This window comes from Ochotona princeps, chromosome 3, assembly GCF_030435755.1.
Source record: "Ochotona princeps isolate mOchPri1 chromosome 3, mOchPri1.hap1, whole genome shotgun sequence".
Classification (NCBI taxonomy): Eukaryota; Metazoa; Chordata; class Mammalia; order Lagomorpha; family Ochotonidae; genus Ochotona; species Ochotona princeps.
In genome coordinates this window covers 81145001-82298433 of record NC_080834.1, presented here as the reverse complement: position 1 = coordinate 82298433, position 1153433 = coordinate 81145001, and the positions used below count along the sequence as shown (strand labels likewise).

General features: G+C 38.4%; 1 protein-coding gene and 2 non-coding genes across 5 annotated transcripts; 2 read left to right on the top strand and 1 right to left on the bottom strand.

The window, feature by feature from the left end:
- Window positions 1-400288: 400288 nt before the first annotated feature.
- On the bottom strand, window positions 400289-400390 carry LOC118758971 (U6 spliceosomal RNA). Its single transcript, XR_009245206.1, has one exon. It is a non-coding gene; the product is annotated as a U6 spliceosomal RNA (small nuclear RNA).
- A 27702-nt stretch (window positions 400391-428092) lies between these two features.
- Window positions 428093-1055761, top strand: LSAMP (limbic system associated membrane protein). Of its 3 annotated transcripts, XM_004577885.2 has the most exons (9): window positions 428093-428383; window positions 773568-773800; window positions 843233-843358; window positions 1015719-1015853; window positions 1023771-1023891; window positions 1024346-1024494; window positions 1031884-1031919; window positions 1050742-1050774; window positions 1055653-1055761. In XM_004577885.2, the coding sequence occupies exons 1-9, from the start codon at window positions 428229-428231 to the stop codon at window positions 1055748-1055750; spliced, it is 1086 nt and encodes a 361-aa protein (XP_004577942.1). In that variant the 5' UTR covers window positions 428093-428228; the 3' UTR covers window positions 1055751-1055761. The 3 variants fall into 3 exon arrangements, with proteins under 3 accessions (XP_004577942.1, XP_058517905.1, XP_004577943.1); XM_058661922.1 differs by lacking the exon at window positions 1050742-1050774; XM_004577886.3 differs by lacking the exons at window positions 1031884-1031919; window positions 1050742-1050774.
- On the top strand, window positions 968466-968572 carry LOC131479949 (U6 spliceosomal RNA). Its single transcript, XR_009245196.1, has one exon. It is a non-coding gene; the product is annotated as a U6 spliceosomal RNA (small nuclear RNA).
- Window positions 1055762-1153433: the final 97672 nt, after the last annotated feature.

The following is a 1153433-nucleotide window of genomic DNA, read 5'->3' as shown; positions in this document are numbered from 1 at the left end:
AGAGATGATTTATGCTCTAGCTCTTTTAGCCTTTCTAGTTCCTTGCTCATATATCTGGAAAGATAGCAGAAAATTTCCCTAGTTTTTGGGCTGCTGCTGTACCTTTCAAATGAATGAATGAGCCAGTGAATGAATGAATGAATTTTAGAAAAAAAGTTCAAAAAAGACATCCAAGATAGTCATTTCCTGCCTTTCCTTGGATAAAGTTTGCCTAGCCTCTTCTAATCTTCTTTCCTCAGAGGTGACAATGAACATTTTCTAATAGTCACTTCTAAAATAAGGAGTTTCCTATCAGACAGAAGTATATAACACCTATGTGGGATGGCTGCACAATTTTCTCATCTTGGGATGGGGAAAAGTATGCATGAAAGAAAGCATTGTGAGAAAGTAGTAGGGACTACTTAATCACCTGACACTGTGTGTATTCAAACCATACATCTCACTGCCAGGTTCCAGAAAAAGATTCTACCTCATAAAGCCAAATGATCTAAATATGAAGGAAGAAAGAAAGAAAGAAAGAAAGAAAGAAAGAAAGAGAGAAAGAGGGAAAGAGGGAAAGAGGGAAAGAGGGAAAGAGGGAAAGAGGGAAAGAGGGAAAGAGGGAAAGAGGAAAGGAAAGGAAAGGAAAGGAAAGGAAAGGAAAGGAAAGGAGTCATTTTTTTTTTTAGCGTGGCCATAGCCTAGATTCCATGAAACTCATGGAAAGGTACGGAAAACAGAGTGACAGGCATTCATGAGATGTACCAACAGAAAACAACGGTTATTTACTAATTTAATTTTCAACTTTTTTAATTTCTGAAAGAACTTTAATTTTCTTTCTGATGCAAGGGCTGTTTGATATCATTTAGAAGACTACTCCATGAGCATTTCTCTGATCTTCTCAAAGAGGAAAGTGTCTACCGTTTAAGTAAATGCCTACCTTCTGCCAATAAGACACAGTATAAAAGACAGAGGAAGATAGACGGGAGACCTTCCAACTGCTGTTTCACTCCCCAAATGGCTGTGATGGTGAGGGCTGGACCAGGCTGAGGCCCAAAGTAACAGCTCCCTCTGAATCTTCACTGTGGGTGGGTGGTAAAGGCCCAAGTACTTGAGACATTTTGCACGGCCTTCTGAGACACAATAGCAGTGAGCTGGGTTGTAAGAACAGCTGGGACTACACAGTGCTCCGCTATGGGAATCCAAGCATTGCAGGCACTGTCTGAGCCTGCTTTGCTACAATGTCAGCTCAGTTTTGCTTTTGAAAACATTCCTTTTTCCCCAGTATTCTTAGCTAAAAACTCACCTATTCCTATTTGTATTTTCAACTATTGGTAAATCAACATTACCTCTACCACATGACAAACTAACACCTAATATCACCTACTGTATAGCCTAATACAAAAAAAAAAATTTTCAGTATCTTCTCCCTAACAAAGTATTTCAATGTCATAATGGCTATTGCTTATTATGTGAGTTTCTTCATATATAGTCTTCTAGCATAGCTGCTTGAAATTCTACAAAAATGAGCACTAGAAACATTGCCAGCAGTGATCACTGAATAACCCATGTTCATGGTGACCTGCAACCTTCTCAGTAAGTGTGAATCTCTCTGGCTGCCAGATCACAGTTTTGTCTGATGCTGGCTGACCTGAGGTGTGACTGTGTGGCCGTGACCCTCGTTGATATTATTGGATCAGATGACTCTGTGTCCTACACCTAGCTTGCCATGGAAGCAGTGCCATCTGCAGCGATAGGGTTGGAGAATAAACGGAGAAAAAGATATCTCGTTAGGTAAAGTGGAATGCAGTTTTCAAGCCCTTTTAGTAACAAACATGATAAAAGAAATATGAGGAGGAAGTGCTGTTTATATATAACTAGGAGTGTGTTGACTCTTTTCTTCTCACTGACATGGTTTCTAGCATGAATCAGATCAAGGCAGACAGATGTATTCTATTCCATGCAGGAGAATTAACCAGTTTTTCACTGTGGAAAGATTTTTTAAAATGCCTTCCACAACAAAAGGATCAAATTATTTTAGGAATGGGGAAATTGAGGCTTGAGGGAGCACTGTGGATAGTCAATATGCTTTTCTAGACTCTGGAAGACGGGAACAAACCTCTTCCATCTATATGACTGACTAGGAGTGGAACCCCCAACTCCAGGTTAACTTTAAAGCAGCTCAAGGCATGGATGGCCTTTCACAGATCTGGGCCTACAGGGAGGATGCCACAGGACACACCCGAAGTATGTAGTCCTTTCTTACACCTTAAGGAGGCATGGCAAGGGCCAAGTAAGTAAATAGGGCGCAGAGCACTTCTTTATTTGTTTTATGCATTAAGATTTTGTTTACTCCTTTGAAAGACTGATCTTCCATTTGAAGATTCTTTCCCAGAATTATGGCAACAGCCAGAGCTGGACCATGCTGAAACCAGTTTACAGGAGCTTCCTTGGATTTCCCACATGGGTGGCCCTGGTGCAAGCACCTGGGACATCTTCTGATAATTTCCCAGGCACATTAACATGAGCAGTATTGCAAATAAAGCACCTGGGATTTGAACTGTCCCTCATGGCTTCACAAGGAACAGTTTAACCCACTGTGTCACAGTACATTCCTTTTAATTTGGAAAAAGAATTAAACAGACATGAAACCAAATATTGTGTCAGTAGAATAATGTGAGGTATTCACTACTTATATTTCCAAGTGTTTTTGAAACTATGAAGAACGCTTCCCAAAGTCATGGGATCCCAGCTTGAAAAAGTGAGATAGTGTACCCTACATTGCCTGTCGTAAAGGCCTTGCTTGTTATTGCCTCATCCAATTCTTTCTATACTTTTGAAGTAGAACTCCCTCAGTGTGCAGTGGCCCTCCATCAAGACAGGGAGGGAAGCAAATATATGAGCCTGCATGGTTTTCATTTGCCTGCCATCTCTTGGAACATCGGATCCCGTATCAGAGTGTCAGGATTCAGTCCTAACTCTTCAGGCTCAGACTGTGCTCCCGGCTCCTGCTTTTGGTCTGGCCAAACCTCAGTAGTTTCAAGTGTTTGGAAAGTGATTGGGGATTTCTCTTTCTCTTTTTATCTCTCTATCTCTCTCTCTCTGCTGCTCCCCTTCTACAGATTAAGTCAGTCAGTCATTCAAATAAAACAGTCCTGTTGATTATTTTTAAAATGTGGAAGAGTTTTCCTTCATCTAGCCTCAGAAAAGGTAAGGGCATGGATATAGCTGGCTAGCTCCAGGAAGTATGAAGCGATCCTAATATTGCTAGAGACAAACAGTTCATGACAAGCCAGTCACAAAAACTGAATAAATAAACTACTCATTCTTATAAAAGTGACATAGTAAGAAGTTGGCACATAAACGTAAAGGGTACTAGCTAGTTGAACAAGAACAGTTAAAGGAAATCTCACTTCCATTGTTGGTATCTACTATATTTTGGTCTTTTCTTGATATATATAATCCAAATCTCAGTCTGATAAGCACATATATACTGATGCTTTATTGCTTTGTTTCAAGTAAATATGAACAAATCCTGGCTTGGTCCTGTGCACCACAAAACCACATGAGAAAAATAACTAGTTATAAGTACATGGAAATTTACCTGATTGGAGCATCCTTCAAAGCCTGCATCAGTCCCTGGAGACCACTGGAATAGGGACCAAAATGGGGAACCCTCTGCATATAGGGCTCAATCATTAATGAAATGTTAAGTTGTCTTTTAAGGAAGGCAGCAACGCAACCCAACCAGAGGAAGAATTTCTACAGTAAATGCACTAGAGAAAAAAAATAGTGAGAAAGCTCAAAATCATTTACCAGTGGATGAGAAGGCCATTTACCCCAAATATTTGACTTTGTAGGATTCTCATGGTCCTGGTGTACCCGAAAGGTGTGCTTCCCATGTGCCAGGTTAACTTTCACTCTTCTTAAAGACATAAATATCTGAGCCAGCATGGTGGTTAAGCTGCCACCTGTGCCTCAGGCATCACATACATGCCCTGGTTGGGTTCAAGACACAGATGTTCCGTTTCTAGTCCAGATTCCTACTAATATACCTTGGAAAAGAGCAGAAGATGGCCCAAGTGTTTGGGCCCTTATACTCACGTGGAAGGCTTGGAGGATACTCCAGGCTCCTGGGTTTGGTACTGCTCAATCCCAGGCTTGTGACCATTTCAGGAGTAACCAAATAGATGGAAGATCTCCATCCCACCCCTCTGTCTCTCTTTCTCATCATCTAATTTTGGTTTTCAAATAAATAAGTCTTAGTAAAACACACACATGACCAGATCTTGTAACTTGACATGGTAGAAATTGGAGGCTCCCTATCAATATAGCCTGGATAATCCTGCAAAGAGCCAACAGAAGGTGGGAGGGTTTTCACTTACTTATCTCCTGCCATGTTGTAACTTGGATCCCTGTATAACTTTTATAGCAGAACATGCATTCATTTATATTTTTGTTCCAATTTTTACTCGCTTATTTATCAATAATTATTGAGTAACTACTATGTGTTAAACCAAGGCCCGCATATGGTAGACAAGAAAGAGAAGAATATATCAGAGTCACAGCTCCCAAACATGATATAAAATGTCAGATGGAGAACAGCGCCATGAAAGGATTGGAAACAAAGAGACAAGGAAATTCAGAAAAGGGCAAGATCAATTCTTGTTTAGTGGGAAGCAGAGAAGGCTCAGGGAGGAGGTGGTATTGAAGTTGAGACTCACAGAACAGTTGGAATTCTCAAAGGAGACTACAAGAGCCTCAGCAAAACAGAAACAGAAGAGGAGTATGGTCATGTTGTCTTCAGTTCAATTAGAAGGATAAGTCCCTCTAATTCATCTTTTCTGTAGAGCTGTAGGTACATTTCTCCATTGAACTGTAAAATAATTTGAGCACACTGAACAACTAACCACGCATGGATTTCATGATTTGACAAAGACCATGGGGAAAAGCATATGGAAAAATTGGGGAGCACTTCTATTTATTTTGTTAAAGTCAGTGCATTGTGATGAAAGATATTTGTTGCTAGGCACACGAAAGATAGAAACCTTTTTCTCCAGGATACACAATGACTCAAACGTTTTACAAAGTCACTTGCTGCCTTCCCTTCAGGCAGCTCTTCTGAACCACAGTTCTTTCCTCATAAATGATCAAGCATATATTTTTTTAAGAATTTACATTCTGGGCCCGGTGCGATAGCATAGCAGTTAAAGTCATTGCCTTGAACGTACCGGTATCCCATACGGGCACTGGTTCTAATCCAAGTGACCCCGCTTCCCATCCAGCTCCCTGCTTGTGGCCTGGGAAAGCAGTTGAGGACGGCCCAAAGCCTTGGGACCCTGTGCCCACGTGGGAGACCTGGAGGAAGCTGGTGGCTTTGGATTATCTCAGCTCTCGCCAATGTGACTGCTTGGGGAGTGAACCATCAGACAGAAGATCTTCCTCTCTCTCCTCCTCTCTGTATATTTGTCTTTCTAATAAAAAATAGGTAAATCTCTTTAAAAAAAGAATTCACATTCCAAGGAGAGGCAAATATACATAGATCCACATGTATGTTAATACCAAATGGATTTATCAACTGGTAAATCTGCATGACATTTGCATTTTGAAATGATTTTTTTTTAAAGATTTATTCATTTTATTACAGCCAGATATACACAGAGGAGGAGAGACAGAGGAAGATCTTCCGTCCGATGATTCACTCCCCAAGTGAGCCGCAATGGGCCGATGCTGCGCCGGTCTGAAGCCGGGAACCTGGAACCTCTTCCGGGTCTCCCACGCGGGTGCAGGGTCCCAATGCATTGGGCTGTCCTCAACTGCTTTCCCAGGCCACAAGCAGGGAGCTGGATGGGAAGTGGAGCTGCTGGGATTAGAACTGGCGCCCACATGGGATCCTGGGGCGTTCAAGTGGAGGACTTTAGCCGCTAGGCCACGCCGCTGGGCCCTGAAATGATTTTTTAAAACTGATTTATTTGAAAGGTAGAATTAAAGAGAGAGGGAGAGAAACACAAGAGAATCTTCCATCCACTAGCTTAGTCCCTAAATATCTGCATTGACCAGGGCTGGGTCAGGCCTAATTCAGGAGCCTGGAACTCCATCTGGGTTTCCAGGTCGGTTGAAGAAGCCCAGAACTTGGTCAGTTCTCCACTACATTCCCGGGGACATTATGGAAAGCTGGATTGAAACTGCAGCATCTAGAACTCAATCCCAGTTTTCATATGGGTTGTCAGAGTTCCAAGTGGAGGTTTAACTCACCATGGCACAGTGTCAGTCCCTGACTGGTTTGCACAATGCTGTGTTCAACTCCTAGCAGCAGCACTGTGAAGTCCGCATTTTCTGCGAGAACCAGGTAATCAGTGACAGACAGTAGCAGGAACTGTCAAAGCCAGGCAACTAGAAATGTGACTGTTCCAACTGTATTCATCTTGGTTTACTTTTCCTAGCTATTAACGTGAAGAGCCATCTATCTTTCAATTCATTTCAACAAATATTTGCAATCATATTCCTGACCCATCTTAAGGTTTCTCTTTTTCATTTTTTATTTTATTTATTTTTTGTTGACATTTGGCCAATGCAACAAAATCTGCTTTCTCATTTGGGCAATGGATATTTTTCAAGTTTTTCTCTAAAGTTTTAATAATACTTCACGCATAGATACACTCTCCAGAGGTGGTAAATTGAGAATTATACAAAGGTAATAAGGTATAGATAGCCCAGAGGCTTCTCTGACTCTTCTTTTTAGCAGCTAGGGATGAAGTGGAAGCAATTTAAGATGTCTATAAGAAAGCTGTAGAAGATATTGCACACATACATTAGAGCATTACCCATTTTCAGTGTGTGCCCAAATCATATTTCAGTCTGCCAGGATGTCATGCAATTACCTTTAGCGGAGAGCCTAAAAGAGAAATCAAACCTAAAGTGTCTTCATTCCCTTTTCTACCTAGGAACCCTTGAAGTTCTTGGTGCCTGTGCTGCATTTTTGATCTTGATTCTCCACATCCATACAAAATTTGTCTCTGAATACACTTGTGGGGTAGGCAGTCTCGCAGTGCTAGGTATTCTGTAGTCACACTACAACTGTTCAACCTTCTCTGATTTGGTAGTGTGAAATTATATTGGAGACTATCTGAGTTGCTGTAGTCTGCTAATGATTCTCTCTAGTCTACATTATTGCCTAGTTGTGAAAAAGCACTCAGCCAGATGTATTTTCTCTTCTTCTCCACCATCTCCTTGCACTTTTCCTTTTCCCATTTTCTTCCCCTCCCTCTCCCACGTCTCTCCTTGATTGTCCCCAGTTCCTGCCTGAAGCCCAGGAACCTGTGGTGGCCTCTGAAGCCTTACTCCCTTACTCTAGGGCGTATCAGCTGTGCTCTGTGAAATGTTTTCCTGAATGAATCCCACAGTCAAGACCAAGCTTGGCTCACTTTTGGGGCTGAGTGTGATAGCAATTTATTCTTAACAACATGACCTCCTTGCAGAGTAGTAGGACAATGCATTTCTGAATAGGGTGACTGTAGCTGAGCAGGTAACAGGAATACCAGTTTCCGAGTAGGGGAGCAGAACATTCTCTTCCAGAATCTTGAAAATAGCCCCAATACCCCAAAACCCTTCCATTCTCAAGATTCAGCAATGTTGTTCAGCATGGGCTGTAATCATTTAGAAAAAGTGAGGAGAAAACTAGCATTAAAGTGATTATACAAGCTTGCTTTCCTAAAAATACAGAAGAAAGGGGCTTTTTTTCCACCATCTTTTGTTGTTTTTGTTGTTGCTAAGAATGAGAAAGAAATTTCACTTCTGTGGGGAAAATCACACAACCAACTCTCTAGCCCATCACAAAGGGTTAGCTTCAGGCAGGAGAAAAGATAACATCCTTTCCCTTTCTCTTCTCCCCATTGGTCCTCCTTTCCACCTATTTACTTGTGGAACTAGGCTTCATATCTTGAACATCACGTATGGCTTGTGAGATAATGGAAGCTCCCTGCAGGGAGTGACAGGCTTCACTGCTGTGCCGTCTTTCAGTTAGTTTTCCCAGTAATCTCCAGGCTCTGTGGATTACGCATCAGAGATAATTTTTCATAATGAAGCTTTCTCTAGGAGAGTTTATCTTTTGCCATTCTCCCTTGAAATTCTATGGTTGGTTGTGTTTCTGATCAAAAAACATTCAGGCTGTCGTCATTTCAAAGATGAATTTAAGAGATTAAATGAAAGAGAGGAGGGAGGAAGATACAGCCTAATTGATAATTAGACGACTTCACTTCAACCTCCTCAGGATACACTCTGGTCTTTGAGTTAGATTTCGGAGAGTAATGAGTTTTTTATCCGCAACCCACTTTGTAGCAGTTGGATCCTTGTTCTCTTCTCTCAGTGTGAGCTGTCTTTGGTAAAAGGCTCATCAGTGGTAATGGGCCAGCCATTCACCTCTGCTCCACAGACTGCTGCTGACTGCTGCCCGGCAGTGTGCACTGCCACTCAGTAATGAGGTAAGGATCAAATAGAATCTGGTCCCATCAACCCACATAAAGTAAAAAATGGGCACATTTTCACAAATTATTTGAGGATAGCTCCTGAGATTCTGTCAGTTAACAGGATAAATTAGGGAAGGGGAAGAAGTACATTTTTCCCCAAAATTATTCCTGTGACCATCTCAGGTATAGCTTTTTGCACAAATAAATAGTCTGAAAAGTCTACACAACTTTGATTAAATTTTAGATAATACTCTAGCTTATGTTGAACAGTGGATAAAGATTCTCTTTGCCGAATGAAAGAAAGGAATTCTTTCATTATCTCCCATGGCCAAATATGTACAAAAGGACAATCATAAGATCAGTGGTATTCTGTGAAAAATATTTGAAATATATTTATTCATTTTGATCATTGTATTTGTTGCATCACATAGGAATCCTTATCTAAATATATTTAAGCAGTAATGGGTCCTGCAGTTCAGCTATTTATTGAAAAGCATACACTTGGAAGCCAGAACAATTGGATCTGAAACTGTCTTCACCATTCGCTGAAGATTCAATGTTTTTATTAAATATTTAATTATCTGTCTATAAAGTAAAAATTAATATTTTATTTAGTAAATATTAATTTAACTGCTTAATATACTATTGAACATTGATTAAACATTAAAGATTATTAAATATGATTTTAAATATTAAGCAACATATTTAACATTAAATTATATGCTATTTATTATGCATTCAATATTGATTTAATAATATTTAATATTTGTTAGTAAAATTTGATATTTACTTATTCGTAAGTATTATAGAAGGAAGAGAGAAAGAGAACCTCCATCTGCTTACTGCTTTGCCCCCCAAAATGGCCACATTAGCTAAGCTGGTCTCCATCCTTCTCTACTGCATGAGCAGTTGGAAGTCAAGTACTTCACCTACCATCTACTGATTCTAAGGATCATGAGCAAGGAGCTGGAATAAAAGCCAAGGAGCCTGGCCTGGAACCAGCATTTAGACATAGTATGTAGGCATTACAACTGGTGTCTTAACCAAATACACAAACATTTACAGCACAAACTCTTAGTTATGAAAACTAGACATTCAAGTTAACACAGAGTGATCTGTGTGCTTGAGGGATATCTCAGGCAATGTCCAGCATGGATGTTTGCCAGTAAACCTCAACATGTACTGAAGAGCCAGATATATCCTTGGACATCTGGCCCAGGAAACAACTAGCCGATATACGTTAGGATGGCAAAGCTCTAAAAGTACAGAAGGTAGGGAACTCTGCCCATATCAGTATAAATCTATCTATTTTCTTCACTATAGTGATCACCTGTTCTAGTACAGTGGTGCAGCAGGCTACTTTTCTTCCTGCAGCTCTGGCATCCCATATAAGCACCAATTTTTGTCCCTGTTGTTCCACTTAGAACCCAGCTCCCTGCTAATGGCCTAGGACGGCAGTGGAGGTGGTTTCTCTTGTGGGGGACCTGGGAGAAGCAGCTGGCACCTGTCTTCAGATGATCAGCTCTGAAAATATCAGCCATTTGAGGAGTGAACCACAGATGGAAAATCTCACTCTATTCTGATTTTCAAATAAAATGAATAAATCTTAAAAAAGCTTGGTAGCCATCATATGATGGACCATATCAATCGGTGGACGACCTCATTGAGCGAAACTGGCAGCGATTCATAACTGGAGAACTATTAACACCACTCAAGCACATATCTCAGAGCATGCCCCACATCCGGGACTCGGGGTGGGCGGGAAACCGGGTGGGGCTTCTCCCTCAATATCCTCCTTTACCTCAGATACAAGATGGAAACAATATGGACATAATAGTATTGCCCACTTCCCTATCCCCCTGAACCCTTTTTTTTTTCTTTCTTTCTTTTTCTTTCTTTAACTGTAATTAACTATGTAAAGATTGTCAACAACAACACAATAAAATAGATTATAAAAAAAAAAAAAGAAAAAAGAAAAAAGCTTGGTAGCTCTTAGTATTGAAGCCCTATTCTGAGCCATATTTATAGCCAATCCACATGCCTGACCATCCTTACCTCTTAATTCACTATTTCCTTCCTCCAAGTTGGCATTGAATCCCTAGATATAAACTTGTTTCCCTCTCTAAATAATATATAAATTCTCCATATAATGCAGCATTAGCCTCTTACATACAACTTACAAACTCATTTTTCTGGTCTTAAACAGCTACCATCTCTTCATGCCTCAAGATTTCTTTATAGGAGTCTCATTTCCTTTAAGCTTGCTATGATCTATTAGCAGAATATAGCCATAATACAGATGTACCTCCATCAAGTCCTTTGTATGTCTCTTTGTCCAATCCCTGATAATTTTTTTCCAAATATTTATTTTTATTGGAAAGTCAGATATACAGAGAGGAGGAGAGTCAGAAAGGAAAATCTTCTGTCTGCTGGTTAACTCCTCAAGCGGTTGCAACGGTCGGAGCTGAACTGATCAGAAGCCAGAGGCTAGGATCTTCCTTTGGGTTTTCTAGGTAGGTGCTGGGTGCCAAGGCTTTGAGCCATCCTCTACTGCTTTCTCAGACCACAAACAAGGAGCTGTATGGGAAACAGGGTTGCTGGGATTAGAACCATACAGGATCCTGGTACATCTAAGGTGAGAATTTAGCTGCTAGGCTACATCATCAGGTCCCATTCCTGATTTTGATCAACTGAATGGAGGTTTTTGTTTCTTATGCATATACTGTTGTGTCACTTAATGTTTACTTATAAGAAAGCAACTTCTCTTTCAGTTTGATTCCTGTAAGTATCCTGACATTAAGTTTTTTACCAGCTATGAGAAACTGGGTTATGATTTTACCCCATTCAATTTTTTTAGGATAATCAAGAGTCATTTCAAAACACTCAACCCTGTGTAGCATGGGTTGGTGGTCAATCAGTTCCAATCTACCCGTGTCTCAAGATTCCAGCTCAAAGAGTGGCCTGTGTGAGAAACAGTATAATCAGCTGCGAAAAGCTGTTCTGCTAGCCCTGTTTCAGGTCAACACAATGGGAATATGTAATGCTCCCAAGGGAGTGGCGTGGTGGAAGAGATTGCTCAACAGTAGTGAACAAACATATTCTCTGACCTCATGATCAGGCAGGCTGCTGAAACTGTAGAAAAGATTCCTAGAAATTAGTCAGGTTTCTAACACAAGAATCTCAACTTGTGCTTTCTTTGACTCTAAATTGTACAAAAAGGGGTAAAATCTTGTGATTCAGAAATTACAGTTTTTACGCTAAAAGTGAGGTAGGTTATAGCTATTTAAAAAAATAATCCTTATTTCAGAATTTCTTTGAAGAAAGATAGTGACCATTAGAGGGGAATTACATGCACTTGTCTCTTTTACTTTTCACTATAGCTGTGGAAGATAAAAAAAGATCAAGGCCAGTCTGTAAGTTGTGGATCTCTGGATAGTACATCAAATGCAATGTAAATATACCGTCAAAGGCTAAGCTTGATTACAAAGATAAAGCACATACCCAGCAATTTATTCAGATCTAATGGTTATGAAGATTATAAATAAGTAACTTATAAGATAATATCTAGAAATAATAATATCTAGAAATAAATAATATCTAGAAATAATAATATCTAGAAATAAAGGGGCAACAATGATAGTAAAATCCCATATGAACCTGCAGGTAATATAATGTTATAGTAAGAGAACCAACCAAAAAAATTTGACTAATAAATGTAAAATTAAGTAACTCTGCAGTGAATATACTATTTTTTGCTTTTTAGATAAAACGGTTTCTTTGATTTTTTTTTACAAATAAGAGTAAATACTGATAATTTTTTAAAGGTATAGTATTTTCAAATTCTTTTGAAGAAAGAGAATCATAGCAAATAACTGACTTTTTAGGGAATATATCGTTTTTTAATTTGATGTTTTAAACAAACTAAGGTGTTCCAAACTCAAATGTTGGCTTAGTTTCAGCAAAGCTTCAAAAACACTGAATAATTTGGGCCTTGGAAAGAAAAGGATGTATCCTAATGAGAAGGGAAAATAGTCAATTCCTGCCTAAAAAGCTGTATAGACATACAAAGATTTTGTTGTTATGTCATGTTGTTAGGTTAGTATGCAAGAGAGATTTGTACTTTGTGTATAATTTGTTCACAAATATAATAAAAATAAGTAGTTCACTGGTTATGGCATATCATGGCAATTGGTTTACAAACTGAAGCAGAAATCTATCAGTTCAAATATAGACAAAGGATACGGGAAAATATTCTGATTCCATTATGCAACGTGTGCATTCTTACCTAGATGTACTGGTGTTTTACCTTTGTGTAGTGTTACGATACCTTAATTATCTATCAACTAAAGTAATTTAAAACATAGACAAAAAACCAGTTCTTTCAACTTCATTTTAGGTTGATCAATAAGTGCTACCCAAAATAACAGCTTGATTGTTACTTCATAAGCTTGAAAGACAGAACTAAGATCCATTTCTTAAAAACTGTGTGAAAAATAATTTTTAAAAATTTAAACCTAATAGATATTTGCTTTAAAAATGTTAGGCAGAAGTTGTTATCAGGATATGTTTCTTTTTCAATTTTTTACTAATTTAAGGAGAGCAGTCCATGCATTAAGTCTGCACAGCTCTATAAGGACAATTAGAAGGATGTAGATGGATCATCTGATAGATTTATTCTCAGCTATCTGAAGAATTTCCATAATTTCTTTTGTAGTATTTGTAGAAGTTTATGTTACAACCAACAATGGATTAGGATAACTTTTTGTGCACATCCCTGCTAGCGCCTACTGTTTTTGATTATTGGATGATAGCCATTCAAACTGGGGTGAAGTCAATCATCAATTTGGATCTTGTTTGCGTTTTCCAGAGCGCTAATAGATCTGAATTTTTTTTCATATGTCTATTTGCCATTTGAATTTCTTCCTTTGAAATAATGGCTGCTTATGTCCTCTGTCCATTTCCTATCAAGGTTGGCTTTGTTATTGTTGAGTCTTGCTAACACTTCATAAAGCCTATATATTAATCTATTGTTTTCACAGTTTGCAAATATTTTGTCCCAGTTTGTTGACTACCTCTTCACTTTTTTAATGGCTTTCTTTGCAGTGGCAGACGCTTCTTTACTTGATGGAATACCATTTGTTTAATTTTACTTTAATCATTTATGTTTCTAGGTATTTTTTCTTCCAAGAAGTCTGTTTTTACCTATATCTTTTGGAGTGTTTCTATTGTTTTCCTCTGGTAATCTGTTGGCTTAGGTCATAGTTTTAGATTCTTGTTCCACTTAGGGCTAGGATAGGGGTAAAATTTCATATTTATGCACACTGGATCCAATTATACAATCGTTGCTTGTTGAAGAGATTGTTCTTTCTCCCTGGATTGATTTTGGTTTGCTTAACAAAAGTTGATTGGCTTTGGATTTGTGGGCTCATCTCTGAGATTTTGATTCTCTTCCGTCAATCTGCATGTGCTTTTCAGTGCCAGTATCAGGCTGTTTTGATTACAACTTGAAGTCCAGTGTTGTGATACCTCCAAGATGTTGTTGTTTTGTTATATTTTGTTTGTTTAAGATTGCTTTAGCTATTCTAGGTATTTTGCATTTCAAAATAAATTTTAGCAGTATATGTGTAGATCAGAGAAGAATGTCAAACTATTCTTATTGCGATCACATTGAATCTGTAAATTGCTTTTGGTAGTGTGGACATTTGTAGTGATTAATTCTACCAATCCATGAATATGGAAGATTTTTTTTTCATTTTTGATGTCTTGGTCTATGTCTTTTAAAAAGATATTTTGTAATTTCGTTGTGGAGAATCCTCACATCCTTGATAAAATCTATTAGGTGTTTCAAACTCTGAATACACAGAGAATAAAGAAGTGATGTAGAGAGAGGTAACACTGAAACAAAAATGGCCAGCTCAGTTCTGATATGACTCCTCACAAAGCTCAAATCTGTTTTGATTGAATATAGCCCAAGCAGTGATTTTGAATGTCTACCTTATTTAACTGTAGTCTCCAGACTCAATCATCTTAATAATGTAATTGGTGATGAGGGGTTAGCAACCCTAAATTTCTTTAAGTTGGTGGCATGTCAGGAGGCAAATGATGAGATGTCATGCGGCAAAAGGCTAATTAGAAAGGCCTTGCTGGACTTCAAAGACAAATGTGACCACATGCCCAATACCTCTGTGGCTAAGTCCAAGTTTCACAGCCTTGGATATATGCTGAAATGTTTTGCCAATTGGGAAATTTAAAAAATTACAGTGATACAATTGCATGTGTAGAAAAAAATCCAAAACAAAACTAAAAGAATGACTTCAATTAATGGGTCAACCTAGGGAAATTGATTTTTTATTTGTTAAGAACCATGGGACTGAATACAACATCCATCAATATAGTGTACCTGGTAATTCTAATTAACTACAGGAGGAAGAAATTTGTCTCACTTCGTTTAGGAGCCACTGAGGATAAACAGTATTTCCTTCTTAACACATAGCCTTCTTCTCACATTCTGCACACGACAGAATTGCCTTCTCTGGAAATTTTTGATTGCTTTCTTCTGCCTAGTATATTTATTCTTCAGTGTTTGATGAGACATATTCATTGAAAAGTATTTTGAAGCCTTGGATTAAAGAATAAAAATGTCATTCATCATCATCACTTGGTTTAAAAAAAAATCCCAGAATGTTGATTAAAAAAATGCACACTATGACATACGAATGTAAACAAAATCTGTGTCACCTGGTGGCCAGTTTGTTTCTGCCTACTATATATCTTGCACAAATTTGAGTATTTTCTATGTCTTATTGAAATAGTGCCTAGTGGCTAAGTTATATAAATTCAATACGTTTTAATATGTGAGCTTTAGAAAGTTACCTCAGGGCCAGCGTGGTCACTTAGCAAGCTAATCCTCCATCTGTAGCACCCACATCCAACTTGTTTGCCTTTTCATGTTCTGGCTGCTTTACTTCTGATCCAGCCGCCTGCTGAAAGCTGGTAAAACAGCAGTAGCTGGCTCAAGTCACCCATGTAGGAGATCCAGAAAAATCTGCTGGATCCCAGGGTAGGAGGGAAAAAGCAGATAAAATCCTTGTCTCCCTCTGTCTGTCTCTGTGTAATCATTTTCAGTAAAAATTCATGAAGATACAAACAACAACCTGTCCTTGACATTTAATAGATAAAAATATTCACAATAGTTTGAAAAACAATATCAAATCTGTAATTTTCATTCAACACAACAAATATTTTGCCATTTGACTAGACAAGCAATTTAAGGATGCTTACCATTTTCTTCTATTAATCTGCTATAATTTTCTAAATATGTCACTAAGGTGGAGTACTTACGTTATTTCCAATTATGGTATTGTTTGCAGTATATTTATTGATAAGACTTGATGATCATGCATATATTCATGCTGACTTATTTCTTAGTGAAAATTCTAGGTAGGATGGAGATTTGGTACTGCAATTAAGCCTCCTCATGGGAAGTCTCTATCCCATTTTATAGTCTCTGGGATACTGGCTCTGAACCAAGTTCCAGGTTTTGTTAATGTGGCAGGTAGTAGCAGATGATGACACAAGTATTCAATTCCTTGTCATCCTAGAAGGAGATTCAGGTGAAGTTCCTGGCTCCTGACATTGACCTGATTGATCCTGATCTATTGCAGCAATTTGAGGAGTGAATTGGTGTATGGGAGATTTTCTACCTATATTTTTCTGTCTGTATCTCTTTCTGTTTTTCTGATTAAGAAAACCACATAAAACAAATAATTGAACAAATACTAGCAATAAAACTCCTGCATCTAAATCTATGACTGCCATGTAGGATTTTATATATATATATTTATTTGATTCACATATGAATTTACCAATATTTAATGCCAAAAGCAGTGACATACTGTATCATATTTACAATGTTTCATATGGCAAAATTTTGACAGAAAATTTGATAGTTCATTAACTACAATATAGTGTTTCAAACTCATTTGAATTGTCATTTCTTTGACAATTACATAGAAGTGTTTAAGCTGATTAAAGTCACTTAAAACATTAAAGATTAATTCTTTGATTTTCTCAGGTGAACATATAATTTCCTTTCAGGGACTCCATGCCTGGAACCTCCTGTCCACTGGCGAATCACTACATAAAATTATTTATAAGATTAAACTTCCTCAATTCCTTATAAAATGTAACCAAAGAACATTGTTGATACTATGATCTTCATTTGAAAGTCTGGAAATGAATTTATTGTAACAAGGCGTAGACCCCAAAGGCAGAGCCACAGTGGTTCAGATTTGTTTTTAATTGAAAACTAGATTTATTAATAGCATTTCAAGGATTCTTGTATTCATGTACATGTTATAATTCATCTTTATTGCTTTCATAAAGGCCACTGTAAAGAAATCTGATTTATTTGTTTTATTTTTCCCTAACTACAAAGTTTATTAATACATTTTATTTTATTTATTTTTTTTTTTCATTTCAAGACCTCTGTTTGAACTATATGTAGTAAGTTAGCTTTATATTTTTTTTTAAATATTCATTTATTCATTAATTACATTGCATTACATGACACAATTTCATAGGTACTGGGATTCCCCCCCCTTCACCCCAAACCCTTCCCCCATGGTGAATTCCTTCACCTTGATGCATAACCACAGCTCAAGTTCCGTTGAGATTCCCTAATTAAAAGTTTACACCATACAGAGTCCAGCATCCCACTTGTCCAGTTCAAGTTCAACCGCCTCTTAGGGAGGCCCTCTCAGGTTTGTAGGCAGAGCCAGCAGAGCGTCACCTCGATCAATTAGAAGCACCAACATATCATCAGCAACAGTCCAGGTATGATGAGGCTGGTGCAGAGTCCACTGATTGACATAGTCCGTCTTAGGGTTTCTCCTTGTCCAGTTTTCCGCTGCAAGCATAAAGCTGAGGTGGTTGATTCATCTACTCCATTTTCCCCCTTCTTGGGTCACTATTCCCGTGGGAGGGCATGAAAACTAGGACGGGGGCTGGGATGGCTAGATAGAGAGGCACTCAACAACATCTGGGAGGGCTGGATGGTTGAGTTGGTTAGATAGAACTAAGCTTTAATACCCATTGACAAGTACCAGAGCCAAATGGGATGGGGGACAGACTGGTCTTCTGCTACACATACTGGCAAACCAGGATAGGGGGCGGGCTTGGTGGGGGTTATTGTGGGTCGCCCCGACTAGGCTGCAGCTCCCACTGGGTGATGTAAGGGCCGAACCAGACTGGACTGCAACACCCATTGGTTCCAGTGCAACTCGGGACTGAAAACAGAACCAACACAGCAATTGCAACCACCAGCTGATCGGGGTGATGGACTGTGCCGGGCCCTGTGCTTGCTAGAACATACAAGAAACTAGTCTGGGAATACCTCAAAGTATCTTTGGAGATCTCCCCAATCGAACTGCTGGACTCAGAACTCTAACCAAGAAAAGACAGAAGACAGAACAGGACAATCATTCATCTCAGCTATATGTTGGCAGCAAATTATGGGGCAAACGGAGACTTTATGATGGACCATATCAATTGGTGGACGACCTCATCGAGCGAAACTGGCAGCGATTCATAACTGGAGAACTATTAACACCACTCGAGCACATATCTCAGAGCATGCCCCACATCCGGGACTTAGGGTGGGCGGGAAACCGGGTGGGGCTTCTCCCTCAATATCCCCCTTTACCTCAGATACGTGATGGAAACAATACATTTTATTTTAACAAATGTGGGGGAAATATTTGAATGCTTTTAGGGGAAAACCCTTATATGGTCTTTTAAATAAAGTTAGAAAGTGAGACTTGAATTATCTGTTTTTGGTGGTGGTGTCTTATGGTTTGGAAGAGATCAAAGACCAAATTCCCTCAGCTGAAGTTTTTTTTCTGTAATTGTGAAGTCCAGGCCATAGCTTCTCTGTGAACCTGGGCTGTGTGCTCTTTAGTGCTTTTTTACACAAAAATCAATCTTATCTGTGCAATAGTCCTCATTTTGAATTGGAACGTAATGGATAGAAATGTCATATAATGAGTCTGTATTTACTAAGCAAATGAAAGTATTGCTTTTTAAAAAAAATAACCCCAATTGCTAATTATCTGAATCTATGCAATGTTTCTTTGTGTCTTTGGCAACATATGAGCAACAGTATTCTTCCTGATGGCAGCCTCTTAGAGTAGCCCCATATTTTGTCTCATTCATGCCCCTCATTTCAATTTAAATATCTCTTTTACCAGCACCTTGATAGTGGACATCCCAACCCCCAGAAGTGTTAAAAAAAATAAATGTCTATGAATTGTACATCACTAGTGTTTTGTTATAGCAAATCTAAATGAACTACAATAGAAATTTCATACAAAAAAAGTAGGGAGTGGGATATGTTCTTTTTGCAAATACAGTAAGCTTCTAAGTTTCAGGCTGTTTGATCTCTTGAGTATTAGATTTGTTGAGGACCTGAAACTCTTTCCTTTTTTCTTCACTTTGAAAATATGTATCCTATATTGTTACTGTTGTTATTTCTGAAATAGATAATATATTTGGTTTCATGGGCTCACACATGGTGGGAAATTTACCCAAGGATGAACCATAACTTGAGTCTCCCTCATAACTGATTTAGATGATATTTCCCTCAGGCATTAAACCTCACAACTTTGAGTTATTTCAAGGCTGAAATAAGTCAAGAATTTTGACCTTAGTGGGTTGACTGAATGAGTCATGTATGTGAAAAGGACGTGAAATGGTGTGGTGGAGTGCAGTGGATTAAATGTTTATGCTCTCAAGATTTCTATCTTGAAATCCTAATGTTCTTTTTAAAATTAATTAATTAATTAATATAATCTTATATTGTTGATTAGGGTACAAAGGGTCAAGGGCTACAGGAAAGTGGGTAAGACCATTGTTTCCACACTAATATCATTTTTCCCTGTATCTGGGGTCAGGGGAGAAAAAAATGGAGAAGCCCCACCCAGCCTCCCACCCATCCCAGGTCCCCAATGTTGGGCATGCTCCGAGGGTCCTGATCAAACAGTGCTGATAGTTCAACAGTTCTGAATTGCTGCCAATCTCGCCAAAATGCTAATGTTCTTAAGTGGTTGTAGTATAATGTGGGGCAAGTCAGTGGGGATTAGTGTCCAGGTGAATGGAACGGATGCCCTTTTGAAGGGCCAGGAGAGCATCTGGGTTTTCACTGACATACATTAGGAAGACTGCTGTGTGAGAATGAGTTGCTCAGCAGATGAATGCTCATTGGTATCTTGGACTCCGAAGTTGCAGAACATTGAGACAGAAATGTCTAGTGTAAGACTCCTAATTTGTGGCGGTTTGTTACTGAAACCTAAACTGACTTCCTATGTTCTTCTGAACTTTCAATCTCTTTCCCATCAATTTCTTTAAAGCAACATCCAACATGATCTAGCATAATAGCAGACTTTTGTGTGTTTCCTTTGTTTTAAAGGGTTGACTTATTTTTATTGGAAAGGCAGTTTTACAAAGAGAAGGAGAGAAAGAGAGAAAGTCTGTCTGTGTCTGCTGGTTCACTCCATAAATGGCCATAGCTGCCAAAGCTGAGCATATCAGAAGCCAAGAGCCATTAGCTTCTTCCGGGTCTCCCACACGGGTACAGGTTCATAAGGCTTTGGGCCATAGCCCATTGCTTTTCCAGAATATAAGCAGGGAGCCGGATGGGAATCAAATATCCAGGATATGATAACAGTGCCCATATTGGATCCCAGCATTTGCAAGGGGAAGATTAGCCAATTGAGCCCTCATGACAAGCAGGGCACACATTTTAATTATATGCAATGTGCAGTGCTAAGTGCTTCATACCCATTTTATAAGTGAAGAAATCCAGCCTATAAGAAGTTTTTGTTAATTTTTAAATTAAAAAAATACAAATAAAACTGACTTCATATATTTCATAGATAAAATTCTAAGAAAATATAATTTATCTGTCTCATTCCCTAAATCCTTCCTGCTTCCTTTATTTTTTCCCTCAAGTTTTTAACATAGCTTATCCCCAGTTTAATTTGAAGCCCAGACTTAATACATCACCAGTAATAATATTTAACAAGTAAGAACTAGACAGACTACTATTCCATAGGAATATAGGAAAAAACTAAAAACAAAAATCAAATTATGCGATTTTCTACATTGTTCTATAATCTACATTACAATGTTCTGTATTATTTATTTGTTTTAGACTGACTTCACTAATCATAATGGATATCTATTTACATCCATGTTGTTGCAGAAGACAAGATTTTATTCTCTTTTGTTGTATGAGTAGTATTCCATACTGTATTTTCTTTTTGTAGTCATCATTTTATGTACATCTACACTTTATGTTTATCCAAAATCTAATGTTTGTTCTTTCTAATGAAAGGAAATTCAGATAACTCACCAACAGTCCTCCAGGTCTTTGTTCTCACATTTCTAACTTTGTGTTTAGTTACTTTAACTGTATGTTACATAGGTTGCATACTTTGCATTGCTATATCATCCAGAATCATAAAATCTGTCAGATATAATTTCTTAGAGTTCATATTTTCTTAAAATTCCACAATATGATTTTATTCTGCTATACAGTTTTCTTCATGTATAGTATAACTCATTTTCATCTTAAGAACAGAATAAACTACGATAATGTTAAAATGTTAAAATGCAGTGATGCATATGCAAATAAATAGATGTTAGGGTTCTGGTCTACAAGCAGTGCCCACAGCAGGATTTCTCACACTGAAATATTAGTTGACTTTTCAATCTGCCCAACCGCATACTAAAGAAATGATACTATTATCACATTTTGAAAAGATTTAAGGTTTTACTGAAGATGGAGTCTGATAAGAAAACTTTGATAGAGCTCTGCTTATTCTCTCATTTGTCCTTTTCTGTTTTCATTTTAAGTAATGCAAATAGTAGGGTAGAAAAGTCAAATACTTCAGGCTTTGTCAGGTAGTTTGGGATTTCTCAAGTGAAGAATACATCCCAATTCCCTGGAATGTCACATTGCAGCTGAGTCGGTCACTAAAACCAGGACAGCTGGGATCCCCTGGGAGGGTTGGCCCACTTCCCTTAGCATGCACAATTAAAACTGGAATCATGGATTTCCTTGACCTCAAATATGTAAAAATCACTCTTTTAAACTTCTAAGATAATTTAAGCCAAAGATTGAGAAACTGTTTCTCTCAAGAGAAAGATTAATAAGGGAGGCAGACACAGCAGGAATTGAATATTCTATTTTTGTGCAAAATATAGAATCAATATTGTAAGTAAACATCCATTGTATAGAAAATTACAGTAATGTATCAGTGGCACCATAGATAACATAGGGGTCTAATTCTTCAAAGAATGCAGCCTGGTTGCTTTAGGCTGCTATTTTATTTTAAGGAATCTTTTTGTAAATGTTGAAAAGTTGCTCAAACCGTGATGTGTTTTTCTTCTATAAATGGGGTGGTAGATAGGTATAGAATTTGACTCATAGAATGTCTTAATAAAAAAAAAAGATGGAGCTCTTGTCTGATTTGTTGATGGAAATATTCAGTATTATACATGTCACAAATTAATTCCCACTAAATATATACTGAATTGATGGATTAATTGATTTTGATTGGGAGGCTTAAGGTTGGTCATATAAATGCTTAGTAGGATTATACAATTAACTTAATGCTTTTATGCAGATTTTAAAATACCTGTGGGCATTATAAAGGTTAATAACATTTTGATCTAGACAGCATTATTAATTCACCTAAGAAAATAGAATATTAATATTGTTAATATTATTTGTGTATTAGCATTATTGCTCACATCTGCAATCCTTATTGCTTCTTCCACCCTGACATTTCTACTTTGAATCATACATCTCAATGTAGAATGTTTAGAAAAGTATTGTAATAATAGTATTACTTTTGTTTCTGAAGTTGGTGTTCCATGGCATAGAGTAATTCTTCAAGCAGCAACTATATTATGAATACTTCCTGGATGTCAGCTACTTTCTGAGTCACTGGCAATATCACAATCAATCAGACAGGCAAGACTTCAGAAATTTCTTGGCCTATATTCCTGTTGGGGATGAAGCTATATATAAACACAGATAATAAAGAAATGGAACAAAGATAATGATATGTGCTGAGAGTGTAAATTTGAAAGACAATGATAAAGAGAATAGTTGTTTTAAGAAGGTCTCTTAGAAGAGATAGTCTCTGAACTGAACAGAGAGGTGTATTTAGAAACCAGTGCAAAAGTCTTCATGCCAGAATGAAATTTGGAAACTCTAGGAACTGCAGATGAAGATGAAATATGGAGAAAAACAGGAAAATAATGTAATTGTAACCAGATTTTGACAAAGGAAAAGGAGTTGAATTTATCTTTGTCCCTGAAATAGTTATGTCCTTTAGAATGTGTATTAATCTAACTTTTATGACTTTAACATCCAAGAGGAGTTTAATGTGAAGAAAAAGGCTTATTTCAGTTAGCAATTAGGAGGTTACAGGCAGGATCAGGTGGTTCCCCCACCTGCCCCAGTTTAGCCTTTGTTGGAGCATGGTCAAAGTGGTTGTGTAGGATGATCCCATGGTGCGCCAAAAAGCGGAAAAGGAGCCTAAATCTAACTCAAAGTAGTCAGCCATTATATCAGAATCACCTCCAAGGGCAAGCTCCCAAAAACCTAAAGACCTCCCACTGGCCCCACCTCTCAGAAACCATCATTTAATCAAATCTCCAACCTTTATTCATCAACCACCAACTTCAGGCAGCATGCAAATTCTGCACAACTGAAGAATTATTGTCAGAAATGAAATTTGAGCTTGAGAATTTATTTCCATGTATTACTTCAATCTACTTTCTAGATATGCTGAGGTCTCACTTGGCATTAACATTATGCAGTGATCAGCAGTCAATTAGCAAGTAAACTGGGGAACATACTCTAGCTTTGTAAATAGAAAACATTCTGATAAAATAAAGCTTTGAATGCCTTTTTTGCTTTTACTTGCATACTAAGAAAAATAATAAATGTAGCAATGGGGTACTGGCATGGCAAAATGGAATATGAGTACATTAGTGTGTTTCTGAACATGAAAAATTATGACAGTCTTGATTGCCATAAAATATTATAAGAGATAAAAATAGCAACCATTTATAGCATTAACAAGGGAAATGGAGTTAGAGTTCATAAACATCATCAAATGCAGGCTGAAACATTAGGCAGATAAAACAACATAAAATGTGGATTTTCAGGAGGCATAAATTATGAAAAACTAAAAACACGCAGAATCCTAGAAAGAAAAAAAGAGTGGTGCAATTGGCCATTCTACATCCATTAGCAGCTTCAACAATTACTCAGTTTTTGCCCATGTTGTTTCACTGAAGCATTCTCTTTCAGTTCTTGCAGAATCATGTCACTCATAAGTTACAGGGTAATTAATTAAGATACAGGCTTTATTTTTTAAAAAAATATTGCAAGAACAGTATCTCATTTAACAGAAGCACTTTCATAGTACTTGATAATCAGGCCATAGTAAATGCGTTGGTTGTCTGAGGTTTTTTTTCTGTAAATTTGTTGTCATGAAATTGTTCCATTTGTTTTGCTAGATATTCTGCATCCTGTATTGTCTTTTGGTTCTTTATTCACTCTTGCTGCGTCTACGTATTTCTCCTCATTAGAGCTTGAGTAAATTCAGAATCAACTTTTTGCAAGAATGCTGTGTAGACAATTCTTAACTATCTGCATCACATATGAAGGCAAGCACCAAACAATTGATGACTACACTTTTCATTACCTAAGACTGAGCAATAGGTGCTGCCCTCCTGGCCCCATCCAACGTTATTCTGTTATTCTGCTGTTCTTCATATTGACTCATAGGCGTTGCCTAGAATCATCCTTTTAATAACAATTTTTATATAGTAGTTTTAAATTATTCTCTTTTCAACCTAAAATTCCTCTGTGATAAAGAAAAAAATAACCTCATTAACTGTTTATCTATGTTGAATTACATCAAACTAATAATTTAAGGAACAATAGAAGCCAGTTTATTTCCTAAATGAATACAGATAAAATGGTGATGAGCGCTTTTTTCTTACTGTTTATCCGGTTGGCTGTCATCTGTCTGGATTTCTTCCTCTTTCTATCTACCTATTTTCTTCCTTCTTTGCAACCTTTGCCCCTCCCATGTTTCCTTCCTCCTTTGTTTATATCTCATGCTCTCCCTTTGGTTAACACATGAGAACGAACAGTTCTGGAGTGTGAAGATGATGAATGTTAACATCTATCTATCTATATGCACAAGTAACATTCATTTAAAAGGTGGTAGAAAATATTAATATATCATGGAGCATTTTCTGTTCCTTTGCCCTAAGAAGCAATGACTTTCTGATTCCTGTCTTCAAGGATTAGTTTTACCTGTCTTTGGGATTGATACAGTGTGGGTTACAGGCTGGTGGGTGAAGATATCTGGGTACTTCTACTTCACAGTGTCATTGAAGGTCATCTGAATTATGTTTATCAATAACTCATAAGTTTTTATTATTGGAAAGAGAGAGCTACATTGTATGAGCATATCATGCTTTCTCCACTCATTCTTCATTTCATACATTTGTTTTGATTCTTCTGTCTTTTCACCATAATGAGTTAGAAAGCTATAAACAACTTTTTAAATCTATGATTTTGGTATATATATTCCTGTTTAAAAAACATTTATTTTCATTGGGAAGGAAGATTTACAGAGAAAAGTAAAGATAGAAATATATTCTATCTACTGATTTAGTTCCCGAACGTTTGAAATTGCCAGAGCTGAGCCAATATTCAAACTGTACATCTGACAGTACTGATTGTAGCATAAAGAACTCCTAAAATCAGTCATGAAAACCACCAATCTACTTTAAAAGGAATAGAAGTATTCAATAGTTTACAAAGGAAGTTTTAGAATGGTACTAAGTATGTGAATAGGTGCTTAATATAATTAATTATTCTAGAAGAGCAAATGAAAAGCCCAATGGAGAAACCAAATTGAAACTCAAGAAGATTATATGTATGTACAATATAAAATTATGTTGATGATGTGCAATAAGTTTAATAACATATATGCTGCAGTTATGTAAAATGACCAAACCATCTTTGATAACCGCCTGCCTAGTTCCTACAATGTGAAGTACGTACATCCGTCCTGGGTGTATTTTTAACTCTTACATGTGTGTCTTAGTGCTACCCAAGCAACCACAGATAAACCTGATTCTGTCTTTTATTGCTAGAAGCTAATTAGTGTGCCTCTTTCTCATGCAGATCTCAACTAAAATGTGCTCAGCTTCTGATTGGTAACAGATAGAACAACAGGAAAGATTCCCAGCATCTAAGACAGACTGACTCATGCGTATTTCCTGCTGTAGTTTATGACGATGCTTGTTCTGCATTTATCACTGAAGGTCAGGACCAGTTGACCACCATATGCAACAGGTGTCTTAAAAGGAGGGCGGCAAGGAGGGAAGGTAGTTAACAAGAAAGCTAGTTAACAAGAGTAGTTAACAAGAAAGAGCTGCTTTGTGTAGTGGGAAACAGCACATGCATTCTTATAGTAAAGAAGTAAAACAAAATAAAAAGAAACAGAAAATATGTTTAATTAGTGTTTACCCTAATGGATTCTTACATTGTGATCTATGGAATGGAATACAGAGCGTTTTCTTAGTTACCTATCTGCAATTGTGTCTCCCCCTGCCTTGTTTTTTAAATCATGACTTCCACTGTCCCTTTAAAGTTTCATGTTGTTGATTTCTGATTACTTCTCCAATTTGATAATGCCATTTCAGATTCAAATACAATTGTCCAGAGCGTTGCCCTCTGTAAACCCTTCTGATTTCATTTACAAGTTTGGGAATACACTCAATATCACCATTTCATGGCAGGAGATAATAAATATGCAGTTTGGAATGCATAATAAAATTCCCTAAAGTATTTCAAGGCTTCAGAAACATGAGGAATAATCAAACCCATAGTGTCCTCATAATTTAAGGTTAAGAATTTTTTTATTTTGCACTGGAACATTAGACCTTGATACTGAATAAGTAATTATTTACTCACTGCTCAAAAGAATTCAGATGATAAGACCCAAACCAAAAACTCAGTGCCAGTTACATCTAAACCCAGGGTTACAGAATCAAAGTTGTGTGAAAAGAAATGAAAGTAGAATTACACGTCAAAGAAAAATCATGCAGAAGTTTTTGTTAAATAACAACTCAAAATTGCCAGGCTAAGATTTTACTTTATTGTAGCATGTAAACATGCTTATACGTTTTTCTTCATTTGAAAGGTATGAAACCTTGTAATTCACATCTCCCATTTGACATGTTTGCTCACCAAGGGAAACATGTCCATGTCACTCCTTCTAGAAACTTCATTTGCTGAATCAGGTAGCAGTTTGAAATGAGAAGGACTGCCTCATTCACCTCAAAGTATGCAGTGCTTACCTTGGAGTTTGCCCCCTCTGATGCTTCAATTGCAATAAAAACACATCATCATTGCCCAATTACCTCCTTCAGCATAATTCAGAACAGTTTCAGAAAGTGAGTTATCAAGAGGATTTTGTTCTCCTGGTAGAAGGGGTAACACATGCAACGCCAGGATTCCTGATTGGTTTTCGTTGAGTATCTAACATATAGAAGTTGAAATCTCTAAACGTTTTTGTAAAGAAAAAAAAAGTTGTAAATATTTTCTAAATACCCTAATAATCCTGAAATATGGTTCTTAATTCCATAATAATCACCTTGCTCTTCAAAAATGCAATGAGATACTAGATTCAATACAGATCATAGCGATGTAGAAACAAAGTTCAATAGTCTTTCAAAGTGATAAAAATAAGAAAGCCTAACATTACTGAGCAAATTCACCAGGCACTACTTGATGTGCAATGCATATTCATTAAGCAACACAGTACATGTAGGTTTACAGAAGAATGCTCAGAGAGATGAGGTGTCTTTCCTAATCAGCAGGTGACACAGCTGAGGACTGACTCCCACACTCCCACACCCCCAAGGCTGGAGTTTAAGGCATTACTGATTCTGCCTTTTGCTGTGGTAGACCTGGGCTCTCACCTGGGGAAAACACTTTCTATCTTAAGGTTTACAGAATAGAGTCGCAATGAAACAATGATTTAAAAAAAAAGATTTATTTCTATTGGAAAGGCAGAGTTACAGAGAGGAGAAAAGACAGAGACCGTCCATCCACTGGCTTACTCCCTCAAGTGGCCACAATGGCCAGAGCTGAGCTGAGCTGAACCCAGGAGTCAGGAGTCTACTTGTGTTCTTCCAAGCAGGTGCAGGGACCCAAGGCTTTGGGACATCCTCCACTGTTTTCCTAGACCACAAGCAGTGATCTGGATGAGAAGTGGAGCATTTAGAACATGAACCGGCACCCATATAGGACCCTGGCACTTGAAGATGGAGGATGACCCTATTGAGCCATTACGCCAGACCAAAACAACGATTTTCGGTTTTTCATTCTGACAATACAGGCCCCATGTTAGCCTTTGCAAGAGAGGATGACACCATTGCAGGAAGCACAGATGACGGATATCCAGGGAAGGATGCTTCCTTCTATTTCCTTCTGCAACTATGGAAAATAGGAATATGAAATTTTCATCATTCCAATAACAGATATCTGAATTTTTAAAATACCTTTGTGATCTACTGCCCAGAGTGGAGAAAGGCATGAGAAGAGAATAAAAGGAGATGTTCTGTATAACAACTTAAGTCACCTGCATTTCTGTTATTTTTTAATTCAATCTACTATGTTAGGATTTAATTTTATGTCTAAATATAATCACCATTATGTGTTATAATGGATTATATGTGTATGTCTCCTGAAATTCTTATGTTGAAATTCCTAGTCCAATATGATAATATAAGAAGGTAACAGGTTTTAGAGAAAATACAGTAAATGTGAAGTCCTGATACATGGGATTTAATGGCTTCAATAAGGCCAGCCTAGTGACATAGCACAATACAACACAGCTTATAATTCTTTAATTCTATATGGACAGCCATTCAAATTCAGCTGCTCTACTTTTGATCCACTTCAAAGCTGATGAACTTGAAAAAGCAGTGAAAATTGCCCCAATTCATCTGATTTCACCTCGGAGACCTGGATTAAGGCCCAATCACCTGGCTTCAATCCGGCCCATCCCTGACCACTATAAACTATTGAGATATGAGCATATGGATGGGAGATATTTTCTTTCTCACTATTTGTCTTTCTCATAATCTCCTTATCTCTGTAACTGCCTTTCATATAACTAGTCTTCAGGAAAGAAACAAACAAAAGAAGAACCTAAATAGCTCTTTTTCATCATTTCTGTTGTGTGATGTGCAATGAGGCAACGGCAGACTAAATTCTAAGAGTGAGGTCTCATCTGCACAAATCATTCTGACACCAGTCTCAGATTTCCTGCCTCCTGGATTGTGAGAATGTTCATTATAAGCCAGCCAGTCAGTTGTATTCTGCTATAGCTGTTCAAACAGCACAAGACAAAACATTCATCTTTATTAAACAGTTCTGCTGTGGCAATTAATATTCTACCATCTTCTCATCAGAATAGGTAATGGGATGATGAATGTTTTAAGATCTGGATTTTTAAAAAAGATTTATTTATTTTTATTGGAAAGGCTGATATACAGAGAGGAGGAGAGACAGAGAGGATGATCTTCCATCTGATGGTTCACTCCCCAAGAAGCTGCAATGGCTGCAGCTGAGCCAATCCGAAGCCAGAAGCCAGGAGCCAGGAGCTCTTCTGGGTCTCCCACATGGGTGCAGGGCCCCAAAGCCTTGGGTCGTCCTTGAATGCTTTCCCAGACCACAAGCAGGGAGCTGAATGGGAAGTGGAGCTTCCGGAATTAGAACTGGCACCCATATGGGATCCCGGTGCGTGCAAGGCAAGGACTTTAACCAGTACGCTATTGCACCGGGCCCAAGATCTGGACTTTAAACTATAAATTTTTTGGTTGGATTATTAGAAATATATTTCAAATAATCAAACCTGATAGCACTTTTTAAGCTCTGATATATTTTATAATATGTGCTTTTTGAAAACTAGTCAATTTTTTCCCTTGCAGATGAGATAGTGACAGTGAGTAGTAAACTTTGGAGACAAACTAGATTTAAGAATCCTGTGATGACTTTCAAATGCTGCTTAATGTACAGAAATCTCCCACATACTTCCTGGGGAGAAAAAATACACAAAAAGTTTTCTTTAAAAAATTTTTTTTTATTATTTTCCACAATACAATTGTTTAGGGATTCTCTTTCTTCTCCTCCCCTCTTCCCTCCCCCTCTCCACCTCTCACCATTTTCCCCCATATTGTTACAATAATATAGTCATTCAGCAACTGCCACATGTCCAACCTTCTGCTATTTAAATGTATATGGCAATGTAGGTATTGGCAATGGTAGAAAATCTATTACCATAACAGTTTCATTGGGAGGCCATCTTTTATTCAGAAGTAGAGATGGATACTGAAATGTATCCTCATTTTATGATATGCTTGCCTCCGGATATAGTTCATCTAGATAAATACATGTGTATACGTGTTTATCTATATATCTACTGAGCTTGCATTTTGCATGAAGGTTGTTTCCAAGTCTTTTGTGGATTTTACCTCTGTAAATAAAGGGTTGCCTGTCGCTTTCTCAGACTTCACTTCTTTTGGATATATTCCCAGAAGTGGAATAGCTGGGTCATTCAGTAGATCCATTTTCACTCTACTTGCTAACTTCCATAGCCACTTCACTAGCCTTCATTCCCACCAACAATGGAGTGGGTGCCTTTCTTGCACATCAACGCCAGCAGGTGTTGTCAGTAAAGTTCCAGATGCAGACCAGCTCACTGAAGTTAGGTAGAACCTCATTGTAGTTATTATTTTAATTCCCCATGTATCTGGGGAGCCTGAATATTTTTTATATGTCTATTAGCCATTTGAATTTGTTCTTCTAAAAAATGTCTGCTCATTTCCTTTGCCCATTTGTTTTTAAATTTTTATTATGATACAGTTCCATAGGCTCAGGTAACTCTTCCCCATTTCTTCACAGGGTTGTTTGTTTTACTGTTGTTGAGTTTGTGAGACTCTTTGTATAGCCTGAATATTAGCCCCCTATCTATTCTGTAATGTGCATAGACTTTCTTCTGTTCTTCTGGTTGCTTCTTAGCTTTGTTGATCATTTCTTGTGTTGTATGGAAGTATCTTAGTTTGATATAGTCCTATTTGTTTATTTCGGTTTCGGCTGGCTGTACTTTTGGTAACTTTTCTAATAAGTCTTTATCAATGCCTATATCATGCAGAGTTGTTCCTCTTTTTTCCTGTGATAGTTCATTGGTTTCTGGGTGCAGATTGAGGTATATGATCCATTTAGATCTGACTTTTGTATAAAGTGGCAGATGGGAGTCCCACTTCTTGCTTCTGAAGACCGATATCCAGTTGTCCAAAAAGCATTTATTTGTTTAAGAGATCAGCCATATTCCCTAGATCATTTTCAGCTCTGTTGTCAAAGAGTAGTTGGCTATAGTTGGCTACACATGTGTGGGCTCATTTCTGGATTTTATATTCTGTCCCACTGATATTCTTCTCTGTATCAGTACCAAACTAATTAATTATGACTGCCCTGTAGTATGTCTTGAGGTCTGTAATTGTGATTCTTCCAGCTTTACTTTTATTCTTCAAGACATATTTGCATATTTATGATCTCTTTTGTTTCCAAATGAATTTTTGTATATTCTTTCTACCTTGGAGGAGAATGTTGTTGGAATTTTGATTGGGATCACATTGAATCTCTATATTACTCTTGGTAATATGGACATTCTGGTGGTGTTAAGTCTACCAATCAAGGAACATGAAGAGTTTCTCCATCTTTCAATGTCTTCTATACTTTCTCTAAGAAGATTACCTATGGAAATCCAATAGTAACTTTAAACAAGCATCTGAGAAATCTATTATTCTTGGCTAACCACTGACATCATATCCTATATAGTTGGATACAGAGAATCACATACATGGTTTCTCTAGGTATCCCCTGATAATGTGACCAAGAATTAAATAGACTGTGTGTAAATATAGAAAGAAATTTGTGTCTTGATTTCTCTGTATTCTTTTGTAGCCTTTGGAAACTATCATCTCATATGATATGAGCATTTACACTTTTCATGAACATATACCTATATTATTAGTTAGGCTAATACAACTATCACTTACTTATAGTTCATTGACAAAAAAAATAGATTCTGAAAGTATCCTACAGATTAATGAATCACAAGAGATAAACTGCTTTTTTAAAATTTTCTAAAGATTTATTTATTTATTTGAAAGGCCAAGTTATAGAAACAGAAAGAGGACAGCAAAGAGAGAGAGGGATGGGAAACAGAGAGAGGAGAGAGAGAGATTTCCATCTATTGGTTGACTCCCCAAATAGTTACAATGGCTGTAGCTATGCATGTCCAAGCCAGGAGCCATGAGCTTTATCTGTCCCCAGTGTGGGGAATTGAACCTGAAGAGGAGCAGCTGATATTCATACAAGCACCCATGTGGGATGCCAGCAATATTTACCCAGCTATGCCATAGCACCAGGCCCAAGATAAATTGCTTTAATTCCCTTTTTTGTATGAACTTGTTATGACTAGGTAACTTTTTCCAAAGCTCCAAGTTCTTTTAGATTTTAACATTTGATTTATGTAGCTGCTTTTTAAATTTAATCCTTTTCTTACAATTCCTCCATTTCAGTTACTATGTGAATTACAACAAAATTAAGTTTAGTGTTTAAGGTAAAGTATAATTTTCTTTGAAACAAAGAAATCCTTTTTAGAAAGAGCATGATCAGTTAGAATCATGCCATATTGTTACAAAGCAAAATGTTAATCATGCTCCAAAAGTAAAAAGAAAAAACAAAAAAGCCAAACAAACTTACTTTTCCAAATACAAATGCAATACTAACAGATAAATGAGTCCAGAGACTGCAAAGCATTAATATTACCTGATAATGGATTTGTGCTTTTGAGATTTATGAAGAGGACATTGTGTCTTTTTTTAAAGATTTATGTTATTTTTATTGGAAAGTGAGATAGGTAATAGAGAGGAAGATTTTCTGTCCAATGACTCACTTCCCAAGTGGCCTCAACAGCTGGTGCTGCGCTGAGCTGAAGCCAGGCACCAGGAGCCAGGAGTTTCTTCTGGGTCTTCCACAGAGGTGAAGAGTCACAAGGCTTTGGGCCATCCTCAACTGCTTTCCCAGGCTACAAACAGGGAGCTGGATGGGAAGCAGGGCTGCTGGGGTTAGAACTGGTTCCCATTTGGGATCTTGGCGTGTACAAATTAAGGACGTTAGCCTCTAGGCTACTGTGCCAGACCTGACCTTGTGGTTTTATGGAATCTAAAAATGAAAAAAAAAATACATGCATATTAAAAAATAGCAAACTAGATCTATAGACTATTTTAAACCTCAGTTTTTAACATCTTAATGGTGAACAGAGGAAGTATTGGGGTTCTGAAAGTTTGTATGATTTTAGAAAGAAAAAAATACATACACCTCTGAATTTTAAATTTACCTATTAGCCAGCTAAATTCTTGTAGGGTATATATTTCATCTCTTTAAATATAATTCTTGAAATAATGATGCTTAAGCTATATTACATTTCTAAAAATTAAATAAAAAACACACATGAAATGGTGCCAGGACTTGTTAAGTATACAATGAATGTTCATTTATGACCTTTTGTATTCAGAGACTATGCATAAAGAAAAAAAAATGTTTAAATAATTATAAAATAACATAAAACTAGGAACAACAGAACCAATATTTAAGGCAGTAATAAGCAGAATATCATTTTTGCTATGAAATACTGTTCATGCTTTGCACAATTTTGATCATATATATGCATATATACACATACATATATACATATATACATATATATATATATAATTTTTCTTTTTGTCTTCCTGCAAAATATCTTTCGCAAAGATGTTTTCTTTCTTTTGAATTACTACTTGATTTACTTAAATATATCTACTGTGATGGTTATCAAATGTATTAAAATAGGGGCTAGCACCATGGAGTGGCTGACTAAGCCTCTGCCTGCAGCACCAGCATCCACACAAGTGCTGTTTCAAGCCCCTGCAGAAACGCTTTCAACCCAACTTCTTAATGGCCTGGATAAGCAGTGGAGTATCCAAGTCCTTGAGCACCTGCACCCAGGTGGGAGACCTGGAAGAGCCCCTGACTCCAGGCATCATACTGTCCCAGCTCTGAAAATTGCAGCACCCTGGGGGGAGAGACCATGAATGGACGATCTCTCTTCCTGTTTCTCCTTATCTCTCAGAGTTTTAGAGTGCACGTTTGCAGGAAGCTGGAAGCAGCACAGGGGCCAGGCCTGGAAGTTGAATGTCCACTCACATCTCAAACAGTAGCTTCAGCACTTGCCCAAATGGCCACCCCAGGGTTTTTCCTCTTTCTCTTTTTTTATATAGTTATGATTTGAGCATTGCTCTTGGAGGATTTCACTAAAGTTCACTCTTCCTCCTATAATTTCAGGGTGTGAGTAAATAATGTCTTTTACTCAAAGGATAAATATGTTTATTTCTCCTATAAAAATTCATAGCAAGTTCTTGTCAGCATTCTTAATATATTCTCTGTAAATGAAAACACATTTTTGTTTTCTCAGAATTGCCCCTAGACAAAAGAATTAATGAAAGGCAAACATGTTTATTCTGTACTCTATCTTTGTTGTATCTCGGGCTATCTGGATACAGAATTCCAACAATGAGAATCAATGTAAGAACATTGATTCTCTTAGCTATGGCATCCTAGCCATTTTCTTAATGTGTGTGCTAAAACTGGCTACATTAAGATAAGTTCCAGCCTTTCCAATGTTTCCTATGAACTTCACTTTGTAACTTAATAAACTCCATTCATTTCCATCAATGGTGTCTTCAAGATTATAATTTGGAATATAAACAATCTTAGTAAACCTTCATTCTAGTTTCATTTTACAACTCTACTAAAAGTTTCCAGTAGCTTCTCCCTTGTGTCAGACTCTTATCCACCATCTTAGCTGTGTTCTTTGTTAAATAGCAGCACAGAACCTTTTCTGTTGTCATTGCCAGATAGCTGGTAACTCCTTGTGGTTATGGATTTAAGAACATCAGTTTCCTCACTCACTCATGATCATCAGATAAGCACTCTTTCCCGCCTTCTCATGGTGAGTAACAATGGGAATCTATTTCTGCTCTGAGGAAGAACCATTTGTTCAAGGACAGTGACTTCCTTAGTCCTCCATAGTGCACATTCCAGAGGTTACCATTCCAGGAAGGTCTGTCTGATTAGCACCTGGATTCACTCATTGCACCATCATTTAGAAAAACATAGTGACAGGACCACACCTCCCATTGATTGTACCAGAGGGCATCTTTGCAAGGACTTAAATAGAATCAGGTCAGCCAAGCAAATAGGGTATGTGTGAGACTTAGTAATTCAGATGTGCTATGGCTTCACTAAAGCAGTTTCCAGATTATGTGAAAGCCCTGGCCAGGGTCTCTCAATTTATAAACTCATGCCTGATTTGTAAATTAAGCAGAAGTAGAATTCTTTCCACCAGGTACCTAGGGTAGTCAAAATCTTTTCTCAGTATCCAGCTTCTGTCTCCAGTTTCATCCAAAATGTATGCTCTTCACTTGCAGCTAATCCTAAGTGTCTTCTAGACTTGTGATTGCTCTCTAACCGCCCTCTAATTCTTGCTAAGCTGTCAAACCTCACCTTCCATTTATTATTCCCAATACATACAAATATATATGGCCAAAAAGAGACAAAAGCATCTTTAATCAGCTGTCTGCTAACTACTGTCAATATAGATAATTACATGGCAGTAAAGTGATTACCCTGAATATATATACATATGAAAATCAGATGATAGCAATCACCAAAGCTTATTGTTCATGATCATCTACAGGAGCAATTTTTATTAATGAAACTTACAAGGTATATGTGCTTTAAATTATTAATAGGAAAGTTGGAATGCATTAACTAGCAGAGCTCTACGAATTCTTGATTGAACTGGAAACAAATATAGTTGTCCTCTTCTCAGGAAAGAAGGGGGAAAAAAAGACGAAATAGCTAGGGGTGTGGGGGAGCAGCCAGAGCTGAGGCAGCTTTCTTCCACCTTTGCGGAGCCAGAGCCACTGATGGCTTCACTGTCTTCCATGAGCTCTGGGGTCTGGGGACTCACACTGTGGGCTGTCAGAACAGGCCTGAGATCACGCATGTGTTTCAGTCCCAGTGGTGGGTGGGGAGAAGGGTGAAAAGCCCTAGACTAACATGGTGTGCCCATGGACCATGCCTGGGGTCTCGCACACACTCTTGTGTCCCAGGGGAGTGGAGAGGTAAGGATTCAGTCCTGCATGCATGTGAGAGGACCAGGTCTGAGGACTAATCTATGATCTCGGGTCTCTGGTGGGCAATCAGAGCTCCAGGCCAGTATGCCACCTCACCAGAAGACTGGTCTTGGGATGACGGAGCTGGGGAACCCATGTGCTCCCATGTGCATGGACTATGGATTGCTCAAGAAAGGGGATTTTGAACATGTCAGGAACGGAGGACAGCTGAGGGAGTATGTTACAGGTTAGGAATGCTCTCTGGGGGATTTCCACTGACAAGGCCACTGTATTTGCATGTAAGCCAGGGGCTGAGACTGAGCAGTTTGGAGCAGGGGAAGCCAGAGGACCTTTTTGGATCAGACCAATGCACCTGACCAAATGGGAGACCCAAGTTATGCTTATTAGCATTGACCATCACTGAACACCACCCACTGGTGCACACAAAAACTAGGGCTAGGGATCTATCTAGCAGGGTTAGATCACAGACCTGCCAGTGAGTGTCAGAACAGGGGATGAGTCATGTTTAGGCTGGGTCATGACACTAACCAGCATGCAAGAGAACCAGCGGTGGGGGCAGATTCTGTGGGGGATATGTGGGCCCACCCCTATGGAACTATAATTTCCACTTGTTTGCTGAAGCACTGGGGGTACTGATGGGCTGAGTCAGGCATAACCATGGAATTCTCAGAAATTTATGGGTACTGGCGTTACGAATATGCAGGGCTGGTCCAACTGCAGCACCCTCAGGCACACCCAAAATTAAAATGTTGAGCAGCCTGGACTGCAACATCCACCATCTTATACAAAGGCCAGGATGGAGGGGGAAGACTATGCTGGGTAAGGGCTTAGCACCTGCTGGCACATGTGATATCTAAATCTGGGAGTGGGCCTGCTGGGCAAACTTGAGAAATTCCCCTGGTTGGCCATAACTCCTGATGATGAGTATGTGATTCAGGCCCGGGGGTTGGTCAGACCATACAAGGTAGCTCCTTCCATTGGCAAGTATGTGGCTTGATTCTGGAAGAGGGTAAACTGGGCAGCCTTAGCTCACTGGCAGCTACAGGAAAAAAGCTAGAGTGCAGGTCTTGCCAGATGAAGCTATCACACCAACTGGCTTGCATGAGCCAAGGATGGGAACAGACTGGAGAGGCTGCAGCACCTGCCAGTGAGAATTGGGGTTGGGTGTTGGCCAGGACAGGTGGCTGCACATTTAATGGCAAAGGTCAAGATGGGGATGGGTTATGCCAAGTTGTGTCAGAGCAACCATTGGTACATGCAAGATCTGTGGCTTGGAACAGGGCTTCTTGGGGAGTTAAAGGGATGCCCCAGCTGGGATATGGTTCCCGATAGAGAGCACAAGAGCCAGAATGAGGGCATTGATCTGGGTTGAACATGATTCTACTGTTCTTCAGCATGATCATGGACTGGGTTTGGAGTGTACCAAACTGGGCTGCACTCCAGTACCCACTGGTGTTCCTGAGAGCTGGGGGTGGAGTATAGGATGGGCTGGGCTAAATCTCGGTACCTAGAGAAACACATGACAGCTGTGTCAGAATGGATCAGATGTGGTGGGGATGTAGTACCCCACAGTAAGAATCAGAATGGGTGTCAGCCGATTGGGCAAGGCCACTGTTCCTGCCAGACAAGAGGTGGACTAAGTCAATCTAGACCAAGGACATGCTGGCGAGCACAAGATCTGCCACTAAGAGGAGACCTGGTAGAGGAGCTTGGGGAACTCCTCTGTCAGGACGCAGTCCCTGCAGGTGAACATAAGAAACAAGGCTGGGAACAGCCCAAATCAGGCTAAGTTACAGTACCCACCAGCATAAGCGTGGGTCAGATCTAGAGATGGGCCAGTTTGGGCCAGTTCATAACATCCACTGGCAGAACTAAGAACCAGGTCAGGCTGGTTCGGGCTGCAACACTAGCTAGTTCATATTATGGGTGGGATTTGGGGGGGCAGTGCTGGGTTAGGCTGGAGCACCCACCAGCATGAAATGGAACAGGGAGCAGTTTGGGTCTAGCCAGAGTAGAACACCCTCCAAAAAAGTGCAAGGTGAGGTGGGCCATGCCAGACTGGGCTGCAGCACCCACAGAACATGTGAGTCCTGGAGATGGAGAAGCAGTGAGCCTGATATGGTGACTGTGAGTGGGTATCCTGCTGTGCCACTGCTCCTGCTGGTGCACATAAGAACTGGGATCAGGGCAGACTAGGTCAAACAGGGCTATAATTCCTGTTGGCTTGTATATTAACTGGGTTTGATAGAGGGTTCGGCTGGGTTAACTAACTGTGCCCAATGGTGCATGCTTAGGCCAGAGTAAGAACAGATACCTTGGGCTTTGCTGTAGCATCAGCTGGCAAGTACTGAAACTGGTGACAAATCTTCTCAAGCCATACTGTAGAACTATCTGATGAGTGAAAGATCTGAGATTGGGCCCAGCAGGGAAACTGTGGGTACCTCTTTGATGGATTATGACCACCACTGATGAGCATGAGAACCAGGGTTAGGGGTAGACTTGGCTAAAATAGGTGGTGGCTCCCTTTGGTATGAGTGTAGGCCAAATAGTGCAGTCAATTGGGTTGAGCAAGGCTTCAACACCCATTGATATTTGTGATGCCTGAATGTAATGTGGGACAGACTGAATCAGTCTGCTGAATATACTGGCAAGCACAGGAAACAGGGCTGAGGGGAGGGGCCCACTGGAGATTATTTGAGGTCATTCTGATTTGGGTACAGCTCCTGTTGGTGTACGTGAGGGCTGAGTGTGTGGTGGGCTGAGCTGCAGAACCCACTGGTTTATGTAAGAGACAGGTATGGAGACAGAATTGACAAAACAATTGCAGTTACCAATGTGCATAGGCTGATGTGACTGATGGACATAGCCAGAACTAGTACTGGCAAGCACACACAAGAGTCAGGTCTGGGATCACCTCAGATGAGGTTTCTTTGGGAATCCCCTCAACTGAACTGCTGCACACAGATCTCCAACTATGGGGAAAATCACAGGATTTGTGGTCTGACCATGGCGTGGATGTATCAGAACTGGGTCTCCTCAGTGGCTGAGAAGAAGCAGTGGATAGCCTATCCAGATGCACATAGAGGATATGACAGTCCACTGGAGCCTGCAGAGGATACCTGGTACCATAGCAGAGGAAGAAGAGCAGAACAAATTGTACAACTACCCCAGCCAAAGGATGAAAGTAAACATCTGGGCGAATGGAGACTCTAAGGTGGATTATGTCAGTCAATGGACCCGGGAAGGATTTCCTCATGCTTTGATTGGTGAGATTGACAGCTTTCAGATATATTGAAACCACTTGCGCAGAATTCACAGAGCATCCTCTATATCAGGGACCCTGGCATGACATCCTGTGGCTATTCCCCATCCCCGGTACTGAGTTGGTTAGGAGCATGGGTTTAGCCTCTCCCCTTCTCTCTTCCCTTCCTGCAGATACAGGGAGAAGAAAAAGAAAATTTGGAAACAATGCTCTCATCCACTTTCCCCTAATCATCCACCATTCCCATCCTAACCAACTACGTAAACATAATCAGAACTAAAATTAAAAACATGAGAATGAAAAAATAGGTAACATTCATTGGAGCAATGGTTTATTCATAATCATTTACAGTGTAATTATCCTGCTCTTTCACTCTGTCTCTTAGAGAAGATTATGTAGTATTAAGATGAAGAGGAATGTAGGAGGTGAGAGCCATCTAAGGAAGGACCACTGGTCTACAGTGGTTAGCCACAACCTCTTCTCACATGTCTGGTTAATCATGATTGAGGTCTAGAGTTCGGTGATTTGGAATTTCTACAATATTGTATATTGTTTGTTTTTTTCAAGACAAATGTAAACTAAAATGTTTTCTTCTAGTTCCTTAAAACACTATAATCCAATTAAACAACAGCTTGTAAGAATAACATATTTTCTTTTTTATTTGAGTGTCTTATTGACTGCCTCTTTGGTGGGCTATGGATCAACATATGAGATAGGAAACACACCTTCTCAGTAACTGTTCCAATTATTGAAGAAATACCCATGGTAATAATGATAAGTTAGTGTTTCTCAATGGTGTAATAACTTGTTTTGCAATACCAAAACCAAGAAAGCCCTCATAGACACTTGCTGTTCATATGCAGCACCGTTGATAGTTTATACTATAAAAAGCTGGTTGAAGGGCCCAGCACAATAGTGTAGCAGCTAAAGTCCTCACCTTGAATTCTGGGATCCCATATGGACACCAGTTCTAATCCCAGCAGCCCACTTCCCATCCAGCTCCCTGCTTGTGGCCTGGGAAAGCAGTTGAGGACAGCCCAAAGCCTTAAAACCCTGGACCCACATGGGAGACCTAGAAGAGGATCGAGGATCCTGGCTCCTGGCTTCGGATTGGCTCAGCTCCAGTCATTGAGGCCACTTGGGGAGTGAACCATCAGACGGAAGATCCTTCTCTCTCTCCTCGTCTTTGTATATCTATCTTCCTTTCCAATAACAATAAATGCATCTTTAAAAAAAAGCTGGTGGGATGTTAACTAGATAAATAGCTTCACCTTTTCTTCTATCATCTTCATGATAATTTTGCTTCTTTTGGAAATGGGGGGGCACCAGTAAATTATAGTTAAATGATTCTGTTTTTAATTTTTCATTAGAAACAACAAATGAAGAGTGCAGTGTCAATTCAGTAAAGTTAGCTTGTTTCCCTCCCTGTCATGCAATGCAATGTCTTATTGTTGATCAATTTGCAACGTGTTTGTGCTCCGGCCATATTAATCATTTGATTCCTCAAAGAATTCCATGCTGATTTGAGAACTGCCAAAACTGAAAAGGTTAAATTAATAAGTACAAGAATCCTTCGCAAGATTCACACCCATTCCAGCATTCAACTGAAATGACCGCATCTGTTTTTTCCCATTCCTTTCCTTTGTGTCTCAGAGGGAAGGAGTCCATCACTCCAGGCCTATGCACCAGTTGTGACATTCATGACCTAAAGCAACAGAGAGAAAATTCTTCTTTCCAAGATACAGCTGCTCTTCCTTCTTCTGGGATTCTTTAAAAAACAACAGGAAGGAAAAAAGAAAAAAAGAATCCTACAGTGGGGAAGCCTGAAGCTGAAACACAAATAATGATTATTCCTGTCAAGGTTTAGCCATGGTTGCTAAGTTACTGCCCTGTTCTGAAAAACCTTGAAGTGTGGGACACATTAGGAGCTCGTTAGGTCCTAGTGACTCGTGGTAAATGTACAATTTGTCTCTGTGCTAAACACACTTCAAAAATAACAATAAAAAAAAACCCCACATGGCTTAAAATGTGTGACTTTTCTTTTGCTTCTCTGTTTTTTCCTCCTCCTTACCCAGTAGCTCACAGTCTGGTATTATTTCAAAAGCAGCACTATCAGAGCAGCAGAGAAGAATTTTGCAAAAGATAGGGATAAAATATATTAGTTTAAAGCCCTTGGCAATGAATGAAGATATTCACAGAAAAAAACACAAGGGCTGAGGAAAACTAAAAGAAGGTTCTGTAATAATTGTTTACAATGTACACTACAGGTCATCAACTAACTTTGGAAGAGTACCTATGGTTTGTGCATACCAGAGTGCACAGTATTTCAGCAATAGGAAGTATTTGACTCTTATATCTTTCAGCTTTATCTTTTATATATACATATACGTGTGTGTGTGTGTGTGTGTGTGTGGCATTATTTGGCAGGTCACAGAACTGAGAATAATCCTAGTGACTTCTATTTGCAATTCAAAATTAATATATGCCAAGACATCACATTCTTTGCATTCCAAATCGGGTTACAGTTAACTAAGCTGTTTCCATTTCATGGATTGTTAGACTTCCCTATCTCCTTTCAGCCCAAGCACAGTTCCACTTGCCTGGCCTGCTGCAGCTGGCGACTTCCTACATAATGTTAGCAAGACATAACATGTTGGTGAGAACAAACTAATGGAGGAAGTGTGGTTGAGAGAGAAAAGAGTCGGAGAAAGGAAAAACTAGGGTAAAAAGCATGGGCACCAAAAACAAGGAAATAGCAGAAGTACCACAAGGTATTTTCAGGCCCTCTCTAGCAATTGCAAAATTGGAAAATTGATAAGATACAAAGTAATCATTGTGGGTGTTTCTGCAACTACTAAAATAAATAAATAATAAATGAATAAACAAAACAAGACTCCATCCGCATGTAGGAATTAGACTTTGAACCTGAAAGTATGACTTACAAAGGAGAATCTGTCACACTTCCTGTGCCAACATCAAAAAATCTATATTAATCTTAAACCATGTTAGTCTGCGATCCAAGATAAAGAGTACCATTTGGCTCTTAAAAAACTCCCTAAAATGCTGAGATCTGAACTGTTTCAAAAGAAAAATTGTTTTTCTCTCTATGCCAGTAATTAATTGAAAGTCACATTTTTAAAATCTCAATCCAAAAATAGTACTTGTTGGAATTCTTTCCTTTTAGTTACACGTATATATAAATATGCCTAAACATGGATGCACAGAATATACATTGTTTTTCCGTGAAATTACCATTCCAACAGACTGTCCTTTCTGACCCTTGATGTCATGTGTATTCTCTCGACTTGTCCGGAAGCAATGTGCTGCTTTCTCACAAAGTATCATTGCCATTCCTTTCAGTATTCAGATTCCAATATATCTTTACTACTACCCTACTGGCTTTAGTAAAACATGTGTCCAAGCTGATCGCTTCTAATGTTAAGTAAAATTTCCGCTGGATAACAGTACTCACATCATCACTCAGTTACCTTAGTGAGGAACAGCACAGGCATATTCAAGAAATTCTGAAAGATGGAAGAAACTATATATTATCAAGGGAAAAAATATTTTTCACTCAAAACTGAATTGGCTATTACAATGTAATGTTTTTAAACCATTGTGTATGTTTTTCCTCCTGATTGTACAATTGATTCACATGTAGTCAGCTAGGCTAGTTTGTTATACTGGGCTGACTGCTACATAATGTGTTTTGTTAGGAGATGTCATTGCCTAGCCTCAGGTGGAAAGTGCAACTTAGGTTTGCCAATCAGTAACTATTACTCAAGCAAGCTCAGCCAGCTTCCTTGTGCAATTATAGAAGATTGTTGGGAAAAGAAATCTCTTTTTCCTGGGAAGATATGATAGTTATCATATTGGAGAAAGCCTTCTATAGCAGCAGAGATGCAGGACAGGCAATGTGAATCTTGATGGCACAAGGTCAGGGTCTGCAGCACCTAATGCCCCATCTCACCTTGTGTGGTTTCTCACTAGCTTCTGCTCCCTGCATGCCTTGCTAGCATAAACTCGCTTATCAGCACAAGGAAGACTCTTCCACAATCAGTCACATTGCGTTTGAAAATCAAGGTAAAAATGAATAACATTTTAGAACCTCTAACCATTAACTAATTCACTATAAACTCCTCAGAATAGCAGCCTGTTGCCACTGAGATCAATTCTGTATATACACATCCTTTCCTTTCTGTAAGTTTCAGTGATGTCATCTTCGGTTCATTCAGAATCTTTTTTTTTTTTTTTTGCATTTGTGAGTGTAATATCCAAGATTTAGAATTCTAAAATACTTTATTGCCTTCTCTTTTTAAATGGAGTCTTTATCTTTCCTTTAGTTTTGGTTGTTAATAGCTTTATCATATGTATAATTGTCTATCTACTAAACATAATTTCCGGTGAGTGTTTCCATTCAGGTGTTGGTATCTGCATCCTGTGCTGGTCACCATCATCTGGGCATTGCCAAATCCGATAGGAAATACTCAGTCATCATTGTCTTGACCTATCAAGAGCACTTAACATATTTCATTGTAGCTTTTCTCTTGAACATCTATTTTGGTTTCTGGAAATCTACTCTGTATTTACTTCATTTAACTTCCTACTTACCTTAGTCAGTGATCCTTTTCAGCACGCTTGGCTGCTTCTTTATTTTACAGGCTCTCTAAGTGTTGGACAGTCCTGTGGGTCAGATTGTTCTCTCTGCCCTGTCTGTGCTCTCCCTGGGAACTCACATAGCTTACATCCCAGAGGTAATCTTCATAATGGATATAATTAATAAACCACCCTTCCTGAATCAAAGATGGACTTCCCTAGCTGATAATTCTGGCTCACACTTGGGTGTTCTAAGTTATCTCTCACTTTACTTTACTTCAGTTTCTCTATTTTAGTGAATGGGGACTTCAAACTTTTTTTTTTAATTGCAAAGTCAGATATATAGAGAGAGATGAGAAGAGAAAGAGAGGAATTTCCTCTGTCCCATGATTCACTCCCCAAGTGGCCTCAATGGCCAGAGCTGAGCCAATCTGAAGTCAGGAGCCAGGAGTATCTTCCAGGTCTCCAATGCGGGTGTGGGGTCCCAAGATTTTGGGCCATCCTCCAAGGTTTTGGGCCATCTCCTACATTCTTTCTGTAATTTCCCCTCCTCCATCACAAACACTGTATTGTATTTCACAAACATGCCAAAATTGTAACCCATCCAAGGCCACAAGCATGGAGCTGGATAGGAAGTGGGGCTACTGGGATTAGAACTGGTGCCCTTATGAGATGCCGGTGTGTTCAAGGTGAAGACTTAAGCCTCTAGGCTACCGTGCAGGGCCCAAATTTCAAACTTTTATCGGGCTCAGTCTGAAACCTCTGTAGTGAACTTCACTTCTCATTTTCTTTAGAAACTGCATTATAACCACCAGAAAATCCTGTTTTTTCTATGTCTGAATATTTTCAGAATCCAACTTCTCTCTAGCATTAAATTGTTACCACACTGGTGCAAATGCCCAGCTTCTGTCTCCTAGAGAGTGGCAATAATCAAACACTTGTTGTTCTTCTCCCGTTGTGTACAGGATTTTCTACATATAGCAGGCATGGTGGTCTTTCCAGATGAGCTGAGGCAAAGGAGGTTACTTCTCTGCTCAGTCCTGCCCTGGCTTTCCAGTTTGCTCAAAGGAGAAGTTTAATTCCTTCCAACTCATTGGGATGTCCTTTGTGATCTTACTCTAGCTCTGTAATGGACGTATCTCCTACATTCTTTCTCTGATTTCCCCTCCTCCATCACAAACACTGTATTTTACTTCACAAACATACCAAAACTAACCTATCTCTGCCTTATGTCCTTAAAATCTAACTTTTCTTGAGGATGAAAATCTACCTATGAGCTATCAGAGGTCTCTACCTCATTTCATCACATCCTGGCTCTAATACTACCTTAGCAGCAAGGCTTTATAGGATAAACCTCCCTGAAAATTCACTCTGTCTCCACTCTATCCTAAATGATTTATGAACTTCTGGTACTTGTGTATGTATGTCTATATTTCCGTATTGTTTATATATAATACTGTCTGTTTTTATGTAACAAGTTTCTCAGTCTAGCCACTAGGATAATTTCAGGCTGGGTAATTCTGTTTTATAACAACCTTCCTGTCATTATAAAATGTTCATGTTGTCTTTTGCTCTACGCAGCAGATGAATAGTTAGGATGCGCCAGCCTGTTCCCAGTTAGTGACCAATGCCAGTACGAAGTCCCTTCAAGGGGGAGACACTGGACTCAGAGGTTAAGCTGGTAGCATCCCACATCAGAGTCCCTTGCTACAAGTCCTGACTCTGCCTCTGAAGTTATGCCCCTGCTAATGCACACTCTGGGAGGCAGAAAATGTTGGCAATCATGCATAGCTGAGAACCTCTGGTATAAAACCAGATTAGTGTAAGCTCCAAAAAAGCAAGGCCTTCCATACCTTTGTCCTTTCTGTTCTCTTTTTCTTCCATACCTTTGTCCTCCTCCTCCATCTTAGAGACATAAAGTTAGCAGAGAGACAGAGGGAGAGGAACAGGGATGTGAAGAGACAGAGGTTACATCTGCTGGTTCATTTCCAAATGCCCACAACACCTGGGGTAGCAGAGGTAAAGAAACTGGGAAACAGCAGCTCAATTTAGGTCTCCATATGTCTGTTGGGAACCCAATTACTTAAACAATTATAGTTGCCACCCATGATTCACTGGAAGGAGGCTTCAGTGAGGAATTTCTAGAATCAGGAACTAGGGAAGGATTTTGAACTCAGGTACCCAAGTACTGGGCTGAATGCCCAACTCAGTAAGGGCTAACCTACCTGTATCATGGTCTACTATAGGATGAACAAACACTAAATATTCAAGCATCATATTAAATGAATGAAAGTGTGGATTATGGGCCCGGCGCGGTGGCCTAGCCGCTGAAGTCCTTGCCTTGAAAGCGCCAAGATCCCATATGGGTGCCCGTTCTAATCCTGGCAGCTCCACTTCCTATCCAGCTCCCTGCTTGTGGCCTGGGAAGGCAGTCGAGGACAGCCCAAGGCCTTGGGACCCTGTACCCATGTGGGAGACCTGGAGAAGGCTCCTGGATCCTGGCTTTGGATCAGCACAACGCCGGCCATTGCGGTCACTTGGGGAGTGAGTGAGTCATCGGATGGAAGATCTTCCTCTCTGTCTCTCCTCCTCTCTGAGTATCTTACTTTGCAAAGAAAATAAATAAATCTTAAAAAAAAAGAAAATGTGGATTTTGCAGAATATTTTAATGTTGTTTCCATTAAAGTGAATGAATGAGGAAATGCTTCTTTTGCTTATCTTTGTTTGAAATAAATGTATGTGTATTATGAAGGGATCACTTTTCAGATTATTCAAAAAAGACACAGAATATAATTGTGTAAAGAATGAATTTTTAATATGGCAAAGATTACTTATTAAAACAGTCCAATTCTTTATTAATGCACAAACATAAATGTGGTCCTGAGATACTCTTCAAAGGGGCACATATTTTAGAGTTAAAATAATTGACTCCCCAACGCATGCTGTACTGATGCTCAGAAATGTCATTCGTTGCACTTTCCTCAATAAAGTTATTTTTGCAACCTAATAATCAGAAGTTTATTTGAGCACAAACACATTGAAAAACAGTCCATCTCTGAGTTGCTCCGCAACCTTTCATTGGAACACCAAGACGACACAGTCCTGACTGTAGTAATCAGTGGAGAAGCAGCAAATCATGGCAAATGGAATTAAAGTGAAAGCCAAGTTTGTTTGATGTAAGAATATTATGAATTACATGCATAGGTGTTTCAGAGTATATCTTTTCAATAAACCTTTTGAAGGATCCTGACACATTAGTCAGAAACTTTGGACACATACATATAAAGAGATAATTACAATAAATTGTGGGATATGCTTTATATGAAGATGCATGTCTATAACATTATCTCTTGAAAATCCATAATTGCAGTTGCTGAGAACAAAACAGTTAACTATAACTGGGAATCTGAAAAGGCATGTTCAGAGAAGTGGCATTAATAGATTATTGATGAATAAAGTTTTATCAGATGGATAAAGGGAGGAAGACTATAACTGGCAGAAATAATAGCACGGAAAGGTTTTGAAGTATGAAATTATATACATATATGTATATATATGCATATATATATATGGTGATTGCTGAGGGATTGCATTTGGTGAACAGTAAAATATACAAGGAGAAGATGGGTGTAGGGCAGAGACGGTGAGCAAATGAAGCCAGATGCAAAGAGCCTTGCAAGTCCGATAAAGGTGTATACCTTTTATACCCTGAAGGTTGTACCTATCAAGATTTTTTAGGAAAAGATTTATATGCTCAGATGTGTATTTAGGAAAACCACATTTCAGCTTTGTAATTAATGTGTGATGTGTGAAGGCGCAAAGGTATTAAATTAATAGTTGACCATAAGCTCCCAAAAGATAGAAACAAGGAATGGAAATGAACCAAGAATATTTGACATTGCAGGATTAGAGTGGATGTCAATAGTAATTATAAAGGAAATCCACAAGTCTAGGTGATGGATTGACATAAGAAGAACTAGCAAAGAAAGTTCCTGAGGATTCTGCTCTGAGTATTTGAAGAACAGAGAAACTCCTGAGATAATGGTCTTTCACGTGGAGGTGGAGCACAACCTGCCCCTGTGATTCCTTCCTGGTCAGGACCAGGCTTGGTGTTCTCACGCTTTTCAGCTGTCTTTGGCTGATCACATTTATTCAGATAGGTCATTCAAGTGCAGCAGGGAAAATATTACACATCTGGGGCAGCTCTCAACCAATATCATATTTTAGAAAGACTGTTTTGCTTTGAAATCTCAAGACTGAAATCACAAGGCAGACTTACAATATTAGCTGTCTTTGGCTGAATCCTTTTAAAGAAATGACTCCCAGCTTTCCATGTTTATGAACTCCTTCATGGACAGTCACGGCAACTTATGTTTCAGGCTTTAGTCTATCTCTGTGAATTCTCCACTTTTATGTGCATCTGGCTCAAACCAAATTGCATGTGTGACTTGGCAAGTCTCAGTCTTGTGCTTGTTAGTGAGTTAACACTGCCACCTAGCATCTGTAAAGGATCGTCCATGTGCCTTCTTACAAGATAATTCCAGTCTCTTTGGAGCATCAGTGCCAGAACTCCCACCTTGAAAGGAGTTTGTTTACGATGAATTTGCATTGCATGTGAAGAGCTTCTCATTTTTATGCCACCATTTCAACATGCTGTGCTGAACGCTTAGAGTGTCCATCCTTGCAAAGTGCCAGAGAGAAGTCAGGACATCTGTGTATCTGGGTGGATTCTATGTATGCAGCTGCACAGGTGCAGAGGAGAACAGGGAGGCGTATGGGAAGGGGGAGATCCTGTAGTGGAAAGAAATCAGGCATCAGAATGTCTGCAGGAGGCAGCAATGAATCACCAAACCATGGATTTCCTGGAGAGAATGGGAGTGGTGGGACCGGGAAAGATCTGGAAAAAAAATAAAAGGAAAGAGAAGGAGGGAAGATAATAAAAATGAAAACAACATATTGGAAGATGAAAGGAAGAAAAACAGAAATATTAAATCAGTGAAGGAGGAAAGGATCTTCTATTTTTCCTTCTTTCTCCCCCCTTCTCCCTCTCCCTCCCTTTCCCAATGCTCCTCATCCTCTCCCCACACACTTTCATGATTATAAGTTACTGCAAGCTTGCTAATCTCAAACTTACTGCCTAGAATCAGCATTTCTTGGTAAAGCTTCAGATATTTTCATGATGTGCATTTTCGGGGAGTTGAAACACAGTGGTTTTGCTCTTCATCAGTTTTCATGTGTACAATGCATGAGAGGAAAGTAGGCTTTGAATCTGTTATTAAACTTGTCTAAAGGGAGACTGTTGTACTACACGCCAAGCTGAAAGTGCTTGTTTCCAGGAGTTTACAGAGACCATGGAAATGTGCCCCTTGTGGTTATAAGTGTTTTGCAAAGGCTTTTCAAAAATCAGATCTCCCACTGTATTCTGAACTAGGTTTGAGAACACTGTTCCTCCCTGCTGCCTTCTGCCATGATAGTTTGATGTTCAAAAGTCTTCAAAGATTTGCTTTAGGGTCATGGTTATACATCTGAAAGACAGTGCCCAGGTCCAATTCCTATGGTGTTTTCTTACCAGTAACAACCCTGTACTAAGTCCACAATTCATCACTGTCTGATTTTCTTCCTTGGTGGCTACCTATTTTTATTTCCCATTCTTGCTTTCCTCTCTTCTGCATTTCTTCCAAGTAAGGCAACCTATTACTTCAACCTCCTGACTTTCCTGCTTCTTATAACATGAATATTTGTAAGTGTATTTCTGTAAGTGTTTTAGGCAGTCATGAGGGAAGGACTAATTTTCTTCCAAAGGCCTGGACAATTCACAGTAGAATCTGGTGAGGGACAAAATACACTTACGTCTTATTATCTGGCTGATGCTATTTGAGGGAATCTTTGATTTTTCTTCTCCCAAGGCCATCCTTGGATCTTTTTTCGATCCTTGTTTATAATTTTCACCTGCTTGAAATGCAGAATGACAAGAAAGGAGAAAGAATAAGGCAGAGACAAATGTATTTCCTTGAATGATTCCATTTTAAAATACCCACATAGTCAAGTGTGTGTAGTCAAGTGTGTATCAGGCCAGACCAAGATCCTGGACTTCCATCCTGGTCTCCCACAAGAATGGATAGGCTAAATACCCTGGGTATAATCTGCTGCCTCACAGGATGCAATGGCAGAAAGCTGAATTGGAAGTGGATTGGCCAGGATTCAAAATAACACTCTATATTGGGGTGCCAGTTTCCCAACCAACAGAATAGGTCACTGCCAAACGTCTGACCTGCATCCCTGGCCCTATACCTGTCCCCAGGTAGTGCCCTTTGGGTAGTTTCACACCAAATTCAGCCAGCACAGTACTGTCATTAAACTTGAGGCATTGTGACAACATCAAATCCAGATCAATCTCTGCATCCTGCCATTCCACAACATTCTACACTTTTTTTTTTTTTTTTGCTTTCAGAGATTCTTGGATATTTCTGTTGCTACATATTTTTTAAGCAGCATTTAATTGCACGTCAGTCTTGGGCAAAGATCAATCCACTCATTTCCCTGTGACTGCTGAGCCTTCAAAGGTAGCACTGTTTGCACTCTGGTGTGCCACTTTAACCTCATTCCTGAAATGCAGGCTTTCTCTAAGCTGGCCTTTCTTCCCTCCCTATAATCTCCATGTAAAAATTTAACATGAGTTCAACCTGCTACAAGCAGGGCAGCACATGACCAGTTGGTAGCAGAGTTGCACTGGGTAGTGCAACACTAAGAATTAAAATCATTCATCTTCTTTCTTTCTACTGGCAGTCAGGGGAAAGCTGGGTGGAAAAGGTTATGAATTGCAGCACTTCCAAGGCAACCACATAGGAAAAAAATTAGAGAGTTAAGAAGGTATGGACACAGTGACATTGACTACAGAATGTGTCAGGTGTCTCTATATTTTTGCATGGCAATTCTGCTGTCAGTATAATTTATACTTCATTCATATTAATGTATTCCATGATTTCAGTCTGATGTTAAGGCAGGTTGCTTTCTGAACCAGTCTATGGAGGCTTTTCTTAGTATGCAGTATAATAAAGACAATGTCTGTCTCCAGGGCATTGTGAATTGGCGGGGAGGAGGGGAAGGGAGGCCAGAATTTACTTTCCCTCTTATCTTCAGCCCCAGTATTCCTTGAATTCTAAACACCATATACCCGAGTGTTTATGAAATGTTCAAATGATAAATTGTTTACAGTTGAACTCCAAATGTGTATCTGTTATGAAAAGAATGATGTTAAGTGAAGCCGGAAATTCATGACAGACCAGCAGGTAGGCTCCACGATTGCAATCACTCCAGATTTCCATATTGAATTACTAACCATTTAGATTGAATAGGGCCTTAAGATAATGCAGAATTCATGGAGAAAGCATTCAAAGATGATTTTATATAACACTAAACCACAGGATGGGCCCAGTGTGGTAGCCTAACAGCTAAAGTCCTCACCTTACATGCGCCAGGATCCCGTATGGGCACCAGTTCTATCCCAATGGCCCTGCTTCTCATCCAACTCCTTGTTTGTGGCCTGGGAAAGCAGTCAAGGGCAGCCCAAAGCCTTGGGGCTTTGCACCCTTGTATGAGACCCAGAAGAGGCTGCTGGCTCCTGGCTTTGGATTGGCGCAGCACCAGCAGTTGAGGCCACTTGGGGAAGAAATCATTGAACAGAACATCTTCCTGTATGTCTCTTCTCCTCTCTGTATATCTGACTTTCCAATAAAAATGAAATAATTCTTTAAAAAAAAAGAAAAGGCCAATTTTTCATTCATCAAGACATGAAAGTTTAGTATGAAACTTTGAGATGCAGTTGACTCATCTCATTTAATTCTTATTTATTTTTCTTATACACTCTTAAATGAGGCAGCTGTAAGCATACAATGTAAAACTGAGTAAAAATTTTAAATAGCTAATAATAGTAAGCTCTGTCTCTCAAACCTTATGAAATTGTTGAACTTCCCCTTCCTAATCTGTACAATGGAATAAGGATGCTTATATAACCTTGATTACAAATGAAAGTATACATATTTATGCTCTTTGCTGCAGTTTAGTTATGTTTCTCCATTCAACTTTATCTCTTCAACATGCACGCGTAGCACATTTTAAATGCAGATGGCAGAGTCTCTAAAGCTATAGAATGAAGGTAGTATTTATCTCAGAATTTCTATAGCTTTGATTACCTAAATACACTAATAGGAAAATTGAGCCAAGAAAAAAAAAACGGTAATGAAACCAGATACTCATACAGTCATACTGAAGATTGAAACTCCCCAAAAATATGCTAAACCAACCGTTATCAAATAAAGCACAAGGAAGTGACATGTATCATGCTATTTTTATATGCCCTAGTCCTTTCCTGAGACATTCATGAAGAGTTCTGATAGAGAAGAAGATGCACCAAATTCAGTTTATAAACTGTCTTGGATATAGTTGCTTTCAGGTGGAAACAGTTTCAGAAAGTTGTGATCTGTGAGTTTGCTGCCTTTCTGTAAGCGGTGTGTACAAGGATACTGATAGCATCTCCCTCCACAGGGACCAGCAGTTTTGTTTAGTATCCAGTGTGATAAAGATAATGTCTGTCCTGGGCAAAGTTCAGGAATGCTCAACCACATTTCAGAAGATCGGAGTTCGTGGATCCCCCAGTTGTTCTGAAATGTAACCTACTGTGCTTTACAGTATAACTTTGCTCTCTTCAGGCTGTTCTGTGGAAAGTGGAGCTTTGGCAATCACACTAGGGCTGAAATTCTGGTACTGCTATCCCTTTTAGTAACAAAAGTCTTTGGTTATTGCCTAGGAGTTTGTGTCTTCTTGTTAGCTGGCATGTGGTACAGGACCTCAGATCCTTTGCAACTCTGCGTAAGCAGTGTTCATCCTCTTGCTTTGGTTCTCCATCTAAGTTCCTATGGGTAGTACCGTTTCTCTTATGGACTGATAGACTGGTCAGCTATGGAGGCGGTTGTCAGAGTGCACATTTTGAAGATTACTGCTTGGATAGACCAGGTGTCCAATTATATGTACAGGGCAATGAATGCCCCATCAGATGAGCTTTACTAGAAGGGGAGAGGCTACAAGGTGAGGAACCACAGGCAAGCTTACCCAGCTGTATCTTGCCAGAAAGCCTCCTCTGGGACACATTTTTAACATGTAAGGTTGTTTCAAATGAAATCCTGGCTTTCCAATGCCCTCTCTCTACATCCATTCTTTGTTTTCTTTGCTTCTCTTTTCTCATTTTTGCCTCCCTCTGAATAAATGTCTCAATAAATAGTAGCATATTCATTTAAGCTTTTGTCATATCTTTTGTTTTTTAAGGAACTTTGGTTAAGAATGAGGTTTAGGATACTTGAGTATGAATGCCTGAAGCATTATAATTTAAATGTCTATGAAACTAATCTCTAACAGCAAATGCATGTGCAAATTTGTTAGCTCTCCTGGTCAGTTGTTGAAACACAGGAAGCCTGGCAAAGGTCAGCCTACAACAAGCCATTTTTCTCAGGCTCAGCAGAAGGACTTGTCAGTTAACAAAACATTGTTAGTCTCCATGTCATGGAAAATACATTCAAATAATATTCTTATTTTAAAAAGGTGATTTATGTGTTTTTATTGGAAAGGCAGATATATAGAGAGAAATAGAGACAGAGAGATAGATTGTCCATTCAGTGTTTCACTCCCCAAATGTCCGCAATGGCCGATACTGAGCCGATCCAAACCCAGGAGCCAGAAACTTCTTCTGAGTCTCCCATGCGAGTGCAGGGTCCCAAGGCTCTGGGTCATTCTGTACTGCAAATGATTTTAAGCAGTTATAGAGGAAAACACAAAGATATGAAATTGTAGCCAGAAAAAATAGCCAGGGCATCAACTGGTGCCTGTATGGAATCCCATTGCATGCAAGGTGAGGATTTAGCCACCAGTCTATGGTGTTGGGTACAATGCTATTCTTTTTTTAAAAGCAGATTCATTTATTTACTTAATTGAGAGACAGAATTGGTGCCAGTATGTTGGCTTAACTAGCTAATCCTCCACTTCCAAGTGCAGTGCATCACAGCCAGCAGCTTTACCACCTATGCCCTGATACCAACCCCTCAAATAATATTCTTAGCTGATAATTCTCTGAAATTTAATGGATAAGATTTAGAGTAGTACAATATTATAATTGGCATTATTATTTTCACAATGCTGTGACCCATAGCATTTAGCAAGTATATGGGTTCATAATTTATTGAGAAGGAATCGTGCAGCCTGATTTTAGGCTGATCCAGGTGTTATAATTTTTGTCCTATATTCATATTGTCTTTGACATGAGCAGCTTTCTAGAATTAGTGCCCCAGAGATTGCTTATCTGAAGAAGAGAGAAAATATTTGTATTTTTGCAGCGATTAAAAGTCAGATACTATGCATTTGATAGACATAGATAAAAATACTATACTTACCACTACTCTAGCTGTTAATTGGCATTTATCAAATTTCCTCAAGATCATGTTTTCAAACATGGTTCAAAGAACAGTATAAGATCTAAAAAGTAATAGGTCAGTGGGAAAGCCATGGTTCACCATGTCTTCGACTAAAGTTTTAGTAGAAAAACTCTGCTTCTTTTGGACAGTCAATTTGGATCTTCCCTCTACAAACCCAGGAAAGAGTGTTGAAAAGAAACAAACCTGAAATTCTTTTAAATTGGAGGCATTTGCTTCACTGCTTTGAAGAATACCTATCTCTTTTGAGAGGACTGGGGACTAAATTATCAGAACATAACGATGTTCTTCTCTGTCTCAAGAAAATTCCATAATAATAATATTTTTTCAAGAGGCCCCAACAGAAGTTTTCTGCAACTGTATCACACCAAGAAAATAAGGGATATTCTCTTACTGAAATGTTAATTTTGCCATATTAGCCCACTTTTACTCTATAGCTGATTAACTGTATTATTTATGTTTTAATGAAACATGTTAGAGTTTTATATTCTTCCTTAGCAATGTTTTTCTGTCTGCTCGCACTTTCTGTATATTCCCTGGCATTTTCCTACAAAGCCATAAAAAGATATTGAAGTTAAAATAACATTTGTGTTATATTTTATAGTTGTTGAGCTGAATTATTACATTTCACTCATTAACAGTCTTGTAAGCCGGTATTGGTATTATTTGCCTTTTTATTTTACAATATAAAAAGAATCAGAAAGTGTACAGTTGCTAGAGGTAGATAATAAGTGAAGAAATTAGAACTATTAATGGTTTTTCTGGCTACCATTTCACTTCTTTGTGTTTTCCAGTATGAGTAGTTAAAACCAACCCTCTAAATAGGATATTTTGTTTTAGACTGTCCAGAAAGAAAATAGTTTATTCTTATCTGAGCTATACACTGTCTCAATAATAATAATAATAAAAAGATTAAAAGATAAATTCTTGATTCCTTGGGAATGTAGCAGCATTTTTTTAAAGATATGGGCTGTACAGAGGGAAAGAGATTGTCTTTTTTCAAATCAGTTATCAAGCATATCCGTTTGCCACCTTGTAAATTTCTTAGGAACAGGAGTTTTCCAAAATATTTGGTTAGTGGAATAAATACAAGCTTTCGGAATTAACATAATATGTCTTTCGTTTCTTAGCTGTAAGTTCTTAAAAAGCTATCAAATCAATTCTTGAGCCTCAGTGCCTCATTTGTGTAATGGCTGAAGAGTTTTCTTCTGTTAGAGAAGCCCTTCCTCTTGGATTACAGATCATGTATATTAAAAGACCCCCAAGAAGACTTGCCTGACTGCTTAGCAGAACATATTTACAACTGGTACTACCTGCTACAAGTCTTACAAAAGAGTCTGTTGTGTCTCAGATTTTTTTAAGGTTCATCTTGAAAAATAAGTGAGAATTTCCGTTAAGGGTAGCATGATACTGATTTTGAGGAGCCAGACATTTGGACATCCCTTCTCCCATCACTGCAGGGGTCGACCAAGGGCTTATCGAGGTAAACTTCCTGCTTTGGAACCCTTGCATGTGTTTGTTTAAGTGCTTTTGTGTGAACCTCTAATTCCTGTTACAGTAAGAACATCCTTTGGAACTGCAGGACCATCCACAGACTCACCCAGTGCGCTAAATGCCTTTTTTCCTGTGTCTGATGATTCAGATGATCAGAAGATTTTTGTGATGTGTTGAAATCAAATGAATACAACTTGGAACTACCTGAACCAAAAAGTAAATAATTCTTCCTGTGCTTTGTTTGTACCACTGCGGTGTCATAAAGCATAAAGGAACAAAATGAGGCTTGTGATAATTTTTATTGTGCTGGTTCTTTTTCATTCATGAGGTACCTGTGATCATCATCTATAGCTGAGAGACACAGGCAGAGCTCAGAGCACAGGGCACAGAAGCTGCACTGAATAACAAAGAGGGGATCCTAGCAACAGCACCAAAGCAGATATGGTTTTTGTTTCCTTTTAAAAAGGTTTTTACAATATTTTTTTTGTAAAGATGAAAGCTAATAGGTTTGTTTAAAAAAAATCATTGGCATGATATACATCTTTTTTAAAGATTTATTTATTTTTAGTGGAAAGGCAGATATACAGAGAGGAGGAGAGACAGAGAGGAAGATCTTCTGTTCAATGATTCACTCCCCAAGCAGCTGCAATGGCTGGAGCTGAAGTGATCCAAAGCCAGGAGCCAGGAACTTGCTCCAGACTCCCACACGGATGCAGTGTCCCAAGGCCTTGGGCTGTCCTCGACTGCTTTCCCAGGCTATAAGCAGGGAGCTGGAGGGGAAGTGGAGCTGCTAGGATTAGAACCAGTGCCCATGTGGGATCCTGGCATGTACAAAGCAAGGATTTTAGTTGCTGGGCCACAGCACCAGGCCCATAACATACATCTTGACGTATAAAATATAATTTTCTGATGATCTTGCTTAAATAATAACTTTGAACGTGATGAAGAATACAATAGACTCATAGTTTCTCAGTGGCAACTGTCTTAATTTCTGGAAGGAGGAGTTGAGTTGGCCAATGTGGATCCGGAATCAGATTGTCTGAGCTCTAATCCCAGCTCTGCAGCTTTAGTGACTACACAATCAAGGGCAAGTCACCACCCTCCTTCCTCTCAGTTTCTACATGAGCAGAACAGGGATAGTTACGGAGTTGTTGTCTGAATTTGATGAGATAAAATGTGCAAATAGCTTTACATAGAGATGGGTGCATTCAGGACCTAAATCAGTAAATGTCCCCTGCTCTTATTTCAGTTATTTATTTCCCAAAAATATGCTCAACTGCATTCCTCCCATGAACCAAATTTCAAGCACAAGTAAATAAAACAATTAACTAGTCCTGGGCCACAACGAACTCAATCTTTTAAGTGAGAGAGAAAGCTAGAAGAGGGGGACTCCACAGAGTAAGACATGCCCAGGTAAAGAGATTAAGTGACTGAGGAGCACCTCAGAACCCAAGAAAACAGAGGAGGCGTCCAGTCATCAGTGTTTTGTTTGTGTGTAAGCATGCAGCAGTGGCAGCTACCAGAGAAGCTACCACAGGAAATTCCCAGTAGAGGGACAGATAGCAAACATCTTGACCTTAGCTTGTCGGGCATTGCTTCCACTGTAGATACACAGCCCTGCCATCACTATGATCAAGCAGAGATGGGCTGTACGTATACAAATAAATGTAGATGTGATCTAACAAACAAAAAATACTTTCCACACAGTTTTAAATTAAGCACGCCTGTACTGGGACCCTGAAGAGAAATGGAGCCAGAAGGGTGTGTCTCTGTACTTATGCAATGATTATGTACATACATAAAATGATATTTTCTTTAAGGAATTAGCTCATACAGTTACAGAAGCTGGTAACTCTTAAATGTGCAGAGTGGCCCAGCAAGCTGGAGAATACCGGATGAGCCTACCATGTGGCTCAGGACAGGAAGCTGAGTGCTGGGGAGAACTGCTCTTGCTCAGTAGCATCAGCTCAGTGGCAGTGTGATGCAGAGGGCAATTCCATTGACTCTTCATATGCAGACTTAAAGTAAATGTCATCCCAAACATGTCCCCATACTGAAACACAAAATGAACCACTGTAACAGCTCAACCAGATCTTGTGGGCTATAGTGTTCCCATCCTTCCCTGTGCTGGAGAGAGAATCCTTGGTACTCAATGTGAAGAGTCTGGGGTCTTTGCTTCTGATAGCAGTCGTGACTTGATCCCACGTTACTGGTAATTAGACATTGAGTGTTCTACCAAGCTCTGAGCTTTCAGGAATGGAACTGGATGACTGGAGGGGAACTGAGATGCTTTGGATATCCCCAGAAAGCCACTGAAAATTGGAGAGGTGTCCAGGCTTGGAAGCTTTATATCCAAACAGGAGACAGTGGTGTCATAGTGAAGGCAATCTCATGATACATAGATACATAGCTACATAGACATATAGACTGCCTTTTCCTCTAGAAAGTGAGGCTGTGGGCAGAGAAATGGGCTCAGCAGAGGGGAAGGTTTATGTTACAACCTTCCCAAAAGAAATAAGAAAGAATGTTACTCCTCTCTTTAATCCCACTCTCTGACTTATCCCAACAATTATTGTTGATTCCTATGGAAGAACATTTTCATGTTTGGGTACAGGTCTGAGAACATGTAAATATGTATAGAGAATTAAAAAAAAAAGAGCACGTAGAGGAAACTTCAGAAAGAACAGCAGGGGAGAAGAGAGGAGGGCATGTAGAGAGAGAGGTGGCACACAACACAGCAAATGAGGGGAGTGGGGGACTTCTGATTTCACTATTTAACCTAAAATTAGCTCCTTATGTCTCTCTTTAGAAGGTATATTTCAAAAACAAGTGTTCTCTAGTTTAATGGAAGCTATAGGGTTTAATTTATACAAATTGTGAAGTATTTCAGTACTTTTAGATGAAAAGAATGCTTGAAGTACAGTGCTGAGCTTTGTAATTGATCAAATCAGCCCTACATGACATGGTCTTCTTCCAAACGATTGGTTAGTAGTAGACATCTTCATTTAATAAAAAAGAAATCTGACAGTTTGTTGTATGTAAGCATTGTAACCCTTTCAGGACAGCTTTGTAAGAACTGTGTCCAAACCTAACTTAAGGAAAACACCTCGGTGCAGGCGTAGGTTGGTACATGTGAGGTGTATTGCAAAGTTGCATGAGAGTGAAATCAGTGCAAAATAAGTCACATTTTAAGTACCCTAGGAATATTTATGTTATTCAATGTTATGCCAATCAAAACTCTATGGAAATAGGGATTTGTGATATTCTTCTAAAATCAATACAGTGTTGAGGAAAATGGAGAAATTCTGTGCTATCATACTCTCAGCATCAAGCTTATTTTATATTGCTGCCTTGCCATTCATTTCTAACAAATTTTAAGATAAATGATACATGATATGAAGTTGAGAATAAGGTATAATTTCTCTGTTGATTAGTTTATTGTCTTTTTTTTCTTCATGCTGGTGAGGCATTTTTATTGTAACTGTACCGTTTAATCTCAATGGAAAATACCCACTTGACTTATTGACATTAAATTGTTTGTGCAAGGTTATTCACTGCCTAACTGGGCAAACGGAGACTCTAAGATGGACTATGTTAGCCAGTGGATTCTTGGAATGGCGAGATGAGCAGTAATTTAGAACTGTTGAACAATCAAATCCTCATGAGTAGGACTCTCAAAGCATGTCCCATATCATGGACTCTGGGGTGCTGTCGGGTGGCTGTCCTCCATCCCTGTGTGCAGAGGCCATTTGGGAGGCTGGGTGTGGTTTCTCTTCTTGTCTCTCCCTCTTTCCCCAGATACAGAAAGCAAAAAAAGAGAATGTGGAAATGGTGATCTCACCCATTTTCCTATAGCCTTGACCCTAATCACCCTAAACAACTATGTAAAAATCATCAAAATTAAAAATAATTGGGCCCAGCACAGTAGCCTAGTGGCTAAAATCCTTACCTTCCATAAGCCAGGATCCCATAAGGGTGCTGGTTCTAGTCCCATGACCCTACTTCCCATCCAGCTCCCTGATTGTGGCCTGGAAAAGTAGTAGAGGATGACCCAAATACTTGGGACCCTGCACCTTTGCAGGAGACCTGGAGGAAGAAGTTCCTGACTCTTGGTTTCAGATCAGCTCAACTCTGATCTGTTGGGGCTGCTTGGGGAATGAATCAGCAGACGGAAGATATTCCTCTCTGTCTCTCCTCTGTATATCTGACTTTCCAATAAAAATTTTAAAAATTAATAATTAAAAAATAATTTGTGTACTAAGATGATATGTAAGTTTATATAATATAAATAATGTCAGAAATAAAAAGAATCCAGTAGCTGTCAAGCTCAAGGAGAAACCCTGATAAATATCTGTGACAGTATCAAAAACTTCATTGCCTTCTACTTAATTTTCCCGGAAAATCTTGCTGATGTTATCTATGGATATTTAGCATTGTTTGTTTTTGTTTCTCTCTTTTGTTCTATTCCTTTCAAACCCTAATTATCTCTAATGTCTGCTGGTCTTTTGGTATCTAATCATAGCACAATTTTCACAATTCTGATATTTGGACTCCTTGACAGAGCAGATTTTACTGCAGGCAGAGTGGTCAGTTTCCCCTGCTGTTGGTTACCCGCAGCTTCTTTCTCTTACATGTGGTTACCAGTCCGAAGAAAGTCTGTGATTTTTTTTTTAAGATTTATTTATTTTATTCAACAGTGAGATATACATAGAGGAGGAGAGACAGAGAGGAAGATCTCCTCCATCCAATGATTCACTCCCCAAGTGACCACAACGGCTGGTGCTGCGCTGATCTCAAGCCAGGAGCCAGGAACTTCTTTCTTGGTCTCCAATGTGGGTGCAGGGTCCCAAGGCTTTGGGCTGTCCTCAACTGCTTTCCCAGGCCACAAGCAGGTAGCTGGATGGGAAGTGGAGCTGCCAAGACTAGAACCGGCGCCCATATGGGATCCCGGCACATTCAAGGCGAGGACCTTAACCACTATGCTATTGAGCCAGGCCCAGTCTGTGATGTCTTAAAGGGTGAGTATATGGCAAGGTATCAAGTTGCTGAGTTGGAGCTACATAAGTAAAAGAGAGAGAGAGATGTCCAAAGCCAGGAAGTAGATCCTGTGATTCCGCATCTAAGCATTCACTGAATTCTAATATTGGTGTTGAATGTCATGCGGAGCATTTGTTAGCAGATATTTCTCAGCATCTGCATTACAGATGTTTGGGGTCAGATAATTCTGTTGTAGAGAAGGGCATTCTTACATTGTAAAATATTATCAGAAAATCCCTCCTGACTCAGAAATCAATAATGGCCTAGGCCAAATTGGCACAACCAAATGTCTCCAGGGAACAAAAAAGAGTTTTCCTAGAAGACAAAATGGAAACCAATTGAGAACCACTGACATAAAGCAGTACCTCTTATTCAATCTCTATAGAATTGTTAGAGTAAGTGTACCACCCTTTTCTGGAATGTGCCTATTTGCATGTGGTTAGACTGGAGAGAATGTGTAATTGTCAACCCAGAGTGCGGCCAGGGGTAGAAGCACTTATCACCTTTCAGCCAATAATTAAAGTCTTTGTTCTCAATGAGTCTGTGGAGACATTAGTTGCCTGCAATTCCACAGCTGTCCTGTTTACTATGTTAGGAAACTTCTTTCTTGACATTCCCTTCAAAGATTCTTACTCTTTTATCTAAGAGTTCAGTTCCAAACTTTCTGCTGTTTCCGTTTCTGAAGTTTTCTTGATGTGTCTCAGAATTATTCAGTTGCAGTCATTTTTCTCTCCTTTTTGATGAGGGCTGGGGAGATGTTTCCCGTTAATCTTTTTATTCTGATTTTTATAATTTTGACAAAAGCATAGCTACAACTGCTACAACTGCATGTCCTGTCTGCTTTGCACTTGTGTTGATTTTGACTATTAAATGTACACCACAAAACAATGCCCCCATAATAGTGTTTGTAATAAGTTTCTTGGGACTATGACTACAGAACATATAAGATTTGGCAGTGTGGGGAGGGGGGCTGGCATTCTTTGTAGTCCAAGAACACATACTGATGGTATCTGCATAAGCAGAGCTAGAGCTTAGAAAGATAAGTTTGAGTACAGCTTCCTTCTTAGTTTTCAGAGTAACTAGAATACTGGTAAGGCCATCATTAATTCTCAACTCTTTCTACTGGAATGATTAATTGATGCGTTTGATCCTCACAATTACTTTGTGAAGCACACCAAATATAAGACTATGCAAAGTTAGGGAGGTTGACTTGTTTAAAGTTACAAAGCTTATTTGTAGCAGATCTAAGGCTAAAAAACCTAGTTCACTTCTTTTTCAACTATTCTATTCTTTGCAGAATTAGCATAACACAAGAAAGATCCAACAGCTAAGATAAAATGATTGAGGTTTCAGAAAGTTAAAAAAGTGGCTGTTGTCATGAGAGTATGCACCTGAAACCTAAGAAGCTTGGATGGCAGTAGCCTGTGTCTTTTGGGAACCTAACACCCTCACCGCGTGTTCCTCGGCTATGTACACACTCAGGAAAGGATAGCCATAGTATAATATTCACCTTTATATTCTATGGTTTACTGTATTCTAACAACTGTTACTAGGCAGGATTTTGAGTTAGTATGATCTGGCATCTCTAGCTTAAGGAAATGCTGTCATCAGAGAATATCAGTCGCATTTTTTTTTATTAATTATTTTGCATTACGTGACAGTTTCATAGGCTCTGGGGTTGCAGTGTTTTGTGAGAAAGTATAAATGCATGCAGAAGAACAGGTAAAATGTTTAAACTACCTGCTCTTGACTTCCCTTGTGATAATTGCCACTGTGCTATTAATATGAATCATAGTAGTTAGCTTGTTAGTTCATTTTAATAATTGGTCTAAAATCTCAGCCTGGTCACCCCATAATATTCCCAAGCAGAAATTTGTCCAAATGACAGAAGATTGTATCCCCTGTTTGTAACAGCTAAATTTACAATAACAGAAAGATATGAAATCCACCTAGATGCCCATCAGTTGGTCAGTGGATAAAGCAAATGTGCTATAAAACACTTCCTGAGACAGATTCAATATGTAGAAAAATGATAACTTTTAAAATTATAGCATTAGTCTGCATGTCAGGAATTATCATGGTCACTTCTGGAATTAATATACTGTGTCACCCCTTCTGATATACCTTTCTTTATACTCTTTCTGTCTCAGTGAGTAGTATAACTCGTTAAAACTAAAGAATTTTCATCACTGCCACTCTGTCTCCTCAATATGTAGATTTTTTTTACTTTTTCCTAAATTGTATTTCTTCGAGACTTTATATGTAATCTCTCATCATCCTTTAGCTGTGCTACTTCAAATGACTGTCTCTCTGCCTATTTGAAGGATTCTCTATAACCACTATAAGCCTTCTTTCACTCAGTGGCTGGAGTGATCTTTTTCCATTGTGAATTGTATCCTGTAACACATTGTCTAGGACTATTCAGTGATTCTTCCTCACTATCAGATGAAAGGATAGATAGGTCTGGGTGGCAGAGCACACCCATGATAACATGAGCTCTGCTTCCCTCTCATTTCCTTTATTTTTCTCACCATCATTTTTTTCTATAATTTTCTTCTTTCCTTCTTTCGTCAATGTATGCTCTACTTTATAGTCATACTGTATTTTAATGTTCCCCATAACTTTACCTAAAATAATATTTTTGTTGCTTAGTATTACTTTTTCAATTTTTAAAAAGATATGTTTATTTTTATTGGAAAATCAGATATACAGAGAGGAGGAGAGACAGAGGAGATCTTCTATCCATTGATTCACTCCCCAGGTGGCCACAATTACCAGAGCTGAGCTGATGTAAAGCCAGGAGCCTAGAACCTCTTCTTGGTCTCCCACACAAGTGTAAGGTCCCAAGGCATTGCACTGTCCTTTCCTGTTTTCCCAGGCCACAAGCAGGGAGCTGGATGGGAAGTGGCACCACTGGGATTAGAACTGGTGCCCATATGCGATTCCGGAGCCTCCAAGGAAAGCTGCTAGGCTACCATGTGGGACCCACTTAGTTTTATTTTTGACACTCTGGAATTGTGAAGAGGAGAATGTTAAATGTCCAGGTTAATTCCACGAAAATTAGAAGAACAGTTCATGTAAAGCAATGTAGCCTAAGTACAAGTGTTAGTATAGGTACATTTGTTTCATTGAAGCATTGCATACATTGCAAATTTATACAAGCCCATTGAACTATGTACCTTTAATTAGGAATATCACACTCACCATACCTTATTAAGAAACACTGTATGCAAGCTAAGAATATTTTACTAATCTGTAAGCATTTGCAGTCATGTTAATCTTTATTTTCGGAAATCTCAGACCCCAGCATAATACCCAGGAGGTTTTATTCCTCTTTGCTTCCCTGTGCGAGATACCGTATCCCATTTTATGTTTCTTTATATCCTAATTATCATGCATTCATTTGTTTGTTAAACACCACCTTATAATATAATCCTAGTGTTTCGCGCATCATCAACGCCTCTCCCCTTTCCCTGAGTTTTTCAGTCTCAGTAACTGAAAATTACAGCCTCTATTTTGGATGACTAAGCTCCTGTTACATACATTACACAAAAGTTGATTTCAGCATCAGAGATGCTAATATTTCCAAGATTTTATGGATAAGTCTCATCGAAAAATAAATGGAAAAGGTAGTGCTTTGGGAGTTAAAATGTTCATATGTTCACACAGTGGAGATAAGCACCTCTCAGATAATAGAGAATTACAAAAGTTAAATCATGTGTTTGAGAAAATTGGTCTGTCAACTAGTTTTAAAAAGTATATACCTACTATTAGTATAAATTTATTCTTTATCTAAAGTACCTACTTTTTCATTTAAATTTATTCTCTAAACCTTACCTTTCCATGAAGTCTTCATCTACTAAAATGCATTTCTGTTCAATGTTCACAATTGCTTACACTTTACCCATTCTTATTTTGAGTTCATAAACTCTGGGGGTAGAGACCTATTTTATCACTCTGATATATTCATAAAGCAAAGGATGCAATCACAGAGCTTCATCTATAATCATAATAACAATAATCTATTTCAGATGACAGATACAGAATTGCTATTTCAGACTTCAAAATTTCAAATCAGAGCAAATAAGATTCTATGCATTTCATTAAGGCATTTCTCTCAAATCTCATTTGTACAACACAGATAACAATCTGCCTATTTCTAGAATTACTTTTTTCATTGAAAATATGTCTAGCAATTTCTAATACATGTTCACAGAAGGCCAGCTTGCGTTAGTAAATAAAATCAGATGTTTTAGAAAAATAGCAAATTAGTTTTATGGCACAGGGTTGCTGGAATAGTACACAGCCATAAAGATGATGGCTGGGCAGATTATTAAGCTACATGGAAAAGTATATTTTCTAAGAAAAGGCAATGCACAGTATGATGATATAATTCCTTCTTTGTATAGTTTTGGATATACCTAGAGATTCAAAGTGAACACAAAACAATATAAATATGTATTTTTATTAAAAACTATTATGTTTTACAAACATAACTTCATCTAGTACTCAGAAGCATGTAAGCAGTATTTACCAAAATAAACTGAAAACTGCAGTCATATAGATTCATATAATTTTTACCAACATAAATAAAAAGAAGCTGTTAGTAGCCATTTGTTTTGCTACCTATGAAATGAAGAGGTGGATTAATGGTCCATTCAGCCATGTATGATGATGCATTTGTGATAATGTTTGCTGGAAACAGAACATTTTCCAATTTATGGTCCTGAATGTCAAAGGAAATCGCAAGCGCTGTCTTTGGAATTCCTCCGCTTGGTATTAAGCCCTCTTTATCCTTGAATGTCTGACTTTGGACAAGTTGCTTTATTTTCTCTACTTTTGGTTTCCTCGCCAGTAAACTAAAAATAGTAAAATTCTACCCTGTAATATATTTTTGAGAACTAAATGAGAAGAAAGTAGCTGGAATGCTTAGCCTATAAGAGCATATCAGCTCTTATACAGTAAAATGCACATATTCAAGGATACAATTTGTCAGTGACTTTTTTCTCCAAGAATACCAGTTAAAGTATGACATTCTGGTCATTTTAGATGACGTCTCAGTCAACAGGGAGCTTCTTTAATTTCCCTAAGAGATGTTGACAAACGACCACACTTACTGCAGTCACAGAAGCAGATTCTTGCATGACACCAGTGACTGGTGGCCTTTCTGCAGATAGAGCCTTGTGATGGGCTCAGAGGCATTCTGAAAACTCATTGAACACCCTTCTTATAAACCAATCCCTTTTGGAAAAATGCCCTTGAACTTGGAAAAAAAACAGATGTTTAGATTTCAATCTCAGTGAATTCAGTATTTTAAAATATCAGTGGATTATTAGTGGGATTTCATCATTCTGTTCATCACCATTCTTTTGAACAGAACATTTGAAATATTAGACTTATATGTGGAGGATATGTTCTGTCACCATGATGACTTTGATGCTTAATCTGAGACCGAATGGTAGGAGGCAAACAGTCAGTCAACAGACTGGTCATAATATTGGCTGATTTCTTACTAATTTTATGTCATACACACATATTAGCCTCACTGCCAACATGTGTTAAAAACCTTGCTGCTTGTTGATGGTGCAAAAGACATCTGAAACCATTGGAAGACTTCTCTTTATCTGGCTTCTAAAGGGTTGCAGCTGTCTTTACAGGGAGTGATGTAACCTGTTCTTATCTCTGCAAGACCCCCTCAGGGTGTCCATCCTGAAAGGGGACTATTACCTGCTCAGAGTCAGTAGCTTCAGATATGTGAGAACTGTTGAAAAAAAAAAAAAAAACAACCAGAGAAAATGAGTTGGAATAAGTGATTTAGGCTTAATGAGGTATGAAAGTTTGGACCTAGGGAGAATATGAGCAAGTCAAAGCTGTTAGAACCAGCTTTTTCGTATTTATAAAAGGTAAATTTAACTCAAAGTAAGATATATTCTTCAGCTTTCCTAAAATGTAGCCTCTCTCAGGTGACATGTCTTGTTCCTTTTGCAGCTCTCAGGATTCTCCACCTTATACTCATCTGTCTTCCAGAGCAGCATGAACACTTTGAGAATAGAACTTTGGATACTAACTAATCTTTGTCCGCTTAGTTTCCATTTCCAGGAATCTAAGTAGCAACAACCTATTGCATCAAAAGTTAGAAAAGTTAAAAATTTAATTACACTCAGACTACACTGATTTACCTTTAGCAGCTTAAGAAGAGATAGCTTTTGTGTTTGGTGGCTGTTAGAACTTCTGTGATTTGCAGAAATTGAAAAATGGGTATGTTTTTGATTCCCTGGATCCTTTTAAAATGTATGATTTTAAATAATTCGTTGTTTCATTTCTAACAACATGAAATATGTTTTAAAATGCACCTTCTCCTAGCTTGCACACTAACGAGCAAGTCACATAATTTTATGAGCCTCACTTCCACCAACCTATAAATTGAGACCCTAGGACTAACTTTTTCTTAAAGATAAGAATCTACTCTCCACATGGTAATCAAAAACCATATATTTAGTGTCACACGCTGCCGTTTATAGCAGTAGGTTCTCATCTCCTCTACAACAATGCATCTTGACTTTAGTTTCCAGTTCAAAAATAAATATAGGCAGTAAAGAAAGAAATTGTTTCTTACCCAGTACTAAAATAATGAAAGTAAGACTGAAAATAAGCACCTATGAAAATTGCTCTTTTGTGTTGCTATAATCTTTTTCAAGTTTGTTTATTGTAACTTTTTATTACTATTATGTTAGAGAAATGGTCATCAAACTTTCTAGCGATTGGTTTGGTTTCTGTGTGTGTGTGGTTTTTTCATCCCCTCTTTTCTTTCTAGTTAGGCACTGTGAACATTGTATGATTTAATGTGGAACTACACTTGATCTCGGCTTTTCTCCAGGGTTTCTGTAGACCGGGAGCACTCTATATTCTGTTAGTGTTCCCATGTGTGAAATGGGCAGAGGATATCATGCATGCCTCTGGATGCTGCTTATTTTCTATTAGTGATCATCAATACCTGTCCAACATATTAACATCCTTTGGCAAAGGCACAGTAACTGCTGCTGCATTGCCCGTACCTGTCCCAGGGGCTGATTAGCCATTAGCAGCTGGGGAAGTAAGCTTAATTTTGTAAACTTTGCTATAAACAGATGGACCTCATCTCTCTTACTTGAACTAGACTGCCCTCTTGGGAACTGTTTCTTTCTTAGTAGAAAATCCCCAACTCTCAGACCTCATCAGTGATAAGAAAATAAGCAAGCAAACAAAAAAGGTTTAATTTGATAAATGAAACCAATAATATCAAAGTGAGTGCATTATATTACTTAGCAATGCTCATAGTATGAGCAAAATGTACAGAATAGAGTATACACTTTTACCAAAATGTAATCACACTCTGTACTCACCTTCTTTGAGATGCAAGAAGCAATTAATTGAATACTAACAACATCACATTCCAGTGGTGTGTACATTATAGAGTCATTCACTTCTTCAAGTACATGTGATTCAATGCAATTTGGAGACCACTTAGCGTGCAATTTGTTTAGTAGATTTCCTACAGCATATAAAAATGAATAACATGAATTTCCCACTTTCACTATGCACTTCTGGAATGTAGAATTTATTAGGAACAACTTGCTTAGTGTATTAGGACCTTGCAGGAACACTGTAAAAATGGAAAATGTCACTTGAACTCTTAAAAATGAAAAAAAAATATTTTAACAGTTTATGAAATCATATAGAGAATAATTTAAGGGAATATATTTTTAAATAAGATACACTAAAACATGAATTCTGCTACTTCTTTTCCATATAATTTTCCTAAGCTTTTGACCTTTCAAATTCCCATACTTCTCATTTATATGTAAAATTTAGTTTTGTATTTTTTGTAAACATTCTTTTTATTGGAAAGACAGAGAGAAACAGACAGAAAAATTTTCTGTCTGCTGGTTCACTCCCCAAGTGGCTGTAGATGCTGAAGCTGAGCCAATCCAAAGCCAGGAACCAGGATCTTCTTCTGGGTTTCCCAAGCAGGTGCAGGGTCCTAAGGCTTTGGGCTGTCCTCGACTGTTTTCCCAGGCTACAAAGCAGGGAACTGGGAGCAAGGTAGAGCAGCTAGGGCATGAAGCAGTGCCCATATGGGATCCTGGTGTGAGCAAGATAGGCTACCACACCAGGTCCTCATTTTGTATTTTTTTTAAATATTGAGTATTATCAAATCAATTTGATGCTCAGAGAATGATTTGAGAAATATGTAGATACAATTCTAAGAACATAGCTATTGCCTTCCTCCCATTCTCCCTCCTTAACTCAGCATCATCATCACTGTTGTCAGTCTTGTCACTACCATCATTATTATCACCGTCACTTTCATGGAGTAGGATTATGGGTTTCCCAGTTAGGGAAGCAATTTCTGTTTTAAATTCCTCTCACATATTTGAAAGTTCTCCCTTATATTCCTGGCAGCTTCAAATTTATAAAGAATGCAGTTCAAGAAAGAGGCTCAGAATGATTTACATTAAAATCTAGTGGATCCAAAATGTACTTATTTTGCAATTAGTACCAATAGTAGAAGTCAAATACAAAAAGGGATAGAAAATAAAATGTTCCTACTTCAGGGTCAGAGCCATGTCTATCCCTCCATCTGTGACATCCCATATGGATTCTGGTTATAGCTCTAGCCATTCCACGTCTGATGCAGCTTCCGGTTAGTGACTTGGTAAAGCACTGGAGGGTTACTCAAGGCCTTTAGCACCTGTATCCATTGGAAGACCCAGAAGAAGTTTTGGATCCCTGCCTTAGACCAGCACAGTTCTGGACATCCTTATCTGAGGGATAAACTAGCAGATGGAAAATCTCTTCTTGAGGCTTTCAGGTTAAATACAGAAATCTTTCTTTTTTAAAGTAGCTATTTAACCTTCTAAAGGAAATATGCTTATCAAAAAAATGAAATATACATATAAAAGGAAAGAAAGAAAAGGAAATAAAATTTTGAAAATCTCATTTAGAAATTTGACAATTGTTGAAAAGAGTTAATAAAAATAGTTTTAGAGAATCACAAAGGTTTATGTAGGAAAGACAATGAGAATAGAGATCATTTGAGAATAAAATCAAAGTATTTGGGAGGCAAAGACTATTGAAACAAAGTAAACTTTTTTTACAAGATTTATTTTATTTGAAAGGCAGATTGACTTACAGGAGAAAGGGACACAGTGAGAGTTGAATCTTTCATCCATTGGTTCATTTGCCAAGTGGCTGCAATGGCTGATGCTAAACTGATCGAAAGCCCAAGTGCTTAAGCCATCCTACTTTGCTCTTCCGGGACATAAACAGGGAGGAGGATTGGAAGTGGAACTGCTGGGATGTGAACTGATGACCATAAAGGATGCTAATGCCACAGGCAGAGGACTAGTGTGTTACACCACCGAACCAACCCCAGTAAACCCTTTTATTGCAAGAAAGAAAGGAAAAAAAAAATTTTTAAGGAGGAAGTCTAAAGGAAAGAGTGACGTTGATTGTATTAGCTATTAGCCTTGAAACATATTACCCGTTTGAATTAAAGTTAAGCATTCTCTTTTAATAGGTAGCCAGTGTAAACCTGTAACCTCAAACTAAGTCTCATGCCAGATTGTAATGTCAAATAGCTTTTGTGACTTTGACTAATTTCCACAGTCCTTCTGTATGTAAGATTCTATGATATTCTAGATGTGACATTTTAAAGTCACTGTTCATCTTTTTGTCTGAAAGATGTGACACATTTTACTTCTTATTTAATTTTTACAGACTTATTTATTTACTTCAAGGCCTAATGGAGAGAGAGAAAAAAAGGAAGGGTGGAGAAAGTAGGTGAAGAGAGAGATCGGTCTTTGGCCCACGTGTTTACTGCTCAAATGGTGGCCTGGGCCAAGTAGAGCCAGCCAGGAATGCCATCCAGGTATCCCATGTGGATGCAGAAAACCAAGTGTTTTGCTCATCCTCTGGCTCCTTTCCCAGAAACATTAGCACTCCTACACAGTGATTCTGTACCTGTGGAAGACCCAGGGGAGGCTCCTGGCCTCAGATCTGCTTAGCTCTGTCCCTTGGGGCCATTTGCAGAGTGAATAGTAGTTGTTTGAGCTTTCTCTCTTTCTATATAAATATAATATTTCTAATAAAAATAAATAAAAAAACACAAGAAGCCAAAACAAATATTCAAAAAAGTATATATCCATTGGAGGAAGAGATGGAATACATTTTAAAGCTCAAAAATGTATAATATTGTTACATTGATTCTAGATGTCTTCTGGACTCCAATATAGGCCATGATTGGTTATATTAAATGCAAGCATTTTTAAAAAATTTATTTGTGTATTGTTATTATCATTTTATGATATAGTTAAAGAGACTCCTGGGATTTCCCTTATCCTCTCCCCAATTCCCTCACCCCCACCCGGTTCCCGTGTATCATCAAAGTATAATTCTTCATACACACTCATATGTCCATGATTGTGGGCATGGACAATGGCAGAGAGTCCAGAATCCTTTGTCAAGATACAGTAAACAGTTTCCTTGTAAGTCAATCTTTGTCTGGAAGTAGAGATGCATACTACATTGTATCCTCACATCTGGATATGTTAGTCTCCATTTCACAGCTACTGTACATCCCCTTAAATGAAAAGTCACAGTATAAAATCAACAATAGAAAGAAAAATAAAAATTTACAATGCCATGAATTTAAATAATATGCTACTAGATATGAAACTATATGTCATGGATTTTGATTTTTTGTTTTTGTTAGTTTCGTCTCTTCAAAGCTGTTTCTTCTGTGACTCATAGATCATACAGTAGCATCATTTTCTTCAAGAATGTTCTTGATTTTCTTTTTCATTTCTTCAGTGACACATAAGTCATTCAGCAGCATGTTATTTAAGTTTGTGGTGTTGTTAATTTCTTTTTTCTTCCTGTTGTTGATTTCATTTTGTACCTTTCATGTAAGGGGATCTATAGTAGCTGTGTAATGGAGACTGTCCTATCTAGTGGCATATTATTTAACTTCACATTGTAAATGCAAACATTTTAAAACAGTAGACAACCTTCACTGCACAACATGGGCATATTTAGGGCCTGGTGGTGGCCTAGCAGCTAAACTTGTCACCTTGAATGCGCCAGGATCCCGTATGGGTAGCAGTTCTAGTCCCGATGGCGGTGCTCTCTATCCAGCTCCCTGCCTGTGGCCTAGGAAAACAGTTGAGGACAGCCCGAAGCCTTGGGACACTGCACCCATGTGGCAGACTTGGAAGATGCTCCAGGCTCCTGGCTTTGGATTGGCTCAGCTCTGTCTGTTGTGGACACTTGGGGAGTAAATCAGAGGATGGAAGATCTTCCTCTCCATCTCTTCTCCTGTCTGTATATCTGCTGAATGTCTGACTTTACAATAATAAATAAATAAATCTTAACAGAAAGACAGGTATATTTTATTGGACTGCAGCATGGTTTTAAATCAATTGCAAGTTCCACATTTTGGAGGTGAAAGTTAGAGTGGCAAGGTTCTGATATTGGTGTGGAAATGTGTCTATGACTGTGTGAAGAATGAATCATGAATAAATGATTTCATAAGCCCCAGGTACCAGGCTTTTCACTCTTCTTCCTTATTCTCTCTGTAAGGCAACTGGTGATATTGCTGACAATGGCTATAAACAGTCTTTTTATTGCATTTTTTTGTTGTTTTCAAAATGATTCATAAGTACAGTTTAAAATCCCAACTACTGCTTTAAGTCTTATTCTAAAAAAAGGCTCCTTTTGTTCTCCTGGAACTTCTTCCATTTCCACACTTCAGAAACATCATCTTCAACAAATTTAAATGTTTAAATTTTTAATAGTCTCCATATTTCTAAGTAGTAGTGTCATGCCACTAAATAGTTGTTTTTGCTCTATATTACTTGTGGAGCCACTGTTGTCAAGAATCTTCAAATTATATGTACCTGCCATTCAATATAACTATGACTTGTAATTAGATTAATATTCAATGTAATAATCTATTTGCATCATGTTAACAAAGTAGAAATTCACTGTTGAACCACACAGATCCAAATCCTGGAGCTGAGAGCTTCTTCCAGATCTTCCATGGGGTTTTAGGGTGTCAAGGCCTTGGGCTATATTCAACTGCTTTACCAGGCCACAAGCAGGGAGCTGGATGGGAAGCGAGGCCACAGGGATTAAGACTGGAACCCATATGGAATCCTGTTGCTTGCAAGGTGAGAATTTTAGCTGCCAGGCTACCATTCGGGCCCCATAATTTTTTTTTAACTTTCGCCAAGCCATCTGTAAATATGAATCTTGGGTGATTAGTTTGCTTTATTATTATTATTATTATTATTATTATTATTATTTAATTTTTAAATTTTAGTTTTTCATAATACAGTTCCCTAGGCTCAGGAATTTTCATTTTCACCCTCCTTTTATCCCCCTCCACTGTTGTCCCCTTTATTATAACAATAGTATGTATAGTCCTTCAATAACAATCACAAGCCCATCACTTTTCTATTGAAGTATATCGTGAGATTATAGATAGAGACAATGATAGAGAGTCCAGCATCCTATTGTCAGTTTCATTGGGATTCCATCTTTTATTCAGAAGTAGAGATGCATACTATGGTGCATCTTCCCCTCATGGTATACCTGCCTCCATTGTACATATTCTTGTGCAAGGGGTGAATGAAGTTCAGTTGCACTGACTTGCTTGGAACTGCAGCTAGCATGGCAGTCTGGCCTCACCCTGGCAAGAAGGTACTTCTGGGTAAGGGAGATTATTAGTCATCTGCTCAGTCTGCAGTGACATCTATTGTTGCAGGAAGAAGAGTTGGTAGAAGATGTATGGACTCAAAGGAACTCTTCAGGGAAGCGTTGAAGCAATTTTCTCTTAAAATGGGCAGAAATAATTACAAAGAAATTATTTCTTGAGGAGATCAATAACCAGAAAATTAACCTTTGAGCTGATTGTCATAGAAAATCTATTTAATAATATTTTGACTTCAGGAGACTAATCTTTAAGTTGACTCATATGGTCCAATACAACATTTTTCACACAAGTAGAAAGAGATCCATAAAATATTACTCCAAGAAGAAAAATTATTCTGATTGTTTTCAGGAATAAATACATAGTTAATAGTAAACATGAAAATCATCTCCATATAATGTTCGTGTGTGGTCCAAATTTAAGATAATGAAATTTGCACATAGTCATATAAAAGAATGATTAAATACCTGAAGCAGAGGAAACATGAAATAGAGTGAAAAATACTCTCCACTATTCATGTTTAATATTAGGAATTCAGAAATCTAGCAATACTATAGTTGTCAGATAATATAATTTCAATCATTTCAGGCATCTAAAATACCTTAAAGTATACTTTTTCTAGTGTTTTTAAACTGAGCTTTATCAAGAGATCCATAATATATTCTAATATTCATTAATTTTAGTTGCACATTTAGGTGATGAATGACAAAAATATACAGTTGTATAGTTACAACTACATTCTTGATATAGAATAATTTCTATTTGTCTAAGATTTCTCTTACAACCTTTCTTATTCAATATCTTTTCTTATTTCCCACTTCCTGGAAACTACTACCTGCTTTCTGCCACCATGATTCTTTTCTGGAATTTTAGATTTTAATCAATCAATTTAAAAAATCAATACATTTAGCTAATAATTTCAGTCTTTTTTTCTAAATATTATAGTCATTACTAACAACATTTATTTATTCTATTTTCCTTCTTGTTTTTGTAAGTGTTCAGACATTGGGTATACTAAGATAGTAGATGACAAACACTCAAGAGGCTAAAACGTCCCAGAGAGATGGTACCACAGTGACATTCAGCCTGCGGAAGTAGGATTATTAATGCATTAACATTTACTTATTTTTCTATATGTCTTGTAAGGTTCATTTTCAAGACCTTGCACTGACCTCTGATTTTCTTGTTAAAATTCTCCAATAACAACAGTGCTTCTATTAACAAATATGCAGCTAAATGCTGAGCTTTCCAAGAGGCCTTGTGCTAGAGGAAACTGTGTGAAGTTCCAGAAATCCTTAGTACACTGATTCAACCTCTCAGATTAACAGAGGAATGTGGTCCAAGGTCACTGAATAAATTACACTGTATAAAAAAAGAAAATTACACCCTTACATGGTATGATTTTAATAAAAAATGAAAATAGGATTTATGACTCCTTTTCTTCAGGCTACTAATGTGTATTGCCAAAAGATGAATCCCTTCGGTGACATTCAATGTGAGACAGGCTACAGAAAATGCTGTGGACTAGTTCACTTGCCAAGAAGAGAGACAACACATACATGGGCATATATTTTAATTCCCATCTGCTATCACAGAGAAGCCAAATGTTTGAGGCAAACAAACTGAGCCAAATAAGTTAATTTTTCCCAGTGTAGTGCTGGGAACCTAATGAATAAATGAGATACCAGTCTAACAGAATTATGAGAAAGAAACAGTGTTGGTTGGAAGTAAAATGGCAACAATTTCCATTGTACCACAATAATTAAACACTGAACTTCTAGGAAACACTGATATGTGAGCAACATTCTGATGGGACATAAATTGAGTCTGATAAGATACCTCTGAATATAATATTAATGAATATTATCATTAACAACTGTAAGAATCATGTCAAGTAATATGAAAAAGCGTCATTTCAAGATGTAACAAGGCCAGACCACTGTAACACAATGCCAAAGAATCAACACACATTACACCCTGGTTAAATTTGAGAAATTAGTTAACCCAGTAAGATGAAATCCATTTAGCACACATGTAAAATTGCTTAGTGGTGGCAAAAATTAACCAATGTCCTCATTCAGAATGATAAAAATCTGAGACAGATTGTAGTATGGTTGGATGCATGAATTAAGCTGTTAATAAGATAACATTTTATGAATATGATGAAGAAAAGTATCTTCTAAAACATTTAGTATTTTTTATTTAGTCCTGAAGATCAAACTGTTTACAGACTCAGAAATGTCAAAATGCTGTTGATCAATTGTGTTATTAAAACTCTTCCAGACAAAATTGACCATTACACAGCATAATTAGTAAAGGGCTTCCCCCTGTTTAAGCACACATTGCCTTCACAGGATAATTATTCTTAGTACAATATCTGCTTGTTCTAGCTAATGCCCCTCTATCTCCTGTTTAGAATCAATTTGCCATCTTTTTGGTATTTCTCATTTAGCTGCCAGTACTTTGAAACCTCTATTTCTGTTTCTCCTTCCATTTTCTATCTACTTATTTTCTGAAGTTCCTACAATCTCCTGTTAAGAAATTGTGTTCAAATGTTTTCACTTATGAATTATTGAAAATATTCTCTTTGTCAATGCACCAATCTTCCTCCATACTTTTTTTCCCCCTGTGAACTCTAACACTTGTCATCAGAGGCCATTAGCTTCTCTATTTTGAAATACTTTGCTCTTTCATCTTTGTATCTATGTTTGCCTTCCTTTTCTAGGTCCTGCCCTCCTTTCTTGGTGCCTTTTTGAGAAATTCTGCTTTTCTCACGCCTATTAACAAAGTTTCCAAAAATCTAAATGCTCAAACTCTTTCTTTTTTTATTCAATGTATCCGTGCACTTTTGGGATTCAATAAATATCTCTATCTCATTATCAAATGTTCTAGCTTAGATATGCAGACTTTTCTCCAGAAAACAGGGTTCTGTTAGTCATCGCTTCTTTTTGCATTTCTACAAATACAACTAACGTATTTCTTTTTTGCTAGATTTAATTCTTTCATTTTCCTTTTTCCTCATTAATTCCTATCAAATCCACCAGATCAGGCTGTTTCCCTTCAGGTTCTGACTAATGACTCTAAGCATTTGTCACTGTGAGAGCTGTTTTTCTGATCTGGGTGCCTGTTGTGCCCAGGGTCCCTTCTTCCTGTATTTTGATTCTCCCACAAATTCCTTGACAAATTCGGTAACACATATCTCACTTTTTTTTTTCTCATTAAGAATTTTCCATGCGTCTTAAGGGCCAATGTGTCAAATCAAAGTACCTCTGCCTATAGTTCAGTCTCAAAATCCATCCTCTTTACCTAGCCAATCTAATTTCCATTCATTTGCAACCTATAGCATCTATTTTAAGTGGCCCATTTACATCTGCATTTCCACCTGTGTCTTACTCATTATAATTTTTTTCCACCTGATATAGGAATTCTTCAGTTACAGCAAAGATTGCTTCTAAATATCTGATAACCTCTAAATGATCTCCTAACTGTAATGATTTATTTTATTTTGGGTAATTATAACAGGTTGCAAGTATAGTTTTGTCTCTTATTTCTAACCTAGTTTAAATCACTAAAAAAATCATTGAGTTACTAAAAACTACTACCGTTTGTACTTATAAACAGAAATGAGAACAATACTATAGGTTACTGGGAATACTTATATTATTTTAAGAATGCTACCTCCTGTGAAACATGCAACAACATTGTAAAACTATTTGTAGTTGAAATTTAATATAGGATTGGAATGCTCAGAATACTATGAAAGAATTTTTCAGTCATGGCTATATGTGCAACAGCAGTGCAATTTTGTAAAGATTTTAATTTTTATTTACATAAATATTTGCTTTTCATTTTTGAAGTGTTAATTTAGTTTCATCATGTTTAATTTAGCTTGTTGTGAGTAGGTTCAAAAATCCTACAGCATGTAGTCACATATATTAATATTGTAAAAAATCTCATCTTATAATTGTGAAATTACTAGGCTATTAAATATGGGTATAGTTAAAATATGAATCGACACAATCATATTTCTAGTCAAGTATAAGCAAAAATTTAAAATGTATACAGTAATAGAGTATTTTCACCCACAAATTAGATAGTAAGATTGGTAGGTTGATTTCCTTGCCTGAAAATAATTTTTAAAAAGCATTGATCCATGAGAACTTAACTGTTATAGTTTGCATAATAGCTTCTTTTTCTCCAAGGCTTATTCACAGCTCTATAATGAAGTACATGTTTGGCTCCAAGGATCTCTCTAGGTTAGAACTTGCTGTGTCTTTCATTTCAAGCCTACTTCTTACTTCTGCATTATACTTCATAATTTGGTAAGTGCAATAGAGTAAGCTATGTAAAAGCTAAGGCTTTATCCTGAGGCCAAAATACAACTCTTCCATTGTCTAACGTGAAGTTCAGTAAGTTAAGTTCTATTCTATAACCTTTTGATGTCTCATCTTTAATATGCATTATCAGATCACTGGGAGGATTCAGTGACTTAAAACATATGATATGAAATAAGTCCTCAATAAATGTTACCTGTTGATATACTTCAAACTATCACTTTCCAATCATGCCTCCTTTGCCTGCGATTAAATATGCACTCTTCTTTTGTTTATCCTTTACTTAAATTTGTTTGGCTTGTGGGTGCAGGAAACGAGTTGAATAGACATAACAATGTATTAGAAAGATACAAAGATATTTCACAAAGTAAAAACATATATATATATTTATGTTTATCTATGTATGTACGTATCTATCTATCTCCTATGCTAAATGAAAAACATTGGACCAGGATATAATGCTTCTCAATTTTCTTCCTCGTGTTTTCTTCATTTTTGCTCCTCCATGTCCTTCTACTTCAGCATTCTACATTTCAGCACACCGACATAGTCTACTGTGAAGTGTATATTTGACTGATGATAGCTTTCACATTGTTTTGGTGCCTAGAATCATCAATAGAGAAAGATAGATGATGAAAAGCACAGTGCAAGTAGTTAACACAAGAAGCAGCTGATGGTTGCAAGGTACATGCTGGGCTTGCTTTTGTCTATCTACGATAGTAGAGGAGAGGCGTTACATAGACACAGCTCATACCGCTTTGACTTCTAGGAAAATTTTCAGGAAATGGAGCTTTCCAAAACACAGAAAACTTGTTTTGATATTTTCTTCTATTATTAAGACTTGCTCAGCCTTAATTTTACATTTTTTGCATGAAAGTATTGCATATATTTAGGAAAGGAATGACATGATGCTTGATTTTTAATTTTTATCTGTAAAAGATGTTTCCTTTTCTATTTTATTTTCTATGTATTATGTTTTTGTTTTTTCTATTTGTGTGTATTGATCTTGTACGGAGTGAACTTCACTGAATTCATTTTATTAAAATAACATTTTTTTCAACATACATTTTTATTTTCTTCATACATAATTATACTGCCTGAAAATCATAATGTTTTTATTTATTCTTTACTAACTTTTTTTTGCAAAATTTGTTATTTGTATGCTCTGACACAATTTTTCTAACATCTAATAGAAATGGAAATAGAATATTTTCTTGTTTTTCTTAGACCTGAGAAAAGGAGATCAATATTTCGTTATGAATTGAAATCATCTTTATAATACTATTAAGGTATAACTCATCACAATAAATAATCCCCATTTAATTTTCAACTTAAGAGTTTTTGTTTTAACTATACAAGTAGAATTTCATCACTTGTGTTTTTTCTATTGACACGATAATGTGCTCTTCCTCCTCCTTTTGTTAATATAAGTTAGAATAAGCTGTCAAATACTGAAAATTATCTTAGCCAAATAAATGCGGTGCGGTTGCTTATGTTTTTGGACTTTGCTTGCTATGTTTTTATTTGTACCTATTTTACTAAAAAGAAACTGGCATATAATTTCCCTTTCTCAAAATATTTTCATTAGATGTCAGCTCTGCTAGTTTTATATATACACATCGATATACATACGTATAAGGTTAAAATTTATGATATGTAAGTCTGTATACATAAAGAATATGCTGTCAAAAGTATGTTGTCTTTATGAAGAAGTATGAAAAGTTTTCTTGTTCACAGAATAAAATGGATTTCTATATGCACATGAAGTTTTACAATCAGTTCCTGAAATCTGAAGAAACATTTGTAGTTCTCTAATATTACAGCTCATTTTGTATGAATTTTAATGTTTTATAGCTGTAATAGTCCTAAGTTTAAAGGCAGAAGTGCCTATAATAAATTGGAATAAAAGATTAGCTATTTGACAAAGCATCCCCCCAACCCCTTGGATGGGAAACTTAATATTTATCAGAACAAAATGCATTCAACTTTCTAAGGTTGTTAACCATGTGTTCGCCTTATAAGGATAATCCCATTGGAAGTTTCCTTCTGAAATGAAGTAAAATATATGAACAAATGAAAATTTGCAATCTTCCACAATATAGACATATACAATTTATTATTCATTTACTTATCTAATTACCCTATCCTGGTTTCTACACCTGCAATTTTCTTTTTCTTTTCAATATAATGTTTACATTAATCAAATCCTCCACTTTATTCAGATTTTTTTCAGTTTTTCCTAATGTCCTATTTCTGTTTGGGATTGCATTAAGGACACCGCACTAAGTGATCATGTCCTCTTCGACTCCCTCTTGGTTGTGATCATTGCTTAGACTTTCCTTATTTTTGAAGGCTTTGACAGTTTTGAAGAATGGATACTTTGCACTGTTAGATATGGAATGACTTTGGTGGCCTGAGGGTTTGGTATGTTGTAGATGTTTTCCCCACACTTAGACTGAGGCAATGTGTTCTAGAGAGGAAGATCCCAACAGTAAAGTGCAACTCTCATGGCTTTCTGTGAAAGATGCTCCCTGTAGGGCTGAGTTCTGGTCGGGTCACAGTTGTACCCCCTTGGCACAAACATGGATTCGGACTTGACGCACCATGCCGGGTTAGACCGCAACACAGTTTGGTGCTCTGGAGGACCAGGGTAGAGGTGGGACGGACTCGGCTAGGTTTCAACCTCAACTGAGCCATATATGAGCTATATGTGGGTACAGACGAGCCGTGGCTGGGCTGAAACTCTCAACAGCAGGAACCAGAATGGGTTGAAGAGCAGTGCTGGCCAAAGGACCTGCTGGTATGCGTGAACCCTGACAACAGGAAGGGGTCTGATGGAGGAATCTGAACAGTTCCTCTGACAGGACACTGACCCTAGAAATAAACGCAGGAAGCATGGAGGTAAACAACCCAGAAGAGGCTTTGGAAAGTGACCCACTGGCATACATTTGGCTCGGGTTGGGGGCAGACCAGGCTGAGTCGGTTCACGTCATCCACTGGCAAATCCGAGTGCTGGAACTGTGTGGGGGCAGGTTTGGTTGAGATAAAAACAGTACAAAACACCAAATGCCAAGGTGAAATGGCCTGTGCCAATAGGGAATGCAGCACCCAACCAGCACACCTCCCACTGGTTTAGGTGAGGGACGAGTATGTGATGGGCAGAGCCGGGAAGAGCTGCAATACTCATCGGTTCCAATGGAGGTCGGGGCTCAGAATAGAACCAACCCAGGGATTACAACCACCAGCTGATCGGAGTGATGGACTGTGGCGGGCACTGTGCTTACTAGTAGTGCATGTAGGAGCCTGGACTGGGAACACCTCAAAGTTTCTTTGGGGATTCCCCTGAACAAAATGGAGGAATCAAAACATTATGGAGTAGATCAATCAACCACCTCAGCTATATGTTTGCAGCGAAAAACTGGACAAGGGGAAACTCTAAGATGGACTATGTCAATCAGTGGACTCTGCACCAGTCTCATCGTACCTGGATTGTTGCTGATGATATGTTGGAGCTTCTAATTGATCGAGGTGATGCTCTGCTGGCTCTGCCCTCAAACCTGAGAGGGCCTCCCTAAGAGGCCGTTGAACTTGACTGGACAAGTGGGATGCTGGACTCTGTATGGTGTGAGCTTTTAATTAGGGAATCTCAACGGAACTTGAGCTGTGGTTATGCATCAAGGTGAAGGAACTCACCATGGGGGAGGGGTTTGGGGTGAAGGGGGGTGAATCCCAGTACCTATGAAATTGTGTCATGTAATACAATGTAATTAATGAATAAATGAATAGAAAAAAAAAGAAAGATGCTCCCTGTAATAAGAATCATTACTGATGGTGTTCTTGACAGGAGCCGATTTTTCTCAAGTTACTCCGCCAACCCCTTTCATTTCCACATAGCTACACATTTGAATGTCATTAGATACACACAGTCCCTAAGGCACAGGTGTTATCTTCCTAAAGAACAGAAGTTTAATTCAACTTGGTAACAGACATATAAAAAAGGCTCAGGCTCCCTAGGAAAGGGAAATAGCAATAAAAGCCACATTGAGGTTCCACTGAACTCCAATGAGAATTGCCTACATTCAGAGATCTAATAACACCTTCTGGCAAGAATGTGGGGAAGAGGTACCCTACACCACTGCTGGTGGGATTGCAAATTTGTGCAATCAACATGAAAGTCAGTTTGGAGAGTGCTCAGAATCCTGAAAATTGATCTATCATATGATCCAGCAACCCCACTCCTGCAAATATATACAAAAAAATAAAAAACAACACATGAGAAAGCAACCCAATTCCCTACGTTCATAACAGCATAATCCACAATAGCAAAGACAAGGAAGCAACCTAGATGCCTGTTAAAATAGGATCAGCTACAGCATCTGTGATAAATCTGTGTCACAGAACACAACACAGCCATTAAAAAGAATGAAATTCTACCATTTGAAACAAAATGGTCCCAGCTGAAGACCATTAGTCTCAGTAAAATAAACCAGTCACAGAAGGACAAAGAAAAGATGCTCTCTCTGACATAAGGCAACCATCATGCAAAATACAAAACAAAAATATATATAGACAGATAAGTATATACTTACGGTCTCATAAATGAATGGTAGAACAGAGACTGAAGAATCAGGAAACAAGTGAAAATTGCATCTCTTCTCCTGAGTAAATGTAGAGCCCCAATGAAACTATTAAATAAACCTTGACATCGAGATATTAGATCCTTTGCCACTACTGATACCTACAATGTCATGACACATGTAAATAGCAGAATGCTGAAATCATAACTACAGGTAAAGGAGTATATCATTGTAAAATACTGGGGACAAAGAAAGGAGGCTAGGAAGAGATATGGGGGAAACCATAATCCTATAAAACTGTATAATAGAAAAATAATAATAAAATAGAAATTAGAAAAAGAACAGACTTTATTCAAGTTGCAGTTCTTCTGTGTAAGTGAGGTGTCTATCCCCCATCATTCATTCATTTATTCAGTCATTTACTTATTTTTAAATGATTCATTTATTTGAAATTCAGAGATGGGGAGAGGGAATGGGAGAGACAGTGACATAACTTCAATCCAGTGGTTCAGTCTACAATTGGCTGCAATGGCCAGGGCTAGCCTAGGCCAAAGCCAGGAGCCAAGAGTTTCTTCTTGCCTAGGCCAAAGACAGGAGCCAAGAGTTTCTTCTTGATTATTCACGTGACTATAGGGTTCCAAACACGTGTCATCTTCTCCTACTTTTCCTGGAAATTAGAAGAGAAATGGATCAGAAGTGGAGGAGCTTGAACAACACTGGCACCCACATGGGATACCATCGTTGAAAGCAGAGGCTTTACCTGAAACACAATAAGTAGAGAGTGGTCCTCTCTAGTCCTTTACATAAAGCAACCTAATACTGATTTAATTCTTACTCACATTGTGCTAGCTTTTACCCTGCAGATCTCTTTTGGGAAGATACTATATCCCTTACTCACACTAACATCCTTGTGAAACACTTTTTTGGTTAGTTATTTTCTGAGCACTTTCTTAATTCCTAGCATCATAACATGGTCCATGTTCATCTGGAATCTATTTTGCACCAGTTTAAAACAATCACCTATTTTGCCCTGGGTTGCATGTGTCTATATACATGTGTGTGCAATTTAAATTAGGGAATTGCCATGAGAAACAAAAATTGGGGGAGTCAAGATTGGAGGCTGTGGATGCTTCGATACCCATAAACCCCAAGTTGACGTGCCTGGCAAAGCAGTGGGGGATGACTAACGTCCTTGGGCCCCATTAATCATGTGGGAAACCCAGTGAAACAGTCCTGGAAAAGTCCTGGCACCTGACTTCGGCCTGGCCAGAACTTCCTGTCACAGCCATCTGGGGAGTAAACTAGTTAATAGATCTGTCTCTGCATCTCTTACTCACTCTCCGTGAACTCTGATTTTCAAATAAATAAATATTTCTTTAAAATTTTTGGCTGTAACAAAACAATCTACAATAGCAAAAATATGAAAACACCCCAGATATCCATCAAGAGAGAAATGTTAAACTGTGTTACATCTACTCCATGGAATACTACTCAGCCATTAAAAATAATGAAATTATTCAATTTGCACCAAAATGGACCCAGCTAGAGACCATTATGCTCACTGAAATAAGTCAATGCCCAAAAGGCAAATATTGTGTGGTTTTTTTGATATAAGATAAACTTAGTGCAAATTATAAGAACAAAAACACTTTCAATACTGTCTTTGCTGCAACAAATGGGTTTTGATATTGTGTTTATTTTCATTTCTTCAACATAATTTCTTTGCTCTTATTAAATTCTTCGTTGACTCCTAGATCATGCACTAGCATTCATTTTCTTCAAGAATCTTTTATGTTTTCATTTTCATTTTTTCATTGACATACTGGTTATCCAATGATGTGTTACTTAATTCCATGGTGCTATCAATCTTTCGTTTTATCTTTATTCCTGCTGTTGATTTTGTTTCATGGTTTCTCACTTAAGGGAATATATAGTAACTACATAATAGGGACTATCATATCCAGTTGTGAAGATAAAATACAGTATGCCTCTCTACTTCCAGCCCAAAGATGGGATCCCAATGAAACTGTTGGATATATCTTGACAATATAATGATGGACTGTATGCCTTTGTCTATGGCAACAATATTGGGGAAAATAGTTGGAAGGAGGGAGTGTAAGGAAGAGGCAGGGGAAATCCTAGAGCCTATGGAACTGTATCATAAAATTAAAAATAAAATTAAAGAGATAAAAGAAAACAGGAAAATAATGATAAAATTTTTGGCTGTAATAGGTTTGCTTGTACAATTATGAAAGTTATATATACTCAAGGATTTTTTTGTCTGTTAAACCCAATTATTGGAAAATATAAATCATATGATCTATTTCATGTTTGTGTGATCTGTAGTGATGTTATCTTTAATATTTAAAATGTCTACATTCATTTTTCATCAATAATTTCACTAAAGGTATATAAATATTATCAACTTTTTTAACAAGCAATTTTTGACACTATTAAATTCTCTATGTTTTTCTTAGAATATTTTAAGTAATTTTTTCAGCTGGCACTTTATATTTTTTCTTTTAAATGTAATCCACTGCTTATTTCAACTGTGGTTTTGAAATTGTTGTGTAGATCACTAGTATTTAATCCCTCTGTTTCTAGTAAGTAGACTTCCACTATACATCTCTTCTAAGCAGAATTATAGCTAAATTTCATATACAGCAATATTTGTTTTTCTACCTTTTTGTTTCATTTCCTTAGTTTCTATATCAAATAGTTAGCCTACAACTTCTAAGCTTGACATGGGAAACTGACAAAGTGGTAATAAGGCAGTTATTTTAGTCATTGCATGAAAATTAACTTAGACTGTAGGAGGGATATGGAAATGGGTAGTATGATGGGATTCTTCCAGGCTGATGAGTTTGTTCCATATGTGGGACACAAATACTGTGTCTTGTTGTTAAAATATGGCTATTTGCCTATTGTGTTTCAGACAAAATAGAGACTACTTTCAAACAAGAATAGCAAGTAATATTTTTTTTTAAAGATTTATTCATTTTATTACAGCCAGATATACACAGAGGAGGAGAGACAGACAGGAAGATCTTTCGTCCGATGTTTCACTCCCCAAGTGAGCCGCAACGGGCCGATGCGCGCCGATCCAAAGCTGGGAACCAGGAACCACTTCCGGATCTCCCACGCGGGTGCAGGGTCCCAATGCATTGGGCCGTCCTCAACTGCTTTCCCAGGCCACAAGCAGGGAGCTGGATGGGAAGTAGAGCTGCCGGGACTAGAACCTGCGCCCATATGGGATCCCGGGGCTTTCAAGGCGAGGACTTTAGCTGCTAGGCCACGCCGCCGGGCCCAAGAATAGCAAGTAATATTAAGAGAACAATTAAAGATGACAAGGAGTTTATTTGTGCTGCTTTATTTTTTCTAGCAACCATTGAAATATATGTTATTTCAAATTGAGGTAGGGGAATTAAGTATAATTTAATTTTTTTTTGCCCAAAGTAGTGAAGCTATTAAGTGGCGCAGTTGGGATTTTTACTTAGGTTTCTTTCTTTCTGGAACTTTTTGTCTTTGGCCTGTGCCATTTCTAGATTTGATATTGGGAAAACAAAACTAGAGCCTAATTTAGTAGGGAAATAGTTCATCTAACAGATAAGTTTTAGAAAGATATACTGGCCTTACTACCGTAAGGTTTTCTCTTGTTTAATTTTCTGTTCTTCTAATCCATATATATATATATACACACACACACACACATATATATGGATTATACATATACCCCATATATCCATATATACAATATATTATACATATATATCATGTATATATAATATATAATAATATATTATATAATCACATGCCATATTATTACACATTATATAATAATACGGCATATAATATGTAATGTTATATTATATTGTTAATAATTAATATATAAGATATAACATGAAGCTTGAAAATAAGCTTATCCTGTGGTATTTTGACAACTATTTAACATATAAGGTGAGGTTGTTGATACTATAAGCAATAGGGCCTGGCGCAATAGCCTAGCAGCTAAAGTCCTCTCCTTGAACGTGCTGGGATCCCATATGGGTGCTAGTTCTAATCCAGGCTGTCCTGCTTCCCAACCAGCTCCCTGTTTGTAGCCTGGAAAATCAGTCCAGAACGAACCAGGGCCTTGGTACCCTGCACCTGTGTTGGAGATCAGGAAGAGGTTCTGGGCTCCTGGTTTCAGACTGGTGCAGCTTCAGCTCTTGCATCCACTTGGGAAGTGAATCAATGGATAGAAGATCTTCCTCACTGTATCTCCTCCTCTCTGTAAATGTGACTTCCTAATAAAAAAATACATTTTAAAGTGCTATAAGCTATGGTTAAAATTTATTTACTGATAAAGATGCAATTACATATATTTCAAATTTTTAATTTTCAATATTTCAGCTATTCACCAAAAAAGATACTGATGCACTTAATTTTTTCTAAGCAGTGTGTTTTAAAGTGTGGGTGTATAAAAGAAAGCCATCTTTTAAAATGTCAGTAACTCTCCACCAAGTCACACAACACCTACAACTAGTTTTTTCCTGAAACAGAGAGAGATGAAGACAGCTGAATAAAGAACAGGGAAGCATAGATGCCAGATGGAATGAACCTAGAAATTAAAGAAAAAAGGGGACCATTGTCTGCACAACAGACAGGAGAAAGAAGAAAGTGAGAAGTGAGAAAATGAAAAGCACAAGATATTGGGAAAATGTCACAATTTTAGTAGTCATCATCTTCCCTTACATCCTACACTCTTGTTTTATGAAAATATTTATTATTTGTTTATCTACTGACTTACTGACTTACTGATTTGCTTATTTGATTATTTTCCTATCTGTTGTTTCATTCCCCAAATGCCTGTAACAGCTAGAGTTAGGACTGGAATTCCAACTCGGTGTCCTCTGTGGGTGGCAGGAACTATTCCACTTCAGCTGTCGTGTGCTGCCTGTGGGAATGCATGTTAATGGGAAGCTGAATCAGAAGTGATGTGGTTACTGTTGGACTGGTACTCAGGTAGGAGATGTAGTTGTCCTGGGCAGCAGCTTAATACATTACCCAACGAGGCCTACCCGTAAACTGTTGTTCTTGGCCTGCTTTTCTGGTTTTCAAATTCAATTCTTGAAAGTAAAAATATTGTGCTTTCTGTGATATAAAAAATTCATACAGTTTCTATTCCTTTTTTTAGTTTATAAGATAAACAGCACATTTTATATAGTTGAGTATTTTATGTAGAGAGCAGTTTAAGTGAGATTCACATGTAAATCCAAAGTAGATCATTATGTACTGGTGTTTGAGATGCTTTTAGTGACACTAAGAAACACTGAAGATGTGAATAAGCAAAATCGAAAAGATGAACAAAATGTAGCATTAATACATCATAAATATGAGATTTGAAGAAGAGAGAGCGAACAATATGTTTGCAAGAAAACAAATAAAAGGAGTTAGCTTAAAATAAGAAATCTGGAGAGTCTAGGGTAAACCAAGCCATTGACTGTCGCCACCCTGCAGCGACACTAAAATGACGAGGAATTTCAAGGGCCTGGAAAAAACAGGAACCGCCACCACAACCGGCACACACACCCCAAACGAACACACACACAAACAAACGAACGCACACACAAACGAACACACACACAACCGGCACACACACACCAAACGAACACACACAGAAACGAACACACACACAAACGAACACACACACAAACAAACACACACACAAACGAACACACACACAAACGAACACACACACCAAACAAACACACACATAACCGGCACACACACACACAAACGAACACACACACAAATGAACACACACACAAACGAACAAACGAACAAACGAAAAGCCGAACCAAAAAGACGGCGGACCAAAGGGGGCGGGCGGACCAAAGGGGGGCAGGCAAGGGAAAAAGCCGAATGAAAAGGAGAGGGCGGACCCAAAGGGTTTATTGCTGAAAACGGGTTGCTTATATAAAGTTCTCCACCAATCACTTCTCCCCGTGTGTCCACGGGGCGCTATCTGATAGGCCAGCAATCGCAGCGGGGGAGGATTAGCCTATCCTTGTGACTTCCTGCCTGCCTACTGGCGGGACAAATCCCGCCTCCTGGCACTCGGCCAGCCGCCATCTTGTGACCACCTAACCTACACGGGGTCACCGCTCCCCACAACTGACTGCCTGCAAGAGGAAGGTAATGAGGAGGGGAAAATGTAAATAAATGAATTGGTAAGTGGGAGGAACATTCAAAGTTGCCAGGAGGGAGCGTATGTTGGGAGGTAGGAAACTGGGAACATAGCAAGGAAAGCTTTCTGGAACTTGAGTGACCAGTGAATTAGCTCTCAGCCTGTGATTTGCTGAACAATGCCTAAATTCAAGAAAAATTGAATAGGAAACAAGAATTCTCCTTCCTACTTGAACCCAAGGAGGGTTACTTTCTGTTTTGTTTTCCGTCTACCGATCTTTCAGTTGAAATACTTTGAGCATAAAGGTCTCTTGTGAGAACACACACATGGTGTGCAAATGTGCTACTGTCAGAAAGGTGGGAAGGGCACGCTTGAGTTTTATTTATGCCCCTGAGGTGTAGAGAAGCAATTTCATTATTCAACCCAAGAGCAGAAGAAAAATTTATGACTTTAAAAAGTTAACCAGCTGGAAGAGACAGCATGAATGTGCTGACACATCCTGAGTTGCTAATTAATAAGTGATTCAGGTATTTTAGGAATAAAAGATTTATTCATATTGTTCTAAGGGAAAAAAATGTTTTTTAACAGAAACATGAAATTTCAGTTTTAGAGGTTTGAAAGGACTTCTGGCTTTTAATTTTTGTGTACTTATGAGCATGCCATTTATTTCCATTTATTCTAATCAATAATTTGGCAGATAGAATATTTATCCTTTAATATTAATTTCTGCATTGGAACTCTGAGGGATTTGTTGCGAGGGTGGGTATACACATGTGCACACTCTTTGGCCCAAGTCGTGTTTGGAAGGGAGCTCTAGCTATGGAGTTTTCATATTCCTGCTTTGCAAAGCAGTCCTGCAAACAAAAGTCTGATGAGTTTTATGCTTTCACTGTTTTCAATTAATTAGAGGACTCCCTCTGTTATCCCCCACAGTGTTTCTCACTCCTATTCCCTGGAGATTAATGGGGGGAAATCAGCAAGCACAGACGATTCTGCAGCAGGGAGGCAAGGTTCATTTTCAAGATTCCGTTGTGAGCCAGCACACTGGTCCTACCTGCTGCTTACTGCGATAGTGCTTGTGGAATGTAGCAGATGGAGGGGAAGAGTTTAAACCTGGGGACACAGATGGAAAGCAGACGTCAGAGAGAAGATTTTTCTAGAGTTTAGCAAAAGGTTATGTCACTTCAAAACAAATTCTTACAATTAGAGAGGCAAGGTTTCAATGGCTAGACACGGAGTCCATTTATACAATTCAGGCATTCAGCCATCACGTACTCTGACAAATGATATTTGCCTATTCACCCTGAATTAATGAAACCTAAAAAAATTAATTAAGTGTCCTCTTAGAAATCTTGTAGTATGGGCCCAACGCAGTAGCCTACTGGCTTAAGTCCTCACCTTGCATGGGGATCCCATATGGGCGCCAGCTTATGTCCAGGCAGTCCCAATTCCCATTCTGCTCCCTGCTTGTGGCCTGGGAAAGCAGTAGAAGGCAGCCCAAAGCCTTTGGAATCTACACTTGCCTGGGAAACCGGGAAGCCCCTGGCTCCTGGCTTCAGATCAGCTCAGCTCCAGCCTTTGTGGCAACCTGTGGAGTGAATCAACAGACAGAAGAACTTCATTTGTCTCTTCTCCTCTCTGCATAACTGACTTTCCAATTAATTAATTAATTAATTAAAAAAATCTTACAGTAGCAGCACTACAAATAGAAAGGAAATTTGTATGTTTAGAGTTAATGGGAATTTAGACAAAAATGTAACATGGAAAAAGCTGTTGATTGTGTCATAAAGGTTTCATTGGTCAGTAGTATAGAGTATGGGCCAGAACTCACAGAATGGCAAAAGCTCAGAAATATGATCTTCTGTGCAATAGTTTACATTATCAGAATGATACGTAAACCAAGAGTACGAGTGTATTTAGTTGTTTCAGTTGACAGACCTGTGTGGTAATCATGGAAGCACTCGGATGTCCAAGTATATTTCTCTGTGTAGAAAAAAAAATCATAGCCACTTTATTATGAATTTAGTGGTTTCTGAACGTTGAACATTGGAATTGTTCTGTACCTGGGAAGTATCTCCTAGAAGTTTATTGCTTCTACAGTAAACATGAGCTTATAGACCGAACTGACATATTCAATCTTCACAAGGGCACAGAACCTCAATGTAGTTAGCCGACTTGGGACTAAATGTCTGGATTGGATTTCTGCTTTTTCCATTTGCTTTTTGTATGTCCACAGACAAGTCTTTTTACTTTTTTGTGCTTCAGTGATAGCTATTCTGTGTGTAAAATGAGGGTGATAATATTGCCTATCTCAAATGATCTAAAATGGGAATTGATACTTTTTTCTATAAAATCATTGAATAGAAGCTGTAAGTAACAACTATATGTTTGTTAAATATATACTCAATAATTTTATTCAGTATATTTAAAAGTATAGATACTTTGGGACTGACATTATGGCACAAAGTTTAAGCCACAACCTGCAACACCAGCATCCCATGTCGGAGTGCCGCTTTGAATTATGACTGTTCCTGGGAGAGCAGAAAATAGCAAAGTACGTGGGAAATCTTGATTGAGTTTCTGGTTCCTGGCTTGATCTGGCACAGCTCTGGTCATTGCTACCACTTGGGAAGTGAATGAAAGATCACTCTCTCTTGAAAAAATAAAATGAAGACTTGGTTATTTTTATTTGAAAGGCAGAATTACAATAAGAAGAGAGATAGAGAGGTCTTCCATCTGTGGTTCACTTCCCAATTGGCAGCAGTGGTCAGAACTGGGCCAGTCTGAAGCTAGGAGTCTGGAGCTTCTTCCAGGTTTTCCACATGGGTGCAGGGGTCCAAGGATTTGGGCAATCTGCTTCTTTCCCAGGCGCATTAGAAGGCAGCTGGTTTAGAAGTGAAGCAGACGGGACACTCTCTTGGCTTTTGGGGGGACCTCTTTTTCTGTCTGTCTCTCCCTGTCTGTCTGTCATCCTGCCCTTCAAGTCTTTCTCTCTCTCTCTCTCTCTCTCTCTCTCTCTCTTTCTTTCAAACAGACACACACACATACACACAAGGTATAAGGATATGTAAACCTTACAGTATAAAATCCATTTACATAAATATATGCACTTATATATTTGGAAATCACAACCTGGACTTAAGATCCAAATCTTGACTGTTTCTTTTACTGAGTAAGATTTTGGAGAATACCTTTTACTGCACAATTTTCTTGTTACTAAATGAAAGTATTAGTAAAAGTGCCTACCTCCAAAGATATTTATAAAGATTATATGAATAAATGCATTGAAATATTATGTTAGGCCTGAGGTACACATTCCATATCAGTCATTATCTATAAAGTAGTTACAATATATGTACTTAAAGTAGTTTTGGCTTATTATGGTTTGTTGTTTTGTTCTCATGTTTTTTTGGGGTTTTTTGAGAAGTAGGGACTAAATGACTGCCCCCTTAAATATAGTTTTAATTCAATATTAAAATAAATGTATCTTACATTATTTCAAATTCTCAGCTGCTTTAGTGATCATTTGAACCTAATTGAATTGAATTGAGTTGAACTGGTTTTCATTCTCTTTGATTCAACTTAAATCAAGAAGAGTTTATGGACTTTATTAAGTGCAAGGCATTATTTGTAGATTAAACACACTTTCTGTTTTGTGTCTGTCAGGATAAAGTACACACAAGAGAAAAGAATAAAACATCTTGTTTAAATTTCCATACAAATATTTAAAATTCTAATCATGCAATTTTCAAATTTAAAATTTAAGCTCATTTTTAAGTCAGTATCATACACGCAATCTCACAGCTTAAGCTTGCCATCTAATAATGAAGAGATAGACAAAGATGAGAAAAGGGGGTGTGTTTACTATTCCAATCAGTGGTGTGCCAGTTAGCTGACTCTCTCATTACAGTAAAAAGAATGAGTCTCTGATTTTTAATGTTTTCTGATTTGCCTCCCACCATAGTCAATTTAAAACAACTAATGACTTAAAAACCAGCTTCTGAAGTATCTGCGTTATTTGTAGCAAATGTTTCTCAGAGGCCACTTCAGAGGTAACAGGAGCCCTGAGCAAACCCTTACTGCAAACTTGTGCATTTGCTTGGTGGGGACAGTCTGCACATTAGTATATGTTTGCTGTGTTAGACCGTGAAGTGCTAAGGACAGACCCTGCATCTAGCTTGTGCAGCTTTCACCTCCATGCATCTGGTCTAATGCCTGAGATACATGAGACTCAGCAAATATTTTGAATTCATTTTACCTATACCCTATCCCATATATCAAATAAACTATAATTCCCTAAATCATCTTTAGAAAAAATACCTCACTACATAATTCTGTGTGAATCGTGAAGGTTGTTGCTGTTGACTTCCACCTCTATTTTTCCATTTGGGATAATTTAACACAACAGCAACTCTTACAAAGATGGAAGATGTTAAGATTTTATCAGAGAATCATATTCCAGCTGGAAAAATAGAAACCGGCTGCACAGTGTGGTGAAGGGCAGTGGAATGAGAGAGCACACACAGGGTGGGGATCACATAATTGATGATTTATCTACTTCAATTGATGAGGAGATCAGAACAGAGTTTATATATATATGTATACATCTGCATACACACACACACACATGCTTAGATATTAAGACATTATTGAAAGCCCTGACCTTGAATGGTTAGGCAAAGAGAGAGGAGACGGGTGAAATAATTCAAATTAGAATCTTAAGGCAGGGAAAGAATGAAGGATGTCAAATAAACACTGCAAGACTGCAGACTTTGATGTGAAGAAAAACAAAAAATTTAAAAAAAATCACTTTATTTGTCCAGCTTTATTAAGTGCTATAGTTGATCCCCAAAAGGAATGATGTTCATTCATGAAAGGAATCAAGTAATAGTATTAAATAACAAGTCTTCATTACCATAAAGTATATAGCTATTAGTGCTACAATTTAGAACAAAGAAAAATTGTGATTTTTTCTACTTACTGTTTAATGGAGAAAATTTGGAGAAATGTCAATCTAATCCTGGAGTAAGATTTTATAAACAGAGCATTTATTCTCCATGTATTAAATTCTTGCCCCCATTTCTTGCCACCATAATTGCTTGTAAGACCAAGCATAAAATTTATTTAATTAATGCCCTTTGTTCATCTCGCTGGAAGCAAAATGATTTTAAACTTTCAACTAGGGGAATATTAATTTTGCTCTACCTGCTGGCAGAATGGTTTTAAGCAAAATGCCAGATAGGTTGACAAGGTACTTACTCTTTGGAGAATTTGAAACCTCTGATCAGACATGCACTTTCTCCTGTAGTGGTCACTGCTGAGCTCCCCCACGCCCACCAGCTGCAGCATCCTGCCAAAATTTAACCCAATCTCATAGGCTCCTATTAGACCAATACAAGAACACTTTCACTCGCACCTGCATAAACATGGGATTTTGAAAATGGTAGCTGTAACTTCCACATGTAATGCAATATGTCACACTTATTTACCTCCAAAATTATATTCAGCTATCCCAGGGTTATTAAAAGAGGGGTAGAGGAAAGGTGAAACTGGACAGAAACTAAGTCAAGAAAGCACACGCAGCCCGACACCCCCTAGCCATCACTCTTAAGGAACTAACCAAAGATAGCAAACTCCTTTTAAAACTTGATGTCTCGGCTTAACGCTAAGAACACTGTGCCCACGGTTGAAGACAGAGCTGAATCATAAAAGGCATTCTGTTCAGTTTGAGACTCTCTTGCTTCTCTGATGCCTTTTCTGGCAAGAACCGGGAATGGGAAGAAAAGCCACTGAAAACACTGGGCAGGAACAGTCGAGTCAGCCTGCATGTGAGCAGCTGCAAACAATCCATTTTAATTCCAAGTCAGGGAGGTGGAAGGGGAGGTGGAAGTAAAACTGAAATTGGATTTGGCAGGCGTGCATTTTCCTACGGACAGTGCTCAATTCTTTTAATCATAGTTATTATGAATGTTTCTCTCCAATTTATTCCTTGTGGCACTTGGTGCTTTCATGTTCTCCTCACCACCTGCTAGCAGAAGGTATTAACGTGGTTTTTGATCCTGTAAATAATAAGTCAGAAAGGTGACATTTCTTAAATCACATAAACACATGCACATGAATTTTCAGGATGCTGCCCTGCAGTGCTTTAAAAATCATGGGTATTTGACAAAGGTTAGAATTATGAAAAACTTGCAAAGACCCTGGTTTCCCCAGCAGCAATATGAGTTGATAGAGCTGTGTGACAATGTGCCCCTGCCTTAATTCCCCGGACCTCAGTATCTCCTTCATCAAGCTAGAAGTACTCCCAATGTCCTTTCCAGGTATGCTAAATACTGACATTATTTTTGTGTTGGACTTAATAGCAGACTATCTTCACAGTAATACTTAAATTCATGATAAATTGCAGAACCAGGAAATACACCACTGTTTGATTAGTTAATTCACAAAAGTGACCATTTCCCTTTTCTGTGAAACCTCCATCCTGCATGCTAAACCACTGATCCCAGGTTAATATGCAAGGCTGTCTGAGCTCTCCCACTCTTAACCTTTTGAAATGTGCCTGTACACATGTGTGTGAATGCACATGTGGGGGTTTGACTAAGATCATACATTACATGATCATGTGAACCGATTAAGAGACTGTTTCTATTTTTTATTATTAGAAGTCATACTTTATTTGAGGTATCAATGTGAAATTCTCATACACATACATGTTTAAAGCTTCTTTTTTATTTTCAGAAGTTTGCCCTGTTGTACTGGCCAAAGTCCAAATGAGTAATTGCATTCTTTTCTGCTAAATCTTTCCTGGAGTTTTAATCAGAGATGACATTCTTTATTTTTTTTACCTCAGCTAATATCTACTGTTCTTGAACATTGTTAAAACTGCTGCATTGCACCCTAGTGGAGAATTCTTAGCAGTAGTTATCCTGGTATTAAATGGCCTCTTAAAATATACCCCATTTGCAGTTTATGTGTGGGTGTGAGCAGGTGTGAGCAGCAACTTAAATACGATGATTTATAAAATGCCTGGGGATCCTGGATGGAAGGGCTAATTTAGACCTGGGTTATCAGCATTGTGTGAAAAAATATGCCTGTGTAAACCAGTTACTAATTACACAATTACCTTCTGTGGCACAAGTAAAAAAATGATGTGATGCTTTTCTGCAAATTCTCATTTTAAGTAAATAATTCTTGCAGACAAATGATTAATTGTATTAAGTAGTCTTTACTAGATGCAGTTTAGAGTAAGTCATTTTAAAAAATACAAAAACAACATGATAAAGTAATTATAGTTTGTAATAAATTTGTCTCTCTAGAAGGAATTTCATTCAGGGCAAAGAAAAAAATACTTGATTGTTACTTTCCTTTTAGAAAAGCACTAATGTGTTTTAACTGCATAAGGAAAGCTGTTCCATATTAATAGTCAATGACATTTTGCATAGTAAAGTGATATGTTCATGGATCTTGAAGGCAAAAATACTCTTAGGAGGAGTATTGTTTTATTTTTGGCATGTCTAATAATTCGTTAGGTGATAATACCTACAAAGGTAGGTAGCAAGTAGTAATAATCTAAATAGCATAGAAAATAAAAATAGGCAGGTAAAAAATAAAAGAAAAACAATACGAAACCATAAAATAAAACTTAAAAAAATAATTTACTATTTTTGAGATGTATAAATAATGGCTGTACACATGAATCAAATCCCAGATTACCTCTCTCATACTCATAGATTGCTTTTGTTTTTGTACTCTGAATAAGTTAGCACACGTTAGGAAAAACAGGATAGCTGTTTTCTGGGAGTTTTTTCATTAAGCAGAATGTTTTCTAATTGAACCAATTTCATGTCAAATCATTTTATTCTTTTGTACAGCTGAGTAGTATTTCATCCTGCAAATTCACTAAGTTTTCTTTATCTAGTCATCCATTGGTGGACATCTGGGTTGATTACATTCCTTAGCTATTATCAGTTGAACTACTATAAACATGTTTGGATGATTCTGAAGAGTTGGAATGGCAGGGTGCTCTTGTAGAACTGCTTTCAGATATCTTAGGAATCTCCATACTATCTTGCATTGTGGTTGTGTTTAGTTTTCATCATCACCAGCAGTAGATTAGAGCATCTTTCTCACCACATCCTTCACCAGCATTTATTATGTAATCTTTTGAATGATAGCCATTCTAGCTAGGGGAAGGTGAAACCTAATTATTGTTTTAAGTGGCCTTTCTCTGATGCATTTTTTTTTGCACAGAAGACCAATTTTAACTCTCATTTTGAGAACAGTGTCACATAAGGGATAAAGAAAGGAATATGTTGGTGTTATCAAATTCTGGATTTCAAATGTGTACTGTAATGTCTCAGTTCCTTAATCTACCAATTCTTGTAATTATCCAAATTGCTCTACAGCCGTGGGTACATGGTAGGAACAAGAGAAGATGCAGTTGATTGGCTGAGTTTCAGGCACTCAGTGTTGGGATGTTTTTCCAGCCATCAATTCTTTTGTGACATAGGAAAACAGAATCACTAGCTCCATCTCTCTCATGACATGTGTGTTCTTTTATCCAAAAAAGTGACACAATGAGATAAACACATATGCTCTTCATGTAAAGAGATTTAAATATCCCAAACAAAATTAAACTTTTATGGCAAAAAGTAATATCTGTATACATTGGTGAGTCCACTAACAGATAATCTGGTACAGCACATCCCAAAACATTTCTTCTACAGATTGACATAATCAAACTCTGCATAGAACAAGTGGGAGCTTGTGGCAATGCCTAGTTTCATAAAGATGAATTATCTCTAGCCAATTTAACAATCAATATATTTAATAAAATGATGGATTAGACTGCAATGACAAATATTAATTGTGGAAACAATTGATGGATTAGCTTTATCCTAGCTCAATGTGCACTTCCTTGGCAGGCCTAATACTATGTCTACAACATTCCTAGTAATACTATTCCTAGTAGAACATCCCTAATAGTACTATTTCAGAACATAAATTGGACTTCTCAGTAGCCTGTTGGAGAGGACAGGAGGAAATGTCTTTGGTAGAATTATCTATATCCTCATTCAGCACATAATAAAAATCAATCTGACTCAACTATTTATCCGTTGACTTTCTCCAAAATTTCAAGGTATTGAAAACCCCAGCTGAATGACTGATATCACAGAAAACATTCTAATATTTGCATAATATTTTAGGAAATGTTCAACTCGTCCTAAGCCTGAAGGGACATAGATAGCTCTCTGCATATTTCTTGTTGCTTTCATTTTCTACAAAGATTTGGTCTAAATTGCAAGATGGAAATAGATAGGCAGTGAATGTTTGTCATGAGCATTTACAGATCATTCTGTGATGGATAAAATGGAAAAATCCCAAATGTAACTTGTCTTTATTTGAATTACAACAATCTTGAAAGTTTTCAATGTTTGAATTGCAAAGGGAAATTTCCCATATCTTATTTGCATTCTTTCTAGACTGTTTAAATTATTCTTTGTAATTATAGATAATTGAGTTTAAGAAGACTTCACACTTCATGGATGGATTTATTCCAAAGTTTTATCTTTTTCCTAGTGGTTATTTGATCAGTCAATATCATATGTAATTATATGTAATTGCATTTAAGGAGACCATATTTCATGGATAGGTTTAGTTTTTTTCCAGACTTGATCTTATATTAAATAGGTCAGTCAATATTAAACATTTGGTTTTTCTAATGGTCTATCTATTGGAATCCCAACTGACCTATTACAACCAATTTGTTCATTTATCCATTTAGCAAGCATTAATTCTGTATGTGTTAAGTACCAGAAACTAATGATACCAATAAAAATAAAGCATATGCCATATTAACAATTTTATTTCTGTTCACATCTTCTTTAACATTGGTATTTTAGAAATCTATTACCTCAGCAACAGCAACTGCTTTCCTATAAGATATTAAAGCAATTCGATAAGCAGTGAAGTTTGTTCTTGAAGTATGTCCAAATAGGGCCTCAGATACAGCAATAAAATGCAAAGGTAAGGTAATAAGCTGAGTTACGTAAGATTCCATAATACTTATAACTGTTTTGCAGAATCTTCTACATTTATCCATAGATTAGGTATTAGTTCTCAACTTTTGCTATTTCCTCTTGCACAGAGTTGTTCATAAGGTGTCCAAATTTTTCAGATTTTGCTTACTGGTAAAAGTAGTTTGGCTATATAGGTACCAAAGTGCTTCTCACACGTCTGAGATATCTGATGTCATGTTGGCTGTGGTGAACTGAGACAGTAACTCTCTATATCAATAATATATTCAGTGTAGCTGTTTCTCCCCTGATTTCAGAAATACATGAAATCAGAGTTTTAGGCTTCAAACACAGCTATGACTACATCAGTTTCTTGCAAGGATTTCCTATTGCAACTAAATGCATACTCCTCAACCTAACAGTCAAAATGCTCAGAGTGTCATACATCCTGTGAACTATCTGTGATAGTCACTACAGCTTCTTATACTTCACAGTATTGTATATATATATATATATATATATATATATATATATACATATATATATACACCATAAATATGTGCTTATTATTCCTACCATTCTAACATCTGTATTTTCCATCACTTTCAGCTCAAATCCCAGCAGTTACTTATCGATGTCACTCTGGTCCTTTTCTCATAGTCAGTGTTCTCAGCAATCTGACCCATTTATTGAGGTAAATGTTCTTTACACTTGAAACATTGGAGCTACTCCATAGCTACTTTGTTCTTTGTGTACTCTCCTTCAGTCATTTACTTCATTTTCTATTAAACCTCCACTGAATGCCTCACCTGTACCAGGCAATCCAGTAGATCTACAAAAGGTAAATCAAAGCCTAGTTTATACTTTCAAGAACTGCACTGTACAATGGGAGACATAGGAAGTAAGTATTCAGATTCTGTTGTCAACTAACTCAAGGGGAGGAATGCAGTCTCATCAGTACTACTTTCCATGGTAAAGAAAGTCAGGAATATTGTCAGGGGTTCGAATAGGGGTACAATCCTGATATGGTGATGAAATGTATACAAGCTTGAGCTACACTTTATGATTAGGCCTTAGAAATAAATATAAAAATATATTCTGTTTTGCCTCTTAGTCTTCAATCACTGAGGTAGTAGAATAAATGGGAATTTTTGATGGCTTTTTGCTGATGGGTTGTAAGGTTTATCTAGTGGCTTAACCTAGTTCCTCTTCATAAAAGGGAATTATGTTATTATATTTATACATTATGTGTGACAATTTGCATTATCATAAAAGTTAAATAAAATAAGATATTCAACGACCTCTTGGAAACATAGAAATATTATATGTCTCAAGTTGGGGAAGTGGAATGGAAAGATATTAAGGGAAAATGATCATTTGAATCAACTCCCAAAGAATGAATGAGTTAGCCAGGTAGAGAAGAGGAAGGAAGAATGATACAGATAAAGCTGTTACAGGTGGAAGTTTCAACACTGTGCAAAAAAGAGATTTCAGATGATTGTTTACAGGCTAAGAACAAGGTGTAAATTAAAGTGACAACAGTGCTAACTATGCAGGAAGCAACTTGTGAAAAGCTTAGATACATTGAAAAATATTTGAGGTACAATTTTAAAAGTCTTTCGAAAAATACAAGGATCAATCAGCTGTGAATTTTGAAAGATCACTCAAGCAGCAGAACAGAGCATAGGTTAAGGATAAGATCAGGGTGACCAATGCAATGTTCTGGCATTTCGTTTCTTATTTCCTTCTTGTCTGAGATTCACTCCAAGTCTTGGAAGAGGGAAAAACCAGTCAAGGTGATGATTCAAGCTTCATGACTTATTGAATGTAAGTTTGAGGTGTAAAAACTTCTGGAATAACACTCCAATTTCCCTTTAATTGTCAAAGTTCTAAAACTTATTCGATTAATATGAAAGGTATTTCAGGAACATGAGTTTGTTCAGGTGGTTTGGAAGCATGCACACACTTCCAAACTCTAGGATTCACAGAGTCCTTTCCTTTCACTTATTTTGTACCAGTTATGTGTGATACTGCATTGTATATTAGCAATTAATTGCCAAACACATTAAAGAAGCACAGTGAAGCATAGGAAATCGTTCAGAGAACCGCATGTGTATTTGCATTAAACATGCATTACCTTTACAAACTCTTTGAGTGAAGCTGTCAAAATAGTCTCATTTTTCATGTGCATTTTAAAATCTCAAAGCCTATTATTGATGTCTTTTAAAGGAGCCTGTGCTTACCCACAAAACACATCAGGAACATGCTAAAGAAAAGAAGAAGCAAGTCTGCTACCAATGGATTGATCACCAAGTGCCCACGAAGGACTATTGACACTGCTTTCTGATGGCTGCTTGTTATACTTATATTTCATCCAAGATTGGTTGGAACTTAGCAACAAACAGTTGAAACAGAAAGTATAAGTTATATGGAGAATTGACAATCAGTGAAGGTCTTTTCAGTAATTGTATTATGGGAGGGCTATGTAAAGATAATTTAGCAAGGTTGCTCTCTCTTCAAATTTTGTATACTTAATTCTTATTTTTTTTTTGTTTGAGTAGCTCTAGAAGATGTTGGGCAGCTGTAGAGAGAATACTATATATTGAAATGATATTGGGATAGATGGGTAGTTCCTATAGGACAGGTGGTGCCAATCTTGCCACATTATAATCACTTGAAGCACATGCCAGAGGGCAAACTCATGCTAAGTCCATACACCTTGAGAGTCTCTGTCTGTAAGACTCAGGTGGGATTTGAGCATGCATCATTTTTAAATATTTCTAGATAATTCTGAGGCAGACTTGACTCATAATCACTGAGGTAAGTAAATGTATGACTTTCAGATTTAACACTTTAAGGATTCTGACTTCAGCTTCAAAGGAAACTATGCGGTGACTTGGCTGTGTCTCTCACTTGAGCAATGTATCAAGTCAGAGATGACTTGAGATCGAAATACATGGAAGTATCACGTAACTAGCACTCCGAGTCCCCAAGAAAACAAAGATAGATCTTCACAGGCTTGGATCCGTTCACAATGATAGTAAGAGTAAGGAATCTTGGGTTTCTTGACTCAAGCTTAAATTTTGTCTTTAATCATGAGAATATACACAAAATACACTACTTATACTTGAGCCCTTTTTGCATATCTGCCAGATATTTTTTATTTCCTTTCTTTTATGTACTTCTTCATGCTTTTCTGCCTCTCTCTTTTTATTTCTTCATTATGCATAGGAGAATTTTGAATTAATCGTATTTATCATGTTATGGATTGCCTTCACTTATTTGTCCTATCTCTCACCTGTTCATCTTTTGCCGTACTCTTTTCCCATGCCAACATGGTGTATGTATATATATATGTATATATATATATATATATATATATATATATATATATATATATATACATATATATATAAATAAATATCTATCTGACTTTGTAAAATAAATAATGCCTTATGTGTCATATAAATGATACTCTGCTAGAAAATTTCCATTTCTTACTTTTAGAAAGGCTATTTTAGGCTCCATTCATTCCAGTGTATATCCATCAAATGCAATGTTTCTAATCACTACATAGTATTTCATAGTGACTGCATGGTTTTCTCCAACATCTTTCACTTATCTGTCTCTATAATGATAGACATATGAACTGGCTTCAAATTTCTGCTACTGTAAAAATATTAGGGAAAATGCCCTCCATGTTATATGAGAGACTTTTTGTATATTTTAGACTGATGTTGAATTATCTGTGCTCTCCACCTATGAATAATTTCTAATTTTAAGGCATTCTGATAGTAAATGTATTCTGAATAATTAGAAATCTTTAGAATTTATTAGTCTTTCATGTGTTAATTTACAGTCAACTTTTAACTTTTCCATATACATGTAAAGAATATATATTGCTTATTTATAGGATATGTTTATTAATTAAATTATTCAGATTAGGCTCCTAAAATATTGTATATCTTCTTTCTCTTTCTTATCTGTTTATTTGTTGGTTTCTTGGATTGAATATCCTAATAAATATTGAATTTAATTAGGTATCTTCTTCATTTAGACAGTTGCTGGTTTAAATATTTTTGAGGCTACATGATTCGGTGCATATGTATTCATATTTGCTCTATCGCCTTGGTATATTAAATATAATATTTATATTAGACCTCTGATGATTTTTATTAGCTCATATATGTATTTTTGTGGGATCTTTGGCTCCTCAACTCAGGAATCTTTGGTTAATATTTTGATCCCTATTTGGCTGTTTTGCTGTCACAGTTTCATATTCACATATCAGCAAAACATTCAGAAAACATTTTTTAAATTTATTGATTTTTATATTATATTTTTTACAATCTTTACATAGTTAATTAGGGTAAAAAGGTTCAAGAGCTATAGGAAAGTGGGTAAGACTATTATTCCCATATTGTTTCCTTCATGTTTAAAGGGGGGTATTAAGGGAGAAGGCCCACCCAATTTTCCACCCTCCCCAGGTCCTGGATGTAGGTCATGCTCCGAGGTTCTTGCTCAAGTGGTTTTGATAGTTCACCAGTTATGAATCGCTGCCAATCTTGCCACTTCAAGCATGATGAGGCCTTTGACATAGTCCATCATAGAGTCTCCATTTGCCCCGTATTTCGCTGTCAACATATAGCTTAGATGGTTGATTGACCTGCTCTGTCTTCTGTCTTTTCTTGGTTAGGGTTCTGAGTCCAGCATTTCGATTGGGGAGATCTCCAAAGAAACTTTGTCTGAGGTATTCTCAGACAAGATTCTTGTATGTACTATCCCAAATCCATGTATTTCTCACATTTGGGAGTTGATTATGTGTAATATCTTGCAGAAATGGACATTAGATTTCACCTTTTAATGAGAATTTCAAATCCATATTATGAGGATAGTGTATGCCAGTATTGGAGATGTCTTCTTTCTGGAAGCTGGTGATGTCTCCGAGCTGGATGTGAGCTGGATGTGAATTATAAGGGCCAGCACACACCTTCAGGAGTTAGCTCAGGTTTTGTGTGACATTTTCATTTTCAAAGTAGACATTAATCCACAGTGCAACTGAATGAAATTTAGTTCAGCAAAGATACTCTAGTTGCACAGTGCTGTAGAGCTCACATGTGATGGAAGTGACACAACAGGTGTTCAGATTCTGAAGCTCGTATTATTTAAACTAAGTTAAGTATCATTATTTTCCTTTATGAAGAAAATATGGGAGAAGGAACCCTTTTTTATCTCCAGATTCTGTAAGTGTTGGGAAACAAGACAGAAAAAACTTTGGTTTGCATTTTGGTATTGCTAGTGATAGTGTAACTAGCAAAAGAAATACCAAGGAGATGAAACAGCTTTTAAAGGAAGCCACTACTGCTGTCTAGCTAGCACAACATTACTGAATGTCTGTCAAGGTTTTCCTTTAAAAAATGCAACGGAGAATTTCAAATTGTTAAAGTTAATTGCAGGATTAAATTGCCATTTGTCAATAGCAGTGTAATTTGTATAATAAATTACAGGACTGTAGCTTTCAGGCATATTTTATCAATATGTTTCCAATGATTTAATAACAATATTTCTCAAAAATAAGCCAAACCATTTTTCCTCTCTTTAAATGAACATGTTCAGAGAGTTTTCATCAGCGTGCTAGCCAGCTCTGCAAAATTTCTAGTAAATAAATTATCACTAGGAGGCTCAAAATCCATTACCATAAAAAAAGCCATTTTTCCCTCCCTAATCGATTGCCCACTGTGCAACTGCTAATGGGACCATACACACATGGTGTGCAGAGGCAACTCATTTTCAGGTTCTCTCTCTTTTCTAGAATTTATTTTATAAAGAATTTCTCACTAAACTCATAAATTAGTCAACGCATAAAATGAACACTTCAGTTTCCAACAGGAGAAACATTAAGGTTGTGCACCTAGAGTATTTTCCCAGCTGTTTCCCAAGGAAATAGAGGCTGCACTAGATGACTTGCAAACTTGGGAGAATCAGTCCTTTGCCTGATTCCTATAATGTAGTTTCTTTGTTCTTGTATCCTTGTGAGTGCACAATGCCATTGATGTTCTCTATATGACAAGTGCACTGAGAAGTAAAGACCTTAAACCTAGAAATTGTGAAATGACATGACACCAATTAAATCCATTTACCAAGTCTTATCAGTCTGTCTCCAGAATCTTATCTTTGATTTTCAAGCCCTCACCTCTGTCATCCACAGATGCTACTGCAATTATATAAAGCCCAACTTACAACATCTCATACACCTGTTATTTGCTCAGAGCTTTGGTTGCCAAATCAGCCTTGGCAATGAATAGGATACCCAATTGTATGGAATAAAATGAAATCAGTGCCATAGGTAGGACCTATCTGTTCATATGTTATTGCAACCCAAAGCCAATAAATACAAATTTTCATGTACAAATAATTTATTTTGGACATTGTTGCTGTCCTCTCTCAATAACTTAAATTCTGAATCTCCAGTAGAACGTACTATTTGCCTATCTACAAGATACTGGGGCTCTAGTAAAGTATCAAGTCTGGAATCTAGGCTAAATCTCTTTGTTCCTTTTTGGATGAAATTATTCAAGTTTTAATGGGGTCAAGTCAATTAGAGAAGCAGATACCTCTAAAAACCAGGGGAAGTGAATACGGAGATTAAGTGAAGATAACAGCAATTTTAATGGGCTGTAAGGCATAAAATGTTATACTGGAATATTTAGTGGATTTGGATGATTTTTTTCTCTTTGTTCATACGTTTGACTCTATTTGTTGATGTATGTCATACTTTGCTTCACATATTTTAAAATTTCTCTATGGTAACCTGTTTTTTTTCTAATTCTCTCCATAGGTAAGTTGCTGTTGCTACTTAAAAAGTATATATATGTATATATATCGTCCTGAGAAATGTGACGTTTTGAGGCAAGTAACGACATTATTGTGACTTCTCTACTCTCCACCTGTGGGTATCTATTCCCTGTCTACTTTGTCTTTCCTTAGAAATTGAATAGTGTATAGTTCGGTGTTGTCATTTGTTTCCACTTCCAATTATGACATCCACAATCAAGCAACATGGTTATTCGGAAACTGTTATACAAGCACAGTAATGTTGGCTTATGTACTCACGTTTCTGACAAATTTCTTGTCAATTTCTCATTGGGTTAACTGGCAGATATTTGTAATATTTCAACAAGCATAAGACATTCCTCCTGTCACTGAGCCATTCAAAATGATGAAATTTAAATTTTGCTCTGCAACAGTATTATTAGTTACACTATACCAAAGTTAAAATGTCATTTTGGTTTTCACTCATCGGAGTAATGCATGCTGATTAATCAGGAATTATTTGAATTATCATGATCTGGAACTAATGTGGATACACCCATGTGAAGTTTCTGCATTTTTCCTTTTGTAGCTCTTCAGTTCAGTTTTCCTTTTAGGCAACAGCATGCTTATTATTTCACTTTGTTCTAATAAATGTAAGACTTCATGGTAGCTAGATTGATTGATAACATATTTACTGCTATAACTGTCAAGGAATAAAAGTGTGGCTATTATTGAAATACCATAGGAAAATCATGAAGAATGTAATATAAATGATAACTATTTGTACGTGGTTTTCTTCCAGTGGAGATTTTTTAAGTCATTGTTTGATATGTCAGAACCAAAACACTCACTATAATTTGTCAAAGAACAGTACCCTAAAACTTGTTTTGTTAGAATGAGTATGTGTGTATGTGTGGGTATTTATTGAAACTTGACTGAAACAAACCAGAGTTCTAAATGGTATTCATTGGGCAATACTCTTATTAACCGAATGGTAAGTCTGAATTAGTTGAATTGTAAATATGAATCACCACCAACTCTTAATAGTTTGAAAATAAATGGTTACAGTAGAATTTATAATATTAATGATTTGATCTAATTGCAAACATTAATATTCTTTAGTAATATTGCTATGACAACTAGGAAACTAGAGGTTCTGAACAAGATCCAAAGAACCTTACTAACACTTTCCTTGGTTATTATCACCTTATGTTATCGGAACCTAATATGTTTCATATTCAGAGCCAATTTTCATCAACAGCATAATATTTTCTCTTTAAAAACATCTTAAATTATTTAAATAAAACATCTCCATGTTTAATTTTTCATTTCTGTTTCTAGTTTTCAAATACTAACCAAAGTTGTGTTCTTTTTCTTCTCTTTTCTTGTCAGTGTTTAGACTCTTAACACCACATGAGATCAAATTTAACAAATCTGTTTTTTCATTGATATTTTCAGAAAAAATTTATGATTGCTTTGGAAACTTTAACAGAGAGTTTCCTAGTTCTTATGTAATTATAACCTGAGTCTTAACTGTACATTAGCATATTTCTGCATCTAATTGTACAAACGCGAAACGCCAGAATAATACAGTTGTGAGTGCCAAATCTAAAATGATAAAAGTTATTCTTAAACATGATGCCTTAGGATAAGAATTGAATACAATGCTATGTATGTAAACATATGCATATAAGTGTATACATAAATGTATAAAACACCTACATTTCTTAATGTTTAGCATTGTTTCAATTTGCTTTATGTAAATAAATTATTTTTTTCTATTTACCCAATATATGAAACTTTACATTAAAATAATGCACTTTAGACTTTCCCTTTAATTAGGGATAGTTGAACAATAATTAGATATCTACTTAGTACTGGAAACTACGCTAACACTGTTGAGAACAGAAGAGATAAACAGAAAAAAAGTGCTATTCCTAAGTAATCCTTAACGTAATATGTGTGTCATAGCACAATATGTCAACATCACAGAATATAGAACGTTTGAGCATCTGCAAACAAAGCATAGGCAGATTATTAGGAGTTCACAAGAAAGACAATGTTTTGAAATGGGAAATAATCTGTTTATGAGTAACAGGTTAAAAATATTATGAAATTGTCACTTATAGATTAAGATGAAATGACAGGTAAAAAATTTATGGCAGGTAGTTTACCAGCACACTAGATCAAAAAGTTCATGAACAAGACAAAGAAATAAAAAGGGCATTTTGGGGAAATTCTATCAATTACAAAGAAAAGAGCATGAAGGAATTAATTCTCTATAAAACCACAGCATTAATTTAGATGTTTCTTGATACTCAAATATTGATTATTGTTATATGGTTCTAAGAAGGTTGAAAAAAATTTTGATTTCATGAGATTCTTCCATTTTTATTTAATAGCGCACTTTCATTGGCATTTAGGAGCAAGTATATATACTCTGAGAATGAATTCTTGTATTGGTTTTTAAATTCTCTTATGATTTCCTTTTCATTGTCTTGACTTGTTCTACCAAGTCCCACCTGGCTCATTTCTCCCTAGTTATTTGATAATATAACACAGCAAAACATCTGACTCTTACAATACCTAACTGACAGAGGAAATTTGATTTTGAATGCTTCCCATTAATGTAACTTAGAGCAAATGTCTTAGCATCTTAATAGTTCAGTTTTCTTATCAATATAATGGGGATGGGAAATTCACTAAATTGTTTTGCAAACAGAAAACACAAATTTAGACAAGTAGAAAGAAACATGCCCATCTGCTAGCAGCTATGGAAGTGCTTGCTATTTTCATGTGTAAATGCTATGCTATTCAAAAAGTAGTTTTCGTTCAGATACCATTGAGGATCTTTCTTCCATTTTAATTGCAATTAAAGGGTTATTATACTTCCTTAGAACTAGTTAATAATGAAATCTATAATATGTACCTGCTTAGAAACGCACATAGGACATACTTTTTCTTGAGGAAGCTGGATCCAATAGACATGCTTTACTCTATGCAGCAAGCCAGTGCCTACAGCTCAGTGTTGTAGTCTTCATGTATCATGTATTGTTCTTCTGATTAGAAATTTTACTACAGAGGTCAGACTTATCATCTTTAATTCTCTTCTGATGGCTTTAATTTATACATATATTGTCATTGCTAACAAAACCCCTTGTGTCATTCAGCTTTTTTTTTTTTTTTTTTTTTTGCATTTCATTTTGCAGTGGTAACTGAAAAGTCTATTTGGTAATAACAGGTATTGCTGTTTTCATTTGTTTCAAGTGCTATTTTTATTGTCATCTATTGCAGCTTAATGACCCAAACTTTGACAGTGCTCTTGGATAAGCTGTGTGGGAGGCAACACTTGAGTGAAATGGAAGGGCTGATCCGCAATCAGTGACTCACTGAGAGTGCACTAGGGGTGTGAGCTCTTCTTTTAGAACAAGCTTTTCCTTTTCAATATCATTTGCATGTTCTAGGACATAATATTAGGAGATTTTTGAATAAGGCAATCCAGTAAAGGTTCATCTGTGTTATGAGCAATTTTATCAGACATGCTATTATTTTTCCAAGTGGCATTATTATTATTATTATTGAATTGTTCCAGGAAAGTTTGAATATGTCAAAAATTACATAATCACTTTCACTTGTTTTTCAAGTACACAAAAACAAATACTAAACAGGAGGTAAAATGCACACAAAGGATTTCTTTAAACCAAGTCCAGTTTTTTCCTCTTACATTGCGGAGTGAAGGAAGATACATTGTGCAAGCAGAATTTGCTTGCCCGAAGGAAACAAGACATGTGACATAGCACTTAGAACCAAAATTTAGATTGATCATAGAAGAACTTTAGGTGTCAATAATGGTGAGATGGCTAAGAGACATGGGGTGAAGACAGCGTGGCTCATATAAGCATAGACCTAATTTTTTTTTTTCAGATTTTCACTTGAGAACTGTGTAGAGGTAGAGTTTGATGAAGATAGTTCAACTTTATGGTTTCACCTGTTCAAAAATAATAGCCATAAAAGCCCTTAGGGCTTGAAAGAATTATGCTTGCATGCATAAAAATATTTTGTAGAGCTTATTGTTTGAACATAACAGTAATAAATTCACTATAGTTTTGCAATTTATGATGTTACAGTCCTTTGCACACTTGACTCTGACTGTATTTCAAAGTATATGGTATGTATGTATGTGTGTTTACAGCAAATCAATCCATAGATGGATACAGATATAATACTAGTATATTAAGCAATTGCTTGTTGTTTCTCACAGTCAGTCCCTGTGTTCACTCTGTATCATAAATGTTTAATCCTGAAAACTAAATTTTCCTGTTCTGCTGCTGACTGCCTCCCTGTTAGGTTCTGTCAATGTAAGATGGTAATGGGAGGGTGGATAGCATTGGGAAAAAGTAATCTAAGTAATATCTCTCCATCTTTTTATGTCTCATCTCCTTCCTTTCTTTTGTGTGCCATTCTTGGCATGGATTTCCATTAATGAACTCTGTTATGAGCTCAGTTCCTGATGAGTGGCCTGATTTGGAGACCATGGTGACAACATCTCTTTTCTTGAGTTTGAGAACGGTGCCATTTCTATACTATCAGTAACATCTGGTTTATTTCATTTTCCTGTTTAAGCTTTTAAATAACCTATTTATATAATCATGGGTTTAAAACTCCAATGAGTATAACTTTTAATACATAGTAAGTAGAATAAAAACCTATTCCTTAAGAATATAGACAAAGAATACAAAAAAAATCAAATCTCAAGATGTTAATCTTGCTCATATAGTTAACATTTTTTGTGCTTTGTACATTATCACAGATCATGGAAAATATATGCCATTTTCCTTTATTTATCCAATTTTATTATATTATTTACCTGTATTAAGTTCCCTCTAATGAACTAACTGCCATTATGTTTTCTTAAACGTACCTGTATTCATTTTTTAAAGCTTTTTTTTGACATTTATTCATTTTATTGGAAAGGCAGATTTACAGAAAGAGAAACACAGAGAAAGGTACTTCATCCACTGCTTCACTCCCCGGGTGGCCACAGTGGCCACAGCTGAACTGATTTAGAGCCAGAGAACCAAGAGCTTCTGGTTTTCCCACATGGATGCAAAATCCCTCGGCTTTGGGCTATCTCCTACTGCTTTCCCAGCCCACAAGCAGGGAGCTTGATGGGAAGTAGATCAACTAGGACAAAACCGATGCCCCACGGGATCCCAACACATGCAAGGTGAAGATACAGACACTAGACTATCACACCAGACCCAACCTGTATTCATTTTTTAGCTTAGGCTTAGAATTTGGAGTCTGTGTAAATTGAATCTATAACCACTCCATATGGTAAACAAGTATAAAAGGTCGTGAAACTAATGCACTCATATCCAATCCAACTTTTCTAGACTTTTATCAGAAGGCACAGATTTGCCTCGAATATGTACACAAGAACCTTGTACCTTTTTAAGCACAGCCTTTCTCGTTTTACTAATTCCCCATTGCAAATGCCAGATTGGGGAAACAAATCATCAGTGTGCTTTATTTAATGAGATAAAAATGTTCCAAAGAATATAGTATTGAATTAAATTATAGTAGAAGTTTAGTAGGGGGAATATGTGTGAGTATTTGGGAAATGTGCAGGGAGAGATTAGTGGATTTGTTTGTTTGTTTGTTTTAATAAAAAGATTATAAGCCTCAACTACCTGTAACAAGTTTGTGGAATATGCATGGGGTACGAACTAGAGAGGAAGTGTATGACAAGAGAATTAGGATAAGAAGCAGTGAATTTAAAATGTCTGAGATCCATTAAAACTACTGAGTGTGAGGATCTCAGGGAAAAGATGGAACAAGCTTCAGGTGAAATAGAGAAAAATGGCTGATTTCCAACAGCCTTATAAGGAAAAGCCATGTGAAGGGAAAAGTGACTGTATTAAGAGTATTTGGAAGTTCTTGGGAAAAGGTGGACATTTTCACTTCACTGCTAATGAGGTAGATAATCATGAGACAATCAATTACAGAATTAGAACATCAGAAGATTGGTTGCATATTCTAATATTAAAGTATTTTGAGCCAGGAAGACTATAATTTGTCTAAAATATCATTTTTTGGACTGTTGTAGCATGGTATCTTACATTTTTATACACATCATAGGAACTATTTTAGAAACTATACAGCTGTAACTGATACATGACACATGTTGATTCAAAGTTGAATCAATGGCGGTTTTTCAGACTTTTGAGATAATATAGCCAATGGTTACTGTTCATTTTAGATGAAGCCATTATTTGCCATTTTAAAACATCAATTTAGATAATGCAACCATTAGGTAAATAAAAAACATTTGCCATATTATTGTAGCTTAAACTATTTCTTTTCCTCTAAATACTGTCTCTCTTGGTACCTCTGCTCATAGACTACTTCCTACATGAATGCATTCTGAAATCATTTAGCCCTCAAGACGTCGATGAATGTGATATTTCTGGGTGCTTCAGGAAAATGACAGTAGTAGGAATTAAATTTTAAATGAGCAATTATGTATCAAATGCATCTCCCTTACAAATTTAAATATGATTCTCGCAAAAGTTTAGAATATTAACAAGCTAATGTTGAGACAAATATACTCATTACTCTTAGGAAAGTACAATGCATCTTGGAAACCAAATGAAGCATTGGTGTCATTTTAGAGTTATTTGTATAGAATTTTCAAGTGTATTTGCTAAAGTGTTACACTATTTCCAAAAAGAATAGTAGTAGCATGTTTAGGTTTACATGTCTGGAGACATGCTTACTTCTTTTGGCTTCTTTTGCTTAGTTCTAATGCTAATCATAGTTGCAAGTCTGTGTATTTTCTGGTGTTTGATGTTAGGGATCATCTGAGTCTCTTTATCTTCCTTCCATTGTATAACAGAAAACTGCCCTTGAATGTTAGTCATCTGGCCCGCTCTCCATCTATCCATTCACGCATATAAACAAATAGACATATGAACTTAAACTTCAGAAATGCCATTTATTATCTGTGAAAATGTAAGTTGGCCATAATTTGGGGAATCTACATTTCTACCATGTAAAATATACTTGGCAGGATTTCAGCATTTAATGTAATATTATAGATTAAAATGCCTTATAAATTATAGGGGGTTATACTAATATGAAATTTTATATTTTAGGAAGTTAGAGTCTACTATACACCTATGTACAGTACATTGGTGTGGAAGGTAGAGAATCAGCAGAGCATGATACAGATCTTAAAGATTAGAAAATATATTTAAGTTGAACAGTTCAGTTTGATTCATTTGGTTCATAAAGTGAGATGAACTCCCTAGAAACAAGGCTTTCTAAAGTTCCATTACTAATATTGAAAACCAGGCCTCCTGTAACTTAGTTTGAGCATTATGGATGTCAAATGGTATCAAAGGTTCTGAAATTGTATCATATTGACAGTTCAATGTTCTCATTGTAATAGGTGTTAAATACATCCTTAAACAGATGAAGTCACTTACCTATAGTTATTCAGCCAAGTAGTGGATGAACCAAAATTAGAATTATGTTCTATATTTCAAGCACAGAAATATTTCATAATTCATTTCATTTGATCCAAACTATGCACAGCCAAACTTAGTTATATCCCTTATAAGGACACTTTGAAAATAATGTAACAAAAGGAAACTGCTTCAATCCAAGGGGACGGCATATACCTGATGGTCATTTGTTGCTCACTGAAAATGTTCTCCTTCTTCAGAACTGCCCCATAGGAAGAGAAGAGGAAGGTTGCTTTAAGAGGCACTGAGATCTCAGGAAGAAGAGTGTGAATAGAGTTAGTTGACAACATACATGAGTTTGGGGGAAATTTAAGAGCTAGAAACATGTGCAAATTATTAACAGGCAATTCATTGGCATATAGTTCCCAGAATTATGTCCTGGTAAGTGCCACTTGGATAAGGAACTTAGGATGATGATGAATTGATATCTCCAAAGTGAGTATCTCATCCTAATTTCCACATGAATTCCAGTAGTATATTGTAAGCTATATATGAGATACTGCCAAATTTGCATCACAAATTCTTAGTACCATGCAGAATTAATAAATGTTAACATTATCATATTTATCTTGAGTTGCCTGTAAGAATTACAGCTTGAGTAACATTAGCTTTTGCTGTTCTCTTTTCAAATATGTTGCTTATAGCTTTGTTATTATTTCTCTAAAGTTTTATGTTTACAGTGTCTACTATTTTGGAGCATACTGTAGAGGCTTAATAAGCTCTTGATTCTAATTCTAAAGAACGCATTATTTCCCAGTGGTTTTTAAAGAGTTTTATAACATTTTTGGTTTTATTCAATTTTATTTTTTATCTATATATAAATATAAATATACTGAATTCTAAGTGATATTGAGAAAGAAATAGATAAAAATTAAGGAGGCATTGGAAGACAAGTTGTTTTTCAAATTAATATCTTCTTATTTAGCTCTCTGTTTTCTCAAATCCTATTATTATCATTTCTTATATAATGATTTATCATTATCATTATTATTGATGTGTTTATTGTGTTTTGATTATTCTAATGAAACTAGTAGGGAAGCATCACATCTGAGTATGAAGCCTGAATTATCTTGCTGGTGTTGCATCCAATTAGAAAAAACTTTTTTTTTAAAGATTAATTATTTTTATTACAAAGTCAGATATACAGAGAGGAGAGACAGAAGATCTTCCATCTGATGATTCACCCCCCAAGTTAGCACAACAGCCGGTGCTGCGCCTATCCGAAGCCGGGATACAAGCAGGGAGCTGGATGGGAAGTGGAGCTGCCGGGATTAGAACCGTCGCCCATATCGGATCCCAGGGCGTTCAAGGCGAGGACTTTAGCTGCTAGGCCACCTCGCTGGGCCCCAATTAGAAAAAACTAATTCTAAGTTCTTTTGAAGCAGAGATGACAGTACCTTAGAGTGAAAGTTTATACTAAATGTAAGTAATAATTGAATAGAAAAAGAACAGGGATTATGGAGAAGTATGTATGGGACAGTCCCCTTAAATAGCCAGAAAATAACTCTGATTTTTTAGGTTATCATAGGGACATAGAAAATGATACGACAAGTGGTTTCTACCTCTGGCATATTGACAGCTGGAAGGTAGTCTAATGTCAGTATGACTTGAAATATAAGACCGATTCTTGAATATACATCATGTCCCAGTCAACTGAACTTTTTCTTAAGCCAACTACAATGTGACTATGATGGGCTAGTCCCATGAAATCTTCAAAGTCTGGCAGAAAGCTGGAAGCCATGGCAGGAGAGAAACATTTGGTCTACTCCGTTGTTGAAAGGTGAAGTAGTGCCTGTGACTATGTGTGTTCCTCTACCAAATCTCCCACTAGCATACAAGCTGAGGTACTGAAGGGTCTGGGAAAGCATGGAAGGTTTAGGCATCAAGAGAATACACAGAACAACCGAATCACAGACATAATTCTGCTGTTCTGTTATTTTAATTCTCCTAACATCTATGCTAATTGCTTTGAGTTTGTTCCTGTGAGTTCTCTGTTGTCTGGTAACCTCACACAATGCTAAGCGCACTTGAACCAAAGCTATATTGCTATCCACATGGGTAATGGGGTACTTGTTTCTCAGGACATGTTCATAATAAAGGGCCACAATGCTGTTTACATATATTAAATTATTAATTTGTAGGGGCATCCCTTTGTGACTCCCAAAGAAAATTATTTTTTTTCCAAGTTTACCATGGCCAGAAGAGAAACACTGATACGTTTTCCTAAGTTCACACTGTGAAAATCACAGGGAGAAGAAAGGAACAATTACACATACTTCCTAACATTTCATTTGAACGTCACTGTTACTTCTGTTTCTGTAGTTGCTACACAACGTAAAAAGCTCATCCAAGTCATCTCCTAACACTCGCTAAGGTCCACTCCTGGAGGGATAATTTCAAGTCTTCCAACCTGTTTCCTCATATGTAAATCCTAGTATGCAAAAGTATGTAAATGACACAAGATGTTAGGGTTGTTCAGAGGACTTAGTTAAATCTTCTTTATAAATTGTTTAGAAGAGTTCTTTTCTGGTACACAGTAGGAATAATGAAATAATTCTTAGTAAGCTAAGCTGCCTTGAGTCACTTCCCTAGCTATAGTGGAGGTTTGTTTCACAAGGCAGTGAGTTTGCTCATCAGTGGCAGGAGGCTTGTATAATGGTTGGTACCTATTCTGTGAATGATAAAGGAGAGGGTATGCACTGGCTGTGGATGACGGTTGGACAGTCTCTGAGGTCTCCAATTCAGTCTAGATAGAAGTGGACAGTGAGGCATCTTACCAATGGATCACAAACATTTATACTCTTTTGATGTTCTGATAGATTTATAATCTATCTTAATTTCCATAATAACCCTTGAGGAAGATACAAGTGATGATGAGACTGTCCAGTTTTAGAAATGAGAAAATATTGAGAACTGGAGAAATTAAGTATCTCAAGTTTACGTATTTTAAAAAATCAGAGAGTTAGGGCCCAGTGAGGTAGCCTAGCGGCTAAAGTCCTGACCTTGCACACACCAGAATCACATATGGGAGCCAGCTCTAATTCCGGTGACCTTGCTTTTTATCCAGTTCCAGGCTGGGGCCTGAGAAAGCAGTCAAGGGCGGCCCAAAGCTTTGGGTCCCTGCACCTAGTTGGGAGTCTCAGAAGAAGCTCCTGGCTCCTGGCTTGGGATTGGCACAGCTCCAGTTGTTGTGGCCACTTGCGGGAGTGAATCAGAGAATGGAAGATCTTCCTCTCTGTATATCTGACTTTCCAATAAAAAGAAATATATATTTTAAAAAATGAGTAAATAAAAATCAGAAAGTTAGAAATCACACACTGGTTTTTTTTGCCACAGTGTCCCTGCATTTTGTATCATGCATAGTCATTCATGTTTCTATGCTCATGATGGGTTACATTTGTACAACACTGTAAAAGATACAAATCCTCCCCCCACACAATTCAGCACTGCATTGCCCATATCCACTGGTTAAATACATAGAGCAAGATTTAAAATTGGAAAGAGTGTTGTCTTCCCACTCCTGACTTCACCCTCTTCCAAAATTTTCCCTGGCATCCAGAATAAGAATGTATAAACAGGTACCATCCTGTGCTATTCTCTGTACAGCAATGTCATTCAGAAAGGTCATGGGGTGAGAGGTGGAACATTTCTTCCTGTGAATTACTTTTGAGATGAAAACTACCATTTTAATTTAAATTGTCGCTTGTGTAGCCATTCAGCTGGTGACTAATTGGGGTGGCTATGACTGGGATGGTAGCAGGAAGCCCATTCTGCAAAGCTAAAATGGGCTCCCACTTTGCTATAATTTCCCACCATAAGAAAAAAATAGTGTAAATGTTTAATAGGCAGGAACAATGTTTACAGACCTTTATTTTTCTCCCAGCCTCCAGATGCACATCACAAGAAAAATTACAAGTTGCCACTCATTTTGGATCAGTTTGGCCAATTTTTAAAAAATTTTACAGCTTAATTTACACTGATTTTTTTGCATATGCTATAAAAAATTGATTTTCACTGATTTCTTTAAATGGTAGAAAATAAGCCAGGTGTTTAGCCTAGTGGTTAAGGTGCTGCTTAAAACAATTGTTCCCTACAGTGCTTGGATTGCCTACTTGGCTGCAATTGCTCATTCCAGTTTCCTGCCACTGTAAACCCCAGGTGCTTTCCTCCCCAAAGGGAGACCGGGATTGAGTTGCTGACTCCTGACTTCTGTCTGGCATAGCACTGGCCACACTGGGTATTTGGGCAATGACCTAGTGAGTAGGAGCTATTCTCCTTATTCTCTGTCTCTCTACTTCTCAAGTAAATAAAACCAAATAAGTTTTTTTTTTTAATAGAATAAGAATCATCATCAACTAATGGAGGCATTAATTTTTCCTTCTTAATTTATCTTCAATGCAGTAAAAGTAAAGACTTCAAACAGATGTGTGTTCCATGAGATGCTGAGACATTTTTGTTTGTATTTGACTATCTTGACAGGAAGTTTAAGAATGAACTTAATTCATTTGAATATTCTTGTTAGCCTTGTGTGCCATCCATCATTCTGCCCCATTTTCTTGGTCTCCCCACCCTCTTTACGTATTAAGCTAAACAGCCTAGTTGTAGGTACACATTAACTTGGTTTTTAATATGTTGTTGAAAGTCACCAATGTATCCAGGTCAGAATGCTTTGTATAATAGGAAGCAGGTGGAATCCTCAGGGAGTTATTAGTGGAGAGGTTCATCTCACATGTCATTTTACCTTTAGTTCTTTTGTCAACCCTGAATAGCACGTAGTAAACACACAGAAAAATCATTAGATAGGTGACAGATGGATATGATTATATAATGAAGGAGTAGTCACTTGTTTCTGTTTTCTGAGGATCACTGCAAGTTGTCACCAGGAACAGGCACACCTGAATAGAGTCTCAAGCAATGAATTCATGTGGTAGATTTTTGAAAAGTGAGATTTCTGGACAATAGGACACAGAAATCCATGGTGGTGTGATTGAGCTTGCTATGCCTGAGAAAGCTGTTTGACATGACTAAAACAATGTGTATATTGTGTAAAGGATTGACCAAAGTTGCTCTTAGCTATAAGGAGACAACATTTTAGTTTTCAGATGTCCTTTGATAGAGTTTGGTATTCACTGGTAGTAAGAGGTGATCTGGGTAAAGTTTTAGGTTGAGGCAATTTTAAAACTCATTATGCTCCAACATCTGATGGATGTGAATTGCAGTCAGGAAATAGATCTATTTACTTCTTGTTAAATGTATGAAGAAGTCACTATTTGTAGGAACTGGCTAGAATAGATATGAAATTCTTCTCCATCTCTGAGTAGGAAGTAGTTAGACTCAATGAAGTGACAAGGAAGACAAAGGCATTTCATAACCTTTAAAGAACAGCTCTTATTAGGTAGACTAGAAAACACAGTGTGGTTAGAAAAGAAAGAGGACAGAAGGAAGCCATGTGGGGAGAAACATGAAAAGTGACTCAGGGAATTAAAGAGGAAGAAATCCTTCCAGGCTATGAAGACTTCAAAACAACCATCTAGCTGGCATATACTCCATCACTGGTTGTAAGGGGGAATGCCCTACCATCCTGGACACAGAGCCACTCTGAAAGCAGCCCACCAGCTGGTGGTGGTGCTAAGGGGCTTCTGAGCTGAGGATGTATGTGCCACAAGTTTAAGTATGTTTCTGAAGACTCTACCACCAACATTGTGGTGCTCAAATAGCAGAGCTTACCATCAATAGCTGTCCCGCTTTCCTCATTATGCAGGCTTGTAGGATATTCCCACTGACTAATAAAGGACATAAATGGTATTGGAAGAAATAGTGTTTTGGCACCTTGGTTTCACTAATAATAGAAAACACATTTTTAGAAGAACCTTTTTTTTTAAATGTACACTTGACAGTGAACTATCAAGTATGATATCAGACTCGACTCTATCTTATTTCTCCCAGTGGTCCTTTTTGCTAAGACTTAAAGTTAGGGGGAAAAGGTGAACCAATACCTTGGCTTAAATCCAAGCCAGGGATTTCTATGAGGCTTCAAAAATGAGTTTCTCCAACAGTTTCAATACGAGCTGAATTTTTTCTTTCTCCCCTATTTTAAGAAAGTGTGAATGCATACGCTATTGTCATCATTTCAACACATGGAGAATATAATGCACTTTTGGAGGGATACACGGAACAACGAAGCGTTGAAAGATTCTTTAGAGCTGTGATGTTGTTGCAATATTTCTATGAAATTCCATATCCCAAACTCTGGCCTTCTAGAAGGGAAAAGTGGTCTTTCTACTATTAAAATACCCAATGGGGCCATTACTCCCATCTCAAGGAAGTAAACACATAAATAAAATATTACTTGTGTTTGTAACAGCATGCTCTGCTTGTTTTTACAGTGCGCTATCAGTTTTTATGGAGCTGCAACAATGTATCGTGAAAGTCACCAGAGGCGTTCTTGCACACTTCTTTCTGCAGGAAATGTGTACTCATCAGCCTTAATTGACACTTAAAATCATTTAGTGGTATTTGGCTAGAATTATGGAGTATCTTCCACTCTGTATATATAAATTCAGCTTCTTTGTATTTCTTATTTCTGTTTTCCTTTTCTTACACTTATTCACAAGATATTCTTGAAAGCAGTGACAGTGGAAAGGAAGGATATGCAGTGACTGAGCAAAGAAGATAAACACAAAGGCAGCAGTTTTGGAGGAGGATCAGAAGAAAATGAAATAGATAAATTTGCAGAAACATCAAATAATTCTTTTTGTGCTTTTCTTTATCTTTCTCCATTATTCTCTTTGAAGAGCACAGGCATTATAATTCTTCTTTTTGTCTTTCTTGAATCTCCAGAACTAAAACAAATCAAATCAAGAATTAACCTTTTAAGCATGAAATATATCTCTTTGCTATGCTTTGCATGTCCTCTATAAATCACTGTGTAAAAGAAGCCTAGGGGATCCATGCTGTTCAATTCCCCGGGTGACTCTTCTGGGAGTGGGAGCAACACCCCCACTGTCACTGACTCGACTGCATTTTTTTCGGTTTTGTTTTTTTTTTTTTGTTTGTTTCTGACTGAAATACCGGTTTGCTATAACCTTGCTTAGAAAGAAGCTTTTCAAATAATTTTCTCAAACAATATTCACCAACACCACAATTATAAAACTAACAGTGTGGTAAGGTTTAAAGACCTAGAGGAAAAGTTGGTGAAACATAATTATTCGTGAATAGTGAAGTAATTCCATGACATAAGCCTGGAGAATAATATTAAAACTGAATCACTAAGGAGTAAATCAAGAAGATGAAACAGACCCAAGTTCCTTGCACTTTTCACCATGTTGCATTACCAAGACTGCCCCCCCCCACCATTCAACAATCTATTCCTGTCCATCCACACACCCTGGACCCTAAAATCTTTATGATGACAGTGGCAACTATTTACGGAATGTCTAGCATGTGCCAGACATGAGGCACTGATTTCTCAAACTCCATCTTTAGCCCTGCAAAGTCCATAATATAATCCCAGCTTTACGTAAATACTAGACAGGCTCTGTCTAAGGTCACATCAGTAGGAGCTGGCAAATGTGGTTGCAGATGACTCCAGTTTTTCACTCTGTAAAGATCTAGGCTCTACATGCATACCTAAGGAGGTTAGGGGAGGGGTGGTCATAGGGTTTTCTGCTAGGGGAGCATGTCAGTATGTTTCAAACTTTTGAAACAGTATCATTGTTTGGATGAAAATTGTCCCACCCATTTCATGACATTCCAAAATAAGGGTGTACTATATACTCGATACTTTGTAATGGGTAAGATTTTTTTACACCTGGGTAATGATATTGCCCCTGTTGAGATTGCAAGCTCTCAGGTGACATAGCCCATAGCTGTGCTCTTTTTTTGATTCAACAATCACTGCAGAGGACCACAGTTATCCTTCCCCTCCTACTCATCAATTAGATTAAATTTGTTATTAAAGAATCATATTAGGGAATACCCAGAATGGATCAGAGGATTAATTTAGTAAATAAGGGGAGATATTCAGAACATCGTGAACACTGGCAGACCTTACAGGTGGGAAAATCCGATGCCAAGGACTCAAAGCTAGCAAGACTATAGTTATAAAATCAAACCCATCGCCAGCCATTAATTGTTTTCCTTGTAATTATGGATTGATCTGTGATTCAATTGTAGAATCCTGGCTTTTATAATAAACCAAGGGCTGATTTACCCAATTAAGAATACAGAGACTCAAAGGAATCCAAACACATGGCCGGATTTACTGAAAGATGGAGGTAATTTTTAGCAGAGGGACCAATTAAAAACTCCTGGAAAGTGGGATGAGATTCAGAATTAGATTGAATTAACCCTTATTAAGCACTCACTACACACTATATGCATGTAGTGTCTGAATATTTTCCATTATCGCATGTATTACAGTATCTCTGTGGGGCTGAAAGAACTGGTCACCCTGCCAACCAGCTAACCCTAAACACAGATGCTCAAAGCACACTTGATCAACACTACACAAATACCAAGCAGCAGAGGCAAGAGTCAAGACCAAGCAGGATTCAATTAAATTCCACATCTTTCTTTGTTTTCAGTTTTAAGTATCCTCCATTTTGTGTAAAACTGATAGATGAAAATGCATATTTATCCATGAAAAGAGGCATTTTATCTGCAAAACCAGGAAGAAGGGATGTTTAAAAAAATCAAGCTTATGTAAAAAAATGTGATGCTAACTTCCGAGGTTTCTCATATTTGTTTAATGAAGACCTTTAGGAAACTATACACGTTACATCTGTCTGTAAACTCGACTAGTAAAGAAAAAGGATTTTGTATTTTCTCCCAGTGCTTCTTCTGTTTTCTTAATTTCATTTTGCTATATGTAAAATCATCACAGGTCTAAACTCTGCACAAAGGAGCAGAATATAAATGATTGTGCATGGATATAAGTTAATAAGGATCTGTCATAAGTGGACGACAGCATGCATAATCCTGGGTATCTCTGCTCAAGGTACTATCTGGGGAAATCAGGGCAACTACATGGGATTTTCTTAACTGTTTATGTCCTGATCATGGAATATGAACATACCTGTTCAAATTCAGGAGGTATTTGTAGGAAAAGTCATTGATTATATTTTATTTATTTGAAATGGAGAAAGGGCAGGATGTAGAGGGAAAGCGAGACAGAGAGGGAGGGAGGGACAGAGAGACGGAGAGCTGGAGGGAGGAAGGAAGGTAGGAGGAGGGAGAGAAAATTGATCCTACTTGCTGATTTACTCATTAAGTTCTCAACAGTAGTCAGGGCTGGGTCAAGCCAAAGTTAGAAAAGTACAGTTCAGTCTGAGTCTCCCACATGCTTCACAGGGACTCAGCAACTCATGCAACTAAGATATGCCAGGCTTGGGCTAGACACTGGCTAAGCCGAAGTATAGTTATTAGAGAATAGCCACTGCCCTAGGAAATAGAGTCCTGATGAAAGAGGTATCAGTCAAGCAAGCATCAAGTGGAGGAGGCATTTCCCCTTTTTGTTCTTCCCTAATTCTTCTCCCATAATGGCCCACCGACCTCCCCTAGAAGAATACTTTGACAAAGGAAAGTATTTACTCCTTATCTATGTTTGAAATGAAATTTTTGAACACCAGGAAAAAAAATACAAGCAGATAAATGCGTTTTTCAAATTTGCAAGTACTTGGATAAAAGGATCAAGGTGCCTTGATAGAGAGTAAAGATGGATGTGATACAAACGTTTTTGTTGTTGTTGTTATTTTTTAAAGATTTATTTGTTTTTATTAGAAAGGCAGATATAAAGAGAAAGAAGGAGAGACACAGAAAGATCATCCTAAGCCAATCTGAAGCCAGGAGCCAGGAACCTCTTCTAGAGTGCAAGGTCCCAAGGCTTTGGGCCATCCTCTGCTGCTTTCCCAGGCCACAAGGCAGGGGCTGGATGGGAAGTGAAGCAGCCAGGACATGAACCAGCACTGTTTCTGGACCCTGGCACATGCAAGGTGAGGACTTGAGACACTAGGCTACTATACCAGGCCTGTGGTACAAGCTCTTAGGAAGAGTCTGCACCAGTTCTGATAGAGGCTACGAGAACTAATTGTGCATGAGAACTTGACTGTGAGGCCATCAGGAAGAGGAACTTTCATCCTGCAGGAACTCACTGGCTCTGGTGTTTTGGAAGGATGATAGGAAGCCACGTGTCAGGAGTGTGGTGGGCAGGGGCACAGTGGCCCAAGATCCCTTACCATGGGAGGCCTGACTCATCAAGGGCCACTATGCCACTGTGGAAAGGTGAGAAATAATTATCATAGCTGCAGGGAGTGGCAGTGCCTGATATAAATACTTAGACGATCACCTTTTTTCTGATTGAAGGAGATAACTTGAATATTTATAAAAATAGTCTATTACAGTGCAAATGCTCAGAACATTGGTTAGCAAAAAAGATGGTAACCAAGGCAAATGGGATTGATGACATAAGGGCTGTTGCAAGAATGAGGGCCTGAACATGATGGCTGCAGAGGTAAGTGTACTTAGGATGACTGTAATCACTCCGTCACCTTGTAATTCAGTGACCCCCTCTGCAGCAGGACAATGTTAGTGAGTGGCTGCTTACCCCCTAGGTTTTCTGTGGCTGCAAGAACTCTCTCTCTGTTCTGTTCTTTGATAGATAACCTTGATTATTTTTTTTCTGCCAGAAAAATAGTTTATATTAGTGTCAGAGAAAGGGGTAGAGGAGATGGGGTATCAGTGTTGATTTATCTTGTTACTTTTTTATATACTTTATAAGCACCTAATATAATATAACATAACATAATATAATATATAATATAATAATTAAAAATAAGAGAGTTGGTGCCTGCATTGTGGTATAATCTAGTTACTTGCCATGCGCAGTAAGCCCTCCCCTATCAGAATGTTGGTTTGAGTCATGGCTGCTCTGATTTCCATCCAATTGCCTGCTAATGCACCTGTGAAAGCAGCAGAAAATAGCTCAAGTACATGGGAGCATTCCAGCTATGTCGGAGACAGATGGAGTTCCAAGCTCCCATCTTTAACCTTTCCCTGTAAATGGCATTATGGCCATTGGAGGAATGAACCAGTAGATGGAAGATCTCTCTTTAACTTTCTCACTCTGTCTTTTAAATAAATGAGTTGTCTAATTTTAAAAAGTAATTAATTTATCCCAAATCAGCACCTTCACTGAGAAAATGCTGCCCGGGAAAAGTAACAAGAGGTACTGGATCTCCTATTTAATATATACATTGATAAATGACATGTGCTTGCACTCATTTTTAAGAACTCTACCTGAAAATCAAAGTTCATGATGATCCTGGATATGATGGGGTCCTTGCTTTTCTGCAGATCTTAGCTGATTTGTTTTCCAGCAACAGCCTACAGCCCAACCTTCACCTCTGCCCCGTCTGCTACCTGATGGTTATACCTTCCTTCAGGGTCTCATGCTAGCTCAAAATGAGAAAGCCAGCTGGTGGGCAAATCCTTAGGAGTCTATGCAGCCTACTTTCACAGCTTTGCCTTATCCCTGGTGGTTCCTAGGGCATGGGTTCTTTCTTGAAACATCCTGTGTTTCTAGGGGTGAAGTGACTTGGGGCCAGGATAATGGGAATGTTTTGGGGAGTGGTAATGTCTTGAGTTGTCATCTTCAAATCACATTATCATAGTGCAGATCCAAATGGATAATACATATGCTGCTTAGGGCTAGAGAATATCACGTTTTCTCCTCTTCTTTATGGACACAGAGATGACAGCAGCCCTTTAGATCTGGAAACACGCCAGCACTCAGTCAACTGGCACAGAACTGTTTAACTCCCCAGGGTGCATTGTACTCTCGAGGTCTGTCTGGTAGCAGCTTTTACTATTCTGCGAGCCATACTTCTCTTGACATAACTTAGCCCACAGAAGCTTTTCATTTTGAATGCAAATATTTATGGGTTAAAAGCTTGTTTTAGTATTCCCAAAACACATTGGGTGGGAGGCCATCATTGCCTTCTTGACACACATACTCTATCTACAGCCAGTTAAAGACCAGAAAATCTGCTGGAAGAGACATAGGGAAATTTAAGATATAGAAAGCAATCAAGGCAGCATTTTCTGAGACCAGTGTTAAAATCATGATTGGAAATGGAAATAAATATGAATCAGTCTGCTTCTTACTCCCCCAGATCATCAATACAGTTCCCTGACTGTCTAGGATGATTTGAGGGTGTGTCAGGTTACTTTGTAAAAGTCATGTTTCATATTTTTTTGATGTTGGGGAATCTGTCTTCTCATTGTGAACAGGTATAGCTGATGCCTGTCACTGGAAGTATTCCAGGAATAGAACAGTCTCAAAATAAAAAGTATGATTGAAGAATTCATGGTGATCCCAGTGTATCTGAGCTGCTACATCTATGGACTTAGGATTGAAAGACAACTCTGCAAATGCATTTTCACTCCTTGGAGAAACTGCTGAGCTGAACAAAGTTTAAGTGACCCTTCCTAGCAAGAAGTTTGACTCTGAGAGACTTCACTATTCATTTTTTTTTCACTTCTAGTAGGGAATGTATGAGGTGTGTGTGGAGGTGGGGGGAGTGTGGAGGTTTGAGCCGTGTGTGCATGTTAACATGTGTATTTCATGGGCTTTGGAAAGGGTTTAAGTTGAGCTCTGAGTAAAAACCCATTTCAGGTAAAAGAATCATTGTTGAAGATGCCCGTGCATTGACATTATTGTTTTATTCAACATTCTCTAAGGTTTTCTGTAAAGTTGCATACACAAATTTCATGGTGCGTAAACATTATCTCATGTTTGCTTTCTTTTCCATTCTGTTCAAGTCTACATTTTGAATAAAATTTTCTCATTACCATCTTCTAATCCATCGCGTTCTCAATCCTCAAAGCTTTATTTCAAACCTTTTAGTTTCTTATCTGGACAAATTTAATAGCTTTCCAACTGATTTCTTTGTCACCCCTGTGGCCTTTCTCCATGTTTTCTTACTGCTACCCAAGTGATTATGTTAAAATCTGATCTTGTTGAATCACCACTTTCAACTAAAAATCACAAAGTGAGTCCTAGTAGCTTTAGCTAATATCTGATAGAACTACACCATCCATTAAACTTGATCTATGCAGTAGACCCCAGCTTTGACATCTTCATGGGATTCTCTCATTGGAATCCTCACTGTATCCTCCTTTTACATGCTAAGATTAAGTGTATACTTTAATATAAAGAGTGAAGTGAGATTAAGAATATGAAATGACAGTATCAGTCTAATATTGTTATCCTGCCATTTTCATTTCAATAAATAATGAAACAATATTAAGATTTAACCTATTTAACAAACTAAGCTAAATGTCACAGGCTTACATCTCTGAGGGCAACTGTTCGCTAAATTGGTCAAAGGATTTTCAGTTTTACAAATCAGAAAAATATCCTCTATATACCTCCCCAAGAATTGATAAAATTTATATGCTCATAACAGCAACATATTTACCTCCATATCCACATAAACTTCTTGAGTTATGCCAATCTAAAACATAAAAAACAAACATCGCCAGTGGGCTGGGTTGGAATTTCTCAGTCCTAGACACAGATTATTAAAAAGAGGAGCTTGCCTGATGGTCTTTCATGACAATTGAGGAATGGGCACTATTGTTTTCTTCACCTTTAGGAGGAGCAAACTAAGTCAAGACCCTTTTAAATTTGATTTGGTAGGTTTATTATAAGTTGATTCATTCTATGATCCCACCCTCTCAGTATACATATGTTTTATTTGGTTGCACGCACAAATGGGTCAAAATGTACCGGGTGACCATGTGTCCTACACGTGGCACCTGCTCTCCTGCCTTTCTGGATAATTCCCCTCCTCCCTTGATTGCCCAATTCATCCACAGAGGTCACAAATTGTCACCTCAGCATCTCTGTTTCTTTCCTCTCAGCTGCCCTCGTGCTCTTTTCCCATCTGTAACCTACCCACTTTGTACCCCACAAAAAATAGTGTTCCATTGTAGTATTCTTGATAGTACGATGACTTTTGATGTGACTTTTTTGCTCAAGGAGTAGGCCTGAGGTGCAGCATGTAATTAGTACTTGACTGCATTTTTTGTTGAGTGAGCAAAGTGAATGAGTAGAGCAAATTAATTGAAAATTCAACCAAGGTAACATGAAGGATATATGTTACATTTTTTGTTGCCCTAGATGAAATGCTTACTTTACTGTTAATAATTTTCTTTCTCGAATCTCAACTGAATTTGAACTGTGGTAATGCAACAAGGTGGAGGAATCCACCATGGGGGGAGGATACGGTGAGGGGTGGGGGGAATCCCAGTGCCTATAAAACTGTGTCACATAATGCAATGTAATCAATAAGAAAAAAAAGACAAACTCAAAAAAATTTTTTTCTTTCTCACAAAAGCGGTGTACTTTTTGGTAGTTGCTGTTCTGATTTAATCTCATTGGAACAGAGGCAGAGGGAAACCTTATATTTCAGAGATCCCCTACTGTTTTATGGACTTGAGGAGCCGTTCATCATCCCATGGAAGAGTAAGTAGTGGTGTGGACAGGCTTTCCACTAACCCCTCATACTTCCCACCTTCTCAAGCTCTCCTCACTTTTTATCCAAAGCAAGAAATTTACATTACATCTTGGTTTCCTATAGAAGATTGCTTAGCAGAATCAGTACTTAAGTCCTAACATATTTTTTTTTTCTTAAGAAAACAAGAAAGCCCAGGCCAGTAAATCAGGACATTTGGATTCTAATCTTGTGTCTGCCTTGAGCTCTGAAACCATGCAGTAGCCAGCTACTCATCTGCAGCCCGGCATTCTTAATCTGTAAAATGAATCCCCCAGTCTAGAGGAGAACAAAGTCCTCCGGGGCTCTATAAGAATGTCTTTGTTTTTGTGCTTATTCATATCTAATAATGAAACCCTCCTCTTATTTTGAACACCAAATTTCCATTTTCATTCCCTGCATGGATCACAGAACCTTGCAAGTATCTCTGCCTTTTTATAAAGTCCCTAATTTTTTTCAGGGTCTCATGTTAAATGTAACTGCCTGTCCTCACCTTGCAAAGTGCCAGTAGGAACTTCCTACTATCCAGCCTCTTCATCGCAGGGGGACCTTTTGTCTGCACAGTCCTCATGTGTCCTATGATACTCAGTTATTGGTGGATCCTTTCTTCTCCTTCCTAGACCTGGAAACACTTTTTTTTTAAATTTATTTGCTTTTATTGCAAAGTCAGATGTACAGAGAGGAGCAGAGAAAGAGAAGAATGTCTTCCGCCCAAAGAGTCACTCCCCAAGTGACCGCAATGGCCGGTGCTGCGTCAATCCAAAGTGGGAACCAGGAGCCAGGAACTTCCTCCAGGTCTCCCACGTGGGTGTAGGGTCCCGAGGCTTTGGGCTGTCCTTGACTGCTTTCCCAGGCCACAAGCAGGGATTTGAATCGGAAGTGAAGGAGCTGGAATTATAACTGGCGCCCATATGGGATCCTGGTGTGTTCAAGGCGAGGACTTTAGCCTCTAGGTCACCGTGCCGGGCCCCCCTGGAAACACTGTTTTTGTCTACTTTATTTCTTCTTATTTTAAAGTACTCTGTAATTTGCATGTGTTCTCTGAAAGCAACTGTAGATGTGCAGCTAATAGTTATATTTACTATTTTTTTGGTTTTATTATAGACCAAAATACCTGTCGTGCTGGAACTCATTAATGTAGAAATACTTAGGTACATTTATTTTTATGGAAATATTTATTATTATGTAGCTCTTATTGATCTTAGGTCATAAGTTCCTAGAAGGCTTATTTGACACCTGTTTTACTACCTGTGTTAGACACACAGGACATGTACTTTGTGAACATGTGTATTTTGAAATTTTCTTGCCTATAATGTCTTAAATTTAAAGTGTAAGGGCTGGGAGAACCCTAATTTCGAAGAGGAGATGCTTTAAAGTGAAATACAATTCTATTTTTCTCATTATTGGCTTCTTCGTTTCTCTCTGCTGCATTGCTTTGCCTGTAGAGTAATAGGAAGGATGATCTTGTGAATATCACTGTGATTTTCAAAAGACGTCCCTTCACAATTGTGTTAATATCCTGGAAAATTAGAGGTAGTCAGTGGAGTAACAAAGAAACACCATTGCTACCATTTCTGTTGCATTTTTGTGAAGGAAATAAGCCCTCTATTTCAAGGACATTTTTCACCAGTATCTTTCCCCAATTCCTGCATTTGTTATTGTTTGAAAAGTGTTCTCCCATGTTCCCAGACGTATCTGGCAGGTCAAACACTCTGGTTGGACTCATTCCCTATTAGTAAGCTATTAAGGCTGCCTGGAGATGTCCTTGCTTCCTCTCTAGGGGCCCAACAGTTTCCATGGCAGTTGTAGCAGGATTTTGTCTCTCTCCAACCTCCATCTAATGAGCTGCCTCTTCCTTTTATCTGACACACTTCAAAGACCTCACTCCCATGGGACCACTGTGGGACTGGCTTTCTTACCATCATTTTTCCCAGTTAAGATGGTGCTTCTGCCTCCTGCAACACCAAATTACTTGCTAAGCCGCAATGTTCTATCGATTTTGTATTTCTACCTCATATAAAGACAGGAATCCCTCCTCTTATCTTAATACTTAGTGGTAAGTCTGTAGAATTCAGTGGAACATCAGGTATGAGTTCCGTAGACAGCATAGTCTACCATAGCAGTGAGATGGCACTTTCTTGATAGGAAATTACTTTCTTTAATCATTTGAAGTGTATTTTTATCCTATGAGTTTCAGGCCAACCCAAAATGTCTTAGCGGACTAAATGGCTGCCAAAGCCATGTGTACTTATCTATGTCACTCTCTAATCTGCCTAATACCGCATCCTTAGTGAATGAATCAAGCCTTAAGTTCCTTTGGTCTTAGTGTCCTGGTTACAGAATGGAAAAACAGGAGGCCAAACATAGTTAATCCTGCCTCCCACTCTCATCAGTATCCTGCACACTCTGGAGGTGGAGGGGCTCTCCAATTTTACAATTTAATTTCCTCCAGAGATTTTCCTTAGTGAAGCAGAAAAGACAACAGTTTTCCTTATACATGCTTTACTTCACAGTGTTAACTGAGCTGGGTTTGTGGCACCATCAACCTGGCCTGCAGTTCTGCTGATACGAAAGTTTATGTTGGTGATCGGGGAAGGATGGGGGAAGAGAAGGACAGAGAGGTGCAGGCAGCTCCATGAACCTAGAATATACATATACAAAGACGTATCACGAATTTCTACTTCCCTAGCCCTTTAGAAAGCCAAGAAAGTAGAGCTAGCTTGGTGAAACCATAGAAAGTAAAGCCACCACGTGCAATGCCAGCATCCCATAGATCTCACTTCATCCCATGGCTGCTTCATTTCTGCTCCAATTCCATGACAAGGGCCTGGGAAAAGCAGCTGAGAATGGTGTAGGATTAGGGTTCCTGCTTCCCGGTTGGGAGACCTGGATAAAGCTCTTGTCTTCAGGCTGGTCCATCTCTGGCTTTTGTGACCATTTTGAGAATAAATCAAAAGATGAACTCTCTCTCTCTCTCTCTTTCTCTCTAACACTGACTTGCAAATTAAATAAACAATTCTTAGTAAAAGAAAGGCCAAGAGCATGAAGAGACAAAGCTATTGCAGGGTAATCATTAGGATTTTAGTATTGCCAGTGATAGGAGTATCTGCTTGGAAACAAGAAAGTACTAGAGAAAGGTCATCTTACCTTTACACAGATTTTACTCCTTATAAACGGGAGATCGACCATACGTCACAGCACAGTACTTGTTTTAACTTACTCTGTTTGTTGCTTTTCCCTCCTTCCCCTTTTATGTCCCTGAAGATTCTCAGTCAGCCCACTCAGGTCAGTTTTAAGAGGGTTTGCAATTCTAGGTGTGCATCAGCTGTAGAATTTGGGCCTTCTCCCTTCTCATTCATGCTTCCTATGCTCTATTTTGCTCATATGCTGATCAGGAGAAAACTCAGGGGAAACTTTCTGTATGTTTGATACAGAACCATACTGAATTTATCTCTTGCTGGTGTAGTTACTTGCTTTGGGACAATAATTGTTCTGATTTCTTTTGTTCGGTAGCCTGTGAGATGTTGTCTGCTTCCTCCTAGAAAACATTAAAACTAACCTCGGATGATCACTGTGGTTCTGAGACTGAAAGCAGGCCCAAGAGTAGTAAATGCTAATGATAATATGTAGTTTTCCTTCTTGACAGTGATATCCCAATGTCATGAATCTCTTCTAAGACACCACATCTGAAGGTTCTCTTTTCTAAGGCTTGGTTGAGATTTAAAAAAAAAATAATGAATTTGGAAGTCAGGAAAAGACAGATGAACAATGCGAGAAAGAGAGAACTCATTCACAGGTTCACTCCCAGGGAAAGGCACCAGCCAGGTCAGAGGCAGCCCGAGTCAGGAGTCAGAAACTCAGCCTGCATCTTCCACAAGGGTGACAGGAAAAAAGTTACTTCAGTGAGGTTGTCAGTGCCGTCTCCTTGAGTCTGTATTAGCAAGAAGTTCATTCAGGAGCTGGAGCTGTGCCTCAACTCCAAATTCTCTAATGGGGGATATGAATGGGTATCTTAACCACCAAGCAAAACCTCTACTGCTGATTGACATTTTAAGACATTAATAATAGATAAAGTCACATATTTGAAATCATAATTGATGTCGTGTGGATCCCAATTATGGTAGCAAAACACCAATTCTCAGGACGTTTCTATTTACACTAAGTGAGCCGATACTGAACTGCCATTCCTAGAGTGAACATGCAGTTAGGCTCCTCCGAGTCTCTAATCATAATTGTTTTGTCAAATTATAAAGCCTTGTTTTATGTTTCTTTTTAATGACACCATATGGAATATGTATTATGGATTTATTAAGTTGAGTTGTCATCAGTAAGGCAACCAATTGTGAATGAAGCTTAGCTAGCACATACTGTTTCTCTGTGAGGCATCGTGCTTGCTTCTTTTGGTGGGCAACACTAGATAACACTACTGCACCATCAGTAGGACCATCTTAAACTGTGAAGCCACTGCTGACAAAAACACCTCACATTCAATAGATCCCAAAAAGGACACATGTTTTTGCTCTGTTACCTGCCTCAGGAAAGCAGTTCAGCTGGAAAAGCTCGTAGGTTTGGGCAACTCAAACTTGTCCACCATCTGTGCTGGTTCATAAAGGACCACGAAAACCCAGTGAGATTTAATTTTGGGATTATAAATACATTTTAAATATAAGGGAATTTTCCAAATGATGAAAGTTTGAAATAGTTGGATGAATTGTAATTTGTTATTTAGACTGAAGGAACAGACAGTGTAGGATCCTAAGGAATAAACCATTTACTCCACGGAGCTCCATAATATGGTAAATCTCTCGGTTATCCCAGACAACCCAAATGACCAGGCTTCTAGTGGTTCCGAGCTAATTATGTTCAAGTGCTGCAGAGAGCAGTGTACCTGACACTATCCACACTGCAAGGATTGCTTGTGATATAACCTGGTTCTTGGGTAGCACTCAGCTTCTAGATTTTTTAATTCCTGGGCTTGTGCTAAAGTGTCTAAATCCCTGCTTGTTAAGTCATTTCAGGCTCACCTTTTTACTCTCTGAAATCCTGCTTCTCTTTCATAACCAAAATCATAACTGGCTACCCTCCCCTCATGGTTATCTTGCCCTTTGCGCTCAACCCGGCTCCGAGATTCCTGGTCCTTGAGCTATGCATGAAGAATCGTCTTTCCTCAGAGAATTTTAAAGTGCAAAGTACACATGATTTATAAGCTTATGCATGAGCACACTTCAAAAAGTTCATGGAACACTGTAATAAAAGATGCATTTAGGGCCAAAGGTTTAGGCTAGTAGTTGAATACTAGATGGAATATTTTTGGCCTAGGGAAGAAGGGGTTTGTAGGAAAGCACAGCCAGAGAGGCACTCGTGTGTGTGTGTGTGTGTGTGTGTGTGTGTGTGTTCCTTTTTCATGTCTTGTCCGTCCCTCAAATAAATAAAGGAATAAAAATTTTAGATTCATGTTGAATAACTGTGTATTATGAAAAATTCATATTCTGAAATTCTATCCATGAGTTTATAAATATTTTCCCTAAATCATCTTAAGTTCCAAATTCTATTGATTTTTAAAAATACCTCCCCCAAACACAGACACACACCCACATACACACAAACTTTGTACAATAAAGATATAAATATCACCTGTATAATGTTACATTACTTAATTTTATGATTAAAAAATCTTGTAAAATCAAAACAGTGTAATTTACATTCTCCCCTCTCTTACCAATAGAGCAAAAAGTTGATTAGCTTGAAGTGCTAGCCAATACTAGATAGGAGAATGGAATTATTTAGCCTCTAGAGAAATCAGATAAAATACAGACAGGAAAAGTTAGAGAGGTGCCATGAAGAATGGTAATTTATTTATCTATAAAGATTGGATTATATCATTGTCTCTTTTGCCTTCTTTTCCAGAGCTAAATTTTACACATATTTTAAATGTCCCCATAGTTCTTGTCAGGTATTTAGCCTCTGGAATGGTTTCTTCTGAGCTGCTAAGCTAGAACTAAATAAATACCACTTGCTTAACAACTCTGATCTTACTAAAATCAGTCTCGTTTCTAATATATCTAATATAATTCTGCCACTTGAAATTAGACTTCTTGTACCACACGGTCAGGATGATTTCCCATTTCCCTATAATACAGCAGTTCTCAAATATTAATAAAATTCACAACTACTTCTAGGACCTGATAAAATACAGATCCCTGAAACCCAAGTCTGGAATATCCAGCTCAGTACATCTAACTTAGGACCCAAACAAGTTTCCACATTTGCCCATAGATTACAGCTTAAGAATAAGTATGTTAGATGTAACCACCTTAGAAAATCTTCAGTAAAATACCTGTCACCTTTCAGCCCTCATCAAGTTCCCACTATGCGTCAGCTTCTCTATCATCCTTCTAAGTCTATCTAGAGTCTTTGCTTGCAATGATTGATCTTGACTCAGATAATATTGCACCCAGTGTCCTGAAAAAACATTGATATCATCACCAGCTTTTTCTTTCCTGAACACACATTGACCTGTATCATGTATGTAAGTTGCATATAGCTGCAAATATCCACTGATTTGCTTCCTTGGGAAGCTTAGCTTACCTTCTGGATAAGAAAGCTGAGGCCACATTGTGCATAGCTCTTCTAGCCATCACAGTGTCCCAAACAGCTTCTGAAAAGGTGAAATAGAGAATTTGTTTTAACATAGTCAAATAGAAATCTACTGTGGAAGTCACAGAGAACTTCAAAAAACTGCATGTTTAGCTAATAAGAGGATTGATTGTAAAATACATACTTAATGAGTTCACAAGTTGTAAGAGTATTTGAAAATATATAACTGTTTTTACTCATGAACTGTTGCAAAATTAAAATCTGCTTCCTGATGGTTATTTTAAACATAGAATTATTTTTTAAAAGATTGATTTTTTTATTGGAAAGTCAGCTTTACAGAGAGGAGACAGAGAGAAACATCTTTTATCCACTAGTATACCCCACAAGTGGCTACAATGACTGGAACTGAGCTGATCCAAAGCCAGGAGCCAGGAGCTTCTTCTGGGTCTCCCAAGCAAGTGCAGGGTCCCAAGGCTTTGGGCCATCCTCTACTGATTTCCAAGCCCAATCAGGGAGCTGAATGCAAAGTGGAGTTAATGGGACATGAACCAGCACCCATATAGGGTCCCAGTGCATTCAAGATGAGGATTTAGCCCTAGGCTTTTGCGTCTGGCCCAAACAAAATTATTGAATGCTGAATCTTACTGAACAGCTGAGGCTCTTTTCTTCATTATAAATATTTCTATATACTTTGTGTAGTATAATATTAACATCTCTGTCTCTCTCAAAACCACACACGTGTTTGTTTTTGTCTCTGTGTATTTAAAAAGTCTATAGACGCATAGGTAAGAGGCACTGTGGCAAAGCTGCTTTCTCAGACACCTGCACCCTATAGCAGGATGTCTGCTGGTTCAAGTGCCAGCTCCACTCAATCTCTGATTCCTGCTGGCATCCCCCGGGCAGGCAGCAGGTGGAGTCTCAAGCAGTCGAGTCCCTGCCTCCCATGTGCGAGACAAGGTTTCAGCTCCTGACTTCAGATACCTGCTGAGTGCAGCAGCAGCTGGCTGGTGTCTCGCTCTCGCCCTCTCTCTCCCCACCTCTCTCCTTCTGTATCTCTATTCCTCTCTTTCCATTTAAATATATCTCTCTGCCTCTCAAACAAAAATAATTTTAAAGCATTCAAAGACAGGAGAATTGTTTTTTATAATTTATATTTCCATGAGGTTTGGAGGAACCCTCACATATAAATTAAATATTATAGAAGCTTAACATGCTTCCTGGGTCATCAAACTGCATACCTCGCTAGAAATCCCAGAATTTCACGCACAGGAATTGATCAGAATGAGGCACAGGGCTTAGAGAAAGATATTTTCAAGTAGACAAATATTGCTATTTCCATGGTTGGAGACTGCAGGACTGCTGGGTTATCTGGGCATCAAACAGTGTTTCATAAAATCTATCATAGTTTTTCAAGAAGGCTGAAAGTTTCTAACAAAGAAACTCTGTTTTATTTAACTGTTAAAGTTTGTGTCACTTTATTTACATTTGAGAAACAGGATAAACAGTAGGAGAGAACTCCCACCATTGTTTCGCTCCTCCAGATGCCCATAATGAAGGGGACTGGTTGAGAACCAGAGCAAGGAGTTGAGAGTGTAATCCAGTCTCACAGGAGATTGGCAGGAATCCACTGCTTGAGCCATTAGTACTGTCTCATTTCTCTAATAGCTTACAGTTGGTAGTGGGAAAACACACACACAGAATTATATTCTGTAGTAAAATGAAATAAGTCTCTTAAAAAGTTAAGATGTGACAGATGCTAAGAATGAATGCAGATTAACTTGAGGAACGTTGAGGAAGAATTTATGATAGAAGCAGCACTGGGTTGCATCAGCAAGGGTGTCAGCGGGTGTGTGGATTTGCAAAGAGAAGTGGCTCTGCCTAAATCTGATTACTCTTCATGCTACTTCAATTTTAGAGAGAAGATCGTGTTCAGGGATCTGGGTGGAGGGAAGTGAGTGTGAAGCATCTTTGGCTCAGTTTAAATAAAGCGCAAGGGACAGCAGGAAGAAAGCTGTGAGTGCTGGCTAGCATTAGTTCAAGGAGCACTGTCCATGGCAGGCCAAGGAAGATGGGTTTTGTCTATTTATTACAGGGAGGGAGCTGAAATGAATAGGCCCATGCTGTAACACATTCAGTGACAATGAACTAGTCCTCAGATTGGTTATAATTTCACTTCTCACATCACCTCTATGATTTTGATGAAACTATCCTTTTGTGGACTTTGAGACTTACAGGAATTTCTTAGGCAGCACAGTACTCCTCAGTAACAGAGGGCCTGAGGTCAATGGGCACAATATTGAAAAGAATTACATACAAAGTAAATTAAACAGGAACACCTTTTTGAAGAAAAATCTTACTTCAGTTCTATTATACCATATACATAGAATATATATATATATATATATATATATATATATATATATATTCTAATTGCTAAGAGATTTCTTTATTTGAAAGGCAGTATGAGTGAGAAACAGAGAACATTTGATTCACTGGCTCATGCCCTGAATGGCCACAAAAGTCAGGACTGGGAGGCCAAACAAAAGTCAGGAGCCAAGAACTCCATCCAGTCCCCTACATGAAAAGCAGAGGCCCAAGCTCCTAGAACATCACCCACTGTCTTCCAGAAGTGTTAACAGGAAACTGGGTTGGAAGCAGAACTGCTGAGATTTAAATTGTCAGTTGAAACACAAAGCCACCTTTGCAAATAGTGAGCTTAAGCCCAGTGCACCACCCCATGTACACTTTATAACACAGTGAATACTGCATGGGCTTCCAAAGGCAAAGTAATGAACGGTTGAGATGGCAGGAGGCAGTGGCACTTACCAGAACTGCCTAGTTCCAGTAGCAGAGGGGATTTTATTCATGCCAAGTTGCTCCAAATTGCAATCTGCATTTGAATCTGAGGCTGGAAGAAGTCAAAGTGTACTAGACAAATATTGACAGGCTGCATATAATTTAAGATTAGCCTATAGGAAAGGAGACCAGCCAATAAATATTTCAGGTATCTCATATAGCAAAGTTATTTGGCAAAAGCCGGAAAGTTGTTTGCTTGAATTATGAATGGTCAGTGTATACATTCAAAATAACAAGAAATATGTACTCCCCAGAAGCCCTATCATTTTTTTCACATTATTTCACATCTAGCCTGCAGTGACAAAATAATCAAAAAATCATTGCCATGCCTAGCAATGTACTACTAGTCTGAGAACTACCAGTACAATCTTTTGTGTTTTTTTATTGACAGAGACTTAGGGAATTGAACTAGATATTAAAAATTACAGGCAATGAAATGCCTATTAAACCCAGTTATACCCATTTACAAAATGACAAAGTCATCCATTTGTTCTATCATGCTAGCACACACTATTGTACGTCAGCTCTTGAAGTTTTAAATGTCTTTTTATTCCATACTTTCTGAAACTATATGAGGCTGCTGTGCATTGCAATTTTTGAATTTTCCTGCCCTTTCTTGCCGACCTCCCATAGCTGAGACCAAAAGTCTCAGGTGACTGTAGTTCAGTTTTTTCAAGGCAGTAGTGCGGGATGTAACTGAAAAATGGGGCAATTCTGCCCTCATCTGGCTGAAGTAGTGGTTGCAGTTTAAGATTTCCTGAGTTGGAGCTAGCAGATGAAGAGAGACTACAGACTGTATTTTTACTATGTGAAGTGCTTCCGTATGAATTCTAAAGTTGGACAGTTTCCCAAGGCACACTCATTACTTTAGATATTATTGCCTTTTCATACAATACTCTAGAGAAGATGATTACAGCCAAACTCTTCAAGGAATATTACTCAGCTATAGCTTTTTCCAGTCTGCCAATGATATGCCGTTACAAGAAGGTGTAAGTTCTTAATGGACATAAAATTATGTGGCAAGAATAGAGAAGTGAATCACAACTACTTTCCCTTGTTGCTCTAGTCCCCCAGAATGCTTTTAAGGAAGAAATCAGCTTTAGACTGACTTGGTTTTTCCTAAATCTAGAAATGGAATAAGCATTTTTATACGTCTTGATTGCACAAACTCAAAAGTTAGAAGGGAAACAATTGCTCATGCCTCAAATGATACTGAGTACACTGGGTGTGGGTAAGGAGGGCGGGATGCTCCCTACAGACAATGGCCCCAGGTAAGCCGAGCTGCCCCTTAGCTGGGAAGAGCTTGGTTGTTTGGAGGACAGGTGCGGACCCTGCAGTGGCAGAAACTAGAGCTTGGCCTTGGCCTTGGCAGCTTGGGAAAGGACACCGTGAGCACTTCCTTTATAGTACAGCCCATTGTAAACAATAGGGCATTCAAAAAGCACCGTTCAAAGTGCTAGCTACTCACAACAGGTTAATCTACCAATAAATCCAGGAAAAAAGAAAATCAAGGCTATTTTCAATGCACTTCTCAAACATCGCACTTATGGCTTTAACTGTTACATTATGATACATTAGTGTGGGCCTACAGTGACTTAAAGTAATTTAGGCAAAATTCTGGTGCCTGAGAAATGAAGTGTTAAATATTGGAGGATGGGGAACAAAGCTCTGATTAGAGATGTTTTTCTAACAAAGCCAACACTTGTGTTTTCTGGTTTGTTGATCCTGAGGCAGTGGTAGGTGCAGGGTCTGTGGTCAGACACTGAAGAGGCAGTGTGTGGCTTTGATCATAGCCCTAGTGAGCATTCGACTTAAACCTAGCCTCTCACTGATCTACTGACTGGTCCCCCCATACCTGAAAGTCAGCCATCTGAAAATATTTAAAAGATGAACATAACAATAAAATCACTTTCTCCTCTTTCTGGTTGAATCCACTTCCCCTCCTGACTGATCTTTGTTACAACATCCTTTTGCTCAAGACATGGTTTCATTTTTCGCTCCTACTTTTTCACCATTTTCCAGATAATTTAGTTTCCTTTAAATGACATGGATTCTTCTTAAATTTTTTTGCTTCATCACTGTTCCATTTACTCCATCCACCTCCACCACATGGACCAGATTCTTAACTGAGTGGTGCCATAGTCCTATGGCCCAATTTCTCTCTTCTAGTCCATTCTCCCTGGATGATCGTTGAGTCCGACCTGAACATCATGGTCCTTCCTCTGCTTTATAGTGTGTTATTATTGCTTTGGCCCCTGTCTTTGCTGCTGCAATTCCTGCTCTCCAGTCACATGAACTGCATGAGTGTATCCTCCACACAAGCTTGTTGACAGTATCTTGCAATGCAGTTCTTACTATCGGAAAAATTTTCAAGAACTCTGTAAATTAATTCTTCATAGTGATGGCCTATAATAGGTGAAAATCATGTGTAATTCAGGTTTTGATCACTTATAAGTAGATAAATACATTAACAGCGGCAATTGAAATTCCTTTCTTTGTTTAACAAGCGTTCTCACATGTAGTAAGTAACCAAGAAAACGTAATACATTCTTTATAAGCACTATGGTGTTTTTCTAAATATATATTCTGAAATATTTAAAGCAAATTAATGAGGGTCTGCTGTGTTTCTTCTTCCATCTGAAACATGTTTCCTTGATACATTTGAACAGCACAGCGGTGAAATGTTTCAGTCAATGAATGCTCACTGGACGCCTAATGTGTCTCTAACATAGAGGAAGTGGAAGTTAGGAAGAGACAATGGCCTGGTTCTCCTTTTTAAACTTTTTGGTAGGATTATGCTATTTGCTAGTTCATGTTCAGTTAGGCATGCCATCTTAGCAACTTGAGTAGGGGTTTGGGAATGTTAGATGGTAACATTTCCCCCCACTGCTACTTCCTTCTAACCAATAGATGACAGAAAATAGTCCCATGAGCATCTACTTGTTTAAATACAGAAAAAAATGTAACTGACAAGAATGTTTATCACTCGGGTTCTCAGCAGACATCAACAGATAATTTCTGGTTGAATCCATTTGCATCTATCCCTTCTTGTTACTTTTCTATTCCGACCACGTAACATATTAGCAGTGCATCCTGACTTGGTTAAGAATTGAAAGAGAAAGTTTCATTAAAATTGGAGTTTTGAGTTGGGGAAGAAAGTTTTGAGAGCATCCAGTCCAGCCACTTTAGTTTTTTTTTGTAAAGGAAAGTAAAATCAAGGGGAAACTTCTTTCTCAAGACTGAGCAATGAATTCGTAGAAGATACTTTACCAAAAACAGCCTTACACAGCTAAATGTGTTCTTGTGAACATCCTAGGCAGCCAATTTTTTCATTCATTCATTCAACATAAAGCTGCGATTTCTACACTGGGCAGGCAAAATTAGACTTCCTGCAACAAGTGAAATTCATTCTGAGCCATAGAAGATTGGGAAAAAATGATTATTGACTTCAGGCTAAAATTAAAGGTTTAGAATCCAGATACAACAGATTTGCAAAACCCCTGAATATGAAACTGCGCAACGTATCTGCTGAGCATGGTGAAAACCGTGGCTAGGACTGTGAGAAGGTCCGACCATTGATGGCCTAGGATACTTTGCAGAGCAATTTGGTGTATCTTTCCTAACAGTGATAGAAGGCTTACGGAAAATGCTCCATGGGGAGTAGTGGATGGACATGTGTGTGACCTGACTGAATCTCTGTTTTAGTGATTTCAGAGGAGACAGAGAAGCCAGCTAGTGGATGGTTGTTACAGTGCAAGTGATGCACACTTAGTCTCGGTCTCACTGCATTACTTATGTTGGGTCCAAAAAAAAGGGGGGGGTCCAGTGTACACATTCCACAGTGTTCTAAGCCTAGCATGGGCTGCAGGAGTTTATCACCTTCCAAAAGGGAAGCTCTCTGTGCAGATGGGCATGATTCCTTCCAGCAAGATGGGTATACCATATGCCCATGATACCCCCAAAGTTTCACCAACCATTGCACTAAGAACCTGGAACAGCTGGAGGAGTTTTCCTATTCCTACTCCACCTAGGAAACAGTATTTCTGGATGATCGCTTCAGGACTTTACACAGAAGAGAAATGGTTTTGGAGACATGTATCTTTTTACTAAAATTGAATTCAGAGATTTGTAAGTCTGCTGAAGTGGGGGTGATTGTGACTCTCTCAAAGAATCCAAGCAGCAATTCACAGAATTATACAGATACAAGTTTGAGGTGATAGAAGTGAGGAAGCATTGAAAAATGCATCTTTGATTCATGTCCGTTGGTATAAACAGAAGTTTCCAGGATTTCTGAGACACCGTAAGGTAACAGAGTCCGGTTTATTATAATTTATAACCCATATTATGGGAATATATTCTATACATCTACAGCATTTTACTTGGAAGGAATCAGAATTTCATGTGATTTAGAAGATGGTATAGAACACTAACTATCTTAAAATAGTGTCATACTTTCTTTGGAATATGTAATGTTTCTGAACACAAAGCTTTATCATATAAATTGGTAAGAACATTCTGTATAAAGGTAACCTGAAGCTTAGTTAGAAAATCCACTGGTTACGTACATTCTGGTGCAACACATTAAACTCCTGCCTGTGATACTGGCATCCCATATGGGTGCCATTTCATATCCCAGCTGCTCCACTTCTAAACCAGCTCCCTGTTGATGGTCTTGCAAATCAGGAGAAGGGGGCACAATTACTTGTGTACTTGTCACTTGCCTGGGAGACCTGGATGAAGATCTGGGCTCCTTGCTTTGACTTGGCCCAACACCAACTGTTGTAGCCATTATGGTGAGTGAACCAGCAGATGGAAGAACACTCTAGATATAGATTTTCCCTCTATCTCTGAAAAGCTTTTCAGATACATAAATAAGTCTTATAATAAGAAAACCCAATTAGATATCCATTTCTTGATATCGGTATGTAGTGATAAGTTTCATGAAAAGTCAACTGAATCATTCAGGAAGAGATGCCAAGCCAGGGTCAGCAAAGTTATTTTCCCTTGGATTTACATACACAGAAAACAATACTATAAATATAATTGAGTATGTAAATATATACTCAGATATTTTTATGCTCAGGTCTGGGAATTTTGTTTGCTGGCATTTTTAGCACATGCTTAAAACACACATGCATTCAGAGCTTCACATACTTATCTATTATTATTTTACTTAAACCAAGGATAGCAAGGTGATTAATTGGCAGCTAGTGAGATAGCATTTGAGAATTCTATCAAAATAGTTCCTGAAATAATGGTGTGTACTATTCATGGATAGACTAGGATCAAAGATACATTTTTTGAAAATGCTCAGAAAATTATACAGCATAGGTTTTTCTAAGCATTTTTTCTTTTTACACTTATTATACTCCCTTTCTGGTACTGTATCTTTTGATAATACACTAAAGCTGAAACTTCACAATTATATGCACCCATTTCTTAATTTTTCCCATTTTATTTTGTTTATTCACAGGGTTTGATAACATATACAGGCCAACAATGGTGCTGCTCTAAGCAGCTTTCTGCAGCAGAAAGATACAAGCTGGCATCTGAGACAACTCTCTTCTCTGCCTTCCTGTTACCGAGCCTACAACACCACCTTCCACTATGGTTACTTTGCTTTTCCCTACTTCAGCTAACAGAGAAGCAGCTCTCCTCTACCAAGTGCACATCTCTCCAAATGTCTTCATCCTTAATCTCCACGTTTTAGAGGGGAAAACAGTGTTGTCAGTTATCACTCACACAGACACATGCACAAGCTCTGCATCTTCATTCTCTCCCCGCTTACAGCATCTTTACCACCAGCATTTACATGAACAAAGCCAGCGCACAAATATGCTTGAAACAGGGCCCCTTCAGCCTCCTTTTTTGTCCTTCACACACACACACACACACACACACACACACAAAACAAAACAAAAATGCTGTCTTCAGTGCCCTTACTTCCCATGAATACTCTCTGGACTAACTGCAACTTGAATTATAAAAGATTTGCTTCCTTTTATTATGGGTTCCTGTCCAAATTGACATATCCACACCATCTCAGAACCAACATGTCCTTAGCAAGTTTACCAGTGTCCAACATGTTGCAAAATCAAACAGTTTCAAATGCTCATTTTCTGTTACCTTTAGCATGTTTCAATATATTTTGTGTTTGAGTTTCCTCTAGCTGGAGTTTTCTCACTACCTTCTACTATGCCAAATTAATGCAATTTTTTTCTGTCGTCTTTGTTGTCTTCCAACCTTAAAATGTTGGGATTTCCTCAGTCCTGAATTTAGGTCCTCATTCTTCATCAAATCGTGTAGTCTAATCAGGTCATCTCCCCCAATCTTCTGGTTTCATAAGCCATCTGTAGGTAAACACATTGCATTACCCTCTTCAATTCTTTTCCGAGCTCCAAGCTCATATTTCCAAATATTTACATGTCAGGGCAATTTGGATGCTGTGCATTTCAGATAAAATGCTTTTAATATCACTTCCACCACCAACAGCATGATCTCTGAGAGTCCAGTGTTCAGACTTGACAGTTGAAGATTCCTGTGACAGGAGGTGGGCTACATGCAGTGTGTAATTCAGATGATGGGTAGAGAAACAAGGGAGAGAGGCTGTCTTTTCAATGTGTGCAACTCTTCCAATTTCCTAATTGTGGTATTCAGCTGTGATTCTGATGGATTTTTTTTTTTTTGTTATTATAGAGTCAAAACGGCACCTCTCTTATGTACTGCTGTCTTTTGCATAATGGAGAAAACTTTGGGAAAGTTGGAAATAAATACTTGCCTCACAAAACATAGGTGCTCAGTGCTCCAGACAGACATAAGCACTAAAGGGAGAAAGGGCGGCTCGGGGGAGAGAGAGACAGAGACATAAAACAGTTACGTAAAACAATGGTACAATGGCTAAAGACTCACCTTGTAAACATGGTGATACCAAATGCTTATTGGTTAGCATTCTGGCTCATTGGCTGGGAAAGCAGTAGAGGATGACCAAAGCCTTGGGATCCTTTACCCACTTGGGGACCCAGAAAAAGCTCCAGTCCCTTGGTTTCAGATCAGCTCAGTTCCAGCTGTTGTGATCACGTGGGGAGTGAACCAGTGGGCAGAAGATATTTCCATCTGTAAATCCGATCTTCCTTTCCAATAAAAATGAATAAATTTTTAGAATCATATAAAACTAGGAGACAGAAAATGCAGAGAAAGGAGAAGAAACATATCAGTGGACAAACAAATGTATCAATGTGAGTCAAAAATGGATGTTAGATCCTACTCTCTTAAGTTTGTTTTGTGTGCATCATCTTTTGCTCCTCATTCTGTAACAAGACCTGATCAAATCAGGGTGTCATTTGTTAGTCCTCAATTTGCATCTTGGCATGGCATTTATACTTCCTTTAGACTCCTGGCTTTGCTATGCAGTGAGCCTCTTCATGCCCAGAGCTCCGAATTATTCACATTTCTTGTGACAGATATTCCTACGAGAGCAACTGGCCACTTCCCTGGTTTTCTAGGTCCCAAATCTCATACTTGTCAATGTGCAAAAAAAGAAAGAAAGCTAGCTTGTGACTTTTGTGTGTTGCTGAGACGCCAGAAAATATAATAGTTTCCAGCCAAGCAAGGTTACTCGGTAAATACATCAGACCAGACACATAGTCGATCTATAGAAGTGCAGCTAGGTGAAGAGTTAGATGGATATTGAGACTGACTGTGGGCTTGAATCATTTCCTTTTTCATCCGGATCCATAGATAAAACATGTCTGCCTTGAAATTCTAACCATGGCAGAAGGTGTCTGACTCAATCGTTCTCTTTTAGCTACTTCTTGCAACTAAGAGAAACAAGAACAAAAACTGAAAGAGCTGAAAACAGAGAGAAAGACATTAGGGAGAGAATGACAGAAAATCATTACGACAGTGTATTCCATCTGCCCTACCCCCCAGCACTGCCACTTTTAAATCAAACCTGTAGAACTTTCATAGATGGATTATTTTGGCACACTAGGGGCCTCTTTTGGCTTATTTCAGAATCTTGTTATTAAGATGATGCCACAATTATTTCTAGACTAGGGAGTATTTTAAAGAAAGATGCAGTTGTTTTATACCTTAAACAAAGTCAACCTTTCGCCTCACACTTTTGACTTCTCTGGATATTAACAGCTCTGGAATTCAAGTTGCTACACTACAGTACAGGTATTTTTGGTTTCTGTCTCAGGGATTTTAGTGCTATTTGTTTAAAACAGGGTAAGGGAATGAACTGTGCTGTTTAGGTTCAATGAATCTCAGGTTCACATTTCTTTCTCTATGTTGCTGTACAAGGAATTCTGTTGTCAAATGTGATCATTCAAAAGGGACAAATATCATGTCCAGAATGATAATGGTTCAAGAGCTAAATCCTCACCTCACACGTGCCGGGATCCAATATGGGCACAGGATCCACTTTCTATCCATCTCCCTGCTTGTAACCTGGAAAAGAGTTGAAGATGGCCTAAAACCTTGGAACCCTGTGCTTGCATGGGATACCCGGAAGAGGCTTCAGGATCTTATCTTCAGATCAACTTAGCTCCAACTGTTGCAGCCACTTGGGGAGTGAACCATCAGATGTAGGGCCTTTCTCTTTTTCTCTCCTTTTTTTTTCTGTAAACGTAAACTGTCTTTTCAATAAAAATAACTAATTTGTTATTTTTAAAGCCAGGGAGAGGGATATCTTATCTGAAGCATGGTATTTGCTGCATCTTTCATGTGGCACTACAAACATACAAGGCAAATCACAAAAAAGACAATAAAAGTGGTCTCAAAGCAGTGGAATTCTGCAGAAGAAAAGTGAGCCTGTATTCAGCAGCAGGCTGTCCTTCATGGGAAGTGTGCATTGTTCGTAGTTCACAGAGGGGACTAGACAAGTGAGTAAAAATACTTTAATAACTACCTACTGAGTAATTCTAACAAGACATATCAGGAATTCCATAGGGGAGGGAGGAATGAGAGATGGATCCCACCTTGTTGCCCTAGTCATCGGCACAGGTTATGCACTCAGCGCATCTCCTGCTCAGAGAACACACTGGAAAGAAATTTGCTTATTTAGGTAGAGTTCATTAAAATTTTAAAAATCACAAGTGCTGCTGTTACAGTGACTCCGAGTCACATATCTCTCATTAAATCCTGACCCCAAGAAGAGATTAGGGAACGAAAAAGAATGTAGCATTTTTTAACGACTTAAACACTCGAGTTCCCTGGGCCCAGAAGGATATAAGTATGCTTCTCAGATGTGTTCTCTAGTAAGCCTTGGAAGCAGCCTCGGGAATCCTTTTCTTTGTTGCCTTTCCTGAGATCCAGAATCTAACAGTCTGAAAAGTTCGCTGATCTAAGGTAATCCTAAGTGAAAAATGATGTTTTCAGTTCCGTAGGGAGTGAATTACAATTTTGGCCTGAGTCAGTGTGATAGGAGAATCCAACCATTTACATGTCATCCTGGTTACAGAAATAGGGAGGGGCGAGTCCTGCTTATCTACAGTGAGCAAGTCTGAAAAATAATAGAAGATGCATGCTAATTATTCAAAGTAGACAGCTTTCTTCTGGAGTTTCAAGAATGACACGTATGTGTGCATGTGTGTGTGGTGTTTTAATTAGGCATCATCCTTGATACTGACTTCTTTAGCCACAATCATTCGGTCACAAAGACTTGGCAACTCAGAGCAGGTACAACTCATACCTGCACAGGGAAAACATTATCCTTAGTGAAATAAGTCAGGCCCCCACAGAAAAAGATGCTTTCTCTGAATAATGGTAGTTATTATACAAACCCAAGCAGGGATAGAAATGAAATGATGTCTTACAATTGGTGTTTGTCTTTAGTTCTTGTTTGTACTCCTGTGGAACGGTGGTCTTTCTCCTTTTTACTTTTACTGGTTGAATGTTCTGGTTAGTGATGCATTTTAAAAATCACTAACTCTCACGCCTGCTGCAACTAACCATATGTCCAGTAGAGGGAGACTGCATCTCACAATTGAGTTTTCTAACATTGCTAGAATCCCATTTTTGAAAGCAGCCTGGACAAGTCCTGGAAACCACAATACCTTCAAGGTATTCAGGAAACGAAATGCTTAGATTTAAAAGGAGCTCTGGGCCAAGGAGCAAAGAGAGATAGATGAGACTGTGTAATCATTACCTGAATTAAATCCACTGAAATGCACTGTTTTTCACAAAGGCTGGGAGTGTCCGGTAAGGTGGTGGCGGCTACTGAGTCGTTGGATTCTGCAGGCTGCCTTCTGACTTCTTCTGGCCTCATTAACATGGTGACTAATGATACCGAACGCTTCCAAGGGTATGGGATGCCTCCTTCTCTTGTCTCTTTTCATCAAATTTCTGAAGGAAAAGGTGGCATGGGTCAGGATAAAATCAAGTGGAATTGTAAATATGCACACTTATTCAGTGATGGCCCCATTCTCTGGAAAATGTGGAATGAAGAGCTAGCAGAGGGTCACGTGGAAAAAGCAAACATCAGATTGTTTTTGTTTTTAGTGTTTAGCAACACATTCTCAGATAAGTTAGTTTTTTGGGGGGAGGCAGATAAAGATGGGGAGAGGAGGAGGGAGACAAATAGAGGAAACATCTGTTCAGCAGGTATTTAAAGGGGTTTATTCTTGTTACTTAAATAGAATCTGCTTCTGTGTGATCAGCTCCCATCTTTTCTCCTTGGATTTGCATTTTCTCTCCCTGCCTTTATCCCACATTGTCCTCTCTTTTATTTTTCTTTTCTCCTCTAAGGTATCCATTATGCCTTTTCCTCTTATTTTTCTTACTGCTCTGTGTACTCCAAGGCATTCTGCCTTTTCAGACACAAATAAACAGAACCAGCCCTTTTAGCCCAGCAGCCAGTTCCTGAGACCTTCTCCATGACACCACATCAGTCCGTGTGACTTGAAGTGTTGCAGGCAGAACATGGCCACACCCATCTCCGAATCTAAAGGAAACAGAGCTCTCTGCCGCAAAGGGAATAGTAACTGGATCCAAATTCTTCTATCCAGAGGAGAGCCCCAGACCATGGATATGCAATTCATTTTGCTTCTTATGGTGCAAAGGGAGAAACACAGTGATTTCACAGAGTTGGAACAGGAAAATAGGTTAAAACAACAAAGAGGGATAAGGCAAGCATATAGCTGTGGTATTTACCAAAAATAAAACATGCTGATAATAGGATTAAGCATGATTGAGTACTCACCCTCTCTTTGTCTACTTTGGTTAGATCTCTTACATCCTCAAAGCCTCGATTTCCTTGTCTGTATACAGACAATAAAATCCTCTCCCCCACAGATTTTCCACTGGAGTAAAATGAGCAATGCATAGAAAGATGCTTACTGACAAACTTCAATGTGAGGAAAAGAGCAGTTTTGGAAACTGGTATGATGAGGTAGCAAAAACATGGACTTTTTTAAAAAATTCATTTGTTTAGTTGAAAGGCAGTATTGCAGAGAAAGAGAAGCACACACAAGAGAAAGATCTTCCACCCCTGGAGCATTCCCCCAAATGCTCCATTAGCTGGGATGAAGTCAGGCTGAAGCCAGAAGCTAGGAACTGCTGCTGATTCTGCTCCATGGCTGGCAGGGGCTCACAAACTTTGGTCATATTCTGGCACTGCCTCAGGCCTATTAGCAGAGAGTTGGATCAGGATGAAGCAGCAGAACAGCTCTGTGGGGTAAGCAGACTAAGTCTGTGTGCAATGACGTGTCCTATATGGGCTCCTGGTTCGGACTGACTCAGCTCTGACCATTGCAGCCACTTAAAGAGTGAACCAGTAGATGGAAGGCCTCTCTTTCTATCTCTTTCCTTCTCTCTGTGACTCTGCCTTTCAAATAAAAATAAATTTACCATTTAAAATATAAGTGAAGCAGCCAGACTCTAGCCAGCACCCATATCTTATACTGATACTGCAGGAGATGCTCTGGGCCACAGTGCTAATCTGCAACATAGGCGTTTAAATTTTTTTTATGTGTTTCAAAGAGAAAGTGAGGTGAGGAACAGAGAAGTTGCATTTACTGGCTCACCCCTCAAAAGCTCTCCCAAAGCTGCCATTGCCCAAGCTGAAGACAGCATCCAGAACTGAATGCTGAATTCCTGCATGGCTGGTAGGTACAAGGGATTTGAGACATCACTTTCTGCTCGCTAAGATGCACATTAACAAGAAGCTAGAATTAGGAATGAAGCCAGAATTTGAATCTGGGCACTCCAGCTACCCCAAGACAACTCCAGATTCAGGCTTTAGAATGAGAGGCTTGGTGCCTGGTACAGTACATTCTGGAAACTTTAGCTTGAGCAGAACGTACAGGAAGATGCAGAGCTTTCACACCCAAGTTGTGCTTGTGACCTGCTATATGTTCTTGGATAAGCCATATAAACTTGTGAATTTCTATTTCTGTCTTTGGAAAATGAGCATAAGTAGTTCCTATTTTAAAGCTGACAAGATGGAATATGATGATCTATGTGGAAAAATGCTACAGTCAGAAAGGCAGGCTGCTTGTCACCTCTTCTATGCTCCTGGAACGGGGAAGCCTTCCACCCCTCTTGCTAGAATCTATTTAACTCCCCAAACTTCAGCCAGACATTTAGCCTCTTTCTTACCACCAAAAGGGCACTCCAAATTCTTGTGTTTGGCTCCACCAATCTGCTGTATAGAAGGTACCAGAACCCAAGATTGGAGCACCATCATGTCACGTGTGCCTCTCCCAGTTATATATAACAGTATAGGCTGAAAGAAGACACAGTGACTACCACACTCTTTTTCATCACAAGATCATCCTGGCCCCACTGCTACAGAGGCACCCTTACTTTATATCTAACAAATGCTGCCGGATGCTGACTTCGGGCTACTGAAGAGTGTGCTTTCTATTGTTACTGAAAGCACCACCTTGAACTGAACTTGCTTTGTGTTTCATGGAAACAACAAAGTCATAAATGATGATGATCCTTACATTTTTTTCTAAAAATCTCCATGTTTATCCCCCAAATAGATGCTTTTGTGTTCCTTCCCTAGTATCTGACCAAGTCTTCTATGTCTCTTTCTATGCCTGCTTCATTGTAGAGATATTCGTAAGTGCTTTCGGTACTGTAGCTTTACTGACATGTGTTAGTAAGTAGGGTTCCAGCAGGGTTAATAGTCACTTTTGCCTAGATGACTAAAACTCAGCATTTCTAGCTTTGCTCTCACTCAAAGGTTCCAGTTTTCCACATTTAGTTGCCTGCTTAGCATTTCAAGATTATTTTTGTTTGACTATGGTATGGAAGAACAAGAAATGCATACCCTTTTCTTAGTGACTGGATTTTTCCATTGCTGCTTTAAAAATTTTTTTTAAAGTTGCTTAAAAAGATACAAATAGACTGTTTCGGAGTTGTATGGGCAAGAAATTCAGCACAACTGAACTGTGATTCTCAGCTAGGACTAGAGAATCTCTTCCAAGCCCCTGGTGCCCGAAATAATATCTGCCTTTCAGTAACCACATGACCTTCTAGGTCTTCAAGTCCGTAATGGCAGAAAGCTCCCTGCTTGGGTTTGTCACCTGGCTTCTCCTTTTGCTTTTGAAGACTCATGTGTTTACATTAGAACCTCCATATTTTAATGTCAATTTATTAGTAAAACATTTAGTAGCATAACCTCGAAATTGTTTCTGCCTTGTAAAGGAACACAGCCACAATACTAGAGGTTAGAGTATGAATCTAATTGGGACCCCCAATTTTTCTAACCAAAACATCAAGACACATCATCTCTATTTACAAAGATGAGAGTTCAAAGATCAGAACTAACTTGTCCAATATTTTATTTTTAACAAGAAAAATAAATTGACAGATATCCGGTTTTTAAACAGAGCTGCCAAGATCATATGATGTTTAGTGACAATGCCAGTGCTTTTAGAACCACTTGCCACACGCACTATTGCCAGTGATTGCCATTAACTTAATGTCTTAATTGTCTTGCTGCTTTCTATTCTTTTGGCATTTTATTCAATCCTGAGTTTTCTATCATACAAACTCTCCATGAAAACCTTGAGTTAGTAAAATTACTAACAAAAATGTTAATAAAATATTTGAAAATAAAAAGGCCACAGAAACCTGAATGAAGCAACTAGAGATAATTTATAATGCACTGCTGAAATAGTGGTATATAAGTACACACATACACACACATGGCATGTGGAACTGAGTGCTTTAATGACATTGAGTAGGTCAGAAAAGTCTGAGAAATGATATTTTTGGAAGATTTAAAAAATTATAAGAAATAGTCAAGTTATTTTTTCTAAGAAGGTACAGATGTGTGTGCTGATGACTTCAGAACATCAAGCAGATTGACTATTGCTTCCTGGAATGCCCAATTCTTTTGAGACAATAGACGGATAATGTTCACTAGGTAAGAAAGGATGTTTGCTAGAAGGCTTTGATCTGAGTCCACAGGAAGGCATGTCAGTGGATTTGTGAAAAAGTAGGTTGAATTGTGCATTCTGGTTCGCCATCTGTCATTGATGGGTAGGAAAGAAAGTGTTGCTGGGGAGAACAAACCAGCAATTGAAAAAACGAGTCCAGATATGAATGATGAAATGTGGGTGAGCTGTGACACGGAGAGGGAGTGGGGAAGGCAGGGAAATGTGAGGAAAAACTTGGCTGAGTGTGTTGACCAATTAAATGAAGTGCACATAAGAAACAGAAGATTTCACACAACAGGATTTTCAACCCAGAAGACAGGAAGGATAGGGGAGATTGACAATTATTTTCATTTTATATATGGAGAGGTCCTTCTAAGACGCTCATGTGCAAACTTGATAGACACTGATAAGTGTCGGCAATCACACAAATTATCACTTTAACTCTCTTTTCATTTCATTCCCACAGTAAGACTTTTTGCTTTTTAATTGAGAGGCCATTATGCTGAGATGGCTTTAGCACCTTAGGTTCCTACCTCAGCAGACAGAAGCTGAATGGAAATAAAACAAACGGCAACTCAGGCAACCAAAAGCCACCAGCTATCATCCAGCTATTGATTTTACAATAGGAAACTACCAACTACTCCCTCATGAGGCACTTGAGCCCTTAATTGGAGATTTTACCACTGAGAACTTATTAATATCTAACTTGGAACTTTCCGCTTTGGTGTAGCAAGTAAAGCCACTGCCTGTGAAGCCAGCATCCCATCCCAACCGTTCCACTTTTGAGGCAGTTCCCTGCTAACAGTCTGGGAAAAGCAGGCCGAAATGGATCACACCTGTGTAAGACCTGGGTGATTTCCCACAAGATCAGTCAAAGCAGTGCGCAAATATACTACCCATTAACGGTCCGTTGCTTTCCCCCGTCTAGAATGAAAACAGCTATACCCTGTAAATGTGTGTGTGTGTGTGTGCACATGCATGTGCATGGAGTAGTAGTGGTGAACAAGTGAGAGGAGATTATTAGTAATCTGCTAAGATCCAAGTATCTAAAGTGATTTCTTACCTAGGGTTAAGTAAAAATCCATGACTGTCTCCATTCGGTGCCACCCAGGGAATGTTTTATGGATCAGATTCCACCACTTGTGTGCAGTGAAAATGAGAGGCTGAGCTGCTTTTGATAGATGGCCCTTCAGAGTCTGACTTTAAAACTACTTGTGGCTCAACTCTCCTTAAACACTCTGTGCTGTATTCTGATGATTGCTCTGTGTCTCCTGAGCCAGTGCAGAGCACCTGCTTTCTCAGTAGACTCTTGTATTCCTCCCTTCCTTGACTATCAGTTGCATTCAGGACTTACAATTTTACCCAGCTGTCAGTTTATGGATTTCTATCAGATAATTTTTCCTTGTGTACTCTGATCTCAGCCATAACCTTTCCTTCCTGGTAGTACAAAAGCTTCCTATTCAGTCACCCAGCTTCCAGTCTTGTCCCTCTCATCTCCAGGCAAAGTTTAATCTTACATCAGGTGATCTTACAATATGACAAAAGTTTGGCGGTGCAATAACCCTTCATTCCCTGTTTCAGCAATTGTGCAATACTTGCCAAATTCCCCATGTGCTTAGCATGGTATGAAGGAGACCACATGCTCTATACAGTGCTTACCACTCTTGTCTCTTGTCTCAAATCTCATCCACAATTGCCTACAAAAGGCTGAACAACCTTTGGATTGTGTGTGTGTGTGTGGGGGGGTTGTTGTTCTTTTTGACAACCATTTCTGTTCTGTTTATTCCAAGATTTCACACTTTCTGTTCCTTTGCCTGGAACTGAGACAGATAATACCAAGTTGGTTTAGGCTGGCAAAAGGAATTTTAAGTAATTGATACATACATAGCAAGATTAAATCTTGGTCAACAAATGATATAAAAATGACTGTATTCTTTTCTGAAATGAACTTAATCTCAGCTCCAGATGCTTATCGTGCCAGGTTGACCAGAGTTCTCTCAGCATTTCCGTCATTTTGATATCGCAATCCCCTAATCCCATTAGGCTCATGCATTGTGTGAGTGTGTGTGTGTGTGTGTGTGCGCACACACACTTCTGTATGAACACTTTTTCTGAGTTTCTATGTTTTCACATTCCCTGGTATTTCAAGACATTCTGGAATACCAGAATCATAAAGGGCAGGCAAGGCTTGAAGATTGAAAAATTCAGCACATCCAGGCTCACACAGTGTATAATCTTATGTACCATGGACAGAAGGATGGAAGGATGGTCTTGGGGAACTGCAATCTGGTAAATCCCCTTGCATGAAGGCTGTAGATAAAGGAGTTTTAGGCAGGAAGGAGACTCATGACTAACCTGAGTTAATCTTGGTTTTCCCAAGAAATGCAAGTATTAGCACTCCAGGTATCAGATATATCTTAATGACTTTGCTCCATGGAGTAAGATGGCAGTTATAACAAAAAGGGGTACAGATATGTCCAACTGGATATTCAAACTCTGTTTCTGACCCCTTCATAGCTATGCCCCGTTAATATAATTGGGAGCTGTCAGTTTTTCTTTTAGTAACTGCCTTTACTTTGCTGTGAATCATTGGTTACTCAATTACATCCAAGGCTTTCTATCCTCCAAGAATCCAGGTCTGGCCTTCTCACTAAGCTCATGCATGGCACAGATACAAACAAGTCAGGGTTATCTTCAAGTGCTTTCCAGCGTGGCCTATGCTTTCATTTCCATTTTTACATCCTGTAGTCCCTACATCTTCAACTGTAACAGTATCAACTCTGAGTGTTATTACTGAATGCTTAGGAATTTTTATTCTTTCTATGCATTGGATATGAAATATTCTTGGTACATGTCTTTATCTTTAATATTCAGAATTAGATTTCCCTTCACAAGTTTTGTCTTCTTCTCCCAACTTTTCTCACGTCTAGCTAGATGCCATCCTTCTGTCACACTTTGTGCATGAAAATTTCTTATTTATATGTGTAGTTCTTCAATTAGGCTAAAAGTCTCAAGAAAAGTAAAGCATTTTACTCATATCAATAAATATAATGCCAAGACCATTTCTTGGCACTCAGTCCATATTATAGTAAGCTATTTCTTTTATTGAACCCACTCCTGAAATATTCAAACTATAGAGGACACAGGAATATCATGATTGGATAATTAGATGCATGTGGTAAGAGGTTCAAGATCATGAGGTTGTCTAACAGACATCAGACATGGAATTTTCACAGATATTTAGACTGAATAATTTCCATTTGCAAATGAGAAGAACCTGTGGTTATGTGTTTTCATTTTTCTCTGCATTTGATGCCACCCTATGCACATTCTCCCAGTCTTATATCATGTTTTCCTTTTACCCTTTATTGACATTAGCTAGCTTGATTCTACCTTCCCAGAACATGCTACCTTCACACTTCAAACTAGAATATCTAAGGAAGACCTTCTTACCACTGTTTCATAGAGTGTCACAATTTCATTGGGCTGGGAAAGCATTATTGCTCAATTTGTTGTTTGTTTTGTGAACGGAAGATTAAAGGAATTCCTCGGGTGAAGTACGGTTGGAAACAAAGAAGTGGAAATATTTTGTAGAATGAATTCCTTCCATGGAACAAAGCTGTAGCATTATTTGTTGTAATTGTTAAATGACAATTGTCATTTGCTTTTACATCAGATATTTGATTAATTAAATCCATGACTTGTGACTTAAATTGTTACTAATCCACCACTTCTTGTGTTTATGGGATTTAAGATTAGAATTTAAAGATTTTTTCCCCTTATTATCTTTTAAAGACAAGGAGTTTTAATCCTGAGTTTTTCATCTTTGTTCAGTCATTTTGAGACATATCTGCTTCATCTTCACATGGTACAGAATACACAAATATTTCTTACATGTATATTTTAGCAAGAAAAAGATCCGTTTGTGTTGTGTATATGTATTCTAAACTTGTGCTTTCATTTGTGCCTTAAGTTCTTGGGGGTTTTTCTCCCCGTTTTCCTGATTTTCTGGTATTCTTGTCTAGTGAACTACAGCTATCTTGAGTGTCCCTGGTAAACACTTGAGAATCCTCTCCTGTAATTCACAGAGGTTGTGGTTCGTTGACTTGTTGCTCCCTGCAGCTCTAACTCATTATGAAGGTGCTGCCCTAACTGGGCTGCAGGCAAAGCAGCTCCTTGTCAGCAGGGAGAACACAGGGGCATGTAGTTTCCTTCATTCAGGTTTCAGCTGCTACGGGAGGATGATTTTTTTTTTCCTAGCACACAAGTCCTCTTGTACCCACCAGGCTCCAAACCTGTGGAGGACTTTTTTTTCTCTCTTTTTTTTTTTTCATGCCTGGTGATAAAACTCCCTTCTGTTGTTCTCTGCTTGTTGCCTCCATTCACATGTGACTGTCATGGTTGCTGCAATGCTAGGATTTCATCCTAATTGAGATCTCAAGCACAATTTCCCCATCTCCCTCTCTCTCTGTCTCCTCAACTCATGAGCTCAGAAATATATATATATATAAATAAAATAATTTGTATTCAACTTTGGAGTAAGCAGTGGGGAGAAATGGAGAGTAGCTCCACTGCAATTTTCATTGTTCTGCAGTCTGTGTGAGGAGCTTGCTCAGCTTATCACAGCTCACACAGCTGAGGCGCTACACTCACTGCTCAGCTCTGCATCTTCTGAGCATATCCTGACTCTGCTAATGGACCAGATGGTGCCCTGGTTAGCAGATTCTTCAGCACTTGGGAGATTACTTCCAGTGATAAAATAGAAAATTTGGAAGGGTAGGAATAAGGGAATAGGGACTGTTTTCAAGACATTTTAGAATATTAAAAATTATTCCAATGAAATTTTATTCCTTCCTTTCCTCTTTCAAGATCTAAGGTATCTGTATATTTAATAGCTATATGGTTTAAAGTACATTGAAAAACATACATTACCCTTTGCTAATATGCTGACATGACTCTGTACAATAATTCTCATTGAAGATGTGAGAAACCCATGGACATATTTAAGCTCACAGAAGAAAGCTATGGTGCCAGTAAATATTCCAGTAAAGGCATATGGCAGCAGAAAAGTAGAACATCAGAAGTTTACTGTACGAGAATTAGTTATAGATGAAGACTAGAAATAAAAGTGGTATCAGCGACATTTTCAACACAATCTTGGAAAATGTAATTAACAGATATATTTATTTAGGCTCTAAAATGTTGAAATGAATGCATACTTTTTTCAAAATATGCATTTTCCATGAACATCTTAAATATCCCTCATATTCATAGATACCAATTTTTATGAAATTTTGTATTTTATTTACTTTAAAAACAAACCAGAGAGATACAGCTTCTATCCACTGATTCACTCCCTAAATATGGCTGTAAAAAATATATCTGGTCCAGGCTGAAGTCAGGGGCTAGGAATTTTTTCTGTTTCTCCTGGACAGGGGACAGAGGTCCAAGTACTTGAGTCATCTTCTACTGACTTCCTGGGCATATTAACAAGAAGTTAGATCAAGAAATGAAATAAACACCTTTCAGTTCCATGCTCCCTGAACTCTTCTTTAAAAACAGACTGCAAACAACTATGAAATCACCATCAGCAGGAAGATTTAAAAATAATGTTTTCAATATTAAATATTATAGGTGAGGATAGTCATTAAAATTAGACTGTGCTTTCCTTTTGTGTCTTTGTTTTCGTGATTTTATGCTGTTTTGAGGAAGTGGAAAATTTATTGTGAGAAGATATATGTGATTGAGTTAGGAAAAGCACGCGAATGCACCCATTTGCCCATTTGTGATCCATTCTGCCTCACAGGACTCTTGTAGTGCTGCTTTCCAACCAAGAAACCTAGGTTTTGCTGTTCACAATCACCATTTTTAACCACATAAAACAGTCTTTCTGTTCTTTAGAGTTTCATCTGCAAGTCAGTATAATTATAATGACTACATCATAGAATTATGTGAATATAACAGTCCAATGTGCTTGGAATGTCTCCTGGCACATCACAAGCATTTTGTGAAGGAAGTTGCATTCAAGCTACAGCCAGCCCTCTGTCAGAGTGGGTGTCAACTGGTTTTGCCCTCAGTACAACTCAACTGCAGGCTTGGTGCTGAATCCCCTGGACCACCCCTTGGTTGCACAGGGGTGCTATTGTCAGTGCACCATCACTTTAAGACTTGCCATGGTGGTGCTGATGCTGTTATTCATTACTGCTACCTCTCCTTAGTGAGTAAAGATACTTAAGTGAAGTCATATACAAGTACTATCAAATATGTGAAACTGTGGTCCAACCAGCCTGCGTTTATTTTCAGGTTTGTTCCTGATGAGTGATTTAGCTCCTGTAAGCCAGTTTCCTCACCTTGAAAAAGTGTTTTTAAGGATAAAAGAGAAGATGGCTATGATTAAAAGTACGGACAGAGCAGAGTGCCTTCTATGGACAATCATACCATACACATTTACTGCTGTAGAATCTGTTGCCATTAAGAGAAAGGGTTTTGTTTGAGAGATTTTTAAAAGAGTATGCTTAAAAATAACTCTTGAATAAGATAATTTATAGATATTATGTGTGTCAATTTAGTTAATACAAAATATTTTTCATTTTTTTAAAGCTGAGTACCCTCTAAGTACTATTTCAATTAAATTGTTTAATTGGATGCAGACTATGGGCTTATTGCTTGTCACTTATATCTGATAAAGAACCTGTGTTTTCTACTTAATTCAATCTAAAATAAAGCTCAGCATCCTAAATACACTAGGAAGAAGGTAGAAAGCATTTCTCTTGAGAGCAAGAATGAAACAATATGTTATTAAATGTAAAAAAAAAAAGTTGCTAATGCAACATGATGGCTGGGAATTCATAATAAAAAATCAGAAAATTCGGAGTTCGGTCCCATAGTAACCATAAGTCTTCTTCCCCTGAGCACAAGTAACATTTCATATTACTAAATATGCACTTAACTCTAAACTATTATATATTCACAAAGGGGCCGAATTACAGTCACCATGGGCACCAGAAATGTAAATTTCTTGACTTTTGTGTACTTGAGGAGTTATATTTCAGTGGCACTTTTCTTCTTCTGATTTATATCATGTATTATATCAATTGTTTAGGATTCTCTTAAAATGTTGAAAAGGCTACCACTGCCTGTAGCTTCAAGCTTCTGTGTGTGACACAATGGATAGCTAAGAGACATGTATCATCTACTGCAATCATTTTATGTTTTTGTGATTGAGGAAAATGCTAAGTACAAAAGCAGCTCTGTGATTTTAAAACCAGAAATTATGCTCAGCATTCACATCCTTCAGTGGAAATGCCATACTTGGCCATGAAATTCATCAAGCAAGAGTAAATCAACAGTTTTTCTTCATGAACATAGTATTTGGAAGAGCTCTCACTGAAGTTCAGTATCATTAATATTCATGGCCTGCATCTTCTCCTAATTTACTATCTTTTAAGAAATTTACACACAATTTCACTTTTGCTTATTAAATTATTTTAAACATATATGTAAATATCTTTCCAACTTCTCTAGTCTATAAAAATTAAATAATGATTATAAACATTGTTAGTTATTACAAAAAAATCAAATTGCAATTTTAAAAGATATTATTTCAGACTGGTTACTGCTACTAGAAAACAAGTCAGGGGACTAATTGATCTTAGTCTCTTCCATCAGGGGATCCAGAGGGAAAAATAAGCTGTTAAAATACTCAAATACTTAGAATCTAAAAATTTATGTATCATTGGATCAGAAGTTCTGCTTCATGAAATTTTGTTGTCTGAAGTGTCATATCAGACAAGGCACCAAAGGTGGATGTGCAGAGACAAATATTGTTGTACATATGATAATATTGAGAGACAGAGAGAATTTTCCCACTCACTGGCTCATTCTCAAAAAACCACGAATGACAAGACCTGGTCCTTTAAGAAGCCAGGAATCTACAATTTTAGCCGTATCTCTCACATTAGAGGAACCCAAGTACATGGGATATCATCTGATCCTTTTACAGGTTCATTAATAGGGAACTGGGTCACACGGGAAACCTTTACTCCAATATGGGTGCCAGTGACATGGATTACAGCTTAATCCACTGTGTCACAGAGCTGTCTCAAAAACTTGTGTCTAAAATGAATTTTTGTCTTTGTTTCTGCATGGATACTTGATATTCATCAGAAAACTGGCTTGAGATTATGGAAGGTAGCAAGTGTCATGCAGAAATAATAGGAAGTACAATAACAAATTTATTCTTAAATGTATTGAGTTTGAGTAATTGACATTCTTTGGAACATTTTTCTAGCCATGTATTTGCTTTCTATATGTCTAACTATGTATCTTTATGACTTTGCCATCTTCAAGTAACCTTGGATAAGGTGTTAAGTTCATGGTCTCAGTCTAAAATCAGTTGTGCGGTAACTAATTGTCTTACTTACAGTGAACTCTGTACTCTCTAAGGCTCAGCTAGACAGGTTCTTTTTTTTTTTTTAAAGATTTATTTTTATTAAAAAGTCAGATATACAGAGAGGAGGAGAGACAGAGAGGAAGATCTTCTGTCCGATGATTCACTCCCCAAGTGAGCCATAACGGGCCGGTGCGCGCCGATCTGATGCCGGGAACCAGGAACCTCTTCCAGGTCTCCCACGCGGGTGCAGGGTCCCAAAGCTTTGGGCCGAGCTAGACAGGTTCTTAAAGAGATTCCTGGAGACTAGTCAAACCGAGCCTCTTCAATACCTTGGTGACTTTTCCTGGTGCCCTTTTTCCATGAATCTCACTCATTTCACATTTTAAGATTACTGAAAATTGTGCAAACACAAGTTTTTCTTAATGTAACAAAGGAAAAACAGAAATTTTGGCTATTTCATGGTAATTTTCACAGAACCTTAGGAAGCAGTTTGAATGTGTTATTTGTTTAAATTTGTGTTTAAAACAAGACACTGAATGCCAAATATGGCTCATTTCAATATATCCAGTTCCATCCTGGCATAAGAGAATTTGAATTTCTTGGTGTAACATATTTTTGCCTTTCTTCTCTAATGCATCCATTATGAGTTATTTATTTCTACTCACTGTGTTTCTTTCTTATTGGATATTTATTATCATTTAATTTGAATTCATAATTCAAACTACTTGATATATCTTTTTGCACTGTCTTTGAATATGTGTGTCATTTTTGAAGTTTCCTTCATCCTCATATATTAAAGAGACTATTAGTCATTGTTTTATCATTAGGGAAATCATGAAAACTACCACATGTCAAAGTTGTTCCATATATCCTCTGTTCTTGTATCCCATTATGTTCTTTTGTATATTGGATGAGTATCATTATGAAAATTCAGAAATATCAACATGTACCAGTAACTTCAGGTGCAAATCCCTTCTTAGCTATACATTGCTTTCTGTTCACATGGATTGTGTATGAATGCCACTTATTGCCATTCATTACTGTTAAAACTTAAATACTCTTCTGAATCTGGCCTTTATGTTTAATCTTAATTTCTTTTGTTATTTTTTCCCTTTTTAGTACATTTAATACATTTTAGTACATTTAGTATTTTTAGTACATTTAGTATTTTTTTTTTTTGCCCTCTACTGAGTGGAAATGGACAATCAGACATAGCTACATGGTATTGAGCTACACGGGCATGGCTAAACATGTTCATTCTATCCATAGGGTACAAGGTTGTAGCTTTTTCTTGCAGCTCAACTCTGTAAGAGTGTCATATATGCCAAGTACACACACATTGGTAGTATCTTACTACCAATTGATATGAGATATACAATCCTAAAGTCTACCAAATTAGTCTATTGATGACCATGGCTCAAGTTACAGTACACATAGTATTTGAGCTACATTTTGTTATTTATCAACAGTGTGGGAAAATCATGTGTTACCTGCATTTGTCTTTGAATGTTTCATCATCATTCTCTCCAGATTTTTGGCCTTCCCAAATACTATAGAGTGTTTCAACTGTCATGGTAATTGTGGCTTTACCCTTTATTAAAATCTTCTTGAGTTTAGACATCAGGAAAGCAAAGATAATCATTAACCTGCATCTCAGGATAAACTACACTATAAATGCATGGCAAATATCTCACAAAGATACAGTAATTACAAAACAGATACCTCTTAGCTAAGCAATGAATTATAGAGCCCAATATCCTGTAATTACAAACCATTTATATATCTGTTTAAATTACTGTGGATGCCACTTACTGTAATCACTTTGGTGATTAATCAAACATTATGTGTGGTATGGAACGCTTCAGAGTTCACAGGTGTGCATGTTTTTCAAATGCTCACACTAAAATATCAAGTCGCAAAGTTGCTAGCATTTATTTCATCCGCATTTTATTAAAAAATACTATAATTCCATTTTTAACTACTATAAGTATATGCTCTCTTTGGACATTCCATCCAGGTTTTAATAGTTAAAAAGACATGTTTTTATGGCTGCAATTTTCACAGTCCTAACATACAAACCCTTCAGGGGGTTAAAGCAGAAATGAACTCATATGGCCAACTATTTGTTTGGAGTAAAGCTTTAGTGGCAATTCAGCTCTGTCCTCCTGAGCGAGACCTTTAACGGCATAGTCACCGAGCATTCAAGGCAATGGGCCAAGTGCCTACCAAGGTGTTCTTTGGTTAGGGTACAGATCTGCCCTAAGGCTATGAATGACAAGGATTAGTCCAGGACTACTGGTCTGAGCTTTTGCATTTTTGGCTGCCAAAGACTTTAGTTTAATCTTCCTGGCAACAGTAAATAAGGGTCAAATCGGATTATTCTAAACCAGTATGAGAATAATTTGAGAACAATAGCTGGCTAGGGAGAGAATGTCATACAACTGAATTACAGTAAATTATATAGTCTTGCTTTGGAAGCAATAATTTGATCACAAGACTAGCAAGTAACAGTTATTACTGATCATAACCGACACCCAACAGCAGCTTATAGGGAGGACATTTTGGGCAATAAGCGACCTGACCCAATCCATTTGCATATGTTACAAATATATGCATCTGCAGATGTTTATATTCTACACAAACATTAATGATGTGCCAACCACTATTCCAACCATTTTTCTTATATTAATTCAGTCTTCACAATGATTGAATAAGAAAGGATACTGTCATTACCCCATTTCACAAATGCAGAAACTTAACATAAAGATATAAGCAGTTTGGGGTGGACCTTTGACTTAGCTGTCAGAACATCAATACAGATTCTTGCAACACACATTCCAGGATCTAGAGTCTGAACTCTGCTCCCATTCCAGTTCTGGCTGCTGCTGATTGCAGACTCAGGGACGCAGCAGGTAATGGGTCAAGTAGTTGAGTTCTTGCCAACCACCTAGGAGGAAGTGTATTAAGCTACTAGATATCATCTTTATTTCCCATCCTGGAGTGCTTGTGTGTGTTTATGGAATTGACCAGTGAATTGCAAATAATTCTGAATCATTCTGTCTGTTTGCCTTTCAAACAAAATTAACAAATAAAAATATTTTGATGGACTGGCAAGGTAACTCAACAGGCTAATCCTCCATCTTCAGAGCTGGCATCACACATGGGCACTGGTTCCAGTCCCAGATGTTCCATTTCTGATCCAGTTCCTTGCTTATTGCCTGTGAAAGCAGCACAGGGAGGCCCAAGTGCTTGGGCTCCTGCGCCCATGTTGGAGGCACAGAAGAATTTCCTGGCTCCTGGTTTTGGGTCAGCTCAGCTTTGGTCATTACAACCATTTAGAGTGAGCTAGCAGGTGGGAAATTCTCTCTCTCCCTCTTGCTCTTTCTCTCTTCTCTCTCTTTTTCTCTCTGTATGTTTCTCTTTTCGTCTCTCCTTTTATCTATAGATCTGTGTTTCAAATTAAAATGAAGAAAACTGTTAAAGAATATTTTTAAAAACTTTGGTTGAAGTAGTTAGTTCTTGGCAACTATTTTACCAAGCTGGCTTCTCAAGCAAGGTTGCCTGTTTGTTTGTTTGTTTGTTTGTTTTGTTTTGTTGTTGTTTGTTTGACTTTTTTCACAGCTCTAATTTATGAAAGTGAGTGAAAGTGTCTTCAAGCTTACAAATTGTATTATTTAATGGTTTAAACATGACTCACACTGTAGGGTGCTATGAGAACAAATCAGAGGCTGTCAAGGCTTTCAGGCAGTTTACTAGCAGGATAGATTACTACATTCGGCTATATCTATCACCTATTCCTTTTTTTTGCTTCATTTTCTCCTGGCTACATTGAAGAAACAGAGATAAAACTGGTCAGGGAAAGTTTAATGGTAGAGTTAGCATTTAAATAAGCCCAACTCTGTGTAATTCTATAAGAAGAAAGGGGAAAATCTAATTCAATTACTGAGTGGGATTGACAGTGCTTACTTTTGTTTCTTATGTTAATATGACATCCTTCAAGAAGGAGTTTGGTGAGGGACAGCAGACTAGGCCTAAAAGACTCTTGGGCACCTAGAAGACCCGTCTCTATTCAAGTGTTCTAAGTACACTTGAGGTAAGATAATAGACTAGTGATAAGATAAATGATGATACAACCAGTTATAGGTGATAAAAGCAAACAGAAAACTGTGGGAGGACAGATTCTCCCTATAGCTGACATCTGAACAAGGCTTAAATTGATGAGGGTAACTTTGGCAAGTGAATGAAAACATCCCGAGACAACAGCATGAAGAAAAACAGTTTTGCTTTGTAAGCATGATTAGCTGAGAATCCCACACTCACATTGATTTTTCCTTTCATGGGTTGTATCTCAACACAGAAAATTTCTGAAGGGAAATTATGTCCATTTCTTCTATTTTCTGCTGACAGTTTTTGCCCTAAACTGGAGTCCAATATAGCTACATTCAGATCCTTCTTTTTAATTTTTATTCTTAAAATATTGTATTCCATTATAGTCTTCTATAAACCATAATTTATTCATCATTTAAGGCAATAGATGTGAAGTCAACAAGTAAATTCTGTATTACCTATTGCCTATTCTATCTGTTAACTTCTGGTTCAGGGTGTTATTTCTTTATGTGTTGGAGATTTTGAGATAGAGAAAAAACCTTGTGAGTTTTTATACTTAAAAAATGTTTTGGGACTGGCACAATGGCTCAATTGACTAATCCTCTCCTTGCACTTCCTGGGATCCCATATGGGAGCCAGTTTGTGTCCTGGATGTACCACTTCCCATCTAACTCCCTGTTTGTGGCCTGGGAAAGCAACAGAGGATGGCTCAAGGCCTTGGAACCCTGCACCCATGTGGTGATGGTGTCAGAAGAGGCTCCTGCCTTCAAAATGGCTCAGGTCTGGTCAGTGAAGCAGTCTAGAGGGTGAACCATCAGATCTACAGAGAGGAGTAGAAAATTAAACATAGGAAAAACTGAATAATATGATTACATATTGAATAATATGTATAGTATAATGAATATTTTTTATAAAAAAAATCTCATCAATCATCAATTATTAAATTATTTTATTACTTATGTCCTCACCCCATTTTACCTCCAATAAGATAAAATAAAACCCAGACAGATTCATTTACTTTCAAAATAATGTCAGTATACATATCTAAAAGCATATTTTAATATATAACAATAATACCTCTTCACTATGAAAATTAACAGAATTTTGAAAAGATTTATTTATTTTTATTGGAAAGTCAGATATACAGAGAGGTAAACAGAGAGGAAAATCTTCTGTGGGCTGATTCACTCTTCAAGGGGCTGCAGTGGCTGGAATATGATCCTATCAGAAGCCAGGGGCTTCTTCCAGGTCTCCCACCTGGGTGCAGTGTCCCAAGGCTTTGGGCTGTCCTAGACTGCTTTCAGAGGCCACAAGCAGAGAGCGGGATAGGAAGTGGTGCTGCCAGTATTGGAACCAGCTCCTATATGGGATCCTGACATATTCAAGGCAAGGATTTTAGCCACTAGGCTACTGCACCAAGCCCAAAATAACAGAATTTTTTTTTTTAAAGATTTATTCATTTTATTACAGCCAGATATATACAGAGGAGAGACAGAGAGGAAGATCTTCCGTCCGATGATTCACTCCCCAAGTGAGCCGCAACTGGCCGATGCGCGCCGATCCGAAGCCGGGAACCTGGAACCTCTTCCGGGTCTCCCACGCGGGTGCAGTGTCCCAATGCATTGGGCCGTCCTCAACTGCTTTCCCAGGCCACAAGCAGGGAGCTGGATGGGAAGTGGAGCTGCCGGGATTAGAACCGGCGCCCATATGGGATCCCAGGGCTTTCAAGGCGAGGACTTTAGCCGCTAGGCCACGCCGCCGGGCCCCAAAATAACAGAATTTTTAATACCGAATATTGTTCAATATTCACATTTCCTTAAGTCATAGATAGGTTGATAGTTATATTTATACAGATAAGTAAATATACATCAGATTAAACTGAATTCTAGATTTGCTTGATTTCTACTCTATTGTATAATATCATCACCTCAATGTCTACTAAGCAATAACCAGGAACAGTAAACTGTAGTTAATGGTCACTGTCTTTCTCTCTCTCTCTTTCTGTATAAATGTATATCACAACTTGCTTTTGTAAATAATGCTTTTTGATATGCCACACCCATAATTATCATTTATATTTTGTATGTAGCTTCTCTCACATTTTAGTTGCAGTGTTGTATGGTTATTACAAATCATTGAATGTTTATTGTATGGTTCCAAAAGCTTAAAATAGCACTATAGGGTGCTATGCAGATATAACTGAATGCCTAGTCTGCTGTTTGCCCTATTCTTCACCAATTCTCAACTCATTTGAAATGCAATATCACTCAAGATAAATGTTACACGTGATCTGAAAACCAAGCCGGGCTATAGAAGACATGTACCCCATTCCTCCATTATTATTAAACACAATATCATCCTTCAAATTTCAAACTGCAAGGATTTTGGAGGAATAAAGTGATGATCGTGCATAGGAAGGTTACTGCAGGCCACTTGGTTTGAGGTTCACAAAATGGCAGCGAGACTTGAAGAAGTTACTATCACAAACCTCCAAATTCTTGCAACCTTGGCTTTGCTACCAGATCTAACAGCAATGATCAGGCTGGAACCTGGCTCGTAGCACTCCAACTCAGCCTTTTCTTTTTTTTTTTTTAAAGATTTTATTCATTTTATTACAGCCAGATATACACAGAGGAGGAGAGACAGAGAGGAAGATCTTCCGTCCGATGATTCACTCCCCAAGTGAGCCGCAACGGGCCGGTGCGCGCCAATCCGATGCCGGGAACCTGGAACCTCTTCCGGGTCTCCCACGCGGGTGCAGTGTCCCAAAGCATTGGGCTGTCCTCGACTGCTTTCCCAGGCCACAAGCAGGGAGCTGGATGGGAAGTGGAGCTGCCGGGATTAGAACCGGCGCCCATATGGGATCCCGGGGCTTTCAAGGCGAGGACTTTAGCCGCTAGACCACGCCGCCGGGCCCCAACTCAGCCTTTTCTAATGTGATCATTTGCAACAACAACAATGATAGGGTTTGATTGGCAATTCGAATTAGACAGTGTTTGTAGAACTAATCCTGTGTTTATTTTTTCAATGTGTTTGTTAATTTGCTTCCTAATTAAACCACTATTTAAAAAAAAGATTTATTTATTTTTATTGGAAGGGCACATATACAGAGAGAGGGAGATATGCAAAGACATTCTGTCTGCTGTTTCACTCCCCAAGTAGCTGCAATAGCCAGAACTAAGCTAATCTGAAGCCAGGAGCCAGGAGATTCTTCTAGGTAGTCCACATGGGTGCAGGGTCCCAAGGCTTTGGGCCATCCTCTATTGCTTTCCAAGCACAGGCAGGGAGCTGCATGAAAAGTAGAATAGCCAGGACATGAACTAGCACCTATATGGGATCCTGGAACATGCAAAGCAGAGCTTTAGCCACTAGGCTATTGTGTTGGGCCCTAAACCTCTATTATCTTTACTGTATGAATGTGGAAACTACGACAAGGAGAAATTAATGGAAATCCCAAGATTATAAAACATTTTTGACAACTTGCCATTGTATTCTGTCTTCCACCAGAAAATGAGATTATAGTTATTTTAGAGAATCTCATTATTTTAACCAGGGAGTTTCTCAGTGATCATGGAGCAAGAGATTGCTCCATGGCTTTTCTTCATGGTGAAGCACATGAAGCTATGGTACAGAATGCATTCCATTTCATCATGGACACAGGCATGTCAACCAGAGGTCCATGAATCTTCATCTTCATTTTATCTTATTTTACAGTTTCATAGGCTCTGAGATTTCCCTTACTCCTTCCCCAAATCCTCTCCCCTCAATAACTTCCCCTACATTGTTATAATAGTATATTCATTCATAAGCAGTCTAAGTCCATCATTCTGTTATTTAAGTATATTCCAACATTATAGGTATGAACAATGGCAGAGTCCAACATCCTATTGTGAAGATATATTTAACAATTTCATTGTGAGTCAATCTTTCTTATGGAAGTAGATATGCATACTGCATTTTACCTCCACATCTGGATATCATAGTCTATTATACAGCTATGATACATCCCCTTACATGAAAATCCCTAAGACAAAATCAACAACAGGAAGAAAAATAGAAAATGTACAACACCATAAAATTAAAGAACATGCTACTGAATGACCCACATGTTGTTGGGTAAATGGGAAAAAACAAAAACCTTCTTGAAGAAAATCAAGCTACTTCCAATCCTGATTATGCTGATGATGCACTGGCATTGTTTCCATGCCCCTTTCCTAGTTTTGTGAAATTAAGCCAACGCTTCTTCTCTTTTTTCAGATTGACTAAATAAAAAGGTTGAGTTTTAGCTTCTACTTCCCTGCCCCGCTTTCATAAGCTTTTGCCCCAGTCATCTTACTTCAAATTGAGTGCCTCCAAATCTGTAAGATCTCTGGCACTTTGACATACGATTAATCTCTTCTGCCTTGTGTTGTATTTTGCTAATTTCATTCTCTGTGGGTAAACTGATTTCTGCTTTCCTGCAGGCACTTCACATGATTTCTTCCTACCCACTAAATTCTTGAGAGAATTTACTCTGTGGTATGGAATTTTGACAATTTATTTAGTATCAAAGTTCATCATAGTGCATACCAGCATCATCAGAATTGGCCTTTTATTATCTATTCTAGAAGAAGTTGCTTAAATGTTGCTTACAGTTGCTTAAATGTTTATAGATACTCTTAATACTCAGTGCCACATTTCCAAGTAGGCCATATCAAATGCAGACAGACATGTTATTCAGTTAATATTGATTGGAGGGCTGATGGAAGATTTCCACCTTTCACTCCAGCGGGTTTCTCCACCTTCAGCAAGTGTTGTCCAAAAGAACTGTGCTAGCACCCATATGCAGCACACTATAATCACTGCTCCTTTTCTATTTCCTTTTTTCTAGACACCAAATGGGAATATACAGGACATTTGGAAAATGGATACAGGAATTCAGCCTCATAGTAGAAAAAAAAATAACCCTAGAAATTGAATGTGGTCATTATTTCACAGATGTCTTTGTGGAAGGGTTATATGGAGACAAGTTATATGGAGCAAAGTGGCATTTCATCCAACTCCAATACTAGCCCTGGTTCTCATATCTTGCTTGTTTGTGAAAGTGATGTATTGGGTATCATGGAAAATAGTGTGTGTTCCATGTGAGTGTGCCCAATACCTGTGGCACAGAGAGAAAGGGAGAGTCAGAGATAACAGGTGAAGGTAAGCCTGAGAGGGCAAGTCACAGAAGCAAGAGAAAACTCACTGTGAAAATAAAGTTCAAAAATGTTCTATACATGATAAGATTGGTTGTGAGCACATGATCTGTGGAGCAAAAACTGGATTGTATGAACAATAAGCTCTAAAAACTAGACAATAGTTTATGAAGGTAAATGCAAGTACTTTTCATTAGCATGTCCCAAAGACCAATCTATTCTGTTGCACTCTACCCTGTGTTGTTCTTACCCCAAGCATCATACATTGGGATGTATTGATACCTCTTCTATGGCTTCTTTTTAATGATCTGAAGAGAGCTCTTAATCATGTCTTCACATGCTGAAAGTTGACCTTAGGTAAAATTATTTTTGGTTGATTTTATTGTTTCTTGCAGCTTTAAAAATTTTACTAAGTAGGCATTGCTAATATTAATTTCCTAGAACTGCCTTGTTTTTGTCTATATTTACATATTCTTAGCAACCCTTGTTCTGTCGTCTTATCTGTATTTCTACAGTGCTGCAAAAATACCCTTTATTTCTAAATTAGATAGCAAATTAAACAAATCCTCTCTTTCCTCTGACCCACCCCCACAGAGTGCAAAGGTGGATGTCAGGATCCTACCTGTATTAAATCTTTAAGTGCTGTTCCTCTGTTACGGATGAGTGATTGATAATTCCTTGCTCAATTTTGAGTTTCATTTTCACTTTGACCACTGTGTATTTGGTACTTTTGAGAACCACTTCATATAGGAAAAAAAAGATGGTCAGAGCTTTTAGTTATTTCTAAAATATCCCTACCCATTTATAGTGTAGCTGTCACATGCAATAATAAAACATTTTTTTAAGTTGCAGCAGAAATGACCACTTTCTTTTGATGTGATCTTTCTTCTTCTAAGCCACATAAAGTGGATATGGTATACATCTTAGCATAGATGGGTTTGGTCATGCAATTTCTGTGAAATCACAGCTATATTGGTGAAATATAAGACTTTCTGTGCATCAGAATAACAGTGCCAGTGCCAGGCACTCTAAGAAAACATGAGGCTCCATGGAGGGTTTCTTCATTGTGCTTTCTTGGTGCAGAGCTGGAGAGGAAAAAAATAGCCTGTTGCCTTAACAACTCGCATTGCTTATGACCTTCACTGAATGCCTCTGCATTTTTTTCAGCAGGATTGCTGAGTAGGAGGAAGGCATAGATAGGGAAACATATTCTTGGAGACTATTGTGCACAGTCTAAATACCCATCATAATGCAAAAATGTGAAAAAACACAAAGCTGCCTAATTGTAAGACTTGAATTGAAAGAGAAATCTGGTGGCATCAACTGTGGCCTTTGACTCTGAGTTGTTGAAAAGGTTTTGCGTAGAAAGCACTGATTGGCATGATTATGGGTCCAGAAACCAAGCTGCCAGCTGTGTCTGTAGAAGTGCAGTGTGTCCACCATCTTACCTGAGACGTCTGACAAGGGACCAATTGGATGCCAGTGGCTGGGAAATAAACTCCGTTTCTCAGCCATCAAAATAGAATAGGAAAATATTTAGACCAAAAAATAATATCTGAAATAGTGGTAGTGACCCCCTCTGGCTGCCTAGGGTACTGCTGCTTCATTTCTCTGCTTATTATTTTTTTTTTTATTTTTTTTTCATTTTTATTTATTTTATTTTATTTTATTTTATTTTATTTTATTTTTTAGTCATTGATTACATTGTATTATGTGATACAGTTTCATTGGAACTGGGAATCACCCCACCCCTCCCCCCGCCCTCCCCCCATGTGGAATATTCCACCTTGTTGCATATCCACTGATCAAGTACAGTTGAGATTCCCTCTTTGCAAGCATAAACTAAACATAGAGTCCAACATCTTATAGTCCAGTCTAGTTCCTCAGCTTCCTGGGGAGACCCTGACCGGTCCGAGGGCAGAACCATCAGATTATCAACCCGATCAATTAAAGGCTCCGAAATACCCTCAGCAACAATTAATTTCGTTGTGTAACTAATAGTTATAGTATTGAGTAACCAATATGTTAAAAATAATTGCAATTTCTTAACCATCTTCTGTGATCACCTCATTGTCAAATCAATTTTAGTTTATACACAACATATAATATACATAAAATAACATGTTTTACATAACATCATATACTCTTAAATTAATGCAAACATGTGGTATCTGACCTTTTGGGATTGGCTCATTTCCCTTAGCATTATGGTTTCCAGTTTGGCCCATTTGGCCACAAAGAACTGCATTTTGTTTTTTTTAATAGCTGAGTAGTATTCCATGGAGTAGATGAACCATAGCTTTCTTATCCAATCCTCTGCTAATGGGCATTTTGGTTGCTTCCATGTTTTTGCAATTACTGATTGTGTGCTGCTATGAGCATAGGGGTGCATGTTGGCTTCTCATAAAACAGGTGTTTTGGGTATATTCCTAGGAGTGCTATTGCTGGATCATATGGTATGTCGATTTTGAGTTGTTTGAATGTTCTCCATACTGATTTCCATAGAGGCTGTACCAACCTGCAGCCCCAGCAGTGGAGTAGGGCTCCCCTTTCCCCACAGCCTCGCCAACAAGTGTTGTTGGTGCTTGTATTCATGTGGGCCAGTCTTACTGGCGTTAGGTGGTACCACATTGATGTTATAATTTGGATTTCCCTTATTGCCAGGGAACTTGAGCATTTTTTCATATGTTTATTTGCCATTTGGGTTTGTTCTTTTGTGAAGTGTTTGCCCATTTCCCGTACAAAGCTAAAAGTCAACAAAGAAACAACAGAGCTCATACAAACAATAGAACAACTGGACTTGGTTGACATTTATAGAACTTTTTACCACATGGCCACAGAATACACATTTTTTTCAGCAGTGCATGGCACCTTCTCCAGGATCGACCACATGATAGGACACAAAGCAAACCTAAATAACTTCAAAAAGATAGGACTCATACCATGTGCCCTCTCAGACCACCACGGAATGAAATTGGAAATCAGCAATTCAAAATGCCCCAGGAAATACAGAAACTCTTGGAGGCTGAACAATATGCTATTAAATGAACAATGGATCAGAGAAGAAATTAAAGATGAGATCAAAAAGTTATGGAAACCAATGAAAACTCTGACACAACATTCCAAATCTTATGGGACATGGCCAAAGCAGTGCTGCGGGGTAAATTCATCGCAATTGGAGCCCATGTCAAGGCCCAAGAGAGGCGTCAAATACAGGAACTAAACACACACCTCCAGGATTTGGAAAAACAACAGCAGAAGAGCCCCACACACAACAGGAAACAAGAAATCATCAAAACAAGGGGGGAAATTATTCTCTGCTTGTTATTGAAGTGACTGATGAACTGGCACAGTGGCTGTGTAACAATGGTTTGGTCTGACCCTGTTAAATTGCATACAACAGTCCAGTTCTTGTCTCCTTCTCGCCCTCCATTCCATCTCATTACACCCCAGGGTCTGCCTCCGCAGGCTCCAAGACTGATTTCTAAGTGAAACCAGGTTTTCCAGGGATTTTCAACAGTAAATCTTACATTGGTACGTGCTTAACCCAGAGATGAAACATTTCCAAACTTGCTTAAAGAATATGACTTAGTGACTCAAATGGCTAATATGGGCAAATTGTGACATGTCTTTCCTTTCCTTCCTCTTCTCTCCTGGATAACATTTGTTCATAAGAATAGAATATCTGAAGAACACTTTGGGCCATGACAGGAAACCCATGTTAAAGATAGTGAACAAATAAGACTAAAGACCATAAAGGCATTACACCACACTTGACAAATCAATCTGAGCTCTTCTTGTGAGAACAATATATATTTTTCTCTTGTTCACATCACCGGATTTTTTTTTATCTATTTGTTACAACTTGTGAAAATGTATCACAGGTGATAAAATATACCTGTCCTTCTAGCAAACTGACAATTTCTGATGAGAAATATTTACAGTGCAAGAAAATGAAGTGGAAATTTTAGAGCATTTCGTCTATTGAAATATGGCTAAAATATTCTCATATTTATTATTTTGTATTATTCAGCAGAGTTATGGCTAATTGCTCCATAAAATGAGCAAAGTTCGAATGACTTGATTTGTTTAGTATCTAAAAATGGCAAAGCAAATCTTTGATGTCAAAGATCATAGTAGAGGTAATTATTTGTCTTAATTCAGTGTAATTATCTGATGATCTTGGAGAACAAAGAGTGATATGAGCACAGGAAATGGAACTGAGAGTTGAAGTGAATTGAGGGGGTGGATGCCAGATTAGTGAGTTTAAATCTTATTTGCTCTTGGAACTGTTCATTGATGGAGGAACTTTATAAAAATCATAATAATAAGGATTTTTAAAAATTTCAGTAGTTTCTCGTATTTCATAGAATAAAATTTCATGTCTTTCAAAGAATTCTAGAAAGAATTAACCCAAGCAGATAGAAACATAGTAAGTTTAGTCATCTAATCCCTACAAATTATATTCTAGAATACATCCTAAATATTTTAACCATTTAATCTCCAGTAAAAAATTCTATTCTAGAATAAGCCTGTTTTATGTTCTTGATCTAGTAGACTCAGAAATACTCATTCCTTTTATACTATATAAGTGAAAGCAACTTCAGTCTATGAAAGAAGATATCTTGGAATGTAAGCAGTCATGTAATTAATTTGAATAATCTTGCATATTACAAATAATTAATCAAGTATCACATTTGCTAAGATATTTTTGCTATTTCCACTTTCCATGGGTCTGAGAAAAATTTACAGATTCAGTAGGTAACTTGACCCATTTAGAAAGGTAAACTTTGAAAGGAATCTACCAGATCTAATCAAACCATGTGTATATGGTTTAACCACATGTTTACTTTCTAAATGTTTTATACAGTGAAATCCTATAGCCTAACCACTTAATTTTCACTTTTGAAGTCTAGAAACTTAATGTCTCCAATCATTGAAAAGGGCTATCCCTGAATTGTGAAAGTCTTTAGGCTCCATTTTTAACATGTATGTGAATTTATACACCTTGTCATGTTTTTGTCACTGTTAATCACTGATGGTCAACTTTTTATACAATTTTCTTTCTTCACTACCTCATTTCTACTCAGTTTTTCTGGTCCTGCCTTGTCCATTTTGCTGTAACTCTTCACTTGACATATTCTGAAATGTTTTACCAATGATCATTGAATTTTGTTTTAATTGGAGCCAAATTCACTTCCGGAGAAGGTGTAAATATTATGGAAAAGTATGTAAGGATAATTTCACCATTGAATTCAGATGGTCTCTATTCACTATAGCCAATTCTGTACCAATATTCTGATCTCATGGAAACAGTCAACATCTCTACTGTGTACTATTGTCCTTTATCCTTGTAAGCAGTTTACTTTCAACTCCTCTCTTTCAGATTCTGCATGACTGACAATGCAGCATTCAGAATCTGTATGTTGGTCTCTTTGACACCACAAGACTTACCTTTAGCTATCAATAAAAATATAATAATATATTTGATTTGTCATGTTAGAATATATTCATTTTTAAATATTCTTACATTAAACTTCAAAATCCCAATTTCTTACTAAAAACAATTAAAATTCTTCAACTTTTTCTTTAGCTGACTCTTAAAACTTTATCTTTGGTTCCATTTTATCCATGGATCCCTTAATTTCTCCGCTTCTCTCTATAGTCTCCTTCTAATTTTAGGGAGGGAATGAGGAATCAAGAATTCCAATGTAAGCATATTAAGTCTGAGAAATTCCTGGCAGAAATTCAAGTGTGGATATACATAGACAATTCAGAGCTCACAGGATAAATCTGGACTGAATGAGTAATTTGGGAATATTCACATAAAGATGTCACTTAAGTTGTAAGTGTGGATAAGATTAGTGGGCAGAAGTTATTGGTTGAGGCTATGGGTACGAAAGAATTTTCAAACACTTTGGTATTATTAATCTGATTGATAAGAAGCCAATGAAAGAGTCTGAATCGGGACTCAAGAGCCAAGAAGCCAAGGATGTGTGCGGACTATTAGAAGTTAAGAAATAGAGTTCGAGAAAGCAGTGAGTAATCCACTTGGTGAGTAGTTGTCTATTATAGAATAAGATGAGGAATTAGGGAAATAATCAGTAAATAGCAGCTGATGGATTTTAAGTTTGGAAAACAGAATAAAGTAATAGAAAAGTGGAAGAAAGCTGAGGAGTCAAAACACAAAGGAGGAGAGAAAAAGAAAAAGAAAAGGTGCCCAGGTAGATGGTAGACTAGAGAATCGCTCTCTCTCTCCCTCTCTCTCTTTCCTTCTGCCTCTTCCTCTCTAACCCACCGCCACCATTTCTCCTTCACCTTTCTAAAGATGAGAGATACAGAGCATGTGTAAATATTGGTATAGGAATGGTCATATTGCAAATATTGGTATAAGAAAACTTCCATGTGCAGCATAGAGGAAAATTGAAGGCACAAAATCCCTGGAGAATCAATGAAGAAACTCAGTATATGAGTGGCTTCTTTCTTTCTGAGAGATGGAAATTTTTATAATCCATTAGGGGAGATAGAGACTCAAGTTGGTCTTTTCAAATTGTTTCTTAAAATAGAGCAAATCTCCTCTAGAAATTTATTTTATTGGCTGGGTTTAAAGCAATCATCAACTCCAAGTGAAGAATGTGAATGAAAGGCAAGGCTAGGAGGTATGAAATAATATGTTCACAGAGGGAGAAGCAAAAGTGATGGAGGAACGGCATTATTAGAATTTGACAGTGATTAGGGTCCGGATGTATTTAACAGCCATGAATTGAAGTAACATCAGTGAGTCTGGCTGTATGTTTTGTAAACCCTCCCTTCCTGTCCTCAGTGCCATTTATCTGTTCCTATACAGAAAAGGTGGATTGCTGGGGAGACTAAAGGAGGTGTGATGTAAGTGTAGAAGAGAGGAAGGGGGTTAGGCAACTTGTAGATGATTGTAATGATGGTCCATGGCATTCAATACAGACTGATAGCCGCACCAAACTTAAAACTCAGTGCATCTTATTTGCAATTTTAGCCTAGTATTAGCTTTTTAAATAGTTTTCACAGTCTTTCATCCTTTTACAACTTACTTCTTCAGCACAGCAGATTTCTGCAGGAATAATACCACAGCCTATTATATACCTTTATTCTATTATACAAAATACACACACCCCTAGGTACTCAATAAAATAAAAGGAATTGGAGATGGTTAGGGCAACTGAACTTCTTCGGAAGTTTTATATTAAATCACTTGTCCTACTGCCAGATACTTATACCAAGAAATATTTATTTAGTGCAAGTATTTACAGATACAGTACAGTAAGTTTAGTGGGATTTTAATTTAGGCTTCATGTAGTATTCCCAATCCATCTGTTAATTGCACTGATTACATCCTCTGGCTGATTACACTGAAAATTGCTATCCATGCCTCAGGTCAGGCAAATGAGAAAGTTGTGGGTTGAGTTGTGAGGGAGGATAAATCGGTGTAAATTGAAGTAACAAGCAACTGAAAATAAAGGCAAGGGCTGTTTGCAGGGAGTGTACTGATTGGTTACCATGCTGAGCATTTTGCATCCAACAAAATCTAACCCAATGTGCAGTCTGCAAGACTAAACTGCTAATAACTTCAATACCACATTGTTCCTCAAGGTAGTCCCCAACTTTCCAAATTTTATTTTGCTTTTAATGTAGCTAGGAAAAGCCCACCCAGGAGGGGTGTTTCTTTCCTTTTTTTTTTTTTTTTTTTTGGTTCTTGTCAAAATGGCCAGATTCAATTTGTATCTAATAATGCCTTTCCCAAATCACCACAATGCCCAGGATTGAGCAAGGCTGAAACTGTAGCTGGGGACTGCATACCAGCTTCCCTGGTGGACAGCAGGAATGCAAATACTACCATCATTCTCTTTTATACTGGGGCTTATATTGCCAGGAGACTGGATTCAGGTAGTGGAGATGGCTTATTGAACTGAAGTGGTCTAATAGGAGATCTAGGCATCTTAACTGGAATCTTAGAGATGAGGTCAAATGCTTGCCATTCAAATCCCCAAAGTGTGAGCCACTTAACTTTGTAATCTGGTCTTGAGTATTGAGTGGAATACTGTATATCCTAGAAGAGACATACAAGGAACTCCTGAAAAGAAGAGTTTAGATCAAGTCTCACCTGGACAGCTATCTTAGACTCAAGTCTTGTGTATTATCTCTAAGAAAATGGAATCTACAGGGAGTATTAAAAACAGATATTCGAAGTAATGTTATTTTAGGTATGGTGTTTGTTCTCAAAAATGAAACAGCCTTTCTTAAGACTCATAACTGGAGGAGTAGAAAAAATAGAGAAATTAAGCATTTAAGCTAATCTGTATTTAGCTGATGAAATATTCTGAAAGTCTCTTATAAGTGGCATTTATATTTGCTTTGGGCCCTGCTCTATTTGGTAGTTTTAGGAGTGTCTTGGATAACAAAGTAGAGAGCTTGCTTATCAAATTTTCAAAAGCCTAATTTGTGAGGGATATCTAATATTCTGAATAACACAATAAAAATTCAAGACTGCGGGCTTAAGCTCTGAGCTCAAGCTAACAAGCTGAAAAATCAATGGATATAAATATGAGGTTTCAGACTTAGATTAACACTTACATTGTGCAAGACAGGTTGGGGAAAATGTAACATAATTGCAATTTATGCAAATGCAAACATTGACTTTTGGCACAATTTATGACAAAAATCGGAGTGATCTTACACTGAGTTAATGAAAGCTGTGGCTCCAGATTGTGGGAGGTGAAAAATGCAAGTGTCCCCTGCATTGATTAGGGTACATGTGGAGTCTTGTGTTTTGCAATAGCAGATATATTTTAAAGAGAATCATTAAAATATAGATGATAATTGGATGGTTACAATATTTATATACCACCAGAGAAGATGATTAAACTGTTGGGGAAGGAATATTTCATGGGGGTGTAATAGCTATCCCTATATTCGAAGGTTTCCCACACCGAAGGAAAAGTAGATTTGTTCTCTTTAGGCCAAATCTTGATTCATAAATTATATTCAAGTTTGGGCTCAAATTTAAGGACTTATTTTCATAAAATTAAAGCTGTTTGAGGATGACAGCAGTTTTGCGAAAGGGAACTCCTGCTGTCGCAGAAACAAGAGCACGCAGGCCTTCTGTAAGGTTTGAGTGAGGCGTGGGGTCTTGCTGGAGTCCATTCCAACCTCATGACTCCGTGAGTGGGGATGTCATTTGCAAATCTACATCTTGCTGGTGAGCCTGCCTTTCTGAGAGCAGCTGGAGGCGTGCAGAAGCACTGTGCTCTCTTGATTAACTCAGCCTTGTCTGATGGACAGGTGTTGTTCCCAGTGAAGCTGGCTGGGCTTGCTTGCTTTCGGTTACTTTGAAGCAGAGGGATTAATCCCCTCTGGAGATATTTGCTTGTTTTTGCTGTCAGAACAGTCACACTTTTCCCTTTGTATCTCTTAGTTTGTTTTTTTGAAGTTTAGCTTCACAGAGAAATAGGCCTCATGTTTCCTTGGTGATTTAGTCTGCATGGCCCCTCCTCCATCTCCCCAAACAGGCTCTGAGGGTTTCTTCATCTTGGTTTGTTTGTGTCTTGTCTCCACATGGGGGGGGGGAGGGGACTGGAAGAGAAGACCACTACTTGGCTCCTACAATTAAAATTTCTTGCAAAATGTTTTCTCCCAGTGGTCAAAGAAGGCCAGAGCCACTTTGGCTTTTGTTTTCTCTCCGTTTTTCTTTTTTTTCTTTTTGTTTTAAGTCATCTTGTATGTGCCAAAGGGAAGAAATGTTGGTATATGTTTCTATTTTAGAATAAATGTTTTGATGAGAAAAAACACAAAAGCAGCTCTATGTTAACCCTACTCAAAACTTCGGTGGTCTGCCCTTAAGTTTTTTGCCATTTTATGATCATGATAAATTTACCTTTCTGGAATTTTCTCCACTGGCTCTTTTTCAAAACAGGATTGTTGTAAAGCAGAGACATAGAAACACTTTTATGAAAAAATAAACTTGACTTAAGTAAAGGAAAATAGAGATCTTCATGTAAATAAGCCTCCAAATACGTCAATTTGATTTATTAAGTTAATGTTAGCTACTCATGACACATGAAATTGGGAATTCAAGTCTAAAATCTCTGGGAAGCTATCAGATGCAAGAAAGTGTGAAGATAAATACAGATTTTGAGAGAATGATTAGAAATACTACATTTAGGTAAACACTGTTATTAATCAAGAATGCAAAAACATTGAAAAGTCAACAATGAAAAATGAATAACCCAATTAAATAGGTCAACGATCCTTTACAGACACCAATCCAAAGATGCAGAATGGAAAATAAGCAAATAGAAAGGTTTACACAGAATATGTCATTGCAAATACACATTGTGAGAAGGAAGCCCTTACACACATCTGTTAGAGTGGCCCAAATCCTGGGAGAGCAGTGCTAAACACAGAAAGCTAAACTGCTACTTGTGTGCCTGCAAGCCATTTCAGATTGCCAATCAGAGTTCTAGCTATTTTATGCTGCTGATCTGGCTTCCTTACAATTCACCTTCAAAGGTTGCAGGTGATGGCTCAAGGAGTTCACTCCCTCCTAGACCTGTGGAAGACTCAGATGGAGTTCCTGGCTCCTGGCTCTTTCATGACTCAGCCTCAACACTTGCATATATTTGGGGAGAAAAGATGAGAATAATTGATTTCTCTCCCTTTGTTTTCTCTCACTCATCCTTCATCCCGCTCTCATCTCTTTATGTAACCCTGCCTTTCAAATAAGTAATTCATTTTAGTCCAGAAGATAGGTATCACCAAAGCTGCATGGCAGTGTGGAGCAAAAGGAGCTTCATTCACTGCTGGTGGCAACACAAAGTGCTGCATCTGCATTGTGAGATATGCTGGCCATTTCATCCAAAACCAAACATGCTCTAATTCTTCAACCCATCAGTCTTTGCTAGTTGGTATCAACTCAAAGAATGGGAAACTATAACATCACAGAAACCTGATCATGCATGCTTATAGTTTTACTTCTAAGCGCAAAATTTAGAAGGGACCATGATGTCTTTCAGTTGCTGAATGGACAAGAAAACATTTGTACATTGTAACAATGGAAAATCATTCAGTATTAAAAAAAAAATCCAGGTTACTAAGCCATGAAAAAGAGTGGAGGGATGTTAAATGCACGTTGCCATGTGAAAGCCAATTTGAAAAGTACTACACAATGTATCATTGCAACTACTGACAGTCTGTAAAAGGCAAAACTGTAGGGACAAAAGTTTAGTGGTTAGCATGGTTTGGGGATATGGATAAATAAGAGAGCATGGAGGATTTATGGGGCAGTGATTTAAATGTATCATATCCATTTTCCTAACCCATAGAAAATACAATACCAAGTCCACTATGGACACTGGAAAATTATCATGTGTCTGTCAGTTAAGGTTCATCAATTGTAATAAATATGGTTGAGAATGTTGATAATGGGAAAGTGATGCCTAAAACAACTAATTGCTTTTAAGGCCTGAAGCTAGTTTGCAGCCACATTTCTCTGCCAAATCATGCAGCAGGACCAAAAATGTCCTACAAGTCTTGGTATTCAAGAGGAAGTCCATGATCCATCAACCACATCACCTTGAAACTTGGAAACTCCAAATCTTGGGCTGCTATCCCTAGCTTAATTGACTCAAAACCTGTACTTTGGGAAGGTCCTCCACTGAGTCACTGTGAAGTAGAGTTTGAGAAGTACCACTGTAGAACTTACAGTCTCAAAAAATTGCCATCATACAAGATGTAAAATGCAGAGTTGCTTCTAAGTAGATGTCACTGTTTTCTGACTGCACTTCAGAAGGGCTGCCGTGCACAAACTATCCTGTGCTATATTTTCTAGGTCAATGACATGTTTGGTGCAAAGGTTTACACATTCCAGGGAGTAGAGCGGAATTTATAGAAGCTCTGATTTCCACATAGAAAATTGGGAGGGGTGGGGTGCCTTTGGTTCTCATTTTGTTACTTACATTTGGGTTGATTTTTCACTTCTTCCAATGGGATCTTATGGTAATGCATGGTTTGGAGTTTTTCTGGTAAGTCAGAAATGTATGGCTTATTCTTCTCCAGTAGTTAACTTACAGAAGGTTAGCAACAACAACAAAAAATCACTGTAAGAAATAGAAGAAAGGAATCTGAGACACAAAATGTAGTCTAGCCTCTCACCTCTAAAAATAACATGTTTAATAGCTTCTCTGTGTGCCAGGAGAGTTCACTGAGATAACAGGACTTCTCATGGATTTGGGCCCAAAGCTCTAACTCCGAAGAGTACTGCTCAGATCTGGTTTATCCTCCATTGGTAACATGGTTTATGAAAAACGACTGAAACAAGTCAGAAACCTTAACCCAGCTGCTAGATGCCATCAGCCTCTCTTCTCACATTTGAATTTCGTTTCTTAAAAATTTGATAAAGTACGGAAAGACAACCAGAAGCCCTGAGCGGTCCGCAGAAACAGAAGAACAATAAACGTCCTTCGGGACCAGGGAGGAGAGCTTTCTCTGGTCCGAGCCTGGCTCCACCTCTGGACCACCACTCTCCCTCGCAATGACCATCGGGATCGCTTCGAAAACCCCTCATATCAAACAAACAATCATACAAACTAAAAAACCTAAAATAAATAGACAAACAACAAAAAGTAGAGCTTGGAATCTGACAGGAAAGAGCTGGCATGGATTGGCTCATGCCTCGCTTGGTGGGACACAAAGATTAGTCACTCCTCACCATGGTGTTGAGGATTTTCCTGCACACCACCCCCCCAAAAATGTTCTGCACCTTAATTGTCGACAAATATCTTGTTAGAGTTACAAGCCAGTCTAGATTATCCTAAAATCTGCCAAGATCAGCAAAATTATACTTCAACACAACAAATGGCTAAACACGAAAATGAAATAGACATGAGACAGCTGAATGGTACCTTATAGCCATTTTAAGGTATATAGCAGCCGGTCCTGTATATAAATAAAATTGAAATGTCAATGAGCTAATCATAGGTTGTGGTTAAGAACTTGCTTACTGGTTACTCAAAACCATGTCAATTCCATAATGTTGCAAATTGCTGTTGATGTTATATTGGGACTCTTAATTGACTGGGATGATATTCTACCAGCTCTAACTTCGGACCAGAAATAGTCTCCCCAAGAAACTGTTCAACCCATCTGGACAATAAGTAGCTGGACTCTATGCTTGGTATATGTTTGCAAGGAAAGAATCTTGATTGAATTTGAACTGTAATACTGCATCAAGGTGGAGGAATCCACCAGGGGGGAGGAGCGTGGGGAGGGGTGGGGGATTCCCAGAGCCTATGAAACTGTCACATAATGCAAAATAATTAATAAAAAATTTGATAAAGTATATTCAAGAAATTAACTTGCAAGGGGGTAGGTTAGCATGGCATGTGAATCTCAGCTTCTTTTGCTAATGAATGACGTGGGGGGTGCTCTTAACACAGTTCTGAGGATAGAAGATGTTGGCTGAGAGACATTGTTAGAAGAGGAACAAAGAAGGATTGTTTAGACACTTGGCCACCTATGGAATTTTGCCCTGTTTCTCTTCATATCTGAACTGTTCCAGGGAAGGACAGCAAGAGAATAGAATAAGGGAAGATTATTTTTTTAAAAGCATAACCTTAAATTTTGTTACCATTTTGTAAGTCAGCATTAAAATAACATTTTAGGACAAAACATATTATGAGAACAAAGAAAGTATAAAGTCAGGATTAGAGATATTTCCTGAATAATTTACTAGAAATTAACCTTTTAAAATTACACTGAGCAAATACAACCAGGAACCATTGTGACAATGTCATGATAAAATGCATGTGGACACACTTGGAAAACTCAAAAAGACAGCCTTGATATTGTAAGCGTATGCACAAATTGACATATTTGTACTTTAACTTGCCATTTTCTCAGTAATCACCCCTAATTAGAATGCAAAAGTGGGATGGTGGAGTCTTCTCTTTAGACCTCATTTTTTGTTATTCATTAGAACCTGCAATTGATGAGCAAACACCCCCTCTCGGCATTTCTCTCTCCTGCCTCTAATTTTGTGCTGCTGTTTCTTCCACAGACTATTCTAGAAAAGTGCCTTCTCTTCTCTCAGTGTTTACATTCTTCAAACGCTGTAGACAGTTATCATACGCCACCCCGGTACTGCTTTGCCAAGCAATACAGATTTAGTTCTTTTCATCTCTCTTCATAAGTCACTGCCTGCATCTCTTTAATCATTTTCCTTGCTGTTCTCTAAATTCCATCCAATTTGTGGATATCTTTCTGGTGTGGAGGTGCCAAGAACAGAGTGTACAGTGTGATTAAGGAGCCGTGTCCATCACTTCTCAGCCAGGTGGGACGGTTGTTACTTCAGTGGACATATTGGATGTATACTGAGGGCTGAGATAAAGGGAAATGGTAAATCTTAAGAAATTCTGTAATTCATTGTCCCCAGGGAAAATAAAATCAGCATTTAATTAAAAAATGTGTTTCTAGTTTTGTGACTAGCAGATGCTATTTGGGTGAGAAAGGCAGAAAACAGCATTATTTGATAAGATAAGGAAACACAATAGCATAACGCCATAAATCAGACCCTTTCTTATATTTATGGAAACAATGGTAAACTTTGAACAATATTATCCTGAAAAATGCTTTTAGTTATTTTATTCAATATGAAAGCAGAAGAAAAATTGGATCAAGTAATTTCAAACATTTACATATTCCCCATACCATGCTAATGCAGATAATACCCAAATCATAGAAAATGCCCCACAAAAGGAATACATTCTGAAAATCTCTATTTATGTGGATTTTCCATTAAAGGTTTTTAAGTTATATTTCAAGGTTTAGGCTTAGATTTACTTGCTGAATGATTGAGAGATTAAAGTATGAATATTTGTTATATAGACTACCCACGGTTAAAGCTCAGAAGCCCATACATTCTGCTGTAGTAGACGGATGCTGAGTATAGATATTTCAGCCAGATGCTTTATTGAAGCTGAATTTCATTGCAGCTCTAATTTATTTTTAGTGTTTTTCTTTATGCTTATATGTAAAGTTTCGCTGTATTCATTGAACTGTGCTTGGTCATTAATAATGGCAGCTATCTTTAATGAGATGCATGTCATCCTCTAGCAGGTGGTTGGGTCTTAATATTCTAAGCATTAAATTAAGCGTCAGAAAGGAAATACTTCTTTATGGGACTACATTGTAGAATGAGAAAACTACAAGCATCTTAAAAATGGAATGACCTTTGAAATAGGAGAATGAGAAAGTAAACAAACCAAGTGTTCCTGAATAATGATCATGCGTTCCTGGTCCTTGAAAGGACAAATTATAATTCACATATTGCTATAATGGAAACTAGCAGAATCTTGGTCAATAAAGTCTTGGCACTTTTAGTTGAGATAGCCCATCTGTTACTTTGTGCTGGAAGGAGGAGAAAAACTGTAGTTTCTACCATGCATGTAGTCTTCTAGCATGAAAGCTACCATTAAGCACGTGTGTGTGTGTGTCTGTATTTCTGATTTGATAGTGGCCTATATATTATCCTTACTTATACTACTGGTAATTCTTAGGCAGAGAAATGGCCAGAGTGATGTGTTTATTTATGTATTTATGAATTCATATCTTCTTGACAACTTTGTCCTAAAATGTAGATCTCATAAATAGTTTAAGTAATGTACAAATTAACAAGTTGTGAAATGAAAGTTTGAGTTTTTGGTCATGCAGCCATATGACATTTGGAAATAAACCTTCAGTCTATAAGTTATTTAATGATATATGCTCTTTTAACTTGTAAGGTGTTTAGGGATGTCCAGGGCCATAATACATTGGGGAAATAGTAAGGGAAGTGCTTTACAAAAAGCAATATAACATTGACTTTTTTTAAGTGGACTTATTTACTTGAAGGGCAGTTACAGAGAATACAGGGAAAGACAGAAGGAGAGATCTCACTTCTAGCAGTTTACACTTCAAATGACAGTGACGACCAGGGCGGAGCCAGGAGCTACATCTTCTCTACCATGTGGTTTTCAGGAGTCTGAGTACTTTGACCAACTTCTTCTGTTTTTCCAGGTGCAATAGCTGGGAGCTTAATAAAAAAAATGGAGCAGCTGGGAATTGAATAGATGCCCATACTGGATGGCAGTATCGTAGGCAGACTTAACCTACTGTGCCACAATGCCAGTCCCTAACTTCTTTTCTTTTATTGTAAAATAACATTAACTGATATTGCATGGAAAGTAAAATTTACATTTAGAAGGCTTTGCACTGGCTTCATACTAGGCATTTTTGAATTCTAGTACAGAAATAAGCGATGGAAAATCATTCTAGCATGAGCTGTGACCCTATTGGCTCAGAGTATAGTTATAATTCAAATATATGGATACCTTCACTTTTCTGAGATATGAATGCATGCATTCCACCAGTTCGTCATCATTACTGATTTCCTCTGCACAGGATGTTCTCTTTTATCATTCTTTGCATTGTAATCGTCCACTGGACATTTATTGCTAGTGTTTATGGAATGTATGGGTGGTAGATCTCTTTCTGTAAAACTGAGACCTTTGAATTCAACTCCAGAGAGAAAGATGGTAAGTTAGAATACTGCTTCTCTTATTTTGAAAAAAAACCCCCAAAAAACAAAAAAACAAATATGAGCTTATATATCATACCACCTGGGAAACTATTTCAAGATTAGAAATGTTTAGACTAATTTTAATTTGTATGCTTAAGTGTTCATTGGTAAAGAGAAGTATGTTCAATTAGGGAGCAGCTGCTTGAGCATAATCTGTAGGTGGCACCTCACATTTTTCCTGAAGTCTCCACTGTAAGGTGGGGTCTTTTTTGTTTAAAAAAAACTTCTTTGCACTCACACATTAGGACTTGCTTTACATTCTCTCTACATGAGCCTACCTTTCCATTTTCCCACCTGTAGCACAATATTTGTCCAAACCTTAGATCTATAATAATCTAAAATATGTTTCTAGTTGCAGGGAGACTATAGTACTTTTGTCTAGTAGAACATTCTAAGGCAGTGTAGAAACTCCATTAATTACTATGAGATTATGATTTAAACCATCAGTATGCTTCTGTTGTTGGTTTAACATGTAGCAGCTCCTTCCTGTATCACACACAGAGAAGCCTGCACATACGGATACACATTCTAACTTTTCAAGGTGGAACAGTGATTCTCAGAGACCTATCTTTATGAATGAGAGTTCTCAAACCAGCAATCCTGTTCAAACTCAATCCAAATAAACAGTTTATTTGGTCCTTGCAGTTTTGCCTATTTTCAGGAATTGAAGCAACATTGCATGTAAAAGTCCGTACATTTTGCTTGTTGGAGAACATAGAAAGTATATCCACTAGCCCTGTCATTCGGTATGGTTAATCTGCATGTGGGATGCCTCCTTTAGGCAAGGCCTAATGTCTTCACTATTAGTTCCTGCTAGATTCAACACTATTTTCACATTATGAGGGTCAAGCTTGTTAGTTATCACCGTGCTGTTCTCCTTGTTCTGAGCCACTTCACTTGTTAATATTATCTGTCTCTCCCTTTTGAGACCAACAATTTCTGGTTGAGATCTACAATTCTGGCAAAGTAGTTACATTGTATAGTTCTTGTCTGAGGTTGCTGACTGGTTCTAGCCACAACTAAAATTTGTCATGATTTCATCCTTTAGAAACTTATATTTTGGACCATAAAGTGAAAGTGATAAAATTTTCTTCAAAAAATGTTTATGTAATCAAAATGACACATATAATCATAAATGAGGAGCTGGTGGTGGTGTGTAAAATGTTAGGCTGCTACTTTTAGTACCTCCACCCCACATCCATGTGCATGTTCAAGTTCTGGCTGCACCATGACCAATGCAGCTTCCTGCTAATGTGCCGGAGGAAGTATTGGAAGTGCCCCAAGAGCTTTGTCCCCTGCCACCATGTGGGAGACACACATAGACTGCTGGTACCTGGTTTAGGCCTGCGTCAGCCCTGGCTTCTCTGGCCATTTGGGGATGCTTTAAACAGATAAAAACAAAGAAAAATCTGGTTTTCATGGTCTCTTAAAATATCTCTTTACGTGTTTGTTTATTTGAAAAGCAGAAAGGCAGACAGGAGACAGCTTCCAGGCGGATTCATGCCCCCAAGTGTCCACAAGGGCAGGAACTGCACTAGGTGGAACCTGAGAGGCGAATCACGGTCTGGGTTGCTCATGTGGGCGTCAGGCACCTAACAGCCTGAGCCTTCACCACTGCCTGCCTCCGTGCTCATCAGCAGGACGCTGCCAGTGGGAGCTAAAGCTAGGAGTGAAACTCACACACTCCTGTATCATGAGGATGTCTTGATTACTATGCCAAACACTTGTCCCCTTGAATCTTAAAGTGTGAACTGCCTCATTGTGGTTGAGAGATAAAATTGAAAAGATTAGACATGAAAAGTCCCTCACTAACATTTATCTGCCCTCACACTCCAATATTTGCATATGAAGAAACTGAGAAAGGGCTAATGCTGAATGTTTCTTTTGTCAACACTACTAATTTTTTGCAAGGGCTAGTACACATAGAGGATGATACCCTTAATCATTAGAAATCAGATTGGTCTTTTCTATTAGTCTATACTATGCACTTGTATAATTTTTCAGTAAGTCTCAGTGCCAGTCAATAAATAGCAAGAATGGTTGTGGCAGAGACTAGGGAATGTCAGATCAACATAGTGTTCCTGCTGTTGATGCTTCAATTCCGTGTCTGTAAAGTTGTATGAATGCACGAGCTGGGTTCATCCCATTGCAACGTAGAAAATACAAAGTTCTGGGTATATTCAACAATTCTGATTTTATATTCTGTCTCTGTCTAGTTTTTAACTTCAATACCAGACCAGAAATTATATAGGTCTGAATCTCAATCTTATCAGTATATTGGAGATAATGCTGTTTAGCTTGAGAACTGCACACTTGTTCATTAAACAAGGATAATACACATGAAGTCCCTATTGTGTGACATACACTGTTCTCAATGCTAAAGGAAAGTCAGAAACAAAAGCTCTAACTTATAGGGGGAAGGTTTGTTATACAGGTTAAACAAATATCCACAAAGTTTCCTGATTCAGAGATCATACGGAGCCATTTTAATTATTCACTTCTCATCCTATTTTTTTCTGAAAGCAATTCTTAAATTCATGGCAACTTTTGCTCCCATGTTTCAGTATAGAGTGACAAAGGAGGAGCATATCAATGGGCAGGAACAAATTTTCTGAATTTTTAACTAATTGGGTTAAATCCAAAATATTTTTTTCCCTTTGTGCCCATATAGATAAAGTAAGCTAAGTAAGTCTATAGGGACAAGTGCACAATCACCTCCAATCAGACACTTCCCATGGCAATAAACACACTCAGTCTCTCATATAGAAGCCACCCTGTATTTCTTGCATTTCAGTACTTGTGGCTTTTGTATCAGTATCAGTATCCAACTTGTTTTATTTGCTTTGTCTTTGTTTCCTCACATACAAATTGCAAGCAGAGTAAGATTTTTATTTCTCAGAGTTCCCGCATGCTGTGGTGGGGGTGGCTGTGGATGATTAATCAAGAAAATAAATTCTTACATCTTCTTTTGATCATCATCTCAGAGAGAGGGAAAAGTCTTTAAACAGAATTAGGTTGCTATAAGAAGATCTTGAAAGCATTCAGGAAGACTAACAAGAGAGTTGCTTACTTTTTCCTCCTAGAGGCAATGATCTGCTCATGATTGGAAGGAGGGGTGAGACTCAACACTCAGGCCTCTGTTGTTTTATTTAATTCTTACAACACATAGCCCAACAATGCAAAGTAAGAATAATAAAATATTGGCTAAAGGAGATCTCACAATTTATGGACAAGTTTGGATTTTACATATATTTTCTCCCAGCTTGACTAGGAAATCCATGTTCTTTACTGCATTTTAAGTACAATTCCTTATGGCCTGAAATTGTTGCACAACACTGTTTCTTTTCAATCCAAAGGATATTGACTTTGATATTATGGACCATTATTTGATATATGTCCACACATTCCTAGGATAGCAACAGGAGGAAATGAATGTACCATTGGATCTGTGCTACCGCACACCCAAGTCCCACCTCCTACTACCAATCAGCTGTACAGCATAGGGTAGGCAGGTCACTTGATGTCTCTGGAGCTTGGTTCCTATATCTGTAAAATGGGAGGAGATTGGACTAGTGAACCAGTAACATCCTTGGAGACTAACAAACCCGAGGTGTATGAGTATGTGTCCAAATTCATTTTATATGAGATATATAAGTGTCCTATTCTTCCAGTGTGGTGAAAATTTTCTGATTTATCACAAAGCTATGGTTCTACCCTCTCCTTGGATATATACAGCCACTACCAATCCAAATCCCCTGCAATTAAACACCCCCCCCCACACACACACACCCCTTGTACTTGGCATTGGCTCCAGGCAAAGCGGTGAAATCCAGAACAAGAAACAGGATAACAGGAACAGTGCCTGCTGTCAGGCACCACTTTCAGAACTATGTTTCCTGATTTCCTGGAATGCTGACTATTCCCCAGCATCTCCTTTCTCCAAATTTCCTTCCCTTTCATCAATGACCCTGTTGTCTCTCCACTTGCTGCATACTTATCCCAGTGAAAAATGTTTTTGTAAAAGCATCCTAGCATTATGCTTTGTGTTCTTCTACTATAATCAGAGAAATAGTCAAAGACTAGCCTTGGATTACTTTCAGCTTATAAAGTAAGATTTCATGGATAGAATGGGAGATAATGTCAGGAAATTTGAGTTCTTAAGAAATCCACATCCAACAGAAGGGAGTAATAAATATTTAGAGATTTTATGAATGCAAATTTCCAGCAGAATGTCTGCCACATAGTAGGATTCTAACAGATTGTGGATATTATTGTTTTTCTTTCACAAGTCAGCCTTGCCTGTCATGTAATCCACTCAGATCTCTGGAAAGCTGGTTCTCTTTTAAAATCTGCTTGAAATCTGAAGGCTGGGACACTGTTTCAAAGGTTAACCTAATGCATTAGTTCTGTAAATGAACCATTTTCTCTTGTTTTTCTTTTATCTTTCTCTGCATCTTACTGTTCTTTTAATTTTCACTCCTGTGTTTTCTCTCATTCCTTCCTTCAGCTTGGTACCTTTTACATAACAGAATTGCCATCACTTATTATGCTCATTACCCAGTCTACCTTGTTTGTGGCCGTGGGTGAAGCCTGTTCTCTGGCACACAAGCCACCCTGCAATACGTATAAACATGGTACCTGGGGCGAGGTGAGGCTTTAATGTACTTTCTAATCCCTTCCTCCCCAGTGCCCCTCCTCGGTTTTTCCCTGTATCAAAGGAATACAAGCCTAGCAATCTTTTTTTCCTCTTGTTTTCATTTCCCTTGCCTTGCTTGATTTTATTTGCCTTTTTGTTGGCTTGTGAAAAACTGCATCATGGATGTACTAGGAGAGTGCTAATAACAGGGAAGCAAAAGGAGTAAGTGTGAGGTTGGAAGAAGAGGTTCCATTGCTCCATTCATGCTGTTGCTGGTCTTCTTTCTTTTACAGAAAATGTTGTGTTGTTTAAATTTTCCTTTAAAAATATAGTGAACTTCCTCTGTTTTTATTGTCCTCCTCCCCATGGCTTTATCTTTCCAGTCACCCAATGTTCCGTTCCCCTTATGCTTTTTCTGACACTGTTTCTCTCTCCTAAATAACTGGCTTCCCTCTTCTTATTCATTCTTTTATGAACATTATCATGCCTGCCTCATTTCATTCATGAAAGTCCACTAATTATCAGTAAGACAGAAATTGTGTATAGCTTTACAGTGTAAGATTTCAGGCAACCTTTCAAAAGATCTCGTGAAAAACATGTTATTGTCACTCCCGTTGCACAGGTTAGCAACCCAATCCCAGATCTCACACTTCATGGAACTACTAGATGTCTATTCCTAATAATATGTCTGTTGCACATAATTGTGCTGTCTTTCCATTTCAGCCTATATTGATCTTTCCCTTCACTGATTTATTTTAGCACTTATGACTGTGTAATTTAATATTTAATTATATACTATCCAGAGCTATTCTAAAATTACTTCATAAATCACTTGATGTATATTAATGTATCAGCCAACATCATTTTTGGCCACATAGAGGTGAGGATTTTATTGATACTTTTTTTGTTTCTCTTTAAGTACCCAACTTAGTGTTTGAGTCTTATGTATACCTAATAAATATTTTTCTTGGTTGAGTAAAAAAAAATAGATGTATTCTATTCAACAAAATTTGTATTGCTTTATATGCCCAAAAGATGGATAGTGCAGTTGTTGAAAGGCTAATGATGATAAAACTTCCTTAGAAATACATAGAGATGGGCCTCGCATAATGGATCATTTGCTAATCTTTTGCTTGAAAGCACCTGGACCCTACATGGGTGCCAGTTTCTGTTTCCAGCTGCTCCACTTCCCAACCAGTTCTCTGCTTAAGGCCCATGAAAGTAGTAGAGGATGGCCCAAAGGCTTAAGGACCCTGTACCCATGTTAGAACCCTGGAGGGAGACTCCTGGCTCCTGGCTTCGGATCAGCTCAGCACTGGCCATTGTGACCATTTAGGGAGTCAACCAATGGATGAGAAATCATTCTGTCTCTCTCCTGCTCTCTGTAAATCTGCCTTCCCAGCAAAAATAAACCTTTTTTTTTTAAAAAAGAAATGCATATTGCATTACTTTGTGAATGTGGACATGCCATGTCAGCCATGGAAATATTTACCCAAGAGCAAATAAAATTTTTGAAAGTAAAGTGAAATGTTTAGAATTTCACTTTCCAAATCTGGGCAGGCCGAATGCCATTGTGTTATAAGAGTACTACTCCAGCCTTCTGTGCAATATGATATTTTTTAATTCCTTTCCTTTTTTCTGTGTTTTTCTGGCAATGATAGTTTAAAGGGAAAGAGCTGGCTTGGATGTTTTTCTTCCAGTTGGAGGAATACTGCTGAAAGGAGGAAGCAGGTGTCTAAGTGCCTCTTCTCTTCCTCATCTTTTTCTACTCCTTATCCCTCCCCTCCCTTGTCTTTCTTGTTGGCAACAGAGTCTGGCTTTTATGCATAAGATTTACAGGAAATGTTTCTTCTTCAGCCGAAAAAAATATTTAGACAGTAAGTAGCACAGGCTTGAATCCCCCATCCACGCAGACCTTCTGGTCTGATCCAGTGTTTCATATGAGAGGGTGAAGCGCGAAGGGTGTCTTTCAAAAGTTTAAACATTATTTGTAATAATCAGAGCACTACTTCTCTCCAAGACTGACAATCTGGATGTTTGTGTTTTCTCCCCACTTGCTTTAATTTTCCAGAATTCTTTTTTTTTTTTTTCATATCCTCTTCTCCTCCTGTTTTGAGAGTAAATAGGAAAGGCTGCTCTATGTTATCATCCAAAGTGACTTTTAAAAGACTGTGATGAAAACACATAATACCATCTACCCTGAAAATAGCAATAAAGAAAGGAGTTGTTTCAAGGGAGAGATTGTTCTTTGTCAAAAACCAGGCCACTATATAACGTAACAGGTGTAACATAGGTCTGGGTGCAGCATGAATGAAAGAACATTAGAGAGAAACCTGTACCCTGAACAAGAAACCAAGAAGGAAAGCCACAGTAAGTATGCTCCTGAAGCTGGAACTTTCTTAAACACAGGAAAGACCAATTTTTAATGTTTCCTAGTCTTGCTTCTTTTGATAACTGGGATAAACAGCTTCTGTTGGGAGCAAGTTAAAACCACACAGTCTCCATCCCTGCCTCAGAACTACTCAACTACAGTCAGCACTTGAAATTCCCAGGTGACCCATTGACTCTGCACAGCAATAGTTGCTTCTGTTTCCCTACTGCTTGTGTTTTCCTCATTCCTGATCTATGTCTGTCCCTGTTGCCTCCACCTGCCTGTCTTTCAGTACATGCTCACCAGAGATGTAGTTCTGTCTTTTCAGCTGTTAGAGCAAGCCTTTGTGTTTGTCATAAATAGCATAACACCATAAAAGGGCTCTGTGTTTAGTAAATAAAATGCAATTCCTGCATTAGGCTAGCCATCTATGGGGATGCTGGCTGTGCATAATGCTGGCTGTTCCTTAGTTAATATCTAATTTTATTTTTGAAAGCTATTCCATAAATGTTTCTTTATTTCCATTGCTTTTAGAGTAATATAAGCCCCAGCTGTAGGCAACTACCTAGGTTGTCTTGTACCTAGGCAAAGGTAATTGCTGGGAGAAAAGCAGCAAGTAGCTGGTGGGCATTCTGGACCTGGTTAATACTGAATCTGTGTTAACTCTACCAGTGTGTAAGCACAGTAACTTATATATTTTTTGAGAGATGTAGGGAGGTCAGGAAACACCAGGCTGGAATACATTTCCCTGGACCAGGCTGGGATACATTACCCTGTACCCTAGGCAGGGGGTCTGCAGATTGCCTATGGAAGGAGTTTTAGGTACCTATTTCAGTGACAGTGGCAGAGGACATGTGTAAAAGAGAAGGAATGACTTCTGGGGTCTTCCATGGACTGGTTCCACTGCACATGCAGGTAGGTAAGGAGGCTGAGACAGTGATTTAGAGAAAGGAAACCAGAGAGCATGTTTGAGTCAGGCCGAGGCACCTGCCCCAGTGGAAAACCTGGGCTGATGTGAATAGCATCACCTGTCACCTATTGATACTCACAAAACCTGGGGCTGAGGAGTGTGCCTGCATGGTCTAAGCTGGAATACCTGCCTGTGAGTATCAGAGCATGGGGTAGGTCAGTCAGCTGGACCACAGCACCCATAAAAATTCAAAAGAACTAGATCTAGGGGAAGACTATATAGGAGAATGAAGGGCTCACTTCTGTGGTGCAGCATTATCTGCTGCTTTATATAGAAATCTGAGGGCATTGACAGGTCATGCCAGGCTGGACTACAAAATTCACCTGACAGGTGCCCACCTGCCACCTGCCACCCGCAGCAGCTGGTGCTGGGAGAAGGCTGGCAAGATCAGGTTGCAACACCAACCAATAGATGCAAAGGCTAAGACCATAGTCAGACCATGATAAGCAGCTCCCCTGTACTCACCAGCATGCATGGGATTTGTGGCAGGGAGAGCACCTGGTAGAGAAACTTGGGAAAACTCCCTGTTAGGCTGCAGTTCCTCCTTAGGAGCACAATAGCCACGGCAAGCAGTGAGCCAGGCCAGACAAGGCTGCTGCAATCATCAGATTTGTGCGGATCCTCGTCTGCATTCATGTGGGCCAGGACTTGGTGCAGGCCAGGCTACACTAGGCTGCAGCACCTGCTGGAATGTATGAGATCCAGGAAAAGATATGTGCCATACCTCACAGAACTAGCCTACACTTACCAGTGAGAGCTGAAACCATGAGTGGGCCATGTCCAGCTGGGTCAAAGCACCTACTAGCACAAGAATTGGGACTAGAAATAAGCCTGGTAGGGGAACTCTGGGGACTTTCATGCTGGGCTGCAGCTTCCACTGATGAATGTGAGAGCTGGGTCTGTGGGTAGACCAAGCTGGGTAGGCTACAGTACCCACTGGCATGTGTGTAGACTGGGTCTAGGGGAAGGCTAAACTGGGCAAGGCTCCAGTTCCCACTGGTGCTTGCAAGACCCAAAATGGGCATGCAAAAGGCCAGGCTAGGCTGTGGCACCTGCTGGCTCTGGAGATAGGCTATGCTTGGCTAGAGTGTAGCACCTATCGATAAAAGCCATAATGGGTGTGGGCCAGTTGGGCTAGGATGCAGTACCTGCCAGTAAGTGTTAGAATGGGAGGACAGCCATGTCAGTCCATGAAGCAGCACCCATTGGTACACATGTTGTTGGGCCTAGTAGGGGAATTGCGAACTACCCTGATAGGATGCAGCTTCAGGTTTTAGCTGGGGCTGGGGGTAGACCAGATCAGGCTAGACTGTAGCACCCATAGCATGCACTTATAGTGGGGAAGGCTGGGACAGTCCACAACACACACTGCCTGAGTGAGAGCCTGGATGTGGTACATATAACATCAGGTTGGACTGTAATATCTGCCAGTCCACATGAGGGCTGGTGCTGGGTCTAGGCCAGGTTGGGTGAGGCTACTGCACACATAGATGAAAGCTGGACTGGGGATGGCCTGGGTTGAGCCAGGCTGAAGCATCCGCTGACATTGCTGGAGTGCCATCTCAGTGTTGGCTGCAACACCCACTGGCACATGCAAGCCCCAGGACTGGGAGCATGTCCCGTATGGGAACATCCAGGACTCCCTTGCTGGGCCACTACTTGTAGAACTCAGTGTAAGAACTAGGTCTAAAGGCAGGTGAGGCTGGGCTAAGTGGCTGTATCCTCTGGCACACAGGAGAGTCAGAATGGATGAGTGCCAGCTGGGTTAGCCTCCAGTACCAGCTGGCAAGGGGCAGGTCTTGGTGTGAGTCATGTCAATTTTGATTGTAGTGCACCTGCATGCACAAATGCAGAGCTTAGGAGCATGCCAGGTAAGGGAACTATGGGCACTCTCTTGCTAGGCTGTACCTACTGCTGATGAGCACAAGAATCGAGGCTGGCAACGAGCCAGGCTGGACACATTGGCGAGCATTTGTCATATGAGGGCCAGGTCTGGCTGGTTCAAGGTGAGCTAAGATATAGCACCCCTGGAAGCCAGATGGAATGTGGACTAATCTGATCTGGGCCACAGCAGAGGCTGGCAAGCACAAAAAGCAAAAAAAAAAAAAAACCAAAGCAAAATAAAAAAAACTGGCTAGGGGCAGGCCTGTTTGGGTTTATTGGAAGTGGCCTTAACTAGGCTGTGACACCCACTGTTATGTGTGAGGGCTTGTAATGGGCTGGCTGGGCTGGGCTGAGCTGCAGCAAACATTGGTTCACAAGGGTTATGTGGCTGGAGCAGAACTGATCAGGCACCTGCATCAACTGGTATATGCACTGATTGGTGCAGGTGACAGGCTGACCCTGACCCTGCATTCCTGGCACACACAATTTTCAAGCCTGAGGTCACCCCAGGCTATTTCTAAGAGGACTGTACAACTGGACCGCTGGTCTCAGACCTGATCTACAGGAAAAATCATGTGATGTGTTGTCTGGTCTTGGAGTACATGTATCAGGACTGGGATTCCTAAATTGATGATGCATGCGCAGTAGACAACATCCCTAGATGCTCGCAGGAGACGTAGCAGGCAGCTCATCTAAACAAACAGTGGATGTTGACTGCCTCGTTAGAAGATCAAAAGCTGAATAAGTTGCACAATTCTTCCGGCTAAGCTTTGTAGCATGTTCCAATAGACCTTCGAAAGATTTTTCCCAATCTTGGAGCAATGAAACCAACAACTTCTTGGTACTATCAAAACCTTTCAAGCAATACCTCAGAACACTCTTCCCCACACCTGAGTCTCTAAGGCGACATCAAATGACTGTCCCCAGTCTGCTGGTGCTAATGTAGTTTGACAGCAAGGAGCTACCAATCACTCTTCCACAGTAGATACAGGAGAAAAAATTGTTCCACTCCCCCTTTCTCCATACCTGACCCTCCTCACCTGAATCAGAGGCCCACATGAGCATTCATAGCTCTCAATTATGCAAACAATATTTAAAAGAAAATTTAAGAATAAAAAGACTAACACATGCCAAGATGAATAGAATTTTTTTTCAAAATGCTAAGATTTGTTCTATGTTGTCAGAACAATAAATCATTTACTCTCAGAGTTCTTCATGCTCAAGAAATAGTGAAGCAATTACTGACCCTGGTCACAAGATTAAACCTCACTGAGAAATACCACCATTTTCTCTGCCTGTTACCATAAGTTAATAATGATCCCCTACAAGCTGACTTATTCTATTGTCAGCTATTCTTTATACAGAGAAAACATAATGACAGCATCCAGAAAATACTCACCAGCTGTTCTCATCTGGTGCCTTGGTCCCAGGTTTGTTCTGCATGTTACCATGTAATTAAGGCTCAAACCTGCCTTGGCCCCCGAGGGAGTTGCTGTGGTGTGGAGGTCTTTTAGGTGTATTTTTCACAGTATTCAGTTTCAGGGGCTTATTTATTGAAGGTACTAGTCTCATTTGATATGAGAATAGAAGAAACTCAGTATGATTTTTTTCTTACGTGATTGACTTCAGAGCCAAAATAAAGTATAGTAACTGGTGAATTAGGATAAAGTATGATTCAAATAAAAATAAAAATCCATTTTGATTCTGTAGATGAAACCCTGGAGTCATTGCTTCTTTTTTTCCCATTCTGTCATATCTACAACTGTGACTGACTTAGCTGAGGTGTCAGTATTTTAAACTTTTGTCATTAATTCTGTAGCAGAGGATGTGATTAACCTTGGCAAAATCCAGATCATTTAAAACAACAACAACAAAACCAGGAACCTTTATTTCTGTGGAAGGTCTACTCCAAGAACACAGTAGGTGCTCAAAAATACCTGTTCTATTTGTTAGATTATCAATACAGATATTGGAATTCTACTCTGTTCAGCTGTCACGTCAAAAATCAAAGAAGCCGAATACAAGGAGACTTACTTCTTTTCCCTATTATTGAAGATAATGCATCAAACTAGAAGAAAAATTCTAGCATCAATGGTTCTTTATTCCATTTCTAAGAGATATGCCTTTGACTAGAGCTATGTTGATTGACTTTCAGGGTAATTCGAAACCCCAAGCACCACATCTGAATTGAAATCAAAACACACATCTTGCTAGCTGAGCATGATATTCTTCTCAATTCATCAAGAATATCATCTTCCCAGTATTATCTAGTAAGTTACAAATATACTAAAGATACTGAAAATAGGACCCCTATTCTTTTCCCCAGGTAGATAGTATTTCCTGAGTTAGAACCTCAATGAATATGTAAAATAGGGAGTGATATAAATGGACTAAATCATTTTGTCCACATAGCTAGTTCTCTTAAAAAGGGGCACACTCAACTCTGCAAGCCTCAAAATCATATTTTGTCAAAAAACACTCCCTGCCTTTTCTCATTTGATCCACTCAAGTATGCTTCACTCATGCCTTCTTAATACTTTTTAATTATCATTGCTTTCATTTTGTGCTATGCTTTTAGTTGACAGAAATTACCTTTGACTTGGATAGCTGAAATATCCTTTTAACCTTTTGACTTATTTCCCTGACTTTGCATAGCTAGCTTGTTAAAACTTAGATATAAAATTAACATTGTCCTCATAAAGTCTTCATCACTCAAGATAACGTCCAAACCCTGCCATGGATTTATACCTCTAGTTTTTGTCTATCAGCAGAGATACTTAAATCCTAGAATGTACCTAGCTGTTGCAGCATCACACTATCACCCTGCTTGGAATATACTGCTTCCCTTTGACTCTCCACTCAACAACTGAAAAATAGCTTTCAAATTGACATTTAAGATTTCTTCCAATCAACTTTTTAAGCATGTATGATCATCCGCTCTCTTACACTACTGTCCTATAGTCTACAATCTGGTCCCACAAAGTTGAATCTAATTCCTTTCCATTGTAAATTCTCCACAAACAATACCAATGATAATTCATCCATATCCCATGAAAAATGAGTGGAACATTGCAGGCACTCAAGGCAAGTGAATGAACAGGTGAGTGTGAAGAAAATGAAAGGTCAATATGTGATACTCTTATAGAATACCCAACAAGAGGCTCACCCTGTACTCTGATGTCTTAACAAATTACCCCAAAGTTAACCCCTTCAAACAATGCAAATATATAATCCTACGTTACAGGTTTGTGAACATTCCTGCTAGAAGTTCTTGAAAACAATGTGTTTTCTTGCTTTCCAGTTTCTGCCATCTGCCTGCTTTCTTTGACCCAATGCCCCATATCCCTCTAACCTTTATTTGTTGCATCTCTTTCTCTGATATATCCGCCTCCATCTTCCATTGTGTAGAAACCCCTGAGTCTGACCTCATAATTCAGGATAACCAAGAACATTTTTATCACTCCTAATTAACCTCATCTGAAAATTTTCTATCATCACATAAAGTAACAAATTCACAGGTTCTGAGAATTAGAATCCAAATATCTCCTGTGGACTCTTTTTCTGTCAATGACCTTTGTTTCATGCCATTCCATGGATTTTACAAATATCTATCAGACTTATTGTACTGAAATGAAAATGTAAAGAAATTTAGTGAGAAAGAGACAGATAGTATCAAATATGTTTTATAAAATCAAAACATCACCTAAGGATCACAGATAAGTTCTCAGACTGACGCACTTGTCCATGGATATTAAGTGTAAATGTGTGCACTCGCATGCACAAGCCCTCCCGATTCATCTCTCTCTGACCTCTGGATCCTGCCTTTGCCTGTCCAATTTTACTAAAAGGTTTCTTCTACAAAGGAACATCAGCATGATTTCATGTGTTACAGTGTCCCAGGGTGGTGGTATGATTTGACTTTGCTGCCTCCCATTAAAAGCTTGTGAATCTGCATGCTCTTCCAACTTCAAGGCATGTCGAACAAGGACACTGGTTTCTACTATTGAAAGCTATCTTCAGAAATTGGTTGGAGCACTTGAGAGTAGAATGTGAACATTTTGCTTTTCAGATAAATATGATTTTGCAAACAATTCCTTGCTTTGTGATTCCTTTCAAAAGCCTCAGGAAAAATCTCTCAAATTGAGTCCCCAAACCCTCATGACCTGAAATTGAGTTTTACCATTGGTATTTCTTACCATTTAGCATTCTCCTTCTGTTTAAGGTCATGCAGTGATCGGCTTAGGTTTAAATATAGTTTTGCTTGTAAGAGTCTGAAGGCTCCTCCAAAATTATAGCATACATTTATCACCTTGGCTGATAGATGCTTATGAGTAAACAAATAACTCTTTAATTTTTCTGCTTCTAGTTTCTTGATACCTAATGATCATCCCGACGATCTTTAAGCAAACCACTCTAGAAGCCATCTAAATTCACTAAGATATGGATGTGCACTGACATACTGAGAGCCACATGCCTTTTCTTACTTAAAAACTGAATTCAGAATGTAATAAGATGGTTTTCTGAAACACCAACACTAATCCTCTTGTCCTGAAGTGAACGGTGTTAGAATCTTGAAAATCAAGGCTCAGTGCCATGGCCTAGTGGCTAAAGTCCTTGGCTTGAACACCCCGGGATCCCATATGGGTGCCGGTTCTAATCCTGGCAGCCCCACTTCCCATCCAGCTCCCTGCTTGTAGCCTGGGAAAGCAGTTGAGGATGACCCAAAGACTTGGGACCCTGCACCCGCGTGGGAGACCTGGAGGAGGTTCCTGGCCCCTGGCTTCCGCACAGCACCGGCCATTGCAGTTACTTGGGGAGTGAGTCATTGGACGGAAGATCTTCTTTTTTGTCTCTCCTCGTCTCTCTGTACATCTGACTTTGTAATAAAAATAATTAATCTTTAAAAAAAAGAATCTTGAAAATCCTATACAACATAAACTTTATTTTTCTATAACTAAAAACACCCTTATATTATAAATACTTGTCATGCAAATATCTTTACATGACAAGATAATGCCTTACAAATCATAACGTTTTTCAAGATATGCAAGTATTTCTTATTCCATTTGTATTATCATTATGGATGGTAGGGAAAAAACCTTAAAAGCTGAAAAGTGAGCATATTATTAGGTCACTTCTATTTTGTGTTTGAAAAGTCAAACATTTTTTCCACTGGTTTTAAGCAACAAATTGTTACTCATGCAAAATCAATGAATAGTAATTAGACATTCATTTTATGATGCGGCAGTGAGCAAGGGCAAGGATGAAGCAGGAGGTAACTTTCTGGCAAACTCAAATTCTGAACTGTTGACTGAATTTGATTTTTACTGAATGGCTAACAACCCAAGGGCATTATCTGAAGCTGACAGTTATATATCAAGGCGTTCTCTGAATTGGGCTAAGCTTATTAGGTATAGCATTATCATTTATGAGAAAAGTCCATGAGGTTTTTTAAGTACATGGAGTCCTCAAGCAATAAGAAAAACACACACGTGTTAAACTGCAAGATAGGCAGTGCTCCATCTCTGGAGAGTGACGGTTTGTCTTGACCCAGACTGGATTTGAAGCTGAGGTTCAAGATATTGCGCAGCTGAATTTGAGATCATGAAGTAATCCCCTCTGGCTCATCTCTGCTTAGTTTGTGTCAATTTTCTCAGAGTGCATGAATTAGATTTTTATGTAGTTCTATAAATAAAATAATTGTGACATTTTTAATACATCTACAGTTCCTGTAAGTCACCACTCTTTTCACTTAATTGAAAGGAGGGCTGGATGGTTTGAATTTGTTAATATGCTTTCAAATTGAGTTCACATCCAGCTCAGAAATAAACAGGTTTCTTAAAATTTAAGAACAAATAAAGCATTAGGGATATTCAAGCCATAACTCAATGGCATCTTTAGTCAACAATCTTAAATCATTATATAAATTATTATAGAAGCCCACAATCAAGAATATGAACTGTATTACTTTTCTCAAGGTAGTGATCTCATTTCATTTTTTCTTTGTAACTCAGGAGTCCAAGCAATTATCTTATATGCCTTTATTTATTCATTCAATAAATATTAACTTGTGCTATTTATGGACCAAAATGATACAATGTCCCTGGAGATAGAAGCAGAAATACTAGTTTCATCTCTTAACAAGACATGCTATTGAAAATGCTGTTGGACAGTGTAAGACATTTTATCTAGCGTAATGAATGACTAAAGACATCTTAGAAGAGATGATTCCCAAATTGAATTTTCAACAGAAGTAGGAAGATTCCAAAACAAGGACCCTGGGTTAGAGGGTGACATTCAGAGACATGGGAAAGCTTAGCAGCAAGGATTTTTCCGCGTCTGAAATGGAAGTGGTGGAAGTTGATATACAAAGGGACCACAAGAAGACTAGGTATTACACTGGAAATTTGGCTTCCAATCTGAAATTCAAAGACTGGAGAGTTTTAAAAATTATCAGAGCATATCAGAATTGGATTTGGAAAGATGGCTTGGACCACATTATGGAAAGAGAGTTGGGTCTGGGCAGTCGTAGTGCAATACTGTGAGCAGGGAAACTGATATTTCAAAATTCAGGAGGGGGAAGTTGAATTGCTGAGACTGTAGGATATGGGGAAAAGTGATGGGTCAAGTTTTGTTTTTTCCTTGTGAAGCTGGTTGGATGCAATCGTGTTTCCCTTGAGTGAACAACAGAGAAGTCACGTTTGAAGAAGGGAAATCGATGAAAAAGAAATACCAGGATGTCAGGATGACAGTATATGTTAATATTATGATATGTGAAATTTTATCTTGCACACATTGTAGTGCTGTTCTCATCTGTTTTTAAATGCAGTCTGCTTCATTTATGTCATGTGAACTCTGGTGAGTGTGTGTGTGTGTGTGAATGTTATTAAAGTCTGTTTTATTCAGTATTTTACCATGTTACATCACCCCTACTTTGTAGTGGATATGCTTCGACTTCCTTCTCTGGTATAACTTTGCTATGCTACTTACCTCTTTTGTGTTACTGTGCTATGTAGGGCTGAAATTTAGCATTAGAGATCACTCACAGTAACTTCCAATTCCAACTTGCCTTTCCTGAGCCTTGGTGTGGGGAGAGTGGCAAGCCTTATCTCACAACTATCAGACTTGTTTTTTGCAATTTATTCTATGCTTCTTCACCAATCTATGAGTGGAAGAATCCCATATAAGAGTATGCAAGATACTTCTTGGAATGCCTGCAACCTGTTCCAGGATGCCTTGTTTCAAGTCTTGTTTCTACTTCAGATTCCTACTCACAGCTAATGTGCACATGGATAAAGGTTATGGGCTGATGGGCTTCAGGGTGGTAGACAGCAGCAGATTATGGCTGTGGCAGATCCTCATTGAATTATGGGTTCTGAATTTTGGCCTGTCCCTACCCAGCATGCTGCAGCATTTTGGGAGTGACTCTGAATGGAAGATCTCTGTCTCTCTCTGTCTCTTTCTCTCCTTTTCCCTCTCCTTTTCCAATAAAATGAAAATGAATTTAAACCTTAAATAAGCAGTGTTAGAGATAAAATAAGGGAGATGAATTGTCCAGAAACAAAAGAGGATTAATGAGAAGTATGAGGAGAGAAGATAGATGCCTATAAGAGAACTCCCCTCCATTAGAGAACCTTGGCCATAAATGACAGATTGACTACAGTAGTTGTAAGGGTCTCTTTTGCAGACATCCACTGTTTTCCTTTCTCTTCTATTTAAGTCTTCAGTTAGAACATACTTTCCTTTTAAGAGGATGGATTTATTTGTTTGGAATTAGGGAGGGGAGGCTGACAGAGAGAGCAAGCAAGAGAGAGAGAGAGAGAATATGAGTGAGAGAAAATTGCCCATCAAATGGCCACAGCAGTTGTGGCTAGTCCAGGCCAATGCCAGGAACCCTGTAACTGCATTCAGGTCTCTCAGGTGGAAGTAGTGGCAGATGATAGAGAGAGATGCACAGGTAGAACAGGTATTCATCAATTTGGCACCTTTATGTACTGGTATGTATTCAGTCTTAGACCAGAGTTTGACACATACTACTTATTCAGTAAATATTTGTTGAATGAGATGATGGTCAATTATTTTAGAGCTACTTGCATCTTTAACATTTTCTTCCAAAAATTTATTTTATCATTTTTCATGCAGTTACAAAATGTACTAAAATGTTGTATAACTTTAAAATTGTGAACAGAAGGGTTATTGTGGTAATAAAGATAAAAAATATCTTACACAGTTGATTCTAGAGTCTTTCCACTGATATTCCTAAATCAGGAGATAGATCTGTTGCAAAGAATGTCCATTTAAATCACTCTTGTGATTCTTTTTTATATAAACATTTATTTTATTTATTTAATATACAGAGAAAGCTCTTTCAATTTGCTGCTTCATTCCCGCAAATGGTTCATGAAGCTGCTGCTCAAAACATAACAGCATCCCATATGGGCATAGGTTTTTCTCAGCAGTGGCTATTCCTTTCCAATCCAGCTCCCTCTTAATGCAAATGGGAAAGCAGCAGAAGATGGCCTAGGTACTTGGAACCCCACATCCATGTGGGAGACCTGGATGAAGCTTCTGGCTCCTGGTTTGTCTGGACCAGCCTGAGCAATTGCAACCATGCTGATATCATAGAGACCATCATAGATGCTGGTATAAAGATTTAACTCACTATGCCACAATGCTTCTAGCACTTTTTGTGATTCTTGTCTACAGAAAAATGATTTTTGAAGGATATTCATTGAAATTCTTATTTAGCTTTCTGGGAATTTTTTTTATTACAAAGTCAGATATACATAGAAGAGGAGAGACAGAGAGGAAGATCTTCCGTCCGATGATTCACTCCCCAAGTGAGTGCAACAGCCGGTGCTGCACTGATCCGAAGCCAGGAGGCAGAACCTCTTTCAGGTCTCCCACGTGGGTGCAGTGTCCCAAGTCTTTGGGCCGTCCTCGACTGCCTTCCCAGGCCACAAGCAGGGAGCTGAATGGGAAGTGGAGCTGCTGGGATTAGAACCGGCACCCACATGGGATCCTGGGGCGTTCAAGGCGAGGACTTTAGCCGCTGGGCCACTGCGCTGGGCCCAGCTTTCTGGGAAATTATGCTGTGGAATACTCATGTAGTGATAGAAAAGAGGGGTGAGAGTCTTATGAATATTTTGCTTTTTCTTTTTGAAAGTATTTTGTTCTCATTTTGTTTGGGTAATAGTCTCATAACTGCTCCCCATTATCTGGTAGATTTAAAATGTTGGGAGGATGCCCAGAAAGAAATGAATAAGGAGACAGAGTGTTAATTGATTGTGCATATATGCATAATAACACCAGATTATTAATCTTTCATCCATGCCAGTATTTTAAGGGAATGTAGAGTGAAGGCATGCTACAGTCACACATGCTACTGGTTAGTAGGCAGAAGAGACTCCTGCCATGATCCCTCTTTTCTTTCCCACTGTATCTTTCTCAACCTGGAAATTCATGCAGACTTGATTTTCTCATTAAGTGAAAACCTTAAGTGTGAATAAGGGGAGGAGAGTGAACAGAGTAGAAGAGATCTACAGATTCAAAGACTGGCTTGGGCTTCTTCAGGAATCTCAACATTGAATGCAATTTTGAGTATTACATGATTATGTGTTTATTTTTTTAGTAACAAATATGAGTTGAGTTCGTGTTCCATGCCAGACACTGTGCTCAGGGTAAGTGTCATAGGAATTCACTCATCATTGAAAAAACACATGAATCGCAACCAGCAAGTTTTAGACTCTGTTCCAATCACTGATTATAGAAAATTGGAAGTGTTTTTTGTGTGTTTTGTTTGTTTGTTTTTAATTTCATGGTGTGTGTGTGTGTGTGTGTGTGCCCTAGGTAAAGAGATTAAGAAAACATACAAACAGTGTTAAAAATAAACCACTAAGAACTCATTTTTAAAAACTGATTTGAGCAGATGCTTAATTCAGACAGTATTGTGAAAACACAGGCATGAGGTACACATGTTAGGTGGACAGTATTACAAAGAAAGGTTGGTTACATGTGACCAGCATGGACTGCTTGTGCTGCAGAGAATACTTACAAAATTCATGAATTGTGCCTGCAACAATTTATGTATCTTCTCAAAGAAAGATAATTACTTTTTAGAGTGTGTTAGTAAAAGAAAATGTGTTTCCATTTTGCAGTCCTGTTTGTATTACATAGGCTAATCTTCTTTTCCCCACAGGCCACAAGTCTGGTCAGCCCCACTCTTACTGAAGGCAGTAATAAAGCCATCAGACTTTGTGTAAAGAAACAACTGCATTAAGGATGAAGGCTGGAGCTTAGATATAATTCAAAAATTTAGCATTTGTTTCTTAGCTGCACCACTCCTTCCAGAATGCACTCACTGATTGTGTATACACATGTTCACAAGTGAAAGTCCCCATAGGGACTAATTTTTAAAAAAATATTTTCTGATACTGATAAGTGTTACTTCAAAATGCTTTCTCTTCCCATTAGGGATTATTGAGCTGAAAACTCAAGGCTTTGTCCCCTTCTGACCAGAACACTGATGAGCCTCATGAATTAAAATTTATGTCTTCCCTCATTACTGATATACCACCTGGCTCTTTTGAATTATTGTACCCACCAAATGGATTTTATAGTCCATTGGGGCTGTCCATGCTTGTTAAGGTGATATTTCCATCTCTGATACCGCACAGAATCTCATCTCCTTCTTATTGAATAATTGCAGTGCCAAATCTGCCATCAACTATGTTTTACTTCTTAAAATAGTCTTCGAGTTATATAGCCTCTATTTCTAGGAGGCTAAATGATGACATGGTCAAATAGTGTGTGAAATCTGTTGATTATTTTCTGAGGAGTTTTAAATTTTAAGTTTTTTTTAATCTTTTAAGAAAATATTTATTGATGTAAGAGAGTTGCTGAAAGAGGGAGAAAGCCAGAGAGAAAGAGAGAGTAGGCTACCATTAGCTGGTTCACTTCCCACATGGTTACAGTGTTGGGGATGGGCTGGACGATATCTGGGATTTTACCACTCCCTTCAGAGATGCTGCTTTGGTGGCTGCGGTCCAGACACACAGGCTGTCTTCTGCCACTGCCTTCACAGATGCTTTAGCAGGGCCCGCATCAGAATGGGAGTAGCTGGGCTTCAAACCTATGCACATATGACAAACTGACAGTGCCAGTAGCAAGTGAAACTGCTGAGGCACAGTGCTGACCCCTCTTGTTGATTACTTGTGTATCACCTTCCCATTACAGCAGCCTCTGGGTTTCTGATACATTTTTGCTACATGTTTAGTTTTGTATCTCTCAGATTTTCCCTATTTCTATTCTCTGACTACTTCCTATTAGTTTCTACTATTCTTTCCACCTTATTCAATTGGTTTTTATTTTGATTTGTAAATAATATTTAGCAGATTAGATACAACTCCCCTCGTTCTATTAAAGTTATGTAATCTCAATGTACATCTACATTATTATGTGCTCTATATAATGTAGATTTACTTATTCCAGCATACTTAGCTTTTTATGACATGGTAAATGGATGAGTCTATTTCTATATACGAGTTATTATGCAAGATGAAGCAGGCAACAGGAGAAAAAGAGTTCAGTTTGAGATTATAGAATTCCAAAAGCAGGCTTTGTTATACCTAATGTCTCAAAGGAAAGCCATGAATTGCCCTTCCTTCCTTTGAACCTTCCTCTAGCACTCTAAGTATCACACCAAGCTCTCCTGGGGGGAGAGAATGCATTTCAGTATTCACTTCATGGTCATTGCAGCAATTTACTCCTAAGTCATGAAGGTAATATGGCAAGATGAAGGTAAATTTGAACTTTGGAGATTTAGTTTTGAAGATACTGTGGCGCCAACCAACTAAGGAGGGCATCTGGGGGAATGGATTCAAGAGTAAAGTGACAAAATGCCTGTAGTATCTTTGGGCTGTGATAATATTAACATTATAGGGGTTGGAGCTTACAGGTATAGTATTCTGGTATCTGTGAGTAATCTGACTTTCCAAAGGTAAACACTGCTTGAAGGTTCACAGATCAGATGACACAGCCATAATGAGACCACATGAAGGTTTCTTCTACTCAGATGCCTCTTGCTTTTGTCTTTCCTGTGTTTATACAGACAATTACTATACTTTCTTGAAAAATCTCTTCCTCTCAATTGTACCAAAGTAAAATTGAGTATCCGACTAAGACAATAACCCACTTTAGAACTCCTCAGTGCCCTAGTTCCTATGGAATCTCAGTGACTCAAGACATACAGGGTATTTTCTCCTTTGAGGCCAAACTGGTAAAATATACTAAGGAGTAGGAAAAGAGTTACTTTGTGAGACCATAAGCAATCTTAGCAAGCCAGGGAAGGATAAGTTCTGGAGGTATCATCATATGTGTTCTTGCCTCTTGGCCTAGCACTCCCAGGCTCACTCATTAGGGAGAAACTCTGGGTCATGTCAGTCAGAGCTTGAGGAGATTATGAGGGCCAGTTTTAGATGGTAGGATTCTTGGCACTTTCCTAGTTCTACTGGATGTTACATCAGTGATCCAGGAATTCCAGCAGCATTCTATCTGAGCAGGGTTTTCATATGGTTTTGGAAAACACAAAGAAGAATTGTGTGTATGTGCCTGTGTGTGTGTGAACATGTGCACAAACATCTGATGACTTTGGTTTTGGTCTCTGATTATGTAAAACTGAAATTCATTTAAGATTGCCGAACTCCAAGCAATCAGTGTTGTTACTGAGCTCGTCTCTTCATGGATCTATTTTTTATTGTTTATTCGGCATAAACAGTACTCCCTAGGCTATACCATATGTGAAGAAATGAATGTTCCTTCCATTTATGTGGGTATTTGTCTACTAAGCGTGCAGTAATTTCTATATAATACATAAAATCAAGATCCAGATGGCTTGCCAACATTAAGGGTCTACTGTAGGCATATCATTTTCAGGTCTTAACTCTTGGCTCCTTTACCAAATCCAAGGATGAGCTATTATTTGTTGTCTGCATCTGTAACTTCCTACAACCATTTTATTTCACCATACTCTACCCTATTCCTGGACTGTGGTTCTGTCAGTGCTATTAGAGATCTATCAGAGCCTACCTTTATGGTGAATAAATATATATTACTCACTTGTCTCAAGTTTTGGAAACACATGTAAAATGAAGGACTTTGAGTTATTTAATTGAATGAAATCCAGGTTCTCATAGTGTGCTTCAAGAACAAATTATACCAGATGTAGAATGGAAGATTTCACAGTGAATATTTCATAGAGTTCCATTGGTAACATGACTCAGAGCTTTGACTCTTAGAATCTCCTGTGCTGCTTCTAAATTACCAATTTGCTGGTCCTACCCTAGATGGTTAAAATGGGGATCTTTGGCAGTACAGTCTCAGCATTGGGATTTTGAAAGAGATTGTTGAGTTCGGGCCAGTGTTGTAGCACAGGAAGTTATCATGCTTCCTGTGATACAGGGTTTTAAGCACCAATTCAATACACTAGGTGCTCCATTTCCAATGCAACTTCCTGCTAATGTGTCTGGGAAAGTTGCATTAAATGGCTCAAGAGCTTGAACTTCAGTAACCTGTATGGGAGAACCTGGTGGAGTCCTAGGTCTCCATGCTTTGGCCTCTTTCAACCACAGTGGTTATGGTTGTTTTGCAAGAGATAAACCTACCAATAGACTCCACTTTTCTCCCTCCATTCTCTGTTTCTCCCCATCAGTGCACCCCACTAAATCTACCTTTCAAATTAGTAAATGTATCATGTTTAAAAACAGATTATAACATTGACTAGACTCATCCCAAATGGCTACAGCAGCCAGAAGTGGACCAGTCTGCAACTTGGAGCCATGAGCTTCTTCCAGGCCTCCCACATGTGTCCAGGAGCACAAATCCTTGGGCCTTCCTCCACTGCTTCTCCAGACCATCAGCAGTGAGCTGGATCAGAAGAGAGCAGCCAGGTCTCAAGCATAAAATGCTGCCTTCACTGGTGGAGGATTACCTTGATTAGCCACATCCTCTCTTCTTACTTTACCATACTATACTCATTTTGTACTATAAATAAATTGAATTATATAGTAATTATAGGAAATGTTGCCATAATTACATATCAAGTATTCTTTGCAGATAGATTTATCTATTAACATTATTAAAACATCCATTCATATTGCTTGTTATTCTCACTGCTGCTTAATATTCTGTTACATGAATTGTGAAACCACAATATGTTTGTTTGATCTTTTTTGAAAAATATGTTGGGCCATGTTTAGATGTATGATTTTGCACATGTATTTCTCTACGCAATGAATGCAGTCCCATTGGGTAGAAATCTAAGTCTAATTGCTGAGTCATGGAGTGTTCATTGATTTATGAATAGTGGACACTGAAAAAAACTTCTCCAAATGACTGACCAAATTTCTATTCCTTTCACAAGTGCAGAAGGGCTCCAATTGCCCTAGTTACTTACCAATCCTTTCTTCCATTTTTTAAAAAAAATTTAGCCTTGTTTTTGAGTATTTGTTGCTATATAACATGATCTTAATTTGCGCTCCTAGCATGACTAAAGAAGTTGAGTACCACTTCATGCACATATTGGCCTTTTCGTTAACATTTTCTGTGAATTTATATTAAATCATTTGGTCAAATTTTCTATTGATTTGTCTGTTCTTTTCATATTGACTTTCAGTGTTTGATATGTATTTGACTATGATTTCTGAATGCCTTGTTATGAATGTATTACAAATAAATTTACCCAGTATATAGGTTGCTGTTTTATGTTCTTTTCAGTGGTACTGTCTGCTATTTTTTCCTTCTAATGTTGCTTTTATTCTGTGTCAATTTCTCATTTTTTCTGAGTTTTGGAAGCATCAATACAGATTTAATCAATATAGTTTTATCCCGATTTTTGTATGTTTTTAATGCTTTGTATTTCAGTGAATGGCTCTCTATTTTTAATTGTAACTGGATTTTGGTTTATTTTCTTTTATTGGATAAGTAGTACTGTATCAGTGGATTGTTTCCTCTTGCATAAATAGTAAAGTTTTTCAGCTTACTTATTTTGTAGTTTTTAATTTATTAATTTTGTCTCTTATCTCTATTAATATATTCCTTTTGTTTCCCTTAATTGTATTTGGTTGCTCTAATTTCTTGAATTTAATAATTAATCCATGTATTTTTGTTCCTTTCAAAAAATCTTTAGGAATTTAATTATATAAATTATACAAATATTCTTTCAGACATAATTCTCGTCATATCGCTCAGATGTGGTTTTTAGTTTTTCCACACTTATTGTTGTATAAAATAACTATTTGCTTCAAAAAGAGACCATAGGAGGAATTAACAAAAAAGAATCTTGAATTCAGGTTCTGAGGTGTGTTGACTAAAAACAAATTCACCACCTCAGCCATCACTGTGCAAGTCTTCATTCATTTCGGTTCTATCCGTTAATCCTAAGAATATTGTCGAGCTGCCTACTAACCTTGGCATATGTTCAGGTATTTTGTATAGTGGGTTAGCACTTACCCTCCTGTTTATAGCTGATTCTGATCTGTTGTCTTCCCACTTCCCATGCAGACTTCAAGATGGTCCTGTAGTCTATGTGAGAGATTTCAAGTGAGGAACTGCTGTCTAATCTGGGTCATACTATCTACCTGTGAAAACATCTCCACACAGAATCTATACAATACAATATTTTAGCTGACTCTATGGAGATCAGCTAACAAATTGTCTTCATTCCAACATGTTCAGCCAATCTTCTGCAATGCAGTATTTCTATAAGAAATTCTTAGTATTATTATTATTTAATGAGGTGACATTTTTCTTCCCCTCTCCCCACCTCTCATTACTTTCTATCTGTCCCTAAGGAGAGCATTTACTTAAATTTACTCCCCCAATCAAGGATCCCAACATAAGCCTCAGTTTTTATAATCTCTTCCAACACCAACTTGCTGAAACATCATACTGTTTCTTATAGTTTCATGCTTTTAAATGCAATGAGCTAATGCATTCATTTTTTCCCCCTTTTGCTATGATCTGGATATGATTTGAACACATTCTGCAAAGGTTTGTGTGCCAGAGCTTGGTCCACCATGTGAGGATGTGGGAAGTGGTGGTTCAATTTAAGTAGAGCTTAGTGGAAGGTGGTTATGGAGACATGGTTGGTCCTCTGAAGAAATGATGGCTAATTTAATGGAGTGAGTTAGCTCTCACAAGAATAGGTTATTGTAAAGTAAGTCAACGCATGCATTTAGCACTTCTGTGACCAACTATTTCTCTTTATGCTATTCTGCTATGCCATCATACAATCAAGAGAGCCCTTAACTGACCTTAACAGATGTTGTGCCATACCCTTGAATCTCTGCAAATATGCACTAAGTAAACCACCCTTCTTTAGTAAGTACCTAATTTCATTAATTTCACTTTTGTTTCATAACACTGACTAATCTGCTAGTCTTTGTGTTTCTAGTGGGTTTTGACTAAAGGACAGTTTAAAGTAATGTAAATTTCTATAATTCATGAATCTATTCTTATTTATGGAGGTAATATTTAATATAAACTAAATAAATTAATAGTAGTCATTATGCATTTTAAATGTTTAATAATAAGTTAACTATAATAATAATCCATTATTTTTGCAAAATACTTTGATATATAATATGTATTTTAATTTCCAGCAACTCAATAATGATTTTTTTCCTTATAATTAAGGAAACTTAAGCTTAATATTAATTGATAGTTTAATATCAAGTAATGAATCTATAATTTGCTTTATAAAGTAGGCATAACCAGCCAGCCATACTGAGTGAGCAGTGAGGAAACTGAGAGTTAGAGAGGTTGGATGTGTCTCTGGATGTTGCACACTTGCTTAGAGGCAGAGTCAGGCTTGTCCCTGTGTCTTCTCATTCTGAATGCTATAGTCACACCCAGATGCTGAAATAAAAATTTTAAAAAACAGAGAATACATGGTTCTTTGGAGGATTTGGAGCACATTTATTATTGCTTGAGTACATCATGAGAGAGAAGCTGGAGATGGGGTTTGAAGAGGGAGCAAGACAGCAGTTTGTGTGTTTGTGATGGAGAAAATGGGTTATAGTATAAATAGAATGAAAAGCTACTAAAGACTCAAAGGAGAATGCTATGTAAAATTGTGTGAATTTAAATGCTGCCCTGACTACAAAGTATGAAATGGATTTGAGGAGAGAAACATCTAGGATAAGGAGACCAATTAGGAAGATATTATAGTGCTCCAGGGGGAAATAATATTGCCTTCCATGACAGTGCTGACAGCAACAGAGAGAAATAAATACTTTTGGGAAATGTGTGAGCTAGATCCCATGGGACTCAGCTATTGATTGAATATAGGAGTTATAGAGTGAGTGGAGTAAGCAATAATAACTAGATATGAGACTTTTGGTTTTATTTGAACAGTGATAAGTGAAGTAAATGTGTTCAGTGTAAAGATTCTAGCTTTAGTCATACTCATTTTCAGAATCTTTTATATGTATGCATTTAATTAGTTCTAGACATGAATATTCATAGAGATGTGCATGTGTGTGCATGTGTGTACACTAATTGTCTTCATGTATTGGCCAATTGATGCCATTGGACTGAAAGAAATTTTGTGTAAAGTAGCTCAGAGTAAGAAAGTAAGTGCAGAAGCAAGGCATGTTTCAATCAAGAAGAGTAGCCAGCCTGGATGTTGCCATAGAAGCATGAAGAATGGTTGATTCGAGCTCAAAAAGAAAGCCAGAAAAACAAAGGCAGGGTGCTGTTAGCGTTGCTGGAGAGAAAGAAATATGTTGAATCATATTATCTTTTTTTTTCACTAAATCAAGGGAATCTAAAGTTCATTCATGAATCGCTTTCTCTTTTCCCACTTCATCATGTTTTCCTCAGTCATTAGGTTTTATTTCCTGTTATGCCAATGGATGATGGCTTGATTCAACAAAATTCAACCAAATTCTTTCATAGCTGGAAGCCAGTGGCAGGGATTAATTGTATATTTTTTGCATATGAGATATATCTATATCTATATATACATATATATAGATATATTTGCATATATATATAGAGAGAGATACCCATATAGATATATTTATAGATACATAGAAAGAGATTGAGGAAAAGAGCAAAGGAGAGAAATAAAGAGGACAGTGAAAAGAGCGGTAGGGGAGAAAGATTGTTTACATTCACTTAGAAGTCAGAGAAACAGATCTTTCTATCTGCTGGTTCACTTCCTAAATGTTCATAACAGCTAGGGCTGGCAGAAGCACACTAGCCATAATACCATTGGAACTCTGGTAGAGGATGCAGTCATCAAAAGTGGGGACTTAACTTACTGTGTGAATTTACTAACCCTAGTAGATGTTTCTGAAAGATCGCAGCTTCACAAAAATGCATTTAAAGAAAAAAAATATGTCTTTGGATGCTAGTGTTATGGCTCAGTAGGTTAAGTCAATGCCTGCCAAGATGGCATCCATATTGAATGTGAGGTTTAAATTCCAGCTGATTCACTTTCAATCCAGTTACCTGCTGATGTACTTAGGAAAGTAGCAAAAGATGGCCTACGTGCTTGGATGCATTCCACATATGTGGGTGACACTGATGGAGTTCTTGGTTACTGGCATTTGCTTGGTCCAGCTCAAGGCCTTGTGACCTGTTTGGCAGTGAATCAGTGGGAAAAGATATATCTCTTCCTTTCTCCTCCCCCACTCCTCCTCTTGTCCATTTACTTGACTCTCTGTAAGTATGCATTTCAAATAAATAAAATTTTTAGTAATGCATCTGTTTCTTGTTAATATTGACCAGCTAATGTAATGTTGATTTAATGAATTTCCCTGCCCAAAACATCACATCTCTTTATTCTGGGTTACCAAAAACACTTCTTTTACTAAAGCTAAAGTAACTAAGACAGAAGGAAACAGAAGAGAAAGGAATGCAGTCTTGCCACACGGTACACATATCTGTACAAAGACAGTGTAGATGAAGAGGACATTATGGGTAGATAAGCCCATTTCCCTGGCAGGTGGCAAGATAGCATCCAGATGTTATCAAACTCCCATCTATTTCAATGAAATTTTCAGGTGCCTATTATAAATACTTCTTTCAAATAAATGTTCAATTTATGTTACATTTCAAGTTAAGAAAAAGCATTATTACTATCATTTGCATTGCAATATTATGTTCCCAAAAGGCAGATTATCTAGCTTCAAGTTTAACTTCGTAAGCACTCAAGTTTAACGAATGTTTTACACAGTGATGATTTTTTAATAAAAACAGGGAGGCTATTGATACTGTTTTCTTTCCAGACTTATGTTCTCTTCTTTTTTCCCCTTTTTGCTTCATCTAAACTTATGTTCCTTAGTCAATCCGAAAGCTTGTGCATAGAAGGAGGCATTTTGCATTTTGTTTTTCTACTTCATTTCCATATTTTTTCTCCACCTACTCAGTGTCAAAGAAAAAGAAAGAAAAAAGGAACTTTTTCACATGTTTTTTTGAAAAGCCATTGAAATGATACCATCTCTATCATTTCACTTTTCACTTTGTAAATTATAAACTAAAATATAAATTGGCATGATGATAAAACAGGTTCCCTGGCTACTTCCTGCTGCTTCCTGGTAATTAGGTGTGAGAATGTGGCTTTTCTTAGTTTAGATAAAACATATGCAAATGATGATGTGTAAATCAGATTGACTGTTTTGTAGAGGAAGAAGGGGCACTCACGTTTATTTTCTCCCTTCCCTGCCTTACTCTTTTGTGTGGGTATTTTTGAGGAAATTTATAATTTTTTGGAAGTCGAATTGAAGAGAAGGGAAAACCCATATATGACTACCCACCCATCCTTTGCCTTGGAAAGAAAACTTTCCTGACCTACTTCAAGCTGTCCCTTCTTTATTCTGATGAGGCATTGCGCTTAGTGAGTTTTCTACATGAAAAAGAATCTGACATGATTTAAGAACTAGTTATCAACCAACCATTATGTTATGCATTTAAATATAAATTTCCATTTAATCCATAAATTTTCATTTAATCCAACAATAATCCTCCAAAAGCAAGCATCATTATCCTCATTTTCACATATGAAGAAACTGGAATGTGGTAATAGAACATATCCAGTGATAACATATCCAAGATCACTGACTAGAGAGTGAGGAATGTGGGACTAAAAATGATTATAAATTATGTATGACTGTCACCAAAAAAGAAAGAGAAAGATATACCCAGAGGGCAAACTAAACAGTGTCCAACATCTTTGTACATGAACTTGTGCCTGAGCAAGCTGATGACAGTATCAGGTCTCTTTCAGTGAGTTTCAATGATCACCAAGCTGTTGTCCAGAAATGCCCCAATGTATAGATTTCAAAGAGCATGAAGGTAACTTTTACTTAGAAACCATGATCATTTATAAACTTGGTCTAAACTTGAAATTTCGATCATGTCCACTGACATATTTCGAGTCACAATCAGTTTAATTTGTCACCCAGTAATCTGATGCAATCACAAATTTTAATATGTATACAGACCAAGAACTGGGGTTTCTGGGTGAGAATAGGAATCTAGGAGCTGTGCCTTCTCAGATACTATGACTGTTTTGAAATGTGATGGGTAAAAGAGAAGAGTGTGAATGTAGTTTACTGCAGACTTTGGCTGGATGCGATGTGTGAATTTGTCTGCATGTATCTAGAAGAGTGTTTCTCAGCAAGAAAAGAAGCTGAAAGAACTGGAAAATTGGAATGGATAAAATTTCTAAATAGCTATGCTTGTTGAGTGAAAGGCAACCACACTACTCAAATTCTAAATTCACATTTTAGGATATGTTTACTCTTATTAAAGTGACATGAAATGTCTAAGAACAGTTAAAACCTCAGAATATAAGCAAAAGCCTGCTGAAACTTTGAGGTCAAGCACAATCCCTGCTGGATCCAGAAGCCTAGGCCTGCTAGCTCATTTGCTCAATAGGAAAGCAATACACACTGAATTTCTTAATCCAAAATTACATGATCCGAAATGCTCCTGAATCTAAAACATTGAGCATGTTACAGTGCAAATGGAAAATTCCCCACTCAACTTCATTTGATGAGTCAAGACCCATATCAGGCACAAGAAAAATAGTGCATAAAATTATGTTTAGGTTATGCACATGTAAGGTGTATGTCAGACATCAGTGAGTTTTGTATTTAGACTTGAGTGCCATCCCCAAGACATCTGATTGTACATACAAACTACTTGTAAAAAGTAAAATAAAATAAAATAAAACAAAACAAAATAAAACAAAACCAGAAATTGAAACTGAAATCTGGAATCCTTCTGGTCCCAAACATTTTCAGCAGGGATATTCACCTGTACTAACTAACTAATGCTTAATTTCCCTGAACTTCTGATATCAACTCAAAATTATATATTACATTAAGAATTTAAGAGAAATGGGCCCGGCACGATGGCATAGCAGCTGAAGTCCTTGCCTTGAATGCCCCAGGATCCCATATGGGCTCTAGTTCTAATCCCTGCAGCTCCACTTCCCATCCAGCTCCCTTCTTGTGGCCTGGGAAGGCAGTAGAGGACGGCCCAAAGCCTTGGGACCCTGTACCCACATGGGAGACCTGGAAGAGGTTCCTGGTTCCCGGCTTCGGATCGCACAGCACCGGCCATTGTAGTCACTTATGGAGTGAATCATGGGATGGAAGATCTTCCTCTCTGTCTCTCCTCCTCTCTGTATATCTGACTTTGTAATGAAATAAATAAATCTTTAAAAAAAATTTAAGAGAAAAAAATAACAGGTGTAGTCCAAGGATCTGGTGTTTGTTTCCTTGAACAAGTGGCAACATGGGTCCTTTTGATTGGTCTTGGAAAGGCTACTTATCCTGTTCATATTTCATGTCCCTCATTATGCAGCAGCTTTTGATGAAACTGCCTTTCTGTGACTTATTTTTTTTCCTCATAAATGTTCAAATTGTCAGATGGAGAGGGGTAGCACTCTACCTCTGTAGTTAAAAAGAAAATATTTGAGCAGAATTGGACATCTGTGCCTTTCATTTTAGCCATGTGCTATAGACAAAGCAAGGAGCAGACAGGAGCTATGGGGAGCTGGCACTGTGCCTATTGAGAAGACTATGGGAACCCTGGCAGCTTCCTCGAGAGACAACACATCTCTTTATTCTTTTATCAAAGAGAATTCATCATGTTGAAAGTCTAAACTCCTTTAGTAAGAGAGAGAAAGAGACCTGATGGCATTTTTTTAAATCTCTCATCACTCACTAGTGTTTGATCTATGAGTTTTTGAGAAGTAGGTAGCAGGAGACCAAGAACATGATATCATGTCCACCTCAGCCTCTCCCTTTCTCCTCCATCCAAACCTTATGGGAAGAATGGGAATGAATTTGGAATCTGATTCAGCAGCTTTTACATGCTGGGAAAATTGAAAGTGATTGTCATGGAATAAGTATGGTTCCATGTTGCAGGCCTTAACTGCTCTGTAAGCTGCAAATGACATACTGTATTGGACAAGCTCTGACTCAGAAGCTACTAAGTGTATCTTCAATATTAGTCTGAAGAACCGATAATCATAATGAATGCTCTAAGGACAATGGGATTATGAAACTTCTGTGACACTTGTTTTCCTTAAAATTCATTTTAGTACAGAAAAAAATTGGATTAATAAGTAGACATATTCTTAACTCGGTATTATTAGTAATCACCAGTCCTGTAACTTTTTAAACACCCAAGTTTCAACTATATCTCCCCTTAAACAAACAGGCTGAAAATTAAGTGAGGAAATGCAACCCCGCTTTGGCTTTAGTATCTTTCACCCTTGCTTAAAAGAATGTTTATTCTGACAGCAATAGTTAGATAACAATTTCATTCTGGCACTCAGCACTTCGAGTTATGGTCAGATTACACAGGCCTTAGACCATGATCCCCAACAGCCTACTTTTCTTTGTATGCCAGATAGCCTTTGGGAATCCCATGACATCTTGGCATTCCTGAATGACTGGGGTTCCCAGCATTCCTCAAGTTTGATAATCACTCTAAAAACACACAGATCTAAGGTGAGTACTATAGTTGAAACCAGATTATTGTTATGAAGAACTAAATCAGGACCAGTGAAATTGAGAAATGTAAGAAACGCTGGGCCATCATGGGAAGTGGCCTGGACACAGAGCCTCTGAGTTTATTCCTTGTGGCATCAGGGCCTGTCACCCTCCTCAGGGTCTTAGGGTCTTAGGGTCTAGAGTATAGCTTGATGTTATTACAGAAATATGTTGAACTGAAGCCAATCTTCAATCCACTTTCTATCTCTCAAGACTACAGCTCTCTTGACTGTCAGTTTTCAGTCCCCATGGTGAAATCAGGTAAGAGTCCACCTTGAATCTCACTGTCATCTCAGGGCTCTAGGAGACCCCGCTCCATGAATCTAGGAAAAAGCACAGAAAATCAGAATTTTTCACATACAACAGTGTTGGATCCGAATAAATCTTAAATTGTATGTTGTGATAAGAATATGCTTTATGTGATAACATGGACTCTTAGATATTCTATGCAGTTCTGTCTGTATCACAAATCTCATGTGTCAGGAACGCCAGAGCTTGGATTACAGGCCCTGTCACTGGCTACTGTGTCCTGATTCTTATGTCTGTCTCTATTTTGGCTTATATGAAGATATCATCCTGAAGTTGTACCTCTCATGTACACTATAGATCGTTAATTGTGAAATAAAAACTAAGATAATTCAACATGGGGTAGGGCTTTCTCTTTTTCTTTCTCTTTTCCTATATTGCAGCCAAAAGTTCCTTTATCTCCTCAAAGTGGTGAAGCAGTATCTGATTGCTAGAAATTTTGAGGATATTTCGAGGATATCCTACCTATTTTATGAACAATGTTAAATTTTTGAATGACTGGATAGTTGTTATAATTTCTTATCCAAACTAGGAATTGCTATATTTAACCCCATACAATTGTTTTATTTCTAAGCAGACATATAGAAAATGTCTCGCCCTTACTGTGGACCTTTTCAGTCATTTTGTTTTTCCCCTTATCCTCAAGGGTAAAAAGCAACATTTGCATTTTCCAAGAATCCTTCAAACTACATTCTAAATGTCTAGATGAAAATGGCAGTTAGCTTACCCTTTCTAGAATTCTCTCTCATCTGAAATAGGAAACAATCTTGCTTTCTCTGCTGATTCATCTGCAGGAGACACTTAGCCAGTCTTGGTGCTTGTGTTCACAACACATGCGGCCATATTTACACATTGGCAGGAATGTGAAGTTCCTTGTGATCATTTGTGTTTGAAGATAATTGTGGCTTGTATTCAAGGACTATTTTGGCTTGATTTCAATTGTTTCTACTTGCCTGCCCTCATTCAGACACTAAGCCTTATTTCTCATTACTCTTTTATTTTTCCCTCTACTTCCCCCTTCCTAGATATTTAAAGTAAAGGGGAGACTTAGCTTTTGATATTATTAAAACATAAAAATCTTGGCTTTTGCTTATTCTACTAACAGTACATTTTTCATTTTGTTTCATGCGTATCACAAATTATGTCATTACTTCTAAAATATCTTTTTTTATCTCCCGTCATCCTTCATTAACTTTAGAAAAAAGAACAATTTTAATCTGATGTTCAATGGCTCTCATTACAAGTTGTTTCTAATATTGTAATATTCCTTCTTGAGATGCTTCGTCTGCTTTCTGACAGATCTATGAAATGTTTCTTCCTGTATCCTTGTCATTGTTTTGCCAATTGCTTTTGTTATTCTCACTGTCTAAAATTACATCTCTCCAATAGATAAACTTTCATCATCTTCAGGATATGGCTCAAATGCCAGCTCAGCCATAAAACCATTCATTCTTACCATCTGATCTTCTTTTTTTTTTTTCTTTTCAAGGCTAGAAGACTATGCTGATGTCATATGCAGTTTTATTTGCTGGAAATACATTATTTGGTGAAAATACAACGGTGAATATTATAGCAGTAGGAACCCACTGGTTTGAAGAATGTTAAGGCAAATTAAGAGGAGATGGAGAAGCACAGCAAAACAGGACTAGCATTGTAATGGAGGAAGTTCAGTGTTCCATGGGGATGCATAAAATGAGAATCTGGCCAAATCTTTAGCAATGAAAGAAAAAGTAACATCTATGCTGAAACTGGGTAACTGTTTCTCATACTTCAGGCTGAAGACTGAGAAAGAGGGAAGAAAGTTCTATGTAGATAAAAAACATCTTGAGGTCCAGTGGAAAGGAAAGACACTGATTGTATGAGAAATTCCCAGAACTTCCAAATGATATGAATATAAAATTAATTATAGAGTTAATAAACGCTGACACTGGGGAGGAAAAGTTAATTTCATTTGTTACCAACTGTAGTAGGGAAAATTGTCCGGTAGCAAATCGAATTGACAAAACCAAATAGGGAGAGAATTTAAAGTTTTAGATCTGAGAATATTCAGTTTATTCTTACTAGCAATGTAAATATCAATCAAAAACAATACAAGTAAGTGAGAATTTAAAAAAACAAGAAGACTCAAAGAATACACTGGTATTTAAACCATAGTCAGGTAGACTAAGAAAAGATGACCAGAGAAGTGAAGAAAAAGATTAAGATTTTGATAATGAATTGGCAAGAAACGGAGCAAGACTGATCCAGACAGACAGGTGCTTTTTTGAATTTACCAAAAAAATAGTGGGATGCACCTTGACAATTTAGCCAAAATGGAAACATTTTCTGTAGACCAGTGAGGGTAGAGCATGCCTGATTTCAATTGAGATATGAGTAGAACTCACATATGATGTTAGGAACTCGTTTTAGATGATGGGTTGAGAAGGACTGAAAAGCAAAGCCCTGGAAGCTAACGGTGGCTTGAGAGAAGGGTGCTTTAAATTACGTAAGACATAATATACTGACGTAGTACAGAGAGAAGTTCCAGAGAGGATTTAAAATTAAAAATGTGGAAGAGAGGGAATACTTTTATTAAAAAAGAAATCACAATGTAGCAAAGAGTCAACCTTACACAAGCAAATAAGTACTAATTTGTAGTAACAATAGACTCAGAGGGTTTGATATGGATTTCCAATAGCATACAGGTTGCAGGGCCGGGAGTTGGAGAATTCCCGCCTTGCAAGTTAGGCCTTGCCCACACTCCATTATATTTTACTTGTGACTCTTTTTGAAACACTTATTGCATCACCTCATAGAAATTGATGTATTTTTAATCTCAGCCAAATTTATAACATTGCTATTTTATCAAAGAATAATGTAATCCACAATGTGATTCACAGATTTAATTTTACTTTTTGTAATAGATGTATTAACATGAAAAAGGAAAATAATATATTTAAACTATGTAGTAATATATTTTATTTAGACAATATATGATCAACATAAAAATATTGACATATATAACATTGTTTTTAACCTATACTGAGTCTTTGAAACTTGCTATGTGTGTGTGTGTGTATAAATGAAACACTTGCTAGGCACATTTCAAGGGCTCAGTAGCCACATTTGACTAGTGACCATGTATAGGACATTACAGAAACTGTTGATAAGCACCACAGCAGCAATTACTATTACTTCCCTTGAATTTTTTTTGAAGAAATCTTTATTTGTTTATTTGCAACACAGAGAGACAGTGAGAGAACAAGATGTTCTATCTACTGGCTCACTGTCTAAATGCCAACAACATTGAAGTTGTACCAGATCAAAACCAAGAACCCAGAACTTCATCCAGGTTGCCCACATGGATTGCAGGAAGCAAGAGAACTCGGTCAATATCCATTGTCATCCCACACACATTAACAGAAAGCTGGATCAGAAACACAAAATTTCAATCAGTTCTCTGATAGAGAATGCGAGCATCCTAAGCATTGTTTTAATCGGCTGTGCTGCTTGATGCCCCGTCTCCTTTGCTCGCTCATTGGTTGTTACTACAAACTACATAATACACTTAATAATTTAAAACATAATTAATTGATCCAGTAAATGCAAATAACCAATAGCTGTTCGGTGCTTATTCGCTTTGATGTTGAAAAAATCATCTTTCTCCCCTTAGAAAAACCAAGCTTGTTTTCACAAATGACACCAAATGACACCACTTGTGTTGAATATAGATGGCATTTACAAGCAGCTGAATCTCACACAGTCAGCTGGTCTAGCCCAGGCGAGATTCTGATCCAATGAGCATAAATTAGTACAGACTTCATCTAGTTTGGTAGTCAAAGAGTTTGTCATCTTTTCAGTCTACTCTACCTTCTTCCTGACATGCAGATCCTCTGGGCTAGTGGAGGAGCTGGAGGATGGCAACAAAGTCATCATTGTTGAATCACACTTACGATGCAAAGAAGCGCTAGAGTTTCCTCTCTCAATAGTACTTGTACAGATAGTAGTCTATTTTTGCCCAGTGTAGTTTCACCTGGTGGTGTCAGTGTGCTAAAAGAAAGAAGTAGTCATGGGATTATAGGATATCACAGCTGGAAAAGACTATAGAGATCATCATGTTAGTACTTGTGCATTCTTCTTACCCCACACTCAGAGTTTAAAAGTGAGGGAGTAGTCATATTACTGCTTGCTTTTCTGATACTTACAGCAGAAGTGAGACCTAGCAGAAGACTTCCCCTAGAACACATTTCCCTGAAAGTATAGTCCAACTAGAATGAGTGCACACCATTCCCCATAAAATGGTTCTTGCATGCATAGCTGGTATGATTTCAGCTAATGAAAAAAATCACCCTGCACAGATTCTCTTCCATGAAATAGTTAAATTTTATGTATTCCTGAAGCATTGATTGTGTCCCTTTAAATGGATTCTCCCATTTCTTTTAAATTTCCTAAAATAAAACAGATCCCTGCTATGTATGGAGTTCTTTGACAGTTCCTGCCACTGTACTCCCAGCTGTGGCTACTGAAGAGCTCCCAACAGATTGCTCCACTTTACCTAATTCCTGAATCATTAAGATTCAAGCCTGGTGGTATATTAGAAACTAATTCTCCAACAGCAAGGATAAGAAAATTAGTCTGTAGTCCTTTGCCAGGTGTCCCTTGTCTCCAAGGACTGAATCAGCACCAAGCTGAGCTTTTTTGCTTCTTCTTTTTTAATCCAACCACCCTCTCCTTTCTTCCCTCTGCATTTCCATTCCATTTGACTGAACCACTGCCTTTCTGAGCTCTTTGCAACAAACCCAATTTGGGTTAATCCCAGCTCATAATCCCAAACCCAGTTGTCTGAATCTCAGAACTTCTCTGTGATTCCTACAGATCTCCTCCTTCAGCACCTATACTCTAATGCCATACATCTGCAGTCACTGCCTGCTCTTTGGCTTTCATCCAGTAAGCATGGCTCAGTCCCCTCACCTAATGACAGCTAGTGAATCCATCCTTCTTCCCTTGTTTCGCTTCCTTTAATCAGAACTTTTGGAAAACTCCTCCAAACCTACAGGGTCACTGTGTCACTCTAGATTTAGTTTTTTGGCTTTTAGATCAAAGCCTTCTATGAGTTAGCATGTGTCATCTAAGATTATTCTGAAATGTTTTGTGTTTCCAGGTAGTTTTGTCTTGCTCATCACTCCGCCACAGAGCACAGCATGGTCCATACTGAAGTTATATAGAATCACAGATTCTGATCATATTTAAGAAGCAGAGAAGGAAATACTTTTTTGCGCATGAATACAATGTCTCATGCCTATGCTCCCAAGGCATCTTTCTGCAAGGTTATTATACTTTTAGTATTATCTGAGTTGGCTGCAATCAGAGAAAAATAGACGTGCAATTTAATTTAAACACCCTGTCCAAGGTACTCATGTCTAATAAAGATGAGAAAAAGAGGTTCAGGTTGTATATATGAAAAAAATTATGATACTTGGATTAGTTGTGTAAAAAAGGAAATATATTCCACATAGGACCATTGACTGTTTTCTTCTCTTTCCTTCAAAATTCTCCTGCTTTTTTGATATTAATAAGAAACTCACTGTACAAAATCAAGATGTATAGGCTTTTTAGTTATAGAAATTTCTATTATTAAGACTGTGTGCCTCAAAACACACCCTAGTTCCATATATTAGCCTATAGAGACTTCATCAAATATTAAGATGCAGCAAAAAAGTGTTTATATAGCCATATTGCGAATTGTCAGACAATATATCACTTTAAGGCTGTCATATAAAGTAAAACATTAAGAAGAATATTTATGAGTTTTTTGTGCAGTCCCAGCATTACAATCTCAATAAATCATTCTACAACATGTACTTTCTTTTACTTTCTTTCTTTTTTTTTAAGAAGTTGTGCATCTTAGTAGAACACAGAAAGTCACAAAACTGAGAAAGTCTTACAAAGAAAATGTTGACACAACTGCTGTGTGTGAAATGTCCCTCCCCACTTGGGAGTACCACAGTGCACATGTCCCATGTGTACAGTTTGCACTCTTCTTCCATGAAATTAAAACTAGTTTATTATGATGAAATGTCTGCATAATTCTAAGAAGCATTGTAGCTCATAAACAGCATTAGGAAACTGCAAATTAGAAAGATATCAAGTCATAGCAGTAATTTTGACAATGTACTCCCACGCAACAATTATAGACATCACGCTAGCAGCTTGGGCTTCAGAAGCTCCCTTAAGTAAGTAAAATGTTTATCCTCCAGCAACTGGGATGCTTTCCCAATCTTTATGGTACTTTACAGGTCAATGCTGATTCCTATGTCACACTCCTTGCTGCCCTTTGTGAATGGCTAAAAGTTTAAGAAAAAGCCAGCAGATACGACATTTAAGGGAAAATGAAATCAGGAATAATAGTTCTAGATGTGATTTTAATATATGAGCAGCATTATTGAGTTACCATTTAAAGGCACATGTCCATGTTTTAATTTTTGTTTAGATATATTCATTCTACCTTAGCTACTGATTCAGCCCATGGTGATAATGGATCCACAGCCTAGAAGAAAAAGAAAGTGAAATGGTCTTGGATTCTGAGCACCATTCATATTCAATCCATAGCTTTCACTGTAGGGACCAATGGCCAGAATGACAGACTGATGTGCAGGAGGCAGCCACAAACCTGGGAGTGGATGATACTACCCAGGTCCCCAAATTCATCTATAATCCATCTCTATGTACTAGGCCTTGCAAAGAGAAAACAGCAATACCTTTAGACATCTATTGTCTTCTTCTTTCCAATTCAGTTTGTCATTTATGCAGAGGTAGTAATGGGCATCCTCTCATTTGAAAATTTCACACCATCTTCTCACATCATGCATTCCTTCAATTCTGCTGTATCATTTTAGTATGGTATTGTTGACTATATCACGTTCTTCCTGTAATTCTATTGACATTGTGATGTCCAAACTACAAATTTGCAAAGCAAAACTATTCTGCAAATTTATGATTCAGTGTGTTGAGCATGATCAAATGGCCATGACCCTGCATGAAATTTTGTGTGTATATTCCTAATTGTCAGTTAATATGCTTATTTCTCCGGTAAAACACATTCTTTGACTTACTAAATTTTTCCTAGTGATTCTTTTTATTTAAGTGTTATGGACTCCAACACAGCTTGCTTAGATAAACATACAATTTTATGTAAGTACTCAGTAATATAAACTTAATCAATATTTATCCTAAAAATGAAAAAAAAAAACACATCATAATTTTCACGTGTAACATAAAACTGCTCAGGTAACTTATGGTTCCATGCCACAGTGCCTAGGACAGAGCCTTTCCTCCCGTTCCAATTCAGCTTCTTGCCACTGCATACTCTGAGACAGTAGATGATAACTCAAGTCCTTGAGTTCCTGCTTTGCACTTGGGTGACCTGGATGAATTTCCTGGCTTTTTGGTCCTAGCTGATGCAAGTGTTTGAGGTTTGAGTTAGCAGATAGAAACTGTCTCCACCTTACCCCTGCTTTTCACATAATGAAAAAGACTTTCAAAAATAAGAGTAAATAAAGCTTCTTCTAATTTAGGGTATTTATAAAGTTCAAAATGAAACCAATTTTATGAAAAGGCTTGTCACATGTTTAGAGTTCTAAACATGTAATTTCTCACTGAACACCCTAGATGCCACCTTGATAAAATTGAAATTCAAATCCTAGAACAAACTTACTAATAGATAGCTCTCCCATCTTTCTATCAGATAGTTTCTGTGTGTAAACATATAAAGATAATCTGCAAGGGAACTGGAGAGTTGACTGGTCAGAGAAGACAGAGGGAAAAAATGAAAACATTGACTAGGTCTTGTAAACTCCTTGTGTTTTGGGAGATAGTGGCTTTAATAGCACGGGCAAGTATCTTGGATATCAGGCAGGGGTTGTTTTATCACTGAAATTCTGATTCTGGCATTATTAGTTAATCAGCTTTGTTGGTCTAGTCCTTGATTTCCTAAAGCAAGTGAAGGAAATTTCCAGTGTGCTCCCTGGGGGGAGGGGATCACCCTTTTCCTTATTTGCAGATCATTTAGGGTTCCAAAGTACATGGGGTGGTGAGGGAAATCAAATGACAAAACAATCTCTTAAAAGACGCTATCCAGTTGTAAAAGTTTCAATACCTTTATTTGAAAATGTGTAAAAGTTCATTTTATGATACTGCTTCTTTTTTGAATAAGTAGTACATTGTGAGGAGGTTTCAAGGTCTGTAGAGGTGGAGCTATGTAGTCCCTCTTAATAGCAAGTTGCACATTGCCCTACTCTTTTCAGGATGCTATAACACAATCCCATGACCTGGGTGGCTTTTAAACTGAAACTTCATTTCTCCTAACCCTGTAATCTAGGAATTTTGAGAACAAAGTGCTGGCAGATGTTTTGCAGATGTTTTGCAGCACTTAGCACCTGTTTGCTATGTTCTTACATGACGGGTGGCATGAAAAGGGCTTACCTCCTCCCCTTTCTTAGGAAGACACTGCTGCCATTCACATAGGCTCCATAACCATGACTTAGTTACAGAGAAGTCTCACCTCCTAATGTCTTCTTGGGGATTGGTTAAGGTTTCAATAGTTGAATGTTGAGGAGACATAGACATTAAGATTATAGCACATGTTCATGACATAACTGGTTTACTTGGTTCCTGAATAATGAATTTTTTTTTTTTTTGCTCTTTCTAGCTTTTTGTTCTTCTAAATTACACTGATGGCCTTTCTCAAAACTACAGCTTAATCAGAATGACCACTGATATCTAATTTTGGATTAAATCAGTTAATTTGTTGGATTAAGAATATATATTTTGAGTTGTGCTTTGTTATGCCAGGTTAAGCTATTTTTCTTTTTCCTTAGGAGGATGCTTCATACATTCATTAACAGACATATACTGAGCAGTGTGTGTGTGTGTGTGTGTGTGTGTGTGTGTGTGTGTGTGTTTGAGGCTATTCTTAAAAGTTCATGCCAAACTGCATTTTTTTAATTCACCTTGTTATAAATTCTTTGAAGTTTCTTTTTACTGATGCTTGTGTTTGTATACACACATCCCTTTGGGCACTTATAAAATGCTTTAATGTTCATTAAAACAATTTAATACTTATAATTATGCTGCAAAGGAAGAAAGGCATCTATAATATGCAAAATTTTGCATTTTAAAATTTCTTTTTATCTATTTAAAAGACTCAGAGATATGGAAAGAAGGAAAAAAAATCTTTTATCCCCTAACTCACATTCCAAATTTCTAAAATACTCATAACTGGGCCAGATGAAAACCAGTAGCCTGAAACTTAGGCTGCAGCTCAAACCAATATGGTAAAATTTTGCCCTGCAAATGTTTATTTCTTACTGTTTAAGTTAAGAATCCAAATATTCAGTTATTGGAGTCTAGTGGGGGCTTTTTGGTGAAAGGGCAAGAGAAAGTATGAAAGAAAGAGTAGAAGGGATTAAATTCTCCCTTTTGAATGAACCAAATTGGGTAATCAGCACACCCCTGTGAAAATCGTGTTGCTATTAACTCTTCCCACATGATCTCCTCAGTTACCATTGGTGCTTTGATATCTATCAGATAGCTATAGGGATAGATATAGATATATTATTGTTCATGATATGGCTCTATAGGCACAGATATTCTCTCTTCCATCATTTCTATTCTCCCCATTCTTTCCCCTTGTATTATTACAACAATACAGTTAGCAACAGTTATAATTCCAACATTCTGCTATTTAAGTGTATCATAGTATTATACATATAGACAATGGTAGAAAATCGAATATCCTGTTGTCAAGGTATATTTAGCAGTTTCATTAGGAGTCCTCCTTTATTCAGGAGTAGAGCTTCATAGTGCAATATTAACTTTACTTCCCAGTATGCTAGTCTCTATTATCAAGTTTATCTGTGAATATATATACATACATGTTTACCTATATGTCTACTTGAAGGTTGCCTTAATCTGAGAGTACATATATTTGTCCTTTTGGGACTGGCTTAATTCACTGGACAGATTAGTCTTCTCTCTAACACTGTTGCATTTAGCATTACATTTTTAACATATATTTTTGGGGTAACTAATTCAGACCATTGCTTGAAAATACTATAGTTGATTTATTTTGTTGTTTAGATCAGTTTTTAAAATTTCTTACTTCTCTTACTAAAAAAAAATAGCAGGTATCAATTGGCCTTTAATTTACATATAGTTTACATTTTGTTGCTTGAATGTCTTATATTGAAATCCCCCTGGCCCTTTACTAGAGAAACAAAACAAAACAAAACACTTTAGTGGAAGCAATACTCCAAACTTTAAAAGCACAACACGTGTAATGTTTTTATTGGGAAAATATCAGAACCAGGCAGTGCCAATCCACCTCTCAAGACTAACTCTGCATAGTTTTTCTTACTAGTAATGCTGCTATTTCACTAATACACATGTGCTTTGGTCTTTCTTTGATTCCTTGATCACAACCCAAATAAATTGCCTTTCACTTTATTGATTTAGCGTAGTGTCACCAAATCAAGAATATATAAGTGATATACTAATAAAGGGAAATGAACAATGTATGTGTCATGTCATTGTGCTATTGCAGACACTGGGGTCTAATGTAAATGTGAATTCTGTTACATGAACACTCATGCAAAAGATTTTGTATAGTAGTGAATTCCTGACCTCCGCAGAGCCCATATATTGATCACAGATATTATTCTTAAAATGTGTCCTGTAGAAAGATTTCATTTGAAAATATGTATCAGATTTATTTTTTGTTGACTTCTTTAAAATATTTTTCTCTTTGTTAATTTTTTTCATTATTGTAACTGGCACCCAATATTAAATCTCTGTTTATCAGACTCTCGAAAGTATAGACCAAAGGATGCCAAATCTTACTGTTACCTAAATTTAGCTTCCTTTAAGAACATTTCTTTTAAAGATTTATTTATTTTTATTGGAAAGGCAAATATACAGAGAGGAGGAGAGACAGGGGAAGATATTCCGTCCGATGATTCACTCCCCCAGTGACTGCAAAAGCCAGAGCTGAGCTGATCCAAAGCCAGGAGTCAGGAACTTCTTCCAGGTCTCCCACACGGGTGCAGGGTCCCAAGGCTTTGGGACAACCTCAACTGCTTTCCCAGGCCACAAGCAGAGAGCTGGATGGGAAGTGGGCTGCAGGGATTAGAACCGGCGTCCATATGGGATCCTGGCACATTTAAAGGGAGGACTTTAGGTGCTAGGGTATCACACCAGGCCCATCTTTCCAGACATTTTAGCTTCTTCCCTGATCTCGCATATTAGCAACTGTACAAAAACAAAACAAAACAAAACAAAAAAGCAACCAGGTATGCTTCCATATGACACAGCCATCACAGCATATATACAACAATATAAAGCCATAGAAAGTATTGGTAGGGAGGTCTCCCAACTTAGCTTTTATTTCATGTTTTCCCAAAACCCCTTTCCAATGTTTGATGCTGTTTACTTTTTGTTTACTGAAAGAAAGAGTTTAAAGTTCTATATTATGTTGTGTTCTCAGGGATTCTATAGCTTGAAAAACTCTTTCTTTCTCTTAAAACAGTTGCTAGGAGACACTGGCTAAACTGCTATAAATCAATAATTCTGTGATCTGTGTTCCCTGGAAGCACAGGGATGGTGTGTCCTTTAGCAGCAGCGAATACTGCAGAGAAAACTGAGCAAACGACCCAAAGACAAGATCTCCTAGTTCTTGGCAGAGTAAGAGGGAGAAATGCAGAGAACAAAATAACTAAGATGATTTCCTCAAAAATGAACTTCCGAGGTGATATTGAAAACTGAGGCTTAAAGCAAAACTTAAAATGAGGGTTGATGTTAAAAGAGAAGGACGGCTTTCTGTAAAACCAAATAAAATTCTCACAAGGGGACTAGCAAGGTTTTAAGGTTAGGTTATTTGACCATGATGCTTTGCTGTACACACTGTGGTGGTGAATGAAAGAATGCCTCTTTTTCATTTGTTAAGTTAAACAGAGCAGTTATTCTCAGTTTCCCACTATTTTAACCCAATGAAATGGTGTTCATTTCCTCTACCAGCACCATCAATGTAAACAAATGAACCAGCTGTATAATGGGGCTTGCTTGGTCTCGTTTTAGTGTTTGGTCTCAGAAAGCTTTACCTTCACTGTGTGATTCCAGGAGCAATTTGATGACACTACACTCTATGCCTATTTTGTCATTCTTGTTCACTATTTCTTTCTGTTCTGGAATTTCACCAATTAGATTAGACTTACATTTACTTGTCCATTGAAGCAGGTGACATGTTAAGCATGCATCATTTGGGAGGAAGAATGGAATGGTGGGAGAAGTGAGGGAGGAAAGAAAACTTGCAGAAATAAAGGGACAAATCCTGAGGAATAGTAACACTTCATTCTTTATCAGCAAATACTTAAGAGGAATTAGCCACTGCATTTTTACCAGAGCCAGGGCAGGATGGATGCTTGAGAATGGATTGAGATCCTGAGAGAAGAAATAGGTTACTTACTTAAGCAATTTTCCAGAGGGCAGGTTAGACCTCCAAGGATCATATAAACTGAGAGGCAGAAAAAGGAAATTAAAACCTCCAGCCTGGGAGGCTGATTTGGGCCATTCACTTACTCCAACACAGAATCAGTGCACTATAGCTCTGCTCTGCGCAGGCACAAGATAGCTCCATGATCCCTGGTTGCCAGTGTTTTTAATACCTTGTACTTTGCCAATGCTTCAAAGTGTTGGACTGCGTCTCTTCCAAATCTACACCAAAGAAAACCCCACTTCCATAGAAACAGGAATAGCCAAAGCCTTTTCCATCTTGATGAAAAACGATGACTTCTTTGCTTTTTCCATGCACATTTAATGACAGTTTTTAGCCTGCTTGGGCTTGTGACGCCCCATGAATGCAGTCCCCAGGGAATCTCTGTATGGCTCTCTATGTTAAAATAATAAAATATAGTGCTAAGAGTTTTAGACTTGGAGAAAGGAGGATTTGGATTGTGACTATGGTCTAACCTTTCAGCTTTGGCAGGACACTTTCTATCTGAGACTTAGTTGCTCCATCTCTACAAAGAGGAATCATTCATTTTGTCAAGTAGTTGGTTCCTAAGAACCTACTGTGCATGGGGCATTATGAGTCTAGGTCATTCTGAACTCTTCATTTAGTCCATAATCCTAACCCCTAGACTAGCTAGGGTTCATCACTGAATCCAATTTGCAGCTGATTATCATGATGGGGTGCCTGTGTCCAGTCAAAAATTTTCTTCTGGCCCAGTAATACAGACTCTACGTCAGATCCTTTCTGAGAGCTGTTTTCCCTATGTGATTTTAGGCCCACCGTGATTGTTACTGCCATGCCTCTACCTCCTCACCCTAACTGACTGCTGTTGGAAACTCTATTTCTCATAGTCCTTTCTCTCCTCCAAGACACTTGGACCTGGTCTCTGACCCTCAGTTCTTAAGATCAGCATCTGGATTTCCCTTGGTTCGGTCAACATCCTGTTTTTAGAATGAGCACGATTCCAAAACTCCAGCCAACTTTACTTTCATACCCATGTGCATTCTTGGTGCTGGTTTCTCTCTAGCAAAGAGTTTTGCCACATTCTAATCCTAGTTTCGATAGTATTCTGATTAAATGCACTAATGAAAAAGTAGAGCATGCTTATCGCAGATCTTGATAAAATATAGAATACTTGGTTTGATTTGATTTTGCTCCTTACCTGAGCAGAAATACCAGACAGCAAGTTCTTCCCCTTCCAGCCAGTAATATACCAAAAGACAACTACATGCCACTTTTCCATTTCTTAACCTCCATCCCAGTTTTCCTTTATTTTTGATTCTGTGTCAAACAGCTGTCTGTGCATTGTCCTCCTGCCTGCTAAGCACTGGTTCCCATTAGAGTTTTGATTTTAGAAACATGCACACATATATATGCAATTAGATGCAGGCTTTGACTTTTCGCCCGGGAATTGGAAGGATAAGGTGAGCTAAGCTTTTAATTACAAGTACCCATTTTGGGAGGCAGGGAGCTTGAGCTTCCGACAGCTACTGCTGCTTAGCCTAATCCCATCTTTCAGGGAAGAAAAGAAAAAACCGACCTGTATCTATCTACAAAAATGTTGACTTAATGTGTTTGACTTTTTTTTCTGTAGTTTGCTAAAGCAAATCCTGTAAAACCTGAAAAAAATATATATATATTGTTTTTGCCATGGTGAAAGCTGTGTGTACCTACGCGTCTTTAAATCCTCAGAGGATATTCTGTCTCTGTTTCATTCAAAACTGACTTCTAATAAACAGAAATACTGGTATTCTTCACATCTAAAATTGCTTCCATCCAGTTTCCCAAATCTCTTTACAAACACTAATTACTGTGGTCTAATGTCAGTGAAAATTGCTAAATACGCTCAGAAGAGGCTAAACACTTTAAATCCTGATTTACAAATTAAATGCTAGAATGTGGAAAAGATGAGCTGCATTTGGGAATTTAAATAAGGTTTTGGTTGAAACAACTAGAAATGACAGCTGTCAACCCAGTCCCAAACTCATTGAATTCATGTGATATCCTGTGCTTCTTGAATTATTAGATACGCGGAATACAGGTTGCCATTGTGAACCAAGACACTGAACATCACTCTTCCCCCAAACAATATAAAGCACCTAAAAATATTCTATTTCACTCTAGAGTGATGGCATTTTTCCAGGTAAACTTTGAATTTTTTCCTCTTATGGAAGTCATTCCTTAAAAGGAGGAATTGTAGTCATGAAAATTATTCTTCCTTTCTTCAGCTATTTCTAGAAAATCAGAAATCATATTCTGTTTTCTAAGTTGGAAAAGAGAGCAGCATACATCTAACACATAGATATGTATATGTTCATGTAAATATCATCTACAAATGAGGGAAGATTTGTAGAACTAGATTATAAAGATTAGCTATTTTGGTGCAACAATTTTTTAAAATCCTTGCATAGAAGAAATTCCCCCCAAAGGTTCATGAAAATGCACTAGTGTGTAAAAATAAAGCATGGATTTAAAAAATGTTTGTACTAAATTATACTCCAGGTCTAATTTTAATGATTCTTGTATATATATAGTATGCACATCATACACACGTGTGGGCATGCAACAAGAAAATATAAAACAACAAAAAACTGGCCTCACTAAAAATTTTGATATAAATACCAAGCAAATGAGAGTTTTAGTATTGCCTTCTTATGTCTAAAAAATTATCTTCTTTTTTTTTTTGAGGTTTTGTGAAACAGCAGAATATAGCACATACACAAGCTCATGGTATAACTTCATGTGAATATTACTTAATTATAAGTAATTATAATAATTGGGTAGAGATGTTGGGCAGAGATGCCTCAAGAACCAAATTGAAAGTTGGCAAAGCAAAGTCTAGGAGATGCGCCCCAAGAATGCCAGTTATCTTCAGTAGGTAATAGGTGGAAAGAATATTAATAGGATTTTTTCAGACATAGAGTAAACAGAATGACATCAGGAGATATTTGAGTAGCTGTTTGAGATAGTAAAACTCTGCAGTATGATCTATTGTGTATAGAAAGAAAAATAAAATAATGGCATTTGCAAATTGAATTTTTTAGAAAGAGCTGTTTTTTTTTTTATGGGAAAGAAAGATTTAAAGAGTGCTGGAAAGACAGAGAGAAAAATCTTCCAGCTACTGATTCACTTTCCAAATAGCCACAATGGCCAATGCTGAGCATATATGTAACCAGGAGTCAGGAGCTTTTTCTGAGTCTCCAAATTGAGTGCAGGGTCTCAAGAATTTGGGCCATCCTCCACTGCTGTCCCAGAAAACAAACAGGGCACTGGCTAGGAGTAGAGCATCTGGAACATGAACTGCTGCTTGAAGGGGGAGGATTAGCTAAATGGACCATAGTGCTAGACTCAACACAAAGTGAATTTATTGGGGCTGCACATAGGTCTTATTGGGCTATATAATGGAACACTGGACCCTCTGTGTCTGAATTGAAAGAATGTGTTTTCCTACTTGAGTGTAAATCAGCTAGTATCTTTAGAGATACCTCCTTTGGAAGTAAGGACATTAAGAAAAAATGAGATTGTGGGCCCGGTGCCATGGCCTAGTGGCTAAAGTCCTCGCCCTGAACGCACCTGGATCCCATATGGGCGCTGGTTCTAATCCCAGCAGCTCCACTTCCCATCCAGCTCCCTGCTTGTGGCCTGGGAAAGCAGTTGAGAACGGCCCAAAGCCTTGGGTTCCTGCCCCCTTGTGGGAGACCTGGACGAGGTTCCAGGTTCCTGGCTTCGGATCGGCGCAGCACCGGCCGTTGCGGCTCACTTGGGGAGTGAATCATCGGACGGAAGACCTTCCTCTCTGTCTCTCCTCCTCTATATATATCCGCCTTTCCAATAAAAATAATAAATCTTTAAAAAAAATAGAAAAAGAAAAAATGAGATTGTTCAATGGATGGATGAGAGACAAACAAGATATGGAATTTAGCTGCCAGAACATTCTCCATGCTTGCCAAATGATTGTAGCAATTTATTTCCTATTTACAAACCAATTTATTGCAATTTTACTAATTAAAATAACTCCAAGTATCTTTTCAGAACAGAGTGGTGATTGTAACTTTATATGATTTTACCAATAATAATTTCATTTAAAATTTATTTTTGATTAAAAGATAATCTTGGGTTTTATGATCTCAAATTCTTTTAGTGGAATAACATTCTCTAAGTTGAATTGATTCTTAACCTCATTCAACACTGGGAAAATGTTAAAGATTTACTCAATTTCACACTACATTGTGTCACACCAAGAATAAGCATAAGGTCTGTATCTGGAGTCTGTATACTGCTGTTTTTAGTTTTCTTCCTTATATTTTGTATTTGGACAATTTGGATTATAACATAATGTGGAAATTGAGGTGACTTTGAACCCCACGTGTTTTATATCTGCATGTATATCCAATTTGCTACAAAACTATTTTTATTATATGAATTAATTGGTACAAACTATCATAGGTGGCAGTATTGTATGCTTTTCATGATTTTATTTTTGGTGCTTTCAGTTATCTGTAGTCAACAGGAACAATGTATTAAGTGGAAAATACCAGGAAAATAACATCAGTTTTTAATTGATATCTTGTTCTGAGTAGTTTGTTGAAATTGCATTCTGTCCTAATCAGTCCTTCACAAGACATGACCATCCTTTTGTCCAGTTAACCCAGAATACCCACTCAATTAGTTGTCTGAGGGCCATCTGTGAGATACAATTGAGCATTGCAGAACACCAGTGTTTGTATTGAAGCAACCTTTGTTTTACCAAAGAATGGCCCCAAAGCACATGAATAGGGATGCTGGACTCTCAGATGTATGAAAGAGGACCCATAAAGTGTTTTCTTTAGTTGAAAAGATAAAGTTGCGTGACTTGTGCAGAAAAATCGTATGCTGAAACTGTTAAAATCTACTGTAAGAATGTGTCCTCTTTCCCAGAAATTGTGAAGAAGAAACTTATGCTGTCATTTCTCAAAGTGAAAAGTCAGAGCCATGATACATATGTACTTACTGAAAATGCAAAAGGCATTAAAATTGTGGGCAGAAACGTTAACACTAGACATGTTGCAACTGATGGCAATGTGTTCAGTCAGGAAGACCTGAGCCTATAAAAGGCTTCAGCAAAGAGCTCCTGGTAGATGTGACATGAAGCCATGGCTCACAAACATGGGATGATTACACAGATTCATGAATAGATGAACAGGTTTGGGCAGTGGAGAATCTACATCTGCCAAAAAGATAGAGTAGATTAAGCTGCATCTTTGCAAAAGTTAATGACAAGAAAGGAACAAGAAAAAGTGTTGGAGGAGGGAGAAGAGAAGTGATGGTAGCTTGATTATTTTCTTAGAACTATATGAAATACATGAAATCTGCTGTTTATATTAATACAAAGAAAACAAATAAATAATATTTTTAAAAGATTATATTTTTACCTCCAAATGAAATGTCGATTCTTCAACCCTCCACTCAGGAAATTATGCTGTTTGTCAAGGCCACATATACACTCCTGGTGCTTTGTAAAATTTTGTCAGCAAAGCCTTAATCTAAATGTAATACAGTCCTAGAAATCATTCACTATTTCTAATGGAATAAAATTCATAAAAGCTTCAACAGTTGACTTAAAAAAAAGAAATGTAAATGCCTATGGTAAGAAATTTGGAGCAAAGTCATAAATGGTTATAAGGGCTTCTGGAAATCATTGGAAATATTAGGAAAATCATTTATGCAGCAATACAACCTGGTGGAGAAGGATTGACGACCATGCTTGATGGAGAAGGGAACACCAATAAGTGTTCACGAATAAAGAATTGAAATCACGTGTTGAGTCATATACAGAGGACGACAGAGATAAAGAAGAAATTAAAGCAGAACCAGAAATATTGACATTACTAAAATGCCCTGAAATGTTTCAAATCACACAAACATTAAAGAACAAATTAGGAGCACAATCCTGAGAGAATGCAGTATTAAAGTGATGATAGGATCACTGAAGGATTACAGCGATTGCAACAATGTTTGATGAGTTAAAAAGAGAGCCGAATCTGATTTCCAAGTTCTTTGGAAGGTTTTCAGAAAAAACCTTCAACTAGTAAGGAGACCAATCCCCTGCTATTATCTACTGATGACATCCAACCACAGACATTGTCATGGTTCAGTGATTCAGGACCACCTGAAACAGATAAGTTCCTTGTCTCAAATTGTCAGAAAACCAGTAATAACCTGTGCTATGATATATTACAATGAATGATGCCTACTGGTTGGCCTGAATTCACTTCATAATGAAGGCACTGAATCAACCCACACTATCATAGAAGTGATAAAGCAGCAAAATAATTTGAGAAAGTTAGGTGTGTTTATAGAAAAAAAATCAGTATGTATGTATGTGTGTGTGTATAGATGGATATATATGTATTTACATATACTATAGTAGATGTATACTCACAAAGACTTCCATATATGGCTTGGTAGTATCCATGGTTTCATAAATTCACCAAAGTTCTTGGAGAATATCACTCAGAGATAAGAGAGGAATACTATAAAATAATTTTTTTTCCTCAGTAAGTGTTGGCTGTCATTAACACTGATACTGTTCTTTGACTTGTTATTTTGATGTAATTCTTCAGGACGTAATGTATTCTTACAGAAGTATGAACCATAGTTTTATGAAATGCAGTCTGCATGGTTAGGGACTCTGACAATGGAGCTTTACTCCCTCTCTTAAAGAGGAGTGAGTTAGGACCTGGTGCAACAGCCTAGCAGCTAAAGTTGTCGACTTGAATGCAGCAGGATACCATATAGGTACCTGTTCTAATATCGGCAGTCCCGCTTTCCATCCAGCTCCCTGTTTGTGGCCCGGGAAAGCAGTCGAGGGTGGCCCAAAGCCTTGGGAGCCTGCACCCACGTGGGAGACCCAGAGGATGCTCTAGGCTCCTGGCTTTGGATTGGCTCACCTCCAGCCGTTGCGGCCACTTGGACAGTGAATCAGCAGATGGAAGATCTTCCTCTCTGTCTCTTTTCCTCTATGTGTATCTGACTTTCCAATAAAAACAAAGTAAATCGTAAAAAAAAAAAAAAAAAAAAAAAAAAAGAGGAGTGCATTAGCTCTCTGCAAGGTCTGTGTTGTTCCACACAGTACAAGAGCTTTGTAAAAGTGCCAGTCCTCTCTCCTGGTGCTGCTCAGCAAAAAAATTAAAGGATATTGTGTATGATCTCCAAGCAAGTGATTTTGTTTTGTTTGATTTGTTTTGTTTTCTCCAGAGGAAAGGATTTTTGTCTCACAGGTACTAGTAGCACTCGTAGATTAAGCTACAATGAGTCATGTCATTGATCCTCATCTGAGGCTTTTATTTTGGTTTGATGATGTGCAAAGAAATCCCACAAGCTAACTTTGGACATTCTGGGTTTTCCTCATTACTTCAAATTCACATGGGTAAAGTCCTGTTTGCATAGCTATCCAATGTTCTCACTGGTACACAGAAAATGTAAAATTACGTCTGATTTGGTACTAAGCATTGTGCCAGAATGAACTCTGAGGCATAACACATAAGACCAGGGTTATTGCCCGTTATCCCACATGCAAATAATTTCTCCATTTTGTCACTGTCTATACAACCTTTTACTTTTTTTATCACTGAAATTCATCTCTAGTCTCCATGCCAGTTTATCATTACTGCTACCATCATCCATATCACCCATAGTAAGAACATGTATTGCTAACAGATTGTATCTGCCAGATTCCTCAAACCTCTACAAATTAATAGGGCAGCATGGCTTCTTAGATCATGGGCTTTGAAATTATTCTTATTTGGCTTTATGTCTCCTTGCTTGCTGGAGGAATTATCTGATGCAGGCTAACACATTTATTTGAGTCTTCCCTTTATTTTCCACAAAGTGGTGACATTAATAACTAAATTTAAGGAATTGCTGTGAAGACAAAAAATAGGATATGTAAGGTGTCTCAAATATAGCAGAAATTGGTTAAATGAGAAAAACATGCAAAACACAAGAGTATTTTGCCGTGGATGAGCACTCAGTGCAGCTCAGTATTCTCAACCATTGCTTCTTTTGGCCCTTTTCTAAGTCTCCTCTTCAGCCTCTTCCTACCTACTTTCTCTGAGATCCTTCAGAGACAATAATATTATTATGAATCAAACCTGGCCTCTTTCTTCCTCTGAATGATAGGTAGAAAGAAGGGAAATATTAACAAAACATCACCGGTATTGTTAGTAAGAAGAAATTGATTCTTGTTAGGAAGGGACAAGCCTTGAATGAGTAAGATTGATGACTTTGTGCTGAAGACTAAGAATGAGAGGAGACCATGAAATGTAATAACAGTGAGGTATGTTTGACCTACCATAATTTGGCAGGTTTTAGAAAGCAGCTGTGCAAAGTAGCATCTGTGTCCTGAAACACTGACTCCCAAAGAAACCTCTGTTAAGAATAATTTGACTAAATATTCATTCATGGTTTCTCTCTTGACTCTGGAAAGGGCTCCACTGCAAGAAAGAACTATCCATTAAATTCTTATTTTTGGTGCTGTTTTGAGACATTTAAAAAGGCAATGAATTTAATTTTCCTCCAAAGAGATGCGTTTTCATGACTGAGAGATAAAGTAAAATTCCACTTTATTTAGAGGCTCTCCGCTTTCCAACACTTCACCATACAAACACATCTAATACATCTGTTTAATCATAAATAAAATAGCAGTGAATGTGTAAACACCCCTCATTCAAAATTCTAATCATGACCTACAAAGATGTTATGATTTGTTAAAGACATCAAAAATAAAAAAAGAATGAAAGAAAATTCTTCTTGAGAGTGCAGTTGCTTGTACTCACACACATATCATTACAAACAGTATTACAGGAGCCAGAGCAGTTGGAGTTAGACTTAGAAGAGATTAGCAGGACTCCATACCAAGAAAATCATTATAGGGATCACTTGTCACTTGTTATTATATACAATCCTGATGGTCTTCTGGCTTCAGTTTCAGCTTGGACCTAACTTAAACTTGAGACATCTGTCTTTATTTATAGAATTCACTGTATTTATCTGACTTCCTGCCAATTTTATTCCAACTATTCTGTTACTCAACTTTAGACTCTTTTTGTTCTTTCATAAACCAAAACAAAATAACTTTTTTTTTTAGTTTGTAGATGAGAATCAGTAGCACCTAAGGTGCTGTGTTTAGCAGGATTATTCAAATAACATAAACACTAAACAAGGTGCCCAGATAACATAGCAGGAATGAAATGCTGTTATATCAGTCCCAACCATGTTGGATGGTATTTAGAAACTTCATATTGAGTCATGGTTAAGTCCATCATTCCTCATGTTTAGACTTGAATTTTGGAATAAAACTAAGCTAGATTATTCTTAGAAAATGGATGTTCTTCTTAATTAGGGTTCTCCAAACAGAACCACAGGAGATACATAACTATCTCTGGGGTACATGGTTAAGTCCATCATTCCTCATGTTTATACTTGAATTTTGGAATAAAACTAAGCTAGAGATATTCTTAGAAAATGGATGCTCTTTTTCATTAGGGTTCTCCAGACAAACAGAACCACAGGAGATACATAACTATCTCTGGGGTATGTAGAAAACAGGGTTGATTGTGAAGGATTAGCTCATGTGATGATAGAGACTGAGAAGTCCTGTTATAAGCTGTCTATACGTTGGAAGCCCAGGAGGCTGATAGCACAGTTCCAGTACATGTCCAAAGACATGACATCCAGGGAAGCCAAGGTTGTAAGTTCCAGTGCAAGGGAGAGGCAAAGATTTCACAGAAATTCACCCTGTTTGTTCTACTTGGCTTCTCAACAAATTGAATATTTCTCTTCCATATTGTTAGGGCAATGTGTTGCAGTCAATGTACCAATGAAATTGCAAATCTCTTCTAAAACACTCTCGCAGACATACCTAGAAATAATAGATTAGCAGCTGTCTGGGCAGCCTTCAGCTCCATCAAATGAGCCATAAAGTTAATCATCACTTGCTCTTTCCCTTTTTCAATGCTATTTTCTTAATCCATACTTTAATGCCAAATATATGTATATATAAATATACACACACACATATATAAAAAATATCCTAAAAATGGTCCCTTTTTGGGTATCATTTAATAATTCCTCTCTCCTATGAATACATGTCCATCTCTATGAACACTTTCACTCTTGTTTTTAAAGATTTATTTTTTTATTACAAAGTCAGATATACAGAGAGGAAGAGAGACACAGAGGAAGATCTTCAGTCCAATGGTTCTCTCCCCAAGTGAGCACAACAGCCGATTATGTGCCGATCTGAAGCCAGGAGCCAGGAGCCAGGAGCCAGGAACTTCCTCCAGGCCTCCTACACGGGTGCAGGGTCCCAAGGCTTTGGGCCATCCTCTACTGCTTTCCCAGGCCACAAACAGGGAGCTGGATGGGAAGTGGAGCTGCTGGGATTAGAACCGGCACCCATGTGGGATCCTGGAGCATTCAAGGTGAGGACTTTAGCCACTAGGCTACTGCGTCGGGCCCAACACTTTCACTCTATAATTTAATTTTTTTATTTTTATTTTTATTACAAAGTCAGATATACAGAGAGAAGGAGAGACAGAGAGGAAGATCTTCCATCCGATGATTCACTCCCCAAGTGAGCCACAACGAGCCGGTGCTATGCCGATCCGATGCCGGGAACCAGGAACCTCTTCCGGGTCTCCCACAAGGGTGCAGTGTCCCAATGCATTGGGCTGTCCTCGACTGCTTTCCCAGGCCACAAGCAGGGAGTTGGATGGGAAGTAGAGCTGCCGGGATTAGAACCAGCGCCCATATGGGATCCTGGGGCTTTCAAGGCGAGGACTTTAGCCGCCAGGCCACGCCACTGGGCCCTATAATTTAATTTTGACTTTAAACTCCAGTAACAAAAAAACCCCTATATCAGCAAATAGCTCTCTGTTGGATATATATTTCCATGCCCACTGAGTGAATAAATGAAAATTGGTAACTATGCATGCCAGATGTAAAATGAGGTAGAATTATAGTATAGACTATAAACTTGATGTATCTTGTATGCATACTGCAGATCATTAACATTTTTATGGCATGTGGGTATCAATGAATTAACCACAAAAACAAAATATTTTTACTATTGCATTAGAAAGTCAGCTCATCGAGACATGGGAATAAACCCAGAATGTCATGATCAGGCTGGATAAATGCTAATAAATATTGATTTTTAGCTCCAAAATAGACATAGAATACAACTTCACATTGAAACTCAACTGCTATTCCTTCCACTATTCTTTTAAAACCAGGTAATTTTCTATATTTATAATTGGACTCTTATTCCTTGAGAAACACTCATAGCTTTCTTCATTCTTTCTTTGAGAAAGATCATATGCTTTCGTAATATTCTTCCAAGAAAATGTTCATGCAATAGTTTGTCACTGATGGTTGTAGTTCTTCTTTCAGTTAAGAACTTATGATTTGAGGGCCTGTGCAATAACTAGTGGTTAAGGACCTTGCCTTGATTGTGCCAGGATCCCATATGAGTGCTGGTTCTAGGTTCTAATCCCAGCAGCTCCACTTCCCATCCAGCTCCCTGCTTGTGGCCTGGGATAGCAGTCGAGGGTGGCCCAGAGCATTGGGACCCTGTACCCGTGTGGGAGGCCTGGAGGAAGTTCCAGGCTCCTGGCTTCGGATCGGCATAGCACTGGCACTGCGGTCTCTTGGGGAGTGAATCATGGGACGGAAGATCTTTTGTACAGATTTCCTCTCTGTACATCTGCCTTTCCAATGAAAATAAATCTTCAAAAAACAAAAAAGAAATTATCATTTGAGCAAAGTATTAAACCATTATTTGCATATTGGAATGCTGATTTACATCCTGGCTACTCCATTCTCCAAGTCTAAATTCCTGCTAATGTGCATAGGAATCAATGGATGATGGCTTGTGTATTTTTTTTTTAAAGATTTGTTTATTTTTATTAGGAAGTCCAATTTGCAAAAAGAAAGAGAGACAAAGATTTTTCATCTGCTGGTTCATTCCCGAAGTAGCAGCAATGGCTGGAGCTGAGCTGATCTGAAGCTAGGAACCTAGAGCTTCTTCCAGGTCTCCTACGTGGCTGCAGGGTTTCAAGGCTGTGGGTCATTCTCTACTGATTTCCCAAGCCTCAGCTGAGATTATAACCGGCACATTATATAGGATTCCGGTGTGTGCAAGGCGAGGAGTTTAGCCAATAGGCTTCCGTGCTGGGCCGGTCCAAGTGTTTTAATGCTTCCCCCTAACATGGGAAATGCTTATGAAGCTGCTTGCTCCTTGCTTCTATCTGGACATGCCAGGGCTGCTGTTGGCACTGGACTGGTGAATCAAGAGACGGATCATCTCTCTCTGTGTCTGTTATTCGTCCTTTCAAGTAAGTAAATAATTTTACAAAATACTGCTGATAGGAGTGGTACTATCTTCCATTATCAGATCTTAAGAGCTTGGCCTAGATGTTATCATTGTAACCTGGGATTTCCAACTGCCAAAGAGAAAAGATGACACAGACTTTACTGGCTTGGCCTGAGGAAAAATGCAAGTTCATTATGTATTTAAGTGCAAATTGACTAGAGTATTAAACTGCGTGGTATGCTTGAATGAGGAAATGCAAATTCAGATTTGTTTAGAATGGGAGATAGGTGTTTGACCAAAAGGGCAAAGGTGATCCCAAAAGAGTAGTTCAAACACATGTTTTATTGAGCATATGGTATAAACACTTCACTAAAGTGAATTACACTTGTACTGTAAATATTAAAAAGATAAATATGTTCCTACCTACAATTGATTGCTTGTTAAATGAAAAAATATATTCTTTTAGGCACTAAATTTTACTGATTTAGGATAGTATTCCTGAGTGGACATGATTTATATCCTACATTACAGAAAATATTTCCTGTCTCTTAGAATATACATGGAACTCTTTATAGAAACAGCATCAAACAGAGCAAGATGGTTTTCTGAGCTCTTTGGGTTTTCTGCTGATATTTGATGTTTCCCTAACTGGCATAAACTTTGCATTTCTTTGTTACTCTGGTGATTTTTTACTTGATGTGTTCTACCTACTTGAAGAAAAAAGAAGCTATTTGGGATGGGATAGTAAGAATAATTTTACTGTATTATTAAACTTTCGCCATAACATCTATTCAATGATAAGTATTTGTTGGACATTTAGAAGATACCCAGCATTTGGGGGAGAAAAGACTTCTTAAATTTACCAGCTTTGAGTAGGCAAAGCTGAAGACCAAAGAAAATAATAATTTCTTTCTGTTTTGGTGCTTAATCATAGGATATTTTCAGAAGTAAAGCGCTCTATTTAACTGCTCTTCAAAGTATAAATAAATAAAAATGCTTCACAATGGTGCTGTAATTCCAGTTTGATTATTTCAGAAAGTAGTAAAAACACCTTTAATGGTTGCAAAATTGTACATATAGATTTGTTATGCTTTTTAGTTCTACAGTCATATTCCTACTTTGATCCCAAGCATTTTCTGAGCTTTATTTCAGTATCCTCAATATAGTTGCAGGTTTCAACATAAGTCATGGCCCTGCCTTTTCATAACCATTCTTTTTGTTTCACCAGCTTCTCTTACCCCATGCACAAACAAGTGTTCTCTTTGTGTTTATTTTCATTGTCCTGTGTCTAATTTTCTGGGCTCTATCCTCTTCACTAAGTTCAAGATTAAGAAGCCCATGAAGTCAGAAGTTTCTGTTGCAAATCATTCCCTGCTGCTTTTCCATCAGATTGGGCTGTGCTTTTTATCACTTGTTCTAAATTAAGCTTCTCTCAGGAGTGGATTTTACATGAATTCCTGGGCTTCCTAAATCCCCAAATCTCTCTGCTTTTTCTCTTTCAAATCTGCAACCAAGTGTTGCTTGACAGGTCATTGATTCGCGCTTGAAACAGAAAAAGCAAATTCTACCTAGCAGATGCTGATTTAATTGTTCTGCTTTCTCACTTTATTGGAAAAAAATCTCATGTCATACTTTTAAAATTTATTTGGGAAGCAGAGAGGGAGAGAACTTACTGCCCAGTTCACTCTCAAAATGCTCACAATGGTTCCTGGCCACAGGTGAAGCTGGGATCCAGGAACACAATTTGGCTTCCAATGTGGGTGTCAGGGACCCAAGTAACTCTACCATCACCTGCCTCCAATGAGGTGTATTAGCAGCCCCTAGAATATTGACAGTGCATGATGTGAAATGTGAGTATCCCAACAGGCAGCTTAACCACCTACCCTGATATCATCTGCCCTGATGAAACTGAAAGAGAACCACTTTCATGTATTTCATAGTATAACTCTTCTGATTTCTTTTTCTGTTATATAGTTCTGTAGGCTCAGTAATTTCCCTTCCACCCTTCCCATTCATCTTATGCTACTCTTATTCCCCTACTGTTTTCTTCTTTATTTCAGTAATGCAATCCTTCAACAACAGTTGCAAGTGCATCATTCTGCTATTTAAGCATATCATATACTGTAGGTATAGAAAATGATTATACTTACCTTACCTCCACTCCAGTCTTTCAATCACCTCCTTCATCCTTGCTTGCACCCCTTCCTTTTTCTTTGGATTTTCAAAAATATAATTTTAGTCTACCCTACAATAACAGACTTCATGCACCACTAAAGATAACATTCAACAACTGAAAAGTAGAAAGACTGAAGTACCACAGAAGTATAAACAAGGACTGAAAACAATAACCAAATCATAACAGACCCATTTTGTTCCATTTTTAAAATATTCTATACGAACTACTACATATAAGACAAAGCATATGATACTTGTCTTCTGGGGACTGCTATATTTTAGTAAGCATAATGGATTCCAGTTGAATCCATTTTATGAGAAAGGTTGGATTTTATTTTTCTTTTAGGTCTTCTGAAGGTACCATCAAATGCATGTGTATTTTCTTCTTTTCAAAGGTTTGTATTTTTAGTTGAAGGCAGAGAAAGAGAGAGAGAGATTTCATTTGCTCATTTTCTCCCCCAAAAGATGTCAATAGCCAGGTATACACCAAACTGAAACCATTCTGCTCTTGCACAGGTAGCATGTAAGTGCTTAGGTCCTCATCCTTTGCCTTCCAAGGTGCATTAAAAAGGAAGCTGACTGGGAAGCAGAGCAGCCAGCATTCACATCTCTGTTCCTATGCAGGATGTGGATGTCTTAAGAGGCAGATTAATTCATCATGCCACTAAACTGGCCCTTATTGTTTTGGCTTCAAATAAGGCATACACTGTAACTCTTCCTCATCTCAATTCACAATGAAAATAATTTACCATTGAAGGTCATAACTATGTTACTAGTTATAAAAATATGTAAAAGAACACTAAGAGCCATTATCTTAACTATAAGAAAGTTCCATGACCCAGATCCTTATAACAGCCGTAGGTTTCATCATTGTATTCATCAAATGAGGTAATTCAAATACAGATCAGAGCAGTACCAGGCATAGAGTACACTCAGTTCATGTTGATCTTCTGCTTCAGTTCATTATCTGTAATTTATATATCTCATTTAAATCACATACTCAATATATACTTGAAATTTTATTTAACTTAGTGTTTAAATGTAAAGGATCATAACAATTTCTCTGAATTCTGAGAACATTTTATGGGATATGGCGTTTTTTTTTTTTATGAATTTCAGCCTTGTGTTGAGAATTAGCACATTATCACCAAGATGTGTGATAAAATATGTGTTGAGGAAAAGAATGTCTCATGCATTCAGTCCTATAATGTATCAAAATTTCCAGTAGCAGTAATGACCTCAGAAGTAGTAGATAGTAACCTCTTGTTAATTGTTTTTGATTATACAATCAAGAGAGCTCAAGTTAGGGTAACAGCTGTAGGTCATCCACCCTTCTTTTGGTAAGCTTTCTTTAGTTTCAAATGTTGAAAATAGTGTGTAGCTTCCTACTCTATCTACAGAGTTTCTAATTCAATCCTTACCATTTCTGGGATAGCTTTTATTTTTGGTTGTAGAATAAACTTGCAGAACATTGAAAGGATTACTTTTGTGGAAGAGCTTTCACAGCATTTTCAAAGCTGTTTCACAATATCATTTACCTTCCTCAAATGCCAGTCATATCTTTAATATTTTCACCTTAGAGTTTTTCTATTCATCTCTTTCTTTGCTTTGTCCAATTATTCTGCCCATTATGAAGTACATGTTAGGTGAAAGGACTATACATAATGCTAATTCCCCAAAGAGAAAAGGATTAGCTACACTCTAACAGTCATAATTTGTATAATTAAAATAAGACATAATTATTGACAAAGTAAATCTCTAATGAACTTAAATGTACTTTCTATTCTGAACTAAATATTATATTTCTGCAAAATTAGCATTATTACTTTATCATTTTACAAACATGAATTTGAATGGATTAAGGAATAAAGCAATAAACCCCTTCTCTCAGTCACCCTGCATGTTTTACAACTTCTTCATTCATTAAGACACAATGACTGGGTCTTTAATAACACTGAACATGATCCCATGCAAGGTTATGAAGAATTTGTTTCTCCACCTAGGAAAGTTTAAATGTATGTGCGTTTAACTTACTCAAGTTCTAGTCTTTAATGCCTTATGTGAATCATAAGCTTAAGAATTACTGCAGCATTTCTCTTATGAATTTCACATTTCAATAGCCAATCTCCCATAGTTTTAGTTTATCAGTTTTGCACACTATACATTCTACTATTTTCAGACTTTGATATTCCTTAAGGTATAAGACTATTACCAATATAAAAATAATATCCATTCAAAAATACTTATTGGCAGTTAATTCTATCTGTTTCTTAGTTCAAGTTGATATGACAAAATACCATAGAGCAAAAGGCTTATGAACAGGATATTTATTTCTTAGAGTTTTCAGGCTAGGCCATGTAAAATCCAGGGCCCAGCATGTCTGTTGTCTCTTGAGAACCTGCTTTCTGGTTTGCAGATAGAAATTTTTTCATTGTTTGCTCACTTAGTGGAGAATAGAGAGACTGAAAGCCAACTCTCTGGTATTCTTTTGTAAGGACACTGCCACCATTTATAAGGGCTTTTTTCCTTGACAAAATCACCCAAAGTAATTGTCCTGTAGGTACCATCACACAGTGAGGCAATTGATATTATTAATACAAGAATTTTAGGGGAACACATTCAGTCTGATCTCATTACTGGAAGATCAGAACTGTTACTTCAAAATCCTTGTCCTAATATGTTCTTACCCTACTTAGGGGGGCTTGGACAAGTACATTAGATATGTCTTTTAGCAAGTGGGGAATGGTGTTAATAGTTACAAATAAAGCAGTTAAGGGAATGAGGTGTTTGTGTATGTGTCTATGCATCATGCAGATGTATGTAAGTTGAATGATTATGAATGATTATGTGTGATTAATAGGGTTCCCAGGGTAAGTTTCAGATGATGATATTTAATCAGAAAGATGGGAATGTAGTAGGTATGATCAAGAACTAAGAGGAGATTAAGAAAACAGCCCATGCTCCAGATTTGATAGCCTTGCAAAAATGGTTTCTCTATTCCAAGACTGATAAGACCTGGCTTGAACTTTATTATTATTATTTCTCTTTGTAATTATTTCAGTTAGAATTTTGAACAATAAAGTTTATTGCCCTGAACCTTTCAGCTGTAAGAATCTTGAGTGATATATTTACATAGACCCATGTCCCCACCAGCTTGAACAACATGTAGAATATTCCCATAAAACATAGCATTTCCATCTTATGCTTTCCATCCAATTGTTTTCCAATTCTTAGCTCTACATAAAAGGAACCATGTAGTATGTGCTATTTTGTGTCTGAGATAATTTCTCTATGGATTTAATGCTTATTAAACGTATGAGCAATCTATTTCTGACTATTACAGCGCAATATTCTAATGTTGTCTATGTATATTGCTAATGTAGCATTTCTTAAAAGAGTCTTTTTATTTGAAAGGAGGAGTTTGAGAGAGAAAGAGATATGTAGACAGACACAGATTTTCCATCTGCTGTTCACTCCCCACTGTTTGCAACAGCTCAGGTGAGACCAGGCCTAGGCCAGGTACCAAAACATTTTTCTGTGTCTTCAAGTGGATGATGGAACCCAAGCACATGGGTCATCTTAGGCTGCTTTCCCAGACACAATTGGCAGGCAGCTGAATAAGAAGTGGAGCAGCCTGGGCCCAGTGCGGTAGCGTAGCAGCTGAAGTCCTCACCTTGAATGCACCAGGATCACTTATTGGTGCCGACTGTAATCCCAGCAACCTCACTTCCCATCCAGCTCCCGGCTTGTGGCCGGGGAAGTCAGTCAAGGACGGCCCAAAGCCTTGGGACCCTGCACCGGCGTGGGGGACCCTGCACCCGCTTGGGAGACCCAGAAGGTGCTCTGGCCTCCTGGCTTTGGATTGGCTTACCTCCAGCTGTTACAGCCACTTGGGGAGTGAATCAACAGATGGAAGATCTTCCTCTCTCTCTTTTTCTCTATGTATATCTGACTTTCCAATAAAAATAAATCGTAAGCAAAAAAGTGGAGCAGCCATGACTCAAACAGGAGCCCACATAGGTTGCCAGTGCCACAGCTGGCGGCCTTATCCACTAAACCACAGTGTTGTCCCTTGTGTATACAGTTTTCTGTTGATAGGCACTCCATTATACATGGAAGTTTGGGGAGGATGTAAATTTTTAAACTGAGTACTTACTGGGCAGTCCTGTTGGGTCATGGAGTAAATACATGTTTAATTCTATGGCAGAAACTTCCCCACAATTCTCCAAAGCAATCATGTCATTTTACATACCCAGCAGCTTTCAGAATAGTTGAAACTGCTTTCCACTAATCTCACTGTTCTTTTTTTATTCTGCTTGTATCAATGGGCATGAAATGATCTGTCTGCTGTTTTTCCTTTGCAGTTCTCTATCTCTTGGTGCTGAGCACCTTTCATGGATTATGGGTCACTTCACTATTTCCTTGACCATGCGGTTTCTCAAGTATTTTACCTATTTTGAGACTGTTTTACTAATAGTTGCATTGTTGATCTATGAAAGTTCTTCATGCCCATACCTGGAGTACACAGCTTTATTTCTAGATGAACATATTACAAATACACTTTCTTAAAGATTAATTGGCCTATGAACATGTATTACAAATACATTTCCTCTGTTTACTTGGCCTACCTCATTTTCTTTTGTTTTTAATAAGAAAATATTGGATTTGTTTGAAAGAGTTAGAGATAGTGTGTATCTTACACCTGGGTTCACACCCCAAGTGCGTGGAATAGCCAGAGCAGGGCTGGTCCAAAGGATCCAGTGAGTTTCAGATCTCCTGCGCACTTAGGTCATCTGTCACTGCTTTCTTGCGTGTACCAGTAGAGATATGGATGGGAGTTGGAACAGCTGGGATTTGAACCAGTGCTTACACAGGATGTTGACATAATAGGGAGCACCATTATCTGCTAGGCAACATTACCAGCCCCAGCCTAATTCATTTTCTTAAAAAATTCTGCTCATTAGAAGCTCCATTGTTTTTGATAATTTTTTGTCATTTTTTTTCTGACAAACACTTTATGTGTCTCAAATTTTTTGCTCATTAAGTTAGGTGGAGTTTGAGGAATTTTTTCCTTGAAGACATTGACATTTTTTAAGATTTTTGTTTCCACATTGCATTGAGTTAGTGATTTGGTTGAACATTAATTGACCAGGTGTGCCTTGCATGGTTCATAATATAATTCGATATGCTATCAAGGAATGAAGTCAAGATAACCATCCAAAGACTACTGAAACAATTACAGGCTTAGATATAATGGTAGTATATCTAATTCTAAATACATTTTGAAGATAAATCAAGATTTTCTACTTAAGTTGATGTATATTTTTCATTTGGTTTTATTTTTAATTTTTGAGAGGTAGAGAAATAAAGATAGAGAATGAGAGCAACATTTGTAGATGATTGAAAGACAGGTGATAGACAAATGATAGGGCTGGAATCCACTAATGTTCTTCCAATGTCTGCTGCAGCAAGATGGCACTGAAGTAGGATCTGGGGACCCACACTCAGGGGGTCCCCATGATTTAGATCTCTCACTGGGATAACAGGAGCTCTACTTCTTCAGCTATCACTGCAACTTGACAGGAGCAGCAGCAGCAAGCAACTAGAGTCAGAATCCAATGCTGGGTAGCAACCCCAGATGCTTGGATGTGGGACAGAGATCTCCTGACCACGACGTAATTCGTTGACCAAACATTTCTAGATGTGATTTAGAGAGGATGTACTGTTGATGATGGAGAATAAAAATGATTCCAACATTTCTGACTTGAGTATAAGTTTAAAATATGAAATTACAAACAAAAGTGAGAATAAACATCTTGATATCACATACAAACATATATTTAGGGCATATTTATTTATATCAGCATGTATGTCTGTATCTGATTTCCAAGTGGTTATGTTCACACATAGAAACAAAAGCCATTATGTCATTTCCTTTTGGAGACATTTGCGACTTGGTTGTTAGATAATATTGTTTTTTATTTTCTCAGGGATCCTCATGGAAATCTAGATTTGTATGTCCAGTTTGCTATCTCTGACGCATGCAAGCACATCAAGATCACTGTTTTTAAAACTGAAACAATTTATCCCCAAAACATGTATGCTCCTTTGTTGTTCACAATTTTTCAGCCAGTATTGGGCTGAAAACATGACCATGTGGTCTAGTCAAAGGCATTCATCCTATGATGATTGTATCTAAGTCATATCATTTACCAGCCTCTCCAAGGTACATATTAAAAACACACAAGAGGAAGTGATCATTTGTCCTACCTTTTAAAACATACACTAAGACACCATGTCTCATATCAGAGGGCCTATTTTGGATTTCTGGCTCCACTAATGATTCTGGAATCCTGTTGATACGCACTCTGAGAGGCAGCAGGAGCTAGAAGCAGACTGAGTCCCTGGCTCCTGAGTTTGGCCTGACCCACCTACAGCTGTTGCAGGTTTGGGGGATTAGATAAGTTCATGGGCACACACTCTTACAGTTTCTTTTAAATAAGAAAGGTAGAGAGTAAGGGAATAAATGCAAACACAAAAATTAAAACTAAAGCAAAATACCCTCAAAGATCTTCCACTTATATCACCTCTCTTTATAGCTCTTACCTGAAAATATTTTAGAACACATTAGTAAAAATTGCCACTAACTTTGACCCTCATAGATGATTAAAGATAATCTGGCACTATTGTAAAATAGTTAGTATAGCATATGCTTGGTGGTGTGGCCTACACCAAAATCATGGTTGTCTCTTCCTAGCTGTTTGACTTTAAGCAAAGTGGAAAATATCTCTAACATAAGAATAAACTTGAATGGATAAGTTAAAAGAGCTAACAAATATAAAATGTTTAGTGCCTGGCACACAGCACTCAATGAAAGCCCTCCTTTTCTTTATTATTTTTGGTCATGAATGTCTCCTTTAAATTCAGACTCCTCATCTCTCATTGGATCCCTCATTACACGAGCCCCCTACCTGGCATCCTTGACATCAGGTGGCAAACTCTGTTAGTGATTTTTTTCCCTCCAAAATAAGAGCCTGTTCAATGTATTCAATGAGCTAAAATCCCACTCTGCCTTGACAATAATTCTATAGACAGCATGTGGCATTTGCAATGTTGCCTTGCTTTCTTCACCCTTCCAGTCTTCTTTCCTGTGTCTTCCTCCAGTGACAGGTTCAACTCACGCTGCTGGTTAACCCCCTTCACATCCTGCCATGTGCCTATCTGCTTCTCCATCCTCTTGGTCATGACAAATTGCCATTTTTGTTTCATGTTTTGTTAAAGGCTCTGTGACGTCCTTCTGTTCATATAACTAACCATACTTGGCACAGATTCCTTCATCATGTCTGTAAAATGACACTGTTAGGGCATAACTAGGCAAAGTCTTTTTTTTTTTGTCTTAAGAGCTGACATATTTCCATCATGAATTTTATTTGGAAAAAATAATTTTTAGCAAGCTTCCCACAATACAAGAAACATCAAGCACTCCCCTTGTCAGTTGTAACTCAGGAAACAAGATATAAGTAAATATTGTTGTTTTGTGTGTGTTTTGGTTCTGATAGAGAAAATGGTAGTGTGAGGTCAGGGACTTAGCAGTGGAAGGCATATTTGTTATTGGAGCTGAAACTATTTGCTGACAGATAGCTGCATTCTCAACTTGGAGATGTTTGTATTTTTTGCAAGGTAAGCTTGCTACATACACTGTGTACGTGTGGTGCGTGTATGTAAGTACTAGAGAAAAGAATTTAAGAGCAAAATCTGAGTTCATGGAAAAAGTAATTCAGTCTGGTTCAGAGACAACACACAAAGGAACCTGGATGAGAAAAAGGCAAGAAATGCCAGAGGCTGGTTTTCAGTATCACTTTATTAAGTCTCCTGCTACCCCATCACATAATCACTGGTTTCATATTGAGCTATCAGCCTAAATATTTCCTTCGCAGTGAATTATGGGGCCTTGCTTACCTTCATGGTTTTCTACAAATGCAGAATTCTAGACTTTCCCCATGGGCATGTAGCATGTTGAAAGTGTTTTTATTGCTATTGGAGGATTGGGAGTTGAATGCAGTACTGCCATCTAGCAGAGGTAAAGGTCAAGTGTAGTACAAAAAATACTATAATTTGCAAATGATTATTCAATTCAGAGTGTCCACGGTGTTGATGTGTTAAAAACCTTGTCTAGTGTAATTACTTGTTTCATATGGATGTATGTTTTCTCCACTCGAACTAGAACCTCCATAAGAAAAGGTTAAGTCAATTTTGCTAGCCAAAAGATTTCTAAACTGCTTTGGCTCATGGTAGAGTCTCAATAAAATGTTAATTAAATAACAAATTTCCACTGTATCAACATTTATTCATGTATTTCTTTCTATACCACCTGGTAGTTTCTACCTGAAAGTAGCACCATCTTTTCGTAGCTGGGGTGAGAGCAAGAGGTAGAGGGCTAGTGAACTATATTATTTTTTTTTTTAGCAAATGATACATTGTACAGATGTTTTTATTTTTAAGAGCATGAACTGCAAACTGAACCCAAAGCAAAAGATCAGTGAAAGAATGTAATATAGGAACAAGTCTTAGAATAAAAAAAATTCCATTCATTTACTTAACTCCTAATTCTCTGAAACTTCATTTTTTTTGCTTATCACATGCTCAGTTGACTGGGAAGTCATCTTCATGGCTAATATTTAAGAAGTATAGATTTTGAAGGAAAATGTTTTTCATAACTATTGTACATATTTTCAATTCAGTTAGGAATTTAAGAATAGGAACGGGTACATTATTCTTTTAATTTTAAATAATGTATGGGTAGCATCTATTAGACACAAAAAGTAAAAACAAACCAGAAATGCCACAGTCAGGACACATCACAAAAAGACTACAAATATAATTTTTAATTCACATGGTATATATAGTCAAAATTCAGTATTTCTGGGCTCTCAGGGACCTATATTTAAGGTATGAAATTTAATGGGCAGAAAGTAAAATACCTGGAGATAATAATTTTGTATAAACATCTTACTTTCATAATATATTAGTAGAAAATTCAAATACAAATTCTGTCTTTCCTTTAAAAAAAAAAGTGTGCTCAGAGCCTCAAAAATCTCCCCAGATTGGAATTCAACACCCTCTGTCTTGGAAGGAGAATTTGTATTGGGGCACCACGTCTGAAGCAGGAAAGAAAATACAGGATCCTCACTGAAGCATGCCAATTCCCTGGCTGCTCCAAATTTCAAACTGAGTTGTTTTGCCTTTCTTAGGTTTCTTTTGAATCTGTATCCAAGCTATAATCTGTAGACAACTGTTCGCCCACATACCTGTGGTTAGGGCTTTGTGAGACAGCTTTGCCTTTATTCCATATTAAATGCAGAAATTACTTTAATTCAGTACAGAAGTAAAAATGCTGGAGGCACTCTAGAAAATAAAAGCTAGAAATTTCCAATTTAATGGTCCTGCAGAAGCTAAAGCTAAGCTTCGTTGTGTATCCTATGCATATCATAATGTACTTTTGACATAAAGCTGAAAGATATGATGAACCACTTTCATCTTACTTCTTATTATGAAAGATTAGATAGATATCCAGAGAAAGTTGAGGTCTTTGTTTTGCTCTTCATTAAACTGCTGGATAGGAAGGTCTTAAGTCAGATTTCTGAGATGAGCAAATCATATGAGAACTTGACTTAGATACCTACAAGCTAAACACATCTTTTTGATAACAAACTATCATTTTGTTTTTTTTTTTCACTGAATAGTTCATTATTTCAGTTGTGGAAGATTGTTTATTTAACCCACAAATTTTTCTTAAAACTACTTTGCTTATATATTGATGATAAATTCTGAAGAAATAACATCTTTTGGATTCAAATTAGAAATGTTATCTGCCTGAACGAAATAGACTTGTTAGATATTAAAAACAAGATTATATGGTTTTATGTCTAATAAATGTTATAAAGCACTGTTTCTAGGACAGGGTAATGTTGGCATTGTATTAGAAAATAACAAGATCTCTTGGAACACACACACACACATACACATGTATAGAGAGATGAATGAACTTTATGGAACAAGAATGTTTTTTAAAAATACATCAAAGGTGATATTCTACCAGCTCTAACTTCAGACCTGAAATAGTCTCCCCAAGAAACTGTTCAACCCATCTGGACAATAAGTAGCTGGACTCTATGCTTGGTATATGTTTGCAAAGAAAGAATCTTGATTGAATTTGAACTGTAGTACTGCAACAAGGTGGAGGATTCCACCGGGGGGAGTGGCGTGGGGAGATTCCTAGAGCCTATGAAACTGTCACATAATGCAAAATAATTAATTAAAATAAATAAATCAGACAGCTTTCACGCATTGTCCATTATGATAAAAAAATACATCAAAGACTAGAAAGTCATAAAAACCTATTAACTTTTTCAGCAAAACAATCTATACTGAAACTTCCTGGTTTAAACCAATTGATGCATTAGGTTAGTGATTCGTGTAGATGCTTACAGGTTTTTTGTTTGTTTGTTTTCTGCTCCAGGATACCTCTGCTTTTTTGTATGATGATGATTTTATATGGATGGCAATTACTGTGTGGATAGCCTGTGGCTGATATTTTAGGATGGTGTTATTCACTGCTCTGCTAGTTTTCTGCCATCTTCTGGAGTTACTCATGCACCCAGCTTGTTTCGGGCTCTTAACCCCAGTATTCTCCAGGTTTCAAGTGCAGTAAAAGAAGAGAAATATTAATGCAAAATCACTGGTCATTTCACTACTTGAGCAAAACCAGCATTGCCTGGACAGTGTCAAGATCTCCCAGGGCATGGACCAATTTGAGAAATGACTGCAACCATGTAATTCTTTACAAGCAAGCTGGAATCTGGAATTTGAAAGCAGGGAGTCCCTGGGATCTTACCCTAAAGAACTCAGTTCTGGAAGACTAAAGCAAACTTGCGCTTCGAAGGTGCCTGATAGACCCTTCAAGGGAAAGCCTGAGGCTTTGAATATTTCAGAGGTTCCTAGCCTTCATCCCTATTGTTACTTGGCTTCTCTCTTTGTGCCTGAATCGTTTAGTGACTCACTTGATTATGCCTTTGCAAGCTTTTATACTCCTTTCCTGGCCAAGCTATAAATTTGTCAAGTCTTTCTCCTTTGCTCCTTGAACTCCAGGTTTGTAAAGGTGACTGAAAGCAGACATACCATAATGCGAATGGTTTGTTGCTTGGAAGTCTCCACTTCCAAACTAATTAATCCCTCATTCTTAATTTTTGCCTCCTACACAATCTCATGACATGGGAACAATATAGCAAGGCTCTCTGTGGCACGATAACCAGCACAGCCTTTAAATCATTTCCCAATAGGATCCTCATTTCCATTTGAACTTTCATCAACCTGGCCTTTACTTGCCACATTTACATCAGCATCCTGGCCTCCTGAAGCCTCATCAGTTACCCACAGTGCTCTACTTAGAGTATTTTCGGCTCTTTAGACTTTTATAGCTTTCCAAATTTTCATTGTCAACCATCCCAACCATCATCAAGTTTATTTACAATAACATCCCAATGCCACAGTTACCATTTTCTTAGTTCCTCAGCCTTTTGTTACCAAACCAAGTACCTGAAGCGGACTAACATTATGTAGATGGGTGGTTGGTTTTGATTCCTGTCTCTGGGGATGTAGGATCTAGAAGTCATCTTGTTGGCAGCACAAATCATATGGAAAGAGGTAGGGAATGCACATGTACACCTGCATCTCTGTGATCTCTTATAAACCCACCAAGATTTCAGTCAAGCAAGTTCAATGAGATCTCTGCTAACCTCATCACTTGCCAAATGCTCCTTCTGTAAACGCTGTAAATGTTTCCATCCGCCTTAATACCACTCTATCTGAGGGCTTTGAAATTGGAACTTTGAAGTGCAAGAGGACAAATGTTCAAACCACAGAAGTGTTGTGAAAGCAGTTAGTGGTTTTGGCACCTAGATGCTAGGTACTCAATAAATGAATCCAGATGTGACATAAAAAGTGAATGGTAAAGGAACAGTATCGAAAAGTGTCAGATGGGAGATGTAATTTAACATGAATTACTGCTATGCCTTTATTGCTACTGGGTTTAGATGATAGGGTAAGTAAGTTAAGAGAAATAAAGAGGAGAGTTTCAAGTTTTTAATTCTTGGTGAGAGAAACACTGGTAATACCTTAAAGTATAAAGGGAAGAAAGAATTCATTCACAACAAATGTGAATGGATGGCAGCAAATCCCATTAACTCTGTCCAATGTGACATTGTAAATGTGGGTGCAAAGGTTGGGGAAAGGCCACAAACAAATGAATAAATACTCTAGATCACATTCCACATAGAGATGATGAAGATGATAATGATGTTTATAAATGTGATGGAAAATTCTAGAGAGCATATAGAAATACAGGACATAGATAAAAGCTTTGAGTTATGATCATTAGAAGATAAAAAAGAGATAGGAGAAAGTGATAAGCACAGAATGAAGGAGGAAATTGATGGAGGAAATTGGGGGAAAATGAGGTGTTACATGAAATCAGAGTTGATTTATGCAAGGTTTTCAAAACAATCTTGTGCATTTTTTATCAATAGAATTTGAAACAAGAAATTAAATTGTGTTATTTCCAGGGAACAAAGCAAGAGTTTAGCAAAGGGGTTCTGAGCAAAGCTGAAGATCAATCTAAAGCCATGAAGTAAAATGATGATAATAATTGCAATGGGAGATAATAGAGGCCACACTTCCCTTCACTAGATTCTGACTGCTGAAAGTGGACAAATCTCCAGGGATCACTGTTTACTTTGTGTCCATTATTGTATAAAGTAACTGAGAGTTGTTTAGCACAAAATGCATTTGACTATTCTTAGCAATTTTGGGGTGTAAAAATTTTTTCTAACCCCTGGATATAAGGGAAGAATCATTAGAAAGAAAAATACAGCTAGTTGTAAATACAAAGTTTTTTATGTGGAAAAATAAGGCAAGTGAATTTATGCCTAGAGTGAGTTGTGCAGAGATTCCAAGAGGTTTTTTTTTTTTTTTTTTTTTTTAAATTGTAGACAAGATCTTCTGCTAGATAGCACATGTTGGAGAGAAGTAGATGACAAAGTGGGAAAATGAAAGATGAGTATGTGGGTCTCTGATTGCCAAATAAAATAGTCTGGATATCATCCACAAGCTACAAAGAAACTTGAGAGATAGCAGCATGTTAGAGGAATTCACAAGAGCGAAGGGAAGAAGATAGGGGATTCTTTCAGGCAGAATATTCACCTTTTTTTTAAGTTTAATGGCTCTGTACATGTAAAAGAGCATAAATTCATGTGATCTGCTTAGCCAAGGTAAATATTCTGAGAAAATGAATCTCTCAAATATGTCCTTCAGATTTATTTTAGAATTTATCTCTGTGTTCCTATGAACATTTTGTAAATTGAGTAGTTTTGTCATTCTGATCCCTCATCCTTGTAACAGAAGAAAATTTAAATACACATATTATATAAAACTCAAACAGCTAATTAAAAATGAATTTACAAGGATCAATGCCAACCATATTGTCCGTGTATAGTAGTATTCTCCTATTTGAAATTAAATGATGTAAGTTAAGACTGTCATAATCTTGTTGATTTGTTTAATTTGAGAACACTGAGTTGTTACTGAATTGATATGAACAAATCAATGGCTAATCAGTTTAAATAGCAATCATTACTGTATATATTTATGGGGACTTAATTATTGTACAGTGGTAGCATGTCAAGTGTGAAAAGGCATTAAAACATACTAGGATGTGTCAACTGGCAATGTCAGAAAGTGCAATGGGCTATGAACCCATTAAACTTTTTATATTTTTAAAGCATTTTACTTGGGCAAATCATCAAATCTTGGTGATAACTTGCAAAATATGCAAATTAGTAATCTTGCACTTCCAAATAAGCCATGACACATTCTTGGCCTATTTGTACATTAGCTGTGTTCAAGCACAACACAATTTAATGTCAGGGTTATTGTTGTTCAGTAGATTCTATAGCCTGTTGTCTAAAAGTCTGATGATGATCTAGGCAGGTGGTGAAAACAACATTGTCTTTTTCAGCAATTTCATCTAAAGCTATCTTATTTCCCTGGAATGCTTTGCACTTTATAATCTACTTTAGTTTTTCAGACAAGCGTGTCTCAGACAAAAGGCATGTCATGCATGGAAATAGTGGAAAGAAAAAAAACATTGCAGAGGGTCAGAGCTCTATGGAGTTTTTAACACAGCCCGGAAATATGTTTTTCTGAGTTACGAGCAGAAGTGGAGACGCTCTGGGTGATGGGAAGAAAGAAGAGGTTGAGGGTGCGGGGAGCATAACACAAGGCATAAACATACTTGCTCCGGAGTTTTGAAAGCTTTCTAGAATCAGAGTAATCATTTTGATGGTGGGAAGAGAGCTGAAGGAAGGCTTTCACAACTACCAGATCTATCCATCTCTTACTGCTTCTCAGATATATGCACATATCTACCATATGCGTATGTGCATATTCACAAATGAGCACACACAGGCACACCCTTCATTTTCATGGTTAGAGACAACAAAATAAGCATTGTCACTATCTTTCCTCTTCACTACTCCTCTCTCCAGATTTCTACTCTGAGTTAATACAAACTTCATTCCAAAAATGAGCTCATCAGTGGGGAGAAAATTCTGATATTCATGGGATGCTTTTGATTCACAAGTGAAATTAAATGAAATTTGTTTCTTTAATTCATTGTTTCACTATAATCTGTAACTGATTGGAAAGATCACTTGTGTCTTGAGGGATCTGCTTTTGCATCTGTTCATCCCATAGTTTATGAGAGAGATGTTTCTGTAAATTTCAAACCAAATTGTTTGAAAGTTACTTCAAAAATAAGAGAAACAGTAAGTACAAAATAAGAGGTCATTTCTGTCTGAATCTAAATGAAAAGAAAAAAAATAGACTCACATGGAGAAGCAAAACCGTAATGCATAGTGATTCAGAGCAAGAAGGAAATAAAATACAAAAATTTGTAAGCCTTGGTCAAAAGTACCAAGAAACATCTCACAGTTTTCTTTCTCAAGCTGCTCTTGACTTCACTCAGAAGCTTGCAAAACCTTTTGACTCGTCTGTGAGGAAGGAACAGCCTCTGGATGCATTATTGCTGTGCCGTTGTACTCCAAATGTCAGGCTCTTGTTGTCTAGGTTAGAGTGATGTTGCCATGACTCAAATGGCTGAAGGACCACTGGCTCATAGTCAAAATCAAATTTCAGCCTCCTGAAAAATACAATTCAAATTGTTTTGTCTATATACTCTTTTAGAAAACACACGGTCATATGTCTGTGTGATTGCGGAATCCATTCCCTAATAGCTTGGCTAATTATAGATTCCCTCCTCAACTTGGAACAAGTTCTGAAATCCAGGTTTATAGCAACACAGTCAAGGAGAGGAGATATTAGTCAACTCTATTAAATTACTTACAAAATGCAAGGAATCTGTGAGAACCATATGATTTGAATAGTGCAAAGGGGCCTGATTATGTGTTAGCATGCACAAAAAGCAATAATTGCCAACCTATACAACATTTTCTTCAACAAGTAGAAATGATGATACAGAAAGGAATGATTTTGCTGAAATATGTGATCAGACAGAAGAAAATGTTTCCTATACAAGACAGGCATTCTATTAAGTTCAAGGAAAATATGTTCTAGAAACAGAAGGATACGTAATGTTTCTTCCAGTACTTTACACAGACAATGTTATGAGAAGAGCTGAAGCAGCTGGTGATTGAAAGCTGTTGCTGAAAAAAGCTCTGAATTATCCTTGTTAACTCTGTAGTAAATAAAACTTTCTAGAAAAATTTTCCATTCTCCTATGTAGTTTAAACCTCAGACCTGGATTCCTGTGCTTCATCCATTTAATGAGAGCCCATCCCAAAGGAAATAAGCTGACCTTAACAGTTGAAGCATGTTGGAATCAATCTCCTTTGAAAAGAGCCACTACTGTTTCTCAGAGCAAAAGTAGAACATGAAATCCATACGAGTTCATTAAAATCCTACACTTCTCCAGGCCATCTGTAATCATGACATGCAGTAATCAATGCGATTGCAATATGCATTTGATTCTTTCATATATTGACACATGCATGCATGTCACATGGCTGGGAGTTGTCGGAAATAATTCAAGATGGTTTTGAGTGTTAAGATTTCAAGCTGCATCATGGTTTCTGTTGTATATTGGAATTGAAATGGGTGATGATCTAGCTAGGAGAGGAGAAGCTGGTAATGTGATTTTGCCTGGTATCATGAACATTTTGGGTTTCAACAGCCCAACACTCAAGGTTCCCAGTGTGATACTCAACATACTGACATAAGCCACACCACTCTCCAGTGGTAACACTCAGCGAAGATACAACCAGCAAATGTTTCCTTTTGGGAAACCTTTGAGGATCCCAATTACTCTGAATCAAGAGAGAAGTCAGTCAGGCTTGAAGTAAGGGGTTTTCATTTTAAATCAGCAGTGAGGGAAAAGCGTGATGAACGGATGAAGTTTTTTGGCTTGTCAGAGCTGCTGAAAATCATTACTGTCAAACTCACTACCTCCCTTCAGCTGCTGCTTCTCCTTAGCTGTATCGATAGGAAATGCAGTAAGATCCATTTCCCTTCATCTCCCTGCAACAGCAGGTAGCTACTTATTGGTATTCTCTAAATTTCAATTCAAGGAATCTTTTTTCAGAACAGGTTCCTGGAGAAGCCCCTACATGTCTCCTCATTCACAATGGAGACCCATGGGGTGTTTCTCAGGGAGCAGAGAAGTAATGTCTATAGCTGTGTTTGTTGCCAAAGGACTTAATGAAAGATTGCAGGTGCCACTTCCTCTTTAATTAGGTTTCCACTTGCTTTGCACATGGGAGTCCAGTTGCCACAAGGGAATTATAAACAGACACACTGCCCTTCATGGCTGTGGAGTCCCCCTGAGTGGAGGATGAGAAGAGAGTTATTCACGGAGATTGTCCATGCCTCCTTAGAGAAGGTCACTGGAAACAGTGCTCGAACAGAGTGGTGCTGGAATGATGCTTCCAGGATACCTTTGACAAGGTTTCTGCAAAATGCTGCTGATTATTTAAATATACTCTCTCAGGTGGTGGCACTGAGTAAATAACTTCCTTCTTAATAAACAACAGTCTGTCTAAATCCTCAATAGGATGAACGTACCATTGGTCAAGTAGTAATGAACAACTGTGCTCTACATTTTTTAAAAGATTTATTTTAGTTTTAAAGACATATTCTAGTTCTATTGGAAAGTCAGATATACAGAGAGCAGGAGAAACAGAGATAGACCCTTTGTCTGTTGATCCACTCCCACAGTCAGTGCTGCGCAGATGTGAAGCCAGAAGCCTGGGGCATCTTCCGGATCCTCCATGCAGGTGCAGGGTCCCAAGGCTTTGGGTCATCCTCGACTGCTTTCCCAGGCCACAAGCAGGGAGCTGGATGGGAAACAGGACCATTGGGATTAGAATGGGCACTCACATGGGATCCTGGCACATGCAAGGCAAGGACTTCAGCTACTAGGCTACTTAATAAAACATTTTTGAATAATTAAATTTCTAACCGGAAAAACACAAAGCTTAAAATTTCCACTGTTAGCTATGGTTTCAATATATGGGTCAGAACTGCTGAACTGCTGTGCTGTGGATGTTCAGAACTTTTTCATCTTACAAAACTGAATTTCTATACCCACTGAACAATAACCATCCCCTAGCACCCATCATGCTACTTTTTATTTTTCTGAATTTATTTCTGATGCCTTATGTGACCAGAATCATACAGTTCTTGTCTGTTGTGTTTTTATGTAAGTAGTTGATAAGTAGCTATTAACAATAGCACTAATTCCATAAAAATTGAGTTACTATATCCTAACGTCTATAGTAAGTCTTGAGACACATTTAAGCGTTTGTACCAGTTGGATTATAGTGGGGAAAAGTGTCATTTTTATAGTGATTGCAGTCTAACATACATGTTCTAACACATATGCTTATGTGGCAATATCACTTTAACAATCATGATTAAAATAAAAAATGCTTTCTAGCCCATCCCCAATATCAGATCAGAAATTTTCTTCTGCATTTCCATTTTCTTACAATTATTATTCTCTTAAGACTAGGAAAATATTGAGATTCTTGTATTAAACATCAAAGATCACTTTTTATTTTCTACACTCTGTACATTGATTCATCGTAAGTTAGGTCATGGAAGCACTGTCACTTTTTCTTTGTAGAGAATCCTAGTTAAAAGTCTTCCCCTCTCCCTTTTTCTCCTTCATCTGTCAGTTCTATTGTTCTCTATCTGATATATGAACATTTTTCTCCATCCTCTTAAGATTTCAGGGTCAAGACCCTTCAATCATCTCGAAAGCCCTCTGCTAAGCATTCTCCCAAATTCTTTGAGATGCACTGTATCCTTTCTCAAAACCCACAATTTTGATATTAAATGCTGCCCTTTGAATTTTTTTTTAAATTCCTACAGCGTAATTTTCACTTTGAACATCTGTAGCCAAAAATCTCTTTCAAAACAATCATCATTAAATATAGTTGAAAATTCTAGTTGCACTTATAATTTATGCTCAGTTTATTTTAATCATAGAATTGGTGGTGTTAAATGGGTCTTACATAGTACGTGCATCAATGCCTCTATTTTGAAAACAGACCTTGTAAGTAGGAAGTGAACATTCCAAGGTCAAAATTGTTAAAGCTGAATCCCAAGGTTTCCTTTCCTCTGGCTCATGCATGCGATCCTAATTGATGGACTGCAGTGGAAAGGGAATGGTGACTTTTATGAGTTTAGGAGATTCAGCATCATCCTTGTGTAAGTGATGTAGGAAAATAACAAACCTCTCAATCAGCCTTGTCAATCTATATAAAGGTAACTACCTTGTATGTTCCTGCTAAGACTTGGGATATGATACTTTGAATTTATTCATGCCTATGCATCCTCCTTAATATAATGTAGCTCATGGGAAGTACCTGCTGCTTCTGTGATGAGGAGATGCATAACAGTTTTATATTAGGAGAGACAGATTTTTTTCTCCCAGATGTCTGTGTCATATCCTTGCTGTAACACACCCCAGATCTCATTTCCCATTCAATCATTCATTGCACAAGTGACCATTTAGCTGTTAATATATTTCAGCCATTTTATGTAGCACTGGACATAAATGATGAAGAAGATGGACTTGGTTTCTGCCTTCAGTTCTTTCAGAACTGCCTTAGCTAGCTTGCTGTGTTTTCCATGTATGTTTTCTTTTAGTTAGGCCACAACTACATTGTTAAAACAAGTGCAAGGGTAGAAAAACATTTCACAAGATTTTAAAATTATATCCACACATCATTGAGAATTGCAAGAAAACAAATGTAAGAGAATGCCTCAATAACCGAAAAACAATAGATTCCTTGACCATTTTCCAAATTGCAAATCCAATCATGGTCCTCTATACTTAAAATGACCAATGTGAATTCTGAGGGCCAACTGGTTTTGAGTGTGTTTTTCCTCTCTAGACCTATCTATCTGTGGTATACTCATGTTCAATAGCCCAGATGCTATTGACATAGTCTGTAGGCTGTAACATGTCTATCTAGTTAGCCAATATGTAGCCTTCTTAAACGGTGTCTATCACATTGTGAATAGTTAATAATTATTGTAGACTACTTACAAGCGCAAATGAATAAGATTTAGGATCATAATGCTTGCAGACAAGCTTGTCATTTTTCTTCTTTATACAATATTCCTAGAATCTACCATTAATCTGAAGAGTTTGTAATTGGAATTAAAATTTGCATGAACATACTGTGATCATAGTGCTAAGAAAAATGGTTTTTAAATGCTTTTTTTCTCTGCAAAAATTGATAATGCATCGGCTAGGTCTTGTATTTTGTTTTAATACCTGCTATCCCAGAAGCATCTGCCATGTATCTAACAGATGGGCTCCATCTGGGCCATTTCAGCCAGGCTAGCTCTAAGACAGGGACTGGAATCTTGAAGTCTGTGGGTAGGAAAGGGTGCGTTAGTGGTATGACCACCACACAAAACCCGGCTTAAATTCTTATTTTCTACTTCAGTTCTCTGCCTGCATGATGTACTAGTTTAGAAAAAGTATGCGACAGCAAATAAAAATATATATTGGCTTAATTTTTTTTTTCATTTAGTAATTACTTCACTGCAGCAAACTGAGCTGGGTCTGAGTGAATGTTGACATCTAATTTTCAGGTTTTGAATTGCTTGGAGAAAAAGCAGATCTTTCTGTTTTCATCTACTAACTTTTCACTGTGAGGCTATTCAGAAAAGAGTACGGTCTTGGGCAGTGTTTAGTGCAGACAGGTCATAACTGAAAAGAAAATAGACTCTTGCTTTTGGAATAAGAATGATTAAAGACAAATCATCTTGGAGAAGTCACAGTGATGTCATTTAATATGTTTACATTTGACGAACATGGCAATGACTGTGTCGGTCATTCATAAACTGGCAACATTATTTGGAAGACAGGCCTGTTTATCTAACTCTATGCTTGACATGTTGCTGGGAGCACCTGTAATCTCCATGAGTGACATTGCAGACATTTATAGATTTTATTTATTTGCAAATGCACGTAGGTACAAGTGGTATTCGAAAATTCATAGAAAATGAATTAAAGGTAAGTTTTTCTGGGTTTAGAAACATTTAGAAATAGATGCATCTGGGAATTTTTTATAATTTGGTGAGGAGCAGGTTGTTTGGCTTAGCAATTAAGATACCCTTTTCCCACTTCAGAGTGTCTGGGTTTTCTTTTCAACTCTGGCCCTGATTCTGGTTTCCTAACAAAGCAAACCCTGTAAGGCAACAAATGGTGGCCCAAGTAATTGAATTCGTGTCACTGACATCAAGGCCTGGATTCAGTGCCTCGCTTCTGACTACAGCCCTGGCTGTTGTAGGTATTTGAAAATTAAACAATCAGAATTCACACTCTTGGCTGTCTGTCTCTCTTTCTATGTTCATCTGCTCTTCTTCATCCCCAAAAGTCATGGAAAATGCATACTATGAATAAAATAAACTATGCATTGATTACAAATTTTCATAGCAAAATAAAAATTGCTTAGAAAATAACATTTATTTGAAAGGCAGATATATAGAATCATCAGGAGAAACAAAGAAAGAGAGAATAAGACAAAAGATTAGTCTTCCATCCACTGGTTCATTCTCCAGTGGCCTGCAATAGTCAGGTTGGACCAGACCAAAAGCATCAGCCTGGAACTCCATCTGATTCTCCCACATAGGTAATAGGGGCCCGAGCACTTGAGCCATCTTCCACATTTTCTAGGTGTTTTAATAGGGAACTCTATAATATAAGACATGGAGTGTCAAGGACTGAAACTAGCACCCTTATGTGATGCCTAAGCCACTGTGTTGCACCAGCCCAAATTTATCTTTGAATCCCATTTTTCAGCCAACTTTTTGAAGTATCCTCATATATATATTCCAGGTTTTCCTCAGGTTCCAAATGAACCAAGAATCTGGGAAATTATGGTTCTAAAACAGAGTACTATGAAATCTTTGAACTTAAGTTTTAGGAACATTGCTGTCTAAAATGATAATAATTTAATTACTTCAATACACTTTAAAGAGCCAGACAAACTGAACAACTGAGGGAATGATCCCCACTAGACTTTACTCATGTTAGACACCAGTTACAAACCCTTGTACCCTCAAGAACACTCTCACTTCAACACATCTTACTATAAGTTCAGGATGTATCATGAACAGTGTGTAATCTGGTAAGTCAAGATAATGATTCATAGAACTCAGGGAAGTGAGTTATACATGACAGCTGATTTATTACAGCAATAATATAACTAGGCCACTCAAGTAAATGATCAATCAAGCATAATGTGGAAGGGATTAACAAAATTTACATTGTCTTCACAGGTAAGCTACCTTCCAGCATAGACAGGTAGCAGCATAGCCAGGGTGGTACCAATTAAAGAAATCCAACCTAAGCTTTGATCACTGGTTTTCGTTGGTCTTATTAAGTTGGTATGGTTAATGTAACCATTACTGGCATGAATGAACTTGATCTCCATCCAATTACCTCACATCTAACTCTGTAATCGCTTATGTGGTCTTTCTGGCATGGCAATTCCTCAATCTAAGTCATCTCAGCAGAGTCCCTAGAGAACCACCCTAACTCACCTTGAGTCAGATATTGTTGGAGGACTCTTGGTGAGTAACAAAAATATACCTGTTACTGAGGACACTCCAAGACCTTGAACATAGTTTTTCTTCCAGGAAAAGAGACAATGGCTTGATTTGTCTGCAGGTGAGGTCTAACTTCTAGATCTAAGTACAGCATGGAGTGCTGATTTGGTTTATAGTATTCAAACAATTTAGAGGGAAAAAAACAGATTTCAGTGAAATATGTGTTGGCTCCAGATTTGTTTCTACTACACTGGAATATGAAATCTACTTCATGGCAACTGTTACAATAAAGTACTTTGGAAAACTAAAAGCTGTGTAAGACAATATTGGTATGACACAATTGATTTTAGTTCTGTGTTCTTAATTTGCATGACTGCTTCAAATGAAGAAGCAAAGCCCAAATAAAGAAAATCAGAGAAACTGGGAATGAGTAGAGAAAGCATTCTACAGGAATAAAAGGTCTTTATACTTTGGCTTTATATTGAGAAGCAGTTGGGTACTGCACTATTTCGGTGGAGGTTAAGAATGGGGGTGGTAAAGATTAGTCACTCCTCACCATGGTGTTGAGGATTTTCCTGCACACTCCCCCCCCCAAAAATGTTCTGCACCTTAATTGTCGACAAATGTATTGTTAGTTACAAGCCAGTCTAGATTATCCTAAAATCTGCCAAGATCAGCAAAATTATACTTCATCACAACAAATGGCTAAATACTAAAATGAAATAGACACGAGACAGCTGAATGGTACCTTATAGCCATTTTAAGGTATATAGCAGCCGGTCCTGTATATAAACTAAAATTGAAATGTCAATGAGCTAATCATAGGTTGTGGTTAAGAACTTGCTTTTTTTTTTTTTTTAACATACTGGTTACTCAAAACCATGTCAATTCCATAATGTTGCAAATTGCTGTTGATGTTATATTGGGACTCTTAATTGACTGGGACGATATTCTACCAGCTCTAACTTCGGACCAGAAATGGTCTCCCCAAGATACTGTTCAACCCATCTGGACAATAATTAGCTGGACTCTATGCTTGGTATACGTTTGCAAGGAAAGAATCTTGATTTTGAACTGTAATACTGCATCAAGGTGGAGGAATCCACCAGGGAGGAGGGGCATGGGGAGGGGTGGGGGATTCCCAGAGCCTATGAAACTGTCACATAATGCAAAATAATTAATAACTAACTAACCACACCACCCCCATTCTTTTTTTTTTATCACATTAATGAGACTAAGAAGATTTTGTGTAAACAGTTGGCTAAGGCACTATAAAATTGACCTAGAGCATTCATGCTTAAGATTCTACAAGTAAACTTGACTTAAGTGGATAGAAGACTTCAGAGTTAATACAAAACTGATTAGAAATTTCTTGATTTTTGTTTTTAAACATGTAATGTAGGCAAAGAGTAATCTTAAAAATATATGTATCATAGTATCATGTACTGTTATATACTCACAAGCAGGTTATTACAAACTCATATGTCATTTAATTTTGGATAAAAAGAAAAAAATATAAAAACGTGTAAGCACCTGTTTATTTTTAGATGAGACATACAGTAGATGTTGTGAAGAAATAATTGTAGAACACAGGAAAAACAGGGAGTAGATCCATAAGCAATTTGAATTTATTCTAGTTAAATTCCAGCCCCTACCAACATGCAGACAGCAGAGGCATGTGGTAGAGGCACAGTTTTTCAGTAGACAGAGGCAGTTTTTCAGTAGATGGGGCCTTTTAGTTTTAGGATCTTGAGACATTCTGAAGGGTGGGAGAGTTTGGAAAAAGATGGGGAAATGAGCAGCAGCTGGTCTAGCTGTTCAAGGGGATTTTCAAACTTGAGAGGCTTTGCCCCCTGGTCAGTTGGAAGGAAATGCTGGAGGGTTAGGCGTATCTTATTGAAATGCAGTATTAAAGTTCATGAGGAGGCTGCATTTGTTCACTGCTTCGGACAAGTCAAATGGCTGCTGGAGTCAAATGCAAAAGGCTAGGTTGATCTTATTGAAATGCAGTGCAAAGGTTGTGAAGGAGACTGCATTTGGAAATTCTAATGGCTGAAGAGCCAGACTTGTGTCCTTGCACCATCAGATAGATTACAAATAACCTAAGGACTTGCTTATATACATTAGGTACTAATGGCAGGGAGGCAGAGTGTCAAGGATAGAGGAGAATGTGACACTGTATGGAATGTAAATTTGTATGGTTTGTGTCTTTGGGGAACTTGTGTTCTACATATTTCAAAAAAGGATTCAACAAATGAGAATGAGAAGAAATCTGGTAGCTGAGTATAAGCAAAAAACAACCAGAACTGTCTTTCAAGTTAATGAAGTAACCACAGAGGAGGAATAGTCTGCATAGTTTTAAATTATTATATAATTATCAAGAAGTAATAGAAGTTTATGAAAATTCACTGGTCCCCCACTCTATTCATTCCACTTATTTAGAATATCATTTACTTTCTATAATATTTATGAAAGGAATGGAAGACAGGAAGAAGTTCAAGTATAAGTAGTCTAGGAGGACAAATCACAAATGTCACTTGTTATAGTTTGCCTTTAGATTTCCTGTGGATTGTCAAATTAGCATTTGTCCTGGACTTTTCAGGAAAGTTACCCTTTAAAATATTTTTCTGCAATGAAACTTCAGTGACAGTATGATCATTGTTAGTATATTTTATTGATTTAATAAAAAAATGAGTTGTTTGGGGAATTATATCTGGTGAATGGTTCATCTAAAACTCAGTCTGCTATAATTGATTTCCCTAAACTGTGACTTGACTAATAGACAGATATTCTCATACTTGTGGAGACTTTCAAGTGCAATACTCCAGTGAGCTTTCTGTGTATTCACAGGGACAAGAGAGAAATGGAGAGAGCAAACTCATATCTTCATATAGGGCTACTAATCCTGTTAGGAGGATCTTACCCTAGTGATCTAATCTGTAACTAATTGCAATGACCCTACTTTCTAAAGCTATCCTGTTTTGAACTTAGGGCTTCAACAAATTCAATGCATTGCATGTGTTGCATGCCTATAGCACAGTACCTTGTTTGCACATCCTCAATCCAGAGGAAATTTTCAAGCACATCATAAACACCTTTTTGTTTACTTTTCAGTTGTTTTTGTTAATGGCAACTCAAAAAGTACTGTTTGCAGTAGCTGAGACTGAGTACACAAGTAAATGTGGTGAAGTGGCAGGACACCAAGATTTTCATTTTGACAAAAAAGGGAAACTGAAATGAGGGAAGACGGAGAAAATCTAATGGGGTTAGATTGACACTGGAAATATCAACAGGAACACATGTTTCTTGTGTCCACAGAAGACTCAGGAGCCAGAACGACTGATTCACTCCCCAAAGCCTACAACAGTTGAGCCAGCACAGGCAAAAGCCAGGCTCCAGAATCTGCACTCTTATCTCCCAAAGTGGTGACAATATCTCAAGTTCTTGAGCCATTTTCTACTGCTTTCCCAGTTACATCAGCAAGGAACCAGAATGTCAGCTGCTGAAATGATTTCCAAGGGCAAATATTATTACTGGTGGTTAAGATGCCCACATTCCACATCTGAATTCAGTCCCTGGCACTAAGCTTTGGTCTGGTCAAGCCCCAGCCATCTGTAGGCATTTAGGGAGTGAACATTTAGTATAATATCCACTACATTTTGGGCATTAAGTGGAATATGTAGTATCTCTCTCTGCTTTCAAATAAATGTATAAAGAATCTGATAATGAAATAAATGAATTTGCAAAACAGAAATTTGAAAAGAACAGATTGTTTACATTGAAGATAAAGCCTCAGGGAAAGAAATCAAGTGCTCAATTTCTAAAGAGCAAGGGCCTAAATTCCTGACCGATGACAAGTAAACGTTTTGTTTTTTTGTTTTTTTTTTTTTTTCCTTTCATTGATTTAACAATTCCTATGTGAATAAACTCTGAAATTGTTCCTTTCTACATTTGATCAGCTCATTTTCTGGGTCCCTCTCTCAATTCTTTCTTCCAGCACAGTGATCCCACAGGTATCCTGTGCTTCCTCATTAACTTCCCTTGCATTGTTAGTCCGGAGAGGACTCCCTGAAGAGCAGGAGTATACAAATGACTCACAGACTTGGGCAGATTCCCAAGCCATTCCTTCCTCCAGGGCCCTTTTCCCATTGAGTTCCACATCCAGTTCTCTCTTCTAGGTAAGCAAACAGATGGTTCTTTGAGCTTCCTAGGGACTTTCAATGTAAAGGGACCTCATTTCACATCCTGTACAAGGGATTAGAAGTAAGAATAGAAACTAGTCAAATTATACATTCCCTTACACATTTGATGCAGCCAGTAGCTAGAAGAAATTTAGGGCTTTTTTCCTTTTCTTTTCATAGTCTTTGAGAAGTAAGGGACAATAATTCTATACCCTACACTTAAACACAGACACACACATACACACATACACACACACACAGAGCTGAGGTTTCAATATATTGTATATATTATTCATAAATTTGGCAAAGCCCCCACTTCAGAAAAGAAACAATTTAGCCTCTCCAACAGCAAATGATTGTTTTGAATAGTTCTTTTGAATCTTAAGCTACAATAATCATTAAAAGAAGAAATTAAGAATGCTATTATTCACCCATCAGAAGTCACCATCAATAGAACACTATAGAACCTGTGAGAGTCATGTCCTACGACTTCCAAGACACGAGTGTGTATGAATATGGCAATATTTATATTGTAATTGCCCTGTCAATGAATTTATTTACTGTTTGAGGGGGAAAAAGGGCTATAAAAATGATTGTAAAAAAAGTCACTTTTGCTTTGTGTCTTAGAGAGCAAAGATTTCTAAATGCTACACAATTGTAGAGTTAGTATGAACTTGAAATACTACCACATCTAATAATTCCACTCTAGTAGGGTCTTTTTAGAAGTAATTTTTGAAGATCACATTCTTTATTTTGTTGCATGACTTGACAAAACAATGGAAACACAATGTAGAAAGAACCATCATCAGCCATGTCAGCTAGTGTTTTAGTCTCCACAAATTCAATTTTCCCCCTATAAATCGCAGGTGGAGTCTCGGGCATTGTTTATGCAGTTATCCTGGCAGATGTTGGGACTCAAAGTTAAGACATCATATTCCATATTGAAGTGCCTAGATTTGATTCCCAGTTCCAGCTTCTTCCAATGCAGAGCCTGGTGGGCAGTAATGAATCAAGTAATAGTCTCTGCCATGCATGTGTGAGAACTGAACTGAGTTCTTGCCTCATTGCTCCAAGTCCAGCCCAGCCTCAGCATTCAGTCATTTGGGAAGTAATCCAATAGATGACAGGTCTTTTAGTTTCTATGTCTAATAAATGAAATTTATTTCTCTCTCATTTTGATCATAACATTAGTGTTGATTTTTCTTGCTGTTTCTATAACTTTTTTCTCTCAGTTTTTAAAAAAATTTGTTTATGTATTAGCTTTGAAAGTCAAAGTTACAGAGAGTGGGAGGTTGAGTGAGTGATAGAGGAAGTGAGCCTCTGTCTGCTGATTTACTCTCCAAATGGGTATAATGCCAAGAGCTGAGTCGGACTGAAGCCAGGAGGTTCATCCAGGTCTCAAGGGTACAGGCACCCAAACACTTGGGCCTTTGTAAGCTACTTTCCTAGACTATGAAGAAGCTGGGTTGGAAGTGGAGCAGACAGGACACAAAGACACATGCATGTTGGATGCCAGTGTTACAGGCGGCAGTTTTGTAACAGTGCCAGATTTTTCTTGTCAAGCAGTTTTGAGTGTTACTTCCTACTGTCTATCAATCTGGTATGATTCCTTCTTCAGATGTAAAGCTGAATCTTTGACACTCAGGGCCAGTCTTTCTTCCTCAGTCCATTGTTACTAGATACGGCAAGTAATTTCAAGACTTAGGTGAAAGATTTTCAAGATGTTAATGGAAATGTGCATTATCTGTAATTCTATTCTTTCATGAACTTTCTGAATCCTCTTTATATTTCTAAAGCTACTAAGTTGAATTATTTTAACAGGGGGTAGCACTACAACTTTGAAAAATTTCCCCTCTAGGTTATGCTACCAGTTTGTACTTTTTGTTTTATTCAGAATTCTTACATAGGACTTCATTAAAGGAGTGATTATGGGATGTTTGCTGATGGTACTCAAAAGCTAATCTCATCTGCATGTGGCACATTGCTACCTAGTGAGTATTAAAGCCTGCAACCATGCTTTTTTTTTTGTAGGCAAAAATAACTGAGAAACAATTTAGTGTGATTTCCTACCTAACTTTCCCACGTAATAGTATATAAGGACAATATCATACGACAGCAGTTCAGGAAATTATTGTCCTTCCTAAAAGTTGAACCTGTTTGTTACTTCATATTATAAATATTTATTGAGCTCTAAAATTATGAGGCATTGCTACAGCTGGAAAACTAGATGTGTGGGATGTACTGATCAATGAAACTGTTCTCATCAGAAATTTATATTCCCCAGGAAAAGACAAATAATACATCAGCAAGCAGACAATGAGTGGGATGGCTTTAGGTAGCAATCAATTCTGCAAAGAGAAATAACAAGATAGGCTCTTGTGAGAAGTGATGAAGTGAGATATAAGGTGGGCTTGGTGGATGGAGTAGTCAGGGAAAGTCTCAGAGAAAATACCATGTGAATTGAGACCTGGATCATTAGAGACAGCATGAGCATAGACACAAAATGCCTAAAGCCTGAAAGCTGCAGAGGTATTTGAAGAACAGAGAGAAGGGCAGGGGACTAAGGCAGGGAGTACAGCTAGGATATAGGAAGAGCTGTTTATAAGGTGGAAGAGCTGCCAGGGACTGTGACAGAAGCTGAGATGAAAGAGGGGTTCACCGTCCATGACTTCAAACAGGTTACACATGGGAAGAGAGCAGACACTTGGATGAGACAGACGAGTTCAGTTGCCAATCTATGAGAAAAATGATGCTGCTCATTGTTAGCGTGATCTCTTCTTTGCTTTAGCTAAAACCTCTGGAGTCATGGTGTGAAGAATTGGAGATATGAGGAGGGGTTGGTGTCTGTTGAGTATGTGTCAACCTTCTCTACTTGGGAAAACTTTTTTAATAGGTGAAGGTCTAACAGTTCATATGACCCTCACCACAACCTTCACCACAACCCTCACATCCAAAGCAAGTATGTTATGCCCAGGAACCTGAAGAAACCAAGCAGAACTCAAGGCTCAAGGACAGTCAGGCAGGGTTGACTGGACGCTGCCTGAAGTGACAATTCCAGAACCTTGGTCTTTCTTCACTTTCATACTATAAATTAGTAAGCAATGGTTACAAGGGAGGCTCAAAATTTACCTCCAGGTATGCAGATTTACAAGGCAGCCCCATGAAGCTCACAACTTGTCTTAGACATGCTGCTGAATCTCAGGCATGAACAAGTTGGGGTGGGGTGGGTTCCCTGAAATTAACAGTGGCCTGCTTAGAAAGGGCTGGCCACCCTGAGGAGCTGGTTCTGTGTTTTCAGGGTTTGTAAACAAGAGACTCCAGTTTTAAAGAGATGAGAAGACAGATCCACTTTAGAATGGCTTTTTCTGAAGCTTCTGTTTAGGATAATAGGAATTTACTTAGAGTGACAGTGACCAGAAATGGGGCAGAGCAGGTTGAGCTGTTGGAGCAGCATTGTCATATTTGAGTACTGGTTCAAATCCTGGCCGTCCACTTCCCAGCCAACTTTCTGCTAAAGCATTTGGGGAAACAGCAGATGATGGCCCAAGTGCTTGAGACTGCCATGAGGGCAGGTGATCCAGATGGAGTTTCAGGCTCCTGGCTTTAGTTTGGACTACATTTGATTCTTGTGGCCACTTGTAAGTGAACCAATGGATAGAAAAGAGCCACTGACAGAATTTCACCTATATTTGGTTTTTTAATCCTGGAGTTACTGCTTTGACATTAGGTTTTTCCTGGTCATTCTTTTTAAACTATATACTACTCTTTCAGTTATTTCACCTCCCTAAGTTTCATTTTCTTCTATATAACTAGAATATAAACAATGCTCACCCGACAGGGTTTTTATAAGAATTATGTCAAATAAAATAATATATGGAAAACACTTAGCACAATGCCAGTTACCTAATGACCACTCCACAATTACAGCAGTTAGCAATAATAGCCACTCACATTTGCATAATGCTTACATTTACAAAGTGTCCTCACATGCATGATGTCAGCTGGTGCTTACAATAATTTCATGAAACTCATTGTATTCATTTATCAAGTCGATACGCCGCACTGTTCCCATAAATGAGTGTAACTATTTTAGTAGCAATTTTAAATAGTTCTTAAAGTGTATGGAAAAGAAAATATATTTGTAAAAAATAATTCTTTGGTGCTGTATTACTTACATAACTTCATGCAGTTTTAATTAGGTAAGACTGATTTTTAAATAAATTCCTATACCTAAAGCATAAGGATTTATTTGGAAGGAGACAAGGAAGGCAATAACGATGACCTTGAGGACAACTATGTGATAAGGAGGATCAATCTGTTAAGAAAGAGACACAGAACAGAGAAAGAAACGGTATGAAATTACAGCCAAATTGAATATATTAAGGACTAATAAATTTGCAGAGGGTAGCCAACTGCCCATCATTGATGGAGCAAATCCATCACAGAGGCCCAGTCTTTCGCAGGCCACCAGGTTCTTTATATCTTATTGGTCTTAGGGCATTCAAGGGAGAATGGGGGAGTTTTGAGAAATGGAGGAATAGGTGGAGCTGAGCTAATTTTTCAGATATTTCCAAACTCAGTGGGTGGACTGACCATGCAGTTGCATGTGTCAGAACTGGGTCTCCTCAGTGGCTAAGACAGAGAAGTGGATGCCATATCCAGATGCACATAGAGGACATGGCAGTCCATCGGGGCCTGCAGGGGACATCTGGTACCATATCAGAGGGAAGAGGGAACAACAGATTGGACAACTACTCCAGCCACCATTGATAGCAAATACCTGGGCAAATGGAGACTCTAAAGTGAACTTTATCAAACAATGTACCTTGAAAAGATTTCCTCATCTTTGGATTGGCAAAATCAACTGCATTCCAGAACTATGGAACCCACTGAAGCAGAACCCTCAGAGCATGGTCAACATTGGGGACCCTGGGATGCCATGGGGTGGCCCTTCCCTATTCCCAGGTATTGAGGTGGTTGAGAGACTGGTGTAGCTTCTCCCCTTATCTTCATATTTCCTGCGGATACCTGAGGAAGAAAAAAATTTGGAAACAGTGATCTCACTGGCTTCCCCCTGGTCCTGGATCCTCCCCACCCTGATCAACTGTGTAAACATCATAAAAAATAAACAAGTAAAGGATAATAAAAATTTAAATGACTTAATGGACTTTTCCTCTAAGGGAGTTAAGTGGTAGGAAAAGAATGCAGAAGGTGGTGCAGGGAAAATAAAATATACTGGTTAGGCTGGTCTTTTGAAAAGCAGGAGTTAGTTCCTGGGGGAGTTCTTTGTTCACTGACTGGGAGGTGTACGACTTCTGTCCTTGCTCCATCATAGTCTAAGGTTAACTTTTTTTATTTATTATCTACAAACTACCATTTTACACATGGAAGATGAAATGGTCAACCTCATGTGTGTATTTTAGGTATCATTAATGCAAATCCCTTTCATACTCTTGGAGAAATCTTGTTACAGATCCATAGCCAAGTTGTTCACACCACCCATTAAGTAATTCAGATGATCTGAGGTATTCTATTCCAGACTCATTTCTCTGGAATGCATCCAGATCTGGGAAGCATCATGGCCCCTCTTTTTAAAAAAAATTACTTAATTTTTTGTTTAATTTTTTTATGATGTCCGTGAGACCATCCAACTCTGCTGAAAACTTGGACACACATTCAAGTAGGTGACACAAGCATTGTCTGCCCATTTGCTAACTGGTTTAGAGACCTCCAATGGGGAACCTTTTGTCTTTAGGTTTCTACCCAACCAGTAGGGGCCAGGGGATGCTTAAAATCCCAAGACCCTTCCTCAAACACTTGGTGTGTCTCTCCCCTCTTTTTTTGGGAGGCATCCCATCTCCCGGCTCTCTCTCAGGAAGTTCTCTTCTCTTCTCTCTTCTTTCCACACTCACCTGGTCCCTTCACAAATAAACTTCTCTGTCTACAACCATTCCTGGCTTTCTATTTCTATATCAAACTGAGGAAAGAACCCACTGAGCTTTTCTGGTAACAGTTCACATAGTTGATTAAGGTGGGAAGGGTTGAGAACTAGGGGAAAGTGGGTGAGACCATGGTTTCCAAGTTTTCTTTTCATCCTGTATCTAGAAAAAGGGAGAGATAATGAGAAAAGCCACACCTAGCCTCCCATCCATCTTAGTACCCATAGATAGGGAAAGGCCATCATCCCATGGTCCCCAATGTGGAGCCTATTCTGATGGTTCTGTTCAAGTGGTTCCACAGTTTTGAAATGCTGTCGAACTCACTGATCCAAGGATGAGAAAACCATTCCAAAGTCAATTGGCTGTCATAGTCCACCCTAAAGTTTCCATTCACACAGAAATTTGCTATCAGTGCTTAGCTGGTATATTTGACCAATGTGTTCTGCCTTCCTTCCTCTGATATGGTACCAGGTGTCCTCTGTAGGCTCCAGCGGACTGCCCAATCCACCATGTGCCACTGGGTATGCCCTCCACCACTCCATCTAAGCCACTGAGGAGGCCCAAAACTGACATACTCTCCACTGTTCAGACCACAGATCCTACCGACTCCCCAAGTTTGAAGTTCTGAGTCCAATGGTGTAGTCAAGGGGACTCTCAAAGAAATCTCATCTGAGGTGGTCCCAGACTTGATTCTCTTTACAGATACCCAACTTCATAAATCTATCACAAACAAACAAAAGGGTCCTCTGCCTATTACAAGTGGCAAGGAGATAGGAGTGCCACCATCAGCAGAAATGCATCATACATTAATGTCCACATAGTACATGTGGTAATCTGAACAAATCAACAGTGAATGTGTTAAACATTGAAGATGAAATTTGGCTAATGCTCTGGAACGTGATAGTTTACTCTGCTAGTGTAGGACTATGTCTAAGAGGAGCAGAGGTTGCACCAAGATGGTTGATTGGGGAATATCTGCTCTAAAAGAGCTGTGTCTTCTTATGCATCTACCTTCAGGCATTCTTCACTCCTCTAGTCATAGAATGAGACAGACATCATCCTTGACAGCCTTGGAGGTTATGGAGCCTTTGGGTCAATGCCAGACACAAAAAGGTCACTGGCTTACAAAGGGAAGAAAGATACCTTTCTTTGCCTCAGGCTAACTGTAAAACTAGACTGGTACAATGAGTAGCCCCCCCCTTTTTTTCCTTACCATAAATTCACCTTAGGCAAAAGCATAAAGTAGTTGAAGTCTGAGATTGATATTGGGTTTCCACCCTGCTTTTATTCCTCTTGCTTTTATTTTTCTTGTTTTTAGGACCTACACTTTGCAAGACACTGTGGGGAAGGTTATACCAAGACTCAAAGAGCTGGAAAATTCTTTAGAGGAATTTTTGTGACTATAATCTTTATCAGGGAAATTTCTGACATGTTAGCTCCTGAGAAAAGGGACTGATTTAGGATGTATGGGTTTCCTACAAGTCGCGCACACATGAAAGCCACCAAGCCTCTATATAAAGGATAGGAATGCATTAAAAGAAATAACATGGCCTCGGATGATGATTAAGAAAGGGCCATACTGTTGGCACATAAGACTGAATGCATTTAAAGCACCTCTTGCCTCTTTGGTAAAGAAACAGATATTATTATACATTAAGAATCATGATTTTAAAACTCTGTGTAAAAAAGTGCCTAGTTTATAGCAAATGATTGCTGCTGGCAATAAATGATCTCTAACATTTGTTGATTATATTGGTCACAAATGCTACAAAATCCTAACATAATGTATTTGATCCTATTTGATTTATTTATAACATTTCCATAAACTGGCTTTCCAAACTGCTTTCCAGAATTCAATAATGCAATCAACATCCACAGTAATAAAAAATCGCCAACAAGAAACTGATATGGCATAGAGCGGAAATGAAAATATGGAGTATGTTGCATCTCGGGTTGTAAATGAGTTGAGTATTTGTATTTCCATTGCTATAACAAAATATTTGAGGCTGGGTAGTGTATAAAGAAAAAGATTTATGTAGCTCCCAGGGCTGGAGGTTGAAAATGTAAACAACATGAGGCTGGTCCCCATGAGTGCCCCTGAGCTGCGTGACACCAGGGCTGAGGACTTGAGGAAGAAGCATTTCTGAGAGGGAGCAATCACAGGCTGAGAAGGAAAGTCAGAGACCAGGAGAGGCCGGGCTTGCTCTTTTATAACCACTCACTCTCAGAAGAAGTAACTTGGGTCCCTATAGATGGCTATAAATCCTCGCCTCCATGCCCAGGATTCCATATGGGCTCCGATTCATGTCCTGGCTGCCTCATTTCCTATCCAGCTCCCTGCTTGTGATTTGAGAAAGCAGAGGAGGATGACTCAAAGCCTTGGAACACTGCCAGCACTTGGAAGACCCAGAAGAAGCTCATAGCTCATAGCTTTGGCCACGAGCTCCGGATATTGTGGCCACATGGGAAATGAACTAGCAGAAGGAACATCTTCCTCTGTGTCACTCCTCTATGTAAATCTGACTTTCCAATAAAAAATGAATAAATTGTCTTTTAAAAATAGCCTGTTGTAGATTTGAATTGATTCCCAGCTTCAACTGCATTGGCAGAGTCAGACCAAATGATTCTTCAGACCTCATGCAGCCCCAGGTTAGATGTTCCCACCCATGAGGGGGCACATGGTTTTATTTGTGTTTTCTAAGTAATCTTTTTAAGATGTATTTATTTTTAGTGCAAAGTCAGATATACAGAGAAGAGGAGAGACAGAGAGGAAGATCTTCCCTCCAATGATTCACTCCCTAAGTGACTGCAACTGCCAGTGCTGTGCCAATCCAAAACCCAGGAGCCAGGAACCTCCTCCAGGTCTCCCACATGGGTGCAGGACCCCACAGCTTTGGGTCATCCTTGACCGCTTTCCCAGGCCACAGTCAGAGAGCTGGATGGGAAGTGGAGCTACCAGGATTAGAACTGGCACCCGTATGGGAACCCAGTACATTCAAAGCGAGGACTTTAGCTGCTATGCTACCACACTGGGCCCTTGTAAGTAAAGTTTTAATGAGTAGGGTATTCATACTCAGAACACTTCAGTGTTGAAATGTACAAATGTGAAACCAAGACTCATAATAATATTCCAGAGCTCTAATTTAAGATGCTTGTCTTCACCCACTTAAACAGATGTCCATATACACCCCTACCTATATCTAACATTTATTTCAATCTACCAAATGTTCAGTTTACATTATTTACCGGTTGAAAAGAGGCAACATTTTCTGCTTCTGGTAATTAATTCTGGGCTGCATTATCTTTGTCATTCTTCCTTGACCTAAGTTTGTCATAAAATAGAAAAATACTAGTTAGCATCAGAAAACCAAAACTTGAGTCTTGACTTAGTCATTTATTATCTGTGTCCTTTAAAGTATTATTTCTCTCTGACCCTTAGTTTGCTTTGCTTACAAAGAGAAGTTAATTATAGCTTACAAGTATGAAATAAAGCATCCACAAGTGTGCAATATATCATAAAACTTAACTGAAAAGTATGACTTGAATGTTCATGTAATTTTAATAGGTTAAGTTGAATGGGAACCCAGTGGTTTTGTGTGTGTGTTTATTATGCCTGCTGTTCACTCCTTTTATTTGTTGATTAAAGTCTTGAATTGTGCTTTTAAACAGTATGGGAGGAAGTCAAATCTAAGTGTCGATTCATTGTTGAGGCTGCAACTAGCAGAGCACGAATTTGGATAGTGATTTCATAGTAAGAACTTATTTGAATCATAAATCAGGGAGAGTAGATGCAGGAAGCTATAATTCTTGTTTCACTGTCTCTTTAATGTCTAGTACATCTTCAATGTTCTTAATCTTTTTTTTGTAAGGTAGGATGGTGGCTGTTCCTTTCAATATTGAGTTCCTTATTAGGCACAAAGAAGAGCAGAGGTATATAGCCACAAATACCATTTGTTATCAGTAAGTCAGCCTTTCCCAGACAACATCAGGAGAAGTCTTCCATCTCATGGTGTTTAACACAGTAGCCTAGCCACCTCTGGGGCAAACAGGAATGCAAACCATGAAATGTTTATATGCACAGTGTTGTTATGAACCCAATTTTTACTTCTTAATGTCAGTGGTTGAAGCAAATAAGATTAAGCAATTGACTCAAAGTACCTGTCATGAATTAAAGCCTCAATGAACCAGTTTAAAATGGAGTTATTTTGCCCAGTCAGCATTGCAAATTCTGTTACTAGGCGATTTCAGTCACCAGTGTCTGACACATACAGAGTCGCATGGACCAGCTCTCAAACAGGATGACTGTATGTGGTGCTAAACCGTGTTTTCTCACTTCTTACTCTAATTGAGGAATGTTTACCTTCTTGGAACAGACACCATCCAAGCCATATTTTTTTCTCTGTAACTATAGAAATCAGTAAACGGCAAGAGTCAGATCAACAAGGCGTTCACTAGTGCATTCTTATGAGTTTACCAACAGTAGCTCATTAGTACTTGTTTATGGGTGAATTATACATAGTGATAGTGAAAATTAGCAACTTTGATAAGAACCAGTGTTGTACTTATATATTTGGAAAGAAAAATAAAAACATGATAATATGTATATAAACACTTTCTGCTCATTTGGTAGTTACAATATAATGATAACTTTAGTATCTCATTATACTTGTCCATGAATTTGACAATTTTTATCTATCCATAATGGCAAATATAACAGCATCCATATAGTCTGTATGAGGGTGCTTCCAAAAGTCCAAGGAAAATGAATATTATGTCAAAATATGCTTGAATCTCAATTTTGTAGCAAAGTAAATTTATCTTATAATTTCCCCTTTCCATGGGCTTTTTGAAATACCTTTCAAAAGATATTGCAGAAGAAATATGCCCTAATTGAATGATTCAATACTGTTTTTGAAGAAGAGTTCATATATGAAGAAGGTTGTAGCCTTTGCAAAAATAGATTGCTTTTTTTCTGTTCTAATGTTTTTGCTACAATCTGTATTATTAAATTTCAAGACTGTTCTTTCTTTAGTTCTGTTATTTATAATCCTTTGGTGTAGGATAGAAGTATGGAAGAGTAATATTAATGGCAGCTTGAGTTTTAGGATTACCAAAATATTAGACTATAATATTTGCACCTTTAGGTTTCTTTGAAAGGAACTTAATCATGTGTGATCCTGATTGTCTCAAATTTTTTAGTTGTTTATTTCTGTGGGAATTGAACTGTTAGTAACTTGGCTGATGAATAGAGATACTGTGAAAATTTTTCAAATGCTCAAGGGATTTAATATTAGAAAACCTGACATTTTCATTTTAATCACCAACGTTAAACAGTATTTGATTGTCTTGTCAATTTGATTGAAAAGATGTCTAGTGCTGGATATTAGGGAGATTATAGCTAGCATATTTACAGACTTCTATAGGAAATTATCAATCAGAAATTCATGAATAACAGATTGATTTTTTGGCTACAATTTAGTATGTTATTTTTCATAAGCTCCAATTACAGGAAAATGGAATATGGAACCCACTCTTCTAACTCACTGTTTAAAGGTCAAAAATCTTTAGTAGATCTAGAGAGGTACAGTTGTCATGGAAGCTGGGTTTCTCCCACTTTCCAAGACCACATGGAAAGTTGGATTTTCTTCTAGCATTGCAGATGCTCAACCTACATTTCATGTTCTTTTTAGATCTATTTATTTTTATTGCAAAGTCAGAGAGATAAAGAGAGGAGGAAAGACAGAGAGAAAGATCTTTCATTTGATGATTCACTCCCAAAGTGGCTACAATGGCCAGAGCTGCGTTGATCCGAAGCTGGGAGCCAGGAACTTCTTCCAGGTCTCCCACATGGGTGCAGGCTCCCAAGGCTTTGGGCCGCCCTCGTCTGCTTTCCCATGCCACAAGCAGGGATCTGGATGGGAAGTGGAGCTGCCGGGATTAGAACTGGCGTCCATATGGTATCCCGGCATGTTCAAGGTGAGGACTTCAGCTGCTAGGCCACCATGCCGGGCCCTATATTTCATGTTGTTTTGATAACTAGAAAAGTAAAATACTGATTCAAGAAACCATTAGTATTCCAGGATTTGTGGCAATATCCCACAAGCCTCAACATGGAAGAGGATAACATTGGAACATAGTCTGTGTACTGGAAGATATGTTTTGAACTTCAGAACATCAATGTCCCAAACGTGTAAGGTATATCACAGGGTTACCTATAGACAAAGGACCACATTAGCAGTGTTCATGCACCAAAAAAAAAAAAAAAAAGAAAGAAAGAAAGAAAGAAAGAAAGAAAGAAAGAAAGCAAGCAACCAAACAGACTGCTTCAATGTATGACTGTAGACAATGGAGACCATATACACACCTACATAAGAGAAAACCTCCTGTAAGATTTCCATTTGATGAACAAAAAAAGCCTGAACCTTGGGCAATGAAAAATTGTGGTTTTGCTTGCTGTCAACCATCCATTTCTTTGAGAGAGTATCATGTCCTAGTCTCTTAGCCTTATAGGCCTCAGGACACATACAGAGTGACTTTAAATTGGCTGCTTAGAACATATCACCACCCACTCAACCATAGTACCTTACTCTGGTGTGATCGTGTTACCCAGCATGATGACTCAGAATCCTTGCCATGCCTTGTATGAAAGATACGGGGTTGTGCATGCAACAAACTCTATTTTTCAGGAAATAAAATGTGCCTGAGTTTGAACCAAAGGAGACAAAAGAAAAGTCCAGAGATAGGTGGGTCAGATAGGATGAAGCAGTAATCACCTGTGATTGATCCTAGATCGAACATGGATCCTTTACTTCCATGATATTTTTTGAAATTATATGCATACCATCAAACAACCTAAATTGAAACTACAGTGAATTCTTTTTTTATTATTATTATTTTTAATTCATTAATTACATTGTATTATGTAACACAGTTTCATAGGTACTTGGATTCTCCCCACCCCTCCCCAAACCCTCCCACCATGGTGGATTCCTCCACCTTGTTGCATAACCACAGTTCAAGTTCAGTTGAGATTCCCCCATTGCAAGCATATACCAAACATAGAGTCCATCATCTTATTGTCCAGTCAAGTTCAACGGCTTCTTAGGTATACCCTCTCTGGTCTGAAGACAGAGCCAGCAGAGTATCATCCCGATCAATTAAAAACTCCAACATATGATCAGCAAAAATTTACATCATTATGGAATTAATTGACATAGTAATGAGTAACCAATATGGTAAAAGTAAATGCGAGTTCTTAACCACCTTCTGTGACCATCTCATTGACATTTCAATTTTAGTTTATACACAACATATAACAAACCTAACATAACATGTTATACATAACATCGTGTCATCTTAAATTAAGGCAAACATGTGGTATTTAACCTCTTGGGATTGGCTCATTTCCCTTAGCATTATGGTTTCCAGTTTGGCCCATTTGGCCACAAAGAACTGCATTTTGTTTTTTTTAATAGCTGAGTAGTATTCCATGGAGTAGATGAACCATAGCTTTCTTATCCAATCGTCTGCTGATGGGCATTTTGGCTGCTTCCATGTTTTTGCAATTACTGATTGTGTTGCTATGAACATAGGAGTGCATGTCATGTTGGTTTCTCATAAAACAAGTGTTCTGGATATATTCCTAGGAGTGCTATTGCTGGATCATACGATATGTTGAATTTGAGTTGTTTGAATGTTCTCCATACTGATTTCCATAGAGGCTGTACCAGCCTGCAGCCCCACCAGCAGTGGAGTAGGGTTCAGTGAATTCTATAAACGGGCTTATTCTTTAAAGGGATAAATGTCATCATATGAATACAACAAGTCAAACTGACTTGCTGTTGATCACCATATTGCTTATGAGATACAAAACACGGTCCTGCTCAATTCTTCACACCTGACACATTAAATTATGACTATTATTGCAAGTTACCTGCAGCGATCTTTGAACATATTCATACCATACACTACGATAATCAACTAGAACTCTTCATGATTCTTTATTTTTTAATTTTTATTGGAAAGTCAGATATACAGAGAGGAGGAGAGACAGAGAAGTAGATCTTCCACTCATTGATTCACTCCCCAAGCGGTGGCAATGTCCAGAGCTATGGCAATCCAAAGCTAGGAGCCCAGAACCTCTGCTAGGTCTCCTGTACAGGTGCAGGGTCCCAAGGCTTTGGGCTGTTCTCAACTGCTTTCCCAGGCCACAAGAGGAAGCTGTATGGGAAGTGGAACTGCTAGAATTAAAAGTGGCGTCGCTATGAGATCCTGGCACTTGAAAGGTGAGGAGTTTAGTAGCTAGGCTACTGCACAGGGCCCTTTTCATGATTCTTAGAACTCAGAGCCCAGCATAGAAGCAAAAAATACTAGGAAAACACTCGGTAAGCATGAGCAAGATACCTGTTGCTGAGGTTGAGGTAGCTTTTGCTATAACTACCATGAGCTTAATTTATTTTTGCAGAACTCATTGCAGTGATCCTAAATTCAGTACTCACTATCCATGTGCCATACCAAAATTTGGTAGTGTTTCCTGGTCCAAAGTGTGGTCTTGTTATTCTTCTGAGTATTACACCATTAAGGGACATGGATCCTTTAGAAATTTTTGCTTTTTTAAGAAAGCATAAAATTTAATCTTATAGGACTGCTTCACTAACCCCAACTATTTATTCGTAAGTAGCATGGATTGTAAAAATTTATATATAATGGCATGGGATACATGGGAATCATGAAATTTGACTATAAAACATTAGCATAAAGAAAACACATCTACTTTGATAAACTAGACCAGTACTGCTTATCTGTCAAAACTTCAAACTAAAGAGTTGCAGAACAACAACAACAAGGGACACTTCAGGCCTGAGGTTACAATCCTTTCCAGGTCAAGTTCTTTGCACCTGGCCACTTGATAGACATTAGTCTAGTGGGGTTTTTGTGTGTGTGTATGTTTACTTAATACTTACATTGTAAAACTCATTTGAAGTTGAGAGTCTTGTACACATCGGCTTTTTAGCAGCTCCCTGAAGGAATTGATCACAGATAGTCTCTAGCTTTAACCTCAGAGCATGGGGTAGACTTAGTTAAATGCACTCACTGTCAATATTTCTCCTCCATACATAATGCAGAACACGTGCCACAAGTACTGACTAGATAATTCACAGTCAATACTTGGAGTGAAAGAAGCAAAATCTCACGTTATGCTTTATAATAACTGTTGCTTTTTAACATTTGGATCCAAAGGTTTTTGGTAATCACAACTTCGGTGCATTTTACTTGCACAAGCGTGGCTAGAAGTGATTTACTCCTATTATAGTTTATTCCCAGTGAGATGGTGGTCACTGGTCGATGCATTAAGAAGTTTCATTCTCTTTGAGATTTTTGCAGGGATTAATGGGAAGTGGTATACTGGCCTGTGATATTCTCAGTCATAAATTGCTATAAGGTTATATATTCTGATTTTGCATAAACATATTTCCATTGAGTTTTTCTTTTAATTAGCATATGTATATTTTATAGATGCATCACAGAAAACAATTGAATCTACTTGGCAAGCTATTTTGAGTGAGTGCAATACATTCAATCCTGCACAAGGAGCTAGCTGCTCTGCAAATCAGGTAGTCCTGTATCTAGTGCTGCTCTCATGCTTTAGGACATCCGTTGATTGATTCTCATAATCAGTGTAGTTATGTCTATTATACTTTGAGTTTCGCACACAAAGGAAGTTTGTTAAGCCACTAGTGGTTGCCTCATCTGTATACCAAGAGACTTTTATTTCTTGAACAGCCCCTAGAAAGAAGGAGACCAAGAACACTAGTGCCAGTAGAAATGCTGCAGCACAGCTCAAACCCTGGAGATGTGAGAAGGGCTCATTCTCTTCTCAGAATAAGTTCTAATTAGACCTCATCAGGCACTTTCCAAGGATTTCCATGAGTTTTATAATAGCAAATGCTTAGATTGATATTTTGCACTTAACCAATTGTATGTAATTCCACATCTCATTTTTTTTAAAAAGTCTGAGTCAGAATTTATCAATTTGATAATATTAAAAGATCTCGGTACAGTAATATGCAAGTACAGTTTCACTGAGACCTTTATCACAGCAAGCAGGACATAAATGTTAGATGCACCATTTCAAGCTTCTGTGAATTAAATGAACTCTTGATTGCCAACTTCATCTTTGTGAAAGTGTAGTATAGGGGAAAATGTTAGGTTGTGTGATCATGAGCCAGAAATTAGACATTTCAGCCCTTTCAAACTTAATCATTTTGTATAATAAACTAGCCACATTATTTTCTTAGTTTTGCTTCTAAACATACATAGGAAAAACCTGTATTTGGACTTATGTCTTGGAAGACACTGTGGTGACTAAACATTGTGTTTGTTTTCTTGAGTTTTAGAACAAGCCCATGAAGAGCCCAGATGAGGGTACTGCAAACTCAGATAGGCTGTGTTTTCTGTCTGAACTCATAAAGGCTGGAAGTAGGCAAACAGGAATTAAAACCTAGGCTAATTTTGCTCTGGAGGCATCTTTACTGATTATTATATTCAAGTATTAATGCTACTAATAGCTTTACAACATTTCCATGTGGTTAAAATTCATAAAAGTGTATATGAGCACACTTTGTAAAGTGGCAAGTAACACAGATGTGTTGTATTACTTTCATTCATGTCTACAAGTCCTGTTAGTTTTACCTTCTTCCTGAACTCTGCTCTTTAGCTTGTCTGAATTTCAAGTATGATGACGGTCATTCTAGATCTGACTTACTCATTTATTGAAAGGTGGAGCAAATGAGAGAGAAATGAAGAGAGAGACGCAGAAAGAAGACAAAGGTTTTTCACTCACTGTTTTAGTTCCTAAATGCTGGCAACAGTCAAGAGAGGTCCTGCCTGTATTCACAAGCCATGAACTCTGTATAAGTCTCCCTTGTGGCTAAGCAAGAACCCAAGTGTTTGGACCATCATCTTTTATCTCCATGGCATGTAAGTAGGAAATTGGATCAGAAGTACACAGGACCTAAGATGCAAACGAGGTAGTTTGATGTGAGACATGGTTGTCTCACACAGTAGCTTTCCTTGTAGCTCCAAAATTTTCTAATATACTCTATCACTTTTCTGTTTTTATCATACTTCTACTAGTAGTTGAAAACTATCAAACTGCTTAATATACTCACTCTTATAAATCAAATATTTATAATATAGTAGTAAAGTAATAGTCAAATCATAATATAATAGTAATAGTAAAATAATAGTCAAATATTCATATTGATGGCAGTAATCAAATATATTTATTTTTTATTTTAATGTATTCTTGGCTTAAGAAACATGACTGAATACCACCCTGATGATACAATTAAAATTGGCATAATTTCAAATAGTGTGATAAGCAAAGGAGATAAAATATTGCCAAGTTTTGAGGTTCTTCTATCAACTTCTCATGCAAAAATCAACTCTGTGGACCAGGGCATCTCAGGGTCTTCATCATATTCATAGAGAATGTCAGAATCCGAAATTGCACTTTAAGATCTTAGTTTAGTGTAAGTACTTTGATTCAGCAGATAAGCCACCACTTGGAAAAGCTCATATTAGAATACTTGTTCAAGGCCAGGCTACTTGGGGCTTCTGATCTGGTGTCTTGCTTATAGGCCTGGGAAGGAAAGGATGATGACCCAAGCATTTCAGTTCTTGACATTGATGTGGCAGATTCAAATGGAGCTCCTCATTGATGTTATCAGCCTGGCCTAGTTCTGACTGTTGTGGGCACTTAGGAAATAAAGTAGAAGACAGAGATCTCACTCTCTTTCTCTCTCTCTTTATCTCGCTCAACTCTGCTTTTCAGGTAAAATGAATCTTAAAAATTCTTTGATTGCTTCAGTAAGATCTTTAATTGAATCAAAAGATATTGCAGTCTGATTCTTATTGCTCTAGAGTTAATTACAAGTCTCACTATAATCTGCTACAGACAATTTAATATACTAGTATGTATCTCCCACAAGAGGTGTCAAGAGGTGTCTGAGCCAGTTTTCACAGAAGTGTTTTGACTATCAAGGATGAGCATTTGATCAACTTGAAAAAAAAAATCATATGTGTCTTGAGTGAAGGAGCAAATCAGCCGGTTAGACCATAAAGATGGTCAACTCACTAAAAAATCTTTTTTATTGCAGGTCAAATAACACTTTCTTTTCTTGGTTTGTATGTTGACTTTCATAGAATAACCCAATAATGCCAAGTTAACAAATCCACTAAGTTGCTTTTGTCAGAGGTTGAGGGTAAGGAAATTATTTCATTTACTTGCAACATTCTATCAAATAACTTTCATTTTGCTAAAAAAAAAAAAGTTCAATACATGTGCACTTATTTCAAAAAAATGGATGTTTCAGTGCCACTCATGTATAGCATAGAAAAGACAAGAGATGAAAGGAGCCTTCTTCCAGGTCTAACCATATTCCCACATGGTCAGTGAACAAGAGAAAAAGGATTATCTAGGAGTAGTTTCTCTCTAACACAGTAGTAATAAAATAAGTTTCTCCTTTGACTAAAAGGGAGGGAGGAAAAAGAAGCAACCACTCTAGGAACATTGAGGTCTACTGAACCATGTACATGTACTCTAAGCAGCCAGAAAAATTCTCAAGTCTCTCACTTCAAAGGTGCTGGATAACTTTCAAGCAAATGCCAGAAAGCTAGACTCCAGAGTTGAAAGAAAGAAGCATGGTTTTTGTTTTTATTTTCGAAAGAAAATGATGACTTCTGCCATCATCATTTGTATATTGTCTTGAGTGGGGGTAGTTTTCACTTAAAGATCTCTGAAACCACAAAAAAATGTATAAAAATGTTGGTGACACATGAAAGCACTCTCATTCCCTGGGATCTGTCAGTGTTCATATTTCTTGCCCTTTCTCATCCAACTGTATAAGTTGGCCCCAGGGTGCAGTATTTGACACAGAAAGCTTCAGTCTCAGAATATTTCCCTCAACCTAATTTTTCTTAAAATAGGTTTGGCTATTAAGTTAGAAGACAAAAAGTAGAACCATTGTGAGGGAGGTATACTCACAAGAATAGCTGCCACTCAGCAAATGCATTTCCACGGTCAGTTCCGTTGTCCATAAAGCCTACATCCATGGAAGAACAGTTGAGCAAAAACTTTAGAGACTTAGCACGTAAATTTGTGAAATTGGCTGCTTTGTGGATTCCTGTGGTTGAGCAAGCTGATAGTTGTTCCCTGAAGCCCCCACTCATAGAATTCAAAGTTTGCAGAGTTTTACAAAAACAAAGGGAATGGTGTTGTGGGTCATTGGCTATGCCAGTGAATCATTTATATAAAGGGACTTACTACAAAATCCCCTTAAAAGTCTATAAATTATAAATAGTGTAAAATGCTTCACGCCTTTTGGAATCCATTCATAGACTCAATTCCCTGCTAATGGATGGCCTTGGGTAGCTTTGGTGTTTTAGCAACTCCTTCTCCCTCTTGGTGTTTGCACACTTGCAGGAGGATTGTTCTTCATTGCTGTTTTTCTTTTGCGTGAAATCAAGAAATTTTCAGGCTCTCAAATCATTTCTGAATTTGAATTGTTCTTCAAATTTCTGAATGAATGATTTCTAGAAGGTGTTCTGTGAAAACATTGGCTGTGGATCTGACAAAGCCCCTGCCTGATCAAGGTTCCGTAGCTAACAGTGTTACTAGGATTTTCAAAGTTTAGTTTTTCTTCACCTGATTTGTGTAGACACATTACTATTTTATTGATTTAAATATTTTGAGTAGTATTTAATGGTTTACTTGTATATTTCTGCATGTGACTTATAAGGAGGCTAAATTCCTGGTTACTGGTTATAGGCCAGAGTCTGGAATCTGTCTATTAAGTATTTTTACTAGGAAGTGTGGCACAGCACATCTGTTAGGGAAGTATCATAGACGGTCTTTCTTGTTTATTATTTTTTAAATTTTGTTTTTGATGTTGACACCATTGGTTAGGGCGGGAAGGGTCGAGAACTAGGGGAAAGTGGGTGAGAACACTATTTGCACACTTCTTATCTTCTCTGATACCTGGGGAGGGGGGGAAACAAGCAGAGATGCCACACCCAGCTTCCCAATCGCCTCAGTACCCAGGGATGGGGAATGGGCTCCCAGTGTCATCCCAGGGCCCCCAATGTGGAATATGTTTTGAAGGTTCTGATTAAGTGAATTTGATAGTTCTGACATGCTGAGAGTCCTTCATCTGGCCATCCAATAAGTACAAGGTCCCTTCAACATAAAAATGAAAAAAATAAATCCATCTTTTAATTAATTTGCTAGGACTTTTTCTGGAGTGTCTAACAACTGTCAAACTGAGTTCAACTGTTGGAGTTCAACCTTAAACCAAATAGATGGAAGTTTCTGTTCTCATGGGGCTTATATTCTATTTCAAGAAGAAAATATGGACTAAACTATATGGTCTACCTGCATGGGTGGAACTGATATTCCCTCAGTTTATTTTAGATTATTTATCTGGGGCCCTGTAATTAAGATGCTCTAAAAGCATATTAGCAGAAGAGAAACTAATGTGTTTCTTCCTTTGAGTATTACACAAATGGAAGTTCCCTGAGATGTGCACCTTAAACGGGGGATGAGAATTTACAGATATATCTCACTTGAGGCTAACACAAAGGGAAACAGGATTGAGGCTGCCTGGACAGTAACCTTCTTAGGAATGAGAAGATGGCCAGAAAAATGTAAATGAAAATAATTTAGCAAAATTTGTAATGAGTATTTCAGTTTTCTCCACTCAGCCTCTTGATGGGGGATGGACATCTTTATAGAGGGGAATTTTATTTATAAATATAAATTTTCTTCACAAAGACTCAACTTTAGCACTTTTCTTAAGTCTTAATTTTACAACCCTTAGTTCAAAATAATCGACATGCTCAGGTGATATATTTTGAGATGGCATAACCTGCTACTCTTCAAACCACAGGGTGACATGAAGTAGAAAATATAAAGGGTGTGGAACATGCTGATAAAGAAAGGGGAAGGTAGGATTGTATGACTGTATTTCAACAAGCCAGATAAATATGCAATCAGGTTAATTCCTCATGTAGAAGGCAAAAAAAGCCTCTGATTCTGATTGAAAGATGGTGATACTGGAAAAATTAAACCCATGTTACTTAGTTCTTAATGGCTGACATACAAGAGGCAAGTGTTAGTGTAAGGAAATCAGGTTTACTCAAGAGGATAGTGATCTTGGGGGAGGGGGAATGAATGTTTCTGTCTTTAAAAAGGGCTTTTCCCCACTTTCAAGTTGTTGAGAGTGCTTTTAAAGGAGGAAAGCAGAGTTGACGGGCTGATCCTGCAGGTCAATTATAATAATCATCAGAAAACAGGCTACTTATTATAATTTCTTGACAAGTCATGATACATTGAGTTTGATGTTTGAAAATTTTTTGCCCAAGTCCTCAGAGTTCTAACCATTCTTCACAATTAGTTCCTTGATGTCATAATCAGGCATTATTTATCTCTCGACTTAAATGTAGGCCTAATTAGTCACAGAGTCAGGAATTATCTTTTCTTAAATAGAATATGGAAAAAGAAAAAATTATCCTTTTCACTTAGAGTTAGAATGACATTGACTGTAAGATGCACCTAATTTACAGGAGAAGAAGAGAAATCATGGTAGCATATTAAATTGAAGAAATAGAGTATGTAATGGTTTTTTCAGTAAAAATATAATTTAAGCAGTAAGCAAGCAAGGGACTGGAGGGTAGGGGCATGCAGATCTTGGAGCAACAGTGATTCAAAAGAGGGTTCGAGGTATATTCCTAAGATCTTCATGCTTTGAATGTTTAGGTTGAAAGTGCAGATTATGGGTTCTAAGTGGCAAGAAAATACTAAGCAAAGGGAAGATTTTGGAGAACCGTCTAGGCTATAAGAGCTTTGCATTTTATTGTGAGTGAGAGCATAGGCTGGTTGAGACATTGAGCCAAAGAAGGACACAATCTGATATTAAAAACTTACATTCTGCATTAAGAGCAGTTGGAATATAATTGAATAGAAGTGGTACAGTGATGAGCTGTCCCCGGGCCTACCTGGGTTCGGGGACTGCTCCCTTCAGGGTGAGTACACCGAGGGGGGAGGTCTCCATGACTGGGTAGGTCCGAGGCCCACCCACAACCCTCATTGGGCGGTGAACGGGATTGGGGAGGGGTGCAACCTTGGGCCTTGGGGTTTAAACTCCAGCCTCCTGGATGCTGGTGGGCCTCAGGACAGGGCATCTTGCTTGGATCCCGACTCCAGCCAACACGTGCACGTGGTGAGCTTTCCCTGTCGGCCAGTGCGCCATTTGGTGCTAGGCTCTGCCTGCTGGCTGCCCAGCCAGGCAGCTCTGGGGTTTTGATTCTTTGAATCGCTGCTTAGGTAGCTCCAGGTTGATCCCACTGTGCTTCTGGGATGTGAGTCAATCCTAAAGATTCCCAATCACAGTAACTCTGCCTTTGAAGAACTTGTAATAACTTGACAATGCTGAGCACTGAACACCAGTTCATGCAAAAACTAAGGGTCAGGGCTTGTCCAGCAGCATATCCTATTACCTGACATGATGATGGATCAGCAGATGGGTCACATTAGGCAGGGCCATGACATTAACTAGAACTCGAGAACCAGCCATATCTGGGGGTAGATTCTGTGGGGGATGTGTGAGCCACCCTCTGTGGAAATTCTAGCCCCACTGGTTAGTTCAAGAGTTTGGGTGGTGATGGACTAAGCTAGGTGTGACCAAGGACCCTGTCATCAATCACAGGTAAAGGAACCTGCAACAGTCTGGACTGGTCAAGGCAGCAGCACCCAAATGTGCATCCTGAATAGGGTGTGGGGTGGGCCGGGCTGCAACATTCACCAGCTCATATATAGCCAAATGGAAGGCAAGACCGAGCTGGGCACTGGCCTAAAACCCATTGGCATGTATGAGAACTGGGTCTGGGAGGGGATCAAGTGAAGGAACCTGGGAAACTCCCCTGGCGAGTTCATAGCTCCCACTGGTGAACATGTGGTCCAGACCTGGGGGTCCGAAAAGCTGGGCAAAGTAGCTCCAACAGTTGGCTAATGTGTAAATTGGTAATGGAACGGGATGTACTAGGCAGGACTGAGCAAACCTTAGCCTACAAGTGAAACTAGAAGCCAGGATGGAGCACAGGTCATGCCAAGCTAGGTTCTTGCACCTAGTGGTCTGCGTGAGTCAAGGACTCTAAGCCACAGTATCTAAGGCAGAATCCAGGACAAGTGAGGGACTGAGCCATGCTGAGTCAGAGCAGCCACTGGTATGCGCGTGATCTATGGCTGGGAACAGGCCTGTTTGGGGAGCTAAGGGGACACCCTAACTGGGTGGAGATTCCCACCAAGCGGCACGAGTGCTGAAATGGGGGCTGCATTCTAACCAGGAAATAGTTGTGGTCTCCCTTGGCACTAGTGTGGACTGGGACTGGATGCACTGGACCAGGCCACACCCCAACACCGTCTGGTGTCCTGGAGGACCAGGGCAGATGTGGGACGGACTAGGCTAGGTCTCAACCCCTACTGAGCCATATGTGAGCTGTATGTGGGTATGGACGAACCATGGCTGGGCTGAAACATCCAACAGCAGGAACCAGAATGGGTTGAAAGCCAGCCAAGAAAAGCCACTTCTCCTTCTAGGACAGGAGGTGAACTGAGTAGGGCTGGCTCATGGACCCCCTGGTATGCACAAAATCTGGCACTGGGAGGGGTTCTGATGGAGGGGCCTGGGAAACTCCTCTGGCAGGACACAGTCCCTGCAGGTAAGCGCAAGAAGCATGATAGGGGTCCGGTGCAGTGGCCTAGCAGCTCAAGTCCTCGCCTTGAACGCGCCAGGACCCCATATGGGCACTGGTTTTAATCCCAGCAGCTCCACTTCCCATCCAGCTCCCTGCTTGTGGCCTGGCAAAGCAGGAGAGGACAGCCCAAAGCTTTGGGACCTTGTACCTGTGTGGGAGACCTGAAAGAGGTTCCTGGTTCCCGGCTTCGGACCAGCGCAGCACCGGCTGTTGTGGCTCACTTGGGGAATGAATAATTGGATGGAGGATCTTCCTCTCTGTCTCTCCTCTTCTCTGTATATCCGGCTTTCCAATAAAAATAAATAAATCTTAAAAAAAAAAAAGAAGCGTGATAGGAAACAGCCCAGAATAGGCCATGGAAAGTTTCCCACTGGCATACATTTGGCATGGGTCGGGGGCAGACCAGGCTGAATCAGTTCACGTCATCCACTGGAAAATCCAAACACCAGAACAGAGTGTGGGTTGGTCCAAGTTTGGTCCCTGCACCAGGTTCAGTGCACAATATGGAATGTCAAGGTGAGGTTGCCTGTATTGGATGTGACCACAGCTCCCAACCAGCACGTGTGAGAACCAGGAAGGGAGGGGGCAGAGCTGGCAGGGTGATTAAGCGGATGGTTCCCTTGCTGGACAGCTACTCCCACTGGAGAGCATGGGCTGGGATGGGGACAGACCAGACTAAGCAGGGCTACAACACCTGTGTGCTTCATGTGGACTAGATCAGAGAAAAGCCAGGCTGGGCAGATTATTTCTACTGGTGCTAGCATAAATTAGAGTGGGTGAGGGTTGTTTGGGCTTAGCCACAGCACCAGCTGGCAGAAGCTGGCACTGGGGGCTAATTCTGTCAAGTCAAACCACAGAACCACCCGAAGAGTGCATAAACCGGGATTGAGAGAGACCTGGGAGGGAAATAGTGGGCTCTTCCCTCTTGGGTTACCACTCCCGCGGGAGGGCACGTAAACTAGGACAGGGGCTGGGGTGGCTGCACAGAGAGGCACCCAACAACATCCGTGAGGGCTGGATAATTGAGCTGGTTAGATGGAACTAAGCTTTAATACCCATTGACATGTACGAGAGCCAAATGGGAAGTGAGACAGACTGGACTAGTGTGCTACACATACCGGCAAACCAGGGTAGGGGGTGGGCCTGGGGGGGGTTATTGTGGGTCACTCTGACTAGGCTGCAGCTCCCACTGGTTTAAGTGAGGGCGGAGTGTGTGCTGGGCGGAACCAGGCTGGACTGCAACACCCATTGGTTCCAGTGGAAGTCGGGACTGAAAACAGAACCAACCCAGCAACTGCAACCACCAGCTGATTGGGGTGATGGACTGTGCCAGGCCCTGTACTTGCTAGAACACATGAGAATCTAGTCTGGGAATACCTCAAAGTTTCCTTGGGGATCTCCCCAATCGAACTGCCAGACTCACAACCCTAGCCAAGAGAAGACAGAAGACAGAACAAGTCAATCAACTACCTCAGCTATACGTTGGCAGCGAAATACTGGACAAATGGAGACTCTATGATGTACTATGTCAATCAGTGGATTCTTCAACAACCTCATCATGCTCAGAGTGGCAAGATTGCAACGATTCATAACTGGTGAACTATCAAAACCACTTGAGCAAGTATCTCAGAGCATGCCCCACATCCGGGACTTGGGGTGGGTGGGAAACTGGGTGGGGCTTCTCCCTCAATATCCCCCTTTACCTCAGACACATGAAGGCAACAATATGGAAATAATAGTCTTACCCACTTTCCTATAGCCCTTGAACCTGTTTACCATAATTGACTATGTAAAGATTGTCAAAAATATAAAAAATGAAAAAAAAGTGGTGCCAACAGGACAAGAATATATATTTTGAGCAATGAATCAGGTGCTACACTGAAGCTGATAGGGAAATATTTGATTCTTGGTATTTAAAAGTTGTAACCCTTGAGAGATAAAAGCTGTATACAACTTACTCTCTCAAAAAGACCATCCTCTTCTCCAGGGTTGTCTGTTATATTTGCTATGCAATTGAGCCAAAAATTCCAGGATATTCTGTATATAGGAACGATTAAATCAATAAAAGGTCCTAGTGTAAAAAGTAGGATTTGGAAACAAAAATATATCCGTATCTAGCATCTCTGGGGAGAAGCTCAGAGCAGTCCCACACTTGGCATAGGTGTGGTAATAAACAGCATGTAATGCCCATTAGGTTCTTGACTTTGTTTCAAGAAGAATTTGAGACTCAGAGAATAGTTATTAGGAGATATCAAGCATTTTATTGACAAAGAAGTACACACTGCATAAAGTATGGGCCACTCTCCATTCTCTACATAATGCATTAACATTACATAGATTGTTTAAAGAAAGGCATGATACAACCTGATAAAAAGCAGAAATGTTCACAGCGTTTCTGTGAAATACATTGATATTTCTCAGAATCTACTTGACTCCCCTTTTCTGTCCTTATATGATCCAGTGTTTCTTGTCAAGGCCATTGATAAGTGTATCCTGTAGTGTGTTCATCTATTACAAAAAATATATGATGAGCTTTAGGTCAATCTAGGTTGGTTTTGGTCCCACAAACTGATTTGAACCTGGTTAACCTAGTATCATTATCTAAACATCTGTACAGGTTGATGATCACAGTCTACATTATTCTCTAAATAATTTTATTGTGTTATTTATTTATTGAAATACACAGAGAGTGAAACAAGAGCTCGAACTTCTATCTTCTGGCTGAATCCTCAAAATAGCCAGAACTGCCGAGTGTGGGCCTGACTGAAGCCTAGAGCAAGGAACTTCATTCTTGGTTTCTCATGTTGGTGACAGGAGTACCTCGACCAACTTCCACTGCTTTCCCAAGCACATTAGTAGGAAGCTCAATCAGAAGCAGAGCAACTGACATTGAACTGGCAATCTGACATGCATGTCAGCATCAAAGGCCATGCCACAGTGCCAGTCCCCACACTATTATCTAAACTCTGCTTAATAAATCAAAATAATTTTAATGTCTTAAAGTTAGTATGCTAGTTACTAAGATTGCAATGTTTCTTGTGGAAAGCTAGGAGTAATAGTAAATAAGCAAAACATCCTTTAACTTTGAAGTCCACAAACCAGGGTTAGATGTCCACCCTGAAGCTCCTGCCCACCTGGACTTTGTAACTTTCTCATAGGCCCATTATGCAAATTAAGGATAATAAAAGTTTTGACATTAACACAATGGATGGAACAGAGGAAATTTTCAATAAATATAGATCATCACAATGATACAAACATAATTAAGAACAATTGCCTTGAAGACCAACTTGACCATAGCACCCATGTTGTCAACTGGAAGACTCAGGAAATATGCACACAATCTCACTCAAAAAGGGAAAGAATAAGAATTTGATTTGCAATTGTTCTCTGGTATGAGTTTCCTTCCTCCTCCCAGCCTTTTCTACATCCCTGGTTTGCACGGACATGTTAACTCTCACATATTTGATGTCTTGCTCGAGTTCTCCTTCTCTTTAGAATCTCAGTATTATGCAGTGAGAGTAAACTGAATTAACAAAATGAACAGGATGGAAACCCAGGGCAATAACCAAAACTGCTGGTATGGAGGTCCCCTTCTGGGGAACCTTATTAGCACTCACCTGGGACGTTATCCTTTGTTGTAATTGTGCATACTCTCATAGGCTCTCAGAGAACTGCTGCTGGATAGGATTGTGCTGGGCTTTTGGACTGGGTTCTTTGAATTCAGTTTAGTATTTCTCCTGTCTTTGAATCTTGTTTTCTCCTTCTGTTGCCTGCCTTAATTTTTGTCTAGTTCCTCCCCTGCCTTTTTCTCTTTCATTTTCCATCTGTTTGTCTCTCACTTTCACTCAAATTGGTTTGTCTACACATTGCTATGATGCCTTTCACCAGAAAGCCTCAGAACACAGCAGAGTTATTATTACTCTGTTGGCTTTACAGAAAGCTCATCACTGTTTCTTTCAACAGATCAGGTAAGTTCCTGTTTCCTTTGGCAATCTGGAGCAAGAGACCATGTTGTTCCTGGTTAGTCTAAGTAGCTGGGAGCTAGTTGTTCTCTTAGTCAATATGGTAGCAAACTTCCTATGGTAGTCACAGGTTCACATTCTGCTCTTGAAAGAACCTATTTTTACTAACTTCTTACCTGATTACCGTTCTGACTGTAATTCATTCTTATGGCAAGAAAGGTGCTGTCAAGACAGCTCCAGGCAAAGTGGGATAATACAGTGCTTTTTTTTTTTTTTTTTGACACCTTTCAATGTGAGCTCTGAATTTCTTAAGTGATAGAGACAGACTGCATCATTATCTTTAAGGAGAAAGATGTCACTGTGTGCTCCGTTTGTTTTCACTAATGTGCAGATTTGGGGGGGCATCATTTTCTATTTTTCTGGGATGCAATGTCAAGAGGTGGACATAGCAGAGTGGGCCCTGCTTTGTATTCAATGTTATGTCAGTTGAAAAGGTTTTGCATACTACAAAGGCTACTATTTACAAACAGTGCACTCACACTTACTTATGCATTAGTTAGGCTATAGTTAACGCCTGCATGCCATGTGAATCTGTGTTAGAAATATTCATGGAGAATGCTAACTGCAGGCAGCACATTTTAAAAAAATCTGTGCAATATCTGCAGAAAATATTCCTCTTCTTAATATTATGGAGGTAAATGTTCATACTAGAAAATTATCTTATTCCATAAAGCCAATTATTGATTAACACTTGCTGTTTCTATAGATATCCTGATACAGCCAGAAACAAGAAAAATGTGTTTCTACTAGCACAAAATATGCTGTGGATGTACAATAAATGTTAAGGTACTAATAGCACAGTAATTTGAAGATAAAAGAACATTTTATGGAATTGATTAATTGATACTACTTTTCATAAGTTTGCTGTTTCTTTTAATTGTAATGTGCAGGATAAAATCAATTTCTTCCTCCAGCTCTTTTCTCACATCCTATTCTTATGGAAGCCTTTCCCCTTCTATTCTTTAATGCTTATTCTATAAGCTATTTCAAATGGTAAGCTTGAGGTTGTCTTAATAACTTCTGATTGGTTCCTTCCTTCAACTCCTTCTCTATCTTTTTCAAATCAACTTTATATCTAAATCCTACAGCTTCTGCTTTGGTTTAGCTGTCCATTCACTTTGTGCTGTATAATGTGCTCTGCTTAAATTTGTTCTTCCAATAGTTTCCAGACACCCCATTCTTTTTAATAATTTATTTTTACATTAAAGAGTTAGAGAAAGGAAAAGACACAGAGAGGTTTTCCATTCACTGGTTCAATACCCAGATGGCTTCAACAACTAGAGCTGGATCAGTCCAAAGCCAGGAGCCTCTGGGTTTCCCATGTGGGTTTAGCTGTCTTTTACTGTCCTCTACTGCTTTCCCAGGCTATTAGCATGGAGCTTAATCAGAAGTGGAATAGTCTAAGCACAAGCCAGTGCTTGTGTGAGGTGCTGGTGCTGCCATCACAGGATTAGCATGTGTACCACTGTGACAGCGCCCCAGTCACATTCTTTTTTGTCCTTCCCAAGCCCACTGACACCATTCCTAATGAATCATATTTTTTGCTCCAAATGCAGAATTCAAGACTTTCTGTCAAGTGCCATACCATTTTTCTCAAATAATATCATTAATTACCCTAACTCTTGGCACACTTTGGTTCATGCCAAGTCTGGTTGCCTCATCATCCTCTGCCCCCAACTCTTACTGCTACTCATGTCATTCATGCTATATAGGCATACTTCACATGGACTTATGCATTGGTGCTTTGCCAATGCATGAGCTTCAATGTCTTTAGAGTGTTTCAAATTACTCACCTTCCTGAAGCATTTCTGTGGAATGTCATGCATCATTTTGAGTATTACACTGTGCATCATTGCGCTTGATGTATCAATAGTGTCATCAGTCACACCATTATCGGAAAATCTCAGGGACGTCTATATGTGTGCTTTCTCACAATGTTTAATTATAATCTAATGCTTATCATTGACATGGTTCTCAATTTCTTTACATTTTGCTATTCCTGCTGGAAAATTATTTACCTAACTAAACTTAACTAAATCTTCTCTCTTCACGAGCACTTCTTATTGATATATTTCTGTTACTATTTCTTTTTTTTATAGAAGTGAAAGAAATCTCCCTCACTTGGTTATTAAGACATTGAAATTGTATTTTAACTTTCATAGAATTCAGCACCCTATAAATAACAATTTTCATGATATGCTAAATTAAAATAATGATATTAGTTACTTACATGGTTATGTTTCCATTATTAATAGAAAGGCTTAGCACCTTTTTTACAACTATTTCCTCAGTTCATTGTTCTATGCTTTCCTGTTGTGTTCAGTATCAACCTTACCTTTAAAGAAAACCTGAAAGCTATTTTACAGCAGGATCTTTGACTCCTGTGCTTATGTTTTGATAGTAAACAATACCAGGCAAGTTTAACTGTAAAAGCAGCAGATAATAAGAAATAACTTGCTGAATATCCTCAAAAGAAGTGAGTAATTTAACACAGTTAGCAGTCAGGAAAAAAAAACCTATGGAACCAAGTAATTTGAACTTTAATCTGAATTCCACTCCTTTAACCTATGTAACTTGACCAAGTTACCAAACTTTTTTGTGCCACTGTCTGTGCATTTTTTGAATAGAAATCACATAACACTCATATGGCATGGATGTTGTAAGACTAACTGGTTACTAGAAAAATTTGTCTAAACAGTAATTTCTAAAAAGAATATATGTAAAACTAAACTTTTTCAGTGTGATAGTTTCAGAATTAACACTTAGTTACAGGGACTCTTTTTGGGTGCTCTTATGATGGAAAAAAGTAGTGCAAAGAAATGCATGGGTTGGGGGCAGCCAAGTAGACTAATGACTAAAATCCTTGCCTTGTACATGCCGGGATCCCATCTGGGTGCTGGTTCTAATTCCAGCGGCCCTGCTTCTCATCCAGTTCATCCAGTTCACTGCTTGTGGCCTGGGAAAGTAGTTGAGGGTGGCCCAAGACCTTGTGATCCTGCACCCATGTGGGTGACCCAGAAGCAGCTCCGGACTCCTGGCTTTAGATTCTCTCTTCTCTGGCCATTGTGGCCACTTCAGGAGTGAATCATTGGATGGATCTTCCTCTCTGTCTCTTTTCCTCATTGTATATCTGACTTTGCTATAAAAATCTTTAAAAAAAATGAAATAAACTGCATGGGGGCTGGCACTGTCACATTGCAGGTACAGCCATTGGCTGCAATGCCTGAATCCCATATCGGTGCTTCTTCAACATCCAGCTCCTCCACTTCTGATCCAGCTCCCTGCTATTGTACCTGGGAAAGAAGTAGAAGATGGCCTAATTGTCTGGGCCCCTGTAGGAGACCTGGAAGAAGATTCTGGTTCTTGGCTACCAACCTGATCAGCTCCAGACGTTGTGGGTCATTTCAGAAGAAAAATAGTGGATGGAAAGACGTCTCTGTATCTCCCTTTCTCTCTTCTTCTCTCTCTCTCTCTCTCTCTCTCTCTCTCTCTCTCTCTGAAACTCTGTTCTTCAAATAGATAAATCGTAAAAAAAAAAAAAAGGAAGAAAAGAATTGCATGGTGTATTAGCAGTGCCTCACACTTTTTTTTTCTGAGAAGAGAATATTAAGGATTGATTCTGTTAATATATGCAGGTGCAGGAATGCTAGAATATAACATAGCAAGAATGAATTATAAAGTCAAATCAGTTCTAAAAAGAACATACAGAATAAATGCAGCTAGTGGCTAATTTGATCTTGCAATATACCGAGTTCCTGACAAGATTTGCAAAAAGGGACACTGGCATGTTTAGAGATGGCTTTGAAGATAGGTGCTTTTCTAGAGTTTTCCTGGGAAAATAATCATTTAAACACAGCCTTTTGATTGCTGGATTATGCTTGATATGTTTATTGTTAGCTCATGATCCTTTCCTCTTCCCATGCTCATCTAAGACTTCATTATATCTACCAGGATAATTCTTGCTCATATTTCAAAACTCAACTCAGGTGTCATCTCATTTTTTAATTCTTTGTTCCTCCACCTCTGTATCCACCTCCACCAAAATCAAATCAGTTCTCAAATTCCTTCCACAATCTACTTATCTTCCACCATTGTGTTTATTATCTATTTCCTAATTTATTATATGCCTGACTTCTTTTGGCTTACTTACATGATAGATAAGCTCTCTATCCCAATTTTCCTGCCTAATTTCTAAATACACTAAACAGTGCAAAAATTGTGCTTGTTTCATTTGCTTAGTCTTTTTGAAACCATTTTTCCAACTGTTATGAAAATGAAATAGAGTTGCTGAGTGAGGAACACACACACACAGAAAGAGTGAGTCAAACGTAAAATCAAATCATAATTGGTAGGAAAGGCCCTAAACAATAAACAGGAAAAAATTCAAAAGTTATAAGGTTATTATCCTGGAAGAAGTACATGAAACTCTTTAGTGTGTCTGCTTTCCATATGAAGGATTGATATGATTAAAAAATTAAAATACAGAATTAAAATACAGTTGTTCATAAGGCAAGAGAGATACAAGTGACAGAGTGAAGAATAAAGAATTGAGTATCAGAGGTTTGGGGTTGGCATAAATGGAGCATTAGAATCAGAAATATTTTGTTTATTTTTCTAACTAAACAATTCTATGGCTTTAGGAATTTAATCTTTTCTTAACCTTGGTTTCTTATCTCAAAAAATAAAATCTGATATAAGGCTTACATGTTTCAATATTAAATGGATAACATAAGTTATTGCTGGATATATATGAACCATTATCACTGGAGCAGATAAGATCGGGACGCATTAGTGGAAGAAGTACACTAATAGGACCATTATGTTACTAGTTTAACTTATCAAAAAATCTATTTAAAAATGTACACATTTTATTTGAGAAGCAGAAAGAGAGATAAGTGCTGTAACAGCAAGGGATGGACCAGGACAAAACTGGGAGCCAGGAACTTGGTCCAGTTCTCAGATGGGGAACAGAAATCCAAGTTCCCACGTAATCGTATCAGAAACTGGAATTGCAACTGGACTGGAACTTAAATGTTCCACTCTTATATGGGCTGAAGCTCTTCTAAGAAGCATGTTAATAATGAGGTCAACTGTTTACTACATAGTTTACCAAATTTCTGAAGCCAAATCCTTTGAACTTTTTTTTTTAAATTAAATATGGGAGGGGCCATGATATAATGGGCTGAGCAGGGTAGGCATCCTTTATGGATACCAGTTTGAGTCTTGGTTACTCCATTTCTAATCCCGCTTCCTGCTAATGACACAGGAAAGCTGGAGAGAATGACTAAAGACTTTGTACTCGTGTACCCGTGTGGGAGATCTGGAAGAAACTCTTAGGTTCAGACTAGGCTAGCTCTGGCCCTTCAGGCCTTTCGGGTTGTGAACCAAAGGATAGATGTAAGACCTCCTTACTTTGTCCTTATCTCTCTGTAATTCTAAATTTGAAATTACTGTATACATATTTTAAAAATATTCAACTACTGGCATGAACAGAAATGTCATTATTTTACATAAAATACTTATAGAACCATTTCATTTCAATATTGTGCACAAATGTATCATTACATATAATTTCTTTTAACAAAATTCTTGATTACAGAAAATTTAGTAGATGACTTAAACCTATAATGAAACTACGATGAACTGTCTTTTAATGAAATTAAATATAAGTAGTAGGTATCTTCTATTTTGAGATTTCAGTAATTAAGTATGTGATGAGATTTTAACTTATAAATGTTCAAAATCGAGTAATACTACGCTTTTCATTGCTTGTATGAGGGAGTAAACTACTGTTTGAAAATAGAAATTTGAAACTAGAATTAGGTCTGTGTGATTGAAAGATTGATATCTCTGTCAGGATATCTAGTACTAAAATTCCCCTCTTTTTAAAAGATAAATTTTACTTATTTGAAAAGCAAAAAGAGACAAGACAAAGAAAGAGATCCTCCATTCACTGGTTCACTCCCAAGATGGCTGCAAAGACTGAGGCTTGGTCAGGTCAAAGCCAAGAGCCTTCACTGCTGAGTTAGCAGGGAGCTGGTTGGGAAGTGGAGTAGAAATGTTCCGAACTGGCACTCCAGTTTGGGATACTTGTGTTATAAGTGATGCTTTAATACACTGTGCCACAATGTGGGCCTGATAATTCAGTTTGCAAATACAAGGCTACTTTTATAAATAAATTCAGTGTTGTAATGTGATTTCATTAACTTTTTTTTAATGATAAGTTCAAGGGCGTGGGAATTCAATAAAGCAACAAAATCATGTCTTTTCCATTATTGTAAATGTCTATTAGAAGAGCCTTATGCCTGATGCATTGTGGAGGCCTAACTAACCTCACTCCATCCAGTCAGAGAAGAAACTAATATTGTCCATGCTTATCCTGACTGCTTGATTTTCCACTGTCACTGTACTAGCTCTGTTTCCTGATGAGAGAAAAAGAAAAGTAACATAAATTCAGTAGTTTGCCAAAGTGAAAGTTGGTTGCAATAGAGAGACAATTCAATAGGTAGTATCAGAACTGCAACTGAAATATTGTGACTTTCCTAGTAATTAGTTAGAAAGTAATCATTCAAATGGACGGGAAATTTAAACCCTGGAAGAAAAGCATTAGGGTTTAATTGGAATCCTGAAACCTCCTTTGATAATGAACTGTTTTCTGAGCACTATCTCTCTGACAATTATTTCTCTTCATTTTCCATATAAGTCCTTTACTTTTTGTAACCAAGGGCCTCCAGACAAAGTTTCCATTAAAAAGAAATGTCCTGTGCCCATCACACTATCTGCCTGTTCATACACCTTCTGTCTTAGTTTGACAGCTAAATCACTTAATCACTGCAGGGCTCATCCTGGCACTGACACCAAGAGCTCTTGGAAGAAGACAAAAACAAAAGCAAAGAAAAGAAAGAGAAAGAAAACCAGAAAAAATCCTAAAGCATCAATATTTAACTCAGATTTACCTTTTTCTTACTTACATATGAACAGAATAAGCTAAAATCATCTAATTAAAATATATCAATGGAAAAATATTAAGACCATCTTTATGTAAAGCCCTGTATACACATTATTATATTTGAAGATGATTTTCATATTATATGTATATATAACACAGTGATACGTTATGTTTTTATTACAGTGCTCCTATGGAAAGAATTCAGATAAATTTATACTTACCTATCCTTTTCAACGTGTTAATTTAAATACGACAATCACTCTTAGAAAAAAATGTTCAATTTTTCCTAGTCTAAATTTCTAAAGCTACATGCTATCTCACTTTCAAGTTTTACTTCATGGAGCTAAACAAGTAACTCTACAATAGGAATGTATTGAGGATTAGTTTTTCACTTTATTCAGGATTTAGGGATGTCTTGAAAGCTCTAAACTACTAGTTGGTCCTGCATATCTCTGAGCTGGAATGACTTTCAGAAACACCTCCCACTGTGCACTACCGTAATGATAGACTTTATTCAAGACAGAATTGTTAATGGAATGGTTCTTTCAATCAGATTTTGAGTGGTCCATTTAATGCAACATGAACTTCACTCTTGGATTAAACATAAAGTAAATGCACTGTTAATATTTCCTTTAAAGTTTATATTTATTCTACATTTGTATATTATTGATAGAGCAAAATAGAGTTCTTAAAATGATGTGTTTCATTTTGAGACTGTTCTCATGTATGATTCTTCTAAAGAAGCCGAGGTTTTAGGAAAGAGGAGATAGGACTTTTTTGGGGACTTATTTTGACACTGTGTCAAGCTTTACTGGAATGGACGTGCATTTCTGTCATTTTCGCCATTCAATGTACCGGGGAATGACATGGCACATCTCTGTCCATGGTTCCAAAGCAGAACCGTTTGGTTTCATTTAAATGTCAGGGATAGAATTAAAACTCCCTTTAAAATAACTTTATAGTTGCATATTTTGAAACTAAATATTTAGGTTAATTTAGAGATGACTAGTAGATAATGGGAAGGAAATGGGAATTCAACGGAAGTTCATTCCGCAGGTTAATTTGACATGCACTACAGCAGATGTTCAATTGGATACACTATTCAGTCTTGGTTTTCAAATTTATATATTAGTATTACTGAAGTATAAAACACAGTGCCATGAATATTATGTAGCTCTTTAGATGTTGTAAGTAAAAATTAGAAAATTAGGTGATTTTAATCATTAGGGAGTGCAGAATTTGCATTTTTAGTTTGAATTCACAGCAAAAAAAAAGAAACTGATATTTTATAATTGCAGTCAAATCATTAACACCTGGATTATGGAACTTAAGATATTCAAGTGACTTCAACTATCAGACCAGTGGTCAAGCATCCTTGGTTTCAGTGTACCAATGTGCAGCATATCAATTTAAATCAATCCTGTCCTTTGGGTGAAGAGAAAATAAACCACCCTCCCAGGGTTCTGCTAGACGAAAGTGCAACCTTTTACTTCCTGTTAAGTTTTCCAATGACTGTACCTGCTTCATCTTGGCTAGACAGTGCCTGAAAGGGCATTCCCCACTGTGTAGCTTTCCAAGGAATCTCTAAATGTTGTGTCTTGTCTCTCCTTGAAACTCACCTACTGCTCTTTCTTTAGGCATGTCAAAATGAATGTGAATAAACACACAGACAGCATTTCTTTACCATCATTGAGAAATCAATGTTCCTAGATAGGCTAAGTTTTTTTTCCAGTATTTATTTTTACAATCTTAGATTGTTAATCCCTCTTTCTTAACTACAACACATTCTTTAGCTTAAATACCGAACACGATTTAAGCACGTGGTTTCTACATGACAATAAAACTTGCTGCTAACATGTAAAGGAAAGATGGTTCCAGACGCTTCTCTTATTCTCTTACCATTCTGGAAAAAAAAAATCAGTCTTTGAGGAGTCAGTGTCTTCCAAAGAAGCCTAAAGATATTTGAAAAGGAAAGTCTATCAATTCCCAAAGACCTTTTGTTGAAAATTGAGATTATTCGAAATAGCAGTGTAGACCATTGTTGTATTGCTTATTTGAGGTTTTCAGAATGTTGAAGTCATTATTTACCTTATGTTTAGGGAAATAATACCCATTTTGTGTACTTACGAGGTAAAATGAAGAATGTTTTTTTTTAAAGATTTATTTATTATTATTGGAAAGCCAGATATACAGAGAGGAGGAGAGACAGAGAGGAAGATCTTCCATCTGATGATTCACTCCCCAAAGTGAGTTGAATCGGCCGGTGCTTCACCAATTCGAAGCCAGGGAACCAGGAACCTCTCTCTTCCAGGTCTCCCACACAGGTACAAGGTCCCAAAGCTTTGGGCTGTCCTCTCCTGCTTTCCCAGGCCACAAGCAGGGAGCTGGATGGGAAGTGGAGCTGCGGGGATTAGAACCGGCGCCCATATGGGGTCCTGGCGCTTTCAAGGCGAGGACTTGAGCTGCTAGGCCACGCCGCTGGGCCCATGAAGAATGTTTTTAATATTAGCATTTAAGCCCAAATTCATCTGACTGCAGCCTATTTTCTCAGTCTTTCCTTGGGTCAGTTTTCCATTTCAGTTCTTCTGTTGGGGTGCAGACTCCAAGGGACTTTCTACTGAATGTGCCATCCTTACCATCACTCCACCATATTTTTGAACTCTATTCATGATATGTTTCAGTCTTGAATTTCCTAACTGTGCTTATTTTGACATGTCTATGTACATCTTAAAACCATTGAATTATATACTCTAAATAGATGAATGATACCTATATTAAAGAGTACCAAAAAGCTAGTTTTGTTTATTGATTATTATTATTTTATGACACAGTTCCATAGGCTCTGGGATTTCCTTTGCCCCCTCCAAAACACCCTCCAACCACTGATTTTCCCTATATTGCTACAATAATACGGTCTTAAGAACAAATTCCTTTCAGTTCAGATAAATGATAAACAGCCATTTGCATGGAAGCATTCACTCCCTGAAAATGAAAGAATGAAGAAGCACAGGTCAAATCCAGGGCTGCCTCCTGACACTCGATCCTGTTGGAAAAGAAGTAAAAGAGCTATTGCTAAAGAAAAAAATCACATTAAGGTTTGGAGTTTATACCTATGCCAGGTCAGCACAGGCTAAGGTTAAAAAAGCTAAGAGTCCTCAGAGAGTTACATACTTTCAAAAGTCAGAGAAAAGACAGAAAGTCTATACTAAGTTTCCAGGCAAGAGCAATAATATTGTCATAGGCCATGTGTGTGGATACTGACCTCAGGTTACATTAGAAGGGAATCAACAGATTCTTTCTTACAGCCATCTGGATCTATCTGGTTTTTATTGCCAGGGGATAGCATTAAGCTGAACAACTTAATCATTTGGAAGTTGACCAATTGATTTCGAATGCAGGCTGCACAAACTGTAAGAACTGTAATATCTGAAGTAAAACAAAAAGTAAACCTAACTCATCAATTACCTTAAAATACATAGTGTGAGTGCCTAAATCCAAAATATAGCATTCTTTCTTTTTTTAGTATAACATTTCTGTGTAGGACACACAGATGTTATTTCAGGAAATGATCTAATGATCAAGAAAGTCCTATTACTTAAGAAGATGAAACCCAGAATGGACCAGTAGAATAATTATTGACAAAGCATTGCTCTTTTGGTCATACCCTTGAGATTCCACCCCAAAGTCATTAGTGTATGAGATAATGGTTATGTGAGACTATCTCAAATGATCAGCAGAGACCATAAATGATAGCCAGGGCTGAAACTGTTTGTTGTCTGACCCTTCTTACCTTTGAATTCAACCCCAAACATATAGTAGAAGGCAATTTAAACATCAACACAACCTGCCATTTTTCACAAATCAACTCTTCCTCATTGCTAGCGGCTTTCTCTAAAACAAGAACCTTTTGCACATGACACTTACTTTTTTTGAAGTCCAGAAGATCTACAAACAATACAAAGGATTTTTGTGTAAATGAAATATGTCATACAGATTACATACTAGTCTTACAAGGATCACTGACAGTATCTATACGGAACTATGACTGCTAAATGAAAAAAATAATGATAATTATATACCCAGGGCAAACAAGCACCCCCCTGTTTGCAAGTACAGTTTTTAATAGATGCCCTACAGGATCTTACACACAAATGTACAACAAAAACTTTAAAATCTCTTTTTCTCTCCCATTGACTGAGTTTTCAATATGATCTTCATGCTATTTTTCTTTAAAAAGTTGGTTTGCACAGCAGAATGACAGAGTTTATATGAAGAATTTCGATCCTCTAATTCACTGCCCAAAATCCTGAGTCAGGTCTGGACCAGCTTGAAACCAGAATCCAGAAACTCTATCTGCATCTTCTATGTAGTTTGCTGGAACCCAAGTATTTGGGCTATTTGCTGCTGCTTCCTACCAAGGCATGTGAGAGGCAGCTGAATCCAAAGCAGAGCAACTTGGAATCAAATTGGCATTGTCATGGGTGATGCTTGTGTCACAAATGACATCTTAAACTGTTCTTTAAAAAAAATTATGTATTTTTATTCAAAAGTCAGATCTACAGAGGGGAGAGAAAGAAAGAAAGAGAGGAAGGTCTTCTGTCCATTGATTTACTCTCCAAGTGGTTGCAAATGCCAGAACCGAGCCCATTGAGAGCCAGGAGCTTCTTCGAGGTTTCCCACGTGTGTGCAGGGATCCAAGGCATTGGGCTATCCTCAACTGCTTTCCCAGACCATACACAGGAAGCTGCATGGGACGTGCAGGATCTGGAATGTGAACCACACCCATATGGGATCCTGGTGCATGCAAGCAAGGACTTTAGCTATATCCAGTTTAACCCAACACAAGATTTCCTGATACTGTCAACATTCTTGGAACATTTAATACAATATATATTTACTTGGGTCTGTGTGAGTGTAATGTTGGGAAATGCCTTTTATTGGTCACAGTTACTCAGTAACACCCCTCCAGATTATATATATACGCCATGCTGTGTATGTGTGTTTGCCTGTGTTTATTTGTATGTATCTTTGTTGAAATTTATAACATATCTGATATAAAATTGCTGTTCTAAACGATAAAAAATTGTCTCTTGAACACAATTATATATTTCCCACTTTAATATTTCTTCTGTTTTCTTTCTAATTCTCCACTCGTCATTTTTCAGTACTGTCTTTGACTAGATTATGTGAGTTTGTGGTGGGATAGGCTCTTGCTGAAAAGAATATCCCAATGATAATTCTTGTGTTACCTGAAAATGCCTTATCTGGGAATGTAAAAAAAAAAAACAACTCAGTATTAAAAAGAATGTTGGAATAGTGCTGTAGTTCTCCAGTGAGGCATTAGCAAATGTTAAGTTTCTGTAATCATGCTAAGTCGAACTGTAGCATTTCTTTGGGTTGGGATTGAAACTGGAATATGAAATATCTTCTTAAAGACTTTTATTTAAAATGTGCAGTCACTAAAAGGAAAAGAGTGAGACAGAGGAAGAGGTCTTTCAACCACTGATTTACTCCCCAAGTGAACACAAAATGAAGGGGTGGGTCAAGCCATAACTGGGAGCCAGAAATTGTTCCAAGTCTCCCACATGAGTGCAGGGCCCAAATACCTGAGCCAGCCATTGCTGCTTTCTCATGTACATTAGCAGAGAGTTGGGCTAGAAATGGTGCACCTGGAAAGCAAATAGCACTGGTATGGAATGCAGGCTGCAGCTTAAGCTGTTCTGCCACAATACCAGCCTCCATGAAATATACTCAAGACCAACCATCATTACCACAGTCACCTCATTGAAAATTAGTTATGTAGTGTTCTTTTTACATTAAAACCTCCATCTTTTTGTAAAAACTTATGTATCTACTCTCACACTGCAGACATTTCAGAAATACACTATTACTAGTCCCTGTTCTGATGGCTGTGTGAAAGAATCTTCCATGGAATAGACGTACCACCATTTCTTTATCCATTCCTTTTGCAATAAACATCTGGGTTGTTTCAATGACATCACTATCGTGGGATGTGCTGCTATAAATATAGGGCAGCAGGTTACTTTCTTACATGCAGAATTTACTTCCTTTGGATATATTTTTAGGAGTGGGATAGCTGGGTCATATGATAGATCAATTTTGAGTTCTCTTGGCACTTTGCATAACTGACTTCCATAGTTGCCGCAATAGCTTACACTGCCACCGGCAATGGAGTTCTGTACGTTTCTCCCCGTATCTATGACAGCATGGAATACTACTCAGCTATTAAAAAGAATAAAATGCTACCATTTTCAACAAAATTGTCCCACTGGAGCCCATTATACTCAGTGAAATAAGCCAATCCGAAAAAGACAAATATCATATTTTCTGTGATCTAAGGTAACCTTCATGCAAAATACAAAACAAATAGATATATAGATGAACAAGTATGTACATTTATTCTCACTTAATTGTAGCCAAAGGCCAAGAAGTGATACACATTTATTCTCATAGATTAATTGTATAATGGAGACTAGCATACCTGGAAGTGAAGATATTTGTTGCAGTGTGCATCTCTACTCCTGAAAAAAGGAGGATTCCCAGTGAAAGAGTTAGATATACCTTGACAATACATGCTAGATTTTTAAAAATCTTTTTCTATACATACAGTGCCCTGGTGCGTGTAAATAGCAGTATGCTAAACTTGATACTGGTACTAAATCACTACACTGCTGTAATGTATGGGAGGAAATGGTGGGAGGGGAGAGTGGCGAGAAAAGGGAAGCAAAGAGTGGAATCCCTAAACTTATAAATCTGTATTATAAAAAATAATTTAAGCAGTGTTTTAGAAAAGAAAGACATTACCAGACTGATTATGCAAATTAGTTCCTTACTGAAAATTCACAGGATTCTTTCCCAGACAGAGTATGTATTTGAAACATATTTCACTTGCTGCCCTTGGAGAACAGAATTAAACTTGGGAAATATCTATGTAGATCCCACTCTATGCACACACATGCCATCATATGCGTTTCTGTTATCAGCATCTTGCTCAATACTTGGTTTCTTCCATCCCTCTCACTCTCCCAGCAAAGGTACTGGATACAGTAGAAGACTTAGTGTGAATGTCAATTCTCAGTGTTAAAGTTCACTAACTTCAAGAGTAAACCAAATTGAGACCATAGACTCCCACTAGGCATCCAACATATGGAGAGCTAGAAACTGTTGTTGCAATCCCACCATAAAGAGCAAAATCATGTTTGTTGAATTTGAATTGATTTGTTCAAATTTAAGGAAACTTAAACTTAACAACCTTAAATTCCTTAACAAATTTAAGGATCCTCATCTCATCTCTGCTCTATTTCCCTCTTCCTGACAGTGGAATTCTGTTGACATTTTGTGATGGAAATATGATTGAATGTTATGTCAACTTTAATGCCTCTTTTATCTGAGAAGACCAAATTAGTGACAGCTATCAACATAGTATCACACAACAGTGGATTTTATATCAGGTGAAAAAGAAATATCCCAAGCAGTGGAACGAAATATCTTGTCATCTTCTGTGGAAGCTGAGGCAACCTGCAGCAGTGGGGTTGGAGAAAAAGAAAGATCCCAAAGCCTTGGGTGCCTATGGGAACAGCATGGCTGCAAGGGAGCAGTGAAACAGATGTGACCTCATTTCAATTATACCTCTGACACATATACTTGGGACTTAGCTTTGGGATTTTTTTCAAGTGTTTGAGTCATTTTCTTCCCCCAACAAATGCTGTAAAGATTTTAAAATTAAAAATTCTAGTTTCTATGTTTGTAATGCATATATACATATGCACATGATGAGTGATTTGGCATATATGAATAGATGATGTTTTGAATGAAAATGAATGATAATACAAAGAAACAGTTCTTGATTAGGACAAGATTTTCTATACAGAAGCAAAATAACGCAAAATCAAGGTCAAGCTTTTAGTTCAGATGCTACATTAACACTCGTAAATGAACATTATAAATTACACAGATGACCAACTTTCATGCTTAGAGTTTGGAAGAAAAGTGCAGCTTTTTATTAGACTTTGAGATTTCCACAGGAAAATAAAATTCATACATACATATGACATGCACTATGTTTTTTAATTTTATTGCTAGTTTTTTTGACTTTTATAAACCTCAGAACAGGAATACAAGCTTAATTTCATATGGTTCATAGGACATCATATGAGGTTATAACTGCCCGACAAACATTTGTTAAGTGACTACTATTGATAGAGAATTCAATGTTATAAGTTATGCATGACTATGCAAAATTCATACATCCAATAAGCTCACTGTGTTAAAAATAAGATGGGTAAATATATGTATGTGATATGTAATAACATTAAGTTTGTACTCTCTACTTGCTGTGTGTCAGGTCCTATTCTCTAAGAATATTACATACGTGTATTTATATGTAAACAAATTATATCTATATAGATAAAGATATATAGATATAGATGTAGATATATACATTTCAAAGCAACACAATGTAAAAGCAACATCAATACTTGTTCAATTTCACACATGTATTAAGCAGTACAGGCCTTAACATTTGTCACTTAGCCCCCAGGCAGTTTAACACCAGTGTTTGTAATTTGAACTGTGGGTATATGATGAAAGAACTCAAGGACTATAATGCAGATACAAATGAGGGAATTCTGTGAAGAGATGGGAGGTTGTCATAGGGAGTGATGAACCTGAATGTATCCATTAAAAATATGTAGCAGTGAGGATGAGGGAGAGACATGAAAGAGGCCAAGATTTATTTTCTTAGTAGAATGTTTGTTGATGATTTCTCATTTTACTAAACAAGCTCTATGCAATGGTTTTGGTTGCTTCCATTTAATTACCTATATTTCCATCAAGAATTTAGAACAGCATTACAGTGCAGTGGGTTAAGTTTCTCCTTGCCTGCCACCTATATGAGAGCGCTGATTGAAGCCCCAACTATTCTGCCTACTTTCCATCTCCCTGATAATGCCCAAGAGAGCAGAAGAGGGAAGATGATTTAAAGTCCTGCCACCCACTCAGATCTGCCATCAGGAAAGAGTTCCAAACTCCAGGCTTCAGCCTGGCCCAATCCCAGCCACTGTGCTACTTGCAAAGTAAAGCAGTGGATGGAAGATCTCTTAATGTCTCTGGCAGTCTGATTTTGGAATACATAAAATAAACCTAAACAAGAATGGAAGATGGGCTTTCCTAAAACATCAGGCTGAACTGTATTGGCAAGTGTGGTGTGATGGAGCAAGAAAATTATTATCCAGGATGCATTTGGGATTGGATATGGTAGCATTAACTGAAAATTGTATAGAGGTAGAGAGGTGAGAAGAAAGGAGCTACTTGATGCAAAATACTCGCTCTGCCAGCATATTTATGCCATAGTGCTTCCTTGTTTAAGGCAGCAGATGTTATCTAGAAAGGATAAATTGTTTGAGGGTCATTAACACATTAGCTCACATTACTTTTATCAGTTGTCTGGCAGAAAGCAAAAAGCCTGAAGGACTGGACTGAGAGAGGGGATAAATAGGTTGTGATTGGTGGAAAAATAAGAGCAGATGCAAATGGGGGAGAAGAGGCACTCTCCAATCAGCAGAGATGTTGGGTCACGAGTAGTGGACTCTGGCAATCCTGTGGTCTCTGTTATTGTAGCCAAATGTTGCTCAAATGCCAGGAAATGCTGATCTTGGAAATTAAAAGTTTCATACAAAAAGAAGTATTCATTTTTTATTTCCTATGATTTTGGAGCTAGGATAATCATTGGATCTTGGAGGGACAGAATGGGGAGAAAACAAATTTGGGGACACAGATTTCTTCTTGACTGATTGTATGTGTAGTAAAAAGCTGTCCAGACAGTGTTACAGTGTAAAGTCGATGTAATTCCCTGCCCTAGGTCAGGCTATGCACCCTCTCTGTGGTCAGATGGTGTCCAGCAAAATCATCATCTTGCCAAGATCACCTTGTACCTTGCAAGAGTATGTGGGTACTGATCAGAATAGGTGTCTCACTGGGCCCTTCCCTTTTGCTTGAAGAGTGACTTTCACTTTCATTGTTTTGTTCCCTTCCAAAGATAAATAGCTGTGTTTAGGGAAGATGATAGGTAAATGTTGCCACATTTAGCAAATAAAACATAGAGAATGCCTAATTGAATTTGAATATCAAAATGATAATGATACGTTTGGAGCATAAGTATATCTCATATAATAATTGAGACCAACTTTGTTAAAATTAATTTTGATCACTTGTAATTAAAATAAAACAGCATTTCCTTTATTTTATCTGACAGTTTTGTGTACAAGAGTGGAAAGAACATAGGACCTGATACTTAGCAGAACAGGAATATAAATCGGTTCTTTAGGAAATTAGTCTCTGATTCTGTTTCCATCCTTTAACAGAGACGATGCAAATCTCTATCATGGGTCAGTAACAGGATCTGGTAAGTTAATATTTGGACTTTTTAGTAGCATACCTGACAACTGAAGTATTTTAATTATTGGTAACTAAATCTGGGGCACAGCAGTACTCAGTCTTATAAATCTCGTAACTGTTATTGTTAATGAAGTTTAGTTCTCCAACATTTTGAAAGACTTAATTGTACAGATGTATGGCCAGTATTTCCTCATAAATGTCAGTATATTTTTAAAAACTGACATGTTTTAGAATTTCAAAAACCTACCTTTGTCCCTCTCTTTTTCTTTGTTTCTTTTAGCTACAGAGAGGAGAGATCGCCCTGCCATTTGCAAGTTGTCTTCCTAGGTACTCAGAATAGTCAGGCCAAAGGCAGAACCCGGAATTGGCAACTCAGTATAGCTTTCCCACATAGGAGGTACAAACCTAACCACATAAACCATCATCTCTGCTTTCTGGGGTCTTATTAGTGGGAAACTGCAGAATGGGATCGGGAGCCAGTGCTAGGAACTGAGTCCATGTACTTTAGTAACGGACCACCTAATCCATCAGGCCAGATGCTGCTACTTGTTACAAGTTTTTTTTTTTTTTTTTTTTAATGTAAAACTTAGTGCAACTGAAAACTGCCAGAGGTAATGTTATTCTTCAGAGATTCACACTCTAAAAATGTACTTGTTGAGCTTCTGTTTTTGATTTCTAAAGTACTAGAATGACTTTGCCGATTGCCACTCTTGGTTTCTATCAGATTCATGCAGGTGAATTCTGCAGTACTATAACTCCTCACCAGTGAGCTTTCTGACTGTTTCTTCCTTTATCTGTCTGTCTCTCCTTCTGTCTCACATACACTCATTCACCTGACCTTGCCTGGGGAAAAAACCATATACCTGCCTTAAAGAGAACAGGATTGGTGTTTCAGAGATTTTATTTTTAATGTATTTTCTATTTAGAGAAGAGAAAGGGAAAGAAGGAAGGAAAGAGATAACCCCCAAGAAAGTCAAACTATCTATTTATTTAGTTATGTGTTTTGGGTTGCATTTTGCATTAATCGCTGCCACACACAGGAGCCCTGCAATTTATTATTGGTGATAAGTGTGGACAGTAGCTATTATTTTCTCTCCCTGTTCTAAAATGTGGCATAGTGGGACACTTAGATTTATGGAACATGCATTATTCAAAACTCTAGTTCTGGGATGGTTCAGCAAGAAGACTCTAAGCTATTTCCATAACCTTTTTTCAAAATTCTTCCTCACTTGCTTTCTTCGTTTCCATATCACAGTGTTAAAAATCACTCAAAACGCAGAAGTGGGAGAATTTGTCATAAAAATATCTCGGTACAGTATCTTTCACAAAGGAGAATGACTAAGAATACACTTATTCTACAAAACCCATAGGGAAACCCTCAAGGAAGCAAGCACATTTTTTCTTGGAAGCAATGAGAATGGAAAATACCTTAAGCGTTAAGACCCAGATGATCTATTTTTGTTTATAAACTCGAGTGGTAATACACCAGAAAGTATTCATCTTCAATCACATTAAAGTATTTTTCATTCAATATTATCATGCCATACATGGGCAGGGTACTTATGCAGAAGAGAATGAAATCAAGTAACTAAGAAGGGTATACAAACAATAAAAAATACAGAATATAAAATATGGCCCTTAATACATTAATAATTCTATGAATATATGTATAGGCATTAATGTAGAAATAAATAAATTAAATCACCAGAGTATAGAATTATAATTGTCACTGGTAGCAATTATTATTGTGTGTAGATAACTTTATGAGATGCTTATTAGTGCTAAATGAGCAAAATTAAAAGGTATTTGGCTGCTTCAGCATAAGAAATCCTTCTCAAAGTGGCTGTGGAGTATGAAGATGAGTGTAACCTCTAACAAGAGTGTCTTTGGATGCACATTAATTAGAGAATACTGAATATGACACTTTGATATCATGATAACTAAGAAAAATCAATAGGATATTTTAACCATAGAATCAATGCAGAACAGATAGATATTGTGGGGATGAGTTTAATAGCTTGAAGTCAAGATTTCTGGTAGAAAACACATAGAGTGTATAAAACTGATGTGATATGATGTCACTTGGAATATAGTTATACTGTTTTGCTAAGTCAAACCACATAAAAGATTCTTCTTTGCCATGCTAAATTAGTGGATCAGGAGTGGAGTGGTGATGACTTCTGTAGTATTGGTAATGTTTTGTTCTTAATTTGGGTGTTGAATACAAGTGTGATCAATGACATAATAAACACATTTTCCTTGAAATCTATGCATCTCTATGTATGTTACTGTATATTAAGAAAATGTTTTAACAAAAAGGTAGTTCCTGTATAGCTATGACCTTGTATGACAATTATTTCACTTGTCTTCAAAGGGTTGGTTGTCTGCCTGACTTTCATGAGGATTGTGAGACTACAAATTTCTTAAGGGCAAGAACCATGTTTCATATAGCTCCTAAATCCGTGACTGTGCCATCACCCATTCTTAGTTGTATTAAAACATAATGAATAATGGTGTACAGATGCCTATTGCATGTCAATGACTAAGTGTGGTTCTATGTATCTAATTGAAATCATAGTGACGGGCCCGGCACGGTGGCCTAGCAGCAAAAGTCCTCGCCTTGAACATACCGAGATCCCATATGGGCGCTGGTTCTAATCCTGGCAGCTCTACTTCCCATCCAGCTCCCTGTTTGTGGGAAAGCAGTCGAATATGGCCCAAAGCCTTGGGACCCTGCACCCGTGTGGGAACCTGGAGGAAGTTCCTGGCTCCTGGCTTTGGATTGGCTCAGCTCCAGCCATTGAGGAGTGAATCATGGGACAAAAGATCTTCCTCTCAGTCTGTCCTCCTCTCTGTATATCTAAATTTGCAATAAAAAATAAATATCTTTAAAAAAAGAAATAGTAACAAAGTTATTACTAATATTACTAATATTTTCATGTGTAAGATGCTGAAAATAAGTAGCTACAATTATTTAATGCTATGATTTATGGTAATTCACTTAGGTGTTTATAGCTAAGAAAGTTCCATCCAACAGTGTGAGGCTCATCTAAGTTCTGATGTATGTACTGCACTCCTCCCCAGTCTACTGCAGTATAGCTTAGTGGCTGAAAACAGACTAGGCTACTTAGAATTCAATACTGGTCATGTCCTGTACAGGTTGTCTGAAAGGGAAAAGTGATAGTAGCTGGTCATTGGTTTGTTGTGAGGACTGAATTAGAGAATGATTGCAATGCACTTATGACCATGCCTGATACATGATGCTATGTATGTATGTATCAGTTATTTTAATTACCTGCACTCTTGTATGTGAACTTAGATTTAAGCTTAGAGTTCTAGAGGATGTTCTCCACTGGGAATTAGGGGAGCCTTTAGATAAGAACAGGGAGGGCCCCAGGCCTTGCTAAATCTGGGTGGAAAGATAAGTTGTAGCTTTGGCTGCTGCTTCTATCTCTTCAGGTCAGCTCACAATTCCCTAGGGAAAATGGGAATGACAATTCAGACCATTTAAATATCTCATGATTTTAATTGGAGGGAATGAGAATATGCTACCAATTTGAAGTCAAACAGAACCCAAGGTGTCCCCTTTCATGGTAATCTATAAAGGGCTTTCTCTAAAAGTGTCAACTTTATTGTGCTATTGCTTGGTAGAATATCCTGCTCATCAAAGTGAAAAGTACCCTTAAAATTTATATCATTTTTAAAATTTCAGTATTTACTGGGTTAGTATGGATATATGTGTGCTTTGTGGAACATAGCAATTGACAGAGAAAAGAAAAAAAAAGGACAATTAAGTGTAAGAAATCATCATCTCAGTTGTTCTGTTTATGCTTGAATTCCAAGCAAAACTAAGATATCTAGTGTCCATATAGGGTTATGTCAAAATACCAAAATGAAGAAGGGCCTACTCAGAGAAAACGGAAGATCCCTATTACAGAAAATTTATCTGACATATGAGCTACTTAAAAATAAGTTTAGGGGAGAAGTTTAGCTACCATCAGAAATGCAAGCATTCTATATGGATGCTATTTCAAGTCTTAGGTAGTGAGCTTACAGTGCAGTTCCCTTGCTAATGCACCTGTGAAAACAGTTGATGATGGCAAAACTACTTTGGCTCCTGCAACCACATGGAAGATGAAGATGAAGTTCTCGGTTGCAGTCTGGCCCCTCTGTGACTGATGTAGCCATCTGGGGACAAATCAGTAGATGTAAGATTTTTTTTCTCTTTCTCTCTCTTTCTGTGTTTCTTTCCTTATCTTTCTAACAAATACATGAAAACCTTTAAAAATAAGTTTAAAATAAAGCTAAAGCATGAATATAATTTTCTATTACTGGAAAAGAAACAGATCAGGCAGGCTGGAGAGATGCTGTATATTTTTTAAATGCCTTATGTCTATTTTTTTTGTTTCTGCTGGTAAAACATGTTTGCATCTATCTCAATACCCTAATGTAACCAATTTTTATATTTCAGTGATCAATTTCTAACCTCTTTTCTATGAATATATACATTGATTTAATAGCATCATTAATAAGCAGTATAGTATTAACTAAATATGCATCTGTCAATCTATACATTTCAAATTCCACTTAATCTTTAAAAGATACTCAATTGCATATAATTAAAATCTGCTAATATAAAGATACTAATCAAAAGCCAAGGTAAAAATTCCTCATCAGCACATTGAAATAACTTTAGAATGTGCAGATAATTCTGTAGTGTTCTCTACTCTGCCAAATGAGGTGTTCTATTTGATACCGTAGTCAACAAGGAAATGATATTGTAATCACCATTATGATTTGATACAGAAAGCTCTTCTCAACCATCATAAAAAGATTTCCATCAAAGTAAAAGTCATGGTGTGATTGAGGCCTCAATAATTAGGTGGTTTGTCTTAATATCAATTAGAATTCTTATGATAATTCATTTACATCTCTGCTTAAATAATAGAAGTTATGGTTACATTGGATATACATAGATCAATTACAGCTATTACAAACAATTACACGTTAATACCTTTGAAGACCTCGAGGAAATGGATAGATTTCTAGGCACATTTAATTTATCCAAAGTAAATTACAATGTAATAAAATCTAAATATATAAATATATCAATAACCAAGATAAAGAATGAATCCATGATTAAATCACTCCCAGCAAAGAAAAGGAAGGAAGGAAATAAGAAAGAAGGAAAAGAGGGAGACAGGGAGGGACAGACGGAGGGAGGAAGGAAGGATGGATGGATGGATGGGTGTGGGCAGGAGGAACGGTAAGGTGGGAAGTATTACCATGCTTCTAAATCTGTATCATGAAATATGTAAATGTTGTTCATACCATATCTTAAAAGTTTAACTTTTAAAAAAGTATTCTAAATTTCATTATATTTCCTGACATTTAGGAATACAATAACCCCCTTTATTATTTACATGATCACAAGCAACATTTTTTGGAAAGATAAATTTTACATGGGTAAGGCTTGGTTTTTTAATAAAAAAAAAAGATAGTGGTACATCAGTGTAATGAAAACATAGAACTTTCCCCTGTTATTTTCTACTTCCTTGCTGCTTGCCCTTTAAGAAAACTGAATGCCTCAGGTTATGTATCTATTATTTACCTATAAGATAGAAGTGTCAATGGTAATTGTAGGGAATTATACAGTCAAATGAGTCACTATATTTAAAAAGGAGTGTCTGACATAAAATATATTTTATGTGAGATTTAGTCTGGGGTTACAGATAAATTAAATATGTAAATGCCCACAATCACAAAGCAGTTAAATGGTCTACTTTAGTGCCACTTTAAATGATGCCATGTGATCGACAATGAATTTTAACAGGAGTGGTAAAGGGAGTGCCTCATATAACCCCACCTACTGGTCCTCAGCAGGCTTGACTTTAAGTGTGCCAGTTTTCCATCCGAGCTTTCTTCACAATGTCATAGTGTTGTTCCTGCCATCTGAATCTGAAATACCAGGTCAGATCCTACCATGGCTGTCTTTTTTAGCATTTGATTTTACCCGTGTTTCAGTTGTTGTTGATATTTCCAGATCTTTAGTCCTCTAGAGGACTACACCATTAGCTAACTTGGGGTGTTCTGGTTGCCACAGGAAGGGAGCAACCAATAAGCAATTTTGTGGCACCTTGGATAAGAATAATTAGGGCTTTTGTCCTAGACCCTACAAGTACTGCAAGATATGTCATTTGAGCATGTCAGAACATGTTCAAGAACATGTTCATGCACTTGCCTATTTTGGAAGTTTGGTTATAATAAATTAATAACCACTAGCACTGAACTGGTGTGCATGTTTTATATCAGTTCTGTACACATGTATGAGCTCTCATGTTTCGTTTTTTTGCATTATATGACAAACCTTTTATATGAAACTACTTTGTTTTAGATGTAAAAATAGCCTTAATAAAATGTAAACCTTCCTAGTTTTCTCAGTCATTTAATTACTTTCATAGATGCGGAATTGTCATGTGAACGCAAATTAGCGAATCACATACAAGGAGTTAGTGAACAAATATTTAAGGGAAAAAATTTAACTTTTTCTGTTCTTAAATTATGAGGTATGCTTATTTTTGAAGCATGAGACTCCTTCCTAGAAACTCCAAGTAACTCTACTTGAAGAGAAATTTTAACAATTGCAATTGCAAAAAACATAACAAAATGAGAAAACCAAACAGGCTGAAGAAAGAATTCTACAAGATTTCTTTAAAATACTTTTTCAATTTTATGTATTTTTATTGCAAATAGATAGAGTAGGACAGAGAAGAAGATCTACTGTCTAATTCACTCCCCAGTGGCCACAATGTCTGGAGCTAAGCCAATCTGTACCCAGGAGCCTGTCACCTCTTTCTGGTCTCTCACATGGGTGCAGAGTCCCAAGATTTGGGCTGTCCTCAGCTGCTTTCCCAGACCACAAACAGGGAGCTGGATGGCAAGTGGGGTTACTGGGATTAGAACCGGCTCCCTTATAGGATCCTGAGTGTGCAAGGAAAGGACTTTAGCCACTAGGTAACTGCGCCTGGCTCCTCAATCATTTCTTAAGTAGGAAGATGCTGTTGTGTTCTGGAATTATGGTATGTAAATGTGCTAACTATATCATTCATTTGCTTTAACTTATTGATCATGAATATGGATGCCATTTACCTTAATGAAAATATGGGCTTCTAATTTATACCTGAATTCAATTGCAACCTTAAAATAGGTTCTCCACTAAGACCTTGCAAAGTAATGTATAGTTATTCCATTCCTGTTGTCAAGCTGTGTAAAAATCCTAATGGGTACTTACCCAACTACCTTCTCCATTCTCTTGCCACTGCATATGGACACTGCTAGATTTATCCCGTTTCATCCTCATTAACCCAAGTTTTAATATAACTATGTTTATTACATTAGTATTCAACTTTCGATTTAATAAAACAGACACTATATAGTACTAGTTCTACTTAACTTTGTGGATACTTGCCACCTTATCACTTCTAAGTCTGCTTATCTCCATCATAAAGTATATGATCCTTGAGATCATATGTTTGTCCAGTTCATGTAGTTCATGTTGACACTCTGTATTTAGCTTGCTTATATAGAGATGGTATTTTAAATGGGGTAATGTGTAAGTAAAAAACAAGTAATACAACTTAAGAAATATTACAGTGGAGAAAACTATTCTTTTCAATACACCTTCTGTATTTTTGTTTTAAAAAGGTGTACCTAGATTTAAGGAAATATATAATCAATGTCTTGAATTAAAATTGGCTCGATATGTAACAGAGATATTCGAGTTACCTATAATTCCCTCTTTAAAACAGTGTATTAATGGGAAACTCATGCTTGTAACTAAGATATTTGCTGTTCTGTATATAAGCTGTAAGGTTTATTTTTAGCTTTGTTAGCACAGTTTCCATTGGTTTAGACCGCATATCACTCAACAGCCTTACTCAGTAGTTTGGGACCCAACAAGCAACATGACTTTCAACTGAACCATACCTTTCACTGATTAAAGGTTCATATCCCTTAATAATCTTATCTCATTAGTGGGATCTATCTTACAGTTGTACTTGACTATGTTGCATAGTCAAACATACTACATTCACAGAATTAGCCACTTCCATTTTCTTTAGAGTTTTAGCTACAAGCACTGTATTTTGTATCTTGAAAATGTTGGTAAAAATAAGGTAGGCCATCTTATAAAATTTTTAAAAAAGTATTATTTCTATTAGAAGTAAAATGACTATTTATCTTATATTTCCAATTCTACCCAGCGTCCGTTGATTAAGACTAGCTTCCTACTCCTTATTTTTCCATACTGTAGATGAAAAACAATGATTCCAGGTTTTCAGTGATAAGTGAAGGTTCACACATTACTTTGTGGGCTGTATTTATTAGATTCAAAATTGATCAAATGCCTCTTTATGAAGCAATATTTGCTGGATGTATTTGAACATGAGCAAGTAAACATCCATTATCAACCATTGTGTGTGTGTGTGAGAGAGAGAGAGAGAGAGAGAGAAAGAGAGAGAGAAATTAGCAATCTTTGAGATTTCATATATTTTAATTTATGGGAGTACCTCAAAAAATTTATGGACAAATTCAATTAAAAGATGTTTCTTTTGATGCAAAAATATTTTAAATAAAATCTTCCTAGTGTTAGGTGGAACCTCAATGTGAAATCCACACAAAATTTGTTGATAATCAGGGCCCGGCGGCGTGGCCTAGCAGCTAAAAGTCCTCGCCTTGAAAGCCCCGGGATCCCATATGGGCCCGGTTCTAATCCCAGCAGCTCCACTTCTCACCCAGCTCCCTGCTTGTGGCCTGGGAAAGCAGTCGAGGACGGCCCAAAGATTTGGGACCCTGCACCCGCGTGGGAGGCCCAGAAGAAGTTGCTGGTTCCCTGCATCGGATCGGCGCGCACCGGCCCGTTGCAGCTCACTTGGGGAGTGAAACATCGGATGGAAGATCTTCCTCTCTGTCTCTCCTCTTTTCTGTATATCAGGCTTTCCAATAATAATAAATCTTTAAAAAAAATTTCTTGATAATCTCTTCATGCAATATCCATCAACTTTTTTGAGACCACTTGTACTTTGTAGAATACAAAGTAACCTGCAAGTGTAAAGTTTCACTATTTGCCTACCTCATCTTTTCAAACTTAGTGACAATAATTAAATCCGGACACCACAAAGGCAAATGAATAATTTCATTGGAGGTTTTTTTTTCAAAAAAATATGTATTGAGTGTATAAATTTCTAATTATCTATTATCTTAGTTTGTGTCATTGCACCAAGATACCACAGATTCAGTGGTTTATAAGTATACATGTATGGTTCTAAGGACTGGGACATCGAAGTTCAAGGCTCTAGTCTTCCTTAATAACTCTGGTAAAGGGGTCTGGTATCAGTCTTCAGTATTTTCTCTGATAATACCTTTTGTTTGCAAGTGCATCTGTTCACTGATCAGAAGTTTCATGCGGAGAATGAAACTGGTAGGACCTTCAAGTTTATATAACAGGTTTGTTTTTGGTGATGAGTAAAGAAAAAGAAATGGTAGAGCACACTTACTGTGAAAATATTAATGTATTTCTGAGTCCTTGGTTTTCCCACGAATTGTGTATTGCCATTTAATCTCATTGTCTTATGATTAGCACCAACTCCTGCTATGCTTCTCTGAGATTGAAGGATAGTTATCATCTTGCTAATATTCACATAAATGTAATGCTTGTCCAAAGTAACAATCTAACTATGAAGAACTGACATTCTGGTGTGCTCATTGCTTCTATCCCACCTATCCTGTAAACACTGTAGTATCTTTCAGTACCATTGCTAGTAATACACACACGGAGTCAAAACGAGGTGGGCACATGAAGTAGTCATTATGGGGAGAAGAAAAGTGGGATCTCAGCCCTGGTATTTTGGTTTTGGGCATCAGGAATCTACAAGATACCTCTGAGCATAAATTGTGAATTTTTCCCCTTCCTGAAAATAATACTAATTTCTGTATCAAAAATCATCATAAAATATTGAGATATTACTTTTCACAAAACTTTATGAGAATGGAGACGCAAGAAGGGAACATGTGCTGCACTCCTATAATGATCCAGCAAAAGGAGAAATTTGCATATACATTATCACATTAACTCGCAGAACATTTAGGCAGTGCAGGTAGACTTGATTCATTTTTGGAGATAAGAATTCTAGCCAAATATCATACGATAAAAATCTTGGAAAAATATTTGTAGTTGGAAAGCTCATGGATGCTTTTATTTTGTAGTCCTGTCTTTCTTCAGGAATTTTGCGGATAAGGATGTGTATCAAACTTAATATGTAAAGTCTAAGGAAAGCACAGATGAGAAATTGTACATTTCTGTCCTTTGAATGGCTTAGAGTCCCCGAGGAATGACATTACCATTGCATACTTTCCAGGGAAGTCCTTGAAATAGAGTGGTTGATCTGTGAGTCTATGATGAAGGGAAAGGAAGTAGTTGAGCTGTAGATTGGAGAGAAATTTGATCCACTTGACCTTGTGTTGAAAGTGCTCACCTTATGGGCCCAGCGGCGTGGCCTAGCAGCTAAAGTCCTCGCCTTGAAAGCCCCGGGATCCCATATGGGCGCCGGTTCTAATCCCGGCAGCTCCACTTCCCATCCAGCTCCCTGCTTGTGGCCTGGGAAAGCAGTTGAGGACGGCCCAATGCATTGGGACACTGCACCCGCGTGGGAGACCAAGAGGTTCGAGGTTCCCGGCCTCGGATCGGCACAGCATTGGCCCGTTGCGGCTCACTTGGGGAGTGAATCATCAGACGGAAGATCTTCCTCTCTGTCTCTCCTCCTCTGTGTATATCTGGCTGTAATAAAATGAATAAATCTTAAAAACAAAAATAAAGAAAGTGCTCACCTTGAAGTTGTCTCAAACCTGTGTGAATAATGAGGGCTGTCATGAGGGAGACTGATAAAGACTGAATTCTGACACTGACAACAATAACATTTCATCCTGGGTAAAAATATTCCACAGGGACTGATAATATTCCCAGGGACAATGGGTGACTTATTCGTAAAGTGGCAGCGGCTCCCTTCCCTTCTTAACAACTCCTGAAGGCAATGGAATACGACTAGTTATGCATTTCTGCTCTGATTCCAGAATCATGTTAGTTCTAGCAAAGAACCTGATGCAATGACACTACTTCCGTCTTTTAGTTGGTGTGTGTATCAAAAAGTGGAAGTATGAAAAGTTGAGCCAAGATTTCACATTTTTGCATTCTTTTCTATAAAATATGGAATTTTCTGATACTATATAACATGAAATAGACTTCTATACAAATGAAGCAAGGATATAAAGATAATTTGATGTTCTTAACTGATTTAGCAGAGGATGCCATACCCACTTACCTCCAGGGCCACATATGACATCCTTTGAGCATTAACAGAACTACCACTGGATTTTGTGACATTCCAGTTAAAAGGCATAAAAGATTATAGCTGAAGTTGTTTTCCATCCTTGTATTCAACCACAAAAGAAGATGGTGGCTTACCTTTATTTAGTTACTTAAAATATATGTCTAAACAAAGTATGTCTATAGACATTAATGTAAATAAATAGGTATTTTATTTTACTGTTAGTGGAAATGTAAAGTGGTATAATCAGTTTGAGAGTAGTTATAAAATGGGTATTTTATGCAGTAGGTAATAGTATATAATGATTGTATGGAACTAGTCATGAAGTGTTAGGAGTGTGTGTGTGATTTTAATAGTCTGTGGAAATGGAAGTAGAAGATATGTTTGATTGTTTTTAAGATTTCTTATTTGAAAAGCAGAATTGGAGTGGGAAGAAGAGACTGAAAACCGTCTACTGGTTGACTCCCTAAATGACTCCTATATCTGGGACTGGACCTGCTGTGTGACAGTCACTAACCAGGGCTTTCTTCTGTGTCTGACATGTGGGCACAGGGGCCATCCAAACCTGCTTTCCCAGACACATTAGCAGGGAGTTGAACTGAAACTGAACTGTAGGGAAACTATGGATGAATCCATCACCCCACGGAATGCCAAACACACTGTATTACTGTACCAGCCCTTAATTCCCACTTTCTACAAAGCTTCTTAAGTAACTCTGTTTCCGTAGTGTAGTGGTTATCACGTTCGCCTCACAAAGCTTCTTAAGTATTTTAGTATATGTGTATAAATCTACACTTTTGTAAATATTGTGCAAATATACAGACATATATGCATATATTTGTGTATTTTCATAAAATTATATGTAAACATGTAAAAGGACATTGTGAATCTTTTGCCATTCAAAACCAGAGCTAGCAGCAATTCCTCCTGAAGGCACCAGGAGCAGGTGATAAGGTTCATAGGTTTAGATAAAGCACCTGCTAAGTAAACAAGCTGTGTATTGGGAGACTGTCCCTTACTGTTGAAATGTGATTGGCTCAAGCCCCTCCTCCCTGAATGCCTATGTGACAACCTTCTTTTAAAAGTCTGATGCTGTTAATAAACTCTGGCTATTCACCATCAGTCAGTAGTCCATGCATGTCTTTATCATCTCATGCACCAAGTCATTCGCTGTTGGACAGTGAGCATATACATATATATGCATGTATTTATTCCAGCATGTATCAAAATGGCCTAAATTTTATAAGTGATCCTAATTAATGAGAAATTTAGATAAATTTAAACACACACACACACATACACGTCTACTAACCAGCTACTAAAAAGAATGGCAAGAATCTCTATTCAGTTACATATTCGAATCTCCACAACACATTTTGAAATAAAAAAAAACTAAAAAGAAATGTAGTAATACTTCTTTTCTTTTTAAAAATTTTTGTCATGAAAAGATTCCACAGGCACAGGGATTCTCCCCTTCACCCCTCCATTCTCTCTACTGTTTTTTTCCCCAACAATATTACAATAGTATAGTTCTTCAGAAGCAGGCATAAGTCCAACACTCTGGTATTTACCTCTATTGTGGCATTGTAGGTATAGACAATGGTAGATAGGCTAGTATCTAATATATTATCAATATGTATTTAGCAGGGAAATTGGGACCTTCCTTTTATTCAGGGATAGATGCATACTGCACTGTATCTCCACATCCCACAGTGCCAGTGTCCATTATACAATTCATCTGTGAGAGTATATTATACTATATATCTTTATCTAATACCTTGTATACCTTTTTATCTTGTATTTCGAATGGAGGTCTCCTTAAATAAGAAATACATTTGTCCTTTTGGAATGGGGCTGATTTCACTGAGCATAATGGTCTCTAGCTGTACCCTTGTGTTGCAAATTGTCCAATTTCATTCGTTTTAATGGCTGAGCAGTATTTCATGGAGTAAATGTACCATTGTTTCTTTATCCATTCCTCTTTCAATGGACATCTGGGTTGTTTCCATGTCTTTGCTACTGTGGATGGCATTACTGTGAATGTAGGGTTGCAGGTCACTTTCTCATATGCAGATTTCACTTCTTTTGGATATATTCCCAGAAGTAGAATACTTTGAAAATATGGTAGATCTTTGTCTTAGCATTCACCCTACTGACTTCCATAGTAGCTCTGCTACCCTGCACTCCAAGCAACAGTGGAGTAGTGTGCCTCCATTTCCTTACCCTCACACCAGCAGCTGTTGTCAGTACACTTCTGAGTGGAGGTCAATCTCACTGCCGCTAGATAGAATCTCAATGTGATTTTACTTGTATTTTCCTAGTAGTTATGATGCCCAAGCATTTTTTCATGTTTGTTAGCCATTTGAAATTGTTCTTTTGATAAATTCCTGCTTATTTCCTTTGCCTGCTTGTTTTCAGGGTTGTTGGTTTTGCTGTTGTTGAGTTTCTGAAGTTCTTTGCAAATCCAGCAGGTTAGACCTTTATCTGCTTTGTGGTGTGCAAAGGTTTTCTCCTTATCTGTTGGTTGCTTCTTCATTTTGTTGATCATTTACTTTTGTGTACAGAGGCTTCTTCGTTTGATGCAGTCACATTTATTTATTATGCCTTTGTCTGCTTGTGCTTTGGGCGAGTTTTCTAGGAAACCTTTGCCAATGCACATATTTTGCAGGGTTCTTCCTTGTATTCCTGTAATAATTTTAGTTTTCCTGGGTGAAGATCCAGATCCAAGGTTCATTTAGGTGTAGGAATCTTGCTTCTTACTTCTGCAGGCTGATATACAATTGCCCCAGCAATATTTGTTGAAAAAAACGCAAATTTTTCCCTATTTTCAGTTATTTGGTGAAAATTAGTTGGAAGTACATTTCTAGGCTCACTTCTGGGGTTTCTAACCTGTTCCATTGATGTTTCTGTACTAGTACCAGACTATTTTGATTACCATTCCCCTGCAGTATGGCTTGAGGTCTGAAAAGGTGATTCCCCCTTCTTTATTTTTATTCTTTGGATAGCTTTGGGTATTCATGGTCTCTTGCGTTTCCAGTTGAGTTTTTGTGTTATCTTCTCTATTTTTGAGAAAAAAAAAGTTGATTTTGATTGGGATTCCTTTGAATCTGTATGTCATATTTAGTAATATGGACATTTTGATACTGTTGATTCTGCTAATACAGAAACATGGTAAATTTCTTTTTTTAATGTCTTCAGTTTTTTTAGTGTTCTGTAGTTTTCTTTGTAGTGGTCTTCCACATCTTCGCTTAAGTTAATTCTGAGGTATTTAATGTTATTTTCTGCTATTTAAAAGAGGGCTGTACAAACAGGTTTCCTCAACCATGGAGTTGTTTGTATATACTACACCCATCGATTTATATTAATTGATTTTGTCCGGTGCTAACCTGCCAAACTCTATTATAAGTTTCAACAGTTTGCTCTGTGTAAAATTGCACCATCTGCAAACAGGGTAAATTTTAATTCCTCATTTCAAATTTGACTTCCTTTAATTTCTGTTTCATGCCTAAAATCTCTAGCAAGGACATCCAGAAACTTGCTCAGTAGCAGTGATGAAAATGTACATCCTTTTCTAGTTCTAGATCTTAGTAGCAAATCTTCCATTCCCATTCAGGATGATGCTGTTGTTGGGTTTTTTATATACTGTTTTGATTTTGTTGTAGGATATTCCTTCTTTGACTGTCTTGCTTAGGGCTTTTAGCATGACATGCTGTTGGATTTTATCAAATGTTTTCTCTTCATCTATGAGATAATATAATTTATATTTTCTAATTTGTTGATGTGGTTTATTAAATTTATTGATATGCATGCATTAAATTATACTTCCATGCCAGGGATGAATCCCACCTGATCCAGGTGAATGATCTGTCTGATGTATTGTTGGATCCTGTTGGCTAGTATTTTGTTGAAGATTTCTGTGTCTATATTCGTCAGGGGTATTGGTCTGTAGTTCTCATTCTCTGTTGTGTCTTTATATGGCTTTAGTAGTAAGAGGATGCTGGCATCATAGAGTTTGGAAGGCTTGCCTCCCTTTCTATGGCTTCAAATAGCTCGTGGAGGATTGGGGTATATTCTTGTAGGAATGTTTGGTAGTATTCATTAGTGAAGCAACCTGTTCCTGGGCTTTACTTTGTTGGGAGGAATTGAATTACTGATTCAATTTTTATCCTGGGTATAGATCTATATAGATTTTCTGTTACTTTAGAATTTCTTCTTGTTTGTTATATATAGTCACTAACAATACTTCCTGAATATGCAATGTATTTCTGAAATATCTGTTGTGATATTCCTTTTCCTTCCCTGGTTCTATTAATTCATATATTCTCCCTCTGTTTTTAAAAGATTTATTTAAATCTATTGCAAAGTTCGATTTATAGAGAGAATGAGAGACAGAAAGAAAATTCTCCCATCACTGGTACACTCCAAAGTGGCCACAATGGCCAGAGCTAAGCCAATCATAAAAGGAGCCAGAATTTTTCCAGGTCTCCCACACATGTGCAGAGTACCAAAGCTTTGTGCCATCCTTTGCTGCTTTCCCAGGCCACAAGCAAGGAGCTTGATGGGAAGTGGAGCAGCTGGGACACAGATCAGCACCCGTATAGGATCCAAGTGAGGGCAAGGTGCGGTTTTAGCTACTGAACCATTGTCCAAAGTCCTTTTCTTTGTATTTTGATTAGTTTAGTTAGTTGTGTTACTTGTTGATTTTATCAAATAACTAGGTCTTTGATTTGTTGATCTTACATATTATTCCTGTGATCTCTGGTTTATTTCCTCCATTTTTTTGGCAAATATTGGAATTATTTGCCTTGTTTTTCTAGATCCGTCAAATATATGGTCAGCCTGTTTACATGATGCATTTCTAGTTTCTTGACATGGGCAAGAAACTCCTTTATGACTGCAGCAAATTCCTGTTTGTACTACCTTGGTTGTGTCGACAAGTTTTGATATGTTGCACTCATGCCTTCTTTCATTACAATCAGTTTTTTTTTTTATTTTCTGAGCTTTTCTATAACCATTGTCCATTTAGTTCAGTCTCCAAGTATTTTATTTTTCTATTTTCTGTTGTATTTTGCCTTGTTGGTTGCAAGTTTCACACCATAATGGTCAGAGAAGATGCAGAGCATGAATTTTTTTTAATTTGCTGAGACTTTTGTGCGACCTATAATGTGATCAGTGCTAGACAAACTTTCATTTACTGAGGAAAATAAAAGGCATAGCTGCTTCTGTAGGATGACATTTTTTATGTATTTAAGTCCATTTGTTGTATTGTCTTCTGAGCTCTGTTGTTTCCTTGCTGACATTCTGTCAGTTTGTCCATCGAGTCCGGTGGGACATTAAAATTCTCTACTATTTTTGTATTAGAGTCTGTTTCTCACTTCGAATCTGTTAAGATTTGCTTCATGTAGCTAGGTGCTGACATTTGGAGCATATTCATTTGTTATGGTGATTTCTTCTTACATAGATCCCTTGATTAATATGTGACATCTTTCTTCATCTCTTTTAATGCTTTCACATCAAATTTTACATTACCTGATATTAGAATGTTTACACACAGCTCATTTTTCTTTTCTATTAGTTCTAAATTTTCAATCTTCTCAGTCTTGTTTTTAAATGTTGTTGATATGTGTCACCTTAAATAGCAGAAAGATGAGTCCTGATTTATGATCAAATCTGCTAATCTATGTCATTTAATTGATGAACTTAAGCCATTTACATTCAGGATTAATATCAGAAGGTAGTTATTTGTTCCCATCATGTTAGCAAGGCATTTCTCATTGCCTGATTTAGGTTTCTTTTGTCATTTTACTGAGTATAGTATGTTATTCTGGAATGCCATTTTTTTTTCTTTTAGAATTTGGAAAATGTAACTCAATTCTCTTTTGGCCTGTAGGGTTTCTTTGAGAGTTCAGCTGTGAGTCTGATTGGTTTTCCTCTCTAAGTTAATTGACTTTTCTCATGTGCATATTTAAGTATCTTTTCTTTATGTTCAACTGAAGAGAGCTTGATTATGATGTGTCATGCCTAGGATCACTTTTATTCAACACCATTGGGAGTTCTGTGCCCCTCTATATTTTGCTTCACATTTTTTTCTCCGCATTATGGCAGTTAAAAATTATTACTTAGTTGAGTGCATTTTTTCACCCAACTGCTTTTCTCATGCCTTCAGGAACTCTCATATCTCTCAAATTCAGACTTTTGATGTTGTTTCTTACTTCTTGGATGCTTTTCTTAGTTTTACTCAGTTCCTCTTTCAGCTTTTTGACTGTTTCAGCAGTATTGCAGGAGATGTCTTCTAATTCTGAGATTCTTTCTTTTGCCTCATCCTATTATTGAGGCTCTTTACTGAAGTTTTAATTTGCTGTATTGTATTTGTCACTTCCAATAATTCAGTTTTACTGTTTCAATGTTGCTAGTTGCTATGTCACATATTCCTTAAGTTGCTTGAACTCCTGCATGTCCTTCTTGTACTTTTTAAGCTTTATAATAATTCTTAAAATTCTTTGTTCAGCAATTTCTCCACGTCTTTTTCAGTTAACTCTCTGAGATTAACATAGCCTTTTGCTCCTTTGCAGGAAAGTTGTCAGTTCCTCATTCATTGTGCCTGTGTCTGTTCTTTAGACCTTGGCTGTTGCAACTATGATTAGTGGATTCTTCTCTTTAAGGCCTGTTTTTAAACTCTTTCACAGGTCTACAGGTCAACTTTATTGATCCCATTAAGTGCCTGGTTCTCTATTTGCTATTACTCGTGCCACTCCCCCAGGAAAGTTTCAATCCCAGGATCCCATGCTGCATTTCTGCCATGATCTCTGTAGCCCTGGTTTGTAGATCACCACTCTCCCCTCTCTGTCATCCTGTTTTGTTGCCATACAATTGTTTGCTCAGCCTGTCTCCCCCTGTTCCAGCAGTACCCAGAATTAGGGAGACACCAGCCATGAATTTAACCTAGGTCACATGGCTTTTAGTGGAGCCTGGTACACAAATTTTGTTTTCTTACCTATTCTTACAAGAACCTGCTGGCAGTTAGGTATAGTAATAACCTGGTTATATTTTGAATGGAACCCATGGGATGCCAAGTTGGTATTATTGTTCTGTGGAACCAATGCAACACATTGAGCTGGAAGTGAGTTCTTTCCTGGCTTAGTGTGTGTGCAGCTCACTGTGTCCTTCCCAGAGCCTGTTTCAAAGGCAAGGAAATCAAAATGGTACCTGTTGCAGCAATGGTGGGCCATGATATACATCCTGTTCTTATACATGTTCATTAGGACTATGCCACTCTGCTTCTGCTCATGGGTTCCTGCTTCCGAGTTCCCAGTCATCTCCTCTTCATACCTTTGCACTGATGTGGCTCCAGTCACTGCTGGAGTATCTATTCACTCTCGCAATGCTCCACTTTCTGCTGTTTGCCTGTGTCTATAGGCCTTCAAATGTTCTTCTACCATCTGAGTGTCCTCTCCTATTTCCCAGAATTGCACCCTCTCTGCTTCTGCTCAGTCAAAACTTCTCCATTTGTTTTAACCCGTTCTCACCCTATTCCTCCATCTTGCTCATTCCAGATGTAGAAGCACTTAATTCCATAACAAATGAAGAAGATATCATACATGTACGTGTGTATTGTTTTACATGAACAAAAAGTTGCCTTAAAATGGAAGTAGTACATACTATGTACTTATTATAGATAATTTAAACTTTGTGCATTATTCATTCATCATCCCATTTTGAAATATATATACACATAACTTTATGAACATAATTTGTAGGCCTTTATTTGCAAAACCTACAGAGAAACAAACAACAAAAAAGCCACAAGTCAGGTTCAGAAAATCTTTTAAAGTTACTGGCTGTAGAAGTGCATAGGTAAATAAAACCATTCGTGCCTCCAGTGTGTACTAAAGAAAACATTGTAAAACCTCAAGAGCACAAGTCAAAAATATCTAGGATTTAGAGTTCTTTGACATTTCCCAGTTCTCCCTAAATAATTTTCTGTGGCTCTTCATATTTCTCTATCTTCTCTCCATGTTTCTTGCTTACTAGTGTTCTAACCTGGCTCTTGATGGATCAGAGGATAAGCAGAAAAAATCCTCTGTAAGAACAATGTGAAATTCAACAAGCAGAAAATCCACTTCAGGTTTTGAGGTCTGTAGTCTTGGAGTTTAGAAGGATGTTGAAGCTACTTCACATTTCTTGGTATATTTTGAAAAATAATATTTAGGACTGTCTGCTCAGGAAATAATGGATTGTCAAGGCTGCTAACATATTAAGAATTGAGAGATACAGATTGTTACTATTCTTGTTAAATTTTAACAAAGAAATGATGGTGAAGCAGGGTTTCCACCTTGTGACTCACGAGTAAGGGGCTTAAGTGGCCCAGAAAGAATAGTGAAAAATCATTCATTTTTTTTCCCTATCTGGGTGACAAAAATTCAAGCACTGGAGTTATCACTGCTACCTCCCAGGGTCTGTAGTAGCCAGACATGGAGTCAGGTATTGGACCCCAGCATTCTATTTTGAGAAGCAGTGAGGAACAGGCATGTTAAAGCAGGTCAAATCTCAGTCCACCATTATCCCTCCTTCCTTTGTAAAAATGTTTGTATATTTATGTATTTTATGACAGAATTGTTAATGTATGTGTGTGAGAGACAGAGACAGACAGAGAGAGAGAGAGAGAGAGAGAGAGAGAGAGAGAGAGATTGAGAACAAGAAAATTTAATTTCTGTTGTCTTCCCCACATAGCCAAAATCACTAGATCTGGGTCAGACTAAATCCAGGGACCTGGGACTCCATCCACCGGTCTGATGTGGATGGCAGTGATTCTATTATTTGAGCTATTTTCTGCTACCTCCCAGCATGCAAGATAACAGGAAACCGGATCTAAAGTGAATTAATGATTTTGGAGTCACATGGAATCTTTGAAATGTAATTTTAATGAATCATATCATTTAATGGGTACAATTTGTTACATTTTCAGACGGATTTACATCCATGAAACTAAAACTACATCAAATTACCTAACTTCCCCATGATAAATTTTTCCTGCGCAAATTCTTTCCTGCTCAGGGCAATACCATCCTTCTTTTACCCCTATTCTTAAGCAACTACTGGTCTTCCAACCCCACAGATTCATTTGTGATTGTTAGATTAATATGTCAAATGACCCCTCAAGCATGATTTTTTTTCTTTTTTTTTTTTGGTTTGACTATTGCTACTTACGATTCTGAAAGATCCATCTGTATTTTCATATGTGCCAATAATGTGTCCATTATTATTTTTTGGGTATATCATAATTTATTTTTCATTCTCCTATCAATGTAAATAAATTATTACAGATTTATCTTTAATAGCTTAGAATTGAGAATAAACATTTATGTACAAGGCTTTATGTGCAAACACGTTTTCATTTCTCATGTAAAATGCTTAAAAGTAGATGACTATATTCTCTAGGAGATACACACTTTTGAAGAAACTATCAAACCGTTTTTAATAATGATTACAGCATGTTATACTTTCAATGGCAATGCATTAGAATCCTGGTTGGTCTGCACTCCAGGAAGCCTAAAGGGTGTGCAATGACATCGCATTGTGCTTTTGACATGCAATTCTCTAATGATACCATAGATGATATTAAGCAATTTCTAAAGCACTTAATGGCCATTTGTTTTAGTTTAGACTATTTTTAACATGTCCCTCATATTCCTATTATTGATTTTTTGGGAGTGCTTAATGCATTCCACATATAAAATGGAAATTATTTGGCTGATATATGTGTTGTAAATACATTCTCCCTTTCTGGGGCATGCATTTTCTTTTTCTTCATGGAATCTTTTGAAAAAGATTAGTGAACATTTGTGTGTGTGTGTGTGTGTGTGTGTGTGTGTGTGTGTGTGTATGCATTTCAGTCACCATTCTGAAATTTGGTCTCCAAAACATACATCTTATGAAGGTGTGTTCCTTGCCCATTCTCTTCATTTTCCCTACCAAAACCTTAAGATAACGATCAATTTGCTGTGTTCCTATGAACTGAATATGTACTTAGATTCCATATATAAGTAACATCATGGGCACAGTTGTGTAGTTTAGCAGCTAAGGTCCTCGTCTTGCATGCACCAGGATCCCATATGGTCACTGGATCTAATCCCCACAGCCCCACTTCCCATCCAGCTTCCTGCTTGTGACCCGGGAAAGCAGTCAGGGACAGCCCAAAGATTTGGGACCCTGAACCTGCGTGGAAGACCTAGAAGAGCTCCTGGCTCCTGACTTCAGATCAGCACAGCTTCAGCCCTTGCTGCCGCTTGGGGAGTGAATCAACAGGCAGAAGATCTTCCTCTCTGTCTCTCCTCTTCTCTGTATATATGACTTTGCAATAAAAATAAATAAATCTTTAAAAATAAGAAAGTAATATCACATAGTATTTACCTTCATGTGTCTGACTTATTTCACTGAGCTTGCTATCTTCAAGGTTCACCAATGTTGCAAATAGCTACGTTTCCTTAATTTTCTTTTTTTTATTTTTTATTTATTTTTTTTACTTCATTAATTACATTGTATTATGTGACACAGTTACATAGATACTTGGGTTCTCCCCACCCCTCCCCAAACCCTCCCAACATGGTGGATTCCTCCACCTTGTTGCATAACCACAGCTCTAGTTCAGTTGAGATTCCCCCATTGCAAGCGTATACCAAACATAGAGTCCAGCATCTTATTGTCCCGTCAAGTTCAACGGCTTCTTAGGTATACCCTCTCTGGTCTGAAGACAGAGCCAGCAGAGTATCATCCCAGTCAATTGAAAGCTCCAACATACCATCAGCAAAAATTTACATCATTATGGAATTAATTGACATAGTAATGAGTAACCAATATGTTAAAAGTAAATGCGAGTTCCCAGCCACCTTCTGTGACCAACTCACCTATACTTCAATTTTAGTTTATACACAACATATAACATTCAAAACATAACATGTTATACATAACATCATATCATCTTAAATTAAGGCAAACATGTGGTATTTAACCTTTTGGGATTGGCTCATTTCCCTTAGCATTATGGTTTCCAGTTTGGCCCATTTGGCCACAAAGAACTGCATTTTGTTTTTTTTAATAGCTGAGTAGTATTCCATGGAGTAGATGAACCATAGCTTTCTTATCCAATCCTCTGTTGATGGGCATTTTGGTTGCTTCCATGTTTTTGCAATTACTGATTGTGCTGCTATGAGCATAGGAGTGCATGTTGGTTTCTCATAAAACAAGTGTTCTGGATATATTCCTAGGAGTGCTATTGCTGGATCATATGGTATGTCGATTTTGAGTTGTTTGAATATTCTCCATACTGATTTCCATAGAGGCTGTACCAGCCTGCAGCCCCACCAGCAGTGGAGTAGGGTTCCCTTTTCCCCACAGCCTTGCCAACAAGTGTTGTTGGTGCTTTTATTCATGTGGGCCAGTCTTACTGGTGTTAGGTGGTACCTCATTGATGTTTTAATTTGGATTTCCCTTATTGCCAGGGAACTTAAGCATTTTTTCATATGTTTATTTGCCATTTGGGTTTGTTCCTTTGTGAAGTGTTTGCCCATTTCCGGTGTCCATTTCTTGAGTGGCTTGTTTGTTTTGACATTTTGGTTGTTTTGTAGCTCTTTGTATATTCTGGAAATTAGCCCTCTATCACCTATGTCGTGTGCGAAGATCTTCTCCCATTCTGTGGGTTGCCTTTTTACTTTGTTGATTGTTTCTCTAGCTGTACAGAAGCTTCTTAGTTTGATGAGGTCCCAATTGTTTATTTTGGTCTTGATTTCTACTGCATTTGGAGTCTTTTTTAGGAAGTGAGGGCCTACCCCTAAGTGTTGCAGTGTGTTTCCAACATTTTCTTCCAAAAGTTTGAAGGTTTCTGGATGTAGGTTTAGATCTGTTATCCATTTAGATCTGATCTTAGTGTATGGTGAGAGATGTGGATCTATTTTTTTGTTTCTGCAGGCTATTAACCAGTTGTCCCAACAGCATTTATTGAAGAGACCTTCCCATTTGACTGGATTGTCGTTTGTCTTTTTGTCAAAGATTATTTGGCTGTATTTGTGTGGGTTTCCTTCTGGTGTTTCTATTCTGCTCCATTGATCTTCCTCTCTATCTTTGTGCCAGTATCACTCTGTTTTGATAACCACTGCCCTATAGTATGTCCAGAGGTCCGGAAGTGTGATTCCCCCTGCTAACTTCCTGTTCTTCAGGATGGTTCTAGCTATTCGTGGTTTTTTGTGCTTCCAGATGAACCTTTGGATCATTGTTTCCAGTTCCATGAAGAATGTTTTGGGCAATTTGATTGGGATTGCGTTGAATGTATATATTGCTTTTGGCAGTATAGACATTTTAATGATATTGATTTTACCTATCCAGGAGCATGGGATGTTACTCCATCTTTTGAGGTCTTGTTCAATTTCTTTTTTAAGCTGTTTGTAGTTTTCTTCAAATAGGTCTCCCTCATTTTTGGTTAGGTTTATTCCCAGATACTTCATACTTTTCTCAGTTATTTTGAATGGTATCTTGCTGGTTAAGTCTTTTTCCATCTTTGGGCTATTTGCATACACTATGGCTGTTGATTTTTGTTCATTAATTTTGTACCCTGCCACTCTACCAAACTCTCGTACAAGTTCTAGCAGTCTCTGTATTGAGTCTCTTGGCTCTTCTACATAAAGAATCATATCATCTGCATATAGTGAGAGTTTGACTTGTTCGTTTCCCATTTGGATTCCTCTGATTTCTTCTTCTTGTCTTATGGCCTCAGCGAGTACCTCTAGGACTATGTTGAATAATAGCGGAGAAAGTGGACATTCCTGTCTTGTTCCAGATCTCAGTGGGAAGGGTTCCAGCTTTTCTCCATTCAGTATGATTTTGGCGTTGGGTTTTTCATATATGGCTTTAATTATGTTGTGGATTTTTTCATCTATGCCTACCTTGGTTAGGGTTTTTAGTAGGAAGTGGTGTTGGATTTTGTCGAAAGCTTTTTCTGCATCTATTGATACTATCATGTGATTCTTGTTTTTCAGTTTTTGGATGTGGTGTATCACATTGATGGATTTCCGAATGTTGAACCATCCCTGCATTCCAGGGATGAATCCTACTTGATCTGGATGAACGATCTGTCTGATGTGTTTTTGAATTCTGTTGGCTAGGATTTTGTTGAGAATCTTAGCATCAATGTTCATCAAAGAGATAGGTCTGTAGTTTTCCTTCTCTGTTAGTTCTCTGTCTGGTTTTGGGATTAAGGTAATGTTGGCTTCATAGAATGAGTTTGGAAGGGTTGCCTCTTTTTCTATTGTTTTGAAGAGTTTGTAGAGGATTGGGGTCAGTTCTGTTTGGAATGTTTTTTTTTTTTTTTTTTTTTTTTTTTTTAATTTTATTTTATTTATTTATTTTTTTTTTATTAATTATTATGCATTATGTGACAGTTTCATATGCTCTGGGAATCCCCCCACCCCTCCCCACACCCCTCCCCCCTGGTGGATTCCTCCACCTTGATGCAGTATTACAGTTCAAATTCCATCAAGATTCTTTCCTTGCAAACATATACCCAGCATAGAGTCCAGCTACTCATTGTCCAGATGGGTTGAACAGTTTGTTGGGGAGACCATTTCTGGTCCAAAGTCAGAGCTGGTAGAATATCATCCCAGTCAATTAAGAGTCTCAATATAACATTAACAGCAATTTGTAACATTATGGAATTGACAAGGTTTTGCGTAACCAGTATGTTAAAAAAAACAAAACAAAACAAAACAAAACAAAACAAAACAAAAAAGAAGCAAGTTCTTAACCACAACCTATGATTAGCTCATTGACATTTCAATTTTAGTTCATATACAGGACCAGCTGCTATATACCTTAAAATGGCTATAAGGTACCATTCAGCTGTCTCGTGTCTATTTCATTTTAGTATTTAGCCATTTGTTGTGTTGAAGTCTAATTTTACTGATCTTGGCAGATTTTAGGATAATCTAGACTGGCTTGTAACTCTAACAAGACATTTGTCAGCAGTTAAGGTGCAGAACATTTTTTTTGGGGGGGGGGGGGTGTGCAGGAAAGTCCCCAACACCATGGTAAGGAGTGACTAATCTTTGTGTCCTACCCAGCGAGGCATTAGCCAATCCATGCCAGCTCTTTCCTGTCGGATTTCAAGCTCTACTTTTTGTTGTTTGTCTATTTATTTTAGGTTTTTTTTTAGTTTGTATGATTGTTTGTTTGCTGTGAGGGGTTTTCGGAGCGATCCTGATGGTCATTGCAAGGGAGGGTGGGGGTCCAGAGGTGGAGCCAGGCTCGGTCCAGAGAAAGCTCTCCTCCCTGGTCCCGAGGGACGTTTATTGTTCTTCTGTTTCTGCGGACCGCTCAGGGCTTCTGGTTGTCATTCCGATGACGTTGGTTTCTGCGCGGTAGTGTTTGGACTTCTTCCATCCCCTGCGGGAGCTCCGGTTAGGGGTGGGTGACCTCAGAGTACTCGGCCTCCGAGGGCATCCAATTCCCTGTGGCCTCCTTGGCAGTTGGGATATAGTCCTTGTTGCTCGTATTAGTAGTTTGTGGTGAAGGTCTGGGAGTCTTCATGGTTGGGATCCAGGCTTTCTCCTTGCCATCTGCTCTACCCTGGAGTGCCCCCCTGCTCCACGCACATGACCTCCTGTTAAGAGGTTGTCAGGATCGCACCCGATTCCCCCCTCATGCATTGGTATAGTAGTTTTACTATTGTTTAGTGCTGCTTTGAGTCTGTTGTCTATGAATTACCAGATTTGATCATGATAGGCTATATTATACTTTTTCCTCACTCTTTTTATGGTCCTGAAAGGCTTCCCTGCACTCCCCCCCATTACGGATTAACATAACGTATTGAGGGTATAGTAGGTTTTACAGTTTTTCGATGTAGATCTTAAGTATTCTGACATTAATTGTTGGTTTATAGATTATATCACATTATCTTATTGTATTGGATACAGGTTGTTAGAGATTGCAATAATATTACAATATACAGGTACTATCAGGTTGTCATCTTTTCATCTCAGATTAAGGCAAACATGTGGTATTTAACCTTTTGGGATTGGTTCATTTCTCTTAGCATGATGGATTCCAGTCGGGCCCATTTGTCCACAAAGAACTGCATTTCGTTTTTTTTAATAGCTGAGTAGTATTCCATAGAGTAGATGAACCATAGCTTCCTTATCCAGTCTTCTATTGATGGGCATTTTGGCTGCTTCCAGGTTTTTGCGATTGTAGATTGTGCTGCTATGAACATTGACGTGCATGTTGGTTTCTTGAGTAGGAGATGTTTTGGATATATCCCTAGGAGTGCTATTGCTGGATCATATGGCATGTTGATTTTCAGTTGCTTGAGTATTCGCCAAACTGATTCCCATAGAGGCTGTACCAATCTGCAGTCCCACCAGCAGTGGAGAAGGGTTCCCTTTTCCCCACATCCTCGCCAACAAGTGTTGGTGGTATTACGTATGTGTGCCATCCTTACTGGAGTTAGGTGGTACCTCAAGGTTGTCTTCATTTGGATTTCCCTTATTGCCAGGGAGCTTGAGCATTTTTTCATATGCTTGTTTGCCATTTGGGTTTGTTCCTTTGTGAAATGTCTGCCCATTTCCTGTGCCCATTTCTTGAGTGGCTTGTTTGTTTTGACATTTTGGTTGTTTTGTAGTTCTTTGTATATTCTGGAAATTAGCCCTCTGTCACCTATGTCGTGCGCAAAGATCTTCTCCCATTCTGTGGGTTGCTTTTTTACTTTGTTGATTGTTTCTCTAGCTGTACAGAAGCTTCTTAGTTTGATGAGGTCCCAATTGTTTATTTTGGTCTCGATTTCTACTGCATTTGGAGTCTTTTTTAGGAAGTGAGGGCCTACTCCTAAGTGTTGCAGTGTGTTTCCAACATTTTCTTCCAAAAGTTTGAAGGTTTCTGGATGTAGGTTTAGGTCTTTTTATCCATTTAGATTTGATCTTAGTGTATGGTGAGAGATGTGGGTCTATCTTTTTGTTTCTGCAGGCTATCAACCAGTTGTCCCAACAGCATTTATTGAACAGACCTTCCCATTTGCTTGGATTGTTGTCTGTCTTTTTGTCAAAGATTAATTGACTGTATCTATGTGGATTACTGTCTGGTGATTCTATTCTGCTCCATTGATCTTCCTCTCTATCTTTGTGCCAGTACCACGCTGTTTTGATAACCACTGCCCTATAGTATGTCCAGAGGTCTGGAACTGTGATTCCCCCTGCTAACTTCCTGTTCTTCAGGATGGTTCTGGCTATTCGTGGTTTTTTGTGCTTCCAGATGAACTTTTGGATCATTGTTTCCAGTTCCATGAAGAATGTTTTGGGCAGTTTGATTGGAATTGCGTTGAATGTATATATCGCCTTTGGCAATATAGACATTTTAATGATATTGATTTTACCTATCCAGGAGCATGGGATGTTACTCCATCTTTTGAGGTCTTCTTCAATTTCTTTTTTAAGTGGTTTGTAGTTTTCCTCAAATAGGTCTCCTACATTTTTGGTTAGGTTAATTCCCAGATACTTCATAGTTTTCTCTGTTATTTTGAATGGTATTTTGCTGCTTAGATCTTTTTCCAACTTGGGGTTGTTTGCATACACTATGGCTGTTGATTTCTGTTCATTAATTTTGTACCCTGCCACACTCCCAAACTCTCGTATAAGTTCTAGGAGTCTCTGTGTTGAGCCTCTTGGCTCTTCTATGTAAAGAATCATGTCATCTGCGTATAGTGAAAGTTTGACTTCTTCATTTCCAATTTGGATTCCTTTGATTTCTTTTTCTTGTCTTATGGCCTCAGCAAGTACCTCTAGGACTATGTTGAATAGCAGTGGAGAAAGTGGACATCCCTGTCTTGTTCCAGTTCTTAGTGGGAAGGGTTCCAGTTTTTCTCCATTCAGTATGATGCTGGCGTTGGGTTTTTCATATATTGCTTTGATTATGTTGTGGATTTTTCCATCTATGCCTACTTTGGTTAGGGTTTTTAGCAGGAAGTGGTGTTGGATTTTGTCAAAAGCTTTTTCAGCGTCTATTGATACTATCATGTGATTCTTGTTTTTCAGTTTTTGGATGTGGTGTATCACATTTATGGATTTCCTTATGTTGAACCATCCCTGCATTCCAGGGATGAATCCTACTTGATCCGGATGAATGATCTGTCGGATGATTTTTTGAATTCTATTGGCTAGGATTTTGTTGAGTATCTTAGCATCAATGTTCATCAGAGAGATAGGTCTGTAGTTTTCTTTCTCTGTAGGATCTCTGTCTGGTTTTGGGATTAAGGTAATGTTGGCTTCATAGAATGAGTTTGGAAGGGTCGCTTCCTTTTCTATTATATTGAAGAGTTTGTAGAGGATTGGGGTTAGTTCTGTTCGGAATGTTTTGTAGAATTCTGTAGTGAAGCCGTCTGGACCTGGGCTTTTCTTTGTTGGGAGTTCTTTAATCACTGATTCAATCTCTGCTTCAGTTATGGGCTTGTTCAGGTCGTTTGTTGCCTCTGGGCTAAGTTTTGGCAGGTTGTATAAATCTAAGAACTTTTCCATTTCTTGATGGTCATCTGATTTGTTGGAGTACAGTGCTTTGTAGTAATTTCTAATTATGTTCTTAATGGTTGCAATGTCTGTTGTTATGTTGCCTTTTTCATCTTTGATGCTGTTAATTCTTGCTTTCTCTTGTTTTTTCTTTGTCAGTCGGGCCAGCGGGGTGTCTATCTTGTTTATCTTCTCAAAAAACCAGCTTTTTGATTCATTGATTTTGTGTATGGTTTTTTTTATTTCTATATGGTTGATTTCCTCCCTTGTTTTGATGATTTCTTGTTTCTTGTTGTGTGTGGGGCTCATCTGCTGCTTTTTTTCCAATTCTTGGAGGTGTGTGTTTAGTTCCTGTATTTGGCGCCTCGCTTGGGCCTTGACATGAGCTCCAATTGCGATGAATTTACCCCGTAGCACTGCTTTGGCTGTGTCCCACAAGTTTTGGAATGTTGTGTCAGAGTTTTCATTGGTTTCCATAAATTTTTTGATCTCATCTTTAATTTCTTCTCTGACCCATTGTTCGTTCAATAGCATATTGTTCAACCTCCAAGAATTTCTGTATTTCCTTGGGCATTTTGAATTGCTGATTTCCAGTTTCATTCCATGGTGGTCTGAGAGGGTACATTGTATGATTCCTATCTTTTTGAAGTTACTTAGATTTGCTTTGTGTCCTATCATGTGGTCGATCCTGGAGAAGGTGCCATGTACTGCTGAAAAAAATGTATAATCTGTGGCTTTAGGATAAAAAGTTCTATAAATGTCAACCAAGTCCAGTTGTTCTATTGTTTGTATTAGCTCTGTTGTTTCTTTGTTGAGTTTTTGTTTTGTTGATCTATTATTGTTAGCGGGGTGTTAAGGTCACCCACTACTATTGTGTGCATATCTATGTCTCCCCTTAAGTCTGTAAGTAATTGCTTCACGTAGCTAGGCGCATTGGGATTTGGTGCATATATGTTCACGATGGTAATTGCTTCCTGATGGATCAATCCTTTCACCAATATATAATGTCCTTCTCTGTCCTTTTTGATGTCTGTAAGCTTGAAGTCTACATCATCTGAAATTAGGACAGCTACCCCAGCCCTTTTTTCTCGTCCATTGGCGTGAAATATCTGTTTCCATCCCTTCACTTTAAATTTCTTAGAGGCTTTTCTGGTTAGATGTGTCTCTTGTAGGCAACAGATAGTTGGATCTTGTTTGATGATCCATTCCGTTAATCTGTGCCTTTTGATTGGTGAGTTCAGGCCATTTGTGTTAAGAGTCAATATTGAGATGCTGCGATTTTGCCCTGCCATACATATGTGTCTTTGTGGGTGTTGTTATCTGTGTAATTACCCCTCCTTGTGTGGGCTTTAGTGGGGAGATCTTCCTGTTTGCCATCTTTGCTTGTGGTTTGCCCCTGTTTTTTCCGTGTTTAGCACATTTCTAAGGAGATTTTGAAGAGTTGGTTTTGTGCTGGCATATTCTTCAAGTTTCTCTTTGCTATGGAAGTATCTGATTTCGTTCTCGAATATAAATGAGATCTTTGCTGGGTACATTAATCTTGGTTGACAGTTGTTCTGTTTCAGGATTTGGAAGATCTTTGTCCATTCTCTCCTTGCTTGTAGGGTCTCTTCAGAGAAGTCAGCAGTGATCCTGATTGGTTTTCCCCGGAATGTGATCTTTTCTCTGCTTCGTACTTGTCTTAGGATTCTTTCTTTGTCTTCGTTGGAGTGGAACTTGAGCACCATATGTCTGGGTGAAGATCGCTTTGGGTCATATCTGCTGGGAGTCCTCTGACCATCCTGGATTTGGGCTGGGTTCATGTTCCAAGTGTTTTGGAAGTTTTCCTGTATAATTTCGTTGAGCACCGTTTGCATTCCTGATTCTCTTTCTGCTCCTTCGGGCAGTCCCATAATTCTGATATTAGATTTTCTTAGGTTGTCTTTCATCTCCTGAATGGTCTTATTGGCTTTGTTCAGGCTTGTTTCTAGCTGTTTAATGAGCTGGGTGTGTTCATTTTGTGTGTCTTCGGTTTCAGAGATCCTCTCTTCTGCTGTATTTATTCTGTTAGTTAGGCTCTCAAGTTTGTGCTCTAAGTCAAGGATTTTGTTTTTGACTTGCTGTATTTCTGTGACTATGTGGTTCTTGAATTCCTTGAAGTCTTCCCAGTTCTTCTCATTGTCTCTGACAGCTTTTAACATTATTTTTTTAAATTCCTTGTCTGGTAGAGCTTCCATGTCTTCTTCTCGTATCTCCGAAATAGATATTGGCTTTTGGTCTTTTTTTGGTGAGGTACTGGCTCTCTCGTCTGGATCGTTCCCTTTTCTGAAGTTTCTTCTCATTGCGTTATTGTTTCTTGTTGATTTCAGGGATGTATTCTCTGATTTGTTTATCTACAGTTTCTGGTCTTTGTGCAGTAGTTTGGAGTAGGTGTGAGTTCGCTGCTTCCTTTAGGTTTACTTTTGAAGGAGAATTTCTTTGAGTTCTATTGGAGATGTTTGGTGCGGGGGGATAGCTATATCAACCCCTGAATGTCTATAACCCTCTGTAGCTTGGTTTCTGTAAGGTCTGTTGGTTAGACCTTTCGTCCTGTGTGTGTTTTCAGGGGTAGGGCTTAGTAGCAGTATTTTGTAGCTTCAGGGCTCCTTGTCTGTAGTTTTGGGGTGGATTTGGAAGACCCCTAGCGCCCCTCAGGCCTGCAGTTGTGGAGCTGCCCAACCCTGGCCTGATGTGAAACTCAGATGCTGGTGTGCTGAGGGGTTTGCCCAGAGGGATTCCTCAGAGGACTGCTGTTGTTGTGCTGGGGCAGTTTTCCTAGGGGGATCCCTCAGAGGAACCGAAGCAGCACTCCCGCCGCAGGCGCGCACTGCTGGCGACCTCCTCTGTGGGGCCTCGGGGATTCAGCAGTGAGAAGCTGCAGGCGCGCACACCAGAAGTTGCTGTTGCACCGAGTGGTTTTACTGAGGCAGCTCCCTCAGAGGAACTGAAGCAGCACTCCCCGTTGCAGGCGCTCGCTGCTGGCGCCCGCCGCTTGTGCCCGCCTTTGTGAGGCCACAGGCATTCAGCAGTGAGAAGCTGTGCTGGCGCACACCAGAAGTTGTTGCTGCACCAAGGGGTTTTACCGAGGCAGATCCCTCAGAGGAACTGAAGCAGCACTCCCTGCTGCAAGTGCTCGCTGCTGGCGCCCGCCGCCGGTGCCCGCCTTTGTGAGGCCACAGGCATTCAGCAGTGAGAAGCTGTGCTGGCTTGCACCCCAGTTGCTGTTGTTGTGCTGGGGCAGTTTTCCTAGGGGGATCCCTCAGAGGACCCAAAGCAGCACTCCCTGCCGCAGGCGCGCACTGCTGGCGGCCTCCTCTGTGGGGCCTCAGGCATTCAGCAGTGAGAAGCTGCAGGCGCGCACACCAGAAGTTGCTGCTGCACCAAGGGGTTTTACCGAGGCAGATCCCTCAGAGGAACTGAAGCAGCACTCCCCGTTGCAGGCGCTCGCTGCTGGCGCCTGCCGCTGGTGCCCGCCTTTGTGAGGCCACGGGCTTTCAGCAGTGAGAGGCTGTGCTGGCGCACCCCAGAAGTTGTTGTACTATGTGGTCTGCCCAACGATGTCCAGTAGAGAGAGTTAAGCTGCGCAAGTCTCCTGCACCTTACCACTGGGGGACCTGTAGGAACTCTCCGCCCTGGCTCCCACACAAGTTGGAACGTTCAATTCTCGCACAGCCTCAGACTGGGAGAATTCTGGGGGACAGGGGGCACTGAACAGGGACAGTCTCAGTATAGTTCTCTCAGGGAGCGAAAAGCCCGAAAATAGTTTTTTTTTTTTCACCTCTGGCGCACTCCACCTCTCTGGGTTCCTGTGCGTCCCAGCGCCACAAAGTCGCCAAGCTAGGTGCCTCCAGGGGCCAGTGTTGCTGTCTCCAGCTGCCCTGGGTCCTCTGGGCTTCCCGCTGTTGCACCCCCTTCCCGGGATGACTCACCACTTTTTAACTGGGTCTTTGTGTTTCCTGCGTTCCTTCTCTGGATTTCTTCCGAACCATGTGTTTCTTCTTGGATGCTCGATGTCCAGGGAGCTTCTCTGTTTGGAATGTTTTGTAGAATTCTGTAGTGAAGCCGTCTGGGCCTGGGCTTTTCTTTGTTGGGAGATCTTTAATCACTGATTCAATCTCTACTTCAGTTATGGGTTTGTTCAGGTCGTTTGTTGCCTGTGGGCTAAGTTTTGGCAGGTGGTAGAAGTCTAAGAACTTTTCCATTTCTTGGTGATCTTCTGATTTGTTGGAGTACAGTTCTTTGTAGTAATTTCTAATTATGGCCTTAATGGATGTGGTGTCTGTTGTTATGTTGCATTTTTCATCTTTGATGCTGTTAATTCTTGCTTTCTCTTGTTTTTTCTTTGTCAGTCGGGCCAGCGAGGTGTCTATCTTGTTTATCTTCTCAAAAAACCAGCTTTTTGATTCATTGATTTTGTGTATGGTTTTTTTTTATTTCTATCTGGTTGATTTCCTCCCTTGTTTTGATGATTTCTTGTTTCCTGTTGTGTGTGGGGCTCTTCTGCTGTTGTTTTTCCAATTCCTGGAGGTGTGTGTTTAGTTCCTGTATTTGGCGCCTCTCTTGGGCCTTGACATGATCTCCAATTGCGATGAGTTTACCCCGTAGCACTGCTTTTCAGTGTCCCACAAATTTTGGAATGTTGTGTCAGAGTTTTCATTGGTTTCCATAAATTTTTTGATCTCATCTTTAATTTCTTCTCTGACCCATTGTTCGTTTAATAGCATATTGTTCAGCCTCCAAGAGTTTCTGTATTTCCTGGGGCATTTTGAATTGCTGATTTCCAGCTTCATTCTGTGGTGGTCTGAGAGGGTACATGGTATGATTCCTATCTTTTTGAAGTTATTTAGGTTTGCTTTGTGTCCTATCATGTGGTCGATCCTGGAGAAGGTGCCATGCACTGCTGAAAAAAATGTATAATCTGTGGCCTTAGGGTAAAAAGTTCTATAAATATCTACCAAGTCCAGTTGTTCTATTGTTTGTATGAGCTCTGTTGTTTCTTTGTTGAGTTTTTGTTTTGTTGATCTATTATTGTTAGCGGGGTGTTAAGGTCACCCACTATTATTGTGTGCATATCAATGTCTCCTCTTAAGTCTGTAAGTAATTGCTTCACGTAGCTAGGTGCGTTTGAATTTGGTGCATATATGTTCACAATGGTAATTACTTCCTGATGGATCAGTCCCTTCACCAATATATAATGTCCTTCCCTGTCCTTTTTGATGTGTGTCAGATTGAAGTCCACATCATCTGAAATTAGAATAGCTACCCCAGCCTTTTTTTCTCGTCCATTGGCATGAAATATCTGTTTCCAACCTTTCACTTTCAGCTTCTTCGAATCTCTTCTGGTTAGATGTGTCTCTTGTATGCAACAGATTGTTGGGTGCTGTTTGATAATCCATTCTGTTAATCTATGCCTTTTGATTGGTGAGTTCAGGCCATTTGTGTTAAGGGTTAAAATTGAGAGGTTGTGATTTTGCCCTGCCATACTTGTTTTTGTGGGTGTTGATATCTGTGTAATTGCCCTTCCTTGTGTGGACTTTAGTGGGGAGATCTTCCTGTTTGCCATCTTTGCTTATGATTCACCTCCTTTTTTTCTGGAATTAGTGCATTTCTAAGGAGATTTTGTAGAGCTGGTTTTGTGCTGGCATATTCTTCTAATTTCTCTTTGCTGTGGAAGTATTTGATTTCGTTCTCAAATACGAATGAGATCTTTGCTGGGTACAATATTCTTGGTTGACAGTTGTTCTGATTCAGGATTTGGAAGATCTTTGTCCATTCTCTTCTTCTTGTAAAGTCTCTTCAGAGAAGTCAGCAGTGATCCTGATTGGTTTTCCCCGCTATGTGATCTTTTCTCTGCTTCATACTTGTCTTAGGATTCTTTCTTTGTCTTCGTTGGAGTGGAACTTGAGCACCATATGTCTGGGTGAAGATCGCTTTGGGTCATATCTGCTGGGAGTCCTCTGACCATCCTGGATTTGGGCTGGGTTCATGTTCCAAGTGTTTTAAAAGTTTTCCTGTATAATTTCGTTGAGCACCATTTGCATTCCTGACTCTTTTTCTGCTCCTTCAGGAAGGCCAATAATCCTAATATTCGATTTTCTGAGGTTGTCTTTCATTTCTTGTATGGTCTTATTGGCTTTGTTCAGACTTGTCTCCAGCTGTTTAATGAACTGGGTATGTTCGTTTTGTGTGTCTTCCGTTTCAGAGATCCTCTCTTCTGCTGTATTTGTTCTGTTGGTTAGGCTCTCAATTTTGCGCTCTAAGTCAAGGATTTTACTTTTCATTTGTTGTGTTTCTGAGGCTATGTTTTTCTTGAATTCCTTGAAGTCCTCCCAATTCTTCTCATTGTCTCTGACATATTTTAACATTATTTTTTTGAATTCCTTGTCTGGTAGATCTTCTATGTCTTCATCTCGCATCTCCGAAATAGACATTGGCTTTTGATCCTTTATTGGTAGGGTGTTGGCACTCTCATCTGGATCATTACCTTTTCTGGTATTTCTTCCCATTGTGTTAGTGTTTCTTTTTTGAGAGACCTAGGCACCAGTGTGCTGAGGGGTCTCCAAGCACTATCCTGTAGGGATCGGAGTCTGCAGGCGTGGAGTAGCAGGGTGTGGGAATTTTCAAGACACTTTTGGTACGTCTCCAGAACACTGGACCTCAGGGCGCCACTTCCAGGGCCCAGCGATTCAAAGCGCACTCTCAGCTCGTCCCCTACAGGTATGCTACCACAGGGCGTGGGGGAGTGAAGGCACTCTGTGCGCGCCCCCTGTGCGCGGGATCACAGGGTTCGGAGGATTCTAGGTGCTTTCTCGGTGTGTCCCCAGTGCCAGGGACTGCAGGGCGTGGAGGTTCCAGGTGCTCTCTGGGAACGCCTCCTGCACGCGGGTCCGCAGTGCTCTCCTGGTGCGTCTCCCAAGCACGGGACTATAGGGCGTGGGGTGTTCCAGGTGCTCTCTGGAAGCACCTCCTGCGCAGGCCCGCCCACCCCAGTGCTTGCAGGGAACCGGCCACCCCAGCGCTAGCACGGGATTGCCCAGCCCAGAGGCGTGCTTGAGTTCCTGTGGGATAGCACTGCCCAGCTGAGTGCCAGACCGCAAAGGCACAGGGGAGTATTCAGTGTGCCTTTTGCCTTTCTCCCAGACACAGTTTTGGCAGTTTCTTGGCACTCGCCTGGTGTCCCTAGACGCTGGAATCTAGGGGGGGGAGGGGCGGGGAGACGAGCACCAATTGTGTTCAGGCTCTGTGCATGCCCCTGGGAGGCCAACTCCCGGAGCCTCCAACCCACCACTGTCCCCACCCAACTCACTCAAACCTCAGGTTCTTGCAGTCTGCCTCTTCCTCTGGTGGGAACCCTCGCCGCGGGTGCGTCTCCCAGCTACTGCGTCTGTTGCTGGTCCCGACGGGTGTAGGCGGATGGAACCTGGAGGCTGCGGCGGTCCCGGCGGGGCTTGGCGACCAGGGTAGGGGGATGCCAGCGGGTCCCGATGACTCAGGGTCCTGGTGTCTGCAGCGGGCGCAGGTCCTGGCGGGTCCTGGTGACCAGGGTGAGCAGATGCCAGCGGGTCCCAATCACCGCTGGTCCTCACGGCCACAGCGTCTGCGGGTCGGTCTGTGGCTTTCAGCGTCTGCATTCAAAGGTGACTCAGCAGGTCAGGAGCGGAAAGTCGTCTTCCCTGCCCTTCGTTTTGTTTTTCCCTGGTTGCTCTTCCGAGTTGTGTGGATTTTTTTGGTTCCACACTGTCCAGGGAACTTCACGTTCTTCTCCCTGTAGTTCTATGCTGCTCCACTTACGCTTTTGTCGCGTTCTAGCCCTCTCTGTCTGTGAGCTCTCTCACAGTCTTCCTCCTATGTCGGCCATCTTGTGAGTCTCTCTCTATTTCTTCTTTTTCCCTGTTTCTCTTTGTTTTTTTCTTTAGATGACTTGAGTATCTTTACATAACAATGTAGCTATTATTGGTTAATTTACATATGTGTGTATGTAGAAATGATCAGCTTATTTTGATGGTGCCATACTGTGATAGGCATCATAAGCAGAATATACCATAGGATGAAAATTGATTTAACCCATCTTACTTAGTTAAACTAGCATAGAAGCTAAGCACATGGTGGAGTATCATTTGCTGACCCTTGGTATAGTGTAGATTACTCAATATTGTAGCTTGTTGCCCAATAATGGAAAGCCTCAGGACACATTTTGCCACCTTGGGAAAAGATCAAAATTCTAAATTTGAAATATGATTTTTACTAAATATATTTTCTTTTTGTACCATCATAAAACTGAAAAATCACAAGTTGACCATCGCAACTCAGATTCTATAAATCTTCACTACAGCCTTGCTTGAATACATTGTTCCTTCTCACACATACACATGGATATTCTTACGTTGATGGGTTCATTTATGTATGTACAGTTATGTGTGTATGTTTCAGTGTACTTAATTTTTTAAAAAAGATTTCCATATTTATTTGTAAAGTCATATATACAGAGATGAGGAGAGAGAGGAAGATTATCTGTCTAGTGACTCACTCACCAGGCAGCCACAATAGCTGGAGCTGCACTGATCTATAGCCAGAAGCCAGGAGCTAGGAACCTCCTCCCCATCTCCCATGTGGCTGCAGGATCCCAAGGATTTGGGCTGTCCTCCACTGCTTTCCCAGGTCACAAGCAGGGAGATGGGTAGGAAGCTGGGCTGTGGGGATTAGAACCAGTGACCATATGGGATCCTGGTGCATATGAAGCAAGGACTTTAGCTGCTAGACTACCATGCCAGGCCCCAGTGTACTTAAATTTAATGTAGCACTCCTTCACGTAAAATACAGTAATCTTGCCATCATGAAAAATAAATATTCGAATGTTCCCTCTGGTGTCAAATGTGGTGTAAACATATACAGTGTGTCTATATATATTGAAAAGACAACAAGGCAACTTTACAATTTTTTTAAGAATCATGTGTTTTAAAGAACTTCAATGGCAAACTGTTTTCTGTCTGCTCACATAAATTTCTGATGCTCTTTTTCTGTTCCTTAAGTTACAAGTTATTCTTAAGTTGTTTTCCCTCAGTGTCAAAAATGTACTTCTGCACTTAGGATAGAAAAGGTCTCTATACATCAAATTGCCTTAGTATGCTATGTATGAAATGTTTTTATTTCAGCTTCCTTCCTGAAGGATGTTTCTATGGTACAAAGAAATCTAAGTTGACCTTTTTTTCAAAAAAATACTTTCAGTTTGTCGCAGTTGTTATTCCACTGTCTACTGGTTTCATTATTTGTCAAATTACATCTATGAAATCTGTGTTTATTTAATGTATCTCTGATCCATATGTTTTTGGTTCTTACTGCTTTGAAGATACTATTACTTCTGAGCCTTGCTTTTTCATCAATTTGACTATATTATGCCTAGAAAATTTTATTTTAAAAAAGAGCTTGCCTATTAATTTTCATCTACTTAAAAAACAAAGCAGGATATATTTCTGGATGGATGGATGGATGGATAGATAGTTTGGAGAATCTTCTGTTTAAGTTTGCTTCCCAAATGCTTGCAACATCAGAGCTAGTCCAAATCGAAGGCAGGGACCCAGAAATCCATCCAGGTCTTCTGCTTGTTTGGGAAGGGCGAAGCTCTTGAGTCACCATCTGCTACCTCAAACGGTATATTATCAGGAAGATAGACCAAAAGCAGAGCAGCTGGGATTCCACTGGCACTTCCATTTGGAATGCCAGCATTCCAATACCAAAATGCCTTCCCATAGAAATTACACAGATATAAACACACACACACACAAAGAGAGAAAGGAGAGAGCATGCGTGCGTGTGCACATGCGCGCGCACACACACACACACACACACAGTTAGATCCATCCCCTAGTTCACACCACAAAAGTCTGTAGCAGCCAGAGATGAGCTGATCTGAAGCCAGAAGCCTGGAGCTTCTTCTGGTCCCATGTGACTTCAGGAACCACTGGACTTGAATAATCTTCCACTTCTTTATCAGGCCATAAATATGAATCTGGTTTTAAAGTTTAGCAATCAGAACATGAACTGACGTCCATATGGGAGACTGGCTTCTCAGGTGGAAGCTTAGCCTAATTAGCCACAGCACCAATAAGTTTATTATTGTTGTTGTTGCTATTATTATATAAGGTTGATTTGAACTTGCCAAACCTACAAATTCATGGTTTTAGCAAAACTGAGAATGCTAGGTTTTTCTGTTAATTAAAATGCATTTTCAGGGACTGTATTACAAGGTTTAGCAGGTTCATGTAACACTTATATTAAAACCATTTTACATCAAAGTACTAGTTCAAATGCCAGCTGCTGTGCTTTGTATACAACTTCTTATTAATGAACTTGTTAAGGACCATGTGCTTTGGGCCTTGCCATGCATATGAGGAACAGGAATGGAATTTCTGGTTCCTTGTTTTGATCTGGCCCAAAATTGATTATTATGACCATTTGGGGGTGAACCAGCAGATGAAACTCTTTCGCATTCTCTTTCCCTCTTTCCTTTGTTCTCCTTTCTTCTCTTTCTCCTCTCCTGACTCCCACTCCCCCCTCTGTCTCCTATCTCTTTTTTTTCCAGCTTTCAAATAAATACATCTTAGGAAAAAATGAAAGCATTTCTCCCTAGTGAAATTCAAATTTTAAGTATTCAACAACTTTTCACCAATTCTTAAACATCTGTTCATTTTCAAATCTTTTCTCTTTTATTTCATGTAAGATAGCATCTATTGCCCTTTCTTGAAATTCACACACTCTAACCTCTTTGCTCTGTAATTTCTCATGAAATTGAGTCAAATATTTCTTGTTATTTGGGCAGAGAAACATTGAATGTAATATACAAAATGTTGGCCTTATTTTAATCCCTTTGAGAATGTTGAAACATTGTTTTCGAAGTAATCAATCTGGATTATATATTTGGTCTAACTTTCAGTGGAATACTGTTAATAACTCAATTCTCTAAATCTTTGTTTTATCATATCATGTCAGTCTGTATGTGTTTGAGTCATGATCTGCTCTAAGCTTGATTCATAACTTGAGAGCTCCTTTTCCTGTTATAATCTTTCCAGGTGTTCCTCTTTTAAAGTCCCTTATGATTTTGCTAGGCAGAAGGATGACATGTTCATGGTTCAGAGTGGAATGTGAGGGCTGATTTTGTGCCATGCATGCCAGAACACTGCCTGCAATGCAGGCATCTCAAATAGGCACCATTGGAGTCCTGGCTGCTCTACTTCTTGTCCGATTCCTTGTTAATGTATGTGAGAAAGAAGTGGATGATGTCTAAAGTAGTTAGTTAGGCCCATGCCACACTCAGGAAAGACCAGGATAAAACTCCTGATTCTTGGTTTGGTTTGGCACAGGCCTGATGGTGTGGCGACCTGAGGAGTGAAACAGCAGATGGAAGATGCTCTGTCTCTTCTCTCTCTTTGTAACTTTCATTTTCAAAGTAACAATCTTTCAAAAAAAGAGTGGAATATATCCATGCACTTTCTTCATGGATATATTCAAGCAGGAAACATGTTTCAAACAAAAAACTTGTTCCCATACCACTCTATTTGGCACTTATTCCTTTGAAATTATGCCTTTATTGTCTATTTTTGAGACCTCAGAAATAGTTTCTTGCTTTATTTTGTCTTGCCAGAAATTTTCATTTGTAGTTAGAGTGAAGAATGGGCAATTGGTTTACTATCCCACCAGAGTGGAGCTATGGTATCATTGTTAAATCTGTTTTATATCTCAGTGTTTTCTGGTATTGAATAAATTCTCTAATCTCACTAAACATTGATTTTATTATTTGTGAAATGGTGATGACATCTTTGCCACTATCAAGGATTCAATGAAATACTATTTATATATAACTGATCCACAGATTTTATAACATAATATCTTTATTTTTCCCTTTGATTTTTAGACAATCAAAAAGTCATTTCTTTGAAACTGAAATTCCTACCTTGATCCTTCAGAGAGGTTAACTGTCCCAATCCATCACCACTTGTCTAACTTTTGTCTGATAAAGTCCATCTGGTATGTTTTATGTTGAAAGAAAATTATCTCATTTTTCTTCTGTAAACATCTGTATCCTTGACCTTACATTTGATTACTCAAAATGAACAAGAAAATACTGTATTTACAAGTGATCTTTGGAACTTTTTGGTCTAATCCAGCCTTCATGGGAAGACTTCTTGACTTGATCAAACTCACAAACTGCTAAATGTAGAGGCTAGTTTCTCCTTGCTGTCCCAATTTCTTCATCAGATTCAAAATCACTATTTATAAACTCATCATGAGATCTTAGGTAAAAGGAAACATTTTACAACAAGGTTCTAAAAAGATTAAAAGAAAACTTTATGAAACTTTATCTAGGGACTCTAGATGTTAAATAAATATGACAATCTGAAGGTTAAGTATTCTGCCTAATGTGCATATCTAATAATCAGCCAAATAATTCCTGACAGTGTCCCTTACTCTGTTTTGGAATGTGTCAGATTCTGGTTGCTGTTCACTTTTGGGAAATGCGATAAACACTGTTTTGAGCAGAGTACATGTTCTCTTCCTAGATACTCAGAAGTATGCTGGTGAACTAAGAGATCATTCTCTTGCGACTCTGATTACTGGTGCTAACCCATGGTCAACTGTTTCCTGAAAAAGTTCATTGTGTGGTTTTGCCTGCATATGGAACATCTAAGTGCCATGTCAGAAACTTGTTAGGAAAAATGATTTGTAGCAAGGCTGCAGGGCTTGTGGTTGCTTTGAATCTATCTGAGCAAACAGGGAGGGGAAAAGTTGTTATATCTGTGCCATCCCATCCAAAGAAATGTTGACAGAGGTTATCGATTACTCTACTGACACAATAAAATCATTTTCAGCACAATTATAGTTTGCCTGATCCAACTGAAGTTAAGGTAGTAAATATTCCTGCTTTTAAAAATATTACCTCCCCAAATGTGGGGCTGGCAGAAATATCTGATGCTATAGAAATAACAATGTGGGTCACAAAGCATTGTTCTACATATCCTAGCACTTGCTCTACTGCTTGTCTCTATGTTTATCATCACAGCAGTGAGTTTACAAGTTCCTTGAGTTTAGCAACCGTACATTGTTCATCTTTTATAATCACAATGTAAATGCTGAACACAAAGTGGGCTCTCATACTTTTGTAATAAACTAAAGAATATCAAAGGACCATAACAAAAGCCACAATTAATCAACACTCTAAAGACTAAGTTTGGGTGAATTGTGAATAGGTGGTTTATTGTTTACACTTGAAATCTCAACCATGTGTGATATCTTGTTAGAACTATCAAGGAAGAAATGAAAATGATACAACTTTGAGATTTATCCTCCTTGTAATATATTGGGAAAATGATAAGGCTATTTTATAAATTTATTTACTTAAATAATGTCATCTGGTCTAGAGTTCAAGGAGTCTATATTCTCAGGAAATGTGGTTACCAGCGCAATTTTCCAATCTGTTTATCTTCAGCGCCATCAAAAGTGCATGCCACATTAATAGATGTTTAATGTAAAATGATTTTGGATTACTCACAAAAGATTTCTGTTAATTTACATTCAGTCTCATCCTAAAAATGACATGCAAAAACATACATAGCAAGATACAAGTAAAAAAGCATATATATTTAAATTGGAGCAAAGAAATGATGCATGGAGTTTAAGCAACAATATTATGTATAATAATATATGGAGTATGACTTGTCTGGTTATTAGATATGGGTTTTCTTGATGCCAAACAAAACTCAATGAAGCATGAACCATCAACACAATAGCAAATGCTGTTTGTACCCAGTCTTTTTTCATTTATTTATTTATTTATTTTATTCATTGATTACATTGTATTATGTGATACAGTTTCGTTGGAACTGGGAATCACCCCACCCCTCCCCCCACCCTCCCCCCATGTGGAATATTCCACCTTGTTGCATATGCATTGATCAAGTACAGTTGAGATTCCCTCTTTGCAAGCATAAACTAAACATGGATTCCAACATCTTATAGTCCAGTCTAGTTCCTCAGCTTCCTGGGGAGACCCTGTCCGGTCTGAGGGCAGAGCCATCAGATTATCAACCCGATCAATTAAAGGCTCCAACATACCCTCAGCAACAATTAACTTTGTTGTGTAACTAATAGTTATAGTATTGAGCAACGAATATGTTAAAAACAATTGCAATTTCTTAGCCATCTCCTGTGATCAACTCATTGTCAGTTCATTTTTAGTTTATATATAACATATAACATATAACATAATATACATAAAATAACATGTTTTACACAACATCATATCATCTTAAATTAACGCAAACATGTGGCATCTGATCTTTTGGGATTGGCTCATTTCCCTTAGCATTATGGTTTCCAGTTTGGCCCATTTGGCCACAAAGAACTGCATTTTGTTTTTTTTAATAGCTGAGTAGTATTCCGTGGAGTAGATGAACCATAGCTTTCTTATCCAGTCTTCTGCTGATGGGCATTTCGGTTGCTTCCATGTTTTTGCAATTACTGATTGTGCTGCTATGAGCATAGGGGTGCATGTTGGCTTCTCATAAAACAGGTGTTTTGGGTGTATTCCTAGGAGTGCTATTGCTAGATCATATGGTATGTCGATTTTGAGTTGTTTGAATATTCTCCATACTGATTTCCATAGAGGCTGTACCAGCCTGCAGCCCCACCAGCAGTGGAGTAGGGTTCCCTTTTCCCCACAGCCTTACCAACAAGTGTTGTTGGTGCTTTTATTCATGTGGGCCAGTCTTACTGGCATTAGGTGGTACCTCATTGATGTTTTAATTTGGATTTCCCTTATTGCCAGGGAACTTGAGCATTTTTTCATATGTTTATTTGCCATTTGGGTTTGTTCTTTTGTGAAGTGTTTGCCCATTTCCTGTGCCTATTTCTTGAGTGGCTTGTTTGTTTTGACATTTTGGTTGTTTTGTAGTTCTTTGTATATTCTGGAAATTAGCCCTCTATCACATATGTCGTGTGCGAAGATCTTCTCCCATTCTGTGGGTTGCCTTTTAACTTTGTTGATTGTTTCTCTAGCTGTACAGAAGCTTCTTAGTTTGATGAGGTCCCATTTGTTTATTCTGGTTTTGATTGCTAATGCTTTTGGTGTCCTTTTAGGAAGTCGGGACCTATTCTCTAGATCTTGTAGAGTATTTCCGACATTTTCCTCCAAAAGTTTGAAGGTTTCTGGATGTAGGTTTAGATCTGTTATCCATTTAGATTTGATCTTAGTGTATGGTGAGAGATGTGGGTCTATTTTTTTGTTTCTACATGCTATCAACCAGTTGTCCCAACAGCATTTATTGAACAGACCTTCCCATTTGCCTGGATTGTCGTTTGTCTTTTTGTCAAAGATTATTTGGCTGTATTTGTGTGGGTTCCCATTTGGTGTTTCTATTCTGCTCCATTGATCTTCCTCTCTATCTTTGATAACCACTGCCCTATAGTATGTCCTGAGGTCTGGGACTGTGATTCCCCCTGCTAACTTCCTGTTCTTGAGAATGGTTCTAGCTATTCGTGGTTTTTTGTGTTTCCAGATGAACCTTTGGATAATTTTTTCCAGATCTGTGAAGAATGTTTTGGGCAATTTGATTGGGATTGTGTTGAATGTATATATTGCTTTTGGCAGTATAGACATTTTAATGATATTGGTTTTACCTATCCAGGTGCATGAGATGTTACTCCATCTTTTGAGGTCTTGTTCAATTTCTTTTTTAAGCTGTTTGTAGTTTTCTTCAAATAGGTCTCCCTCATTTTTGGTTAGGTTTATTCCCAGATACTTCATACTTTTCTCAGTTATTTTGAACGGTATCTTGCTGGTTAGGTCGTTTTCCATCTTTGGGCTATTTGCATACACTATGGCTGTTGATTTTTGTTCACTAATTTTGTACCCTGCCACTCTTCCAAGCTCTCATATAAGATCTGGCAGTCTCTGTATTGAGTCTCTTGGCTCTTCTGTGTAGAGAATCATGTCATCTGCATATAGTGAAAGCTTGACTTCTTCGATTCCCATTTGAATTCCTTTGATTTCTTTTTCTTGTCTTATGGCCTCAGCGAGTACCTCTAGATCTATGTTGAACAGCAGCGGAGTAAGCGGACATCCTTGTCTTGTTCCAGATCTCAGTGGGAAGGGTTCCAGTTTTTCTCCATTCAGTATGATGCTGGCATTGGGTTTTTCATATATTTCTTTAATTATGTTGTGGATTTTTCCATCTATGCCTACCTTGGTTAGGGTTTTTAGCAGGAAATTGTGTTGGATTTTGTCGAAAGCTTTTTCTGTGTCTATTGATACTATCATGTGGTTCTTGTTTTTCAGTTTTTGGATGTGGTGTATCACATTGATGGATTTCCTTATGTTAAACCATCCCTGCATTCCAGGGATGAATCCTACTTGATCTGGATGAACGATCTGTCTGATGTGTTTTTTGAATTCTATTGGCTAGGATTTTGTTGAGAATCTTAGAGTCGATGTTCATCAGAGAAATAGGTCTGTAGTTTTCCTTCTCAGTTGGGTCTCTGTCGGGTTTTGGGATTAAGGTGATGTTGACTTCATAGAATGAGTTTGGAAGAGTTGCCTCTTTTTCTATTGTTTTGAAGAGTTTGTAGAGGATTGGGGTCAGTTCTGTTTGGAATGTTTTGTAGAATTCTGTAGTGAAGCCATCTGGGCCTGGGCTTTTCTTTGTTGGGAGATCTTTAATCACTGATTCCATCTCTACTTCAGTTATGGGTTTGTTCAGGTCGTTTGTTGCCTGTGGGCTAAGTTTTGGCAGGTGGTAGAAGTCTAAGAACTTTTCCATTTCTTGGTGATCTTCTGATTTGTTGGAGTATAGTGCTTTGTGGTAATTTCTGATTATGTTCTTAATGGTTGCAGTGTCTGTTGTTATGTTGCCTTTTTCATCTTTGATGCTGTTAATTCTTGCTTTCTCTTGTTTTTTCTTTGTCAGTCGGGCCAGCGAGGTGCCTATCTTGTTTATCTTTTCAAAAAACCAGCTTTTGAATTCGTTGATTTTGTGTATCTTTTTTTTTGTTTGTTTCTATCTGATTAATTTCCTCCCTTGTTTTGATGATTTCTTGTTTCCTGTTGTGTGTGGGGTCTTCTGCTGCTTTTTTTCCAATTCTTGGAGGTGTGTGTTTAGTTCCTGTATTTGACGCCTCTCTTGGGCCTTGACATGGGCTCCAATTGCGATGAGTTTACCCCGTAGCACTGCTTTGGCCATGTCCCATAAGTTTTGGAATGTTGTGTCAAAGTTTTCATTGGTTTCCATAAATTTTTTGATCTCATCTTTAATTTCTTCTCTGATCCATTGTTCGTTTAATAGCATATTGTTCAACCTCCAGGTGTTTTTGTATTTCCTGGGGCATTTTGAATTGCTGATTTCCAGTTTCATTCCGTGGTGGTCTGAGAGGGTACATGATATGATTCCTATCCTTTTGAAGTTATTTAGGTTTGCTTTGTGTCCTATCATGTGGTCGATCCTGGAGAAGGTGCCATGCACTGCTGAAAAAAATGTATAATCTGTGGCCTTGGGGTAAAAAGTTCTATAAATATCTACCAAGTCCAGTTGTCCTATTGTTTGTATGAGCTCTGTTGTTTCTTTGTTGAGTTTTTGTTTTGTTGATCTATTATTGTTAGCGGGATTGTTAAGGTCACCCACTATTATTGTGTGCATATCAATGTCTCCTCTTAAGTCTGTAAGTAATTGCTTCACGTAGCTAGGTGCGTTTGAATTTGGTGCATATATATTCACAATGGTGATTACTTCCTGATGGATCAGTCCCTTCACCAATATATAATGACTTTCCCTGTCTTTTTTGATGTCTGTCAGCTTGAAGTCTATATCATCTGAAATTAGAATAGCTACCCCAGCCTTTTTTTCTCGTCCATTGGCATGAAATATCTTTTTCCATCCCTTTACTTTTAGTTTCTTAGAGGCTTTTCTGGTTAAATGTGTCTCTTGTATGCAACAGATTGTTGGGTCCTGTTTCATGATCCAGTCTGTTAATCTGTGGCTTTCAATTTTGTGTTCTAGATTGAGGATTCCCTTTTTGACTTTATTTATTTCTGCAATAATATGGTTTTCGAATTTCTTGGATTCTTCCCAGCGCTTCTCGCTGTCTCTGATGAATCTCATCACTAGTTTCTTTAAATTCCTTATCTGGTAATTCCTCTATGTCATCATCTTGCATCTCAGATATTGAGATTAGTTTTTGGTTGTTTTGGGGGGAAATGCTTGATCTTTCTTCTGAGTCATTACTTTTTCTGATACTTCTCCTCATTGTGTTGTTGTTTCTTGCCATTTTGGGAGTTTAGCCTCTGATTTGCTTGTCCGGAGCCATTGCCCTCGGTGCTGTAGCTTATAGGAAGTGTGACCCAGCAACTGCTGTATGGAGTGTTGGCCTAAGTATACTTCTTCTTACTCTATTGGGGACAGCAGATGATGGTGAGGTGGGTGTTGATTGGCTTCGTTTGCGTCTGGTTTATATCTCTGCCACTTGTCTCCATTGTAGCTAGTTGGTTGGGTGTTGTCCAAATTTCTCGCGGCATGCTGTCTCTTTTCCTTTTTATAGTTGTCTCTCCACGCTGTGTAGATCTTCTTACTTCAGCAAACTCCAGTGACCTTCCTACACCTATCCCCACAATTCTGTGTCTCCTAGTTTGTTTCTCTGCTGGATCAGTTCCCCTCTGACCCCATTTGCCCTACACCAGCTCTCTGTGGTCGGCCATCTTCAAAAGTCTCCTGTACCCAGTCTTATTCCCAAACCTGCCTGCCAGTATGTTCTAGATAACATTCAGCTGACCAAGCCTTCGTTTGTGTTTGGAATTCTTTCCTTAAAATTAAAACAAAACAAAACAAAACAAAACAAAACAAAGCAAAACAGAGGAAGATCTGAGAAGCCATTAGCCCAGAGTAGCTTAAACCACAATTAGTAGAAAATAAAATACAAATAGCCCTACTCCTTATCTTTTAGGAGTGGCAGTTCCAGGACATTTTTTTTTAACAATTTCAACAGCTTCTCAGTAATATTGGGCTTTAGGGCTCCAAGAACTCACTCTGATAACTCTCATTTTCCTTTTACTCTTCTTGTTAACTTTCAACTTCTTTGCTTGTGTTCTTCAACCTTTCCAAGGAAACTACATTTATTCTCATCCTTGTCTCAGTGGGAAGAAGCCAAAAGAAGATAGGTTCATAAATCAAAATGAGATTTGAACTATGACAAGGATAAAATAAATTATAATGGCAAGAAGAAAAAAGTCTGAAGAAAAGCTCCCTCAAAGAGTGAAGAAAAGCTTCCACACAGAATGAGTGTCAGATGACGTGCAGTACAACTTCCTGGGTGATCTTGACCATTGTGTTTTCTCTGAACTTGGTGGTTTGTGACTCAGAAGAACCTGAAGAAGGATGAAATACATTATTCAGATAGCTGAAAAACACTGAAAGCAACACTCTACCTATTTATCCTTAAGTTCTTTATAAATTAGTAGTTGGACTTAGTACATTGGTATTATTGGTTACTTGACTACCATTTCCGCCCAAACATGATTTGCTTTTGTCACTTTGGTTTTACTTATCGGACAGCTGCTCTTCATTAGTTGTGGTGTTGGCTGACATACTGTTCTACATATGCTCCACATATTTTCCTTGTAAATTTACCTTTGGGGATGAAATTTGTCAGGCATGATCAGTGTTGATATACTCAGCCTTTCTTTTGTTCTGTCCTGGAGAAGGAAAAGAAATCATACAGGCGGGATGATGTGCTGACACATTATATACTTCCGCCAGGCATTTATTAATGGAGCTGAAAAGTGTTTCTTTGTTTATTTTGTTTTGTTTTGATGATAAATCTGATGAACAGTGCTTTTCCTCATTTTGCGATGTTCTTAGACATAATTTTTCACTTGAGCATATCCATGAATTCTGGCAGGTAACTAGTTAATTTTTTAAAAATTTTCCTGTTTCTTTTGTCATCCCCTATTTATTACATAAAAAATAGGAAAATGTGGTTCTAGGAAAGTGAGAGCTAACAAAGATCCGAATGAAGTCAAAGTTTCAAGCCATACTTAGAAAACTGAAAACAGTTGGAAATAATTAGATTGTGCCATGGTTGGTGCAGTTATTTTAGTTTCTTTAACAGATTGTTAAGAGCACCATAGACGAGCTGTGATTAATTGTTAGGCTATCACTTGCTAATATGGCAGGGTGAAACAAGCAAACAAAAAAGAATCCACTGCATTGATGCAGGTTAAAGCATGTCAGAGCATAAACTGAGTTCCCAGAGTCAACATAAAATATTGCACAGAATAATTAGATGGTGAATAATCAGTGTAAATCACCCACGCTGAAATTTCAGCTTTCTCCATATTTACCACCCTGTCTGCTCATTCTTCCTCTGCAATACTTCTTTTCCCATATCTGAATATTAGCTATATTTAGGAGGTATCAAAACTGTTTCTTTGTGTACACATGGTAGACATACTAACTAAATGCTAACAAAGAAGCAGCAGTAGTCTCTGTCTAATTTAGGTAAAGCAATGGCATTTGTGGGTCTTAGAAAAGATTGGATTGAAGAATATCTCTGAGGTGGAAGTGAAAATGTGGAGGTTTTTACTATAGCATTTTATTAATAATGAATACACACTGAAACCTTTGGCCCTAAGCCCACTGCCAAGTCATCCCTTGTTTAATTCTCACAATAATTCTAGGGTAAGCACTGCAATTGTCTTTCTTTTACTCATGTGAAAATTGAGACAAAACCATTATCTGAATAATCCTATATGAAAGAATAAGCCATACGTCCTATATAAAAAATAGACTTTTTTTCTCAGATTATTCTAGAGTCAATGGTTTCCAGAGTCCCAAAAATTCACAATAATGAAAAAAAAAGAGGAGTCTAGAACTCTACGTAGCTGGGGTACAAAGCAAGAAATCATCGTTTCAAATGCTTCCAGAATTTTAAATTTGCCAAGGAAGAGATTTTCCAGGAGCCCTATGAAGATGAATATTGGATCAGGATTAGCTTTGGACTGAGCCATCAAGGTCAGATATTCAAGAAAATTATATACAGGTGGAAAATCTCTGATTCAAACACAAAATTTAGAATGGCTCAAAATTCAAAACATTTTTGAATGTTGACATGATACCACAAGTGGAAAATTTCACACCATGTAACTTTGTTTTACACACGTAATTGTTGAAAATGGGTGTAAAATTACTCGTAAGCTATGTAAGATTTATGACATGGATTAAACATTTGGTATTTAAATTTAATACACATCACCAAGATAAATTATCTTATAGATGCTAATATTAAAAAACAAAAAAATCAAAAATCAGAAACACTTGTGATACTAAGCATGTTGTAAATTAGATAATCAAACTGTAAACCAATTATAACATTTAAAAGCAATGTCAGTGTATAGTGTCATATGAATGGATTGCCTGGATATTTTTAGGAAATAAAGCTTCCTCATTTATCTATGTCTGTGATTTGCTCAGTGCCTCTTTCTGGTTGTTATTGCAGAAGAACTTTAAGAAAAGTCAAGGACTTAGTAACCAGGATCAATCAGCTAAACAATGTTTGTTGGATATGATTCAGTGGGCCTTTTGCTTTCCAAAAGGATTGGCATTAAATTTATCTCGAAAATAATCTCAAATTTTTACTTTCTTTTGTGCCCATTTTTGTAGGAACAGAATAACAAAACTGCTCTTGTGTATTTTCTATTTTGGATATTTTCAGTAGGGATTCTTGTATGAAAGTCCCGAAAAGTTCATAAAGAAGGAATGACTATTAATTCAGCTTAACCCTCTGCTTCCCAAAGATATTTGATTGTGGGATCTTATAAAAGAATGCCTACTGAAATGTGAATATTGAAGCTTAGATTCCATCTTAAGAAAATGCCATGATTAAATCACTTCAGTTTAAAAATGAATATAATACTTACACTATAAATATTAATGCAAACATAAATATAAATAATTACAGATGCCTCCCCATATGCCAGGCACAACTCTAGGTCCCATTCCTCGTTGAGTGTTTGTCTTCCTGAGCCAAAGCTGAAAAAGCACAGTGACTTCATTGATAATCAAGAGATTTCACTCTGTGACTTTCACAGCCTTCCTCAGAATCAATGTGATATTTCAAAAAGATTAAAAAGTGAAGGGAACATATGATATCCCTTCAAAGCTGAGACTTTTGATTTAATGAAGGCTATACCTGAAAGAGATATGATTCAAATATCAAATTACATTTGTTTAGTCCAGCACAACTTAATAAACCACAGTCACATTTAATAAATATTTATCTGTTTTAATCACCATTTAGTGTGTTTCACTGGTCTCATCTCTCTAAATGAATCAGTTCAATATTTATTAGATATGATTTTCATTTCTAAAGTAATCTGTTGATCTTCATTTTATTTTTATAATTCAAATTTACTTTGCCTACTTCTGAGAGATTTAATTAAGATTATGTCTCAATCTTTAATTTTTAAGTACAAATTCCTACACTTTTACAATTAAATCATTACTGAGTAACAGCATTGTGGTATTGATGCCTTTAGGGCATACTGAATTTCAGCCTGATACTAATTATTGCTAAATTGGGAAGTTCTTGTTAAAGATTAAGTAAATTTTATAGCAATTATGCTCCCTATTTAAAAAGTTATATGTTGATGATTTAAAAGAAATGTAATCAAAAGTAATATTCAGTTTTAGGTGATACAGTTCTCAGGTTTTAAATAAGTGGCAACTGAAAATATTAAAGTTTCAAGAAATGTCATCATAAGTCACATATTACATTTATCTGATGGTTTTATTGTTTTACTGTTATTTTATAATGAAATATAAATGGTTAGTACTTATTCGGAGAACTGTGAATGTGTGGTAGGAATATCTAGATGATGAGTCAGTGACTGTTATGAAGTAAATCCATATTGTTATAAATCCTGGTAGATGAATAAGCTCCATGAGGACAATTCCAGAACGACCTATATTCTTCTAGAAACTACAAATTTTATATGAAGGGACTTAATAAATATTTGTCAAAGCAGCTAAAACCTTGAATAAATTATTCAGTGAATGGATATAGCACAAAGGCCTGGCTCCTATAATATCCCTTTTGCAAACCTGCTGGGTTCAGGATTACAAGTTCATGATATGGGATGCATTTGTTATACCAAGTTCATGGCATGAAGATCGCTAGTAACTTTGACCAAACCTATTCATGCTACATCCTGTAACTGGCTGTGTCTGTACCGGAGGTAAAGCCAGAGAATATCTGACAAACCACTAGTTCAGGTATTGAGGTATTGTCCTAGGTCCTGTGGATCCAATAGCCAGCAAATAAAATTCCTGAACATTAATTAATCTTAGATGTTTTCAATAAAAACCAGATAGTGAACCTTATGAGTAACAATGAAGTGGGATTAGGAAGAGCGTGAAACAGCAGCATATGCAAGTAAGATATTGAAAGCAGGACTTGCTATGAGTAGACTTCTGAAGAAAATGAAACAGCATGCCATTCAAGATACATAGGAGAGAAATTTCCAGGGACAGAAAATAGTGAATAACAATATCATGAGGTAGAAGGCAAAGACTAGTAGAGAGGCCAGAGTGTCTGGACGAGAGTAAGAGAAAGAAAATCGAAAGAAGATGAGGTCAGAGAGGTAGCATGGAGTGGATAATGGGAGACTTTGTCTGAAATTGGAAACCAGTGGGTAGTTTTAAGCGGAGTGGCAAGACCTAATGTATTTTTTTTTTAAGTATTGCTTGAGTGTTGTATGGAGAGTAGACCTTGGGCCAGGGAATTCATCACAGAAGGAGAAATGTTAGCAAAGGTTATTGTGATAGTCACACAGATAATTGGTTAGACCATGTCTGCAGCTACGATGGTTGTTAAGTTATTTTTTAGACATATATTGAAGAGAAAGATAACATTATCTGTTCATGGTTTGAATGTGGAGTGTAAAAAAAGAAATGCGTCTAGAATCACTGCATGGTTGTTTGATTTTTTTTTTTTTTGTCTTCTATTTGAAAAGCAAAGAGAGAAAAACAGAGCTCTCCGTCTGCTGGATCGCTGTCCAAATGCCCACACACTACAGGACAGGGTCAGGTTGAAAACAGAAGCTGGTAACTCAGTCCTGATCTCCTTTTTGTGGGGAAAGACTCAACTACTTTAGCCATCACCTGCTGTCTTACAGGGTAGGGGGTAACAGCAAAGTGGAAACAGGAGCAGAACTAACATTCAAATGCATACACTCTCAGATGCAGGCATCCCAAGCAATATCTTAACCACCACACTTTTTTTTTCCCACCCCACTCAATGGCTTTTAATCTGAGTAACAAAAATATTAATGCGTGATATAAAAAAATGCACAGGAAAAGATCAGGGTCAATACGGCTTGAAATGCTTAGTAACTTGAGGAACTGTTGTAATTTTTTGGAATGCATCTTAAACACCCTTATTGAGATATTTTCAGTAGCTTTTACATTCTGGATAAAATAAAAGATGGCATGTGGAGACATAGATTTGGAAACTATCAGAATATAAAGATGTCATTTACGGGATTAGAAAAGATTTCCTGGAGAATTAAATGTAGGAGAGGACAGAAGTCCAACACTGGTTCCTAAGACATGGGCTAGTTAACATATATAGAAAGATGAAACTTAATTACCATGAAACCACTTTGATATTGGCAAACAATGAACACTAGAAGCAATTTGCATTTTTAGAACTCAGACACAATCAATCCAGTGATTTGTTTTTATTTCTCAGAGGTAAGGCATTGGAACTATCACTTTTCAATGTCTGATCCTGCCAATTAGTCCATTGATCCACTTCCTTAGAAATTCTACTTACAAAGCATCCTTTTATATTTTTTCCTGTATTTGAGTCCGGAGAATTGTGATGAGTTGAAGTTTCAGCTCTTCTGAAGGTATTACCGTCAAGGGACACCTTGGCAGAGTATAAAATTGATTATGAGGTAGCTGGTTACCATGCAGCTGGTCAGTGATGGCTATGTTCAAGGAACATAGTGCTTTGGAAGTGAAGTTTCAGATGTTGATACAGTCAGGATGTCTTGGACTTCACAGAATCCTCTACCTGGGAAATGAATACCTTCTGTTAAGTGTCTAATAGTCAGACATTCTTCTACTGTGATCCTGTAGGAACGGAGGTGTGATAAAAATTATATATAGACCATTGTTGGTGAAGTGTGTCTCCTCCAGACGATAAACAGATGGGTTTTGTTTTTTTTAATACAGTCTACTAATCTATGACATTTGAGCTTAAGCCATTTACATTCAGAGTTTAATATGTATGGGTGGTATACTTCACACTTCACCAATAAAGATCAGCAGAAACTGTTTTGCATGGGTTTTGTTGTTTTTCTGTTGGTTTCATCTCTTCCAAACACTTTTTCCTGATTAAATCATTCAGTGACTCTTAGATCATGCAGTGGCATCATTTTCTTCAAGAAGGTTCTTGATTTTCATTTCTTCAGCGACACGTTAGTCATTTAGTAGCATGTTATCTAACTTCTTGGTGTTGTTAATTTCTTGTTTCTCCCTGATGTTGATTTTGTTTTGTGGCTCTTCATTAAGGGGATGTATAGTAGCTGTGTAATGGAGACTGTCATATCTAGTAACATGGCATTTAACTTCATGGCATTGTAAGTTTCTATTTTTCTTTCTATTGTTGATTTTGTATTATGACTTTTCATTTAAGGGGATGTACAGTAGCTGTGAAATGGAGACTAACATCCAGATGTGAAGATGCAGTGTAGTATGCATTTCTGCTTCCAAAGATGGACTAACAATGAAACTGTTTACTATATCTTGACAATAGGATTCTGGATTCTCTGCCATTGTCCATGCTTACAATGATGGGCATATGACTGTGTATGAAGAACTATATGTTAGTAATGATATAGAGGAACTAGATGGGGGGGAGGAAATTGGGGAGGGGATAAGGGAATATGGAAGTGTATCATAAGATGAATAATAATAAAATGTAAAAAAATTATATATAGACCAAAGCTTTAATTCTAACTAACTAACTAAATGTAGAGAAGACAGACTTCAGTAATTGAATTCATGGTAAGGAAGGCTATTCAAAGGGAAATATATTACTATACTGATAGATACTATCATGTTCTAAAAAGCTAAACATTTAAAGAGGTTGTGGCACTTTTTTTTTCTGCTAGGCTTGTTTTAAATATCTCAGACATGTGTAGTTGTGAAGTACCCCAGCTTTAATTTGGATTAAAGGGCAGTGGCCATTTTAAGTTAATATCATCCAAGGTCTCAGAGCTAGTACACAATTCTATTATTTTGTCTCCTTGAACAACTTAACCTCATTTACCTTTGGTGTGGCAGAATCTTTTCTTCTCCCTTTCATCACATTCTCTAGACGACTAAGCAAACATTAAAGAGATGCATGACATAAAAAATAAGAAAGAGAAAAAACAGCAAAATTACACCACAGGATAAACCAAGTTAAGCAAATATACCTCATTCATGAAAATAAGGCACTTGTCTCTTTATCTTTGCAGGAGGGAAAATAGACATCTCTGTGGGAAATAGCCTGATTCCTGATCTTCCAAATCTAGACATAATTACCTCCTGTGACTTTTTTTTTCTTTCTTTTCTTTTACTTTCCTTTTTTTTTTTCTTTTTGAACTGTTCTATTATCAGAGAAAACCCAAGTTGCAATGACCAAGGTACTAAAGATTCAAATAATGAAAAAGCTACATATCTACATATTAATCTTAAGTGAATTCCTAGAATCAGATGAAATCCAGATTATCTTACCATAGATAGCTGATGAAGTAACAGTGTTTCAGTATTTGATTCTGAATCACAAGAAGGTAGTGGGTCAAATAAATTTTGGTATGGTTGAGAAAATACTTCTTTATTAGAGAAACGTGCGAAGAGTTGAATAACTTTATGATCCCAAATTTCAGATACAGTGAATCCACCTTACCTTTGTGTAATGTGCTTGCAATAGAAAATCATATTAACATTATTTTAAATATAAGGCATATTTCAACCCCATGTTCCTCTCTTTTAAGTTTCTTTTTTGTTGTTTTGGTGGTGGTGTGTGGGGGGAAATTTCTCTATTTCTTTTCGTTTTCATGTGTTGTTTGATTAGCTAGTTTATAATAATAATAATTATAATAATAATTACTAATAATAATTAGTATTATATTCCATAACACAGTTTTGTAGATATGCCACCCCATCCAGCCTTCCCATTTTCGGTCCCCATCATTCATCCTCCCCCATATAATCACAGTAATATAATCTTTTAGTAACAGTTACAAGTCTAATTTCTGTTATTTAACTGTATCATGACATTGTAGTTACAGGCAAAGGTAGAAAATCTAATATCATATTGTTAAGGTATTATTTGTTATGCCTGTGTCCCCTGATGAATTTATACGTGACAAATAACAAGAATTTACTGTTTACTGTACACCGTACTTATTTAGTTTTCATTCCCTACTTTAGCATATCAGCCTCCCCTCTGGTTATCAACAGCAAAATCACTGAATTGGTGAAGATTACAAAATATTTCTAAGAATTATGTGCTGTTTCAATGAATCATTGACATTAACAGATAACAGAGAGTGCCTTTTATTTTCTTTTTAGTGTATGTGTCTAGCATGGTTACAAAGCATTCTAGCTGTAGAGAAGACCTGCTAAAAATGTCAGTAAAGAATTTGCTTTCTAGCTTGATCTGTCTGTCTTGAATAAATGCTGAACTGCAACATCTGACACAGCAAAACCTGTTGAATTAAAGAATGACATTTGTTCAATGTTATGGGCATAAGAGCACTGGTACCCTAAAAGTTTCAAGAGGTTCTCTGTATTGGTAGGACTTTGCTATGCATTTTATCTGCAGTGTTTTTAGAATTTATATAAAGGCAACATCTTTCATGTCTTTCATATATATGCAGTTTTAAACTCATTATGATGTTCGCATCATCCATCCTTCTCTCCTTCTCTACTTCCTCCTCCATTTCTTTCTCTTGTAATTATTAAAATAACATATTTACATGTACTTTACATCTGCAGGCTAGTATTTCATGATAAACCATTAAACAAATAGAAAATAGAAAGATCACTGTGCCAAATATAAATATGTATGTGTATGTGGACATGTAGCTCTCTATGAATGTATGTATATATCATCTATCATCTCTAACTACCTCTCCAACATGTATTTATCCTACATGATGCTTGCATAATTATTGCAAAATGATAAATTATTCATAACTTTTGGGGCAAGATCTATAAAAGGGAGGAGAGCAAATGCTTCTGGATTCTACCCACAGATGAGATATTTGAGTGGTGTATGTGTCAGGGAAGGGTAGATTTCTGCAGTGTTTTTGTCCAATAGAAGCTACAATGCTTTCAATATCAAAAGAATTCCATGGTACTCTGAAATATAAAGCTTCCTGAAATCATGAAGAGGATTCATTTTACGATTTTTTAAAATTCCAGAGCCCAGACAGTTTAGGTGGCCTTACCCATTAATAGCAGAGCTTGTATCCTGTGCTCTTCCCACCCCTAAGCTTCAATCAATCACAATCCTTTTTCTCTACCCAAGCCCAAGTCTAAAAGTTCTTGCTCCATTAAGAAAAACATAAATCAAATGTAAATGACTATAAAATGCAGAAGTATTAAAAGGAGTAAAAATGAAGGGCAAGGACAAGAACAGTTGAAAAGTTATCAGGTTCTACATTTTCCCTCTACATTTAATATTTTAACTCATATATGGAAAGGCAAAATAAAAAATACGCATGGATACATTTAGTAAATCAAATAAAATGTATTTGTCAAAGACTTCAGTGTATATTATCAGTGGAATGTTTGTAAAATAGAATCATTTGAACTAGTTGGAAAAAATCCCTTAGTAATCTATATTAATGCAGTAATATTTCATGATTATTATCCTTATGCATAATAAAGGAGGTGATTTTTTTCCTTAGCTTTCAGAAAATTGTTGCTCTGATTGCAACATGATTTGGTGCTGAACTAATGCAGACATTTAACATTTAAGCCCCAAAGTCTTATGTTAATGGTATCAACAGGATGCAAATTTCAAACAATTATGCTGTCCAGGAATCCATCCTGAGTTCTTTGGGATTTGCTCTTGAAAGATGCGTTTCAGGAGGGAGTTGGAAATAAAAGCCTGACTTGCTGCTGAGTCCTAACTCTCTGTCTCGTCATGTGACCACTTCTCTGTGCCAGTTCTGTCATGCTGTGACTCCATCCAACAGCCAAACAATAGGTTCCCTAATTTTGAATTGTGGATATCCAAAATTATGAACCAAAGCCTCCTTCCTTCACAAATAGCTAGTGTTGATATTCCTCTGTTATAACAACATGTTGACCAGTATCATGATATTTATATTAAATTTTATTAAGTGGAAAGGTTTCTGATTCAAGATTAAGAAACAACTGAAACTAGATTTTCATCCATCTTTGTCTGATCTTGCCAAGGTAAAAATATGTTCTAATATTCCTAAAATAGTATCTGATGTTTAACTAGGTGTGGATCACAGTAGTGGATGACTTACAAAATAGTAAGGAGTTTCTTTTCTATATTTCAAGTTGTTCTAACATACTCCCTAGTCAATACTCTCAATTTCTTATGGTCTGTCACTATCAAGGATATGCACTGTCTCAATGAGATCAGGATAGTAGGAGGTACTTGTGGCACAAATGAAAGCAATATCGATCCCCAGGAAATACCTCCACAAAGCTGGTTTTAGAAAGAGACCTTTAGACAAGATGCATTTGTTTTCTTTACTAAGCTCCCCTCCAAATATGAAATCCTAAGATATGTTCATTCTTATATCCACTGATTATACAAGCCCTTCAAGGAATAAGAATAAGAGAATTGCTTGAAATAACGATAGATGTTTACTAAAGTAGAGAGAGTTTTGTATGGTCATCAGTTCCATAACATGTTGCACATAAATAACTTAAAAAAACAAAAGGGAGAGTCCAGGTTATTCATTTCACCTTACTATTAAGTAAAGGACAAAGTTGTGTTCCTTGCCTGCCCTTGACCTTATGGCGTTTATCTTCCTAATACCAAATCATCTGTTCCTGTATAGTTCTCTGTATGTGTAAACTCTCCTAATTTCCTATCTTGCTATTTTTCTTCCCATTTTGGATTTTGTTCCAAAATATGTAGCACTGTGGAGTAACTCATCATATTTACCTCTTCTTTACCTAGAGAAGCCTGGAACTTCAACATAAGAACACATTTCTGGAGGGTATGCTGGATTTATACTCCTCCCCATTACCAATTTCCTATTCTACATAGGCAAATTTCTTGTTGATTCCTAAAATCCAATACTAAGACTGGATGTGTAATTAATGTGTGATGACTGTCCTCTAATGGAAGGGGCTTTTATATGTTTTAGACCACAAAATTACATATTACTTGCTGTATGTCCTGAATGACCCCTATATCCTTGAAAATTTAGAAAGCAAAATTGATCAATTTTCATTGCATTAGTCATCATTTTTTTCTTGGCTAAGATTGTCAGTTCTGAATATTTCTTTTACTGATTTGGCTTAAATTATTTCTACAGGTGTGATGATTCAGCATCTCATTACTATACATATATACTATCAAGTTTATTTTATACTACATACTAGATCCTAGGGGAATAATTAAATTCAAAGCTTTAATAGAAAGGAGATAATGGTTATAAATAAGAAAGTCATGGAAATATAACCAAACTTTAATATGCTTATCTCATGATATAAATATGCCTAGTTTAAGAAGGATGAATGAAAAATGTCATGATATGAAATAAAACTAATAATATAAAATTTTAAATACTATTGTTCTAGTAAAACTTTTTCTCATTGATCATCTAAACATCCTTACAAATATTAAAAGTTATGTGTTTATATGTCATTTCTAACTTAGAGATTGATAAATTTTTACTTTTTCCATTCAAGGATAGTTTTTAATTGTCTATGTTAAACAGCATTATATTTTCATTCCTGATAGATGCTCAAAGACCATAAAATACGAATATACCTTTTCATGCACATCAAATAAAAGTGTATGGATGTTTATTCTGTTTTTATTTTCAAAAGTTGAATCACCTGTGCTCTCATACCAAGATTATACACATAGAGCTGCTTAAACAGTATAATTCTTTGACCTTGACCTTCTCAGTTCAGCAGGATCCTTGGTTGCTTCAGAAGGCTTACAAAGAGAACCAACCAGAAGTCGGCATTCTTTTAGAACAAGGTGTTTTGCTTTAATATTTGTACCTACATTCTGAAGATTTAGTGAATCGTTAGTTACATTATGGAATCAACACATTTTCTATTGTAGTCCCTTTGGGCATCTTCCTGAATCTCACAGAAGTGTTTAGTATGCAGATATTTTAGCACTTGCTTTTCATTGCTAGTCATGATTCATTCACTGAGTTTAAAGTTTTGTAGCAAGGTCCCTCACCCCCTTTCCTATCCATAACTAATGTTTTCCTAGGCTTAAAATGTTCCAAAAGCCTGTCTTTCATCCAAAAACCTAGAAAACAAATCCTAAATAGCTTCCCCATAGAATATACAATAATTCATGGTGATTAAGAATATAGTTTTTACAGACAGATTGAACTGAATTTGTACTGTCACTTCTTACAAGATAAGTGAACTTAAACGAGTTATTGAATTTCCAGTTCCTTCCTAAAGAACACTTTCTCAAAGATACATTTTTCACACTAAAGAGATAGTTTTTGAAAAACACTTAGTGCAGTACCTGGTACCTCTTAGTTGATCAATACATAAAAATTAAAAAATGACTTTGAACTTTAGTAATATATAAGCATATATTACTATGCTAATATTCTATTCACTTTGCACTGGGAAATTTGGACAATCTTGAGCATAAATTTAGAAATACTAATGAACTATTGTAACTTAGCTTTATTTTGTAATACAGCCCAGGGTTGTTGTAACTGGATCTCATTAATCTTTCGTTGTGAAACATTGGTTGATTTTGTCTTTCAGGATTTTTATGAGATCTTGTTCTGACAATCCAAGTTTGTAGATAGAACCACGCAGCACAGTGCATGATGTGTTTGATCAATAAATGCCAGTTTCTATCTCTCTGATCTCATATTTGTTTTGATGATCCCATAAAAAGATGCACTACTACGGCATGATTTATATTTCAAGGCCAAAAATCTGCCTTTCCTGTATCTGCCTGTATCCTGCACTCCCTTCCTATGTTCTTCTGCCTCTCCTTTCATTTATTTACTCATCCATTTTTTGATGGATTTACTGAACTACCTTACAGTCCTCATTGTTCAGCTTTTCTCTTTTTCAGTCAAAATGTTTGATTATTTTGAAAGTATGAGAACACTGAAGATTCTAATTTCCTCAAAATCATGTGACTTTCTATCAAGATTATAGAGCATCACTGATTCCTCTAACTCCGTATTGAAATTGGTCTTTCTTACAAAAAGCAGTGGAAATAAACAACTCATGAATACATATTTTATTCTTTCTATACTTATTTATAAACACAACCAAATTAGAGGTTGATATGAGATAGAAAGATTGTGGGAGAAGGCAATAACAGATGCTCTACTGTCAGTAATTAGCACAATAACCATTTGTGTCATATCTAAAGAGGCATTCAGCTCAGCAGAAAAAAATCCTGCTCCAAATGAACATTGAGAGACTCTGGCTCCTTCCATCTTATTGTTTTGTCATGCCATAAGGTCAGGTCAGCCTAACAGCCAGTCAGAAATAATCAAATGTAATCACAGAGAGATCTCACCACATTTGATGATAGCCTTGATCTGGGAGCTATCCACATCAAGTTCCTCATATCCACTGGTATGACACAGCCATAAAAACAAACACACCTTGCCACAAGAGAGGATGACAAACTGCAAGCCTATTTCTGGAGGAGAAAGAATAACAAGACCATCCAAGCCCATTAAAATCATGTCCAGAGATAATCATTGGGAGGCTATTTTCCCTAGGCTACCATTTCGCCGCTCCATGTTTGTACATACTTGAGTATTGCCAAACAGAAGAGCATTTAAATCCTAGGGAGCCAGACACCTCAGTAGAAATGGAAAGTCGCAATTTTTCAGGAACACCACTCTGTGTCCCTCAGCAGGTGGTGGTCAGGAAAACAACACTTTCATGTGTGCAGCACTTAAATTGCTTGACTGTCAGTGGGAAAAGTTTTGGTAGGTTTCTCCAGATGGGGGCATTCAACAAAGGAAACCTGTCCAGTGGCACAACACAAAGATGGGGCAGGGATCCCTGAAACAAATCAAAACAAACAACAACAATAACAACAACAACAAACAGAAAAAGCAAGGCTGTCAAACCCAAGCCTGTCTCTGATTTCAGGGGTCACCCCTTCTCCAGAATCGCTCTTGGGAGTTGCTTTCCCTTTTCTCTTCCTTTCACCTTCACTTGTTCACTTTTCAAATAAAACTTCTCAGTTTGCAACCTATTCCCCACTTTTTATTTTTAATTAACCTGAGGAACAAACCCACCGAGTTTTACTACTAAAAAAAAATAATAGTAAATAAGAGAATTCAGTGACTAGTGAAGGATCTCTGTCATTGCATGCAAGAAACAATATTTCAATAGCAGTTTTGTTTACTCTAAAACAGTAACTTTCTAAGCTATTGATACTTATCTATTCTGCTGAAGAATCCCTCAAGGCATCATAATTTAAATTCTGCATGTTCCCAAATGAATTGTACTCTGTTTGGGAGTGTGGGTAGCATAAGTTGCAGGAGGCTGGGGGGGGGGGGTGATCTTTCTTAATGTAATTCTAAATAACAGACCCAATTTAGTGCAGCACCAGCAAAGTATTCAATTAAAATCACATTATTAAAATAAAAATTAATGTTCTGTTGTTGAACTGCTTGGCTGGGTGCACCAATTAAATTTTTTCTTATCTTCCTGACCCCCTCCAATCTCTTTGGGGAAGAAAAGAATTCAGACACAACTTTCTTACTAAATAAACTGAAGCTGTAAGTAAATTTTGTCTCTGAAATACCGTAATCATACAATTACCTATGGCATTTAAAACATGGTAAACAGAATAGAAAATACATAACACAAATATTTTAATAAACAACCACAGCTTATATGTTAACATTATTTTAGCTATATTTAAGTTAACTTTATCTCTTCTCCTTGTTTTCTTAAATCACTTGATAAATCACCAGGAATATGTTTTTAAAAGAAAATAAATGAAACAGTAATGACTTGGAAAATTTTATGTTTAGACTTGTCCCTGTTTTATTGTTTTTGTTGTTACTCTTATTTTCCATGATACAGCTTTATAAATACACGGATTCTTCCCTGCAGCTCTACTTCCTCCATCCCCATTTTGCCATCCCACCATTTTCCCCAAATTGTTACAGCAGAACAGGGCTTTAGTAACAGTTTCAAGTTTAACATTCTGCTACTTGAGTGCATCATAGCACTGTAGGTATAGGCAATGATAGAAAGTCTAGTATCAAATTGCCAAGGTATATTTAACAGTTTCTTTGGGAGTTCCCATTTTATTCAGGAGTTAGAGATACATATGGCAGCGTATCTTCAGTTCCCTGTATAACAGTCTCCATTATACAGTTCATTTATGAGAATATATGTGTATACTTGTTTACCTATATGTCAATTTGGTTTGCATTTTGCATCAAGGTTGCCTTATATCAGGGAGAACATATATTTGTCCTTTTGAAATGTGATTTATTTCACTGAGCATAATGATCTCCAGTTGGGTTCATTTTGTTGTGAATGGTAGAATTTTATTCTTTTTATTGGCTGTGTATAATTCCTTGGAGTAGATGTATCATAATTTCCTTATCCATTCTTCTTTCATCTGAGTTGTTTCCATGTCTACACTATTGGATTGTGCTGCTATAAATATAGGGATGCAGTTTGCTTTCACATATGCAGATTTCACTTCATTTGGATAATATTACCATGAGCAGGGTAGCTGGATCATTTGAAAGTCAGGGTTACAGACAGAAAGGGAGAGAGGTAAAGAGGGAGAGCAGAAAAAAGAGGGAGTAGAAGAGGGAGAAGGAAAGGGAGAGAGCTTCCATCCAAAAAATGGGTGGAAACTAGGAGCGGGACCAGTCCAGATGCAGGAACCAAGAAGCCAAAAACCTTTTTCTGGTCTCCTATATGGGTTCAGGGGCACAAGTACTCACACCATCTTCTGCTGCTTTTCCAGGCACACTAGCAGGGAGGTAGATCAGAAATAAACCAACCAGGACTCAAGTCGCACTCCTATCTGATGCTGGAACTATGGTTGTGGCTTGTATCACTGTACCACAAAGCAGATTTTTACTTACTTAAGTTTTACCTGACACATATAATTTGTACATATTTAAAATATGCCATTCAGTGTTCTCCTTCATTTGTACATTGTGTGATGTCTTCTTAGGCTAGATCTTTTTATGTTCTCAAACATTTAGCTTCAATCTTTGTTCTCTTAAAGTAATCAATACATAAGAAAGACATCATCTTATGATGGAGGAGAGTTAAGCAAGTCTCACAGAAGAGATGTGCTGGATAAACCTCCGCCATTATAAAATGATTTTCAAACATGTCATTTTCCCTTATCTTTCATGACCTTCTCCACTCATGCTTACAAAATATTTCTTACCCAGTGTCTCTCTATACAACCCAATGCAGAAATGTTGGACCAGTCCCCCTGTTACCTTTAGAGAGCTCAAGTTCAGTTAGATATGCCTTAGCCTTTTCTACTTCCACAGGGTTTCTTTCTCAGGGAACAACATATTTTCAGTTTGATCCAGCTGTATTTCCCATCTTCCTTGAATAATTTTTTCAGGGTAGAAAAATCTCCAAGCTTCCCTGTAAAAGCTTGTATTCACCTGAACATTACTTGAACCCCACCCCGACTCCTTGTTTCCAGCACTCTGCAAGGCATTGAACACATACAGATGATCACAGCAACTACTGTCAAGTTGCAAAGTGACTTCATATTTTTGTGCCCTTTTAAATGTTGATTGATACATACCTTATAAATTGCAATAAAGTCTTCTTTGTTTTAAAATAACCCAGCTTCTCCAGTACAATTGGCTAGAATCCTTATTGTTTGAAGTGTTTCTAAAAGCAGCAAGTTGATTTACCACTGATCACAATTTTCTAATGAATTCCTTTTGACATTCCTGTGTGATGGAGCAATAGGGGGTAATAAGATAGATATTCCAACTGGGGGAAAAATGACATACACAGACAGCAGTTAGGAATGGCCTTTTGTCATATCAGAGTTTAATCAAAAGGCAGGAAATTCTTTCTGGAAAGAGCCAATTATATTATTCACAAGTGTGGGTGCATATAAACCATACAAAAATGAAGCACACACACACCAGGCTACAGATACACCTGCATGCAACAAGACAGCACATACCTGTAACCTCAGGTTACAAAACAGTGTGAAGTAACTGCTTTTGTGGTACAGAAGCTAAAGCCACCACTTTCAATGCTGGCAGCTCATATAGAAGTGTTGCTTCAAGTCAGCTTCTCTGAGGCCAATTCAGTTCCCTGCTAATGTATCTAGGATGGCAGTGGAAGATCATCTAACGGTTTGGGCTCATGCCATCCATGTAGGAGATCAGAATGGAGTTTCTGGTTCCTGGCTTAGTTCTCACCTATACTTAGCTGTGGTAGCTCATTCGGGAATGAGCCAGCACACAGAAAATCTCTTTTGCTGTCTTTTTGCCTCTTGCCTTTTAGGTAAATAAAATAATATTTAAAAACTAATGGATATCCATGAAACTTCTCATACTATATAATTACTTAATTTTCTTTCCCATATTGCTGGCCCATGGGTAGTCTCAAATATTCTAATGCTGCTTCATTCTTTTACATTACTAAACTTGTGCAGGTGTCTCCTGGATTGTAGTTAAAATCAAAGCCCCAGTCTAGAAAAGATGGTTTCTCATTCTAAAAAAACAAAACAAAAAAAAGTTCATTTTCTGCAAAAATGAAGCAACATGGAAAGTCATAAAGCCATGCTTAGAATTTTAATTAGCAATGTTTAAAAAACCAACTGGTTAAGGAACTAAGTTCCTTGTCTCCCAAAATACTACCTATGGTTACAAGTTGTCATACATAAAGATGTAGTCTTGTCATCTGTTCCAAATGAACATGAATCTTGTGGGGTCTCCCCCAACAGATTCCTCTAGTACCCCATTGCCGGAGAGGGTGAGCCTGCTGCCCACCACCCATCCTCCCGGCTTGGTGAAGACAAACAGACGGGCAGGGGTTCTGTCCAGCAGTTCTGGTTTATTTGGGAAGTACAGATTCTTATATAGGGTAAGGGATAGCCTCAGGCCAGGAATTTCAGGAATTCCAGGAAGGGAGAAACTGGGAGTCAATTACTAGGAGCATGACAGGGGAAGCCACCTCCCATAGGCCAGGGGTAGGTGAGCGAAATGGCCCTGGCCAATCAGTCTTTCTTTAAAATGACTTGACCCCTGCCCTGGTTCACGCCCAGGGCTCTGTCCTTGGCCGCCATCTTGCTTGCTATGTGTAACCCAGTGACCTTGACTGTTAGTCGCCATCTTGTTGACTAAGTGACCTCTTTGCCCCTGAGCCTCACAAATCTGATGTTAAGGATTCTCATTTGATCCTCTTGGAAGGCTTATTTATTTACTGAGAAAGAGAAAGAAAGCCTCTGTTTACTGGTTTAGTCCCCAAATGGCCTGAAGTGCTGAAGTAAGCCCAGTAGTAGCTGGGGCCCATGCACTTGGGCCATCTCCCACTGCTTTTCTCAAGCCATTAGCAGGGAGTTGAAGCAGAAATGGAACAGACACAAACCGGTGACATTTGCAAGTGTTACAGGTGGGCAGTTTAACCTACTATGCCACAACGCCATCCCCTGTTTGACTATTTGTAAGTGATTAAATGATGCATTTCTCAGAAAGTGACTCCGTGAATCAGCACAAAACTAACAAATCACCTCAAATTAGTTTTTCTCACCTTTTCTACTTGATGAAATTAAAAAGGAAAATTCTATACAAGGTTTTATGTGTCAATATATTTTATTTTAGACTGTGAATAAACATGTTTTTTTAAATAGGTCTATATGAACAGATTGCTCTCTCCAGTGTCAGACTCTGAATCTCAGGCACACGAATGACCTAGAATTTTGAAAAGCTGAAGCATTTCTGGGAGGAGGGAGCACTCAGGTTTTTTTCTTCCAGACTCGCATATCTTCTCATCCCTGAGAAGCAAAGAGTACTTATTGAAATAGGTCAGCGTGTAGAGGAGATATTAAAGAGGTGTTATCTGAGTCATGTCATCCCAGTTCTTTATATTACTCCTAGAAATTGAGGAAAAGAAAGAACTCATTAGAGCAAATCAGGTCCAAACTTACAAGCATGTTTTGACTCTTTTCAGATGATTTTAGTCTTGAGCTCAATTTAGGTGGGGAGAGGGGGTTGTCTGAGGCAGAATCTACAGAAAGCAAAGAGAGATCAGAACACATCCACTGTATCCTACGTTGTTTATAATTCACCCATGCTTCAGATACCTGCATTCTGACAGTCCAACGCACTTAAAAAGAGTTGCTTGCAATAAAATGAAGTCAGGCTTGTAGTAATTCTTTCAAGGAGCTTACAGCAAGATGGGGCCGAGAAAAGTGCTAATGCCCAGACTTACTTCAAATGAACAATGAATTCTAGTTGTGTACATGTCTGAGTCTAACATGAGGCATGACACCTAGATTATCCTATGTAATTCTCCCCGCAAATCTGAGAAGATGATTGGATGGTTGGTTCCACTTGTAAGGTAAGAAAGGTAAAGTTAAGCAATGAGCGCAACACTACAGAGATTCTGTAGCTAACCTTTTCATATGTTTATGCGTTTTGAAATAACTGCCAGAAAAACCTTTTATATAGTTATTTGATTAATATTTAGTCCCCTAGTGGTTTGTTCCAATGTTCCCTTCATAATAAAATAAACCTGGGTAGTGATTTTAAGAATATGCAGTCAGAGCCCTACGTTGCTGGGATTGTAGCCTGTGAGTCTCAGGAGAATCAGTTGTTTCAGTTTTTCTCTCTTGCTGTTTCTCCATCAAAATAAAGTTTTCAAAACTGAATCTTCTCTCATGGACTTCTTAGCATTTGAGAGATACAGGGATATAATGTTCTGTATGCCAGAGTGAAGAAATGACAGTCATTCAAGATGGGTCTCTGCCATGGCACTTGATACTTGTCCAGGCCTATACCTGGCTGTCCTCCATGGATGGTCTTTGCTGCAAAAGTTGCCTTTAGTTACCAACCTGTCATCTTCTCTAATTGGATGCCTATGTTAGTTTTCTAAAACTACCATACGAGGGCTTGGCAGCGTGGCCTGGTGGCTAAGGTCCTTGCCTTGATCCCATATGGCCGCTGGTTCTAATCCCGGCAGCTCCACTTCCTCTCTGTCTCTCCTCCTCTCAGTATATCTGACTTAGTAATAAAAATAAAATAAATCTTAAAAAAAAAAAAACTACCATACGAAAAAGACAAAAACAAGCAAGCAAATAAATAAAAACCAAATACCATAAATTGACATAAGCAGCAGTGCATTGTTTTACAGATCTAGAGGTTAGAAATCTAAGATCAGGGTGCAGGAATGATCAACTCTTTTCAAAGGTTAGGCGGAAAAAGCTGTTCCGTGCTCTCACTTCATTTCTGGTGCTTTGTAGGCAATCTTTGGGCCATTTGGCATCACTCTGTTTACTTTCTCCATTCACCTGTCCTTTCATCTTTTTTCATGAAGATCTTTTCATAAAGACCCGACCTTCTATCTTTTCATAAAGATAACAATTAACTGGACTACAGTCTACCCTCATAATATCATCTTGTAACATTTGCATCTGCAATGGACTAGTGGCAAATTAGATTGTACAAACTCCTGGAGGCTAGGGCTTTATATCAAATGAATTTTGGAGTGAAGCACTTCAGCCATAACCCTGCCCTGTTACTTATCTAGTACTCTACTTAAGAGTCTCTTTGATTTACTTAGCAACTGCTGACCCAATCTGGTATGTCCATAACTTTGTTGTATTTTGAAGCATCTTCTAGCCTCTGCATAGCCATAGAACTTGTGTAACTGAAAGCAGCTAAAACAAATCTGAAGTTAAGTCAAGTCCAATATCCCCCATCTAAGTTACTACATCACAGATAAGAGCTCAGTGGGAGGCATAGAGGTAATGTGTTGTCACAGTTATTTGGAAAGAGGTACTTTTCACTTGTTTTTGATGTATTTCAGTCATGAACTTGACCTATCGACATTATCGCTATATCAGCAAAGGCACAATCCAATCGTATAGGATGAAATATGGTGAATAGTAGAGTATGTGCCAAGAAAAATCTCATTAAATCCTTCCAAATGTCATTAAGTTAGTGTTTCAGATCAAATCAGCCAGATTACATGATTTCTTCCTGCACCTGGAACAAAAATACAAAATATAACATATCAGTGTCTCTTTGAGTTACCACGTAATTGTACAAATACATTTCTTTACCCACATAAACCATAATAGGACATTCATAATAACATTATGACTTCACAGTGGCTAAAATTTGGCCTGTTAAACTATTAAGATATTTTTAGTTTTTGGTGGATGTCACTGTGACTCAGTTGAAGAATTGCTTTGTCCTTTCCATTCAAAGCACTTTTGAAGATTAAGAAGTACAAAAGTTGGCTGGCATTGTGGCATAACAGGTTAAGCTACCATGTGCAATTCTGGCATCCTATATGGACACTAATTCAGGTCCTTGCATTCCTGCCATCCTTTTGAGAGACCTGAGTGAAAGGCCTCACTTCAGTCTAACACAGTCCTGAACATTGTGCCATTTGGGGAGTGAGCCAGCGGTGGAAGATCTCTTTCTGTCCCTCAACACACACACGCACAAAGCCCCTTCTCTATCAAACTGCCTTTATTTTACAAATAAAATAAATCACTTACAAAGCCCACAACCTATTGTTGAACAAAGGTTTAGAAAATTTTGAAAAGATTGTTTTGAGGTTTGTAACCCACACTGTGCTGATATGCTACAATCCCTATTCCAAAAGGGAATTTAATCAATATTAACTAGTAATTGAAAAGAAGGGAGAGTATTTTAAAATGCCAATGGACTTAAAACAGAGAAGATGGTGAGAATTTTTGACTCAAAGTGAATATATTAAAAGGTAAAAGTCAGAAGTTTGCAGGTAATTGGCAGAGAAAAAGGACTAGGTAGACTTTTAGCCACTTTTAAAATTCTAACCTTTCACGTTTACAAGTAGCTCCTTCATTTGCTACTTACCTATGGAAAATATCTAAACCCTCAGACCTATCTCAAATCTATTTCCTCTTTGCTTTTAGGCAGTCACTTAGGCTACTGGAGAGATAGAGATAGAGATAGAGATAGAGATAGAGATAGAGATAGAGATAGAGATAGAGAGATAGATATGGATATAGATGTAGATGTAGACTGTCTTGTGGTTATCATATACAAAGTCAGTCCTATAATTTGAAATAATGAGGATGTAGAACTTTGATCCTCCTCAGTTCTGTTTACAACATGGAATCAATTGTTTTGTTCAGAGTTGCCCAATCTTTTATTAAATTTTGTTGAAGTTGGCCAGTAATACACTTGGGGTGATTTTGACATTTGCTGTCAGAGATTTTAGGTGTCATCATGGCAGAGACATGAAAAGTTGGCAACACAGACAGAAATAGGGAGTGACTGTTAAGCCTTTGTGTCAAGAGAACTGGTCTAATAATATTGGAAAATAATGGGAAATGGGGGAGATTAGGGGGAGGGAGTGCATAGCATAACCAAATATGAACACCTTGGGGAAGGGGCAAAAGACAGAGGGATTCTCCAAGGATGACACAGGACAGAATCACAGAGGATGCCAAGGAGATTACCAAGGACTGTCTGGGAAAAGAACTGGCATTATTGTAATTTTATAACCTTTTTTATAGCTCAATTAATAGTGAAAAGATTAAAGACTATTCATCACTGCAGAAAAAACAAATACATGATCCCAATGCACTGTGTAGTATGGCTCCCGTGAGACTAAAGGGCTATTTAAAAGGCTATATCCGAACTTCTCTTGTAGAATGCATTTGGGCTCTTCAACAGTCATTTCAAACTTCAATTGCAAAAGAGAAAGAAGAGAATAAGGAGAGACATTCAGAATGGGTAAAATGACAAAAGGAAGGATGAAGACAAGCAGATAAGTATTTCCCAAAGGCTTGTCTCAGTCAGGAAAAGCCATGTCCTTTAAGAGGCTGTCTGTAACTTTATATTATAATCCATTATTAAGAAAAACAAATTGTCATTTTTAAGGGTCCCTTGGGAAGATATTTTGCATTTTTAACCAAATTTTATTAATTTTCTTGGATATATTTTTGTGCTCAGTGCTCAGTAAATTAACCTGTTAACCTCTACTTTCCCTAGTTTTCTCATGTATAAAATAGAAAAAGCTAAAAAGTTGCTCTAGAGTATTTTTGATTAAATGTAAAGAGGAACTTCTAACATAATAAATACTCCTTGAAGAATAGCTATTGTGCATAACGAAAAAAATTTTCTGCATAACAGATAAATTTAAAAATATTATCACCTTTTCTAAACTGAATGATTGTTTATCTGTACAGGAGAGTGCACATGTACATCATTTGCAATTTTTAAAAAAAGATTAATTTATTTTTATTGGAAAGACAGATATACAGAGAAGGAGAGAACAAAAAGCTCTTCCAAATGGTCGCAAGAGCCAGAGCTGAGTCAATCGAAAACCGGGAGACAGGCGTTTCTTTCAGTTCTCTCATGCAGATGCAGGGTTCCAAGGCTGTGGATCCTTCTCTACTGCTTTCCCTGGCCACAGGCAGGGAGCTGGATGGGAAATGCAACATCTGGAACACAAACTTGTGCCCCGAATAGAACTCCAGTGTATTCAAGGGCAAGATTTAGCCACTAGGCTAAGGCACCAGGCTCTGTGTTTTGTTTTAAAAGCATTTTTATTTATTTGGAATGGAAGAAAAGCAAAAAGATTCCCTATCTTCTGACTTGTCCACAAATACCTGCAATATCTGTGGATAGACCTGGCTGATGTTTGGAGCTGGAAACCCAGTTCAGTTCTTCCACAATGTATAAGGAACACTAGTACTTAGGCATCTCTTAATGCCAACCAGGATGGAAATTAGCAGGAAGATGGAATGCTGAGTAGAGCTGGGACTAGATTCCAGGCCTCCAGGATGCAATGCAGCTATCTCAACTAGCATCTACCTGATAGGTCAAATGTCTCTGAGTGTTAATTTATTTGGGGCTACAGTGAAAATATTTTTTTTAAAGATTTATCCATTTTTATTACAAAGTCAGATATACAGAGAGGAGGAGAGACAGAGAGGAAGATCTTCCATACAATGATTCACTCCCCTAGTGACTGCAACTGCTGGTGCTGCACCGATCCAAAGCCAGGAGCAAGGACCTTTGCTCCAAGTCTCCCATGCAGCTGCAGGGTCCCAAAGCTCTAGGATTGTCCCCAACTCCTTTCCCAGGCCTCAAATACAGAGCTGGAAGGGAAGTGGCGCTGCCAGGACTACAAAGGGTGCCTATATGGGATCCTGTCGTGTTCAAAGGGAGAGCTTTAGCCACTAGGCCATGGTGCCGGGCCCAACAGTGAAAATATTTTAAATCTATGTTTTAGAATTGTAACACAATACCCTTTTCAAAGTGATTTTACAATTACAATGCTCTCTATGAATTTTAAGGGTTGTTTTAGAATATAGTCTCAAAATATATCTTTAGGAATGTAATAGTAACAGATGTAAAAGATAAATATACATACATATGTGTATATAATATGCATACATACACTCCGATCTTCTCATACAAATCAAATACAATCTGGTAGAATAGCTCACCACCAATTTGTTTCTCATCCTTAAATGTGTTTTACCCATTTAAAAAAAATCAAAGTAGAGAAATTTATTTTTTGAATGGCAAAGACAGTTATGTGTTGTGGTAAAACATTTTTCAAACAGTATTCTTGATTTTGAACTCTTCTGAGACAGACTAGTTGTTACTCTTCCAGCATACTGCCCTCCTTATAGCATATGCTAAATACATATTTGTGAATGAATACATGAATGGAGTATGGGAGGCAAAAATGTAGAAGTGAAGAAGAATAAAATCAATAAAACAGTCACCACACTTTTCTTTTCCACCAATTTTCCTTGTATGAGTTAAACATGGAGGTTCTTGGGAAACTCATATTTAGAATGCTGAGTAACTGTTTAATAGACATGAATTATTCATCAGACAAGAATAGTGGTAGTTTGCAATGCTGAGAGAAGTATGGTGTATATTCAGCCCTTAATGGTAAGACCACTGGAAAGTGACTCTAAACACACAGTCTTATGAGGCTTTAAAGAATACAATGCATGTTGATAAACAAGATCACACTTTTTTTGGTAGTGTCTGTTGGATTATGAGCTCCAGGATGGCAAGAAAAATTTTCATTGCCACATTTCCTTGGCACCTAGTAAACACTTGGCATATATTATTTTGTGCTTCAACAAGCTTTTGTTGAATGTCTGTGAATGGATGAATGATATGGAAAAGTGCTATAGACTGATACAGGGTATGACTGATAGAAGTAAATAAAATATGCATAGAAAGACACTGACTGGATATGAAGAAACAGAGAACAAGGGATTAGATCCCAGTAGAAGGTAAAAACCACGGAGTTCAGGAAAGATTTTTGTGTGAAGTTGAATTTGTTTTCTAATTATATTTAAGCAGTTTTGGAAAAATGCAAAATTTAAAAATAACAACACATGCAGCTAATGCATTCCATTTCTCCATCAACCTCATAAAAGAGCAATTACTCTTGCACATTCTCTAAATGTTTACAAGAGACAGTGTTTTATGGACATGCCAGTTTTAGATTCCCTTTCCATCTTTGACTTACCCAATTTGCTACAAAACTTGTTACTTCTGGGAATTTTTTTAACATGCTTGATATTTTGGATCTGGGTTCTTCATTCTGTCTCTAATTAACATAGTATTTTAAAGAACCATCCTTAAAAGACAGTTACATTTTAAATAAGACTACTTAGACAGCAATTTCTCCAAAATCTAGTAACATTGTCAGATCCTGGGCTTACTAATTCTCAAAGAATGCGTCTATGAGAGTCTGAGGGAGCAATACATGTTATCACATATCATGCTGGTTCCCACAAAAGAGTTATCTCCATCCATGATGAACGGTTCTCCCTCTCATCACCCCCAATTTATAGTAAACATGTAAATAACAATAAAATTGAGCAATGATGGGCTGGATTGGCCTTGTGGTATAACTGGTTAAGGTATCACCTGTGACACCACTGTCCCACATTGGGGCTGGTTTGTGTCTGACTGCTCTGTTTCTGTTCTAGCTCATTGCTAATGCCAAAGGGAAAACAGTGGAAAATATCAGTATGTTTAGGTCACTCACATGCATGTCAGAGATGAATGCAGCACCAAGCTTCTGCTTTAGGCTTCCCCAGCCCTGGCATCTGAAGAGCAAACCATCTGAAGAGCAAACCAATTGACAGAATAGTTAGGAAACTCTCTCTCTCTCTCTCTCTCTCTCTCTCTCTCTCTCTTTCTCTCTCTCTCTCTTTCTCTCTCTCTCTTTCTCTCTCTCTCTCCCCCCGACTCGTGTGTGTGTGTGTGTGTGTGTGTGTGTGTGTGTGATTCTGACATCAAAATAAATATTTAAAAGAAGACAGAGATAGAGACAGGTATCTGCTGGTTCATTCTATAATGCTCATAAGAACTGGAGAATGGCCAGGCCAAATCTGGGAAATTAATCCAGGTTCCGTAAGTGGGTGGAAAGGACCCAGCAGCTTAAGCCATCATCTTTATCACCAAGGTTTGAGTTAGCAGAAAGCTTGGATCATAAATGGAACTGATACTTGAATGGAGGCCTTCAAACATGAGATGCAGGTGTCATAAATCAGCATCTTCATTGCTAAGTCAAATGTTCATCTCTAATATTCTAATTTTATGAGAGCAAAAATCTCATTCGGTACTAACATAAAACAATGCTGGCACTTGGCAAGTGCCCCACACATCCATTTTCATTTAAAACTTTTTTTTTTTTTAATTAAGAAAAGAGTAAAGAGACGAGAGACAAAGTTCTTCCTCCATCTGCTGGTTCATTCCCCAAATGGCCACAATGGCTGATCCAAAGCTAGGTGCTGGGAGCTTTTGCTAGGTCTCCCACGTGAGTTCAGGATCCCAAGCACTGTTTTCCATGCCACAGGCAAGGAGCAGGATTAAAAGTGGAGCTGCTGGAGCATAAACCGGTGCCTATGTGGGATACTGGATCTAGTCAACAGAAGATTAGCTGGTTGAGCCAATGTGCAGATCCCTCATACATGCATTTTAAAAACAGAATTATAGTTTACATATAATGACATTTGTATCTGAAGTATTTAATCTAATAAGTGTCAAAAGTGTTGCCTATGCATACAGCTATATAAAAAGACTATGACTGTCCTGAATATGGGTCCTTTATCAAACTATGCATTTTGATAGTGTCCCCTGTCTGAGACATCCCCATCCTTTTTTAAAATGGTATCCTTTACATCTTCAGGAAATTTCCTCCGTCATTTTATTTCCAACCAGAGAGATGACCATCCACTTTCTGCTTTCTACCAATATATATTTTTCTGTTCTTGGGAGATTTATAAGTAATATGAATAGGCAGATCTACTTATGCTGTTTTGGTACTAATCTGTTTGAAACATTCATAATGTTTTTGAAATATATTCATGTTGTTGCCCATACCAGGAGTTTCTTCAATTTCTTGTCCTCCTCCTTCTTTTAATGAGCAATGCAGGACTTACTTTTTTTATTTTTTTTATTGCAAAGTCAGATATACAGAAAAGAGGAGAGATAGAGAGGAAGATCTTCCGTCCAATGATTCACTCCCCAAGTGAGCGCAATGGCCGGTGCTGCGCGGATCCAAAGCCAGGAGCCAGGAACTTCCTCCAGGTCTCCCACACGGGTGCAGGGTCCCAAAGCATTGGGCCGTCCTCGACTGCTTTCCCAGGCCACAAGCATGGAGCTGGATGGGAAGTGGAGCAGCCAGGATTAGAACCGGCGCTCATATGGGATCCTGGGGCGTTCAAGGTGAGGACTTTAGCCACTAGGCCACGCCGCCGGGCCCAAATGCAAGACTTATTTAAGTCAGAAATCTCCAGCCACAGCAGCCAGGAGAGGAGCTCCAAGAGAGAAGGGCTCAAGAAATTGGTCAAACTGGAATCATTTGGGATGTAGGGGCACAAAACCTATCCAAGGGCCAGAATTGAAATCCTGTCTAAACTGCTCAGTATAAAACAAAGCAAAACAACAGCAACAACAAAATCATCAGTGCATAGATAACTTCCTTTTATTCTCATATTAAAACTATAAACTCAGACCTGCATAGTGACCTGGTTGCTAAAGTCCTCGCCTTGCGCGTGCTGGGATCCTATGTGGGGCTGGTTCTGGTCCAGGCAGCTGCACTTCCCATTCAACTCCCAGCTTGTGGCCTAGGGAGGCAGCCGAGGATGGCCCAGAGGCCTTGGGATCCTGCACCCCTGTGAGAGAACTGGATGAGGTTCTTGGCTCCTGGCTTCAGATCGGTGCAGTGCTGGACATTTGGGAGTGAATCATTGTATGGAAGATCTTCCTCTCTGTCTCTCCTCTCTGTATATCTGACTTTGCAATAAAAATGAATAAATCTTTTAAAACAAACCAAAACAAAAAACCAAACCTACAAAGTCAGAGAGGGGGATAGTGCTTTTGTCTTGTTAAAAGTACCTTCTGAGCAAAAGCAAGCAACTTGTCCTTACAAAGGGACTTATTCCTTTTTCTTTCCAATGGGGACCAGAAATAACTGGCTATTAGGTTTGGTCCTAATATTTATTTTTATTTTATATATTGTATATGATTTTTATATATATATAATATTTTCTATCTTAAGTATATTTTATTTTATATTTAAAAATTTATTTTCTAGGTCCTTGCTCTTACTTCAAAAACATTTTAAGCACAGGCACCAACGCAGCTTGAAAAAGTGGTAAGGTTTATTTAGAAAGTGAGGAATACAAACACATAGGCCATGTTCAGGGAGAGTGGGCCACAAAGGGAAAGGGTGAGAAAAAATTGCTACCTTCAGGCTCTGAGTCCCTCTGCTGGGAGGGAGAGTGAGGATTATACAGGCAGGGGACATGTGGCTTTCAGGGACTTGACCCTGCCTAAGTCCATAGCAGATAACACAGAGTGTGCAGGGCAGGTATTAAGTCTCCCACATATAAGTCTCATCCTTTGACAGTTCCCGAGATCCAGCTGGAAGATTGTCAAAGACTCAGTTTTAGGGCTTTAATGTAAAAGAATTATCAGAGGTTTAAACCATCTGGTCAAGTTACACCTGAACATTGTATCCAAGCTACTAAACCAGATCTAATCATAGTTAAGGTAGATAAAGCTAATCTCTTTAAGACTCAAATTTTTAAGCAATTAACCTCAATAAAGACAGCAGAACATAGTGAAACTTCCCTGAGATACATAAAATTTTGTTACCTATGTCAGTTGCAAAGCAGAAAAATCATGACTGAAAAAGATAAGTTTGTGCTTTCAGCATATAAACCCATCAGTTAGTACAGTTTAATATGGCATATAACAAGGAGGTAAAGAATAAGGTAATCCTATCTTTTAAGACAACTTTAAAACTATCTCATTCTAATCTTATCTGAACTAATCTCTAACAGCATTCAGCCTTCACATTCCACACCATGCTTGTTCCTTCAGTGACTGGTGCAAATTCTAGAGTCTCAGAAAAATGTTCAACCTAGCTGGTAAAACATTTAAGTATGGTACCAACCACTCATTGCTAAAAGGCATGTAAATATTCTTGAAAATCACACTGAGGGTGGCAGCAGATTTAAACTAACTGTGATTACAGTAGCAACTCAACAGATTATAGCACCTTAGGAAATATAACAGGGTTGCATAAATTCTTAAACTTTTTAGGGCAGTGACAATTGGGAAACTACATGACTTTACAAGGTAAATATTAACAACTGAAGAATAGATGAATTTAAATAGGTGGGCAGAGAAATGAATATAATTTAACATGTAAGAAAATGTGAACTCTTGAGGCAGAGTAGCCTGTGTGCTCACTTTTGTCAATTGAGGAAAGAATTAATGAAAGAGATGGGAAAACAAGGCCCTGCAGGAATTGCAGAGTGTTTTTAAAAAAAGCAGCTTAAAGTGAATCCTGATATTAGTTCTTTCTCTACATGATGATCTGAGAGGTGGGGAAAATGAGACACATGCATCCTTTAGCAGGGAGGAGCAATAACCACACACCCCTTTTCCTGACACTGACCAAAGAAATGGAGAACAGCCTCTTAGCAGCTAAGACAAGTCAAAGTTAGATCTTAGCCAGAGAGTTTGAGAGAGAGTAAGTTGGCCTATATCTCTTCCTCCATGAGTGTAGTCAAGCCATTTTGGTCTAAAGAAAGATTTTATCTTAGTGCATGACAGAATTTAGTTGTGAGATGGAGAGTAGCAGTAACAAAGTAGCAAAGTGTAGGAGTTAGGAACCATGAGACACATGGACACCAATGTGTCATTAATGATATGGGGATTCTGTGCAGTTTCCAATCTCCATTTGGCTTTTGAACTGCTAAAATTGGAGTATTACAAGGACTATTGTCTGACTATAAAATTGTTTGCACCTTTTGATTTTCTGCTAAAAAAATTAGTCCTCTCAAAGTCAAGAATATTAATTGATATTGTCTCCAATGGAGACAGGAAGATAGGTCTTTAAGATTAACCTGGGGATGATAGTCTGATGGTTCTGTCCTCGGACCTGTCAGGGTCTCCCCAGGAAGCTGAGGAACTACATTGGACTATGGGATGTTGGACTCTGTGTTTGGTTTATGCTTGCAAAGAGGGAATCTCAACTGTACTTGATCAGTGAATATGCAACAAGGTGGAATATTCCACATGGGGGGAGGGCGGGGGAGGGGTGGGGTGATTCCCAGTTCCAATGAAACTGTATCACATAATACAATGTAATCAATGAATAGGAAAAAAAAAAGTAAAAGAACTTAAAAAAAAAAAAGATTAACCTGGGGGAAACAAACAAACAAAAAAGATTAACCTGGGGGCCTGGCACAGTGGCCTAGAAGCTAAAGTCCTCGCCTTGAATGTGCCAAGATCCCATATGGACACCAGTTCTAATCCCAACAGTCCTGCTTCCCATCCAGCTCCCTGCTTGTGGTCTGGGAAAGCAATCTAGAATGGCCCAAAGCCTGGGCACCCTGCACCATGTGGGAGACTCAGAAGAGGCTCCTGGCTCCTGTCTTTGGATTGGCTCAGCTCCATCCATTGCAGCCGCTTGGAGAGTGAATCAGCAGACAGAAGATCTTTCTGTCTCTCCTCCTCTCTATATATCTGACTTTACAGTACAAATAAATAAATTCTTAAAAAAAAAAAAGATTAACCTGAACAGGCTGAACAATTAGAACAGACCAACTTTTTGCCCGGACACTCCAAACTTCAGGATTCATGTCTGTCTTTGCCAGAGGGTGGTATAAAGCCTCTCCTGCTCTCCTGGTTGTGTAAGAATTGTGGTACCCATCTAGGCCAGGACATCTTTACTTGGTAAACAAATTGGGCTCTCTTTATTGGTCAAAGATGTGTAAATATTAGATCATTGCAGACAAAGCTTAAAGATGTGGTGAAATATGATTTGGGGCTCATGAGATAAAATTGTGGCTTTCTGTATGAAAGGAGAGGGGCCCAAAACTCGACCAAAGAGCAGAGAGAGGTACTTTTCTGTGTACAGAAGGAAATGTTTATGTTTTTCCTCCTCTCTGAGGCTTTTGGATAGTGATCTGATTCAAGGCGTTCCTGGGACCTCCATGTGGGAGGTCTGTTAGAAATACCTGACCCTGGAGTTCTTGGCCATCAGGGCAGTCAAACATCCAATGATCTCTTCTACAGATTGGACATGGTCCTGGGGTCCTTTTCGTCCATCTTTAGCAATATGTCTGATGTAGAGAAAACACAAGTGGTCCTCTGGGGTCTCACTCTACCTAAGACATCATCCGGTGCTTGCCCCTCCTATTATCCTTTTGCTCTGCTGTTGGGTTCCTCCTGAGCTCTGATAAAAGGTTGTGATGGCCACTTTTAAGAGATTGTCTAGTGTTCTCTCAGGTCTCACTGCTCTCTGGAGCTTTGTCCTAATTTCTGGGTTATACTGGGTTAGGAATCTATCTTTTGAATTGCCTGCCCATCTACTAAGTCAGGATCTAACGGAGCATGTTTTTTTCAAGACTCCCTCCAGTCTCTGAGAAGGCAAGGGGATTTTCTTGTTGGCCCCTGACCTATCCACGATAGTTTAGCACAAAGGAAACCTGTATGTAAGGAAAATCATGTCACTGAGGCTAACTTTCTCTGTCTTCTAGACTATAACTAGTCCATATTGTGGTGCAGAAAAAAAATCAAGCATGTATAAGTTCTGGAGGTCAAAGGGATCCTGATGTCTTAAATCTTTTTATATTAAACTGTGATATTCTATTGTATAGCTATAACATATTTTGCTTATTCATTCTCCTGTGTGGATTACTGTTACTTATCCTGTGGGGAAGTATGAATATGAAGGTTGCTGAAGACATTCTTTTTAAAAATGTTTTCTTTTAGATATTTTGAGCATATTTGCATCCTCATATTGACTATCTGTATCCATTTTATAATATTGTTATTTGCTTCTTATTTTGATTTTCTGGCAGTCTGGGTATATATTTTTTAAATATATGAAGGTGCATCAACCTCTTTGAGAAAAAAATGGAATTTAATAATAAATTTATTTTGGTCTAAAACGATTTTGAAAAACATGAAGAAATTTTTCCATAGTATACATTTTTCTACGAAATTTTTAAGTGCCATCATAGGTGCCATGAAAACTTTTTTCTTACTATGTTTTCTTACCTATTAATTTAATAAGTTTTTTAGTGGCTAGTACATTGTAATTTGGATGACTTCCAGTTCATCTTTTTTCTTTTTTATCTTCTGATTCTTTGCCCACACTATTTCTCTACTCCTAATTTACCAATATATTATTCTTATTTTTCTTCTATTCTATGGTACTGTTTTGAATTTAGGCTTAGCATTCATCTTTTTTTATTATTAATTACGTTGCATTATGTGACAGAGTTTCATAGGTTCTGGGATTCCCTCAACCCCTCCCTGTGCCCTCCCCACCCTATAGCCATTTTAAGGTGTATAGCAGCCAATTCTGTATATAAACTAAAATTGAAATGTCAATGACGTAGTTACAGGATGTGGTTAAGAACTTGCATTTTTTTTAACATATTGGTTACTCAATACCATGTCAATTAATTCCATAATGTTGTAAATTGTTGTTGATGTTGTGTTGGGGCTTTTAATTGATCGGGATGATATTCTGCCAACATTCATCTTTTCAAAAATATTTATTTGCTTATTTGAAAAGCATATTAACAGAGAGGGACAAGACAGAGAAAGAGCTTTAATTCACTGGTTTCCTCCCCTACATGGCAGCAATGACCAGATCTGAACCATTACAAATGTAGGAGCCAAGAGCTTTTTAGATTCAGTTTTTCACATGGGTACAGGGGTCCAGGCACACAATCATGGAGCCAAATCCAAAGTCAAGTAATATTTCTTTTGTGCCTGGAGGAAGATGACAGATCAATTGCCTATAATATCCAAGGCTGGGTCAGTCCAGGCCAAGAATTCATAACTTCATTCTGCTCTTCCATTTGAATGACAGGGACCAAAGTACTTGGGCCATTATCTGGTGCTGTCTCAGGTACATTAATACAGGAACCTGGGTGAAAAAGAGTGTGTCTGGAACTTAGTACCAGGTATTCAAAGTGGTGGCTTCACTTATCACTCAACACCTACCTAACTTTCAAAAAACTTTAAGTTGATTTATGTATAAATTTTAGCACTAACATATGGTAGTAATTACCCTACTGATAGCACAAATTTAGAGGTTACAAAATAATCCTTAGATGCCTTATATCCCATCTGCAAGTAATACTATACTACTTTTCAACATTGTTTACTTGTACAGTTTAATTTATAAACTTTATTTTTGGAGTAGTTTCAGGTTCAGATTAAAGCGTAATGAAATGCGTAGACTGTTCTCATATGCCTCTCCCTGTTAACCCCCAAACAGCCTCACTCCCTCCTTTGGACACCCTACACTATAATGTTAACATTTTTTGCAATTACTAAGCCTGCATTGACACATCATCATCACTCCAAGTCCACAGTCCGTATTAATTTGTATTCTTGGCATAAAATATTTTATGGGTTTTGACAAATGAATCGTGACATGCACCCACAATTACAGTATCACATAGAACAGTTTTGCTGCCCTAAATGTCTGCCTGTTCATCTCTCTCTTCACTCTACTCCCACCTCAAGCCTTTACAAAATTGCCCATGATACTCAGCAGATTCAGTGGAGTTATAAGATTGAATGTTAATTTACTCTGCACTGAAGGTCTTAGAATCCAATCTGTTCTAGCAGTCCACATAGGTCTTAACATTTTGCTAAGCACTTGGGTGATCTGTTTTTACCCACTAGGCTTGGGAGAATTTTTCTTTCTTGAAAAAAAAACCAAAAAGGAGAACAGATTTGTATGTCTTTTGTCATATGAAGTGTTGATCACTGAAGTTGAGATAATTTTGAGTTTCTATATCATTACTTCTCTTATGGTTTCAGACAAACTGATTTTGGAAGACACCTGCTTGGTTGTTTTTATGTGTTATCCTTGCTCAGGGGCCATGCTAATCATCATGTAGCATTCCAATTTTAGTATATGTGATGCCAAAGCAAGTACTTTTTGTATTTGTTAAAGCTACCATTGCACTCTTTTATAACTTTCAAACTTCACAATCAGAAGGGCAACTAGCACTAACTACATACAAGTGCTTTTCCTTATGTTCATGAAAAAACCATGTTATGACTAAACTGTGTGCACTTGGAAAATAATCTGTACGAAATAAGTTTATGTTTTCATTCCATTTGTTCCCATTATCTTTGTGTTATACCTTTGTATTTGTTGAAAGAATAGAGGGAAGCAGGAGATGTTTCTCTGTTGTGTTCAGTTTATAAATGTCTATGTCTGATTTGCACCTTATAATATTTAGAAGGTTAAAAAACTATGACTTTTTAAAACTGGAAAACTTTGAAAATGATTATGCCTAAATGAAAATGTGAGAATAAAATGAGTTAAATATGCAAAATACTTAGAATAATGTCGAGAAGATAGCAAAATCTATATGATTATTTGTTGTGTTTATTTATATATCTTTCTTGTTTTTAACTTATTTTTTATACAGTTCTATTGGCTCTGGGATTTCCTCTTCTCCCTCCCTATATCCCCTCTCCCCACTGATTTCCTCTATATTATTACAAGTGTAAAGTCTTTAAAAACAGTCATAAGTCCATCATTCTGCTATTTAAGTGTATCTTGACATTGTAGGTATGGACAGTGACAAAGTCTAGCATCCTATTGTCAAGATAACACTTTACAATTTCATGGGGAGTCCATCTTTGATTTGGAAATAGAGATGTGAAGTGCATCATATGATAGTTTTCACTATACTGTTTATTTCTATTTCAAAATGGAGTTGTTCTTCAGAAAAAAAAATGTAAAATAGGTTTAAAACTTTCAGGAGGGCAAATGCAAAATTAAGATAATTGTGTCCCAGTTCATAAAGGGTAGAATTCACAAGGTCCATCAGTTACTAAAACAAAATGAAATTCTGTAAGAAGGATAGTGTTTAAATGAAACTGTGCACCATTTTAGAGTTGTTAGTGAGTTAATTGCTCTAACTGAAGTTAGGAATGCAGTAGAAGAGGGGATACAATATGTGATTAGGCGAGCTAAAAATAACTGAAGTATTAACTACTCTAACCTGGGGACACACATCATCAGTGCTGGTACATGTACCTCCTGGAGATGATGCAGCACCGTGTTCCCCGCTGATATTTAGTATGCTCACCTCTTTCTCCTTCCCTTCCTCAAGAAGCCAAGACTGAGTGTGCTGAGTGTTTAGAGGCTAATGAGATTCTGCACTACTGATGGAAACAAGGTACAAAAGCCAAGGTGAACATTTTTCTAGCTTCCAGTTTTTCCCTTCATGTCTCAATATCTCAAAAGCCTTCCCTCCAACTCCTCCTACCATTGTAATATCCTCTAATTATCTTCACGTTTTCTCTCCTCTCACGCATCTGAAGTGAAAATAATGACTGAGGTAGTATCCGTTATGTATCAGAGATGGAGATTAATCATTTTTCAATGAATGCATATTCTTAATAATTCAGGACTTTAAAACTGCGGGGAAAAGTTAGATATTGAAAGAGATTTTTTGAATTACAGAAAAATTCTGCAAAATTTGGAATGATGTAATGTCATTCTTGCCAGGAAAAATAGTGATATAAAACAAAAGTTGCGACTCTGATTTGCTAACTTGCAGCCATTACAATCCACAGCTCTGCTTTCTTGAGCTTTCTCATTTTGTCCTGGACCTTTCCAGGTTTTCAAATTATGATCAACAGGGCCAAGCACAATAGCCCAGTGGCTAAAGTCCTCACCTTGCACATGCCAGGATCCCATATGGGCTGGTTCATGTTCCAGTGGCCCCACTTCTCATCCATCTCAATGCTTATGGTCTTGGATGGCCCAAAGCCTTGGGAGACCCAGAGGAGGCTCCTGGCTTCTGATTGGCTCAGCTCTGGCTGTTACGGGAACTTGGGGAGTAAATCAGCAGATGGAAGATGTTTCTGCCTCTCCTCCTTTCTGTATATTTGACTTTCCAATAAAAATGAATGAATCTTCTTTAAAAAAAAGGTGGTCAACAGCAAAGTTAGTGTGATGACAACTATAGGGAGGGAGCACTGGACCTCTCTCTGTCTCAACCTTATTATTTTCCAACACCCTCCTTCAAAGAATATTTTTCTTTCTGTGTATATGTCCCTCTGTCCTCTGTCTCTACACACTCACACACATAAGAGAGAGAGAAAAGCTGAAAATAACTCTATGTATCTTTTTGATGTACTTTTACATTCCATGACTGCTGTTTCAGAGACATATTTTTAAACAAAGGCTTTTCCTGTTTAAACAACTGCTTATATGTAAACTTGGCTCCTTTCCTGATGAATTTGCCAAGAAACAAGGGTTTGGGGGATAGGAGTACGTACATTTTCAGAAGAAAAAATATGCAAAATGAGTACCCTGTACCCCCCACCCATCTGTCTTTGTGCACTCTACTGGGTGAGCTACAACCATTGGTCACAGATCTACTCCACCCACCCCACTAATGGGTTGTTTCCTCTTTGCCTGGCTTTCAAGGTTGATGCTCTCTCCAGCAGACAGGCAGGCAGCTGCAGAGGACAGCAGCACAGCTCCTGTAGATAATTACCAAAGGCAGCTGAGTTCAGGAGCCCCACCTGTTAATGAGCTGCCAATTATTTATATGCTTATAAATCACCTTTTAAACACTAACAAGCACTAATAAGGTGAGGCTGTCGGTTGCCATAGTAACCACCACATCCCAAAGGCGAAAGAGATGACTGACATATGGACTGTGGGTCAATGGTCCAGTATCTTCTGGCGCTGACATTTTTACTCCTGCACATGAAACTGTTCTGTCCAAGTATAACCCAAAATCACATGAAAAAGGAGACACAGAACATGATGAAATGTCTGCTTTTCCCCTTGCAGCCCAGGATGTCTAAAGGGAATAGAATAGCGTGCAACTCCCTATGAGCTATGAGAGCAGGCTGCCCTAACTTGTTAAGTGGCAGTTCCTATGTACAGCCACACAGCTGGTCTACCCAGGCCACCTGCTGTCAGATATTTTATTCCCCAAAGCTCCTTGGGCTGCTAGGCACCGGTGGTCTGAAGAGGTTTTCCTAATACATTCAGTTTGCTATTGCAAATAGATAAGATGATAAGCTACTTGTGGGATGCTCAGTAATATTTAGTGAGATGCAAGGAGTGGTTTCAGATGAAAAAGAACATATTTTTGCTCCCAGCAAACTGAAGGCATTTTCTCTCTTCTTTTAAAAGCACAGCAAGAAGGCAACCATCCGTGACCCAAAAACTCTTTTTATAGTAGAGAAAGAAAACTACCTTCTGGCTTCAACTAGTTTCCCCAAATGAGATACAGGGAAATTCACCACAAGTGGTATGAGGTATGATATGGTAGCTCCAGGAGCCACCTTGATACAGGGTAGTAATGAGCAGTGACATAATTAGATAAAAGAAAGAGGTGGTTATAATCATTTGGCCAAGACCCAGAAATGGTGCTTTCTATGCCTTCTAAATGCCACTACCTTTCAATACAAAAGTGATTTCTAATACCAAAGAAGATCCCTAACTTTAAATTTCTATTCTAATTTCTATCTTTAACCTGCCAATCTGCTTGCAATGGGGCAAATAGCATTAACTTTGGATCAAAAACAATGATCCAGATTTTATTAATATTTCATATTTCTGTGCCTCACTGCTGCTGGTTGGTAAAGGAAATGGATGACACTCATTGCAAATATTTAGATTTTGATGGCACTTAGGCCAGGAGTGTAAGTATGCTGTTGATCTAGGTTGTTTTTTGATCTTTGTAATTCTGTTACATTATGATGTAAGTTCAAAGGTTGCATGCATGAGTTTGTATATAAGACTATTCCGAAAACTTTGAGGAAAATGAAATTAAGGGATAAGCTTACCTTGACATAACTTTTAAAAATCCTTGTTAGATTTTTCATTGTACGCTTTTTCTACAAACCATTTCAATGTATGTATCTGATCTGTATGGTTTTGTTCCTTTGAATTAAGCATATGTTCATTTCAGTTGGGTTATGTTCCTTTGAATTAGGCATATCGACTTTAAGTTTGGCTTCTACTAGTCCTCCATACAGTCTATCAGGCTTATTAGCCTAAACATTCAACATAGAGTTCCAGCATCCATAAAGAACACAGATAAGGTCAAGGACGTGGATAGCATATTATACAGGATTATCCCCAAGTGAGATTGTCTGATATGAACAGAATAAAAATCCAGTGATTAAAGATCCCATAGTAGAGGAGATCCAGGAATGATAAAAAGTTAAAAGATGATTAATTGTATTCAAAAATTGCCAAAAAGTTTCAAAGACTGTGAAGATAGATGTTGGCATTAATAGCAAAAGGGTACTCAATCATGCAGATTTTTGAGACAAAAATATTTTTTTGTGAGATGTGGTTTTCCTTTCCTGCTCCAGCAGGTTGATGGTGAGGTTGACAAGGTGAATAATTTGCAAGCATGCATGACTGATGGAATAAGCAACCAAGTCATTTGAAATGTCAAGGGAAAGGAGAGAGACTAATTTCCTAAACAAGTGGGAATCTGGGTGCCCACCTGTAGCCCACTCCAAGCCTTCTTTTCATTTGGAATGGTCGAGAAGAATGAAACGATACTGGGAAAGAGCACTTCATCTCTACTTGTGTTTCTAAATAGCTGTATACCCTGTGTGCAAGTTAGTTGTTATTCCAGGACCTTAGCTTCCAGATCCCTTGTGTACTTCATAGAACACATGAGCTTATAGCAATGTGCCTAAGGTGCAAACAAAACCTGAATGTCTCCAAATAAAATATTGTTAACATGCAAGAATAAAATGATGACTGTTGTGACCCCTTGTGTCTTTGGATAATGGTTTGTTCTGCTCTCAGAATAGATGAAGCAAGGATATTGAATACAATACATAGGCAAACAAAAGCAAGACTTCTAGAAACAACAGTGATTAAAGAAGGAAGGAAAATAGGAATTTATCAAAAAGAAAGTAAATGCCAACAGGGTGGAAAGAGGAATTGGAAGATAAAGTGTCTAGAGAGGCAGAAAAGAAGCTTAATTGATTAAGATTTACAGTATCCTGTTCTAACCTTAGCTCTCTTGCTGAAGGAGTGACCTAAAACAAGTTACTCAATCCTCAGCATGAAATTTCTCATCCGCTAACAAAAAGAACTTTCATCAAATGAAATTGAAACCTAACCTTAGCATATAAAAGCAGTTTAAAGTCTTGTTTCTTTTATTGAAAACTTTCTCACTGCTCTCACTTTACACTGTAGTTTTGGGTCACCTATTTAAAAATCTAAGAGTTTGATAAATCATAGCTTTAGACCTAGGGACCTTGTTGGCATCTAGTGTTCTGTTAAAATTAAAATGCTCCTAGTGAAGCTTGAATTCCTTTAAGAAGGAAATATGGATTGACAATAAAGAATGCTTCATGTGCCAAAAGTAGCTTATCACTGGCTAAGTTCATTTTTAAGAGTTTTTTTTTTTTAATATTTTAATTTGGAAGTCAGATATACGGAGAGGAGGGAAAGACAGATAGGAAGATCTTCCATCTGTTGATTCACTCCCCAAGCAGCCGCAATGGCCAGAGCTTAGCTGATCTGAAGCCAGAAACCCGAAGCAACTTCCAGGTTCCCCATGTGGGTACAGGTTCCCAACCCTTTGGGCCATCCTTTACTGCTTTCCCAGGCCACAAGCATGGAGCTGGATGGGAAGTGTAGCTGCTGGGATTAAAACCGGTGCCCATATAGGATCCTAGTTCATGCAAGGTAAGGACTTTGGCCACTAGGCTACCACACTGGGCCTGGCTAAGTTCCTTTTTGATGAACTGTTCTAAAACCCAGCACCTAGAAGTGATAATGACTTGAGGAGAAAAAGTTTACATGGAGGCGATGTCATGTGCATTAATACTTTCCAATGCAGTCATTAATCTCCATCAAACTTTTTGGCTTAAGAGCTAGAAACAATGTTTATACAAAAAGAACTCACACCACCCTTCCTTATCTTCAGAGTGGGAGACTGTTATTTGGAGACTTGAAAGTTTTCAGGAAATCATGAATATTTTCACCTTTTCTTGAAGCCTGAAATTCCAATTTCCAAGTTTGAGTTTTCCCAGTGGTCTCAACATGCACTGCCAGATGGGCTATGGAGTTGAGAGAGGAAGTGGAGAAATGCAGTTTAGAGTGGGAAAACACATTTTCTGATAGTCTTATGACAGCTCGTGTCTGCATATTACTGCTGAAGTGGCAAGCCCATGACACTGTTAAAATAATTTTTATCTCAATTTGGTTTTTAGATATTCTGCATTTTAATACTCCTAATATAAATGTTTCAGATTTCTCCAGCATCCACTTTTAAATTTCAGATCAGATGTTCCTCATTAAAGATTATAAATCAGACATTTGGCTGAAATCTTGATATGCCTGATAATCTTAGAAAGTCAGCTTATTTTACAGCTAATATCTGAAGGGGCAAAGGATGAGTAAGAAGGAGTGGCACTCAAATATCTATAGCTCCTCTTTTCCTAAGCAATTGAAAACCTCAGTTCTGGTCTCTTATTTTCATTTTGTTTTGATGTCTTACCTTATTTTTTAAAACATCTCTTGTCACCTTTCTTAAATCTTGTTTTGTAATTTTTGTATGTGTGTATGTGAAAGTGTGGGTGTAGGTGTGTAAAAGAATGGCAAAAAAAAGAGAAGGTACAGTCTTAGAGCCTGGAGGGAAAAGGGGGAAGCATTTGATTTTGTTTTTCATTACTTCAAGTCCTTCATATGGTCAAACTGAGTCAGAGCCCAACAGGAGCATGCATTTGCATAATAGAAGCACTACTACACATCATTAATTTAGAAGAAAAATTAGTGTGTGTTCATTGAGCATGATAGGTTTGTGTGTAGATAGAAAGCAAAGTTCCCCTATTAGAATCGTACATGTTATATCTCTAACATTATCATTTTGTTTCTATTTGATTGTTAGTAAAAGGGCAGGCTGTCTGATACTTGATTCTTTTGCTTCTCTCTATACTACCTCTCCTACTAATAGCTGTACTGTAGACATACTAGGCAACTTGTAGTACCAATTGAGTGAACAATATATAACTGCTTTCCCACTCCTATCACTTCTCAACTCTTAAAACTATTTAACTTTAGGATCTCTTTTACAATGAGGTTTTCTTGAAATGGTTTTCTTTGTCTAGCAATTTTGAGAACACTCAATCAGTCCCACTGTTGGGTTTTTACTCCTTGTCTTACAAAAGCCTATTCCAGATTCTCAAATTTCTTTTTCTTCTTTTTTTCAATTGCCCTCATAAAGAACACATTCTGTGTTTGAAAAAAATGGGGAGCAGACATTTGACATACCAGTTGCTATGCCATTTGGTATGCCCACATCCTGTATATGAATCCACTTCTGATGACAGCTTTATGATAATGTACACTGGGAGGGAGCCCAGAATGGACCAAGTGGTTGGGTTCCTTCCACATAGGAGAATAAAGATTGAATTCCTGGCTTCAGCCTGGCCCAGTCCCACCTACTGTAGGCATATTGGGAAGGAACCAATTGATAAAGGATCTCTAATTGTCTCTCCCTCTTTGTTTCAAATGAATAAAATAAATTGTAAACATATCTTAAGGCATAAATAACCTACAATAAGCTGTGCCTACTTAAACTTTATAATAAGTTTGATATGAGAATACACCCTAAAATCACCTCCAAAGTCAATAAGATAAACATACCCAGTATGCTAATATGTTACTTTAGATATATTTCTTGTTCTACTTAACTATGGAAATGGGAGTATAGCTTACTCCTTCCTGTATCCCTAGTGTCTGACCAAGAATCCGTTGCTGAAATAATTATATATACATAATTAGATATACACAGTGTCAATATTCCCATACAACTATGTGTAGAATTCAAGTGTGAGGATAATGAGGAATATCAGTGTTACAGGAAATGCAGAGCATCTAGTGACTGGCTGTTATGCTATGTAATTGACATGCTACATATTTAGACTGGCTGCCTGTCATGAGCACTGCTGGGAGTATACGACAGAAGGAAGAGGACCTTATGGGAGATCAGAACTTGTGGCTGAGATACTAAGTCTAGATTATGAAGATATCGCAATAAAGACAATTGGGCAGAAGAGAGTGTTTGGTACACAGGTTCAGTCATAGCCTGTATGGCATGCATCTCATATCAGAGTAGCCAGGTTTCAGTTCAAGCCCAACTCCAACTCCCCTGCTAATGTATGCTGTGGAAGGCATCAGGTGATGGTTCATCTATATGGATTTTTTCCATCCACACGGAAGACCTGATTTGACTCCTGTATCCTGCTTTTATCTTGGCTGTCATGGGCATTTGGCAAATAGTCCAAAAGATAGAGAATCTCAATGATTCTTCCCATTCACTACCCTCCCCAGTCTCCCCAACCATTTCTATCTCTCTCCTGCCTTTTCCATTCTCTCTGTCCTTCCAATTCATAGGGGGAAGGGAGGGAAGGCTGGCCAAGGATTGATCTTCTGCTTAAAGAAAGCAAACAAAGTTTTAATTTTCTAGGTTTATTTTCCTGGTATAAAATTGCTAACTTCACTAAACTGTTTTCCTAGAACCTCTGAAAGTTTCTAATTTAATGCAGCAACCATAGCTGCTTGGCTGCAAACTGATGGGCATCTGCTAATTTTTGTAACTGCTTTAATCATTTCTGGAGCTCTACTTTATAAGTTTTCCAAAATTCCTCCTTCACAGTAAAGTTTCTAGACTTCAAAGTCTGTACAAATTTTAATACAGGACTGGGAGGATTACCTTCTGTTCCTGAACTTAGCATTCCTATTTAATATTCCATTCTTTGTCTTATTGAAAAAAAAGGCAGAGTGGAGATTCTTAAATTTCCAGGACCCAGTGACTTACAAAAAAAAAAATCAGTCTAAAGTTGCATGTAAGCAAAAGCCAGTCTGCACATGTGCCTCATTCACTAAAGTGTAATGAGCAAGGAGTTTGTCTTGGAAATTGGCGGTAGCCTTTAGCCTCTGGTTCCTTTTTTGTATCTTTTGACAGAAGTAAATATTCAGAACTGGTCTACATTTTCAACTGTAAACACTTCCAAACAAGTGTGGTTGTTGGTACCTAAAACATGAAGGGGAAATTAAGAAAAAAACAAACCATAAGATGTTTTCAGTATACATATTAAATAGTTTTTATAAACATTTTATTTTCTTTTGTGACCCTGTGGAGAATGTGGGATGTAGGATAGGAGGAAAGAGGGAAGAAAAGAGATCATTCAAAAGAAAGTTACGGACGTGCAAGGAAAGAGAGATTTTAGGAATATACAGTAATGATTGTGAGTCACAAGTTCAGGGAAGGTCAGAGAAAATGAAGCAGAAAGAGAGCAATGACAGTACTGTGCATGCTGGAGCTGGGCGGATGCCATGTGAGTGAGCCACCTCATTTCCCCACTCATCAGAATCTGTCACAATGCAGCATGAAAACGTCTGGACATACAGATTAGATTAAATGATCTTCCACTATCTGTCATTGCAGAAGCAGTTGAACTTGATGGCTGAACCTACTTTGTCTTGTCCTCAAAGGTCTCATTCCCACAATCCGAAATTGTAGCCTTCTCTAAATAATGTATTTTTAGTCATACAGGAAAAGATGTGATGGTTCAGATATTCCCCGATAGCAAATCTTCAGACTGGAGAACAGCTCATTAACTGAAGCATCACCCACTTAAGATGAGTCTTTAAATTTCAGGTTGTCTTTGATGACTTTAACAAAATTGCTTTGAATGGATATGAAATGCCATCTTCATGCAGGGAGAAAGCAGAAGATTGCAATAGGTCAGAAGAAGTTACGGGTTCTATTTCTTTAACATAAGACTTAGTGAGAAAGTGAGAAAGACTTGGAAAGTTCCCACTCGTATCACCTTACCAAAAATATGTACTAGCTTAATTTGTATACTTTCTAAACAATTTATAGGCATTAAAATGAGGTGCAATATAATACTGGTAGGAAAATTTTACTTTCAAGCTAATTATCCTAGAGAATAAAGTTTCTCTTAATACGTGTAAACTAAGTTGAATGATTTCCACAAGCACATGTGTACCACTCCCCAACATCAATCACCATTCTAAGCACAGAGTACTTAAAGGCAGACAGGCTATGGTTCTTACTCTGTTAAATAGAAATGATTAGTACTGGGTTCCAACAAAGAAGACAGATTAATTTGCAAGGAACTCAGATGTGTTTGATATCTGTTTCCAAAATAACTCCTGTACCTTATAGGAGGGAGCACCGCCTGACAGAGTAGGATAGCAGGAGGGGTGATCTCTGAACTGGATGTTAATTAAGGAGTCAGAATTTGCTGCAGTAAGAAAAATTGGATCAGGAAGTAGAGTAAGAAGGTAGGAGAGTCAACCCGCACAAGCAGATTAATAAGCAAAGGGGGTATAAACAAACACATATACACACATGTGTTCACATAATCATGAATATTGTCATATACCTGATTGTCAGCCCTTCTTGAGCAGAATTCTAAAATGAGAACAAGAAGAAATGCTTTTAAATTCTGGCTTTTTTATTACCTTTTATGTGACCTTGTGGAAGACTTTTTGCATGTCAGTAAAATAGAAAGTCTGATTTGTAAAATGAAAGAGTGGCATTCTGTGGTAGCTGTGGTTCCAAAAAATAGAAGTTGGCACCAAACTTGTTGAAGAATAGTTTATGAGACACAAGCTAAGCTGGATTGTTTTTAGTATACATATGGGAAATATCTTAAATTATTATCAATAAAATTGCAAATTAATTATGCCTTTGCTTTAAATTTTGTTGCTATTTGGTAGCAGAGAAATCGATCTCTGGATATAAATTTGACAGTTTTTTAAATAACAATAAAGACATTTTTCCCCTAAGTTTCAGATAACAAAAGGCACTCCTGAGAGTGAGGACATTGACATATAGTGCTTTCTAACACTTTATCTGGCTTTGTCTAAGCAAGTGGAGATGATAAAGAAGTGCAGTACACAGTACCGAATTCCAGGTGACAAAAAAAATTGAATAGTTGCAAATACCATGGGGAATTAGCAAATCTTTTGCTCATATCGGAATATCTGTAGGATTTTCATTTGTCAAATATGAAAACTCAAGCTCTGAAACGCTGTGTAATACCAAAGATAGCCTGAGATGCATCATGCTTCTTGCAAACATCTTTCTGAAACCTGGGGCTCAAGATTTGTCTTCAGTTTTCTGATGTGCCAGTTGCCCCAAATGAAAAAAAAATGTGAATACAAGTAAAAAAAAAAATCAGCTTTTTAACTTTAACCATATTATATAGATAGACTCTCCTTAAGATAAAAATGAGGTTATTATACAAATAACTAACTGGCCAGTCAATCACCAAGTGTTTAAATCTTGCTATATTGGTGAATATTTGCGATGTTGATTTGCTAGCACATGTGCTTGTGGTGGGGTTGGGGGGGTATGGTGGAAGGTGTATGATGTATTATGTCTTTTTAAACTTAAAAATATTTATTGGGGGGAAGTGATAATCCAGTGCTAAATATCACAAAGTTGATTTTTTAAATTTATAAAATGCTTGAATACTATCAGGCCCAGCACGATAGCATAGTGGTTAAAGTCCTCGCCTTGCATGCGCTGGGATCCCATATGTTCGCCGGTTCTAATCCCGGCAGCCCTGCTTCCCATCCAGCTCCCTGCTTGTGGCTGGGACAGCATTTGAGGATGGCCCAAAGCCTTCACACCCTGCACCTGCATGGGAGGCCTGGAAGAGCTCCTGGCTCCTGGCTTTGGATTGGCTCAGCTCCAGCCATTGCAGTCACTTGGGGAGTGAATCATCAGATGGAAGATCTTCTTCTCTGTCTCTCCTCCTCTCTGTGTATCTGCCTTTCCAATAAAAATAAATAGATCTTTAAAAAATGCTTGAATACTGTCACAATCTCATACTAACTTATACTTTGTGTCATTTTAGACAATAGGCTCAATTGCAGTTTCATTAAAAGAAATCAGTGCATATTTAGACAACCCCCTTCGTAAAGGTCCAGAATCCACCACCTTAGTATTGATGATGGTGAATTAAAGGTCTTAGATCTAAGAGTGTCTCTATGGAAGTCTCACTCTATTATTTCCCGAATCTTTGGGAAAGACAAGGGTTACATTTGGAAAGGAGCCCAAGCTCTCCCTAAGATGTTTAATAGCTCAGTGCACAGAGAGGAATGCCTCAGGTCTTCTCTGCTCTGAGCTCACACTGGTATTGATGTAAACCACTTAGCAAAGACTGCAGGCTGCTCCCTCCTTCTATTTAAAGTTCTGGAGTATTTATTATTATTTTTATGTTTATTACATTAATACATGACATCTATAATATCTTTCTTCCAAAGAGCTCCCTAGAGTGTTATAAGGTATCAAATGAAGACAAACGGATGTGAAATTGCTTTGTGCTGTTCAGATGGAAGGAGCTACTCTCTAACCCAGCAGTTTTCTTGCTCCAACATGGCAAGTCATACTCAAGGTTCAAGGTTCAGTTCTGATATTATGGTTGTTTTTTTGATGTTTTTTGTTTTTTGTTTGGTTTGGTTTTTATTTTTTTTCTCCCTCATTCTGTTTTGCATGTCCTAGATTTTATCTCTCACCTTTGCCCTAATCATTCTGAAATCTGTATTTTACTAGGAGATCTTTTCTTAAATCCCAGTTCTACATTTATAACTTTTATAAACCACTTCTTTAATATTTAGGTTAAATCTAAACTTCTCAAGATAGATCTCATTACTTATTTATCTTTAGAAAAGTGTTTTACAGGTGTTTGCTGTTACAAATGCAATTTGAAACACACAGATTTTGTTCTAGGTGAATGGTGTGGCTCCACTTAGAGGTAGCTTAGATTAAACAAAAAGGATGAGAACATCAAGGAAAGAGAACAATGAAGAACACGCAAATTCACAGGGTGTATCCCAGTATGTTCATTACTCCCCAAGAGTTTGAAAACAATACCTAAAGAAGCCTAGAAAACAAAATGTAGAGTTATATTAAATAGAAATCGATGGCAATTAGATTTGATTTGATTAAGGCTTGCTTAGGTTTATTGTTATGTACATTTTAGATATGCTAGCAAGTGTGTATCCCAGTTTAACACAATGGACATTAGAAAACAATGCTGTTTCATTTATGAATGCTAAAAATAAAAGCAAAACACTAAAAAGAGCATGGTGTGTCATGTTATAGCTTTTTTTTCTTAATCTTTTTTTAAATTTTTAAAAAAATATTTATTTGAGAGTCAGAGTCACAGAGAGAGGGACAGTGAGTGATACAGTGAGAAAGCAAGAGAGTGAGAGCTAGCAGGTGAGTGAGAGAGAAATCTTCTATCTATTGATTTACTCCAAGTATGGCCAGAATGACCAGGACAGGGAAAGACTAAGCAAGCATTTTCTGCTTCTTTTCCTAGACCATTGCCAGGGTGCTGGATTGGAAGCAGAGCAGCTGTGACTTGAACTGGTGCTCATCAGGGATGCCAGCATTGCAAGTGGCATCTTGACTCTGTTGCTATGCGCCAGTGCTGGCCCCTTATTTTTTCTTTGTTAAGTTTTTTGTTTGTTTCATTAATTTTCTTCCTTAATTATCTGGGAAATGTACATTGATTGACTTACGCAGTTCAACACCCTTGGTGGCGCCTGTCAGCTCATATCGTAGTTAACCAAGGAGAGGCTTGGTGCTGAGGAGGGATGAGTTCCTCACATTGCCTCCAATGCATTCCATTCTGCTTCTCAACTCCTTGGTCTCTAGTATTGAAAATCTCACTCCCTGGGCAACTAGGGGCAGGGAGACTCACAGCATTGATATTGACTATCTTCCTCTTATCTGTTTCATAGACCAGTTAGTCAACAATTGAAGTTGAGCCATCCTTACTCATACTTTTTCTCCATTCTCATTTTTAGACCCTTACCTCTCTGTTGAATTACTGAGTCAATGTCCTAGTTACATACTCCATCTTTTTTTTTAAGATTCATTTATTTTTGTTGGAAAATCAGATATACAGAGAGAAGTAGTTACAGAGAGAAAAATCCTCCATACACAGGTTCACTCCCCAAGTGGCCACAATGGCTGGAGTGAGCTGATCCAAAGAAAGGAGCCAGGAGCTTCCCCCAGGTCTCCTGCACTGGTGCAGGGTCCAAAATCTTTGGCCCATCCTCAATCACTCTCCCAGGCCACAATCAGGGAACCAGACAGGAAGGGGAGTATCCAGGACATGAACCAGTGCCCATATGGAATCCAGGCAGACACAAAGTGAGGGTCCTAGTACCAAGGCTACTGCACCAGGCCCTGTGTTCTCTTTTAAACAAAACAAAACAAAAACTTTATTTGGAAAAGTAGATATATAGAGAGAAGGAGATGCCAAGAGCAAAGATTTTATATCCTCTAGTTTAAGTGGCCTCAATGGTCAGAGCAGAGCTGATCCAAAGACAGGAGCCAGGAGCTTCTTCCAGATCTCCATTACAGATGCAGGGTCCCAACGCTTTGGGCTATCCTCTACTGCTTCCTCAGGCCATAAGCAGGGATCTGGAAGGGAAGCGGAGAAGCCCCCATGTAGCACCCATATGGGATCCTGTTGGATTCAAGACCAGGATTTAGACACTAAGCTATTGAGTGAAGCCCATCCACCTCCATTCCCTGTAACTAAACAGCTTCCCAGCAAAGATTGGCTTCTGTAAGCAAGATCCTTTCTTCCCATCTCCATTGTCTTGTTCCTTGGATTTGACTCTTCATATTTTAGCTTTTTTAAATGACTGGATCTCTTCAAATTTCTGTCATCTTCTCCAATCAACACCTAAACCCTTAAGAAATTCGTTCCAAGTCCCCCCTCTCAGGTGGTGGCCTCTCCGATGGAGACCCAGCTCAGTTACCCATCTCTTTGATAAAACTCTCTCTCTATTCTCAATTAGGCAGTCTTCTGCTTGTGAACACAACATGTGGTTATCTGCACACTTCATACTGTACTCTAATTGTCTGACAATTGGTCTGTGTCTTGAGTCTATTTCTAGTTTGAGTTCAAGGACATCCTCTGTACATCTTTGTGATTTCAGTGGATAGGATTCATAGGTTGAAGTGGTCTCTGCATTTTCCCCACAATTTTATACCTAACTCCAAACAGTTTTCCAATTATTCTCCATTCTGTATACTGATCTTTTTTTTTTTTAGAAAAATGAAGTATGAGAGGCATCTGAGAATCCATAGTGAATGGTTCCTAAAGAGTATTTAGAGTACTAGTTTACATACTAGGTGATCAATTGATTATTGATGTTTAATTAAATAACTAGGTGGGGTGAGCATTGTAACATAGTGTGGTAAACTTGGTTGAGATACCTGATACCTGTATTACAATAAGTGGTTTCAGGTCAGGCTTCTCTGTGCTTCTGTCTACCTTCCATTAGAACACCTGGATTTGGATTCCTAGTTCCTAGCTTCATTCTGATCCAACCTTGACTATTGTAGTCACCTGGGGAGTGAACCACTGGATGGAAGATCTCTATCTTTTTATCTATCTGTCTATCATCTATCATTATCACCTATGTCTCTCCCTGTTTCCATCACTCTACCTTTCATATACATAATCTTTTAACAATATACATTAGTTACTAATATCATAAGACAAAGGCTCATATAACTCAAAATAGTGGAAATATAAAGAAGTCACGAATTTTCCTTGACCATTGTTCTTTAATAAAATATGTGGTCACATTTTGTCCTAAGAAAAATCATTTTAACAAGTCACAATGGGCATAAATCAGGTACAGGCACTAGAAAGTTCTTCATCAGTTGATGAATAAAAATGTTCTGCCTCACAAAACAATTTATTATATTAGGAGCTTCCCTTTACTACATTTCATCTCCCTCTTCTAGTGTCTGTGTTGGTAAACTGTTCCTGTTGTAAACTCAGTGCTATCACAAATCACATTCTCTCACCTGTTTATCCTTTCTGCTTCTGATAAAGTGATAAATTGCTACTGGATGTGAATATTGGGAAAATTGCCATTTAGATTAGAAAATGGAAATGTTTGGGAATTTTCTCTAGTATATACATGTGTACACATTTATAAAATTTTACCCTAGGCCCAGTGTGTATCCTAATGGCTAAATGCTCACTTTGAGACAACTGGGATCCCATATGAGCACTGGTTCCTGTCCCAGCTGCTCCACTTTCCATCCAACTCCCTGCTTGTATTGGACAACCCTCAACCTATGTGAGAGACCCTGAAGAAGCTCCTGGGTCCTGGTTTCGGATCAGTTCAGCTCTTGCCATTGTGGATACTTGAGGGAGTGAGCCAACAAGCAGAAGATCTTTCTCTGTGTCTCTCCTTTTCTCTTTAAATCTGACTTTCCTATAAAATTATAAATACATAGTTTTAATTCCATCCTGATTTTTCCTCCATTCCAAACCAAAATAACTACTTGGTATAATTATTATTTGAGAGGTAAAGAGACAGAAGAAGAGAAAAAGTCAGTGTTCCCATAATTGTTTTCCCACAAATACCTATGAACCCTAGGGTGGGACCATTCTGAAGATTGGTGTGGGGAAATTTGATCCAAACCAATCACGTGGGAGGCAGGGACTGAGCCATCACCTCCTACCTCCCAAGTTGAGCATTTGCAGAAAACTGAAGTTAGACCTCCAACCTGGAACACACACACAAATTTGATCTGGGATGCCTGTGTCCCAAGCAGCAGCCTCACCACTCCCCCTCAAACTCTTTTCATAGACACCAAATATTAAATTTCTTGTCTATTCTAACCCCTCTCCTATGTGGGTGAAGATTATAATATAATTGGCTAATAGCATGTATAATTTTAAGCTATTTAAGTTTGGATTTTGTAAGATGCCTTCATAGGTATTGATCCAAAGGTCTGTATCTCATGCTAGAAAGACTTAAGAGTTAGTAAAGGATTTTAAGGATCCCACACATCTTCTTATCCCTCTTCCTGCTCATGTGGGGAGATCCCCAGGCTTGTTCTGCCTACCTGGATGTGAAGTCCCAGGTCTCCCCAAGCTCCTGCACCCAACTGTAAGAACTGGAATTGGTGTGAGCCCATTGGACAAGCCCATTGTTCCTGTCATGACAGGAGGTAAACTAAATTGGACTAAACTAATAACCCCCTGGTGTGTGCGATATCTGCCACTGGGAAGAGGCATGATGGAGGAGTTTCAGTCCCTGCAGGTGATTGCAGGAATCAAGGCTGCAAGCATCCCAGACCAGGCCAGGTTACGGTACCCATTGGCATACTTGTGGTTCAGGTCTGGGGGTGGGCTAGCACCCACTGATAGATTTGAGAAACAGGATGGCATGCAGGAAAGGCTGCGTCAGGCTGCAACACCAGCCAGTTCATATTAGGGCCAGTACTATGGGCTGAACTGAGCTGGGCTAAAATCCAACACCCACCAGTATGAACTGGAACAGGTTATGCTCAGGTCAGGTAGGCCATGCTAGACTGGGCCACAGTACCTGCTGACACACATGAGACCCAGGGATTGGGTTGCAAGCCCTATAGGAGGCCTATGGGGTGCTCTTCTGCTGGACCACTACTGCCACTGGTGAGCATGAGAGCTGGAATCAGGAGTAGACCAGGCCGCGCAGGGCTACAATGACAGTTGGCCTGCGTGTGAGCTGGATTAGGGAAGGACCAGACTGGACTAACAGAACGTACCCACTGGTACATGCATATTGCCAGGGTGGGTGTAGGCTGATTGGGCTTTGTCACAGCATCAGCTGGAAAGTGCTGGGATTGGGGCCAATCTTGTCAAGCTAAATTGCAGAACCACCTGGTGAGTGCACAATCCAGGACTGGGAGTGGATCCAGTAGAGAAACTGTGGACACCCTTCCGAAACACTGCCCGTTGAGCATGAGAACCAGGCCTAGAGGCGGGCATTGATTAGACAGTTGCACTCATCGGTGTGAGTGTGGGCTGGATAGTGGGGTTGTTGGGGTTTAGCTAGGCTTCAGTGCTCATTGATATGTACAAGAACTGAATGGGATGTGGGCCAGTGTGCTACACATACTGGCAAGCACAGGAGTCAGGACTCTTTCCCCTGGATATAGGAAGAAGAAAAAAAATGTGAAAAAAATGGTCTGACCCACTTTCTCCTAACCTTCAACCCTTCCCAATCAAATCAACTGTAAGCATCATCAAATATAAAAATGTTAAAAACAAAACAAAATGATATAAAAGGAATGTTCTAGGTACTAAATAGTAGGGAATCCACTTTTACCTCTACTCATACATTCTGTCATATTCTGGCATCCCTGAAAATCTTCTCAAGCTCTGTCTAAAGTTCCAATGCTCTAGACTGACAGCCCACCAGGCAATTAAGAATTAACTTCAATGTATTTGTCTCACTGGTGTGCATTCCTTTCATTTGGGTTTTTTTCTTGTTTTTTTTTTTTTCCTTTTTTTCTGTGCTTGTGCATACAATATAACTATGGATTATTTTGGTACATTGTAGATATGACCTCAGAGAAAAAGCCATGGGCAATCTTCAACCAGATTATTTGTGTACATGCTTCTATCTGAGCATGAAGAGTCAGGACCTGAGGTTATTAGGCAGACGTGTGTAATAAGAGAAACACTGATTTGGGATTTGGGTTCTCTCAATACTGATGCTTCTAAGTAGCTTCATGAACTTTCAGTTGTAGCTGTAAACGGTGACAGGGATAAGGGATAAGAATTGAGCAAAATTTTTTTCTGGATCTTTTCCAGCTTTCACTTCACGCAGTTTTTCCAATTAGTTGTCTCCTTATTTTCCTCTATTTTCATATGAAAGCTTACTGGCTTGGCATTTCAAAATAATTTTCTGACAGGTAGGGTGATACTACTTGCAATGTTTGTATCACAGAGTTGTGGTGAAAACAGCACGATGACACATGGAATTGTGTGTGTCATCGTGCATTGTGAACTGCAAAGTCCTATATTGTACACAACAAATTCTTATTCGATATTTCTATTTAGCTAATTGTTCTGGTTTCAAAAAGGCTCATGATACCTCATTGTGCAACCAGCAGAGGGAGACAAGTTAAGATGATAGTTCCTCTTGAAACAAATTCTGTTCATTGCTATGTGGGTATATGATTTTAAAAGCCAAAATGAAATTAATTTCTGTCAAATTGGTCATTTGTTTGTGTGTTATATTAACACATTAAAGATACAAAAACACACAAGACAAAGAAACAGGTGAAATACAAGGAAAAACACGGACCAAAGAATCAGAATTTGTGAGCTTCGTTCTGACAGAACTGGGAGACGGGCCTTCTGTGAAGAAAGTCAAATCCCTGTGACAATTTCCTGAGCATGTCCATCTGGACATGCAGGCTATTTGAGTAAAATTTTAGGAACAAATCCAGAATTCTAAAAGTAGAATTTCCAAATTCCCTCTCAAACTAGGTTTCTAACTTAGCTTTTCCATCTTATCAGCCTAAATTAAAAGAGAGAGATCTTGTATCCTTTCTGTTTCCTCAGCTTCTATATCCAATTAGTTGAGAAGCCTAACAGTTCTTCTGTGACATTTCCATAAAATGCCTTCTTCTTTCTTTCTGCTGTCATTGCCCTGTAGCCTGCTTTCATCATCAGTCACCTGTGTGATTTCAGAGACGTCATGACTGCTTTTGCTTCACTTTGACTTGGCTCATTCTCTCTCCCATTCCATCACATGGTAGTCATCTTTCTAAAAACACATCACTGATTTTGTCAGATTATTGCCTACTATACAGAGTTGTCTACTGTACAGAGAGAGTAAGGGCCAATGCCATTAGCATGTCTGTCAAGTCTTTCACTGACACCAACTTACAAAAACAGTGTCATTTTTCCATTGTAATATTCTTCATATCTTTACTATCCTTACCTTTTCTAATAACTTGCCTTCTCCACAGATGTAAAGAGTCTGAGTGCGGCACCTCCTTTTTCATCATTAGGAAGCAACAGTATATGTCTCTTGTCAATTCATCAACACCTTTCTCAGGATTCTCTAGTTCCCTGTTGTGAGACTCTCTAAGATGCCTGTGTCTGACCTCAACCCTATGGAAACACAGCAGCTCTAAGGATGAGCTGAAGCACCCCTCTTCATTCAAATACTCGGGATTCTTCTAGGCAGTATATTCCCTCTTTTCTCTCTGCTCTCTATCTGCTAGTCCCCTAAGCCTTCCATCTTATTCTCTGCTTCAACTGTGTTCACCTTACTGCTCCTGCTTCCTTGTGACTCGCTGGGTTTCTGAGGATGACAACTCTGCTTTATATTATTTTTCAACACTGAGCAGCACCAAAAAGTGAATTGAGCCCATGTGTTAATGAGTGTCTGCCTCACTTTGTGCTGGAGAGAAGCTTCGAGAGGGCTGCTTTCTAATCGCATACACAGGATGGTCATTCTCTAGGAGGGATCTAGTGCCGTTCCTCCGTTAGACCGGCACAAGGGTAGGGCATCAGTTTTGCACATCATTGTGTCCTCAGTACTTAGCAGAAGCCCTCTTATGTGTTAGGTCTCAAAAGATATTGATTATTTTAATGAATTCTCTTCCACATGGTAACGCGAATGATGAGGCAGGCCTTATGAATCTTCTTCCTTGTCTGGGCAATGCTTGTACATTCATTACTGATGGGAGGGAGGAAGGAAGGGAAAAAAAGGAGGATTGGGAGGGAGTACGGGAGGGAGAGAGAGAGAGGGAGCTAGCTTAGAATATGAATTACTGTTCAGATAGAAAAGGAAGATACTTTTAAAGGCAGCAAACATCTGGGACCCTTTGAATAACATAATGACCTAACATTAGACTTGGCCTGCAGCTCAATATTGTCAGTAAACTCCGGAGAAAACATATTAGTGTTATTTACATGACTTATAGCCTTGGGATATTTAACTAGGCATCCCATTTAGATTTCACAGAATAGTTATTGCCTGATAGATATAGATATGCAGGAAAAATCTTCAGCAAACTTTAGCTGTTAAATAGCATCTGCTCATCTTGTTATCTATTTCTTAAACTTCAACAAGTATGTTTCTATTGTTCTGATGTTTGATTAACATGTAGTGGCCATATTAAGGGTAACCATAGTTTACTGAAGAAAAGTAGTAACTAGATTTGTTTTCTCCTGACTAGCTGATATAAATGACAGTCCACTTGTCATTTTGTCAGTTCTTATTTGATGAATGCTGACTTCCAACAAATGTACACCAAAGTTGTTGTACGTGGTACACTGAGGAGGACTGCTGGTATGTAGAAATACTTGATTATTTGTGATAGAACACAGCCTATTGGGAAATGTTCTCCAATATCAGCAAGCCTAGTCAAGTTGGTCTTCCCTCTATTTCTGTTGCTACTCCCCCAGTCTAAGACACTTGGATTTCTTTTGGTTTGTTTCCCTGCTTCCACTGTGGTCCTTTCAATTCATCCTCTATATGACATTCAGAGCAATCTTTCTAAAATGTAAATAAAATGCCTGGAAATTTTGCTGATTATTCAATCACAATAATAAACCCTAAATTCTTTACTCAGAAATCTCTTTATTATAAGTCCTCCACAGTTTCTAGTTTCATCTGCATTGTACAGTTGCTTATCACAATGCACATACAAACTGCCTTACTGGTTTATTATCAGTGTTTTGGTCTTGGTATATGATATACCTGTTCCCAGCTATCTATCTATCTATCTATCTATCTATCTATCTATCTATCTATCTATTTATCTATCTATCTTTATAGATAGGTAGATATATTTTATATGTATTTACAGATAGATCTATATGTAGATAAATCTATTTACCTATATCTAAATATATAAATAAATATAAATATATTTAGATGTATGAAAATATATCTATATATTTAAAATAAAATATGCATACATATAGATAGATCTATATATATTTCTTGCAGATATTTGCATGAGTACCTCCTTGGATTTAGGATTTAGTTTAACTGTCACCTCTTCAAAGGGACCTTTTTAACAACCTCTTTTTATGTTCCCCTTACCTCACCACTCGGTCATTGACATGATCACATGTATTTTGTTTCCCTATCGGATTTACCTTCGGAAATTATGTTATTTATATGTGCTTGTTTAGTGTTCATTTTTATACCTATGATATAAGTTCTATGAAATAGAAGGCTTTGTCTTTTTTTCTGTTTGCTAACATAAAAGCATATTTAATGAAGGAAGAAATCATAAATATAGTAGGCATATCATGCCATGGAACTGCTTGCCTGCCACCATAATTACCTGGCTTATTTGCGTAGGCATATAACTGTAAGTGCATGAATGTTTGTGAACAATAGGCAACAGAAGCAAGGAGTGATGCAACTAGCAGTTCAAGAACTCAAAGACCTTGTGAAAAGTGGGACAGATCCAAGCATTGATACTTAGCAAAACAGGACAAATAACAAAGCAGACATGGAAACAGGAGACTGATATGAAAACACTGAATCACAAAAGCACACACTGAAAAAAACATCAAGGCATGACTTTACTCATTCTGTAAATATTGAGTGCTTTACATAACTGGAGGGTCGATTCTAAAAATCTGCACAATGTTTAACTGACTTGAATTTGATGCTCTTAGTGAGATACATGTGAATGAAATGGTTGTATTAAAAAAATACTCCAAAGGAGACACATGAACAAGTGTATTTCAATTGTATCTTACATATGAGTATAAATTGGAATACTTGAATATTGCTAAATTGTGATGAAACCATTGAGAATGTCATAGCAGGGATCCTAAGGAGAAGTATTAACAATTCTGCATTTCTAGTTCATATGGAAATGCTAATTCCACTTATGAAAGTAAAGTGCAGGAATGGCATTATTATGATTAAGGCCATACAGCTGTAGAAGTGTAGAGTGCTCTATTAATAATGCTATAGACAGGGTTAGCATAAAACACAAGCAATGTGGCTAAATCAGTTGCACATTCCAGGCTGCATCTGGATTTCATGTGAGTTTATTGCCTTAGAAAGCTAAATAGAAGAATAAACCTTTTTTTTTTCTTTTTTGCTTCTTAGGGTACTCAGATATTAGCCAGTTTTTGTTTTTCCTGAAACATTTATTCCCTGGAGAATGTCAGGATCTTCTCATGCCTCTTTAAGAGAGGCTGTGTGTCATTTTAAAGTAGTAGTTGATCATCTTGCTTGGGTAATGATGGCTGTTTCCTATGGCTGTTAGCCATACTTGCCTCTCATATAACCCCCAAATAAGTTCATTTTTGCCAATCCTCTCGGAAGATTGACTATAGTAGTGTACAGTAAAATAGACTGTGTAAATTTCAGGAACTCATCTGTTTTCTTCTCTACATTTCTTAGGAAATCAAGCAGAGAAGGTGGTATCATGATAGTTTAGAAGAAATGGTCATTAGGATGAGATATGATTTGTGATGCACATAGAGTATGGGAATATTAGAAAGGAGATGATATGGAAGGGAAAACTAGGAGGCCTCCATGAAAGAATAAAATGGGAAAAGACTAAAAGATGGCACTGCTGAAGTGGAAGCAGACAGTGCCCCACAGGTAAGTAGATTTCTTTTGTAACTGAGAGATAAACCATGTGAGTGAACTTGACCATGCTATAGTTCCTCTATTTTTATATTCATCAATTATAGAATATCTTCCCAGGGCAAAGTGTGGGTTGGAGAGCTGTGTTTCAAGTGCTATCTGGATGTAAGTAAGAACTATTAAATAATTAACTTATAGAATACATTTTATAGTTTTTTAAATGGTTCAGAAATCCAAAGTAATTGAATTATGCTGAATTGCAGTACAGTACAAACTAAAAAATTTTACATGTGTTTAAAAAAAAAAAAAAAGATGTTTTATTTCCAAGGCTCACAATAGGTCAGTTAGGTTAATAGAAGTTGCCAAGTTGGAGGGCTAGCACAATGGCTCAGTTGGCTAATCCTGAGCCTGCAAATGCTCCAGCATCACATTTGAGTACCAGTTACTGTCCCAACTGCTCCACTTCCCATCCAGCTCCCTCCTTATGGCCTGGGAAGGCAATAGAGGATGGCCAAAAGCCTTGGGACCTTGATACCACCTTCTCTGCTTGATTTCCTAAGAAATGTAGAGAAGAAAACAGATGAGTTCCTGAAATTTACACAGTCTATTTTACTCTACACCACTATTGTCAATCTTCCAAGAGGATTGGCAAAAATGAACTTATTTTGAGGTTATATGTGAGGCAAGTATGGCTAACAGCCATAGGAAACAGCCATCATTACCCAAGCAAGATGATCAACTTGACCCAGAAGAAGCTCCTGGTTCCTGGCTTCTAATCAACTCAGCTCTAGCCATTGCTACAATTTGGAGAGTGGATGGATGGAAAATCTTTCTCTCTGTATCTCCTGCTCTCTGAAAATGTGCCTTTCCAATAAAAATAAATAATAGTTTAAAAATGTTGCAAAGGAATATACTTTAAAGAAAATAACATAAAAGCTTTTGTCTTTTATGACTTAAAATATAAATATAATTGTGATTGTGTCCTCTTAGGTAAGTCAGACATTTCCATTAAAATTCTGATGAGGATCTTGATTGACTTAATGTATGCTTTTCTCAGAGTGATTGTAGGGATAAATTTCAGATCTGATTGTCTTATTATAAATTCTACTTCATTCTTCTTTGTTGTATTATTTTGTAGCCCATATGTTAAACTTTAGGGTTTATTCTGATGCCACCTCCAGTTAAATCCTATCAGTAGCTTGAGATTACTAGTTACATTAATTAGTCATATGATACTAATTATTAATATATCAATAGTTAATAATCATGTATAAGCATTATCTGAAATTGATTCATTACAACCCCATTGTACTTCCTCATTTTCCCAGAACAAGCTTTCTCATTCTTTCTACAAATTCTAACCCAACAAAAGAGGACTCATACTCTTAGTTTGTCTAAAGCTTTCCCTGAGAGTATTTCAGATGCCACTGGCTCTCATGCTAGTCAATTAACACCATATATACACACAGAAAATTCTGGTAGTCTTGGTTTCTGACTTCCTCCTGACTAACCCTTCATCCAAAAGAGCTCAAGATAAGCCTGAGAAAGATAGTCCAGTCTGTGGCTGGTAAAGGTTGACAGGTGATTTTTTTCATTGCACACTTAGCAGGAATCTTTGCATTAACACTTAAAGCTCTTTGTCATACAGGTAACTGGGAGTCACTGGATTATGGGTTTTGTAATTCAGCTTACCATTTAATTATTCTCCTCCCAGCACTCTCCCTGTCCACCTCAACTCCCAATGGATATCAAGTTTTAAACAGCTGAATTTCAGCTTAACAGTAGGACATTATTATCTTATTACCTGAGGATTGCTTATAAACCCTGCCACAGAACACCTTGATTTATACAAAATAAATGCACAATACAAATAAAATCAATCAAACCTCATCATTCTTGATTTGTGACAATTTAGATTTCAATTCTCAAGTCTTTTGTGAAACCCAAAAGATTTCTCTTTCTCTCCTCACATACTTTATAAACAGAATTCAACTACCTTTTTCTCTACTAATAAAATGTAGCATGGAAGTCTTTTGAATGTTCTGGGGACCAATGCAGGTATTATAACTGTGTTTTCCTAGAGCCTTATGCTCCAGTTGGGTTTGATAAGGATTCAAACATTTCTATAAATAAGAGAAGTGAGTATAACATCCATGCTCAGGTGTGTGCATCTATATGTTTATGGAATATTTTCAAGCAGAAAACATTCCAGAATAGAAGAGCAGGAAATGTAACTCTTTCCCAACTCTAGTTTCCTCTGTTGACAGATGTAGGAGTGAGTCCCTTAGATGAGTCAGAAACTTTGCTTGAGGGTTTAGAGCTGGTTATGAAAATTTTCTCGGACCTTTTTCCTGCCATAGAGGAAACAGGTTGAACCTGGAGGCCTTGCTGGCCGAAAGAAACTAAAAGGAGTTCAAGTGTAAGGAGCTGGAGGGTGTAAAGGCAGCTTTCTGATTCAAAGCCTGAAGGCTAAAGGAGTCTCAGTTCTCCCTCCAGCCCTGAAAACCTCTTCTGGCCTTGTATGTGTTCAAAATTGCAAATTTTACCTCTAGAAAGGGAAAGTTGGGGTGTCTAGAGACAGCAACTGGAAGATACCTGCAATTTGCCTTATAGTATTTTTCATGATTTAGATTTCACCATGTGACTGCCTTACTCATATAAATAGGGTTTGAAAGAGGATAAAAGGATAAGAAGTCCTTGACTGATCCATCTTTTCTCCCTGGCATCAGTACTGAGAGAGATTTCCAGTTGTTTGGAGACTCTCACTTGAGTGATTAAGCACGTCAACCCCTTTCAGCCCTCTTCCCTTGCTTGATGCGTGGAGCAGGATGACTTGCGATGATAGCCTGCCCAAGGCTCCCTGGAATGCGGTACTCAGCCTCAGTGTCTCCCAGGAGATGAAAAGTGCTCTGATGCTCTGATATAAACATCTCCTTCCTTGCAAATGAATAAGTGGAGAAGCAAGTGCCAGTAGGGACTTGGGTAGCCACAGCAATATGCCCTTTCAACAATAGCCCTCAACAGGCATACTCATGTGTAGGGCTGGGTGAGGGTTTCCTGGAGAGTGAAGTTGGTTTAGGGATCAGCTGCTGTAGCTGGCACTTGGAAAAACAAGCCAAGCATTCAGACCACAGACCACTCAATACCAGCATTGTCTGCAACCCACCCTTCTTAAGGGGGTTGCGTGAGGGGGAGGAGGATGATGGAAGGCTAGAAAAATCAATCTTTTTAACCCTGTACAAGAAAGTGCAGGGGAGAAGAAAGGATGAACAACATGCCAGTGTGGAAAGCCAGTTGCCAGGAGTGGTTGGTTCGAAATCTACATTGTCTTTTAAGCTGACATTCCTCTGTCAAGTTGCTCCTGTGTTTGACACTCCTTTGCTAGTCCTTCTGCACATGGCCCCTCATCCTGATGCTTTTCTATCCTCCTGTTTGCATCTCTCCTTGCCATCTTCTTTTTTCTCAGTCCCTCACCCCCACCTCTCTCCTTTCCTGGGCTCTCCCCCTTTCTTGGCTCGCTTAGGTCCCTCTTTTCATCCCCTCCTTTAGAGCAACCCCTCTAAGCTCCGTTCGCTCTTCTTAAGGAAATCAGCCAGGCCTGGGATGGAGCTGTTGTCCTGACAACCTAAGGCGCATCAGGCTTTCATTGAGGCTTGCTGCGGCTGCTGCTGCTGCTGAAGGGGGCAGTTGTGCAAAGCGAGGGGCCACGGTGAAGGGAGGGAGGGGGATGACGTGGAGGGGCCGCTGAAAGCCAGCAGGGTGGGGGGAGGTGCTGAGCCTGGAGAGCTGGAGCGAGAGGGAGAGCTGGGGAAGGGAGGAGGGGAGCGCAGCTCTGAGCTGCCTCTACCGCTGCCGCCGCCACTGCTGCTGCTGCTGCATGGTGCCTCCACTCTTACTGGCAGGCTCAGGGCTGGTTCCCTCTCCCGCCCTGGAAAGTGGGTTACAGAAGAAGGCGCTCAGCTTGCTTGCTGCCAGAGACGCACAGCCACCAGGAGACCAGAGCAGCCTAGCCTCTCTTAGCCCTCTCGCCTTCTTTTCTAGAGGTCTTCTATTATTTTAGAAATTTGGTTCTCTTGACTCCGGGCCACCCTCCTGTCTCAGCTTGGGTTTTGGAGAAGTCTTTGTGAAGTTAAAAAAAAAAAAAAAAGTGGAAGAACACGAGCAAGGGAAGAAAAAAAAAAGGCAAAGTGGCCAGGATCCCAAACTGGCACAGCGTGTCCTGCGTTGTTGGCGACAGCGAGCGCTGGGTGTGTGAAGCCCCTGTTCGCGGCCAGCAGTGCGCCCCGGCTGCTCCCGAGGACGCCCGCCGGCCACCATGGGCGCCCGAGTTCAGCCAGATCGCAAACAGTTGCCGCTGGTCCTACTGAGACTGCTCTGCCTTCTCCCCACAGGACTGCCTGTCCGCAGCGTGGATTTTAACCGAGGTACCGACAACATCACCGTGAGGCAGGGGGACACAGCCATCCTCAGGTAGGGCTTTCGGGCAACTTTTCTCCACGTGCATCCGTGTGTGTGTGTGTGTGTGTGTGTGTGCTATCTATGATCTCCTGGAACTCTAGCTCCCAGGCTGCAGACGTGTTGTGTGTGTGTGTGTGTGTGTGTGTGTGTGTGTGTGTGTGCGCGCGCGCGCTTTTTACTCAGTGGAGGACAGAAGGAGCAGCCACTGAAATCCAACGGAATTGTGGTCCCTGTCAGGGACTAGTGGCGCGAGTTAAATGTTGTTGGGTCCTTAGGATAATGTTTCTTATCAGAAAGCATTGGAACTTCACCTATGGCATTAGAGACGTTTGGCCAGTTGTTCTATCTTGCTCTTTGCTAATGCTTTGCACTTCGGGAGTTCTGTTGATAGTCTTTCCCATGGAAAGAAGTGTTGTTGAATGATGGATCTCATTGCGTGCTACACGGTACTGGTCCTTCTTGCTGCTTGTCCTGCTGAGTGTGTGTGTGTGTGTGCGTGTGTGTGTGCTCGCGCGCGCACGCGCTCATCGGGGCGCTCACTCAGCCCCAGCAGGAGTTCTGACAGAGATGACTTCCTGTAAAAATCTTCTAATTGACGTCAAGGGCAATAAATCAATTTTAGAACTTCGGTTGATTATTGAGCCTGTTTCTCGAATGTGGGTGAAAAATGAACCCAAGAATGCAGAGAGGGGAATGAAGGAACTTGCCAAATTGCTAGCATTTAAGAATGAGAATGTTAAGCACAGAGGTTGGGAAAGAATTAATCTAGCATAAAATGGATATTTCAAATTGATTACTGACTTCAAAGTGTTATCTCTCTACCGTTCTGCCAAACTCTTAAACATCATTTGGGATTCAATTTTGGAAGGGAAGAGTCTCAAGTCCTTGGCAATTTGACCCTTGGAAGGGACAGTGAGCTAGTGAGAGTTGCATGGCACCCAGTTTCTAAAGTATGCTAAGCTTCTTTTCATGCATTCCTTGCCACCCTTGCGGTTTTTTTGTTTTTGTTTGTTTGTTTTTTTGCTTTGTTTTTTTGTTTGTTTTTTGTTTTTGCTTTCCTTGACTTTCTGGTGGATAGTAAAACACACACCCCAAAAAGAAATTTTGCTTTGAAATCTTTTAAAATCTCATTTGCTCCAAATAAAATGACCCAATGTTGGTATGTCTAGCTAATATTGCCTGTTGAGGCAATAAAAACAGTATACGGGAGAAAATAAACCTCTAATCTGTGTTCAAGGAGCTGATAGTGCATAAACCTTGGGGCATTGGGGAGCAGTTCTGTAGCAGAGTTGCCAACAGCAGCAAAGTTTTCTTTCTTTTCCCAGAAATAAATTTGGTTGACTGTCACAGAGTGTCCTGCTTTGGGGTCTGTAGCCTTGTTAGCAAGGAAGGTGTGTGTGGTGTGTTGGTATGTGTGTGATGGTGTGTATATGTGTGTATGTGTTGTGTATTGTAGATGCTGCTCCACATTGTAAACTAAGAAAATGCTAACCTGTAAGCATTGCTGCTTTCATTTCCTGGCCGCCGGGTGATGATGAATCCCGAAGAGCCTACTACCCAAAGCACATTTTCCTTTCCAGTTCTTCACTTGTAAACCTGCATGCGTGATTTATCCTCATAGAGTAATAAGATTTATAGAGCAATTTATCTGTTTGCGAGGGGATTTTAATGTGATACAGAATTTTTTTTCAAACATACAGCCGTGCCTTCTTAACTGCTAAAATTTATGCTTGCCAAAATCATTAACCCTTTATTAGGGAAATATTTCCTTAAACACAGTTCTAGACCTCCCACCCCCCTACTAATTTCCAGATTGAATGCTAGACGAGTAAAAACCCTGGGTGTATAAGATTTTTTAAAAGGGTGTGAGCTTTCTAAGATCTAAGTAAATATCTGAATCTAAGCTATAATATTCTAAGAGTTAGATAAACATGAAATTGTTGATGTAGAAGAATAAAGCTATTCTTATGCTTTCAGCAATACACATATACACACAAGTCTATATGTATAAGTGGTGGACTCCCTATGTAAGTATCTGTGTATGATGTATTTGTGCCCTGTATATATATGTATATGACTTAAATACATGGTGCTTTGTAAACCTTGCAGTTTTAGCAGGCATTGTCGTGTAGAAACGGGAGTAGTGAGAAACGTTAATAAATATAGAGTCATTACTCCCTGGAAAACATAAGATAGAAAACCGTACAAACAAGTTGCCTGTGAGTCCGCTGCTTCTCAAGTCCTCGCCTCACATGCCCTCTTTCTTCCTCCCTTTGCATAGGACAAAGCTTTATTTTGGGGTTGGTGAGGTAACTAGGGAGAGAGATCCCTTTGTTTTCCTAACTGACCTTTTTCTCAGTCTCTTTAACTGAGTCCAACATGCTTTGTGGGTCAGTTTGCTGGTGAAGAATGGTGCTCTTGCTTTCTGTGTGCAAGTCCAGCCTGGGAAAAGCCTGCTTCCACTTTACTTGTAACGTTTTACTTGGAGCCTGTGCTTCCACAGGAGGAGAGGAAGGAGAGATTGAATCATTGGAAGGCACAGTAGATGTTTGGCTCTGAGCAAGTGAAATGGCAAGGAGGGGAAAAAATGAGAAGAAAACCATCTCAGTGAGTCTGTGTTCCTGAATACTCTGAAATGGCATTGGCAGACAAGGAAGGTTTGTAACTCTGGTGCTCCAATGACAGAAGTTTGGCTGACAGTCCCTGTAACATTCACCTTCAGTCTCTTACTTTCACGAAGCAAGTAGCTATTTAGGGAATCAGTGATTGTTTTTGCATGATTATGATCTTCGGGATGAGATTATAGTTTAGTCTTGGTGTCTTACTATGCAATTTCTCTGTTTTGGAGTAAAAAAGGTTAAAATTCTTCTGACAAACCTGGAGGAAAAGAGAGAGCTTCCTAAGTGCATATCTAAATCAGATGCTTCTCAGAAGAGAGTGCAGATCTTTGTGAGGAATTGTGTCAAGAGCAAAGGTGAAGCAGTCAGGGTGTGAGGCATGCAGACTGGGAGCAGCAGCAGTCACACCCAGGGCCTCCCTCTGAGCCTAAAGGAATTAGAATCTGCCTAGATACTTGCATGTCCAGGAGCAAGTGAGATGCACCAATCCATAGGACTTCACTTCTGATGCAGCTGCAGGTGGTTGCTTGGGTAGGGCCCACCTGCTCCACTGCCAATGCTGACAAACATAGGGTTGCATCACTTAGTTGATGAGATTCTAGCACTCATCTGTACAGTTATCCACAAGCACTCATAGAGATCCCTCTTATGCTCAATTTGGGTATGTGGAAGTCACGCACTTCTTTTGGCAAGTCAAGGAAGAGATTTAATAGGTAACATTCAAAACCAATCAGACTTTTCATTTTTAATGATCTCATTGGCCAAATTTTCCATATTGACAACATACATCTGGGATAATTACACATTACTTGGCCCTAAAGAATCATGCTAATTACATAATGTGTTATTTACCATATATCTATTTACAAGGTAGCTTTGAAAAGATTACATGTACATGCATGTTTGGATATATAGTGTTAGGCGTACATTTAACGAAATTCAAGAGCTTCATGCCATTGTTATTTTAATTATTCCAAAAATGGAGATTTTTAAAAATTATCTCAAGATTTTAATTGCATTTGGTGTTTGTGGGAAATATATATTGTAAAAATTTAGAATCTAGAATTTCTAAAGAAACTGCATAAGCAAAGAATCGTTACTTTTTAATTGTTCTAAATACTAGTTCTCTTCATCTCCCCAACACACATTAGAGAAAATGAAAAAAAAAGGCAAAACAAGGTGTGATAAATTGTAAGAATTTTGTGTAAATTTCAAGGGAGGGAATAGTTTCTCATCTGTATTCTTTTACCTGTGGTTATGTGGAGTGCCTACATTCACTAAGTGTCAACATCCAGACTCCTGACACAATGTGTGATTTTCTGCTATTTGAAATTGCTTATTTGAAAACAAACTTGGTGTGTAAGGGTCTGCAGAAAAATAAATGGTAATTATAATTTTTTGTACCTAACCCACTAAATAGAATAAAAAATAAATTGGTTGTAATTGAAACTTTAAATATACAAAACTTTTTTTAAGGGTGTAACATCATATACATATATCTGTATATATGTATATATACAGATAGATGTATGTATATCTCTATCAGGTGAATTTGCAAATTGTCTAAATTGCTGTTTTTTCTTTTATGAAACATGTAACCATGCATACATACTTAGATAAGGATACTTTAAAAAGCTCGTGGAAAATGGAAATGTGACATGGAAGGAAGGAGTAAGTTATATTCTTAAAATTGTATCTATAAAGTATATTAAGTCTCTTTGTGTTAGTATTACATCAACAGGGGAGGTGTTGAGGATAAAATGGAAAACAGAGAAGTTAGTTTTTTTATAAAGAAGTTTCAATTCCATGCATCACTTTTCATAATGTGTGTTGCCAAGAGGTTTGTGAAGATGCTCCTCCATTTCCACCCCTGTAATTTATAAGACCATCACTTTTCCTGTTGTGTGCTAATTTGCTTTGGATGAATTATTTGTAGAATTTTTGAGAGAACTGCCAAATGTGACTGATACATCCACTAAGTCAGCTGATGAGGGTTAAATATTCGTGTTTTTTTTCAAAGCTGATTCCCCTTAATAGCAAGCTCAGCCCATGAAGCATTAGTGCATTTTCCTGTTTTCTCTTGGAGCTAAAAGCACAAATGGCTGTGACTCACTTGATAGGAGGCTGCCTGCATGTTCTTGTCCTTCTCCCTTTTCATCCCTGAGCTTAGAGATACTCTCCATTAGGCCATAACTTCTGGGTTACAGTCATTTGCCCTGTTCCTTTCTGAATGTCGTGCCTAGTGGTTTATAAGACCAAGATCAGGGTGCTAAATTTGGCTCTATCCTTGCACGCTATGACTTTGAGAAAATCCCCTAAATATTTTGAGCCACAGTTTCATTTACAAACTGCTGAAGCTGTCTATTTTAGTTACTCTACAGGGTCATTTTAAGATGCTCACAAGAGGTAAACTGGGAAAGTTCGAATTGTGAAGTGCTACACAAGCATAAAGCATTCATGGATTTTTCAACTACATGCAACCCGTTGTTTAGATTTTAGGGAATTCTTTTTTTAGGTCATGTTTCACAAATTTGGAAGTATATCTTAATTGCAGGGAGGGCTAGTTAACACGCAAATGGCTCAGCCTCCATCTTCAGATTTTCTGATACAGGAGGCCTCTGAGAATTTGCATTTCCAACCAATTCTCAGGGGATGCTGATGCTGTAGGTCTGGGACACTTTCTGCAGAGCCACAGATTTGCTGCTTCAAGTGTGGTCCACAGATGGGCATCTGAAGTGTCAATGTAGTTGCTTGTTAAAGACCAAATTCTTAGGGTGCATGCCAGGCAGACTAAATCAGAATCTGCCTTTTCACAAGCTCCCGAGGTGACTCAGAGGCACACTGTAGTCTGAGAAGCCCCACATTATATGATTCATCACTATCTTGTATATTGCCATCAAGTGGGACACTTCTAACCAATACTGCAGCCATGTGTCTTCCACTCTCTGAAGTATTGATTTGATTACTTTGAAGGAAAGACCTGCTCATAGGTTGTTGGCTTTTTTAGTGATTCTGGTATGTGCAGTGGTCAGAACCATTGCCTCACAGAGAAGAATCTCTTTTGCAAGCCATTGTCAAGACAGCACTTAATTTAAAAAGTGTTAAATATTGAGATTTGTGTTGTAGTTGAACAATACATCAACAGTTAAAGATGTACAAATTTGACTGGGACAAGGGAAGAGATCACCACATAGATGTTTCTTTGCCAACACTATTTGCTTACTGCACTATCGTGAAAACTGCAGTAACTTGACTTTCATATGGATCTACTTTCTACAATATACATTGAAAGTTTTAAACTTTGAATTTTTGCTAAAACAAAGAGTGTATTGTCCTGTGTTCTCTTATTCATTTCAGTTAGGGGAGACAGAAAATAGTTCTACTTTATGGTTGTTTTTGTTTTTAACACTCTTTCCAAGGGAGAAAAGACAATCTTTAAATATGGAAAATATCGTAGTATTGACTTTTTCAAACAGGTTTAATTCTATTCAGTAACTTTGCCATATATGTGAATGTATGTTTTGAAAAATAATGATGCTAGTTTGTAGAATTGATCTCAATTTAAATGATAAGCTTTACTACAAATTTAAATACAAGTCTTTGTGTCATAGGTGAAGATTTTTCAGAGTGTTCAGTAAGTATTGAGAAAGCACTGGGCTAGTATGAAATACTCTATTAAATGATTACTTATTCTGCGCAAACCATTTATATGAGCAAATGAGTCACTATTTATCAAAGTGTTTTATAAACTAACATTATAAACAAATATAAACTTTCAAACTGAGCAGGCATTTTTTAGAAAAATGGGAGTGAGTAGTTAGCATGACAGTTAAGATATTGATTAGAATGCTCATTCTATATTAGAGTACCAGGATCAGAGACCCAGCTCTCATCAGAGATCCAGCTCTGACTCATGTTACTAACTTCTTGCTAATGCACACCTTGGAAAATCATGATGGCTGAAGTAATTAAATCCCTACCACCCACATGGCAGGTCTGGACTGAATTCTTAGCAACTGACTTTGATCTAGTCCAATCCATGCTGTTGCTACCATTTAGGAAATGAGCTGGTAGATAGGAGCTCTTTTCCTTCCTTTGTTTTTCTGTATCTTGATTCACAAATATATTTTAAATATTTTAAAATGTTGTAAAATCCAAGAGAGTGAGCTTTTTTAAAAAAAAAAATCATGACAAAGAGAGAGAGACAGAGAGAAGAGAAAGGAAGCAAGGGAGGAAGGAAGAAAGAAAAGAATGAAGTATCAGTGAAGACTCCATATTGGAGTCCCTGTCTTCAAAATATGGCTCTGACTTCTGACCTCCACTTACCCCTGGTGCAGACCCATGGAGGCTACAATGATGTCTGTTTTTCAAGTATGTGTCTCTGCCTCTGAAATAGAAAATTAGAAATTTAATACAATGAACTTGGCATTTCTGATCATTTTCTCTAACTTTTTTTTATTTACTTGCAAGTCCTTTAAAGTAGCAGATAGTTTAGAGTATAATTGCGTTTTTCGTCATGAGTTGAGGGCAAGTGAACACATTTTCTTATAGTCACTTGTAATCAAAATGTAATCTCAAGTTAATTTGTGATTAACCTTCACAAAATAAAACCTTTTACTTGAGACTTAATTACTGTAGAAAAAAACAGATAGAAAGTTAGAGCAGGAAAGACCTTGTAGGTTAAGCAGTCCAGCATCTTGTTTTACAGTGATTTTACTAAGGAGAGATACATGTAGGCAATTGTCCAAAATTTTTAGTGATCATTTTAGAACTTATGTCTCTTACTTCTCACTTCTCAGAATCCTCAAGATTATCTTCTCAGCTTTCTTCCTATGCTACAGTATGTCACTTGCTACTACATCCAAAATTGTGCTGAAATATCTATTTCCCTTCCAGTCTCTGCCTTCTTCCCCCCTTCTGTCTTCTCCATTTTCGTTCTTTCTTTACCTCTCCTCTCCTCTCTTTCTTCTGTCTCTCATTCCTGAAAATTAACATTGCATTCACCGTGAAGGATTATTCAGCAAGAGCTGTTCAAGGAGAACTTTTCTTTTAACCCAGAAAATTACCTGAACTTTCCATGTCTACTACCTGTGTAACCCAAATGAGGTTTCCTCCATCCAACTGCAGCTTCTGGGTTTCTGGCTTAGCATATTCCCAGAGCTGTTCTTTGATTTGGCAATGGTCCCAGGATCAAACACCCAGCTTTCCTAATTTTTCTGAAGGTTCTTTTTCTTCTTTGTGCTACCATCTCTGCCAATTATTTAGACATCTTCTCTGGACTCAAGCCTTTTCCTTAGTTAGCTTTAGTTGGGTTCCTAAAATCTAGCTTTTTGTGACAATCTTCTACCTGGTAAAGTCTCCTACAACCTTTTGCCCTCAGGGAGAACCTGATTGGGATAGGCGTAGTGAAATCATGGTCTAAGTATCTACTCGGAGATCTTTTTTTTTTTAAGGATTTATTATTTATTTTTAATTGGAAAGTCAGATATACAGAGAGGAGGAGAGACAGATGAAGATCTTCCATCTGTTGATTCACTCCCCAAGTGACCGCAACAGCCAGAGCTAAGTTGATCTGAAGCCAGCAGCCAGGAGCTTCTTCCAGGTCTCCCACATGGGTTCAGGGTCCCAAGGCTTTGGACTGTCTTCTGCTGCTTTCCTAGACCACAAGCTGGGAGTTGGATGGGAAGTGGGGCTGCCAGGACATGAGCTGGCACCCATACTGGATCTTGATGCATGCAGCTCAAGGACTTTAATTGCTAGACTGCTGCACCTGGCCCAGTGGATCACTCTTTTGCAAACTTGAAGGATGTTCTGTCACTTGTTGTCATAGGAAATTTCTTAGTCACTCTCTATAATCTTTTTATGATTTCTTGGATAGATAGAGGTGGTGTTGAGAGCTGATAGGTGCTGGTTCACTTCCCAAATGTCTTCAACAGCTGAGGTTGAATTTGGAAACCATGAACTCAATCCACATCTCCCATAGGTATGTCAGAAACACAAGTACTTGAGTCATCCATGCTGCCACCAGAGTCAGGACTAACAGAAAGCTGGAACTAGGTACAAGAATTGACAATGAAACCCAGGTACTCTTATCTGGGCTGTGGGCATCTTAGCATCTACACAGTTAAAATCTTTGGAAGATGGTAAAACTCATTCTCTTCTACAAATTTGTATACACTTTACTTTGAACTGAGAATGTGGATGATGGGATAAACTTAGAGGATTTGAATGTAGATTTAGCCCTAACTTCCAGGTGGTGAAGACCTTGTATGCTCAACCCTACCACAAATGCCTCATATTTCTGGTGTGACAAAAGCATGGTCCTCTGAGCATTTGGGGCAGGTGAGAGTTGAAGCTAGGGACGTTCATCCTGGGTTATCAAGAGGCTAAAACACAGTAAGGGGAAACTAACAGATCAGCAACCTCTGGCGAGCCTCTCAATGAGAAAGGCAGGGGTCACTGGGAGGTCTATCAGCTGTTGGTGCAGGCACAGAAAAAGCCTGGGGTTTCAACAGAGAATATAGTCCTTGAGAAAAGGGCAAGTTGAGCAGGCAGAGAATTCAGCAAGATGAACTCGGACCACAGGCACATAATTAAGACGAGTTAATTGGTCAAAATGTTAAAGAGGGATTCAGGCAGGAGAATCGAAACTCCGTGTCAAAGCTTTAATAATCCAGGGGGTGACAGTGACTTGGGAGTGACTATCAGAGTCCTGAGTTCCACCTTTTTAAAGTTCAGGATCATAATGCCTAGTTTATCCATGAGACACAAAGATGGAACTAAAGGCCTGAAATAGAGTAACGATGGCAACTACTTGCTTCTCCTGCCTAGCTAAGTACTAGATTACATCTTCAGTGCATTTAGAATTTCCAGAATAGATAGCTGGCATGACTAGAGACTTGAATTCCCCCAAGTATTTGAGGTGGGCCTGTTGTTTTACTGCATCAGTGCAGATATCCATCCTACAAAGATGTCTCATAACCCATAGCATAGAGCAACAGTTCCTTAGCCATCACAGAATCAGAGCTGCCTACAGTCTCTGTGCATGAGAAAATGAGTGTACACACATAGTGTTTGTTCATACTTTCATTAATATCTAGTTAGAAACTCTTCCTCCTCCTTACCACTCTTCTACATATTCTTCTATACGTTTTTATTAAGGTACCGCCTTGCCCGTTCTCCAAATTTCAAGACTCAGAGGGCCATATCCTTTAAATAAATTTCCCTATTTATCCCATGCTGTGCTAATTGCCCTATTTTTATCAATGGCAGCCTTGCCTTTTTTCTTTCTTGAAACATACTGTTCACTTGTTTATTTCTCCCAAGGACAAACATGTTATCTATATTTCCCTTTTATTCTAGAATTTTGCTTAATGGCCATAAATGCTCAAATAAATATTTTCCATCTGAATTGAACATAGAGGAATGGGCACACTGCCAATTAGATAGACTGGAACTTGATTTATGAAAGAGGAAATAAATTAGAAAGAGACAAGGTTGATGGAATATGTTTTAGCAGTGAAATTAACCATTGGATTAACTATGGATGTTTGAAAGGATAAAGTAGTAAAACCAAAGATAATTTGTACTCTAATTTTTAGTAGAGTAGATAACAGGGCTTGGTTAGAAATACCCTCCACTTCTCCCATTCCAGATACTCTTTTAGTATGGCTTTCCAAAAAATGAGAAAGGTAGATGGGTGATATATTTGGACGAAATTTAAAAGCTTTAGCGTTAGAGACCTGGGGCCCAGTACAGTATGCTCCTTCTTTGGTAGAAGAGCAACATCTGTTGGAACTAGGAGTCAGTTGCATGTGACAAGAAACATCCCATGTTGGAAGAGCTCAGCATCCCAGTGACAGTAAGAGAACAAAAAATACACTTTTTCTGGATTTCTGTCTCTAGTGGCGATTGACGTGCTCAGGGCCTATGTTATAGTTTGGGAGGTTCTTTAAAGTAGCGAGATTGCATGCAACAGGGGTGTTGGTCTCCACATTTTCTATCATCTTGTGAAATGAGCCAAGCAAGTCACACTTACTTGACTAAAATTAATTGCTCATCTTGAATTCCAATGTCTACCTGAATTTTGCAGTTTGGAGCTCATTACTCACTCCTGGCAACAGTTGAAGGTACAGATTCCTTTCTGCAAGCCTTATTGTAATGAACAGAACTGAGGGCTACAGGGAAGCCTCTAACTCTGAAGAAAAATGCAGTCTAGCTTTCCAAACATAGTATATTCCTCTATAGCAGAGATAGGCAATGTCTTGTTCAAGGCTTGTATAAGGCCTGCAAATTCCCAACCAGATGTGAGACTTAAAATTCAATAAATCTGTAGCAGGCTATTTTTTTGCAATGGTAATTTTTTGTGGCCAATGAATGGTGTTAAAAATATCCAAAAGGCTCTATATTTTGCCTAAAGGTAGTGTTTTTTTTCTGAAGCTGTGGTTTAGTTGTGTTGTTATTTGCTACACAAGTTTACTAGGAACAAATGTAAAAATGATAAAACAGTCCAGTCCAATACCAGGTCATGTATCACAAGAATCTATATGAGAAAATGTTGACTGAGGAACATAAATATGCTGTCTAGTTTTTGTGTACCTTTATTCTTACCATCCTCTAGCATATATCTGAGAACTCTTCCTATGATGGAGCTTGAGCCACAAAGGATTGCCATTTTGTAGCTGACTTTGGTTGTCCTGAGATAACCAATCTTATCACCTAATGCATGTGCATGATGTAATTGGGTGGACATATGTTTGGATCAGCATTTTATACTGCTGAATCTCTAACTTAGCAGATGGATGGATTTTTTGCTTTGACTCTCTAACCTCTGTTCTTCTGTTTGACTCTTATGTCCTTAATATGATGAACCAGTCTTTACCACAACAGTGGACTTCCTAAAGTCTAGAGGATATTAAGAGTTTGCATAAACCTCTGGATTGAATATCAAGGGATTTATGTCTTAGTTTTTCTAAAACTTTTCACTGTGTAAAATCCTGAACTAGCTTCCATTATTCCAACATCAAAATAGATATAATTCATATTTGCCTTTTTAAGTTGTTAATCTCATGAAATGGCATGGTTTTTGTTGCTGTTGTTTTTTTTTTAATATGGTTGAGTACATCAAAAGAAAGGCAAGAAAGAAGTGGGCTGATAATATGGTCAAATAAAAACATAAATTCATAAATTATAAATATGTTAGTGCAATAAATTTTACAAATACTCTTCCATTGATGCCTTATTTTTGCATAAAATGACAAAAACTCAAAATCTAAGAGTTTATATTTTACAGAATCTGGGGTGATGTATACAAAAGTCAAGTCATGAATATACTGACTCTGCATTGTATCTTTGAACATAAGATCTCATCTTATTTTTAATTGACTTTTGCATATAATCTGAATTACATTATCACGCATTGCTAAATGTCTCTGCCAAAAACAGACCTAACATATAATGATGATCCATATGATTATATTGCCTGGTAAAACAGCCATCTTGTTTTATGTAAGTGTACTTTATGATGTTCGTGCAATAGCAAAATTGCTCAAGGACATTTTTTTCAGAATGTATTCCCTTTGTTAAGCAATGCATGACTGTGTATAAAGAGGAAAACCATAAATGTCCCTTTGCATGTACATAAAATCTTCATATTTCAAATATGAGTGTGTAGGTTATTGTGAACTTGAGTCAAGTATAGTTTAATAGTAACTTGAAACACTAACGATGGGGAAATTAATTGCAAAAAATAAAATACTTTATAAAAAATGTGGATAGATACAATACGCTCTCAATTTGATTAATATACTTTATTTTTAATCATTTTCACGGCTGGTAAAATTATTTTCTGATAATATACATTTAATGTTGCTTATTTATACTAGATGTTGGATATCATGAAGTTTTTTGTTGTTGTTGTTAAAGATTTTATTATTATTGGAAAGCCGGATATACAGAGAGGAGGAGAGACAGAGAGGAAGATCTTCCATCCGATGTTTCACTCCCCAAGTGAGCCGCAATGGGCCCGTGCTGCGCCAATCCGAAGCTGGGAACCTGGAACCTCTTCCAGATCTTCCACGCTGGTGCAGGGTCCCAAAGCTTTGGGCCGTCCTCGACTGCTTTCCCAGGCCACAAGCAGGGAGCTGGATGGGAAGTGGAGCTGCAGGGATTAGAACTGGTGCCCATATGGGATCCCGGGGCTTTCAAGGCGAGGACTTGAGCTGCTAGGCCATGCCGCCAGGCCCTATCATGAAGTTCTGAAAGAGAAAAACCAAACATATTATTTTTTAAAAAGGATTTATTTTATTTACTAGAAAGGTAGAGTTACAAAAAATGAGAAGCAGAGAGAGAGAGATTGGTTCAATTCCCACATGGCCACAATTACTGGTTCTGGGTATATCCAAAGCAAGACACCAAGAGCTTCTTCCTGGCTTCCATGTGAGTGCAGGGGCCCAATGGCTTGAGCCATCATCTGCTGCTTTCCCAGGAACATTAGCAGAGAGACAGACCAAAAATGGAGATGCTGGGACCGAATTGACACTGATATGGAGTGTCAGCATTGTCAGCGGCAGCTTCACCCATTATGCCACAATGCTGGACCCTAAACTGTTGCATCTGTCTATTGGCTGTTACAAGGCAAACATTAATATCGCTTTGGATATGAGAGAAATAGCTATTTTTAAATACTTATTTATAGTTGTGATTTCAAGTATAGAGTAAATTTCCATTTTCTTTAATTCTAAGTCATCAAGAGATTTGGAGATCTCTCTTTTTAAAACAAAGATTTATTTTATTTTTATTGGAAAGTTAGATATACAGAGAGGAAGCTCTTCCATTCAATGATTCACTCCCCAAGATGTCTCAATTGCCACAGCTGAGCTGATCTGAAGCCAGGAGCCAGGGGCCTCTTCCAAGTCTCCCATGTGGGTGCAGGGTCCCAAGGCTTTTGACTGTCCTTGAATGCTTTCCCAGGCCACAAGCAGGGAACTGGATGGGAAATGGGGCCACTGGGATTGGAACCAACACCAAATGGGATCCTAGTGTTTACAAGGCGAGGACTTTACCTGCTAGGCTACTGTGCCAGGCCCAATTTGGAGATCTCTTAATGAAAATTTTTGCTAATGTTGAGGGGTTATCCACCAAAAGAGAGGCATAAAAACACAAATTAAATATTAATTTTTCTTAGCAGGTAAGGAGATGAAAATTATGTTCTCTATATTCTGCTAAATGTCAAAAGTCCAAAGAATGTGAAGAGATGATCAGAGTAATATAAACAAATTCAATTATAAGACCCAGATGCGTTATACCCAGGGTAACAAACAACTTAAGATCATCCTTTTATAAACACCAGTATTTACATCTGAAAATCAGTAGAAAGCAGAACCAGTTTTACAATATTTATTTTATCATAATTGTATTTATAATGCTATATAGCATAGGATATTTATGATATTATATATTAGATTAGATATATATGATGTTACATGATATTTATCATATAATCAAATATCATATTTAGTTATCAATAAAAAATTAAAGTCAGCCAAAAACCAAACACGTATGTATACAAAATCTAAGTGTTAAAATGTAATTTTAAAAAGAGTAGGATAGGGCCTGGCGGCGTGGCCTAGCGGCTCAAGTCCTGGCCTTGAAAGCCCCGGGATCCCATATGGGCACCGGTTCTAATCCCTGCAGCTCCACTTCCCATCCAGCTCCCTGCCTGAGGCCTGGGAAAGCAGTGGAGGACGGCCCAAAGCTTTGAGACCCTCCACCCGCGTGGGAGATCCGGAAGAGGTTCTAGGTTCCCGGCTTTGGATCAGTGCGCACCGGCCCGTTGTGGCTCACTTGGGGAGTGAAACATCAGATGGAAGATCTTCCTCTCTGTATATCTGACTGTAATAAAATAAATAAATCTTTAAAAAAAAAAAGAGAGTAGGATAAGAAAACAGTGATTACTGGAAGCCAACATTAGTTTCCTATTAAAAAAATTCTACAATATTAAATAAGTTTCCTTCAAATGAAATAAAATTCCAAAATGTTGGTTCCAAGTATTGGCTTTCACTCTCAGTATCTGCCTTTTACCAAGTTTCTAACAAGTTATAAACAGGTTTTGGGTCCAAAAGGAACAGGATTTTGTCTAAATTTAGTGACTGTCAGAGAAACCATGTCAGATTGATAGAAATAGAAAATTTTAGAGAAACAAGATGGCAGAATAGGGTAAGGATAGTTTTAAACAGATGCAGAAACATTAAGCTAGTGTGAAACAGAGAGAGCACATTCCAGGAAATAGGAGAGGACACAATGACAGAAGAAGGGCACCTGGAGACTGACAGACACAGAAAAGCAGCAGACACAACAGTGTGGTGCTGCAGAGACCAATATCCCAGCATCATTCAGCAAGCAGCGATCTGAATTGCGTGGGCATCCAGAACTCCACCACCAATGAGGTGGGAAGAGACATTCACTGGGAGCTCAGGAGGTGAACCCAAAAAACTGCCCATCCTGTTGGTCTGTTTGATTTGACCAGGAGCAGAGACAGAGTGGCAGACCCCAGACAGGCAGTACAGGAACAGGGTGGTTTTTACAGCCCAGCCCCTAGAGTCAATTTGGGTGCCATTTTGTCTGGAGAGACAGAGTATGGGACGGGATTGAGCATGCACTGAGCTGGGAAAAAGCTCATTTCTGGCTCAGTAACCTGCAACAATGTGGCATTTGACTGGTTCTAACCAAGATACAGCAGGTAGCTCTCAGATCTGATGGCCAGCAGATCAAGAACTCTAGTAGTGGCACATCAGCTGCCAGCCTGTACAGTGTGGCAAAGATGTTAAGACTGCAGGGACAGCAGTGAGATGTGCATGTGTTGAACTTGGAGCAATCTCACTGAGCTAAGTGCATTGCACTGGTCCCACAGGGGAAATAATACTGACTTTGACATCATACAGGTTAAAATTGGGCTATGCGGCCTCCAGACCCAAGGGACAACAGGTTGCAGCAAGATCAGCAACACTAACAACCTAGTTATATAGGATACCTGGTGTCTCCCTAATTCTAGGACCTCCTCAAACCAAAAGTAGGAGAAAGGTCATGCAGACAACGGTAGCTTCAGCACAAAATCACAGGAGGTAGAGTATGGTGAGGCAGGAGCTGGGACTATGGAGATCATGGTGGAAGTCTAACATAAGAACACAGACATGGAACTTGCTGTAGGGAATAGCACATGTTATTGCAAAGAAAAGCCATATACCAAGCACAATAAGTAAAATCAAATTGTAGACCTGTGGGTGACACAGCTTAGAAATCTGCTCTAAGGAGAAGAATCTGCTAACCAGAAGTACAGTGACCAAGTGCAAAAGAAGAAACAGAGGAACAATGAATATTATTGAAGACTTCTTTGCTTTAGTAAAAGCTCTTGCCAACCTCAGAGTTAAGAAATACATTGATAAAATGGGAAATACAGAATTCAAAACACTTGTTATAAAGCTTCTTTTCAATAACAAGAAGCACGTAATGCCGGAGTTCAAGAAATTTAAGGAAGATGTCACACAGGAAATTAATCAAGTGAAAGCTGATATATCAAAAATGACGAATGCAGTGGAGCAAATTAAAAGCACAGTGGAGAGTTCCAAAATAGAATGAATGAAGCCAAATAAAGAATTTCAGTATTGGAAGATATTTCCTGTCATCAGGAGGAAACAAACAAAACAAAACAAAACAAAACAAAACAAAAAGAGCTGGAAGCAGAGCTGGGCCAAGCTAAAAAAAGGATTCAAGAATTTAGAAATACTATTCAAAGGACAAATATAAGAGTTATTGGAGCCCCAGTAGGTGTAGAAAAAGAAGCTGAGTTTGCAAATGTATTTAATGAAATAATAAAGGAAAATTTCCCTAATCTAGAGAAACAATTGGGAAACAACATCCAGGAGGGGCACAGAACCTCCAACAAGATTGACTAAAAACGATATTCACCATGACAAATGATAATCAAGCTCTCTTCAATAGAACATAAGAAAAAGATGCTTAAATGTGCACATGAAAAAAAATTAACTGAAATATAAAGGAAAGCCAATTAAATTCACAGGAGACCGCTCACAGGAAACTCTACAGGCCATAAGATAATGGAACAACATATTGCAGATTCTAAAAGCCAAAAAAAAAAAAAAAAAGTTTGGCCCAGAATAACATACCCAGAAATAACATACCCTTTGTCTTTGAAAATGAAATAAAATTATTCCACAGTAAAGAAAAGTTAAAAGAAAATGCCTCTTCCTAACCTGCCTTACAAATGATACTTAAAGATGGTCTTTTGACAGAGAAGAATAGCACCCACCAAATCCAAAGGCATATGTGAAGAACATCCCAGTAAAATAACAACAGAAGACTAAATCAATGAATCCATTGCTAAAATGAGAGGACCAAATTACCACCCATTCATATTAACCCTGAATGTAAACGGTTTAAACTCATCAATCAAACATCAGTTAGTAGACTGGAGTGAACAAAGAAAACCCATCCATTTGTTGCCTGCAGGAGACATATCTCACCAACAAAGATCAGCAGAAACTATATCTCATGGATTTTGATGTTTGTTTTTTTTTAGTTTCATCTCTTCAAAACACTTTCTCATTAAATTTTTCACAGACTCATGGATCACACAGCAACATCATTTTCTTCAAAAAGATTTCTGATTTTTTTTCAGCAGCACATTAGTCATTAAGTAGCATGTTATTTAACTTTATGACACTTTAAATTTTCCTGTTTTTTTTTTCTGTTGATTTTTTTATTGTGCCTTTATATTTAAGGAGATGTAGAGTAACTCTGTAATGAATACTATCAAATCCAGATATGAGGATGCAATGCAGTATGAATCTCTACCTTGAGATCAAAGATGGACTCTGAATGAAACTGTTAACTATATCTTGACAGTAGGGTGCTGGACTCTGCCATTGTCAATGCACTGAATGATGGACTCTCTATAAAGAACTATACTATAGTAATATTATAGGGGAACTCATTGGGTGGAGAGGGGATTTGGGGAGGGAGTAAGGGAAATCCCAGGGCCTATGGAACTGTATCAAATGATAATAATAATAAGAAAATAAGAAAAATGAAATAGAGGATTTCCTTAGTCTGTGTTTGGTTGTATTCTATTTTTGGATACAAGCATAAGAAAGGAACTTTCAAATGTTTGTGGTACTTACAAGGAGTAACTTAGATGTTGGCTGGTAAAATTATAATGTAAATATGAATGAAAAATGGTGAGGAAGCAGATTGTAGCATTCTATGAGTGATTGAGATTTTACCATATCTCATTCTAGAAAGTGGAGTTGGGGGCAAGAGTGTTTATTTGTCCATATCCCATGTGAAAGTGCTTACTATGAGTATTGGTTTTGCTTCTGATTTTAGCTTCTTGCCAATGTGCATTGTGGGAGGCTTTAGGAGATAGTTCATGTACTTGAATCTCTACCTTGCACATGTGCCTTACACATTGGAGATACAAATGGTGTTCTTGGCTTCCAGCAGTCCTGGGTTGTGCTAGGTCTATAGGAAGTCAAGCAGCAGACGAGAGGTTTCTATTTTTTTCACTTTGGGCCTTTCAAATAAAAGTGAAAAATTAAAAATAGCATATTTTAAGGATTGGATAAAGGAAAAAAAGCAAGGAAGTGAAAGACAAGGATTTAGAGTAGTTATTTAAATAAAAATAATTTAATTAAGGAAACCAGGCTAAATCACTTAAACTGACTATTCAGGTGGCATATTTGAAGTGATGCTGCTTCTCAGCCGAACACTCATCTTGAACTATCACCTTCACCAGTCACTAGCTTTGTAAGCATGGATGGATAGCTTTTGGGTTTTCATTGATCAATGATCGTGACCACAGTGATAGTTACCTTCTCCTTTCAGAAGTTTTGATGAGAATGAATAAGATGGGCTTGTGATTATACCTTTACATGTGTTTGTATGTCAACACATTAATTTTCTAAATGCCATTCTCGCTTGCACCAATTGGAGTGGTTTTTCTTTCAGGGAAGTAAATTTTCAGGTGAATGTGTCTAAACAGAGGGTAGTTGATCAATTAGAAAATATTATAAAAAAGAGAGACTTCTATATAGTAGAACATTGATTGAATAGGGTGATTTTCCAAATATCTGCTCTCTGCTGGTACATGTATTCTGTCAGTCTTTAATACTTTGGATTTCTACTCTAATTTTGCATGTATGTATGCAACTTTTAAAAATAATTTTTTCGAAGATTCCATTATAACTTCGATTGCTTATAAAAATTTTCATTCAGAAATATGTTCTGTAGTAATTTACAGTGGGTTTTAGTATTCATGCCCCTGCTATTTTATTTCCACTGGAAAATTTGCAAACATTTTGAGAGAGAGAGGCCGTATTTCATTAAAACTGAAGATCTATTTAGGTCTTTCATCTTCCTATGTAGAGTAATATTAAGACAAATCTAGTCTCAGAAGGTTACTTTTACAGTCAGCCAGCCATGTGGAAATTGATAAGATTAATCAGGTCAAATGGTGACCTCATCTCTTACATCTTCTAACTGCCTGTATTACTTTGACGCATGTGTTAATATAATTTTGCCTGATGTTCACCCTGATGTTCCCACTGTGTGTGTCATCTCTCACTGAGTATTCTGCTGCCATTTGAATTTGAAAATTCTGAAAGCAGGATGTCCTATGTTAGTATTCACATCTTTACCCAGGGTCAAATTCTTGATCAACATGGCTTGGACTGTGTACTTCTCTAAAGAGTAAACCTGATGTCACTTCCAAACCCCTGTTTTATACTGGCTCTCTTTCTGCTATTAGGCCTTGAACCTTATTCATCCCAGCTTCCTCAAAATACTGAAAGGACTCACCTTCTCAGCTGTATGATCTAGTTTTCTCTACTCACTACCACAGCATCATCAGAGAAGATCTTCAGTTTTCAGCAATGCTTTTGTTCGCATCATTCCTGCACTTCCGTATCAATTACCTTCTCTAAATATAATGAAACAGAAAGAATTGAACTTGTCAGCACTTGCTGCTACAATTCAAATAGCCTCTACTTCCACTTCAGCCCACAAACACACCCATCCACCCATCTTGGTAAACCATGTTTCCACCTCCTGCTGAATCCAGCTTCTTTTACCAACAATAGCACTTTTACTTTCTTATGTTTAAACTGTGTATTTCCTTAATGTGTATCTCATTAGAGTGTGACTTTTCTGAACCCATGAGAGAAACAGAAGTTACAGCCAGTCTCTTCATTGTGTATCCGACATGTCCTCAGTTAATTGTTTTCTCATTGCCTTAGCACTACTGATAGTGAAAGATTCACAAGGTAGTGGAGCTGTGTGACTCTCAAGTGCATAATGTGGCAATTTAGGTAACCGTTGTGATAGAGCTCAGAAAGTTAAAACAAAGAAAAAGGGGAATTGAAAAGAAGAAAAGATGGAGACGGGGTAATAACAGGCAGCTTGGAGGAAAAGATCAAGTATCAGGATGTTAGCAAAACACAAATAAACTCCATTCCAGAATGAGTTATCCATGTACAAAGCTGAAAATAATCCCAGGAATGTCATAATCTTCCAATGGAAAATCTATAAATATTAAAATGAAAATGAGATTTGCCAGATGATGATGATGACAGGAGTTCCTAAGAATCATCCAAAAAAGTTCTGGTTATGTCAAAGTTAATTCCTTGAGAATAAAGTCTCGGTTTCATTCACTTTCAGGCCTAAGAGAAAAAATGTATGCGGTCAATTCCCAAGCTATTAGTTTTGGGGGAGCTGCAAAAGTATTTGAAAGTTTCCAAATTTCCATATACATCTAATGATTTTATATAGTTATTCTATAGCCCAAATGTAAGTTAATTATTGGTTTTCAAACACTGCGATCCTTATAATGTAAAATGCATTTTAATTTTTCTGATTTTGTGATATGTTTGCTTAAACTGTATATGTCCATAGTTTTAAACGGGCAAAACATTAGTTTGATGACAAAGGATCTTGTTTATTTATTTATTCCTTATTTAAATGGCAGAGAGACTAAGAGAGAGGGACTGACACAGAACTAGTCAGAGTTCTTCCTGGAACTCAACACAGCACCCCCAAGTATGAGGCAGGGACCCAAGTACTTAAGTCATCATCTGCAGCCTCTCAGGGTGTCCATCACAAGAAGGTGGATCAGAATTTGAGTAACTGGGACTGGTGTTGGTTTCTCAAGTAGCGCCTTAACTGTTAGAACAATATCTGCCCTGAGAAAAGATCTTAAACAGAAAATTACCAGACCATCATAGGCCATGCACTTCTAGGTCTAATTAAGATATGGGTTGGAAATGGAGGTGAGAAAGTTATAATGATAGAGGAGACAGCTAGAGGAAGAATCCCAAGTTAATAAGTTAGCATATGAGCAGAAATATAGATGTGGATAAGTAAGCGGATTCCAGCATCCGAGGTGATGACTTGAGTCACTGCAGCCCTAGCAATAGATTTCCAAAGTAAGATTAGTTGCCTAAAGTAACTTGAGATGCCATCCAGTTCTCAGAAAGAGGTGACCATTGGTTAGTGATTTGGGAGAACTGTTGGTTAAGGAAAAGGTCTGAGTCACACTGGGATGTCAGCTGTTTTTTTGTTAGAGGATAGTTGAAGCTATGAATAAAGATGAAATTGTCAAAGGGAAGAGTTACATGAGTGAGTTCACACAGCCCTGTTTTGTACTCTGTGAAGGATAAATGTCCAACATCAGTCAAGCTTATGTCTGGGCCTGCTTACATGCATGGACTGCTCCATAAGGCTTAGTCTCTAAATATCTCTAATTTTCAATTTGTCATTGAGGTTTTTTTTTAAAACAAAAAACCTGCTTTTGAATCTCCTCTTGTGGTTCCTCAAGGCACTTGTACAAATGAAAAGTAAGTAGCACTGAGAACAGTGTCTTCCTCACTGTGGTTCAGATGTCTATTACAAAATTGCTATGGGCTAATGTGTTGCCATAGACATTTATATTAAATGAGTCAAGTCTTACGGGTTTTCAATAAAACGTGAATGGGAACAAAGAGGATGGAAAAAAACCCCCGGGATTTTAACAAATAAGTGAATGCAGAAGAAACAGAGTGAACCAATCTCAGGTTGTGAACTACCAGGAAAAATAAAAACATGCAAGATCATTGTTTTCAAGCATCTAGGTATGCTTGTTTACCTAGAGGAAGTTTAGTAATAATTATAGCCCACCATATTGCAGACTACCTTGGCTTATAAACCTTCCCTATGAGATACAGCCTTAACATGAAAACTTGGGAAACACAGTGGGATGATGGCCCCAGGGTTTAGGACAAAGAGAGAGAGAAGATTCAGGCAATCACAGAAGATGGATTCACACGACAGATTTGGTTTCCCAAATGCACTGCAGTGTAGTTAGGGTTTTATTATTACTATTATTTTGCTTTTATTTTTCTTTATACTTTGTGAATTTAATGAGCTGTCTCTAACTAATGGGGCTTCCTTATTCCCACTGTAATCACTATTCCAAATCCTCATCAGTGTGCGACAGTATTACTGAATTCTGTCTTTGCATATATTGAGTTCTTCTCTTTTACTACTTACCAGAATGAGTCCTGGTAACAAGTAGTGAATAAGATGGAGCTTTTAGTTGTTTCTCGGGCTTAATAAACTAGAACTAGTCTCCAGTCTGTGTCACATCATCCTCAATTTCATAGGATCATTAGTTCTATGAGTGTCTTTTACATTCATCTTCTCTTAAAGTCAGTAATACCTCCTGGTATACAATGAGTATCTTTACTTTTCTGTCTGTTAATGTATTATTTTCCCTTAGGATGTGTATTTTCCCCCCTCTCCATTTACACACACACACACACACACACACACACACACACGAATCCTCTCTTCCCTTAAGAAACCATTAATTATTCCACCTTTGGCTTATTGTTTCCTGTTCTGATTATGTATGTACGCATGTATGTATGTAATTTGCTTCTAGGCACACAATGTCCATGAATCTGATGCTTGAATGTTTGCTAATTGTTTTCTGCCCATAAACCCTGTATTCCTAACTAGATTATAAAGTTCCTATATCATAGAATCAAAGTAGGTTCACAACTGGCTGAATCTGAGTAACTTTTCTATCAATACTTGTTCTGATATGTACACCCACGTATGGGCTAACCTCTGCATTTTAATAAGAGGAAATAAAAAACTGTTGGAGGAAAATGACTTTCCAGAGGCAGCCAATTATTAGCTGGCCTCTGTTTTAGATCAAAGCTATTTTCACTAAGCCTTGTATTCTATCCTTCACATATTGCCTGAGCCAGTATAAGGTGCTCAGTAATTTCTTTTAACGGTACATACAAAATGAAGTACATTTATTTCTGTGCCCCATTTTATGGATCACATCCGGTCCAAAAGTAAGATGATAGGGCATCCCTTTTCCATATGTCATAAGTAAATATGAAGCAGGAAAAATTGTAGGGGTAATGAAAACATCAAAGATGAGCAATTCCTTTGAAATTACTTTCCTGCTGATTTGGGGTGATAGTTACATTCCCAGAGTTGATGACTTGGAAAAAGCCTTATGACATGCACATCTAAAGTCACTGCTAGGTCTCAGTGCCCAGCAACCTTCATACCCACCCCTTCACCAGAGTAGACAATTTATTTATTTTGGCAAACTGCACTATCTTTCTTCATTAGTAAAGTTGGCCACTTGGGGATGGCATTTTCAAAAGCAATGCAGATGCTTCCTTTCCTGTCAATAAAGCTGTGATTTACACTGTTTAATCTAGTTGAAAGGAAAGAAAAACGGAAGTCTGCAGTCAGGAGAAGTGAAATTATAATAAAGTGGCACATTCCCCAGCATTAACCTGGCACCAAGCCTTATTTGCAGCATGCAGAACTCCATCCATCCATCAGAAGAATGTAAAACCTGCCTTACAAAACTCAAACTAAAGCATCTGACTTAATGAGTTCTGTAGATTTTATTTAGTGAATAACATGATATTGAATGCATAGCATCTTTTGTATTGTACTGAATGTTTATGTAAAATCTTCACATGTTCTTTATAATTTCTGACTCATGCCCATCTGAATTCCACCTTTTTACCATGTATTGCTATACTGTGAATCATTCTGTGGCCATCACTCAATTATAAAACATTAAACTCTCATTAGTAAGAGCTTTCTCTGATTTTTCCCCCCACAGGTAATTGCCCCTTAGAGAAAGTGGGACTGTGGAAAATTAGCAGCATTTTGTCACTAGCTTCGAGATGCTGGAATGAAATTTGAATCTTTCCCTGATGAACAATAAACTGTTCTCCCTTGCTCAGCCTCAAACTTGAGTGTGATTTAATGTTTATTCAGCACCAGCAATGTACAGCCACTTCAAAAAAGCATTCTGTTTATCTAGCACTCTGAAGTTCTAAAGACATGTCACATCCAATGCCTAATTAGGCCTCACTGTTCCCCCATAGAGAAGGAAAGGAAGATGTGAGCAATATCCCTGCCACGTGCACTGGAAGGAAAACATACACTTTTTAACTAGATAACTGAAGTCAGAGGTCACAGGCCATGAAGGAAACACACTCTTGTATCCATTATGAACTAACCAATAAAACACATTCCTTATTTTTCTCTCCTGTCCTTTGTAATCATGTATGTCAGCCACCTTTTTAAAGACCTGGGTTCATCCCTGTCTTTCTCTTTGAAAAAGGTTTCTTTCTTTTTGATCCTGCTATATTCTTCCTTTGTGCAGTATCATCTGTTTCTTTCCCCTCACCTTTTCTTTTCCCACTTACTACTGCTTTCAAACTGTGGTTGGAGATATCACAGCGGGGAAGGACGATGAGAATATTAAGCTTCTCTTTTCTGTTATTCCTGGTGCTGTGTTCAATTCTCTCCCTCCCTTCCTCCCTCTATCCCTCTCTTTCTCTCTCCCTCTCACTCTCCCTCTCTCTCTCCCTCTTTCCCTCTCTCCCGGTAATGTGTTCAGTGCTGCAGGCTCTCTGTTCTCACTGAGACTGCAGCTTCTCTGCTGAATCACTGCTTTGTATTCAGCCAGAGACCATGGAGTATTCCCAGTGTATTTATTTTCTGTTCCTGAGCCGAATGCTGGGTGCTTCTTTGTCCTAATGCCTTCTGCAAAGGAGTTTAGGAGGTGGGGGGGGGGGTGGAGGGTGAAAGGAGGAGGAGGGGTAGGAATGCCAATAAAGCTTTCTCTATACCCCAGAGGAATGTGTGTGAATGTCTTTAACACTGCTTTACTCAGTGTTCTCCTCTTTGCTGCCCTTGCTCTTAATTGGATCTAGACCCCAGAGAAAACAACTTTGTTAATGGGATGGTTAAAGAAAAAGAAAGGTGGAAGTTGGCTATGCTCATTCTGGCAACTTGGCCTTTTTGGGAATAGAAGTCTTGTATGTCTGATCTGGAGAAGGAATTCCACTTTCCTGATCACGAGGAAATACACTTCCCTTATGTTGCAGTGTGTTTTATTTGTTTGTTTGCTTTTTGATCCATCTCAAAATGGAAAATTGTTTTGTGTCGCTTAAAGGTACATGAAACTTAGCAAACAGAACTCAGCCATTAATCTACTTATCTGTCCATTTAATCATTTGAGAAATGATCAATGTGTCTTTGTGGCAGACCCTGTTCTATGTGTTGGGAATCTAATGGTGAATGGGAGAAGTGAAGTCTTTTTGCTTAACTTAGTGTCTTGGGGCTTAACTCTGAGGAGTGAGGCAAACATCAGCCCTGAAGGCCCCTGACATTTTGGACTTGGTAGCATTTTAAATATCTGCTTTCTCTAGGTCTCGGCTTCTTTAAGATTGTTGCACCCTTTAGGTTCAAATTTGGTTGACTTCCAATCCACTGTAACTTCATAACCCTGTCCCCAACAATCCACTGTAACCTCATGGCACCATGCCTGACAGCCCTATCCACAAATTCCTAGCAGCCTGCCCATGGTCTTATCCACCAGTCCCTCATGGCCCCATGATGTACACACCCGCCACAAAAAGGCACATTCCTGTGTGCATGTCCCCCTTCCCCCATGGTCCTGTATCTTGCTCTTCCCTCCCTTGGAGCCCCCTCCTCTCTTGTCCTCTGCCTCAGCTCCTTTTTCGTGGCTCTACTCTGCTGAAATAAAGCCTCCTGTCTGGCTTGCTGCGTGTGGTGTTTCAGCTTGTGGCAGTAAACTTAAACCAAAATGGGATATTCCAAAGAGTTATGTTAAATTATAATTGGGAAAGCAGACCAAGTATGCCAGAACATAGAAACAGAGATACAGGGTGATAAATCCTAGGATTGTGAATATCCAACATATAAAACTAAAAAGAGGATATTTGGGACAAACTTCTAGGGGGGAATCTCTGCAGGGGTGACTTGTAGAGGAAACCCAGAAGTTCCTGTTTCAAGATTATCACCATCATTTACATATTAGAAGATTTAAGGAAGTATAACATATCACAAAATTCACCTGTGTAAAAATTCGTTTTGAAGATTATTATAAAATGCCAATGTTGTGTAGCTATCCCCACATTTAGTTTTAGAACAACCCAAAGATATTCCTTTTGCCATTTTACTCAATCTACATTTCTATCCCAGACTCTGGACCACCAGGGAAAATTTCTATTTCTATACATTTTCTTTCCCCAGATATTTATATTCCCCATATAAACATATATATATATAAAATCATCCAATGTGTTTTTTTCTTTTGTCTGCGGTAATGTTCTTGACATTTATCTGAATTGTAGTTTGCATTAGTAATAAGCTCCCTTTCTAAGACTAAATAGGAGAGATTTGCCATTTTACATTTAAGCATTTGTCAGTTCATGAACTTGCAGATTACATTTGTGAATAATATTGCTATTGATATTTGTGATCTTGTCTTTGTGTAAACATAGATTTTCATTATGTTCTATAGATATCTAACAATAGACTTACTGAATTACATCACATATTAATGAGCTGTTTGAAAGGATATGCAAACATATCTCATTTTTTTTACTTACCATACATGGATTTTGTTTTTTCTTATGTTTATCAATCATTTGTATATGTTTGTGGTAACATGGTTATTCAAATATCATGTCTTATTTATAGTTTTGTGTTTGTACCATAATAAATTTAGAGAATTCCTTGTATATATTTTTTGCCAATTTTTATGGTATGATAGGTCTTATCTCTTCATTTTCTAATAAGTTGTTAAATTTTAAATTTTGATGAAGTGCAGTTTAACAAATATTTATGAGTTGTGGTTTCATTGTTGCATGTAAGAACAATTCGAGTAACCCAAAGTTACTAAGATTTATTCAATTATTTCATAAAATTCTTCTTTTAGACACTTAAAGACATTATCCATTTTCATTACTCCTGTGTATGGTGTCATGCATGATTTAAATGAATACTTTTCAGTGTGGAGATCCAATGATTCCACTGTCAGTGTTAAAAAGATAAGCCATGCCCTAGAGAATTGCTATTTCCAAGTAACATTTTTAAATTGCTGTATTTTTAAGGGAACATGGTCTATGAAAATTGAAATGTATTAGTTGGTCCTTAGATCACTCATTGATGTCTGATATGCCTGAAATTTGTAGTGCTCTATCCCAGTTGCTACCTAGTTTTATATAAATATAGATTTATACAGTTATAGCTAGGTAGTTAGATAGATAGGTAGAAGAAAGTTTTGGGCTTTTCATTGACTATCTATTTTTAGTAGATATGAAAGCTTTTTCTGGTACCAACTTTTTTTTAATCTGGGAATGACAGATGCTTCACTATTTAGCAAAAATAGGTACAGTGTCGTTGTTAAATATTATAATAGCAATTGGAAGCAAAGTTAGAATTTATACTTCAAAAAAAGCTGACATATAGCTATTTTTGTAAGAGACATTATGTAAACACATTACTGGTGGCTGAATTTTATGTCCAAAATGCGTTGACTTAATGTTCTAAATGATCTGTACAACCAAAGAATACTCAGAGTTATAGCCACCTTTATGTTGGTCAGTAAGCAATTTATCTTACTTTTTATGGACTGCATTGGTTTATTTGTCTTGGTTTTTGTCGCCTCCATTCCTGCTAATGTTTATTATTGGGGTTGTATTAATTGTCATTGCCCCTGATGATACCTATTTTGGATTTTTTTTTTATATTGCTGCCTTGGAACTGACATTATGGTGTAGCAGGTAAAGCTGCCACCTGTAATGCCAGTATCCCACATTGCACTGGTTTATATCCAGATGATGCACTTGTAATTCAGCTCCTTGCTAATGCACTTGGAAAAGCAGTTGAAGATGGCCGTGGTGCTTGTGCCCCTGCTACCCATGTGGGAAACTTGGAAGAAGCTCCTGGCTTTGGCCTTGGCCAGCTCAGGTTCTTCTGGGCATCTTGGGAATGAACAAGTGGGTAGAAGATTGATTCTTCTGTCTACCTCTTTCTCTATTTCTGACTTTCAAACACACAAACAAACAAATAAATAAGTAAGTAAAGCATGAGTGTCCTACCCCCAAGTATCATTAGGTTTTCCTTCTGCACATATTTTGAATTTCATCACCTCTGTAGCATGTTCCTCTTCTAGGTTCCTAACATTGGCACTTGACAATCTGTATGAGTTCAGAAGCAATATCCTACTCATACCATAGCATGGAGCGAATTTCACTGATTGGAGCATAGTGAGCATATGAGCATAAGCAAAAGAGGACAAATGGGAAAGTAATTTCAGAAGCGGTGAATTTTTACTTGGCAAGCATAAATATTACAAAGGAAAAAATTTTTACAAAGAAATAAATATTACAGGAAGAAATTTCTGGAAATGCAAGCAACAATTAGGTGTGAGCCATATGAACAGTATGTTTAGCTGTATGGATTTAATTTTCATTTTATCATGCAAGGTGAAATGGTTTGGTAACTCCTATTCATACTGTTGCAGCCCATGGCATAGTTTGAAGAAGAGAAGCTGTCAGTAGGATGGCATCCAAAAGCTTACTACCAGTAGCATGTGTGTGATTATACAGAAGAATAAAGTAGTGAGTGTAGTTTTGAAAGAAAAATGTAGATGAAATATTATTTTAAAAGCATCGGTAAGAATTTGTGGCTGTTGGTGTAACATGGAAAGTGTACATGGGAACTTGAAGATGTTGGAATTTTAAACTTAGGTCAATGGGGCAAATGATGCGTTTAGAGCTGCCAACCATGAATTAAGCTTTGCTGCTATTTGACTAATGTAAGTGTCATAACTAATATCAGTGTGGAATATGAGACTGGGATGTTCTGCAGAGTAGTTAAAGAGAAGGTCATAATGTAAAATAAACATAAATGACACAAAAATCCATGAGTTCCTTCATGGTTTTAAAGGGAAATGATCAAGTAAAAATGCAAATACCTGTAAAAGGAAAATAGAATAAGCATACATTTATAAAACAGATGCTCTAAAACAGCACCACTTTTCAAGAATGCATCTACAGTAACTCAAAAAGCTGAGGTTATTAAAGTCACTCTGCCTTTTTAGAATGTGAGTTTCCTCTCCCATGTACAAAAAATGGACCTTTTCTGTGAGGCCTCCAAAAGTACTCCCTGCCCCCCACATACCCAAACTAGAGAACATAGGCATTGGTAGCTGGAGACAGAGTGAAAAACATCTTTTACTAATGGAATTCAAAGACACACGGAAGAGTTTTGCTGTCCTCCAGTCATTATTTATTTATCATAATCAGGGCTGACAAGGGAAACAAAGGGGCTCTTTTTCCTTCCAGGAATAGGAAACCAAGCCAGTGGATTTAAACAAAACAAAACAAAACAAAAATGTGACCAGGGTGCAAGCCAAACTCTCATCTCTTTCTTCTTCCATCCTCTTGTCCTACTTCTGGTTTGTGTGTTCCAGTGTTTTCTCCAGATCAATTCTTCTTCAGCTGGTAGCAGTGAGTTTTAAACAAAAGAAGAAACTTAGTCTTCACAGGTGAGAGATAATCAAATTGAATATTACACAGCCCCTGACGTGCAGGCAGCTGATAACAAGAGCCAAACTCAATATCCTGACAGATGTTGTCTTGAATTGATTAATCTCTCTTCACTCTGGTGTAGCCATCCTCTGGCGAGGACAGCACAACCTCTTGGCCCCATCCCAAATGAGTTTCTGTGTGACTGGGGCTGGCCCAGAGGAAAAACCCTGCTAAGTGTGCGATAGAATCCCCTCCCATTTTTTTGGGAAGAAGTTAAAACCAAGGTTGCTTACCTCTGCTTCACAGTTCAAAGCAGTGGAGAGGCAGGTTCTGAACTTATTTCAAAGTGCTCAGAATAAAGGTATCTTTCCTCTGCATCTCTGGTCGAACCAACAAACACAAATACGCATGAGCACTTTTGAATGCACAATTTTGGGTGGTAAAAATATGGAAGAATAGAACCAATAGCATTTTTTAAAGTAAAATAAGAAAATTAATTACAAAACTTCATCTAGAGCTAATTTGGGGAAGAAAAATCAAGATTCCTTCATTTTTTCACTTTTCCACCCTGCCATGCCCTTCTCTTTCCCTCTTGAGTTTCTCTCCCCTCTGTCCTCTGTATTTTCATTCTTCCTACATCAATTTCTTTTTAAATTCCTTCTTTCTGTTTATTCTGTATAATGATATATATATCCTTTTTATATCATATATCAAATTATATATACAAATTGCATATATACAAATTATATAATACAAATATATACAAATAAGATAATTTATTAAGAAGCTATGTTTTGTATCCATAGAGAGGGAAAAAGTCTCTGCTTTCATGTAAGTGTTCTATTTAGTAGTGGACCCAGGGTTTAGACAAAGAGCAGCTATGACAGCCTTCCAACAGTGTTCTTGTATGTGAGGGATGGTTTGTCATAATCCTTGAAGAATGGTTAGTTACTGTCCAAAAGAGCAAGGAGAGCATCCCACAGTGTCAGTCATGTGCAGGAAGAATGTGGTGTAACTGAGGCACTGCACCTGCTATATTTCAGCTTGCAGACTGCAGCAGCTCATCACCACTTACTGTGATGCATTCAGTCTCTAACTCCATCCTTTTCTTAGCTCCGTACTGTTGTAACACTTCATTCTAACTCATAATAGGGTATGTCACATTGGAGATCTAGTTTGTCAAATTTAATTTACTTATTTGAGAAGCAGAATGAGTGTGAGAGAGAAATAGAGAGATGTAGAAACACAGAGGAAGCTCCTTTCGGTTCATTCACTTCCATGTTGCCTGCAATGGACAGGAAAACAGGACCCTGGAGTACAACCGAGCACAATCCATATGGGGGTGGGATATCCTTTACCTAAACCATCACTGCTAACTCTAAGGGTCTGGAGTCAGAAGCAAGAGATGGGCATTAAATCTGTTCATTGCAATGTGAGACAGAGTATCCTATCTGGAGGCTTGACTCCTAGACCCAATGTCTACTCTGTAATCTAGCTTCTTAGTCCATTGCAAATTCTGATTGTGGTTGTGCTCTCTTACAAGTTTGTGTTTGTGGGGCCGATGCTGTGGCATAGTAAGCTAAGTGCTCTCTTGCCTGTTCTGATCCTACTTCCTGCTTATGGCCTTGGAGGGAACTCCTGGCTGCTGTGGCCATTTGGGAGTCAACCAGCAGAATGAAGTTCCTTGTTACTCTTTGTTTCTAAAACACTGCCTTTCGAATAAAAATAAAGAATAAATATGCTTTTAAAAATCTCTTCACATTTGACATTTATCTATCACTATGTTGGTGAGTAAAGCTGTTTTAGTCATTTTTCAGCCTTAAGAAAAAAACACATGTAGGCATCCACCAAGTTGAGGCAATGCATAGCTTGAAGAGTAAGCAGTTAAGTCTGCTTAACTGGCATATGCACACAGAAATGCTCAATTAGTGCTATTGAATCATTTATTTCAGTAATACTGACGGAAAGAAAATGGCCCAGAAACATTTCTGCACCAGCTCGGTTTTGCCAGAGAAAGTAGTTTTAATCTATGGAAATAAAACCCAGGTGAACTATAATTCTGCTTCTTTGAATTTATGCTTTCTGTGTATAGAATTATAAGAATATACAGTGAATTCTTTGTGAATGTCATTGCTTTGGGGAAAATGTGTGAACGGGCATAAACATTTTTAAATGTATGAAATTTCTAGGATATGTTTTGTACCAGCCCTGCTCCTTTGGCTCCCATTTCCAATAGACCACCCGTCTTCCCTGTGGCAACTCCTTACCCTATCCTTTGCCCAGGGCCCAGTAAGTATATTCCAGAGTCTTTCATTTGCATTCTCTGTTAAACACAATGTTAATTCAATATCATCAGCCTTACAATGCATCATGAAGGCTAAAGCACTATTATTATTTACAATGAAACTCTGAGTTTATATACCACCTGTGGGATGTCTCAGAAGCCTGTGTTATGTCATTCTACAATAACCATCCACACAGCTCACCTGGGAGCATGTCAGCTCTCCCTCCTGAATAGAACAAGAAAACTCAGAAAATCTCAGTGACTCTTCCTGTGCAGTCCCCGCCTATGCTGGCTGATTGTGTTTTGCATATTGAAAAGCATCAAAGAACATATAGAACATATTTTCTTTCATTTTCTTCTTGGCTTTAAAATTTCACTCTTGCAAAGCTTTTCTTTAAACATCTTTTATAGAATTATAACAAATATATATAATTGTGGGTCCCATGTAGATTTGGGTAGATATATATGTTGTGTCCTCTTAGCACCAGGGTAAAATCTAACATCCCAAATGCTGTTCCTTTCTTCATGGCAAAAAAATTGAAAATCTTATCTTTTGATGAAGCTTGGGGCACATTTTTCATTATCTACAGTTACCCTTTGGTACAGTACAACACTGAAATGTACTTTTAGCTATAGATTAGTACCTACTTGTTGATCATGAACCAGATTATCAAAAGGTCTGTGTTAGATCAAATTTAACACTTCCTTTGAGCAGTGTCATTCGGGGCTGATATGGGAAGAGCTCTCTATCAACAATTTTGTGAGACAGGAAATACCTTTTCCTGGTCCAGCAACCATCTGTTTAATTTGTTTTATCTGCAGATCTCCACTATATCATGTGTGTATCATGTATTACCTCAAGCTATTTTCATGAGCTTTTACTTTCTTCATCTGTTTGCTATATCACAAGTGTCATCAAATAAAAGCAAAAAGAAAGGACATGGTAGTAAGAAAAATATGTCCCTCTCAGAAATCTGTAAACATTGCCAAAACAAGCAGAAAAAAAAACAAGTTTTCTGTTGTGGTGCAAAGGAGAGGCATGTGAAGATAAAATCCTTGGAGGAGATGCTGTATAGGCAAATGGAAATTACCGCTGGGGTCTTACAGGAGTATTTTTGCTGTGGTTAGTTGATGGTTAGAAAAACTGTTAAGGCAGCAGTGACTACAGTTTCCTAGTGTTTGCACATGTCTGGGAGAATCATGTAGAGAGCCTGTAGGAAAGACAGAAATCAAAGTAAAATTTGAATAAGACAACTCTGATGGGGAAACAGGGAGTTGTGACTATTTGGCCATGCCTGTTTGGCAGTGTGTTTTGAGTGGAGCAGGAGGACTACAGCAGACCTAAGGCTGGAACTCACTGATTACCCTCGCAGAGAAAAGCGATCAGCAACACTAGGTTCGAGTCCTCCCAGACATTAGTTCCTTCTTGTACCTGCAGACACATGACACATTCTAGTTCAGCTTTTTCTGAATCAGATAAAATGTAGGTGAAGTGCATTTCCACCTGAGCAGAGAACTCAGGGAGGAAAGATTGCTCTGTCTGTTGCAAGTCACTGAGATGAAAGGTGTTTGAGCTCACACCTACATTCTCAATACATGTCTAGTGAAGAATGAATGAATGAACAATCCAGAAAGCACAAGCTGGACAGGGTTGTGATATGCAAATAGGATTGTGCATGAAAATGCAGAGAATGGATGTGATACTGCGGCCCATTGCACTGTACAATGGAATGTTTTGTGGAGCCAGCTACTTAAGAAGCAAGGGTATGTTATGGACAGATAAAGATTCTGCTGCTAGTTTTTCCTTAGTTGAGATTTCTTCCATTTCTGCTCTCATTGTTCCTATATGTAAGAGTGACAGTGACCCTGGATGTCATACAAAATTAACTCTACAAGACATATAAATTTCTCACAATGGAAATTAGTCGGGTGATCTGACAATGTACAGTAGTCTCCTTGCAATGAAGGAAGATGAAGGAAGTATTCCTTAAACTAGTATCTGGGGGAGGTAGGATGCGCTGTGGCAAAGAAGGTGAAGCATCGAGGGTAAAACTACCATCTGAGGTGCCTAGAGCCAATCTGGGTGCTACTGGCTACACCTCTGTCAATTTAATCCCATGCTGATGATGTGACTTGAAAAACAGTGCAAGATGGTCCAAATATTTGGGGACCTGCACTCACATGGGTTACCAGCAAGAAGTTGCTGGCTCCTGGCATCAAACTGGTCAAGCTCCGACTATTGCAGCCATCTTGTGATTATATCAACAAATGAAAGCTCTCTCTATATCTCACTCTCATTCTTTAAAATCCTGCCTTTCAGTAATTAAATATTTTTTAAAAAAGGCGTATATTGCTCCAATTGGGCACCTTCTTATGCCTCACTTCCTATCACATTCTTTTCCAACACGTTTGAATTGATAAACTATTAAATATATGAGTGTGATGTATAGGATCATGAAAGGATTATTTCTTAAAGTGTCCTATGGTTCATTTTATTAAAAAAATGTTTCGCAACATTAGCAAGTAGCTGTTTTCAGCTGTTTTCCCCTTTGCACAGGCTTACCAGAGACACAGATTGGCTTTTGTTTCATTGGACATTCTTTCTCTTGAGCTATACTCTGTGCTGATTCTCCCCAGTATCTGCTGAACTGTAACAGATGTCAGAGATTTTTCCTGGGGATGATTTGCACCAGCATCCTTTTGTGAAGAGAGACATCTCTGTTTCATAGATACAGAAACTAGGGCTGAGGGGGTGAAGATGATTGGTACAGATACCATTTAAAAGTCAGTACAGGCTGACTAACTCATTAAGATCATTGAACATCATTGGCTATGAACAATGCAAATTAACCTATGGATCCTTCATGCAAAAGCAAGTAAGAGGGAACATGGACCAGTTAGAAGATCATCAGAATTTCTTGTTTATTTTAAAGATAGTATTGAATATTTGTTAGGACTGTGACAATACATAGCACAAAGTAGGTGCTTAATAAATGAACATGTTTCCTTGGTTATTCATGCTTTTTATCATGCCTTTAGGCATTTTTCAGGGACCCCAAGTGAATCTTCTATTCTTTGGAGGAGTTAAATTCAGTTTAATGAAAGGAGAAAACATTATTTTTTTGCATCGTTATAGGATATATACAATGGTATGTCAAATGCTACCAAATGTGTGTTTTTCTTAAGGAAAAACATGATTAGCATCAGATAATATATAGCCTTTAGCAATAAGTGGAGTTATTGGGTCACTAAAGTCAGTCTAGGTCAGTTTGTCTCAAACATGAGCCAACACTAGAATTGTCTGTGGAAAGTGTTTATACCAACCTAATAATATACAGCTCTAGCAAGTTTCTAGGTAAAGCTGATGAGGTTAAAATGGAGACTACATCTGATAAATAGAAAAAAAATGAACACTAACTACAAACAGTGAATAATTTATCCACTAATACCATATTAAGCTCTCACACCTCAAAAATCTTTTTTCTAGTTTTGTCTGTTTGTGTTGGGAAAAATAAAGGACTCTCTTGATTCTCAGATTCCTTTCAGTTTCTGTGATGTTTAGGATCCACCCAACCATAACGACGTTAACCATAGAATTCCCTACTCTTTAATTTTTAATTCCAGAATTCGTTTTGTTTTGGATTATTGATGCTTCATTTCAGTGAAGCCCAAATTACAACATTTTTATAGATTTTTTTTCCAAGTGAGGAAATTGTTGTCAGTGCTTTGATTTTCTTGTGGTAAAAAGTCTGTGTGTTCATTAAAAACCTGTTTCTCATTGAGCTAGGTCCTTGTTTTCTCATAACGTTTCCGTGAAAGGGGGAAGAGTTCAAGTTATCAGTGAAGGACGTATTTGCAGCACCTTTTTCATGGGAGCCTGCTGTGTTAGGACGATGCACCTTCAGGGATTCTCAGGCAGGAGAGCTAAGAGAATCCCCTGTGACTATTTTCTAGAGAGTGAATCATTTAAAGTTATTGTAACCTATTGCCTTGCCTCTCTGCTAATTTCACATATTCTCATCTTCATTCTGGCCTTTGGGTGGTTATAAACATACAGGCAGAGTAAGGGCTTCTAATGTGTCCATCCAGGTTGTTCCTCAGTAGAAACCACTGCAAGGGAGCTGTGTTAGTGATAATAATGGTTTGATGACACAGTCTTACAGAGAGCAACTTACACAGAGGTAGACAGCTATTGGGAGGTAAAGCTAACCAAGGGAAAAATGACCAGAAAGGAAGGAAGGCCTTGTGATAAACTGAGAAAGATATTACAGAACTTTGATGCTCATGCATTGGAACCATAGAAGGAAAAGCAAGAAAAAACATCTTCCCACTGGTTACCAAACACGGGGATTGAGAGTGAAGAGAGCTATTGTGGATAAGGATTGGAAAAGAATTTCAAGGACGGATCTGATGATCACCGCCATGAACTTGTCTGACCTAGTGTCCTTTTACTGTGAAAAGTTGTGGTGAGAAAATCAGTTAAGGAGACGTTTCTATACAGAACCTAGAAACAAAGGAAGGTGAAGGAAGTCTGTGCCAATTAGTCAGAAACACTGACTAATATGGAAATCCTAGAAAGATTTTTTTGAAACCAGTGGTTACTTTCAGAGCAGGTGTTAGAGCCTCAAAAACAAATGTGCTTTTTCTTGCACATCTTTTTGCTCTGCAGTGTTTTTTAGGCCCTCCTCCATCATTAGGACAATATGACACTGTGGGGGTAGGTCTTGGTTCACACCCCCCCTTTACAGAATTCAAATTCCTTGCATTACAGTATTTAACTCAGCCTACTCTGGCGAGGGCCAAGAATCAGGGGTTTTATGGAAAACATCTATTTTTATTCAGTATTCTTGTCTATAAAGAGAGCAAAGAAAAATGCTGTTACTTGGAATTAGGATTTATGTGCCATACAGATTTAGCAAAGCACAGAAATTGCTTTAATGTGATGAAAATTGTATGGTAATAATGAAAACTCAGAGAGTATAGGAAAGTGAGATTCCCCAGGGATCTACTAAGGGATTGTTCTAGAAAGAAATCACTTGAAGCGGAGAAGCTGAAGGCCGTTAGCATCTGATCAGACCCTGGCCAGGAGAGTTGCCTTTAACATTTCAGCAACTCTCCTTCCTGCAGCTCCATAAATAAGCATCTTTCTCCTCCATTTGGCTTCTCCAACGCATTTATAGCTCTTTAATTAGACATATGTCTGCTATTTATTACCATTTAAAAGGGCGAATGGTTAATATCCCACTGTTGAAAATTCCTAGTAATTAATTATTAACTAAATAAACGCAGCTCCTCTCTACTTACCTCACCGTCTGTGGTATCTCCCTGTATTATACATTCATATAGAGTAATTAAAGGATGGCAGGAGAGGCAGCTTAGAGATAGCCAATGTCATCAGCATTACATTGGATCTATTGCTCACCTTCCAGTCCTAATTAACAATATTTCTAAGGATAGGAGGGAGAGGACTGACTGTCCTTGCTGTCTCAGGTTACCAGGGCAGTTTTTCATCCATCTTTAAACGGAGGAGGGGTGACAGGAAACTACAGATCCCAACATGCAAAGCAGTTTCCTAGTACTGCTGAGGTGGAGGGTTGGGGTAGGGAAGACTTGATAAGATGTTTCATCTCCCGGGAGATATTCAGTGCTATGAAGGAGAAGCCAGCCCAGGTCATCAAAAGTGCTTCTACAGCCCATTTGACTCATAAAGCTGCTTTGTCCACATTTGACTTACATTGTGATTTAGCACCTAGAGGAAAAATGTGTAAACAAAGACCAGGTAGGTAAGTTTTTACAATGTCTAGTGGCAATCTGAATGATAGCCTACGACTTTTTACTTAGAAGCATTTCTCTACCCGGAAGCAAAAATAACTTGTGAGAGCTCCTAAGTTTCCACACCTGTAGTAAAAAGGGATACTTCTCAATGTGCTGAACATAAATGGAAACTTGATACCAGTCAGTCAAATGTGACTAAGATCCAAGGCAGGAAACATAATTTAAATACCCACTGCTTCCTCCCGTAATAGCATGCCAATAGTGGAAGAATGCTAAATATTTTGTCCATTCAAATTCATTTTTCAGAAGTTATGTACTGTACATTTCCCGATTTCACATGCATTCTCTTCTTTTAGTGGATTTCTCCAAAGGAATAAAACATTATTTCTGTACTTACAGCAAACACATAGTATGGATAAAAGTCTCACCTATTCATTCATTTATTTATAGCAACTGTCTTCACTTTTCAACTGTGTGTTGTTGCATTACTCACATTTTCCAACTATAAAAATATTGTTATTGCATAAAAATTGAATGACAAAAATAATGTGTAGAGAAGGAAAATATTATAGTATGTGGTGCATTTATTCTTTATGACTTTTTCAAAATACATATCACAGTCTGTGTTTATTCCTAATTTTTTATAGAAAATATTATTGTAAAAATGGTCTATAGGACGCTCTGGGCTGACCAGAGCAACCTCTGGCATAGTTAACACTGGCTGGCAACAGGCCTGGTTGGAGAGCGTGGTGGAGGCCTTGGCTGCATGGAGCCTACCACTAAGGGGCACAGGAACTGGAGGGAGGCTGAGTTCTGGTCGGGTCACAGTTGTAATCCCTGGGCACAAATATCAATTCGGCTTTGACGCACCATGCCGGATTAGACCACAGCACAGTTTGGTGCTCTGGAGGACCAGGATAGACGTTGGACGGGCTCGGCTAGGCCTCAACCCCATCTGAGCCATATATGAGATATGCGTGGGTATGGACGAGCTGTGGCTGGGCTGAAACTCTCAACAATAGGAACCAGAATGGATTGAAGAGCGGAGCTGGCTGAAGGACCTGCTGGAATGCGTGAAGCCCGACACCATGAAGGAGTCGGAGGGAGGAACCTGAACAGATCCTCTGACAGGACACTGACTCTACAAATAAACGCAAGAAGCATGGAGGTAAATAACCCAGAAGAGGCTTTGGAATGTGACCCACTGGAATACACTCGGCTCGGGTTGGGGCAGACCAGGCTGAGTCGGTTCACGTCATCCACTGGCAAGCCCAAGTGCTGAAACTGTGTGGGGGCCTGGCCGTGTTTGGTTGCGATAAAAAAAAAAAAAAAAAAAAAAAAAAACAGTACAAAACACAAAATGCCAAGGTGAAATGGCCTGTGCTAGCAGGGAATGCAACACCCGACCAGCACTCCTCCCACTGGTTTAGGTGAGGGACAAGAGTGTGATGGACAGAGCCGGGGAGAGATGCAATACTCATTGGTTCCAATAGAGGTCGGGGCTCAGAAGAGAACCAACCCAGGGGTTAAAACCATCAGCTGATCGGAGTGATGGACGGTGGCGGGCACTGTGCTTACTAGTAGTACATGTAGGAGCCTGGACTGGGAATGCCTCAAAGTTTTTTTAAGGGGGATTCCCCTGAACAAAATGGAGGAATCAAAGCATTAATCAAAAAAAGATGGAAAATGGAGTAGATGAATCAACCACCTCAGGTTTATGCTTGCAGCGGAAAACTGGACAAGGGGAAACCCTAAGACGGACTATGTCAATCAGTGGACTCTGCACCAGCCTCATCATACCTGGACTGTTGCTGATGATATGTTGGTGCTTCTAATTGATCGAGGTGACGCTCTGCTGGCTCTGCCTACAAACCTGAGAGGGCCTCCCTAGGAGGCGGTTGAACTTGAACTGGACAAGTGGGATGCTGGACTCTGTATGGTGTAGACTTTTAATTAGGGAATCTCAACAGAACTTGAGCTGTGGTTATGCATCAAGGTGAAGGAATTCATGATGGGGGAAGGGTTTGGGGTGAAGGGGGGGGAATCCCAGTACCTATGAAATTGTGTCATGTAATGCAATGTAATAAATGAATAAATGAATATTTACAAAAAAAAAAAAATGGTTCTGTGATGATCACACCAAAGGCTAACCCCATTAAATGTACATCAGGTTCTGATGGATCTTCTTGTTCATCGTGGTTTATTTAATAATATTTTTTCATTCCATGTAAAATAGAATAAAACTTGTTAGGGTCTAATTTGTTTGTAGGAGCTTGTGTCTGTGCAGATTGTCAGTAAAATGGGTCACCCTGATGAATGGTAGTTGGATCTGGAGTTAAGAATAAATACCATGAATGGCCACCTGGGAATCTGGGCTCAGTAAGCACTGGTCCCTGTATTGCTCCTGTCATGCTCAATTTACAGATTCCAGAATGAAACTCCATCATTTTACATGACAGGGCAAATCAGGCATGCAAATCATGCACCACAGTCATAAAGAATGTTACGTGAACAATAAACTATATTTTAAGATCAAAGAAGCCCAAGCTTTTTTCCATAAATCACCATGTGCTTCTGTGCACATCCTTAGGCAATGCTTGGACCTTTATCCCAGCATAAACATCTGTTGCAAAGACCCTCAGATAGGAAGCATAATCTTGCTCTGTCCTTATTGGAGTGAAAGAATGAGCAGAGGTTCCTTAAAGGCTTTTTCACCAGTTAGAATCAACATGATTTGGGATTTGCAATTGATGTTGATGGATAGTAGTTGCTGTAGATTTTGGTCATGTAAATGCAGCTTTTATTTTAATTGCTTTCACATATGCATCTGATGACAAAGTTGCTTCTGCTTTATTCAAAGAGGTCTTTTAAGCTTCACTCTATGTCCCATTCCCCTAGGTGTTTGACGGATGGATGGATGGATGGTTGGAAAGTAACATACATAAATAATATACTGGTGTCGACAAGTAAATGGAAGATGAATAGACAGAAGGCTGCATGGACAGATGATGAACTGATGAGAATGTATGGTGTGTTCACTTTATGGACAGATAGACTTGGCTACTTTTTTTTAATCCAGTCCCCTTTAAAGAACTTGGATTTAAATTTAAAATATTAAATTAGTGAAGGCAGAGTTAGCATTTCTTTATATTATTACAGCAGAAGCTTTGACAATTAAACACAGGTGGCTTAAGAATTACTAAAAAGAGCCATCTTTTTCATTTTCTGCATCCTTTGTTATAATTTCTTCCTGTGTAATTCCCCTGTTGACATCTTTCTACATGTCTACCTTCCGTCCTTTACACTTGTAGTTTCTACTGCTCCATTTGTCATTTTTACCCTCAGCTTTTGTGTTCTCCCCGATTTTCCTCCACTCAAATTCTGTCATGAATGGCCAAATATTTATTGTTGAACTATTTTGTTTTTTGGTCGGGGGTGATGAGGGGAAGAAAACTTGAGGAGATAGGGTTTTTCAGAAGAAATATGAATGCTGTTCCAAACTTGACATTGTCCTTCCTTGTTGGAATAGTGAACATTTTCTACCCACTCCTAATCAAAGAACAGGAAGATGCAAAGAGAAAAGGAAGATTCAGACAGAATTGTTTGACTTAAATATAAATTGAAAAATAGGAAAGGCAAGACATAGATATATTACAGTAGAGTGAAAGAAGTAGGCTCAGAAAGACATCAGCAAGAGGAAGATAACCAAGATTCCTAACAGCGTTGCTACTACTGAAACCAAGCAATATCTCTAAAAATTTAATTTCCTTGAGACACCAATATCTGGTTCTAAGGTATACTTTAAACCTTAATGCCTATGGAGTCAGGATGCATATGGGTACAAGTGGTTTGAGTCCCAGATGGCCGTTTGGAAAGGAACCACCAAATGGAAAACCTTTCTCTTTCTCTTTCTCTCTCCTTCTCTTTTTTTTTCTCTCTCTCTTTTCCTCTGTAACTCCTGACTTTGAAGAAAATAAAGAAGCCTTTAAAAGTAGTAGGGGAAAAAGTGAAATATAACCTCCCTGGTAAAACTTAAATTATTTGGATTACATTAAAGTAAATATAGAGAAAAATCAGAAACTTTTCTGCTTAGATTAGAATGTTTGCCTTGAAAGTCTAGATAATCTTCTCAGCTCACTAACCAATGAAAATCTCTTATTTTCCTTGTTTCTACTTTGCCAGACTTCCTGTAGTCATTTTAAGTTCTTCCATTTTGCCAGCAGTTGAGAAGGGCAGATTCTACTACTTCTCTGTTATAAACAAATGACAGGATCTTGGATGATTTTCAATGTCTATGGATACATAATTTTCACCTGGAAAAAAAAGAATTAATCTACATCACCTCTAATGAGCCTTATAGATCTAAATATTTATGAGACTCATTTAAAAATTCTCCCCTCTCTTATTTTATATACTAAGTGTTCCTGTTAATCACAAAAATGCTCATTTGCATGGAGTTTTATGTGTTGTTTACTTATTCACTTAGAGTCAAGATGCAGTACCCCATCTCCAACTATTTATCATATTGGAAGCATTTCATACTGCTGATGTGTCTGTAACTAGCAGTGTGTCAGTCAGACAGAACATCTCAAAGACTGCCAATTTTGCAACCCAGACAGTGGAGTCCCCACCAGTCTGTCTGCCAGACATTCCCCACCTGTCTTCTGTCCTTATCAGGAAGATTAGTAAGTAGCTCATGTTCCCCATACAAATAATTTAGTAGCTTGTCTGTCTAGAAGGTCATGGCATAGCATCCATAATTCCTGTGATTTGTGGATAGTGTAATATAATAGGATATGAGATACCCCTACATGGCAATCCAGACAGCCTTGTGCCTAAGAGCGGTGAATTACTCCAGGCTATATTTTTGTCAGTGACAATCATTTTTACTTGTTGAGTTTGCTCCCTTTACCTGTATAAAATAATTACATTAGTTTTAGATTGTGTGTCTTTAAATCCATTTTAAATAAAACTCTTTGATCTCTAAATCCTATGATTTGGGGGGCTCTTTTATTCCCACTTTCTATTGATTCTCTTTCTTTTGAAAAATCTTGAGTTTTGCAATGTGAATGTTTCTAGAGTCCTATTTTGCATTATTATGGTGATCTCAAGCAACAAAATAAGATTATCAGAGGGAAACAGAATTGCTATATATATATGAATCCCCATACTGAAGACTAGAAAAACTTCTAGAGAACCTATATTTTCTTATCAATCTTATAAATGGTTTATGGTATTTGCCACAACAAACACTGCTTTGTCCTCTGCTCCAGAATGATCTGATATGTTTTAAGTCACCTAATGAAAAGAACATAAATATTATTCAAGTAGTTCTATTTTGTGTGATAGAGGTACATAGTATTCTTCTTTGTGATAGTATAATATGAGCAACCTTCTTTGGCTTGAACAGCTTACTTTCTTCAATTTGTTTACCTATCCTTCTTTACGTACCCACTTTTCCATCCACTCATCTATTAATCTGACGTATATTTCCTGTTCATACCAACTATGTAAAGTACTTTGTGAGGAACTAGAAACTACCTACAAGAAGTTTGTAATAACTTTCTGTTCAATAGATTGCATAGTTACTAAATAGAGATGTTTTATCAGAAATTCCCAGAAAGTACTCACAAATCAGTGCTTCCGGTGCATTAAAAATAAAAGTCCAGGTTTCATTGCTATGTTATAAGATAGAGACACTTAAAACTTGATTTTGAATATGTAGCTAAATCTGAAATTTATAGTTAATGTAACTGATGAAGCATAGCATGTTTGCACTCATTTTTGCTAACAAAACCACAGTAACAGTTCCAATGAAAATGTTAAATATACCTTGATAATAGGATCCTTAACTCTCTGCCATTTTCCATACTTACAATGTCAGGATGCCCTTACATAGCAGAATGATGGACTTATGAATGCTTGTGAAAGACTATACTATTGTCGTGATATTGGGAAATTCAGTAGGGGATATGGCGATTTGAGGAGGGAGAAAGAGGAATTCCAGTCCCTATGCAACTGTACAATAAAATATCAAAACAAACAAATTTAACTCAAGAAAAAGAAATATGGGGCCCAATGTGGTAGCCTGTTGGCTGAGGTCCTTGCCATACATGCGCCAGGATCCCATCTGTGAGCCAGTTCATGTCCTGGCAGCTCCATTTCCCTTCCAGCTCTCTGCTTGTGGACTGGGAGAGCACTAAAGAAAGGATGGTTCAAAGTCTTATGGGAGACTCGGAAGAAGGTCCTGGCTTCTGGCTTTGGATAGGTTCAGCTCCGGCCTTTGCAGCCACTTGGGGAGTGAACCAGCAGACAGAAGATCTTTATCTCTGTCTCTTCTCTTCATGTATCTGCCTTTCCAATCAAAAACATAATAAATCTTTAGAAAAAAAATGTTCATCACAAAAAACCCACAGTAACATTTCAATTGTTGGTATTTTTTATTACCAAATCATTTCTTCCTTTGCTTTCTTAAATATGAATGGGAAAACATTTTTTTTGTTAAATCTGTAATTTTAACAGTAAAAGCCTAAGTCAAACTTACATTTTAGATTTGTTGTGTGATTAATCAGCCATGCATGAGAGGCATGTATCACTACTACTTGTGAAATAATAAACCCATATACTTCAATCCATAAAACTGTGGAAACATGAAGAACTATTTCAATTAAGTATTTAATTACATTTTATTAATGTGGATTTGCTAGACAAACACATAAATTTGAACTACAGCTTGCTTAGATTCATGTCAAGGCCTCTTTTTTTAGAATACCTTTGGAAAAAAGTATCTATGATTCTGTTGTCAGTAACTGGTATTTAAGTTTTGAATAAATAGAAATGCAGAAGCAAAATCTTTGATGAATATATCTAAATAAATTTGTGGGTTTTTTATGGAAATAGAAAATCATTGTTCATTAACTCTAACTCTTCCTTATCTTAATATATCTAGAAATGTATAAAGGGATTGTCTTGGCTATTTTAGGTTTAGACTGGTTCTTCTCTCTTTTTTTTTTTTTTCTTTTTTCTTTTACCTCTTCATTTGCAGGATTAACTCACTTAGTTGCCTGTTTTGTTACTTAACTGGCAAAGGAGAGCTCTCCTCCTAATTTCTACGTAGCTAAACTGCAGTAATTGGAATAGAAATGTTACCAATTATTATGGAGACTTCATCGTATTAGATTTGCTTTTTTAAAGTATGTATTTACATATTTATTTGAAAGGCAGAGATACAGAAAGAGACTGAGCTCTTCCATGTACTGATTTACTCCCTGGGTGGCCACATGGGCCAAGGCCTGGTCAGACTGAAGACAGTAGCCAAGAGCTCCATCCTGGTCTCCCACCTGGGTGGTTGGGACCCAAGCATTTGGTCCCTCTTCCACTGCTTTCTCAGGAGAATTAGCAAGAGACTGCTTTGGCTGTGGAGCAGCAGGGGCATGAATGACATATAGGATCCTGGCGTTTAAGGTTGTGTGTTTACCCACTGTACTGCAATACTGACCTCCATCCTATTACATGTTTTAAGTGTAACATATTCTTAAAGTACCATTCAGCAGATAAAATAAATAGTATTTCCCATATATGAGTATTGTTACCTCTATTGAAACTGATGGTTATTGTTGTAATAGTATTATAAATATGCAAAGTTAATAATAACAGAAATATGGGAGGATTAAAAATTTTATAAATTTTATAGTGAAAATGCATCCATTGATGCACAGATATAAAAACTACTGTTTCATTTTGGTTCATTTATGCCATTGAAAGAAAACTCACTGGAGGCATGCAGAAAAGTGTCGAATTCCATTAATTTATTTGTCAATTTTACAGTAATTGATTAAATTTTCTTTGAGATAGGAATATGGGAAGTATGCCAATGTGTTTTCTTTTAAAACAACAACAACAACAACAAAAAATCCTAGGATGATGAGCATAAGTATGGAAGAAAAGTAAAATTACAATTAAGTACAACATAGAAGGACTATTATGTGATATGATGATAATTGGAAGGGATGATAAATATGTGAATTAATTATCTTCTTAAAATATTTTTAGCACCTTGCATAATCTTTTTAACCTCTGTTGAACTCAACCTTCTCTCTTTTAAAATATGGCCTTGGATTAGATTTTTTTTTGATATTGCTTTGCTTTCAAGTTCTGCAGTCTATAGAAACTCCACTTTTACTAAATTCCAAAAAACTGACCATCTCTGTGGTTGTGAATCAAAGTGGTCTCAGCATGAATGTAATGTGATCTGGGGTTTTATAACTTATGTAAACACTTTCTTTCACACAGGCTATTGACTTTTTTATCATCCAAGATACTGTCCACAAGCCCCTGGCCCCAGCGTACTTGTTAAGATTTTTTTCATTCTCAAAAATCTATATTGGACCATGAATTATTTTATAATTTTCCTTTGGAAGAAACAAATTAATGTGGTTTACATTCAGTTCCCCCTCTGGACTAATGTGAGTTTAATAATGGGTTACAGGGATTGGCCACATTCAAGCTGTGTATTAAGCCACCAAATTTTTTCTCCCTTTTCTTCTTTCCTTCTTTCCTTCCTTCCTGTCTATCTCTCTCTCCTTCCTTCCTTCCTGCTTTCTTTCTTTCTTTTTCTTTTCTTTCCTTTTCTTTTCTTTCTTGCTTACCTTCCTGCCTTCTTCCCTCTCTCCCTCCCTTCTTCCCTCCCTCCCTCGTTCCTTCCCTTCCTCCTTTCCTTTCCTTTCCTTTCCTTTCCTTTCCTTTCCTTTCCTTTCCTTTCCTTTCCTTTCTTTCCTTCCTTCCTTCCTTCCTTCCTTTGTTCTTTACGGAAACAACCTTTTGTAGGGATTTTACCTTTAGAATGTTATCAGTAACCTACACTCAAGCTTGGACTAGTCCATCAGTAGTTTCATAGGATGCCAGATTTCCAAAACAAACAAGATCCTTTCCAAATAAAAAGTGATTGTTTATCATAATGGATTTGCTCATGTGACTTTACTGAATGGATGTGCTAATGTCCACTTTCTATTTAGATAAATTACCCTAAATTTGATACTTAGGCATGACATGTAAAACTCACAACTAAATATATATCATTAACACTTTGTAATACCATCAAATAAGCTGTTTTACAATGCATTTAGGATGTGAGTCACGAACTGTTTTCCACAATGATGCAGTGTAATTCATTGTTGGAAAATGACATTGAATGATTTGTTGTTGTTGTTGTTTTTTACTTTGAATTGCTACTCTGGGTAAGAGTAGCATGAAATAGGTATCTCCACTGAGTGTGAAGTGGCTTAATTTTCTTCATAAAACAATTATAAAATATCAAATATGTGTCAGGCACACTAGCATATAGTAAGATACTAGGGTAGTAAGACTGAGCCTCTTATCTCAAAACACCACTATCTACACCTGCACAGCTGAACAAATGTTGGCTGATATTGTACAACAGAACGTACTGTGTGGTCTCTACTTGAACTGTTGTCAATCCAGACTGAACTAATTTTTTAGAATGAGGATGCTTTGAAAAATCTGGGAAAAATGGAATTAAATGTATTGATTTGAGAACTGACCTTTATCTAGTACTAAAGACACTGGTTAACACTCTGGTATCCCATATCAAAATGCTTGATTCCATATTCAAGTTGAGCTCCTGACTCATGCTTCCTAAGAATGCAGAACCTGGGAAGCAGTATTGATAGCTCAAGTGATGGGATTCCTGTCTCCAACATAGCAGACCTGGATTGAATTCTCAGCTATCAGCCTTGGCCCTGACTCAATGGGAGTGGATTAGTCGATAGTAACTCTCTTATAAATAAAAAATAAATAAAAGTATGGATTTTTAAACAATGCTTGATTTAAGATCTTGAAAATAATATGTGCAAAATGCATATTTTTTAAAAACCCGTGAATGGATTTGAAAAACGTTTTTACAACTAAATAAAATACATGCTTTATTATTTGTTTTTTAACTTTTTGAAGCGCCATTGTATGAACTGTCAAGAGAAAGAGAAATCTAACTCTGCCTTATGAAGGGACTAGCCAGGTAGGTATGACTTGAAAGAAAATATTATAAAAAAGTATGGAAGCGGTAGAGGAACAATCAAGTCAGCAAGGAAAGTGTAGGGTAATAGAAATCATTCTGGAATGGAGAGTGCAATCTCAGAAATTCATCATGTAGGGCCCAGCGGCGTGGCCTAGCGGCTAAAGTCCTCGCCTTGAAAGCCCCGGGATCCCATATGGGCACCGGTTCTAATCCCGGCAGCTCCACTTCCCATCCAGCTCCCTGCTTGTGGCCTGGGAAAGCAGTTGAGGACGGCCCAAAGATTTGGGGGAGACCCGGAAGAGGTTCCAGGTTCCTGGATTTGGATAGCTGCAGCACCGGCCGTTGCGGCTGACTTGGGGAGTGAAACATCGGATGGAAGATCTTCCTCTCTGTCTCTCCTCCTCTGTGTATATCCGGCTTTCCAATAATAATAAATCTTTAAAAAAAAAGATATTCATCATGTAGCAATGCATAAGTGCGTGCCAACAGTTGTGTCTCAGATATCTTGGAGGCAAGAGTTCATCCAGGAAAATGAAAGGCTAAAGTAGAATAGCCACAATATAGGTTAATCATCCCTTATGACCATTTGCATGTACGCAATTTCTTTCTAAAGGCAGGGTGAAGAAATAAGACAATATTTCATTGCAGGTCCACTCCATGGCATTTAGTATCATTGCAGCATGGTCAAGCCACAGCAGATATGTCAAGATAATTAAATTTACTATTAAAGACTGAATTAAAGTGCAAAAAAATGTGCACTGATATAAAAAAGTGTTGACTAAAAGAAACAAGATTAAAGGTGACTGAAAGTGGTGCTGAAGTGGGCAAACCAGCTATAGAAAGCCTTCTAATTTGCTGCTTGATGCTAATGGCAAAGCCAAATGTTGACACATCTGCACTGCTGTTTACTGAGGCTGTTAAACGAAGCCCTCTCATCAGAAGGCTATACCCTAGTAATGCAAAGTAAGGGCAAAAGAAGTTAGGAAACTATTATCTCCTATAATGCACAGGAAAGCAAAGATTGTTGGGAATTTTTTTGAAATGTGTAGAATATATTAGTCTAGCCTTAATCTTTGATCTACAGATTTTCCTGACTAGTTCTGAAGGAATGAAGCATAGAAAAACAATTCAAGCCAGTATTCAGTTCCTTTACTTTAATTTTGCAGCTTTTCTCTGTTCTTCATTTCCTTTCTTCACCTCTAACCTTCAAACTCAGGGAACACATGCCTTCAGCACTCTTAAGTACAAGATCTCTCACCATGTTTTGCCAAGGCTTCCCACATAAGTGAGCCCAAGACAGAATTCGGACATTGTGTATTTACAAATGTGCAATGAGATGGCATGGTTGATATTTTATGTAAGCGAGGGGCTGCTAGTCCAGAGATTGTGCTTAATGGGATATAAAATTATAGAGCAAAAGGCCACTTTCTATGCCTGACTCCACAGAGTCATCCTGCAGTGTAATAGGACTTAGGCACAATGTTTCTTGGTGCTTACTGACTCACCTTTGCCCCTCACCCCAGCCTACGGACAAATCCTCTGAACTATCTGGAGCCCAGTCTTCCACTGGTATTTTTCAGTGTTGCCTGCCTTGCCCCTTCCTGTTGGTCTTCACCCCTTTGTGGTGTTATCTTCTCTTTCTTTACACTTGCTGCATGTAGTGTGTTCCTGACAGTTGCACGTGTTCTGTATCTTCTTTAGGTCACATCTCAAAACTTTTCCTTCTTATTTTATTCTGCTATGGCGATCAACTATACTCTGGCCTAGGTCATTGCTTCAGTCTGTGAAAGAGTTTTTAAACAGCACAAGTAGTCTGTGTTCCTCTTCCAATATTCCATATTCTGTAGGCAGTGCTTTCCAACTGCTAACTCTACTCACTAATTATATCATTGAAGCAACTGTTTCACTTTCTCCACATTTTTGTTACACTACAATGAAAATTTCTTTCAAAGGCAAACAAGTGCTTTGTAATCTCGTCCATATTTTAAGTCTTTTTTTTTTTCTGGGGGTGGGTGGGTAACTTTTCGTCCCAGCTCTGTTTTCCTATGGCTTTGCAAACTGTTTGAAATGCAACCTTGTGAAAATTTTTCAGTTTCCCCAGTGTGTGGTTTTTCACTTTCACAGTTCCCCCAACCTTTGTTTTGTCTTTTACTTTGGCCCTTGTCTCGATTTTCATCCCTTCTTGAGGTCCTCATCTGATCTACCAGGTGTGCGGGTTCGGTAGCCTTATATTCTCAACACCATCTGTGTTACTTTGTTATGTGTCATTCTCTTTGAGAACAGTGTCATCTTTTTCAGCTTTAATATCCATTGCAAAGGTTGGTATATGTAAGATTTGGATCCATCACACACATCTTTTTGTATTGAAGGATACTTACCCTCAAAATACTTACCTTCTGCCTTAAATAGACCTTATTTGGGCTTGCCCTGCTCACCATGCATTTTTCACCTCTCTTAATGTGCTTTTTCTAAGGTTTTTCAAAATTCCTTAATTCGGGGGGTGATTTTCCTCATGTTCTCCAGGAATAAAACACTCCAAGAAACAATGCTTGTTTTCATAAAAACAAACACTGAAATTCTCTATTTTTAAGGAGATACATTGTATTATGAGTTATGGAGAGGTATTATATCACAAATTAACATTTTTTAAATTATGCATTGATTCATAAATATTTAAGTATGTATTGAGAAATTCACCTAAGGACCAGGAATTTAGCTATGGAGGAGGCAATGATGGAGAGCACTGTGGCACTATAGGTGAATGCTGCATTTGGTATATATATAGACCATATATGAGTGTCTGTTGTAAGTTCTAGCAGTGCATCTTCTAATCCAGCTTCCTACTAATACATCCGTTCTAGAGGATGGCTAAAGTGCTTGAGTTCCTACCTCCCATGTGGGAGGTCCAAAGCAGTCCTGGGATCCTGGATTTGGCCTGGACTAGCATTGACTATTCTGGGCATTTGGGAAGTGAATCAACAAATGGTGTGTATGTATATATTATCTAATGTATATATTATCTAACATGTATGTATATATAATCAATATACAGCATCCATCCATCTGCCTTTTACATAAATTAATATACAACAATAAAGAGAGACAACATTTCTAATCACATGGTCATCTCAATGAATTTTACTTTTACTGATTTTTCCAATCCTTGATGAACATTCATTCTTAGTAGAAATTTATATTTGTATTTTTTCAATTTTTACTCAGTAAACATTTCTCAAGTAGGCTCTATCAACATGAGAGTATTATACATATGTTGAGGCTATAATTATGGAGCTCAGAATTTAATGTAATATTTTAAAACCTGATTATATCTTTATTTTAAATTTATGGCTCACAGTCCTTTATTGGTTTTCATATCTGAGTGTAAACTTTGGGATGGTAGAGATCCTCTTGTTTACCAAGCCTGTATCATAAATCTTCTACTAAATACAGAACCCCATGTAAAAGAGAAGTTAAATATTTGCATAGGCCACATGAGTAAATTTTATAAAACAATATTAAAAGCGCATGAATGGAAGACAGTCTTAAAAATATTGTAGAGTTGTGTGCCCAAGACAAGGAGAGCTTCAAACCTTCCCTGGCATTATATAAATAACTAGTGGCAAAGGTGGCCTGAAGCTTGTCAGTCTCAGTCATGGAAGACACCCAGTCACAGGGAACAAAAACTGCTACCCATGCTTTCTCTAAGTAATGATTTTTCCCTAAAAAATTTTTTTGGAAATAATTTAAGCAACTTCAGGAAGGGTGCATTGTATACCTCATCATTCATTTGCACATTCATGGAAGTGATTATGAAGTGTCCATTTCTTATTTGGTCATACTTTACATTGTGTGCTAGATCAGAGAACATAGCAAAATCTATCTCTTCAAGAACATTCTTTAATAGGGACACAAACATAACATAAATAAGTAAACATGTCATAGTTTTCTTCTTTTTTGTAGTGATTTTATAGAGGAATACAGAACGAGATAAGCAGGATAGGAATGAAGGAAGGAGGGAAAGAGAGAACACACACACCCATCTTCTATTTTACTTTCCAAATTCCTTTAACCTATATTGGACTATGGCCAAACTTGAGAGTACCAGAAAATAAATAGATATCCTATATGGATAACAGGAAGTCAGTTTTCACTGGATCTGCAGTAGAGGGAGACTGGAGTCAAGAGCTGGGTCTGAGTATCAAACCCAGGTATTCCACCTGCTCTGGATGCAGGGGTCTGTACCAGCATCTTGGGTGCTAGGCTACATTTATGACTATAGTATTTAGTGGTAGTGCTATGGAGAACAACTAAGTGGGAAAGGAAATATACTTGCTATATATGTGAGAGGTTCACTTTAAATAGAATAGCAGAGAAAAAAAGCATTCATGTTGAAGGAACAGTGAATGAAAAGTCCTTAACACTCCTAGAGAACCCAACAGTCATTCAAAAGACCATTGTATCTGGAGAGGAGCAAGCAATGGACAAAGAAGAAAATGAGGTCAAGCAGACAATGAACTGCTAGGTCTATAGACATTTATAGACCACTGTTAAGACTTACATCATTTTAATTGATCACATTTACTCTGAGATGGCAGTATGGAAAGCTATGTGTGACACTTTGGAGTAGAAATGACATGATCTGGCTTTTATTTTCAAAGAATCACCTGGCTTCCTTATTACAAATAGATTGAAGGGTGCAGGGTTAAGAGAAGGAAATAGATAAGGAGGACGTCATCACAGTGTTTTGGTGATGGTGGTTTGGAGAAAAGTGATAGCTATGGAAATGAACCATATGACCATATTTTGGAATTGTTTCGATTATTGTTTCATGAAGTATGAGACATGGAGTTTGACACAGGGTGATGAACACAAAATAACATAAAGAATGGGAAGGCTAGCACTTGCAAAAATTGAGATAGAGAAAGCAGCAAGCAGATTTTGAGGGAAGAACTGTAAGTTATATCTTAGATATAGACATTTGATATTCCTAGTAAGCTTCCAATGGAAGATGCTGAGTAGACCAGTGGATTAGGGACCAATGGCCATACAAGTCTGGATTCCAAGGACTATATCTGAGATTTGAAAATGATGGATTTAATCTTAGATCCTACGGGAAATAGAAACTGTTTTACAAGGTTACTTCAAAAGGTTGATGGGCACATGAAATTAATGCTTCTTGTTTTGATGCAGAAAACTGTCAAATCCATGCATAGATTTTTCACAATGTATATATTTCCTGGATTAATTAATTTCATCTCTGCTCAAGAAATGTATTCTAAGGAAGAGACATAGCAGGTAAATAAAAGCAGGTGGCAATCAGCAAAGAATATAATGTAATAGAGTTAGTATTTTTAAAAATAAATATTGATTTTATAATTCCATCTTGCTGTTCCATATGTTCTGAGCTTTCCCTTCTTTCCTCCTCAAATCCCATACCCCACACCCAATTTCCCCCCTGTCATTGCAATAGTAAAGTCCTTCACAATCAATCATATGTCCATCATTCTGCAATTTAAGTGTATCCTGACATTGTAGTTATAGGCAATGACAAAGAGTCCAGCATCCTATGGTGAGGATACATTCAATAGTTTCATCAAGAGTCCACCTTTGTTTTGGAAGCAGAGGTGCACAACACGTAGCATCTTCATATCTGTGTGTGATAGTCTCTACTACACCATTACTGTATGTCTGCTTAAATGAAAAGCCGTAAAACAAAATCAACAAGAGAGAAACCTACAAATTTTACAACAACATGAAGTTAAATAGCATGCTACTGATTAATCTGTGTGTCACTGAAGAAATGAAAAAGAAAATCATATTTTTACTAGTATGTTCAAAAATACTCATTGAAGACAACAGGTGCCATAGTACATTCAGGGTAAGATCAACTGCGAAAACAAGGGTCTAAAGTGGTTTAAAAGTTATGCAATGGCTTTTAATTGGATTTGAACGATATTCTGCCAGCTCTGCTTTTACACCAGATATGGTCTCCCCAAGAAACTGTTGAATTGATCTGGACAATAGGATGGTGGACTCTATACATGGTACTTGCTTGCAATGAAAGAAACAACACTGGATTTGAAATGTAATACTGCAATAAGGTGGAGTAATCCACCATGGGGCACGGTACGGGAAGGGGTTGGGGGAACCTCAGAGCCTATGAAATGATGTCATAAAATGAAATGCAATAAAAAAATAAATAAATTTAAAAGTATATGTTGAATTTCAGTACTTAGACTGGGGAAAAAAATTCCAGACACCAATGCCAAGAGTAAGGACAACTCCAAACTCCAAAAACATAACTGAAACCTTCCCACCTGTGTAAACATATAGCTATATGCTATGGCTTTTCGGCTTAGAAGTTAAGGCACAATGGTGGTGTCTGAATCTTCTATCAGAGTGTCTGTGCTCCACTCATGATTCTAGAGTCATTCTAATGCACTTTCTGTGAGGAAATAGGAAAACCAGATTGTAAGAGTTAGAATTGTGTAATAATTGGTGTGGAAATAGGACTCATTAGATATTCTTGAGTAAATATCACATTGAATGTGCTATTTCAGAAAATCAGTTTAGTGCCCATAATGCCCATGTTGAATATACTGCTTTGTGAGTTCAGCTTCTCTGTCTCCTCCAATATATTGTTCATCAGAGCCCTGAAGTGCAATTTCTATTAATGAAAATAGCTAATCCCAATAATTTTGAGTAGCTTGCATTTTTTAAAATTGAACACTGTGAATCAAGTAATGTAAATACTGTTGATATAACTAATACATTATTGAATTCATACATGTGACCCAAATGAAGCAGTCCTTTGAACATTATGCCTGTGGATTGTCAAGGATAGAATCCATGTTCTTACTCTAACCATGCTATCTGTCAAGGGAAATTAGCAATTTTCCTCAGGCCAGTAAAAGCCATCCTATAGAAAGCAAAATAACAACAGGAATCAAAGAGGCTGAAATACTTGAAAAATCAAAACATGTTCCCTTTCCATGAAGTGGCTGAACTTACCCTGTTTCTAGTCACACCTTAGTTTTCCAAGCCAACTGTATAATCTGAGCTTTTTTTTTTCCTGGAGATAATACAGGGTGCAAACCTCTTCAAAGAAAGGATTTGTGCTTGCTGGCAGCTCCCAGAGCTCTGTTCTGTCTAGTAGTTAAAATCTCCAGAGTGGCTTATGGGCTTTGTGTAATTTCTATCTGCACCCAGGCAGCTGGACTTCATTTCATTTTATTTGCATTTAATAATAAGCCGTCTTGCCTTAGCTGTTAAACGGAGAATTATCAAACACCATCAAATCCTTCCTTCCCATATTCTGGCTACACTTACTTTAAAACAGACCTATTGGTAGCATGCTGGTTGCAGGGAATAGCTGGGCTACGTGCCATGTATTGCAGGGTGGAAGTACCCTGATATGTTTCTTTAGGGGGACACAAAGGCCATTTTTGATCTATCATGAACACTACGAATGGCAGAGTGAGCTTTGTAGTAGATTCATTTTTAATTATTAAGTCAGAAGGGTCATTTGTGCTTCTTTGAAATTCTTACTTTATTTTCAGCAAATGAAAAGATGTACAAGTCATTATTGTGAAGCAAGCAAGGTAGTGAGAAGACAAAAAGAACAGAAAGGCAGGGGGAGTGATAGATGCTAGAGAATAGTGATTACAACACAGAAGGGACTGTGGAAATAACAAAAGACAGATATGCTCTGCTTGGTAGGAAGCTGGTGCACAGATTTCAGTAACACTTTGAATTAAGTGGATTTGAGATCTTCTTACTGAGTCATTGTCAATCAATTTGTGGCTGTATGTTTGGAGTCAGGGGTTTATAAAAGCTAATGAGCAAGGAAAGGATGAGGGATGAGAGGTAAAGATCTTGCATAATAAACCTTGCTGAGCCATTGTATCTTCTTGTTGTGGATTTAAAAAAAAAACACAAAAAAATCAGGGAGGCACTAATAGAGGAAGAATTGGGGCAAAGAGTCACTCTATATCATAACATGAAGTCATGATATCAGACATTAAAAATTATCAGTGCGTGATTCTTTTGTTCAAAGGTGTCTCATCTGGGTTAATAGAAAGTGTTCATAATGAGGTATTGGTCTGAATCATGCTGTAATGAGTCAAAGCTGCAACAGACTGGTATATGTTACATGAAAGCCTTTGTATGTGTGCTGGTGGTGGGGAGAGACAGAGAATTATTTTTCAGGGGAAGAATATTGCTTAACATTCACTGACTCAAGACATTTTAATAGCATTATGCATGGACCTAGGCAAAAATGAGAAGGCCCTTTAAGGCAGGCTTTAGAAGCATTATGGCCAATCTGAATGTTATTGTTGATGTTGTTATAATCATAAGTAACATTTTACACACATATCAAAATCTAATAATTTAGTTGCCTTTAATCTTCAAGTTGAGACTTTCCCTGCTTATAGTGAGATATCTATGAGATAGAGTGTGGATATGACTAAGGAGATACTGCTAAATCTAGATGTTTGCCTGTGTAACAAGCTTCCCCCTAATTTAATGTCCTCTCACCTAGACTGTGCAGCATTATTTTTTCCCCATAAAGAAGGAATAAAGAAAGGAAACAAAAATTCTTTCATTGCCTGTGCCTTAGATACATGGTTGAGGTCCTAAGCACTGCAGGTATAGGACCAGATTCAGTTCCAACACAGGACATGTTCAAGAAACAGTGCTCCAATGCAAATGGTATTCCTTGCTGTTCCACATAAATGTATAAACATGCAACCTCATCTATTTTTAATGCCACCCACCTTGCAATCTACCAAAAGCTAATTAGAAGCAAATTTCCTATTCCATCACAGCTTTATATTTAGTTTATCAATAAAACATTATCTCTACAGATTCACTTTAATAGCATACAGCCGTAAGTTTCAAGGGTATCTTAAACTGGACTCTCAAAAAATAGATCCTGAAATGAGGAATATGTCAAATGGATTTACCAGGAATCATTAGGGAAATGAGCAGAGGAATAGGAAAATGGTTATGGGAGGAGAAATATTCCTGGAGACAGGATGAGTACAATATCATAAAATAGTGATTGCAACCCTCAGAGGAGTTCTGAGGACAATGCCAAATTGCTGAGTACCATATCCTATGGAAAACAAACCAAAACTGACAGACAGTGTGATGATAGCCCAGTGACAAAATGAGCTTTAAGCATCCTTGTGCTGAGTGAACCTTCCTAGGAGACAAGGTTTATGACAATGGTAGGATGACAGAGGAGAGGTGAGAGGATCATCCACAAAGTCTACTGTAGTAGCTGTGGCATTTAGAGGCCTCCTATTGACCTATGTGTATTAGCTATGAACATTATGACTTTCTGTCTTATCTATTTCTCACCTCATTCCCATCCAGCTTTACAGAACAAATTCCCCTATCATTTTATGTGATCTTGCATTTAAATATGGCTTTCTTGGCCTGGCACGGTAGCCTAGAGGCTAAAGTCCTTGCCTTGCATGCGCCAGATCCCATATGGGTGCTGGTTGATGTCCCAGCAGCCCCACTTCCCATTCAGCTCCCTGCCTGTGGCCTGGGAAAGCAGTCAAGAACTGCCCAAAGCTTTCAGACCCCGCACTCAAATGGGAGACCCAGAGAAGGCTCCTGGGTCCTGGCTTCAGATTGACTCAGCTCCAGCATTGCAGTCACTTAGGGAATGAATCAGCAGATAGAAGATCTTCCTCTATGCCTCTCCTCCTCTCTGTATATCTGATTTTGCAATAAAAAATAAATCTTTACAAATCATATGGCTTTCTTCTCTGTAAAGTTCTTAACCAACCTTTTCCCTTTGATCAACTCTTGCTCTGTTTTTGAAGACTTCACTCAAGCCTTAGTTTTCTAATGGAACCAGGAAGAATTGGTGATCCTTTCATTATAGAACTGTGACATCTTCATGTGCACGGTGCAGGTGGGGACCCCAGAATGGAGCAGCAGGACAGGAGGAGGCTTGTATCCCAACCCTGAAGACTTCCAATCCTCACCAAGGACTATCAGCACGGGCAGCAAGGGCTATATCCCAACTGCCAAGGAGACTACTGGGAAATGGAATGTCATCATAGGCCGAGAACTCTGAGGTCATCCATTCCATTTCAGAACTCACACTTGGGATGGAAGAAGCCCAGATCCTTCCTCACAGGATCTAATGTCATCAGAACAATAGCCAAGAGCTCTGAGCGTTCCTCAGAAAAAGAAGAGTAAACATCCTTTGGGTCTCAGGAGAGGAGCTTTCTCTGGTCCTTACTTATTCCAACTTTGGATCCCCACCCTCTCTTGCAATGACCATCAGGGTCGCTCTGGAGCCGCCCCCCTCCCTCAGAAAAATAGATTAGATAGACAGAGACCAATAAGGAAAACTTAGAACAGTCAGGAAACGTTCAACTTGGACTCACATATACTTTACTAGGTAGGATACAAAAAATAATTACTATTACTCCTCATGGTATTGAAGATTTCTCTGCACACCCTTTCTAAAATTGTTCTGCACCACAATTGTTAACATATGCCTTGTCAGAGTTATAAGCCTGTTTGGACTATCCTAAATTCACCAAGTTCAGTAAAAATCATGCTTCAATACTATAAGCTGCTAAACACTAAAGTTAAAATAAACACGAGACAGCTGAATAATACCCTATAACCATTTTAAGGAGTAGAGCAGCCGGTTGTGTATAAACTAAAGTTGAAATGTCAATTAAGTAATCACAGGATGTGGTTAAGAACATGCATTTTTAACATATTGGTCACTCAATATCATGTCAATTAACTCCATGATGTTGTAAATTGTTGTTGCTGTGTTGTGAGTTTTCATTGGAGGGGATGTTATTTTGCCAGCTCTATTTTCAGACCAGGGATGGTCTCCCAATGAAACTGTTGAACTTATCTGGACAATAAGATGCTGGACTCTATGCATTGTACATGCTTGCAATGAGGGAATCATGACTGGACATGAACTGTACTACTGCAACAATATGGAGGAATCCAGCATGGGGAGAGGGCATGGGGAGGGGTTGGGGGAATCCCAGAGCCTATGAAACTGTCACAAAATGAACTAAAAAAAAGAACTATGACATCTTTAGTCTTCAACATAATTTGTATGACTATTTGCTTTGATGATTGTGTTTTTGGTTGGATAGAGCTTTGAGAATATAAAACTGTTAAGCATTTAGTTGACAGAAGTGAATGCTGCTAAAAGCATATTTAAAAAGTTGAATGTAGGAGACAATTTTATACTGAAGGGATCCTTTTGAGATAATCAAGTTCAGACTCCCATTCACTGTAGCGATTTCTTTTCTGAGGTGCCAGTTTTGTGGTAGAGCAGGTTGGAATCTTACTTGTAATGCCTGCATTCTTTATCAGAGCATGATTGGTGTCCTGGTTGTTTTGCCTCCTCTTAACAAACCTGGGAAAGACATAGTAAATAATCACTTCCTGGATCCTTGCTACACACCTGGGAGACCAGCATGGTGTTTCCAGCTTCTGAGTTTGGCTTGGCTCTGCCCAGGATATTGCAGTCATTTGCCATTTGTAGAACAAACCAAGAGATTGATGATTTCTCTCTCTCTCTGCACGCGCGCATGCGCACACACACACGCACACGTTTCTCCCACTTTCTGTGTTTTTTGTTAAAAAAATAAAAAAAATGGAGTGGGCTTTGCAGCTTCATACCTGAGGAACTGACATCTCATATAGGCACCAGTTCAAGCCCTGATTGCTCTGCTTCCAATACCCTAGGGAAACAGAGGACGATGGCTCAAATGCTTGAGTCCCTGCCATTTCATGGGAGACTGGCAGAAGCTCCTGGCTCCTGACTAGGCATTTGGGGAGTGAACCAACAGATGGAAGATCTCTCTGGATCTCATCTCTCTGTAACCCTGTTTTGAATAAATAAATAAATCTTTAAAAAAATCCCATTTTTAGTTTCCACAAGTGGTGTTCAGTCTATTTTAAATAGTGTTCAGCCAAAGTATCCTCTCTTTATTTAGCATGACAGCATACATGTAGCAATGATAATCCCCTGTGAGAGTGCTTGTTTCTCAGGCCAAAATCTCCATGTACTTCATTAGTAATTAGTTTGTACTATGCCTAAAGTTTCTTTTATCAGTTGTTCAGTTAGAATTTTTCTCAGAATTAGTAATAGTCGTATTTACAGTTAACCGTTTCTGGGTTGGAAAGTCATTAGAAAATATCAACACAGAGGATTTAGCAACATTAGTTCTACACTGACACTATCCATTGCTGATCATTTCATGGGCATTTACTCTTGTGTGTGTGTTTTCACCCTTTATTTATATCTTGGGAAGGGTCTTCCTGCTAAGTTTCCTCTTGTGTTCCTGCCAGGCTTTAGTAAATCATGTAATGCAATCTAGGAATGCACTTTCTGCCTTTCAAGTAGTCTAAATTAGGAAGGAAATGAATAATAACCAGCATTATTATCAGAGGAACAAGCAAAGCAGACTTTGGCTAGGATTTCAGACCAGTTGGAAGGAAAAAAAATCACAGATGACCCAGGGGAGCTAAGACGTCACTAGACATAAAAATGATCACATGCAAATTTATCAAGAAACTCTGTAGCCAAATCAGATTTTCCATGCTTTTCGCCCCTTGCTAAAGCATTTTTTTTTTTTTTTTGCTCTCAACATAACTCTTCCGCAACAACTAGCACATGCCATCCCTTGCCTATCCTACCACAGCTGGAACTTGGCTAGCTTGTGGAAGAGACACGAGAGAGAGCTTGTGTTTGCATTTTTCCTCTATGCCATCTGTTCACAGAATGTGTTACAGTTGCTTCTAGTTAAAAAGCAGATTGTCTTGGTACAAGGTCAGGAGGGAAAGCGTGATATCCAGTCTGATTGCTAAAAACTTCGTTCCCAACCCTCCCAGATAGAAATGCAACATCTGCATTTATACCTTGCATCCCTTGACTGGTTGCTTTTGCTTTAGTTTAGCTACTGTCTACTACAAATTGGCAGATGTGCCCCTTCTTTCTCTGGCTTGGCCTCTGATTTTATCATCTTACACAAGTGTTTTCTGTCAGCCTTAACGTTTTCTTAGAGAAGGAGGGAGAGAGGTGGTGCTGTCAGCCATGGTTTACCTTCATGTAGGCTTATGCTCAAAACTTTTAGAGCTGCTATCCCAACGTATATTTGGGTTAGTGCAGAGCTGTACTTGTCTTTGCCAGACTACTTTGGCAGTATCTTCATAGAAGATTTTTGGATGTTTCAGTGTCTTTACTCTGCTTATTGGAGATCAGAATCAAAGGAGAGGAGACAGTGAAGCTGAAAATTAAAATCCTTCAAAAAATGTCGAGCGACCATTTTGGAAAAGAAGCAAAGAGAAGATGTTGTGTATATCTTCTGTCTGCCTCTTCCTCTCTGGAGCTTTCTGTTGGCATCTAGTAAGAGAATGTTTCATGTGTCAGAGCACATATTTTCATTTTAAAAAGATTTATGAAAATAAAACATCCTATAGTTAGTTCCAGCCAGTTGCAGAGTAATGTACATGTTGATACAAGCTGTCTAAAGCTGCAAAATGGCAAGGGGAACTCATTAAAGAGAAACAATCACTCCCCCCCCCCAAAAAAAAAAACCAATCTTGGTTTCTTCATATTTACTTTCAGGAAAGGTGTCCAAAAGATTCCATGAAATGTTGAAAAATAGGATCAATGGATATATCTTTCTAATGATGTTCACATTTCTTGGTTAAGGGGCTTCAATTATTTTCCTTGTTACCACAATATTTATTTCACTACCTACCACACTCTCTTCTCTTTTTTTCCTACCTGGTCACAATGCCACACTATCCCTACCTCTACCCACTCCACATTCACTACCTCTACACACAAATATGGATATCTCCATGTCACTTTTTAGGTTCACTCTCTTTTATTTCTAATTATGATAGTAGGTACTATTTCCAAATACAGCATATATGTGTGTGTGAATATATATGATTATATGCATGTATATTCCAAAAACACCATATATATGATTATATATATATATATATATGTGTATATATATGTGTATATATATATATATATATATATATATATATATATATATATATATATATATATATAAAAATGTATTCCGTCTCAGGCTTCGTGGTATTTTTACATTCCTATTAGATCCCCATATTGCTTGCCTTTTGCTTTAGGTGCTTACATCTAATACCCAACTACCATCTATTCTGTGGAGGTGCTGTCTTGCTCCAGCTTTTGTGTTTTATGTATGGAGTCATGAATGCTTAGACTCATTTACCCAGTTAAACAATGTTTACTTGGAACTTCTAATTATTAAGCATGTTACAACTCCTCTTTACCTGACCTGAAGTATCTAAATTGATATCTAATTATGACAATTGCTTGTTATGTTACCACCTGCTTCTATCATCACCTAGCCTTATTTCTTCATTCCTAGTACATTTTCTGAGAGGTTTTCCCTTGAATAATCACTACGTCTCTAGTATTATACTTGTTCATCCATCCTGTATGCCATTCCCTGATTAGTTTTTCTACCCAAATGCAACTCATGTCAGTGCTATATTGTTAGAAACGTTCATCAATTACATATGCTTTCAGAAAAAGTCAATACTCCATAGCCTGGTATCCATGCCCTCCTTAATGTGATCACAAATTTTCTTCTAAACATGTTATTACTGTTTTCCTTCTTTGGTGGATATTTAAGATAAATATTATGTTAAATAAAATAAATATTGTGTTCTAAATGTTTACTCTTTCTTTGTACGCTGGTCCATAGCTTCACATAACCAGGCAAACCTTTTTCCCAAAATTATAACCCTCCCCCCACCTGTCAAAATTCTAGCTATCCTTCAAAATCCAGTTTAAGTGACATTTCTTCCATTAAGACTTCCCTGATCACATTAGTTGGAGGCTTCAGGATGGGAAATGACATTAAATGAAAATGAATGTGCACTATATGACTGTGCTGGGAATACTGTAGAGGATTAGTGGGCAATAAGACTGGAATGTAGATTATGAGCAGGTGGTGATATACCTCAAAGGCTGCCTAAGATAGCTCCATTTAAATGTAAAGAAATATAAAGCTATGACTTGTCTTTTTAATTGGAAGTGAACTTCAAGAAATTAGCTTTATCCATGAATCTAAGGTCTATTAGAGAGGGATAAGCTCCTTAGATACCCCTTTGACCCCTTTAATCTATGTTCTAGGTTCGTAAACACTAAGTCATACTAGCTACTGTGCTACTGGCAGTTTCTTTGTATTCGGAGCCCCATGATGTTCAAACTGTTTTTGGTTATAAACCTGCCTCTACTGCCTTACTAGCTTTATACTCTGGTCTTTGAATTAGCTTCTTTGGGTAGATAATGAGGTTGAGAATAGAAAGAATTTATCACATGTTCTATAGATATTTTTGTAAAATAATATGTGTAAGATCATTATCACAATCCTTGGCCTGGGCTAGGTACTTGGTAAATGATGGCTATTTATAGTAGTACTAATATCAATAATAACATTTCTTTATTTATTTATTTTATTCAAACTCAAAAATTTTAATGTATATATGTATGTATATACATATATATGTATATGTATATATGTGTATACATGCACACATATATTTTTTTTGTTACTCAAATCACCAGGGCTAATAATCTTCTTTCGCTTTCATAAACCTCTGCCTCAAACAGTACTCAAAGTATTCATTATCTTTTGCATTATTTTATGCATTCAGTTTTCCAAATGATCACTACACAGCACAGATATTTAAAAGAAGAGAAAGACAACTGTATTAAGGAAGGCAGTCCTAGAAAAGGCAGGGAGGCTTACAAGTATCTGTTAACAATCATGAGAGATATTTGCTAGAGAGGCTTATAATTCTTTACGTTGACAGAGGGAAGAATGGAGACATCCCACTGAGACACACTAGGCAGGCTTTCCCTTCATAGCAGCATCTTTGGTTTTGAGGTTTAGTTTTGCCTTGTACTTACAGTTTACAATTACTGTTAGTAGTAGTGTTCTCAAGTTGTAAGGTTGATTAAAACAAATATTCTCAAATGGTAAGAACTGGTCTTGCTTTGCTGAAGTTAGTTTAGGTGTATATTAATATTTGGGGTTCAAGAAATTGTCTCATAAAATCATAGCACTTCAAAACTTGCTGAGAACTGAAGAGGTTCACCAACTTTTCTCAGGTTACAGGTTAAAGCTGAATTCACCAGATGGAATACATCTTGACCAAGATTGGGAAGCTAATTTCATTTTCCTCTATTCAGGCTCCCTTTTTAGATTCTTAAGGAAGTCCTATAAATAAAGTAATTCTCCTTTTTTTCTTGGGTCCTGTCTTTTTCCTTTTCTTTCTTCTCAAACTTACTTTAGATAAAAGGAGCCAAAATGTGGCTCTCACACTGAGTTAGGTTCAATGTCCTATAACCCAACCAACTTTACTGACTGCTGAACACCCAGTCCCTCAGTAATTCTCTTTTTGTATCTGGTTGATGTTGTTTTGGCAATCAGCTTTTGGAAGTGAAAGGAAGAGGAGAGCTCTGTCCCAAGTGGCCATTTTGGATTTCTTTCTATTGGGAAATTGTCATCACTTATAGAATAGTGTGACAGAATTATACCTTCTAAAATATGTGGTATGTGTTTTCTGAGTGGGTGGGTGGGTGGGTGGTAATAACACAAGAAAAAAGAGAAATATTATAAAGCATCTCCTCTTAGCTACCTTTTCTCTGCTTAGGCTGTCTACATTGTTCACATGTACACAAAACAATGTGCCATCTGCTGTTAATATTGGCAATATTGTATCAGATTTGTTAGCATTGCTCTTGTGGGCATCCAACCTCACTATGTGCATTAGAGTAATGGGCCCACATACATTCTTGTTTTGGAACACAGCAATTCCCATCCTTCTACTAGATATTATGCTTAAGACAGAAAAACCCTTGTAAGCTTAAAACAAACATTGTGGATGGCCATCTTCCATCGGCAGAAACTTTTATTCATATAGACAGGCTTATGGGCCTGTCTTGAAAATCTTTTTTTTTTTTTTTTTTTGTGATTCTGATGCACAGATTTTTTTTTTTAAAAAAAGGAGAAAATCACATAGACCAAGGCAGTTGATAAGTTAAATGGATAAAGTATAAAGAATTTTTTTTTTCAGAGTAAAGACAGTAAAGAGCTGAGACATGAGATAGCAGTGTGCTAGGAAGCAACCAAGGAAAGTCAGGAGACTACTTATTTGTTCTTTTCCCTTCTAAATTGTTTGACATGCCATTTTATTCAGAGGAAGATGGCAGATTACTGTGTGTTGCTGAGCTGAGATGGATTAGATAATTTTCTGACCTGATTAATAAGTGTCTTCCCACACAAGTAAAACAAATTTTTATTTATTTAACTTAACACAGTCCCCTTTACATGGCTGCTTCTGAAGTTAATAGTTGCATGTCTCAGCTGGAGGAGGAAAGTGCTAGTTAGAGTGCAGCTATTAGACACCAATACACTAATGAGTCAGCTATGGCATCTAATCAATGTGTGAAAAATTGGTAGTTCTTACTAATGTCATGCCAGTGTTCTCCTAATTATCTGTCAAAGTGCTAGAGCTAATTTTTGTCATGGGAATTTGGTCCATGTTCACTGAGGTGATCCTGGCATTGTTGAACAGAATAAGCATTGCCAGTGGGTCCCCTATTCTGTGTCTGGTTTGTGATTTGTCCTTGCAGAGAAACTCTGTACACCATATGCTTCCCATTCCTTTTCCTGCTGTCTAATGTACAAGTCATTTCTTTCCCCCAATCTCCTTTTTATTGCAAAAAGAATGGCAATACTGATGGTAACTCAAAAATACTGGGATCTATTCCTGATTCTGCCTTAATGAAAAGTTACTTTGTCTCTGTATGTGTATGTGTTGTTTGTTTGTTTGTTTGTAGGTGTAAGGGAACTAGATAGGCTTCCATGTTCAACTTGTTTAAATAGAAGACTTTAAACTGAATGTCTATTCTATCATTGTATTCATTGCACCATTTTCTTCCTTCAAGTTTAGATATCATGTTGACAACTTGTTTTTGAGCCATTGGAGCAATCAAACAAGCAAAAAAAGTGGGTGTTGTTAGCTAATGACACAGAAAGTAGAGTTCACCTGGCATGGAGACCAGGAAGAAAGGAGAAAAAAATAATCTCTATATGGGAAAACATAGTTCCAAGTATATAGTAAAGTACCACCTCTACATTTAAGGTGTCTTCTAGAATAGTTATGCTTTCAGAGCAATTTCCCATTTATAGTATTTAAATAAATCAGCATAACATTCTTTTGGATCAGTGTAGCACCTATGAAGATCTAAGACACCTTCTCCATTTGTAACATCCCTTTCATATAGCTGGTGCAGGCAAATGGAGATAAACATTTGCAAACAGAGAATTTGCAATTCACATCTCTTTCTTTAATTTTTGAAAGCAATCTTTCCCTTAAGATTATCCTTTTTTTTTTTAAAAAACCTGTGATTGTTTATTCTGAGTGTTTTCAGGATCTGTAACTCGTCATAGCAACGCTTTTTCATCTTCATCTTTGTTCACCTCGGAGTCAGTTTGAGAAAGGATGACACTTTTCTGCTCCCAGAGTAGAAAATGGCTTTAGCAAAATGTCCTCCACAGAATCACCTCTGTATTAAATGGCCCTAAGACAAGTGAGTTGAAACTGTTATGGTCTCATGTAAATGGTTTTGGTTTTACGGTGATTTTTAGTTCATTGAAGGGGGCATATTAACATCTAGATGCGTTATAACAGCATCCAAGAGGTTATCTTTATGCTAGTCAATCTGATAACCATTGAAAAATAACTTAATCTTTGGGAGAAATAAATTATACTTTGCAAGCAGCATCAAATATAATTTAGCACACATAAGATTATGTGTATTACATATTTACTGTATTTTTAAGATTAAATGTTATGTTATATATTTTTAAGATATAAATTATATGATCATAAATATTTTAGATTTTACTAAAATGCATAATTTACTTATACATGATCCTAGAAATTAGGAAACTTTTTTCTATGAATGGCCACATAGCAAAGATTTTAGATTGTGTGTATACCACTTTATTGTTATGTCTGATATTGTACTAAAATAGGCTGCAGGTCAGATTTGGCCTCCTGGCCATAGTTTACCAATGACAAAATTCGTGTCTATATTGTATGGTCCCAGGATGGGCCAAATAGAACTCATTGTCTTATGCAGATGTTTATTATAAGGGACATTATTGTTTCCAGATGTAGAACATCTAAAATATGGTCTCTGTGCTTGTCTACTTGATAACCACTGGAAAGCCATTCATTTCTTGGGAGGAATAAACTCTTTGTAAGTAATATCGAATACTGATTAAATGCTTATTCTGCCCAAAAAAAAAATCATCAAAGGCTCAATATACACTCTACTGCACAGACTTTAGTTTTACAAAGTGTGGATTTTTGAAAAATGAGCTAAAAGTACATTTGCTAAGAGAATCAATTTTCTCTTTTCTTTCTGTTACAAATTCAATGATAGTTTCCTCTGAAAAATATACTATGATCAAAAGTAGAGTATACTCTTTATGGCAATATTCTTGCATTTACCAATTAATCTGTATTTACTACATTCCCAATGCAAGCTGTAGAAAGAAAAGTTAGTCAAGTGCTAATTAATCTGCATTATCTTTCATACATATAATAATATACAGAAATATACATGTGTACACATGCAAAGGCACTTTTGTAGGTGTTGACTAGCTAATACTTGTCTCACTGGGAAATCCAATGATCCTATGAACCTATCTGTTTACATGAGACATTTGTAAGAGTTATGGGAGCTCCAGAAGGTACAGAAAGAGAAGCTGCGTTTAAAAATGTACATGTAATTGGGCCCAGCGGCGTGGCCTAGCAGCTAAAGTCCTCACCTTGAACGCCCCGGGATCCCATATGGATGCCGATTCTAGTCCTGGGAGCTCCACTTCCCATCTAGCTCCCTGCTTGTGGCCTGGGAAAGCGGTTGAGGACGGCTCAAAGCTTTGGGACCCTGCACCCGCGTGGAGACCTGGAAGAGTCTCCTGGTTCCCGGCTTTGGATTGGCGCAGCACCGGCCCGTTGCGGCTTACTTGGGGAGTGAATCATCGGATGAAAGATCTTCCTCTCTTTCTCTCCTCCTCTCTGTATATCTGACTTTGTAATAAAATAAATAAATCTTTAAAAAAAATGTATGTAATGAAATATTAAAGTAAAATTTTCCTAATCTGGTGAAAGAATTGGGAAACAACATCCAGGAGGGGCAGAGAACTCCTAACAGGTTGACCAAAAGCGATCTTCACCATGACAAATGATAACCAAGCTTTCTTTAATTGAACATAAGAAAATATTCTTAAATGTGCACATGAAAAAAATCAATTGAGATGGAGTGTCACTGCCCCGCAGTGATGGACTTGGTGCACGGAGCCGATAATAACACACGTGGACTCTGACTGATGGTCAAAACCGAAGTTTATTAGTGGCATCAGACTTTATACACTGAGGGTCATATGGGGTAAGGGAGGAAATATTGAGGTTATCAACAAAACACATTAACTGTTTCTATGTTTTTGTTTGGAACTCCTTTTATCTTGTCTATTTCACCAAGTGTTCTCATACACATGCTGTCCACTCAACTGTTGTTATAGAAATGATATCCAATCAGGTATACAAAAGGTAGCCATTCGGTTGTTGTCATGCAAATATTATACAACCAACTGTAATCCTGTGTTCCTGACCTTCTAGGGTCACAATGTCCTCCTACAATAGAGGAATGGCAATTACATTCACAGGAAACTCTGCAGGCCAGAAGGGAATGGAGAGACATATTCCAGATTCTAAAAGCAAAAGACTGTCAGCCAAGGATAACGTACCTAGCAAAGCTTTCCTTTCTTTGAAAATGAAATAAAATTCTTCCACAGTAAAGAAACGCTAAAAGACAATGCCTCTTCCAAACCTGCCTACAAATGATACTTAAATGTGTTCTCTTGACAGAGAGGAGGAATAGTGCCCACCAAACCCAAACTCAAGTTTGAAGATGATCCCAGTAAAATAACAAGAGCAGATTAAGTCAATGAGCAACCCATTGCTAAGCTGACAGCACCAAATTGCCACCTATTTATATTGACCCTGTATGTAAATGGCTTAAACTCATCAATCAAATGTCACAGATATTAGACTGGATATAAAAAACAAAACCCATTTGTTGTCTACAGGAGGTACATTTCACCAACAAAGATCAGCGGAAACTGTATCTCATGGATTTTGATGTTTTTGTTGTTAGCTTCATTTCTTCAAAATGCTTTCTCATTAAACTCTTCACCAACTCAGATCATACAGTGACATCATTTTCTTCAAGAAGATTCTTGATTTTCTTTCTTTCTTTCTTTCTTTCTTCCTTTCTTTCTTTATTTATTTTTTTATAAAGATTTATTTATTATTATTGGAAAGCCGGATATACAGAGAGGAGGAGAGACAGAGAGGAAGATCTTCCATCCAATGATTCACTCCCCAGGTAAGCCGCAACGGGCCGGTGCTGCGCCAATCCGAAGCCGGGAACCAGGAACCTCCTCCAAGTCTCCCACGTGGGTGCAGGATCCCAAAGCTTTGAGCCGTCCTCAATTGCTTTCCCAGGCCACAAGCAGGGAGCTGGATGGGAAGTGGAGCTCCCAGGACTAGAATCGGCATCCATATGGCATCCCGGGGCGTTCAAGGCGAGGACTTCAGCTGCTAGGCCACACCACCAGGCCCGATTTTCTTTTTCATTTCTTCAGAAACACATTAGTCATTCAGTAGCATGTTTTTTAAATTTATGGCATTGTGAATTTCTATTTTTGTTCGAGTTGCTAATTTTGTTTTGTGACTTTTCATTTAAGGGGACATGTAGTAACTTTGTAATGGAGACTAACATATCCAGATATGAGGATACAATGCAGTATGCATCTCTACTTCCAGAACAAAGATGGACATCAATGAAACTGTTAAATACGTTTTGACAATAGGATGTTGAACTCTGCCATTGTCCATGCACACAATGAAGGACTTACAACTCTTTATCAAGATCTACACTATTGAAATAATATAGAGGAACTTAGTGGAGGGTCAAGGGACTTGGGGACGGGTATGAGGAAAATCCTAGAGACTATGGAACTGTATCATAAAATGATAATAACAATAAAACAATGAAAAAATTAAAATGCTATATAAGAACCCAGCAACTTCTTAAATCTAAATTAATTCCCACCCACACATTTAGATCTTGTGAAACCAAAATGGAATAACAAGCAGAAAAAGGGATAAACATATCTCTAGAAATAAATCAAACAGGGTTTTCCATATGGATGATAATGAAGTTGAAAACTAAAATATTTTATTGCCTACGTTATTTGCTGTTGTGCCTTTTATGGTTTCAGTTACTTGTGGTCAACCACCATTTAAAAATATAGTTTAGCAAGTTGAAATATTTTAAGAGGAAGAGAGAACTCACATTACTTTTATTATAGCCAATTGTAATTGTTATCATTTTTTATTGCTAGATGCTCTTTAATACCTTATTGAATCTGAATTATTAAATCCAGAAACTTTTCTTTATTCATTAACAAAGAGAATAAAGATAGGGAAAAGCACAGAAAGAAATTATAGGATGTAATTTCCAAATATATCATTATTTTTAGCAGATAATGCCTGTTAATAAGCTACCACATCAATTAGATGCTGGCTAGCATTCAATAAACAATAGTTTTATTCGTGACAGATTCTCATAATTTTAACATACATGTGGCTATAATTAAAATAACCAACAAACTCAGATGGTAAAGATAGTACGCTCAGTATTTTATATGAACTATATTCTTTGCTATTCTCAGCAAGCCTCCTAGGTACATATGAGTATTGTGGTTTACTATAAGAAAACCATGAATCTGAGGCTGAATAAGTTACTCATGCATCAGTTACTCATTCATAAACAGATAGCATGGACTTTTAAACATTGTTGCTGTTAATGTAAAATGTGTACTAGTGTTCTAGAAAGACTGCAAGCATGATCAAGGATCCAGTGGTGATAGACTGCCAAATCAAAGATTCTGGGTACAGAAGTCTGGGTGAAACACAGGATTTATGACAATGGTTATGTTTCCATTTTTTGATTCTTATTTGCTTAGAAATAGGCCTCTTTCCTTATGGCATTATGACTGTTCATGTATGACTAGTTTTTTTTCCTGATTCCTTCTTTTTTTTTATACACCCTGAATCCCTAGGAAGTACTATTAAATATCATTTCTAGTTTGCCAATATGTTTTTTCCATTCTACATGCCCAGAAGATCCCAGCAGCTGTTGATCTGAACAATTTTCTAAAGATATGAAATCATGTCATTTCCCTGCTTAGTAATCTTCAAAGTTTCGCAGTAGTTTTTAAAATAAATTTCTGTACCTGCCTGAAATGTCATGAATGACCTGGCCCTTTCCTAATTTCCAAAAATACATTCCCTAGTCTCCATATCTCCATGTCTCAATGTCACCTTCTGCATTACTGTGCTCTCTTTGAAATGCCGTTGATAGATCACTGGAATGTTCATCATTCTTGTCATTCTTCCTCCTCAAAGGGGCTACTCTGGCCACCCAATCATTTTTCCCCATGGCCTGTTTTAAATTCTCAGCATAACCCTGAAAAGCCTATGAGGCTACGGCCTTTGTTAGACCAACTAAGGACTAACATCTTTATATGCTATTATCATAGCAAGATAATTCATCGTTAATAATGCAATTAAATTGTTCACTTGTAGTGACTGTTATATCATTAAAATATACCTGGAGAATGCCTGCAAGCATACAAATGTTTTACTCAGTAAGAATAAACTTATGTATATAATGGTAATACACATTTTCGGGGAGGGGTGTTCAAAACAATTGAGTAATAGAAAAAAGAAAGGAGCAAGCATATATCCTGTGTCATACATTACTTCTGCCATATACCTACCATGTGATCTTTGTCAGTTGACTTCATGAATTTCAGTTAATTCAGCTGCAAAATGAAATTGTTGATGTTTGCCTTAAAGTGAAATGATCCCTAATTGAGTGAAGGAGACAGGAAAGTTAACGGGGTTTTCATGTCAACCTAATTGCAAGTTTCCCTTTTTTTCCATAAAGGTTTATTTATTTTACTTGAAAATTAGAATTACAGAGAGTTGGAGAGACACAGAGAAAGATCTTCTGAGTGGCCTCTGTGATTAGATCTGTTCCAGCCTGAAGCTGGGAGCTAAGACCTTCTTCCAAAGCATTGACCCCCACTGCACCACCTTTCCAGGCTATCAGGAAGGAGCTGTATCAGAACTGGAGCAACAGGGACATGAACGGGTGCCCATATGGGATACCAACATTGCAGGTGAAGATTAGCCTGTGTGCCACTGCAGGGGCCCCACTTCATTACAACTCTGAGTTACTACTAACCTTTACTTGTGTTCTTTATTTACTTTTTCACTTTATCACTGGACTGTTAGTCTCATGATATCAACGAATAGTATCAGTGTTGTAAATTTATAAATCTTCAGTATCTAATTCATTTCCAAAGTATCAAGCATAATAATACTAATGCATAACATAATACTATTCATCAAATTAATTGTTGACGTTCCTATGAAGATCTAAGAAATGTTATATAAACTAACTCATCACAAATTCTAAATTCATTGGAAGTATTTGTTACTAAATTATTGTCTTTGCTAGACTCTAAACCATGTGGGAAAATTTATTAAATTATTGCCCCATTCCTTTTTATATCAATGGAAATGGAGGACTCTTAGGGTGAGTGGGCTCTGGGAAGTTTTGTTTTGTTTTGTTTTGTTTTGTTTTGTTTTATGCATATCCTTTTTCTGTAAGGGTTTCAGAAGTTGCATAACATTAATAAGTGAGCACCATTGTAGTAGTTTAATCTCTTGGGATGCCTCAGAAAACACAGAGGACAATTGGGACAGTAGAAGAGGGAGGGAAGAAGGAAAAGAGAATAAATGGGGGAGGGAGAGGAGGAAGCTCTATAATGGAAAATAAGAATAAAAAAAAGAAAGAAAATAATTATGGCACCTGCTATTAAGAGCAATCTATTAACCTGCTCTCTATCTAGAACTCAGCCTGCCTGTGGGCTCTCAGGTTATTTTAGTAGTCATATCTACCCAGCTCTTATGGACATCTGGTTCACCTCAAATTCAGTATGGATTTGGGGAAAGCTGTGAAGGAAAGAAACACCTATGACAGCTTTAAGCCTAACATGGAAGCATCAAAATTTTGAAGACAGAGACCAGGGCATAGGTCTGTATTTTGAATCTTGGTTGCATAGCAGGACTGATATCTGGGGCCTGGTGGTCTCAGTTGGGTGTGATATAGTGAGTTCCTGGCTTTAATTACTGAAATATAAAATATTCACTTTTGAGTTAAGCCGGAAAAGGAAGAAAAATGTTTATAAGGATTAAAATCATTTGCCTTAGTGGTAGTACAAGTAAATATTTCTTTTGCTGATTGTTTTAACATACAGAGTTAGAGCTGTGTCTTTTTCAGATGTCTGTGAAGCAATTGTTGAGTAAAAAATTGACTTGACTAAAAATGTATTAAAATGATTAACTTGACATTAAGTGACAGATTATATAAATATTCATATGAGTTAATTGACCCCAGAGGGTTGGTTGTCTTTGAGTTTCTCCTTCTTCAGATTCCTGTAAGTTTTGTTTAGATTCTAAGAAAAATACCTAACCTGGAGATAATTCAGGCATATGAATCAAAATGTTAATCTTGTTATTTAAGTGTAAACACTGCCGTAAGACAAGACATGCTTAGAGACTGATAATAAAGAACTATTATTTCTCTGGATAAAATGAAAGAATCATCAATAGCCAAAATTAGATTATTGTGTTTTTTTCATGCATTTATGCAGTTTATAATGATCAGCTTAATTTCATCGTAAGTGTTAATGTGAGAGATTTTTTAATATTTCTGTAATATCAGTTTCATTGACATGGCCTTTTGAAAGAAGATACTTTGATATTGTAGAAAGAAGAAATCTTATTGCTCATAAAGGATTCAAAACAAAATAGAAAGTATTTGTGTTTGAGAAATATGTAATTAGATATGAGAATTTCTCACCAAAGCTGTTTGAACTTAATTTACCCAGTGGGTATTTTCCCTTATTAAGTTTATGTTTACCAGAATTCAAATTATTCTTTACAAGGAGTATGTATGATATGTAACATTTAACTATGGCACCTCTCCAACTTATAAGCATATTGGTCTTCAAAGGTGTATTGACAGGTATTATTTTAACTAATTAAGCTTCTAGAGAGTAACCATACTTCATTAGTAACAAACCTTCCTGAATATTAATGAATGTACTGTCTTACTGGAGCAAAAAATATACAAAAATTTAATTATATACACAGTAAAATATGTACAATAGTTACTATCTTGCTAAGAATATAGTAATAACTTACAAGCACTTGAATGTGAAGAGCTACATTTCTGAACTATTTTTATTTGAAATGAGACTTTCATGGTTAGAAAAGTGTTGAGATTTTAATCTTGAAAGCGCTAATGAGAATTAAGTAACTAAAGTAATAGACTAGAGTTATTCAATGCAAATTCATTTATTGGGATTCTACTTAATTTTTTGTTGCTGTTTTTCCTTAATTTAAGGATAATTGTATGGTATTTAACTCTCACAGTTAGGATATTACACGTGAAATACATTAAATACTGTTATTATAGATAATAAAATATGTGTGTTTAGTGAAAAGAGGAAGAATGTGACATTGATTTGACACTCGCAGCATAAAATCAAACCAAATTCTTTGTGATCAAAAAGCAGCAGCATAGAAATGTGCAAGGTGAAACAAAGCTTTGAGCTCTTTCCCCAACAGTGGCTCATTTACCTTCTCTTTATGTTCTCATTGATAATGTAATGATGATTATAACAGTGACGATAAATAAAGACAAAGTGGAATGCATTTAAAAAGCATATATTCTATTTCACAACAATTTTAACATGCGTTTACATATATATGTCTATATGTGTGTATGTATATGTTTATATATACATATGTATTTGCTATTAACTTTGTAAAACATGTGACTTTGCTAAATGAAATCACCTCTTGTTTTTGTGACTGATTCCAAAAAAGGAGAAAGATTATAAGGAACAGAAGTAATACACTGAATCTTGATTGAACCACTATTTATCCAACCAGGAATTACATCTATCCACATTTTTTTTTAATTTGTTTGCAGAACTCTTACTGTTGTTAATTAACATCTGATGTCTTACGAGAGTTCGGTTTTGCCATCTGTTTTCTTCAGTTGAGTGTTAGTTGCATAGCTGTAGAGAAATTGTTGTAGAGGCTTGTTGTAGAGTTGGGGTAGCACCAAAAATACATAGTTGGAGTTGCTTTGGAAAAGAAGTGGGTATGACTTCTTAGCTTCTGTGTTTTTGATCATGCAATTATGTGTTCTTCAGGGATAAAAGAGCAAACAATATTCAGAAATCTGGTAACTAAGATGTAGATAACCAGGCTTCCGTTTTCAACTGTGTCGTTGACAGTGGGTCAGATATTTAACCTTTAATTACCTAAATGCATCTCAGGTAAAATGCATTTAATGCCATAGGTTTACTTGTCAAATGTGTTCATGCTTATGGAAAAGATCTGGTAGTTGTGAAGCACCATTATGCCCATGTAATGGCAAATGCCCAAAGGTGTCCTAGCTTCTTATACTATTGCAACCAAATGTGGTTTCATTAAAACTGACTATGAAACCATTGCTGTCTTCAGCAAGATAGAGAAATTCCCAGGGTCTTGCGAGGTGTAAGTGATGCATTTTTTTTCTCTGAAAAAAATAATTGTAAATGAATTCCACAGTCTGATCCGTTTACTACGGACCTTTATTATCAGACCATATGAATACTGTATGGATTATATTTCTTAAACATAAACTAAAGTATTGAACATTAAATTTAGGACCCTGAAAGAGTCACCACAATAAAATGTGGTTTTCCTAATTTGCTTCATGTCACCACACTCTACAATTCTTAAGAAACAGCAGACACTGTCTTTGATAAGGTTGGTCTTCTTAAACTTGAATGATATATATATTGTCTTGATATTTGATAAGTTGAAAATTAATTGCTATAATAAACTCAATATGTATAACAAAATTTCAATTTAGACTATGTGATAACCTAGATTTTTTTTCTGTTTGCCAGATTGTTGGATTTTCTATTTACTCAAGATCCGAATAAATTTATTCAGCCTCAATTCTGTATACTGGAAAGACATTTGATTTTTTAGCATTTTTGAACTTTTTTTTTCATTTGGGATACATATCAAAAGAGTTGGGTTGATTATGTACTCATGTTAAGTTTTTTCCAATATTTTTGTGGTACTAATGTTAACATAAAATGTACTCTCTCAATTATTTTGAAAGTACAGTTCAGTGGTATTAAGTGAATTCATGTTTTAGAACAAACATCATCATTATTCATCTGTAAGACTCTTCATCTCCCCAAATTGAGCACTATTTCATTAAAAATAACCTCTTTTTCTTCCCTATTTTCCATTACTCCACTTTCTGTCTCACATATTATACTACTCTAAGCATTGAATATAAGTGAAATTATACATTTGGAATTATATAGTTGTTTTTGGTAACTGTTTACTTCTGTTATTGTAATGATCTCAAGGTCAACATATATTGTACGTTTCAGAATTTTCAATCGTGAATAATATTTTATTGTGTCAGTATCACATTTTGCTTATCCATTCATTTATTGATAGGCACTTGGGTTGTCGATTTGAAACCAGCAGCCAGTAGCTTCTTCCAGGTCTCCCATGGGGGTGGGTTCAGGGTCCCAAGGCTTTGGGCCATTCTCAACTGCTTTCCCAGGCTGCAAGCAGGGAGCTCTATGGGAAGTGCAGCAGCCAGAATATGCACCCATATGAATCCCAGTGCATGCAAGGCATGGACTTTAACCAGTAGGCTACTCTGCTGGGCCCTGAATTAAACTTTGTAGTGTTGTGTTTTTGAAGTTTTGCATCAGTGTTCCCAAGGGTAGAGTTCTTGTTTTTTTTTCTGGTATATTTGTATGCATTTGATAATAGCTTTCTTCAAAACTGAGTTGGAAGGGGGTGTTCCTTCTTTTCAATGTTTTGAGAAATGTTTGAACATAATGGGTATTAACATTTACCTGCTACATGGAATTCACCAGTGAAGTCATTGGGTCCACTATCTTTTACAAGACATTTTTGACGAGTGTGCTAATATTTTATTACTCAGAATATAGACTACTCAGATTTCCTGTTTATTTAATGCTTTCTCTACATAATTAATTTTTTTCCTTTCCATAAATTTTTTTCATCTTATATATGCCATACAGTGTTTTGGCATACAATCAGTTTTACTACTATCATATCTTTGCACATTTATTTATACAGAATTGGCAGTAATTTTGGTCCTTTAATCAGTTGATTTCATAACTTTTTTAAAAGATTTATTTATTTTTTATTCTAAAAGCAGATATACAAGAGAGGAGAGACAGAGAGGAAGATCTTCCGTCCAATGTTTCACGCCAGGAGCCTCCTCCAGGTCTCTCACACAGGTGCAGAGTTCCAAGGCTTTGGGCCATCCTCGCCTGCTTTCCCAGCCCACAGGCAGGGAGCTGGATGGGAAGTGGAGCTGCCGGGATTAGAACCGGTGCCCAAATGGGATCCTGAGGTGTTCAAGGCGAGGACCTTAACTGCTGCACTATCACACCGGGCCCTGATTTCATAACTTTAATATTATCTTTTTTTTCCCTTAGCATATCAATAAAGCTTGTTACCATTGATTTTTTTTCTAAGAATCAACTTCCAGGTTTCTTGATTTTCAGCATAATATTTCTAATCTTTATTTCAGCTTGCATCAGTGTGGGAAGGTGTAATAACAATGGTTGGCATCTCCTTGTATGCACAGCTGTGATGTGAAGTAGGAATCAATGATGGGAGCAGGGACAATGCTGTTTGGAGCATAGGGCCCTTTTTTTTTCCTCTGTGGGACTCGGAAGCTTGTGTGTAAGCACTCATGTAACAGATACGTGCTTAGCTGCCTGCCAAGAGGCTGAGTAATATGTTACCTCTACTCTTCCAAGATTGCAATTGACCAAAATTAACCATAATTTACCCCCTGACCATTGTTTTCATGGTTGCAAGCAGTTAATAGACTCCGGAGTGACACAGCGGCTAACAGATTGCCAGTTAATTGTTTTCTAGGTATAGGGACATATTTCGGTTGTTTTCCATCATCCTCCCAGAATATTGCCATATGTCTGCTAATGTTTAAACTAAATTCTTCTTGTATTCTTAATTATGTATAAATAGACTTTCCCCTCCTAGGAGCTGAAATCTTCTCTCTGCCTTTTGTTCCTTCAAATATCTATTCTATTCTGTTCCCCAAGACACTACAATTACACTATTACATGAATAGAGTTTTGAAAGGCTGGGTGAAAATAAAGGCACATAGGATTTACTGCTTAAGAAGAACAATTAAAATTATGCTTGCTCCATTTTTATATTATTTCTTCATCGTCACAGCACAGGTTCTGTGTAACGAGTTTTCTAGGCACTGTGGACTGGGTGGCTTATACAACAGAAAATCATTTTTTTCGCATTCTGAGATTTCTGAAAGTCCAAAATGAAGATGCTAGCAACATCAGAATCTTCTAAAACTCTCACAAGGATTGCCATGCAGATGGCTGTCTTTCTGTTCCCTCCTTATGTGGTCAGAACTATGGTGTATCTTCCTGTTCTTATAAAGATCCCAAGAATGTTAGATTGGTGTTTCCTACTGAAGGCCTGATTTTTAGCTTAATCACCTTTTTAGAGACCTTATTTCCAAGTGTAGTTACACTTTGAAATATTGGGAGTATAGATTTTATGAAGGAGACATCCTTCAGGGTAGAACATGCTGTTGCTACCAATACCTCAGTTTTTTCTGTCTTAACGTTATTCAAGTGGCCCTTCTGGTTTTCTCTAAATCCCTGTGCTACTCACCATACTTCTCAAGCTGCTGGGGGTGGAGGGAATCCTGTGCTCATCTGCTTCCTATTTCTTGAGCTGTTTTCACTGATAGAACTACCAGGGTAGGAACAGGAGCTACATCTAGAAGAATTTTATAAAGATTTTTTTGGGAATTAAGAACAATATTCTTGGAAAGATAGTGGACATCATTTTTGTTCAAAATGCAGTCCCTCTTGTAAATAACATGTTTCCCTGACTGTTCTGTGTGTTTTACATTTGGCCTTTTACAAAAATTATGTGAGGCATCTGTCTGCCCCGATCAGTAGGCTGTAACATTTTTGAAGGCACAGAGTGTGGCTTGTTTAATGCTGTATTCCTCATAATACATAACTGAGAACTTTATGCCACAAAAAACTTTATATCCCCTTTTTATGATTCCTTCTTTACATTTAGGAAAAAGGCATGCATTTCACTTCAATATAATTTAAAAATTATTTTTAGATAATTTTCAAACTTTTTTTTTTAACAAACATGATTGCTGAAAAGGCAGAATGACACACAGAACGAGGGAATGACGCAGAAAGTCATCCCCAATATGCTAATTCACCATCCCCCACCTGCCCAAATGCCTTCAACAGCTAGGGTTGGACCAGACTGAATCCAGGATCCAACTGGGTTTCCCACATGTGCAGAAAGGACTCAAGTACTTGGATCTTTAGCTACTGCTTTCCAAGATATATTAGCAAGGAGCTGGATAAGCAGCAGAGCATCTGGTACCGGGATATGCAATTTTGCAGTGGAAGATAAACCGCTGCACCACGATGCAAGTCCCTCAGACTAAACTTTAACACCTTCGGTTGTAAACTTTGTTCTTGAATTTTTCCTGAAACTTACCTATGTGCCCTAAGTAGAACTAATCACTACATTCTTGTTCCAAGAATGCTTTTTGTTAATCTCATTTCTATTTAACAAAAAAAACCTTACTTTCATTCAATAAGCTAAAATTGTGAATGGACCATGAATTCATGTACCATATTGTTTTAAAAGATTTATTTATTCAGTCCTTCATTCATTTATTGGGTGGGAGGATTTACAGAGAGAAGAAGAGACAGAGAGAAAGATCTTCCATCAGCTGGTTCAATCCCTAGTGGTCACAACACCTAGAACCAAGCTCTGTTGTCCGAGGCCAGGAGCCAGGAGCTTCTTCTGGGTCTGCAACATGGGATGCACAGTCCCAAGGCCTTGAACCATCCTCTACTTCTCTCCCAGGCCACAAACAGGGAACTGGTAGGGAAGGTGAGCAGCCAGGAAATGAAACAGCATCCATATGGGATCCCAGCACCTGCAACATGATGACTTTAATCACTAAACTACTGAGGTGGGCTCATGTACCAGCTTTTTTTTTTTTAATGTTCCATCTTTAAAACATTGACTACTTCCTGAATTTGGAAGACTTATAAAAAGCTGAAGGTGATTTTTTGTTGAATCTCTATCTTTCTCACACACACAGACATACACACACGCACATGCACACACACACACACAGATGTGTAAAAATATATGGTACCTTCACCAATTATTTCTTCATCATCTCACATTCATGGACTGTAAATTCCATCAAATATGATTAATATGATCATACACATTGTATTTCCTTTGGGTTTGGGAGCTAAAACATTCACTTCACTAGAGTAGCTTATTCAAACAGTCATCCTCTGGGGCATATATCAAAGAGACTTTTCTGACCAAAGTATAGCCATATAGCTTTGTGAATATTTTACCACATAAATCTAATATTTCCTTCTCAATTGATCTGTTACATGTTTAAAGATCTAGACAAGCATAATTGGTAATGGAGACATCTGTAAATTCCCAGTCACTGTTTGTCTTTTAAAGTGTGTGTGTGTGTGTGTGTGTGTGTGTGTGTGTACACTCAGAGATACTGTTTGGCTACATTAATACTAAAAGTGTTTTGAGGGAACTGCAGAATTTTCAATGTGACTTGTACCTGACTTTCAGCAAATACCTCCTTGTGAGTTGTAAGTGGAGGTTTACTCTCTGTCCTGATTCAGTTCCTATTAGTTTAGCTTTCACCTATCATGGGATGTTCTCCTCTTCACATGTGCAAGTTAGCTAAGGAATTCTTAGGCATCCCACCCCTCTGAGCCTTTTACCAGTGCTCTTCTCACACTATTAATTAAATAAGAAATATTATTACAGCATTAAAAAAAACTATCAGGCAGCTCACATTTTCTGCCCACTACATTTACCAGAAGCAATTTTGCTCCCATACCCTGAGGTTAACAGAGTGTTCATTTCTGCTTGCAGGCCAAAATATTCTGAAATGATACACCGGTATAGTCATTAGACTTGAAAGAATGTGTGGGGACACAAAGATAAGAGAAGTGAATAATGACTCTTCCTGTAAGGGGTAGCAGTGGATTTCATGCAAGGTAAAAGGAAGGGAAGAGAATAAATATACAGAATAGGAGCCTGTTTAGTGATGAAGAAGCACAAGTGAGGAAGCAAGTGCATTTGAGAAAGCATACTTGAATTAAGATTTATGTGGGATTCACTTAAATCCTACTTTCCTTGTAATCAGACTGTCCTTTTTATATTTTTTCAGTATTTAGCATTTCTTAAGTGTATATATGTATATATATAATGTCTTAAATATAATACTATAAATGCATTCCATAAATTATATACATTCTATAATTATGCATATATATATATATATATATATATATATATATATATATAGCCATAATCAGCATGCAAGAGAACCAGCCTGGGGGCAGATTCTGTGGGGGATAGGTAGCTCACTACTGGTGGACTGCCATACCAGCTGGTTTGCCCAAGAGCTTGGGGTAGTGACAAATAGGACAAAGGCACTACTTGGAAGATTCTGAGGTTGTGACTTCAAGTTTACTATCATGTGCATTAATTCAAAAATATTATGTCTTATTGGGCTGTGTCTTCACCTTTGACTCATCTAATAAAAGGATCAAATGATTTTAGCATTAACCTGACCCACTGTTAACTGACCAAGCTGTTAATCTATTTTGTCAAGTCAAAAGTTTTTAGGTGTTTAATTGATCGGGATGATATTCTGCTAGCTCTACCTTCAGTCTAGAGATGGTCTCCCCAAGAAACCGTTGAATTTATCTGGAAAATAAGATGCTGGATTCTATGCTTCGTATATGCTTGCAATGAAAGAATCTTCACTGAATTTGAACTGTAATACTGCAACAAGGTGGAAGAATCCACCATGGGGGGGAGGGTATGGGAAAGGGTTGGGGGAATCCCAGAGCCTATGAAACTGTGTCACATAATGCAATTTAATTAATGATAAAAAAAACCCTACACATGGATTTCAAAAATGTCAAAAAAAGAAGTTTTTAGGTGTATTTAGTAATTCGTGTAGATAACAGATATTCAGGTGTCTTATTCCCAAGCCTAGAAAGTGAAATGGATCCATTCTTCTTTACTATCCGTATTATTAAGGACTAGGAAACAGGTGTCTTTAAGTGGGTCAGGAAGTCAAGCAGGGTGTGTGTGTGTGTGTGTATGCGTGTGCACAATTGATTGATAACTAAGTATGACATTAGCTTTTGTACCTAAAACCATGCCTTAATTGTGGGTGCTGTTATTGATGCTAAGCAGGAAGGTAAATTTTACAGCATAGAATTATCTAACCCCTAGCACAAAATGGTTGCTGAATAAATGATTTTACTAAAAACAAACAAACAAAAAAAAAACACAATGGCTTGCACTCCATCCTTGTTACTGCATATGCCAGTGTGCTGTCTTGCCTGGCCTGACCAACACTGAGGTGTGAATCACATGCTTACTAGTGGGAGGTACAGCCCATCAGGGAGTTTCCCCAATTCCCCCACCAGACCCACTCCAAGACCTAGATCTCACCTGTGCGAGTGGGCGCCAGTCCTTACCTGGCATAGTCTGTACCGTATGTCTTAGCCTTTGTGTATGCTGGTGCATGTTGTGGCCCAATCCATCCCACACCCTATTCTTGAGCAAACCGGCTGGTATGGCAGTACCTCAGTGGTGAGCTCAAATATCCCACACAGAATCTCCCCCCAGACCTAGTTCTCTCATGTGCTGGTTAGTGTCATGGTCCAGCCTAACATTGCCCACTCCCTGTTCTGACAGTCACTGGTGGGTATTGTGATCCAGTCCTGCCACGTAGGCCTCCAGACCTAGTCTTAGTTTGCACTCATGGGTGATGGTTGGCAGTGATTGATGCTAACTAGCCTAGCTCAGGTCTCCCACGTGGGTGGGCACATCAGTCTGACCCAGAAAAGTCCTCCAACTTCCCTCCTCCAAACTGCTGTCAAAACCTCCTTGCTTACCTACATGTACAGTAGCCTTGTAGGTGAAAATCCCCCAGAAAGCATTCCTCACCTGCAACATACTCTCACACTGGTCCTCCCTTCCTCACATCTCTATATCCCCTTCCCTCCCTGAGCAATCCATGGTCACTGTACCCATGAGCGCATGGGTTCCCCAGCCCAGTCTTCCCAAGTGCAGTCTCATGGTGCAGTAATGTGCTAGCCTGAAGTTCTGCCTGCCCACCATGGACCCAAGCTTTTAGCATGCATGATGGCCTGGGACCCTATCCCTCTGCTCATTTAAGAGCCAAACATGTTCACAGTTCCCCCAGTCCAGTTCACCAGCCCAGCATATCACAACAACATGCTAACCTAGGGTTCTCACCCCAACCTGGGATCACGTACATGAGGAAATCTCCAGGCTCATTCCACATGCTTGGGTGCAAACTCCCAGGTCTCTGCACTCCCCTGTTGGTGCCATCCCCTGGCTTCCCTGCAAGCCCACATTCCCAGGCCCCCATGGGTCTGCCTGCATTGGTGGAAGCAAGGGCTTGTGCCAGTGGATGTGTAATACTTCTCAGGAACTTACTCCATGTTTTCTTGCAGAGTATTTTCCGAGATTATTTGGATCATGTTACATTCTCCCCCTAGTCCCTTGAAACCTTTTATTTCCTTACATTAAAAAATTAATAATGTGTGTAGAGACAATCCCAAGTGACAGTTCACGTGTAGACAAATTGGCATGGCCACTTAGAAACATAAATAATAATAGTAGGAGTATTCAATGTCAAAAGACTAATAGATTTGGTGGAAAAATAACCTGTTCTCACTGCTTATGTGCCTTGGTCTTAAACTTCATGAAAAGTTGGTAAGTCTTAGAAAGGGGTGCCTTTGAACTTGGATATTGTTCCTATTAAGTGCTCTTTCTATTTGCCCACCTCATTTGGTTAACACACCTGAAAACTTAAACTTCAGTTATGCAGCAGTTGATTTTCCAAGGCTAGTTAAATTCACAAAAGGCACTGGGCTCTGTAGAATTCCCCTGTTGTCTGTTTCTTCAGGTGACTGACCCTGAGGTAGTCCACACTGTGGTGTTGAAGAGTGGCCAGGTCTATGGGCTGATTATCTTCACCATTTCAAAAATTTTTGTTCCTTGATCCCATTCAGACATTTTCCCACTTTTTTCCCCAATTTTTAAGATTTATTTATTTTTACTTAAAAAACAGATTTCAGAAGAAGGTAAAAGGAAGAGAGATCTTCCATCCACTGATTGACTTCATAAATTGTCACAGCAGCAGAAGTTGAGCTGATCTAAAGTGAGGAGCCAGGAGCTTCTGTAGCTGTAGGGGTCCAGGGACTTGAGAGTGATCTGCTTTCCTAGACCATATTATGTAGCAGGATCAGAAGCAGAGCAGTCTAGGCACGAGCTGCCACCATATGGGATGCTGGCATGACAGGCAGAGGATTAGCGTGGCATACTACTGCTCTAGCCCCATTTTTCCATTTTGTGTGACACAACATATTTACATATTTGTACCTAATAATTCATGAGAGAATGATCTTTCCATAATGACTGTTGGAAATAGTCAGTTCTGGCCCTGGTTGAAATTATAAACTGCTAACTCTATCTTGTCCCTCAGCTAATTGTTGCCTCCCAGTGTGTACATCAACAGGACGTTGAAATCATGCACAGAGCAGGGCATCTGTCACACAGACATGCTGAACTGATATGGGGTTCAGGCACCATAGGAAGTGTCTTATATGCTACTCCAGGTGCGTACCCCAGAATGATTATTTTTATGAAAAAAATGACTAATTCAAAAGAAAATGCAAAGCAGATGGTATATATTTATTTGTTGTTTTACCATCTCACAGATATTATGCAAATTATAAAGTTCAGATTATTTATGCACATACAAATGTGGAAAACAATTATGTAGGCTGAAGATCAAATTATTTTGTACAGTGAATCTCATTTTATAGCATCAGAAGCTAATAGAATTAGAAACTATTTGACTCACTATCAAAGTCAATTATATGAGACTACTTTAGAATATTTATGGGGAAATAGAACTAAAGACAAACTTATTTTGGTGCAAAATGTGGACAAGAGGAAGGCATTTGGCCTAGTGGGGCTAGTGGGTTGACCACATCGCATAATGAAGTCCCTGCGCTGGAGTCCTGGATCCACTCAGAATTCCTGCTTCCTGAGTATTGCACTTGTGGAGGCAACAGGTAATGATACATGTTCTTGGGTGTCTGGTCCTATGTGGAAGACCCCGATTGCATTTGTGATTGCTCCCTTCACCTTGGCCCAGTCCTCTTGTGGACATGTAAATAGTGAATCACTTGCTGGCAGATCTGTCTTTTTATCTCTTTCTATCAGATAGGTTTCATTTTAGCTAAATTGAATATGCAAGGTGTCTTTAAAAATATTGATGGAAAATATACATTATAAAAAGAACATGCAAGGATTTTAAAATTGTTGTATCAAAATTAACTTGTCATTTAATTCAATTTTTCTAGGAATTTTTTGAAGGCTCCTAACTCTGTAATTACATAAACCTTTATACTGTAGAAGGCTAGTGGTGGCTGAATCAGTCATGATCTTTAGATGTAATTATCATATTAATTTTTTTAATCTTCTGAAGCCCCTCTACCAGAAGAAGATAAAACTCACGAATGTGTGCACACATTTGTGTGTACAGCTTTCTCTGCATGCTTAAATTCTTGGGTGACTTTCTTCCTGTTCCTTTCTAGAATTAAAAATTGTTAGTGATGCTTCAGTGTTTATCCTGCTGCATGAACTCTGTTTGACAGTGCGTGAGCAGGAGATATATGTTTGTCATTCATCTGGCTCTGAAGGAACGCAGAAAGCTCTGCATGAGTATGCAATGCCCTAGTCAGCTATAAACGTGAAGGATCTCTTCAGTCCCTCTGAGCTCTAAAATATGATCCTGTGATTCTAGGAACAATGAAAAATTAAGCTATTCAGTACCCAGAGAAAGCCACTTGTTCAGTGATTCTACAAATTCAACCAAAACAAGATTTTGGTATGAACTATGGGTTAAAGAATGGCACAAAAATCAAGGCTAGAATACTCACACCTGATGAACAAGGTGTTCCAGGTATATGTACATACAGAGGCAAGAAACATCAGCAAGATATGAATTTTCATGCAAATGATTGATCTTGGAAGTGCTTTGGATATTGATTCACATTGGTCCTAGGAAGTACCAGGGGTATATGAGCGGAGCACCAGAAGTAATCAGTCTCTGGATTGAGACAAGAGGATAAAATAGGAACAGCTGCTTTTACGCCTGGGGGCTTCATCCCTCACCAGGTTGAAAGGTACATGTTGGCATTAAGTGTCTTCAGCTTTAAAGGTGAAAAATAGAATGTGGAAATATGAGCATCATAGAAAAGCCCAATAATATTCTACTGAGTCAAACTCTGTTTATTCATGATGTTCTAGCTTCAAGTACAAAATAGTGCTAAGAACTCATTGCTTGGAAATGCACCTGAGAAATCTTAGGTACTCTTCATCAGTGGTTTTCATGAAGTTTCACTTCATCGCAATATTTATTATGTGAGCAGATTCAAACCAATGTTTCAAAAGTACATACATTATCTTGTGTTTGTATGAATATTGTAATATGTGTAAACTTTCAGTAGAAACACATGTAATTATTTCAGGATACTTTATTAAAATATGACCTAGAAGTGAATGACTTTTACTGCATGATTTCCCATATTCTCCCTGAGACACTTGTCTTTCTTACTCTCTCTCTCTCTTTAACACAGTAACTGGACGAGAAAGTAGCAGAAGAGGTGTATACTATCTTTGATTCATTTTTATTGTAAAGACTCATGTGTAGCATTTCAAATAGAATGTCTTCTGCATGTACTGGATTATTTGGGGAGATGTAGAAGGATCTAAATTACATGGGAAGATATGGTCTCTGCCTTCAAGGAATGTACAGTCCTGTTAAGAAATAAAGCTTATGCACATGAAGCAATTAAATAACAATACCAGGACAGTCTATAATAAAGTGCTAAATTAAATATTATCAAGTGCTGTAATTACATGGTTCAAACTATAACTCCTGTGGGCAGAACTAGCCAGAGTTAATTGATCATTTTGAATAATTCACTGAAAGTAGCAGAATGTAATTTATCTTAGTCTCAATTTTCCCAGTTAGGTCACCCAACCCTTTCTGTAACTTAGTTGCATTCCTACTCATGCAGCATTATTAATCCTCTGTTTATCTTGGTTTACCAGCAGCTGCATTTCTGCCTGATAATTTTGCTTAGGTATAACACTGTGATTAACCGGAGGTTTCACCATAACCATTCCTTCCATCCAGAATGCATCTTGGGAAACAATAGCAAAAAGGAAACCTCTGAGAGTACAGAGCTCAGATGAGTAAAGTGCAGAAGGTCAGTTAGATGTGGGAACTTAACAAGCTTGTGTATGAAATTCTAAATCCTATAAAAAGAAATAAGAATATTTGTGTACAGGAAACTAATAACAAGAAGGAAGAAGTAGTAATTTTGGAATTGTGTTTGAGCCCATGGCACTGGTGTAGATAGCCCTAGCTTGTACACTAGGAGGTTCCATGAGAGTCATTATAGAATGCAAAGGCTGTGGATGCTTGTTGGAATGGAATCTATGTGAATTTGATAAAAATCAACTGATACCTTTTGCAATTAGTTACAAGAAAAACTGTTAAAATGAAAGTATGTTTTAGAGATAAAAAGGGTAGCATTCTGTTATTTGAATGTTTTACTTTAAGGCACAGCACGTTCTCTAGAGAGATGAGGAAAAGGAACCATTACTGTACATCTAACAGAGAATATTTCCATACTAGAAAACAAAACTTCAAAGAAGATTTATTTAATGACCCATCATTAGTCTCAGTGCTGTCCCTAGCTGACGTTGCAAAGTAAATAAGGTTGATTTGCTTTTTCCCAATGCTTCTGTCTCTGTTGTAGCTTCTCTTGCTACCATTTGGTTTCTCTTTGTACAACTCACCTGTGAATCTCTAGTTGCTGTGCAAGTTGGTGCAGACTGGCAAATCCTGACCCTCTGGATCGACCTCATTTTTTTCCTTTTCAGCCCAATTCTGGCATTGTATTTGCCTCAGAACCCTCTTCTCTGCTGTCATGATAAACCAACCCCACGTTGATGTTAAATAATAGTGGACTGATGTGCAGATATGAAAGGATCTTGTTATGTTGGCAATTTATCCTAAAAGCAAAATGTCAAAGAAGATAGCAAGCATTTTTAAGATGAGTGAAATTTTCTGTTTAAATACCCATGATTCCTGTCTGCTTCTTCTATCTGTACAGAGGGTGAGACCTGCTTTTTCACATCATGAGTGATCCACAATAGCCAGTTTGAAAAATTTCAGCACCAGTTCAGATGGAGTGTGATTTTATGTATTTAATGAGTTCACTAACTTAACTGTCATTTAGTTCACAGTTTGTCTTTTATTGTTAAGATCCATTTCCATTTCATTTGAGAAAGAGACAGGCAGACATGAACACATTTCTGATCTGTTTTGTCACTCACCTAATGTCTACAACAGAAATGGTTGGACCTGAGCAAAGTCAGGAGCCCAAAACTAAAGTCCTGATCTCCTGCATGGGAAATAGAGACCAAAGTACTTGAACTACCACATGCTGGCACCTAGCGTAAAAGCATTAGTAAGAAACTGGATTAGAAGTGGAATAGCTGTAAGTTGAACCAGAAGTATACCAGAGTACTACTATAATTACTGCAAAGAGTCATTTTAAGTCAGACTGGTGAGAAGGCATGTAATTACCTGTGACATGGGAGCTATGGACAGATGTGTACATATGCTACTGACATTGAAAACTTCTTCAAAACTCCCTTGCCTAACTAGTATCCACCTTCTACGCAGCCTGCCTATCAGGTACTGAATCCACTCTCTATCATTCAGGGAGTAGTGTTCTTTATTTGTCCTCATTCTGTTTCCTCTCCATTCAGATATGTACATTTTGATCATTTTTTTCTATTAAACAGCACTTCCACTAGCAAGTAGGAAAGAAACAAAAGTAATGTGCCAACAAATTAATTTTATTGTGTTTAGGACATGCAGGTGTGCTGCCTTCACTTTCAGGAGTGCAATGCTGTACTTTTTAATTTTGTTTTCCCAACCACAAGCTTACTGATTCCTCTGTGCAAAGTATTTCCTAAAACTCCCAAGTAGGCTAATTTGGAGGATGTTCTATAAGTAAACCCTAACATACATTGTAATAACATAGTTTTAGCAACTAGTATCTGTGTGTCCTTAGCCAACACCATAACCTTTGGGATGCTCAGAAATCTTCTCTACTTAAGAAAAGTACTTCAATGATTAAAAGGATACATTTTAATTTTAGCTTGGCCTGTGTTTATTGAACACCTATTATGTCTTTTGACAGTAAATTAATGAATCTGAATTTCTGCCTAGTTGCCATTTTTAACTTACTCTCAAATGTATTTGAATTTCATTAATTACTTTCATCTTAAATGTAACATTTTCACTAATAGAAATGTATTAGATGAAAATAACTTTCCAGCCTTAGTGAACTATTCTGTCACCTCCAAAGTAATCAAATGTAATATATTGTATAGCTTGATGTATTAACTTATATTTGTATAAAATATACAAATACATGCCCACGATCAGAGAAAATACACATTTTGATGCCTTATTTTCTTCCAAATTCTTCTCAATTCTTATCCATTTCTTCCAGATTAGATGGTCTTCATCATTTAAGGTTAGCCTCGAGGTGTGTGTTGACCCTAGTGAGTAAGCTGAGTAAGGCACTCGCATCTCATGTTAGAGTACCTGGGTCTGATTCATAATTATGGTGTCAACTCCAGCTGCCAATCCAGAGAGGCAGTGTTGATGACTCCTACCCACATGGGAGACATGGGCTGAGGTCCAGACAAGCTTCAGCCTGACCCCAGCTTCCATGGGCATTTGGAGAGTGAACCAGTAGATGAAAGAGGTTCACTTCATTTCAAATAAAAAAGTAACTTTTAAAATTCATTTCTCAACAGCCCTGTACAATAGATTAAGTTATTATTGCCAGAAAACTGAGGCATGGAGAGTTTAAGCAAAAGTCACATTTTTGCTCAGAGGTATGTCATTATTCAAAACCTTCAATCGGCATCTGGAAACCACATTCTTTATCTTTATGCTGATACAAAAGCATGATCTATATATCTAAGGTAATATTTGTCATGTTTTAAGTGTAATAGCTATTACCAAACATTTCCAAAATGGCTTTATTACTTCTACATAACAAAAAATGGCAATGACTGCTTCCTTTTAAACTCTTCATGAAATTTGATGTTTTCATTTCCTTTTATTTTTAGAAGTTTACAAAAGTAATGAGTTAAAGATAAATTGTGCTTAAGTGAGGATTACTTCTGGGGTTAAATATTAAAACTAGTGTATTTATACTGCATTACAGTGCCTGGCACAAATGCCTTCACTGAAATGGGGCTGAGGGCTCCTTTCTACTCTTGATACAGTCTGACTTATTAATCAGGATATAGAAATGCAGGAATGCCTATTCCTGCCAATGGTAGTGTTTCTAACTGCCACATCCATTTCTTAACTTACACTCTGGTGGACCAAACCTTGATCATCAGGTACCTTGTTAAAGAAAAACAGAGAATGAAGGCATGACAATGGAATAATAATGCCAAGTACATTTGGGCAGTTGGTATTTTGGTTGGAAACCTTATGAGAGATTTCCAAGACAGAAATTATGGCTTTGTATTTTAAAACTCAATCAAAATTCATTGTAGTGGGACATGGATAGCATATAATCTTCAGTAAGAGATCTATATTACAAACAATAGGTTGTGAAAGAAAAATGAAACAAAATGTAGTCACTTTAAAGAATTGCCAACCAAGTATGAATAGCATCCTTTTTTAGGGTGATTATATCTTCTATTGTTCAAACAGTGAAAATTTTCGAGTAAAAGAATCGCTACCAATGAATATGCCAGTGTATCAGCCAGCCAGTGAGACATTTTCCAGTGAGCTGATAGGTATGAGCACTCTACATATCCTAGCCTTTCATTTTCTGCTTACCCCTATTGATGCTTCAAAGTCTACTTATAAAAGCTACTAACGGATGGGGTAACCTGTTTTCCATTGGACTTCCCTGCCCCTTATCTCTTTTTCAAATTTGATAGTTTTCTGCACTATCATGTTTCTTTAACCTCAAAGTATAATCTTTCCACTTTTAATTGTTACAAACAAAAGAAAAAGATAGTGTACTCTCTGTGGGCCCCTTGGGTTCCAGTCCAGACAGTTCTTAGTACAATGATCTTGTCCTCTTGGTGTTTGATTTCCTATGCTTGGCTTTTTTTTTTTTTCATTGTCTCCACAACAGCTTCTGCCTCTTAAGATCCACTGTATGGGTTATTTCTAAAACTGGAAATGTGTTACCCATGAAAACAAGTACATATGATCAACTAAAGGGAAATGGAGTGAGAGAAGAAAGGATAGAGAAACTGATGTTAATGGTCACCTCTTTCAACTACAGTGTCGGTTTTCTATACCCATTTTAAGCTACTCTCCGTGACCATGTTAAATAAGACCTATATCAATTCACCTATAGGTCTGAAAAGGGGGAATCTTGTTTTCTGATACAATCATTTCTCTGAATATTTTGTATATGCCAAAAGATTGATCCATAACATCAAACATTTTATGAATATGCACAAAAAGAGAGATTGTTAATAGTATGACTTGGATTTCTTCTGTACGTATGAAGTTGTGAACACTCTCCTGATTTCTATTCTTCAAGCAATACTGTAATTTTTCCCTTTGTTTATGAGAAGTTGATTTTTGGCTTTATTGTTTCTGCTGTAAATAAAATGTGTTTCTTGGGCATTCATCAAAACTGTACATGTATTTTATTTTATTTTATTTTATTTTATTTTATTTTATTTTATTTTAGGTTTATTTTAATTGAAAGTGCAGTTAGAGGCATAGAGACAGAGAGAGAGAGATTTTATCTACTGGTTCGTTCCCCAAATGTTCACAATGGTTAGAGCCTGGCCAGTCTGAAGCCAGGAGCCAGGAGCATCCATGTCTGCTACATGAGAACAGGAGCCCAAGAACCTGGTCATCTTCTACTGCTTTGCTAGGCTGTATGCGGGGAGCTGAACTGGAAGTGGAGCAGCTAGTCTACGAACTTGTGCCCAAATGGGCTGTTGGTGCTGCAGGTGGATGATTAAACTGTGCATAAATAAATAAAGTTTATCAGGTCATTTGCCATGTCCAGAAACTGATTCTGTGGTAAAATGAATAAATTGTGTGGTTTACATTTAACTTTGCTGAATAAATGAACATATGGATTTTAAGTATTGAGAAAAGACATCAAGGTATGTCAGAAGACTACTGTTTTGAGACACAGAGAACACAAACTGATCCAAAACAGATTCTTGGTGAATACTTGCTGAGTTAATCCACTCCTGGGCCTGTCTGAATTACATGTGTGGCACATAACAGCACTTATGGGCTTTCTAGTTCTCAGTATTCTCTCCTGCAAAATGAAAGTGATTGACAATTGTCTGAAGATTGTTTATTCTTGAACATGTTGTGATTCTTAGGGATAAATGATCCTAATAAAATTACTAAGAGTTATTAATTCTAAAGTCCTATAGATGTCAAGCCATAGGTAGTTGATATAACTTGGATACTATAAACTTGCTCCTTGAAAAATAAATCATGTCTCTGAACTTAAATGAAAATACGTATCAGAGCATACGTATATATGTGTATGTACATGCATACAAACTAAAATGTTAACAGTAGAAATATCTAAATGCAAAGTAGTCTGTATCTGCTTGAAATGATTGTGGATATGTATTTATTCTCAGTAAAAATATAACTTTCTCTTTTGCAACTTGTGACTGAAGTTTCAGAGTGTAACCCTTTTAATATATATAATTTTAATATTTATAACAAGAACTTTCTGTATTTACATAGATTTCCTCTTTTCATAGATACAATTTTAAGAACATAATAATACTTGCCCCCCTTTCCTCCTCCTTCCTTTCTTTTTTCCTTAAGTTTTGCAATAACATGCTTCCAATTTATTCTATAATCACAGGCTTAATCCTCCATTCAATAAAAAAATTCAACAAGTAGACAGCAGAAAGACCATTGTTTCACAAGAGCATAGAAAAGGCCTGCAACAGTAATTAAAACTCAAGATGCTAGTTTCACACACATGCATTACATTTTTAATTAGTACAATATTATTTATTCTTTTTCTGTCATCTCAAATTTCAGTTTTCCTTTAGATTTAGATTGTGTGTTTGGCATATTCTACTTGATCATTGACGTGCTATGGCATTCATGATAAAAGAACACTCCTGTAAGAACCAATCTATAGTATTACTATCGTTAATTCTCTTTTCAACCATTCTGGATTTTTGTTTGTATTTTTTTCCTTCACAGAAGTATCTAAGTTTCTCTAGATTGAAACTCAAGCAGATATCTATGCCTAATTTTAAGAGATATTTGCTCGACTTCCTGGGATAGAGATTAGCAAAACATCCTATTCTTCCTTAGATCGGTAAAATAAAAAAAAAAATCAAGATGTTGTCATCAATAACATTACTTTATTTGGAAATAGGAAAAATAAACTACCAAAAAGGAAAACCATGGAAGTTAGTGACATTGTGAACAGTTTAATTATTATTCAAGATACTGAAGATTAGTCAAATTTTCGGTTGCTACAATTCCCAAGAGGCATTCTGTTTTCATGATTATCATGCACACATGGTTATTTCTTTGATCGTTTACAAAAAAGAGAAGATTGGCATACCCTGAGTCCTGAACCTTGGGGCAGGTATCTAATTTCTCTCATTTCCCCAAATGACTCATATTCTGAGGGTTGACAGTCCTACAGAGTTCTAATTTCTTCATTTTTACTCTTATTTAATAACTGAAGTAGTCATGATAATGGCAACAATATGAGCAGGTTATAATTCACAAATGGTTGATTCCTTACATACCACACGTCTCACTTTATAAATCACTATGAATAAAACAAAGTTTGTAGTATGTACACCCACACACAAATGCATGACTATAGACACACATACACATAATCACAATCTTTGCTTATAATTTATAATACATAAATTAAATGTCTGAAGTAAAGAATATAGCAATCAAAAAGTGAGGTTCAGATGAATTCATGGAAACATATTTATCAAATTATCAAAATTTCTACCTGGAAACTTTGGAGTTAGCTAGACACTTGAAGACTATATGGATTGTGTACTTATCCATTCAGTAATAGTACTCACCCTCTTTGGGTGGTGTATTGATCAAATATGCATAGAAAACCCTTGTCACATTTTGGAGATCTTATGTGAGAGTAAGAACTGGGGTTGTTTAAAAAGTTTCTCATGTGCTTGCATGAGGTGCTTTTCAGAGTGGCAGTCATCAAGAGACAGAGCAGAACAGGCTGGAGGCAGGGGACTTCACGAAGAAGTATGCTTTGGTTAAAGTAGGGTTATGTGCACACAAGTTTTTTGCTGCTAAACAATTGGTGGAAAGTCTACTTAGAGTCAAGCTACAATAACAACACTCCACTATATTCCATTTACTTGTTTTGACTATCATTTAGTTATTCTGCAATGTATTTGAGTTCACATTACCCAACAAACCAAAAATGAATAGGGAAATCCTAGGTTATTTACTTTGTCTTTTACAATTTGTTTGTTTTATTCAAATATCTGTATATGGTTTGCTTATTTTTATGTAATTACTGCCAACATGGGACTTTGAAAGACAAGTTTAGGGCACTTGTGACCTAAAGCTTCAGCCCATGTATATTTCACAGATAGCAGGCATTGAGAGAGGAACAGACTTGTCGTTATTCACATGAAATCATAACAGCCAGAATTTCTTTTTGCTTGCTTCTGGTACCCACACGATGAGCTTAGTGCTCTATAACACAGATAATTATGTTTCTTGAAAAGGCACTTTTTCCATGATTGTTACCTGAAAATTGTGACAAGGAAATTTTCACCTATAATCTAGATTCCTTCTTACTCAAGAATAGCCTTATACTTTCTTAGTGTCTATCAAGTGGTGTTATAATTTGAAGAATGCAAGCTATGAGGTGCATTTCAAGAAACACAGATGACTGAAGAATCCCTACCTCTGTATAGCTGAAATAGATCCAGAGTGCGCAGTTGGATTATTTTGTGTGTCTGCACCGTTCAGAGTGACCTGCATTCTGTCTTTAGCTTATGTTGTGTTGACCCCACCAGGCTTCTTTGAAGCTGAAGAAATTTATGAGACACAGCTCTGAATAGCTCTTATGCTTGGACACTAATAATCAACACAGAGAACCATGCTATCAGTAAACCCCCAGTGACCTGAATCTATCAAAAAGACTGCCTGTGACCAGCAGTGAAGGCTGTTTTATACACAGTGTGATGCATTTTACTAACCCTGTTTGGCTAAAGTGGCTGCCTCAGGTGACTATCTTCTTTCCATTAAAGCACTTGTATTAGGAAATTACCTGAAACCTAAGAAGCTATTTTCTTTACTTTTAGAATATGGATAACAAATGGGTCCTGGTGATTACAATCTTGCTTTCCACACTGCCCATCAATATCTTCAGGCCCATCAGTGGCTGCTCTAGAGTGGATTTTGTACCACTCACGTTGCTATTTTCAGGGTCACAAACCTGTCTTTCCTTTAACTTAGGAGCTCTTTTGTGACCCATGTTTCACTGTGTTTGCTCTATAGCAGATGTCTGACTCTTTCAAGTTTCCCTGGAGCAAGATATCCTGTCTTTCCCAATACATCACCTGAGGTGTGGGATTTCATGTTTTCCTCCCCTCCACTCCAAGGATCAGTGATAGATGGTCAATGCATTGTTTCTGTAAGAGTTCCCTGCTTTTGTTGCCTAACCCTTCATACTTCATCATTCACTTTTTCCCAAAGTTTGTCTCTCTAGTATTGTAAATACTTGATATGTAATGGGACAACTTTTCAGCTTTCTTTTACTTTGTTTCTCACACTTTTGCTTTGGAAGGAGTCTGTCAAGGCTGACTCTTGAATTATGAAAATGAACCTGTAATTACTGAATTAAAGAGTCATAGAATGTTATATCTGTGAAGCAGCTAAGCTATATTTCCCTTGTATCTATACTTTTAATAGAGCAGTCCTAGCATGTTGTAGCTGCATGAACCATTTTCCTGTGATGCTTCCTATGTCATAAAGCATGTCACATACTCTTGATATTTGGAGCTTTTCTGCAAAACCCCAAACATCTGTTAAATTAAGCCTAAACATTTAGTCTCTAAGACTAGGCTGTAGCCATTATAGCAGGTATGAATGGTGCGGGGAAACTTTCAAATATGGTGTTCTCTACCTAAAATCTCAAGGAATAAGACTTGAAGGGCACAGTGATTACCAAAATCAGAAACACATGTCTCATATGCTGAACAGAGAGCCCAGTTGGAAGAGCAAAAGACATTATTCCCATTATTCCTTATGGATTTATCTGAGTATATTAAAATATTATCACACATACTAGCACCTTAATATAAATTGTTTCAACTCCACCCTTTCTTTTTTCTCTATGGCCTTAAGTAGAATGAGAAAAATTACTAGATTGGTAATCAAAAAAAATTTGATATGGATTGAAGTAGGGATGAAGAAGTTAATTTATACTGAAGAATAGGGTGAAAGAGACCAGTGCTAAAACAGGCACTGAAACTGTGATCCATAGAATTAAATTGGTCCTGGTAACAACTCACTCCCAAATGCTCAAACCTGTGTATCTGGAGATGGAGAAGAGGATTTTTCAGTGCTCTCCAATGACAATAGGTCCAATAAAGTTCTATCTTTAGTATGGTTAATGTCAAGAAGTTCTCTAAAGCACAGTCCACATATTAAGTCCATCTCATTGCTGTTTTAAGTTTTAATGGTGTTGTTAGTATTTTACATTTATAGAACCTTTTCCACTGAGGAAAATTAGACTTTTCAAATGTCAACTTAGTACTTCCCTAGCCCTCTTTTTTTTAACTGCTTATCCAGATAGTGCATGCTTAACTCCTTTGATTATTTTCCCCATAAATATATGATTTCATTTCTTCCATCATCTCAGGTGTATCCTCTGTACTCCTACCAACTGCTCACCGCATTTTGAGTCCTGAGGGTGCTAATGTTGTCTTTTAGCCTGACCAGAGTTAAGGAAGGTGGGAATCATTTTTCTGAATTTTTTCCCTGCCTGAGTAGAAGACACTCCACTCACTCCAAAATAGCTTCAGTTCCTTTGAGAGCCATATCACATTGCAGACTATCTGATTTGCCCTCCATTATTAGCCTCAGGAATTCTATCAGCATTACTACTCTCCAAGTTTCTTCTGTCCACTAAATTACTTTGACCAAGATATATTGATTTTCATTTTTCTAACCAGAATCTCATTTTGTTATTTTCATCTTATCACTTGGAGTCCATTTATGTGACATCTTAGGAACTTCAGTGGTACCTGTGGTGCTACTGTGCTTATCACTTAAAAGATTAGTTAATAATGATTTCCATGGAGTTCTTATTCTGGAAATCACTAAAATATTGCAATTAATCTTTTCTCTATATCATTTGTGAAGAGATTTAACAGGACTTTTCCCAAAAGAAATATAATTTTGCAAGTATTTTCACTTATAAGACTTATATTTTTTGCCACTTTATACAACAGTGGAATCACTTGCTTGATGAAGGGGTTGGGAATTTGCTCATATTTACATAGTTTGCACCTTAGTATTTTACTTACTATTTTATGTAATATTTTCTTAAATACTTATTTGCTTTATAAGCAGTTACAGAAAAAGGGTGAGATAGATATCTTTGATGTGCTGATTCATTTCCTACATGGCCACAACAGCTGAAGCCAGGAGTCTGCCACAAGGCTAGCATAGCCCTAAACACGTGGATCATGTTCTGCTGTTTTTCTCAGGTCATTACCAAAGAACTAGATAGAGAAGGGGCTGAGACACAAATCTACGCCCACATAGGATGCCAGTGTTGCAGTCTGCAATTGTTTCCATTATACTACAATGCCAGTCCTGAGTTAATGTATTTTTAATCAATGTAATAGTCAAAGGCTAATGGTCCACTAACTGAAGAATTCAACAAATGAAAAATCAAAAGACCACACATGAGCAGCAACATTTTGTAGATTCCAATTCTTCTATCCATGTTTTCAAGTTGTTAAAGTAAAAATTTGTGTTGAAAGTGTTTACATGTTATTATTTTAGTAACTTGGAAGCCATCTGGATCCCTAAAAGGATCATTTAGCTTCTTTTTCCTCCATATGCCACACAAGTAATCACATCAATTCTTACAAGAGGGCTGATGATTTTGCAAGTAGAGCTTATCAAAAATATTTTCTTTCTGCTAAGTTGAAAATTATTAAGAATGTGCTTATTTGGGTGTGGTTGTGTGGTATCACTTTTGTAGAATTATTCATATGGCAAGTTGGAAAGGGACACTGGTTTTCTTAAGAATCCCTGATGTTAATCTTTCTGGAGCAGTTTAGATAGTTATTCTAATGAAGCCTTTGATCTACATTAGGACAGAGTGTTAGCTCTGAGACAGATGCATGCTGCTATGTTTTATATATAGATAGAAGGTGGATGCTATTGGTCCATTTTCTGATGCCATGGCAAATAGCTGGAGCCTGGTTACTTTGTAAACAACAGAGACCTACTAAATCCATTAGTCTGGCATTCAAGAGCATGGCATGAGCAGATACTTGGCTCTGATGAGGGCTACTTGGTTACTCCATACCATGACAGATGGTAACATGGTTGGAGCTCATGTGAGGGAAGAAATCAAATAGTGAAGTAAAAGACCCAATGATTCAAGTGTCAAGCAAGATACTTTAATACCAACCTTTTTTCATAGGAACCAACCAGGATCCCATAAAACTATAGTATTCCTTTCTAAGGGTGGAGTCCTCCATCACTAAAACATCTTACACTCATTCTTGAAGGTTCTAGCCTCAGCACTACCACAGTGAAAATCAAGCTTTCAGGTCATGAATCTTAGAGTAACAGACTGCAATTGTACATGAACCATGGCATTATGTTCTTTGCCTCCAAGATTTGTGTACTACTCATAGTGCTAAATATAATCATTTTATCTCTGGTAGCTCCAACATTTTTAACAGAGATCTTCCATCTATTGGTTCACTGTCTAAATGGATGCAATGACTGGGATTGGGCCAGTCTAAAATGTGAAGCCTCAAATTTCATTCAGGTCTCCCATAAAGGTGCAAATAAATCCCCAAACACTTAGCTTATCTTTCTCTGGTTTCCAGCCACACAAACAGTGTTGGATTAGAAACAGAGCTGTTGGGACATTAACTGGCACCCAAATGGGATTTTGGCATTGCAAGTGGCAGCTTGACTCACTGCATCACAGCACCAGCCTCATCTCAAAGTCTGATTTGCCTCCAAAATTATTCAAACCTCCAGAGTCCATTTAAGTCTGGAGTCTCATTTAAGTCTCAAAACAAATGTCTTTCAGCTATGAGCCTGTGAAATGAACACCAAGATACCTAGTTATCGTCTTCTAATGTACAGTGATGGGAGAACATAGAAATAGAGAAATAGGAGTAACTGACCAAAAGCAAGACTAAAATCCAGCAGAAATGATATTAAATCTTAATTCTCCAAAGTCAACTTCCTATGTACACCATGGTGTGGGGAACACCTAACCCCCTCATGTAATCCTAAACCTATGACTTTCCTGGTCATACACTCATGTGGCTGCTTTCACAAGCTGACATTGCATTATGTAGTGGTACCTATCACTTTCCCAGACAAGAGTTGTATGCTGCTTGTGGTTCGACCTTCCTTCCGTCCCAAGAGTGTTGGTCTCACTTCCATCGCTGTATTTGGGATTCTAGTAATAAATTTACATAGTAATTTTCACCTTTAACAGATCTCTTCCTAGTTTCCAGGCATTCCTTTGGAATTTTAGCATAAGCCACCATGACCCATTAAACTCTTGCATTCTCTATGGTGGAACAATTAGTGCCATGTGGTTGCCAGAGTCTGCTATTTATTCTTTCTGGCATGGAAACATCATCTCATCTAGCCTTCTTGAACAGTGGCTAAAGGATTCACAGACTGTTTTGTTGGAAAAAAGGAGAAAAAAAGACCTGAAAGTATCCTTGGGCAATGAGTCTATGAAGGATGCCTCAGAGTTTCCTGCCTAGGGCTTCTGAGCTATCCTTGCTTTGATGTGCAGTTCTCCCAATGGCCCATGCTAATCTCTTTAGGAAGTGGTGGTTGGGCTGTTCTTTTTCCTCACACATTTTTCTTCATTTATTTCCTGACCAGTCTGCAAATTTTTCAAATCTTTCTGCTTTGCTTCCTTTTTAATTATTTGTTCTGCATGTATGTCATGCCAGTGCTCTCAAATCCTACTATATGCAGTTAGACATAATCAAGCTGCAGCCTGCAAGCTTTGCGTTTCAGGAACTTCCTTTTGCCAGATTTTCATCCTTCCTAGACTCAGCCTTCCAATACTGGTACAGGACATACGCACAGTTCTGCCCAATTCTTTGTGATGATATCTGAGACCAGATTCCTACTCTTGTCTTCTAAGCATACATTAGAATCAACAGTAATGCTCCACATACAGCGTTTTATTCATCGTCTAGTCTGTCCCTCAAGCTTTTCCAGTCTCTGCTTGCCATTGTCCAAGCTGCTTCTGTAGTGCTGCAACTGCAGCTGCCCAGTCCTTCATCTCAATTTCCTCAGTCTGTTTTTTTGTTTGTTTGTTTGTTGTTGTTGTTGTTGTTGAAACAGAACAACTGAGGCTGGGGACATGAAAGAAGCTTATCTGAATCCTGAGTAGGGAGATTAAACTTTCAAAATCACGCTGCCTAGCACCTTCAGCCTCTGGATAGGGAATATAGGTAAGAGATACCACAAAGACAGGAGGGCAAGCAAAAGTGATGACATGGCAGTAGAGAAAGTTAGAGATTCTGGGGCTAGATTTGCTCTTCCAATGGCAGTTGGCTTCTTGAGAATTAATGCACCCAGGAAATTAGTGTTAATCCCTTCTGAAGCTGATGCCCCAAGACCTAATTAAGAGACATCCCTACTTTGCATTTAAAAAATTCTGCCATATGTCAGCATGAATCAGCATGTCCACAGTATGTATCAAATTTCTAGCATATGAGCCTTTGGTGAGCAAACCATATCCAAATCATAGTACTCTGGCTAGCTAATAAAATGTGTTATTTCTAACATGGCAACTACACTCAGATGAGCACAAGTTGGTTAATTTTAATATATTGCGTATATGGGCAAATATTGGGCACAATAATTGGAAATGTTTCAATCAAGTATATTTACCTGTGTAAAGAATATGTTCGGAAGAATAGATTCTAGAGTCCTATGTTTTCTATCATGAGATTTGCTTAACACAGTTTTTATTCTATTGATTTTCCACTATCACAAATTGTAATGCATTTGATCTCTACTGAGATATCTAGAGATCTTTGATACTTAGTTAGGATAGTGGTAATAACAACATCAGAGAAAACAGCAATAATTATTAAATTTTCACAATAATTGGCATAGTGTGCCAAGCACATCCTTCCATATTACCTCTTTAATACTTACTACAATCCTGAGATTCACTTCATTCTCCATTTTACATGTGAGACAACTGATATTATGAAAGCATGAAGAGTAGATCTCTAATGTAGAAATTTTCATTGAAGGACAGGGATAACTAAGTGACAAAGCCAGCACTATCAGATTCCATAATCCTTGCTTTGTCCCCATATCTAGCAGCTTTCTGGCTATGTTACATTTTTACTATGCACATTTGAGCCATAATGAGCATATTGTTATGCTGTATACTCAGTGGGTTAGGAATTTAGGGAGAGCTCTGTGTGAATAGCTTGTTTCTGTTCTGCAGAGTCTGGGAATTCAACTGGGAAAGCTAAAGGTTGGGATGACTAACGGGGAGTGACTCATTTGTTAGGAAGTAGTGATATTTGGAGACAATTTTGACTTTCATACATGGCATTTGATGCCAGCTGTTGGATGGACCTTGCTGCAGTCATAAGCCAAAACGCTTATAATGATGATTTATACAAGTCATGACAACCTCAGCGTTTTCACATAACAGCTCAAAGCTCTGCAGGCAAGTGCCATAAGGAAATCAGGTAGAAGTTTATTGGCCTGTGATCTACCCTTGGAAAAAACAGTGTCATTTCTGCTGTACTCTGATCATCCATTGCCTATGTTTAGTCAATTCAAGGGGAACGGATGTAGATCCCACTGACTCATGGGAAAGTGTCAAACCATTTTCAAACATGTTTAAAACATTTTCAATCCACAGTCATAATGCAACTTACTGATGGCTGTGATAATAATTAAATGTTGCTGGTTGTTTTCAAATTTTGATGTGTGTTCTTGATGAACTCTGTTCCTTAAGGCTTTGGTGTGTTTACTGTGGTTCTTAAACAATAGTATAAATTGTCATTAATGGAGAATGTGCTACACCTATTAAAACTGGATTGGACTCCAAATTTACTGAAACAAAATTTGTAATGAAAGATCCTGGGGATCTGTAGTTTTACCAGCTTCCTTGTGATTCTTAGGCAGACAGTCTGTCCTAAGCTCTGAGTTTAAGTTATTCCCCAAAAATGCAGTTCTTGAAAATCTACCTGGTAAACTCTATGACCTTTAATTCTAAAATTTCTCTTCTGCCATTCTCACCTTTCTTCTCCACCTAGGAAAGGCACTCAGGACTTTACAGAATATCAACTCTATGTGCAAAAGGAATCTGAGCAGCCTTCTTCCCCTACTTCATCAGAAATGGATGACAGGACTTTAAGCAAAGGCTCTGCTGAAACTATCACAGCAGGAGATGTACCAGCTTAAAGCTGTCCACTGATAATCACTCTACTGTAAATGGTTGGGTTAGTTAAATCCAGTGGTTCAATTTGCATATTTAGAACTTAATGTGTTGGCAGCACTATCACTTTAGGATGCCACTGCAGCAGCTCCACCCCAATGAAATCTTCAAAGAAACTTGTCAGCTTCCTTCACTATTGTCTGAACCAGAGAAGAGTGGCAATTCACATCTCAGGAGGAACCAGATGAGATCTATTAACTGTTTCTTGTTTTAGACATATATCTCTCAGCTGCAGCAGCCAACTGAACCCTCAAGGCCAATGTGAAGCCTACTTGATTTGAAATTTTTTTGAAAAAATGAAGTATGCTTCTTTTTACCTGCTTGGTTTCCAGTCTTCATGTTAACACGAATGTCACATGCAGTTGTGGTTGCATATGATGATATCTGGTATCCACACCTAGAGTGGGAGAAAAGGAACTAGAAAGAACCAACTGGGGAAAATGAGGAGATTTGGGTACTTACAGGAAATGCTTTCTGCACCTCTGAGTCCTAAGGGATACATGGTAGCTAGCTTGAGCAAGAAGGTTAATAAGGAGATTATTTTGAGATGTTCTTAGGAGCTTCTGAATTTATCCCCGAATCAGGAAAATCAAACTCAACTTCTTAGTTCCATGGTGTAAAGTCATCCTAAACCTCATCTATTTCCGTATGACTATCTAAAGGAAATCAGAAGTGGCTATCACTTAGAACTACGTTCTACAAAACCCTTTTGTAAGTAGAGAATCTTCAGAAAACATCGATGAAACAAGAAAAAGCAGCAAAAGCAAAGCCACATTATTTGTAGAACTGATCTAAGGTTGTGCTGTGCCAAGAGCAAATAGGTAACATTCTGCCTTTGTTTTTCAGTTTTGTTTTTTGGTTTTTGTTTGTTTTTTCTTCCTTTCTGGTGACTTCATACTTGGTTCAGTTGTTTCTTTAAAAGAGTAATTTTCTTAGACACTCTGTCAGAATATGTCAACTATTTCATGAGAAATGAACTTGTCTAGAACATTACTTAGGTGTGTTCAATAAGTAACTCTGAGAGTGAGATCCTGCAGTCAGAATTAGTAACAAGTTACTCGGTGGCTCTGAAGTCACTGGGATGGAAGGAGCATTAAGCATTGCAGGCACTGGGAGAATCAGAAAAAGGTGCTGGTCAAAATTGCTGTTAACTGCATGCACCTTTTCTCTGTTCTTGGCTCTCCAAGGTTTTGGAGGGATCTTTCAAAGTTGAATGATGTTAAGTAGTTGATCTTTATGCTGTAGTTAAATATCTCTTTGATATTAATTAATCATTATATCAGCAAACACTCCAAAGAACAGAAATACCTACAATGAAAGATAAAATAAGAGTATCGTTTGATACTTAAAGTTAGAAATATATATATGTATATGTATATGTATATATATGTATATGTGTATATATATATATATATATATATATATATATATATATGAACTCAGTAACATTGCTGCTATATGTAGTGGTTTCATAAGAGACAGTGAAGAATATATAACATTCTGATTAACAAGAAAACTCAACATATGTAAACAAGGTAATTTTTTCTTAAACTTTTATGGTATTGAAATACATACACTTAAAAAGAATGATGGACTATGATAGATTAAAAAGAATGATGGACTGTTTTTGAAGGGCTATACTGTTGTAATAATATATGGGAAATAATTTGGGGGAGGGCAATTGGAGAAGGGAGAGGGGAAATCCCAGATACAATGGAAATTTATCATGAAATAAATTAGTTAATTTTAAAATAGAATAAAATACACATAAAAAAGTTAATTTCTTACTCAGCTAACAATAGTGCTGGCACTCCTTATGGTCACCAATCCAATTACATGAGAAGTAATTACAGGTAGGGGTAGGCTTACTTGTCATTTAGACACTTATTTCCTATGTAACTTGTAACATTTTTAACTCTGTTTTCCTGCATCAATAATTTCAAATGTCACTAATGTTCTGTAGTGAAATATTTGCATTCCCATATAATTTACTTTCTTGCCTGTCTTATTGCTATTTTCTTTGTGATTTTTATGAGGTTAAATCTAAAAGTCCTGGCACTGTAATTTGAACTTATGCTAGTTTAGGTTAAATAACAAACCCAAATTTATCCTTTACAACTCTGCTAGCACCACATCCTTATACATTGTATGTCCAAGACCAAGATAACATGTCTTTAAAATGCGTTAGTGTCTTAAATTATTATAGAACAGAAATGTGGAACTAGAAACCAAAGCCACAGTAATAGTGGTGATTATACTAATAGCTTTAAAAAAACATTAAAATTAAATAATGTTGAAAATAGCACACGGAGTTACATTTTATTATTCAATAATGTTATTTTATAGTTGGTATACATTTATCATTATTGATATTTTTCCTACCATGTACTGTCAGTTTACAGTCTACTAATAATTTTAATTTTCAGGATGCTCTTAATAATTTATCATGATGTGTATCTAGAGTTAACTAGCTCCTTCAGCTTTTGTTTTCTTGGGGATATCTTAATTTCTCTAGCCTACCACCTCCTGTCTTCTAAACCATCTGATGCAAATCTGCTAATAATGTTACTAAGGATCCTTCTTTGCTATGAATCACTTTTATTATGTTCCTTTCAATATTTGCTTTTGTTTTTCCTAGGTATAATTATAATGTATTTTATTGTGAGTTTCCTTGAGCTCTTGTTATTTGAAATGTATTTAGATTCTTGTGTGGTTATGTTCCTAATATCAAATTTGAAAATTTTTCAGTCATTATTTATTAAATATTCTCTATTTATGGAATGACTTCCTCTTTTAAATCTATAGCTGCCATAACATACATTTCTGTGCACATTGTGGTGTCTCACAAACTGTGCTTTCCACAATGCTTGTTCCTCATTAAACTTGATCATCACTGTTGATTTTTTCTTTAAACTCATTCATTCATTTATCTTTAAATTCATTCGTTTTTTTTCCTAAATTTGTCTTCTGATTATATCTGTCTTGAATCCCTCTTGTGAATTCTTAATTTTATCTATCATTCTTTTTAGCCCCATGATTTCTGTTGGTTTTCTACTAGGCATGTTATCTCTATTAGTACTTCCATTTTGTTAATGCATCATTTTATTGACTTTCTTTATTTGCCCAGTAGTTATTTTATCACCTTTCATATCATTGTCTAAAATCTTTGTCTAGTGCATCTGCCATGAGATCTTTTCCGTAGATATTGTCTCTTTACTTTTTAATTTTGCCTGGATGAAAATTCTCTCATTTTTTGGTTTGTGATTTGGTTATTGGTGAAACCTGAACATTTGAAGATAATAGTTTAATAAATCTAAAAATGAAGTTTTACCTTCTTCCCAGTTAACTGTCCTTTGTTGTTCTTTCTGTGTGGTTCTTCTGGCTTTTTTTGCAGTCTGTTGGTTGTGTCAGCTTGCAGCATCACTTTATGGTCCTCTTACAACCTGCATCTTTCCCTAGTTACATGTTCTTCTCCTAGCTCTGTTTTCCTAGCTCTCTCTGCATGTGCAGGTTTTTGAAAATCTTAGTATGTTCTTCCTGGCTTCCAGAACGTGAAAAGAATAAAAATGGAGGGGGAAAATGGGTGCTAGTCCTTTAAATTCCCTGGAATTTGTTTTACTTGGAGAATGTGGAATTTGCAACAACAGAGGCAGGTGCCACTACAGTGGCCACCTCTTTGTACTTCTATGATCAGAAGCATTAGTCAGAGATCAAAGTACCATCCTCCCATCCTTGTAGAACAAAGCCTGTTTTGCCCACCCTGGTTTCCACAAGCTGTGTGCCAGCTGCTCCAGGAACACCTGCACAGCTGCTACCCACAGGGCTGGGGAAAGTGTTGTGCAATTATTCTGTTGATAAGAGTTAGAGTTAACTACAATTTGCTGTCCAAGCCTTCCTCTGGAAGTTAATAGACTCCAGAATTAAAAAAAAAAAAGCTACATCCGATTCTGTCAGTGCTGTTACTATCTAGATGGGGAAACAGATCCTGTTGTTTTTTATACTGCTGTCTTCCCAGAATCCTCTCTCTGTGTGATGTGTTTTAAATATTTGAATGTTGTCCAAAGATAATGTAAGTTAATTGCCCTTTTGACTGAAATTCTTGAAAGAGTGATATAGAAATGAAAAGTAATAAATATTCAACAACTGATCTATGCCAGTAATAGTGTAAAGTACCTGGAATTTGAAACTTCACCTAATGCAATATGAAGAAGCTTGCATTCATTTTGAAAAAGCATATTTTATATCAATTAACCAGATTTTTTCCCCTATACATTCTGTGTATATATGGGTTGGTGTCACTAAAAATAGATGAACATGACTGAAAATAAATGTATAGCTATACCACACTTGACATGTAGTTAAATGTTGTATGTTTTTCCTAGTCCATTTCTTACCATTAATCATAAAGCACCCCTGCATAGTATTTCAAAAATATGTAAACATCTGCTGTTGGTAGAGTTCACTTTGAATCTTGAAAATTTGGACTAAATTGTATTTGTAGGTTTTTTTTCTTTTGTAAGCTAGGAACATAGATGTATACCATCACAGAATTTCAAATTTAGCTGAAAAATATCACATGTTTTAGTTAAGAAAACAAAGTCCAAAGTTATTTGAAACTAAATTAGATGCCCTTACTTAAGAATAAACAAGACAGTTGTTCACAGGAGAAACATTCTTTGATATCAAACTTGGGCTTTGGTGCTTCAGCAGAAAAAGCTGGTCTTTAGGCAAACCTGAAATTCTGGAATGCTTTGTTTTAATGAATTTTATAGAAAAAAACTAACTGAACTTAAATATATTGCATACAGATAACTTCAATCACAGGTTGTATGTTTTCTGTTATGTTACTTTAGTTTCTATAACCTTAAAGTGAAGATAAAAGATGGAGCTAGTTTATTATACTGTTCTTAGAGCTTAAGGCATCTTCTTAAAAAATGCTATTTTTAAAATCAAATTCCCAGAAAGAAAGGAAGAGACAGATATATCTTCCATTTGCTGGTCCACTCCCAGATGGACACATTATTTAGGGCAGGCACAATACAAAGCCAGGAGGTGGGACCTTCTGCCATAACCCCCCATATAGGTGGCAGGGCTCCAAGCACTGCTTCTTGTTGACTTCTCCCAGGCTCTTTGCAGGGAACTTGATTGAAAGTGGAACAGCCAGAACATGAATTCACACATACATGGGATGTTCACATTTCAGGTAGCAGCTTTACATGCTGTGACACAATGCTGGCTCCCTTAAGGAATTCCTAACACTTCAAATAGCTTATAATGTGTATTAGATTTTAGTAACATTTAATAGTCCATTCTTATTATAATATTATCCTGTAAGTCATACATTTTAGTAAACCAAAATACCTTAACTTGCGTTATTCTGACCTGGGTGACATTTCAAATTTTAGTAATAATGAAGTGACTTTAATGACAATGGAATTTTGCATTATACAAATCTGAAAATCCAAAACTCCCTTGCACTGTTTCTGCATATGTCAAGCAATCATCCTATGTTATAGACTCATGAAGCTTTATTCCAATATGAAATAAGAAAATGCTCTTAATATAATCAGTATATAGAAAATATACCTTTTGTATAAAAACTCTTTTTTAAAAGATTATTTATTTATTTGAAAATTATAAGGAGAGAAGAGATCTGTCTTCCATCTTCTGCTCACTCCCCAAGTGACCCAATGACCAGAACCGGGCCTGGCTGAAGGCAGGAATCAGGAGCTTCTTCTAGGTCTCCCACTTGGAGTTCAGGTGCCCAAATGCTTGAGCCATTTTATGCTAATTTCCCAGGACATTGACACGGCAGTGGAATGGATACAAAGTAGACAGGACTTGAACTTGTACCTGTGAGGGGTGCAGGAACTGCAGACAGCAGCTTTACTTACTATTTCACAATCCTGGTTCTGAAAAAAACTCTAACACAAAAATCACTTTATCTTTGATGAATGATAATTAGCTTTTTTTTTTATGAAAGAATTGGTGATGTAGGATAACACCATCCTTTCCCTTTATACTTTGGGTATGCTGATGCACAGATTTTCCATATTAAATAGTGTCAGAACCTGTTCTTTTTTCTAATGTTTTTTCCATTGTGGTTTAGGTTTCTATGGTTACTTCCCTCCACTGGGCCCTGCAAGGGGAAGAACCAGATCTGTTTTTGTTTTTTTTTTCTCTGTATCTGTATTTCCTGGCACTCCTTGTGGCATACTAAAGTACTTTCTAAATGTTTGCTCACTCAAGTAATGCAAAACAGCACACTACATTTTAGACCAATTCTTGCTGAGAATGTGCGTATCAAGCAGAATGACAGTGCCTAATGCCAGCTTAGTATGCCTCTCACTAAGGAGTAGCACCAAAGGCAGCAACAGACCATGATATGAGAGAGGTTGCAGAAAGAAAATTCAAACTGAAAATGAATCATTAAAAACTTTTAGCTGGTAGGGTGGGACCAGAGTGGGTTTATCTTGTATTTGTCTTATTAATATGGAAACTACAAATGGGCAAAGCCCCTGATGAGTGTTATTGGATCCAGTTGTTCAGTGCTGCTACCTATTTCCACAGCATTGCTTTCCTAACCTTCCTTCTGTTAGTGCTTTTTTTTCCCTCCAGTGCTTTGTCTATGATCCTTTTGTTGTCCAAAAATGATCCCCTAAGAGTTTAGACCTCCTCCTCTCAGTGTTTCCCCCAGTTTCCAAAAGCATCATAGAAATGAAAATGATGTTACACCATGCAAAGGAAGAACGCCTCTCTTGAGTTCACTCTTGTACTAAAGAGATACCAAGTCAAGGATATTTTACTTCACTATGACCCTTCTCTTTCCACAACAATTTCAACTCTGCAATTTTACTCTGAACTGTTATAGATCTCTCCTTTAGCCTCACTCTGATAACTAGATTTGGAACTTTTCACCAATTAAATTAGCAGACACAAAATTGAGGTGAGAGGTGTAAACATGCAAGTGTGTTCCCACTGAGATCTCTAAATAGAATATTCCATTTTCAACGCACAAAAGAAAGTCAAATTGGAAATTAGCATTACATACAATGTATTTAGGGATTACATGCCAATACTCTATAACCATTAATTATTAAAATGGTCATATGAATTGGGAAATATGTGTTAACCATTAATACACTGAATGGGGAAATGAATTTTCAATAAATGAAGGTGGTTTGGAGCTTTCTAGAAAAGCAGAAAAATAATAGAGGCATCATCACGTCCTTATCAACAAAGAAAACCCATCCAAATCTGGATTTTAACAGAATTTTCTGGTTTTTCATTTGTAAATTGAAGCAGTCACCGTGTTGGTAGTGCAGATATGAGCAGATCTAAAACATAACCAAGTAACTGTCATCTTGAAAAACACAAGCTTCTCAGATCCACAGTTTTTACATTCCTTCCTTCTTTTCTCACCAAAATTACACTCCCAAGAACACTTTCGGCTCCACTGGGACCTTGAACTCCTAGCTTCTAATATATGATATTAATGACACCACTCCCTTAAATCGTTGAAGTCTGATGATGTCTAGCAGTAAATATAGAAAGGTACAAGGAGTGGGCCCAGCATGGTAGCCTAGTAGCTATGATCATTGCCTAGCATGCACTGGGATCCCTTATGGACACCAGGTCCTGTGCCAGCTGTTCCACTGCACACCCAGCTCTCCACTTGTGGCCTGGGAAAGAAGTGGAGTATGGCAAAGGCCCTGGGACCTTGCACTCACGTGGGAGACCCAAAAGAAGCTACTGGCTCCTGGCTTTGCATCAGCTCAGCTTTCTGTCTGTCCTTCTCTCTGTACAATCTTCTTTTCCAATAAAAAGAAATAAAATACATTAGAGAAGAAGCTACAAGGAAAATGTGTAGGGGATGATGGATAAAATTAAAGGCTTATAATAATTAATACCCTTGCAGAGCATGTTGCTTATATTTTCATACTTAGGTTCCTCGTTACAGTCCTGAGATAATGATCAGTTCCCTCATTTTGCAGCTGAAGTAATGGAGAAGTGCGGTCAATGGTGGAAATTCACTTGGTTACAAAGGAAGCCAAATAGGACTCGAGACAGATCTTTTCTAATATAGTTCAGTGCTGCTTCCTCTTTTTCAAGTTGTTCTCCTAGGCCACGCGCTCACCCAGCCCTGGCCCAGCACTGTTCCATGGCAGCATTTTCAAACAGAAGGTCCAAGATCACTGAGAGTTGAGTAAGGTTCAGAGGAGAGGTCAGCTGGTGGATGATTGTGTTTTACCTGTTCAAAAGGACAGAGAGTCAATGAAATGTTAAAGCAGTGGGATCCTTTTTACCCTCAAAAAGTGATAGAGATATGAAACAGCCTTGGGAATCAAATTATTTTTACATTAATTCTAACTGAGGGTAAGAATCAGATTATATGAAAGTATGCTCACATTCCCTTTTTATTGATCAAACTTACAACAGGCTGTGACTTTACTGTGAAACAAAAAACAAAACAGTCCACTGAAATCAGTCAACCTGATTGAGAAGTCATTGTAGGGGTGGAGCTGAAATGGCTACATAGATTATTTGATTAAACTGATACAGTCATAACTTAAGGGGCTAAGGAAGAAAGAAAGATTTTATTTAGAATATCTAAATGTCCAAATGTGGACATTTAGTATGTGTTTGATCCTCCATTGAAACTGCACAGAAGGAACCATGCAAGAGTGTTATGACTGTCTTTGAATATGCGTAGGCTTTCTGTAATTCATTTCCCCTAGTGTTTTGAGTCCTAAAAATGTCTTTACTAGTCAAGACAAAATAGAGATTTTTCATCACCAAAATCTTCTTTTTTGGCTGTGGTGGTCCTCAAATGGTAATTTGATTATCCAGGGTGAAAAATAGACCTATGTTGGACTCAACACAGTGGCCAAGCAGCTAAAGTCCTCACTTTGAATGTGCCTGGATCCCCTGCGGGCCCTGGTTCTAATCCAGGCAGCTCCACCTCCCATCAACTTTCCCTGCTTGAGGCATGGGAAAGCAGTTGAGGACGGCCCAAAGCCTTGGGACCCTGCACCCGCACGGGAGCGCTGGAGGAAATTCCTGGCTCCTAGCTTTGGATTGTCACAGCACTGGTTGTTGTGGTCACTTTGGGAGTGAATCATTGGATGAAAGATATTCCTCTCTGTCTCTCCTCTCTGTATATATGACTTTGCAACAAGAATAAATAAATCCTTAAAAATAAATAAATAAATAAAAATAGACATATGTTTAGTACTTCAGCACCTTCAACTCAGAAACCAATTATCACCTATACTCTGAAAGTTCGTATTTGAAATGTACATCAAAAACAAATATCTGCTATAATTCAGAAGACAGAGGGTGTAGAGAAAAATATTTGAAATAAGGTTAAGAAAGCAAAAATGTGAGAGTGAAGTCTGCTCTTTCCTCCTTTTATATGAAAAATAAATGTTTCTGTTTTTGAAATTCCATTCTTTCAAAAATTAAAATCTTGATTTATCTCAAGGTTTGAGAGCCCTAATGCCCTCATTAAAAATCAAAGTTAGTTGCTTTTAAGCGAAATGTGTATTCTCCCTGCTTACGAACTCATTTATTTCATAATCACATGAATACCTGTAAAATGATAGATAGGAGTCTATGACCAAGAAGAGGTTGAATTTGAATAGAAGACACCTTAATGAGAGAAGTAGTATATTCTTTATACAATAAAATAAAGTTTAAAAGAGCTGGATTCCAGTATATAATCAGTCATCGGAAGTGAAATCTCCAGAGATAGCTAAGAATAAAGTAGAATTTTAAGTTTTATTCTTATAATTTCAACAAATATGTTTACCAATACTCTGCTAGCCTCTAACCCTAACCAGAAGAGCAATGGAAAACGTAACAGATGAGAAATCCAATCTGAGCCTGGATGCACTAACAATGATGTCACAATTGTTAGTGCTTATTAAAAGGAAGATATTATTTATAGGGAAGGTAATCAACTGCAAAATTTTAAGAGTTACAGATGACGTGAAGATGCACTGGCTTCGTGGGAGCTATTTAGGGAAGACATGCTTCAAAAGTAAAAATTAAATCCTCTCTGGCCATCGCAGTTCCTAGCAGCTAAAGTCCTTACCTGAACACCCTGGGATCCCATATAGGCTCTGGCTTTAATCCTGGCAGCCCTGCTTTCCATCCAGCTCCCTGCTTGTGGCCTGGGAAAGCAGTAGAGGATGGCCCAAACCAAGTTCCAGGTTCTTGGCTTCAGATTGGCACAGCACCGGCCATTGTGGTCACTTGGGGAGTGAATCATCGGACAGAATATCTTCCTCTCTGTCTCTCCTTCTCTCTATATATCTGACTTTGCAACAAAAACAAATAAATCTTTTAAAAGAATTTAAACCTCTCAGCTCATGAAACAATGTTATTCTCTACAGACCATGGGTACATAGCATGACCTAAAGCAGAAAAAAAAGTGAATTCAAGCAAATCAAGAGAAGAACATCCAGGGAAAATCAAAGCCCTGTAGCCCTATTTGTAACTATCTTGGTGTATATGAGCTCTAAATGAACAGATTACCACTCTAGTAATAATAAAAATTTTATTGACACCTTTCTGAACTTTTGTTAGCCATAATATCCAGTTCTTTTCAGCTAGTGTTTACCCAATGGATGATGAGTGACTATCTCTAGCTGATAATGTGAAAATGAGATCAAAATATTTCATCACGGTGCTTTAGACTATCTAGCTAACATATATATGTAAATGAATGCAAGTACTGTATTATATGTCATAATACTCTCTTTAAGATTGAGAAAAGGGTAGCAGATTGTTTCCAACCTTCATTTTTATGTGAAGTAGAGAAGACTGGCGAAGCTATAAGCCTGCAGTGGACAGGGTGAGTGAGTCACTACTACACTAGAACACAGGACAGTGTGTAGACTCTAAACATTTCAGAGGCTCATGATCAGAGTGTGCAGGTGTGTGTGCATGCATCCTGAGACAGAGAGCATCAACCTAGAGGAAATGGAAGAATAAAAACTCAGGTGAAAAAATGTTTGGCTTCTATGACTATAAATCTGAAAGTACAGAAAGTAGCCAAGGAGGAAGAGACTTCATTTAGGAACAGAAATATTAAGATGATATAATCTGAAGAATTTTGAAAAAATACTACTTTCTTTCTGCAGTTGGGCTATACTATTTCACCTAGATATTCTATCATGGTACCTACAATGAAGCTGTCCCAACTCCATGCTGTAGCCACTGCTGGCAACACGGATAAAGTTGTCTCCTCCTGTTCAAACTGTTTTCACATTGATCTTACCAATCTGGAGTGGGTTCCTATTAACACGGAAACTAATTTACAAACTGCCCAAGAGTTCAAGCTATGTAAAATGATAAAACCTGGGCCAAAGTGATTTGTTTTGGAATTTGAATGGAAGTATTTTTTGTAAAATGGCTTAGTTAGCAAAGGAAATTGAAGTGGAACCATGCAGAGAACCCATCAGTGAATAGTTCTAAGAAGCTTCAGTTGTGAGAAAACAGAAGCTGTGATTAACCAGAAGTGCTATGAAGTTGAAAAAAAAGTGTGCAAAAGTATGGGGAAAGAATTCACAGTCCAGTTGTAATTAGAGAAATAGACATTAAGAGTTGAAGGTAGATATTAACACAGTTCCTGTTCTTCTTTCTACTTTGCTCTGTTGAAATCTATACTCTTTCTGAACTTGAAGTGAGAAATCTGCTAGAAGATATAACTATATAAAAACCTCAGCTCTTTATGATAACTCTAATTTATAATTAATGCAGATTAAAACTTTTAGGATAATTAAGCCAGTTTTCCTTAGAATCATTTTAATTTTACATATCCTATCTCATGCTAAGCACTCAAATAGTAAATTTGACTTTATATATGGTTTGGAAAACATTAATCTCATGCTGTTAGCTAGGTTATAAGCATTTGCAAAGAGAAAAGAAGCAACAAGAAGGGCGAGACTGAGATGGAGAAAGGAAAGGATGTAAGGGAAAAGGAAGGGAACAAGACGAAGAATGAAAAAAATTAAGATTTAACAGACTGAAAGATTTGGATCAGGAGAGCATATTCAGAAGTGATCAGACACTCTGTAAAGCGATTCTTAAGACTTGTTCTCCTGTATAATACTCCTAAGTCTTTTGTTTAAATATATTTTACTTGAGATGCAGGAGGGAATCTTCTGTCTATTGGTTCACTCAAATGTTTGCAAGAGCCAGAGCTGGGTGGACCCAAAGCTGGGAAGCCGGAACCTCTTTCAGTGTCTCCTCCATGGATGCAGGGGCCCAAGGACTTGATCCATCCTCCACTCTTTTCCCAGATTATTAGCAGAGATCACAATTGGAAGTGAAGCACCAGTAATCAAATTGGTATCCATCAAGGATGCTTGCAGTGGCAGGCAGAGAATTGGTGTGCTACGCCACATCATGGGCCTCTCCTAAGCCTTTTAAAGAACTAATCTCAAATGTTTGCATGTTTAAATATATGAGGCTTAAATCTTCTGGATTAACAATTAGGCCAAATATAACCAAAAATAAATGTACTTAAGTAGTTTTAAGACAGGGTGATGCTTAAATGTTACTTCAATATCCATATTTTTTCTTTATTTTAAAAGCATAACTTTTGGGTACAGTGAAGTAGCCTAGTGGTTAAGTCCTCACTTTACATGTGCTGGGGTCCCATGTGGGCATCGCTTCCTGTCCCAGCTGCTCTATTCCCCATCCATCTCCCTGCTTGTGGCCTGGGAAAGTAGTCGAGGAGGACCCAGTACCCCCATGGGGGACCCAGAAGAAACTACTGGCTCCTGGCTTCAAATTGGCATAGGTCCAGTGGTTGTGGCCACTTGGGGAGTGAATCACCAGACAGAAGATCTTTCTCTTAGTCTCTCCTCCTCTCTGTATGTGTGATTTTCCAATAAAAATAAATAAAACTTTTAAAAAAGCATAAATCTCCTGGCAGAAACCAAAAATATATTAAAGGAATACGCATGTCTCTGGCTGAGTTCAGGTAAGAAAGTTAGACTTATTTCTATATAACTACTCAATGGAATGATTATAGCCATTTCAATACTACAATACAGTGAAGTTTATTTTTTATTGGATCATAAAATTACTATGCCAAGAGTCACCAACAGTTTATCAGTTCCCAGATTGGTTAGCAGGGAATGCTACTGAGAAAGGTATAAAATCTCTCAAATGTGTCTAATTATTCTAAGCTCTACGCCCAAGGGAAGTGTTCTCCTGACCCTTTCTGCTGAGGAGTTTATGTTGTAAAACATAGGAGTTGATGACCCTTACAACGTAGTTTTGCTTCAGTGGATAATATAACTACATATCTTTTTTATTGTCCTATAAATACCTTTTCCTCCCTTGAACTAGTATTGTATTCATCATGTATCTTCTTCAAATTATTTTTAGTGTCATTATTTCATATATTAATTGCATATCACTAAACAACATCTGAAATGGATGAGTTTTGGAGAACAACTATTAAAAATAACTTAGGCTACAGAAGCAGTAAGAAAGGATATTGAAAATAATTAGGAACAAATTCAAAACTCTCTCAACTTCCACTCTTAGAAATTAATCAATTTATTGAGTTTGAAGAAGCAGAGTTCCTAAAACAATGTTTTGTTTTCTCCTGGAAGTAGGAATTTGTGTGTGTTTCTAAAACTATAGCACTGATAAAAAGGAATAATAATCAAAGAAATTACATTTGAACACAGGTTCTATCATCTACTAGCTGCCTGATCTTGCCCAGCCTAATTCTTTTAAGTCAGTTTCCTTAAAACTAAAACATGATGAATGGAACAGTCTTCCTAGACATTATGAGGAAAAAAGATGTTCATGTTTCATGCAAAATAGCCTGAAAGCCCCTATGGTAGTGCTTGGCACCAAGCAAGTACCTGTTAGAGAAGAGTCTCCAAGGCAGGTATGACTATGACTTTACAGAGCTGCACTGAGTAAACCTGCTCACAATCAGCAAAAGGAACAAATTTCTTGGTTTGGTTTGTTTTTTTTGTTAGTTTGCTATTTCTTGAGAGAAAGAGAAAGAAGGAAGCAAACAGAGCTCCTGTCTGCAGGATAATTTGCCAAATTTCTTCATGGATGGAGACTCTGGCAGACCAAAGCCTGGAGGCTGGAATTCAGACTGTGTCTCCCAAGAGGTTGGAACGGACTCAGCTACTTTTGTTATCATATGCTACCTTCCATCATGCGCGCTAGTGTGGAAACTGGAATCAAAGTAGAGCTAGTACTTGGATCCAGGTATTCTGATATAGGCAGCCTAAATGGTAGGATAAATAGCCACTCTGAATTTGTTCCTTTAACACATCTTATGCAGATACTTTAACCAAAAAGTCATGGCAAGGAGAAAAATACAATTTGGGGCAGGAAGCACTTGCATGAAAAACAATGCACAACACTGATGCTCTCAAAATGAGTCTCCACGCAGAAAAAAAAACGAACAAACAAACAAGCAAAACTGATGAAAGAAAAACCTTGGTAAATCAATTTACCTTCGTGTGGGATTCCATGCACAACTTACTTAGGACTGTGGTAATGCAGTCTGTAAAATGAGAGTGGGATCTAGGGTATAATTGATGAGAAGGAGAAAAAATTAAATCATCCTTAAGTATGTGAAGAAGACAGTGAATGAATGAAGCAGAAAATAGGGTAGAGACATTCAGGTGAAAGCAGTATTAAATGGCATTTAAGCATTGTCTCAGTATTTGGTTCATGTCCTATTTTCAACACAGCCAGCCACATGACACAGCCTCCTAAGAGAATCTAGTACTTCTTATTTGTGCCAGTTTTAGCTTGTACTGACATGACTATATATAGAGAGAAATGGAGGAAAATGAAACTGGTGGTACAGATTAATGCCCCATGAAAACTATTGATTATTGCTATTATTTTCAAGAGCTGTGACATTGCAAATACAAAAGCAGTTTTCTAATACCTTCACCTGAAATGCTGAGGTCTGCCTTCATTAGGGGGCGATATGAGTTATGAGGGTTACACACATATTATTTTTCCAACATATGCAAATATCTAGAAAAATTTTCAAAATTCAAAGGAGACCAAAAAAATGCAGCATGAATTGTTATGAAAGAAAAAAAAATAAAACTCTTGTTTGGTTTCCATCTTCCCTAGGGAGCAGCTGCTGATTTCACTCTAATTTTAGCTGCTATTGCTTTGAGCTAAACTTTCCATTTTTATTAAAAAAAAAAAACAACTTTGAGTCTAGGGGATTACAAGCGCCTGGGCTTTTGATTTTTAATAAAAAGCAAGCATTTAGCTCTGAACAGTAGCAGCAAGAAAGGGAATTAAACCTGAGGCTAGTGAGCTGACCTTTCGAGGGGCACTGATCTGCAGGGAGATGAGGCATTTAACACACATCCCTTTATTCCTCGTGTGCAAACTCTCCAGCTAATACCCCTTTAAATATATTTATTCAAATGGATAAATTGATTTTTGTGAAATTTTATATTAAGGTTTATTTTTCATTTTTGAGTAGTATCACTTGCTAAATCACATTTGTACGGATGGATTCCATATACAACTCGAAATTATGATGGTGCTGACTAAATATATAGGATACACAGAGGAAACAGCTTTCTCTTGAAGAAGGTACTGGATCGGGTACGGTGCCTGATATAGTGCAACTAATCATTCCAACATGGTTGACAAAATCCTGCTTACAACTGGGAATATGTATGCCCAAATTGCAGGGAAATCTCACTTTTTAATCTGTTCACTTTGTACAGAGGAAAGGAAGCATAATAAATTTAGTCAAATTTGCATATGACTTTTATGTAAAACAAGTGTATTACCGTGGCATTAAATAAACATCCTGTTTAAAGAAAAAATGGTATATGATTCATGGATTCAGTTTACTGATTACTGTTTGAATCCTCCCCAAATATATACCACTGCCAAGTCTTTAAAACTGTTTTATCTCAGCAAAGAAATTCACCTGTATGTAACTTAAGACATAAAGCATCAAGCCCTTGATCCCAGCCTTCTATTCATTTTCTCTATTCTCTGTTCTTGCTTCTTGTGGAAAGGGTGTCAGTTTGATAGAATAAAGGTAGAGGATTCAATAGAAATTGTTCAAGCTTTTTCCCCTCCATCAACTGGATCATCACTTTTACAGCATTTATGGTTTTTTTTTTTAATCTTCCAAAATTTTCTGCCTTCAGAGAAAATATTTAAAAGAATCTTTGTTAGAGTATCCAAATATAATATATTGCATTGATTTTTGTTTTCATGAATTGTGCCTTCATGGGTGTATTGGCAATAATTAGATGTACACAGTGAGTATTAACTCTGTTGTGTTTAGTTACTTTTGTTATTTAACTTTCTTGTAATTTTAAGTTAGTTGAAATTATAACCATGGGATAATAGAAGCCTCTCTTGAAGCTAATTAGACAACCAAGAATTATTTGTAAAGGTCAGGTTGGCAGTTGGCTAGGGAGAAGCAAGAGGCTTATTGGAAAAGAAACAGTCATGAGAAGACAGATCCTGTGTGGACTCAGATTGTCAGAATGGAAGAGCTTCAGTGCTGCACACGTACAACCCACTTCATTTCCTCATTTTGAGACTTTCCACAAGCTTCTATGATTCTCTGTTACTTCCTATGAGATCTTTAAAAGAATTTAATTTCTGAATGCCCGGCTTAACCAATCTGTTCTAAAACCCTATTTTGGATTAATGTGATGTAGTTTTTCAAGGAGACTCAAAGGACTTTGCACATTTTGCCTCAATGTGAGATAAGAATGTTTCGTTACTGATTTACAGAAGGTGCTTGCATTAATAAGCTAACTGAAGAGACTTCCAACCTGTTAAATAAATAGATTTTAGAGCCAAGCTCTCATTTAATAACCTTTTCCTCCTACCAATAAAAAACAAAAATCATGGACTAGATCTGCTGCCTTCAATTTCCCCTTTAACAATATGTAGATTATATTTGGACTCTTTATTTTGTTGGAATAGTACTCTTGAAAATTATCTGAACATCTTTCTTGCCGAAGTTCATGTCCATTCCTTGGCTTCCATCCTACTGTATTTCATTCTGCCATTCACTCCTATACTTGCTCCCTCGTACTAAAACTCACTTAACATTTCTGGACTTTCTAGTCTACCCTCTTCTATCTTTCTTCTAATGCTTTTTCATATTCCATTCATGTAAGAACCTTTCATGATGACCTGTTATTTACCATGCTAGGCCTGAGTGGTATAACTTGATGAATAATGAATGACTTCTTAAACAGCATAAGAAGCATATTAAGAACAGAATGTGGTACAGAGTACAGGATTATGTGATATGATGTGAAATTTTATTCACTACTTTGCGTTGATTAGTACTTTCAATTCCACATTGTATATTTTCTCTAGGTTATGAAGTGTTCTAATTATTCGAGTTGTCACCTCTCAATTCTTCAAGTTATGATCTATGTCTGGTAGCAAATGCCCTTTTCACTCTGTTGATCCTGTTTTACATTAGGTGCTGCCACATAGCTCACAGCTGTCCTCCACTTAGGATCTTGTTGAAATGTCTTCCTCCATCCTAAATATCACCTTGACCTTCTGCAGCTGTCCAAGCTGTACTTTTTGGTTTAATATCCTTCTATCTGAACGGCCAGATCTGAGCTGAGGTCCTGACTGTTTCCCGCTCTGAATGACATAGCTTTCTGAATATGTTGTTGAACTTAGCAAGCTTTAGCTGCTTTTGATATTCTAAAAACAGTACATCCCAGAGCATGAATTCTGGAGTCTGTGCTCGCTAACAGTTGAATGGTGGCTCCCTTCTACTACTTTATTTTTTAAAGATTTATTTATTTTATTACAAAGTCAGATATACAGAGAGGAGGAGAGACAGAGAGGAAGATCTTCCGTCTGATGTTTCACTCCCCAGGTGAGCCGCAACGGCCGGTGCGCACCAATCCGATGCTGGGAACCAAAAACTTCTTCCAGGTCTCCCACATGGGTGCAGGGTGCCAATGCTTTGGGCCATCCTCGACTGCTTTCCAGGCCACAAGCAGGGATCTAGACCGGAAGTGGAGCTGCCAGGATTAGAACCGGTGCCCATATGGGATCCCGGGGCGTTCAAGGTGAGGACTTTAGCAGCTAGACCACGGCGCCAGGCTCTCTACTACTTTCTTTATGAAAAAAAATCATAATAACACTACCCACCACCTGGAGTAAACAACTTGATAAAATGAAGAGGTAGATGAGAAGGTAGATGAAAAGATGCTGGTTTTTCACTCATATTAATCCTTGCAGCATACAAAGTATTCATTCAAATGTTATTTGTATTTTGAATTTGCAGTTCTGTTCTGTGAGTATATGTGTATGTGTCATTTCATGAAGCATACAGTTTCTGAAGGCAGAACTGCTTGATTTTCCTTTTCTGATAGCATATGTTGAACATAATGCTTTTTATAAAATGAGTACTAAATTGATTGGTTGAAATGTTTGCAGCCTTTTTTTTCTATTTTGATTCACCCTAACTTCCAATTTAGGTATGTAGATTTCCCCTTCTCCTTTTGAAAGAAAATGTGTCACAAACAGTGACTCTCCTTTTAAGAGGACATGTAGGGCCCGGCGGCGTGGCCTAGCGGCTAAAGTCCTCGCCTTGAACGCCCCGGGATCCCATGTGAGCTCCGGTTCTAATCCCGGCAACTCTACTTCCCATCCAGCTCCCTGCTTGTGGCCTGGGAAGGCGGTCGAGGATGGCTCAAAGCTTTGGGACCCTGCACCCATGTGGGAGACCTGGAAGAGTCTCCTGGTTCCCGGCTTCGGATCAGCGCAGCACCAGCCCGTTGCGGCTCACTTGGGGAGTGAAACATCGGATGGAAGATCTTCCTCTCTGTCTCTCCTCCTCTCTGTATATCCGGCTTTCCAATAACAATAAAAATCTTAAAAAAAAAAAAAGAGGATATGTAAAATCAGTACAGGACAAGGGACTTTTGAGAATAATAATGTATTGCATTAAAAAAAAAAAAGATAGAATCCCTATCCCATTTGGGAAATATTTAATCCCTTTGAGAGGTCTTGGGAAGGAGTAGGTCTATGAGTAAATTGGGGGAACTTAGTAAGTAGATTGTAATGCAGATGAAGAGTGTAGAATGAGCAGAAGTCTGAAACCAGAAAATCTGAAACTATATCTAGGGAAATTGAAAGCCATTCATTCACCTTAGCTGGAAGATAATAACCTTTGTAGTACAGTGGTGGAGAGAAAGCTAGAAAACAGGAATGACATACGGAACTCAAGAGAAACTCTAATTTGAAGCTGTAACTCTTTTTATCTCAGGACTACTGATATTTTTATCCAATTTGTATCACTTAAATATGGTCATCTTTTATTTATTAGATTTAACAGAACAAAGAAATAGAAATTGATACTGCTTTCCAGTTTCTGGAAATCATAACGGTCTTCTTTCCTTCTCTTTAAAGCAAAAAAAGTGATACATTCCTTGGCCCTATACGTGGTATTGGATGAGTTCAGTTTTATATAAATGTCGACAGCTCTAAAAACAGCAGTACTAATGGTCAAGCTAAGCACTCAGTACAGCAACCCCAAAGGGTTTCCAGAGCAGGCAGGGGATCTCTGAGTGTAAAATGGCTCTTGGAACTACTTTATCTGTCTTTACCAGTTAAGACCATAACTGTAGACCATCACAGCCAGTTTCCATAGACACCAGTGTGGGCTTTGTTGTCCTCTGATAAAGGCAGACTCATTTCACATTTTGCAGTATGTAAGGTTTTAAGCAAGAATTCACCTTCAAGATCCTATGCCTTGGAAAAATTTCACCTTAGTATTTGATGTGCTATACTCTGATTTATCTGTTTATGCATATGTCAGGCCCACCAGCAGATAAACGCTACCAGAAGTTCCCTCAAGTCCTTTCTAGGTTCCAGGCATTGTGCTAAGTGTTTTACATGGATAATTATTCACTTCCATAGCTCTACAGTTACACACCACATAATGACATTTTGGTGAATGGACAGTATTTCTGACAGTAGTTCCATGAGATTATATCACGTAATGAGACTGTAGCCTTCTTAGTTTATGAAAGCCAATCTATGATGCGCCCACAAAGATAAAGCCTTGTATGTGATAGATAACCTAGAAGTACCTACTTGATTGCAAGTCTGTGTAGTTGGTGTTACCATTAACCTCATTTTACAAATAGGGAACCAAGGTTGAGAGAAGTTAAGAAAATTATCTAGGTTGCATAGCTAGTAGACAGATGGTTTGGATTCATTTTGATTCCCAAGCTTATGCCCTTAAGGAAGGTAGATCAGGAACTAGGAACTTGATTTCCAGTCCTATGTCAGCAGAAATCGGATGAACTTAAGCAGTTATCTTCACGCTTTGGTCTTCATCTCTTTTTGTTGAGTAACAACTGTGAAACCTCCTTTTCAAGATTCGTGAGTGAAGGAAGTTAGGTGACATGTGTGGAAGTGGAAGCACAAGACCTAGCAACCTTGTTTGTTTTTAATGAATGCTGGTTTTCCTTTAGTGCATTTCCTGACTCTGAAGAGACCTGTGAACCAACCTTGACTTTCCTAAAGCGCATGACATTCTGTCTCAATTTGCACCCAACCCCTATGGGTCAGAAGATAATGTCCTCCCTTGTGCAAGGAAAACTTAGGCAATGCTAAATGATTATCTAGAGGGCAGAAATGGAGGCGGGTTGTTGCAGCTGCTACTTCTATGACCAATGATGGCAAGTGGCCATCACATCGTGTGGTACCCGATGTGGCCATGCCAGATGCATCTGTCTCAAGTTGCTCTGTATTGCTAAGTGAGTTACATATGTAATTATCCAGGCCGCAGGCTAAAATATCTCTACAGACAGCAAAATTTCATCAGCACAAGGGCACATTTTGCTTCATGTGACTCGAGAGGAGTTCTGCTGAGTATGACAAAGCAGTGGTGATTGAAGGACAGGTTAGAAAGTCACAGCATAGTCTCTATGACTAGGCTTTCATGGGTGATTCAACACAAGAGGGTAATAAGTGCATCTGAGACTGTCAAGAAAAAAAATAGCTACTATGGGGATTTTTGCTTTGGGTCCTCAGCAAAATGCATCAGTACTTTAGAAAGGTCATGCAAAAGGGGCCCTTATTGTGGCACAGTATGGTAACCCTCCACCTAGGGTGTTGGCATGCGATATGAGTGCCTGTTGGAGTTCTAGCTGCTCTACTTCCCATCTAGCTTAATGGCCTGGGAAAGCAGCAGAGTATGGTGCAATTCCTTGAGCCACTACAGAGAGGAAGCCTCTAGCTTCCAGCTCCAGATCATTTGTTCTTGTCACATCTCATATCAGATATGATCTGAATTCAGGCTACTCCATGGCTGATGCAATTTCTTGCTGCTTTGGGCCCCTACTACTGCTATGTAATACCCAGCTGGGGTTCTTGACTCCTGGTTGGGGCCTACCCAAGGCCTTATTGTTGTAGGCATTTGTAGGTTAAACCTGTGCATAGAAGATTTTCTGTTTTTGTCTTTTCTCTCAAATGTATGAAAATATAAAATAGGTAGTCACATTTTAGATGAAAAATTTGTTAGAAAGCAATATCATAAGGCAGGTTTCTGCCTATGGCTTGAGCCACATGTGCATACCACTAACAAAAACACATATTGGATTTTGTTTTCTAAACATTATGAAGAAAACGCTTTTAATCTCTCGCTATAGGGTTGTTACTGGCTAGTCTCCCACCACAGTTTCCTGAGAGGCACCCTCTGGCTTCCGCGTCTGGGGAGAATCTCTCTTCCACTTTCAGAGCAGAGTACAAACAGTTGCTAAACCTTGAGTGATAGTGTGAAGCTGAGAAATGCTTATGAGGATTTTGGAATGAGTTATAGGCATAGAAAATGGAAGAAACATGGGGGAAAAAAACCCTTCAATTCTGGATACAAATGTCAATCAGAGGTAGAGATGAAGAATTCAGTGGAGAGAGGAGGAGGTGAATATGCCAGCCGAAGATATCCTCTGTGTTCCAAAGCAGCTAAGCCTGTCGAGGGTGCCAGGGGTAGGTTTTGGAATGTTAACATTCAGATATCTCACAGTGATGCATGAGACCTCAAGAGGTAATGGGGCTGGTTGAACCTACAGCTCTCCAGATTTCTTTTTTCTGATTCACCCTTTCACTGCCATTTGCATCCAACTTTGATGTATCCACATCTTTGTGGTTACCTATAGCAGTTTTATTTGCTTTCTTAGTTTTAGGGGAGGTGTGGAAGAGTAGGAAATGTGGATATATCCAAAAGAATTTAGAATGATGAAGTAAAAGTTTTAGCTGGGAGGCATAAACCACTTTTTTGATGTAAACACTGATAGAACTGAAACACAAATATTATTGCTGTATCCATCGCTTCCTTCTTTTTTTTTAAAGATTTATTTATTTTTATTACAAAGTCAGATATACAGAGAGGAGGAGAGACAGAGAGGAAGATCTTCCATCCAATGATTCACTCCCCAAATGAGTGCAACGGCCAGTGCTGTGCCAATCCGAAGCCAGGAGCCTGGAAGCCTCTTCCGGGTCTCCCACATGGGTACAGGGTCCCAAAACTTTGGGCTGTCCTCAATTGCTTTCCCAGGCCACAAGCAGGGATCTGGACAGGAAGTAAGGCTGCCGGGATTAGAACCGGGGCGTTCAAGGCGAGGACTTTAGCCGCTAGGCCATGGCGCCGGGCTCTATCGCTTCCTTCTTTTCAGCATGGCGTACAATTGAATGAAAGTGAGAGGGACTTGAAGACTTTTTTCTCATACAAGCACTAATTTTCTCTAAGGGCCTTTCTTTTTCTAGATACTACAATAAATTATTTTGCACTTCCTTGTATTTCTTCTTTCAATCAAAAGGTATTTATTAAGCAAGTAGTATAAATACTACAATGCTAGTGCTTTTACTGCTAATACTACTATCTGCACTACTGCAACCACTAGTTCAGATTTATAAAAACTTCATAATGGGCCCGGTGGCGTGGCCTAACGGCTAAAGTCCTGGCCTTGAACGCACCGAGATCCCATATGGGCGCCAGTTCTAATCCCGGCAGCTCCACTTCCCATCCAGCTCCCTGCTTGTGGCCTGGGAAAGCAGTCGAGGATGGCCCAATGCATTGGGACCCTGCACCCATGTGGGAGACCCAGAAGAGGTTCCTGGTTCCCAGCATCGGATTGGCGCGCACCGGCCATTGCGGCTCACTTGGGGAGTGAATCATTGGACAGGAGATCTTCCTCTCTGTATATCTGACTTTGTAATAAAAATAAATCTTTAAAAAAAAAACTTCATACTGATTTGGGCAGCCTTCTTGATACTTTATGTTTTGCAGCAAACCTTTGTGTTAATATCGCCGTATAAGCAGCTAGTCTCAGAGAACATTGATAATTTGCCTGAGGTTATATGGCTAGTATGGCAGGGCCGGATTCAGACTGATTTGAATGTGGTTATCTACTGGTACATTATTTTATAGAGGAAGGTCCAAGGAATCCGGATGGGGTCTAGAACAGGACAAAAAATGAAGAAAGTTAATCTTTTTGAACTACTTGAAAACTTAATGAGTAAAAATCCAAAACCCTGTGAATAATTAATTCTATAAAAATGCCTCTTCCAGAACTAAGAAAACAAAGTCACTATAGGTCATAATCCTCATCCATTTAAGTTATAACTAACAATGCTTTGCTTAGGTACTATTTTTATTTTACTGGTTAAGTCATCTCGCCTCTATCACAAATTCCTCATGTGTGTAATGAGGGAGTTGGACTAAGTGGCCTCAACATTGTGAAAGTTGAAGAGTTTAAGACCTTTGGGCATCATCCATTAGCTACTTAATTGTCTTGAGGCATTTTTTCTTTAATTGGGAAACCTCCTCACAGTTCAGTAAATATAGAATCATATCTTCAAAAGCAAGCTCTGGAGTAACTAGAAATCTAGCTGAACGTACTTGAGGCTTGCATCAGAAAATCTATATACAGAATGTCTGTAAGAACAAAACAGTGCAAGACATTTCAGGGTGAGACAGCTGATGGAGTGAGTAAGGGTTGCCTGTGCCTTGCTCTGTCAGCCTGTCATTTTAATGAGTACCCAAATCACCCATATACCATTTCAACTGTAAATGGGTCCCTCCCAGAACCTGGCTTTGTTCTGTGACAGGAGTTTTCAGTGACCAATTGCACTATTTAAAGTTTTGCTCCTGTCTACTGTGATGACTTGTGTTGCTAGAATTCTATGATTTCTCTTGTTCTTGATTATAATAATATAGGCAAAAAAGTGCTTTAAAAAGACAGAGATATTTTACATAATGGATAGTCTGACTTTCAGATGCTCTGGAGGGTGTATCTGAAGGAAAAGTACAAATGGCTGTTCTCAGACAAATCGAGTTCTTTCCTTATAAGAAGTGATAAAATAAATATACTTTCTTCTTTGTTGCCTTTCTAGTATTGGTCTAGCTGATAAAATGGGAGGTGTGTATGCGTGTTGGATTGAGAGTTGTAGAAAAATAAATGTGAAGAGGTGAGATAAGCTTGTCTCTCTTCCAGTGAGGAAATGAGAGTTAAGAGAAAATAAGAAAGATATGTCATTGCAAACGAGTTTGACCACAGAGAAGAGTCAGCAAACAAGGGTATCGCCTGGCTCAGCAACACCCAAGGGAACCTGGAGTTTGGAGTACATATTCTAGTGATTACATCACTCAATCTCTTTGGCCATGTTTCATTTGAATCCTCCAGTCACTTGTCCTGATTCTGTGTGCTCTAGGATCTCTACACCGACTGCTACTCAAACTGTTCCTTCCTCAAAGAGAACACTTTGGCCATATTGACAATCTATGCTGAAGGTTTTTTTTCCCCACACTGTAAGATAATAAACTGACATTCTTTGTAAGTGTCAGTTTGGCTAAAGAGTAAGTGGTAAAGTTCCTATTTGCGTTACAGTGGGACCAGGATCCTCATTAAATGTGGTTGCTGAGAATGTCAGGATTCAATGCAGTTTACATGCACCAGCCAAATACAGGCTACTTACTTTTTTTTGACAGATTATCCTATGAATTTATTTTTAAATTTATTTTTTTTAATTTTCAACACATAAAAGAAAGCTCATGGATATTCTTTCTCACTGTCTCTTAAAAAAAAAAATTATTCTTACTGGAAAGCCAGATCAGATTTACAGAGAAAAGGATAGACAGAGAAAAAATTTCCATCCCCTCGTTCATTTTCTAATTGACTAATCATTGGAGCTGGGCCAGTTCTAAGCCAATCTGAAGCTAGGAGCCAGAAGCATCTTCTAGGTCTCCCCTGTGGGTGCAGGGTCCCAAGGCTTTCCCAAGCCACAGGGAGGGAGCTTGATGGGAAGTGGAGCAGCTGGGACACAAACGGGCACCCATATGGGATCCCAGCATTTGTAAGGTTAGGATTTAGCCGTTAAGCCATTGTGCTGGTCCCAGGAATATTTTTCTAACAATTCAGGGATATTCCCTTTCCGTTTCCCCCCTCCCCTTTTCCCCTACCTTCCTTTCATTTTTGAAATAAGATCCAAAATTTAAACCTCACCTGAGAGGCTTCATGTTCCAGTAAATAAAAAGTTCAACAATTAAAAGTGCAAAGACCCTGCTTTAGTGGAAATGTAAGCAAGGACTTTAAACATTAATCAAATGAATAAATGACTATTTCATACATATGCAGTCAAATTTAGAGTAATTATAGATCATTAAAACTATAACAGTATAATTTAATCATTGTTAGTGACAAAAGTATAAAACAGTTTGAAAAAACTAATTTTGATATAATACTGTTTGTTTTTGAAGTTTTCTTTTTTAAATTTTAGCTTCCACTGGTGCTAGAGAACATGTGTTATTTGTCTTTATGTGTTTGGCTTATATCACTCATCATAATATCTTCCAGTTACACTCATTTTGTTAAAAAATAATAGAAATTTCATTCTTTCTAGTAGCTGAATAAAATCCCATTTGTGCGTTTGTATGTGTGTGTGTGTATTATATGTCACATTTTCTTTATCCGTTTTTCGGTTAATGGGTACCTTGGGTAATTCCATATTTTGGCTATTGTGAAAAGTGGTGCTGTCAACGTGGTGGTACAGTATCTCTTTGATACAATATGTTCATGCCTTTTGGCTGTTGCCCCACAAGCGGGATTGCTGGCTCTTACTAGATTTCTAAGGAATATCTATACTGTTCTCCACAGTCTGCACTGATTGACATTCCCACCAACAGTGTGTAAGTTTTCTCCTTTTTTCATGTCCTCATCACCATTTATTATTCTCCCTCTTTTTTAATTTTATCCATCCTGACAGGCGTCAGGTGATATCTCACTCTCGGTTTCATTTGCATTTCCTGACAGCTACTGAGGTTGAGGATGCCCTCACATTTCTGATAGCCAAAAATAATTTTTTTTCTTTTGAGAGCTGAACTTTGATTTCTTTGCCCTTAAATTTCTTAAATTTGAACTAAATTAAAAATGAGTTCTTTATTCTGACAAACCCATTTCAAGAGCTGACGCTCATACATGGATGGTAATAATTACTCTGAACAGTGCAAGTATTGCATATTCTTATTATGTATAAAGTTTGCTTGGGCAGCTCTGGGTTAAAAGGCAATTCTTTATTCCCTAACCAGATTGTACTTGGTAATCTGCAACCACATCTCTAGATTTAGCCTAGCTTTGCCTCATTTTTGTCTGTGAAACCAAAGAATAAAGCTGTCAACAAAATAGAAATTATGTGGGTATTTTTTGTAATTGCTAATTGATGCCTTATAAATAGAACAAAGAAACTTGCTTGCATATTTAGATATTGACGTGAATGGCATTAGAGAGTTGCTGTGTACTTTGTATGAACTCTAACAATTTTATGCTTCTCCATCTTTCTAGCAATTTCTTTATGATGTGAGGAAAAGGGAAATAGTAAAAGATGTCCTTAACCTTGTCAAAGAATTATAGACTACTATACATTTGTAAGGTATCTATTATTAAATATGAACTTCCAAATGAGCAGAGCTTTCCAAGCAAAAGAACTAATGATGATATCTCAAAGTTATATGTCACTTTTCCAAAATGCTCTTGCATGCATCCTCTAATTTAATTCTTAAAATAACCTTGTGTAATAGATGGGATTGGGTTGGGTATTATTAGCCCATCTTACATGCTCAAAACCAGTTAACAGTTGTTCAAGGTCATATTTTGAATGTGAATCACACAATGTAAGTTTTTCCCTAAATTCGTGTTTTATCATGTTATACCATGGTGGTTCAATCACCAGGAAGTGTCACAATTTAGAAAAGATTTCAAAGGAAAGAAAATAATGAGAAGAATTTTGAGTTATGAAATGTTGACAAAATATTCTTTCTCTAAACCACAGCACTACATCCAAGCCTGTGGGAGTTGCACGGAAAGAAACTGCCATTTTATCTCCCCTTCTTACCTGTTTTCACTTCAAGATTTTAGCTTGCACACATTATTCTAATGTAGAATGTTTATTATGTGCTGCAGTTCCTGTATTATGGATCTAAGGAGAGGAATAAGACATGGCCCTTGGGCTTGAAGAGTCCACATTCAGAAGGGAAAGATATTGGCTAAGATCCTGTGGAACAGATGCAAGAAAGAGTTTATTCTAAAATGCTCTCTCAATAAAGGAAAATGCTGGTTAGTTTTGTCTGGAAAGTGTGGTCATGAGAGATTGCCTTATACTCCATGTGGATAATGTGTTAGTGGATCCTAGTGGAACATAGGAGCTTATAGGTGAATTTTAAAACAGAGGAAAGATTTCTAGGTAGAATAATCAGCATGAAGAAAATTATGTTGATTTAAAATTAAAAAAATTATTATTTAATGGGCTTGCTATGTTCCAGGCATTTTATGCAATGTTACTTATCTTTTCATCTTCATAAAAACAGTATCAGATTTTGTTATGATTGAGCAAGATATGAGTAAAGAAACCAAGGCTTAGAAAGTGAAATAACACATTCTAGGTTAAATATCTGGTAATCAGATAAACTGGATTCAAATGCACAAAACCAGATTTCAATAATTGTGCTCTTAAACACAGTGGCGATAATAGTGTATAGTCAGTTTTATCGTTTGCTATTCTTTCTTTTTATGGTATATCATCAGTTGTTTCCCAAGTCATTTAAATTGTGTATAAGTACTGTTTTAATATTGCAAGAACCCATCTTTATTGATGCATTATCATTTGTTTAGTCCTTTATAGTTGAATATTAAGTTGATTCTAGTTTTTTTTTACTACTTTGAATAGCAATGCATGATTATTTTTATGAATTAGGACTTCCAGCAAGTCCAGCCTAGGAGAAAAGGCATGTGAGGTTCCCTTGGTAAGATCAGCTAACAGGAGTGCCCTTCTAGAGTGCAAGAACATACACTAAAATGTGCTTGATTTTGGATTATTTGCTCTGTGAATGAAACTCCATGTACTAACTTTTCATGGTTTCACCCTCTGAAGGCATGGGGATTTCTAGGCTTCTTCTACCTATTTTGATAATTTCTGAAGAAATTTAAAAGGTTTCATATTCACCTAAATAATTTAATTAACATAGCAAATCATCTAAAAACCTGATTACAAACTCAAACTAAGGTGATCCATGGAGGATCTGTTGGCCTAAATGGCTAATTGCATTTCTCTGTCCACTAAAGATAATGCTCAAAGCTTTTGCTTGCCTTGCCCTAACTCAAACTTGGCAGTGAGAAATGCTTAGGCTGAGCTCAAGATGTATGAAGCTTTTTTTTCCCCTTAATGAATGCGATTAAAATGATCAAGATTTCCTTGCCCCACACTGATTGTACAGCTCTTTTCTGAGTGTTGGCCTCCATTTTAAGGGAGAAACCAAGAAATACCGAGGGAAGAACATTCATCCTTCATTCCCACCCCTGCTTTGGATTGACAATATGCTGCGGTTCAAAGGCTACCCTGCAGGGAAACTCATACACCCCATAATTTCAAGAGCCTCAGATGCCTCTTGGGAAACTTGGTAAAACATTCTATTTAGAGACCTGGCTGCTGATATGACATATATTTTTATGGTTATACCTCTTTATTGCTGGGACATAAAACCTGTTTTCACTCAAAATATGCTTGCTTTCAGAAAATAGAACAAGAGACATGCAGAAAACAGTGATGCTATTATTGTGCATTATGACTTTTGTTTTATACTTCTGTTCTTTTTCCAACTCTTCTCTTTTCCCTGAAGCTATTGAGTCTGGACAGTAAAATCTTCTGGACGTTTCTCCCAATAAGTGCAGGGATGCCTCCCAGGTTATAAACTTCATGCCTTTGAAGCCCTCATTATAGCGTGTTTGTTTATTTTTTTGTTTGCTTGTTTTTAACCAGTGTCAGCCCCTCTAGGTACAATTAATACAGGATTGATTATTCTGTTTTTGTTTATATTAAAACCCATCTATATAATCAACATTGCAGAAATGCTAGATTTGTGTTACATGAATATGCCTTGAATATAGACATGACTTAAGGATTCTGACCTTCCCTTCCCCACAGCATCCTTATGCATGCTGTGATTTTACATATTCTAATGTGACTATACTCAGATCCATGCCTTCATCACCAACCTGTTAAAAGGTGGGGAGGAGAGAGTACTGCCTTCATCCACAGGTCATTCCATCAGTTCACAGCTGTCCTCTCTACCCACAATTCATGTACTTTTAAGGACAATGGCTGTGTTTGTTTTCATATACCCCTGTTTCTTTAGAGCCTAAAACAGTCCTGGGACATGACACTCTTTTAATACATATTTATTGAATTAAAAATTAGCTTTACTTGAAAATAGCTAAGCTGAGCACACCATAAAAACCAAAAGCATTCATGTCAGACAAAAAAGAACGCATGATTATAAAGTAGTGAGAAATGAGATCTATATGAGACAGAAATAAACTATTGTTCAGAAGAAATGTATGTTTTCTCAAGCTGTAAACAGGAAAAGTTTCAATTTGTATCATGCTTCAGACTTCTCCTGGAAAGCCCGTTTTTTTCTGTCATTTTTATTAGGTTAGATGAGATTGTTCTTACTTTACCATGTAAGAATTGGTTTTATGGTGGAATTTTGGAAAAGCATGCAGTATTGTGATGAATATAAGTATTTTTAATTAAGAAATATAGGTTATAATATTTAATCTTTGCACTTCAAGATCGATGTTTTTCTTGTGAGCTGGCTCATAGTTTTATCTGAAGAAGATGGGGGATCACAGTGGAATTGAAAAATGAGAAAATAAGTGGTAGTTGGCATTTTTGGCAGATTGTTTTGATTCAAGAGTACCATGGGTAAGGCATCAGACAACCTAGGTCAAATTCATTCAAGATGAAATGAGTTGGAATAAAATAAGCCATGTAATGTGTGGAGCAAGATTTTCAATACATGGGTGATTTAGGTTTGTAATTTCCTTCTTGTTGCTTTTCTGTTTCTTTTTATTGACTGATTCTTTGGTATCCAAGGAGTCCTAAAGGACAGGATCCCAAAATGAGATCTGTCTGTTCTTTCAGTAAATACTATGAACTATAAATGTGGTATGTGTTGAGGGATTTTTGATTATATGATATTCATGAGGTGGCAGAATCTATAATTTTGGGAGCCTACCTGAGTACTAGGGAAGAATACTGGAGCTCTGTGCTGAAAGCGAAGGAAGCAGATTTATGGAGAGAGAGAGAGAGAGACAGAGAGAGAGGAGGGCAAGAGAGATCTTTTTTCTGCTGTTTCACTCCCCAGATGGCCACTGTGTCCAGAACTGGGCTGGTCTGAAGCAAAGAGCCAGGAGCTTCCTCCAGATCTTTGAGCACAGGGTCCCAAAGACTTGAGTTATACGCTTCTGCTTTCCCAGGCCATAGCAGGGAGTTGGATAGGAATTGGAGCAGCTGGAACCCAAAATAGTGCCCATTTGGGATGTGGAAGATTTGTCTGGTGAACCACCATGTCAGCCCCAACAGACATTTTCAAAATGCAATCTAACCTTCCTGTCTCAAAAAGAGCTTGGTTCTGCATTCATTTTGAATGAGTATGTGTGTGTCATTGATCATATGTTCCCCTGCTCAGGTTCCTGGTCCTACAGTTCTCCACTCTTACCGTCCTTGTCTGAATGTCAACAGGTATCATTTGCTTCTTAATGAACACAGTGTTATTTTATAACATCCTCCCTATAGTTTCCTTTGTTTGAAACAACTTTTTCTTTGTGTAGAAATGTCCATTTGGCTTTCATCCACCAATGGAAGCCTCCTTGATTATGAACTTGTCCTTCTACAGCAACCCGCATGCCATTCCCCATTCCTTTGACTGTATGCTCCTGTTCCTTACCCATTTTTCTATGACACATAGGCAATATCTACTCTTCCTTAAGTTGACATTTAGCCCTTTGAAGGATGAAGTTATTTTAGTGGTCCTCAAATCCTCAGGGTGTGGTTCATAGCAGCTTTGATGAGCTTCTTACAATGTCATACCAGATAACCAAACTAACTAATATCAACATAGCCAATGGAACAATCAATGTACATGGAGTAATTATGTTGCACTTAGAAAGGCAAAAATCACTTACATGCTCTTTATAATTATTCTGACAGATTTTATACTTGTCCTCGCCCCTTATCACACTCTTGCACAGGCACTGCTTCAGTCATGTAATTTGTATGATGCCATGCCTTACATACCTCTGGCTGTTTTTAACACTTTGATCAGTTCACACTTGCTTTTCACAATGATTTAAGAGATAAAAACCCAAATATCACACACCGTGTAAAAGATTGTTCTGTGCATCCAGTTGTTAAATCTGCAGTGCTCTGGGTATGCCCGTGCCAATCTGCACGTACAGATGATTTGCTCACAGGGTTAGTGACTGTAACATTTTTTATTAACCTCTCTGTATACTTCACAGGCACAGCACTTATTCTGGGCCATGTTCAGATCATGAAGATGCCTGAATCATTGAGATGTTGCCAAATATCTGTTGACATAGTTTTTATCAGTGTGGAATGTTTTACTGCTGTTCACATTCAAGGACTGTCAATACAGAAGTTTTCTGTATTTGTCTGCATCTGAGATATAAAATAGAATTACAAGCCAAAAATAGCAAAAGAGGGCTCGGCAGCGTGCCCTAGTGGCTTAGGTCCTCGCCTTGATCCCATATGGCCGCTGGTTCTAATCCCTGCAGCTCCACTTCCTCTCTATCTCTCCTCCTCTCAGTATATCTGACTTTGTAATAAAAATAAAATAAATCTTTAAAAAAATAGCAAAAGAAAAATCCATTCAAAATTACATCTGTTATGCCTAAATGCAAGAATTTGTGTATTCATAGACAGGTATTCAATCCTTTGGAGCAAGGATAGCCAGTCCTTTTAAAGTCTTCCTCAGTGTTCCTAAGTTGAACCAAGGAAAATGATGCATGTCTTTAATTTTTCTAAATTGGCAATTTTTCAAAATCTTCATTTTCCCCACATATCTCGTACAAGAGTCATAACTTGTGTAGTTTGCTTAATTCAAGTCAGAGACAGCTTGACATTTTCGTTACTATTTACCCTCTTTTGGGAGGAAGCCAGCATGTGGGATTGAAAAGGACTCTGTAGTCGTTTCACTTTTCAGTGTTTGTGGGCACACATTAATTCCAGAATTCACACAAAACAAAGACATGCTAAGGATATTTGTAATTAGGAACTGAAAATGCCTATCACAGCAAATGCCAAAACAGGTTAGAGGTCTAGACTGTCTGATTTAGAATGAATTCATTTGATAGGCTAATACCAGCATGTGGAACTGATTTGCTGACTAATTCTTACTGTCCTGTGTATCCTAGTGGGACCCTTGTAGACTTGGCGCCACCAAAATGTCAGCTTTCCCCCAGAGAGATATCAACTATTCAGCCAGTTACCCATTTATCCGAATGTTCTTTTTATTCCACATCTAATTCTTGACCTCCCACTGTGCTCATGCACAAAAAGCTTTATGGAAACGTGGTTTTAAAAAAGGACTGCCTGTTAAGTTTGCATGGCTGCTGTGTTTTAACAAAGCGATACCTGCTGAAAGGCCATAGCCATTCAAATGAAATTGAATACTGAAATGAAGTGTTAAGATAATATAATCTTAATTTTAGTGAGAGACACTTGTTAAACCGTCTTCAGAAAGTTATAGAGAATCCCCTCTATGGTAAGTACTGCATGAAATATTGATAAAACCTTCCCTTCTTCCTATTTTTAGAAAATGAGGAGAAGAGAGATGTTCTTATAGAAATGGATTGTAGGTAGAAAAGTTTTATAGAGTTGATTGTTATTACAATAATTGTTGGGAAAGTTATTTTAGGGACTTATAACAATGACAGATGATAACGAGGAAGTGGAAAGAGAAACAAGTAAGATGAGCATATTTACAGAAGTACAGTGAATCATAGGGGTAAAAAAAAAACCAGCGTGTACAATTTTGCCTAAGGCTACCCCAGGCATGCTTATTATGAAAGAAAATTTTATGAAACTGTGCTGGGATAAACACACTGTGTATGTTACTTAGAGTACCACTAGTGATTAGCACAATGGGCCTTTCCTATCGTATGTAGAGTCACAGTTATCCATGCCTTCATTTAAAAACACCTTCTTCCCTCTTGACAGATTACTATAGTCTCTACAGTAAATGAATATTGACTTAATATTTGGAGTCCTTGAACAGTGTCGGTTACAAACAGGTTACCTGATCCAGAGAATCCCCCTATCTTTACCCATTTGAGGTGCATTTTCACCTCGCAGACACAACAGTAATCAACCATGTATCTTTAGAGAGGACTTTCAATGGAGAGAAAGGAAGAACCCCCAAGTCAAATGAAATTTCTGGTTCTATCATGATAGATCCGTGTCAAGAAAATAGGTTGCCAGCCATCAGTCCTTACAATTTCAAAAATCTTAATTGTATACTCTTATAAATTTGCCTTTTGAAGACTATTTCAATTATTTGGCAGGTATATTTGTCACCCTGAAAATATGTCTGAGGGATGGGGTCTAGTAGTTTCTCCAGTGCTTCTTCCAATGAATTTCATTCATCTTTGGCTAATACTGGAACTAGCACCCATGTTCTTCAAGGTGGAGAGGTCTAGGCACAGCCATGAGAGCCAAAAGGCAATCTTCCTCTTTCTTGGATAAATGAGCATTAAGAGTGTTACTGCCACAACTTTCCATCATTTTCCTGGCCTTCTTAAATAGATTTTAAATGGTCTAAGTCTCCATGTTGTTGCATTTCTCTCTTTCTTTTTAATCACAGATACAAAAGGTCCCGTTAATCTTTTCCTCCAGCTCAGTGTCAATTGTTATTAACAGTAAATTAGGGTGTCAAAGGGCCAGTTTTTCATCTGTAAGCTACGAGTAATTTGAGAATGCAACTTCCTGCCTTGATAAAATACTCTAGGTCTCAGGCATATGAGTGCAGCTTTTTATTACATATTTTTATTCCAAGGATTTCATTTCACTAGGCATATTTAAGCTGAAATGGTCTTGGTTGTGGATAATATCATATTTTCTTTTTTCTCCTTTCATTTCCAAATATTGAAAATGTTATTGTAATTTCCCAAATACATGAGAAATGTACTCAATTTATTAATTTTATCATTTCATAGTACCAGAAGATTCTGAGGCATAATGTGAAAAACCACATATTAAAAGACATTATGTATTTAATCCATTGTTCTTTTTTGTTAAAAATGAACACAAATGACTTTTTCCCAAAATGTGAATCTCTGTTTCTACAGGCAACATCGGTCTTTAACTCATATGCAAACTTAGCTGATGAGGTAAAAAAGTATTGTCTTCTTCTTAGTCAAAACAGACCATTGCTTGCAGTTTAAGTGACTCTGTGTGTTACAAATCAAGACAATGGGAGAGCAGAGACCACTGATAAACTCTAAGAGCTTTCAATTCTTCCTCCCTGTGACTATGCAATTTCTCATGTCCTGTGGGCTTCAGGTTTAAAGTGTTGGGAACTGTGGCTGGGCTCTTTATTCGGCTTTCTGTGATGTCTTTGCCTGAGCAAGGAGGCAGAGCAAGGAGGACTTATTACTGTTGCACAGCTAGCCTGCTTTCTTCCTTCACCTTTCTACTAAATGGATGTGATCAAAATGTGCCTGGGACATGGGAGCCTAAATAATGGGACTGTGTTTCCTTATGGAGCTCAGTAATATTTACTGAGCCCAACAGCTTCATTTTCCTCAGTCCCTGCTGCCTTAATGGCTGGCTTCAGGGTGGGAGGTGGAAAGAGAGAGAATGAGGAATTGCTGAGAGGGACTCGGGCGACGCAGCTAACGGATGGCCTTATTAGAGACACTTTCCCTAGGCCTAAGTGAAGCCTCTTTGTCGGAGTCGGCAAGAAGTGGGTCATTTTCCCTAGCTGTCAAGCTCACTGCGTTCTTGACGTGAGGCTTAGTTGCAGCAGGCGGCTGGGTTTGCCACTAGCTTTTGGTTCCCTGAGATGGGCTCAGGGTGCTGTGTCTCAGTCTTCCCAGAGCAGGATGGGGTTCTTCACGAGCCACTTATTTCTTTTCTAGGAAAACTGTTCCCAAGTCTGCATGCCTGTAGCCCCAGTAGCCACAATTGGGAATCTCTGGGTCTCTGTTCTTCTGCATGGGTCTCATTCTGATCTGTTCCAGTGACTCGGCGTTTCCGATACTTGGGGAATCAGAAATATTACAAAGTCTCAAAACCCAAAAGCCACCCAGAAGTATCTGAGTGCAGAATGAAGAGCAAGCCCAGATCATAGGTGTATTTCTTTTGTTAACAAACTTGTGATGAGTAAAGTGCAGATTAACTTCAAATGTTTATGATTTCATTGCAACATTTGGTCACTCTGCACTTTCTTTAATATTAGATATGAAACAAGTACCATGGTCTCATGTGGTTTCAGGAGCCTTAGGCAGTGTGTGTGTGTGTGTGTGTGTGTGTGTGTGTGTGTGTGTTAAGAATATTTTCTTCAGCAATCTGTTTCCAGTATGTGACATGTTGACTCCCGTGTACCCTACCTGTCACAGATTTTAGATCGGTGACCTTTTTGCATGTCAACAGTAATCCTTCCCTCACATACAGTTGAAGTTTTGGAAGAACTCAGTTTCTACCTCTGCATCAATTCCCCTCTCCCTTCCCAGGTCAAGGTCTTATGCGTGGTTATTCTCAAGGGATGCTCAAAGGGCAGAAACATGAGGTGGTGAAGACAAAAGCTAATCTGTACTCTGTGACTTCAGACACAGCGCTGAGTTTTTTCATAACCTGTCACTTAATCTGGTTAAAATGAACAGCTTTTTTTTTCAAAGCTTTTGGTTTCATTCAATCCCCACTCCCCAGAATCCTTTCTTCAAAATCCCACATATGATGGGCAGATATGCATCTTTGACAGTACACATTGCTCAAGGTTAGAAACCTCTGCAAAGATAGGTTATATCCATTTCTATTACTTGCCATAAGAACCTGGCACAAGGGGGAAATCTCTAAATATACCAGGAAATAAGCCAGTGTTTCTTGACAGACTTTTGTGGATTCAGATATTATAAGTGTGTGATTAACCCTGACTTGAATTTTTTCATCTTTAATGTGAAGAAGAATAGAAAGTAAAGTGAAATTGTACCTTGAAATTAGTTCTCCAGACATACCCAGCATACTTTAATTGATAGATAAGGAAATAATTTTATGGAGCTATTTTTTTCTCTCAGTGCCACAGATCCATGACTGTGTCCTTGTAGATTGAGAAGAGAGCAAATAAATATATTTTCTACTGAGTGAGTTTGTCCAAGAAGCTTTGTGTGTTTGTGATCTCCGCCTCCCCCTTCCCTCCAGAAAACAGAGAAAAGCCTCCTAATTCCTAGAAGTTTTTTATTTGTTTGATTTTTTTTTCTTTTTATTTCTGAACAAAAACGTTTCTCAAATTTATTCAGCCATATTGGAACCAACAGATATAGAGCTACTGATGTTAAGTACATGATTTATTTGCTAAAACTGGGCATGGTTTTGGGCAGAAAACTAGCAGGAGAACAGGAGGAGGAGGGCCTTTCCCTTCTGTCCATGGCTCTGCAGGGATCTCTACTGGAACCAGAAAAGAAGAATCAGACAGAAGGCTTCTTTAGCTTCCGAGAGAGTAAGCTGATTGTTGTGTTATATTTTAGGTATCTGTGTCTGCAACAAAAGCGCAATGAATAGCTAGAAGGATTTATAGATAGATAGCTAGATGGATGATAAAGGGAAATAGAACACGCATTGAAGAATTGTTGAAGAAGCTTGCCTTTTGGAAGATTATTTGGCTGCCAGAGATGCCACACATAAGGAAGATAAACGAGATAAGAGTCCAGAAGCAAGAAACCAGTTACGATTACAGAAATGTGAATTCTGAAGGAGTAAAATGGGTAGCGGTCAGTAGGGTATCAGGAGTGATGAAGATACAACTGCAAAACATGAGCAAAACAGAAATACTGTGCTTTGCCCTGGAACCATCTAATGAGTTCAAAGATGCTTTCAGCAAGTTTATTCTGATAGTCAAAGAAGCCAGTGTAAACAGAAGGTAGTTTTTTTTTTTTTATGAATTTGCCTAGTATTTCTTCAGATAATCTCATTTTCTTACTTTTTCTAACCAGAAAGATATCCCAAGGCTAAGGCTAAAAAGAATGCAGAACTGTCAAAATATTGCATGGTATATGATGAACCTCATATTGAGAATTTAAATTTTACATAAATCACTAGGAAATAACATATTCAGGGTGTCTCTCTCTCTCCCTCCTCTTTCTAGAGGCAACCCACCTCCCGGTTTTCTTTCCGGAGGTGCTTCCCCTTCCCTCTCCCTTCCCTGCTCACCTGGTCCCTGCGCAAATAAACTTTTCTGTCTGCAACAGAAAAAAAAAGAAAATATCATTTTCATATAATAACAATTAATATGTCCACAAAGAAATAAAAAAAAGTCTTAATTGATCAACTGGAGAGTGTTCTTTTAGGATATCAGGCAATATGTGGTTTTTTTAAAGATTTGGTTTTTTTTAAAGATTTATTTATTATTATTACAAAGTCAGATATACAGAGAAGAGGAGAGACAGAGAGGAAGATCTTCCATCCCATGATTCACTCCCCAAATAAGCACCACGGCCGGTTCTGTGCTGATCTGAAGCCAGGAACCAGGAACCTCCTCCAGGTCTCCCACACGGGTGCAGGGTCCCAAAGCTTTGGGCCGTCCTCGACTGCTTTCCCAGGCCACAGGCAGGGAGCTGGATGGGAAGTGGAGCTGCTGGGATTAGAACCGATGTCCATATGGGATCCCGGTGCGTTCAAGGCGAGGACTTTAGCCGCTAGGCCACGATGCCGGGCCCGGCAATATGTTTTTGACAGGCAGAATATTGTATCTCTGATGTCAGCTGAGGACTTCACTAACTTTTATTACCTAGAGTTAATTCCTTCAAACACAGTGGTGATAATCTTGCAGAAATGCAGTGGTCGTCCTGGGATCATCATTATTGTTAGAAAATTATTAATAACTCATTTGCTTTCACTGTCATATGTATATATTTGTTCTATTTGTAGGCTTTTCAGAAAATTTGAAAAGCGTGTACCGCAAGGTACTCAGAATCTTGACATCTCCTTAGCTGTCCGTTTGACCTCCACAAAGAGCAGCGACCATGCTGAGGGACGGGATTGATGAGAGTATTCAGCACATGTCATGCCCAGTTGTAACCCGTCTCCTAGGCGTCCATCTAAGGCTTGTCACTTATGGACAACATCCTCTAGTATGGATCATCCTCTAGTATGGATGTTGTCTGTAAAATAAGAAATATAATCTCTTTTCCCAGGTTCTTTCATGATTGTGTATTCCAAGGACATTCGTGGCATAAGCACTCAATGTTTTCAACTTTTTGAATCCCTCACAATACTGGGTTTAATGTGTCATCATGAAAGTAGAAAGTTTATAGACATCTATGAATTTCTTCTAAAGAAATACTTATTCTGGCATAGTATGACATCTGGACAAATCTCTGAAAAACAACCAGACACAGAAAGAGCAAACATTGCCATAATCAGTGTATTTCCAGGTTGCTCTTACCAGATGCCTTTCAGGACAGAGAGTAAAGTGAAGTTTTGAGGGTTTAAGCAATCTATGACATATAGCATTTTGTGTTATAGAGTAAGTGAAAATTTTTTATATTCAGAATTTCAAAGTCTATGAGACCAGTGTGATAGCTCAATAGGCTAATCCTGTACCTGCCAGCAACGGCATCCCAGCTGCTCCACTTCCAATCCAGCTCACTCTGTACGGACTGGGAAAGCAGCAGAGCATGGCTCAAGTTCTTGGGCCCCTGCAACCACCTTGGAGACCCAGAAAAACCTCCTGGCTCCTGGCCTTGGATTAACATTTCAGTCATTTAGGGGGTAAACCAATTGATGGAAAATTCATTCATTCGTTCATTCATTTTCTTTCTGTCTTTCTCTCTCCCTCTGTCTCTCTCCTCAGTTTTCCTCTCCTCTCCTCTCCTCTTCTCTCCTCTCCTCTCATGTGTCTGCAGTCTGAGTTTCAAATTAAAATTAAAATCTTTTTAAAAAATGTTTTTGAAGTCTGGTAAGAAATTAAGATAGTGGAAGGCAGCTATGATACCCATTTATTTTAGACTTTTGAAATTGGTTCAGTTTGCTTGTACATGATATGGCTGCAATGCCTGTCTTTACATTTATGTTAGCACTGATTGATTATATGGGCTCAGTGGATCAATTCAACCAGCACACACAGGCACAATCCTTGGAAAGTCAGTGGGAATGGACATTTTATTTCAAAGTAGGTCTTAATATCCCATTCAGTTTATATAAGCAAACATATAGATTTCCTAAAGTGCTATTCTAAAAGCCCAAATAATGCTCTAGTTTCCTTGTTAATCTGTGGTCTAAAATTTTGGGAGTGTATTATGTTTCCTCATGTGGTGTCTCATTTATGTTCCTGTTTACATAGCAAAATACTCAGAGTTTTCTTTCTTAGAGCTTGGAGGGTTAATTTATCATACTCTTTTTTTTTTTTTTTTGCCCTCCTAGGTTCTGATATAATTAAGATATGAGACGTAGAAGACAGGTATTTCCTCCAATATGATGAGATTTATTACTAATAAAACCAACTGGAGCATGAAGCTATAGAAATGACTAAAAGAATATGCTAACACTTTTTGTCTCCTTTGTGTCTAACTTGCTTCATTTCTTCTGTTTAGACCTAAGTATAGACCACATCATAGCGTATTTATCTCCATAGAATAGTCATATGTATTGAGGGCTACAGCTTTATGCTTCTCAAGATGGAGAATAGTTAGTTGCTTTAGCTTATACTTTTTTTTAAAATGGATTAGCTCCCTCTAGTCAGCAAAGAAGATCCATGAATGTCACAGATCCTAAAATAAATCCATCTCAGAGAGCCAGAAGGCCAAGATATTACTGCAAGTTCTTCCAAGTGGAAAATAAAAACTAGGGAAAGGACCCCCCCCGCCCAAGAACTACTTTTACTCAGAATTAAAAATACCTGTAGTGCTGGCCAGATGTGTGACTCGTGAAATGCCCAAATGTCAATTCTGATCTCTTTTATCTTTTTTCATCAACCATAAAGATATGATCTTATATTTTATTTTATCATCCTCTTCTCTGTAGTATTCCATCAGTCTGTTATATTCTACTCAGAATCTCTGTGCCCATTAAGGCCAGGAAATAAAACTGGTTCTAACAGTTTCTTATTTTTTGTATTTTTGCCAATGAGTCATAATTGATCATTGAGAAAAGCCTGCAAGAAGATCAATGCAACAGTTGGAAAACTCCTTTGATGTGCCCTGTAGCAAGCATGAATGTTATAAATTCTGTAGGTGAGAAATTGAAATTTTTGCCCTCTGTCACTCTCCCTTACTACCCCCCATTCCCAGTCATGGTGGACTTGAAAGTTAAATGCAGGCTATTTTTTTATGCCAGCTCTAATTTTTTTTGTATTAACTGATTTTTTATTATATTTTTGACAATCTTTACATAGCCAATTACGGTAAAAAGGTTCAAGGACTATAGGGAAGTGGGTAAGACTATTATTTCCATATTGTTTCCTTCATGTATCTGAGGTAAAGGGGGATATTGAGGGAGAAGCCCCACCCAGATTCCCACCCATCCCAAGTCCCGGATGTGGGGCATGCTCTGAGATGCTTGCTTAAGTGGTTTTGATAGTTCACCAGTTATGAATCACTGCCAATCTCGCCACTCTGAGGTCCATGAGGTCGTTGAAGAATCCACTGATTGACATAGTCCATCATAGAGTCTCCATTTGTCCAGTATTTCGCTGCCAACATATAGCTGAGGTGGTTGATTGACTTGTTCTGTCTTCTGTCTTTTCTTGGCTAGGGTTCTGAGTCTGGCATTTTGATTGGTGAGATCCCCAAAGAAACTTTGAGGCATTCCCAGACCAGATTCTTGTGTGTTCTAGCAAGCACAGGGCCTGGCACAGTCCATCACCCCATCAGCTGGTGGTTGCAATTGCTGGGTTGGTTCTGTTTTCAGTCCCGACTTCCACTGGAACCAATGGGTGTTGCATTCCAGTCTGGTTCTGCCCAGCACATACTTGGCCCTTACATCAACCAGTGGGAGCTGCAGCCTAGTCAGTGTTACCCACAATAACCCCCACCAGGCCCAACCTTACCCTGGTTTGCCAGTATGTATAGCAGACTAGTCCAGTCTGTGCCACTTCCTGTTAAACTTCAGTTGGTATTGAAGTTTAGTTCCATCTAACCAGCTCAACTATCCAGCCCTCAAGGATGTTGTTGAGTGCCTCTCCGTCTAGCCACCCCAGCCCCCATCCTAGTTTTCCTGCCCTCTTGTGGGAGTAGTAACCCAAAAGGGACGAGCCCACTATTTCCCTCCCAGGTCTCTCTCAGTCCTGGTTATGCACTCTTTAGGTGGTTCTGTGGTTTGACTTGACAGAATTAGCCCCCAGTGCCAGCTTCTGCCAGCTGATGCTGTGGCTAAGCCGAAACATCCCTCACCCACTCTAATTTATGCTTGCACCAGTAGGATTAATCTGCCCAGCCTGGCTTTTCCCTGATCTAGTCCACATTAGGCGCACAGGTGTTGCAGTCTTGCTTAGTCTGGTCTGTCCCCATCCCAGCTCATGCTCGCCAGTTGGGAGTAGCTGTCCAGCAAGGGAACCACCCCCTTGATTCATCTGCCGGCTCTGCCCCCTCCCTTCCTGGTTCTCACACGTGCTGGTTAGGTGCTGTGATCACATCAGTACAGGCAAACTCACCTTGCCATTCCATATTGTGCACTGAACCTGGTGCAGGGACCAAACCTGGCCCAACCCACACTCTGTTCTGGTGTTTGGATTTGCCAGTGGATGACATGAACTGATTCAGCCTGGTCTGCCCCCGACCCATGCCAAATGTATGCCAGTGGGAAACTTTCCATGGCCTATTCTGGGCTGTTTCCTATCATGCTTCTTGCGCTTACCTGCAGGGACTGTGTCCTGCCTGATGAACCCCTCCCAATGCCAGATTTTACGCATACTAGGGGGTCCATGAGCCAGCCCTACTCAGTTCACCTTGTGTCCTAGCAGGAACAGTGGCTTTTCTTGGCTGACTTTCAACCCATTCTGGTTCTTGCTATTGGATGTTTCAGCCCAGCCATGGCTCGTCCATACCCACATGCGGCTCACATATGGCTCAGTAGGGGTTGAGACCCAGCCTAGTCCATCCCACATCTACCCTGGTCCTCCAGGATACCAGATGGTGTTGGGGTCTGGCCTGGCTTGGTGCATTCAATCCCAGTCCACACTAGTGCCTCGGGTGACTACAACCGTTTCCTGGTTAGAACGCAGCCCCCATTTCAGCACACATGCCCCTTGGTGGGAACCTCCACCCAGTTAGGGTGTCCCCTTAGCTCCCCAACCAGGCCTGTTCCCAGCCATAGATCATGCGCCTGCCAGTGGCTGCTCTGACTCAGCTTGTCTCAGTCCCTCACTTGTCCTGGCCTCTGCCTTAGATACTGTGGTTTGCATCCTTGACTCACACAGACCATTAGGTGCAAGAGCCTAGCTCAGCATGACCTGTGCTCCATCCTGGTTTCTAGTACGCTTATAGGTTAAGGTTTGCTCAGTCCTGCCCAGTATATCCCATTCCATTACCAATTTACACATTGGCCAACTGTTGGAGCTACTTTGCCCAGCTTGTTCGACCCCCAGGTCTGGACCACACTTTCACCAGCGGGAGCTATGACTTGCCAGGTGAGTTTCCCAAGTTCCTCCACTGATCCACTCCCAGACCCAGTTCTCATACTGGGTTTTAGGCCAGTGCCCGGCTCAGTCTGTCCTTCCATTTGGCCGTATATGAGCTGGTGAATGTTGCAGCCCGGCCCATCCCACACCCTATTCAGGATGCACATTCGGGTGCTGCTGCCTTGACCAGTCCAGACTGTTGTGGGTTCCTTTACCTGTGATTCATGGCAGGCTCCTTGGTCACACCTAGCTTTGTCCATCACCACCCAAACTCTTGAGCTAACCAGTGGGGCTAGAATTTCCACAGGGGGTGGCCCTCAAATCCCCCACAGAATCTACCCCAGATATGGTTCTCGAGTGCTAGTTAATATTATGGCCCTGCCTAATGTGACCCATCTGCTGATCCATCATCATATCAGGTAAAATGATATCCTGCTGGACAAGCCCCAACCCTTAGCTTTTGCATGAACTGGTGTTTGGTGCTCAGCATTGTTAAGTGATTGCAAGTTCTTCAAAGGCAGAGTTACTGTGATTGGGAATCTTTAGGATTGACTCACATCCCAGAAGCACAGTGGGATCAACCTGGAGCTACCTAAGCAGCGATTCTGAAAACCAAAACCCCAGAGCTGCCTGGCTGGGTGCCCAGCAGGCACAGCCTGGCGCCAAATGGCACACTGGCTGACGCGGAAAGCTCAACACGTGCATGTGTTGGTTGGAGTCGGGATCCAAGCAAGATGCCCCATCCTGAAGCCCACCAGCAGCCTTGAGGCTGCTGGAAGTTTAAACCCTGAGGCCCAAGGTCGAGCCCCTCTCCAATCCCATTTACCGCCCAATGAGGGTGGTAGGTGGGCCCCCAACCTACCCAGTCACGGAGACCTCCCCCCCTCGGTGTACCCACCCTGAAAGGAGCAACCCCCAAACCCAGGCAGGCCCAGGGACAGCTCACCACGTGCACATGGTGGCTGGAGTCGGGATCTGAGCAAGATGTCCCGTCCTGAGGCCCACCCAAATGCAGGCTATTGATGTTATTTGATGCTAATGGTGAAATATTTGCTTCTATAATATCTTACACTGGATATTATTCACAGAGCATATAAATTAACCTTTGATTCATAACATTTCTGAATATTTAAATTTAAATAGCAGTCTAAGCTTGTAGCATTGCATGTTACTTTTAATATCTCACTATACAATAGGAAACACTGATTGCTATAATGCTTAAATCTGTGTGAATAGTATTTAAAAATCATTGCCACTATGGTAACCACACACAAAAATTCCTCATTCTCTATTATTAGTCTGTTAAAGAATGTTTTTCTTACTTCAGATTGACTTTATGTATACTTTTATTCATTTTATGTAAAATAACTTTCCTGAAATAGAAGTGATTATTTGTTGTGCTTCTTATTTCAGGATCCAGAAATATTCAAATGCTTTCATAGATTGTAGTAAGATTCCCAGCAATCAACATTTGACATAATTATAGTGAAATCAGGACCCCAAATTACATAGGAATATTATTTCCAAAACATTATTCTTGCAGACAATTTTATGAGCTTCAACTATTAATGATTGATAATCCTTATGTAAATAATATATTTTATTGACTGATTAGAGCCAGGATTCAATGCCAGATGGTTGTATCTTAGCAACTTATTGTGGATCTGAGTTTTTGCACCCTAGAGTCAGTAGGTATGTGTGTCAGAAGTATAGATTCAACATGATGAGTATTGTCATCATGATTAGTACTCTACAATATAGATGGTACTTCAAAAGTATATGGAAAATTCACTTAAAAGGTAAAAAGGAAATATAAACTGTGATTGTTACCATAAATGCCCTGAGTGCATTTGCCCCAATCCTTACCATTGAATAATGGCTAAATTGATATTAGAAACCTGAGTTCCTGTGTCCCATGAGAAAATTTCCCTCAGTTGCCTGCTGAAGTAGGCAGTACACATGCATGCAATCTCTTATCCATATTAACAGACTGCTTCCATCACCTACATAAAGTTTGTGTGGTATGATCACCAGCTAAGGAGTTATGCTTGATATGATTTTCTTTTTATTCTTAGATGCTGTTTTTGCACAGCAAAATCTAGGATTAAAAATGAGTTGACTTGATTCTTGACTATTAATATATTGAGAAGATTAGCAGCTTTGTCAATGTGATATTATTTCCTACTTGTATTTAATTATGAAAAGTACATTCCATCTAAAATGCAGAAATGAAATAAATAAAAGGAGCAGAGGAGATTATCAAAGATAAATTTTAAATGAACTCAGTGTTCTACAGGTCAGGACAGAAAATTCATTTCCTTGTATATCTGTTGCGAGTGGTGTCACTTTATGAAGATGGTGCTCTCAGAAAGGGCACGTTTCAAATGCAAACAAACTGTACATTTTTTCAGGGATTTATTTATTTATTTATGCATTTTGTGAACTAGCATCTCTATTTCAGAATTCACTTTGAAAATGTTGCTGAGTGATGAACTTAAAACTTGGGAAGCTTGTCAGGACAAGAAAGAAAATCAAAAACTAGATAAAGAGCAGAAGTCAAAGTGTTGTTGGCCAGGTTGATTGCTTCGTAATCATGGGAACTCTGCCAGGCACTTTCAAGCGTGTCAAGTTCTGCTTTTCTGAAGAGCACTGTAGATTAATGTAGCTTTTGAAGTATGGTCTAGTAAATGGCTGTGTCTGTTTCATAACTGGGAGCCTCTTTCAATGTCTCAAGTGCTTCACAATCTGTCTAAACTTTGCCATGGTGGCTAAGGGAAGTTATGGTGGGGCATCAGAAACACTTAGGCTGTGAGGCAGGAAAGAGATAAATTACCAATGCTCAATTACATGTCTGAAATGAGCTTTTAAACGAGCCCCTATCCCCTAACTTTAACTCAATTCATTTCTCAAACTACAGTTAGGTGTCTCAACCCAGTTGAAGCCAGCTCATAATTAAAATGAAATGTCTGTCATGGCATCATGGAACATGAGCAATTGAACACATTCCAGCTAGCATCTCAGCCAAAGCACTTACTCTGAAACAAAGGATTTGAAACCAAAGGAGGCTAAGCACCCCATACAAGGTTAAATAGTTTGTTAGTAACATAACTAGGATATGAGCCAAGATTGCACGACTGTTAGGCCCATGCTTCTGGTCAGATACAATAGAGTCTGTTCATATGGCCAAACCATATGGCAGAGTCCCCAAAGACCTGATTCTACCCACAGAAAATCTAGGCCAGTCATTGGTTTCTTCTCAACTCTATTTCATATCCACTTGCCCATATATGTTAACCCTACTTAGTAAGCCACTGACTCATAATTTATAGCAAACATGTATAGAAGAATAAGGAGGTCCCATTATAGTAAGGAGGCAAAGAGAAACATATCCAGCAGGCAGAATGATCTGAGAAAAATATAAACACAGGCATTTGGCTGGTATCCTTCACAACAAGTGCAAAATCTAAGAGTTTCCCGTTCTACTATAAGAGATTATGAGTTTATACAATCTGAGTCAGGAAATAAAAGGTCTTCAGTGAATTTCTTGAGTCTGACTGGACTCATATGTGGGAAGAGATTTCATAGAAAGTGAAATTAATTACATCAGAGATAACTTAGAAGCATAGTGAGCAAGTAGGAAAGTAATTTCTAGAAACAAACTTTGGATTCCATTTGCCATGAGCTTTAAAGATTTATCTTATTTATTTGAAAGGCTAAGTATCTGAGAAGAAGAGACCAAAGACAGATCTTCTTCCATTATTTCACTTCCCAAATGACTTCAAAGAATGGACTTGAGCTAAGCTGAAGCAGGGGGCCAGGAACCTGATCTTGGACCCAAATAATTGAGTCACTTTCAGCTATTTCCCCCAGAGCATTAACTATGAGCTGGATTAGGTGTGAAGTAGCCAGAATCCAAATGGATGCTTTGAGATAATGCTGGCATTTGAAGCAGCAGATTAACCCCGTTGATTACTACCAACTCCAAAAAAAAAAAAAAAAAAAAAAAAAAAAGAATTTTTGTGTTAGATTATTTGCCACTTATCTTGGATATGATGGGGAGAAAATTCCTCGGTTTACAGTACCCAATTTCTAATGTCCACTTACTCTTGAATATGGCATAGCAGAAGTAGTGAAATTCAGTGTTTCTACCACATGGGATAGTGTGCAAGAATGAGCCATTTAAAATGCCACACACAACATCTCTTGAAATGCAATGCTATTCCACCAATCTCTTCTTGTGAATGTTGCCATGACTACCTTGAACAGTTTTGTTTGTTTGCCTTTTTTATCTAAAAAGTATTACAGAAGGGCAACTGATTAACTGATCAACAAGAGTGTCTGTTTCTGATATTTGTCTAAGATATACAATAAGATAGATTAACAAGTAATAAGAAAAGAAAAAGCCTGAAAAGAAATGAAAGAGAAAGGGAAAGGGCAGAGAGAGAGAGAGAGAGAGAGAGAGAGACAATGACAGAGACACAAAGAGACATAATTAGTTTATACCACTAACTTTTTCTCTGATCACTTGTTAGTCTAATATTAGCTTCAGGCTATGCATCTTTCCCCTCCCCCCCCCAAACATTCACAGATCTTTAGGATCTTGTCATTGAACAACTTTGTCTTCAGAAAAGTCAAGTAGCTGTCAATTAGATGATTTTTCTGGAACTATAACTAGGAATTGTCTTATATAAGTGAAACAGAGTAGAAAGGGAAGAAAAATTGATTATACACAAATGGGTCTGCAGACCATTGACCTAAATATGTATTTTGTAAATGTACCATAGCAAATTATGATGCCTGGGTCTTGTAGCAAATATTCCGCCTTCCTGAATAAAAAAAGAAATGTTCTATGATAAATATATACTACGTTAAACACGTTAACTAAATGAAGTAGATTTATGGGAAAGAATATTTTTCAGAACATTTCATATATAATAGAATATAGTGAATCTTTAAGAAAATAGTAGACTGCCCAAAGGTCTTAAAAATCTGACAATGAAAGCTTTTTCCCTCAATTTTTGAGCAATATTTGTTTATATATTAAGGAGACACTGGGTTTGAGTTACACTTCTCTCATAAATTGCTACATTCTGTCTCTTGTTAGGACTTCTTTGATTGCTTAGTTGCCTCTGAGTAGTGCTCTTGTGGAATTTTATAAAACAGAAAGTCAAACATGCTCCACAGTTCTTTGAGTTTAGTTTCTACATCTCAGTGCACATTGTATTTGAAAGTGAGTAATTCAACCCAATTTTATTAACTCACGGGATTTAGTGCTGACAAATCACTGATCTGTTCTTATTATGTGCAAAATGGCTTAAATGTTTATAGGAAATTGAACTAAACTCCATTTCACTTATTCTCAGATGCAGTGCTGTGGTGTTTGTCTCTTTTGGCCTCAACATTTCTTAAATACTTGAATATTAATGGAAGAGCACAGTTACCATTGGAGGAACTCTTTTGGAACATATTTTGCCAGGTGATTTTGGAGAAATGTTTCACTGCCTTATGTCCAGAAGATAAATAGTGCTGTACATAAGACCCAGGAGGCCAGAGATGATTGTAAAAAAATAATAATAATTCCTGCACGTACTCTAGTATTTTTAGGGCTACATCACCAAAAAACCATCAGATTTTGGGATGGAAAGAAAAAAAATGGAGTGAAAAATTTGTAAATCGTGTTGAAAGAGCAGACATTTCCAAGTTTCTTTGACATGTATACACTCCACATGTCCTCAGTGTGAAGCATCAGGAATGGGAGAATCATCACTTGTGGATCAACAGACAGGTCACTTAACCCAGCTGTTGCAATGGCCATGGCAGGGAGAAGGGACAGGCTAACTGGTAGTTTTTACCATCTCTCTAGTAACTGATTTATGTTGTCCATAATTAAAGATGACTCCAGTTTCCTGGCTTTTCTTGGAGGAATGTCAAGTGCAACACAGAAGTAATGGAAGCTGAAAGAGTACAGGAAGATGGGGTATCTGCATGTACTATAAGAATGCATGTTTGCCTGTCACTCATACCTTCATTGGCAATTTTTCTTACTCTATCCATTCCCTCTACTAACTAATGAAGAAGACATCAAAGATGCCAGTATTACAGGGACGACTTACATCATCCTAAATTAAAGGGGAAAAAAGATAACAGATTAATTTTAGGTGGCCATGGTATCCTACATAATTTCTCCTGTCTTCTTTCTGGGGAAGCAGCACTGTCTGTTCTCTTTCAAGGTCAAAATTATTAGTAATGGAGAAGAAATATCATGCTTCCTGAATATAAGCCAACAGGCTTGGAGTTACACAAAGGCTTAACCTTCTGCAGTGCTCTTAGCCAGGGAGACTACTCATTAACACTTGTGATGGAGGGCAAACTAAGAGCTCTGGAAGAGCAGGCAGAGAAATCTGCATAGTGGGCTTGATGATTAGAGCATGAAATTATCCATCTAAAGGTGGAGAATTTGGGGATATGCTCCATGTGAGAAAAGGTACACTCCGTAAATTGTTAGAAAGGCATGTTTTAAAATTTCTTTCATAACCCTATCTTCTTTTTTTTTGAGATTTATTATCCCAGCTCAGTTTGCATTCAGAGCCCTTAATATTTTAAGTTTTTGCAATGTTGTCTCTGGGAACCTTTAAATCTGTTGAACCTGCCAGAACCTGATATAATACACAGAAAAAGAAACACCTCTTTTCTAAGCAGGTGCTGTTACCACCGCACGCAAGCTCACTGACACTCTACAGAAACCTGTCTTCTATGATCTCAAGCAACATTGACAGAAGGATTTGTGTAGATTGTCAATTAAGGATTCATTCTTCAAAGTGTATCTTTCCATACCACAGGATCATGTTTTCAGAGTAATTGGTGAGAAAGTCAGGATTGATAAGCAGTTCTGATTTCATTTCCATAATGCAAACAATTTCATATCAACATGAGACCTGCAAATATGAATTTATGGCTATATCTGCATGTATCACATATCCCTTCATTTATCTTTGTGTATACACATACAAATACATACCTACATACATGCATACAAGAAAATCAAAATTGTTCCCCATACCTTAAAAAATATACACCAATATCTAAGAAAACATCATGAACTGCATCCAATTCTTGGTATATCAATAAGTAGCTCTTACAGAGCGATCAATAAGAGACTGAAGTGGAAAGCTGCACTGTATTCCTAGATAGCTGTAGTTAGAATCAGAACTGGTGAGGGTACTGTCTTCTTGAAGACATTTCCACCTTAGTTACTTTTTGTTTTTGAACTACAGAGGAAATAGGCATGGTATCAGGGCAGGAAGTGCAGAACTGGAAGTCTCTGGCATTAATAATTTACATTAGGCTTTTACACTGATGAAAACTAGCTTGATGTTAAGCGTGAAATATGTATTTTTTCATTCTGAATCCCTATTTTCTCATGGTACCCATGATTTATATAAGTTTTGAGTGAAATAGTTTAAAAATCACTAGCCCTTACTGAAAAATGTGATACCAATTCCTCTGCTAATCAAGGTAAATGAGCCATAGTCAGATAGATGGAAAAACAGATCAAAAAAATGAAAAAAGAAGCTGGAGGAGGGTGAGCTAGAGGAAGAAAAGTGATTAAAACCACAGAAGCCTCATCTGAGGACGTGAGCCTGAAAGAGAACAGCATTGCTCTGAGCCTGAATTACTGTGAGAGCTGTGCCTTTCCGTCATTTTTAATGGAATGTTATTAAAGACAAATCTGGAGTACTCAACCCTTCAGTGCTTCCTCTTAATTTATTTATTTCTGCAGAAGGAAACCCTGTTAACCCCAGCAGATAATATATTCAACAGCTTGTATCCATGGCAAGGTTGTTTCCTAAAAATTTTATGGGATAAATTTAGTTCAACATTTGCACATATTTACACATGAGGTCTCCATTTCAAGGTCTTTGGCTTAAGTAAGAAAGTCATTCCTGAAACAGGATGTCTGCCAGGGCTGCAGAGTATATTGCATATGCATTGCAAAGCTGCCCAGTTTCCTAGGGCATGGAAAGGACATTGCCTCAAATGCCCCTCATCTCCTTTTGGAATTTCAAAGTTAGGCTAGGAGTGCAGAGAACCACAGGAAGCTCTCTACAGTTCAGCCCTCTGGGTCATGTCTCAGACCGAGACTGGCTCCCCCACAGTCTTTGCCCTCCTTTCTGTAATCCCTAGAGAAGAAGCCTGCTTTCCTTTCCTCTTTCAAAGGACTCTACCCTTTCGAGCCCTTTTCCCCATTGGAAGTGCTCTGGAGTTGCACGTAGCATCCCTATCCCCCAGCATACTATTGATCGACTCAAACAAATACCTGGGCTTTTCTCTTTTAAAGTTTCTGTAGCTGATACTTGTGTGTGGTTTTGGAAGTGGCAGCAAAAGAGAGGTTATCCGTTTTACTCTCCATACTTTCCCAGGAGCACCTACTATGCATCTGGCCTAATTTCTAGATACAGACGGTGCCATCCAAGAAAGTAAAGCTGCTGTTTTCATTACTTATGCATTTTAGAGAGAAAAGACAGTTAACGCCATCAGCTGACTGTTACATAAATTCAGAAAACTGTAACAGTGTAAGGGCTCCAGGGAGGAGGGATGTTTTGGAAAATGCATTCTATTTTTGAAAAATGTATTTCTTTAGGAGCAGTTACATTAGAGCGGAATCTAGAGAAAAGAATGACTGAACCATGGCACAATTCGGGGAGAAGCAATGTTGGTTACAAAATCCCCATGACACTGATAACCTTGAACTGCCTGAGGACTGATTAGCAGGCTCAGCAGTGTATCTTTTTTTTTTTTAAAGATTTATTTGTTTATTTTTATTGCAAAGTCAGACATACAGAGAGGAGAAAAGACAGAGAGCAAGATCTTCTGTCTAATGATTCACTTCCCAAGCAGCCGCAATGGCTAGTGCTGAGCCGATCTGAAGCCAGGAGCCAGGAATTTCCTCCAGATCTCCCACACAGGTGCAGGGTCCCACTGCTTTGGGCCATCCTCAACTGCTTTCCCGGGCCACAAGCAGGGAGCTGGATGGGAAGTGGAGCAGCCGGGATTAGAACCCGGGACCCATATGGGATCCCAGTGCGTTTAAAGCGAGGGCTTTAGCCGCTACACCACCGTGCCGGGCCCTCAGCAGTGTATCTTTTAGAAGGAGAATAAGGCACTGAATGATGGAGTTGGCATCCCTAAGATGGGTCTGGATCACCTCTTGTAGAGTTACAGACAATTGGAAGTTGAAATTTTCTTCCATAAATGGTGGGAGGTTAGTGTAAGAGTTTGTCAGATGACTTACATTTTCAAAGATTACCTGGCACAACTGGGGAGGAGGAAGTTAAGGGGCTAATGTGCAGCTAAACCAACACTAATATTCCAGCTTTGAACCAGGAATTGAAGATTTTGGCCGTTACTTTGAGTTTAAGATTTCTGCTCTCTTTATTTCTTGAAATTAAGAAGATTATTGAGGCACCTTATAAGCAAACATACTTCACTATAGTGTCAGAAATCCAGTTTGTTTCTGTAAGTGTATTATATTTTATGTTTCTTCAAACAGAACTGAGAAGCAGATAAGTTTTTTTCGAAAGTCTAGAAGGACTAAACCTTTTAGAAATCAAGTATTTGAATTTCAGATGCAAGGGGTCCTGTTAAGAGATTCCAGAACTGGAAACTATCATTTGGATCTTTGAATTAAGAACACACTGGACAGAAGAGATCAGCTGATGGACTGCCTATACAGCTACAGCCACCAGAAATTTAATTTACCAGTTTTTGCTTCTTCAGCACCAAAATTCCAATATATTAAGCTGAAGTCAAGGATAGAGTATAGAGACTTCACCTAGTGGGAAGAATGTCTCTATGTATTTGGCTCACAGCTTCTATGATACAGTGGCCTTGGAAAGGATAACAATTATAAATTATTGAACCAGAAACATGCAATATGTTAACAATTTACATGCCTTCCAAGGTCCTCTTGAAGCTTGGAGGATGTATGCATTAACTCCTAGTAAAAATTAATTAATAAAAAAGCTTCCTTGAAACAATATTGAGTATATATCAACGGGTAAGATGAAAACATTTTCTAAAAAGCAGTGGTTTCAACTTAGAATTCAAAATTAAAGTTCCCACATAATAATTTGTGACACAAGAGTAACTACAACATTAAAGAAGCAATTTCAGGTATGAAGCAGCTGACATTTTTGGTGGGGGGGGGCTGTTAAAATCAGCTTTCTAATCACCTTTCCTATATTTATTTTTAAGGGCGCTACAAATAACAAAAGTGATTTTTATGTACTGGCCATTCTACCTACCCTAACATCTGTGAAGGATATTGAGTAAACTGAGACCATCCTAATAATGAAATGAAAAATAAAAACTAGAAAGGACTGGGGAGAAACATGCCATTTTTTTTCAGTAGGCATATACATATCATCATGTCATCTCTTTGGGCCTTAAAATAACCCTGCTTATAGGTTTCTTTTATTATTATTATTATTTTTAATTCATTAATTAAATTGTATTATGTAACACAGTTTCATAGGTACTTGGATTCTCCCCATCCCTCCCCAAACCCTCCCACCATGGTGGATTCCTCCACCTTGTTGCATAACCACAGTTCAGGTTCAGTTGAGATTCCCCCATTGCAAGCATATACCAAACATAGAGTCCAACATCTTATTGTCCAGTCAAGTTCAACGGCTTCTTAGGTATACCCTCTCTGGTCTGAAGACAGAGCCAGCAGAGTATCATCCCGATCAATTGAAAGCTCCAACATACCATCAGCAAAAATTTACATCATTATGGAATTAATTGACATAGTAATGAGTAACCAATATGGTAAAAGTAAATGCTAGTTCTTAACCACCTTCTGTGACCATCTCATTGACATTTCAATTTTAGTTTATACACAACATATAACAAACCTAACATAACATGTTATACATAACATCGTGTCATCTTAAATTAAGGCAAACATGTGGTAGTTAACCTTTTGGGATTGGCTCATTTCCCTTAGCATTATGGTTTCCAGTTTGGCCCATTTGGCCACAAAGAACTGCATTTTGTTTTTTTTAATAGCTGAGTAGTATTCCATGGAGTAGATGAACCATAGCTTTCTTATCCAATCCTCTGTTGATGGGCATTTTGGTTGCTTCCATGTTTTTGCAATTACTGATTGTGCTGCTATGAACATAGGAGTGCATGTTGGTTTCTCATAAAACAATTGTTCTGGATATATTCCTAGGAGTGTTATTGCCGGATCATACGGTATGTTGAATTTGAGTTGTTTGAATGTTCTCCATACTGATTTCCATAGAGGCTGTACCAGCCTGCAGCCCCACCAGCAGTGGAGTAGGGTCTCCTTTTCCCCACAACCTCGCCAACAAGTGTTGTTGATGCTTTTATTCATGTGGGCCAGTCTTACTGGCGTTAGGTGGTACCTCATTGATGCTTTAATTTGGATTTCCCTTATTGCCAGGGAACTTGAGCATTTTTTCGTATGTTTATTTGTCATTTGGGTTTGTTCTTTTGTGAAGTGTCTGCCCATTTCCCGTGCCCATTTCTTGAGTGGCTTGTTTGTTTTGACATTTTGGTTGTTTTGTAGCTCTTTGTATATTCTGGAGATCAGCCCTCTATCACCTAAGTCGTGTGCGAAGATCTTCTCCCATTCTGTGGGTTGCCTTTTAACTTGGTTGATTGTTTCTCTAGCTGTACAGAAGCTTCTTAGTTTGATGAGGTCCCAATTGTTTATTTTGGTCTCGATTTCTACTGCTTTTGGAGTCTTTTTTAGGAAGTGAGGGCCTACCCCTAAGTGTTGCAGTGTGTTTCCAACATTTTCTTCCAAAAGTTTGAAGGTTTCTGGATGTAGGTTTAGATCTGCTATCCATTTAGATCTGATCTTAGTGTATGGTGAGAGATGTGGATCTATCTTTTTGTTTCTGCAGGCTATTAACCAGTTGTCCCAACAGCATTTATTGAACAGACCTTCTCATTTGCCTGGATTGTCGTTTGTCTTTTTGTCAAAGATTATTTGGCTGTGTTTGTGTGCATTCCCATCTGGTGTTTCTATTCTGTGCTTATAGGTTTCAATACAGTTCATCTTTATTTTTTTTCTGGACTCTTTGAAGCGTATACCATAGGACAATTTTCCACCTGCTAACCAGGAAAACACAGAACTCTAAGATAACATTCAACACAGACTTCACTGCAAAGCCGACTTCCAAGTTTAATCTGTCAGTAGTTCCTTCTGTATTCCAAGATTTTTCTACCTGTCTCATGCTAGGATCTACTTCAGGGAAAATGCAGAAAGCTCCACTATTTTGATTTCTGGGATGATAGCCGTTCTAACTGGGATGAAGTGAAACATTATTGTAGTTTTGATTTACATTTCACTGATGACTAGTGATCCTGAGCTTCTTTCATGTGTTTCTTGATCATGTGAATGTCTCCTCTGAAAAGTGCCTATTCATGTCCTTTGCCCATTTCTCAACTGGATTCTTTATTGTTATTGAGATTCTTGAGCTCTTTATATATCTTGGATATTAATCATTCATCAGTAGTATATTTTGCAAACACTTTCTCCCATTCTGTTGGCTTACTCTTTGTTGAATGTTCCCTTTGCCATGTAGCAGCTTCTTAGTTTTTTGTAATTCCATTAATTATTTTTGCTTTTATTGACTATGCTTCTCATGTCTTATGTAAGGATTCTCATTCCTTTGGTATTTGAGGCCCCCTCAGCCAAACCTTCCATTACAAAGTGGCCAATATTCCATCAAAAATGAGATGGGGGGCCCAGCACAGTAGCCTACTGGCCAAAGTCCTCACCTTGTATTTGCCAGGATCCCATAATGGTGCCTGTTCATATCCTGGCTGCTCCACTTCCCTTCCAGTTCCCTGCTGGCAGCCTGGGAAAGAAGTAAAAGTTGGCCCAAAGCCTTGGGACCCGGCAAATATGTGGGAGACCCAGAATAGAATCCTGGCTTCTGGCTTTGGATCAGCTCAGCTGTAACCACTATGGCCTATTGTGGAGTGAACCAGTAGAAGGAAAATCTTTCCCTCTGTCTCTCCTCTCTGTAAAATCTGACTTTCAAATCAAAATAAATAAATCTTCTAGAAAAAATGTGATAGGATTTTAATTAAAGTAACCTAGGAGATTGTTCTTTATGTGATTTCATTTGATTTTTTTAAAATCTTTTCCATTTTCATCCTACTTTAAGAGACAAATATTCACCAAACAACTTGTTATTCTACCAGTGTTGTTACTGCTACAGTTAGTCAGACTGCATTCCAGTAATTAAATGGTGAGTAGACATATGTACAAAAGGTGGGCACCTGTCAAAGACAGGAAGATTGTTGTGGACTGTGATGGGGTGAGGATAGCCAGTGCAATGATAGCCATGAACAACTTCTGAAAGAGGCTAGTGGGAGAATGGGTACAGTAAAGGATTCTGGCAGGAGTCAGATCCAGACATTTCATTAGCATGACTTAAGCTTTAGTTTCAATGTCAATTGTAAAATGATCTGCAAGTCACTTATATTTTCTTCACAGGCCTATCTTAGGGATTCCTTAAGCTGATGGAAGTGCTTCTGTTTGGCAATCAGATACAGCATAATTCCTTTGGCTTAATAATATAAAAGATTTATCATAACTGCCTTGGCTTAGTTACTTTCCAGGATAATGTTGGTTTTGTTTAACACAGTATAATTCCAGTACTGGATATATCTGTATCTGTAAAAGAAGTAACCCATATTATTTTTACACTAAGTCCATTTAAGGAAATTACACTTTAGGTACCTGTTTCCCAAAGAAGTGCTTCTAAGGAAAGAATCTACTCAGAGAACAGAATGTTGCCATGGCAGACCAAAGTCAATCAAATTTGTTTTAAATAGCTGATCTGCCGCTAGCTGAAAAAATGCTTTTTTTAAAAAAAATGCTATGATTTTGTTTGCTTTGCGTTTTGTTTTGTTTTCTACAAATCTCCATGCTATCCCAAGGATAGACTCCCCTAAATGTATTTTGAATATTTATACTGTATTTTTGGCTTTGTAAAATTAGAGTTGGAGGAAACTGACTCCGATTCTCATTTCTACCCTCTTCCCTCTGCTTCTTATCCTCAATTCCTGGCAACATCAAACCAAATTGTTGCTGTTTCAATAAAATCCTCCCCAGCATAAGCCCAGACTATTTTATGAGCATGAAGCTTTATAAAAATTATGCTCACTTTTAGTGAAGAGTGAAGATGTTTTAAAGAGCATCTTGATTTTCTCATAGAAAATAAACAAAGCAGCACATGCATAATCACTTAAATAGCAGCCTTTTCCACAAGAACAGTGAAACTTCTTAATCACAGAGCCAGAAGGTTAATTAGGAAGACTGCTAATGTGAAGACAGATGTTTTCATCTCAGATTGGCACCTTTCAAGACATGAGTATGACTAAAATGTATTAGTATGAGGAGCTGTCATGGAAAAAAACAAAGAAATGCCTACTAGCTATGAAAACCTAATGTTGGATGTGGAGGCTGGTCATTTGGAGGGAAATCATATTGCTGTGAAGTGATGGTCTATGAAATCATCTTCCTTTTAAAAGATGTATAAAGTGGCTTTTGATTTAAGAAGCATCAGTTCAATGAGAAGAGACAGAACTTTAGCTTTGCATCCATGCTGAAAGTGATAGCACAAATGGCATTTTCCTAGATGTGCAGCATCATATATTTTTACAAAGTAGTTCCATGTCTACGTTTGCTCTTCACAAGACTCCTTTAAGGTAGCATTATGCAGTCTAATTTTTTGAAAACAACTTTTAATACAACACTCTAACAGAAAATATGACTCCTGTTTGCATCTATCAGTTATGATAGCTGTCATTCTTTCTCATCTAATGAATAAACAGGTTATTGTCATGAATGTTGAAGAAAAGGACCATCTCATCACCTTTTCCAAGGAGTACGTCTCTCTGAAAACAGCAACTTAGCAGTCTGTGAGAAGCTCAAAAAATAGATTGCAAAAGATTCAAAAGAGATTTAGTGTACCATCCCGTACCAAGCACCCCACTTCCAATCATCTTTAATGTCAAACATTTTTCCATCTTCAAACCTCAAATCTCTCTTCCACAAAGCATCCTTAATCTAACTTTCTGTGTTTCTTGTCTATGTTTATTTCAAGAAACTGATGGGTCTCATGTTTGTATTGTTGCAAAGTTTACAAGTGTTGGTTGTTCTTTCTGGCTCTTGCTTCTTGGCCTTCATTCTCTCCCCTGCCCTCAGTTCTCCCTCCTTCCCTTGCCCTCCGCTCTGTTCTCTTCCCGCTCTTCCCCTGTGCTCCCTCACCCCCCTTTTCCCCTTCCCTCTCCTCCTCCCCTTTTCCTCCACTTCTCTTATCTTCATTCCCCTCTTCCCTCGGCCATTTTTCCCTTTGTGTGCTCCAGTTTATTGAGCAAAGAAAATATATTCATTAGACAACTTTTCTCAGAACTAAAGTTATCCTGCTTGCCTGGGCCTCTCACATGAGACAGTTGCTGTCCAGCATTCTTACTTTACTCCTTGCTTTAATATTGAGTAGTCACTTCCACTAGTAAAAGGGAAACGACCTGAGTCATGAAAGAGTGAGGACAAACACTGTTAGAAATGAAAGAGAAGTCACTGGGTAATAGCCAGCCGCCTAAGCAAATGCCACCAATTACCACCTCTTGTAAGTGAATCACAGTTGCAAAACATGTGCACTTCCGAGTCTTCCTCAAGTCTGTTTTGAAGCCCCCAGTTCCAAGCATCCTCCAAAGGCACAGCATTTTAAAAATGTCCTGGCCCATAAATGAAGCAGATGCCAATGCTTGGCCTCTTTGTAGTAGGACTGAATCCTGACCCACAGCCAAGCTGCTTTAGGAGAGAGCAATGTGGTGCATATTAATTAAAAGTTCCAGTCCCCAAGTCCTTAAAAATGCTCCCCCTTCTCTATTTAGAACAGAGAAGAAAGGGGAGCATGAGGACTCAAGAGCCTGGTTCCAGATCCCCCTCAATTTCAACATGTGGGCATGGGATGTTTCATGTCCCCCTGCCCCCATCATTATCTCTATAGAACAAGATCTACCACATGTTCTGACTGAGGTAGGAGCTGGCAATAATTTGAGTGAAATTCATGAAGCTTAAAAAGTTATCCTGTACTGATGTAGTATTGTTATGTTTCTTTTTTTTTTCTTTCTTGTCTTCTTTTATGATGTGAGTGTTTCTAGTCACTCTCTTCTGCCTTAATTTACATTTAAAGAGGTTGCAAAAATCACCAGTATTTGAGACCATCCATTCCTATTGTTTAAATGCAAAGAGTCTCACAGGAATGCTTTATTCCAGGCTATGTTGCAGACTTCATATTTGGCTCATACTCAGATTTCTGAATATTTTCTAAGTGGGATTGACCTTAAATAACGGTAAATGTTTGCAATGTAATGCTGACATTTGCTAAAAGAGATGACATTGGGAAAATGGGTCAGTGCCACTAATCTATCATAGTAAATTCAAAAATCATTTACAACAGAATCCAATAGTCATTAACTTTTGGAACTGGGGAAAATGTGTATCATTTTAGGTGAAGTTTTCATGTACTCTGTGAAAACAGATTTTCAAAATTCAATACAGATAATATATACACAGCAGTCAGCAATCTAGGCATAACAGTATTATTGAACATAATTTTATTTCTACCATAATTACAAGCAATAAAATACAATAACCAAGAATATTGTTTCTGTAGGCAGGCACATCATTCTTTTTAAAAATATGAAAAATTTATATCATTCTCCCTGATTTGAGAATAGCACCAGGAAAAGACAGCATAGAGAATTCTTCACCTGAAATAGAGAGAAAACAGCTAACAAAAAAACTGGCTCCCAGTTCTTTTACACCTGGTTTTAGGCAGTAACTTTAGTTAACTGTAGAAATGAAACTTGCATGTGCAAAAAATATACATATATTCTTCAGGCAGCCAAGAAAGCTAGTATCAGGGCCTGCCGTTATCGTGAGGGCTTGTTAGAAGTCAGGCCTTTTGCTGAAAAGGAGAGCACTCTGCTTTAACTGGTGCTCTTGTTCAGTGTCACTTTCTCCCCCCAGAAGGGACACTTCTTGGATGGCTAACTTCTTAAGGGATAACAAGTACTGTTTAAGAACAAGATAGAAGGGTCTCTCTTATTCTTCCGTTGTTTCCTCTTTCTTAGAGACACGGGAACTTTAATATAATTTTGAAATACAGGATTAAAAAAATGGTGAATTCAATCCTGTGACTCATGTTCAAACTGTATTTAAGTAGCCAGCAATAATGAAAAGAATCTTCATGAAAACTCTCCTGCAGCAACAGCAGGAACCAGGTAGAAAGACTTGCTGACAGTTTTGTGAGATAAAGCCTCGAGTAGCTTCTGTCTCCCAGGGTACAAACAGGATAGGGATTTCTTCATCTGTCCCTGGAGCAGGTCTCTTGGCTGGAAAAGCCACCTGTCTTCTGGAGGCAGATGACTTAGCAGGAGAGAATGAATGACAAATTTGATATTACAGATATCCATTCTAATTTTATACAGTTTTTTTTAATATCCATCCAACAGTAATTGATAAAGCAACAGCTAGGTGCTAGACTTGGTGAGAGTGATGAAGTTTTAATGTGATCCAAATCAAGTATGCATATTAGCATCCTCCAGCAAATGCATTTTTGCAAGCTATGCAACAGGGGAAAAAAAAGTTCCTTTCTTTATTTCCAACCCAGATAAAGTTAAATCTGCAATTTAGAGGTGAAAACTGCCATAGATGTTCCCTTGTCTCCCCAGAGGTAGCTCCCTTCCTGGCTCTTTCCGCTTTACTAAGCTCTCTATTCTTCTTGTTTATTTTCCCCAACAGAATTCATGTTCCTGTTTGGTTGTTTTGCACATGAGTGTGATATCATGAATTGAGGATAATAACTTCAGGTGGAGAATAAGCAGTAAAAAAAGGGAAAAAAAATCAACTAATAGCTTCATTTAAATGTCCTTAGTAGTAAAGAGCAGGAAGAGGAAGCCGAAACAATATATAATCTAGGAGATGAATTATTTCAAATGGAATGATTTTCAGAGTTCCACAAAGTGACAATAGCTCTCAAGTCATACAAAAGGAAAAGCTTATTTCAGCTTCTGGGTGTGTTTCTGACTTTTTTTGATCCCCTGAGCTAGCATTGCTCTGATAATCAGCACGCAGAAGCTTATCCTGCTGGGATGAAATTATAAATAAGAGAAACGTTTGGCACTCTCAAAGGATTTGACCTGTGGTAACTGTGCTTTTCATCTTTCATACACATCACTTTTATTATAGGATTACTGCTTTCCACTCCTTTCTTCAATGTGCAGCTTTGTCAGTACAATATCTCATGCAGATAAATAACATTAAATAGGTTTACAGTGATGATTAAACATTGCACTGACATCTTGTATATCACAGAACCATGTGTCCAAAATGCAGGACAATTTCTTATATTAAGCTGCAAACATCACTTTCTTTGTGTATGATTAAAAGAAGATAGGGTGAGTCCATCATGACTCTCTGTGACACTGCTAAGTGTTTGTTCAGGGACAGATACAACCATTATTGCAGATGATTTCTCCAGTTCTGACTTAGAAGGAAAATTCAAAAAGTTCATGGAGACTGAAATGAAAAGTTAATTTTTATATGAAGATTTTGGGCATCTATGTATAGTTTTTTTTTTCGTAATATACTTCTTCTAGAAGCTGATTGAAGGCCCTCTTATTAGTTCAGTCAGCAAACTGTGGTTACCTTCTCTAGCACATGTATAAGACAAAGAACAAATAAATTATATCAAAAGCAAATATTGATCAAGAATCAGGAGTCAAACATCTGGATATTGTTGTGCCCAAAGTAGTGCCACATACTTGGACACCTCAGTATGCCATTTGAATTCAAAAAATCTGCCTGAAAATAGCTAAGTGATATTATTGGTCATGTGGTCACGTGAAATTCCTAACTGTGACATTATACTTCACTTCTGTTGACAGATGCACACTTGCCTGATTTCTCGTATCAAGTGTCATTTTCTGTTACCTGATATTTGATAATCCTTCAGGTGTTCACTGATGCATGGACTGTGTATTTAAAACCACAGCCCTGCTGCCATGACTGCCTTGGCTTGTAGTTCATGTAACTGTACCTGCTGTGTCACATATGTGTTGACGTGTATGGTGACAGGCCGTTCCACAACTGTGACTGTCAGCAAGCATGAGAAATATTGGATCCTATTCATTAAAACCACTTGTTGGTGACCAGTGCTGCTTCCACGATGCAGAGACACTTGTCTTATCTCCTCCTTAGCAGGTTGTCGGGGATGCTGTCAGTAAGAACTGCCATACTGGGCTAGTTCCCTATAGTTCCTTTGTTAATCTATTTCTTGTGTTTCTTTATAACTCTTAACCTTGAAACTTTAATGGCTGCCTGCAAAAACCTTGTTCTCTGTCTCTTAAAAATAAAAGTTTTTTTTTTTTTAATTAGAAATTCAGAATTACAGAGAGAGAGACAGAGAAGAAGAGAGAGACCAAGAAAGAGCTCTTCCATCTGCTGGTTTATCCCCTTGAATAAACACAATGGCCAAGATTGGCTTCATTAGAAGCCAAAAGCAGCATCTTCTTCTGGGTCTGCCATGTGGGTAGAGGAGCACACATACTAGGACCACCACCCACTGCTTTCCTAGGCTCTTTAGCAGGGAGCTGGATTCAAATCCAGTGTAGCAGCTGTGGCTAAGATTGGTGCCCACACAGGATATCAATGCTGCAGGCAGCAGCTTTACTATGTTACAGAGTCAGACATAGAGACCCTGTCTTCTTAATGGTATCTTGTATTTATCTGTTAATCAGGCAACATTCCTAAATTTAATTCCAAAATTTTATCTTCGATGTAAACTAACCTTTAAAGTAATCTGTAAATTCTCTGTGTTGAGTAATCATGTATAAAATAGATCCGTATTTCAAAAGTCCTTTGGTCATTTTAAGTGGTATACCTGACAGCAACATTAAGGAAGTTCATGATTTCATTTGTTTTCTTTCAATCCAGCCCTTTTCTGGTTATAGATTATTCTGTTTGGCAGACCTTCTCTTAAAATAAAGATGTCTTAATGTACAGAGCAGTTAGTATAAAAAGAAATGTTTACAAAGGGACAGCCAATGGAACCCTTGGGACTGACAAAATTAATTACCTTTAATACTAAAACGTTGCCCAATTAATTACCTTTAGTACTGAAATATAACCCAGTTAAAATTCCTGTCTTTGAGTATGTGGCTATGCATGAATGAGTTAAAGCTTAAATACTTTTCTCTCTCCCTGATTTAGATTTACTCAGTTAAAAGTGGGATTATAATATTGCTTACTGTAACTTTAACCAATTTGTTCATTAAGGAAAGAAATGTTGATTAGTGAATACATCAATCAAGAGAGCGGAGGTGGGGGAAGGAATGAAAATAACAAGGAAAGAGGAAAGCAGAATGCTGACTGTCTCTTGGTTGCTCATAGTCTTAGTCTTCCTAGGAAGCAGGTCTTGTGTGTCCACCTCCAAAATTCTGGGGATGCAATTATATTTTCTTGATGGCTTTTCTGTATCAGTCTCTGAAGCCTGAAGAATTAAATTTTTAAAATGGAGAATGAAGCAACATGTTGTGTGATTTTTGGATACCCAAACAGTGAATTTCTTTTCTGAAAAAAAAATGCAAATAGATATGTTTCTTTTACTGATATTCTTTTAGATAGATACCTTTTTTTTTTTTCAGAGTTGCGTTTACAATAACCTGTAAATACACAGTTCTTACATTAAAGTCTGGCTTCGGGAAACAATTCCTTGACAACTTCTGCTTGATATTTTTCTTATCAATCATAAAAATAAATTTTCAGATCTTACATGATTTTGTCAATTTCTGTTAAGCTAAATGAGTTTGTACATGTAACTTGTTATTGTGAGAAAGAGTACACCATGAAAGTGATTTTCATCTTTTCCTTTAAGTTACTTTTACTACATTGTTAAAAATGTTTTTTACGTGGTTACTTTTACTACATTCTTAAATATTTTTTTTTGGCTAGAAAATATTTTTAAAATAGAGAGAGAGTGAGCCAAAAACAACTTACCCTTTGTCAGAAAGTGCTTTGATGAATATATTCTCTTTCACTGTTTTATTATTTTTAATCTTATATAAAACACAGTTTTAACAGCCTGAGAGATGAGGAAAATCTTTTAGCTCAGCATCTGGTAAATGCTCAGCAAGGATGTAATAAGTGGATTCTTGAGATGATAGTACATGGTCTCAGAACGTTCATTTCACATGGGCCCATGTATTAGGCCTCACAAGAGCATCAGAAAAAATGGATAAAATGTGAACAAATAGTGTAGTATTGGTTTCAGTCAGCTTGCACTTAACACAGGCAAAGAGTAGTTTTATGAACATTGTTTCCTTTTAATTACCAACTCTGGTGAATTTCTGTCATTTATTTATTCTTCTATTACCTAAATCTAGTAACAGAAGCAGTGAGGTTATAATAGGAAACCAGAAATACCCGCTGCACCATAGAATAATAGTTATTTAATCATATTCAAATAGGGTTTGAATGATGCCTTCCAAATCCCAGCATAGGAGTTAACTATGGAAATTCTGAGAAGGAAGTGCAAAGCAATTCAGAAGAGAGGTATTGTTGAAAATAGCGCCTTAAAAATGAGACAAAGCAGACAAAAACATCTTTCTGTAATGATGTATAATGAGAACCTAGAGAAACTGAAAATAACACATAGAAGTCACAAGAGACCTTTTCGCTTGTCAATTGGTGTCACTCTTCTGGCCATGTGTGAACATATTTTGCAAAGTGGTGACTTTTCTGGAGAATAGGTGAAAGGAGAAGAAATTCTAAAATACATATATAGGAGTTCTTGAAACTATTCGTGGAAAGCAATGTATTTTATTAAAAAATTCCACTCTACAGCTTTTTATTTTTGTACAAAAATTAACACCTTTTTAAAATGAACCATATATTGTTTTGTGTATTATATATATATATATATATTTTTTTTTAGTGATTTATTTCATTTGTACTGCAAAGTTAGATATACAGAGCGTAGGGGAGAAAGAGAGGAAGATCTTCTGTCTGGTGGTTCACTCCCCAAGTGACTGCAACAGCTGGAGCTGAGCCAATCCGAAACCAGGAGCTTTTTCCAGGTCTCCATGGGAGTGCAAGGCCCCAAGGCTTTGAGCTATCCTCGACTGCTTTCCCAGGCCACAAGCAGGGAGCTAGATAGAAAGTGGGGTCACTGGGATTAGAATTGCTGCCCATATCGGATGCTGGCGCATGCAAGGCCAGAACTTTTGCCACTAGGCTGTCACGCTGGGGCTTTAATTCCATTTTATACAGACTTTTAAAGGTATCCCCATTTATGTAACTCAAAGGATCATCATCCCACATCCTGATCTAAATCATCCCCCAAAAGTGAAACTATCATTACTAGTTATTCCTTAGATTGACATTGCTAAGTACTTGCAGATTAATATTTTCAGTTTTATAAATGAGTGCACTGTTTCTCCTCTTCCAATGCATCATCCCATCTGCTTGTCTCAGTGTCCTTTTCTATGGGATTGGTTCTGTGTTTCTCTCACTCGAAGAAGAAAAGGGTGAGATAGTGTCTCTGTTTGGTCAGAGATTACCTTGCCAATCCATTTAGAAGCCAGGATAAGAATGGGAAATCATGGGAGTCTTTTTTCCTTGTATTAGTCAAGGAGAGGGTAATGTGGTGGTATGATTGATAGAAACAGTGGCTTGGCAGATGACACATGAACAGATCACACATGAACTCAAATTTGATATACACATAAGATCCTGCATCATGACTATCTTTCTGAAATTATTAAGGCTTTGATTGCCTTTTTTGGGAATAAGTCCTAAGTAGTGTTCAAACAATAAATGGTTGTACTTAATAACAGCAGAAGGACTCGGAAAATCCAAGGAACCACATTAGTATATTATCAATCACTAGAAATTATCTACCTAATCTTTTAAGATTATTTATACCCAAACTACTTCTTTTGTCAAAGAGTAGAAATTAAACAAGAAAGCTTAAATTATTAGAGCTGAGACATATAAATGGACTAGCAATCAAAAACTTCTGTTTCAGTATTGTATCTATATGCCTACTGCTTAGTTTGGCAGATTATTCTAAATCTAAGAGGAAACCATATGATCTAAATCTTGGGTTTGAGATTTATGTGAAACGTAGTGACTACCAAAGACTTGACTATTAGTTCCTATTGTCCTCAAACATAAACAAAGGAAGATCAGAAATCACCATGGCCAACAGCAACACAACAAATCGGTATAACTAATGTTTTTGTTTGTTTGTTTGTTTACAACTTAGGTTAATTATTCAAGAAATTTTATCTCCTCGATGTTTAGTAGGTATCATGACAAACTGGAGAACCTGTACTGAATTGATACCTTCCTAATAATGACTCTAATGAGATTATTCCAGTAGGACTTTTTTTTTTAAGATTTATTTATCTTTATGGCAAAGTCAGATATACAGAGAGGAGGAGACACAGCGAGGAAGATCTTCCATCCATTGGTACATGCCCCAAGCGGCTGCAACAGCCAGAGTTGAGCGAAGCCAGGAGCCTGGAGCTTCATCCGGTTGTCCCACGTGGGTGCAGGAACCCAGACTTTGGGCCGTCCTCAACTGCTTTGCCAGGCCACAAGCAGGAAACTGGATGAGAATTGAGGCTGCCAGGATTAGAACTGTTTCCCTTATGGGGTCCCCGCACTCTCAAAGGAAAAACTTAAGCCACTAGAGCGGGCCCAGCTGGCCTTTCTGTTAAAGCATAGGAATCATCTTACCCAGTAATCTTGCCCATCAACTCAAAGTCTTGGTGGCATTGCAGTTTTTTTTTTTTTTTTGCCTTTCTGCAAATCCTGAATTAGTGTATTGGGTTCTTAATACAACAATAATTTTTTTTTACAGAAATATTTCACTGGGCAAAGTGCTATTCAAACATGTATCATTCTAGTATTTCTTTTTTCTTTTGTACACATATGTACTTGTCTGTAGGACTATAACTTAGGGAAATGCATATAAAAACAGGTGGTAAGAGCTTCCTATGATAAAGTGAGACAAAGGTCCACCTAAACCACTGCTATTTTTACCTCTTTCTCATCCTTCATTCTAGTTGGTTTTATAAAATTCAGTCTGCATTTCTTGGCAAGTTTTTATTTTTTTCTTCATGATTGTACACAAGCCTGTATTTATCCATGTTGAATTCAGATAGAATATTTTAAAAATACTCCATGGTACTATTCACAGTTTCTAGCTGACTTTCTCCATAGCAGAAAAGAACCCAGGAATGAATTTACGTATCAGTGAATCACTCTTTCAATGAAACAGTATTGAAAGCCCAACATGGTTGAAGAATTCAACCATGGCACATTGTCTTTTACCAAGTTATGTTTTATCTTCTGTCCACTCAGTAGATTATGCTTCTGTGATGTGAGATGGAGAGTTTGAAGATAAGATTTTCATTTGTTTCCTACTTCTAGTAGAACAGAGTGCTATCATTCACCATTTCTAGGTGGCTGGCTCCAACTATTGGCTAACATAATCTAGTTGCTTCTCGTCTGAAGAAATCTAAACATAAAAAAAAAACTAATAGGGAATAAGCAGATCTTGATAATTTCCAATTCTAGCAATCTAACAGAAGATATGGAATCTGATTTGTCTTTCGACAGCTAGGAAGGGAGTCTAATTAGATTTATGAAACAGTTTTATGTTTAAACTAAAAAAGGATACTGTGTTATGATACCTTCTGTTCATATATTAAAGATAAGCTGTATATGTCTGTTTTTATTGACTTATATTTTGCATCAATTTTTGGTTATTGACTCTTTGGTGTTGGATCAATATCACTATTTAATATATGCTTCTACATCTTCTGTTTCTATATTTCAAAATGAGTCCAAGGAATCACACATACAATGTTGGATATACTCTCAAGCAATTATCTAACTTTATATATAAAGCAATTGACATTTGAAAAAATAAGCAAACTTCTTGGTCAATGTATGGTGAACCATACAAATTAAACTGTACTTCAAACCTTTCTGATTATAAGTTACACTATGCTTGCTGTTTGTTTTATGTAGGTGTTTAAGGGAAATGTTTGATTATGGAAGGGCTAGATGTACCCTCAACACCACTTGTCAAATGGCATTCTCTGAAGCTAGAACATGATAAACAGGGAACCTTCAGGAAAATCCTGGCTGGAAGATCTCTTGAACCTTCCAACATACATTACAGACTAAACTCCTCTGTCAATCACAATTGTTCATAGGCCAGCAGTTGCAGTGTCCTGGTACTTCTGGGAATACATTCTCTTGAAACTATTTGAGAACCACATAACCAAGGCTATCTGCCCAGGTTTTCAGTTAATGACTCAATGTAAGATGAAGTTGTCCAATATTTAAGAAGTTCCTGGACTTAACAATGATAAAATTGAATCTGTGTTTTTACACACAGAATAATTAATTGTTAATAGTTCCCCTGCTCACTTTCAGAAGTATTCTGGCTTGAATGATAAAATCTATGGCTATGATATTGATCTGTTTGATGCACAATGAATGCATTCATGTTGGTTTGAATATAGAATGGGAGTACACAAATTAAAATGCCAATACTCATAGCAGTGGCATTAGAGGTAGTATCATTCATTCCCTAGATAATTTTGTAGTATTCAAATTTCAGTAGATTATTTTTAGCATTGTGAGTTATACAGTATGTAGGAAGTCAGAGCTCCAAATATGAATACACTTAAATGATTTCCTAAGAAACAAGATAATAAACGGAAGTATCACATCTCGTTTAGCGTTTAATAAGAGACTGCAATTAGCATTATATAAAGAGGAAATGGGTTTGCACACCCTTCATATCTAGCTTATTAACATATAGATTGTGCATAAAAATGCTGAAATTTGGGTCTGGCATGTAGCCTAGCAGCTAAAGTCCTCACCTTGCACATGCCAGGATCCCATATGGCTCTGATTCTAATCCCCGTGGATCCACTTCCCATCCAGCTCCCTGGTTGTGGCATGAGAATGCGATAGAGAATGCATCCTTTATCTTGGGACCCTGCACCAATGTGGGAGACCTGGAATAAGTTTCTGACTCCTGGCTTTGGATTAGTTTAGCTCTGGCCATTGCAGATGGAAGAACTTCCTCACTGTCTCTCCCCCTCTCTGTAGATCTGAGTTTCCAATAAAAATGAAAACTAAATCTTTTAAAAAAATGTTAAAATTCCACTCTCTCATTAATCAAAGCTGGCACTGTCCTGACAGCAGTTTAACTCAGAGGCGTATTGGAGAGATTCCATGAAGCCCCTTCTGCTTGCTGTGTGTGAGGGCTGAACAAAGGTGGTGGTGAAGAAGAATGGTTGGACCACAATCTAGATGGCCGTTTTCCGAGTTGCCGGAACTAACGAAGAGTGGAATTCTATAGTCCCTATCAGGAAACTTGTGACATCATGTGGATATACTATCAGGGGCCACATGGTTCCTAGGCCCACAAAGTGACCTGATGTTGTATAGATCCTTCCAACAGCTGGACTGTCACCTTTCTGTCAGAAATTACTGTCTTTTTGCCAACCATGTACCTCATCCTTAGAAGGAAGCCTTTCTCAAATGCGAAACAGTTTCTAAAATTATGGGTAGAGACCAAAAGATACCAAAATGGAAACATGAACTATGGAATCACAGAAATGAAAGAACTTTGGAAATCCTGAGGCACACAGAATACTGAGGTGTAATCAAAAAGGCCGGTGTTTGATGTTTGTCAATGATTCTTTTTGATGTGGCTGCAAAGTGCAGTGCTCGAGACGTGTGGAAGAAGCGGCATGGACGTCCTTACCATGCTACATATTCTCCTTGTATATGCCTGAAAAAGAAGAAACAAACAACAGTATACATAAGGGGTGGGATTATAACAATAAGGAGGAGGTGCTTTTTTTTTCCTTTTGACTAGACTTTTGAAGGATTGACAACGTAACTATTGTTATTTCCACAAACTTACTTTCCTTATTAATAAGAAAAATTAAATAGCTACCAAAAAATTGAAATAAGCACTTTATAAATTTAGGGCTCATAATACAGAATCCAAAGTGTTAAGTAGGGCTTTTATTTTCTTTATGCTATGTCACCCATAAGAGATCAAGGACTGCAGTGATGTCAGAATTGCCCAAGCATGTCACTTACCTTGGCCGCCTTGATGATGTGGCTTATATCCTGTTGTTTCAAGGAAGTCTTCAGAGCTCCAGCTGTTTTATTCCATTCACAAAACATGCCTGGGAGTTCTTTCTGTTGGCTTTTCCTTACATCTCTTTGACCTTACTTTTGCAAGGGAAACTAAAACTCAGAGGTTGATAGCTGAATTTATTACCCCAACCAGTATTGCAGATATTCCCTTGTAGAGGAAGAAGGGAAGAATTACTATTGGGGAGAAAGCTATCAGTCTCTGTTCTGGTTATAGATTACATTTTTGTTATGAAAACATGACAGCTGTAAAACAGAAACTGAAGTAGTTATTTTGCCAGCTTGATTCTGAGTTTCCCAGTGTGCCATAGGCATTTCCCAGAGGGCCAGAGACAGCACCTTCGTAGTCTTCTCTCTTGTGCGTATTCTGATGGTTGCTTTCCTTCTGTCAGTCTATACTAAGACTTCTGGGAAGAGAAAGTATAGATCTCTCTGACTTAAGGGAGATACCAAGAGAAGCACATCAGGACACATTGTATAATTCACAGAATCATGGCTATGGAGATGCTATTTCTATAAAATATGTAAGTTAGGTCATGATCCAAAATGCATGACATCAGCTTATAATAGTGACTTCTTTTGACCTCCATTACCATTGTGACAAAAGGTTAGATCTCCTCAAAGTGCACTTACATTAGCCACATCTTTTTTTTTAATTTCTCCCTTCATGATCTCCTGTATTTGGATGCAGCAGGTGTCTTACTCTTGCCTTACATTCCAGTTCATTGTACCCAGTGGGAGTCCACACTTTGTTCTCTAGTTCATGTTTTGAATCTGTTTGGAGTTGGTGGTTTAGATGCTCTGTTTCAGAGCCATACTCTGATATGCTTACTGGGCCATCGGGAACGGGATGTCCCAGAGAGGCAGTGAGATAACACAGGTAAAGGGTAAAGCACTTAGGTGTCTGCCACACACAAAAAGGAACATGCAGTAACTGTTCGATGTTATTATTGATAGTGCTAAGTTTAGTGGTTGGATGTTATTATTGTCAGTATTAGTGTTTCTAGCTCTCTGCCTTTTGCTAACTTTCATATCTACTGTTTGTAAATGCTATCTGTAATCTCTTTTAATCAGAATCAAGGTTATTTATATTTATCATTTCCATTTTCATCTCTCCTTGTACCATATTTTCTGTCTCTATACACTTTTTTGCACGTCTCTGACACCACCTCTTCAAAAAATGCCAATCTTTCCAGGATGCCTTTAGAGACTTACGAACTAAGATACTTAAATCTGGACAGATGGCAAACACACGTTGTTGATCAATGGTTCATTTCCAATATGCTCACCTCCCCATCACTCTGCCTGCTAGCAATAATAATGAAAAGTTCTCTGTTTATTGAATAGCTCTGCCATGAATTCCATACACTCCATGATTTCCTGTAAATCAAATACTTGAGGTTTTTTTTTGATTCTTGATTTTTAAGCTCAGGTGTTGCTTCCTCTGAGTGATTCCTTCGCTTGACCTTGCTGCCCTCTCTCAAAGTTCTTGGCTTATGAACTGGCTTATGGCATAATAAATTCCAGTCTCATCATCATTACCTGTCAACTGGAAATCCGCAGCCAGGTGAAGGGTATACTAGGAACCCAAGTCCTGTAACTAAAGCTTGCTAGATATCTAATAGCTCATTAGCATACCACACACAAGCATCATGCTTTTAATTAGTTACGTGGGGTGATAATTAAGTAGTATTTCTCTGCAGTTTCCTTTTGTGTGGGGAAGAAAGGGAGGAAAGAGGTTGGCCTACAAGCAAAAGGGGTGTTAAAGCTAAGCATTAAGTTTTAAGTAATTGTGGCCCTGAGGACAAAATAGTTAGCAAACTTTCAAGGGGAGAAAATGAAATACTTGCTTTATGCAAAATACAAAAAATCAAGGAATAAAGCCGTTTTGTTCTTGCTGATAGTTATATGAATGAATCAAAACAAAACTCATTCTAAGTTTAAATCAAAGATAAAAACAGGATTACAAGACAAAGGTTTTTTTTTTTTTTTTTTTTGTCATTCTTTTCTTTTAAATGAGAACCCGACTTAGGGATGTATTTCAAAATGTTCATGGAAAATATAATTCAAAGTTTCCTTTTGCAGAAATATTTGAAATCCATGCATACCAGAGAAGTCTTTAACAGTCCCTAAAAAATGCATATGGGGAAAACAATTGCATAGATTTTGAATGTACTACTCCAAAGGAAGCTTATCTTTTAATTGCATTTTCTATGAACATTTTGATGAATAGCCATGTTATAGGGCTTGTGCAGTTGAGGAAAGGAAACTGCTACCATCCTAGATTGACTGAAGAACCCTAATGGGGTCTTGATGTGTCAGTAGAGCAGCATCTCAGGAAGCCTGAATGTCAGCCCTAAGGACCAACCACCACTGTTAACTTTCTTCTTTTGTGTTTTGCTTGTGTCCAGTTCTCAGGATAGTAGTTAGTTCCTTGGTGTGAGACAAGGCATACAAGAAGAGACACTGCCCTTCTCAAGAACACCATCATCCTGGAACAAGTATTTAGATTAGGATGGCCAGGGCCCAAGAACACATAAACCAAGGCATGTTCTGGCAGGGTATGTGCTACTGGGCTTCTTCTGATGGAGAAGCAGATGGTGGGTTATGAGCTTTCTATATGGGGATTGGACAAGTTAAGTACACCATCAAACGGACAGATGTAAACCTGTTATGATATAAAGCTCCAAAATGTAGTCCTATATTGAGCCATCACAGAAATACACTCCTGTAATCTCTTGGAAATCATACCTCCCTCATACAAGGGCCAAATTCCCAGTTACTCCCTGCAGACGTGCAATAGGAATCAGCCTTTTAAAAGTGCTCCTTCCACACAACCAAGAGCACAACCAAGTACTCTGGTGCTGATGAACACAGGATTTTTCATGCCATAGAATAAGAAAAATATTTCAGCCTCTACCCCTCTTCCTGGCAGAGTACCTAAAACCCTAGGTTTCCTAATAGGAAGACTTTTTCTCTTAGTGACAACAAACCCATTTTGATCACACCTAGACTCACATAAAAAATAATGAAGTAGATACCCCTAATCAGGACAGTAAGGGCTGATCTGCAGAAAGGCTAAGTGGTTACAGAGGATTAGGTTCTTTCAGATCTACCCACTGACTTGTGGAAAGGTTGGGAATGATAGTAATGCAGCAGATTCTGCCTTATGAAAATTCCAATATCACCAGAATGGATGAGCTGCTGGGCTGGTGAGCAAAACTGGATATAGTACTGAAACCTGGCCTGGAAGCTTGTCACAGTCTCCCACCCTAGCCCACATCCCTTACCCTTTGCATCTATTCCATCTGGATGTCATTCCTGGGTTATATCCCTTATAATAAATTAGTTGGTGCAAGCAAAGTGTTTTTTTGAGTTTTCTGAGCCATTCTAGTAAATCATGGAATCTGAGAAGTAAGGGGCTATCCTAATTGTAAGGGGTGAGTTAGAAGGATGGGAGCCCAGATTTGCATGTGAAAGAGGGGACAGTTTTGTTAGGAAAAGTTCCCGTGAATCTGCCAGTAGTGTTGTAATTAAATTAGATATTAAGACACCCAGCTGGCATCCCCAAGGTTGGTGAATTCCTGGGTGAGGAAGCATAACTCAATAATTCTGTGTCTGAAGTATTGTGTGAGTGTAGAACAAACTGTTTCACCAGACATGTTAAAGCTGACTAATAAAACATGTCCAACATTAGGAATCTACTAAAAACAAAACAATATTCTCCAATCAGTTTTGAACTGAAAATCAATTTATAGACAAGGAACGATATATAAATACCTATGGAAGTTAGAAAACAATTCTCCAGCCACTTAAGAGTATTATTAAAGAGTTGCATAATTCTAAAATCATGACCTTGGAAGCAGTTTTAAATGGAATTGAGCTGATTTGTTTACTATCTATCTCTGGAGAGGAGATATCTCTGGAGAGATATCTATCTCTGCTACTATTCTCTCATCTTTAACTCTCTCCTTTCTTCCTTGACATTCCTTAATTCCTCTCTTGCTTCCTGGACATTCACACGAAGGCAGAAATACTGGACAATGTTCTCTAGTTCCTGCAAGGCTCACAGAATCTGGACTGAGAAGTTGAACTGTATAGGAACTGACTCTACTGTGCTGGAGCCATGACTTTATGTCTTGGAAGTTGCCTCCTTTCAACATATGGGAAGCATCATGAGTCAAACTTGTTTGTCCAAATTTGGCAAGCAGTCAACTCTAGACAGATCTCCAACTTGGAACCAAATAAAGTCCAGATTAAGAATGCAATGTGACCCAAGAACAGAAGGAGAGCTTTGCTACCTCTCCTCTCCAGAAAAACCCACTTTCCAGGGGTTTTCCAGAGACAGAACATGAAACCATAAAGATAGCAGACTGTACCTGCTGCCTCCTTCCACGTTAACTTGATTAGCTAGTAAATCTTTAAGTTCCTGCTAAAGCAGCAAACATCATCTTCAAAGGTCATTCTTCCCTTAAACCTTCATTGCAGATGCAGTCTCTTGGAGATGATGTGTCCTTTGTTACATACACTGGTGCTGCTTCTTACAGGAGTCTGAATGCATGCCTCTCTCCCCTGAGCAAAGAAGACACAGATCATGTCTGCAACTCATAGCCCAAAAAATGAGGCCTTGTTGCCATGATCCCTCAGAAATCAAATCATGCTACAAAGAGAGAACATGATTCTGTGTCAATGAATGCAATCATTGTTTGGATTGAGATTTATCTTAAAGTCCTATTTCTAGATGTGCACCTTAAAAATAGTAAAAACTTTAGATCTGTATGAAAGATTTTTTTATCTTGATCTGTGTTCATAGCACTGAGGCTAAAAAGTATTATTTAAGCATATTACTCAATATTTGCTTTCTTATTAAATAGTTGTGACTATAAATATGCAGGTTTAGTCATTGGTCAATCCTTGCAATTGGTAACAGATCATTATGATACGCTTTCTTATCTCTGTGTGCTGATCACATGTTTGGTTATTTCTATTACTAATAAAATAATCAAGTGATTCTATACAAACAGTTGTGTTTTTTTCTCTCTTTCATCCTTTCTTCCCAGGTATTATCTTTTTCTGCCCTATATAGACCAGACAGTTTTCCCAATAAGGAATGGTAGAATAACTGTCTGACCCCTAGAACCTATCCTTTAAGAAAGCTTAGATTCAAGAGCCTGAAAAACAAATTATTGAATCTTCTCCCTGTGCCGACACCAGTTAGTGTATCTGGAACCTTCAACTCCGCACTTGCCTCATGAGGGACCCAAATCATTCCAAATATAGAGCATGGAGAGTTCCCAGCTTGCTTTGCTTCTGGTGCGTTCATGCTTCCCTGTTGCCTGTCCTTCACCTCCCTTTCTCTATCCTCTGAATCACGTGGTAGCCCCTTGTACCTCTTCCTTGTTGCTCTAACATGATGTGCTGAATGATTTATAGCTTGAAATTTCCTGCATTCTCTTCTGTGTCATGGCAGTTTTCCTAAGCAAGTTTTAGTAGTTCTGTTTTGCATAAACTAGAAAGAGCCTGTTATCTATCTTACGCTCACAGAGAATGCCAGAGTGAACAATCACAGACCTCTTGTCCAAAAGGTCAGGATACCTTGGAGGATTGAATATGCTGTACAGTTAAAAGGAACAGAACTTCATCATAGTGCATATCTGAGAGGATCCAAGATCGTAAGACCCACAGTCATGGAAGAGGTTCATCAGGGTTTATATTGCTGATCTCCTGAAATCTAGATGTGCAACCTACTCCAAGAACACTCAAATTTCACCTAATGCAGCCTAGAATCTACAACTGTGTGTGATTTCTGTTTCCCTGATATTTAAAATGAAATTTTAGATTTTGTGCCACCAAATAAATAACAGTAAGGAGAGCAGGTAGTACTATTAATTTTGTTTGCATATAAAAAGGATGAGGGTTTGGAAATGAGCACAATAATTCTCACATTTGCTTTAAACCATTCTAAATGAAAAATATAATATCCGTATTTTGAGTCAGAAAATGTTAAGAGAGTAGTGAAGAGGTGATCCATTAGGGAGGTAACTTATGATATATTATATTCTTAAATTATTCTGTGTTCAGCCACATAGAAAACTAAGACGTTAACTGATTTCTTTAATTTAGGGAATACTATATTTTTATCCATCTATGTGTCTACTTCCCAAATCAGGATTAGGAACATTCAATGGCAAAGGACATTTTGGAAAGGAGATCCCAAGATTGGCCACATTCTGGTGAAACTGCCCACAATAGCGAAACATTTTCTGAATAACTGAAATCTTGAGAAAAATGAAAAGCAAAACACTCGGCTTATTTCCTAGATATGTAATTGTTTCCTAAATAGGAATAACTGAGCAAGCAAAACTGCAGAAAGACATGAAATTCACAGCTAGGAGAAAGATTGAACTGAAGAGAAGATGCATGCCAGGAAGAAAAGTATGTAATTTGGAAGCTTTTTAAATAGCAAAGTGACATGCTGATAATTCGCTGTGATTCTAAGATAACAGTGCAGTTGAGCACCGGCCTCATCATCAGAAACATGCTGTCATGGAACAGTAAAGCTGTTGTCCATGGCTCCTATTTGTAAGAGAAGGTGGGATGCTATCTGTCCTGCGCCTTTTTGGTCTGATCCCCCCAGGATAAGAAAGATGCTGGTAACTAGAAATGAAAGAAGAAACCAACAATAAAAGTGATTAAAGAACTTTAGGATACACAAAGAGATTAGAAGAATAAAATAGCTGTATTCTAGAAAGGAATATGCATGATCACTATCTACAAATGCTGTCTCACTAAGTTGTAAACTGTAAAAAGGCAAAGGAACAATGTATAGTACTGTTATAGCAAGGTGGCTAGGGTTAAGGGTAATAACACAGAATTACACTTTGCAAAATATGATTTGAAAGTTTTTGGGCCCGGCGGCGTGGCCTAGCGGCTAAAGTCCTCACCTTGAAAGCCCCGGGATCCCATATGGGCGCCGGTTCTAATCCCGGCAGCTCCACTTCCCATCCAGCTCCCTGCTTGTGGCCTGGGAAAGCAGTTGAGGACGGCCCAATGCATTGGGACCCTGCACCCGTGTGGGAGACCCGGAAGAGGTTCCTGGTTCCCGGAATCGGATTGGCGCACACCGGCCCGTTGCGGCTCACTTGGGGAGTGAAACATTGGATGGAAGATCTTCCTTTCTGTCTCTCCTCCTCTCTGTATATCCGGCTTTCTAATAATAATAAAAAATCTTAAAAAAAAAAAAAGAAACTTTTCAAATATGTTTTAAGAAAAACGAATTGTGTACTAACTGTTTTAGCTTCCCAGAATGTGAATCATTTGAATCCTCCCCCAGGTGATGCACTCTCTCTGCCTGCATCTCTACCCCATCAACAAACACTCAAGGAGATGGACTTCTCTGAGGTTAGATCTGCCCCTGGAAATTGTGGCTTGGACTTTGTCCCTAATACCAGGTTCTCCTTCTCTCTCCCCTAAGGCACAGTTGCTGACTAATTGACTTTTACTCTCCAAGCCTTACATACCTTGATAAGGCTCAGTCCTATAGGAAAGGAAAGAGAATTTAGAATCTAATTCTCAATCACGCCACCCTACCAATTTCTCCAAGGTTATCAGGCTCTGAGGAAGTGTTCAAATATAGTTGCTATTTTTTTAAGATTAATTATTTTCACTGGAAATAACACACAGAGAGAAGGAGAGACAGAAAGATCTTCCATCTGCTGGTTCACTCCCCGAGTAGCTTCAATGGCCAATTCTGAGCTGATTTCATGCCAGGCACTAGGAGCTTCTTGAGTATCTCCCAGCAACTGCAGGATCCCAAGGTTTTGGCTCACCCTTTACTGCTTTCCCAGGCCACAAAAGGGAACTGGATGAAAAGTAGAGTAGACGGGACATGAACCTGTGGCCATATAGGATCCTGGTGCATGCAGGGCATAAGATTTCATGTAGCACACTTGCATCCCATATCAGAGTGCCTGGTTTGAGTCCCAGCTCCCCACTTCTTGCTAATGCATATCCTGGAGGGCAGCAGATGGTGGCTCAATGCTTGGATCGCTAGTGCCCACGTGGAAGACGTAAGCTGAATTCTAGGTTCCTGAATTATATGTTACTAGAAAGGTGGAAGGACTCCTACAGATGGCTTTCAAAAATATTCCACCAACTTTTTATTAAGAAAGTATAAGTTTATGCAAGAGAAAATATCTTTATATTTCTGTTTTTTTTTCCTTAATGAATAATTTATTAGTATTGTAACATATGCAATGGGAGATCCCTTTCAGATTTCTTCATGTGAAGATAACTCTTCTGTTTTACTGTTAGATAATCTGCTCAACTTCATGAAGCAATATTAACAAGTAATAATTTCTGATCATTTTCCTATTGTTTGCAGTAGACTCAAACTATGGTCATGTTTATTGCTTAGAGTATGAATATAAAACAATTTCAAAATGTTTATGTAAAATGATTTTAAAAGATAAGCATATATTGCTGTGTTTTTTATTAAGTATGCCCATATTTTTTCATAAAATGTATTTCCACGAACTTCTAAACTACCCCTCATATATATTTGTTTAAAGATACCTCAGTAATCTAGTATAATGAATACAAAATTGTAAGCAAGATTTTTGTAATGTTGCATTCTTCTAGCATTCTGCTAAAATTGAATATAATAAAAAAGGTTAAAATCTTTTACACTTTAAGAATATAGAAATGAACTATTTTTAAAATGGTGAAATTTTTAGCTGATTTTTATTTTAAAAAAAGAGACAGAACACTAGAATGAAGGTTCCAGACTTAAATAAGTAGTTGGGAATGTTCTGATAGCAAAAAATATTTTTGAAAGCAACTGAAATTCAAAGGAATGTGATACAAATGGCAAAAAAAAAAAAAGACTATAATGAGGGTTAGAAGACAGTTTGAGGGAAGTTGAATTCATTACTTAGATTCACTCATTAATTTTGTAGAAAGTCAAGAGTGTTCAATTTCATTCAGTAGGTCAGAGAATTGCACATTTTTTGTGCATGTATAAGAATGATATAAAAGACAAGAAAACAAGCTGGAATCAAAGAATTAGTCCACAGCAAGTAGGGTGACAAGTGAGAAGCGATGAGGATCAGTTTTAATATCTCCCCTTCCACCTGATAATTGTCAGCTTATTAATTTTAGAGTTTTAATTAATATTACTTGTACTTAATGAGGAACTGCAAACTTCTGAGTCATTAAGGAAAGTCAAATTGTGTCTCCATATTTACTGAGGAAAAGAATACATTTTCAAAAAATTTCAGCCAAAGAGGTGAATCAAAACACACACACACACACACACAGTAACAAGAAAAATAGCATTCATTGATTTGACTAATATATCCGGAGTGACATCTTGTGGAGGTTAAAAAGTTTGAGTTCTAACAACCATGAAAATTGCATGGTTGATTACAATCCTTAACCAGATATCTTAACTGATTCTGTCATTTTGTTTTGCTTTAATTAGTCATTAACAGCAAGTATTCATAGCAAATTTAAAATTTTGTGTGAGAAAGTACAGTAGGAAGAGACTGACATTGTGGCACAATGTGTTAAATAGCTGCTTGCCATTTGAGAGCTGATTTGGTTCCTAACTGCTCCACTTCTGATACAGCTTCCTGCTAATGGGCTGCAAAAGCAGCAGAAGATAGCCCAGGTGTGTGGGTTTTTACTTCCCATATGGGAGACTCAGATGGAGTTTCAGGCTCCTGGCTTTAGTTTGACACATCCCTGGCCATTGTGGGAATTTGGTAACTGAACCAGCATGGAAGATCTCTCTTTTTCTGTCTTTGTAACTCCATCATTTGAACGAATAAGTAAAAAATTTGTAAGTGCAATGACCGCATTGTTATTGTATTGATCTTTTTATGTTTCTTTTTCTTAAGATTTATTTTTATTGTAAAAGCAGAGTTAGAGAAAGAGAGAGGTTATAAAGAAACATTTTCTATCCATTCATTCACTTCCTAAGTGATAGTAAAGATGAGTATTGGGCTAGGACAAAGCAAGAAGCCAGGCATGTTGTTTTTATCTCCTACGTAGGTGTCAGAACCCAAAGCACTTTGTCCATCTGCTCCTGCTTTCCCCAAGTGCATTAATAGGGAGCTGGTTCAGAAGTGGAGTAGCCAAGACTTGAATCAGCACTCATATGATCCCATTAACCTGAGTAAGTTAGTCCCTAAATGTTTCTTGTAAGCTTGAGCTTTCCTGACTACTCAGTAAATGTACCCCATGATATTGGAAAGCAGAAAAAAAAATAGAACAAGAAAAAAAAAGATTAGAAAGTAAGAAAAGCAGAAGTGTAACAAAAGAAACCTAGTTTGGTGTCTCTTTAACTCTTTCAGTGTTCTTAAGTTTGCAGTATTTACTGCACCATAGATTGAACACATTCTGTTTCTGCATGAGTACAGTTTTTATTAATCAGTTTAAAGTTCTCCCAAACTCCAATGTTTAACTCTGCTAAAAGGGGGGATTAAAGAACAGAGTTTGTACCTGAAAAATAATAATCATCCTAAATTTAGTATCTACATAAACTATACTTGCTTTTAGGAGCACAGACCTCCCCATGGAAACCATGCTGTGGAGTCTGATAGAGTCCGCCGTAGGGAGGCAGACAACCGGGAGCTGCAGGTGTGAAAATCACTCCAACTCCATCCTCTTCACAAATTAATGAAGACCATTAGAAATGTGATAGTCTGTCCTTGTACACTAGTGTGTGTACATGGAGGTTTGTCCAAATTCTCTTGCCTTGCCCAGCCATTGGTTTTGAAGAGACGAGTTTTAAATGCACTATGGGAAAGCAGCTTTGTTAAATGCTTGTGGTTTCTTGTTTTATTTTGTTTGTGTTTTTTAATTATTGTATTTAGAAAGGCTCATCTACAGAGAGGAGAAACAGAGAGAATCTTCTATCCTCTGATTCACTCCCCAAATGGCCACAAATGAATAAAGCAGGACCAATTCAAATCCAAAAGCCAGCAGCTTCCTCCAGATTTCCCACATGGGTGCAGTGTCCCAAGGTATTCGACCAACCTCTCCTGCTTTCCCAAGCCACAGGCAGGAAGTGGATGGGAAGTGAAGCAGCCAGGAAGTATGCCGGTGCTTAACAACAGAGGACCAGCCAGTTGAGCCATTGCACCAGCCTCTTGTTAAATGTTTTATAACTTGTCAGGAAACCTTTATCGAACATTTAATCCAAAACCTGGCTTTGAACCAGAGAGGCATAGAATTCCGTAATTAATTTTTTTACCTTCTTTTGCTAATCGCTGATAAAAAGCTTAATTCTATTAACAACTTGACTTGACAAATTGCACCGCTCAACAGAAGCGTTTAGAAATTAATTACGCATTTTATTGCATTAGATTGGATAAACAGAAAAGGACCAGCAAGGAAAAGCAGAACTTAGAAAGAAGGAAAATGGTCAATTATAAGTGACCCATGCATGTCTATTTCTGTTATAACTCAATGTGTCTCCTAAAAAAAAATAAGTATATAAACACACAAATCTCTCAGACAGCAGTACCTCCTATTTAAATGTGGTTTTACCTCCTAAGTGACAGTAGTGATACATTTTTTCTCCTGTAAGTATGCATTTTTCCTCTAAGTCTCAACCTGAGCGAAATTCCTGGAGGAATTTCTTGTCTAATTGTCCTAAAAACTCAACACTTCTACTTTGTAAATCTTCCAGCTACTAGTCTTAGGAATTTCAGTGTCTGGCCTTTAGGGATTTAACTAAGAGTAGAAAATTATAACAGTAGGTACAATATTGTGCCACCAAAGTATTAAAAATGGGAGGAATAGAAGATTAAATTGGCTTACACTTCACTTTTTTAGTTAAAGTTAAGTGCTCAAGTGGTCAGAAGATCATATGCAAATTTTATGGTTTTCATTGTCTGTAAATACACATGTTTCAAATGGCTAATGAAAGAGACTTTGACACATATTCAATAGTTTTAGTTTGTGAACTCCTACACTGTGTCTGCTCAAAGCAGAAACTTTTATGCTGTAGTAAACCAGTGAATAAATTCTCATTTAAAGTATCTTGCTTTTTGTCTCTCCTGCACATTTTGCATCTCTTTGGCTAATATTTCTTTTCTTTGCTTAGGTGGTAAAATGTAATTGGACTTTTAGGTTTTTTTCTTTAGTCAGTAGTATAGTCACTTGTTTATTTCTTTTCAAGGTTAATAATTGTCATGTTGGCTTATATGCATAGTTTAGAAAATATTATCACCACCAACAATGATGGGTTGGTTAGGCGGAGGCATTTGCTATGTTCCTCCAGAAGAAAATTGTCCCATTAAATGAGACAGAAATGTAAAGAAAAGGAACAGTCTTACACAGCAGTTCTGTGCACAAAACTATGTTCAGACACATGAAAAAAAGAGAATGATCTCCCCTAATTTCTTTTTTTTTATTAATTATTTTGCATTATGTGACAGTTTCATAGGCTCTGGGAATTCCCCTACTCCTCCCCCTCCCCTCCCCCCTGGTGGATTCCTCCACCTTGATGCAGTATTACAGTTCAAATTCAATCAAGATTCTTTCCTTGCAAACATATACCAAGCATAGAGTCCAACTACTTATTGTCCAGATGGGTTGAACAGTTTCTTGGGGAGACCATTTCTGGTCTGAAGTTAGAGCTGGTAGAATATCATCCCAGTCAATTAAGAGTCCCAATATAACATCAACAGCAATTTGCAATATTATGGAATTGACATGGTTTTGAGTAACCAGTATGTTAAAAAAAAAAAAAAAAACAAGTCCTAACCACAACCTATGATTAGCTCATTGACATTTCAATTTTAGTTTATATACAGGACCAGCTGCTATATACCTTAAAATGGCTATAAGGTACCATTCAGCTGTCTCGTGTCTATTTCATTTTCGTGTTTAGCCATTTGTTGTGTTGAAGTATAATTTTGCTGATCTTGGCAGATTTTAGGATAATCTAGACTGGTTTGTAACTCTAACAAGACATTTGTCGACATTTAGGGTGCAGAACATTTTTTTTGGAGGGGGTGTGCAGGAAAATCCTCAACACCATGGTGAGGAATAACTAATCTTTGTGTCCTACCCAGTGACGCATGAGCCAATCCATGCCAGCTCTTTCCTGTCAGATTTCAAGCTCTACTTTCTGTTGTTTGTCTATTTATTTTAGTTTTTTTTTTTTTTTGTATGATTGTTTGTTTGCTGTGAGGGGTTTTCGAAGCGATCCCGATGGTCATTGCGAGGGAGAGTGGGGGTCCAGAGGTGGAACCAGGCTCGGACCAGAGAAAGCTCTCCTCCCTGGTCCCGAAGGACATTTATTGTTCTTCTGTTTCTGCGGACCGCTCAGGGCTTCTGGTTGTCTTTCCGATGACATTGGTTTCTGCACGGTAGTGTTTGGACTTCTTCCATCCCCTGCGGAAGCCCTGGTTGGGGGTGGGTGACCTCAGAGTACTCGGCCTCCGAGGGCATCCCATGCCCTGTGGCCTCCTTGGCAGTTGGGATATAGTCCTTGTTGCTCGTATTAATAGTTTGTGGTGAAGGTCTGGGAGTCTTCATGGTTGATCTCCCCTAATTTCAACCTCATTTACTGATAAAGAGACACCGCCACTCACCACCCCATACATCCCATTCTTAAGGAACCATGGGATAAATCTCTTCTTAGAAAACTGGAACAGCCAGAATTTGGACACAATTTGTTACAAAGGTGAATATTCCTGATGAAAACATGAGTGTTTGTCTCAAAGAGTTGTGGAGAAAAAATAAATTATGGGGCAAACTGAGATAGTGCAAATTCATTAGTTTCTTTGAATACATTGAAATGAAGATGTCAAACCAATGAAGCAAATTGTATTCAGGGGCTTGGGTTACGCCACAGGTAGAAGTTGGCTTCTTCTAATTCTGATGGAGTTGATGGCACTTCATCAATTTAGACGCAGCAAAACCATACTGTAAAACTACCATAAGAAGAAAATGCTAGTTGAAGGTACTGCTGTTGTTTGCCCATGAAGTACGTGATGGCAGGAAATCATGTAAACCATCTCTGTATAGCTGATGCTCTGTGGCATCCTTCTCCTCCCATGAGTCCTGTTGTTCCTACTTCTCTTTTTCTTCTCCCTTTTCCTCCTCCTCTATTTCTCCTTCTTTTTCCTCCTCTCCTTTTTTTTTTCTATCACACACACACACACACACACACACACACACACACACACACACACTGAGACGCTTTCTTCTGAAGAGCAAGTAGGCAGTGATAATTGAACTTTTGTACAAAACTACAATACATAAAGTTACTTACAGCTCTGATATATGGACAGAGAATTACAAAATGGATACTGAAGCTTTATTATAAACAGATTATTTTTCCTTTTTGTGTTATACTTAGGGAACAGTCCATGTATATTCAGGGTGTCTCTAGGTAATTACAGGTTGTCATATTAAAAGATACCCATGAGTGTTGTATACAGTAAGTTCTGCTGAACTTTACTGAGTAAAACACAATTATTGAACTGCTGGGAAAAGCAGCAATGTGAAAGAGCAACAGGAATTTAAATTAGGAAGAACTTGGTGGTCTGAAAATAAATATACACGCCACAGAATGCTACTGAGAAATGAGAATTATCGTGCTTGTCCCTTTTGAGAAAACAGAGCTTTATAACATCGTAATCCTCAAGTACTTTGAATCACCTTCACTCTGTATTCCTACTGCTGTCCTCTACTTTTAAATTTGAACTTTTAATTTTTGTTTCAGTTTCAAAACTTCTGAGTTCACACAGCACGGCAGCAGGCAATTTCCAATGTAAAACAACAAATGAGAAATTTTCCTGCCCGCGAAAGGCACCCGGGCAGGCTCTCTTGCAGATTTGCTCCGGCTCTCTGAACAAATAAGAGAGAATTCTCTAGGTTTATTACCATTAACTTGTCTAAGTGTCTTTGTCTTTGTAATCTTGCTCTAGGTGGCTGTGAATTTTCATTTGAAAGATATGTGAAAGTTGAAAGAAAATTAATAGCAATAAAAGCTTGCTGCATTGTGTACATGCAATGTTCTAGAAAAATGTCTGTCTTTGAGGAGTTTGGCTGATGTTAACAACTACCATAGAAGCTCTTTGGGGATTGGATGTTGCTAATGCGAAATGCCACCTCCTGTTTTCTGTATTTGCAGGGATGACAGCTGATTACTATAAATCATGTTAGATGGCTAGTTGGTATGTCCAGATGGTGAAGGGTGTGTTATTTCTGTATTTAGTCAATTTGCAAATGTATTCATTTTGTAGACCCCTTTGCAGTGTCAGAAAAGCTGGCTTTCCATTAAGGAAGAGGAGAGAAAGACCAGTGCCTTTTGCTTTATACCATGATTCAGATAATTCTCTAGGCCTGGAGCAATTTGGGGACTGCTGATTTACCTCATGATCCTATTACTCAAACAATTCCAGAAGGGACTAGGTTGATTCAATATTTAAGGTCTCTGTCTGTGGATAGTCAAAGCTTGGTAGGCCAAATAGATCTTTCTTAGTTGATCTGAACTTGCAACTCTAATTTATCTTGATCTGCTCCTAATGCTTAACAGTGTTAACAATGGGTGTCATAGAGTCGGTCTTCCTGGAGGTTGTTCAAAATCAGAAATAATCCCTTATGGCTAAGTTCATGATGAAATTTTTGGGTCCAGTTTAAACTACACTATTTATAGAAAAGGTACAAATAATGGTCTGCAAAGTATTTATTGCATTGAAGTTTTTCTTGGGTCATTTACTAAATACTAAATACTAAAATATTTTCTTAAAACACACGCAGAAATAAGTCATTTGTTATATATGAGCTATGCTTTGGAATCACAGGGCTTCAAAATGTTACAAGTGCATCTAGAGATTTTCCAAATGAACTTGTACCATCCCGATACTGTGCGTTCCATTTTTTACTCCATAAACTATTGAGGGAGAAAGCATGAGAAAAAAAAAGTGTGATGAAATTCTTTAGCTTCTTCAAAGAGTGAACAAACTTATGTCTTGTAGGTCACTGGCTGGCTAAAGCCAATTCCTTAATACAAGTAGCTTTCAATGGATAGCGTGAAAAGTTTCACTGTGTGTTCATGACTGATTTCATAAAGTGTTTTTCTTGGCATAAGATTACTGTTTTTTGTTTTTTTCTGTAGTACATTTGAATTGTGCTTAGTGCTACCAGAATGAGAATTGTTCTTAGTGGCAGCAGAACTCTCAGCCAACTGCCTTGCCCTCTTAAATGTGGCCCTCACATTTGCCTCTTTGACTTGCAGACTGGGCATGCATTTGTAGACACTTGGCACAAGACAAGTTGTGTACATAGTGGTCCCCAAAGCCTCCATGTGTTTAAGAACAGTAACTGTTACTGTTATTCTTCTCCAGCAGCAAAAGGAGCAGACACTCCTAAGGAAAGCTGACACAAGGAGAAATACTGGCTTTTTGTTTCTCTTGTATGTTAAAGAATTCATGAGGTTTGGGGTTGAGTGAGACATTTAATAAGCACTGGCCACTTGGGCTGCCTACAGCCTGTGATTTGTCACTGCTAGTCAAATGTACAAGAAGCAGAATCAGTTTTTCAGCTTTGAAGATTTAGGGCTTAACATACAATTCCATTTATTTTTCATTTACAACATGATTTCAGTGATAAATACTGGTTTGGGGAATGCCAATACATAAATGTAAATAATTAAAGCAAGCCAGTCTCCATGATGAAAGTAAGTGTTTGCAAATTGAAATGTGTTGTAGAATTCTAGGCAGTAGCTTTGTTCCTGTATGTCACTCAGTCTAAGCTCTCAAACCTCACAGAGGTATTTCCTACTGGGAACTTGCTTCTTTTTGTACTCTTGCTTTTAACATTTTCTCCTGCTTCAGCTGCTCTCTACAATCTTTAATCATCCCACCACTCCTCTCTTATCTCAACCACCTATATTTGTATTCTTAATGTCTCATTTGCTAGTGAATTCACCTGCTGCTGTTGTGATCAACTTTGGAGATGAAGCATTCGCTGGTTGGCATCACCTCCATAGGCAACTCCTACTAGCAAGGGTTTTCTAGTATTGCTTGGTCTTGATATTTGCTGCCTCTTTTGCATCTCGTTCTTTCTACTAACCACGACTCTCTCAAAAATCAACACAAAGCTTTGTGATTGAATTAGCAATTCCAGATTCTAGTGTTTATGAAATTCGAATGAGGAATTCATCAGAGAAATCAAAAGTCAAATTGATGTTCAAGTCAGATGTTTCCACCTTAAATTAACAATAATTTATTCCAATAGTTTATTGTTTCATCTGACATGTGTAGGTAGCAAGGATGTTTTGCAAAAAGCAAAAGTGTTGCTGAAAGCTGAAAGTCTTAACAAGGAGTCAACCGAGCTCTTACTACAGATGAAGGTGGATATATGAGCTTCTAACCTTCTGCCATTCTCTACTTAAGCATTTTGTCCTGCATCTAAGATAGAGATGGGTACATCCTTTTCCTTTTGTAGATTTCTTTGTCCTTTCCACTCTTTTCTGTTCATTAGCTATAAGAATCACAATCTTGGGCCCAGCTCAGTAGCCTAGTGGCAAAGGTCCTCCCTTCGCATGTACCAGGATCACATATAGGCACCAGTTCTAATCCCAGCAGCCCCGCTTCCCATCCAGTCCCATGCTTGTGGCCTGGGAAAGCAGTCGAGGACAGCCCAAAGCCTTGGGACCCTGCACTCCCATGGGAGACTTGGAAGAGACTACGGGCTTCTGGCTTTGGTTCAGCACAGCGCCAGCGGTCGTGGGCAGTTGGGCAGTAGTAAATCAATGCACGGAAGATCTTCCTCTCTGTCTCCTCCTCTTTCCAATAAAAAAATAAAAATAAATCTAAAAAAAAATCACAACTTGAAGTGTACAAAAGAGGTTTCAAATAGATGTTTGAGCTAGTGTTGTGGATCAGCAGGTTAAACCATTATATCCAACAGTGGAATCTCATATACGAGTGTGTATTTGAGCCCTAAATACTCTGACTCCATTCCAGCTTGCTTTCAATGTAACTGAAAAGGCAGAAAATAATGATTCAAATGCACATATAGGAGACCATAGTGGATCATACCTTCTGGCTTCTTTTTTTTCCCTCTGTTTCTCTCTCTCTCTCTCTCTCTCTCTCTCTCTCTCTCTCTCTCTCTCTCACACACACACACACACACACACACACACACGCACGTTTTCTCTCCTCTGCGCCCCCACCATCTCTGACTCTTTCAAACATTCAAATGTCTTTCTGACGTTTTCTTTAGATGAAACAGCTGTTTCGCCGTTGGTGACGTAGGATGAGTTAAAAGTGAATGGACGACACAATACAGGAGGGAACTCAATGAAAGAGGACGCGGTGGTTGAAAGCCTAGTCGACAGTAAAATGCTCATTTCTATGAAGTGAGCAGAATCTAAAAACACCAGAATCTCCTTGTACTTTGAAGTTGATATTGTATCTCGGGCAATAGGATGTTACTTCCGTTATGACAATACCATGATTATCTGTGTTTAACCAAAGATGGAGGAGGAAACACAGCATGGACTGTGTAACCAAGCGTTATGCTATTCATGTTACAGTAATTAATTCTATATGACAGAATTCATCAACCTGTTGGCAGGTAAGCTTTTAAAAGATCTGAATTTTTTTCTGTAGTGCTATTAAATAGCTGTGTGATCCTAAATGATTCGGTTGTTTCTGGTTCTCAACTCTCACTCTTTAAAAAAAATATATTTATTTATTTTTTTTGGAAAGTCAGATATATGGAGAGGAGGAGAGACACAGAGAAAGATTTTCCATCCACTGATTCACTTCCCAAGTAACCATAACAGCCGGAGCTGCACTGATCCAAAGCCAGGAGTCTGGAGCCTCTTCCAGGTCTCCCATGCGGGTACAGGGTCCCAAGACTTTGGGCCGTTCTTGACTGCTTTCCCAGGCCACAAGCTTGGACCTGGATGGGAAGCTGGGCCACCAGGCTAAAACTGGTGCCCATACGGTATCCTGAAGCATGCAAAGTAAGGACATTAGCCATTAGGCTACAGCACCAGGCCCTCAGTGTTTTTTTTCATAATACTATTTAATTTTATTTTTGATGATGTTTATGTGGTTAGGGTGGCAAGGGTCAAAAGTTAAGGGAAAGTGGGTGAGACCATTGTTTCTAAATGTTACTTTTCTTCTTCCTGTATCTGAGTGAAGGAGGCACATAAAGGGAGAAGCCATACCCAGCCTCTCAACTGCCTTAGCACCCCAAGATGGGGAATGGCCATCCTGTGTCATCCCAGGGTGTGGAGCATGTTCTGAGAGCTTTGCCAAACGGGTTTTGGTAGTTCTGAAAATCTATTGATGTTGCACTATTAGGATAAGGAAATCCTTCCAAGGTCCATTGGATGACATATTCCACATTAGAGTCTCCAATTATGCAGATGTTTGCTTTCAGCGCCTGGCCTGGGTAGATGACCAATCCATTCTGCCCTCCATCCTCTGCTATGGTTCCAGATGTCCTCTGCAGGCCCCAGTGGACTGCTGTATCCTGTATGTGTGTCTGGGTATGGCAAACAAGCAAAACCAAACAAGCCAAACCAAACCAACAGTAAAAAAATCCAAACCAAAACAAAATAAATGGTATAATGCAATTGGAATGCAGATGCAATATGTTGCAAATTGTAAAATAGCATTGAGTGCTTAATATTATTACTGGTATTACTTATACAAATATTACTTGCAAAGTATTAATAATAAAGTGCTGACCCAGCATAATGCTAGCCCTAATCTAAGCATGTTCTGAAGGTACACATTATTGATGTTACTGAAAATACTGATGTTCTGACTCTTGTAGGTATACAATGCCCCAAAGAGTAAGCATTAAAAGATTTTTTACTAGTTTCTAGAATTTTCTGAGAACTACTTGACTTGGGATTAGGCAGAAATCATTTTTTGCACCAAGGGAAAAAATGAGTAGCAGATAAATAGGCTAAATTAATTGATAATCATGAAATTAGGGCATATTATTTACACACATCTGGGATTAACGCATCCCTAACTCTATCAGTGTCAAGTTCTTACAATTTAGTTCATTTTAAAGAGCTGATAAGGTTTGATATCATCCTGAAAAACAAATGCCAGCATTTTACACATTAGATTAGAGAGACATGTGGATGTATTCCTGTCTTCACAACTGTGGAGACAGCTTTGCCCTAGACTCTTTTTTTTTAAGGTTTATTTATCTTTATTGGAAAGTGGTGTTAAAGAGAGAAGGAGAGATGGAGAGAAACATCTTCCATTTTCTGGTTCCCCAAATAGCCACAACGGCCAGAGCTGGGCCAACCCAAAGCCAGGATATAGGAGGTTCTTTCAGGTCTCTCATGCCACTGCAGGGTGTCAAGACTTTGGGGCAACCTACACTGCTTTCCCAGGTCATAGACAGGTAGCTGCAAGGGAATTGGAGCAGCAAGCTAGAAACTAGAGCCCACATGGGATCCTGGCACTCACAAGAGGCGGATTTAGCCACTGAACCATCATGTTGGGTGCTGCCCTAGGATCATCTTCTTCTTTTTAAATTATTGTTTACCTTTACTGCAAAGGTAGATCAGATGTATGGAGGGAAAGATCTTCCATACTTATTCCCCATGTGGTTTCAGTTACCAGAGCTGAGCCGATCTGAAGCCAGCAGCCAGGAGCCTCCTACAGGTCTTCCAGATGGGTGCATGGTCCCAAGGCTTTGGCCTGTCCTATATTGCTTTTCCAGGCCCTAAGCAGGGAGCTGAATGTAAAGTTCAGCAGCTGGGATATGAACTGGCTCCAATATGGAATCCTGGTGTACGAAAGGTGAGGATTTAGCCATTGAGCTGTTGCACCGGGACCCTGTCCTAGACTCTCACTATGTAAGACCCGATTCAGCATGGCAGCGTATGGGAATCCTTGAAGCCAGAAGCTAAGGATCCAAAGTGGCTGGCAGGATACATAGTAAGTTATCCATGACATAACAACCATGTCTCCTTTGTCTGATCTTTAGTGAAGTCAAATTAACCCATGCAGAATGGAGAATATACACTAGAATGCTAACTCAGCCCCATTGTTCCTGCTCAGACATCACAGCTGATTACAATGCCCACTTCTCCTTTCCCAACTGTTGACATCTCACTTACCCTTCCAGGCCCTGAAAGAAAAACCCACTTCAAACTTTCTCTGGAAGAACAACAGTTCTCCCTGCTCCCAAAGGAATTAGCTATTATGTGTGCAAAAATTTTGTTCTGTGCTCTAGTGGTAGAACATCACCAGCATGTATCCCTTTACCTGACACAGGGGTGGATAACTGTCACCGCCCAGATGAGTAAATGTGTCATCTTCCTCAAATATGCCCTCAGAGTCTCCAGTCCTTGCTGTTCTCTAGAAATCTCTCCTGTACTTTATGGATTCAAACCTACCCTGTTCTGTAGATCTCTAGGTACACATGATGCTTCACTGTACATGGAGAGAGGGAGAAAAAGAAAATCACACTAACTTCTTTCAGATGGGTCAGTGTAGCCTGATAGGATCCCATTGGTTAAATTTTTGTGGGTTTGGGGGATGACAGGAGGGGTCACTTCAGGTTTAGCTACATAATTCAGTTGTCCTTTAAAGAAAAAAAAAACATTAGAGATAACACTTAGTAACTTAGACCTTTTCTCTCTAAGCCCTGCCATTGGTTTCAGGCCAAAATTTAGTCTGAAACACTTTCCCCCATATATTCACAGGAAAGCTCACCCTAGTCCCCAAACATCTTCCTTTCCAAAATTCCATCTACTCAAATTTCACAATTTCTTTAAAACTCTTTCCCCATCTCTCTTACCGTTTTAATCTTTGTCAGATTTTCATCCTGAAACTAGAAAGATAACCTCTTGACATGATAATGTTCTTAAATGTTTCTGCTCTTTATTAATGTCTTAGAGGGAACATTGAAGCTATAAAACAATTTGCTTTAGTCACAAATAAGAAAGAATGTGGCAGGTACACATTGAAAAAGGTCAGGATACATGTAGAAAGGTCCTCTGCTGCAATGAGGTGGCAAGTTTTCTATTGTTAATTATTCACAAACAGATGCCAGTTAATACAGAAGTAATGCTTTGAACAGAAGCAATTTAAACATTTCATAATAGCCACTACTAGAGTTATAATTCTGTTAACTTACACATAACTTTATAAAGACCAGTGTTCCATGGCCCAACTTCTTGGCCTAACGAAACATTGAATGTAAGTTCTGTACGATTTACTGTTCTATGACATCCTACCAGTTTGTTTTCTAGTCCTTATATCCATTTGCAGACAGTTTCTTTACAAATAGGAAGATGACCTCAGTCACAAAATATTTGGATGGAAAAGCTAATACAAGCCTTGTTGATTTCAAAATGTTCAGAAAGGAACATCTTCCCCACCTATTTCTTGTTCTGTCATCATCATCATTGCCAGGACATTTGCAATGTATGAGAGCATTTTTCTGTCCTGAGGGTGTTATCGATTTCTAGGGCTGGCCCCCCATACATCATTGATGTAAGTGGTCACTTCCCCACCCTGCCATATGCATTGCTTTGGATGGCATAGTAACACAGATCCCCACCCCTCTTGCTGCAGCCTTCTTGTGGAGCTCAAAGAATGATATGTGGTTGGGTTGTTTATCATGGCACTGAGAAATGGAAGGATGGCAGTGCTACAGGAGCAGATGGCACTGCACGCTTGGCATAATTTTCTCAGACAAACTAAGACTGAGGTTGTGAATATTGGCATTTGCCTGCTGTAGTCATTCACATCAAAACATAACAGCAAAAATAAGGTAGTTTTGCAGAAAAGGTATAGAGATTTTAAATTGCAAGCATTTAAGTTGTATGGGCTCCTATATATACATATATATATATACATATATATATATATACATCATATATACACATATATATGATATAGTTTTATATCAAGAAAATTTTGTTTTATGAAGATTTTTGTGCATATTTATGCTCCTATGTATTCTCTTAACTGTACTTTAAAGTGTTGTATCAGAAGATTGCATTTTGGTACATAAAGAAAGTTTGAAACTCTACAAAGAAAAGTAATGGTAGAAAAAAAATTAAAATGTGTAGAAACACTGGGAACTAGGAAAAAAACCAATAGAAATATGATGTGATGAAGGAAACATTTTTCTTTGTTTAGGGATCTTTCATTAAGTTTCTGTTTTAACTGGGTAACATTAGAGCAGTCAAAACCCATTGAACTTCTAACTTTAGTTCTGATTGGGAATTGAAGAGTTCAGAATGGACAATTACTGAGATTTCTTCTAATTCTGTTATTCTTTGATTTGCTTTTTCTGTAATCACCAATGAAATCACACCACAGGCTACCTACCTTGTGACCTAGTTTTCTTTATTTTTTTCTTAAAGATTCATGGAATGAAAGGAGCATGATGAAAATGACTAGACCTCAGAATGCATATAATTGCTGAGCACATTTCATTTTTTTCCCTCGCTTTTCTCTGTTTCTTAGAATCAATACCTTATGTGCCTCAGTTTTGATTTCCTTTGGGAAAATGGGACAACTTCCAAGAAAGTGGCCATAGTCTCCTGAGTGTTTGAATTAGCTAATTCATTTTTTCATTCATTCCACAAATTCTGTTCTAGGCAGGTGGTAGGCTATAGCAATGCAGTGATGGATAGGATCTGTTCCTTATCCTACAGGAATTGATAGTCCAGTGGGAGGCATACAACCTACCCACATAAGAAATATGATACCATAAGTGTTAAAGCACTGAAGACAGAACCAATTTTGTTAAGAAGATATGAAGAAGGCGTGACAAAATATATTGAGCTTGGTTTTAGAGGAATTGTTATAATTTCTCCAGTGAAGAAAGGAAATAAGTTTTCTGAAGAAGGACCATTATCCACAAGGACTCAGGGTCCTGAAAAAAAATCTGGCATATTATGGGGAAGATGAGAAATTGCAAAAAACTCGAGCATTAGGTGGAGATGAAAGGTAGGGATTAAAGATGTTATGGAAAATATGGTACAACATTTGAAGAGCTTTGTATGCTTTTTTTAAAAGATTTTTTTTAATTGTAAAAGGCAGATTTACAGAGGAGAGACAGAGAGAAAGATATTCCATCCACTGGTTCGTTCCCCAAGTGGCCATAATGATTGGAGCTGAGTTGATCTGAAGCCGGAAACAGAAACTTCTTGGTCTCCACATGGCTGCAGGATCCCAAGGCTTTGGGCAATCCTCTGCTGCTTTCCTAGGTGACAAGTAGGGAACTGGATGGGTAATAGAGTCTCTAGGACACAAACCGGAGTCAGTATGGAATGCTGGCATGTGCAAACAGGATTTAGCCACTGGGCCATCATACCGGGCCCTGGATTCCTGGTTAGGATATTTGGACCTCATTTTTTTAGGCAGCATGAAAACAATAGAGTATCATGATCAGATTATTCTATAATTTGTATTGATTTGCCAGGATATCCATGGCAAGGCACCATTCAGTGGTGAAGTCAATGACAAATTCTAGAGGCCGATGAAGTTGTAGGCATGGATGATTTCTTCTGAAACATCTCTCCTTGATTACTACATAATTCTGTCATGGCATGGTCTTCCTTTTATTCCTATCTGTATTCTAATCTCGTTCCTTGTGAGGCAGTCTTTAATATTGACCTCATTTTAACCTAATAACTTCATAAAATATTTCATTTCCAAATGTAGTCACCTTCTGAAATGCTAGGTATTACAACTTTAACACGGGAATTTTATACGTACGGAATTCAGCCTAGAACATAAAAATTGTTATTTGATACTCATGGAAAGGATGTTTTACCAGGAGAGAGACTGGAGGCTCTCTTATATATATACCATATGAAATCATCCAAGGAAGGGCCCAGTGCAGTAGCCTAGCAGCTAAAGTCCTCACCTTGAACACACCCAGATACCATATGGGCGCTGGTTCTAATCCCTGCAGCCCTGCTTCCCATTCAGTTTCTTTTGTGATCTTGGAAAGCAGTCATGGACGGCCCTTAGCCTTGGGACCCTGCATCCTCATGGAAGACCTGGAAGAGGCTCTGGGCTTCTGGCTTTGGATTGGCCACTTGGGGAGTGAATCATTGGATGGAAGATCTTCCTCTCTGCCTTGCCATCTTTCTATATCTGACTTTCTAATAAAAATAAAATCTTTAAAGAAAGCATCCAAAGAAAAATGCTCGGAGTCCTAACCAAAACGGAGACAAGGAAAGTATCTGAGGTAATAGTGAGAAAATCCGCTTGTCTGAATAACTAGCAGAATAACTAGGCCATTGTCCATTCAAAACTATTTTTCAAGCAACTCCTATATGCCAACAGTAAGACTGAATCTTTATTTTTTTTTTCGAGAATTCATCTTCCAGTGGTGAGGGAATAAGACCACATAAAAGCAAATAAATAGTCATATCTAACAACGAAGATGTTCTGAATGTTGACACAAGATTTTCCGTAAGGGATAGCTGTTTTAGACCTCTGTACTTGACTGGTCTCACTGAAGCAAAGAAGAAAATGGCAAGAGCTAGACACTTGAAACTTGGAAGGAAGAATATTCCAAGCATAAGGAAAGGTCTCTGTTTTGGAATATAAATTGGTAAAAATTCCATCATCCCATTTAGGTACTGGCTAATGTTGGGTTGATCCAATTCTGATACAGCTTCCTGCTAGCTTACCTGGGACAGCAGCAGATGACCAAGCTATTTGAACCCCTGCACACACATTAGAGACTCAGATGAAGCTCCCAACTTCTGGATCCTGGCTTTGATCTGGCCCAGCCCCAATCTCTGTAATCAGTTGGGCTGTGAACTAGCAAATGGAAGATCTCTCTCTGTGTTTTTCCCTCTCTATCCATAATCCAGCCTTTCAAATAAATACATCTTTAAAATGTTAAAAAAAATCAGATATAAGTATATATTTAATTTATATATGTGTATGTATATAAAATTTGTAAGCACACAGAAAGCAGAATATGTTTGCAGGGAAGATTGACTTTGTGAAAAACATGTTAGGTGGGAGCACATGGATTTTCCTGGTAAGCAGTCAGAAATATATCTGACTACATGATCAGGTATTAGGTCAATGGATATCAATTTGGGAGTAAATAAATTATAAAGGCAGATTGGAGTGATACTGTCACTGATAAAGAGATAAAATAGAACATTTTAATGAAATAACCTAATAAAACCAGTTGCCAGTGGGGATGGAAGAGGACAGGCTCTAAATCCTAGGGTAGCACAGGACTCCAGAGGAGAGAGTATAGTGCTTCCTCAGTAGACAAACGATTAAAATAATATTCAAGTATGAGTAATGAGAGTTGAGGATGCTCTCCCCACTTTGAGGCCATTATTTAGAAAGTGATTGAAAAGCAGACTTTAAAGAAGAGTAGAAAATGTAAGAAATCTGTCACAAGGAGTACACTAGTGAATTTACTAGAAAGATAAAAGATTTACCAAGCAATATGAAATGCCATATTGCACTGGACACCCCTGGTTTGCCGTTTCTTCATCTCAGATGTGTAAGTGCAAACTTTAGGAGGCCAACATTACAATGCTGAAGGTTAAGCTGCCACCTACATGAGAAGCTGGCATCTGATAAGATCTCTGGTTCAATCCACTTCCAATCCATGCTCTATTAATGTACCTGTGAGGGCAGTGGAGGATGGCCCAAGTACTTGAGAACCTGTCATCCACTCATCTAGGCCAGCAAGGGCACTGGGTGTCTCATTAGAAGATGAAAAGTAGAACAGGTTGCACACAGATGGAAAGACAGACTCCCATTGTTGGCCTGGCTTGTCTTGGCCACTGAAACCATTTGGGATAGTGAACAAGGGGCTGATAGATCTTTCTGATTCTCCTGCTCAGCAACTCTGTCTTTCAAATAACATAAACACATTCTTTTTAAATTAAAACTGTAAATCTTCAATATTTTTTTAAAATATGTATTTACTTACTTGTATTTGAAAGGTACAGAGTAAGAAAGAAAGAGACAAACAGCCTAGAGAAATGGGCCATTGCAATCAGAGGTAGGCGAGGGAGCAATGGTGGAGTGCTTTAGAGGGGGTAAACTGGAGGTAATGTCTGAGTCACCTGCGACACCTGCCTGTGTGGGAAATCTGGATTGGACTAAATAGCATTACCTGCCCACCATTGGCACACTCAGAAGCTGGGGCTGAGGGCATGCCTGGATGTGCTGGGGTGCAGTACCAATCTATGAGTGTTGAAACAGGAAGTGGGCCATGTCACTCCAGGCCACAGCATCCACAAGAACACAACACAACTGAATCTGGAGGTAGTTTCTATGGGGGATTGTGGGCTTGTCTGTGTGGGACTGCAGCACCCACTGATTTGTGCAGAGCTGGAGTGGGCACAGACTGAACCAGGCTCACTATGGAACTCACCAGATTCTTGTGGGAGCTGGGGCTGGGAGGAAGTTGAGCTGGGTCAAACCCCAGTATCTGTTGACACATGCAAAATGAAAGCAGACCTTGCCAAGCAGGGTCAGGGCACCTACTGGCATGGATGAAATCCGGCTTTGGAAATGAATCAGGTAGGGGAATATGGGGAACTCCCCTCCTAAGCCATATTCCCCACTGGAGAGCACATTAACTCAGGGATGAGAGCAGACCAGGCCAGGCAAGGCTGCAGCACTCATGAACATGTGTGTGACCCAGGACTTGGTACAAGCCAGATTGCCAGCACAGTGTGGGCTGTGCCCAGAAGAAGTAAGCTGTAACAACCACCAGCAAGAACTGAGACTTCAGGAGGGCCATGCCAGGCTGGCTTGAAGCACCTGCCAGTGTGCACAAGTTCGGGAGCTAGAAATAGACCTTACAAGGAAACTCTGGGAGTGAGTCAGTCTGGTCAAAGCTGCAGTGCCATTGGTATGTGTGCAGGCCAGATCTGGGTGCAGTATGGGCTGAGGTAAGCTGCAGCACCCATAAGTGTGCACTAAAGCCAAATGCTAGGCTATAACACATTCCAACACATATAAAATCTGAGGCTGTGTTTGGGCTTGGTGATATTATTGGAGGCCACCAAGAGTAGGTCATAGCACTCACCCATGTGAAGACCAGCCTATGGTGGGCTGGGCTGGACTAGTCTCAGCACCCATCATTCCATTTGAGAGATGGGCTAGGGTTCAGAACTGAGCAGGCAGTAGCATCGGGTAGCAATGGTATGTTGTTGGCTGATGCAGGTGACAGCCCAAACCTAACCCTGTACTGGCTGGCACACAGATGAGTCAAGTGTGAGGTCATTCAGGTGAGGTTTCTTGGGAAACTCTTCAACTGGAGGCTAGACTCAAACCCTGGCTACAGAGAAATCACAATATATGTGGTCTGACTTTTTACTGTCTGTATTAGGACAGGGCCTCCTCAGTTGCTGATGCCTGTGCAATGGATGTGATGCCCAAATGCATATGGAGGACATGATAGCCAGCTCATCTAGGCCAGCAAGGGCACTGGGTGTCTCATTAGAAGATGAAAAGTAGAACAGGTTGGACAACTCTCCTGGCCATGCTTTGCAACATGTCCCTGGGCCTGTGGATGCACTGGGGTGGACTTAGCCAATAAACCTTTGAAAGATTTTCTCAACCCAACACATCACAGAACTATAAAACCATTCAAGTAACACCATTGGAACACTCTTCTCCATAATGGGGTCTCCAAGGTATCATCAAATGATTGTCTACCGTCCCAAAGTGCTGATGTAGTTTGACAGCAATGTTTGCCCCACTTCCCTTCCCTGCTATGAACATAGGAGAAAGGAAAATTGAAACATTTGCTTTACTCACCTTCTTCTATGCCCTGACCCTCCCCACCATATTCAAAGAACAAAATAGGCATGTATCCCTCTCAACTATGTAAACAGCATTCAAAAAAATTTTAAAAATATGAATTAGGAATTCACAATAGAGCTAGAATATGAATCCACATTTTACATCATGGGATGCAGGGAGTCCAAGCAGTGTTTTGACTGATACCTGTTGCTTTAGTAGATTAAATCTGAGTTTTAAATGAAAAAAACAATTGTTAGGAATATCATTTCCTTTTAGACCTCTTTACCATAGTCCTGCTAATTCATTAACAATGTGAAATTTATAAAACAAAGGCAATAACTGCACAAATGTCCTTCCCTGTGTTGACGGTCTTCAAGTTGTATGGATACAAAGGAAAAATTGTATCTCCCAGTGAATTCTTGAGCATTCACTGAACATTTCATGCATGCCAGTTCAAAGCTAAAATGTGCACTGAGTAATTAAGACTTTGAAAATATACAAATTTTCAAGTGCTCCATGCTTTTGAGTCTCTCATTGAAATTTGACTTTCAATTCAACTCAGTGTAAAATTAACAATAAAAAAAATCTACTTCTTTCCAAAGATAAGGAGCTAGATGTATACCCACCCTCAACTATTTGGTTCTCAAATTCAGTATTCAACTTCTCCGCTCCTCTCTTTCACAGTGGGAGTTTGACTTCCAAATACATTGGCTGCCTGACTCTTCTGTTAAGCTGCTGGGCTCAAGGCACTGAAAGCCGGGTGGGATATTAGAGGACTGGAGGAAGGAGACAGCTGGAGTATTTCTCTCTCACTCCTTTTTGCCTCAGTTGATGTTTTGGGCAGCTGCTTAATATTTTCTGTGTCTCCAGAGCCCTAGTATAAGCCTGCATGTTTCCAGCATTTACCTCCAGTTTAAACACTGCCATTGCCTCTCAGTGACTGTAAAAGTATGAAGTAAGAATAGCTTCTTGCTGTGACTAATCCATTGGTTGCCTCAGCATTTCTTCCATGACTTCTCTTCCTCTTCCATTGTCTGTTTATCAGGTTTCTACATTAGTTTTGTTTTCTTTTAAAGGTTCATAGAAGATTATGTCTTTCGTGATCAGACCTTGACTAACTCACCAGAATCGGCAGCTTACTTCAGAGTAATGGATCTTGATATTTTAATCTGTGTTGGAGCAGAATTCAATAACCATTTGGAGTATATTTTAGATCTGTGATGCAGGACTGAGTGAAAGTGCTGGGAATTTTCCTTAGAAGCCAATCTTTAAAAGATTTGCTTTTTTCATGTTAAAATTCAAGCTAGGTAGGTCAGGCATGTTTGGATTGCAAAAAGTGCTACACATTGAAAACATTTATTAGGGGAAAAGGTAGAACTAAAGCTTTGGAATAAAAAATGCAGGAGGAGCAGAAATATTTGGTAAAATATGTTAGCCATAATTAAGAGGTGATGGAGTAAATGAAATCCAAATGAAAGAAGGAAGAATGGGAAAGCCAAAGTCATGGAAAAGAAAAGACAGTTCTTTACATAAAAGATGAAGTGAACACAAAACACATCCTCCGGATGCTTCCCCATCCTGTGAGGACCACTAGGCCTGCCTCAAGTACCCACAAAGCCTTTTAATTTCAATCCACTACCAGTTCTTTCCTTCCCTCCCCATCAACCTGCTAATGCTTTTCTAATAATTACCATTTTTGAAACTATTTTGGCTGTTAAAAATGTTTCTTTTTAATAAGCTGATTAAAGAGGCTGCTTATTAGCATAAGCTCTTGCCATTCAGCCCTCTTCCTAATTAAAAGCACTCGTCTGTGGAGACCTCGATTTTTCCCTTTTCTCTGTGATGAGTTTTTGGATATTTTTCTTTGGTAATTTGTTTTATTTTACTCTTCTTTCTTCTGGTGGTGTTCTGCTTCTGTATTCCACAGAGGAAGAAGCTACTGTGTAAAGTTACACATAAGCGTTAGTGCCTAGTCTGAATATTTGAGAGGGGAAAATAAAAGCCACCCATGTGGCTCTGTCCAGTTCACAAGGCTCCACATTTACAGTAGTTGTGTCAGGCTTCCAGGATGACAGGATGTCAACAGGGGTAGGTAAAGATAAAAGGCAATCTTTACATGGAGCATGTTCTCAAGATCAGCAGGTTCTCTCCAGCAAATGCTCCTCTCTGCTTGTGATGGTAGTGAGACACCCGCTTGAAAGCCTTTGCCTCTAAAACATCGGGATTTGCAGCAGGTGACACTGGCTGATTCTAGAGGCGCATGGCCCTTAGAGTTATTAAACCTGCAGCTCGAGAACTTGGAGAGCAAGCAAGAATACCAATGATGACATAGCTCATAAGTTTGTTTATTGTGATGAACAGGAATTTTTTACATAATAAGTGTACATTAGGGGATTCTCTGCAGAAAAGGTGGTCTGCATGAACAGAAAAACTGGTCTGGAGCAGAGCTGTGGCACATCAGGCCAAACCACTGGTTGTGGTGTTGGCATCTCACGTGGACACTAGTTTGAGTCTTGGCTACACCACTTTAGATCCAGCTCCCTGCTAATGTCCTGGGAAGACATTGGAGGATATTGCAAGTTCTGGGGCCCCTGCACCCACATGGGAGACCTGGAAGAAGCTCCTGGCTTCTGTCTTCTGGCTTCAGACTGGTCCAAATGTGGCTTCTGAGACCATTTGTGGTATGACCCAACTGTGCAGGATTGTTCTGTAACTCTGCCTTTACAATAAATTTTTAAAAAATTAAAAAGGGTATTCAGTAGGAAATCTGGAAGAAAGGGAATAAAGGAGAAAAAAGTTTGTATGCCTGAGGGTTTGGGGACAAGGAAATTATAAATATAGCATGAGGTTTCCTTTTGATTGGGCCTGGTTTAGTACTTCATGTTCGACATTATTTGCTTTCTGGACCTGTTTGCAAATCTGATGAAATGATTACCTTCTCACTCGTGAAAATGAGTATTTGTAATGTGTACATATAAACATGTTTTTTTAATCTATTGGCACTTGGGGTTCACAGATGCCTTGAAGCCGAAGAGCACATGGACATGAAGCTGAAAACTTAATTGATCCAGCTTCTAATTTTGATGCTATTAACTACTCACATTTTCTTTATCTTACTCTAATTTCAATCTCATCAAATGACTTCATTTCAGTTCCTCTTTTCCTATGGTGTTTTCTCAAGAGGACAGATTGTGGCAACCAAACTTACTGAAAATATTTTGGTTTGCTTTTTTAAATATATAGATCTCAAAGCCAGTTAATAAGGTAGCATTTTATATATTTTAAATCATTTTTTTTAATCTTGCTAGTGCAGACTGCCCTGTAACCTGCTTAACTCTGAGAAAATAAACAGTTTAGTTTTTGTGTCAACCAAGAAGTCAGTTCAGATCCAACACATGAATTTCTACTAAAGTCATCTACTTTATGAAAGGCTAGCATGTGTCTGACAAAGAACATGCATGAGAAATGTGATTTTAATCCAATTAAACATTCCCATTAGTAGTTTCAAATGAATGACATAAGCATAGCTATTACTGACCTGTTGTGAGAGCCATGCTAATTTACCATAACCACCAATTTTATAATTTCAGAGCATTTTGTATATATGCAGATTTTATAAAAATGTTAGGAATTCTTATAGCATGAAATTAATTATAGTTATGTTTCTATATTTGTTTTGGCAAAAAAGAAAAAAATTTTGGAAGGAAGTAAGGACAGTTAAGATATGTCCAATGGAGAATGAATTCAAATGGTAGAATTTTTGGTATGAAACATAATCAATTAAAATCTCACCCAGAGACATTTTGTCTCTGAATTTATTAAGAACTATTTTGGGGAAAAGGGATATGCTGATTCTGCAAAACAAATGCCACTGAGTATTAAATATATAAAAGAATTGACTGGAAAGATAGCAGATTTGCATCAAGATGACATAACATAGTACGTATTTTCCTGCTTAAGCAGTGGACCATTAGACCTTGGGTAAAATAAGATTTAGACTTAAAAAGTTATTACAAATCAAAATGTGTAACTGTTATGTGTAGGATTTGTCTTGGAGGTCCTAGACATAGCAAAATCTGAGATAATCAAGTGTTTCACATGAAATAACTTATTGTTTGTAGGTTATATTTGCTCTATTCCATCCACAACTGGTAGTGGGCATGGGTTATCATTTATTTGTTGTTACTGTTCAATCTTCTGTGCCCTCCTGAGTTTTATTAAAATAAAGATATCTCTTGTGCTTTTATCATTTAAAATTATAAACTAATTTTGCTTTGGGCACAACATGTTAATTTATTTACCCACATATACATGCCTCGATACATGTTTCATCAGGAATTTGGGCATACAATTCTTGGCTTCCAATAAATCTTTTTGATTTCCCCATCTAATCTCTTTTTTCTTTTTTAAACATATGTTCTCGGTAACATATTCTAGGATTTTTGAAAATTCAACTTGAATTTGAAATCTTTGTGAGACAGGATGTCACTTTACTTTTCTGTTACATAGCAAAGGAACTGTGTCAAAATTGAGACATGTTTTTGTGTGAGTGTGTGTGTGTGTGTCTGTCTGTCTATTCCTACTGGAACATACTGCAGCGTGTTCTGTTTAGGACCCCAAGTTATTCACTGTTCTCTCCCAATAGGGGACCATATTTATTTTGAAGTTCTGCACTGAGGTCAGCCACTTTCACAAAAGACAAGTTAGAAAAGATTCCCTTTGTTTCAGACTCAGACTATCACAGGTGACATGACACCAGTGCGAATCTACTAGCTTTAGTTTCAAAAAGCATCAGTAGGCCTAGCCACATGGGTAGGTCCAGGCTGAATTGAATTTCAAGTGAAGAATCATCAAAGCCTTGTCAGTTGGGTAATTATTCTAGGATATAGCACAGACGATGCGTAAAGTAAGAGGGAAAATAAAATCACAGAATGCAGTCTGTTTCTTACACTGCAGAAAAGTGATTTCATATTATGATTTGACAGAGAAGCTCACTGTGTCATCATCTTGTTTTTGTACCATGCATACTTCCTGCTGACGTCAGAATGCACTGATACACAAAGAATGTCTCCATCTCATGTTTGCTTTCTTAGCTAGTCGTAGTGGGACAAGTAGACTTGCATCTAATGGGCATGAGAAAAGAGATTAGAAAACCACCATGACAACATGAGAAATAAGTTCCACTATCATTTTAAAATTGATATGGTGAAAAGGTATTTAACAGCTTCTTCCTGTTGTCCATGCCCTTCCTTCCTGGATACAGTGTACCCAAGTAATGGGCCACAGGACAAAAGGAGACAGGAAGACTTAGCTTAGTGGATGGCCTTCCCTGGCTTTCTAACCATCTTCCCCAACTAGAATATTTGGCAATGTAAAAATACATTTTAGTTGTCACCACCTCATGAGTAGCAGCCAGGCATAATATCAAACATCCTACATAGCACAGGACTGTCCTTCACAAGAAAGAATTATTTTTCCACAAATGTCAGTGGTGCTAATACTGTGAAACCTTTGTTGTCTATCCCCTGACACTCAATTCCTGTGGTGATTCTAAAATGTACTGGAGAAATAGCTCTAGTGTGTTGCTGAACAGTAATAAAAGCATGGCTTCATGGTTGAATGAATTTGGTTTGGGTTCCAGGCAATTGGATAAGTGTACTCTATATGTTTATTGTCCTGTCCAAACCTCAACTTTTTCAAATATAAAGCATAGGACTGACCATATTTCCAAGTTTTGTGGTGAAGACTCAGTGTTATAAGGTGGTGAAAACAAATTAAGAGGATGGAATTAGCTATACTTTAATATCAATACCTATGTATGATTATGTCAGCAGAAGTACATAAAACTGTAGAGTTGGCCTTGAGCTAGGTATCCTGAAGTGTAATGCTTAATTATTCTCTCCTGCTTTTCTCATTTTTTAAATTCATCAGTGTTTCAATCATGAATGTTGAATGAGGGAAGAGAGAAAAGAAAGATAGGTTTCACAAAGTTAAAACTGATTTGAAATTTACACTTAAATCTTTAGTCTCCTGAAGAAAGAGTTGCATATGTTAGGGGAATACCATACTTGTCGGATCGACATGTATTATAAATATTGGTGTGAGAACTACATTTGCTTTCAGTCTTTGTGACAAACAGTGGAGAGTGGATTTGTTAATTTGTTAAGATAATACTTGGTCTGGTATTCCAAATAAATTATGCATATATAGGTTTGATTATGAGATTAAATTATTAAAGGCTTAGAGTATGGTCTCCCCCTTCTCTCTCCCCTCATCACATAACCCTCTCTGTAATCACACCTCCCTCTTTCCTTCCAATTTTCTTTTTTTGTTCACCCATGCATAGGCATGTGTGATTTTAAAAATTAATAAGGACACAATTTAGCAAGAAAATAAGAATTGAATTTCTATTAGGGCATTAGAATATTTTTTAAAAACTGTAATGGAATGTCCCCAATTAAGTTCTTAGGATATTTGGCTGCAGTAATGTAATTGTGATACATTAAAAAAAAAAAAAACATATGTACCCATGGTCAATAACTTTGCTAGAAAAAAATTTAAATCTTTCTTATAGTATTGACTATAAATTTTCAAAAACCATGTTGTTATCTAAATCATCACAAACTTATTTCTCAAAGAACCCACATGCTGTATGACACATAATTTTGAGATATATCTTCCATTTTACAGCTGAAAGTAATAGAATAAAGGTCTGTAAAAAATAGCATTTTGCATTTGCAATATCAGTAAATCCAGATACTGAAGTTCTCCATTCAAGAGCAGAAAATTAAAAATTTGAATGGCGAAGAAAAGATAAATTTCATCTTTCAGAACACGCCTTGCTTTTGTTATCTTTCAGTTATCACCTTTAGAATAAAATTTTCTTCTAGCGAAGCTACTCCCTCAATTCTATTGTAGACAGTTCTAATGTTAATGTTACAATTGTATTTTAGACCACAACAGTTTCTTGTGGTTGTGACAGATTTCCTCATTTAAACAAATAAATAGAGGAATACTTGAATGAATGAGTAAAGTCTCCATGCTGTCTCCATTGTCCTTTACCAAGTTGCTCTTTTGCCAAGTTTTACCTTCCTATCTGCCAGGCAACATTTGGTCATTTCATGAATTATTCTCTGTGTATGATCTTTCATTCTTTCTTCTTTTTTTTTTTTGAACATTCATATCCCAAGAGAAGTTATAATGAAAAATGAATGAGCCTGTATGCTCCCATCCACTGCATCTGTGATCAGACATGTGAAAACCTAGGCAAAACCCCTACTGAGCATATACAGCAGAAAGACTGAGCTGTCTGAGGAAGAAGATGGATGTATAGAGCTGTGTCCTATGCCACCAGCCTGCTGACATCACTGTGTTTGTTTCTAAGAATTAGGGCTTAACGGATCTGTGCCAGAAGCTGTGCAGGTACCAGCTGCCAGTCAGCAGTTTTTCCTTGAACCAGATTGTAAGTCCAGCATTGGGGGGGCGGGTCTGTGAACCAGTCAGCAGGAGAATATTCTGCTGCTCACAGAACATGTTGTTATACCGTCTGGAATAAGGAAGGGGACTCAAGTAAACCATGTAACTGTTAAAAATCCAGCTGCAATGTGAGTTCCATTGAGGTCAAGGTGTATCAACAATTCACCTTAACCCAAAAATGTGCTACCATTGCTATTCTGGACCGCTTTCTCCCACTTTGCTTCACTATTTCAAAGCCACCTTTCCATACATCACAAGTGTCATCGAGTCCATCATTCCTTAATTATAATGTGACTGCGCATATTTTTTCCAAGCTCTCCAATGTTCTAAATGGCAGCTTCCTTTCCTGAAATGTTCTAAGGAAGGATTCAAGGCAGCCAGCAAAAGAAATCAGCTGTGTAATTCAGCTTTGTCAGTGCTGGGATATGCTTGACCATACACTGATACACATCACCAACACAGGCTGAGGTGGGGGCATGAAATAAGTTTCCTTTCCTTGCTAATTTCTTACTAAAGTGCTGAAAAAAATGCTTCGAGTTGGTAGGGGCTTCTGTTTAAGTAGTTCCACAGCCCATCTGACATTTCTCAAACCCCAGCTAGATGCATTTAGCCTAATAACTCTACTTTCTCAGTGTTTAAGACTTGTTCTCTTCTGAGACCAGGACCTTCCTTGCCTCAAGCAGCAAATCTACCCTGCTACTTAAAAAAAAAAAGAAAATACTCGTTAGACTGTCTCTTTCTCAGGTTGAACTTGCTATAGCTAGGATTGATTTTCCTCTTTTGGAAATTGTAGATGCTACCCAGCCAAGTCAAGACCTTTATACAACTTCTGGGCAGCCTCTGTAAGACTGAATAGACTGTCAGTAGACTTTCCATCTACAATCTATACTGAACCAATTGGACATTTTTCTCTAAATAACTTAAATTGAGTGACTTTTTATGAATTCCTCTTTTTTATACCTACTAGGATACTTTCTCCATGGCAGATACAGTCCTGAACCTTCAGTGACTATATGAAGCAACAGATAGTAGAAAAGTCTACATATGTTCATTTCCCTATGCATGTATAGCTTTAATAAACTATAGTATATAAATTAGGCACAATAATATTAATAGAATGGGTTATAATGACATGTGAGAGGAAAAATTATATGAATTCAATCTCTCAAAATATATCTTGGGTTCATTCTTGTTTTTGTGAGACAAAAAAGAAAAATATAAGCATGGCCTTTTAATATTAGGTTACTGCATATGGGTTATGTGAACACAAGCAATGAGGTAACTATCTGATAATTAAGACTAATGAGTAGATAGTATATACAGCATGGAAATACCAGACAAGGGGTTGATTCATGTCTTGGATGGGGTGAAATGGAGCAGTGTGTGATTTTGTTATGCTGCTCTGAATGGCACACCACTTAACAGGCACTAAATAATGTGGCATTTTCCATTTAATATTATCAGACCATGTTTGGCCATAAATAAATAAAACTATGGAAAATGAAACCATGTCCAAGGAGGAACAGTTGTACAGGTGTGTTTCCTATGAGAATATTGATCGCTTCTTCAAATTTAAGGAGGGTGATTTTACAGTTTTGGGGGTTGGTTTTTGTTTTCTTCTTAGAAAGCTGTTACCTGGTGATGCTGGGGAAACTGCCCAAGCACAGGATGGCTGTGGAATTTGAAGGATTATTCTTAGTACCTCCAGGGATTATTTCTTTCAAACTTCTTTTCTGCTATCATCGAAACTCATGCAGAGAGATGTTGGCTCAGTACTTACTTCTCTGAATTTGCTTAGTTCATATACCAAGATTACAGCACTAACTCTGTAAAAAGAAACATACCATGATTCCTGCTTGTAAGACATACGGATATGTTTTTTACTTTAAGTATGACAGAGCTAAATCAGATATATGGCTTAAAAATTAGAATTTCCAAGGACTAACGCTCCATAGGAAACAAAACATACACTAGTACAATCTTTTTTTTTTGAGGTTTCATTTTTTTTCTCTCTTTTTTTTATTGTATTCTTGTTGACAATTTTAACATAATTAATTATGGTTAAAAAAAAGGTTCAGGGGGTATAGGGAAGTGGGTAATAGTATTATGCCCATATTGTTTCCATCATGTATCTGAGGTAAAGGGGGATATTGAGGGAGAAGCCCCACCCAGTTTCCCACCTACCCCAAGTCCCGGATGTGAGGCATGCTCTGAGATCATTGCTCAAGTGGTTTTAATAGTTCTCCAGTTATGAATCGCTGCCAGTTTCGCTCGATGAGGTAGTCCACTGATTGACACAGTCCATCATAGGGTCTTCATTTGCCCAGTATTTCGCTGCCAACATATAGCTGAGGTGGTTGATGACTTGTTCTGTCCTCTCTCTTTTCTTGGCTAGGGTTGTGAGTCCAGCAGTTCGATTGGGGAGATCTCCAAAGAAACTTTGAGGTATTCCCAGACCAGATTCTTGTATGTTCAAGCAAGCACAAGGCCTGGCACAGTCCATCACCATGATCAGCTGGTGGTTACAATTGCTGGGTTGGTTCTGTTTTCAGTCCCGACTTCCACTGGAACCAATGGGTGTTGCATTCCAGTCTGGTTCTGCCCAGCACATACTTGGCCCTTACATCAACCAGTGGGAGCTGCAGCCTAGTTGGGGCGACCCACAATAATACTCACCAGGCCCGCCCCCTACCCTGGTTTGCCAGTATGTATAGCAGACTAGTCCAGTCTGTCCCACATCCCATTTGTCTCTTGTACTTTTCAGTGGGTATTAAAGCTTAGTTCCATCTAACCAACTCAACTATCCAGCCCTCACAGATGTTGTTGAGTGCCTCTCTGTCTAGCCACCCCAGCCCCTGTCCTAGTTTTCATGCCCTCTTGTGGGAGTAGTGACCCCAGAGGTGGGGGAACCCACTATTTCCCTCCCAGGTCTCTCTCAGTCCTGGTTATGCACTCTTTAGGTGGTTCTGTGGTTTGACTTGACAGAATTAGCCTCCAGTGCCAGATTCTGCCAGCTGATGCTGTGGCTAAGCCGAAACATCCCTCACCCACTCTAATTTATGCTTGCACCAGTAGGAATAATCTGCCCAGCCTGGCTTTTCCCTGATCTAGTCCACATGCGGCGCACAGGTGTTGCAGTCTTGCTTAGTCTGGTCTGTCCCCATCAAAGTCCAAGATCTCCAGTGGGAGTAGCTGTCTGGCGAAGGGACCAGGCCCTTAATCCCCCTGCCAGCTCTGCTCCTCCCTTCCTGGTTCTCACACGTGCTGGTTGGGTGCTGCTGTCAAATCCAGGATAGGCAACCTCACCGTGCCATTCCATATTGTGCACTGGTTTTGTCGTGACGAAACCCGGCTCGACCCACACTCTGTTCTGGTGTTTGGATTTGCCAGTGGATAACATGAACTGATTCAGCCTGGTCTGCCCCTGACCCATGCCAAATGTATGCCAGTGGGAAACTTTCCATGGCCTATTCTGGGCTGTTTCCTATCATGTTTCTTGCGCTTACCTGCAGGGACTGTGTCCTGCCAGAGGAGTTGCCCAGGCTCCTCCATCAGAACCCCTCCCAATGCCAGATTTTGAGCATACCAGGGGATTCTTGAGCCAGCCCTACTCAGTTCAGCTCCTGTCCTAGCAGGAACAGTGGCTTTTCTTGGCTGGCTTTCAACCCATTCTGGTTCTTGTTGTTGCATGTTTCAGCCCAGCCATGGCTCATCCATACCCACATACAGCTCACACATGGCTCAGTAGGGGGTTGAGACCCAGCCTAGTCAGTCCCACATCTACCCTGGTCCTCCAGGACACCAGATGGTGTTGGGGTCTGGCCAGGCCTGGTGCATCCATTCCCAGCCCACACTAGTGCCAAGGGAGACTACAACTGTTTCCTAGATAGAACTAAGCCCCCATTCCAGCGTACGCACCCTTGGTGGGAACCTCCACCCAGTTAGGGTGTCCCCTTAGCTCCCCAACTGGGCCTGTTCCTAGCCGTAGATCATGCGCCTGCCAGTGGTTGTTCTGACTCAGCTTGGCTCAGTCCCTCACTTGTCCTGGCCTCTGCCTTAGACAGTGTGGCTGAGTGTCCTTGACTCACGCAGACCATTAGGTGCAAGAGCCTAGCTCCGCATGACCTGTGCTCCATGCTGGTTTCTAATTTTTCTTGTAGGCTAAGGTTTGCTCAGTCCTGACCAGTACATTCCATTCCATTACCAATTTACACATTTTGGAGCTACTTTGCCCAGCTTGTTCGACCCCCAGGTCTGGACCACACTTTCACCAGCAGGAGCTATGACTCGCCAGAGGAGTTTCCCAAGTTCCTCCACTTGATCCACTCCCAGATTCAGTTCTCATATATGCCAATGGGTTTTAGGCCAGTGCCCGGTGTACTCTGTCCTTCCATTTGGCTGTATATGAGCTGGTGAATGTTGCAGCCGGCCCACCCCACACCCTATTCAGGATGCACTTTCGGGGGCTGCTGCCTTGACCAGCCCAGACTGTTGTGGGTCCCTTTGCCTGTGATTGATGGCAGGCTCCTTGGTCACACCTAGCTTAGTCCATAATCACCCAAACTTTTGGCTTGCCAGTGGGGCTAGAATTTCCACAGGATGTGGCCCACACATCCTGCATGGAATCTACCCCCAGATATGGTTCTCGAGTGCTAGTTAATTTTTTTTAAAGATTTATTAATTTTATTACAGCCAGATATGCACAGAGGAGGAGAGACAGAGAGGAAGATCTTCCGTCCGATGATTCACTCCCCAAGTGAGCCACAACAGGCCAGTGCGTGCCAATCCGAAGCTGGGAACCAGGAACCTCTTCCGGGTCTCCCACGCGGGTGCAGTGTCCCAAGGCATTGGGCCGTCCTCAACTGCTTTCCCAGGCCACAAGCAGGGAGCTGGATGGGAAGTTGAGCTGCCAGGATCAGAACCGGCACCCATATGGGATCCCGGGGCGTTCAAGGCGAGGACTTTAGCTGCTAGGCCTCGCCGCCAGGCCCGAGTACTAGTTAATGTTATGGCCCTGCCTAATGTGACCCATCTGCTGATCCATCATCATATCAGGTAAAATGATATCCTGCTGGACAAGCCCCAACCCTTAGCTTTTGCATGAACTGGTGTTTGGTGCTCAGCATTGTTAAGCGATTACAAGTTCTTCAAAAGAAGAGTTACTGCCATTGGGAATCTTCAGGATTGATTCAGATCCCAGAAGTACAGTTGGATCAGCCTGGAGCTACCTAAGCAGCGATTCTGAAAACCAAAACCACAGAGCTGCCTGGCCAGGCGGCCAGCAGGCACAGCCTGGCGCCAAATGGCTCACTGGCCGCCCGGACCCATCTCACCATGAGCACATGGTGGCTAGGGTCGGGATCCGAGCGAGACACTCCATCCTGGAGCCCCCCAGCAGCCTCCTGGCTGCCGGAAGTTTAAACCCGCAGGCCCAATATCACGCCCCTCCACAATCCCGTTCACCACCCAATGAGGGCAGTGGGTGGGCCCCGGACCTACCCAGTCACAGAGACTTGCCCCTCGGTGTACTCACACCGAAAGGAAGCAGCCCCCGAATGCAGGCAGGCCCGGGCCCAGCTCACCATGAGCACATGGTGGCTGGGGTGAGGATCTGAGCAAGATGATCCATCATGCAGCCCCCCCCCCCGGAAGCCTGCTGGCTGCCGGAAGTTTCACTAGTACAATTGTACTGATACTGTTAGATTTTAAAAGTTTGCTGAAAAAATTCTACAACTATTTACTTGCTGATGGTAGTTTTCCATTGTGATCTGAGATATATCAAAATAGATTCTGAACTGTGGAAATATTTTTTTCTCCTTCTCTGTGTCTTTCCTTCTGCCACTTAGCTTTGGTTCATTCTTTCATGAGTTCATTGCTAGCTTCTGTGTTTTTTGTCTGTAACAGACCTGTAGTTTTATTCTGAGTTGCAGTGCATTTATCCCTTAATTGCTCTATTCCTAGGTTAGCCTTTGTTTTTTCTAATGAGAGTAACAATCTTTGAAGATAAGGGTTATGTTATTCACAATCTCTGTATGGCCAAAGCACCTGACATAGTCCTAACATACATAGTAGGATCTTCTTAAAGAATATGTGTATTGATGAATTGATTTTTATGCCATTTTAAAATTTAGAACAGTAGCACATTGCACTAATTTTAAGAAGCTATGTCATTCAGACAACAATTGAAAGTCACATTCAGAAATATGAGAAAGGGAGATGAAGAACTTGACTTTCTTCTTCATAATATGAAGAAGTCAGACTTTCTCATTCAAGCTGTTAGTATCAGTGAGTGAATTTGTCAGAATGGTGACTTGTGTGAAGAACCACACATCTTTATTGCATCAACTATTAAAAAAATTTCAGATCTAATTAATAATAATATAAAAGCCAATTTCACAGCCCATTACTTCAAATGCCTGCTACATGGAAATTGTAAGGGGGGTTGCTAAACAAACATGGGCATTCATGTTTGTGGTCTGCATGGTGATCCATGACCCAGTAGAGGAAACATGTGACATCATTGTATCTCAGCCAACTGAGAGTTTTGGATTCCATTAACCCAGACTCTATCACAAACAAAAAGTCAGGAGAAAATTTAAGGCCCATCCTCCTCCATTTGCTTCATTAATAAGGCTACAGACTGTTCAGGTTCTTCCTTCTTCTTCCCCTCCCTTTCTCTTTCCGTTTCGTTTAACTGAAGGCAATTCATCTCATTTTAATTAATTTTTACTTGCAGCATTATCACCCTGGGTATAAAGGCAAAAAGTTTTTTTTTTTTTAATTACAAAGCTAACGGCATTAATTACTAGTACAGTAAATGCATTGGCGCTCAAAAGCCAAGTGGATTCCAAGGAGCTGAGGCAGCAATTGGTGAACATTTCAACAACTGGAAAAGGCTTAGTCACAAAGGAGAAGCCTTTCTATGGTAACAATATGCAGGCTGTCTTCACACTGATTGAGCCACTGTTGGATAAAAGATAACATACCTTGTGGACTAGGGACCACACTTTGTGTTACAAAGAAATGGTTATTCAGTGTCTCTCTGGACTTCTGAGTTTACTGTTAGATGGGGACCAAGACACCAAAGCAGAAAATTGTTTCAACAGCGTAGCAGTAACATGTGTATAATATTCTGTCAAATGTCCTTCCTGGGCTGATTGGTTGGCACAGTGTTTAAGATGCTGTATGGGATGCCTGCCTCCCATATTGGAGAGGCTGGGTTTGAGTCTGGTCCATTTCTGATGCTAGGTATCTGCTAATACATTCTTTGTAAGGCAGCCATGATGCCTCAAGTGTTTGGGACCCCATCACTCCTACAGCAGACCTAGAAGGAGTTCCCAGATCCTAGATTTGGCCTGTCCTAGCACCAAGTATCACAGACATTTGGAAATTGAACAAGCAGTTGGAAGCTCTCACTCACTCAAAAATTCTTGTTTTTACTATGAGTGTTGATATACTGATTAGGGAGTAGTGTTGTGATGCACTACAAAGCTAAAACCTGATATCTAACGCATGGCTAGGGCAGACTGGCCAATCCTGAATGTCTCTCATTTTAGAAAGTTTGTTTGTTAAAACTTGGCAAAGCTAAGCAAGTGCTCTTCCCACTTATTATGAAGCTCAATACGTACAGCACAACACAGCTGGCCATTACCCAAGCATTTGCTTTCTGGAAGCTTGTTTTTCCAATCAAAATGTCATGAGGAGGTATCCCTGACACTATGCACACAGCTTCTAGGACAAATGTGTTATAGCACTTCAAAATTCTTCTGTGAAAGTATCATGCACCACTCTGCAGCTCTGTCTTTGCTTGTATTCAGCTCCATGTGATCATGGCAGGCATTCTTTTTCTTCTGTTTTTTCATATCTTTTGATCATGCTTCCCACCACCCACCCTAGTCACCATTTGCATTATTATGTTTCTGAGTACATAACTGATCATCTTTAAATATACCTCTAAGAACATATCTGTGCCATTGGTACAGTATGAAAAATTCAAGTGAAAAGCATGAGAATCTAGCCTAATAGCTTCAAGAGGCATTGGGAGAAAACTTAAATCTTTAAAAACTACAAAAGACATTGCATCTATGATACTTTATGAGTTTTTCCATCTAATATGTGAAACAGAAACATAATATATTTGACTGCATTTCTGTTTTTGATACTGGCTATGAGTAACTAATTTCTTCTATAGCTGTATAATATTTCCTAGTGATTTTATGTAAAACTAGTATTTGTGGTCTTATGAACTCAACCACAAATTAGTGCTTCCATGGGAAAAATGTATTGTTAGTTCCAAATGATGGCATTATAAATGCAATTTGGGGATGCATTTTTTTATGTTGGCAAGTTGCCCATTTTTTTTAATAAGTATTTTAAAGTATATGCGACTTCCTGGTTTTCTTTTGTTCTTCTTGAACAAGTAAATGAGCCTTGTGTTCTCCTAAGAAGTATTTGAGAGAAAGGCAGTGTTTCTGCTTATTTTCAGTTTCTTAATCTGAGAGAATAAAACTAAAAATTTTCCCAACTAAAGTCTAACAGTATTTTTTGTTATGAAACTCCCATAAAAAACTTTCATATCATAATGAAAAATATTAGATAAAAATAATTGCTAAGTTGATTCCAATTTTTATGAAGTATGATGTTTATGTGGGTTTCAATTTGTCAAATGTTTTTACTTTTTTTTTTAATACCAGTGTGTCAACTGATTGCCCAGAGCGAAGCGATTGAACTGATCTTTACCAACTGGTTCCTTAAGTTATCCTTTGACAGAGCCTGTAGGAAATACTGAAAGAGATATGAAACATACCACCTGCATTTACAGCTGCCTCCAGCTCCCTTCATGAGTAGAGAGGAGATTACCATTAATCCCCCACTGCAAGTCCAGACTAGTTTCCTGTGGTACTCAATTTGACTTATTTAGCGTGTATTCCATAGTCACAGTTCATAATTTGCCTTATTTTGCCAATTTGTTTTCACATTTAATAAAAATAGAGTGACCTCTTCCAGCATTGGAACATAACAACATAACAATACTGGAGAAAATCATGGTTGGTAGTAATAACATTTTCTTTGAAAAGTTACTGAGCATACTGCTACTGTAACAGAGCATCAATTTTCGTGTCTATTTTGCCATTCTAAGTGTTATTCACTGTGAATTACCTCCATTTTTACTTATTTGTATTAAAAGTATAGACAAAAGTGTTTTATTCAGGATGGCATAATTAGGGTGGGGGTGAAGTCTAAACTTGGGTATAGGTCTGTCAGTTTCCAGCCTGCATTATAACCTAGCTATACTAATAATGACACTGCATATCTGAGGGTTAGAGATTTATGGTTGCTATTCCATATAACACTGCCTTGCTTTGTGGACAGAATTAGAGAACTTGATAAAAAGTAATTATTGGTTAAATCATTTTTAATCTGAAAAAAGGGAAGATTTTGGAGATAGCAGAGAAAGCTGTTTTAGTTTTTTTTTAAAGCTGTTTTTACTATTTTTAAACTGTTTTATTTTTTCACCTTTCATGTTCTTGTGTTGTACCAGATTTTGAGATTTCCCAGAAATCATCAGGAGTCTGAAGTTGATGCAAACGCATAAGGGTGGTTGATTCAGATTAGTCTGGGCTCCCAGCTGTCTCCAGTCCAGCGGGCCTGCTGGAGAGCAGCAACCCTGATGTTGGACAGCACAGGGTTTTTACGCATTTCAGGCCTATTCCACAGAATTACAGTCATGATTGGTCAGTTTAACTGTCAACCTTTAAAACAAGCAAGTTGGCAGGCTTCTATTGGTAGGTCTGAAGCAAGCAACTTTCAAATAGTATAAGCTGGTGGGCTGTGGGGTAGTGAGCAAGCTTTACCTAAAATGCGCACCAGGAGTCTCGTTCCTGAGGAATGCTCTGCCTACATGATCTGCCATATGTCACGCAGGCTGTCAGGTCTGTGAGTCACACAGCCCCCCAGGGAAGCAAGCAAGGCAGAAACCACAAAAGCAGAAAACACTAAGGTTCCTCACTGGGATCCCATATGGGCACCGATTCTTATCCCTGTTGCTCCACTTCCCTTCCAGCTCCCTGCTCATGGCTTGGGAAGCAATGGAGGATGGCCAAAAGCCTTGGAATCCTGTACACACATGCGAGACCCAGACCTGGTTCCTGGCTTTGGGTTGGCTCAGCTCTGACCATTTCTACCACTTGGGGAGTGAACCAGCACATGAAAGATCTTTGTCTCTGTATCTCCTCTGTAAATCTGCCTTTCCAATAAAATAAATAAATCTTTGGAGAAAAATACACAGAGAAAAGTTGTGAAAGAATAAAGGCAGTCAAAAGACATAGAATGAAAATTATGAGGTTTAGAGCTTTTCTTCTATACATTAAAAGATGATTTGCCAAATTGTTTACTTGGGAAAATTGATTTTTGTTAAAGAACAAACTGTAATACTTTAAAAAGTAGTTTATGGTAATGTTTATGTTCAGCTTTTAAATTAGTTAATTTATTTTGCAAATACGCAGCAAAATATGAGTATAGTAAATACCCAAGTATTCTATTTCTAAGTTTAGCAGTTATTACTTTGCCATATAATCCATTTGGATGATGTATTCATGTTGATTAAAGAGAGGTTTCACCCTTAAATGATGAAATTGTGAATTTCAAATAAAAACTTAATCTGCCTAGGTTTAATACCATGATCACATATACTAGATAAAAGCAATTCCTGTTTTTATACTATTTACCATGGTGTCTGTAATAGTGTTCTAGGACTGTCATTACAAGATAACTCACATCAGGTGACTTACAACAACCATTTTGGAGGATGCAGCTGAAATGTTCAAGCCTTGTCAGTGTTGGACTCTCACCAGAGGTTCTGGAAAAGCATGTTTCCTTTCTCTTCCAGCTTCTAGTGGCTCCTAGACACTCTTGGTTGTGGCATTATAACAGCTTTCCTCTTCAAATGGCCTTTTTAAACTGTGTTTCTCCTCCTTCACTCCGACTCACCCTTTCTCCCCCCTTCTGTCCTTCTTTCTGTCTTTTGTTATTATATGAGAAAGAGACAGAGAAAGATACAGACCCTTTGTTTACTTGTGAAATGCCCATGATGATTGGGGGCTGGGTCAGGCTGAATTTGGCAACCAGGATCTCAATCTAGATCTTTGTGGGTGATAAGAGCCTGTTTGCTGGAGCTCTCACAGCTGCCTGCCAAGGTCTCCATTAACAGCAAGGAGTCAAACCCTGATGCTCCAGTGTACGATACAGCTGTCTTCACTGTCATTGTACCTGCTATGCCATGTACTCACTCTTACCAGTCTTCTCCTAGAAGGGTATCAGCCATTGGATTTAGAAACCACACTGATTTCAGATTATCTCACCAAAAGAGTCGTAATTGTTTCTGTAAGGAATTTGCTTCCAACTAGGCCCCACTCAAGCTTACCAGGAGTTATTACACATATCCCCTTGAGGGTCACTGATGAATCTATTTCATGATCCTTAGTCAAAGTCTCCCCAAATGTCCTCTGTCGAGCCTTTTACAGCTATTTTGTTCAAATTATTTTCAAGGCTTATTCTTTGACACTGTGCTCAAGTATCATCTGAGAAAAATTGTTTCTGGTCAATAATTCGAAGTACTCTTGATCTGTTCTTTTAAGAAGTAGGCACTATGCAAGAGGGTGGGCATTTGGTGAAGTGGTGAAGACTTTCCTAGATGTGTGTATCAGACATTGGAGTGCCAAGTTCTAGTCCCAAAACTGTTAATGATTTCAGCATCCTACTACTATGCATTTTGACAGGCAATCAGATCTTTGCCACCTGTTTGGGCAAGCCTGTTAAGTTCCTAGATCCTGGATTTGATGGCGTGGCATTTAGGGAGAGAACTAGTGGGTTGAGATATGTGTTACTCCATTTCTGTCTCTTTCTCTGCCTGAAGAAATACATTTTAAAAACTGAAAAAAATTAATTGGATATTAATCCTAGGCAAGTAATATAGGCAAGACATACTAACTGCTATGTAGGTAGTAGTCACCCTGAAAATGATTCCAGTACAGAGGGACTGTCATAGGGCATCATGACCTACAAGTGTTGCTTCAAATTGAATGAGCTCATGGATTGTGACTGTCAGAAAGGAGTGTAGGTTTATACGTTCCATTGTATTCACTATTGTAAAGCAGACAAGACGTTTTCAAAACTTTCATCATGTTTACATGCTCATAGTCCCTTTATAACAAAATGATCAAATAAGAACTAGGAAATGAACAGATTGTAAAGATTTTCAGAAAAAATAATACTTTAAGACTCAAAAATTATATCATCTGTTTCTCTCTTTTTTAAAAAAGAATGTTTGTTGTGTAACCGAGTTGAGGATTCTGCATTCTTTTGTCAAACTACTTTGCAAAATGCCAGTGAGTTGAAAAGTTATTATAAGAAAGGAACCAAATATGAGTCTATGCCTTTTTTAAACTCCTTAGAAATGTGATTTTTAATACCACTCCACCTGTTTCTTAGAAGTGTTAGGTGAAGCACTAAGTGAAGGAATCTCGTAAAATGCTTGAGGATCCTTGGGTGAAGGGTCTAATTAAATGAGCATTACTATTTTTATTATTTTCTGGGCACGATGTAAAATAATTATGGCTGGATAACATGAATCGCTGTTCCTTGAAATAGCTAAAACGGCAGCCTTGTAGGGAAGTTGATCTTGGACTTGTAAGCCTAGTTGAGTCATTAAGTAACAGAGAGTGCAAGCTAATTAAATTTGACATACTCACATGGGGAATCATACCCACAGGTGGTTCTACAGCATGGAACTTCAGGAAGGACTCTTTTTTTTTTTCAAGTTCATTAGAAAGAGACTGAGGGGAAAAGTTTGAAAATGAGAATTTATGAAATCAGCAAAGGAGCCACTTTAAAATATCCCCCTAGAGGTAAAATTAGAGCTGCAAAACTGGGAAAATATCCAGAGGGCCATATAGTCTTCTCTACAGTTTGCATACACAAAGGCTTAGACCTCAGGCAGCAATATAGTAGGACTGGCATTAGCATGATCCTTAAGGAGACTGTAGTTAGATACTGTCAGAGTCAAACAATGTGTCATTTAGTGCCTTGGCCCCATTTATTATTAAAGAAATGTACTGTATTTTTAACATTCTATCCTCAAAAGAATCACCCATAATATTCATCATTTTAATGAAAATTGTAAGCTTTTCTTTTTCATATTTTTTTCAGATTTCTGTCTGTGTGAGCAACACGTCTTGCGTGGTTAAGATAATATGGTTTCTTTCTCTTCCTAAAATTATAGTCTAAATATTTTCAGTAGTTTTTATACTTAGAGATATTTTCAATTTGAGTGACTTCATAACATTTGAAGGATTTGATGAGCTATGTTGGCGCAATTGTCCATTTTTAAGAGTAGTTTCAGATTTGAGAATTTTAAAGGAATTAGTAATGAATTTTAACCGTTTAAAATGGTTCCTAGTAGCAGTCAGCATTGTGGCACAGCGGGTTATATTGTCTCTTGCCCTTTCAGTTCCCCATACAAATGTGAGGGCTTGAGTTTGGGCTGCTTGATCTCTGATCCAGCTTCCTGCTGGTGTAACCAGGAAACCACTGGAAGATGGCCCACAAGGGAAACTGTGGATGAAAGATCGCTCTGTTTCTGTGCCTCTCTCTTTCTGTAGGCCATGCTGTCTTTTAAGTAAATAAACAAATCCACAAAAACATATTCTCCGTAAAAATATAAGTCACTCAACAAACATTTGCTGAAGATATAATTACTATTGTCATTCTAGAAATGCTGCACATTTTTTTAATTTCTCTTATCCAAGTGATTATATACTTCTGAAAAGATAATGTTATAGACAAACTATACATGTTTAAGTGATATTCAAAAATGAGAAGACGAAAATTGAGATAGAAGAGTGGCAGAGATAAGGAGGTCAGTGAGTTCCTCCACAAAGCTCCCGGGGGACTCCCGTGAAGTGCTAATGAGGGCTCTGTCTTCTCTTGTCTTTCCCATTGTGTGATGTGCACTCTTGGTTCTCAGGAAAAAAAAGCAAAACAAGCAACAAAAAAAGTCTAGCACAGCTGTCATTTTACAGCCTGCACGCCCAAACTGAAAGTGCAACCAACAAAATTCGGATGGAAAATGATGAAGGTAAGCCTATTCCTATCTCATGTTTAAATAGTTAGAGAAATGCATTAATGCCCTGAAGGGGAAGCTTTAAATAATTTAAAGCTAGTACCAATAAGTTGTTATTAAAAAGCAATTTCATCCATGGCAGGTGACTGACAGCCCATAGGATGCTGCATAGCACAAATAGAAAAAGTATCTAATTGTTTTTTTGAAGTCACAAAATAGGCATAACATTAAGCTGGAGGAGCTCTTTAGGGATCATCTTCATTTTACAAATTAGGAGTCACATCCAGAGAAGCAACATGACTCCTAAGATGCTTCAGTTTGTTGGTGATGGAATAAAGACTAGAACTCAGAGCAGTGTTTTGTTTTGTTTTGTTTTGTTTTTTGTAGTCGCATCTTTAGGAATCTTACTCCATGAAAGAAATATAGTCACCAAAACCAGGGATTGGAGGAGAGCCTAGTGAGTTGAAATGGATTCCTCACACCAAGTCTGAACTGAAATACTTAACAGTTGTCTTCCAAAGGAATTTGTGCAGAAAGAAACTGTGGCCAACCAGTCTTTTTTAAGATTTATTTATTTTTTATTACAAAGTCAGATATACAGAAAGGAGGAGAGATAGAGAAGATCTTCCATCTGATGATTCACTCCCCAAGTGAGCCGCAACGGCTGGTGCTGTGCCAATCCGAAGCCGGGAACCAGGAACTTCATCCAGGTCTCCCATGCGGGTGCAGGGTCCCAATGCATTGGGCCGTCCTCGACTGCTTCCCTAGGCCACAAGCAAAGAGCTGGATGGGAAGTGGAGCTGCCAGGATTAGAACCAGCGCCCATATGGGATCCCAGGGCGTTCAAGGTGAGGACTTTAGCCACTAGGCCATGCCACCAGGCCCGCCAACCAGTCTTTTGGGGATCACAAGGCAAAGACTCTGTTAATATGCTTGCTGTTCCTCACCTGCACACATGCATATATTTTCTTAAGGGTACAGGCTGTTAGGTGATTTCCAGACTGTTCTCTACAGTTCTAGATGCTCCTTAGTCTCTCTCCAGGATCAAAGTGCAGATGAAGGAAGTAAGAAACTAGGGCTTTCAGGTGTCTCTCATATATGTAGCATGTATCAAATGTATGTGCAATATTTGTGTTCTGACTCATACAGCAAATATGCATGCACATACTCTAGCATTGGGAAGTCAGTGTTCTGCACAACCTGTCTTAACTGCCAGACACTCATACAGGTGGAGGCTTATTCAGGTGAAATGTCTGACTGACCTCCCTGGCTCCTTGGGAGGTAAGGTGGCAGAGTAGAAAGGGATGCTTTTTAGCAATCTTTAGGTCATTGATCTGAAACCTGTCTCTGTTAGTTTTTCAAATTTGTAAACTTGGGAAGCCATTAACGTGTGGAGTATCCATTTTCCTATTCATAAAATAAGATTGATCACATTTTTATAGATGCTAGTTTTTGCATAAAACGAAGCAGTGTATGTAAACAAGTGTTTTGTGTATTTGAAATAAATGTTTGGATTATTTTTATGGATTCCATTTTTCTTAGTCTCAGAGCCAGGACTGGAACTATGCTTTCTGAGTCTCATTTAATGCTCTTTTGACTACAGAATGGCTGCTTATTCTGACGATGTCAGAATTGTTTCCCCATCCATCGTACTTGATTATGGCAGTGCGTAAGTGGTCCCCAAATCCCTTATCTCATTCCTCGGTTCCAGTTTGATAAATACAAATCCTGCAACTCCTAAAGGTATGATGCTTGAGAATCCATAATATCTGCTGCGTATTACAACAAATCCTAAAATTTGATAGCAACAAAAAATTGGTGTCTCAAAGTGTTTTCGGTCTGTAATGTTTGGCAATTCAAAATCTCCCTTGTCCCAATATGATTTTTTCCAGTGACTGACAAATTATCCTCTATGTTTTCCCAATTTGGGCTTCTGTTGCAATTTCAGTTACTTGTCACTCTTCCTTCACTTTTTTTCTCCATTTTGAAATAGAGCAGTTAAGATCATGTTTGGGAGCTGGGTGCCCCCAGTTTCGTATCAGAGTTCCTGGAATAGTCCGAGGTCCTCTTTTCATTTTGGTTTGCTGATAATGCATATAGAAAGCAATGCCTTAAGGACTTGGGTCCCTGAAACTGAAATGGGAGACCTCAATGGGGTCTTCAAAAGTGGCAAATGTGTATTATAAAAAGTAATGCATGGATTCAAAACTTTCCAAAGACTTAAACTTATCTACCTATTTTCCAACAGCTTTTTGGAAGTATATTTTATATACAATGACAAAGAACATATTATATTTTGAACATATCTATGCATAATACATTTTATAGAACATATATGTAGCAACATACACACACATATATACATACATACATCAATATCGTAATGACTTCAAAAGGACAAGCAGCTTTACTAAAAAAATACATGTAGTTCTAACTTCTCTACTTGTTCAGCAGCACTTTTGTTTTGGTTTTTGATTAATAGTGACCCAGATGGGTATGAGATGATAGTTTATTGAAGTTTTGATATGCAATTCCCCTGTTAACTAGTGATATTGAACTTTTTTTTCAAATACCTCTTTGCCAATGTTATGTCTCTTTTTTCAGTTCAGTGAGTTACTTATACTTTGGATGGCATCCTCTCACCAAGTGTATGGTTTGAAAATATTTCCTCCTGTTCCGTAGGTTCTCTTTTCCATTTGCTGATTGTTTTCAGGCAGATGCTGTTTTGTTTGATATCATTTCATTTGTTTGGTTTAGTTGCCACAGACCACTTCTATGTAGTTGATGAGACACAAAATGGTGCAAACACTGTAGCAAACTTTCTGAAGGTTCCTAAAAAAATGAAAATAGAATTGGCATGTGATCCAGCAATTGCATTTTGGGTTGTATATTGAAAAGACTTAGAATAAAGATATTTCACCCTCATGCTCATTGCAGCACTATTCACATGGAACAATTGATTGCCCTTCAACAAATGAATAGTTGAAGAAAGCATGTGTATGTACAAAGAAATACTATTTAGCTTTAAAATGGAAAAATCTGTGATCTGGGACAACATGTCATAAGCCAATCACAAAGAGACAAGCACTGCATGATTCCACTTGTGTGAGGTTTTTGTTTTGTTTTGTGTTTTAAATAATCAAATCTATAGGATCAGAAAGTGGAATGATGGATGTCAAGAGCAAGGGGCAAAGAAAAGCTAAGAGTTTCTAACAGATGTTCATAAAGCTTCAGAAAGTGATATGGATTAGCTCTAGTGATGTGCTGTGCAGCCTTGTGCTTAGAATCAACAATAACATATACTCTACATGAATCAAGAGACTAAAACTCAATGTTAAATATATGATCAACCTTTTTAATAAAATGTATTTTTTCTTTTGATGATAGACCAAAGCATACATCCTTGCCAACAGAAAACCTAATGGTGTGTTAAGTCCATGATTCTGAATCCAATGGAAATCATGTCATAGTAAAAAAATTTAAAAAAGGGCACGGCGGCGTGGCCTAGCGGCTGAAGTCCTCGCCTTGAAAGCCCCGAGGACCCATATGGGCGCCGGTTCTAATCCCAGCAGCTCCACTTCCCATCCAGCTCCCTGCTTGTGGCCTGGGGAAGCAGTTGAGGACGGCCCAATTAATTGGGACACTGCACCCGCGTGGGAGACCCGGAAGAGGTTCCAGGTTCCCGGCTTTGGATCGGCGCGCATTGGCCCATTGCGGCTTACTTGGGGAGTGAATCATCGGACAGAAGATCTTCCTCTCTGTCTCTCTTTCTCTCTGTGTATATATGGCTGTAATAAAAATGAATAAATCTTTAAAAAAAATTAAAAAAAAAAAAGAAAGAAGTCAGGAGTGAGGAGGCTGGGTGATAGGTGTCACTGTGCTTCTCTGTACTGAGAAATGTGTGAAATTTGTTCATCTTAGATAAACAACATAAAAAAAAACCTTCCTGAATAGAACTTATATTCTAATGAGGACAATAGACAATATAGTATAAGGGGGAAAAAGAAAATATGAAGCCTTTAAAGTATTTTTAATTGCTGAGAACTGATCATAATCTACTCAAAGTGTACAGAGAGAGACAGAGAGAGAGAGAGAGAGAGAAAGGAAACGTAGCCTGTTGAGTAGGGCAGCATCTGGCTGCAAGCAGTTATCAATGAATGCTACACTGTCCTGTCCTGCTGGTGACAGAGAAGATCTCAAGGCTGTACAAGGTGGAATGAATGGGCAAATCTATTTCAGAATAGTTAGCAAGATGGCCAAGGGAGTACAAGAGATTTAGTGGTAGCCAGGGATATTTTAAGTTAAGCAGAAGAATCATAATGTATGCTGGTAGTAATAGCCAGGAAAAGATCACTATTTTGATACTTTCAATACAAGGCTCATCGATAATGGCTGGCAAAATCTCAACTCTACCAGTAGTATGCTGACATTCGATTTATGTTGTTTTCTTCTGGGATTAATTTCACTATTAGTCTGAGTTGTCTTTGTCTTAAATCCATTCTACGAATTTACTTTTTGCATTATCCAATGGAACCTACTGTTCTTGGAACAAGATGGCACAGGAGGAACGATTCCCTACCTGCTCTTATCTTCCTGCCTTCTTTCCCCAGATCCATAAGCTTTACACATACTCTTGAATATCAGAATCACATGACCTTCAGCCCTGTTTCTTGTATTATCAGACTGCTTATTAGCAACTTTTCATTTTGAAAGAATTTAAGATTAGATTGCTTGCTTCAGTTTTTAAAATGTGCTATCCTTTCACCCGAACCACTGCTTGAACAAAAGCTTTTCCCAAGCCCTGTGACCAATGTTCTGGGATTTGTTCTGAAGTGAGATCCCCACAGAGTTCCCAATAGTTCTTTTTGCATGCACTACCCCAACAATTACAGATACAGATACAGTGCTGTGGTACAGAGCTTGGCATCAAATGTACCTGGTTTCAAAACACTTGTCTTTAAAAGTTAACCTGGGCAAATTACTCAATCTTTATAATCCCATTTTTCTCATTTTAGTTGAAAATTCTAGTATCTGCATAGATGTCTTATGTGACATGAATAAGAAAATGGCATCATATGTTTAGCATAGTGTTTAGCACAGTGTGGCATCTTGATGTAAGTAAGGACAAGACTGCCATCCAATGTACAAAATTATAACCTCCTTGAGGTCAGGACAAGGTCTCAATATCTGTGCAAAACATACTAGCCACTTAATTAGCTTAAAAGGAACAACTACAAGTTTGCATGAGTTTGTAAAAAAAAATCATAAAACCAGAGCACAGAGAATGAAATAACTTGCCAAAAGTTAGGCATTGTATTGGAGCTGAAATTTGATTATATTGAGCTGGAATATGATGCCAGACCTAATTTATGAAAATTCCCATTTACCCTTCTATAAATGAACACGCCTTTCAGTTTAGTTTGTGGAGTGTTAGATCTGGCATTTTGAAGCATGGTTCCTTGAGCTATACAGACTTGGTGATGAAAAACTGTCATAAATCCTTGGGATGGGATGTTAAAATGTTTTGGCTCAATTACCTGCATAAATTTATCTGTTTGGTGAAGGTGTGGGCTTATACCAACAACAGTCACCAGCAGTGAGAATTAATCTCCTGAGTCTTAATTAAAACAGTCTTTGGAGAATACAACTGCCTCAGGAAGTGCCAGAAATCTCATTTGAAAGCTTCCTGGTTGTGATATTTCCAATGCGATATTGCAGACTCAAGAAACTTAAGCGTTTGGAATAAACTGAGAATAAGAACAGCTTCGCTTTAAAAGCTTATCTTAACCAAAAAGCCTTATGTTCTTCTTCCATCATGGTTCTGAATAGTGCATAAGATCAAGCATTCCTCTTCCTGTTCCATTTTGCGTCTCAACAGTTTCCAAGGGAGTTTATTTCTCCTCTTTTTCCAATAAGTGAAACAGAAAGTAGCAGTAAATATGTCAATGAACTTTAAAAAGCCACAACACCTTTTCTACTACCGTTGCTACAGTACTTAAATTTCCTTTAAAACTCATAGTTATAGAATTTTTTTTCACCTAGTTCATTTTGGCCCTGGCTAGTATTTTCCTAAATGAATACTGTATCTTCCTCTTTGTTATAGGGCAAACACCTTTCTCTTTTCCTCTCTTATATATTCTCTCATGCTGTCTCATCTCACAAAGGAAAAGTAATTGGTTTTAGATATTAAGGCAATGCTGCCAGAGAAAAATAAGCTATTTTGATGCTGTGCTCTATTACAAGATGTACAGTGCTCAGAACAAGGACAACAAATGCCAGTTTTCTTTGTCTTCACCAGTACACTCCCAAAATAGTAGGTTCAATTCTGAAGAACATCAACAAGCTGAACACTTCAAAGATGGATCAAGGCATAGGCCTGTAAGTCATAAAAGGTTAAGGACATACAGGAAGACCCCAAAGACATTCACAGAAAAGTTAAAGGAGCTCAAAGGAAGGTATGACCCATCAAAGTTTATAGGAAGGTCACATACTAGGAATTGAAACAGTTTTTTGTTAACTTCCTTGGATGAAATGTGAACCCTTTGTGGTAACCTATGGATAGATGGGCTTTAGATTGTTCTGAGGAAGAATTTTCTAATGGTGAGAGTAATATATAAGGGAATGTGCCAACATTGGAGGTAGTGAATTTGTTTTTAAACAGCTGATTTGCCTATTCCACATTTTATAGACTGTGTTTATGTATGAAGAGGCAAATAGAACACAGAGAGACATGTCAATAAGAAACGACTGGTTTCCCTTGTTATTCAGTGCAGGCCCTGGTCTCCCAAGGATTAACTCCACAGCTTAGCTTGTTTCTCAGAGGGTAACAGGATGAGCAATTTTGGCCTGATACATCTAGCCACTGGCTTAACCGCAAGTTCCTGCTTCCTATTTTGTCAAGTTATCTGCCAAGGGATTGGATAAACACTGGGAGGAACTCGAGGGATTTAGGGTGGCCACTAGAGGATTGGATAAACACTGGGAGGAACTCAAGGGATTTAGGGTGGCCACTACTGGGAGGAACTCGAAGGATTTAGGGTGGCCACTTGAGTACTGGATGAACACTGGGAGGAGCTAGGCAGAGTATAAAAGAAAGCCTGGAGTTTCAATAAAGATCAATCTATCATCGATCGGCATTCGGTGTACTGCGTGTTTTCTTGTGTTGTCTTGTTTCACTGCGTTGTCTTTTTGTAACCCTAGTCCCTCCACTCAGCTCGGGGTAAGTGGCGACGCGGGCGTTGCCAACAATTCAGTGATCAACTGTTCCCAACATTTTAATAAAGAAGTGTGGATCTATCACAATCTTATTGAGAGTTGAATTGAATTATCTAAAATTTGAATTGATGTGTATATCCTACTCTAGGAAATATATGGGGTTAGAGTCATCCTGAGTGACTAAGGACCAAATAATGCTGTATTATAGATGAAAGAATGAATATTGGATAGCACCTTATGGTTGGCCAGTATAACCCTCAGCAATTTTTCTTTTTTTTTTTCTTCTTTATGACAGTAAATTTTGTAAGCTTCTTGAATATAAGAACAGTGGCCCCTGCTGTTGAACCATCCAATAATAGCACTTTCTATACTAAAAAAATGCCTCAAATATCTTGTATATATTCATCTAGATAGTGTTCTGTATACGCTGAATTCTTAGTGTTTATGGAAATAGAAAATGAACAAATAACGAGGACCCAATGTATCTTTTTAAATGTCTATTAGTATTTTTTGGAGTATCTAGCTATTTTTTTATATCTGGTTCTTCTAATATTTAAAATAAAAATGTAGTCCACAGTCAGTTGAAATTCAGTGTTTTTTCTCTATCCATTACTCTTTTACAGCTTTGGGGAGATTATCTTGCTTCTCCTTGGTTGGGTCCTTTGTATATTTTTAAAATACATGCTTATTCTTTAAATGAAGGCTCAGATTCTACATGGACAATTCAGAGCTTTGTGCCACAAGATGTAAACTGGATTCCTGGCTTCAGCAGATCAACACACACTTTCCACTATAGGGTGGACCTGAGATGTGAGATATTTGGTACTGTGATCACTTGTTTGAACAGACCCTGACCTCCAGAGTGGAGCTTAATTTACGTGTCAGCTGAGATAATGCTAAGCGTATTAGAAAACAAGCAACTTTATCATAGAATTGTAATTTGCCATTCACTTAAGAATTTGTAGACCCTTATCTAATAATAATGTGAACGGTCTCTTGTCTCTGTGTGACTTTGCTATGTTTTATGTGTCACATAAAGCTTTTTGAAAAATCTTTATTTTATTATGGTTAAGAACACTTAGCGTAATTTCTACCCATTTGATACATTTTAGGTATAATGAGTTATTGTTGACTCTGAGTAAAATGTTGTGCGATAGATCTTTAAAGATGACCTTGCTTTAATGGACTTAGTCAAATGATTAGTAACTCATCATTTTCCCCTGCCACAGCCCATGATAACATTTGTCTCACTCCTTGATTCTATCTTTCTTATTATTAAAAAAATATATATTTTTGTTCTTATTGAAAAGGCATATTTGCAGACAGAAGGAGACACAGAAAGATCTTCCATCCTCTGATTCACTCTCCAAGTGGTCGCAACGACCAGAGCTGATCCAAAGCCAGGAGCCAGGAGCTTCTTCCAGGTCTTCCACTGGGTCCCAAGGCTCTGTGATACCCGCCACTGTAATCCCAAGCCGCAAGGAGAGAGTGGTTGGGAAGTGGAGCATTCAGGACACGAACTGGCACACATATAGGATCCTGGCTCTTAAAAGGAAAGAATTAGGTAATTGAACCATTGTATAGGGCCCTTCTTAGTACTTTTGATTACTCATATCAGTAGAATCATTCACCATGTATTTTTTTCTGATTGGCTTATTTCATTTAACACAATATGCACAAGTTCCATCCACTTTGTCCTGTGTTATGGAATCCCCATATTTTAGGACTGATAAGTATTCTGTTATCTCTGTGTTTTGCAAATCTTATACCCACTCATCTGTTAATGGATACTTAATTTAGCTACCTGTTATAGCTATTATGAATAATGCTTCAATGAACATGTAAGTGCTAAGGTCCAGATTTCTGTTTACTGTTTTCCATAGCAACTGCTATGTGAAAACAGTGAAGAGTTGCTATAAAGAAATTAGGACATGAATTTGCATAGGATCCATCAATCCCACTTCAGAGTGTTTATCCACAAGTTTTTTTCTTTTAAGATTTATTTATTTTTATTACAAAGATATACAGAGAGGAGGGGAGACAGAGAGGAAGATCTTCCATCCAGTGACTCACTCCCCAATGTGCTGATCTGAAGCCAGGAGCCAGGAACCTCCTCCAGGTCTCCCACGCGGGTGCAGGGTCCCTTGACTGCTCTCCTAGGCCATAAGCAGGGAGCTGGATGGGAAGTGGAGCTGCCGGTACTAGAACCGGCGCCCATATGGGATCCTGGCACATTCAAGGTGAGGACTTTAGCCACAAGGCCACAGCGTCAGGCCCCACAAGTTTTTTTAAAGAGAACTGGTAATGGGCAATGAAGCTTCACACTCTTTGAATGTAATTTTAAAATGCACAAATGACAAAATACTCCATTATGCAATAACCCATTGCCTTCAATCATCCAGCCACTATATGTACATACAGGTATACTCACCCAACTGATATAGAGGGAAGAATGCTGTAAAGAAATGAAACTTACATTAACCTGCAAGTCTAAAATCTATTTTGATGATTTTCATAAACTTTAACCATGGGTTAGGTAGTTGTTAAGTGCTTAAACAAACATTTGTAGTATCTAATCAGCTCAGAAGGGTGTCGTTGAAGCTCATTTTACTTCTGTACTTGCTTTGAAGTTTTGTAGTGTCTCTAAACAAAATTTCTTAAATTAGATCTCTTTGTTAATGCAGTAAATGGTAAAAGTGAAATTGAAAAGTGAATCTACACAGAATGTCCCTTTAGGTAGTCTCATTTCTCAAATGACTGTGTTTAAAATAGGATTTTCCTTTTATTCTGATCTTCATCAGGAAATATTTTGGTGTTGTCACAAATGAGAAAAACCAAGAGCCAGAAAGCTCACCTTTAGCATCTTTAATATTTGTCAGAGGTAAATCTTTCTTATCACTCCGGAATCATTTTGCACCTAGAACTGAACTTTGTGCCTCTTTCCAAATGGCTGATCATAAGCATTCTCTCAATTTCAACTCCATTTATTTGAGATCACAGTACACATGGTTCATTATTTTCCAGAAGTACTAGACTGTGAATTGCCTCATGGCTGCTCAACAAACTGTATCAAGCAATAAAATCCTGTGTCACTGGATTGGATAAAAGCCTCCTTCTTTAGCATTCTTTCCATAGTCTTTATCAAAATGAGAGCCCAATGGTTACTTGACTTCTCTCTTGTATTACTTGTAAGGAAGTGCAAACAGAATACTGACGCAGGCCTTAGCCCATGAAACCAGCACCTTCTGCTTTCATCTCAGCCACCCATCTCTCACATTTTGTTAATATTTGAAACAAAGGTGGATGATAGTATGATCCTCACTAAACAAGAAGTGCTGTGAGCCTCTTTTCTTGAGAAGAATTCTCAACCAAATTATGCTTCACTGTACTGCCAAATTGATGAGTTCTTTCAAACTCAGGGCCCAATCATGGGAATTCCAGTAGAGCTCAATCACATGTTTAAAAAAATCATAGCATTCCACACTGTCATATTTAAACGGTTGTAACAGATTGGACCATTAAAACTTTTTTTAAAATAGTTCTAGTATGTATTTCAAATACCCACAAGTCTCTGTCTTTTCCGTATTTCTGGGTTGGCAAAGTATAAACTCAATGTAGTTTAGTAAAATTTTGGTTATTTTTTAGATGGACAAAATTTATGCACATTATGGTGTATAGTATGCTTCTCTGAATGGCTAATATGAGCTAATTAGTATGCTTTACCTCACTTCTTACCATCTATTTGTGGAGAGAACACTTGCAATCTGTTGTCTTGACAGCTGTCACATATGCGCTGCATTGTTTTTCGGTATAGTCATTATATTATAAATAAATCCATATCTTAAATTTTTCCTTTGTCTAATACAAATTTCATACATCTGATGAAAAACTCCTCAATATTCTCCCCATCATTTTCTGGCAATCAGCATTCTATGCTCTGCTTTATTTATTTTTAACAATTTTAGAGTCAGCAACTTAGATCTTGCTATGCTTGTCTTTTATGCCTGACTTGCTTCACTTAATACAGTCTCTTTCATGTTTATTCATGTTGCCATCAGTGACAAAGTTTTATTTTTTAAGGTTAAATAGTATTCCCTTGTTTGTATGTATCATGTTTTTTTGGGTGCATTCACTTAGGATAGATACTTAAATCGATTCCTTGTTTATGTTATTGCTGATCACACGGCAATGAAGATGAGAGTGCAGATATTGCTTCTTATTCTAATTTCTCCTCTTTTATGTTTTCTGGTTCTGATTATCTCTCACTGCCTTTCACTGAGTTATGTGTTACTAGAAGTTCTCTCTACAGGCCTTTTAGTTACTTTTGTTTCCAAATCATCATTGTTATCATTGTCATAAAAATCGTAAACTCCATGTGGAATACTGAAAACAAAGATTTAGTATTTATGCTTAAGCATGTTCCAATTTATTTAACGTTGAAAAAAAAATAAATTCCTGAATGTATTCATTTGATTGGTGTCCCTAGACTAAGGATACATTACCAAACAAGTCATTGATCATAATTTGCTATTTTTTTGTTCTATTCTAACTCTTCTTACTGTCTAAAATCCAAGTCTCCTTTCTTTCTCCTGATAGATTAATAAATACACTCATTAAAATCACAGTGTGGAAACAAGAATTGTGGTGTAGCAAGGCAAGCTGCTACTTATAGAGCCAGAATCGCATATTAGAATGCCAGCTAGAGTTCTGACTGCTCCACTTTCAATACAGTTTCCTGCCACTGTGCCTGAAAAGACAGAGAAAGATGACCTGGTATTTGGGTCCCTGCCCCAATGGGAAGATCAAGGTGGAGTTCTTGGTATCTGGTCTTAGTGTGACAAAGGCCTGGATATTGTGGTCATTTGGAGAGTATCTGTTAATGATAGCAAAAGCATTTTGGCAATCAGCATTGAAAGAAAATCACTGTCTCATAAAGAAAATCTGAAAGAATAGCTCAATAATAGTGATTAAATTGAGTTTTAGTTATGAGGTTTTTGAGACAGAGATGTTCCAAGTAGTCCTGACATGCTACTGAAAACTTCATAGTGCAGAAAGATGAGAAGGAAAATACAAATTTGGACAAGTGGAAAGCATGCCATTAAAGCTCCTATTTGCAGAATATGTGATTCCTTATAGAAGGTACAGGATTTATACAATAGTAGAAACTATAACTAGCAATGGAATGTTATTGAGTAAAAATTAATATATAGAGATCAACTGCATTGTGTGCTTTAGGAACAAATAATGATTTTTTTTTTCTCATTTGGCTTCAGTCCTCCTTCCTGTAGTGATTGAGGAGTTGGAAACTTCACTTGAGGACAGGTGGCAACTTCCAAACCAGGGTAGAAGTAACGGCCTTCTCAGGGAGGTTCCTGGGGAACAGGAATGCTTGCTGGAACCAGTGTTCAAGGAATGAGTATTGAACATGTGTGAAATTGAGTCAGAGAAGGGGTGAGCCAGAGTGGGTACGGGTTATCCTAGCTGCAAAACTGTGCCATAGTGATAGAGGCAGGTGAGGGCAAACAGAATCACAAGAATCAGAATAAAGCAGACATCTCAAGTGAGCAGGTAAGTTGATTAACTTGTCAGGCCACACCACTAAGCAGTTTACTGAGGGGGAAAAATAGGGTTTTCTAGTAGTGTAATAGAAAGTGTACACAATGTTTATGCTTATGAAAGATGAAAAACAAGCACCCTGGATAGGAGAGCAAGAGTTTGTTTGTTTTTGGAAAAAGTCTTCCATGAATTTCAGCAAGGTCTAGGTCGGGGAGCAGAAAGGTCCTTCAAAGCCAAGGCCCTTTAACACCTGCATTCAGCATTTTACCTGAATGGCATGTCTCCCTGCAGAGCAAGTGCCTTAGTAAGTGAAATTTTCTCCTCTTACAAAGCAAATGTGGGGAAACTGGACCTAGATTACAAACCATTTTAAGGAGTCAGTTAACCAGAAGCCCTCCAGGGGCCACCCAGTATTTCAAGACAGAATGTCACAGTCAGAAACCCGCCCCAGGGGCCAGTGCTTTGGCAGTCACACAAGAAGGGTCCTGATGGGAGTCACAGAGACAAATTGACTATCCAGGACTCTTGCAAAGAGAAACCAATTCAGTTTCATGAAAAGATACTGGAGGCAAAAGACGAGTAAGATGCCTTCCTGAGAAGTGTTAACGTTTTGAATGTTTGGATGAGCTTGGTGTAAAGAGACAGGGCTGCCTTTAAATCTGTACTGACTGGTGTCGCCTGAGCTTCACCAGCCCTGAAGGAAGCTCTGCTAGGAAAGGCAATTACCAGTCTGAGCACACTCTAGGAGCCAATGCATGCAAATGAAAAACAAACAAACCTGAAGGTGGGATGGAGAGAAGGAGGTGCAGGGGGGAGGAACAGAGAGTAAATGAAACAGCAAACCCACCCATCCGATGAATTCTTCTCTGCTCTCATTTTCAAACTGCACAGGGTTGGCTAAGCATGCACCTCACTTGTTAATCTTCTTTTTGCATCCCTGTTTTTGTGGCTGTCAGAACTCCATATTATGCAAATTGGGCTTAAGCAATTAAGGCAATAATGTTTCCCTTGAAGAGTTTGACAAGGTAGCGGGAGCTTCTGCTGGAATTTTTCAGACAGAAGCTTGGATGTTTGTTTACTACAAAAAGAAGAGAACAAGAAAAGAGAAAACACCCTAGCACTAGGCTTTCCTCAGCTGCGCTGGAGCTTTCTCTTGCTGTTTCTGCACTTACTTCCTAGGGGAGCAAAGGGTCATTCCAGGGCATTACTGGGTGGTAAATTTAGAACAAAAGAACACTTTCTCAAAATGTGACTTTAACCTGTTGAGTTCACAGCTACAGAAAACAGCCACCAAATGGTGTCCTCTGGTAGGACTGGGTGATTTCACGATTTAAAAGAAATTTTTTTTAAACCACCTAGATTGTGACTTCTCTTTCCCAGGGTCATAAGAGGATTGTCCCCAAGCCAAAGTGTAGCAAAGCCAGGAAAATAAGCTTATATTGAACTGCACAGTAGATGAGAATGTCACACCTACCTTCCTCCAAACAAACCACTGTTATTAGGAAATCTCAGAATCCTTTTTTTATGGAAATGGCACATTTCAAATTTCTGTACTTGGGGGTCATTACTGGAATCATGTTGTTGCTGTCTTAAAGAACTGGCTAAAAATCCTCCTCAAAATTACCAAACGATATTACCCTTCCGATAGTGTGCACACAGTTCCTGAAAATGCTGAATCTCGTTTGAAAATGGTGCCCTATACTAATATATGAAAACAACTCTATGGCTGAGAAAAAAATTGTAACCAGAGTTCCCTTTAAAACAACAGAGAGGAATCTCAAATACCTTGGAATTAACCTAACAAAAGATGTGTAAAACCTCTATAAGGAAAATCAGGAAACATTAAAAGCAGCTACAAATGGATCAAGGACCTAAATCTGCACCCAGAAACCATCAGAGGAAGCACTCTCCAAGATATAGGAATTGGGAAAGACTTCTTAGAAAAGTTGTAAAAAGTCTAGGCTGTCAATGCCAAAATAAACAAATGAGACTACATCAAGCTGAGAAGCTTCTGTACAGCAAAGGAGACAATCAACAAAGTGAAAAAACAACTATTGGAATGGGAGAAAATGTTTGCACACTACACAATCAATTGGGGACTAATATCCAGAAACTCAAGGAAAGGAAAACAAAACAAACAACATGTGAAGAAATGGGTGAAAGAAATTAACAGACATTTTTCAAAAGAACAAATTCAAATCACTAATAGACATGACAAAATGCTCAGGCTCCCTAGCTGTTGGGGAAATATAAATGAAAACCACATTGAGGTTCCACTTCACTCCAGTGAGATTAGTTTACCTTCAGAACTGTACTAACAACACCTGCTGACATAGATGTGGGAAAAATAGTACCCACCCTCCTTCACTGTTTGTGACAGTGTAGGTTAGTACAACCACTGTGGAAGTCAGCATTGAGAGTGGTAAGAGACCTAAAAATTGATCTGCTGTATGAACCAGCTATTCCACTTTTGGGAATATATTTAAACAAAATGAAGTCTGCATATGAGAAAGGGATCTGTAATCCTATAATTATAGCAGCACAATCTACAAGAGTAAAAGACATGAAAATAACCCAGATGCCCATCAAGGAGCAGTGGATAAAGAACTGTGGTAAATCGACTCAGTGCAATACTGCTCAGCCACTTAAAGGAATTAAATTCTACCATTTGCAAACAAATGTTTCCAACGAGAGACCATTATGCCCATTGAAATAAGTCAATCCCAGAAGTACAAATACCAATGTTCTCTCTAATATATGGAAACTTTCATGCAAATCTGAGATCAATAGCCCTTTTAATACTGTGTATGCTACAAATCATGGATTTTCATATCTTATTTTCATTTTCATTCATTCAAAAACTTTTTTGTATTAATTTCCTTACTGAGTCATAGGTCACACAGTAGTATCATTTGCATCAAGGTTTTTGATTTTCATTTCTTCAATGACACATTGGTCATTCAGTAGCATGCTTTTTTAACTTCATGCTGTTGTTAATTTTTGTTGTTTTTGTTTAATGGCTTTTCATTTACAGGGATGTATAGGAACTGTGTAATAGGGACTATCATATCCAGAAATAAAAATAAAATGCAGTAGACATCTCTGCTTCCAAATCAGAGATGGACTTCCAATGAAACTGTTAAATGTATCTTGATAATAGGATGCTGCACTTTCTGCCATTGTCCATACTTACAATGTCAAGATACACCTAGCCAGAATGATGAACTTAAGACTATTTATGGAAGACTATACTATTGTAATGATATAAGTGGTCAAAGAATAAGTGCTTTGTAGGCAGCAGTGTGCACATCAGGAAAAATGAGGCTGTGACAGCTATTAAAAATAGGCATCTTCCTCCCCATGGCTCATTATTCTCTTAGTATATTTTTAATTTGTAGTTCCTTCTAGCTTTTCTGTTTCCCTCACATGAAGATTTTTTTTATCATTTATGATTATTCAAACTCCTGTTTTCCAAGAATGAAAGTGCTATTCGTCCCTATCAGTATCTATGTGCTCTGCTTCTCTTAAGACTGAATTTGTTTAAGTCAATGTTGGCTGCGGTCACCTACTCCTTTCCTTGAATTCATAAAAGAACCAACTTGTAATTCTTGATTTTCTTTATTTAAAAAACCATCTGATCTTACCCGCTTAACTGGTACACAACATTTCATATTTTTGACCTGCTTAAAACATTGGCTTCCTTCTTCTTTATAAGTGCCTACTTATCTGCCAGTAATTGCCTGTCTATCCTTCATTTCATTTAGTTGTACATTTGGTCTTCACTCCTTCATTTATTTTAGTTTTCAAGCATTGGACTTCTACTGTGTGCTAAGAATTGTGACATGTTTTGGTAAGGAAAAATTGAATGTGACACTGTTCCAGTTTTAAGAAAACATTACTTTGGTGGCAATAAAAAATGCAATGAATTAATATAATGTGTCAGGTCAGCTACGGTGCTAGAGTAAATGGGATGTGATGGAAGGAAAAGGAAAGGGACCATCAGTGTTAGGACTGAACAGCAGGAAGTCATCATGGAAGAAGAAACATCTAACTGAACTGACTTAATGTTGGAAGAACACATTAACTATGTATTTCTTAAAAGTGGATGTAGCTTAAGTTTTCTCACTCAGCCTTCTTTCCACTTAATTATGCATATCCTATAACCTTTAACCTTGAAAAAAAAAGACACAATTCTCAGGCTGATATTACAATAATATTTTTTTTAATTCTGATTTTCTAATAGAGATTGTCACCAGAATTTGAAATCCTAGTGAAAATTTATTTAAATTTATTTTTTGTAAATAGCTTCACCCCCCACATCTTTTTTTTTTAAAGATTTATTCATTTTATTACAGCCAGATATACAGAGAGGAGGAGAGACAGAGAGGAAGATCTTCTGTCCGATGTTTCACTCCCCAAGTGAGCCGCAACGGGCCGGTGCGCGCCGATCCAAAGCTGGGAACCTGGAACCTCTTCCGGGTCTCCCACGTGGGTGCAGTGTCCCAATGCATTGGGCGGTTCTCAACTGCTTCCCCAGGCCACAAGCAGGGAGCTGGATGGGAAGTTGAGCTGCCGGGATTAGAACCGGCGCCCATATGGGATCCCGGGGCTTTCAAGGTGAGGACTTCAGCCGCTAGGCCACGCTGCCGGGCCCCACATATCTTTTTTTATGGAGATTCTCAATTTCATTTACTAGTAAACTGTTTTATTCAATTAGTTGTACATGAAACTATGACGGAATTTTGGATTCTCATACTTTCCCTTTAGCCTGAACAACACATTAGTCACTATCTTTTGGAAGACCATCTAGTCCCCCAAAGGAATATCAAACCCATTTTCTCCTTTTTCATTCCTGTGATTCTGGGATTCACCATTTCTCATTGTGATTAGAGAAACTCTCCATTTCACTTGCCCATGTTTATTTTCAAGAAATGGCACAGAAGGCTGGCATAGTGGGAAGGGGTAGGGGCTTTGATGCATCAGTAAAAATGTCATAAGAGAGCTCTGCATTCCGTATTGGAATGCCTGAGTACAAGTCCTAGGTCTGGTTACAATTCCACCTTCCTGCTGATACTCAGTTAAGGGGGACTGGTGGATGGCTGAAGCACAAAAGTCTGTGACACACACGCAGGAGGCCTAGAGAGACTGGGATTGAATTTTAGCCTTCTGACCTGGCATTGAATCAGCCTGGGCTTTTGAGAGAATTTGGGAAGTAAACTAGTATATGGAAAATATCTCTTCTCCTGTCTGTCTCTGCCGTTCTCTCTCTCTATCTTGCTCTCTCTCTATGTTCCTGCATTTAAAATAAAATAAATAACAATTTAAGAATAATCACATACAAAGGATAATCCATTTATTGTTAGTATTTTCTTTCAACTCCTACTTTTTTAATTTCATCTTCACCTCTCCCGGCTCATATAACTAAGCATCTTCATGTAATTTATCCTGTTGTTTCATTTTAGACAAGATCTACCACCAGCATCTCTGTTAACATTGTTTCATAATTTAATATTGCAGTTTAATTATAATGCTTATATCGATGTATCTATCCATAATGGCACACCTCACATTATAGCAAACTTAGCCAGACATAAGCATATCATTGGGAACAAGGATAGACTCTTGTACTGCTGTTTAGTAAAAGGCTTGAAATCACATCTGTGGGGCCAGCAAGATGGATCAGCTGACTAATTTTCAACCTTCAAGTGCCAACACCCTAAATGGTCACTGGCTTGTATCCTAGCTGCTCCTCTTCCCATCCAGCAGCCTGCTGAATGGGATGAGGAAAAACAGTGGAGGATGTCCTAGAAAAACAGTGGAGGTGGTCCCAACACCTTGAAACTGTGCATTCATGTGGGAGACCTGGAATAAGCTCGTGACTCCAGGCTTCTGGCTGTAGATCAGCTTAGCTCTGACCATTGTGACCATATGGGGAGTGACTCAGCCAATGGAATATTTCTCTCTATTTCTCCTTCTCTTTGTAAATCTGTCTTTTTAGGAAAAATTTAAGAAAAGAAAAAAATCACATCCATAGACAGAAATGATGGATGCCTTGACAATCATACCCCTTATACTATACTAAGAAACAAGACGTTCTTGTTATTAGCAATAATCTATCATAGGTAGATTGACATTGGAATATGGACGTAAGATTATAGGAAGGAAAACCATTCAGATGATTAGATGAAAAATTTACTGCCCTGTGTAGAAAGTAAAATAAAGGAGATTCTGGGGAGTTGGCACAGTGCCTTATGCAATTTTGCGCCTAATATGCTGAGCCTTTAGAGTTGTAATATTATTTGATGTAGCTGAGTAAGGTGAGTTTGTATACTTGAAACTAGTCTGTAAGACATGATTTTTTGGCACTCTAGTTTACAAAAAGTGATGCTGTTGGCATCTTGCAGCAGTTGGCTCTCCTATGTGAATATTGGAGTTGAGACTTTTGGAAGAAGAAGTGACAAGGACAGACTTACAAAGTCCATGTCTAGAACCAGGATTCATGCAGTTATTTAGCCTCTTTGCTCAACTCAGCCTGGAAGGACATAGTACAATAGAAAGGCAGCCATAGGAATGAGGTGAAATAACCTGGTAAATTGTGCAGTTGTGTGAGGGTTTGTGTGTCAGGAGAGTAGAGGTGAGAGATGCTTCTGTCTAAAGCCTGAGCCGAGTGCCTCATTGTATGTGAAGACTGCTGCTAACAAGTCTGATTTGGGAGAGAAAGATTGAATGAACTCTTGTCTTTTTGATTAATGTGCCTTTTAAGAGTACAAACACCTTTACACTATGACAAACAGAATAACAGACTGAGAGACAATGACAATGGCAAACTTTTTGGAATCACTGAAGCAGGGATCTGGCCAGAAAGGGTGTGGGAGTACAAAAAAGATATGCAATTTGAGATGGCAATAAGACAATGTCTTGTTAGAGAATTATTGAAGAGAGAGGGGTCCTGGATAGAACAATGAATGAAAGAACAGGGGATAGGATGAGAGTGTAAAAGATAGGGCCACTTCACCCCATTTAAACTTCTACCCAGGCAGATACTGGTTCTGTGCTTTGATGATGCATGATGATGAAGATTTCTAGAAGGAAATGTTTTTGCTAAATTTTTCTCCAAGATTGTTTCTCACTCAACTCTCTTCCTACACTTCCTATATACAATTGAGTTTTTATTCTGGCAACAAATGGCTCAACTAAAAATGAAAATTATGGGTTAGATAATATGATAAGGGGAAATAAAATTAATATTATTGCCAATTATGAAGTTCTTGAGACTGGATTCTCCAATTTCCATCTGACTGCTGGTGGGTTTCCATGCAGTGGCTTAGTTTAATGGAATTCTCATCAATTCAATTGTTGTCAGCATAAATACTGATAATTGGACCCTATTCAATTTTGTGGGTTAACAGATGGAAAAGAGGATTAATAAGATTATCAGCTGTTTACAGAGAATCTATTACAGCAGAAAGTCAAACAGAAGGCATTAAGGCAATTCCGTGATTACTGTCAACTAGAGAGACAATGAGAGGAAGAAGGGTGCCTGAAGTTAGGAAATTGATCTTACAAAGAGACATAGCCACTGCCAAAGCAGTGATCAAAGGGAAGCTATGAAAGGGAAATGCATTACCCCCTGTCTGCCTCTATCTCCTAATTTTCTGTCAGAACTTTGCATTCAATCAACCAAGTTTATGAGGGATTCTGGGAAAGAGTCCGCAAAAACTAGGTCGGCCATGCTTCATGAGAGAAAGGGAAGAAGGAGGAGTCACACCAAAACTGGAAGCCCATGGACTAACAGGGAGGTACATATTTTCCCAAATTTACTTACGATTCCTTCAAAAATATTTTAATGATTTCTAAAATTTAATTTAATGCTAATAGCTTTGGCTGTCTCTGATGATTATTATAAATTATTTTTGGCATTGGACAAAGCTATCACTTGAAGAAAGGTTTAGGTGAGCCTCTAGCAGCTGTTGGGTGTAATGGAAAGTAGTGGGACAGTCAATGATGAATGCCACTCTGGCACAACCGCAGGTTGAGCCCTTGGGACTGTGCTACTTGAGGTCTTCAGAAGAGACTGCAGAGATGGCTTTTCATGGCAGGTCTCTTCTTCGCCCTACTTTGTTCCTCAACTCCTCTGTGCACTTTTCCTCCAGGGTTTCATTTGGTAGCCAAGTGCATTTGGCAGTATTCAACTTGCCGCATTCCAGTTTAGGCAGAAAATCTTCTATCCATTTCCTTACAGTCATTGCCGCTTTCTCACCCTTTGCTCCTCCCACTTACACTATGGTTTAGTAGTGTGATGCTTTTTTATCTTGATTTATTTCTCCTCTAGAGGAGGCAAACTGCTTTAACTGATGAACTTTAAAATGGCCAATTCCAATTGTACTTGACCATAACTATAGAATGCTTTCAGTTTTCTGTGTGAAACTCAGCATGACTTAGCAAATGGTGTGCTTCTATGGAAAAAATGAATATATGACCGAATCAACAAAGAGAAAAGTGACTGTTAAGGTTGTGATAGAGTGATATTTAATCAAATTCTTAGCGTCTCAGTTATGTTCAAAATAGGGAAATGGGTGGGTGAGTATATTTTCCTATATTTGCTGATTATGTTTTCTGATTTACTTTCTTTTACAGATTTATTTATTTTTATTGGAAAGGCAGATATACAGAGAGGAGGAGAGACAGAGAGGAAGATCTTCCATCTGATGGCTCACGCTCTAACCGGCCACAACAGCTGGAGCTGAGCCAATCCAAAGCCAGGAGCCTGGTTTTGGATTGGGATTGGGATTGGTTTTGGATTGGGATTGGGATTGGCTTTGGGCCACAGGCAGGGAGCTGGATGGGAAGTGGGGCTTCTGGGATTAGAACTGGCACCCATATGGATCCTGGTGCATTCAAGGCAAGGACTTTAGTAGCCAGGCTATTGCGCCAGGCCCTTCTGATTTCCACACTTTCTGTTTTTAATATAAATTTGAGCTAATTCCAATTTCCAAATAGGCATATTGCAAAATGTGATCAACCATACAGGGTCCGTTTAGAGTGAAGTGACTTTTTTGTTCACTTTTTGTATCTTTTTATAAGGGTCACAAAGTCTTACATTTTTATTTTAATTTGGCACTCAATTTAAATTTTCGAAGTCATGAAATTACCAGAAAGATGCTTTATATTCCCCCAAACAAATGCCTTTTTTTCTATCAGTGATTAATGCTTCCAAGTGTTGTGAGTCATTTTTGTTTTGACAAAAAGCTCCATAGTGGAAAAGTTTCAGTATCAACTTTCTGAATACCTATATTCCAGTTGCTCAAACAACATAGGGAAATATAAAGTGGACAGGAATTGATTAACCTTTTGTTTTGAGGTTAGGGTGTGTGGGAGAAAGCTGATTTATTGTCCTTCTTTAACTTAGAACAACTCAAGTATTTGAAAGTTCAGAGTTCTGAGTTTTAAGATGTGAAGTAGTGCTGTTAGCTTGTAACAACTGTATGCATGATAAAGTGTTTTATAAACAATAAAGTATTATAAAAATAAATAATGTTTATTATTATTCACATCCTCACGTTTAATTGCAAAAGGAGCTATTCATCTACCAGGGGATTTTCTGTCATAGTGCAGTGATTGACATGTCACTATAAAAGTTGCCTAGTTAAGTGGTATTGGAAACACCTTTGGTACCAGTGTCATCCAATTACTTTTGCCAGGTAAGGAAAATTATCCTGGGAATTTAGTCTTTGGTGTAGATAATTCCTTGCTCATCATTCAGCCTTTAAGAATGAAAAGGTCTTTAGAGATCATGTATTCCAATACCTAATTGCTTCATAAGCAAACTCACAGGAAACCAAGAGTTAGTTAGCCCCAAACTAACAATTAACAGTGTTGCAGCATAAATTACACAAAGTTGAACAGAAACTGTTCGTTTGTTTATACTTGCTATTTCACCTACCTACATGCACCACACCATTTTATTTTATTCCTTCTTCCAGGTATCATTGATAGATAATAGTGTAATATACCATCCCATCTTTCAGCTGTTTATCTCACATATTATTTTCCCCAGCATACTGAGAGATGGAAAAAAAAAAAAGTAAACCTGGAAAAAACAAAGAGAGGGAAAAGGAAGGAAAGAAAAGTTCATTGTTGTAGACTAAAACTTGAGAAATAACTTCACTGTAAAAGTTCTAAGGATGTCTGGACACAGGGACATAATGAAGTAGATGCTGTAGAAGGGTTTAGAATGTATGTCAGATATGTCTTCATAAACTTCCTACTATTCCATTTCCTTCCAGTTCTATTATTAATTCCTGTGTTATCACCACAGTGAGGAGTTGTTTTCAAGTCATCTCTCATAAATGGAAACAGGCAGAAATCTTCTGTGTAAGCCTTTAGTTGCAGCATGAATTAGTGCATTAACATCTACTACAATGACATCTCTTCTCAGGGATTTAATAGTCATCAAGCCACAGAAGTCATGCTCATGTTTTAGTTACACAAAAAATATCTTGTGTTAACAAAGTGATTATTTCGGGGTTAGTTCATGTCTGTTACCTATGTTTCAACTTAGTAACTCAGACATAAAGATATATGTTTGTGCTCCTGACCTGCAGATGGAGATCAAGCCTCTGGCTGAGAGATAATTAAACTAGAGATCTTGCGCCAACAACAATGTCCAAGTGATACTGCAGTCAAATCTGATCTTTGAACCTATCAGAGGATAAATTGCCAGGGATGGTATTTGGATCTTGTTAGTGTTTGTCATTAACTAAGCATAAAAACCTTCACTTTTAAGAAAAAGTATGGCTACAGAGATTTCTTGTAGCTTCTGAAATGAGTCATTGATTAATTATAGGAATACTATGCATGTATGTTACAGCAATGGCATAAGATAGAAAGACCGAAACTAGAACTATACAAGGAAATCAGACAAGCAGGAGAAATAGGTGTTGCTTCCTAGGCCAAGTTCCTGAGTTGGATTCCCTGAGGTCACGCAGGACCCAGCAGTGGAGTGGGCTCCTCAAGTGCTTCAAAATTATGTTGTCTGCTCTAGACTTCTTAATCTTTCTTGAACTGTGGATCTACCTGGGAATCCCAAGGAAATGTTCAGTTATAACAACAGTGTGTGCTTCTTACATTTGTTCATCAGAACATCCTGTGCTTTTTTTTTAATGTAATTTTCTAGTTGTTACACAGAGTTTATCGAAACAGTCTTAGTGTATGTTGGAGAGAAATTTGCATTTGTAATAGACTGTGTGGCTAATTCTCACTTAAACTTGGGGAATCCATGTCTTAGGTAGGCTTTGAGTCCACCTAAAACCATTAGGCATAGAAAAAGTTGAGACCACTCCATGAATTTAAGCATTCAATTTCAGCCAAACAACATTGTTATCCATATTGAAACTAGAGTTGCCACCTGCAGGGTCTCCCCCACAGATTCCTTTAGTACCCCGTTGCCACAGGGGATGAGCTTGCTGCCCGCCACCCAGCCTCCCGGCCCGCGAGAGACAAGCAGACGGACAGGGGTTCTGTCTAAGCAGTTCCGATTTATTGGGGAAATTCAATTTCTTATATAGGGTAAGGGATAGCCTCAGGCTGGGAATTTGGGGAATTCCAGGAGGGGAGGAAACTAGGAGCCAATTACTAGGAGAATGACTGCAGAAGCCACGTCCCATAGGCCAGGGGTAGGTGAGCAAGATGGCCCTGGTCAATCAGTATTTCCTTGCAGCTACGTGACTCCTGCCCTGGTTCACGCCCAGGGCTCTGTCCTTGGCCGCCATCTTGCCCACCAGTGACCTGGACTGTTAGTCGCCATCTTAGTGACTTAGTGACCTTTTTGCCCCTGAACCCCACAGCCACCTAGTCCAGGGAGAGAAATGGTTGGTTTTTGTGTTTTTCTATGCCAGTCATGTCCTGGTTGGAGGGTATTAAACCAATCATGAGCTTCAAATAGCTTGTAAAAGTGGTTCTCCACTACCTGGCCCATCTAAAAGAATATTTCTAAGCCTTTATGAAGTCCTGTTATAAAATGATATAATCCTGTTTACTCCCTTTCTTGAAGCTTTCCATTTTCCATGATACATACACTTTTAACTGTATCCCACTGGTTTGGAAATTTGAAGCCAGTGTACTAAAAAAATGAATGAGCCAGTTCTGTTTATTTCCATTAAAATGCAGCAACATACTGTTTGTTTATCTCCCTCTGGGAACAAGCTGGGAAACTGTTAGTGTTGGGGAAATAATAATAAAAAAAAAGTCTCAAGTGTTGACTCCACATTTTCAGGGTTTGATAAGTCCTTCTGAGAATAGCACTCTATCACTTTTCTCAGCGGGATATAATTACTCATAACTTGAAGGTTTTATCTCTAGGCTGCTTCTATTAAAATGGGGGTGAGGAATGTAAATCTGACATTCATTGGGAGTATAGATTCTTAATTATGTGTCACATATAATTGTTTCAGTTTCATGTGTAGTAATTGCCCAGTTTGGGAATTTGGAGTGTGGGTGTGGATGCCATTTATATTTATAAGGATTTACTGCATGTAGGTATCTTTTCATTACTGTGCTCGAGGCTCATCATGCCATCTAACATTTTTTTAGTCTTATTTTATTTAGTTTCTCTTTTATTTACACTGACAGTTAAATTGTGCCAGCACATTTAAAAATATTATTTTAAAAATATAATGAAACATAATGCAGTGGCAGGCATTTGGTTGTTCAGATGGTACTTAAGGTGGTATGTACCATACTTGAATATTTGAATATGTACACTCAGTACCCAGCTCCAGTTTCGGATTCCAGATTTTTTTTCTAACATAAAACTCATGAGACAGCAGTAATAGAGCAAGTAATAGGGTCTCTCTCACCACATGGATAAACTGGATTAATTCTTGATTCCTGACTTCAACACAGCTGTGTTTTGGACACTACAAGCAGTTACAGAATAAATTACTGCATGGGAGCTCTCTTATATATATGTGTGTAATACATGTACATACATATATTCATAAAATTCACATTTCTATATACTTTTGGAAGACCCCTATGCATATTCAACATGAGCCTCTTAACGTTTTGAAGTATATATGACCAATTCTAGGTGTTATGTTTGTTAATCTCACAGTACATGTTAAAAACAGGAATGGAGGAGTAGATTTCAGGTTTTTTACACAATGAAATAATGTTTTCCTCTCTCCAGCTTCTTTGTGTCACCTCTCTTAAACAGACCAATGTGTATCAGTTGCATGTAGTGTATCTAGTATCATCCTATAGCACAGAAAATAGAGGGGAAAAAAGAACAAAACATAAGATTCTATATTGATTACAAAGAAAGCATTATGACTTCTCTCAACATACTGGAGCACATTTAATGATTTCTACTAACATCTCTAAAATCTCCCCTATATTTTCTCTATTCTGTATAAAAGGAGCACTAGAAGTTGACAGGCACTGAGATTCCAAGGATTCCAGGGCTGAGTGCTGGACTGGCCATGTCTGTTGAAGGCCATTTGTGCTACTACAGTGATTTTGATCTTTCAGGTCTGAGAATCAGCTTTCTTCTCTGCAAATATCACGGCCCACACATACTGCCTCATGAATATCAATCAGACCCAGAGAAAACCTTGCTTTGTAGGTTTTTCCAGCTTCTGTGAAGTAAACAATTCCAGTTTGGCCAACTGAGAAACCATGGTTTCTTCACAATCCTCAAAATACCATCATCACTTTTATCTCAGAAATTTCTAGCCACCTCCCTTTATAACAGAGTAATTCTTCATGCAGGCCACCATCCAGCTGTCTCTATTTTACTTTATTCAGGCTTTATTGAAATGTCGCTTTCTTAGAGAAGCCGTCACCATCCATACATTAATCTTGATCTTGTTCTTCCTAGTGTTTACCGTATCTTGAAAATGATTTATTCTGTTTTGTCTCCTAGAATGATCTAATGAATTAGTTTATCTTCACCATTGCAACTCTGGCACTCTGAATAAAGCTGACAGTATAATAGGTACTCAGAAATAACTGCTGAAGTAATTCATGAAGTAGAGATGGGGCCAATGTTATGATTGTCTTCTACAAGTCTGGTGTCACTTGTGGATACTGGTTCTTGTCCTAGCTGCTGGCTTTCATCCATCTGTCTGCTGGTGTTCCTGAGAGGGAAGCAGAAGACAGCCAGGTGCTTGGGACCCTGCCACCTACATAGGAGACTCAGCTGTACTTCTGGTCTCTCAGCTTCTACCCCACTCATCACTTGTAACCATTTGGCTATGAACCAGCTGACACAGTATCTCTCTCTATATATATAACTCTATCTCTGTCTTGACATAGATCTGTCTATATAGATCTTTATATCTATCTATCTATCTATCTATCTATCTATCTGTCTAGATACATCACTTTCTGACTCCCTCTTCTTCCCCTTTCCATCTTCCTTCTTTCTATCCCTTACTCTCCCTCTGTAACTCTGCCTTTTAAATAAGCAAATCAAATCTTGGGGAAAAATGAGGGAATAAAAACTCCAAAGGTGGAGACTATACAAACTATGTAATTCTAGGTCTGCCTTAACTTTTAAGACTTATTTGTTTTTATTGGAAAGCTATATTTATGAAAAGAAGGAAAGACAAAGATCTTACATTCCCTGGTTCACTCCCCAAATGTCTACAACAGCAGGGGTTGAATGAGTTTGAAGACAGAGGCCAGGAGCTTTTACCCAGCTTTGTTCTCCCATGTGAGTGCAGCGTCCCAAGACTTTGGGACTACCCTTAGCTGCTTTCTCAGGCCATAAAGAGAGAGCTGGATAGGAAATGGAGCAGCTGGGATATGAACCACTGGGATATGAACCATATGGGATCTCAGCTCATGCAAGGTGAGGATTTGGCCATTGAGCCATCATGCCAGACCCTATGGTTTTAACTTCAAATGTAGCAAAAGAAATCCAGTCTTCATTCTAACTGTGCCTTCCTCATTCCAAAATTGTCTTTCTTTCATTGTGTCAGTGAGGTTGATGTTAAGTTTCACTGATTAGACTGAAAGCCACTTGGAGGTAGGCATATCATTTCTCATTTGCTCTTGAATTTCCCATATTTGGACTGTACCGGGGGCTCAGTAAATACATATTGACATAGTGGATTGCTTCAGCTCATTGAATTCCCTGCTTTGCAGGAGTGGTTAGAATAAACAAAGATTGTTCACATTTATGAGGGATCACAGATTTTGAGAGGCAATACACAGAATGTCTTGTGCTCCACAGATGGAAACTAGGAAATCGGGGATTAGAGCGAGTTTACGCAGTTACAAAGGAAAAGAATCCAGAGTACTTGGGGTGTTAGGCCAAGGAAGAAGCCTTGAAGCTTAAAAGATTAATGACTCCCATAGGGCTTCCTGCAGGAAGCATGAAGATACTAGACATTGCAATAAGATGGAAAGCATGATGTTAGACTTCTAATGAATTCAACTGCCTATGATAGTTTTAAAGTTAGCTGTTCCTGGAGAGTCTTGTCAGCAAAATGTGTGAACCTGAGAAAAGACCCTCCGGAGGATAGGGGATCTTCCGTGCCTGATTTTCTTTATGTGTGGCAGAGTTACAAAATGAGATATAAAACTTCCATGGATGAGTGTTTGGATGAGGGGATGCTAAAGGGCATGAAAATATAATGATGGACATTGATATAGAACATCAACACACTTTAATGAAGCTTCCTGTGTATGTGCACTGGGATGGTTTGCATAGAAAACTGTATACAAAGTTAAGAACATGCCTTCTGTATCTCTGAGAAACTTCTTGGTCAGGTGTACTTTTGGTGTCTGGGTAGTAGAGACACCATGTGCTGTGAGGAAAATGCTATGCAAAAAGCAGTACAGTGTAATTTGTTGGAAGGAAGAGCATTTCTTTCAAGATGAAAATAGATAGGAAGAATATCCAGATTTTCTATTCATGGTCCCTGATCCTTTGAAGAATGCATTGCTAACATTTGGCATACCAGAAAGATCAGTGTGGCAGAGAAAGGAGTGGAAAGTAGAGAACAGGGAAAGAAGGAAGGCTGCATTTTAAAAATCATTATCTAATAGCTCTTTGAGAAATTAAGTACAGAAAATCACTTTAGGTCATGAAATCTAGTATCTCCATTTCTCTTCAAATTTCTGGGTCAGAATTCCCACCTTTGGTTTGCTAAAAGCTACACAGATTGATATCAGCAGTTCAAGCTTAAAGACAGGACCTCTTTGGTTTTTACTCAAGTCAGTCCACTTCTGCTCTGCCCTCCTGTAGTATATTCAACTAAGCTAGTGTGCTGCCATCCATATGCCAAGCGTAAAATGGCAAGAGTGTGAAACAAATCAAGGAGTTGATATATATTTAGGCTGAAGGCATTTAATCTAAAAGAATTATGAAAATCAGAGAGCTCATGTTATAAATGCATGAAACACCTCTTCTTTATTGTTGCATATTTACTCTTCAGGTCTTCCCTATTCCTTTCTGTCCACCAACATTACATAGATGGAAAGGACTTTCTTCTATGATGATCCAGCCATGTTTAAAGTCACAGGCTTGAACACATGGGAAACATATCCAGCTGGATAAAAATCCTGCTAGTCAGATAAATGCTCCTGAAAGAGAGGTGAAGTCAAATATCAAGGAAGAGAACAAATGGGGAGGGTAATTTAAGTCTTTTGTATGTAAACAGAGGCGCCATATGTTGTAAGAGGCGCCATATAGTGGACAAGTTGTTTGTAGTCTTTTAATTCCACAGACATAATTGTGAAGCCTTGAAGTGTCTTTAAAAAAAAAAAGATAGGAATTGTCTTGGTGTACTGATGGTGCCAATATGATGTAATTATGTCAAGAAATAATCATTATCTTGATTAGGTAAATAGGGCTTGATTAATTGAGCTCTGATTAACTACTGCTTCTCAAAATATCCCAGAGGCTTCTTTCCATTCTATCCTGCATTTCACCATTTTAGCCCAGTAGAAACTAAAAAGTCCCCAGTACCCTTTAAGACAGAGATCAAGCCAAGATCCAAATGCTCTAAAACATAAAACACTTCTACAGATGGTGTGTTTTCCCTCACAAGTGAGATGGCACTGGTAGAGACAAGATGATGGGGGAAGACAGAGGGTATATAAAGGAGAAATTCCTTTGAAATATCAAAAAGACTTTATACATCTTTTCTGCCCTTTCGTAACAACTTCATCTGGCAGCCAGATTGCCTTAATGGTCTGCCTAAAAAGGCCCACCCTGACCTGACATAGCCAGGCACCACTCTCTAGCTATGCTTTGCTTCTTTGATGCTGTCACATGTCCTTCATTTTTCACATTTCATTCATTCTTTGCCTTTAGGCTATAAGGATAAAAGTGCCTGGCATTAAAAAAATCAGCTTACATTTTTTAAAGGGACAGAAATTTCATGCAGCCTTTGATTTCCTTCCAGGAGAAAATCATTACTTTTCCTTAAAAGAGAAACCATAGATTTTTCCATCTGCTTTTCCTCTTTCCCACCCTCCACCCCAAATCTCTTATTTTCAGGACTAAGTAATGGTACTGGGTGTGGAACGGAAAAAGGATAGAGAAACGATTGTCTGCTAGAAAGCTCTTATGACATTATAGTGAATAAAAAAGCTAGAACATTCATCTGCTGCTAAACAATGACAGTAGATAATTGGAATGCTTTAAAGTACTGTGCTATATTCAACATCTGTTAAACATCACTTTAAATAGCTGTTTTTAAAACTAGGTGATGTTGAAAAGGAAAAGTAACCCATAGATTAGAATAATGGATGCAGCCTGTAGAATTTATAAGAAGGATGCATGAGACAGATCTGAAGCATTACATGTGAAAGAGGGTGGAAATATAAACAGTTTAAAGCTGCTAATACAAAGCAATTGCTACATGACAGATTTCCTATGTGTTTAAATACTGAATAAATGTAGCCATAGGGACACACATTCTAGACTCTCTAGAGCAACGAGCCTGAGCCTTATGCTGATCCAAATAAAACGGAGGAACAAAGAACATCTGGGCAGGTGGTAACACTGGCTGTTTATGTAGTATATCACTATCCACATGGATTAAGAAAAGAGATAATATAATGAGATTTGCAGGTAGCATGAATGACTACATTCTACAAATGTCAATAATGCAAATGAAAAGGAAGTATGGGAAGATGATTCTTAGGTTTAAGCATGAACTGATGCTGGAGATATGTGGAAATACATTTTTTTTAAATTACAAAATTCTGGAGGAAATAGAAAAATATGAAGAAATCTAACACCAACTACAGAAGAGGAAACTATGCCAAACTGAGAACTGATTTTTTTTTCCCTCAAGGGAAATTTGCAAAGATAAATAAATCACATGGAATCTGGAAATATTTAAAATAACTTATTGGAAATTCTGTATAAATTTATCTTGCGGATCAAACAGATCAAGTCCTTGTGAATGTAAAATAAGCTGTATGACTAGCTCACCGCGTCACAGAATCACAAGTTGAAAGGAATTAAAAAAAATAAATCATTAGGAAAGAGAAAAAAGAACTGGAAAATCATAGAGGTTTATTGAAGTATTCATTTTCTTTCTTATTAAATTGAACAACAAATCTGAGCAGCACCCAAACTCCTGATGAAGCATTGACATTTCAGGCTGCATATTGGTGTGACTGCTAGCATTGCGAAGAGATTACATAAATGCTTGCAAATATTTCTTTCTTGATGGGAAAGCAGCACAACTTCCATAAGTAGAAAATACATAATACAACCACCTTTTTCCTAAATTAACCACACTTTAAAATAATTTAAAAGAATTTGAAAATTTGTATTTGGACCCGGCGTGATGGCCTAGTGGCTAAAGTCCTAGCTCATCGCGTATGGGTGCCAGTTCATGTCCCAGCTGCTTTATTTCCCATCCTGCTCCCTGCATGTGGCCTATGAAAGCAGTTGAGGATGGCCCAAAGCCTTGAAACCCTGCACCTATGTGGAAGACCTGGAAGAAGTTCCTGGCTCCTGGCTTCAGATTAGCTTAGTTTCAGCTATTATGGCCACTTGGGGAATGAACCTGCAGGTGGAAGATCTTTCTCTCTGTATATCCTTCTGTCTGCATATCTGCCTTTCCAATTAAAAAATGATAAAAATAAATCTTAAAAAATGAAAAACTACATATTCAGGAACCGCTTTTGATTTTAATATGGTCTTTAATATGGTCTAGTATTTTACATACATTAATTAAAACAATTATAACAAAATGTTGAGCTGCATATAAATATGCTTTTTGTAATTTTTAACAAATGTAAGAAAGATTCATAAAATCTTCCAATTCTGCTGGTCTTTTCTGGTTAGGCAAGAGACATTATAAGCAATTGTAAAGGTTCAGTGAATATATTAAAGATAATATGGAATCATCACATATTTTTCCTGTCCACACCATTAGATATCAATGATGTTTAGATATCCTATAATGCTGGTGTATTGATGATATCTCTTCCAAAAAGAAAATGATAACTTTTAGAATAAATAATAAGTTACACATTGAATAGTGTATTTTAAATGTATACAACTTCTTAAAAAATTTTATTTATTTTCATTTGAAAGGTGAATTTTATAGAGAAGGAGAGAGAGAGAGTGAATGTTTTCATCTTCTGATTTACTCTCCAAATGGCTGCAATTACTAGAGTTGATTCGATCTGAAACCAGGAGTCAGGAGTTTCTTCTGGGATCTCCTAAGGGAGTTCAGGAGCCCAAGGTCTTGAGTCATTTTTCACAGCTTTCCCAGGACATAAACAGGGAGCTGGATTGGAAGTGGGTCAGCTGAAATTCAACTGGTGCCCATATGAGATATCAACATTTGCATACAGAGAATTAGCTCTTATGCCATCACACTAGCCCCAAATCTTTTTAACATAGTTAACAGGTGCTAAATACATGAACAGCTTAAAAAAGGATTTATATGTATTCAAACATTCTAGACACAAAAATTGATTCTTGGTGGTAAGTGAAAAAATGTAAATGTTTGAACTTTATAATTAAAATCCATCTGTTGCATCAAGATTGCTTGGTACTGGATCAGAATTCCATTCTTGTTTTGATTAAGAAAGAACATGCGTTCACAAGGGAGCAGGAGAAAAGCAATAAGTCATATAAGCAATATTATAAAGCTTCAAAAACACCATTTAGTTAAGGCAATGAGAGCACTAATAGCACATGATAGTATTTTATAGAGCCTAGTGCCTCCGGAACATTGGTATGCCCTTCTCTAATGTCCAACCTTTAAGTTGTGCTATGAACTGCAAAATTAAACAATTCTGTGTGTCTTTGTTCCTATTCAGTAATATTTATATATTGTGTTGCTAAAAAACAAATGAGGTAAAATAAGTTTAAAAAATTCCAACACATATTTGCCGAAAAAAATTGCAAGGTCTGGAGTTGACTACAGGATTTATATCCTTGTTTCTGCACTTACTAAGATCTATCTAGTTGCTTAATACTTTTGTGTCTCAGTATTTCCATTCTGTAAGCTGGAATAGGATACAGTACAATTTACATTAGCTACACATAGTATTCAATAAATTTAACTATATTGATTATAAATAATGATGGTTTTAGGGTTATATAATCTTTCGTGAAAGAAGGTCATTTTTCGTCTTTTTATGATTTTTAAAAATTTGTTTGAAAGGCAAAGTTTCAGACAAAGGAAGTATCAGAGACAGAAAGCACTTGCGTTCATCAATTCACTCTGCAATAGCTACAATTGCCAGGACTGGGTGAGGCTTATGCCATGATCTAGAATTTTTAAGTGGGTCTCCCATGAGGTAGCAAAGCATTTATACCCATGCATTTGGACCCAGCAACTTGGACCATCTTTCACTGCTTTCCCAAGTGCATTACAGAGAGTTGTATCAAAAGCGGAGCACCTGGAACATGAACAGACATGTGTATAAAATGCCAGCTTGTCAGGTGGCAGCTTCACCCACTATTCCAAAATTCTAGGCCTGAGGATAATTTATAAAATATCCTCCACATTCTACTTTCTGTTCTTTTAAGTTTAACTTCTGTTTTTCAATCAAGTTGACATCTCAGACATGTATTAATAGCCTCTCTCCTGGGACTAATGCAGCGATACTGCAACGCAATCTTCCGCCTATATTGCCAGCATCCATATGGTCTCTAGTTCTAGTCCTGGCTGCTACGCTTTTGATTGAGCTCCTTGCTCATGACCTTGGAAAACAGAGGAGAATGACTCAAGTGCTCAGGACCTTGAACCCTTTGGGGAGACTCAGAGGAGGCTGCTGGCTCCTGGCTTTGGATTGGCTCAGCTCTGGCTGTTGCAGCCAGTTGGGGAAATTAAACAGTACACTTACTCTCATTCTCTCTCTCTCTCTCTCTCTCTCTCTCTCTCTGTATAAATACACATTTCAAATAAAAATAAATATCTTTTTTAAAAATCTCTCCTATTTAGAAGCTTTATTGCTTACGACATGACCATTCCCCTCAAACCCTAACTCTGACATTTAGGGTTCTATTATTGAGATTCAACTCATCCCTTACCAAAGCATCTTCCTTTTCATCACAGAACCATTTTTCTCCCATCTCACATGAGACCTATTTGTATTTCCTCAAATATGTCCAAGATGTATATATCTTTTAAATTTTTTTTGTTATTCTCAGAGATATTTCCACAATTAATTTGTTTGTGTTGTAGGTTTTTTTTCTGTGTTCCCTGATCAGAAATGCCATTCATTCACTAGAATGTAAATACAGTCCTAAAACTAATATAAAATCAGCAGCATTCATTAATATTTGATTCTTTTGCAGATCTCAGTGAATCCATCATATTTATACTAATGACAAGCTGGAGCCTTTCCTCACTGTATACCCAATGTATAGCATAGTGCCTAATGTCAAATAAGAAGTATATTTTATTATGAGATTGTACAAAAGTAATCGTTATCAGGCTCAACTCCCCTTCCCAAATTTAGATTCAGCGGGTCTGGTGTTGAATTCAGGCACCACTAGGAAAATTACTTAGTCGTTACAAGAGACCAGGTGTCTGTTTAGTGCTTTTTATCCCCATTTTGTTTAGAAAAAGGAATAGAGTAAATTTTTCTCTGGACAATTCTCTATTCTCTAGTCTTTCCCTTTGCTCTTCACACACATATAATCATCTACCCTAAAATGATCAGATGTCATTTATCAGCTTCTGATCGTATCAACTTATGATAAATCAATTGCTTATTTTAATAAAAGACTGCTTCTACTAGTTTGAAAGTTACATGAGAGCTAGACTTCTTGATTTAGTTCTCTGTCTTAACTCTGGTACCTATCTAGTGCATGCACACACACACACACATTTTTATATATCATATATATATATACACACACACATATATATAAACAGCCCAATATAAATTTAGTAAAAAAAAATGAAGTGTTTCAATGAACCAACACAATGAACCAATTACATGAGGTAATTATCTTCTAGAATCTTATATGTACTTTCTCAAAGAAAATATTGTTTATGAAATAAGTGTTAGGAACAAAGTTGTATCTCATAGCATTGCTTATTTGGTTTATCACTGGCTTCAGAGGTTTTGTGAATGTTCCTTTTAGTCTACCAGTATGTACCAAATTATTTCCATGGGAGATTTTCAGTTATTTTAATTTAAGAGAACTTTTCAGACATAACACATTTGAGGGCTACCCACATAGATCAGCATAGTAATACCTGCTGACGCTGAAGCACAGCATGTTCTATCCCTTTTTAAACTTAACTTTTACCTTCTCATCCTTGAATTTTCTTTCATGATGGTTCCACAGCAGTGGTCCCTAAGGGCAATAATTGAATAAACAAAAACACAGTCACCTGGGAAATTTTAAAAAACATGAAATGCCAGAGTCCCACCCAAGGAGATTTTCATTCAAAAAGTCCTGTGACAAGATAGGCCAAGTTTAAATTATGAAGTCTCTTCCTAACGAATTCAGATTCATTGATGTTTAAGAAATAGCCATTTGAGTCACATTGCCTATGAAGCCTGGCGTCTGGTGTCTGAACAGTAATGGCTTTCTCTCTCTCTCAGATACTGTGATGAGTAATAAAATAATTTGTCTAAAAGCACTTTTCAGTGTTAGGGGGCATATAAATGCTAAGTGACTGCTGAGGAGTGTTGTGACTTCACATCACTTATACTGATGTAAATGATGATACATATTTTAATGCTTTTTTACAATTGTTTTATTTCAAAATAGTTTTAAAATCATGAAAGAAAAAAAAATGTGAAGCAACACAATGAAATTCCATACCCCTACCGTCAGAATTCCCTATTGTTAACATCTTAGAAATCTTTTTATTTATATGAAAGAAACAGTAACAGAAAGAGAAAGAGAGGAGGAAACGGGGAGGGAGGGGGAGGCAGAGAGTGAGAGAGAATCTCTCATCTGTTGGTTCACTTCTGCATGGCCACAAACCTGGAGCTGGGCCAAGCTGAAGCTATGAGGCTGGAATTTTATCTGGGTCTCCTAAATGGGGCTAGGGGTCCAAGTGCTGGGGCTATCTTCAGCTACTTTCCCAGGATCATTAGCATCAGACGTGAAACAGCTTGAGCTCAAAGCAGTTTTCCAGTATGGGATGCTGGCATCACAAGCAGTGGGTTACCCCAATGTAACATAGTACTGGCCCGTGTTCATATCCTTCATCAGAGTGATGTATTTTTCATAATGTATAAATCATATAGAGTTTCCTTTGTTGTTAGCATTTCAAAATGAATACTTTCTGAGACTTAATGAACCATATCTATCATTTGCTATTTTTAAATCAAACTTATACTATCATTCCCACTTCTCCCAGTCTCTAGTGATCAACATTCTGTGTTCAAGATTAACGTATCTTTTATTGATTTTTGATTATTATTCATTAATGGCTTTTAACTGTCACACCTTAGGGAGAACATGTAGTGTGTGTTTCTGGATCTAATCTGTTTTGTTCAATGTGATGTCCTTGAGTTCCATGCATTTTACAGCAAATGACAGGATCTCTCTTTTTTTTTTTTTAATGAATGAACATTATCCCCGTGTGTGTGTGTGTGTGTATCAGATTTTCTTTATTCATTTTTCTCATGATAGACATCTTGGTTAATTCCATATTTGGCAATTATGTAATGCTATGATAAACTTGGTAGAGCAGCTCTCTCTTTAATACAAATAGTTCATCATGTCTTTTGAGTATATACCTAGGTATACTTACAAGTAGAATTGCTCTATAATGTAACAGCTCTATCTGTATTTTTTTTTTAAGAAATCTTCATGGTGTTTTATGTAGTGGTTGTACACTTCACATTCTTACCAGCAATGTGTAAGAACTATTTGTATATATCATTGCCATTGTTTTTGTTTTTGTTTTTTAATAGCCATTTTGAGAAGGGTGCAGTGACATCTCAATGTAGTTTGATTTGCATTTTTCTAATGGTTAGACATTGAGCATGTTTTTTTTTAGTTTATTTGTTGATTATTTACATTTCTTCTACTGAGACCTATCTAGTTAGGTTCTTTGCTAGTTTCTCAACTGAATTGAATTTTCTTTTGTTGAGTTTTTGAGTTCCTAGTATTTCTGGATATTGATTACATGTCAAATAAGTAACTTGAAAATGGTTTTTCCCATTTTGTTGCAGCCTCTTCACTCAGTTTTGACTTTCTTTTGCTGCATATCATATTTCAGTTGATATAACCCAGCTACTTTTTCATTTGTTATTTATACTTTGTAATCTTATCCAAGAAACCATTGCCTACAGAAATGCCTTAAAGCAGTTCCATGTTTTCTTCAAGCAGTTTCATAGTTGCAAATCTAATATTTAGGCCTGTGATCCATCTTAGGTTATTTTTTAATATGCTGAGAGAGATCTGCTTTCATTCCTCCAAATATGAATATATAATTTTACTAGTACCACTTATTGGTAAGAATATTCTTTCTCCAATATATAGCCTTGACATCGTTGTCAAAATTCAGTTGATTGCATATCTTTGATTATTGTGCTTGCTTAAAAAAATGAAATGCATTTTGGAAGTCCTAAGTCATTACAAACATTCTGTGTAGAGTTGAAACCAAACAATTCAAAAAAATAGTCTATACTAGTTCAATTGTTCACTATCAAATGCCTTCCCGATGAGATTTGAGTATTTGACTTCTTCTTCTTATTCTTATTATTATTATTATTATCATTATTTAACAACAGCTTTATTTTTAGATTAAAATGCTTGTCACTGTTACTGAAATTTGTGGAAAAAGGTATCAAAGGAGATAGAATAAAATGTTTCAAGTAAGATTGTTTAAATTACAGAATAGTGTTCTAATTTTTAAGATTCACTTAGAAAAATTGATAAGTATATAGAGAAAGTTCTTTTGTCCACTAGTTCACTTCCCAAATGGCCAGAAAGTCTGCACCTTGGCCAATCTACAACCAGAAATCAACAGCTTCTTCCTGGATTCCAAGGATGCCCGGGCCCAAAGAACTGGCCCATCCTCTTATTGCTTCCCCAAGCACATTAGCGGAGAGCTCGAGGAGAAGTGGAGCAAGCTTGTCATGAACTGGCACCCATGTGGGATTCCGGTACTGTAGGTGGTGGCTTTATGTTCTACATCTCAGTGCTGATCCCAGTGTTGTAATTTTTATAGATAAGTTATTAACGGCTGATATAGGCTGACTGGGGAATTTCTACATTAGTTTTAGACTTTTGGTTAAGAGAATTACTTCAAGTATAAAAATATTAAGAAAATCATATTGAACTGTTCTTGGATGATTTTGATCACTCATTTGATTTCTTTTTCTTGATGATTATATAAATAATGTCCATTGAATCATTTTGCCCATTTTAAGGCTGCATCTGTCTTTTGGTAAAATGTAATAGCAATTTAGCTATAGCAATTTAGCTATAGATATCATTGACTGCAAATTACTACATCAATACTGTTAGATATTGTTCATTTATATTAAAATCTTTGGAGTAATTTTATAATAATAGAAATAATAAAAGTCATATCTTTTATTATGTTGCTATTCTGCCTTACTTGCATAGTTTAATAAAGAAAAGATAGTAACTTTTACAAATGCTGTTATGTAAAGCTTTTGGTCATTAAACCTTGTATTTGCTCCTTCTCTTTCACTCTAGCAATCATAATAAGGGATGTCTAACATGATCCATGGTAACATTTCCTTTCTACTATTCCATTTTGATAAGGTTTAATTTTCTTTGTTCTTTCATTTCTTGCTTGCTTTTCTTCCTTTTTCTCCCTCCCTTTTTATTTCAAATTGCCAGATACAGTTGACAAAATAAATTGGAGTATGTATGTAGTGCATAAGGGTAAATGTAGTAAATCAGTATACACATGACCTGAGTTATTTTTGAGAAAATACTTTGCATCCACTCTTACAGCTTTTTTCAGTAATACCTTCTTTTTCCAATATCATCATAGAGTATACATTCCAATTTTTATAATAAATGTCTTGAGCTTTTTCTTCATAAGTGTATTTTTAAAATTCTTTTATAAATGACTGCTTTACCCTCCAACTTCTTGATGCTCTGATAACTACCATTCTGCTTTCTACTTCTACAAGATCAACTTATTAATACTCTATATGTGGGATCATGTAGTATTTATCTTTCTATGTCTAGCATATTAGATTGTACATAATACCGCTCAGGTTCATGCACTGTGTCATAAATGATGGGATTTCATTTTCATGTGGCTGAGTAGTTTTCCCTTGTGATTATCTGTGTGTTTCCTTTATCAACTTATCCATTAATGGACACTCAGATTGTTTCCATTTCTTGGTTGTTGTGAATACTATTGTTAACAAGCATCAGTGTGCCAATGTGTCTCAACAGATTGATTTGATATCCTTTGGATATATAGAAAGTACTTTCTAAAATAGCTGGAATAAATGATAGTTCTATTATTTGGTGAACTTCCATACTCTTTTCCATAGTGGCGGTATTCATTTACATTCTCACCAGCACAATGCAAGGGTTCAGTTTCTCTACCTCATGGACAGCACTTGCTGTGTTTTGCGTTTTTGTAACAGTTATCCTAGCAGTAGTGGAGTGATATCTGGTGACATTTTTCTGAAAACCATTGATGTTGAGCGCCTTTTTAATTAGCTGTTGCCCATTTGCATATATTGTTTTGGAAAATTTCTGTTTAGGTCTATTTCTCATCTTTTTAGTCAGATCTATCTTTTCTTTCTGTTGAGTTGAGTTCTTATATATTTTGAATATTAAAATCTTATTACATGTATAGTTTAAATATTTTAATCATTCTTTAGGTAGTGTCTTTACTGTGGATTTTTTTTCCTTTGCCATAAAGATTTGTTTTTGCCTTTGTTGTACAAAACATTGCAATTTTATATAATCCAGTTTTTCATTTTTTATAATTGTTTCCTCTGCTTTGGGGATCATACAAAATCTACTTTCTATCAAAAAGCAGCTTCAAATTACACCACCTATGTTCTTCACACTTCTGAAAATTTTCTCAACAGAACCGCACTTTGCTTAGCCACAATGAATGTGTAACCTACATAATATCTAGTACTTTGAAGTAGCAAAATGATTGTACATAGCATCTAAGATGAAAATATCTAAACCTTCAAACATTCCTATCATCATATTCATCCAGTGCATCCCCATGGAATTCATGTTTTGCCTTTCTTTTCTTATAGATGCAATCAAGTGATCAACTGAGAAGTTATTTGTGTAAATCTACTACTCACATGAGTACCAATTCCCATGAGAGCAAAGACCATAAATGTTTTGTCCTTAGTTTTATCTGTAATATGATGCATGACCTCTGATATATATATCCATTGAAAATTTCACTTCTGATTTCCTGAAGTCTAACTATGTGAGTTTAATCTCAAAGATGCATGCCATTGTAAAAGAATAATGGATTTAAAATGAACAAGCATCACAAACATCTCCACATTGAAACCAATTCTCTTTATTATGATGCTAGTATAAATATCTCAGATGTCTTTAAAACAAATGCATTTCTTGAGTTAAGTGCAGGTATTCTATTTTATTGACGTATAAATAAAGGACTAGGCATTCAAAAGTATTTCTTTTCAGCTTTAATTGGTTAGGTACTATTTTCTGGGGCATTAGTATCTTTCCTGTCAATCACTCTACCTAATCAATTATTACTTGTCTAAACATCCAGTGTTCAGGTATTGGACACACACAGGTTTTTCTCATGGGAGGTGCTTGAGCACATAAGTCTTGTCCCAGTGTTGTTACTCATGCATTTGTTTGCTAAGCGGAGAAACTGGGGAAGGGATGGCAGCTGCAAACATTTCCAGGTGATATCTCCCTTTTTTTTTCCTTGTAAATATCTAGGAAGCAGAAAAAACAGGCAGAATGAAACCATGGTCTGGAAGTTCTTATTTTTACCTTCTTCACTCTTTTTGGAGAAAGTAAACTGTGCCACAATCCTAAAGACTATGTTACAGAAACAAAGAGGAGATCGCTGTTGTCAAGAGTCACTAAAAATGCTTCCTTATCTTCATATAACTGAAATGCAGAGAGAGAAAGGAGAGATACAGATATAGTTCATCTGATGCTTTACATTCCCAATGACCACAACAGTCAGGACTGGGACAGACCGCAGCCAGGAAATCCATGTGGGTTTGCCATGTGGCAGCAGGGACAGAAGCACTCAAAACATCATATATCTCCCCGTGTAGATAAAGTTGATCAAAAGCAGAGCATCCAAGTCAGGAACCAGCCCTCTGATATAGGGTGTGAACAACTGAAGTGGCGACCTTACACACTGTGTTACATTGTGCCTTAATGCTTGCTCCAAGAAGCATTTTAAGTTTTCAAATACTAAAATTAGGATAGCTGAGACCCTTACAAAAGAACTGCAGTACAGTGTTTTAAGAGTTTCGATATCTGTCCTCTCAAACATGGGAGTTTAGTTCTCAAAGTTTTACATTAATGGTACAAAGAAGATGATATCCTAAACCTATCACAGTTATAGAGGCCAGATGAATTAGTGACTTGGGAATGGGTGAACCGGACTAAGTCATTGGGGTGGCATCACCAAGACTGAATCTTCTAAAGTTCTACAATAGGGCAAAAGACCCTATAGACAGACATCTATAAGTAAATATATGTGATCCCTTTCTGTTGCCATATAATTCCTTGGGGCATTATAGGCTCTTCCAGCAAAATTGTCATCACCAGAGGTTGTTGCATTGAGGCCTTCCCAGTATTGAACTATGCCTCTCCAGAATTGTGAGCCAAAATAAGCCTGTTTCCTATATAGAGCTAGCCTTGCTCAGGTATTTTATTGCAGACATGCAAAGCTAACTAATATACAATTCTCCACATGAAACCTAATGTGATCAAAATGAAATCTGATACAATCTTAGGGGACAAAATATCTCCAGGAAAGAGTAAGAAGGGAAAACGTTAATGCAAGATAGCACTTAAATGAACTTCCATTAGGAAGTATAGCATGGTAGCATTTGTGACACATTGATAACTTTTATTTAATTTTGAAATTCACTTAAACATTACTGTTTCAAGGTTAAAGAGTAATCAAAACAAGAAAAGGATTAGTTTCAGATGAGGCTCCCATGTGGCAAAGCTGACTTTCTGTCTGCATTAGTTCCCTTCCTTAGTGGAGCAGTACATCTGTTGCCTACAGACCTTAATCCACCCTACTCCTTACTGCGTGTCTGTCTCTTACCCATCCTGTCCTGTCCACAGTCTCTTCCACTTCTCTGGCTCAAGGCCATGTGTCCACATGGTTTTCCTGTTTACATGCACATGTGTGCATGTGCAAACATGTGTGAGGATACATTTTCACACACATACACAGAATTAACAGTGTTTGTCTAAAGGGACGGTTTTGTGCACTGCTTTTGTGTTGTCTCATCAGAATCTAAATACCCATCTTCAACTTTGGAGACTGCCATTGATGTCTTAGCAGTGTTTCTGATAAAGATGTGCATAGTTTGAGTATAACCAACCACTAGGTTGTAGCAACATCATGCTCTCCATCCAAATTGTGGGCTTCCATAACACAGAAAACAATTATTGATTTCTGCAATTCCATAACAATTAGGAAGTGATTTTTACCTAGTAGGCATGCAGTACTTATTTGCTAAATGATGTTGAAAACAATTTCATCTAGACTTGAGAAGGTTAAAAAAAAAATCCTCCTCTTTTTATTCCAAATGGATGAATTTGTACAAAAACCTTCCACACACTCTAGTCCACCTTGTCTTCCCTGAAGAAACTATTTACTTTCTGTCTTATTGTATTCCTTGCTGTATTGTTCACATTTCACAATTCTACATTGTAAAATGCACACAACACCTCTTGGGGTACATTATTAAATCTCCCAGTGTTATTTTCCATTTATTGGCTCTCAAGAGGCCTATATCATGCCTGTCATGTGGGAAATTTCTCATGCAGACTGTTACTTCCTGTTTAGTGCATGGATTCCAATGAAAATATTTCAGAAAAATAGTGGCAATGGAACCAAAATATAATTTTATTTTGGTGCAAAATTTTTTTAATCTTTGCAGTTTGTCCCTAAAATGCCATTTCTATAAGGTTTTTATACCTGCTTCTATGTGTAAGTTTTAAATATGTTGTACCAAAATAAACATTCTTTCCATTTTCCATGAACATTTTGAAATTACCCTGCATAAGCTTCTAACAGTGAAATGTAGCTTTCTTTACTTTGGACCAGTTCTCTATGCCAGTTATAAAATTGGTAATACAAATATTCCTTGGTGAAAATATAAAGAAAGCAATTATGAAAAATCAGGCTTCAGAAATACCCCTCCTTTTTAAAGGAATTCTATGGTTTAAAAAATTATCAAGAGAGAGATATAAAGACACACAGAGAGCTTGATCTTCCATCTGCTGGTTTATTCCACAGATGTTTGCCAATGGCCAGCCCTGAGCCAGACCCAAGTAAGAATCCAGGACCTACATCTAGTTTTCACATGTGGGTTTCAGGAGCCCAAACAGTTGGAACATCTGCTGTTGCCTTTCCCAAGCATTTAATACAGAACCTGATTGGAAGTGAAGCACCCACATCATAAACTGGTTCCTCTATGTGGTGCTGGCATCATAGCCTGCAGGTTATCTGCTTCACATCACACTATGAGCTCTTGTCTTTCTTGTAATCAGCCTTAACAAAGTTGCATCGCAGGAGTACAAACACTGTACTATATAATTATAAAGGACTTACTGAGTCTCTCACTATAATGGTTTTTACACTTGATCTTAGCCAAAAGGATGAGAAGTGATACAGCACTGGTTTTTAAATTATCTCATGAACATATATCTCACAAACATTCAGAAGAGACTATACATTGTAATAATATGGGGAAAATCAGTCAGGGAGTGGTGGGAATTTGGTGGGGGGAATCCAAGGCCCTGTGAAATTGTACTATAAAATTCAAAATTAAAAAAAAAGAAACTTCTTGATAACTATTGCTCATTTACAGTAGTGTTTATGCCACCTGATGGTGCTGATGAGAAAAATATACTAACTGCTTTCTGCTTCTGTTGGGAGGATTATCACACCTGTTTTCCCTTAAAAAAAGTCTCAAGATTTATTTTTTCCTGTGATAATCTACTGAGTCCCTCTATGTACCAGTTATTAGATCAGTTGTTTGTTATAGCAGTTATGGCAAACAAACAAAAGTCTGTTATGGTTCCCACCAATCATGTACCTTATTATCTAACAGAGATTGCATCGTGATATCCATCATTTCTGAAACTAACAAGGAACCTTTTATTGCCTTGTTGGTTGTTTAATTGTTTGCATATTTTGTTGGTTAGATCCTCATTCCACTACTCTGACTAAATCATGACAATAGTTGAGGCTGGGAAAGATTATGAAATAGTGCTAATTGTTCTTTATTTTCAACAGTCCTTGTCAGCAATTTCAATAGTCTTTGTCAATGATTCATTGTGTCCCAATTTTAAACAAAGAATAGTTCTATATTAGTATTAGCCTTAGCTTTCCTTTTCATTTTTTTCCCTTCATTTTTTTCTGTAGATAATTATCTAATTCTTGTAAGGGTAGAGATCATTTCCTATCTTTCTCTGAAATGTTCCATCCCCTACTGCTTCTAGGGAAGTTCTTTGCAGATAGAGCAAACTCAATAAAATGTCTGAATTCTATTTCTGCATCTCTAGCTATACTAGTGAGAATAACTATTGAGCTACTGCAAGTATTCTTGAGCTTCCATACTAAGCTTTATCAAAGTAGAGGACTATTCTTACCAGAAGAAATGTATCAAACATATCTGCATTAAATAAAGGGTTCAATTGGAAGCATTCCAGTTACTACTACTGCTTGATTTTAGTATTCTGTATTGTAAGAAAATAGTCAAATTTATAGACAGAAAAATAGGACGGTATTTTGTTGTTAGCCTTTCACCTATTACCCAGAAGCCTCTTTGGGTCTCTCATGTGAGTGGCAAGGATCCAAGCTCCTGGGTCTTCCTCCACTGTTTTACCACTCCATCAGCAGAAATCTGGGATTAGAAATGGAATAGCTGGGCCTCCAACCAGTGCCTGATTTGGACTTAGTAAACAGTCTTTTTTTAGTACGTACTTAACTATATGTAGAGGTGAATCACAGAGACAGAATTATCTGGAAGATGGTCACAGAAATCCCCCTGTGATAAACTAGGCTGCTCATTATTATGGTTGTAGAGGTGATGCAAAAGAGGTAAATATGAGATATGACTAGCTTTGATGAGCAACAGTTTTATGAGCTAATTCTTTCAGTTTGTTCTAGTGATGCTATCATGTTTCCTTTGCTGAATAATGACTCTGGTTTATGAGTAGGGCAGAAGAATGAGCACAATAAAAGTTAAAGCTATTATGATTGCTATTATTATAATATCCCTTTGGAGATTTGAAGGGAGAATAATAGTCTTCATGCGGTGTTTGGTGGGACAGTGCTATGTTAAACAGCTATTACTTTTTACCCTAAGGTGGCTGTATACAAAGGATGGGTGAAGTGATATCAAAGGAAATGGCTTGTAGAATATTTAGGAATCAACTCAAATAAAAGGCACCATTTAAATGCAAAATGTCATCATCCATAGTCATAACAGTGTTGGACTGTTATTGTTGTCTTGGGAAGTTTATAAGAACTAATTGTAATGATAGCTCATACTGCAGCCGCAAGCTCTAAGAAATACTCTTTTGAGTCATAATGTTAAAAATTTCCAAAGGCAGCTAAACAGCCTTTGGAAATAAATGAGACTGCTTTGAGTTTTACCTGTGACGATGCACAAATCTGGCATTTTCTGATTTGGAAAAGTTCTGAGTCTGGAAATTAAACTGTCAGAGTTGAAAAGTATGGGAATGTGAGGACCAAAACCTGTTTAATCAAAGTGCTGGCTACTTTTGCCAAAGAGGAAGGAAATAGATTGTCCAATAACAATGTAACTCTATGAAATGCATCTTCTGAACAAGGAGAGATGGAAGAAGGGGATGAATTATGGAGAAACTGGAGATTTCCTTCCCAACTGTTAATGAAAGAAAATGTTTGTCGTGCTATTTCATCTATTATGCCAGATGTAGCATCACTGATAAGCAAACTCTGTCTTTACCTTCAATTAAAATAGTTTTCTTGAAGGTCTTCTATAATCCACAGTTACAAATTTCCGTAGTTTCAGATTGGATTTCATACTTTCATATTTGATTCCCAAAATAGTTCTATATATATAGTTTGCATGTGTGGTCTATAGGTTTAAAAAGAAGTGATAGCAAATACTTTACAAATCTTGTAACTGCTGAATTCTTGGTGGAAATTTGGCATTGGGATGTAAGTTGTACAGTGGTTACTACTAATGATTTTCTAATTGTAATTTGTCATTTACAAGTGGGTCAGTGTTCAGCCATTTAGTTCACAGGCTAAAAAGGTCATGGCATATATCATGCTTTCTAATGCCAAGGTTTGGGAGAAGCAATTTAAAGAGAAGCAGTGGAATTTACCCAATAGAGTTTTCCTCTCTTACAAAAAGTCCATTCTTGTGTTCAGAATAGCTAACCCGCTTCCTCTCTCCGCCCCATTTATTCACCTAATTTTACTGAATGGAAATTCGGTGCCCAGATCTGTTTTTTTTTTTCTGTTTTGTTTGTTTGTTTTTGTTTTTAAAATAAGACCAAAGTGGTAAGCAAGCCATTATAAACTTAGGGAAACTTGAATATGGTGAGAAGAACTCGAATATGGTTGTTTTAAAAAATACCCTTAATGTATATGAACACAATTGACATCTTTGATTTGATTATTATTTTTACCCATAACAGTTATTTCTCTGTGTTTCATTTGTAGAAGCCTTTAGGTAGAGGCACAGCAAGCCTTTGATTATAGTGTAAATTGGAAGTATATCATTGCCCAAAGAAACCCTAAAATGAATGAGAAAAGAAGGAAAGATAGGAGCAAAAAGGAGGGAAGGCATACAGTAATCTTAGAATTCTATGAAGTCCATGGAATCTGTACTCTTTAAATGAAAATTTTAAAAATTAAAAATTAAAAGATGATTTTGGCGCAAAAATTTGAAATTTATGTGTGTTTTTCTTATTACACCAATTCCATGAGCTGTAAAAAATGATCAAGTGTTTAAAGTATAAACAAAAAAGCCATATTCATACTCTATATGAATCTCTATAGACTGACCAAGGTATAAATGATATCTACAGATATAGATTATCTATATCTAAAAGTATTCATGAATATTATATATGTAGAGGAAAAAGAAGTTATCTATGAAAAGGCAGACAAAGACACAGTCAGAAGTAAGAGTTTTGGCTCTACTAGCAGGCATTTGTTCATGTGTTAAAATCAGTGCTTAATTCTACCTGGCTCAGTAATGTGGTGAAGAGAATAATTCATGGAAGTACATATTTTAGGGTTTATTTTTGAAACAGTGGACTCCCATCTCTTAATTTTGCTGCAAACATTAAAGCTTAATGGGATAGGAGCTTCTCAGAAAAAAATTATGGCTTGAATGTATTGAAGTTGTTATAGTTAATATATTACTATCAAAGTTTTTTCAGTAGTCTATGTCAAGCAATAACTGTCATTTTGGACATTATTTTATAAACACTTTTGGAAAATTATAGACAGTGGACCAGATTAACCAAACAACAGACCAATTTAGTGTACAAATAATGTTTTCAGATTTTACATAACTGATGTTGATGTGAAGAGAATCTAAAAATCTTCACCATTTTAAACAAGTAACGTGTACTAGCGGACAACCTAGTTTGAAATTACCATAATCACTTTTCTGAAGTTTGTATATGACTCTTCATAAAATTATAGATCTGCAGATGCTTAAAAAAACACTAAAAATTCAGCTTTTTGAGAATTTAATGGATAACATTATTGACAATTTGCTTGATTTTATGAACTACTTGAGAAAGTTGAACTTATCTTTCCTTTCAACAGTTTCTCCCTGTTTTCCAGCAGGCACTATAGACATAGAGACTGTTCTGTTTCTTGTCATGAAAAGGGGGAAGAAGCACTTCACTCACCAATCTCAATATAAATAAACTGATCCTCACTTTCAGGTGATTGAGCAAAACTTGCATCATCAGTGCCAACATGGAAACACTAATGATTCTAGAAGCAAACCTTCTCGAGAGAATGATTGGGACTGGCTCGATGCTTACATGTCTGTCCCAGACTCTGTCTTAGAAGTTTTTAAAAACACTCTTACACTGAAATTTGAAGACACCTGTGCCTCACTAGATTGTCTACTCTTTATCACAATGCCAGTTATTTGGCAATTCCTAGAAAAAATCTCAGATATTTTATGTAATTCTTGCAGATATTCCTGCCTCAAGCAAAACTCAGAGAGTATAAAATAAGCTTTAAATTACTATGAAGGCAGAGGTGATGCCTTATTTAGCCACTAACATGTATCTACACACTTGCCCAGCACCTGGCGTGGTATAGAAGTTCAAATGAGGTTAATTGAATAGGTTTGCATTAAAGGTATGATACATCTGTCTTTATTGCGTTGGTGGTTGCATGACTGTATACATTTGTGAAAAACAACTAAATATTCTTTAATTGTATCTTAATTTTTTTTTGAATGAAGGGATGCTTATTTCCTAAGGATCCATGTATGGCACATTAATTCTACCCTTTATCCATCAAAAAATTTGTGAGCAAACACATTGAACTAGAAATTGCACCGAATTCCCAAGTGATTTGAATAAATAAGTAATCTCTTTCCCTTCCTTCTGGGAGTTCTTCTTTTTACTGACTCCTTGTTCTCCCATCTCTCATTATTTCCTTTTTGTTGAAACCTTATCTTACTGTGGTACATTAGTCAAGTTTCCCGGAGGACTGAAGGGCCCAGTGTTTCAGGTTCTAAATCTTTAGACTCAGGGCTGACTCAAGGCAAAAGTGAAGTCCTTCAATGGTATTATAGATGACAAAAAGTTGTGCAGTTAAAGAAAATGCTTTCTGAAAAAAGTAATTTCTCAGTTCAATTTATGGGTAAATGTGAAAGTCATCAGGTAGTGTCTATCTGCAGATCAGTCCATAGATTTTTATTTGGAGGGAAAGGAAACGTGGTGATGTTATTAAATCTACATATCCTAGTAACGAGTATAAGAATATTTTGAGTGAATATCAAACTTGGTTGCTTACTGTAACTCTGCTTTCTATAAGGTTTCCATTCTCCTACATGGTTCAATGAAATATATTACTTCTGAATAACATATTCAGAATAGTCTAAGCAGACAATTTGTAGCATTCTTAGTTTATATTACTTTGTTCTTGTTTTCTGGCAAACACTGAGTTTTACTAGCTGTGTCTAAATATGTACATATTTTTATTTCATTGCTTTATTAAAAGGAATATGTTTATATTTTATGTCTTAAAAACCTAAAAACCCGGGAAAACATTCAAAAACAATAAATAGATGAAAGATTATTGGGAGAGTGTCCAGTAGCATTATAATTTATTATAGGTGAGTTTTCAGCCCATTGATGATCAATAGCTGTGGGCTTTGACTAGAAAACTGCCAAATGCCCACTGCTGGTGTGTACAATCTAACAAGAGGCACACCCTTTGCTCACACTCATGCCCATTTGTTGTAAGTGTCCTGGATGGTAGACATTAAAAAATGGATGAGTCTGGTTTCACAAGGCTCACTGTCAGTAATCAATACCTTGAGAGGGGAGAAAAATAAATTAGACTTTTAAAATCTTTTCAACTGCAAACTTCAATGATCCTTGTGCTTCTATAATAAATGAAATGGGTTTAAAGAGATAGAGTTGTCTTTGAGGATGTGTTTTCAAATGAAGAAGAAGGTAATAAAAATGAGTTGAATTTCCGTGTGAGCAATGTGGACTGCTGTTAACAGCGCTGGATTTCAGATTGCCTGCATGTGTTCAAGGAGCTGGGTGTCCTTCATGGCTACTTCCTTTGGGTGAGAGACAGAGAGGGTTGAGAACAAACATGGAAGGGAAACAGGCATGGAAGCTTGCACCCCCGAGAGGACTTCAATGCTTGTCTCAGTCCTTGCCTAAGCTGGTCTCTTGCACTTTGCTTTCTTGTTGGGATAGAAACTGGAAATATTTCTAAAAGGTTCTTTAAGAAAATGAAATCCACTATGAATTGTACTAAATGCAGTTTAGGGGTAAGGGAATTTAAGACTTAAGTTTTGGTGTCTCTTGTCTTTCCTTTTGTTTGTTTTTTTCTTTCCTCTCTTAACTTTCTTTCTCTTAGGCCTTATCCCTAAATACTAAGTGTAAGGAGTAAACCTACTTCATTAACAAATTATTTTAAGGAACTATGTCTTGGCCCCTTTCAAAGTAATTTGCATTTTTCCAAAAGAAATCAGTAAGGTGGCATCATTAGATTTACTGTTTAGAAATGCAGCATGAATCTTGCTGTGTATTTTCTTGGTAATTAAACTCCACTTGCAAATACCTCATCTGATCCATTATATCTTCCCAAGCATTCATCACTAACAGGTGGGATGTGACGTATCCCTGCGGCTGTTTTAAGGTTATAAAAGCTATCCTGCACCCTTCCAAGTCACACTATTGTGGCAGGCAAATATTGCATTATCAGCAGTACTCCACAATCAAGCTGTGTCAAGACTCGGTAATTTACAGGTTGAGGGATCAGATATTTGCAAGAAAAAAAAAAAAAAGAGGAAAACTCCTTCCTCCACTGATGGGGTCCGTGCAGTAGGTATGAATAACACGAAGGTGTGAAGAAAACAGCTCCCTGACTGGCAGGGCCCAGGGAGCTACCAGCTGCTTAGCAGGGCTCAGTGGATTCATCTCTGACCACCTTGACGCAGTTTTCACCCCCCTTCGCATGGGCACTCAACCACCCCACTAAGAATTTTGTAATCTATTGAGGCATTGTCTGCCCCTGTGAGGTGGCTTTTACAACCAACATGAGCTTAAGAGTTAATGTTACTGAGGATGTCCTGGTGAGTGGGCCTTTAACTACACACAGGAGTATAATTAAGTCTGTGCTGTTTACCCATTGCCATAAAATCTGGCCCAGATATTTAGCATGCTTTCTGGGAAATGGCTTGATAAGAGGGACCCTAAAAGTTATCCTGTTACTGTGACCCTAAAGGTCATTCTGCTATGATAAAGAATATAGTACTGTGACCCTAAAGGCCATCCTGCTATGACAAAGAATATAGTTATTGTGACCCTAAAGGCCATCCGGCTATGACGAAGAATATAGCTACTGTAACCCTGAAGCCTATCCTGCTAAGGCAAAAAATATAGTTACTGTGGTCTTAAAGGTTAGCCTGTCCTTGCAATTCTTTAGAATATAGAAAATGTAGTTGTTTGAATTGTTTTCATAAATTTTTAGCTAGAGGAAATATAGGATGATTTTACTAACATCATAAAGATATACTTTGGATTATTGTTTGATCACTTATGAAGTTGTAGAACCTGCAGTTGCAGAGGAATGTAATGTTTAAAACTTTTTGTCTTAGATCTTTATGTTTTTTCTCTCTTGATGTATTTCTCCCATTTAGTGACAGATAAGTTGTAGAATAAGAATTGTAGTAGGAGTGTATTACTGCATAAGATGTGTTGTCTACTGAGAAGCTCTTGGTTGCAGCGTTGGAATGGATATGCCTTGTCTAATACTGAAACAATTTGTAGAATTGTCTTTGGAAACACTCACTCATCCATTGTAGAGTTGAAACTTAAATAGAGTAACTTAGCTCATTGCTAACTGCAATTCTTTCCGCCGTTATAACCCTTGCTTTACTTGTTTGGTCAACAAACTGTGTGAGCTTACAGACCTAATGGCCAACTAATGTCAATAACCCCGATCCCCATAGACCAAGGCCCCAGACCTTTTAACTCATACAAGATAGGGGTCTGGTTGACACAGGTGGCGCCTAGGTTATAGCCCAGACCTGAAGAAAGCAGATGAAGACTGGCAAGCCAAGATAAGCAAGGAATGTGGAATCCTTCCTCAATCATTTCTCAAGAAGTTGTAAATTGTGCCCCCCTAAAGCTATGTCAAAATGCCCCTAAGAAAAAACTTTGTACTGCTTCTGTATAAATAAAGCAGACAGCTTTCTCGCTTGGTCCACTACGATCAAGGAATCCTGGTGGTCCATAACCTTTCTTTCTCTCTTCACGCCTCATCCATGCACCCTTCCCGAGCTCCGGACTCAGCTGGAGATGGTCTCCGGCACTCCACCAGACTATAAGAACCTACATATTGTTATAGGTTATAAACATCAACATAATGCCATTAAAGTTTCACATCCTATCTCTGCAATGAATTGCTATCAAAACAACTTGGCACTCAGGGTGAGGAGCAGATTGATTAGAAAAAACAAACATAATAAAATGATGGTTTTTTTTTCTGTCTTGTTTCAGATGTAAATGAATATCCTTTGATTCTCAGAAAATTTCAGCTTCCTACTATTACATAGAGAAAGTGCCACTTGAGGGATAAGGTCTCTTACACATGACAAACCTATTATTAGTAAAATAATAGAAACTCTCAGGGTATCTTACTCAAAACATACATAATGATGGTGGGCTGTGTATTCTTAGAAAAAGGAAAAATTTAAGATACCTGTTGATTTCTACCATGTAGAATGAAATGGTTTTTAGGAATGTGAGCTTACTATCAGAATATGAGTCTTTTGGGACAAAGTTGTCATTCCATCTTTGATTTTACCCTTCCACATTTTACCCTTACTCTAATCTAGTGGATTCAGAATTCCTGCTCTCCTCCTCCTACCTATTCACCCATGTTCTTTATTTGCCTTTGGTCTTAAAAAAAGAAAAGGAAAAGATTTTTTTTTCTGATGGCAGTGTCTATGTTTTCTAGGAGTCTATGATCCCATGTCCATAAAATAAAATACAGACATAAGACATATACACTCACAAACACATTCCTACACACAACCAGGCAGTGGTATTCTTGTATTTGTGCTGAGTATCTGCAGTTACAGCAATGCTGTAAATTGAGGGCCAGGAGAGTATAATTCCTAAAGGCCTGGACTCCAGAGGAACTGGATCCCAACACTAGTCTCACTCCTTGTCATTTTATGAGCATAGTTAAGCAACTGAAGTCTCGCGTGACTCAGTTGCTCTTGCAGAGCAATAGCAATAATAATAGCATCTATCTCCTGAATGTTTTACAGGAATTAAATATGTTATTATGCAAAGTTCTTATAACAGTGCTTGGCATGTGGAAAATATTATATAGAAGACAGCTGAACCAAAATAAATTGCAGTGTTGTCCTAACAAGAGACGGCTACTAAAAAAGCTGCTTTCCTTATTTGAGTATTTACTACTACCTCCATTATTTCTTCATTGATTCAACATGTCATTGAGTGACATATGATAGGTACACCATATCACAGGATTGAATAGAGTAATAAAATAGACAAGTACCGTGTCTGACCCACATCACTTCCTTGGGACCACTCTTACACTCCTGACAGATACTCAACTCACCATCTACTGATAAAGGGATCAGGAGAGCTGGAGCAGAGTGGGAAGTGGGCAGACAGTCAAAGATGAGAAATCAATCATGCACAGGACCAGGGAAAGACATAACAGGGACCAGCAGTGTGCACTGCTGGTAATAAGGGACTTGGCAGGTTGACAGCAGAAGAGCAAGGGGCCGTAAAAGCAGGTGACTCCCATGGGGTAGAGTGGAGCTTGCCTAGTAAGACCAGACTCCATTGGTCACATTTTCCTTTCAATTAAAGGCAGCCTGTCTGATCACCCTTAGTTTCCAAGGCATACATAGGGCCAAAATTTTCCCTAATTATCATCCCCTGTTTGGAGGATTTTTGAAAAAAAATTATCTATATATAAACACACACACACACAAAAGGCTTCTGTACCAGAGCTTCTGATTAATCCAGTTTTAATCCATTTACCTAACCGTGCTTTGCTGTTTTCTTTCTTTATCTGCCAATTGCTTCAGTGGTGTTGGGCGGGGCAGTCTAGAGGACACACATTCATTATGTTGCCAACAAACAAGATAGGAATCTCACTGCAGGGGACAAAATTAAATTTACAGCTTTCCCTTGCACACGTCATAAAATATTGATGTAACACAAGAGGAAAGTGCTGCAATGATGTTGGGGCATGACTGCCATGTGGAGCTAGGCTATAGCTGTGGAGATATGGTGATAGGTAAAGTTGTAGCCCAGCCTGGCCCTGGTGCCTGAGACCCATCCCTGCCCCAACCAAAAGGGTGAAGGAAACAAAGTGTACATTGGCTGTGTGAGGATATCAAGCTAGGACTATTTCCTGCTCAGATAGGCTAGATTTACAACTGGGCAAAATGTTGAGCATCTAATATGAGAAGGGTGGGTTCAGGGACTGTTCACATCTAGTGTCCCTGAGACCTTAGAGACACACTGGACCTCTTAGAAAAGTTACAAGTGAAGAATTAAATATAAAGAGTTGAATCACTCAGAAATTTCTTTTGGTAATCCGACAAGTTTTGTTTGTTTCTTTTTTCCTCTCTGACACTTTAGAATGAGTTAGGCACAGCTTCTTCTTGCTCCTCTTCTCACACCCTGTACTTTGCCTTTACTATATCCAAGCATCTCTCTGACAAAGCCTGACACTCCAAGGATGGAGAATGTGTCAAATTCATGCTTTTATCAGAAATTACCAGGAGATGGTCTAAGCTATAAAGGTGCTCAATATGTATTAGTTGAATTAGCAGCTTCGATGCTGATTCCAAATGAGAGAGGATTAGTTACCAAAGATGATCTTCTTGACTGTCAGATCTTCACCTCACAACCACTTCTTTGCCTTTGCTCATTTTATTTAATCTTTTGTACAGCTCTTTTATGTTGGACTCAGGAATGAAAGGGTGGTAAGTGGACCAGAATTTCAAAGGTTTAAGGCAGACTGTGTTGCTCTCCCCATCCCAACAGGGCTTAAGTAAGTGTTAAATAATCCAACTGTGGAAACCAAATGCTTCATTTTACTGCATTTTGAGTCAGTAAATAGGACAGGGATTTGAGAAGCACAGTGCATGGTTGGGTTAAAAAGCACTATTATCCAATATTCATACAAATATTTGGCATATTCATGATTCAAAGAACTCAACTCAAGCAGAGAATTTAGCAGGCATAGTATTAAAATACAAAACACAACTCAGTAATACTTAGAAACCTTTGAGAAGACTTTAACCTCGGCTGTGAATTTGTCCAGGTAATTCATACACCTCCCCACCCCCAGGTTGCATGTGTGATTCTTATTTTCAAATGCGAAAGGAGGCTAAAAACTATAAAATCAGCATGTGGCAATCTTTTTCATTTTCCTTTTCATTTTACTGTTAATCGTTTTTTTTTTTTTCAATCTCCTTTTTTCACAGATTGAAGAATTTCCAGTTATTTTTGTTCCTAGCGAGGCCAGGGAGCAGCAAGTTCAAAGATGGGGACTGATGGGTAAAGCATAGCAGCCATAATTGATACCATCTAGAGAAACCCTTGAGAGGGAAAAACAAAGCCTAAAATTTCAGCCAGAACTTTCATGTTGGCACCTCATAGAGAATTATTTCTTTGAACTATAAAGTGTGTATGAATGTGTATGTATGTATGTGTGTGTATGCTTACAAATATGCAGCCTCAAATACAAACATAACAGTAAAGAGAGAAAGACAAAATCCGATATGCAAAAGCACATTTTAGTCAGATTTCCCATGTTATTTCTTTTGAATGAGGTTTGTAATTGTCTCTTATTAAGTCCTTAACATGATATTAAATTATAGGTTAGTGTAGCACTGTTAAGTGTGTCTGGGATATGCAGTACAAGAGCCAGAATTTTAATCCACAATCTACCACTCATTAATTATAGGACTTGAGCACTTGAAGCATTGTTGCATCTATACACTTGAGACAATTATGGAGGCTGGGCCCACAAGTTCATACACTGACATGGGCCATATACAGAATAGCTTTATGAGATATCATGTTAGGGCGTAGCTTTCCAACCCTGACTGTCAAGTAAATTTTTTTTAAAGATTTTATTATTATTATTGGAAAGCCGGATATACAGAGAGGAGGAGAGACAGAGAGGAAGATCTTCCCTCCGATGATTCACTCCCCAAGTAAGCCGCAACGGACCGGTGCGCGCCAATCTGATGCCGGGACCAGGAACCTCTTCCGGGTCTCCCATGCGGGTGCAGGGTCCCAAAGCTTTGGGCCGTCCTCGACTGCTTTCCCAGGCCACAAGCAGGGAGCTGGATGGGAAGTGGAGCTGCCGGGATTAGAACTGGTGCCCATATGGGATCCCGGGGCTTTCAAGGTGAGGACTTTAGCCGCTAGGCCACTGCGCCAGGCCCTGTCAAGTAAATTTTAAAGAACAGATTTATGAACTGAACTGTCTGTATGTCCTTACGCCAGAAAAAGAACTTAGAGGTGTTGCCTCAAGAATCCATGTTGTCCCTTACTCCCTGCCTTCATTCTGGCCAGAACTAGTAACATGGAGATTTTCCCAGGACCCAGGCAACTTCTCCAAGGAGAACTTGTTCTGAAATGTTGCCAGCACCATTCCATGCACAAGATATGTATACTACCAATTCTTGACTTTTTAAGTACAGTTATCTAAGATTGATTAGCAGTCACATGACATTGTTTTAGATTTTAGTTAGGAGAGCAGTAATTGATTTTGGACTACTGTGAGAATTCATTTTCTTATGCCAAAATGCTAATGGGAATGTGCAGAAAGAACTTTTGTCTCTAGGGCAAACGAGGCGGTAGATCCAATAATGTTCTTTCTTTTCTGCCCTACTTCCCCTTCATTTTCTCTGCTGCTGGGTTGGGGGGCAGGGAGAGCTATTTTGACATGATTATGCACTCTCATTCTTCCATCTAAACATACTCCTCCCCACCCTTGCCTGCCTATCTGCATTTAGCCTATGTGTGTGTATATGTGTGCATTTGTTTGCTTAACTGTGCTTCTGCTGTAGCTTGTCTAACCAAACAACTTTCAAACTAAAATGTTAAGTCTTCCCATTCCTTCTGTGTCTCACAACAAAAATCTAACTGTCTTTTGAAGGGCAACGGTCATGTCATGTCTTTCGGGAGCATGGATACTATACATTAATGCTCTAGGATTAGAATATTTCTGAGCATGAAGCCCATCAAAGATATAGTTTGAAGTTTAAATGTATTCTTGCAAATTTCTTAGCAACTAACTTTCCTAGTACTTGATAAGAAAAGAGAGGTCTGTGGATTTTGGGGGCTCTTAAACTCATGTCGTAACAATTTATGAAACCTAGTCCACATTTATACTTCAGAAGAGTAAGGTAGCTAACTGGTGAGATTGCTGTATGATGTAACAGTGTACTTGCTGCTTGCTATTCTGTTACTTAGTACAAATGAGTGGAATTAACCAGAGATACTCCTATAGGTTTACCCTATGATCATGGCATGACTTTACTCTTTTCAGACTGAGAAGAAATAAAGTGGTTAGTGTGATAATTCTGAACGCTAGTGTAAAGTCCAACTTTCCATGTGCTTTCATGAACTGAATGAGAACATTCTACAGCCGACGTCCTTTCATACTCTTCTTACTAAAATATTTATAGTCTTGTGTTGTCACTGCTGTGTGAACAGTAGAAACTTTGGCATGTTCTCTGCCTCCAAAGTATACTCTAGATTTGAACCCTTTAATATGGTATCCTCAAAGCATAGAAACTTAAACGTTGTAATTACAGTTCCTTACTTGCACTAACTTTCAAGTTAATCAGTCCCCACACATAACCAGAAAATACATTGTTGAGTAGCAACACATCTGTGGGTCATTTTCTATTGGGTGACACTGTATAAAAATTATTTATTTAAATGTGGCATATGTAGTTTCTCATTCTACATAATAATGCAAGTTTGGGGACGATTCAAGACCTTCTAAATCAGAACCTCTTGGGCACGGCCTTAAATTATGCATGTTAACAAACTCAGATGCTAGTTGTGTGCAATGTAGATTAAGAATCCTTTACAAAATATAAAAACATTTCAAAGAGTGGGTGAAAAATTGAATTAAAAGTCTCGATGCTGCTGCTCTTTACAACTCAATAGGACATACATAATCAGGTTCAGTCACATGATGATACTGCTACAATGCAAAGATTTTTTTTCCACTTGACACTTTTTTCTTTGCTTTGCCATGATAATGACTCTCTTCTTATGGCCATTTTAGTTTAAATATGGTTTCATGTCATCTCATCCTATCGGTCTTTTTCTCCCAAAATGTTTCCAGTTTTCTAGCATCTTTGAAAAAGTTAATTCATAAGATTTAGTAGAAATATTCATATCACACCATATATTTCAGATACCCTGTTATGTGTGCTGTTTTCTGTGTCATTGCTCCCTAAATATAATCATTTCCTTTCTTAATTTCACTGTTAGCCTTATGTGTCAGTAAATGTTCAAATAGGGATACCTAGTATTCTTTTTTTTAGACCTAACTACAAATTTGAAGGGTTTCCTGTGGCTTTTAGTATTCTTTAACTCAATGTTCAAGATTTCAGCAGTGGGGCCTGGTCCGGTAGTCTAGCAGCTAAAGTTCTTGCAATGCAGAGGATCCCACATGGGCACTGATTCTAATCCCAGTGGCCATGCTTCCCATCCAGCTCCCTGCTCGTGGCTTGAGAAAGCAGTTGAACACTTCCCAAAACCTTGGGATCCTGCACCCGTGTAGTAGACCTGGAGGAGGCTCCAGGCTCCTGGCTCCGGATTGGTGCGACTCTGGCCATTACTGCTACTTGGGGAGTGAATGAACTTGGGTTGGAAGCTCTTTCTGTCCATCTCTCCTTCTCTCTGTTTATCTGACTTTCCAATAAAAATAAAATAAATCTTAAAAAAATAATTCAGCAGTGAAGTCTTGTTTTTCCTCTGTGACAGTTAATACAAACTGATCTGATCAGTTCTATATCAAGAAAAACCTAGAGGTCTCGTCCCTTTCATTTTTTTTCCTGCAGTGTGGGATTATAGGTTTGTGAACCAAACCACCCCTAACCTCTAACCAGCTGGGGATTCTGAATGAGACCTAAAGAGAGCTGGTGTTTTTTCCAGTGTCCTCAATCACCATCATTAAGCCCAAAGAGCATGTCCTGTATGGAAAAATTGCAGCAGCATATGGACAGCCCTCTGCATTTCATATGTTATCCATCACATTACAGAGCCCTGCCACATGTTTCTAAAGCAACCAGGGAAGAAGTTGGCTCAGTGCTTGCTGAGTAGTGCCTCTTAATCAATTTTAAAGCAAACACTTTTGCAATTACTGTGGGCATGATGGACCCAGCTGATATCTGGGCTTTCTCCTGACAAGTTTGTGCTACAAGCGAACATGTGTCAAAGATAGTCAGAGGACATTAGTAGAAAAGGAGCTAGAGAAGTGAGAAAAAGGTGTGGTGGTGGTGTTGTTACAGTGAAGAAAAAAATTGTAGCTCTTTTTGAGCAGTCTTTCTCTTATCTAATTTACATTCCCATATGTCTATGTGCATGCGTAGATATTCCAAAAATATATCCATATATATTTATGTGTATGTGGTCATCCAATATTCATTACTTATATACAATGAGTCTTATAATATGCTGGGCATTATGAAGAAAAAATGATCCCTATTGGAATTTAGTCCCTGCCTTTATGTATGAGCAATGTGGATGAATACACATATCAATTAAATATACCCAGGAATAAATGAAGCATTATTAGCAATGTAATACTTCAGTGAAGCAAGTAGCCTTTAAGCTTCTACAGAGAAAGTTTTGTCTTAGTTTGGGTGTGAAAAAAAACATTCATGAAGAAGTGAATAGGATAATGGATTGAAAATATTTTTGTACAAAGTAATCTAAGGTTTTATGCATTTCTTGAATAAGTTGCCTAAATGTACTCCTACTGATACAGATAATATTTTAAAATCATGCTTTTTAAGTAGACATAAAAGGCAATGTCCTCCTTGGTCCTAAAGGACCGTTTTGCATACCTCAAAGGGTGTCACATGTTGAATTGGAGTCCTCTTTGAAGGCGTCAATTAAGCTGACTAAGCAAAATGAGTACAGATGGGAAAAGGTGGCATTCCTGGACTTGAAGAGATCATAAACAATGTTTGGGGAACTGATGGAGGCCCTAAATGGCTGAGCCTAGATGACAAGGAGAGGCTGTCATTAGGTGAGACTGAAGAAATAGTTGGGTTCTGGAGCAGGCAGTACATTATTGAACTTGTCTTAGGTAATTTTCATAGGCCCAATGGGAAGCTGGGAGAGAGTTCCATGTGAATTTTGAAAAGATAATTTGTAAATGATTTTAGAAAAAAAAACATTTTAGACCTTCAGAAATTGATTTTGTCAGTGAATTATTAATATAAATGAAAATTTATGAAGATATTCTTTGTGCTCCAAGTTTTGAAAACACCTTTCTGAATTAGTCAAAATACATAATTGAGTTTTTGGTCTTGAACCACAGAAGGTGAGCCCCTGTTTATTTGCAATTAATAATCAGCTTCACTGTACCAATCATTGACATCATTCTGGATCATGTTTCTTGTGACACGTTGCTTTATTATCTGGAAATATGGAGACACCTCAGAAACATAGCAAACAGCAAGTCAGTGTTTTTGCTTACAACAATTCTGTTAATCCTTACAACCATTTTCTCTATGAGATTTACAGAATTAGGAAAGCCCTTAGGCTATCTGTATTCTAAATCAATGTTATAAGTTCTTTCATATGAACTATTTTTGGAGACTTGTCATTTTTTCAATAAGCAGACACACACTTATTCAAGTAATTGTAATTCTATAATTGGCTTTGATGCTCTAAGCTCAGTATATTTTTACAAAATTTTGCACAAAAATATGATGCAAAATGTAACTTCTCCCCATTATTTGATTCGCACAGCAAATTTTCATAACTGATTAACATAGGTGATAAATGAATAGCTGTTACTTAATGTAGATTATAGAAGGTTTTAGCTGTAATCAAGTATCAGAACTGTTTTCAGAGAAATGTAACCAGATTGAATTCTGAGGTTTCCAGACAGCATGGCTATTTGTCCTTGGCATTTGCTTTTAGCCCTTCGCAAAAGGGGAGAGATTTAGTTGACCTGGTACTAATCTTTTTTAGGTAATGTAATAATATAATCATAGTTTTCTACGCATATGGAAACACATTGCAGGCACCATCCTATAAAAGCCTTCATTGTTCTTAGTTAAATCCACTAACAGCTTTATATGCTATCTCCTCTCTTCACAAAAGTGAAAAAAATACAATTTTATATACTGCTGTGATGAAGTTGGGGAAATGGAGTGTAGTACTAAGTGAAATGGACCAATTTGGGAGTTCCATGTTGGTCTTATTCTTTCTCCTCAATCATTAGACTCATTTTTGGGAGATGTATGTGGCCTTTCTAGCATTGAGCTATTTTCAACCTTGTTGAGTTCTTTTGCCTGCTCAATTTACTGAAGAGATAGCACAATTTGATAAGTCATTTTTTTCTTGGGAAAAAGCAACCTCTCCGTAGCAGGTGACATAATTTAGAGTCATTATTCAGAAGAAACTCTATGATACTGAGCGCCTAAACATGGAATCTCTCTCGTTTTTCCTTAGTGTGGTTGAAGCATTAGCAAAATCACTTAGTTATACTCTGAGAAATCCCTGTGCGGTTCTCAGAGGGTCTGGAGTGGACTGAAAAGTAATGTGGCCCTCAAATGACCAGGAATTTGAGTAGAGCTTGAAATCAAGCTGCAAAGATTCTGCAAAAGCATATGAAGTAGTTCTCAATATCTAATTTGGGTTTTTAAAATTATTCATTTTTATTGACTTGGAGAATAGACCTAGGATATGCCCTCTCCACTCCCACTTCTGACAGAAAGAAATCTCCATCTGTTGATTTATTCCCCAAGTGCCCACAACAGCCAGTACTCCACCAGGGAAAAAACAGCAGCCAGGAATTTAGGCCAGTTCTCCCAGGTGGTTGGTAAGAAGAGAACAATTTGGACAATCAGGAAGTCGGGGAAACTCCAATTAAGAAATTGGAAGTCCCGTATGGCATCTGATCCCCTATGCCAAATGTCTTCATCCCAGTTTTTATGAATGAAGAATTTATTTTTTTCAGTTTAAACATTTTTATGGCTAGTAAGATATTCTTTATATAAATCCATTTGGAATATGAAATATATTTTAATTATCCTAATACCATGGAAGAACAAATACTAACAATATTTTAGCACACTTCTAATTTGTTTCTGAATGTTTATTTGTAGAGCTCATTCGGTGCTAATAGATCAACTTTAGTGAAAATTGTGTTTATGTTTCTCATCATATGTAATTGCTGAAATGAGTGGAAGAGATATTAGTCCTTGCTTTTCTAATGATGTTTATAAATGTAGATGAGTCGTGTGTGGACGTATTTATAATGAACATTATTTCAGTTCATAATTTCCTGTTTTGTTAAATGATTACACTTGGTCTTTATCTCTCAGAGGCTTCACTTGATTTGATCTGCCATTTTAGTGACAAGAATTTAATCTCTGTCTATCCAAACCAGTGAGCTTGGCACATAAATATTATTCACTAAGTATTTGTTAATTAATTAATTGTTATACTCTTTAAGTGGAGACCAGACCATAACCTTTCTAAATGTTACATGTTGCATTTAGTACTACTGAAATTTGAAACAACAAAGTTACTGATCAGTGTCACAGTGAAGAGGATGAAGTGAAGATAAACACCAGTTCCACACGAACTAGCCATGTGTCCTATACAATCTTTATACTGTATACTTTAAATCTATTTTCAAAATCATCAGATGCAAGCATTAATTGCATAGTAAACACAGGTTGAGTGTCAGGAATGAATGAGTTTAGACATATATAGAACCTCACAGCCAACCTTCAGTAACTGTTTCCTTCTACTGCAAGTGTATTCCAAAATTGGAGAAATATAACTAATCTCCCAAATGTCCTATCATTTAAAAAGTTCAAAACAAAAATAAAATGGAGTATTCCAAGAGTTTATATTAGACAAGATTGGGATGGAAACTGAAGCTTGGTGAGGAGGAACAATGTCAAGCATTTTCAGATTCAAGGTGAGAGGTTAGATAGGTTGGCCTCAGGTCCCGCCTTTTCCAAGTTGACCAAATCTATCCCAGGAATTAGTCAGAGTCAGATTCTAAGAAGCTCAGGAGTCTTTATTCATCACCTGGCAACTGTCAGGTTCCACCACAGGTGGAAGAGGGGAGCAACCCTGATCAGCCATGTTCAGGAGTTCTTCAGCAATGATCATCTAATCAACATAGCAAGCACTGGCACATGATATGACTCATTCAATCAACTAAGCTCACATCAGTGTACAATGCAAATGATCCAATCAGCTGTAATGGCGTGTAACAGATACCCAGTTTAAACATCATGCACTTTAAACTATCCAGTCTGCTAGAGTAACATCTCACCTAGTTGTGAACAACAGAGCCAACCAAACATAACCTTCCAATTCTGTTTACTGAAAACAATTTGGGTCAATCAGCTCACTGCTTATTGCCTGAGCAGTAAAAGAAAATTAAGATCTCATCCCAGAAAGAGATAAGCACTCTCACCTCTCTTTGAGGACTTTCCAAGACCCAGGTTATGGCAAAGGTCAGGTTATTGACATGTCCCAGAAGTGTTTTAGAAGACCTAGCCTTACTGTTGCCATTTTCTATTGTCTGGGCTGTCACACAGTCCAGGATGGATAAATTTATAAAAGAAAAGAAAACAGCAAAAATAGAAATGCAACAAATTCTTATTCTTCTGTTCTCCAGCTAATTTGTTTATCTTACTCTAGGCAGAATTTTGTCACTTTGGGGCACCCGACTTCAAGGGGCCCTGCATGCTTTCAACCCCCTCTTATGAGTCTGGCAGCCAATGGGTTAACAGATGGTGGAGTGGAAAAGAGGAAGTTTCTGGACTGTATGGTAATGAGCTAATGTCAGAGGGTTGACCCACTGGCCCCTTTGCCCAAGGGGTGATCAAATCCCTGGGATTACATCTTCGAGGGCAAGCCTAGGGACACATTAGATAGTTACATATTAAGATTAGGTTTCCCCGACCCTTCACCACCTACACTCTTCCTGCTATCTTTAAGAATCTTGAGGTAAAAAAATGAACTAATGCACAAAAAAGTCATAGCAGATAATTCTGTAGTGATAAAAAAGGAAAATGAAGAGAAGTGAGAGGAAGCAGTGGTTAAAAAAAAGGCTGTTTGAAGAAGGTGGCTGGCTGGCTACTGTATTTGGAGCCATAGTGAATTGTTGTAATTCCTAGCCAATATGAACTCTAGACCTCTGGCTAAGTGATTCTTTCGCTTGTACTGTTCTGTTCCTTGTGCTGGGTTAGGTGTTATGTATCCTTAAAAACTCAGTTCAAATGTGGTCATCCCAGGAAACACCTTCTTAATAGGTCCTCTGCATTCTGTACTTTTGTTCACACTGAGATAAAATAAACATTCCTCCTTGGTGGCCCAACAATTCTCTGTACATATTTCTTTATAGTTAATACAATGTCTGTAAATTCTAATAGTTTTTATGTTTTTCTCTTGAAATTATAATTTTCTTTTTTTTCAGAAGAAAGCATGAAATTTATTCCATAGTTTCACTTATTTTCTTGTGTACAGTTACTTAACAGTCACTATCCTTGGCATAGAAGCAGGCCCATCCACTTACAAAATAAACAGTTCTAGTGTACAAAAAGCAAATGGAAATTTCTAAGGTTACACAACTTGAGACAACACAGATCAAAATGATCCTAACATGTCAGGTTTTTTTCAACTTCATAGTACAGTTTTTAATTCTGCGTGTATTACTCAGAACCTATTAAAAACAGTTTGCATTCAGCTATTCAGAAACATAATGAAACATAGATACTCATTACAAAAAAACTAAATCTTATGTACTACAAAAACCAAACAAAGGAAAGAAACAAATAGCAGCTAAGATTGTTAGATGATGACCACCGACCACCCGCTCGCTGGTGGAATAATATCGGCAAGTTGTTCAGAGTTGTAATGGAAGCTTTATTGGAAAATCTGCTCCTGGGCCCCTTCGCACAGAGGGGAAGGAAGAGGGAGGCGAAAAGGGCTTCTGAGATACATGTTGAGGAGTTTTATACCCCTCTAGACATTTAGGCAGGCAAAGGGGCTGTCTGTGCCCCAACTACATAAGGAATGTCCATTCAGGTGTGCCATTGGTCAACTGGAATCCCGCCAGGTCAGTGACCACTGGTTCCTGTGGTCTCTCCTGTTCCAGCTGAAGCCTGGGAGACATGCCAGGTCCAGAGTAGACTAGCCCCTAGTCTCCAGTGCCCTGGGCAGCCATCAAAGATATGAAAAGAAATGCCTGCATGTATATTTATGACTTCAGAAGACTTGTTCAGTTTTGTATTTTTTGTATTTATGGTTTCAGAAGATTTACTAGCTCTACACTTCTCGGTTGGGGCTGACTCTGAGCACTTTAGAAAGTGGATATTGTCAGTGAAAGTTCTACATAGGTTGAGATAACTTTTGCTGGGCGTCAGTCACACTTCTTTTTTCCTCAAAAGATTCTTAGAGAAGCTGTAAGATTCTTAATGCTAATGACTTTGAATTGCAGCTCTGCATCCTTGGAGGCTACCTTTGTTTAATGTAAGGAAAACTATTGAAATGATAACATTTAAAATGGGCTATGGCAAGCAGTTTTAGAAGTGCTAAGTAAGGATGGAAAACAGACAGTGATTGTGCTTCCTTTTTCATCTGAGATTTCTGTGGAATGACTCATATGGACATTAAGGCAGATCTAGCAGGGTGCTGCCTGGAAACACATTATTGGCCATATATCTTTAATGTATTTTACAGTATAGATTTTCACCTATTCAGCAGTTTTCTTTCCAAATTAATAGTTTTTATGATGCCATTACATCCTTCTACTTTTTCTTTATGTTTTAAAACCTACTTCTAACACCTTTCAAATTAAAAGTTCATGTGCCCTCTCAAAGGACATTGTCCAGCCCTTTTAGGATCTTATTGAATTGCATCCCTGTTAATTCTAAGTGCCATAACCATGTCATGATCTTCAGTCCCAAGCAAACTCCAATCCTTTCCTCCCATCTTTAGCTTTTCTATCATCATCATCATTATTATTAATCCTTATTAAATACGATTTTCCTTCTGTTTCTTCTACTGCACAGTTGATATTTGAATTCTTTCTCTTAGCTCATGCAGTATTAAAATGCCACAATAATCATCCCAAAAAGCAACTTCCTCTCCTAAGGCTTTACCAAGATGCTCTGAACCACAAGTCTGAGTGTGTTTAACATGTAAGGAGTATAGGTAGCAGCAATAGCCTGAGTCCACTAAAGGAGAGAATAAGTAACTATTTTATGAATGAGCAATATGTTTAGACTTTAGGAATTAAAGCAAAACTAATGTGTTGCCTTAAATAAACTCTCGGACTTGATTTCTTCTGTTAGTATAAATTGAAGCGATGACACAACCTATGTCCCTACTGTGAAAAGCAAGTGTGGCAAAGTCTAGCATACCCGTAAAGTCAGAAGAGTGTAATTTACTCATTAAGACACACTTAATGACTTTAATGAAGTCTGCACACTTTTGGATCAGCTTTGTACATTCAGTTCAACATTTGATAAGTCATCTAATAATTGAACAGGCTAATTGCAATCAGATTAATGAATGCAGTTGTTGCTCTTTACTTAGATACCTTAATAGTATTCAAGGCTCTAGAAAGATGTCTGCTGGTCCAACGATATATTTTTTTTTCTTGAGGTGTGGACATACAAGGAGTTTTCATATATGTCTCAGCTGCCAAAGTAGGTATGTGTGTAAGAAATGCTTCCAGCAACTCAGAGTGTTATTTTTTAAAAGAAGAATATTTATTCAAGAAGTCCATCAAAAAGAAGCGCATTGCTATTACAACAAAGTCCCTTTCCCTGAGATCTTGCCAACTTACAGTACATATTCAGATAAATGAACCAGTCAGTGCTGCCTTTAATAGCAACAGCTGGCACCTCTCAGATAACGCTGAGCTACCCTGCCCCCATAGATCAGAAAATAGGAAACAACTAAGTAGAATTTTTATAGATCTGAAATCTGCTGAATACCCATTGAAAGAGTGCAAAATGTGCATTAGACCTCGCTGACAAATGCCCGAGGTTCAATCTTTCAAATAGTTTTGCAGACCAACAAAAAGAGTAGTGAAAGGGATTATCTCCATCCTCAAGTTTTCAACATGGTCTAAGGGACTGTAAAATCCTGCTGGTGAGCATGCCAGGTTTAATGGCCAGGAACAAATGCTTCTTTAGTCACAGTGCAAGCTTTTTGGATTTGTTGCGATTTCCTGTAAGAGACAGCATAGGAAGTCCACACCCTCTCCTCTTACCTGCCTTGCTTTCCATCCCTCGTCCCCATATTGTGTTCCCTTTTTAAATTTTCTTTCTCTTAGTTTGCAGTGAAAATCTAGCCATGCAGTGGGATCTCCTGGTGAATGTACATGAAGGACATGAGGGCCATACTGTGATCCGTTAACCACAATTCTGCACATGAAGCTACTCTGTAGAGAAGTAAATATATACTCGAATTGTTAACTCTAAATATAATTGGTGACTAGTAGAAGGTTGCGCGGAGCACTAACAACAGCTCATTAAGGGCTGAATAGATGATCTTGTGTAATCAGTCACTCTGAGCTCTTGCCCCAGCATAGCAGTGGGTCTCCTATTATAACCAGCCTTTTCATAGCCTGTACCATTTTCTCTATTGACTTCTGTGATTGCAGATAGCAGAGTGTAGGTGCTGTTGTCCAAAATCAGTGGTTTACTATGTGCAACCTACTGACTTTCTTTCGAAAGATAGTGGGGACTATTGTCCAAAGTCATTACTCATTCATTCTGAGTCTAAAATAGACCCCTCTCTGTTTACCAATCGCAAGCTAAATTACTCTGGCAGATACATTTTAAAAGGCAAGTAAATTTAGTCTTTGAGATTACATGGAACAAAGATGTTGGGTGGCTTATCATTAGCTTCTGGTGTCATTAACTCACTAGGGATTATGCATCCACAAATTTCCCACAGGGCTGAAGGCAGCCTGGAATTTATTGAAGGTTCAACATCTACCTCTTGATCCCCAGTTTGTCCCCAAACAATTTCATTTACCTAGAATTGCATGTGAATATAAAGGTATGCTAACAGCATCCTTTGTGCTTTTCAACATGTAGGTTTTTGCTTCAAAATATAGGCAAATGAAGGTACGTCTTTTGCATAGCTGCTTACTCTACTAATTTGATCTCTTCACTAGCAACCCAGAGAAGGCAAATATAAATCACATATGTGAGGTTATCTAAGTTATTTCAAGCCTGTAAAATGATTCCATACTCTATTTATGAAGAAGACTTTCTCTAAATGATTGGTTTGAGTGAATCAGTAATCAAAGAATCAAGGAATTCCTGTTTCTTCATTCTTTTTATTATTTTTGAACTAGGTTCTTATTGTACAAATGCAAACTGAATGAAAGCATGCATTTTTTGGTGGAATTAAGTAGATACAATGAAAGAAAATGAAAATCTTAGAAATTGCCACAGTTGTGTTTATAAATCTGAAATGCAGAATTATTTGAATTCTAGAGAAAATTTCTAAGAACAAGTTAAGTAAAAGAATAAAGATGAACTGGGCTCAGACTTGAAAGAATAGAACCATTTTTTCCTTCTGTGAAATTTTCATCTGCATAAATGAATGTAATTTCCAGATTGGAAACATGAATTTTAAAACATGAAAATAGTGAAACCATTCAACTAACAGAGTTTAGTTATCTTTAATCAGACAGAGTGTATTTCATTGCTTGGTAATAAACTCAGTGAGACTTATTTGTGTTTTTTCAATCTCAAGGATAATGGAATAAATGACAAAATATGGGAAAACATGGCCCTAAGTTATGGAAAGAGTAAGAAGATGAATGCGTGGATCATATGATGTAGGTTCTATGAGCAATTCTTGTAAATATACATACATATTTATAATATGTTTACATAATATATATTGTATATATTGTGCATGTATGCACACATATGTAGATATATTGTGTGTTATATGTATACAATATATGCACAATATATACATATATGAAATTAAACATATATATTTATTTAATTTCAATAGTTATGTTTGAAAGGTAGAAATAGTGCTCCCCCATCAGTTCACTTTTCAGATGTCTGTAACAGTGATAGTAGGACTAGGCAGAAGCCAGGATCCTGCAATTCAGTTCCAGTCTTCCGTGTGGGTACCCGAGATCTGATTGCTTGAGCATCAGCTGCTGCTTCTCAGAGGTTGCATTAACTAGAAAGCTAAAATTAGGAGCAGAGGCAAGACTTGGACTGATACATTCTGATACAAATTGTGGGTACTTTCTCTGTTGTGCCCAATACCTGTCCACACTCTTCAAATCATGTGCAGCTTACTAAATTGATGGTGAGAAAAGAAGGTGTAGTCACCATGAGCCAGGACACAGTCTCTAACAGCTATCTGAGATCGTGCTTTTCTTACTGCTGCAAGCATATTGATGAGAAACATGGAGTATGTGTGGTATAAATGAAGGATAGCAAAACATGAGAGAATGCATGCCATGACATAACTGGTGACAGGATAGAGAGAAATGAATGTTAATAAAGCTGAAGGAAATTTCTTAAGGGCTGTTATATGGATCAATGTTTCTGTCAGTTGCTTAATGAAGGTATAAAGCAGAGATAGAGTTTGTAATAGGAATGTATGTAAGTATATAACATGCTGAATGAAAAACCTGGAATTTAAAGCTTTAAGGAGTTAGAAAAATGACAGAAATCTCAGAAAATAAAGCAGTTAGAATGTATGTCGAATTTAACATTTGGGTGTTGTATAAAAAATGAGACAAGCATACTACAAATATAACCCACATCAATAGTTTACCTTATACTATCAAAAAATGAGGAAATCAAAATACATCAGAATTAAGGGAAGAAATGATCCAGCTTTTTCTTTATTAACCATGCAAAAATAGAATCCTGAGTTTGACAAAAGCTTTAGAAGTCATCTTGCTTAATCTGTCTATGTGATTCATATGACCAATAGCACTTCTATGTGTACTGTTGAAGCAAGTGCAACCAATAACACCTGTAATAAGTGATGATTCATTCACTTGAACAATACCGGGACAGACCTTGCCATGCCATTTTTATGCAGTAAAAATCACGACAAATTCCTCCTTTTAAATGTACAATTATTTGGTTGTAGCTCCTATCTGGTGGTTGTGATTCTGCTTATTTGAACAACTCAGATGAGTCCCAATCCATCTTCCATTGAAAACCTCCCTTGATACTAGGGAAACACCTCCATTGCCCTTGTCAGATTGTATTTCCTGGAGAAATACACACACTCATGTTAACAGTTGTTTATTAGTGTTATCATTCATGTATGTAACCCACAGTTACTTGTTCAATTGATGTGTACTAGAAAAATTAATAATCCTTCCCTTACAACTTAAACTTGAAAGTAACCCAAATAAAGTGCTGAAAGATTTTGGCAAAATAATATACTCAAGTATGATCACAGTACCGAGAAATTAGAAAATGTTCTTCTAAACACCAATAGATCATTTAACAAACTGACCACATAACAAGTCTCCAACTCTGATAAAACTGTATTTAATCCCCTATTTCCAGATTGATCTCCTTGGAGAGTAAAAAACATTTCTAAATAAATAATGTATTAAAGCAGAATTTATAAGGAAAATGACAAAACACTGAGAACTATAAAAACATCACATACTCAATGACTTGAAGCTAAAGTTCTTTAAAAGAAAGTACTGTCATAAATTATGAATAAATGTATTTTAAAGGAAAAAATTGAACATCACTGAACTAAGTATCAAGTTATAGAAGGTAGGGGGAGAGAACAAAGTTAATCAAAAAATGGAAATGTACTAAAGATAAGGCACCAAATTTGTAGGAGGACATTGTGACCCTAGAAGGTCAGTGAGCACAGGATTACATTTGATTGGCTGATATTTTTATGATCACAACTGAATAGATACCTTTTGTATAACTGATTGGATATCATTTGTATAAGAACAACTGAGTGTATACCATCGTATAACTAAATGGATATCATTTGTATGAGAACAGTTGAGTGGCAGCATGGGAATGAGAACACTTGTTAGAATATAGAAAAGAGGGGCCCAGTTCAGTGGCCTAGTGGCTAAAGTCCTCGCCTTGAACACGCCGGGATCCCATATGGGCACCGGTTCTAATCCCGGCAGCTCCACTTCCCATCCAGCTTCCTGCTTGTGGCCTGGAAAAGCAGTCCAGGACGGCCCAAAGCTTTGGGACCCTGCAGCCACATGGGAGACCTGGAAGAGATTCCTGGTTCCTGGCTTCAGATTGGCGCGCACCGGCCGTTGCAGCTCACTTGGGGAGTGAATCATTGGACGGAAGATCTTCCTCTCTGTTTCTCCTCTCTGTATATCTGACTTTGTAATAAAAATAAATAAATCTTTTAAAAAAAGAATATACAAAATAAAAGGAGTTTCAAACAAAAGTATAGAAACAGTTGATGGGTTTGTTGATAAGCTCAATATTTCCTCCCTTAACCCATATGACCCTCAGTGTATAAAGTCTGATGCCACTAATAAACTTTGGTTATTGACCATCAGTCAGAGTCCACACGGCTGCATGCACCAAGTCCATTGCTGTGGGACAGCGATACAAATTAATGAATTAAAGAAATAATAAAAACCAACATTCAAAAACTCAAATGTTGTGCTACTGTGGGTAGAGCTGCTACGTGCAATGCCACTTTCCCACACAAATGCCATGGCCCAGCTGCTGCTCTGTTTCAAATCCCTCTCCCTGCTTATGAGCTTGGAAAAGCAGCAGAAGATGGCCCACATGTTTGGCTCCCTATCAAACTATGCATAAGCCATATAATGTAGGTTATAAGTCCTTGAAAAAAGTTTTTTTTTAAATTTTCAATAAAATAATTAACTATGAAAGGCAGAAAAATATAGTTCAAACATCTGTGAGTCTACTTTTCAAGATGTTTGTAATAGTGAGACTAGAACTAGGCTAAAGCCAAGATCCTGGAAATAAATCCTGGTCTTGCTTGGGAGATCTGAAGAAAGCTCCTGATCTTCGGTTTAGCAGTGTGCATTGAGGCTACCTGGGGAATGAACCAGAATATATAAGACCACTTTCTCTATTCTCTCTCTCTCTTTCTCTCAGTCTGTAACAACTTTTCAAATAAATAAATAAATAAATAAATAAACCTTTCAAAAAGTAGAAACTATTTGGAATTACAAATGAAATATAAAATTGATGTAGTCATTGATCAGTGGAACAGAAGACAAAAAAAATCACTAACAGGCAGAAAAGATGTCATAATTACAATATAGCAGACATTTTAAAATATATCAATATCAAGTAAATAAATTTTTGCCAATATAGTTCTTAAACTACATTTGAATTACAAAGCTGAGTCAGGAGAAAAGGAGAGGTTTCAAAGATTATAATCTGTCATCTATTTAACCATTGTATGTAATATGGTTAATGAGGCTATGTCTTCAAGGAGTTTAGAGTTTAGTGATAACACACACACACACACACACGCATGGAGGCACTACTAGTATGAACTGATATCTATGCTTAAATGTTAGATCATGTTGAACAGGCAATAAATGCACTGCACAAATGATAGTTGCATAACATTAAACTTTGGAGGGAAACTATGTCTGGGAATCCCATCTTGAAACAGCTGCAGGAAAGTGGGATGGAGGATGAAGAGCATAAAAAAAAATCCCAGTCACCCATCAGGAGGGAGTAGACCAGAGGCCACCTTCACCTTCAGGCTGCCTCAGTAAATGAGTGACAGCTAAGTTTGTTGTTGGTATAAAGAAACCTGATGTTTTTATTCTATTGTAAATATTTTCATTGAATAAGCTCCTTGTCATAGTATAATTTATTCCAAGAAAACTGACAAAGATGAAGAGACTAACCATGAATTCCTTCAACTATCAGAAGGGATAGCATGTACAAAAAGAATTGAGGATGTGTGCTGTGGCTTTTTAAAAGAGAATCAAGATCAATGTGTGACAATTATAGACGGCAGTCAAACCTGTCAGAACGTGAAAAGCCTTTTTGCCCAAAGCTTTTGACCTTCTTGTCTTTGGAGATGTAATCACACTAGTTGAGCATCACTTCATGAGGAGGTGACAAAGAGGACAAAGGTATTTTAAGTATGAATGGAAAAAATGTCCTTTATGATTTAATTTCACCAACTTACAAACTATATCTAATTTAGGATTTTGCCTCAGTGGAACTTTCCAAGGAACAGGATTTTTACATATTACATGTCGGTTTTTAATTAATCACAGGCAAACGTAGGTTTAGTTTCTAGTCATACTCTGTGATCAACAACTTTTGAATGTTTGATGTGTGCACTAAACCCCTACAACCATTAGAGTGCATGCTGTTAGTGTTCAAATCCAAATAATTGGTGCAGTCATAACCTGTTCACTTGCTACTATCTTAATGACGGTGATTTGCCTTGCTGAGGGAAACAGGTTTGGCGGTGGATATTGTAGGGGCACTGCCAAATCCATTTGGAGCCAGAAGACACTCATCCCCCAGCTGCTGAAGATATTGATAAGTGTGAATGACAACTGATTTTCTTTCTTGGAATTATCTTTAGCCGAAGGTAACCATCTGAGCAAATCCTATCTTCTTGGAGAGGCGAGGCCACATCCAATGTAGGCTGATCAAGAGTATGAAGTTTCCAATCCAAGTACCTATGAAACTGTGTCACATAATACAATGTAATTAATGAATTAATACTAAAAAAAAAAGAGTATGAAGTTTCTTTTGCCTGGGGAAGGTCGTTCCACCTCTGAAATTTTGTTTGTTCTTATATTTTTTTCCTGAAAAATGAACAGTGACACACACACACACACACACACACACACACAGAGTTCCTATCCACTCATTCTTTTCCCAAATGTCCACAATGGCTAGTGGTTGGAAGCCAGAAACACAATTCAGGCTGCATATTGGTGACATTAAGCTGGCTGCTTGAGCTGTCACTTGCTACTTCCTAGGATCTGTATTAGCAGGCAACTGAAGTCAGGATCCTGAGCCAGGTACTGAACTCGGGTGCTCCAGTGTGAGTCATGTACACCCCACTGGAGACTTAAGAACTAGGACAAACAGCTGCTTCCCCAATTCTAGAGCTTTCACAAGCAAATCCTGGAGCCTCAGAGACCGATTTTGGGCATTCTGACATGAAATAGAGGGTGATACTTATTTGAGAAAGACAGAGACAGAGACAAAGAGACAGAATGGGAAAGAGAGAGAGCGAGAGAATCCTACCAATTTGTATCACTCTCCCAACATTCTAGACCCAGGAGCTTGGAATGCCTTTCAGGACTAGGTAACAGAACAATTTCTTGAACCATCACTGTTACTTGCCAGAGTCTGCGTTAGCAGGAGCCAGAGCCTGGGGTGGATCAATCCCAGATTGTGCAATGTGAGATGTGGAAACTTGAATTTTGAAACACATCCTTCAGAGTCTCTCTGATAGTATGTGAACTGAGGTAACTAAGCTGGTGCTTGCTAGGATAACAGAAGATCTTCTGCAGTTTTAAAGAGTCATCCATTTTCCCATTAGCACTAATGAAAATGGTAGGATATGATGGACATGAGGAAGAGGGAGAAAGAGAGACAGAAGCCTGGGAATGTGTTACTGTTTGTCAAATTGGTGTATTCTCACTTTTCTTTGTCAATGAGTGCCTTTCTGAGGCATCTCTCCTTTCTTTTCAGTTCTTACGCTTTCTGTTCATTTCTCTTGAACTTGCCAGAAAATAGAAATAGTAGACTGCAGTTTGATGAATGTTCAATGGAGAACACTGTTTTTAATCATACAGGGTATCTGAATAGATATCCGAGTTACATCACTTGTTATAAATAAACTTTCATATAAATATATGTAGTTTCACATAAAGCATAGATAAAATTTCAGTCACCTTGACAGTCAATGCAGGTGAGATATTTTTGGTGGAAATGAATAGAGCTCTAGCCATCAAGTATAACCTGGTGGGCAATGGCATTTTTGATAATAGGAATATATGAATTAATCTCTAACTTCAATATGTTTTATATTTATGACTCCTCAATTTAGGCCAAGGTAAATCCATTTTAGTGGCTAAATTCTGAGCTCATGGAGAATCCCACCATCATTTTTCCTTTATTTTCTCTTTCCCAAAGTTCTGAATGTCCTGCTTCATTTAGATTTTACATTTTCCCCTTTATAGTTTTACTTTCTTAAAATTACGGCCGTTTCAACAAATGAACCTCAGTACTCAATTTATCTGCATTAGTTGATGTGTGCCCTTGAGTGGATACGTCTTCTTGAGAAAAGTTCATGAAAATTTGTTTTGCTCTGAAATGGTCACTACCCAGTGACTTAAAATCCACTGCTTGCTTTTTGCTGCCCTCACGTAAAGGTGTGAGTTATGTTTCTCATCTTCTATGCTTCAGTTTAGCTGATGCAGAATTTCAGAAGGATTGTTAAATGTTAGAGCTCAAACTTTTTAGCCGCTTTTCTGAGATGATCCAGTCACGCTGGCTGACCAGGAAAAAATTAATGTTCCAGTACCGTCACTTGGATATGTGACTCATCATATTTCAATAATTGTAATCATGAAAAGAAATTCAACTAATGATTTATTTACTTTGTGAAAGCAATCAAATGATTGTCCATCCACCTCTCTGTTCAATATTACCCCCCAACACACAGTATGAGTTCATTAGAATCAAAGATTAGTTTTAGAAACACTGTCACCTGGTGGTATGTTAGAGTTATTGCACTTGGCTTTTCCTCAAGTCAGTGTCCCTGTTGAAAGGAAAAGTTAATCAACCTCTAAGAAATTTAAACACTAGATCTTGGTTCCCAAGTGTATTTCACAGTCAGCATTAAACACAGCTTTCCGTGGCTCTATAAGACTTTAACACTCTAGGACCTGAGACTTTTTCTCCTGTGGCATGATGTTCTATGTCTTTCATTATATGTATTTGTAACTGCAAAAAACTTGAAGGACTCTTAATCACATTTTGCACTGATAAAACCTTTGCTCAGCAATTGTGTCCTTTTTCTGTTTTGTGAAAAGTAGGGCATGAATTCTGTAAGAACCACAGGCAAGAGCCTGTAACCCCATTGACACTGCCTGCAAGGATAATGCTTCCTTCTCTACCCTGAAATGAATCATAGAATACATCACTAGCAGGTAGACAGAAAGCAGATTGCTTTATCTTTTCTGTTGCCCCAGAACATGAGTCCTGAGAATTCTAAGTTTAAAAGTAGGTCCATATGTTCTGTAATATATTGATTTGAATATGTGTTTAAGGGGGAAAATAAAGACTTGGAGATCGTATTAAATGACTTCAGCAATACAACTATGCATTGAATTCTGCAGAATAGATTTTTCAACTAGCAACAAGATTTCACCAAGGAACATGGCAAATCTGAGCATTTCAGACTACTGTATCTTTGGGAGAAACAGAGTGAGGCAAAATTTTGAAGGCATAGCATTGTCTTTACCTTATAACATGAAATATAATTAAGGCATTACAGTTATTAATTTGCCATCTTCATTGTTTAATGACCAAAGATTCCAGGTTGGATTCAAAACCTTGGTTGGGTTCATAATTGAGAAGGTTTATACATACCTTATGGAATTGAATGCTTCTAATCAAAGTAAGCTTAAATATGTACAGTCATCATTTTTAAATTGGTTTATCCATGACTATGCTTATCCCAATGCACCATAGTTGTTATTTTATGAGAATTTACTTGGTAAACATCATGTGAGTACGGTTTACTTTGAATCTTCAGGCTTGATGATCAGCAAATCATCACTGTCTTCTGCAAAAAAAAAAAAAAAAAAAAAGGATTCGAAGAGGTTAGTGCAAATAAAGCTTAAGTGTTTTTTAGTTGATACTGTGTCACTGGCATTTGTATCTGGATAATAATCACGATCAGCACAGCCTCTAGCAAATTATCATTCAAAATGTCTCAACAACAATAAGCAAAATGTTTTGGGGGCCCCCTGCCTGTGAACTCCCATATCCCAATCCCTGCCAAAATGAAAAAAAAAAAAGAGGTCATCAGTTAAATTGGGATTTCAACCTCTAGAACAAGCTTTATTATGTAGAATATTTCCTTGCCGATGCATAAATTTGGATAAAATGTTAAAAAGAACCTGTATGTTTTCCTATAAGTTATGTACATTTTTCTAAAAGTGTTTAATCTTCTATTTGTGAATCATTCCTGTGTATCACTTCACTTGGTGAGACTTCCAAATTGGACCCTGTGGGACCATTTGATTGTTGTTCCTAGGATTCAAGGAAGTTGTATTGCATGGCATCTATAGAAGAACCCTTCTGAAGGAACATCCTGCTCTCCTTGATGAGAGTCTCCATTTTTAAGACTACAAATAGATTAACTTTTTGCTTATTTATAAGTAATGCACTTCTGTTATTTCCCCAATATTGTTTGAAATGAAAGATTGTGAGAGAAGATGAATCATATTTCACTTATTTTCATGTTTGGCACCGGACTATATAGTCATAACCTTGAGTTTGTGACTTTAAAATCCACTTCTTTGAGAAAATATACTTTTCTTGTCTTCAGTTACTGAGTTTGTGACAAGTTTAGATGGCATTCCCTAAGAAAACCATGATGAGTTAAAGAAATCCAATTGCTTGATGCTATATTAACTGAACACATGATTTGATAATGCAATAATTTTTCCTTATGTTGTACTCGACTTACCCTAATTTTAATACCATGTCCTGATCTTATTTCTGCAAGTGTGGAGGCACATACATGTACAAAAAAGATAAGAAACATGAATAGTCATGAAAATATTGAGAAAACAACGAAAGTTGAACAAATGGATAATAGTGTTTTAGGGAAAATTGGCAGAACACAGAAAAGCGAAATAAGAAATTCAAAGCAATTTTTAAAGTGGAGGCCAAAGCTTTAAGAGGAACAAATGTCTGAATAGATCTAGTACTCTTAAAGGGTTGTAACCTTAGGTTTGTGAAATTGCTGATAGGTCATCAATAAATTTAATTCAGCTATCACAAATCAGTTTAAACCAAGACTTGGAACCATTCAAGCTACAAGATTTTGTTTCATTATTATATCTGGATTGACGTTTGTGAGTGTGGGCATGAGTCAATGTACATGAACATGTGTGACTGATAAATGGAGTGTAAAAGTATACTTTTAATCTTCTTTGAAGTGTTTGCTATATTTTTATACATCTGACGTATGTGTAAAAAAATAGTCATTGGTCTGATTGAATATCTGTGCGACTTTTCTATACATGCTCCAATACCTTGCCAAAACTGTGTGATCCAGAAAAATATTAAAATCATTGATATATTAGCTATGTGAAATAATGGGTGGTTTTAAAACAGCTTGCTAAACTTGTGTCACTAATATGGCTCTTGCCATCTTGTAGCCTCACAAATCAATATCCAAATTCAATGGCAAACTTTTTCCAAAATATAACTCATTAAACTTTAGTGTTCCTTAAGACAAGGACCTTGCTTGTGTGAGGTCATCAAGCACTAATATTGACTCTCTAGGACATTTTAAAAGCTATTTATATCACAATAAAGCCACTTTATTAGCCTCATCAATCAAGAGACTGCAAATTTCACCCTGGAATCAGTCTGCCTGAGCCTGTGGAACAAGCAAGAGTGAGAAATTATGGGATGCATTATCTTCAATCTCATTTGAAACTTCCTAAATGAAACAACAGACGAGCACAGTTTATTGCTTATAAAACAAATGAAGGAGGTACTGCTAATGTAATAATGAAAGTCGAGGCTTCTGGTTATTTTTTCCACTACTTGACAGAGAGCTGGTGTTCAGCCAGCTGAGTGATTCCTTCTTTCCATAGTTAAAGGTACAGTACATCTGTCATTTGAGCAAGATGAATGTAGTGGCCATGCTGTAGGGCTGCACCCAGTATGTAACAAAAGCCCAGACTAGTGGTTCCTGTCATCTGTAAGTTGGCATGTGTTACTATCCAACTCTGGGTGAGGGAAATGCAATTTAATCATTGCTAAAAATTCAGGCTATAGAGTTAGACATGATTAGGTTTGAATTCCATCTAACCCATTTGACTTGAAGTTTTCTCATCTGGAAAAAGAACACTATTGTGAAAAATCAACATAGATAATGCCTTGCACATAGTAAGTACTCAGTGAATATTATCCATTAATATTATTAATTTTGACAGGTTTTCACTTCTTGTTGGGTATCTATGACTGATATGAAAAGATACATTGACGGTTATGTTTATAAAATTAGGAACACAGTATTTAGTGCAAGAGATGGATTTGAATATCTACTATACCATTTAAGAGCTATGAGTTCTTGAGTTATAAATTTACTTTCTCTTGGTTGTTTCCTAAAATATGACTGTCCACAATAATGTTACCCCCTCAAAGATGTTCTGAAGATCAAATGGAAAATGCTGGTACTGGATGTTCTGTGTTTTCTATTTGTCTATACATACACCACAAATGATACATCAAAAATATTCCTTTAAAAAACATTTGTTTATTTATATTGGAAAGTCAGATTTACAGAGAGAAGGAGAGACAGAGAGAAATATCTTCTGTTAGCTGCTTCATCTCCCCAAGTGGCTGCAACATCCAGAGCTGACATGTTCTGAGGCCAGCAATGATGAGCTGCTTCTGGGTCTCCCACGTGAGTGCATGGTCTCAAGGATTTGGGCTACCCTCAACTGCTTTCCCAGGCCACAAGCAGGGAGCTGGAAAGGAAATAGAGTAGCTGGGACATGAACTGGTACTCATATGGGATCCTGGCAGATGAAAAGATGAGGACTTTAGCCATTAGGCTACCATGCCAGGCCCCATTAATAATAATCTTTTTTAAAATTTTACTTATTATTATTATTATTATCATTTTATGATACAGTTCCATAGGTTGTGGGGTTTCACTTATCTCCTCCCCAATCTCCTTCCTCTATTGTGTTCCCCTATATTATTAATAGAGTATAGTTCTTCACAAACAGTCATATGTACATCATTGCGGGCATGGGCAATGTCAGAGAGTCCAGCATCCTATTGTCAAGATATAGTAAACAGCTTCATTGGGAGTCCATTTTTAGTCTGGAAGTAGAGATAAATACTGCATTGCATCCTCACATCTGGATACGGTAGTCTCCATTACACAGTTACTATACATCCCCTTAAATGAAAAGCAACAATACAAAATCAACAGGAAGGAAAAAAGAAATTTACAACACCATGAAGTTAAATAACATGCTACTAGATATGATAGCCTTCGTTACATAGTTACTGTATATCCCTTAATAATATTCTTATACAATTATTGAGGCCCCAGCAAAATTTTTAAACAGATATATAAATGTTTATGCCCCAAAATTATAAATTTTTAGACTTTACATATATGCTGTATGAATATTGATTTATTCAGCACTGGGGATATGGGGAAATCAAAGTTCTCATTTCTTGGATTGCATGATCATCAGAGAAGATAGAAAAGTGTAATTTGGGGATGGGAAAAGAATGTGTAGTCAGCATATGGTTGTATGAAAGATCAAGCATTGCCAATATCAGGGGATGGGACGGGTGAATGCGGTAAACAAGAGAAATTGCGAGTATAAAGGCTCTCAGGCAGAAACAAGTGCAGTGAGGAAAGCCAAGGTGTCTGAATCATGCTGACCAAGGGATGAATAAGGGGAATATAGAGTCTGAGACTTCATTAAAGGCAGCATCATAAAAGGGCTTTGTACATCATGATGACAGCTTGGATTTCACTTCAAGAGCACTGGAGAGCCAGAGGAAGAGTTTTAGAGATGGTGAAAATGTGGCACTGTAGTCTGATTTTTCCTTTTCTAAAGGAATTTTGTTAGATATAAAGAGAGACAAAGTAGCCTATAATGTCACAGATATGCTTAAAGAAGAAATAGCAGTGAAAATGAAGGGAACTGGAATAGGCATGGAATATATTTTGGTTTTTGGGACATGCTGGTAAAATAATAAAGGAGACATAAAGAAAGAATAACCAAGCATTAAATGAAAATGATTATTCAGGGTGATTTTCATGCTTGACATTTCATTTTTACCATTTTATATCATGGTTTTAATTTTACAAATAAAAAAAATTCATAGTAATAATGCAGAGTTTTCATATGTCTCGCACCCCATATTCCTTACTGGTATCTCATATTAGTATTCTTGTCACAAATAATGAGCCACACCCAGCTTCCTCTATTTGTTTTAATCCAAACTCCTTTTAGAAACACCCCCCAGGCTCTACCAATCAACATTTAGTGTTCAGATTAAGAAGTCTTTATTTTTAATTTTTTTTTAGATATAGTTTCCATATGTAAGTGAGAACATGTGGTATTTATCTTTCTGTATTTTTCTTTTTCTTTTTTTTTTTCTTCTGTATTTTTCTTATTTCACTCCACACATTGTTCCCTGGTTCCATGTATCTTCTTGCAAAGGACAGAATTTCATTCTTTTATGATGGATACTGCTCCATTGTGAACATATGCCACATTTTCTTCCTTTCATCAACAAATTATCCTTTGGTTGGTTTTGTATTTTAATTGTGGTTGGCAGTGTTGCCCAAAACATGGTGATGTAGTTAAATGCCTGATAAAAGTATTCATGTCTTTTGTGTATTTACCCAGTAGTGGAATTTCTGGATCAGATGGCTGTTCTATTTCTAATTTTGTTGTTGTTGTTATTGTTGTTAAACCCCCATATAGTTTTCTTTAGGGGCTTCACTAATTTATAGTCCCTTCAGTTAGGTGTTAGATTTCTCCCTTCTGCATATCCTCATAGTAATTCTTCGTCTCAGTTTTTGTGGATAAAATTGATTTTGACTGGGTTGATCTGATATCTCATTCTGGGTTTTACTTGCATTTTCCTGTTGCCTAATGAGACGAATGTTTTTCATTTATTTATTATTTGTATTTTCTCAGGTTCTTTATTCATTTCTTAACTGAACTTTTGATGTGTAGTTGTTGAGGTTTTGAGTTCCTGATATTTTCCGGATGTTGATCTTTCACCAGACAAGCAGCTTGCAGATATTTGTACATCTTCTCTCTCTTTAGTTTCTTCTGCTATGCAAAGCTTCTTGAGTCGGACATAGGTTTATACGTATATTACGTATATGTAGTTTTGCTTTTGTTTCCTGCTGTTTTTAGATTTTCATTAAGAAATCATTCCTTCCACCAATACCTTGAAGTGTTTCCCTATTATTTTCTTATTGACTGCATTATTCAACTTGAACCAATTCAACCCTATCTTTTATTTAGGATAATATCATGGCTTATGGAGGACATACTTTGGCTCATTCCTATATCTTACAATCATTTTTTTTTTCAAAGGCCTTTTAGCAACCACAAGAATTTCTGACAGCATGAAGAGCTGAGAATCCCTTAGTTATTCAACAGAACTCTCCTTGGATACCATGTACTGAATTTTATCATGTGCTAGACACTATACTACACATTTATTTAAATTATATCACTTATGATAATGCTAATCAGTGAATTAGAAATAATGAAAATGAAATGTATATTTTAATTAAAGTTTTTCTTAGACTTCTGGAGAAATGCCTAACTAAGGGTTCAAAAGTGCATGGCCCATTTGATAATTCAGTGGCTATTTTCTCAATTTAAATGTGGAAAGAACACTTTGAGTCTCATGGAGTCTGTGAGCTTGTTTGAATGAGTCGGAATTTGAATTCATCCATGCCACTTGCAGCTAATAATCTTTAAAATTTCTATTTTGAGGCATCTTGTTAGGAAAATGTCGGTAGGAAAACAACTTTACCCTATTACTAATGATCCATCAGGTTGCAGAGGCAAAGTGAAGGTACCCTTCACTCCGTGTTCCCTTCACCCCTGTCCTTGTTGCCAAGTGGGGGTAGTTGAGACTTTTCACAACTTCTGAGTGCCCTGTGGGAAATGATGTGTGCAGCAGGAGTAAGAATGTATGTGTTCCACAACCTGAAGGGACATTAATTTAGTGCTGTTTGGTTTGTTTTCTTCATTGAATAGTTCTGTAAATAACTTCTACAGCTATAAAGGATTGAGATAAAGATTTCAGAAGTTGTCCAAGGAGCTTTGGGACTTAAAAAGTGGTGGGGTGACTTGTTTAAGACTCCAAGTCTGTTTTTCTATTAGCCGCTATTTGTGTGATAAGCTCATTGTCAAGGAACGTTTTGATCACAAGATACAGAAAGCCAGACAGGAGTGCCTGAAGCCATGAGAAATTTTGTTGATTTGTGTAAGTTAAGAGCAGAACGGGAGAGCAATCTGCAAGTGTAGCTTGACCACTTAGGTATGTTTTGCTTTTTCTTATTCCCTGTTGAACCACTGCTCACAATTGTAAGATGGCTGCAATACACCCTATTTTTATTTTCCTTGAACCTTAAACTTACAAGAAAAAGCACACATTTCTTTTCTATAAGTTGGCAAAAACTGAAATCACCTTGTTGCCTGTCATAATCTCTGATGTGGTCACAGGCTTGTTTCTGATCCCATAACTGATGTACTTCTTTTTTTTTTTTTATTGTTAATTATTTTGCATTATGTGACAGTTTCATAGGCTCTGGGAATCCCCCCCTCCCTCCCCCTCCCCTCCCCCCGGTGGATTCCTCCACCTTGATGCAGTATTACAGTTCAAATTCAATCAAGATTCTTTCATTGCAAACATATACCAAGCATAGAGTCCAGCTACTTATTGTCCAGATTGGTTGAACAGTTTCTTGGGGAGACCTTTTCTGGTCTGAAGTTTGAGCTGGCAGAATATCATCACAGTCAATTAAGAGTCCCAATATAACATCAACAGCAATTTGCAATGTTATGGAGTTGACATGGTTTTGAGTAACCAGTGTATTAAAAAGAAAAAAAAATAATAAATAAATAAAAAAAAAAGGAAAACAAGTCCTAGCCACAACCTATGATTAGCTCATTGACATTTCAATTTAGTTCATATACAGGACCAGCTGCTCTATACCTTAAAATGGCCATAAGGCACCATTCAGCTGTTTCGTGTCCATTTCATCTTAGTATTTAGCCAGTTGTTGTGTTGAAGTAAAATTTTGCTGATCTTGGCAGATTTTAGGATAATCCAGACTGGCTTGTAACTCTAACAAGATATATGTCAACATTTTAGGTGCAGAACATTTTTTTTGGGGGGGGGGTGCAGGAAAATCCTCAACACCATGGTGAGGAGTAAAACTAATCTTTGTGACCCACCCAGCGAGGCATGAGCCAATCCATGCCAGCTCTTTTCTGTCAGATTTCAAGTTCTACTTTCTGTTGTTTATTTATTTTAGGTTTTTTTTTTTTTTTGTATGATTGTTTGTTTGCTGTGAGGGGTTTTCGAAGCGATCCCGATGGTCATTGCGAGGGAGGGGGGGTCCAGAGGTGGAGCCAGGCTCGGACCAGAGAAAGCTCTCCTCCCTGGTCCCGAAGGACGTTTATTGTTCTTCTGTTTCTGCAGACCACTCAGGGCTTCTGGTTGTCTTTCCGATGACGTTGGTTTCTGCACGGTAGTGTACTTCTTAGTTTAGCCATGGACAGTATCCCTATAAAAATGAGTCTCAGTCAATCTGCATAGGCTGAGAGTGGCAAACATGTATATCCTTAAATGAAAGTTACCTGAAGCGAAAAGAATGAATTCTGAATAACTAAAAAACAATGTCTGTTCATTGGAACAAGACCCAATGAGGAGAAGAAAGAATTTGGAGAAGGAAAAGTGGGAAAGGAGGGAGAAAGGTGAAGGAGTGTATCCACACAAACATGTTCTAAAACTAGATATACAACTGTGAAATTTCTAGGTAGATAAGTGTTACCTTTTACTTCTGTGAAAAATCTTATAGCTATATATGAAAAATCTAATCTCCATATTTCATTAAAATTATATAGACAATATGTTAAAGCAGAAGGAAAATTAGAATAAAAGTATGAAGAGCATTATCTTCTGAAAGATTACTCCATTTAAGTTGCATTTTTAATATTTTCAATGTCATAGAAATAATTCTGAAATTTTAGCTTTTATTTATTTCATTTCATTATTTTTAATTTAATCTTCCATCCACTGGTTTACTTCCTAAATGAATGCAATGGCTGGAGCTAAGCTGATTCATAGTCAGGAGCAAGGAGCTTTTTCCAGATGTCCCACATGGTACAGCATTCTGAGGCTTTAGGTCATCCTCTACTGCTTTCCCAGGCCACCAGCAGGGAGCTGAATGGAAAGTGGAGTACCCAGAACATGAACCAACACCCATATGACATGTTGGCACTGGTAGGTTAAAGATTAACCAACTGAGCCATCATGTCATCTCCCGTTTATTAATTTTTAAAAATATTTTTGTGCCTGATCTTTAAAATGGTAACTTTAATAGGTTGTTTTTTTATCATACATTTTTCAATCAGGTATTATATATTGACCTATGTTTTAAAGGACAAATAATATTATGTGAGCGCCTTTGGTAGTTTTGTACAGGTAGAAAACAGGTTTAAACACTCTACACTTTTGTATACGTGCTTATAATCTTAGCCTTTGGATAGTAAAGCACTCACCAGTTTGTAGGACTGTTAAGGAAATAGACTGTAGGATGGCAGGGAATATAGGTTGGAAATTTCGCAAATCAGGGAGACAGGTAATGCAAGGAAGAGGGAAGATCATGACAAATGCAGGAAGTAAAGTCATAAAATGGACTAGAAAGCATAGTTTCAGCACAATGACCCAGAGCATTTGTCTCCTTAAAATGTTTTCCTTGAAACTCCAAAGAGTGTTCTCTGATAAGCTCAGGACAGCTTGATGTCTCTGTCAGGCTCTACAGTGAAAGAATATTAGGCTGTTCTTTCTGGAGTTGCTGTCCAGAATAGAGTGTGTGTCCGAAGTTAGGGTCATGATCCCCTTCTTCTGAGAGCCCTCCCACTGTGCATTCCAGCGCTCAGTACATCTACTGAGATCTTCTTTCCACAGGACTGACCCCAGAAAGAGAGGGCTCATGCCCACAAGGCTGGATGCAAACTCAAAGGTGGTCAGGCCAAATAAGCGTCATTTCCATGGAAGTGCTGCATGCTCTGTTGTGTGTACAAACCTACCTAACATTTGTCCTGCCAGTGACCAAACCAAATGATTTAACTTGTGTGCTGGCCACTGGAAGCAGAACTTGCTTCATTAATATTGTATCTGGCTATCAATATCATGGAGAAAGGGGTGTTAGTGTCTTTAAGAAAAGTGCTTTTCTACTGGTTCCTTGCCAAAGGTCACATTGACAATGTTTTGAGAAAAGCTGGGCCATATCCTTCATATAACTGCTGTGTATTCTGTGCCCAGAGTTTCTTTTGTAAATAAAATCTAATATAGCAGAGACCTGCTTGCCTTGGGAAAGGAAGATGCTATTTACCCAAGGTAAGGAATTGGCAGTATATTATCAGAGGGTATTTTCTGAACAAATATTTAATTAGAACCTCTAGTATTTGTCGTCTTTGGCCTGAGTATGTTCTATGAAGTACAATGGACTGCCTCTCTTGTCTTCTTGATTTATCCAGGGCTTTGCCAAAACCTGTGGTGTATGAAAAGGAATCTTCAGTATTTCTAATTGTGTTGCATACCTTGTGTATTACCTGACACTCCTTTGTAATGCCAAACAAATTTTGTCGACTCTCCATTGTCAAATATCAAGGTTCTGTGGATTCACTTTTTGTAAAGACGTTTAGGGAGTATCATAGATTTCTATGCATTATTCCCATGGTTTTACACATTCCTGATGTACAAGGTACATCTATAAAAGCACTGAAGTCAGTATATTTGTGATTTTATATTTTTCACTAGACTGAATGTTTACTTTTGACAAATACTCAGAAATGTCATATTACTGAAAGGTTTTTATTTAACTCAGTTGACGTATGAATGGCATTGAGCAAAAATATTAGTGACATGTTGTTTTAATGTTCTTTTTCTTTGCAGAGGTTACATGAAAGTAAGAATTGAAAATTTCTCTTTTTTTCCGAATTGAGTTTTTATTCTGCTTCTTAGACTTAACTGGAAAAGTACTTTGGACGTTTTCTCCAAGGTTCTTTAACAAACAGTATGAAGAATGTATCCTGCAATTATATTGACAGAACAGGCTTCCAATATAGTGGCAATTCTCATTTAAATAATACTGCCCTTCGTAATTGTAACGTGGTGCCCTGCCAAGCAATCTCAAAGGGTAGCAGCGTAGCTGTTTTCTAAATCTTTTATAGTACATCATATACTGCATGACATGATGCAATTGGGATATCCACGCTCCAAAAATGTGTTTTGAGGGTAAACAACATGAACAACTTCAGTTAACCTCTTTTCTATTGTTATGATAGGAATATGTGTGTTTCCAAAGCTAGAGGAATGAAATTGCTCTACCAACGTGAAGGCACAACATTCAATGAGGGATAAGTATGGATTTTAAGTCAAATTCAGAATTCCATTACAGCTTTTATCCAGCTATGTGAAATTAGCTGAGGTCTTTGAGTATCTTCCATGTTTTCCTCAGAGGAACAAATGAAAATGTCCCTAAAATTAATAAAATCAGTGTTTTCAGTCAATGATTCCTCTTCTGCAACGTTTTAAACTTAGTAGAACAATTTTACCTTTGCTCTATGTTTTTAAAAAGGGTAGATTTTCATTAAAAAGAAAGGAAAATCATGTGGCATCACTACTATTTCCCTCACAACTAACTTTTCTATATGAAACATTCACAGACACAGAAAGAAAACATTGCCAACTCAGTTTTTAGCCCTTCTACAGACACTATTTCCACTTTGCAAAATGGTATATTAGAAAGAAACTTTCTCAGCTTCCATTTTAAAATATAAATTATTTTGTACCTGTGAATTTGCCTATCTCCTGAAAGTGACTTAAAACATGTAAATATACTTCGAAAGTATTAATTTAAACATTTGTTTCTTCTTTTTTTCCTGCTTTTTTCCCATCTGTTTGGCATTCTTTCATTTAACTCAAAATGTCTTTATTGGAGTAAGCAAAGAACTGTAGTTGAATCCTTACATTTGTGCAGAGAGGGTGGTTATAGAGGAAAAAGGGATGGAAAATTGTGTGCTTATAGTCTCATCAAGACACAGGTGTGACCCTTATACGTAATTATTCAGTATTCAGACAAAATTTTGAAAATAATCATCCACTCTATAATGCAGCATGCAAACCAAAACTTGTCTGGTACCCAAACTAATTCAGCTTCTACATCACATGCTAAACAATAAAATTCCACTGTGTCAGTACATAATTCCTAACAAATTCAAAAGATGCATATTATATCATTTGGGTTGTTATTCTTTGTAAATAAATCACATGTATCAATCCAGTCATCTGAGAATTTTACAAAAGCAAATAATTAAGGTCTAAACCTGCAGTTCTTACTCAAGCTGGATTTTCATTTCTCAAAAATGCTAAAATATCCCCAGAGCAAGAAAAAATTGGGTATCATGTAAATGTCATGTGCAATGCTAGAACTGATGGACACACTTTCAACATCTCCTCAACTAGTTTGTTTACCCCTTCAGGGAGAGATCAAACTCCGGTTCCTGTACTAATGTATCCTGGATGGTGCTCTGCCTTTGAACTTAGCAAACACAAAGGAAGGGCAGGTCTAATAGTACTATTTCCTGTCATCTCTTAGATCTAGAACCAACCCTTCAGCTTCCAAGGAAAATTTGGGTATGTGTCAATTTGGCTTTGGTATGTGCCATTGATAGTACTTCTGAGAGTGGCTTGCTTGCTGGCCATTGTGTTTCTATATGCCCTCACATCTCACAAATTTTGTTGTAATGGCTTGGATAAATCATGTCTCATGCTGATGTGGCTGAGTATCAGGTTGAATTTCTAATTTTCCAAAATGAAAATTCAGAGTGAAGTAAAGATATGTGAGCTACATGTTTGGATGCCCCTCTTTCTTTCTTTTTTTCTTTCTTTCTTTCTTTCTTTCTTTCTTTCTTTCTTTTTTTTTTTTTTTTTTTTTTTTGGTTATGAGTTTTCTTTTTCATGCAGAAAAAAGTTTGGAAGCTTTGGAGTAATATAACTGAGATCCAAAGTCATGTGTATCCCAAACTCCCAGAGAAAATATCTTCACTCCTCGTTGTTTAGGGCTGCAGAATCCTGCCTGCCAATGAAGATAAAAAGCTGCAGTATGGAAGCAAAGGTTAGCATCCACATTTTATTTTGGATGCACATCCAGTACTTTTCATTTCTTAGTAAGTGAATGTTATTTACCCTGCAAGAACAATGAGCTTAGATACAATCACAGCTCTAACATCCCTAGCCCTTACTGTCTTTTCTCTTTTGGTTACTAATTATAAATCATTCCCAATTTCTGCTGCTGCCAGGAAAAATATCATCTAGTACACTCTACCAAGAGTCAGTCTTTCTTTCTTTCTTTCTCTCTCTTTCTTTCTTTCTCTTTCTTTCTTTCTTTCTTTCTCTTTTTCTTTCTTTCTTTCTCTTTTTCTTTCTTTCTTTTCTTTCTTTTTTTTCTTTCTTTTCTTTCTTTTCTTTTCTTTCTTTCTTTCTTTCTTTCTTTCTTTCTTTCTTTCTTTCTTTCTTTCTTTCTTTCTTTCTTTCTTTCTTTCTATTTATTGAATTGCTTGGTTTTTATAAATCCCATTACCAGCAATGCATTGAACTTGAATTCACAACAAAACTTTTAGGAAGTGATACACAAAATGTTCTCAATCTCATGCTTGCCTTTTTTTTTTTTTCCACTGAAATTGGGCAACAGATAATTGCAATCTACATAAAGCCAATTCCTATAGATTTTAGGGCAGTCACATTGAAGAAAATAAAATATGTATATATATACATATATATGACATAAAAGACTTGGAGAGTATTAGAAAAGGGAAGAAGATGGTTAAAAGAACAGGAGAAAAATGAGAAAGACTGAAGCTGGATAAAAAATAATTAGCTAAAAAAAGAAGATTACTAGTGATGAATATAGGTGCCAAGAAAAGAAAAAGTGATGTGCTGAAGTAAAAGAGAAAATTAATGGGAGTTGTGGGGTGTGGGATGGCTATAAATATTTAACAACTCTAAAAAAAGCCAAAAGTAGAGAAAGAGGAAGCAAACAAATATCACAAAGATGATCTGTCTTGATTATTGCTGGGAAAAAATAAGCAGGAAACAGATGAAGTCTTATTTTGTTCCTATTGAAACTTCATTATATGAGAACATCTCAGAGCTAGCTTTAATGATGGAAATGAGTTTGTCTTTCTCCCTTTAAGCAAAGTCATTCTGTGCTTTCAGCTGAGGGGAAAATGCCAGGCATTCAGGACTACATGCAACAGGAGCACTTCAGGCTGTACCAGCACTCTCCCTTTAAAGCAGAAATTTAGCTTCCTCCGACAGTACTTTCGAATTACTCCATCTCCAAATACCAAGAGGTAGATTCTTCCTTGCTGTGCAAGGTTAAGGCATAGAGTTTTCAGATGAAAACAAAATCTTTACCATGCATAAAATGAAGTTTATTATAAAACAATTCAAGCATTATGACCTCAAGAGTGTTTTCTTCTTTGAGTATGTGTATGATATGTATGATATACATATATATGTAATATACGTGTGTATATATATATATATATATATACACACACACACACACGCACACACATGATCCTTCTGTGGCACTATAAATAGTTTCTTGTTTTTAGCTGGCTCTTTAGACCACAGATCCTTCAGTTCTAAAGTTTGCTGGAGAATTTTTTAAACATTTTTGCATTTTAATTGCGTGTTTTCAAATATCTCCTGGCCAGAAATGTCCTAAATGTAGTTTACTTGTAATATATATATATATATATACACACACACACACACACACACACACACAGTTGCTGGGGAGATGAGTTTCTGAGATGTTTTCAAAGTTATTTACATTTTAATGAATTTAAAATGTTTTAATGTTAGGAATATATATGTATATGTGTGTGCGTGTTTTCCAAATGAGCTAATGTAGATAAAGTTTTTTCAAGGTCTAGGACAAAAGTTCCATGCTGCATAACTTTCCAAGATGGAAACAAATATGTGACACTGTGGTATGACTCTAGAACAATTCAGAAGGCCTCTGATCCCACACAGAATGTTCATGTTTGGGAGAAGCAGGGAATTACTTATTTGGCTCCCTGAGGATATGCAAGTGTCAATGGATAACAACGTATAACTCTTCCGGGTTCTTCTCTAAGCTAATTGTTCAGATTCTTTTCATTTTGCACATCAGTGGACAATGCTAAAACATTGACTCTTCTTTCTAGATGAGAAAAATCATCTTTCACCAGATTGTGAAAAGCATTTCATACTTTCTTTTGTGTGTAACAAGACAGCCAACTTGGGTGTGAAGCAGATCTTTTCCCGGGAGCCGTGTGCTTCTGGTCCGCGAAGGGAGGCGATGGCCCCTCGTCCCAGAGCTGGCCCCTTTGTTACAATTCACATGTTATAATAACTTGGACCTGATGATTGCATCAATTTAAGACATTTATGTGAAATTCACAGCATTAAGGACAAAACCTTTAGGAAATACTCCATAAATGGGTTGTATAAATTTAAGTAATAGACACTGTATTTAAAAAGTCTCAAAACAAGTGGTATTTTATCTTTTAACATTTAAACATATCAGACCTATATAATGGATCAGCTTATTCATTAAAAATTTCTGTGTTTAAAACTAAAAAATGGGGCCTGGCAACATGGCCTAGAGGCTAAAGTCCTTGCCTTGAGCGCCCCGGGATCCCATGTGGGTGCTGGTTCTAATCCCGGCAGCTCCACTTCCCATCTAGCTCCCTGCTTGTGGCCTGGGAGGGCAATTGAGGACAGCCCAAGGCTTTGGGACCCTGCACCCGCGTGGGAGACCAGGAAGAGGTTCCCGGTTCCTGGCTTTGGATCGGCGTAGCACCGGCCCGTTGCGGCTCACTTGGGGAGTGAATCATTGGACGAAAGATCTTCCTCTCTGTCTCTCCTCCTCTCTGTATATCTGACTTTGTAATAAAAATAAACAAATCTTTAAAAAAAGTAAAAAATGTATCCAAGGGGACACATTTTATTCAAAATGGTTTCAATTAAAGAGGAAAGAGAGACAGTGCAGTCATAAAGTAAAATAGCCTTTGTTCAAGTTCCTTGGCCAATAAATACTTAATTTACATCTTCCAAATTTTTTCCAGCTACAGTGCTTCCCATGTAGCACAAAACTAGTGGTCACTGGAATGATGGCAACATCGAAAAACTTAGACTCTCCTTGCCATTCCTTACTATACGAGTTGCCAAAAGCATAAAGTCATTTCAAAATATGTACAGAGCATAAAGTATAAATTTATCTTTTAACTCATTTTTTAGGAGTTTTTTGAAGTCTGATCTATTTCTAAATACCTGAGGAGATATTATATTATCAAGCACCAAAAATTCGCTGCTGTTTTTCTAGTGTATTTTATCTTAAGAATTTTTAAAAATAAGTTTTTGGTAACCTCTAAATGCAAAGGAGCCATGTGGCTTGTTTTGATTATAAATTTAATCAGGGAATGTCAATCACTCCTATAGTTTCTATTACTACTTGTGTATGTATGTTAAATAACATAGTTCTTTATCAAGTCTTTCAAATCCACTGGCCATAACCTTCCAAGGGCAGGGGCATCCAGGTCTTCTATGGATCCCATAACTTGGGTCTGGAATTATGAGCAGCCTACTCACTTGATAGACCAGTATCAGCGAATGTGAGGGGAGGGCACTCAAAGAAAGAATCGAAGTCTTTAGTTCCATTTGAAATTGAGATATATTTTGGCTGAATGGTACACATTCAAAGCTAATTTTCAGAGATAACATTTACTTAGCATGCTTATTTCCTCATTTGTGCAATAAGAATTTATAGAGCGAATTCCTATCATGGAAAGAAAGAAGTAGATAAAATGAATGGACTTAGTCTACACGTGCCATGGTGATTACTTTTAAAGGAGATCACAGGAAAGGAGAATTGTATGTGAGAAGGGATAATAATAGTAAATACCAAAAGGTGATTAGCATTGTTCAGGAATAGAAAAAGAGTAGCTGGTTATATACTCTGGTAAGTGGTCAAAAAGACTCCTTTAATATTGTGACATTTAAGCAGAAAATTCTAGAAAAAAAACAGAAAGAAGAGTGTATATTCTTGCCAAAATAAAGGAAAAATTATTCATGTAGATGTCACTTGATATTTCCATCATTAACATCTTTATATATATATATTTTTTTTTTTTATTTGTGTGTTTGTATTTGTGGAATTTTATTAGCAAAACCATTTGCTACATTCATTCAGCAAATATTGTGAATTTTTATCAGCTTATTACATTTATTCTAGATCATACGTTTTAATGATGGCATGGGATTTCATTGAATGCAAGAATATTTTATCATCCCTCCCCTCTGTCTTGTCGTCAATTTTGTCTTGTATCCATTGTTGTGATAACTTTATTCTTAAATAGTGGTACCATTTAAACTTCAGTGAAATAACAGTGTAGTCTCTGAATCAGTTTGTTTGAAGTTTGAGCGGGTTCTACTACTTGCCGTCCATGTAACCTTAAGTGAATTGCTTAACCAGTCTGCACTTTAAGTATCATCATCTCTAACATGGTTGTACTAATAGTAACTTGCATGTGGAATTACAGGTAGGACATTTTGTTAATAGTTGGATTGTATGGAAAGAAATTCTTGCTGCTGCCTACAGTTTCTTTCTTTTTTTTTTAAAAGATTTATTTTATTTTTATTACAAAGTCAGATATACTGAGAGGAGGAGAGATAGAGAGGAAGTGGAGCTGCCGGGATTAGAACCAGCGGCCATATGGGATCAAGGCGAGGACCTTAGCCACTAGGCCACGCTGCCAAGCCCTTGCCTACAGTTTCTAAGTGTATATTACAGAACGCGGTAGAGAACAAATATATTGACCAATCACATGCTGCCAATTATCATTTTTATTATGGAAGAAGTTTGTTATTTATTTTTAGGTTCATTATAGAAAAAAGTAAAAATTATGTGGATTAAAAGACAGCCAGTATACCTCATTAGAGATTTATTCAAGAATAAATGAATGTTTATAACCTATGAAGTTCATGGTTGTGTTCTCTAAAAACTTCAAAAAGCTATAGACTGCTTGCTGGGTCCAATATTTGTACTTTGATAATACAGTTGTCTTTTGCTCACTGAGGTTTCAATACTAAAAAAATGTAATATTTTAGTTTTCAGTATTAAGCCCTACAAGAAGCAACTATTACTGGGTAAAAGGTCTGTATGAAGGCCAGTGAGTTCAAGTAATGAGAAAAGTGCACACAAATGAAGCATGATTGGGATACAAGAAACTGAAGCTGCTGTAACCTTCTTGACTCTTAGATGTCACTTTGCCCTTAGCCGAAGTGCTCTTAACCTATAGTTCCCGTAATGGCCTTCACAAGTCTGTTATCCACCTGAAATCCTTGACATTCCATAACCACCAGAAGGTCACTTGATGAACACAGATTTAAAGTCCGGGGAGTAGGCAAGAATATCTAAATGGCTCCTAGTCTCATATTGATAAGGTTAACCTATGGCAACTATCAAATTCAGTTTATTTCCTTTATTTAGGGTTGGGAAATGCTTCTTTTAAAACCTTGAATCTGAACTCTGTTTTGTATGTGTGCGTATTTGGAGTTTTTCTGTATAGAAGGAAAATACGTAGTCAGATGAAGCAACACGCATCTTAGCCCAAGAACCTGGCACCAGCTTTTCAGGATTCCTGGGATCTTTCCTCACAGAAGCAACTCAGATGCTTGCTCCTCTGATGTGCAAGTAAAGAATAGTCTGGCTTTGGTGCACTCTCCGGGTTACGTACTTCACTCCCCAACTTCAGTCTCCCGCCAAGAGTGAATCACATATGCTTCTTGACAGAATTTCCCAATTTTTCCTTCCTGTGTTTTTACTTTCTCTACATGTCTAGCCCATGTAGGTTAAGATCATGTACTTGCACATATTTTTTTGCAACATGTTATGTTTATTCACTTCTGGTTTTGTGCCTTAGTTGATTTCCTCATTTCATTCACCAATATCCCTAACATTTTTATGAGGGTTCGCCAAAAATATGGGAAATCCGTAATATGCAAATTTTGTGCATAGGCTTAAAACAATTTGCACAAAAATAAACTTATCATTTTCAAGACTTTTTAAAAATCCTTTGTATTATTATTCATCTGACCCATACTAAAATTTATTGACTATGTTTTTCTTTATGTGGAAGCCCTTATTTCTCCATCATCAGCATCTAAGTTCATATTTGAACATATGTATGCTCTCTGAGTTCCCTCATCAGACTATTACTCTCAGGTTGTCCTTGGAAATAGTATATGAAACATTACATGGCCTCTTCTTTGTAAAAGTAAACTGAAGAGACTGTCTTTGAGCCTCAGTGACTTATGCAAATGTGTATCCATTTCCGTGCTGACTGTCCTGAGCTCTATTTATAGTGTCCCTGCCAGTAACTGCAGAAGCTGTAGCATATATTCTTTGTACCTCTCTCAATATCATTCATTTTGTATTTCTTCTGGTAATTTTTATTTGCTTTAATTTCCTTGGTGCATAATAAATATTGTCTACATGAATAAATCCTCATCAGTCAGTTTGGTATAAGTTGTAGTATAATATATATGCATACATATATGCATGTTCATAGTCATGTAATAATTCCTACATGGGTAATATGATTATCTGATAGAATCTGATTTCCACTAGAATATATGTATATATATATTTTTTAGATATTTAACTTTTTTATTAATTATTTTGCATTATGTGACAGTTTCATAGGCTCTGGGAATCCCCCCACCCCTCCCCTCCCCCCTGGTGGCTTCCTCCACCTTGATGCAGTATTACAGTTCAAATTCAATCAAGATTCTTTCCTTGTAAACATATACCAAGTATAAAGTCCAGCTATTTATTGTCCAGATGGGTTGAACAGTCTCTTGGGGAGACCATTTCTGGGCCGTTGTTAGAGCTGGCAGAATATCATCCCATTCAACCAAGAGTCCCGACATAACATCAACAGCAATTTGCAACATTATGGAATTGACATGGTTGTGAGTAAAAAAAAAAAAAAAGAAAGCAAGTTCTTAACCACAACCTATGATTAGCTCATTGACATTTCAGTTTTAGTTTTATATACAGAACCGACTGCTAATATATGTATATTTTAAGAAGCTAGTGTACTTTCAATTCCTTCTTCCTTTTTTTTTTCCCATTCCCTCTTACTTACTCATAGGTTGACCTGAGCTGCAGCCCTTTGAGACTATACAAAGCTCAATTTTTGCAAAATTGTTATAGAGCAATTATCTACATAACAGAGGTAAAATGTGAACTGTCAGAGCAAGCAGGTGTTTGGCATAATGGTTATGTTGCTTCTTGGAATGCATGAATCTCATAACACAGTGCCTGGTTTGAGTCCCTGTACTCACTTTCCATACAATTCCCTGCTAATGCACCCTCTGGGAAGTAGAAATGATAGTTCAAGTACTTGAGTCCCTGCCATTTAGGTGGAACACTTTGGAGTGAGTTCTGGACTCAGCCTTCAGACTGGCCCAGGTGTTGCAGGAATTTGGGAAGTGAACACTGGATGGAAAATCTCTGTCTTCTTATCTCATCTCTCTTTTGAATTTAATGAAGATATTTATATATAAATTTAAAATATGAAATGGTATATTATAATAATCTGTTGGTAAATATCTCAGACATTTTTATGCTTGTATAAAAATTTGGGGTTGATCTGTACTTTAGGAAACTTCAGAGTAGTTCAATGCACACAAGATTGTAAAACTCAGCGAATTAGGTAGTGTTCTTGTAGCTCAGCACGTTAAGCCTTGATGCTGGCATCCCATAGTGCCTGCAGAAGTCACGGAACAATGCCTCTGATCCAACTCCCTGCTAATGCACATGGAAAGACAGTAGAAAATGGCCAAGGTACTTGTGCTCCTGCCGCTTATATGGGAGACTAGGATGAAATTCGTGATAATTCCTGATTACTGGACTCAAAATGATCCGGGACCTCCTGCCATGTTGGGATTGATCCAGAAAATTGACTATCTGTCCCTCTGTCTCTCCCTTTCTCTCTCTCTGTCTCTCTCTCTCTGTGTGTTTCACTTTTTAACAAAAGGCATTGCTCTTTAGGATCTTATGAATGACAAATTGTACATGAAAGTACTTATGTTTACGTTGATGACGGGTACACATTAAGTACAATGTAGAAAATAAAAGCTAAGTTCGATGTAGGTTTGTATTTAAGTCTTTAGTCAGCTTCCTATATTTATTGAGATGGAATTTAATTAGAATTTACCTTCTACTATTTATCAGGAGTGTTTGTGCATGATGATGTGCAAGGATGAGTAAAACAGAGCTTCTGGGCCCAGTGCAGTAGCCTAGCAGCTAAAGACCTTGCCTTGTCCATGCTGGGATCCCATCAGGACGCTGGTTCTAATCCCAGTGGCCCCGTTCCCCATCCAGCTCCCTGCCTGTGACCTGGGAAAGCAGTCAAGGACAGCCCAAAGCTTTGGTACCCTGCAGTCATGTGAGAGACCTGGAAGAAACTCCAGGCTGCTGGCCTCAGATCAGCATAACTCTAGCCTTTGCAGTCCCTTGGGAAGTGAATCAACAGATGGAAGATCTTCCTTTTTGTCTCTCCTCCTCTCTGTATATCTGACTTTCCAATAAAAATAAAATAAATCTTAAGAAAAAAAAAACAGAGCCTCTGGTTTCAAAGAGTTAGCTCTGTAATTCTGAGCAAATGTGTGAAGAGATTATGGACACAACACATTCACAACCCCTCTTTCACCTAATGCTCCACCCTCACTTCCTGCTGCCCAAACTCTACTAAACCTTTAGTAAAAGGATTTTAAAAAATACTCTTCCAGGATAAGAATAAGAGAGGATAACACAGCTGGAACAATTTTGGAAGTTTTAATGCAGATGAATTAGTAAAACTAATTATCAGTTGAGAATATGAAACCAAAACCAGTACAAGAGAAAACCCAGAACTGAACCCATTTATCTTCCAGTATTTCCAGACAGGTCAGGATTTAGCAGCACTCTACACCTGTAAAGCAGGGATCAGGAAAGACTGTGGTCAGGGTAAGGAGCAAATAAAATGAAAAAAGTATCTAAAAGAAGTTCAAGGCCAGTTTAACCCACAGACATCATCCTGTCCCCATGTTCCTGAGTGACTCAGTTTGACTAAAGGAAGCAAAATTCTTTAGGTCATTATCTGGAAAAGGGAAAACAAAGGACTCTGTGCCAAGTGATACCAGATGCAGTTAAAGGTAGAATACATGATATTTGCATATTAGAACCTAAGACCCTACCACTCCAAACCTCTACCCCTTTTTTCTATCAAGAGTTCAGATTATTGCCACATTTTATCCTCTGTAAAATATAGGAAACTGTATCTACATGTTCCACATCTACAGGATTAGCCAATATGGGGTTCAGAATATTCAGAAAGTAAATTATGTCTGTACTGAACATGTGCAGATCTTTTCCCTGTCATTATCCCATAATACATTGTATTTACGTAGCATTAGCATAGCTTTAGGTATTGTAAGAACTGTAGAGGTGATTTAAAGTATACAAAAGTATGATGTGGGTTATGCAAATACTATATCATTTTGTATAAGGGATTTGAGCATTCATAAAGTTTAGTATCTGCAGGGGTCTTGGTTACAATCTTCCATGCTTGGGGCAATTATACTGTAAGACTTTCTTGAGGAATGTAACTAGCTCAAAAGAATAAACACAAGTCTTTAAAAAGACATCATAAAAGAAATACCCATAAGACCATACTTGTATAAATTCATACGTTAGTATGGAAAGAAGCAAATTCCCAATACAGAGAAGCCCAAGTAACTTACACCTACTGCGCTTCCAAGGAGGTGGAACACAGCGGCACTCTCCTAGTGGTGAGCTGGAAACAGTGAATGCATTCCTTCCAATAAACATCGAGTGCAAAGGAAGAGATAAAAGGAAACTGCCATGAGGAAATACGACAAGCACACAACCTCAGACAGGTGGTCAAGGTCAGCATCGGAAGCGACACATTGTACTGATCTAATACGCCCTTTTAAGTAGAGGTAATAAAAAATGCACTTTATCATTGTGGTTTCATCCCCCAAACCCGCAACATCAGTTTAATCTTGAGAAAAGCATTACACAAAATCCAGCAGAAGAACATTCTGCAAAATATCTGACCAGGATCCCCTAAACTGACAAAGTCATCAAAGCAAGGGGATTCTGGGATTTGTCACAACCAAGAAGAGCCTCCGAAGACCTGAAACTAATGTGTGTCCTGTGTGGGATCCTGTAAAGGAATAAGGCATTAGATAAAAATTCTGCGAATATAAGTAACATATGGGCTTTAGTTAATAATGTATTATATGCATATTAGCCCATTAATTGTGATAAATGTACCCCATTAATGTAAGATATTAATAATGAAAGAAATTGGTGTAGAGTCTATGATAATTTTTATGGTCTTTGCAGATTGTCAGTAATTATGAAACTGTTGTAAAAAAAATAAAGCTCATTTGGGCACAGCGCGATAGTGTAGTGGTTAAAGTCCTTGCCTTGCACATGCCGGGATCCGATCAGGATGCCGGTTCTAATGCTGGTGGCCCCACTTCCCATCCAATTCCCTGCTTGTGGCCTGCGAAAGCAGTCAAGGACAGCCCCAAGCCTTGGAACCCTGCACCTGCACAGGGGACCCGGAAGAACTCCTGGCTCCTGGCTTCAGATATTGGTTCAGCTCCCTCAGTTATGGCCTCTTGGGGAGTGAACCATCAGACAGAAGATTTTCCTCTCTGTCTCTCCTCCTCTCTGTAAACCCACCTTTCCAATAAAAATAAATAAATCTTTAAAAAAATAAAGCTCATTTTTAAAACATAGAGAAAGTAGTGGAAACAGGAAAGACACGAGTGTCCTCATCAATGAATACCAGAGTCAGGTCACTCTGCCCTAATACCCTTTAGTCTAGATGTCCCTCTTCGAATGGCCAAAGGCCATTGTGAGAATAAACACAGGTTGAGTTTATTTTCACTTGCCATTATATTTGGCACTTTTAAACATCAGTCCACATAAATCTGATACTGAGACGTAAGTCATTTCAAATAACCACCATTTGTTCTATCTTAAGCGCAAGACTGTTTTTTCACCTTCTATGATAATGATCGGCCTAGCTGCCTGATATTTAGGCTTTAGTGGACTTGTTCCACACCATCCTGGTTGACGTCTCTCAGTTGTTAGACACATTGCCACGGAGGACTGTATGGCTTGGCACAGCCCACTTTGTTGCAATGTCAGTAACATACAATTCTGCTTCAAGTCCCCATTGCTCCACTTTTTATTTCTTTATTTGTTTTTAACTAAATTTTAAAAGATTTATTTATTTATGTTGGAAATTTAATAACAGACAGATACACAAAGAAGAGGAGAGACAGAGATCTTCCCTCCATTGATTCACTCCCCAAGTGGCTGCAACGATCGGAGCTGCGCCAATCCGAAGCCAGGAGCGTGGAGTTTCTTTTCTGGTGCCCCACGTGGATGCGGGGTCCCAAGGCCTTAGGCTGTCCTCAACTGCTTTCTCAGGCCGCAAGTAGGGAGCTGGATGGGAAGCAAGGCCACTGGGATTAGAACCAGCGCCCACATGGAATCCTGGCAAATGCAAAGCGAGGACTTTAGCTGCTAGGCTACCGCATTAGGCCCTATTTATCCTATTTATTTATTTTATGATATGATTCCATAGGCTCTGGGATTTTCCTCTTTCTCTTCCTAAGTCCCCTCCTTCCACTGATTTCCCCTATATAATTATAACAGTATAGTTCTTCAAAAACAGTCAAAAGTCCATCGTTCTGATATTTAAGTGTATCCTGACATTATAGACATGATGTGGCAGAAAGTCCAGCATGCTATTGTCAAGATGTACTTAGCGGTTTCATTGCGAGTTTATCTTTGATTTGGAAGCAGAGATGCATACTACATTGTATTTTCACATCTTAGGATGATAGTCTGTATTTTACTGTTCCTCTAGATGACTATATGCACATGCATTTTACTTACATGTCTATTGATCTTGTATTTTATATGAAGGCTGCTTTATCAGAAAGAACATATGATATTTGTCCTTTTGGGATTGGCTGATTTCACTGAGCATAATTGGTCTCTAGTTGGGACCATTTTGTTGCAATGATCTAATTTTGTTGTTATTAATGGCTGAGTAGTTTCCCATTGAGTAGATCTACCACAGTTTTTTTTTTAATCTACTGCTCTTTTGATGGGCATCTAGGTTGTTTCCGTGTCTTTGCTATTGCAGATCATGCTGCTATAAATATGGGGGTATAGGTCATTTTCTCATATGCACGTTGCATTTCCTTTGGCTATATTCCAAGTGGGATTGCTGGGTCAAATGGCACATCAATTTTCAGATCTCTTAGCACTTCCCATACTGACTTCCAGAGTGGTTGTACAAGCCTACACTCCCACCAAAAGTGAAGGAGGGTGATGTGGGGAACTTTCTGCCCACATCTACCCCAGCAAATGTTAGTAGAGTTATGAATGTAGGCCAGTTTCACTGGACTTTGGAAGCTCCACTTCTGATCCAGCTCCCTGCTTATCAGCCTAGGCTGCCAGCTTTGAAGATGGGCCAAGTATGTAGGCCCTTGCTGCTCATCTGAGATGCCTGGATACATGTTGTTTGTAGTTGCATCCTGGTCTAGTCCTGGAGATACAGCCATTGGTGAAATGAATCAGAGTATAGAAGAACAATCTCTCTCTGTCTCCCCCTCTCTTTCTGTCACCAATGTATTATCAAATTAAGTTTTTTTTTGAAAAAAAGATAGTGCACCTATAAAATAACAGGTCTTGGAAATTAAAATCATGAAGGCAGTAAGTAAAAACCATGAACTATTAAAATTAAAAGATGAAAAAAACCTCTTCAGCAGTGGACACAAACAAGGCAAAAGGATGAAAAGGAGAAAGTAAAACACAACTTTTTGGCCAAATTTGGGATCTCTATGATCTTAACAATAGTGCTACAAAAAATACAGGTAGACAAAGAGAAGTATCTATTTAACTCAAGAGTTTAATAAAACCTGCCTGAATTGAAGAATATCTTGTCTGTCTGAAATGATTGAAATAAAATTTTCAAACATTTCATGTTATAATTTCAGGATACTAGGATAAAGACAAGAATCGGGGAGCATCAAAAAGGGAAAAGAACAGAAAAGCAAATTACACTCAGCAGATTAGCATTATTTTGGACTTCTCATAAAACCATTGGAATTTACAGTTCAGTAGGAAAGTAAGCTCAAGCTCTTAGACAATTCTGAACTCCAATCTGGAATCCCTTACACAGCAAAGTTGAAATATAGTTACATTTAATTAATAAACATAAAATTCAGAAGTTGATAAGTGATATTTCCTGCTTTTTAATTAAGAAATCACAAGAGCTTAATTCTGGGGAAAAAATCAAATACATGGTAGGAAAATGAGAAAGTACTTGACTCAAGAATACAGGCATGGAATACAGAGCAGAGGCCAAAAGAGGCTCTAGAGTTATGTTCCTGCACACACATAGAGAACAAACTAGATTCAGAACAGACTAGTTTCATCTCTAGGGCTACTGCTTCTTACCTTGGATTCCATCAACCATCTAATTGATCTGTAAAATGAAGATCATTAGAGCCCCTACTTTACGTAGGTTTTTGTCAGAATTAAGTCTGATGAATTATGCACATATATTTGAGCAGTGCCTTGCACAAAATAGATGCTCAATTAACATGGGCCTAATCAAATACAATTAAGGTGCCTTCCATCTTTGTCTAAATTTAATCTGTGCAGAATAAGGCGAACAAAAGCATTAGGCGAATTAAGACGAAACAGCTCCCGCAAATGCAAGCCATATTTCTTCCACTTTATAATTTTATAAAACCTGAACTCAACTCAAAAATTTCACTTAGAGCATTGCTAGGATTGCATACGACCTGTGAACAGTTATAATGAGCTATATAATAAACAAAATGATTCCTTCCACTTCTGATGCAGAAAAGATTTTCATGATACCATGTTCTGTAATACTTGATTGTTAACCAGGTGGCATAAAATAAGATGAAAGCATAATAAAATGTAGGAGACTCTGCATCCTGCTGACATAATAACTAAACGGAGCAGACAAGGCATGTGAAATTCCCAACTTTATGACCTACATAGAGGAATGATCCGAAGTATGGACAGAACTGTTACAGTCCAAAATCTACCCAAGGGATTCATTTTTTTTTTTGAGTGTGGAATTTATTTGGTAACTCTCACAAGATTATAAATGTTCAGAGTATTATTTTTAGTGTTTTATAAAAGCAAAGTTACTATTTCTCTTAAATATGGCATATAAAAAGTGTTACTACTGCTTTCTTAAGTGTCTAATTTTATTACAACTCTGGATTTTATGACATCAAGGGATCTCTGCTTTTCTGATAGCAGCCTCTAAGGCACTAGAAAAAATGCATTTCTGCAATGCATGTATTTTTTGTAAAGTAAGCAGTAATGCAATGAATCAGCCCTCACCCAAAGAGGAATAAAATATCTATCTTCCTTCTAGCCCATGGTTTCAGAGATGAATAAACTCTTTCAAGTTATGGTTCCAAAGGGAAGCCTAGCAGAGAGAACTTTTTTAAAAAATTATTTTGTTGAACCCAAAGCAGTAGCTTAGTGGCTAAATCCTCGCCTTACATGTGCTCATCCCATGTGAACACCTGATCCTGTCCAGGAGGTTCCATTTCCCATCCAGCTTTCTGTTTGTGACCTGGGAAAGCAGTAGAGGTTGGCCCAAGCCTTGAGCCTCTGCACTCACAGCAGAATCCCAAAGAAGCTACTGGTTTTGCATTGGCTCAGTGCCAGCTGCTGCGGCCATTTGGGGAGTAAATGAAAGAGCTTTCTGTTTCTCCTTCTCTCTGTAAAGCTGCCTTTCCAATAAAAATAAATAAATCTTATATATATATTTATAGTTTATATAAAGAGAATAGATTTCATGTATTTCACAGTAAAGACTTAGAACTTTGTGTTACAAATTGTTGAAACAAATGAAATAGCAGCAATTAGAGAAATTATGTCACTTGGGCATTTGTAGTGGGATGAATTCCATTAATGAGGAACAGTCCCAAGGAAAGGGAGCCTGGGAATTCTCAGGATAGGGAGCATGGAGTCTATGAGCCATCAAGATGATGTGGCTTCTTAGAATCCACAAGGCACCAAGGACTTTGCGGGTAGCCATTTCTTGAAACACAAAAGATGGGGCATATCATAACAGGTTTGCTTTCTGGAGTACTTGGATGAAGTTCCACACTTTCAACATAGTCTCCAATTTCCTTTATACGTATTTTGAAGTTGAGCTCTACCTAGCAGTGAAGTCTACCTTAGTGCTTTCCTCTGAGTCAATATTCTTAAGACTGCCCTGTAGATCCTTCCGATAATTATCAGCCCACTTGTTTTAGAAACAGTGTCCCATCCCATCCTCCCTTATCCTATCATGGACTATAGCAATAAGGACAGTATTATAGATGTTATTTAGTAGCTGTCGCACTTTTACTATGTGCTTGTTATAATTATAAGGCCTTTACATGTCATGAATTATTTATTATGCCCTCCAAAATAGTCAGTGGTGAAACTGAGGCCCAAGAAGTGAAATAGTTTGTCTTCATTGTCCGGCTAATATGTTTTGCAGCTGAGAGTTGAACTTCAGTCTGCTCTGCATACTTTGCCACTGCTGACTTCTACATCCTGCCACACAGACACAACTTGGCATGAGATAGCCTTTGAAGCATTCACGGGTTAGGGAAGCAGAGTTTGCCTTGTGCAAACAGGACCTTAGCTGAAGACCGTACAAGGGAGATGGCATCGAAGTCTAGCTTCCTCTGTAATGTACTTGTACGGTCTTTAATACTGGGTGTTTGAGAATTTTTATTGTTTTATGTGTACAAATATTTTTGAAAGCTACTGACAAGTAGATAAGAGGTAAATTACTCTGCTATTGACATGTCTTATTAATCTAGCAATTGTGAAAATCAGGGTTCAAAACTATACGCATATATAAGTGCATAGACATACAAACTTAAATTCTGTACCATTTTAATAAAACATACATGAGAATAGCTATATCTCTAGATATAAGCATTATTTAAACATCATAAAGCTTTGATGTAGATAAAATTTTGCAATATAATCATAAGACAGTGAAAAATATTTTATATTTCTAGACTTTTCTACCATGCATAACTTACTGATCCCTCAAATTTGATTTACGGAGAGTAAGGGCTAAAAGGTATGTTTTGAGAAAAAGAGTGCATAATCTAAAATTCTAACATTTTTTTTTTAATTTACACTTTAAAAATGGTTTATTTATCTATTTGAAATGCAGAGTTATCTAGAGGAAAAGAGGGGGAGAAGAGCAAGAGAAAAAGAGAATATTCCTTTAATGGTTCAGTCCCTAAATGGTTTCAAAGGAAGGAGCTTACCTGGTCTGAATACAGGAGCCGGGAGCTGCTTCTGGGTCTCCCATACCCTTAGGAGAATGTTTCAGAGATCCCAATGTTCAATGTCAGAAGCTGAGATCATGGCAGCTACAGCTATTCTTGCTCGAGTTAGCCTAGAGATTTGTCCTGGTGAGATAGTACAGTTAATTTCCAAAATGTTCTCTTCTCAAACCTTCCTTTGTCTAGGCAATTGCTAATCATTCCCAGGAAATCCCAAGTCTGCCTTATGGACTTTGCTTCTAATCTTTCCAATTGCAAATTCCCCAGGCTGGCCCCTAGGTTGCTAAAACTCCTACATGAATATTAGGGAGCTTCAAAACTTTGATGGGAAATTGGAACTAAAAGATAGGTTTATTTTAGTATAAAAGCATATTTTGAACTAATTCATAATCTTTTCATTCTATTCATTTTCCATGATTTTTTGACCATCGGTATGACCATAAATCAAAAGAATTGCCTATTAATATATTAAAAGGGTGTGGGCATTTGGCTTTTAATTCCAGCTTATCTGATGTGGACCCCACTAGGATCAATGGTTCAAGTCTTAGATCCTTGGCACATGCATGATAGGCTTCATTGAGTCTCAGGATCCTGGCATCTGCTTTGGCCCAGCCTCAGAAGGTACAAGCATATAGATGATAAATAAGTGAACAAGAGCTCCTCTTGCTCTCTCTCTGCCTTTTAAGTAAATATATGAATGGTTAATTTAAGAATTGTTGGGCCCGGCGGCGTGGCCTAGCGGCTAAAGTCCTCGCCTTGAACGCCCCGGGGTCCCATATGGGCGCAGGTTCTAATCCCGGCAGCTCAACTTCCCATCCAGCTCCCTGCTTGTGGCCTGGGAAGGCAGTCGAGGACGGCCCAATGCATTGGGACACTGCGCCCGTGTGGGAGACCAGGAAGAGGTTCCTCGTTCCCAGCTTCGGATTGGCGTGCACCGGCCCGTTGCGGCTCACTTGGGGAGTGAATCATCGGACGGAAGATCTTCCTCTCTGTCTCTCCTCCTCTGTGTATATCTGGCTGTAATAAAATGAATAAATCTTTAAAAAAAAAAAGAATTGTTAAAGGGTTGAACAGATGACAACATTCAATTGTTAAATGGAGTATACTTTTTCAGAATGTGAATTATTCGGCTTCCTGGATTTTTTTTTTTTTGCCTTTTTAAAAAAAAAAGTTTAATTTTATATTGCATTTCCATAGGGTCTGGGACTTCCCAATATCCTCCCCAAACTCCCACCCCAACTGATTTTTCCCATATTATTACAGTAGTATAGTCTTTGTTAATTTTCTTTTAGTCATTTGGATGTTCATTGGCTTCCAATGGAAGGTATGTACCACTTGACTGTTTTCAATTTTGCAGCTAATCTAAGTTTTCTTTCTCTCTCTCGCATTCTGCCCTCCATCATACCTATGTAATATTTTTGCTAAGGTGCATATACTTTTATACTCTCTATTATTAAAAGAATAGTTGATTTTAATCAATTGTGGTCTCAGAAGCCACATTTCTTTCTTTCTTTTTTTTTTTAAAGATTTATTTATTTGATTACAAAGTCAGATATACAGAGAGGAGAGACAGAGAGGAAGATCTTCCGTCCAATGATTCACTCCCCAAGTGAGCCGCAATGCCCGGTGCTGCGCCGATCCAAAGCCAGGAGCCAGGAACCTCTTCCAGGTCTCCCATGCAGGTGCAGGGTCCCAAAGCTTTGGGCCGTCCTCGACTGCTTTCCCAGGCCACAAGCAGGGAGCTGGATGGGAAGTGGAGCTGCCGGGATTAGAACCGGTACCCATATGGGATCCCGGGGCATTCAAGGCGAGGACTTTAGCCGCTAGGCCACGCCGCCGGGCCCATCAGAAGCCACATTTCTAAGGAGAAAGCCCTATATTGATCACAAACTGCCTCATTAAAAGCGTTTTTAGAACTCTAAATTCTGTCTTAGCTTTTCAACATTCCAGGTTAGAATGAAACACTCCATTTCATTACTGAGCGCAGACTCTTATCCCTACAACAAACAGGCCTCATGAAGAACGCATGGCTCCTGTCCAAGCAAATCCCACTGAGTAATTATCTCCCACCTAGTAGGGGAGGAACTGTCCTGTGTTATCTAAGTCTTCCTACTTTTACCTCTGAAAATTCAGTGTTGGCTAGCAGAAGCAGAGTAGCTTTCACTTGCTGCCAACTTGTTGCTAAAGTCCCCTTGATTTTGTGCCAACATCCATAATTGCGACTACCTTAACCCTGCCGAAAATAGATGTAAAATAACCAACCAATATGTCTCTGTCATTAGAAAACTCTTATCAGGAGAGTAGCAAGAAGAGAGTGAGCATCATTAACTAAATTGATTGATGAATTAGTGGAATTAATGAAACAGAAAAGAAACATATAGTCTTGCAAATCTATGCAATAAAAATTTTTCATAACTTATGGCCAAGAAAATAAGAGTGTTAAAAGGAAGGGAAAAAATGAAAAGCTGACTGCTAAGATTACAAGCTGCATTATTTTGTAAAAATCTACTTTTGCCTAGACATTATGGGCCTATGTGTCAAAATAGGAACATTTTGGAATCAATATTTTCAATATTTATTAAGCGGTTCTAAATAGACCTTTTGAGCACTGTAATGGCATTAATGAAGAAGAAAAATTACATCTTGTCTCAGTGAAAATAAATGAACTCACAAGACTCAAAAAGTACCTTCTGTTAGGCACTGATCAGAGGGTATAAAACTTTCAATTGATCAGAGAAAGACATTTACTACTTCTGCTGCTGTTTGTCAATGACATGTCTGCCTCCCTGTAACTGCAGTTTAGAGCCAAATCTCCTACCATTGTCTCCTAAACTGTTTCTGTTGACAGCAACTTGTCAGTCTACTGCAGAAGAAGCTGGGAGGGCTTTGTGGTGGTTGCTCCTTTCGCATCACGCCTCCGCTCTGCAGGAAGGAAGTCTCAAAGGCTGGCAATTCTTGTTGCTTTATCCTGGAATGTGTTTCGCCAGCTGTGGCAAACATTTTTCCCCTAGTCAAACTGAAAAATACCTCTTCTGTGCCAAGAGCTCTGTATGTGCTTTCATCATGTTAACTGCTCTGCACTCCAGTGAAACTTTGAAAGGCTTTTAGGGAATAGCTCACTCTTCCAAACCCCAGTCTGTTGCTGGTCAAGTACTCTTCGTGCCCCATTTATAATAAAGATATCTGCGATGAAAGTGCCTGGGGCACCCCAGGTAACAGTTCCCTTGTAACGATATGCTGTTGCCATGGCTTTACATATTTTATATGAAGATGGCAAACAAAAGTGCATTTGTAAGTCTGGTTTATAAAATGTCCTCACTAACTTTTCCGTCTGCCATTGGGAAGGAATGCTACTGCTGTGATGTTTCTTTTATGGGCAAGTGGAGGAGACTTTGAAACAGTTACACATTAGCATCAACCCTTAAAGAGGAAGACTGAGCAGGTTTAGTGTTGTGGAATAACAGGTAATTCCATTCTCCATGTGAGAGAAATGTGTGGCAGTTCGCAAAGAGTCACACTGAAAGAGACTGATGTTTATTTTGTTGGTTTTGTTTACAATAACGTCATTTTCAGCTCTGGAATCCAATATTCTCTGTTATCTAAAACTGGGAATTTTGAGCTAATATAATAATAGGATGCAAAAATATCTGTTATATGTTTGTTAATCTCCTAATTATTCGTGTGCAATTAACAAAGGCTGGATGTGCTGCATAGAACACTGATGCAGCTCTGGTTTGCTTTTGTTGCTGCCTCCTTGATTTTTTTTTTTATAACATTGCCTTGGGCAGATTTACATTTAACAACAGGAGCCTCCAAGAAATACATTTTGCTACACAATGGAGACTGTTCTTTCACTTGTTGCTTGGGGCTAACTGGTTGAGTTCTTTGGCATTGAAAATATATGATTTGATCTTGATTTGTGTTTCTCTTGCCATTTTGTTGATAAATGCTGATAATTAAGAGAAATCAGTGAGTGGGAACAGCCAAGGAATTTGGAAATGTTTGAACTCTCTAGCTAGCGCACACACTGAGTCTGTGGGGCCACAGAATTCTGTTTATAACTCAATGACTAGGAAAGAATCTACTTGGATTTGTTTAGAGGCAACATCCTCCAGGCTTAACAAGATATGCTTTCTTCTCTTAGATTCCAATTCTGTCCTCTTAAGCAGATTTCCTAGAGTTCCTAATTTGCTATCTTCAATGATCATATTTTACGCTTCCTGTGTTCTCTGTAGGTATAACAACCCCCTGGAAATCATGGGGTTTTTTTTTTTTGGTATTTTAGCTTTTAAAGATTTATGTATTTTTACTGAAAATGCAGATTTTTAGAAAGAATGAGAGACAGAGAGAAAGATCTTCCATCTGCTGGTTCACTCCCTAAATGACTACAATGGCTGGAGCTGAGCAGATCCAAAGTCAGGAGCCAGGAGCTTCTTTCAGGTCTCTCACGTGGGTGCAGGGTCCCAAGGCTTCGGGTCATCCTTTACTGCTTTCCCAGGCCACAGGCAGGGAGCTGGGAAAAAGAAAAAGTCATTATCATCCCTCCTGCTTTTCTTTCTCATCATTTATTATCTTGAAAGAAAAATGATAACTGATACTACAGTGAAATGAAAGGGAAAATAAAAATTTTAGGAGTTCTAAGTCTTTTTTTCTGGAGATGAGCAGTGGGAGAATTGATGATGACTACTGATACCTTCTGTGAGCTCATAAAGAGTAGGTTTGTTGTTGATGTTAGTTAGACCACATTGTGACATCTGAATATGAGTTCAGATTATTTATTTGAATCCTTATGCATGAGTTGCTAGGGCAGAGTATATGAAATGATATCAGGATTACTATTAAAGTCTTCCAAAACAGAGAGTGGGCAGTGATGTATGTGAAAACTTTTCTGGTTTCACGCTACCGAATACTTTGAAAAATTCTTTGAGTTTCACTTTTCCCAATCTACGTTTTCTTTTCTTTTTTTTTTTTTTTAAGATTTATTTATTTGGTTACAAAGTCAGATATACACAGAGGAGAGACAGAGAGGAAGATCTTCCGTCCAGTGATTCACTCCCCAAGTGAGCCGCAACGGGCCGGTGCTGCGCCTATCCAAAGCCGGGAACAGGAACCTCTTCCGTGTCTCCCACACGGGTGCAGGGTCCCAATGCATTGGGCCATCCTCATCTGCTTTCCCAGGCCACAAGCAGGGAGCTGGATGGGAAGTGGAGCTGCCGGGATTAGAACCGGTACCCATATGGGATCCCGAGGCTTTCAAGGCGAGGACTTTAGCCGCTAGGCCACGCCGCCAGGCCCTTCTTTTCTGTTTTTAAAAATTTGGTTTTGCACATTGATTGCAGTATAAAATAGAACAGATAAAAGAATAGTAGAGAAAATATTAGCAGTAAATAAAAGGAAATAGGATGCCTGGCAAAGATAAGAAAAACATGTCTTGTTATAATTTTCTACTTACAGAGTGACTTGGGATAGAGTGTTTCTTCTACCCTCAATATTAGAAAAAAGCGCCCTTACAAAAGAGAGATGGAAAATGGAAGATCTTGGTAGATCCTAATATCATGACCACAGTTTGACTTCTGTCATTAGTGATTCTTGTCTTTCCTACATTCAAAATGTCAGGATTGAGTTCAAGAAAATAGAAGTACTAAAAAAATAACTATGCTTGCTTTTCATTTTTGCAATAAAATAAATGTATTTTTCAAAATTATATTTCACTTGCATTTTGCAGTATCCTTGTAATTCTTCATCCTTTGAGCAATTATTGAAGATATTTTGTCAGTTAGCAGAGGTTCAAAAGACATGGTCTTGGACATGTTATTAAACTAGTGAGAAAAGACGGAAAACAAAAGTTTGAAACTAAGAAATTGGACAATTGTCCACAAGGAGGGGCATTTCTGAGATGGATTTTGTATGGTACACAGGAGCTTGTCAAATGTGTAAGCATTCACAATTCAGCTGCTGTAAGAACAGTGATGGTCAGCAAGAAGATATAGGGAATTCATTTGTAGAAATGCCTATTCTGCTTCTCTCTTTCTCTCCCTGACTTGACAGCCACATTTTGAGAGTCATGGTGAGGGAGGATGCCTCTTCTCCACTACAGTCTGAAAGTAGCCCAAGGGCAGGTGAACTACACATGCCCTCAAGATAAAGAATCACAGGAGTTATCTCCAAGCTCATGGTGTTACTTTCACCTTGATGCATCTGCAACTCTAACTCAGACGGTGAGGTTTCAGTTGTATTAAACAGTAGATGTCATAGTACAAGGAGTAAATGGCCTTTAACTCCAACTCTGTCCCAACTGCAGATAACAGTTACCTCTCCTCACCTCCATCACCCAACTAGGGTCTTTGCTTTATGTTTGGGGGTTGTAGTCCCAGAAACCATTGCAGTTGAAATAAGGCTGAGTTCAGTTCAAGAGCTCTCCATGATGCACGTTCTCATCAGCTCTTGCTTTCATGACCATTTTTTTGGTAACGTCAAAAGCTTTTTTGATCGTCTGGCTCTAGGCTTACTCAGGAAAGACAGGCCTTCAGCATAAGTGTTAGATGAGGGGGAAAAAAAAGAGTTTGGGAGACAATGAGGAAAAGCCATGAAAGTAGGTGGTCACACAAGGGCAAAGTCCTTCTTGTACTACTGTCCCTTGGCAGACAATTCTAAGAAGAAAAAAAAATGGTAATAGGAAATATGGGAGGTGAGGTGAAGTGGCGAGTGAGTGGTGGACAAATGAAAGTGAAAATCACAAAAATCTTCAGTTATAATTCTGCACAAGTGGTGTCCTTGTGATGGATATGCGTTACTCAGTGATCTCTTGGCTTCCTGTCAGCTGGAGGAGGACACACTGCATTCCCTTCACCTGTGATGGATCTGTTTGATACTATCTCTCTCCATTGGCAGCAGCTGGAGTTCCCTATTTCCTGTGCCCACAAAAAATTTTTTTAAAGAATACTTCTTTTGCTGTTGATCTGTCTTTATCTCTTTGACTTCTACAGAATAGACAACTTCTACAGAATAGACAACGGAAGCTTTTTCTTATTTTTTCCCCTTGGCAAGTAAAATCTGCACATATTTATTAGACACATTATGATATCTTGATTAATAGAATAGTGGTTACCAGAGATTGGGAAAAGTGGGTGGGAGGGATGGGAGAACTATCAGCTGATGCGATACTAGAGTTAGAAGGACGAACATGCACTGGTGGTCTGTGGCACAACAGGGTGAAAATTGTTAGTAAGCACAGCCCTTTTCTAATGGTAGCCTGAGAGAACATCTCATTTCTTATTTATTTATGTACTTATGTACTTCCTCTTTACTGTGTGCTCAACCTATTATAACATGCACAATGTTTATTAATTGTCACTTCTTAAAAAGTGTCATTTGATTTGAATGAGAGCTAAATACATGCAATGTATTGATGAGTCATATTGTAACATGGTTCAGCTCCAGTGACAACATTTACATAATGCTGTATGGTTTATGTTAAGACTATAAAGTAAGGGGCTGGGTTTTCAAGTAAGACTTATGGAAAACAGTCTCCTGACTTTATAGCCATGCTACACACATCAGACTGCTCATCCTAAGTGCATTATAATTTATTGTAAGCACTTTCCTCCCTTGTTGCTGCTGGAATAAGATAAAGAATAAACTCAACATGGTACAAACCACATTTTTTCCTCCTAGAACTTAACTTGCTTTTTATATTGACTTTGTCATGATTCCAAAGGTAACAAAATGTTCTTCAAACAGCTATAGAATTGTTTTTAATTGCACAGAGTGAAGTTTTTAACTACAAATCGGAGGCAGAATGCCAGCACTAATTTTGTGCTTTCAGAGGTGTGGTTTTATCCTTTTATAAGCGAGAGGGATTTTTCACAGAGAACAGGGATTCAAGAAGGACCCAAACAAAAGCAATTTGAGGATTTCAAGTGGTTGCTCAGTCTCTTTCTGCTCTTTTGGGAGGAAAAAGGAGAATCTGTGCTTAAAAGGAGAGAAAAGGGTTTTGGGTCTTGGTTGTTTAAGTGAGAGAAATTTCCTCACTCTCTGAGTAGGGAAGAGAATAGGCCTTGTTCTCGTAACCTTAGCACACATAAAGCTTGGGGCCTGCTACTGCATTCTATTCATCCAGCTACATCATCTCGTTTGACTGATGGAACTCTTCTGAAGGTAATTCTGAAGGATTAGAGCAGAAATTATTAACCCCACTTTATTTAACAAAAAACTGAGACACAGGAAAGCTAAATGAGTTTCCTGTTTTCTAGTCGTAGATGTGGTGAACAAGCTGAAGGCCTGTCCTGTACGTACTCGAAGACTCCATCACCAACGTACAGATTACTGAGTCACTGTTACTGGCAATAGATTCACATGACATTGGTTTGTTATCCCTGTGCACTCTCACCTGAAAGTGCATGGTTGCTTCCACAGGTGTACACACAGTTGCACATGCAGCACTTGCGTGTGGATATGTACAACGGAGTAAGTGTGAGGGGAAATTGGCTTTATCAGGTAGATGTCTTCATGGTACTAACTGGACTGCAGTTTGATATGAATCTCGGAAAGTAGGCAATCATTAGGAAAGATCATGTTTTGTTCAAGGTCAAGATGAGAAAGGACAAAAACAGGAGCAAGAAAGTGAGACCAGAAGAGCAGGCAGGGGTTTAAGTAACTGAGATCTGAGGCGCGGTGGAGCTAGGAGATAGGAAGCTTAGGATCTGTGACTTTCTATGGCTGCAAAGACTAACAGGGGCTCTGAGTATCCACAGCACATCCCCACAAATATTCTTTGTTTAATTCTGAGTTTAATTTTAGAATATAGTAACGAAAATGATTGATAGTCTCATATTCCTTAGATTTGGCTTTTAAGTAACTTGATTTTTTCTTAATGAGATTTGCATAGATCTTAAAATTTGTTCGACTTAAAACGCTATAAAGCCAGACTAAGAACATCTGACGCAGACAAGTGTGAGGTATTTTCATAATAAGCTATTTCATCCTCTGCTTAGACGTTTTCCTGATTCCACACTTTAATGTTGAGAATATATAGCATCACTTCCCAGCCCAATTATCTTGCTTTCTAGGGTGAAATGATTCCATGATAGTTTTGCTGACTCACTAAGAGTTTTATTTGTAGGATTGAAGTTACAAAGCAAACAGAATTGAAATAAAGAAGTGATGCATTTTTGAAGATTCCCTTCACATTCTCTTTTATATCCTTCCATATCTTATAAAAAGGGTTTTAAAATGATTTATTTATTTTTAATTGAAAGGTGGTTTTACAGAAAGAGAAGGAGAGAGAGAGAAAGTTCTTCTATCCTCTGATGAACTCCCAAAAGTTCTTGATAGCCAGAGTAGGGCTGCTCTGGAGCCAGGAGCCTGGTGCTTCTTCCAGGTCTCCCACATGGATGCAAGGGTCCAGCCACCTGGACCAGCTTCCTATACTTCCCCAAGGAGCTCAATCATAAGTGGAACAGCTGGGACTTGAACTATTCCTGTATGAGATGCCCACACTGCAGGCAGAGGCTTAACTTACTGTGCCACCGTGCCAGGCCCCCAGAAAGGGGAAATTTGCAAATGTTAGAAATAATAAATGTTATTTTAAATTTTTCCTTATGGCTGAATCCTCATAGATTTCTTATAAGTCAAAATCTTCCCAACTGAATTTCCCCTTCCCTAGCCTAGGTAGGGACCATTTTTAGCTAGGGAAAAATATCCCCAAATTTTAGATTAAAATGATTCCTCTAATATTAAATTATGAGCCACCCAAGTTATCCTTTCCTCATTTACTATCAATAGCTTGTGAGATAAAACAGCTTGTGAGTGCACAATTTAGATATTAAAATAAAGCCATGATGAATTCATTAATTAATGATTCATTAATTACCTACAACTAGAGCACCAATAGGCCTCATTTTATTCTTTATTGTAGACTTCAATTAAAAACCTTGGCTGGCAATACTCAACCTATAGGAAGCTTGTGCTCATGGAAAAGCACCATTGAACTGTCACTGTTTTCCTTGTATTTCTGGATATTTAAACCAAGAGACAAGATCTCACCCAGGATTCTCCAGTTTCAGTCTGGTCAACATTTTTGAGGGAACAAGTTCAGGTTGTGGGATGCCTGTGCATTCAAGAATGTTTCAGCAGCATTACACCTCCCCTCGCCGCACTGCCGGGGCCCTACTCAGTTTATGTCAGTACTAGCAACTTCCTCTCCATTTGCGACAACCAAAAAGCATCTCCAAAAATAGCCAAATATTGAAGGACATACTTTGCCCTCACTTAAGGACCATTCATCTGACTGTTTCTTCATTATTTTAGGAAAAAACAAATATCTTTTACTATCCAGCTCATTTCATTGACTGCAGACCCTAAAAGTCAAGAAGCAGGAATATATAAAGGGTGTGAAGTTGAGTAAAATGTATTTATTTGTAATCAGTGAATAAATGCCAGCTTATACTGTTGAGAAACAGAGGAAATTTAAATAATACTAACTTTGGGTACATTTGATGAATGCTAAGTTGATGCTTTTTTTAGCAGCCAGCAGTACTTCTTAAAAATGAAGAGATGTGTCTTGAGTCAATGAGGAGACTTAACATCTAATACACATGTTATCACTTTTTCATGGGTATCCTGTCAGTAAATATGCCATCAGAAAATCTATTAGTACAAATGGAAGATAACATTTCTTTACTTTCTCCAATTATATCCATCACTTCAGTAGAATAATCTCCAGGTTTTGCAGTCTGAATGGAGTTGTCAATGAAACTTCGTGTACATGCATAATGTAGTTGGTATAAAGTGTTTGTGGAGATCCAATGTTTGAGATTTTTTATGAATGCATTGATTTTTTGTGACAGTTTTATGGATTCAGATGTACTGAACAGAAGAGATAAAAATCTTGCATGCTTACCTTTTCTATTTTTTTAAAACAAAATTTTTAAAAGCCTATCATGTTATACTTAATGTATATAAACCGCTTGATAAGAGGGTTCATGTTTAAACTGGGCAACATGTTAAAATTGGTTTAGTGCTTTTTATCCTTTCTATAATTTGCCACATGCAATACAGATTATTTTTTCTTAGATGTGATTATTCTTCCTAGTGGAAATAATGAACATTTTTTCCCCACTCTTCTTCACTGACATTTTAATCGTGTATTCAAGTACTGTATTATTACTGTATAAGGAAGTTTACATTTCCTTTTGTATTAGATAATTCTGTTGATTGAAAGACATTGAAATAGTTATTCATTTATTATATAGTAAATAAATATTTGGAAATATCCCAAGAGAAATTTATTAAAGATATTCAGCTTAGTAATCTACATATCATGGAGAATTTACTGTGTGGATGATTTTTATGCTACTAAGATCAGTAAGGACTCAGCAGGTAAATCACAAGAGGGTCATCATCTTTAATCAGCTCCTGAGATAAGGTGAATATGAATTTCTAATCCCATGTGCAGTACAGTGAAGTGAAGAGAGCCAGGTGAATGGGTGGTTTAGTAGAAAGAGGTTTCCCAGAGCTGGGACACTCTAAGTTGTGCCCCCATGCCCTTCACTGCCTCTTAGAAACCTCATTTAAAGAGGAAGTACTTACTCTGTCCCTTCCCTTGAAGTGATAACACCCACTTCAGGGGGCAGCTCCTTCTAAATCTGGGTATTATTTGTAGCATCACACATTTCTTAAAAAACATTCTATCAAATCAGTGTTTAACACTAAGAAATGTGTAAGTACATCTCTTCATTTTCCTGTTTTAATCAAGGCTTCTCTTCAGGATACAGTTATGAGGTATATACTTTTGAACTCAGTTGTCCTGTACTGAAGCAGCTTCTAAGTGGGTGATAACTCTTACAGGCATGGATTGAGAATCCTGATTTACTCTGCAGCTCCGCCTGATACAAGATTAAGCCATTTTACCTCCTGTATACAAACTCCTGATGTTTATCGTTACAACTTTTGGCCTCATAAAAAGCAGATTTAGGATTCTGTATAAGAGATTTTATTATTTAAACATTATTTGTTTATTAAATCTTCATTTATTTAGAGAGAGAGAGAGAGAGAAGGGGTTGGGGACAGATCTTGTATCTGCTGCTTCACTCCTTAAATGCTGACTACATTTAAGGGCTAAATCAGGGACAGCTTGAGCCACGAGCCAGGAACTGCATTCTGTTTTCCCACATGAGTGGCAGGGTACAAGTATTTGAGCCATTTTCTACTGCTTTACCAGGTACATTAGCAAGGAACTGAATCAGAAGTGGAGCAGCTAGTACTGGAACCATTGATCTAACAAGGGATGCCAGCATTGCAGGCTTCTGCTTAAACCACTCTTCCATTATGTAGATCTCAGTGATTTTCTTTGCAAAGAAATTATGTTGTACTTTTGGGATTGCTGATTGGTTGGCATCTAAACGAGTGAAAAGTATGCACGGTCTACCACAGTAGGTTTCAGTGTTTAAGAGTTACATTTTAAAAAATGAATATGAATGAAGACAAATTGAAACTAAAATTGTGTGTAGATTATTATAACAAAATTTCTAGGAAATGTATTGTTATGATAGATGCATTTTTAATGGTTTAGCAGAGTTGTCGAAATACTTAGTTGATTATTTAGGTAAAGGGTACCTGAAAACTCAGAGAGAATAGCGATCTGTGATTTTCAAATTTTCTGTGGGCAAAGATTGCTAAAACGTCAAAGGAATGAAAAGATGTAACTAAGAAACTCCATCACATGGTATAGAAACCTTCCCAAATTACCTGAGGATGTGGTAGAGCTTGAGGTGGGGCATAGAATCTAGGTATCCACCTATCCTGCAAGTATTAGTTTGCATGACAATCACTTACCCAATGCCTATGACATTCAGTATTAGCTTTGGATGTTTCAAAAAAAGTAATTGGCAAAATATTTACCTTTATTTGATGTCTAATTTGTATTAATGTAAAATATATAATTTTTTTTTCTTTGAGATGGACTGACTGGTTAGGGACCACCTTGTGGCCCTAAAATGCATTTGGAGTGCTTCTAAGGGGTATGACAAAACTAGTCATTGCTTTGCAGAGTTTTTTAGTTGAGAAAAGTCAAGGCAGTGCTTGCTAGATTATGAGCATATTTACTCATCTTTTCAGTAGAAAAGAACACTTATGAGATCTATATACAGCAACTTCATGAAAGGTATGGTATAGGACAGTAAAAAAGCTTATTAATTAGTTTATAAATGACCCTAAAGACAGAGAAATTAATGTCACTAAAGGCTGGGACAGGAGAGGCAGGCACTGTGTTGCAGCAGGTAAGCCTGTAGCTGGGATGCATGCATACACATGGGTTGAAATGCCCTGCCTCCTATCCAGTTTCCTGTGAATGCCTCTAACAGAAGGTAGCAGATGATAACTTAAGTACTTGAGTCCCAGCTACCTACAAAAGAGACCCACATGGAATTTGGGCTCTTGGCTACTATTCAACCTAGCCTCGGTTGCTACCAGCATTTGAATAATGAACTAGCTGATGAAATCTCTCTCATTCGCTCTCTCTCTTTTTCTCTGTTTTTCAAATAAAATGAAAACAAAGAAATAAAAATGTAAAAAGAGAGTGTAACATAGGAAATAAAACAAGATCTACTCTGACGCAGCAAGTTTCTATGAGGCTAGCTTTGTGCTCCTGATAGAGGAGTTCAAAATTATTGTTTTTGTGTAATTATGCCCAGTAATATCTCAATGGCAGTGAAATATATACTGGGAATAAAGATATTGACATGTTCCTGAATCTAACCATGTTTATGAAAACAAATAGGATGAGAAGAAATTAAAACCCATATAATTTGTCACCTAAATTACTAGGTTACATTCTTACTCTAAAACCTTACAGTCCATGTAGCAATTATAAGAAAGATTTATGTCATAGAGGATACACTGGAGAGTTGTAGATTGTGAGGGATCGGACATGGGATATGAGTGATCATCTGTCCAGTGTGTTAGTTCATGTGACATTTCCCAAATGCTACAGTGTTCACATGGTTCATTCTTCCAAGGAGAGATAGAAATTGGCTTCTACATCCTTTTCTTGTTGGATGTGAGTAGATCCCTAAGTTCTTGTCTATGCATTCATGTAGAATATGCCTAGCTTTGTCCCGAGAAAAAGCCTGGGTTAGACTTGATTTAGAAAATAGAAGGAAACACGATGTTTTCTTGTTCTGCCATCATTCTCCCGACACACTGTCCATTCCTTCATGCCCCAGGGTTGAGCAGCTGGCTCTGCAGCTGGGAGCAGGGTCTGGGATAATCTCCCTTTAAGATAGACATAAATCTTGTCAAAGGGATATAGGGAGTTTTTTTTTTTTATTTTCCCCCGTTGAATTTTCCTTTGCCAAATTTTTGTGAAATTAAAAGAAAAAACATTTATCATGTAGCATCCACTTCTGTACCAATCCATGTTTTTTTTTACTTTCTCATATACTTTATAGAAATAGATCATTTAAAATTTCTAATGAAGCAGTCATTCATATCAGCATTTATCCTTTATATTACTTGGAATGTGAACTACACAACTTGTTCCTTCATCTCCAGTGAGGAATTGTTCTCATTCAGTATGACCAACAGTTCTAGGAGTCCTTTGTCTTGCCACCAGACAACTTGATACCCTTAGCAGCTGAAAACAAACTTAGGCCAGATGATGTTTGCTTTTTCTTGACACAGCACCTATGCATTTATCCTTGAATTTGTACATACTGCAATTGAAACTTAGAAAAGTTAGCAGCAAATATGTAATCTAGTGTAATTCCTGTACCCGGGGAGTGTAACCTGACTCTACCATCACACAAGAATGTAGACAGTACTCAAGACAGGATAGAGTGAGTGTGCCACATCAGATTTCTAATTTTCCAGTCCCATTTATGCCAATGACCTATACTTAAATAAGATGACAATCCAGGGGAAAGTCAGTGTTCAACTTAATTTTATTTGCCTGCCTCACTCATACTCCAATCATTTATGTCTGAATTGAGTCTACTACAGTCAATGACATTCATCTTTTGGATGTTAATTTCTATTTTAAAGAAATTTTTAAAAATAGTTAAAACTCAAATATTTAGTATGACAATAATTCATTCTCGATATATTTTGCTTGATTTATCTTGTTCACTCTAATCATGGAATAATGGAAGAAGATACAGCTGTGGGTAAGGTGCTAACATCGTTACTCTGCTCTGGCAGGTGTGTTGTAGAAGACAAGAACTCAAAGGTGGCTTGGTTGAACCGCTCTGGCATCATTTTCGCTGGACATGACAAGTGGTCTCTGGACCCCCGGGTTGAGCTGGAGAAACGCCATTCTCTGGAATACAGCCTTCGAATCCAGAAGGTGGATGTCTATGATGAGGGTTCCTATACTTGCTCCGTACAGACACAGCATGAGCCCAAGACCTCCCAAGTTTACTTGATTGTGCAAGGTAAGAAACACGTAGGATAATTGAGTGGTAAGTGAGAGGTGCAAGCCAACAATAATTATAACATACAAAATATTTGTAAAGTCTTTTTTCTGGGAAGAGAAAATTTCCAATATATTATTGTTCTTAAGTATCAGCTTTCTTTCTGAAAGATAGGTATAAAATGAGAGTAAGAGAACAGGAGGGTAATTTTCCCACTCTGAGTGAATAACCCTGGTGGGAGTATTTTTACCTACACCTGACTTGAAACAAATAAACAAACAGTAAATACCAGAGTGGTTGGAATAAAGGAAAATTATAGCAAGAATACACAGAATAGTTAGAACCATAAAGAATTTACTTCACCACTCTGTGAGGTATTAGATGCTCTGCTGAATGTAAGAAAACTTTATTTTATATGCCCTTGCTCTGAAGATTAGCACTAATTGTCTAGTTTCTGTGTGTGCATGTGTGATAACAAAAGTCTTTTGGAAAAATAAAAATTCCCAAAGGCCCTTTTATCTTCTCAGCTGTCCAGCTTTCTATTTGGTTTGTGTCTCTAGCTAATGACAAATTATTTGTGAACAAATCTATTGACAAGGATCTGTAAAGTCACTGGGGACAACTTACTTCTAAAAAGAAATTTCCAAAGGCATATCTGAGTCATGGTTTTATAGGATCAAAACCCTAATGGCATGCACATGCCCTCAAACAGAAACTCTCTTGGGTCCTTTTCTCCATAATTGCAGAATGAAAACAAAACTGATCAACTGCACAATTTTATTGCAAGTGAAGTTAAACCACCAACAGCTTCAATCCATCTATCAGGAAAGATCTAAGTAAGAACAAATATTAGGTCTGTGCTCATGTAATCCTGATTTACAATTTTATGTAAATTTAATGCAAATTAGACATGGCCCTAGGGCTCCTATCAAGATTCCAATGCAGTCAGTGGTATAGCAGAGTTTGACTGTAGCTTCTATTAATGCATTATGGAATTGATTATTGCAGCATTTAAATTATTGCTCTCCCAACTCCTCTGATTAATAGATTGAAAATGGAATAAAATACATCAGAGACTGCCTAGTGGAAGGGTGGTTTAGTTATGTGACCTCTATCTAAGTCTATTTGCAATGGCTGGAAGCTTCATTTTATTAATTGTAAAAGGCATGTGCCCTGCACTGGAAAGTTCTGATCATAGTCAAAGCCCAGCATGCTTTCTTTATGGTGAGCTCTACAAATGGAGATTTGTAGATTTCAGATTGCAGGCAGTTTCATATAAATATATCAATATAACTAGATATGTGCATATATTAATGGATTAATTTAAAAGCTCCCTGAAAAACTCAAGCACAAGCAGACAGACACAAATACACACATTGCAAAACCAAAGGAGACCTATTCCTGATTCAATGACAAATGGAGGGGAGATAGTTTATTCAAGGCTGCTTATAACTTAGTCTAATGACAGTTATTGAATTTATCTCATGGTATTTCTGCTTAAATTTTGACGTAATAGACTTTACTAATGTATTTTTAAATGATATATTATGCTTGAAAATAATTTCTGTTTGATAGTATATTCATGTTTCCACACAATTTAAATAACTTTATAGTTTTTAATGTTATTAATAAAGTCCATAAAACCACACTGGAAATTTTACATTATCTTAAACTAAATAAAATTAGACAATCTGATGATTACATTCCTTGGCTTTTGTGTGAAGAGACAGATTGAATTACTTGCTTAAAGTCACATGGATGGTCAAAAGATACATGTGGAATTAACTCTGAATGGGATGCATTTGATGCTAAATTAAGGACTAGTTTAGTAACATGTATTAAGTCTGATCTCTTAGCACCAAATATCCACAACTCTTCCATGTTTTCCTATTCTTTTGTGTACGTTTAAGATACATGCATGACCATTCCAAGCAAATTAGAGCCAAAGCTAGATTAGATTATTATTTATGCACCTTCATGCCATGGTAACACAAATGAATTCAAATTTAATTTATGGGGTCAGGTGATATTTATTTGTTGTCTCCTTTAATGCTATTACTGTTAAGTAGGTTAATTATATATATGTACAAGTATGTGTTTATGCACGCATGCAAAATTTAAAGCTCAGGGACAATGAAGAACTTTCCCAAGGCTCCTTTGGTTTGGAACATGGTTTTAAAACCAAATGTATGTGATTCAAGTTGTTGTTCTCTGAAAGAGGAAACTAGAAAGCTATCTGAACTTCGAAGGAAAATGAAGGCGTGTCTCTTCGGTGACCTTGAGTGTTCAAGGGGGATATTTTGGACAACTGCATATCTATTGGTGTTTGCTATATGGCAGCCACTGGCTCAACCTCTTCCCATTAAGACATTCAGTGTTGCGGTTGTCAGGGGCACCATCCATTCTCATTGCTGTTGCTGATTTCCACCTCACATTTGCATTGTGCCTGGTTTTATCACACTTGCATTTCTGCTTCTGTTATCCCTCTTTCTCCAACCCCACAGCACCTTTGTGGAGAATCCAAAGACCTTTGGGATTTTTTTAAAATGTCTGTCCACTGGTTTTTGCAAATACAGCTTACCTAGCGATTAAGCAAATACTGTAGCCTCGGTTAAAATCTCAGTTTTCTTCCTGACTGTCTAAACAAACTTGTGGATAAGCCACTGAATTTCTGTCTCAGTTTTCTCATATATAGAATAGATATAAAACTAAAATTTCAAATCCTCCTGAATTTGTTGTAGGAATCAAGTTAAATGATCCATGCAAACCTGGTACAGTGGATGATGATAACAATGATGAAACAAACCAGCAGCTGCCAGTATTTGCTAGACTCACACTCAGCTTGAAGTGCCCCTCGGAGTCTCATGGCCACCGTCCCTCCTGCTTTGTTCCCTGGCAGAAGGCCCTTTCAGTTGATATGTTGGGTCCTTCCCTTCCATTTTCCTACTTTCCTTTTCCTTGGCGTCCTCTTTGCTTCTGTGGATTTAGTTCTTTGGGATCTGAGAGATTCTTAGAACAAAGCAAAATATAAATGATTTTTTTTTTAAATTTCAGACTGGTGGGAATTTCTTGCAATGTTTGATTCCATTGATCTGGGAAGAGCCTTGGAGTTTTCATATAACAAGATCCCAGGTGATGCTACTCTTGCTGATATAGAGAACCAATTTATTCTAACATAACTGTGTATCTTAAAATTGCAAGAAGAAAAAAATCAGAAATAATTTAAATTTCAGACAGTGCTTTTCCCCAAGTATTGTTAAGTTAATCTTGCTGGCCATGAGAAAGGAACACGTAGAATTGACAAATACTTCAGCTTTCATGGCCCTCCAAGGTTGCTTGCCTTGCTTGCTCCTGTGTAAGGAAACCTCTCTTCTCCAACTCTCCATTTTTTTATGGATCAAAGCTGAAAAAATATGTGTAGTATTCTGATCTGCTGTTAAAATATCTCAGCTGTTTAAACAGTGAGTATAACCACTCACCTTTCTCCTGCACCATTGCTTTTCTGGGTGCATTCTTTCCTTTTTATATTCATGCCTATCACTTTAGTGGCTTTTCAACATTGCCAATTTTTTCTCTTATTTTGGTAATTATGTTTTCATGGAGGAAGTAAATTGTTATAACTTCAGGAGGGTCACTATACACAGAATATCCTGTGTCAAATTAAATATGATACATGGTTCGCTAAACTCAATCGCAGGCTACATAATGGTTCTACACACACACCCTTCTCATAAAGGTAACATAGGTGAGGGTATTGTATCAGCAAATGTACAAATTAACAGTGAAGTCAAGAGTCACCTGTGACTACTTTATATGAAATATTACATCAGGGGAAGTCAAGCTTACCCAAACATAAACACTTGAGATACCTGTATAAGATACTTCATATCTAAGATAAGATTTTTTGATGCTTACGGTGGCTTCTCCACAGCATGCAAATGCAAAGATTAAGAAAATATCTGCCTTTACATCAAACAGTGTACACTGTCATCATTTCCATTAGTAATGTTATTTTTTAATTAAAGATTTACTTATTTTTATTGGGAAGTCAGAGGTGCAGAGAGGAGGAGAGACAGAGAGGAAGATCTTCCTTCTGATGATTCACTCCCCAAGTGGTCGCAATGGCCAAAGCTGAGCCAATCTGAAGCCAGAAACCAGGTCTTCCAGTGGGTGCAGGTCTTCTAGTGGGTGCAGCATCCCAAGGCTTTGGACCATCCCCGACTGCTTTCCCAGGCCTCAAGCAGGGAGATGAATGAGAAGCAGGGTCACCAGGATTAAAACCTGATGCCCATATGGGATCTTGGTGCGTGCAAGGTGAGGACTTTAGCCGTACCGGGCCCAGTGATGTTATTTTTTATCCAGTGCTTATTGGCCTATCTAATCATGCTGTACATGTAATCAGTCAATATTTTTTAGATGTGGTCATTCTTAACTTGCAGCAATGTCTAAATATTATTTTATCGTATTTTTTAAAATACAGATTCCTGAGAGCTACAACCAGGAAAATTTTATCAGAGCAAGGGGTCAAAATTCACAAATATATAAGATGCTGCAGGTGACTCAGAGATGCACAAAGAAATCTAGGACTGCTCTTTTAAGGACCTAAATAAACAATGAGAGGGATTTAATAATTCCTGCTTCTTCATTCTTGTGTATGACACTGCATCAAATTACATCTAAAACTGCAGAGTCTGCACTAGAGCCCTGCAAAAGTTAGAAATCAACCAAGCTTGCATATTTATCAGAAATGGATTAATCTTGTAGGACTGAGACTTGAGAATGATGGTTTTGAAAATGAGGGCTCTTGCTATCTTGTTATAATTGTATATATTTGGGAAGTAGAGAGAGAGAGAGAGGTCCTAACCTTAGTTCACTTTTCTTGTGATTCCACTAGCAATAACTTGGCTAGGGCTGAAGCTGAAAACACAATTAGGGCTCCCACATCGGTGGCAGAAGTTCAATCTGTTGAATTATCACTGGGTCCACACTAGCAAGAAGCTGCAGTCAGGAGCCAGAGCCAGATAATGAATCTAGTCACTTCGATGTGCGGTGTGAAAATCTTAGCAGACAGGCTAAAGGCCTGTTTCAGATAACTAGGATGCCTGTTTACCTGTAACATTAAGAACATACATATGTATATGAATACAGAAGAACTTACTACATGGTAGTATTTTTTTAAAAAAGATTTATTCATTTTATTACAGCCAGATATACACAGAGGAGGAGAGACAGAGAGGAAGATCTTCCGTTCGATGATTCACTCCCCAAGTGAGCTGCAATGGGCCGATGTGCGCCGATCCGAAGCCGGGAACCTGGAACCTCTTCCGGGTCTCCCACGCAGGTGCAGTGTCCCAATGCATTGGGCCGTCCTCAACTGCTTTCCCAGGCCACAAGCAGGGAGCTGGATGGGAAGTGGAGCTGCCAGGATTAGAACCGGCGTCCTTATGGGATCCTGGGGCTTTCAAGGCGAGGACTTTAGCCGCTAGGCCACGCCGCCAGGCCCTACATGGTAGTATTTTTAAAATGTGATTCCTGTTTTCAATGCCCCATTTATCATAGCTACAACTTTCCTCATATTTCAGTGGTTGTGTTGCGTAATTCTTCTGTTGGTGCTCACCCTAGACTCCTTTACAGTCTTTTCCTCTCTTTGTATGCTAAGACACTTTGGCTTGCAAAGTCCTAATTCACAAACAGTAAAATTGGTGATAATATGTTTCATTTATATTTAAGGACTTTGAAATGTATTTCTCAGTAAATAGTTCCATTTTATTTAGTTCAGTACTAGAGTACTAAAAAGTTCATTCTCATCTCTATGACTCAAATTACAAAGAAAGCAAGAATATATTAGTTGATACAAACTTGAAAATTACCTTAATTAAAACAATATGGTAATGAAAACAATATGAAACTACTTGTAAAACCAACATGTTTGGCCTTTTTCTTTTCTTTTTCTTTTTTAAGATTTATTTATTTTTATTGCCAAGTCAGATATACAGAGAGGAAGAGAGAAAGAGAGGAAGATCTTCCATCCCTTGATTCATTCTCCAAGTGGATGCAATGGCTGGACTGAGCCAATCCGAAGCCAGGAGCCAAGAGCCTCCTCTGGGTCTCCCACATGGGTGCAGGATCCCAAGGCTTTGGGCTGTCCTTGACTGCGTCCTAGGCCACAAACAGGGAGCTTGGTGGGAAGCAGGGCTGCCAGGATTACAACTGGCACCTATATGGGATCCCGGCATGTTCAAGGTGAGGGCTTTAGCTGCCAGGCTACCACACCAGGCCCTGGTCTTTGTTTTTAAATGCGTACACTTATAAAGTTTTGTTTCCTGTGTCCATCGATCCCATATTGACTTGGATTTGTCATATCCACAGGTGCTTTTTTCTTTTTGTACTGAACACTTGAAAGCTCAAATGTGTAAAAGTATTAATGTTTGCCACAATTAGTGCAGAACTTTTTGTTACTAGCACTTCAGCGTTTACTTTATTTTCATTTCTTTAGGACTTGTAGAAAAATAGTTCCCATTCACTCTACCAACAGCCGGAGCTAAGCTAGCCCTAAGCCAGGAGCCAGCGCCTCCTTCCAGGTCTTCTACGTGGATGTCAGGAAACCCCAAAGGTTGCATTGGCAAGACATTGCAATTAGGAATGGAGCAGGAAAACAAAGCTCCGGTGCTCTAATATAAGACAAGGGCACATTAGGAAGCATCCTTTTTTGTCTAACCTGGTATTTTATTATTTTTTCATATTTTTATTTTGTATTTATTAAGATGTATTTATTATTTATTTTAATTCACTTACTTATTTCAATGTATTTTTTAATTTGCTTTATAGACAAAGGCTTAAAAGCTCTCCTAATAAGGGGTACAAGAAGTAAAAAACAAAAAAGATCAGAGCCAAGCAGAAAAATAAGAAAGGGTAATTAACAACCATCAACTGACAAAATAATAAACTTCGCTCATGGACATTTTTAAATAACAAGAAACCCATTAATACTGTATTAGTATACTGAGCCCTGCACAATAGTGTAGTAGCAGCTAAAGTCCTCACCTTGCATACGCTGGGATCCCACATGGGCGCCGGTTCTAATCCCGGCAGCTCCACTTCCCATCCAGCTCCCTGCCTGAGGCCTGGGAAAGCAGTCAAGGACGGCCCAAAGCCTTGGGACCCTGCACCCACGTGGGAGACCCAGAAGAAGCTCCTGGTTTCTGGCTTCAGATTGGCTCAGCTCCAGCCGTTGGGGCCGCTTGGGGAGTAAACTATTGCACAGAAGATCTTCCTCTCTGCCTCTCCTCCTCTCTGTATATCTGACTTTCCAATAAAAATAAATAAATCTTTAAAAAATTCTGTATTAGTATATAATTTCTGTCTATTAGTTTAACAAGTACCTAAAATAAAGTTTGAAGGCAGGCAGGATGGTAGGTGTCAGTTCGTGTTTTCCACCTCCCAAGCTGCTTCCTGCTTGTGGCCTGGAAAAGTAGTGGAGGATGGCCAAAAGTCTTGGGACCCTGAACCCACTTGGGAGACCCAGAAGAGGCTCCTGGCTCCTGGCTTCAGATTGGCCAAACTCCAGCCTTATCAGCCATTTCTCTCCAGTTCTCTGTAAGTCTACTTTTTCAATATAAATAAATACATTTGAAAAAACAATAAATACATCTGAAAAAACAAACAAAAAAAACCCAAGTTCACAAAGCATTGTATTTGCAGCTAAATTGGTACGCCTGAGACTTTGTTTTCCTTCCTCCCTTCCTCCCTCCCTATTCTCTTTCTTTCTCTCTCTTCCTTCCTTCTTTCCTTCCTTCCTTCCTTCCTTTCTTTTTCTCTTTGTTTTCTTCCTTCCTTCCTTCCTTCCTCCCTCTCTCCCTTCCTTCCTTCTTTCTATTTTTCTTGTCAGATTCTTTGTTTCTTTTGCAAATTAATTTTCTCATATACAGGAAACCATCTGGTAGTTTCCTTCCCACTAGGCCACACTACTATGCCAAACATTCAGCTTGAGATTTAAACTTTTGAAACTTGTAATTTAAATACAATCTTCATATATACCCGTAAGGATGACCAAAATCAATTACACAAAACTCCAAAGGATATCTTTGTTTTTCAGTCTCAGCCTGTTCTTCTAAGGATTAATTCTATTGATTGCTGAGAGTCTTAATGCTTAATTGGAATTCTCATCTGGATTTTGCACCCTGAAGTCCTCTAATTTCCCTACCCTTCAGGTGCCTTTTTTTTTTAACAGTAGCCACTTCATGGGATGTTAATAAATCAGGTTCAGACTTGAGCTGTTCACTGATCACATCAGCAATTTGACAGCTAATGGAAAAGGGAAATGTGAGACTTTGTGGCTAAAATAGTTGAATATATTGTTTCATATTAAATTGATAGATTCAAGTATTTGATTTTGTTGATTCTTAAAATTTTGGTTTGCTTTTATTAAAATCAATCCCATCCATTCATAATTAGCATCTTCAAATTTCATGTATCTGCTAATGACATTTTAGTGTTATTAAATATGATGTATACATTCTCATTTTTTTAAAGTGTATTAGAGACTTAATAAGCTTAGTACTAAGAGAGGCATTAGGAGAAACTCAGTATGAAAACCTGGACATCATGAAAGAAAGAAAAGTACTTTAAAATTCAGATGAACAATGCTTCAGCTATTCTCAAATCTTGAATCATTGTATCATTATGAATGTTCAAAACTCATGACCAGACTTTTGAAGATAGTTATGAACACAGGTGTGGGAATTTATTCCACAATGGATCTGCATCTGCTTGACATGATTATATCTAGTGTCTGATAAGTTGTTTTTACAAATATATTTGGCTACTGATGAATCTGCTACTGTTTACACAGAGATCTTACTTTAACCATTAAAATATTAAAATGTTGGTATCTAAATAAAGAAATCAGCACACACAATGAAGAATGGTATAAGAAAAGATTTCCTCTAATCTTCATAAATATCATGAAAATCAGGATAAACTTAAGAACTTTCCAAGCTTGGTGGCATTTGGTGAGATCTAAGACCTAAATGTGATATGTCGTCTACATTGGGCTACCTTCTAAAAGACATAGTGAGGCAATTGACAAAGCTTGCAGTTTTGGCAGGACATTATTTTGGGATTCTTGATAATATTCTTGCAATTTTTTATACCTTTTGTAATGACTTCAATATAAAAGTGAAATATGAAACAGTATTCAAGATAAGCATCAGCATTAATAACAAGTAAATAAAATCTAAGATTAGCTATAACACAGTAAAGGATGATTTTTTTTCAACCATAATTCATCATAAACACATATTGGTAGGTACAGAGTTTACTGCTCGGGGTGACTAACATTCGTATACCATGTGCCTGGGATAAAATCCCACCAAAATTTGCAGACTTGCATTGCAGCTTACTGCCAATTTTTACTCAAAGATACAGCAAATGATGACCCAAGTGCTTGAGCCCCTGATATCACCATGGGATACCTGGCTGGAGTACCACACTCCTGGCTTTGATCTGGCCCAGACACAAGTGTTCCTGGCATTTTGGGAGTGAATTAACAGATGGATAATCTCTCTCTTTTCTCTACCCTACTCCTTCCTTTCCCCTTCCCTCCCTCTTACCCTGTCACACTGATTTAAAAAAGAAGTAAATATAAATAAACATTAAAAAACACATAAATTATATTTTTAAAAACTCAAAAGAGCAAAGCATGAGATAATGCCAAATGACTGACAACATGCATGTAATATCATTCAACTTCTACTTTTGATGTTTTAAAATACTCAAATTTAGTGAGATAAGTATAGAGGATACTTTATCTTAGCATGAAAACTATGGATAACTTAAACAATAACTAAAGTAGGAATAAGTCATGGATGACAAAAAAATGTGGTTTTTAAACACCATTCAGGAAGCTCTAATCAATGCAATGATACAGAATCACAAACCAAAATGATTTAAATATGCTACTGGGGAAAATGAATCTAATAGTATTTCCAATCTATATAATCACCAGCAATAAATCTACACACTACTGAGAAAAGTATTAATGGTAATGACAGTTGTGCTGTGCAATTATCTGAATAAATAGGAAAAATAGTTTTAAATTTAGTTATAATAAAAATACTAAAAGATGGTCATTCACAATGCTGCAAAACTGTAAAAATATGCAGTGTGCTTAAATGTATGAATTCAGATAATAAAAATAGCATTTGTTTTCTTGTTTTGTCATTTTTCTAATGGAATAATTTTGGGATGGCAATCAAGTGACATTAAAGTTATAAGTATGTTAAAATACTAAATAGGGTCAGACAAACGAGTTAGTGATTAAAATTCGTATGTCTCATGTCCCATGTTGGAGTGCCTGTGTTCTGTTCTCATTTATGGCTCACAATTCCAGGTCATTGCCAATAAAGGACCTGGGAAGTAGCAAGATGGCTTAAATATTTGGATTGCTACTAACAATTGGGAGATCTGGATTAAATTGCTAGTCACAGCTTATGTGAGAAACTGAGGAGTGATGCAGTGGATGGGAAATCTGGCCATCTCTATGCTTATCTCCCTACTTCTGTAAAATCAATAAGGAGATAGGGAAATAAGGAAGGAAGGAAGGAAGGCAGGAAGAGAGGGAGAGATGAAAGGATAGAAGGAGGGAGGGAAGGAAGAAGGAAGGAAGGAAAAGAGAGAGAGAACTGGGACAAGCCAATGCCACGAGCCTGAAACTCTGTCAATATCATCTATGTGTGTAACAAAGATCCAAATGCTTGAGCCCAAATCTGCTATTAAAAGCAAAGGTGGTAAAAAAAAAAAAAAAGAAGTAGCAGTAGCCAAGGTGGGACTTGAATGCAGGTACCCCAATATGGAATATGGTCATTCCAAATGGCGCATGAATTGCAATGTCAAGTGACAGTCCCCAAATAATGTTTTCAATTCAAGGATGATCAATAAGTAGATCTAAGTTAAAGGCCCAAAATATTATCATATACAGTGAGTGTCACATGTGATAATGGAGAAAAGATGTTTATTAAGCAAATGTTATGGAATAAATTGATAATTAAGGAAAAATGAGCTTATACTTTTTTGTTACTAGTGCTGGTTTTGTATTGGTAATATGACACTTTGAGATATCAAACAAATTTTGCATCAGAATATTCAATTTTTCTTTTCTTTATTCCTCCTCTCCCTTCCCTTCCCTTCCCTTGTCTTCTCTTTTTCCTTCCCCTCCCTTCTCTCTTTTTTCCTCTTCCCTCCCCTCCCCTCCCCTCCCCTCACCTCCCCTTCCCTCTCCCTTCCTCTCCCCTCCCCTCTCACTTCCTCTCCTCTCCTCTCCTCCTCTCCTCTCCTCCCCTTCCCACCCCCCCCCTCCCCTCCCCTCCTCTCCTTTTTTCTCTTACGCTTAAAGCTCATTTCTTCATTTTGAAAATCACTCCCCAAATGGTTGCAATGGCTGGAGCTAGGCCAGGGAAAAGCCAGTGAAGCTGAACCTCTATAGTGTCAAAGCATGGCTAAGACTCATACCATTTCCCGTAGCCCCAGATGTCCCTCCCTGTCTCCCTGAGCACAAGCTGTCTTTGCTTGCCTTTTCCTCCTTTTTTTTTATTACTGTAATGTTTTTGTAATTTTATGATACAGTTCCATAGGTCCTGGGATTTCTGCACCCCCTCCTATAATCCCCCCCCTACTGAGTTCTCCCTTATCATTACAACAACATAGTTCCTCATACACAGTCATAAGTCCATCATTGAGGGCATGGACAATGGCAGAGTCCAGCATCCCATTGTCATGACACATTCAACAGTTTCACTGGGAGTCCATCCTCAATCCATAAGGAAAGATGCATACTGCAAGGTATCCTCATATTTGGACACATCCCACTACAGTCACTATAAATCCCAACAAGTGAAAGCCACGAAACAAAATCAGCAACAGGAAGAATAAAGAAATTAACAACATCATGAAGTTAAACAACATGAAGTTGAACAAGTTTCTGAATGACCAAATGTGTCACAGAAGAAATGAAAAAGAAAATTAATAACCTGCTTGAAGAAAAAGATGATCTATGAATCATTAAAGAATTTAATGAGAAAAGTGTATTTTGAAGAATTGTAACTAAAAGCAAAAACATCAAAACCCATGAGATATAGTTTCTGCTGATGTTTGTTGGTGAGATGTATCTCCTGTAGACAACAAATAAATGTTTCTTGTGCTTTTAATCTAGACTGCTAATCCATTACTTTTAATTGATGAGTTTAAGCCACTTGTATTCAGAGTTAATATAAATAGCTGGTAATTTGGTCCTGTCATTTCAGCAATGGGTTGTTCATTGATTTAGTCTTCTGTTGTTATTTTACTGGGATGTTCTTCACATTTGCCTTTGGTTTTGGTGAGTCCTTGTCCTCTTCTCTGTCAAGAGACCAACTTTAGGTGTTGTTTGTAGGGCAGGTCAGGTTTGGAAGAAGTATTTTTTTAACTTTTCTTTGCTGTGGAAGAATTTTATTTCATTTTCAAAAACAAAGGAAAGCTTTGCTGGGTGTGTTATCCTGGGCCAACATATTTTTTTTTTATTTAGTATCTGGAATATGTTGCGTCATTCTCTTCTGGCCTGTAGAGTTTCCTGTGAGAGATCTCCTATGAGTTTAATTGCCATTCCTTTATATATCAATTGATTTTTTTTCACGTGCACATTTAAAGATCTTTTCCTTATGTTTGATTGAAGAGAGCTTAATTATCATGTGTCGTGGTGAAGGCTGCTTTGGTCAGCCCTATAGGGAGTTCTGTGCCCCTCTAGGATGTTGTTTTCCAATTCTTTCACCAGATTAGAGGAGTTTTCCTTTATTATTTTGTTAAATACATTTTTAAACGTAGCTTCTCTTTCTGCACCTTCTGGAGCTCCCATAACTCTTATATCTGGCCTTTTAATAGTGTCTCTTAATTCTTGAGTACTTTTTTTTTTTTAGCTTGACCCAGTTTTGCTTCCAGCTTTTTGGTTGTTTCCCCATTAAGACAAGAAATAACTTCCAATAATGAGACTTCTGTCTTTTGTCTCCTTCATTCTGTTATTGAGACTTTTCATGGAATTTTTAATTTGCTTTGTTGCATCCTTCATTTCCAATAGTTTGCTTGATTTTTTTCAGTTTTGCTCTTTGCTGTGTAGTATAGTCCTTAAATTTCTGCACGTTCTTCTCATTGTTGATAAATACTTATTATAAAGCTTCTTTGAATTCTATCTCCCCCATTTTCTCGAGGTCTTCCTTAGTTAACTCGGAGGTTGGCAAAGACTTTTGCTTCTTTGCAGGGGAGTCTTCAGTAACATTCATTGTGCCTTTGTCTCCTTTTTGTCTCTTTCATTGTACTTTTGGTTAGCAGATTCTTCTTCTTATGTCAGGTTTCCAAGCTGTGTCACCCACATGTATACAATTCAATTTTACTTAATTTAGTTGGTACATAGTTCATTTGCAGTCACTTGTGCCACTCCCTCCAGCGAGTTTCAGGTCTGGGCTTTTAGGTTAGACTTCCACCATGGTCTCCATAGCCCCAACTCCTGGCTCAGCACTCTGCCTCCTGTGATTCCAAGTTGTTGCACTGTTGTCTGTACAACATTTCCCCCAGTTCTGATTCATGCACTTCCTAGGATTAAGGAGATACAAGGTGTCCTGAATAGCTAGGTTGATGGAGGTATTTATCTTGCTGGAACCTGCTGGCCATTAGGTGTGAGGTCTACATGGACCTATTTTGAGTTGTAAGATGCCAACGTTGGTATTGGTTTCCCCGAGGGACCAGTGCAATACATTGAGCTCAGTGAGTTTGCTCCGAGCTCAGTGCATGTGCAGTTCACTGTTGTCTGCAGTAGTAAAGCCTTTGCCACACTGTACAAAATGGTGCCTGATTGCTACTCGTGGAGTTCTTGATCTGTTAGCCATCAGTTCTGGGGGCTGCTGGGATTTATTTTGGTGGAACCTGAAGGATGCCACATAGTTGCAATTCACTGAACCTGAAATCAGTTTGTTCCCAGGTGCATGTATAGTCCTGTCCCATTGCCATTGCCTCCCTGCACAAAATGGCTCCCAATTCAGCTCTACCCTGTTCCTGCACTATAAGTTTGGGATTTGCTGCTCTGTTTCTGCTCATGGTCAAATCAAACAAGCAAGCAAGGCAGGCAGTTCTTTGTCTGAGTTCACCTCCTGAGTTCTTGGTGAACTCTCGTTCCCATCTAGTTGCTGTGGAATTCCAGCTGCCAATGGAGTTCAAATTGCCACTTGCTGAATGCTGTTGACGTGTATGGTCACTGCAGCATCACACCATTGTCTCTGCTTTCCTGTGTCCATCAGTCTCCAGGTGCTCCTCTACTATCAGTCTGTCCTCTCCTATTTCCTGGAATGTGCCCTCTCTGCTTCACCGTGGCTAATGTTTCTCCATCTGTAGAAACATGTCCTCACCATATTCTGGCATCCTGATTCTCCATGAATTTATACTTTCGTTAATGAGTCAAAATACCAGATTTACTAAAGTTCGAAAACTAAGAATATGGAAAAAGTCTAGAGGAATCATTAATAAATTTATTTCCTCAACAAAGTGAGGAAAGCTTTCTTGGCATAAAAGTGAAGACAACTAAGATCAAAATAAATGTGAGGATACACATACAAACACAAGATTATGACAAATGATAAAGTGATTGAAATACAAAATAATTAATACTTAAAGCTTTAATACCATCAGTATACAACTGTATTTCAACAGGTCAGTAAAGAAAATATAAATAAATTTATAAATGGAATGTGACTCAAATTTGTCAGCAAGTTAACTAGCCAGTTGGCAAAAGGAAACATGGTAATACCAGACATCAAAAATTATTAGAGCGCCATAACCAATCAAGGATTTAAAACACAGTAATTGCTATTTTTTTTAACTAGGAAGTTTTTGATCAGATGAAACTAACCAGAACTTCTAAGTCAGTAGGAAAATGACACTTCTAAATTGCCCTGCCGAGAGTACAAATTAGTAGAAACTTTCCTAGGGAAAGATAGGGCTGTCTATCAAAATTTTAAAATGCAAATCATTCATAGGACCCAATAATCTCACTTCTATAAAAGTGTGGAAAGAAAAATAGTCTAAAATGCCAACACACAGTTTTGTACAAAGGGGTCCTTACAGAATTATTTTTTTTAATTATGGGAACTATTCTGAATATTCAGAATAAGGAATTAGAAAGTTAAATAAGCTGCATTTTATAAGAACTACAATTGCAATGGATATTATGCTGGCTTCCTCGACTTCAAAGACTCTCCCTGTTTTGCGGAATTTCTTTGTTCTTCAATATAGTTGGAACGCAGATCGTACTCTCACCCTGCCACACCACCATTATAAAAGCTGAAATAAAATCCAGACATCCTTAAATTCTGGGGTTGGACATGAGATCTAGGTTGTGAAATGTCAGTATACCTGTCCCAGACAACATAGTTATTCATAGAGGGAACTTACAACCAAAGAGAATCTGGTCATGTAATTTGTGTAGTGATGAGTTCATAGGGGGGCAGTTGTATCACTCATGTTTCCATCAAACCCTAAACCATCGTCAAGCTGGTTGAGTGGAAACTATGGCCTCTCAAGTTTAGATTCATCAGCAGTTACTCTTTTTCTGATGATGTTTTCTCAGGATTCTGTTTATGCAGCCTTTCCAGTGATGTGAGTTGCTATGAGTTCCCTTTGCAGAAAGGGAGGTGTTTTCTATTCCTTCTACATAAAACAGAGTTATTCATCTAAGGAAGCATTAACGTTTTATCTAGAGAACATTTTATTAAATGATAAAAATATTTCTAATACATGGGCAAGTGAAGGGAGTTTGCAAAACTGTATAATCTATAACCTCAACTTTGAGCAATACACACACCATATGTCCTCGTGCATCTGTTGAAAAAAGGGAATGAAATATATCAAAACAATTTTACAAGGTTTTTGGGGTTTGGCTTTACACATAAAGTTTTATATTACTCAATTCTTAAAATTTAGTGTGCATATGTGTGTAATAAATGAAGAATAGCTCAATAAGTGATTTCATTTGTGTAAATCATATATATTTTCGCATTCTATTGACTATTTTTTCTGCTTTAAAAAAAGATTATTTATTTTTATTGCAAAGTCAGATATAGAGAAAGGAGGAGAGACAGAGAGGAAGATCTTCCATCTGATGAATCACTCTCCAAGTGGCCACAACGACCAGAGCTGCACCGATCTGAAGCCAGGATCCTGGAGCCACTTCAAAATCTCCCATGTGGGTGCAGGGTTCCAAAGCTTTGGGCCATTGTTGACTGCTTTCCCAGGCCACAAGCAAGTCACTGGGTGGAAAGCAGGGCTGCCAGGATTAGAACCTGTGCACATATGGGATCCTGACACATGTAAGCCTAGGATGTTAGCCACTAAGCTATCATGCCAGGCCCCTTTATCAGATTTTTATCTAGGTTTACGTTTTTGTATTCTAAACCATCCTGATCACGTCCAGATCTTTGTGATTGGTAGCTCTGATGTTGGCTTTATTTCCAAATGCTTCTACTGCTCCCAGTGGTGGTATTCTTGCTGACATAGAGTTGCCAGGATATGAGTGATTTTTCCACAATGTAAAATCCCAAACCTATTGCTGCATATTTGCATATTTTTATCTTCGATAATCAAATTCTTGCCCAAAGTTGTGTGGAGTTTTGTCGACAAGTGTGAGAAACTGTATTCTGAACAGAGATGGAGCATGGGAGAGGGACCTGAAAGTGAACTGAAACACAGTGAGAAAGGAGGAACAGAAAACAAGCTGAGGCTGCTGAGTCCTATGGAGTCCTGCAGATACAGTGGTGCTTTTTAGTTTTGGTTTTTGTTTATTTTTTTTATGAAGTGGGTAGACATTCTAAGTATGATGGAAATCAGTGAAATGCTTAACTGTGAATGACAGTAAGTTCCTCTTGCATTTTAAAAGCATATTCTGTGTAAAGCGATTTCTCTTTTCTGGATTACTTGATCTTATTATCAATAAGTAAATTCTTTTCTAACACTAGAATCACATCTCTTTATCTCGAAATGTACAAATAGCATGTTAAAACATAGCTATTTGGTGACATATCTTACCTCCCACATTACTCTGTGCTCCAAGGGTAAAGAGAATGTACCTGGTTTCTCTATGAAATCATACAGAACTTAAGAAAATGGAGGTTCAGAAAATACTTGGTACTGCATGAACACTCTTTGTATCAGTAGCATCTAGGGAGTAAGGTCACATCACAACAATGTGGAGATGAATTATGAACATTTTAGTCCCTATTCATTGTGATTCTCTGTCCTTCTTCCTGTGTGAGGAAGGATTCTCCATCCTTCTTCCTTGTTCATTCTATACTTGGAAAGCAATAATTGTCCACAGCTAATAATCATTGAGTACTTCACATTTTCTAAGGAAAATATATCAGTTTCCCCCTTCAGTGTTTGCTGTATTAAATCTGAAAGAAAGCTCATTGTTTTCTACCATGTATCCAGCCACAAAGGCTGTACCAGGCCTACAAGCCAGCAGAAATGAAAGCATTTCATGTTATTCCAAAGAAAAAATGGGGGTAGAAATAATTTTCCTGACTGCTGATTGGTTGCTGAGTAGATAATGATTTATGGCATACTTTAAATTACTCCTTTGGATGGAATGGTTTATGGAAGGGGGAAATAGGATTGTTCTTTAATATCCTGAAGCATCTGAAAACCTATGTCACTCTCATTGATCTGTTCTCTGCTGGATAATACTGCTGTTTAAAATCAATGACATATTTACTCCTCTCAGGATGCTTCCACGGTTGTAAATCATTCTTTGCTGTTTGTTGAGAAGCTCATTTCTTATTCATTCCCCCATTAAAGGGAAGTTTTCATGGATCCAGAGGCCAAGAGTCAGCTAATCTTTGCATTTCATTTCCATCTCATAATCACTTGAGAGTTAAAAGTAGGGGCCAGGACAGTGACTTAATGCTTTGGGCCACTGCCTACAGCATTGCTGACTACAGTGCTGGGATCCCATATGGAGCATTCCCAGGTGCTCCACTTCAGGTCCAGCTTCTTGCTGGTGTGCATGGGAAAGCAACAGAGGATGGGCCAAGTACTTGATCCCCTGCACCACATGGAGACCTAGAGGAAGCTTTGGGCTCCTGTCTTGGCTTGGCATAATGAGTGAACTACAATATGGAAGATTTTCCTCTCTTTTTTTCTGTAACTGTGCCTTTCAACTGAATTTTTAAATGACTTTAGTAATCTCTGAAAAAGAATCTAGTAAACTACTAAATTCTGTACATGGCTCATTATCTCAACAGATTCTTTCTAGTAGTTCTGAAGTAAAGCAGAGAAAACCCTTAACTCATTTCTATTGTTCTGTGTTGTGTAACAACTTGCGGATTTTCTTTTTAGAGAGTGGCAAGATAAAATAAAGTAGGTGTCCAGAGATGAAGGATAAATCCCTTATATCAGACATTTAAATCAAATTATGTAGGGGTTTATTTCATTGCCTTGCAAAATGTTCTTGAAGTGAATTAAACAGGAGAAAGCCCTGTTCAAGAATGCTGCATAGCCAAATGGCTCCCTGATTGATGGGCCAGTAATAACCAGGGGGTTATTTGCCAATCTACCAGTGACAAGTCCTTGGAGTGATTTTGGCTGCTGGTGACAGCTGCTGTTTTCTACTGGAAGGTTGTTTCTGTATATGTCTATGATTTGCACAAGTATATAGCCGGCTGTGGGGTGAGATCTGTATTTCACAGCAGTGTGTTTAGCTGTTCATTCTTGCTGCTTGAGTGCCTCTGGTCATAAGATGGTAGAACTGGTTCAATAAAATGAGACTTTTAGATTTCACTGTTTTGCAGTTTTAGTGCCTAATGCCACTGTTTTGTTAAACTCCCTGCTCATCAGCATGAATAACATTTTTGATGCATCTGTGTGCATGAGCTACCATTTAAAGGCACTCACATTATATGCTCTATAGGAGGGGACAAGCTCAGATAGGACGGCATCATATGGAGATAGAAAGGAAGACATTAAAAGAAAAGTCAATTTATTCAAGTTCAAGCCTGAAATGGGAATTGAGAGATTTCCACATTAAAGATACATACTGCTAGTTTCTCCTACACTGGTGAGGATTTAAGGAGGTAAGAACTGCTGTACTAACTCAAATGTATCAAATTCTCAGCTGTGGCTTCTCTTTCTAATTAGTAATATCACAGGGAGGCTGGCACAGGTGGGCTATCCACAGTTGTGTGGAAAATTAAACGTGGAATACTTATTGAGCAGGAAGAAAATAGGCATTCAGAGGGGTGCTCAGATAAAAAGCATGTGAAGAATGTAGCTTAAGGCTACAGGAGTTTTACCAACAACGTGTATGTGGAATTGGAGTGATCTTACGAACAGGGATACTAGTGAATAAATAGGAGGAGATTAGGGCATGGGGTGTCATGTAATAAGTTTCCAAGTAGGTGATAAGAACCCTAATCTGTTTTTGCTGCAACATTTCCTGAAGTCAGTTGAGGATGTTAACTTGGCAAAAATGTTGACTGGTTTGCTCAGTGTGGAAGCCATGTGAAGCAGGTAAGGCATTCAAAGGCAGTTGCTGAAAAGTAGTAGTATCTGAGAAAAGGTAACTGAGTAAGATTACAAACAGGTAGAGAACAGGAAAAAATCTCAACAGATTATGGTTATAATATCTGGAAAAAATAGTCCTATTTTTGTCTCAGACAACAAAGCATCTGAAAGAAAGTCAAAGGTTTGGTTTGTTTTTTTTCCATGAGGTGTGTTGAGTGTGCTGACTGTAGTGGGTTCAGGGAGTGTAATGCCAATGCCACAGAGTGTAGTTTGAAGAGTCTGCTCACCATGGATTGAATGTTTCTGCTCTTCAAATCGATATGTTGAAACCTGATTTCCAGTGTCACAATCTTTGGATGAGAACTGTGGGAGGTCATTAGGCTCCACCATCATGAGTAAGGTTGGGCTTTGGGAAAAGAGGTCCCAAGGTGATCAATTTAGAAAGACGTCCCTTCTCTCTGTCCTGTTGTGAGGACACAGTGAATCAAGAAGTTGGTGTTCACCAGACATGGGACATGCCGCCACCAGGGTCTTGGACTTCTCAGATCCAGACTGTGAGAAATAAGCTTTTGCTGTTTTTATGTCACCTTGTCTCTATATAGTGTTTTGTTGAGAAGCCTGGAATAAGGCAGGCATTATTATCTGTATAAGATTCTCATTCATTTTCTATTATATAGTGAATATTACCAGTCCTATTATAAATGGGATAATAGAGACAGAAGAATAAATAATTCACCCAAATTTACATAAACATGATAATGTCATGACTCAAACTCAGGTGTGTCTGCTTCCAGAAGTCATTTTTGTTTACTTGTTTGTTTTCCTAACATGCTGTTTATTTTGACACAGAAGGATATAAAGGAAAGTTTGTGAACAGTCCCCTTGGGCATATTTAGCTTGAGTTAGCAGGGAAATTATGATCTGCAGATGCTGATGTGATAAACTGTTCTCTACATATCTTGACTGTGTGGTGTTTGGTGCCAATGGTCACTAGTTTATACTTTTAGAACTTGAAAAAAAGAATGTGTGAATGACTTGATTATGATAATGAAACTACTTTGTGTAACAAATGCTCAAGTGGGGTAATCTCCCTGGTCAGTCTGAATTGACAAAAAGTAATCAGTGCATTGGAAAAGAATTTGGATTTTGTAAGCAGCTATAGCACACGATTGATCAGCTGTGGAAAACAAGACTACAAATCTAGATGTAAAACACTAGATGCAATTGTATTTGATGTACTATTGTACATAATTATCATAAATATTGACCAAATATAGAAAACAAAACTAAAAATTTAGTTGAAAATGTTAAATATAATTGTATTTGAGATACTACTATCTCCTGAAATGATAAGCATAATAAGTTGGATACATTTTTACATAATGCTTTTATGAAATGAAGCATTGTTATGTTTCTTTACTTTTCGAGTATCAGTTTCTGATTTGATTTATAATGAGCATGGGTGGATCCACTCTCAGAATGCTGCTCAGATAACCAAGTATACATATACCCATGGAGTACTTGGCCCCTTTCAGGTGCAAACTCCAAAGTGAGTACAGTCTCTATGTTCACTCCTATGGAACATGGAAAAGTATTCTAATAATATCCGAAAATGTATCAATGCTAACTGCTTTAGAAACATAATCCATTTGGACAACCAGCGCATGATGGATGGTTTCCAAACATTGCTATTGTTTTATGTTACTTTGAGTTTTTAGAACAGTAGAGAATATATTTCTCCAAATCCTAACCTTACCTCTAAGCTTTAAAGCACAGCAGCTTAAGACTCTAGATTCTGAGGCTAGAATATATTCATTACATTCCAGTCAGACTCATTTAGTAGCTATGTAATTTAGTGCTTATTCTATTATCTTTTGTGCTGGCCCTTCCTGTACTTTTTCTTTGTTGTTTTCCATGATACAACAGAGATCCATCTCCCCTCCTCTCCTTCCAAGAGAAAGTAACAGTGACAGTTGTAGAGTTCTGCGTTGGTGCATATGTGTAGACATTTAAAAATAAATGAAATGTAATCAATTTTTAAAAACAAAATGACTTGGCATTTAGTAAATGCCAACTAACCCTCATTTTAGGTGTATTACTTCCATTATTTTATATGCTGTAAAAAGTTGCTAGGCATATCTGGGCTATGCTTCACTGCTTGTTCCAGACTAGGACAAGTGTTTCATTGGCTCATCATCCTGTTTCTCTATGGGAGGATAAAAGCATAAATTCTTTTGTATTTTTGAAACTTTTCAGGCTTATCTGAAAAAAAAAATAACCTCAAAAATGTGTAATATCACAGAGGAGGCTGTTATCCCTTGATGAATTATTAATGAAACTTTAACAAATTGGTGGTTTCTATTCCAACCCCTTGTCTTCTAACTAAACCCCTAAAAAGGAAGTAACTTCATTAACTCATTCCTCCATATCACCACTTATTCATTCGCTTATTCACTGTACATTCCTAGAATTTAAAGATATAGCCAAAAACAAAACAACAATACAGTTAAAGGGTACTTCAAAATATGTGTATGGGAAAACTAAAGAGATAGATGCTTGAATAAAAAGAGGGGTTGTAGGCAACATACTATGTTTGATAGAGTGCCATGTCTTTTGAAGAAGACATTCTTCCTATTAGTTGAACATTTGCAATAAATTAATTTCTGGTTTTGTTTTTTAAAATAACATTACCATTTTAAAATTTTTTTCTTTCCTCAAATTTGACAATAATTAATATATAGTTTCCCATAAGTAGGAATGCATTGAAATAGTTTCAAATGTTGAATTTTCTCTATGAAATCCCATTGTCAATGTGAAACATGTATTTGTAATATTTAATGTATTGTTTTCTAATTTACTTGATTTGGATTTTCTATATAGTTATTTGTTTATTTTTCCTATATGATTGATGAGCCAGTCCTCAAGAAACTTCGTATGAATTGAGTTGCCTTTGACAATGGGTGAAAAATAAATCTCTTTTTCTCTTAAAGGGCTCAAGCTGAATTTTAATGTTTTGTTTTGTCAGTGTGTGTCACCAGCTTAATTGCTGAAGTACCACAAGATTGTATTGTGTCTAATTCAGCAATATTAGAAACTGTGTGGCAATTTCATTTGTGAAATAATCAGTAAGGTTTGTCAAGACAAAATATTGGGAAACCATAAGTAGATACACAGATTTCATGTTTATATTAAATTATATAAAAGACTTAACACTCTGAAGCCAAGGTGATTGTTTAACACAGAGACACGTGCACACACACACATGTATGAGCCTTTGTCTGAACTAAAGGAATGGCTGTAAATAAAGCAAATGTATTGAAAGTAACAAGATTTGTAAGCTTAAACACATTTTCTTTTCAAACTAGTTCCCTTTTTTAGACTGGAATACTCTTCCCAAAGCTGTAGTATTTTCATCTGCTGATAAATGTATGCATTTTTAAACATTTGTTGATATACAGAGAGAAAGAAGGAATAGAGAGAATGATCTTCTCACTGCCACAATAGCCAGAGTGGTTGCAATCTGAAGCCAGGAGCTTCTTCTGGGTGTCCCACCAGGGGGAGCGGGCAAAGGCACAGGGCCTTGGCCCATCATCTGCTGCTTTTCCAAGCTATCAGCAGAGAGCTAGAATGGAAGTGGAGCAGCCAGAAAGAATAGGAACTGGCACCCATATGGAATGTCAGTGCTTGCAGGTGGAGGATTAGGCAGTTGAGCCACTGTACTGACCCCAAATGTATGAATATTAATATGCTAATTTTATTACTTTAAAAATGTTTGGATTTTTATTGAACAAGTAATCACCCAGTTGAACTGAACATTTTAAGTTTTCCTGTCTGGTCTTAATCTGATGAATAAATACATTATCTTGATAGCAAACTACGAAGGTCTAGGAGTCACTTCTAAAAATAAATTCTAGAATAATGGGAGCAATAATTACATTATTGACATAAAATATATTTTAAATGAATTTTCTCAGAAACTCTTACATAGTTATTATATAACTGACACAAGCTTAGTGTATGTTTAAAGACCCCTCCCCCTACCACACACACACAAACACACAGAGGCAGCAAGCAGGTTAAGAAGGGGAGGAAAGAGTGAATGAGTTTTCTGCTCTTCAAGTTTACATTGAGCATAAATTAATGGTAATGTATATCTTAAGGAAGGACAAGAAACAGGTCAGATCCATCACCTGACTGCACAGAGACAGGTTGAGCCTAAGTTTAGGTGGAGAATCAAAACAGAAAAGCCCTGTCTAGCTATCCCATGGAGATCAATTGGAGTAATCTGTACTCATTTGTATACCTTAGGCAATTAAAATAACAAAGCTGATGTTCAGATCAACTATAGAAGAGATTGCATCATCAGCTATTGATGTTGGTAGCCCAAATGTAAGAGATGAGCCTTGTTTAGTTGAAAATATACCTAGTTTCCATAATTCTATAGCATTATAAATATTGTGCAATACACAATAAAATATCCCAGATAACATTGTAGCAGGTTATCAGGTAAGAAAATAAAATATATCAACAAGAGATAATGTAGCCTGTAGAAACAGACTTAGAGATGACTTAGATAGTAGAAATATCAAAGTGTGTAATTATTTTGTTAGATATACCACGTAATTTAGTGGGAAGAATCAAAGCCATGAATAAAGGGAGGAGCAATTCCCACAGAGAAAGCGAAATTATTTGAGTGAGAGGGAGGCGGGGAGAGAGGGAGGGAAGGCACATCACTGATAGAATTTGATGACTCTATCAGAAGACTAGAAACAGGAGAGAAATGGATGCATTAAGAAATACCACAAATTAGTACCAGTTATCCTAGATGAGCAAACACAGAAACTAAGCAGTTTAAAACATAGAAATAGCATCAGGATCTGTGTGACACCATGGAATGTTAAAATTACAGAAGGAAAAGAAAAATAGAACAAGGCAGAAGTATTTCAAGAGATACTAGTCGATAATTGGACAAAATTCATAAAATGTATTAATCACATATCCAAAAAATACAGAATATTTTTTAAAATAAAATACTACACACAGAGAAGTATGTATTTCTGTAATACATTATAAAATTCATAAACCTAATAGCTGTCCACTAGTACCATCATTATTATTGTTCCTATTTTACCATTCCACTCCAAAAGGGGAAAGTAATGACACAAGCTTTTTCCTATTTCTTGGACTTCGTAAAAGAAATTGTGTTCCTATCATTTGAATTTAGGGGAAAGATTGTTATAAAAATATTATGGTATGCTGTGTCTCGATCTGTCCTTTATTTGTTTCCTGTGATTACATTTTTAATTTTAATATAATTTTGTGTTTGGAACATGAATTTTTTGTTGCTATTCATGAAAAAATCAATTATAAATTACTTAAGAGCGAGTCATATGCAAAATAAGCTATAAGATGCCATGCATATTTCATTAGAGAGAACTGAACAGCACAGTTGTGATGCTCATTCCTTCCTATTTCTTTTATTTGTACTTACTTGTTTTTAAGTTTATGGATGTATTTTATAACTTTATGAGCATATTTTTCTTGGTAATGTCATTCAAATGGCACAGATAGACAATTTTTACTCCCTGTTTTCTCCTCGAAAGAAATTGCAGACATAAGTTTTGAGACCATTCTTACTTTACCATAGTTACATTTTCTCTTCAGAATAAATAAAATGTGTTATGAAAATAGAAATAATATCCTTAAGCTCTAAATACATAATACTAAGATTGAGCAAAGAGTAATAAACTCAATAAATTTTGTTTATCATCTTTCATACACCTTCTTGTTGCTGATGCTAGAGCAGTGAATCAAAAAGACTTAGAGGGAAACAAAAAATATTTATAGAACTTAGATTTCAAGCCAGAAAAGAGCCAATCATGAGAAAAAAGAGGAAAAGCCCACATTACATCTGATGGTAATAGTGCTGTGGGAAATGAGGACACAGTATTAGGAATATTGGAAGTTGGCGTGAATGCTGCTTGCAATTTTCAATAATGGAACACAGATCTCCTGTTCTGGTGGCATTTGGCTAAAGCTCTGAGGGAGATGGTTATGATATGGACTTTCCATCACTACCCAACCACCACCTTCATGCTTAACCGCATGAGATGGGGCTGTACCACAAAAAAAAAAAAAAAAAATCATATCTATGCAGGGAGCTTAACTAAATCACGACCATGGCATGTTTCACCCTCAATTCCACAAGGAAAAATGTCTAAGCAGCTTGCCATAGTTAGTTCCATAATTTTCATTTAAAATTATCTTTGTCTTGATATGCTAGAAGAGCTTGAACTTTGGAGCAGGGACATGGATTCCAAACCTGACAACTGTGGTTATCATCTGCTATGTACATAATATGGAAGAGCTTATGTTGGCTCAAGTATGAAAAGGGAATATTGACATTAAACATCTCTTGTGAGATGACAATCATTATACACTGAGTAGCATATAATAAAATGTATGATGAAGTGTATGATTCATTTTATAGACTGACATTGCCCTGTCCACTTAAGGCTAAGTTATCTTGTATCTCCTGGTATATTTCTGTTGATAAAAAAGTAAACTTAGAAATTTTTAAAATTTATCTTCTTTTTCTCATAGTAATTTTTATTCAATTAGCTAAGCCTGGTGCTTTACTTATTATTCTAAACTTAGAATTTTATGAAAAAGACAAATGTGAAAGAATTTCAAAAAAATCTGTCATATATCATCTCAGATTTTGAAAGTAATCTTACTAAGGGTTGAATTTTTCAGTTTCTAAAATTTCACAGGCTATTTGCTTTACCCCTTTAAGAGATGTGTTTGTATAAATTTGTACTTTGAGAAGAGGAAAGAAGAAATAACAATCAGCTCATATTTACCTATCTCACAAAGTTGCTAGTAGAGTAAGCATTTTGAAATATTTAGGATACAGAAGGAATGTAGTGAGCCGGTTGAGGGTTGGAGAGCAAAGAAAAAGAGGGAAAGAAAAGCTCCCCCACCACTCTCACCTCCAACCCCCTCAAGTCTTTGCTTTTTACAGTCTCCTATAGTGAGTGATTACTGGCAGTGTTTTCTGCCTGGAGACATTCTATGTAATATAAATCACAGAGTGGCGGTGCACAGCCAGAAACGGAGGGAGTCAGAGAGAACTCCTAGTGGTTGTATGAAGCCAGCCATTCTGCCAGCAGGAGGGCTGCATGCTCTGCTGCATCCATGAGGGCTCCTTATTAGCCCTCCTGGCGATTCACACGAGGACCCACATGTCAGGGGCAAGGGGCATTTCATTAGAAGCACTCAGGTGATTTTTCATCATCTAAACCTGCAGTTCAGCCAAGTCAGCCAATGAAATCCAGACACCTAATTAAAAGACCTCATTTACATCTGTTTAGCTACTCCTGTGTTCAAGACCTTTAGTTTATGGAACCTGAGGTTAGAACCCAAAACTCCTGTGCTGGAAGGAGGACGTTGTCAGGTGGAAGCAATTCCTCCTTTCTCCAGGTGGACTGTGGTGTTGGTGTAGGAGGTGCTGCAGGAAGGAAAACAGAGTAGAAAAGAAAACGAGATTATCAATGTTTTATCTTCAGAACATCTTTTCCCACTGTTGCAACTTCATCAGCAATGTGCCAAGGATTCGCAGGAACCTGAGGTAAAGCAACATGTCTATTTCTACAAGTGTTTTTTTGTTGTTTTAGTTCATTCAAGAAGATGAGGGGCTAAAGAGATAGGAACACAAAGGTTTTAATGCCTTTTCTTTGCAGGGTACAAAACAAATTGTAATAAGAATAATTTACTCCTCTAATCCAGAAGGAAGTACAGTAAAGTTAGGGCGAAAGGTATCATTTACAACTTCAGCTGGTCGGGTTCTGGATGAGTTACCCTCTTGTTTGGACATAGAAAATTTAATCTTGGGAGCGGTATCATTTCACTTTTACAGCTGTGTTTATTTTGTAGCACATGTCTGTTCTTAACTGAATAGTGAACGTGTCATAGACCTATGTATATAATAGGTATATTTCACAGGCTTTTTTCATTGTGGCTAGCATAGCACAGACATGAAGTCAGTATTTGCAGAAAATGATACAAACAAAAACAACAGTATTTTCCTTAGTTTGTGAACAATATTCACGGGTATTTTGTTCCTTTCCTAGTGGCTAATAAGATGAAGATTTACATATGTCTTAGAAACACAGTATGTCATTGACCTTGATTATTATCATGCTTCTCAGTTATCTTTTCCTTCAGTGTTTGTAAATTGAGTTTGTATTTTATGTATTAAGTGTTTTGAGTCAAGCTATCTAAAACGCAAACCTGGACTCATAAACTAAGGGTTCCTTATTTTTTTAAAGGGTTCTTTTTTAACTTGTATGCAGCATGTTTCCTAAGGATAAAAATTCTGAATATTCCAACATGATCAACAGACTTGAATTAAGTAAATAGAACCACAGAAGTTGGTTATTATTTTTCTTTGATTAAGATACTGTATTTCTGGTACAAAATGTGGCTTGGGGATCATCTCCAAAGAGTGCAAAAACCAGAAGGGCCTTAGGGATCGTCAATTCCAACATGTTAAACTCTTTCCCTCTCCTCCAGTTTTACACCATGAAGGCCCTTAAGTTGAAAGCTGACGTTCAGGTTTGATAGGTGAAACAGGCACCTGGCCAGCTTCTTGGGGTTGGAGATGGAGATGGTACCTCAAGGTACTGCATTATATATCTCGCACTCAGGTGAGTGTAGTAGGAACTCTGTTCCAGCCGCTATTTTCAGAAGAGGAAAAAAAAGTAAGAGTTAAAAAAGCTGCCTTTAAGCAAAGAGCTAGCTGAAATTAAAAACTAGAACTCCCTCCTCTTTCCTCTGAAACAGATCTGCCTTCTTTATTCAGATTTTAAAAGAAAACACACGCTTGCTATAGATAATCCAGCATGGTTGTTCATTCTATATCCTAACATAATGCTCTAACCAAGACATTCCACCGCCCTATCTTAGGATCATCAGAGTAAACGCCGTGCATCCTCAGATCTCTGTGATAATTCATGACAGAGAAGGCCTATATGTGCATTAAATTCCCATTATATATGCTGTCTGTGAAAAATGAATTTCTTTTTTTCTAAATCAACACTATTGCATGCATCTACATATGCATGTATATGATATTGTGTATCTGTTTTACATAAATTTACATATATATGAGCATACTTCCAAAATCTTGTGCAAAATGAAATCAATGGAAAAGCCTAATCTGGTGCAAAATATCTTCAGATGTATATTTTTGAACATAGCTCACATTTTGCCTGTTCCTCTTAAAGATACCTTGTGTGTATGTGTACACCTTGATCCAAATGGGATATGTTACAGTACTGAATCTAGTAGTATATTTTCCTAAATACCCTAAAGCCTTTGCCACATGTTACTAGAATCAAGCTATGTTATGACACCCCCTCTGCATCTTTACGCTTGTGCTTGAAGACAATTATTAGGAAAAATGAGGATTATTTGAAAATAAGCAGTGTTGTAGCACAACAGTCAATCTGATAACCCAGACAGCTATCAAGCTGGATTGGTACTGTGTATAGGATGGATACACTGGACAGATGAGTGAACCATATCCAGGAAAGAGAGAGTGGGATGATACAAGCTTTGTTGTGTGACTCAAAATGCATACAATTGAAAACTTAGAAAGTGTTAATTTCCTAAATTTCTATTTAATGTTTCATTGACTTTGAGTAGTGAAACCACAGAAAGCAATGCTCTGGTTGGAAGGGACTTGCTGTCTCTTAGTGTATGTGTATGTGGCATGCTGATAAACGTGAAATGAAAGGAATCAAACCACAGCTTATTTTAGAGTAAATAAATCAATGGCTAAAAGTACATCAAAAGTGAGTCATTAGATATGGGAAGGTATGGCTCATGTAACTGGAAAAAAAAACAGAGATGGCTTAATTTAGGACATGGTGGGATCTAGATGTTCAAGCAATGCCAGAAGAATTCAGCTTCTCTGTGTAGCTCAAAAGTGCTCTCTTCTATAGTAACCGTACTCTCCAGCAAAGTTTTCACAAACAGTAGCAAAGGTGAACCCAGAAAGTTCCAGATACCAAGGAAAGTAGCTCTCAAAAGAAGCAGCTTCTCTCAATCTTTTTCCTTCTCTTGTACATTTTTCTGTCTTCGGTAATTGCAGTCTATTAAAAGAGAGTTCTAATTGACATTTGTAGTCATGTTCATTGTTTACCACATACTGATTTTTTTAAAAAAAAATATTCATTTATTTTTATTGGAAAGGCAGATATACAGAGAGGAGGAGAGTCAGAGAGGAAGATCTTCCATCCGATGATTCACTCCCCAAGTGGCTGCAATGGCTGGTGCTGCACCTATCCGAAGCCAGGAGCCAGGAACTTCTTTCCAGGTCTCCCACATGGGTACAGGATCCCAATGCTCTGGGCCATCCATGACTGCTTTCCCAGGCCACAAGCAGGGAGCTGGATGGGAAGTGGAGCTGCTGAGATTAGAACCTGCGCCCATGTGGGATCCCAGCGCGTTCAAGGCGAGGACCTTAACCACTACGCTATTGCACTGGGCCCACCACATACTCTTCTTAAGGGAATAGTATCTTGTTTGGTTCATTTGAATTCAATGTACATTGCAGCATAGTGGGAGATCAAGTAATATGATTGGCTTACCCATTGAATATGACTTCTTTAAAGATTTTAGCAGTTAAAAGGTAAAAAACAACTTTAAATGAAGAGTAATTGCAAATGTATATATGTATCTGTTTATATATATAATAAAATCCAAATAAACTTTTACATACTAAGATTCTTTGACCTGTAATATAGTACCTTCTTGACCTATTTAAGTTTCTTTTCTGTTTCAGGTTTATTGGTAAAAACATTAATAAGCAAAACAATATGTGAATTAAAGTTCTTAGGAACCAGTGACTTTGAAACAATTGCGAATTAAGTAGAGAGTCCATGGATCTTGATTTTCAGTGGGAAAACTGAACAGAAGCAGTACAGAGAGGATAAGGGCTTGGTGTGAATGATGTATGCTTACTGCATAGACATTACACATACAATTCTTTATATCTCAGTTTCCCTATGCCTTTCTTTATATTGCATGTCAAATCATTTCTATGCTGTCTGGTTTATGATGCCATACCTCGTATTCAATTCAGTTCCCAATAGATACTCATCAAAGATTTGTGTAGCAAATTCACTAATTAGCAAATGAAAACTTTTCAGAAGGTGTTGAATCTAGATTCCCAGTGTCTTGGTGAGGATTTGGTTTTTGGCTAACTGTTCTTCCAACAACAGGAAACAAAGATCTGTTGTGAGTATGGGATATCTTTGAGGGATGAAGGAGATATTGAAAAAGCAAAGAAAAAAACAAAATAGAAGGTAGAGACAAGAGTCTATTAAAAATTTTATTCTTGGAGATTAATGAGAACTGTTCCTTCTTGAATGCCTATTTTTGATTGTTTCAGTTTAGAGTATGTTGTCCTTTTTGTTTTCTATTAATAGTAAGATTGTGACGTAGCTGACTTGGCAGAGTTCTGCTAAAGAACTGATTATTTCTGTAGTAGATGTCCCTTTAGTGCAATCTGGTTCAAAATATATTTGGACAAGAAAGGCAATGATTAAGAATATGAATGACACAATTTAATTTATCTATAATATAGAGATACATGGCCTAGTAACTTTCATCCCCTAGCTTATGCTCTTTCCTATGATAAGTAAACACATCAGAGAAGAAAATAAATTAATCAAATCAGGATCAGTGTGAGAATTGAAAATATCTTTATAAATATGGAAGGATGAATCATTTTTATAAAATCTAGGCCTCCATGCCTAATGAAGCTGCTGTGTCACCATCCTAATGAATTAAACAATGTCATTAAAAAAGAAACCAGGATTCCGTTTCTGTTCTGGTTCAGTTATATTGGTTGTACTCAACCTGCAAACTCTTTGAAAAGTGGTGACGTTAGAGCGGGCCAAATTTCAGAACCTGCATGGAATTTATAATTTTGCTTAAAAACAAAATGCAAGATAAAGCTAAAACCTCTTTTAGTATATGTGCTAAGAAAATTTTCTGTTTCAGCGACAAAAATGAAGCATATGAAATTTACTGTCTCTTTTCTCCAACAGTTCTTTACTTTTTAAGTTGTTCCAGAACTGGGAAAGGTAGTCTTCAGTGAGTTGTAAAAAGCCTGAAATGAAGTTCTTTTTTTAAATAGAGAGAGAAGTGTGACTTTTAGAGAAATCTTGCCTACATTACTACACCTGAACTCCTCCAGTCATAATGTTCATCTCTGATCAATACCAATTAAAATCAAGTGGACAACAATTTTTACGCCTCTCTTATGTTAGAGATCACAATTCTCTGTAACTGTCCAGCTAACTCGTGCCCACTCCTGGCTTCAGGCCACATGTTATTACTATTGCATCTCTAGTGTACCATTGTGCACAATAAATAGCACATGATCAATAACTGGAAAGTAACTACATCAATTTTGAACTTTATTCAAGGAATGCCAATGTACCCGATCTCTTTTCATATGAAAGCATATCCCTGTCATACTTAAAACCAATATTTTTATATCCCTGAATAACTCCCAGAATAGCCAAGGCATTATCACACTTGTCTGATTCTAACTGCGTGGCAAATCAGAAACAAACACAATATATGCCTCAGACCTAGGCCAAGAATCTGTGTATTATGTTCTTAGATCACCTATTCCCAAACTTTGGAATGCATTTGCATGTAACTAAAGCAGAGGGAAAAAATGCAAGAAATGCCGAGCATCCTGAAGCCCAAGCCCTAACAAGTGGCTCTGGTCAGAGCACGTGATTGGCTTGTGATTTTGCAGCTGAACATTAACACTTGGCAAATGTGACTGTAAGTGTTAATCCATGATTCGCTTGTTTTTGAATCGAGAACCAAAGATTGATCTTACTTTTTCAAATGTTTGATTCAACTTATGGAGAAAAAAGTCACTTTGATTTTTCCAAGAAATTATATTCATACAATCTTCGGTGTCCTTGTTGAATCTTTACTCAGTGTTGCTTAGAAATAGAGCAAACTGGTATGATTATGTAGGTAAAACCGTCGAGTCCTGACATCCTCTCCTCCTATTTTGATTCACCTCTGCAAGACTATGAATAGCACCAGCCTCGCTGACTGAAATCTAGGACAAATCTTTAGCAGCCCAAGCTTCAGGCTTCACATGCAGCCCCCCGCTTTAATACTTCATCGTCTGAGCTAAGTTTGTCCGTGTCAAGCAGCAGAGTACCCCCGCAAGGCAGACGATCTCCTCCTCACCCTGAGATCTAGGCAATGTGCTGCCTTGTGGGTCAAAGGAGACTTGCAGCTGTGACTAAGTGAAGGACAGTATGTTGAGGAGAGCACCCTGCATCGTTCAGGTAAACACAAGGCTCCTTAAGAGAATCAGGGGCAGAGATGCAATGACACAAAACAGTGAGAGAATTCATGATGCTGCTCCTCTGGCTCTGAAGGCAGAATCTAAGATCTCAAGAATGAGACTCCCTTGGAACCTTGGCAAGGACCACAGCTGCGCCAACCCCTTTGTAGCCCATTCAGACCTGGTTTGAACTTCTGATCCCTTCAACCCCAAGATAGTACATATGTGCTACTTAAAGTCTCCAAATTTGGACTCCTTTGTTATTGAGGCAATAGGGAAGGTAAGAGAAGATTTGGAAAATGTAGCGTTAAGGAAGGCAGAATTATCCATTTTTGCTAATGAGATTACTCCCAAACCACCCTCCCAGCATGTTGTTCTATCCAAGCTGCCTTTAAAGAACACATCTGTGACTGTTGGTCTCCTATGCAAAAAACCTGACTGACTCCACATTGCCTAGTAAATAAAAGGACACATTTGTGTGTATCATTTGTATCAGTTATTTATTTATTTTTCTTACAGTCTCATCATGCTTTTACCTATATATACTTATGTTCTCATGTTTCAGTCATACTACACTGCTAGCTATTCAAGGTTATTTCATTTGGCACCTGAAAATGGTTCTAGCTTCACCACCTTTGAACTTTTGTATGAGCATTCCTCTACCCAGAATTTCTCCTTCACTCCTCCAAATAGGATTTTGTTTTGCCTTACTCATCCCTCTTGCCCAGGGGAATGTTATGTCCCCAAAGAGACTTTGCCTGCATTCTCTAATGATTTCCCCCTCCTCAAAACCTATTTGGTATATTTTATTCCCCAGTGCCAATTATTACACTGTCATTCACTTGCCTGTCCTCCTCTCTAGATCATATAAACACACTGAAGGCTGGAAACAGCTAGGAGTTAAAGACCTTTGTTTTTTCCTTTCACTTTGCCTTAAGCTGAGAGCTCAACAATCATAATTGAATTGAATATCTGACCTTTGCAAGCAGGGCTGCCAGTGTAGTACTGGAATGCATAGCTTTCCAGTGAGAGATCAAGATTCTACTCATGGGCCTGGCGCCATGGCCTAGCGGCTAAAGTCCTTGCCTTGAACGCGCTGGGATCCCATATGAGTGCCGATTCTAATCCCAGCTGAGCTGCTTCCCATCCAGCTCCCTGCTTGTGGCCTGGGAAAGCAGTCTAGGACAGCCCAAAGCCTTGGGATCCTGTACCCGCGTGGGAGACTCAGAAGAAAATCTGGGCTCCTGACTTCAGATTGGTGCAGCACTGGCCATTGCAGTCACTTGGGGAGTGAATCATCGGATGGAAGATCTTCCTCTCTGTCTCTCCTCCTCTCTGTATATCTGACTTCATAATAAAAATAAATTAATCTTAAAAAATTCTACTCATGTGTTAAGAGTATTTGCTTTAGGTGGCAAAGCGCCAGAGCTGCTGGCCAGCCTCATTTGCAGAAGAGTGTCTCTTTTCCTCTTCACTAGCTCAGAGCTGAGCTGAATTGTAAGTAGAGATGCTTACACTGATTTTACTTCCAGTCTTTTCATTCTTCTTTGACTCTGGTTTCTTTAATGAAATTGAGTGTTGCTTCAGAACTGGTTGATTCTCTGCATCAGGTGAGAGAGCGAGGAGCGTGTGCAACCAAATACTACTCAGCTTAGTGATGAGACATGAAATAGGTTTGGGAGCACGTAAGAGTCTTGAACAACATAATACTGACTTGTCTTTTCCAAGAACCTGAGAGTGTAGGCCCTTCCTGAGAGAAGTTTCCTGGGTAATTGAGCCTGAATGCCTGAGAGCAAGAGCTAGCAGGTGAATAATTTCTTCTTAATGGAGGTTAAATACAAGAACAGCTTGTATGTTGCCCCATCATCCCTTAACTTGGAACATCTTGGCCTTCTTGGAACAGTGTCTGCCCCTCTGTGCATGTTACCTAGAAGAATAAAGCCATACAGGGGGTTCTCGTTTATGATCCATGGAGAAAAATATTCTTTTAGTACATTTATGCAGAAAATATCGAACCTTACATGATATTCTCCTTCATTTAAAACCAATGTTTGTGTGAAAGGTATAATCTAAATAGTTTGATGCAATAAAACAGAAATAATGGACGTTATGTAAGTAAACATATGCCCTAGGCTTTAAAAGGCTTATTGAAGTACCTGCATCCCATATCCAAAGTGCTTGGGCTGGGTATCCACTGTCACGTCCTAGACCCCATTCACCTCCAGCTTCTGACCACAGTTTGTGCAGACCATGGAATACACTGGTGATGGATCCTGTGATTGTGTTTCTGTCAACCACATGGGACTCTCGGACTCTGTTTCCAGCTCCAGACATGGAACAGTCGAGCCCCAAGTGTTGCAGATTCTAGGAAGCAAACAAATATATCTAAATTCTTCCTTTTTCTCTTTGAGACATAAACAATATTTTAAAGGTATTTCTAATGTTTTTTCTGACTTTTCCCTCCATGTTTTCAATTATGGTATTTTACTCCCTAGTGATATCTCTCTTCCTCTTCATCTCTTATTGGTCTTCTTTTTCCATCTTCTCCTTTTCCCTTATCAGCCACTTTAAGCATGGTGTGTTCTCATCCACACACGTGGGCTACCTTGCCAAGGACCTCTTGAAGCTTTCCGTGCTGAGCTACTGTTTGCAGTGTTGAACCTGTGGATCCCTGACCAGTGTGGTGGCAAGGGGTAGTGAGCACCTATCCTTACTGCTGACGTGTCTCTTAATTCTACCTGTGTCTATTTCCTGTTTCATTGTTCACATCTTAACACACTCTTTTTCTCTCTTATACTCTTTTTCCTTTTCCTGAATGTTTAAAAACTAGGTGCAAAGAAATTGTGGGGCATTTGGTGGTGGTAGGACAGCTGTTCCACTTCTGTTCCTCCAGGGAGTAATTTTCCAACTTCAGGAGAGAAAAAATGAAATCGCTTCCATCTCCAGCCCCACACACCATTTCCATGACCATCACCTGTCAGTGTCTACCAACTGGCCACCCTGACATGAGTGGGATCTTCATCTGCACAGGAATGCAAACTGGAAGTGACATCCCTGTGACTCTGCTGGCAGCCAGAGCTGACAGGGAGCCACGGATCAACTCTTTTGCTGTCTGTGTGGAAAGGTCTGGATTTAGAAAGCCCAAGGCCAGTGAGAAAGAAACATAGGTTGATAGCTTTCAGGAGAGAGGATCCTTTGAATTCTCTTTTCCTCACATCATCTCAAAGACCTCTGAAACTAGGAGGTGAAACTCTTCAAATAAAATATAAAAAGAGTTAAAATTTAAATAGAAAAAAATAATTTCCAAGCAAAACCCGACCATTTAAAGGTGGGAATGCCGCTACCTTCCCCAGCAAATTCTGCATTTTCAAAGGCAGATTAATGCTGCCAGAAGCAGCTTTTGGAAGTCATCTCAGGAGAAGATCCTTTTTTTTTTTCCTCACTAATCAGCCCTTTTGTGCTGGCTGGGTCCAGTGACCTGTCACATGGAACCTGCAGAAAAGCTATTTTAAACCTCTGTTTTGCGTGCCAAATGTATAGGAAGCTAAAACCTGACAAGGGAGGTCACTGTCATTCACCTTGCTGTTCCTGGGCTGGCATGGATGAGTCACAACATTTAGCTATGCCAGGTACACAGCTCTTTCTTTCCTTCTGCTTTATTTTTTTTTCAACTACAGATTCTACTACCCCTAGAGCAGAAAACTAGCATTCCCCAAATTGTCCCTTACTGCTGCTGACACCAGGTTTCTGCTAGAGCCAGATATGAAAGATTTTACTAAATCACAATTTCAAATGCTTAGTTTGAGTTTTTATTAATTCAGAAATTATGTCTGGGATTCCTTGTTGGAATTTTAGACTGCAGGATTCCCTGCACTCCAGCATAATTTATCTTTCATAAGATATTATCTATCATCATGCTGCCGATGCAAATGAACTTTATAGTTGTTGGAAAAAAGGCATTTCATAACAACTCATATTTTGGATCTTTTAAAAAAGGAAGTCATTTAAAAGTAACTGGGAAATATGCCTGTGGCCTAGGGAGAGCAAAGCTGACTCCAAACCTTTTATTTTGCTATTAAAATCTTGGCTGGGAAGCAGACTTTAGTGGGAGAATGTGAGCTACATCAGAACGGCTAGTATCTGGCACAGGCAACTCATCTGACTTCCGGCTGCTTTTCTGGGTTACACAATACATTTTCGACTTTGTGACTCAGTGGTCTCATTTTCTTCTAATATCCCTAAGGACCACATTCAGGCTTTGGAATAATGGAAATTTTGAATTTATAAAGCTTTCTCAGGCTGAGTCCCTGCAGGGAACAGATGGCAAACTTAAGCTGAGTGATTTCAAAGAAATTTGCTAGAGGCTGTTTGTTAGTATTTGGGTAGGAGGTAAGAAAATCACAGGGGGATAGTGTGATGTCCTGAGGTAGTTCCACGAGAAAGCTATGAACTTAGCTAGGTCTGAAGAAGGTAATGGAGGGGCAGTTAGTAGAGGCCAGAGAAACAGGCCGCTGAGTCCAGACAACCTTCTGACAAGAACTGGGCCTGGCAATGGGAGCTCACAGCCGGGCCATGGAGACTGTAGTATGAGAGCCAGGGAAACATGGGCACAGGTACCACCTTGCAACTGTCTTTCAGCAGTGTTCTTCCCTGATAGATCCCAGCTAAAAGCAAGATGCAAGGAATGCCTTGGATATCATTCATTGGGTCTGCATCCCAGAGTACAGCCACAGGGTTCTGTTGATGGGGATGCAGTGTGAAATGGAAAGCATCCAGCCAAAGAATAATTCCTGGGCTTGTGAAACCTGTAACTTCTCTTTAAAGAGACAAATTCTGTGTTCCATATGGTGAATAAGTAGAATGTCTTTCTTCAGACCCAGCGCAGCAGCCTAATGGCTGAAGTTCTTGCCTTGCATGCATTGGGATACCATATGGGCACCAGTTTTTATCCCAGCTGTTCCACTTTCCATCCAGTTCCCTGCTTGTGACCTGGGGAAGCACTTGAGGACAGCCCAAAACCTTGGGACTCTGTATCTGTGCGGGAGACAAGCAAGAAGCTCCTGGCATTGGATTATCTCAGCTCTGACTGTTGCAGCCACTTGGGGAGTGAACCAGCAGAAGAAAGATCTTTATCTCTGTCTCTCCTCTCTGTAAATCTGTCTTTCCAATAAAAATTTAAAAATCTTAAAAGAAAATGTCTTTCTTCATATTAAATACATATATAGAACCTAACTTCACCTTGATGTGTCTGTTTGGTCAAGTAATTGGTGCTGGGTGAAATACACAGACAATAGAGATTTAAAATGAAAGCACTCATGCTTTTATCGGCTTTCGTAAATATTCTTAATGAATTTTACATCTAGAACTATTCTTCAGAAAATATGCTTCGTGCTTCCAACTTCGATCATACTCACTCCTGAACATTATGAGTATTTTAGGAGTGAACTAGTAGATGGGGTTTCTTTCTCTCTAACTCTGTCTCTCTGTCTCTGTCTCTCTCTCCCTCCACCTTCCCTTTTTCCATTGTCTCACTACCATTCATATAAGGTTTCAAAACTGTTGGTTAATAATCTAGAAAGATACGAATTGAGCCATGCACCAGGCAACTAGAGACCTCTTTCATCCTTTGAAAACTTCGGCAGCAGTATTAGCGGTCAGTAAAAATAACCACAGTGTTAAATAAATATGCACACCGTTACAATCTCCAGTGTGACTGTCCTACAGCCACAGCACTAAAAGGCACAGTTGGAAGGTAAATATTTCTTGCTGGGTTAGGATGGAGAGAGAAGTGGCAGATGATACCTACACCTTGCTGTAAATTACTGGAATGTTCCCAATCCTTTTTACCCTCAGCTAATGGTCAGTGGGAAGAATGATACACTTTAACACACATGGGCTAGTGAAGATAAACTGCCTGTTCCCTGGATTTGCTAACAGGCTGGCTGTGAATCCAGATTTACTGTCCATAAATTCTACCAGCACTCACTTACGTAGCCAACAACTGCTCCCAAGTTCCTAACACTGATGCTTTCTGATTGTGTTTGGCAGAAAGCAGAGATATCAAAGCACAATCAATCCCATTAAAGCTAGGACAGATGGACACCTCTGGGTTCAAGCTCCAGTAAGGCATTTGAGTCACCTCTAACACAGGCACTGTATTTACTCTCTCAGAATGAACCAAGAGGAGATTCTGTGTTCAACCTAACTTCTGTGGCATCAGTTCCCTTATGATAGAGTCACAACAATTCCTGAATTATCTTTCACCTCTATAATTGTGCATCACCCCTTTAGTTTTAACATTTGTGTCTTCTGTGAATCACAATTTGCTATATGTCAGAATGTAGCTAAAAGCAGAAAGTTATTATGCAATGAAAGTATTTGTGGGCTTGGAACTAGCAATCAGGTTGATTCTAGCTGCACCTTTAACTCTGTGGCTGGAATGATTTACAACACCTAATTGTCTTTCATATTTACAATGGGAATCTGTCTAAAATGTGTGAAAGAGCATAACAGATTCTCTAGTATGTAATAAGTGCTAAGTATATACTTGATTTTTCTCCTTTCATTAGGTAGTATGGATGCTAAAACAACTCATATGAAAGAGTGCTATAGTTAGATTTCTGTTCATTTTACTCATAATTTAAGTTGTGATTTTATTTATTTTTGTTTCTGGTAGTTCTAGTTTACAGTCCATAGCTAAGTTACACTATTTAGAGATGTGTTTTTGTGGCTACCTGAAATATTCCCTATTCTTACTCACTTTAATATACTGTTTTGTAGTTCTAGTATATAGTATACTTTATTAGTGTAGGGCACAAAATGTCCCTTTATTAATAGACTGGTAGTGATATTCCAGGGTATTTTGTTTAGTGCATCTTTGCTGTCTTTTGTAATGAATGGGCACACAGGCCAAAGTTTTTCTAGATGCATACATTTGTCAACTCTTAAGTGAAAAATAAATGATTTTTCAGATGTCCTATCATTGATGTAACTTTTATATCTATCTAAAGAAACAATAACAGCAAGAAGTAGTGAGCAAGGGAGCCACACTGTTAGATAAATCACCTCGTTATAACCTGCATTGTAACTGTTCTCCAGCCACAGCCCCTACAACAGAGTATGAAAGGCAAGTACTTAAAAGACAATGAGTCACTCCAAAATTGGCTACAGGATAATGTTATTCAGGGGAAAAGTTTATTTATGCATTCATCTTCTTTTCAAAAGATATTTATTAAGAGCATACCATATGCCAATTACTCTGCTAGAGTCTGAAAACTCAAATATGACTAGAAACATAGCCCTGCCATCAAAGGCTGCAAGTATGTGGAGGCCAGTGGGGTAATGGAGAAGAGGGGTAATGGAGAAGAGGGGAAGAAACGAAATGCCAAAAGAAAACTTATCAATCTCAAAAACATCTATGGAAATGTATTTAAAGATCTGTTGACACCAGCCATGGAGGAAAGTACGAGGGGCCAGGCTTTCAGGGAGTAAGTTGAGAAATTTTGAGGGAGACCAAATAAACAAAACAAAGAAATGAATCTGTGTGCAAGTGTTTGAAATATTTGGAAAATGACAAATAGCCAGTTGCAAAAGCCAGTAAAAAATGAATTTGGAGAGATGAACCTGAAATCATTGGTTTAGACCAAAAAGATGGGATTTTAACACCTAGAATGAACTTCACAGTCTGGGACAGGTTGTGACATTCGAAAGAGAGTATGATTAGGGTGATTAGAGGTATCTTTTGAAAAGGATGCTGGGAGAAGCAAGGAAACAGTTAAGTCTCTAATCATGTATAGAAATATTTGCCTGTATGTATGATTCTTCTGTTCTGGCCTGAGATAGTGTTTTTTTTCTCTCCAACTTATTTGCAATGCATAACATTGTACTGCTTCTGAAAGAGGATCATAATCTTTTAAATGTATTCACTGAGAGCACAATCATCAGTATAGACCGGCTCCTGAAGATTTCCTTGAGGGCATCAGATGATTTTTCTGACTTGCTCAACTGAAAAATATGTCCCAAAGGATGGGAACAGCAGTCTAGCATCAGCTAAGTATCTGAGCATAGCTACATGAGGAAGAATAAATAAGCAAGATGTATTTCTCAGTCTTTGCAATGTGATATGAGCTAGACAAGTCTGATCTGATCAACCACTCTATCATCCACCTGACCCATAGGAATTAGCACCTGGAATAATCACTGCATATTAATGTTTAATATACCATAGTGATGGAGATTTGAGGACAAAATATAAAGGGGCATTGGCCATGTTTATCTCTATTTAATCTTGTTTGGGTTCAACTGATACCTAGAGCATACTTGTTCTGCCCTAGGAAAATCAAAACAACACTCTTTAATGTTGACAAATGCAAAAATGGACCATGCTGTTATACACAATTCCTGTGACTCTCTTGTCATTACTGTTTGCTTTCAGAGTTGCCTCAGCAGAAGTATCTGATGTTGCTTGGGGCTGGCAGACTCTCTGTAGTCCCTGCTCCCTCTGCTGCAACCTCTCGAACCAGGACCTTTGAGCTCTGCTTCCCATCTGATCTGTGCCTCCCTACCTAACGACATTCACTAATGCGTGCTAACAGATGTCTGAGGGAAAATTATCCATGGTGTCCAAATCAATTAGACCAGAGTTCTGTGCAGGAACAATTGCTCTGCAGGCTTTGTGGGCTGTATTTTTTTCCTTTTTTTTCTAAAGGTAAAGTCATGTACCCCAGATCGAGCATTCCTGCTCCTTATTTTTCGCTTCCAAGCAGTCTGCCTCAAAGCCTAATGAGCTCTGATTGAATTACCAAGTAGAGATGCCTCTGCTATGTGCAACTCCTAGTAACCAAGTTAAGAATAGGAGGGTTGTATTGCTTCAGAGGCATTATCACCCAGAATAAGAGTCATATCAGCTTCAAAATACAGATTTGGTATGTGTTTTAACTTCTAAGAAATGTTTGAGTTGTTTTATATGAGGCAACTTCAAAAAGCTCATGGACTTGATGTATTGGTTAACATAGGGATTTGATTATTACTTGCAGCCTTGTTCTGTACTCTTGAGGAATAACAGTGTTTTGAAATGTTCCCTCTACTTGCTATGTGTTGATATCTTTAACTAACGGAACATTAAGGTGGTGATTGTGAACTGAAATGAAAGTATGCCATTACCATTGTAGCAATTTAAAAAAATGGGAAGAATGAGCAGGATGAGTATGGAATATAACTGTGTTCCTAAATCGGTATTGTGAAACGTAGGAAATTTGTTCACTTTATATAAGTAAATAATGTATATTTAAAAGGACTGTGGAAAATGAAACTAAAATATACTGCACATTTTCTAATATGCTCTTTGATGACCTTTTGTATGACCCTTGAGAAAGACTGATAGTGATATGAATAGAAAATGGCTTGAATACCAATGTGCCTACTTTACTGAAGGAAAGGAATTTCCATTTCTGCTATCCTAATGCAACTGGCCCAGATCATCAGGAACATGTGTTAGTGGAACAAAAGAGCTTGTCCTCTGAATGTAGACAGACTTGGACTTTCATGCCAGACTGTGCAGCCCTGGGAAACCCTAAACTCAATCCTGAGTTTTTGACTTCAGATGTCCCTTACCTTGAAACTAGTTATTTGATGCAAAGCAAGCATAATACCTACATCTCAAGGTTAAATATGGTAGCCATATCATTCACATTTCTTTTCTACTTCTCAGAAACACTTAACACCTAGCTTGTAAGAAAATTTAAACTTTTGAACTGTTTTTTTTAAAAATGATTTATTTATTTAATTGAAAGGCAGAAAGAAAGAGATTTTAGAGTCATCTTCCATATACTAGTTCATTGCCCAAATCCCGACAATAGTCAGGGCTGGATCAGGCCAAAACACGGAGCCAGAAACTCCATCCTAGTCTCCCGCTTGTGTTGCAGCGACCCAACCACCTAGGCCATTATCTACTGCCCTCTCAAACACATCAGTAGGAAGCTGAATTGGAAGCAGAGTAGCCAGGATGGGAACAACGTGCTCGGATATGTTGTGCATGCTTCCCAAGCAGCAGCTTTCCCAGCTGTACCACATGCTTTCCCTTCTACTACTTTCTGTTTTAATTATTTCTAACCAGGAAAAAAACCTGACTTGTGTGTGGTTTTACACTTTAAGCTTATCATTATATTTTCCATTGTTTATCATCTCTCCCCAAATACGGGAGCCAAATCTTGAACCATTACCACCGCTGCCTTCCCGTTTCATTGCTGCCCCATCTTCTGAAAGACACCCACTGTTCTTCTGCAGAAAAGGCAACATTTAAAGGCAGTTGTAGAAAGAAGATACATCTTCTCTTTCACTATCTGTGCTAATACTTGAAATTTCATCTTGCTATGTTAGAAGATCCTTTTAACCACTTGGAATATCTGCCTATATGCTGATCTTAGTTCTTTAATATCATACCACTTATTTCTGTATTCCATTTTAAAGCTAATAGCCTTTGTGAGACGCACCTCAGGCAACCCAAGGAAAAAATGAGAACATCTGTCTTCAAGAACTTCTGGCATTTACTGTAAGGCTTTCCCTCCAATCAACTGCCCCCAAAGGGTAGCCTTTCTTTTGTTGTTTTTTTATTCTGGAAATACAATTACAGAGCATCTAGTCTGGCAGAGAAACTTCTGCTTCTCGGGGAAACAGCCATAGAGTGAGGTAGACACATTACTGTGAACCCTGAGACACCCCCATACACTTCACCTCTTCTTCTATTGACACAGGTTTTGTTCTCATCACTCTCCTGTAGAGCCTTCCATGTCTGGCCAACCAGGGTTGTGAAAACGAAGGGTTATCATATGTGCCTGATATCCTTATTAACAAAGTAGCTTTCAGTTTATATTCAAAATGATTACTTGCTTTTCAGTAGTTGTTTTTGTTGTTGTTGCTGTTGTTGATTTTTGGATACAATTACATATCTTCTTTGGGCTGCCAGCTGTGGCTCAGAAACCGAGAGCTGCCAGAATCCCCACTTCAGTCTGTCCCCTCTTGTGCATGAAGCAGTTCCCCATGAACACACAAACATCACACTCAGCTCTGTCAGATCAGCTTCATGGCTACATTTATCAAAATTATCCCAGAGTCCCTTGCAGAGAAGAATATTAATAGGGTTCATTTAAAACCAAGACTGTTACTAATGCTTTTTTCTATGTGTTAAATGGAAGGAAACAAGAATTACACAAACAAAAAAAGAAGGCAGGGTTGTTAGAATAGTTAATAAGGCGAGGTGAAATCTTTGGGCAAGGGGAAATAGCGCTGAGCTTTCAGAAATCTTAATACATCAATTTACATATTATTATTCCCATTGCTTTCCATCTAGGAAGCAAAGTAGCAGTCCTTTCAGAACACAGTACACTTCCAGGTAATCAAGCCTGAGCATCTCGCTTTGTGTACTCTATGTAAAGCACCGTTGCTAAGAAATGCCTTTATTCACAGTGGAAGAATGTTATTTCTGCCGTAAGTTGGTGTTGAGGACTCAGGAAGAAAAGGCAGAGGAATCTTGAAAGTGTGAGTGGAAAGACACTAAGAATGGATTCTTTCCATTTTCCCTCCAATCACTCAGAGCCACTGGCTGACAACAGGCCAGGTGTTATTGGCAGGTCTGCTTCACAATGCAGCAAGCTAATGTGGTGTTGTCCCTGTAAGTTTTTCATGGGTAGAATTTCACACTGTCAAGCCAATACCATGTCTAGGAAATGCCACTTTGTTGCATTGTGCTGAAGTGACACCTGCTCTGAGTTAGGTATATAGTGCTGTCCCTTGTTCACTAAGCAAATTAGAGAATAAGAAGCAACACTTTTTTTGTCTATTGGCACTAACTTTGATAATTAAATATTACCCTGCCTAAATCTTCTTGTTTCACATTCTGTATCGTAGAAGATAAATTAAATAATTGTCTTAGAACCTTGACTGCACACATGTAGATTAAGAAAAAATGATTAATATTTTTTTAAAAAATGCAATAATCAGAGATGAATATGTAAAGAAGGGTAGTAGATGAAATTATCTCCTATTGGTTTTCTCATTAAGTGTAGCACTGTTTAAAGTAATGGCACTAACATTCTTTTTTTTTTTTTTTTTTTTTTTAAAGATTTATTCATTTTTTTATTATAGCCAGATATACACAGAGGAGGAGAGACAGAGAGGAAGATCTTCCGTCCGATGATTCACTCCCCAAGTGAGCCGCAACGGACCGATGCGCGCCGATCCGATGCCGGGAACCTGGAACCTCTTCCGGGTCTCCCACGCGGGTGCAGTGTCCCAAAGCATTGGGCCGTCCTCAACTGCTTTCCCAGGCCACAAGCAGGGAGCTGGATGGGAAGTGGAGCTGCTGGGATTAGAACCGGCGCCCATATGGGATCCCGGGGCTTTCAAGGCGAGGACTTTAGCCGCTAGACCACGCCGCCGGGCCCCACTAACATTCTTTTAAAGCTGTTATAAACCTGATCTCAGAACAGGTGCTGTAGTGTATCAGGTTAAGATGCTTGGGACACCAGTAGCTCATTTTAGATTATCTGGATTGAGTTCTACCTCTGATTCTCATCCAGAGTCCCACTTACACACCTAGGAGGTAACAGATGATAAGCCAAGTACTTACTCCTGGCTTTAGCATGCTGCAGCCCTCTCTGTTCATGCGCATTTGGGGGATAGAACAGTATATGGAGAATCTTGCTCTTTTTCTTGTTTCGTTTCTCTTTCCCATTCCGCGTCACTCTTCCTTTCAAATAAATAAATCAAACTTAAAAATCACAACTTCATTTCATGGTTAATTCTACACTTGGAACAGGGACACATAAGTAATTAGGTTTAGAGTTCAGCTATTTATTGTGGGAACTCTTTTTCTTTGGGAGAGAGATGAGTGGTGCTGGTGATCTTGTTAGCAACTTGATACTTAGTCTATCTAGCAATCTCTAGAGTAGTGATTCCCAAACAGGTACTTTTTTTTTCTCCATGGGACATTTGACAGTGTTTGTAAACATTATAGATCATTGCTTCTTTTGTTGATAGTACTCATATTCAATGGCTATACATGTTGGTCCTATGATAGCAGTGTGCAGAGGTCTATGACAAGGAAAAGTTAGTTATATGGTTTATTTCAAGATAAAGTAAGCTTCCCTGTGTACTAAAGTATATTCATGAAGTTTTGCAAACAAGTTGCTACACAGCATGTTTATTCCATTTAAAATCAAATTTGCTGCTGTGTACTTTTGTTTATTTCCGTGGAAACTATCTTGTTGAGGTAAAATGAAAAGATATCTTGCGATCTCTGTCTATTGCAAGTAACAAGAGAGTTTGCTCAGTATCGAACATTATCTCCCACCTCCATTTCTGCTGCTTTATTCTTCAGACTGCATGCCTCTGTGACTTGATAAATCTCACTGTAAATGTGCAATATCTAAGTTTTGTTCCTCCTTCTCCAATGAAGGAAGAGGAAGAGGTAAAGGAGGCTTTGTTTTCAGAAACCCATGAAGTTTAGTTTAGTTTTGTTTTGTGAGAGGAGATTGCATTTTGAACAGAAATCATATTCACCTTTCTAAACCCAGGAGCCTTTGATATTCTAAAAAGTTATGGTGGTTTTGAGATTAAATGTCTTTCATCAATCTTCCACTAAACCTTGAACAAGCATATTTGATAAATTGATGTTCAGTACCAAGCAACTGTGTAATTTAGAAATCACTTGTTTGTTATATGCCACTCTTTTGATTGTTTACCAGGATCAATTTGCCATTTGTTGACTGAAATGGCCTTCAAATATATGTTACTCGTTTGCATATTCTATAAACTTTAGAGTCTTTTGTAAAGTTGTCACAGGAGATTCTGCTTTAAACACTTACATCCACACCAAATGCTTTCATAAGCACATCGTCTTTATTCAATACAAAGATTAACATCACATTTTGTGAGAATTCTAGAATAATTAATAATGGTGGGAACACGGTAGTGAGCAAGCAACCAATAGAAACATGTGTTTACATCTGTATCCTGCGCATTTCAAGGTTATATGTATTTTTATGTAAAGGGAAAATGCATGAATTCTGTCCACCTGAGCTGCTCCCAGATAGCAGTCATTTCTCCTTGCTTATCTGAGACAGGGAGTTGGACCACTATCACGTCCTTCCACTTCCTTTCAGTGAAGATGGATTGCTCTCATCAGTCCTTCCACTCTGTATTCTTTCCCCCTGACCTAGGTCTCTTTATGTCCCTTCCTGACAGTAGGAAGAAAGGCTTTGAATCCTCTTCTCTCTGCAGAAATGCTGGAATGAGGTCAGAATCCCAGAGTTTTTGCCTGAGAGTTCTCCTGTCTTCAGTAGTGTTTACCTAGGTAGGACAAAGTCATCCATAGAACACATGAATCAGCTTTTTCTTCGGGAATGTTGTCCCACTGTGCACTGTGCTTCAATAAGCTTTCACTTTTCTTCTTTTCAATTCTATTCCCAATAACTAGAGGACAGGACCAGAACTGTTTTTTTTTTTTTTTAACCAAAAAGAAGCAAAGAGTAGCTGTTTCCTGAAGAATAAGGATTCAAGATGAAACAGGACTGTGGTGATGTTAGTTGAGGGCAAAAGGGAGGCCTTTGAAAAGTGAACCTTAGAGATACATGCTGGTCATTGAAAACTAAATTGCCAACTTGCCTACAATGAACAAATGCACCTGCCACTTGTGCTGCAGCCAATTTGTTGTTTCTACTTTTATCTCTCTCATGCAGCTGGCTCCAACTCTCAGAGGTTTTCATGTGCCTCTTTTTGTGATGCCCCAACCAGCAGGACTCTTACAGGCTTCTGTGTGTGCATTTTATTCCCACCTTCTCTCCCACTCATTTGGTTAAAATAGAGACAATAGTATTCATGAGAGAAGTGAAGTTCTAAGTAGCAACAGCTCTCCTTCCAAACCTTTAATGCTCCTGGAATATATCCAGCTTTCCAAGATGGTACATGGCATCTCCATAAAATGCAGGTACTGGAGCCTAGCCACCATGGGAGGGACGCTCTGTGTGGTGAGCACACTGCTTAGGTGTGAAGTAGTGCTATGAAATTCATAGTGAATGATGGCTTCTGGAGAAAGGCTTCCTTTGAAGGATGAAATTTGCAAGCAAGGTCTCAGCCTCAAAACATCTTTTTCCATGTGCGGAAATGTTTGATAATGAATGATCACCAGGTGACTGCTTTCAATTACCTAAACAGGAGGGAAAAACACCATCATTCCATAAAAACAATTCAGAATGACAAATGTAGATTTGTTTATTTGAAAACATCCAGTTCAATCATTTCCAAGAGATTTAATTATTTCAACGTGTATTGTTGAGCTTTCACAATAGCTTACATTTCTCAGCCCCAAAAGATGCTTCCAGTTACAGACTTCTAATTTCTATGCCTGTAGTCCTCTGAAGACATCACTATATATTTCAACATAGGCTGCTTCAAATACTGGCAAGGAAGAATGAAAGTGCTTGGAACTGCATCAAATGTTTTCCCCTTCCTCTCTCATGGAGTAAATGTTATGCAAAATAGTCTAATGTTGCCTTAAGGTTGGTATTTTAATTGCACAAAAAGAAAATTATTCAATCATGAGTTTCCAGTAAAGTGTAATTCTTGCCGAACATAAAGATAGATATCAGTCATTAGTCTCATCAGGGCAAATGACAAGCATTTGGGGCAATATTTCTGTTCTTCTGCCCTTTGCCTTTCTTACTTGCACTTCTCTCTTTCACTTTAGACCTAACAAATGAATTGCCTTCAATTAAAAGTGGAACTGCAAAATAAGACGCGGTAGTATATATTTTAGAGACAGAGCATTAGACCTCCACTCATCTGAAAGCAAAGTAACTAGAAATGGAAAGCAGGTTTTTCACCACTAATGGGACATTCTTTAGGTGGTTTTATCTACTGGTTAAAGTAAATAGGAATAACCTATCACTCAGTATTTTTCCAAAAGAGAATTTCTAGAAAGAACTCATCTGATATTCACATATTCATTCATATAATATTTTTATTTTTTCTTCCAGAAATCTATATATGCTTAAATTTTTACTTATTTGTTGGAGAGGCAGAAAGAGAGCAATAGACGGAGTCCCCATTTTTCTGGTATATTCCCCAAGATCCCTGCAATAGCCAAAGATAGGCTGGGCTAAAGCCAGAAACCAGAGACTTAATCCAGGTCTCCCAAGTGGGTGGCAGGAGCCAGAGGTGGAAATAAAACCTGTGAACTCTGATATGGAACATAACAATCGTGACCAGCATTTTTGTCACTAGCTAAGTTGCTCACCCCAGCAAAATATTTTTAATCACTGCCTCTGAACTTCCAATGAGGAGATAAGAGTATGTACAAAGACCAATGATGCTTATTGTAACTACTTCCTATATTTTGTAAATCATGTTAGACATGTACCATGTATTGTTTTGCTTAATACTTGTAAAATCTTAAGCTGTAGTTTAATTTTCCTGTCTTCAGATTTGAAAACTGAACTAATGACAGACTAAACAATTTTCCTGGGATTAAAAAATGAATAAATGCAGAAACTAGCATTGAAGACAAGATCTAAAGCTCAATATTTATTCACTAAATGATATCCTATAAATTTGAAGTTACTTTTAAAGTTTATGAAAGATATAGGTTAAGTTATTCTGAGTTGGTGAAAAAAAGTTGAATTGCATTCCTCTGAGGGGTTTTCAGAAAGTTCACAGAAAGCATTTGTATAATTAAAAATATTATATGGTGGTACAACAAGTTAGTCCTCTCCCTGCAATCCTGGCATCCCATATATGCTGCAATTCAATTCTTGGCTGCTCTGCTTCCAATTTAGCTCTCTGTTTGTGGCTTGGGAAAGCAGCAAAGAATAACCCAAACCCTTGGGCATCTATACCCATGTGGAAGGTCTGGAAGAAATTCCTGGCTCCCATCTTTGGACTAAGCCAGCCCTGGGCACTGTAGTCATTTGGGGAGTGAACCAACAGATTCAAGTTCTGTCTATTCTTCTCTCTATGAGTCTGTCTTTATAATCAAAATAAATAAGATCTTTTAGAAATATGTTTATATTTGACACAGAGTGGGGAAAAAGTCTTCTATCGACTGCTTCATTTCCCAGATGACCACAACATCTAGATTAAGGCTAGGTCAAAAATAGATGCCGAGACCTCCATCCAAGTCTCCACAGGAGTCTTTACCAGCTACATTGAAGCAGGGCAGTTGAGGCTAGAACCAATGTTGTGATATGGGGCAACAGCCTCACAAGTGAGGCCTTAACCATTGTACCTCAAGTTTCTCACACCAAAATACTTATTTTTTTTAATTCTGTTTTTCCGGAGACTATTTAAGTAACCTTGTATATCTGGAATTAGATTGTTCCCCTCCTCATTGCCTTCAATCATTTCTGAGTTGTTCTAGAACCCATCTTTTTTATGCTAGGCCATTAACCACTTGAATCATTGATACGTTGAAACATTATCCACAAGACTCCAGCGACTCAGTTCAAAGCACAAAGGTTGATTTCTAAAGCCTTTTCACAGTAGACTAACTCATGTAACTGGGATTGGATAGAATCTTAGCATGTAAGATATTACTGATGCATTTACAAATTGGAAATGTTAGTCTCTATATCATTGAAGTGTAAGCTGAAGGAACTACATAGTTGTAGGACATATTTGGCAAACCTCACACAAAAAGTATCCATGTTACCGTATAATCTTCATTATTTCATCTACCTTTTGTGCATGCTGAAAGAAATGTTCACCTGGAAAAATAATGCATTTACTCAATATACTTTTCCTACATGACTTGTGCCTTATACACATACTAGAGTCTAGGAAATTATTGTGTCATTTTTATTTGTTTAGACACAAAGACCCTAAATTATGGAGAAATTTGAGAATTTTTTTTTACTCCTATAGAGAATATGAGGCTCAAAAATCTAGGTCTCTTGAAACTTTGTGTTTCCTGAATGGGGTGGCTCTTAAATAACTCTATTTACCTATGTGGGTCAGATCTTATTTTCTACTCAGAGTCACATATTTTCAGTATTTTCCTTCACTCTTATCCTGAAATCCTCCATGGTTCTCCTTAAAAATAACTCCTGTGCTAGAAACATATTTAGTAAAATTCCTTTATGTTTTTCCTTATGAAGAAGTAATTGTATAATAATGAAATCTGCAAAGTGTCAAACATAGAACTGGGATCACTGTGGGAGGGATGAGGACCTACTTAACCCATGTCAGAAGGCTTATTTGTTCCTATGAAAGTGTAATTTTGTATTTTGGCTACAGAAACTAATGCAGAGGTTCCCGAGTCTTTCTGCAGATTATGTAATGCAGTATCCTTAAATAATTCCTGGGGAATTGTCCTTTCTTCTAACTGGAGAGAGAGAGAGAGCGAGGGAGAGCGAGGGAGCGAGAAAGACCCTGCAGGTAAAAAAACAAGCAAGCAAGATGGAGGGAAAGCCAAAAACACAAACCAGCACACTTTTTTTTTTCCAGCTGTGCTATTTGCTAGCAAGCAAGCAAACACAAATGAAGAGAAACTTTCATTCCTGAATGACAAAATAAACATCTTTAGTATGATATTTCCTCTACAATATTTCTTCTACAAATATTTGATCCACTTTTGTTATCTCTAACTGTGAAGCAAGGTTGTGACTCTTCTCATGACAAATGCCACTTTGATAATTCAAATAATGATATTTTATTTTAGCTTTGTTTAGATTTTACCTTTATACTATGCATTTTGTATAAAATCATAAAATTGAAAACTGACAATACCATATTTCCAGGATATGTGACTTTTATGTATGGGGTCATTAAGAAGACCGTTAGCTCTTGGACACTAAAGGTGTATCACCAAGGGCAGATGTGCAAATAGGAAACTTCTGACAAAGATGAAAAAAAAAAGAGGCACAGAACTAGTCAGTGACATCAATTTCTGACTCTCAACCACAGCTTCAGGATCACAGAGCAGAGTTTCTGTATCTCTTGGGGGCAATGACCAGTGTCAGAGATGTGACTGCAGTTGGTTAGGAAATGAAGATGAAATGGATGAACAAACTGGAAAATTAATTGTTGATACATTGCCAGCACTCAAAGTCGCCACTAAATGGAAGAGATTCCAGTTTAATGACCATAATCATGAACATAACAGGCATTGAGAATATACATCAGTTTTCTACTTTCAGGCAGGTACAATTTTATTTGTAAAATAACATGATCATACTATAGAGTGCTATCTGCCATGAAGATATGGCTGAGCTTTGTCTTACTCATGAAGTGCATTCCAGCTCAGGCAGTATTTACCTATGTAGCAACTGTGCATGCTGGACCACAGATCCACTGCAGTCACTGGCCTGGCTTTCGTGATATTTTTAAGGGTAGGCCCATGTGTGGCACACTCTACTTTCCTCACCTTTTCATGTCTGCAGTCCAGGCATATGGGTCCTCAGCTCTCTGCAAGACACCGGGAGTAAATGTTTAGAGGCAGCTAAATCCTTTGAGAGGGCTAGGACCCTTCTTTGCAACAACCAAGGATATAATAAACAACATACTGAGTTAGTGTGAAGTTCCTTGGAACTTAAGAGAACACACAACCAAGCACCCAAGAAGCAGATGGCCTAATGGATGAGGCCCATGATACGGGACATAATTCAAACAGGACTGATGTAAGGAATATCTGGACAGATGGCTAGCTTGGAAGCCAAGGAGTAAATGTTAATGTGTTTGTCTTTGATTTTGTACTGATTTGAAGACTATGCAGCATTTGAAATATTTTAATGTAGTACGTTAGCTAGAAGAGATTAGCTCTGCTTTTGGGAAATACACACATTCATATAAATGCCATTGTTAAATTTCTCTATCCATTTCCCTTCTCCTATCTAATTAATAACAGTGTGGTAATTTTCTCTTTCTTTCAGGTTAGAGTAACTGTTCCTATTTACTCCCCTATAAACTAAAGTTACTTTTCATTGAACAGTTTAGCATGATTGAATGAAAATCAAGTTTAATGTTTGAATGTTGGAGGTTTAAGGAATAGTGAAAGAATGTTATATTTATGCATATAAGTGTCTTAATCCCAAATGTCCTTAGCATAGTGAATTTCTCTTGCCTTGATAATTTTTCTTTTTCATAGTGTTTGAGACACTTTAGAAAACATTGATCATAATTTACTCTACTTTGTAATTAAACTTAGTGGTTAGTATCTTGCTCACTGACATAGCTGTGTTCTATTACATGGACGGCACCAGCTGGTTTATAGGTGAAACCTGATCTGACTCCCTAGGCTATCAGGGGGGCAGCACAACGAGAAGCCCAACAATGCAGGGGTGCTTCATGAAAGTCCACAGAGAGGGAGCTCTGACAATCCCTTCTATTTCTTTGGAGAAATTTTGTGTATGTTAGGGAGTATTTTCTTTAGAACTTAAACCGTAGCTAATCTGGGAACACATTCAATTTATGTGACATGGTAAAAGGCTAATATTATGTTATCTTACACAGCCTATAGCCATTAGAGGAAGGGCAAATAGCTAGAAATTTGCAGTTTGGAGTTCAGCCACTTGGGGTATTTTACCATTAGAAGAAATGTGACGGCTGTATAATTAATGAAGGAAAGCATTAGCAAAAGGCTGAGAGAGCAAAGCAATGACAAGTGGTGCTTAGCATTGTTTCCATGTAATTTTACCCATGGTATTGAAGATTCAGTAAGTTCTTCATGCACCCTTTTATCACACAGTTAGGGAGAAGTCGTATTGAGCAAGGCACATTGCTCTTAGGCTGGTGTGACAGGCAAAACTACATCTGACTCATGGAAATCAAAGATCCTCAATGGCCAAGGACTCTGAGTCATGTGATTTTCCAGTTGATGCTAAGTGCCTTTCACAAGGCCAAAACTAGAGCAACAACTGGAGGGGAAAGTTTGTACTCTCCCATGATTGAAAAGGAAGAAATGTGGGTAGTGAATACAGAATACCCATGGTAGCCACCAGTCCTGGTTCTCTGTCAGCTGGAACTCTTTGAACTGGAAAACAGCCTTACCACTGTGGTGTGTATGTTTCTGCTTCATATGGTCTGTGGTTCATTGAGAAGGAAAATCTTCATGTCAGATATCACCAATCACATAGAATCAGGTGGTTGAAACCACTGAACTGTGTCAGTGTGCATCTGATGCTGTGGGCACTGACACCTCTTCCTGATCCCCAGGCCCTGACATGACTTTGCTGAAGGACAGCCTGAGTGTGCCTCACATTGTTTTCCTAAAGCTCTCAAATTCTATGGGAGTGCTCATCATTTCCTATAGAATCCCCCAGCCCAGACCCTTTGGAGAAACCGCTGTCCCTGCTGGTGTTGAGGGAAGTTGTGAATGCAGAATTTATGCACAGCCAAGCTAGAGGAATCCCCCCTGCTCACTCCACTCCATAAGGGCTGCTGATGGTGACCCGGTTCTCAAAGGCATCTGCATCACCTTCCCTCCCCACCTCTGCTCCCCACTATTTTCCCAGAGTTCCAGTGGTAGATAAAAACATCTATTTCTGGAAGGGTCACTGGACACATCATGTTGAATAAGCAGGAGCATTGTCAGATGGCTATGAACACAGTCATTGGAGGGTCACAGCTGCCTCAGAAATCATTCGCTGGAGTGCATCAGCCCTGTAACATGTCACTGTGACTTCTTTACACAAGAATTGATCAGTGCTTCTAAGACACAGGTGTTGTGAGTGTTTATATGTGCGACTGAGAGGCAGGTGGGTGAGATTTTGATAGGCAGTGTTTGTTTCCTTAGGACATGGAGGTTTGAATAAAACATTACGGCATGGTGCAGAAGCAAAAGAAGAGAAATCTTTGACATTTTCTCCCTAACATGCCCAGGGCTCTCAGTAAACAGGTGGGACCTGAGGCCCTTCTGTGTTGCGCTTCACATTTAGCTGAAGATTAATGATAGACTCGCCCTGCTGGGGATTCATTTGTGAGGGCAGAAATGGAACATTCGCTCTCACTACTGCCAACATCATGCTCCTCTCTTGAACCTGTGAAGAGCAAGGAGAGAGAAGAGAAATCTCATTTCCTATTGGCTACACTAAGGGAAAAAGTTTTGATGCAGGCAATTTAAGGTCCTGTAGAGAAACTTCATTTATGTTGTAAAAGTGTTGATGATTTTTGAATTAGATATTTGAATTATCAACATTATTTAGAAAAATACCTAAAACATCAGAAAGTCAAAGACTTAATCCTTTAATATTGTAACTGCATAATGCAGAAAAAGTTAACCTCAGCAAACCAGACTTCATCCTCTCTGTATAGTTAGTGGCATTTCCAACTTTGGGATTAGTGCAATTCTCCACCCGCCTAGTTGCACCCTAGTCATCTTGATTGCTGATCAACCTGGCACCCTTTTCATTAAAAGTAGTAGATAATCAAGTCTTTGATATCTCAAGGCCTTCCTAGGATGTTCTTTATACAATCAGGAGAACTAGTTACAAATTTAATATTCATTCTCCAGGTTTTGTTTGTGTTGGCTGAAAGAATGAATCTGAGCTTGTTTTTCAACCGCAGTATAGGTAAGAAGGCATGGCAGGTCATAATACTTTTCTGAACTGTCACATGAGGACACGGTAAAGATAAAGACACAAACTGGTGGTTTGCATCTAACATGATCACCATTGTTATCTTAAGTATTTCTTCTCCCTTTCCTACTTACTTGTATCTTCCTTCATAAATGTTATCCATTTCCCCTCCAATCAAAGGGAAATGTTTACCCAGTGAAAGGGAGAAATGTAATTTATAGTCACTAAGTGGAAGGTTTATTTTTGACACATTCCAAACCCTCCACCTCATTTGCCTCTCTGGGAATTTAGACCTACTTAGAATTGCAGAAAGTATTCTATCACTCCTAGCTACGCTTAGCCTTTCGAACAACTACTGTGTTTTCTACCATTATGTATAATTTTTGAAAAATTATAATTGGCATAATTGTATTAATTAATTCACAATGGCAACACTATTTGTTTAGAAGGAAATAATGTGAATGTTTCACATTCTGTTTGAAATGTCTCCTGGTAAGCCTTGAATAGGGACAATGCCAAGAAAGGAATTCTAACAACCTCCTGTCAATTCTATTCTTTGTCTGAATATTCTATCTTCTGGGCCCTGCAGCAGTGGCAGGAAACAACTTTTGGTATTTTTATTGTATTCCAGGCATGCTTTAGTTCACCCTAGTTGTTTTCTTTTAGACTCTAACTCCTTCACCACATGCAAAGAACACTAGATGCCTTAAGCAACAGGGGAAAAAAAAAAAGATTTAGACAAGTAATGTAGGCATGAAATCAGTAACTTGAAGGCGTTCTTACAAGTGCCATAGTTAACTCTACATATTTTTGATTTTCAAAATGAAATAGAAAATGAGATGAACAATAAGCCATTTTGAAAATATCACAGTAATTTTTTAATATTTCATGATAGCCTCCTATGGCCATTTCTGTTGAAACTAACAACTGCCTGATGTAAATCATAATTTTCTTTATTCTTTTTTTAAAACTTATTTTTTATTGTAAAGTCAGATATACAGAGAGAACGAGAGAGAGAAAGATCTTCCATCCATTGATACACTTCCCAAGTGGCTGCAATGGCCAGAGCTGTACCTGTCCAGGTCTCCCACGCGGGTGCAGGGTCCCAGGGCTTTGGGCCATTCTTGACTGCTTTCACAGGCCACAAGCAGGGAGTAAAATGGGAAGCATGGTGTTGGGATTAGTTCAAGGCAAGGACTTTAACCACTAGGTGCCGGAGACCAGCTCCAGCTGACTGAGAGCTTGCAAAGGATGCGTGGATCGGCGAGACTGTAAGAGGAAAAGATAAGACACGGACCACTATGACTTGATGCTCATAATGGACAACTCAGAAAAGTTGCCTTCTTTAGTTATATACAAATCATCACAAACTTTTGCACAATATCCAATTGTTTCATTTTTACATCATGGTTAAGAAAATGCAAAAAACAATCCTAACATATTATTTGCTTTAAAGAAAACATTTTTGGCAAACCATTACTCATTGAAATCTGCAGTGACCTGGCTAAAGCCAGGAATTCCACGGTTGGCAGCACATGAAGTTACATAGTGAGAAGTAGTTTACTTATACTCAAAATTAGTCTTATACTCAAAATCAATTTCTACTAAACACAAACTAAGATTGATTAAAATATTAAGAGTACAGAATTAAAAGATTATAAGTGAAAGGATCTTATAAAAGCATATAACAGAGGGTTCTTTGCTAAATCTTATAATCAAGTCATGCATTAATTACTGTCACCACCTAGTGCTGATTCAATTGTTTTTTGTTCTTTTGTTAGAGGGCAGTGAAAGGGATCAAGGCAGCACAGCCAATCTACAGAGGGCCTTTACAAGAAACTTCCTTTTATCTATATAAACTGTTTTCTTTCCCTAAACATAAGTGCCAATATAAGATTGAGATTTTAAGCCATTTTGAGGGGGTTCACATTTGTTTCCCTTTAGAAGATGCCCCATATACTTTTGCTTTCTGTGGTGAGAAACTAGAATGCATCATATCATATGTTGTAACAGTTCGAGGTGCATGGTAAACAAACTGTTTGTACCTCCATTATTGCCATCAGTTGCAAGATATTATCAACGGGCCCGGCGGCGTGGTCTAGCGGCTAAAGTCCTCGCCTTGAAAGCCCCGGGATCCCATATGGGCGCCGGTTCTAATCCCGGCAGCTCCACTTCCCATCCAGCTCCCTGCTTGTGGCCTGGGAAAGCAGTTGAGGACGGCCCAATGCTTTGGGACACTGCACCCGCGTGGGAGACCAGGAAGAGGTTCCAGGTTCCCGGCATCGGTTCGGCGCGCATCGGCCCGTTGCGGCTCACTTGGGGAGTGAATCATCGGACGGAAGATCTTCCTCTCTGTCTCTCCTCCTCTGTGTATATCTGGCTGTAATAAAATGAATAAATCTTTAAAAAAAAAAAAAAAGATATTATCAAGCCATTTCTTAAGGAAAACATTACTTATACTAGGGCAAATTCCAGGACAAAAGTGGGCACATAACAGGATATTTGGAAACATAGTGGGCTCAGTTGTACCATTGTATAATTTAGCTGTGTGTCATAGCCTTACATCACTAAAGATGTTTTTATCATAACATGATTGATCAATTTGAGGTGTCATACTAGTTACAGGAATCACTTCCCATTAGCAGAAAAACAACAACAACACCCTCAGGAGAATTCTATGAAACATCAGAGAGATAATTGAGTGTCCATACAATGGGGTGAGGCAGCAATGAGGTGACCAGAGACATTCCGCCGGGCCTTGCCTCCCTGCTAGAAACTCCTCGTAGCCTTGCTAACCAAGGAGCAGTGCTCATCACACACCCATGCCATCCGACCCAACTGCATGGCTCCCCACAACTAGGGTACTGTGCTAGGCCCAATTCTCTTTATTCTTTTCTCATCTCTTCCCACGTCCATGTGGCACAGTGCCTCCATGTGTTGTAGGTGTTTGATAAATATTATTGGCTTGCAGTCCTATTAAGCATAATTAACAAAAGAGGATCTCCAAACCTTTTATATTTCTATTTTTATATACACACTGGTCCTTCCTGACTTAACATCCACTCTGCTTTTGGATAAAAGGGCTTATCAAGTGTAATAGTCTCTTACTAATTGAAGAGTTCACCCTTGAGTTACAGGCAGTATTTTCCTTATTCAATTTTAAGATTTTTTTTATTTTTATGGCAAAGTTAGATATATACAGAGGAGAGACAGAGAGGAAGATCTTCCGTCAGAAGCTGGGAGCCTGGGGCCTCTTCTGGGTCCCCCACATGGGTGCAGTGTCCCAAACCTTTGGGCTGTCCTTGACTCTTTTCCAGGCCGCAGGCAGGGAGCTGAATGGGAAGCAAGGCCGCCAGGATTATAACTGGCACTCACATGGGATCCTGTTGCGTTCAAGGTGAGGACTTCAACTACTACGCTATTGTGCCAGGCCCAAAATATAGCATAGCTTTTAAGGCAATGTCATGGTGCTGAGCTAAACTTCATAGGTTTTTCCCGGGATAAGACTTTTTCAGGAAAACAATCTGTATTTGTAACCACTTTAAAAATTATGCAAAACAACTCCCTTTAACACAGGAAACACATCTTTTGTTTTGTTTTCCAGCAAAGGGCAGGAGTGATTGGACAGTGAAGGTGACATACTTCTTTCTTGTCCGGTAAAGTCTCAGGATGCCAGTTATCACCCGATTGCTATTTGCTGCTTAATGTAGCCCAATATTGCTGAGCTTTCATCTACCCCATACCCCCATTTCTGCCAAATATAACCATCTGCTATAGTTGGAGAGTGTATCTGAAATCAATTCAGTAAGTGCCAGAAATGAAACGATATTTTGCCTAAGTAAAAGGAAGATGTGTTTCATTTCTTCCATCCATTTGGCTAAATTAGCATGTGGATACCTTCCCAGATAAGCAAGAGTAGATATCCAGACACCTGGAATAAAGGTCTGGGAATATGAGACTTTGGAGAAGGCTGCTGGCTTACTGAGTAATTGCAGCCTCAGTGAGTAGAGTCAAGCTTCCATTTGCTGCAAGGCAACGACGCATCCCTGGGAACATCCACTTAGCATCCCACAGGGTGGACCTACTGCTGAAGCAGCAATAATGGCCATTCTCAGTCAGTCAGCAATGCACATGTTGGTGCCTGGATAATATGCCTCCTTTTCTAACCAGCCCCATTGCCTGTATTTCTAGCTGATTTTGATTATCTAGTAAATACAGAATATTCCCAATTTAACATGCCTTCATTTTAAGTAGCATCCATGTTATACATGTATCCCTGTAAGGACAGTCACCTCTGAAGTATATAAAACATGGGCTGCTTAACATTTCTCTGTCCCACAACTAGCATGTTGGAAATACTTAGAAGTGTCTAACTCAAATTAACCCCCTTCATGATAGGGCTACTGTCTGGTTGAGTCTTAAGAGACAGTTGTGTTATAAATCTGACTTCTTAGGATAGGGCCAGGGACTCACAGGACCACTTGAGAATGGGATAGTGTAGGACTCAAAAGCCCGAAAAGATATGTCTTGCCCAGCTCACACTTGGCCAGTGCAGTAAAATGTCAGCTATTTCACAGGGGACTGTGACAAGACAGGCTGTAAGCACTTTAAAAAAACTATGTTCAGAGTCTGGCCCTGTATGATTCAAAGAGGATTACAAGAAGATGAAATTTTTCTTGATGGTCCCTGGTATTTGTATGTCACCTTTAGGAGTCTCCTACTCCAGTTTCCCTAACTTTACCACATTGTGACACATTTGGCAGCTCACATGCTTTGTTTTGCACATGTACTCCCCAAGTGGTTTTAAGAGTCAGGGCTGGAAGAGACCAAAACTAGGAGCCCAGACCTCCCAGCTAGGTCTCCCATTGGGATGGCAGGGATTCAGCCATTCCAGTCATTGTCTACTGCTTTCCAGTGCTCATTAGCAGGAAGTTGGATTAGAAAAAGAGTATTGAAAAGCCAAACAGGCACTCCCATTTGGGATACAGGCACAATAAGCAGTGGCTTAACTCACTGTACCATAATGACCATCCATCCCTTTGTGTCACATTTTATTATAAACATAAAATTTCTAGACATTGACTAAAGAACCGAATTCAGTATGTATCTTTGGGGTGATTTATTGTTAATAATAGTATTAATTGAACTGTGGTTATGCAACAAGGTGGAGGGTTTGGGGAGGGGTGGGGAGAATCCCAGTACCTATGAAACTGTGTCACATAAAACAATGTAGTTAATGAATAAATTAAAAAAAAGGAAAAAAAATATAGGGAGAGGGTTTGGGGTGGTTAGGAAAATGTGGAGGGAGGAAAAATGGTAATTTCTATACCTACAAAACTATTATGAAAAAATAAGAATAATAAAAAAGTTAAAAAAATAGTACTAATTATGAACTATGGTAATTGCCTATACATTTTGGCAATAATGGAGTCTGCAAGAATATAACTAGAATGCCATTAGACATAGAAATGCATAGATTATAGTATCATCTTATCTTGGGAAATATAATCCAAAACTGCTTTATTAACTGGCTTTAGGATGTAATAAGTAAAGGCAATGGTTATTGAAGTTTCAAATAAAGTTCACTACATTAGCTTATTTGACCCTGATAGCAGTTCTGGAATATTACCTACTGCCAATCCTATACATTATCCCCAAATGCTATATGAAGAAGTAGAGGCCCAGAGACATGCAAATAAATGTATTAATTTGTGCAGCTAAAATAGGTTGAACACCAACAATATGCCGATGATAGATAGTCAAATGTTAACACTAAAAATATTTTGTTGCAGTGTAAGCTAGTGGAATACAAGGGTCAAAAGTCCAGAGGAACTTTAGTGTGGTATTCTGTGTTGTGTTTTCCAGTCTTATCCTTCCTTGTGGGAACTCCCACAGCATGCTGTACGGCCTGCTTTAGTGGCATTGTCAGAAGCACAATGCCAGGTTGGATGGAAATTGGATGTTTTACAAGGTGGCATTTATGTGTCATACTGCATATTTTTATTCTTTCTGTTGAATCCTAAGATCACAGTTATAAAGCCAAGTTCAGAATCTGGTCCTGCTGCTTAAGAAATATTCTGTATTATTCTGAAGTCCTATGTAAATAAGCCTAGCTGCCCCATAGCCTGTTATATATGCAAGTGACCGGTTTAAAGGGGGCTGCACCAAGGAAGTTAGTAGAGAACAAAAAGAAAAAATCATAATATCCCATCACCTTGACACACACACAGACCACCCCTCCACTCACCCAGCCCTTACCCCAACTTCCAAAGCACAATAACTAATGAGACCAATTTGTTGCTAATCTGTCCCATTAGGAATGGAATGTCCAATTGAATGCAAGTAACAACTGCTAATTATTTGAGGTTAGGCAAATCAGTCAACTGACTGCTTTTCTACCCCACTCTGCATCTGATTGATTTCCTTCTGCTTCTGGTCAGTTAGGGACCAAGGATAAAGTCGCTGAAGCCTAGGATACAGTTAGGATACAGTGCTGTGGTGGGAAATGGGGGATCTGTGTGATAACACAGGAGAAACACTTCAGTAGCAATGTGATGATGGAAAGCAAATGATGGTGAGATTTTGAAGAAGAGTAAGGGGATCCTCCATCAAGCTAAACCTAGAAGCAGGAAAGAAGCTTACCACATAAAGAGCTGCCTTGGACTTTAATCCAGTTTCCAAGTTCCCCTCATGGTGTACTCACCCTGGAGGGGGAGATCTCTCGGTCCTGGAGAAAGCCAAGGACTCAGTCACTGCCCCAGAGACAGGGGAAAAAATGATATTAGTGTGGTAATTACCCACTTTCCTGTAGCCCTTGACCCTTTGTACCCTAATCAACAAAGTAAGATTATTTTTTTAAAGATTTATTTATTATTATTACAGTCAGATATACAGAGAGGAGGAGAGACAGAGAGGAAGATCTTCCATCAGATGATTTACTCCCCAAGTGAGCCGCAATGCCCGGTGCTGTGCCGATCCGAAGCCGGGAACCAGGAACCTCCTCCAGGTCTGCCACGCAGGTGCAGGGTCCCAAAGCTTTGGGCCATCCTCGACTGCTTTCCCAGGCCACAAGCAGGGAGCTGGATGGGAAGTGGAGCTGCCGGGATAAGAACCGGCACCCATATGGGATCCTGGAGCATTCTAGGTGAGGACTTTAGCCGCTAGGCCACTGCGCCAGGCCCAAGTAAGATTATTTAAATAAATTAAGTAATTAAAAAAAAAAGAGCTGCCTTGGGGGAAGGGCATTCATGGCGGGCCTTCAGGATCCCCAGCCTGGGGGCTTTTCTAACCAGCTCAGGTACATTCAGCTGAGCACACTAGTTCCCTGGGGGAAGGGATGCTCAGCAGGCTTCCAGAGCCACCTCATCCAGGACTTTCTTGACCTGCATGGATGCATGTAGCCAGGCCACATGGCTACCTGCCATGGGCCCAGGCAGTTCAGGTGCCAAAAGTGTTGGGTGAAGCCCCTCAGGTCACCTGGTGGCACAACCTCATGGTTTGAGAGGTATTGATTTACAGGGGGATAGTGGGATCATGCAGGTGGCAGTGAGCAATGACCTATGGTATTATGTCCAGGTTAGGAATTACAGCTGTGGGACTTCCATAGATAAGTGCACAACATGTGTATGTAAATAGGGAGCTAACACCAAATTGGTGTGGAGGGAAGAATAAGAGTGAGAAAAGTGGGTCCGATAGCAAAATTTATGGGGGACATATGGACTCACGCCATGAAACTGCAGTCTCTGCTGGTTTACCCAATAACTTCGTATGGGAAACAAGACTGGCTGGGGAGCTAAGGGGACACCCCAGCTGGGTTGGCATTCCCACTGATGGGGAAGAGTTTAAGATTGGGGGCAACAAGCGTGAGTGTGCACTGGGTCTGGGGAGCGACAGATTGGGCTAGACTCCAGCCCCCACTGGTATTTGTGAGAGCCAGATTGGGTGTACAACAGGCTGGGCTAGGTCTTAACTCCTGCTGAACCACGTCAAGTCTGTGTCTGGGAGCAGATCAAGTATCACTGGGCTGCAACACACAACAGCAAGAACCAGAATGTGCGGGGGCCAGTTGAGCAATGTCACTGTTCTTACCAGGAAAGGAGAAGGACAAAGTCAGCCTGGGCCAAGGAACAACTGGTGTTCATGAGAACTGCTACTGGGAAGACATCTGACAGAGGAGCTTAGAAAACTCCTTCATCAGGACACAGTCCTGCAGGTGAACACATGAAACAAGGCAAGGAACAGCCTAGATCATGCCAGGTTACAGTACCTGCCAGCATACATGCGGATCAGGTCTGGGGACAGACAAGTCTGGGCCAGTTCATAATACCCACTGGCAGATCTGAGAACCAGGACAGGGGCAAGAGGAGCCACATCAGGTCACAATGCCAGCTAGGTCCCATTAGGGCCAGGACAGTGATTAGGCTAGGCTGGGATAGACTGCAGCACCCACCAGCAGGAGCTGGAACAGGGCACAGGCTAGACCAGGCGAGATTGCACAATAAGATTATGGATGCTGACGTGAGGCAAGTCTTGCAGCCTGGGCCCAGTCGGTGCTGGATTTGTGAGTCCCAGGGACCAGGGATTTGACCAGGCTCCAGTAGCTTGGCTACGGTCCTGGGGCCCACCTCGTGGTGGTGGCCAGGTTTGAGAGCCCTGGGGGTGAGGGATCTAGTGGGACTCCGGTTACCTGACCCAGGTCTTGGGTCCAGCATGTGAGGTGGGTGCCAGGCTTGCTAGTCCCAGGGGTGGGGGATCCAGCGAGTATTGGGACACCTGGCCCAGGTCCTTGGGCTCACCTGCAAGAACAGTAGACACAGGCCCTGTTGTAAAAGGATAATATGACAGTTCATTTGGTGCCATAGCAGAAGAAGGAGGACAGAACAATCTGGACAACTACTCCAGTCAAACAATGACAGCAAAAATTCTTGGTGAATGGAGACTTGAGGCTTACTATGGGTTTGTCAGTCAGTGGACTCTGGGAGGGTAACATCGTCCTTGGATTGGTGAAATTGACAGCATTTCAGAACTATTAAAACCACTTGGTAGAACCCTTGGAATATGTACACATTGAGACTCTGGGTTGACATGAGGTGGTGGTGCTTCATACCTGAGTACTTGCAGCATTTGTAAAGTTGTGTGTAGCTTCCCTCTTTGTCTCTCCCCTTCCTCCCAGAAATAACACACACAAAAAAAAATAGCAAAATTGGAAACAATGAGTTCACCCACTTTTCCCTAATTCTCAATTCTTCCCACCCTGATCAATCATGTAACCATAAAAAATAAAAGTATTTAACAAAATTAATGTTTGGGCTTTATCTTGAATTCACTGAGATTAATTAAAGGACACTTTATTCACATCCACCATTTAGGAACATAATTCTGATTGTGATGTGGTACATGGATGGTGCAGAGCATGAAGAGAGGAAATCTGAAGCAACAAAACTAGTCTCAATGTTGTTGCAGTTACTCAGCACCCCCCCCCCCAATGATGTGCATATCAAGGCTTAGTAAGTTTAGGGATTGAGAGTAATGAATGAATGAATCTGAGAGATAGGCTGTGAAGGAAAGGGAGCAGCCAGACGAGATGTGTTATTTTATCTTCCTTTTGTTTGGTTTGGTTGTTTTTGTTTTTCTTGGGCAGCCCTTTGCATGACACAGTTCACTCAAGGCAAAACGAAAAGCAGGTATTTTGAATTTTGTATATCTGTGAGTCACATGATAGACATCTCAAATAGTCTCAGAAATGTTACCAGGACAAATTGGACTGGAGATAATAATATGGGAGTCACCAGTAATTTGGCATTTGCTTTTGAATTCACAAAGTAGGTAAGATCTCTCCATGAATGTATAGAACTGAGATAGAGAAAAATAACAGTGATCAAACCCTAAAATAGTTGTGCAGATATTTAAGGAACAGGACAAAAAGAGTAGTAGAGCTAGAGTGGGAAGGCCAGCCAGAAGGGTAAGTGGAATCCTAAAATCCAAGGAAATAAAGAACTGGAAAAAGGAGGTTATAGTTAACAATTAAAAATGAAATGCTTTAATACTTTAACATTATTCTTGGTAATTGCGATTTTTGATGAGTTTTCCCCAATTTTTTTCTTGCAAGGTTAAGAGACCAGAGTGCATCCAAAATTCAAAAATAAATGGGAAATGAAGATGTAATGTAATTTAATATAATGTAGAATAATTCCTTCTTAAACTTTGGGGAAAACTTCATGAGAGTATGGCATGGGTTTGGAGAGCAATCTCCTTTGAAAGTCAAAAAGATGGCATTGTATATAAATCTTTTGAGAAGTTACAGGTAAAAAATAAAATGGTAAAATAAATAATGAGTTAAGACCCATAAAGTGATCTGTGGATAAGTGAGATACAAGATCCAACCTATTCACATTTCTAGCTGTTCAGTACCGACACTTTCTGCATCTCCAATCCCTTGAGCTGCAGTATATGAGAGTACGTCATCCTAGTTAAGACCAGTACAGTTTGATACTCATACTATCACCTTACAATCTATTTTGTTATATATTTTATTCCCAGTTTTATCAAAAAGAATCAATGAAGGATTGAACAATGAGTTTAACTTGCATAGCATGTAAATATAGTCCCAAATATTTATCTCATTTATGAAAAAAGGCACTAGTGGAATGTCATAGGTAATAATTCTCTTAGCCATGGACATATTTTCTATTCTTAAAATTTGCATGTTTTAATTTTAGATATATTGAGCCTCTCTCCTTTAAAATTATTGCATTTTAAAAAGCTTGGCAGACATATAAATTTGTGTGTATTTATGGGGCATCATGTGGTGTGTGAATACATGCATGGAGTAATATACAATCAGTAAATATATCTCTTCAAACATTTAACACTCCATTAAAGCATAAGCATCTGAAAACCTGTCTTCTACTTATATATACATACAGAGAAATTAACATGTGTTGTCACCATGTTGTGGAAAAGAGCCACCGCTCTTGTTACTCCTGTCCGGCTGTGGCCTAACATTCATTAATCAAGCCTTATCCATCCCTGCTTTTTTCTCCAAGGTAAAATATTCTCTCACACTGTTTCTATTATTAATTATCATCGTCGTCTGACATATCTATATTTCCTTGCTTTACACTGTGTCCTGTGTTACAATTCAGTTACAATTCAGAAATATGTACAACTTGAGTAGATTTGGGCGTTTATAATTATTGTCTAACTTTCTGTTATTGGTTTTAGATAGTCGAGGAATGCATCTAGAATATTTAGAGTGCATTATTGAGCATGATCATTGATTTGTATTTTGTTTTAATTTTTTTTTGAGATGTTCAGAACATCTGGGAATTAGAAACTGAATGTTAAACAGAAGAGAAGGACATCAGGATCTCTGAATTCCAAACCCAGATATAATTATTTATCATATCATCTTTAACATTATTACTATTTGTTTCTTATATTCCTCTTTTAAAATGAGTTGCACCAGGCCCAATGCAGTAGCTTAGTGGATAAATTCCTTGCCTTGCATGTGCTGGGATCCCATATGGGTAATAATTCATATCCTGTAAGCCTCACTTGCCATCCAGCTCCCTGCTTGTAGTCTGGCAAAGCAGCCAAGGATGGCCCAAAGTCTTGAGGACTTGCACCCACGTGGGAGACTCGGAAGAAGTTTCTGGCTCCTAGCTTTGGATCAACTCAACTCCAGCCGTTGCAGCAGACTGGGGAGTGAATCAGCAGACACGAGAGCTTCCTATTTGGCTCTCCACCTCTCTATATCTAGCTTTCAAATAAAAATGAAAATAAATCTTTAAAAAATTGAGTATCATCTTTTTGTTCTTTAAAATAAAAGTCTGGAAGAGTATATTTCAAGTCAATGTATGAATACAAGAAAATGACCCTTAAACTCAATAGCTAAAAGGTGGAATCAAAACTCTGAAAATAGAAACTACAAAATACTGGGCATTGACTACAGTCTATTTCTGCCCCTGGGTTTGATTTGAAGTAACTGGTTCCTGCCCAAATGTCATTGTAAAATGAATTCTAAGGTCACAAGAGACCACCTCTCCACATCTCCCTGTACAACTCTGAACTGGTCAGTTGCCCCAGTACCATCAGTGTCCCCTAATGGCTGTTTACAGGGACTGCATGGCTGTACCTGCTTCTGCAAACAAAAAATAATCCTGTTCTCTTCACTACCACACAGAGTCCTTTATGAGAAAATAGAGTGAGGAAAAAATAAAATTCATTCTTCTTGTTCTTATAATTACGACTAATGAATTCCTTCATTCTTTCTTGTCCTCTTCCCTCCTGGGGATACATATTGTCTGAAGAACTTCACAAGCAATTGGGTTGAGAAAAAAAAAACAAGCAAAAAAGCAAACAAAATAAGAGAAGGAAAGAGAAAAAGGTAAATTACAGTCAAGACATAAACCATGGTATCTGTAATGAGTGCATAACCATGGTTATGAAATTTGTGAGTAATTTACTTCCCACTTAAGCCTACCAAAGTGGAATCTAATCTTGCCACAGAAAACACTAGTGAAGGAAGTCAGACAACAGTACTGTTTGCCCTTGGGAACTCATTTCTCACAACACCAAAAAGTAATTTCTGCCGTTTTGACCATCTGGTAGCCTGGATTTTAAAGATGAAATTTCATTCAGGCAGTGCTTAGGAGCCTGAGCCTTGGAGTCAGGCTGGTTTCAGATTGTTTTACAAGTCTCCTCTGGTCCATTCAGTGTCCTACCCGTAAAAAATTTCCCCGTAGTTGGGCTGTACTCGACTGCTTTCCCAGGCCATAGGCAGGGAGCTGGATGGGAAGCGGGGCCGCCAGGATTAGAACCAGCGCCCATATAGGGTCCTGGCGCGTTCAAGGCAAGGATCTTAACCACTACGCTATCACACCAGGCCTGGAAGTTTTAAATAAAGTTAACTATTAGCAGTGGTGATGGTAGTATTAATAGTAATTGTACTACAATATTTTTGTAATGCCTGCTTGTCTGTGATACTGACCTTATTGATTTAGCATCGAAGTTGTAAATTGTATCACCAGTCCTGACTGCTACACTCCAAGAGGGCATTTACAGATTTCTTTTTGCAGGGATTTACTCATGGTTTGCTTACGTGGTCACAACATAAGCACCGTATTGTACCAACACAAGTGTTCAATCTTATACCAACACACCAATTTTCTTTCCATGACATTTTGGAGCAAATATTAGACTATATTTATTATCATATAAATCTATATGTGCACAAGAGAAGAGATTTAAAACAGTGGTAAAAGATTATTAACATCTACAAATTTGCATACTGTAATATTTAAATGAAGTTTATTTAGTTAAGAATGAAGACATTTTTAGTGCAAGCATACTTCCTGTAGCACACAGATGGCCACACAGAAAGGTGATTCCTCCTTGAAGGCCTACCTTAGAGCCTCCTCAGGGAATGGACGAGAGATAAACAATGATATGGATCTTAACAGTATCCTGACTACTTAACACAAAATTTCAAGTGATGTAATGAAAGGTCAAGTTCACCACTTCCAGATTCGTGGACCAGTGCTGCAAGTCTCTTCTACATTTTTTTAAAAGATTTATTTATTTTTATTGGAAAGACAGATATACAGAAAGGATGAGAGTCTGAGAAAGATCCACTGATTCACTCCTCAATGGCTGGAGCTGAGCCAATCAGAAGCCAGGAGCCAGGAACTTCTTCTGGGTCTCCCACACAGGTGCAGGGTCCTAAGGCTTTTTGCCATCCTTGACTGCTTTCCCAGGTCACAAGCAGGGAGCTGGATTAGAAGCAGGGCTGCCAGGATTAGAACAGGTGCCCATATGGGATCCTGGCATGTGCAAGATGAGGACTTTAGCCACTAGGCTACGACACTGGGCCCTGCAAATCTCTTTTATTGATATGGTTACATGTTTCATCTGCTTTTGTCTTTACAGTTCCACCAAAGATCTCCAATATCTCCTCGGATGTCACTGTGAATGAGGGTAGCAATGTGACTCTGGTCTGCATGGCCAACGGACGCCCTGAACCTGTTATTACCTGGAGACACCTTACACCAACTGGTAAGCAACCTTCAGCTTTGCAGGATGCCATCTAGTGGTATCTCTGGCCTCTGAAATCTCACTGCTTAGAAGAACAAGTATACATTGTATTCATAAAATACTAAGAAAATTGCTATTCAAGGTGTAGGGTCTGCATACTCATTGCTGATGTGTTCAGATTTATAAAATTCACAACCTTTAAAATAGCTTATCTTCTTACAGTAAAAACAGAGGGACATTAAAGGACTTCATGCTTTATCTAAAACACATCCCATTTTGGCAATTGAGGGTATTGACACACTTTTTACATAAATTTATAGAATTGTTTATATTTGCTTATTTTGCTTTACTTATAGTCATTAACATAGCTCGATTATGAGTCCCTCCTAATTTCTGACCTTTGTGTAAATGGTATGCATAATATTTAAGACTGAATGCATGACTTTGTCTCCACCAAACACATTTCCTCACATGTAAAAGTAAGCCTTTGCAGATGACGCAGTCTTTGAGGAATGGCATCTGCTATTTAATTGTTCTAGAAAGAGGATCAATGAATCAGTTACTCTTATAACATGCCTTTTATTTTGATAGAGAACTCCCAACTTTTAACCAATTTATTCTTTCAAAGTTTCCTTTTATATGTATCTAGGGATTGAATTTACAACATAACCATAAAAAAAGGCAGAGCTGAATATAAAGTGGAACTATCTTAAGCTACTTCTAAATGGCCAGAATAGTGTTTGGATGTAGTGACTTTTAAAGTCTGTGTAATTTGTGTGTGAGAGTATAGTGCCATCTTTTTTTTATTATTATTAGACCCCAAAGTAATTTTTCAGGCAATGTTTGAACCAATTTATGCAATAGTGTTATGTTTAGACAAATATTCTTATAACAGGCTTCTCTTTTCTTAGGAAAATCTTGTCCAAAATTTAATAATTGCAACTCATCACTTATTAATATATAAGCAGCCTATTAATGATATATACATCCACGACGCACTGATTTGGTATATCAGTCTCAAGTGCACTATGTCACAGATTTATCCTATGCCTTACTTGGGAGAAAACACATAAAGAGGAATGTCTGAGATGTGAACTGAAAGATACCACATTTTTCCTTAAAACAAGTTAAAATTTGAGCACATGTTACAAGGATGGCTTTCTAGTAGCTCCCAAATCTATGTCTCCTATCCCTATCATAGGTAGCATTGTTTTATGAATGGCAAATTGATGCAAAAACTATTTGCTGGTGCTTCAGGATGGTAAAACAGATGCATGCTAGAATTGTTTGATTTACTCTAATATTGTCAAGAGATTATTTATTTTTTACATAATCTTTATTTGAAAAAGTTCCTTGAGGAAATTTCTCTGTTTTTGATATCTCCACTGTTCTTTATCTAAGCACGGTTTGTTTGTTCGTTTTTCTTTGAATGGATGCAGTGAAAGTTTGTGATTTTGACTCCTTCATTGTATTGAATGATGGCAAACCTCAGGCTAAATTTACAACCTATTTGTAAAAGAATATAAGTTATTATGCACAGATTACATGTTAATAATACTCTAAACAAACTACTTAGGAATGTAGGGTATCAAATCTATATATTGTCAGATACAAAACCACACTGAAATAGTGAGACCAGAATGATGGTAAATCCAGGTTTATTGGAATCTGCTCCCAGGCAGGGTTCTCTGGACCACAAGGTCCACAGGCTGCTGGAGTCACGCCTACACTCAGCTGTGCCTTTCTTTAGTGGTGATAACTGGGCTTGATGTAAAGGTATGTGTTGTCTTCTGATCGGTCCACTTACATGAGTCCAGGGCAGCTATTCTTCTTGGGAACTTTTGGCACCACCGGGGAGCTTTCTGCCTGCCCCCAGGTCCTCTAGGCTAACATATATAAACTGTATTCCTGCCTTCATGTTACTTCCATACCATTATCTTATTTCACTTTTCTAATTATTAACCTACATAAGCATTTTATTTCTAATTTCTCAATAGCTTGTGGAACAAGGAAGTATATAAAAGAAGGGGAAAGGAGAGGGAGAAAGATATATTCCAGTTGTGATCAAACAGCGAAATATGCTAATAAAATGATCATTTTGATGTAGCATTGTGTGGTAATTAGCTTTTAAAGGAAAAATGTAATTCCTGACTGAACCCCAAACTTGATGCTATTTTGCCCATGAGTAGAAAAATTATGAAACAGAACCAGATTTTCATTACTCTCCTCCATTCTTCCAAGAGCTTTGGTCTTCAAAACTAACTATAATAAGCTCCTTATCATAACACAATTTTACTTGAACCTGAATAACCTTGTTTTCCATGATATTTCAGGTTAAGAAAAGACAAATGGTCATATCCTATCTTCCAGAATAAAGACAGTTTATTTGTATATTCTCAGAAAACTCTAAATACTTCAAAATCAACTGGAAAAATTAATGAACTTAGAGGGATTCTTAGTAGTCAAAACCAAAGGTCAGCAAAGACAGCCTGAGAATCAAATCCACTCTTCCCCATGTACATACTAGCTGCAAGCAATGTGGTTGCTAAATTGCTAAAAAAAAAAAAGAAAAAAAATGGGGGAGGGGTAAATTAAAAAAATATGTTTTTGACATGCAAGAATCATGGAATTCTAATTTTAGGGTCAGACAAAGTTTTAGTAAAACACAGCCAGATTTATTCAAATATACTCATAGTCCACATTTTTTTCTAAAGCAGTTGAGGAGTTGCAACAAAGATTCTGTGGCCCACGAAGCATAAAATATGAGTATACTGCATTTTTTACAAGGTTATTAATAGAAAGTAGAGTTAAAAGATAAATTTATTTAGTTCAAAACATTTCTGGAATTCCTGTATAGTTTTTTTTTTTTAATATTTTTTTTTTGGTTTTGTTTTTTTTTTTTTATTGTTAATTATTTTGCATTATGTGACAGTTTCATAGGCTCTGGGAATCCCCCCCTCCCTCCCCCTCCCCTCCGCCCGGTGGATTCCTCCACCTTGATGCAGTATTACAGTTCAAATTCAATCAAGATTCTTTCATTGCAAACATATACCAAGCATAGAGTCCAGCTACTTATTGTCCAGATGGATTGAACAGTTTCTTGGGGAGACCTTTTCTGGTCTGAAGTTTGAGCTGGCAGAATATCATCACAGTCAATTAAGAGTCCCAATATAACATCAACAGCAATTTGCAATGTTATGGAATTGACATGGTTTTGAGTAACCAGTGTATTAAAAAGAAAAAAAATAAATAAAAAAAAAAAAAAAGGAAAACAAGTCCTAGCCACAACCTATGATTAGCTCATTGACATTTCAATTTAGTTCATATACAGGACCGGCTGCTCTATACCTTAAAATGGCCATAAGGCACCATTCAGCTGTTTCGTGTCCATTTCATCTTAGTATTTAGCCAGTTGTTGTGTTGAAGTAAAATTTTGCTGATCTTGGCAGATTTTAGGATAATCCAGACTGGCTTGTAACTCTAACAAGATATATGTCAACATTTTAGGTGCAGAACATTTTTTTTTTAATTCCTGTATAGTTTTATCATTAAGCACAATTCTCCATGTATATTTTGAACATCAATGCTATCTTGTTTCTGATCTCTTACGGAGTAGTTTAAAGATCCCTGTGTAAGATCATGGCTTGGGACACAATTCACAACTCAGCCATTGCTCTCTAGGGCTTTCCATACTCCAAGTGCCCCCCGCCCCCTGCACCCCACATTTCAGGGGAGAAGGCTCATTCTTTCATGGTCTTTTATCAAATCATCCCTGTGGTCAGGTTTTATTCTGACACATGCAAAATTAGTTTCCCAATGCATATGCAGACTCAGGGACTGGCGGACAGGGGCAGGAAGCAGGTTACTATTCTGTGTTATAATGGGCATAAATTCCAAAGCCTGCTGTTTCATCACTCCATGTTTCCCCTATAAGACCACCCCATCACGGTCATCTCCTGGGTGACAAGAGAATTTGCCTATAGTATTCTACAGATGACAGTAGGATTTTTATGAGTAAGTTTTAGTTTATGTGCTTTAATCCTTTTCAAAATTTCAAAGTGGGGTGATTCATTTCAACCCATCATGCTAATCCTTTCTTGGAGACACTTGGAGAAGGGACTGCTCTCTGTGATAGGAAATCTGCCTGCAGCCCATGGCTGTGTGAGCAAAGAAAAAAAAAAAAGCAGCCTGGCTAACTTTGTTCAATTATTAATTCTTCCTTCAACAGTACAGAGATGTGACTGCTTTGCAGAGGAAATGTTCCTGTAATTAGCTCCACCCTTTAGGGGCATCAAGCCCCTAAAAGGGGAATGATGCTATTCAGAATTTTTCAATATACTATTACCTGTCACTGGATGACCTGACAGAAAGAAAAAAAAAAAGGAACATTTCTACAAGCAAAAAATTACCTCTTAACTTAGTTCCTCTATTTTTTCTTAATTTTACACAGGACTTTTTTTTTTTTACTCTGAGGTTACTTTTTTGAGCATATTTTAAGAGTTTTTAAGGAAGACATTAAAAGAATGGTTGATTTCACATATATTCAAAGTCTTAACATCTGACTTCAATGGAGTAAAAACAAGTTGACGTATTCCATGGTTGCCTCTGTTACATTTAGGATTGCTTAATTTTTCTCTTTTCTTCAGGCATTTTGTTTAAGATGACATGTCACGTATAGAGTTATTAAGTGTGACCTATTTTCTCCCTTAATTAAGTTAGACTTTCATAATCCCGTGACTCCCAGAGGGCAATTGCACCATAACATGTATTTTCTATGCAGTGTTTGATCTCTATTCTGTGCTCAGAGCTCCTCCCCCCTTCATTTAACTTTGTTTCTTTTTTTTTTAAAGATTTATTCACTTTATTACAGTCAGATATACAGAGAGGAGAGACAGAGAGGAAGATGTTCCGTCCGATGATTCACTCCCCAAGTGAGCTGCAATGGCAGGTGCGCGCCGATCCGAAGTCGGGAACCAGTAACCTCTTTCCGGGTCTCCCACGCAGGTGCAGGGTCCCAAAGCTTTGGGCCATCCTCGACTGCTTTCCCAGGCCACAAGCAGGGAGCTGGATGGGAAGTGGAGCTGCCGGGATTAGAACCGGTGCCCATATGGGATCCCGGGGAGTTCAAGGGGAGGACTTCAGCCGCTAGGCCACTGCGCTGTGCCCTTAACTTTGTTTCTAACTCACTCTTCTCACAATCATGGGGAAGTCCCTTTCTCAAGTGCATCACATGATGTCAGGATTGCTCAGGGTTACAGAAAGTGTGTTGCATTTTCTACAAGGATTTACACAACCCGGGTAGCTTCGTAGAGCTGCAAAACTCAAACGATGTGCTGAGTGGGCTTTCGGTGGAGAAGCACCCAGGGAGTGCTGTGTCACTTTCTCGTCCTTCCAGAAGCCAGACTTGACAACATAGAGATCTGGGGTAAAGAACCAGCGTGTATTTATTGATGTAAATAGGAAAACACTAACATGGGTGGAGCCAGAAGACTCCAGGGAGCCTGAAATAAATTTTTTCATTGGATGTTGGGTTTTCATCTGTTGGTATGAGAGATCCCGTTCAGTTCATTTCCAAATCTGAATGATTAGTTGATGATGTTTTTGAACTCCATTAATGCTGTATCCTCGTGTGTCTTACTTCACTTTGTTTAACTCACCCTTCATGGCCAGCACAGCCTCTGACTATGTGGGTTTGACAGAAATACGTAATGTTTAATTAGTTTTATTTCTCTAAATCGGTCCTGCAGATAAAAGTTAGAAGTAACTGAAATCTGGTCTTTGGAATCTGCCAGTTAGAATTCGTATGATCTTACCTCCATGTTTGTAGCATTAGAAAGCATATGATCCAGGAAACAGGGCGTTATTTCCCAGAAGTGTTCCTGTATAGACCTTACAGAATGCTTCATGAGTCAATCTTGGTAGTAGACAGATGTGAAACAATCAAATCCGTGAACTTCACAGAGAGGTTATTGATCATATAGTAACTATTAAAAGGAGGCTAAATACTCAATATGTTCTTTCATTGCTTTACTTCTCACATTTCTAAATTTATATTATTCCAATTTTCCTTTCCAAAGAGGAGAAAATCTTGTTATATTTTGTTGGTAGTGTCTTTCTTATATATTTGTTTTAAAATGTGTCACCCATCAATACAATTACATTCAGATAAAAAGTGATATGTGTCCTACAGTTTGTTCATTTAGCAGAAATTGTATAAACTGTTTAAAATAATTTTATGAAAAGTAAGGTGGGCATAATCCCTGAATAGATGGAGTTTATAGTTTAATAAGAAAGCAGAACATTAACCCAATAAGTATATGAATAACCCATTAATTAGATTCATACATTATAAAGAAAAATTATAGCCATCAATAAGATCATAAAACAGGGCTATATAGCAAAATCTGCAAGGCTAGCAAAACTTCCTTGAGGAAATATTGCCCTGAGGTCTCAAGAATGAATAGGATCTAGCAAAAAAAAAAAGGAAGGAAAAAAGAGTACACTAAGTTTAGGTAACTGCCTAGAGAAAGACCTGGCAAGGATATACATTAGGCAATCAAGTATTGTTAAATGATAATGTTAGTTTGCTATGCTGCTGTTAAAAATACACACAAATTTCTTTTAAAATGATTCTTGTGCTTCTAATAGTCCTAATGTCTCTAACAGAAGAAAATCTTGATATTCCTATATTTTCTGTTCAGTGACTCATTTGTATAATGATATAAGTATGTATATCAATGTATATAACACTGTATCTATTATATAATGCTTTGTATTCTACGTGATGCATACAGGCACACTTTGGTAATTGTGCTTCATAGATGCTACATTTTATATTTATGTGTTGGAGGTTGTCAGCAACCCTATGTCAAGCAAGTCTATTGACAATATTATTCAGTAGTTGTGCTCACTTTGTGGACTGTGGAATATTCAGTAATTCTTGAGATACTTCACATTTTGTCATTATTAGTGATTTTACAGTGATCTGTGGTCAGAATTCTTTGTTACTATGGTGGTGCATGGAGGCTGTACAGTCTATACCAATTCAACGTGCCAACATAGTCAGTACTGTGAGTGTTTGATGGCTGCACCCCATGCTTCTCCCGTTCCTTGGACCTCTGCACCCCAATTGAAATGCAGCTGACAAATAACGTTATGGCAGCTTCTAAGTGTTCAAGAGTCTCCCATATCTCATTGTATATCAAAAAGTAAAAATTATTAAGCTAAATGAAGAAGGCATGTTTAAACATGAGATAGGAGGAAAGGCAGGCCATTAATGTCAAACAGCTATGTTGTGAAAGCAAAGGAAAAGTTCCTGAAGGAAATTAAAAGTGCTACTTCACTGAGCACACCATGATAGAAAGTGAAAAGGCTTATTGCTCACATGGAGAAAAATTTTATTGATCTGGCTAGGAAATCAAACTAGCCACAACATTTTCACTAAATCCATGACCAAGACTCTCCTCAATTTTAGGATGGCTGAGAGTTGATAAAGTCACAACAGAAATGATGATAGGAAAGGTTGTTTTATGGGTTTCAGATAAGGCTTCTCCATATCCTAGAGGTATAAAGAGAAGCAAGTGCTCACACAGAAGCCAGTCATCCGGAAACTCTAACTAATTGATTAAAGTGACTAAGTTAGATTTTCAAAGTGAATGAACAACCTTGGATTGAAAGATTTCATCTGGGACTTTCATTATTCTGGGGAAGTCAACATATGTTTTCCAGGCTGACTTATGTCAGGTTGGATGGAGCATTCTGAAAACCCTGGGATCTTTAAGGATTTTACTGTATCTAACTTTCTTGTGCTCTACAAATGGACAGCAAAGCCTGGATATCAACACATGCATTTTGCAGAATATTTTCAGCCCACTACTTGAGATCTGTGCTTCAGAAAATAAAAATTTCTTTCAAAATTCTTGTCATTGACAATGTACCTACTCACCCAAGATATTTAATGTTATCAGGGAGTTGTACAATAGGATTAATGATATTTTTTAAGATTTAATTATTTGTTGGAAATAGTTACAGAGAAAGGGAAAAGCAGAGACAGAGAGAGAGAATGAGAGGTGGAGAGAGATGGGAGGAGGGGGAGAGAGAGTGAAGGAGGGGGAGAGAGATTGCTTCGAATCTGCTGGTTCATTGCCCCAAGCAGTTTTACCAAGGCCAAAGTGAGTAACCAAGAGCCTCATCAGACTGTTCGATGTGAGAGTCAATGACCTAATCATCTGGGTTGTCTTCTGCTGCTTTTCCCGGGCCGTGAGCAAGGAATTGTGTCAGAAATGAAACAGCTAGAATTGAAACCAACATTCAAAGGGGATGCTACTGTTTCAACCGCTATGTCATAATTTTCATGCTGGTTAACACAACATGCACTCAGCAGCTTATAGGATCAAGTGGTACTTTTGACTTTCAAGTCTTGTTTATTTTTTAAAGAAATGGGCTTGCTAAAGCCTACATGGACAAGCAATCCTTCTGGTAGACTTGAATAAAATCAATGGAAAATCTTCTGGAGATATGTCTAAGAAAATGCATGATTCATGAGATGAGGTCAAAATATCAATATTAACATGACTTTGGGCAACGCTAATTCCAATATTTATGGGTATCTTTGCCAAGTTCAAGATCTTAGTAGAGGAAATAATTGCAGATATGGTGGGATTAGCAAGAGAACTATAATTAGAATTGGAGCCTAAAGACGTGGTTGAATTGTTTTTAATCTCAGGATAAATGAGAAAAAGTTGTATTTTATGGACAAATTTAGAAAGTTGTTTCCTAAAACAAAATCAGGTTCTGATGAATATGCTGTAAACATTCTTGAAATGATAACAAAAATTTTGAGGTGTTACATTATCTTCTATGATATGGGAGTTGCAGGGTCTTCGTAAATTTTCTGAGTTCTGTGAGAAAATGTTATAAAATAGCATCATGAAATCTTTCTTAAGAGATCAAAAAATGTGGTAAACTTTGCTGATATTTCATTTCAAGAAATGATCATAGTTACTCTAACCTTCAGTTACCCAATGCTGATTGGACAGCCAAAATATCAAATCAAAATCTTTCACCTACATAATGACTACAATGCAGTAAATGTTCAGATGATCCTTAGCGATTTTTTAGCAACAAAATATTTTCATTTAAGTCATATATTTGTTTTAAACATAATGCTGTTATGCACTTAATCTTCAGTATATTGCAAACAATTGTTACTTGCACTATTTCTTGTGCAAAAATGTGTGACTGCCTTAATTAGTTTTGTTGCAGTGATATACAACTGAACAGTGTCTCTGAATATCTTTGTATAAATGAAAATGTGTCACAATTTTAATAGAAAATAGAATTAAAAGTATAACCAGTTTTTAGATACAAAATATACAAATTGTATTCATAAAATGTAGAAATACATGCTGTGAAAAAATTACATGTGAATTGCAATAGTTTGCACCAATTCTGTGAAGACTGATAATTCCATTGTTCTACAAACCTTTTGGAGAACCTTTGTGTACATATATATACACTGAAATGTACTTCCTTGTGTGGCAAATATAACTTGTTTGTGTAAATATCATGCATTGAGCAGAGAAATATATTTTTTCCTGACACATTATGCTGTAAAGGCTAAACCATAATAAGTTACTATAAACTCATCAGTGAAACAAATGAGTAATTTGGAAAACGCACATTAAAATTTCCCCATATGGGCCCACTGTGGTAGCCTGGTGGTTAACATCCTTACCTTGCATGCTCTGGGATCACATGTGAACACCAGTTCTAATCCCTATGGCTCCACTTCCCATCCATCTCCCTGCTTGTGGCCTGGGAAAGCAGGCAAAGCCATGAGACATTGCACCTGCATGGTAGACCTGGAGGAGGCTGTGGGCTCCTGGTTTCAGATTGGCACAGTTCAGCTGTTGCAGCCACTTGGGGAGTAAATCAATGGATGGAAGATCTTTCTCTTTGTCTGTCCTCCTTTTTGTGTATCTGACTTTCCAAAAAAGAAAAAAAAAATCCCCATATGATTGCTGAGCTCCTCAACTCATACCTTAGATACTCTGGAGATACTCAGAGAAATGATAGTGGCAACTTAGAACTGTAGATGAGTCTACACAACTTGGTGTGTTGACTATTTTGACAAGAGACACACAAATGTCTTGGCACCCCACTCAGAACTACCCAGAAGATTCACTGGATCTCCAGAGTCCTCTGAGTGAAGGGAAACGATTCTTGTGATACCAGCTTTGGACTTCAGTGCCCTGTGGACATGATGCAACTTTTCCTGGAGTGGAAGAGTAGCTCAGTCAGAAATTTTGCATATGATGTAGTTGAACAGTAGCAGTGAGCTGGATTGAAAGTTAAGCAAAGATTCAAACCAGAGGCTATATGGATTGTCAGTATTGTAGGTGGTGGCTTTACCTGCTAAGCTACAATACTGACCCCAAGCATGCCTGCTTGCTCTTAGTTCCCATTTTATGGTCTCAGAACAAGTGTTCATAAACATCTGTTGATTGAGCAAATAAATTACTTATTCTGGTAAAATGTCAGATCCTTTGTTACAATCTGTTTAATATTTAGGTCTCAGAAACAGAGATTGGGCAGTAGTCCAGTCAGTGGCTTAAGCCTTGTTATGGGAAGCCACATATTGTATCTGGGTGTTTGTTTGAGTCACAGATAAAATTTCAAACACAGTCCCCTGTCCTAAAAGGCAGTAGATGATGACTGAGGTGCTTGAGTCCCTACTCATGAATAAGACTGAGTGGAGTGTCACCCTCCTGGCTTCAGCCTGGTCCAGTCTCTCTCAATCTCTCTCTCCTCCCTCTTTCCCTCCCTCCCTCCCTCCCTTTCTCTTTCTCTCTGTGCCATCAGAGTAGTTGAAAATAGTCTTCAGAAACTGTATTTTTACTGTACCTATATATGTAAATATATTTTATATACTGTTATTTTCTTTCCTTCTTTGAAATATCTTCTGTAGTTTTTTTTGTATCTGGATGGTTTTTTCTTTATATATGTAGTGCTCTTTGCTCTTTCATCCCAGGGTCTTGTGTTAGAGTCAGGGTAGAAGTTGTAGAGGACAGAGTTTAGGCCCATGTGGTTTAAGTAGGAGAGAACAGAGCACAGGCTTTGTCAATCTAAGAATGGAAACCTTTGTTTATACTGTGAGCCACAGTAAGTGATCAATTTTCTGAGGAGACACCTGAGCCATAGCCTCCATGAAAGCGATTTAGTCATTTTACCATATCTCCAAATCTGACAGGTCATCAGAATGACCGAAAAACTAGGGTTTCTATATATGCAGATTCCCTAATGAACTTTACACTTAAATCATCTCTTTTGGAGAATTCCAGGGTCTTGTAGAGGTCAAGTCTTCCAGAGGGTCAGCTGATCAACTAGATGAGTAGAAAGACATTACAAACACAAAAGTTTGAAAAGGCTGTTTAAGATAGTCTGGGAAGAATCATATCAAAATGTGAATTCTAACTCAGTAGGTTGTGGATAGGGCCTTAACTACTCATTGTAAACACACACACACACACACACACACACACACAGATGGGCCAAGAAACACAGTTTGAGCATCATTAAAGAACTCTAAAACAAAATTGATTGGAATATATCAACACATACAAATTGTGGGACCTAGTAATGAGCAACAATGTGCACAGTATCCGTGAAATACTATTATAATGCTTTCTATTTTGAATTTCTCTGTTACAACCTAGCAGTTGAAAGGCAGATAGTTCGGAGAATAATAGAACTATTACAATTTGGAGAGTAGGATTATCCCTGCCTATCAAACGTGCCTCCTGATCATCAGAATGGGATGGTCATTGAGTGTTTTGCAAAAATGAGGAAGAAAGGAACACAGCAGTGACCCATGGAGTGATTGATAATCATTTCATCAACATCTCAAGATAATTTGCATGTGAATTACCATGAAAAGAGCAGAGCTCAACACGAAGAGCCTAGCTATAAAGAGGAAACTGTTTTCTTTAGTATTTGAAGTGAAGAAATCAAGGAGCCTCCCCCACTTTCTAATACAGAGTAATTCTGCGTCTTAGCCTTTCTGTCCTTTCTTCCAAAGGCTTTCTTACTATAAAAGAAGGGTGAAAATGGTGTAGGGATCGGGCTACAAATTTGTGCTGTTGAACGTTTATCACTGGAAAACTGAGCACCTAGTGTTCTATCTGCTACATCAGATGCAGGAATAATTTAGGCTACTGTATGAAGAAACAGTCTGAATCACAGTAACCACTTTTCTCATAAGCTTTTATAATAGCTTTAGCTGTAATAATGTAGGCCCTGCATCTCTCATGCTGCTGTTTTGAGGGATCAAATGAGATAATGAATATGAAATTAGCTTGAAAAGTGCAAAGCTCTCCATAAATGTGAAAGACTGAAAGGAAAATGACTTGACAGAAAGAAGACAGCATACAAGTCAGAAAGCCCAGGTTTGAGCCTCTGCTCTCAATAGCTTACTTGTTGGGGTTTGTGTACTTGTTTTACTCTCCATTTTTCATTTATGAAATATAGGTAATAGAATATCTGCTTTCTTAGAAAAGCACTATTTTGTCTCAAATGCATTGAAAGTGATTTCTTAGCAATGAAACAGTTACTTGGATGCTATTTGATGTTATTATCATCTTATATCCCACAAGGCAAAACAGTAGTTTTGAGCAAAGAGTCGAAGAGCTATCTTTAATGCCCTAGGACAATGCATTTAACTAAAATCAGAATAAAACCAGAACCTTTTGTTGGGCTGAACAGTAATTATCGCAACATAGTCCCAAAATCAGTAGCATCATTAGCAACTGGGAACTTGTTAGATATTAGTTATCAGGCCAACCCAAGACTTAGTCAAAAACTCTGGAGTCGTGGCCCACATGTTCATTGTGATGCACAATCCCTGAAAGCCCTGCACAGCTTTCTGAGATCATCAGGGTTGTGTTCTGTGCCTATCAAGCTGAAGTACACAGCGCTTGATATTATTTTTCTGAGATAATAAGAAACTAATAGGAAATCTTTCTTCAATCACTTAGCATATGTAAATTTGTGTGCGCACGTGGAATGAGTAGGGTACCTAAAATTATTTGATATGTGTATGTATCAGTACCTTTCTTTGTATTTAATTTCCATCACTTGAGCTAAAGATGTTTAGAAATAACAACTGTACAGAAATTCCTACTTTGCCTTTTCTATCTACATTTTAATAATGTTTGAGGCTAACATATCAATTAAAATGTGCACGTTTTTTTGAAATCCTAATCATTCTGTTAGCATAGTCATTTGCAAATCTTTCAGTACATTGAGGCTGCAATTCATTCTAATAAAACAGAGAAACCTCAACTGGGGCCACACAGCTCACAAAAAAACTGCCAATAAAATTACCCTGTGTCATTTAAGAAACATCATGAGATGCAACTCCTTGGCAAAAAGCGCTGTGCTACTTTCTTGATATGTCAACTACTTTCATTTTGTGAATCAAAGCAGGTATTTTTCTAAAGTCCATCAACAATTTAAAAGCCCAGGAGGCTCTGCAAAGTCACATGATTGCTAAATTGTAACTTTGCTGCTGACTGAAGTGTTAAAATCTGATAAAGGGAAGAAAAAAAACTTTAATAATTCAGTTAGCAAATATCAATGCAAATCAGGTCTAATTCTTCAAGGTATTCAACTAATGAAAACTGAAATGTCAGTCTTTGAATGACATTGGTCTTTTTTCTAAGCTTCCTTTTGGCCTGGTCACTGAGGCTTTATGTTTTTAGTGTGGAAAACATCCAGATCAGGGATTGAAAGACTTAAAAGGAAGATAGGAAATTAGTCACAGCAGGTGAGACATTTGATTATTTTACCAACTCATCCCACCTCACTGGAAAAAAAAATGTAATAATAAGCCATGGAGAAATCACAGCATATTATATATTCTGGAATTTCACTTTGGAATAAAAATCATTCCAACAGTAACATATGACAGTGAGACATTACTGTCCATTGTTGATAGCCACTTTTTACAAACATGGAAGTGCTCAGTAGGCATCTCCCTGGTATCCCTAGAATCTAAAGAACTTGAGAAGACAGAGTCATGATATTGCATACAGACAGCAAAAACATCTTTTACTTTCTAGTAAAGTAATTAATTGTGATAACTGTACTCCTGTAAGCTTATCTGTTTAAGTGGGACCCTATGTGATAGCCTAGTGGCTAAATCCTCACCTTGCATTTGCTGGGATCCCATATGGGCATTGGTTCATGTCCTGGCTGCTCTACTTCCCATTCAGCTCCCTGCTTGTGGCCTGGGAAAGCAGTCAAGGATGACCCAAAACCTTCAGGATCCTGTACCTACTTGGGAGACCTGGAAGAAGCTAGTTTATGGATTTGAATCAGCTCAGCTCTGGCCATTGCAGCCAGGCCATTTGAGGAATGAATCAGCAAACAGGAGATGTTTCTCTTTGACTCTCCTCCTCTCTGTAGACCTGTCTTTCCAATAAAAATAAGTAAATCTTTTACTTTAAAAAGTTATTTTAAAAACTAAGTGAGTTCACTTATTTTTTTTAAAAAATTTTACTACAACGTGTCAGCTGGGTTGCCATAATAAAATACCATAGACTAGGAAGCTTCCACACAAATATTCTTTTTTTTTTTTCAAAAGATTTATTTGTTTTTATTGCAAAATCAGATGTATAGAGAGGAATAGAGACAGAGAGGAAGATCTTCCATCCATTGATTTATTTCCCAAGTGGCTGCAACAGCTGGAGCTGAGCCAATCCAAAGCCAGGAGCCAGGAGCTCTTCTGGGTCTCCCACGCCGATGCAAGCAAGGTCTCAAGGCTTTGGGCCATCCTCAACTGCCTTCCCAGGTCACATGCAGGGAGCTGGATGGGAAGCGCGGCTGCCAGGATGAGAACCGGTGCCCATATGGGATCCCAAGCTTTTAAGGTGAGGACTTCAGCTGCTAGGCTATCATTCTGAGCCCAAGGTGGGCAGCTTATTTGAAAGACGTATTTTCCAGAGAGAGAAGGAGAGATAGAGAGAGGTTTTCCACCCACTAGTTCACTCCCAAGATGGCCAAGTGGCGAGACCTGAGCTGATCTGAAGCTGGGAGCCAGGAGCTTCCCCTGGGTCTCCCACATGTGTTGAAAAGCCAAGGACTTGAGTCACCCTCCTCTGCTTTCTCAGGCCACAAGCAGGGAGCTGGATTGAAAGTGAATTAGGCAGGACTAGAACTGCTGCGGATGTGGAATGGAATGCTTGTGCTTGCAGGTAGAGGGTTAGCTCACTGCTCGATACATCACTGTCCCTGGACGCCACACAGATATTCTTTCATCAGTTCTGTTCAGGTCTCGGCATGACCACATTCTTGGGAAGACAGTCTTCTAAGACTGATGATGTCCGTCATCTCCGTTGGTACCTCCTGTGAAGAGGCAGTATGCAGACCCTCTAGTATCCCTTCTAAAATGAACGCTGATTCCACTGTGAAGGCTCATTACTTCCCAAAGGCCCCTTATAGAATACTGTCATGTTGTGGGTTTCCATGTCTCCGTAGAAGTTTGGTGGAGCACAGTTCAGTCCAAGGATCTAATTTCTCCTCTCTTGATGCATACCCCATAGTCTTCTGTACATCTCTTAAGATCTAGAGTCACCAATTTGCAGTGGATCTGTTGTCATTTTTCTCTAGTGGTAGACATTTTCTGGAGTAAGCCCTTTCTTTAAGATCAGAACAGGCAGTGGTAATCTAAAGATGATATTATGCCAACTGAGAATAACATTACTATTGGAGTACTTGTTCCTTTCTTGAAATACAAATTTCTCAAAATAGAGCTGATCTCGGTGTCTTCTCTTTAATACCATAGAACCATGAAGGGACACAACAGCATCCCTGTAATATGCCATAGATAGGCTGAAAAGAGAAATTTGTTCTACATATGTGTGAGTAGCTATAACATTCTGTGATGGTGGCTGGAGAAGATAATCCACTAGGAATGTTTCAGCATTCTGCATTCACAGCAGGCTGACTCAGCAACTGCATGTCAGAGTGGAGCTGAGGCATCACTGAGGCCAATGTGCAGTTCAGCTGAGCCTTGAATATGTGTGTAAATCTGCAGTCGGCTCGGTTCCTTGTCAGGTATGGCTTTGCCAAGGAAATGTCTGGCAGCCGGGAAACATATAATCCTATTCTATCATGCTGTTGTGCAAGGGTGGGTGACTAGTGACTGTGGGAGGGAGAAGAGTCTGCTACCCTGTATAGCCTGTAAGAACTGCATCCTGCTTCCAAACTGATCCTCCTATGGAGACTGGCTAGTTGTTTGCAAAGAAACAGGAAAGCCTTTTTGATTCTAGTGGCTTCAGGTGGTGTGCCTTTCTGATTTCAACTTTTTAATGGCCATAATATATTAATATAAGAAGTTAATCCACTTTATTTGGGGACTTAAATCTTCTCTTGGAGAGTTCTGTGAGATTTAGAAACTCAAGCAGTTATTCAGGTATTTTGTTGCCATAGCAAATACCTAGCATTACCATTACTATCACTACTGTTACTACTTCTGCAGCCACCACCAGCACTACAAACCACACGGGTGTCAGATATTTTCATTAGTAATGGAGTACCTACTCCTTGTTAGTCATGCGCAAAGTATTCTTCGCTGATCATGTCCAATTCCCGCAACAACTGTTTAGGCAATCACTCCTGAGTAATGAGATTTCAGAACCCATTCCTAACTCCAACCCATAACCCTAACAGGCAATCATCTGTGGACTATGTTTTAGGATGAGAGTGTGTTGCCAAGGAACATTTCTAGGTTTGACTAGAGAAAGAGAAAAGCTTTTAGATACTAGGAGGGTTTGTATGTGTGTGTGTATTCCCACTGACGCTGCATAACAAACTAATCAGATATGTGGATAGTGCTATAAAGATTATTCTTATAATGTTTTTTGCAAATAGACATGTTATGCATGCACCCCAATAACGGTTAAAAGAAATACACAGCATAACTCCAAGGCAGGTTGCCCCAGTGAGCAAAGGGCAAAAGGTCGTATTGAGGATATGTATCTGCAGCTGAGAAGCTGAAGCACAGTCTGACTTGACTCTCACATACTTTCTTCCTGTCTGGACACTTCATCAACACAGCTGTAACCTAGCTGCCCCTTCAGTGGAGTCTCTCATAGTCTCTGTTATGACTCTTCTTGCTGTCTGACTCTGCAGGGGTATTTTTCCCCCAAGTGATCTTTTTCTGTTCCTCTAGTGATGTATAGAGGGATTTAGGGGCATATGGTACAGCTGAGAGTGCAGCCAAATCTGTATATTCCAAAAGCCTTGCCTGATGGCTTATAAAGTGTCTTTCAACTTTGGCTTTCTGCCTTCTTTTCCCATCCTAATCGCTTCTTATGTTTACCACTGTCTGACCAGGAAAACATTCTCTAGCATTTTCTTGTCATCTAACTCCAATTTCTTCTCTTCTTAGAGTTCAAACTCTAAGAAACAGAAGTCTAAGCAACCTTCCTCTTTGGGGCCAAAGTATTTGCTGGTCACACGGAATACAGTAGGTAATTACATGTTTGCCTGGTCCCCACTTGCTGGCTTTGATCAGAAGCAAGACATAAATCTGGGAGCTAGCAGAGGTTCTGTGTAAACCTGGTTTCCTTCATTTCATGGCATTCAATGAGCAATGATTCAAAGTCAGAAAGAAAAGAAAGATACTGCTGGTAAGAAAAAGATTCTGTTAAAGAGTGCAACAGATATAGTCATGGTTTCCCCAGCAAAGTTTTCCTTCTGCTGTCTGGAACCTTGTGAAGTTACCTTCCAGATCAATGGAGGCTTTGAAGAGATTATAAAATTAAGATATACAGACAATTTGGATGGGCCCCACTACATCACAGGAATTCTTATCAGATGGAATTAGGAAGGAAAAAGGTCATCCCAAGAAAAGCAATGTGAAGGGGCCAAGCACCATGGCCTAGTGGTTAGTATCCTTGCCGCATACCAGAATCCCTTATGTCTGCCGGTTCTAGTCCTGGCAGCCCCACTTTCCATCCAGCTCTGTGCTTGTCGTCGGGGAAGGCAGATGGTGACAGCCCAAGGCCTTGGAGCCCTGAGTTCACATGGGAGACCCAGATGGGGCTCCTGGATCCTGGCTTCAGATTGGCTCAGCTCTGGCCATTGTAGCCACTTGGGGAGTGAATGATTGGATGGAAGATGTTCCTTTCTGTCTCTCTCCCTCTTTGTATATCTGACTTTCCAATAAAATAATAAATCTTAAAAATAAAGCAATGTTAAGGTAGAAGGTGGTATAGTCAGAGACAAAGATTGTAAGACACTGTGCTGATAGCATTTTGAGTTAGGGGTCTCCAGGAATGAAGGCAGCTTCTAAAATAGGAATAGATTCTTTCTTGAACCTTCAGAAGTTGAGTTTTCCCAGAGACTGATTTTGGACATGTCCCCCACGGACTGTAAAACAATAACTCGTACCATGTGAAGACACTAAGTTCATGACAGTATATTAAAAGAGCAACAGAAAACAGGCACAAGGAATGACTCAGTTGCTCATAATCAGCTACTCAGTTACATGAAATCGGTTTCAGCCTTTTTGGAGGACAGATGAGGGAATATTGGACGTATGTCTATATAGAATTACTTGTTTCAGTGTCATGGAGAATAGTGTGCATTTCATTGCTGGTGACTAATATTCAAAGAACATGGTATGATCAAAAGTAATGCAAAAATATGACAAAGGAAGTTTTCTCTTTTTTCTGCCTTTCTTGTTTTTATATGGTGTATGAAACACTTCAGGAACTTGCACTGCCTCAGGGCAATCGTTGTGAACATCACTTATCATTGTTCCATTGAAGCACAGACACTGCTGGTAGTAATATTTCCAGGTGATGAACACTGGATAAACCGTCGTTTACTATGATATAGTGTGCAGATTATGTCTGTTAAATTACAACTTTGGGAAAACTGCATAACTGTTTCAGAATTAAAATTTTCTAATTCCAGACATTTGCCTTGAATCTCATGGAGAGGGAGAGAGGATGAAAGCTAAGAGAAGGTCTCAAAATTACTGTTAAGTGCAACTTGTAAAATGCTACCGTCAGAACCCACCATCAGCGATCTTAAGCAAGAACAGGGTTAGGTTAGCAGTTGTTTTCTTTCAGTCTTAGTGAGTGCACATGGTAGTCTCAACTTCAGTATTATAAATCTGCTATATAGATACATTATTTATATTGCCAATGCCTGGAAAAAAAATATCTAAGTTACATGAGGGAAAAGCCAATATCTCCTTTTCTCACTCCTGTACTCCGTATGTTATACTATGTGTATGAGGATATTTCAAAAAAACATGGAAAATGAAATTAAAAGATAAACTTAACTTGCTTCAAAAACATTGAAATACATGCATATGAAGGGTTTTCAAGAAATTCATGAAAAATGTATTATCAGAACACCAGTTATGGAGTTCAAAAATATATTATACTAAGTGAATTCCTTTTTAATTCCGTTTTTTCATAAATTTTTGAAGTGTCCTTGTATGTTGTTGAATAAAAATAGCTGATCAAAAGTACACCATAAATAAAGAACCTAATGTTAGATTCTTCAAAGAGCAGGAGCTAAGCATGGCTCAGCATAGTGTTTGCATGCTCTGTCCTGTGTGTTGCTCTATTTGACTATCTGATGTGGGTGGAAAAACCATGGACATTTGAGGACAGTGCAGAAGCACCAGGACTCCAAGATCACAGTCTGGGGAATCACCTAGGTCAGGCACCTGAGCAGAAATTAGCTTATACTTTGTCAACTTTTGATTTCCTCACATGTAAAAAAAAAAAGTGGTAAGAGAATTTCTGTCTCCTCAGATTGATGTGACATTGTATGAAATGATCCCCACAAAGTGTTTATCAATGGACCCATCTTTTTTTTACTAATTGTTTTTTGGTACAATTTAGTTGGCACTGGGCTCTCCCTTCCTCCTTCCCCAAAATTCCCTCCGCTCCTTTTTGTCCTCCCCTCCAGGATCACAACGTGTGCCTTTCATGAATATCCCAAGTCCATCATGCCGCCACTGGAGGTCTCCCAACCGTGTACCAGACTGTCAGTCATTTTGTTGTAGGTTCATTCTTGTATCCTGGGGCCCTAATGTAAGTACAGTGGAAATTGGTACTGCCCATAAATGGGCCCATCTTTACTAAGGAGTCTGTAAATCAAACATGTTTGCTGTTTTCAGTTACTAGAAAAGGAGAATAAAGCAAAAACCAAAATCTCTACTAATAGGGAAAAATCTAGCACAAACCCTGTCCTTTTCCTCGTGCTGATTATAAATATCTTAATTCTGAATCCATCATTGAATATGCATTCTGTTTTTCTGTTATCTCTTCCCAACACACACACACACGCACACACACCCCGCTGCATCATTGCCCAGCTTCGGTTGCTGAGGAGAAGCCCTAGGGAACTCCACATGTTCCTGTCAGGAACCTGCTAATGGCAGATGACAGCTGTGCGATGACAGAAGCTGTGTGCTTCAGGGACCAGTCTCCAACAGAGAGAAGCAGTTTCACATCCAGCCCTAAAAAGGCGGTCAGCTTTATCCTCCTTCTCCTGTGAGCCTTGGGCGGTCACCCAGCCTGCCAACCACTGTGCTCACACGGGGATTGATTGCTGTGCCTTTTATAAACCTGCTAACTCCAGGAAATCAGAAAAATCCTCTGGCACAAGTAGCTCACTGAAGAGGCCAGGCTGCCCTCCACTCTCAAAGCTTAGAGATAGAGATCATCTTCCTCCCTCAAATGAAGTTGTGAGCATCTTGAACCGCTTCACTTGGCCTTCTTTCCTCTCAAGCTCTTTCTCCAAACAAGGCTCTCTAACTCATGATACCATGGGACCCATCTATTGGGATAAGTACACCATTATCAGCTCTGCAGGAGCTGCCAAAAAAGCAGCAGCTATTTTAAACATTTAGATTTTGAGGGGACTTTGACAAATGATCCATGTCCCTATGTGATGAGAAGGTTGCAGGCTGGCAACAGAGAACAGGGAGATAAATAAAGGGAACCTAGACTAATCCCAGGTTTCCCAAAATCTCTGGGAGGAGAAGAGAGAGAATTGAAGGTGCAAATTCTGCCACTGATGATTTGGAAGTTTCTGATCAGTAAATGATAGATCAGCCCCTCCAAAGAGGGACTGATTTCAAAGCCTCATCATTGTTGCCCACACTCCAATCATGGCGTTTGTTCTCAAGATATTCATTTTGTATGATCAGTGTTAACACCCTCGGCTGAGAAAACATGCCAATCCTGTGAGCAGCAGCAACATGGTTTTGTAACTGATATTTAAATGCATTTTTCCTTTAAATTGAGATCCTGGGTATTTCTTGTTTCCTCTCTAGAGGAATTTCAATCTTTTATTTTTTTAGTATGACTTTCCTTATCTGGCTCTTTATTTAAGGAATCAAAGAAGATATTCACATCATTCCATCATGTAGTCTGACTGTTAGGAAGGACACCTTTGAACTGGATTTGGGAGGATCAGGTTTTGGTTCTGTTTCTGCCCCTAATTATCTGTATGACTTTGGACACACCTTATACTCTTCTTTTTGAGCCATTCACTTCCTTATAATGAACCTGAACCTTAACCTAGACTTTTATTTCTCAAGCTGTCATGTACAGGGTAATCAACTGGTGACTTCATTAAAATGCACATTCTAATTCCCCATTTCTGAATAAGGCTGAGATGATGCAACTAAGTTCCTGAGTGATGATGTGCTGCTGGTCCATGGTCACATTATGGAGAGTAAGAGTCAGGCACATGTTTGTCCAGACACTTGTGTAGTTTAACAGTCGCAGAAAGTCTTGCCAGGGCTCCTCCCAAGATAGTGTCTGACTTCAACTTTGCTCTTCTCATCTCAGCTGCTAACCTCTACCACAACTCCATCATTTCCTAGACTGTGTCAGTAATCTACCAGCTAGAACAGCTGCTTCCACTTTTCACACCCCTCTGTCCGTGACCAAGTCATCTGAGGGTCTTATTAAAAACATGGAAATCCCAGAGCCTATGGAACTGTATCACAAACTTTAAAAAGTTATAGTAAAGAGCCATCTAACCAGTTTTTCTAAAAATATGTTAGATCATGTTAATACCTTAATCCCAATTTAAAAACCATCCAGTCACTTTTACAATCTCTTTGAATAAAATCTGGCACTATTATGTCACAACAAGATTATGCGTATCTTCCATTATTCCCCTTACTCCCTCTGTGCTTTAATTGAGTGGTTCTCAACCAGAGGTGATTTTGCCTCCCAGGAAACATTTGGCAATGGTTACAGACATTTTTAGTTGTTACAACTGGAAGGGTGAAACCAGTAACTAGTGGGTTCACACTAGAGATGCTGTTGAAGTCCTACAATGAACAGAAATTTCCTGACCCAAAAGGAACTATTGAGCCCAAATTGTCAATGCCTTGCTCCAGAAACACTATCCTGCTTTGTACTAATCAAGATTACCAAATTCTTTTCCACAGGGTGTTTGCACATGCTACATTTCTTGTACCTCAGTATATTGTATTTGTTCAGGAAATTAATCTTTGACCAACTAGGACACTTCAAAAATGCTCACAGAAAATGGAATGAGTATAAGTTTATCGTGGTGGTAAAAAAAAAATTGACACTCAGCTATATGAGGGGTCCTCAAAAGCTTCATGAAAAATACATGCTATGAAAAGACTATTTGTAGATTTTAAAAGAAGTGTACGTTTTATTTCCGTTTTCCCCAAACCCTTTTGAGGTACCCTTATATATCCTTTTACACAATGAGACTCTAGTTCAAATGTGTCATCCAGGAAAACCCATTGATTACCTCAGCTTACATATTCCTTGCTACTATTTATTTCTTTGTATCAATGTAACTATTTCAAACTTTATGAAAATGTGCATCTGTGAGATTTTTGTTGTTGTCTCTTAGAATTTGAATTCATAGTCCCATGCTAGAATCCACTTACTCGGTCTTTCTTGTTCACAACTGTCATTTCTGTGATGCTTTGAACAATACAGATTGAGTGCTCGTTAGTGCAATAGCAATCAGCAAGTTATACACATACTACTGAACTATTGGGTTATATATTTTTTGAATGTAGAATATAAACCACATTTAAGTTATTAAACATGAATCAATGGAATAGGAGGCCTAGAATCTACATTTTTATCAAACTTTCTTTGGGAGTTTTATATATACTGGAGCATGAGTTTCACTGAGTTAGATCACAACACGCTCCTATGACTCACAAGGAATGAGTCATGTGCTCACTCCCAACCAACACATTGATTTTGCCACCAGATCTATTTTTCTTTTGTCCTATTGGGAAAAGGCCAGGAATTCTGTCTTTGATTTTGACTCTGTAAGAGATGGGGAGGAAGGTCTAGAGCATGACTGCTATGGAAAACCCAACTCATTCTTACCTTCCTGTTCAATGAACTTGGTTTATTTTGCTTGAAAGCTAAAGGTAGTCTACAGGGAAGAGAAGAAATAGCTTTCCTGAACAAAGATTAATACAGTCTAAATTGAATAATGGATAAGGAAAAAATCTAAACTCTTAAATATTCTTTTATTTCTTCCTTCATGGTCATATCAGAGACAATGAGGTCACAGTCAATGAAAACTTGAGATTTTACAAGTTAATCAACCATCTATTTCTCATCTTGAATTTGCATCATTTTAACTGAAGGGAAACACTTTACATTTGCCTCTGTTCCATGCAATCTCAGTGTGTGTGTGTGTGTGTATATATATAATCTTATTATATATTACATATATAATTATATATTATATAATTATAATATATATTGTATATAATCATATATAATATATAATCTTAGTGTGTATGTATATATTTTTATATATTTATATAAATACATGTATTTATAAATTACAGATATAAACATATATATTTATATATACGTATATATTTAGGCTGACAACCAGAATAAGGTAAAGGTAATGATCTTGAAATTCATGTTAAGATAGACCAAACAAAGCACCAAGTCAAGATTTTTATTAGAATTATCAGTTGAGTATTCTCTAGCTAAAATATTTGGGACAAGAAGCTTTTCAGATTTTGAATTTATTCATATTTTTAAATATTTGAGGATATAAATTATTTTGAAGATAGAATCCAAGTCTAAATATGATTTATGTATATTTCATATTTGCCATATAAGTGTAGCATAAAGTTGATCTTACAGCCATGTTAATATGCCTATATTTGGTCTGTAATTCATCATGAAATCAGGTATGGGATTTTCCACTTGTCATATGAAGTTTTTACTGCAGAAGTTTGGAGGTTTGGGAAAATTTTGGACTTTGGATTTTCAGATTTGTGATGTGCAGCCCAAGTATCTCCCAACCTCTACAAACATAACACAATCCTGACCTTTAATTAGGATATTGACAAACATTTTAACACTAGTTATCATCCACCAGCAGTTGGAATGTGTGCAATTTCTTTCATTCTCTCTCCAAAAGAAAGATAACCTCAGAAAGTAAGGAGTTCAGTATTTCAGATTCAGAGAAGGCATTATCCTTGTATAGTGTTGAATAATTTCCATATATATAATATTTATTTCCATATATATAATATTTGCAGTAGCAGCAAATATTCTGAGTACCCTCCACCATATACCAAAGGGTAAATGGTTGCTGTGCATTGTGGAGAAGGTGAGGTGTTCCGCTAAGAAAAGTGCCCCTTTGCTTTGGGAGTTAGTACCGACCTCCATTCTCAGTGGGTACTGTTTTAGGTGAAGCAAGAATAAACCTCTGAAAGAACAAGTGTATGTATGTGTGTGTGTGTGTGTATGTGTGTGTGTATATATATGTATATCCATAATTCCCTGGCCATTGACAAGAAGAGCGGTGCCTCATACAGAAAATAGATGACCCTGGGGGCTGGTCAGGCTTCTTTAGTTGTTTTTTTAAAATGATCTATAAAAAAATCTTTTTGATGAATTTGATACATGGGAAGCTGATGAGCTGAGATCAGCAAGACCAGATATAGTAGGCATACAAATATAGGAAAGCTTCTAGGAATAGTTTATACAAACATTTGTTTGCACCTGTCTCTGAAAATGTGGGCAGTATGCCATGCCCAGGCATCTACATTCTCACTTTGAATGGTAGCAGGCTGTCTACATCTGCTTTGAGAACAAAGGGAGAAAACCTTTTTCTGACAGGTTATTACCCCAATATCTCCACATGTAAATGCCTGTGGTCAACCAATTCATGATCCAAACAAACTACAGAGTAGGGACCGGTGCTATGACTCCGCAGGTTTCAGCTGCCACCAATAACGCTGAAATCCTGTTTAAGTGCCAATTGGAGTCCTGGACACTTAAGTCCTGGTTCCAACTCTAAGCTAGTGTGCGTGGCAAAGCAAAGAAAGATGGGATCCTGCCATCATGCATGAGTTTTGTATTTCTATTCTTCTGGATTTGGCATGACCCAGTCTTAGGCAATTGGAATTATTTGGGGAGTGAGCCAGCTGTTGAAAAATATCCCTCCCTCCCTCTCTCCCTCCCTCCCTCTCTCCCTCCCTCCCTCCCTCTCTCCCTCCATCTCTCCCTTTCTCTCTCCATTCGCTTCACCATATATCTCTGTATTGCAAATAAATGTATAAACCTTCAAGAAAATACAGAAGTAATCACCAAACTAAACTATATAGTTCCCTTAAGGACTGTAGATTAAAGAAACAGTGGGGCTACCTGTAGCCAAATTTCATGCTTAACTCTAGTGTAAAACAAGCCTCCTTAAGAGAGAAGGATTAAATGACTTTATTGCTGTTGGTTCTCTTATTCATTCAGATCCCAAAGCATTTCATTACTAACATGTAGGAATCATTTATTCCATGTGGGAAGGAGGTCACCTTTCAGTTGTTACACATGGCCAGTAAAGCCTATCAGTTATAGATAACCAATGACTAAACATACATTAAAACAAAGTAAGGATCATGGAACATTCAGAAAAAGTTGTCTTTAAGTAAGCTATTTTTTAACTAACATGATCCATTTTCTTGTTTGGGCTATCAAACATACTTGATTTTGGAAAGTGTGATTTCATAATGATGACTAGAAGTTCCTCTTTGTCTGTTTCTATTCTTTTCGGTTGTTCTCCTTGAGTACCCAGGCATAACATGAGTGAAATTCCTTTGGAGTTCTTCCCTACTGACCTGAAGCTGACTACTACATTATTTCCCCCTGTGTGTGCAACCATTAAGAGCAGGAAATCTAAAAAGCTAAGGTCATCTTTATACATGATTAAGCAATCTCTCATTGCGACCATCAGTGCTGAAGTGCCAGTTTGTCACTGGTTATTTCCAAAGTGCGGTTTCAAATCTATATTTTCTATGAGTGCACACTGGTGTTGAGATAAATTAACATACATTTCTTTATTCACTCATTTCTCAATAATTAAAATGTTTCATAATAAAAGAAGCAGAGATGATAAAGAAAAACAGCAGTGATCCTTATTTTATGCTTTACATGAAATCTCACCTTTACATTCATTTTTAAAAATTCTTTTTATTATTATTATTATCATCATCATCATCATTTTATGATACAGTTCCATAGGCCCCTGATATTTCCCTTATCCCCTCCTCAATTCCCTCCCCCCACCTAGTTCCTGTATATCATTAATAAAGTATAGCTCTTCATACACAGTCATATGTCCATCATTGCGGGCATGGACAATGGCAGAGAGTCCAGCATCCTATTGTCAAGATGTAGCAAACAGTTTCATTGGAAGTCCATCTTTGTCTGGAAGTAGAGATGCATATTACATTGTATCCTCACATCTGGATGTTAGTCTCCATTTCACAGCTACTGTACATCCCCTTAAATGAAAAGTCATAATACAAAATCAAGGACTACACTATTGTAACAAAATGGGTAAAATCTGATGGGGGGTGGATGGAGTTTTGGGGGGGAATCCCAGCCTATACAAAATTGTACCACATAATTCAAAATTCAAAATAAAAATGTATTTTAAAATAAATAAATAAATAAGTCAGCATGAAGTAACATGACTTAGAAAATTTTCAAAAGACAACTTATGAACAAATTTCAGAATACGAAGAGACAGTTTATTTACATAGTTATTACATGCTAATCAGATTATCTGAACCTGTGAAATACAGTCAGAAATTTGGAATAATTAATTTATTTATAGCATACTACTTTTTCTAATGAATTCAATCAAGATTTAAGGAAGACACCCCTACAGTTTACACGGAATAACAAATATGAACAAAAAAAATAGTTACTCCTAATCTTTGTAATCATGTCAAGAGTATGTGCTAGATTCTCTGATGCAAGAGAACTCAGGTCAATGCCATACATTCAAGCTGCCACTGGTCAAGTTTAGGGGAGTTGTTTGCTGTTTCTGTTTCTAGGCACTTATTTGTCAACTGTTACCAAGAATCTTTGTGGGCCCAGCTCAATGGCCAAGCGGCTAAAGTCCTTGCCTTGAATGCGTCAGGATCCCATATGGGTGTCAGTTCTATCCCGCGAGCTCCACTTCCCATCCAGCTCCCTGCTTGTGGCCTAGGAAAGCAGTTGAGGACAGCCCAAAGCCTTGGGACCCTGCAGTCATGTGGGAGACCTGAAGGAAGTTCCTGGCTCCTAGCTTTGGATCCGTGCTGCACCGGCTGTTGCAGTAACTTGGGGAGTGAATTATCGGAGGGAAGATCTTCCTCTCTGTCTCTCCTCCTCTCTGTATATCTGACTTTGCAATAAAAATCAATAAATCTTTAGAAAAAAGTGTCTTTGTGCTTTACAGGACTTGATTTACAGATAATAACTATGCATACTGTATAAGGGAAATACAAAAATTTCTGAATGGTATGGCATAAATAGCTTGGGAGCCAGATCTCTATATCATGTCAAACTTCAGAAAACTGAAAAAAAGTGCAAGGGAAAATTTGCTACTATTAATTCATTTAGAATCAGCCAGGCAAAGATGGAGAGAGAATCAGGAAAGAGGGCACTTACTAGCCCCAAAAATTCTATGACTAAGGAGGCAGGGAGACAGACAGCTGAGGTTCATCTCACCAGCATTAATTAGAGTAGTTGATAGACTTATGCACAGTCGCATTAGAGCAACTTCTTCATCATCTATCTCAAGATCACTCTGTTGTGTTTATTGCAATTTACTTTTTTCTTCAGTCTTTTCCATTGCTGACTTTTAGTCATCTTTGGGAACTATGTCAGCCATATCTCATGATGTTCTATATAAGAAGAAAGGCCATCAGTACGCAAAATACACTTCTGAAAACTTTTCTATTAAAACATGCTTTGTAAAGTGAATCTTTTTAATACTTATTTGCATAACAGAAGAAGACTTGGCTTTGAGCTTTAAATGACCCAGTGTACTCAGTGATGTTATCTGATTTGTAAGCTGATTTAAATATTGAAAACAGAGGATGAAGGTGACTTTGCTTATACTGTTTGCTTGTAGAAGCCCAAGGGTGCATCATCTCAACTATCAATAAGGCACAAAGCCCATAAGCCCCAGCAGGGAAAAACAGTTTCTGACCCTGGGGAAGGTTGTAATTGTGGAGTCATCAATACATGCCAATCCCCAGTCTCTGGCCCTCATTACCTACAACTGTCAATGCTAATGAGAACTTAGGCCAACATTATGATTGGATTCCGTCTGTGTCACACTGGTCTGATGCAGGTACAAAGTTGCAGCTGGAGGATGGGAATATTCAATCTTGGGTAGACAAGCCAAAGGATTGTTTTTTAACTGAAATGTTTTCAAAAGTATGTCGTAACAAAAATCTGTGTGCCTCACATTTTGTTCTCAAGCCATGTGGGAGACAAAGACAGCCATGCAGTTCACTTGCCCCCTTTCAGAAAGAGATGCTGGGATATTTGTGAGGGGAAATAAAAAGCCTGATAGCATATGCAAAAGTAAACACAAGAGCCAAAATGAATGGAATTCTAGGTGATCTGCTTTTCCCTAGAGCATGGTATTGCCTTATCTTTGGCATCTGGGCTTGCAATGGTACTGCCAGGCGTGAACCAACCTCAGCACTTTTATCCACCTGCAATGTCCCATGGCATTGCTTTCAGAGTAATAACCTGTCTGTCGTTGAATCACACTTTTACATTCTTGGGTTATCTATTACGCTTGCTTTGTCTATAAGGAAAGCTAGATTAGAAACTTTGTATAGAAACCACATTTCCTTTTTCTCATATGCAGACTATGCATTCCTAGACTCTTGGGGATTATTATGAAGACAGAAGGGGTAGGTATTTTGCTAAACCGTGTGTTTGTTTGCATCTAGATATGTGCATAAAACATATTCACATGATGTCATTTAGTTTTATGGTTTTCAAAATATGTAAAACACATGCTTCTGTTTTGCAAGTAGAGATACTGAGGATTCTAGGGTTAAATAATTATAATGTAGTAAGTACTATATATGACTTTTGAACCCATACCTCATACTGAAACTTCAATACTGTCAGTTTTGCTTCTAGCAAAATTTTCCAAAGTCTAATCTCTATTCATGTTTATTTTTAAAAATGCCATCATATTTTACACCTTAAACACACAATAAAATTTACTTTAAAAATTAATAGTAACAGAGATACCGGTTTGTAAGGCTGAGTCAAGCTCATAACACAGTGTAATGGTATATGCATGTGATTGGAATTCAGCTAGAAGACATTTATGCATAAAGAAAGGAAAATGATTGTATTAATGCATTTTGATAAAATTCTGAGCTGTAGTAGCCAATCTACAGTAATTGGTCATATACAGCGTTGCCAAAATGTGGTCTAGAGATACTTACATCACAGAGGTATTTGTTAAATGGAGTTCCTGGTGCCCCTGAAGTCGTAATAAATAGGAGCCCTGAGGATAAGCTCCAGTAATGTACACTGTAAAGCTTTTCTATGATCCTTATGTCGACACAAGACTGAGAGCAAGTGCTGTAATAACATGGGTTGTTTATCATTGTGTCAGTGTGACAAGTCATGGAACAATGCAATGGATGATAGGACAATGGTGTGTTTTAGGTAGACATAGCCTCAGATATTCCCAGTAGCACTCAATGGTAGAGAAATAAAGCTAGTTCGGGAAGTTCCAGTATATTATCAACAGCCCATCAGAATCAAGCTACATTTGGAATTCCTGCAGCTGATTGGGATGTTTGGACTGTTACAATGCACAACTAGGATGAATACAAACATTTATGGCCCTGTGTATAAGCTAATGTGCCAACTACCAGGTACCAGAGTTTAGTTAAAAGAAATATGCTTTTTGCTGAAAGTTTTGCAATGTGTGCTAATCAGAAGCTGCCTGTCATATTGAAGTAGCATCAAGAGGCTCAGAAGAAGAGCTCTTGCCTATTAACTGATTCCAACCAAATACCAAACCTATTATCATGATTGGCTGTTATAGCCCTCCAAACAGCAAAGTGATTAAATTGGTCATTATGAAAACCTAAAGATGCATAATTATGACAAATAAGACTCAAGTGCAGGGAGATTTCTATTTCACTGACTATATAACATTTCAAGGAGGAATCAATGAAGGCATGTTCTTAAAATCACTGTCAGGCATGTAGAAGCTGGGTAAGAGCTGGATTCCCTTAATCTTCACTTGAACCTCTTTTAAGCATCAAGTCAACACACTCAGTTCAGAAATTTCTCTAGATATACCTCTAATACTGAGGGTCAAACCTGTGCAACTATTTTTTTTTTCATTTATATTGCTTTATATCCCTGCCTTTACATGGAATGGTCTTCTTAATCATTTGTAAGTATCAGGTGCTTATAATAGATTTTTCAGTTTTGTGCCATTCCAACTTGCTCCACATCAAATCCCCAGCCTGGATAAGCTCATTTGATTCACTTATTATTACTAGTGGTAACAGCTAAAAGGAGGACTAAAAACATATGCTTATTCTACCTAGCCTATTCTACCACTAAGAATTAAAGTAAATAACTTTGAAGATAAATGACCTTGAAAAATAGGTAATAGGGCCCGGTGTGATGGCATAGTGGCTAAAGTCCTTGCCTTGCACGCACCGGGATCCCATATGGGTGCCACTTCCAATCCCAGCGGCCATGCTTCCCATCCAGCTCCCTGCCTGTGGCCTGGGAAAGCAGTTGAGGATGGCCCAAAGCTTTGGGACCCTGCATCTATGTGGGAGACCCAGAAGAGCTCCTGGCTCCTGGCTTTGGTTTGGCTCAGCTCCGGCTATTGTGGTCACTTGGAGAGTGAACCATCGGAGGGAAGATCTTCCTCTCTGTCTCTCCTCCTCTCTGTATATCCGCCTTTCAATAACAAAATAAATTTTAAAAGGAAAAATAGATAATAATTTACTCTTGGAAATATGAGCACACTAATAAGTGTTGTGAAATATGCCTGAGTTAATAACAATTAGAATATCCATGCTACACTAAGAAAGCCTGTGCACAAACATTGCTTTCTTTCTTGCAACAGCAATAACAGAAAGTGTGAATGTTTTGATACCTGGAAACTCAATTCAGGTCTCCCACATGGGTGACAAAAAATTCAATTATGTGAGCCATCACCACTGTCTCCCAGAGTCTGCATTACCAGGTAGCTGGAATCAGAAGGCAGAGATGGAAATCAAACACAGGTACTCAGGGCCCTCAGGGTGCGAACATTCTAACCACTGTCTTAACCAATAGAACAGATGTCATCCACATCATAATTGTTTTGAAGTAACCTCATGCTAATATAGTATCCAGTTCCAAGTTTCATCTATAGTGTTAAGCTTTCTCACTAGTCCAAACTAAAGAATCATGAATACTGATGTTTTTCTAATTACCGATAATAGATATTCTTAGAAGTCTCTTCTAGGAATGCTGTGTGGGGTAGTGTACAAACAATTAATCGTGATTAATGTTGCCTTGAAAGAGAAAAGCGCCAAGAAATAGTTGGCACTTGTTTTCTCTTTATATTGTATACAGAACATGCACTATCACTTTTCCCCATTTCATTTTTTTCTTCTCTATGAATGCCTTTCACTTCCCAAGTTCTATTTACCACATAACATGAACTGTACTCTTATCACAGAGCAACTCATTTAGTGTGAAAATTGAATGCCCTTTACAAAATGAATTGTCTGTGTTTGATGTCACTGCTCTCCTCTCATTTAGAGAATGCTATAGTTTTGTTGGTGAGAAGGAGAAATAGCAAGAGAAAAGAAGTCAAAACATTCTGAAAAGGAAAGAATTTTAATTATTTTCAAATACATTTAATACTATCATTGATAGTAGAGAAAAGAAAATGAAATTGATAATGTGGATGAAAACAAGAAAGGACATCTGGGCCACTTTTTTGAAACTCAAAGTAGAAGAACTCCGAGCAACACAAAACTCACAACCTATCATGCATATTGGTGATCAAAAGCTTTGTTTTGATAATAAAAATGAAGAAAGTCAGGTACATGTACAAGGAAGTTGATGCATGTTTAAAATTTATAGTTGGCTAATTTTCATTATTTTGCCTTGCCAAAAGGATTCATGTTATAACTATCCAGAAGTAATTATCTTTAAGCGTGCCTTATGTTATGGAAATTCTCTCCCCTGCCTAGACAGCCAGTACTTAAATTGTGCTCCAGAGGCAAGCTTGAAAAAGCACCACTGCCTTGTACTCTTCTTTTATGTGTGCTTGTTGTTTTCATGCTCACTTGGAACCAAATTAAACAATATAGAGTTAACATGTCAGTGTAAGTGGAGCATAATAGATCCAAATGAAAATAAATTATCTACTTAATGCATTAGGGCATTTGTGGTGACATTTTTCATGTCATTTTGATATTACTGAAATTAAGGAATAGTGAGAGTGTGGTGGAACACTGAGTTAACCAAGGTTTATGGTGTCTGCATCTCCTATTGGAGTGCCAGTTTGAATCCCAACTACTCTGCTGCTCAAATGTTTGGATCCATGGACTAAGCAGATAAACATCCAGGTCCGCAGCTTTGGCTTAGCCCAGACATGGCTCTTGCAGACATTTGGGGAGTGAACCAATAGACAAAATAATTATCTCTCTGTCTCTGCTTTTATCTTTCTGCTTCTGTACCTGTCAAATAGATGCAAAGATAAAATATCTAAAAATAAATACATAAAGAGAAGCTGTCTGCTGTAGTGCTTTATCTTTGGTTTCCTTGTAGTTACAGATGAGATTAATCTTTTTATATCTTGAAATATAAAGGGATAATGATCACATGACCAGAATAGAAAGTCGTCCACTTAGGGAATTATTGGAGAGGAAATGCATATTTGGCTTTAGACACATAGCATACATATACTTTTTTGTCGTTTTATGAATTGATTTTTCATCCTCATGTATAGAAACACTTAGAAGGAACATGAAAGTTCTGTCCATCTGGAAGAATCTGAAGATTTTTTATGTATGCAATGATAGGAAAGCCATCCCATGCAACTAATGAAATTGAAAACAGTCTGTTTTAAAACATTTTCCCTAATTGTGAATTAGGCTTTTATTAGAGGTCCCAAAATTAAAGATACTATTTGGAGGGATGGTGCAGAATTTGGTATGAAGATGAAATAAATCTTGATTCAAAATCACATAACAGCACATACATAAAGTTAGAAAGTATCCAAGATACTATTATTTTAATCAAGCATTATGGAACTGTATTGTAACTGATGAATAATTCCTTATTATTGGTGATGTTAACTCAAAGCAACTTATTTATTTGGTAGACTTTTTTTTTCTGTGCCCGTGTGAGTTAGAGATGAGGAGGGAGGTATTCTAAATTGATCAGGATAGTGAATCCTAATCACACTGCTAGTTCCTGAAATCTCAATAAACATCCCTTAGTGTAATGTTAAGTAAATATTACATAACATAGTGGAATCATAGCGAATCAGATGCCAGGAGCCAGGAGCCTCTTTCAGGTCTCCCATATGGGTGCAGGGTCCAAGGGCTTTGGGCCATCTTCCACTGCTTTCCCAGATGACAAGCAGAATATACAATATGTAAACCATTGCCAAATGGGATGCTGGTACTTGCAGGTATAGGAATAGCTGATAGAGCCATTGTGCTAGTTTCCCAAGTCTCTTAAAGTTGCATTTCATCATTTAAGATTAAGAAACAGTATTTCTGGAACATTCAAAGCTAAAGATTACTGTGTTTTATTTCTTTTAGTTTTACTGTTCAAATTTACTAATTTTCTTATTTGATAATCTCTTCCAAAGGTAACGGCATTGGTTAAATATTGCTGAGTAATACATTGTTTTAAAATCTAGCAACATAAAACAACAAGTATTTGTTATCTCACCACTTATGTGGGCTGAGAATTCAGGGCATTTTTAGGGGGTGCTCTGCCTAAGTGCCTCACAAGATGGTGTAGCTTGTCAGCTGAGGAGACCATCCCCAAGCAATGAGCAACTGACTTGCATGGAAATCTGCTTCCAAGTTCACTTCACAGTTGTAGTTTGACAATAGTCTTAAGGTTTTCACCTCACAAGTCTCTATTGTGCTCCTTGCAGCACCACTTTCTGGGTCATGTATGTTCCAAAAATAGAGTGAGCGAGCAAGATAATACCCATGAACACAGCTTTTATAACCTAACTTTGAACATGGCATGCCATTGCTTCTGCTGTGTGTCTAAGGCAATACAGGTGCAAGGTGGGAGGAGTAGGAGATGATGATCACTTACGGGAATTTTGAGGCTGGTTACCACAGGCAGACAATAGAAGCATACAAAAAGGTTTTGGATTTCTTTTTAGTCTGCTGACCCTATGAGCATGCAGCTTACTTCCCAAATTACCACAGATGATAGCTTACCCAAATACAGTCATGTACTACATAACAATGTTCAGTAATTGACCTCATATCCATGCATGATGGTAGTCCCTTAAAAACATACTGCCATGTGACCTCATAGCTGTCTTAATTTGTGTAAATGAATTCTATGATGTTTGCACAATGACAAAATTGCCTAAGAAGGCAACCAGTACTTCTCCCCGTCACTAAGAGTCATGCAACTGTATTGTACTGTTTTATATCATAGATTATGTATCTAGCCTTTAAGTAGGTACCAACCATTCAGTCTGCTCATTAGCTAAATACTGTGCTATTATCATAGTTTCAGTTCTTGTTACCAATTACTCAATTCCTATGCTGATTTTTATCACCCAGAATATTTAATAAAAATGATCAGAGTAAACCAAAAATTGCCCCATTTTCATATTTCCTTATAAATATTTTCCTTAAAGTGACCATAGTTTTCCCTTGTAAAGTAGATGTCTAAGCATATTATCCTCTAGTGAAAGTTCTTTGTCTCAGGTATCTTAGGGACAAAGTCCATCTCCTCATACTGCTACTTAAAATGTCCCTTACAATGTCATTTTAGTGTGCATTACTAGATTCATTTGTAACTGCTCTCCATATATAGTCCAAGATCCAGTCACAATACTGACCACTGTCTGTGAAGCATGCTAAGCACATTCATACATCGGTGTTCTATGCATTACAGTCATTCTACCTCCATGGCATACGGAACACTCATGGCACTCCTTTGTCATGCTGACAATGAAAAGTATGAATACCTTTCCTAAAGTCCTCCTTATAATTAATCAAGTGAATAAGAGGTGGCTTTTTCACTAGTATTTACATTTCAAAAGAGTTAAACTAGAAATTACTGTTCATTTTCATATAGGAGTTAGGAGTTTTAAGTCCCAACTTGTGTACTCCTAGTAACAATCATGTAGTAGACATTTGTTGAACATATAAGTGGTTACATAAAACAATTAACATGGGTCATTCTTCACTGCTTCTTCTTTCATTCCTCACTGTATAACAAAACTCTAATCTCTCTCTCTCTCTATTTTAGTATATGTTCTGCCAAAGCGAGCACTAATATCTCTTTATAACTCCACAATAAATGTCTAGCAATTGTAAAATTGTTGAAGATGTCAGACTGTACCTATTCTCACCTAAACATCTGTCCAATCCAGACTTATATCTTGAATTTTAGCACTGTATCTAACTCCCACATGGAAATCTTCATCTATAATTCCAAAAATAAATTCAATTTGCTATTTATACTTGATATAGTTTGTGTTCTGCTTGTACTCCTTTTGACTCCAAAATTTTCATGACTTGCGAGTAGCACCACCGTTCACACAGGCAGAGGTGAGGGAATCATCCCTCGCACATACTATTCACTTGTTCACACACCCAAAATGTCTTTTGGCTTATCTTGTAAGTATCTCTTAACGGCTTTTATTTCTCTAGTCTTTTTCCAACTTGCCTAAGACACTGGAAGCACCTACTTACTTATCTCCCTACCTCCACTCTGACATTCTTCTGGTTTATTTTCCACACTGCTGTCACAGGATGTCTCTACCATACAAATTTGCCATCTGTCATTTCTTTGTGAACACTTCTGTGGTTTCTCCTCAGCTTAACATTAACTATCAAAAGGAGCAGACCAATGAATATGCTATGGTTCTGCCCTAGCCTATCTTTGGAGACACATCTATTCCCTAACTATATGGCTATAGCTGACAAATATGGGAGCCACTCCTAATCTTGTATGCTTTTTCTTAAAGAAAAAAATATTTATTTTTATTTTTATTGGAAAGTCAGATATACAGAGTGAAGGAGAGACAGAGAGGAACATCTTCCCTCCAACAATTCATTCCCCAAGTGACCACAACAGCCGGTGCAGCGCCAATCCAAAGCTAGGAGCCAGGAACTTCCTCCAGGTCTCCCATGTGGATGCAGGATCCCAAGGCTTTGGTCCATCCTCGACTGCTTTTCCAAGCCACAAGCAGGAAGCTGGATGGGAAGCAGGACCGCCAGGATTGGAACTGGTGCCCATATGAGATCCCGGCATGTGCAAATCAAGGACTTTAGCCACTTGGCTATGGCGCCAGACCCTTGTTCTTTTTCTGGCTAAATATCATCTACTTATACTGCAAAAGTTTTCTTGTAGGGAGCCTTCTCAGCAAATGATGGTTGACTCAATGCATATCTGCCAGAAATCTTAGCATGCAAAGGCACATAACCTAGGAACAAAATGCACTTTCCCATTGTGTCACGAGGGAAACTTGTTAATGCAGCCATGGATGTTAGGGTTATCCTGTTGTGATCTAGATGACCCATCCCAATTTTTCCTGCAGAAAACCAGATTTTAATGAGGATTCGTTTTTTCTTCTTGTATTTGAGTATTGCTAAGGGCCACCAGGAAGGGATTTGATATGCAAAAGTTTAGTTTTCTACTGTCTCACTTTTAAATAGGTTTTTAACTGATCTTGCTGGAAAGCTATTCATACTTTGCCATAAACTGTAATCAAATAAAAAGTCTCATGGACAATGATTGGCTAACAGAGAGAACAGAGATAATCGGTGTGCTCATGGGAGGAGGCTCAAGCAAGCTAAGACAGTGACAGGCAGAAAAACAGAAAAGAAGAAAACAGTTTAAAGAAATCCAGGTACCTGAGAAGGCCAGGCTGAGCAGCAAAGGAGATAAAAAGGAAAAGAATAAATGAAATCAGCTCTACTGGTAATTGGAGAGGATAGAAGAATGGGGGATGAAGGCTCACAGGGTAAAGAGCAGCAAAGAGAATGTGCAATAACAGGGAAAAACCTGGAAGAGATTCTACAGATGGAGAAACTGTCGTAGTATGAAAAAATGACATTTGAAACACTGAGCAATCCTCTGATTTCTCAGCTGTGTAATTCATTTATGTGCCAGCACAGCAATGGAAGGTGTGGGTGATTCCTCACTTTCATTTTAAAAAATCAGTGAAAAAAAAAGTTAAATAAATACACTCTTCCTTAATCATAGGGATTCAGAGTATTTGGAAGCTCAGTTACTAAACTAGGAAATATGAGAATTTGGCCAATGTGTCTCCTCAAGAGGGGTCATAAGAGATGCATATAATTTTCTCTGTCCACAAATGTTTCCTTCTTTATGCACAGTTTATCCTTGCTCACTCATCAGTTGCATGAATCGTTACTATCCCTTGTTCATTATTAATGGTCAAAAGCCTGTGAACGTCTCTACTCTACCCTATCAGTCTCTTTAGAATGAATGAATAGAGATGACTAGCTTTTATTCTACAACTTTTTGAGTAAAACATAAAGGCATCCATGTTCCCAAGTTGCCTTTATTTAGTAGAGGCAAAAAAATTTTCACCAGAATCATAGAAGAGATTAATATGGGTACACTTTGTGCCTACAAATCACACTTTATAATTGTTAGTGACTGCTAGTCACACACAGAGTATGTGTTTCTTCTTTCGAAATCTTTTGATATCCATCTTAAAGTTTGCTTGGGAGACCATTCAAAGGAAGGTTCCATGAAAAAGTAATGTAATTTTCATGGCTTGAGTTCTGTTTTAGATGTTGGAAGGAAACAAGGAGTTCTGATGTGCAGATTCATTATTGGTTTTTGTTGTTATTGTTAAATAATGCTCTCAGAAATCATATCTTCAAGAGAACATAGGGGTAATATTGACTAAGACACAGAACAATTCAGCAAGTGACCTTCATGCCTGTGAGCAGCTAGCCAATCAGAATTCATAGCAAGCAGACACCATCCAATCAGTATTCATTTCACATGCCTAGTAACTTGCTGATGTCAAAAAAACAGATGAAGGGCAAATTCATGTATGCAATATAATTATAAAATAATAGATCAAAGTGAAATTCTAAAAAACAAAAAAACTACAGGGTTAACAAGGCCAGAAAATGGATTTTATAGTTTTAGAAAAAAATGTATTTTTTTGTGAGAACATACTGTAAAAGATGTGAAAAAGCAGAAGCCCAAAACAAGCAAAAAAGAATGTATAACTTATTGCTTTGTTTTTGTTTCTAAAGGTCAACTTTACTTAAATGTCTGATGGCATACTTGAGGAAAGACCATTACTATAAAACTAATAGTGAAAGGTAGTTTTCTGAGAAATTGGTTTTAGAGGACATTTAAACTCATCCTAATTTTAATTCTGTTTGATCAATGAGCTTACTTTCTGTTTTTTTTATTTTCACTGGTACAATAATTTCTTGTAGAAAGTCTTTTTTTTTATTTTTTCTTTTCTTTGGCTATAATGTATGGAGTTTCAATGGGAACAGGCCAGTGGCATTTTGATAACAACTCCTACAAATACTCTTCAAATCTCTGGTTATAACCAGTGAAATAACAATTCACCTCTTAAAAAAAAAAAACCCTGAAACTGACACTGTAAGTAACAAAACATAGAAAGTTTCAAAAAAAGAAAAATGACCTTTAAATTTTCTGAAGCATAAAGGCCACTTCATGCAACAGAGAACAGCCAAAGATGCATGGCCTTAGGAGGAGGGAGATGACTCAGATTAGGGGACAAAAGGGGAAGGCAGCTGGGACCTCGGGGCTTGTCCTGTCTGAAGTCCCAAAGACCAAGGTCTCCTTTAGATGGAAAACAGAGGTGAATGAACCTAAATAGACTTGGTGGAGATAATAACTGCAAGGTCTCAGGAATTCATCAAAGTATTTACATGTTCTAAGATGGTTCAGGCGGCTTGCTGCTTTTTAGTAATTCCCATTATGTTTGTACAAAACCAGAACTGAAGGGAATATATGTGAAAGATAATATAGAAATGTTCCCCAATATTCAGGGTCTCACAGTAGAAAATAAGACCATTTTAGTTCTATACAAATAGAAATACAAACACCAAACAGAGATCACTAGAGTGCTTACTGTTCTTTTATAAAAAAAAAATTGAGATGCGAAACATTATCTATTTGCAGAATTAAGAATTATGGAAAATTTCAAAATTCGAAAGAGAATAATTCAACTGCTGAATCTCACAGAAAAACTACAAAAATGTATGTAGGTATTTTAAAAGTCTAAATGATGTCAAATTTACAGTTTGAATGAAGAGATCATTGGTAAAGGGGAGAATGCATGGGCTAAGTAGAAACTAGCACTTTTCCACATACCAAAACCACTCTCAATAAACTCTAGGGGAACATTGCAATGTCTTGAGTATAGTTTAGAAGTGGCTTGAAAGTATTTGCTCTATGCCTTTAGTGATGGGAACTTGGGAAGTAACTGGGATTAAATAAGATCAAGGAAAAGCCCTTGTGATTAGATCCTAGTGACTTCATACGCAGAGCCAAAGGAGAGAGACATCACTCTCTGTGTCACACACACACACACACACACACACACACACGCACATGCACACTCCTGTCTTGCCTTGGGATGCCCTGTGTCATTTTAGGTCTGCCAGCCAAAAAGCCATCAACAGATGTGGCCTCTCCATCTTGTGTCTCCAGAATTATGTATCAAAATAAACCTGTTTTCTTAATAAAGTAACTTGCCTCAAGTATATCACTACATAATAAAAACCTTATTCAAATAGGAATCTCATTTATTTTACATGACCGGCATTATTTCTAAAAATGTACAATGAATTGCAGGTACTAAATCTCACTGAAAGTAGAAATACATGCATTTAGTGTTATGGGTTGCATATGAAAAATCATGAAATAAATGTGCTAATAATTCAAGCAAATCTATCATATGTTTTATTGAGGGTGTCTTAATCTTCCCCAAATCTATTTACATGTAAAATTAATTAGCAAACATTTATGAGCACTGATTTGATTCAAAGATAAGTATTTGAACAAAGGGAACTCATAATATGATGAAAATAAATAATTTCTCTGTCTTTGCGGTCTGTTTAGTGGAGAAAGTACAAAGTGAGCAAAATTGTTATTCATGGATTCATAGTACTGATGATTTCATTGTTTAATCAGTTCTTGGGGAATTTAATAAATAGTGATTCATCAGTTTCCCTTATATGCTCATTCCAATCTTATATAAAAAATATGTTCTAAGGCCTCTAATCTGAATAATAGCCAGTATCTAATTTGTTTATATTTTTATATCCAAAGTTTCTTCCAAGATAAATATAAGGCCAACAAGTCTTGCTTTCTTAGATTATCAGGTTTGTCACTGAGCTTTGAAATTCTAGAAACTAAGTATTTCTGAATCTCTCACACATTTAATAATGCCTGTTGTAAGAATTTGGTATTGTTGTTTAACCTAAAAATCCAACAATGCTCTTCACTTCCTCTCACCTCATATCCCTGCCTCTTGGACATAAGCATTGTCATTTCCCTTTCCTCCTCAAATGCTCTAGTAGTATAAGTTGAAATTTATTCTAGAATTGATGGAGGAGCTCCAACCTCATCTTTCTTCAGTTGCCTCCTCCCCCACTCCCCGTCTTCCCTTTCTGTAAAGTCTGTATGGTCTCTTCCTATGTTTTAAATGGCCCTCTGTTTCAGCTTCTGGGTATTGATCTCCCTTTCCCTTTTCAATCTCTCTATTCCTACTTAGTTAGTTCTAACTTAAATGACTAAAACCCTGTTTTATTGATTTTTTTCTACTTTGCAATGGTGCCCTCTCTACCAATAAATTAACTTCCTATTCCTTTGAAGCCAAATTTCCCAAAACAATTGACTTAATCTCCTTACTCAGCTCTTTCACTTTCATTTTAATTTGGCTATTACCAATTTCTTCCTAATTGTAAAATCGAATGGGCTTGGCATCATCTTAATTCTTTTTTTTTTTTTTTTTTTTTTTTTTTTTTTACAAAGTCAGATATACAGAGAGGAGAGACAGAGAGGAAGATCTTCCATCCGATGATTCACTCCCCAAGTGAGCCGCAACGGGCCGATGCGCGCCAATCTGATGCCGGGAACCAGTAACCTCTTCCAGGTCTCCCACACGGGTGCAGGGTCCCAATGCATTGGGCCAACCTCGACTGCTTTCCCAGGCCACAAGCAGGGAGCTGGATGGGAAGTGGAGCTGCAGGGATTAGAACCGGTGCCCATATGGGATCCCCGGGCGTTCAAGGCGAGGACTTTAGCCGCTAGGCCACGCCGCCAGGCCCATCTTAATTCTTCTTGCATTATAATCCCAAACCTCCATCAGCAAGACCACTGTGTTGTCAAATAGGTAGCCTTCCCTGTTTCTTTTCTTTTTCTTTTTTCTTTTTTGTATATTCTTTTTTTTCTTCATTGACTCTTGTTCATTCTCCCATCTATGAATTAAAATGGGCTCTGTTTGCTGTTTGTTACTTCAAAGGTGATTCCCAAAGTATAATGCTTGTTTACTCACAATACCATTCATAGTGCTACATTTCTGATTTTTGTTTTCCCGTATAATTCATCACTATCATAAAAAGAATAAATTTATTGTTTGGCACCATTATTTTCACCAAATTCAGAGTAGATCACTGATGAGGAGTTCTTGATATAGTGAGATTAGTGAATTAGATTGTTAAAATCTTGGTGAAGAGGAGCAAGACATTCAGCCTCCTTTAGGTTGACTTTTCTTATCTGCAAATGGGGATTACAGTATCTGTCTTCTCTCTTTGTTGTGATTATCAGATGACATCTTGTATATAAAAGAACCTTGTAAATGTTAAAGCACTATTTCAATGCATCATATTTTCTTACTAGGAATCAAGGTTAAATAAATCCATGTATTGCCGAAGTTGTTCCGGACTTTGTCTTTTATAGAGGGCACAGCGTTTGTCTCTGCTATGAGAAGAAAATAACTGTGACTTCTTGGTGTTAAGGAAAAAGGCTATGCCCCTTCAAATCCCTTTCAGCTCCCAGAGCTATGTCCTTGGGGATTTCACCTCTGACTGCTCAAAAATAATAGCTATCAGTTCTGTCATAACATTTACCAATTTCTTAACCTAGAGTGGATTAAATACATTCAGCTCTACAAAGCCTTTAAAAGCATGCACCTTAAAAAAACAAAACCTGTACCTTCTCCCTATTTTATTATGGCCTTCTTTCCTTACTACTCAAATGGAACAACTGGAACTTACCCCAGTTAGCTACTTTTTGTTTTAATAGTGAAGAGAGAGAGAAAAAAAGAGAGGGGGAAGGAGGGAGGGAGGGAGGGAGGGAGGGAGAGAGAGAGAAAGAGAGAGAGAGAGAGAGATATGGATGTTGTGGGACAGACATACTCCAAGTATTTGCCTTCTACTTAGAGAAGCATTCTATGTCCAGTCATATACATGGTGTAAAAAGTAGCAAGATTTATGGTTATGCAACGGAGTGGAGGAATCCACCATAGGGGGAGGGTTTGGGGAGGGGTGGGGAAAATCCCAGTACCTATGAAACTGTCACATAATACAATGTAATTAATGTATAAATTAATTCAAAAAATGCAATAAAAATATGAAAAAAATATGAAAGTAAACACACACACATACATGCCTGCATACGCCTGCACAGACACACACTGGTGTAGTTGTGGAGAATTGACCAGGAAAGAAAAGGGATGGGGAAGGGAAGCAGAGAGAGCAGCTCAGAGCTCTCTATTCCCAGTTGCTGCCCTCTTTTATAACACCAGAAGGGAGTGGCTACCTGGTGTCTCCAACCCCAGGTCCCAGGTTAAGGGAAACACATCCGCAAAAGGGGCTCTCTGACAGGATAGGATTACTTACGGTGTTTCATGATGGTGGTGCTGGGGCACTGCTTTTGGATTCTGGCTTTAATTGGACTAACTGTCTATGTTCTATCAAAAAGACAAAGATTTTCATGTGTTCTATTCCATTCATTTTGGCCCTGTCACTTAATGAACAGCATGTCATTTAGACAATAACAAGGAAATATCTAAGTAGGAGATCCACAGGAAAGAGGAGCTGTTTAGGTTGGACGTTCAAAGAGAAGGTATAATACCAGCTAGTGGCATGTTTATGCTGGGCATTTCAGGAAAAAAGGACGGAGGAAGGTGCAAACCCACAGGGGATAATGAGTAGTAGCCTTGTATGTCAGATATAGGCAAGTGGATAAGGTTGAATCTACTTCACTGAAGTGGGATTCTAGATGCTGTGGATTGAAACATACTGTAAGACTCATGTAGTTCAACACTTTCCTCAATACTTGAATTAACCTTATGGTGTTTCTTATGACCAGTAACTCAGAATAAAAATAGAATCTGTAACTGTAGAAAATCCACTATTTTTTGAAGCATTGTAATTCACCTTTTGATGGCAGTGATTATAAGAAGCTTCTACACTGAGCATAAATTAACTTTTCAGCCCAATTGTCCCATATAGTAGTCTATACATGCTAAATTTGTTTTAACATTTTTTCCCAATCACTGTTTATATACTTAAAAGACAACTGAGAAATCTGGCATTTAGCTCATGGTTAAGACACTAGCATCCCACTTTGGAGTGTCTGGGTATGATTTCTGGCTGTGGAGCCTGATTCTATTTCCTGCCAATGCAGACCCTAGGAGGCAGCAGTGAGGGCTTAGCAACAGGCTTTCTATCACCCATGTAGGACACCTGATTGCATTCTGGCTCATGGATCTGGCCCTGTCTCAGCTTCTGCCATTGAGGAATTTCAAGATGTGAACTAGCCCATGCAAGTTCTGTTTCTGTCTGTCTTTGCCTGTCAATAAAATATAAAAGCAAATAATATTAAAATACATAAATATAAAATCTATACAATTTAAAAAATAAGATAACTCAGGCAGTATTAAACATTGTCAGTTTCAAATAACATATAATCGTTTTCTTCAATAATATTTTATACAGTCTGATGTGGTTTGCATTTCCATCACTCAGCCTTGAACCCACTCTTTCAAGAAGGTCCTTTAATTTTCTGTGTATAGCTTGAAGTATAAAAACGAATACTGAGTTAAGTATTCACTATGAAGGTAAAATAATAAATAGAATATTTTCTCATTACTTCTGAAATATCTTTCTTTGAAATCCATAAAAGGCCCTGTAATGGTGATAATCTTTCTTGTTTATCATTTGTGCTCAGATGCTTTTTGTTCAGAGTCAATCAAACTAACTTGGCTCTATGCTGCAAAATCAGTTTCTTCATTTTCATCTCAACTTATCTTGGCCTTGTGCACATAATTGTTTTGAACCTACACAAGATGATTTTTATGAAAACTTAGAGATATACTATTGAGAGTATGCATTGTAATGTTTACAAATTTCAAATTCAAACAGTAGAAGTCACTAAAAACTTTCGACATGATCAAGTGTGTGCTTAAGGAGATTAATATGACAACTAGAAGTAGAGTAGATTGAAATGTGAGAGAGAGATGAATGCAATCTGCAGAAAGCACCTGTTGCCCCCTTAAGTGATGTCAAAGCAGGCAGAGATAGGTGTTGAGCAATGTATTTCCGATTGATGTAAAAAGGAGGGGGGAAGTGTAAACTATGTACAATGTCAGCCTGTAGTAGAGGGAGAATCGTGAAATGATGTGACCAAGGAAGCAGTTGCCTAGGGTATTATTTGGACATACTAAGCTTGCGTTATCACATAGACAGATGTGGAACAATGACTGTAGATGGCTATAACTGATAGACTATAGCTCAGAAAAGATAACGATCAAAAATGTACATTTTTATTTTCCCAGAGGGAATTACTTGAGAACTTTCCAGAGCTCAATAATGTAGAATATTGCAGTAGTTATATAGGACAGTGATTGAGGATACTTCAATGGTCTGATTGTTTAGAAATCTTGTGGGAGAGATAATAGATATGTAGAAAGACATCTAGGAGAATATAAAGATGTAGAAGCAAAGGGATTAAGTGCTATTCATGAATGGGTCACCTGTATTCATTGTCTCTATATTATCGTCTCCTGTCTTATTTCCAGTTATTAGCCTCCTGTCCTTATGTGTTTATTGATGTCAATTTGACAAAAAATATCCATATTCTATTGCAATTATGGATTCTTCTCCCAAATAGAATCCCCCCCAATTTTTTCCTCAGTCCTCAGCTTCAATCATCCCTGTAAAAGGTGTATCTTTACCTCTGTTGTTGGTTCCAGGCCTACTCTTATAATGCACTGATCATAAATTCCACTAGGATATCTTTCATGTCTGTTTCTCTGAACAGCATATCCTAAACAGACTATATTGGCTTACCGTAGAGTCACTTTAAACTTGGATTTAGTCCTCTGTTTGTCCCTCTCTTATTCAAGGTCACATCCCAACAATTTTGCATACAAAACATATCCTAAATGTGTGCCTTCTGCATTATTCCTTTTTTAATACTACTGTGGGGATCAGTGGTTTCAAATAATATTGTGTGAATGAAGGGTCCCAGCTAGACTCAGAGAGATCCTGGCTCGACAGTCTGGGTTCTTCTGAAGTGTCCAAATATAGGTAGCAGACACATATAGATCTAAAAAAAGAAGAAGAAGAGGAAGAAGCAAGATTCATTGAAAAGCAAAGAGACTGCACACTCAGAAACGTTAGGAAGGGCAACCTCATGAGGGAATATTCCCACTTGCACTGGCGTAGTCTTTTTTTATAGAAAAAAGTGTAGTATTTGAGGTAGCGATGGATGGAATGCCCATAGTAACCAGGGTTTGGGGGTGGAGGGGTTGAAGTTCTACACAACATGATCTCCAGGAAGTTGTCATGACATCGGTCCCTAATGGAATAGTTACTCAGCGTCTTGAGCCTTGTTGAATCAGCATGGATGGTGATGATTTGGGCCATTCATATAGCATCTGTGTTAATAGTCCTTAGCTCCTGGCCATTCTCTAGCTCCCTACCTACCCATAGTACCACCACCATTGTCACTTAACATGTGGATTATTTCCTAGATGGACTTCTCAGGGTTAGCTATTCTCATTTCCAAATCACTCTCGTACATTGCTGCCAAATTAATCTAAAGTACACTTTAAATCATGTCATTCTACTACTCCAACATATTTAATCACTTTTTATTATCCATTGAATAAGATCCAAACTCCTTAAAATAACGTTTAACACCATACACCATCTGCTGATATCTCACATTTCTAGACATAGCTCTCATTCTTCGCTTTCAGAGCTCTAATGTTGAAGTCAAGCTACATGTTCTACTCCTGTGTGTCTCAAGTCCATTTATTCAATCTGTGCTCTTTGGCAATATGTTCTCTTTTCTCACCCTTTTTGGCGAAGGCTTGCTGATTTCTCAGCACAAAATAAGTATTTAATTCAAAATATATTGGACTCTATGTTAATGTATATCAGTTGCATATTAAGTAAGTTCTCCTAATAACCCTATCTCATACTTAACTGTTCTCTAAATTTCAGCAATGAATATGGTTTGTTAACCTGGTCAAAGTAACATAACTAATAACTTGCTACACTGTTATAGTTTCAAAGCCTTAATTTAATACAAATATTTTAAATTTTGTCATAACCCTGTTAAGTAGAATAATGAGACATGACAGTGAAATCGTAATGCAGATAAATAATGATACATAATACACAGATAAGATATCTTGGTAAAATATGCTAATGTACAGTTTGCATATGGCATATCTATTTTTTTTCAGCGTATAATTCAATTAATAATTTCTGATTTTGCTTTTCCTAAACTTTTTGATATATAAAGAGATGACTTGTTTCATAGTTCCCTTAGGCAATTTGGTTTAGTATTAACAATATTTTGGCATCCCACTCAAATCACCATTATTTTGTTTGTTCAAAATATTGGATATTGTCAATATTATTTTTAATGATTCTCTGAATCTTCTTTGTGAAACACAGATTTGCTCATAGAATTAGAAATTTAAAGTATACTCATTTAATGGGAAGCTATATTACATAATGGTAGCCAGAATCCATAGATATTTAATCTTTGCTGTAGATATACTAAATCTAAAGAAAATTATGTTCTTGATGTTATTTCTTCATCTTTGTCAAGTGAATGTAAAGAATTTATAGGATTTGCATTGCTATGTAGCTGCAGATATCTACAAAAGGTATGTTCTGGAATGTTAGCTGAGTGCAATTCTAATTGCAAGGTTGGGGGGATATATAAGAATGGAATCGTTTATTTTAGAAGGCATATTTCAATTAAACCTATGCAAATAACTGATAATAATAAGTAAAGTTAGTTATAACTTTTCCATATAAACATTTAGTGAGCACATACTATCAGAAAAAAAATTATGTAATTTTTCTCTTAAATAGTTTACGGTCTAATCAATTTCATATATGGTGGATAAAGAAAATACTCAAGAAGTTGATCTCTTCAGCAAAAGATAATGACTAAGTTAATTAAGTGCTGGAGTCACCAAAATTGTATAGGCATTATGTGCTTTATTGACTTTTAGGGACAGCTAACAAGACAATATCTAGCATTTTATTGATGTTCAGCAGCAATGAAATAGCAATAATTAGGAATACATGGCTTAAAGCCAGGAATTATTTCAAAGCTTTACTAGTATTAGGTCAATCAGTGCATTACAAATAAGAAGACTGTTTTTCATATAAATATAAGAATCCTTTTAATGTATTTGAAGCAAAGGAGAAAGTATTTTCCTGAGGATAAGATAAAATTCTTAAAAAATCTTTTTCATAGAGTTTTTTAAAATGTGTATTTATTTGAAATGCACATTAAAGAGAGAAAAAGAGAGGCAGGGGAGAGACTCAGAGAGAGAGACAGAGAGAGAGAGAGAGAGAGAGAGAAAGTAAGTAAGTATTTGGTATTCACTCCTCAAATGGACACAATGGCTGGGGAGGGACCATGCAGAAGTCAGGAGCCAGGAGCTTCTTCCAGGTATCCCACATGGGTGCAGGAGCTCAAGAATTTGAGCCCTACTGTTTTGTTTTCCCAGACACTTTAGCATGGAGCTTAATCAGAGCATGAAGGACTCTGACTGGTGCCATATGGGATGCCAAAATTGCAGGTGGCAACTTAATTGGCTACATCACAACACCAGCCATTTTATAGGGTTCTAACAGTGCTTTTTACTGCCCATTATTATATAAACATGTCATCTTATTTTATTTTGTTTTTACAATGCTTGCTTGCCTTCTTTATTGCTTCCTTTCTTTCCTTGACATTGGAATGGGAGAGAAAAGAGGTTTTCATCTGCTGATTAAGTCCCCAAAGGACCATGGTGGCAAGAGCTGGACCAGGAGACAGGAATCTTTTTCAGATATCCCACATGGATAGCAGAGACCCAAGCACTTAGGTCATTTTCTGCTGCTTTCTTTGGATATTTCCAGAATGAAGTGGTACAGCCAGTACATAAACTGGAACTCATTTGGGCTGCTGATGTCACTGGTGACAGATTTATTCATCAAGTCATAATGTTGGGCCCATGTCATCTTGGTTTTTAACCTCGATTTTGTCATTTTTTTTTTTTAGAAAGCGAAAAACATCAGTGCATCTCATCACAATATATTCTCCATCAGTTTGTAGGCATAACTTTGAAATTTTAAAGCAAAATGTAAAACCCCTGTCTTTAAGCCCTTTCTGCACTCTGACCCAGTTTTCTGGTAGCCACAAAAGCACTGTATATCCACACTAAATATAAATTTACATGCCCTCAATGATCTGAATGGGCATTGGTATTTGCTGACTCTGCCATACCTTGAATGGCTAAATGAATGATTCCCATTCTTTGATCAATCACCTTTCTCCTTTCCATACTCAACTCCTATAGCATATCATCAAAATAAAAAGAATGATTAAGTAGATAACAATCTCCAAGTGATTATATTCAAAAATATAGCAAATATATAGAATACCTATTATGACAACACTGAACTTAGAGGAAGTATTCTCACCCACTCTACCTGCTAACCAGCAGTGCCAAAATTATCTCTCCTGATAAGTAGGTAAATGCCTATTTTTAAATAACTTTTGCAAGTACAGAGTGTCATATTCCCACACTCTCAATCTGAGTTTTCACATCCCATAGAAATTTCTACATATATCCGTGATGTATACATTCAGATGCACAGCTAAAATACTCAAATGTGTATATAAGCCAAAGAAAGTTTATTTTGACCTAAAAGCACCTCATTAGCAGGAATGTCCAGGATAGACAGCATTGAATACAGTAAGGTCCAAAGGCACAAAAGGACCCTTATGTTTTTAAACTAACAAATGAACTCATGCAAATTAACATGTGATCTTAAAGATAATTTCATGGCAAACTGATCACTACAGACATGCTGCCAAGGGACACCAGCAAGGCAAAATTATTATTACTGCTATAATCATCGCCAAAATCATGAAACCTTAAAGCTTTCTGGATGAAAGGCTTGCTAGGGAAAAACAATCCATCCTAGGGTTTGCTCTGTGGACTTGAAATTACTTTTCAACCATTTCTCCTTATTTATCCAACTCATTTCAAAAGATAAAACACCTATTCCAAGGTGAGGAAAGAGGCTTCTGGGGAAAAGAAAAAATAAATTTTTTAGGATGGTCTTATTATTTTCTGTTCATTCTCCTGATCCTTTCCCCCCTTTCTGCCTATTTTCCTAGTTTTAATTTGTCTTACACTGTTTCTATCCTCTAGCCCTCAATTTTTCAGAATGTCTCCCATATATTCTCTGTGTTTCATCTCCCAACCTCTCAGAAGTATTGTCAGTAATCAGTCATAAATATAATATTCACTCTATTCTTCCCATTCTGTTACTCCTTTGTGACATCCCTATGACTATCACTTCAGAGAAGCCTGGCTACCCATTACTGTAACTGGAGAGGTGACAGAAAAATAGCAACCTTCAAATGAGGGCCGTAGAACTAGGGTAGGATCCAGAGGTTGAAGAAGGTTACATTTTGGAAATTGTAGGTTTGCATTTGAACCCAGATACTGCCATTTACTAACTGTTAACATGACTCTCTCAACACATGGAACCTCAGTTCTGACAGAGCTTATGAAGAAGCAGTAATACCCAATTGATTTTATTTATTGGAACTAACTAAGCTAACATTAAGCAATGAGAGAAATGGAAAGAACATAAAAGCACTTGAATCAAATACCAATGAATGATGGTAAGATGGTGGTGGAGGAGTAACAATAAGGAGGCAGCCGTAAGAGTAGTGATGAGAAATTTGATGTTTCACAAAGGCTTTGGACAGGAGAAGTGATCACCTTTGTCCTTTAGGGTTGCAAGCCCTTAATAGTTAGAAACATTTTCAAAATCAGAGGAAGTGTTCTGCTATACCAGTGTGCTCAAGCAGTCTCTTCATGTCCTCAGAAATAGATTTACTTTATATACCCACCACTGAAATCTAAGGTCTGCTTTGCCCTGTTCAGTCCTTTAAGCACATATTATTGCCAAACTCTTCAAATTCTCAAGAGATTATATAAATACACAGGTAATTAAAGATACAAATAACAGAATTAATACACTTATACTTTGCACTTGCATAAGAAAAATAGAACCTTACCAATGTCTTTGAAATTTTTTACCTTCTCTTATTGATGACGCAGCCATGCACTGATTTCATACTACAGATAATCACTGTCTTATACTTAGATTTTGTAGATCTCCAAATAATACATTATTTAGGTTCCTTATTATTGAATTTTTACTCAACAACATGTTTGTGGATTATATTATACCGATACATTCTTTGGAGGTCAAATCTATTTCTAACCCTTTGTTGGTTGTTGAATGAAAATTAGACAACAAAATTATCTATTCCTCCGTCTATGGGCATTCAAATTATTTTCAATATTTGGGCATAAGAGAGAAGATCTGCTGGGCTGTAGGAAATTCTCACCTTTAAATTTATGAGATGCCTTTATGCTGTTTCCTAATGGAGTTATATAATTCGGGTTAACTTAGGCTATCATGAAAACCTCAGTCATTTTAATGTGATAGTTATACATTACTGTCACAGGTTCAGAAAGTCTGGAAATGACCAAGGACTCCACGGTGATAGAGCCACACTGTTTCTTTGGTGTGTGTCACTCCAAATGTACAAGTTGCAGTCCTGACATCATCTGAAGATCCAAAATGGTTTCTGAAACTCAAGCCTGTGTATCTACATTGTAAATGGCAAGAAGGATAGGGAAAGAATGCTTGAAGATGCACATAGCACTTCTATTTTCACGCTTTCAGCTAGAATTTGCATGGTCCTACCTGGATTCAGAATGTATTAATCAGGTTTTTGTCAGTGTACCTTAAATACCTTGAGAATCTAACTTATAAAGGAAAAAACATGTATCGTTTGGCCATAGTTTTGAAGACTCATCAGCCAAGATGAGAGGGCTCTGTTGATCTAGCAGTGAATGATATGTGATAGATTCAGAGGGACCCCAGGGTGAGGTAGAAAGCAGAGGGATGGAGACCACCATCATCCACCAGGTCCATGGGTTCTCTTCATAGTCATCACAGCAAATTAATCTTGTCTAATCCCTTCCCAAAGGCCTCACTTTCATACAACACATTTGGATTGTCTTTACCCTTAATCCACTAATCATTAGCATTAACGCATCAGCCATTAAAACAAGACACTGGAGACCAAGCCCCTAACACATAAGGCATCCTAACTAAGATCCAAACTGTCACAAAGGAGAAGCTGGGGAATGCATCCTTCTTTCTGCTGGTCATGGACCCAGTGGGAAATAGAGTTCTTGTTACTTGAAAAAAAGACAAATATTGGAAGAACACCAGCAGCTTCTGTCACAGGGGTTATACTAGCTCACACTTTCACCTAAAAACTTTGAGAATACAGTGCTGGTTGTTGTAACATGGCAGGTAAAGCCAATTCCTGCAAGGGTGGTATTTCATATGGGCACCAGTTCGTGTCCCCCTGCTATACTCCTGATCCAGCTCCTTCCTAATATGTCTAGGAAAGCAGTGGAGGATGGCCCAGGTGCTTGAATCCATGAATCCTCTCAGCAAACCTGGGAAAAACTCCCTGCTCTTGCCTTAAGACTGGCCAAGCCCTGGCTATTGCAGACATTTTGGAATGAGGCAGCAAATGAAAGCTCTCGCACATTTTCAAATCAATCAATAAATCCTTCTTGTAAAAAAAGAATATCCATTTCTATGCAAATTTGCCTGTTGAAAATTGTTTATATATATATTTAAATTACTTATATTTTAAGTTTTAGCAAATGAAAGATACAATTTTTTTTGCTATCTTAAGAATTTGCATGCCTCTTCTTAATGCTAAAGTTTCATCATTTAATGTTTATTAGTTATTTGGATTTCCTTCCATGTGGTATGCTTTTCAATATTGGTTCTATTTTTATAGGGCTATCTGTTGATTTTACAAGTTTCATTTTCATTAAAAACAATAGCCCTAAACAGTTACATAAGTTGCCAAAATGAAAAAAAAAAACAAAACCATTTGTTTGGTGTCTTAGCTTTCTATTGGACGGAATAAATTCTTTAGGAAGTGATAGTTTAGTCTGGTGATTAAGATGTTGGTAAAAACAGTGGCATCCCAGACTGGTGTACTTGGTTCTGACACCAGCTGTGTCTGTGACTCCATCTTCTTGCTAACATTCACCCTGGAAGGCAGCAGTGATGGCTCAAGCCATTGGCTCCCTACTGTCCATATGGGAGACCTTCACTGAATTCCAGTTTTCAGCATGATCTGATTTCATTTTCACTATTATATTTGGGGTGTGACTAGCATTAGAAATTTTCTCTATTTCTCTGTGTCCCTCTCAAACAAAAAATAAAAATTGTGAGAACAAAAAAGAATTTCCCAATTTTAGTCTACTGAATCTGGTAATTATCATTTTTGAAACTTTTGCTGTTTTATTTGAGAAACCTTTCCTCATCCCATAGTTCTGATGCATTTCTGTAATTTCTGTAAGAGTTTTTGAACATTTTTTTACATTTTTATTTACTAGGTCATAATTTTCATTTTTATACTTTTTGCATAGACTACCCAAAAACTGCAGTTTTGTTTCCTCTGGGAAATTAAAACTAGTAGTCTTTGCACAATTATAGTGTTTTAACCTTTCCTACCTGATTTGAAATGTCAGCTCTTTCACATACAAGTTTCCTTACAAGCACGGATCCATTTCTGGGAACTAGTTATCCCTTCTTGTATGCATTTGTGCTTTCTCTGAGTATGTTAAGTATATACTTAGATAATAGTTATAGCACAATTTGCTATTTAATAAATCAGCCAGACCTTGTCTCTTTTGCCATCTGCTTTTTTAGTTATTCTAGACTGTTTGTCTGACATAAATTTTAGCACCAGTTTTTCAAACTCAGTGACAAACATGTGACACACAAAACATGAAGATTAGTTTGAAAAGAACTTCCAATAGAAATCTTAATGGAAGTTCACCTATTCAGATGGGCTTAATTGAATTCCTTTCTTTCTGACACTGAATATTTTTATTCCTGAATATGGCATGCTTTTATAAAATATTTATTTGTCTATTTAATTTTCTTATTTTAAATACAGAGTGACAGAGATCACATGTGTATGTACACACATACACACAGAGGTAGATGAGGAAAGGTCTCAAGTAGCCATCTACTGTCTTCCTGGATACATCAGCATGGAGCTGCATCAGATGTAGTGTAGCTGGGTCAAGAACTGACACTGTAGTATAAGATAGCAGATTCACAAGCAGTGTTTCAACATATTGTACCATAGTATCAGTCCTACAAATGGCATAATTTGGTTTTTGATGATCTGCTTTAATAGCTTTAAGTCATTTTTCATGACTTTTTAAATAAGGGTCCAGCACAGAATGTATTGAGTTTACCATATGTTACGTAGTGCAGATTCTATTATTAATCTCTTTAGAAGCATCTTTTATTAAAGCTGATTTTCTTGCTGCATTATAGAATTGTATTTGATTTTCATTTCTTTATTTGGTATCCATACATTCTTTTTTAATTCTCTGAAATCCAAAAACTTACAGATTTTATTGAGTTTCTACATGAGCAAGTTTATTATTTGTACATGATGGACATTTGGTTTCTTCCTATCTAGTCTTTTTTTTTTTTCCTCTCTAGTCTTTATACTGACTGGGACCTGCAACATAAAGCCTCATAAATGGGTTATAGAGTTCATTATTCCATTGTCTTAAATTCAAAGGAAATACTTTTTGATTTCTCACCTCTGAGAATTATCTTTTATGTGGGTGAATTGAGTCCTTGCTTGGATGTCCTTCTGTATATCCAGTAATTGGTGAACTTGTGCTTACAAAATGACAACTATACTGATTAACATTCATTTATTCAACAAATAGTAATTGAGTAATCATAATGTTCAAAGCTTAGTCTACTTGATGTATGAGACTCAAAGATGAATCAGACACTGGTTTATTACTCATAAGAAGTGATAAAAATTATATAAAATGAAACTCAATAAAACACAGAAAGTATCAAATACCAAAAGAGTCCAAATAAGTACAACCAAAGCTCAAAGAAGGGAGTAAAACTACCGCAAGGAAACTATCAGGGAGATATTTGTAATTAAGATGGCTTTTTCCAAAAAAATTATTCATTTTTGGTTGAAAGGAGATTTTACAGTAAGAGAAGGAGAGGCAGAAAGTTCTTCAATCCACTGGTTCATTCTTCATATGGCTACAATGGCTATATTTCAGCTAATCTGAAATCTGGAGATAGGAGCTTCTCTGCAAGTCTCCTACATAGGGTAAAGGACCCAAGGCTTTGGGCCATCCTCTGCTGCTTTTCCATGTCATAAGCAGGGAGTGCGATTGAAAGTAGAACAGCTGAGACATGAACCAGTGCCCAAATGGGATGCCGATGCTTCAGGTGGAGAATTAGCCTGTTATGCCACAGTACTGTCCCCAAATAAGATGGAATTTAAACTATCTTGAAAAAATGGGTGTAGTTTGAATTGGACAAGAACATTCTAATTAGAGGGATAGCAAGACTGAAGGCCTCCATCTCTTAACTCTTATACTCTGAGCAAAGAAACAGCTTATTTCACAGAATTTAGATATATGTGACCACTATTCTCTAAATAAAATTCATTCTTCAAATTCATTCTTGCTTTGGAGTCGAATTTAATGTTTAATATTTTTCCAGCACTGTCCATCCCCTCACAAAATATATAGGTAATGTAATGGGCCCATCAAGTGATCACCAACAGGATTCTCTGTTTGGTCATCTATCTTAATTGCCAGATACATCCACACATCTTTCAACTGCCACTAAACAATTTGCTACCTCTGAAGACATTAAAAAGGATCAGTGTGTATTGAGAGAAGTTTTAAAAGGATGGCTCCCTCATTTTAGCTGCAGCAAAACTATCAGAACAAATGTACAAACCTTCAAAATGACTGTTGGGAAATATATAACCATTTGCATGAATTCTAAAGCATGTGTAAAGGTTTCAATCACATTACTAAGTAGGCTCAGTTATGTATTATTTCCTGAGCTCATTGTTAAAATGAACCATGGGGATTCTGTGGCCCCCCATAAGCAAAGTATTCTCAACTTTCCAGGATGGAAAATAATGGGAAAATTAAAAGGAAAACCCTTTGTATATATAGATAGCACAGGTTCTTCTCTCATCCAATTGCTCGGTAGTAATTTTGTCCACAGCTAATGTATTACTCATAATTTATTGCAAATTTATTAAACCTCAGTAGCTCAGAAACCAGTAGCTTATGAATGATCCTCTCATTAGCAGAATTAAAGGATGATACTGTTTCCTTTGATTAATTGGCACATGTGGAGACTGGGTGCCCTCTGAGGCCTATCATTTGCATATTAAGTTACCACATATCACTGTGCAGAAAGTCGAAGAGCTGAGGCTCCGTCTACCCGTGTGAAGGCAATGTCCTGTGGATCTAATTAAATTGCCATGCTTTTGCCCCTCTCCCTTTTCTACCCACTTTGGCACAATTTTCCAAGGAGTAACCTAAAGTTCAAAACTGCATAAACAACTTATGTATATGTAGCAGTTTATCATTTACAAATTCCGTTCACGTCTATTCTGTTTAACTCTCTCGCAACCCTCATGAGGACATACAGTTTTATTCCCATTTTACAAATAGATTGTGAGATTGATAGGTCTACCAATTTACAAGTCAGTAATTGATCAAGCTGGGACTCACACCTGGATCTTCAGCCTTCAAGGTCAAAGCTATCTTTATGCCACAACTAAATTGTATAATGAAAGACATAAAATATTTCACTTCCAACTTTGGCCATGTTCTGTACAGACTACCAGCATACTTATTTCTGTTGGGGAAAAAGGGTAGGTTAAATAGAAATTAATAAGAACAGAGCTTAGGTACATGAAGGCATAGATGGTACTCAGAGTCAGTAAGTGGGAGATGGTAACATCTTTGTCTACAATTATTTATCATACAGCTTCAAGCTGAAATTAGATGGCTCCTTGATTAATTACAATTCCAATTCAAACATCAACTACTGGGGTTGGGCAAGTTGACCATTTTCTTCCTCTTTGCTGAGTTTACATGATTTGAAAAATACATAATAGCTAACTAGTTTGGTGGGTCATTTGTCTATGTCTGGACACAAATAAGGGAATTATTTTGGACAACATGAAGTTCTATAGCCAAAAGCTAGGTAGCTATCTTGTGTGCATCTGTCACAAAGCACATTATCTTTGCTGGAGAGAAGCAAGGGAGTATATTTGAAATGATTTAATAGAGGTCCAAAAGGACTCTTTTGGTATAAATACCTATTATTGTTGTCAGTATCATTTAAGAGCAGCAGGAGGGAGGCATTTTAAATAGAAGTTCAGCTTCTATCCCCAGAAGCCCCATGCCATCCCAAACGCCAGAGCTCTGTAAGTCTTCTGTGACACTGGCCTGTAGAAAGGGAGTGGAAGGAGAAGGTGGAGCTGCCTGTGTTGTGCTCTGGTTGACAGCTCAGGGAGTTGACTGAGGAAACTGTCTTGAGGCGTATTTATCCAGTTGTTTCTCATTCTGAACCTTCACATTCCTTACCCCCATCCCCTGCTTCAGATTTGGACATAGACAAATCCTCCCCAATGCCAATGCCCTGACTATGCTTCTAGCTAGACATATCAGAGGGGGACAGGATGAGGGGCTGGAACATGTGCTTTATTCCCTATGTTTTCCAGTATGTACTCCAAAGAAAGCCCCAAACCTGAACTGTAGCCCACCCTTGGCATGGCATGGAGAAAAATGAGAAGGGGCATTTTGTCCAACAGTTTCTCTGCATTAGGGTGGCAGGCTTGCTGTGATTGGCACTTCCTAACTCATCTTCCACTGCTGACTTAGAGAGGTTGGAAAACACATCTGCATAGAAATGACAATATGAGATCTTACAAGAAAAACCCTATTGCTTAATGGCCTATATCTAGCTTTTCTCCACCACTGCTCTCCTCTCAGCTTCTCCCGTCCTTCTAAAATAGCATTTGCCTCTTGGAGATGCCAGCTCCCTCACCTCGTTAAGCGGCTGCTGCAAAGGAGACCTGGGGATTGATGGCAGACAGGTTTAATGTGGCTCGCACAGAGCAGTCAAGTTTGGCGTGTGTGAAGCTGCTGTGGAGCTATTACCGCAGGCTCAGGCACACCAGTTGATTGAAGTTGCTATGAAGTGACAGTTGGTGGGGGAGCTTTCTATGATAGCTGTTTCATTTTGGGTGCACTGGATTGCAAAAAAAAATAATTCTCCATGGGGAATAAAATTAATGATTTTGTTTGTTTGCCTTTTATTAACAGTTGATTTCAGGGTATTCCAGAAGTATTTTCTTGGCAAGCATTATATTTTCTGATTAAAAAAAAAAACTAGACTAAAAAGATGCTAAGTCTTTCTCCAGGTGGTGAATATGACAAGTCTCAGGGGTATCTTGAAAGTGGTACCAACCACTTGCTGGAGATATTGCTACAATTACTCTGAGAGCATGTGGGCATAGGGAGCATCAGATTAAATGCTGGATGCTCTATTTCAATGTAAAAGATTAAATTTTTTCTTTATGGTGTACCTAAACTATTCCAACAAATGCCAAAAGACTTTTTAAAAAGATTTATTTATTGCAAAGTCAGATGTATATGTACATATATACATATATATGTATATATACACATATGTATATCTGTATTTTATGTATGTGTATATGTATATGTATATGTATATGTATATGTATATGTATATGTATATGTATATAGAGGGGGGAAGGAGAGAAAGAGAGAAGTAGCTTCCATCTGATGATTCACTCCCCAAGTAGCCACAATGGCCAGTGCTGTACCGATCCAAAGCTAGGAGCCAGGAGCTCTTTTCCGGGTGTCCCATGTGGGTGCAGGAACCCAAGGCTTTGGGTCATCACCTTCCCAGGCCACAAGCAGGGAGCTGGATGGGAAGCAGTGCTGCCGGGATTAGAACCGTCATCCATATGGGATCCCAGCACGTTCAAGGCGAGGACTTTAGCCACTAGGCCATGATGCCCGGCCCACCAAAAGCCTTTACATTGGGAAAAATACAATTTAAATTCGAGGAGAATAGCAAACTCCTGCTTGATTTCTTGGCTTTGGATTGGTTAAAAAAAAAAAAAAAAAAAAAAAAAGGCCATCTTTTAGAATTAAATGATCCCAAGTAGTTTACTAGTACTGAAATTAACAGTTGCCACAGACTGTATGGCTTTACCACTAACAATCACTTTTCCTTGTAGTCCTGAAAGATGTCCTATGGTCCTTACTCCTTTTTGAAGGATTTCTTTTCCAAATACAGTCATATTATAATATACCAGGGGTTAGGACTCTAATGTATGAATTGCAGTATACATAAGTCAGCCTGTAGCCATAGTGTACACAGATCTGCAGTTTAGCTTGGAGCACGCTCAGCCCATCAGCATGGCTCAGACCTTAAGAACCATCTACCTAGGGTTCTCTATTTGCTTTGTTCCCAGGCTGCTTGAGGTTCCCTTTATATGATTAGGGGTCCTGTCATTCAAAGATCTTTGGAATCCTATTTCATGTATTGCCTAAGTTTCAAACCACAGTAAGATAGGAATCCAAATTATTAGGATAGATCTAATAATAGAAAAAAGTAACAATGATTGATATGATAAAATTGCAATAGTAACTATCTTTTAGTATTTACTGTTTCTGAGAATACACGCCAAACACACCCATGGACTGACTCCATTATTCCTCATTGCAAGAAAGGGAAAGTACTGGTGGACTAAGCTGCTTGCTTATGGTCCCAGAGTTAATTGGATGAATTCCTGTATTCTGCCTATAAATAGTACCCATATTTCAAACAAATATAGTTTATTGACTGGAACAACTAGTTGCTAATTCTGTATTTTAAAGCTTTTGTTGGTAGAGCTCTCTATATTTCCCATGAAACTCTTTTTTTAAAGCATTTATTAATTTTTATTGGAAAGTCAGAGACAAAGATCTTCCATCCACTGATTCACTCCTCAAGTGGCCACAATGGCCTGAGCTGAGCCAATCCAATGACAGGGGCCAGGAGCTTATTCCCGGTCTCCCACATGGCAGGGTCCTAAGGCTTTGGGCCGTCCTTGACCGCTTTGCCAGGACACATGTAGATAGCTGGAAAGGAAGTGGAGCTTCGACGACATGAACCAGCGCCCATATAGGATTCTAGCACATGCAAGCCCAGAGCATTAGCCACTAGGCTACCATGCTGGGCCCCCATGAAACTCTTACATTGAACTGTTTTTATGTATTACAAGCATATAATAGATAAGTAGAAGGGAGGAGTTCTGAATCCTGCCCGTCTGTCTCCTCCATATCCTCGTCTCAATGTATCCACTAGTTGGACAATCTCAGCCTCAAATGATGTCTGAATGTTTTGTACTTTGAGATACTTGCCTGAGATGCCTCAAACCCTGTCTCATTTGTTCTAATTTCCCTATATTGCTCATTCTCTCACAAGAAAGAATCAGGGGCTAAAATTCACAGTAACTTACCCAGTGAATTGAAAGAAGCTGTTAGATCAAATTACTGAGGTCAAATAGTGATAGTGATGAAAGAAATAGAGCAGAACATACTAACACCATAGAAAACTGTAATTTATTGTTAAGGAAAACAGAAACATTTAGATTTGGAGACAGGGGTAGAATCTGTGTCCTAACTACAGAGTGTGACAAGATATGGAAAGTGAGGGGTTAGGTAAGGGTTAGGCTGTCCTCCAGGTACACCATGGGGTACTCTGCATGGACCTTTATTATCCTTGACTCAGTGAGAAGTTCTACACTCTGGCCTCACTTCCACCAGCTTTCCCTGACAATAAGAATACCTAGAAATTGATCTCATTCAAGGGGAAAAGTTGTATCATTTGGAGACAAAAATAAGAAAAGTGCTTAACGCTTCACTTGCTGAATCTTGTGCAGGAAAACAGCCTTCACAGTCATCCATCTGCAGAAACGAATCCTGCCACGGAATATTATCTTCTCATCCTCTCTGCCATATGTTCAGGCAATCTGTGTTTCACAGTCGATATTAATACAGCGAGTCAGAGGCAGTGGGGCTCAGTGGGCTAAGCAACAGCCTGGAAAATTGAGGGGTGTGAGTTCTAATTCTGTCCTTTCCCCTAGCTTGCTGGCTGACCTTCAAAGAAGTTCTATCAACCTCATTGGCCCTCCATTTCCTCCTTGCTTCTCACTCAGGATTTACAATGTCTGAGCAAACTACAGAGAAATGCTAACAATGTCAGCACAGAATGCCACAAACATCTCTGAAACTTTTAAATGCCTCCCATTGAAAAGTGTTTCTAAAGCTGTCAAAATGGAAACTTTAAAAGGCGCTCAGAATCTTCAGTCTTGTACTTTGAGCATTATGCATGTATTTATACAGTTTGTTAACATCTGCATCTCCATACTTGCAGATAGTTGTTTCCCTTAAAAGTTACAATTATATTAGTTTTATGTAGTTAAGAAGATGTTGTGAAAGGCACTGTATAACTTCTATAAAATACATTAATTCAGTGCCTCAAATTTTCCATAAAATGAACCAAGATGTGTATATGCATACATATATCCTTATGAACAAATAACAAAAATGTAATTATATTTGTTTTTAAAAACCTAGTAAGTACAAAACCAGAAGGATAATTTGTATTCCTGGCAAGGGTAGAATTATTCCTATCCCCTCCTTTTCAGGCAGCTTCCACCCTCCCTTCTTCCTAGGAACCCTTGGCAGAACACACTAGAAAATGCTAGACAAAAGATAGCGGTGATCTTGGAAGAAGAGACAAAGACCCTCTGTAAGTGGGTAATAATTCAGTTACACATGGAATCACATAGTTGAGTAGGGCTTGCTTTTGATAGCTCTTCTCTGCAAGAGAGTCACCATCTCTTTCAGAAAAAGCAGCAAATTGTCTTGCTTAATACAGTAACTATAAAGATAATACCAGGGATATGAGATGAAAGCAAGAGAATGATTATGATCTTGAAATGACATCACACAGGTATTAAGACTGACATGGAAATTACAAATTCCCTAGCTCTTTTGGCTTGGTACAGGACTCAGAGTGATGGCATGCTTGCCTTAAAATAGCAAAAAAATTGATGATTTAGCTATTGTCCCCAGTGTCCCTTTGATGATTATATATTTTCATGTCATTGCCACAGGAATGACTTTTTCAGATGTCCCCTCCCAGTCATCCCCAACCCATTAAAAATATAAGCAGATATGTTGAGGATAGTGATACCATTCAATATTAGGTTGGTCAATGGCTACAATGAGTTCAAGAATATTCCATAAACTATTAGGTTCTGTTTTCCTGTCTAAGTCAAGTGGTTTTAGCCACTTGGGGAATGGATATTTTCTGATAGAGGCTTCTAAATCTGTCATCAGTTGAGCTTTCTAATTATCTAAATTTGACCTCTTGAATAGTAATGGATTTCTTCACATAAAATTCCAATATTTGCATGCCTATGTAGATGTTCTTACCCTCACAATAATTATTACGTTAACTTGACTTATTTTTTTCAAATGATTTTTGTTTGTTTATTTATTTGAAATTCAGAGGTTAAGAGAGAGGGGAAACAGAGTTAGAGAAAATTTCCATCTATTGGGTTACCCTTCAGATGGCCCAGAACTGATCTTGTCTGAAGTCAGCAGCCAGAAGATTCATCCAGGTCTCCAATGTGGATGGCAGCGGCCCAAGTACTTGAATTGTCTTCAAATGCTTTCCCCAGGGCACTAACAGAGAGCTGGGTCAGAAATGGCGCAGCTGAACTGGTGCTGGTAGCCTGCAGGGCTCTGCCATCCTGGCTTGTGGCTTTACCCATGAAGCCACAATGCAAGTCCTTGAGCTATACTTCTGTGAGGTATTTATAAAAAATATGATGGTGTTAGATAGCATCAGGGTCCTTGTAAAGAAAAAATGGAAAAATATAGAAGTTTGAAGTATTAAATTTTACCATAAATGATTATAAGGAGTATTATTTAAATGCAATCTATGAAAAACACTGGATAAAAGTACGATTCCAGATTTTAGAAGATTTGGGGTTCTGAGGATTATTGGGATAACTTCTTCAAGAAGGCTACAAGGAGTATTAGCCTTAAAATGAGTATCTTAAACCTAAGAAATCCATGCTCACCTACAAAGTGTTTATCTATCTATCTATCTAGATAGATAGATAGATAAATATACAGTTTTTAAAATTTTAATTGGAAAATTGTTAAGAAGTAATGAAAGAATTAACTGTTGCCTTTTGAATTTTTTCTATCATGGACGCAACTAGCATGGTCTCAACTCCAAATCTTTAATGAATGGTTTTCTGAGTAATAGGAAAACTTATAACTCTAATGGGGGATTTCTTTAACATGTGGGTATTTTACCAAAAAATAGTCTGTTCAAAGAATAGAAATGGCAAATGGTTGAATGTCAAAAGTCAATTGAAGTCTATGGTGCGGAAATAGTGCATTTAATGTGGGTCAATTCTCAGGGGCGTCAGTCTGTCAAGCCAGAATCTTTCTCTGCTGGAGGCACTAAAGTCATAGAGAATTGACAGGTTAGCCTGCAATAGAATCTTATCTCTCTTAGTATTGTTAGGCCAGAAAGGTACACAGTATCATTGTTGGAGAAGACACTGGATCAGATTTGTCTCAGAGAAATCTATGTTCAGGGTTTTTTTTAAGATTTATTTTATTTTTATTGCAAAGTAAGATATATACAGAGGGAGGAGGAGAGATAGAGAGGAAGATCTTCCATCCAGTGATTCACTTCCCAAGTGACCGCAACAGCCAATGCTGCACTGATCCGAAGCCAGGAGCCAGCAACTTCCTCTGGGTCTCCCACGTGGGTGTAGGAACCCAAGGCTTTAGGCCATCCTTGATTGCTTTCCCAGACCACAAGCAGGGAACTGGATGGGAAGCAGTGCCCCCAGGATTAGAACCAGCACCCATATGGTATCCCAGCACATTCAAGGAGAGGACTTGAGCCAGTAGGCCTCAGCGCCAGGCCCTGTATGTGCAGGTTTAGGCACCAACTCACTGGTGTCACATTTTCCATTGATTTACCAACTTTTGCTCAAACTGTACAACTCTGTGAAGAAAATAATCACAGCATAGGTTATAATCCTTTCTAAAAAAATGTCATGAAGCATAGTATCTCTCCAGGTGAAATGTGGGTCAAAAAATTTGAATTCTGCTAGCCTACATGGTTCACACCCCTAGTGACTGTGTTGTATGGGAGATTATGTTTTTATCCTTGCCAATGGCATGAATTTTCTATGCTTTAAAATTATCTGGTTATGACCTAGTGAGGGCAATAAAAATAAATTCATATGACCTACTCTTTCCATCTATATAAATGGTTGAATGGAAGAGGCTTCTCACCTTTTCAAAACTAAAAGCATTAGATTGCAGATTTCTAGTTAGGTTGAGTCAAGAGTTTCATGAGTTTACCAACCAATGAAGCAGAAATGGTGTGGTGGGCATTAGAACAGCCACCAGACATTTTTTTTAAATACATTTTCCATAAAAAGCAGTTGGCTCATGCAAGTTTGTGTCTCAGATCTCAGGTTAAAATGTCATTTCCTTCACAAAATTCTGTTTGATCATATTTCCCCCCTCCCTTCCTCTCTCTCTCTCTCTCTCTCTCTCTCTCTCTCTCTCACACACACACACACACACACACACACACACACACACACTTCCTGCTGGGAGAGTAGTACTCCTCTTCTTTCCTCTTTGGCAGTTAATACTGTTACTTGTTCAAATACTTGTTCCTCACACACAACTGTCCTTAAGGGCAACTGCAATATTGATTTAGTTTAGCACTTAATTCAGCAGCTAGGACACAATAGGTGTATAATAAATAGTTGTAGAGGAATAGGGTCTGAAACCACATTATTTTGATTAGATACAAGCATGTTGTGCCTTGAAGTTTTACTAAATAAATTACCAGGACAAAAGCCAATGATACAAAAATTGTAATTGTAGAAAAACAAGATGCAAGGATTGAGTGTGAAGGCAAGTTTTACTACCACATTACAACAGAAAGTTTCAAAAACATGGGGAAGTAAGCAAGTAGGAAGTGAGGCCAAAGTCAAGTACAGACAATCTGGCACAAGTTAGTGAGAACTAAGACTCACCAGTCAGATACCAACTAAGGCTAATCTGTTAACAAAATTCTTTAGAACACGGTATTAAAAAAAAGTCTGTTCAAAGTACAGAATTGTTTTAAAAGGATAGGCCGATGTGTATCTCTTTGAACAAACACTGTCATAAAAATAACATCTAATAAATGTTGAGTTCATGAAATAGAATGCATTATATATGCAGCTATCCTAAAACCATGCATTTGGTTTAAAACATGTTGCCAGTTAGTTCTAATCTGTATTTATTGCCAACATGGAAAGAGTTGGGCTGTAGTACAGATGAGCATTCAATTTCAGTTCTGCAGCTGTTGTATTCTCAACAAATGCATGAGACTCTTATGTTTTCCTAGTACTCTTTTCATTTGCATTTCCATTTGCCATGTCCATTTTAACTTCTCCCTTCTCTTGTTAAAAATCTGAGATTATTTTTCTTATATATATACATATATAAATATATATATTTATCTTAGGAGGTTTATTCCAGTGGGGCAGGAATGGAGTGGGGGGAGGCGATGGAGATCAGCAGGGAAGAAGGGAAGGGGAAGGGAGGATGGAAGAAGAGAGAGCGCTTCTACATATATTTTTAAAGACAGATGGACTCATTTGAAAGAGTTACAAAGAGAAGAAAAGACAGAGATAAAGAGATCTTCCATTCATTGATTCACTTCCCAAATGGCAAAAATGGCTGGGGTTGGTTAAATGAAATGGGGAGATCCTGGAATTCCACTACAGCTGTCATATAGATGTGAAGCCCAAACAATTGGATCATGTCCTACTGCTTTCCCAGTGCATTAACCAGGAGCTGGGTCAGATCAAGCTAGGACTTCAACCAGTGTAGGATGCTGGTATCACATAGGCAGCTTAACGTTCAATGCCAGAATGCTGGCTCCAGCATATGGCTTTTCTGGCTTCTAATGGAAGTATCTGTGTACCTATCTATCTGAAGGAACAGGTAGATGGATTCTACTCCATAAGTATGGTCTCACAGAGCTGTTCTTCAGCAGACAGTGTCCACAGTAAATCTGTCCTATGCCACCAGAGACAGAGGTGGTATCAGAGAAAAGTTGCAGACATCCTAAATAGGGATGTGTTTATCAGATGATAAAATAAAAGTAATAAACTTTCAGGAAACATTGATCAAATGATTTCTGTATATAACTCACCAACTGAGAATCAGGAATAAGGATTGGAAAAGGAAAGAATAAACAATTAAAATGTAAGTGAACCAGATACTCTTAAATGCTTATAAGTGATATAAAAAAGCAAAAGAACCTGACTGATGTAAGAAATGGTCACAATGTGTTTGCTTTTAGCTCAGGAGGTCAAGGTTGGTCTCACAGAAAGAAACAGGAGACATTTGACCTGAGACCTGGAAGTTAAAATTTAGCCCACCATAGAAAAACTATGAAAATGTTGCAATGTTCTATTAGCAGGAATGGACTAAAAAAGCAGAGTAAGATAATATGATGAAAGCACAATGGGCAAAGGGCCTCCTTCCACAAGAAGATACTGGACAGACAGGCAAAGGTCAGATTCTGCAGGGACTTAGAGCCTAACATATGGGATTTTGTAGGAGCTTCCAGTTTTATTAATATTCCTGGAGGTGCTGCTCTTTTTAAAAATGATTCTAAAAAATATTTACTTGCAAAGAAGATTGATAAAGAGAAAAGAAAATGTTCAATCCACTGGATTTACTACCCAAATGGCTGCATTTGCTGGGGCTAATCAAGGTTGAATCTAGAAGCCAGGAGCCTAGAGCTCCCTCTGGGTCTCTGATGTGGCTAACAGAGGCCCAAACAGTTAGTCCATCATCTCCCACTTTCCTAGGCATGTTTAGAAGGCACTGGATTTAAGCAGAGCCAGAACTTTAACTAGCACTCTGATACAGGGATGCTGATGTCACAGATGACACCTCAACTCACTGCATCATGAAACTAGACCTGAAAACCTTATTCTGTTAATTTCCAAATTCTGTTTAGATCATGATTGTGGTGGCTTTTCCCCTGCCTACCAGCATTTTGCTCAGTAGATCATTGAGTTCAGTTATACTGATTAGGAAAAAAATTAGGATAAGGGAAAGCATGATTGCAGAAAGGATTATAGAGGGCTCAAAATTGCAGAACCAAAGCAACTTCTATTTGGCTTTTTACAAATGTGTGTGAGAGAGAAAGAGAAAAGGAGAGAGAGAGAGAGAAAGAACATTATATTATTGATTCATCTGATTAATCAGTTTTTGCAGGTGAAAGTTGCCATGATTCTACTACATATATACATGACTGAGATGTGTTTGATGGCTCACAGTGAGTATTTGCTGTGAAAACTGAGCACAGTAATTCATCTTTGTTGCATGATTGTGACACAATAGAGCAAATAAAAAGGTGCATAAGGAAAACTGGGCAGCAGGTAGGGGAGGGTGTGTGTGTGCTGGAGAGAAACTGAGGTGCAGACATTCAGAAGGGGCAAAGGCAGACAGACTTACAAACACTAACCATCTCCATGACTTTGGGCAAATTGCTTCAGTTCTCCAAGCATCATTTTCTCGTCTGTAACCAAAGTAACTTCTAATGCTAATTTGTCTTTTGTGTAGTGCTTTTTTAAGTTAAAGTGTTTTACAGAGACAGTATGCATGAGCATATCATAATAATGTTTCTTACATCAAAAACTATTTTTTCTCATTGTTTTTGGGTTTTCTTTTAAAAAAAATATGTTGAGGGGCCCCCTGTTGTGGTAGAGTAGTTTAAGTCAGTTTCCGTGACTTGGTATGCCATGTAGGACTCCTGGTTCTAGCCCTTGCTGTTATGCTTCCACTGAATTCCCTGCTTATGTACCTGGGAAAACAGTGGAAGGTGGCTTGTATATTTCCTCTGATGGCTGTGTCAGACATAAATGGAGTCCCAGGCTTCTGAGTTTAGGTTTGACTCTTGTGGCTACATGGGGAATGAACCAGAAAGTGAAAGATCAATCTCTCTCTCTTTCCATCTTCTTTGCTCTGTCTCACTCCGTGCCTAACTCCCTTAAGTTGCAAATCCAGATTGTTGCTGAAGGACTATACTATTATAATAATACAGGGAAAAACTTCAGCCACTAGGCTACTGCGCTGGCCCAGTAAGTGCCCTTTAAATAAGCTTTAAGATTAGGAAGCAAAAAGAATTCAGAAATAACTTAATCAGGACTTTGAGATTTCCCATGGAAACTCTTGAGATTTCCTCCAGTGTCCCAAAGACAATCATGACTTTTGCTCTTAAGAGATCTTGTGCTTTGACTGGGCTATTCCACCTTGCAGTGTTCACTGCTTTGATTGTGCTTTGTCTTCAGGATTAAACTGGTAAAGCCGTATTTTATTCACTGTCATAATTGACAAAGTGCATAATCCAAAAGCTTGACCCCACTTGTTTAAAATTTCCATTGGAGTCTCTGTCCTTGGAATCTGCATGCAACTCTTTTGGCAACTATTAAAATATGCTGTAATTTTTAAGTAAGAATTATGTAAACTCTACCAACTGAGATGTCTCTGGCATTGAAGATGGCAATTTCCAGTCTTCTTCAATTAGGGCATGATAGAGATTAATTTTTCTTGCATGTTAATGTGCATGTTTTCTGCTAGGGCCTTTTCTGGAATATTACCTTATCATTTCTTAAATGATTTGTCCATTTGCAAACTTCTGATACATTTGGAGCATTGTCCTCAGAAACATTTCTTAAAGCATAAATGTTTTCACCTTTTCTTATCCTAACCTTTACTCTCAATCTGATTTTTGCTCTTGCTTTAGTTTTATCAGCATTCAGGTTACCATAACCTGGCTTCTCTTCAAATTCATGTCGGTACTTATTTGTAGCTTAAAACTAGATCCTTTTCAGATATGTTACATCAAACTGCATTGACTTTTATTTTGTTGAAAAAGAAGTTGTTGAAATCCATGATTCCATGGACTTCATTGTTGAAATTGTTTTTTCATGATGAATCTTTTTCATGAATATTTTAAAGAATATGTTCTTGTGTGTATTTATATATATATATATATATATATATGACTGATGAGTTACTGTTTTACTTATGAATTTAGAAGGGAAATTTACCTTACTTTCTTACATTTTTTGTCACACTTTGTTATCATGATTATGCAGACTTCAAAATTGATTTTGGAAGTATTTCCTTTTCTGAATTCACTGGAAGAGATTTTTCTACAGATTTTTATTCAATGCTTAAATGTTTGCAAGAATTCAATAGGGACTTGCAGTTACTTTGTAGGAAGATTTTAGTTATGTGTTCAATTTTTAAATAGCTGTTGGACTATGCAGATTTTCTGACACTTCTGCTAATTTCCGTAAAATGGTTTTTAAGGGTTACACTGCTTTCATACAGGTTTTCAAATGTATTGGTGTAAAGCTTTTTGCAATATCCACTTATTATATTTGAATACCTAACAATTCTATGATAGTATACACATCTTGAATCCCTGCAGTCATAACTTATATTTGATACATTTTTAGTAATATCATATAGAGATTCTCAATTTTATTGATCTTTTCATAGAACTAATATTAGGCTTTGTTTACTGCTCTTAGGATAGATTTGCTATGGGGGTAATTACTTTTCTTTTTATTAAATCTAATTTTTATTTGGAATTTGTTATTCATTTTAAAACTTTTTGAGATTTGTTCTTCTATTAGTGAGCTGTAGCCTTTCTGCTTTCTTAAATATAATTTTAAAAATATATTTGTTAAAAAATCATTAATTCTTCATCTTTGATATATCTTGTTTAGGTTATTATACTATTTAAAACAGTTGTGCATTCCATTAAATGCTTTTCATCTATTTTTTATGCAGAAAGGTATTGCTTAATTTTTTTTATTTTTCATGACAAAGTTCCATAGACACAAGGATTTCTCCCACCATCACCCCCCACTGTTTTCCCTCATATGTTACAATAGTATAGTCCTTCAGCAACAGTCCAAAGTCTATCATTCTGCTATTTAAATGTATGCTGAAATAGTAGGTATAGGCAATGGTAAGAAGTTTAGCATCATATTGTCAAGTTGTATATTTAAGTTTCATTGGGATTATCTTGTATTTTGCATGGAGTTTGCCTTGTATCAGAGAGAACATACTATTTGTCTTTTTGGATTTGGTTTATTTCACTGAGCATAATGGTCTATAGTTGGGACCATTTTGTTGCAAATGATAGAATTTTCATTCTTTTTAATGGCCAAGTAGTATTCTGTGAAGTAGATGTACCAATTTCTTTATTCATTTCTCTTTTCATGGTCATCCGCGGTGCTTAATTTTGAATAGGTGAGATTTTCCTAATTACCGATTTTAAATCCTACGTTGATTTTAATGTGGTTAGAAAACATTTTCTCTGGAAGTCTTTAATACCTTGAACTAATTGATCTTGCTTTATGGACTAGTTTCATTAAAAAAAAATCCCAGGTACATTTGAATAAAAGTTTTATGCTTTGTTGTGTGAGTTTTATATGAATTGGGTCACTATTAAGTACATTTTTAAAATCTGTGTCTTTTTTTTTAAAGATTCACCTATTTGTTTATTTATTCATTTACTTATTTATTTTAAAGGCAGAGCTACAGAGAGACATCCACTTGGTCACTCTCCACATGGCCATAAAGGTAACAGGTGGGCAAGTCTAAATCCAGGAATCAGGAGCTTCACCTGAGTCTCCCACCTAGGGACAGATGCCTGAATACTTGGGCCATCCTCTACCTCCTAGTCATACTAGTAGGAAGCATGAATGGAGGTGAAGTTGCTAAGACTTGAACCATTACCAATATGAAATATAGACAATGGCCCCAAAACCTATATGCTTACTTTTTGCCTGTTCATGTTATCAACTACTAACAAAGCTACACTAAATAGTTTTATGATTGTTGGGTTTTTTTATTTCTTCCCTTAAGTCTTGTAATTTTTACTTCGTATGTTTGAAGGCCATGTAATGAGATATGTCCAAATATGGAATTGTATTTTTTGTTTTGTTATTTTGAAATGTCCTTCTTGACCTCTGGTATAATCTATCCCTTATTTTGTTTTCAGTCCCAGTATAGTTACGTGAACTTTATTTGATATTTGAGTGCTATGACCTTTTCCCCTTTAACTTTCAATCTTTTATGTTATGTTTAAAGTGCATCTTTTTGAAGCAGTACATAATTTTGTAGTTTGATATCCAGTATAACAAACTTTATCTTTCAGTTACACTGTATCACATATTTTTATTATAATAATAGTTAGCATTGGTATCCCATCTGGTTATTTCATTTCTCTGCTCTGTTTATGTTTTTGTTCTCAGTTTTTTTATTGTTAGATTCATTTGGGGGCATAGTCTTTCAAATGTCTCATCTGAAGGCCTGTGCTATTTAGCAAGCACCTTTGCAAACTCAACTTCAGTTTTCATTTTCCAGTGCTGCCCAGTTTCTACCAAGGACTTCAAACTCCTTAACAGCCGTATTTAACCTGGGTTCTTGGCACGTTGCCCACATACATACAACTTGACATTTGGTATATGCCTTTTGGAAAAGTTTCTCGGGGAGCCTAGTATGACGACCTCTCATGCCTTTGTTGCTTTGATAGCACTACAGTCTTTTTGTGCTTTTGTTTTGTGTTTTGATCTTTCTAGTTCAGGAACTGCGGATTTCGTTTGGCCTCTTTGCCACATAGTGTGAATTAACAACTTTCCTTCTTTCTGAATTCTTGAGTGAGACCCATATCCAGGTGTTTTGGTTGCTCTCTGATGCATTCAGTTTTGTGGTGGTAATTTTTTAATAACAGACTGATGGTATGAAACACAATATTTTTGCATTTTATGTATTGTAGAATGGCTAACTCAATCTAATGAAAAAAATGCATTCCTCTATCAATTTGTGTGTGTGTATGTGTGTTGAAAACACCATCTATTCTTTTTTTGGTTTTTGTTTTTGTAATTTTTTGCATTTTATTATTATTGCTATCATTTTATGATACAGCTCCATAATCCCTTATGCCCTCCCCAATTCCCTCCCCCCCACCTAGTTCCTCTATATCATTACTAACATATAGTTCTTCATACTCAGTCATATGTCCATCATTGCGGGCATAGACAATAGCAGAGAGTCCAGAATCCTATTGTCAAGATATAGCAAACAGTTTCATTTGTAAGTCCTTCTTTGTCTTCTCAGCAATGTTTAAGTGAACATTGTTACTAATTTTGCTCACTATGTGGTACAATAGATCTCCTAATTCAGTTCTCCTCAGCTGAAACTTTGTGTTCTTTGACCAACATCTTTGAGCCCCAAACTCTCTCCTTCCCCTCCACTGAGCCACTGGTGATTGCGATTCTGCACTCAGCCTGCATAGGGTCAACATTTTATATTCTACCTCTAAGATTGCGCAGTATTGCGGTCTTTTTTATTCACCTTTTATAATTCTTCTCAGCAGGGGTGTTAATGTAGTACAAATTACTTTGTCATACCTAAAAATACAGTATCTCTTTATTGTATTAATTTTATGCTGACTGTGATGCTTTTGTTCAATCAAAATGCGTTAAGTACATAAGCAGAATTTTCACGCAAGTCTATTTAAGAATTTGACTTTAAAATAGTCATTCCTTCAAACTCTTATTGTATTTGATGACTTCAGGGGAAAAGTACACTGAAGCTGCCTTAACAAAGGATTTAACTGTATTGAGTGGGTAATAATGCCAATAAGAACTCAAAAGCAAAATGTGCTCTTGATGATCCATCCAACTATGAATAATTGAGAGGTGTCTAGCTGAGCAAAGTTCCTGTGACAGTTCAGACTTCATTAAGTTGAAACTGCTTTTTAAAAAGCCCTTAAATTTATTTCTTCAAGTTGAGTTCTGGTTTCTTTTAAAGTTTCAGTTATATCATAAGGAAAAAGTTGGTTTAAAAAAAGACTCCAGGATCAAAAATATTAATGGCAAGATATTTTTAAATGGCAATTGTTGCTCTGATTATGTCAGCATGAGGTAGTAAAAAAGAATATTGCACTAGCATAAAGGTGATCTGAATCACAGTTCTGTGGCTTTTGCTAAAATATTTTTTCTGCCACTCACCTTCACCCCTTGACAATACCTGAAGCCTTGTGTAGCTCAGAAACTCCTTGCTTTGAGTACTGAATGTAAGAAACCAAGATTCCTGGCCTCAATATGTGACTACCAAATTTGGAGAAGTTTTTAGTCTCAGATCTGCCGTAGATTAATCTTACAGTGCTTCCAGAAAAATTATGTTTCATAGATATTTATTGGGCATCCTGCATATGAAAATATTTATTAGTGGTTTAGCAATCTACATGAACTAATTTGTGAGTTCACATTGAATAACTGGGAAGAAGCACAAAATAACTTGAGATTCATACAAGACATGAGAAAGGTGCTGAGACTACTCAACTTGGAATTCACATCTGGTGAGTGATATAGAATAGAGAAAATAAAATTAGGACATGTGTCTTGGATAAAATGATATTTAAGTTGTTCTTGGAACAATGTATAGATTTCTGGCAAGGAGGTGTGGGGAAAAAAAGGAATGTACATTGGCCTACAGTTCAGATGGCACAAGAAATGTGGGAACATGGATGAACCCAGGAGACTGGCAAGAGGCTCTGTCATAGAGACCAGAGTAGGTCAGGCACTTTGATGGACTTGGGTTTGAATCATGAACCTAACACTTATAACATAAGTGTTATGTTATAATATAAGTGTTATGTTATATATAAGTGTTATGTTATAAGTGCTAACATAATATAAGATATTATTTTGTAACATAAATAATATCTTAACTCTCTAGGCCTCAAGGTATCTGTAAAATGTGGGTACCAATAGTTAACACTATAAACGATTGTGATTAAGAGCTGAGAATATTCACTAAGTAGATGCCACAGTGTTAAGCGCTCGGTAAATCAATCGCAGCTAACATCAAGACTGACTTTCAACCCCCCTACTTTTTGTCTCCACCAGCAATAAGGAAACTGTAAGAGAGTAGAGTTGAAGGGAACAGAATCCTTAGCCAATCAAGTCTTCTTTAAAGTTTGGAATTGACAATCACCCAAGGGTTCAGTGTGAAACACGAGGCTGAATTTCAAAGAGGCACAACTGTCAAGTTATTGATAACAATGCATATATCCAAAGAGATTGTCTTTAATTGCGTAGGGTCGATATGTCCTTCCTTTGAATGAGAGCTAATACCTCACCTTCAGCTCTTTGTCTCTTCGGCAGGACTAACAAGGTCATTTCTACAGAGAGGAGTTTAGTACACATTCTAAATGCCTCAGCAAGCTATGGCTGCCTTCCCCAGAAGGCCCCAGCACGAGTGTATAGTCAGAAATTTATCATCACTGCCAGCCGTCATCCTCATTAAGTACTGTGGGGAAATCTCTATTAATGATTGTTTTGAAGGCTGCTGTCTCCATCTGTGGATGCAGTCACATATCACTTTTTTCCTATGGAAAGTTTAGATTTTGAACCACCAGCATTGTTTCTCAGGGAAACAAGAACATGGATTTTTCCTTGGGGAACAGAGAATTTGTAAGAAGCAGTTGGGAATTTCCTCAAAGGCTTGTTTTAGGGACTGATTCAGACATCTTAGCAAAGTAGGAACCTCTAAGATCTATTCTCAACCCTATGTCGTGCCAACAGCTCTCCAGAGGCAGCACTGAGGTCAGGCGAAGAGCAGCAAGCTCTAAACCCCTGGATGTGCTGTTTATTTCTGGTTTCAGATCAGACTTGAGAAGGTTAAGTAACATCTCTAGTACAGTGTCCATTTAAGTTACAGCAGCTTCATCCAGACATGCACATGTCTGTTAAGATGAATCTCAATAGGTGTGTAAGGCAGTGAGACCCACCAACTTCAGAGCAGATATGCTGTCAGTCATGTGCGCAGGGTCTAAGCGATTTGAGGTAGTAACAGTCTGACAATAGATAACAGCACAATAGCAAAACAGCATACAGCTTCATGTTTAGGTGAGAGTGGATGCATCAATTAGAGGGAAAAATGAATGTGTATGACTTCTTAAAACAAAGAGGAACTATCTGTTCCTCAGCATCAAACAGAAGTGCATGGCCATGGTTTATAGGACTAGCCAATCCAGGTGAAGTGCAAGTCAGTGTGAGTGCATCTGTACTCTAATTCTCAGCCCAAGACCCTGCTTGGGCTCTCTGCTCAGTCCTCTAGCATGAACCTATCCCTCCTACCTTTAACACACACACTGCCTACCCTCAGGTAGAATCTTCTTGCTGGCTTTCATTCGGACTTTGCTATTACTGAAATGCCTCTCCCTGATAAGAACTTACCTTCCCTCAAACCTTAAAGCTTTTCTTCCTTGGCGCTGTTCTTAACTTCACCAGGTCATATACTTTACTGAGTACCTTTTTATTGCACTCTATAATTCTTGGGGCCATGCTCATCTCCTTCCACTGGACTGGAATATTGATCAGTTAAAGCATTATCATTTACAATTGTATATGAGCAGTCAGGAAAAATCATAGATGCTTACATGATTCTGTTTTCATATTTAATGTGAATTGGAATGCTCAAACTATGATGCATAAATGATTTGCATGAAGATTAACTGATGGGTATAAAATTATCATTTGGCTGATTAAACTGCTACCTAAAAAGCCCAGCATGCTGGTTCATCTTGGTTACTTCACTTCCAGTCCAACTCCTTGCTAAGGTGCCTGGGCAACTCCCCGCTGACATCCCTGGGAAAGCAGCAATGGATGGGTCAAGTGCTTGGGTCCTTGTACCTACATGGAAGACGCAGATGAAGTTCCTGACTCTTAGTTGTGTCCATTTGAAGAGTGAAGCAGCAGATGGAAGATTTTCTTTCTCTGTCTCTTTTTCTCTCTGTAAACTCAATATTTCAAATAAGTAAAAATAAATCTTCAAAAAATTCTGCAGAATAGCTTAAAAATATTCTGAGGCATTAACACAGATCCATTGAATCAGAGTCTCTAGGGATACAACTTGGATATATGTGTTTTTAAAACATGTATTTATTTGAATATCAGAAAAACAGATAAAGAGTAGATAATAGATACATATAGAGACTTTCTATCCACTGGTTCATGCCCCAAGTGGCCACAAAAGCCAGAGATAGGACAAGTCAAAACTGAGAGTCAGGAATCCCATCCGAGCTCCGTCTGGGTGGCTGAAACCTAAGCATGTAGGCCATCTGTGATTGCTTTCTCAGGCACATCAGCAAGAACCTACCTTTACATGGAGCAGCCAGGACTGAAACTAGTACTCCAATATTAGATGCCAACATCACTATCAGCAGCTTAACTTGCTGCACCACAGCATCAGCACTGGGAAATAGGGGTTTTGGCAATGTTAGCACATCAGTGGTTTCCAGTACCTTTAAACATGAAATTCTAGACCCATGTTTATGATTTTTAATGAATCAAAACATATGTGAATTAAATTTTAAAAATTTCAGTTCAAATTTTGTATACAAGATAACAAGGGAAAACTCTCCCTCTTTTTTGTTTGCTGCTTTACATATTTTCCAGTTGATAGTTGTTTCTGTGGCACTCAAGTAATTACTGGATTATAAGGAGAAATACTTTATTCAAGACTGTATCTAACAATGAAGTTTTCACAAGCAAACATCTCATAGTTCTGATAAACTCGTAGCTCTCAGCAATGGAAAATATTTGGACTTTATAAAAATTACTTATTTATTTATTTGGACGCAAAGAGAAAGAAATAATTCATCAGCTGGTTCCTTCATCCTAATGCCTGTAACAGCCAGAGGTGGACTAGGCTGAAGTCAGAAGTCAGGAACTGAATGTAGATTTCCTGTGTGTATGGCAGAGATCTAACTGCTTAACCTCTAAAGGTGTATGTTAGCAGAAAGTGGGGATAGAAAGCAAAGGATGAACTTAAACCCAGGTACTCCAGTGTAGGAAATGAGCATATAAAGCAGTGTCTTTGCTGCACCTACACTTTAAGAAACTAAGTTCTCATATAAAGCACAAAATAATAAAGTATGCACTTGAAAGTGGACAGTGCATATAGAATTTAAAAGAGATTCCATGTTTGTTTACCATGCTTTTCATTTTTTTTGTAATTATTTCATTTTGTTTTTCTTTACATAGTTGATTAGGGAAAAAAGGGTAAATGGCTGCAGGAAAGTGGGTAAGACCATTTTTTTCCACATTATTATTATTTTTCTGTAGCTGGTGTAAGGATGAGATAAAGGGAGAAGCGCCACCCAGCCTCCCACCCATCCCAGGTCCCCGATGTGGGGCATGCTCCAAGGGTCCTGCTCAAGTGGTGATGATCGTTCAACAGTTCTGAATTGCTGCCAATCTCACCATTCCAAGCACAATGAAATCTCCCCAGAATCCACTGGCTGACATAGTTTACCTTAGAGTCTCTGTTTGCCCAGGAACTCACTGCCAATTCATGGCTGGGGTAGGTAGCTGATTGATTTGTTCCATCCTCTGTCCTCTGTAGTGGTACCAGGTGTCCTCTACAGGTTCTGATGGATCGCCATATCATCCACATGACATGCACCTGAATATGCAGTCCACTGCTCCATCTGAGCCTCTGAGGAGACCCAGCTCTGATACATGCACTCCATGGTCAGACCATGGAACCTGCACTTCTCTTAATGATTGGGGTAGTGAGATCAGCAGTTCAGTTGGAGGGATTGCCAAAGAAGCTTCATCTGAGGTGATCCCAGACCTGATTCTTGTGTGTGCTTGCCAGTATAGGGTCCAGCACAGTCCATCAACCCAATCAGCTTATGCATGTGCTAGTGATTGCAATTGCTTGGTCAGTTCTATTTCCAGCCCTGTCTTCCACATGAACCAATGGGTATTGCAGTCCAGCCTGATTCTGCCCAGCACACACTTGGCCCTCACACAAGCCAATGGGAGCTGCAGCCTAGTCAGAGCAACCCACAATAGCCCCCACCAGGCCTACCACCTGCCCCAGCTCCCATGCTTGCCAGTATGTATGGCAGACTGATCCAGTCTGTCCCACATCCCATTTAGCTGTCATGCATATCAATGGGCATTGAAGCCTAGTTCAACCCAACCAAGCCCCTATCCAGCCCACATACATGTTGGTGGGTGCCGTTCTGTCTAGGCACCACTGCCCCAGTCCTGGTTTTTATGCGCTCCAGTGGGAGTGATATCCCAAGAGGTGGGTGCCCACTATTTCCCTACTGGGACACTCTCATTCTGCAACATGCACTCTCCAGGTGGTTCTGCAGTTTAACTTAACAAAACTAGCCTTCAGTGCCAGCATCTTCCTTGTTTAATTTACCTTCTTTAACCTCTCTTATTTCTGTCTTTCAGTGTGTATCTATTGCTTCCTTTACCAACTGCCAATTATACAATTGTACTTTGTAATTTATTCATCTTGGTAGAATTTACTGGGTAACTATGAAATGATTGTTCTACTAATAAGGAAAATTAAATGAAACATGTCATATTTTAAATATTTAATTGACAAATAAAAATTGTATGTATTCAAGATGTGCAAGATGTTAATTTAATACACATAGGAATTCTTTATGATTATCATGATCAAATCAACACATTTATTATTCCAACTGTATATTAGGTCCCTGGAATTAGTTCCTCTTATAACTGAAAATGTATAATATTTGACAAATATTTTCCCATTTCTCTTATTATCCAGTCTCTGGTAAAACACTGTGCTATGGTTTGGTTTCAAAGAACTTGCCTTTTTTTAGATTCCACATGTAAATGAATTCATATAGGCCTTGTTTTTATGTATCTGTCTCATTTTACTTAGTTTAGCAATCTCTTACAGAACCAAAAAGCACACTAGCTAAATGCAGTAAAACTAGTCAAAGCGATTCTTGGAAATGGCAGAGTTGGAGACATTACATTTCCTATTTTTAAGCAATCTTCAAAGCTGCTATAATTAAAACAGCATGGAATTGTCATAAAAACTTAAACCAATGGGATAGAACAGAGATTACTAAAGTAAACTCATGCTTGCGTCGTTAGCTAATCTTTGGCAGGGGAAACAAGAATACACTATGGCAAAAGAAATGTTTCTTCAATGGATGATCTTGAGAAAATTAGATATCCACGTGCAAAAGAATGCGAAAAGATTCTTGTCTTAAAAAAAAGTGTTTTAGTTGTAAGCACCACTGCACTCGGACCAGCCATTGGCCTGGGAAAGCAGTTGAGGATGGCCCAATGCATTGGGACACTGCACCTGCGTGGGAGACCCGGAAGAGGTTCCTGGTTCCCGGCTTCGGATCGGCGCGCATCGGCCCATTGTGGCTCACTTGGGGAGTGAATCATCGGACGGAAGATCTTCCTCTCTGTCTCTCCTCCTCTGTGTATATCTGGCTGTAATAAAATGAATAAATCTTTTTAAAAAAAAGTGTTTTAAATGAATTGAGGACCTTACTGTCAGATCTGAGAGAAGAAAATACTTTAAAAAAAAACTATAGGGAATATCTGTAACCTTGACCTTAGTCCAGGCAATAGATGTTTTAGATATTATACCAAAACATGGGCTTCAAAAACAGAAGCAAACAAATGGAACTGCATCAAACAGAAAGAATTAACATGTTACTCTTCAGGAATCAATCTGAAGAAATAAAAGCAGCACGCTCCTGAGTTCTGAGTTGGCATCAATGCTTGCTTATTTTGTTGTACTGTGGGTTAGTAGTTTTCCTTTCATGTTAATTTTATATCTTGTTAAGTTGGAGGAACTTGGGTTGGAGCTTCATTCAAAACTTGAATTTCAAAGCTAAATCTATTTTATAATTTATATTTTTGTTTGCCTTTTGTTAGTGGAACACATATAGCCATACAGAATAAGTTCATTTTATCATGGAGATTACATTATTTTGTGATCTTCAATACTCTTTTTACTCTAAGATCAAAGATCAATGTAATTTTGTTCCATATATCCCAAAAGTCACAGACCCAATGTTGGAAAACCAATTAAGTAGATAAAAGAATTATTAAGTTCTGGTTTCTTCCAATAAATTTTCTCTTGTTCTGGGAATTAACAGAAAATTTTCAGGATGATAGTGAAATGGAAAATTCAATGTCTCATAAAGAAGATATATTTTTATAGAAACATTTCATATTAAATGGAAATTTGCACAATTTAGTGGTTTTTGGTAATCATATAGATGCAATTGCTTAACACTAATCCTTTTATATCGACATATCTGCATTTAATGAACTGTATCTACATTATTTAATTCACAAACGCAATGCATTTTCTTTTATACTTGTGTTTTTTCTGTAAGGGAAGTATGTTTTAAAAGTACATAATTCAAACTCATGTCACTCAAGCCTAATTCTACCAAAGATTGTATTTAGTTCAGCCAATATGTTACTTTTACAGTAAATGAGCCCAAACAGAGTTTGTATGTAGTTGATTCAACTTGACATCTCTCATAAAAGTGATTCTTGACTTTTTGTCTCATAATTTAGGAGATACTCACTATAGACCGAACACTATTGGGAAGGAATTAAATGGGAACCTTAACTGGTTAGGTATTAGAAATGTCAGGGCAAATATTAGAAATCTTACATATGCATGTATACACCTGTATATTACATAAACATTAGTATTTCAATGTACAAAATTGAGTATACATTCTTAACTCTCATCTATTGGTTTAGAATAAAGATAATTATAGGTTTGCACCTTAGAGTTCCCTGTCTTCTTTCATGATATAGAGCTTCAATAGACTATTTTTCATTTTCCTATTATGGACCTTTTTAACTAGAATGAAATCTCAAGATGCATGCAATGTAGCTTGAATGCAGCATTTTTCTCCATTTTTCACTTGCTTTTATTATTTTTTTGTTTTCTTTATCACATCTTATTCAATAGTTCTAAAAGAATATAATAGTACTTTAAGCACTTTCCCCTAATGACTATTTCCAAAGTATTGAATATCATTGAATAAAATATTTACTATCATGTGTTTCAGCAGCCAACATAATATTAAGTTGAATGATTGGATTAGAATTGGTGGTATTACAGTAAAGGAAGTATTTTTAGAAACAGGTATACATAGTAATAATACAGTGTCACTGTAAAAGTAGAAACCTATACAGTGTTAGTCAATGCTGGCCAGTACACTGTAGATATCCCTTGTCACAGAGGGATAGAGTGATTATTAAACAATAATGTATAAAATAAAGGCTAGATAAGAGATGAACCAGAGGCAAGTGCTGTGGTGTAGTAAATTAAATCACTGCCTGTGGACTGGCAGCATCACAGCGGCACATCATTGAGTCCCGACTGCTGCACTGCTGATCTACATCTAATTTGCACATTTCCTCAAACTGCCCTCCTAGGGTTAGAGTTCTCTCAAGTTGGCTGACTTTCGGATGGCAGCTCTGATATTTTCCCCATTGTATATATTTTCAGCACCAGAGTTGTGTCCAGAATACTCTAGGACACCTTGACCTAATAATTTTTAATTAAAGAGTTGAGAGTATGGACTTTGGACATGGCTTCTCTGTCTTAAAATTCTCTCCTGGCTTCAAAAGATTAGTTTTTAGATTGATGCTCTCCATTTTCATCTTTAAAAAAGCAAAATCCTTTTCCTCCTTAATTCTAGGAAACTGTGATAGGCCTTTGTCAACTCCTTTAAAAGTCACAGGAAAATGACCTTCTAGCATCACTTTCTATACTCTGTTGCAGAGGCTGTCAAACATATCATCTGTTACTTTACTGACCACTCAGGAAAGGAATTCTTTAGACAGTATTACTATGTTAATATTGAATCACTCTCTCAAACAGATTTTAAATATATATTTGAATAAAGAGATCACAACCATATTCTTTTCAGTTTAATGACTTTCTCCTAATACATGTATAAGACAACATTTCATGACCAGTACATAGCAGTGAGAGGAAGAATTGATCATCTGACATGCAAGGTGTTGTGTGATAAGTGACAGAGACGGGACTAAAATTCACATCTCAGATAAAATGAATAAATTAATCCAGAGTCATACAACCATTATGTGGCTGACAGAGGATTCTCTCTCTGTGATGTCTGACTCTACATGTTGAGAACAGATTAGTAAGCAGTAAGGAAATAAAATCATGCCCATTTAGTAAAGGGTTGAAGCACTCAAACAGGAAATGCATTTTGAATTTCTGAAGTGCATATAGAGATAACCCAAGCCTTTGTAAGTACCAATTTTTGCTTAGTTTCCATATGGATTGTAGAATCTTAGGCAGAACCTAGTCTCCTGACTCAAATAAAAACACACATGAAATCTAGTCTTAGCTATCATAGCTAAGAGCCAGTACTGACTCTCTAAATTTACCCTGAAACGTTTTATTAGCAAAAAACTGAATGCCACTGTAAGTGTCATAACAGAGTGTGATTCTCTCAGACTTCCACCTCAGTTTGCTTGTGGAGGGAGGTTTGGAAAGGCTTTGCCTTGTGGGAGTTTGATAATATTAATGGAACTGAATTTAATTGAGACACAAGTTCAAATCCAATTTAATACCAAAATAGTAAAACTTTGGTCAGGTTACAAAATCCTTGCTGACATGTTTGCCTAGGACAGGTGGGACTGTATGTGCAGTGTAAAGCCAAATGTGGAGACTGGCAGGACAGCTCCAATTATGTCCCAGGTTCTGAGGCATCCACGAAGTGTCATGACACCTTGCTCACTTTTACAGAGATAAAATATTTTGCTCCTTCTTGAAATTGTCATACGGTGAGAAATCCTTGTCTCTTCCCTTCCTACTCCCCAAAGACAACACCCCTTTCCTGTCATTGGATAAAACCTTCTCTTGGATAAAATATAATAGGTTCAGAGCTATGTCTCAAAAGCAGAGTGAAGCAAAGTGGCAACTACATAACCAACTCCCAGGAGGTGAGAATTGGTAATCAGTTTCCAGGGATAGAGAGAAGAAACTGGAAAAATATGCTTGATAGCTTAACAACAGAACCACCCATGTCTGCTGGACTTCCTCGCAGAATAGCAGCATGACAAATACAGCTCTCATACCCTGTCCACTGTCCCTGTGAAACATAAAGACAAGAGTGTGGTTCATTCTCTGTGTTTCATTTCTCTTGGCTTTCTCACGAGGCTTATTATCCCACACCACTCCCCACGAAAGCAGTAACTCATCCTGCAGGGCCTCTCTTGCCTCAGTCCATTCATCATCCTCAGGAGCAAGATTTTCTTTCCTCTAAAATTGAACCTGGCATAAAACTGCTTACATTGTATGAGATTTTCTTCTTCTGTTCTCCCTTTCCCTTTATCATTTCCCACATTCCAAATGGAATACAGACAGAGACTTTTAAGAGTCTGGAAAAACAAATGTGGGTTGGAATCCTATAGTGATTCTTAGTAAACCAAAAAAAAAAAAAGTGTCTCATGCTAAATTTGATCCCAAAATATACTATGTACCATAGTTTTTCATGAGATTATCCTTTCCTTTTTATGTTCTCTTATCAAAATTTTATTTGCCATATCACGAATGGATTCTCTCTCTCTCTCTCTCTCTCTCTCTCTCTCTCTCTCTCTCTCTCTCTCTTTTCTCATTTGATGTATCTGGTCTCTTCCATCTTCTTCCCTTATTCCCAAATAAGCCATTCAGTGTTCGATTCTTAAATTCTCCTCTTAAAGTTTCACCAATATTCTAACCCCACCAATCACATTCACACAGTATTTTCAAAATCTTCTTCGAAATAGGGCCAGTTTCAAAACTGATTAGTGGCAAACTTGGAGACATTACAATGAAATTCTTCCACATATAGAGCAGATCCAATTGTAAATCATCTAGACATTGAAGAGAGTAAATTTCCTGACCTAATGGAAAAAAATCATACTTTCTCTCTGTTCAAATCATTGGTTAATCATGCACAGCTGTCTTACATGATATAGTTTCCGTGGTCCCAAAGTTCATAGGTGGAAACAGAAAGAAGTATGTCCTGCATGTGGTACAAGAATGGACTCACAATGATATGGCTACTAATTTCCTACATTGTTGGGAGACACCTCAGTGGCAGCATGATGGACTTGTGAAAAGTCACAAAGGACATTCATTGTAAGACTACAGGGGGAAAAAGTGTGGAGGGGAGGGAACTTGTGGAAGAAACTTGAGGAGGGTAGGGAACCCCAGTGCCTATTAAACAGTGTCATGAAACATTTAAAAAGATGTAGAACATATATATTTTATACTCAAGATGTTTTCTAGTTTAAACACACTATTAAAACACAGTGTAAGCCAAAAAAAATTTAAAAAACATGGTATAAACCATACATTTGGCGATCTATTTTAAGGTAAATAAATTTACGCTTTTGAGTTTCAAGGCCATTCCCAAAAGATATATCATATCATATTTCGATAAACATGATGGATAGAAATATGTTTCCATAGGAAAAACTTACCTTCTAAAGTGCTATTTCTTCAAGCTACTATTCCATCTTCTTTCTCATTCAGTGCCAACATTTTGAAAAGAATTGCATTTGTTCTCTCTGCTTCTTTGGCCAACATTAATTCTATATGCTGACTGCCCCAAACACTCAATTGTTTCCTTTCCAGACAACTAACCATGGTAAATAGCTCATCTTTGCTGATGAAACTGCTGCTTTGACATTGTGGATGGTCTTCACCTCATCCTATAACACTTTCTAAAGTTCTACTGTCTCTTTAGAAATCGAATCATCTCCTTCTCCTCAGAATATATAGGCAACTCTTGTGTGTTCTCTCTACACAACTTTCATGGCTGCCTCTATGTCTACATATATAAGAGCTTCAAAATAGGGGAAAAAAAAGAGCTCCAAAATAGCATCTTCTGACATTTTGGCTACAATTTTGCTTTCAGATTGGTTATCTTATTTGGTACATGTATAAAAGAAATTCTTCGTAATCATTCTTTAGGTTCTGCCGCCAAGAATTGTCTAAACCTCTCTATGCATAATTAAGTGATTCTGGAATCTATGTATGTATATATGTATCCCACCAACAAATGCCTTATACACATTTTTTCTCAATGACCTTCCCATCGAATTTCTTCTGAAAATGTGTCCATTCATGCCTAAATAAAATTATAATTTCTCCATAATTCTTTTCTTCCATTTAATTGGTAAAATATATAAAGCAACCCATGTCCCATTTTTCTTCAATTTTCTGTTGATTTAGGGTGAGATACAGTTTAATTATATATGACTTTATAATAACCTTTCTAAGTTTTCAGATTAAAATAACACAAAAAATTATAGCTATTCTATTTATCCCTACTCCAATGCTAATGTTACCAAAGTCTCCTTTGTAGCTCTATTATGGTATCATCTTCACGTTCTTTTCTTTCTGCAATATAATTTCATGTGTGTCTCCACAACGACCTTGCAAACCCATAAAGCCAAGTCATATTCTACTTAGTTCTTGTACCCATCACATTGCCCAGCTCTTTATTAGGTATCTGTTACTTGCTATGTCATAGAATTTGAACTCATAAATCTTAGATACAGATAAGTCAGTGGTTAAAATTTCCACTCTGCTATTTACTAGTTTTGAAGCTTTTTATTCAACATTTCTGAGCTTCAACCTCCTCTTCAATGAGCTTGGAATTAGATTTGTCTACTTTATAAGCTTATTGCTAAGTAAGGTAATATGTCAAAGATGAAAGATGCTGGAATATATATGAATGGGTTAATTATTCAAGTATGTTATATATGTTATGACTGTTTCTTAGAATCAATTCAAGTATCTGCATAGGAACACTTTTCTACTGTTTTGAAGGTGGGTCATGACAAGGAGACATGGTGGAGGCTGGATGTGCTCTCAACAGGATCCTCTCTGGTCCAAGGCTCCCTGTATACCTGCAGTCTGACCCTGTGCCTCAGAGCATAAGACTCACTTTGATCCAACCCCATGACACTTGATTTCATTCTTCTCTTTGTGAAACAATCTCATTAAAGAAACTGTGCTGCTGAGAAATCAGGTCACCCAGCTGGGGGCAGGCAAAGCAGGTCTTGCTGAGCTTAGTCATGACCTCTGTGAAAAGTGAGGCGTTAGTGAGGGGCCCTGGGATTTGCAGTGTGCCATGGCCAAGGTTTTCACCAGAGGCTGCTGGGAGTACAGGCATAAGAAAGAATAATGAAGGGGTTGACTGAACTGCTGCTGGGGATGTTAGCATCAATTCTCTCCTCCCAGTTAGTGATGACTTCCTTCCCCATCTGGTGGGAAATCCCAGGTGGCAGGAGGAAGCAGGACAGTGCCAAGGCTGAAGCTGGCAGTAATATATTTAGAATAAACACCTATCTGGGTCACACATCATCCAAAGTCAACAATGACCTTAGCACATTTCTTGTAAGAACAAAATGTTCGTTGAAGAACTTTGGTCTTCCTTTATTAAAGACTATTTCTTTTCAGCCAGTTTGTATACATTTTATCTTGCCTTTATAAACAGTAACAGCAAAAAAGGAAAAGATACTGTACCATTAAGATTTCCATCTTCCTGCCTGGTGTGGTAGCCTAATGGCTAAAGTTCTCGCCTTGAACGTGCAAGGATCCCATACAGGCACCAGTTCTAATCCCGGCAGCTCCACTTCCCATCCAGCTCCCTGCTTGTGACTTGAGAAAGCAGTCAATGATGGCCCAAAGCCTTGGGACCCTGCACCCATGTGGGAGACCCAGAGGAGGCTCCTTGCTCCTGGCTTTGGATCGGCACAGCTTTAACTGTTACAGCCACTTGGGGAGTGAATCAACAGACAGAAGATCTTCCTCTCTATTTCTCCTTCTCTCTGTATATCTGACTTTCCTATAAAAATAACATAAAGCTTAGAAAAAATATGTGATTTTGAATGAATTACCTGTTGTAGAAGAGAAGCAGCTGTGAGTGCAAGGTAGGAGTTCAGGTCAACAGTACCAGGAATTCCTAAGTTCTAAATTTTATTTAATTTTGATATTTCATTCATTCCCTTTTTCACTCAGCAAATACTTACTGAGTGTATATTATGTACTAGGTACTTCTATGGCCATAGCAATTTTTTTTTAAGTAGAGTCTTCACTGTTCCCATGAAGATTCTGTTTGGATGAGAAGGAAGTTAGAGGATAACAATCAGTTAGACACAATAAATAAAATTCCAGAAGAAAGCATCAAATAACAAGGACATTGGAAAAATGAAAACCATAGAGCAAGACAGTGTAGGAAAAACACTGTTGTTTCAAAATGCGTTGTCAAAGGCAATATTTGCTGATGGTCAAATTTGAGCAAAAGTTTGAAGCAGGAGAGGAAAGGAAGGAAACTACCTTCTGCAGGAAGACCTGTCCAGGCAGAGATTAGAACTAGTGTGAAGCCGTGAGTTGAACATATGCTTGGGGTGGCTAAGGAATCCAGCCCTCTGACCTGAGTAAGGGCAGGAAGGAAAAGGAGGAAGAGCTCAGAGACCAAGGAGTGCAGGTTCTTTGCATCAGAATGATGTCATATGTAACCATGGTTATGTGCTCTCTGTTTGGGAATAGATGGCCAGGCAACAAGATGCTGTCTGAGGAAATAGGTATGAGCAGGAGAGATGCAGCAGTTTATGCTCCCCCAGGAATCTTCAGGTACAAAGGGAGTTGCCGTAGAATGCTTCTAATCAGGCTCTTACTCCAGTGAGGTCTAGAGCCTTCTCAATTCTTTTAAAATGTTGACTTACATATTTTACTTACTTATTTGAAAGGCAGAAGAAGAGAAAGAGAACAAAACTTTCTATCTACTGGCTCACTATCTAAATGCTGGAACCAGCTAAGACTGAAATAAACTGAAGCTAGGATCCAGAAATTTCATCTTCTTTTTCTCACATGGGTGGAATGAGCCCAGGTACTTGAGCTGTCACCTGCTGCTTTCCAGGGCATGCATTAGCAGGAAACTGGATCAGAAGCACAATTGTTATTTAAACTCGGGGACTCCAGTTCCTTCTAAACTCTGTTTTCTTGTGTGCTGACAATCTCCTTCTTCTTTTCTTGGATGTCTTGTATAATCTTTGCATCCTCCAAATTATGCATGAAATCTCATAAGTATCCTTTTAAAAATGTGGTCAGTAACCTTGGTTTGGATCATCTTCCCATCCATGAAACGTGTTTTTCCATTGGTCCATCAGTCAACCAATAAGTACTGTTCCATCCTTTTGTCTATTCATTAGTTTAATGAATATTTAATGATTATGTATGATTTCCCAGATATCATTCAACATCAAGTGTGCAGTGTGGAATAAAAAAAATCCCTTTTCCTATGGTGCCTGTATTATAGAATAAGCAAATTAACAGATATGTATACTAATTGAATTCAGATAGGGGTAAGTATACTAAGGAGACAAGAAGAAGTAATGGGCAATGTGCCCTGGAGAATAACATTGTAAGAGAGATCAGTGGATTCAGAGGTCAAGAGTCAGTACACCAGCAAGCTTTTAGCAGGTGCCAGGCCTTGTATTTCATAGTAAAATGGTGGTGCTAAACTCCTGAAGCAATCGACCTTCCCTATGCAACATGTCAAGATTCTGAAGGGAACATACCACAGCATCGCCCCCCTAAATTTCAATATTGTGAGAAAACTTGAGGATGCTTAATTTTTTTTGAAAGCCAACTTTGAAAACCATTGCACTACTGATACAGCTGTGACCACATTAAACACAGATTTTGTTCTCATGGAAATTTGTATTTGTGTTCCGAATGCTTGTAACTGGTCTAAATTGCCCCAAAGCATTTGCCTGTGACTACCTAACAGCTGCTCTTATGTTCTCTGAGACTTCACATAATTTTAGTGCTTCTTGTATGTGTCAATCAATTCTTTAAGGATTTCAGGATGGCATTTAAGTCAATTAATTCCTCGATTCCCACTATAAGAGAGATGTCAGACAGTTTACCTGCTAGTGCTCCCAGTCCAGACATACTCCAAGTGCCCACATTTCCTAAGTATACTACCCATAACTCTCCCTTCTTATCATAGAGCCTACTACATCTTCAGCCAGCTGTTTTCCACATTTCTTCATGCAACTGCATATTAATTCAGCAAAATTAGATTTTCCCTTAAATGCATTCGAACGTATGCCCTAGTCCTTCCATGCTAGTTTTTGAATCTTATATAATTATCATGTACATTTTTCACTTCTCTTTTACTATTTCACTATTGGGAACTGAAAGTTTTCCCAAACAGCCTGATTAAGTGCATCAAATGTATTCTGTAAGACCTCTTCCATTGATTTAACTCTTCTCTTTCCTATTTTCCTACATTAGGTATGCCAATATCTTTTATACATTAATAAATAATTAGAAAAATGTCAATTGACCCAAGTAACAAGAACACTCAGTGACATTCTATTTTTAAAATAAAAAACAGAACATTTAAATAAATGAGCTATTAATAGGAAATTTAACTAAAAGGAACATATAATACATGTTTTAGGGTCATTTCATTCATATTAGCTATACTACAAAACTTTTACAATTTTTCTGATCTGTAATTCTCAAACAGTTTTATTGTGGTGCAGGTGGCAGGTATTAAATCAAATATAGTCTTTTTCATAATACCTAATAGTTAGACAAGGCAGGAGGGCCTTCCCCTGTTATTTGTGCAAATGAAAGCAAAAATGCAAATGAAAACCCATAATGAAATAACAATATATTTAAATCTACAACTAAATGTTTTTTAAAAACCTGTTTCACAACTTAGAAATTTTTTTTCAGATGGCACCTAAGTAAGGTTTGAATTGTAAATTCTTGAATACCTTTGAGTTCTATACCAGAGTGAATAAATATTCTGGTTGAATTCTGGACTTGCACACTGCTGATACCTCTGCTCTTTTTACACTGGTTTTCATCCCATAGCCTAATGAGTTTTGTGAAGATGTGTAGTCATCCTAAATGTGTAATCTAAGTTCTTTGTAGACTCTCCACAGGCATCCCCTGTCCACCTATAAATGCATGCTCCTGGGGAAGAAAGCCCAGGAAGAAGCAGTCTAAGAGCCATTTTGGCACAGAATTTTGGGGTTCCATATAACTAGAGCATAGTCTAGAGGTTGTAAGATGAGTACTGGCTGTGATGGCTGATGTCCCAGTGGTTCCCTGAATTTCTACAGTCATGTGAATATTCCTGACAACAAAAGGCTAATGCAAGGCATGCTGAATTATAAGGAAGTTACTTGGGGTCCAAGAATAGTGCAACAGTAATGGAGAATTAAGACCCTATGTACAGAAAGATCTTAATAGCAAAGACTAAAACAAAATAGTCTTCTAGTTAACTCCAGTGTAGCTCAAAATTTACTTAAATGCAATTTCTAATGTAGGGTTTTTTTTTTATTAATTACATTGCATTATGTGACACATTTTTATATGCACTGGGGTTCCCCCCACCCCTTCCCCAAACCCTCTCCCCATGGTGGATTGCTCCACCTTGTTGCATTACCATAGTTCAAATTCAGTTTAAGGTAGGTATTTTAAAGGATGTTGTATTCCCACATAGTATCTGCTAAGAGGCTCAATAAAGGACAACTGTTTTTTTTTTTTCCTGCTTCATCAACCTTAGTTATATTAGAATAATGTTTCAAAGTGCCTGAACTCAAACTTACAGGCAATGTTTCTTCCACCTCTAAATGACAGAGGTGTTAAGCAAATTGCTTTACCACTTCAGTGAATGTGAAGGTTTCTCTTGGACAATATACAAGGTCCTTTCCAATCCTGCATGTTCTCAATCACTTCTGTGTCCACTCTTCTACAAACCAAATTCATTTACAATTGTCAGATTTAATGAAAGCAACCTGTAGAAGGAAGATGTGAGGAAAGGGAAATAAGCTAAAAGAGAAAGAATATATATTGATGAAGTTCTGACTCAAATATAGAAAATGAGGCAATAGCCATAGGAGAATCCTGAAGTTAGAAAAAAGCCATGGGTGAGAAGTGAGCCAAAGAGAGCACTAGTTTAATCAACTGAGGATTTTCAGGAATACTAAAAACAAACGATCAAAAATATACAGCTTAGGAAAACTTAATATCTTTAGATTCTAAAATTAAACATATTTAGTATCTCTCACTAATGTGAAACTAAGTCAAGTTTCTAGGAATTCAGACTAAAGCAATATGGTTGCCTTATTTGAAGACATTTTAATTGGTAAACATTTAATGAATACCTCACATAGTTGCCTGGCTGGATTTTATATAAAATCCAGACAATATATGTCATAAGGAGAAATAGACACAAGGCTAAGTAGTGTTCTGCTCCTGAAGAATTTTGAAGGCACATAATAGTAAAATTATTATAATATAATATGGCAAAGGCTCACAGTAACTTTTACAGGGCTTCTGGAAACCCGTGAATAAGTTGCAGTATTTTAGGTAAGCATAAATCCAAAATTAGTCACATTGAAATGAGTAAGAAGAGCAGCTTCATTTTACCTTCATCACCAGGTCCCATAACTCAATTCAGCAATGGGAAAGAACACACCAGCTTACAGTTTCTCAAATCAGGGGAATAAAGAATAGACTAAACTCAACATTGTGATTTTTTTGGAAGTTACCCAAAGTACTGAATTTTGTCTCACCATGTTAAAATATGCAGGGAACTAGCATAGTTTGAAGCTGCTGAAAACAGGAGTGGAAGGCGGATTCTGTGGACTTAGCCTGTGTGGAGAAAGCATCAGTTTCAGATGCTTGGGAAAAAGAAAGAGAACGGAATGTTCAAGCAGTGTTTGAACATCTTAGTGAACTTTCTGAGAAAATGATAGCTATCTCAGGCAATCAGCCTCTTTTGCATGTATGGGAACAAGGGAGAATCTGGTTGTTTGAGGCTCTAGAACCAGAGAACTTGCAGTACCACATAGAGTCAGCAGAGAGACCAATGTATTATGAGCTCCTGAAAAGGAAACCAGTGTGCCTCTGTAGGAAAAACTGAACTCTTGTAAGCACAAAGTCTCATTCCTCCAAAAAGTTTTCAGAGACACTCTAATGTTCGATCAGAATGATTGGTGAAGATACTTGTCTGTAAAGAATGGAAAAAGAATTCTCAGTATGATATATTTACTCATTTACACGGTAGATTCAGAATGGGGGTTGGGTTGAAGAAAAGGGAGAGACAGAGAAAAAAACTTCCATCTGCTGGTTCACTTCCCTAATGGCTACCAGAGCTGGATTGGTCCAGAGCCAGGAACCAAGAGCCAGGAGCTTCTTTTGAGTATCTCACTTGAATGTGCGAGCTCAAGTCCTTGAGCTATCCTCTGCTGTTTTCTCAGGCACAATAACAGGGAGTTGGATCCAAAGTGGCCAGGACTCCATTTGGAATGCTGGTGCTGAAGATGATGGCTTTACCTACTACACTGGCCCTGATCCTCTTTTCAAATATGTATACTCTAACAAAAATTTACAACACGTGAAAAGGAACAGAGGCACAATGGCTCAAAGCAAAAAAATCACATTAAACCTAGAGAAACTAAAGTGTATGAATTACTAACAAAGAATTAAAGATCCCGTCATAAAAATATAAACTGAAGAAAACGATGCAAAAGCAAAACAAAAATATCAACAAAGATGCAAAATATATTTTTAAAGGACCAAATGAATATGTTAAAGCTGCAGAAGCAAGGAGCTGAAGTTAAATATCTGCTAGAGGTGATTTGATAGAGCAGAAAAAAGAATCCATTAATACTAAGGTCATTTGAAATAATGTAGTGAGAGGAAGAAGAAAAACAAAAATAATGAAGAGGTAACAAAACCTAAGAGACTTACCAGACACCAACAGGAAAAAATAGAGCTTATATAAATGCCATTAGAAGAACCAGGAAGAAGAACACTTTACCCAAAGAAATAACACATGAAAATTTTACAAATACAGTGAAATAGGTGCTCAGCTTCAAAACTCCAAAAAAACTACAACTAAAATAAGGCCAAAGAAATTCACACTAAGAAATGTTATAAACTAATGTGATCTGACTTTTTAAGAGATGTGTTTTATGTATTTATTTCAAAGGTGAGTGACACAGGGAGAGGCAGAAAAGCAAAGAGATTTTTCATCTGCTGGTTCACTCCCTAAATGGCTTCAATGGTCAGGGCAGGAGCCGGACAAAGTCAGGAACTCCCTCTAGATTGTTACTATAACTGTCCTTAGTCTAAGTATTTGAGCCGTTTTCCTCAGCATTGATCTGAGAACCAGACGAGAAGCAGACATCTGGGTTTACATTGGTGCTGTGATGGGAGATGCCAACATTCTAGGTGGCAGCCTAACCCACAGTGCTGGCCCCATCAGATCAAAATTATAAAAGAAAGAAAAAAGTTACTCATTACATACAAAGGAGTAATTATAAGACAATTAGTAGATTTTCTTAACATGACCTTTGCAAGACAGAAAGGAGTGAGATGAGGCATGAAAAATACCTAAAAACTATCAACTAAGAATATTCTATCCAGCAACTGTGCTTCAAAAATGGAGAAATGAACATTTCACCATATTCACAAAAATTGAAGGAGCACATTACTCTCAAACCTGCCTTACAAGAAAGGATAAATAGAATTGAGTTGAAATGAAATAATTTTAAATGCTAAAACAAAAGTATATGAAAGTATAAATCTCCCTAGTATAGGCAAGAATATAGATGAATAAGAATAATGCAGCATTGTAATAGTGGTTCATAAATCACTTTTTGGTGTAGATGTTAAAATATCAAAGTGTATAAAACTATAGGTATAAAAACATGTTACTGAATACACACTATAAAAGATGCAATTTGTAACACTGGTAATAAGGTGTATATGGAGAAGAGAAGAAAAAGTATAGGCATTTATATGCAATTGTATCTAACTTATCACTTGAAGATAGATTCTTATAGTTATGGTTGATGATAATAACAAAGAAAATGCTTCTAGAAGATACACAAAAGGAAATGAGAAGGGAATCAATACATATCACAAAAAAATGAAAGAAACACACAAAAATCAACAATGGAGAAAAGGAGGGGCAAAAGAACTACAAGAAAGAAAAAAAAAGCAGGATGGCAAAGTTCTTCCCTGAAAGCAATTACTTTAAAAGTTAATGGACTGAAATCGCCAATCAAAAGATACAGAGTGGATGAATGCATAGAAAAAGTTGAGCTATATAAAATGAACGGCTCATTGCAGATTAAGAGTACACAATGAAAAGTGAACATGGGTGTGAAGCCACTGCTTTGGCTGCTTGTAACCTGTATCAGAGTGCCTGGGTTCAAATCCTGACTCCGGTGTTCATTCCAGCTGCCTATACATGCATACCCCAGGAAGCAGCAGGTAGTACTCCAGCACATGGATGTCTGCCACCCATCTGAACAGCCTGGTCTGAGTCTCAGGCTGTAGAGTTTGGCCTACTAGTTGATGAGTAAATACACATATCGGAGAATCAATCCCTTTCTTTCTCTCTTCTTTTTTTCTCTCTTTCTGCCTTTGAAATAAGTAAAAATAATAATAATAAAGGTTTGTATTTAATCATGTATATTTAATGAAAGTGAAGGAATGAAAAAATACACTATAAACAAATGATAGTTAATGGAGATCGAGGTGACCATAATTCATCAGTCAAAATAGACAACTTTTAAAAAAAAGTTTTTATGGGGAAGGTAGGTTTGTGGAGAGAAGCAGAGACACACAGAAAGATTCTGTCCACAGGTTCGTTCCCTAACTGGCTTCAACAGCCAGAGCTGAGCTGATCCAGAGCCAGGGGCTTCTTCTGAGCTGCCCTCTACTGTTTTCCAAGGCCACAAACAGGGAGCTGGATGGAAAGTGAAGCACCGGAATATGAACTGGTGCTCATATGGGATCCTGATGCTTAGAGTTGGTGGATTAGTCAGTTAAGCTATTGATCAGGGTCCCGAAATAGACAACTTTCACAAAGGCTAAGAAGCAAATTAAAAAGTGACAACAGTTTATCTGAAAGATGTAGCAATTATAAATATATAGGTATCCAGTGTTAAAACATAGGAAGCAAGGGCAGACATCTGGTGCCTTGAGTTAAGCTGCCACCTGGTACCCTCAGGTGCCATATTGGAGTGCTAATTCGAGTCCTGACTGCTCTGATTCTAATCTAGCTTCCTGTGAACATCTTTTGGGGATCAGCAGACGATAGCTAAAATACTTGGTTTCCTGCCATTAACATGGGAGACCTGGATAGCTTTGTCCTAGCTTTCATCTAAACTAGCTGTGGTTGCTGTGAAAATTTGGGGATGAGTCAGTAGAGGAATGATCTCTCTCTCTCTCTCTCTCCCCTTTCTCTCTCTCTCTGTTCCTTTCTCTCCCTCCCTCTCTTTCTCTCCCGTGTTTCTCCTCTTCTTCCTGTTTCTCTGCCCCATCTCTCTGTGACTCATCCTGTTAAGTAGATGAAAATAATAAATTAACCTTTAAAAATACATGTTGTAGAGGTGGAGCCAGGCTCGGACCAGAGAAAGCTCTCCTCCCTGGTCCCGAAGGACATTTATTGTTCTTCTGTGTCTGCGGACCGCTCAGGGCTTCTGGTTGTCTTTCCAATGACGTTGGTTTTTGCGCGGTAGTGTTTGGACTTCTTCCATCCCCTGCTGAAGCTCCGGTTGGGGGTGGGTGACCTCGGAGTACTCAGCCTTCGAGGGCATCCAATTCCCTGTGGCCTCCTTGGCAGTTGGGGTATAGTCCTTGTTGCTCGTATTAATAGTTTGTGTTGAAGATCTGGGTGTCTTCGTGGTTGGGATCCAAGCTTCCTCCTTACCACCTGCTCCACTCTGGAGTGCCCCCCTGCTCCACACACGTGACCTCCTGTTAAGAGTTTGTCAGGATCGCACCCGATTCGCCCCTCATGCATTGGTGTAGTAGTTTTATTGTTGTTTAGTGCCGCTTTGAGTCTGTTGTCTATCACAGTGACCATCGGGATCGCTTCGAAAACCCCTCACAGCAAACAATCATACAAACTAAAAAAAACCCTAAAATAAATAGACAAACAACAGAAAGTAGAGCTTGAAATCTGACAGGAAAGAGCTGGCGTGGATTGGCTCATGCCTTGCTGGGTGGGACACAAAGATTAGTCACTCCTCACCATGGTGTTGGGGATTTTCCTGCACACCCCCCCCCACAAGAAAAAAGAAAAAAAAATGTTCTGCACCTTAAATGTCGACAAATATCTTGTTAGAGTTACAAGCCAGTCTAGATTATCCCAAAATCTGCCAAGATCAACAAAATTATACTTCAATACAATAAATGGCTAAATACTAAAATGAAATAGACACGAGACAGCTGAATGGTACCCTATAGCCATTTTAAGGTATATAGCAGCCGGTCCGGTCCTGTATATAAACTAAAATTGAGATGTCAATGAGCTAAACATAGGTTGTGGTTAGGACTTGTTTTGTTTGTTTGTTTGTTTGTTTTAACATACTGGTTACTCAAAACCATGTCAATTCCATAATATTGCAAATTGATGTTGATGTTATATTGGGACTCTTAATTGACTGTGTTGATATTATACCAGCTCTGACTTCGGACCAGAAATGGTCTCCCCAAGAAACTGTTCAACCCATCTGAACAATAAGTAGCTGGACTCCATGCTTGATATATGTTTGCAAGGAAAGAATCTTGATTGAACTTGAACTGTAATGCTGCATCAAGGTGGAGGAATCCACCAGGGGGGAGGGGAGGGGAGGGGTGGGGGGATTCCCAGAGCCTATGAAACTGTCACATAATGCAAAATATTAATAAAAATATAAAAAAAATACATGTTATAAGCAGACACTGGCATAATTGAAGGAAGAAATAGGTCAAAACAGAATAATTGGGAATTCCAATATTCCATAAAAAATAATGGAATTGCATCCAGATACAAGTTAATAGAGCACCAGGATTTGAACAGTAAACTGTGTAAATGAATGTAATATACATATTCAGAGTATTCTATCCATCAACAGTGGAACACACATGTTTTTTTCTCAAGTGCATGTAGAACATTATAAGGGATAGATCATATGCTAGGTCACAAAATAAATCTTAAAAAATAATTAGCAAATAGCAAGAAAACAAATACCTTGATTTAAAAATCAACAAAGACTTAAATAAAGAAGACATAGATGGTCGGTTATCTGATCATCAGGGAACTGCATAACCAAACCACAATGAAATATAATCTCACACCCCTTAGAATGCCATTATGAAAAAAATCAGAAAATAACAAATTTTGGAAATTATGTGAAAGTTTTGAGACACTTGTATGCATCTGGTAAGAATCTAAAATATTGCAGCCACTATGGAAAATATTATAGCTGTTTCTCAAAACATTCAAAATAGAACCAGCTGTAAGATCCAGCTGTCCTATTTCTGAGTGTTTATCCAAAAGAGTTTGAGAATGATCCTGAAGAGATATCTGTATCACTAGGTACAATGCAATGTTATTCATAATAACCAGGAAACAGCCTAAATGTAGGTTGATGGGTGAATTGGTAAAGAAAATATGATATATACATAGAGTAAAATATTGCTCAGCTAAATTGTGTTATATGCGGCAGCTGATTAAACATTGAGGACATTATATTAAGTGGAGTAAGTTCCACATGTTTTCACTTTATGAAACATCTAAAGCCAAATTCATAGAAATAAAACTATTGGTTTCCAGGAGGAGTGGGAAGGAGGAAATGAGAGTTGTTCCTGGACACAGATTTTAAGTCATGCAAGATTAAAGTATTCTAGAGCTCAAGGATATATCCTGAGGTTTAGGATATTTCTCCAAATTTATACAGCTAAAAAGTGAAAACATTGAAATTTCAACCCACTTAGTCTCCACAAGCCACGCATATTGTATTAACTAGGCTAGTCTAAATAACTTTAATGTGGTATTTTGAAAATATCAGCTATAACTTGCTGGGGAGTTTGTGCCTCCATAAATCCTGATAATTGAAATACAAAACATTTTGTCAACAACGGGCCATATGTGACAGTCATCCCAAAAGATTTTAATGAAGTTGAAGACCTCCTACCACTTAGTGATACCATATCTGTCTTATAAAAGTATGACATGTATAACTATGTGTGGTGTATAGTAAATAAAAATAACAAGCAGTCATGTTACAAGTTTACATATTTACTAAACTGTACTATATTTTTATCATTGTTTGCAAGGCTCTCCTACTTGCAAAAAAGGTTTATTGCAAAACTCTGCTGTGTTATCCTTATAGCAGCTTCATGCATGTCATGTTTGTGTTAGATTACCGTCTGATGTTCCCACAATAGCAAAACTACCTAATGACACATTTCTCAGAATGTTTGCCTGTGATTATGTAACACATGACTGGAAATGAAAGAGACATATTCCTTTTCTTAGGGATAAATTATTATACTACGGCCAATTTTTAACCTGAAATCTTTATTGCTACAAAGGCTCCACCAACATCAATCTAAATCCAAGCCTACCTCCTACAAATTGCAATCTCTATATAAAGCAGGAGATTAGAAAAAAATATCAAATCCTGTTGTGTAGTACTTTTAGATGCATAAGAGAAAAAGCAGAAGAGATGCCAACTGTTCACATACCAAACCCCACTGACACTAATTTACACCCGTACATCACATGTTTACACACACACGTACACCAAAGCAGGCCTCCAGAATTACAATGGGAAACAAATTGTTTGCCAGCAGAATTCTGGGTCTGTAATGAAGCAATTATTTCCTTTTCCAGTTAATATGATTTCTGTGCTTTAACTATAGAACATGTATTTATAAAAGTGGCAAGCACAAGAAAGAAAGGTCACCTGCAACTTTCTCCCTCAGGGCTAAACAAGCCCAGGTGTATAGAAATAGGGTTCTGAATGGATCATGTTGGCATTTAATTTTTGGATTCAGGAAGCTAAATTTAGGCTGTCCTATTGACAAGTGAGCAAGAGGCAGAACAGTGGGAGTGCAAGGGTGAGGTGAAATGTTTCAAGTATTCTGTGGTCCATGTTATGGGAACAGGGAAACATCAACTCCTCTACAGCAAATAATTCACCTGTTCACCTATCCTAGGGTATTCTAGACAGTGCTGAGCCCATTTGTTTAAATTTGTCCTCTGCCAGTTTGATAACCTCAGGCAGTTGTTCAATCTCTATCTCATTGGATTGTTGGGGGATTAAAAGAGATCACCCATGCAAGAAATTCAGCACGGTGATTGGCACATGGAACATATATATGTAAGCTGTTATTCCAAATGGAACTTAACACATACTCTTTTGGTGCCAGCTCACAGTGCTTCCCACCTTTCTGGGTTGTAAGAAACCCTAGAAATAGGAACAAAATACAGTCTTTTAAGATCTTGTCCTTATTCTAAAAATAAAGCCATCTGGGAATTTACTCTGAGCCAAGCAACCACTGAGAACAGCGGTTCATCATCACTCAGCCAAAGCCACAGTCAGGGTCAGAGTTACTGAGCTGACTGTGGGGTTGGTACCTGTACCTTCTATCACAGTGTGCTAGTGGGAAACTAATGTAGGTGGAAATGCTGGCCAGGGAAAATTTAAAAATCTTCTATCTGCCACCTCAAAACTTAGTAGAGAGTCCTAAGACGTTATCATGATTTCAGAAAGTATTGTCAGAATGACTGAATCTAGATTTGTTTCACAGAGAGAACATGTCATACCAATTAATCTAACATTCATTTCTTCATTCTGGGAAGCATCTTCCAGCATTTGATTTCACTTGGCTGTTTTATTGTGATGGCCAGAGAGAATAATGCATAACCCACCTGTTCTGGTCATCTCCTTATGTCAGAATTCACCAATAGTACCAGGGTCTTAGAGGCACTCAGTAAAACTCCTTCTTGGCTTACAGCTAAGAGCCAGTAACCAATGACCAGAACTGTCAGAAAGCCAAAGCGGTCAGCAGATAGAAATGTGAGTTTGAACCTGGTTCTTACCCAGAGCCATAGCCCTGGCCCGGTTTCTGCTCTGTGTCTCCTGTAGCATTTACTGAAGAGTGCTTACATTTTGAAGACTGCTTCCATTTTTTTAATAGAAGGTGTTTTTAGGAAATAACATATAATTAAAATCTCTGATGAACAGAGATAATTTTTATATTCAGGGAAGTTGTTGAGGCAGCAGAATTTTAGTCATTAGCATATTTGCAAGGTTAATGTACTGTGCTTAATAAAGTAAATAAAGTGTTTTATAATTTTTTAGACAAATTATAAAAATGGGAAAAATGAAGAATATTCCACACCATTTTGAATATCTGAAAGATAACAAATTAACCTGTCTTCCTACTGGGGATGCTATTCTTCTCCAAAGCAAGCTATCAGACATTTGTACTTATGAAGATCTTAAAAAACTGCTCATTAATTTAAAAGAATGGTTGAAGCCATAGGGAGGAAAGGAATAAATGAACTGGAGAAGACATGGAAGTACAATGACCTTGAGGAGTGATTCAAAACAAAGAGGCTTGGCTCATATTATTTTTGAACATGGGCAAAAACAAAGGGTAATATGTTTTCAGAAGTTTTAGGAAGGAAGAGTGGGTGGTAATAGCAATACTTCAGGAGTTCCTCTGAAAAAGTCATAAAGGAAATCACTGAGAGATGGGTATTATTGCTACTGAGGTTCTATTATCCCTAGATTGAAGCATTTTATTTCAGAAGGCAGCAACAATATAAGAGCAAAGGCAAGTAATAAACAGTCAGCTAAAGTGGTAGAAAGGAAAGGTTGGTTGCAAGTCAGAAGTATGGAAGCAAGTGGCCAGGAAGAGCCCAAAGCTATTGAGAATTTTTTAATGTCCTTTTTCTCTTCTCACTTTGATATTTTGTTTTTCCCTTAAGTTTCTCAACCTAGGATATTTTCAAAACTACCTGCAGTAAGTCACTGTGTGCCTTTGGATGTAATCACTTCCATCTTTCCAGCTGCTAGCCCGAGGCAAATTTCAGGAAATCACTAACAGTCTGGTGTTCTTTTTCTTGGTGTTTTGCAGAACTATTCACTTCATACTTAGACTTTTAAATAATGTAGACACTACTGATTTCATTCATAGGAAAGTAAAACTGCCTTCTGTAAGGAGAAAATTACCACTTACTTTCTATCCTACTAGTTTCTGTCCTTTTTGGGCCTATGGAAGAATGTATGAATGTGATGTGCTTACTGTTTTGATGATAGGAAGACTTGAATGTAATTCTTGACCAGGGGCAAGTGAATTAAAACCCCATAGCTTTATTTTTCCCATCTCTAATATGAGGAAGTTTTCTGCTTCATCACATTGTTGTCATGAGAAATGCATGAATTATATTCAGCCATTTTCTTACACTAGAAAATCTTTCCAGTCCCTACAGGCTAGGAAATCAGGAAAATTAGATTTCTAAGAGTTGGATAGCAGAATGATTAATTAAAATAGTTAGGAGAAGTATGATACCACTAAGCCCCATAAAGTATTTTCCTTAGTTTGACACAACTTAGAAATAATTCAGAGTACCATTATTCTCTTGGTCTGAACAATACAGAACAATTTAAGTCTGTTAGATTTTGGAAAAGTGCAATTGACGTGAAAAGGTGGTATTTGATAAACATGCTATAGAAAGGTACATTTGCACCTACTTATTCTTGCGCATTTGAGATGTGCTGCCTTTCCTATTCCATTACATAAACATCTGTTAGTATCTTGGCAGCTGAGCCCTTTGAACCTCTCCACTGTATTCTTTTTCTGTTGTCAATGTTTCCAGGGTTCATGCCCCTGCTAACTAAGCAACAGGTTTGGAAGGGAAGAGGCAAATTGGAGACATCCCCTAAAGCAGAGCCAAGTATCTTCTGTGGCCTCACATTTATTTCTAATTCTCTATCTAATGGGAATTATGCTTTAATATTCTGCATTTCAGATGTCATTCACTCATTCTAAAGTAGAAACAGCTCACTCACACTCTGCCAAAGGAGAATGACTGGAGACAGAGTGGTGTTTGCAAGGCATTGTTGGTGATTTGTATCTTGATCATCCTCCCTTATGGACCAGAATTGTCATAATTTCTTAGAGGTTGCAGCTGATATTAGATGTGCCCATCCTCGGATCACTGCCTAGGACTGAAATGAAAGCCTGCAGCGTTTCTCATGCAGGAGCTTTCTGCACAGTGAAGGAGAAGAAGCTGAGCACGAGCAGGTGGAGATTCTAGACCCACCCCGGCCATTCATTAGCACGCAGATCTAAGTGCTACTGCCACACCACTCTTTTTTCTCATGTGTGAAATAAGGGAGGAGTTGACCTAGTTGATCTCAAAGGTCTTTTCCAGCAGCAAAATTATATAGTCGGCAAAATCTTTAACAAGCAGGCAAGCAGACACCAGAGAAGCCTCCCCTCATTTCTCTACTTCTAAATTTATCACTTCAGTCATCAACAAGACATTACCCAATGTAAGTGAGCTGAGTTAGCCATATTTAATAGCATGGGAGTTGTCTCAGCCAAGAGAGGAATGTTCTATATTTCACAGGAATATTTGATCACACTTAGAGAACACCAAAGGGAATGGATAGGTGTAGCAAAATCCTAGGAGCTTCAAGTCCAGTTTAACTTACATAACAGTGAGAAAGGGGGGAAGAGGACATTCCTTTCAGACAGTTACTATATCACAGCAAGGCTCCACTGTCTCACTGTCTTGTGGCTTCTAGGTAAACAAAAGAAGCAAGCAGCCCTGGCCTTTCTTGCACCTCCTCATTCCACCCCTTGAAAGTGGTTGTTCTCTCCCCCATCTTGTGAGTCTGACCCAGACACAGGCCTTTCAAGTGTAAAAATGTGCTTCCCAATTCTATCTTCCCAGTAGTCTGAAAGAATCCTAAGAGGGTTTGAAGAATGAAGAAACCTGTAAAATCTTTGTGCCTGACAGTACTTAGCATTCCATTCTTCCTGACACAATAGGTCTGGTTTTGTGCGTGTGTGGTATACAACTGAAAAGAAAAATCTGAGGGTAGCAATGAGAAGTCCTGTCTGCCTGTGAGAAAGATGGGCATCTCTCCAGCTTTTTTAACTCTTCCATGTAAAAGAAAGAAATTTAAGAACAGAGGGAAAGAGCAAATAATCTATCTCTCTAGTCCTTTAGATTTAGACCATATTAATGGGGGGAAATCATTCTGAGTCTTGTTAAAATGGTATTAAAATTATTGCACTAGAGATTGCAAAATGGGCACCTCTGAATCAAACAGGACCAACTGATAATTTCTAGGTAAGGACCAGTTTGCAGGAGCTGGGGAGCTTGGTCAGTGGAAGGAAAATGTTTTAGAAAAGACATTAAGAATAAGAGACCTATCAGTCTTTTGTTAATATAATGAAATGCCTGAGACAACGGAGACAAGGAGAAAGAGCTTACTTATTAACAACCTCAGGAGTTCAAAGTTCAAATGACACAGCACAGGTTTGGTTATGGCACGGGGTCCATGGTGAATGATGCAGCAGTGTGGAAGAAGAATCACATGGTGAGGCAGCATACAGTGAGAGTTGCGGGGCTCAAACTTGCACTTACATTAACACCTCTCCCTTGAGAACTATCTTTGGCCAGGATATCTGCAGCACCTATAAGACTCCCAGCCAGACCACTTCTATACGCTATAATTTGATTTAGCATTTATCTTTTTAGCACCTTAATTTAGAAGTCCTGCATGTCATTTTGGTTCAAGTCATGCTCTTACTACAATGGGGGATTCTTTTTAACCTGACTTAACGTTCTTTATATAGGGAGGCTTGGGGGATTAGATAATAAGTCTGATATGCTAGAAGATGAGAAATGTTACTAGATGTTGAGGGTGATTAAATAGAAAAGGTCAGGACATTCTCCCTGAACTGACATAGGAGGAAGCTCTCTAAAACTGGGCTGTGAACATCCAGCAAATAGTTCAGGTGGCTGTCAGAGGAGCCTAATTTATATTTGATCACAAACAGTATTTGTCATGTTCTGAATCTTCATTGTCTTTGCGGCCACAATAAAAAAAAAAAACTCACTCTAGTTCATATTTGCTTAGCTCTAAGTCATATGACTACATTACAAAACTTGTTAATTTTTTTATTTTTACACATATTTTCCTACTTTTTAATTCTTTTTTAAAATTTTCATGACACAGTTCCTAATGCTCAGGATTTCTTCTTTCTCTTTTCTTCCTCCAACTGTTTTCTCCTATATTATGGCGGTAGTCGGTCACAAGCCCACCATTATTCTATTTAAGTGTGTCATGACATTGTAGGTATAGACGATAGTAGAAAATTCAGTATCCTATTGTAAAGATATATTTAACATTTTCTTTGAAGCCCATCTTATTCAGAAGTAGAGATGCATACTCTAATCTGTCTTTTCTTCATAGTATACTTGCCTTCAATAAAAAGTTCATCTAGATATATATATATATAACATATATATATATATACACACACATACACATACATGTTTACCTATATACCTATTGATCTTGTATTTTACATTAAGGTTGCCTTATATCAGAAAAAACATATGGGATTTGTCCTTTGGGGAATGGCTTATTTCACTGATCATAATCATCTCTGGTTGGGACCATTTTAATTTCATTCATTTTATGGCTGAATAGTATTCCACAGAGTAGATATACCAGTTTCTATATCCATAACCCTTTTGATGTGTATCTGGGTTATTCTCATGCCTTTGCTATTGTAGACTGAACTACTATAAATATAGGATTATAGGTCACTTTCTCATATGCAAATTTTACTTTTCCTAGAAGTGGAATAGCTGGGTGATACTACAGATCAATTTTCAGTTCTCTTACCACTCTCCATACTGACTTCCATAGTGGTTGTACTAGTTTATACTCCCACAAACACTGAAGTAGGCTAATCTACTGTCCACATCCATGCCAGCAGGTATTATTAATAGAGTTCTGAATGTAGGCCAATCTCATTGCAGTTAGATGGAACCTCAGTGTGGCTTTTATGTGTATTTCTCAGATATCTAAGGAACCTGAGTGTTTTTTTTCATATGTCCAATAGACATTTGAATTTGTTTTGTAATTAGTCTGGTCATTTCATTTGCCCATTGCTTACTTTTTTTTTTAATTTGAAGAGTATACTTGGATTTGTACCATTCAGTTCCCAGGAAATTCCCTTCTCGAAGTCTACATAGAATTTAACACATGAGAAAAGCTCGATGAGACATGAAAGGTCCATGCAGCTACTTACTCTGTGCCAGACATCATAAGAAGCACTTGGGAAACATTAACAAGAATATCTTCTTATGAAAAAAACCTTATGAAAAACTGATGATTTGTGGCAGAACAAGTAAATCATGGATTACTATTATCTTATTATCTACATCAAAGAGAGATTCTGCGAGGGGAAGTTTACCTTATTTTTTTAAGCTTTTTTTTAAGATTTATTTATTTTCATTGCAAAGTCAGATACACAGAGAAGAGGAGAGACAACAGAAAGGAAGAGCTACCATCCAAAGATTCACTCCCCAAGTGGCTGCAACAGCCAGAGCTGTGCCAATCCGAGGCCAGGAGCCTTGAGCCTCTTCGAGGTTTCCTACATGGGCGCAGGGTCCCAAAGCTTTGGGCTGTCTTCAACTGCCCTCCCAGGCCACAAGCAGGGAGCTGGATGGGAAGCAGGGCCACCAGGATTAGAACCAACGCCCATATGGGATCCCAACACATGCAAGGTGAGGACTTTAGCCACTAGGCCATTGTGCCAGGCCCAAGATTTTTTTTTTTACTGCAAAGGCAAATGCACAGAGAGAAAAGACAGAGAAAAAGATCATCCATCCATGGGTTCACTCCCCACGTGGCTGAAACAGCCAGATCTGAGGTGATCTGAAACTTAGAGCCAGGAGATTCTTCCAGCTCTGCCTTGTGGGTTCAGGGTCCAAAGGTTTTGGCCATCCTCAACTACTTTCCCAGCCAATAGGAGCTGGAAGGGAAGTGGGGCAGCCGGGAAATGAACCAACACCCTTATTAGATCCTGACACAATGCAAGGCAAGGACCCTACTTTCTTATTAATTTATGCTTTCTGAAGATAATACAGTAGTTGCTCCGTATTCATAGGGGTTTGTATCCATGGAAGATTAGTTTTAAGATACTCCATCTATACCAAAACTAACAAATACTCAAAACCCTACATATCATGGTATAAAATTTGCTTATAACCCACACACATACACATACACGAAGTTTGAAATACTTTATCTGAGGTTGGCTGAATGCTCGGATACATAAGGCTTACTCTACACAGAGCAAACTTAAAAAGAGCTTTGTTGAAGAAAGGCATTTACAGGGTACTTTTTTAAAATCTAAAATACCTGGGCACCCTTCAACTGTCTGACAGCCCTTGCCCAAGGAAGGCTGATGGCCAGAAGTTCATTGCCTGTTGCTAGCTTGTTAAGCACCCAGGACCAAGTCTCTACCCCTTAGGTATTCAATAAATATTGGTTGAATAAGAGATGCCTGCAGGTCAGAAAGGCTATGATTTTACCATCAAGCCAAGTGAGCTATAGTTGTCCATACGGCCAGTTGAGTGGAGTGGAGAGAGAATGTGGGAAATGAGTTGTTACAAGTCTAAGAGGAATATGAAGTCAGATATGTAGGAAAAGAAATGGTATCAGTTATATGGTTTGTCCACCAGGGGTTGTTAAGAGTGCAGATGACACAACTGATGAAGATCAGCATTTTTTTTTACTCCTTTAAAAATCCTGAGCATAAAACCCTGTAACTTGTTGAAGTATGTTTCCTCCCTACAGCTTTGTGCTGTGGACTTTGAAGAACAAATAAATATAATACAGTTTCTGGCTAGAATAAACAAGATGTTTTCTAGGTCACAAAATTTTATTTAAAATCAAATTGGGGGAAAATCTACCTTGAGAAAAATGAGGTAAACATATTTATCTCTATTCTAGAAAAAAAAGCCTACCACAAACCTAGTTGTTGAATTCAAAATAAACACTTTAAATATTCTAGAAGCTGGGGAGAAGAGTACACTAGAGAGTACAATAGCTATGGGACCTTCACACATGAGACAAAGAGCACGGCTGCAAGTTCCCAGGGTGTTCAATGGGCAGAGATGTATCCAGTTCCAACAAATCAATGCTCTTGGCAGTAAAGGGACAATGAGAGAGGAAGAAGAGCAAGGCAGAGAACACTGAGAGGATAGCTGCTCCACCTGAACACCACAGGGCAAATGGCAACATGCCCATTTGGGCTGGAAATGGTCCAGGATAAAAAGCCTAGAAGCACCAGATGCCCCTGCCAAAGTGATGCCAAAGAAGGTGACATAAGGAGCTGAGACATCCACATTCCTTGGCCAGTAATGAGCCTCTACCTGTCAGTGGTGGAGTCCAAAAGACACAGCTTGAACTTCTACATTCACCCAAAAGTTGCGAGGGACCTCTCCTCCTCCCAGTTTGGTTGATGTCAGATAAAAGGTTTTGTGGTTGTTGGATATAGAATATGTACAGCAGGGCCTGGTGCGATAGCCTAGTGGTTAAAGTCCTCACCTTGCATGTTCCAGGATCCCATATGGATGTTGGTTCTAATCCTGGTGGCCCTGCTTCCCATCCAGCTCCTGCTTGTGGCCTGGGAAGGCAGTTAAAGACAGCCCAAAGCCTTGGGACCCTGTACCTGCATGGGAGACCTGGAAGAGCTCCAGACTCCTGGCTTCATATTGGCTCAGCTCCAGCTGTTGCGGCCGCTTGGGGAGTGAACCAGCAGATGGAAGTTCTTCCTCTCTGTTGTCTCTCCTCCCCTCTGTATATCTGTCTATCCAATAAAAATAAATAAATCTTAAAAATGTATGTACAGCAAAAAGAAAAAAATAATTAACATAGGGCTATAGCTAATACCTTATACAAAGATTAACTCAAAATTAATCACAGACATAATGTCAAAATTGAAAGTATAAAAGTTTAGGAAGAATGTCTTTGTGATCTAAGGGCAGGCATAATGCTTTGAATAGCAAAATCATAATCTATAAGTGGAAAAATGATAAATTTTCATCAAAATTAAAAATTTCAGCTTTGCAAAAGACCATCTGAAAAAGATAAGAAGACAGGTCAGAGAGAGACAAGCTACAAGTTAGGCTGGCATCTAAAGTATGTAAAGAACTCTCAATGCTCAACAATAACTAAACAAAAAAGTGCAATTACAAAATAGCAAAAATGGATAAAGATTTTGCTGATGTGGATTTACAGATGTTAAATAAACACATGAGAAATTCAGTATTATTACCCATTTGGGAAATGCAAGTTAAAGCCACAATGAGATTTAACTGCATATTTCTCAAAATAACTCAAATAAGAAATATATTAATCAGCAAGTAATGTTCAGGATATGAAGGAATTAATGATACATTTCTTTTTTGAGATTTATTTATTTTTATTAGAAAGTCAGATTATACAGAGAGAAACAGAAACACAGAGAAAGAATTTCCATCTGCTGGTTCACTCCTCAAGTGGCTAAAATGGCCAGAACTGAGCTGATATGAAGCCAGGAGCCAAGCGCTTCCTCCATGTCTCTCATGTAGGTGCAGGTCCCAAAGCTTTGGGCCATCCTCTACTGCTTTCCCAGGACACAAGTAAGAAGCTGGAAGGGAAGTGGAACAGCCAAGGCACAAACGGACACCCAGATGGTATTCTGGTGTGTGCAAGGTGAGGATTTAGCCACTGAGCCATTGCACCAAGCCCTTAATGATACGTTTATGATGGAAATATAAGATGGTATAGTCACTGGGAAAAATGTTTGACTTTTTCTTAAAATATTAAATATGCAATTCCCATATGCTCCAGCAATCCTACTGTTGGGTGTTTATCCCAGATAAATGAAACTTTCACATATAAGTGTTCATGGCAGTTTTATTAATAATAGTTGAAAACCAGAAACATCCTGATGTCTTTCAAATGAGTGAAAAATTGAACTGTGATATATCCATCCTGTGGAATACTACTCCCCCAAAAGTGAAATGAACTATTGGTACATGCAGTAACCTAAAGGATTTTCCAGTGGCAGGGTGAAAGAACAAGCAATACTAAAAGTGACATGCTCTAAACAAATTGAGTTATTTGAAGGCCATCGGGTCCTAAAGGACATATCAAGCACAATATTTTCAAATGTAGGAAAAAAAGAATGTCAAAATTCATAAAGAAACACCAGAGACCCTGAATAATTGAATCAGTCTTATACAAGAAAATCAAAGCTGGAGACATGCCAATACCAGATCTCAAGGCTTACTGCATGGCAATGATAACAAAACGTCTAGTGCTAGCAAAGAAAGAGATATACAAAGATAGAACAGAATAGAAAAATCAGAAATGAATCCACACAGCGCCAACCAACTGCTTTTTGACAAACAGGCTAAAGCCAATGGAGGAAGGACAGTCTCTTCAACAAATGGTTTCTGGTAAAAAGAATCTCTGCATGCAGAAATATATTTGATACCAAGATCTTATATCGATTTTATATCTTGTACAAAGATCATGTCACAGTGGTCAAGGATCTAAATCTACGACTTGATACCATCAAATTACTGGAGGAAATCACCAGGAAATTGTGCAAGCCATTGTCATAGGCAAAGGCTTTTTGGATTAGACCCCAGAGGCACAGGCAATAAATGCAAAAATAAACAAATAGGATTACATCAAGCTAAAAAGCTTCAGTACTACAAAGGAAACACTCAACAAAGTGAAGAGGCGACTGACAGAATGGGAGAAAATATTTGCAACTAAAAAGATTAATGCTCAGTAGCTATAAAGAGCTCAAGAAACTCAATACCAACAAAAGGAGCAAGCCACTTAAGAAGCAGACAAAGGATATGAACAGGCAATTTCAAAGAATGAGATTCAAATGACCAACAGGAACATGGAAAAGCGCTCAGAGTCACTATCTGCCAGTGAAATGCAAACAAAAATCGCATTGAGGTTTTACTTCACTCCACTTAGAAGGGCTGTTACCCAAAATTCAAAAAAAAATAATCAACGTGAGAATGTGGTAGAAGACATGTTAATAGCATGTTATTAAGCATGTAAATAATACAGTCATTTAGGAAGACAATAGGAAGATTTCTCAGAATCTGTAACCAAAATCAGCATGTGAATGGATTCTTTGTACCTCCTTGTTTATTGCAGGTCACTTCACAATAGCTAAGATGTGTAATCAACCCAGATGCCCATCAATTGATAACTGCATAAGAAAAAGGTGGTATATGTGTTATGGAATAGTATCCAATATTTTTTTAAAAATGAAATCCTGTCTTTGTGACACAATAGATACTACTGGAGACCATTATGCTTAGTAAAATAGGCCAATCTCAAAAAGATAACTATCATAGGTTTATTTTTTATTAGTATAGAATACAGATAATACATAGAAACAAATATTGTAAGATTTGATTGCTATTTTTAGCCATGTTTTGTACTCCTGTGAAATATCTTCCCATGTTCTTACTTGTTGAATATTACAGTTAGTGATGCATTAAGTCTCTGGTAATAGAGTAGATTGACATTGTGTTTTTGCAAAAACTAAAGCAAGAACAAAAGAATGAAGGGTGACTGAGGGAGACAAAGAGGACAGGAGGAAGGAACGGTGATCATCTTAGAATTTTGCCTATGAAGTGCATGCAATATATTCTCTTTATCTTAATATTTTTTAGAAATAAAGTTGCAGAAAATAGGTATGTAAAGAGAGAAATAGAAGATTCAGGTTTGCTGGATGGACCTGGGCTCGGGGTCACAGAGCTCGCAGAGCGTGGGTTTCGGCAGGTGGGGATGATCATGTGTTAGCTTAGGTGGTAGATTTTAAAAATCTTGCTTCTAATTTACCTGTAATTAGCAGTGATTTAAAACCCTTCACCTTGGTTTTATTGCCCTATTCTGTCAGTTACATCCCTGAGACATAATGAATCCTTTTTAGGATGAAGGATAAGCTATCTTAAAAATAATGTTTACTTTCATCTACTTGGAAGGCAGAGTGAAAGAGAAAGACACAGGTACACACACACACATAGGGGAGGGAGAGAGAATGTCAATTTTCCTTCCATTGGTGTAATATGTAATGAGGCAGTTAAAGATCAGGTGAACTGGAATGTTTGCATCCCTTGAAAGTGACGCTATCTCTTTAATTGTGCATTTGGCAAGCCCACTTTCCCAGGATACACCTTTCGCATGTGGAACCAGGGCGCTTGCTCAGACCCCCTGCCCTCCCCCCCCCCCCCACTCAATGTGTCCAACAAGAGAATTAGCATGCCCTTATAAAAAGAAGCGGAATACAAGAGCAAGCAAGGAGAACTCTTTTTTTTTCCCACCACAGACCCTCCTTAGAGGGTCTGAACTCATTTTCTCTCCTGAAAACGGACTGGTCTTCGAGGGAGTTCTGCTCTCACCTTGAGGTACTGTTGCAGAGAATTTTTTTTTCTCTTTCTCTTTACAGGCAACTTCGTGTGGGGGCAGCCTATACTCACATGTGAATGCATGTTCACTGCCTCACTTCTGAATAATTCTGTTTCTATTTTCATATGTACAAAATTTGGTTTGCTTTTGGAAAGAATGAAACACCGGTACTACAAACTTATATAAAAGAATCCAGATGTATCTCATTAAATATCTGAGATTCTGCTTTGAATACAGCCTAAATCATTTTCTTAGAAAGTTTATTACTCGTGAATATACTTACAAACCAGTTCTCAGTTGCTTTGGAACTTGTGCTTGCTGTTTTCACTGTTTTTAAGTGAATCTTCCTCATTAGGTCTGGCTGGGAAAGCAGCCTGCAATCAACTTGGGGAAGGTCAGAAGATGGATGTTTTAGATTTTTATGGCTGCTATAACAAAACGTCATAGACTTTGTATGAACAAAGATAGTTCTGGAGGCTGTGAAGTCCTTGATTAAGTTGCGGGTAAGAGAAGTGTCTGGTTCAGGCTTGCTCTCTGCTTCGTAAAGGGTGCTCTCTTGCTGTATCCTTACATGGCAGAAGAGGGCAAGCTAGTTATCTCTGGCTGCTTATGCAAAAGTGCAAATCTCAGGCATCAGGTGGAACTCTCATGCCCTATTAGGGTCCCCATCTTTTACTATCATTGTAAATTAGATTTCAAACCTTAAGATTGGATAATCAAAACCAAGAACAGCTGGAGTCAATCTTAGAAATTAGAAAGGCACTAGATACAGTTGGGAACAGGCTGGAAACAAGTGACAGGCTTAGTTTGACCCTAGTAATTATCACAAATTGTTGGATTTGTTTAAACATTATGGGGGCTGAGACGTGAAACCAACTAATGCAATGTTGGATGGAAAATGCATTTGTTTTCGATATTCAAATTATTCTGATATAATGTCATAATAAATCAAGGTTTACCTATTTGGAACTTGACTAAAGACACATAGTCCCCAAAGTCATGTTACTGATTCTCTGAAAATAAACTAGCAGCAATCTAATTAGCTGCATTTAATTGACTATAATAAGTTATACCTGGTTATTGGATCATATCTCTGTGCTGTTTTAGAAAAGCATATGTATAAAATAAGGAACTGGCTTACCAGTAACATCTGCTGTGTGCCAAGAACTTTGCCAAAACCTTTAAATATAGCAATATATTTAAAGCCTTCAGCAAACAAAGTTATAAGCTTTACTTCACAAATACATAAATTAAGGCTTTGATGGTTGAAGTAGCTTGCTCCTGGATATGCAGCTAGTAGGAGAGAGAATTGGGATTCTGAAGTTAATGTTCTTTCTGCTCTTCCATGCTGCTTTCATTTTTGGATTATACAACTGTGGGCTGCCAGCTCTTTGAAGTCTAGTACAATAGCTAGTGAGTATAGCAAGATGTTGCAATAACTATGATACCACTAATAATAAAGTTGGTCTCTTAGCAATACCTATACCCAGAAAACATCTGTTGCGTGTAAGTCATTCATTCTCCAGAGCAATATTATTCTCCCCAAGACTTACACACCAAAACAATAAAAGAAAACTGAGGGGAAATCAAATGTAATCTCAGTACCATGCTTAATAAATGCTTGTCTCAAATAGATGAAATGGCATAAATAAAAGTAACTTCACTTCGTTACCTCTCTCTCCCAAAGACAAACTGATGCCTGTTATAAATGGCAGAAATCCACCACTGAATGCATGTCTCATATCACATTGAAGGAGCAAGCCACAATGTGAAATTCCCTCAGCCAGTAACCTCATCACTCCTTTCTTGCTCTTGACATTGGCAGAAACCTGAAGTCTGCATGAGAGCTCTAACTGCTTTCCATAAGGTTCCAGCACCTGTTTCCAGGGTCCAGTGGTCTGATGAACAGACCAAATACCAAAAGCTGTTTGCTGTTCCAATTTTGCCCTAGCCTCATGACCTTGACATTATAGTCCTCTTTTATCTCATCCCAACTTCCTAGCATTTGCGAAACCTGAAATGACCAGTAATTTCACTCTTACACTGCCCCCTTTCAATAGTGTCCCCAAGGTTTTTGAATTCTAGGACAGGAGATGCTCCTGTGAAACAGCCAAGAGGGAACTGCAGGTGTTGATACAGAAGAGGGGAATGAACAACTTTGCATCTTCTGCCAGATTTCCATGCCAGGTCTCCCATGAATTGTAAATGGGTGACTTCTCTATGTAAGGCCGTATTTTCTACAGCACATGTTCCCTAGTATGCCCTGAGCCCCTGCCCTGTCACTTTAATAACACTCAAAGCCTTTTCCTGACTTTCTGTTACTGACTCAAGAGCAAAGGATCAATTTATATTAAAGGCCAATATTAAAAATTCTATAGAGTAGTCTGGGGTATCAATTTTGAAATTTAATTGAAATCAGTGTTATGTTGTTCACAGAGGAAAAACCGAACAGATGTATTTTGGGGGTTTGAAATGACAGTGCTGTGTTGCGAAATGAAACTCAGTAGGAAGGGAAGTAAAACACTGATTCTTTTTTCAAGTTGCTATGTTTCTGTGCACTAAAGGATACTTCCCAAAGTCTCATATTAGAGCAACTATGAAATTCCCATCTTTTGATGTGTCTGGGAGGGAAAAGTGATGCTTTCATTGTTGCCATATTTCAAACTTCTGAGAAGATTTTCATAGCTGATACTAACAGATCCCCAATTTAGAAGTGTTGTATTTCAAGACATAATTTTGAGTGTTCTTTCTCATTTTTGCAAAATTTTTGTTGAAATAGGTGCCTACTTGATTGTCATTTTGCTAGATTAGCTATGTAAAAAATGGATTTCATCCATGATATAAATATGCAAGACATGTAAAATACATACCCATATGTGCAGGCATATGATGGAATTTGAAGACCTGCAAACAAATCCCCTCAAGGAATTCACATTATCATGAAAAAGACAAATGATTATAACAATCATCTTCAACATGGTGGGATAGATGTTTATTTCTATTTTTCACTTTTTAATATTTTGGACCATAATTGACAGACAATTTTAATATTTATAATGAACTTACTTTTAGCTTTGCTTTTTTCTATTGTTACATATTTTCCTTTTTCTACTAAATTTATCTTGTTTTTATTCTCACATCCTATCAACTTTCTGTCAGTTCATTATAGAACAATAATATATTTTAGTATCTATTTCCATGAGTTCTTTTTGTTAACTCCTTTTTAAGTTAAAGATTTATGTATTTGAAAGGTAGAGTTACAGAGGAATAAACCGAGGAGTGTGCCAGCTGCTTTACCCCCCAGATGGTCACAGTGGGCAGGAATAGGCCAGGCTGAATGAAGCCAGGAACCAGGAGTTTGGTCTGACTGTCCCACGTGGGTGGATGGTCCCAAGCACTTCAGGTTTTGTTTTGCCACTTTCCCAATTCTTATACCAGAGACCTAATTGTTAAGTAGAGCATCAAGGCTTTGAGCTGGTTTTCATATGGGATTCTGGCATCAAAAGCTGTGGCTTAACTTGTTGTCATAACACTGACCTTTTGATAATTTCTAAAAGTGTATTCTGAGCTAATTAATTGTCAGCATTTCTGTATACTATAACCATTTAATGTTATAGATTACCCCCTAAGACCCACTTTAAATGAAAGCTACATGAGTGATATAGGTTTTTTGAAGTATTATAATTTTTGTTGACTTTGAGTCATTTAAAATCTTTAGGGAACAACTTTGTTTTCTTAGTTAAATTTTTTGATTTCTAATTTAATTGTATCTGTATGTGAAATGATGCTCTTTATTTTCCAATCTTTTCTGTTGAAATTTACTTTTATTCCTAAGTGTAATCAATTTTTATGTGCAATGTTTAAGAAAATTCATATTCTCCAGTTTATGATATTCTAAATATGTCCATTAATATGTCTCATTAGCTCTATGTAATAAGATAATATGCTAAGATAACACTATGATAATGGAGAAGCGGGATATATTGGACTGATATTAAAATACCATTTTGCAATTCATTAGATGTTGGGTACTATGGCAATTCAAAGTCTAGAATGATTTAGTGATATTCTGACATAAGTTCTTGAGTGTGTGTAAGTACTGTGTGTTAAGGTAGAAAATGCAGGCAGATAAGATGGTTTGTGGGGAAGGGGTGAAAAATTGAGTCTTGAAGTATTGCTTTTGAAGTGCTGGTGTGACATCCAGATAATATGTGTAGGAGACAATCAAAAATGGCTATTTGTAGCTCAGCAAAGAGGCTGGGTCTTCAAAACTATTTTTGTAGGAATCCTCATCAAGTGAATAATTGCAGCCCAAGTAAAGCAAGTAAAATGAAAAGGCAGCCAAGGACACACTTTAACTAGAAAAAAAAATGCTTTATTATATATATTACCTCTTCACATGCATACCTATCTAGCATTTTGCGACTAAGTTGGTAAAAGGAGGTTATTATATAAGTCGCTTTTGGCTGCCATTATTGACGAGCTAAGCACAGAGTCTCAGACCACAAATGTTTCCAGTGGTAGTCTCCAGAACAGTGAACAGCAGAGAGGCGGGGCACAAATGTGCTCCTGCTGCCGTATATTCCTGCAGAGGGGAGCCTGCCACGCACAGCTAAACCAAAGTCAAATGTACAGGGAGAAGTTACGTGGGTGAGGGAAATGGAGGTTTCTTTTGTCTTGTCAGAATTGTGAGGAGAAAGTAGAATTCTTTATCCAAGAAGAATGCTTGCATATAAATGACTCCATTGTGATCCGAGCATGTTTAGCTTTAGCGTTACACACATAGATCAGTTGTTCTTAACTGATGCACACAACACAGGCAGGGACAATCCAAAGAGGACAGCATTTTCCTCTAATTCACCATGGTGTTTTCATGTTATGCTTCTCCCTTGATGCTGAAATGGGAGAGAAATCATATAAAGGAGGTAGTCAGTTTCTCACCCTGAGCTTGTCTACCTGATCTGTTACCCTTCTGTCCTGTCAAGGTACTGGATGTTATTGTCCTAGTTTAGCATCAGATTCTATGGGAAAGTTGGCCCTAAGAAATTTGAACTTAGGTGAATGTTTTAGTTTTGTCCTGCCTCAGCTTCTTTTTTTTTTTTAATTTTATTTTAAATTCATTAATTACATTGTATTATGTGACACAGTTTCATAGGTACTGGGATTCTCCCCACCCCTCCCCAAACCCTCCCACCATGGTGGATTCCTCCACCTTGTTGCATAACCACAGTTCAAGTTCAGTTGAGATTCCCCCATTGCAAGCATATACCAAACATAGAGTCCAGCATCTTATTGTCTAGTCAAGTTCAACGGCTTCTTAGGTATACCCTCTCTGGTCTGAAGACAGAGCCGGCAGAGTATCATCCTGATCAATTAAAAGCTCCAACACACCATCAGCAAAAATTTACATCATTATGGAATTAATTGACATAGTAATGAGTAACCAATATGGTAAAAGTAAATGCGATTTCTTATCCACCTTCTGTGACCACCTCATTGACATTTCAATTTTGGTTTATACACAACATATAACATTCATAACATAACTTGTTATACATAACATCATATCATCTTACTCAGCTTCTTGATCTGTAGAATTTGGGCTTAGAATGTAGCACCTTTGGCCCAGCGTGGTGGCTCAAGAGGCTAAACTCTCCCCTGCACATTTGCCAGGATCCCATTTGTGTGCTGATTTGTGTCCCAGCTGCTCCACTTCCCATCCAGCTCCCTGCCTGTGATCTGGGATAGCAGTAGAGGATGTCCCAAAGCCTTGGGACTGTACCCACAGGGGTGACTTAGAAGAAGCTCCTGGCTCTTGGCTTTGGATTGGCTCTGCTCCAGTTGTTGCAGCCAGTTGTCTCTGCTTCTCTCTATAAATTTGCCTTTCCAATTAAAATAAATGAATCCTTAAAAAAGAAAATAGTACTTTAAAGATCACAACCCAGACTGAAATTCCTTGATTTGTCAGGTTTAAGAAAGTATGTATATATAAAGAGAGAGAGAGAGAGCAAATAGTTATATATAATTCTATAGCCAAATGATTTATCATATTCAGAGTTCCACAGCAAGAAAAAGAAGGATATAACATCTTTCTGCTTCATGTCTTAAGAAAGCAGACCATTCCTAATGGTCATCAGGAAGGCCATCTTTAGACTGGAAACTGGGTCTGTCCCTCTGAAATAAATTAAATGTGAATACAGACTCGGGTGCCGTTTTTAGACTTACGTTGTCGACAGTAAGCACAATTTAAAGAATCTAGATTGTTGCTGACTTTGCAAAGTTGATATTCTGAACTATGTATAGAGATACATATATATAAAATCATTCTAATCAACAGAATAAAAGAGCTTCATGTTTTGATTTTGTGGCAGTTTGACAAGTACGATATGCTGGATGTGCAGGATTGGGTTATTGCAACAGTTCAGACTACACCTTTTATTGAATTCTCATTGTGTTCCAAGAATGTGGTTTAAAAATAGTCACCAGGCAGTTACACATACAAGGGTAATCACAGCTCTCGTAATAATGATTTTTGAGGTACCTTTATCTCATTCACCAGCCAAAGCAGATTCAATGATTTATAGAAATTATAAAGACACTGTTCTGCCTCTTTTTTCCTAAGTCAGAAATCCTTTCTTTATGTAATTCATTTGCTGGAGTGTTTCCTAGAAACGGCAGTACCCTAAGAAGCAAACAGGTGTAAAAAAAAAATCTGATGCAAATGACTCCCGCCACAGAGATAGGCTCTGCCACTGGTACTGCTGCTTACCTGTATAAATGCATTTCTCATACAGCTCTTATTGTTGTAAAAAAAAAACTGTTTAAAGGGAACCCAAGCTAGCTAAAGTTCTATTCTTTTTGGGGTGTGGGTGGGGGATGGAAAGTTATTTATGATTTGAAAGTGTTAGAAAAGGGAGAGAGAGAATTTTCCATCTGCTGGTTCACCCACCAAATGGTGGGGGTTGGGTGAGGCCAAAACCATGAGTCAGTAGCTTCATCTAGGTTTCCCATGTGGGTGTACTTGCCCAAGCACTTGAGCCATCTTCTACTGCTTTGCCCAAGCCAATTAGCATGGAGCTAGGACATGAATCAGTGCCCATATGGGATGCCAGCATGCAAGGCAGTGACTTTACCTGCTTATCTACAATGCTGCCTCTGAAAGCAAGATTTTATTTCTATTTATTTTTAATACTAATAATTCATTTTATTTTTGATGATGGTTACATAGTTGAGAGGGATGCATGCCTTTATGGACCACCTATTAGGTTGGGGGAAGGGGTTAAGTAATGGGGGAAAGTGAATGAGACAATGGCCTCCAATCTTTTCTCTTCCCATGTCTAGGGAAATTAGGGAGAGGAGGACAGAGGGCCGCTCCCAGCAGCCCAATCATTTGATACCCAGGTATTAGAGATGGCCACCTAATGTTGTCACAGGGTCTCCGATGCAGAGTATGTTCCATGGATAAATGGTTCTGATAATACTGAGACAGTGCTGATTTCATTGTTCCAAGGTTGAGGAAAACTTTACAAGGTCCATTTGGCTGTTAAGTCCACTTTAGAGTCTCAACTTGTCCAGATACTCACTATCAAAGCTTGACCAGGAGAGCTGTCTGATTTATTCTACCCTCCATTGTACTAGACATCTTCATCAAGTCTCAATGAACTCATTGTCATGTCCCTTAAGAGCATATAGGCATGCTGTCCATTGCACAGGCCTTAGCAACCACAAAGACCATTTCTAACCTATGCAGTCCATGGTCGGACCATGGATCCTGTGATTTTTCACTGTGGTTGGAGTTCTTAGTTCAGTGTTCTTAGTCCAATTGTGTTGGGGGTCCCCAAAGAAATTCACTAGAGATGACCTTAACCTGACTCCTGTGTGTACCTGTCAGTGTGGGATCTAGCTCTGCCCATCACCCACATCAGCCTACACACACTGGTGCTTATAATCACTTAGTTCTGTCCCTAGCTTTATCTCTTACATAAATCAATGGATGCTATGGCCCAGCCTAACTCTGACCACTACACACGTAACCCCTATGCACACCAGTGGGAAATAAAGCATAGTCAGAGTGACCCACAATATAACCCCTACCAGGCCCAACCCCAGCCCTGCTTTCTGTGCAAATCAGTATGTGCAACAACTAGTCCAGTCTGTCCCATATCCCATTTGGCACTTGTATACATCAATGGACATTGGAACTTTGCTCAACTAACTGACCCTACTATCCAGGCCACCCTCATGCTGGCTGGTGGGTGTCACTGCCTGTCCAGCCAAGCCCACCCCAGCCCTGCCTCTCATGCTCACCAGCAGGAACAGCACCCCAACAGGGGCATCCATTTAGTTCCCTGACCAGTCTTGCTCTAGGCATAGATCTCGTGCATGCTACTGGTTGCTCCAGCCCAGCCTGGCATAACCCATCACCCAGTTTGGCTTTTGCCATCAGATACCACAGCCTAGCCCTGCCCAGTCTGCCCTTATCCCTGGTTTTCCTGCAAAATGATAGATGTGATAGCCTAACCTAGCTTGGCATGGCTCATCTCATCCTGGCTTCTGCACATACCAATGTGCTATATAGTTTTGCCCAGCCGACACACCTACTGACAAGTGAAGCAGCCCTGCCTGGCCTGACCAACACCCAGCCCTGACTCACAGGCTTACTAGCAGGAGCTATGGTCCAACAGGGACATTCCCCAAGTTCCCCCACCAGGCCTATTCCTACACCAGATCTCATGTGTGCCAGTAGGTGCTTAGCCCTTACCTGGCACAGTATCTGCCCAACCCTCAGTCTTGGTCTTTATGTGCGCTGGTAGATGTTGTGGCCCAGTCCACCCCATACCCAATTCTTGGGTGCACTTGTCAAGGTACAGCCTGGACAAGCTCAGTGTGTTCCCAACCCTAGTGCCCAAGAGTGTTGGTGTTTCATGCCCTTGCCTAGCTCAGCCTGTCACCACCCTCAGCCCTCAAGCTAAGCAGGTGGAATGGCAGTTCCACAGGGGTGAGCCCATTCTCCCCTACAGAATCTGCTCCCAGACCCAGTTCTCTCGTGATACGGTTAGTGTTATGGCCCATCCTAATATGATCTATGCTCTGCACTGACACTCACTGGTAGGTGCTGTGGTCGAGCCCTGCCAGGCAGACCCCTCAGCCATCGCTTGTGTGTGTGCCAATAGGCAGTAGCTGATACCAACAATCCCAGCTCAGATCTCCCATGTGGATGGGTTTATTGGTTTAGCCCTGAAGGTCCTCTAGTCTTTCTCCTCTAAACCACCTGTATACCCGCAGGTGCAATAGCCTTGTTGGTGGAAGTCCCCCAGAAGTCAATCCTCACTTGTCACGTCCCTCAGCAGTTCTCCCTCCCACACATCTCCAGACCTGCTTCCCTGAGCAATCCACAGCCCTTTATGCCTACAAGCCCAGATCCCCAAGGTCCTCCCATCAGTGTGCCATGCCAGCCTGGAATTCTGCCTGCCTACCCAGGGCCAACACACATTCATGAGAGTGTTCTCAGACCCTGTCTGCTGGTGTGTTGCCGTCTGCCCCAAACATATCTTAAAAAACAGGAAACTATGCTGGCACACTGGTATAGTTAACACAAATTTGGCATTAACTATGCCCAGGATGCCTGCCAGCTATTAGCTGCTTTTCTCCCAGCAGTGTAACACTTGCCCAGGTGCAATGCAATCTTGGCAGCTGCCTACAACTGGGCAAAATGTTATTCTTTATACCTTGAGTATGTCTGCTTCTGTTTCAGATTGACTCCCTTAGTTATGCACGTGTGTATGTATGTATGCATGTATGTTTAACATGAAAATGAGGCTTCTTTAATCTTTTCCATGGTTACAGCACAATCATTTCCCCTGGGTCCAAGATACGGAGCTGTTCCCCTGTTTCTGTACTGTGGTGCCCCCGAGAGACACATGCAGGTTGTTGATACAGGGATCCAAATGACCATTTACTGATACTATTTTGTCTCTTGTAGACGATAGTTAAATGCACCTCAGGGAGGCCAAGGAATGATGACCATGAAATGATTCCTCACTTGTCTTGTTCCAGCATCCCAAATGGCGAGTCAATGGGATGGTCACAACTACTTATTCTCCACAACCTACAACTAGGAGCACCAAGTTCCTCAGGCCCTTGTTTTTGAGTTTTTTTTTTACTAAGTAAAACCTACTGATTCTGGCATGGTGAGGCAGAGTGGATCATTGGTAGGGCTCTAGGCATGTTTTATTCTAATTGTATCTTGTTAAGCTCAATTCTCTTTTGGGTTCCTGTCTACATGTACCTGCATGCAGACGATGGGACAAATTTAGAGAATCATGTCCTGCTACTAAAGCTGTCTGAGATGCAACCTAAATAGCTTATTCAGACTCAGTTCAATCTCCAAATCTAATTTGTGACTCATCTGGGGAATTCAGCTCTCTGTAGAAAATCCTTAGGAAGCCCAAGTTTAAAAGAAAAATCAGAAGATGGCCCCAGTTCAGTATTTCCCAAAGTGTGCTGATGCCCTTCCTGCTGTGAATAGCCTCATGGTCAAACACATTTGAGGAACCCACTGTCTTTATCTTTTGGAAAAATCATGGTACATATTAACATTTCAAAGAATTTTTGCAATTCCTAGTGTTGAAAAAGAATGTCAATTCTTTTTACTCTAGAGTTTTCCAAATTTCTTTTCCAATGAAACCTAATTTTTGCATACCATTTATTATCCAAAACTTAGGAAACCACTAAATGAGAACAAACTGCCAAAAGCTCCTCCTTGTCCCAGGCCAGTCTTCCTTGAGGTAGCCTTCCTCAAGCATATTTAAACCCCTAAGACTTGCTCAGAAGGAACATTGTAGACTAGCATTTTGAATCCATATAAGATTTAAAATGCGTGTGGGAGCCTGAACTGACCAGAGCTCACAAACTTTTACAGAGAATAGCACTCTGCCTGCCAATGGACCTTCCTAACACTGTTCCTCTAGTGCAAATTGCACTCCCAATTTAATTAACATGAGAAATTGGAGGTGGGGAAGCCAGTGATTTTTGCCAGAGGCACTTTTGAATCTATTCTAGCAGGCAGTGAGTCAGGCCATCATTTTATTTTAAAGAAAGTCCAGACATTCTTCAGACATGTTCTATTTTTAACAAAATACTATTCAACTGTCACATACACTTCTTTCTGTTTTCTTCTCCACTATTACTGATGGTGACCAAGATATTTGTACAGGAATAAAAGCTGTCTCCTTTATATTCAACTGACATCTCTACTTTGCTGATAATATTATTTTGCATTTCTATGGGCTTTATCTTTCCAAAACACTTTAAAATCATTTATGAGTTATTCCTCCCCTCCTCTCTATTAGGTAGAACACTATGATTTACTGCTTTTACCATTTCATCCCTCTCCAATTAGTTGCCCCTCTCTTCTTTCCATGATGGAAAAAGAGTTAAATAACTAAATAACTGAGGGTCTACTATGTTTCGAGCTTTTTTTAAAAAATAAAGTACATAATCACCACAATCCTCTAAAAATAAAAAGACTTCTGGCTGAGATTTAGCAAGATCCATGCTGCTTTGCTATACCCTCTCCAAGTTTACCATTGAGAAAATTGTAGGCAATAGTTCTGCCAACTGAAGGCACACATTATCAAATTTATTAATAGCTGGACAAACATCTGCAGAATATCCCACCACTACCGACACTATTACCACTCCCTACACCTAAGCACCCACACTTATGCACAGACACATGCGCCGACAACCTGAGCCAGTCAGGCTTCTCTGGTAAGAAACACCAGTGAAAAGTATAGTCTTCAAATAATAAAATTATAAGTACGGTTTTAGTCCTCACTCTGTTCTATTTTCCACATGTAAATGTCCAGGTTTGTGTTATCTGTTACCTTTCAGAGGTAAAGATAAAGTGAGAAACTGCAGGTTGACATAGAGTTAACCCCAAAGGGCAGACTTTACTTACAATATGTTCTCAGAATGCAGGAAATCCTCCTGTGTCTGAGTACAAAAGTGCCAGGGAGAAAATGGAGCTCAGATCCATGATCCAGGCATAGAAATCCTGCCCTTACACAACTCAGGCTTTGTTCCATCAATTTAAGAAGTCTTCCAATGGAGGGGAGCTAATGAGGTGCAAATCCTGCAGGGAGACTGGCAGCTACATGCTGTAGGAGCATTTGAGAAGAATTAAGAACACTACAATTTTTTTCTCACTTTTAAAAGTAGTATTGATGATCAACACTGCTTTACAGATTAGTAAAATGCAGCATATGTAAAGAAAGGCATCCAACACCTTAAAAACCAGTGAGAAAGCAGATCAGATGCTATTTTTCTGTGCTATTTTGAGCTCTACAGGGCAACCCAGATACCTATCATCTTTTGGACCCATAACCACACATACTGTGTCTTTTGGGCCCATTTTTTTCTACTTAAGATAAATTTTATCTTGGGGAATCACTGGGAGTATGTTATACCTTACTTATCTACCTGGGAATTTGCTACATTATAACTAAACCTACCTAGAACTAGGTAACAGTCAATTCCAGTAGAATATCAGGTATGACAACTATTTTGACAGTTTAGAGTCATTTTTTTAGCTACTAATGTACTTTCTTCATGGGAGATCCTGTTAGGACCTTCATATTTGGCTCTTTACTCAAAATTTCCACATAGCCATGCTGTTGCCTTTAATGCCTGCCTGTCTTATTGTCAAATCTAGGGAGATAAGGTGAAAAAAGATTCAAGGGGTAAAGAATGTTAGGAAAATTAGAAAAGCGTATGAATAGCAATCAATCGACTGACCAGGGAGCAGACAGGAAAACAACAATAGCAAATGCACAAATATAAAACTCACAGAAATATAAAGACATGCAACGAGACAGAAAATACCTCAATGGACTCTTAAACATATTTAAAATAACAGTGTATTAATAATACATTCTCAGAGTACTGCCCAAACTGACTCCATCTCTTCAAGGAAATGAGTTGATATCAGTTGATTCTTTATGAAATGGCAAGAATATATGTGACAGATTTAAGAAAGAATCCCGTTATAGGAAATTAACATGTAATTTACCATACTGTTTAAGGATATTATCCCTTAGTTATTAAAAAACAAATAAAAACTTGATTTCCCTGTATGAATCACCTCCAAAAAGGTCTGAGTAGATATGGTCTTAAAGATATATATTGTATTATTTCAGGAATAAATACACTGAAAGAGAATAATAAATGTCTCACATATTCTAATGTTTTATACACACAAATTCTTCCCACCCTATTCCCCAATTTCTGCAAATCCATTCAAAGAAGCATGCCTCCTCTTAACATGTCCAGTGAACGAGTGCTACTTTGAAAAATTGTTTATTTCCAATTAATTAAAAATCATGTATTTTTATTAAATGGGGAAACCACACTACTCTGGTTTGAATATGGTTTAACTGTGTCCTACAAAGGCTCACGTGTCAGAGGCTTGATTTCCAGAGTGGCTTGGTAAGGGTGATGGGAATTTTAAGAGGCAGACCTTCTGGAATATTGCCCTTAAAAAGCAATATACAGTGCTCGCTTCGGCAGCACATATACTAAAATTGGAACGATACAGAGAAGATTAGCATGGCCCCTGCGCAAGGATGACACGCAAATTCGTGAAGCGTTCCATATTAAAAAATAAAAAAAAAGCAATATACATACCCCTGTGAGACACAAGTTAGTTCCTGTAAAAAGGGCTGATTCAAAAGAGTGACACTGGCCCATCCATACATTCTGGCTTCCTGTCTTGACCTCTGACCTCCCACATGTGGTGTTGTGTTGATTCCATTTGCTGTGAAGAGCAAGTGAGGACACTTCCTCACTGAAGACTGAATGAATGAGGCTGCCTTGTTGTGGACTTTCAGCCTCCAAAACTGTAAGGAAAAATGCTCCTTTTTTCTTATTCTTTACCCCATTTCCAGGATTTTGTTATGACAGTGGCAAAGGGGACTGAGAGAAGGACTCGGTTGTGCCACCAGTGAGGGTTCTGCTGACTTGTGCAGGTTCTTACTCTCAGCACTCAAAACTTCCCAGGAGTCCTCTAACCCCCATCACCCTTTATCTCACCACTGTCAGAAAAAAGCTCTGACCAACAATACCACAGTGATGCATCCCTCAAGTCCCTGATGATGCTCCATCAGTCTTCCAGACCTCATAATTCACATCAAGAGATTGGATTGCTCTGATGACAAGAGCCATGACTTGTGAGAAAGAACAAAGAGCCAGCAGAGAACAATCTGATAGTTAAAGGACAAAAGCCTGTCGTATTTATACCTAATGGTTCTGGTAATTGTCAGTGGAAAGAAAGCATAGCACAGATTTTTTTTATATAAGCCATGAATAAACACAATTCCCCATTTCTTTATGTTTGTCTGAATTTAACAAGGTGTATTAACCCTTCATTTGCCCTCCTTTTCATTCTCTCTTTTTTATTCATCTGCATTTGGTTCTCTTGAGAATAATGAAAAGAAATCAAAGTGCTTTTGTGAGTTTTGACAGCCAAGTGCAAATAGATTGATTAAAAACATGGTGTTTCTTTTTTAAATTTAAATAGAGGAGAGATTTGTGGGTAATATGCATAATACGTGCTCCCTGGTAACAAGCTAGCAGTGGGAAAAGGGAGAAAACATGGAGGCACCACCAGTGCTGTTCTGCTTTTAAACATGAGATTGAGTTTAAATATTTTCTGCATGTCAGTTTCATTACAGGCAAATTAATCCTTCTTTTGGTGAATTGAGACTTTTTTCAGAACTCCTCCTAGAAAAATATTTATCAGTGCTTTCACTTTTTCAAGAACAGTGAATTAAATCTGAATATGGAGTTAGTAGCTCTAATTCAGAAGATGATTGTTTTAAATAAAATGGTCTGACAAAGAAATAGTTTACTTTTTACTTATGTCTGGTCTCTGTTTCCCCCAGACACCTGCATAAAGGTATAGAGTTTAGCATTTAGCTAGTCTCCCTTCTTCCTCAGACAGCATTTCAATATGAGGCTTTTCTTTTATCCAGAGAGACTTAAGGTTCTTGGAAAAGCTCACTCTCCAGCATCTTTAGCTTTGTCTTTTGATGCTTAAAAAAATGGTGGGGGCGGGGGGAGTAGAGAGAATGAGAATGAGACCAGAGTTGGTCTAAGGTCCCGGATGCAGTCAAGAGGTAAGGCATCTAGGGTGGTGAGAGAAACAGAATCGGCAGGATGACGGGGATCTGAGCAAGGTAGCTCTGAATGAAACAAGACCAGAACAGAATTGGTCCAATTTGGGGGAATGGCATGGTTCCATATCAAGTTACATATGCGACTTGTTTTCATTCAAATTATTCTGTAAAATGGTACTGCTCAAATTGAGAATGAGAAAGAGGGAAGGAAGAAAGTGGGAACGGAAATGGGAAAGGGAGCCTGACCTGTGACATAGGAGGAAGGAGAAGCTAAAGCGGACATGCAGTACTGATAACCTGCCTGCCAGGAGACAGCCTTGCAACTGAGACACGGGGCAGTGGAACATGCATGCTGCTTCCCAACATGGGCCTCTAGGTTCTGTGATGTTGAAACATCAACACTTTTAAGAAGTCTGTTGAAAGGAAGGATGCAAAGTGAGCAGAAAAAATCACTTTTTATTTAGAGCAAAAATACTAGTTACAATAAGGATTTGGTATATGTTTGGCTTCTGGACACCTACATCCTTTATTAGAGTACCTGGGCTAAACTTTTGGATCTGCTCTCAATTCCTTCTTCTACTAACATGTCCCTTGAGATGCAACTATGATGTCCTGAGTAGTATATTTCCTGAAACTCACGCTGGAGAACTGGATGGAGGTTTTTGGCTCACAGCTCGGGCCTGCTGCAGTCTTGGCTATAGCAGGCATCTGGGGAACGAAGCAACAAGTAGAGATTTCTGTCTGTCAGCTTCTTTCTGCCTTTTAAGGAAATAGATAAATAAAAATAAAATACAGTATGTATCATTGGCATAAATTCATAAGAACATCATGATCATTTTGTTAACTAGCTGCTAATGTGCAATCAACTTTTATTAAATCTGGTTGAATATGTTTTCACTGTTTCTGCACAAGACAATGCTTTTGTGATGTTTTTCATGGTGTAAATAAGACAACCCAATTTTTCCTCTATTCTGTCAAAATTGTAAAATATTGAAAATATGGAAATTCCCCTGGTTTCTCACAACTGTCAATGTCAATATGAGGCAAATATTTAGAATTGTCAATTTGCAAAAAGGTAAATTTCTATTGGATATTTTAAAAAATATTGATGCAATGTGAACAAATTTCATTTATTTCATAATACATATTTAGGAGCATAGTGATACTTACCACCATTCTATCTGCATACCTCTCAGCCCTTTCCTTCTTAATTTTTTTCATTTTTAAATTTTTAAGACAACATGCCTTCAGCTCGTGTCATAACCACAGACCTGACAATCCATTAGGTAAAGAATTGTAAAATAGCAAGTTGAAAAAGAAAGAACAGTGTACAAGGGTTTAGACAAAGGCTAAATTAAAACAGCAATCAATTCTCAAACATTTGATCATATAGATTATATTTTTTTTCTCAACACAATAGTTTCCACTGATCAGGAAGAAACATATTTGTCATTTGGAGACTGACTTGTTTAACAAGCATAATGATGCCTAGTTGCTTCCATTCTGTATCAAAGGACAAGACTTCATTCTCTTTTCCTGGTTGGGTAGTTACATTGTATAAATATAGCACATTTTATTTATCCAGTCAGCAGTTGGTGGGCATTTAGGTTGATTCCATATTTTAGATATTGTGATTTGAGCTGCTATAAACAGCAGAGTATAGATAACCCTCTTATATGCTGATTTCATTTCTTTAAAAAAAATATTTTAGGGCCCGGCATGGTGGCCTAGTGGCTAAAGTCCTCGCCTTGAATATGCCAGGATCCTATATGGGTGCCAGTTCTGATCCCAGCTGCCCTGCTTCCCATCCAGCTCCCTATTTGTGGCCTGGGAAAGCAATCGAGGACAGCCCAAAGCCTTGGGACCCTGCACCCACATGGGAGACCTGGAAGAAGTTCCTGGTTCTGGGCTTCAGATCAGTGCAGCTCAGGCTGTTGCAGCCACTTGGGGAGTGAATCATCGGACGGAGGATCTTCCTCTCCGTCTCTGCTCCTGTCTGTATATCTTTCCAATAAAAAAATAATAATTTTTAAAGATTTATTTATTTTTATTGGAAAGGGAGATTTACAGAGAGCAGAAACAGAGAGGAAGATCTTCCATCCACTGGTTTCTCCTTGAGTCGACTCAGTGACTGGAACTGAGCTGATCTGAAGCCAGGATCCAGAAGCCTTTTCTGGGTTTCTCATGCAGGTGCAAGGTCCCAAGGCTTTGGGCCATCCTCCACTGCCTTACCAAGCCACGAGCAGGGAGCTGGGTGGGAAGTGGAGCACCTGGGACATGAACTAGCTCCCAAATAGGATGCTGGCATGGTTAAGGTGATGATTTAGGCACTGAGCCATTGTGCCAGGCCCATGTGGCTTCTTTTCAACTAAGTCTTCTCCAAGCAGCAGCACATTGGACTAATCTAGTCACGAAGAGGGTAAACCAAGTGTGTCATCTGAGTGAAGAATCTCATGTCTTTGTACATCTGGAACCAACTTTCAGCATGTCTATTGAATCTGATGTACTAGCTAAGAAGGTGTTAGTTGGGGTGTCAGGAGAACATGTCATGTCTTGTATATGTGTAAGTCCTTGCAGAATTACCTCAAGGATGATGCAGCGTTAAGCCTCATCAGCTATGTACCTACAAGCAAATAGACTTACTGTCTTTATCTTGTTTTTAACATTTTATTTTTCATTTGTTTTTTGACATAAAGTAAAGCAAAACATAGATACACAGGGAGGCAAGGCTAATCCTCTGCCCTGAGGCAACAGCATCCCATATGGGTACTGGTTTGTGTCCTGCTGCTCCACTTCCCATCCAGTTCTTTGCTTATGGCCCAGGAAAAAAATAGAGGCTAGCCAAAGTCCTTAGTCCCTGCACCCACATGGAGATCAGGTAGCTGTCTCCTGGATTTGATTAGTTCAGCTCTGGCCATTCCATCCATGTGGGAATTGAACAGTGCAGGGAAGATCTCTCTCTCTCTCCTTCTCTGTGTAAATCTGTCTTTGCAATAAAAATAAATGTCTTTTTAAGAAAAGACGTGACAGACTAAATAAAAGGTGCATTGTGGCAGTGCAGAACAAAGGAGTAGATCAGAAACACAAGGACTTAAACACAAATTCCTTTAATAACATTGATTCAACCTGTATTCATTAATGATACCCACTTTTGCTTGACTGGATAAATAAGGAATACCCTTATTTCAAACCGCAAGTGAAGCCTAAGTTCAAATACTGGAATTATAATGTTTTGTAGATAGCTTATATGTAATAAGAAACTAAATCATTTTTGCTGAATTATAATATTTTTCTATGATAAGTAATCTTTTAAGTCACTAATAACTTTAACTAACTTAAAGTGTAATACTCACCATACAGGTTTGGGGACTTGTTTGCTAGAAGTCCTACAGAAAGCACACTATCCTTTTTGTATTGAGTCTGTTCATAGAGCTATGGATACTTCTGGGAGGTTTAAAAATTCAGGTTAGAATAATATTTTAACCAACATAAAGAGAAATCAAAATTGCTGTATTGAATCCAAATCTCATTAAAATGAAACTTTACTGCTGCACAGTATGACGGGATATACTGTTTATTGAGTTTTTTATTTGCTTACATAAAACAAGTGTTAGGTATGCACTGTGTCTGCAAACAATAACAAATGGTAGAGATGCAAAAGAGTATGTTTCTGCCAGTTCTGAAGAAGTGCCTAAAATTATCTCTTCCACTGTAACTATATTTAATTACAATATAAGATGTTCTTGTTATGATTTGTATGTTGTTCTCATTGTTGTAGTAGTGATGAAAGCACACACAGGGTTTATTTCACAGTGATCAATTTTTAGGACTGTCTTAGGCAACAGCCTTGTAGAGACTCATTGATGGAATTATTGCTCCAATGCCATTTACAAAGAGTTCAGGTTTAGTAAAGGAATAAATAAATTAGTCTTATATAATTATCGTATAGAATAATAGAGTAGTATTCTCTAAGGTCTTTGCCAGACCATTGGAATATCAATGTCACCTCCTTCATTTTTAAATTATACCTAATTGTAGGTAATACCAGGAGTGGTAACTAGGCTTTCTGAGATTTATATTAATATAGAAAATGTCAGTTTTGCCTATATTTGGATATACCCCTGCAGATAATAATTTGACTCCAACCTTATCCAAATACAACTTTGGTTTGAGAAACACAATGTAGGTTTCATCCTTTAGTAATCCTTACACACAAACCCAAATAACATACATACCTAGCCACGCATAGCATTGTGACAATTCACCAACACAACGTATGCATTAAGTTAACTTAGATAATGCAGATACTGAATCTCAGGTTTCATATTTGATGTAACAGAGTGGCATTTTCAAAGCAGAGTGGCAATGGCCACTTTCCACATTTCAGCATAAAGAACCTGGCTATCCTCAGGCTTAGTTTGACAGGGTGACAAGTACCTTCAGTTTCTATCCAGTGGGAACATGTGTCCTAGGGTACTGCTCAGGGACAAAGTGTGAAAACCTTCAGAGGAGAGGAGATGCTGCAGGGTGTGTAAACAAGGCCTGGTCCACTTTGTTACCTTTCGTTGTTACCTTTCCTATCTGTCCTGTCTGCACGATGGACGAAACAGTCTCTCCCTGAGAAAGACTGAGCTCTTCTGGCTTCAGGAGGCTGAGAGACGGCCGATAGGAGACAGCTGTCTCTTACCATTGGAGCTCACATGTACAGCTTCGTACTGAGAACAGGCAAGGATTCCATTCTGCACCCTGCCGGCCACTGATTTTTCCAGCATCATTGAGCATCTTTTCTATACTAATCATATTTCCAAAGAGACAAAGAGCAGGACCATGAAGGAAGAAGGAACTGTGATGACATGGGAATATCTTTAATCTATGCATTCTCCATTCTCTATGTGACTTTTTTTTATTTTGTTGTGACTCAACACAAAGAAGTATTGAGAGAGTCAAGAGACTTAGCAATGTGTAAGATGGTTCTCAGAGAACGTTAGACCATCCATTGGAGTAGATTAGGGTCAGATTAAGTACATCTGGCACTTACCTTTTTACATCTCTTTGGAAAATGTTCACTCAAAAGAAAAAAAAGTAGAACTGTAACACTGAGGGATGATTTAATACCAGAAGACACTGAGTAGGATTAGATTTCAGAGGTTGTACATGGATTAGCAAAGCATTGTTAAAGGCACAGATTGTTGCATTCAGATAACAGCTAGGCTTTGGAACAGTTAGGACTAGAAATAGCAGAACAGTCCTGGTTATAGAAAGATAAATGGGAATATCTAAAGAGAAAGATATCTACTACAATTGTGTAAATGGAAATATAATTAATCAAAACTTAAGTTGAAGTTTGTTGTGATATATCATGATTTATGAAAAGATAGAATGCCAATTTATGTTTCTTTCTAAATCAACATAATCGTGTATATAATTAGCTATGTATACATAAAATAGCCTCCGTATACATTTATATATCTTAAATGAAAAGATGAAAGCACGAATCTTTCTTATTCATTTATGCCTGACATAAATGCCATCAAATGACAATGTCATTTCTGCTTTAAAAAGCCCACTATTCAGCTTCTCACAATCCATGCTATACACTTGCATCAGGTAGCTAGTGTCATGACAATGCTATGCCACTTCCAAGCTCAGTGCTCTTCTGAAATAAACATTCACTCTGATATTCATAGCTTTGCAAGTCAGACTTGTCTTGGCTGTTCTAGGCTAAGCTTAACTGTGTGGTTGTGTTGCAGGTTGCAAGTCAGGTAGGTTTGCCTGTAGGCTATAGTTGGGCTCAGGCTGCCTTCATTGATGCCCATTGGGACCCCAAACTTCAGACCAAGACATGTTTTTCTCATAGCTGGAAGAAGCCCCATAGTGTGAACTGGAGTCTATGGGGACTACATGAAAAAAAAGCACGCATAAAAGAAGTAGAACAACAAGTGTGTACCGATTGTTAATAGGATCAGTGCATTTCATATTTAAACTTTATGATCTAAATATAGAAATATATAGTTTATGTGATCCAGCAAACTGTCTCATAGTTACCATTCTAGCTTCCAATCTGGCATCATGATTTTCTGTGGTTTTGGTATCTTCAGTTTGCAGACAATGAGACTGATTCATGCCATTTTATGTCAGATAAAATTTTCCAATCTAATGAAAAGCAGTCAGTCTCTTTTATCTCATCACAGCTCTCTTAGCATTAGAGACTGCAGCTGTTAAGACAAAAGACTCCCAGAAAAGTTCTGATGCATGAGGCCTGGAGACCTCAATATTTCCTCTTTGTGAGGTGAGGAGACTGGAGGCATAGCAGATATAGCTGCCATTCTTGCCTCTGAGACAGGCTACCATTTTATGTTGTTGCAAACCGATATGTTATAGTGTCCATTAATTGAGAAAAATCAAAGATTAATTCACTCTGTTGTCTGTGAGCATGAGTATGCTCATGACAGCCAGATGAAGCAGATTCTGTGAGTCACAAAACTGAGCTTAAAATTTATCCACCTTCCCCAGGTCACCTGCGATAAATTCCTGTCTATCCTCTACCATTGCTCTCTGCCACTTAAAATGTCGTAGCTATGAATAGATACCAGAGGCTTGTTGAATTGCTAATTCACTAAATGAATGTGGCCTTAGCTTCTGCGCATGGCTCTGGCAACGTGTTTCTAAAATATATTGCAGCTTGGTGAAATAGGATAAATATATTTAAAATACAGCCTTACTATAAAAATTTATTTAATATTATTGTTCTGTATAATGCAAAACCAAAAAAACCCACATCTGGGTTAAATAAAAGATATAAATATGGAACTGTATCATTCATCTTACCAAGTATAATGAAGTCATTTTCATACCTGTAGAACTTTTTCTATTTTATTAAAATAAAATCTCATTGATTTGACTTAATAATCTAAACTAAAATCAACAAACTATTCTTATGGTTTCTGATGTTTGCTAAATATGTAGACATACCAATATTATACAAATACCTTTAAATGGAAAGAAAAAGTAGCTCTTATAAAGTCACTTGTCTAAACTTAGTCCTATTTATTTATTTAACCTGAGAAAAATTTTGATAGTTACATGAAAACTAATTAAGTTTTCTGAAAGCTTGGTTAAAAAAACGTGTAGGCTCTTAGGCCATTCTTGTTTATGTAGACTATTCCTTAGCCCCATGTTTTAAGGTCAAGATGGTTCAAAGAAAACTTGTTGTTCTAATATCAAGAACATATAAAATGCCTTGTGGGTTAATTATTACTGTTGCCAGCATGGCATTTTGTGTTAGGCCTCTGTCACGGGAGGATGGTTTTTGGAAAATAATTAAATCTCAGCATACTTATCCAAGGGAACATTAGCACTGAACTCTGTTTACATAGGCAGCAATGAAGCATTCAGTCATCTGAACAAAAAAATGTTGACTTCCTATAAAAAGGTGGCTTCAATGTCCTAGATAGAAAAGTTAGAAGATACTGTTTACCTAAAGATGATGTCCCATTCTCAGAAACAACTGTTTTGTTTCATCTTGGTCATAAATGAGGGGAAAGGGAATATATAGAAATGCAGCTTTCTTATATTGCAATAGCTCCATTACCACACATTACTTCAGACAGCCACTCAAAAGAAGATTAGGACTGGATTATCAAGAGATAGAGCAGAAAGTGGCATTAACAGCTTTGTTTAAAGAAAATCCAGAAATGCAAAAAGTTTCCGTCATTTCCAGTCAAGGGATAGGAATGGAGATTGTATAGTTGAATTCAAGATCTTTATTTCCTTGGACATAATGTTTTTCTGCTTTGTTGTGATCTTTGTTCTAATTTCAAATAATGTGTGCTGTCACTTACATGACTTCTTATTAAAATATGACCTAAATGCGTTGGGTACAAGTTGGTAAACCATTAACAGTCCACAGTAAGATAAATATAGTCATTGATAGAAATGACTGATTAAGCCTGCTACCTTTTGTGATAGTTTGGTTGCTGCTTCAATTTCCTTGAGCTACCACATTCCCAGATAGTTGTTAACGCATTAGTTCTCTCTCTTGCCCCCTCCCTTCTCTCCCTGTCTTGCACTCAGACACTGGATCTTCTGTTTCTCTGAACCTCAGAAGTAATCCGTGCTAACAAACAATAAGTTTAAGAGCTGTTTGAAAGAATTAATCTCTTCCATAGGTCTAAGGAAACATTTTTATATCGTGAGTATTTCTTCCTCCATTATTTGCAGCAAGGAGCCAGTCTGGATTATGATCAGTTGGCAAAGCTTTTTTAATCTTGCTCATTAAGCCTGTAATTATACTTTCCATAAGCAATATAACCTTGCTTATCCTCTAATATTCCAGTTTTCTTCAGAACTGGAAAACATTGAATTGTAACACATCGAAGGATATTGACATATTCTGTGCCCACTGCTCTGTCCTTTCCAGACTTAAAACTTCTAAAATTCTTGAAATCCTAAAATTCTAAAGTTTGTTTTCACAAGGAACAACAAAAGAAATGATGGAAAGGCATAGACAATTGCAAATTTTCCCTCACTATCACATCAATATTGCATTGTACATTGCAACTATACAACCACTTGTTGGATAAGTTTGCAAAATTCTTGTAACTTCTCCCTCTCATTAGTATTTGATCTTCTCTTTTATAAATTTTCTTAGTGTACATATTTGGAGCATAAAGATATCACTTCAATCTTGCATGCTTAATACATTTTCTTTGATGAAAAAGTTACTGTTTCATACATGTTGGTTGTTAAATAACATTTTTTTTCTAATTCTGACTTTTATGGTACAATTCCAGAGAGGCTGGAATTTTCCTATGCCCTCCCCAAATTTCCACCCCCACCTGATTCTCCCCATGTTATTACAATAGTATAGTCCTTCACAAGCGGTCGTAAATTAGTATGTTATTTTTTTACTTGACATTTGAAGTGTGCTTTTTTACACTCAACATCTGAAGGAATAGATCTTTTGTTTACATGTGCATTGCACTGAATATGCTTATGTTTCTTATGATTATGTGTGCTTATTCTTTTCCTGATGTTATTGATCTCCAGGTTTTTCATCTTAGAGAGGGACCATATGTTTTAGATTGTTTATCCTCTGCTATAGCATGTATTTTTGCAAGCTCCATCTTATTTTAGATACCTTGGAGTTATATTTGTGAATCTATTGACACTGCTTGTATTATTTTCTGTTCTCTAAGTTACGTGAAACCTCCCCTTAGTCATCTACTTTTGAATGATGAAACTGAAAACACCCCACTAGAGTCTAGAATTATCTCTTATGCTTAATGTTAACTAATTGTCAGACCAATAGTCTTAATTTTAGGCTAAGTTTTAATTGAAACAGAATTCCTAATGTCTATTTTATATTTTTTGAAATTCAGCCACCGGAGTTTTCTTGTTCAGCCTTGTAATTTTGTCTAACACAGAGCTATCAGAAATGATCTCCGACATTTGTTCTTCTCATGATAATATTGCTTAGCTGTCATTTTGATGTTTAATATAGTCCTCCAAGAACATCTGTTCCTTTTTAGAAACTGCCTATGTCAGCCTCCAAAATCATGCTCTTTACCTATTATGAAGATTGGTTCCATTCACCCTCTTTTCTTAACACGTTTGCAGAAGTCAAATTCAATCACTGTGATACAATTTATCAAGCCAATTATACACATTATATATATATATATATATATATACACACACACACACACACAGAACCATCAACTTGTTAATGCCCAAATTTCCCAATTACTTTATTCTCCCCTTTAGGAGCTATTTTCTTTTAAAGAATATTGACTAAATCATAATTACCCACAATAATTGTTTTCTTGTTAGTGCAAGTTTTATGACATTAGATGTGTGTCTCAGTCATTTGGAGTTATCAGCAATGTCATGAATTTCATTTGTTTTTCTTCATCTCACTTAGGTGAGTTCTCCATGAGATACGAAAAAAAAATGTTTCTTTTTACTGTTAATCATTTGTGCCAGCCCTAACCCATCCTTATTTTTCAGTGTTTTTGAACAATAAGGGTTAACATCCACACACTAGATGCAGATCCAGTATTCCTAGAGTCCCAGAAGCAATTTCAGCACTTATCTGGGAAATCAGTTTACTAGACTATGAGCTTAATTTCCATACCTATATCATCTGCATGCATGACCCAGGGCATTGAGACTCTAGCTGCAACATATTCCCATTTCTTCCAGTCTGTTGAACCTGGAAATGTAATCAGATTATCATTTCCCAGTCCTAGCTCCAACAAAATAAAGTCACATCAGATCTTTTGTCTTAAGCTGCCTGAGGGTGCTCCCCAGCGAAGTGTAAATTTTCACTAACGCCTCAGTGTTTTTCAGTTAGATGAATCTTCTATTTATCTCATTATTGATTTTCACTGTTCTCTGGATTTTTTCTTCTATTTACCTTCTTATTTATTATCTCATCCCCTTGCCTTTACATTCCTCATCCTTCTTAATCACATCACTATCTTCTAATGTTTTCAACTGAATATAGTATAAAAAGTTGCTCTTCAAAAATAAGATATTTCAGGTCTAACCAATGGCTTATTTGTTTCCAACTGAAATTTGTAATAGAGAAGCTTAACAATGTATAAGCAAAAATGGAGTTTAATAAAATATGACTTAACCCCTAATTCTCTTTCTCAGTTAGTCTGTAGGTTTCATTCTGCTTTCACAAAATATAGCCATCCATCTTTTTATTCAGCATAAAGAAATAAGGAAAATATTAGGTTGGGTCAGTATAGAGTAAGTGTGGGATGAAAGCCTTAGGGTTGAATTGTTTGCAATCATAACAGAAGGGAGTACAAGTTAAAAAATAAGAATATAAAGTGCTACCAACAAATTCTTGTGGCATCTACCTGTTACCCAGTAAAGAAGTAAATTCCTTATGTCACTGTAATTCATATTTGAAAATAATTTAATGATTAATTATTTGGTTTATGAATTAAAATAGTGCTATCATAGCTTAATCCTTTGTTCCATTTTATATATGACTTTATATATGACTATTTTCAGAATCTAGTATGCAACATTTTTAGGAAAATGGCTCTTGAATAATGTAAGGAGTATGAAGGATGCACAGACTTTTGAGAAACAGAAAATCATGAATTAAGGAAGCCATTCATTATTCAGCAATTATAGGACCAAACTGATTCTGGGAAATCCAGAGAGGAAAGAAACCTCTAGCCCTATTGAAGGGACAATGTAGTATTCAAATGCTTAGCAATAGAGCAGTACCCAACACAAAGTGGAAAATTATCTTAGGTAAGATTCTTCAAACACAAAGGCTGAGAGGAGGATTGACTCGCATGTAAATTATTGAGGAATGTTCCTCAGGGGGAAAAAAAATCTGCAAGTAAGGAAAATAGGGGTTGAGGAGGTAGGGAAGGGATAAAAGAGGGCTACAGGGATACTCCCACCTTTTCCTGGTACATGGTAAAGTTCTGAATTGTTAACATCACTGTAAAATTGATGTAGGATTTAATACTCAGAATCATTAATCACTTGGGAGCAGGAAAAGTGTAAGCAGCTGGAAATCTCTGGACCTCTTGGCATTTGTCCACAGGCAGTTCTCCGAAGAAAGCCATATATGTAAGCTGCTAGTGACACTTTTTAAAGTAGGTGACAGGTAGATCCTCCTTCTGGAAAGGGAACCAGGACTGAGTACCCAAGGCACCTAGTGCAGTAATCCATATTTACTTATGACAGAAGTCCAGTATTGGGTATGATTCATCTCACTGTAAATCAAGTCACATTTCCTTAAAAAGGCAGTCTTTTCCATTCTTTCCTTGGGCAATGATGTCTATTTAAAATACTATGCATGTTCCACCTGTTTTAGTCAGTATCCTTTTAGAACCCACATTTATAGGTAGCAAGTGATATAAATAATTACCTAGTTGATGAACACAACCAGTCAAGATGCAATGGAAGCATGTTGCTCTTAAATTCTTTTATTGACAGAGCAAAGGCAACAAGATTCTAAAGCAACTGGACCATGAACAAGGTGGCAAAAGAAATAGAAGCAGAGCACATTCAATCAAGGTCATACAATGCATGGTGACTCTAGAAGCTCTGGCAAAAAGAACAAATGAAAATACAGGATAAATGTGTGCTCCCCAAGTCTGAATTGTGCTATCCAAGGAGACCCAATATTGGGCCTCAAATGGTACATGATGCACAAGAGATAACTATTTACTGATTCTTGAGACGTTTCAAGATCCTTTCTGGCAAATGTGTGTGTGTGTGTGTGTGTGTGTGTGTGTGTGTGTGTGTGTAATGGCAAATATGTGTGTAACTGGATCTGCCATGTGGGTGGTAAAGACCCAAGTATTTGACTTATCAGTGGCTACTTCCCAGGGTATATTTAACAGGAAGCTGGGATGAGAATGAGAGCAGGGCTCAAACTCAGGCACAGTAGTATACAATGAAAAGTCACCTCAAATGCTATGCCAAGTGCCTGCCATAGCTACAGAAAATTTTATCATAATCCTAACTCTAGATTTTCCTGATTTATCATTTTATTGAGTAAAGCAAATTCTTAGAGCAGATTTTTACCAAAGTAGGCTATCAAAAGAGACACTGAGATTTAAAAATTCTCTTTGGGGATGTCAAGAAGATAAGTTGACCATCAAGTTTTTATCTCTGCTAATGTCCTTTGGCTCTAGCCAACAGAAACTAAGTATCCCAATGTAGGCTAAAACAGAAATTCATTAAAAATTTTGCGGAGGTAAATCAAGAGTTATGGGAAAAACTGAACAGTAAGTCCTTGATGAGGGAAACATAATGCAATTCTTGAACTGGAAATTTTGAAGGGTAACGGGATGCCATTAACAAAACTCTTCTCATTCTGAGACTCTCCCGTCAATTCTCACATTTCAGGCGAAAGTTTTATGAGTCTAGCCTCATCATTTTTCCATTGGATCAACAGGCTGTCTAAAGATGAGAGGCATAGAAAAGATCACCAGAGCATCAGCTAATGCCTATATGACACAATTTGTGGTGACTTAGGCATTAGAGTTAGTCCCTGAGGAACTTAATGATCATCCATGGGTTCAAATCCACAAGAACCTTTTACTTCTATGTTTTTTTTTTAATTTGTTTGTTTCTTTTGATGAATCTTACTGCTTATGCATATTTTAGAACTTTTGTAAAAATGAATGTCACAGGCACCACATTGACATTTTATGCTGAATTGTTTTGAGTCAAAGTAAACATTTTAATACATTATAAGAGTTTCGGGCCCGGCGGCGTGGCCTAGCGGCTAAAGTCCTCGCCTTGAAAACCCCGGGATCCCATATGGGCGCCGGTTCTAATCCCGGCAGCTCCACTTCCCATCCAGCTCCCTGCTTGTGGCCTGGGAAAGCAGTTGAGGACGGCCCAATGCATTGGGACCCTGCACCCGCGTGGGAGACCCGGAAGAGGTTCCAGGTTCCCGGCTTCGGATCGGCGCACATCGGCCCATTGCAGCTCACTTGGGGAGTGAATCATCGGACGGAAGATCTTCCTCTCTGTCTCTCCTCCTCTCTGTATATCTGGCTGTAATAAAATGAATAAATCTTTAAAAAAAAAAAAGAGTTTCATAAAGAAGTGCTTTTTTATGAAAAATTGGAAGAGAAATGCTGTATCTTCACTATCTAATGTCATATTCAAGGGCGGTCAATTTCATCCAGGTTTCTTTTTTGAGACAGTGGCTTCTTTCATAAGGTGCACTTCTTTTGTCTGTACATTAATTTAACCAATCAACTAATTTCTAATTGTTTAGAAATTACATTTTAATCTTAAAATTTTCATGCAAATGTGAACCCTTTTGTCCTCCAACTAGACAGTTTGTTTCCTAGAGTGTATTAGGTATTAACCGCATCTTGAGAATGAATGAATGAATATATTCTTTGTTATACTTTCCAATGTCAGATTTTTTATTCATTTTAACATTGTAAACTAGTGTATGCAATATCTAAGTAAACATGTACTACCTAGATTGGTCAGGTTTTCACCTGATAACATCTAATAAATGCTTCAGTGACAGAGTTGAATTTGCAATCCTTTAGGAGTATTGTTAGAGTTTTATCTTTGGGTACTTTCAAGTATTTATGATACCCCATGTATCCAATGGCTTGAATAATTTAAAATTGACAATTTCCATTAATTTTGTTAAATGCACACATTTGTAGATCTGTGTCATGGGCAACAGAAAAAGGGTAGATAAGTGTATCTTCACAATAAATCTGAGCCCATTTACTTGCATGGCTGGACTTGTACTTCTTGGATCATAAAATTTGTCCTCTGTAAGTCCAAGGGATGCTAATAATAACGCAAACTTGGTTGAACTTGCAGCCCTAAAAGCATGAAAGCGATTATTCAGGATCTATCATAAATTGCCTGTCATGTAGCTTTCATCAGAAGTTTAAGACATGAGTACTGGAGGCTTGAAGTAATACATTCTACTGGTAGATGGTGCAAATGCTTCAGGAACACAAGTCTCCACTATTCAGGTTGACCCCATTATTCATTAAAACGGATTGAATACACCAAATCCTTCTTAGCATGTGTGAATCCATTTGTAAATAATTCCCTCCTACTTCTGGAATTAACAACAAGTGCCATTATTGTTATTGCTCCTATTATTGTGATTCTATTAGAGCAACATATTCTCAAAGTACTAAGTAAATGTTTTATTGCTTAATAATATGTGGAACAAATGCATTCTTTTATTTACCCTTGCTTGTCACTTTTTGTGACAGATTCTTCCTCATTGCTCCCTTTAAGACAGCATTATGTCCCTGACCAATGGTATTAGCTGGGTGCAAAGTGCCCTGCATCACCTCTTCCTCACTTTGCTTCCTCAAATGGCCTCCTACTGAGATGCTAGACTCTCATCAAGAGTCTCACTTGCTTGTGAGATTCCTCCTTCCCAACCCTGATTATGTCTCCACAACTCTGGGCATGTTGAGAATCATCGATTTTACACATCAGCATTGACAATCACACACCTCCCAGGTGCTGCAAAGTAATCATACCTCTGGGAATGGCACAGAGAGCTGGGGTCTGTAAGGGACAATGACATCCATCCTTTGCCATTATCCTTCCAGTTCCAAATTGTAGTCGAAGATCAAAACACCACCATTACAGCCCTGATTAGTGCATGTTGCCATTTGTTTGCTTGATGTGTTGCTAGCAGACTGATCTGCCAAAGGGTGGGAGCCACATTTTCCTTATTTGTGCAAGCCTGTCTTTGAAATTCCAGAGCACCTGGCATGTGGTTACTCATGCTCAAACCAAACAATTCCCTAGCTGAAGGATACACAGGAGTAGGTTCATTCAGCCGGGTGTGCTTGCTTATGGCAGCAAAAAGGAAAATAAAACAAAATTTCAAAATGAGAGCAAAGGGAGGGATGTGTTTAAAGAAGTTCAGTCTTCTGCTGCTAGTGGAGAAGTGATGCCTTATATGGAACAAAATACTGCACTCTGGGCTCGTATTCTTGATGAGATCGGCACATAATGTAGATAAGAGCTGAGCTACATTGTCGTTCTGTTTTTATTTTTTGTAGGCTTTGCACTTGCATATAAATGTTTGAAAAAGAAAGAAAACTACTCATTTTGAAATGTTATGTCTGTGAATAAAATATGTACATGTATTTGAGACTCCGTTTGACACTACAGCAGTGTATTTAAGATAAACTTATTTATCTTCCACAAACACATTTCACTGTTTTAACACATCCATTTGTTTCTGGAATGAAGGCAGAGGCATGAGGGTGGGAGGGAGGAAAGGAAGCAGGAAGAAGGAAACAGAGAGTTTTGTGTTGTGATATTTCAGCTTCCTCTTGATGGCAAAATTCTAACTGGAATACTGTTTTGTTATTCCGGATGTCAGTTCACAAATCATGAATTAAGCAGCTCAAGCCAAGTGGCACCTAACAGTAAAACTGGCATTTCTCAAAATATTGGCAGATCGCACAAGCAACTGTTGATTTTAAATGTTTAATGAGCAATATGTTACTTATTCCGGTAATATTGTTGTGTTTGCCTAACCTTTCTCAGACTGCCTCCTTCTGTTTCATTGCTGGAAAGCTTCCAGAAAGAAAGGAATGAGTCAGGGAGGAGGGAGACTGTGAACAGCTCTTATGAGGCAGAACAATAAGAAGAAAAAATTCATTAAAATTATTCTCCTGATGATAACAAACTTTGCATGATTTAAAATCATAGCTCAGGGACTCAGAGCATTATGGAATCCCATCATGTTTTCCCTTACCCATTTACCGTTGACAATGGAGGAGTGGTAGGTAGACCTACTGCAGGATGAGTGAAACAAGTACAGGTTTGACAGAGGAGGCTGTGTGAAGACTTCTTGAGATACCTGAAGTCACTGAGCAGACCCTTGACAGCCGTTCCAGAGAATGAGCCTGCCGCAAGGATTTCAGTAGAAATCAAATCAGCAAAGTCAAAGAGAGAAATCAATAGTAAGTTTGTGCTGTGTGGCAGAGGCACTTGGTTCTGTGGTCCCTTTCATAGTTAACTGACACCTGTGTGCATCCATTTCTTCACTGTGCTGGCTAGAATGACTGTGTCACTAGTCAGTGTGGGAAGAGTATTTGATGGAGGTAGTCCTCTATTAAGGTAAAGTTCATGAGCCCTCTGGAAACTATCATTCAACAAACTACCATTTGTTGCCTAATGTAAGCTTGCTTTACTAAAAAATTTCTTCGAGCAAAAGTGAATGGGGATCCTAGGGCATTGCTGAGTATGTTTGAAGTCCTCTGCAGGGCTAGTACAGATAATTCATGCAAAAGATCTGGATCAGTAAGGGTGTTAAAATGGAGATAACCACATGACTGATTAGCATTAAAATTAACTTCAGAGATAAATCTCCTACACAGAGTTCTCATTATATTTCCCAACAGAAAGGAATGTTTTAAGTGCTGTAAGAATTAAAATGAAAGAAAAATCAATTACCTGTTAAAGTGAGGGGATGATTTTGCATTTACATAAATATACCATCAACCTATTATTCTACTGTAAGTACTAGTGATATTTTTCCTAAACTTCGATAGAAAAAAAAGTGGAATGCTCACATTGCATATTGGAGTGGCATTTTCTCTCCCAGCTTCTCGGTTTTCAGGCCAGCTTCCTAAGCATGTGCTCTGGGAGGGATGGGAGACCTACATGGAATCCCTAACTCCTGGCTTCAGCCTGGCCCAACCCTAACAGTTGTGTCTGTCTGGGAAGTGAACCAGTGAATGCAAGTTCTTCCCCTCGCTTTCCTTCCTTTCCCTTGTAATTGATTTTGAATAAATAAGATAAATGAATTTAGTAAGAAAAACACTATGGTGTAAAGCTCATTGAGGGTTATATTTGATATTATTGTCTTACTTTATATATATATATATTGGAATATATATATATATATATATATATATATATAGAGAGAGAGAGAGAGAGAGAGAGAGAGAGAGAGGACTCTTCCACATATAGAGAGGAAATGTGGAAAGAGAAGCTGATTTTATTCAGTGTAGTTATCAGCTTATTTTTGGTGTTGAACTCAAGAACCGTGGAAATACTGCTGATGGGGTCAGAAATAAGAATAGGCTCCATAATCTAGCAACTTTGCTTTGTCCTTTCATCAGTTTTTATACTTGGTAGTGACCCCTGTAGTGAAAATTCAGTCACATTAACTGAAACTTGTTGAAGAAAAAATCATTTTATATTGATCATTAAAAAGTCATCATTTTTGAGTGTCTATGAGGAAGAATCATTTGACTCATCATTAATAAGAAGTCATCACTTATTGAGTATCCACTATGCGACAGTCATAATGCAATGCAGTATTTGTTATAGTTTTTAATTATTCTGTATCCAGTGGTAACCAGTTTCTATTTATAGAGACATGGCTATACTGCAGCAGTTCTGATAACCCAATCCATTTGCTAAAATGAAATGCAGTAGCCACTTATCAAACCCTTCTCTAATATCTTAATCAAATACTTCAGCCAAAAAAAGAGTAACATTATGAGGGGAATTATTTGGAAGTGAAGATAAAGAATGCCATTAGATAAATTCAAATATTGTATTAGTGTTTCATGGCTTGCTTCCACTGTTGGAAAGATAAAGAATAACCTCCCTTAGAAAAATGTTTGGTAGAGGATCTTTAGATTAATTCATGATTAGGGCTGAAAGATGTAGACAGAATGCATGACATTTTCATCATGGTTCCAATTCCTGAACTAAATAAAAGAAACAATATTCTCACATGATGTTTTAAGAATTAAAACTCCCTGGAGCCTAGTGGCTAACGTTCTTGCCTTACCTGTGCCAGCATCCCATTAGAGCACTAGTTCATGTCCCAGTGGCCCCACTTCCCATCCAGCTCCCTACTTCTGGCCTGGGAAAGCAGTGAAGGACGGCCCAAAGCCTTGGGACCCTGCACCCATGTGGGAGACCTGGAAGAAGCTCCTGGCTCCTGGCTTCGGATCAGCTCAGTCTTGGCCATTGTGGGCGGCCACTTGAAGAGTGAACCAGTGAATTGAGTATTTTTCTGTCTCTCCTTTTCTCCAAACATCTGACTTTCCAAGACAAATAAATAAATCTTTTTTAAAAAGAATAAAAAAAAAAAAGAATTATCGGATGTGCTGTACAGCTGAGTGTAGAAAGCTTTCAATTAAGAATAGTGAGTTTTATTAAACTTGCTTAATTATGAAGGCTTTTTGTTTATTTTTTGTAGAGGACTTACTGATGCTGGCTACTCCTCATTTGATAGTAATCTGTTTGTGTTTTGCAACCAAAGTGACTATTTCATAAGTGGTCTTCCTGAACCTTCGTAACCAAGTGAAATCTTCATATGTTCTTACACCAGATATCTTGCCTTCTTAGCATTGAGCAGAATTATAACTGAGACTTCATCAAATTATCTCACATTCCTATATTTGTGCATGGAACCATCATGAGTGTGGTCATTTGTAAGATGATCTACTACCTATGTCCCACTTAGCTCCTTATGCAGTTTCAGGCATGCAGAAACAAGTATATAAGGACATAAATAAATATATAAGTCCAAGAATGCATGAAGAGAAATAAAGAAAAGTATTCCTGGAGTACTGACCTCATTAACTGTATAATGTAGATAGGGAGAAAGAACTGTATACAAAGAGTTACATTATGACCTAATGTAGGCCACAGCTGCTGCATAAACAAAATTCTTTGAGAGTATAGAAGGACTAAAAAGAAATGAAGCATGGGAAGAGGCATAATTTCAATCAGGGGTTGTAAAGAGGACTCGGGAGAAGACCAGATATTAAAAAATATTTCATAAAGGAGTTAGCAGTTGTTACAATTTTTCAGAAATGTAAAGGAGCCAGAAATGGAAATACTTCTCTGGAGGAAGAAGGCCGGTGTGTACTATTGACCTTAGTTTATAAGCCCTCCAAACAAGAAACTCCACCTTTATTATGTCAAACATGATGAACTATTGTTTTGCAATACGCAGAATCAATATTCAATGCTTTATTAGATTTAAATGCACAAAATTTTATAGAAAGTTTCCAAGAGAAAATTATAGCTACAGAATACCAGAGACTGACAACACAAAGTTTTTCTGTGTACACAAACACTTAGGCATTCCAGGCAAGAGCACTGTGGTCAAGTTCTTTGGGAATGTACCTTCATGGGAATGATTCCTAAGTGGAAGGTCAGATCCTGGAATATTCCATAGTGGCAAAACGGAAGTAAGCAGGACACTCTGTAGTAGTCTCTGACTATAGCACCATTACATTTAACTGTGCATTTACTTGCATGTCTATAGAACCTGGCAATTTGCACATATTTCCACCTGTGAACTTCATAGCAATCTTGTGAGGTCAACAAGACAGATATTATAACCTCTATTTTAGAGATGAGGAAAGTTAACTTGGAAGATTTCTAATGATTTGCATGAAGGTATTGATGTACATAAAGTGAATTCAGTTTCGTTTAATCCACTTGCAATATGCTACACTGCATCAGCTTCATTACTTAATAAAACAACAAAATAAGGTAGAATGATCATAAAAACCAAGATGAAATGTTTTTTTTAAAGATTTTTTTAAATTATTTTTATTGGAAAGGCAGATATACAGAGAGGAGAGACAGAGAGGAAGATCTTCCTTTCCATGATTCACTCCCCAAGTGAGCCGCAACGGCTGGAGCTGAGCCAATCCAAAGTCAGGAGCTCTTCTGGGTCTCCCACACGGGTGCAGGGTCCCAAAGTTTTGGGCCGTCCTTAACTGCTTTCCCAGGACACAAGCAGGAACCTGGATGGGAAGTGGATCCGCCGGGGTTAGAACGGGCACCCACATGGGATCCTGGAGCGTGCAAGGCAAGGACCTTAACCACTACGCCATCGTGCCGTACCCCAAGATGAAATGTTAAAATAAATTTTCTGAATCTTCTTTTATCAACCCATTTTGAGTTTAATCACCAACACACTCTATTTTCCCCACATATATTTCTACACTATTAAATCTTCAGCCATAGATCTCCTTGCTTAAAATCTATGCATTTTCCATACTTCTGAATATATATTTCTCTTGTTCTCGAATGACTAGAAAAGTGTGGACACTGGAACTAGGTATAAGTTGATTCAAATTACAATCTTACAATTTCGAAAAAAGTTTGGAACTATGTGTCTCATCCACATGTGTAAATGAAAATATTTGTAGAAATGGTTATGTCTCATGTGTTATAAAGTTACACTTCCTCTAAATCCAGCAAGGCAGTAATGTGGAATTGCTAATCACATTCCTAGTTCATGATAAGTTCTCAATAAATATTTATTCATGAGGTGAGCATTAGCTTTCTTTTCCATCCCCAACATCAGCAGGATCTTGCACTAGATACAGTCACACTCAATTCTGGTCCTCAATTACCTTATCTGTAGAGAAAAAAAATATGAGTGAGTTTCCAAGAAGGATAAATAATACTATTCATATGAGGAGTTACTGAACTTAACATTCTCTGAATACTCACATATTTTCTTCTCTTTTCTATTTTCCTTCTGCACATCTTTCCATCCTCAGGGAATCTCAGTTCTGATTCTCCCACATCTTCCTGTAATCCATCTACTACATTCATACTACACCTCTTTAGTACACTTCTGCTTTTCTCCTGTGCTGCTCTGACATTTCTCTTCATTCCCAGTGTGTGTTCTCTTACATTTGCAGATTCTTGGAGAGAACTAGAGTAAGAATCAGATGATCTGCACATGGAGAAATCCCACCTGATCAGAAAACTCTAGAAGTTTGGAAAAGCCTTAAAAGATACAAGATTTATCTTTGATTTGAAAGAATGAACATAGCAAAAGTGCATTTAGTAATAGAAACCTCTTGATTCCTTACCTCATTTATAAATGCTTGTGCTTGCGTATGCACGTGCTTGCACTCGTGTGCATGTACACACACAGCCTACCTAAGAATTATGCATCAGAATACCTCCTCAGCAGCTCTTGTGGGTCATTTTTAGCTTTGAATTAACTTTGATTGTTCACTCATTTTCAGACTATCAAAAAAATTAAGTTTGTACATCAACAGAAATGTACAATGTAGTGACTCCCCTCTCTATCCTTCTCTTTTTGCCTCTCCCCCTTGCTCCCTCTTTCTCTTCCTTGGCCTCCCCCACCTACAACTCATGCTGTACACATTGGTCTCTTGGAGTAGAGTTGCTCTGATTACACTGAAACAATTTCAACAGGGATATCACATCTTTTGATGCCTAGTAGCCATTTTCCTAGATCCCTGCGGAATAAACATAATCTTAGACTTGAGTATTGAATTAGAGGCAATTCAAAAGAAAAAATATATACATATCTATGTTTCAGGGTCTAAATCATCCAGCTGACAGGGTCTATGAGAATGCCATCATGTTTCTTCTATGATCTATCAATTTTAAGAACTGCCAAGCAACATAAAATAAGAGTGTTTGGGGGCCCAGCGCAGTACCCTAGTGGCTGAAGTCCTCACCTTGCACATGCAGGGATCCCATATGGGTGCCAGTTCTGACCCCACAGGCCCTGCTTCCCATCCAACTCCTTACTTGTACGAAAGCAGTCAATGACAGCCCAAAGCCTCGGGATCCTGCATGCGTGTGGGAGACCCAGGAGAGGCTCCAGGCTCCTGCCTTCAGTTTGGCTCAGCTCCAGCTGTTGCGGCCACTTGGGAACTGAATTATCAGATTGAAGATCTTCCTCTCTGTCTCTCCTCCTCTCTGTATATCTGATTTTACAATAAGAATAAAATAAATCTTAAAAAATAGTTTAGTTTTAGTTTTAGTTTTTGTTTTTGTTTTGGGGTGTGTGTGTGTGAGTGAATTGGGAACAATACTACTCTGAGTGTAAACGCTTTATTAGAAATATAATTTCCAATTTTATAATTTGCAAGCTCTGTAGCTGATTGTCATGTATTTCTCTCCAAGCTTGTTGAACATTTTCATGTATTCCCACATAATAGTTTTTTTTTTTTTTCTGCTGTGGAAACCCAAAATGCTTTACACCTTACCAGTTTGTGATCACCTTCTCTTTGGTAGGTGAAAAGAAATGCCTGGGGCCATTTCAGTTGTGTTAGAAAGAAACAAGTGTGAGGCTGTTTGTCTGATTCTAACTTTTACTACATTCCTCCTGAGAATAACTCCACCATAAATGTAGCAATCTCTTTCTCTAGAAAGTCTCAGGATACACACTAAAATAGTTCATACTGGCAACCAGAGATTTTAAAGCTTTCTTTTATAGCAAAGCTGGTTTGGGGAGGCCAGGGCAAGCAAGCCAATGAACTGAGCAGTTCTAGCACTGTGAAGCTCTAGCACGAAATGCGTACATTGGCATCACCACTGGAATGCTGAAACAATGTTTCCTGGGGCCCATCCCAACATACTGGATTCTGAAGATGGGCCTGATTTTCTTATTTTCTAAGGAATTCCTTAGGTGACTTTTTTTTTCAGTCTGGCAGCCACAGCTTCAGGAAGATATTTGGAATGACCTAAAAATATAAATAGGTAGATATTAATCTTATGAACAAAACTCTGTGTTGTACAGCATAGTTATCTGTTAAGTTATATATTTTGTTAAACAAAAGTCTTGCTATAAAATAGTCTTAATTTTTTTGGTATCTACACCATTTTTCTGAATTAAAATCTAAATTTCCAATGTAGGATAAATATGAAATTACATAATCAAATATTTTACTTCCTGTATTTGGATCTCCAACTTGGACAAGTTTTTGAGAATCTGTGTTCTGGATTACAGTTTAGAAACTTTGGTACTGGCTTTTCCAGGAAAGAGATTAGGTTTCTTGATTTTGATGAAATTTGTAATTCTTTTGTGAAAATACATTTCTGCTAGTTTCGGGAATAAATTATTGTTCCTGCTAACCCAAGTCCAATCATGCACCCATCTGAAAATCTCCCTGCACCTGTTTCAGATATACTGCTATTTCCTCCTATGTCCTCCTTATCCTTATGTAGCTTCTGAAACTGCTACGTTGAAACCCAAATGGAGACAGAGTGGATTTCTCAGTGACCAACGCTTGGAGTTGGGAAGGGAGGGGTCAAGGATCTTTTCAAAATTGCACCTCCTTTAGGTAAGTGTGTATTGAACCTAGCAGTGGTCAAACCAGTTTATCTGGCCTCACTGGGCTCCATTTACTTAACATGTAACCATCACCTCCATTCCGTGTGTCAACGGCAAATACTGTCTGTCTGTCCGTGACACTAAAGCATTCTCTAGGCAGACATTCTTTTAGTCTTTGAATATCAGGAGAATCATTTCTCATTATCACCAGTGTGCTTAAAGAATCTTCCAACACGTATATATCAAGCTCCCAGACCACCTTGAATCATGTATCAGGACTAGAGATATTGGTTAATACAACAAATTATGTTTGGATCTCTGTTTAAAGAGAACTAAATGTTATTACTGTGTTGGTGATTATTTCAACTTCTTGTAAATCAAGTTTTTCTGTACTCACTCATCACTGCAATCATTTACTCATCTATTCACTTATTTAAAAGTGATATCTAAGCATATCTAAGGATATGGGGAATACTAACAGGCTGCTTCTTAGCATGGTTATTATATGTCAGGCAAACATGAAGTCTTTTATGAAATGTACTTCAGGCTCAACAAACCCTAACAAACATTTTTATATGCCTTGGTTGCCAACAAGGCTAATTATTTTTCTGGAGATACCTGTGAGTCTACTTTAGGCTGTTGGAATTCTGTTAGCATTTCCTTACAGAGCTTACATTCATTCTCTTCCATGGTCTGATCGGCTAGGTTTCTTCTATGTTCTGTGTGTACACTACTCTATTTCCTTCTGGTTTTAGGACTTCTCTGTCATGTTTTATCTACCTTCACGTCTTTCATATGTTTTCCCTGGTCCTTTAGCACATCAGGTCAGGCAGTATTGCTTCAGTTACTGCTCCATTTGCCTTCCCAGGTAAAGCTACCTGTCACAAAGGTTGCATTGAGGTGTTTTACTTCTCTTACTTTGAAATAGCAAAGTCGTTAAAACTAATAACCTAAAATTGCATCAATTCATGATATTGTCAGGTTTTCCCTTTCAGGAAATAACAATGTTTTGGATTACTACACAAGTAAAAGAAAGCTCTGGAAATTCTGGCTACCTACCAATTTGTTGAACGTATTGCAAGATGATCTGCTCAGAACTTTCCCAATTATCTTCTAAAAAATTGGGACATGATTGTTCTCATCAAAGATTGAAATAGCAAGTTTTAAAAGATCCCATAGCATTTCTTAAATTAACCTGAAGAGTTCTTTGTTTTGAATCTCAAGATTTTGTCTTAGTCCTATTAAAGAACTGAAATACAAAAATACTTATAAAAATTTGTGGAAAACAGAACTAAAAGATGCTTGTTTTGTGTAAAATATTTTGAAAGTCACATTTAATTCTCATAATATGCATTTTTACTAACATTTTGAAAGCACTGTTTGTCTAATATTTCATACATATCTGAGGCTAATTTCTTATCAAGTTCTATATGTTAGTGATTTTCTACCTCTTTCTTACTACGCACTTCCTTGTTATCCCAAACGTTCAGATATAGTAGGTCATACTCTTGTAATACATGACATCTGAATTTGAATTTATGACCACTTTCTTCTCTTAGCAGCATCTTCTACCTTACTAGTTTTTCCAGTTCCCTGTTCTTTAAGTATCATCCTTATTCCCAGCAGACTATGAAATCCCTTAGGTGTTAATTGAGAATTCAGACAGCTGATAAAAAAGTATAACCACTTGCATTAATATTTGCATTGCAAAGAAGTTTTAATGTGAAAACAATGAAGCTTTAAAGATTGATATCTTTGAAGTAATTTCTCATGCCCAGCAACCTGTCACATCTCCTAGGAAGAACGAAGACAACCCTACTTCCATCACATTCCATTCTGGTGGCCCAGGGTGGCCACATAATTCCAGTGTAACTGTGACCAACCTACAGAAGTGGGACAGGAGGCTCATAGTCCTATACAAGATTCTCCCCAAAAAAGTTTTAACTCATCTTTTCATAAACTGAGTTTCTCTTGGAGGGTTTTCCAACATTTGAAAAGGTCAACAAATATTTATATGACATTCTACAAGGTCACAGGCCCTTATCCCTCTCCTTACTGGTGCTCTTGCAACAAAATCCATGCAAAATAGAACCAGGACATAATCTGCATGTTTTATTCCATTCTGGAGGTAAATGATTTGTTCTCAGAAGTTTTGAAAAGTTGAAAAAGTCTAGTGAACTTAAAATCAATGCAGAATGAACTGCAGAAGGGAGAGCAAAGTAAACACAGTCAGGACTCAGGTCCAAGCAGGTCAGCAATGGTCTTGGTCACAAGCTTAAAATCCCGAGCATGTAAGCGAGATAGAGACTAATCAGAAGGGCAGAGTCCAGATATTGAAGAATATAGTAAAAGGCATTAAAATCACTTTGCCATTTACCCTCTGTGTGATGTTTGGATTTCCCTTAACTTTGCTAAACCTTAGTTGCTTTATTTATTTTTTAAAAGAGAGAATAAGAGAGTAAAAGATAAGTCTGCATAGACAAATGGTCTAGGGTATGTAAACAACCCAAGAGACACAAAGTGTTTCGTAAATGGAGGTGAGAATTGGTAGTTCAGTAATAGGAAATACATTCAATAGAGAAAGTTAATTTTCCTTAGTATAATTTAACTATTTTCCTCCAATTCCTGCTGACCTAAAAAATGTATTGATCCCCTATTCCAGGCCAAGCTGATCTCTGTGAACTGGAATCAATTCCCTTAAGAAAAAAAATGATATATCTCTGTAGCCCAGGAACTAACCTTAGACTGCTGTTTACAAAGACCAGGGTGATTGTGTATCATCTGGGTGGCTTTAAGAATTAATGGATACCTGGCATCATTCTTACAGACTGTGATTTTATTAGTCTGTGGAAGGACTTAGCAGTGGTATAAATTTGTCCCTATGTGATGTGACATAGTGGTTCATGGATCAAAAACTGGAAAACACTGAAATAGATTGCAGGAGCCTGAGATAAGCTCATCACTGCCCTTATATGATATATCTGTATAAGTATTTTTAATAGCCTACAAAGAAAAGCCCATGCTCTCACTTCAGTGAAATTATTTCTAGGAAGCAGTAAAGTAATTGTAGTCCAAATAGCTTACACTCTAAACATATGATCTTGGGATAGAGTCCAGAGACTGTCAAGTAAGCCAAGAGAAGCCTGTGAATACATCCTGCCTTAGAATTATCGAGCATGTTTGAGTTTTTGACATATCCTAGGTTGAAATGCCTTAGTGACTGAATCTCTGGACAGGTCTTGTAGGTGTTTACAATGAGGTCCTTGGTGATAGGTGATAGTTGAGAAAGAAAACCTTCCAGACAGCCATTCACACAGAGTAAGATGCAATGGTTTCAGGGCAGACCACAAGACATTCACAACACTGATCTGTGATATAAACAAATGACATACATCTCTTTGTTGAGATCCAAAATGCTGTGCTATGTAGGAAGAAAAAAAATACTATGCTTGGGGCCCGGCACAATAGCATAGTGGTTAAAGTCCCCGCTTTGCATGCCTGGGATCCCATAAGGGCACCAGTTCTAATCCTCGTGGCCCTGATTCCCATCCAGCTTCCTGCTTGTGGCCTGGGAAAGCAGTTGAGGATAGCCCAAAGCCTTGGGACCCTGCACCCATGTGGGAGACCTGGAAGAGCTCCAGACTCCTGGCTTCAGATTGGCTCAGCTCCAGCCGTTGCGGCCACTTAGGGAGTGAACCATCGGTTGAAAGATCTTCCTCTCTGTCCCTCCTCCTCACTGTATATCCGCCTTTCCAATAAAAATAAAATAAATATTTTTAAAAAATACTATGGTAGTTTCAGTTAGCAGGCACTAATAATTGCCTGTCTCTATTCATAAAACTTGTCCATAAAGACGTCATTAATTAGATAGAATCAAGATGGCCGAATAGGGTAAGGGCAGATTTAAACAGTCGAAGAAACGTTACCCATTGTGAAGCAGAGAGGACACATTCCAAGAAATAGGAGGAGACAGAACAACAGCAGAGGGGTACCTGGAGACTGACAGACACAGAAAAGCAGCAAACAAAATAGTGTGGTGTTGCAGTGACTGATACCCCAGCAGCATTCAGCAAAGAGCAATCTGAATCGGAATCACACCAGCAGCTGGGACTCCACCATCAACAAGGTGGGAATGGATCTTCATCAGGAGCTTGGGTGGAGAACCCAGACAAAGAATTGCCCATCCTGTTGTTCTGTTTGTTTTGATATGGAGCAGACAGAGCGGCAGATTCCAGATGGGCAGTGCAGGAACAGAGTAGATTTCACAGACAATTACACCCTATAGAGCTGAATCTGGTACCATTTTGTTTCAGGAGGCAAGGGCTATGGGGCAGGACTCCCCATGCCTGAGCTGGGAGTGAACTCATTTCTGGCTCAGTGAACTGCTACAATGTGACATCCAACAGGTTCGACCCAAGATAGATTCAGCAGATCAAGAACTCTAGTAGTGGCACATCAGGTGCTATCTTGTACAGTGTGGGAAAGAATTTTTAAGATTGCAGGGAATACCTCAAAGTTTCTTTGGAGATCTCCCCAATCGAACTGCTGGACCCAGAACTCTAATCAAGAAAAGACAGAAGACAGAGCAGATCAATCATTCATCTCAGCTATATGTTAGCAGCGAAAAATGGGGCAAACGGAGACTTTATGATGGACCATATCAATCAGTGGACGACCTCATCGAGCGAAACTGGCAGCGATTCATAACTGGAGAACTATTAACACCACTCGAGCACATATCTCAGAGCATGCCCCACATCCGGGATCGGGGTGGGCGGGAAACCGGGTGGGGCTTCTCCCTCAATACCCTCCTTTACCTCAGATACAAGATGGAAACAATATAGACATAATAGTATTGCCCACTTCCCTATCCCCCTGAACCTTTTTTTCTTCTTTTTCTTTCTTTAACTGTAATTAACTATGAAAAGATTGTCAACAACAACACAATAAAATAGATTATAAAAAAAAAAAGATTGCAGGGATAACAGTGAGCTGTGTATGCTCTGCGCTTGGTGAGAACTCACTGAGCTCAATGCATTGCATTGGTCCCACAAAAAAATAACACCGACTATAGCATTGTGTGGGTTAAAATTGGTCCATGTGGCCCTCAGACCTAACGGTCAACAGGTTCCAGTGAGATCAGTAGCACCAATAACCTACTCATATAGGATACCTGGTGTCTCCCTAATACTGGGACCTGCTGCAACCACAAGTGAGAGAAAGGATGTACAGACAATGGTGCAGCCTCAGCACAGTATCATAAGAGGTGGAGCCTGGTAAGCCAGGAGTTGTGGCTACGGAGTTCTTTGTGGAAATCTAACATAAGAACCCAGACTTGGAACTTGCTGGAGGGAGTGGCACAAGTGACTGCAAACAAAGAGCTGTGAACTAACTGCAATAAATAAAATCAAACTGTAGACCTGTAGGTGGAGCAGCTTAGAATCCTGCACCAAAGAGAAGAATCTGATAACTAGAACAATGACCAAGGGCAAAAGAAGAGACAAAGGTACAATGAATATTACTGAAGACTCCCCTGCAAAGGAGCAAAAGCCTTTGCCAACCTCAGAGTTCACTGAAGAAGACATCGAGAAAATGGGAGATACAGAATTCAAAACACTTGTTATAAAGCTTCTTATCAACAGTGAGAGGCATGTAAAGCAGGCATCCAAGGAATTTAAGGAATATGTCACACTGGAAGTGAATCAAATGAAAGCTGATATATCAGAAATGAAGAATACAATGGAGCAAATTAAAAGTACAGTGGAGTCTCTGAAATAGAATCAAGGAGGCAAAAGAAAGAATGTCATATTTGGAAGATATATCCTGTCACAAGGGGCAAACAAAAAGCTGGAATCAGAGCTGGATCAAGCTAAAAAAATATTCAATAATTGAAAGACATTATTAAAAGGCCAAATATAAGAGTTATGGGAGTCCCAGAAGGCCCGGAAAGAGAAGCTAGGATTAAATGTATATCCAATGAAATCATAAGGGAAATTTTCCTAATCTAGAGAAACAATTGGGAAACAACATCCATTAAAACTCCCAATAGAGTTGACCAAAAGTGATCTTCACCAAGACACAGGATAATCAAGCTCTCTTCAATGGAACATAAGGAAAAGATCCTTAAATATGCATGTGGAAAACATCAACTGACACATAAAAACATGCAAATTAAACTCACAGGAAACTCTACAGGCCAGAATAGAATGGCACAACATATTCCAAATTCTAAAATCAAAAAATTGTCAGCCCAGGATAATGTACCCAGCAAAGTTTTCCTTTGTCTTTGAAAGTGAAATAAAATTCTTCCACAGTAAAGAAAAGTTAAAAGATTTGCCTCTTCCAAACATGCCCTACAAATGATACTTAAAGATGTTCTCTTGACAGAGAAAAGGAATATCTTGCACCAAAACCAAAGATAAATGTGAAGAATATCCCAGTAAAATAACAACAGAATACTAAATCGATGAACAACCCATCACTAAAATGACAGGACCAAATTACCACCCATTCATATTAACCCTGAATGTAAATGGCTTAAACTCATTGGTCAAAATCATAGATTATGGCCTGGCACAATAGCATAGTGGTTAAAGTCCTCGCCTTGAGCACGCCAGGATCCCATATGGGCACCAATTATAATCCCAGCAATCCCGCTTCCCATCCAACTCCCTGCTTGTGGCTTGGGAAAGTATTCGAGGACAACCCAAAGCCTTGGGACCCTGTACGAGCATGGGAGACCTGGAAGAAGCTTCTGGCTCCTGGCTTCGGATTGGCGCAGCTCCAGCTGTTGTGGCCACGTGGGGAGTGAACCATCAGATGGAAGAACTTCCTCTCTGTTTCTCCTCCTCTCTGTATATCTGCCTTTCCAATAAAAATAAATGAATCTTTAAAAAGTCATAGATTAGTAGATTGGATTAAAAAGCAAAGCCCATCTCTTTATTGCCTGTAGGAGACATATCTCACCAACAAAGATCAGCGGAAACTATACTTCATGGATTGTGATTTTTTTTTTTGTTTCACCTCTCCAAAATACTTTCTTCTGATTAAATTCTTCACTGACTCATAGATCATACAGTGGCATCATTTTTTTGAAGAAGAGGATATATAGTAACTGTAATGGAAACTATCATATCTAGTAGCATATTATGTAACTTCATAGTATTGTTAATTTCTTTTTTCTTCCTGTTGTTGATTTTCTGTTGTGGCTTTTCATTTAAGAGGATGTATAGCAATTGTGTAATGGAGACTATCATATACAGATGTGAGGATACAAGGCAGTATGTATCTCTACTTCCAGACAAAGATGAACTCCCTCCCAATGAAACTGTTAACTGTATCTTGACAATAGAATGTTGGACTCTCTACCATTGTCCATGCCCACAATAATGGACATATGACTGTGTATGAAGAACTGTACTATATTAATGATATAGGGAACTCAGCGGGGAGGAGTAGGTTGGAGGGAAGGGAAATCCCAGGGCATATATAACTGTAACATAAAATAATAATAATAAAAAAGTAAAATTTAAGAAAATGACTTCATTAATTATAAACTTTCATGGAAATGACTTTATGATTGTGTTGTTCATGAAGGGTGGGTTTCATTAATTCACTGGGAAACTTAAATGTTTCCAGTGAGAAAGGGAGATAGTTTGAGTTTTGCTTGCCCTAATGGACTATTAAAAAAAAGAAATGAACTAAGACAAAGCATTTTTGTTCTATCTCTCTTTGACTTACTCTATTTTACTGTAAGACTCATGGTTCATAACATTATGGAAGTCAGGTTGGGGTCATACTCAGATATGCTATTTCTGGGAAACAGTGCTTAATCAAGGCTAGCAGGCTCTTAGAGGGTTCTAAATACAGTAAGGAGCCTACCCTTGTAGCAAGGGTGATTGTGACAACTGATGGGTCAAGTTCATAGGGTAGATTAACTTTAACTCATGCTGGTAGTGCAATCTGATTATCAGTGATAAATACTAAAGAGTTATGAGGGAAATTGGAGCCATAAGCAGGAGAGTAGGCACAGAAAACTCATTGGAGTATGCATACAGGTATATGGCTCTTTAAGGTCAGCACTACAAGTCCAGGCCCCTATCAATATTGAAGAAAGAGTTTCTTTTTTAAAAAAAATGTTATTATTTTTTTGCATAATAGTTTTGTATGTGTGTCCATTTCCTTCTCCTTTCTCTCTCCCCATTCTCCCCTCCTAGCATTTCCTCCCTTGTTATTATAATAGTATAATCCTTTAATAACAGTAACAAGTTCAGCATTCTGCTGTTTAAGCACATCATGGCATTGTAGGTATAGGCAATTGCAGAAAATGTAGTATCATATTGTCAAGATATATTTAAGTGTTTTCACTAGGGAGAAAGAAAGACCTTCTAAAACTGGACCAGGAGTGAGTCTCACTGCTTCAGGCTGAATGACCTTTGCCTGTGGTTACAATTCATTAAAAACTACAGTTATATACACAAGGCAGATTGGAACAAATAACATCCATATGCAGTTATTAAAACTTATCCACTTAATTAGAATTTTTTCTGATGTTATGTAATATCTACTTTCATGCTACTATTCTGCTAGCCATTTGCAACTGGAGTCTTATTTCCTGATTAATTCTTTGTTTCTAATGCCAGAAATGAAAAAAATCTGAGATTTCCATTATGAAAACCTGCCCTTAGGACATAACCACCAAAGCAGTTATGTTCTTACCCTGTTCTGATGTTAAATCCATTTGCATTTTTAAAGTATCTTATTAAGGAAGTAATATGATCTGTGTCAAAAAATTGAACAGAATAGAATGGCATAAAATGGTGGAAAATTCCCTGACCACACACTTCTGGAAAAACTGATCCCATAATCCACAAGACAGACCATCGACATCATCGATACCTTGCTCATATATATAAGCATTTGTGTTCAAAATTGTCAGTATAAATACATGCATTTATTTGTATGTATATATTTTCTTAAAAAATTTTAAAGGCAGACTTACAGAGAGAAAAAGTTTCAGAGAGAAAGATCTGCCATCTTCCTGGTTGACTCCCCAAGTGGTCACAATGACTTGTTCCAGGTCTCCCACGTGGGTGCAGGGACGAAAAGTTTTGTGCCATCCTCTGTTGCTTTCCCAGGCCACAAGCAGAGAGCTGGATTGGAAGTGGAGCAGCCGGGATATGAACCGGCATCCATATTGGATGCTGACAGGTACAAAGCAAGGGCTGAGCCAATTGAGCCATTGCACTGGGCCCTATGTATACTTTTTCTAAGTCAAAGAAAACACTGTACACGGTGGCCTAAAACCAATATACCTTAAAAAAAAGATTTATTTATTATTTTTACTGGAAATTCGGATTTACAAAGAGGAGAGAAAGAAAAGTCTTTCATCTGCTGGTTCACTCCCCAAGTGACCACAATAACCAGAGCTGAGCTGATACAAAGCCAGGATCCAGGGGCTTCTTCCTGGTCTCCCATGTGGGTGCAGGTTCCCAAAGCTTTGGGTCATCCTCTACTGCTTTCCCAGGCCAAAAGCAGGGAGCTGGAAGAGAAGTAGATCAGATGGGTTACGGACCTGTGCCCATAGGTAATCCCGGTGCATGCAAGGTGAAGACTTTAGCCACTAGAATAACATGCTAAGCCCCCAATAAACCTTTTTATGATTAATGTATAACATTGCCATTACATTAATTAAAATTTTTCGAGTAAACTAATTAATACAAATAGCTGGACTCAGAAAACACTTACTAACTTCTCCAAATGCCAGTTCTACATATTTGGCCATACTCATCCCTTGCTTTCATTTATGGCTTTTCCAACTGTATAGCCTCCCTAGAAAATCCACATTAGTTTTGCCTGTCTGTAATTTCATATGATAGTATTTATCAAGTATTTGTTTTGTTCCTTGTATACAATTTATTTGGGAAGTTGTCCATGTTGTCAATTATAGCTGCCATTTACTCATTTTCTTTCATACATGGTATTCCATTATATGTGTGTACCACAACTTCTTTATTCACAATGTAGATGCTTCCAATTTTGCTGTGAATATCACTGTATAAATCAATGGAATTGACAGGTCAATGTGTGTCTTCATCTTTAGATAATGCTAAACTGTTTCTGAAAACTGTCAGACCATCCTGCTGCTTTTAAGATTTCAACTTTTTAAAGAATTTGGCATTTTTATTCATATCTACTATAAATAGATTTTCTGTGTCATCTGCATATAAATTTTGTTGATTAAGGCTTTGTGCTTTGAAGAAATTTATCTTTTATATAGTCAAGCACATCCATCTTTGTTGCTTCCATAGTAATAACTTGCTTAGACAGCTATCTCCTGTCTTATTTCATCAAAATATTACCCTGACTTTTCTTTTAATCTTTATAGTTTAATTTTAATTCTGCAATCTGATCCATCTCAGTGTGTCTTCATGACTAATGTGAGGATACTTCTTTATCAAATGAGGTAGTCTGTCATTTCAACATCATTTCAGAAGCAATAGGAAAGAAAGATAATAGAGGAGATAGCTAGTTACAGCAGCAAGTAACTATGGTTTTTCAATTGTAGTTAATAACAGATATTGGTAAATAGAATGTTGTTAAGAATGAAAAAACACAACAAATAAATTTAATATAAACCTTTCAGGACCTGTGAGGAAAAACAAAGCAACAGACAAATGAATAATTAAGACTTAAGTATGATAATTTCTGGGCTTAAAAGAAAATTATAAAAACCCAAGTTTCTGAGTTAACCTATAGATCAAATAGAAATAACAAATATTATTTGTAATTCATTGGAAATAAATATGAGCCAAGAAGGAAACATCCAAAAAATGACTATTAGTATCAGTAACTAAAATGTATCATGAAGCTACAGTAATTAAAATAGGATCCTGACACATTTATAAAGAACCCAGAAAAAAAGGATAAAGAAATACACAAAGTATTTGATAGGAGCAATATTTAAGAACATTGAGGAAAATATGGTTGATAGTTGTCAGTGAAAATGACTAAAAGAAGTTCAAATTCTCCTCTCAAGTTCTTTCATTCATTTTCTATGCATGTGAAACAATCAGACCCTTCCAGAACTGCTTGTTTACATTCACCCCAATGATAGTTGAAATAAAAGTTTAGAACAATCTCTCTTCTACTTTCTGTTTCTTATACTTCTTCTTAAACTATTGACTGATACATGGTACTAAAGATATTTGACGGTTGACTGTTGATAATGACCTTAGGCAGTCATATTGTGTTGTTCTTATGACAATTTATTTGCATATATTGTTAAGTATTTATTTTATATGCCGAAAATTTGTCATATCAATTGTTAATCTGACTCAGTATTTAAATGCCCTATCTGTATCCCCCTTGTCACCGGGTAGTTAATCTCTTCTTTTTACTTGTAATTAAGTTCCTTTGATTTTTTTTTCCTTTGATTTTAGAACTCTAGAAATTAAATGAATAGGTAAAGAAATGAATTATAAAAGCAAAGTAGTTTTATTGCTTCTTTGTATCCCATTGTTCATAAGGAACTTTCACTTGAAGGCTCTTTATTAGAAACACAGAACTTCACTGTCTTCTGCTTCCCTACTTCTCGAACATCAGGTCGTCCACAGACCAAACTAGGAACTTTGGAGTCATTCATCTCCCTCACTTGCCGTTTTAATTAGAAGGGAGTTTGGGAGAACAGCGCCCTCCCTCTTCAGTCCACCCATTAGGCTAAGTCCGTGAACTTTCTTCATTTTGAACATGTGGCTTTTTCTTCTCTCTTTGTTTTTATTCAAAAAGGAGAGGAAACATCCTCATGCAGTGCTTTTTAAATGAAATGACTTGTCAAGTCAGAGACTGTAGCCGTAATCTGAAAGGCAGTAAATTTAGTGACCCTCACTTGCACTGACAGCCTGTCGAGCACTTGAAACATAAATAGCAGTGGAGACAAATCGCTGCTGTTTTCCTATTAAGCTTTGGCCCACTGGCCTCATAGCCTTCCAGGAGTGCGTGGGCCCAGCCTGGGAGAGTGCTTTCAAAGCAGTCATGAACTCTCTCCTGCCCTCCTCTCCCTCTGCCTCTGCATGCTCCTGACACTGCAGCTGGGACTCCCACTCTTACTGTGACCCATCTGCATCACAGAAAGTCTAAAATTCCTGGGTCAGGGTCTTTGAGCACTGGTTAGCAGAGACCTGCAACTCCAAATGACCATTAATGGAGTAATTCCTAGCTCATCCATTTTGGCCTAAAATCAAGAAGCTTTTGGCTGGAGCCCTTGCTATTTAAGTTGACCCCTGAACAACCAGGCTTCCCACTTTATATAAAAGCAAAACATTCCAGGAATGAAGCTTTGGTTCATGCTTTTCTATCATTTTCTCTTCTTTCTTATTCTGCCTTTCCCCCCGCCAACGTATCTCTTCATTACATAAGCAATGATATGAAACAAGAACAGTTAGTTGTGTAGATTGGATGGACCCACTGATTCTGCAGAGTTCTACGAGTTAGGGCTGGAATTCTGGAATAAGCCTGAAGGAGTTATTATAATTTGAGGACAAATAAGGAAAGGCCAGAGAGCAGATGGGTTTACCCAGTGCTTTGTTTTAATTGCATTTCAAATGCTTCTGAGCAAACCGCAAAATTCTAATAGTTTTTCCACAATACAATTGCCCTGCTGAGTTTAACATATTCACTTACAAAATGCCAATTGATTTCTGTGACTCTTGAAAACAGCCAATGACCTGCTGCTCTCATCCCTCTTGATATTTCAGCTTCTGCCATAGTAGAATCCTTAATGACAGGTCAGGTAATTCCCTAGGGTTCTGAAGACAATGGCAAAAGATCTTACTGGTTGGTGCCTCTGTCCAGCAAATTCAATCCCGTGTCTTGCCCAGTTTCAGTAAATAGTCTGAAAAACAGTTGATGCCTATATGAATTTATATGCTTCTATTTCATTCCCAAAATGACTCTTCTAGGTATTTTAGCACTTTTTTTCCTTCCTCTATGTCAGTTTTACTTCTTTGTACCCCACATCCCTGGGGTAATAAAAATGAAATAGGACAGAGAGTGTTTGCTTTATGACATAATGCTACATCACACAAATGTTCTACAAGCCTTATTCTACCTTGAAATACTTCTGATGCACAGAGTACATATTTAAATCACATTCAGTCCAAATTTCTATCCAACCTCATATTTCCAAGTGCCTCTTTACAGGATACCCTGAGAAGATCTGAATATGGTATATAACCAAGAATGGAACCCGTCATCTCATTCCCAATCAGCATTCCTTTCTAATTTTCCAAGTGGTACCAGTGTCATTCATAATCAGGAAGTCACTAGCTTCCAGTTGGCATATCTCTTTATGTCTGTGAAAAATCTGTGAACTATAGTAAACCCCGGGGTTGCCAGTACAATGCACACATTCTCTTCTCTGTCCTCACAGTAGGCTTTGAGACTGACTCCCACTGAGACCATGGCGTGGCTCGGAATCCATCTAAACATTTTGCTCTAGGCAGCTACTGTCAAATAGGGTAGGTGATGATTTTTGAGCCTCTTTGAAGAACTTACCTACATTTTCACAACAAATCACAGAAAGAACATGAAATACATGTTAGGAATCAATAACAAGGATTGTCACCAAGGGCTCTTAGTGACAAATGATGATTCAACTTCAGTCAGATGCAGTTTTTATGGAATCCCATGCTTATTTGCCATATTTCCTTTAGGAGTGAAAAAAGGAAGAGCCCAGCATGATGGTTCAATTTGCCAATCCACCACCTCCAAGTATCAGGATTCCATATGTGCTTCAGTTTGTGTCCCCGCTGCTCATCTTCCCATCCAGCTCCCTGCTTGTAACCTAGAAAGGCAGAGGGAGATGGCCCAAAGCCTCGGTACCCCTCACACGCATGGAAGACCAGGAGAAGGTTCCTGGCTCCTGGCTTCAGATTGGCTCAGCTTTAGCTATTGTGGCCATTTAGGGAGCGAACCATCAGATAGAGGACCTTTCTGTCTCTCATTTTCTCCATAAACCTGCCTTTCAAATAAAAAAGAAATACATCTTTAAAAATGAGTATAACTATTTAAAAAAACATCCATAATAAAAGGAAAAGTTGTGTAGTTGGAATAGAGGAGCAAGTTATAAAACAATGTCATTGTGTTCAATATCCGGTGGTTGCCAGAGACTCACGTGAAATGCCAGTGTACCTGACACAGAAAATCCAGAATCATCCAAATATGCCTTACACCAGTGTGAGGTCCCTTTTATAGTAAGAGCTTCATCCCTCTAATAGGCTGACAAGATCACCACACCCTCTGATCTGATTTCCCTACTCTGATCCTTTACACTGAGTTTCTCAACTTCCTAAAAAGTCATCTCTCCCAGCAGTTCTTCCCTAAGAAAATTCCATTCTGTGCTCTTCCCCGTTTTCTATACAGGTTGCTAACATTTTTGTGCACCATGGGTTTAGGTGGCTAATGCAGGAGCTTCTAAAAATAAAGATGGACGGTAAATTTTTAAATACCAACTTTTTTCTCTTTGATTGCTTTATTTGGTTCTCTCAGTAAGGAAGTTAAGTGAAGTGGACAAACCTCATAAAAGATGGAGGCTGTCTTTTTACCTTCCTTATCCATCTCAGAGCTGCGTTGCATTGGAAATATCCCAAGTGGCCTGTTCGCAACCTCTGACTGTATATTCAGAATAAAGAAGTAGGGCAGATTCTGAAAACTAAGAATTCAGCTAACTGTAGCATCTCAGGGCACTTTAGTGATAAAAAAAAATACTTAAGTAGAAACAGCTTCAAAAGCCTACCAAGATGGTTCAAATCCAAGCCCTCCTCTAATAACATTATGCACTTCGATATACTCATCTCCTTTAAATCTGTGTCTGCATGTTTTCCACATCCATAAGCAAGCTTAACAGTATTATCACTGAAAAGAAATACAACCACTCTACAATATTTCTGGAGTTTTGAGTAAGTTTCAACACTGTTGTCATACCTTGAGGTGTAGTGATGGACAAAATCAGATAATCTCCATCAGAAAACTCAATGTAAGAGATTCTGACTTCAAGTATAGTATTCAGAAAGGTGGGAGAGTTGCCAAAATTGACATTAATTAGGCATTAATGGTTTAACATAACCAAAATCTGTTAGGGTCCAGGAGACAATGATGTGTGAATGACAGCCTCTGGTTACCTACTGAGCAATAGCTATGTCATCTAGCCGATTACTTTTGTATGTAAAAATAAAGACGCGATTTGTAATGAATTGGATCTCCCTGGATACGAGGAAAAAAACAATGCCATGGCCTTATTGTTTTTGGGTCCGTGATCCTTCAGAAAGTCAAAGCCAGTTGTGACTCTTTCCTGGCTTTATGCTTGCCCTTGGTTTCTAGGTACTAACTGCATCCTTTGGGGCTCGAGAAAGTATGGGTCCATTGTACATAATCCCCACCATTATATCTTACTGTACAAATAGGAAACATTTCTATAGCAGAGTAACCTATTCCTTCCCTTTCTTGTAGCATAAATATCTTCATCTTCAGAGAGCACTTCATCTTCAGAGAGCTTCCAGAATGTCACCTTGTCTACATCACTTCTCTGTTTTTGTTTTTGCTTTTGTTTTACTTACTCACGTCATTGCAATTCTTGTCCCTCTATCCTTCCTCCTCTGACTGTTGCTTCTGGTAGCTGTGTTCTCTCCACCCCCACCCGTTTCAATCACAGATCACTGACCACTCTTCACATCTCCCTTTTGGTGATGCACAGAGGGAATGAGATGTGGTCTCACCCTCTGCACAGCAGCACTGTCAAATAGTAAAGGATCTCTCAGCTGGAATGTGAAGCTTAAAAACAAAAACTTCAAAGGAGCTGGAGAGAGACCTGAATGGAAGTATCAACAGAGGGCATCCACTCTTTTCTAGACTTCTTGTGCTTTTTGGTTTGTTTTGTTGCTTTGTTTTGTTTTTCTCTTAGCATTTTCAAGTAGATACACAGAAAGGTAGGAAAGGGAGGTAAAATGAGGAATACATGATTGTATCCTTAGGAAAAAAAGCACACATGAAACACACTGTAAGAACAGAAACTTGTTATAGCATTTGAAGTTGCCACAGGAAACTTCAAATGGCATCACTGATTTGTGATCCTTTTTCCTTTGATTTTTGTAGGTAGAAGTTCATGGCTTGCTTTGGCTCACGCTGCTTTCCACCCACAGTCCCTACAAACATACATATACATACACACACTGCAAGAGAAATGCTAGTTCTTTGCCTCTCATGAAACAGGATGTGTACTTGTGTTTATAGCTAATGTGTTTACAACCACTTATATGTAAATACTGAGATTTATGTGTGAAAAGGTGATGTCAATCCCTTTTCAAACACCACTTGCCTGTGGCAAAAGACTGATCAACTGGGATTTTATACTCAGTAAGACTCGAAACAGTCAGTGGGGGGGCATGTTCACTCACTTCTGAATATAGAAGAATCGTTGGAATTCTGCAACTTTAAAGTCAGAAAGCAGTCACAGCAAATTTTCGAAACCACTTTTTCTCTGTCTCAAAGCAAAAGAAAAGACAGATACTCTACTGATAATTAGGGTAGTAGTCTTTCAAAGTGACTGGGAAGTTTGCAGATACAGTTTCTCCCATTAGTAAGCAAATACTTGAGTTAGTGAATTTGTACAATGATTCTTAAGAATAAATATCTATAAATGAGTTTGTGTGTGTATGCAGGAGGTGGGTGGATAGATGAGAGAGGTAGGGGTGGTAAGAGGGAGGAAGGGACTTGGGGGAGAGAGGAAAAAGACTGCGTTGTGGGGAGGCAAAACAATACCACATGTGCTGTGTAGGAAAGAGGAAGGGAGGGAAAAAGGAAGCAGAAGATCCATCGAAATGTATTTAATTTTAAATAACTTCTTACTTACAAATGCCAAGTTGACCTTAAAATCTAATATAATTAACATTGTGGATGTGAACTGTGAGTTTCCCCAAAGTACAGTTGCTCCGAGGGCATGGTACGCAGAAGGCAGCACCCGCCATACTGTAATTGGAGTTATTCTGGGTTGATTTGCCTCCACATTGGAGAGCACAGAGGAGATCACTTTCCTCTGTTAGCTCTAGGCCTTTCTTCCTGACTTAGGAAGAAATATTAAGGAACTAATAAGAACAACTTAAGCAAACAGTGACTAAGACAGAGATATGCTAATTATATGCAAGAGTTTGAAAGGTGCATACACTAAGGAGGACAAGGAGTTATTTAGCCTGGTAGTTGGATATTGCCAGGAGACACACAAGTACATTAAGCAAAGGGAGATTTAAACTAAACACGAGATCCCAGAATAAATATAACATTCAGCGAAGTGAGCAAGCCTATGGAAATTGGTTGAGATGTTCAAAATACCAAAATATGGTCATTTGCATTTCCAGTAAATATTTATACATGGGCAGGAAATAATAGATAAGAATAAGAGAAGGACATAACTTGTACCATAGGACTAGTCCATTGAGAACTTAAACAGCAGGTCATGCATTAGTTTCTGGTGTTAGCATTGTTTAAGAGCTTAATAGGAAATGGAAACAGATCCCCTGGGCGGAGAAGAGCTGGTCAGAGTGAGCAGAAAGAAGTGGGGAAAAGGTGTTCTCTTGGGAACACACACACACAGGAGAAGAGAAGGGAGCAGCCGAAGCTGTACCATAGAGTTTTTGTGACTTAAGATTCAGAAAGTCCTGTAAAACCAGAAGTGGCTTACTGATATGAAAGGATTGTCATTTTCCTATGCCTGTGTGCTAAGGGGGCTCCACTGGCTCCTGAAGCAGTAACTCCATGGAATAGAGACATCCTCCCCACATGGCTGTAACTGTTCTTTCTGGCTTTTCAGCAGTACAGTACTCAGCACTAGGGTGCTATGTTAGGACCCCTAAAAATGAATGAACATTGACATCAGCTTCTCTTACAGATATTCTGAGCTACCCTTTCAGTACTTGCCTCTTTTAAATGATGTAAGATGTTGAATGTAATGCCAGTATCTGTTTGTGCTTCTTAATTTAGTTAAACAGTATCCCACTCCAGTCAGGCTAATCTAATAAGATACAACAGAATTCTAGCAAACAGTAGGAACAGTAGATAAGCTTATTTTTATTTGAAAGGCAGACTTACAGAGAAGGAGAGACAGAGAGAAGATCTTCCATCTTCTGTTCACTCCCCAAATAACCACAACAAACCAGAACTGAGCCAAGCTGAACCCAGGAGCTTCTCGGCTCTCCCATGTGGGTGCACGGACCCAAGGGCTAGGGCCATCCTCCACTGCCTTCCTAGGTCGTAAGTAGGGAGTTGAATTGGAAGTGGAGCAGCCAAGATGTGAACCAGTGCCAATATAGGAAACTGGCATTACAGATGGAGGATTAGCCTGTAAATCCATCACACTGGCCTCTAACAGTAGAAATTCATTCCTGACAGTTCTGAAGGTTGGGAAGCCCAAAGTCAGGGCAAGGATAAAATCAGTGTCTGCCAAGAATGCACATCCGGATCCAAAGATTACCATTGTTGCCTTTATCATTCCATGGTGGAAGGGGCAAAGGAAATTTGTATAATTCCTTTGATAAAGGCACTACTCTAATTGATAAGGGTGCCTTCCTTATGGTTTAATCACTTCTCCAAGATTCCACTTTCAAATACTATAAGGGTTCAAATATTCCATCTGTAGCAAACTAGACCATCACACATTTATTGAGTGATTGATCTCTGCCCAAAACAGTCTGAACTTGTGTTGATATATTATGAGTAAGGTATATTTTCTGAGGTATATACCTTTTCTAAGGTATATTTTCTAGTCTTGGACTTTAATTTTCTAGCAGCAGAAACCTCCCATTTCATGTACAGTTCTGGTGCATTAACAAGAGATTCTCAAGTGAAGAAATACAGTGATGCATGTGGGCAACTTCACCTATAGGTGTGAGCTCAATCGATTAACAAGAAATGCCTAGGACCTTGAGGCCCCAAATGTTAAACAAGGAAAAGCAGCAACAAGGAGAGTCTAAGGGGATAGTTGAGTTTTAAAATTCTCATCAGTGTGATTGGATGAGGGAAGAAGATAGATTTGGCCACCTAAACTTCATATGCATTATACTCCTATACTCTGTGAGACAGCTGTGAACAGCTATTGGGTATCTGTGGACTTAGTAGGGGAATACTATAACAAGAGGAGAAATGGTCACTGTCTCAAATGCATATTCCTGAAGGAAAAGCTACTCTGGTATTCTTGGCTAGTAGCAGCAAAGTCATTCCTAGAGATGTGAGTAGAAACCATGTCTGATGAGGATCTATTTTATTATCTGCTTATCTAGGAAAAGTGAGAATGTAGTACTTAGATTGGCACGTGAAATTCACAAGCTCAAACCTCCCCAAATACGGCTTTATTCTTCCTCATTCCACTTACTGTTTATTCTCAGAGGAGCTGTCTTAACAAACTAGACGAGCGTTAGCTGGTATTGCTAACGACCATCTCTTCTTTCCTGTATGCAGTTTCTTCTAGAAATTTAAAATGCAGGGTAGGGACCCAAGACTCACTGTTTTGAAAGTAATTCAAATGTTGTCAACCATCTTTAAGTATTTGTTTTCTCTTTCTTCTACTGACCTCTCTGTACCTATCTCGGAAGAGAGGTTATGAGTGTGGAGGAGGGCAAGGAAGAAATCCTAAGATATTCTCAATTAAGTTGATCTCCTTGATCATTATACTGCACCATGATTCTCAGAATCAATGATCCTCTCTTACTGCCTCTTCCTCCCCTCTCTCAGAGGTCCCTCTAGTGGGGACCTGGACTCAAAGTGTGACGACCTAGCTGAGAAGAATCAGGTCACAGGAGATACAGAGGTTAGATGAACCAATGCACATTTTATTGAGTTATACTGGGCAACTTATACCATAATTTTGGCAGAACAAGCAGGCAAATAAAAGTTGCTAGCTAATTAAACAATAGCATACAAGCTACTCTAACAATAGGTCACAAGGAATTTGGGAAACAATTTCCAGGTCTCAGCTAACAAGATGAGTAAATATGAATTACAAGAACCAGTAGTTGTAAACAAACAGATCTAACTAGAAAAGGAATCTAACAGAACTTTGTTTGTACTCAGATATGTTCAGGCCACAATCACTAAACAAAGAGGAATATGATAGGATGCCTCACAGCTCTCTAGGCACGCTTTGCCAATAAGGTGACCTGTGATCTCAGCAGAAAGTCTGTCATCTGCAAAATTCTTAGTCTGTCAAGAATGTTTGAGATTTGTGGTCCTCAGACATTTGATATTTTGATTTTGGGGTGGGGGGCAATTGCTCAACAGTTCTCTGAACTGTTGTTGTTTTTTTGTTTTATTTTGTTTTGTTTTGTTTTGTTTAGTTATTACCAGGCTGCTTGGGGAAACTGTGAAAATCACCCTTACTTGTCTTGGTGTTTGTGTTTAACTACAAAAATTTTGGCAACAAGTAGACATGACTTTTAAGCCATTAGAAGGAAGTATATGCTAAAGATTATTTTTCTCTGCATCAATCCAAATTCAGTCCAGTAAATCCAACAAAGTGGCCTGTAACCCCTTGCAAAATTTCAGTTTTCTTCCCTCCTACATTATGTATTTCATGTTTCTTCTGCAATGTATAAAATTGGATTTCACTGCTTGTTTGAATTTAGGGAAGTGAATAATGGCAAAAGGATAAAAAAAAAACAAAGCTAACTTTTTATAGATAATACCCGGCTTTAGCTATAGATTGATTCTAAACCAATCTCAGTAGATGCATATGTTAGATAATATCGAGAATTTCAGAACAAAATAACTTTAGTCCTACTGATTATTGTTGGGATTGCAAAATTTCCTTCAAATTGATGATACAGACAATTAAGTAAAGACTTGAAGCTTTGGGTACTCCTGAGAGTTGAATCATAGGATGTCATCAGAGGATTTGTGTTCCACTGGGAGCCTAGTTAACATCCTTAGCTGACATATTTAGAAAGTGAATTCATCTCCATGCTGCCTGGCTTCTATGTCGATTTGGCCATCAGGGAATTTACAGAAAAGGAAAGCATCTTTTGGCATTTAAGCAGAGCTGTTAATTGGTACCATTTGGTGTACAATGACCAGGAGCAAGATTCGATGGGGCAGAATTGTGGCCTTGGGCACCTTCTCCAGCTGCTGTATCCATTCACAAGTAGCAACAGACTTTGGGACAGTTCAGTTTAGTCAGACTTCAAACCCACTGACTTTCTGGTCCAACCTTGGCTAATCTCAACCTCTGTCAAATTCTTTCCTCTTTACCACGTGCCTCTCCTTCTCCTATTCCAGTCTATATTTTTTCTTTCTTATTTCTCCCGGTCTCCCTTGGAAGAAGTTCGCTGTACTCCTCACTGATCTGGCTCATGCCCTGAATTCCTCAGTAGTAATACAGCCTGACAGAGAAAAGAGGAAACCCCTGGGCAAAACAAGGTTTATCATGTGTTGTTCCTTGTGGACAGCATTCCACATAATCTGGACAAGAAGGGTGGTGTCCAAAATGAAGCCATTTCTCTAACAACCATTTTGGCGGAAAGCTATTTGCAGCATGGTGTACCTGATGATGGCCATCTTACACCCACAGGCCAAGCGTGCATTTCACGACTGTAGGAAGGTCCCTCCAAAAGATGAGCAAACACTCCAGCTTTTTGCCCCTAATTTGTACAACTTTGAAGTGAGACATATACTCCCACAAGAAATCCTTGAAGGATTGAGCCAAGATTGTTTTCTATGTGACATATGTGGGTGTCCCGGTTTTGTTTGGTTTCTTTCTCTTCCAAGGCCCACTTTCTCTCTTTCTTACCAGTTGTCCCTGAGAACACTTCTAATCACATTAACAGGACTTTTTGTCTTAGAATCCTTTTCCATAGAATCTGGATTCAGACAAAGTACATTGTCAAATTATTGAAAAGCCAGTTGGATTTATTGCTTTTACAAGGAAAAATGAGGCAACCTACTGCATATTTTAGACTTTAAAAAAGCATTAATATAAAACTTTTTTTTTTCAGGAAGAGAATTTGAAGGAGAAGAAGAGTATCTGGAGATTCTTGGCATCACCAGGGAGCAGTCAGGCAAATACGAGTGCAAAGCTGCCAATGAAGTCTCCTCGGCAGATGTAAAACAAGTCAAGGTCACTGTGAACTGTGAGTATGGCAGGAGCTAACAGGGACTGTGTGCCCTGGGCATTTCTATACCTCCAACAAATGCTAACGATTCCATTAGGAAAATGGTATTGCATTTCAAACAGATGCTCTGATGGTCAGGGATACTCATTTATATATTGGACAGGACTCAGGCCTTGGATTCGATAAATCAACTCAAGCATTTCTAAATATAACCCACAATACACTTAACAATAGCTTTCTGTCTTTTTGCTCAGAACACAGAATTAAGAAAACATGATTAGTTACATTTCTGAAAGTCCTAATTCTAGTCTTTGTGTAAATGAGGGTCATAAAACTTTGGAAAGAGCAATGATTTAAATATGCTTCACCTGGAATTTCCCTATTAGTGCATTATTTCTCAGAACGAAACATTGAAAGATTGTATTTTATCCTCTACTATTTAACTACTTTGGGAACAAATTCAAGCCAATTTGGTTAGATAACATGTGTCCCCACTGCCTGTCAGGGATGCTTGATAATTAATTTGGTTATCTATTTGTCCCAAAGTCTGGGCATTAGAAATGAAGATTTCACTGAGATGCATAGGTAAGTGGGCATACTTTGAACTTTTTAGATGAAAAGATCCTTAGATGTAGTTCAAAAGGGGGAGGATCCATAAGATGTGTGTCACCCAGCAAAAGGAATAAAGAGAATTTGTTTATCCTATTCAGTTAGGAGTGACTTTCTACATAATTCAAGTCTCCACAACACATAATTATGGCTTGTGACAGCAATAAAGGGATGCCTTGACATTCTTTCAATCTGTGCATTTCATGTGAGTACACACACACATTTATTCTACATCAAACACACGCATGCACACAGACATGTATATACAGACATGTATGCACACAGATGTGTATGCACAGGAATTTCAGCCTGTTTGGAAGTATGCTCTGATTGTGATGAGTTGCTTTCCATATTGTAACCTCCATGCAGTTACCCATGTGCCAGGAGCTGGAGAGAAAGTCTGTCTATTCTTAACAAGTTACATATCATTGACTCGGTTTCCAAGTTTGAGAACACTGAAGTCAAGGAAGGAAAGTTACCTATCCAACACACCATAAAAAACAAATGTAGAAAAGGAATTTGATGTCAGGTCCATTTGACGTTAAAACCCACATTCTCAGGAGAAAAAGGAGTTTTCAGTTTTTCACAACTACTATGTATAGCACTGAATTAAGACATTTTCATTTTATATTTAATTGTCAGAGTGCACCTGTATCATGAGTTGTGCTTCAGGAATTTGAAAACTGGATCTTAGGGTTTTGAAACAGTTAGCAGAATCTTTCTATACCACAGCTTGGAGAGTGCTGTAGCTCTGATTCTGCCATGAACATTTACGGATTCATTTCCAAGACGTAGGCGACAGCATTTGATGAGCTCTGTCGTGCTTTCATCCTTAGCCGTCTCTGAAATTTTTAGTAATAGAATTTTGAAATGCCACTATTACTATTCTTTTTCTAGTGCTGGGTGTGTTTCAAAGACCCGTTAATGATCTCAATGTTATAAAATGCTCTAGGACTTTTTTCACATGAAAGGCGATTTCTCTGGGTGTTTATATAAGTTTATAATTAGGTTAGTGAGCCTCTTTTATGTATACGTAACCATGCCCTTGTCTTCTACTCCTTCTCTGACTTTTAGAGTCAAGATTTCATTTTCTCTTAATTGACCTTCATCTTAATTAGATTTCTGAAAGTCCAATCATGGAGTAAATAGAAAATATTTATGCTTCCATTGTAGGAAACATCAAAGTGGTCTGGGTTGCAGATGGTTCCCAAGATCAAAGCTGGCTGCCTGGGCCCTATTATTATTAGCGCAATTAGTCTGACATTGCTCCTTTTTCACTGTCCCCAAAGTGTAATTTAGAACAGAAGAAAATACTGATAATTTTCAAGAAAAGACTTTTATGAAAATGTGAGCTTTTCTTAGTGATAAGTGAACCACAGAAGAATATGGTCAAAACCTCAAGATGCCAAAAAGATTCCTTACAAGAAATTATAAGAAAAACTATAAGGGGTTTAATTAAACACCCAGTATGACTTAATCAGCAGGCTCTAGCACTTTTCTGACCTTACGGAAACTGCTCAGTAAATGTTTACTAAATGAGTAGATGAAAAAACTCGAGGGTAAACTCTGTCCTCTTAACATTTCTCCAAATGTCATAAGTGATACTGGTCACAAATCAGGAAAATATCAATTTCTCTTAAAATCACCTTTTATAAATCAGAATATCATAAGCTGTGAAAATATTACATTACAAATAGCCATCACATTAATTGTCCCATTCAAACAATTCTTCCCACTCAATGATATGTGTAGCAAGAAGTTTGAGTCACCAAGATTGAATTACAGAATCAGTTGAGCCTATTAAAGACCCTGCATACAGAGAAACATGCATTAATACCTTTGGTGCCTCCTCCAAGTCTGTCTGCTCTGAAAAAAGTCTCTTGTTGTAAATGGATTCCTCTTCCTTTACAAAACACAGACTTTAGAATCAAGTCAGTATATCTGGATGGCTAAGATAACTACTGGCTGAATATTGTAATGATCAGACCCTGAGTACCACTGTGGTAGCTTTTTTCCCAACAACACTTCATTGATTTATTTTCTCAGCTGTCAACAGATGTTTGTTGCAGGACACTGAGAGTCTGAGCATAAATGAGATCTACAACAGATCTCAAGCTCACAAACTGGATTCCATAGCCTTTCCTTTTTACTTCTTTTGGATAACCCTCTCCATACTAGGTCGATTGCACATATATTCATAAAAATGTGAAATCTATTTTCTAAATGGAGGGAGGCCCTTTAATTTACAGAAAGCTAAATTGTCAGCTGGAAATCTCCTCATTTAAATATGCTTAGTACACAGAACTTCTGCCTGTATTTCACCCATAACAGAGCTGCTAATTTCTTCCAGCTTTAGGGACACCATATCCTTTCTTTTCAAGTTCCAGGTGTTCTCACAGTATCGCAATACCTCAGAACTGTCTTGTGAGTCTGCCTCACTTTAGTGCCCAGTATCCTTGGAGTAACATTTAGCACAGAATTCTCCAGTTAATACATACCATTAGCTTTACTTAGGTCCTTTTTTTTTTTTTTCTGGAGTCTTCTGATTCCCTGGAGAAATTTTTCTCAAAAGCAGCTTCCAGTCCTGAAACTTGGTTCCTCCCCACCTGTTCTCTAATTTCCCCAGCTACAAAAGTTTTCTTTTCAAAAAGTTCATTTGGTCCATCTTTTGAGCAACTGCTCTTTCTTCGAGCTCAACTCTTGCTCCACTCTGGTGTCCAGAGCTAACCAATTCAACCAACACAATTCCTGGGATACACGGGATGCTGGCATTTCACAACTGGCATGTCACAACGTGATAGGCATTTCTCTAGGGGAAAGAGAAATTGCCACAAAACAGATAGCTGGGAATTGGCACACCTGGTGTCTCTAGATAATATATTGTAATTAGACTTTTCCACAATTTGTTTGAAAAATAGCAAATGAGAGAATATTGAGAAAATGTCTATTCAACATGCAAGCAGACAATATGCAATAGTTGCCTTTCTAAGCTGTCCTTGCTATACGTTTCCAGTGACCATACTGGCTTTAAGTTTATTCTGGAACTTGGAAAGGTATCATTAAAGATATTCCCTAATGTTTATGACTGTATTATGAGATCTTCTGAGTAAATAGTCAGTGAAAATCCAGGATTCCATTACTTTCTACTGTAATTTTGCAATAATTATCTGGGTGCCTTCAGGGTAAAAAAGGTATCTTAATTATTCCATGTGTATTTGATGTAATCATCACAATGGCATTGACAAAACAGTGGGAGGGTATAGGAGTCTGATCGGTCCCAGCAAGGAGGAATATTTATCATAGATGTCAATTAGTATATTTGTTCAGTATTGTTTTTATTAAAACATGCCTTTACTTGGTCATATTGTTATTCCTGAATTCTCCATAGATGATACCTCTTTTTATTGCCTGTACTCTGTGTCTGCTATCTCATTAAACCACCACATAACAAGCTTGGTAGACAGCTGATATAATTTCCATATAGAGAAGGTGAAAGCAAAGCCCACAAAAATCACTTGTGAAAAAAAAGTTCACTTGTGAATGGCAGACTTGTTACTCAAATCTATGCCTTATTTCAAAGACCCCTCCACCTTCCATGAAACCATGTAAAGATGAGCCAAAACAAGATGAAAAACATCACTTTGGATGTTAAACTGCTTTCATATGTATGATTTGGTTGATATTCACCTCAAACCTGTCACATAGGCAGGGAGCTGTCACCATCTACAGTTATAGGTGAAAGGCAGTCATATCTGTGCTAACAAGCTAAACCGCACAGGTGAAAATTGGACCCACACCTTCTGACTCCCAATATGGATTTATAAACTGTGCCATTGCATGCTATGCCACTATTTGTATTCAAAGAGAAGACATAATATTTGGTTTTTTCAGATTACCCAAATTTTACAGTAAATGATATCTTTCCTTATCAGTATATAAAATTGAAAACATTCATTCAAATAGAAGTGGCTGAGCAGAGAAGTTCAGAGCATGGGGGTCAGAACATGACAGGCCTGATCCAAGGCTATATCCTGTCCAGTACCAGTGATAGGACTGTAGGCAGGGAACAACCCTCTGTAGGCCTGTCTTCTCAGTCCTAAAACAAGCCAATAGCACTCCCCTCCTAGAGCTACTGTTCAGAAGAAAAGGATATCTAAACCATAGTAAAGTGCTCTCACAAAGTAAATAATACCTAATAAATTTCTTCTTTACTTCAATTACTGTTATTCTCAATATTAGGAAGATGAAATCAAAACGAATTTATTTTCTAGGCCATTGTCATTGTTATCCCATTCATTTTCATTGAAAGAGGCTTATTTGTGATAAGAGAAAAAGAACGGCCTTTTAAAAATATTTTCAGAACACGAAATTTCAAAATAATAAAGATTGGAAATATCCCCAAACAATTGTAAGCTATTCCAAAGTCCTGTACAACATGGACCTCTCTGTGCAATATTGTTATGAAGCATGATTTTTATTATAGCCGTACTTTCACCAAGAACATCTATTAATTACCCTAGACAGGCCACAGTATAATTTATAATAATCTTTCTTAGCCTCTCTTATGCAGAATTCATTTGTGACAAATGAAGTGCAATTGAATTAAATTTTCATTTCCGAAAGACACAAAAGAACATGCCTGAACCATGGTTTTATTTGAGAAGTATGAGGGACAATAATCTCAGTACTCATGATCTTACCTTGGCACAAGAGAATCTTTTAGCTTATAAATAAATAAGCAGGTGGTTGGCCATTTTAATTGGTCAGTATCCCCCTGACCTGAGATTTATGTGCTTTGAAGTATCCAACCCTAGTATATTGCTTAGCCATCCAGACTTTATTTAGAATTGAAAAATAAGTAAAAGGACTAGTTTGGAATGCACACATGCTTCTGTTGTCAGAGATCATGCTGGTTAGAGGCAGCAGCTTAGTGTGCGACATCGCAACCCTTGACCGAGGCACTGCATTGCATTCACAGCAGGGAAGACAGTGCCCATATTAGACTTCTGGAAGGAGAAACAGAATTACTTCCACTAGAAGCCTAGAAACAATAGGACAAAGAAGAAAACCATGAGCCAAACAAGCCCAATATTTTCTTCCCAGATTTTTATTTAGGGAAATCATTCCTTCTCATATTCCTATTGTGGATGTACAAAATAAGCACATACAAAGGAGTTTCTAGAATAAGCAAAAGCTCTCCAGAACCCCTCAACTTGGCCCTATGTTCCTGGTGTCAAGGTAGAGTAATCTGAAGGCCACCACTATGACAATGTTATGTTGATGCACAGAGCTGTATGTCAGAGGCGGCGGTAGAATAAACCCCTGGTTTAGGACTGCTTTAGCAAAGCAATGTTCATCGTTAGGGATTCATCTCCTATAACCTGTCAATCCAGATGCTTACTAACACAAGATAAAACTCGTTTTACAGGTTGTAAAATTGAGTAAACCAACAGAAGCACAAGAAAAATTTACCTAGCACCAAGGACCACTCTGCCACAGACTGTGAATTCAGTGGTAGCATAAGAACCTAACATTTGGAAAGGAAGTGAGGATGGGAAATTAGATTTCACCAAGGGTTTACCTGTAGATCAACTATTCCTCCTATGTATTTTGTCTCAATGGCATTGTTTAGATGTCTAAGCCAAAAAACCTGGCTGTTATTTTTGTTGACATTCCTTCTTTACCCCTCTCTTTATGTTTAATCCGTTGTTCATCTGGTGAGGTCTGAAGCCTCATATAGTTTATCTCAACTCTGTCCTTTTTTCCTCCAGTCTCTTAATCACAAAGCTTAAGCAGACTCCAATGAACCCTTATCTGTGGTTTCAACACTTTTACTGATGAAAGAAATTCAAACGGTGTAACTCTGGGAAAGATGCTGGACTTTCTAATGAGGAAGAGAGCTAGAATTTTAAGCTCAGCTCCATCACACTTTAAATCCAAGTTCATGAACTCTGTTCTATGCTTCACACATCTACAACACTAATGCAAACACCAGTATCACCAATTATTATCCTTTGAACTGATGCGCACTCCTGGCCTGCACAACCCACTACCAGATTTAAAGATGGAACTCTTGTGATCATTTAAAACTAGCTCCCTCTCTGGAAAGAAACATCAGTGTTGGAGGAAGCACCCCTCCTTGTGGATGCTTTTCCAGACTGTAGGTGTAGTTAACAGTAAAGTCAGTCCTAATGGCTCAAAACTCACATGATCAGAGTCCTCAGGAGGCAAACACTTTTTTGAGTATGAAGAAAAATTACTCAGAAATGAGAATGACAGAACAGGTGCTAAAGAGTCAGAGATTAAATGAATTGTTTATATCAAAGTTTACTTTTCTAATTGCTCTAAATTAGCTTTTTCCTCTACAAAGTCTAAACAGATTGTTTGGGTCTTATTTTTTCCTATGTGTACACAGCCAAATTGCCATTTTCTTCTGACCTTCGGGTAGAAAAGTTCTGTCTCCCTTCAAGGTTCATAACCTGCACAAACATGGCACCATCAAGCCCATGAGCATGCTTTTCTGGTGATGGGGACATATAGGCACTTTCTCGACCTTATAGGGTGACTGAGAAGAATCATAGGAAATAAGAATGTCAGTTGTGGTTCTGAGCTCTTTTCAAAGCCATTTTAAAAATTGCATTCTAGGCAGAAAGACTCAACTCACAATCCTCAGAGTCGAAGACTAGAAATTCTTCTATGCACTAGGATGGAATTCATACTGCATTATCTCCACACCTCTCCCATACCCAAACAAAGTAATTTACCAGGCTGATGCTGGTGAGGGGACACATTGGAGTACAGGAGCAAAGTTATTTTAAATAAGAGCTAGCATTATTTCTTAATTCTTACAACAATATGAGGCTGAGCTTAGATTAGGAAAATCCAGCCTTCTATTTCTTTTTATCAGATTCCTCAATACCATGTGAAATACTATAGAAACATTGATGATCACCTTGAAGGAAAAGAAAAAGATCAAATTATAATGTTAGTCTCAAGTCTTTTGTGTCATTATTTAATTTGTAATAATAATATATAATACTATAATAATTGATGATTTATTGGCATAATTGATGGGTCCTACAACAATTTCCATAAAACTCTGATAAATGTCTCATTTAAGTGAACTAAATAATTCTTATTGTGATTTAGTCATCTCTTATTTCTCTTGTGATAAGTCCTGCTTAACATACCATATAATTCACATAAATAAAGCTTTCAAACAATTCTTTTCCTACCTCTTTCCACTCTGATTGTCCTTAACTCTTTCCTGATGGAAACTGAATGTTCTCTGACTCACACCCACTCATGTGCCTGTCCTCCCTACAGATCCTCCCACTATCACAGAGTCCAAGAGCAATGAAGCCACCACAGGGCGACAAGCTTCACTCAAATGTGAAGCTTCAGCAGTGCCTGCACCTGACTTTGAGTGGTACCGGGATGACACCAGGTACGTACCAAGCCTACGGTATCCCTACTACTGTACTAGGTAGTCCTAGAGACCCCACGGCAAAGTCAAGTTCAGCTGCAATTATGTAGATCTGGGGTAGCTGAATCTTCCTTTTACCATCTCTTGGCAAGTGTGTTGAAACCTATTGGTCTGAAACCCAAAATCCCCTGAGTAAAATACAAGCATTAAAACTGGTACTTTAACAGGCAGTGCCCAACAGCATGTCCTTCTTGCTATAGCATGAAGTGAAGCCCCGGTGGACTTACCCAATCCTGAGTCTTCACCATTGACAGATATTAATCCTGATCATAGGGATGGCACAATAAAAATGAAGAACTGAGCAAACAATTCTAGTCCCTTTCACTTCTTTCTTTTGATGTAAGGATGGGGAAGGAATTACTAGGGTATACATTTGTCTTTGTTCCTTTTTCCTCATCTGCTTTTGAACTCATAGGATAAATAGCGCCAACGGCCTTGAAATCAAGAGCACGGAGGGCCAGTCCTCACTGACGGTGACCAATGTTACTGAGGAACACTATGGCAACTATACCTGCGTGGCTGCCAATAAGCTGGGAGTCACCAACGCCAGCCTAGTCCTTTTCAGTAAGTATGCCAAGGCAGAGTCCTACTCAGAAGAATTGAGTTCTCACAAGGTAACCTGAAAATCATTTCTTTATCCATGAAAGGTAAACCTACAAAGATGCTTACTGGAACACACACACAGGGCTCTCAGTTCACATATGGAGCAACTTCTCTCACTGTTCTGTTTTACTTTCCCTTCCTGCTTTGTGTTTTGTTTTATTTCTTTCCTAGCTGAGTAAACTGCAAGAATATTTAGATAACATGAATGTCTTTGGTGTGGGTCACTCTAAGAAGCAAAGTTGACGTAAGAGACTGGTAGTGGGTGACAATTAGAAAATGTCAATGATGAGAAAGATATGGAAGAAAATCCAGTGAAAATGGATTAGGTACCAGATGGCAGATGTTGAAAAATAGTGTCTTTTTATCAGCCCAGGAGGAAAGAGAGAACATATCATTAAAATATAAAGTCTAAAAGTGATTTAAAATGTGGCTACAGAAAGGTTTCCATATGACAGGAAGCATTCCTTTTCTGATAAGAATTGGAATTTTAAGAAAGGATAGCATTTCTGAAAGCCAGAGAAGATCCTAAAAGTAGGCTGAAGAGCTGTTTCTGTTGCTGATATTAATAGGATACTTACCTTAGGGTCTTGCATGCTAGCATGATATAGCCAGGTCTCTGATTCCCTTAACTTCTTGGGAAGGTGACTTTGAGTTTAGGAACAACTGATATAAATGAATGGTGAATAGGATTGTGGGAAGATAATCACATGTGGACAAGGAACACCATTACTAAATAGGTTAAAGAAGCAAAAAAATTAGCACAGTGGACCAGGAAGTTCTGTTGGATTAAAGGAATAAGTCTAAATAGTGTACTATTGTTTTATTTTATTTTGTACTGTTATTTTAGACTAACAAACCAAGTAAAAAGTTCTTTTCTGCATTGAAATACCATGACCAGGATAGATATCATCATCTCACTTGATTCAGTTTAGATCAGCCTTCAAGGAGATTTTTAGAAAAAAATAAAATCAACCGAAGTGAGAGATGTCTTAGATTTAAATGATCTAAACATACTTAAGGTCTATCTGTACCTATTACCAAAAAAATCCTCACACATTACTTAAATTTCAACTTCAGTTTCTCAATTCCTTGGTGGGCAAAGTTTGATAGACTACAGCTGCAAACATGCTGCCCATGTGACTCTAATATTCAAATCCCTGCTTACATGTTTCCAGCAACCAAATATAAGGTGTTTGTTTTTTGCTTCAACTAGAAACATCCATATCTCTAAACAACTTAAAAAAATAGTTTATAAATATGGTTGGCTAGTGCTCCTTCCTGACATTGGGTATTCCTCAGTCAGGTGGAAAACCAGACTAAACTAGGACTGTAAAATTCAGACAAACGCACAGTATCCTAGTTAAGTCACACAAGGTATATCTCTCAAAGTTTAATAAGGATCAAATTAAAGAAAGTGAGCAATTACATATTTTTTAAAAATTTATTTATTTTTATTGGAAAGTCAGATTTACAGAGAGAAGGCAAAACAGAAAGATCTTCCATCTGCTGATTAACTCCCCAAGCAGCCACAACAGCTGGAGCTGAGCCAATCCAAAGCAAGGAGACAGGAGCCTCTTCTGGGTCTCCCACACAGGGGCAGGGTCCCAAGGGCTTGGGCCATCCTTGACTGTTTTCCCAGGTCACCAGCAGGGAGCTGGAAGGGAAGTGGAGCAGCCCAGGTATGAACAGGCACTCATATGGGATCCCCGAGCATGCGTGGCAAGGACCTTAGCCACTTGGCCACTGTGCTTAGCCTACGATTACATATTTGTATGAACGTGAATTTTGTTCCTCTCCTGCCAAAACAAGGAGTATGCCCATGATATATTTCAAATAATAATATTGTGTTGCCTACAGAGGGAGAGGAAAGGGTAAGAATGTAAAAAGATTAAATTATTGGAGAGAAGTGTGGGCTGGAGGAAAGATCACGGACTCACTGCTGGCGGGAAAGAAGGAAATCTCAATCTCTCTCCCACCAGTGCCTTTTTCCAAACATCCATCTAAAGATCTAAGTTAAAGAAATGCCAGGAATGTTACAGGATTTGTAAACTGAAAATCGGGGGATTGGGAAAATAGATCATGCTCATGAGCACCTTTGATGATTTGGTAGCTGTGAATTAGATGAGTGCTAGCAACACTAGTGCCAGGCACAGTGACAACTGCTGGGAAATCTCCTGGTAGAACAGCAAACAGCTCACAACAGCACACAGACAGAAGAAGTGCGAGTTGGTAGCATTCAGAGGCTACACACGCAACACATTTAGTTAGGGATTGATTATGGGAGAGTTGGGAGAGGCACTTCTTACTGATGAATAGACTGAGAGGCCATTGGGTTCTGAAATGGAAAAGCTACTAAAATACTTCCAAATGTTAATCTGCCACCTTCTGGAACCAAAGCCCACACATGTACGTTTTGACGAGGATACCCTGCTAGTTTTCTAGCAAAAGCGCTACTCTTACGGCAGCACCAACTCTACTACCACCAGTGAGGAATAGTAGGTGCATTGTTAAAGCCTGTTTGGCTGTAGGATTGTGTTTTTGACACAAGGAAAAAGTGAGTGAGAGAAATATAGAGGGAAGCAAGAAGGAGAGGAGAAATGGGGGGGGGGGGGGGGCGGGAAAGGAAAAGGAAAGCATGTGTATATGTATGAGCATGTGGCCCATTGCTTAGATTCAAAGTCAAGGAGATTAATAGAAGGAAGGAAGATACTGTGCAAGCAAAGGTCATGGTGCTTTTCCTCAGGACACTGTCAGGAGGGCAGAAAGGTGCTCACAGCTTATTCTCTGCAGCCCTGGTCCTGATGGAAGCACTGTGTGGGCAGCAGGACACTCTGCTGACCAAGCCTGATCAGGGCAAACGTGGCAGCTGGCGAGCTGCTGCAAGACAGAAGTAGCAGGTTGAGGCCCAGAGCCTGAGCCCCTGAAGGGTTTGTGATTATTCACCATTGCTGGTCAGTCAGCACACTCCAATCACGTCCACTGAAGTGAGGTGCTGACTTTTCACACAGTGTCAATTTGTGGTCACTTAGCCTCTGCAACATGCATATACATCTCCACTCTATTTAATACTGATCTCCAAAGGGTTCAATCTCATTGAATGAGTGTGCAAGGAAACACTGTATTCCTAGTCCAAGACTTCCTCTGTGTGAAGCACTGTCTCTGTGACAAACACTAAGCAGCTTTATCTTTGCTCATTCCTATTATGGAATTGGATCACACCAATCAGAAAAAAAAAAAATACAGAGTCACACTTATGTCTGTCTTCACATTTGGCTTAAAGTGGTATCACCTGGATTTACACACTGAGACAGTATAGACAGATTGCAGCCTGTGTGGAGAACAAGACAAATGAGAAAGCAATCCATCCAGCAGACCATGCTTCACACAGAGGAAGTATTGGGCCTCTGATGATGCCAAGGGAGGTAGCATTGTCTGCACATGCAATGGAACAGATTCTTTGTTTCCACACGAATGACCAGTATGCACCCACAAAAGTGATAGGTCCATTCTGTTTCAACACATATATAGAGTTAGTTTAATGCAGTGGGTAGAAAGAAAGAATGACAATTTAAGTGTCATCACTTCTTACCAACTGAGTGCTTGCAGTACTGTCTGTACCATGCTAAAAATTTCCTATATGTGATCTCAATCATAATGAGATCCTGCTAGCTACTCATTTTTCTCCATTATTTGAGAGGTTGAGTAATTAGCACAACTAAGTAAGGCAGAATTTGAACTTGGGATACTGTGTTTCCAGTGTCTCTAGACCAATATATTACCTAAATGTGCATGTAGGCAAAAGTATTAGAAGCTGTGTTTTGTAGTTGAGAGGTGAAGTAGTGTCTTACTTGTTCCATCCTTCCTCTTTCCTACCTTACCTCTACTGACTGTTCTGCTTCCTTTTTAATTTCCATTCCCTTCTAAAAGTTCTGCTCTGCCACCCCAACCTCATTTCCAGTAATTAGATAACTTTGTGTTAGATAACCTAGTGCTAGAGATTCTTAATAATAAAAGCTTCCTCCTCTGCTTCAAAAGTAATTTTAAGTTACCATCTCAGGGCCTTGATATTTAAACATACATCATTTGATTATGCTGGCTGAAATTTGCCAAACTGTTTTAACCAGCCACTTGTACATGCTGCATAGTAAAAATGATTACACCTGATATTTGAACACCAGCCATGCGTGAGTTGCAGCGCTCAGAGTACTAGAGTAAAGCTTAGCATTCCATTCTTTAAACTTCCAACCAGCTGTTGTGCTATGTTGAACATTAGCAGGCCAAGGAAACACAAAAGGCACCAACCAAGGTTCTGGCCTTCTCTTCATTTTAAAGATCCAAAGTTGGAAATCTTTTTTTAAGTGGTGCTTACTTTATCCTCTTATGGGATCCCATAAATCCTGGTATTAACTACAAAACAGCAGCAGAATAATGGTGAAAGAATAAGAATAAAAAGCTGGGAGTGGAAACATCTAAGCAAAGATAAGTCAATTGGATAGAATTAAGTGAAAAAGAATGACTAATGGGGCATGATAGGTCTAAAATGATAATAGGGTGGACTTAAGACGATAATAACAACTGGGAAGCTGTTGAAAAGGGGTGGGTGGGTAGATGGTTCAGCACTACAACTGGTCTTCTGGAAATGAGGGCAGAGTGCACTTGACCAGCTGTGAACAGTGTGATGAGAAAATATTAAGCTGAGTCATTTAAACAGACTGAATAATAATGGTGGTAATAAAAATAAAATACAGCACAAGGAGTATAATATGGGATGGTGGTCTCCAGCTGCTACATAAATGCTGAAGGCTGTTTAGCTATTTATTTTCAAAGTTGGAAACTTAATACCAAATATTCAGTGAATGTTTAAACCGTTTTTCTACTTGACACTTGTGTAACTAAGATACAGTTGTTCACTGGGCTATTATTGACTTGCTCCAGCTTAATGCACTTAGAAAACTTTCACTTGAAGCCTCAACTTTCAGCCAAACTAGAGAAAATCTCATTCTGCAAGGAGACTGAGTTTGTCCAATATACAGGTGTGTCAACTTCAATCTTAGCAAAGTCCAGGTAAAATCTTTTTTTTTTTCTAAGCTTGCCATGTAAGATTGCAGGCAGATCACATTTGAATAGATTGATGCGTTTTTCTCTTTGTTTTTGATACCTGTTGTTCTTCATTTCCCACTGGACTTTACTTAACTGTGCTTCTAGTAGGAATGTGAAGAAACATGTCAATCATTTTTATATTATACCAGCAAAGTTCAAGAAAGCTCATGAGGAAATGGAGTTGAAACATGGTACATGATTTCCTTAACTTTTTGAAATATCTTCATAATGTTTGGGGGTAGCAAATAATGCATCCTATACTTAGAATATCCCTCTCTCTGAAAGAGCATTTGAGGAAGATCTAATATTTAACATGTGGCTGTATTAAGCTAAAGCCCAAATTCTATTAACATGCTTGACTTATGGTTAGTAGCTTAATTATAATTTACAGATTGTGAGACACTTTTGTAAGCTCACATCCCTGTATTCAAAAGAAAAACACTTTTTTTAAAAGATTTATTTATTTTTATTACAAAGTCAGATATACAGAGAGGAGGACAGAGAGGAAGAGCTTCCATCTGTTGGTTCACTCCCCAAGTGAGCTCAACGGCCGGTGCCGTGGCCAACCGAAGCCGGGAGCCAGGAACTTCTTCCAGGTCTCCCACGCAGGTGCAGAGTCCCAAATCCTTGGGCCGTCCTCGACTGCTTCCCCAGGCCAAAAGCAGGGAGTTGGATGGGAAGTGGAGCTGCCGGGATTAGAACCGGCAACCATATGGGATCCCAGCGCGTTCAAGGCGAAGACTTTAGCCGCTAGGCCACGTCGCCAGGCCAGAAAAGAAAAACACTTCTTACAACTTAGCAAGAAGTATCATCAACCAAATTTTATTGATCAATTTCAGGTGGTATTTGCTATAAAAGAGGATGGCATTAAGGAGTAGACTAATGTATCATGCCAAAGTCTCAATACTTTGGTCATATTCTGTTATCAGTAATAGTATGTAAAATTCTAAGGTATAAGTTGAATTGGTGCCTTTTTTTTTTTTTTACAGATTTGTTTTTATTTTTCATTACAAAATCAGATATACAGACAGGAGGAGAGAAAGAGAGGAAGATCCTCATCCGAGGATTGAACCGGCAACCATATGGGATCCCAGCGCGTTCAAGGCGAAGACTTTAGCCACTAGGCCATGCGGCCGGGCCTGAAAAGAAAAACGCTTCTTACAACTTAGCAAGAAGTATCATCAACCAAATTTTATTGATCAATTTCAGGTGGTATTTGCTATAAAAGAGGATGGCATTAAGGAGTAGACGAATGTATCATGCCAAAGTCTCAATACTTTGGTCATATTCTGTTATCAGTAATAGTATGTAAAATTCTAAGGTATAAGTTGAATTGGTGCTTTTTTCTTTTTAACAGATTTGTTTTTATTTTTCATTACAAAGTCAGATACACAGAGAGGAGGAGAGACAGAGAGGAAGATCCTCCGTCCGATGATTCACTCCCCAAGTGACTGTAAGGGCTGATCCAAAGCCGGGAACCAGGAGCAAACCAGGAGCTCTTCCCGTGCGGGTGCAGGCTCCCAAGGTCCCAAGGCTTTGGAACCCTCCGTCCTCTGCTTCCCCAGGCCACAGGCAGGGAAGCAGGGATGGAAAGTAGAGCTGCAAAGAACCAGGAGCTCTTGCCACACGGTTGCAGGATCCCTAAGGCTTTGGGCCATCCTCGACTGCTTCCCCAGGACACAAGCAGGGAGCTGGATGGGGAGCTGCCGGGATTAGAACCAGTGCCCATATGGGATCCCTGCGCGTTCAAGGCAAGGACTTTAGCCGCTAGGCCACGCCGCCGGGCCTGAGTTAGTGCTGCTTAAAATAGGTGTTGAAGATTCTTAGCTATGCTGAGAGGCACTACAGGGCTAGGAAGATTAAAGGAGTCAAGGGATTCCACAGTTCCACTTGTTAGGAGTTAAAGAGATAACAACCAGGACCAAGAGCTATCACCTGAACTTGATCACTACTCTAAGAGATCTCAAATCTCCTTGGAAAATCTTTCCTGCAGAAGGTAGTGTTCTGAATTCAGGCCTACCTTAATCTTATTTTTCAGTGCTTTGTAATTTTAATTTTGCTAATAGCTCTGTCTGATCTTCAGTGTTAATGGGAAAGGCAGACAAATGCTTTGTGGAAATTATTGTTTAGGCATGGAAGTTCATCTGCCTTATGACTGGAAAGCTAAACATAAGCTATATTATACACATATTCACTTATGTATAGTTATGTTTAAACTCTGCATGATGCTTCCTATTTTTCCCCCTTTAGAGCGTGTGTTACCCACTATCCCCCACCCTGTTCAAGGTCAGTATAATTTTTATCACTGTAGTTCTCTCAGTGGATCTGTAGTTCTGTCACTGGGTCATTCTCCAACATCTATTCTGTAGAAAACTCACAAGACAGGAAGAAACATTCAGAAAATTCATGTACAATAGGAACAGATCATTACATTGAGTCATGAAAAGAAAGACCATCAGTCGTCCTCCACACCAGCTGACAAATTATGATGGGCAGACATCATCAGTGTGTGACATAGTCCTCTACTCCACATTTGGAAGTAGATAGATGTGTAAATCTAAAGTCACTGGTATTTTTAATAAAAATGAATTTATATGTAGCCCAAGGTTAAAGTAAATCTGATTATATCATGGAAATTACCTTTTCTTAAAATCTTGTCCAATTCATGATAAGACTTTTCCCTTAAAAGCACAAACATCTCGGAATATAAACAAAAATTATATTATTCTATATTCCTTTTCCTAGAAGTTTCAAAATGCTTAAATTAAATTTTGCCTCTTGTCTCACATTTACATGCAAGATGCAACCACCACTTCTAGCTTAAGGCTATTTAAAGACAAATTGGCAAATAAAATTAAAACAATACCCTCAAAAGTTCTGAAATGAAACCAACCTACCATTGAAATTAAATTCCAGAAAAGTGATTTGCAAATAGCACTCAAAGACCTGAGAAAAAATGGGAACTAGGCCATGCAGGGCCTAGTGTGAAAAAAATAAATCCAATTAAGCAAGATTATAATATACACTATAAAGGAAATATCGTCAGAATTAAAGATAGAAAGCCAGTGTTTTGTACGTTTAAAGAGATCATATTGTATTAACACTCATCCAAATTAAAATTAGAGCAAAATTCTATGTAGACATTCAGATTGTCAATACTGCAATGTTTTACATATGTATACATTCGCATATATGCAAACTTGCTTTAATTCCACTTGAAATGAGGACTATAGTTTGCCAGGAACAACTAGACAGCTTAATAAAAGTTATTCTTAAATTTTAAGAAGGCTCCAAACTCTTTTTAGCATAAAAGCTCAGAAGAACTCTGTTGAATAAAAAATTTTCCTAAAACATTAATGAAATCTGTCTCTTATTCCACTCACTAAAAATAAAAATGTTGAAATGTGCAGGTTTTCAGACTTCCAACCAAACTTAGCATTCACAGAAAATATCCCATTTTGAATTCCTGACATGCCACGATATATTTTAAGATATTTATCTTCTAGCGTGGCTGAAGTGACTGACAACATTTTATCATGTTGCCATCTTGCAAATAGTTTGACATGAAAAAAAATGCACAGACACATTAGTTCCATTGGATAACATTTTCAAAGAGGGCATGCCCCACCTAAGATGAGCTTCAAACTGTATCACTGTGATGCCACATGTACTTTATAAGGCTAGTTTTGCAGCCACAAGCCTTAATATTTACCAGATCATGTATTATGATTTTCACAACACCAAGCAAGATGAAGCTAGACACTATTCACAGAGGACAGCTATTGGATATTGAAGAACAGTTCTGGACAAGGCCGACGCATGTGGATTTTGTTGAACTTGGTGTTTCCCACAGACTGAACTGTTGATTGGAGAATGACCCTAGTTTGATTTCTGCATTGTCAGTAGAACGTAGTTCAATTTCTTAGATTCAGTAGTTTTGGGAGATTGTAGCTTACCTTACAACTAATACTTTGGGCTTCTGCTGGTAGCGATTGAAAAGCTGTTCATTCCAGGCTTGGGATAGCTGGCGTAAGAGGCACTTACGGAAAGACTCCCCTCTAAGTGAACTGTGCTTTACCAGGACGTTAACTTCCTAGGGACTGGATCACTTTTCTCTTTCTCTTGGGAATCAAGAGGCTACCCATTTTGAATGCAGTTCCCCAGGGAAAAATATACTAAACCAATAGAAGGTCTAATCCTTTTCAAGGTGCCCATTAAGAACCCAAACATTGAATAACAAAAAAAGTCACTGTGGTCTCTTAATTTAAGATACCTTCATTGAGTTAAATATCATAAATTGTCATGGTCCATACTGAATCCTATATTTTATTTCCTAATGTAATCCTGTCTCTAAGCAATTGCTGGATATAAATGGACTGAAGAATTTTGAACCAATTAATTTCCTGAAGGTGCTGGGTAGGCAGAAAGCCACAAAGCTCTTTTTTCTGCTTTCCTGTGATACAAAGAGTCAACATAGGCTCCCCGTTTCCAACCTAACAGAAATACGTAATTCATTTTGGTGGCTCCATTGTTACCATCTCTCACTGGAGGGCCGCCTCTCTCATCCCCACCCCGCAGGGCTCATCAAATTGACAGGGGGTGCAAAGCAGCCTCGCAGCAGGAATGCGGTCCCAAACCCCTTCAAGCTGTGATTCCACAAAAAACAAGTCTCTGGAAATCAAATGCGTTTCCCCTGGGTTTCCTTCATCATATTGCTTGATTTTCTGCAGTGATAATAATAATACTGGCATTCTACCAAAGGGAAATGTGTATTGATTGGCTTTGCCCAATCAGATTTTCAAAAATCCTTTCCTTGTCTGCCAAAAGCAAAACCCAAACAAACAAAAACAAAAAGAGTTACTTCTCTGCTTCTTAATTTTAGATACAGTGTTCCATCCTTCATCTGTTTCTGATAGGTGTTTTCTCCCATTAATTTTAACTTAGATTTGATTTTGAAATGAGTCTTGAATTGCATAGATTTGCATAAACAGCCCTGACTATTATTGTAGAAAATCCACTGAATTGTAAAATGAGAAAAGAGTTGACTGTAAGTATCTGAGAGAGCTTTGCTTACTTTGGTTCATGTGGCTGCTGGCCTCTGGACCCCGGCAGCAAGGTGTGCTCCCCACATCCATCGCATCGCCTGCCTTTGTATGGTGAACATGCCTCCACACATGCCCTCACCTTGAGCACCATAGGTTCTGAGCTGGGTGATGAATCCATCCTCAGAAAGCTAAAACCAACATAAGGAAGTGAAGAGGACAAGAAGAAACCACTAGTTTTGTTTCCACGGCTCTCAAGTGAGAAAGTCCCCTGAGCTCTGGGCTGTGTGCTCAACCAGCCCATCTTTCTGCTTTCACTGCCTCTTTGAAAAAAAAAAAAAAAAAAAAACACCCTTGACTGTGTCTCACTACTTTGCCTCCCATCTGATGATTTATCCCAAGTGAACAGCCTTTCCATTCACTAACTCCGTGTGGCAAGTGGGCTTGGGAAATGCTGAGGTTATCTTCCACATTCAGGCGTTGCACTGGGCTTGTTCACAGCTGCTTGCCATTCAGTCCCTGTTTTTCCACTGATAAAATGCACTGCACATGGCTGGGTTTGCATGATTAATACAGCTGTCGAAAGTTCTCTCTGAAAACAAAACAAAGCCCCCCAAAATTAAAGCAGAAAAAAACATTCAACATCCAACCCACAAACCAATCAGGTTTTCAGAAAGCTGAAATCAGTCTCACATGTACCTTCCCAGAGGGAGCCTGGTGTGCTCATGGCATTAGATGAGTCCAATTCTACACTGGGGAGGAGGAGATGTACCTGTCCACTCTTGGCACATCCAGGGTTGGTTCTTAAACCCAGACTCCGGAAGGATTGGGCAGAAAAATGGGAAAAAGTCCTGAGCAGATGTCATGCTGATCACTGGACAATCCCAGAAGTTTGCATGAAGGGTATGAGCTGTTTTCAGCTTTTTAATGGAACAGTAGTTTCACCTGCTCTAATAACGGTGCTAGCAATACTAATAACAATAGCTAACATACCTATGGGGCTTCTCAGGCACCGACAGAGTTGTAAGAACTTTCACCTGTAATAACTCAATCATTAATGCCCCAAACGCTACCAACATAACATGTACATTCTCCCACCCTTTTTTTTTTATGATCAAAGCACACCCAAATTCAAGTCTACTATTTTCTTAGCCAGACACATATATAAATTCACACAGCACTGTAAATTACCACAATGTATACGTGCCTGTTCATTAGGTAGGCATCTAATGAATTTTAAACCTTCATCTAATTTATGTATTATAACACTGAACCACTTTAATATTCATGCATTTTAACAAAGTCTATTTTCAGATATGCTCAACACATGGAAAGATGTATGCCAACTCACAGAGATTTATATGGAAGCATTCATTTTTTAAAAAACACGAGCAGAGCTATCTGGCATCGGCACATCTAATTTCACACACTTATTCAGGCTGATTTACATACACACCTCTATTAATCATGGATAATTACTAGGATTGTTCTCTGTAATTCAGTTTTTCCAACTGTGAAATGGGAAAGAAATTATATTTTTCATGCCTGCAAACTCAGAGTGGTATTTTAAATAGTATACAAAAGAGAGGTTCAATTTTCCAGTAAGAAAGCATATTGAATTTAAAATAATCACATTCAGATACGCATTTCTCATCATTTCTAAAGGCAATGATATTTAGAAGTGTATTTGTATTGTATTGCATGGACATTATCTAGATAGGAGTTCAGTGTGGCTTCATTATAATTAGATGTGTATGGATTTGTAGGATTCTAAAGGAGCTACACTACTCAGCTAAAATATGGAAGCATTCCAGGGCTAAAGGTTTTTATTATTATTATTATTTTTACCAACCTCATATTATCCCAGGGGGAACTGAAAAATTGCAACTTTCCATGGTGTGGCACATGGGACTCCATACACTTTAAATGTATGTCTGACCTATGCATTCCCTCCTGTCCTTCTAGTCCAAAGTCATCTTCCTAAAGAACTGCCCCCTATTGCCAGCCAAAGGTAGGAGGTATACCCAGGGCAGGTTTCCACTTTGAAATTCCAGGATCTTTCAACAAACATTCATGGAAAATGAAATTAAGTTTATTTTGATGTGAAAATTTGTTAAAATTCAGACATACACGGGAAACTCTGAAAACTCCAGGAAATGAATATTAAAAAAAAAAAAAAAAAAAGGACGTGTGGATTTCAAAACCTTTTTCATCCGATGGAACTCAGAGGTCAGTTTCATTTTCCATGATGTTTTTGAAGTCTTGCTGTGCTTTTCTCCTTTCCTGCTTGGTGGCAGAAACAAGGATCCGGCCTACGTGTTTCCCTCATGATGGAGCTTGGGCAGCCACATCAACATAAATTTATTGTAAGATCACTGGCCCTAGTACCCAGAAAAGTAAACAAGTTTTAATCTTAACAACCAATTCCCTGATTCCTTCACTGAGAACAATAGTCTAGCTTCCTTGTGATTTTCTTCAGTGGCTGAGGACCAAGCGGTGTAGTTATAGCGATAGTTTACCACTGTCACTAATTTACTTGTGAACCCAGTGGTTCAGAGCCAGTTGTAACAGGTGAGAAGTTCTCATGTCTGCTTTGTATCTTCCTGCCCATCTTTTTCTTCTGTTTCTTAAATTGTTGTTTCTTAGCAAGAACCCCTACTGTATTCATTCATTTAAATGTCGACCCAGGGCTTGAAATTCTTTTCTCTCAAAAATCTCATTTAGCTCTGCCTAAATGCCTAAAAATGCTTCTGGGTTATTTACAGGCAGGGGGATTTGGGCCCAGGAGATGCCTTTCAGTGGCTTACCTCATGCTCCTTACCGGGATCTGCTTACTCCAGCCAGCCTTCCCTAGTGATTTCTCTGTACCTGCACCTTGCTGTGCTATTTCAGTTTCTAGAGCCAGCAGGGATCTGAAAAATGATTACATATATTTTTTTGAAAAATCCACGCTTCCACTAACTTTTAATTTGATAGAAATATTGCTCTTCTATGAGCTTTATGGAAAAAAAAATCTTTCAAAGTAACAATTACATTTGGGGATTAAGTTTAAGTAATTGGCAGTCTTGTCTTTTTAATTAAAAGGAATAAAGCTGCCTAAGAAGAGCTCAGTGAGATTTGCAGCGAGAAATTTTGGCAAATTACTCCAAAGAGTGAGCAGACTGGGAGCTTGAGTGGCCAGGAAAAGCCGACACAGACTCTGCTGGCCCTTAGAGCTGCACCTGCCCCGTACATGGCCTTGGTCTCTGTGTCACATGAAGGAAACAGCCTACTGCCAAAGCCATTGCTGGGGCCATCCAGGAAAGCACTTAGCTGAGGGTTTAGGGTCTTCTGTGGAAGCTGGAGTGTGTAGAGGAAGTGATGCTACTCTGAACCAAAATAGAAAACACAATGTATATTTTTCAAGTATTAGATCATCTATTCAGTGCCAGATCCTGACGTTTGTCATATAACTACCCCCAAAAGTATCTAGGTTCACCATATTTTGTCCTGGGCTGTCTCCTTTCTCTCCTGAAATTCCTGTTCCTGCTGTCTACATTTCTTGATTTTGTTTTACTCCGCATTTCCACCATCTTCACTTTGCATGTCTTTGGCATCCTTCAGGCAAGAACAAAGGAAATGTTTTCATGGTGTCAGCATTTCCTTCCAAACACTGCTTGCAAGGCATGTAAGCCCCACAAAACCACCATCTTTTCCATCTGGAGAGGGAGGAACCACCCCTGAGGTAGCAAGATACAAACTGACCTTACCAGCCAGTTCCCTCCCACAGCCACCTTTTCCTCACAGTTCTCTGTCATCAGCACAAGTTACTTGTTGGTATGACATTGCATGAACACCTCCTCAGGCAGAGTGGTATCAGTGTGAGAGGTTCCATCTTACGTGCATGTATGCTGCCACATAGGAACACACCTGCCGAGTCAGAGCACAGTATGATATTGAGAGTGTAATTTCCAACTTGAGGCGTTCACATTAACAGATGCATGATGGGAGTTGGTGACCACTCAGTGAGGCTCTGCTGAGAAACATCAGCTCGTCTCCACCACAGAAAAGTGGGAGCCCAGACCTTGCAAGTCATTTGCCATGCTTCCTAATCATACTATAGTGAAACAAGCACTGATCCATTTATCATAGTACTGATCATTTAACAGCAGTGCCTCATGTCTCTCTAATGTGTGCTTACTGCCCAGACATTATCACTAACATACATGTGTGCTTACCACCCAGACATTATGTCTACCATACATGTATGCTACCTAGAAATTACCATTATCTTACACATGTGCTCACCTTCTAGATATTACCTCTAGTACATACGTGTGCTTACCACCTAGACTTTAGCACGTACAAATCTGTGTGCCTACTGCCCAGACATCACACCTAACATACACATGCGCTTACTTCTTCGACATGACCATGAGCATAAGCAGGGAAATAAATCATAGCCATTTGTCCACGCCTTGTCTTTTTTTCTGCCCCATACCCATCTTAAGGATTCTGTGTAACCTATCCACCTTCTAAACCTTGAGGTTCCATTAGAACTTAACTCCCTCAGAGGACTATGGAACATCCTTTGGATAAGGAGGGGCAGTCAAAGCAGTTGAAGGTAACTGTGCCAGGATTAAGTGTTCCCGTGTCTGCCATGCTTTTTAACTTGTGTATCATCAAGCATTCCCAGCCATGTCCTATGTTGGAAGCTTGATCATTCTGATTTGTTTTTCTCTTAAGGGAAAGGGAGGGAAGGATGGAGGGAGGGAGGAAGAAACAACCAAATACTAACTTGCGCTTCTCTGCTAAGTTGCAAGCTAGAGGACTGGGGGAAGTTTATTTTTCCCCTTGGAGTTCCATAACACAGGTAAGTTCCTCATTGCAGATGGCCAAGGGAAGCAGCGCTGTGAAAGGCTGAGGGATCTGACAGGGGACTTGCACTGCCCTTCAGGGACAGCTCCTGCCATTCCAGCACACTGAATGTGCGACTCTTGCTCTGCATCTGCGTGTACTCTCCACTTGCTTTGGCCTCTGCTTCGTAAAGATTCTTTTAGAATTCTTACTTTCTTTTCTGTATGATTTCAAATCATTAGGAACACAAGAAAGAGCCCAAGGCTCCAATAGGAAGTTAAAACAGATGTTTGCCCTTGGTTGGGTTGTTTGATAATATACAAAACTTTGAGGACATTATACATTTACTCAAAAAAACGCTATAGCAGCCTAGCTCAGATGTGGGTCTTTGGGTTGACTGTGGAGAGCGGACAGCGGTAGCCTGTGAACCAATAGCATTTACGGACCACATGAAGCATCGAGTCTCCACACTGAACTTGCTGAAGCCCATGTTACAACACCTGCAGGTGTCTGGGGATGAGCAGAACCGAACAGGGCACACTAGTTAGGCTGAGCTACTCGGGAAAGTCAAGTCTAACAGGAAGGAGGAGGAAGAGCAGTACATACAAAATTCTAGATCCCAGAAATAATATAAATGGTGGCACTTCAACATAAAATCTCATTCATTTTTAAACCTATAAAGAATGTTCCCCTAATGACCTCTTCCTTCTACACCTGCATTAATGGTCTGGTTCAACGGAAAAAGAAAAAAAAAATGTGATAACCCCAGTGGAGTTAAAGGAGAAGTATCAGTCCCTTTCCAGCTCTACCACGTTGGTAGGACAAAGATGAGCACTGGTTGGCTGCTTGAGATGGTGGTGTGTGCTGCACACTCTACAGAGGGTAGCACTGTTGAGGGGAGTTTTCTGGAAGATATTCTGAGCTTATCATCTCACAGACTGTATAGAGAAAACATGCAGCCTTCCAGCAGAGAGGTTTTCTGGCAGGATTTTATTTCAGTTGGAGGAGGATCAAGGTCGAGGAGTCACCTGTATTGCCACAGAACTGCACCAGAACTGGGTAAGGAGTTCGATTTTCAGGCAGTGAGAGAGCAGGTGTAATAGAGAAGCCAGCCCTGTCACAGAGGCAGGGAGCCCGGGGAAATGAAGCCACTGAAGAGGGTGTTCAGGGAAGCTGTTCCCAAGTTGGGGCTACTGGTGGTGAATGCCACCAAGGCAGGTCCCAGGGTGAAATGCAGCAGACCCACAGTGTTTAATCCCTTGTCTTCTTCCTTCCAGGAGCTTTTAAACCCCAGGAAATCTCGCAAATGCACTGTAATCTCTGCATTCAAATTCCACAGACCAGTTAACTCATTTCATGGAATTTGAATGCTTTTGATTTTGAAACATGCAGAATGAAAACACACATTACATGGATTAAAGATGGTCTCACAGCTCTTAGGATTTGGGAAATGTGTCTCAAATCAGATCTGAAATTCAGTGTGGGAAATTGAGTAAAACCAGAAAGTAAAAAAATCTCCAGTGACCTAGGCACACCCGTCTTTTGAGTCTTTTTGGAGAGGCAGAGAAATGAAGGCAAAATGATATATGCTCAAACATGTAAGAGCTCTATTTTGTGAACAGCTGAGTAGGGTTGGGACTGATGGATTCTGTTAACTAAGTGATCCCAACTGACCTCAATTTCCACAAGAGGCAGAGGACCAGGATGGTACAATTGATGGGTGCAATTGATGCTTTTTTAGGCACCAGGGCACAGTCACAAACTGCTGAAGGTTGAAGACAGCATGCCTGCGCCCGAGTCCCTACACCAACAGCTGAAGCAAATCACTTTACTCCTGGAGTTTTCTAATCGAATGCAAGGTTACACAGCATAGCCGAGAGAAGCTCCTTTATTATTAAACTTCGCCCCCTCAGGCATTCTCCAACATTTTAATTCATTGATTATTAAAAATTAAACCTCTTTGGCTGGCTAAGAAACTCTCCTGCTTCGAGAAAGCTGCGCTGGCATCAGGGACATAATGAGGCCTGCTCTGTTGGGAGTGTTGCCCAACATTCCCTGCGGCTACTGAGCACAGCCCTTCATTCAAGTCCAGGTGGGCCCCAGCATGACAGAACAGTGGCCTAGGACATGCGGCCCATGGTCAGAAGGACTCCATAGACCCATCTTTGCACTGCTGTTTCATGTTAACATCGTGTTCCTTATAAGATGAAGTGTTACCCATCTGTGCTTTTTGTTTTATTATAATGCATCAACCCACTTAAATGTGAGGGGGCATTGAGTTGCCTTAGAATGTTGTCAGCCAGGTGCCAAAATATCAGGAAGTGATTATTTTCCTGCCCTTAGGTTTAAGTCATTGATTCCTTTGTACAAACAGTTTCATATTATGACAACAAAAGAAAAGTGTTCTGTTAACCACTTTGAAAATATATGAAGTTATAAGAATAAAGATTGTGCATAATCCAGACATAACAACACTGGTATGTTATAAATGAAAGTTTTGTCTGAATGTCAGAGCTGTCAGTGCGGTACAGAGTGTTCTAGTTAAAACACCCAATGGGGGCTTGCCTCGTACAGCTGGCTAAGCTACTGTGATGCCAGCATCCCATAGTGGCATGCTGATCTGGGTTTTGTTTGCTCCGCTTCTGGTCCAGCTTCCTGCTAATGCACCCAGGAAGGTAGCCAACAAGAACTTTAATGACTTAGACCCTGGACCTGGGGAGAGGCCAGGATGGAGAACCTGCTTCCTGGCTTCATCTTAAGTTTGTCCTGCAGGCATTTGGGGAGTGAAGCCACCGGTGGTGGATCTCTTCCTATTTGTTGCTTTCTCTATCAGACTATCCTTCAAATAAATGAGTAACTCTAAAACAAACCAAAAAATGCTCTGGGTTTCCTGTCTTCTGCAAGGCCGGGCAAGGTGTTTCCAGGATTTGCTACAAGTTACAGTACCCGCAGTGTCAGTAGGGACAAACTCACTTCAAACTCTTTCAGGCTGCTGGTTCAGCCTTGTCTCCCATCAGAATTGGAGTCCCTGTGGACCGTGTGGAAATATTTGGTCTCTAAATTACAGAGTATTAAAACTTACCCTTTAGATGTTTGTCTCTTGTAATGCAATTAATGATTGAAAATGGCATTTTTCTTTTTTCATTATAGAACACCTGGGTTATAAAAAGTTTGGTCATCCAATTGCTGAGACTAAAGGGTGAGGTTCCAAAATTTCAGTCATATTTTCTAGGTAATGATGCCATCATTGTTTAGGTCAAGCTTATTTATTTTGTTTTCAGAACTTCAAAAAAATGTCATTTATCTGAGAATCAAAGAGGGAGAAAGAGAGAGCATTCCAATTAGTGTGTTCACTCCCCACATGACTGTAAGAGCCAGGGTGTGGCTGGGTATCAGCCCTGGGGCCAGAAATGCAGTCCACATTGCTGACCTGCTTGCCGCCTCCCAGGGTTGGCCCTGAAGCCAGAATCATGAGCAGGCACTCTGGGTGAAATGCACATGTTGAGCAGATAGGAGGCTCAAGTATTTGGGTAATCTGGAGGAAATGTCTACCTGAGTTTGGACTTACTCTTTCAACAAGGAGTTGGCACCTAAGTCTAAGGTGGCAATATCAAGCTTACCCCACTCTACATCTCCTTGACTTCCAAACAGGAAAAAACTGAAGTTCATTTTTGGTTACAGTCGACTGCAAGAGCTGATCCATCTAAAAGATGTTTAAAATCAAAATTTAGGATTACCTTGGACTCATGTCCAGCTGAGTGAGGCCAATTTTTCCTTTTCTAATACCGATGAGACGAGAGACATCCTTCCTTCTCTCGGCCAGTGTAATATGTTCCCCCAGCTGTGAGTGTAGCAGTGCACCTGTGAACTAAGGACACAAACATGAGGTTCAGGTATGTTTTTCTACTTTGATTTTTCCTCCCTTAACTAGACCCAAGCTGATTATTTGATTCTTATCTTTCTGGAAACACCGAGGCCTGCAGCTTTATACAAAATGAATACCATACATGGGAGAAAACCAAAAACTCTAGCAGTCCAAACAGGAGCCACCAAGCGTATGCTTTGCTATGGTCAAGGAAACTCGTAGTAGCACGTGTGAGTGGAAGCTGCTGCTTCCCAGTGTTGCTGCGTGGAGACACGCCCGAGAGGCAAGGATGGGCTCTCAAGGTGTGGCTTTGAAAATGGAATCCATAGGCAGGCCCACCCTTGTAATCCACAATAGTCATGAGGCTTTTACTTCTCAGATTTTTAGGAATAAACAAATAAAATGCAGAAGACAGGATCGTGCAATTCCCTGGGGCACTCCTACACTGTGGGCTACGTCACCGTCCGCCGGCACGGCAGAGCCAGCGGCACATCAGCCATTTGCCTGTGCTTCTTCCATCGCTTTCTTAAACCTGAACGGCATTGCACACTCCCAATTTCCAGGAAAGAGAAGGAGGTGATCTGTGTTGAGCTTGGCCCCGTGAAAGGCATCCTTTTACCAACAAAAATGACTACTGGTCATACTGTGCTTTCTCAGTGATACCACTAAAACCCCATTATTTTCCTTTTTCCTAAAGGCTTATTTTCCTTATTTGCAAGGCAGAGTTAAAGGGAGACAGGAGACAACAGAGAGAAAGAGATCGCCTACCTACTACCTGCCTCCCCAAGTGGGCACTAAAGGCTGGGGCTGGGCTGGGTGAGGCGGACGCCAGCAGCCTGGAGCTCCATCCAGGGTCCCCACATAGAGCGCAGGGGCCCAAGCCCTGGGGCCACCTTCCCCTGCTTTCCCTGGTGCTTCAGCAGGAAACTGGACTGTAGGTGCTTCAGCCAGGACTTGGGCCAGGGCCCCAACACAGGCACTTGTGTTGTGGGCAGTGGCTTAACTTGCCAAGTGCTAATGCCAACCTCTGCTAAGTTCTTCTCAAATTCTCACCACTTCAATACTGACCTGACAGAAACAGTGGGACAAAACCAGGTTATCTCTGCTGATGTGGCTGTGGTAGGTTAAAAAATGAGCCACTTATGCTTAAGGAAACACCTTGGCATTAGAACTATGCAAATATAAACCCTAAAACTCAGGGTCCTAAATGTTAATGGGGACAAATTCTTTTTTTTTTAAAGATTTATTTATTTTATTACAAAGTCAGATATACAGAGAGGAGGAGAGACAGAGAGGAAGATCTTCCATCCGATGATTCACTCCCCAAGTGAGGTGCAATGGCCGGTGCTGCACCGATCTGAAGCCGGGAACCTGGAACCTCTTCCGGGTCTCCCACACGGGTGCAGGGTCCCAATGCATTGGGCCATCCTCAACTGCTTTCCCAGGCCACAAGCAGGGAGCTGTATGGGAAGTGGAGCTGCCGGGATTAGAACCAACGCCCATATGGGATCACAGGGCGTTCAAGGAGAGGACTTTAGCCGCTAGGCCACGTCGCCAAGCCAATGGGGACAAATTCTTACACATAGAGGATGAGAAGCCAGTTACCAAGGGTCGAGTGTCCAAGCACTGAAAATCGATTGGTGAACAATTCTGCTGTGCCTTCATCCCTAGACAAAAGATGTCCCTGAGGTCCTGTTCCAGAGCGCCGCAAGCTTCCGGGAGCGCGGGAGGGAGCCGCTCAGGGGCCTGGAGTTTCCACTGTAGGATCTCCTTCCTTTGACACACGGCGCAATGTTGATAAATGCAGGTTCCTAAGAGATGTCACAGGGAGAGTATGTCTCTTCGGCATTAGAGAAAAAGAGAAGCTGGGTGTTTTAGAGTTTACATTTTCATTCGTCATGAGGATGGTTCTTACGTATGATTTTTATTTTGAAGGCAGAAAGGGGAGGGCGAGAGAGAGGGACTACCTTCTGGTTTCACGGAGACGCCCCTTCCACACGGTCTGGGCTGGGGCAGAGTCTGGGGAATCATTCCTCCCGCATGCCTGTATTCTGACACCTGTCCCATGAGTCTCTCGGCAACCCCATCAGCACTAGAGCAACAAAGTTGCGAGCGAGGAGAATGTGCTAAGGAGAGGCAGAACCTGTTAGCAGTGACCCAGGCTTGGGTAACAAGACCAGACAGAATCTGGAAGTTACAAGTTGAAGACGGATCGGCATAAACTAAAAAAAGAGGCGCTCGCCCCCTCGGATGTTAAGGTCTCCGCAGTGCCTCTGAGTACCACTCCTACGGTAACATCGCAGCACATGGCAATACACTGTTAGAGCTTGTCCAGGTACTGTGGGAACTGCACCAAGGTGTGGTTGTAGATTTATCTTCTTACAGTAGACTTTTGGCCTGAACTGTCAAGTTTCCTTGCTCAGAGTATTTGCTGAAGCAAGAGTAATTTGTGGTTGAGAGGTTTTCTTCGAAGTCATAAAGACTACAAGTCCCAGGTAATGTTTGTTACTTTTTTAAAAAGATTTTATTTATTTTTATTGGAAAAGCATATATATACAGAGAGGAAGACAGACAGAAAAGAAGATCTCCCATCTACTGATTTATACCCCAAGTAGCTTCAATGGCTGGACTGAGCCAACCCGAAGCCAGGAGCCAGGAGCTTCCTCCAGGTCTCCCACACGGGTGCAGGGTCCCAAGGCTTTGGGCCGTCCTTGACTGCTTTCCCAGGTCACAGGCAGGGAGCTGGATGGGAAGCAGGTCGGCCGGGATACCATATGGGATCTGGGCGCGTTCAAGGCTAGGACTTTAGCTGCTATGCGATCACGTGCAAGGCCACAGGTAATGTTTAACTAGAAAGTGTGGTGGATTTGTTTCAAATAAAAAGCAAGAGATCACCTTTTCACTACAAACAGCAGGTAGTTTTAACTCATTAATGACCAAATTACGTTTTTTGTTTGTTCCTCCTCTTACCTCCAATCATAGGAAGGACCCCTTAAAAAGCAACATTCCTTCCAGTTCCTGAGTCTGACAGTTTCTCCCACTACTGCCACCTTGTGGACAAAGGTGGTTGTTTCCAAGAGGATATACAATTATGTCTCTCTGTGACCACAAGATGGCAGCACGAAACCACATTTTCGAAGCGCAAAGCTCAACCATGTTTTTGGTCCTGAGAGTGGCCTGTTGCCATAGCAGAGCACGCAGGAAATAACAGCACAACAGGAGCACTCCAGTCTCTTATGAAAACAAATAGAATTTCAAATTTTAACATCTTTAGTGTTGTACAAAAAAGTTCCCCTGTTACAGAAACAGGAAGGTATACATAAAACTTTAGTTGTTTAGAGTTTGCTTTCTAAGGATATTTCAAGCAAACATATTTTTCTGATATTCACAAAGTAAGATATTTGGTATTGTTTTATATCATTTTATTTACTCTCCAGATAATGACTATGGAGTGTCTGTGCCTCATCTGAGGCAACTCGGGCAACTCGGGCAACTCGGGCCCAGCACAATAGCATAGTGGTTAAGGTACTCACCTTGAACGCACCAAGATCCCATATGGGCGCCAGTTCTAATCCCGGCGGCCCTACTTCCCATCCAACTCCCTGCTTGTGGCCTGGGAAAGCAGTCAAGGACGGCCCAAAGCCTTGGAACCCTGCACCCGGGTGTGTGGGAGACCCGGAAGAGGTTCCTGGTTCCCAGCTTCGGATCGGTGCAGCACCGGCCCGTTGCGGCTCACTTGGGGAGTGAACCAACAGATGGAAGATCTTCCTCTCTGTCTCTCCTCCTCTCTGTATATCTGCCTTTCCAATAAAAACAAATAAATCTTTAAAAAAAAATAGAATGGGCAACTCTAAGCCAAGTCCATGCCAGTGGCTTCCCCGGGGTAGTGATGGCTCATTGCTGGTCCCATGCTGAGTGGAACGTTGTCTTGTCAATGTGTTGCCAATTACTCGTGTGTGACAGAATTTGCTGATGTTTTCTGTATTACATTGCTGTGATAGAATATACAGAAAGATTTTCAACCTCCTGGCAGCCAAGGTGAAGCCAGGAGCCTGGAACTGTGTGTCCCACAGGGCGGGCCCAGCTACTGGACTCCTCCCGTGCCAGGATTAGCAGGAAGCTAGATCGGGAGTGGAGCCATACTCAAGCCCATAGTCGCTGAAATCAGCGGTAGGCATCCCAGCAGCAGCTTGGCCGTGCATCAGATGCCCGCTGCTGCGGCATGGCTTCACGAGGGGTACATGAACCCATTCTTCAGAATATGAAGCCGATGTGGGAAGAGTTAGACATTTTCTTTTTTTATTAAAGGTTTTCCAAAAGTCAGATATACAGAGAGGAAGATCTTCTATCCATTGATCCACTCCCCAAGTCACCGCAATGGCTGGAACTGAGCTGATCTGAAGCCAGGAGCCCGGAGCCTCTTCTGGATCTCCCATGCAGGGGCAGGGTTCCAAGGCTCTGGGCTTTCCTCAATTGCTTTCCCAGGCCTCAATCAGGGAGATGGAGGGGAAACTGGGCCGCTGGGATACGAGCCGGTACCCATATGGGATCCTGGCGTGTGCAAGATGAGGACTTTAACCATGAGGCTACTGCGCCGGGCCCAGATGTTAGACATTGCCCAGCGGATGCACTCATCGACCTGACCTTCCCATTCAGGTTCCTAGACCAGCGCTCAGAACCGTTCACAGAAGCCTGAGACCCAAAGTGAAGCTGTTGCTATCTAATGGCCTTTACCAGCAGGCAGTCCCACAGGGACTGGGATCCTTTGGGTGAAAAGGATCCACCCTCTGTGGCCCATGATGTCCTCGAAGACAATACCAGATGATGCAGAAATATAAGCAGCTGCACTTTGCACATGACCGGAGTTCATCCAGTCAGTACTGGGCTGGGTCCATGTCTTGGGGGTCATATGGGAAGCAGAGGGGTCTGCTTTCATTTAAGCATCCTGGCCAGGTAATGCACAAGAAAGGAGTGGACTGTGGCCAGAGACCCTGAAGTCGTGAGCTGCACTCCCAGCCCCGCCTCTGGACTTCTCTCCCTCCCATCAGCAGGAACTCTTTCTCTGCCAGGCCTCTCCCCCACTCCAAGGTGATGTCTCATGCTGAAAAGGCACCACAACAGCTCCACAAAAGAACATTAAGGCGGTGCATTGAACATCCATAGGGAGCATCAGTGGTCACTGAGGGACACAGGGAGAAAGGCTGCCCACAGCAGAGACCAAGGTGCCGGATCTCGGCAGAGCCTGGCTTCAGTCCTGGGGTGAGTATGGCATCAATTGTTGGCAGAGCAAAATCCTTCCTTAAGCCTTCTGTGCGAACTTGCAGTGTGTTTTAGCCATCAATGGACTCCAGGAACATCACGGAAGGTGCCAGAAGTACACCTGAGCTCCATTTAGCCCTCATCACATACATACACAAGGACAAACACAAACACATAAATTGAGGCTGGGAGGCTGTTCAGGAACCATCCTTACCTGCAGGTCCAGCCTAGCAGTAGCCCGGATGGCACCAGCTTTGCTAATGCTAAATCACAGCCAAACTGCTTGGACTTCAGCCACTAGGGCAATTGTACCCTTCCTTGTACCCATCACAAGAATGTCAAAACATGCAACCATCTTTGAGGGTCTCTCATGGCCTACTTCGGAAATCTAGACGTTTGGAAACCTGGTAGACTTGACTTTCGGACACTCCTTGTGCAAAATCAGATATTAAGGAATTTAGCCAGATTGTCATTTTTTTTGTTTTGTTTTTTAGGTCAGGAGTGTTCTGGGGTTATGTTCCTTTTCCTTAGAGTTTTGTGGTTCTAGAACTTCTTTTTTAGCCTGTGGTACATGCCAAGGGCCTGCCACGCACTGGCTGGGCTTCAGCGTTACATAGTGACCGTCTCAGCCAGTGAACTCAGAGCTCCCTGAAGAACACTGACACTAACCCAAGCATCAGACAAATACGCTTGGAATTAAGCCCGAGACAAGTGCAGTGAAGGAGAGCAGAGCTTACAACCACAGGACTCCGCTTTCTGTGGGCGAGGAAGGTAGAGTTCCCTGAAGGAACAGAAACCGAATCCTGCCAGCTGGACGGGAGGACTTCTGGAAGTACTGGCACTGTGTCGTGAGCCCGTGGCAGAGGGCATGTGGCCCCACACAGCACCACGGAGGACTTGTGGGTCAGTAAGGCGGATGTGACAGAACTTGAAGATGTCAGGGACACGCACATGGAGGGTCTGGGTCATTGTCTCGCAAGCCACAGGAAACAGTCCACATGCATTTCAAGCAGGACGTTCAGGTGGCCAGATGTTCCTGGCTGGGGGCTCGCTGTTTTACCTCCATGGTAACGCACATGACTCGGGAATGCAGGGATGTATACGGGTAATCACAGAGGAAAGGCCGTGTCCTGTAGCCAGTTCAAGATCCTAGACCAAGCAACCATCAAGTAGGTCCCGAGATTCAAAATATGTGCATGCAACTTTTACATACTACTTCTAAAGATTCCAGAATATTATGGTTCCTTTAAAAAGGATAGTGAAAAGAAAATCCAAGTATTTGACCAATATGTACTCTTCCAACTCTAAGGGTAATTGATGCATTTGTCAAATATGCATTAACTACCTACTAAGCAAGAGGGCTTCAAGCTTGGTGAGACACGCACTGTGGAAACAGGCAGCACACTTTTGTTTTATGATAGAAGAGACAAACTGCCACCGTGCAAGCCAATGAATGACTTCCATGACACCAAGTTCAGATAAGCGCTCTGTAGATTTGTACACGGGAACACGGGTAGGCAGAAATAACAGAGGGTTACTTACTGTGGAGGATGCGATGGAGGAGTCCTGGGGTGGGTGGCATTTCAGCAGGAATCTGGATGAAAATGGTTAAGTGAGAAGCTCAATTTCTGGGTGAAGACTATTCTTAGCAGATAAAACAGCAGGTGGAAGCGTTTTCGAGCCGGAGTGAATGGAGCCTGTCAGAAGAAAGGAGAGTTGGATTGGCTTGAGGAGAGTGAACCAGGGACAAAAATGGCAGAAAAAGAATGGGGCCGAGACACAGTCTGCTTCCAGCACCTTGAATCAAGAGCAAGTTCCCCCTCCACGCAGGCACAGCTCTTGCTCTTCCCCCTGCCCGTGGGGCATATAGCACTGAGGCTTTGTAGTCGCAGTCAACGTTTTGCCACATCCAACCTCAAGACAGTTGTTTCGACCAGGACACCTCTATTTGTCTTTCTTTCTGTCTCTTTCTGCATCTATTTCTATTCAAATTCTTTCTGTCTTGTGTTTCATTGCCCTTTGAGTGGAGAGTACCACATTGCCTTCCTTTTATTCACAAGTGATAAAGTGGTTTTTTGTTTGTTTTGCTTAATGTTTCTTTTTTAGAAATTGGCACCACCGTGCACTTCAAGCAACAAGGTATGGTTATTATTTCCAATTATCTTCTATGTGTTTCTCTTTCGAAGTAGTATATTGTGGTCTTGTACACTTGAACTTAGTTCAGTCATTTCTCTCACACAGTTGGTGTTATTCTCTTCCAAATTGTGAACTTCCTTGTTTTTCAAAAAGTCCTTCACCCAACCCATGGCCTTTTATTGACTTTAGGTAGTTACTGATGTTTAAGTCCTTGGAACTGAGCAGGTTACATTCTATCATACCTCTCTAAAAAAGCACAACCAGCCCAAACATTCCTAAAACTTTCTGTGAAACGCAAGCACTTGCTTATTCTGGTGTGCCCCCTTACCATCTCAAAAGATCACCATCCCCAACAGGACTTGTGCCTGGAGTCATGCCACATGTGTGACTACATATGCCCCCTATAAATCCTGTGGTCCCCTTATGGCTGGCGATTGTCTTGTAAAAAGTATCGTCCTTCTTGGGCCTCAAAAGGCGCAAGACAACCCAAATCATTCTCAGTCACCAAAACAAATTCTTATCTACTTAGATCATTCCAACGTCCAGAAGCCTCAGCGATTATGGACATTTTGTCACGTAGGAGAGGACCCGCTTTAGCAGGGAAGAGTAAAACATCCCTTCATTCATGCAGCAGAGAAAGCTGCACTGGCAGAAGATGGGCAGCAGGTGGCACCAGAGGCAGGCTTATCACAGAGCTCCCCTTTAAACATGGCTTCCCAGGACACCCAGGCGCCTTGGTCACATTTAGAAAATACTGCAAGAGGATATTCTACAGACTATTGTTTTAATTTATTGGATTTAGTTAAGACATTTGCATTAGAAATTGTTTAGATTTTTGTTATATCCTCAGTTATCCAATCATCCCTAAAGAATTCAGACTCTTGCGGAATTTCTGTTGTTTTGACTGATCTCTGCACAGGGACAACTTTGTGATTAAACTGCATTCCTTGCAAGGGTGAGGAGCTTTTTTTTTTTTTTTTTTCTGCCAAGGGCCATTTGGTTGTAGTATCACGTATGAGCCATACAAATTCATCAACTTAAAAATTCACCTGCTGTATAAATGGTTTGAAGTTGGAGTCTAGCCTGCCACACCATGCTCTTGTGCATTCCCACCCTGTCCTAGGAGTAGGGAGCACTGCCCAAGGATGCACAGGCCACAGTTCATGACCATTTGGAAGGATCTAGTGGCAAATTCAGAAAATGGCCCTTAAGAATTCAAAAGGAGCCAAAGAAAAGTGATGGTCAAACTTGAATTACAAAGTGTCTCCAAGCATGATTACTAAAGCAGATGTTGAAAAATTCCTGTGTCATTTGTTTGATATTTTACTGAAAGATGTTATCAATGAGCTGTGGCTCACACATCAGATCACCAAAGAACACTTGTACTTCTCAGTTTTCAAGGTGTTTTAGGCGTCACAGCCTTAGCCACCTGCTCCCTGTACGAGCATCGTCCTGATAGAGCACCACCCAGCCTCAGCCCCGAGGCTCTCACTTTTCCACTCTGGAGTTGAGAATCGTCACCTCTGCCTTGGTGCAGCTGAACTGTACTCCTTTGGCAATCATTAAAAGCCCCGACCCAGTTCGCAAACCAACACCTCTCATTGAGGTTGGCGATTTTATCCCCTTTTGTAACCCACACTTCCGGGGTGATGACGACAGTGCTACAATTCACTGCGTGTTTACCAGATTCCTAACACATCAGCGCACACACACACACACACACATATAGAAATGTGGCTAAATACCAAGATATGTTTTTTTGTCTGTTATATGAGAAACAGGCAGCAAATTTTTGAATTGTGGCTCTATTTGCCCGTCTATTCTTAAAGCTAATTTATGTTTGCACACTCTTGCTTTCATTATATCTGTCAGTGTATGAAAGCACTTGCTGAGCCTGGCCATCTGGTGTGGGAAATAAGATTTATCATTTGCATTTCCACAAATAAGCACAAATTTTAGAACTATGAACTGAGACATAATTAATGACTTAACTGATGATTCTACTCTGAACTGGCCATTAGCTGAAGTAGTCTCCTATGTAGTTACACGTATCGCTAATTGCAAACACACTTGTGATGGTTCCCCACTTATCACCTGTTTGCCCATCCATTTTTTCAAGTATATTTAGTTACTCTCAAAAACAACCAGAAAAGGCAAATCATGGAAGCACAATAGCTGTATGAGAGCACTTCATAATTTATAGGCTAGAGATATCTTTATCAGATACAAAAATATATATTTCAAACACAATACTATGTAGGAAAAGATTAAAGATCACTAACTCACTCATACCAGGATTCCCTAGAGTAACAGAGTAGCAAGTGCAAATAACAGTTAATTCAGAACTATGAGTCCAAAAGGTCTGCTAATACATGCCTGTGTGACATGTGCATGCATGAGTATTATAGAATACACATTCATACGTACAGGCTTATGGAAATTAGGAAGAATGTTACCCACAAATACATTTATTCAGGCCTCAGTAATTGAAAGATGTTACTTTGGTGCAAAACGTTTCAGAACCTGTGATAACCTTCCTACAAATGTTACGTTCCATGAGCTTCCTATGCATGTATCTCTCCATGCTAAAGCTTTGCGTTTGTCAGATATTTGTGATAATTCCGATGAGGTGAGACTTCTCAGCTGCAGGGTGTAGGGGAAAAACCTACCTTATCCTCAGGCAAGAAATGAAACTATGAAATAAGCAGAATTGCATTCTTCCTAAAAAAAAAACGATGTTTCGCACTACTCTAACGCGGACCACAGTGTCTTAACTCCACTGCATGTAGTGCTCCAGTGTTGAAGCACTCATTAACATGAGCACATGAGTCTAGAATCTCATGCCATTGAATGCATACAGAGGATGAAAAACATGGGAAACGAACATTACTTGCAGGACAGACACCCAGGGGCATTGCCACTCAGTGACAGTGAAAATCCCAAAAGCCCCAACATGGGGAACGGAGAAGACATGAGAGAGGGGATGAGGAGGGGTTCTGAGCTAAACCCTAGGACAGCCGGCCTGCAGCGCTGGGGCAGCAGTCTTGTGGCAGGTGCTGTATGCAGATTAAATCATCTCCTTGAGCTTAACTCCTCAAGAAGGTAACTAATGTGCTTTTCATTAATATCCTATAGCCATTTAAAAAATTAGAGAATTAGTTAAGTAACTTGTTTTCTATTTCCATTCCTTCATAGATATATAGCCTTTTGCACAGTACTTCTGCTGCTTAGCATTTGAATGCATTCGTATTTTTATTAAGCGGTGTTTTAAAAGTTTTTACTAGATTGCCAAAATGTCATTCTGGTCCGGAGTCTTTTAATTGATTGGAAGTCATTTTTGTGGACACACTGGGTGTTTCCTTGTAGTTTTTATTCTTGCAGGCCATTGTTTAATCAAACCCACATTTCGTTTGCTAAATGTCTGACCAGCACGAAGAGGCTCATCTTCATGGTAGAATGCCAGTGTGTGTGGTGACAGACAAGGGCATGGAGTCAGACTCTTGTTCAAACCCCAGTGCCTCTGCCTGCGTGTGGGGCAAGCATGTAGTGCGTGTGAGCCTCCACAGCCTCTGGTAATTCACCATGACCCCTCCGGAGAGCATTGGCCTCATGGCCGTGGCTGTGTAAATCATCAACAGCATTCTTTTATAGGTTATGCTTCATTTTGTGGTAGTTTTCATTATTTACATAAAATGTAGATTGGTATACAATCTTGAATTTTTTTTTCCTGTTTATTCCCTCTGGTCTGGTGTGTGTGTGTAGATAATTTTTAGGGGAAAATCACTTACTGGAGGATACTTCCCATTGCACTTGAAAGACATCATAGTAAACACACACACACACACACACACACACACACACTTGCATAAATGCCCTCAGAACTTCAAAATAGCTGGGAGGTCTAGTCACACCACACACTCTTTTGAACATCTTGTTGAAGTGTGCGGTTATAAAAGTATCTGATGAAAAAAATACTAAAATATTTACTTTTTCGGGAAAACTACAGGAAAGGAAAAACTGAAACATGAAAAGCATAGGAGACAAGGTCCTGCATGGGCCTAACATCCCAACTCATGCCTTCTCTTTATAAGAGAGACTGAACAATCCGCCCTTCTCCACCTTCCTCTCCACCCCACTCTCCCTTGGGGTCCACATCTGGCAGCAGCAGGAAACTCCAAACCCCATGCCAGGCCCGGGCAGCCTGAAATCCCAGTTCCGCTCCAGGTTTAGACTTGCTTCCACTCTTCTCGAGGTTTGCGTAATTTGTGTCGGGTATCTGATTTTCAAATTGACAAATGAGTAGCTTGAGCAAGATGCCTCTTACAACTGTACGCCATGTTGACAGTTCTCTACTTGCTAAGGTAACACACGGGCATGCGTGTCCTTTTAAAATGATCTTCCCCATCCCATGACTCTCCCCTGAGATACCAGAGTCACTGGTTTGCTGCATGTTTAATTGATGGAGAGGTCATGGGGAGGCAGCAGAAGAGCTGAGGTCTGGCTCCTGCAGCAGCTACACCAGTGCTTGGAATCTCAGTGTGTGCTGACCAGATCAGAGTGTGCAAGAGCAGACTGGGGGGGACAGGGACCTTCAGCACCTCCAGATCCACTGGGAACAGCCAGCCTGGGGATTCTGCTAGCCAGAGCTTTTTATATTAGAGGTGTTTCCACCAAATGTATCACCTAAGAAACTTGTAGCTTGGGGTGGAGAAAAATCTGAGGAAGGGTTAGGGCCCTATGTGGGCTGCACTCATGAAGACCCCAATACCTGGCTGGGTCCCGCTTCTGACACCAGCAGCGGCAGGGGCAGCAGCTAAGCAAGCCTAACTGGCCGGGCGGGATGTAACTGTTCTCTCTTCTCTCTCCTCTTTCCCTCTGCAGGACCTGGCTCGGTGAGAGGAATCAATGGATCCATCAGCCTGGCCGTACCACTGTGGCTGCTGGCAGCATCTCTGCTCTGCCTTCTCAGCAAATGTTAATAGAATTAAAAAGTTTAAATATAATTTAAAAAAAACACACAAAAAAGCGTCACACGGGATACAGAGAGAGAGAAAGAGTGAGATGGGGGGAGGCCGTTTGTTTCACAACTTTGTGTGTTTATAACTGATAGGGGAGCTAAGAAAATCAAGAACATACAGCATTTAAAAATAATTTTAAGGTCTATCAATAAAAATTGGAGTGTAATTCAGAGTGGGAAAAATGCTAGCACGATGTGTGTATGTCTGCTAAGCAAGCAAGTGCAGTGCAAAGACTACGTTCTGCTGAGGACATCCGGATGTTGTGAAAAAAAAATATATAGGACAAGTACAGAAGGACCAGGTGGACACTAACTCCCCCTGTACACGTTATCCTTCCTTCCTTCCTTCATCTTTTTTTTTTTCATCTGTGGGGAAAAAAATAAGGCTTTGCCTTTGGTGTTTATATTTACATAATCTTACTCTGCTTTTCATTTGAGCTGACTCCTAGCCATTGCCGACTCTCAGTGGGATCCTGGGCTGGGCTCTCACCAGGCTCTCCTGCCACCACTCTCTCTCCAGCTTTCAAGACCACCCACTCTCCCTGCAGTGTGTTCCATTTCCCCGGACCCGCCCCCATTCCCAGTAACCCCTAGTACTCACAGTACTCCCAGCCCCACGGCCCCCAGAGCACTAGACATGCCGCAGATGGTAGGAAGTGTCATTTTGGTTTTCTCCACTGTGCGTGCGTATTCAAGTCTCACTCCCACGTGGGTGCACATGTGTGTGAGCGTGTGTGTGTCTCTCTCTAAAGCATGCCAGGGGAATGGTTCCTGTGTACATAGACTCATTGTGCTATAGATACTGTCCTGCATTGTACTTGTGAGATGCAGCCATAACAAGTTGCTGGGAGAGTTGGTGGGGAGGGAAGCAGAGTTGAGTCCCTGCCCCATCCATGGCTGTCACCTGACATTAGTGTGTATTCAAACCAAGCTGTGCCCCTTCCAAGGGTAGGACCCCATATCCCTCCTAGTTCCATCCTCAGAACCCAGTTGGGAGTCACTCAGAATATCACTGTAAATGAAAGTGCCTATCGTTGGGGTAATCAAATTGTAAAACAGGCCAATGACATGGATGAGATGACCTAAGAGAGAAGAAGGTTTCTGGTTTCACGCTTATTTCAGAATGCTGAGGGATTCCTGCATTCCCTGGCATTTTACAGGCCTGGTTCTGCTCTGCTGCAGGAGCGAGCTGCATGTGCTCAGCCAATTCCCAGAGAAGGACCCTCTCCACGGATTAACACCCAGTGGAAGAGGAACAGACTCTGTGGAGTTCCTCAGCAGCCCTGCTTGGCCTCCTTCCTTGACTTATCACCCGCATTCCTGAGAAGAGCTTAGTTCAGTTTCAGATAAAAGAAAGAGCGATCAAGGCAGGGAGTGTAAGCAGATGCCAAGGCCCTGCCTGATGTCAGTCTAACAGGAAGCTTTGACCGTAACGAAGGGAAAGTCACTCCTGGTGCTCCTTGGCGGATTTTTGCCTTTTAGTTCTAGGCTAATTCTTTGGCTGCCCTCATCAACCTCCTCCTGTTTCCCTGCCGCTGTTTCCCTGCCGCTGTTTCCATGACCATCAAACCAGGCCCCTAGAAACTGCATGGTAGTCACCATCCATGTGTGAGAGTCATCTTAACAAGAACAATGACAATTGAGCTAATGTCTCAACCCAGGGGGCTGGGCAACTTGTAAATAATTTAGGCAGAAATCATATGAGTATCAGAAAGCGTGATATCACTATGATTTTCTTAGGAAAGTTTTGCCGGCTCTCTGGAAGTGGATGTGTTTATCAAGGAGCCAACCATTGGTCTCACTTAGTGGTTCAGCTGATGCAAAGACACAGGATTCTTACTGAGCTCATCAACAAGTGTAACCCCCACAGAGCCAAATTACATTCACTAATCAAGCCTCCGAACCTTGAGAAGAACTGTCTTGTGATACAAAACAGAAAGCTTATAGCTGGGGGAAAGTCGGAAGAAGGGAAGAAAGGAGGGACGGAAAGGAAGAAAATAATTCTAAGCAGTGTTTTTCATCTCTTTGAGAGGAATCTATTTGTTTTAGGTTTTTTCCAGAGCCTTCTTTCATAATATTGCAGTTTAGTCATAAAACAGAAGGAAAAAACGAGAGCTTGGGGGATAGGTAAGAAAATTTATAACAGATGCTGACCTAGCACAGAAAACCTCATTCAAGAGTCACTAAACTCAGAGGGGAAGAGAGCCACTGGCCTGTGCATCATGGGTTTATTCTGACAATCAGAAATTTCTCTGACAGTTTGGTTGTCTAAGTACGGGCATAAAAGGTTATCATCTTGGAAGGCAAATGTCCCCCATGCGTTGAATAGGCAGCCACATCCTTAACTGGAAACTTTAGAAGAATGCATGCTCCTTGAAGATTCCAAGAAGAGAAAAAACACAGGCAATTCAGATGTCATTTACAACCAATTTCAGGAAACATCCTTGTGGCCAACTTTCAACCTGCATCGGCCCGGCTTTCTCACTGTCTCCACCCTGTAATAATGAGGACATTGCTTGGTTTTCTGAAGGGAAGAGGTTCTCTGTTGAAAGAAATGTCTTTACCACATTAGCACCATTTGTTCTCTTGGTTTTAGTATCATGAGCATATATTAAACATAATTAAACATTAAAAATGTGGTGTTTGCCTGTATCTCCAGCAGAATCTCCGAACTAAAAACAACAACAAAGTACAAAGAACAAAACTAAAAGGTCTACCTTGCTCCTATTTCAGAGAAAATATTGGCCCCAGAAATTGCACAGGTTTTGAGAATGTCTCTAAGTCATGGGAAGAATGCTAAAATACAAAGTTTAGAGAAATGTCAGGAAAAAAAAACATTGAAGGAAAAACACCGACACCAAGAAATCGAGTCTCACGTAGAGGCCTCTTGGAATCTAGTGCTTGGCAATTGCTGCAGGAGTCTTGTCCATTGGTAATCAAAGCCGCAATCTCCATGCACTGAGAGCAGTGAAACGCCTTAGCTAATCTGAACAGCAAATAGAGTTAATGTCCTTTGCATACAGGGTGAAAAATTCACTACTCAAACAAAACTCTTGGAATTTTAGTTCACAATCACAGAAATAACGAATCCTGAAGAATGAGAACTAGCCTATGTTGTACAATGGAAGAATCATAGTTATTCCACCCACAAAGCTGTTCATGCAGAGGTTTTGCCTTGTTGGAGGAATGGTCTTGCTCAGAAAGAGGTGAGGTCTAAGGACCATTCTATGGCCGCTACCTTCTCTTTCCAGTCAGACTTGAGCATTTTCTTTTACTAATGAAGTCAGATAACTTGGGCTATCCATAGAGACCTTGTAAAACGACTCGTGACTTTTCCTGTCCTTGGAGGACAGAAACAAACATCTGTTTCTCCTCCCAGAATGGACGTACCTCCTTTGCACACAATCACTAACCTTATCAGCATGGGATTATTTGAGTTAGTTCCTACACAGCAGTTACCTTCTTCCACACCTCAGAGTCACAGTTTTCATCTCTGCATTAACTCTATTTGCTCTTCTCCTTGAATTTCTCATTTTATTCTCCGTAGACCTTGATTTTTTTTTTCTGGTGGAAAAATAATATATATATGTGTGTGTGTATATACTTTTAAAAAAAACTTATCTCTAGAAATACTATATTTACAATTATGTATTATAAGACAAATTTAGAAGATGTTTTAACCTTAAAAAGGAAAAAGAGTACTGATTTCTTTTTAGAAAAATCTGTGCCTCATTCAAAAAGACATGTAGCCCTGCTTTTCCATTTTTGTATTAATCTGCTTGAAAGAAATGTGCTTATGGACCGTGTTCTGTGGGAATAAACATAGCCTCATTTTATCTTAAAATGCACTCATAAGCTGTTGGCCCCAATTTAGTCTTGGTTTTCAATAGCTATTTTTTTTAAAGAATGTAAGTTCAATTCCATATCTGAACTACATGAACTAACAATATTTTGAAACTAAATGTTAAACAGACCAGACAATGGGGAGATAAGAGGCTGAGTTAAGAAACACAAAACTAATTTGAGAAGCCCTCTTCTTTCTTAAGTATTCAAAATATTTCTCCTCCAAAGGCTGTACTTGCCCTAGTGATGTAAATTTTCCATCATGGTTGGCATAATATCTGTAAACATCTCACTAAATGCAAAATGGAGTTTACATTTATGTGCATACTAGCAGGAGAAGAGTAAACTCTCCTCATTTGCATGTAGCTATGCAGCTCAAATGTCACCAACTGAAATTCAAGAAAGAATTTGTTTTTACCGAGCAATGTACATCACGTTCCTCTTGGCAAAGAAGCTGGTGTTAATGTTAGGTTTAGGTTTAACATTTACAGCAGGGAAAATGTTTATGGAGATTGTGGAAACCTTATTTTAAAATCTTGATTTCTTTTCAGCACATTTACATACTGTGTGCTGATTAATAAATTAGGCACCAATCATGTGTAAATCAATGTAAATCACTAGTTTATGTACATAATATAAACTATGTAAACTTAATTTTTCATGCAGGGCTCAAATTCAGCCATACGTAAGAATCTTAAGGAGGGGAAATCAAATAAAGGTAAAGAAAACCAAAGCATATCACAGATCCCAATGGGGAAAGGAAGACTACATTTCCAAATGTGAGTTTGCCTCAGTCAGAAGGCACATACCCCAAGGAAACACTAACAGATTCCCACCCTGTTCAACCCACACGAGTCCATGGTCACCCTCCCCCCACTTCTCCAGAACCTAAGGGGAGTTTCTCCCAGCTTTGCCCCAGCTTTATCACCTGACTTCAAAGCACAGCAAGAAAACAGAAGGACTCCTGTGTCTGTGGCATCTACTCGTAGACACCTTCTTGTTAGTTCTTTTTCACCATCGGAAACATCTTATTCATATAGCTCCAAGGAAGTCACCCATTCCTATATGAACAAAATATTAGCTTTGATTTTCCATTCAATAAAAGCATTGGGAAATCATCTTGGTCATTTTGTCTCTAAGAAAATATGAAACCTAAGAAGTATATTATATCCCTGAGAAATTTCTTTTTCAGTCACCCTGGAAAATAACAACTTTTACTTGATCTGTTAGCCCTATATTTCTCCACATATTTTCAGAATGTTTTAAATGAAGAACAGATTCTTTGGAATTTGGACTATATCTCTCAGGCATATTCCCATGGAGTCTTTTTGTAGTGCCTGATGAGATTAACAGAATGACAGATACTTTTTTCTTCCATCTGTACACTTGGTCCATAAAGAATCATCAAAGAGATGACTTTAATAGCAACATGGATTTTTTCCCCCAGAGCTTTAATAAAGAAATCAACATTAGACTGCAAGTACACTCCTGTCCCTAAGTTAATGACAACCTAAAAGTAAGGTGTGAGGTATGTAGAACTTGAATGAGAAGAATTGGTACTAGCCCTGACGTGGCTACACAAAAGGCTGTGTGATATTTGAAAATCATTTAGCCTTTCTGACTTTAGGATTTTGTATACTGAAAGAAAGAACTTAGAGGGTATCTCTAAAATCTTTGCATATTTTAGCGTTCTGCTTCTGAGTGAGAATTTATTCCCCTAGTATCATGCCCAACCAATCATTTCCAGTCGGACTCTGTTCTGTCATCATTTCTCAGACCCTTACTCCACCATCGCCACCTCAAAATCCCAGAATTCTGTAACACAGGGTCTCAGGACTGACTCTGTTAATTCTCTTCTATCAAGACTTCTCAGCATATAGATCAAGAATACATTCGGATTACAATGGGGGGCACTGAAGTATTTGGTATGGCATCTTCGCTTTCGACATTATGATAACCTTGTGTAGGAAACAAATTAGTCAGATTGTACATTATGCATGCAACAAGTGAGGAGCTTGGATGTTAGAAAGAAATCAGCAGTTTTGCTTAACCTAGGCCACGTGCCTCATTGCAGTAGCTGGTTATGTGATGGCCACAAGCATGCAGTCCTAAGCAAGCTGAAAGGCTACTCTGTGAGCAGCAGGAAGACAATATATTTTGTTTTCGAAGGATGAGGCTTTCAAAATGTGACTTCTAGGCTGTGAATTCAAGTAAATAGACGGAGAAAAAAAATGAGTCTTATTTTCATAAGGTACAAGCCAATGCTGTTTTTAAAAGCCAAACTAAAAACGAGATAAGAAAGACACATTTTAGCAGGCTACAGAGATGAAGACAGTAAGAGTTGTTGGGAAGGCGCAAATCAAAGAGTAAAGCTAAGTACTCTGAGAAGAGGGTTAAGCAGAAAGGATGGTTTCTCAGGCAATGAATGAAGAATTACTTTCTTGTGCTGAGTTCTGGATGGATCGAACAAAGGTCCACTAACCTATGAAATGCAGGAGGTTTAGTTTAGCTTCTAATGCTGTCTTTCCATTTAGTTTATAAAAGAAGAGAAGGATTCTACGTCTCCCAGATACCACTGAGCAGGTTTTGACTCATATCTTCCCAGCATGAGCATCCCTTTGAATAGATAATGTAGGATGCCCTCAGAGCACTTAGGAAGCCCTCTGGAAGTGGCACAACACCTGCCCAGGGGACCACTCCCCATCTCCACAGTTATTTCACAGGTACTTATTTGTGAGTGGTACTCCTGGCTCCACTATTACAGCTACAATCTTCTCATTCTTTTCTGCACAAGCTCTCTCTTTGTAAAGCCAGGCACAGTAAAATCCGCTTCTTGCAAGTGAAGAAGACAGAGCAAGCTACTAGCTTCTCAGCACGCAGCAGCATTGCTAGGTTATCAGGAGCCTTTTACAAACACTTTCCTAAGCCTTTTCCTTTCACTGGAGAATGTCAACAGTCCATCCTGGTGAATTGTGGTCAAGTTTTGCTCCCTAACTATTTGCTGGGAGTGGGGAGGTTGGCGGGATGGGAAGCTATGGAAAACTCTCCTCTACCTTCCCCCGTCTTGTTTCTCCCTTTCCTTCTTACTGCTCCGCTGAGGGATGTATCAGTCCTGTTCTTGTTTAGAAGTCTCCTTATTAACAGTGTTATATACATATAAATATATATAAATATGTTCCTTTTCCAACCCTGTAGACATGAATTGATCGTCCTTTGATGATACAAATACATGGCCATTTTTTGTTTTGGATTTTTTTTCTATTGCTTTTAAAATTTTTTGATTATTGGATAATTTTTTCCCTGGATGCTAGCTCTGTGAAGGAAAATAAAAAGTGCAGTGTGTGTAAAAAAATTAAAAAGCTTTTCCTTATCTTTTAAAATGTATTTAAATTCTGTTCCTCTCTTCTGTTATTCTACACATATGGATGCTCTGCTCTTCTGTGATCTTAAAACAAAATGAAATAAACATGAAAAGGAGATGTGTCTTCGTTGACCTGAATCAGTGATCTTATGGTTGGCTGCTCTGCTTCTTGGTGGTTTTCAGGAATAAGATAGGAAATGGAGCCAATGGTAACCAACATCCCGTGGAGAAGGGCTGAACAAAGCCCTGCAGCATCGTTTGAAGGCTTCCTTACAAGGTCCCTTCCACTGCAGAAACTAATGTAGTGTTTACAAGAATTGTCTTCTAAACAAAGCTTGCCTCAGAAAGTGCTATTTTCTTATTCTTCCTTAAAGGATCATAGGAAACAAGTATAAATGATCACTGGAAAGCTATAGAGAAAGCAGTAAGAAGTTGCCATGTGAGAGTTTGAGGGAGACATTGGGATATGACCCTAAAATCATGAGGGACCAAATCTTTCTGTTATGGTCTCTATAATATGGTTTGTGTCTAAAGATTAGGTTTAATCAGATCCTATCTGCCAGCAGTGGGATGAACTAACTTTCTCAAGCCTCTTATTTTTTCTACTTAGAAACAAAGATTTAGTTTGCTTTCTGTTCTTGGTGAGAGCTATTTTCTCGAAGAATGTTTCTAGAATCTGCAGAATCTTTATAGCACTGCCTAGGACAGATGGGCAATACCAAGAGAAAGTGAGAAACAAGCCATGTGCAATTGGAGGAGATGAGATTGGTTAATCACACATGAGCAGTGACTGGTAGGTAGGACACACCTCCAACAGAACTGATCTCAACCTGAGCTGGTTGAGAGAAGACATGGGGCGTGAACACTCATGATCAGCTTCAGTAAAGAGAAAAGCATCTCAGACATAAAAAAAAAGTATTTGCTCTCTTCTTGTTCAGAGATGCCTGAGGGGTTCACTCACTTGGATTTCACCTTTAAAAACTTAAAATGAGGACTCAGTGCAAGATCTTAGTGGCTAAATCCTCAACTTGAACCCAGTGGATTCCCATATGCATGCCTGTTCACTTTCCATTCAACTCCCTTCCCATCCAGATCCCTGTTTGTGGCTTGGGAAAGCAGAAGAGCATGACCCAAGGCCTTGGGACCCTGCACCCACATGGGAGACCTGGAAGAAACTCCTGACTCCTGGCTTGGGATCAGTTCAGCTCTATTTTGACCATGTGGGGAGTGAAACAGCAGATGGAAGATCTTTCTTTCTCTTCCTCTGTTTATAATAATAAAAAAAATCTTTAAAAAGGAAACCTTCAAAATGCCTTTCTACAACAATTTCACAGACTGAAGTTTATGTCTCACTCCTCAGTCAAGACTAAACCTCACTTAAGATACCAGCTGCACATTTAGGATACTCAGACAACCCTGATTTATTATCATCTGAATACAAATCTGAGAGCTACCACCCCTTCATGTTCTATGATGGGGAAAAATGATTTACAGAGCTTAAGGGAAGTACTACACTTTGGGGGTCATATTATAGCAACACAATTGATTTAATCAATTGGTCATAAGGCTGAACTCAATCCCTAAACCCTCACCCCTGGCCAGAGGACAGATTCATCATGGGATTCAAAGGTCCAATCCTTTTATCACATAGTTGATCTTTCTAACATGGATGAGCCCCTACTCTTAGTGATTTCATCATTATCAACTCCCTGGGGGCCCACCAAGCATCATCTTATTAGCATAAATTTTCCACTGCAGTCCAGTGGAGTCAAGATGAAAAACAAAAGAGCAAACATTGCTTCGGGCAAACTAGGTCATGTGTTTTGAAGCTTCTGCTTGGGATTTCTGCATCTCATATTGTGGTGCCTGCTTCAGTTCCCAGTTAACAGTCCCCTTCTACTCTGCATTCTGATCCATCTTACTGCTAATGCACCCCAGTGGTCAGTATATAAAGACCCAAGTGTTTGGGCCATTGCCATACATGGGAGACCAGAATGGACTCCTGGGCTCCTAGCCCAGCAGATTGAAGATTTACTTTCTCTGAGCCTTTCAACTACATGAAATAAATACAATACTTAGGAAATGACTGAAATGAGTTCAATTTTTTTCTGAATAAGTAGAAATTATATCTCAGGATCCAGGGACCAAGGCTAATCAAATCTTTCCTGTATGTTTGTTTTTCTTTTTAAATCTTTGAAGTCTCTATATCTTTCCAGATAACCTGAGATTTTATTTCCTTGAGTCACACACACACTTCACAGTTGGAAAACCAACATGACGTTGAAGTTTTGGTATTTTTAGTATCTCAGAGAAAATTTTTTTCTAATAGACTTCATTTTATGCTCCTTTTATGTTCATCTTTTAAAGGTATATCTGAAATGGCACATGAGAATTAGAAAGTTGAGTCTGTGAGTCTAACCTCTTAAGGAAAAGGCCATATCTTTTTCACTCTGATAATTCTTTGGACAAAACATGGTTCTGTGCTGATAGTACAGGTTTTCAAATGTTCATCAAAATAAGTTATGTTCAACTTAATCAAAAATCTACTACAGGAGGAATTCTATCAATCATTGTAACCTCACCATAATTATTGACAATTTCTAAACTGAAGTCTATGAACAGATAAATCCTTGCTTCACATGCAAAAAACATTGCTATGAAAATATGGAAAACATGGCTGTCATATATCCACAAAACTGGAATATTATCAAGAGAATTGCATGAAGAGAAACAGGCCTTCTCTTCACCTTCCTTCTTAGTTTCTTTTCTTTCCTCTACATTGCCTACTAGCCAATTGTGGCAACTTTTTTAGCAGCCAAAGCTATGCCCCAGCCAAGGGATCACAAACCAGTGAGGATCTTTGGTTAGCCCTGGAGATTCTGAGGACATGCATTAGAGGACTCCATCTCTAAATCGATCGACTTTTACAGAACCAATCATTGTTTAAGATATCAGTTCTTATTCTATAACATAATATGAACTTTGATTAGTCATGATTTTTTTTGTGTGCCATTCTACCTGTTCACTTTGAGCTGGTATGGCCTCTCACATAAAATTAGAAATCAGCTGATCTTACAGTAAAGTTTCCTATTCCCCAACAAACTTTGCTTCAGGTTCTTTCTGTCCAAAGATGTTCCCATTAGTGGCAGCAAAACACCAGATTTGGATCATGCTCAGGGGTGGGTAAAAGATGCTGGTTAGATTAAGAGTAATTATGGTACCAAGCAATTCCAAGTTAAGTGCCATCAGGAGCCGCCAGGTGGTTGCACTGGGAAAACTGTTGCAGCACAAACTTCAGCTATTGTAGTCACAAGTGGTCACATTTTGACTAAATTTTTTGTCCATGAACATACCTCTCTATCCTTTCATTATATTCTGGATCCTAGACAACCTAATTATGCCACTAAGTATTTTCCTTATGCATTTATCATATTATTATCATTATTTGGGAAATACAGACAAACAGAGAGAACTTCCATACACTGGTGCACTTGCCAGATGCCTGCAGTGACCCCTGACTATGCTTGAGGCCTGAGAGTCAGAAACTCAGTGCAGGTCTTCAATGTGTGTTTTAGAGGTTATGAGTGGAACCCAATAACTGACTCAGGGTACAAGTACTGACATAATCTGGAAAGACACAGAGCTCTCACTAAGCATCCATTAGTTCTTTGTCTTACAATCTCCTTTTTTCAGTGAGAGAGTCTAACTCAGCTTTATTCTTATTCTGGATGGATAAAATCCTTATTTCTGAATAGCAGTATCTTGTTAGCCCTAATTTGAATAATGATACTTCCAGAAAGACAAGACACTTGCATACCAACTAGTTGAACTACCAAGGACCCTAATTACCCAATTCCATTTCAATTCCCATATGAATATTAAGAAATGAGAGATGAGAATGAAGGAGAATGACTCTCAGTGTGGTTAGTGTTAGACTTTAGGCCTGCAGTTTCAGGGTTATCAAGAACAGAAATTATATCAGCTTTCCGCATTTCATGCACCATCCATACACAAAGAGCTCCTTTTGAAATTAAGAAGTAATAAAGCAGAGGTTAAAAAATTCCTGCTGGTTAAAGCCATGCATTTCATTACCATTCTAAATGGTTGTTTTTAATGGTACATTTAACTAAAGCTAACTTATCCACGAGAAGACAATGTGGCCGTTAACATCAGCATCTGTTGAACAAACTGAGGCTCAACATTCCATGATGCGTGATGATAACACCAAGAATATTACATGCTAACAACAGACTCATTAGCATTAATTGCTGCATCCAGTCCCACTTAAAACCTTCTGTAGCTATCACATTTGCTAAATACATTATCCTTTTTGAAACACAAATCTCCAACATATTATACGTAAGTAACAATATTCGATAAAAGTAACATCTTCAAGATGGGCATTTTGATGTAGCAATGACAAGAAATGAAAACCCTGGGCTGACAGCTTAGGGCAGGTTGTTCAAAGTGTGTGGCGAAGAATGGCAGAAGCAGCCTTCCCTTAACAAGGCTCACTGATCATGGACCAGAGAGGTCCATACACACACGCCTATCACATCTGTCTGCTCACTCTCAAATCTTCTTGCAAGATGACTAGGGGCTAGGCACCATGAAATCTACTATTTCCCTGCCCTCATGGAGCTGTTGTCTGACTAGAAAAATATTGAAAAAAAGTTTTATGTGTTAATCTTTTCACAAGACAGATAAGTATTTTATTGATACTGTCAAAATCCTGTCACTTAACCGGACAAATAATGCCTAGAGCTGGATACCAGTAGATCTGAGATCATGAAAACATGTCTGGGAACCAACCGCATGAGTGGAAAGGGGAGTTTCCCAAAGCACTTGACCTTATGCAATGTTCCAATCCCCCCTTTTACTTCACAGATATTGGATTCCTAATTTTACTCAGTGCCTCTCTCACCTGGAGCACCCTGTCAGTGTTTCACACTATTCACCACCATTTTTCTCTATGGCGTCCTTGGCACTTGTTGTGTGTCATTGATAAAACGGCCTTTGTGTTTTGGCTGCTCTCCTGCCAACACACTGTTTAACTTTTCATTCAGTACTGAAACGTTTGTGAGTCCCGTTTTTACCCTCAGTTCCAGCAACTTATTCCGAATTCAAGATGAGAATGCTTGAATGAAATGATAAAATGAAGACAATCAATGAACACTGCAATTTCTAATACATCTATGGTTGAGACCCATATATGTTGTTTGTCATGGAACTGCTCTAATGGAGAGGAGAGGAGAGATCTGCAAAGTAAAACACATGGTTCTTTTTTCCATATTTACAAAGGTATAGAGCACTATGCACATTGAAAGCTGCTTAGGGGAAGAAGGAAGAAACAAAAAGATCTATTGAAAAAATGCACTGCTTTTAGCACAAAATATTATCACACAGATTATTCAGAAAATTCAAATCAAGAGTAAAGTTAAACTCCATTTGGAAACCAAGACGGTATGTAAAGAGGCAAGAGAGAGTTTAGACCCAGAAGTAAATGATGATGCTATTAATGATGACACACTGTTTTCAAGGCTTCCCATAAAGAGAAATTGAATCATTCAAAATTAAATGGTGACCCCCCCCCCCCGAAAAAACAAGTGCTCTGGTTCGAATGTGTCACCTCAAAAAGATTGTATTGGAAACATACTAGTGCTAATGCAGAAATGCTGGAAGGTGCAGAGTAAAGAGGGATGACGAGGCCATGAGGGTGCAAGGAATGAACCAGCACCAGGATTGCAAGAGTGGGTTTACTGTAAGAGGAGAAGACAACACAAAAAGACTCTTGGCTGTTGCAAACACCTCCATCCTGGACTTCCCAGCCTCCAGACTGTGAGCCACTAAGTTTTGGTTCATTATAAATTACCTTTTATAAAATCATACCACAAAGCACATTAGGGCAGAATGTGAGTGGATGGAATTCAAAGTCTAATTTACCAGATTCCACAGAGTCTGTCACCAAACACAGCATCATCTCTTAACACAAATAAGTTACCATTCAAAACATTAACTATCAAAATACTATACTTTGGGGCTGCCATGGAGGTGCAGCATTTCAAATTGCTGCTTACAATGCTAGCAACCCTTAGCAGATCTTCCATTTGAGTTCCGAATATGCCACTTCTGATCTATCTCCCTGTTAACGTGTCTAGGAAGGCAGAGGAAGATGACCAAAGCACTTGCAACCCTTCCATCCACTTTGAAGTTCCAAATGGAATTCCAGATTCCTGGCCTTGACCTGGAATAGCCCTAGGCATTGTGGCTATTTGAGGACTGAACCAGGGTGGAAGATCTTTTTATCTCTTACTCTTTTTCTATAAAGTTGTCAAGCACATACAAAAATGAAATTTTCAAACTATGCATTGAACTAGGCATTTGAAATAGCAGTTATTGCTACTTGGAATGCTTCATCCTGGATCGCAGTGTTTCATTTCGAGTCCTGACTCTGTTTCTGATACAGTTTCTTAATGCAAACCCTGTGATACATCCCATGATGGCTCAAGTACATGGATCTCTGCCACTCACGTGTGAGATGCACAATGAGTTCCCCACTCTTGGTTTAGGCCCCCAAGTCCTATTGTGAGTATTAGCGGGGTGAGTTGGTACATGGAAGAACTCTCCTTCTCTCTATATGTGCATCCATTTCTGTCTTTCAAATATATGACATTTAAAATATCTTCAAAAATCTTTTTTAATTGAAGCAGTACATATCATTTCACCAAATATCTTCATGTAATTTTCAGAGGTACCTATTCATTAATAATTACATGAATAATTAATGATGGCATTCTAACAGTTAATGTTTCATAAATATGGAAATCATGCCTCAAAAAAAATAACTGTCTAGGTCAATGTCAGAGCCAGTTAACAGTGGGACCACAGTACCTAACACGCAGGTCATTAGGGTTTACTATGAGTATTGTTTCCACACAGACTTCTCTGTCACCATAGCAGCCAGAAGGGGATGCTCACTAGACTGTGTGAATATGCCTGGAGAATGTTATGAATTCAGTTGTGTCCTCCAAAGTTTCTGTGTTAAAATTCTAACCCCAAGTACCTTATAATGTACATGAATACCTAGAGATGGATCCTCTTAAGGGGGAATTAAGATTAAAGGAGTCCCTTATGAAGAAAGGAAGGGACACCCAAGGTGCACATGTACTAAGGAATGACAACAAAAGGATATAACGCAAAGGCAGCCATCAAAAAGCCAGGGATACAGTAGATACCAAACTGATGACAACTTGACCTCAGACTTTCAGCCTCCAGAACTGGGAGAAATCAATTCGTTGTTTTAGCTATTCTGACTATAGAGCAACGTCACAACTCTTGTAAATTAACACAAAAGGGTTAGTTCACCAATTCATGTAAAATGTTGATAAACTAATTTTCAACTCTAGAATAACAGTTACTACTGGGAAATGCATTTCCACTCCCTCCTCAAATCTGACCACAGACCTCTGAGTCCTTAATAATCTATCTCGTGTATAGCGGTAAGAAACGAGACAAATGTGTGTGTGTGACATACACACTGTGACGCGTGCAGATGTAAATATATCACTGTATTTCTACTATCAACAGAAAAGATAAGTAGAGTAGTTCCCATCTCCAGTCCATAGGGACTGAGTCTCAGGTTTACAAAAAGCATTTTATTGGCGCTCTTTCTGGCAACAGTAGCTGTTCACGGCACTGAGCAGGTGAGCTTAGACATTAATGACACTCCTCAGCTGGTTACATAGACTGAACTTGACCAAGGCTTCTGTAAAACTTTGCTAAGAGTACTAGTTCCTTGACTGAGACCCTAATGCAGCATTCTAAAAATATGCACTGGATTTAAGGAGAAACTAACATCACAGGATCAAGGAAACTAAATAAAATATACATATTCAAATAAGGGGGCAACATTCTTTCAATAATTTGGAGAAAATTAACTGGTTCTGAGACATCTGAAACAAAAAGTCTTTCTTTCTCTATCTCATTGTTTAGCCTGAAGTACAGGGAGAATTTCATGAGTGAGCAAAGCTCATCTGTTTACATGCAAGAGAACTTCAAAGAGTTCTTGGAAAGATGGAATGAAAAGATAAAAGCAAAAATATAAGTACTACCACATTCAAAACACTGCTACAAAGTGGTGATATCAATCATTTGGTCTATCATTAACAAAATGATGGTGCTACAATATTAGTCTTTTCTTGAATTAAGTGAAGAAAAAATTGATGATTTGAGATTAGAAAATAGAAAAGAATGTAAAAGGAGTTAAATAAGACCATAAGGTGGATGCCTAATGATTTTCCACAAAAACTCTCACAAAATTGCTGCAGTTATATAGAGGAATGAGCAGGAGTGAAACTGTAAAGACAGGCTCTCTGGGGCCCGGTGGAGAAGCATACTGCGACGTAGCTTCACTCCCAGCATGCTAGCCTCCATTTTACAATCCATGTATACATTCATAGTTTACTAATACACTTTGCCATGAACTTTTGGAAGATGTCTCACATACTATCTCTCCTAAATTTCACATTATCGAGATAAGAGTAATACAGCTCATTTAAAATAACAACACTACAAAACACTTTTGTATTCTGTGGTCCCAGAAATGCATCTTTTCCTTCTTGCCATTTGCTTCAAAATCTACTAACCAAAAAGTACTTAATCTTCAAACTGAATTTCTATCATTAAATATCTCCAGGCTGTCCCAAAGTGTGGATGAAACATACTTTCACTGCTCTGAGTAAAGACAGGCATGCAGAACAGGGAGAAGCCCAGTCCCTTTCACATCCAGCCAGATAGGCAATCACTCCACAATATGGCAAAGGAAGCCGTATTGACCAAAACATTTTCATGAAACCATTTGTTAAAGTAAATGAGTTTGGGCATTGCTGCCCACGCCCATATGCAAAGCTTTATCTCCTGCCAAAACAGTTATCAGCATCCTGTCCAGGCTTTCTAAAAGTGACCCTGCTCCACCAAATCTGGAACAAGACTGAGAATTGTTGGCAAAATAGCAACCGAAACTGGGGTAAAGAAAACCCTGTCAACCTTTTTGCTGCTTGTACCCAGCTATGGCTAACACAAACCTGCTAGCTAACTAACTAACTAACTAACACACACACACACTCTCTTTCTCCCTCTCTCTGTCTCTGTCTCTTTCTTCTGCCCTCTCTCCCTCCCTTCCTTTTTCTAGAGAAGATGAAAAGTGATTAGGTCACGAGTTACAAACGTGATTTCAAAGAACCCATTTGGGGGCCTTTGGTGCTGGGGGAGGGACTTTGCGTTGCTTGTTCCTTAATGCCCAGGTGGTAGAAGCCTTTGCATGAAGGTTTGTCACATCCATTCGGATTCTGAGCAGCTCCTGCTCTAGTTCCCAAAAGACAAGCACACCACTTAGGTCAGTGCGGAGCGTGCACACACAAGCAATGTAACAAAAGCAGGGGGCGCTGATGGCAGCTGGGCCAGGCAGGAGCCAATGAGCCAGTGCGTGAAGACTTCTGTCAGACACGGGAAAAGCACGACATAATTGTTTCTGCCAATAATGATCTTAGTGACGTGGGAGACAGAAGCTCAAAACAAGACAGAAAAGAAAAGAAACGGAAACTCATTTCTGGCAGCTGCCAAACAAAATGGGATATAAAACAAGACTGAAACATATCGAAGCCTTCAAGAGGTTCACATCACCAAAAGTTTCTTTTCATGCCAAAACCTCCTATCCCTTTGATGAGCAAGGTCCTTCCCACTTCCCATCAAACTGTTGCTTCCCGCCGTCCCTGAATCCTCAGCTGTCACAGTATTCCCTCATCACTGTCACAGTTCTGTAGCTTTGTAATCCCTTCTATTTTTCTCCTATGCCTTTTCTCTCCCTCGCCATCAGCCTGTCACCGCAAACAACATGCTCCTACAATCTCCCTCTCCCTCTGCCTCGTCCCCTCACGATCTTTTTCATTCATTAATAACAAACCTGGGAACCACATCTTGTAACTCCAGCAAATAAACAGACCCGCAAACACTGTGAGAGACACCCGGGTTGATGCTCAGGAGCCTCAAGTGGGCAGTGGCATCGCTGCTGCTGCGCGGGCGCCGCAAGGTGGCAGTGGTGCACGGGAGGTGCTGGATCCAGTCAGCAGTCACTGCTGCCCAGGCTGACGCAGCGAATAAGCAGAGGATCCCCGATAGGTGCGGGGGGGGGGGGGGTGCCATGCACTTCGGGTGGGTACACACAGCCCTTTACCAGAAACAAAGGAGCGAGTCATGCCTCTCTAATGAGACGGAGACGGCCCTCATTTCCCATCAGCCACACACATGGCTGCCCTCCCCTGGGGTCCCTGTGAGCTGCACAGCGTGTCCCTTCCTGCCCCGGAGTGCCCTTCTGCTCTCTTCCCAGTCACTTCCCTTGGTTGCTGGCCTGGTCACCACCCATCACCAGGTCCTCACGAATCTACAACGCAGCTATTTGGCCAGACAGGGAAGCAACTGGCCTCCCAGTGCATGTGTGTCACAGGGGAGAGGGTGGATGAGCATTCCTCCCCTACGGCTGCGTGTGAGCCTCCACAGTCTGGTGGTTTGGGCAGCAGATGGCGGTAATGCCTCAATCCAGCTGCAGCCCTGTGCCTGGCTGCTGGTGGGAGCGCTGCAAACCAAGCATCAGCTTGCCTCGTGCACACACGGGTCCTGGAGGCCCAGGGAGATTCCCTTCCTGCTAACAGTCCAAAATGGGGCAGGGAGGGGCAGTACTAATAACAATAGTAATACTAATGGTACAATAGTAATAATGACTGCAATAGTAAGTATCTATTGAAGGCTATGTACTGTTTTTGCATAATCAATACAAAATAATAATCATTTATATATGTACATATATTATGTATATATACACATATAGATATTATATATATCATTTATATACAATCATATATATATATATATATATATATATATGTCAATATAACTATGGGGAACTGACCATTTTATCTCCTTGAGTTTTAGTTGAGATGATATGGAGATATTTTTCCTTCCCAGAAATGACTGGTTCCCTCCTATATGCAGAGAAATAAGAGGTTTTATTTATTTCTGTATTTATTTATTTATTTATTAGAAAACCTAGAAGTTTACTTATTTGTGAAAAGCCAGGATTTGGCCTTTGAACTGGTTTTCCCACACAATGTATGTCCTTTTTCTTATTTTCCTTAAGATTTATTTATTTGTATTGGAAAGGCAGATTTACAGAGAGGAGAGAAAGAGAACTTCCATTCTTTCATTCACTCCCCAGGTGGCCACAATCGAGCTGAGCTGATCCAAAACCAGGAGCCAAGAGCCTCTTTGGGGTCTCCTATGCGGGTACAGGGTCCCAAGACTTTGGGTCATGCTCTACTGCTTTCCTAGGCCACAAGTGGGTAGCTGGATAGGAAGCAGAGTAGCCAGGACACTAACCAGTCCCCATATGGGAATCTGGCACAGGCAAAGTGAGGATTTAGCCACTGTGCCAGGGCCACAGTGTGTGTCCTTTGGATGTGATGTTTCCTGTAGCTGTCCCCTGAGCAAGCAGAATGCCTGGATACCTTGCACCTGAATGCGAATCATCAGGAGAGTTGAGATTCTACTACCATTCGAAGGAACAGGGGCTCCACAGTTTGCCACTATATCCACCACGACGCCGGGTCTTACACTCGGCTCTGTCACCTACACAGCCTTGTAGGCACGTCTGTTTGAGAGTCATGGAGAATGAGAACTGGGCTATGGAACTGAGGAAGACTCCATGGTTTGGACAGAAAAAGGGTGGCTGCTTAAATAAAAATTCTGGATTCAATTTGGAGAATAATCTGAAAAATGTCACCTGCACTCCTGTTCCTCACAGTGCCCCATGTATGACTAAACCTTAGGAAGATAAGTGTGGCTAGTTGGGAACCCAAACATAGGAGCCATGATGATGGTCCTATGTCCTAATGTGACCTCGGGTGAGGAAAAACTCCAAGCAGAGCTTCTTGCCTTGGAATAGGATGTGGGGGTTAATCAAGAAGACAAATAGGGATTCTCACAAAAACAAAACCTTGGAATGTTCTTGAGCTCATGGGATTGATGTCTTATCAAAGGAAAATGAATGTATTCCTGAAAAATGACTGAGGTAAGCTTGCCTGTTGATCTTCTTACATGGGAACTGAACCATCATTCAGTTTGACTTAGACAAACAAAGAAATGAGATTATTTCCAGCATCCAGACATTTGTAATGCTAACATTTACAGAGGGTTTCCAATGCTAGATTTGATTCTTATAATAACCCACTGAGGTGCACACCGTTGTTGCATCTATTTTATCCCTTAGAAGACTAAAACTTAAACAGCCCAAATCAACGCTCACAATCATAAAACTAGTGAATGATGAAGCCAAAGCTCAGAGGCATGTGAATGCACCTCTACTTCAGCGACTGGCAATTTTTTTTCTTGAAAACTCCAGATAGTAGCTATTTTAGACTCTGTGGACCATGGAATCTCTACATAGAAGGTACCATGTAATCTATCAGTCTGCAATCTCTACATAGAAGGTATCTCACAGACCATCTAATCAGTTACAGGGAGAAGAACACAGACTTACTTTGTGGTATGTGCAACTCACACTCAACTGCAAAAAAAAAAAAAAAAAAAAACAGATAAGCCCAAATTCAAAGTTTTTCAACAGAGCTATTGACCTATAATCTCAGAAATGTGGAGCCTGTAGAACGGACAAGACTGAAACTATCCTAGATTGAGGGAAACTTACCCAGACATGAACACGAAATTAAACACCTGTTTTAACAAATGCTTTTGCTATAAAAACACATTATTTTAACAATTGCAAAATAACAGAAATAGGAAGGAAGCAAAGTAATTGGTGTTAATTCCTGACTTTGAAGGCTATAGTATGGTTATACAGATGTTTCTATCTTTATTTGAAAGAGTTATAGAGAGAAGGAAAACACAGAGAGATCTTTATCTGCTGATTTACTGTCCAAGTGGCCACAATAGCCAGAGCTGAGTCAATCTAATGCCAGGAGCCAGGAGCTTCCTCTGGGTCTCCCTTGTGGGTGCAGGGATCCAAGGACCTAGGTCATCCTCTGCTGCTTTCCCAGATCATAAGCAGGAACCTGGAGTGCAGTGGAGAAGCAAGGACATGAAGCGGTGCCCGTGTGGGAAGCTGGCACCACAGGCAGAGGCTTTAGCTTACTATGCTATCGAGAGAGGAGTTAGACTAGGTACTAGGCAGTTAGGGTATTCTGGGTCCCCAAGTCATCATTTTTTCTCAAATATAAAAGATATTTTCCCCACCATGTCTTGTTTCTCCCAAGAGACAAGTGTATATTTTAACATATCCAGAACACACTTCCCCAAGAGACAAGGGCGACATTAACATACCAGTTCCCCACCTGAAGCGTCAGCCCAATTCTGTCTCCAGCCATTGTCAAGAGGGTAGTTTCAGACTGAGCTTTTTATCATTAAAAATGGACTGAGGAAGTTGGCTGGTGACACTTTTCTTGCCCTTTTGTCCCAGGGCCAGGTACCCTGGAAACTGGGAATTCCCCTTTGTTTATGGAGAAACATCTTTGAGGTGATCTTTCAAAAGATGCTATCCCCACCATTAATACAAGTATTTCTCTCTTTCCTCTTCCTGCCACAATGGCAGAGGTCTAGGGCCTTTTTCTCTCTTCCCTCTGTCACAATGGAAGGAATACGGTTTCTTTTCTCTCTCGAAGTCCCCTCCCATCACTAGGATGGGAGCTCTTCTAATAAATCTTGCTTTAAAACTAAATTGTGTCTGTATGCAGATTTTTCTTTCCTGCGAGAATTGAGGTTGCTGCTGTATTCTGGGTCGAAAACCCTACAACACATGGCACCAGCCCCAAGATCAATCAAACAGTCAAATAATCTATTTCTTCTTCTCTTTCTCTCCCTGCCTCCCTCTCTTCCTTCCTTTCTACCATCTATATGTCCTCTTTTGGAAATAGAGGACATCAAGATGATGAAGCATTGTGTTGACAACTCATTCTCAAATGGCCTAGGGAAAAACAAATCTTTCCATTGAATTTCCAAATTTTCTAAGAACGAAATTGTTTTAAAATTCAGAAGGTACATTAAAAAGAAAAGTTACTATTAGAGTATGAACCCTGAGAGCAGCAATTGTATCATATGTCATCATAATCCCTCATCAAATCCATATATCTATATATATTCTAGGTTTTTAATCAATAGAGGCTGTGGAATAGAAATTATAGACCAACATTGCAGTGCAGAGGGAAAACGAACTACTGGAAGTGCCTTAGCTTCAAGTCAAGCCACTCCACACCCAATCCAGCTTTCTACCAATCACCTGAGAGCAGTGGAGGATAGCCCAAGTACCTGGACCCTGCAGAAGACCTGCAAGAAGCTCCTGACTCCTAGTTCCAAACTAGCCCAGCTTCAGCTATTATAGCCATTCAGGAAGTAAGTCAGCAGATGGAAAATCTCTCTCACTCCGTTTCCTTCTCTCTCATAGTAACTCAATATTTCAAATAAGTAAATAAACATTTTTAAAATAAATTTATTGAGTGGGATGGATAATAGGAAATTATTAATATCACCACAAATACTAACCCAAAATATTTGAGGAAGTAGAAAATATTAGTACAGGGCACACAGCAATGTCTGCTATGTGTCTGTATAGACAGAACACAATGTTAGAAGCAGATAAAATCCATGTATATGTACTTAATTCTAAAACTAATAATTTTGATTCCTTGGTGATCAGATATGGTAATAGTCTGGAAATATTGAAGAAAAATATTAGAAATCATATCTTATAAGTATTTCAATCCATAGAATCAAAGAGAAGCATTCTTTTTAGTTTCAATCCAAAGACCTACTATAAGATGTGTAAGAAAGATGTGTGATATACAAATCAAAACTGCAGTATAAAAATTTAAATATCATTTTATATCCAAAATAAACATGGTATACAGTACTGCATTGTATATGTATCAGTTATGGTGCCATTACAGCACCTCCGTACATGGCTTGGCAACAGGGATTTAGTTCAGGGCTTAGAATTTCTGCAATTGTGAGAATGGGATGACAGTCCAAGTCCTCTGCTCCTCTTGGGAGAATCATTGAGGTGCTGCTGGTCAGAAAGGAAACAGGGATGTGAGGTGGGTCGAACAAAGACATCCCTCCATGTGAGTGACTTGCAGTATCAACTTATGCTCTGTACCACCGAGCTGCTCCTTCCTGGGCTGTGGATATGGGGGAGGTGAAGCAGGGCAATTGAACAGGGACTGAAGCAGCCTTGTGCTGACAAGGAGGCCGCAGCTGCAACCACATCTTGTTTCAAGCATGCACTCTAGCCTGAATAACACATTAAGCATGAAGGTAGTTGCTGCTTCTCTTCTACCTTCCCAAGCCCTCACACTCTTCTCTAGTGGCTAACCCTAATCTAAATGTAGTTCTATCTCAGTAAAATAGGCATAGCACAAAGCCATCCCATATATAAAGAAGTTTTTAAGACTCCATAAACACTGCTGTGTTACTGTGGAGAAACAGTACATTTTGAATAATTAAATAATCATAGCTGTGAGCCTAAAGAATATCCTTTTTAGTCATCATATACTTCCATAATTTGGGAGTCATGGAGATTAAATGATGAATGATCGGGAATGAGGAAAGTATTTTAAGCCATCCTCGTACATGGACTCCAGAATAGACACAGGCTTATTTGGCTAGAGTCAAATAGTCCAGGTCTTTCCATAAGAATCAGCAAGAGAGATTTGCTAGAGCCTCGTAGTTAGACACCATGCAAGCGTAAGATCTGAGTAAAAACAAAAAGAAGAACCCCTCCCCCGTTCTCATCTTTCTGGCATAAGTTCAAATATAGAAAAGATGAACCACCAGTTTTGACGATGAATGGTATGTAACATGTTGAAAACCCTACTTTTTTTTTAAAGATTTATTTATTTTCATTACAAAGTCAGATATACAGAGAGGAGGAGAGACAGAGAGGAAGATCTTCCGTCCAAAGATTCACTCCCCAAGTGAGCCGCAACGGGTCGGTGCTACACCGGTCCAAAGCTGGGAACCAGGAACCTCTTCCAGGTCTCCCAGGTTTCCCACAAGGGTGCAGGAAACCAAAGCACTGGGCCATCCTCGACTGTCCTTCCAGGCCACAGGCAGGGAGCTGGATGGGAAGTGGAGCTGCCGGGATTAGAACCGGCGCCCATATGGGATCCCAGGGCATTCAAGGCGAGGACTTCAGCCGCTAGGCCACGCTGCTGGGCCTGAAAACCCTACTTTTAATTGTGTTCCTTATTCTTATTTTTTACAACCTGACCCTTTTTCAGGCTTTCCCACCTGTGAAACTAATGCATAATTTTCTCAATTTCTCAAGGAGTCAACCTTACCTTTTTTTCTTTCTTTCTCCCATTCATTAAGCACTGTTGTCAACTTGTTGCTAAAATACACCTTGAGTATTTTTCACTCTCCCACTAAGCATAAATCCATTCTTCTGCTTCAACTAACTGGTTTCTGCTTCCATTTCTACCTTTGAATCAATTTTCCAGACTGTAGAGAGACTCTAGTAGAAAGGATGAGTCACACTGTGTATCAGGCTTCCAATATCTCTATGCATTCCTATTGTCATGAATGTGTATATGAGATTTGGGGAGCAGATTAGATTATTAATTAGTTGCCCAAATAACACATGAGTTGCTCTTCACTTCAATTTTCATCCCTGGGTTTAAATAGTGACAAGTACACATCCTACTTGTCAAGAGTTATCCTGGTTTGAACAAAAGTTGAATCTCCAAACTATATTAATGTTTTAACATGAAATCTGGGTTAAAATTAAGTAGATTAAAAACTGATGGCAAATAGTGAAGGCTTACTCCATTTATGACCAGTGAAAGTGAAATCATCGGAAAGCCATTAGGTTGGATCAGGCCATTTGGATGAGGCCAATGATTGAGTCAGTGTGGATATACAAAGAGGGCAAGTAGACACAAAGGAAGAACATGTTGTTTGTTTCTCTCTGCCTCCTGTCTTACATATGATCCTTCCTCTGCTCATGCTCTATCTTTGCCAGCCATGTTATTCTGGTCTCTGATGGACGATCACTGTGGCATCAGCAAGTTCATCGAGTAGACAGCAAAAAAAAATTCTGTTCATACATTTTAATATTATCCTTTTAAATTTTTAATCATTTTTATATGATTTCATGAGACCACTGACTGAATGATGAATCTATTTTTTTTAGATTTTTTTAATTGGAAAGGCACATTTATGGAGAAAAGGAGAGACAACAGAACTAGAGCTAGAAGGAGAGACAAGTCTGCAATGGCTGGAGTTGAGCTGATTTGAAGCCAGGAGCCTCTTTCGGGTCTCCCACTGGATGCAGGGTCCCATGGGCTTGGACATTTCTCTGCTGCTTTCCCAGGTCAGATAAGGAACCTGGATCAGAAGTGAAACAGCTTGGATATGAACTGCCAGCTATATGGATGCCAGCCCTTACAGGTGGAGGATTAGCATGCTGAGCCATAGCACCAATCCCAAATTTGTTTACTTTCAAATATTTTTTTAACAATATTCTAAGTGAAATAAGCCAGACATAGAAAGATAAATATCATGTTTTTTCTTACTTCTGGAAGTTATTACATAAAGAATATTAAATTGTGTGGATGACGGTTGGTACATGGTTATAAATATTTCCTCAATCATATCAGCTGCCTGACAATATAACCTTTTCTTTTCCCATGTTATGATCATTATTTTAAAGATATACTAAATATCCCAAAATGAACAAGTACACAAGTACATCGTCCTATTTTAATATAACCAACCACAAAGGATGAGAAACAAGCAGATTTGTGACCTTTCTTGTCATTCTCATCGTTATCAACCATCACAGTTCATTAACAATACGAGAAAGTTTAGAGGAGGGGAAACCATATACAAATTTCCTTCAGAGAGAAGGCACTATGTCTTTACCTAAGTAAAAATGAATGGGGACAGAGTGGGAAAGGAGCTCAGAATCAAGATGGATGGATGGATGGATGGATAAAATAAAACACACCCCTATGGACTGAGTTAGGACAAAGATCATTACCCCTTAGACCTTTGGCAACTCCCATTGCTGAGAAATTTAAATGGAGCTGCAGAACATGGACTTTGGCTTCCAGGAGCCCATCTAGTCAACATCTGGATCAGAGGACTAGAAAGTGCAGGTAAATATCACTTCATGGAGCTAATTTTTACTAAGGGGTGGGAAAGGGGGCAGAAGTAAAATCTGTTTCTTCCTGTCCCAGAAGAATATCCTGTATTAGTTGAGTCCAGTATGTCCAGTCTAGCAGTCTTCCTGAATGGCCAAGGAATAGATTTCATTCTCTTAAGAATATGACCAACTCAGCAACTGCTACACATAACCTCCCATTAATGGACAGACTTATGCTGAAAGGTTGTACCTAACATCTGCACTAAACATCCTCATGCCTCCAACCACAGTCCTGCAACCAAACTACACCAGACTCAAAGACTATATCAAATGATGGACAGCTGCCTGTGGAAGATAAAAAAGGAAGGGTTGGACAAAATTTTCCTTTCCCAGTATTTGGGCCTGCATAATTGCAGTGAATGATGTTTACTGTCTGTCATTAAGGGTGGGAGTGGCTACTGAGAAAAAAAATTGGTTACAAGTGATTGGATGGACTGAGTATGAAAGTAGCTGCACTGTTTCTTTGATATTCCTAGATAAACTTCCCACAAAGCTCCTCTTTATTTCTTGTGTAGGATTACAAACATCCTCTCCATATTGTTTGATCTGGTTTTGAATCAATGACATAGGTGTCCATTTCTTCCAATCAAAAATGGTTCTGACTAAAGCACCCCTCTTTTTCTTTTTTTTTCCTTTCTTCTTCTTCTTCTTCTTCTTCTTCTTCTTCTTCTTCTTCTTCTTCTTCTTCTTCTTCTTCTTTTTTTACTACTGATCTCTACCAAAAACTCAGCAGAGTCAGTGAAGCCTCCCTTTATAGTACATCCTTCTCAGTAGGAATTGAAAATCTGTCCCTGGATTAAGTCAAGCCAGCAGAAAGCTCCAAATCAGATGGATTTTGCTTTGCCAATCCCAGGATAGCTTTCAATAAATTATGTCTAGTGTGATAGCATCAGGCTCTTTGAAAGGGATTCTTTTAGTGGCCCTATGTAGTGCATTTCCTTCAGAAGAAAAATATTGTTTTTGTCTAACATTGTGATTTCTTTTTAATAATCTCAATGGAAGCATCTTTATATACTAAAAAAACACCTATTTCTCATTGAGTAAAACCTGGTTGGATTGATATCTGGAAAGATGGTCGACCGTAGAGAGCTGGTGTAGGGTGGAGTAGGGAAAGAGGGGAACAGATCCAGCAGAGAAACAGGCCAGGAAACACAAAATTGTAGGGATAAGAGTGGGAAGGTCACTGGAGTTCACTAAAGCAAGAAGATCTACACAGCGTGAAGGAACAGCCACAAAAAGTGGGAAAGAAAATACAGCACGCTGCGAGAAACTTGGTGAGTCACAATCCCAGGCAGGGGGAAGGCGGCAAGTCTCAACCGTCCCAGGGAAAAGAGAGGCGGCTGGAAGGATAGGCGCCCACACCGACAGGGGCACCAGTCTACTGGAGGGCAGGAGCCCCGAGAGGAGGCTACTGGACTGATCATAGGGGACATCATCCCCTGCAGAAGTGGAGGACAAGCAGGGGAGATTTCCCAGAAGCGTGCCTCCCAATTGCTCAGCAGCTTTGAGAGAGTGCAGAGGGAACTGGAGTGGAGCTGTGGGACTGGGGCTCAGAAATCCCCATATCAGCTCCGAACAGTGGACTGGCTGCTAGAGAATCCAGTGGATCCTATTGCTGGGCTCAGCCTGAGCTCCAGAGGCTGGGCAACACTTGACGGAACCTCACGACCTGGGCAGAAGAGCAAACTAGTAGGGGAACGGCTGCTTGCCCCTCACAGCTCTGTGCCTCTCAGGGCTCCGCTTCCAGGTTGAGAAAGTGCAACTGAGAAAGTAGCTTCCTAGAGGGGCCAGGGCTGTGAATTCAAAACAGAGAACAGCCACTGCCTCAGGCAGAATCCCGTGCTGGGCTCAGCTGAAGAGGCCAAACCAGAGCTGGCTCAGCGGAATCAGCCAGACAGGTTCTCCCAGCAGCAGCCCACTCAGAAAAACCTGCCTGCCCAGTGGCGGGAGGCGGTGTTGCACCTCTCAGTGGAGCAGCACTTCTGAGTGGGAATTCCGGAGAGCAGAGCTCGGCGCTGAGGCCCGCAGAAATTTCCAACCCAGCCCAGGGTTGGGTATTTCAAGCTTCGAGCAGCAGAGGCCTCTGCTGTGCTAACCTCAAGCCCTGAAGGAGAGTCTCGGCTCGGCACTGAGGCAGAAACCCCCGCTGTGCTAGGCTTGTGACCCAGAGCTGAGGTGCGGCTCGGCAGAGTGAACCTCAGTGGGGCAACACCTTAGAATGGGAGCTGCAGGGGGAGGGGCCCAGCACTAGGGCTGTCCCACAAAGCCTCCCGACCCAGCTCGGGGCTGTGATCTACAGACCCTGAACAGCAAGTAGCTGGTGACTCAGGCAGTACGCCCTGCTCTGCTCAGACGGAGACCCCAAACCAGAGCCGGCTCAGCGGAATCAGCCAGACAGGTTCTCCCAGTGGGAACCCTGCTCAGAAAAGCCTGCCTGCCCGGTGGTGGGAGGCGGTGTTGCGCCTCTCAGCAGAGCAGCACTTCTGAGTGGGAATTCCGGAGAGCAGAGCTCGGTGCTGAGGCCCGCAGAAATTTCCAACCCAGCCCAGGGTTGGGTATTTCAAGCTTCCAGCAGCAGAGGCCCTTGCGGTGCTAACCTCAAGACCTGAAGGAGTGTATCGGCTCGGCACTGAGGCGGAAGTCCCCGTCGTGCCAGGCTTGTGACCCAGAGCTGAGGCGCGGCTCGGCAGAGTGAATCTCAGTGGGGCAACACCTTAGAATGGGAGCTGCAGGGGAAGGGGCCTGGCACTAGGTCTGGCCCACAAAGCCTCCTGACCCAGCTCAGGGCTGTAGATTGCAAACTCTGAGCAGCAAGCAGCTGGTGACTCAGGCAGCAGCCCCCCCGCTCTACTCAGCTGGAGCCTCAGAGGTGGTGGCGCCACCCAACAGATCTGCTGAACCAAGAAGAAGCACAGGCAAGCAGGGCCACCGCAGTGTGCTTCCCAACAAGGCAAAACATTTGTGAGGGTTAGGCTGGGTGTAGAACCGCAAGCTATACAACTACCCAGAGCAAAGACAAGAAGCCCAAGGTTACAAATTCTATCATCTACACTCCACCCCTATTGGCACACGTAGGACAACTCCTAACCAACTAGCTGCAATGGACCCAGGTGGCAGAAATATAAACCCAGGCGCAAAGAAACAACCCAACAACAACCCCACCATCACCTGCTGTACCCAATAGAGTAAGAAATATAATGCTTATGCCAGCACCCCATACAGCAGCAGCTAGATCACACCTCCTACAGATTACAGCACTGAGGGCAACGGCTGTGGAAAAACAAGTCAGACGCTAAAATCCCAAAACAACAAGAAGCAAAAACACAATGAGGAGAAGTATCAGAAAAAGCAATGACCCAGAAGAAAGATCAAGCACTCCCTCCCAATACAACCAAAAACTAATCTCAATATCTGAGATGCAAGATGAAGACATAGAGGAAATACCAGATAAGGAATTTAAGAAACTAGTGATGAAATTCATCAGAGACAGTGAGAAGCGCTGGGAAGAGTCCAAGGTATTCGAAAACCATGTCACTGCAGAAATAAATCAAGTCAAAAAGGGAATCCTCGATATAGAGCACAAAATTGAAAGCCTAACCAACAGAATGAACGCAGCAGAGGACAGAATATCAGAATTGGAAGACAATCAGAATGAAAGGCAGCAGCTCATCAAACAGTTGGAAACAAATCTAGAGAAAGCCAATAGGTCCATACAGGAAATGAAAGACAACCTCAAAAAATCAAATATTAGAATAATAGGCCTTCCTGAAGGAGTGGAAAAGGAGACAGGCTTGCAACGGGTGCTCAATGAGATAATACAGGAGAACTTCCAGAACACTGGAAATATAAATCCAGCACAAATCCAGGAAGGACAAAGAACCCCCAGCAGATTCGATCCAAACAGATCGTGACCCAGACATGTGGTCCTCAAGCTACCTTCAAGTGAATACAAGGAAACTATTCTAAGAGAAGTAAGAAAAAAGGATAAGAGCCCGAAAAAATGGCCGACCACGGAGGGTTGATGTAAAGGGGAAGGCAGAGAGAGAGGGCCAAAAAGTGCCAGAAGAAGGAGCAAGTCTAGTTAAAAATAGTATACACAGGTGTGCGAATCCCACAGGACACTGCGGAATCAACAAGATCCACGCAATTTGGAGAATCAGCCAAAAATAACAACAAATAAACCAAGGCAGCGCTCAGCGGCCGGCTCAGTCTCACCGCAGCTCGAAAACGGGTGTGTTGGGAACCCAGCGGGGGGAAAGGCCGGCGGGAGTTTTGAACGGCCAATTTTGGGAGATCGTTGCACAAGGCCCAGCCAGTGGCGGCTGGAAACTGCAGGAGTGCTGAAACCTCTAGCACTGGTGGCGATATTAGTGACCTTGGTGGGACCCAGGCAAAGACAGGGACGGCTAAGTAACACACATTCCCACATAACGAACGCTACGGTACCGGAAGGGCGCTAGGACCCTGAAGTGCGGTAGCCGGCAGCTACCCCAGGACCACAGCTAAACTAAATTCTGGGCCAACCCAGGCCGAAGGAAAGCAGCCGTGCCTCAGACAAAAAACCAAAGCAAAACAACAACAACAACAAAAATCTTAGGCGCTGAAACCTAAGGCTGAAACCTAAGGCGCTGAAACCTGAAACCCAGAAGGGAAACAAAAACAACTCCCTGGGCCTAAGGAAAACAAAAACCTAAGCTAGCAAGACCTCAGGCCACCCACTAGGTGGCAACAGAGGTCAAGGGTGAGAATTCAGCAACACCTTAGGCTACAAATATGAAACGCAGTAAGAAAGGTAGTGACCTAGACACGGCTTCCCTACAGATGAAGAAATTGAAGACGTCTCTGATAAGGAGTTCAGAAAAATAATTATAAAACTCTTCAGAGACAATGAAAAACGATGGGACGAACTCAAAGATTTTAAAAACCACATAATCACAGAAACAAAATCACTCAAAAACGAGATCCTGGACTTGAAGAATAAAGTTGAGAGCTTAGCCAACAGAATTACAGCAGCAGAAGACAGGATATCCGACTTAGAAGATTCCCAGAATGAAAGCAGGCAGATTATTAACCAACTAGAGTCACAACTACACAAGGCGACCAAGACGATCCAGGAGATGAATGACAACATCAAGAAGTCAAATATCAGAATCATGGGGCTCCCAGAAGGAGTGGAAAGAGAAACAGGCATACAACCAGTACTTGAGGAAATTATGCAGGAGAACTTCCAAAATACCTGGAACATGAGTCCAATCCAAATTCAGGAAGGCCAGAGGACTCCCCACAGGGTGGACCCAAAACGATCCTCCCCAAGACACGTGGTAATCAAGCTACCCTCCAATGAATACAAAGAAAGAATCCTAAGGTTAGCACGATCCAAAGAGAAGCTTACATTTAGGGGCAGGACCATCAGAATCACTGCCGACTTCTCAGAACAGACGCTCCAGGCAAGAAGGGAGTGGAACAAAATCTTTCAAGTACTGAAAGAGAACAACTGTCAACCAAGAATACTCTACCCAGCAAAGATTTCATTTGTATACGAGAACAAAACTAGATACTTCCACAGCAAAGAGAAATTAGAAGAATATGCCAACACAAAACCAACTCTACAAAATCTCCTTAGAAATGCGCTACTCCCAGAGAAAAAGGAAGCAAGCCATAAGCAAGGATGGCAATCAGGGAGATCTCAATAACGTCCATCCACGGAAACGACAATCAATTACCAACAACCTCAAAAACACAGGCATATGTCACGGCATAATTATAATTTCTCAATATTAACCCTCAACACAAATGGCTTAAATTCATCACTGAAAAGGCACCGATTAGCAGACTGGGTTAAAAATCAGGACCCAACTATATGCTGCTTGCAAGAAATGCATCTAACCAGAAGAAACTTCAGGAAACTCAAAGTGAAAGGATGGAAACAAATATTCCATGCCAATGGACGAGAAAAAAAGGCTGGCGTGGCAGTCCTATTCTCAGATGATACGGACTTCAAAGTAACAAACGTCAAAAAGGACAGGGAAGGGCGCTACATCTTCTTGAAAGGGAGGATCCAACAAGAACCAATCGCAATTCTTAACATATATGCTCCTAGCCCGGATGCATCCACCTATGTGAAACAACTACTTTTGGACTTAAAGGGAGACATAGATGAACATACGATAATTCTGGGAGATCTGAACACCCCACTAACACCAATAGATAGATCAACGCAGCAAAAGCTCAACAGAGAAACAACAGAACTCAAACAATAGAACAACTGGACCTAGTAGACATCTATAGAATATTTCATCCTAAGGCCACAGACTACACCTTCTTCTCAGCAGTGCATGGTACCTTCTCCAGGATAGACCACATAATAGGACACAAAGCAAGTTTCACTAACTACAAAAATATCAGAATCATACCATGTACCTTCTCAGACCATCACGGAGTGAAACTGGAAATCAACAACTCAAAATGTCCCAGGAAACATGTAAACTCCTGGAGGCTGAACAATATGCTACTAAACAAACAATGGGTTAGAAAAGAAATTAAAGACGAGATCAAAAAATTTATGGAAACCAACGAAAACCCAGATACAAATGTCCAAAACTTATGGGACACCGCCAAAGCAGTGTTACGTGGTAAGTTTATTGCAATTAGCGCGCAAGTCAAAGCTCAAGAAAGGCAACAAATGCAGGAATTAAGCACACACCTCCAGGAACTGGAAAAGCAACAGCAGAAGGACCCCACAAACAAGACAGGAAACAAGAAATTATCAAAACAAGACAAGAACTAACTCAGAAAGAAATTAAAAAAACCATTCAGAAAATAAATGAATCAAAAAGCTGGTTCTTTGAGAGGATAAACAAAATAGATACCCCACTGGCCCGAATGACAAAGAAAAAACAAGACAAAGCAAGAATTAGCAGCATCAAAGATGAAAAAGGCAACATAACAACAGACACTACTACCATTAAGGAAATAATTAGAAATTATTACAAAGAACTATACGCCAACAAATCCGATAACCACTTGGAAATGGAAAGATTCTTAGAATCCCACCACTTACCAAAACTCACCCCAGAAGCAACAGAAGACCTGAATAAATCCATTACCGAATCAGAAATAGAATCAGTGATTAAAGAGCTCCCAACAAAGAAAAGCCCAGGCCCAGATGGTTTTACCACAGAATTCTACAAAACATTCCAACCAGAGCTAACCCCAATCCTTTACAAGCTCTTCAAAACAATAGAAAAGGAAGCAGTTCTTCCAAACTCATTCTATGAAGCCAATATCACCTTAATCCCCAAACCGAATAGAGAATTAACAGAGAAGGAAAACTACAGACCGATCTCCCTGATGAACGTTGACGCTAAGATTCTCAACAAAATCCTAGCCAATAGAATACAAAAAAACATCAGACAGATCATTCATCCAGACCAAGTAGGTTTCATCCAGGGAATGCAGGGATGGTTCAACATAAGAAAATCCATAAATGTGACACATCACATCCAAAAACTGAAAAACAAAAACCATATAATAGTATCAATAGATGCAGAAAAAGCCTTCAACAAAATTCAACACCACTTCATGTTAAAAACCCTAACCAGGGTGGGGATAGAAGGAACAATCCACAACATAATCAAAGCAATATATGAAAAACCCAATGCCAGCATCATACTAAATGGAGAAAAACTGGATCCCTTCCCACTGAGATCTGGAACAAGACAAGGCTGCCCACTAGCACCACTGCTATTCAATATAGTCCTAGAGGTACTTGCTGAAGCCATAAGACAAGACAAAGAAATCAAAGGAATCCAAATTGGAAATGAAGAAGTCAAGCTTTCACTATTTGCAGACGACATGATTCTCTACATAGAAGAACCAAAAAACTCAATACAAAGACTCCTAGAACTCATACGAGAATTTGGCAGAGTGCCAGGATACAAAATTAATGAACAAAAATCAATAGCCATGGTGTATGCAAATGGCCGCAAGATGGAAGAAGATCTAACCAACAAGCTACCATTCAAAATAACAGAGAAAAGCATGAAATATCTGGGAATAAATTTAACCAAAAGCGTAGATGACCTTTATGAAGAAAATTACAAAACACTCAAAAAACAAATAGAACAAGACCTCGAAAGATGGAACAACATCCCATGCTCCTGGATAGGCAAAATTAATATCATCAAAATGTCTATACTACCAAAAGCAATATATACATTCAATGCAATCCCAATCAAATTACTCACAGCATTCTTCATCGAACTGGAAAAAATGATACACAGATTCATCTGGAAACACAAAAAACCACGAACAGCCAGAACCACTCTGAAGAACAGGCACTTAACAGGGGGAATCACAGTACCGGATCTATGGATATACTATAGGGCAGTGGTCATCAAAACAGCCTGGTACTGGCACAAAGATAGAGAGGAAGATCAGTGGAGCAGAATAGAAACAACAGATGGAAACCCACACAGATACAGTCAATTAATCTTCGACAAAAAGACAGACAACAACCCAAGCAAATGGAAAGGTCTGTTCAATAAATGCTGTTGGGACAACTGGTTGATAGCCTGCAGAAACAAAAAGATAGACCCACATCTCTCACCATACACCAAGATCGAATCTAAATGGATAAAAGACCTAAACCTACATCCAGAAACCTTCAAACTTCTGGAAGAAAATGTTGGAAACACACTGCAACACTTAGGGGTAGGCCCTCACTTCGTAAAAAAGACTCCAAAAGCAGTAGAAATCGAGACCAAAATAAATAATTGGGACCTCATCAAACTAAGAAGCTTCTGTACAGCAAAGGAAACAATCAACAAAGTAAAAAAACAACCTACAGAATGGGAGAAGATCTTTGCGCACTACGTAGGAGATAGAGGGCTGATCTCCAGAATATTCAAAGAGCTACAGAGAAACCAAAACAACAGAACAAACAAACTGCTCAAGAAATGGGCACGGGAAATGGGCAGACATTTCACCAAAGAACAAACACAAATGGCAAACAAGCATATGAAAAAATGCTCAAGTTCCTTGGCAATAAGGGAAATCCAAATGAAGACAACAATGAGGTACCACCTAACTCCAGTAAGGATGGCACACATACATAATACCACCAACACTTGCTGGTGAGGCTGTGGGGAAAAGGGAACCCTTCTCCACTGCTGGTGGGACTGCAGACTTGTACAGCCTCTATGAGAATCAGTTTGGCGAATACTCAAACAACTGAAAATCAGCATACCATATGATCCAGCAATAGCACTCCTAGGAATATATCCAAAAGATCTCCTACACAAGAAACCAACATGCACGCCTATGTTCATAGCAGCACTATCTACAATCGCAAAAACCTGGAAGCAGCCAAAATGCCCATCAATAGAAGACTGGATGTCAGGAGCCGTGCACTATAGCCACACTGAAGCCATTTTGAATATAGACCTATGGGACAGTGGAAACCCCCGGTTGGCTAGATGCTTGGGAAAGAAGTTATGAAACTAATCACACGCTTAGCTTCAATTGTTCCTAGCAACTGTTTCAGAATGTGATTGATGCTGTACTTACCAACATCTTGTTACTGATTACCTACGCTATTGTCGATATGTTGGTTACTATTGTTGATATGGTGGCTGCTCAAGAACAATCGGTCTTGAGACCATGGCTTGTGTCCCAGTTTCTCTTTCCCTGAGCCTTAGTTACTGAAGAATATAAAAACCCTCAGTTGAAATCAATAAACTGACAGCTTGATCAGACCTACTGTCTTGCTGTCCATTCTTTGTGTCTCTTGTCCCTTCATTCTCTCCTAGGTGGCTGCGACCCCGTTGACTGTCCTGCTGGACAGGACAACTGGATAAGAAAGCTATGGTTCATCTACTCTATGGAATACTTCTCAGCTATTAAAAAAAACGAAATGCAGTTCTTTGTGGACAAATGGGCCCGACTGGAATCCATCATGCTAAGAGAAATGAACCAATCCCAAAAGGTTAAATACCACATGTTCGTCTTAATCTGAGATGAAAAGATGACAACTTGAAAGACAGTACCTGTATATTGTAATATTAGTGCAATCTCTAACAACCTGTATCCAATGCAATAAGATAACGCGATATAATCTATAAACCAACAATTAATGTCAGAATATTTAAGATCTACATCAAAAAACTGTAAAACCTACTATACCCTCAATACGCTATGTTAACCGGTAATGGGGAGGGAGTGCAGGGAAATCTTTCAAGACCATAAAAAGAGTGAGAGAAAAAAAAATACAATATAGCTTATCAAGGTCAAATCTGGTAATTCATAGACAACAGACTCAAAGCGGCACTAAACAACAATAAAACTATGGTACCAATGCATGAGGGGGGAATCGGGTGCGATCCTGACAACCTCTTAACAGGAGGTCATGTGCGTGGAGCAGGGGGGCACTCCAGAGTGGAGCAGGTGGTAAGGAGGAAGCTTGGATCCCAACCACGAAGACTCCCAGATCTTCAACACAAACTACTAATACGAGCAACAAGGACTATACCCCAACTGCCAAGGAGGCCACAGGGAATTGGATGCCCTCGGAGGCTGAGTACTCTGAGGTCACCCACCCCCAACCGGAGCTTCCGCAGGGGATGGAAGAAGTCCAAACACTACCGCACAGAAACCAACGTCATTGGAAAGACAACCAGAAGCCCTGAGCGGTCAGCAGACACAGAAGAACAATTAATGTCCTTCGGGACCAGGGAGGAGAGCTTTCTCTGGTCCGAGCCTGGCTCCACCTCTGGACCCCCGCCCTCCCTCGCAGTGACCATCGGGATCGCTTCGAAAACCCCTCACAGCAAACAAACAATCATACAAACTAAAAAAAAAAAAACCCTAAAATAAATAGACAAACAACAGAAAGTAGAGCTTGAAATCTGACAGGAAAGAGCTGGCATGGATTGGCTCATGCCTTGCTGGGTGGGACACAAAGATTAGTCACTCCTCACCATGGTGTTGAGTATTTTCCTGCACACCCCCCCCAAAAAAAATGTTCTGCACATTAAATGTCGACAAATATCTTGTTAGAGTTACAAGCCAGTCTAGATTATCCTAAAATCTGCCAAGATCAACAAAATTATACTTCAACACAACAAATGGCTAAATACTAAAATGAAATAGATATGAGACAGCTGAATGGTACCCTATAGCCTTTTCAAGGTATATAGTAGCCGGTCCGGTCCTGTATATAAACTAAAATTGAGATGTCAATGAGCTAATCATAGGTTGTGGTTAGGACTTGTTTTTTGTTATTTTGTTCTTTTTTTTTTTTTAACATACTGGTTACTCAAAACTATGTCAATTCCATAATATTGCAAATTGCTGTTGATGCTATATTGGGACTCTTAATTGACTGTGATGATATTATACCAGCTCTGACTTCGGACCAGAAATGGTCTCCCCAAGAAACTGTTCAACCCATCTGGACAATAAGTAGCTGGACTCCATGCTTAATATATGTTTGCAAGGAAAGAATCTTGATTGAATTTGAACTGTAATGCTGCATCAAGGTGGAGGAATCCACCAGGGAGGAGGGGAGGGGAGGGGGAGGGGGACTCCCAAAGCCTATGAAACTGTCCATAATGCTAAATATTAATTAAAAATAAAAAAAAGAAAAAAGAAAAAAAAGAAAAAAAAAAGAAAAAAGGATAAGAATACTTTCAGAGGAAGGCAAATCAGAATCACAGCCGACCTATCAGAAGAAATGCTCCAAGCAAGGAGAGAATGGGGTAAAACCTATCAAATCCTGAAACAAAACAACTGCCAACCAAGAATAACGTACCCAGCAAAGCTCTCATTTGTATTTGACAATGAAATCAAATACTTCAACAGTAAAGAGAAACTCGAAGAATACATCAACACGAAACCAGCTTTGGAAAATCTCCTCAGGAAGGTGCTAAACCCAGAAAGAAAAAATGAAAACCAAAATCAAAGATGGCAAATGGGAAGACCTCCTCACTAAAATCCATACAAGGAAAGTCAACCAATCAGAAACTCTAATAGTCGCAAATACACACTTGCACACTTACACACACTCATGGAAGCCCAAAATCACACCCTCTCAATATTGTCTCTAAACACAAATGGCCTAAACTCACCAATCAAAAGGCATAGATTAACGGAATGGATCATCAAACAGCACCCAACAATATGTTGCCTACAAGAGACACATCTAACCAGAAAAGCCTCTAAGAAATTTAAAGTGAAGGGATGGAAAAAGACATTTCATGCCAATGGACGAGAAAAAAAAGCTGGCATAGCTGTCCTAATCTCAGATGACCTAGACTTCAAGCTGACAGACATCAAAAAGGACAGAGAAGGACATTATATATTGGTGAAGGGATTGATCCACCAGGAAGTAATTACAATCGTGAACATATATGCACCTAATTCCAATGCACCTAGCTATGTGAAGCAATTACATACAGACTTAAGGGGAGACATAGATATACACACAATAATAGTGGGCGATCTTAACACTCCGCTAACAACTATAGACAGATCAACAAAACAAAAACTCAACAAAGAAACAACAGAGCTAATACAAACATTAGAACAACTATACTTAGTAGACATTTATAGAACTTTTTACCCCAAGACCACAGATTATACATTTTTTTTCAGCAGGGCATGGCACCTTCTCCAGCATCGACCACATGATAGGACACAAAGCAAATCTAAATAACTTCAAAAAGATAGGAATCATACCATGTACCCTCTCAGACCCCCACGGAATGAAACTGGAAATCAGCAATTCAAAATGCCCAAGGAAATACAGAAACTCTTGGAGGCTGAACAATATGGTATTAAAGGAACAATGGGTCAGGAAAGAAATTAAAGATGAGATCAAAAAATTTATGGAAACCAATGAAAACTCTGACACAACATTCCAAAACTTGTAGGACACGGCCAAAGCAGTGCTACGGGGTAAATTCATCACAATTGCAGCTCATGTCAATGCCCAAGAGAGGAGCCAAATACAGGAACTAACCACACACCTCCAGGAATTGGAAAAGCATCAGCAGATGAGCCCCACACACAACAGGAAACAAGAAATCATCAAAACAAGGGAGGAAATCAACCAGATAGAAATAAAAAAAAAACATACACAAAATCAATGAATCAAAAAGCTGGTTTTTTGAAAAGATAAACAAAATAGACACCCCGCTGGCCTGAGTGACAAAGAAAAAACAAGAGAAAGCAAGAATTAACAGCATCAAAGATGAAAAAGGCAACATAACAACAGACATTACAACCATTAAGAACATAATTAGAAATTACTACAAAGCACTGTACTCCAACAAATCAGAAGACCACCAAGAAATGGAAATGTTCTTAGACTCACACCACCTGCCAAAACTTAGCCCAGAGGCAACAAATGAACTGAACAAACCCATAACTGAAGCAGAGATTGAATCAGTGATTAAAGGTCTCCCAACAAAGAAAAGCCCAGGACCAGACGGCTTCACTACAGAATTCTACAAAACATTCCGAACAGAACTAACCCCAATCCTCTACAAACTCTTCAAAACAATAGAAAAGGAAGCAACCCTTCCATCTCATTCCATGAAGCCAACATTACCTTAATCCCAAAACCGGACAGAGATCCTACAGAGAAAGAAAACTACAGACATATCTCTCTGATGAACATTGATGCTAAGATACTCAACAAAATCCTAGCCAATCGAATTCAAAAAGTCATCCGACAGATCATTCATCTGGATCAAGCAGGATTCATCCCTGGAATGCAGGGGTGGTTCAACATAAGGAAATCCATAAATGTGATACACCACATCCAAAAACTGAAAAACAAGAATCACATGATAGTATCAATAGATGCAGAAAAAGCTTTCGACAAAATCCAACACCACTTCCTGCTAAAAACCCTAACCAAGGTTGGCATAGATGGAAAAATCCACAACATAATCAAAGCAATATATGAAAAACCCAATGCCAGCATCATACTGAATGGAGAAAAATTGGAAATCTTCCCACTGAGATCTGGAACAAGACAGGATGTCCACTTTCTCCACTGCTATTCAACATAGTCCTAGAGGTACTTGCTGAGGCCATAAGACAAGAAAAAGAAATCAAAGGAATCCAAATGGGAAATGAAGAAGTCAAGCTTTCACTATACACAGATGACATGATTCTTTATATAGAAGAGCCAAGAGGCTCAACACAGAGACTCCTAGAACTTATACGAGAGTTTGGTAGAGTGGCAGGGTACAAAATTAATGAACAAAAATCAACAGCCACAGTGTATGCAGACAGCCCCAAGTTGGAAAAAGATCTAACCAGCAAGATACCGTTCAAAATAACAGAGAAAAGTATGAAGTATCTGGGAATTAACCTAACCAAAAATGTAGGAGACCTATTTGAGGAAAACTACAAACCACTTAAAAAAGAAATTGAACAAGACCTCAAAAGATGGAGTAACAGCCCATGCTCCTGGATAGGTAAAATCAATATTAAAATGTCTATATTGCCAAAGGCAATATATACATTCAATGCAATCCCAATCAAATTGCCCAAAACATTCTTCATGGAACTGGAAACAATGATCCAAAGGTTCATCTGGAAACACAAAAAACCACGAACAGCCAGAACCATCCTGAAGAACAGGAAGTTAGCAGGGGGAATCACAGTTCCAGACCTCTGGACATACTATAGGGCAGTGGTTATCAAAACAGCCTGGTACTGGCACAAAGATAGAGAGGAAGATCAATGGAGCAGAATAGAAACACCAGACGGGAACCCACACAGATACAGCCAAATAATCTTTGACAAAAGGACAAACGATAATCCTGGCAAATGGGAAGGTCTGTTCAATAAATGCTGTTGGGACAACTGGTTCATAGCCTGCAGAAACAAGAAGATAGACCCACATCTCTCACCATACACCAAGATCAAATCTAAATGGATAAAAGATCTAAACCTACATCCAGAAACCTTTAAACTTTTGGAAGAAAATGTTGGAAATACTCTGCAAGATCTAGGGGTAGGTCCCTACTTCCTAAAAAGGACTCCAAAAGCAATAGAAATCAAGACCAGAATAAACAAATGGGACCTCATCAAACTAAGAAGCTTCTGTACAGCAAAGGAAACAATCAACAAAGTAAAAAAGCAGACCACAGAATGGGAGAAGATCTTTGCGCACTACGTAGGTGATAGAGGGCTCATCTCCAGAATACACAAAGAACTACAAAACAGCCAAAATGCCAAAACAAACAAGCCACTCAAGAAATGGGCATGGGAAATGGGCAGACACGTCACAAAGGAACAAACCCAAATGGCAAATAAACATATGAAAAAATGCTCAAGTTCCCTGGCAATAAGGGAAATCCAAATTAAAACATCAATGAGGTACCACCTGACGCCAGTAAGACTGGCCCACATGAATAAAAGCACCAACAACACTTGTTGGCGAGGTTGCGGGGAAAAGGGAACCCTACTCCACTGCTGGTGGGGCTGCAGGCTGGTACAGCCTCTATGGAAATCAGTATGGAGAACATTCAAACAACTCAAAATCAACATACCGTATGATCCAGCAATAGCACTCCTAGGAATATATCCAGAACAATTGTTTTATGAGAAACCAACATGCACTCCTATGTTCATAGCAGCACAATCAGTAATTGCAAAAACATGGTAGCAGCCAAAATGCCCATCAGCAGAGGATTGGATAAGTAAGCTATGGTTCATCTACTCCATGGAATACTACTCAGCTATTAAAAAAAACAAAATGCAGTTCTTTGTGGCCACTGGAAACCATAATGCTAAGGGAAATGAGCCAATCCCAAAAGGTTAAATACCACATGTTTGCCTTAATTTAAGATGATATGATGTTATGTATAACATGTTATGTTATGTATGTTATATGTTGTGTATAAACTAAAATTGAAATGTCAATGAGGTGGTCACAGAATGTGGTTAAGAACTCGCATTTATTTTAACATATTGGTTACTCATTACTATGTCAATTAATTCCATAATGATGTAAATTTTTGCTGATGGTATGTTGGAGGTTTTAATTGATCAGGATGATACTCTGCTGGCTTTGTCTTCAGACCAGAGAGAGTCTCCCTAAGAAGCCGTTGAACTTGACTGGACAATAAGATGCTGGACTCTATGTTTGGTATATGCTTGCAATGGGGGAATCTCAACTGAACTTAAGCTGTGGTTATGCAACAAGGTGGAGGAATCCACCATGGTGGGAGGGTTTTGGGGAGGAGTGGGGAGAATCCAAGTACCTATGAAACTGTGTCACATAATACAATGTAATTAATGAATTTAAAATAATAAATAAATAAATAAATAAAAACCTGGTTGGACTAAGATCTTATAATCTTAGAATGAATTTATATAAATAAAGTGTTAAACAAAATATTAATCTACTCTTGCATTAGCTTCATTATTGATTCTAATTTATATCTTATGCACTCTTCAAATTTTTTCTTTCTCATTTGATTCTAATTCATGCTATTTCATTACATAAAATGAATCCTTGAAGCCATCTTTATTCCTCTACGGAATAATGCAGCTATAAACTGATGACCCAGAAGGGAAAAATATTGTGACACTGTTTATTATACTAGAATTGAAGAAAATCAGAAAGATTAAACACACAAGCTGTTAACTACTCTTTAAAATGGTGCAAGTGATATGTAACAGTGAGTTCAGAGAACTAATAAAGTTTCAAAATTGTGGATTTCTACATCAGGAAGCCATAAAGAGGTCACCAGACAGAAAGGGAGAGATAGCGAGTGAGAGTGGATGTGAACATTATTGCAGAATAATCTCTAGAGAAATGCAACAAACCATGCCAGGTGAATACTGTTTTTCTCCCATTAGTTTGGACTTTTTAAAAGATTATTTTATTTTATTTTATTTTATTTTATTTTTATTTTTATTACAAAGTCAGATATACTGAGAGGAGGAGAGATAGAGAGGAAGTGGAGCTGCCGGAATTAGAACCAGCGGCCATATGGGATCAAGGCCGGGACCTTAGCCACTAGGCCACGCTGCCTAGCCCAAGATCTATTTATTTTTATTGGAAAGTCAGATTTACAGAGAAAAGGAGAGGAAGATCTTCCAACTGCTGGTTTCCTCCCTGGGTGGCCACAAAGGAGCTGAGCTGAGCTGAGCTGAAGTCAGGAGGCTGGAGCTTCTTCTAGGTCTCCCACGTGGGTGCAGAGTGCCAAGGCCCTGGGCCATCCTCTACTGCCTTTGCAGGCTACAATCAGGGAGCTGGACAGGAAGTGGGGCTGCCGGGGCATGCACCAGCAACCATACAGGATTCTGACACATGTAAGGCAAGGACGGTAGCCACTAGGCTACCACACTGGGCCCCATTCGTTTGGAATTTTAACATTAGAGTTGGACTCTCCTATTAAATATAGTGGTACCCAGTGATAAAAACACAACATGATTTTCTTTTTATCAATTTAGTGCATCTTCAGAAGCTTCATTTGCTAATCAACTTGTGTAAACTTAAGCCTCACTAACTGCATATCAGACCACTTCTTGTTCCACCACTACCTCCATGGCAATGTCCAAATAATCTGTCTGGTTTTTCCTCAAAGTTATTTACATTTGTGGCAAAACCAAAGCTTTTCATTTTTTTTTATTTTTTTAAAGATTTATTTATTTTCATTGGAAAGTCGATTCATGAAGAGAAGGAGAGACAGAAAGACCTAGGGAAAGAACTTCCATCTGCTGATTCACTCCCCAAGTTGCTGCAAAAACCAGAGCTGAACAAACCGAAAGCCAAGGAGTCAGGAGCTTACTCTGGGTCTCCCACACAGGTGCAGGGTTCCAGTGCTTTGGCCCATCCTCTACAGCTTTTCCAGACCTCAAGCAGAGAGTGGGGTAAGAAGTGGATCAGTCATGACACAAACTGGCACCCATTTGGGATGCTGGCACTTGGATGTGGAGGATTAGCCACTTAAGACACTGCACCATTTTTCCCCTTTAACAATATCCACTTCAAATTTTCAAATTGATCTTCTGAAAATATTTCTCTTCTTCCCTATCAACTGCTGTCTGAATTATATAAATCTATGTTAAGAGGAAACAAAGCTTATCCTGATCTTTTAGTTTTTTATAGCCTACTCATGAGAGATTCCATGCAATCAAGAGATTAAATGGTGATATGCATAATCCCATATTTACAGAAGGCCAAGAACATATACTTATATCACTTCAATAAAACTACATCCAAACACTAGTCCATCTTTCTCCTTAATGAACCAACTCTGTTCTTTCCTGCCCACATTTTTGATGAGAGATGCTACCTGTAGCTGGGGAGCAAAAGCTTTGGCTGATCAATTTCTTGCCTCCCCTTCAGTTAGGTAAAGTAGCTCAGATCAAGACTGATTTCTTGAGAGAAAAGGAGAAATCATTCTCAGAGGATTCATTTTTGAAAGCCACTAAGCTAAAAAATTTGGAATTCCCTGGGCCTGACACTGTGGCCTAGCGGCTGAAGTCCTTACCTTGAATACACCGGGATCCCATATGGGTACTGGTTCTAATCCCAATGACCCCACTTCTTATCCAGCTCCCTGCCTGTGGCCTGGGAAAGCAGCTGAGGACGGCCCAAAGCCTTGGGACCCTGCACCCACGTGGGAGACCTGGAGGAATTTCCTGGATCCTGGCTTCGGATCAGCATAGCACCGGCTGCTGTCACTTAGGGAGTGAATCATCAGACAGAAGATGTCCCCCTTCCCCTCCTCCCTCCCCCTCCTCCCTCCCCCTCCTCCTTCCCCTCCTCCTCCTCTCTCTCTCTCTCTCTCTCTCTATACATATACATATATATATATACACACATATGACTTTGCAATAAAAATAAATAAATTTTAAAAAATGTTTGGAATTCCCTGACATGTGTTGATAAGGAATGAATCAATGCTTAGCTAATTAATGGAGTCCATGAGTCATCAAGGCTGACTATTTTCCTTTTCCAGATGAAGATAACAATGCTGAAGATGCAGGGCCAGCATTGTAGCCCAGTGAAGTAATCTACCACTTGTTATTTCAGCAACCTATATCGGAGAGCTTGACACTTGGCTTCTTTCCTGCTGTTTTCCCAAGGCTATTAGCAGGGGCTGTATTGGGGAAGTAGCAACCAGGAACAGAGGAGTTATCAAAGGAGATGGTGACATCACAGACAATGACAGCTCTAGTTGAAAAGGCAGCCCCTCCATCCGCTAACTTTATAAGGTTTAAGGTATTTTAAGATGATTAATGGATACAAACACTCTGTAGCAAACATACCAGCCCCTCTACTTTTCACACCCAAAAAGCACATTCTCCTTTTGATTATGATAAAATGTCAACTAAAATTGGGAGATTTTGAACATATATTTATTTTGTTAAAAGGCAGAGTGACAGAGATGGGGAGAGAGAGACCAGAGAGAAAACCAACCTTCCATCTTCTGCTTCACTTTCCCAAATAGCTGTAATAGCCTGGGGTATGTGAGGCTGAAGTCAGGAGCCACTAAGTCCATTTGGATCTCCTCCATGGGTGGCAGGATCCCAAGCACTTATGCCACTTTCCTCTCATTTTCCAAGCACATTAGGAAGGAGATGGATAGGAAGTAGGATATCTGGGACTCAAACCAGTCTTGTAGGTAGCAGTTTAAACTGGCACAGCACAATGTCAGCCCTAAAACTAGGGTATATTTAAGAATAACTGACAAATGTTTTACTAATGTGTCATGAAATAAAAGAGAAGAAAAAGAAACTATCACAGACCAGATGAGACCAGATATACCACAACTAAATTTACCATGGTATTCTTTTGATCCTACAGCACAACAACAACAAAAAAGGCATTCTGCCAAAACTTGTTAACACTCTAATAGTCCATAGCTTAGTTAATAGTTCTGTAACAGTAGGAATCATGTGGTTTTGATAATAGAACTATGATTATCTAAGTTGTTAATGCTATATGCTAAAATAAAGGGACTATGGGGAATGTTTTGTTCTTAATTAGCAAATATTATACCCAGGAATCCTGCTTCCCCACAGTCAGTTGTAAAATCTTAGGCAAGTTATGCATCTGTGGATCAGGTTTTCTCTTCCTTGCATCAATAATAATAATGGTATTTACCTCACCGATAGTTCTGAAAATAAAATGATTTAAACATATTGGCACCTTACCAAGTTAGGCTAGAATTCAGTAAACTTGATAGGTCTTGTCTATTTCTATAATTTCTCCTCCCCAACCTTTCCTTATGCTTCAATAATAATTTCTACATTAAAAAAGTCAGAAAGAGAGAGAGAGACAGATAAAGACAAGGGGAGTAATAAGGAGGAATGAGAATGGGTGAGGGAGGGAAAGAAAAACAAAAAGAAAAAGAAAGATGTTCCATCAGCTGATTCACTCTCCCAGACAGCTACAACAGCCAGGGTGAACCCAGGACCCAAGAGCTTGATGCAGGTTTCCAATGTGGGTGGCAGGTTCCTAAAATGTTCTTTCCTGGAGCCATTAGGAGGGAGCTGCATTAGAAGTGGAGCAGTCGGGACACAAACTGACACCTATATGGAATGTCAACATCACAGGTGGCAATTTTATCAGCCATGCCACAATGTTGGACCCTAAAACACTTCTGTCTTTATCAAGTCATTTACTACAGAGTGGGCCTGATATTGCAGACCATTCCCAGGATTTGGATATGGATTTACTTGAGTTCTGATTTGTGCTTCAATGTACATTTCAGCAACATTTAACCCTGCTATGTCAATTTTTAGATAAAAATGACACTAGATGAATATTAATATAATTTCTATCTTGGCTTTGTAAGATTAAGTGTTATAATGTTTGAAATTCCCAGGTAAATGCAATTATTCATTGGCATTCAATGAATGTTACTAGGCCTCTGCTTTCCTTCCATCCATTAAAACATAAGCTTATCTCATCTTGGCAGTTGCTACTCTCCCCTCTTAAGGCATATACATAACTTACAATGTATCATGTAAATACTACATTAACACTACAGTCATAAATACATGCACATAAAGAACATCAAGCTGCTTTATACATAAATATTAGCCAAGTACGTTCTGAAGTGAGTCGGTATAGTCGAGGTTGTGTTTTTTCTATCTCCTGAGTCTATGCTCTTCTTAGTGACATGATCTACATTTACAGAAGTTAGCCCATGAGTAGTTACAGCCCTACTGACCATATGGTTTCCAATCTACTCCAAACTGCAAGCATGCATTTAAAGGGGAAGGCTTGGATGAGCTGATCAGACAATTCTAATAATTTCCAGCATTAAAAACAAAGGAACAGGACCAAATAATCCTAGAAGGTAAATCTAGAATATGATGCTATTCAGAGAATGGGAATATCATTATATTCTCATGAGTCAAGAGTAAAGAACAGAAAAAGACGTATTACAAGGGAAAAATGACAAGGTAAGAGAGTCTCAGAGAAAAAGAAAACAATGAGAGTCGGAGTGTTATAGAATGGGAGGGAGGGATGGAAGGAAAAGAAGAGGAAGAGAGTGAGATTCTGAAAAGGAGAGTTATTCCAAATTGTGACAAGTATATACTTCCTGGTATATAATAACCATCCTAGGTCTAGGCATATCCAGTCCTTGAAAAGATATATGAAGGAGAGATCCAAGATGGCAAAATAATGCATAGCTGTACTAACTGAAGCTGCTCTGGAATACAAAAAGAACAAAGACTATGTTTCCAGGGGTCTGACAGAAATTCTCAGTGGAGAAGTGAAACAAACAAAAAGGAAATCTGAGCCCCAATGCAGTAGCCTAGCAGCTATACGTCCTCGCCTTGCACGTGCTGGGATCCCATATGGGCTCCGGCTCTAATCAAAGCAGCACTGCTTCCCATCCAGCTCCCTGCTTGTGGCCCGGGAAAGCAGTCAAGGATGGCCCAAAGCTTTTGGACCTTGCCCCCATGTGGGAGACCCAGAAGAGGTTCCAGGCTCCTGTTTTCAGATTGGCTCAGCTCTGGCTGTTCCTGCTACTCGGGGAGTGAATGATCGGATGGAAGATCTTTCTTTCTGTTTCTCCTCCTCTCTGTGTATCTGACTTTCAAGTAAAGCTTTTTTAAAAAGACAGAAATTTGTGGGACAGAGAGTGGCCAACCATTTCAACCATCAGCTGGCCATGATATTCCTTCTTGCCTCATCAGGCTAGGAGACATTTCTGCAGGCCCTGTTGATGGGGTCCATGCAGTAGGTGTGAATAACATGAAGGTGTGAAGAGAACAGCTCACTGCTTGGCAGGGCCCGGGGAGCTTCCAGCTGCTTGGCAGGGCTCAAGCAATTCATCTGTGACCACCTTGACACAGTTTTCACCCCCTTTCGCATGGGCACTCAACCACTCCACTAAGAATTTTGTAATCTATTGAGGCATTGTCTGCCCCTGTGAGATGGCTTTTACAACCAACATGAGCTTAAGAGTAAATGTTCTGCACCTAAAATGTCGACATACATCTTGTTAGAGTTACAAGCCAGTCTGGATTATCCTAAAATCTGCCAAGATCAGCAAAATTTTACTTCAACACAACAACTGGCTAAATACTAAGATGAAATGGACACGAAACAGCTGAATGGGGCCTTATGGCCATTTTAAGGCCGGTCCTGTATATGAACTAAAATTGAAATGTCAATGAGCTAATCATAGGTTGTGGCTAGGACTTGTTTTCCTTTTTTTTTTTTAATACACTGGTTACTCAAAACCATGTCAATTCCATAACATTGCAAATTGCTGTTGATGTTATATTGGGACTCTTAATTGACTGTGATGATATTCTGCCAGCTCAAACTTCAGACCAGAAAAGGTCTCCCCAAGAAACTGTTCAACCCATCTGGACAATAAGTAGCTGGACTCTATGCTTGGTATATGTTTGCAATGAAAGAATCTTGATTGAATTTGAACTGTAATACTGCATCAAGGTGGAGGAATCCACCGGGGGGGGGGGGGGAGGGATGGGGAGATTCCCAGAGCATATGAAACTGTCACATAATGCAAAATAATTAAAAATAAAAAAATTAAAAAAATAAAATAAAATAAAAAATAAAAATAAATAAACTAAAAGAATAGCCAAAAAAAAAAAAAAAGAGTTAATGTTACTGAGGATGTCTTGGTGAGTGGGCCTTTAACTGCACACAGGAGTATAGTTAAGTCCGTGCTATTTACCCATTGCCATAAAATCTGGCCCAGATATTTAGCATGCTTTCTGGGAAATGGCTTGATAAGAGGGACCCTAAAAACTACCCTGTTAATGGGACCCTAAAAGCTATCCTGTTACTGGGACCCTAAAAGTTATTCTGTTATAGTTACTGTGACCCTAAAGGCCATCCTGCTATGACAAAGAACATAGCTACTGTGACCCTAAAGGCTATCGTGCTAAGGCAAAAAATATAGTTACTGTGATCTTAAAGGTTAGCCTGTCCTTGCAACTCTTTAGAACATAGAAAATGTAGTTGCTTTAGCTGCTTTTATAATTTTTTAACTAGAGGAAATATAGGGTGATTTTACTAACATCATAAAGATACACTTATGATTATTGCTTGATCACTTATGAGGTTGTAGGACCTGCAGTTGTAGAGGAGCTTAATGTTTGAAACCTTTTGTCTTAGATCTTCATGTTTTTTCTCTCTTGATGTATTTCTCCCATTTAGTAATAGATAAGTTGTAGAATAAGAATTGTAGTAGGAGTGTATTACTGCATAAGATGTGTTGTCTACTGAGAAATTCTTGGTTACAACGATGGAATGGATAATGCCTTGTCTAATAGTGAAACAATTTGTAGAATTGTCTTTGGAAATACTCACTTATCCATTGTAGAGTTGAAACTTAAATAGAGTAACTTAGCTCATTGCTAACTGCAATTCTTCCCACCGTTATAACCCTTGCTTTACTTGTTTGGTTAACGAACTGTGTGAGCTTACAGACCTAATAGCCAACTAATGTCAATAACCCCAATCCCCACAAACCAAGGCCCCAGATCTTTTATTCAAGGTAAGGGTCTGATTGTCACAAGCGGTGCCTAGGTTATAGCCCAGACCTGAGGAGAGCAGATGAAGACTGGCAAGCCAAGATAAGCAAGGAATGTGGAATCCTTCCTCAATCATTTTTCAAGAAGTTGTAAATTGTGCCCCCCTGAAGCTATGTCAAAATGCCTCTAAGAAAAAACTTTGTACTGCTTCTGTATAAATAAAGCGGACAGCTTTCTCGCTTTGTCCACTATGATCAAGGAATCCTGGTGGTCCGTAACCTTTCTTTCTCTCTTCACGCCTCATCCACGCACCCTTCGCGAGTTCCGAACTCGGGCTGGAGCTTGACTCTGGCACCCCATTGCTCACAGTTTTAGCCCAGCGAGAATTCCTCAGTCACCCAATTACTTCTAGTTTAACATGGAGAGTATACTGAGGTTTGAGCAAGTGCCCAGCTTGGGGCAGGAACACCACATTACTTCCTTCTTTGCCCTACCCATGCAGCAAGAAAATGTTACATAGAGCACAATATTCTACTCCTATCACCATCACAGTCAGAATCAGGGCAACTTCTGGGACAGTTGATAGATTCCCTGCATCCTGTAGCCATGGAAGTTTGGGTTATTAGCCTCAGAGCCATGCTTACACTCCTCATAAGTCAGGCGGTATTGACCTTAGGTTCTGGGGACTAATATAAAAGGCTTTTGTCTTATTTGGGAAGGATTTAATTACTGATTCAATCTCTGTCCTGGCTTAAGGTCTATTTAATTTTTAATTACTTTTATGATTCAGATTTGTAAATTGCATGTATCCAGAAATCTATCAGTTTCTTCTGGGGCTTCCAATTTGTTGTGGCAGTTCTGATTTATTATTTTGGTAAATATATTTTTCAAACCAGCTTCTCTTTCTGACCCTTCAAGAACTCCATAAACCTTGGGTTTGCTTATGTTTTTCTGGCTTTATTACATTCCTCTTTCCATTGAATTTTTAATTTTCTCTATTGAACTCTTCATCTCTAATATTTCTATTTAATTCTGTTTCAATGTAGCTATTTTCTATATAATGTATTTCTTAAAGTTCCTGAACTCCTGTAAGTGCTTCTCTATTTTTAAAGAGTTTTACAATAATATTTCAAATTTTTTATCCAGTATTTCCTTGATGTCTTCTTCAGCTAATTCTGAGATTGAAATAGTGTTTTCTTACTTTGTGGGGGAGGTTGATATACTCATTCTTGGTGCCTATGCCTCTTCTTTCGCCATTGGCTGGTGCAATTCAGATTAGTGATTCTTCTCCATGGGGCCAAGTTCAAGCTGTGCTGTACACAGGTCCTCAGATCAACTCTACTGATCCTGTTCAGTGCCTGGTTCTCCACTTATGTCTCCACAACACTCCCTTTAGTGAGTTTCATTCTCAGGCTCCTTGTTGCATTCCTGCCACATCCTCTGTACCTGGATTTCCTGAGTCACCTCACTCCATCCCCCGTTATCCCATATTGTAGCTGCAACATCATCTGCCCATTTGTGGTTCCAGTTGTACCCAGCAATAGGAAGATGCCAGCTGTATCTTCAAACCGGATTACAAAGCTGTCATTGGCACCTATCAAAGGACTTTTTAAAATAAGTATTTTTGGAACTTGCTAGCAGCTATGTCTAGGGACAACCTCGACCTATTTTAGATGGAACTGTACGCTGCCAAGCTAGTATCACTTTCCTGAGTGCCAGTGGATCTGATGGCCACTGTGGTATCTGTTCAGTGCATTGCTGTTCCACTGTCACTGCTGTTTCCTCATGTCTTTTCATCTCGACTTGTCCCTTTGCTGTCAGGCTGCGCATGCTGGTTTGCTGGGATTGGGGATTGTATCCTCTGCTTCTCCCCCTCTAATCCTTTTCTGTCCATTTTAGCATGTCGCCACTCAAATCCCCCATTCCATTCTCTTATAACAAGCGTATTTTAAAAGTCCTTTCTGCTAACCTTTGACTATAGAATAAACTAATTTTCATTTATTTCATAGATTTTGGTACACTTTGAAATTCTCTTAATTTTAAATTCCTTTTATTTCATCATGAAAATATAAGCTCTATGATCTGGTATACCTTGTTCTCTCAGCACACAGAAGACTGGCTGTGTGCCATGTGTGAGAACATGCCTTCTTGATCTTCTAATCAGCTATTAAGTGGACAGAAGAAACTATTGTTTTTAGCATACCAGCTTTCCAAGAATTGATTTCGTTAATCAACAGGATTCAGTACTGGGCAGACACACTGAGAATTATCCCTCTGTCATCAAGGTATCACAAGTGAATCAGAGTAGATCATATTCTTCTTTTTCAAACATTTTAACTTGGAAATGCAGTTAGAGGTAGCAGCAGAGAAGAAAGAGGGCAAGGGAAAGACCGATCTTGCCTCTTCTGGTTCACTCCGCACATGGCCACAAAAGCCAGGAAAGGATCAATCTGAAAATAGGAGTCTAGAATTCAATTCAGGTTTTCCAAGTAAGTGGCAAGATCCAAATATTCAGTCCCAAACCAGGGCTTTCCCAGGCACATTATCAGGGAGGTGGACTGGAAGTGCTGCAGTCAGAGTCTGAATCATTTGTCATCCATATCAGATGCCCACAGTATAGGTTATAGCTTAACCTGCTGTGTCACAACACCAGCCCCAGGCCAATCTTTCCTGAGAGTCCCAACACAGCCATCAGATTTTTACATGGTGATAGAGATAACTGGAGAAGACACATAGAACAAATCATAATTCTAATATAGTCACTATAACAAAGTTATCAGTATTGAACATTAATAATATGTGATTTATTGATAGTCATTAATCATAGTCACAGCTCAAGAAAGAACTTATAATATTCCATTGTACCAAAAGAAGTCACAGAACTAATAAGTGATACAGTCAGATTTCAATCATAGTAACCTAACTACATCTGGTATAATTATGACTGTGCTCCTCTGAAGACAGTTTAATTGCTTCACAATCCTCATGAATATAGGAAATAAGATTCATGATTATGGATTTGTAAATGGTCTTCTTGAGATTATCGGAACTGGCTAAAAGCATACTGGAGTTGACTCAGGAAAGTTTAAAAATGAGGCCATAGTAGGAAATTAGGACATTTCACAGAACCATACAGGTGGGAGTTTGAAGATCTTGAGAAAGTTCTACCATTATCAAAATTCACACCCAATTGCTGCTTCCTGTATCTCTCAATTGCCCCCCACCCCAAAAAAAGGTGAATACATGAGCTTGGAGATGTCTAGCTGTGGCCAAGGTAGGTAGGTAAGTGGGTAGGTGGGTAGAAACTGGCTTCCAGAGCTTTGTAAAAAAATCTTCCTAGATATTACTAGTGCATTTAATACAAGATAACTTTTCAGCAAGAGTTTGATCTTAACAAATTGTCAGAAGTTTCAGGAGCTGAATGAATAGGAGGAGAAAGAAGGGGAAGATTCAATAAATGGGAGCATCTAATAGGCACCACAGAGCCAGAAAGGCAGTTCCCAAATCCAGGAAGCCATGGAAAAGTATTTAGGAGTAATATTTCACATCCAGAATGTCCAGAAAGGCCCTGACCTTACGAAGGCTGAGAATAACATCCAGCAAAACAAGTGCTGGGAATCATATCAATGACCTTCAATGTCACTAATGCAAAATTAATAACTTTTCTTAAACTGAAAAAAAAAACACTTCAATTAGCAAATACATGTTATTTCAAAAAGGAGATTTCAAATGTGGTGAACTTGAGATTCAGGATGATTTTTCCTATCAGTTGAGCCACTTCATGAGGCTTCCTTCTGTTGAAGAACTGACTACAACAACCTGCTTTCAAACTGGCCTGGAAAGTAACTAATAGGTTGTGAGAGCAAAGCCAGGGGCAACCCAACCACTGGAAGCACACTGCTCGGCAGGTTTCTCTAGCATGCAAGATAAAACAGAAAATGGGACTGCTCTGCAGCACAAAAGCTGGATCCATGAAAACAGCAGTGAAATGAGGTTTAGCATAAGCCAATGCAAATTAAGTCAGCTGAGGAAAATATCCTCAGTACTACACAGTCAATGAGCAAGAAAAAACAGTGAAGAGTAATGATAACAAATGAGACCTTGAGGTGATATTAGACAGCAAATGCAGTATGAGCTGGCAAAAGAAGTGCCCTGTTAAGGATACATACATATGTTAATCTCAGAGACACTGAGGTCCTTTTGGTGACATCCAGGAGAATTATATCCACAAGATCAATACCACTTAAATAAGGGAAAGGATTATTCCATTACAATAAGTTGTAAAGTTCAGGCTTTGGTACTGTTAATACGTTAGCCAACTCGGAATTTAAGATGAAAGATTTAGTTCTCAAACTCCTAATTTGTGGAATTGCTTTGTCCCTAAACATTGGTAAGGTAGACCTTTGATTGTTTTTTCTTTTTCTAAAGCAAAACACAAGATTCTCCTGGGCCTCCTCTCCTAATTTGTGTAAGTATGTGATCAGAAGCTAATTCTTGATATTTCCTTGGAATGTTCAGGTCGCACAGTTGTTAAACATTGTTCTGTCCCTGAAAGAAGGGAATTTATGGGAGTGTAGAAATAAGAATAGCATTTGAAGCAAATCCACGGAATGTGAGAAGATGAAAGTCGAGGGTCTTTTTGATGTCTCCTGTCAAAAATGGAAGAAGGATTTCAGGCCTGACAAGCACACTGAAATATACTGGGCTGTCCTTAATCATTTATTGGCCAAAATTATTTAGTTGCAACAAAGAGATCTACTCAAACTAGCCTATGAAAATGGAGATTTCATTGAGGGACTAGAGTCCATCATGGAACCCAAAGGTAGGATCAGCTAAGCTTATAATTATGTGAAAAGAACATGAAAGTGTCTTCAGGAACCTAACCACAAATATTTCTATGGTTCTACGTTTTCTTTTTACCTACTTCTTGGCACCATTCACCTGATTCCATCTGCAGAATATTTCTTTTTCTTTCTTTCAGCTGTTGACACTGGTCTCCAATAGACACACAGGTGCATTGGCAATGTCACAACGCTCAGGAACATTAGATAAACTATGGGCTGAATTGTTGAGCCGTAAATCCAAATTCCTTAAATTCATCAGGCTGGGGCCTGGCATGGTAGCCTAGTGGCTAAATTCCTTGCCTTGCATGCACTGGGGTCCCATATGTGTACCGGTTCTAATCCCAACAGCCCCACTTCTCATCCAACTGCCTGCTTGTGGCCTAGGAAAGAAGTTGAGGGTAGCCCAAAACATTGGGACCCTGCACCCACATGGGAGACCTGGAAGACGCTCTTGGCTCCTGGCTTCAGATATGCTCAGCTCTGACCATTACAACCACTTGGGGAATGAATCAGCAGTTGGAAGATCTTCCTCTCTGTCTTTCCTCCTTTCTAGAAATATCTGACTTTCCAATCAAAGTAAATAAATCTTAAACAAATTAATCAGGCTGGGGCACATGACTCCTTGTGAAACCAGCTGCAGTCAAATTTGTATGGCCCCAAGGTCTACATAGGTAAGTGGGGTTCAGTGAACTCATTAGTGATCTAATATAAGGAAGTGTAGAGACAAATGGAAAATGATGGACAAGACAGAAGTTACCAAAATGCAAATTGAACAATTTTTATTGAAGCCTTTATAAATACTAGATTTAAAGGCTTTAGTTCTGCAGGGTAAATGGCTTAATCCATTCATTTAAGCCAAAAATTTACACCATTGAAGCAAAGAAAAATTAAACAAAAACAAAATTTGCTACTTTTTATTCCTGTAGTGGAAGATATTGACAAAAGAAATGACTTAAGACACAAAGACAAGATTAAGGATCGTAATAACCTCAGATTAGCATGAAATTATAAACTGAAGGATGGAAGTGAGACTGGCAATGAAGCCAAGGATTTGAGAGTCAGCCCACTTATAGAATTGGTTTCACTTCAGTTGGAAAGAGTCAAGATAATTTATGAGGACACTCTTAAACATTATGGAGAATGGAATCAAAAAATAAGTTTATGTTAGTGCAAATAAATCTTGAAATTCATGCAGTTTTCTCATTGCACTCCTTTTCCACATGCCTTGTGAAATATTATACATGAATACGTTACAAGATGTAGAGAAATGTATCAATAACTGAGACTGAAAACAAAGAGAAATATGATAGCATTGTGATGCCACTCACGGAACAAAGCAAACTAATTTTGTGAAGTCTGACAAACTGTTAGAAAACCAAGTACAGAGTCAAAGAGAGTATGGAGGCTGAAGACAGAAATATTGGAAAATTCTCCTAGATACGAATTGCGAGTTTTCTTTAAAAGCAGTATTGGGGAACATTAGCAGTGTCTACAGGAAAAAGATCAGTTTTATCTATTGATAAAAATAGTCAAACACCTTCGTTTACTTTATATTTCCAAAGAGTTTCTGGACTGATAACAAGAATTTACCTCTGAGCAAAATTTTATCTTGTCCTCAAAACAATCCCCCCCCGCTCCTTGAATAAGGAATAAGCATGACCTTACAGAATTGCCTTTCACAGGGTTTTGCTGAATTTTTGATTGTGTCATTTCCCTACTGCCTGATGATTATGCATGGAAGGGTGATTCAGAAGCCATTGTCTGCTTTGAAATGAACCCCTAGAGTGCACTAATAAGATTTTATGCCATTTATGCTGAGGAGGGTAGGATGAGAAATTGCATTTTTGATCTCTCTGCTTGTGTTCTCAGCACTCAGTTTCAGCACAGTGACAAACATAAGAAAAATAATTCACTGGGATCCTAGCTTCTTCCATGCTGCAAGTCCTTGCCATGAGTCAATGGAAGCCAAGCTTTGCCACCATTTTTATCTTTTAGAATTAACCTGAAGACAGTAAATCACGAGCTTTAGTTTGTCAGGGTAATAGAGTCATATGTCTACTTCACCCAAAAGAAAAACGTTTGTGCTATAGTGACATTCTATAGTAAGGCCAGCTTTATAAACAGGGTATTTCACCAAATTTGTTCTCAAAGTCTTTCCTTCACAGATTTTCCTTCACTGGCGCTTCCAATTTTGGACAGTCTCACTGGTATTGTGCAAAGGAGTGGGAAGGAAGATGTGTTAAGGCCGTAACTGAGTCATTCATGCTTTTGTTTTTCTATTGTGTAAATTACATTCCACCCCATCCTACAAAAACAAAATCTGAGAAAGGTTGTAGGCTCAGAGCAGAGTCTGAAGGTCCTTTTCCTACAAGACAATCTTCAGATAGAAATTTACACAATGAGGCTAAACTTTGGTTCTCTGTCTTGCTGCAGTCTTGTAGTCTTTTTGCTTTCCATGTATCTACATTAACAAAATTCATTGATAGTAAAACAATCCTACTGCTCAAGAAAGTTTCTTGCAAATAGGTTTTGTCTGTATAAACTTTCCTTCCTGGTATACACAGATGGGGGAAATAGTAAAAGAGTAGTTCTGTATTGTCGTCCACAACCAATCTCATAAGCCAATTTGAGATATAAGGATTGCTGTTACCAATTTATAGACATGGATACTAAAGCTAACATACAACAAGTAACTTGGCAAAGATTACATAGGCACTAAATTTGAAAGAAATTTTACAATGCAAGCATTATATGTATCATAGCCTTTCTACTATGCTACACCGAATTCAACCTCTTAACATATTTTGTATGTGAAAATAGAAAACCTGATGAACATATAATTTTATACTTTTAATACATACTAATTCACAGAGGTCTATTTTATACATGGAATTTTTTGAATTTCATAAAATAATAGCACTAATTGAGCATTGAACTGTGTGGGCAATGATCCGTGTTCAGGGGGAATTTGAAATGATACTAATATTAAGACAATTGTATTTCAGGATGGGAGGACTGGTTGATAAATTAGGATGTCAAATAGAAACAAAAATTGTCTCCCTCTTTTATGTGCTTTTTCCAATATCTAGAAAATGGTCAAACAAAGGGAACACATTTGGTGCCCATAGGATAACTGAAGGTAGGAATATGCACTTCTGCCAAGTAAAACTGAAAATCTGACTCAGAAAAATATACCCTCATAAAATATGAAACTAAATCCACTGGCTAAATGCCATCTCGAGAGGAGAGAGTATGTTCATCCCAGTATGCTCAGGCACTAGGCAGCAGGGATGGTGTACTAACTCTGGTCTTTGGGAAGGTGCATTCTTGTGTATACCCTTCACTTCTTCCATACTTATGATTTGGCTTCTAAAAGGCTCTGATCTGGAAGCAGATGGACAGAGACATTCCTTCTCACTCAATAATATGATCTTGTAGAATGATTGTTGGAGGGCTATGAAGACCTGCCAAGTGAGATGTTTCTGTGCACATTTGGATGATTTCATGGCGACAAGTCACAATGTATGAATGTTATGATAAACATTTACTCTAAGAGAGTGTGTAGATCAGACAGAACTTTTATATAATAGATAAATATGTAAGTATTGTAGCCCTGGCTTCACTCCGAATTCTGCTTTCCAATCATGTAATAAGAGATGTTGATAAAGAAATATGCATGTATAGACAAGCTTGTGTTTGTATGCATATGCACAAATGTGTATAAATTCATGCACAGAAACTTCCAAAGAATTATTAGTTCATAATTCTTCCTAGAGAGAATAAGAAAATACTTCACATCTTAAAATGAAAGCTTCAAAATTACTCCTTGAAATAATGAGTCCTGGACAGAGAATCAAGATGGTGGAATAGAGTAAGGACATGTTTAAACAGAGAGAGAAATATTAGCCAATATGAAGTAGAAAGGATACATTCCAGGAAATAGAAAAGGACAGAACAACAGAAGAGGAGAACCTGGAGACTGACAGACACGGGAAAGCAGCAGACACAACGGTGTGGTGTTGCAGTAACTGGTTCACCAGCAGCATTCAGCAAGTGGCGATCTGAACTCCACCTGCAGCCAGAACTCCACCAGCAACAAGGTGGGAAGGGACATTTACCGAGAGCTCCAGAAGTAAACCCAGACAAAGAATTACCCATCCTGCTGGTCTGTTTGATTGGATCAGATACAGAGACAGAGCAGCAGGTCCCAAACAGGTGGTACAGAAACACGATGGATTTCATATCCCAATCTGCCTCCTAGAGCCATACTGGGTACCATTTTCTTTAAGGAGGCAAGGGCTATGGGGCAGGATTGCCCATGCATGGAGCTGGGAGTGAACTAATTTCTGGCTCAGGGAAATGCAACAACGTGGCATCCTACAGGTTCCACCCAAGACAGGTACGAGTAGCGCACAGACCTGACGGGCCACCAGATCAAGAACTCTAATAAAGGCACATCAGGTGCCATTTATTATGGTGTGGGAAAGAATTTAAGACTGCAGCAACAACAGTGAGCTTCACATGCTCTGAGCCTGGCAAGAACTCATGAGCTCAGAGCATTGCACTTGTCCCACAGGATAATAACACCAACTATAGCATTGTATGGGTCAAAATAGGTCCATGTGGCCCTCAGACCTAACAGTCAACAGGTTCCAGTGAAATCAGCAGCACCAACTACCTAGCTATATAGGACACCTGGTGTCTCCCTAATACTGGGACCTACTCCAACTGGAAGCAGGAGAAAGGTTGTACAGACAATGGTGCAGCCTCAGCACAGTATCATAAGAGATGGAGACTGGTGAGCCAGGAGCTGGGCTACGGAAACCATGGTGGAAATCTAACATAAGAACCCAGACCTGGAACTTGCTGAAGGGAGTAGCACAACTGACTGCAAACAAAGAATTCTGTACCAACTGCAATATGTAAAACTGAATTGTAGTCCTGTGGGTGACACAGCTTAGACATCTACCCAAAGGAGAAGAATATGATAACCAGAAGTACAATGACCAAGAGCCAAAGAAGAGACAGAGGCACAATACTACTGAAAACTCCTGCAAAGGAGCAAAAAGCCTTTGTCAACCTCAGAGTTCAATGAGGAAGACATTGAGAAAATGGGGATAGAGATTTTGAAACAGTTGTTATGAAGCTTTTTTATTTAATCAACAACGAGAAGCATGTAAAACAGGCATTCAAGAAATTCAAAGAATCTGTCACACTGGAAGTGAATCAAATGAAAGTTGATATATCAGAAATGAAGAATACAGTTGAGCAAATTAAAATTACAGTGGAGATTCTCTGAAATAGAATGAAGGAGGCAGGAGACAGAATCTCAGAATTAGAAGATTTTTCCTGTCACCAGGGGAAAACAAACAAAAAGCTGGAAGCAGAGCTGAATCAAGCCAAAAAAAGTATTCAAGAATTGAAAGACATTATTAAAAGGCCAAATATAAGAGTTAACGGAGTCCCAGAAGGCCCAGAAAGAGAAGCTGGGTTTATAAACGTATTTAAGGAAATAAGGGAAAATTTCCCTAATCTAGAGAAAGAATTGGGAAACAAAATCCAGGAGCTCACAGAACTCCCAACAGGCTTGATCAAAAGTGATCTTCACCATGACACATGATAATCAAGCTTTCTTCAATCAAACATAAGAAAAAGATCTTTCATTGTGCATGTGAAGAAAAATCAACTGACATATAAACGAATGCCAATTAAACTCACAGGAAACTCGACAGGCCAGAAGAGAATGAAGTGACATATTTCAGACTCTAAAGCAACAACAACAAAAAAATCATCAGCCCAGGATAATGTACCCAGCAAAATTCTCCTTTGTGTTTGAAAATGAAATAAAATTCTTCCACAGTAAGGAAAAATTTAAAAGAATGTGCCTCTCCAAACCTACCCTACAAATGATACTTCAAGATGTTGTCTTGACAGAGAAAAGGAATACAGCCCACCAACACTGAAGGAAAATGCAAAGAACATCTCAGTAAAATAACAACAGAAGACTAAATCAATGAACAGCCCATTGCTAAAGTGACAGAATCAAATTACCACCCATTCATATTAACCCTGAAAGTAATTGGCTTAAACTCATCAATCAAACATCATAAAGCAGTAGACTAGATTAAAAAAAAAAACAAAACCCACCTATTTGTTGCCTACAGGAGACATGTCTCACCAACAAAGATCAGTGGAAACTATATCTCAATGGATTTTGATTCTTTTGTTAATTTCACCTCTTGAAAACACTTTCTTCTGATTAAATTCTTCACTGACTCACAGATCAAACAGTAGCATCATTTTTTTTCAAGAAGGTTCTTGATTTTCTTTTTTATTTTTTCAGCAACACATTAGTCATTCAGTAGCATGTTATTTAACATCATGGCGTTGTTAAGTTTTTTTCTTCCTGTTGTTGATTATGTTTTGTGGCTTTTCACTTAGGAGATATATAGTAACAGTGTAATGGAGACCATCATCTCTAGCAGCATGTTATCTAACTTCATGGCATTGTAAATTTCTATTTTTCTTCCTGTTGTTGATTTCGTATTGTGACTTTTCATTTAAGTAGATTTATAGTAACTGTATAATGGAGACTGTCATGTCCAGATGTGAGGATACAATGCAGTATTCATCTCTGCTTCCAGACAAAGAAGGACTCCCAATGAAACTGTTTATCTTGACAATAGAACACTGGACTCTCTGCCATCATCCATGCCCACAATGATGGATATATGATTGTGTATGAAGAACTATACAATAGTAATGATATGGGGAAACTCAGTGGGGGGGAGCAATAAGGGAAATCCCATGATGTATGGAACTGTATCATAAAATGATAATAATAAAGGGAAGAAAAAAAAAGAAATAATGAGTTCTGGACTCTGCCAGCTAACAGAGCAGGTTATCCCAGTGTACATCTTCTTTTATTACTTTGAATTAGTCTGCTTGGCTTATAAAAATGAAATTGAACTTTATAAAAAGTAACTTTTGGATGCCATCTACTTAGAAGTGAGAGGAGTCTGCAATAGAGCACACTGAGTGTGTGTGCTGGAATACAAAGCAGGGGATTGGGTACCCACCTGGAATACAAAGCAGGGGTTTAGGCACCCACCTAGCCTAACAAAAGAAGATAACAGTGCCTGTTTTCCATCCTTACTTCCCATAAGCTCCCGAAGGCTAGCAGTGAGGAAGAACCATCTTGATAAGGCAAACATAGTCTGCCATGCTTGCACACAGTTGACTAGGGGATTTTATCTGGGGAATAAGTCCAGACTGCCCACTGACTTTGAGTCTGACTTGGAGGCAGAAGGGATAGGGCTATCCACTTGAGCTCATGAAATATTCCCCACTCATCTATCATTATCAGGGGCATAAGTATCCAATCTAGATTTGATAAAATATAATACATTTTCATAAAAAAACCTTAAGCAAATTGATCATAGAATGAGCACTCCTTAACACAATCAAGAATATATGACAAACCCAAAGCTACCATCATATTGAATGGGTAAACACTGTAGCCATTTTCACTAATATCCTGAACCAGACTAGGTTCTTTCACCATTGCTATTCAACATAGTCTTGGAAGCTTTAGCCAGAGCCATTGGGCTAGAAAAAGAAATTAAGGGGCTACTTATCAGAAAGGAGGAAACCAAATTACCTCTGTTGCAGATGACATGACCCTATATATAAGAAAACAAAAGACTCCATTAAAAGAATGTTTGGATTTGTAAAAGCATTTGGTACAGATTCAGTAATTTTAAAAACACACAAAAATGTAATAGCCTTTTAATACATAGATTATACCATGGCCAAGAAACAACATGTAAAGTCACTAACATTCCATAATAGCTATCAAAAATTTAAATATCTTGGAAAAATTTTAAGAAAGGATATGAAAGATATCTACAATGAAAATCACAAATATCAAAGAAAGAAGAGGCACAAAAAATAAACAACAAAAAAACTATGATCACAGATTGAAAACATATCAAAATGTACATGCCACCAAAAACAACTTAATGATTCAATGCATACCAATCAAAATACCAATGATATTCTTCTCAAAAATAGAAAAAACAATGCTTGAATTTATATGGAAATACAAGAAACCCTGAACAGCTAACAGCTTTTAAAACAACCTAAACAAAGACAGAGGCATAACAAAACCAGATTTCAAAATACACTCTAGGATACTTCATAGGTAAAACAGCCTGGTACTGGCACAAAATAGATCTGTGGACAAATGGAAACAAACAGAACCCCCAGAAACGAATCCAAATATCTGCAGCCAACTAATTTTCAACAAATAAGCTAAAATCAATCTCTGGGGAAAAGACAATCCCTTTAAACGGTGCAGGGAAAATTGAACCTTCACATGAAAATATATGAAATAAGATTCCTTCTTGCACATTATTCAAAAGTCAACTCACAAAGGTAAGGATCTAAATCTATGACCTGATAACATAAAATTTGTGGAAGATGCCATGAAATAAACTCTGTAAGACATTGACATAAACAAAAACTTCATGGAAAAGACTCCAAAGTCAGAGGCAAATAAAGCACAAATAGACAAAAATAAGTTAAACTAAGAAGCTTCTGCACTTCAAAGGAAACATGTAACACAATTAAGAGGCAACCAGTAGAATGTGAGAAAATATTTGCAGACTATGCCAACTGATAAAATATTAATATCCTGGATCTGAAGAGCTAAAACTCAATAAACAATCCAATTAAGCAATGGCAATGGCTATGGAAAGGCATTTCCCAAGGGATGATATACAAACAACCAGGTATAAGAAAAAATGTTCAGGATTAATAGTCATTAGGTAATGTAAATAAAAATCACAATGAGATTTTACCTCCCTCCAGTTAGAATAGGTATCACGCAGAAACCAGAAAACAGTAAGTGTTGGCAAACATGTGGGTGAGAAGGTATCTAAATACATGTTGGTGAGCCTGCAAACTAGTATAAACATTATGGAATATAGTATATATAATATAGGGTATATAGATTTCTCAGAAATATGAGAAAAGAGCTACCAGATGATCCAGTTATCCTACTCTTGGAAATTCTTGCAAATGAAATTGGCATAGTAAACATTTGTCTGTACCCTCATGTTTCTTGTAACTCAATTCACAATAGATAAGGAATCTACCCAGGTATCCATCAATCGATTACCGAATAAAGAAAATGTGGACACTATTGAGTACTACTCAACTATAAGGATGAAATTCTCTTTTGCAACAAAATGGATGCAATTTGAAATCATTTTTGCTTAATAAAATAAGCTAGTCCCCAAAAGTAATGCTTCACTGACTTGTGGTAACTAATTCGTAGAGTACAAAAAGTACAATGTATAAGAACAAAATTGATATTCTGAGATTTTGCAATTATTACAGCTCTTATTCATATCCTTGAGGAGCATTGGGTTTTCTACTTACTACTTGTTATTCAGTGAAGGATTAAACTTGTGATTATAAAATAAACTAAAATTGTGTCATTATAAAAAGATTTGTTGAAAATGTGGAAATAAGGGATCTGGCCTGTGAGCTCCAAAAGATGCTGGGTGCGGCTCAGATCAGGCATCCTGGGGCACCACTGGAGCCCGGAAAAGCACCCAGGCTGCACAGAAGTACCCCTGGGGACCTGGGGTTTCACGTCCAGGTAAGGAATGACCTCTGAGGGACTTGTATCAACAAGTCTACTGTTCTTATAGGTCTGAGCCTCCACAGTGGCTTAGATGGAGCAGTGGATGGAATACCCAGATGCACATGGAGGATATGGCAGCCCAACAGGTCCTGAAGAGCATATCTGGTACTATAGCTGAAGATGGAGGACAGACTGCCCAGGGAAGGGGGTAAGGCAATGCATAGGATGGAGGACACCTGAGGAAGTATGTTACAACCACCACTCACTACTGTACACTAGAGCTAGGGCTAGGGGGCCTACCTGGCAAAGTTAGATCATAGTACCTGCCAGTGAGAATCGGAACAGAGGACAGGTAATGTTAGGCTGGGTCATGACACTAACCAATACATGTGAGAATCAGATCTGGGGGCAGATCCTGTGGGGAATATATGGGCCCATCCTTGCAGAACTGCAATCTCCACTGGCTTGCTTAAGAGCTAAGGATAGTGACAGACGGAGGTGGTATGACCATGGAACCCTCTAACACTCACGGGTATGAGGTAAGGAACAAGTCAGACTGGTCCAGGTTGTAGCACCCACAGGCACAACCAAGAATAGGGTGTATGGAGGGCCGGACACATACTGCCTCATACATAGACATGAACAGAGGAGGTAGACTATGCCAGGTAAGGTCCTAGCACCCACTAGCACATATGAAATCTGGGTCTGGGAGTGGGCCTCATGGGGGAATTTGGAAACTCCCCTGGTGGGCCATACCTCCAATTGGTGAGCATGAGATTCAGGCTTAGGTGTTGGTTAGGCTGGGTAAGACAGCTCCACACATTAGCAAGTGTGTAGGTTGGTATGGAGGTGGATGAATTGGGCAGGGCCAGGCAAAACCTTAACACTGGCATGTGTAGGAGTCAGGCTAGAGTGTCATGCTGAGCTAGGCTATTCTACCTACCAGTTTGTGTGAGCCAAGAATGGGAACACACTGGGCAGGGCTAGGCTATAGCACCCATCAGCAAGAGTTGGGACTCAGGGTGGGCCAGGATAGCCTTGGGGTTGGGGGTCTTCTTCTGTAATTTATAACCCATCTACAACCAGAGGAGGACATGAAGGAGAGAAGCATTGGAGCTTGGTTGCTCTGAGACACCAAGTGTTCTTAGCTTGTGATAAACCTCAAATCCACAGACCTTCTTAGTTCCTTCATTGGGGACAAATCCTGTCAAGCTAGACTATAGAACCACGTGGAGAGCGCAAGATCTGTGACTGGGAATTGGCCTGGTAGGGAAACTGGGCGCCTCTCTGAAAGGCTGCAACCCACATTGGTGAGCATGAGAACCAGGACTGGGGGTGGGCCTGATTAGACAGGTGGTACCCACAGGAATGAGTGTGTATTGGATAGTGTGGTCAGTTGGATTGAACTATGCTCCAATAACCACTGATATAGGAGAGCTGAATGGGGTGGGGGACAGTATGGACCAGCCTGCTGCACATACTAGCAAGCACAAGAACCCAGACTGAGGGTGGACATGGACCTGCTGGCATGGATCCAGCAATTACAACTACTAGTTTGTGCGAAAGCAGATGTGGGTAATGGACTGAGGAGGACCTCGCACTGTTATGCACACACAAGAGTCAAGTCTGAGATCACCTCAGATGAGGTTTCTTTGGGGATTCCCCCCAACTGAATTGCTGGACTCAGAACTCCAACCCTGGGGTAAATTACAGGATCTGTGAACTGACCATGGTGTGCATGTGTCAGAACTGGGCCTCCTCAGTGGCTAAGACAAGCAGTAGGTGGCATGCCCACTTGAACATGAGGGATATGGCAGTCCATTAGGGTCTGCAGAGGACATCTGGTACCACAGCAAAGGAAGGAGGATAGAACAAATTGCTCAACTACCCCGGCTAAGTGTTGGTAGATAGTATCTGGACAAAATGAGACTCTAAGGTGGATTATGTCAGTCAGTGAACCTTGGAAGGATTTCTTCATCCTTAGATCAGTGAGATCAACAGCATATCAGAACTTCCAAGACCACTTAAGCAGAACCTAGATGCTCCACATCTAGGACCCTGGTATAACATCAGGTAGCCGTTCCCCATCCCCGGATGCTGAGGTGGTTGGGAGGCTGGATGTGGCTTCTCCCTTTATCTCACCCCTTCCCCAAGATACAGAAAGAAGAAAAAACAATTGGAAACAATGGTCTCATACACTTTCCCCTAATTCACAGCCCTTCTCACCCTGATTAACTACGTAAACATCATCAAAATTAAATTAAAAAAACACATGGAAATATAACTACATCTTCTGATGAAGGATGGTTCCTAATTTTATCACTGCCAGGTAAACTCAGTCATCTGGAAGAAATATTTTGATTATTCTGATATTTAGTTACCTCATCCATAATATATTGCAGTATCTACCCAGCTCTACATACCCTGACTCTTGGAGTGCCCTTACAGTTTCCTGCATACTAAATGCAGTCATAAAGTAAAAATCCTAGTGACAGGATTTCTGAATCCAATTTGGACTCCACTACATTTATTTACTTATTTTTTTAGATTATGGAGATTTAATTTTTCTGTGTTTTAATTTTCTCACATATAAATCAGAAGCAATGTTGCTAACTTCTATAACAAAAAACAACTGTAAAAGTTAAATGGACTAAGTCTTTTTTATTATTATTATTAATTCTTTTGCATTATGTGACATTTTCATAGGCTCTGGGGTTCCCCCGCTCCTCCCCATGCCCCTCCCCCACGGTGGACCCCCCCCACCCCGTTGCAGCATTACAGTTCAAATTCAGTCAAGATTCTTCTCTTGTAAACAGATGCTAAGCACATAGTCCAGCTGCATATTGTCCAGATGGAATGTACAGCTTTTGGGGGAGACTATTTAGCTGCGATCAACCCCTGGTGGTTTTAATATTTCTAGTTATGCATCACTGCCAGTCTCGCCACTCCCATTTCGATTAGGTCGTTGTAGAGTTCACTGGTTGACACTGTCCATCATATAGTCTTCATTCGCCCGGTTTTCACTGCCAACATATATCTGAGATGGTTGATTGACCCGTTCTGTCCTCCGTCCTCTCTTGGTTAGAGTTCTGAGTCCAGCTGGTCATCTCCACAATCAGCTTGTAGGTGCAATTCCTGGGCTGGTTTGCTTTCGGACTAGAATTGCTCTGGATCCAGTGGGTGTTGCAGACTACGTTGGTTCTGCCTATCACATACTCCGCACTTGCGTCAGCCAGTGCGGTTTGCGGCCTAGTCGGGGCAACCCACAATATCCCCCACCAAGCCAGCCCCCTATCCTGGTTTGCCTATGTGTATAGCAAGCTAGTCCAGTCTGTCCCACATCCCATTTACCTCTTATATTTGTCCCTGGGTTTTAAAGCTTAGTTCTGACTAACCAGCTCAGCCATCCAGCCCCCACAGATGTTGTCGAGGTCCGCCCTGTCTAGCCACCCCAACCCCCTTCAAAGTTATCATGTCCTCCCGAGGGAGCAGTGACCCTGGAGGGGGGAACCCATTATTTCCCTCCTGGTTCGTTCACTGTCCCGGTTTATGCACTTTTCGGGTGGTTCCGCAATTTGACTCTACAGAACTAGTCCCCAGCGCCAGCTTCTGCCAGCTGGTGTAACGGCTAAGTCCTTACACTCCTCATACCGGTAACCTCGCCCTGACATTCCACATTGTACGCTGGTTTTGTCGCGACCAAACCCGGCCCATAGCCACTAGATATAGTAAATACTCACTAACTCTTTTGAACTTGTTGTTGGTAATAGTCCTATAATCATCCTAGGTAAGGGAGTTATGAATATTGCTATATTTAAATTCCTATTTCATAAATATAATTCCACAAGGGAAAAAACATTCCAGCAGAAGAAATATTTCATACTGTGTTGGATTAACTAGAACGATAGTTTTTAAAGTGTTGGGTTAGCAACCAAGGAGCCAGCAAAAAATTTAAACAAACTCTCTTGTTTGCATCTTTTCTTCTTTTGCTTGCTTCTGTTAGAAAATGTAATAAATGTATTTTCAAGTAACAAAGGGAGAAAGGTGATAAAAGCTTGTATATCAGATTGATACACTACATGATAGGTATATACTCAATATGGTGGTTATGAAGTTGGTTTACACTCAAACCAAAGGAACACCACTCCAGGACATGACAAGATTGTTCTTCATTCAATCAAACCCAGATCTGTCATCAAATGTGTCCTTTAGCTGTGATTATTGACAATAAGCTTAAAAGTAAGCACCTTGGGCTTAGCAGCGTGGCCTAGTGGCTAAGGTCCTCGCCTTGATCCCATATGGCCGCTGGTTCTAATCCCGGCAGCTCCACTTCCTCTCTATCTCTCCTCCTCTCAGTATATCTGACTTTGTAATAAAAATAAAATAAATCTTTAAAAAAAAAAGTAAGCACCTTTACTGCAAAACGTTTAGAATAAGTGATGCACTGAAAAATACATGTGTCTTGAATATCCAATTGCAAAATCAAAGACACTTGTCAGAAAATTCAATGTTTCTGCAATTTAAGGTTTATGCTAGATTTCCGTGTTCTATATGGTTTCCTCAATTTTCTATCTAAGCAATTTATAAAAATGCTGTGACAAATTATGTTACCTGAGCCACAAAGCATTCTGAAGAGCAAACACATGTGACCGTCACAGGGAATCTTAATGACCATGCTATACATATCTGTTTTAACTATATTAATTGTTCTCATCTGATCTGTAAATGATCCTGCACAAAAAAATTCAGAGCTGTAGTTCTCAACCTTTGCTATATTTTACAATCTTCTAAGGGCTTTGTAAAATTCTGACACAGCAATCCATACCATCCACACCAATCAAATGGGAAATTCTGGGGTTTATATCCCACCTCAGTATTTTTTATAGTTCATCAAGGCATACAAATGTGCATCACACTCGTGGGTAAGGGCCTTAAAACCTGCTTTCAATGTGCCAAAATTTGACCCATGAATTTCTGCTTATGAAGATATGTAGCTGTGAACTATTACATAGTTTCCATTGTGAAGTTTTTCCTTCCTATTTCAATACAAAGGTGCTGTGTTGCTTTCCATTTCCAGCTCTAAATCCTATAATTGTAACTACATAAACATGAGTTTGTTCATACATGGTATGCACTTGAGGGCTGCCTGGACAGATTCTCCCTCTTTTTCTTATTCTCCCTCTTTTTGAGAATTACCTTATGAACTTTCTGGGAATGCAAATTCCAGGGGCCTCAGCTTTAATTTCTGATTTAGGCCTGGCAAACTCCTGGAAATGTGCATTTTCAAAACACACATATAAGGTTTAGCTTTGGGATTTTTATGCACTAACATTTCAGTAGCAGTTCTGGGGCTGACATTGTGACACACCTAATAAAGTCACTACTTGCAGTGCTGGCATCACATTTGGGGTCACTGGTTCAAATCCTTTAGCTCTACTTCCAACCCAGCTCCCCTGGAAATGTGCTTGGAAAAGCAGCAGAGGGTGGTCGAGGGCTTGCCTTCCTGAGACAATGTGGAAGACTTGCCCAGCCCCAGCCGTTGACACCAACTGGAGGGTGAACCAGCTTATTCTAACTCTACCTCTCAAAAACAAAATCTTTAAAAGAAAACCAAAATTAGAAAGCAACTCTTCCCACCCAGCCAACTAAAAATATGGGAGGAATTTCCATTTAAGTCATAATTTGAGTCCCTAGGAAAGTACATCTAAAAGTTTAAAATTTGATTTTTTTTTTAATTAGAGAAAGGAGGCCCTTTCAATCACCTGCACATATAGCTGCTTTGGGCTATCATCACAGAGCAAGATACAAAAATGTGGTCTACATGGCTCTCCTGAATCAGGGTTGAGACATCAGAAAATTATGAAATTGCACAAGCCTGGATGCTCCCATTTGTCATGTGTTTTAGAGGATCAAAGGAAGGCTCAGCCAGTCTGTAAGCTATTGCTTCCTAACTCTGTATATTCAAACCTAAAAGCTTGAAAAAGCTGCCATACATTGTTGCTCAGACATCTGTGTTTCTTTTGTCTGTTGTGAACTTTACCCATGCATCCGCAATCAGCCAGATGTCAGTTTGGCTGAGGTTGGCAAGAAAATTTCACACCTTGGAGGCTGCCTATTTAATATCACCTGTAAAAGGACAACCTTGTTTCTTTCTGCACGTCTCTATCATATCTGTCTAGCAGTCCAGGCTAGGATTATTTATACAAAAAAAAAAAATAGAGCACAAGCAAAAGCAAAAGCAAAAGCCACACCGTCTTTTCTACGATATGTATTGGCAGTCCAGATCCCAGATTGGAAAACAGACTACAGCCCTCAAGAAAAGTGCTTCACAGTCAGATTCCAAAGAACTTGGGAATGTGAAGATGGCAAGAGTTGTGGCCCTTTTACCATAAGCCAATATTTTTCCAACCTGTATCAGCAAAGTATATCACCTAGCCATTGCAATAGTCTAAATACAGTTTCAGCAAGTTTGTATAAAAATTAATGAAATATTCACTTTTCTGCAAAATGGTTTTTCATTTTGAATTGCATGCAAGGTTTTCTTCATAGAACATATTTTCCCTAAACATTTTTGAAAACTTTTCCTGTAGTTGTTTTTAAAGATTTATTCATTTGTTTGAAAATGCAGAGTGACAGAGGATGAAGCAAAGTTCTTCCATCCACTGCATCACTACCAAAAGCCTCTAACAGTTGGGACCATGCCATGCTCAACCAAGGAGCCAGGCCTCCCCCATGAATAGCAAGGGCCCAAGAACTGGGACACTCATCTGGTAGTTCCCGGTGCATTAGCAGGAAGCTAAATGAGAAGCAGAGCAGTGAAGACTTGAACCAACGTTGCAAAATATGAGATGCTGTCTTTGCAAGTTTCGTTTTGTCCCACTACATCACAACACTGGCTGCTGCATGTAGTTCTGCCATGTTGTACCTGTAAAAGGGGACTTTTGGGATGCCTAAGGATGAACAGACTTTGCAGATAAGTTTTCTAATGTAATTGGACAGAAGATGAGATTACTATCATTTTGGCAGCGAGGACATATTGTACATTTAAATGTACTGATTATGTGAAATGAACGCATTTATGAAAGAAGAGGCGACATTCAGATTCGGTTTCATTTTGATCTCACAGCTGTCTTTGAACTTTAATCCCGATTTATCTGATTCTGGCCCAGTGGGGCACATGACATTGATGCCTGCCGTGTATGTTCAACTCTATATCAGGCCTCAGTGATGGGAACTGAAGGATTATTCTTATTTGACCTTTGGGAAGAAATTGCCTAGTGATCTACTTAATTGAGGTTGCAAGGAATTCTACCAATCTTTATTCCAACTAGACTGCTTAGGTAAAATCATTTGTGCTTTAAAGCTTCTGTAAGAAAAGTTAGCTTTTACAGAGAAAAAAATATAGCTAAGAGGAATAGAAACTGATTCTGCCCTGTCTCAGCGTGATTTTATCTGTTATGCAGTTTTCTCATTTCTACCTCTCTTATCTCAGAGTTAAAGCAGAAGTCCCACCTATTCCTTACAGAACTCAAGAACAGCCTTTATTTTTATACGACCAGGCAGAAACACATTTTCAGCATACAGCAGGAAAGTGAGCCAAATGATTTCTCAGATAAAATCAAACTCATTTTTAAACCTAATGTTGAGTTTTGCTTTTCTACTGTAGGAGGTACATTAAAGGAAAATGGTGTAAAATACTGTAATAATCCTTCATACTTATTTGACAACCTGAGCAGTTTTGTAGTAGTTCAACGTTACCTCCTTATTTCAGAATGGGCTTGTTTTGTTTTGTTTTGTTTCTGTCCTGATCTTCTGGGACCTGTCTTCAACATAACACTGCAGTCTGTGGTTGGGGACACCTTGGATCAGAGGGCAGAGGCAAAGCATTTAGTTCCAGAATTCATTTCCTACTAGACTGTGAGATCTTACGGAGAGTATTGTATGCATCTTTAACATCTTGTTGCCTAAAATCTAGTTGAACAGTACAGATTTCCTGAGTTTTAATTTTTTTTCTGCTATAAGTTGAGAGATATGGGACAAATTATACATCTTCTGACTTTTCATACTCATCTGTAAATGAGAACTAAAACAATATCCACTTTATATTGTTCTGAGAATTAAATGTGACACCACACATAAAATACTGAGATCAGCACCCAGAATATAAGAAACATTACTTATAAGTAATTAATATTACTCACTAAATGCAAATTCCTTAAGAAATAATTAAGAAATACATGTTAATATCCTATAGCCTGATGGCATTATAAATGAAAAGACTCCTAGGACAAGATAATTTTTAGAAATTAAAATCACAAAATTAATGATTAGTATCATTTTTCATCCCAGTTAATTTTTTCCTATCTTCCTTGGTAACTGTATTTCCAAGTTTTGCCTGCTTTTCCTCTGTATCAACAAGGCAGTTTTGGTTTCTTCCTCTAGTAATTCTTCTATTCAACTTAATTTATACTCCGATTAAATGGTATTATATTTATACAATCTTACAGAGAGCAACAATTATGTTTCTAGTTTGTCCTTAATTTCTTTTTGATTTAATCATATGATGGGTGTTGTTCAAGGATCTCCTAACCTGAAAATTAGAGCACCTGGAGCCAGCCTTGTGCGATAGTGCATGAAGCTGCTGCTTACAACACTGGTATCCCACAAGGGCACTGGTTCAAGTCCTGGTTGCTCCACTTCCATTGCAGCTCCCTACTAATGCTCCTGGGAAAAGTGCTCAAAGATGGTTCAAGTCCTTGGAACATACCACCCACATGGGAAACACAAATGAAGCATCTGGCTTTGGCATCACTTTGTCCGTTGTGGCCAATTGAGAGTGAACCAGCAGATGGAAGATGCTCTAACTTTGCCTTTCAAAAAAATAAATCTTTTTTAATGATTAGAACACTTTCATTCTACTTGTGAGATATTTTTTATTTGTGATTACTTTTAGCTTTTTTTTAAAGAGTTGAGAACTCTTAAGCATCTATTAGCAAGAAACACACAAAGGTAAAAAAAAAAAAAAAAAAAACTTTCTATTCTGGAACCTGAATGGGGTTCAAAAGGTAACTTTACCAATGCAGATTTATAATTATTTTATTTTTCTGAATCTGTTTTCTTATCTTTCAAAATTGGTTATATTTGCTTGATATCATCCTTCTGATACTTGACATAAAGTATCCAATAAAGCTAGAATGCTCTAAAAAGAGATTCATGTACTGAAAAGATGTGTGTATATTATATACATATACATACATAGAAATACACATACATACATTCATGTTCATGGATTCTGTATTCATGACTTCAACCACTTTGGATCAAAAATACTAAGAAAATAAATTATACCAGTAATGGACATGTAAAAATGGGTTTTTACATTAATAAATTAAAATTACACATATTTATGAAATAGCATGTGATGTCTCAACATGTGAACAGTTTATACTCTTTAAAACAAAGTAGGAATAACTCCTCAAACATTTATCATTTCCTTTTAGTGAAAACATCCAACATCTCCTTTAAACTTTTAAAAATATATTGCTGCTATTTATACTCATCCTATGCTGCAATGGAGCACCCAAACTTCTTCCTTCTAACTATAACATAGTATCCGTTGATGTTTTTCCATTTCTGCCTCTTTCTTCTTCTTTTCACATCCTCTGGTGACCATCACTCTACTTTGAAACTCCGAGTTCAATCCTTTTATATTCCACATATGGGTGACATCATGCAGTACTTGTCTTTCTGTGTCTGGTTTATTTCACTTTATATAATGACCGTAACTATTACACATCGTAGCAAGGGACAAGACTTCCTCCAATGTATGACTGGACAATATTCTGGTTTGTATGTATGTTTTGTTTTCTTATCAGTTGATGGTTCAGATGCTGCTTCTACTTCTTTGCTATGGTGAGCAGAGCTGTAGCAAACATGGCAGTACTAATGTCTCTTCAACAGAATAATTTTTCTTTCCCTTTGATATATGTATCAATTAACAACAATGCTAGATCATATGGCATTTTTGTTTTAAGCATTGTTCTGTATTAGGGTTCTCTAGGGATAAATGGCAAAATCCTTGTTAAGTGTATGAAACAGAAAGCATGAAAGGGGATTTGACTTATAGAATTGCAGCAGCTGAGAAATTCCACAACATCTGCAGATTAGAGTGCCTGGAATAGCAGTAGCTTAACTCAGTCCAAACCCAACTGCCCAGTGGCAACACAAATCAAGGATCTGAACTGTAGTTCAAGACAAAAAAATCAGAGCCAGGGACCACAGGTGGAATCTTGAGGTCCAAAGACCAGCAACTGACATACAAGCCAAGAGCCAAAAATGCGCCATCTCTCTGTTTAGAAGAGCTCAAATATCCTCTTCCTATGACACCTCTGCACTCATACCTTTGATGTTGCTCATTTACATCAAGTCTGAGTCTTGCCACATAAGCCTCTCGTTCAAGTGCTAATCTCATTTCGGAATCCACTAACAGATACAGTGAAAATAATACTCTTCTGAGTTTCTAGGTTTTTCTTATTCCATACTCCAGCCAAATGGACACAATTAAATCAACTGTCAGACTTTCATACCAGTCCCCAAACACAAAATTTGCACTAACTTACATGCCCACCAACAGTGTACAAGGGTTTTCTTTTCTCCACATGCTTTCTAGCATTTGTTACCATTTGTCATTTGATGATAGCCAATCTAACTGGAATAAAGTGATACATTCCGTGTGGTTTTGACTTGTACTTTATTGACAATTAGGGATATTAAACATTGTTTTCCATTTACTGTTTGACTTATTGCCCAGTAAAATTAGTTGAGGGCCCAGTGTGATAGTTGAATTCACTAATCCTCTTCTTGCAAGCATCAGGATCCCATATGGGTACCTGTTTGTGTCCCAGCTGCTCTGTTTCCCATCCAGATCCCTACTTATGACCTGGGAAAGCAGCGGAGGATGGCCCCAAGCCTTGGGACCCTGCATCCCTAAGGAAGACCTAGAAGAAACGCCAGGCTCCTAGCTTTGAATTGACTCAGCTCCAACCATTGTGGCTATTTGGAGAGTAGATGGAAAAGCATTCTCTCTGGCTCTCCTCTCTGTAAACCTGCCTTTATGTCTGAAAGGATGAGAGGCAGAGACATAGAAAGAAAATTGTCATCTACTTACTCACTCTGCAAATGCCCACAAAATTGTGGCTGGGCTGGTGCCAAAGTCACAAATTGAAAACTTAATCCAGGTCTCTCATATGGAAAGCAGGATCCCAATTTCCTGTACCATTAGGGTTTCCTCCTGGGGTTTGCATTAACAGGAAGTTGGAGACATAAGCTGGAAACGGATGTTAAATTCAGGTACATCAACATGGAATGTGGTCATCTTTATGACTGTTTCAACTATTAGGCTAAATACCCAATACTATTGTCAATTTTTAATAAGTTTGTTTAACCTTCCTGTTATTGAGTTGTTTCTAACATATTCTGTTTCATGAACATCTTGGCAAATGCATAGTTTGAAAATATTTTCTCACATTCTGTAAGCTGATTCTTCACTTTGTTTATTGTTTCCTTTGCTTTAGAAAATCTTTTCAGCTTGATGAAATACCATTTGCCTTTTGAGGGTATGTTTCCAGTGCTTTTTTATTAATTATTTTTATTTTTGATGATTTTTATAAAGTTGATTAGGGTGATTAGGGTCAAGGGCTACAGGGGGGTGGGAGAGATCACCATTTCCACATCCTCTTTCTTCCTTCCTGCATCTGGGGGAATTGGAGGCGATAAGGGGAGAAGTCATACCCAGCTGCCCAAATGCCTCTGTACCCTGGGATGTAGGGAAGCCACCCAACACTGCCCCAGAGCGCAGGGCATGCTATAAGGGTCCCTGCTCAAATGGTTTCAATAGTTCAACAGTTTGGAATTACTGCCAATCTCACCACTCCAAGCATAATGAAATCTCCAGAATCCACTGGTTGACATAATCCACCCTATAGTCTCCATCTGCCCAGATATTCACTGCCAACACTTGGCTGGGGTAGTTTACTGATTTGTTCCATCCTCCATCCTCTGTTGTGGTACCAGGTGTCCACTGCAGACTTCAATGCACAGCTATATCCTCCATGTGCACCTAGATATGCCATCCACTGCTCTGTCTAAGCCACTGAGAAGGCCCAGCTCTGACACACACACACTCCATAGTCCAGTGTTTTTAGTGTCTGGTTAAAAACAAATCCTTACCCCTTTTAAAACCCTGAAATATTTTCTGTTTTCTTCAAGTAGTTTTACAATTTCAAGTCATGATTTTAACCCACTGTCTTGATTTTTACAGTGAGAAAAAGGCTTGGTTTTTGTTTTCTACATGTGAATATCTGTTTTCCCAGCACCACTTGTTGATAGGACTGTTCCTTATCCAGTACATATTTTTGGAACTTTTCTTGAAGATCAATTGGCTGTAGATGTGTGGGTTTAATTCTAGGTTCCACTGTGTTTCTTTGGTCTATGCTTCTGTTTTTATGCCAATTCTAAGCTATTTATGGCTTTTAGTACATTTTGAAGTGACGTGGCATAATATTTCTTGCCTTCTTTTTCCTGAATCACTTAGGGTAAGGCAGAGTTTATTCTTTTAAACTTCAGGATTCTGTTTTCTAATTCTATGAAGGCACTGTTTCTGGTAGTATGGCATTTTAATAATATTCACTCTGCCACTCCGTGAACCTGTTTTTTTTTTTCCATTTTTTTGTGTCTCATTTCTTTCATCATTAAAAAATATTCTTGTCTATTTATTCATTATGGCTTAATCCCCATTTTTTATAATATAAATATGGCTACCCCTGTTTTCCTTTGCAATATGTTTGAGAAATGACTTATTCTATCCATTCCTGTCAACTGCTGTGTGACCTTAGAGGTGAAGTGAGTTTCTTGTAAACATCAAACAGTTGAATCACATTTTAAAAAATAAATTCAATGACCCTAGAGCTTTAGAAAAGTTAATCCATTTACATTTAGGATAATTATGGGTAGATGAGGTCTAATCACTGCCATTTTATTTTATGTTAGTTAAACAGCTTTTTTTAGCAATGTTTTTGTCTCTGTGTCTTTGGAATATCTATTAAAGATTTTTTTTAAATTTTTAGTTCTCATAAGGTTACTAAAATAAATTTTTTAAAAGCTATTTTGTAATCATAAGTACTCAGCACTAATCATAAAAAAATCAAATAGTGATAAAATTAACTAAAAGCTCTACAAATACATGTCATTCCACCTTACATTTTGAAATTTTGATGTCTTATATCTTTCATACCCCATGACATGTTAGTATGGCAATTGTTTTTTATTGTTTGTTTTCAGTCATCGCACTGCAAGTATCAATGATTCATGGCTATGTTTATAGTATTAGAACATTCCGAATTTTTAAACTCTCATGAATATCTTCCCAGTATCTTCTTAGATGCCAATCTCTTCTAGTTTATGAAATTCTCTTTAGGGTTTTCTCTGGAATAGTTTTGGTAGTCTTTTCTCTGATACTATCTATTTCTTTCATATCCAAAGGATAGTTTTTATGGATATGTTATTCTTGTTTGGCAGTGCATTTTCTGCTGGGTAGACTCTTACCAAATGCGGTGGATAAACACAGGATGAGAAATGAAATAATTGTGACTTTTTCCCAAGAATGTCCCATTTCTATTTTCCTTTTCTTTCAAATCTAGAGAAAGTAAACATGCTCACTGGGGACTAAGATTTTTCTGTCTCTTCTTCCAAGGCTGGTAGTAAGCACATGTCATAAATGTATACACACACACACACATACTCCTATCTCCTGCATGGCTTATTCTCCTTTTAAGGTCCTCCAAGGGTTTTTCTCTAATGGAAGAGAAGAGGAGCATGAAGGAAACTGCTAAAGGGCCATCAATATTTCAAAGCAAACAGCCAACGGACTCCATTAAGCCTTGTATACTGTTCTGCAAATGGACAAAGAAGCTGGATAATGAATTGCCCTGCAATCCTGAGGAGATCTCATTGTAAAATGGGCAGATGTAAAACAAAATATTCCTCATTGTGTCTAAATGTCAAATTTCCTCTGCAGCCTTCTCTCTCAGAGATCCTCTTAGACTTTCCACTTCCTTGTACCTATTGCTACTAACAAGTGAGGACATAACAATTTGGTGGTTAAAGACAGAAGTCAGCTGATTGGAATCTTGTTTTTCTTATTGTTATCTACATTTATAATGTTCACTTTAGGCGAGAATTAGAAGCAGCAAAGCCCAACTTAGCCTGTTTATTGACTATTTCTACTTTCACAAAAAATCATCTTCTGCTAGGTTTTTTTTTTTTCCAAACTAGAGCTGTGCAAACCTTCTACTGTAATGGGAAGGTTGGTGGCCAGGTCTGGCATGATGATAACCATCCAAAGTTGGCTGCACAGACGCACATGTGGTAGCAGACCCAGTCCTCTGTATAATGGCCCTTTGAGAACAGGCCTTTTAAGCCTACACATGCATGTGAGAGGCTAGAAAGCCTTTTAATTCCCCTGTGCTGTCAGGACCAGTTAAGTCAGTTGGTGTATAACAGGAGATAGCTTCTGCTCACAGGTCTGGAAAGAAAATACAGCTCTTTTCAAGCCACTGTCACAAAACATAAAAAAACCCTTTTGAGTTTTAGAATATCTGTATTTCTCATGATCAACTCAAAGCCCAGCCAGGGATCCTTTGAATTCTGGATTGTTCAACAGGAAAAGTTCAGAAAATTGCCATGTATGGAGAGATTATGAAAGTACTTACAAAAACGTCTGGAATAAGTTCACCTGCATTCTCTGGAAATAGAATTTTATCTGAGGCATTAAAACTACTGTAATCTCATCTCACAAATATTGTAGATGATTACCTGATTGTCAAGCTAGACACTGGCTATGTTAAGACAAATAGTCTCTGCCTTTAATGTGTCTAAATGGGCAATGTAGAAAATGAAATGACTGATGAAAACACAGTTGAGTACAAGAATGGGAGTGAAATACAAGGTAAGAAGCAGCACGGAAGCAGACAGAGGAGTTAGGAAAGACTCCTCAGTGATGGATTGAGTTCAGAGAGATGAGAATTTACTAAGTGTTTTATACAACTCAAGATTTATGGTTTAATTAGAGAAAATTCTTTTAAATTTTTTAATTTCCCAAATATTCACTTTCTCTAGGAGCTCATTTTTTAAATAAATGGCCTTGTCCAATTATTCTATCAAAAATTAATTTTATAACGCGGTCCAAGCCAGACCAACACCCGGAGCCACGAGCTTGGTCCAGGTGGGCCACGGGGGCGGGGGTCGGGGGCAGGGCAGCTGGCCTCCGAGATGCGCTGCAGGCATTTCAGGGGGCGGCTCAGCCTACTGGGTGCCACATGCCAACTCCCCAGTACAGCTGCTTTGAAGAAGACACACTCTGGGTTTGGGTTTCCCTTTTTTCCTAGAAGTTTCCCACAAGTTGCTGTGCCTGTCTGCACATCCGTTTCCCTATCCGCTAAGACGGCAACCAGGAGCTCCTACGTGCCAGAAAAGCCCAGAGATGTAAGCTGGGCGTCTACAGGGGCAATTCTAGCTGCAGGAGACCCCGTGGGCTGCAGCCTCACCATGGCGTTTTTCTTGGCCGCCTGTTTTTGTAAGCGTCTCCCCTCGCAGCGGCTGTCCTCCTTCAAGGCCACAGCAATCTCCTCCCTGACTCGGTCGCTGTCCTCGGCCAACACGTGCCCGGGGGCGTTCTGCCGCAGGTACTCCATGAATCCGTTCACATCTTTGTTCAGGTACTCCTTTTTCTTTTTGTTCTTTCCTTTCCCTTGCGGCGTGTCGTTTCTCAGAGGCAGCCAACCGGCCCGGGTTCTGTGTGCTTGGGCACGCTTTGACCCACACCCTCGGAAGACCCCTTCCTCAGGTCTTCCCAGGACGTGGCCGGCAGGGGTCTCTTGCTGTGCGTGGTTGTGGCCCACGCCCACCTGGTCATGGCACTCTCCAAGGAAGCTCAAGGATCTTTGGGACAACAAGCCCGCTGGTTAGTAGGCACTAACAATACGCTACCCACGCCCTGAACTCTCCACTGCTAAGTCACTTTGTAACTCATTTACATTTCCGTGCTGAGTTCTGTAAAATATGCCTCCAACAAAAATTAATTTTATGGCCATGACGGCCCAACTGACTAATCCTCCACCTTCAAGCACCAGCAGCCAAGAGTGCCAGCTCATGACCCAGAGCAACCACTGGCATGCTTAACACTGGCTGGGAACAGGCCCGGATGGGGAGCTAGGGGGAGGCCCCGGCTGGGTGGAGTTTCCCACTAAGGAGCGCAGGAGCTGGAATGGGGCAGCGTTCTGGTCGTGACACAGTTGTAATCTCCCTTGGCACAAGTGTGGACTGGGACTCAACGCACCGAGCTGGGTTAGACTGCAGCACAGTTTGGTGTTCTGGAGGACCAGGGTAGATGTGGGACAGACTAGGCTGGGTTTCAACCCCAACTGAGCCATATATGAGCTATATGTGGGTATGGACGAGCCGTGGCTGGGCTGAAACTTTCAACAGCAGGAACCAGAATGGGTTGAAGGCCAGTTAAGAAAGGCTGCTGCTCCTGCTGGGACAACAGGTGAAATGAGCAGTGCTGGCCCATGGATCCGCTGGTATGTGTGAAACCTGACACCAGGAGGGGGTCTGACAGAGGAACCTGAGCAGCTCCTCTGACAGGACACTGACCCTACAAATAAGCGCAGGAAGCATGGAAGTAAATAACCCAGAAGAGGTTATGGAAAGTGTCCCACTGGCATACATTTGGCATGGGTTGAGGGCGGACCAGGCTGAGTCAGTTCGCGTCATCCACTGGCAAGTCCGAGCGCCAGAGCTGAGTGTGGGTCGGGCCAGGTTCGGTTGCAGCAAAAGCAGTACACAACACAAAATTCCAAGGCGAGGCTGCCTGTGCCGGATGCGACTGCAGCACCCAACCAACACACCTACCACTGGTTTAGGTGAGGGCCGAGTGTGTGATGGGCAGAGCCAGGGTGGACTGCAACACTCATTGGTTCCGGTGGAGGTCGCGGCTGAGAATAAAACCAATCCAGCAGTTGCAACCACCAGCTGATCAAGGTGATGGACTGAGGCAGACACTGTGTTTGCTAGTACATATAGGAATCTGGTTTGGGAACGCCTCAAAGTTTCTTTGGGGATCCCCTCAATTGAAATGGAGGAATCAGAACACTAACCAAGAAAAGATGGAAGATGGAGTAGGTCAATCAACCACCTCAGCTATATGTTGGCAGCGAAATACTGGACAAGGGGAGACTCTATGATGGACTATGTCAATCAGTGGACTCTGCACCAACCTCATCGTACCTGGAATGGCGAGATTGGCAGGGACTTATGACTGGTGAACTATCGGAACCACTTGAGCAGGGATCTCAGAGATGTATAGAACCTGCTGTATATAAACTAAAATTGAAATGTTAATGAAGTAGACACAAGATGTGGTTAAGAACTCGCATTTATTTTTAACATATTGGTTACTCAATACTATGTCAATTACTTCCATAACGTTATAAATTGTTGCTGATGGTATGTTGGAGCTTTTAATTGATCGGGATGATACTCTGCTGGCTCTACCTTCAGACCAGAGAAGGTCTCCCTAAGAAGCTGTTGAACTTAACTGGACAATAATATGCTGGACTCTATGCTTGGTATATGCTTGCAATGAAGGAATCTCATCTGAACCTGAACTGTGGTTATGCAACAAAGTGGAGGAATCCACCATGGGGGGAGGGTACGGGGAGGGGGTTTGGGGAATCCCAGAGCCTATAAAACTGTGTCACATAATACAATGTGATTAATAAAAAAATTTAAAAAAAAAAGAGTGCCAGCTCATGTCCCGGCATCTCCAATTCTTACTCAGTCCCCTGCTTGTGGCCTGGAAAAGCAGCCAAGAATGGCCCAAAGCCTTGGGATTGTGCATCCATGTGGGAGACCCAGAAGAAGCCCCTGGCTGCTGGCTTCATATCAACTCAGCTCCTGTTGCTATTCCCATTTGGACAGTGAACCAGCAGATAGAAGATTTTTCTGTGTCTCTTTCTCTCCATAAATCTGCCTTTCCAATTAAAAACATTGATTTTATCTGTATTCATCACTTATAATTCTGAACCTAAACAAAACTTTTTCATGTGAATTCACTCTCAACAACTGATAGGATTCCCAAGGGTAGGAGTTTGATTAATGTGAACTCTATATCTCCAACGTATCCAGTGTAGTTTCCTATCTGGGTTGTCTATGTTATCACTCAGCAGTTAGAAACCAGTATACCATATCAGAGCTCCAGTTTAATAACCAAATGCTTCATTTCTAATTCAGTTACTGCTAATGCACCTGTGAAAGCAGGGGATGATGCTTTAAGTACTTGGGCTTTGTCACCCATGTCAGAGACACAGATGGAGTTTTTAATTCCCAGCTTTAACCTGTTCATACATGGCTGAGCTATGTTTAGGAATTCAGAAAATGAATCAGAGAATGGAAGATTTTTTTTCTCCTCCAACCAGGAATACTATAACTGCAAAAATATCCTTTAAAATTGAAGGAGAAATATTTTCCAAAAAAGCAAAACTTCGGAGAATTTACCAACATCAAACCATCAAAATAAGAAAGTCTGAAGAGTTTTGCAGTAAAAGCACATAAACACCTGTCACCACCAAGTTCACCAGCAAATTCACCAACAGGTAGAATCATTTTCTAATCAACAAATTGACAGGTCTTGTTGTTATCAATATCAGCCTTGAATGTAAATAAATTAAATCCACCAACCAAAAGACTTAGGCTGCCTGGGTGGATAAAAAATAAACTCCCACTACATGCTGCTGTAGGTAGGTAGGTAGGTAGATGGCTAGAAAGTAAGGAAGGAAGGAAGAAAGGAAGGGAGAAACCCCCTCACTTTGTGAATAAATGACTGATTATGAAGGGGTGGGAAAAGACAGACAAATGGAAACCAAAAGTGAGCAGTCATAGCTATTCTGATATTAGAAATCCAAAAATTCAAAAAGAGATAAAGAGGGACAGTCGATTTGGATAAAAGATTCGATTCAGCAAGAAGACGCTTGCAAACCACCTCTCCAACAAATAGTCAATATCCCAAACATATCTTAGAAACTCAGCAGCAAAACGCCAACCAATCCATGAAGACATGGGAAAGTATTTCAATAGAATGTTTCAAAAGAATAAATGCGAATTGTCATTAAATACATGAAAACATGTTCAACATCACCAGTCATGAAAATGTAAATTAAAAACACAATGCAATCTCACCTCACCCCTGTCAGAATGAGTACAACCCAAATTACAGGGTAGCAAATGTCTCAGCTTGCTAGTGTTGGCATTTATTTGGGTGCTGGTCCATGTCCTGGCTGCTTTGCTTCTACACTTCTGATCCAGACTCTTGCTTATGGCCTGGAAAAATAGCAGTGAATGGCCCAAATCCTTGGATCCCTACACCCATGTGGGAGATTGGGAAGAAGTTCTTGGGTCTCTAAAATCTGACTTTCAAATAAAATTAAATTTTAAAAAGTACTTGAAAATATGTAGAGAAAAGGAACACTTAAATAATGTTGGTATAAATATGCATTAATGTAGTTGCTATGTAAAACAGATTTATGAAATACTAGAAATAGACTCATCACATGATCTGCCAATCCCTCTACCTACTATAGACCAAAAAGATTGAATACAATGAAACATGCACCACCATGCTTATGGTACCAGCCAATATAAAGAATCAAAAAAGGAGTCAAACACATCAATAGATAAAAAATGTGGTATTTATATGCAATGGAATATTATTCAGCTATAAAAATAATGGAACTACAATTTGCAGCAAAATGAACTCAACTGAAGGACATCATATTTACTGGAGTAAGCCAATCCCAGAAAGATAAATGCCACATGTTCTGCCTTTTATGTGGGAATGAATCAATGGACATAAGATCTTCCTCTCTCTCTCTCTCTTCCTCTTCTCTGTTTATCTGGCTTTCCAATTAAAATAAATAAGTCTTCTAAAAAAATTGTCCCCAAGGAAAATCACTAATCTGAATTGCAGCAGCTAAGGGAACAAGAGGCATAGGCACCAAAAACAAGGATACTCGTATGTCTCCTATAAAAACAATTTCTCAGAATTAGCTGATGAAACATTGAGAAACTACTGGATAAAAAAAATTTCAAATGTCATTATGAAGCTCTTTAAAAATAGAGAAGCACTTATAGGAGTTTAGGAAATTTAAGAAATATAATACATTGGAAATGGCAGCACTGAAACAGAATCAAACTGATGTATTACTAATGAGTTCAATAGAGCAAATTGAAATTTTGACAGAAACAGGAATTTGGTAAAGCTAAGAGAACCATACAAGACTTATGTGTCAGCCACAAAAAAACAAACAAAAAGAGTTTGGGAGTTCCTGAAGGTGCAGAATGAGAAACTGGCTTGAGAGATCTATTTACCAAAATAATAAATCTGAACTTCCCCAACATTGAGAAAGAAAGGGCAAATCAAATACCATAGAGGCAGAGAACCCCAAATAGACTTGACCAGAAGTGCCCTTCAACATGGCATATCATATGCAATCTCTCTTCTGTTAAACAAAAAGAAAGCTGCTTAAATGTGCAGAAGATAAATGTCAACTTATAAAGGAATCCCAAACAGACACACAGCTGACATCTCAGAGGAAATGCTATGTGCCAGAAGAGAATGAAGTGACATATTCCAGATCATTAAAAAAATTATCAGCCCATAACAATATAATCAGAAAAGCCTTCATCTGTTCTTGAAAGTCAAATAAAAAATTTTCAAAACGAACATAGATTGAAAGACCTTGCCTCTACCATACGCCTTACAAATGCACTTAAAAATGTGCTATGAACATAGAAAAAGAATAATACCTACCACACACACACACACACACACACACACACACACAAACCCTAAATGAAACAACAAGAAACCCAATGCTGAAAGGACAGGACCAAATAACTATCTATTTTAACTCTGAATGTAAAAAAGCTTAACTTCATCAACCAAAAGGCATAGATTAGTGGACTGCATCTAAAAACAAGACCCATCTATCTGTTGCCTACAAGAGACACAGCTCACCAATGAAGATACATGAAACCTGAATGCAAAAGCATGAGAAAGGATATTCTGGGCTAATGGAAAGGAAATATAGCAGGTGTAGCCATTCTAATATCAGATAATACAAGCATTGATGTGAAAAATGTTAAAGGATATAAAGAAGGACACTACATAATGTAAACACAAAAAATTCCAGGGCAGTTAGTTACATGAATAAAAACCATATGATCATCTTAACACATGCAGAAAAGGCATTTGATAAAATGCAGCACAGGAAGATGGGCACAGAAGCCTTATTCTGTAACACAATCAAAGAAAGATAAGAAACACCCAACAGCAGCATCATACTGTATGGAAAAAGACAGAAAGCTTTTCCACTGTGATCTAGAACAGACAGGATGTCCACTTTCACCATTGTTATTCAAAACAGTATGGAAGAATCTTGCTAGAAGTATTAGGTGAGAAAAAGAAATCAGAGGAATTCAAATCAGAAATGTGTAATTTAAATTATTCCTGTTTCTGATTAAATGATTCTATACATAGGAGAACCAAAAGACTCAACCAACAGACTACTCGAACTCATAAGAGAGTTTGAAAGGGTAACAGGATACAAAATTAACAAGCATAAACTGATGGTCCTCGAATAACAATAACTCCATGGCTGAGAAAGAACTTGTAACTACAGTCACCATTTAAAATAGCAGAGGAGAGTCTAAAATACCTTGTAATAAACCTAATCAAAAATGTGGAAAACATCAATGGTAAAAATTATGCGGCATTTCAAAAAATATACAAGACAGTAAAAGAGGAGAAATTTAGCATGTTCCTGAATTGGCAGGAGCAACATAATCAAAATGTCCTCATCACCAAAAGTAATATACATATTCAATGCAATCCCAAACAAAATCCCAACATCATTCTTATCAGGAACAGAAAAGATGATACAAAAATCCATTTTGAAACACAAGAGACTACAAAGAAGCAAAGCTCACAATTCTTGACACGAAAATAAAATATATGGCAGCAGTAATCAAAGTAGTCTGGTACTCCTACTGGTACAGAAACAGAGATCAATTCAACAGTATAGAAACCCCAGAATTCAGTCCATACATGTATAACCAACTAATATTAAAAAAGAAAAAGAACTACAGAGAAAAAGAGGAGAAAAAGGTTTGTCTCTTCAACAAATGTTGTAGGGACAGTTGAATAGCAGCCTGAATAAATAAAAAGCAAACCCCAGCCTTATAAAATCAGCTCTAAATGGATCAAAGATCATTATATGTATCCAGAAACTCTCAAAATATTAGAGGAAAACATAGAAAGTACTCTCCAAAAATGTAGCATTTGGAAAAGACACCAAAATCACAGTCAAAGCCAAAATAAACAAATGAGACTATATCAAATTGAGAAGCTCCTGTACAGCAAAGAAAATGAACAGCAAAGTGAAGAAGCAGCCAACACAATGGTAGAAGGTCTTTGAACACTATACAACAGGACTACTACCCAGGATTTACAGAGCTTCAGAAACTCAATAGCAAGCAGTGAAACAAGCAACACTGTGAAGAAATGGGTGAAGAAAATTAGAAGGCACTTTTAAAAGAACAAATTCAAATGGCTAGTAGACATATGAAAAATACTCAGACACCCTAGCTATCAGGGATATAGAAGTAAAAACCACATTTAGATTCTGCCGAAATACAGTGAGATTGGCCTATATTCAGAAATCTACTGACACCTACTGGTGTGGACATAGGGTAAAAGATCATATTCCACTGTTGGTGGGGGGTATAGGTTAGTACAACCACTATGACAGTATGAAGAATCAAGATGGTAGAAGAGGATAAGGACACATTTAAACAGATGGAGAAATATGTTAGCAAGTATTAAGCAAAGAGGACACATTCCAGGAAATAGAAAAGGACAGAACAACAGAAGAGGAGAACCTGGAGACTGACAGACACGGGAAAGCAGCAGACACAACGGTGTGGTGTTGCAGTAACTGGTTCACCAGCAGCATTCAGCAAGTGGTGATCTGAACTCCACTTGCAGCCAGAACTCCACCAGCAACAAGGTGGGAAGGGACATTTACCGAGAGCTCCAGAAGTAAACCCAGACAAAGAATTACCCATCCTGCTGGTCTGTTTGATTTGATCAGATACAGAGACAGAGCAGCAGGTCCCAAACAGGCGGTACAGGAACACGATGGATTTCATATCCCAATCTGCCTCCTAGAGCCATACTGGGTACCATTTTCTTTAAGGAGGCAAGGGCTATGGGGCAGGACTGCCCATGCATGGAGCTGGGAGTGAACTAATTTCTGGCTCAGGGAAATGCAACAACGTGGCATCCTACAGGTTCCACCCAAGACAGGTACGAGTAGCGCTCAGACCTGACGGCCAGCAGATCAAGAACTCTAATAAAGGCACATCAGGTGCCATTTATTACAGTGTGGGAAAGAATTTAAGACTGCAGCAACAACAGTGAACTTCACATGCTCTGAGCCTGGCAAGAACTCATGAGCTCAGAGCATTGCACTTGTCCCACAGGATAATAACACCAACTATAGCATTGTATGGGTCAAAATAGGTCCATGTGGCCCTCAGACCTAACAGTCAACAGGTTCCAGTGAAATCAGCAGCACCAACTACCTAGCTATATAGGACACCTGATGTCTCCCTAATACTGGGACCTACTCCAACTGGAAGCAGGAGAAAGGTTGTACAGACAATGGTGCAGCCTCAGCACAGTATCACAAGAGGTGGAGACTGGTGAGCCAGGAGCTGGGCTACGGAAACCATGGTGGAAATCTAACATAAGAACCCAGACCTGGAACTTGCTGGAGGGAGTAGCACAACTGACTGCAAACAAAGAATTCTGTACCAACTGTTATAAGTAAAATTGAACTGCAGACCTGTGGGTGACACAGCTTAGAAACCTGCCTCAAGGAGAAGAATCTGATAACCAGAAATATAATGACCAAGAGCCAAAGAAGAGACAGAGGCACAATAAATGTTACTGAAGACTCCTGCAAAGGAGCAAAAAGCCCATTGCCAACCTCAGGGTTCATTGAGGAGGACACTGAGAAAATGGGGGATACAGAATTCAAAACACTTGTTATAAATGCAGTATGCATCTTTACTTCCAAACAAAATTGGACTCCCAATGAAACTGCTTACTGTATGTTGACAATAAGATGCTGGATTCTGTCATTGTCCATGCCCACAATGATGGACATACAATTGTGTAAGAGAACTATTCTTCAGTAATTATATAGGGGAACTCAGTGAAGGAGGGAGGGAATTGGAGAGGGGATATGGGAAATCCCATAATCTATGGAACTGTATCATAAAATGATAATAATAAAAAGAAGTATAATTTTAAAAAAGAAAATCAGTATGGAGAGAGCTAAGAGAACTGAAAGTTGATTTGCCATATGACCTAGCTATCCCACTCCTGGAAATACATCCAAAGGAAGTGAAATCTGCATATGAGACAGCAACCTGCAATTCTATATTTACAGCAATGCAATTTACAGTAGCAAAGACATGAAAAGAATCCAGATCCTTGTTGAAAGAGAAATGGATAAAGAAACCATGATACATCTGTTCCATGGAATACTACTCAGTATTAAAAAGAATGAATTTCCAGCATTTGCAACAAAATGGTCCAAACTGGAGTCCATTATGCTTAGTGACATAAGCCAATCCCCAACAGACAAATATCACATGCTATCTCGAGTATAAGGCAACCTTTACGCAAAATACAAGATCAATAAATGCATAGGTAAACATATATATGTGTCTATATATACATACACACACACACACACACATACATATTCTTCTAGAGTAGCTATAAAACAGAGATTAGCACACTGGGAAGCTCATTGCAGAACGTATCTATACTACCAAATCAAAGGAGGACTTTCAATGAATCTGTTAAGTATTTCTTGACAATAGGATGCTGGATTTTCAAAAATTGCCTATTCCTACAATGTCATGATACACTTAAATAGCAGTATGATGGACTTGTCAGTGTTTCTGAAGGACTGTACTACTCTAATAATATATAGGAAAACTATGGGGAGAGTAGTGGAAGAGAAAATCCCTTAGAAACTTTATAATGAAAAATAAAGATATATAAATATAAATAAAGACTGCAGGCTTGTACAGCCTCTATGGAAATCAGTATGGAGAACATTCAAACAACTGAAAATCTGCATACCATACGATTCAGCAATAGCACTCCTAGGAATATATCCAAAACACCTGTTACACGAGAAACCAACATGCACCCCTATGTTCATAGCAGCACAATCAATAATTGCAAAAACTTGGAAGCTACCGAAATACCCATCAACAGAAGACTGGATAAGAAAGCTGTATTACTACTCAGCTATTTAAAAAAATGAAATGCAGTTTTTTGTGGCCAGATGGGCCCAACTGGGCCCAACTGGAAACCATCATGCTAAAGGAAATGAGCCAATCCCAAAAGTTTAGATACCACATGTTTGCCTTAATTTAAGATGAAATGATGTCAATCCAAAAAACAGTACCTAACCTGTAATATTATTCCAACTCCAAATAGCCTGTATCTTATGCAATAAGATATTGTGATGTAACCAATGAACTTACAATGTGAGTCAGACTGCTTATGATCTACATCAAAGAATTGTAAAACCTAATGAACTTTTAAGATCCTAAGCTACTCAGAAAGGGGGCGGGAGACCAGAGAAATCTTCCATCTCCTTAGAAAGTGTGAGGAACACGTTAAGTATAACCTAGCAGGAACATAACAGATAACTCATGGACAACAGACTCGAATCAGTATTAGGCAATAGTAAAACTACAAAGTCATAGAGGGAATCAAGAGCGATCCTGACAACCTTTTAACAGGAGGTCATATGCACAGAGCAGGTGGGGGGACCCCGGAGTGGAGCAGATGGACAGGAGGAGGCCTGCATCCCAACTCTGAAGACTCTCGGATCCTCACCAAGGACTATCGGTACAGGCACCAAGGACTACATCCCAACTGCCAAGGAGACAATGGGGAACTGGAGTGCCTTTGGAGGCCAAGAACTCTGAGGTCACCCACTCCCATTTTGATCTACCACATGGGATGGAAGAAGCCCAAATCCTTCCTTGCAGGATCCAAGGTCATGAGTGGTCCGCAGAAACAGAAGAACAGTGAACTTCCTTCGGGACTAGGAAGAGGAACTTTCTCCGGTCCTTACTTAGTTCCAACTTTGGATCCCCAACCTCTCTTGCAATGATCATCAGGGTCGCTCTGGAGTCCCCCCCCAAAAACAAACAAACAAACAAAAAATTAGAATAGACAAAGAACAACAAGGAAAGCTTAGGACCAGACTGGAAACGGTCAGCGTGGATCCACATATACCTAATCCTTGTAGGACACAAAGATTAGTTACTCCCCACTAGGGTATTGAAGATTTCTCTGTACACCCCTTCTAAAACTGTTCTGCACCTCAGAGGTTCACATATGCCTTGTTAGAGTTATAAGCCAGTTTAGACTATCCTAAAATCTGCCAAGTTCAGCAAAATTATGCTTCAACACTATAAACTGCTAAATACTAAAATGAAAATAAACACAAGACAGCTGAATAGTACCCTATAGCCATTTTAAGGTGTATAGCAGCCAGTTCTGTATATAAACTAAAATTGAAATATCAGTAGTCACAGGATGTAGTTAAGAACTTGCATTTTTTAACATATTGGTTACTCAACATCATGTTAGTTAATTCCATAATGTTGTAAATTGTTGTTGATGTTGTGTTGTGGCTTTTAATTGATCAGGATGATATACTGCCAGCTCTACCTTCAGACCAGAGATGGTCGCCCCAAGAAGCCGTTGAATTTATCTAGACAATAAGATGCTGGACTCTATGCTTGGTATACATATGCAAAGAAAGAATCTTGACTTAATTTGAACTATAATACTGCAACAAGGTGGAGGAATCCATCATGGGGGGAGGGCATGGGGAGGGGTTAAGGGAATCCCAGAGCCTATGAAACTGTGTCACATAATGCAATGTAATTAATAAAAAAAATAAAAATAAATATATATATAAATAAAGAAGAAAGAATAATCCCTGATCTAGGCAACAGCCTAGGTTGTACTGTGTCTAGGTAAGTGGTACACTGCTGGGAAAAAAGCAGGTAATAGCTAGCAGACATCCTGAGTCTAGTGAATACCAAATGTGTGTTAGCTATACCAATGTGCCAGCATAGTTGCCTATTCTAATTTTTTTTAAAGATTTTTGAGGGCAGATGTTGTTACACCAGCAGGCAGGATTTGGGGACCCACACAAGAATGTTCATGGGGTCTGGGAAGGCAGGCCGAGCCCCAGGATGACATGGCACACTGCCAGAGGACTGAACTTGGGCATCTGTAAACTTGTGGGCATGTGGATTGCTCAGGGAAGAGGGTCTGGAGACATGTGGGAGGGAAGACTGCTGGGAGACAACATGTCATGCAAGGAGTGACTTCTGGTAGGGACATCCACCAACCTGGCTTCTGCACTTGCAGGTGAAACATGGGGTTGGGACTAAGTGATTTAGAGGAGAGAAGCCAGAAGGTCTTCTGGGCCAAACCAATAAAATCTCCCATGTGGGAGACCTGAGCTGGGATTGTTGATGCTGACCACTGCCTAGCAGCATACATCAAAGCCATGGCTAGGGGGCCTGCCTGGCAGGGTTTGACCACAGTATCCGCTAGTGACTGTCAGGGCAGGGTGTGGATCATGTTAGGCTGGACTATGACACTAGGGACTTAGAGCAGATTCTGTGGGGGTTCGTGGGCTTACCCTTGTGGTGAATGCCATACCAGTTGATTTGCTCAAGGACTGGGGGTGGTGACAGGCTGAGCTAGGTATGAGCATGAAAGTCACCAACACTCATGGGTACTGGGGATGGGAACAGGTTGGCCTGGTCCAGGATATAGTACCCTCAGGTACACCCAAGAATTAGGTATGGGGGTGACCGGGTTGCAACATACACCAGCACATTCAAAGTCTAACACTGGGGATCAAAATATGCTGGGTAAGGGTCTAGCACATGATGGCATGTGTGAGAATTGGGTCTGGGTGTGGGCCTCAAAGCGGAACTTTAGGAACTACCCTGGTGGGCCATACCTCCTGCTGGTGAGCACATGAGTCAGGTCTGGGTGTTGGTAGGGCCAGACAGGACTGCTTCACTTGTCAGCAGCTGAGTGGGTTGGCTTTGGAGCTAGAAACAGGGAGCGAACAGGGCGGAAACCAGGCCAAATCATACTATACTGGCATGTGCAGGAGTCAGGAGGGGGTGAGGGCCATGCCAGGCCAGGATAGGCTATCACACCTATCACTTTGCATGAAAGCTTGGAATGGGGCAGACTAGGCAGGACCCACCAGCAAGATTTGTGACTGGGATGGGCCAGGCCAGGCCAGACTGCAGCATCTGATGACAAAAGTCAAGCCGGGTGATGGGTTATGCCGGGCTGGGTTGGAGCAACCACCAGCATATGCAAGATCTTTAGTTGGAGCAAGCCTGGTCAGGGAGCTAAGGGGATCCCGTGCTGGGGTGTGATTCCCACTGGTGAACACAGGATCAGGAATGGGGCAGCAAACTGGACTGGACACAGTGAAATATCCCTCAGGAATGGGTGTGGACTCAGTCTGGGATACTCCAGACTGGGCTAGACTCCAGACCCCACTGGTACTTGCAAGACTCAGAGTGGGTGTAGGACAGGCTGGACTAGGTCACTGCACCTGCTGAACCATGTGAGAACTGGGTCTGGGTGTGGATCAGGCAGGGCTGGGCTGTAGTACCCAACAGTAAGAGTGGAATGGATGTGGGATAGTTGGGCAAGGCTGTTGTACCTGCCAAGACAAGTCAAGCTGGGCCAAGAATCCACTTGTGTGTGTGAGATCAATGACAGGGAGGAAACCTGAGAAAACCTTAGGAAACTGTCAGGATGAGGTCCCTGCAGGTGAATGTAAGAACCAAGGCTGGGAGCAACTCAGATCAAGCCAGCTTACAATAACACTGACTTGGGTCTGGCTGGGCCAGTTCATAGCACTCCCTGGCAGATGTAAGAACTAGGATGGGTTGCAGGACAGATCAGATTGGGCCACAACACAAGTCAATTCACATTAGGGCCGGAACTGGAAGCTGCCTTAGAAGGGCTGGCTGTAGGCCCTGCTAGAAACTGGAACTGGGGCAAGCTTGGCCAAGCCAGGCTACAGAACCTGCTGGCAAAAGCTGAGGTGAGGTGATCATGCCAGACTGGGCCCCAGCTCCCACTAGCACACCTAAGAGCACGGATAGGCAGTAAGCCCAACAGGGATGCTATAAGGGACCACCCTGCTGTGCCATTGCTCCCTTTGCTAAGTGTGAGAACTGGGACAAGGGGCAGACCAGGCTGGGCAGGGCTACAAAGCCCATTTGCATGTGAGCTGGCTTAGGGAGAGAGCCATGCTATGCTAAGCCAACATATCCACTGGTACATGCATGAGCCAGATTATGTGCAGGTTGCTTGGTTTTGCCACAGTATTGGCTAGCAGGTGCTGGGACTAAGCAGGTGCTGCGGGTAAGTCTTGTCAGACTAGACCCCAGAACCACTTGATAAGTACAAGATCTGGAGCTGAGAGTGGGCCTGATAGAGGGAAATTGTGGGCACCCCCTCTGATGGGCTGCATCTCCACTGGTGAGCATGAGAACCAAGACTGGGAATGGCCCGGCTGAACAGGCGGTAGCACCTGTCAATATGAGTGTGTGCTGCTACTGGGATCAGTTGGGCTGGGCAAGGCTCCAATGTCAAGTGTGTGTATGACAGCTGAATGGGCTGTGGGACAGACTGGACAGATACCATATATTTGATATGATGTAATATTCATGCAAAATACAAAACAATTATGTACATATTCATATATATGAACAGGATGTATACATATATGTATATATATTCTTATGAGTTATATAATTGTGGCATACTAGGAAGTGAAGACACCTTGCAGTTTGCATTTCTACTCCTAGTGAAACAATTAAGCATACCTCAGAAATATGGTGGTAAATTTTCTGCTTCTGTCTTTACCTGCCATTTCATGGGTAGCAGAATGTAAACTTGTAACTGTTTCTGGAGGACGGTACTGCTGTGCTTATATGAGAGGGAATGATGGAAGGCGAAGGTGGAGAATAAGAGGAAGAGGGAAATGTGGGAGTCCCTATACCTACAAACTGTGTTATGGAAAATAATAAAATCACTGAAAAGAAAAAACAGACAGGAACTTACCAATGTGAAATGTAAGAACTGAAAATACTGGCATTTCTGATCTTTCCTCTCCGAGGCTTTCACATTGGTCGTAATCCTGGTCTGCTCATATGCAGCCTTAAAGTACAGACATCACTTTGTAGCTTTGTATAATATTTTTTGCCTCAAAGATACAATAAACATATCTAGGTGTATACTGTATAAGAAAAGTTTGTCATACTACTTCAGTTTTATTAATTTATGGTGACTTCAAAATTTATTTTACAGGAGTAAAATGATCATTTTCCCACTAATTTTTATAGCCATTTAGTGTAATCCTACTGAACTTAGGAATTTTTTTTTTGCTTTGACTTATTAAAGTTCGTATCCAGTGAAGTATTAAACCTTTCTACTATAATGTAAATTTAGAATGTGTTACCTCATAAATTAAAAATGAATGGAAGGGGTCCCGGAGAAATGGCCTAGTAGCTAAAGTCCTCGCCTTGAACCCGCCGGGATCTCATATGAGCGCCGGTTCTAATCCCGGCAGCTCCACTTCCCATCCAGCTCCCTGCTTGTGCTCTGGGAAAGCAGTCGAGGATGGCCCAAAGCTTGGGATCCTGCACCCTTGTGTGGGAGACCCGGATGAAGCTCCTGGCTTCGGATGGGCTCATCTCTGGCCGTTGTGGCCACTTGAGGAGTGGATCATCGGACGGAAGATCTTCCTCTCTAGTCTCTCCTCCGCTCTGTATATCTGACTTTGCAATAGAAATAAAAAAATCTTCTTAAAAAAATGAATGGAAGGAGGTATGAGGAAGGGAACATCACTATGTTTTTAGAATTGCTACGAAATGATTATAATATTACTGAAATGCTGAGAAAGTAATACTATGGGGCCCAGCGCCGTGGCCTAGCGGCTAAAGTCCTCTCCTTAAATGCCCCGGGATCCCATATGGGCGCCGGTTCTAATCCCGGCAGCTCCACTTCCCATCCAGCTCCCTGCTTGTGGCCTGGGAAAGCAGTTGAGGAAGGCCCAATGCATTGGGACCCTGCACCCGCGTAGGAGACCCGGAAGAGGTTCCAGGTTCCCGGCTTTGGATCGGCGCGCAACGGCCCGTTGCGGCTCACTTGGGGAGTGAATCATCGGACGGAAGATCTTCCTCTCTGTATATCTGACTTTGTAATAAAATAAATAAATCTTTTAAAAAAAAGTAATACTATGGAACTTACATATTTTTTATAAAACATAATGCTAGACCTTCTGTTCATTGATGAGTATATCATTCAGGAATGGAAAGAAAATCAATTCTCAGTGATTTAAGTTGACTGGTTTTTTAAATTATTTAAATTGTCTCCTCTTGAATATGGGTAGGAAATGGGAGCTGTACTCCTTGTTTTCAGTCCAAGAGACAAGCTGTTGCCTGACCACTACCTTGAGTTGCTGCTTGTATAGTGACAAAGGTTTATACAGGCTCCTGCCAGAAATTACCGCTATGTAGCCACTTAGCGGCTAACACTAGCACATATGCAGGATGACAAGAAGTATGACCCTGACACATGTCCAAAGGGAACAGGGTCATAGGGCTTGGTACAAAATAAGAGCATTGTGGTAGTTTAGCATTAAGGGGTCTTTACAAAGTTCATGAAATACATGCATTATGAAACTATTATCCAGAATTTTTAAAACTTTTTACCAAACTAATCTTTCAGTTCTATCTTAACACGAAATTTTTCAAAAACTCACAAGGATGGCCCACTGCCTTTGAACACATAGAATATCACTGCCTAACAGCTGAGATGGACAAATCATGATCACACCATGACTGTAGTAAAAGTTCACATCATGGATATAAAGGCTGTAGATGGCGAGTTAATTAACTGATTCAAGACACATATTTCATACCTATGCAATACCAGAAACCAAGGATTTCAAGAGCAAATGCCATTCTTCAAAAAGTGCATAGTCTTGATTAAAGAAAAGCATAGACTGAGTTCCACTTATATACCAAAATCTTGGGTAGGTTTCTGACTTAATCCCACCACAACTCTGTAATATCAGTTTTGTACCCATATTATATGCAATTTAGTCTTTATTTAGATCACAGATTTATAATAGAGCAGTAAATGTGACTAGGCCTGTTTACTATAAAAGCAATGTTATTTTCATCATGCCAACAGAAAAATATCGCAAGGGAATAATATCATAGTCACAAGAACAGCCTGTGTACTATTACTGTGTGAGCCTTGGAGAAGCAACTTAATGTCTGCACAGCATCTCTAAGTCTTCTCCATGGAGGTGACATTTTAGCTGGGGCTTTTGAATGATGAATCAATATTTGCCATGCAAAAATCATTCAGTCCAAGTAGGAATACATGGGGTTTAAATAAACAAACAACTAAGTTGTTTACATAAGGTCAAATGTCCTGGTAATCACACATTTCCATCCATTTTCCTTGCCAAAGCATCCCTCTAACACTCAGACTCATAACCCTACAATTACCGGCACTTCCTCTTTTACTATTCACATTTCATTACAAATCTATCACCAAGTTCTGACAAATTCTTCCCTCCTTTTGTAACATGGTCAGTAGACAAGGAATTGGCCTGGCATCATCACAAACCTACTGATTTTACCCCACCACCTACAGAGCTGAAGTGATTACCAAAGAAATAGAGCCTATTATTTTTCTTCACACAATCTCAGCAACTTGCAGCTTAACTTTTTACTTGGTGTTGCCAAAGGAAAGGGGGAGAATGTACGAATAATACTTTCCGAAGCATAAAGGAAGCTGGAGTAACAGTCCAGTGAACCCACCTGTAATAATGACCGTTCGGCTCTTCCCTGCAGGATGTTTCCTGCCTTTAGATCCTTATAGAGAGACAAGTAAATACGGTGGGTTTCTGTTATTTTGTTTTGTTATGCTTTTTCAATCACCTCTTTATTTACTGAATGAGTGAACCAAACATAAAAACTGATTGAAACATAAAAACTGATTGAAAATGAAATATGCATTGTGGGGACTCTGCTCCGTTTCTTGGCTACTCAGTATGGTCACAGTAATCTGAATCTCAGAATCTATTCCTGTCTTTTCTCCAGTGATCACAGTGTAAAATAAATCCATCAGTGGAAAATCCAGTTATCCTTTCTGTTCCTTGTGATGCAGTATGAATAAAAACCAAGCAATTAGAAACGACCTGGAAACTTTGTCAGTGATGCATGTGAGCCTGCTGTTAATTTGCATAGCTTGGGAGTGCCCTGACACAAGTTACAGTAGACATAGCAAACAGGATGCCAGAGACAAGCAGGATGATGCCCTTTTTTCTGGT

Excerpts from the sequence above, each read along its gene's own strand:
- LSAMP (XM_004577885.2), top strand. The coding sequence starts at position 428,229 with ATGGGCGCCCGAGTTCAGCCAGATCGCAAACAGTTGCCGCTGGTCCTA. Across the intron at positions 773,801-843,232 it reads AGTTTACTTGATTGTGCAAG|TTCCACCAAAGATCTCCAAT; the intron begins GTAAGAAACACG and ends TTGTCTTTACAG. Across the intron at positions 1,050,775-1,055,652 it reads CGTGCACTTCAAGCAACAAG|GACCTGGCTCGGTGAGAGGA; the intron begins GTATGGTTATTA and ends TTCCCTCTGCAG.